At 42.6% G+C, this 999,880-nt stretch overlaps 2 protein-coding genes and 1 pseudogene across 5 annotated transcripts; 2 read left to right on the top strand and 1 right to left on the bottom strand.

Annotated features, from left to right (window-relative positions):
• Positions 1 to 86,890: 86,890 nt before the first annotated feature.
• On the bottom strand, positions 86,891 to 735,288 carry LOC140196465 (glypican-5-like). 4 transcript variants are annotated; one of them, XM_072255728.1, is made up of 9 exons: positions 734,879 to 735,288; positions 671,278 to 671,439; positions 560,753 to 561,447; positions 516,633 to 516,766; positions 479,088 to 479,147; positions 476,297 to 476,422; positions 319,255 to 319,375; positions 274,853 to 275,006; positions 86,891 to 93,140 (listed from the first exon to the last, which is right to left on the bottom strand). In XM_072255728.1, exons 1-9 carry the CDS (start codon positions 735,033 to 735,035, stop codon positions 92,941 to 92,943), a joined length of 1,809 nt encoding a protein of 602 aa, XP_072111829.1. In that variant the 5' UTR covers positions 735,036 to 735,288; the 3' UTR covers positions 86,891 to 92,940. The 4 variants fall into 4 exon arrangements, with proteins under 4 accessions (XP_072111829.1, XP_072111830.1, XP_072111831.1 ...); XM_072255729.1 differs by lacking the exon at positions 479,088 to 479,147; XM_072255730.1 differs by lacking the exons at positions 476,297 to 476,422; positions 479,088 to 479,147.
• On the top strand, positions 426,249 to 430,150 carry LOC140196467 (Y-box-binding protein 1-like; annotated as a pseudogene).
• A 191,771-nt stretch (positions 735,289 to 927,059) lies between the features above and the next one.
• On the top strand, positions 927,060 to 999,347 carry crfb16 (cytokine receptor family member B16). The gene is made up of 7 exons (XM_072254661.1): positions 927,060 to 927,307; positions 961,299 to 961,422; positions 973,590 to 973,777; positions 981,278 to 981,402; positions 981,774 to 981,924; positions 988,884 to 989,032; positions 997,444 to 999,347. Exons 1-7 carry the CDS (start codon positions 927,208 to 927,210, stop codon positions 997,741 to 997,743), a joined length of 1,137 nt encoding a protein of 378 aa, XP_072110762.1. The 5' UTR covers positions 927,060 to 927,207; the 3' UTR covers positions 997,744 to 999,347.
• The last annotated feature ends 533 nt before the right edge of the window (positions 999,348 to 999,880 follow it).

Raw genomic sequence — 999,880 nt, 5'->3', positions numbered from 1 at the left:
CCACTATTATATTTCTGAATGGACAATGAACTAACCCATGAACACTACATCAATATATTTGCTGTCTTTCTGCACTACACAAACATTTTTTTTCCTTTTGAATTTATAGTTATTCTATGTACCGCACTGTACTGTTGCCACATAACAACAAACTTCACAAGATATGTCAGTAATATTAAACCTGATTCTGGTTCTTCATTGGGAAATAACAGCCAGTGTTGCTCGGTAATAAATTGTCCTCCTCACTGACAATTAACACAGGTACACCACATAGATGTGTTTAGCTCACTGCTCTACTACCTCTAATTTCATGACTGTGTGGCTAGGCACAAGTCAAGCTCTTCTATAGATTCACCAATGACACCACTGCTGATAGAATCTCAGATGGTGATGAGGAGGTGGACAGAAGTAACATAGAAAAGCTGGGGGAGTGGCGTTGCATCAACAAACTTTCACTCATCGTCAGCAAGACACTGTGGACTTCAGGAAGGGGAAGTCACACCAACCCTCATTGAGAGTCCAGTTGATGAAAGGGTGAGCAGTTTCACGTTCCTGTGTGTCAATATGTTAGAGAATTTTTCATGGGCCCAACACATTGTTGCAATCATGATGAAAGCACACCAGTGACTCTACTTCATTAGGAGTTTGAGGAGAGTGGGTATGCCATCAAAGACTCTTGCAGATTTCTACAGATGTGTCATGGAGATCTTTCCAACTGATTGCATTACTGACTGGTACGGAGGCTCCAGTGTCAGAATGAGAATCAGGTTTGTTTTCACTGACATGTGTCATGAAGTTTGTTGTTTTTGTGGCAGCAGTACGGTGCAATAAGTACATATACTATAAACTATAAAAAATGCAAACTATTAAAAATAACTATGTCGTGCAAAATGAGAGCAAAAAAATTGTGAGGTTGTGTTCATGGTTTATTATGCATTCAAAGATCTGATGGTGGAGAGGAAGGAGGTGTTCCTAAAATGCTGAGTTAGTTTCTTCAGGCTCCTGTACCTCCTCTCTGATGGTAATAATGAAAAGAAAGCATGTCCGGGCAGGAGGGCTCCATAATGATGGATGCCACCTTTTTGAGGCATCTCCTTTTGAAGATATGGTGTGGAGGCGAGTGCCCATGATGGATCTGGCTGAGTTTACAACCCTCTGTAGCTTTTTCCAATCCTGTGCAATGCCCCCCCCCCCGATCCCATAACAGATGTGATGGAAGCAGTTAGAATGCTCTCCAAGTCACTTCTGTACAGTCTTTGGTGACATACCAAATCTCCTAATGAAGTATAGCCACTGGCATGCCCTCTTCATAATTTCATCGATATATTGGACCCAGGATAGATCTTCAGAGATGTAGACACCCAGGTACTTGAAGCTGCTCACCCTTTCCACTGCTGACCTCTCGGAGAGGACTGGTGGGTGTTTCCTTGACTTTCTCTTCCTGGAGTCCACAATCAATTCCCTGGTCTTACTGTGGATGAGTGCAAGGTTGTTGTTGTGACACTACCCAGCTAGCCCGTCTGTCTCACGCTTGTAAGCTCCTTCATCACCATCTGAGAATCTGCCAAAACAGTGGTGTCATCAGCAAATTTATAGATGTCATTTGCGCTGTCATGGGTGTAGAGAGTAGAACAGTGGGATGATCACACATAGTTGAGGATCCTTGCAGGATCAAAAAAGGCTGCAGAGGGTAGTGTACTCAGTCAGGTCCACCACACATCACGGGCACAACTCTCACCATCATCAAGGACATCTTCAGGAGGTGGTGCTTCAGGAAGGCGGCAATAAGGACTTTCATCACCCTAGACATGACCTCTTACCATTATGGAGATCCACATTCAGCATTTTAGGAACAGCTTCTTCCCCTCTGCCATCAGCTTTCTAAAAGGTCCATATTTTGTACTAATTATTAATTTATGTTTTATTGTAACTTATAGTAGATTTTTATGCCTTGCCCTGTACTGTTGGCATACAACAACACATTTCATGACATGTGTCAGTGATAATACTAAACCTGATTCTGATTCTGATCCACCTTTGGCTACCATGTATTTTAGTTTCACAGTAGGGTGGAATAAGGATGCAGGAAGGTGGGGAGACAGAAGGGGACCTGCAATTGTTCTTTCTTTACCAATTTGGTCACCAGGGAACAGAGTACTAATTCTTAAGGAGAATGTGGTTATTTTTTTTTGTTAAATAGCGAGCTAATTTAGTTCCCTTCTCTGCAGCCTAGTTAAATATATTCAACTAAATTTTCAAATGGACCCCTTTGTCCAGTCAAACAATCATTCACTAATGATTGATGTTTTCAGAAAGTGCAGACAGATGGTTACAAGCAAAGACATTGGTGCCATAATGACATTTTGATTTTATTTCTGTTAAAAACAAATGATTAATTCCTTGCCTCAACATCCCACAACATGCCCTTTCCCATCCCCCACCACCCTACCCTTAGAAGGGTCTGCCCTGACTCACAGGTAACAAGCTTGGCTGTGAACCAGGGAATCATGGCCTGAAGCACCACAGCACTGGTTGAACTAAATCATTAGCTGAATAATTCCGTTCTATAGCAAGGGAATATTATATTGTTTGAGAATGAGGCTTAAAATAAGTCCAAGTGGGCAACAGTTCCTTTGGGATGATTAAAGTAAAGACGGCATTTCTCTTAATGTCTTGGGCAACACTCACCCTCTGGCGAAAAACTGAATAATGTCATTTATTGGTCTACTTTCTGTGGCTGTTTGCTGCATTTGAAGAGGTAGCCGCATTTGCCATTAAAACCAGAGTGTCTCCAGTTCAGAAGCAATGCATTACCAGCTGCTAACCTGATAGAAATGTTTGGAACTGGTTGAGTAATTCCCCTGTCAATCAAGCATGCTAACCACAATACTGTAAGGGGCTGAGGTTGCTTATATGCACATAGTTTCCATGTCGTTATCCTGCACTCATGCACTTTACTGAACAAAAATAATTGACCTGCTCTTAAAAGAAAAAGTTGCTGAGATTTCTGTTCCCTGGGCTTTTTACATTTTGCTTTTTGAGTAAATTAAGTTTGCTGGACTTAATAAACAGATAGATAAATATGAAACATAAATATAATGAAACAAATTTTTAAAATAAAATACACATAAATAAATATAAACAAGTTTCACATCATTTAAGGCATTCAAGAAGAGGTAGTAAATTGGCTCTGTGGGAGAAGCCAGAGAGTGGTAGTAATTGGTTGCCTCTTGATAGAGTGCCACAGGGATTGGTTCTGGATCCATTGTTGTTTGTCATCTCTATCAACAATCTGGATGTTGATGTGGTTAACTGGATTAACAAATTTGTGGAAGTCCCTGCGATCGAATTCTTTCTCTCTCTCTCTCTCCCACCCTCCCTCCCTCCCTCGATGCCAGTGGAGGATGGTGCCAAAGGTCTGGGCCTCCTGTTTGTAGATTGGACTGTAGCTTATCATCTGAAGTGTTTCTGGTTTCCAGTCGCTCCCTTTACTATTGCTATTTTGGGCAACTTTGAATTGGGGTGTCTGCAGATAATGAACACTGAGTTGAACTGAATAATGCTTGCACTTTTTCGATTTTGTCTTTTAAATTTTGTGTTTTTTGCTTGCCTTTTTTGATCCCGCCTTTTTTGTTGTGTAGAGGCAGGGGTGGGTTGATGTTTTTCTTTGAACAGGTTCCATGATTTTCTCTGTTTCGCAGCTATCTGAGGGAAAGACAAATCTCAGGGTTGTATACTGATCTTTGAAGTTTGGGAGTGTAGTGGACAGCAAGGAAGACTATCTGAACTTGCAGTGGGATCTGGACCAGTTGGAAAAATGGGCTGAGATTGGCAGATGGAATTTAATGCAGACTAGTGTGATGTGTTGCACTTTGATAGGACCAACCAGGATAGGTGTTACACAGTGAGTGGTAGGGCACTGAGGAGAGTGGTAGAGCAAAGGAATCCAAGAATACAGGTCCATAATTCATTGAAGGTGGCAGCACAGGTAGACAGGGTCGTAAAGAAAGAATTTGGCACATTGCCCTTCATAAATCAAAGTATTGAGTGCAGGAGATGGGATGTTATGTTGAAGATAAGATATTGCTGAGGCTGCATTTGGAGAATCGTGTGTAGTTTTGGTCACCTACCTGCAGGAAAGATGTAAATAAGGTTGAAAGGGTACAGAGAAAATTTACAAGGATGTTGCTGGGACTGGAGGACCTGAGTTATAATGAAGGATTGAATAGTTTCAGGCTTTATTCTTTGGAACGTAGATTGAGGGGAGACTTGATAGAGGTATACAAGATTATGAGGGGTATAGATAGTGTAAATGCAAGCAGGCGTTTTCCACTGGGATTGGTTGGGATTAGAACGAGAGGTCATGGGTTAAGGGTGAAAGGTGAAAGTTTAAGGGGAAATTTCTTCACTCAGGGGGTCATGAGAGTGTGGAATGAGCCGCTAGCACAGGTGGTGGATGCAAGCTCGATTTCAACATTTAAGAGAAGTTGGAATAGATACATGGATAGTGGGGTATCAATGGCCATGGTTTAAGTGCAGATCATTGGGACTAGGCAGCTAAAATGATTCGGCATAGACCAGGTGGGCCAAAGAGTCTGTTTCTGTGCTGTTTCTTTTCTGTGGCTCTAAGACAGTGATAGTTAACCTGACTCTGAGATTGCTGAGTGCTATGCCCATTTCACCTGTGTGGTAAATGAATACCTCAAGAAAAGAGTGAAAGAAGTTAAATTTATTACAGTAGTATGTTTCACATTTTCAATGTAAACCCAAATATTATCAGAGTGTAGTCAGCAGATATGATTGGCAGGAGAATCAGCGAGTCCTGTTGCTTGCTCTATAGGATCATAGAGTGACAGAGAGGTACAACATAGAAACACACCCTTTGGGTCACCAGGTTCACACTGCCCTCTTATATTCATCCCATGTTCTTACTGATTCCCTCCTGATTCTGCCACTCACCAGAACTCCAGGAGCAAATGGCCAGTTACCAATAAAGTGACCAATACATATACCTTTGGAATTAAGGAGGAAACCAGAACATTGGAGTAAATTGCAAGCACATCTACATAAGATCTGTCATAGGAAAGTAGCATCCATCATCAGAGCTCCCCACCACTCAGGTCGTACTCTCTTCTCACTGCTGCCATCAGGTAGAAGTTACAGGAGCCTTAGGACTCACACCATCAGGTTCAAGAACAGTTACTAGCCCTCAACAATCAGGCTCTTGAATAAAAGGGAATAACTACACTCACTTGCCCATCTGTTGAGATGTTCCTACAACCAATGATCTCACTTTAAGGACTCTATCTCATTATCTCATGCTCTCGTTATTTATTGCTATTTATTTATATTCACATTTGCACAGTTTGTTGTCTTCTGCACTCTGGTTGATCTTTCATTGATTCTGTTATAGGTTCTATTCTATAGATTTGCTAAGTATGCCCACTAGAAAATGAATCTCAGGGTTATTTATGGTGATATATATGTACTTTGATAATAAAATTTACTTTGATTTACTTTGAAATTTTCATATCCACAGTTAAAAGCAGGACATGCAAACTCCACAGAGACAACACCTGAGGGCAGGATTGAAGCCAGGTGTCTGGAGCTGAGCCACTGGGCCCCAGTGACGTCATTTTCTTCAGCCTTGATATTACAAGTGATGAGAATAACAGGTGCCGGTATTGTCCACACAAGGGTGAACATATTCTTTGAAGTATGCTGTAAAGGAGTGCCCTAAATTCACATTTGTTTTCTGCATGCATTCCTTTATTGAATTTTAGGGAGAATTAAGATATCAAGATGAGGATTGTCATTACTGAGAAAATGGGTACCAAATTGTTACAAGCAGTGACAGTAACTTGCATTTACTGAATTCATGATTTGGTGTTGTGCTTGACACAAGTAACTGAGGACCAACGTAAAATAAAGCAAGCGATTAGGATGGCAAATGTTATATTAGTCTTTATTAGAGAGGGTTTTGATCATAGGAGTAAGGAATCTTATTTCAATTTTACAGGGGTTTATTGCAATCAGATCTAGCATTCTGTGTATAGCTTTGGTCTCGTTATCTGTGAGAGAATTGAGGAATGCTGCGAAGCTCCACTGCACTCATTCCAGGCAGGGTGGTTAATCATATGAGGAGATACGGTCTACATTTTTAGTGCTTAGAATGGGAGGAGATCTCATGAAACATGCAGAATTCTTAACTGGCTTGATGGCTGCAATGTGGGGAGGATGTTTTCCCTGACTGAGGAATCCAGGACCAAATGGCACAATTTCAGAGTAAGGAGTGAGCTGATTTGGAAAGAAATGCTACTTTCCTCACTCAGAGGGAATTCTCTACACAAGAGGCCAGAGGCTTAGTCACTGAGTTCATTCAAAGCGAGATCAATACATTTCTGGACACTAAGGGAATAAAGGGGCGTGGCACAATGCACGAAATAATCAGATTCAAGTTAGTTTATTGTCATATACATCAGGGTGTATTGATGTTCCTTGCTTGGTGGAGGCTCAGAGAGTAAATATGGCAACAGTAAATACAGTGTGGTGCAAGCTGAGGTCATGCAAAAGGAATGCTGAAGAAACAACATAGAAGAGGCAGAAGGAAGGGTCAGCCATGATCTTTCTGAATGGTGGAGAAGGCCAAAAGGGATGAATGAACTCCTCTTCTTCCAGTTTCCCTTGCCCTTTAACCTCAGGAGTGCAAAGTTCTTCACAGACCATGGGGTGCTTTTGAAGTTTAGTTTTGCACAGTCAGTATTTGAAGATTTAAATCCCACAAACAGCAATGAAGTAAAGACAAGATAATCTGTTTCTGGTTGATGTCCAGGAGAATCCATCACTTAAGAATACTTTGACTGAGTTAGGTGCCATCTATATATGACCTATGGCACAGTAGCATAGTGGTTAGCACAACGCTTTAGAGTGCCAGCAACCCAGATTCAATTCCCATTGCTGCCTGTAAGGAGTTCGTACGTTCTCTCCGTGCCCTTGTGGGCTTTCTCTGCTGCTCTGGTTGCCTCTCACGGTCTAAAGATAACCCAGTTGCAAGGCTAATTGGTCATGGTAAATTGACCCATGATTACCTAGGATTAAATTGGGGGATTGCTGGGTGTTGTGGCTCAAAGGGCCAGAAGGGCCTATTCCATGCTGTATCTCAATAAACAAGTAAACAAGCATTCCACCCTGTCGCACCAAGTATTCTGATGTCAGGTTAGACACAAGGTGAAAGGACTGTTCTGCCACTTCCTGGAGCAGCTTAGTTATATATACATGCTATGATTTTGTACACAACAGGATGCCCTGAAATTCATTGTATGCATACCTTACAGTCCAAATCCACCATTCAGTAAATAATGTACAATGCATTGAGGTTCTTACTCACTCACGTGCTGGGCATGTGGCCAAGTGGTTAAGGTGTTCATCTAGTTATCTCAAGATCGCTAGTTCGAGCTTCAGCTGTGGCAGCGTGTTTGTGCCCTTGAGCTAGGCACTTAATCACACATTGCTCTAGTCTGTGCGAGGAATGGCACCCCACACAGACTTCCAATCTGCGCTTTGTAAGGCATGAAAATGCCCGACGCAGGCCTCTCATGGTCTGAGTCGACGTTCCCCCCCACTCACTCAGACACTCTATTTGCTTTCAATTCCTGAGCACATGCTCAGCTCTAGTCACTGTGGTTTCCTCTGCATGTCACCTTGTAAATACCTGATCTCCACAACCAGAGAATTTCAAGGACACAGTAGGAAGATTACCACCTCTGTGTTCATCTTCAAATTTCAATCCAATCTTATTAGCTTTTATTATATGTGAGTTAATTATGTTTCTGTCTCTGTTATATTCCTTTTCTCTGCTTCCCTTCAGCTCATGTACTGAAACAGTCACCGAACATTTCAGGCCAAATATTCAAGTGCACTCTTGGCTGATCTCTTATCTTCCTTCACTGAACACATCCCTTGATGACAAACCTCGCTTTCTGATCTGTTATTGGCACCATAATCTGTCTTATTTTCAATTACGGGCATGGGCTCTCATTTCAGCAATATCTCAGCAGCCTTACCCTATCCCAGCTTGGCAAGCGCCAAGAGGATTCTCCATGTCTCCAGTCCTGATTTCCTTTATCCATCCAACAGTATCTTTGCCTCCTGTAGTTCGCTCTTTGAACTCAAGAGCTCATTCCTTAAACCCTTCCACCTCTTTAGAACATCAAACAATATAGTACAGGAACAGGCCCTTTGGCTCACAATATTGTGCCAAACTAATCTGATGAATAATTATATACCAAACTAAACTAGTTCCATCTGCCTAAACGTGGCCCATATCCCTTCATTCTCTGCATATTATATGTCTCATTTTCTTCTAAGTGTACTTCTTCTGAACTGCGATCGATTACAGCCTGTAATTTCCTTTCTAAGGATGCATTCTTGAACTGACTGGATTCGGCGTGGATGAGAATGGAGAGTGCACTGCTCAGGGCCTGATAATGGAACACAAACCCATGGTTGGCTCCATTTCTTCATACTGATTAAAGTGTCGCGCAAGACTAACATTGTTGAGGAAAATGAACAGGTGTGCAGCGCTGTCTGACTGCGTTTGACTGGTCTCTTCTTGCTGCAGTCGTAACTCCCAAACTTAAAGACTAATTGAGAGGATAAACAGAGCTGGGAGTACAAGTCTGACTTCATTTTTAATTTAAGTGAGGCATGCATGTACGATGTGGTGGCAAAATGATGTATGCCATTTATATACTTTTACGTATAACACATAATATATTATGTAAACAACAAAGAATGGTAAATCAAACAATATATTTACAATATTATTCAAATATTACTGAAATATTAAATATGCAACACTTCTATCTTCAATGAACTTCAACTCAATATAGAAGGCATCGTAACTTATATACACAGTATACTATATAATACAACTACTATATAGACATCCACAGCATGGTAACTTTTAAATTGTCCCATTCAGGCCTAAAGATTTAATTGCTGGTGGATTTCTTACTCTTGTGGGATAACGTCTTTCCTGCCAAGGGATGGTGGAGGGGGGAGTGGGTCAACTGCTGGGCAGGTGAGACTTGTGGCTATGAAACAATAACAGGTTCTGAAGCCTCCTCCATGGTGGCTGTAGGAGTTGACCCTGGGACTGCAGAAGAGGTTCTAACAGTTCTGGACACCTTTCTTCTGGACATGTTGGAATCCTGAACAGTACATGGCAAGCTTCACTGGACAATGTGGATGATAATGTGTGAGTACATTGTCTGATTTCACTATTTCCTCTACCTTTTGGAAAGCTACCTCACACTGCTTTGCCCATTGCCACTACTTCCCGACCTGCAGTGATGAGTTCCAAGGGTGAAGCACAGTAGCCAGGTTTGGCAGGTACCTGTTGTAATAATTGACAGATCCTAAAAAAGACCACAACTGTGACATGTCCTTTGGCCTTGGGGCATTCACACTGCTTTCAGTTGACTCTGTTACAGGGAATGTGGCATGCAAATGGTGGATGGTTCTCCAATCAAGTTGCAGTTGTCTCAGCCGATCACAACCCAACAATGCTGGCCCTCCCGTTTTTACCACATGCAGGCCCAATGTGGCTTGTTGGTTGTTGTATTTTACTATTACTTATGTCATTCTCACAGGAGTTATCCTTTGTCCAGTGTAAGCTCTTAGTTGGATGTCTGCAGACTTCAATATCTTTGAAACGCCATTCAAACTCATTTTGTAGAATGACTGTAACAGATGAGCCAGTGTCTAATTCCATTGTAATTAATTTGCTGTTCACTTCTGATATAAGTTATATTGCTTGTCTATTGTTAGTTTTCACATTGTAAATCTCAAGGCTATTCAGTCCTGTGTCACTCTCATTATTATCATAATTTTCATCAACAGCATGCAGATTAGTGCTCCTTTTTATCGGCAACTTTTTATCTTTTTCTCTTCCCTGTGCAGTCCATTTAGTTTTATCTAACCGACATTCTCCTTGTATGTGTCCTACTTTATTGCATTTTCTGCAAGTCTTACCTTTAAATCAGCATTGGTCTGGTGTATATGAGCCCTTACCATAACAGTAACACAATTTGTTCGGCCACGCCGGTTTCTGTTTAGACTTTGCAATTTTGTTCTGGTTTCTTTCATTCCTGAATGTAAATCAATTGCGCCTCTGTCTGCTGCTTCCATTGATGCAGCAATTTCAACTGCTGTTTTAAGTAATTTGTGCCTCAGTTAGGAGATGTTTTTGAATGCTTTCTTGTAAGATTCCACAGCACTAAGCCTATAATGAAACTGCTAAAGCTTAGGCAATCTTTTCAGTTCAGCCGTTTATGCTGAAATAGACTCCCCTTTCTTTTGATTCCACTTATGAAACCTAAAGCATTCTGCAATCAGCAATGTTCCTGCCTTATGTTTGCAATATCAGCAAAGTTAATTTCAGCTGTTTGAGTAGGAGCAGTCAAACTTCTAAGTAAATGGTATGCCTTTAAGTCCAATGCACTCAGCAAAACTATCATGTGCTTCTCATTGAATTTTAAATTTGCTTTAAAATACTGCTCAAACTATTCAGTATACAAAATCCAGTTATCTCTTGCGAAATTGACCATGTCAATCTTTCTGATGTAGCTAGCCATTTCTGCTTTTTTATTTATAGTTATTATCACCCAGTACTCACTGTTTATGAACCCCTGAATTTGTCCATTTTCTGCCTTTTTTTAAACACAATCATGTCTGTCCCTTCAAAAGAAGCACATGTTGTGATTTTTTTTTTACTGGACCGTTTCATGCTGCGCTTTTTTTAAAACTCGAACGTCTCACTGTGCTTCAACAGGTAATGAGTTGTCTCAGATTCATTTTTAAAATACCTCCGTGCCTCCAGTATGCCATATGCCTTCTTCACTGCCCTATTAACTTGTGCAGCCACTTTTAGGAAGTTCTGAATTGAACTCCGAGGTCCCTCTGTATAGTTGTTAAGGGTCCTGCCATTAACCGTGTACTGTCCCTTTATACTTAATCTTTCAAGGTGCAACATCTCTGAATTATCCAGATCAAACTCCATCTGCCTGTTCTCTACCCATATCTATAACTGATCTATGCCTCGCTGTATCCTTTGGTAATTTTCTACACTATCACAATGCCACCAATCTTTGCACCATCTGCAAACTTAATAACCCACCAACCCACGTTTTCATCTAAGTCATTTACGTACAGTATATCACAAACAGCAGAGATTGTACTAGTCATGGAGCACCAGCAGAATAAGTCCCATTGAAAACTTCCTTCTGTCTTCTATGGGGAAGCCAATTCTGAATCCAAAAGGCCAGATCTCTGTGAGTCTTGTGCATCTTAATTTTTTAGATGAGCCTTCCATAGGGAACCTTCTCAAATACTTCACTGAAATCCACGTAGACTACATCCCCAGCTCTACCCTCATCACTCACCTTCTCTACAGCTTTGAAAAGCTCAATCAAGTCAGTAAGATACATCCTTCTCTTTCTTTAAGACACTCCTTTATTTTTATTTTGAGATACAGCATGCTGATAAGCCTTTCCTGCCCAATTACACCAATCTGACCAACTAACCTACCAACTCATACGTGTTTGGAATGTGAGAGGAAACTGGAGCACCTGGAAGAAACCCATGCGATCACAGGGAGAATGTGTAAACTCTTTTTGGGCTTTGAAGGATAATAACTCATCAGAGGTGATTGATAAGTTTGTGGCCTAAGGTAGAAGGAGATGAGTTACTAACTTCAAACTTTCTGCATAATCACTCAAAGAGTTGGCCTGCATTGCACGTAAAGAGAGCTGTATAACTCATCTCCTTCTACCTTAGGCCATGAACTTATCAATTACCCATCTATGGACGCTTTCTGGAGGTCCAAGATCCGTATGCTCCACGACCGCTGGACTAAGTGTGTAAATGTAGGAGGGGACTATGTTGAAAAATAAATGTGCTAGGTTTCCTAAAATTGACTCCTTCTACCTTAGGCCACGAACATATCAATCACCCCTCGTATTTTTATCCTGGTAATTTTAAATTTAATTAACTCACTTATTAAACATATAGTTTGTTAATTCTGTAGTTTACAAGACAAACCAAGCTTTATTGATTACGTAAGTAGGAATGAGCTCAGTTACTATAATAAAGCACATCATTAATGTTGTTTTACTTCAAATTACTGCATTACTTCAAATCTTTCAAAACACAGATCAGAGTGATTGATTATTCAATAATTAAACTATTCAAATTCCTCAGTTAGTTTACAGTCTGTATCCTATTTCCATGTATCTATTCATTTGCTTAGGAACCAGCTGCAAATCAACTCATTGGGCCACATGAGCACTGTGAGCTGAAAACCAGGTCAGAGGCTGGGATTCACTTCCTGACATCCAAAGCCTTGTCACCATCTACAAAGCACAGTTCGGGAGTGTGAAAGAACGCACTTCACTGAATGAGTGCAGCTTCATCAACTCTCAGGAAGCTTCACAATATCCTGGGCAGGGCAGCCTGTTTGACTGGAACCCCATCCACCACCCCTGGGCATTCATTCCCCTCACTCCCAACACTCAGTGCTTCGAGTGTACACCAATCACAAAATGCACTGCGGTTATGTGCCTGGATATTCCCAAATCCACAATCACACAAGGAAGGGAAAAGGCAGTGGGTGCTTGGGAACAGCGTTCTCTGAATATTCTGCTCCAAGTCACACACCATCCTGACTTGGAAATAATGTATATTGCTCTTTCTTCAACATCACTGGGGCTGAATCTTGGAACTCCTTTCCCAGTAGTACCTGAAGCTGAAGTAGTACAAGAAGACAGCTCGCCACCACCTTTATAAGGACAGTAAGGGCAGGACAGTAAATGGAATGAAAATGAATCAAAATTCATCTGGTTATCTAGTATAACACACCTAATGGATCACAAATAAATTACAACATATCCTGGATATACTTGTAAATCTTCCTTCACTACCCAAAATTTATATATGCATGTAGAATGTTTATATTTTTCAATGGAATCTACATGTGTTTATGTGCATGGGCGTGTGTATTTGTTGCTGCTTATACAAATATGCGCAGAGACCAGACATCACCGCCATCTGCATTTTGCACCAGTCGCTAACTAGAGGACCTCAAGAAATCCCAAAATTGAAAAACTGTCTTTTTGAAAGTATTTTAGCTGGTTCTTGCGATAAAACACTGACCGTGGCATTACTGAAGTTAGCTGCCCTGTCTTTGTCATAGGAAATCATCAGAACTCCATTCAGCCTGAAGGAACTCACACTGTAGTGACCGGAATTGAAAAGTGAGGGAGAGAGAGAGACAAGTGTCTTCAGTTTCTGTGGTCACTCCCTCCGCAGAGCTGTGCAGATTTGCTGTGATTGGCAGCAATGCTATTGATGTGTAGGAATGTCATAGGATACTACGGAAAGCATTGAGTATGAATGTAAAAAAAAAGCATTTTACTGTTTATTCTTGAAAATATGTTTATTATGAATAAAGTTCATTTTGATTAACAAAAATATGACAGGAAAAGGCAGAGAGCAACACACAACACATCTATGTATCTTTGGGGGCCCTCCTATTGATGTTGACTTCTTGACTTGTTGACGGGCTTCACCTGGTTGTAGAAAAGAAAAACATAGGTTCTAGATGCATGAGAGCTCTGCTCAAGACTGCAAGGAACTGCAAAGAATTATGAATGCAGCCCAACCCATCCCACAAATAGGCCTCCTTTTGAGTCTGTTTCCACTTCCTACTGGCTCGGGAAAACAGCAACATAATAAAGGGCCCATTTGGATGAGAGATACAAAAACCCAAGAGCACAAAATACTGGACAGCTCCTATCCCACGGTTGTCAGACTCTTTAACAAACCCCTCAAGCATTAAAAGCTGAACTCTTCACTCGATCTCCCAACTTACCTAATCATAGCCCTTGTACTTTATTGTGTCTACATGTACTGCATTTTCTCTGTAATTGCAACACTATATTCTGCATTCTGTTTTCTCTTTACTACCTCACTGTAATTATGTATGGCGTGACCTATCTGGATGGCACGTACAACAAATGCTTTTCACTGTATCTCTGTACATGTGACTGTAATAAGCCAGAACTAAATACCATAATTTGCACAGCAATGTTCAAATTTCTATTAGCAAGGGGTGAATATTATTCAGCGATTATTATTCATTTTATATACACGCGACACTAGGAAGTGTCAAGCATACGGTGCTCTGAATTCTCTGGTACACTTTCAAAATGATAGTTCAGCAGAAGATGGATGCCAGTGCGCTAAAATACACCAAAATCAATTTGTACATTAAAGCCAGTGCAAGCTATCTTTTAGGCTGCCAAATTAGGATATAAAATAAAATTTGAAAGCACATATCGGCAGGCATATTCTTGCTACCTTTTCAGGGAGTGGTGAGAAGGGTAGATTGCTGGATAGATTTGACTTCTCACCACCTCTCTACTGTATTATGATGTTCCATTCACAAGTACAGTATAGACTTTAACTGGCGTGCTCTGCGATATTTGATCTATTGCTCAACAAGAAGCACCCTCTGCACAGCTGAAGTCAAGAGTAGCTCAGGGACTTTCTCACATTTTCGACTGACCGATCCCTTCGAATATCCCTTCCCTGCTATTTAGTCCTTGTCAAATTAAATGCCTCAGAGGGGAGAAAAAACAGCTTTTGTCTCAGACTGACAAACAAATTGCGAGGAACTGCCAGTCATTCCAGCGCTGACAAACAACACTGTTCATACACCGTGACTCAAATTTCAACAAAGACAAAAGTGTGAACCCCAGCTAGAGAGATCTCCGACAGCACAGCAGGTAAAATTCCGCAGGTATCAAAGGGGCGATTGTTCCACAGTAAGACACAGATATTCAAGAAGGAAAGACCGATGTTTCTCATCATCCAATATTAAGTAATAGTACTGGAGGGCAGGCTTAAGAAGGGGTATTCTGTTTTCTGCTTGGATTGGGGGCAGATATGAAGAAGATCAATGAGTATGTTGTTCGGTGTCATTCATGAGTGAGTGAGATGATGTGCAGGTTTCTGGGCATTTATTTATTGACGCAAAGACAATTGATAAGCCAAACTCCAGTGAGCTCTGCATTATTATAGCACTGAGGAGGGGTGATGGAATGCTGTAATTGGCAAGGAAGGTGTAGGAAAAGCTGGCACCGGTGAAGTTCTTCTCCAGACCGGATGCATGGAACATGGTTTGTCATTATCACCTGTCTCTTAAGAGAAACAAATAGAAAATGTCACCACCTAGAACTTTCACTGTGAATGACAAGCCCCGGAGATTATTGTAGAATTTTTGTAGAAGTACATAATTCTCTGAAAGTGACGTCACAGGTTGGTGAAGAAGGTGTCTGACATGCTGGTTTTCATTAGTCAGGGCATTGACTATAGAGTTGGGACATAATGTTGCAGTTTCACAAGATCTTGGCGAGATTGCACTTGGAGTACTATGTACAGATTTGGCTACCAAGTTATGGGAAAAACATCCCTAAGCTGGAAAGAGTGCGAAGAAAATTTACAAGTATGTCGCCAGGGCTCGAGGGCTCAAGGGCCCAAGCTATAGGCAGTCTGGGACTGTATACTTTAGGTAAGAGAGAAAAGAATTAAAAGTGACCTTAGGAGCACTGTCTTCAGGCAGAGGGTGGCATGTACGTTTGTATATGGAATGAGCTGACAGAGGAAATGGTTGAGGCAGGTGAATAAACAACATTTAAAAGATCTTGGACAGGTACATAGACAGGAAAGGCTCAAGTTCTTTGCTGTCAACACCTCTGGGCCCAACATATTGGTGCAATTATGAAGAAGGCGCACCAGTGGCTATATTTCATTAGGAATTTGAGGAGTTTTAGTATGTCACCAAAGTCTCTAGCAAGTTTGTACAGATGTACCGTGGTGAGCATTCTAATTAGTTGCTTCACTGTCTGTTATGAAGGTTGTAGCACTGTCTATTTTGAATATACGTTTCCTTGTTGAAAATGGGAGTACATGAACAGCATAGAGAATTTTTCTGCCTGTTATAATCTATTGCACAGGACCAGAAAAAGCTGCAGAGGGAAGAACTGCCCGCACACAAGACGTGCTGTCTTCTTATTACTTCTGTCAGAGAGTAGGTAATGGAATCTGAAGTCAAACACTCAATGTTTTATAAATAGTTTCTTTCTTTCCGCCATCAGATTTCTGAATGGACACTACTTCACTTTTTTAGCTCTCTTTTTGCTTTAGATAGATAGATACTTTATTGATCCCAAAGGAAATTACAGTGTCACAGTAACATTACAAGTTCACAGATGTACAATATTGGAAGAGAAGTAAGAAGAATGAATAAAAATAAGTTATCTTAAACAATTTAACAGGAGGGGTCATCGCTTCCCTGGCTGTAGGTTGAGTCATTATAGAGCCTAATGGCCGAGGGTAAGAATGACCTCATATTGCGCTCTTTTGGACCAGCACCCTCGTCTTAGTCTGTTACTGAAAGTGCTCCTCTGCTCAGCCAAAGGGGCATGCAGAGGTTGGGAAACATTGTCCAGAATTGCCAGGATTTTCTGTAGGGTCCTTTGTTCTACCACAGCCTCCAGTGTGTCCACTTAATTTAAAAAGTTATATATATAATACTCATTTAATTTAAATGTTTATATATGTTCATTTCTTATTACATATAATTTAATAATATATTATGTATTGCACTGTACTGCTGCTGCAAAAGAACAAATTTAATGCCATACAGTGTGTCAGTGATATTAAGTCTGATTTTGACTGTGAAGGACCAGAGGGATATGGGCCAGCTTAGACGGGCATCTTATTTGCATGGTCAAGTTGTGCCAAAGGTCCCGATTCGGTTCTGTATAATTCTATAACTCTGTGACACAATGCTCACCGTACAGGGTCTGGAAGCAGAGGGATTATTTAATTGATTCAGTGAGGAAGTGATCAGATGATGAATGCTCTACTCTTCCTGTCATTCATGCCATGACTGGTACCAACCACTGCTGATGTGACCACCAACTTATCTGTTCTGTTATTGGTCTTAAACAGAGACGGAAATAAACAGGCTACCACAGGATAATTGGTGCTGAAGGACTTCAAGACCCTACAAAAATATCTAGGTGTTCAGTGCCTTATAGTCAACCTGCCAATTCCCAAATGGCAGGAGCTGCAGAGTGCGAGGAAGTCCCTGCACAAGCAGAGACTATTGACATGCTTTACTTGATTCTGTCTCGCCTGCCTGCCGAGCAGAGAAGGGTAGAACATTCTGTGCTCAGATGTTAACTGGGGTGTAAAATGGAACAAATCTGATAAAATTAAACTAATTCACCAATTAAAGTAAATCAATTAGTCATGTATATTAAACTGGAATAGAATCTGCTGGGTCTGAATCAGGCATTGAGGGTGGATGAAGATAGCTTCTGTGTCGATTATACTGTTTTTTACCGCAGGAACATACTTACAATTACTTCATGACTATGTCATGCAGTCCATCATTTTTAACTATACTCATTTACCATGGTGAACTGGCTGAGTTACTACACTAGTAAGCTAACTTCAGATCATCGTTTCAGACATATATTTAAACCCTGCTATTACAGCAGGGGATTTAAATAAATAAATAAATATAGTCTTTTTAAACGAGCTTGTCTTGTTAATGATAAGCAGGAAACTGCTAGATTGCTGTAAAAATCTCATCTAGATCACTAATTATTTTAAAAGTCGCAGTATGTGACTACAGATGACTTTTTTCCCCTTGCATTTCCATGGTCATTAAGGATTTTGTTTTAAAGAGAAAACCATATTAAACCATCCAGTCATGTAAATCAGAAAACATCCCACTGAGGAAGTATTAGGGGACAGTTAGAGGAGGTGGTAGAGGGATTCAGGAAAATAGTTGTAACTTTCAACACAGCAGGTAGCATCTGTATAAAGGGAAACAGAATTAATATTGTGGCATTTAACCCTTTGTTAAAAGCCTGATCATTCCCAGCACTCTCTGCTTTTACCTCGGATTTGCAGCATCTGCCAAACCTTGAGTTTCACAGAACTCCCGTATGGTCAACCAGGACAGGGACCACTTGTCCTGTCAAGTCTGTAGGGGTCCTATATAAGATTAATATGACTAGTATTAATATTTGACCATTGCCCGCTCCCCATAACCTGGATTTTTTTTTCAGATGCTACCCAGCTCCCTTTTGTTTTTTTTACATTGCCTCTGCTCCTTCCCTGGTAGTGAGTCCCAGATCCCAACCATCAGCTGTGTTTAATGTTTCTTTATCTTACTTACGGTCCATCCAATCACTTTCATTCTATGGCCCTTTTTTCATAATCCCTGTGCCACTGGCAACGTTTCTCCCCATCCACATTCTCTAAATGCAACACCTCTTACTTACCTGGATTCAAAGCCATTTGCCAATCCTCAGCCCAGCTGATCAAAATTCCCCTGTAATTTCTGATAGCCTTCTTCACTATCTCCAATGCCACCTACTTCACTGCTAACTGCAAACCTAATAACCTTAAATGCTTACTGCCCATGATGCCACTGGCATTTAGGGCAGCAATGCAGGTCCTCCATCTCTGCTGTCCATACTGTCGCACACAGATGTAAAAGGAACCTTCATTGCTATTTCCATAACAATTTTTTTCTTGACCAGGTGACTGGTGGACTGCTCTTAGTCTAGCCTCTACCCTTTGACCTGTTTGGCACGGGTGACCCGACCAAGAGTCAAAGCACAAGGACCTGACTCCAGCCAACAGGGCTGTCCAGGTCACTGAGGCACACAAGCCTCCAAACCCTCCGAACTTTGAGGAATAACCGTACATAGTACATTCTTAACCAAATCGTTTATATAAATGGTGAACAACAATGGAAACATAGAAACATAGAAAACCTACAGCACAATACAGGCCCTTCGGCCCACAAAGTTGTGCCAAACATGTCCCTACCTTAGAAATTACTAGGGTTACCCATAACCCTCTATTTTTCTAAGTTCCATGTACCTATCCAAAAGTCTCTTAGAAGAGCCTATCGTATCCGCCTTCACCACCGTTGCCGGCAGCCCATTCCACACACTCACCACTCGCTGAGTAAAAAAACTTACCCCTGCCATCTCCTCTGTACCTCCTTCCGAGGACCTTAAAACTGTGCCCTCTCATGCTAGCCATTTCAGCCCTGGGAAAAGTTCTCTGACAATCCACGCGATCAATGCCTCTCATCATCTTATACACTTCTATCAGGTCACCTCTCATCCTCCGTCGCTCCAAGGAGAAAAGGCCGAGTTCACGCAACATCCTGTTTTCATAAGGCATGCTACCCAATCCAGGCAACATCCTTGTAAATCTCCTCTGCACTCTTTCTATGGTTTCTATGTAGTGAGGCGACCAGAATTGAGCACAGTGGACTCAATACTATTGTCTTTGGCACACCCATTTGATTTAGTTTCTATCCTAAATTGGAAATACCTTTTCTAGAGTGCTCCCTATTCTAAGTTCTGCATGAATATTTCTTTTGTGCAGAACAGGTGATTGCACAGATATCAACTTGTAAATTGTCTTTTCTCAGGAAATATTGAATAGCACACTGAGAAATTACAGAAATCTTAGGAACTAGGGGGTGGTCAAAATTATCCTCATTCACATTGATCTCATTTACATAGTTTCACAGCGACTCCGACAGTGACCCCAGTGTTTTATGTGGTCTGACAGAAATCACCAGGGGGCATAGACATTTGTCTCCCACATCCTGCAGTCATGAGGCAGCTCAGATGTGGGCACAGATGTCTCCTTCATAGATACTGCCTGACTTGCTGAGTTCTTCCAGTTTGTGTGTGTTATTCAATCATGGCAGGAACCAATTCGCCCGCTGTTCAGCGTTTCAGGTTACATCACTGCAGAGGGTGCATGGTAGCGTAACGGTTAGCACAACGCTATCACAGACCAGCAATCAGGTTTCAATTTCCACCGTTGTCTGTAAGGAGTTTATATGTTCTCCCAATGACTGCATGGGTTTCTTCCCACATTCTAAGGATGTACGGATTAGTAGGATAATTGGTCACATGGGTCTAATTAGGTGGCATGGGCTCAGTGGGTTAGAAGAGCCTTCCACTGTGCTATATCTCTACATAAAATAAAATTTAGAGATTCTCAGCTTCTAAACACTGCATGTGCTACCAAGAGATATTTAGGGAAACATGGACAGATTTATGATTAATATTTTCTGCACAGGTCCTCTAATTTGAAGTTTAAGAGAAAAATCTCTCACTCAGTCACACAAAACTTGTGCTCATTGTAAGAACAGAAGCTCAAATGTTTTCAGCACATCATTGTAGAAATTAAACCTGCCCACGTTGTCATCTACAAACACGAGAAGATCTGCAGATGCTGGAAGTCCGAGCAACGCACCAAAGTGCTGAAGGAACTCAGCAGGCCAGGCAGCATCTATGGAAAAGAGTAAACAAAGTTTCGGCCTGAAACGTCGACTGTTTACTCTTTTCCATAGATGCTGCCTGACCTGCTGAGTTCCTGTGACATTGTTTGTGTGTATGCTGACTCACGTTGTCACCTACTTGTAATTCATCACAATAGCAGGTGACTATGACAGCTGAGGAAAGGATTTCCTGAAATATATGTTAATTAGTTGCATTTGAGGTACATTCTTAAAATTATCTGTGGCCACAAGCTCTCTTCTCCAGACACTGCCATACTATGAATCAAAATTCCACTTTATTAGGTACCTGCTCATTATTGCAAATATCTAATTGTGGCAACTACTCAATGCATAAAAGCATGCAGACATGGTCAATGATTTGGATGATGGAATTGATGGCTTTGTTGCAAAGTTTGCAGGTGATGTGAAGATAGGTGCAGGGGCTGGTAGTTTTACAGAAGTAGGGAGGGTACAGAAGGACTTGTACAGATTAGGAGGACAGGCAAAGAAATGGCAGATGGAATGCAGTGTCAGGAAGTTTGGTAGATGAAATGAAAAGGTTGATTATTTTCTAAATGGAAAGAAAATACTATACAAAAAAACCGACGTGCAAAGGGACTTGGGAGTCCTTGTGCAGGATTCCCTAAAGGTTAATTTGCAGACAACAGGAATTCTGCAAATGCTGGAAATTCAAGCAACACACATCAAAGTTGCTGGTGAATGCAGCAGGCCAGGCAGCATCTATAGGAAGAGGTACAGTCGACGTTTCAGGCCGAGACCCTTCGTCAGGACTAACTGAAGGAAGAGTTATCTTCCTTCAGTTAGTCCTGACGAAGTGTCTTGGCCTGAAATGTCGACTGTACCTCTTCTTATAGATGCTGCCTGGCCTGCTGTGTTCAACAGCAACTTTGATGTGTGTAGGTTAATTTGAAGGTTGGGTCTGTGGTGAGGAAGATAAATGTGATGTTAGCATTCATTTCAAGAGTACCAGAATATAAAAGAAAGGATGTAATGTTGAGATTTTATAAAGCACTGGTGAGGACTCACATGAAGTATTGTGGGCAGTTTTGGGCCCCTTAATAAAGATGTGCTGAAACCAGAGAGGGTTTGAAGGAGATTCACGAAAATTATTCTAGGATTGAATGGCTTGTCATATGAAGAGCATTTGATGGCTCTGGGTGTGTATTCACTGGAATTCAGATGAATGAGGGGTGACCTCATTGAAACCTATCGAATGGTGAAAGGCCTTGATAGACTGGAAGTGGAGAGGATGTTTCCTATGGTGGGAGAGTCTAAGGCCAGAGGACACAGCCTCAAAATAGAAGGCATCCTTTTAGAATGGAGATGAAGATGAGTTTCTTTCTGTGCCACAGGCAGCTGTGCAGGCCAAGTCTTTATGTATATTTAAGGGAGGGGTTGATAGATTCTTGATTCGTCAGGGAATGAAGTGATACAGGCAGAAGGCAGGAGACTGGGGCTGAGAGGAAAATTGGATCAGCCATGATGAAATGACGGAGCAGACTTGATGGGTCAAAATGGCCTAATTGTGCTCCTATATCCTATGGTCTTATGATCAAGAATTTCAGTTGTTGTTCAGATCAAACGTCAGAATGGGGCAGAACTGTGATCTAAGTGACTTTGTGAGATGATTGTTTGTGCCAGATGGGTGTTTTGAATTCTCAGAGACGGCTGATCTTGGGGCCCCATGGTAGTTAGTGTGATGCTATTACAGCTGGGGTGTCGGAGTTTGGAGCTCAATCCCACTTCCTCTCTAAGGAGTTTCTGTATGTCATCTCTGTGGAATGCATAGGTTTGCTGCGTGTCCTTCCATAGTCCAAAGGTGTACTGGGTGGGTTAATTGGTGATTGTAATTTGTCCTGTGGTTAGGTTAGGGTTGTCGAGGTTTGCTGGGCAGTGCAGCTTGAAGGGACAGAGGGGCCTATTCTGAGCTGTGTCTCCAAATAAATAAAATATTCTTCGTGACTCCAAACACCTCGCAGATACCCAAACAAGCCCCACAGAGGCTTCTTCTGTGCATCCACAAAACTGAGCTCCCCAGCTCCTGAGTAATTTTGGTAAATCTCTTCTACACACTCTGAAACCTCTCTATCTTTCCTACTGAATGGTGTACAGAAATAGTGACAATATTCCTGTTGTGGTCAGTGCAGGTTTTCATGAAGATTCACCATGACTTCCTTTTTCTCAAACTTTTCACCTCCTTTTATAAAACTTGTTATTCTCTTCATTCTTTAAAAATGCTTTTCCAATCTATCCTATTATTTAAACAAACAGTGCACTTATACCCCAAGTTTTCTTTGTACTTGGACTGCCTTTAGAATTACGCCTTCTTGTTTACATTGCCACTTTTATCATTGTCTTATAGAGTCATAGGAATAGTGTTGAAACAGCCACTTTGGCCCACTTTGGTCAGTGCGTATCCTATCCTAATCCATTATATTCTCCCTATGTTCCCATTAATTCTTCTCTTGATTCTATGACTCAGCTTACACGATGGAAAATTTACAGAAGTCATTTAACCTACCAATTCACAGTTGGAGGAAGAAACTGTAAACTCCACACAGGCAATGCTGGAGGTCTGGATTGAACCTGGTTGTCTAGAGCTTTGAGACAGCAGCTCTGCCAGTTCGCCAGTTTTTTTCATCCTCATTTATTCTACTGCTTTCAGTCTTCATTCCGAGCTTTTTAAAAAATGTTATTTTATTGAGATACAGCATGGAATAGACCCTTCCAGTTGCCCAGCAATCCTCCGATTTAATCCTAGCCTAATCATGGGACAATTTACAACGACTAACTAACCTACCAACCGTTATGTCTTTTAACTGTGGGAGGAAACTGGAGCACCCAGAGGAAACCCAGCCATCTGGGAAGAATGTACGGGCAGCTGCGGGAATTGAACCTGGGTCGCTGGTACTGTAAAGCATTGTGCTAACCACTATGCTACCGTCCACTCCATGATGTCATTATATAGCATTAGTCAAACGCCTTTCATGTTTACAAGTTCCCTGATGGCACTACTGCTATTGACAGAATCATGAATGGTGATGAGGGAGTGTCCACGACTCAAATAAGTCAGCTGATTGAGTGGCGTCCTATAAACAACATTGCAGTCAAGGCCAACAAGACCAAGGAACTGATTGTGGACATTTAGAAAGGGGAAGTCAGGTGAACACACACTATCTTCTTTGAAGGGTCTTTAGTTTCAAATTCCGGGGTGTCAACATCTTGGAGGACTTACCTGATGTAATTATGTAGAAGGCATGCCAGACTATCTATTTTCTTTTTAAGCAAAAGAAGTTTTGTCATGTCAATGAAGACTCCCACGAATACCTACAGATGCACAGTGGGAAGCATTCTGACTGTTTAACGTACGGATAGTAACATAGGAGAACTGCAGGATTTCATTAGTTTCTTTACTCATTTACAAGGGAAAGTGTCTTTCAAAATACAACGTCTGACTTAATTCCTTCAGAGGCTTAGTTTGATAAGAAATTTTAACTTGTTTTACACAGGAGGTCACAGTGGGCTGAAGAAAACCATTGAATCCATTATAAATCTACAGATGCTGGAAGAGTCCTGAAGAAGGGTCTTGGCCAGAATTGTTGACCACCTACTCATTTTCATAGATGCTGCCTGACCTGCTTAGCATTTTGTGTGTGTTGCTTTCAATCCATTATACCTGCACATTTTCTTTGAACGACATATCCAATAAGACTTGTGCCCTTTGCAAATTTTGCTGTGTGCAGTATATTTGCCCTGTTGCCCATCCACGATTTTTATCCCTCTTCACCGAGTTGTATGAGCCCAGAACCCCTTTGCTTGTCAGCCTCCCTTCTCCTTTAAACCTACCATTTCACCCATTTCTAAAACTGCCTCTGTAGGCTGTTTGATTTATGCACCCATTAAGTGTCTATTGATAACTTACAGACTAATCACGTTACTGTTCATATATCTAATTCTCCTTTGAAAGTTCCTTTCAATCTGCTGCCTCAGCTTCATCAAGCAGTGCATTCTGGATTATATTGAAGATAATAGCTATCGGTTCAAGGCAAGCGAAATAGGGGTGGTTGTCCGGTGATCCTGTTACTGGGAGTCAAGTTCTGCAAAAAGATTCCTGTAATTTAAGATGGTGTAATTCAGTTCACAGAGTAAGCAACTAGCCGCCACTCACATCAGTACAAAGATCTCATCTGCGTGGCTCCTAATTACTACTTATCTTCTCCCCGAGAATCTATTTGGTTTTGTAGAAATTGAAACTGTTTTGCAAACAAGACCATAAACAAACCTCTGGGAAGGAAATCAGCATTTTGTGGTTTACAGTGAGTCCTTTATGTCTCTCTGCAGCAAGACAGACGATATTGAGAGCAAAGAATGAGGCAGTGCAGGTGATCTAAATTCTGTGTGATTGCAAAATACAGTGATATTTGATTGTGACCTACCTGATCTCTCAGTCTGATAAGCTCAGGAATCTGATCTTGAGTCCTTTACACAATGTCCAAAGTTAACATGATCTGTCATGTTCATTTGGTTTAGTCTAGGCTTGGTTTACTGATGTCTTCATTCACCCCTTGCCAATACATACACCTGATAAACGGGGTGAGGAAGAGATTCTACTGCCCCTCAGGCGTTCTCCACTGTTCAGTACGATCAGAGCTCTTCTGACCATTGGCTACCACTCCTCTTCCCTGCCTACTGCTCATAATCATTGACTCCTCTTTATTCCAAAATTTATCTTAGCTCTCGATATAGTCAACGACTCCACTGTCCCAACATTGTAGTAGGAATTCACTGTCCCCCTTGTACAAAATGTCAGTGTTTCATTGCCTTTCTTATTACAGGTCAAGTACCCCTTATCTGAAACGCTTGGGGTGGGAAGCATTTTGGATTTTGGAATATAAAATAAAATAGCTTGGGATCTCCATTATTCCTGACTCTGAATTTATGTGCTACGGGTAAGCAGTCTTTGTCTTAAACTTGTTGATCACACATATGTACTTAACAGTGAAAATTATTACATAGAAACATAGAAAATAGGTGCAGGAGTAGGCCATTCGGCCCTTCGAGCCTGCACCGCCATTTATTATGATCATGGCTGATCATCCAACTCAGAACCCCGCCCCAGCCTTCCCTCCATACCCCCTGATCCCCGTAGCCACAAGGGCCATATCTAACTCCCTCTTAAATATAGCCAATGAACTGGCCTCAACTGCTTCCTGTGGCAGAGAATTCCACAGATTCACCGCTCTCTGTGTGAAGAAGTTTTTCCTAATCTCGGTCCTAAAAGGCTTCCCCTCTATCCTCAAACTGTGGCCCCTCGTTCTGGACTTCCCCAACATCGGGAACAATCTTTCTGCATCTAGCCTGTCCAATCTCTTTAGGATCTTATACGTTTCAATCAGATCCCCCCTCAATCTTCTAAATTCCAACGAGTACAAGCCCAGTTCATCCAGTCTTTCTTCATATGAAAGTCCTGCCATCCCAGGAATCAATCTGGTGAACCTTCTTTGTACTCCCTCTATGGCAAGGATGTCTTTCCTCAGATTAGGGGACCAAAACTGCACACAATACTCCAGGTGTGGTCTCACCAAGGCCTTGTACAACTGCAGTAGTACCTCCCTGCTCCTGTACTCGAATCCTCTCGCTATAAATGCCAGCATACCATTCGCCTTTTTCACCGCCTGCTGTACCTGCATGCCCACTTTCAATGACTGGTGTATAATGACACCCAGGTCTCGTTGCACCTCCCCTTTTCCTAATCGGCCACCATTCAGATAATAATCTGTTTTCCTATTTTTGCCACCAAAGTGGATAACTTCACATTTATCCACCTTAAATTGCATCTGCCATGAATTTGCCCACTCACCCAACCTATCCAAGTCACCCTGCATCCTCTTCGCATCCTCCTCACAGCTAACACTGCCCCCCAGCTTCGTGTCATCCGCAAACTTGGAGATGCTGCATTTAATTCCCTCATCCAAGTCATTAATATATATTGTAAACAACTGGGGTCCCAGCACTGAGCCTTGCGGTACCCCACTAGTCACCGCCTGCCATTCTGAAAAGGTCCCGTTTATTCCCACTCTTTGCTTCCTGTCTGCTAACCAACTCTCCACCCACACCAATACTTTACCCCCAATTACATACTATTAATATAATGAAAATATAATGTGTGCAGGGTAACAAAAGCAGCATCAGGAGAATACCTGAATCAGCTGTTGAACAATGACAAACAATGGTATGCTCTCAGTCTTCACCGACAATGATTAATAGGTTACAGTACACTGTATTTGTATTTTATTTATTTTTTAGGATTATGTAAATGTATAAAAACAATCAGCATTATAGATGCTCTGGTGTTAGATTTTCATCTGCGATGTTTTAAAAATTTAATATCATGCCTTTTCTTAAATTTCTGCAACCAGCCTGCTGAACATTCACAATTACCTTCAAATTTTCAGTTCATCATGATAGACCTTTGCTTGTTTCATGATCAGCATGCCGTTAAGCGGCATATGTCCACTCCGACACTGATGATACATGATTGAGATCTTCATTTTTTGCTTTGTGCAGTGATTTTCTATTTACATTAATTTCTGTTCATTACATATGTGAGGTCACTTCTCAGAATTGTCTGTGGTGTGCGGAGATCTCCGCATAGCCTGGGAACCATCCCAGCGTCTTGTGGAATTTTCCATTTGTCATGTCATGCTTCAAAAGGGAAAGAATTATACCAGTGCCCAAGAAGAACAACGTGAGCTGCCTTCATGACTATTGTCCAGTAGCACTCACATCTACAGCGATGAAATGCTTTGAGTGGTTGGTCATGGCTAGAACCAACACCTGTCTCATTAGGACCTGGACCCACTGCAATTTGCCTATCGCCACAATAGGTCTACAGCAGCTGTGATCTCAATGGCTTTCCACACGGCCTTGGATCACCTGGACAATGCAAATTCCTGTGTCAGGATGCTGTTTATTGACTATATCTCAAAGTTCAACACCATCGTTCCTACAGTCCTGATCGAAAAGCTACAGAACCTGAGCCTCTGCAACTGGATCCTCAACGTCCTAACCAGAAGACCACAATCTGTATGGATTGGAAAATAACATCTCAATCTCATTGACAGTCAACACTGATGCACCTCAGGTGCTTAACCCACTTCTCTACTCACTCTAAACCCATGGCTGTGTGGCTAGGCACAGCTCAAATGTCATCTGATGATACAGCCGTTGATGGCAGAATCTCAGATGGCGCTGAAGGGTGTAAAGGAGCAAATATATCAGCCAATGTAGTGGAGTGGCGTCGCAGCAGCATCTTTGCACTCAACATCAGCAAGATCATAGAGCTGATGGTGGACTTCAGGAAGGGTAAGACAAGGGAACACAAACCAATCTCCATAGAGGGATCAGAAGTGGAGAGAATGAGCAATTCCTGGGTATCAAGATCTCTGAGGACCTAACCTGGTCCCAACATATTGATGCACCTATAAAGAAGCAAGACAGCAGCTATATTTCTTTATGAGTTTGAGGAGATGTACCATGGAGAGCATCCTGACTGGCTGCATAACTGTCTGATATTAGGGAACAACTGTACAAGATTGAAGTAAGTTGCAGAAAGTTGTAAAATTAGTTAACTCCATCATGAGTGCTAGCCTCTGTAGTATCTAAGACATCTTGAAGGAGTAGTGCATCAGGAAAGTGGCGTCCATTAAGGACCCCCACCACACAGGACCTGCCCCCTTCTCATTGTTACTGTCAGGAAGGAGGTACAGTAGCCTGAAGGCACACACTCAGTGATTCAGGAACAGTTTTTTTCCCTCTGCCATCTGATTTCTAAATGAACACTGAACCCATGAACACTGCCTCACTACTTTAATTTCTGTTTTTGCACTATTTATCTATTTAATATCCATACAATTGCTGTAATTTATTTTTTTCTCTACGTTAATCATGTATTGCATTCTACTGCTGCTGCTGCAAAGTTAACAAATTTCACAACGTATGCCAGTGATATTAAACTTGATTCTGATTTTGATCCCTCCAAAAAATTGGATTTTGGAGGTTTTGGATTTTGGTATTTCAGGTAAGGGGTACTTAACCTGTACTTGCTGCAGCTGCATGCTAAATTCATGAAGGCATCTCTCCCCTCTGTACCACCAACTTCCTTAATTTCTCTCCATTTAAATGGCATTCTACTTTTCTATGCAAAGATAAAAGGGTGACCACTGATGCTGGAAATCTAAAATAAAATCAGAAAACATTGAAAACACTCAGTAGGTCAGGCCACATCTTTGGGAAGAGAAGCAGAGCCAGTGTTTCAGAACATAACAAACCACAGAGTTCTGATAAAGGTGCTTGGACCAGAAAACTTAGCTCAGTTTCTCTTTCCAGAGATGCTGCCTGCTCTGCTGAGTACTTCCTGTTTTTCCTTTTCACTTTTCTATTCCTACTTCCAAAGTGGATAACCTACTATTTCCCCACACCAGCATCGTTTTGGCAAAGTCTTGTTGACTCACTTAATCTCTCAATATTCCTTTTTTTGCCCTTCTCCCAATTTACTAAACCGTCTAGCATGATATCCCAACAAATCCGACAATAGGGCATCTAGGTTTTTAATTGAGACCTGAACCCTGATCCTCTGACACCATTAACTGTTCTGTTTTCTGTAGGTAAGCCACTCCCTGATCCATGTTAATATATTAACTCTAATAACACGAACTTTCCTCTTGTACAACAACTTAATTTACTGCCCTTTACCTATCAGCAGACTTCATCAGGATTCTGAAAAGATTGGCATGTTCCCTTGACCCTCACCAATGCTTATAGATGCACCATCCTACCTGGATACATCATAGCTTGGTGTGGCAAGGGCTCTACTCTAGATGACAAGAAAGTGCAGGAGGCTGCAGAAATGGCTCAGCGTATCATGAAAACCAGTCATGGGCAGAGCTCTGTCTAAACTCTCACAGCCTCCATAAAACAGCCAGAACAATCAAAGACCCCACCACCCCACCCTGAACACCTTCTTCTATCCCCTCCCATCGGGCAAAAGATACAAAAAACAAAAAGCTCTTACCATTGGCTCAAGGAAAACTTCTATTTCATTGTTAAGACTGTTGTATGATGAAGGACTCTTGACCTCACAATCTACCTTGCATGGCCTTGCACTTTATTGTCTGCTCACACTACACATCCTGTGTAACTGCAACACTTTATTCTGTATTCTGTTACTGTTTTCACATGTGCTACCTCAATGCACTGATGTGAGGAGATGATCTATTTGGGTAGCATGCAAAACAGCTTTTTTACACTGTACCTTGGTATATGTAACAAAGATAAACCAATTTACCAAGTTACCACTAATTCAAGGCTTCTGGTGCTTAATTTCCAAATATCAGCTGCATTCTCGCACTGTTTACACTCTGGGCCACCTTGCGATGTAATGGATCAGATCAATATGTCAGGGCACAAATTCAGCATGGATGCATCCACAATCACTGAGGTTATATAGTATTCTATCAGGGCGATAAAGCATGTCTGGTGCAATGAAGCTCCTGCAGCATAAGTGTGACTGCTTAGCAATGGCCTGTCCCATTACACAATGTCCTGGGTCCTTTTCAATGGTGTATCTCAGAAAGGCTGGTGAGCAGGTATAAATATTCTGTGGGCACAGCAAATCCTGGAGGTGGATGGTCAGGAGCCAGAGTGAACTGACTGTCTCTCTCTCTCTCTCTCTCTCTCTCTCTCTCTCTCTCTCTCTCTCTTTCTCTCAGGATTTCAGTATAACCATACTAAATCAGATGAAGGATAGGCCCATTTTTTCTTCATGCATGCTCAGCTACTCAGCATATTCATAGCTGGTCAACCGTCTCAATAATATCCTCCATCCTCTTCTACATACCTTAATATCAGGATTCAATCTTCTTCTTAAATATATTCATCAACTGGGCCTCTAAAATCCTCTAGGTTGGAGAGTTCCACAGATTCACCAGCCTCTGAGTGATGATCTCAGTTGTAAACTTCTTCTTCTGTAACCTGAGATTGTGACCATGCAGCCAAGGGAAATATCCTCCCATACTTGTCCATCAGAATTTGTGAGTTTTAATTAGCTCCCCTCTCATTCTTCAGAACTCTGCCATATTTAAACCTGGGCAATCTTGCCATCCCAGTAATCATCTGCTGAAGCAATTCTGTTGCCCTCCTGCCATGACAAGTATAATCTTTCATAAGTAGGGAGTTCAAGGCTGCACACAGTGTTGCAAAGTATCTTGCTCCTGTACTCAAATGCTCTTGTTATGAAAGCCAACATTATCTTAACAAATTTCTGCACCCACATACTTGTTTTAATTGATTACTGTACAAGTGCATCAAAGCAACTTTGTATAACAGCACTTCCCCTACTACGCACTATTTAAATGATATACCATCCTTCTGTTATCCCTGCCAAGGTGGATAACTTCACATTGATTTAAATTATACATCTGCCATGTTTGTGCCCACTCAATCAATCTCAAAATCACCTCATTTCACCCACAATCACGTCCCATTTGTGTTGTCGGTAAACTTTGTATACTGTGTCCACATCCATATGGCTGATGTACGTTAATAACTGAAGCCCAAGCTCTATTCACCTTGGTCCCACACTAGTCAATACCTACCACTCTGAAAATCAACGTTCAAAGTAAATTTAGTATCAAAGTACATATGTGCTACCATATGCAACTCTGAGATTCAACTTATTGTGGACATTCACAGTAAAAACAAGAAACACAATGGAACCAATGAAAGACCATTCCAACAGGATAGACGATCTACGTGCAAAGGACAGCACACTGTGAAAATTCAAAAAGAAACAATAATAATAGTAAATAGCTGATAAATGTCAAGAACATTACATGAAGAGTCCTTGAAAGTGAGTGCATAAGTTGTGCGAACAGTTCTGTGCTGGGGTGAGTGAAGTAAGTGAAGTTATCCCCTTTGGTTCAAGAGCTTGATGGTTGAGGGATAATAACTGTTCCTGAACCTGGTAGTGTGAGTCCTGAGGCTCCTGTATCTCTTTCCTGAGAAGAGAACATGACCTGGGTGGTGAGGGGTCCCTTATAATAGATGCTGCTTTCCTGTGTGACAGCACTCTATGTAGATGGGGAGCCTTTACCTGTGATAGTCTAGAATGTATTCACTACTTTTTGCAGGTAGTAAAATTCCCTGTTTAAGGGTATTAGTGTTTCTATACCAATCTGTGATGCAACTGGTCAATATACTCCCAATTGCACATCTATAGTCTCATCTATTCCCAATGTTTTATTCCTGCCTGTCAACCAGTTTTCAATCCATGCCAGCAAGTTACACCAATACCTTTAATTTTACTTCCTGACCTTCTATGTAATACTTTATCAAAGGCTTTCTGAAAATTCAAGTATAACACATGCATGAGTGTTTCCTTATCTATTCTTACCAGTTAAATCTTCAAAAGGCTCCAATTGGTTTGTTAAACACAATTTGCTTTTTACGTTTGTATAAAACCATAGATGATGACATCAAATCTCTCTGAAATTTTCCATGCATCTTGTTATCTCATTCAATATTATTAAACTAGCAATTTTTTGCTCATTTTTGATGTTAGGTTAAGTACACTGTAGTCTGTACATTTCTGTTTTTTCTCCTTCACTGTATTTAATCAGGAATATTAGTGAGTAGAAGAATAAATGCTTTATTAGTAATGTTAGCAATAAGCAATGGGTTGACTGGGCAGAGGCAGACAAAGGCACTGGGTGATACAACTTGACTTATATTGGAAAAAAAATATCATAGACATTGAGGAACTGACAGGCAAAGCACAGAGTGGGGAAAAAGTGAAACAAGGAAATTAATTAAATCTTACAACTTAAGGACACCTTAAACTGTTTTATGGTCAATGAAATACTTTTGCAGATGATTTGTTCATAAGAACGCCTCACAAATACTGACCAGATAAACATTAGAAATCTAATTGTACCCAGAGGCATCCTTATTAAGACACCCTGTGTTTCTCTACCAGATGAAGGTGGATTCATAGAATTGTGCAGCACAGAAATGGGGCCTTTGATCTATTATGTCCATGCTGGCTGTTTAGAAGGACAGAAATTCCAGGAGCTAAATAACCTCAGGTAGTTCTTAGACAAGAAGCACCATCACAACTCAAGAAGGAAGAGTATTTCTACAGGCATTTGAAGATCAAAGTCCACAGAAAAGAAGACTTTGAGCTAAAGAATAGATGATGATTGGAAGGAAGATAAACCTCGTGCAGATAAGCTCATGGTGCGTGGCTTCTTCAATATGCCAAGGGCCATGCACCCTTGAATCTACCCTACTGCTAGACAACAGTGGTGGAGAGCTCATCAAGGACACAAAGGCAGATCATGGCCATTGGAATGAGAATTTTGAAGATCTCCACACCATGATTCTTCCTTTAATGCTAATATCCTTGACGCAATTGCACAATATATTACTCCCACTACCATCAATCTCAATGCTAGCAGCACCTGGTAAGAGAAAATAATGCAGACCAAATCCCTGCTGGACTAACAAACATAGCAAAGAAATACCCAACACAATGTCATGACCTCATCTGTGACAAGTATAGCATGCTGGTGGATCTCAGAGGTGGAACAAGTCCAACTGTAAAACTTACATTAAGGTCTCTCCTGTTGTTTGTCACAGGAAAATTCATCTGAGATTTTTCCTTAATAACCTCCTTATGGACCAAATGCCTCATCCCATCACAGAGTTGCTGTGTGGATTCTGTCTATCAAAATGCACGTTGAAACATAATCAAAGGACCAATGCTGACCACTGTGTGGACAATTTTAATAAAAGGTCTTCCCTGACACCCCCTCCCCCGCCCCCGCCACCTTCCTTTCTCTTGAGATAGGTTATGGGTTATAAAGGATTCTGCTTTAAGCTTCTGTCTCAACACTTCATCAGCATTCACCTCTGGATCTACAGTAATCTGCAAGGTGTTATCCTCACCAAGCTCGGTGCAGAAAGGGATCAAGAAAGCCTGTGTTATTACACCATCTTGGTTCTCAGTCTTCCTTGCTGCAATACTTTTGCCTTCAAGTTTGACCTTCCTAAGTGAATCACTTCACAATTCTCAGCCCAGCTCTGCATACTGTCAACGTCCCGGTGTAACCTACTCTATGGAAACTTCTATGCTGTTCACAACACCACCAGCCTTCATATCATCTGCAAGCTTACTCTTTCACCATTCCACTTCCTCATCCAAGTCATTTATAAAAATCACAAAGAGCACGAGTCCCAGAACAGATCCCTGTGGAACACCATTGGTCACCGACTTCCAGGCAGAGTACACTCTGTCTACTACCATCCTCTGCTTTCTACGGGCAAACCAATTCTGAACGAATGCAGCCAAGTTTCTCTGGATCACATACCTCCTGCATTTCTGAATGAAATTAACAAGGAGAACCTTGTCAAAGGCCTCACTAAAATCCATATACACTGCATTGTCTTCATCAATGTGTTGTCACTTCCTGACAGAATTTAATCAGGCTTGTGAGGCATGACTTGTCAGATTGACTATCCCTAATTAGACTATGCTTCTCCAAATGCTGGTACATCTGATATCTCTAAGAATCCTGTCCAATAGTTTGTCCACCACTGATGTAAGACTCCCTTATTTGTGTCTACATGCGGTGTCTATAGTGCTCAAGAGTTACTGCTATTGCTATTGGAATAACATTTGCCACCCTCCAATCCTCTGGCACTATTTCTGTGTCTAATTAGCGTGCAAGGATCATCAGCAAAGATACAGAAATCTGTTCTTTGCTTCTGTAGTAACCTCGGGTATATCTGACCTAATGTTTTTCAGTACATCTTCTTTCTTAACATTGACATGTTCCAGCATATCAGCCTGTTCTACACTGAGTTCACATTAAGGTTGTTCTCACTGGTGAATTCTGAAACCAAGTATTCATTAAGGACCTCCTCTCTCTCCTCTGATTCTGGACACACTTCCTCTTTTACCCTTGATTGCTCCTGTTCTCACTCTAGTCATCCTCCTGTTCTCCACAAACATGTAGGATGCCTTGGGGTTTTCCTTAATCCTACTTGCCAGGGTCTTCTCATTCCCCCTTTCAGTTCTCCCAAATCCCTTTTTAATTTCTTTCCTGGCCACCTTGTAACTCTCAGGAGCCCTGCTTGGTCCTTGTTTCCAAAACCTTAAGTATGTTTCTTGCGCTTGAATAGATATTCCACATGTCTTGTCAAACATGGCTACTTCAACCTACCTCAATGGGAGAAATCTATCCAGAACCCTATGCAAGTGCTCCCAAACAACTTTCACATTTCTCAGGGAAATGTGCATTTCCCCAGGTACAATTTTCCCATTTTACACTCCCAGTTTCCTGCTAATAGCATCATAATTCACCCTTCCACAATTAAATACTTTCCAATCCTGTCTGCCCCTATCCCTGTGCAACGCTATGGTAAAGGTCAAGGAGTTGTATTCACTGTCTCCAAAATGTTTACCTACCAAGAGATCCGAGACCTGACCTGCTTTATTGCCTAGCACCAAAGCAGTATGGCCTCTCCCCTAGTTTGCATGTCCTTTCACCTATGACTGCATTCCTGTACATGGTTCTAACTCCATAATCAAGTTCGCAGACGACACCACGGTGGTTGGCCTGATCAGAGGGGATGACGAGACGGCCTACAGGGACGAGTTCCAACACCTGGCCGCGTGCTGTGCCGACAACAACCTGTCCCTTAACACCCAGAAAAGAAAGGAGATCATTGTGGACTTCAGGCCTGCCAGGAGTCACACTCACATCCCCATCTACATCAACGGAACTGTAGTGAATCGTGTATCAAGCTTCAAATTCCTTGGTGTCCACATTTCTGAGGAACTCACCTGGTCCTTGAACTCCTCCATTCTGATCAAAAAGGAACAACAGCGCCTTTATTTCCTGCGGAGCATGAAGAAAACTCACCTCTGTCCCAGGATACTGATGGACTTTTACCACTGTACCATTGAGAGCATACTCACCAACTGCATCTCAGTGTGGTATGGCAATTGTCCCATATCGGACTGCAAAGCACTCCAGCGAGTGGTGAAAACAGCCCAGCGGATTATTGGCACCCAATTGCCCACCATTTGAGAACATCTACCATAAACGCTGCCTGGGCAGGGCAAAAAGCATTATCAGGGATGCATCTCACCCTAACCATGGACTTTTTACTCTCCTCCCATCCGGTAGGCGCTACAGGAGCATCCGCTCCCGCACCAACAGGCACAGGAAGAGCTTCTTCCCTGAGGCTGTGACCCTGCTGAACCTCACATCACAGCGCTAAGCAGTATTGCATCCGTATTGTACTGTACTGCTGTAGCACTTTTTTATTTGCAGTTATTTTGTAAATAACACTATTCTTTGCATTTCTGGTTAGATGCTAAATGCATTTCTTTGGCTTTGTATTTGTACTTGGCACAATGACAATAAAGCTGAATCTAATCTAATCTAACCTAAATATTATGTCAGGAATCCTTCCTTGACATATCTAACAAATTCCACCCCACCTAACCCATTTGCACTGAGGAGATGCCAATCAATATTCGGGAAGTTGAAGTCACCCCTGACAACAAAACTGTTATTCTGCATCTTTCCAAAGTATCCCTCTCGATCTGCACCTTGGTGTCTATGGGTGGTCTATGGAATACTCCCCTAGAGTGAATGTTCTCTTCCAGTTTCTGTTTCCCCCCAACACTGACTCAGTGGATGATCCCTCCACAATATTCTCCTGTTCTGCAACTGTGATAAAATTCCTGATCAGCAATGCCACACCCCGCATCTTTTACCTCCCTGTCCCTGTTCCTTTCGAAACATCTAAGCCTTGAATCATCTAGCAGCCATTCCTGCCCTGTTGACAGCCAAGTCTCGGTAACGGCCCTAACATCGACATTCCATGTACCGACAGTCTCGTGGTGCGCCTGTGCAGCTGAAGGGTATGGAGGAGATTTTGTTGCCATTCCAATCTGACTGAGGTCTTCGGGGATCCAATTTCACTAAGTTCATCACACTTGTTTATAAATCTCCTCATATTAAAATAGACATGTTTCAACTCATCCAACTTACCGCAACTATGCCTTTTCTACTGCCTTTCCTTCCTCGCATTCTCTCTACATGCTGCATCTACCTGTATATCAACTGCCCCATCCTCTGACCTATCACTCAGGCTCCCATCCTCCTACCAAACTACTTTAGTTTAGTTTAGTTGTCTGAGAAGCAACTTGGATCCATTCCGATTTGCCTACTGACACAATGGGACCTCAGCAGATGCCATTTCATTGGCTCTTCACTCAGCCCTGGAACATCTGGACAGCAAAGATGTACACATCAGGATGCTCCTTATCAACTACAGCTTGGTATTCAATACTATCATCCCCTCTAAATTAATCAATAATCTTCAAGACCTTGGCCTTAATACCTCCCTGTGCAATTGGATCCCTGCAGACCTCAGTAAGATTGGAATAGTGACAAAATCTCGTCCGTAACCTTCAGCAGCACAGGTGTACCACAAGACTGTGTGCTTAGTCCCCTGCTCTACTCGCTTTGCACATATGACTGTATGGCTAGGTACAGCTCCAATGCTAATGACACCACTGACATTGGCCAAAACAAAGGTGTTGACAAATCAGCATATAGAAGGGAGATTGAAAATCTGGCTGAGTGATGTCACAGCAACCTCTCACTCAATGTCAGCAAAACTAAGGAGCTGGTTATTGACTTCAGTAGAAGGAAACCAGAGGTCCATGAGCCAGTCCTCATTGGAAAATCAGAGGTGGAAAGGGTCAGCAACTTTAAATTCCTGGACCCAACACATAAGTGTAATTATGAAGAGATCATGGCAACACCTCTACCTCCTCAGGAGTTTGCGGAGATTTAGCATGACATCTAAATCTTTGGCAAACTTCTATGAATGTGTAATGGAGAGTAAGTTGACTGGCTGCATCACAACCTGGTATGGAAACAGCCTTGAAGGAAAATTCTACAAAAAGTAGTGGATATGGCCCAGTCCATCACGGTAAAACCCTCCCCTCTACTGAGCACATCTACACTGAGCGTTGTCACAGGAAAGCAGCATCTTTCAGCAAGGACTCCCACCAGCCAGGTCAGGCTCTCTTCTTGCTGTTACCATCAGGAAAAAGGTTCAGGAGCCTCAGGCTTCACACCACCAGGTTCAGGAACAGTTATTACCCCTCAACCTTCAGGCTCTTGAACCAAAGGGGATAACTTCACTTGCCTCATCACTAAACAATTCCCACAACCTATGGGCTCACTTTTAAGGACTCTTCATCTCATGTTCTCAATATTTTTTGCTTATTTATTTATGATTCTTCTTATTATTATTATTTCTTTATTTTTTAATGCACATTTTGGTGTATTTTGCACATTGGGTGTCTGTCCTGTTGGTGAGGTCTTTCATTGATTCTGTTATGGTTATTGGACACATATGGTTATTGGTCACATATTGATCCACCAAATTATCCTATCTTTACCCTCACTTGAATGCGGCACAGGCAGCAATCCAGAGAATAGCACTGCTGAGTTCCTGCTTTTCAATTTCCTACTTAGCTCTGCCAAATTTTCTCTTCAGGACCTCATCCTTTTCCTACCGATATCATTGGTACTGCTATGTATTACAGCTTACGGCTGTTCGTGCTCTCTTTTAAGAATGCTATGGACTCAGTCTGAGATGTCCCTGATTTTGGCACCTGGGAGGCAACATACCATCCCAGAGTTTCTTTCACATCCACAGAATGTTCTGTCTGTTCCCCTAACTATTGAATCCCCTAGCACTACCACCATTCTCTTCTGAGCCACTGAGCCAGACTCAGTGCCAGAAACCTGGTTGTTATGTCTTTCCCCTGGTGTATTCATGAGAAGGTCATTTGTATTGCTAAAGCCTGGGCTATTTACTGGTAAATGAAAATAATATACTTGAATCCCCACTCTGAAATCACTCCTCACTCACTCTCACCCCTCACAATTTGCTCATTCTGATCACTCCCCACCCATTATCTCCCTTTACACCTCTACTCTGGAATCTCTCCCTACAATCTTTCCCCTACAATTGGAGCCCACAGGATCTAAAGCAAGTTGGGAGTTGGATCCAAATTTGGATTGGTAATAGGAAATAAAGACTAATGACAAAGGATTGTTTTTGTGTTTGGAATCTTGTAACTAGAGGAGTACCATAGAGAAGACTAGAACCTTTGTTGTTTGATATATTTCTTCATCACTTAGGTATGAACTTAGGAGGTATGATCATTAAGTTTGCAGATGTCACAAAAATTTATGGTGTTGCTGACAGTATGGAGGATGATCTTAGGTTACAGAATGATATTTACCAGCATGTAAATTGGGTGCGGCAATGGCAGATGGAATTTAATCCTGATTAGTGTGAGATGATTGTATTTTTGGATGTTCTAACAAGTATGGGGCATACACAAAGAACAGTAGGATCCTACTGAGAAACAAGGAAACCTTGTTATACAAGTCTAAAAATCCCTGGAAGAACAGGTAGAGAGAGTGATAAAGAAGGCTTATGGATGCTTGCCTTCACTAACCAGGATACAGAGCAGAGAATTCTTGGTATCATTCTATAAAACTTTGTTTAAGCCACATCTGGAATAAGATTCACAGTTCTGGTCATATGAAGGAAGGATGTGATTGTACTGGAGGGAGTGCAGAAAATGTTAATTGGAATAGATATGATGGGTTGGGTTTGCTTTCCATAGAGCAGAGGAGGCTGAGGAGGGAACTGATAGAGACTATAAGAGACACAGGTAAGGTAAGTAGTAAGGAAATCTCTGTGGTAGAGATGCCTAAGACCAGAGAGCATTAAGTTTGAAGAGGAAGAATTTCAGAGCAAATCTGAGGAATTTATTGTTTCATGCAAAAGGTAGTTAGAATGGACCACAATCATATGCACGCTATCTTCTAGAAAACTGCTAAATATTTTAAACACAGTAATATTCTACAGACCTTTTCTTAATAAAACCACAACTGCGTCTGTATTACACATGAATGACTCAGAATATATAAATCTGAATTCTTAATGCAATCAGACATGTCAAGCACGCATCTAAGTTACAAAGGAGGATTCTTATTGGCAATGAGCAAAATAAATGAAGGATTAGCTTAACTTTAGCTTCCCAATGTAACCCCAAGGTACTGTAGTGCCACAGTTTCAGAAGTATGGGTTGACTCAATGTTGGCTGTACAATTGTGTTTTCATGCACATTTTACTGCTGATAAGGTTCACGAGGAATTGAGATTGTATTCTAACATTTATTCCTCGAGAGTGTTCCTAAGGAGATACCACTGAATGTGAAGGGTCTTGCAGTGAAAAAAACTGGTTTAGATTCATTTCTGTAGACTGATGTTTACAGGGAGCTGCATTTTAATTGTTGTAGTGCTTGAAAGAGAGAGAGGGATATTGAGAGAGAGTGAGAGTCTCTCTGTGTGTGTGTGTGTGTGTGTGTGTATGTGTGTGTGCGTGTGTGTGTGTTGGGGGAGGGGGCGGAACAGAGAGTGAGAGAGGAAAGAGAGAGAGGAGAATGAGTGAGAGAGGAGAGTGAGACTGTATGTGTGAGAGAGAGAGAGAGAGAGAGAGAGAGAGAGTTAGAGAGAGGAAAGATGGAGAATTCTTCCACACCTGCATTTTATGATGTTAAATTATTTCCTAAGGGGTCTTAAATAATTTATACCAGTATTAAATGAAGCAGTAAGTATGATCAACATCCAAATGTTATCTGCTGTATCCTTTTATACAACCAAAAAGTGGGATTCTGTATTTATATAGTGTCTTTGATGACTTTGAGATAATGCAGAGAGTTTCCTATACAAGGAAGTACTTTTAAAGTGTGTTCACCATTGCATTGGAACACTTATCCCTTATTAACACCATTTGGTGTTCGTTTATGTCTTCCGCTCTTTCCATATGTAATGCTCAGGATCTGAAATCCTTTGGGATCAGTTCTGTTGCTTTTGACCACACACTCTCTAATATACTGTATGTACATTCTTTTTATTGTGGAGATCAATGCTAAGTCTAACAATCCAAGTGTGGTCTGATAGTGCATTCTATAGTCTCAGTACCGAACAGTTTCTGCTGTGTACCTAGTATTGTATTACCTTTTAAGATTCCTTCTTCACACTCTCCAGACACTGAAAGTGCTGTGCCTATTATTAGCTCTGATCTGTCTCTTGGTCTTCTGAATCAACTGTTTGCATTCTAATGTTGCATGATTTTCACCTAATGTGCAGTCTGCACATTATAAGTATTGAATTTTCTTTGCTGTTTGTCTGCCCAAGTTGCATTACTGATTTAAACACCTACCCGTTACAGTTCTTCAATCACATTTTCGCTCTCTTCTGCATTCTGTGCAGTGGTAAATTTGGCAAACCTTTAATCAGATTTAGTGTACAGGAATTAAATGCATCATGAGCCTTTCCCCGATGTGGAGCTACACCTTCCAAGTATCATTTCCTTCAACTAAAACCAATAGTTTTTCCAAGACTGTGTCCTGTCCAAGCAGTCCATGGTCTTTAGTAAGAAGTCTCTCACATTTGATTGGAGAATTCAAAACTGCTGTCCATCTCTAGTCCAATGTCATTTCCAACTTGTTTCCAATGCTGTCTTTCTTATCTGGTTTTGGCCCCTTGTGGAGCCTCCCACTCACCACATCACTCCTAGGCCAACCTCTCTGGGACACCTCTGCCACTTCTTATCCTATCACTTTATGTTACTGCTTAAACCTATCCATTTCCTGTTACTCCTCCTACATTAGTGTGTGGCTTACAGCTCAGAACTGCTTTGTCATCATTTGATGACAAGTGATGGATGAATAATTAGAGGTAACTGCTTTTTTATGTGTACTGCATCAAAGTGGTGACTTTAATTTCACAGGAAGAATATATCTGTTCCCTCCTCTTGACTTGCGTGTTAGCCTATGGTTCTAACTAGATAGTTTGGGAAGACTGAGTCCTTTATTAATACATAGCAGGCAAGCCAGTTTATTTGTACAGCATTTTTCAAACACAGGCAGTTCAAAGTGCTTTACATAGAACAGGTATAAAAATCAAACAATTAATTTCAGACAATATAAAAGAGAATAAAATCACACAAAGATTAGATTACATTAATAGAAGTTACAGCGCAGGAGATTCTAATTAAAAGTTACAGCAAAAAGAAAAGTTTTAAGCCTTGATTTAAAAGAGCTTAATGCTGGGGCAGATTTCAGATCCTCTGGAAGGTTATTCCAGATATGTGGTGAATAGTAACTAAAAGCTGCTTCACCATGCTTAGTTTTGACCCCAAGGACAGTAAGCAGACCTGCTCCAGATGACCTGAAAGCTCGGGAAGGTCCATAATGCAGCAGGAGATTGGAGATGTATTTTGGCCCTAGACCATTCAGTGCTTTATAATCCAGTAGTAATATTTTAAAGGCCATTCACTGATGGACAGGAAGCCAGTGTAGTGATCTGAGAATTGGAGTGATGTGCTTACCTTCTGGGTCTTAGTGAGGACTCTGGCAGCAGCGTTCTGAATGGGTTGCAGCTGTCTGAGGGATTTTTTACAGAGACATGTGAAAGCATCATTACAGTAGTCAAGCCTAGGACATAGAAAGCTTTCCAAACAGCTTTAAAGGCAGTTAAGGCTGTGCTGTTTTCTGCATCTTGTTTACGTGTTACATTGAACATTTTGCCTGGAACGTGGGTACAATACTGCTGGTGATGCCAGTAGTGGGGCCATGCAAGTCAAAACATTTCTGTATCTAGAATCAACATAGAAAAAAATATGATTCTCTATGACAGAATCATAGAGAACTACAGCACAGAAGCAGGCCCTTTGGCCCATCTACTCTGTGCCAAAATATTATTCTGTCTAGTCCGATCAACCTGCACCTAGACCATAGCCCTCCAAACCTCTCCCATCCTCAAGCATATCCAAACTTCTCTTCAATCTTGAAATCAAACCTGCATCGATTTCTTCCAGTGGTAGCTTGTTTCACACTCTCACCAACCTCTGAGTGAAGAAGTTACCCCCATGTTCCCCTTAAACATTTCACCTTTTACCCTTAACCAATGACCTCTAGTTCTAGTCTCACGCAACCTCAGTTGAAAACATCTGCTTGCATTTACCCTATCTATACCCCTCATAATTTTATATACTTCAATTAAATCTCTCCTTATCCTTCCATGCTCTGGGGAATCCCAGCTTACTTAACCTTTTCCTATAACTCAGGTCCTCAAACCCTAGCAACATCCTTGTAAATTTTTCTCTGTGCTCTTTCAATTTTATTGTTATCTTTCCTGTAGGGAGGTGACCTGAACTGCACTAAATACTCCAAATTAGGTCTCAGCAACATCTTATACAACTTCAATATAACATCCCAACTCCTGTACTCAGTACTTTAATTTATGAAGGCAATGTGTCAAAAGCTTTCCTTATGATCCTATCTACCTGTGACGCCACTAGGTCATGTCTAACCAATCTTATAGAGCTGTTAGAGGAAGTTTGCCAGGAACTTTGATGAAGGTAAGGCAGAGGATGCTGTCTACATGGACTTTAGGAAGGCCTTTGACAAGGAGGTTGCTCAAGAAGGTTCAGTTGTTTGGTATTCAGGATGAGGTAGTAAATTGGATTAGACATTGGCTTCATGGGAGAAGCCAGAGAGTGGTAGTAGAGGGTTGCCTCTCTGACTGGAGGCTTGTGAATAGTGGTGTGCCACAGGGATCAGAGCTGGATCCGTTGTTGGTTGTCATCAATATCAATAATCTGGATGATAACATAGTATACTGTATCAGCAAATTTGCGGATAACACCAACATTGGAACCATAGTGGACAGCGAGGAAGTCTATCATAGCTTAGATTAGATTATGAAGACACGTAGTCCTCCTTTATTGTCATTTAATAATGCATGCATTAAGAAATGATACATTATTTCCTCTGGTGTGATATCACAAAACACAGGACAGTCCAAAACTGAAAAAACTGACAAAAACACATAATTATAACATATAGTTACAACAGTGTAACAATATCATAACTTGATGAAGAAGTCCATGAGCACAGTAAAGTTCAAAGTCTCTCAAATATCCCACATCTCATGCAGATGGGAGAAGGAAGAAAAATTCTCCCTGCCATGCCAACCACAATCCGAATCTGAGTCATCCGAAAACTTTGAGCTCTGATCAGCTCTCCGACACCGAGTACTGAGCCCCATCTCTGTCCGAACGATTCAACCTCCTTCTTGGTCACCAAAAGCAGGCAAGGCTGGGGATTTTGAGGCCTACCCTCTGAAAGATTCCCGACCACGCAGTAACGACAGCAACGAACGAGCGTTTCAGAAATTTCTCCAGATGTTCTTCTGTGCTTTCACATCCATTCTCCATCAAATCAGAATTGTCCACGGCCCCTATTTAACAGATATGATATCATTTTTCACCTGAGGGCTGCGCATGTGCAGGCGCGCCGCCATCTTCTCCTCCCACCAGGTTACCCACCAGCTTGCAGCAGGATCTGGAACAGCTAGAAAAACAGGCTGAAAAATTGCAGATGGAATTTAGTGCAGAGAAGTGTGAGGTGTTAGACTTTGGGAGGAGAAAATAGGGTAGGACTTACATGGTGAGCAGTAGAGCATTGAGGAGTGTTGTAGAATAGAGAGATCTGGGAATCCAGATTCATAATTTTTTGAAAGTGGCATCACACGTAGGTAAGGTCATAAAAAAAGCTTTTGGTGCATCAGCCTTCATAAACCAACGTATTGAGTACAGGAGATGGATGTTATTGTTGGTGTATTTGGAGTATTGCGCACAGTTCTTGTCTCTTTCATACAGGAAATATTTCAATAAGATTGAAAAAGTTCAGAGAAGATGTATGAGGATGTTACCAGGACTTGACTATCTGAGTTATAGGGAAAGGTTCAATAGGTTAACAGTTTATTATCTGCAGCATAGGAGAAAGGGGGGAGATTTGATAGAGATACACAAAATTATGACGGGTATAGATAGGCTTAATGCAAGTAGGCTTTTTACACTGAGGTTGGGTGAGACTAGAACTACGAGTCATGGACTAAGGATAAAAGGTGAACTGTTTAAGGGGAACATAAGGGAGAACTTCTTCGCTCAGAGGTTGGTGAGAGTGTGGAATGAGCTGCCAGCACAAGTGGCAGATTCAGGTTCAATTTAAACATTTAAGAGGAATTTGGATATGTACCTGGATGGGAGAGGGATGGAGGGCTGTGGTCCGGGTGTGGGTCGATGGGATTAAGCAGATTAATAGTTTGGCGTGGGCTAGTTAGGCCAGGGGGCCTGTTTCTGTGCTGTAGTGTTTTGTGACTCAGTCCCTGGTGTTGTGCAGGATGGACATGCTGAGCTGCCATACCAGCTGACCCTTGTAGAAAAGTTTGTATAGTGAAACACCTTTGACCACAGGCAATGATCTGTCCAGAATATCATGCAGGCCACATGGGTCGAAGGAGGCGGAGATGGATACTGCCGCTAATTCGCTAAACAAACCTCCCAAACGAGGGCCTGAATCTCACTTTGTTTGATCCACTCTGTCACATCTCTTAGTCCTAGCTGGAAGTCGCTCCATAGTGAATGAGGCTGTCGTTAGCTTCCACCCACGCTGCATATTGAGGAGCTGAGTTCTGGTCTGCTCGAAACTCATTAGTCTGCCAGCGTAAGGAAATGTCCGTAGGTGAATTCTGCTGAAGGTCACGTCCCAAAGTGCAGGGGTACAGACTGTGGGCTATACTGAAGCTCAGAGGCAAAGGCTCTATAGGAAACAACACAGTCACTGTTGATCAAAGGGCTAAGCCCTGTGGAGTCATCTCATTTACTTACTCGTGATGGAATGTATGAGATTGAAAAAATTGATGTAACATAAAACACGTGGAAGTGTGAAAAGTGAAAATAAAGACATACTTGGTGCAGTTGAAGACAGCAATGTAATGTCATGGCTGTAGAATGTCACAGCTCAGAAGCAGGCCCACCAGTCTCACAATGACCATCAACCAGTCATTTACAACAGCCCATTTTATTCACCACACATGCCCATCAGCTCCCGCCAGGTTCTGTCACTCACTGACACACTAGGGGCAATTTGCAGTGGCTGATCCATGCTCCAACTTGCTCATCTTTAACATGAGCAGCCAGCGGACACACACGCAGCCACAGCGAGACCATACAAACTACACACGAGCAGCACTGGAGGTCGCGATTGATCCTGATTCACTGGAACCGTGAGACAGTGGTTCTGCCAGCTGTGCCATTGGTACTCAGCTGGTATGACCAGAGTAGTGAAACGGTAAATTTTATGTGTATCACAAAAATAAATTGTGAGGTTGATGAACAAGAACTTCAAAGATGCTGCATTCCTCCAGTACAACACACAGCCTTCTAACGTAATTGCAAGATTATAAACCTCTGAGAAAAGCTGATGCGATGTAATAAAAAATTTCCGCTCCTTCCATGATACAACTGAGTCTCCTTTCTGTCAATATCATACTTCAGCACAATGTCAAATGAATCACTTGCCAGTGCTAACTCAGTGAAAATTACTCTTGCAGAAAGTGCAGGCAAAATATAATTTCAGTGCTCTTCTTGACCCATGTGCATAAAACTGATTACTTTTCTTACAGTTGAACCATAGCTTCATGGAATCAGTACGTGAAAATAACCTGGATGGATCTTATCATTTAATCAATTAATTACCAGACTGTCAGAACATCTTTCAAGAGCGTGAACCCTTGAAAGGTGTCAGGCCCCGCTGGTGTACCTGGTAGGGCACTACAAATCTGTGCCACCCAAATGGCAGGACTGTTCAAGGACATCTTCAATCTCTCCATGCTGCAGTGGGAGTTTCCCATTGGCTTCAATAGGGCATCAATAATACCAGTGCCTAATTACAACAGAGTGAGCTGACTCAATGACTATCACCCAGTTCCACTCACATCTTCTGTGATGAAGTGCTTTGAGATGCTGATTCTGGCTAGAATCAACTCCTGCCTATACAAGGAACTGGACATGCTGTAATTTGCCTATCGCCACAGTAGTCCTACTGCAGATGCAATTTCACTAGCTCTCCACACAGTCATGGATCACCTGGACAAAAGCAATACCTACATCAGGCTGCTGTTTATTGATTACAGCTCAACATTCAACGCAATCATATCCTCAGTACTAATCAATAAGCTTCAAAACCTAGGACTCTATACCTACCTCAGCAACTGGATTCTAGATTTCCTCATCTGGAGACCACTGACAGTCTGGATTGGAAATAAGATCTCCTCCTTGTTGACAATCAACACCACACCTCCAGGATGTGTGCTTAGTCTGCTGCTCTACTCTCTCTACTCCCATGGTCACTGTTCCCTCTGTGCTGCCACGCAGTAACTGAAATGCTACCACACCTGCAGCCTTTGTTGCCGCACAGCTGGAATTTTCTTTTACATAATGTTTTATTAAAGCGCTGCACAGTTTTAAGGCTGTGTAAACATTTTCTGTTCAGAGCAATGGTTGGTCCATGCAGTTGTAAAAAAATATTAGAGGGAATGTTGCCCATGACAGTGCGGCTAGGCACAACTCAAGCACCATCTGTAACTTTGCTGATGACAAAACTGTTGGCAGAATCTCCGATGGTGACAAGCAGGTGTAGTGGAGTGAGATCGATTGACTGTTGGTGTTGCAAAGACACCAGTAAGACCAAGGAATTGATTGTGGATGTCAGGAAGGGGAACTCGAGGGAATACACACTGTTCCACTTTAAAGGGTCAGCAGTGGATAAGGTGAGCAATCTAAAGTTCCTAGGTGTCAACATCTCTGAAGATCTATCCTAGGCCCAACATATTGATGAAATTACAAAGAAGGCAAAACAACGTCTATATTTTATTCGGAGTCTGAGGAGATTTGGTTTGTCATCAAAGACTACAGATTTCTACAGAGGCACCGTGGAGAACATTCTGACTGGATGTATTACCACCTGGTATGGGGGCTCCAATGCAAAAGTTCAAAAGATGCTGCTGAGGGTTGTAGACTTAGAAAGCTCCACCATGGGCACAAGCCGTCCCAGCATCGAGGATGCCTTCAAAAGGCGATGCATCAAAAATGCACTGGCAAACATATCAAGGCCCCCCACCACCTAGAAGATGCTTTCTTTTTATTACTACCACCAGGGAGGAGTTAAAGGAGCCCGAAGACACAATTCAACATTTTAGAAACAGCTTCTACCTCTCCACCATAAGATTTCTGAATGAACAATGAACTGACCCTTGAACACTACCTTACTATTTTTGCTCTTGTGACGGGATCCTCATTTATCCCTTATGAACTGTGCTTTTAAAAAGAGAGAGAAGAGAGCTATACAGCACAAACACCTTGTTATTAAGAGAGAGAGAGGCAAAGACTGCTCACAGTTTGTTTGGAATTTCTGCAAGGACACTGCCAGCTTCTGAGTTCCTACAGAGAGAGGACAGAGGAGCTACTTGATGGAAAGCTGGTGTTCAGCAATCTGAGATAAATAGGTCAGCTGGTAGACAGACAGACACATGGTTTTGGATTCTGGATGAGCTTTGTTGTGCCCACAGAAAGGTGGGTTTTAGAGGATCGATCAGGAGAATCGAACAGTGGCTCTTGAAGTGTGGAAAAGGTGTAATCGGTGGGAGGTTATCAGTGTGGGCCCTTGTCTGGGTTGTTAACTCCACCACAGAAAACGGTCACCTTGTTGTGGTCACATTCAGTGACTTTTAAAGGATTTCAGAGGACAACGGGAAGAATTGTCGGCATCGGCTTACTCGGACAACCACAACACCTCTCTCTCTCTCCATCACTACTCAACTCAATACCACGAACTGAAGCGAACTTTACCCATCACCGTAAGACTGTATCCATTTACCCCTAGGCTTGAGGAAGCTTGTTTTTTTATATTTCCACACATATATATAAAAAATCATTGCTAACCTGTTTGATATATCTGAATTTATATTACTGTATTGTGTAGTTACTAATAAATACCATTAGTTAACAGCAATACCAGACTCCAAGGTGTCTTCCATTTCTGCTGTTTCTTTAACCTGTACAGGGTACGTGACACTCTCTTTTTGCATTACTTATTTTTTATATATTGTGTACCTAGATGACATCAAGCTGTATGCCAGAAATGAAAGAGACATTGACTCACTAATCCACCTGACAAGAGTGTACAGCAGAGACATTAGGATGTCATTTGAACTGGAAAAATGCAGCCGGACGGTAGTGAAAAGAGACAAACTCGTCAAGACTGAAGGAGTCAAGTTACATGAAGGCCAGCTGTACAGAACAGCTACAAATATCCAGGGATCCTGCAGGCACACAGAATCCATGATTAGGACACAAGGAAGTTTGCAATATCCAAGTATCTCCAAAGAGCGAGACAGTTCCTAAAAAGCCAGCTGAACGGGAAGAACAAGATCAGAGCTGTCAATACATTCGCCCTCACAGTCATCAGATACCCAGCTGCAGTAGTGTGCTGGCCGAGGAAGAATCTGGAAGCCGCTGACATCAAGAAACTACTAACAATACATGGAGGATTCCATCCACAGTCGAGCAACTGTACACCCGCCAGAATAAAAGTGGACGGGGATTTGGAAGAGTCCTGGAGGAAATGTGAAACATCCATGTGTATGTCAGGAAGATGGTCCCCAAGGACGACAGACAACCTCTGACAACAGGCAGGGGACATGGAAGTGGAAGTGGGTGAGGCAATGTCACTTCATGGGATGTACCATCGCCAGATATTAGAGGTGGCCGACATAATAAAGTCCTTCCAGTGGCTGGAAATGGCAGGGCTGAGGGACAGCACAGAGGCACTGCTCATGGCTGCACAGAACAGGCACTGAGCACAAGAGCAATAGAAGCAGAGATCTATCATACCAGACAAGACCCAAGATGCAGACTGTGCAAAGAGTCCACTGAAAGCATCCAGCACATAGTAACAGGGTGCAAGCTGTAAGCAGGGACAGCATACACTGAACAGCACAGCCAAGTTGTGGGAATTGTGCACAGGAACATCTGCACTGAGTATGGATTGGACAGTCCCAAGTCCAAGTGGGAGAATGACAGAGCTAAGATCTGTGGGACTTCCAATACAGACTGATAAGCATGTACTGGCCAGCCAACCAGACATAGTAATATTGGACAAGGAACAGAAGCAAGCGATAGTAATGGATGTGGCAATCTTGAATGACAGTAATGTCAGGAAAAAAGGATATGAGAAATACCAGGCCTTGAAAGTGCAGATGGAAAAATTGAAAGCCAGAGTAATCCTGGTGGTGATAGGAGCACTTGGAGCTGTGATACCTGGTCTGGGCGAATGGCTCCAACAAATCCCGGGAACAACATCTGAGATCTCGGTCCAGAGGAGTGCATTACTAGGAACAGCAAGGATAATACACTGAATGCTCATGCTCCCAGGCCTCTGGTAGAGGACCCGAGATTGAGGGAAAAATACACATACACACCATCCACAAAGGGTGAAAAAATATATATATACTGTATATAGATAGACTGATATATTTCTTATAGTAATTAATAGTACTTGCACGTGTGCCACCAAACACCAAATTGCGCAACATATGTCAGTGATATTAAACCCCGATTCCAATTCTGATACTGCTTACCTTCAGTGTGATCATACAAGACAGTGCATTTGGGGCTGGGGCAACAGGCCACTGCCAGCAATGAGAAATGGGCTTGTAGGTGATGGCAAATGCAAATGGTCACAATTTCTTTTCCAGGTCAGAGAGTCTGAAACTAAAGGGGCACAGGCTTAAGGTGAGAGGGAACGATTTAAAGGGAACCTGTGCCCTGGAAGGCTAGATTCTCAGCCCTTATTCTACTCCCTATCCTTGCCTTCCAGCTATAGCTCTTCAACCACCTGGTTCTCGAACAAACACTCACTAACCTAATGGCTACTTTAGTAGAGCAGCACTATGCCCACTTTGCACTGCAATGAATTTTTATGTTCTGATTATGTTCTTTCTTCTATGATTTGATGCAAGTCAAGTTCCTCTTGTCAGTGTTGTGTACCTGACACTTTCTGCCTGTGATGTTGCTGCAAGTTTTTCATTGCATCTGTGCATACATGTGGTTGTGCATATGACAGTAAACTCAACCTTGACTTTGAGTTAGATATACAGTATTTATGACTGTGTGAGCAAATTCTGCTGTAACTCCACTTACAATATTGCAGATGATATCACTGTAGTGGACTGTACCTCATACATCGACAAGATAAGGGTACAGGATGGAGGTAGAGAGCCTGGTGGCGTGTTGTCAAGCCAACAAGCTCTCCCTTAAAATCAGCAAAATAACTCACTGATTTTTACAGATGGATCATAGAAAACATTCTATTCAGGTTCATCACAACTTACTATGGCTGCCCAAGACCACAGGAAATTGCAGAGAGTTGTGAATGCAACCCAATCCATCATGTAAACCATCCTCCTCCCTCCTCCCCCCTCCTCCTCCAATGACTCTGTTTCCACTTCCTGCTGCCTCGGGAAAGCAACCTAAAGAATCAAGGATTCCCTTCTGCCCCAGTACAATTGGGACATTTCAGAGACATTTCGACAGGTACATGGGCAAGGCTTAAAGGAAAATGGAACAGCTTCAAAGAGTCAAAGAGTTTGTTTCCATGTTACGTGACTCCATGAATTTAGGACGATTGGCAGCCAATTTCTTACAAAAAGTAAAAGTCCTGTAAAACAAGCAGTCCAATTGTTAAGAAGCCATTTCTGTCATGTGTGAGACTTGTTTTCTCTTCCCCTTCATGTTTACATTGAAGACCGCATACTTGCAATGAAGACAAGACTTCTGTATGATGGCTGCACCCCAGCAATACCAGAAACAGAAACGTGAATAAGCCTCTTGGCCCTTCAGTGCTGTCCCAACATTCAATATGATAATAGCTGATCTGCCCAAGCTTCAACTTCCCTGTGCCAGTACCCCATAGCCCTCAATTCTCTCAACTTTCAGACAGTATTCTGCCTACAGTTTAATTCAGCCTCCATAACTCTGGGGTAGGGAACGCAGAAATTCACTACACTCAATGAGAAGAGATGACATCACAGTGGTTGTAAATGAGTGCCCCTGAATCTTGTAACTCATTCCCTCATTTGAAACTCACTCACTTGTGGAAACATCCCAACATCCATCCAGTCATGCCCCCTTGACATCTTACATATTTCAATAAGATTCAAAAAGCTCACAATCAACACCGGAGCACCTCAGGGATGTGTGCTTACCCCACTGTTCTACTCTCTCTACATTCATGACTGTGTGGCGAGGCACAGCTCAAATGCCATCTGTAAATTTACTGATGACACAACTATTGTTGGCAGAATTTCGGATGGTGACGAGAAGGTGTACAAGAGCAAAATAGATCAGCTGGATGAGTGATGTCATAACAACAACCTTGCACTCAATAAGACCAAAGAACCAATTGTGGACTTCAGAAAGGGTAAGAAAAGGGAACACACAACAGTCCTCATAGAGGAAAAGAGTGAGCAATTTCAAGTTCTAGGTGTCAGTATCTCTGAGCATCTATCTTGGGCCTAACATTTCGATGCAGCTACAAAGAAGGCATGACAGTGACGATATTTCATTACGAGTTCGAGGTGATTTGGTATGTCACCAAAGACACTCACAAATTCTATAGAAGTACTATGGACAGCATTCTAACTGGCTGCATCACTGCCTGGTGTGGGGTGTGGGGGGCTACTGCACAGGACTGAAATAAGCTGCAGAGTTGTAAGCTTAGTCAGCTCCATCATGGGCACTAGCCTCTGTCATATCCAGGGCATTGTTAAGGAGCGATGCCTCAGAAAGGTGGCATCCATCATCAAGTACCCCCATCACCCAGGACATCACCTGTTCTCATTGCTACCATCAGGAAGCAGATACAGAAGCCTGAAGGCGCTCATTCAGCAATTCTTGAACAGCTTCTTCCCCTCTGCCATCCAATTCCTAAATTGACATTGAACCCTTGAACACTACCTGACTTTTTTAAAATTTCTGTTTTTGCACTATTTTTTAATTTAACAATTTAATATACATATATACTTACTGTAATTGTTTTTTTTCCTATTTTATCATATATTGCATTGTACTGCTGCTGCTAAGTTAACAAATTTCACGACACATACTGGTGATAATAAACCTGTTTCTGATCCTGACTCTGAACTGAAAGATATAGAATCTCCTGTTTGGTTTGTAATGATTTAGCTACATTTCTATGCTAGAGTATTGAACAACCAAGAAAAGGGGTTTAGTGAATCATAATTTACAGTAAGGCTCTCTGTTTCTCTAATGATTAAGAATACCAACACCTGAACTTTTTGATGCAAATTTACATCTGCCCTGAATGAAGGAACTTGTACCTGAATGAAAAAATGAAGCTATGCTAAAGAGCAGAGAACGATGGATAAATATTTTATTAGTTCTGGTAGAAAGGATATAGGGCATTTGGATGAGGGCGTCCATGGCTGTAGATGAAACTAACCTGTGGAATAAATTCCATTCTCTTTTCACTCCAGCACATCTATTATTCTAAATATAAACCATCAGAATAACCAAGATCACAGTCTGTAATTTCCTCTCAGGTATTCAGATTTCTGAGCATGAAAGAATTTTGAAGCTGCCTGTAAGGAGTTTGTACATTCTCCCCGTAACTGTGCGGGTGTCCTTCCACAGTCCAAAGACGTACCAGTTAATTGGTCATTGTAAATTTCCCTGTGATTAGGCAGGGATTAAATTGAAGGATTGCTGGGTTGCATGGCTCGAACATCTGGAAATGCCTATTCTGTGCTGTATCTCAATAAATAAATAATAATAAAATTTAAAAAAGCCATTCCCCTGTCAAGTCTACGCAGGCTCTCAAAGCAATCCCATCAAACACATTCCTCTGCGTAACCTGTCCTTTCCTATGTGCCTATTAACTCCAGCCTGGTCCTCCCGCAGCCTTCATACTGGAGGTCATTTACGTTGGCAATCAACCTACGTCTTTGGGATGTGGCAGGAAACAGAAGCGGCCAGAAGAAAACCAAGTGGCCACAGGGATAACGTGCAAACTCCACACAGACAGCATCAGAGGTCAGCATTGAACCAAGGTCACTGGATTTGTGAGTCAGCAGCACCATCTAGGCTATTGTGACTCCCATTTATAAATAAATAATTTATATGCATTACATAACCCTGGCCCTCTAGATTAAATTCAAGACTATGACATCTTGATGAGCTTTACTCTGTAATCACTTTAATCCCTGATAGTTTGTCACCCATAATTTACTCCTGTTAATTCTGTGCCTCAGTTCCCTGCAGACAGAGTGAGCATTTGACGGCCTTCTGTGATATGATGACAGTGACTACAATATCAGTGGTAATTACTACCAACCTCCTCTCATTTCAATGGAACATCAGTTTACAGAGGAAGGTGATGAATGTACCAACTAAAACCAATTAAAAGCGTGGTGAATCTCAACTGAAGGAAGCAGGTGCTAAACAGGGCTTATTTAAATCAAATGTAAAAAAGGTCTGATCACTTCCCACTGACTTATTTTCACACATTTATTTCAGTGTTTGTGTTCCAGCACTAATTTGCTGTGAAAAGGGGCTCATTACCCTTTACTCCGCCGAAACTGTGAGAGCTTGTAATTATGTGTTCACTTAGAAAATCAGCAATAGTTTCAAAAGCCCCCAGAAAATGAACCAGCTCAGGTGATACTTCTTCCCCTTGACTCCAAATTAATGCCCAGGGCTTTGTACTTCATGGCTTTCAATCCCAACAAGATTTAGTTTTTAAACTGCCTCTTCCTAATTCAGAATGCAGCTGACATACTGAAATGAGGTCCCGATCACTGTGTTTCTTCTGGGTAGAAGGGCCAATACACACAACGCTGTCAGATAGCAAGAAAGATGGGATCAACACACATCGTGCATCGGGAACTCAGCCAGTCAGCATCAATGGTGGGAAATGGATAGTTGACATTTAGGGTCGAGACCCTTCATGACTGAAAGATAGAGGAGAGACTAGAATAATCGGAATACTACAAATAAGTGAGCCAGTTTGAAATATTGTGAGGAATTTTGGGCCCTGTATCTATGAAAAGGTATGCTACTCCTGGAGAGGGTCCAGAGGAGGTTCACAAGAAAGATCCAGGAATTGAAAGGCTTAACTTTTGACAAGTGTCCAATAGCTCTGAGACTGCACTCTAAGGAGATCAGAAGGATGAGGGAAATCTTATTGAAACTTACTGAATCCTCAAAGGCCTGGCCAGAGTAGAGGTGGAGAGAATGTTTCCATTAGTAGGAGAATCTATTATTTGAAGTTACAGACTTAGAATAAAGGAACAGCCCTTGAATACTGAGATGAGGAAGAAATTCTTCTGCCAGAATGTGGTGAATTCGTGGAATTCATTTTCACAGAAGATTATAGACACCAAGTCATTTGGATGCATTTAAAGCGGGAATTGATAAATTCTTGATTGGTATGGGAGTTAAGGGTTACTGGGAGAAACAATCAAACATGATTGACTGGTGGATCATACTTGTTGGATGGAATGGTTTAACTCTGCTCATTTATTTTATGGTTTAATGGTATAAAATGGTGGGGGAAGGGGTGAAAAAAAGAACTGGTAGGCAATATGTGGATCTGCATGAGGAGGGGTGATAGGTAGATGGAGGAGGGGAATGGAAACAGTGATGGAAGCTGGGAGGTGATATGTAGAGGCAACAAAGAGCATAAAACATCTGAGCAGAATTAGGCCATTCAGCCCATCAAGTGCTCTGCTATTCCATTATAGCTGATTTATTATCTCTCTCAACCTCATTCTCCCCGTAATCTTTAATATACTGGCTAATCAAGAAGCTAGCAAGCTCCACTTTGCACATACTCAATGACTCAGCCTCCACAGCTGCCTGTGGCAATGAATTCCACATGTTCACTACCCTCTGGCCAAAAAAATTCCTCCTCATCTCTGTTTTAAATGGACAGTCCTCTAGCCCAGCGGTTCCCAACCTGCAGTCTTTGGACCCCTTGCTTAATGGTATTAATTGATGGCATAAAAAAGGTTGGAAATCTCTGCTGTAGTCTGAGGCGGTATCCACTGGTCCTAGACGCACCCACTATAGGAAATATCCTAATTACATCATACAAGGAAGGTTTGATAGCTCTGGGTCTGTATTCGCTGGAATTTAGAAGAATGAGGAGGATCTCACTGAAACCTTTCACATGTTGATAGCCCTAGACATGGTAGATGTGGAAAGGAGGTTTCCCATGGTGGGGGATTCTAGGACAAGAGGATACAGCCTCAGGATAGAGGGACGTTCATTTAGAACAGAAACACAGAGAAATTTCAGCCAGAGAGTAATGAACTTGTGAAATTTATTACCACAGGCAGCTGTGGAGACCAGGTCATTAAGTGTATTTAAGGCAGAGCTTGATAGGTTCTTGATTGAACATGGCATCAAAGGTTACAGGGGAGAAGACTGGTGAGTGAGGCTGAGAAGGGAAAAGAAAGAGAAAAGGATCAGCCATGATTGAATGGCAGAGCGTATTCGATGGGCCAAAATAGCCTAATTCTGTTCCAATGTCTTATCGTTTACATCCATTCTATCTAGACCTTTCAATATTTAATATGTTCCAATGAGATTCACCCTCAGTCTTCTAAACTCCAGCGAGAAAGGTCCAGAGCCATCAAACACTTCTCATATGTTAGCTCTTTCATTTCTGGAATCATTCTCGTAAGCACCCTCTGGACTCTCTCCAACACATAGGGGCCCAAAGCTGCTCATAAAACTCCAAGTGCTGTCTGACCAATGCTTTATAAAGCCTTAGCATTACATCCTCACTCTTATATTTGAGTCCTCTGGAATTGAAAGCTAACGTTGAATTTTCCTTCCTCACCATTGACTCAACCTACAAATTGACCTTGAGAGAATCCTGCACGTGGACTCCCAAGCCCTTCACATCTCTGATTTTTGAATTTTATCTCTGTTTGGACAACAGTCTGTGCCTTCATTCTGTCTGCAAAATGCATGACCATACACTTCCCTACACTATACTCCACCTGTCAGTTCTTCCCGCAATCTCCCAATCTGTCGAAATCTTTCTGCCGAATCCTTGCTTCCTCAAGGCTGCTTGCCTCTCCACCTATCTTCATATCATCCGCAAACATGGCCACAAAGCCATCAATTCCATCATTCAAATGATTCACATATAACATGAAAAGAAGCTGTCTCAACACCAATCCCTGAGGAACATCACTATTCATTGACAGCCAACCAGAAATGATCCCCTTAATTCCCATACTTTGCTTCCTGCCAGTCGGCCAATCTTCTATGCATGCTAGTATCTTTCCTGTACAGTAACTTTTATCCCGTTAAGCTCATGAGCAGCACCTTGTCAAAGGCCTACTGAAGATCCAAGTAAACAACATCCACTGACTCTTCCCTTGTCAATCCTGCCTGTTATTTCTTCAAAATTCTAACAGATGTCAAGCCAGTTACCCCTTTAAAGAAACCATGCTGACTTTGGCCTAGTATAACATATGCCTCCAAGAACTCTGAAACCTCATTGTTAATAATAAAGGCTGACTGGCCTTTAATTCACTTTCGTTTGCCTCTTTCCCTTCTTAAAGAGTGGGGTGACATTTGTTTTTTTCCAGTCCTCTGGAACCATGCCAGAATCTATTGATTCCTGAATGATCATTACTAATGCCTCCAGAATCTCTGGAAAAATCTGGCAATGATGAGAGTGACACAGGGTTGTGTAGCCTTGAGATTTACAGTATGAAAACTAACAATAGAGAAGCAACTGGCTTATGTCAAAAGTGAACAGCAAATTAATTAAAAAGGAATTGAACACTGGTTCAGCTGTTTCAGTCATTCCACAAAATGAGTTTGAATAACGTTTTTTAAAAGATACTAAACCAAAGCCTGCATATATCCAACTAAGAACTTGCAATGGAGAAAAGATAGCTCCTGTGGGAACGACATTGGTAACAGTGAAATACAACAGTCAACAAGCACCTTGAACTTGTATGTGGTAAAAACAGAAGGACCATTTTTGTGAGGGTGTAACCGACTGAGACAACTACAACTTGCTTGAAGGTCCTTTCACAGTTTGCATACGACATCCCCTGCAATGATGCCATATGAAAGTGAATTAAGAAAGGTGCTGGATGATGCCACAACTGCCTCCATGCCAAACACCAGGAACCATTGCCTAACAGAGGACAAACAAGTACTGATGTCAACATCCGTGCCTTTGATTGGAAAGCATATTGGACCAAGGGGAAATCATGCTGCTCAGTAGAAGTGTGAAAGTGATGGAAGGAGTGGTCCCAACTGTTTTTGCAAGCATCATGTCTGAGAAAGCTTCTGAAATGTTAATCAGGTGGTTACTTGTGAAATGTGGCTTGGTTTTAAGCTGGAAGAGAGTTCAACAAGCTTCAGGAAAGCTGCAAGCATTTGCCTTTTTTTTTGTGAGTATAAAGAACCAGAATCTACTCTGCTTGCATTAAGATTATTACATGAACTTCAAATGGGAGACAAAAAGCTGCTTGTAAAAGTAGATTCAAAGTCTAAAGCCAAGCTGGATGAATGGAAGTCCAAAAAGAAAGGAATCAATGGAGATATGAAAACAGACGATTCATTAGAGGATGATGTGGATGAGGAGACCAAGAGGAGAGTTCAGAATGTAAAGGAAGTAATAGAAGGTTTAATAAGAGAATGTTCTACAGAACTAAATGGACCTTCCCAAGATCAAGATGGGCAAACTAGAAGAAGAAAACTGAGAGAAGAGATGGAGAGAGAGAAGGGGTATGGTGTGAAAGAGAGAAGCAACGTGAGAAAGAAAGGAAAGGGATCAAAGTAGATCCAGTGAGATAAAAGAAGAAGAAAGTTGTCTAGAGCTGTCAGAATCACTTCCTGTGGTCCTACAACTCCTCAACCACCACAGAGGAGGCCCCAGAACCTGAGGTTGTTTCACAGCTACAAGTCTCACCAGACAAACGGAGTGAATTCCCTTGTCAGGAAAGACATTACCCCACAAGAGAAAGTAATCCTCCACTGTGATTAAAGCTTTAGGCCTGAATGGGACAATTTAAAATTCACTATGCTGTGGATTTCTATATATAGTAGTTGCACTATATACTGTGTACGTATATAGTTGAGATGCATTCTCAACCTCTACTGCTGAGGCAAGGCTGAAACACCTGCATGTTCCCTGTGTTGAGGGAAGGGGACACTAGAGCACATCCTCAGCTGCTGCCCAAAAGCCCCAGAGGAGGGGCATTAACATTGGCGCCACGTCCAGGTGATGAAGACAGTGGTTGACACATTGTGCGGAGCTGTCGCCCAGGCCAAACACCATCGCCCAGCAAAGCAAGCAGTTGCTTTTATCAAGGCAGGGGAGAAGTCTCAGACCCAATCCACGGAGCATGCCAGCCTCCTAAGAACAGCAAAGGACTGGCAATTGAGAGTCAACCTAGGAAAGAATCTCAGAGTCTCTGAGCACATCTCCTCAACCATGCTCAGGCCAGACGTAGTGCTGCTGTCAGGGTCATCTAGACAGGTGGTCATGTTGGAGCTGACTGCTCCCTGGGAAGACAGAATGGCGGAGGAAACAACAGGAAAAAGACAACGTACCAAGACTTGGTGAAGGAGTGCCGTAGCAAGGAGTGGTGGACACTCTGTGTGCCTATAGAGGTGGGCTGCAGAGGGTTTGCTGGTCAATCCTTTCTGCCAAACCTTCAGCTTGATGGCATCTCAGGAGCCCAGAAGAGGAAACACCATAAAGGCAGTAGAATGAGCCTCGAGGTGGTGGTGGATCAGGAGTGTTCCATAGCAGAACGCCACTCAGACATATTGGGGCCTGATCAACCACAGCTGGGTCACCTGGGCGAAAATGTCTGGTGTTGAAGAACCTGAAACACTTTGTGACCATGGGTTACATCACTGATGATGTGTCTGAGTGTGTCATTCTATCATTGAATGGCTGTATGTTGGAGTGGTATTATATGATATATTGTGTATATAGTTCTGTATTGAGTTGGAGTTTATAGCTAAAGAAGCAGTAGTGTTGTGTATTTAAATCTGGTACAAATATTGGTTGATTGAGATGTGTCTATTTTACTGTGATGAGTATTATGAACAAAGCGGATGAGCTTAGAGCGTGGATCAGCACTTGGATCTATGATGTTGTGGCCTTTACAGAGACTTGGATGGTGCAGGGGCAGGAATGGTTACTTCAAGTGCCAGGCTTCAGATGTTTCAGAAAGAATAGGGAGGGAGGCAAAAGAGGTGGGGGCGTGGCACTGTTGATCAGGGATAGAGTCACGACTGCAGAAAAGGAGGAAGTCATGAAAAGGTTGTCTACGGAGTCTCTGTGGGTGGAAGTTAGGAACAGGAAGGGTTCAATAACTCTACTGGGTGTTTTTTATAGACCACCCAATAGTAACAGGGACATCGAGGAGCAGATAGGGAGTCAGATTCTGGAAAGGAGTAATAATAACAGGGTTGTTGTTGCGAGAGATTTTAATTTCCCAAATATTGATTGGCATCTCCCTAGAGTGAGGGGTTTAAATGGGGTGGAGTTTGTTAGGTGTGTTCAGGAAGGATTCTTGGCACAATATGTAGATAAGCCTACAAGAGGAGAGACTGTACTTGATCTGGCATTGGGAAATGAACCTGGTCAGGTGTCAGGTCTCTCAGTGGGAGAGCACTTTGGAGACAGTGATCACAACTCTATCTCCTTTACCATAGCATTGGAGAAGGATAGGAACAGACAAGTTAGGGAAATGTTTAATTGGAGTAAGGGGAAATATGAGGCTATCAGGCAGGAACTTGGAAGCATAAATAGGAAACAGATGTTCTCAGGGAAATGTACAGAAGAAATGTGGCAAATGTTCAGGGGATATTTGCATAGGGTTCTGCATAGGTTCATTCCAATGAGACAGGGAAAGGATGGTAGGGTACAGGAACTGTGGTGTACAAAGGCTGTTGTAAATCTAGTCGAGAAGAAAAGAAGAGCTTACAAAAGGTTCAAAAAATGTAGGTAATGATAGAGATTTAGAAGTGTTGGCGCATGGCCAAGTGGTTAAGGTGTTGGTCTAGTGATCTGAAGGTCGCTAGTTCGAGCCTCAGCTGAGGCAAAGTGTTGCGTCCTTGAGCAAGGCACTTAATAGCACATTGCTCTGCAACGACACCAATGCCAAGCTGTATCGGCCCTAGTGCCCTTCCCTTGGACAACATCGGTGGCATGGAGAGGGGAGACTTGCAGCATTGGCAACTGCCGGTCTTCAATACAACCTTGTCCAGGCCTGCACCCTGGAAACCTTCCAAGGTGCAAATTCATGATCTCACGAGACTAACGGATGCCTATTATTAGATTATAAGGAAGGAATTTAAGAATGAAATTAGGAGAGCCAGAAGGGGCCATGAGAAGGCCTTGGCGGACAGGATTAAGGAAAACTCCAAGGCATTCTACAAGTATGTGAACGGCAAGAGGATAAGACATGAGAGAATAGGACTTATCAAGTGTGACAGTGGAAAAGTGTGTATGGAACTAGAGGAGATAGCAGAGGTACTTAATGAATACTTTGCTTCAGTATTCACTACAGAAAAGGATCTTGGCAATTGTAGGGATGACTTGCAGTGGATTGAAAAGCTTGAGCATGTAGATATTAAGGAAGAGCATGTGCTGGAGCTTTTGGAAAGCATCAAGTTGGATAAGTTACTGGGACCGAACGGGATGTACCCCAGGCTACTGTGGGAGTCAAAGGAGGAGATTGCTGAGCCTCTGGCAATGATCTTTGTATCATCAGTGGGGATGGGAGAGGTTCCGGAGGATTGAAGGGATGCCGATGTTGTTCCCTTATTCAAGAAAGGGTGTAGAGATAGCCCAGGAAATTGCAGACCAGTGAGTCTTACTTCAGTGGTTGGTAAGTTGATGGAGAAGATCCTGAGAGGGATGGGTTAGTAAATTTGCTGATGACACAAAGGTTGGGGGTGTTTTGGATAGTGTGGAAGGCGGTCAGAGGTTACAACGGGACATTGATAGGATGCAAAACTGGGCTGGAAGTGGCAGATGGAGTTCAACCCAGATAAGTGTGAGGTGGTTCATTTTGGTAGGTCAAATATGATGTCAGAATAAAGTATTAATGGTAAGACTCTTGGCAGTGTGGAGGATCAGAGGGATCTTGGGGTCCAAGTCCATAGGACACTCAAAGCTGCTGTGCAGGTTGACTCTGTGGTTCAGACGGCATATGGTTCATTGTCCTTCAACAACCATGGGACTGAGTTTATGAGCCGAGAAGTAATATTGCAGCTATATAGGACCTTGGTCAGACCCCACTTGGAGTACTGTGCTCAGTTCTGGTCACCTCACTACAGGAAGGATGTGGAAACCATAGAAAGGATGCAGAGGAGATTTACAAGGATGTTGCCTTGATTGGGGAGCATGCCTTATGAGAATAGGTTGACTGAACTCGGCCTTTTCTCCTTGGAACAACAAAGGATGAGAGGTGACCTGATAAAGATGTACAAGATAATGAGAGGCATTGATCGTGTGGATAGTCAGAGACTTTTCTCCGGGGCTGAAATGGCTAGCATGGGAGGGCACAGTCCTAAGGTGCTTGGAAGTAGGTACAGAGGGAATGTCAGTGGTAAGTTTTTTTACACAGAGAGTGGTGAGTGCATGGAATGGGCTGCCAGCGGTGTGATGGAGGCGGAAACAACAGGGTCTTTTAAGAGACTCCTGGATAGGTACATGGAGTTTAGAAAAATAGAGGATTATGAGTAAGCCTATGTAGTTCTAAGATATAGACATGTTCGGCACAGCTTTGTGGGCCGAAGGGCCTGTTATGTGCTGTAGGTTTTTTATGTTTCTATGATTAAGCATTCTTGTTTGTTTAAGCAATTACAGGTTAGATGTAAAATATGTTAATTGCTTATATCATCACGCTAACAAGTAGTACATGCAGGCCTTGCTTAAAGTAAAGATGAAACTATAGTTGCATTTTGGACTCCTCACGTCTTCCTTAAATTAGTTGAATGTTTTGAAATGACAAAATATCACATTGTTGATCAAGGACCATGGTACAAAAATGGTGTGCAGTTGTCAGAATAGACTCATCATTGGCGAAGACCTGACTAGCCAGTGTGAAAGGGACTGAATGTGGTTGCTTCAAATGCCTCCTTTTCCCTGCTTATCCAGACCTGGTACAATTCCGGATGCACCTGTCTGGCATCTCAGGCTTCCTGCTGGAAAGGTGGAACTATGACACTGGTGAGATATTAGTAGTGAACGGCTGTTTTGCAGCTCTTTTTATTGCTTAAGAAATAACATTTTGGTGTACGTGATGCCTCAGTGTGTGATGGTGCTCTGTTGTATGCCTTGGCATTTACCTCCAAAGGCCAAAAAAAGTGACTTTTCCACTTCCCACAAAGCTATTTCTGTATTCAATGCACAATGTGTACTTTTATGCTAGTTTTTCTTTGGGCTCTTGAGGGACTTGAGTTGTAAATGCACATTGCATTTAAATCCTCCAAGCCAGCAGACAGAGAAGACTTTCTTCTTCTCATTCTGGACTGCAATTGAACCCCAAGTGCCAGGGGTGAAAGGACAGCTGGCTATTCAGCTTTCCTTCTGATTGATTCCATTGTTAATCTCCTCAGTCTCTTGTGCCATGGTTTGATGCAGTTGAAGACAATCCCATGACCTTCTTGAGAGTTAGTGGTGCAGCTGTGCTTGTGATTGTGAACCTGAGGGGTAGCGGTCGCCAGCTCTGAACATTTTAAGTATCTGGTCATCATTCCTCAGTTGGCATCACATGACTTAAACTTACTTCATCCCTTCAGTATTTTCCTGTGTTCCCTTGGGTTCTGTGGAGTCTGCAACTCTTTCTCCAGAAAGAACTGCTTATGTTTCTGACTCATATCACCACTGTCTGTGGTAAATAGTTCAGACTGTTTACTGTCTCGTCTTGTGCTCTTTCATGTTGGTCTTGACGCAGGCCAAAATCTCATCGTAAAAGCATTCTGCCCTTTGAGTTTACTCTGTCATTCATTTAGCCCATTGCTGATTGATACTTGTATCCCTTTTGTTTAATAGCATTGTTACCTGAACATGGCAACGGCAGATACTGTACTTTATCTTATTCTTGATATTTCCAGTCAACACTCTATCCATAGCTCTTTGTGGGAGGCACTTCACTAATTTCCCTCATTGCCTTTTAGGAAAGTTGTTTCTGTTTTCATTTTTGAGACACTTTTGCATATTTTTCTTTGTTTTACCCCTCTTCTGGATTCTTCATCAGACAAATCTTCTGCTCACAAATCATGGCATCAAAGAATCATGGAAGCAAACCTTTTGGCCCATTGTGTCAGCACCAGCCAAGAAGAATTTCAGTTAGAATACAAGAACACAATAAAATAGGAACAGGGGAACAGGTGGAGGCCACTCGACCCCTCGAGACTGCCTTCTCCTTCAATGTAATCATGGATGGTCTGTCCCAAGCCTTAGTGTCAGTTCCCCATAGCCCTTGATCATCTGGTCTTTGAAATATTTATCTACCTCCTCTTTAAATACTTATACACAATTTTGTACTCAATTCAAACACTCTGCTTCTGCAGCAAGTGGATACACTTACACAGTGTGATTGGGTAACTAAGTAGAATATTGGTTTTCAACTCTGCTAATTGGGTTCAAATCAAGCCCACAATGACATGAAAAGGTGTTTTGTTAGCCATATTTTTGATCACTTGTTCTAGTGACTGATTTTTGTTTATTTGAGGCTCTGTGGGTTTCTCACTACATCAACAGAAACAAGTTATTGTCACTAATGGTATCACTCCCGATGATCTAATGTGGCTGTTGGTGCTTCTATTCACTAATACCTTAGAACTGCCCCAAATATGGCACCAATTGGAGCATTCTTCAGAGTAGATGTGAGCAAAAAGACTGGAAAATGGCATCAAAGATTGCTTAGATGGACACCTGGGTCAGCATGGATGTGTTGGGCCAAAAGGCCTGTTTCATGCTGTATAACACCGGTATCTATAAAAAACTACGAATGATGAACTACGTTTACAGATTGCATTCCACTCTCTAATCACAATTAACGGCCAATGATTAAGTGAGTCAATAAAGTATGTTTTGTGGTGCATGCTCCAAGGATAAATGATGTTACAGTATGGTCATTTAGAGTCTCTGCACTCAATAATTGGAGGAAATCTAGCAATCTCTTTTTCCAAAATGTTTGAAGACTAGATTTATTGGATAAACAAGCTGCAAGGGCTAAATTATGAGAGATCACATGAAATAGTGTTGCATCTCATGGAGCATAGTGTCTTAAATATATTTAATCCGCTAGTTTCTGCTGCTTCCTTGGGCAGAGAATTCCACAGATTCTCTTCTCTCTGGGAAAAGCAGTTTCTCATCATCTCTATCCTAAATCTATTCCACCAAACCTTGAGGCTATGTGCCCTAGTTCTTGCCTCACTCACCAGTGGAAACAACCTTCCTGCCTCTATCTTATCTATGTTTATAGATATTTTCAGTGTGTCAAAATAAGCATATTGTTGTTGGGTCAAAATACTGGATATCTCCATCGAATAGCACTCGGAAGGACCTTCTAAACAGGGACTACAGTGGATCAGCTCTGCACACCTGTTGTGTATTTAATATATAAGTAATATTTGAGCAATGTTGTAAATATATTGTTTGATTAAGCATTCTTTGTTGGTTACATAATGCATTGTGAGTTGTATGTAAATGGCATATATTATCACAACAGAATATGATAGCTACATGTCTTGCATAATGTAAAAAATGACGTTAGACTCACATTCCCAGCTCCCTTGTTTTGTTTTTAATTACTTTTATTGCTTTGAAATTACAAAACATAGCAGTGGCAATGAGATATTTTTAAAACAAACCTGAGACAACTGCCTATCTGTTGAATTGCAGTGAGATGCTTGAGTTTTTAAAAAAAAGCGCAGTGGGATGGTCGAATAAAAAGGAAGCTGAGCAGCACATGTCCCTTCAGAGAAGAAGACTGAGATGATCGAGTTGAAAAAGAGAGGTAGAAAATTGAAAAATTTACGGGTTCATAAACAGTGAGTACCCAGTGATGATGATCATTAAAAAAAGAGAAGAGGCTGGCTACATTGGAAAGATTGACACGTTTTATCACACAACTGTATACTGAGCTAATTGAGCAGTATTTTGAAGCAAATTAAATAGCCAATGAGAAGCAAGTGCCAATTTGCCTCGTGCATTGGGTTCAAATAGTGGGATGCATTAGTGATAATTTTTCAAAACTCTTTAGATTCTGCACTAGTTCCTGAGGATTGGAGGGTGGCTAATGTAACCCCGCTCTTTAAAAAAGGAGGGAGAGAGAAACCGGGGAATTATAGACCGGTTAGCCTAACATCGGTGGTGGGGAAACTGCTGCAGTCGGTTGTCAAAGATGTGATAACAGCACATTTGGAAAGCGGTGAAATCATTGGGTAAAGTCAGCATGGATTTGTGAAAGGAATATCATGTTTGACGAATCTTATAGAATTTTTTGAGGATGTAACCAGTAATGTGGATAGGGGAGAACCAGTGGATGTGGTATATTTGGATTTTCAAAAGGCTTTTGACAAGGTCCCACACAGGAGATTAGTGTGCAAACTTAAAGCACACGGTATTGGGGGTATGGTATTGGTGTGGGTGGAGAGTTGGTTGGCAGACAGGAAGCAGAGAGTGGGAATAAACGGGACCTTTTCAGAATGGCAGGCGGTGACTAGTGGGGTACCGCAAGGCTCAGTGGTGGGACCCCAGTTGTTTACAATATATATTAATGACTTAGACGAGGGAATTAAATGCAGCATCTCCAAGTTTGCGGATGACACGAAGCTGGGCGGCAGTGTTAGCTGTGAGGAGGATGCTAAGAGGATACAGGGTGACTTGGATAGGTTAGGTGAGTGGGCAAATACATGGCAGATGCAATTTAATGTGGATAAATGTGAGGGTATCCACTCTGGTGGCAAGAACAGGAAAACAGATTATTATTTCAATGGTGTCCGATTAGGAAAAGGGGAGGTGCAGCGAGACCTGGGTGTCATTGTACACCAGTCATTGAAAGTGGGCTTGCAGGTACAGCAGACGGTGAAAAAGGCGAATGGTATGCTGGCATTCATAGCAAGAGGATTCGAGTACAGGAGCAGGGAGGTACTACTGCAGTTGTACAAGGCCTTTGTGAGACCACACCTGGAGTATTGTGTGCAGTTTTGGTCCCCTAATCTGAGGAAAGAAATTCTTGCCATAGAGGGAGTACAAAGAAAGTTCACCAGATTGATTCCTGGGATGGCAGGACTTTCATATGATGAAAGACTGGATGAACTAGGCTTATACTCGTTGGAATTTAGAAGATTGAGGGGGGATCTGATTGAAACGTATAAAATCCTAAAGGGATTGGACAGGCTAGATGCAGGAAGATTGTTCCCGATGTTGGGGAAGTCCAGAACGAGGGGTCACAGATTGAGGATAAAGGGGAAGCCTTTTAGGACCGAGATGCGGAAAAACTTCTTCACACAGAGAGTGGTGAATCTGTGGAATTCTCTGCCACAGGAAACAGTTGAGGCCAGTTCATTGGCTATATTTAAGAGGGAATTAGATATGGCCCTTGTGGCTAAAGGGATCGGGGGTATGGAGGGAAGGCTGGTACAGGGTTCTGAGTTGGATGATCAGCCATGATCGTACTGAATGCCGGTGCAGGCTGGAAGGGCCAAATGGCCTACTCCTGCACCTATTTTTCATGTTTCTAAAGGCACACAGTTTGCTTAGAAAATTCACTGCTTCAACCAAACTATTCAAAATGTGCTTTACTGATGTAATGCCCTAGTTCATTTTTTACAGTTTTGCTGTTCTGCATTTCATTTTCTGCTGTTCTGTGCGAGCTGCTTGTTTTCAGCTTATGTTTGGGTATTGCTGAAGATAAGAGACAGGAGAAATGTGTGCCATCCAATTAGGATAGTCAGATTAGGGAGAGGTTTCTCTGGTGAGGGACACTAAGGTTGGGCTTGGGGCTTTTGTTTGAGAGGAGATGAAGAGAGAAAGTGCTGGGGAGAACTGGTCAAAGCATACAATCCGGTGGGAGACACATTTGTTCGAGATGGATTGTAAGCGATATTTGGAAGGTGGTGTGTGCTTTCATGTTGATCGAGAGCCCAGCGTGTGAGTAACAGAGAAGTTCAAGCTGAGCTCCAACTCTTGCACATTTGACTGTTCAATTAGAATTGGCCCTTTTCTTTTTGTTATTCTTTACTAACCCTTTCAGTTAAGATTCAGAAATATAATTCCTTTAATCGTGTGCAGTGTACTGTCCGTTATTACATGGCATTAATTTGTAACAGGGTAGCGAATTACACAGCATCCACACAAACTGGGGTTTGGGGTGGGCTCGCCCCTCAATTTCACCATGTTTGGTGGGGTCAGAGATTGTCTTCCCTAGACCTATGCAGTTGAGGAAACCAGGGTGCTTCATTGTGGGGGTATCATCCAGGATCGATTTCATTGGATGCTGTGTGATTGCCCTGAGCATTGATCCAGTGGATTGTGTTTTTAAGTCTGTGTTAAACTGTTGTTTGAAAAAGTGATTATGATACTTGATTATGCATGCTGCAGGGGTGGAGCAGAGGTTTGGTAAAATGGCGGGCAAAGACTTTGTCCTAGTTCAGACTAGCACTGACGTAACAGCAGTGCAACTGCCTGGTACTATTGGGGCCCTGGGGGAGGGCGGGTACAGTGGGCTGTCCATACTTCCCAGGAGGAGGGGAGTGAAGACGAATGTTCTGAGTTGGAAGCTGAGTTTCCCATAGCAGGGGGTGGAGACTTTAAAGACAAGTTGCGCTTGTTTCTGCAGAGCGAGGGGAAGGGGTGGTCTGATGTAGAAGATCTAATGAGTCCTCCAGCGAGGGCTGAGCATTCTGAGTTGGTAGCGGCCCTTACCTCCCTGGTGAATGAATGGCAAAATGTCCAGGTTCAAAGTCCCAGTTATCATACAGTCAACCTGTTCTAAGGAAGGAAGCCCACGCCTAAAGGGGAGGAGGAGTATGAGACTTGGGCAGAGCAGACCTCTCTGTTGCTGAATGAAGGACGATGCTCTAATGATGAAAAAAGACAGCCATTGGTTGAAAGTCTGCAGGGGCCGGCTGTTGATGTAATGAGATCCGTAAAGATACAAAACCCCTTTGCTGCCTCTGTAGCCTACATGGAAGCACTAGAAAAGGTATTTGGCGCAACGGGAAGTCTATTGGAGCTTATGATGGGGTTTCAGAACATGTTTCAGGAGAAGGTGGAGAAGCTTTCGGCTAGAGAGGCAGCTAGCTTGCTTGCAGTGTAGAGGTGCTATTCAAACAGCTGAGGTGGATCAGTTAGGAATGGACCAAGTGATGAAAGGCACCCATTCTCCGGACCTGATTGCTTGGGGTCTCCGAATGTCCCATAAAACACAACCCCTCCCTCATTTGTCACACTGATCAGAGAAGTAAGAGAGGAGGAGAATATGATGGAGGCTTGGGAGGCCTCCGTCCGCAGGGTACAGTCCTCAGTAGTGGTCCCCTTGACTGAGGTGACCACTGATAATCCACCCTGGCAAGTGGTGAAGGAGCTCACGGCAGAGTGTAGGACTGAGACGTCCCAATGGTTATCAGTAGGTGCACCCATGCCCACCTCCCCCCCCCCAGTACAATACAGCTGATAGGGAGGTGCACCCCCTAAGGGGATGGATTACACAGGGGGCTGCTTGTGGCTGGGGTCCCGCGAAAAAGGGGGTGGCCAGTACTGTCTATTATAACTGTGGTGAAGAGGATCACTTCAGTCAGGAGTGTAAACGATGGGAATCCCCTCGGAGAGTGAGCCCCTGGGTACCTAAGCAGAGAGACCCAATAAGGGAACGGCCAGGCATCTTGCGGGGAGCATGTTCCCAGCAATATATCAAGGAACACCCTAAAGCAAAAAACCCTATTCCTGAAGGCTTAGTGGGGACAAGCTCCAGTGTATGGCTATGGATTGAGGGTATTTATGCTGGAGCCATACTTGACACCGGCTCTCAGGCTACTCTGCTGTACCATTTGTTTTACAACCGGTATTGAACGCATTTACCATTGACAGCACTCAGTGCGCTAGAGGCCTGGGGACTTAGTACAGATGCGGGTCTTTGGAGCGGGCTCGTGCCTTAATCTCACACGTCTGGTGGGGGGGGGGGCAGAGATTGTCCTCCCTAAACTTACACTGCCGAGGAAACCAGGGTGTTTCATTGATATCGTGTAAGTAACGCAAGAAAATTTAGAACTGAAGCAGAGCACTTTAGGTTTCATAAGCAGAATCAAAAAGAAGAGGAGTCCATTCCCGTCTACATGGTTGAATTGAAGAACATATAACATAGAAATTTATAGCACATTACAGGACCTTTAGCCCACAATGTTGTGCCTACTCTAGAGACTGCCTAGAATTTCCCTAGTGCAAGAGTCTTACCATTAATACTATATTCTGCCATCATATTTGATCTATCAAAATGAACCACCTCACAGTTATCTGGATTTGAACTCCATCTGCCACTTCTCAACCCAGTTCTGCATCCTATCAATATCCCGCTGTAACCTCTTATAACCCTCCAGAATATCCACAACACCCCTAACCTTTGTGTCATCAGCAAACTTACTAACCCACCCTCTACTTCTTCATCCAGGTCATTTATAAAAAAAAATCACAAACAGAAGCGGTCCCAGAACAGATCCCTGCAGAACATTACTGGTCACTGACCTCCATGCAGAATATGAACCATCTACAACCACTCTTTGCCTTCTATGGGCAAGCTAGTTCTGGATCCACAAAGCAAGGTCTCCTTGGATCCCATGTCTCCTTACTTTCTGAAGGAGCCTTACATGGGGAACCTTATCAAATGCCTTACTGAAATCCATATACACAACATGTACCGCTCTACCTTCATCAATGCATTTGGTTACATCCTCAAATAATTCAATCAGGCTTGTAAGGCATGATATGTCCTTGACAAAGCCATGCTAACTATCCCTAATCAGATTATGTCTCTCCAAATGTTCATAAATCCTGCCTCTCAGGATCTTCTCCAACAACCTGCCCACTACTGAAGTAAGACTCACTGGTCTTTAATTTCCTGAGTTATCTCTACTCCCTTTCTTCAACAAGGGAACAACATTTGCAACCCTCCAATCCTCCGGTACTTCTCGCAAGACTATTGATGATACTAAGATCATCACAAGAGGCTCAGCAATCTCCTCCCTCACTTCCCACAGTAGCCTGGGGTATATCTCATCAAGTCCTGGTGACTTATCTAACTTAATACTTTTCAAAAGCTCCAGCACATCCTCTTTCTTAATGTCTGTATGCTCAAGCATTTCCATCCACAGTAAGTCATCCCCACAATTGCCAAGGTCTTTTTCCCTGGTGAATACTGAAGCAAATTATTCATTAAGTACCTCTGCTACCTCCTCCGACTCCATGCACACATTTCCACTATCACACCTGATTGGTCTTATTCTCACACGGCCCATCCTCTTACTCTTCACATACTTGTAGAATGCCTTGGGGTCTTCCTTAATTCTGCTCACTAAGGGCTTCTTATGGCCCCTTCTGGCTCACTGAACTCCATTCCTAAGCTCCTTCCTAGCAACCTTGTAATTTTTTAGAGCTCTAACAGTACCTAGTTTCTTGAACCTTTCATAAGCTTTTCTTTTCTTCTTAACTAGATATTCTACATCCTTGTACACCATGGTTCTTTAACCCTACCATCCTTTCCCTGCCTCAATGGAACTTACCTGTGAAGAACTCCATGCAAATGTTCCCTGAACATTGGCCACATTTCTGCCATGCAACATCTGCTCCCAGTTTATGCTCCCAAGTTCCTACTTAATAGCATCATATATCCCCCCATCTCAATGAAATGTTTTCCCAAATTGTCTGCTCCTATCCCTCTCCAGTGCTATGGTGAAGAATATAGATTTGTGGTCACTACCCCCAAAATGCTCTCCCACCAAGAGATCTGACACCTGACTAGGTTCAGTTCCCAATACCAGATCAAGTACAGACTCTCCTCCAGTTGGCTTATCTACATATTGCGTCAGGAAACTTTCCTGAATACACCTAACAAGTTCCACCCCATCTAAACCTTTTGCGCTAAGGAGATGCCAATCAATATTAGGAAAGTTAAAATCTCCCATCACAACAACCCTATTATTATTGCACCGTTCCAGAATCTGCCTCCCTATCTGCTTCTCAATATCCTTGTTACTTTTGGGCGGGGAGGGGGTCGATAAATCACACCCAATAGAGTTATTGCCCCTTTCCTGTTTCTGACATCCACCCGCACTGACTCGGTAGACCCTCCCTCCATGACTTCCTCCTTTTCTGCAGCTGTGACACTATCCCTATTTAGTAATGCCACAACCCCACCTCTTTTCCCTCCCTTTTTTTTTTGAAAGAAGTTGTCTGAGAATAGTCAGTTGAGTATTGGGATTAATGATGCACTGAGACATCATTTAGCTTGTGGAATCTTACAAGAAAGCTTTCAAAAACAGCTCCTAACTGAAGCACAACTTACACTTAAAAGAGCAGTTGACATAGTTGTATCAATAGAAACAGCAGACAGAGATGCAATTGACTTGCAGTCAGGCATAAACATCAGCATGAACAAAATTGCAGTTTTAGGACAAGTGGTTTCCCAGCCTAGGGTCCATGGACCCCTTGGATAATGGTAGGGTGCTGGGTCTGTGGCATAAAAATGGTTGGGAACCCCCGCTTTAGATGAAGGCCAGCCTTGCTGAAAAAATTGTGTTACCATTGTGGCAGGGACTCGCATATACCCCACCAATGCAGAAAATGCAACAAAGTAGGTCACATACAAAGAGGATGTCAGGCAGGCAAAAAAAAAACAAACTGCACAGATAAGAGTAAAAGATAAAAAGCCAAGGTGCAGTTTGAAAAACAATATTAATCTGCATACAAAATCTGGTAATGATGAGAGTGACACAGGACTGAATAACCTTGAGATTTACAATATGAAAACTGACAATAGGCAAGTAATATGGCTGAGACCAGAAGTGAACAGTAAATTAATTAAAATGGAATTGGATACTGGCTCAGCTATTTCAGTCATTCCACAAAATGAGTTTGAATGGCGTTTCAGAGATACTAAACTGAAGCTTGCAGATATCCGACAAAAAACTTATACTGGAGAAAAGATAACTCTTGTGGGAATGACATTTGTAACAGTGAAATACAACAACGAACAAGTCTTATTGTGGGGCTAGGAGGACCAGCATTGTGGGATTGTGAGTGGCTGAAGCAACTACAAATTGATTGGAGATCCATTCACCATTTGCATGCTATATTCCCTTCGATAGAGGCAACTGAAAGTGAATTACGAAAGGTACTCGACTTGTCTCCATGCTGTACACCATGAAAGGTTGCCCAACAGAGGAAAAGCAAGTGTTGGCGCCAATCTCCGTGCCTCTGATTGGGAAGCATATTGGACCAAGGAAGGACCATGCTGCTCAGAGGGATCATGAAAGTAATGAAAGGAGGGGTCCGGCCACAACTGTTTTCGTAAGCAACATATCTGAAAGCTTTTGAGATGTTAATCAGGAATTTTCTTGCGAAATGTAGCTTGGTTTTAAGCTGAAATAGAGTTCAAGGAGCTTCAGGAAAGTTGCAAGCATTCGGCTCTTGTGAATGTAAAGAACTGGAATCTACTCTGCGTGCATTAAGGTTATTACATGAACTTCAAGTGAGAGACAAAAAGCTGCTTGTTAAAGTAGATGCAAAGACCAAAACCAAGCTGGATGAATGGAAGGCCAAAAAGAAAGGAGTCAGTGGAGATTTAAAACCAGAGGATTCATCAGAAGATGATGTGGATGAGGCAACCAAAAGGAGAGATCAATCGTAAAGGGAGCAATAGAAAGATTAATAAGTGAGTACTCTAGTGAGCTAAATGCACCTTCCCAAGATCAAGATGCACATCCTAGAAAGAAGAAAAAGGTAAGAGCAAAGAGATACAGTGAAAGAATGTGAACAAGAATGAGGAAGGCGTGATTGAGAGAAGGTATATGAGAAAAAAAAGAGATTGAAAGCAGGATGAAGAGACAGAAAGAAGCCAGGACTGAGAGAGAAAGTAGATCGAGAGAGAAAAGCCAAAAAAAGGAGAAGAAAGGTGTCCAGAGCTGTTAGAACCACTTCCTGCTGTCTCAGAATCAACTCCTACAACCACCACAGAGGAGACCCCGGACTTGGGACTGTTTCACGGAGACCTGGTTTGGAAATATTATCTCACAAGGGTAAGAAATCCTTCACTGTGATTCAATCTTTAGGCCTGAATGGGATAATTTAAAGTTTACTATGCTGTGTATGTCTATATAGCAGTTGTATTATATAGTATACTGTATATATAGTATATGAATATAATGTGAGATGTATCTATATTAAGATGGCATTTATAGCTCAGCAGTGAGCAGTGTTGTATATTTAATATTTTGGTAATATTTGAGTAATTTTGTAAATATATTGTTGATTAATCATTCTTTGCTGTTTACATAATGCGTTGCAGGTTATATGTAAAAGTAACTGTACATAAATGGCATACTACATCACTTCACCACGTGATATGTGTGTGCTCGCTTAAAGCAAAAAACAAAGATGGACTCGCATTCCTGGCTCTCTTGTTTTGCTTTCAATTTTTTTTGTTTTGAAGTTATAAAACATAACAGCATCATCTTTGCAATCAGCAATCAGAGGTGGGTCATAAATGTTGACCTTGGTGACAGCCACAGCTCCTGAGTATAAGCAAAAATAATCAGAGATTATTATCGAGCCGCCATCACCAATTGAGCACTTCTATGTTTCTCATTCAGTTTCAAGCTGTTTAGGCTTGTTGAGCCATATGCTGAAACGCAAAAATGAGAAAACATTTATTTTTGACACTTATACAAGTGTGCAAAAAGAAACTCAAACTAAGATTTCAAACATTTTCACATAAGGTTATCTGTTATGTCAGTTTGCTTTCTTAAACTGGCAACCGTCTTCATTTCAATCACTCTCTCCTTTCTCAATGCCACCTTCTCTGGTTCCAATGCAGGATAACTTCCTTGTGCTAATTCTTTTTAGGAATCTGAAGCTGTCTTGGGAGTTTGGGAAAGTATTTCTGAGGCAGACTTTGATGGAACCATCAATGGCCAATTCATCCATTGCATCCTTTGCAAAATGGGGTATACAAAGAAGCTTAACAGCAACAAAAAAAGAGAACAAGAGTCTGAGCCAAGGGACTGGCACTGACCCCTCATCTTATTTTAACTGACTTGATAATACAATGTGACAGTGACTTGATCGTTGCCCTTTCTGTTTTGTCTCTGGTCATGGAGGCCGAGTGGAGATCTTATAGAGGTTTACAAAATTATGAGAGACATGTAGTCCCTATAAAAATTATTCACCCTCTTGGAAATTTTCATGTTTTATTGTTTTACAACATTGAATCACAGTGGATTTAACTTGGCTTTTTTGACTCTGATCAACAGAAAAAGACTCTTTTGTGTCAAAGTGAAAACAGATCTCTACAAAGTGATCTGAATTAATTATAAATATAAAACACAAAATAATTGATTGCATAAGTATTTACCCCCTTGAATATGACACACCAAATCATCACTGGTGCAGCAAATTGGTTTCAGAAGTCATATAATTAGTTACACGGGGATCACTGTGCATTCAAGGATTTTCAATTGATTGTAGTAAAAATACACCTGTATCTGGAAGGTCCAACTGCTGGTGAGTCAGTATCCTGGCAAAAACCGCACCATGAAGACAAAAGAACACTCCAAGCAGCTCCATGAAAAGGCTATTGAGAAACACAAGTCAGGAGATGGATACAAGAAAATTTCCAAGTCACTGAATGTCCCTTGGAGTACAGTTAAGTCGATAATCAAGAAATGGAAAGCCAATGGCACAGCTGTAAATCTGTCTAGAGCAGACAGTCCTCAAAACTAAGTGACCATGTAAGAAAGGGACTAGTGAGGAAGGCCACCAAGAGGCCTTCAGTGGCTGAGATGGGAGAGACTGTGCATACAATGACTGTTGCCCAGGTGCTTCACCAGTTTCAGCTTAATGGGAGTGGCAAAATGAAAGCCACTATTGAAAAAAACCCACATGAAATCACAGCTAGAGTATGCCAGAAGGCTTGCAGAAGACTCTAAAGTCAGCTGGAAGAAGGTTCTATGGTCTGATGAAACTAAAACTGAGCTTTCTGGCCATTAGACTAAAACACCGTATTTGGCATAAGCCAAATACTGCACATAATCAAAGATACGCCATCCCTACTGGGAAGCATGGTGGTGCTTGCATCATGCTGTGGGGATGCTTCACTGCAGCAAGCCCTGGAAGGCTTGTGAAGGTAGAGGGTAAAATGAATACAGCAAAATACAGGGAAATCCTGATGCAGTCTGCAAGAGAACTGTGACTAGGGAGAAAATTTGTTTTTCAGCAAGACAGTGACCCCAAGCATAAAGCCAAAGCTACACAGGAAAGGCTTAAAAACAACAAGGTTAATATCCTGGAGTGGCCAAGTCAGAGTCTAGACCTCAATCCAATTGAGAATTTGTGGCTGGACTTGAAAAGGGTGTTCCCTCATGATTCCCATGCAATCTGACAGAGCTTGGGCTCTGAAGAATGGGGAAAAATTGCGGTGTCCAGATCTGCAATGCTGATAGAGACCTATCCACACAGACTCGAAGTTGTAATTGCTGCCAAAGGTGCATCTACTGAATACTGATTTGAAGAGGGTGAATACTTGTGCAATCAATTATTTTGTGTTTTCTATTTGTAATTAATTTATATCACTTTGTAGAGATCTATTTTCATTTTGACACAGAATTGCCTTTTTCTGTTGATCAGTGTCAAAAAAGACAAATTAAATCCACTTTGATTCAATGTTGTAAAACATGAAACCTTCCAAGGGAGGTGAATACTTTTTATAAGCATTGTAGATAGACAGCTGGAATGTATTCCCAAGTCTCCATCTCTAAAACTGAAGGGCATGCATTTAAGGTAAGACATGTTAACTTCAAATGAGATGTGCAGGGCAAGTTTTCTTTACATAGATGGTTTTGGGGCACAATGAAAGATGAGTTTATTTTCATATGCACAAGTACACGTATGCACAGGTGCAACAAAAAGCCTGCAACACCTTCACAGGCACATGATATCATATAAGCAATATTTACAAGAAAAAACATTAAAGAAACATAAATTACTTAAAATGTACTGCCAGAATTGATGGTAGTAGTAAATGTGATAGAGACATTCAATGTCTTAGAGAGGCAAATGAGATGCAGGGAATGGAGGTATATGGATCATAAAGGCATAAGGGATTAATATAATTAGGCATCATCAAGTTAGTTTGTTCCACACAACACTTTGGGCTGAAGGGCCTATTCCTGTGCTACACTCACAGCAGAATTTCAGATTTATGGTGCATTGAACGATGCAGGTAGATTATAACCATTTTCTAGCTCTGTTTGAGTCCAAGATGAGCAGATGTGATGGAATTGCTGTCCTCTTCTGATATTAAAGAAAATGTAGTTGGGTCATCTCAGTATTGTTCCCAGAGATCCCAGTTGCCTGGCATGAAATGACCCATCATTCAGCATGGAGACATAAAATACCTGGCTTCACAGAAAATCTCACTCACATGAACCTTACAGCTGTAAAAAAGAAATGTGCAGCATTTGGCCAAACAGCTCCTTCAGCCAGTTCCTCATATTACTGATTTGTTCTTTGACACCCAAATCTTTTCCTTGACCATTCTGTGTAATCTTTGGTTCAAGAATAAAAGTCATGAATTAATGGTTCAAAAGGTACAGCACTCTGAGATGGAGAATTCCAAAGATTCATAGTCTTCTGAGAAACAAAGTCCTCCCCTTTGCGATCTAAAGTGGTTACTCCTGGTGCTGGACCGCCCCCCCCCCCACCCCTCACACACAACTTGTTAAATATTTGTCAAACATTAATTCTGCAAAGCCCCTCGGAATTTCAGAATTGCCCCTCATTCAGCTGTTTGCATGATTTGTGTTACTTTTTCTTGCACTTGTGCATCACTTTTTTCCTTTAATTTGGTTCTTTCAGGTTTCTTGCTTTGTGACTACCTGTAAGCAAACAAATCTCAAGGTTGTATAATTTATACATTCTTTGATAATAAATGAATCATTCTCCTAATTTATCAACCACCAGTGATCTAGTGAATTTTTGCTACATTTATTCCAATACAGTACACGGTACCTTCCTTTAAGAGCGAAACCAAAACTGTCCTGTTCTCCGAGCATGTTGGTGCCTTCTACAACTGTAGTAAGTCTTGCTTATTCTTGTACCTCATCCACTTGCAAGAGGGCAATATTGTCTTTGTCTTCCCAATTATTTGCTCTACCTGCATGCTAGATGTCTATGTGGATATCCCTGTATTATACTCTGGCATATCATTGAATTAACCTGCCTGCATCTTTTTGTGTTCTCCTCACAATTAGTTTTCAATACATGAAATAAAGCCTTCTCCATGTGTTTTCACAGAGCTTGTGAAGAAAGGGTAAGATCCATTATTGGATCACAATAGAGGGAGCTTTGTTCAGAGTCTCCCAGGAGAATAAATGCTTATAACTGCATACCTAAAACCAATACTCATTTCTGCACAATCACATTGCCCTTCTAGATGAAAAATGCACCAAAATATATGAATAAATTAGAATGAAAAAGAGTACTCTGTTCAATGAGTAATGAAATTATCCATTGTGAAGTTCTTCAATGTAGCATTGACACATCCTGGAGAGGTCATAGTGGTGCAGCTTGTGGAGCCTCCGCCTGACCACGTCAGAGACTTGGGTACAACACTGAGTTTGAGTGTTATCTGTGTGGAGTTTGCACATTCTCTTTGTGACTGCGAGGGTTTCCTCCTACATCTTGAAGACGTGTGGGGTGGTAGGGCACCATGGTGGTGTAGCAGTTAGTGCGATGCTACAGCAGCTCCACAGTCTAGAATTCAGTTCCGGCGCTGTTCTGTAAGGAGTCTATATCCTCCCCTTGGAATGCATGGGTTTTCCCCGGGTGCTCCAGTTTCCTCCCAAAGATGTACTGGATGGGTTAATTGATTATTGTAAATTGTCCCACGATTAAGTTAGAGTTAATCGGGGTGTGGTGTTACTGAGGCAGCGGGGCTCAAAAGGCCTACTCTGCGCTGTTTTGCTAAAATAAAATAAAAATAAAATAATTTACTGGTGCAAATTGTCTCTAGTGTGTAGGCGAGTTCTCCCCTTAACAACATGGGGAGAATAAAATGGGACTAGTTCAGGGTTGGTGTCCATAGGTGCTTGACGCTTGATGTAGACTTGGTGGGACGAAAGGACTGTTTCCATGTTGTATGACTTTATGTCTATGACAAATATTTATCAACAGATTCTGGCCATCAGCTGTTATCTACATATCTGGATTTAATATCAGCAGAAAATGTTACAGGAATAATTTCACCACTACCCCCATTGTTGACATGGTTATGGGCCTTGAAGTGGGATCCTCGAGCTCCCTGTCTAACTGCATCAAGCTTACCCCCGTTACTCAGATTCCTGGATGCAGCTCAAAATCCTCCCTCTGAGGACAAAGAGGCAATAAATAGTGAGTCTCATCAGTAGAGCCAACATTCCATGAAATAGTTCAAGAAAGCTGGGCTATCAGCTACTAAACTAGCTTTTCCATCCCCTATAGTTTACTGCAGTGGTGATGAAAGATCACGGGGTTCAAGAGGAAGCAAATCATGTGGCATTAGCATTGGTCCATCACCGTGGTGACTTCCAAATTCATTCTGTCCATCGTTCTACTTCTTCAAGGGGGTTTCAATTATACGGTTCCCTGCCCCCTAATTTTGTCAATACCTCCTTTCTTCTGAACACACAGAAGGTATGTGAGTCGATTTATTACCACTATCAAGAAACTGTATTTGAAGAGCGAAAGAAGTGTATTTTTTTTGTATCATTGTGTGAGGAATAGAATTGCCCTCAAGGTCCAAATATATTTTAGCCCTTTTGCTCGGAAAAAGGGTCAGCTGAATGTAAAATTGTGGAAAGTGTCCCTCAATGTTCTAATGACCTGCCTACCAAGAGTGATACTTCAATTCTCATGACATTTTCCTCTGAACGAGAATGATTAACATCGTAGGTGTTCAGAATAGCTTAGTGCATGCACTCTATAAAAGAGTGCAAATGCAGCAGCTTAGTTTATTCCTTTTGCAGATGCCAACTGGATAGTCTGCCTAACTGTTCCTTGTACACGTTGGCCTATAGGTTAAACAACAATCCACCATAGACTTTAGGGCTAATGCATAGAGTGATAAATTTATCCTCTGAGATAATCAGAGCACCTATGATTTTAAGATTGGACAGTTAGCATTAGATTGCTTCACGAATAATGTTGATGAATGGACAGTTTCACTGCTTCCTATTTGATCTCTTAAAGGAAACCATTTCCAAAATATTTAATCATGTGTCTTTGCTGAGTCATTGTTCTGATCCACTGATACACATCCAGTCACTGATACGACCAGCACTTCGGCTCTTTTTGTGCTCCTGAAGAAGGTGGTGATGATCTACCTTCTCGGACAGCTGCAGGTCAAGGTCTTAAACTATGAATACTGATTTACTTTCAAATCAGGATGCTGTATATCTTGGAGGGGAACTTGCAGGTAGTGGCATTTTTGTATGAATCATACTGGTTAGGGTACTTTGGGACAAATGTCATGGTGTCCATCTGACATTGCATTTCCAATCCATTATGTTCAGCTGGAGCTACACTCCTCATTCTTGGCTTTCACTTCCTGTGCTGGATATATTGCTTTGAACATATTTTATACAAAGCCTTCAAAAAGACAAAGACTAATAAGCTTTTGATGTGCCGTCATTGTTGCACTGTTTAATTTTGGGAAACCTTCAACAAACTCTTGTCCCTCATTTTAAGATCCCACCATCAGTCCAGCACTCTAAGGAGGAGATTTGCCCTGTTGTATTGTCAGTCAGCTGGCCTACAAAACTGAACATCACCATCTTTTGCACAATGTCACTGAAGTCTATGTACAGGATTGATGAGAAGCAGAAAATGGAAGCAACAAATATTCTGTAAAAAGAACATTATCCTCAACCCACATATTCTCCTCCTTCCACAATGGATCATACGCATTCAAACTCTATGCGCTTGTGTTATTGTTCAGTTAATTACAAACACTTTCATAACCTTTCTGGGCCTTTTGCCAGCAAACCCATAAATTGCAATTTGAACAGAATTTCAACATTTTACAGGAGATTGGATCTTAGAAGAAAAAAATAAAACCTCTTTATGGCTATTATTATATACATTATACTCTATTTGATATGCTCATTACTATAGGAATAGAAAATGCCTTCAGTCTGATCCCATATTCAAATAAATCATGCCGGATATGTACCTCAGTCTTTTTTATCCATTGTTGCCTCATATCATTGGATTCCATGATCCATCAAAAATCTATAATTCTGACTTTGAAGCTTCAGCTTTGGCAGACTTTGTGTGATACATTTCAGTTATCAATTGGGCAACACAGTGACGCAGCTAATAGAGCTGCTCCCTCCCAGCTCCTGAGAATTACTTACCAGAATTCAGAAGAATGGGGGTTGGAGGATCTCATTGAAACCTATCGAATGGTGAAAGACCTTGATAGAGTAGATGTGGAGAGGATCTTTCCTATGGTGAGAGAGTCTAAGACTAGAGGACACAGCCTCAGAATAGAGAGGTGTCCTTTTAAAGCGGAGATAAGGAGGAATTGCTTTAGCCATAGAGTGGTGAATCTGTGCAATTTGTTGTCACAGATGGCTGTGGAGGCCAAGCCTATATACAGAATAAGGCAGAGGTTGATAGATTCCTGATTGGTCAGGCCATGAAGAGAAGGCAGGAGATTAGGGCTGAGAGGGAAAATTGGATCAGCCATGATGAAACAGTGGAGCAGACTCAATGGGTCAAATGGCCTAATTCTGCTCCTGTATTTTATGGAAACAATAGTCAAAGAGAATTGGAAGAGCAAATCTGCAGAGAGATAGCAGGCAACTGCAGGAAACATAAAGTTGTGGTGGTAGGGGATTTTAATTTTCCATATATTGATTGGGTCTCCCATACTGTTAGGGGTCTAGATGGTTTAGAGTTTGTAAAATGTGTTCAGGAAAGTTTTCTAAATCAATATATAGAGGGACTATCTAGAGGGGATGCAATATTGGATCTCCTGTTAGGAAACGAGTTAGGACAAGTGACAGAAGTCTGTGTAGGGGAGCACTTTGGTTCCAGTGATCATAACACCATTAGTTTCAACTTGATCATGGACAAGGATAGATCTGGTCCTAGGGTTGAGGTTCTTAACTGGAAGAAGGCCAAATTTGAAGAAATGAGAAAGGATCTAAAAAGCATGGATTGGGACAAGTTGTTCTCTGGCAAGGATGTGATCGGTAGATGGGAAGCCTTCAAAGGAGAAATCTTGAGAGTGCAGAATTTGTATGTTCCTGTCAGGATTAAAGGCAAAGTGAATAGGAATAAGGAACCTTGGTTCTCAAGGGATATTGCAACTCTGATAAAGAAGAAGAGGGAGTTGTATGACATGTATAGGAAACAGGGAGTAAATAAGGTGGTTGAGGAGTACAAGAAGTGCAAGAAAATACTTAAGAAAGAAATCAGGAGGGCTAAAAGAAGACATGAGGTTGCCTTGGCAGTCAAAGTGAAGGATAATCCAAAGAGCTTTTACAGGTATATTAAGAGCAAAAGGATTGTAAGGGATAAAATTGGTCCTCTTGAAGTTCAGAGTTGTCGGCTGTGTGCGGAACCAAAGGAAATGGGGGAGATCTTAAATAGGTTTTTTGCATCTGTATTTACTAAGGAAACTGGCATGAAGTCTATGGAATTAAGGGAAACAAGTAGTGAGATCATGGAAACTGTACAGATCGAAAAGGAGGAGGTCCTTGCTGTCTTGAGGAAAATTAAAGTGGCTAGATCCCCAGGACCTGACAGGGTGTTCCCTCGGACCTTGAAGGAGACTAGTGTTGAAATTGCAGGGGCCCTGGTTGAAATATTTAAAATGTCGCTGTCTACAGGTGAGGTGCCGGAGGATTGGAGAGTCCCTCATGTTGTTCCATTGTTTAAAAAAGGATCGAAAAGTAATCCGGGAAATTATAGGCCGGTAAGTTTAACGTCGGTAGTAGGTAAGTTATTGGAGGGAGTACTAAGAGACAGAATCTACAAGCATTTGGATAGACAGGGACTTATTAGGGAGAGTCAACATGGCTTTGTGCGTGGTAGGTCATGCTTGACCAATCTATTGGAGTTTTTCGAGGAGGTTACCAGGAAAGTGGATGAAGGGAAGGCAGTGGATATTGTCTACATGGATTTCAGTAAGGCCTTTGACAAGGTCCCGCATGCGAGGTTAGTTAGGAAAATTCAGTCGCTAGGTATACATGGAGAGGTGGTAAATTGGATTAGGCATTGGCTCAATGGAAGAAGCCAAAGAGTGGTAGTAGAGAATTGCTTCTCCGAGTGGAGGCCTGTGACTAGTGGTGTGCCACAAGGATCAGTGCTGGGACCATTGTTATTTGTCATCTATATCAATGATCTGGATGACAACGTGGTAAATTGGATCAGCAAATTTGTTGATGATACGAAGATTGGAGATGTAGTAGACGGTGAGGAAGGTTTTCAGAGCCTGCAGAGGGACTTGGACCAGCTGGAAAAATGGGCTGAAAAATGGCAAATGGAGTTTAATACAGACAAGTGTGAGGTATTGCATGTTGGAAGGACAAACCAAGGTAGAACATACAGGGTTAATGGTAAGGCACTGAGGAGTGCAGTGGAACAGAGGGATCTGGGAATATAGATACAAAATTCCCTAAAAGTGGCGTCACAGGTAGATAGGGTCGTAAAGAGAGCTTTTGGTACATTGGCCTTTATTAATCAAAGTATTGAGTATAGGAGCTGGAATGTTATGATGAGGTTGTATAAGGCATTGGTGAGGTCGAATCTGGAGTATTGTGTTCAGTTTTGGTCACCAAATTACAGGAAGGATATAAATAAGGTTGCAAGAGTGCAGAGAAGGTTTACATGGATGTTGCCGGGACTTGAGAAACTCAGTTACAGAGAAAGATTGAATAGGTTGGGACTTTATTCCCTGGAGCGTAGAAGAATGAGGGGAGATTTGATAGAGGTATATAAAATTATGATGGGTATAGATAGAGTGAATGCAAGCAGGCTTTTTCCACTGAGGCAAGGGGAGAAAAAACATGGGTTAAGGGTGAGGGGGGAAAAGTTTAAAGGGAACGTTAGGGGGGGCTTCTTCACACAGAAAGTGGTGGGAGTATGGAATGAGCTGCCAGACGAGGTGGTAAATGCGGGTTCTTTTTTAACATTTAAGAATAAATTGGACAGATACATGGATGGGAGGTGCATGGAGGGATATGGTCCATGTGCAGGTCAGTGGGACTAGGCAGAAAATGGTTCGGCACAGCCAAGAAGGACCAAAAGGCCTGTTCGTGCTGAAGTTTCTATGGTTCTATGGTTCTAATAAAGAATGGGATTAATGTAGGAGTGGTATCAATGGGTAGCTGATGAGCTCAAAGGGCTTAAGGACTTATTTCCATGTTGCATCTCCCAGTCATTCTATGATACCATCCTTTGTGCAAAAAAAGTATCCTGATTTGACAGAGCACTACAGCAAGGAAATGGGCTCTTCAGCCCATCGTTTATGCTGACCCACTTACACTAATTTTATTGGATACCATATTATTCTCCCCACATTCCATTCTGCTCCCACTAGATTCTACCACCCACCAGAGACTGGGGGAAACTTTGTGGCCAATTGACCAATCAACTTGCATGTTTTTGGGTAGTAGAAAGAAACCAGAGCAACTGAGTAATCCACACAGGCAGGAGGCCAGGATTGAAGAAAAGTTTCCGGAGTTATGAGAGAGTGGCTCTACTCAGTATGCCATTGTGCCATCTGGAGACAGGACCAGAAACAATTAAAGTGCCTTTTTACTTCCATTCATCCATTACAATAAACTACCTCACCACCGCTGTTCTTTCCTGTGGTAAGAGCATCCACATATCAGAATTTGAGGAGAGGCTCAGTTCTCTGATTTAGTTGTTTGAAATAAAAACAGAAAATGCCCGAAACACTCAGGAGATCAGATAGCATCTGTGGAGATAGAAACAGAGTTAACTTTTCAGGATTGGGATTTTTCAGAACAGATGACTTCAGGCCTGAAACATTTACCTTCCCACAGATACTGCCTGACCTGCTGAACATTCCCAATACGTCTCTATTTTTATTTCAGATTTCTAGCAGCTGCAGATTTTAATTTATTTTTATCTTGTCATCTCTTGTTCATTTCTCTGCCTTTATGTAAAACTGTTTAAGGTGCATCTGCTGAACAGCTGGTGTTGACAGAATAACTACATCCACTAATTCTGTCGAACACTTCAGAATGCCTGGGAGTGTTCTGGGGGAGGCTGCAGCTAATGCCTTGGATCAGAGGTAGTTGCCAGGCAGCAAGGGACTGGCACAATGCAGGGTCATAATTGTCAACCACAGTCAAAACTTCATCGCAGAGCGCTGACTGATGGAGTGGCGGAGTAGAACATAACAGAGGAGTAACTTTTTCCTAATGAACTGCATGCAACATCACCTTGGCAACAACACAAAAATACATCTTTATCTTTTGAATATCTTCTGTTGCCCTTGATTTTCTAACCACACTTTTGGCAAAGATTGATGAGGGGTTGAGTTCTAGGGATCTTAGGAAGCTTTCTGAACATTTGTGTGACTATTCCTCATATCACTGACACATGCACTTCCATTGTCTCTATGTTATTAAATCTCAGCTTTCTCCCCCACTGCTTTCGTTATACTTAGATATGTCTGAATCCTTACAATGTTGCAACTGAGCTTGAATCAGATAACTGCATGCTACTAATACCTAACCTTTCCATTTCTAGTCTACTGCAAATTTCTTTTAAGGATAATAAAACTAACCATCTAATCTACGTTTGTATAAACAAGATGTAAAGGATGAGGACAAATGTATTGCATAATCTCATAGAGTCACAATCCATGGAAACAGGCCCTTCAAGCTATGTCCATGCTAACTTTTAACCCCACATTTACACTGAACTCACTTTATTTTCCCACTCTTTCATTAACTGCCCATCACCTACACCCAAGGGCAATTTTCATTGACTAATTAATTTATCAATTTGTACTCCCTGGGTGTGGGAAGAAATTGAAGGATGCCAAGAAAACCTATAGGTAGAACGTGCAGACTCCACACAAACAGCACCTGAGGTCAGTTTTGAACTGGGATTTTTGGTGCTGTGAGGCCCTGGGTCTGCTAGCTACACCATTGTGCTGCCACACTTGCTCTCTTTAGTCAGAAGAGAAACTTTATTGAATCGATGTGATATTTTCCATTTCCCTAATGATACTCAGTGGTGGAACTAAACAAATTTGGCTGCTGCAGCACAGAGTTTCTTACTCTGGACGTGCCATGTTAGAGGGAGATGAGCAGGAATTTCTTTAGCCAGCGAGGGGTGTTTCCACAGGCGGCTGCGGAGGCAAGTCACTGGGTATATTTAAGGCAGAAGTTGGTGGATTCTTGATTAGTCAGGGCATGAGGGGATGCAGGGAGAAGGCAGGGGATTGGGGCTGAGAGGAAAATGGATCAGCCATGATGAAATGGCAGAGCAAAATTGATGGCCCAAATGGGCTAATTCTGCTCTTACATCTTATGGTCTTGAATCTGGGCTAAGTTTATTATCAATGTACTGTACATTGGATAGGCTCAGATGCAATACTATGTGGGCTGGATTGCAACCAACATCTTGCAGATGAAAGGTTGGAATTACACCATTGTGCCTACTGTGTAACCCAATCCGGAACTTGGTCTCTTTCTATTTACTTGCTGCTTACCGCAATGCTATACTTGTTTGGCTCCTCTGTGTATACCAGAGTTACCAGGATATCTTGTGTTCAGGCGAACAGGAGACTGGGATCAATATTATAATCTTATCTCCAACATATACCCATGCAAAAGTTGAATTAACCCTCTGATTATGTTGTCAGTCATTTTCTATAGACCTCGCTCCTCCAGTGAAACTGACGCATATGGATTAGAAACAGTGTATAAAATAATTAATTTTATTGGCAAAATTCTTCTCTTTGTTAAAAGTATTTGAATAGACAGTTCTTTAATGCCAGGACTCATTGAAGTACAGTTGCAAAGCCAGCAAAGTTTCTGTGTAGCAGTGAAAGAGCAATGCTGTTGCTCATTTATTGAAGCGAGTGTTTCTTTTTAACGTGTTACTCTTTCTCTTCCTGTAATATGCCGCAAGTACAATTGTATCATTTAGTTTTGACAGAAATGTGTTTAAAACTGCAATATATTATAGTAAAACTGTCTTCAGTTTTGGAGAGATTACCTCAGCATGTGCAGCACTGTAGTTATAGGCACACAGATGCACAGACACGCAAGAGAGACTTTTGAGATCTCAGGACAGCTCAATTCTTTATTGCTGTTGAAGTCTTTCTGAAGAGTAGTTGCTGTTGTGACAGAGGAAGCACAGTTTTCGCATAGCGAACTGCAGTGACCAAACACTTGTCTGCTTTTTAGTGACATTGGTGGAGGAATTATTGTTGGCTAAGAGGTTGGGAGTACCTCATTAACTCTTCTCTATAGGATTTTCTGTATCTACCTGAGAACGCACTGTGTTAATAGTTATTCTCTAAGAGCCAGCATTTACTGACCCTCCCTATTAGGTATGAAGGGGTTTTTATTTGTTTTCTTTAGCTAGTAAAATCTGCATGCTGAATGTATACATGGTGATGTCAGGTAGTTTGAAACCGAGTGACTTATCAGGCAACTCCCAAGGGTCGATCAGAAACTTGCACTTTGCTCTGTGACCAGAATCATGTACATGCCAAACCAGGGAAAGAAAATAGCACTTTTCCCCCTTCAGATACATCAGTTTTGGGTCTATAGGTCAATCTGATAGTTTCATTGCTACTTTTACCACTATATTTTTTGTTTCCATATATTGATATAGAACTGGATTCTACTCCATTAACTGCCAAAGAGAAATGATGGATTTGTGCATCATACAGTATTTGTCAAGGCTTCTGACTTGTATAATTAAAACTATTATAAAAATAAATTGAAGATGAAGTGCCGATAGAGCCATGCTGATAGTGTGAGAACGAGATACAGCCAGCTGATTTATGTATTTCCAGTTCTAAGAATCTTTGTGGTCCAGAAGACAAGGTGTGGGTGAAGTTAAGGATGTTAAGACACAAGTAATTGCTCACTGAAATGTTTTGCCGACTGGTGAACAGTAAAGCGAAATGTAATAATGTTTTCACTTATACAGTTCTCCAGTCTGGTAGAGGGTCCCACTGTAATTGTTGGGTGCATCATAAAATAAAATTCAAACCGTAGGAGACTTTTGGTCTGAAAAGGGTAACCTTTACAAACAGTGGAATGAAAGATCGGTAGATTTAGAGAGGAAGTGTTCAGTGTTTAGGCCTAGATAGTGGAACTGAAGTAATACAAGTCATCATAAACAACATATCAGAATAGTACAAGGACAAACCCTGGAGAATGATTATGGCAACTGATAAAACCATTTGGGGGGGGGATGAAATATTAAAGTAGGTGAGCCAACATCAAAATTTATACCAAAAGTTTTTTTCAGATATATAAAGAGTGAAAGAAAGGCAAGAATAGATACTGGACCACTGGAAAATGACCCTGGAGAGATAGTAAGGGGAGTGGGGGGGGGGGATTACGGAAATGGCGGACAAACTGAATAAGTATTTTGCATCAGTCTTCACTATGAAAGACACTGGTAGTATGTCAGAAGTTTGAGAATGTCAAGGGGCAGAAGTGAGTGCAGATGCTATTACAAAGGGGATGGTACTTGGGAAACTGAAAGGTCTGAAGGTAGATAAGTCACCTGGACCTGATGGACTGCATCCCAGTTTTTAAAAGAGGTAACTGAATAGATTGTGAAGGCATTAGTAGTGATCTTTCAGAAATCAATAGATTCTGGCATGGTTCCAGGGAACTCAAAAATTGCAAATATCCCTCCACTCATGAAGAAGGGAGGGAGGCAGAAGAAATGAAAATATAGGGCAGTTATCCTGACCTTAATGGCTGGGAAGATGTTGGAATCAATTATTAAGGATGTGGTTTCAGGATACTTGGAGGCACATGTCAAAAATAGGCGATAAGGGATAATCTTGCCTGACAAACCTGGTGGAATTTTTTTGAAGAAATAACAAACAGGATAGACAAGGAGAATTGGTGGATGTTGCATACTTGGATTTTCAGAAAGCCTTTGACAGAAATGCCACACATAAGGCTGCTAAACAAGACAAGAACCCAGCATATTACAGGAAAGATACTGGTATGGCTAAAGCATTGGCTAACTGGCAGGACACAAAGAGTGGGAATAAAGGGAGCCTTTTTTGATTGGCTACTGGTAACTAGTGGTGTTCCATGGGGTTTGGTAATGGACCGTTTCTTTTTACATTGTACATCAATGATTTTATAATGGAATTGATGGCTTTGTGGATGATGTGAAGATAGGTGGAGAGGCAGGTAGGTTTGAGGAAGCAGAGAAGCTGCAGGAGGTCTTAGACAGATTAGAAGAATGGGTAAAGAGAAGGTAGATAGAATACAGTATCAGGAAGTATGTGGTCATACACTTTGGCAGAAAGAATAAAAGCATAAACTACCTTTTAAAGGGGAAGAGAATTCCAAAATCCAAGTTGCAAAGGGATTTGGGTGTCATCGTGCAGGATTCCCTTAAGGTTAATTTGCAAATTGAATCAGTGGTGAGGAAGGAGAATGCAATGTTAGCATTCACTTTAAGAGGACCAGAATATGAAAGCAAGGATGTAATGCTGAGGCTTTATAAGACACATTGAGTGTTGTGGACAGTTTGATCACATTGGAGAGGGTTCAGAGGAGGATCATGAATTGACTCCAGTAATGAAAGGGTTATCATATGAGCAGTGATTGAAGGCTCTGGCCCTGTACCTGCTGGAATTTATAAGAATGAGTGGGGACCTCATTGAAACCTATCGAATGTTGAAAGGCCTAGATAAAGTGGAAGAGAAGTGGATGTTTCCTTTGGTGGGGTAGGCTAAGATCAGCAGGCACAGCCTAAAAATAGAGAGATGTCCATTTATAACAGAAATAGGAAGGAATTTCATTAGCCAGAAGATGGTGAATCTGTAGAGGCCAGGTCACTGGGTGCATTTAAGGCAGAGGTTAATAGGTTCTTGATTAGTCAGGGGATGAAAGATTATGGGAAGAAGGCAGGAGAATGGAGTTGAGAGGAAATTGGATCAGCCATGACAAAATGGCGGAGTAGATTCGATGGGCCAGATGGCCCAATTCTGCTCCTATGCCTTATGGTCTGATTGTCATCCAGGTGGATATCACAAAGGGTTGCAGCTGTGGAGAAATTTGAAACCAAAGGTTAAATATCTTCAAACCAAGGCACTGGTCAACTGGGAACTACTGTTCAAGTCACTTGAATCAAAACATTGAAGCAGTTTTACAAAGAGTTTGATGACTTTCTCCTCTTTCACCTCCATCCCTTGGTCCACAGGCTGAACCACTGAAGAGAGGATGATTAAGAGCACTGTCCTCAGGTGAAGAAGGTAGTGGTTAGCCGAAGACTGTGCCTTTCTCCAGAGCAGGAGTCTCCTTCACGAAGCCTCGGATCATCTTCCAGCCACACAAACCCAAGTAAAATTTTAGAGGAGATGCAGAGTGAAGCCCCGCCCAAGGGCTTCAAAGTATTCTTGTTGAGTTCTTGATCCAAAAGCAACATCTTTTGTCAAAGTACACTGCCTAACTTTCCACCATTTCCACTGAGTGACTTAATGAAGTAAAGCCACCAACATCTGGTGAAGCATTGACAAATAACATCTGGATGTCGACAGGAGGTAGATGCAGAACGATGATAGCACTGGAGTGACTCAGCTTTGGCTGATCTCTGATACTCACCACCTTCAGAGGGGTGGGTTTGATCATCAGGGTGATGAAGGCATCTGTTTCATTTGGAGAGGGGATGCATTTCCTTACGGAGAGATTTGGCACTTCCAGATGTGATCATAAAAAGGATACCGTTCCTACTGTTGCAGCTGGAACAAGGACAGTAGTAAGAAGATTGTAAGCAGAGCGAAGGCTTCCTGATTGTTTCAGCAACCAGCTGTTGTGCACATGTGGCCCAGAAATGCAAACTCAGAAGCACACTGCTGTTCAGCAACCTCTTAAATGTAAACTCTGACTTCTAAATAATATACAATGTATAGAAGGGATAAATTAAAGGAGGAAAACATTTAGATTGAGCTTATTTTTTTATGCTCGTCAGCAGATGGAATATTTTAAAAGCGCAGTCATGGCTGGAGATGAGGAAGACAATCTTCTCAATGTTGGTTGAGGGATGGCTGTTGGTTCAGAAGTTAGGGAGGAAGTGCCTCCTATTTTCCCAACAGCAGCATGGAGACCTTTTATATCTACCTTGAGGGTCGGCTGTGGCCTTTGTTAATGTCTTGTCAAGACATTAAACTTGTGACGCAGCTGGATGAGATAGTATGGATGCAGATGGGCAGAATGGACAGAGGAAATGCCAGCCTTGAGATGTGTGAAATGACTGTGGCAAAATGAGTAGCAACACAACTCAGCAACGTGATAACTATTGGTTATCCAGTGTCAGTTGAAGGGATAACTGTTAAGGATTATAAACGGTAAACTTCTTATGTGACAAAGAATTGGTGTCCTTTCTTAAGGACAAGTTCAGGTTACAAATAATATTACTGGTTTCTTTCACCAAAAGAGAAACATATTTTACTGAAAACGTTCAGCTATAGTTACAGCAGACCTCAAAATCTAGGTGGAGACAGCAACCGGCCTTTGAGAAATCTGATATGCAGTCATGTCAACATTGAAAACAGTTTTATAAATGTAACAGATCCTGCCCCCTTACCAAAAACATGCTAAAAGAAAGGCTTCTTTATAGTTTCTACAGGAAAGGCTGTCTCATCCATCGGTGCGACCCAGTAGCACATTGTGAGCTGCTGCTTCACAGCTCTAGAGACCTGGGTTCAATCCTGACCTCGGATGCTGTCTGCATGGAGTTTGCATGTTCTTTCTGTAATGCATGAGTTTCTCTAGGATGCTCTGGTTTTCTCCCACATTCCAAAATATGTGAGCATCGGTAGGTTAATTACCCACTATAAGTTGCTCCAGGTGTGTAGGTGAAGTGGTAGAAACTGTGGGTTAGATTTGTTGGGGGTAAGTGGGGGAAACTACAATGGATGAGGGTCAGATTTGTGTAAACATGGTTGCTAGGTGGTCAGTATGGGCTCAGTGAGCCAATGGGGCTGGTTGGGTGCTGGATCTTACTATGACTAAATTCAGCAGTTTGTGACGATGCAATGGAGACTGTAGTCAAGCCTGACTTTTGTGGCAATCTGGGAGAGGAGGGTTGTCCTGCATATTCCCCTACATGCAATGATTGTGTAAGAGGCTTACTTGGATAAAGATTGATCAAGCTTAAAACTACAACTGAATCCAGTTGCCCATATTTTTCAGCAAGACCCACCATGTAATTATCATCAGTGTCAAATTCTGGTATGACTTGCCCTGTCAGTTCCCTAGCTCTGAAGCAACGAGACCAATAATGATACCCTACTCAATTATTGCATCTGGTTTGTAGGGGATCAAAGGTGTGGTTTTCCGGTCTTAAGGCTCATAACAGCACACATCATCATATGCCTGCACAGCAGAGGAGTGGCCGATAAATCTATGTAATTAAAGGAGCAAGCTGCAATGTGAGAAGGAACATCAGGCCTTAAGTAGCTATGAGTTATTCTGAGTAAACAAATGCATTACCTTAGAGAAGGATGTGCAAGGGAAAGGCTATTTGTACAGAGTTTACGCTCAAAGTGATTACATGTTTGTACTCTGGCAGATACTTTACCTCTAACTCTTTTTTTTACAAACTATGTACAGTTTTCACTTGTATTGTTCAAACAGAATCTCCTAGAACAACAGTTTGCTATAGTATATTGCAGCTTTCGACTATATTACAAGAACACAGATCCTAAAGCATCAGCTGGCCTCCAATAAGAAAAATAAGCTGCATGATGATTGTAACACTGGATAAATAAAGGCAGGCATCGCAACTATAACAACCAATGACACAGCAGCCCCAGTGTTGTGATAATGGCGATAGGTAAAGAGCTGCAGTGACTGGGGGCAGCTCCTGGTTTGCTCTGTGCTGTGGTGCTGGGCGACAAGCTTGGAGATGCCATCTTGGCTCCCCTCAGAGTGGGGGCAACAGCTGGGAAAACCTTGTTTGTTGCCCACCGGTCTTCTGGCGCATCTGAGGAGAAGAAAGAAATGAAAAGAAAGACTGTTAAGGATTGAATTGTTTAGAATGGTTGTGCTTACTTAGCATGGCAGAACAGATGGTGTGCAAACTGTGGGGAAAAATTGGCAAATCTGTATCCATCATTATCATAGCAATAACAGACAATATATACAAGCTGTTAATACCATATTAACTAAGAGTACTACAGCTCTAGGTCTTTACTATATGTTATGTCTGATTCACTGTATGGTAGTTTATAACCAGGCAGCAGTGACACTTGGCAAACCCTTGCTGATCCTGATGGACATCCTACAAAGTTCAGCAGCCTCTGTTGAATCACAGCACAGAGAGAGCCTTAACGATACAAGAAATCACAACAAAAGAACAGGTTTCTCAAATCCTGTGCTTGTCCTGAGTGGTGTGTTTAATCACTTCAATCTATCATGGCTTAGTTCAAAATTCAGATAAGCCTCTTTAATGGTATGGATCTTCTCAATCTGCTTTGCTTTGTTCACTGCATGCTTTCCCACATGTTGTGCTTCATAAAATAAGCTTTTGTCCTCAGCAATGGCCTTTAGAAGCGTATGCAAGTCAATTGCCTTAAATCAATGACTACAGCACTTTAGAGTAACCAGTGCTGGAACAGCGTCTGCTAATGGGATGGTCCTGATGAACACTCAAAGCAGTACAGAATATTCTTAACTACAGAATATTATTGGACACAGTGGGTTCCAAGTAACTGCAGTAGCATTATTTATAAAGAATGGGATGACCAATGATGTGTAAGGATGCTTTTACAAGTCAACAAATCAATAGCTTAGTTAAGAAAAAGAATCCCAAGAAAATATAGAGAACAGGCAATGGAACAGAAGCTTCATAATAAGCTGATGAAATTACACAGTGAATACCAATCCAGAAATTCAAGTACACCTGCTCCAGTAAAGCTTTGGGAAAGAGCCAAACAGAAGCAGGAAAAGCTTCCAGTAAAAAGGAAACACAAAATTCGCAGAAAGGTGGGCATGTGTAGTTAGAAGAGAAGGAGCCTTTAAGTCAAAAATCCAAATTATCACAATGCAATTGAGAGAACTTTAAGATATTAATTGGTAGCTCTTCAAACTACTGAATTCAGGATTATACAGCTGTTTTATCCACAATCAAAAACTGATAGAGCAAATAACAGTCAATAACTGTGTCAATGGATGAGTTGTAAGGCAGCTATTTGACTCTTCCATAACCATCTGACTGATCAGAGATTCTGCCAAATATTTATTTCTGTGCTGATTGTTAGGAGATCCACAGATTTGGTTCCCAGCAGGATCTGACTGCACAATGAATCCCCAAACAAAAACAAGGCCAGTGCTGTCATGACACTTGGCAGAAGACAAACACGTACACATATTTACTTCTATTACGATGATTGGTGTGGATAATTGTGGAGACCAGGAATAGGAACAAGGTCCAATTCCTATTTGTCATCATCGAGCTTTTACTTAGCATTGTAATGATGCATTAGGGCACAGACTGCACTTCAGAACAACTCCACCAGTTGTAAGATTTCATTCTTTCTTTCTCTCGCTTTCTTATGCCATTTCATGCAGGTGTAAGCTTGCTTATTTTAAAACTCACACTTCTATTAAAACAGCTGTTAAAAAAGTTGTAATATTGTCAATATAATTTCTTACCCTACAAGCTGACAAGGAATCTTGATTTATGTTTTGTTTTTCATTATGAAATGTGACAATTCAATTCAGATTAGTAAAATGCTATTTCCGTGTCAAGTTTGAACTGGAATGCAATGATGCTTTACTAAGGTTTAAGTGTTTTGGTTCAATACTTTGAATAGAAAAATACTTTTTCATTCAAAACGTTTTTAAACTCTTCCTGCTTCTGACTGCGGTTCCGTCCTACTTTTAGAAAACCACTATCATCCTGGTACCACAAAAAAATATGCTTTAATGACTACCACATAGTGGCTCTGACATCTACCAGCATGAAGTGCTTTGAAAGGCTGGTCATGGCATGCATCAACTCCTGTCTTCTACACAACCTCAACCTGCTGCAATTTGCTTGCTGCCGAAACAGGTTTGCAGTGGGCACCATCTCTCAGGCCCTATAATCACCTGTACACATTAGGTTCAGACACCTAATTCAGACTGCTATTTATTGACTACAGATACACCTTCAAAACTATAATTCCAGGCAAATTCATCAAAGTCAAGATCCTGGAAGTCAGTGCCTCCTGCTGGAACTGGATGCTTGACTTTCCAACCAATAGACCACTATCACTAATGATACACATCACCACTTCTGTCGTGCTTATTCTAACACTGCTGCTCCAACCCTTGTGTCCTCAGCCTCCCAATCTGCTCCCTGTACACTCATAACTGTGCGGTCAGATTCTCCTCTAACTCCACCTACAGGTTTGCAGATGTTAACACTGTAGTGAACCATATCTCAAATAACGATGAGTACAGGAAGGAGATAGAGAGCTTAGTGACATGGTGTCATGACAACAAACTTACTCTCATTGTCAACCATAAAGATGACCAATAACTTAAGGAAGTGGAGCGGGGTGGCGCAGTGTTGACGTTGAGAGGGTAAAGAGATTCAAGTTCCTTGGAGTGAACTTCACCAATACCCTCTCGTGGTCAAACCATGTTGATGTCATGGCCAAGTAAGTTCAGCAATGCCTCTATTTCCTCAGGAGTGTAAAGAAACTTGGCACGTCCCCTGTCAACCCTTACCAATTCTTACTGAGGTTCCATGGAAAGTATTCCATCAGCATGGTTTGATACGGCAACTACTTTGCACGTGACCGCAAGAAACTGCAGAGTTGTAGAAACAGCTGAGCATCCCCTGAATGGACTCTGCCTGTACTTCCCTCTGCCTCAGTAAAGCAACCAGCATAACTGAAGACCCCACCTGCCCCTAACAGTCTCTCTTCTCCTCTTTCCCATCGGGCAGAGAATGGAAAAGCCTGAAAGCAAGTAACATCAAACTCAAGGATAGCTTCTTGAACAGACCTCTTTTCTGACAAGATGGACTCTTGACCTAACAGTCTACCTTGTTATGATCTTGCACTTTATTGTTAAACTGCATTACCTTTTCTCTTTATCTTTTACACCTTATTCTGCATTGATATTGTTTTACCTTGCTGTATCTCAATACACTGAGTAATGATTTGATCTGTGTGAGCAAACTTTTCACTGTATCTTGCTAACTATGACAATAATAAACCAATACCAATAACCCTTGGATATGATAAATTGGATTTCAAGGTTGTACTAGTCCCTGCCAAGACCTGACAAATGTCTTTGGAAGGGTGCCAGTTCAGTGATCAGTGGGCGACTCTGTTGATCTGACTCCATTCTGACCTGAGAAGGAGAGAAATATTGGCATATAGTGGAGGATGCTGGTCAGATGCTGATGCAGATTTTCTGGCCTATTATCATTGTCCCTCCAAGTTATTTTCCTTTCACCCTACTTATGCTTGGACTGTTTGCAAAATTCTTGACTACGCTTGCCAAATCATCCATTCCTCTGTGGAACTATGACTAGCTAGTTGACCAAAGTACTGTAGTCAGTGCAGTTTGTTCCAACCTTGCCTCTGGAGGGGGTCAGAGAATAGTAGATGGTTATGGTAAGGCCAGTTGATCTTTCCTGGTCAATATTGCTAAAAGAAACAGCCAGTAAGTAGCCTTGTTGAGGTGAAACACTAATGACATGTTTGGATCAAAAGTCCATCACATATCACGGTCTTACTCATCTCCGTCCCTTTAGAACCACTAGGTATCCAACACTCCCGTGGTAAACTATATATATAGACACTCAGCATGCTGGAAGTCATATTTTACTGCGCATGAAAGCCTTTCAGTATTTACCCTACTTCAGTCTTTTGGAGTAATTGAAGGTGCATCAATTTTATTCGCGGTAATTTTAAAGCATGGAACGCACTCTGAGACCTGACAAGTTAGACCTCGACCCGCAAACACCTGAAGCTGGAAACGCTTTCGAACTCTGGCTGGCTTGCTTCGAATCGTACCTAAAGGAAATTAAGGCGACCGACCCCGATGCGAAGCGCAGAGTTCTACTCTCCAGGGTCAGTCCACGATGATCAGAGACCAGCTGAGCTATGACGGCGCGATGAGCGCACTCAAAGGACAATACCTGCGGCCGCTGAACACCGTCTATGCGCAGCACCGATTAGCAACTCGGCACCAGCAGCCTGGGGAATCGAGTGCCGAGTTTGTCCAGACACTACAGACGCTTGTGCAGGACTGCGATTGCCAGGGCCTGAGGGCAGGACAGCATGCAGAGCTCCCAGTGGGAGATGCCTACGTCACGGGGACCAGGTCAGTGTATGTGCACCAGCAGCTGTTGGAAAAAGCTGATCTTACCTTAAGTTTGGCGTTCGAGCTGGCCAACACGCTGGAGGCCTCTCTGCACAACTCTGAGGCTCTCCAAGCATGCGATCTCCCCATGGCCTCGTGGGCGCCACAGACCACGCAACCCGCCGGCGAACCAACTTTGGCTGCTGCCAGTCGCAAGTGCGCGAAGTGCTACTTCTGCAGACTTGAGAAGCACCCCCGGAAACGCTGCCTGGCCCGAGAAGCTACTTGCTCCAGCTGCAGAAAGAAGGGCCACTTCGCCAAGGTCTGTAAGTCCAAACCGTGAGCGGGATCGAGCAGCGCCGTGTGCGAGACATGGGGGTCGCCATCTTGCCTGCCGCCATCTTCCCTACATGCTGCCACCACATGCGGGACATGGGGGCAGCCATCTTGGTCAGCGCCACCTCCCACTGCCTATGACTAACGGGTGCTCCCGGGGCACCCCACTGCGCCGGACCAAGACAGCGACTCAACCCTGGCCTCCATGACCCTCGACCAAAGCACTCCCCACCAGCTTGCAAGGTCAATGATAGACATCCTGGTGGAGGAGTGCAGGACGAGCTGCCTGTCAGGCAGCACGGAGAATTTCATCCACCCGGACACGGTGCAGCATTGCGGACTCGTGATACGGTCAGTAAATCAGAGGGTTGCCATGGCTTCACAACAGACATTCGGGGGGGTTGTGTAGCGACGCTAGTGGTGCAGGGCACAGAATATCAAGACTTTACGTTACCGGTCATGCCTCAACTGTGTGCCCCCGTGCTATTGGGGCTCGACTTCCAGAGCCACATGAAAAGTGTGACAATGGAGTATGATGGGCCTCTCCCACCAATTTCTGTTGTAAATCCCCAGTTTTGTAGGAATACGTCACGTACCCCACTAATGACCACACACACACAAAAATGATAAAATTCTGAGGTGGAGAATCGACATCATGTACAGGCCTGGGAAGCTCAATGAGCCCTCCGATGCCCTATCCCGGGGAATGTGCGCCAATACACAGATCGACCAGTTGTACGCCCTACATGTAGATCTTTGCCACCCGGGGGTCACCCGGCTTTTCCACTTTGTGAAAGCCTGGAACCTGCCTTACTCACTTGAAGAGATCAGGATGATGACCAGGGACTGCCAAGTCTGCGCAGAGTGCAAACCGCACTTCTACCGACCCGAAAAGGCACAACTAATCAAGGCCACCCGCCCGTTTGAGTGACTGAGTGTTGACTTTAAGGGCCCCCTTCCCTCCACTGACCGCAATGAGATTTTCTTAACATTATCGATGAGTAATCGTGGTTCCCCTTCTCCAACTCCTGCCCTGATACCACTACCACGTCAGTTATAAAAGCCCTGCGCAAGCTCTTCACTCTGTTCAGATACCCATGCTATATCCACAGTGACAGAGGGTCCTCGTTTATGAGTGACGAGCTGCGCCAATACCTGCTGGCTAGGGGAATTGCAACTAGTAGGACCACGAGCTATAATCCCCGGGGGAATGGACAGGTGGAGAAGGAGAATGGCACAGTGTGGAAAGCCACACTCTTAGCCCTCAGGTCAAAGGGACTGCCGGTCTCCCGCTGGCAGGAGGTCCTTCCCGAGGCACTCCACTCCATCCGCTCCCTGTTATGCACGTCCACCAATGCCACCCCTCATGAGCGACTCTTTTCCTTTCCCAGAAAGTCGACCACTGGGACCACCCTACCAACTTGGCTGACGTCCCCGGGGCCAGTGCTGCTCCGGAGACATGCGAGGAGCAATAAATACTCCCCGATGGTCGAAAGGGTTCACTTACTTCATGCGAACCTCCAGTATGCCTATGTGGTTTTACCCGATGGGTGGGAGGACACGGTCTCCATCCGCAACCTGGCGCACGCAGGAGCACCGGGCCCCTACCCTGAACACTTCACGGTGACTATTAACCGCGTACCCACCGATATGTATACCCACCAGACACCGCGCACTCCAAGCCTTACACAGACACCACACGATACTCCCATACTGGGCACGACGCACACGCACGAGGGATTACCGACGCCTAACGTGCTGACACCTCAAGTCAGGCTGGAGCCAGCACAACCGCCATCGCCGATGCAATCACCACCGGTGCTACGTAGATCACAGAGGCGGACTCGACCGCCTGATAGACTTGACCTGTAAATATACTTGTTTTAAATATTGTCAGTCACTTCACCCCGCGGGACTCTTTTTAAAAAGGAGGGGTGAATGTGGTAAACCATGTATATATATGTTGTAACTGGGTTACCTGTCTGGACATGCCTGGACACACCCCTCTGCTGACTGCCCCTGTGGCTCCTCCCACAGACCCCTGAATAAAGGTGATTTCGCCCTGCTCCTCCTCCTCAGACCAGGGGCAGACACGCAGCATGCTGGAAGTCATATTTTACTGCGAGTAAAAGCCTTTCAGTATTTACTCTACTTCAGTCTTTTGGAGTAATTGAAGGTGCATCTACTCCCTTCTCCTCCAACTCGAACTGGGTTAGCTTTTCAATACCAGCTTGGCACTCACTTCACCTCCAAGTTTACAAGCTATGCCTCATTGAAAATAATGTGTTGATAAGGGGTCTGTACAATGCCCTGTACAAACCCAAATGCAGTATGTAGTTTTCACAGCACTCAAATGGTTGAAATAAGTTATTCCTCAATCTCTTAACCCATCATATTGAAAGACACTTGGACAGGTACTGTACATGGATTGGAAAGGTTTAGGATATCAACTAAACACAGGCAAATGACACTAGTTTGGATTAGTTGGCTGAAGTGCCTGTTTCTGTGATGTATCTATGATTCTATAATCCACTGTCTAAGCTTCTCTTCTTATCTAGCTCACTAACTCCAGTCTTACCTATCTGAACCTCGTTAGAGTATGACACAAAAAAATTACTTTACTAGCCACATATATATTCACTGTGAATTTATCTTATAAGATCTAAATTACCATAAGGTTGCTATAACATTACTTTACTGACAAAGCATTTCCAGAGAGGAATTCTACCCACCTGGAATCTTGGGCTCTGGGCCAATGAGCCCAAGATGCCAGCATTGGACATCAGTGCTACATTTCCTTAGAAGTCTGACTTGTGCTTTGTAAGCTTTGAAAGCTGGCTGTTAAGAATAATCTTCTTTTCTGCATTTATTAGGTTAACATTTAATTCAAAATATACCCTTGAAATCTGTGTAAGATTATATTGCAGTTGCAAAATTAAAATAATTTGCAAGCTGTAATTATGCTTCATCATACTGAGATTTGATGTGGTATCCAGTAATCAGAATTAAGAGCTGTTTTGGATGAGTTACCAAGATCCCACACTGATTTTGCTGATAGATGGATGATGTTCTGCAGGAGTTATCTGGATGCCTGAACTAATAGCAGAAAATTGAAATCCCATTAAAGGTCGTTGAAAATTTTAATTTAGTTAATTAAAAACATGGTAGCATAGTAAAATATAGTAGTGCTGCTGCCTCACAGTATCAGAAACCTGGGTTTAATTCTGACTCCAGTGATGTTTATGTGAAGTTTGCATGTTCTCTATGTGACTTGTGTTGGTTTTCTCTGGGTACTGCAGTTTCTTCCCACATCCCAAAGATATGAGTGGCATAGATAGAGTGGACATACAGTATATGTTCCACAGGATTGAAGTGTCTAATACCACAGGGCATGCATCAAAGGTGAGTGGGGGTAGGTTCAAGATGGATGTGAGGAGTAAGTTTTTTACTCAGAGTGGTGGATGCCTGGAATGCACTGCCTGATAGGGTGGTAAAGGCAAATACATTAGAGGCTTTTAAGAGACATTTGGATAGGCACATGGAAGTAAGGACGATGTAGGGATATGGACATGGTGTAGGTAGGAGGGATTAGCGTTTAGGCGTTTTTGATCTGCTTTTTAGTTGGTTCGGCAAGTAGTCTGTCCCTGTGCTGTATTGTTCTAAGTTCTATATGCAGCTCAGTAGTCAATTGGCCAATTGTAGTGTGAAGGTGAGTCGTAGGATCTGGGGCGTTAATTGGAATGTAGAGAAGATAAAATAGGATTAATGTAGGATTAGTGTAAATGGGTAGTTGATGGTCGGCATCGATTTTGTGCGTTTAAGGATCTATTTCCACACTGTATCACCATCTTTATATTGGAAATTCAGAATGAAGGCATTTTCCAAAGCTACCAATTGTATCTACTTTCCCAGTCATCATCACAGAATGAATAACATACTTTGCCACAATAAACAATCTGCTGGAGGAATTCATCAAGTCAGTCAACATCTGCCAGAAGCAATGTCATAATTTCATGTCAAAACCCTGCATCAGGACTCCTCCAGATTCCAGCTTCTGTACTCTCTTGTGTCTCCAGAAAATTTTGAAATCTGATTTCTAATTATCAAGCATCAATTATTTTCCAAAACACAAGAGATAGGTAGAGAGATAGATAGAGAGAGAGATATATAGAGAGAGATAGAGAGATAGAGAGAGAGATAGAGACAGAGATAGAGAGAGACAGATAGAGAGAGATAGATAGAGAGAGATAGAGATAGAGAGAGATATAGAGAGAGATATAGAGAGAGAGATAGAGAGAGAGATAGAGACAGAGATAGAGAGAGACAGATAGAGAGAGAGAGAGAAAGAGAAAAAAAGCAGGAACAATGGACACATTATTTTCCCCTTTCCAATCTGATTTATTTTAAGTCAAGCTGTGTCATGAAAAAAAAATATTCCTCAGATGGATGGTAAGGGACAGGGGAGGAGGGCAAATTTTGATGCCAAGAAGCTTTTACCCAAACCCCTATCTTTGAAGGTTTGACTGGAAGGAAGGAGAATAGGATGAAGGTCTTTAGGGTACAAACTACATCATTCAAAAGGATAGAGGTGTTGGTAATGAGGGATCAGGTAGGTATACACGGTGGGTTGAAGCGTCTGTTTCTGTGCCATTGTGTGTTCAGTGTGAAACTGCTGGTGGGCACATGTTCCCACCTCCAACGACAGTCATGCACTGACAACATTCTTCTCATTTCTCAAACAAAAAAAGGGACAAGTTTTAGAAGAGGGCAGAAGTAGTAAAATGGCGGAACAGAAAAGACATAGAAGAGAAAAAGGAAGTCAGAGAATCAATGAACATGAGAGAGTATACTTAGCAGACTTATCAGTACAGGGCAGCATTATATGTCTGCGAAAAGAATTGTTTTCTACCGACATGTACACATAAACACAGAGAAAACACTTCGGACATAACGCACTTCTTGTACATAAAGGCTGCTATAATCCTGTGCAGTAGTTAGAGGCAGAAGCTTGAAGGACTTAACCCATACATCCATTAATCAAGTCAACCGCCCTCTGTCACAGCCTGATGTATTCTACTGCTCAGCCATTACTGCATGCTTCCAGGCTGCTTCCTTCTACCAGTGGGCTGTTTCAATTCCCATTTACAAAGTTGTTTTTTTTTAGTTGTTATTAAGGACCTCCAACCTACGAGTAGATTTTGCTAAAGGAATAAAAAAACAGAAAATGAAATATTCTATGTTTTCTTTTAACTCAACTCCACAATTAAAATGCAACTCAGAGTATTTTAATCAACAGTTCAAAATTCTTGTAGCTCCTTATTTAACATAAATATCTACTGCTGTCATTATTTGCCAATAGATGGTACCATGATGTACTGGTAAGCGCAGTGTTTGTTACTGTGTTTCTGTGGAATTATTCCCATCTGTAATTATTGAAAGTCTGTTCTGCACATTGCTGAGGAGGAACTGCTGGTGAATATGATGTGGGATACTCACACTGTAATTGTATGTCTGCTTCCATGCCATAAGTATGTTGCTTCAGATGTCTCAGATGTGGGAACTCAGAAAACATAACTGCCCAGCTGCATTAACCTCCCTGGTGTAAAGGGAGTTACAACTGTAGAAAAACTGTTCAGATTGTGGCCTGACGTCACACTATATCTATTCTTCAGTATAGTTTGCCAAAGGAACAGAGTGAATATGCAAACTTTCTGAACTTCTGTAATTTTAGGTAAAAATACACAGCCTGAAATGACTCCCCATCCTCTGCATTCCAGACAATGTGCAGGTTTGGATATTGAGATCCTGTGGACACTATGTTTATTAATTAAATCAGAGAGGAGTTGAACAGTTCAGCACTACAGCAGAAAACTCTTGGTCTTGAGATCTTGAAGTAAAATATTTTGACTTAGACTTTAAGGATTTAATACTCCAAAGGCATGTTTTATCTAAGGATGAATCAACTATTATTCTTAGCATAAATGGACTAGTATCTAGTGTAAGCAAAAATGGTAAATTTGTAATTTCTGCTTACTGTACACATGACCTTGAAATAGAAAACCAAACACCATAAGACCACAAGACACAGGAGCAGAACTAGGTCATTCAGCTTCGTCATTTCATGATGGCTGATCTATTTCTCTCTCAGCCCCATTCTGTTGTCTTCTCCCCATAACCTTTCACACCGTAGACTAATCATAAACCTATCAACCGCTGCCTTAAACACACCCAGTGATGGCCTCCACAGTCACCTGTGGCAAAGAATTCCATAGATTCACCACCCTCTGGCTAAAGAAATTCCTCCTTAAATCCTTTCCAAATGGATGTTGTTCTATTCTGAAGTTGTGTCCTCTGGTTCTAGACTCCCCCATTATAGGAAACATTCTCTCCACATCCACTCTATCAAAGCCTTTCTACATTCTATAAGTTTAAATGAGATCCACCCCTCATTCTTCTAAATTCTAACGAGTAAATGCCCAGGACCAGCAATTGCTCCTCAAATGATACGCCTTTCATTCCTGTTATTCTGGTGAACCTCCTCTGAACCCTCTGCAATGCTAGCATGTGTTTTCTTAAATAAGGGGCCCAAAACTACTCACAATACTCCAAATGAGGCCTTACCAATGGCTTATAAAGCCTCAGCATTAAATCCTTGATTTTATATTCTAGTCCTTTTGAAATGAATGCTAACACTGCACTTGCCTTCCTCACCACCAACTCAACCTGAAAATTAACCTTTAGGAAATTCTGCATAAGGACTCCCAAAGCCCTTTGCATCTTGGGTTTTTGAATCTTCTCCCCATTTAGAAAATAACCCAAACCTTTATTCCTTCTGTCAAAGTGCATGACCATACATTTCCTGACATTATTTTCCATCTGTCACTTCTTCACCTATTCTCCTAATCTGTCCAAGTCCTCTGCTTCCTCCGCACTACCTGCCCCTCCACCTATCTTTGTAAACTTGGCCACAAAGCTATCAATTCCATCAATCAAATGACTGATTTGCAACGTAAAAGGAAGCAGTCCCAATACCAACCCTGCAGGACACCACTAGTCACTGGCAGCCAATCAGAAAAGGCTTTCTTTATTCCCACTGTTTGCCTGCTACCAATTAGCCAATGCTCTACCCATGCTAGTATCTTTGCTGTAATACCATGGGCTGTTATCTTGTTAGGCAGCCTCATGTGCATGACTTTCTCGTAGGCTGTCCAAAATTCCAAGTACATTACTTTGCAAATATAATGTAGTTTTTATGTTGTTATTAGTCTTGGAAACAAAAATTCAATTTGCATGTATTTTGTTGAAACATTTTTGTTTGCTTGAAAAAAAAATCAGCAGAAACATTTCAAGACGACATGCTATTCTCTTCATATAAATACTAAAAAAGTGGAACAAGAACTTTTGATCTAAATTGCAATTTGTGACACAATCACTTTATGACACATTATTTCCGCAATTTACTGTATCCTCTGTAGAAAATCTTGGTGTGTCTGCGAGATAAAGTTACCGCAAATTCCTAATATAATCTCATTGTTCATCTTGCTTCCACTGCGAGTGGTGTAGGAATAGAATTTGCATTTAAGGGGAAACCAGGTAAGCACATGTGGACCTGGGAATAAAGGGCTACAGTTTTGACTGAAGGAAAAAAAAATTGGAGGAGGCTTTAGTTTCACAGTAATATCAGTGGGACCAGTTGGGCTGAATGGCCTTTTCAGCCGGTCATGGAAGTTCTAAATTTATTCCAATATATAACTCTTTAGATCTCATTAAAACAGAATCTTTGTATATTTTCTGCATTATCTCATTGCTTTTCTACAAAATAGTTACGGTCTTTCTCACAATGTATCACTGGTTTTCTCTGTGCATCACCTCAATTATCTTACTGTGTTGCCTATACAATCTCACTGTCTCCCTCTGTGTAGTTGCTATATGGCAATGCTTCATATACTTCCTTTATAACCATGGACTTCCTTTATGATATCTATTCTATCACTTTCCTGTTTTCCTGATCATTTTTCACCTGAATAGTCACATGCTATTGAGGATCTCTGAAGCATCCTGAGAATGTAAGGAAGTGGCTGGGCCCTGAGGAGTGTGGTAGGACAGAGGGATGTTGAAGGTTCTCTGAAAGTGGCAGACATAGACAAAGTAGAGAAGTCGGCTTTTGGCACACGGGACTTCGTCAGCCAGAACGTCTTGTACAGGGTGTTCATGAGGCCAGTTATATTGTCTTCAGTGTTAGTTGTCCTGCTATGGGAAATGTGTTATTAAGCTGCCAAGAGCACAGAAAAAAAATTGCAAGGTTACTGCTAGGGCTTGAGGGACTGAGGTATAGGGAACGGTTGGATAGGCAAGGACTTTAGTCCTTATACTGCAGGAGGCTGGGCGGTGGCGGGGGGACCTTACAGCGTCTATAAAATCATGAAGGGCATACATCAGGTAAAAGCACTTAGCCTTTCCTCCCAGAGTTGGGAAACCAATAACTAGAGATGAGAACAAAGTACCCATTGACTTTTTCTGTATATTACCTTTGTAATCTGTTTCCCTCTGTGTATTTGCTATATAATGGTCCTGTACTTTCTGCATTATTATTATATAATTTTATATAATTTTACTGCTTGTCTACAAAACGTAAGTGACCATTATCCATCCAATGTTACTGAGGCGGTTTGGGACATCATGAGAATGTGACGTGTCCTGCCGAAGAGTCTCGGTCTGTACTCTTTTCCCTAGATGCTGCCTGAGCTGCTGAGCTCCTCCATCATTTTGGGTGTGTTGCTTGGATTTCTAGCATCTGCAGATTTTAGGGCAATAGAATTACAAGTTCTTTTGTTGTGGAAATAATGGTGAACCAGATTACATTCAATTGTTTCTTTCACCCTACTGTTGAACAACTTGCTGATACTGATTTCTTTGGTTCATAATCAAAGCTGGCTCCAGCTGATCATGACATGGAAAGCAGAAGATGAGGAGAAGAGGTGGGAAGTTATAAAAAATTTTACTCTCATTGCAGAAACATAATTGTTGAGCTTCCATGCATAGTTCTAAAAGTCAGCTTCTGATTCTGGTATAGAACTTTGGTTAGCTCCTAAATATTGGTTCATGATTCGCAAACATGGGTATTCAGAAAACAGCCCCATGTTAAAAGCCTAGGGCATGGTAGAGCATGAGTCGGGTAACTTGTTACTCTGTATCAGTGGAGAAGGATATGATATCATAGTCAGCAGTTATATCCGCTGTGTGTCAAAATTTCAGTTAGATAGATGGATACTTTACTGATCCCAAAGGAAATTACAGTGTCACAGTAGCATTACAAGTCCACAGGTATAAATATTAGAAGAGAAGTAGAAAGAATAAAAAAATAAATTACCACAAACAATCTAACAGGAGGCAGTCATCATTTCCCCAGCTATAGGTTGACTCATTAAAGAGCCCCATGGCCTGGGGTAAGAAAGACTTCATATAGCACTCTTTGGAGCAGCACAGCTACACAGAGAAGAGATATACAGTTATATGCTGTAGATACAAGGTACTGCAAATGCTGGAGTCTGCAGCAGTACTCAGCAGGTCAGGCAGCATCCCTGGAGGGAGATGAACAGCTGATGTTTTGGGCTGAAGCCCTTGAGCTGAACTCATAGAGAGGAAGAAAACTTCAAGGGAGGCATACCTTGGAAGTGACAGTTATATGCTGTGCTTCATCTGAGAAATTCCCCAGAGATAATCAGTTTTATCATAGTAAACATTTAGAGCGGAATTGATCTAATAGGTGGCAATCATAACAGATAAAGCAAGAATATTGTTTGAACATTGAAACCCATGTGAAAGGCCCAGCAAAACCTGAGATTGTCAAGTGGATAAGGTGAATTAAGAAATTAAACGTTGCACTTAAAACATCTCAGGCAGGTGCAAGTACAGCTTTGAAGAGTTGGTACAGCACTGAAACCTTTCGACAAAATAGGACACCCTAGAGCACTGCACAAGCAATTAACTCATTCTGTGGTGTATTTCACTGGTTGTAAGTTTAAGTCAGGAGGCTGAGAGTTTGTCATCCTCCAGAGTCCTGTGCACTTAATCTAGGTCAACCCTGCAGCTGATGGACTGTTGCGCTGTCATAGGGAAGCTATGCTGAGTTGTTATCAGCTCTCAATTAAATAGCTAAGATCCCAACTTATAAAGCAAACACATTGAGTTGCTGATTATGTGAAAACATACATCATTAAAGAAGATAATAAACACAAGATATTTGGCCAATGTTGGAAATTCAGAGCAACACACACAAAATGCTTCCTGACCTGCTGAATTCCTCCAGCATTTTGTATGTGCTGTTCATTAAAGACAATTACTGGTTCTGGCGCATGATTGCTAGTTTTCCTACATTGAAATAGCGACACTTCAACAGCATTTTATTGTCTCTATGGATGTCCTTGAAGTCACATAAGGGCAGTTCCTTTCCTGGTGCCAGCCAAGTCTCTGTAATGGCCACTACATCATAATTCCATGTATATATCCAAGCTCTCAGTTCATCATCTTTGTTCCTGATGCTTCTTGCATTGAGGTACCCACATTTCAGCCCTTCTACCTTACTGTCTCTACACCGTTTATTCTGCTTCTCTTTCCTCAAAGCCTCTCTGTATGTTAGATCTGGCTTTACTCCATGCACTTCTTTCACTGCTCTATCGCTCTGGGTCCCATCCCCCTCGCAAATTAGTTTAAACTCTCCTGAGCCACGCTAGCAAATCTACCTGCAAGGATATTGCTCCCCCTCAAGTTCAGGTGCAACCCATCCAATCTGTACAGATCCCACCTTCCCCAGAAGAGATCCCAATGATCTAAAAATCTAAAACCCTGCTCCCTGCACCAACTCCTCAGCCACGCATTCAACTGCCATCTCCTCCAATTCTTACCATCTCTGTCACGTAGCACTGGCAGCAATCCTGAGAACGTCACCGTTGAGGTCCTGTTCTTCAGCCTTCTGCCTAATTCCCGAAACTCACACTTCAGGACCTCATCCCTCTTCCTGCCTATGTCGTTGGTCCCAACATGTATCACGACTTCTGGTTGCTTTCCCTCTCGTACCAGGATGTTGTGCACCCGGTCAGAGACATCCCGGACCCTGGCACCCGGGAGGCAACAAACCATGCGGGTGTCCTTCTCACGTCCACAAAATCTCCTGTCTGCTCCCCTGACTATAGAGTCTCCAATGACGACAGCTCTCCTCTTCTCTGTCCCACCCTTCTGCACCACAGGGTCAGACTCAGTGCCGGAGGCCCTGCCACCGTGGCTCACACCTGGCCAGTCGTCCCCGCCAACAGTATCCAGGACGGTAAACTTATTATTCAGGGGAATGGCTACAGGGGTGCTCTGCACTACCTGTCTGCTCACCTTTGCTTTCCCCCCTCTGACTGTCACCCAACGACCTGCTTCCGACAGCCTAGGTGTGACTACCTCCCTATAGCTCTCATCTATGACTGCCTCATTCTCCCTTATGAGTCGAAGGTCACCCAGCTGCTGCTCCAGATTCCTTACACGGTCTTCCAGATCACCCAACCGTATGCACTTCTGGCAGATGTGACTCTGCGGGAGAGGGGCGTTCCCCCAAGACTGCCACATCTCACATGAGAGGCACGTCACCGTCTCTGGGGACATTGTAAAAACTAACTGTGAGAATTTGTTGAAGAGAAATAGTTGGCTGTTTCAGGCATGCACAAAGTTAAAGTCAAAGGATTCTTCAACCTTATTCCACCTCCACAGAGTAACACTAACCAAAAAATGAAGATGAGAGGCCACAGATCACAAAGGGAACTACATCACATCAACTTCATCAATAGGAATTTAATTGTCCAACCATTAAGCTAGTTCAGAAGGAAATTTGATGCTCTTATAAGATCCAAGTGAGGATTTTCTAAAAGCCATTAATGTAATTTACCATTAAATCACTCTGTTGGATGCATTTAGACTACTCCTAAGTCTCTGACAATCTTATCTTGCTACTTCCCATTGCAATGAACGTAGCACAATTGTACACTATACTACATATACTGAAGCCCACCCTGCTGACTCCAACATTTCTAGATCACCTGATTAAATTAAAGTCTCACTTAGGTAAATCTATCTCCCTTTCTCAGACAAATTCAGCTTTGAAATTTGATTGCTCGCGGTAGATCAGCTTGGCAAAAAATAAAGTTAAAAGCTTAGTTACTCCTTTGTGTCGATCAATCTGGAACTCAGAATTCTTTGGCAGTACAAAGTCTGTAGGATAGTTAAGGTGCATGGAACAAGATTGGAAAGTACTAAGAACACTCAGCTGGTCAGGCAGGATCTGTAGAGCGAAAAACACCTCACGTTTCAGGTCTGACACCCTTCATCAGAATTACTCACAGATCGAGATTTGCAACATTGAACAAATTGTTTGTTCAAAATGATTTGCAAAAAGTTATCATGGGATATAGGATAGAAACAGGCCTTTCTGCCCAACAAATCTGCATTAATGGTCAACCACCCATTTACAATAATCTGACATTAATCCTCTTTTTTGCAATTCTCCACATTCTCATCATTTCCCACCCCCAACTCCTGCTAGTTCCACTGTTAATCCCCATTCGTAGGACAATATATAGTGGCCAATCATACTACCAACCCACCAGTCTTTAGGATGTGGGAAGAAAGTGTAACCCGAAGGGGAAACCCAGTCACAGGGAGTAGGTGCAAACAGCAAATAGACAGCCCTGGAAGTCAGGATTGCACCCAGCTCTCTGGAGCTGTGAAGCATCAACTCTGCAAGTCATGCCACTCTGCTGCCGAGGACCTCAAGACCCAAACATCCTCATGATCCGGGTCATGTCTTCTTTTCACTACTACCATCAGAGGCTTGAAGTGCCACACCACCTGGTTCAGCACAGCATCTTTCCTACTGCCAGCAGGTTCTTTAAATGACCTGCAATAATCTGATCCCTACCTCGGCAGCATGACACTACTGACCAGCTCCTGGACTATCAAAGATTTGAGCAAAACATTAGTGCAAAAAAACTCTTTTTTTCTTCTCCACTGTTTTAGTATATTCATACTACTAATAATATAATTATATTGATGAGGAAATAAGCAGATGCTGGAAAAACAAGTAACACACACAAAATGCTGGAGGAACTCAGCAGGCCAGGCAACATCTATGGAAAAGAGTAAACAGACGATGTTTCAGACCGAGACCCTTCATCGGGAGAATATAATAATATTCTCTGAGTTGTCCAAATCTACATGCCTATAATGCTGGACTGGGGCATATGGCAATAATCCTGACTTGATGTGACCTTGATAGAACATTCCTTAATATTACAATCATCTATCACCATTCCACCAATCTTTCCCGTTGCTAAGATGAGGTCATGTTCACGGATGGCTGCCATTCATGGAAAGGAATGGTTGGTGGGGCTTGAAGAATTTTGATGTTATTTCCTGCAGATTGCAGGTGCAACAGAGCAAGATTTTTATCTTCCCTACCAATCCTTGGCTTTGCCTATTGCCTGTTGCCGGGGCCGGGGTTGAAGCGCTCGGCAGAGATGGTGCTCAGTGCTTGGTGTCGGAGGCTCGAAGTTTTCGGACAGACTCAAGAGTCGGCTGTGGTCCGGTGCTTCCAGGGTGCCGCATCGGCAAGTTTGCGGCGCTGGAGGTTCATGGCAGGAAGAGACTTTCTCTTCCTTCTACCGTCTGCATGAGATGTTGGGACTTTCGAGAGACTTTGAGACTATTTTTTAACCATGCCCATGGTCTGTTCTTCATCAAATTACGGTATTGCTTTGCATTGTTGTAACTATATGTTATAATTATGTGGTTTTTGTTAGTTTTTTCAGTCTTGGTTTGTGTTGTGTTTCTGTGAGATCTTTCTGGAGGAACATTGTATTATCTCTTAATGCATGCATTACTAAATGACAATAAAAGAAGACTGCGTGTCCTCATGATCTAATCTAATCTTTCCTGAAATTGGGTAATTGTCTCAGTTATGACACCCACACTTGGGACAACCACATTGTCACAATATGCTAATGGAAAATGCTGTGTCCACCATTGGAAGAGTTGCAAACACAATCCAGACCATCAAATAAAAAGCTAGCTCCACTTTCCACTGCCTTGGGAATACACCCAACATAATCTAGGATCCCTCCAATCCTAGTCATTCTTTCTTCATCAATGTACATATGACAAATAAAGCTAATCTATCTTTCTTCCCATTGGCATAAAATACAAAAACTAGAGAACATGCACCACCAAAGATACGTTCTATCCTGATAAAGATGAACTCCTGCTCTCAATTCCTATCTCATCAAAGTCCTTTTCAGTTTATTTGTCTATTTGACTAATCTTTTAGCGGGTGAACAGTTAGAGAACAGTGACCACAACTCCTTAACTTTCAGGATAGCCATGGATATGGATAGGCATGGTCCTTATGGGAAAGTTTTAAATTGGAGTATGGCAAATTACAAGGAAATTAGGCAAGAACTAAGTGGCGTTAATTGGGAACACCTTTTCTCTGGCAAGTCCATATCAGACATGTGGAAGGTACTTAGAGATCAGTTGCAGAGCACAGGAAAGGTACATTCCGTTAGAAAGGATGGGGATGGAAAGATGAGAGAACCTTAGATGTCTGGAGGTGATGAATTTATTCAAGAAGAAAAAGGAAAAGTATGTAAAGCTTCAGAAGATAGGATCAAACAAAACATGTGAGGAGTATAAAAAAGCCAGAAGCAAACTAAGGAAGGGAATTAGGAAAGCCAGGAGGGGTCATTGAAAGTCCCTGGCAAGTAGGATTAAGGTGAATCCCAAGGCATTCTATACATACATCAGGAGTAAAAGGATAACTAGAGAGGGGGAGGGTCCACTCAAGAACAAAGGGGGAATATTTGCTTGGATGTGGAGAATATGAATGAGGTACTTAATGAGTACTTTGCTTCAGTATTTACCAAGGAGAAGATATGGAGGACCAGGAGATCAGTGCTGAGTGTATGAATATGTTAGAGTGTTTAGAGGTCACGAAGGAGAAAGTGTTGGGACTACTAATGAGAGTTAAGGTGGGTAACTCCCCAGGGTCTGAAGGGATTTACCTCAGGTTATTGAAGGTGGCAAGAGACAAGATTGCTGGGCCCTTGATCAGCATTTTTGTGTCTTCTCTAGCCAAAGGTGAGGACTGGCAAGTAGCTAATGTTGTACCTCTACTTAAGAAGGGAACAAGGGAAGATCCTGGGAACTATAGAGTGGTGAGTCTCAAATCATTTGTAGGGAAATTGCTGATGATAATTCTTAGGGATAGGACATATGAACATTTGAAAACCCACGGCCTAATTAGGGAGAGCCAGCATGGCTTTGTGCATGGCAGGTCATGCCTTACCAACTTGATTTAGCTTTTTGACAAGGTGCAAGAGAGACTGATGAGGGTAGGGCAGTGGATGTTGTCTACATGGATTTTAGTAAGGCTTTGACAAAGTTCCTCATGGGAGGCTAATCCAGAAGATTAAGATGCACGGGGTCTGTGGTGAATTAACTGTTTGGATTCAGAACCGGCTTGCGCATAGAAGACAGAGGGTAGTGGTTGAAGGGATCTATTTGAGTTGGAGTTCCATAATTAGTGGAGTTCTGCAGGGTTCTGTGCTGGGACCTCTGCAGTTTGTAATGTATACAAATGACATGGATGAAAATATAGATAGGTGGGTTAGTGAATTTGCAAACGATACCAAAATTGGTGAAATTGTGGATAGTGTGGAATACAGCATGATATAGATCAGTTGCAGATATGGCTGAGAAATGGCAAGTGGAATTTAACCTAGATAAATGTGAGGTGCTACACCTCGGTAGGGCAAATGCAAGGAGACAGTGCAAGGTCCTTAACGGTGTTGCTGAGCAGAGAGATCTTGGGATTCAAGCTCATTGCTCCTCAAAAGTGGCTACACAGGTCCATAAGGTGGTTAAGAAGGATTATGGAATGCTTGCTTTTATTAGTCGAGGCACTGAGTTCAAAAGTCAGGAGGTTATGTTGCAACTTTATAAAACTTTGGTAGGGCCACATCTGGAGTATTGCAGCTGTTCTGGTCGCCCCACTATAGGAAAGATATTGAGGCTTTGGAGAGGGTGCAGAAGTTGTTTACCAGGATCTTGCCTGGTTTGGAGAGAATGTGCTATCAAGACAGATTGGATATACTTGGGTTGGTTTCTCTGGATCATCAGAGGCTGAGGGGAGATTATGAGAGGCATGGATAGAGTGGACAGGGAGAGTCTGCTTCCCAGGGTTGAAATGTCTAATACTATTATTATGATTATGATTATGAGGACACGCAGTCCCCTTTTATTGTCATTTAATAATGCATGCATTAAGAAATGATAAAATGATTTCCCAGAATGATATCACAAAAACACATGACAAACCAACTTAAAAACTAACAAAAACCACATATTGAAGATGAGAGGGGATGTGAGGGGTAAGTTTTTACTCAGAGTGGTGGATGCCTGGAATGCACTGCCTCATATGGTGGTAGAGGCAAATACATTAGAAGCTTTTAAAAGACGTTTGGATAGGCACATGGATTTAAGGAAGATGGAGGGATGGAGACATGGTGTAGGTAGGAGGGATTCGAGTCTGGGTGTTTTTGATTTGCTTTTTAGCTGATTCAGCACAACATTGTGGGCTGAATAGTCTGTCCTGTGCTGTACTCTTCCATGTTCTATCTGCACTGCACTTATCTGTAACTGTAGTGATATCTGTAACACCGTATTTTGTGCCCAAGAATGAGGTAACCCACCTACAGATTATCATCCAGTACCCCTTGTATCCACTGTGACAGTGCCCAAGAGGAACGTGGTAACCTGCTTCAATGGCTATATGAGAGGTTGGTTATGTAGCATTTCATCTCTTGCCAGGATCCCGCCCAATTTGCCTATCATCATAAAAGATGCCATTTCATCGTCCTTTCACTCATGTCTAGAACATCTGGAGAATGAAGATGCATACATCAGGATGCTCTTCATTAACTACAGCTCAGCATTCAACATTATCATCCCCTGAAAACTCTTCACAAAGCTCCAAGACCCAGGGCTTGAAATCTCTCTTGATTTCCTCACTTGCAGACCCCAGTCATACAGATTGACAACACAGCTACTCCACAATCAACACAGGCACAGGTGCACCATAAGGCTGTGTGCTTAGAACCTGCATTACTCACTTTATACCTATGATGCATGACTAAGTACAGCTCCAATGCTGCATTTCAGTTTATTGACAAAACCACTGTTGTTGGCTGAACTGGTATATAGGAGGGGGATTGAAAATCTGATTAAATAATGCTGCAACAACAATCTCTTACTCCACATCAGCAAAACCAAAGAGATAATTATCAGCTACAGGAGGAAGAAGCTCGAGGCCCATGAGCCGGTCCACATTAAGGGACTGGACATGGAGACGGTCAGTAGCTTTAACTCCTTGGTGTTACCTTATCAGAAACCTGCCCTTGGACCTGCATGTTAGTCTCATCATAAAGAAGGCACAACGGTGCCTCTACTTCCTTAGAAGTTTGTGTAGATTTGGTGTGTCATCTAAAACTTTGACAAGCTTCTATAGATGCAGTTGAGAGTTTCCTAATCAGCTGCATCACAGCCTGGTATGGAAACACCAATACCCAGGAATGGAAAGGTAACAAAAAATGATAGCTGCAGCCCTCTCCATCATAGGCAATGTCCTCCCTACTATTGAACAAACTTACATGGGACACTGTCATAACAAAGCAGTATTCATCATCAAGGACCCCATCATTCAAGCCATGCTCTCTTCTCATTGCTCCAGTTGGGAGCAGAGGTACAGGAGCCTTAGGTCCTACATCAGGAACAGTTATACCATTAAGCTCCTGTACCGGAGTGGACAGCTTCACTCACAACTCTGAGCTGCTCTATAACCTACCAACTCACTTTCAAAGACCCTACAATTCACATTTCCATTTCAGTATTAATTATTTTTTATTTGCACAATTTGTCTTCTTTTGCACATTGTTTAGTTGTTTATTAGTCTTTGTTATTTATAGTTTTTCATAAATTCTATTTTAACTCTTTATTTTCTGACAAATACTGCAAGAAAATGAATTGCAATGTAGAATATGGTAACATACACCTACTTTGATTTTGATATCCTGCATTCTGCATTTATTTTTGTTTTGTACTACCTTAGTTCATTGATCCATCTGCGATGCAAACAAAAACCATTCACGGTATCACAGTATACTGTACATGACAACAATAAACCAATTACAGTCCTCTTAACAGGACACATCATCTTGAGGAGGAAGATTACAATCCATCAAGAAGAAGGAGCACAACACACGCTGAGGGTTCAACAGGCGAGACCAAGGAAGTGCACTGGAATTGGAATGGTTCTGTTCCCGTGACATGCACCAAGGTGCAGTGAAAAGCCTGCCCTACATACTTTTCATACAGATCAGATTATTACACAGTGCCTTGTGCTAGAACATGGTAAGCAATAACAGAATGCAGAACGAAGTGCATCAGCTACAGAGAAAGTTCAGTGCAGGTAAAGATTAAGGTGCAAGATTATAACAAGGTAGATCTCCTGCACCAAGGCAGCTTAGCTGCAGGACAGATAGTACAGGAAATCACCTGGAAGTTTCAGACAAGGAATGTGATGGAGTTGGAGGGGGCATATAAGCAGGATGCTTTGGATGCACTCAGGCAGGCTGGGTCCCATGTCATAGAGTACAGAAACAGGTCCTTCAGCCCATCTAGTCCGTAGTCTGTGCCAGCCTGGTTTTCTGCTTAGCTTCATTTACCAGCACCCAGACAATAGGCTTCCATATACCTCTCACCCCTGTACCTATTGAAACTTCTCTTCAATGTTTCAATTTAACCTAGTTCTACCACTTCTGCTGGCAGCTCATTCCACACTTCCACCATTCTGAGTAAAAAGCCCTTTGTTGTCCAGCAACCCTTTATGCCTACAGCAGATGTCAAAAGCAGTAGGGAATAGGTGGCATTCCCTTATGTTAACATGTTGCTCAAAGCTCAGCAGTGTCAATCAGAAAGCTCACGATGGAGCCTTCCCCTGTACCACTGATGCAGAAAACCTAAATAGTTCGGTCCTATGTGGCACTGTAACATAGTGGTTAGCACAGCACTTTACGGTACAGACAACCCGAGTTCACTTCCTGCTGTAAGGAGTTTGTACGTTCTCTCCATGAGTGTGTGAGTTTCCTCCGAATATTCCTGTTTCCTCCCACAGTCCTATGACATACCGGTTTGTAGGTTAATTGGTCATTGTAGATTGCCCCGTGATTAAACTATGATTAAATTGGGGTCTGCTGGTGGCACGGCTCGAAGGTCCAATTCCATGCTGTATCTCAATAAATAAACAAACAAACAAATAAATAACCAAATGGAACACCACAGAAAACCAATGGTGAATAAGCAGGAATTGGAAGAGTTCTTCCATTGTTTTCCCTCCTCTTCTGTGTTCTCAGACAGCCTCCAAACTCAGAACAACACAATCTTGTGGACCCTTCTACCTGCCTCACTCACAGTCACATCCTCCTGTCCTTGAGCATTGACAGAATTTGATGTAGTTAATCCAAGGGGTACGACTACCTTCTGAAATACAGCATTCAGATAAATCTTGCCTCCTCTGATGTGTCGCTGTGTTTGAGGTTTCGATTCCAGCTGATCAACTTTGAGCCGGAGTTCCTCAAGCATCCAATGCTCACTACAGATGTGGTCACCAGGAACCGCAGTGGGGTCCACCTGCTATAACACACCACCTGGCTCCACATCTCCATTTAATTGGTTATACTTTAATTTGTTTATCAAATTAATGTTTATTCCAACATTTTATTTTTTTTTAAATCACAAAGCTTTGGAAAGTACCAAGACAGGGAAAGGTGCTGTATTAATGACACAAGAGCAAATGTCATAAGAAGTAGGAAGGCACCAGGCCCTTTAAGGCTGCTGCACCATTCATTTTGATCATGGTTGACCTATGCTGATGATAACTCCTGTGCCAGTTCCTCATTGCTCTCGGACTCCCAATCTTTCAAATAATTATTCACCTCCATTCAAATACTTCTAATCATCCAGATCCCACTACCCTTGGGGCAGAGAATTCCGGAGAATGAAGAAATCTCGATACATCTAAGTTTTAAATGACTGGCCCCTCATCTTGTATCTTGTTTGCAGTTCTCCCTCTTGTGCAGACATGTCAACATCTTGCCTGTCACACGCCCTGTAGCACCTTATAAGTTTGAAAGTCACTACCTATTATTTTAAACTCTGTAAGGAAACAGACCCAAACTGTCTAGCCTATTAGTAAATATATGAGGGGCTCATTCACTATCATTACCAAGAAAAATTCTGTGTTGGATGCATGCCGTGTGACTTTAAACTCATAGTGTTTACACTCATTGACTCTATATGGGAGTTTTCTAGCTACGGTAATGTGTTTAATTTGTTTCTATCCCACTTCCCACGGAGAAGACTATAAACAAGAATGAGCATGGTTCCCAGACAGAGGCAAACCAGGAACTAACAGAACAAAATATGCAGAGTGGACCTTTGCAAATGAGTTGCATGCCAGCCTACCAGTTTTTAAGATCCAGTTTAGTACTGGAGCCTCTTTATCACTGTGCAGCTGACGTAAACGGTGCTTTGTATGGCTACCTGCTGTTTTGCGAACTTGAAAAGTGTTGTACAAGCATTTATACCATGGGGAAAAGCTTCCTCTGTCTCCAGACATTGTTCCCAATGGATTTCACATGGTTCAGCACAAAGAGGCCTCTCCTTTATTTGCAGAAAGCCGGTTTGTAATGCCCCTTATTTTTATTTCATACCTGTAATATGGCAGAGTGCTCTGGGAACACTGCACTGTTGCATGTATTGAAAACTGGGGCAAAAATATTGGTCAGAACCCATCTGTCCTTTGACTCCTGGGATCAATACATATGCCTGAGGCAGCAATTTAACAGTTAAGGTTATGGCATGGAAGAGAAGTTGATGCCAGCATATATGAGCCAAGGTCATACTGAATAGCAGAGCAGGCTTCAGAGGACAGGTGGCGTATTCCTCCTCCTATTTTCTTGTACATTCACAGCTCATCTAAACCTTTGGCAGTGCAGCACTCATTCAGTACTCCACCAAAGCGCAGCCTAGATCTTCTGGAGAGGGATTTGAACTTGATACCTTCTGACTGAGAGGAGAGTGTTTGGCACAGTATCATGACTGACAAAATAAATGGCAGCATGTAGCCCTGCCTGAAATAGACAACACTTGTGCACCTAAACCATCTCAGGGGTAGCTAACTGCAGAAAATCACATACAGTATCTTCATTTCCTGAGGTTTCAGTCACAGAGACTGCGTCTTATTTTCCTATTTGTGTGGTTCTGTCAAGCCATGAATAATTTCAAGCCATCTTTCAATAACACAAATAAATTTAATTCACAGCAAAGCTGTGGTGGGATGTGCAGGAGCCCTTTTTTTCTTGCAGTTTCTATTCCTCTCTATTGGCAGTCATCTGCGACTAAATCTGTTTCTTTGAGCTGTTCATTAAGGTGAGGGATCGTCATATCCCTGAACATATTCTTTCACCATCGTTAGTCAAGCCCAGTGCAGCCCGACTCAACTGACATACAAATCTTCCTCAGGTGCGGACATGTAACACAGCCCCCATGAGACCCCAGCAGACATCAGACACTGCAGAAGCAGCATACTTGTCGATGTTTATTCTAAATTGAATATTTTGTGTAAAAAATAACAAATGAATACCTCACTTTACACAAGGTTGTTTCCTCTTGTGCTGTGGTAAAAATGCACTAGGCATTAACCACTAGCATTCTACTCACTCAAGGCGTTTTGTTTTCAATTTCATATTGTCACAAAAGGCACAAATCATCCAAAACAGTGTAAAAATGATGGAAGTCCCACATATACATACTATTCTCAGGTGTCCTGACCTGGTAGTGTTCCCAACTGCGGTGGAGAGGGCCACACGCAGCTGGAGAACTCCAAATAGTCTGGACTAGAAATGACGATTGATCACTGCACTTGCTGGTCCTGGTATGGAGGGCCAGCAAGCTATACCTTCATTGTGGTGCAGCAAAACAGAGACAACAGAGAGCAAAAGCTCGGATCTGGAGTAAAACAAAAACAAAATGCTGGAGGGACTCAGAAGGTCAGGCCGCATTTATGGAGGGAAATGAGCAGACAATGACTCGGTTCAAGACCCTTCCTAAAAGTTCTGACAGCTTAGAGTTTCAGGTTATCTGGTATTTACAGATAGCAGGAAAACCACAAGATATAGATAGGAATAGCTGCCATTGGCCTGGGAATGGGAAGGGGAGTTGAAATGAATGAAATCTGGGAGCTCAAGATAGCTGCTGCAGAGTGCCGTAAACCAGGTGCCCAGTCTAAGCCAGGTCTTTGCTGATGCAGAGGAGGCCACAGCGCAATCACCAAATGCAACATCCATGGAGGGTTAGAGGAGATGCAGGTAAATCTCTGCCTCAACTGGGAGACCTATTTAGGTTGCTGGATAATAGTGAGCGAGGAGTTGTTTGGGATAAGTGTGGCTTTTCCTAGAGTTATTTAAGTGAGTGCCGGGGATGGAGAGGGGTAGATGGGGAGTGGTGAGTGTACCAGGGAGTCATAGAGAGAGTGGTCCTTGTGGAAAGCAGAAACTGATGGGAAGGGGAAGATGTGACTGCCAGGAGGATCACTGAGGTCTCCTTTGCCCTATCTGTGACACTTGCTGTACTGGGAGCATTGTATAGAATGGGCCTGAAGGAGTGTTGAGGATTCCTACCACCCACTCCACAACCTTTGACCAACTACCATCAAGAAGGAAGTACAGGAGCATCCGGACTATGAATACTATACCGGGTAACAGCTTCGTACTCCAGGCTGTGAAAATAATGAAAATCCTGCCACCACCGAGGTCTCATCACTAGGGCAACAAGCTGTTTACTGTTTACCTGTGCTGCGCAGCACATATATTTTGGCAGTACCTCATATTCTGCTTGAGGAGTTTATAACTCAATGATATGAACACTAAATATTGCAATTACAGGCAATCCAGAAGGGGACCAAAGCTGCTTATGAAGCTCCAAGTGTGGTCTGACCAATACCTTATAAAGGCACAGCATTACATCCTTGCTCTTACATACCAAATGCAATAAGCATATACAACAGTTCATCTCTGTGCGACAGAAGACATGCATCATAGTGTAATAGTCTTTGTTTTATTATATTATACATTATTATTGCACAGTGGTAAATTATTATAGTGTATGCTGTTATTCTGTGCTTGATTATTAGACCACAAGACCATAAGACATAGGAGCAGAATTAGGCCACCTGGCCCATCGAGTCTGCTCTGCCATTCAATCATGGCTGATCCTTTTTTCTCTCTCCTCCTCAACCCCAGTTCCTGGCCTTCTCCCTGATAAGACCATAAGACACAGGAGCAGAAAAAAAATTAATAGTTAATATTATTATTACTCAGTGTGTTCTTAAATGTTGCTGCTCTAACAAAATAGTTTCCCACTCAGGATCAATAAAGTACTTATTATTATTATTATTATTGCCGGCTTTGCATTTGCCTTCCTAACCATTGACTCAACCTACAAGTTAACCTTTAGGGAGTCTTGCATGAGGACTCCAAGTCCCCTTGCACCTCTGATTTTGGAATTTTCTTCATGTTTAGAAAATAGTCTATGCCTTTATGCCTTCTACCGAAGTGCATGGCTGTGCATTTCCCTTCACTATATTCCATCTGCCACTTCCTTGCCAATTCTTCCAATCTGTTCAAATCCTTCTGCAGATTCTTTGCTTCCTCAACACTACCTGCTCTTCCACCCATTCTTGTATCATCTGCAAACTTGGCCACAAAGCCATCATCCAAATTGTTGACACTTGATGTGAAAAGAAGCAGTACCAATACAGACCCCTGCAGAACACTACTATCATTGGCAGCCAATCAGAATAGGCCCCCTTATTCTCAATCTTTGCCTCCTGCCAGTCCACCAAATCTTCTTTCGATGTTAGTATCAGCCATAATTGAATAGTGGAACAGACGTGATGGGCTAAATGGCGTAATTCAACTCCTATGTCTTATGTTGCATTGTTAAAACAGTTAACTTCTTGCTCATTTAAACCCACCTCATCACATTACAGAGTACAGAGTACAGAGTAGCACTACACAGAAACGTGTACTTCTGCTCAACTGATCCATGGCAGCCCCAGCATCTTCCCTGCTAGACCTATTTGCCCAATATTGGCCCATATACCTCCAAGTTCCTGCCCTCCTCCCCTGCTATCCAAAAGCTTCTTAGATGTTGCAATTGTACCTGCCTCAATCACTCCTCGGGCTTCTTATTTCAGCTACTCACTACCCTCTGTGTAACAAAATCTATTTAAAATCTCTGCTCTCTTGTGTCGAACACCCCAACCCTGTGAACCTTATCCATGCTGCTCGTGATTTTATATGTTATTCTGTGGGATCACCCCGCATTCTCCAGTACTCTAAGGAATAAAGAAACAGGATTGGCAACCACCACCTTCAACTCAGGTGCTCTATTTCCGGCAGCGTCCTCATAAATCTCTTCTGCACCCTCTCCTGCTTGACAATGTCTTTCCTACGACAGGGTGACCAAAACTACACAATAATCCAAGTGTGGTCTCACCAGTGACTTATTTAACTGCAACAACTCCTAAACTCAGAGCCCTGACTGATCAAGGTCAGTATGCTTAAATAACTTCTTCACTACCCTGTCTACTTAAGTGGCCGTTTTCAGTGGACTGTGCACATGAACTCCTCAGTCCCTCTGTTCTACAATACTTGTCAGCGGCCTGCTGTACACTGTATAAATCCTACCGTAGTCTGACTGTCCAAATTGCATCAGCTCACACTCATCTATGCAAGTTGAAATCTATTTGTCATTTCTCAACCCATCTCCTTAATTGATCAAGATCTCTGACTGGGCTTGAGGGGGAAATCAGGAGGACAAAAAGAGATGGATTTGGCAGGAAGATTTAAAAATAATCCCAAGAGGTTATTCAGTTATATTAACAGTAAAAAGGTGAATAGGAAGAGACTACTGTAGGTATTCTTAAGGACCATCACGGCTGCCGGTATGAACCACAGAAGATGGCCGAAAAATTTAAAGTCTATTTCTCCTTGGTGTTTACTAAGGGGAATATCATGGATTTCAAAGAAACGAGGGTAATAATTCTGGTTTGGTTTGGTTCATCTTTGAGCGCCCATCTAGAAACAGTTGATCTCTTCATTTACTTCATTGTTGTGTCATGCAGTGCTTCTTGCACTACAGGACAGGGTGCACTTCACAGGCTGTTTAAAGGCTGTAAAGCACTTTGAGGTGGTCCTGTGTTAGAAAAGGCTCTGTCTAAAATAATTTCCTTTCCTTGAGAAGCCAATACCCAGGCAAATAGAAATAAATCAGTGTGCCTGTTGGAAGACTATCTGAAGAAGATCGGATTATTAAAATGAGGAAGTGTTATTTCACTTGATCTATGCTTTTTCTGCGCACCATCTGAAGTACTGCATTTATTAGGGAACTCTGAACCTCAAGGAGAGATATTCCGCAATGCATTGTCTAAAATCACTGTAAGTGATACAGGGTTTAAAGAGGTGAATTATTGCAACAGGTTACAAAAGCAATTTTGTCTTCCCTTGAGTTTAATATGCTGAGGAGCATCAATGATGACATTTTAAAAAATTATTTTCTTTGATGAGCAAAGGGACACCATCTTAAAATGAGTTAGTCCATTTGTAAGTGGTCAGAAAGTGCATTATTACGCAGAGTCCTGGAAAGCTGTAAACCTCTCCCCATGAAAGGCTATGCACTCTAGTGATCATTTAGAGCTTTGAACACTGAGATCAATAGCTTTTGTTAGCTGTCAAGGGATATGCAGACCAGACATGTAAATGGAGCTGAGCCACACATCAGCCATGATCTAGCATGCATAGCACCGAGGATCTTCGCAGATAGGCCCTGTCCTGGTCTCATGCACAACCTCTGCACTCCCCAATCTCAAAATATGTCAGTACTATTTACAGTGAGCAATTGTATTTGGTAGCATTTTGCAGCATCAGTCAAAATACTAATTTCCTTGGTATAACTGCCGATTTTGCTTAAACTGACAGAAAGGAAATAAATAGAAAAATTGTAAGATGAAGGTGGCTTCAGAGATATGCTGGAACCATACATCAGCATTAAAGCGAGATACTGGTAATAGGCTTTTCACAGAGTGCCTCGTCTGTCACAGTCTATGGCCAGATGTATTCCCCAGATTCACAGTAGTCATCTATTTAAGCACAACTCATTGGTCCACATATTCAATTTGTTGCAAACATATATCTAATGCTGTTTACTTCTCACGCACTTTCTGTATATTTCATCACAGTACATCAGGTTCACCGCAGATGTTTTGAGTTCAAGTTTGACTATCGCAAATGAATCGAGTACAAGATGTGTTGTCAGTATTCCTTTTACTCAGAACCATTTTCTCCCCTCCTCAAGCCTTCTCCTCTTTCTTCTCACCTTCTCCCTTTCCTCTATTTTTCTTTTCCTCCTCCTTGTTTTCTTCCCATTCTTCTTCACTGGGGGTCATGTTGGCAATGTCGGGGACAGCAATCATCCCTGATTTCACCTATTATACCTCAAAGTCAAAATTAGGGTCTCACTCTGTTCTCTCATGTTTCCTCCCTCCTTCACAATTCTTCTAACTTCGTATCCTTTTTTGTTCTTTCTCTCTATTTTTCCTTTCTCTATTTACCCTCATTCGCCTTGTTCTTCTACTCTCACATTTCCTCTTAAAGCTACCTGAACTGCTGAGTATTCCCTGTTTCTACACTTTTACTTTTTTAACTTGCTCCCTCATTCTCTTATCCATCACATGCTTTACAATCTCTCAATCATACTCTCTCTTCCCTACCTCTCACTCACCACTCAACTCACTTTTGCTGAATTTTGAACAAAATTCTCTGAAGATGAGATTGTCTTGGTGAAAAGGATCTTAGCCCAAAATATTGACCATTTATTTTCCTCCATAGATACTGACTGAAATGCTGAGTTCCTCCAGCAATATATGTGTTGCTCAAGATTCCAAGCATCTGCAGAATCTTTTGTTTCTGTGAATGCTGTTCCTGAATTTATTGTTTCCTCCCTGTTCACTTTTGTTTTTCTGTATTTCCCATGCTCTTTTTCTCTTACTTCTAAATCTGTGCATCCTTCCAGTCACTCAGCATTCCATCAGCCAGAACCCTGCTTCCCTAGATTCAAACTTATTAATTAAAATTCTCTCCTTTCCTCCACCCTTATTCTACTCTCAGTCCCACTGCCCTTTTCTCATCCTATTCATCTCCACCCTAAATCAGGACTCAAGCCCTTGTTAGCATATTGTCAGTAGAACATCACAATTACCCAGATCAACAGAAAGTGTTAGGAGTAATAATACTTTATCTTCACCTTCCTTCCAGTCTCTTGGCTTCACTTTCCAGCTACTTTCCTTCTCCTCCCCCAACCTTTCTACTCTGGTGTCTTCCCACTTCCTTCTCAGACCTGATGAAGAGTCTCGGCCCGAAACTTCGACTATATATTCATTTCCATAGATGCTGCTGAGTTCCTCCAGCATTTTGTGTGTGTAACAATGCTATTTGCTTACTTTTATTGTTCACACTATTTGTTTTTTTTTGCACACTGGGTGTTTGACAGACTTTTTTAATGGGTTCTGTTGGGTTTCTTTGCTTTGTGGCTGCCTGTAAGGAGATGAATCTCAAGGTTGTATATAGTATACATACTTTAATAATGTAATTCCCTGGTTAAGATTTCCACTGCTATGCTGAGTGGCATTTCATTTCAGTAGTTTCCTGTAAAAGCTGTGCCCTGATGGTAGAATGTTTTTTGGTTTTGGCTAAAGATAAAGAGCTATGTTGTTCAACTTAGGAATGCTGTGTCATCCAATCAGGATGGTGGGATTGGGTGAAGATTCTAGAGAGAGCATGGAGGAGAGAGGTTTGTAATGGACAGTAGTGGGGTTCATAGTCTTTTTTGGCGGGAGATGGGGAGAAGAGAAGATCCGGGGAGGCGCCTGTAGGATTTGTTCCCATGGGAAGACACAATTGCAAGGAGGGCTTCACGACACGAACCAGTCCAAGATGGGAAGCTCTGCTGGTGATTGGTGATGAGAATTCAGCACCATGAGTTATACCCCACTTTTGGAAGAGATGAGCTCCAATGGTCATGTGCACATTTAGACTGGTTAAACTGTAATGGGCCCTTTTATTTTTGTTTCTTTCTTTTCTTTCTCTTAATAATTGTTTGATAAAGCTGAAATTAGTAAATACACTTCCTTTATCATTTTATGCTGGAGTATGATTTGTCATTTCTTGGCAACCAGTAATTTTGTATAGGCAGTACTTACATAGCATTCTCTCTAACTGAGGTTCCGTTAATTGGATCATCCAACATTCCTGTAGTTGAACCCCAAATCATGCCAACCCTAGACGTACATTGCTATAATGGTGGCCTTTTCACTGCTGAGTCACATGGCTGTTAGCAGAATTAGCTGTCGAGCCAGGTTTGCGTATAAGCCCATGGTAAGGGTTACAATAATAAATGTAGTTTGAACTTTGAAAACATGTATTTAACAATTCCTTCCTAATTTTGAAAAGTAGCGTATTTCTGGCAGCCCAACCTCACCAAAGTTAAAAGTGCTAGACACAAAAGATACTTTTTGAGGGAAAGCTATTTATGAGGGGATATCAGAGCTAGTTTGTCCAAAATGAAATATAACCATATATAACCATTTAACAATTACAGCATGGAATCAGGCCATCTTGGCCTTTCTAGTCCGTGCCAAACTCTTACTCTCACCTAGTCCCACCAACTGCACTCAGCCCATAACCCTCCATTCCTTTCCTGTCCATATAGCTGTCCAATTTAACTTTAAACAACAACATTGAACCTGCCTCAACCACTTCTGCTGGAAGCTCGTTCCACATCCGAATCCCAAACCCGGTTTAATACTACTCCAAATAGAACAAGATATGACAAGAGACTGGGCGGTACCATCAATATTGTGGGGATCACCATTGACCAGAGAGCTAACTGAAGCATACATAAATACTGTTACATGGTTAGAGGAGCAAGCCAGAGGCTGAGCATCCTGCAATGACTGACTCACCTCCTTTCCACCTTCTACAGAATCAACAAACTCATTTGTAAGGCCAGTGATGTTGTGGGGATAGAACTGGACTCTCTGACCATGGTGTCTGAAAAGAGGATGCTGTCTAAGTTGCATGCCATCTTGGTCAATGTCTCCCATCCACTACATAATGTACTGGTTGGGCACAGGAGTACATTCAGCCAGAGACTCATTCCTCCAAGATGCAATACAGAGCGTCATAGGAAGTCATTCCTGCCTGTGGCCATCAAACTTTACAACTCCTCCCTTGGAGGGTCAGACACCCTGAGCCAATAGGCTGGTCCTGGACTTATTTCCTGGCATAATTTACATATTACTATTTAATTATTTATGGTTTTATTACTATTTAATTATTTATGGTGCAACTGTAACGAAAACCAATTTCCCCCGGGATCAATAAAGTATGACTATGACTATGACTATGACTAAGGCACAAGTCCGGAGCATGGTGGAATACTCTCCACTTTCCCGAATAAGTGCAACACCAACAACTCTCAAAAAATCTTATTACTGTACAAAACAAAAGAGCCCACTTGACTTGATTAGTGGCTCTGATGCTGTGTTGCAATCCGAAATGTTGTCAATTCATTTCCTCTTACAGAGTTCCTCTAGAAGTTTGTTTATTGTGCTTATTTGCTATTCAGTTTACCACCCTAAACATTCATTAATCCCACTGCCATTGCACAGTGACTGTGGTGTGTACAAAATGCATTGCAGTTGCTTACCCAGGTTACTCCATCAGAAATCCCCAACCCATCATCTCTACTAAGAACATTGCCATGAGAATAGCACTCTTTACATGTTCCCTTTCAAGTCCCACACCATCCTAACTTGTAGGTGTATCACCAAGCCTTCATTGTTGCTGGGTCTAGATGTTGGGACACCCTCTTTAATAACACCATGGGAGAATCTTCACCAGAAGCTTCCTCAAAAAGGCAACTTGCCTCACCTTTTCTAAGCCATTTGCAGATGGGAAAGAATCCTGGCTTTGCCAGCAATACCCATATCTCAAGGATGAATGAAAATGGTAGTACATAACCTATTCAACCACACTACTGTAGTAACACATCCAGAAGGTGTCACAACAATGTAATCAGATCAAAAGGTGTCAAACAGGTTTGTTTTAAGTTAGAGAGTAAGCTGGAGAAGCAAAAATCACAAATGTTAGGAATTCCAAAGCTCAACACCTTGATAGTGAAAACTGCAACCATCTCATTACCATACTGATGAACACTTTAAACATTACAGCAATGCCAATCCCTCTTTTACATCCTCTAAATGGTGAAGTAAAGGAAATGGTAGGTTTACAAAATCTAGAATCAGAGGAATGCGGAGTTTCTATAGGGTTGAGGAGTTGTTAGAGATTACCGAGCACCATATTAGGGGATATAACCATGCACCTTTATGATTTTTTTCCCAAAAAACATACTTTCAAAATTGTACTCTTGCAAAAAATGGCTGCTAGTTAACCCTTGCGCAGTAGATGTTCTGTTTTACTGAATGGTTAGTAATATCTCATCAAAATAACTTACAAGAGGGTCCTGCGTAAATTGCTAAATTTCAGCAGATATTCCTTTTCTTTGAGGCTTCATCTGCCTCTCATGACCAAGCTGTGCCCAGAAGCTTACTCCCAGGCATCTACTGAAACTGTGTAGAAATAGGCTGCATGGTGCTGGAGTGACAGTCCCTTCTGCCAACTGGGGAAGTAAGTGGCAACAGCTGATCTAATCTACGCGGTGAGATGGTGGCTCCCTGAATCTCACTGCAGCTCTTGCTGCACCGATGAACAGAGGACTGTACAGAACCACTTAGTGGAAGCAACTTGAAAAGACCATCCACTCTGGGAAGAGAGCCAACAACTTGAAAGCAGCATGAGAGCTGCCTCAGGCAGTCTCCAAGGCGCTGTGCAGTAAAATGGACTGACTATACAACAGTATAGAGACAAATAATCATAGAGCATGGAACCAGGCTCTAATGCCCACAGAATCCATGTGAACCATCAACTACCCACTACACTAATCCTCTGCTCATCCCATTTCATTCCTATCCACTTTCCCATCAACTCCATCCAGATTCTACTAGTCATATACATACTAGGGGAAATTTTACATCGCGACTAACTTTCACATATTTGGGAGGAAACTGAAGTATCTAGAGGGAAGTGATGTCATTACAGAGGTAGCATGCAAACTCCATCCAGAGAACACCTGGGGGTCAGGATTGAAGATGGGTTCCGAATTTAGAAATGGAAGGTGCAAAGGGGCTTGTGAGTCTTAGTTCAGGATTCTCTTAAGATTAAATTGCAAGTTGAATTGGTAATAAGGAAGGCATATAGATTATTAGCATTTATTTCAGGAGGACTAGAGTATAAAAGCAAGGATATACTGCTGAAACTTTATAAGGAGTTGGTCAGAATTTTGCGAGCAATTTTGAGCCCCATATCCAAGGAAAGATGTGCTGGCCCTGGAAAGAATCCAGATGAGAATCACAAGGATCATCTCGGGAATGAAAGGACGCTTGAAAGCTCTGGGCCTGCACTCGATGGAGGTCAGAAGGATGACAGGGGATCACATGTTAATCTACCGAACATTGAAATACCTGGACAGAGTGGATGTGCAGAGAATGTTTCTGTTAGTAGGAGTGCCTAGGACCTGAGAGTGCAGCCTCAGAATAACAGGAATTCACTTTGGAACTGAGATGAAGGGGTGGGGGTAAATCTGTGGTAAGGAGCTTAAGGGTTGCGGGAGAAGGCAGGAGAATAGGGTTGAAAAATAGATTAGCCATGATTGAATGGTAGAACAGAGCCATTTGACTGAATGGCCTAATTTTATTTCTATATCATGTGGTCGAAGGCTTATGGGTCATTGGAGCTGTGGGGCTTTGAACTTTGAGATGCGACACTAACATCTGCAGCACTCTGTTACCACATAATGTAAGCTTCAGGGTACATAGTAACTGGAAAGGATTCATGCTTTATCCTTAAGGTATAGATGGTGTAACAGAAGTCTCTGTCTGATGTTCACAGATCAGAAATGGTAGTAACATTTTGCTCTCTGTACTTTAGCTGCCATTTCAGTCCAAAGCATGGCTCCTGGGAAACAAGTACCCAGGGCTGATCCTGAGCTGAGAAGCTGCAGCATGAGCTGGTTGGCCCCTGAGCTGGGACATGGGTCAAGACCATTAAAGTGACTCTGTGGCAGTCATATCGGTTGCCACGGAAACAAGGGAAAATACTGAGCAGCAGGTGGGAAGTGGAAGGTGAGGCCAGACAAAGCACACTGCCTTTATTTGGCTACTCTATAACACCTAGTTATGGAGGCAGACGAAACATTGCCTGTCTGCAGGTGAAAGAATGGGAAGCCATGGCAAGTGGGAAACCGGGGAAAATGGTGGGACACTCCACACAGATCTTCAGATAGAGATGCTCAAGATCAAAATGATCCAGCCTATTACTCCTAGTCGTTTAGATTTTTGTAGCCCCACTCAATCCACCCCCCACCCAAGTAAAATAAAACTCAGTTCATCCAACACACCTGTAACTTTGATGGAGTTGGTTGACTACTCTGAGATTGATACTCCTATCAATCTTCTGAAACACTTTTTATTCACAGATGCTTCAGAGAACCAGGTGTGTATAAGTGGGGCGTATGGGTTGTCAGGGAGGGGTAGCACCTCTGGTGGGGGAACATGTTGCATCCTTTTCAAGGTGGTTAGTCCACCTTTGGTCCCCACCTGGCACTCAGCTCTCACCTGTGGCTCCCGTAGCTGTTTGCATGCGACAGCGGCCACACCACGGGCAATGGCTTTGACAAGCCGGCTAAACCAGGAGAGGGTAGCCGACCGGTCTCAAACCCTCACTGAGATAGGGAGTTGTCTGTCCCAGCATGTGAAGACAGACTCTGGCAGATTGAGCAGACGAAACCAATGGAAGGTCCAACGATCAAGAAGGCGGTCTCTGCAAGCGTCGTGGAACGTATAGAGCAGGACAAAACACAGAAGATGTCCTGGTCATCCACTGCACCTAGTCCCATCTCCAGCCATCTCGACTCTGTCTTGCCACTGGATCCAGATGGGAATTATGAAGAGAGAGTGAGGCTGACGCTACGCAACTCTCCCTCACTTAAATCCAAATCACGTGCTAGTCTCAACACCATCAAATGGTGTTGAGGTGTTCATTGACGTCGACGATGGACGAACACAGTGTATAAAGGGAGCATGGAAAAGTGGCCCTGGTGAACTAAAGAGAAATAAGGGAAACAGGATGCTGAACTATTAGGATTGCTGAAGAATCATACAGCAGATTAATGTGACAAACAGAATTGTAAGTTCCAGACCATGTGGCCAAAATACTTGGAATGACTTTACCATAAGCCTTCAATTCTTCCATTTCAGAACAACATTTGCTCCATTATTGTTTTAATAATCTGATCTTTTACTGATTGGAATTTGTACACCCTTGTCTCCTCCTATTTTTGACTTTAATTTTCCAAGTAATATATGCCTTCCTTTCTTTTCTTCCAAAATGGTATTCATTGAACTTCCCAACACAGTTCATTAAACATCCATTCTATGAGTTTATTATAATTTATTGCAAAACTTCACTGACCACTCATGCACCCCCCCCCAATAATCTCACTTACCGTCCACAAATGCAAATTTGGAAATGTGTTTTTTTCCCTGTTGTAGTTTCCAGTTATTTAATATAAATTGTGTACAAAAGTGACCCCATTACTCATCTTCGTGGGGCAATAGGGGATCTTGCTTTCCATTGGAACACATAAGAAAATAGGAACATGAATAGGATACCAGGCCTTTCAAACCTGCCCATCATGTTATATGATCATGGTTGAACTATGATGGTCTAAGTTCCTCTTTTTGGTATCCCACAGTGCTCAATTGTCCAATCTTTCCAAAAATTAACCTACCTCCCCCTTAATTACTGCTAATGATTTAGCCTCCACAATTCAAAGATTCATCACCCTCTGTGAGAAGAAATTTCTAGAATTTAAATGACCAAACCTTTTATCCATTTTCACTCATTCAAGGTTCTCCCATGATAAAAAAAAATATTCTCAACATTTACCCTGTCATGCCACATCAGGGTCATACACATCTCAGTAAGGTCACCTCTAATACAACTGAACCCATGATCATCATTGTGGACATAATCAGTCTTTCAGTGAATGAACCAACAGTAGAGCTACTAGGACTTGATGTTATTCGATGTTGGCAGTGGGTGACAAGGAGGGAGGGTAGGTACGACATCGGGGTCATCAGGTGGGCACCCTCCTTCTTTGACGTTTCGTTGATAAGCCCACGACGTCGCCAGAGGGCTCAATGGTGCTACCTGGCGTCCCAGATACACCCCCCTCAGTTCCATACCCTCCTGTCTTCATCTTGCAGCCCAGTTGTTGTCTTTCCTTTTAATCCAAATCCAACTGCTGCTTTCTTCTGCTGCATTTGACAAGGACTTGATTGCTTGTTGGAGGGAGTGACCCCTCACCCACATATTCTTCAATAGACTGGTCGTAGATGTAGCAACGAATCCCCTGCATCCCACTTCTACAGGGAAAATCTTGGTCTTCCAGCCATTCTGGGCAGCTTCAGTTGCCAGTTCGGAGTACTTAGCCCTTTTCCTCTCATAAGCTTCTTCAACACCATCTTCCTATGGTACTGTCAATTCCACAACATATGCCAGCTTGGCTGTTGTGGACCACAGGACCATATCTGGCCAGAGTGTTGTAGCTGCAACGTCTGGGGGAAACACAAGCTTTTTTTCCCAAGTCCATGTCCATTTTCCAATCCGGAGCAACCTGCAGAACGCTTACATCTTTTGATGTTATATGGTGCTCTGGAGGTTGGCTTGCTGGTACAAATCGTGTAATGTGGACATTTCCTGCCAATGTTTGTGGGAGAGCACTCGTGATGATTCGCCTCTGTTCCAAGATTGATGCCAGCTTCTGAGAACTTGGTTATGCTGCCAAGTGTACCGCCCCTGGGTGAGGCTCGTGGTGTATCCTGTTAAAATGTGCCTTAGTGATGCAAGCGGGGTCTTCTCCCCACCACTGGTTCAGGTTCTGGGGTGTGGGTAGGAGGTCATAAGTGGCTCTGATGACAAAACTTAGCCGAGATCCCTCCATCTCCCAGATGTCACGCCAGCTAAGTTTCCTCTTTTCCAGGCTCTCCCAATTAGTCCATTGGCCGTGCTTGGTCATTGAGACGGCCCAGGCGTTTCGCTCTGCCTCCTCTTGTCTTCTCAACTCCTCCACCACGAGTCGTCTCTTCTGCACTGATGTTGCATTGCGCCATTGAGGAGCTTTTGGGACGAGCCCGAGCCCGGCTCTCCCATGTTGGACTTGGCCGACCACGTCCCTGAAGTGAAGAGCAGACTTAGCACTCTGAATAGCTTCAGATGGGATCCACTTCCTCCCCGTTACCACACGGAGGGCCACTGTTCGAATAATAGTATCACGAAAATGTCCCTGGCTGTGTTCTTAGATCCTGGGCATTCTTAATGGAGGGAGTACTTGCAGACATTTTTACCCTCTCCCTGCTTCAATCTGTGGTTCTCTTCTGCTTTAAGAAGACCGCTATCATCCTGGTATATAAGAAAAACAAGGTAACATGCCTAATGACTACCATTACCTAATGAAGACCTTTGAGAGGGTGATCATGGCAAGTATCAACTCTAGTCTTCCTGACAAACACAATCCTCTGCAATTCTACTACTACCAAAACAGGTCTACACAGATCCCATCTACCTGGCCTTATGCTCATCTCTGGAGCATCTGTACAGTAAAAAATACATACGTTAGACATATGATGACAGCTCTATTTTCAATATTATAATTCCAAGCAAACTCATCGCCAGACTCCTAAACCTGGGAGTCAAATCTTCCCTTTGTAACTGGATCATTGACTTCCTGACTAACAGACTGCAATCGGCAAGGTGAGACAGTAACACCTCCACCACAATTATTTTCAATGCTAGCTGCATCTTCAGACCCCTATTCTACTCTCTGTACACTCATGACTACATAACCAAATTCTACTCAGACACCATCTGCAAGTGCAAACACGAGGAAATCTGCAGATGCTGGAAATTCAAGCAACACACACAAAATGCTGGTGGAACGCAGCAGGCTAGGCAGCATCTATAGGAAGAGGTACAGTCGACGTTTTGGGCCGAGACCCTTTGTCAGGACTAACTGAAAGAAGAGATAGTAAGAGATTTGAAAGTGGGAGGGGGAGGGGGAGATCCGAAATGATAGGAGAAAACAGGAGAGGGAGAGATGGAGCCAAGAGCTGGAAAGTTGATTGGCAAAAGGGATACCAGGCTGGAGAAGGGAGAGGATCATGGGATGGGAGGAGAGGAGCACCAAAGGAAGATGGAGAGCAGGCCTTCTATATACTAGAGAGATGGTCTGATATTCTGCGTCCAGTGGTCCCGGTGCAGCCTTCGATATATTGGCGAGACCCGACGCAGACTGGGAGACTGTTTCGCTGAACACCTACGCTCTGTCCGCCAGAGAAAGCAGGATCTCCCAGTGGCCACACATTTTAATTCCATGTCCCATTCCCATTCTGATATGTCTATTCACGGCCTCCTCTACTGTAAAGATGAAGCCACAGTCAGGTTGAAGGAACAACACCTTATATTCCGTCTGGGTAGCCTCCAAACTGATAGCATGAACATTGATTTCTCTAACTTCCATTAATGCCCCTCCTCCCCTTCTTACCCCATCCCTTATTTATTATTATTTTTTCCCCCTTCTTTCTCTCTTTTTCTCCCTCTGTTCCTGTCACTATAACTCCCTGCCTGCTCTCCATCTTCCTCTGGTGCTCCTCTCCTCCTGTCCCATGATCCTCTCCCTTCTCCAGCGTGGTATCCCTTTGCCAATCAACTTTCCAGCTCATAGCTCCATCCCTCCCCCTGCTGTCTTCTCCTATCATTTCAGATCTCCCCCTCCCCCTCTCAAATTTCTTACTATCTCTTCTTTCAGTTAGTCCTGACAGAGGGTCTCAGCCTGAAACATCGACTGTACCTCTTCCTAGAGATGCTGCCTGACCTGCTGCGTTCCACCAGCATTTTGTGTGTTTCCCCATCTACAAGTTTATAGTTGATGTCACTGTTATGGGTCACGTCTTGGAAAATGATGTTGGAGTACAGGAAGGAGATAGGGAGCTGTCACGACAACAACCTTTCACTGATTGTTAGGAAAACAGGAAGCAGAGCTCTGCATATACTCCTGTTAACATCAAGGGTGCTGAAGTTGACAAGGTTGAAAGTTACTGATTCCGAGGAGTAAACACCAGCAATAACCTGTCCTGGCCCAACCAAGTTGATGCCACAGCCGAGAAAGCTCACCCACACCTCTACTTCCTCAGGAGGCTAAAGACATTTGGCACGTCTCCTTTGACCCTAACCAACTTTTATCAATGCGCCATAATCCTATCTGGACACATTATGACTTGGTATGGCAACTGCTCTGCATAGAACTGCAAGAAACTGCAGAGAGTTGTTGATACAGCTCAGTCCATCATGGAAACCAGCTTCCCCTACATCAGGGGTTCCCAACCTTTTTTTCTTCCATGGACCAATACCGTTAAGCAAGGGGTCCATGAACCCCAGGTTGGGAAACCCCGCTCAAGGACTCTATCTACACATTTTGTTGACCCATTAAAGCAATCAGTATAATCAAAGACTCCACTCAACCCAGGCATTCTTACTTCTCCCTCCCCTCAGGCAGAAGGTACAAATGTCTGAAAGCATGTACCAGCAGGCTCAAGGGTAGCTTCTATCCCACAGTAATCAGACTGCTGAGTGCTTCCCTAGTATGATAAAATGAACTCTTGATTTCCAAATGTACCCTGTTGTAACCTTGCTCCTTATTGTTCACCTGCACTGTACTTTTTTCATACTGTAACAATACTCTGCACTGTTCATGTTTTATCTTGTTCCTCCTCACTGCACCATTGAAATGAGTTGATATGCATGATGATATGCAAGACAAATTCTTTGTTGTACAGTTTGGTAAAAGTAACAATAATAAAAAAAAACAATTTACCGGTTTAACCCTTCCAAACTACAAAGCTGGTGGTGGTGTAATGGCATCAGCATCGGACTTTGAGGCAAGTGGTCTTGGGTTCGAATGCAGACGACCCTTGCACGCTTTCCATCCCTGCTGGGTTGAGCGTCGAGCTAGCAACTCAGCCTTGTAAAACACAGACAAATGCTAAAGAAACGCCGAGATTGCCGCTTGATGAGCCACAAGGTGTGGAAAGGAACAATAACAACAAACTACAAAGAATACAAACCCAAACAGTTTAGTCTCTTGATAAAACTAATCTCTCATTCCATCTTCTGCCATTTTGATGAACAATCATATCCCATTCCTCACTGATTTGTCCCACAGCTAGCCAGTCCTTTATTCCTCTGATTATATCTTGACTCAATGTGATCTGACTGTATTCACTAAATTATTATGCAACAGCTAATTATGTCCTTTTAGAAATCTAGGCATATGGCATCCGTTACTTTACATTTCTTAAATCCTCTGTTGCATTTTCAACATATTCATTGCAAGTGAGATTTTCCCTGCTTAAGTGTTGTTGATGCTAGTAACATTTCTGCCTTTGCATCATTGTTATATTAATAGGTACAAACAGGGGCGGCGCTAAGGTGGTGCTAGCTGGTGCTATAGCCCCAGCAGAAATTACAATAGCACCACCAAGAAATTAACTGAAATTTCACATACAAATTGCAGCTGCTTTGTTTTCTCTGTATAGTTTTGCATACAGCTTGTTTCTCCAGTTGATCTAGTGAAACAGCGCCCCCAATTACCATACCACCCACGCAGCAATAAAGTTATAAACTCTGTGCTGGTCTAAGGTCAGATCCACTCTACACTTCTGCTTATTTGTTTGTTGTCAATGTCTTGCCGTTGCTGTCCTCAGATCAATTAAAGCTGATCCAAGATCACTTAAGGTGGTGATGTCACTCACTCTCACTCACGCGAGAGATTGATAGCATACATCCAGCCACAGATCCATGGTCTCGTGAGACTAACGGATGCCACACAGACACACATTGTGCTCTTACAAGCTAGTGTAGGCCTGGCACGTGCATTATTTTGGCCGGCATGAAAAATGGATCGATTTTTAGTGAGAAAACAACCTCATCCAGAGGAATCAGTGGTATCTCAGCCTGAGCCTGTCTTAATTGAAAGTGACATGCAGAGACAGGTAAGTGGGGATGAGGACGACAGCAGTTCATCAAAGGAGTGTGAGGGTAAAGTAGAGAAACAAGAAATGGAGGGGGATTTGGAAGAGAACGTGGATGAAGCTGCTTTTAGTGCTAGTGGGAATACTGTTAGCGATGTTAGCCAGCAGCCTGAGGAAGCACCCCATTGGCCAGCATTGAAAAAGTACCCTTCGCTGCTCACAACAGTTTCGCAATCAGCAGAGGAGTTTTATTCATGGCTGGTTTGACTGACTGGAATATTCAATCACGAAAAATACTACGATCTGCTTTGCATGTAGGCATTTCCTGTGTGGAGGACATGGGTTCCATTCTGAGTCTACCTTCACTGTCACCGGTTACCGCAACTGGCGGAAAGCTACAACAGCTTTCAAAACCCTCCATGTAAGTGCAGCTCATAAGTTTGCTCTGGATGCATGGACCGAATTCAGATTGAGAAAACAAGACGGTTCAAGATTGGGAAATATGCTTGACAAAGGACATGCAAGATTGTCCAAGAACATCGTGAGTATATGAGGGCAGTAGTTGTGTCTCCAGCAAGGACGGACAGTGAATCACACAGTGGAATTTCTAGCTCCAATGAAACCCTACCACGATGCATTTATAGATTTATACAAACTAATCTGTATATCACTGACTTTACCTGTGACATCTGCCTCATGCAAACGGAGTTTCTTTTGCCTCAGATGCCTTAAAAACTACCGAAAGAATAGCAGCGGCGATGCTCGGAACAGCAACTTGGCCCTGTTGGCCATAAACAGCCGGAGGACCAAAGCACTTGACATCCAGAAAATCATTGATGCTTTCATTACCAATCACAACAACAGACGGATTGAGTTTTTCTGAAAACGTCAATGGTGAGTGCAGTTGATTTTTTAAAAAAATTTGGTCCAAGACTAATGCTGATTATTATTATTATTTTGTGGTGGATACCCCACAGTCCTTATGTTTCCTGCAAATCCTAAGCTATTACATTTACTGCTATTAGGCCTACTGGTTTTGCTTAGACTTCCAAGTGGTGATTCTGTTGATTTTTGTTTTAAATTCAGTAGCCGAATTAATTGAGGTATTGCATGGTCAGAGTACGATTTGTCCAACTCCTGGTAAAGCCTTGCAACTGTTGTTTCCTTATTTGACGTTAATAATGGTGTATCTTTTGGCATTGTCTATGTAATACGAATAGCAGTGGACATTGTGGGTTAGTGTAGTGTTTTTCAGTTGAAAAATATGCATTTGACGCTGATTGTGGGATTGGTGTGTGATTCACGTTGCGCGCTGTGGGTGAGATGCTCTGTTGGTTTGTTTGTTTATGCTCTGTGTAGCCCGGGTTGTCTCCGATGCTGTTGACACTGTCACAGTTCACTTCTATATTATATTTATCAATTGCTGTTGCTTGTGAATCAACAGAGGTATTTATAGTAGGCACATATTGCTTGAAACTGACTTTTGAACGCCACGTGTCTGGCCTTCTGAATATATATTACCATACAATACATCCCTCAGCACCATCACTGAGTTATTCAGCCCCACTGTAGCACCAGCAAGAAAAAATCTCTGGTGCCGCCACTGGATACAAAAATAAGGGGTCAGGCATTTAAAAGGGAGATGCATAGAATTTTTTCTTCCCAGACGATGGTCAGCATCCAGAATTTTCTACACGAGAGTGTTGTGGAGGATAGAGTGTTATGTAGTTTAAATGAAGTAGTTACATTTTTGAAAAACCATGGAATGAAGGGAGATTGGAAGCTGGCAGAGAAATGGAGTTGATGCCTGGGGTAGAGTAGTCATGGAAGGCTTGAAGTGCCTGGTAGCCTACTGCTCCTATTTTTATGATCCTGTTTTCTAGTTAAGTAAAGAAGGACTTAAATTGGAAGTTCACATCAGTAGCTAGCCAAATGGAACCAGCAGAACAAAAGTCATCGAGATGAATGACTTACTATCCTCCTATTCGTCATCATCCTGAGTATTTCTTGACCATGACTGAGAATTCATGCATCGTGCACTGAGTTATTTAATTATCTCCTCTGCCCTTTGTGCTGTTGAATTTAGTTTTATTTTTCAGACATTTTCTTACTTTGTCCTCTGGCAGCAATTCCATTATTTTTCCCAGTTTCAATGTTAAGCTTTAGTTCTCCAATTGCCTTATTAAAAGATGTTTCAAAGTTAGTTATCCATCAATCCTCAGGGACAACTTTATCTTCTGCAAAGAATTATGAAATACAGTATGCTTTAATGCTGTCTCTGCTTCCTCTCTTTCCTCACTTCTGTTAAGATTCATAGGTACAACCAATTAGAAACTGGGGTTTTAAATGTAATCAGTTCAACTAATATTTCTCTTAATTTTGAGTGACTGAATCAATCATATTTTCATCTTGCAATGTCTTTCCAGTTGAATACACTGCAGCAGAATAGCTAACATTCTTGGTATTTTTGGATCTTTATCTTTGATCTTATACATTCATGACCCTAACTCCAAATATATTTAGATGCCAGGCTTACTCTTTGAAAATTTAATTTCCTATTTTCTCTTTACCTTCCTCCCAACCTCTTGCCTTTCCCTGCTGTCTGTGCACACAGTTTCATCTCAGTTTATCCTTATGTCCATAATCACCCAATGTGTCACATTAATATTGAGATTGTCGCTATTTTTCATTGACATAAGATAACTGGACAGCCAGACTCCAGCTGAGTAATAGAACTTTTTCCTTTAAACTGAGGCACATTGTGATGGTATCAGGCATGTTGTGTCCTAGTCAAGATCACTGAAATGATCTCCTTTTTTTAACCTTTGCTATTTGTGCAACCTTACAAACTCTAAATGGCTACTAGTTTACATTGTCAGGTAAACTAACTTTTACACTAACTTCCGTAGGCCTAACAATCCAAGCATGAGTTTGCATCCCATCACCAATGCTGGTGAATTTAAATTCAAGTAAATAAATACTTCTTTATTTAAAACTCCAGTAACAGCCTGACAAAGGATTATTGACTGAAATGTTAACTCTGCTCCTTACTTCACAGATGCTGTCTGACTGGCTGAGTATCCCAGCACTTTCTGGCTTTGTGAGCGAGGTACTTTATGAAAGAACAATCAAAAATGTTCAGATAACTTTGAACAGGGGCAGATGAACAGTCATATCAGAGACAATGATTGAATAATTTTACACAAACTGCATTAGTTCTCAAAAATGACCAAGAATTACCCAGGATAACACCATTAGAAAGAGTAGTCAGCCATTTATTTCCTTCAGCTCGTTGTGCTTATTCAATTTAGTTAAGGCTAACTTGCATTACAAATAGAAGTCCTTCTTTACTTACCCAGCAATGGAACAATGTTTACAAGGACAGGGGGTGAAGAATGAGTCTTTAAGAAACAAGTGTTCATATCTGATTTGAACGAGTGTGGATACATGCAGAAAACAGGGACTTTAGAAAAATCACATAACATTTGGACGGGAAGGAAAGCTGGGTGGCCATCAGTGGGTGTCCTCAGGGTAAGGGAGTAAATGCATCACATGGTTGAGACAGGGAGGGGATTTCAGAATGCTCAGAACTGAGGAGAAGCCTCAGGAGAATCCAGAAGCAGCATCTAAACAAGGTTAGAGTCCTGACATTAAACAGAAGGCACTTACAAGGATGAGTATACGAGCTCTGTTACCGAGGTAACTGTATTAAAATTTAATGCAAGTCAGGGTGATTAATAATGATATTCATAGTCTGACCTTGGTGATTCTCATTCTGAATGCTTACTATGTATTACACAGATTGGGCAAGGCAAATACCAAAATGGTTTCAGCCACTAACTGGATTAGGATTCAATTGCGAGTGCTCCTACACATTCCCCAGTGACTGTAATAGCAACGGTCCAGAGATCTATCAAACTGCATGGACAGTTGAAAGAAGAATCCCTAAAGGTCCGAACAGTACTCACTGCATGCAAGGCAAACACATTAGAAAGGCCTAGACTCTGATTACCTCATTTTGCAAAGATTTTAAGTCACAGCTGGGATAGCATAAAATTGCTGCAGCCATTAAGAGGTCTTGGAAAATTCTTCAATGAGGAAACATTTTGTAAACTGGAAAGACAGTGTGAACTATATCACGGTATGTTCGTGGGAGAGGGGTGAAATATTCACTGCGCTATTCTTAAAGGTGGAAAAAAACCTTTCTAACTTGAAGACATATACGTCAAAGACTCAATGCATTATTGTCACAAATTGTGAATCAAATTGCCATTAATAAAGTAATTATGGTAGACTTAATTTTGGGGCAGTGGAGTTATGTCTTGTATTTCAAAACATTACAAGCAGTTTTTGGTCTTTTTTTTAATGATTATAATCAACCGGTACTTACACTTTATAAACCCTGAAATCTTCTGTTTATGACCTATTCTTTAAAAAATTCAACGTTTCTGTACGTGCTGGGCTGCGTTTATCACTTATTGCTTTATTTTTCTAGTTCAAACGCACTGCTACACTTTAACGATCAGTAGCCATCTCAACTGCATTTATCACTCGCCAATGTTATATTTTGTAACTTCAAAACATTCAACTAATTCAGAGGAAGACATGGGAGTCCGAAATGTGAGTCTAACGTCGGGTTCACTTTAAGTGAGGCGGCCTGTATGACATGGTAGCGTGATGATGTATGCAACTCACTTATTTATACCTACAACCCATCATTAATTATTTAAAGAAACAAGAACGCTTAATCAAACTATATATACATATATACATACACACACACCCCCAAGACTACTCAAATATTATTGAAATATTAAATACACAACAGGAGGCTGTGAGGCATGAGTTAAGGGAAAAAGATGATGAAAGCCATCACCCTGTACATGCCTATAATGCTATTGCAAAGCAAGTTTTTGATTGTACCAGGAGCTCATCATAATTAAGCAAATGACAATAAACTAACTCAACCTGACTTGAAGTACCATGCAATTTAATCAGGTAGTTCAGCTCTTTCTATTGTCTCTATGACCTTGCCAAACTCAAACCTGTCCATCTTTCTCTTAATGGTGTCTATTGGTTCCAAGGGGCAAGACTACTAGATTTCTATATTTATGTATTCCAGACCGGTCCAACTCTAACCTAGGGTTTGTTCCTGATCTCCAGAGTACATGTCCTGCAGGTACTTTGCCAACTCGCCCTGTGACCACATAGGTTTCCCCCAGATACTCCAGTTTCTTCACACATCCCAAAGACGCTTGGGTTGGTGGCTAGGGTAGGTTGCCCCTTATGAGTGGCAGAATCACCAAAGAGTCGAGTAAGAACAAGGGGAGAGTGAGGGATTCAATAAAACCATTGGTAAATGGCTGCAGTGGACTCAGTGGGCTGAAGAGCCTGTTCCCATGCTATGATTTTAAGATCATGCCCCATCTTCAAGATTACAGAAAATAATTCCTCTCTGTTTATCCTGTCAAATCAGTTCATTTTCTTTCAAGACTGGATCAGCAGAGTATCCCACATCTAGAGTCCCTTGTTCTAAGAGTGCACGTGCAGGCAGGCAGGATGAAGATCGTGTGCAGCACCCCTCCACCCAGTATCGACACACAAAGCAGTAACCAGTAAGAGTCAGTGTCTTTGCAGGAGCAGAAATTAGAAGGTGGAAGATTAAATGAAAAGTCAATGATAAAGCCAAACAAGGATGTACACCCTGTGGCAAATAGTCTGAATCAAAATGAGATACAAACCTAAGGTTCTCATGTTTTCACTTCATATTTTATTATTTTATTTTATTTTATTCAGATGCAGTGTGGAATCGGCCCGTCTGGCCTTTCGAGCCACGCTGCCCAACAATCCCCTGATTTAATCTTAGGACAATTTACAATGACCAATCAACCTGCCAATCGCTACGTCTTTGGACTATGGGAGGAAACTGAAGCATTCGGTAGAAACCCATGTGGCCATAGAGAGAGCGTACAAACTCCTTATAGGCAGTAGCAAGTATTGAACCTGGGTTGTTTGTACTGTAAAGCACTGTGCTAACAACTATACTACCATGCCGTCCCAACAAGGATATACTCCTTGTTCATAATTATATACAATGAATAGAACTGGGACATATCTTCCTCTCCATTTATTGTACCATCAGTTCACCTTACAGTGCATCAAAGCCACTCCCGTTTCCTCGTTATGTGCAGGAACCTGGACTATGGCTCTTCCCCGCAGAGTCTTTGCAGTTTGTGCACCAAGTTTCAGGGGCTCTGACTGCCTTTTCAGTTGGCAACAAAAGATAGAAACTTCAAGTGTCCTCTCAATTGCCCACTGCTATCCCAAAAAGAAATATGACTAACCTTCACCCTCTTATGACCTGTCTAACCTTCTTGAACTAGTCCCAGTATTCATTATATCACTATCCTGGAAGGGAACTCTCCAGTCACAGACTCACACTGTTGCTCTGCTTGCGTACTGACAACCACAGGCACCAAAGTAGTCCTAAATAGAAACAACTAAAAAACTGCAGATGATGGAAAGCTGAAATCAAAACAGCAAATATAGAGATGTGGTTAATATTTCCGATCAATGACCTTTCATCATAATACAAAGAGAAAGCATGTGGTGGAAGCAGGAAATGAGGTTGTCTGCAATGGTGTGAAATCACGTGTCCATTAAGTTCCAAACAGAAATAATTGAAATAAGGTTGTTTGCTTTAGTGAGATGCATGCCACAAAGTGAAGAGCATAATCCCTGAGTCAGAGAATGTGGGGAGAATAAACTGTGGGTAGGGTGGTTAATGGTCAATATAGACTCAGAGGGCCTGTTTTAGTGCTCTATATCTCTATGATTGCAAGAGAGTGAGATATAGGAGCATAATTAAGTGATTTGGCCCATTGAGTCTGCTCTGCCATTCAATCATGGCTTTTTTATTAACCCCGTTTTTACCACCTTCTCCCCATTACCCTTAATCCAAAAGGTACCCAAGCCTGTCATCTTCAAAGACAGGCACAGGGAGGAGGTCCCATTCTGTTCTCAGTTAAAACCAATTTAGAGAGAAGCAGCAATGTGGAAACTAACCATCACCCTTCCCTTTTTGTTTTCACCAGGCTGCTTACTAAACTCTTCCCGCTGAGATGAGAATGGAATCTGAGATAGTCTAAAGGACTCCCTCACAGAGCTCACAGTGGGTGAAGCTGTTACCTTGTAGTCCTGGAGACCCTGGTTTGATCCCGATCTCTGTTAATGTCTGTGGAGGTTGCACATTCTCCCTGTGATCTGTGGGTTTCTTCCAAATTCCCTGCTTTTTTTCTATATCCCAAAGGAAGCGGAGCGATCAACTGTTCTAAACTGACCCTAGTGCATGGACGAGTGCTGACAACTCCGGGCTGGAACAGAGCAGTGAATGGCAATGTGGACAAAATAAAAACAGATTAGTGTAAACGAGTGCTGATGATTGGTAGTAATTCAGTGGGCTGCAGAGCCTGTTTCTGTCATGTGCCTTTTCCCCATAACTTTTGAACGTTATTCCTCTGTGTGCCATATAATTAGATGAAAAGCAAGATAAACCCCACAAGGGAACAACGAAAGAAAACAAAAGAACTAATAAGCAAAAATGGGACTTGCGCTTACAATTTGAGCATAATGAAGTATTTTACAAACATTGCAAGCAGTACTAAGCAGCAAGCAGTCCTATGAGCAGATAAACTACTTTAGAGATGTAGGTGAAGAATAACTATTGGAAAGGATGTTGTAAAGGTTTCTGCTCTGTGCTCTATAGAGCCTTTCCATGAGAGCAGAATAAATCACAGGCAAAATATTTGACCTGATAGTTGGCAAGTTGACAGAATGCATTTTGGTCATCAACCTGCCATACAGACAACATTTACATATATTTGCTTTTGGAGGCTGAGCTCCAACTCATTATTGACTCATTCACTGAGGCACAAGAGAAGGGGCTTTACACCTAACCTTTGCAAGACAAAGGGCTCTGCCAATCTGTCCCTACTGTCCAACACCATCTGCAAACAATGAAGAGTGAGAACATACAATATCCTGAGAGGTGTTACAGAATGCACGTGGAGAGGTTGTTTCCTTTTGCTGGCGATTCTAGAACTACGAGATACATTTTAAACTAAGGCTATGTTCACACTACGCCGGATAATTTTGAAAACGAAGATTTTTCTCTTTGTTTTGACCCTCCGTCCACACTAAAGCGGTGTTTTCATCCCCTGAAAACGGAGATTTTCAGTAACGGTCTCCAGAGTGAATAAATCTGAAAATGCCTAATATCCATTGTAGTGTGTACAGGGTAAACAGAGAGTTTAAAAACGCTGTTATGACAACACTGCAACAACAATGCTTTTTCTGCTTCTGCTTGGTACCGCGCAAGCACTACTGTACGGCTGTTATAACGCACAGTTGGTGTGAACGGTGTAAGAGTTAAATTGTAAGGTGAGCTTTTTGACTATTTAAAAATGCTGTCATGACGTGCTGGAACAGATGGTCGCAGCGCGGCATTTCGTTGTTTTCTTGAATGCAACCCCCCACATTACCTAACAATTTCAGAACAGACGGCAACAAGACTGAAGCCAGAAGAGTTAGAAATGTACTCACCAAATACTTTGACCCATAGCTTACTGAATAAGTAAGTATACTCACTTTGCCCTGTTTTCTGTCCTTGCTTGTATGAAGGTGGTTTACCTATTTATGCAAGTACTTCTCTGACAATAGATGTGTAACAGCCTAATGTAACATTGTATGGAAATACAAGATAACACTGATGCAGACATGTTTTATACATTTAACAAGGTGCTTTATTAATGCAACAGAGTTAGTCAGTTTTTCAGTGTTCATCGTCAGCTGGGTCATACTGTCCATGAAGTCCCTGTTGGTTGCCTCCATACGCTCCAGTATTTGTTTTTTTTTAGTTTTAAGTCCTCCTGTGCGAGAGCCAAAAGCAATACCTTTGAAGTTTTTCTACTCTGTAACTGGACAAACGCGCACTAAGTATACCGTTTCCTCTTCGCTTGTTTTCTGTGTGTCCTGCGCATGCCTAGTAGAGGAGATTTCCCCAAATAGCCGTGTTTGTGTGGACAGAGATATTTTGAAAATCGCTTAGTGTGTATGCCTGTTGTTTTTACTCGAAACTGGCGTTTTCAAAATTATCTGGCGTAGTGTGGACGTAGCCAAAGATAAGGTAAGATTTTTCCCTCAGAGACTGCAAGTCTTTGGAACTCTTCCTCAAAGGGCAGTAGAAGCAGAGACCGAAATCTCAAAAGCACAAATCACCCGCGTATAACTGAATCACAAGCTCATGATTCCAGGAGACAGAGTTTCATCTGAGACAAAGGCTGAATCAGACTGAGAAGTTTAACTATTTTTTTCTCAGATTAAGGTGATTAAAAAAATACAATTCCTGACAGGAAACAAGAGTCCATGGGGGAAGTAGAAGTCTAATTTTGGAAAGGCTGACTGTAACACAAGCTCAGCCCCATTCACAGTAGATGATTTACTCTTGTCTATTTTGCTCATGGGTTAGGAACCAAAGCCCTTTAACAGGCTGAACACGACATACTGGAAAAACTCAGCCAGTCAGGTAGCATCTGTCAACAGTCAACATTTCCATGTGGGCACATTCCAACTAAGTGGCATGATCACTGAATCCTTAAACTTCTGGTAACGTCTCCGCCTCTGTCTCTTTAACCCTTTTCTCTCTCCTCCTGATCCACCTGCCACTCATTACCACATTGTTTTTCTCCTTGTGTCATTCTAGGGTCAACAATAACTGTATCTCAAATCAGTAACACCCGTGTCTCTGAAATTAAAGCATACTGTACATATCGCTGTTGGAGAATGATGCACAGCTGGCACAGTGATGCTGCCACAGTCAAACTTCCTGACATAAGCTTGGCTAGACAGGATGACCACAGGAGTACTGCTGCATACAGAATGCTAGTTCTGGAGAGTTGCATACAATGGAGTGGGTGGGTGGGTGAGGAGTGTGGAGATGGACTCTTGCATACCCACTCATGATATAACACACTTTCTGACATGTATTGTTCCCAAATGATGTCTGCTGAAAATATAAAGTGAGAGGAAAACCTGGGAAAATGGGACTCAAAAAGGCAGCGTCCATCATTAGGGACCCCCATCACCCAGGTCATGCCTTGTTCTCAGTGCTACCATTAGCACGGAGGTACAGAAGCCTGAAGGCGCACACTCAGTGATTCAGAAACAGCTTCTGTCCCTCTGCCATCCATTTTCTGAATGAACATTGAGACATTAAACCCATGAACACTATCTCACTGCTCTTTTATTTCTATTTTTGCAATACTTATTTAACTGTATTATATACATTTACTGTAATTCAGTGTTTTTTCCTCTGTTATGTATGCATGGTACTGCTTCCACAAAGTCATATGCTGATAATATTAAACTTGAATCTGATCAGTGGAGCAAAAGTGCTTTAGCTTTGTTAAGAAATGATAAATTGCAGTACCTGCTGTGATGTATGAAAAGCACCAATTAATTTATGTGCAACTGGTTGCCACAAAGAGAAACGTGACAACAACGAGTAAACCTCTTGTAGATGTTCAATAAGAAGACTGTTGGTATTTTCACTCTGCTTGCAGTCAGTATTGGGGGACCATACCAAGTAAACCAAGAGGGCAGCTGGGATCAATTAGACGTCCTATTTGGAAGAATGCTCTTTCAGTGATACAGCATTCCTTTAGCATTAGAATAGAATACAAATGTGGATGAATTGCCAAAGTCTCTTGAGTATAATTGAACCACAATCTCATGACTCAGTGGTGAGAGAGTTTCCACTGAGCCAAACTAGGAGACAGTGAAGATATTTACAAACATCTATTAAGCAGCACATATATTATTCTGCTTGGCCGTTTGCTGCTTACATTCCCCCACTATCAATATAATCTAACCAAGCTGTTACTAACACTGGCATGAATTGTAAAATCTATATTCAGGTCATAGACAAAAGCTGCACTAATGGATTTATAATAAGAGAAATTTAGTAAAGATTTAGCATGATGCCAGGAAAACTACACTGTATGCTGACAGGAATATGCTTATTGATTCAGTTTGTTGTAAATTTGTGATTATAGATGTCAGCACTGCATACTGCCCAGTGTGGCTACAGCACAGGATACACTCAATAACCACTTTATTAGGCACACCTGCTCGTTAATACAAACATCTAATCAACTAATCATGTTGCAGCAACTCAATTAATAAAAGCATGCTGACATGGTCAAGAGGTTCAGTTGTTGTTCAGATCAAACATCAGACTGGGGAAGGGATGTGATCTAAGTGACTTTAACTGTGAAATGATTGTTGGTGGCTTCAGTATCTCAGAAACTGCTAATCTCCTGGGATTTTCACACACAAAAGTCTGTAGAGTTTAGAGAATAGTGCAAAAAAAAAACAAGAGAAAAATTATTCAGTGAGTGGCAGTTCTGTAGGTGAAAAGGCCTTGTTAATGAGAGGGGTCAGAAGAGAATGGCCAGACTGGTTCAAGCTCACAAGAAGGCAACAATAACTCAAATAACCACACATTACAACAGTGGTGTGCAGAAGAGCATCTCTGAACGCACATGTTGAACTTTGAAGTGGATGGACTAGACAACAGGAGATGAAGAACATACACTCAGTGACCACTTTACTAGGTACGGGAAAATGGCAGACAACCAGGTACTGAGCACTTCCAGTCTCCGATTGGAAAGCCATAAGCAGTCGAAGAAATAAACAAGTGCAAGAACCCAACAAACACACTGACTCGTCCCTTCAATACTCCACCAATCTCACCAATGTGTCTATGAATCTGCCGGTCCCACATAAGAAACATCAGTTACACCATGAACCTTGGAGGGAAAGTGAAAACATGTTATCCTCAGAATTGAGTGATTGCCCAAGTTGAGGCAAAAGAAGAATCCAGTGGAAGGTGGTAATGCTACTTCCAAAGGCAGCCTTCAAATGCAGCATTGGATCCAAGTGCCAGCTGTTATAGATGGAACAAAAGACCAATTAAATCATTGTGCTATGTATTCCACAGGGCAACATTCCACTATATCACTGATTGACATGGAATTAGGCTGTGCCATTATTTTGTGTCTCAGTCAGCCCCTGGTGAATGCTTGAGGAGACCAGCTGACCAGCCTGTTCAAGGAATAGTGCTGGAACATCACCCACCAGACTGTAATTCTGCTGACATTCAATCAGCTTCTTTACCAGTATCCCATAAAACATCCCCAAAATATCACAGTTTATACTCAGAGCAAGCTCCTTCTATACTGGCGAATGAAATACACCGATAGGTAGAGAAAGCACAAAGGACATCTGGTTCCGCACTGTCAGTCAAGCACTCCCAGAGATGCCAGAGCAGCCCAGATATGCCTGAATGGCTTCTTCCCACATTGCATAAACTGCTGATGTAGCAATATAACAACTAAAGATCAGATTATACGAGAGATAACGAGTTGGTGATAATGCCATATCCCACCTTTGAAGAGTACGAGGGGTGACTGATAAGTTTGTGGCCTAAGGTAGAAGGAGTCAATTTTAGAAAACCTAGCACATGTATTTTTCCTACATTTACACACTTAGTCCAGCGGTCGCGGAGCATACGGATCCCTTCTTTGTAGAAGTCAGCGTCTTGTACCTCCAGAAAGTGGTTCACAGCAGGGGTGATTGATAAGTTTGTGGCCTAAAGTAGACGGAGATGAGGAGAAACTTCAAACTTTCTGCATTTTCACTCAAAGAGTTGAACTGTATGTGCATGTAACAAGAGCTGTATAACTCATGTCCTTCTACCTATGGCCACAAACTTATCAATCACCCCTGCTGTGGACCACCTGGAGGTCCAAGACGTTCTCGTTACATGCACGTGCAGTTCAACTCTGAGTGATAATGCAGAAAGTTTGAAGTTAATTACTCATCTCCTTCTACCTTAGGCCACGAACTTATCAATCACCCCTGCTGTGAACCACTTCTACAAAGAAGGGATCTGTATGTTCCATGACCGCTGGACTAAGTGTGTACATGTAGGAGGGGACTATGTTGAAAAATAAATGTGCTAGGTTTTCTAAAATTGACCCCTTCTACATTAGGCCACAAACTTATCAATCACCCCTTGTAATTTCTATTGTATTAGTTCTGGAAGTAGGTTCATTTACTGTACATGCACGTAGGTTCAGCTGGCAACAGAGGCACTTGCTTCTCTTTGTCATAAGTGAAGCTCTGAGTTTCATACCACAGGGGAAAGGACGTCAGCCTTGTTCACACTTCACTAGTACCGGTCAGGTTGGGCTGGTTGTTAGCCTACTGCATTGCAATCTGGTAAATTGCAACTGTGAACCCAGGCTCACAACTCCAGTGACTCACGTTCAATTCTCAACTCCAACGTTGTCCGGGTGAAGTTTGTGTGTTCTCCTATGACTGGGTGGGTTTCCTCCGGGTGCTCTGACGTGGTCCAACCAAGCGGAGTCCACTGCCAAGAAGGCCCACCAGTGCCTTTACTTCCTGAGAAAGCTAAAGAAATTTGGCCTGTCCCCTAAAACCCTCACTAATTTTTATAGATGCACCGTAGAAAGCATTCTTCTAGGGTGCATTACAACCTGGTATGGAAGTTGTCCTGTCCAAGACCGGAAGAAGCTGCAGAAGATCGTGAACACAGTGCAGCACATCACACAAACCAATCTTCCGTCCTTGGACTCACTTTACACCGCACGCTGCCAGAGCAGTGCTGCCAGGATAATCAAGGACACGACCCACCCAGCCAACACACTTTTCGTCCCTCTTCCCTCCAGGAGAAGGCTCAGGAGCTTGAAGACTCGTACGGCCAGATTTGGGAACAGCTTCTTTCCAACTGTGATAAGACTGCTGAACGGATCCTGACCCAGATCTGGGCCGTACCCTCCAAATATCCAGACCTGCATCTCGGTTTTTTCGCACTACCTTACTTTCCCTTTTCTATTTTCTATTTATGATTTATTATTTAAATTTTTAATATTTACTATCGATTTATACTCCAGGGAGCGCCAAGTGCAAAATAAAATATCGCTGTGATTTGTACATTCTAGTATCAATTGTTTGGCGACAGTAAAGTATAAAGTATAAAGTAAGAATCCCAGAGGATCAGCAGTTCTCGAGATGGTCAAACCATCTTGTATGGCACCAACAATCATTCGACAGTCAAAAATCACTTAGATCACATTTCTTCCTCACTCTAATGTTTGGTCTGAACAACAACCGAACCCAGTGACCATGTCTACATGCTGTTATCAATTGAGTTGCTGCCACATGATTGGCTGATTTGATATTTGTATTAATGAGCAGGTAGGTGCACGGGTGTACCTAATAAAGTGACCACTGAGTGTAGAATCCGTGGTAACAGGTGGGAATATGGGAAAAGTAAAATGATTGTGTATGATTACTGTACACAATAATGTGGTTAGTGATTAGCATGCACTCACAGAGTTAGTCACACAGTTAGTCATACTGCATGGAAATAAACCCTTCTGCCCAAATCGTCCATGCTGACGGAGTCACCTATCTGAATTATTCCCACTTGCCTGCAGTGTCTCATAACCATCAAAAGCTTTCCTATCCATGCACCTGTCTAAATGTCCTTTATATGTTATAATTGTACTCAACCCTACCACTTCGTCTGGAAGTTTGTTCCACTACTGATGCATCAGCTACAGTTAACATGCTTCAACTCAGCTTCAGTTTGGAGAGTAGAGTAAAGCTGGAGTGATGGAGGTGGTGTCCAATAACTAGAGTCCACTAGGGCAGGTTCTCACTAGTAGTCTGCAGCAAATATGATCTGCATCAGCAGTAATTTCTTAGATGGCCGGAGAACTAGCTCTTGATCACTGTTACGGCCTGCACATACAGAGCAGACTGTATCTAGACTGTTCACCAACTAACTAATCAGGATAGAAGGCGAAAGAGAGAAGCAATTGAGAAAAAAAAGTGAACAAAGGCTGGTTATGATGAGGTAAACAACAGGAATTCTGCAGATGCTGGAAATTCAAGCAACACACATCAAAGTTGCTGGTGAACGCAGCAGGCCAGGCAGCATCTCTAGGAAGAGGTACAGTCGATGTTTCGGGCCGAGACCCTTCATCAGGACGTGATGAGGTAACTGAGAGGCAACCAAGATGTTCCATTCACAGTTTGGATTCAGCATTGTGAAGAACAGATCTGATGAAAACTCACAAATAACAATAGCTAAAACAAAGGTGGAGTTTTCTAATTAACTGCCTGGAGGTAAAATAGATTGCAGGAATTAAAAACAATAAATTATAAGTATTATATATATAAACTCTCAGTCTTAAACTTCAATAAACTTTAAGGAACTTTAATTTTAACACCACTTCCACTAGGCTTCATGTTGGTGCTGAATGACCATCTGTCCCTTGTCCCTTAGGGAGTAGAGTTCATGGTTTCCCACTCCATTATGATCTTCATAATGAGACACATTACAAGTGATTCCAATCTTTCCTGATAAGTCTGGGACTCACCCAAACTCTCACTTTGCTCATTCTTCATCCTCATTCACTTGAAATCTCCTTGCCTCTTCTCTCTGACCTTAAGACTCTCCCAGCTCCTCACTCTCTCTTGCCTTCCAACGCTTCTCTACTCTTCAGCCCATACCCACCAAATCTGTTGTTTATGATTGGTCTATGGACTGTAATGACATAATCATCCAAGGAGAAGGAAGTGATGTTGGATTGGCTCCCACCAACTGTCAATCACAAGCTTGCTCTCAATTGTTTTGCATGCAGCTGCTAATATGTCATATCAATAAATTCATTGAGGCATCTGTATGGAGTGAGTGCATGAACACTGCATGATAAGCAGCCTGAATATCTAAGTCATGTGCTGTTCTTTGTAATGTTTCTTTTCAGGAATGCTGGAAGTGACCCATGGAAATGTTTTCTTTTTAAGATTCATTTGACCATTATCAGCTTAACAGGCTAGCTGCAGTACCTGGGGTTCAGTCTTCACTTACTAGTCATTGACAACTGCTGTTCATACTAATGCTACCAAATTGATCTCTGGTTGTTTCAGGCATAGCTGTTTGTGCACTCCCACTGGAGAGGCACAGTGGTGCAGCGGCTAGAGCCAGTGCCTCTCAGCACCAGGCAGCAATTCAATCCTAACCTCAGGTTCTACCTGTGTGCAGTTTGCACCTGCCCCCTGTGACTCAGCATCCTTCAGATTTGTTTCTGGTGATGTGGTGGGAAGCCATTAATTGAGGAGTCTGTCTATCCTATGGTAGGGGCAGTCCCATAGAGCCGGGCAACAGAGCCGAGACATGGCAAAGGCCCAATACATAGCAACTGTACTGTCTCCTGGCCCCAATATTTCATTCCCTTATCTCATCACAGCTTTAATTTCATTTTCTTTGTAAAGCACTTGGAGAGTTCGTCCTTCCTGAGTGGGAATCACAACCTTTGTGGCATGCAGCACACATCCTGGTGGGGGTGAAGCCTGGAGAACTTCAGTGACCTGGATGCCACAGAAGGGCAATGCATCTAACCTGTTGTCCCCTGAGAAAGTAAAGAAAAACCAGCTATCACTCCTCCTCCATGGCAGTCGGTGATAGAGTTAGCAGCAGTATTATCATTTAATCACATAGTCATACTGCAAAGAAATAGGCCAACCATTGCACCCAACCCTACCGATCCCATTTACCTGCATTTGGTCTGGAGTCTTCTGATCTTTGGTAATTCAAGTATTTGTCTGTATGTGTCTCAGATGTAGTGAGAGCATCAGCTCCACCACCTCCTAAGGCAGCACATTCCAGATTCCAGTTTGCTCCCTGTGTGGAAAAAATCCCTCTCAAATCCCCTCTAAACCTCCTACTACTCACGTTACATCCATAATCTCTTAGACATATCCACCATGGACAGAAAGATTTCTATCATCTATCCACTTCAGAATTTTGTTCATCCCTATCAGATTATCTCTCAGCCTCCTCTACTCCAGGGAAAAATGCCCAGCCTATCCAATCTGTTGTTATAACTGAAATGTTCTAATCCAGGAAATATCCTAGTGAATCATATTTATTTATTTAGCGATACAGATTAGGCCTGTCCAGCCCTTCGAGCCATGCCACCCCAGAAACCCCACAATTCCAATTAACCCTAACCTAATCATGGGACAATTTGCAGCCTTCTAATCTTACAATGTTATCTGCACACTCTTACATCCTTCCTGTGCACAGTAATGTTCCCTTTGTCAAATAACCCACTGATACCCATTGTTGAGAGACCCACTTGGAGAATGGCAAATACAGCAAGCTTTTGGATCCTCCCTGCCTTGCTCAGATGCATTTTCATGGCCAGGAAATGTGGGAAAACTCTCAAATAAATTATATCGGCTGAAATCTTAAAGAGCTGAAGAGAAAACTTCAGTGACACAGTCATAGCCGTGGATTGAAAATAATTCCCTTCCATCTCATCAGTCCATATCTATCATAGCTTCAGCAGGCACCAGAATTCAGAGCTGCCAGGTTCGATGGACAGCAAGCTGTGGTGTGGAGTGAATGAAGTTAGGTCTCATTAAAAGGCATGACTGTCACTCTGTCTTCTGGCAATATCCTGTCCTCTCTGACAGCAAGTTGCAGATAAATCGATACGCGCCTGTAGGGTTTGAGGGAGCCAGCTGGCAGGCTCCAGGGACTGCAGTGTGCACAGCAGAGTTATGGAAGGTCAAGTCATCAATACTAACAATGCACTTCAAACAAGATTAATACAGAGGGATAATGAGGACGGCTGGGCCCCACACTCTGCTGGCTCGTCCACTGTAGCCTTAATGCAAAATTGGCTGCTCTGACTGAAACAAAATTTGCACACAGGTGACTCACTAAAATCACACCACTTAAATCCCTCTCTAATAACAGCAATAGAGGTTTAAACCACAAACACGAAAAAAATCTGCAGATGCTGGAAATCCAAAGCAACACACACAAAATGTCAAAGGAACTCAGCAGGCCAGGCAGCATCGATGGAAAAGAGTAAACAGTCGATGTTTTGGGCCGAGACCCTTCATCAGGACTAGTAATGAAGGGGAGAAGTCAAAATTAGAGGTGGGGGAAGGGAGGAAGAAGTATAAGGTGGTAGGTGATAGGGGAAACCGTGAGAGGAAAGGGGGTGAAGTAAAGAGCTAGGAAATTGATTGGTAAAAGAGATGAAGGGCTGGAGAAGGGGGAATCTGATAGAAGAGTACAGAAGACCATGGAAGAAAGCGAAGGTGGAAGAGCATAAGGGAAGGTGATGGGCAGGTAAGGAGATAAGGAGTGAGAGAGAAACAAGAATGGGGAATGGTGAAGGAGGGGGTGGGGGATCCATTACTGGAAGTCCAAGAAATCAATGTTCATGCCAGAGGTTTAAATCAGGTAGTAATGGAAAATATGGAATTGGATTGTGAATAACTTACTAACAGCACACACAAAATATCTGCTGTTCACTTATCCATAATCCATCCATTTGGAAATCCTGATGGTTCAGCATATTGATCGGTCAGTAAGTCTGAAGTCTGGATTAAGCGTGTGGCTGTAACCGAGCTTGGGTCCAAAATACCATGTGTAGGTTTGCAGCTAAAGCAGAAATCCACAGAGCTTATACATTTCCTGTTCCCTTTTAAGCTCACCAAAACACTGGAAAATTTATTATACCATTGTGTTACATGCAATAAAAGAGTGAAATATAAGTGTATTTAGGTATTAAAAGGAGTAACAAAACACCAGTCTGGCACCACCAAAGTCCCAAGTGAACAGGATTATTGGGGTTTTACTGGAACATGGTTCAGTGGGTCCATTTCAGAGTTCTGTCTGTCAGTGACACAGAGCAGTCTGATTTCTTTGATTAAAGAGAGAAGCTCAGAGCTTGCAGCGGTAGTAGGAATCAGTCCAGCAGCGAATGAAGGAAGAAAGCAGAACAAAAGAATACAGGGGACTCTTTGGTCTGAACTGGAGCCTTTGGTCTGCAAAATGGAGAGATTACATTGACTTCAGGGGACAGGATTCTCACGCCTACACAGGCAACAGTCAAACACCTCAATATTTTATGGATTTGATCTATTTTAATGAAGTTCTATCTTTGAATTGATGTTTGAATATACTTGTAGTGATCTTGGAATGTTTGAAGTTGTAGAAAGCAGTGGGCTCAGCTCAAGACATTATGGACACATTCCTCCCCAGTATTAAAAGCATTTCAAAAAGGCAACATCCATCCTCAAAGCTCACCTCCATCTGGACTATGGCATCTTCTTGCAGCTACTGCAGGACAGGAGGTACAGATTCAAGACCAGCTATTTCCCTTCAACCATTCAGTTCTTGAACCAACCTGCACAACTCCAATCACTAACTCAGTATAGCAACACTTCAACCACTTTGCAAATTTTTTTGTTCCAATTGTGCATTTTCTTGTATAACTTATGTTTTTCTTGTGAATGTTGCACCTCTAATGCTGTGTATCTGTGATGTTGTTGCAAGGAAGCATCTCGTTGCACTTGTACATACATCTACTGCAATGAACTTTAGTAGACGTGCAAATACAAGGAGTAAATCAAGTTACAAAAAGCCATTTGAGAATTCACCTAAGATTTTCCTGGATCTCCTGACTCAGGATTACAATGCTGTGTCTATCACCGTTGCACCAGTTTGATCAGGAGACAGTCAACTCCTGATGTATCATTCAGCAAACAAGAGAAAATCTGCAGATGCTCAAAATCCCAGCAACACACATAAGATACTGGAGGAACTCAGCAGACCAGGCAGCATTGATGGTGGAGGAAGGGAAGCCACTTTCATTGAAGAAGAAGGACACCTTCTTAGTTCTGGAATGAAAAGCCTCATCCTGACAGCAGATACGGTGGAGACCGAGGAATTGAGAAAAAGGGATGGTGTTTTTACAAGTAACAGGGTGGGTAGAGGTATAGTCCAGGTAGATGTGAGAGTCAGTGGGTTTATACTAGATATCAGTGGATAAGCTGTTTCCAGAGATAGAGACGGGCAGATCAAGAAAGGGAGGGAGGTGTTGGAAATGGACCAGGTAAGTTTGAGGGCAGAGTGGAAGTTGGAGGCAAAGTTGATGAAGTCGAGCATGGCATGGGTGCAGGAAACAGCACCAATGCAGTCATCAATGTAGCGTAGGAGAAGTTGGGGAGTGATACTAGTGTAGACTGTTCCACATAGCCAGACAAAAAGGCAGGCATAGCTGGGACCCATACGAGTGCCAATGGCTACACCTTTTGTTTGAAGGAAGTAGGAGGAGCCAAAGGAGAAATTACAAAGAGTGAGGCTGAAGGAGAAATTATCAGATTTCTCTGAGTGTCTGCATTTGACTGCACCAGTTGAACGTGCAAAAGTTCATAAAGTTCAAGTAAGAGGTTAACTGGGAATTTGCTCTCAGCTTTCTGCTGACAGGCACTTCAGAAAAATGAGCAGTGCAGGGTTTCACACACAGTGTAGCGCTGATGTTCACCGCCACCAATGTGACTCTGTGGAGATGACACACTTGCTGTTATTGATCATTGCTTTATTGATATTTTAGGGCTAGTCGACTTGATCAGATGGATTCAGCTCTTCCATCATGAACTGCTTGAAATTAGATATCTCTTAATGAAGCTGAAGAGTAAGAACTTCCTTCCTTTCCTGCAGGGTGCTCAGGGACAGTTGAGAAGAAACACTTTCCTTGAAGTGCTGGGGTTCATTTTGAAAGAGGTAAATTAAGACATTGTATGTTAATCTTGTAGAAAATTTGACCTGACCACACCCAAGATTTTGGTTTCCATTTGGCAAAATAGATACAGAGACACAGGAGAAAGTGTAAACAATATTTTCCCAAAATGATGCCAATCAGGAATGATTGGATTTGTCTGGGCTAATTGCTCTTCATACAAAAGTCAAAGGATGTCAGATGGGATTCTTTCAGTCTGAAAAATAGTGGTCACAAGCTTGGAGAAAAATTGTTTCTATTTGTGTGCATGGCCAAGACTAGTAGCAGTAAGATAGGGAGATATTAGTGGGAATCTTTACTGAGGGTGCCGTTGATGGGAGGGTAGATTAACAGCTGAGAAAAATATGGAGAAAGAACTGCTGGAAAATCTCAGTATATGAAGCAGCATACATGAAGGCAGATGATGGTCAACATTTTTCCCAGCAGTTTATTTGCAATCTTGCGTGTCTTGAGATAGATATAAATAAGCTTTATTGATCAGCTGAGATGAAGTACAGTGAGATGAGGCCTGTAAATAGGCATGATCTTGGGAAACAAATTACCTACTTCTGTGATATAAATAATCTGAAAATCTCACATTGGCTATAATGGATTGCATAACTATATCCACAATGCTATATCCACCCTGTATCTATAAATGGGAATGTATTAAAATATGTAGATCATTTGCTGTTAGAATGCAAATTTTTAGCAACGTCAGAGAAGGTGTCATTAGAATGAGTAGTCCTTAAACTACTCCAGCAGTAGTTAAAATCTTGACCCTGGAGAGAAAGACAGTTCCAAAAGTTGTGTGCTTGTCTATAACCGCTCACCAGTGCAAATGCAATTCTCAGCGAAATGGTTAATTAGAGGCTCAGAAAGATAAATTCAGTATGAAATTAAACATAAGTCTCAGACAAATGGACACCTGCAAGATGTGGAGTGATATGTTATTCGAATTTATCCTCCTTAATATTTGGTATTTCTTTTGGGATGGGGAGTTAAATATGACAGGACCTTCATGTCTCACCCACTAAGTCACCTTAGAAAGAGAAAAAGGCAATGTCTCAGGTTAAATATCTGTCATCAGAACAGTTCTAATACAAACCTTGACCTGGGCTGTGAAGTACTTCCTCCACAGTAGCTGGCTGAGCATTTCCAGCATTTTGTGCTTTTACTACATATTTATATAGTGCATTTGCATATTTTGCATTTTCATTAAGTTTCTGCTATGTTTTGAAAGACGTATTAACCAGCATGATCAAAGGATGGTAGAAAACAGCAGATTGACAGAGCTATTGGAACGATTACATTTTCTGTTTAGGACAGAATTAGAACATTCATTTTGTCAGAGAATTATTACTCTTGACTTTCTAGAAGAGATATTCTCCAACTTTAAGCCCTTTTCTCTTCTCTGCAACTAACCAGCCTCTAATAGATGTTTTACCAAGACCTAATGGGCAATTTGATGATTTTCACATTGATTCTTTCAGCTGAAACACAGATTTACCTCTGAACAGCCCAAACATTTAGCTTTACAATGATGTCAAAACATAGACTGCAAGGCTCCAAATAACTTCAAATGTAAGGCATTGCTTAGCTTTTGGAAACAATAGGCACTTTCCACATAAGTGTCATTATTCACGAGTCTTGAGCATGTATTTTGAGCAGAAGTCCCAAATGTGCTGGCAGCTCTTGCCTGAGCATGTTCTAGCACTGGATAGAGCAGAAATTCCCCACAGACAAATATAGGAGCAGTATCTCCATTCATTCTGGTAGCTTACTTCATTAAAATTTATTGACTGCCATGCCATTGAGGAACCTTTTGGACAGATGGCATTGGTGAACTAAGTTCATACTTATGACACAGGACAGGAGCAAGCAAGGGTAGAGCATCACTGGTTAGATATTCAGGCTCATAATTAGTGGCTGACTACATTAATATTGCTGCATTGTCAGTTAGTAATTTCCTTTTTTTCAGTGCACTGTTCCTTAAGTTTTTAAGTGTGGACTGTATTTCTACTGATTTTAACCCAATCCATAAACACAGTCCCTTTGTAAGTCTTTCCTTCAGGACCTAGTATGGTAGTGGATACAAATACAGTAGAGGCTTTTAAGTGACGTTTAGATAGGCACATAGATCTGAGGAAGATGAAGGGATATGGACACTGTGTAGTTAGGAGGGATTTGTTTTTGGAGGTTTTTGATTCAGTACAACATTGGGGGCCAAAGGACCTGTTCCTGTACTGTACTCTTCTATGTTCTATAACCCAAATGCTACTGACCGCATCATCCTTTGTCATCTCTCTTCTGTTGTCCACTTTGAGCAGCAACTCTTGTCCAGTTATCTATCCACTCCAGCTAATCACCTTTCTTAAGGCTTATTCATTGTTTTGGTAACAGGCACTCAATGGCCGGCATGTATTTTTCAACTATAATTTCAGCGAGGGCTCACAAGCTCCAATGTCCATTCACTCATTTCTCCTCTGCCTCCTGGTAAAATGGAGTCATGATCATCTCATCCTTTGCTGCTCTTTTTTCCTGAGATTTCCTTGATCTGAAACCCACCAATTTCCCAAATCTCCTCCAGCTTTGAGCTGTTTGTCATATCCGATATTGATTGCTTTAACATTGTTGTCCCTGACGATGAAATCCCGTCTCCTAGCCTTCCTATATATCTCCTCCTCTAAGATGCACTTCATTAATTCCTTACAAGGTTAGCATCTGGTCCCCTGCCCAGCGTGATGACAGCTATCTACTGTTAATGATCCTGTGAAGCCCCCTGGGATACTTTCCTCTGAAAAAAAATCTCTCTGTAAATTGTTGTACCTTTACTGATGTTAATCCAGCACCCTCATAGTGTCACTCACTAATCCCTCTCCAAGCAACGTGTGTTAATGACAGAATCTCTGCTAATGTTAAACTTGGTGACTCATCGAGCTCCGTAGGAAATGATTGTTGCAGGAGTGCTGCCTACTCAGTCGCTGTAAAAGAGTCCATGTTTTCCTAAGGTTTCCCTAGTGTCCTGGCCAATATCCTCTCAAGTACAGTGATTAAAGTCAGTTTATCTAGCTATTTTGCATCACTTCATTTTAAGTATAAGTATCACTGGCATATGTGGTGAAATGTGTTGTTTTGCTACAGCAGTACATTGCACCACATATTAATAAAATTATAAATTGCAATAAATATAAATAAAAAAATAAATAAGTGGTACAAAAAAGAGTGGAAAAAATAGTGATGTAGTGTTCATGAATTCATTGTCTAGTCATAAATCTGACAGCAGAGGGGAAGAAGTTGTTCCTGAAATGTTGAATGTGTGTCTTCAGGACCCTGTACCTCCTCCTTGAATGCAGCAATGAGAAGAGAGCAAGTCCTTGGTGATGGGGTTCCTTAATGGCGAATGCTGCAAAATCATGAGCCAACAACAGGAATTCTGCAGATGCTGGAAATTCAAGCAACGCACATCAAAGTTGCTGGTGAACGCAGCAGGCCAGGCAGCATCTGTAGGAAGAGGTGCAGTCGACGTTTCAGGATGAGACCCTTCGTCAGGACAAACTGAAGGAAGAGTTCACCAGCAACTTTGAAATCATGAGCCAAATGGCCTAATTCTGCTCCCATATCTTTTGGTGTCAAGGTCTTTTGAAGATGTCCTTGATAGTGGATATGCTCCTGCCCATAATGGAGCTGGCTGAGCTTACAAACCTTTACGGCTGAAAAGGGGAAACTATGCATCAAGATCTCATTCAAAACAGAATTCACGGTAAAGGTTTCTATCTCTAGCACGCTTTCCTCGATTGTGGCAGATCACTGGCTACTTTAACATAGATTGCAATACCTAATGGTACAACAAAGGGAAGAATGTGGCAGAGGTTTAACTGCTTTGAAGGTGTTTCTGAGATTAATAGGGATCAGGTAATTATATTGACATCAGTACCAGTACAGAGAGAATCCACGAGCTATTAATGATAAGGATGGGTTAATACAGACAGATGGTCTTAATTCCATTCTCTTATATTGCTGACTTAACAAATTTTCTCCAATTGCCAAGTGGCTCAGAGCTTAGAAACATTTTCAACATTATGATGTCTTAGATTCTTTCCTCTGCCCCCTCTCTCTACCAGATGCTCTCTCTCTGTGTCACACGTCTTCTGTCAGTTGGCATAGTGGTCACTCATCACTATGAAAGTCACTGTCCATATATGCCACAGGCAGACATGGAAGCATGTAACACAGCCTACCGAATCTAGCCAACTATCAAACATCCAATTCTACAGTTATCGCTTGTCATTCTTCGCACTTGCCCATCAACTCCCTCAGATTCTACTGCTCACCACACACAAAGGACAATTAACTGACTAATTCACACATGTTTGGGATGTGGCAAGAAAATTGCTATGATATTGTGCCATTCTTAACACGATAATAAGTTTTGTGAGCCTTATCATATGAAATCTCAGAAATGTAGGGTTGGAATGTGCTAATTAAAATCTTGGGGACTACTTACACCAGGTTTCCGAATGCAGTGGTACTGTTCTCTATGAATGATAAATACCTAACGCATTCTACCAGGGCCAGGTGGTGTTGTGGTATCTGCATCAGACTTCAAGGTGAGTGGCCCCGGCTTTAAATCCGCTGCTCTTTGTGTAATCTCTCCATCTGGGCTGGGTTGAGTGTTGAGCTAGCAACTCAGCCTTGTTAAAACAGACAAAAATGCCAAAGAAATGGCAAGATTGCTGTCCGATGCACCACAAGCCGTGGAAAGCAGCAACACAAAAATTGTTGCAAGGTGCTCCTTCCCTCTACTAGCCTTGGGCAAGACACGACATTTGCTAAGTCTACTGATCAGGGGCACACGTAGCCATGGGAGCTGGTGGTGGATGGTCGTATGAGCAGCTGGTACATATCACAAGTCCTGGTTATGTGACCACTGATGCCAGGCAGACAGTCTCTGAAGAGCATTGGTATTGATAAGAGATTTGCCAGGATGCTGCCTGGCTTAGAGAGTATGCATTATGATCAGAGATTAAGGGAGCTAGGGCTTTACTCTTTGGAGAGAAGGAGGATGAGAGGAGACATGATAGAGGTTTACAAGATATTAAGAGGAATAGTTAGAGTGGATAACCAGCGCCTCTTGCCCAGGGCACCACTGCTCAATACAAGAGGACATGGCTTTAAGGTAAGGGGTGGGAAGTTCAACGGGGTTGTTAGAGGAAGGTTTTTTACTTAGAGAGTGGTTGGTGCGTGGAATGCACTGCCTGAGTCAGTACTGGAGGCAGATACACTAGTGAAGTTTAAGAGACTACTATACAGGTATATGGAGGAACTTAAGGTGGGGGTTTATATGGGAGGCAGGGTTTGAGGGTCGGCACAACATTGTGGGCCGAAGGGCTTGTACTGTGCTGTACTATTCTATGTTCTATGTTCTATGGCTGGGGTCACCCATCTTGTAAAGACCCTGCCCAGAACAAGGCAATGGCAAACTACTTCTGTAGCAAAATTTGCCAAGAACAATCCTGATGGTGGAAAGACCTTGATGGCCTATGTCATATGACATGGCACATAATAAATGAATAATACTACAAGAAATAGCTGGTGTCCCACTGGTTCTTGCAGGTTAATCCCACATAGAATCCTTTCATTGAGAAAAAAAAATCAGGGAAGAGGTAAATGGGATCGTGTTGGTCTCAAATTTGAAGTAACTTTTAAACTGAGAGAAATGCATTTAGAGTCATAAATTGTGCATCCACTCCCATGACAAAGCTAACTGACTGAAGGAAATCTTAGGGCAATTTATCTCAGCAACCCAAGGCCAAGGCAGTTCAGAAACATAGACCTGCATTTGAAGTCATATGAATGATGTTCCTAATGGTAACTCACTTTGATAACAATCCCTCAGGGTTGACATTCTGAGAACATGGGAAAGAGAGCTTCTGTCAAAGTTGGTCCCAAACAAGGGGCACAGGAATGGCAACTTATTGGTATGTCATGCCAATGCCAGGGCAAGGGGAGAATGTGAATCTGCAAGATAATTAAACATTACAGAAAAAGACATCATGTTCTTCTCTGCCCTTGGTTAAGACTCCAGCTGCAATTCATATACAATCCATCCTGCCCCTATCATTCTTTCAAGGCCCTTGCCCTCAGGCGGTGAAATTGACAAAGCTGTGGACATAAATTGCCGAACAGGAGTCAACAAGACAAGATGAATGGGACACAAAACCATATTTATCATCTGGGTCCTGGCGATAGAAAACTATTAGGCATGAAATAGTGTCACTTGGCTAATGTGTATGACACAGCTTTCCTTCTCAAATATCAGTCATTTCCCTCTTCCTGAGAAGAATGTCAGGCATCTAAGCTAAATTAACAAGCTTTATAGTGACCTAATGAACATCTGCCCTTGATTAAGATACTGTCCATTTTCTCCTCGAAATGTAGGCAGCATCTTCAAGCTCTGCAGTGCTGAGGATGGGCTCCCAACATGTTGACCACTTTTTAGGCTGCTTGAACAACAGAACATTGAGGCTGAACATCCCTCCTTTGCAGTTCTCTTTAGGGACAATCATTTCCTTTTCATTTATGCATACTGGGTTTCAACTTTCTGGCATTAAGATGCCAGATCTCAGATGCCTGAGACCTTGTTTGTAGTTTTTGGACAATGTCTGGGTACATACATTATGGGGACTGAGGAGTGGATAAAGCTTTAAAGCTGACTCCAATGCTGTTAGTATCTTGTTGAATCACATGCAAATGAGATGCAATCAGGAGCATAATTCCAGTTTAAATCTTCCTTTTTCCTGTCTGCAATAATGCAATACCGCTAATGATATCCTTGGCTGAAGTTTACAAAGCACAGATTAGAAATGATTGACCACTTTGTCAAACTCATCAACTGATTGGCAAGAAATCTATTAATATGAAGTCAAGGTTGATCGCATCATTGATGATGTGTAGCTTAAGTCCTCAGTCATTAATGTTTTGGGAAATGTTAGATGGATGTGTTGGGAACTGTTGCAGACAGTCATTAAAAAAAAGATCCGAAATGCTATCATAGATAACGTCAACGTTGACCATTCACTAAATCTGACTTGATTGCAGCCCAAATGACTCACTTGAGATTGTGGTCTCCCACATTCAACAATGACTCATTCAATGTCCAAAACGATCAGCATCATGAACCAATGGCAGTTCTGAGCAGCCCGAATGCAGACATTTCAGTCTACTGGCTTGGTTGGTTAAGGTGGAAAAAAGTGCTTCCATTCACCAGTGAAGACTCAGTGGAAATGAGAATCTTCACCCCTACTAATCAGCTCCCATTGGCAGTTTCAGTGCTCACCCTCACTAACTAGATTGTTAAAATCCTTCACCCTATGCATATGAAAATTCTTCCAACCAAGCTCACGACAAGGGAAGAGAGGTGGTGAGAGGTTTAAATTTTGAATGGAATGGAACTTACTTTCATTAAAAAAAATTGAAATGTAAAGTATAGCATTCCAACCAAGATTAAAGGGGGAAGAGAAAAAAACAGTCAGATAAAGAGTAGAAAATACCTGCTGACTTTGGCTTAGACTTTACATGCATTGATTCTGCTGAATAGCTACTGCAAAGTTTTACTGCACAGGAGTACACACTAATGACAATTGAAAATAGATTAAACTAAAATGGCAACTGAAGACCAAACAGCCTATTCTGAAAGATAAGATATAATTCTTTTGAAACAGAATGGATTCAACTGAAAAGATAATTGACTATACCTCCTAAAGCATTTTATGGTATCTTGTACAAAGTTAAAAAGTGGGAAGCCTTTTACAATTGGTGAGGACTTTATGCCAAGATGGACTCCACAGTACATAGAGAAAAAGCAGATGAACTAATTCTCATTCTGCTATTGAGTATTCAACAGCTTATTGAAGTATTGAAGCAAGAGTATTTGTATTTCAGAACAACGACAAAACTAAACTAAAGCAGTACAGGTTGTATTTTATGTTAGCTATCTTAGGTAAAGGATACATTGATGGATTATATTCAGAAGACCTATTTGGCTTACCAGAGACGTCAAAAAACAGGGAACATATTTAAGATACTTGGTAGAATATTAGAGGGAAAATAGATAAAGAATGCTTCACTTCGGGAGTGTAAGCTGCTTGAATGTGTGGGGGAAGAAACAGAAACCTTCAGCACATTTCTTAAGTACTACAAGAGCTACAGCCTTGAGGGTTATGAATTTAAAGTTTGGTAGCTTGCAGGGACTTGGTAGCTCTTTATAAACAGAGATTCTGTAGATGCTGGAAATTCAGAGCAACACACACAGAAGGCTCGGGGAACTCATAGCTCTTTACAAAGTAGCTTAGAAACGTTCTATGATTCCGTGTGATTTCAGTGGAGATTAAAGACAACTTTATTATTTTATCATCATCGTATATCCAAGAAGTTTGAATAATTCATCTTGGCAAAAACATAGTCAAAATGAGCTATTCAAATTAGATGGGTACATGATGAACTACAGTGAAAGAAAGTTACCAGTGGACACAAAACTGTTTAGTCTGTTTAGTTTTTGGATCATGGTGTATATTGCACTGGTGTTGCTTTTTATAGAAGTGTCTGGCACAATAACAAAGCCAGATCTTGTATTGTATTGGAGAGACTGACCTACATAACCAGAGGAAGGGCAGGAGAATTTGAAAATGTGTGGAAACCTTTACTGGAGTTTCTTGGACGTCAAGGTGCACAGTCATTTTGAAATAGCTGTGTGTTGTTGAGTGCTTCTATGTTTATTTTTTACTGACGTGTTTTTATTTTATTTTTTGTTAAATATGTGAAGTATGTGAAATGTTATATTTCTTTTCCTTTGATGACTGTGAAAAACATGAGGACATGTTTCACTATTTAGTGTAATTATTATTATTGTTTATTTGTATATGTGAAATATATGTAAAATTCAATAAAATATTGTTTAAAAAAACAATGCCAAGCTGTCGGATGCATTGCTACCACTACTACGTCGACTCAGGCCGAGGGGGCTGGCGTCAGGCACGATGACGGACTCTCCACTTCTCCCTCTCCCTCATCAGTGTGTTCAGTTCATCTACATTAGTCGCGCCGCTGTCTTCTAGGAGCGTGTTGACCATAGTCTTGGGTGGGCGCCCAGGGTTCATCCTCCCATGCTTGGGCTCCCATATGATGACTAGGCTGGCAGGTAGCTCGGGGTGGCGTAGACAGTGCCCCGCTAGATGCAGTCTTCTCGCCTCGATTTTAGTGGTGAGCATCGGTAGGTCGTTATAGAGCTCAACGTTCATCATGTGCTGTTGCCAACACACGTCAAGAGCCATCCGGAGCATTCGTGTATAGCAACCAGCTAGAGACTTTCGCATCGTCTTGGTGAGTGTCCACGCCTCGCATCCGTACGTAAGAATGGACTCTGTGACTGCTATGAAAATCCTCTTTGTAAGCCCTCTGGTCAGGTTCGACTTCCAGATTTCCTTAATGTCGTTCATAGCCCTCCACGCCAGCGCCTTCCGTATCTTTATGTCCTTCTCCGAACTCATCATTCTTGACCTGAGGTACTTGTAGTCAAAGACTTTCTTAATGGTATCATTCTCTACAGTCATGAGAGTACCTTCGTCACAGTTAAACGCCATGTACTCTGTCTTTTTAGCGTTTAGGTGAAGTCCAGCTTTATTGCATTCTATTTCCACTTTTGTCAGTAGCTGCTGTGCTTCCTCCATCTGGTCAGAGAGCAGGACTATGTCATCTGCAAAATTGAGATCTGTGAGCGTAACTGGTCTGACCCTTTTGGTTCACCCTGGTTTTATGGAAAAACCAAGCTCGTCGTGATCTTTGGTAGCTTGACGCAGAGTGTAATCAAGGACGATTATAAAGATGTAGGGTGCCAGAGTGTCTCCTTGCAGCACACCAGCTAGGAGCTCGAACACTGCTGTTTCTCTGTCTGGTGATACAAATTTCGCCATGGTTTTGGTATAGCTGGACTCTATTGCTCTCAGTAGATGGTCTGGCACTCTGTAAGCTTTCAGCATCTTCAGCATTTTACCTCGGTGAATGGAGTCAAAAGCTTTGCGAAAATCAATGTAAGTAAGCACGGTTGGTAGGTTGTTCTTCTTGACTTCCTCGATGATCCTACGGAAAGCAAGTATTTGCATTACTGTTGTGCGCTTCTGCCGAAAACCATTCTGATTGAACCTTAGCTTAGGGTCAATGATGGTGCGAATCCTGTTCAAGATCATCCGATTGTATAACTTTGCTAAGATGCAGGTCAAGCTGTTACCGCGGTAGTTATCTGTCTTTGTGAGGGATCCAGACTTGGGGACTGGGATAATGTTTGAGAGTGACCACTGTTCAGGTTTGTCGCCTTTCATCAATGCCGTATTACATATGTCCAGCAAGATGTCGTCCAGGTCGCAGATCTTCAGGACATCTGGTGGTATCCCATCTGGTCCAGTGCTCCTGCGCTGTTTGAGTGCATATTTGGCCTTCTTCAGCTCCTCAATGGTGAATGGGCCATCATCGATGTCAACTTGCGTTAGTATCGTGGGCATGTCCTCTTCTTCTTCCGTGATCATTGGAGGGCTTCCCAGCAGGTTCTTAAAGTGGGTAAACCATGTCAGGACACAGTCCTCTGCTGTTTTACCACTTATTTGACCTGATGGGGACTTCTTCCGTCTACTGATCTTGTTGACCAGCCGCCATGCTTCTCCATGCTGCACGTCTTCATTAGCAGCTTCTATCTCTCTAATTCTCTCAGCTAGTTCCTCTTCCTTCAGTCGGTCGTAGGTGGCAAAGAGATTCTTCTTTGCTGTCTTGAACTTGTCTCTTAGATCTGCTGTTTCGCTCCTTCTAAGTTCGGCATGACAGGCATTGACCACACTTCTTGCTGAGTCGACGTCAGGATGTTTCGAGATCCGACTCTTCTTGATTCGCTTCACAGTTGGCAAACGGATGCATTGACTATTGCAACAAAATTTTTTAATAGGAATCAGAAAATGAAGCATTTTATCTCAGGGGTGTAAGATTTCAAAGCTCTGAGATTCAGAAGGATCTGAGTGTTCTAGTACAACGTTTGCCGAAAGAAGGTGTATCAGTAATGAAGAAAGTAGACAGAATGCTGTCAGTTATTACATAGAGAAAGATATACAAAAGTAGGGAAGTAACGTATATTTGTTTTTAAGAGATATATGTGCAATAGGTGAAGGGGAATTGGTGGATTACTACACCTAGGGTTTACAGAAGGCACTTGGTAAAGCTCTGCATCAAAGGTTACTGAATAAAAGTAAAGCCCACAGTGTAGGAAGTGATATATTAGTGTGGTTAGAAGACTGGCTAAAAGGAAGCAGAATGGTCAAAAAGGGGTCCTTTTATTGTTGGTGAGTTGCATCAAATTGTGCTTCATAGGGAACGGTACTGGGGCCTCAATGTCTTGGCAGGAAAGTAAGTTGCGAATTGAAGTAAGTTGTAGCAGGCTGTAAAATTAGTCAGCTCTATCATAGGTACTAGCCTCCATAGTATCCAAAACATCTTCAAGGAGCGGTGGTGTCTCAGGAAGATGGAGTCCATCATTAAGGACCCACATCACTCAAGACATGCCCTCTTCTCATTGCTACCATCAGGAAGGAGGTACAGCACCTAAAGGCACACACTCAATGATCCAGGAACAGCTTCTTGCCTTCAGCCATCTGATTTCTAGATGGACATTGAACCCATGGATACTACCTCACTACTTTTTAAAACTTCTGATTTTGCATTACCTATTTTAAATTAACTATTAACTAAGCTGTGGCAGCATGTTTGTGCCCTTGAGCAAGGCACTTAACCACACATTGCTCTAGTCTGTGCGAGGAGTGGCGCCCCACACAGACTTCCAATCTGCGCCTTGTAAGGCATGAAAATGCCCAATGCAGGCCTCTCATGGTCTGAGTCAATGTTCCCTCCCTCCTGCTTCCCTTTATGTATATAATTAACTATTATATATACATACACACTTCATGGAATTCAGTATTTTTTCTCTATATTTATCATGTATTGTATTGTACTGCTGCTGTAAAGTTAACAAATTTCACGACATATGCCAGTGATATTAAACCTGATTCTGATTCTGACATGGGACATGTGTAGGTTAGCACAAAACAACCTTCTGGAGGAACGCAGTGGGCTAGGCAGAATCCGTGGAGAGAAATGAGCACTTGATATTTCAGGTGAAGATGGCTCATCTGGACCTAAGGTTTCGACCCAGATCACTGGCTTCCACAAATCCTTTTCCTTCCACAGATTCTGCCTGGCCTGCTGAGTTCCACCAACAGCTTGTTTTCTGGTCCAGATTCGAGGATCAGCTGTCTCTTGGGAAAACTGAGTTTATATTCATATGCACAGATACACTGAAAAACTTACAATATACGTTGCATATATACCCAGGTTACATGACTTTGTATAGATCTGGCAAATGAGAGTCCAATGTGCAAAAACATGAAATTATCCATTTTGGAGGGAAAACTAATGAAGAAGCACATTATCTAAATGGTGAAAGATCACAACACTCTGATTTACAGATGGATCTAGATTTTAAAAAAGGCTATTATCCAGATACTGCAAGAAATTAAGAAATCTAGCAGAATATTATTACTTATTTTCAGGGACATTGAGTACAAACATAGATAGGCTATATTTTGAAACGCAAACAACAGGAATTCTGCAGATGCTGGAAATTCAAGCAACACACATAAAAGTTGCTGGTGAACGCAGTAGGCCAGGCAGCATCTCTAGGAAGAGGTGCAGTCGACGTTTCAGGCCGAGACCCTTCGTCAGGTCTAACTGAAGGAAGAGTGAGTAAGGGATTTGAAAGTTGGAAGGGGAGAGGGAGATCCAAAATGATAGGAGAAGACAGGAGGGGGAGGGATAGAGCCAAGAGCTGGACAGGTGATAGGCAAAAGGGATACGAGAGGATCATGGGACAGGAGGTCCGGGAAGAAAGACTGGGGGGGGTTGGGGGACCCAGAGGATGGGCAAGTGGTATATTCAGAGGGACAGAGGGAGAAAAAGGAGAGTGAGAGAAAGAATGTGTGTATAAAAATAAGTAACAGATGGGGTACGAGGGGGTGGTGGGGCATTAGCGGAAGTTAGAGAAGTCGATGTTCATGCCATCAGGTTGGAGGCTACCCAGATGGAATATAAGGTGTTGTTCCTCCAACCTGAGTGTGGCTTCATCTTTACAATTGAGGAGGCCGTGGATAGACATGTCAGAATGGGAATGGGATGTGGAATTAAAATGTGTTGCCACTGGGAGATCCTGCTTTCTCTGGCGGACAGAGCGTAGATGTTCAGCAAAGCGGTCTCCCAGTCTGCGTTGGGTCTCGCCAATATATAAAAGGCCACATCGGGAGCACCGGACGCAGCATATCACCCCAGCCAACTCACACGTGAAGTGTTGCCTCACCTGGAAGGACTGTTTGGGGCCCTGAATGGTGGTAAGGAAGGAAATGTAAGGGCATGTGTAGCACTTGTTCCGCTTACATGGATAAGTGCCAGGAGGGAGATCAGTGGGGAGGGATGGGGGGGACGAATAGACAAGGAAGTTGCGTAGGGAGCGATCCCTGTGGAATGCGGGGGGGGGGAGGGAAAGATGTGCTTAGTGGTGGGATCCAGTTGGAAGTGGCGGAAGTTACGGAGAATAATATGTTGGACCCGGAGGCTGGTGGGGTGGTAGGTGAGGACCAGGGGAACCCTATTCCTAGTGGGGTGGCGGGAGGATGGAGTGAGAGCAGATGTATGTGAAATCGGGGAGATGCGTTTAAGAGCAGAGTTGATAGTGGAGGAAGGGAAGCTCCTTTCTTTAAAAAAGGAAGACATCTCCCTCGTCCTAGAATGAAAAGCCTCATCCTGAGAGCAGATGTGGTGGAGACGGAGGAATTGAGAGAAGGGGATGGCGTTTTTGCAAGAGACAGGGTGAGAAGAGGAATAGTCCAGATAGCTGGAGACAGCTTATCCACTGATGTCTACTATAAGCCTACTGACTCTCACAGCTATCTGGACTACGCTGTGTCCGCCAGAGAAAGCAGGATCTCCCAGTGGCCACACATTTTAATTCCACATCCCATTCCCATTCTGACCTGTCTATCCACGGCCTCCTCTACTGTAAAGATGAAGCCACACTCAGGTTGGAGGAACAACACCTTATATTCCATCTGGGTAGCCTCTAACCTGATGGCATGAACATCGACTTCTCTAACTTCCGCTAATGCCCCACCTCCCCCTCGTACCCCATCTGTTACTTATTTTTATACACACATTCTTTCTCTCACTCTCCTTTTTCTCCTTCTGTCCCTCTGTCCCTCTGAATATACCCCTTGCCCATCCTCTGGGTCCCCCCCGCCCCGTCTTTCTTCCCGGACCTCCTGTCCCATGATCCTCTCGTATCCCTTTTGCTTGTCACCTGTCCAGCTCTTGGCTCCATCCCTCCCCCTCCTGTCTTCTCCTATCATTTTGGATCTCCCCCTCCCCCTTCAACTTTCAAATCCCTTACTCACTCTTCCTTCATTTAGTCCTGACGAAGGGTCTCGGCCTGAAACGTCGACTGCACCTCTTCCTAGAGATGCTGTCTGGCCTGCTGTGTTCACCAGCAACTTTTATGTGTGTTGCTAGGCTACATTTTGATTGCACATAGCACAGTTGAAACTGCATTTACAATGCTCTATCTAGCGATAGTCTTCTTATTCAAGGAAGAATGCTAAGGTGCTGGAAATGGCTCTGAGAAAGTTTCAAGTTGATACCTGGAATGAGAGGTTAGTTCTACAAGGAAAGGTTGGACAGGTTAGGCTTGTATCTGCTGGAGATTAGAAGAGTAAGAGGGGACTTGACTGAAACATACCTACAAGATCCTGAGTGGTTTTGACAGTGTGAATGTGCAGAATGTTCCTTCTTGTAAAATAAGTTGGAATCAGGGGTTACTATTTAAAAATAAGGTGTTGCTGATTGAAGATAAAGGCAAGGTGAGTTTGTGTCTTAGAGGTTCTGTTGGACTTTAGAACTCTCTTTGTCAGAGGTGATGGAAGCAGAATTATTGAATGTTTTTAGGGCAGAGGACAATACTGTTGGTTCGTGATAAGAATAAGTGCAAAAGTTTGCCTCAAGCTGATAGAAATGAGTACTTGAGTTTACAATCAGATTGACAAAAATATGATAAAGGCAAAGTGGCTCCTAATTAATTTGCTCATTCGTACGTATGTATGTTTGAAAGTAATGGTATGAAATCTTCACCTCGCATCTCTTGACATTTAATGGCACGGTGAAAATTTAGGTTTGAATAAGCCACTTGTGTTTCATTCAGAAGTGAGGCAGGTGATAAGGGGTAAATTTCTGACATGATCTCCAATGAGGGTAGAAACAATGTCCATTTTTAATTCACTGCACCTTAATTAATTTGCTATCTACCTGGCACATTTGATAGACTCTACTAGAAATGTTTCTAGAATTTTCTGTAGACATCTTATGTAATCGGCATGGAGCCGCTGTCCTATTGTCATAGGCAGAGCTACTGAGGGGCTCTTATTTGGATTTCACCAGGAGTGTTCATCTCTGGAACTCACCGCAACTTTAGTGCAAACACGGACCACAGAACTGAATTCTAGAGGTGAGTGTAGGGTGCAACATCAAGACAGCATTTGATTGAGAACAACATCAAGGAGGCACTTGACTGGCTGTGCTAATTATGAGCCCTGGTTAATCTAAAATCAATGGGTATCCAACACTCCAGTGGCTGGAATTATCTTGCACAAAGGATGATGGTTGTGCTTGTTGGAGGTGAATTTTCCCAGTTGTAGGACAGCACTGTAGGAATTCATCGGCATTGTGTTCTAAGCTCAACAGAGTTAACTTCTCAGATGAATGGTCATCAACCTGAAACGTTAATGCTGTTGCTCTTTCCACAGATGCTATCTAACCTGCTGAACATTTCCAGCGTTTTCATTTTTTATTTCAGATTCCCGGCAACTTCAGTTTTTAAAATAGTTATTATTTTTCATGTGGATTGGACTTAGCTCAATACATCATGAGCACATCCCTCCCCATCATCAAAATAATCTATGTGTGGCACAACCTAAAGAAGCCAACATCTATCATCAAATATCTCTACCAGCTGGGCCATGCCACCTTCTTGCAGCTACCATTGTGTAGAAAATACTAGAGACTGATGCGCCTCACCATGAGACTCAAGAACAGCTGCTTCCCTTCAACCATTTGGTTCTTAAACCAACCTGCACAACCCTAATCACCACTTCAGTATGGAAACACTATGACCACTTAACACTACAATTGACTTTTTTTTTGTTCTAATTGCATTCTTTCTTCTATAATTTTGTATAAAATATGTTTCATGTATGCTTTTCTTGTGAAAGTTGCATCTCCAATACTTTCTTGGGATGTTGATGCAAATAAGCTTTTCATTACAGCTGTGCATTCACGTACTTGGGCACATGACAGTAAAATCAACTTTGACTTTAATAATTTTACTCAATTAGAATGCAGAACAGGTGCAGGAAAACATCAAGGAAAACTCCTAGAATGCAGTGGGTTAGACAGTTCTGTATCTTTGGAATATAGCAAGTTTAAAGCTTGCTCCTTCCTGGTGTTTGAAGAAGCCATCTTTTCCCTAATTATAATTGCTGATTGTGAGAGGGATAGAAAGTCATATGTATGCTGGGGACACTCTTAATCAGTCAATCACAGAGCAGAGCAGAGCAGAGAATTCTGGAGCTGAGTTGAATGTGGCACATCTAGGAGCTTTAATGAGTAGAGATTGTGTGGAGGAAGTATCCTATAAAGAAAACATAATGTTCGGTGACAAAATGGATGTGAGGCAAGATCTGACTAAATATTGAAATAAGGTCAAGGAGTTCTGTGATCTACGTCAGCTTCTATGTCTTATTCTTCACATGACCTTAGCAAATTTGACATGTTTGGCAATCTACCAGTAAGCCAACCCTCTATATGCGTGCTCATCAAAGGATTCTCTTCCATTCCCCCACATCAGCCAACCTGCCTCCCCCATCAGCTCCCAAATCTCCATGCTGGCAAACCTCAGACACCTGATCTTGGCACTGGAAAGTCCCAGGAGTCATAGTCAGTACTAAGCAAATCATTCGTCTCCTTGAGTCACCACTCCAAGTGTACCCGAACCTTGTCCACCAGTCTTATACCTTGGAATACCCAAGGGAGAGCATTCAGTTCCTTTGGGTGTTTACTGTTTCTCCAAGGATTCTGCAGCACTTCCACCAGGGTAATGACAAATAGAAGAATATCTACAGACCTCCCTAACAAAGAATAACCTTCCCTTTCCAAAGGTCCTAGAAAGGGAAGGTAAATTTTATAGGTTGCAGTGTATAAGAGGCAGGATTTCGTAAATCAATCCTGAGTTACCAAGTCATGCCCAGGATTGCTACTGGATGATGGTAGGGCTATCAAAAACAAGAGGGCATTGGTTTAACGTGAGATGCAGGAGTTTGAAAGGCGATTGATTTCTCTTTTTGGATACACAGAGTGTGGCTAATACTAATACTACTGCTTCCAGAGGAGGCGGTGGAATGAGATATAATAACATTTAAGAGGCATTCAAACGGACACATATATAGTGGGTGTGTATAGTTATAGATAGAGATAGGCAAGACATAAAGGAATACAGTCTAAACACAGGCAAATGACATTAGTGTAGTTGGGCAGTAAAGTCAGCATGGACATGGAAGCCGACATTTAGAGCTGGAATTTAACTCAATGATCTTGATGTGATTTTTTTTTCCCCCGGTGGCCATCCATTACAATTTTACTTCCCATTTCCATTCCAACATGTCAGTCCATGGCCTGCTGTACTGCCAGATGAGGCCACATTCAGAATGGAGGAGCAATATTTGATATTTGACCTGGGTAGCATCAAACCTGTCAGCGTTAACATTCATTTCTCCACTGTCTGCTCTCTCTTTTTCTATTCCCCATTCTGCTTACCCTCTTATCCTTTCTCTTTTCCTCAGCTGTCCATCACCTCCTTCTGGCTGTCATCCTCCTTCCCTTTTTCCCATGGTCCACTCTCTTCTCCAATCTGATTCCTCCTCCTTCACACCTTTATTATCTTCTATCACCTTCCAGTTTCTCACATCATATCCCGCTAACATTCCCCTTCACCTGGTTTCACCTATCACCTGCCAGCCTGTACTCCTTCTCCTTCCCTCTGGTTTCTGGCTGTTGCCCCCTTCTTTTTCAGTCTTGATGAATGGTCTTGGCCTGAAACATCAAGTGTTTATTCCTTTCAATAGATACTGCCTGACCTGCTGAGTTCCTCTGGCATTTTGTGTGAGATACCCTGAGATACAACTTAATATAAACATCACTATCACAATAAAACAATATCCCTCTTCTTCACAAGTAATGCCACTGAAGATCTATGCATTAAAGTTCAAATAAATATCGATCAAGAAAAGTTCAAGAATTGGCTTGCTGACCTGACCTGAATTAATTGATCCACTAAGCTTCTGTACCTGGCTCACTGGCTAAATGACACAACAGACTCAAGCAGATTGCAGCTAACTTCTGTCTCTATTTCTTACTTTCCAAGTCTTCTAATCAATGACCTTGGCAGTTTTGATTGATTCAGGAAGGCTCAGGTCTTGGCTCTCTGAGTTGATAGATAACACAGCAGCTGTTCCTGACTCTGATACGTGGCAACCTTGGACATATTCTCTTTGTTTGAGATTCATCTGACTGTTAGAGGGAGAATTGATTTTGCTTGATCAACACCCCATTCCATTCACTAATCAGTCACAGCCACGGGACTCATGCAGCAATGGCTAATGAGAAATTGCCAATGTTTCAGGATTCTGGTGGGGACTCCAGCAGTTGAAGATAAATTCTCTAGGCATTCCTACATGTAACCCAGGATAAGATAAAACAATAACAGCTGCTTTGTTTAAATTTATCAGTTCCTTGAAAAAGTTTTTTGTCCTTCACCAATAGAAACATTCTGGTGGTGAGAGGAACTGGTTATCATACAAGGAACATTTGATGGCTCTGGCTCTGCGCTCGCTGGAATTCAGCAGGATGAGGGGGGATCTCATTGAAACCTCTCGGATGTTGAAAGGCGTCATGTTGAATGTTTCCGACGGTGGGTGACTCTAGGACAAGAGAGCACAGCCTCAGGATAGAGGGGTGCCCTTTCAAAACAGAGACGCACAGAAATTTCTTTAGCCAGTAGGTGGTGAATTTATGGAATTTGTTGCCACATGCAGCTGTGGAGGTCAGGTCGTTGGGTCCATTTAAGGCAGAAATTGATAGGTTCTTGATTGGACATGACATCAATGGTTACAGGGAGAAGGCTGGGAATGGAGTTTGAGGAGGAGAAAAAGAAGGACCAGACATGATTGAATGGCAGAACAGATTCGATGGGCCAGATGGCCTAAATCTGCTTCTATGTCTTATGGTCTAAATGCTGTTGGAGTGATGACCAAACTTCTTGGAATGAGGTGCCTCCCTTTTGAGGAATACTCTCCATTTAAGAAGTATGCTACACTAGAAATCCCCCTGTCCTTTAGCCACTGAGGACATAATTTCTAAAAGTAAAACAATAACATTCGCATTTATATAGACCCAGTGGCAACAATAGAGCACTTTGAACTTCAGTGAACTGATTGAAGACGTGATCATGTCATTAGAAAATGTCTGAAAATATTTCTAAACAAGCGTGATCCTTGTCCCTGTAATGAACCTCTGGATTTAGGGACCAGGTATGAATGGAGAAAGAGAGAGAAAATTGGAAGCAGAGAAAAACTATATTTTGAATCTGTGATGTGTTTACTTCACGGCCCAGTGAGCCTCCAGTAGAACTCAATGGCAGAAAACATCTGAATTATCGAACATTTACATCACATAGATAAATGATAATCTCAGAATCCATGGCCTTAGAGAGAGAAAGCAATTTTCTGTTAATTATTTTCTTTTATTATTCATGAAATTGCTCCTCTTTAATCAATGAAAGTGGGGAGAAAAGAATGATGGGAATTAACTTTAAACTGTGCTTGCTTGGCAGCAACTCAAAGTCCTTTGTGATGATGCTCCCTCTCCACAAATACTAACGTTATTATATTCTATTTAGGGACAATGATCCTTAGAGGTCAAAATGCAGAAGCATTTCTGGAGAAGTTTGATTCTTAAATGCACCATCTTCCTTCACATCAGGAAGATCCTGTGTCTCACAAGTCACCAGAGGTTGACTGAGTGGCACTGCCTTTAAAATAATGAGATGAATGCTGGAGTAGATCAGCAATGGCCACGTTGAATCATGATGGCAGAGAGGAAGAGGCTGTTCCCAAATTACTGAGTGTGCACTCCTCCCTGATGGTAGTAATGAGAAGAAGGCATGTCCTGCATGGTGAGGGACTTTAATGATGAGTGATACCTTCTTGAGATGCCATCTTTTAAAGATGTCCTTGGTTGTGGAAAGGCTTGTGACCATGATGGAGCTGGCTAAGCCTACAGCACCCTCTAACCTCTTGCAATCCTGTGTCCTAGAGTGTCCAGAACAGGCTATGATGCTCTCTGCCATACATCTTTAGAAATTTGCTAGTCTTTGGTGATATACCAAATCTCCTCAAACTCCTAAAGAATTAGAGCTGCTGGCATGTCTTCTTCGTGATTGCATCAATATGTTGGAGCAGAACAGATCCTCAGAGATATCGCCACCCAGAAACTTAAAGCCGCTCACTCTTCCTATTGTTGTCCCCTCAATAAGGAATGGTGCATATTCTCTCCATTTCCCTTTTCTGAAGCCATCAGTCAATTCCTTGGCTTTGCTGACTTTGCATGTGAGGTTGTTGGGGTGACAGCACTCAACTGAGGAGGAAGAGACAGAAAAAATAGCCACTCAGTAGATCCACCAACTGGAGTACTACTTTGTCTTCAATCCTCAACCATTCCCTTTGATTTTCCCTGCTGCTTGCAAACAAAGGCAAAGGGCACCCAACAAGACAACAGTGCTTGGCCATTTATCTATTCCTTGAAAGTACCATCACTGTGAAGAATGGGAAGAGCACAGAGTGCCAGGCCAGGTACAGATGAACTCTATATCCTGCAGAACCCAGCGGATCCACCTACTCTCCATCACCACCTTCCAATCCATCCTCTAGCCGTCCTTTTCAACCTCCTTGTGTGTTTGGGAGATACAGGGAAGCAACTCCTTCACCAATGAAAGCAGCAAAATCACTTATTAACTGGAGTTGCTTCTACTTTCAAGGAATTTCCTGCATGCATTGTATATACACTGTAAAGGCTGCAGAGTGGAGTACCTAGTACAGCCACAGCCTCACAGCTCCAATGATCCAGGTTCAATCCTGAACCCTAGTGCTATCTGGGTGGAGTTTGCCTGTCCACCCGTGAGGTGTGGGTTTCTTCCAGGTGCTCCAGTTTCTTCTCATGCCCGAGGACATGAAGGCTGGTGGGTTAATTGCCACTAAATTGTAGGTGAATGGTAAAATCTGAGGAGGAGGGTTTGATGGAAATGTGGAGAGAACAAAATGGGAAGCATTGGATCAAAAGGATGCTTGATAGTTGGCATGCATTCAGTTGGCCGAGGGGCCTTTTCCATGCTGTATGACAATGATTAGATGAGTATTTATTTGAGGTTGATGAAAGAACTACAGTATAAAGAAAGGAGGCTCGGGGAGTATGAAATCACCTACACAGTATCACGTTTTCCCAAAAGCAGCCTTTGTGAGAGTCCCCGAACCAGTCAGTGGTGTATCTCTTCAGCTGTCACCAGTTCTAGCTTCTCATATCATGATTAGAGCTGAATTCAGGGCTACTTGAGACTACCAAGACCACTTTCCACTGTGAGAATGCAAACTGTTTAGCATTAACTTAGCCTTCATCCAGGTGACTGAATCCATGCTTGGAAGATGGGAGACTCTGGATCTCTCCAATTGGCTTATATATCTCCTCATGGCTTATTTAGGTATTGAGTTAAATCATGCTTCCAGCCTTATTTATGACTTAACTACTGTATATGTTCAGTTATCTAGAAGTGGATCCCAGTTAATTGGGTCATCAGTTTATTAGGGCAGTCGCTTATTTGGAACAACTCAAAGAACAAAAAGTAATCGAGAACATAGCTAAGATTCCCTATGTTTTTTTGGGACATTGCCACTTAATTGGGACAGGAGACTCTTGCTGACTGTTTCTAATGAGTGCCAGTCATGTGCACCTGCATGGCCATTCAACACTACACTGTGCTTAGAGCGAACAGATTTTAAATAGTGTGAGTTACGTGTGTTTGTGTTCAAAAAGCAGTGATTTTTGTCACTGATAATTGGCTTGAAATAAGGAGCAAGACAATTTAGAACTGTTTTCCTCAATGTAGTTTCAAGCATTCAGGCTTAGAGATGTCAGAAACAGTCGTGAGTGAAAAGGAAACGATTTTACTACTTCAGCAAGTTAGGAACTGCCAAGTTTTTGAAGGTATCGACAATCATCTTGAATGTTACAATGAAACCGAAGATTTGGAGGATGCAATCATCAAAAGCATTTTATGAATACAATTCATTAGTGCACTAAGGGTCTGCACTAAATTCATTCATTTACAATCAATCAAAAGAACACGGCAGTGTACACTGGATGAATTTCTTTGTTGATAATTATTAGGAACCAATACACAGTTTTATAGTACCGTAGTATTGATCATGATCTAATTTGTTTAAATACATAATTTGTTACTCAGTTAAATGGTAATTTGTCTCTTTTATACCTTTTTAAACCATTTCCACAAAACTTCAGCTAATTAGTGCAATCACTTAATTAGGGGCAAAATGCACTGGTTCCAATGTGTCCCAATTAACCGGAATCCACTATATTTTTATTAAAATATATACATACATAAATTAAATACAGTATATATGTTTTAAATATAAGTAGTGTAAAAGAGCAAAAAAAGAAAAAAAAGTGAGGAAGTGTACGTAGGTTCATTATCCATTCAGAAATCTGATGGTGGTGGGGAAGAAGCTGTTCCTAAACTGTTGAGTATGTGTCTTCAGGATCCAATACCTCCTTTTTGATGGTAGCAATAAGAAGAGGGGATGTCTGGGTGATGGGCTTCTTAAATGATGGATACCACCTTCATGAGGCATTGCCTTTTGAAGATGTCCTCAGTGCTGGGAAGACCAGTGAACCAACTGGTGCCAGCTGAGTTTGCAACTTCCTGCAGATTTTTCCAATCCTGTGCAGTGGCCCCTCCACACCAGACGGTGATGCAACCAGTTAGAATGCTCACCACAGTACATCTGTTGAAATGTACGAGAAGCTTTGGTGACATTCCAAGTCTCCCTAAACTCCTAATGAAATATATCTGCTGTCATATTTTCTTTGTAATTGCATCAATATGTTGGGCCCAGGATAGATCTTCAAAGATATTGACACCTAGGAACTTGAATTTGCTCATCTGTCCACTGATGATCCCTCAATGAGGACTGGTGTGTGTTCCCTCGACATCCCTTTTTAAAATCCACAATCAATTCCTTGGTCTTACTGACATTGAGTCCGAGGTTGTTGTTTCAACACCACTCAGCTAGCTGAGCTATCTCATTCCTGTATGGCCTTCTCACCAACATCTGAAATTCTGCCAACAATAGTTGTGTTCTCGGCAAATTTACAGATGGTGTTTGAGCTGTGCCTAGTCACACAGTTGAGGGTGTAGAGAGATTAGAACAGTGGTCTAATCATGCATCCTTGAGGTGCACTGATGTTGAGTGTCAACAAGGAGTAGGTGTTATTTGCAACCTGCACAGATTGTGGTCTCCCATTAAGGAAGGGAAGGTATGCAGCTCAGAGTGCTGAAAGAAGTGGCTGAAGAGATGGTGGTGGCATTAGTGATGATCTTTCAAGAATCACTAGATTCTGGAATGGTTCTGGAAGACTGCAATATTGCAAACGTCACTCCACTCTTCAAGAGAGAGTGCAGAACAAAGGAACTACAGGGCAGTAATTCTGACCTCTGGTTGGGAAGAAGTTGGAGTTGATTATTAAGGATGATGTCTCAGGATATTTGGAGGCACATGATAAAATAAGCTGTAGTCAGTATAGTTTCCTCAAGGGAAGATCTTGCCTGACAAATCCGTTGGAATTCTTTGAAGTAAGAAGCAGGATAGACAAAGGAAAATCAGTTGATGTTGTGTACTTGGATTTTCAGAAGGCCTTTGACAAGGTGCCATACATGAGGCTGCATAACAAGCTAAGAGCCCATGGTATTTCAGAAAAGATTCTAGCATGGATAAAGCAGTGGCTGATTGACAGGAGGCAAAGAGTGGGAATAAAGGGAGCCTTTTCTGACTGGTTGATAGTAACTAGTGGTGTTCCACAGGGGTCTGTGTGGGGACTGGTTCTTTTTACATTGTATGTCAATGATTTGGATGATGGAATTGATGGCTTTGTTGCAAAGTTTGCAGATGATATGAAGATAGAGAGGAAGTAGAGAGGCTACAGAAGGACAGATTAGGAGGATGGGCAAAGAAATGTCAGATGGATATAGTGTTGGATATAGTATGGTCATACTCTTTAGTAGAAGAAATTAAAGGGTTGACTATTTTCTAAATGAAGATAAAATACAAAAAACTAAGATACAAAGGGACTGGGAAACCCTCTTGCAGGATTCCTGAAGGTTAATTTGCAGGTTGAGTCAGTGGTGGGGAAGGCAAATACAAGGTTAGTAATCATTTCAAGAGGACTAGAATATAAAAACAAGGATGTACAGTTGAGACTTTGTGAAGCATCAGTGAGGCCTCACTTGGAGTATTGTGAGCAGGTTTGGGCTCCTTATCTTAGAAAGGATGTATTGAAACTGGAGAGGGTTCAAAGGAGGTTCACGAAAATGATTCCAGGGTTGAATGGCTTGTCACATGAACAATGTTTGATGGCTCTGGGCCTGTATTCATTAGAATTCAGAAGAATGAGGGGTGACTCACTGAAACCTATGGAATGGTGAAAGGCCTTGAAAGAGTGGATGTGAACAGGATGTTTTTCAGTGGTGGGAGAGTCTAAGACTAGAGGACACAGCCTCAGAATAGAGGGGCGTCCTTTTAGAACGGAGATGAGGAGGAATTTCTTTAGCCAGAAGGTGGTGAAGCTGTGGAATACTTTGCCACAGACAGCTGTGGAGACCAAGTCTTTATGCATATTTAAGGCAGAGGTTTTGGTTGATAGATTCTTAAATGGCCAGGGCATCAAGGGATACAGGGAGAAGGTAGAAGATTGGATCTGAGAGGAAAATTGAATCAACCATGATGAAATAGTGGAGCAGACTCGATGGGCAAAAAGCCCTCATTCAGCTCCTATATCTTTATCATATCTTATCTTAAGTCAAGGATCCAGTTGCAGAGAGAGATACAGAGGCCCAGGCTTTGTAGCTTCTTAATTAGTACTGAAAGTATGATGGTGCTTAATAAACAACAGCTTGACATGGGTATTGCTATTGTCCAGGTGATCCAACGTTGAGTGGAGAGCCACTGAGATTTTATCTGCTGTAGATGTATTGTGGCAATAGGCAAATACTGAGGCTCCAGGTTCTTGCTTAGACAGGAGTTGTTTCTAGTCATGACAAACCTTTCAAAGTACCTTATAGCAGCAGATGTGAGTTCCACTAGATGGCAACTCACCCTGCACTTCTTGGGCATTGGTACGATTGTTGCTCATTTGAAACAGATGGGAACCTCCAACTGCAGCTAAGAGAGATTGAAGATGTCCTTGAATACTCCAGCCAATTGGTTGGTACAAATTTTCAATGCCCTACCAGGTATGCCATCAGTGCCTGACACCTTGTGAAGATTCACCCTCGAGATGTTGGCCTCTGAGACAGAGGTTACAAGATCACCAGATGCTGCAGGAATTCACATAGGTGTGGTTTTATTCTCCCTTTCAAAGCAAGTATAAAAGGCATTTAGCTTATCAGGGAGTGACGCCTCACAGCCATTCTTGGTGTTAGGTTTCACAGCCAGAGCTGACGTGCACCTCTAACTTCAATCAGAATTGTTTCATCATTCTTAAAATAGCCTTCCAAAGATCATACCTGGGCTTCTTGTATGTAATCAGTTCACCTTCCAGCTTGTCCTCCTTCCACTCTCCCCCAGTTTCTTATTCTAGCATCTTTCCCCTTATTTTCCAGTCCTGATGAATAGCCTCAGCACAACAAGTCGACTGATTCTTCATCTCCATAGATGCTGCCTGACCTGCTGAGTTCCCCCAGCATTTTGTGTGTGGATGCTCTGCATTTCCAGCATCTGCAGGATTTCTTGAGTTTACCTCTTGTATGGTTCTGGATTACTGGTCTTTAATGGCACAGATCTCATCCTCAGCAGACTATGAATCCTCTGGTCCACTCCTTTTGGTTTGTGGATGTCCGGAATGTTCCCAAAGGCACACACCCATCCACACAGGTATCAATGAAGTCTTGTCTTGTGTTGTCCATACTGCACCAACTGCCACCGCTGGACTATAAACGTGCAATGTGCGGTTAAGTGCCTTGCTCAAAGATACAACACGCTGCCTTGGCTGAGGCTTGAACTCATGACCTTCAGAAGACTAGTCCAACACCTTAACCACTTGGCCACGCGCCACTAGTGGTCAATCACAACTGTGGCGTATTCATTCAGATTGTCCAGTCCATCAACTCAGAGTGGTCCTGCAAGTGCTCCTTCATCTCCTTTGACCATTCCTTCTTGGTCCTCACCGCTGGTACTGCAGCCTTTAGTCTCCGCCTGCATGCCGGGAGTGGAAGTACAGCCAGATAAACAAACTTTCCAAGGTGTGGGTGTGCGATGGCACAATAAGCATTTTTGATGGTGGTATAATAGTGGTCAGTTGAGTTGGTTTCACCGGTGATAGGTAGGTTGTTCAGAGACTCCTTCAAGCTGACCTGGTTGAAATCACCCATAACGATGGGGAAGGCTTCATGGTTTCATGATTGCTGATCATAGTGCTCAGCTCCTCCAGTGCCTGCCTGACTTTGGTCTGAGGTGGAATGTACACCACTATTAGGATGATGGTAGAAAACTCCCTCAGCAGATAAACTGGACAAAACTTGACTCCCTGATGTTCCAGGTCGGATGAGCAGGACTGAGATAGAACTGTCATGTCTGTGCACCATGTTGAGTTAATCATGAAGCATACTCCCCCTCCTCTAACTTTAAAAGACTCAATTGACCTGTCTTTGTGGAGAACGGTGAAGCCATTGGGCTACAGTGCTGCATCCAAAATGGCAGACGTGAGCAATGCTTCCGTGAAGTAAATTACACAGCAGTCTTTGATATCGCTCTAGTAGTGCAATCTTGCACTGAGGTCTTCAATTTTATTTTCCAGAGACTGTACATTAGCCAGCAGGATAGTCTGGAGTGGGGGAGGAGGTCTAAGGCCTCTACATTTCCAATTGTACCTACAGACCAGCACACCATACCCACTTCAGTTTTCTTAAAAGGGAGCTGCACTCGTGATCTGAGTCTGCCATCCGGGGAATTTTTGAGGATTGATAGATTTTTCTTTAAAACACTTTAAAATGATGTTGCTTACTGAAGTACCCACAGTTGTGATTGTGGATTTTAGCTGTAGTCCTAAATGGCAATATTTGATCATTCCCATCGGAGTTGCACACAAAGTGTCATCTTATTTCCTCCAACATTTTTTGTGTGTATCTGGCATCTGCGGGATCTCATGTCTCTGTGGCTTTATTAAAGAGGTAGGTTTCAGAGGAAGGGAGAGAGAGAGATGGATAGATTTGACAGGGTATTCTAAAGCTCCGGAGACTTGACCTCTGAGTCCAATGGTGCAGTAAGTAGACTCAATGATGTTGAAAAGGCCATAAATAGAAGAACGTAGACATAATGGGTTGTAAAGCTCAAAGTTGTTACAGAGAAAGCAGGCAAAGACAAGGGTGAGACTAGTAAATCTGAGAAGATGTTAAACTGGGATCCTATGTAGTTCAGTAAGGACCCGAGTGCTGATTGGTCAGCACTTGTTAAAACACAGGAAGACAGGGTCCTGAAATGGAGAAAGATGGAGTGTTAAAATTGTTAATTCTAGAGATAACAAAGGCATGGAGGACAGTTTCAGTAGCAGAGGAGCAAGGCAGATATTTGTAAGATAGAAAATCTGGGGCTTACTAATGCACTCGAGGAGATTTAAAATTCAGCTCAGGGTCACCGACGTTGAAAGTGGTCTGGTTCTTATTCAAAGCAACACACAGAAAATGCTGAAGGAACATAGCAGGTCATGCAGCATCCATGGAAACAAATAAACAATCAACATTTCGGGCTGTGGTCCTTCTTTTGGACCGAAAAGGGGGAAAACACCAGTTTGAGGGGAGTGAAGGAGGAGGAGCTAGAAGGTGATAGGTGAAGCCAGGTGGGTTGTAAAGAAAAAAGGGCAGGAGAGGAAGGAATCTGATAGAATAGGAGAGTGGACCACAGGAGAAAATGAAGGCCGAGGCGACCCAAGATGAGGGTGATAGGCGGGTGAGAAGAGGTGAGAGACCAGAGTGGGGAATAGAGGAGGGGACAAGGCGAGATATTTTTCTTAACCAGAAGGAGAAATTGATCTTCATGCCATCAGGTTGGAGGCTACCTAGACAGAATACCAGGAGCTGCCCCTTCACTCTGAGGGTGGCCTCATCATGGCACAAAGGAGGATATGGACCGCCACATTGGAATAGGAATGGGAATTAAAATGTTTGCCCACTGGGAATTTCTGCTTTTGGCAGATGCAACAGAGGTGCTCGACGAAGCAGTCCCCCAACTTACAAGGGATCTCACTAATGTAGGGGAGGCTGCAATGGGAGCACCGGACACAATAGACAACCCCAGCAGATTCACTTGGAAGGACTGTTTGGGGCCCTGAATAGAGGTAAGGGAGGAGGTAAATAGTTAAGCCACTTGCAGCAATAACTGTGGGAAAGACAGATTAGTAGGAAGTGACAAATGGACAAGGGAATTATGGAGGGAGTGATCCTTGCGGAAAGCAGGGGGTGGGGGGGGAGGTAAAGATACATTTAGTGGTAGGATCCCTTTGGAGATGGTGGAGGTTGCGGAAGATGACGTGTTGGATGCGGAGGCTGATGGGGTGGTAGGTATGGACAGGTAGGACTCTATCACTGTTACGGTGGTGGGAAGATGGGGTGAGCGTGGATATTTGGGGAATGAGATGAAGGTGAAACAGCATCAATGGTGGAGGAACGGAAACCCTGATCTTTGAAGAAGGAGGGCATCTCTGATGTCCTGGTCAGGAAAGCCTCATCCTGGGAGCAGATGTGGTGGAGGAGAAAGAACTAAGAACAGGGAATAGCACTTTTTAAAAAAAAAACAGGAGATAGGGTGGGAAGAGGTATAGTCAAAATAACCATCGGAATTGGTAGGTTTATAAAAGACGTCAGTTGACAGTTTCTCTCCAGAGGTGGAGACAGAGATTGAGAAGGGGGAGGGAGCTGTCAGAAGGGTGGAAGTTAGAGGCAAAGTTGATGAAGTTGACAAGCTCAGCATGGGTGCATGAAGCGCATCAATGCAGTCGTCAATGTAGTGGAGGAAGAGTTGGTGAGAATTACCAGGGAAGCCTTGGAACATGAACTGTTCTACGTAGCCAATGAAGAGGCAGGTGAGCTGGTGCCCATGGGTACCCCTCAAGTCTGGAGAAAGTGGATTCAGATGATTATTAGGGTAAGACATGGCGTTAGTGACTAGGAAAATAGAATACATTATAGGGATTGAAAATAACTGCTTTGGTCTTCCAGTTTCTAGTTGGAGATAGTTTTTGTCATGCTTGTCAGACAAGTAGCTGAAAAATTAGAGACAGTGGAATTGGAGATGTGGTGTGATATGAGACCATGATCATTATACATATAGAAACAGCCATTTCACTTCAAGCATTCAATTCTTGAACTAACCTGCACACCTCTAATCACTACCTCAGTATGGCAACACTTTGAACACTTTGCACTACAATGGAATCTGTTTTTGTCTGATTATATTCTTATATAACTTATATTTATCTTATGAATGTTGTGTCTCCAATGTTATGTGCATGTGATGCTGCTGCATGCAAGTTTTTCCATTGCAACATAGTAATAAACATGAGAATAAACTCAACTGACTTTGTTGCAGTAACTTCAAATGACATTACTGGGGTAGGTGCAGATGAGTTTCAGTGCTCCCCTGGCTTAGCAGGGGAACTAAATTATTCAATGCCTCTCCCTGATTAGAGTCCAGTTGCCTGATACAGCCTCCACTCATAAATTTGCCAGTCCTGATGAGATGATCTAACTACATAAATCAATGCTTTCAGAAAAAGAGATTAGAACATAAAAGAACAAGCATTATTAGAACATTTTTGAAAGTTACTGCTTTCTCTGATGGGCCCACTTTGAGGGATTCAATCACTTAGACGCAGTTTTGTTCACTGTGACAAATTACACACAATTGGATAACTACAGCTTCATTCTTCCTGATCCCATCAACCAGTAGTCTTTCAATGAAATAGCTGTGTGAAGGTACTTTATTGTGCTCTTTGACATCTAAGAAGGAGGGTTTAATCACTAAATTCCTGACAAACTCCAATGATATATGTTAAGTTAATCCATGAAGGTCTATCAGAAGAAAATGCTGCATTTGTGTTCATCATTGGGATATTTTAACCTGGTAAATTATTTAGTCATGTGTCAATAAGCTGCTGAAATGTGTTTGTGAAATAAAAAGAAAAACTCTGGAACAACGCAGGTCGGGCAGCATCTGTGGATGGAGAAACTGTTCATGTTTTTGGTGAAAGCCTCTAAAACAGAACTGCATGTTGTCTATTTGGTAGAAATGTTGGGTAGGTGGGTGGAGGCAAGAAATCAACGAGCAGAAACATTTACCAGTCAAGTTGCTTAGGAACCTTCCACAGCTGATAATTCTGGGCAAGTTTTAAAAAAATGTATTTTCTAGGAATATTTCCTACGATTTTATTGAAGTCAAGATATTACCTTGCCACACTACACCTGACAAATACCCCTCACAATCCCATAAATTACAGGTGCAGAATTAGGACATTCTGCCTACTGAGTCTGCGCCACCAATCACAACTGCTTTTGTTTTCAACCCCATTCTCGCCTTGTTTGTGAAGGCCTTAATCCCCTATCAACCTGTCGAATCATGCCTTATGTACACCCAATGACTTGGCATCCACAGCCTCTCTGGCAATCAGGGGGTTCCCAGCCCTTTTTCTTTAATGCTATGGATGAAAACAATTAAGCAAGCAGTTCATGGATTTACCATCCTCTGAGTGAAGAAATTCTTCTTCATCTCAATTGTAAAGGGGCATTACTTATTGTGTTCTCAGATCCCATACCTTCCTACTAATCGAAACATCCTCTCCACTTCCACTCTGTCCAGGCGTCTCAGTCTTCATGAAATAACTGAGGAAAATTACCATGAGCAAGCTGCGATCCTGATACTGACTTTGTAAGGCAAGCTGGATATGCAGAACAGACCAGCCTTGGTTTGCCAATGGAAGCCAAGGATCAATCTCCAATGAATCTCTTGACCGGGCAGACAATGATTGCCTAAGACTGGTATCGGGCCTTCACTAAATTTGAAATGAATATTTCAGCTCTCCCATGATCCTTAATCAATACAACCGATTTGATCACTTTGCACTACAATGGATTTTTTGTTCTAATTGCCTTCTTTGTCAGACTCGTGTATAATTTATGATTAATGTTTTTCTTGCGAATGATGCATGTCTGATGCTACGTGCCTGTGCTGCTCCTGTCAGTAAGTTTTTCATTGCACCTGTGTACATGACAATTAACTGGACTTTGAAGCATGGCCCGAGTTAAAATAGAATCAACAATACACAAGAGGTGGTTTCTTATCTGCAAAAGATGTTAGTCATAAGCAGCATTTTGAGATATTTAATGTCATGTTAATGAATTAGGGGAAGACATTCAAAACTAAGATTCATAGGAATTGATCTTAGATTTTCAACATCTGCAGTTTGTTAAATTTTCATTTATGATGGAACTTCTCTCAGAGGGTGCTGAATCTCTGGAATGTGGTGTTAAATCAATGTGGGTAGTTAAATGAGTGCTGTGAAGAGGAGGTAATGTCTGGGCCAGATAATCCATGATGGTATTGAATGACAGGGCAGGCTCAAGGGGACAAGTGGCCTACTCAAACCTTTTATGTTCCAACTCTACTTCACATTGTCCATATCCCCCTCACTACCCAATATCTAATCCACCATTGGATATTGAGTGATCAACGGGGATTCTGTATCATCAGTCTCCCATTATAGCACAGTGTTCTGATTTTAACAGGTTTTTTGAAGTCAAAAATTGAAACCAATTTTATAAGCAAATGCACAAATACGAGTGTGATGACAAAGCTTATTTGCAACACCATCACAGGCACACATATATGCAGCATTTACAAGAACAAATATAACAATTTTTGCACATATCTTACAAGAGAGAACACAATTAGAAACTAGTTCATTTTAGTGCAAGGTAATTAAAGTGGTTATAGTGTTGCTAAAATATAGGGTTTTTTTTGCTTCCTCTCCCCCCGCGCCCCCCATCCGGAACTGAATAGTTGAAGGTAAGTAACTATTCTTGAACCTGGTGGCTTAGGGCTTCAGGTTTCTGTGTTTCCTGTCCTGTCCAATGGCCGATGTGAAAAAAGGCACGTCCCAGAGGATGGGAGTCTTTGATGATAGAAGATGCTTGCAACAGATCTGAACTGAATCCACAATTTGAGAGGAGCACACTTCAGGAGAGAGTCAGATTACTGTGAGATCCATAAATTGTGCACACAGATAATTGGAGTTCTATCCCAGTGACAAGTAGGAACACCAAAGGCATGCCCATGCTATTCCAAGATTTAGAAGGTTACTTCACAAGCTCTACTTCTTCATTAAAGAAAAAGAGTTCTCTGAAGATTTATGGCAAAACTTCAGTTAGATTATAGTCATCATCAGAAAACTCTCCTCATGACGCTGTGATCAGTCAATTGAAAAAAAGTCCGACCACTGACGTTTGAAGTTTGACATGGAACAGAACAAACATTGCCACGTAGATTACATCTTTTCAAGAGCCGTGAAACCAGTTAATGGACAAAATCAGATCTTTATGGAATTTTCTGTTGTGTCCCCTCTTAATATACACCATGTTGATTATAGGTGTGCTGCAACCAACATATTCTAGTGAGCTACCAGACACTAGTGCATGCACTTACTTTGCCCTTTCTGCCTAAACCAGCCTGGATGACTACATGGGGCAGAGGTCAGTAAATTGGTGCTTTATTTTCTATTCCCATCTTCAATCTAAATTACTTTTTATTGTAGCATCTTGAAAGCATTAAATTGGAGACAGACATGTTGGTATCTGGAGAAAAGTATAACTGGCTGGAGGTAAATAGACAACATTTTCAGATTGTTTCTGGGGGCGGGGGGTGTCACAAGATGGTTACAATTACATCTGTGGTCTTGGCATATCCTCCTTTTCCCAGAAGTGGATGAAGGCTCTTGAACTGAAACGCTAACTGTCTATTAGCCCCAACAAATGCTGCCTCCATCAACTTGTTTGTTACAGAATCTCAATAGCTGAGTGGACAAAGTGGATGGTACTGTGTTTGCGCATACTTAAGAGGCCACGCTCCAAGACATTGTCAGCATGCTCATTGAGGTGCAGCAGAGGATAGACTTCACACTCATAATCTGCAAGACTGAGGTACGCCGTTAATGTGCCCCACGCACTGCACTGCTCTCCAGTAACAAAGATTCTCAACGAGACCCTAGAGATTTTGGATCACTTCCCATTTGATGGGAGCGATCAATGTAGCAGTACAGCCTGTGGTCGATTGAGGACAAGGTCATTGAATACCAAGAGCTCAGATCTAGCACAAAACTCATCGCTCCTTGTCCTATGATATACTTTCTGCAGCAGTCATCACAAAGCCCCCCATGATATTCTATACTTATTTAAGGTCATCCTTCATCTTCCTGCACTAAAGTTAAAGCCACTCAGCCTACCCAGTCTTATAAAACAAGGTGTCCAATCCCTACAATGTCTTTGTGAACCTTTTCTGTAGCTTTTCCATTTTGGTGGGTCACCCTTCCTATAGCTGGGCAAGAGAAATGCACAGAATACTCCTAGTGTACTTTCACTAACATGTTGTACACTCTAAGGAAATACTGTGAAATGGTTAAAAACAAAACATTTTTCAAAGAATAAAATAAGGAAAATATTCTTTATTTCAAAGAATATTCTTTGATAAATAAAATGTCAAAGAATAAATAAAAGAATCAAAGAATAAATGCCACATTCATCCCTCAAACAACATCAATAAAACATTTTTTCTTGATTATTTATCACCAGAGTTTGAGTGGCCATACTGTGTACATGCTGGGTGCCACTTTTTGTACTTAACTACAATGACAATATTGTGAAAGTACTTATTTGGTTGCCAGCCGGTGATGGAGTGGCATCTGCACCGGACTTCGAGGCGAGTGGTTCTGGGTTTGAATCCGGCTGGCTCCTTGCATGCTTTTCATCTGTGCTGAGTTGCGGGTCAAGCTAGCAACTCAGCCTCGTAAAAAAAAAAAAACAAATGCTAAAGAAATGATGCGCCACAAGGTGCAGAAAAGAACAACAACTTATTTGGCTGTATGATGCTGTGTAAATACAAGTCATTTTTGTTACACTGAAACTCTAAGCCAACAGTTACTTGGTGAGTTCATATAATTTGATGGTATATTTCCAGGTACCTATCTGACAGCAATCCTTCCAATACGAGTTTCCTACGTGGAACCTTGAGCCGAACCTGGACTCAAGCTCCAACAGAGACTTCATTATCTTTTAAGAAAGGAAGAAGCCTGCAGACAAGTCCTTTAATTCTCAATTTTTTTAAGGTATCCCTAAGCTACTATTACAGAATTAATATTTCACTCCAATATGACACTTCAGAAAGAAAGAATTTGTATGTATAACACACGTCACATTGCCCCAGGATGTCTGAAACTATTCCAAAGCTAATTAAATACTGTTGAAATGTTTGTCCTCTTGGACGGTTGTGAAACTCAGCAGCCAGCTGATGAAAGACTGATTATCTCTTTGAATGAGGGATAAATATTAGGCAGGGCAACAAGAGAATTCCTCTGCTGTCCTTTAGCTAGTCTTTACAGGACTTGTTTAAAGAATCACCCACAAACCAGCTCTTTTAACATTTCTGTATGCTGTCGGTACTGTACAGAATACAAGAAACCTGGAATCATAGAAGAGATACAGCATGGAATCAGACACTTCAGTCCATTGATTTCACACTGACCATCAACCATCCATTTACAGAATCGCAATCTGACCATCATTCACACAATCTCCTCCTCCAGTTTCCCTCCTCACCTCTTTTCCTTTATTCCAAAGTCTAGTATCCGCTATCAGATTTAATCTTCTTCATCCCTTTATCATTTCTACCTATCACCTTACAGCTTCTTGCATCATTCCCACTCCTCTCCCCAACCAGCCTACCTTCCCCCTCAACTAGATTTAGCATCTCCCCTGCTCATTTATACCAACTCTCTCCCTTTTTTTTCTGGTCCTGAATAATGGTCTTGAACAAAATGTCAACCGTCCATTTCCCTCCACAAATGCTGCCTGACCTGCTGAATTCCTCCAGGGTTTGTGCGTGGCTACCCATTTACAGAAGCCTATTTTATTTCCTCCACATTTCCATTAGCTTCTCCTAGAATCTTTTACCCACCTACACATTAGGGGCAATTTATAGTAGCCAATTACCAACCTGCACGTCTTTGGAGTGTGGGAGTAAGTGGAGCTCCTGGAGGAAAAGCATTTGGTCACAGGTAAATTTCTGGAGACCGCAACTGAGGTCAGGATTGAATCTGTATCACAGAAGCTGAGGCAGACTGCTACATCACTTTGTTGCCTCTCAGGCGGGCTTGAACACAGCCTTCCCACTGAAGGGATAGTACTGTTACTCAACCTAGGCTGGCACATACTCTCAGGAATCAAATTATTATGTCTGTAATGTTAAAAATCAAACATAGTGAAAGTCTTTGAAATGAATGTGTGGTTTGAAGGTGCTGGTGTAAAAGGAGTAAGGCCAAGGAGAAGGTTGGTGGCTCATACTGCAGAACACCAGTGCGTTCAACACCATCCACCCTGCTCTGCTGGGGGAGAAGCTGACAGCGATGTAGGTGGATGCTTTCCTGGTGTTATGGATTCTTGATTACCTGACTGGCAGACCACAGTACGTGTGTTTGCAACACTGTGTGTCCGACAGAGTGATCAGCAGCACTGGGGCTCCACAGGGGACTGTCTTGTCTCCCTTTCTCTTCACCATTTGTACCTCGGACTTCAACTACTGCACAGAGTCTTGTCATCTTCAGAAGTTTTCTGATGACTCTGCCATAGTTGGATGCCTCAGCGAGGGAGATGAGGCTGAGTACAGGGCTACAGTAGGAAACTTTGTCACATGGTGTGAGCAGAATTATCTGCAGCTTAATGTGAAAAAGACTAAGGAGCTGGTGGTAGACCTGAGGAGAGCTAAGGTACTGGTGACCCCTGTTTGCATCCAGGGGGTCAGTGTGGACATGGTGGAGGATTACACATACCTGGGGATATGAATTGACAATAAACTGGACTGGTCAAAGAACACTGAGGCTGTCTACAAGAAGGGTCAGAGCCGACTCTATTTCCTGAGGAGACTGAGGTCCTTTAACATCTGCCGGACGATGCTGAGGATGTTCTACGAGTCTGTGGTGGCCAGTGCTATCATGTTTGCTGTTGTGTGCTGGGGCAGCAAGCTGAGGGTAGCAGACACCAACCGAATCAACAAACTCATTCGTAAGGCCAGTGATGTTGTGGGGATGGAAATGGACTCTCTGACGGTGGTGTCTGAGAAAAGGATGCTGACCAAGTTGCATGCCATCTTGGACAATGTTTCCCATCCACTACATAATGTACTGGGTGGGCACAGGAGTACATTCAGCCAGAGACTCATTCCACCGAGATGCAACACAGAGAGTCATAGGAAGTCATTCCTGCCTGTGGCCATCAAACTTTACAATTCCTCCCTTGGAGGGTCAGACACCCTAAGCCAATAGGCTGGTCCTGGACTTATTTCCTGGCATAATTTGCATATTACTATTTAACTATTTATGGTTTTATTACTATTTAATTATTTATGGTGCAACTGTAACGAAAAGCAATTTCCCCCGGGATTAATAATGTATGACTATGACTATGACTAAGAATCATTCTTGTTCTTAACTCTTGAATAATGCCATAATGCTACTGAAGGTGTGAAGGATAAACTAACTGAATAGCTGAGAAACTGGATCCATTTGTATCTGCCTATCACCAGCAAAATTGTGCAGCAAGGTCATTTTACCCACATTTAGACTGCAATTGTCATCATTTCATCAGGAAATTGGCGCAAGAACTTCTGTGCGCGATTAATCCTGGCGTGTTTGACAGTTCTGTCATGAACTTTGTGGCATTACAAGCCAAGCACTTTATTTTTTCTCTAGAGCTTTTGAGTGCAACCTCTTCACTGTATTAAACACTTAGAAACTGGAAGCACATAGCATGGGAATTGGCAGTGAGATCAAGATCAACAGTCTGCACTGACATCGATGTACTGCACTTAACCTCTACTAGCCAGTCAGGATAATCAGAATCCTTCAGTGGTTGTCACATCATGTGAACACCGTGGTCTCTTCCCACTTGATCAGCCTATAGCTTAGAACAGTGGAGAGTATCTTGCCATGTAGGGCAGGATCAGGGTGGGCGATCAACTGGGTAGGGGGAAGATGCCCATTCACAAAGACCACAAGCCTCTCCCTCATATTTTGCCTTGCTTTCACAGCCAAGTGTTGATAAGTTCTGCCTCGATTCCCAGCGGTCAGTGTGGCAATGAGATTCAAACAAGAGCTGAAAGGTCCTATTTCAATGTATGACTCTGCCAAATGGCACAGAGTTGTCCTTTATGCAATAGGTCCTGATTTCAAGTAATGTTTTGAGGGGATCTATGCAGGACTTAGCACTGTAGAGTTGTACAGCAAAGAAGCAGCAGCAAAGAGCAAGCTGCTGGAGAATCTCAGCGACTCCATAAGATATAGGAGCAGGATTAGGCCATCTGGCTCATCGAGTCTGCTCTGCCATTTCATCATGGCTGATCTATTTTCTCTCCGAGCCCCAATCTTCTGCCTTTATCCCATATCCCCTCATGCCCTGACTAATCAAGAATGTAAGGCCATATGATATAGGAGTAGAATTAGGTCACTTGGCTCTGCCCAGTTCATCATGGCCGATCCATTCTCCCTCTCCTGGACTGAAACATTGACTATCTCTTTGCTTCCTCAGTGTGGCCAGACCCCCTCAATTCATGCAGCAATTTTTTTTTCTCTAGGCTCCCACGTCCACAGCACAATGTTACATACCTCATGGATATCTTGTGGCTGTCTTATGAGGATGATGTAATGGTCTTGTGGAGGTCACATGATATAATTTCCCCGCCAATGTGAGGTCACGTGATGACCTGTTCTCAACAGGTTTATATAAGGGTAGACCCCTGGCGACACAGTTAGTTTTCCCAGTTGAGTTTTAAGTTTAGTTCGTCAGATACTCCGTATTGCTGCGTATTTTTTTATATGACGCAGTTTCGTTTTAAAACAGAGTTTTACTTTCTATGGTAAGGTACAGAAGTGTTGGGCCGGCAGTTTCACCAATAGCTGCCAGGTTTATTGATGTACTTTTTCAGTAATATTGGAGAGTGAAGACGGGAGCCTGAAGGAGTCATTTGGTGATTTTGGAGAGGATCGACGATTATTGAATTCATTCAAGAGTGATCTGCATGAGATAACCTCTGCTAAAAGCAGCAGAAGAGGTTGTGCAGTATCTAGTCTATTCTACAGAGAAAAAGGTCAGTGTCTTTAAACCGTTTTATTTCCATCATCGTGAATCCTGTGGACAAGGCAGGATTGACAAGGCTGGGATTGACAGTAACATTGTGTCTTCGAGGAATTCTTTACCTCAGGAAAATCTCTCCTAATTGACTGTATAAATCTCCTGGACGTTCATATTTACCGTTTGAAAACTGTGTCTGAATTTACCAATTTAAGACTGTTTTCGCATTTACCGCTTTAAGAACTGGTACTGAGTTTGGCTGTTTGTTAAATGGCCGCATAGCAGTTTACTTCCAGTTAAGGTTTTTCGTTTGTTTATCATTTTACTAATTTTGAGCTGAGTTTAATAAATGTTTATTTGTTTATAAAACCTGACTCATTTCTATATTCATTTTTGCCAGTCACATGACAACAGAAACAGGTCCTTTGGCCCAATCCATCCACACAGGATATCCAGCATCTGTCTATACCTGGGGTACACAGACTCCTTTGCTGAAAGGCATTGGTTCATGGGATAAAAAAGTTTGGGAACCCCTGATCTACCCTGATCCCATTTTTATTCTCACCACATTCTCATCAACTCTCTCACCGACATGGGAAATTTGCAGAGACTAATTATCAACCACATCTGTGGAATCTGGGAGGAATAGCATCGAGAACCCAGAGGAAGCCCATGTGGTCAACAGAGTGAACATGCAAGCTGTACACAGACAGCAACAGATGCCAATGGAGCTGTGAACTGAGTCCCTACTAAATCCACATGCTGCCAGGCTACACATGTTGAAAGCACAAAAAAAAAATTGGTAGAAATCCAATTTCTAGGTAGAAATGTTCAATAGGAACATCCTCTCAGGTAAATGTCCTGGTTGCTTGCAATTAAGTATACCTTAAATCAGTCATTGCCTGAAGGACACAGCCTCAAAATAGAGGGGTGTCCTTTTAGAATGGAGATGAGGAGGAATTTCTTTAGCCAGAGAGTGGTGAATCTGTGGAATTCATTGTCACAGGCAGCTGTGGAGGCCAAATCTCTATGTATATTTAAGGCAGAAGTTGATAGATTCTTGATCTGTCAAGGCATGAAGGGACACGGCGGGGGGGGGACGGGTGGGGAGGGTGGCAGAGGGGAAGGCAGGAGACTGAGACTCAAGGCTGATTTATACATGTGCGTCAAATCGATGCGGTAAGTACGGCATAGCCCCGAACCCTACGCTGTACTCTACACAAACCCTTTGCCGTAGCCTAACGCGCAGCTCTCCCAAAATGTAACTACGCATCGCAGCAACACAGACCGAATCAACTGTGATTGGTCCCCTTGGTAGCAACTCTGGCTGCAATGCTTTCCATAAGGCTTTACAGACCTCCGAAATTATGAAGGATACATTTTGCTTTTACAAAAGACCTACATTAGTACCTGTTTTCATTAACCGAAAGAGGATTTTTGCTTTTACGGAAAAAGACGCTCACTTTAACCTTGTTTACCCCGGGAAAGACTACCATGACCATAAAGCCTTGCACGGGCAGGTGTGTGCGCAAGTGTGTATGTACCGATTTTTTTTCAACAAATCCATTTTGGCTCAAAATTCCAGATTCTGTCAAGTGACACTACACTGTACATACAGAAAATTCACCCTCCTTCAGTTTCAGTCGCCATTGTTTGAAGTTTGAGTTTCTTAATGTTGAGTTTCTACATGAAGAAACTCAACGCAGTGGCGTGGAAACCCCACCGCCAACTAGCGTTTTGGTGGTGAATTGCAGAGCGACGCAAACACACCAACGCACAAGTATAAATGCTCACAACAGCATAGCCCACTTGCGTAGGCTACGGCATAAGCTAGTACGCACAAGTATAAATCAGTCTTCAAAGGAAAAATGGATCAGCCAGAATGAAATGCCGAAATCTGCTCCTACATCTTATGGTCTTATGAATTACAACACAATGCTTCTTGTACAATTAACATCTAAAAAGGCCCCACTTCACTGTGGGGTCAGTAATTCAGAACCACATGCATTTTCCATTTGATACCCTTCCATTCCCTGGCTAATTTTATATAACCATTCAACTACTCAAAGCGTTCATAGTGCTAGGACCCAGTAATAACTACATTAGGAAAGTCATTTAGTACAGTATCTTAATCCTGCACTTCATGTGAAGTGGCAATTGTTTGAGGGGTTTTTTTCATCCCTATTAACAGGATAATAGACCTCTGTGTGGTCAGTTTGATCATGTCACGAGGGTGTTCAAACCTTTACCAACAGCACTTTGTGCTCATAACACAATTTAACATAAACCCATCACATTTGTTGAACAAGACCACTTAGAAATGGGATGACGGCAATATTATCTCCCACAGACGGAAAGAGAAGTGTCAAACAATATTACCCCTTTGTGCTGCGTGTATGATTCACCATCATCTGGTAGACAGCAGTTTGGCCCTGTTCAAAGCCACAGGAAAATTCCGTCATTTGGTGGCTAAATATACTCCAGGCTCAGGCGAACCTACATGAATCTGGTGTAAAACTTGATTGCCAAAAATTGAAGAGGAGGCCCTATCTGACAGAAATAGAATATAATGTATACATTTGCTTGATATATTAGATATATTGAGATATACTGTATGTAAGGTAAGGATCTTCGAAGGACGTCCTCTACAATAAAGATGAATTCTTGATTTGTCAATCATCATCATAGGCCTTACCCTTCTTTGTTTACATGCAATGCACTTCGTTTGCAAACTATATTCTTCATGAAGTTAATGTTTTTGCTTTTGTATTACCTTGATGTACTTGTACATGGAATGACTTGCTTGGATGCCATGCAAACAAGTCTCATATCTCATTTCACTATATCTCATCACAAGTGATGATAATAAACAGATTGCCATGGCAGGGCAGGCTTGAAGGGCCGAGACTCCTACTCCTGTTGTTGTTCTCTTCTGTTAAATTATCATAAGAATATGAGAAATAGGAACAGAAATAGGCCATCTGGCCCTTCAAGCCTGCTCCACCATTCATTACAATCATGGCTCATCAGACCATGGACTCAGGTCCACTAGCATACCTTTTCCCTATAGCCCTTAATTCCTCTACTATGTAAAAATCTATCTGACTGCACCTTAAATATATTTAATGAGGCAGCCTCTACTACTTTCCGGGACAGAACTCTACAGAGTCAGTACTCTAGGAAAAGCAGTTTCTCCTCATCTCTGTTGTAAATCAATTCCACTGAATGTTGAGACTATAAGCCCTAATTTTTATCTCACCTAGCAGTGGAAACTACTTTCCTCTACCTTACCTCTTTCATAATTTTACACGTTTCTACAAGATCCCCTCTCATACGTCTGAATTCCAGCCAGTATAGTCCTAGGCAATTCCATTTCTCCTCATAGGCTAAACCCCTCTCTGGAATTAACCTGGTGAACTTCCTCTGCACCACTTCCAAAGTCGGTACATCTTTCCTCATACAGTACTCCAGTTGCAGGTCTTACCAGGACTCTTGTTGTATAACTTCTCTACTTTTAAATTCAATTCATCTAGCAATGAAGGCCAACATTCCATTTCCCTTCTTGATAACTGCTGCACCTACAAACCAACCATTTGCAATTCATGAACAAGCACCTCCAAGTCAGTTTGCACAACTGCACACTAACTGTGTGTTGAGGTCCTCACCTGCCATCACATCCATAATAACTCACTTTGGCATGTGAGATTTACCCTCCACAGAAAAGAATAAATATTCGCAATCTTGAAGCAAACACAGTCGGGCGTTCAGATCCATCTTTCATAATGTGACAAAACTCTCCAACCCCATAAGGAGACGCATCACATGCCAGTCTGATGGGATAATGGGTGAGCGATTCATCTGATGTTATTAGTCTCATTGTCTCCTTGGATGCTTTTTCACATCTTTCTGACCATTCCCACTTTGTTCCTGTGCTGCACTGTAGCAATGTTTGGGAGAAACCGGTGGTAGTAGTTCACATGACTTGAGTTATGACACATTTTCCAGTATGGGTGCCTGTAGCACTGCTTCAATCTTCTCGTGACTTATGTTAGCCATGCTTGTCAATTACATGTCCACAATGAGATTTCATTCTTGAAAACTCACATTTCTCTCTTTGCACGTAAACCATACTCGCTTGGCCCGGTAAGCACTTAACCAAGGTTCTGGAGGTGCTCTTCTTCACTCTTGCTAGTCATGATGATGTCATCAAGGTAACATTGTGTTCTTGGGATATCTTGGAGCATTTGGTCCATTGCTCTTAGCCAAACTGCTAGAGCCGATGTGACGCCAAAGACAATACCATTACACTGAAACAGTCCCTTGTGAGTGTTGATTGTGAGGAACCTCCTGCTTGATCCATCAATCTCCATTTGCAGATAGGCTTGTGATAAGTCAATCTTTGAAAACCTCTCCCTGCGTGCCAAAGATGCAAAAATATCTATCTGTGGCAGGGGATACTGCACAGTACACAGCACCAGGTTGATGCTCACTTTGAAGTCCCCACATATGTGAACAACTTCAGCCTTTTTTTTTCTTGATCTCCATGACAATGGGCATGGCTCAATCACTCCACTCAACCTTGGAGAGAATTCCAGACGTCTCCAAGCTCTGCAGTTCAGCATTTGCTTTAGGATGTAGTGCACATGGCACTGGATATGCTTTATGGAATATTGGTGTTGCTACTTCATCCAGTTCAATTCTAGCCTTCATGCCTTTGCATTTACCAATCCCTTTCTCAAACACATTCTCATTAGCATTAGGCACCTGTGCCAGTCTCTGACTAGTGCTACTGGTACCATGTAATCCAGTACTACTTGTCACATGGTCAGGTGGTCGGCAACTAAACCGGCACCCCCACCAGGCTTGCCTGGTGTGAAGGGTGGTTAGACACCCTGCAGAACGAAAAACAAGAAGTGTCAAAGAGCAGATGAACTCTCTCATAGGGTCAACTGCCATCTAGCAAACACGTGCCATGAAGCGCGGAAAGGGCATCCCTTGCATCGAAGCTTGGTCCAGCCATTCACTGCAACAGAATTTCCCTCAGCCGTCTTGGACCCCACCATGCTGCTGGATCTGGGAGGGAATGTCGAGAGGGTATGTCTGGACCTGTGCAACCCCTTACTCACCTAAAATCCACTCACGCACACGCTGTTCCTTTCTGAGGAGTCAGATACCATCCTACTGACTGAAAAGAACCATCATCATTCTATGGGATGGACAGAGACACAGAGACACCATTTGGGCTACCGTTGCCTGTTGATGTCACACTGAAAGTTTTGTTTGTGTGTCAGTCTACTTCGTCTGAAAAGTGTTGGGTCTTCACTTTTCAATACATAAATACACTGTGCATTCCTGAATTGCCAGAGGGGAAGGCCCTGAATCCTCGGCTTTGCCTGTTGCTTGGCGGCCGGGGCAGGGGTTGAAGCGCTCGGCAGAGATGGTGTTCGGTGTTGGAGGGCTGGTCGGAGGCTCGAAGTTTTCGGACGGACTCAGAGTTGGCTGTGGTCGAGTGCTGCATCGGCAAGTTTGCAGCGCTGGAGGTTCATGGCAGGGAGAGTTTCTCTTCCTTCTACCATTTGCATGAGATGATGGGGCTATTGGGACGTTGAGACTTTTTTTTTAAACTGTGCCCGTGGTCTGCTCTTTATCAAATTACGGTATTGCTTTGCACTGTTGTAATTATATGTTATAATTAAGTGGTTTTTGTCAGTTTTAGTCTTGGTTTGTCTTATGTTTGTGATATCATACAAGAGGAACATTGTATTATTTCTTAATGCATGCATTACTAAATGACAGTAAACGAGGACTGAGTTTCCTCATAATCTAATCTAATCTATAGCTCTAACTACTGTGGTCGGCCTCCATAAGTCACATTTACTTTCAATTTGCCTTTGGGAGACACTTTTCACCTGCGTAAGTCTTTGGTATCACTGAGGTATTCTCAAATGGCATTTTAGAAATCAACCTGTTACAGTCAGTCTCTGGAATCATGGGCAAAATTGACCCTGTACCCAGCTCCATTTTCAGTTTTACACAGGACTCATCTATTGTGATCCAAATGATTTTGTGATCTGCTTCAGTTATACTATGCAGTTCTAGGCATGACAGTTCACCTTTGTCAGACTCTATGTTATCTAATTGTTTTGTATTTGGTAACTTTATGCACTTGCTTAGATTTGTGTTTCAGACTTTTCACTTGGCTGTGCATTTTGTTTGCCCCGCACACTCTCTCCATGTGACCTTGTCTGTGACACTTCCTGCAGACATTTTCTTTGAACCAACAGACATTTGCATTATGGGAGAATTTGCCACATCAAAACATTTTTGGCTTTTTTCACCATTCAGGGACATTTTGTGCATTTCATATTCTAAACTCCTTTTCTGTAGTTCTGCTGCCTCCTTTGCTGCAGTCTCTAATGATATTGCAGTGGCCAATGCCTGCTCTAAGGTTAGGTCTCTTGACTCTGCATGCCACATGCAAGCCTGTCCCTTAATGCATCAGAAAGTCCTGCTCTAAAGTCACAGTACTGGGAAAGTTTGCACTGTTCTGCAATGTATTCAGAAAGGCTTTCACCTTTTGCCTGGTTCCTTTTGTAAAATCTAAATCTCTACACTATCGCCAGCAGTTTAGGGCTCAAGTGATTTTGTAAAATTGTAACAATCTCATCAAACATCGTTTGCTGGCTTTGCATGGGTTACTAGATTGCGTAAAAGACTATACGCTGTTGTAGCCATTAAGCAAAGAAGCATAGGGGCTTTCTTCTACTCCTCCATGTTGCTCACATTACAATACAGTTCAACCCGCTTGATACATGACTCACAGCCTTCATTAGCGCTATCAAATTTGTCAACTTTCCCAAATGAAGACATTGCCGTGTTAATTCCATTTTAAATTCAGCACATCTTTCACTGTGTACTATGCACTGTATTCATACCTTCGTTAGCGTCCATGACACCCTTCCCTGTACTGTTTAATTCTCACTTTCATTCCATAATCATTCCATAACTGTTGGTGCAGTTGGTGATATTCAGATTCATACTCATTGCCAATTTGTTTTGTCTGTGCACAACTACATATATATTAAATGAAATCACACCACATGGGAGATGGCTTTAACAGGTGTATTCATGAGGAAAGAGGTGAGAGATCTCTATGGGTAGATAACAGATCAATATGTAGTGCTGGGGGTGGGGCGGGGTGGGGTGGCGGGGGGGGGGGGGGAGTCATTGCTGTAAAAGAAATAGATCCACACATTACAGAATCTCCTACCACAATATTTCTGCCACTCTTTTTCCTACCCTCCAGTGCAGCACAGCCACTCATGGAGCCATAATCCTGGCTACTGTTGCCTTCCTCTGATGAGCCGTCACTCCCAACAGTATCTGGTATCCTGCACCATCTTTCTGCTATTCACCTGTCTGCTAGTCACCCACTCCCTATCTTTCTCTAGGCCCTTAAACTGCAGTGTGATCCATTCACATAATGTGTTATCCATACCATTCTCAGCATTGTGGGTGCTCTGAACTTAAGTGAATCCATGTGCAGTTCCAGAGCCGTCATGCCGTCTGTTAGGAGCTGCAGCTGGATACACATCCCTTCTTTTTTAATCTCATTAGTTTTCAAGTTCATAAACATGATAACAATAGTGATATAAAGAGGTTAGAATTACATTATTGGTAATAAACATATACAAGAGAAACTACAAAGAGTACAAGTGTAATAGACTTCCAAACTCTTAATATAATTAATCATGGAGAAAAGAAATGAAAAGGAAAACCCCAAAAAACAAAAAAAAAAACAAACAGAAAACAGGGCTGAACCAATATATTAGATTGAATACATTCATTAATGTCAACTCTGCTCCTTTATTCATATATTCTAAATTAATAAAAAAGGATCCAGAAAAGGTCAAACTACATCATATGAAAATGTTGAATAAATGGCTTCCAAGTTTCTTCAAATTTAACCAAAGGATCAAAAATGACACTTCTGATTTTTTCTAAATTTAAACATATAAATCCTATTTGTGACAGATGTGGCTTCTTTGACTCATATGTTCTGGTCTTATCATCTCTTGGAAAAATTTTTGAAAGATATCTTTGATATCATTTCAACAGTTTTGCATTTTGATTTACAACCCCATCCTATTAAAGCAATTTTTGGTTTGCCAATGATGGAACATAGCTCTTTATCCTCTTCAGCCTATCAGATAATAGCATTTGTTACATTAATGGCCATAAGATCCATTTTATTGAATTGGAAAGAGACCAATCCTTCTACTAAAGTTCAATGGTTTTCTCAAACTATATCATGTTTAAATTTAGAAAAAATCAGAAGCTAGATACACATCCTGCACACATAGTTATCAAGACACTCTGGCAACCTCCCTGCATTCCCATGTTGCATAGAAAGAGCATGACACACATCTGAGTTCACCAACTATACCAAAATAGGTTGGGGGAGGAAAAATACAAAAAAATCCTGCCCTCCTCACAGAGTCCAATATTCACCAAACCTCACACTAACAAGCCAGCAACACATCAACTAAGAAGCAACTCCTTCCAAAATGTTGTCTGCATATTACCCTAACTTATTTTTAGTGGCTAAATAGCTAATTACCAGCAGCCAATCTCCTATTAGCTAACAATTAGGTGAATTAGCTCTTTTAAATTGCTGCAAGTGAAAATTTTGGGCAAGCAACAAGACTCACCTCTTTTTAATTCTCCCACTTTTTCTCAGATACAAAGCCTTGTTGTAAAGCACGCAGCAAGTATGAAGCTCTCCACTTTTCAGTAGCTTTTTTGTGTTAGCTGACTTTCATAGGGCAGGCAATATCAGAGAAAAGAGAGCCAATATGAGTACCCTTACCCAAGTCACTACCTCCACTACTGAAGCCCTACTTAAGCTCAGTCAGATGGGAGAACCATTTCATGTGTGTGTGTGTGTGTGTACATGTATGGCAATCTATTCCAAGTCAGCCATGGAAAGAGATTGCCAGTGAAAAAGAGGTTGTGCTTAAAGCCTTAGTGAAAACAGGTGAGATTTCCACTGAATTCTGGCCACTCAAAGTATATAGGAGCATTGAAGAAGTTGACCTTGAGTACATTGAGACCATGCATTCAGAGAACACAAAGGCCCTGTGTAAAGAGCACACAATTCAGAATCATCACCTGTCCATATCTTGTTCCTCACCTGTTGAAGAGGTTGCTGTTTTCATGCTGGCCTCATTAGCAACCACAAAGCACAGAAAACCCAAGTGGAAACAAGTCATCCAATGGTCTGCCCAAGAAGAAGAAAAATAGAGGACACTGTTTCTATTATTGCTTCAAATAGAGGAAGAATCAGTGCTTTCAGATGGAAAGGAGGACTCACAACAAAACAGAATGAAGAGGTAGGAAAATTGGCAGATTGTCCAATCAAAATTGCAAACCACCTAAATGCTACTCATAATTGTGTTGAAGTCTCCAAGAAATTAGGAACGGTGCTATCAAACGAACTGACTTCAACACCAATGGGCTCTTCAAAGAAGTAGATTCCTTTTCTTTGTATTAAGATACTGAGAAAGAATTAAAACAAAAGACTGGGCAGCACACCAATGCAGCTGGTGGAGCCACTGGCTTGCAGCTCCACTGACACAGATTCATTCCTGATCTCAGGTGCCATCTGTGCTCATTACCGTCTGTGTTTCCTCCAGGTTGTCGCACATCGCAAAAATGTGCAGTTGGTAGGTGAACTGTTCATATAAATGGGTGAGAATCTGTAGGGGAATCAACAGGAATGTGGAGAGAATAAGATGACTTGGGTAGGATTAGTGCAAAAATGGATGGCATAGACCCAGTGGACCGAAGGCCATTATTCTGTGGTGAATTTCACTTTGACAGAGATGTGTAAAATTACGAGAGGGGCTTTTGGTTTAAGGTGGCACTGGTGAAGCTCAGCGACTACTTGCTGGCGGCAAACAAAACAAAGAAAACAACTAAATATTTTATTGATCACACTTTTTCTGACACTTTCCTGTTGGAGTCGAGCTTTCGAACCGCCTGTGCAACCTGGCATTTTTGTGCTGTGAACTGAAGTCTCGAAGGTGCAGGATGTTTGCAGTGAAGCCCGTACAGGCCAAATCAAGGTGGCAGGGTTTGGGCTGGAGAGCGGGCAATGAGCTAATGTATGGCTATTGCTGGAGTGGGCTTGGAGGCAATTTGATGTGGTAGAACGGAGGCGAGGCGAGGCAGAGTCAAGACAGAGCCTAAGCCTGAGAGCGAGGAAAGACCCAAGGTTTGATTGATCTAAGCGCTGAGCTGAATTGGAAAGGTTGCGTACAGGTCAAATCAGGGCAGTGGGCTCCAGCCCAAGAGCATATGGAAGTGGCGGGGCCTGTGCAAGAGTATGGAACAACCCAAGGTTTGGACAATTTAAGCGCCGGGCCAGATTGAAAAGATCAGGATGTTGGAGATGAGGGTGAGGGATGGGCTAGTTCAGCTCACTGCTCTGCAAGGTTTATTCATCTCTGCACTGAACTGAGGCTGTGGCCTGCAACTGACAGGCTTTTGAATCGGCTGTGGACTTTGTGAACTTTGGTTCTCTATGCTATTTGCCTACTTTTTTCTCTGCACATTATGTGTTTGATGGTCTTCTTTTGTTTTAATGGATTCTATTGGAATTTCTTTGTTTCGTGTTTCCTGCAAGGAGATGAATCTCGAAGGTTGTATAAAGTATACATACTTTGATATTAAGGGTATTGTGAATTTCAAACTCTGAGATAGGGTGAACGTGCATAGCCTTTTTCCCGGGGTTGTGGAATCAAGAACTCTAGAGCATGGGCCTAAGTTAAGTAGGAAGAAATTTAATAGGAACCTGAGGGGCACCTTCTTCATCCAGAGTGTGGTCAATTTATGGAATGAGCTGCAAGAGGAAGTGATTGAGGCTGGTATGATGAAGTTATTTAAAAGGTACTTTGACAGGTACATGCATAGGAAAGGTTCAGAGGGATATAGGCCAAACACGGGCAAATACGACTAGCATAGATTGTAATCTTGGTTGGCATGGACTCACTGGGCCATCAGGCCTGTTTCTGCACTGTTTCTCTCTATACCTTTATAACGGAATTAGAGGTTCAAGCAGGGTCATGAAATCGATTCACATACAGCATGCTGAGAGAAGGGAAGCTGAAAATTAGCTGCAAAATTCTTCAGAGGAAGCTTCTTCTTATAGTAAATATGCCAGCAAAGCCCAGAAAACAGATAACAAGGCAAAGAGAAACTCGAAGCTGCTCTACCACATGGAGGATCAAACAGAACTTTGCTGCCATACACAGACAGGTGGAAATTTGTTCTTTTCAGTCTTAGCATTACTTGTAAAATAAACTATAAAGCCCGGGAGTTATGTGGCATTTCTCTGTTTTTAGTGCACTCTCTTCTTTTCTGTGCACTGGATTTTTAGATCTCATCAAGATGTCAGCCTTCAGCATTCTCCTTGAATCTCCAGGGATTAAAGATTAAACTGGAAACTGCTGCTAGCGTGCCCAGAAATAACAAAATGCACATATTTTTTAAGCAATACCTTTATTCATTAATTATAAGGTTATGGGAGATGAGGATATATTACCTTTGATGATACAGAGGGATATTTGTTCTTTTGAAAAGATAGGTGTCAAATTTGAGTGAATGGGGTTTGTTCCTGTCTCACCAATGTGTCAGATTTATGGTCCAGGGGATTCAGGTGAGCCATACCCTCCCTGTACAGTATCCTCATTTCCTTGCTGGGTACTGACCAGGACTTTCATCCACTAATAAGTTTCGATTCGTAGTTGCTGACAGATAAAGTGGGCAATAACTACCACCAGATTTAAGAACAGCTTCTGTCCCTCTGTTATCAGACTCCTGAAAGGACCTCTCAAACAGTAAAATGCTAAAGAAGAATTCTTAATGTCCCAACCCCTCAGAGCCCTATTGGGAATTGGATTATGGAGGACTTAATCTGCAAAAAATGTAACTGGCATTTTTTTTTTTAAATTTGCATTTTTAGCATTTTTTATATTTAACTGTGACAAGTCAAAATTTACTATATATATCCAAATGTCCCTGAGAAACTGGTGGTGAGGTGCTTTCTCGTCCCTGAGAAACTGGTGGTGATGTTCACTCCATATGATGGAGTTGTATCCACAGTGCTACAAGAGGTCAGATTTCCAGGATTAGGACCTGACTCTGAAGCTGGAGATGGCAGGTGCTCTCCTGGATAAAGGTTGTCCTGCAGCCATTCAGCAAAGGTCCTGGATCTCTGCAGGGTTATTGTGGCCAAATCGGGATGGTGGTCAGCCCTACATAGCAGGGAATAAGGGGTAAGTCATATGAGGAAAGCTCCAGAAATATGCCTGGCCAGAGACTGCCAATGGCAGGACTGAAACCTGGTACCATCATGTGCCGGCCAGCATCAGGATCAGGTCAGGTTCCGTGTAGGTCAGACACTTGACATATTCCCACTTATGAAGCCACTTTATTTCCAACAAATGTGACCTCATGTGACTCTCTCAGGGAGTAAGTAACCCTGAGAGAGAATTACATGCCAGTAACCCTGAGAGAGAATTACATGCAGGTAATTCCAGGATCTGTAATATGTGTCCCAAACTATTTTCATCACATTTCCTTAAATAGATCGAAATCTGAGCTACTGGAAATGAGCACACTATTCTCCTAATTCTTTGGTGTGGAATTGATGTCAACCTGTTGTCGCTTCAGTGGTACTGGTCAGGTTGGGCTGTTTAGTAACCAGCTGCAGTGAAATCTGGTAAAATGCAAGTGTGAATGCAGGACGATGGACCCCTCAGTGGTACAGCTTGCGAAGCCCCTGCCTCACGCCTCACGCCTCACACCTCCACAAACCGGGTTCAATCCTGACCTCCGGTGCTGTCTGGGTGGTGTTTGCCCAGTTTCCCTGTGACCTCGCAAGTTTCTTTTAGATGCTCTGGTCCCTTCCCACACCCCAAACTTTATGTTAATTGCCAGCTGTAAACTGGCCCTCAATGACCGTAAAGTGGCAAAACAATTAAAGGCAAGGGTGTGGTTGATGGAAATGTGAGGAAGACCAAATCGCAAAGGACTGGATGGGAGTCAGCTCAGCCTCAATAGCCGAGTAGCCTACGCAACACATTGATGGAAGTAAGGGGACTGTATAATTGCATTTTATACTTAAAATTAAGTTTTTCTTTTGTTGGCTTCTAGATTCTATTGAGAACCAGCTGCTACCCCATGCTAATACCCTCCAGTGAATACCAGGAAGTGAATTGGGCAGCACTCATTAATGATGCCCAGGGTAATAGACTGTGGTAAATATTGCAGAATCTACGATTTCTGCAGAATCTGAGTTTTGGTAGGGACTTAATGAATTAGTTAACATCACATTGCCTGAAGGTGCATTTTGTATGTCACCTGATGTAATACACAAGGATGAATACATGATTCAAGTGGTCCTGTTTCACAGCCAACTTGGCAATGAGCTTCAAGCTTTTTCATTACTTCAACGTTCAACGTTCAAATTTTTTCATCGAAGTATGTAAAATACAACCTTGAGATTCATCTTTCTGCAGGTACTCACAAAACAAGGAAAACAATAGAATTCACTGAAAAACACACACAATAAGACCGCCACATTTCCAACTTTCAGTGGTCTTTGTTTGAATCCTTTAGTTTTTTTTATTTCAAAACTTTTGCTTGTTATTCTTTTCAATTTAATGCAGTGCAGTGCAGTGGCCCCTCAGTAATGAAAACCTTGACAAGGCACTCAGATCTGAGATGACCTCCGTTCCGACACAGCCCTGTGCAAACAACCTTTCTAAACGGCAGAATTATTCACGTTTCTTGCTTTAATGGTTCTAAACAAAAATGTGAATTCTGGAATCTCTTTAGCTCCAAACAGTCCTCTGATGATCCATGAGAATTTAGTATAAAGTAAAAAGTGTCTCTCTTCAGACATGTTAAGATCAAGGGTTCATTTTAATATCAGAGAATGTATACAGTATACAACCTGAAGTTCTTACTCTTCACAGACATCCATGAAACAAGAACACCATAGAATGAATGATAGAAACATTGAAGCCCCCGAAGATGCCCTCCCTCTCCCTTCGCACAAAGCCATTACAGAACATAGAAGCATACAGTATAGGGATAAGTCCTGCAGCTCACCATGCCAATCTGGCTAATCGCATCAGTCTGCACATGGTGCGTATTCCTCTCTTCCCTGTGTGAGTCGAAGTGCCTCTGAAAAATTGCTATCATAACTGCTTCTAATAACTCCTTTGGCAGCATTGTCACACCTGTGTTAATAAAAAACTTGCCTCACAAATCCCCAGTACGCTTTCCACTGCTTACTTTATGCCCTCTCATACTTGAGGGCAGATGTTAACAAGTTTTTAATGGTGTAAGAGTCTTAAAAAAGAAGAACGTTAAAAGATAAACACTCATCTTAAATAACATGTGCAGAACTTCTTTTTATAGTGGGTAAAGTATCTTTGAAATTTTCTACCCCAGACGGTTGTAGGAGATAAGTCATTAGAAATATTTAAGGTGGAAATGGACGTTTTTGTGATATCAGGAAAATAACAGGTACAAAGAAGAGGAGTTGAGGTAATTGTTGATCATAGTGCCATGCAGCATGGAATCAGGTCTATTTCATCCATCTTGTCCATGCCTTCCAAAATGCCTCCATGATCCACAATCATGAACAGAAAGGGCACACTGCTAATTGCTGGCTTCTATGTCATTGACAAATGTGAAAGATAATGCTAGAGCTGAGGAAATTACTGAGACTTATCTAGACAGCAGCCCAGCTATGCCTGTGCATCGAATAACCAACTGAACATAATTAATCCTCTCAGAATTTAGCAAATGAGTTGTTTTGAACCAAACTATGAACAAGCAACATTAACACAAAGGACATAAAGCTTAGAAGCAGAAAAAGGCTACTTGGCCTACTGAGTACGCTCCATCATTCGATCAGGGCTGATACGGTTGTCTAGAATAGAGCTGTCTGTAAAACTGGGTGGTGTAATTAATCTTCATCACAACAGGGTGAGTGCCTGTCTATATTGGTGATCAGCAGCTTTAAATTCCTGAGTGTGATCTGTCCTGGGCCCAGCACACTGACAAAATCACATTAAGTTAGGGGGATGGGAACTGGAGTGGTAGGGCAATTGGTATATAAGTCAATGCATTGTGTCATGAGACTGTGAGAAAGGGCAGGCAGGTGATAGGCCAAAATCGCATCAGTGGAATGTGTTGAAGTGTACCATGGGGGCAAATTCAAAAAGGACAATGAACACAGGATTGAAGGTGTTTTATTCAAATTCACACAGTATATGGAATAAGGTAAACGATATTGTAGTGCAGTTAGAGATTGGTAGGTATGATGCTGTGGGCATCACTGAGTCATGGCTGAAATAAGATCATAGATGAGAGCTTAACATCCAAGGATTCTTGTATCAGAAGGACAGGCAGGTAGGTAAAGAGGGTGGGGTGGCTCCATCATTAAAAAATTCAATCAAATCCCTAGTAAATAGGATTGGAAGATGTAGCATCCTTGTGGGTAGAGTTAAGAAAATGCAAGGGTAAAAAGACACTGGTGGGAGTTATATACAGGCACCAGAACATTAACCAGAACGTGGGATATAAATTACAATGGGATACAGAAAAGGCATGTAATAAGGGCAATGTTGCAATAGTCATTGCAGATATCAATATGGAGGTAGATTGGGAAAGTCAGGGTGGCACTGGACCCCAAGATACAGGGTTTCTACAACCCCTATGAAATGACTTTTTAGAGCAGCTTGTGGTTGAGCCCACTAGCGGGAAAGGAATTCTCAACTGAATGTGGTGCAATGCACCAGATTTGATGAGGAGCTTGAGGTAAAGGGATCTTAGGAGACAGTGATCGTAATAGAATTCACCCTGCGGTTTCAGAGGGAGAAGATAAAGTCAGATATATCTATATTATAGTGAAATAAAGGGAATTACAGAGGCATGAGAGAGGAGCTGGTCAAAATTGATTGGAAGGGGTCACTATCAGCGACGATGGCAGAACAGCAATGGTTGTAGTTTCGGGGGAAATTCAGAAGGTGCGGGACAGATACATTCCAAAAATGAATGAGTATTCTAAAGGGAGGATAAGGCAAAGTGAAAGACAGCATTAAAAGCAAAAGAGAGAGCATATAACATAGCAAAAATTAATAGGAATTTAGAGGTTTGGAAAGCTTTAAAAAACACAACAGAAGGCAACTAAGAATAGATAAGGAGAGAAAAGATGAAAAATGAAAGGAAACTGGCAAATAATATTAAAAAAGTGTACAATAAGTTTTTTGTTCAGATATATAAGGAGCATAGGAGAGGTGAGATAATGGATATTGGCCCACTGGAAAATGATGCTGGAGAGGCTGTAATGGGAGACAAAGAAATTTTGTGTCAGCTCACTGTGGAAGACACTGATATTGTGAGAAACTTGAGGGTGTCAGGGAGTAGAAGTGAGTGTAGTTGCTATTATTAAGGAGTAGGTGCTTGGGAATCTGAAAGGACTAAAGGTAGACAAGTCACCTGGACCAATAGACTACACACCAGCATTGGAAAAGAGGTGGCTGAAGAGATTGTGGAAACATTAGTAATTATCTTTCAAGAATCAATAGATACTGGAATGATTCCTGAGAACTGGAAAATTGCAAATGCCACTCCACCCTTTAAGAAGTAGGGTAGAAGAAAGGAAATTATAGGCCAGTTAACCAAACTTCAGAGGTTGGGAAGGTGTTGGAGTCGATGGTTAAGGATGTGGTTTTGGGGTACTTGGTGGCACATGATAAAATAGGACAAAGGCAGCTTGGATTCTTTAAGGGAAGATTTTGCCTGACAAATCTGTTGGAATTCTTTGAGAAAAAAGCAAGCATGAAATACAATAGAGAGTAGATGGATGATGTACACTTGGATTTTGACAGGTTGCTTAACATAATAAGAGCCTGTGGTATTACAGGAAAGATATTAGCATGAATAGAGCCTTTCCTGATTGGCTGCCACTGACTAGTGGTGTTCTGCAGGGGTTGGTGTTGGGACCGCTTCTTTTCAGGTTATATGTTATCGATTTGAATAATAGAATTGATGGTTTTGTGGCCAAGGTGAAGGGGCAGGTAGTGCTTAGGAAGCAGGGAGTCTGCAGAAGGATTTAGACAGTTTGGGAGAATAGACAAACAAGTGGAAGATGGAATATAGTGTGAGAAGTGTATGGTCATGCGCTTTGGTAGAAGGAATAAAAGCATAGATTATGTTCTAAACAGGGAGAAAGTTCAAAAATCAAGGTGGAAAGGGACTTGGGAGTCCTTGTGCAAGATTCCCTAAAGGTTAATTTGCAGGTTGAGTTGAGGGTAAGGAAGGCAAATGCAATGATAGCATTCATTTCGAGAGGACTAGAATGTATGAACAAAAATGTAATGCTGGTGTTTTATAAGCATTGGTCAGACTGCACCTGGAGTATTGTTAGCAGTTTTCGGCCCCTTATCTATGAAAAGATGTGCTGGCATTGGAGAGTGTCCAGCGGAGGTTCACAAAAATTATTCTGCAAACTAGAGAGTTAATGATTGAGAAGCATTAAATGGCTCTGGGCCTTTACTCACTGGAGATTGGAAGAATGTGGGGTATCCCATTGAAACCTATTGAATATTGAAAGGCCTAGATCAAGTGGATGTTTCCTATATTGAGAGAGTCTAGGACTAGAGGGCAAAGCCTCAGAGTAAAGGAAAGTCCATTTATAACAGAGATGAGGAGGAACTTCTTTAGCCATTGGATGGTGAGTGTTGTGGAATTCATTGCCACAGACATCTGTGCAGGCGAAGGCATTGGGTATATTTAAAGCAGAGGTTGATAGGTTCTTGGTTACACAAGGCACCAATGGTTACAGGGAAAAGGCAGGAGAATGGCCTTGAGAGGGATAATAAATCAACCCCGATGGAATGTCGCAGCAGTCCTGATGGGCCAAGTTGCCTAATTCTGCTTCTGTGTCTAAGGTTAAAGAGGCTTGGCTTGTCAATGTAGAGACTAATACATTTTTATAAGTGTACATTTGAAAGTATCCTGATTAGCTCCATCACAGTCTTGTATGGCAATTTGAATATGCTGGAACAAAAAAAGACGCAAAAAAAATCTGCGAGGCAAATTCTTCAAAAAGGCAATATCTATCATGAACTCCAATCACTAACTCAGTGTAGCAACATTATGACTACTTTGCACTCCAAAGGACTTTTGTTGGTTTTAATTGTCTTCTTTCTTGTATAATTTATGCTCTTTGTGTGAATGTTGTGTCTGTGATGTTGCTGCAGGTATGTTTTTTCATTGCACCTGTGCATAAATGTGTATATGATAATAAACTTGACTCTTGACTCTGCCTTTAATCGGAAATAATGTGGTCTTAAGTTCAATGGTACAGGATATTCTCCGTGCTGAAAGAAAGAATGTTTAATTCTCAACAAACCTGCGAGATTTCCTTGGCCTTTGCTGAGTTGTGTTAGATGTGAACAGAAGTGTGCTACCTCAATGGTAATTGTGCGGAAGGGCACTTTCTAGGGCCCTGGTCTCTCTCTCATTTGCATCAACCAGGGGCTATATGCAGAATCAGGGCAGCAGGTACAGGGGAGGGTAGAGGTCATGTTGGAGGGCAGAGCGAAGTTCCTCAGACCGAAGAAGAAGGAGCACAATATGTGGGTCAGAATGTTACTCCCAATGTTTTGTCTCAAGGCCTTCCGGCAATCAGAGTTTTCTTCTGCTTTCCTTTGCTCATTCTCAATAACCCTCAATGGTGGCACCCGAGGAACATTAAACCTAACCTGTGTCCCCTAAGGAAGAAAGAAAGAGAAATTCTAACTTTGTAGCAAAGGGTTAAGAACTATGCTCTACACTGGGAAGTCAAAGGGCTAGACCTCATAATTTCCAGAAGTATAATCCAAATGACAAACCAGTTTTATCAGGAGTCAAATTTTTGATATGGTTGTAAGATTAGAAACAGCTGTGGTTGGATTTCTAACTCGAAACTATTCTGGTGTTCCATCAGATCAAGCTGATCAGGACCAAATGCTGTTTACATGTTTTTACTATATAACCCCACCCTGAATTGATGAATTTCTAAAGGCATCATGCTCCTATCTTGTAATTGGAATTGGATTAATACTGAGATACAGTGAGTAAGTTTGGTTAATGTACCATTCAGGCAGAACATACTATATGTAGGCAAATCAAGGTATTAAAATGAAATCATGCAATTGAGATGAGGGGGTAGGTAATTTCAATGGAGGTGTGAGGGACAAGTTGTTTTTACACAGAGAGTGGTGGGTGTCTGGAATGCACTGCTTGGGATGATGGTAAAAGCAGAAACATTGGAGACTTTTAAGAGATGTTAGATAGGCCCATGGATGTGAGTTAAATGGAACAGTATGGACATTGTGTGGGCAGAAAAGATTAGTTTAGTTAGGCATTTGATTACTAATTTAATTGGTTCTGGACAACATTGTGGGCAGAAGGGCCTGTCCCTGTGTGTACTGTACTGTTCAATGCTCTAGAGCAGGGGTCCTCAACCTTTTTTGCAGCACGGACAGGTTTAATATTGACAATATTCTTGTGGACCAGCTGACTGGGTGGGGGGGGGGGGGGCGGTGTTCAAGTAGGGTTAAACTCACCTCAACATGTCTTTTACAGTTAAGGTTGCCAACAACTTTCTCACTCCCAAATAAGGGACAAAAGTAGCAGTCAAATACGGGACACTTTACCCCGAGAAAGACTACCATGACCATGAAGCCTTGCGCGGGCACTTGTGTGCGTATGGGCGTACGTGCCAATTTTTTTTTCCACAAATCGGTTTTGCTATCATCTTCCCAACTATACTGTACATACATTATTTCTACTTTATATAGGCTGTGTATTTATCATATCATTCCTGCTTTTACTATATGCTAGTGTTATTTTCGGTTTTATGTGTTATTTTGTATGATTTGGTAGGTTATTTTTTGAGTCTGAGAACGCTCAAAAATTTTTCCCATATAAATTAATGGTAATTGCTTCTTCGCTTCACGCCATTTCGGCACGAAAGGTTTCATAGGAACACTCTAACTTAGCGGGGCAAATACGGGACAAGGGTGGTCCCATATGGGACAAACTAATTTAGCCCAATATGCGGATGTCCCGGCAAATACAGGACAGTTGGCAACCCTATGTTCAAGTTCAACAGTGCGTGACAGGGAATGAGGAAAGATGCAGCTGACTCATATCGTTTCCTCGCGGCCCGGTAGCACATGCTCTGCGGCCCGGTACCAGTCCGCGGCCCAGTGGTTGGGGACCACTGTATAGAACAGAGTGCAAAATACAGTGTAGCAGCCACAGAGAAAGGGCAGTGCAGATAAGCAAAGAAAGTGCAAGGGCCACGGCAACCTAGGTTGAAAACTTATCGGATAACAACAGGCTAAAAGCTGTCCTTGTGTACGTTGCTATGTATTCTCAAGCTTTTGTACCTTCTGCCCAATGAGAGAGGGGAGAAGAGAGAATGTATGTGGTGGAAGGGGCCTTTAATTATATTGGCTGTTTTCCAGATCCTGGTTTGGTGAACCCTGGAGAAAAGTCAAAAGGCTAGTAAAAAAAAATGGAGATTTGAAATTCCATTTTTTTAAAACTGCCTTGGTTTACTTGACCTGGACATAAAAAATTACTAGACTGCGTGTGATTTGGGGTGGTGATGAATGGTGGCTGTGGTAAGCCATGCAATTAAATAGGGAACATTTGTGATAAGGGGTCTTGGCCTGAAATGTTGACTGTTTATTCCCCTCCACAGAGGTGGTCTGATCTGCTGAGTTTCTCTCCAGTACTTTATGTGTGCTCGTCAAGATTCCCAGCATCTGCAGAAACTCTTGTGTTTATATTTGTGTGATACTGAACTGGGGACCTTGATTTGACAAAATCAAAATACTTGGGCAGTGGAATGGAGTGAGATTGATAATTGTATGGCTAATTCTGGGAATGAAACATTAACTATTTTTCTTTCCACAAATTCTGCCTGTCCTGCTGAATGTTTCCGGTATTTTCTATTGATATTTTAGATGTACAGCATTTGGAGTCTACTACATTTATTGGGGAGAGACCAGTTGAATGGGGCAGGGTGGTGGGATCCAGGATATTCTGTATGGCTAATTCAATCAGTTAACCTCGAAAATGGCTTCTTAATTTCTGGCTCTGACTCCATTGGTCATTCATCTCTCCCCTACTGGTTCCAACTCTTAGCTCCAAATTCTAGCAACTATTCATCTGTGTACCTGATGAGTCCTTCCAGTACTTCTTGAGACTTTTACACTCCCTTCCCCACAACTTGCTCCATCTGTCTCTCTTGTTTATTTTCTCTTTAATTGCTTCCATCTATCATTCACCTGCCACTGTTTCCCAACTCCACCGACTCCCATAGCTGGTGCAAACTGCCTGTCACCTTTCAACTTCTTCAGTCCATCAATTACGTCGGACTCCCGTCACTGTGGAGGGTACAATCGCTCTGTCCGACAATCTCCCCTCTCCACCCTCAGTCCTGATGCATGGCTTTGACCCAAAACGTTGCCAGATCCTCTTGCCCCATAGATGCTGTTTGAATCGCTGCGATTGCCTGTTGCTCCTGATTGCAGCATCTGCAGTCTTTTGTGCCTTATCTCTTAAGATACCTGCATAGAAGAATAGATCTGAGTACCCATTTAAGACCATAAGACATAGGAGCAGAACTGGGCCATTCGACCCACTGAGTCTGCTTCACGCTTAATAGAGGAAATGCGTCCCTGGTCTCAGAAAGAGTCTGGAAACTGAAGAGTTAATCAGAAAGAAGGAAAGCTACTTCCAAGGGTGTGATTTACCTATGTACAAAGATGCTGCAGTCATGTCCGTGCAAGTCCCTTCAAGCCTACAAACAGATGCTGACAAAGCCTGCTATCACAAGGCCAACTTGTAACAGCTTCATTTGTCAATGTATTGTGTGGCTCCATGCTCCATTGTTAAACACAGTAGAACCAGTTTTTCAAGAAGTGTAGCATGCTGCAAGTCTGTATACTTGAAAGCACTTTCATTGACCGAAGCAAACCAAAGCAGCACACTGGTATTAAAGAAACTATCAAATTTTAATAAAACATTATAGTTGTAGTGTCTGGAGCAACATGTAAGATGTTGATAGAATTCAGGAGGTCAACAGCATCTACAGAGTGAAACAGTCAGTGGGTCTTGTCAAATGCCACATGCTTCTGATTGGATATATTTCTGGACCTCTAATTACCCCATCCAATTAAACATTTTTTTCCTCAATGCAAATAAAGTACTCAATTCCTCAAAGGAAACTGAAGATTATTGTTTTATAAAATCTTAAAGTTTTCATCAGAAATGTTCAAGAGATTTGATAATTATTAGAGAACCATGGAAAATCCAGGAGGGTTAATAACCCAATCGATATTCAGTCCTGGTCATCAAAAAATTAGCTATTTAAGTGCTGGGCAGAGATAAATGTTTTGAGACTGATAACCACTGCTAAAGACGTGAGGGAGGAGAAACTGAAAGAAAGAATTCTAATTGATCATTTGCTTTTGAAAATAAGTATGCTTGCACACAAGACCTGGACCATATACTTACATGCACCATGGCGAAGCAAGTGGTGGTATAGGTGGTGTTGGCAGTTTAAAGCACCAAAACTAACTAATGATTGAATGGTGAGCAGGCTGACATGAGTGCAGAGCTGGATAAAGGCTTTCAGTCGAGGATTGTGGGGTAGAGATGTCAGAAAGTGATCATGAAGACAGAAGTAGCGAACAGGAGATGGTATTGGGTGATGGGAGTTGTATGGGAGGAAGCCGAATGGCAGGTTCCTAGGGAACAGAAAAATAAATGACAAATTGAGGATTGGAGTGATTTATTGTCCAGTGATGAAGGCAGTAGACAGGATTTAAATGAAGAAAGCAAGAAAGAGTTTAATGTACTGCTGAGTTTTGAAAGTGGACCTATTCTTGATATCAATCTGATTAGATTAACTAAGAATTTGAATAAAGGGTTAGGAGGTACTGTGGTTGCAAAACCTTTAACAAACAGGGCACTCTTGGTGTTTTGTAAAGATAGAAAGCAACATGAGAAAGCGTAAGGGTTAAAAGGAGTGAAAGAAAGGAAGTAACACAGAAGAATTATATTCAAAGACAGTGGCTTTGGGGAATAATCTCTGGAGTGCCATCCAGTTAGGATGGTTGGATTTAGGAGAGGTTTCTCTGGTGAGGGACACTAAGGTTGGGCTTGGAGCTTTTGTTCGAGAGGAGATGAAGAGAGAAGATGGTTGTAGCATACAATCTGGTGGGAGACCCACTTGTTCGAGGTGGATTGCAAGCGATGTTCTGAAGCTGGTGTGTGCTTTCACATTGACTGAGGGCTCAGCACATGAGTGACTGAGAAGTTCAAGATGAGCTCCAACTTGTGCATGTTTGACTGTTTAACGAGAATGGGCCCTTTTTGTTTTTGATATTCTTCACTAACCTTTAGTTAAGATTCATAAATATAATTCTTTTAATTGTGTGCAGTTTACTGTCCGTTATTTTGTGGCATTAATTTGTAACGGGGTAGCAAATTACACAGCATCCACACAAACTGGGGTTTGGGGTGGGATTGAGTGCACCTCAATCTCACGAGTTTGGCGGGGCTGGAGGTTGTCTTCCTCAGACTTACGCAGCCGAGGAAACCAAGGTGGTTTCAAAAGGTTTTGTTAATTGTTGATAAACTAAAGTTTGTCACTTTCATGACGGATGTGGTAAATTGTACAGAACAAACTAAAAGTAAGACAAAAAGACTAAACATATTAAAAGCTGCAGAAAAACATCTAGAGATAAAAATATTTTATTCTAGAAGTTATTAATAGAGTTTTAAAAGAGGGCTAAGTAATATTGTTTTGAATATTTACAAGACTTCAAAGGAAACTTGTTAATGGTTTTCTTTCTTTTTTCTTTTTTTCATTTTTTTCTTTTCTTTTTCAACGGAATGCTAGAGGTTTGTCAGCTAATGGTCAGATAAGGGCTGTTTATGTTTTCTTTTCTCTTTTCTTTTTTTAAAAATCCTGCAATGAAATGCCAGAAGTTTGTTAGCTGATGGTCAGGGAATTTTAATGCTCATAGAACTATGTGAGGTTGTGATGACACAGATCTGAAAGGGATGGTGGAAGAAGACTTTCTGGAAGAAAGGGACTTGGTGTGCTTGAATGATGCTCAGCAGGTGGCGGTAATGCACCTCATGTCGGTCTGCCAACCACCATTAAATATTACTGGAAGGAGAACTAATAATCCTCAATGCCTAACACCTGTGGAATTTGTTGTATGGCTCAGGGCACCGATCACAGCAATGAGGGCAAAGTAAGCACTCTGCTTTCCTGATGTTGAACTTATGGTGTTGGTAGAAGAAGTGGGTTCTCACAACATTATAAAGGGAACTAATGAAGTGAAAATGTGCATCAAAGGTTATGGTGAGAAGGCTGGTGTATGGGGTTGAGTAGGATCGGGGATCAGCCATGATGAAATGGCAGAGCAGACTTGATGGGCTGAATGGCCTAATTCTGCTCCTACGTCTTATGGTCTTATGGGCTGCAGAAACACGGAGTCCAAAAACACAAAGACGTTAATTAACATTTGCAAATTAATGGATGTATCCCTGCAGACGTGAGCTACATTCCATTAATTCATCAAAGACTTATTTATGGAAGGAAATCTGTGATCTTCACTTTATCAGGAAAAAATATTTGCTAGGTTCTAGTTAACGTAGAATTAATTTGGACAATCTGGGATATGCTATTGTAGCAATGGGATGGTAGTAAGATACAGCTTCAACTTTTACTTTGAAATATTGAAATACAAGCCAAAAAAAACATTGTTCTCTCGCCATCTGTCTGAAATGTACTGGAAACACATTTTGAAATTCACATAATTATAACTTCTTCCCATTGAGCACTCCACAGATCCATGATTACATGTTCCCTGTTGTGATGACAGCAGCCCCAATTTTTCCTTCCTCATAACTAAAGCCCCTCTCTGTGCTCTACTGATAGACAAATTGTTGGTTCAATCCATCTGTGTGGCGTTATGAGGCAGAAACAAGGAAAAGGAAAATTCAGACCAGTGCACCAACTGCATCCCAATTTCTGTTAACAGAACTGGTCCTAACTTGGGTGTTTAGGCAGCACTTGTGGGAAGGAAAGCCAGTTTAATATTTCAGGTTGACGGGTGTCAGAACTGAAATGTTAAGTCTGCTTCTCTGTCCACAGATGCTACCTGACTTGCTGAATGTTTGGAGCATGTTTTGTTTTAGTTTCAAATGATCAATATCTGCATTTGAAAAAAATCATTTTAATTTTAGAGACAGTGCTTCTTAAAGTAAAGAGCACAACATTTGGCCTACAGAGACTCCAGAAACACCCAAACGATATGCTTTCCACTTGTGAACCTCTCTGACTGTATTATCTACTTGAAAAATTTCTCTGAGGTGACCTGATTGGTTCTTTCCTCACCGTTTCCCTGAAAAGATCTTTATTCCTAATGCATACAGGATATACAATTAGATTTTCTCTATTTTCTTTGCACTATCAATTCAATATTTTCTCTTGCACTATGTAAGCACCACTCATGTTTCCTCCTTTTTTTAAACAATGCACCCTTGAAGTGCTTAAGAGGCTGCTACAGAGGGCCTTGTCCCTCATTGTTCAATAGTAGTAGGGTCCGACCTGAGGTCCTTCCTATAATTTGTTGTTAATTTATATTTTCCGATGAATATTATCTATCTGATGCTATATATGCTTGTGTTGTTGCTAAGTTTTTCACTGCCCCTGTGCACATGTACTTATGCATATGACAAAATTGACTTTGATTTTTTCCTACCCCACTTTCTCTGTCATTCAAGCAGTCTAACAGACCGATGCAGCAGACAAAATATATTCCTGAATTTCATTGATGTACCCTTAGTTGTCAACTTAACAAGTCCACCTTTAATTCAGCACAAACCCTTGGCTGAAAAAAATTGCAGAGGGCAGATAATTTTTTTATAATGCTTATTATGCAACATACATTTTACACCAAAGGACAAAGAATTTAACTGCTTTAAAGATGTAAGCTTTATGGCAATTGTCTTGAACTTGCAGGAGCAAGACATCTTGCAGTATGCCGCAAGCTGGATTTTTACTGCTGATTAATTTGGCTCTCTGTCTGCTCTTCTAGATAAGCTACAGTATCCCAGTCCATTCTCTCATTTTCACAAGTGCCTAGATTAAGTTCAGTCAATTCTTTTTGCCAGAACTCTGACCTGATTCCCTTTATTTTTCAGAGGAGGTGTACCACTAGGTTAGACTTATGCTTAGATATGAGTTGCCAACATTGACTGTGTCGAGCTAGCAAATTGTTAAAGGGCAGCCCATAATTACTGCTTTATTACACACACAAAAAACAGCAATTTGTAATGAATTGCAAATTGCTGCAAGCTACTGGGCAATTTGTGCCTTTCTGCAGTTAACCACAGTTTCAACTTCACCATGAGCTTAAAGAAATTGATGTAATTGCTTTGCAAACATAAATTAAACCAAACACAGAACATTAGAACTAGGATCTCACAATGCCAAGTACATTCTAAACTGTATGTATGTATGTTCTTGACATAGAATTGTATGATAGAGGTCCAGCAGCTGCACAAATGGAACCATAAAATCTCAGCACTGTGGGCAATGAGTTTTTAGAGGCTTTAAAATGTAACATTTATATGTTTTTCAAATCCACATGGTTTTCATTCACGTTTAGTTCTTTTGCTCTCCGCCAGTATCTAAAGTGTTGTTAATTAGTGACAAACTCAGATAAAGTACAGATATAGGCCCTCAGCCTATTGAGCTCACACCAACCATCAAAAACCCATCCATGCCTATCCTAGATGAATCACGTTTTGTTATTCTGCTACACCTTCATCAGCAGTACACCAGTGACAATTTACGACAGCCAATTAATCCACCAACACTTGCATGCCTTTGGAATATGGGAGGAACCCAAGCAATCACAGGTTGAGCATGAAAGCTCTACACAGACAGCACCTAAGATCAGGATTGAACCCGGTTCATTGGTGCCATGAAGCAGTGATTCTGTGCTGCTTCACCGAACTCCTACCTACTTGCTTCCGTGTTATCAATCCTTAGATCTAATTGGTCAATGGGATAGATATGTGGTCTTGTTGTTCACTAAGTTCCCAGAAGCTCCTTTGCACTCACACTTCCAACAACTCTGGAGTGAAGAGGAGGGGATAGAACATTTTGGAGGTTATTATTGAGGTACTTGCTCAACAATGCTTTGATATGTGACTGCATGGTACCAGCTGATGGTTTAGTAGACTTGAACATTAATCCCACTGGATCTAGTCATTTCTGTACAATCTTATTATACACCAACAGATGCCTCTACTGAGGAGAGTCATGCAGGATTAAACTGCCTGGCGGAGACTTTGACACCAAGGGCAAGGGCTTACGTGTTTTCACACTAAGGGAAAATTAAAAACAAACATACACAAAAGAGCAACACAATTTATATATAAAAAGACTGATATTAAGACTGATTTTCATCATCATTTGATCTTCTAGTGGCAGATCCACACACACATAATTCTCACTCACTGATCTTCAATTACCTATCAAACAGCTGCTTCAGTTGTACATTACTGTTAAGTGTGCAATTACGAAAATGGGTTGTTTTCACTTGTCAGCCATCGACAGGGAAATCTGGAGAATAAAGTGATAAAAGACTGTGGCCTCACGGCAGACATGAACATGTGACTTGGGCTGATGTTCCAGCACAGTACAGCCAAGTCCCACTGGGATGTCTTTCAGGTAAATCGTTAAAGCAAATCACTTCTAGTCGTGCGGAATTAAAGTTCCCAATGCAAAGCCGAGCAGGGGAGTTTTTCCCAACGTCTTGGCCAACATCAATAAAAATCAATGTTTGTGGTCACATGGAGACAGGTTTTTAAGTCAATCCACATTGGTGTTTGTGTGTATTGCTGGGAGTAGATGACATAAGAACATAAGAAATAGGAACAGGAGTCCGCCATCTGGCCGGTCGAACCTGCTCCACCATTCAATAAGATCATGGCTGATCTGGCCATGGACTCATCTCCACCTACCTGCCTTTTCTCCATAACCCTTAATTCCCCTACTATGCAAAACTTTTGACTTTCATAACTTCTATACTACAAGAGTGGCCGATTAAAAGAAATCACTAAACTATATAGGTGGTCCTCAGACACAAATGCAGCTAAAAAAAATCAAGTTCAATTTGTCTTTGAATTAAAAAAAGCCCTGATGATAAAGATACTAGAAACTCTGCACAGGAGCTATCAAAAGCCAAAAGCTTTTGTTGTGCTGGATGATTCCATGATTGGGACTAGTTGGTGCTGTGGAATTGGACACCGTCATTAATCCTATAGGACCCACATTTGACACCATTCAGACCAATGTGCTAAATTCCACACATTTGTGCCAGTTTTCTACTGCATATTCCAGGAGAATATGTTTAAATAAGTTTCAATTGGATAATTTACAGTTATTTCATCAAGTGGATAAAAACTCTTGGTTAGCTCTGATTCCTTGAATTACAATGGACTGAATCTGAGCTTTCGTCACACCTGCTGTGTCCAAATAAAAACATTTTCTTTTATGTCACACTCTCACCCTTGCTTTTACTTCTTCCCAGAGCTGCCTGACCCTAGCATGTTACCACCAGGCTCTGCTTATCCATCTTCTTCCTGATCAGCCTCCAGGCTCCATCCTGAATAGATTACAAACTCCACTGGAACTCCAGCTCAGCTTTCATCCCTGTTTGGGATGGCAATAATAAGTTACCATTGTCTAGTTATAGATAGGTGGTCACCATCTGAACTTTTGTCCAAATATGTAAGCACTTGCTGTTTTCCCATGATAGTTGGCTATAGCATCGTTAACACAGGATTGCTAATGACTTTAAGGAAATAGCTGAACCAACTATTTGAGCTACTTTTGAAGAAAAGGAAAGAAGCAGAAATAATCCCCAACAAAACTGGCAAGCAAGGGTCTAAAAGGAAGTTTGACCGACTTGTCTTCTGCAGGATTCAATAGCGAGGACCTACATTCCCTGGGGTTCACATAGAAGAATGAGAAGTGCAATCACTGAAAAAGACAGGTCACAGGAAGAACCCAGCAGGCCAAGCAGCACTTATGGAGGCAAATGGTGTAAGTCAACATTTCAGGTCAAGATTCTACATCAGGACTGTTGCTGCGTCTGAATTGTTGACTTACATCTTAGGCCTCCTCACATGCTGCCAAGTCCACTGAATTCTTCCAGCCTTCTAGTTTTTGTTCCATATTCCAGCACCTGCTGACTTTATTTTCAATGTTCTCATAGCATGTGAATGTCCTCCAACAGGTTAGAGGGCTAACTTCTTTGAAATAAGAAAGGATTCAGCCTGGATAAAGTATAACTTAGTATTAATAGGTATAACATTACGGGAACAAAAGATGTCATTTAAATATCAAACGATTTTGGGACAGACCAGCAGCGTTCCCGCAAGAGGGCAGGATAAGTGAATGAATGTCAGAACTCCACAATGGTGGACTTACAGAACTGCTGCTTCTCAAAACTAGAGACCAGGGTTCAATCCCAACCTCAGGTACTGTCTGCGTGGAGTCTGCACATTCTCCCTGAGACCTCACAACCTCTATGGGTTGGTAGGTTAATTGACCATTGTATATTGCCCTTCACGTAGGTGAGTGGTGGAATTTAGACAGAAATATGAGGAAATGAATTAATGGGATTAATAGGGTTAGTGCAAATGACTAACTGATGATCAGTGCAGATAGGCCAAAAGGCCTGTTTTCCTGCTGTATTGGTCTTTGATTGTTTGAATGATTTAGAGATTATGTTAAGAAAGAAGGTGAATAACCCCAGTGGGAACCACACTGAATCTAATTAATTTAGAGAAGTTGAAAAGAAAGTAAGACCAGCTAAATGAGCAGATGAAGAGAATGAAAGCGTAAAAGCGTTTTAGCTAATCTAACTTGGGAATGTGCATCTCGGATTGACAGTAAGAGAAAGGGCAGGGGCAATCAGGGATAGTATTCCAGTTGTGCGTAGGGCTAGAAAACACAGATGGAATACCAAATGAATACATTAAATTGCCCTTTCCCAATGATGCTGCCAAAACAACAGTAGAAGAGGAGGAATTGGAGATAATGAATGGAATTAACATTGATAAAAGTATTGGTAGTAGGACTGGCTGACCTTTAATTTCCTAAAATACAAATTACTCATAATATCTTGAGCAGGAGTTCCCAACCTTTTATATGCCACGGATCATTTCCATTAACCAAGGAGCCCATGGACCACAGTTTGGGAACCCCTGATATAGAGTATATAGAAAAGGGTTGTGCCTTTCACTGCATCCATTTTACCACCAGTTCAATACAATCCCTTACACGGCATCAAAATCACTCATGTTTCCACCTTAGTGTTGAGGGGAAGATGTTAGATATTTGTTGAGACACACAGGATGATGGAGGAACTCAGCATCAATGGGAGAAAATTGACAGTCAGCACTTTGGATCAAGATGTTGCATCTACCTGACCCACTGAGTTCCCCCGACAAATCGTTTGTTGTTCTAAATCCCAGCACCTGCAGCCTCCTGTGCCTCTAGGCACCTGGAGAAGTTTAAATTCAAAGTCAAAGTAAATTTACTATCAAAGTGAACGTATTAGCAATTACTACCTTGAGATTCATTTTCTTGCAGATATTTACAGGAGAATAAAGAAATATAATAACATTTATGAAAACCACACATTAAAAAAGACCAACAAACAACCAATGTGCAAAAGAAAACAAACTACGCAAATAAAAAATAACAAATACTGAGAACAATAGTTGTAGAATCCTTGAAAGTGATCTGTAAGTTGTGGAATCAGTTCAGAGTTGTAGTGAATGAAGTTATCTACGCCGGTTCAGGATTGTGATGGTTGTGGGGTAATAGCTGTTCTTGGACCTGGTAGCATGTGTCATAAGGCTCCTGTACCTCATGCCTGATGGTAGTAGAGAGAGAGCATGGCTTAAATAGTGTGAGTCCTTGATGATGGCTACTGCTGACATGTGGCAGCACTCCATGTAGATGTGCTTAATGGTGGGGATGGGGACAGCTCTTCCTGTGATGGACTGGGCTCATGGTCTACTCACCACACCTATCCAACTACTTCTCCTCCAATCCTTTTAACTTTCCCATCCACCTGGCTTTACTTATCACCACCTTCTAAGCTTGTCTTCCTTCCCCTCCCTCCACACTTTTATTCTGACATCTTCCCCCTTCTTTTCCAATCCTGATGAAGGGTCTCAGCCTGGAATATCAACTGTTTATTCATTATCACAGATGTTGCCTGACCTGCTGAGTTCCTTCAGCATTTTGTGTGTATTGATCTACCACATTCTGTAGACGTCCCATTCCTGGGCACTGGTGTTTCCATACTGGGCCATGACATAACCAGTTAGGATACTCTCCATTGTGCATCTATAGAAGTTTGTCAAAGTTTTTGGTGATGTGCCAAACCTATGCAAACTTCTAAGAAAGTAGAGGCACTGTTGTGACTTCTTTGTGATGGTACTTATATGCTGGTCCCAGGACAGATCTTCTGATACGATAATGCCAAGGGATTAAAAGTTACTGACCCTCTCCGTGTTCGATCTCCAACCAAGGAGTCGTTTATGGACCTCTAGCTTCTTCCACCTGTAGCCAATAGTTAGCTCTTTAGTTTTACTGATTTTGAGTGAGAGGTTGTTATTGAGGCATCATGCAACACAATTTTCAATCTCCCTCCTATATGCCAATTTGTTACCACCTTTGATTCAGCCAACAACAGTGGTGTCACCAGCAAAGCTGTACTTAGCCACAGTCATAAGTATAAAGCGAGTACAGCAGGAGACCAAACTCACAGCCTTGTGGTGAATCTGCGTGATTGGTAATTGTAGAGGAGATATCGTTGCCAATCTGTACAGACTGAGGTCTGCAGGACATGAAATTGAGGATCCAGTTGCATAGGGAGGTATTGAAACCCAGGTCTTAGATAAATTCATGAAAGAGCAGCAGCAAGCTCCGATAAAGGCAAACTGTGTTTAAACAAACTGAATGCGTTGATGAGGTAACAAAGAAGGTCAACAGGGAATGCAGTAAAAGTTATCTACATGGACTCTCAAAAGAAATTTGATGAAGTTCCACACAAAATACTGGCAAATTTGAGATCCTTAGAATTAAAATCAGTAACAGCATGGGAGGAAAATTGGCTCATTGCTAGAAAGCAGATAACAGAAATGAATAGGCATGTATGAAGTCAGGAAACAATTGTTTTCAACTCAATTCTGAGAATATTAGTTTCTTTACATTTACATTTATGACCTTGACACATGTATTAAGAGAAAAAAATCCAAATTTAGAGATGAAACACAACTTTAAACTGTGTTTAGCATTGACAAGGGTAATAATGAACAGCAGGAGGATGAAGGCAAAGTTAGCATATGAACTGTGAGGTAGCTCACTGGAGTACCTTTGAGAGGCAACACCGAACCAATGGCACAATTTTTAAAACTACACAGGAAGAGAGGAACCTGAGTTTAAATGTGCATAAATTCTTGAAAGTGGCAGCAGATGTTGTGTAAGTGATTGGTAGAGCATCGGGCAACCTGGAATCAGAAACAAAATCAGAGGACACAAATGCAGGGGAATTATTTGAATCTGTGTTATATACTGGTTAGACCCAGCTGAAGCATTGTGCCACATTTTGGTCTCCACACTTTAGGAAGGATATGATGCCCTAGGGAGTGCAGAGAAACTAATCACTGGAATGCTTCTAAGAATTAGGGTGATTCAGCAATAGGATTAGATTGGAAAAGATTTGTTTGTTCTTCTTGGAGAATGAGAACCTGAGAAGATTTAATTGAGAAAATGACTGATTTAGATCAGGTAGATAAAAAGAAGCCATTCCATGAAGGGATTGCTTAAGGATTGAGGGCAAGAGATATAGAAGAAATGTGAGGAAAATAAAACTTCTTTTTACTTGGACTGCAGCTACAAAAGAATTCACTGTCAGCTAGTATGGGAAAAGCATGATCAAGTAGTAACTTCAGAAGGGGTTTGGATAGGAAGAATTTGAAGGGCCATAAGAAAAGACCAGGGCAATGAGGCTGAACGGAGCCACCCTAAACTAGATAGGCTGAATGGTCTTTTTATCTACCATAACAATTCATTGATCTTCCAATTCAATGCTTGCAGATGGCTATCCTGGTTGTAATGTAAGGGTCATAATGGTATTGGTCATTAGGGATTGAGATAGAGAGAATTTTTTTCCCCTGGAAAATTGCAAATCTTTGAAATAGTTCCAGACATTCTGTTGCTAGGGATACTGAGGACTATAGTTGATTGATTTTCACATATATCTGTATTAAGGGACAAGTACAGTTCAGATGAAGGATCACAGCCCGAAACATCGACCATCCATTTTCTTCCATAGATGCTGCCTGACCTACTGAGTTCCTCCAACTGTCTTAAGGATTGCTCCAGATTTCCAATCTCTTGTGTCACGTAAAGTTTGTCGATCAGATATCACCTTATTCAGTGGCTGAGAAGGTTCAAACATCTGTAGGTCCTACTCCTCTCATTTTGTATGCTGTCTTAATGAAAAAGGAAGCTCTGTCAAATTCCTGTCCAGTATCAACCAAACATGGAGACTTGGTCACTTGTATCCAAGGTTACAAGCTTGATGGCTGGGGGGAGGGGAACTGTCGGCATAATTCAAACATAAAGAATTTGTAATGGTTTCCATTGTATATGAATGACAACCTGTTTCTTAACCTAGTTGTCAGTTATTTAAATTCAAAGAACAATTGATCTGTTACAGAGGGTAAACAAAGAAAATTGAAATGTTCAAATTTAAGATTTGGCTTGGAATCTTCAGTAGCTCAGGATGACTCTTACAGAGTTGAGAAAAGAACCACATTAAAAATCAATTTAAGGACAGGAGTTTCAGTGTAAAGCTTGCCAAAACATTTCTCTTCTCTCCTGCGGCGAAGCAATGTAATTTCTACAATGGATATGTGTATTTTATATTATTGATTGTTTACTAACTTGTGTTCAGTTAATGTGCAGGGCAATAAATGTAATTGTCTAAAATGATTACATTTATCCAGTAATTCAATAATTAACACAAGTGTTCTGTTGCTTTTCTTGTCCAGGCAAATGCAAGTTGACTGAGAGCTCAATATTTAGCGAGGAGGCCACAAGATTGTGGCTCATCTGCAAAAGTAACCAAAGAAACAGATACTGAAACATCTCAACTTTGTCCATGCTAATTTCCGATACTTTTGCACACCCCTGTTGTTTTTCATCTGTGTCTATAAATTGTCTATTTCCTACAGTATACCATCCCTACCTCTATAATTCCTCAAATATGGGACCCTATGATATTCCATTAGCATAATATCTTTTTGATGCACTTCTTTTATTGGTCTGAGTTATTTTAACCGGAGTATTTCAAAATGTGTTTCCTAATGCTCCTACATTGCTATATTTGTCTTTGCCTTCAGAAACCCAAAGAACTCTGGGAGCCACAGTAGTGTAGCGATTAGTGTGATGCTATTACAGCTCAGGGCATCTAGCTGGACTTTGAGAGTTATCCCATAGCAGGCAAGTAAGGAGGTAGTCTGAAGATGCAAGGTGTCTGACATAAACGCCAAGTATTTTGTTTTATATTTTTTCAAAATTAATATGCTTCAGAGATTGCAGATGAGGAGTCATAAATACACTGAGCAACAGAAGCTGGGAAAACACAAACTGTAAGTAGGATAAGAGGCAAAACGATGGGAGTTTATTTAGTAATGTACTCCCAACAAAGTTCCTCAGTCCAAAGCTCAGAAGAAATGCCCCCAACATCAGGATTGCTTTTAGAGATTTCAGTGTCTATGGCTGGACCCTTGTTCAACCAGGAACAAGACTGAGCATCTCAGATTAATTTGGCTTAGAGCTTTTTGTCTTGATACAGCATGACAGGGCTGAAATGAAAATGAGCCAGGAAAGAATATAAATGAGGACTGACTCTGTTCGTGTGGTCTTTTGAGGGACCTCTTTATTCCTTTGATTGGGAGAGTATAATGGAGGAATGAACAATGAATGTTAAATGATTTGATCCACACAAGTTGAGGCTTGGCCATATTGTTCAAGCACTCAGCCCAGTTAAAGTTCTTGTTGAGCTGCTATTTTTCAACCAGTTTCTGGTGAACTGTGTAATGAATGGAAGCAAGTTTCAATTCTAGCAAACCTTGACTGTCAAGGCAGCTTGAGAAATCAGGCCTTTTGTCATCTCAGGATAACATGACAAGTGTTAACCTTGTCATAAGATTATTGATGGGACTCTGAAACAATAGTGAAGCCACAGGGGGACTGAAACAGCCTCGCATCTTCACAAGGTGACACAGGCTTCCTTTTTTCCACTCTGCACTCTGCAGAAGCAGTAGCTCACTGATTAATAATCAAGTCTATGAAGGTCTGAAACTGCGTAGTGGGGTACTTGAGCGGCAATTTATCTGTTAAACAGCAGCCAGGGAAGCTCAGCTACCTGGCTGCTGCTGGTATGACAGAGAATTTGCCTGTTTTAAAGCAGTTTAATTTTAGATTTTATTTTTATTTGATGTAAAGCTCACCATCCATGTTGGTCAATTCCATAAACTCTGTTTATTTTCCATTCATATACTTTGTGGAACATGGGTGGAAATATCTTTTAGGATGTCTGCTCCCAGTACAGTAGTACACTCTCTTTGTCTATCACTTCCCATATATCAAAGACAAAGCCAGTGAAGACTTCTCTTCATTCCAGCTGTGCTGTGTTAGACTGAATCCCCTGAACAATTCAGAACAGCTTAGTTGAGTTTATTGTCATATGCGCAAATACATGTCTGCACAGATGTAATGAAAAGCTTACAGCAGCATCACACTCTATTCCAATCCACTGTATTCACACTGATCAGAATCCATAAGGAGGCAGCTTAGTTTCATTTGATTTATTTTCTACTACTAAAGCTACAAATTGTAGCACTTAGTCAGATTTCTTAATTGCAATGTCACCCTGTATGAGTTTTATTATTCTTAACATCATGAGTTCATCACAGTGTTAAGAATAGTAGAACTACTGAACGGTGCAGATAAGGAGTACTTCCTTTGATGAGAAATCCAAAACACTTGGGCACAATCTTCAAACAGATACACCCTATCAGTATGCACACAGTTTCACATTGCATCCGTTCTGCCCCAGGCCCCAGAAAATTGTAGAGAGTTGTGGACACAGCTCAGTCCATCATGTAAACCCGCCTCCCCTCCATCACTCTCTACACTTCGCATTGCTTCGGGAAAGAAACCGATGCAATCAAAGGCACTTCCCACCCCAGTCATTCTGTCTTCTCCCTCCTTGCATGGGGCAGAAGATACAGTACAAAATCTTGAGAATACACACCACCAGGCTCAAGGACAGCTTCCATTGCATTAATATACAAACTCTTGAATGGCCCTCTTGTATGATAAACATGAAGCCTTGATCTCTCAGTCTATCTCACCATGTCTCTTGCAGATTATATTCTGCATTCTATTATTGCCTGTCCCTTTATATTACCTCAATGTATTTGTATATGGAATAATCTGTTTGGATGACATGCAAACCAAAAGCTTTTCTCTGCCATCTCAGTACATTTGACAATAATAAAGCAATTATCACTTTCTCTCTGCCAACTCTCCCCTCCAACACCCTGGCCTCAGACTTCTGATGTAGGCTATGAGTGCGGCAGGCTTTTATAGCAACAAATTAAATGTTGGCTTATGTGCACCGCTAAATTTCCCAATCAATAAAGCATTCATTGGCTCACTAAGACACGGATGTAGCTTTCAGTTTTAATTTTAATTTATCATTGTTGTTTACCCAACTGTTCTAAGTTGGTTTGGAAGTGGGATAGACAACTGGAAGCAGCATGGATAACTGAGTGGATCAGTAGCTGGAAGAAGGAATATGCTGGGTTTTGGCCTTCTTGTACAGTACCTGACACTCAGCCTTTGCATAGGGTGCAGAAGACAACCACAAATCTAGTGCCCTATAGAAAGGATCTTAATTACCAAGATAACCTGTGAGAGTTGGGACTTCACAGTTCAAAGTAACGTACCAGTAAAACTCCAATAATCTGTTGTCTGATAATCTGGAAATCATGATGGTTCAATAGCTGGCCTCACCAATGTTTGTCTTTTCCCTACTCAAGAGAAACCTAGTTTCCACGTTCTCTATAATCTTCATTCGTTCACTGGAAAAGTTACTATAGCATTGCCTGACATCTCAAAAAAAAACATGTGCATAAGGGGATTAAAGCCAACAATTCAATAGTCCAAAATATTTGCCAGTCCAGACCTCTTGGACCATACAAGGCTCATACCTTGCCATTCTTGTCCTTACACCAAGTGGAACAGTGCTGATCCTGAACTCTGATTAGTTTGTCTTTAAACAACTCCAAAACGTGGACTTATCCAACAGACCCTGCTCCCAACCAACACCCTTTAATTCCTGTCTTATCCTGCTGTAGGGTGCCCTCTCCCAATTTACTAACTTCCCGCAAGATCCAATTTTATCCTAAAACATAAAGCATAACGAGGTGTTTACTACTGCCAAAATGTTCAACCACTGTAAGGTCTGTCTCCTTGCCTGGTTCATTTTCCAAAACAGGTCCAGTATGCTCTCTCTTCTAATTGGGCTCTCCACAAACTTTTTCAAGAACCCCTCTTGAGGAAATTCACCACATCCAAGCCTTTGGTATTAATGAAGTTCCAATCAGCTCCGGGGAAGTTGAAGTCCCCAACCGAGCCAACCTTGTTATTTCTGTACCTTTCCATAATCAGTTTCTCCAACTGCCTGTGGCTACTGACTGTATACTGTATAATCCCTGCCATTCAGAAAGATCACACTAATCTGATAGTGCTGTCAACTTCACTTTCCTACCTGATCCCCAGAAAACTTGAATTCAGACAAAAAAAAAGTTTTGTTCAGCACCATCTTCATTAGATGACAGCACATGTTTTGTTTCAGAGAGTTGTTGATCTATATCCACCATCCAGGGCCCCAAACAGTCCTTCCAGGTGAGGCAACACTTCACCTGTGAGTCGACTGGGGTGATATACTGCGTCCGGTGCTCCCGATGTGGCCTTTTATATATTGGCGAGATCCGACGCAGACTGGAAGACCGCTTTGCTGAACATCTACGCTCTGTCCGCCAGAGAAAGCAGGATCTCCCAGTGGCCACACATTTTAATTCCACATCCCATTCCCATTCTGACATGTCCATCCACGGCCTCCTCTACTGTAAAGATGAAGCCACACTCAGGTTGGAGGAACAACACCTTATATTCCGTCTGGGTAGCCTCCAACCTGATGGCATGAACATCGACTTCTCTAACTTCCGCTAATGCCCCACCTCCCCCTCGTATCCCATCTGTTACTCATTTTTATGCACACATTCTTTCTCTCACTCTCCTTTTTCTCCCTCTGTCCCTCTGAATATACCTCTTGCCCATCCTCTGGGTCCCTCCCCCCCCCCACTTGTCTTTCTTCCCGGACCTCCTGTCCCATGATCCCCTTTTGCCTATCACCTGTCCAGCTCTTGGCTCTATCCCTCCCCCTCCTGTCTTCTCCTATCATTTTGGATCTCCCCCTCCCCCTCCAACTTTCAAATCCCTTACTCACTCTTCCTTCAGTTAGTCCTGACGAAGGGTCTCGGCCTGAAACGTCGACTGCACCTCTTCCTACAGGTGCTGCCTGGCCTGCTGCGTTCACCAGCAACTTTGATGTGTGTTGTTGATCTATGGAACCGGTTGCTGTGTGGTGTGATGATGCTTAGTCACTGAATTCCTTCAAGATCTAGATTTTTCTGTTTAAAGCCAAGCATCAGTCTTATAAAAATAAGTGCTTCAGGTAATTCAGCCTAGAGTGAGTAGTATTTGAATTAGATTTGTTTGCCTTAACAGCCACCTGAAGAAGTTCCCAGATTTTTTCCTTTCCAGGTTGGCCCAACTTTCTGCTGTTTTCAGATTGTGATGTCCAAGTTGTGATTCACAGAGTAGTATGGGACAGGATAGAAGGGCCAAAAGTTCTCTCCACGTCACATATTGTTGTGTTTGTATTCTATTCGGCTGCAGGCTGATAGCCATTACTTAGTGACAGCTGATAGTCTGAGTCGGGGATTGTGTCTTCATGTTTCAGGTGAAGAAATAATCTCAACTGACCTTGAGTAGCTGATGCATTTCAGAAGTGTTGTCATGTAGGCTATCCTGTTTTTTTACTTCAAGGACCCAGACTCTTGTGTTTTTAACGTGGTTTAATAGAACAGAACTCCTGATTCTGAGTCAGAATATGTGTACAGAGTCATTTTGGAGACTTGGTCACATGCTTAGGCTGAACCTCAAGTGCAGTACTGTGGGAGTATCGTGCTGTTGGACCTGTCATCTTTTGGATGAGATACCATATCTGAAGACTCAAGATTCAAATTTGTTCATCATGTGTACGTTGAAACGTATAGTGTTGAGCTGGGGGCACCCGAAGGTGTGCTGGGGACAATTTGCAAGTGTCACCCACATCGCTTGGCAGAGCAACACAGAATACAAGAAGCAACAAAACAACAGAAAATCAAGCCCCGTTGTTCCTTCCCATCCACATACATATACACAGTCCTTCAACCCCAGGGCTGGGTACCTCCAGCCTCCAGCCTCCAGCTGACTCAAACTCACAGACATTGGGCTCCAGCTTTAGCTAAATAAAGACTTAGTTGACTTTCTTAACTGGAGTCAAAGATCGTGCAGGCAATATGGGCTGAGTTGTCCTAATTTCCTGAGTAATATTTATTTCTCAACAAAACATAAGCTCTAGTGTATTGCTGTATTTCTGGAATAAGGCACTTTCTGGGTTGCAAAACACATCAGGACAACAGCATGAAAAAGTATTATCCTGTTATGCTTTCTTCACTTGTACCTTAGTCTGGGTTGGAAGGAGGCCAGGCAGCCCTTTTAGTCTGTGTCAACTCTTCTTTGGCACTGCAGTCATTCCCCTGTAACTCTGTACCATTATGGCATGGGACAAGACCACCCACTCTTACCGTCCCACTCTTAAAGTGGGAGGGGGAGGGGGAGATCCGAACCCGCAGTGTTTGATTACCATGGACTCCTATTTGTGAAAACTGCTAAGACTCTTGCAGCACTGGGACTCTCCCGCTTGACACGGGCTGACGCTGCTCTCCTTGTAGTGCGGGGTTCGCTGGGATGTTACGATACCTACATGCGGGGTTGCGGGTGTTGGGCATGGGTGTGATCGGGACACGTCAGATCTCCCCCTCCCCCTTCCCCTCCAACTTTCAAATCTCTTACTAGCTCTTCTTTCAGTGAGTCCTGACGAAGGGTCTCGGCCCAAAACGTCGACTGTACATCTTCCTATAGATGCTGCCTGGCCTGCTGCGTTCACCAGCAACTTTTACGTGTGTTGCTTGAAATTCCAGCATCTGTAGATTTCCTCGTGTTTGCAATGCCTTTTCATTGTTACATTCATAGATAAGGCGTTTGGTGTTTAATGATGTTTACTTATTGAGATACAATGTGGAGTAGACCTTTCTGGCCCTTCGAACAGTGCCATGCAGCAGTTGGCAAAGAAGTGAGCGGCCATCTTGTCCCCAGGTGGGCGTGATGTTCCAGGCATGCAGGAAGGATCTGACTGGGAGGGTCCCTCTCACCGCCAGTTAAGCAAGATCTTAGTGTCTGTTGGTGAGATTGGGTGACAAGGCATTCTGCCTAATGGCCTGGACAGTCTGTTCAAGCAGGGAACCAACCCACTCTACCCACTGAGTCCCTCTCCTGCAGTAAGCTTTGTGCCTACCACTGCCTGAAGGACTTGTAGTCAAAGGTGTTGGTGGGGAAGAACTTTTTCACCAAGGGCAGGTTGTGCAGCAACGTTCAGCTGACTGAGCCACAAGAGGTGGTTGGCTGAGGATTATAGTTACAAGATTAGGGGGTGGTCATTTAAAACTGAGTACTGGAGGACGTGCACCTAAAGTGAGAGGGGGAATATTTAAAGGAGATACATAGGGCAAGTTTTTAAGCAGAGTGATGGGTGTTTGGAATTTGCTGTCAGGCAAGGTGATGGAAGCAGACAGAAAAAAAGCATTTAAGAGGCTTTTAGACAGACACATGAGTATGCAGGGCCTGTGTAAAGAGAATGTAGAAGCATTTTCAACAACCAAATGACCAAGGGCTTTGGAGATGAGACACAGAAGAGGAATTGAGCCCTGAGGCAGATCAGCCAAGATCATATTGAATGGTTGAGCAGCTTTGAGGATTCAAGTGGCCTACTCTGGCCCCTAACTACTTTCACGTTATTGAGCTTGACAATGCACATGTTGCTGTCAGACCAGCCTGCCCTTAGATTGTGTGTGTGTGTTACAGACAGAAATTTTGTGTGTGTATGTGTACGTGTAAATGGAGCTTAGAAAAATAGAGGGCTATGGGTAACCCTAGATAATTTCTAAATTAAGTGCATGTTTGGCACAGCATTGTGGGCTGAAGGGCCTGGATTGTGCTGTAGGTTTTCTACGGTTCTATGTGTGTGTTTGTGTGAATGTTTGGGTTTTGGTGTGTGTAGGAATGTGTTTGTGTGTGAGTGTGTGTGCTTTTCTGTGAATGTCTGCGTGTGTATGCTTTGGGTGTGTGTGTGTGTGTGTGTGCGTTTGCATGCATGTAACAACTAAAAATGGATGGAACTCATTCCGTTCATTGTCCAGGAAGCAGGGCATCCTTCAGCTTGATCCTGGAATCATTAGGTTCACACAGAGACACCAAACAAAAACTAGGTTACAGGACAGAATTTTTCTCCTACACACTAAGCTACCTGATGAATGATTGTTTCCCTGGAGAAGTGTAAAAATGGTTGAAGACTAACAGTAGTAGAAAGTAGCTCTGGTTAATTAAGAAGAATTAATAGACTCCACACACTCTTGTGCATTAAACTACCTGAATAATTCAAGCTGTATTGAAAGTACTAATTGATAGTGAAAGTATTTCACACAAGCAGAAACAGCTGCACAGAATGATGGCAGTACACTCACCCACTCAGCCTATTGATTATAGTTTCCTTGAAGGCAAGAATGTCAAAGGTCAAATCATTTCCAGTCAGTTGATACGAGAGCAGTGTTGCACACTTTCATCTTTTTGCTTCCATACATGAAAGCCACGCAGTCCTGTTCTCCTCCTCACCAATCTCACAGAGACACTGATCCAAGGGTACTAGCACAGCTCCTCCGCTCCTGCTGGGACCACCTCCATGCCGGTGATGTGTGATTTAGTTGGAGGAGTGAACCACAGATCTTGCAAATTGGTGGCATAGCGGTTCAGTGATGGCTCACAGCACCAGAGGCATAGAAATGGGTGGCATGATAGTGTAGCAGTTAGCATAATGCTTTGCAGTGCCAACAACCCAGGTTCAACTCCCACTACCGCCCGTATGGAACTTGTACATTCTCCCTGGGACTACGTGGACTTCACCTGTGACGGCATAGCGTTCCTCTGGGAGCTCAGGTTCCCTCCCCCCCATTCCAAAGACATATGGGTTAGTAGTTAAAGTGGTGATATGGGTGTATTTGGACACCATGGGCTTGCTGGGCTGGAAGGGGCTGTTACTGTGCAGTACCTCTAAATGGATGGGTAGATAGAACAGCACTGTTCTTCAGTCCACAGTGCCTCTCTGATGCCATATTAAATGAATCCCTTTTGCATGTCCATGAACCATATTCCCCCATTCTCCATCTGTTCATGTGCCTGACCTAAGGCCTCTTAAACAGCATTATAGTGTCTGTTTCCACCACCACTCCCGGCAGCACAGTCCAAGCAGCTACCACTGTCTGGGTTAATTTTGAACTGGAGTGCTCCCTTTCTGAAATTTGCACATGAAGACATGTAATAGGCCCTTTGGCCCATGATTTTCTGCCAAATTAATTAAGCTAAAGCCTTCTGTCTGCACATGGTCCATATCCTTCTATCTTCGGCCTAGTCATCCACCTAAGAACTTCCTAAATGCCTCTGATGTTACCTCCATGACTTTGGGCACTTCCTCCCTCACGTCAGCGATATATGGACTGATAGGTTAATTGGCCACTGTAAACTGCCCGAAATGTATAGCTGAGTGCCGCAATCGCGAAAGGGGATTTGCCAAAATGGGATCAGTGTGAATAGTGTTTGATGGTCATCACGGATTCAGCGGGTTGGAGGATCTGTTTCCGTGTCGTATCTCTCTATACTCCGGGTCTCCATGGTTCTAGTTGAAATGCAGGTCTGTGGGTCAAAAATCCATGACTCCTGCTGGAGTAGATCCATGGTTCCAGCAGATGGTTCAAACAGCAGCAGAATACAATTTGAAATTCAGCAACTTAAATGATAACTGGAAGCGTTCAAGAAGAGAATCTCATCTGGTCCAGTCATCAACAAACCTTACTCCAAAACTTACAGCTACCATAACTATGATTAGATCATGTAGTTTCTGGTTCTTCATGGCTGACTGAATTGAAAGATTCATTGGAAAAAAAATGTATTCATTTGCTTTCACCACCTCCGGTCATCCCAAAGGTTTACAGTGAATTAAATCTTTTTGAGGTGTATTCACTATTATAATGGAGGAAACATAATAGTCATGTTGCCTGTAGCTAGCTTGCACAGTTATGAAATAAGCATTGGGGAACCTTTGTTAAATATTTTATCTGTAAAGCAACACCAGGTTATTAAATAAGCCAGTTCTCCAAAGCTAAATGAGGAATAAGATCCAATGAAGTACAAGTTCAAAGGGGGAAGGCTGGTTACATTTGAGGGCAGTTTTATAAAACAGCAAAATGATTCGGACAGGAGGCTAAATCCTGGGTTGAAATTCCTGCTCTATGTCTCCAATGTGTAGCCACACTACCTCACAAAAAGTAGCCTTATTAATTCTTACAAAGCAGGAGGAAAAAAGCCAGTCTTGACAACACTTTCAGCAGGCAGGCAAGAATATTTATGCAATTAGAGCATTTGAAATAGTAAATGGAATTTTTGCTGATCTGTGGGTGCTCATTCACTCTGTGCTGTGTACCTAATGCTGCTTCTTTCATGCAAGACTTGAAAAGAATTCCTGGCTGAAAGGCTAACTTATCGGGACAGGCCCGCACTTGCTGATCCACAGATGTGTCGGAGACAGAGTGAGGTGACATATGAAATGCACTCACATTGTCCAACACCGGCACTGAGAACAAGACTCTGTGACCACTAACCTCTGGGTACAAACAGCTGTCAAGAGATTCAGATAGGCCTTTTGTGTGGGTCAAATGCATAGGACTTAATCAGGTCTGAGAAGACTGCTTGGCGGTCAGATGAAAGGCTTCACTGGATGAGGCTTTATAGTCGAGAACCCTTTGGAATTCAAGGAATGTCTCAAAGGGACAAAGACCTATTTTCCTTCTCATCTCATCCACAGCCAGAGGACAAAGACACTTGGATATGGCAACACGACCTGAGTGACATCCAGTGGGAATCTGGGGTATGGGTATATTTTATATATATATATACACACACATATACACACGCACACACATATATATATATATATATATATATATATATATATATATATATATATATATAGATATAAAACATAATTATCAGTATTTACTTAGATTGTCTAACCTCAGCAGGGAAGTTTTAAACTTGTGTTCTGCATCTCTTTCTGACTTACACCTTCAGAGCAGGAGTGGAGCACTCAGCTCCATGAGTCTAATTTTGTTTGTTCTGTGGGTATTCCTTCCTACCATGATAACCTTACAAGAGCTTGCTCTTCATCTGTACAGACATACATATAATTTAAAAAAAACAATTGAATGAGAACAAAGTTATGTCCAGGCTAACTATGAAGTCATGAATATCAGTGAAAGAAAATTTTAAAACTCTTTGCAGATTCTGGAAATCTGAGACAAAAACAGAAAACATTGTAAATGCTCAGAGGGTTGGTCATCATCAGTTCAAAGGGATACAGAGTTAGTGTTTCAGGTCTGGGATACATTGTCAATGAATGCACCTTGTATTATTCATATCAGGCTAATGAATACAGATGACAAATCCATTTCCAATGACTGAACTAAGTACGATGTTTCTCCTCAGTCACAAAAAAAGCAGAATAATAAATATTACACCCACAGTTTGCATGACAAATAAACAATAACTGGGCTGATTGGTACAAATGGTCCACTTCTTTACTTCAAACAACAGTCAATTAATTTTAATTGAGCTATTTAGAACAACGGGGGAGAGAAATGGATCCTTTTTATGTGGTCCCAGTATGCAGAAAACACAGCAAGATGTTCAAGTTTAAAATAAAGGCAGTAAACAGAAGAATTCATGGGTTGATAAGCAGCGCGTACCAGGTGATAATAATCATAAAAAAAAGAGCACAGACAGCTGGCTACATTGGACGGATTGATGCACTTGATCAGATAACTGTATATTGTGTACTGTGTGGATTGAGCAGGAAGTTGAAGCAAATGTAATAGCCAATGAGAAGCATATGCCAGTTTTGCTGAGTACATTGGATTTAAAGGCATACAGTTTGCTTGCATGCTTGACTACTCCAACTAAACCAGCCAAAATGAACTTTGCTGATATTGTGAAAGTAATGCAGGAACATTTAGAAGCAAAACCACCATTGAATCCAAAAATTAGTGCAATCAAAAGGAAGGGGAGCCCATTTCAGTGCATGCAGCTGAATTGAAGAGATCGTCTGAGTATTGTCATTTCAATGATGGGCTTAGTGATGCACTGAGAGATTGTTTAGTTTGTGGAATCTTACAAGAAAGCACTCAAAAACAGCTCTTAACTGAAGCAAAACTCAAATTTAAAAGAGCAGTTGAAGTTGCTGTATCAATGGAAACAAAAGCCAGGGGAGCAATTGAATTGCAGTCAGGAATGGAAGGGCACGTGAACAAAATTGCAGTGTCTGAACAGAAACTAGCCTGGTTGAACAAATTCTGTTACCATTATGGCGGGGGGGGAGGGGTCATATACATCAGATCAATACAGGTTTCAGGGTCAAATTTGCAAAAAATGCAACAAAGTGGGACACATACAAAGAACATGTCGGGCATACAAAAATAAGTGGACTGCACAGAGAAGAGAAAAAGCTAAAAAAAGAAAGCACCTGGATGCTGTTAATGAAAAATCTGATGGTGATGAGATTTGCAGAGGACTGGGTAGCCTTGATATCTACAATATGAGAACTAACAATAGACAAATAACATGGCTTACACCAGAAGTAAAAGGCAAATTAACTAAAATGGAATTGGACACTGGTTCAGTTGTTTCAGTCATTCCACAAAATGAGTTTGAATGCCATTTCAAATATATTGAACTAAAGCCTGCAAGTAGCCAATAAAGAACCTATACTGGAGAAAAGACCATTCCTATGGAAATGACATATGTAACAGTGAAATACAACAACCAACAAGACACATTCAGTTTCTATGTGGTTAAAAACAGGAGGGCCAGCATTCTTGTGATGTGATTGGCTGGGACAGCCACAACTTGATTGGAGATCCATCCACTATTTGATTACCACATCCCCAACAATATGATTGACTAAAAGCGAATTAAGAAAGGTACTGGATGATGCCACAGCAGTGTTGAGGGATGGCATTGGAAAACTCAAATACATCAAGGGTAAAATTGTGCAAAATGAAAATGCCACACCCAGGTTTTACCAAGCCCATCTGGTTCCATCTACCATGCACGAAAAAGTAGCCAATGAGTTAGATTGCATGGAGGCTGAAGGAATTCCTTTCAAGGTTGAATGGAGCCCATAAGCAATGCCAGTGGTAGTGGCCAAGAAGAATGTGTCTGTCAGGATCTCTGGTGATTTTAAGGTCACATCAACTCAGTACTGTAAGTAGATTAATACCCTCTGCCCAGGATAGAGGATATCTTTGCAAGCCTTTCTGGAGGGAAACACTTCAGCAAAGTGGATCTAGCTGAGGCCAACTTACAGATGGAGATGGAAGAGGAGTCCAAAGTGTTTCTCACCCAAACACTCACAAAGGGTTTTATCACTGTAATAGGCTTATTTTTTGAGTAGCATCTGCACTGAACTCTAGCAGAAAGCTATGGACCAGGTGTGATCACAGCATTGATGCCCAAGATTTACACAAGGGTGCTAAGAAAGTTCAAGCAGTGGTGGATGCTCCAAGGCCAAATTACATGTCATAGTTGCAGTCCTTTTTCTAGCTACTTTGCTCCACCGCTTGAACTTATTACCACAGATCAGGAAAAAATGGCAATGGACAAAGCAATGTGAGATGACTTTTAAAAAGGCAAAGGAAATTGTGACGTCAGACACTGTACTCACACATTATGATCCACATTGTCCAGTGAAACTGCCATGTACTGTTCTGGATACCAACATATCCAGAAGAAAGGTGTCCAGAGCCAACTCCAGAGCTTTCAGAACCTCTTCCTGCAGTCCCTGAGTCAATGGAGGAGGCCCCACAACCTGAGATGATTTTAGAGCCAAGCTTCACCTGCCAAGCGGTATGACCTTCCTTGTCAGGAAAGATATTTTCACACAAGAGTAAGAAATCCTCCAAAGCAATTAAATCTTCAGGCCTGAATGGGACAATATACAAAATTACTATGCTACGGATATCTATGTTGTAGTTGTATTTTATAGTATACTATATACATGTTGTTTGTTTGGTTATTTGGATACAGCACGGAGTAGTCCCTTCTTGCCCTTTGAGCTGCACTGCCCAGCAATCTGCAGTTTAATCCTGACCTAATCACAGGACAATTTACAATGATCAATTAACCTGCTAACTGATAAGTCTTTGGACTGTGAGAGAAAGCCAAAGCACCTGAAGGAAACCCACGTGGTCACGGAGAGAACGTACAAACTCATTACAGGCAGCGTCAGGAACTGAACCCCGGTCGCCTATGCTGTAAATCAGTGTGCTAACCACTACGCTATATACGTTGAGATGCATCCTTTATTGAGTTTGAGTTAAAGTTAGACTCTCATTCCAGACTCACTTGTTTTTCTTGCAATTAGTTTTATGTTCTGGAGTTACATAACATAACATATCTGTCTCTGCCATCTCTTCCAGCTGTGCACTTTACATTCCAATCGCCCCCTATGTGCAAATGATCCACATTAGATCCCCTCTAAGCCTCCCCCTCTCACCTTAAATCTATGCCCTCCTGCCCTAGATACCCTCACCATAGGGGAAAAATGCGATCTATCTGATTCTCTAACAATTTTATATAACTATCAGGTCAACTTTCAGCTTTGTCTTCTCCAGGATAAATAATCACTGCCCAGCTAATCTCTCTTCATATTTCCAATGTTCCAAACCAGGCAACATACCAGTGAATCTCCTCTGCATGTTTTCCAGTTCAATCACACTGCTCTTATACTGTGATAACCAGAAATGCATAAAATATTCCAGGTGTGACCTAACCAACATTTTATGAAGTTGTAACATGATGTCACAGCTCTTGTATTCTATGCCATGGTTAAGGAAGACAAGTATCCCCTATGCCTCCTTTGCCAACTTATCTACCTGTTTCAGGAATTTATGATCTTATATCTGAAAGCCCCTCTGTTTGTCAACACACCCAAGATCCCTATCATTTACTGTAGACGTCCTCCCAAAATGCATCACTTCACATGTGTCAGGATCTATTTGCCATCTATGTAACTTTCCCGCTGATCTGTAACGTGCTGTAGCCTCAGACAACCTACCTCACTATCTGATACCACTAATTATAGTATCATCTGCAAGCTTAATGATCATATCTCTTGCAATCACATTCAAGTTGTTTATGTATTATCACCAACGTCAACGGTCTCAGCTCTGATTCTTGTTTTACGCCACTGGTCACAGTCTTCCAATCAGAAAAGTATCACTTAACCACCATCCCCTATCTCCTATTACTAAGCCAAATTTATAACCAATTTGTTCGCCAACTGTAGGTCCATGGACTCTAATCTCTGGGCTACCTTTGTGAGACACCTTAACAAAGTCCACATAGACAACATCTACCTTGCACCCTGATAAATATACTTGGGTTATCTTCTCAATGAATTCCTGAGACAGGTTTTTCATGAACTAAGCTATGCCGATTATCCCTAATCAATTCCCATGCTTCCAAATAAAGATAAATACTGTTCCTTCGATTTTGTTTCCGATATTTTATCTACTTCTTGTATAGCAGGCTAACAAACTCACCATGTAAAAGAGACAGAAGCAATTCAACATTTGATCTTCCAACTGTGATCTGCCATGGAGGAAATGGATTACCTTCCTTATTGCAGACTGAGGAGCTTCACTTCTGCCTGGCCTCTCCGAATCTCTTGGCTGGTATTATAATACCTACTGCTAGAACTCTATTATACCTGCTGATGAATCTGAGGATGTTCTGTTAACAAAATGGGTGTTGTTTCTTCCACCTAGTTACTCATTTATACTGTGGCCAACTCCCTTACTTGACATTCTGCAAATTTTACCTCTATCTTCGGAGATAAAATCACATACTTATCAATTTTGTGGCTAAAACTATAAAAGAGCCTAGATTTTTATTTTTAGTATTCGGATATATCTCATTAATTGAAAATAAATATTTTTTGTCCTGTTTGAAGTCTGTGGTCTGGCTTCAGTCCACAGACTATGATATACCATACCTAAATAGCATATTATGGAGGTTTTGAAGGCAACCATTTGGGTATGGCATATTATGTCATATGTGCTGGGCACAATTGATCAATAAATGTCTAACAACATTGGGGAAATGTGACCTCAGGGTTGTAAACCATCATCATGTGAATTCCTGGATGGAATTCACTGCTAATCCAGATTTATTGCCGAGCACAGAAGTGCTACATTTGAAAGGACTAGTTTTAAAACTTGAGAATTTTCCCCAAGGAATTTGAGATTGACAATGCTATAAAATTAAATTCCACCCATAACTCTCAAGTAAGCTAGTTAGTTATCAGAGAAAGTTAATTCACAGAATTCTGCACAATCACAGGGCCATACCAGTTTGAAAGAGTGGGCAAGGCCAATAATGCAATTAAAAAAGTTCATATCATGGATGTTGGATTGATTTATTGATCATAGCAGGAAACCTAAGTAGGTCAACATTGTGGTTTATCATTACCCCACTTCAGGATGGGGATATTGATGCTGAGCGGCAGCTCAGTAAAATTGTACTCACCATGAAGTTCTGGGGAAGGAAGGAATTAAGCTCTCGGATCTTTTGCTGCATTTTACCAATGTAAATGTGATTGTCTCAATGGGCTTTAACTTGTGACACTGAAAATGCCAGAAACTTTCTGTTCTGATTTATGATTGACAATGTGAACAAGTGGTATAAAGAGCAAGGATTATCAGTCTAGATTATTTCAAACTATGAAGAAAGAGGTAAAAATTATAGTGGAAATGATGTTCTTTTTTTTAAATCACAGAATTATAGGAGATAGAAAAGATTTCTACTTATGAAAGAGGATTGAAGTCATCTCACTCCCCATAGCTCAGTAATTTATTTCCTTTCAAAAATGTCTAAAATATCTTTTCAAAGTAACCTTTTGCTATCGTTGCTACCCACTTTTCAGGAGGTCATTTCAATTTAAATATGCTGCTGTGTAACAAAAAAAAACTATCTCCACTGAGATCCTTTGACCAATTACTTTAAATCGGTGCCCTTTGAGTATCATTGCTTTTAGAATCTATCTCTTCTTATCTACCTCATAATTTTGAACATTTTAGTTAATCACCCTTAATCTTTACTCTTCAAAAGTGAACAGCCCCTGTCTCTCTGGGCTTTCCAGATAACTTGTTCTTCAAACTTGGTGCCATTCTACAAATCTCCTTTAGTTTCTCTATAGCCTTATCATCTTTTTAAAGTGTGGTATACAGAACTGAATGCAGTTGACCATTATTTTTAAAAGGTTTAGTGGAATTTCTCTGCTTTAGTATAATATGCCTCTATTCATAAACCCAAAGGTTACATATGCTTTTACCAACTCCATCAACTCATTTTCAAAGGTTTCTCTAGCTGAACTCACAAGCACTGCAATTAATTTTGCACCACATAGATAATATTGCTTTTTCTGACATATCACACCTAGGTAAACCACCCTGTTCATTTACAATATGCTTCATTTTACTTGTTTGCCTTTCTTCTGGAAGAGAGAATGAGGCAGAGAGTCATTGAAAGATACAATGCAGAAACAGGCCAATCAACTCACTGTGTTCAATACTAATCATTAACCATCCATTGATTCTTACTATTGCACCTGACTGTATAATTCTTGGACTTCAGTAGTTTTTTGATTATTTTATACTTAACGTAGAAGCAAGTTTTTTGCCTCTGAATTTTCAGATATAATGATTCTAAACAAGTGATTTGGAATCGGGGGGGGGGGGGGAATGTTGGATCCAACAATTTAATTCTTAGATTAGACTGTTTATTTGTTATTTTCTTTGCAGTTTAACAATTAATTGTCAGCTTGCATTTTTGCGAGATTAATGTGCCTCTAGTGACTATGCAAAGAATGATTCTGGAAAGCTCTGGAAGCCTCTTTGTTCTGCAGTAGGTGAATAAGTGCTTTCTCATTGGTTAACTTGGTACTGCAGTATCAGATAAGTACTTCCTAATTGATTGTCTCTTATTTATTGATTTGAATGCAATTTCCTTATCTCTTGATATGAAAATATCTGTTTTATGCTAGATGTCATCTTTAGTTTTTCTCTTTTTCAAACAGTAGACCTCTGTTCCTATTTGTTTCAACTTCCCTTTGTTCTATCAACTCTTAATAAAATCATCAGGAAGCAACAATTTCTGTGCCACATTCCTGATTTCTGAAGGAGCCTTGGATTAAAACACTAGAATCTGAAGAGTGGCGTAATAGGCAGCATTTCAAAGTTACTTGGAACAACCGAAGACAAAGTGGTAATTTTTAGCGCACCCGAAAGGAGTAAGTGCTTTATTTTATGTTCCAAATTGTCTGAGAGAAAACTAGTTTTGGTCTCTACTTCATTGGATGGGAGTTAGGAGTGAGAAACTGCTACACTGCTATTTAAAAAAAACAGACCTGTAAAAAAAATGCAAGCCAGTGGAGCTATGTGCAAGCTGGTAGCACACTAATTAAACACGCATGCCAATAGTGCATCAAAAATTAAATTCACACGAACAGCAGGGTATGGATAAAAAAAGTTAAATGCATACAAGCCAGTGGAAGGCGTGAGAAAACTTAAATATGCGCAAGCTAGTGGAGCATGGGGAAAAGAATTAAATTTAGGTCGCAGGACAACCTGCTAAAATTTCGAGTTTGTGGTCAAAGTAATAAAAGGTGCGTACAAATTAAGATCGAATCAAAACAATGGCCAAAGTCATGAAGCTTACTAAAAACTCTTACCTGAGTGAAACATCTCAGTAATAAGATTATTGAAAAAGTCTGAACGAAGTATACCAACAATATTAAGTTTATTAAGATGCGGAAAATGCTTGAGGGAAAGGAAATACCTGCTACAGATTTACAAATAAGACAGCGTGGTCAGTTTGATCAAATGTGTGAGCGTTTGAAGTAGTTTCACACACAAAATGCTGGAGGAACTCAACAGGTCAGGCAGCATCAATAAACAGCCAGCATTTCGGGCAGAGATACTTCATCAGGACTAGAAAGGAAGGGGGAAGACGACAGAATAAAAACTGGCGAGGGGGGAGGGAAAGGAGGACCATCTAGAAGGTAATAGGTGAAGCCAGGTGGTACTAATAGTTACTGCCTGTTTTGCTGCCGGGATTTAGGCTGGAGGGTGGGAAAGGAGGAAGGGTCCCAATGGGAGGTGATAGGCAGGTAAGAAGAAGTAAGAGGTAATAGAAGAGGGGAGGGAGGGAAAGGTTTTTCCCCAGGAGAAAGCATTATTCATGCCATCAGGTTAGAGGCTATCCAGATGGAAAACAAGGTGTTGCTCCTCCACCCTGATAGTGGTCTCCTCTTGGCACAAGAAGAGGGCATGGACCGACAATTTGGATTAGGAATGGGAATCAGAATTAAAATGTTTGGCCACTGGGAAGTTCCACTTTTGGTAGACAGAGCTAAAGTGTTCAATGAAGCAGTCCCCCAATTTACAACAGGTCTCACCAATGTAGAGGAAGCTGTATCAGGAGCACCGGACACAATAGGCAATCCCAGGAGATTCTCAGGTGAAGCGTTGCCTTACCTGGAAGGACTGTTTAGGGCTCTGAATGGAGGTGACAGTGGAGGTGAACGGGCAGGTGTAGCAATTTCTGCTTGTAGGGATAACTGCTGGGAAAGAGATTAGTGGGGAGGGACAAATGGGCAAGGAAATCACAGCGGGAGGGATCCCTGCGGAGAGCAGAGAAAGGGGGCTGGAGCTAGAGATATGTTTGGTGGTATATCCCTTTGTAAATGGCGCAAGTTGCAGAGAATGATGTGTCTGATGCTGAGGCTCAATGTGTGGTAGGTAAGGCTAAGAGGAACTCTATCACTGTTAAGGCAGCAGGAAGATGACGTGAGATCGGATGTCTGGAAAATGGAGGAGATGCGAGTGAGGGACCATCAATGGTGGAGGAAGGGAAATCTCTTTCTTAAAAGGAGGAGGATATCTCTGATGTCCTGGAAAGGAAATCTGCATCCTGGGAGCAGATGCGGCAGAGACAAAGAAACTGAGAAAAGGGGATAGCATTTTTAGAGGAGATAGGGAGGGAAGAGGTACAGTTAAGATAGCTGTGGGAATCGGTAGGTTTATAAAAGATATTGGTTGGCAGTCTGTCTTCAGAGATGGAGGCAGAGAGATCGAGAAAATGAAGGGAGGTGTTGGAAATGACCAACAGAATTTAAGGCAGGGTGGAAGTTGGAGGCAAATTGGTGAAATTAATGAGCTCAGCATGGGTGCATGAAGCAGCACCCATGCAGCTGTCAATGTAGTGGAGGAAGAGTTGAAGAGCATTAACAGGGAAAGCTTGGAACATGAACTGTTCTACGTAGCCAACAAGAAAGCTTGGCAATGCTAGGGCTCATGTGGTTGCCCATGGCTACTCCTCAATTGGGTTAACAGTTAACAGGACAAATAAAGTATTTTACTAATTAGAAGAAATGCAAAACTTGTGATAAACTACAAAAACAGTATGATAGAGACAGTAAAAAGTTTAAGTAACAGATCTTTCCATTATTCAAAGGAGTGAAAGAACAATACAGTAATTCAATCAAAGTGCACTGTTTGGAGCTTTGAAACAAACAGACAAAGAATAAAAACGCAGCCGCTACTTCAAGTGGGTGGTCCGTTCTGTGATGCTGTTAATGGCACTAGTAGCTGGCCCTCTGCCCAGGGAAACACCTACTCCTGAAGCTCTGCTGAAGGAATTGCAGCCTACGTGAAACAGCCTCTGGAGAAAGTGCCAACATCCAAAACTGGCTATTGAGAATTACAGCCTACATCAAACAGTCCTCCAAGACAGTGACACGATCTGAACTCTGAGGAATTACATAACGAACATGCCATGAATTCTCCAGCGGTCCCTAGTGATCCAAGTGACAATCACAGTCATGAAACAATAGGATTGGCAGCTTGCTCCAATAAAGACCAAGGAAGTGAAAAAAGATAGGCCTGGAGATGAAGTCATTGTTAATCAATGTATTGGCAAGCTAGTGCATGATCCATCAACTATCGCTCAACCACTCAACAGTCTGATGAGGGGCAGGAAGTGCTTAGATGACCCTATGACGCTTAATGGAGAACAACTTGAAGTGTTTCAAGCTTTAAAGGTGACATTGTGTACAGCACCTGCCTCAGGAATCGCTGATACAGGTAAAATGTTTACCCCGTCTGTCAACAAGAAACATATAATAGCAATCTTAACTCAAGAAGATGGAGACCAAAGGCATCCTGTTGGCTATTACTGTTTCAGAGATCTGATTCTATATACTGATGCCTCCTCAGTGATTGATATAGGAATTTGAACGACTGGATGGGCAGTGTTTCTGAAACTGAAGCATAGGTCCTGATACCTCAGCACAACAGGCAAAACTGAAAGTTTTGAAAGCCTTAACTTCCAGTCAAGATGGAGCCTGCATACAACTCTCCTGCCGTTGACACTTTCTGGATAGATCATAAAACCGTATATTTCACTCCTCTTATGTTTTTTACGTTTGTTTTTTGTCTTGGATTAGATTATGGAACTGTTGAAACATGTGTTTTGCAGTTTGGATATCAGTGTTTCAGCACTCTGCAATCTCCAAGAGGATTCCAGGAGGCAGAGGCAGCGAGCATGAACCCCGTGGTGAGAAGGCTGCAAGGGGCACGAGTCCAAGTTCAACTCCATTTCACTGATTAAAGCTTCCACTCTTCACCAATTAAAGCAACAAGGGAGATTGAAACATCGAGAGGAGTGTGGAAGGAGAGCATTGGCTGCCTGCCTTTTTATCACTGGGGAATCACTCTGCTTTCGGAGAGGGGAGACTACCTTTTGATCGCTGGTGGGATCACTCTGCTTTCGGGGAGGGGAAGGCCTGCCTCTGTGCCCGGAGAATGTTATTCAGGTTTTCCGCACTTTGGATCCGGACTTTTTTTTACAGTTTTTTTTATATCGTGTGTTTTTCTGCCTGTTTTTTTCTCTTTTTTGTGTGTGGAAGTGGGGGATTTGGGGATTGATGTGCATGCTCAATTTTTTTTTGCGCTTGGAGGAGGAATTTGGGGGGATGACGATCGTGCTGCCGTTTTTCTTTCTTTCTTGGTTTTGTGTATATCTGGAGAAGAAGAATTTCAGAGTTGTATACTTTGATAATAAATGAACTTTTGAACCTTTGATTGAAGCCTCTAAACTGGTGGAAAGGAGATTAGTTGATATCTTCACTGATTCTCAGTATGCTTTCGGAGTTGCTCATGACTTTGAAGATGATAAGGATTTCTCACAGTGAAAGGAACTCCAGGCAGGAATGGACAACTAGAACAAGAACTTATTGATGTTATACAACTGCCATCAGAAGTTACTGAATTAAAATGTAAAATCCACTCCAAAATGACTACCATGAAAAGCTATGGAAATTAACTTGCAGATGAAATTGAAAAAAAGTAGCACAGGAAGGAGTGAAAGAAATAAGAGAACTATTGAGAACCTATACAATGAACCTGACAACTGGAATTATGAAAACAAAGTTTAAGTCTGACTCGTAAGCAAATACACAAGATTATCTTGCACAGCAAAAACACTCCCTAGGACTCATTGGAGTGCAAAAGATTCTTCCAGTGGTAGCAGAATCCAAAATTCAAGGCACAACCTTGACAAACAATTGAATGTTGCATGACACGCCAGGAAACAGTTGAGGCCAGTTCATTGGCTATATTTAAGAGGGAGTTAGATATGGCCCTTGTGGCTACGGGGGTCAGGGGGTATGGAGGGAAGGCTGGGGCGGGGTTCTGAGTTGGATGATCAGCCATGATCATACTGAATGGCGGTGCAGGCTCGAAGGGCCGAATGGCCTACTCCTGCACCTATTTTCTATGTTTCTATGTTTCTAAAACAAATCCTGGAGCAGCAGAAAAGCTGCGATAATTAAATGCTTCTGCTCACTTGGTCCATTTTTACACCAATAGTGGAATATATTTCTTTATCAAAGTATCATGGATACTTAGATATATTGGTAATAGTGGACATTTTTCAAGATCAGGATCAGATTTCATATCACCAGCATATGTCGTGAAATTTGTTAACTTTATGGCAGCAGCACAATGAAATACATGATAAATAAATATAGAGAAAAAAGCAGAATTACATTAAGTATATGTATGTCTGGTAGTGAGGTAGTGTTCATGGGCCAATGTCCATTTAGGAATCGGATGGCAGAGGGGAAGAAGCTGTTCCTGAATTGCTGAGTGTGTGCCTTCAAGCTTCTGTATCTCCTACCTGATGGTAACAGTGTGAAGAGGGCATGTCCTGGGTGGTGGGGATCCTTAATGATGGACTCCACCTTCCTAAGGCACTGCTCCTTGAAGATGCCTTGGATACTACAGAGGCTAGTACCCATTATGGAGATGACTAACAGCTTCCGTTGTTCACCAATTAAAGTGACGAGGGAGATTAAAACACCAGCAGCCTGCTTTTTTATCGTGGGTGGATTGCTGCGCTGCCAGAGAGGGGAGACTGCCTTTTTATTGCTGGTGAGATTGCTCTGCTATGGAGAGGGAGAATGTTGCCAGGTTTTCTGCATTTTGGATGTGGACTTGGACTGTGGACTTTTTTCAGTCTTATGGATTTTTTGTATTCTGTGTTTTTCGCCTGATCTTTCCCTTTTTTTGTGCAGGGGAGTGGAATTTGTGGGTCAATATGCCTATTCCATTTTTTTGTGCGGGATGGAGGGATTTAGGGGTTGATGATCATGCTGCCTTTCTCTTCTTTCTTGGTTTCATGGCTTTCTAGGGAAGATTTTCAGAGCTGAATACTTTGATAATAAATGAACCTTTGAACCCTTGACTCATTGACTAATCTTACAAGTTTCTGCAACTTAATTCAATCTTGACCAGTAGCCTCCCGATCACCCCATACTAGAGTGATGCAGCCAAACAACATACACAAAATGCTGAAGAAACTCAGCAAGCCAGGCAGCACCAATGGGAAAAAAGTAGTTGATGTGATACAGCCAGTCTGAATGCTCCCCATGGTACATTTGTAGAAGATTATGAATGTTTTAGTTGACAAACCAAATCTCCTCAAACTCCTAATGAAGTATAGCCACCATCTTGCCTTCTTTATGGCTGCATCAATATGTTGAGTCCTGGTTAGGTCCTCAGTGATATTGACACCTAGGATTGTGAAATTGCTCACTCTCTCCACTTCTGATCCCTCTATGAGGAAAGGATTGTGTCCCCTTGTCTTACCCTTTCTGAAGTCCACAATCAGCTCTTTGGTCTTGCTGATGTTGAGTGCAAGATTGTTGCTGTGACACCATTCAACTGACTTGTATATTTTGCTCCTGTACGGCCTCTCGTCACCATCTGAAATTCTGCCAACAATGGTTGTATCATCAGCAAATTTATAGATGGCATTTGAACTATGCCTAGCCACACAGTCATGCGTATAGAGAGAGTAGAGCAGTGGGATAAGTACACACCCCTGAGGTGCACCAGTGGCGATTGTCAGTGAGTTGGAGATGTTATTTCCAATCCGCACAGATTGTGGTCTTCTGGTTAGGAAGTTGAGGATCCAGTTGCAGAGGGAGGTACAGAGGCCCAGGTTCTGTAGCTTTTCGATCAGGACTGTAGGAACGATGGTGTTAAACTCTGAGCTATAGTCAATGAACTGCGTCCTGACATGGGTATTTGTATTGTCCAGGTGATTCAAGGCTACGTGGAGAGTCATTGAGATCGCATCTGTTGTAGACTTATTATGGCGATAGGCCAATTGATAGGCCAATAGTCCAGGTGCTTGCTGAGACAGGTGTTGATTCTAGCCATGACCAATGTCTCAAAGCTCTTCATCATGGTAGATGTCAGTGCATCTGGGCATTAGTCCAGTGTGAGGCAACTCACCCAGCTCTTCTTGGCCACTTGTATAATTGTTGCCCTTTTGAACCAAGTAGAAACTTCCGAACGTAGCAATGAAAGATTAAACTACTACTACTACTACTACTTCTACGTCAACTCAGGCCTAGGGGGCCGGAGTCAGGCACGATGATGGACTCCCCACTTCTCCCTCTCCCTCATCAGTGTGTTCTACATTAGCCCTGCCGCTGTTTTCTAGGAGCATGTTGACAATAGTCTTGGGAGGGCGCCCAGGGTTCATCCTCCCGTGCTTGGGCTTCCATATGATGACTAGGCTGGCAGGTAGCTCGGGGTGGCGTAGACAGTGCCCCACTAGTTGCAGTCTTCTCACCTCGATTTTAGTGGTGAGCATCGGTAGGTTGTTACAGAGCTCGACATTCGTCATGTGCTGTTGCCAGCTCACGTCAAGAGCCATCCGGAGCATTCGTGTATAGCAACCATCTAGAGGCTTTCGCATCATCTTGGTGAGTGTCCACGTCTCGCATCCCTACGTGACAATGGATTCTATGACTGCTATGAAAATCCTCTTTTTAAGCCCTCTGGTCGGGTTCGACTTTCAGATTTCCTTCATGTCGTTCATAGCCCTCCACGCCAGCGCCATCCGCACCTTTATGTCCTTCTCTGAACTCATCATTCTTGGCTCGAGGTACTTGTAGTCGAAGACTTTCTTAATGGTATCATTCTTTACGGTCTTGAGAGTACCTTTGTTGCAGTTAAAATGCCATGTAAGGCATTATGATGACAGGCAAAGATTGAAAATGTATTTGAATGCCCCCACCAGTTGGTTGGCACTGGTTTTCAGAGCCTTATCAGGTCCTTCATCAGGCCATGCTGCCTTGCGAGGGTTTATCCACATGGAAAGCAGCCTGACGTCGGCCTCTGAGACAGAGATCACAAGGTCATTGGGTGCTGCAGAGTTTGTCATAGCTGTGATTTTATTCTCCCTTTCAAAGCGATCATAAAAGGCGTTGAGCTCCTTTGGTAGTGAAGCATTGCTGCCATTCACGATGTTAGGATTTGCTTTGTAGGAAGTAACCTTTGTAGCAAACCCTGCCAGAGTTGACGTGCATCCGATGTTGCCTCCAACTTCTCCCAGAATTGTTTCCTGGCTCTTGAAGTAGCCCTCTGCAAGTCATACCAGGTTTTCTTGTACAGGCCTGGGTCGCCAGGCCTCAGCAGACTATGAACCTCCTGGTTCATCCATGACTTTTGGTTTGAGAATGTACAGCAAGTTTTCGTCGACACACGCTCACCCACACAGGTTTTAATGAAGTCAGTAACAATTGCGGCATACTCATCCAGACTCCAAGATGACTGCCTGAATACAGTCCATTCTACTGGTTCAAAGCAGTCCTGTAGGTGCTCCTGTGCTTCCCTGATCCATACCTTCCTGGTCCTCACTACTGGTGCTGCAGTCTTCAGTCTCTGCCTATACTCAGGGAGCATAAGTACAAACAAGTGGTCAGACTTACCAAAGTGTGAGTATAAATTAGCACAGTAGGCTTTCTTGAATTTAGTGTAACAATGGTCCAGTGTTACTTCCTCTGGTACTACAGGTGATTTGCTGATAATGATTATTTAGTGACCTTATCAAGCTGGCCAGAATAAAATCCCCAAAATGATCACGATGATGGGTGGAAGCTATTTCAGCAAGGAAAGCTACTGCCACACACACAACAAAAACTCTGAGCAGGGACTATATTCCGAGATGGGGTTTGCCATGCCACATCAACTCTGACCAAGGAACACACTTCACTGGGTGTGCATGTCAGGAATTATGTAGGGGTTGGGGATTTGGAGTCTGTTGTTCTTGTTGGTTTTTCTGTGTGGGCGATCTGTTAGTTTTCGTGTATCAGAAAGGGGGTTGGGTGTTTGGGGTCTGTTGTTCCTGTTAGTTTTTCTGTGAGGGTGATCTGTTAGTTTTTGTGTATCAGAGAGGGAGTTGGGGGTTTGATGTTTTTTTGCTGGTTTTTTTGGGGTGGGGAGGTTGGGGGTTTGGGATTCAATGTTCCAGCTGCTGTTTTCCACGTGAGTGATTTGTTAGATGTCTCATAATGTATACTTGCGAGTCTCACATGAACTTTCTGATGCTGTTAATGCCTCTAGCTCTTGGGTATGTCAATATACACCACATACTTCCAAATATTCACCAATGCTAGGCATTCCTGCAGGCCCAAAATAAACATGCACTCTCTTTATTAAACATTCCATCAATGGCAATGTTGTCATTGTGCCTATGATTCATTATTCTCAAGAAAGACATATATATACATACAATGATAATACCCCCTACTTACTGTCTTAAACTAGATCATTTATGTAAATATAATCAGCATGATTTAGGGAATATTATATCTGACCCTATTCATGTCTTATCCTGAGATATAGCCACATCTAGAGTTCATGACAAAGCTATTAAATCTTTTCACTTAAAAGGCTAACTTTTGCTTGAGTAGAGAAGATACCATTCTAATTGGGCATAGTTCATGTAATTACACTTTACACTGTCCTAAATGGGGTAATGACTCTGGAATTTCCATTGATGATCAGAAAAATATTACATTTCAACAAGTAATAAGAAATGGTCTAAGTTCATGGAATAGCACGTACTTAATGAGCAGAAATGGAGCCTAAGCCTCTTGTCCACAAAATTGGTTAGGATCTTGTTATTTAGGGTAGCTTTTCCCTGTTATAAGACATGCACATATTTTGCCTTTACCTCCCGAGTCTAGAAGTAAATGAGACATTTCAGAAGGAGATCATTTTGCATCAATTTTATTTCCATTTTATGGTGTTGCAAGGAGTATAAGAGAGACTAAAAATGTTGCGGCAGCCTTAGAAAGAGTAAACAATAACACTGCTGAAGCCTGGGGAAAATTAACAACAGAAATAGTCGCCATGCCTAAGATGGTTCTTCAAAATCGTATGTCTTTAAATCTTCACCTAGCAGTTAAGAAGAGAAAGTGTGCAGTTGTAGGCAGAGAGTGTTGTACTTACACACCTGGGAGTCTGAAAGTATAACTAATTTGGCTGATTATATCCATAAGGAAGCAATTAAAATACATCAATCTGATGAATTGGATTTCGTTGACTGGATTCATTTAAGTTTCAGAAGCTAGAGTTACTCAATATTATGAGTCATATTATTCAGACTAATAAGTCATATCATCACTTATATCTTTTTTATTTGTTTAAAGACGATCATTAATAGAATGGTTCAAACTCACGTAAGAACCGCTACTAATCTACCTAACCATGACATTATCTTACAAATACTTAGAAGAATATATACCCTTTGATATTTCATGACTTAAGCAGTTTTTGATTATTTTATACTTAATGTAGATACCACAAGATTTTATGTCTCTGAATTTTCAGATGTAATGATTTTAAACGCGTGATTTAGAATCAAGGGGGGGATTCTTGGATCCAACTGTTTAATTCTTAGTTTACTGTTTTACTCTTACTTTCTTTGCAGTTTAACAATTAATTATCTGTTTGTAGTTTATACAAATTTAATCTGACTCTAGTGGCTACTCAAAGTAGAATTCAGGAATGCTCAAGAAAGCTTTAATTGGTTGTCTCTTACCTATAAATTTGAATGGAACTTTCCTTATTTCTGGCAATAAAATTAGCTGCTTTAAGTGAGGTGCCATCTTTAGTTTCTCAACCAGTAGACCTCTTTCCCTATTTGTTTCAACTTCCCTTTGTTCTCATTCATTCATTAAGTGCGAAGTCATATGACGTAGATGATCATGGTCTTTCCATGATGATGATTATTCTTGGCAATTTTTTCTACAGAAGCCGTTTGTCATTGCTTTCTTCTGGGCAGTGTTGTTTCAAGATGGGTGACCCCAGCCATTATCAACACTCTTCAGAGACTGTCTATCTGGCGTAGGTGGTTGCATAATCAGGACTTTTGATACACACCAGCTGCTCATATGACCGACCTGATTGGGCGGCTAAGCAGGTTCCATTTTGCCCAAGGGTGGCCTGCAGGCTAGCAGAGGGAAGGAGCACCTTACACCTCCTTTGGTAGAAATATATTTCCACCCCACCACTTTTGTTCTATCAACTCTTAACAAAACTATCATGAAGTAACAAGTTCTGTGCCTCATTCCTGACTTCTAAAAGAACCTTGGATTCGTCCATCAGAATCCAATATTATATTAATCCAGAGGGGAAAATTGATATGTAATGTACACAGTAAAGGAAACATTGGGAATGAAGGGTATTAATGGATATGTGGTTAGTAGAACAACATGGTGTCAGGTAAGATCAGTGGTGATTATACAGAATGATAATGTAGCAATGAGCTGACAAAATTTATATTTCTTATAGTTTGTCCTCAAGATATGCTTTTAGATAGCAATCACAGGGAACAGGAATAGATGAGTTAACCTATTCCATCATTCTTTTCTTTCCCAGGCGGTCCCCCAAGGCCATGAATGACACACCTCCCTGCCAGTTCTATGGCTTCTTAGGTGACTGATAATCCCAGTGAATGACCTGCAACTAGTGAGGCAGGGTATGCTTGGCAAGGTAGGTGGGCAGATCATCTAGAAGATGGTGTGTTCATTCTGTCATTTAGCCTGGTCACCTTTTGCTCCCTATGAAGGGATCCAAGATTCTCAATACTAAGCCCAAAGCTCTTTCACGATTCCAAGGCTATACAGCACAGAAATTGGCTATTTGTCCCAAACAATCCATGCTGGCAAAGATTCCCATCTAAACTAATCCCATTACCTATAAACCATTTCTCCCCATGCACCTGTCCAAGTGCCATTTAAAAGTTGCTAATGTACTTCCCTCCATCACTTCCTCTGACAGCTCATTCTTTACATGGACTCCCCCGGGTGAGAAAGTTGTCCCTTGAACCAGAGATTCCCAGCTGAGACAGCTGGAGCCTCACTGAATACTCTGGAATTTCTCACCAGAATGGACATTGGAATACAGCATCTCTTTTGGGAGACTAATCCTGCACATACCACCAAAATGGCTTGTCCATCAAAGCCAAGCAAGTTTAATTACACCTCAGTGTTGTGGGAGTTGGCTATGAGCATGTCATTGATCTTAATTCCTTTATCCTGCTATTCGATGCGGAGGATTTGTGTCTCCCTGGTGATTTGAAGTTGCAACAGTACATACTGCACAGGACCAGACCCTTCACCTGTGTTCATGCCTGTGCCGAAAATGATGTCAAATTAAATTAAATTTCTTCTTCCTGCACATATTCTACAGTATATCCATCCATTCTCTGGATATTCATGTGTATATCTAAAAGCCTTTTAAACACCACTACCATATCTTCTTCCATGACTACACCCCAGGTAGCTACCATCTTTTATGTGAAAAACTTGCTCTGCACATCTCCTATAAAATTTTCTCCTCTCACCTTAAATGCATGCTGTCTAGTAAATAGCCCATTTTTTGGAAGAATAGAAGGCAACAGGAATTGCTGTAGTCTGGTAAACTATGAAATTTGTGCTGTGTTTTTGACTTTCAACACTCCTTTCCTTAAACAGCCAAAGTCTGTGCTGGTATGGTGAAGCGCAAATTTCATCATTGAAGTCTATCTTGCTCAAGTGGGGACACTTGGTCTAATTGATGTAACTTCACGTTCATTCCTTTTGCCCATAAGTCTCATCACATTTGCTTTGTAAAAATCTGTCAATGTCAGATTGAAAATTCACCACCAATCTTCCATCATTTGCCATGCCTATAAATTAATTTTTCAAGTTTGTTACTGAAAGACTTGCCTCTAATTCTTAGACAACATTCCTTAATCCCAGTGAAAATAATAAAAAAAAATTACAGACACTGGAAATAGAAAATCTGAAACTCTCAGCCAGTCAGGCTGCATATGTAGGAAGAGAAACAGAATTGTTTTAAAGTTGTAAGACACCTTGTCAGAAATGGGAGGAAAGTAAAGGAAGTGGGGAAGGGGGAATGTCTCTGACAGGGTAAAATCAAAATGGGCTACTACTAATGCACATCAAAATCAAACAAATCATACTCCAATGTGGTCCCTCGACAGTGGAGAAACAAAACACATGCCTTCATTCTGTAGGGGTGACACTGACGTTTCTTGTTGCTGCCGCTTTAATTCACCAATCTACTCCCACTCTGCCCTATTGGTCTCTGACCTCCTGGACTGTTACAATGAGAGCTAATGCAAGCATGATGAACTTCATCTTCTTTTTAGGCATGGATTCAATAAGGAATACTACAGTCTCAGGTAACTCAATTTCTGTCCTTTTATAATATTTTATTTTATATTAAATATTTTATACCTTATAATATTTTATAATATTGCCTCAGTTTGTTTGTTGTTGCTTTCTTCCCTTGACTTTTACCTTCTGGGAGTTGAGTTCATGCTCAGACTGGCCTGCTGGACATGTTATCTTGTTCTGTATTTCACAACTTGTACATTTTTTAATCTCTGTTCTCACTCTCTAATTGCTTTCATCCATTCAGTGATCAGATAACCTTGTTTACAGCCTATCCTCATCATCACCCCAGTTTTACCCTATTAGATATATTCCTCATCCAATCCTAGCCTGGCCCATATCTACCGATTCACTTTAATATACTGATAACTTCAATCATATCGCCCTTCACCATTTAAATTCCAAGGAATGAAACACTACTGATTTATAATTTAACCCCTGGAACCTGGTAAATTTTGCACCTTTGCAAAGCCAGTATAACCTTTCAAAAGTAGAACTGCTCACTTGCTGCAACGTGCTCCAGTTAGGGCTTTGTACAGTTTCTGCATAGCTTTCATTCTGCTGAGCTTTAATCTATCAGCTCTAAAAGCATGACTGGAATTGTTTGATTTTTATTATTGTGTTTCTGTCTCTGTTCAAGACTTTAAAATTTTCCATGCTGCTTTAGATTTCTAACGTTTGCATATCAGCCCCAAATTGATGGGCTCCCATTGAAATTCATTTGCTGTGATCTCACTCATTGCAATTGCAATTATCAATCCTCCTTTACCTTGTTTTATTAGCAATTGACCCTTCTTATGAAAGTTGAAACTTTCATAAATTATTGCAAAGATGGTCTTTGGATTATGGGGAGGCACAGGGTCCTTTTATTTAGTCAAATGTGATTCTGGCCATGGATCAGCAGGAGCAAGCACTTGGTAAGAAGCCAAAAACAAAAGCATAAGCTAAAGGAGAACTGGGAAGGAGCTCTTGGGATCTGCAAACATTATAGAAGGGATTGCACTAAGCAATGGAAACAAATACCTGGGAATAATGATGAAAATTACATCTTTATATCTCTCTTCCATCAACTGTAATTGAGGGAACTAGTGGTTGATGAGGAAGGGGAAGAAAGAGAACATTTGTTTGACACATTTTGGAGGAAGGAAACCCAGAAGAACCTGAACTGTCCATCAAAATCTTGAATTCCTGATGTGAAACAGGCCCAAAGCACAGCAAGTGGATCAACTGGGCGAGTGCTTACTGTGCACCACTGCTGACACAGAACACATCTGTAAAGGACAGTCCACTCAACTGGTGGATAACACCAGATAACAGAATTATCTCAGAAACAATATCACTCATCAACAAATGCTCATGGTATTATTAGCTTGTTCTGAAAAGTTGAAAAGCCTTCAAAATTAAGACAGAACACAAGAGACTGCAGATGCTAGAGCATAATCAAAAAGCTGGAGGAACTGATCAGACATATCTATGGAGGGAAATGGACAATTGGTGCTTCTGGTAAGAACCCTTCATCTTGGCATACTGTAATAAGATAAATTTCTTATTTTTAAAATAAAATCTCTCAAGTAATTTCTGATGAATAAAATACACATTTTAAAATTGACCAAACATTTGTTTCGTCAGTAACTACTACTCTCTTGACCTTCTCGTCTTGTGTCCTTCTCTCGTTCCCCACTTGGCTTTTTTGTTTATTATTTTGTGGATCCATATAATTCCCCTTTATTCTCTCCCTTTCTCTGTACTTATTTGTTTTTCTCTGCAGGAGCAGAGTAGGCCTATCAGCTTGTTGAGCCTGCTCTACCATTTGATAAGATCACGGCTGATAAAATCCTGGTCTCAAAACTACCCTTCTGCTCTCTCCTCATACCCTTGAGTTGCACATTACTCAAGTAGTAGGTAATCTGCTTCTTGAATATATTCAATAGATTTGACTGCATCGATCTTCAGGTTAGAGTTCCAAATAGTTACAACCTTCAAAAAGAAGAAAACCCTTCTCACCTCCATCTTAAGTGGGCAACCACTTACTCTGATATTATGTATCCTAGCTTTGGATAACCTTTCCAAGGAAACATCCCCTCAACACTCTCTGTGTAAATTCCCTCAGAATTCTGTCTCAAAGAGATTACCCCTTGTTTGTCTGGTCTCTAATGAATATTGGCCCAACTTGCTCAGCCTCTTGTCATCCTTCCACCCCTTCCTCAGGGATGAACTCATGAACATTTACATCAAAAAAACTATATTCTTTCTGTCCAACAATATGTGGCAGAAGTGACCCAGAGCATGACATTGGAAGTGGAAAAGCATCACAAGGATTGTTGTACAGATATCAAATATTGTGCAATAGAGAGGGCACGTTCATACAACAGTGGGTTCTACCCCATAACAAAGATTATTAGTTAAAGCATGCAAATGAGTTATAACTGTGCCATCTCTTTGAGATGATTTGGACAATACACATTAACAACTACACAACAGAGAAAATCATTTGTTTTTAAAAATGCATGTCCTTGTGAAATGGAAGAGTGATATGCCATCAAAATAATTTATAAATCCAGAATTACCTGGACTGATTCATTCACTCAGCTACCAAGATAACATGTTTCTTAATATACGTACAAATGTAGCACCACAACTACTGCCAGTTTTCTCACCATGAAGTTGGACAGAATTGAATCAAACTCTAATCTGCAGATGCGAAATGCAAAATCTTACCTGTCATCACAGGATTGTGCTTAGTTACTGGAGCAACAAATGACCTATATTGACTGCTTTTAAACTCACAAAGAATATGATCTCATGGTAGGTACAATTTCTGCAGATGCAAATACTGTATAGAAGTCTTATGAACCAGAGTTCCTACAACTTCTGACTACTGAGATACATTTGCATGAAACAAATGTTGGCGATTTGTTTGGCATTGACTTGATCTACATGCTTTAGACCTTAAAACGAGGGATGAACTTTTTGAAACAGCCAATATCCTTCATGGGCATGTATGGGTTGCAGCTGAGGTGTTTGAACTAGAGAGAGAATCTTGAACAAGGGGATATGGTGGTCACAGAATTAGATAGCAGTCATTTAAAACTGCATTAGATATATAAAAAAAATTTGCAGAGTGTGAGGAATCTCTCTGTCCTGGAGGCTAGAACACTACGGGTGTTTAAAGAAAAAGTAGATACATTTTTGAAGGAACAACTTGCACAGAAGAGGAGATCAGCCATGTTGAATGGCAGGCCAGGTTTAAGGGTACGAGTGGAAGAACTGATACAATACATTGACTTTTACTTGTCCATGTTTAAAAGAGTAGATTTTGGCATAGCTTTTCATGTGTGGATTATATGTCATGATGGATGCCTTGGTCTTAGTTTAGCCACATTAGGTACAGCAGGATAGAATATCTATTACTTGTTCAAAACAAATCTAGATGAAGATAATGTTGGTATGGAAGAGAGAAACGCTCCCAAGTAAAGTAGTAATAATGGAATTAGTAATATCCATCATTACATGGCTAAATGTCCCTTTATTTGCATTCTTATCTTCTTAAGCATCTGAGAATATTTTGCTTGTCCACAAGGATTCTTTTCAACTTCTGCAATTTTGCTATAGAAAGTATCCTGGTGGGTTGCATCTCAGCCTGGTGGGAAACTGCTCTGCTCTGAACTGACTAAACTCACAGACAGTGGTAAACACCGCCCAGTTCTTCAAAAGCCCTTCACTCTGCCTATCCAAAACATTTTCACAGTGGTTGCATCAAGAAGGCTAGTGCGTTTATCAAGGATGCCTGCCTCCCTGACCATTCCTTTTTCCTTTGTCTACCTTCAAGGAGAAGATACAGGAGCTTGAAAGCTCAGATGTCCAGGCTGAGGAATAATTTCTCCCCACTGCTATCAGACTTCTGAGCCAATCACTTCTTTCACATCCACTTCCCTGTGATGTTGCCACATTCTTGGACTCACAAAGATACCTCTTCCATTATGGTCACTTTAGCACTTCTTTTTATACTACTTCGGATTGCTCTAATATATTTTATTCAATTTCATTATTTTATATTTACCATATTTATTATATTTACTATATTTATCGTTGTACATATTTGAAAAGGCAAAAACAGCAAAGAATTTCAGTGTACCCCGGTATATATGACATAAACTAAACTGATCTTCTCTGACTCCTTGTTCCCTCTCTTTCCAAAATATTGAAAAAGGATCATCTTGCTAGTCATCAGCATACAGAGGAGTCAAATTATTGTGTAATCAGCAATGCAGTATTTGAGCATAATTAACATGAAGTGGTCTAAACCTAGGCTCACTTGAAATTTCCATAAATTATGGCAGATCTTGAGTCAAAACCAGGAAAATGATTTTCCTCCTTCCTTGTCCCAAATCTCCAGAGTCCTCTTGCTTCCCCCCCATGACACTGGCTGAGCTCCACCAGCGCACAGGAGATCAATGACTGAACAAGGACATCTGACCTGTAGGGTTGAGTACCCAATTTGCTTAGCCACCTACTCCCTGTAGTTCCACACCAGCCTGTGTTTAAGTCTGTTTAGGAACTATGCTGCAAGATATAGTGCTGCTACTTGTGCAGCCAGCACACACAGAAACAGCTCACAAACTTGCGAATTACAATTTAGTGTAAAAAGAAAGTGATCCAAGGGATTATGCAACAATTAATTATCCATTACATTTCTCAACCGTATTAATTACACATTTTGGCCAAGGTACTGAAAGGAATTTAATTGCTTATTAAGCCTACTGTTATTGAATTTCAGAAATAACTTTATCATAATAAGGAGCTTGAATGTGATAAACTTATTTTTTATATTCTTCACATTTCTTAAAGATATAGACATTTTGTTTGATTATTCCTTTACATTAAGATGGATTTTGTAATAAAAAGCTTCTTTCCATGTCTTAAACCACCTGAAATCACAGAGAGAGCAGTTGATTTTGAAGTGAGGTCACTTTTACAATCGACTAAATAAAAGCAGCCAATTCTTTGCAAATTCCCAAAATAGCTATGGGATAGTGACCAGATCTCTTACTCAGTCAAGCTAGCTATGGGACATTAATCGAAGCAAAATGAAAGAAATCTGCAGGTGATAGAAATCTGAAATTAAAATGTTGGAAATACTCAGCACGTCAGGCAGCATCTGAGGAGAGAGAAACAAATTTCGATAGAATGCAGATGCTGGAATCTAGAGTAAAATCCAATCAGTCCGGATGCAGTGTTTTGAAGCAAAATGTTGACTATTCATTCCTCTCCCCCACCACCCAAAATTGCAGCTCGACCTGCTGAGTTCTTCCAGCAGATTGAGTGTTGACTTTTACATTGATACAGCCTGAATGTCAAAATACAAATTGATCAGTGAACCAGGAAAATCATTGTTCTTCCTCAAGTACTTGACAAGTAACCTCTGGGGCCACCAACCATAGATGCTAGGATCTCACCTCACTTTAACTCATCTGCAATCTGGTACCTCTGTCTCTGCGGCACCAACTCACTGCACCAGAGTGGCAGTCTAGATTCTGCAGCCAGTCTCTCTGGAATGAATTGCACTCTAGTTCTGCTCCACTGATGGTACCTCAGAAATTGCTTAAATGAAGAGAGTAAGAAGGGGGGACTGAGAGCAGGGTTGGAGAAGACAGAGTGGGAAGAAAAGGTAGGAGTGGTGTGATATAGAGGATTGAGGAAAGGGGAAAGGTTGTGAGGACTGAAGAGTTGGAGGCAGGATACTCTGGAGAAAGGATTAGCGGTAGAAAAATGGAGTTAGAAAAAAATGGACAGTATGAAGACAATCAGGGAAGTAGAGAGGTTCAGGACATAGAAAGGATCAAATTGTAAGAGAGGCTCAGGAGTTAGGAAATTTGTGGTTAGAGCGACTGAAGGGTTTGGGGTAGAAATGATCAGGGTTTAGGCAGGGTCAGGGAATAGAGAGTATTGGACAGTTAGAAAGGATCAGGATAGAGAGAATCGGGGTGAAGAGGTTAGCAAGGGCCCATGTAGGGAAGATTATGATGAAGAAGTTCAGGATAGAGAGGGATGGAGACGTTAAAATGGACAGTGCACATACAGAGGATTAGTCGGTAGAGAGGTTTAGGATTAAAGAGATCAGTGATAAGGCAGTGCCAAGGATAAAGATGCTTATGGTGAGTAGACAGATCTGGGGTTAAAGATTGATTGGTGGAGAGGTTTACTGATGGAAAGAGGTTGGAGTTTACAGAGGAAGATTGATGAGGAAGAGAGGATCAAAACATGCAGATAGACCATGGTGGATCAGGGAGTAGAGAGGCCAGGAGGGCACAGAGAAGTTCATGGTTCACAGAGGAAGGACTGAAGTGTTCAAAAGTTTTCAGCGGAGTCTTGTCATGGTAGGGAAAAGAGAATCAGGAATTAGTGAGCAGTGGAAGGGTGTAAAGCAACAGAAGATCTTCCTCAAACAACAGGAATTCTGCAGATGCTGGAAATTCAAGCAACACACATCAAAGTTGCTGGTGAACACAGCAGGCCAGCAAGTGACAGGTTGCATCTAAGCCTGAGGGGAACTAATATTCTCATGGGCAGGTTTGTTAGAGCTGTTGGGGAGGGTTTAAACTAATTTGGCAGGGAGATGGGAACTGGAGTGAAGGGGCTCAGGATAGGATGGATGGTAAAAAAGCAAAGATTGCATGCAGTCAGACTGTCAGGAAGGGCAGGCAGATGATAGGATAAAATCGCAGCCAGCAGGGTGAGTATCAGTGCATTAGGGATGCAGAATCAAAAAGGGTAGCAAATACAGTACTCGAAGTGTTATATCTCAAATCACGGAGTATAAGAGATAAGGTGGACGATCTTGTTGCACCATTATAGATTGTCAGCTGTGATGTTGTGGCCATCACTGAAGGATGATTGTAGCTGAGAGCTAAATGTCCAAGGTTCATGCTCTATCGGGGGATAGGAAGGTAGGCAGATGGGGTGGCATGGCTCTACTGGTAAAGAATGGCATCAAATCAGTAGAAAGATATGACTTAGGATCAGAAAACGTTGAATTCTTGTGGGTTGAATTAAGAAACTGCAAGGGTAAAAGGATCCTGAGGGCAGTTATATACAGGCCTCCCAACAGTAGCTGGGATGTTCACCACAGATTACAACAGGAAATAGATAAGGTGTGTCAAAAGGGCAATGCTATGATGGTCATGGGAGATTTCAACATGCAGGTCATTTGGGAAAATCAGGTTGGAGATGAATCTCAAGAGAGTGAGTTTGTTGAATGCCAACAAGATGGCTATTTGGAGCAGTTTGTCATTGAGCCTGCTAGGGGATCAGCTACACTGGATTAGGTGTTATGTATTGGACCGGAGGTGATTAGGGAACTTAAGGTAAAAAAATCCTTAGGAAACAGTGATCACGATATGAGTGAGTTCAACTTGAAATTTGATAGGGAGAAAGTAAAGTCTGATGTAGCAGTATTTCAGTGGAGTAAGGGAAATTACAGTGGTATGAGAGAGGAGTTGGCCAAAGTAAATTAGAAGGAAGTGCTGACAGGAATGACAGCACAGCGGTCTCTAATTGATTCTATTATGGTTCTTGGATTTGAGTGTGCCTGCAAGCAAACGAACCTCAGGGTTGTATATGGAGACATATTTTCACTTTGATAGTAAATTTACTTTGAATTTTCCACATTCATTTTGGATGAAATCATAGAAAAGGACTTTTGTGGCACAAATGTTACCTGCTACCTGTCACCTGATACTCCACAAATCTTAAAATCTCTAAAACATGGTTTACTTAAAAGGACTTAGGACCTGTTATTTAGTACTTTAAACCTTAAACATTTCCATGAAAGGGATTATTGAGTGGAATTTATAGATTGAGAGGAATTTTTAGATTGTGTTTCCAACCTATGTGTTTGAATAGGTATGAAACTATTGCATAACTATTGCCTGTATTCACCACTGAAGCAAAATAACCCTTCCAGGGTGTAACTTTTTTGGTATTTAGCCTGGGGACTGTCACAGCCAAGATTAATTATTGTCACAGTCAAAATCTGCAGTATAAATCCTTGAAGAATGATCAATTATACTGTACTGTCAGTTCAACATCAGCCCTGGGTTATTTTGTGTGATACCTGATCTCTTCGTGAATAGACTGTTGAATTACACACAAGAATTCTAATTCATATCAGTTTTGTTGTCAGTGTGAGCCAAGGGATATTTTCACATACCAACTAAGCCCACCATTTCAACAACTGGACCAAACTGAGCCAAATGCTGTCACTTTATCTTTAATAGTTCCAATTATAAATGCCCATTACGTGGTAAATTTAAATATGCTCCATCTTAGACATCCACTTCTGCTAGCTTAGTTGTGCTTGGGAAAAAAGTGTCAAGAAAACTAGTGGCACTTGACTGGAGTGGTACTTCGATCTAGAGTCTCCAGCAAAACATGGAAATAACTAGGTCCCCCAGATGTCTGTTGCTATTGTTGGGTCAGATGCACCTTAACTCAGGCCTTTCTACACCAGATCTCACTCTGGTCCTGTGGGTCAGATGCAATGGGAATGGAAGTGCCCAACTTAAAAATCTGTATCCTTTGTTCTTAAAGGCCACTTGAGCAGTTCCCAGGTCTGTGTATAGTTAGGTATGACTACAATGGGATACTTAACTGAATACAGAGCCACAAAAAAAGTTACAGTGTCTAAAGAGGCCATTCTGCCTATTCAATCCATCTACCTACCTATCTGCCTATTCAATCTATCTTTAAGTGCCTTATCCCCAAAATTATTCAAGGGATTCACTGTGCCTGCTGTAGAGCTTTACATGTTTCTGAACCTTTGGTACTCAGAACTGGACACAATTGTTCATCAGCCCATAACCCAAACGTTGTTGGCTGCTCCAAAGCTGCCTGAAATGACAGTTGCATTGGTGCATGAATCAGTGATACTATTACAAACCCATAATGAATTCTATGACGATTCCCTAATCCTGGCTCTAATGACTCTGCGAGAAGGGTACGAACACGGGATGTCAGAGAGCGTGGTGCAGCGAGCTTGCTGGCTTGTGCTTCAAGATAGCCAAATAATTCTTTGTGCAGCTTGCATTATGAAGCCATGGGCTTGTGACGTGCTTCCTTGCACGTGCACTGACTGTGTTTGTTTAATGAACTACAGATGCAACAGGTGTCAGCAAGATCTGAAGCAAACAAACCACAACAGTCTCAGCTCTCAATTTCCATGGGCAGCATGGTGGAAACCTCTTAAGATGTCCCATCATCGTTCGATTACCGCACTTAAAAGACTCTTAAAATATAGACTGTAATGTGTGGTTTGGTGATGTTCTCAGCATTGGAAGTTCAAAAGGGTAACAATCATATCAGTGCCCAAGAATAGCAGGGTGAACTGCCTCAGTGACTATCACCCAGTAGCACTCACATCTATGGTAATGAATGGCTTTGAGAGGTTGGTTATGGCTAGAACCAACTTCTGTCTCAGCAAGGACCTGGACCCACTGCAATTTGCCTATCAGCATAATAATGGATGTGATCTCATTGGCTCTCCATGTAGCTTTCGACCGCCTGGCCAATTCTAATACCTCTGTTAGGCTGCTGTTTATTCACTTCAGAGCAATTCATACAATTGTTCCTATAGGTCTGATCAAAAGGCTTCAAAACCTGGGCCTCTGTACCTCCCTTTGCAACTGGATCGTCAGCTTCCTCACCGGAAAACCAGTCTGCACGGATTGGAAATAACATCTCCACCTCACTGATTATCAACACTGGTGTACCTCAAGGATGTGTGCTTAGCCCACAGCTCAACTTCTCCACACCCATGACAGTATGGCTTGGTACAGCACAAATGCCTTCTTTAAATTTGCTGATGACACAACTATTGTTGGCAGAATTTCAGATGGTGACGGGAAGATGTACAGGAGCGAGATACATCAGCTAGTTGAGTAGTGTCACAGCAACAACCTTGCAACTCAACGTCAGCAAGACCAAAGAATTGATTGTGGACACCAGAAAGAGTAAGATGAGGGAACACACACCAGTTCTCACGAGGAATCATAGTGAAAAGAGTGAGCAGTTTCAAGTTCCAGGGTATCAACATCTCTGGGATCTATCCTGGGCCTAACATATCGATGCAATTACAAAGAAGGCATGACGGCGACTATATTTCATTAGGAATTTGAGGAGATTTGGAACGTCACCAAAGACACTCACAAATTTCTGAAGAAGTAGTGTGGAGAGCATTCTAACTATATACATCACCACCTGGTCTGGGCGAGGGGGAGGGGTGCTACTGCATAGGATTGAAATAAGCTGCAGAAAGTTGTAAACTTAGTCAAGTCCATCATGGGCACCAGCCTCCAAGACATCTTCGAGGAACAATGCCTCAAAAAGGTGGCATCCATCATTAAGGACCCCTATCACCCAGGACATGCCTCTTCTCACTGCTGCCATTAAGGAGGGGATATAGGAGCCTAAAGGCACGCACCCAATGATTCAGGAACAGACTCTTTCCCTCTGCCATCAGATTTCTGAATGGACATTATCTCAATGGGCAAGAACACTATCTCACTACTTTTTTGCACTACTTATTTAAGTTAACTTTTTCATACATATACTGTAATTCACAGATTTTTAAATTATGTATTGCAATGTACTGCTGGTACATTACAACAAATTTCATGACATATGGTGGTGATATTAAACCTAATTCTGATTCTGATTCTAATTCTTGTGCATACACTGGTATTAGGGAGATCTATTGATACCCTGCACCCTTCATACCCACTACTCACACTCTGTTTCAGGCCTTTTGTTGATCTGAATCTTGAACTTCAGCTTCACATGTTCCTTTTCGATGAAACATTCAAAATAATTCAATACCAAATTACCTGCTCATCAATGGTAAAGCTCAGTCTAGGTGGCAAGGTTGGTGGATTTAGCTAACGCTTTCATCAAATTCAGATTAATTGTTACATTAATTTATAGTCTATTTTTGGCTCTTGATTTCATTGGCAGATATTTCGTTGATCAGCCCATATCTCTTCATTTCAGAGAGGTTGATATGATTTTTCAGTTCACACTGCAAACAAAAATTCAGTACAGGTTCCTGCGACTTTCACCATTCAATCTGAACTTTCTAGTGTTCTTATTGTGACAAGGTTCAGGCTTATGGCTGGGCCTCATTAAAAGCTGGAGCCTCCATATCATACCTTACTGTCTGTTGGTCCAACAATCAACCTGTCAGAGGGTCCAGCAGCATCTCTGGGAAAAAGTACTGCTGATGCTTCAGATCAAACCCCTGCATTTGGACTCATCAACATATCAGGTCAAAACACTACATCATGACGTCAGGGATATTTACAGGCAATTATAAAGAAGTTGTTGGAAAAGATTCTGAGGGATAGGATCTATCTAACATGGAAAGACAGATTAATCAAAGATAGAATGATGCAAGCTTGATTTAGTGATTTATTGGCGGACACAGCAGGAGAGCTGTATGTCCTCTGTCGTAGCGAGGACTTGGCCTCAAGCCGCACTGTTGCCTGTTTACAGCTGTCCAGAAGACAGGCATCAGATTCAGGAGTGCCAGAGGTGGTGTGGCGCAGCGTCCAAGCTGGAGCTGGTGCTGCCCCCCAGTGCTTGCTCGGCAGAAGACAAGCCATATTGTGTTCGACTGCAGACTATTGCAACATTCATCAGCTCAGGAACTTGGACTATACTTTTTAGTGTGATTTTATTTTCTTGCTACCTTATACGTGCTATATGTGCTGTGTATGACTGCTGTTTCTGTGTTTTGCACCTTTGTCCTTCAACTTGAACTTGAACTATTGATATTCTATGTTGAGGCTTACCTCTTATTGGGGCTCTGATGTCTAGGCTTCCAATTGCTAGGGTTCTAGTGGCTGCTATTTAAGCTCATGGCCCGCTGGATCTCTGAGTTCTGTTGTTGCTCCAACCATTGGGACTCAAGTCTCTAGACTTGGCTTCATAACTATTGGGGATTCAGTTACATGATCTATTGGCTGCTAGATCTATGTTACATGGTATGGTGTCCATTGAATAGAATTTATCCAATTCACATCTAGCTGTGTTCATGCTGCTAAATCTTATCTCAGTGTGAAGATAGAGAACTGCCTTGTGAGATGGTCCTCAGATCCTCAGGTTTGGCTGTGTCTTTTAAAAGGGTAAGGTTTAACACTGTAGATCACACATCGGGGTAAAGAGTGGGCCAAACTAATTTTGTCCCATCAGCTGCCCACCATAATGGCAACATGCTGCCGACTCATTAAATTAATTCTTAATTAAAAACATACAATTTGTCAGGTGATTGCACCTTTATAATTATTGCGAAATACCCTGTCCATCAGTAAAACAGAGCAACACTGCCTGCAGCAATAGTATGAAGCCACACACCCTCATTCTGTGTTTTGAATGAACATGATCACAAAATACACTTCTCCAGTGAAGAAGCAACAATCACGATAACAGATTCTACGTCCAACCTTTCCAATACATTCACAAAGAGCCAGTGGTTGTGGAACAAGACTCCATGTATGACATATTGCAAGTGAAGGGAAACTTTGAAGTGCCAAACATCTCATTCCTGACCTCGACATGTTCTGCTTAGAACTTCAAATACTTCAAACAGAACTGCAAGTGTTTGCTGACTAACATATAGATATGAAATATCGTTTACGATTCCCAGACCCCATGGTGGTCAGAGGCTACACTGCTGTTATGGTATTCATGTGAAATATGAGAGAGCTTCCTTTCTGATAATGCACTCAACAACTGCTTGCTTGACATTCAGTAGTTTTGTAAGTATCCGACTAACTCCAGAGGAGAGCCTTAGACTTCACTGCACATCATTTAGAACAATCTACTTGTTCGAAAGATGCCACTCACGTGTATTCTTCTGCCTTCCCGGTGCTCCACTTCCAGATCCTGTGCACCCATCTTCATCGTCGCACTCTCCACTTGACTCGGTATCCTCGCCCTCACCACTGCCGCCTTGACTCAAGGACCATTGTGCTGCCTTGGTTGATTTGCTGTGCTGCATCTGAGATAAAACAGGAGGTATAGTCAGGCAGAGGAGCAAAGTTCGCTCTGACTTACAACTGCTTAGTATTAAACTCCATACATCTTTCTTAAGTTTGGCTCCCAGGCATAAGCATCAGCAATAGTCCATCCTGTAGATGCCCTGGCAAGAAAGCTCACCGGCACTCCCAGTTCCTCGGGAGGCTAAAGAAACTTGGCATGTCCCCATTGACTTTTACCAATTCTTACTAATACACCATAGAAAGTATTGTAATCTGGAGGAATCATGGCTTGGGATAGCAATACCTCTGCCCAGGACCCCACAGAACCACAGAGAGATGTGGACAGAACTCAGCACATCATGGAAACCAGCCTTCCCTACAGAGTTTGTCCACACTTCTTGTTGCCTCAGAAAGCAGCCAGCATGATCAACGATCCCACCCACCCCGAACATTCTCTCTTTTCACCTCTTCCATTTGGCAGAAGATACAAAAGCCTGAAAGCATGTCCCACCAGGATCAAGAACAGCTTCTGTCTGACTGTTTTAAGATACTGAATGGTCCCCTATTATAGTAAAATGGACTCTCGTCCTCACAATCTACCTTGTTATGACCTTGCACCTTATGTCTACCTGCACTGCTCTTTTTGGTAGCTGTTGACACTTTATTCTGCATTCTGTTATTCTTTAACCTTGTACTACTTCAGGGCTCTGTGTGATGATTTGATCTGTTTGAACAAAAATAAATTTTAAAGATTAGCTTTATTTGTCTCATGTACATTGAAACATTAAAACGTACAGTGAAATGCATTGTTTGAAGATGCGTTGGAGGCAGTCTGCAAGAGTCGCTATGCTTCCGGCGCCAACACAGAATGCCCACAACTTACTAATTCTGATTGTAGGTCTTTGGAATATGGGAGGAAACTGGAGCATCTGGAGGAGAACGTACGAACTCCTTACAGACAGCAGTGGGAATTGATAATTACTGGTGCCGTAAAGTGTCACGTTAACCACTACACCTCTGAGCTAAATCAATTCCAATTCAACACCATCTTCAACTCACTGAAAACATCACTTTAACCAAATTTCTCTTGCCTGCATGTAATGTCCTGGTTAAGATTTCTGCTATTATGCAGTTGGTATTTCATTTCTGCAGTTTCTGCAAAAGCAGTGCGTCCTGCTGGTAGAATGCTTTGGTTTCGGCTGTAAATAAAAGCCCTAGCTGTTCTGCTTAGGAATGTTGTACTAGCCAATCAGGGTGGTGGAATTGGGAGACAGTTCTAGAGAGAGTGGGGTGGAGAGAGATTTGCAAAGGACAGTGTGTTTGGCGGGTCTTTTGGACAGGAGCTGCGGAGAGGACCAGAAGGAAGATAGCTGAGGATGCCATGAGAAGGAGTGTCTCCGATGCACGAAGTGCTTTGTGCAGATGAATGGCTCCAAGGAAGAAGGGCCAATACTCCCTCGAGAGAGCCAGTTTGTTCGAGGTGGATTTCAAGTGAAGTTCAGAATGTGGTGTGTACTTTGGGCTTAGCGTGTGATTAAAGACAACTCCAGGATGACCTCCAACTGTACGTGCATGTTTGGACTGGGTGAACTGTAATGGGCCCTTTTATTTTATTTTTCCTTTTCTCTTTCCTACTAACTGTTCCATAAAGCTGAAATTTGTAAATATACTTTCATTATAATGTTATGCAGTGTACAATCGACAATTGTGTATGAGCAGTATTTACACAGCATTAGTTCAAATTGAGGTTTCTTTAATCAGAACATCACAACGCTCCTGTTTGGTTGAAACTCAAATCATACGTATATCGTTTATGAAAGGTGGCCTTTTCACTTCGAAGTCCCATGGCTGTTAGAAGAGCCAGTTAATGAGCCAAGTTTGCATACGAGCCCGGAGATGGGTGTACATGTGTAATAACTTGCAACAAATCCCATGTATTCACTGACTTACACTGGCATGTATTATATGATTTTAAATTCAAAGTCGGGTGTCACATCTCACCATCCCTAAGGCTAAGAGCACTACCTGACATGCAATTCTGGCTTTTGATACGTGCCTTGGGCATCCTGCATACTCGTTAAATGCCATTAGTATATCTGAAATTCTGCCAATCTACATCTTTTTCCGAATTCTCTACTTTAAGGTGTTCCTTACTGACCATATGTTTAATGAACTATACTGAAATCTTATTGCTTGATGTGTTGTTAATCCTCCTGTGTGCCTGCTTAGAAGCCTTTTGCAATGCTGGAGGATATATTACAATTCAAAGTTGTTTTTATACCACCAACAAGCAAATGTTAATATCACAACTACGTCCAGAAAGATTGATTTAAAATACCTTTATTCACGAGGGCAGAAGGTGTAAGCTAAGTATTTGCTGGCAACGCTAACAAAGATATTGGAAAAGATTCTGAGTGGACAGAATCAATCTGCACTTGGAAAGGCAGGAATTAATCAATAATAGTATCACTTTGGAAGGGGGAAGATCCTGCTAGACTAAATTGACTGAATTTATCGAGGAGTTAACAAAATGTTTTGGTAAAAACTGTGCAGTTTATATAGTCTGCTTAAACTTCACTAAGACCTTTGGTAAAGTCCCACATGCTGTTCTGCTATTCTTAGGCTACAGGGTGATATTGATAAGTTAGTAAGATGGAGAAAGCAATTGCATATACAGTTTAATCGTGTTATTGTAAGGGGATGCACTTTAGGAATTACAATAAGGAAGAACATCCACAGTGATTGGTTGGGCTCTAGGAACTAAGAGACCTTGATGTACAAATCCCAATTCTGAGAGTGGAAGCACAGGTGGATGAGGTGCTGAAGGTGGCAAATGGAATACTTGCTTTCATTAGCCAGGGCACAGAATGTAAGAACAAGGAGGTTATGGTGCACCAATATAAAACGTTGTTTCAGCCAGAGCTGGAATGTTATGATTCTGGTCGTGGCTCTAAAGGAAAGAAGTGTTTGCACTGGAGAGGGTTCAGAGGAGATATTGCTAGGATGAACTATCTCTGTTTGAGGAGAGATTGGATAGGCTGGGGTTAGTTTCCTTGGAGCAGAGAAGGCTGAAGAGGAAGCCAACAGAGGCATAGAAAATTATGAGGAACGCTGACAGAGTAGACAGCTGGAAGTTATTCCCTGGAACAGAGGTTTAGGGAGGATCTGTGGACAAACTTTTCTCACCCAGAGGGTAGTTGCAATCTGGAATGCACTGCACGAGTGGTGGCGAAGGTAGGCACTCTCACAACATTTAATAAGTATCTATACAAACACTTGAATTACTAAGGCAGAGAAGGCTACTGACCAAGTGCCGGTAAACAGGGTTAGAACAGATTGGTACTTGAGGGTAGACATGTACATAGTAGGCTGTAGAACTAACTAGAACTAACTTCTGTGCTGTATAACTTTGGGGCTCTGTTAGAACTCCTTTGAGTTAAAGGCATTGAATCATTTACTAGGAGAGATTGGTGTATGAAGGCTCTGGAAGGGTTGCCCCAGTGTCTATAAAAGCTCTACTGCCCTGCAGTCTCATGTTACCTTTGGTCACAGTGAACGGTGGAGCACTGAGGACTGTTGTAGAACAGAGGGATCTGGGTCCATTATTCATTGAAAGTGACAACACAGGTAGATAGGGTCGTAAAGAAAGCTTTTGGCACTTTGGCCTTCATAAATCAATGCATTGAGTATAGGAGATGGGATGTTATGTTGAAGTTGTAGAAGACAGTGGTGAGACCTAATTTAGAGTATTGTGTGCAGTTTTGGTCACCTACCTACAAGAAAGATGTAAATAAGATTGAAAGTATACAGAGAAAATTTACAAGGAACTTGCTGGGTCTGGAGGACTTAGTTATAAGATTGAATAGGTTATAATCAGTAGGTCACGTTATTCTTCAGAACAACAGGAGATTAAGTGGGTTTTAGATAGGATAAATGCAAGCAGGCTTTTTCTACTGATGTTGTGTGGGACTACAACCAGCGGTCATGGCATAAGTGTGAAAGGTGAGAAGTTTAAGAGGAACACGAGGGGAAACTTCTTCACTCAGTGGGTCGTGAGAGTCTGGAATGTGCTGTCAGCACAAATGGTCCATGCAAGCTCAATTTCAACATCTAAGCAAAGTTTGGGTATGTACATGGATAATAGGGGTGTGGAGAGCTATGGTCCCAATGCAGGTCAATGGGAGTAGGCAGTTTAAATAGATCAGCATGGATTGGACAGGCTGAAGAGCCTGTTTCTGTGCTGTATTTTTCTATGACTCTATGACTGTCTGTTCAGTACTTAAACTTCAAGTGTTTGACTCATGACTTGAACTCATGCTTGGCACAAAAAGATCTCCTCTTATTCGATCGTAGCAATAAATTCATGCCCTGTGTAACTGTGCCTTGGAACAGACCCAGTGGAAGCAAAGGCCTAGTAGCTGTCAAAGCATTCAGTTGTTCAGTGTTGAGGGTGCGTTAGAGTATGAAGACATGGATTGGGGGAGGTGGATGGGAGGAGTGCCACTAGCTGACATTTAGTCCAAGTCTCTAACTTGTCACTGAAGCCATTGAGCCTTCACACTTTTGATTTTAATTTAGTGTAGACATGAGAGTATCAGCTCTATACTGCACAGCTTCAATAAAAGTTACACTGCGTATAGGGAGATGACATGATATAAAACACATCTAACCCAGAGTATAGGGAGCAGGACAGAGCATTCTGTTCTACTCAACTTCCAATAAGCAACAGTACTTGCATAGATCTTTGTCCAAATGAAGTGATTTTTGAAGTTAGAAATAAGTTTACATGAAGATTATCGATCACTACCATGTGATTCTGCTGCTTTTTACACCAGTTCAACTAATTCACAACAGGCCCTTTATATAGGTTCATTATCCAAAACTGAAACTCACTCTTAGCCATTCATTATTTCACTTATAAGCCTTCTGAACGAGATTACACCCCATCCCATGACTCATTCCCGGATGCACAGATTCTCCTGAGGTTATGGCAGGGTTCCATTACTTTGACTGCTCATAACCCAGACAGTTCACAAGTCAGAAATGTGGAAAACCAAATACTCCAGAGCAGAAAATGCCTGTGGCCCTACAGGAACCGGCAAATCTATCCCATGAGTTTTCCCAGTGCTTGTTCATATGTGTAGGCTGTATGTACAGTATTTGGGACTTTGTAAACTAGGGTGGAACTGTATATTTGAACCCTTCAGCTACCTTCTAGATCTAACCCACCTCCACAGATCCTTGATTCTATAAACCTCCTGGATAAAGCTCACTCTGTAGCTTCTGGAAAGGGAAACCTGCTGTGTAAACATCCCGCAAAGACAAATCATCACAATGAAATATCATCAGAGTCCTGATGAACAATCTTGGCCCAAATCATCGACTTTTTATTCCTTTCCAGAGATGCTGCCTGACCTGCTGGGTTCCTCCAGTATTCTGTGTGTGTTACTCCAAACCATTAACCTCATTTCTTTCTCCGCAGATGGTACCTGACCAATGATTTTCTATATTCTATGTTTTTAATTCAGAGTTCTAGCACCTCTCATAGTTTACCTCTGAATCTGGTGTATTCGTTTTTAACTTTAAGTTGCAGATATTCTGAAGGGGATTACAGAGGGGAAGAAAAATGGATATATTGAATAGTGAAATGGATATCAAATCAAAGTGGGGTGTTTCACTGATACTTTGTTAACAACACTAAACCAGGAATAGAGAATGTCAATCAACAATGTAGTAAAGGACAGGACAATACATCAAAGGTGAAATCTTCAGTATTATTTAGTTTGAGATTAAGTGTTACTTTGAGTTTACTGGAAGCCTGCAAGTCAAAGTAAATGCTATAGATGTGATCAAGAGTTTCAGTTGTTGTTCAGACTAAACATCAGAATGGACAGCAAATGCAGGGGCGGTGCTAAGGTGGTGCTAGCTGGGGCTATAGCCCCAGCAGAAATTGCAATAGCACCAGCGTAGCAGCACCAAGAAATTAACTGAAATTTCACATGCAAATTGCAGCCGCTTTGCTTTCTCTGTATAGTTTTGCATACAGCTTGTTTCTCCAGTTGATCTAGTGAAACAGCGCCCCCAATTACCATAGCACCCACGCAGCAATAAAGTTATAAACTCTGTCAGATCCACTCTACACTTCTGCTTATTCGTTCATTGTCAGTGTCTCGCCGTTGCTGTCCTCAGATCAGTTAAGCTGATCGAAGATCACGTAAGGTGGTGATGTCACTCACTCTCACTGACGCGTGAGATTGATAGTATATATCTAGGTGCAGATTTGTGGTCTCGCGAGACTAACGGATGCCCCACACACACACATTGTGCTTTTACAAGCTAGCATGGGCCTGGCACGTGCATTATTTTGGTGGTATGAAAAATGGATCGATTTTTAGTGAGAAAACGACCTCGTCCAGAAGAATCAGTGGTGTCTCAGCCTGAGCTTGCCTTAATATAAAGTGATATGCAGAAAGAAGTAAGTGAGGATGAGGACGACAGCATTTCATTGAAGGAGTGTGAGGGCGAAGTAGAGGAACCAGAAACGAAGCAGGATTCCAAAGAGAACGTGGATGAAGCTGCTCTTAGTGTTAGTGGGAATATTGTTAGCAATGTTAGCCAGCAGCCTGAGGAAGGACCCCGTCAGCCAGCATTGAAAAAGTACCCTTCGCTGATCGCAACAGTTTGGCAAGCAGAAAAGGAGTTTTATTTGTGGCTGGTTTGACTGACTGGAATATTTGATCACAAAAGATACTACGTTCTGCTTCACATGCAGGCAATTCCTGTGTGGAGGACATGGGTTCCATTCTGAGTCTACCTTCACTGTCACTGGTTACCGCAACTGGCAGAAAGCTACAACAGCTTTCAAAACCCACCATGTAAGTGCAGCTCATAAGTTTGCTATGGAGGCACGAGCTGAATTCAGATTGAGAAAACAAGACGGTTCAAGACTGGGAAATATGATTGACAAAGGACATGCAAAGATTGTCCAAGAACATCGTGAGTATATGAGAGCTGTGGTTGAGTCTCTAGCAAGGGCAGACAGTGAATGACACAGTGGAATTTCTAGCTCCAATGAGACCCTACCACGATGCATTTATAGATTTATACAAACTAATCTGTATATCACTGACTCTACCTGTGACATCTGCTTCATGCAAATGGAGTTCCTGTTGCCTCAGACACCTCAAAAACTACCTAAGGAATAGCAGCGGCAATGCTCGGAACAGTAACTTGGCCCTGTTGGCCATAAACAGCCGGAGGACCAAAGCACTTGACATCCAGGAAATCATTGATGCTTTCACCACCAATCACAACAACAGACGGATTGTGCTTCTCTGAAACATCAATGGTGAGTGCAGTTGATTTTTTTAAAATTTGGGTCTAGACTAATGCTGATTATTATTATTACTTTGTGCTGGATACCCCATAGTCCTTATGTTTCCTGCAAATCCTAAACTATTACATTTACTGCTATTAAGCCTACTGGTTTTGCTTAGACTGTTGATTTTTGTTTTAAATTCAGTAGCCGAATTAATTGAGGTATTGCATGGTCAGATTACGATTTGTCCAACTCCTGGTAAAGCCTTGCATCTGTTGTTTCCTTATTTGACGTTAATAACGGTGTATCTTTTGGCATTGTCTGTCCATGTAATACGAACAGCAGTGGACATTGTGGGTTAGTGTAGTGTTTTTCAGTTGAAAAACATGCATTTGACGCTGATTGCGGGATTGGTGCGTGATTCACGTTGTGCGCTGTGGGTCGGATGCTCTGTTGGTTTGTTTGTTTATGCTCTGTGTAGCCCGGGTTGTCTCCGATGCTGTTGACACTGTCACAGTTCACTTCTATACTATATTTATCAATAGCTGTTGCTTGTGAATCATCAGAGGCATTTGTAGTAGGCACATAATGTTTGAAACTGACTTTTGAATGCCACGCGTCTGGCCTTTCGAATACAGATTACCACAGGGTACATCCCTCAGCACCATCACTGAATAATTCAGCCCCACTGTAGCACCAGCAAGAAAAAACCTCTGGCGCTGCCACTGAGCAAATGTGATCTAAGTGACTGTGACCATGGAATGATTGTTGGTGCCAGAAACTGCTGATCTCCTGGGAATTTCACACACAACAATCTCTACAGAGTTTACAGAGAATGGTGCAAAAACAGCAACAAAAAAAATCGAGTAAGCAGCAGTTCTGTGGGTGAAAACGTCTTGTAATAAGACAGGACAGAGGAGAATGTCCAAAATAGTTCAAGCTGACAGGAAGGTGACAATAACTTAAATAAGAATGCTTTACAACAGTGGTGTGCAGAAGAGCATCTCTGAATGCACAACACATCAATCCTAGAAGTGGATGGGCTACAGCAGCAGAAGACCACGGACATATACTCTGTGGCTACTTTATTATATACCAAATAAAGTGGCCACTTGAGAGCATATTTAAAATCTATTAAAGTTCAGCCACATCAACAGGCCCTTTGGAACATATGTACATTGACACTTGAGCACTATAGTGTTTCCCTACTAATCATTTGCTCCACTTGTCCCTCTTTCTGACTAAAGCTTCTTTTGTAATTTATTATCTTTTTTCATTCCTCCTCTTCTCTGGTACAGGACAACCCTACATCGCAATAACCCACTTCGTATCAAAAATGCATTAAAAACCCAACCATGGATGAAGAGACATGTGCAGAAAAGATCATAAAATCATTTTGGTTTGGACTTAAGGAAAACCCAACCTCTTCACAAACCTTTTCCCACCTGTACCCTCATCCCATTCTACCTTTAATTTAAACTTGTTATTTCTGGACAACTGAAGACATCTTTGGAGAGAGGTGTCGAACGCTTTCACTTTTCTCTTCAACAACGTATCTGATTGCCACAAACCCCTTCGTACATTTGGTTCTGAGTACAGAGGAAGGGGTTTGGCTGAGATTAGCTACAATGCTGATTTTTAAAGAACAGGGTTTCCCTCACTCCATAGTTGGTGATGCCTTGACCCATATCCCCTCCTTTTCCCGATCCTTCTCCTGTAACAGTGATAGAGTCCCTCTTGTCCTTATCTACCATCCCATCAGTCTCTGCATCCAACACATTATCCTATGCAACTTCTGGCATCTCCAAAGGGATTCTACTACTAAACATATTTTGAATGGCTTGTCATATGAAGAGCATTTGATGGCTCTGGGCCTGTATTCACTGGAATTCAGAAGAATGAGGGGTGACCTCATTGAGTCCTATCGAATGATGAAATGCCAAAGGAATGGTGATAGAGTGGATATTGAAAAGATGTTTCTTATGGTGGGAGAGGCTAAAACCAGAGGACACAGTCTCAGAACAGAGGAGTGTCCTTATAGAATGGAGATGAGGAGTAATTTCTTTAGCCAGAGAGTGGTGAATCTGTGGAATTCTTTGCCACAGGCAGCTGTGGAGACCAAAGCTTTATGTGTATTTAAAGCAGAAGTTGATAGATTCTTGATTGGTCAGGGTATGAAGGGATACAAGGAGAAGGCAAAAGATTGAGACTGAGAGGAAAATTGGATCAGCCTTGATTAAAAGAGCAGAGCAGAGTTGATGGGCCAAATGGCCTAATTCTGCTCCTATATCGTATCGTCTTTCTTTCCAGTCCCGAAAAAGGATCTTGGCCTGAAATGTTGACTGCTTACTCCTTTCCATAGATGCTGCCTGACCTGCTGAGTTCCTCCAGCATTGTGTGTGTGTGTTGCTTTGGATTTCCAGCACCCGCAGCTTTCTTGTGTTTGCTGAATTTTAGTGTTATTTTAGTAAAACTCCGACCTGAAATGACAAAAGCCTTTGGCCGATTTAGATATAAATGCCCTTATTCAGGGATTGGTGGGGGGGGGGGGCGCGTGCAGTACGATAGCATAGAGATTAGCGCAGTGCTTTACAGTGCCGGCTGTAAGATCGAGGTTCAATTCTCACTACTGCCTGTATGGAGTTTGTATGTTCTCTCTGTGACCATGTGGGTGTCCTTTGGGTGCTCTGGTTTCTTCCCACAGTCCAAAGACATGCAGGTTAGTTAATTGTTGGAGCCAGAAGCATGACAATACTTGAGGGCTGACCCCAGCTCATCTCGGATTATGTTGAACGTTGATACAAAACATTTCTCTGTTTGTTTTGATGTATGTGCGATAAATAAAGCTAATCTTTAATCTTCTCTATCTGTGCCTGAATCTACTTCCAATTCCAGCTTTAATTAACACCACCGCAAATATATGTCCACAGCTCTTGTGTACCATTCCCAAGCTAACATCTCATTGAACAAAATGAGAGCTGGCGTCTGCTTGTAAATGAATTTTAAAGTAACCTGCCCTTTGTGTAACTGTTTTTGGGTACAGTCACTGATGGTAATTATCTATATTCACTCCTCATGAAGTAAAATTCCGATATTACACCATCCACCTTTTCAGAAAGCCTGATGGCTCAACACCCAGCTCACTGTACACTTACTTCTGCTCTCTATTAAAACACACCTGGGCCCTGATTCCTGCACTGCCACGCTCCCTCTAAACGTACTGAGTTCAATGGATAAAAAATGATAGGAAGTTATGCTGGAGCATGAATGGGAGTAACATCCAATAACACTGAGTGTGTGAGATTATTGCATTATCTTCCCCCACTCCCTGACCATTCTCAGAATTGCCGAGGTTGCCTTTGTTTCTCTTGTTGTTACGCCCTGTCCTGTGACATTGACCCTGCTCCCAGTGCCTCTCATCCCCCTTCTCTAATGCTAGCTTTCCCTTTCAAGATTGCGTCAACAACGCTACCACAAGCGACATTCTCTAGATGGTCTTCGAAACTCTTTCTATCACTTCTACTTTTTCTTTTAAATGTGTTTCAGGTGGTGTTGGAGCCTAGGATCTACAGTTTTCAGGCCGATTGAGCGATCTGGCGCTTTGCTGTCTCCGAGAAGGTTCTGGGAGGCGAGCGGCCTCAAGGCCAAGAAGCTTAGAGATGGGGTGCAAGGCCATGATCAACTCCATTTCTCGCTCATCTCGCTGATCAAAGCATCAAGGAAGATTGAGAACATCAAGGCCAGTGTGGAAGCCAACTGAGTGGTCAATACTGTCTACCAGCCTCTCACTAGCTGCCGTAAGAGGAAGGTGTCTGGCTGTGGCGGTCTCTCTCCCTCTGCTCCGAAGCGAAGGTCCCTGCCTTTGAATGATCTCTCTCTCTCTCCCTCAATGCTGTCAGAGGACGGTACTGAAGTTCTGGCTCTGTGGTTTGTGGAATGGACTGTAGTTCCTGGTCACTCTGTTTTCTGTTGCTATTTTGGGTGACTTTGAGTTGCGGCAGCCTGCAGGTAATATACACCGAGCTGAACTAAATGTGGTCTCTTTTGATTTTGTGTTTTATAATTTCTGTTTTCACTTGCTCTTTCTTGTTGCTGTTTGCGCAATTTGTTTTTTTTGCGCGTTGGGCGGGTTGATGGCTTTTTTCTTTGAAAGGCTCCCATGGTTTTCTTTGCTTCCTGGCTGTCTGTGGAGAAGCTGAATCTCACGGGTGTATATTGCATACATATTTTGATAATAAGTGTACTTTAAATCCTTTGAACTCTAAGTAGAACACTCCCCACTCTGATCACAATTTTTGCAAACAATTTCTCCCTCCTTCTCAATACGTTGTGCCCTTGTCCAATAGTCACATTCTCCATCCCCATGACAATCTCTGCCTCTCATTGATATTCTCCATCATGCTGTCCTATTCTCACTTTCCCCCCCTATATTGGTTGGTTGTTCTGAACCCTCACCATTCAACATGACACCAGCTGCGGAGTCTGGGTTAGCACTTGACCATACCGCCCTCTGCTGGCAGAAGATGAGGTAGCTGAAATATAAAACCTGCTGCTTCAGAATTTTCACCTGAAGAGTTGGATGGCCTGGATGCTAAGATCACTATACCAAGCCAAAGAGATATCAGGCTGAATCCCAAAATAGCTTTCAATGGAAAGAGCCAGAAATTCACAAGAGATTAGACTGGAACCATAGAGATGGAACAATCAAAACTTGGCACTGTAGACTGCTTCCTCAGGATGGATGAGAAGGTCTATGGTTCCTGTACTGACCTACAGTAGAACACAGAAACAGGCCAGAAATGGTGTCCATTTCACCCTGTTGCATCAATCCCATTTATGCATATTCAGTCCAAGGCTATCAACGCTGGGGTATTGCCAGGATTTGTACTTTTCAGATTGTTGAGATCAGCTCCTAGTTTAATCCCTCATCTCTGCTGTGGTGGACTCGGTGTGTCAGGCCAAGAGGAGTGCTAAAATTAACTGGGCTTCCCCCTGCTGATCTCTGCTCATCAAAGACTGTGGATGTCAAGTGAGGAAACTCAAAATTCTCTGGTCCGTTTGTAACTGTCGAGCTCTTCATGCACAGCATACAAGCTCACAGGTGAGATGTTGAGTGGTGCGGTGGGTGTGCTTATCCAGGATTTGGTGTGAGCTATTGGAATAAGGGGAAGTAAACGTGATGGATGCTTGTGGTTCAGCATCTGAAGTGATTATAAATGGCTTGGTGGCATAGACATTAGAGCTTGGCACAGCAATACAAGATACTCTGCCCAGTTTATATCCTCAGCACAAATGCACCATCAAGTTTTTAGCTCACCCCTTTCCATCATATAATGCCCAGTTGAGCCTTTAAGAACCAGGCAGTCACATGAAACACAAAATATCCCCTTGGAGCTGAGCATGTGTGGACTAGTCAATAGGACAGTCTAAAGAAGTTCCAGAGGGCACACCATCACCATCAGCAATAAGCCCTCGCAGATGTACTGTACTTCAGACCTCCAAACTTTGTTCCAGTCATTCAACACAGAAGCAATAACATGCACAGAAATACAGCTAATTAGCAATGAACGTGAAGCAAAGTCCAAACAAACATTTATCAAAAGCCTAGAAATGACTATTGGTTCAGGAGACCTCATATTGAAAGCAGACCACACACAGGCAGCATACACAGCTGCTTTCATCTTACAGATGGCTGTGGGGCTTCAAATCAATCTAAACAGTAGCATTCTATTCTAGATCATCTGATAAATGTGGCTGAGGGTGAAAATGAATTTTCTGTCATCTGAGCAGCAGCCAGGAATGGTCTTGGAGGGTATCCAAGTCATGCAATCGTCTACTTCAGAAGCCAGGCCAAGCCAGGCATATGGAGTGAGGAATGCCTCTCCAGAGCACACTCTTTGGATCATAGCAGGAATCCAGCTGTGATAATAATCAGGCTGATGTCACCAAATGTCTCTGGCATAATGTACAGTACAAAGGCAATGTGGGCACTTAGCTGAAAGACCCCATTTCATAAGGCAGGGTAGGGGTGGTGATGAACTCCTTCAGAGCTGCTCCTACTCCACTAATGTTACAACGACTTTTACCGTGGTATCGAGTTACACAGGTGGGAAATTCACCTCCGAGCTTTTGCACAGAGACGTCTGGCTGAGGGCCAATTCTCTGCAGCACCTCATAAGAAAGTCTATGGTGTTAGTAATAAACACAGACCCTTAGCCTCAATCCACACGCCACGTGTAATCCACAGGTTGTATCTTGTATGCAGAAATACATATTCACCTTTAAGTGTTTAACTAGTTCCCTGCCAGAGATTCCAGCAAAACATTCTCCTTATCCTGAGCCGGTGCTAACTCTATATCAACCTGCACATGATACCCAGGGCACCGGGCGACACTTGGGAGAGGAAAACATGGATTTCCATCCAAAGATGTTGGTGCCAACTGAACGTTAATTGATCACTGAAATGAGATTAGGCAAATCAGATATGGCATAAAACAGTCCTTTTCGTCCAGGGGTCCCCGACCATTTTTGCACCACGGACCGGTCGATGGGGGTGGGGGCAGTGTTCAAGTAGGGTTAAACTCACCTCAACATGTCTTTTACAGTTAGGGTTGCCAACTTTCTCACTCCCAAATAAGGGACAAAAGTAGCAGTCAAATACGGGACACTTGTGTTTACCCTGATAAAGACTACCATGACCATGAAGCCTTGCGTGGCTACCTGTGTGTGCATATGTGACGTGCGCATGCGCGTATGTGCTGTTTTTTTTCCACAAATCGGTTTTGGCTTATCATATCATTCCTGCTTTCACTATATGTTAGTATTATTTTAGGTTTTATGTGTGATTTGGTATGATTTGGTAGGTTATTTTTTGGGTCTGGGAATGCTCAAAAATTGTTCCCATATAAATTAATTGTAATTGCTTCTTCGCTTTACGACATTTTGGCATGAAAGGTTTCATAGGAACGCTGTACCTTAGCGGGGGAAATACGGGACAAGGAAAGTCCCGTATGGGACAAACCAATTTAGCCCAATATACGGGATGTCCTGGCAAATACGGGACAGTTGGCAACCCTATGTTCAAGTTCAACAGTGCGTGACAGGGAATGAGGAAAGGTGCAGCTGACTCATATCGTTTCCTCAGGGCCTGGTACTGGTCTGCAGCCCAGTGGTTGGGGACCGCTGATTTAGTCCACTGACCCCTCGTAAACCATCACACACCCATGTTTATACTCATCCAACCCTAACTCATTTTATTCTCTTCACATGCCAAAAAACTCTCCTCAAATTCTACCACACACCTGCATGTCAGGGTCATTTTACAGTGGACAAGTAACCTACAATATGCATGGGTTTGCAATATGGGAGGAAAGCAGAACACCCAGAGGAAACCCATATAGAAACAGGGAGAATGTGCAAACTATTTCCACCTTTAATATCTTTATTTTTCCCTTTCAGGTTTCTTTTGCAGACCCTGACCTGGAGTTACACGCAGGCTTCGGTTCTTTGCGGGAATGGGACCCGTTCTCGGGGTTCCACGACTGGTCGTTATTCAACATGCCAAGGGTTTGGCCTGAGAGTCTCGCTTGTGTTTGGAAGCCTAAGATCTCAGGGCTCCGGACATGGGCAGGTCAAGGGTTCGTGTCACGGCAGGAGACTCATGTGTCGTCAGGGAGGCCGGAAAACCTTTCGCTGTGGGCCCGAAGATCCGAGGCCTTTGTGATTTTCGGACACAGAGCTCGAAAAGAGTGAACCAGTGGGTTGTTGTTATGTCTCCCGCTCACTATGAAAATGGGGGACACCGTCCTTGCCAGGGACGTCGAGTGTTGGATGAAATGCAAAGCCCTTGGGGTAACTTTGGTCTGTGTCTTTGCTATTGCTTAGCACACGCTTGGGCTCGGTGATGGTACTGATGCACTTTTTTTTGCCGGTGGAGGGAGGGGAATCATTGCCTGCTGCCACTTACAGGAGGGGGGAACTAGGGAGGGACTTTGGGGTTCTCACGCTTAACTGTCATTCATTCTTTGGGGCACTTCTCTGTTTTCGTGGACGGAAAAGCATTTCAGGATGCATATTGTATACATTTCTCTGACATAAAATTTGACCTTTGAACCTTTGACTCCACACAGACAGTGTGGGAGACAGCAACCTGGGTTGATGAAGCTGTGAGTTAGCATCTCTACCTGTTTGTGCCTACAGTCACCACTGTTCTGAGCAAGGTACATCTACTGATGTACTGTGAGAGGCAAAACATGTCCTAAGTTCCCTTCATCTAATGCCATGGTTTGGTTAGGGAGAGTGGAGGAAATAATATCTATGCCTGGCCTAAACCAGCGGGCTGAGCATTCAGGCTGAGGGGGTTCTGTACAAATAGAGTCTCTGTTCTGTGAGATGGCTATTATCTCAGGGGGGCTTAAATTATTCCATGGAACTGTTTTGGAAAAGAGCAGGAAACTAATCTCATAGTTCTCGAGACAAAATGCACTCCTTAACCAAAACCACACAGATAATAGATAAGCTATCCATCATCACACTGCTGTTTGTGGGAACTTGGCTGGAATTACTCCCACAATACAGTACTGACTCTTTTACAAAATATATTTAATTGGCTTTGGGTTGTGAAAGGTGGTGTATAAATGTAGCTTTATTCTTTATTTTTTATGTTTTATTAACATTACGATGAGAGTTACTATATGGATGTCAGGCAAATGGATACAAATGGCTTTCTATCTGCACTCATAAAATTTAAACCAAAGCCAAAGACAAATTTTATAAAGAACACCTATTAATGGTTTTACTGTTGTGCTTCCATCTCTCTCCATCCATTGCCTGATGGTTTAAGTACATTGTAAAGTCCATGGAGATCAGCCATACTGAGTTGTAAAGCGGCTGAAATGAGAAATCCATCACTGGCTTAATCTTCTAATAAAATGCGCTGTGTGAAGTTGTTCACCCTCTGATAGAAGAAACTAGCAATTAGTTACTGGCTCAGGAAAACACTTAATGAGAACAAACAATAATATTAATTCACGACATTACACTGTCAATTTCCTCTTTCTGCACAGGAAAAAAAACTATCAATCTTCTGGTCAAGATGGTGGCTGTGTACAACGCTTCTTCGGTCAACATCTTCTGGATAGATCATGAAACCATATATTTCACTTCTTTTATGTCTTTTACATTTGTTTTTTGGCTTGAGTCTGATTTTGGAACTGTTGGAGCCTGTGGTTTGCATTTCAGAGATCATTTGGGTGTTTCAGCACTTTGAAGTCTCCGAGCGGATTCCAGGTGGCCGAGACAGTGTGCATGAACCTCGTGGCAAGAAGGCTGTGGGGCACAAGCCAATGTCCGACTCTATTTCGCCGATTAAAGCTTCCATTGTTCACCGATTAAAGCGATGAGGGAGATTGAAACATTGAGCCAAATGCAGCAGGTGGCTGCCTGCCTTTTGGTCACTGGTGGGATCGCTCTGCTGCCAGAGAGGAGAGACTGCATTTTGATCGCTGGAGGGATCGCTCACTGCTGGAGAGGGAAAGGCCTGCCTCTGTGCCCGGAGAATGTTACCCAGATTTTCTGTGTTTTGAATAAGGACTTGGTCTATAGACTTTTTTTTCAGTCTTATTTTTTCACATTCTGTGTTTTTCACCTGATCTTTCTTGTTTTTTGTGTGCAGGGACGGGGGATTTGTGGGTTGGTGATCGCGCTGCCATTCTTTTTTTTGTTGGTTTTGTGTCTATCTAGAGAAGAAGAATTTCAGAGTTGTATTCTTTGATAATAAATGAACCGTTGAACTTTGAAAAGCTCTGGTTACATAAAGTCTTTCTTTGAGATGTCGTTGTCACATGAATGGGACCTCAGGCTGGCCTTGATGTATGAGCAGTTAGCCTGGGTGAGTGGTGAAGAGGAGTTGGTTGAGTGAGATGGGGTTGGTTAAGAAGGTATGAAATATTCCAGTTTTGCAACTAAATTTTCACTGCACGCGTGTATACTTGCACTTGTGCACAATAAACTTAGCTTTGACTGAATGAACACACTGAGGTCTGAGACTAAGAAGAGGTACTGGGGCTCATGGTGCTGGCTAGGAACTGTGATACTGTAGGATGATGGGTTTGGGAGATTAATGTTAGCTGGTTTAATGGGATTCTGGACTTAGGTACATTCTAATTGTTTTGTTCTACAACCTACCACAATACTTGTTTAAAGGATGTGTGCTGGACTGCAGAATGTGATGCTGGCTTGTTATCTATAATGTTGCACTACGGGAGTGAGATGTTGGATTAGGAGAATCAAGGGTTGAGTAGGTGAGAATGGTAGATGGCTAGGCAATTGGGATTTTGGGCAAGTGAGCTGGAGGCGTGGAATGCTTGAGCCGAGGGAGGGTGGTGAGGAATATTGATGAACAGAGTGACATTGCAGTTTATGTCCATGGTTCTCTGAAAACAGTAACAGTGGTAGGTAGGATGCTGAAGAAGGCATGTGATAAGCTTATCTTCAGTCAATGCGCAGAATACATACACTGAGACATTCAGTTGCAACTTTACTAAACACTAGTTAGGCTTGGAGAACTATCTACAATTCTGGTTGCTTCACTATAGGAAGGATGTAATCGTGGAAAGGAATTAGATTGGCTGGGCTTTTATTCCTTGGATTAAAGGCGGTTCAGAGGTGACCTGATACAGGCAGCTAACAGTACAAGAGGCATAGATCAGGTAGATAGTCAGAACCCTTTTCCCATCGTAGGAACAAAGGGCACAGGTTTAAAGTGAAAGGAGGCAGTTTTAAAGGGGATTTGTGGGGAATCCTCTACCTCCCCTCACAGCAAATTGTAGGCACTCCAGCTATGTGTAAAAAAATGACTTGTAAATATGCTTTAAACTATCACCCCTTACCTTAAAGCTGTGCCCTCTAGTATTTGATACTTCCACCCTAGTACATAGACTATCTGCCCTCCCTATACCTCTCAGAATTACATTCTCCACCACAGCCTGCTTGATGCGTTCACTCCTACTGTTTTGAAGGTGACCAACAGAACAAAGTACATTATACTGAAGGCCATAAGTAATAGGATCAAAATTAGTCCTCTCAGCCTACCAACTTGCTCTGCCATTCTATCATCATTGATCCATCATCTCTCTCAACCCTAATCCCCTGCCTTCTCCCTATAACCTTTAACACCCTGACTAACCACAAACTTAGCAACCTCTGCTTTAAATATACTCAATGACTTCACCTCCACAGCTGTCTGTGGCAATGAATTCCACAGATTCACTAACTTCTGGCTAAAGAAATTCCTTTTCATCTCTGAGGCTGTGTCCGCTTGTCCTACATCCACTATAGGAAACATCCGCTCCACATCCACTCTGTTTAGGTCTTTCAATTTTCAATAAGTTTCAGTGAGATTCCCCGCTCAATCTTCTAAACTCCTGTGATCCAGAGCCATCAAATGCTCCTCACACATCAACCCTTTCATTCCTGGAATCATTCTAGTGAACCTCCTTTGAACCCTCTCCAATGCCAGCATATCTTTTCTTAGATAAGCGGGCCAAATCTGCTCATAATACTCCAAGTGTGGTCTAACTAATGCCTTACAAAGACTCAACACATATTCTTGCTCTTATATTCTACTCCTCTCAAAATGAATGCTAACATTACATGTGCTTTCCTTTCCACTAACTTAGTCAGCATGTTAACCTTTAGAGAATCCTGCACAAGGACTTCCAAGTCCCTTTGCAACTTCTGATTTTTGAATTTTCTCCCCATTTAGAAAATAATCTATGTCTTTATTCCTTCTACCAAAGTGCATGGCCATACATTTCCCTACACTATACTCCATCTGCCTCTTATTTGCCCATTCTCCCAATCTGTCCAAGTCCTTCTGCAGACTCCCTGCTTCCAAAACAGTGTCTGCCCTCCACCTATCTTTGTATCATCTGCAAACTTGGCCACAAAACCATCAATTCCGAAATCTAAATCATTGACATATAACATGAAAAGAAGCAGTACTAACACCATCCCCTGCAGAACATCACTTGTCACTGGCAGCCAACCAGAATAAGCCTCCTTTATTCCGACTCTTTGCCTTCTGTCAATTTGCCAAAATTCTATCCATGCTAATATCTTTCCTGTAATACCACAGGCTCTTATCTTGTTAAGCAGCCACATGTGTGGCACTTTGTCAAAGGCTTTTTGAAAATCCGAGTAAACAACATCCACTGACTCTCCTTTGTCTATCCTATCTGTTAGTTCTTCAAAGAATTCCAATAGATTTGTCAGGCAAATCTGTCCCCTTAAGGAAACCATGCTGACTTTGGCCCAGTTTATCATGTGCCTTCAAGTACACCGAAACCTCATTCTTAGTAATAGATTCCAACATCTTCCCAGCCACTGAAGCAAGGCTAACTGGCGTAGGATTTCCTCTCATCTGTCTCCCTCCCTTCGAGGAGACTGGAGCTTCTTAATATTTAACCTTCAGTGTTGGTCAGATTCTACATGACTGACCACTCCTCCTAGCAGAGTCACTGGAAGGGAAAATGATTTTCTTCCCCATTGCCCAAGGACAAGGGAGGGAATGACTATAGATCTTTCCAACGCAGATCAACTGATCAATGTAGAACAGAGAGGACTGATCATTAGAGTATTAATAAATGTGCTAATTTCTTTTGCAAAGCTGACAATGATTTCTTCAGCACTTGAACCTTAGTGAACTCCCATTAGTACAGCCACAAAGTGCAAACCTGCTAATTAAAGTTTACAACACGCCAGCTGAATAGGAACAGCATAATATTTTTTTCATTAGTAACACTGCTTCCTTTGCAGGTATAGTCCCTTTTGCTGAATTGTACTTTTTAGTTTTTAGTTAACTGAATTCAATTAATTAACACGACTCTGCAGTAATAAAATGAAGACCATCTTATGCCTGGGTTTATGACCGTAAGTATCATTTAAAGAGGGAGTCTCACCACTCTGCTAAACCTACCAATTAAACATAGTCAGGATTAACCAGCACGTGACCTTGGTACTGCAGCATTCCATAGTTTAAAACTTGCAACATGCAAAAGCTCCAGAGTGCTGCCTCAGCTATGTGGCCAGCGTTCATGCAGTTCCCTAGACCCTGAGAGAAGTTCCATTCACACAGCCATAAAATGTAGGGGACCTGACATTTCTACCCCCTTTCAACTTTAGTTTGCATTTCCCACTTCCACTGCCCCCAATAACAGTCAGTGTCCTTCAGAAGGAGAGTAAACCACTAGAGTTTGAAAGCTGTTTCAAACTATTATCAAGGAGAATCTATTTCCATTAGCAGATTAAAGAGGTTTGGCATGTCACCAAATACTTAAACTTTACATGTTCTGCTGACTGGTTGCATCGTGATCTGGTACAGCAACTCGCATACACTGAAACTTCAGAAGCTACAGAGAGTAGCAGACATAGTTGAATACATGATGGGCAGATCTCTCCCCACCATCAGAAATACCTATATGTCGTGCTGCCTCAAGGCTACCACCAAAAAATCCCTCACATTCCGACCTTGCTATCTACTCACAGCTACCACTGGGCAGGAGAAACAGAAGCCTGAAATACCACAGCACCAGGTCCAAGAACAACTACTTCCCTTCAACCATTCAGTTCTTGAACCAATCACTACCTCAGTGTAGCAACATTATGAATGCTTTGATCACTTTACACTACTATTTTTTGTTCAAATAGTGTTCTTGCTTTTAAAAGTTGTTTTTTTTCTTGTGAATGCAGCTGATCTGATGCCATATCCCTTTGAAGCTGCTGCAAATAAGTTTATCATTGGACTTATGCAAACTTGTACTTGCGCAAGTGATTCTGAATTTGAGTTTGAAAGACAGTAACTGGAGATCACATGATGAGTGGTCTAAGAAACAGGAGTTGGAATTGATTCCCAATTCTATGCATTCATTGCACAATACAGTAACACATGCATATTGAGCCTAAAGTGCACATGCATATGCTTAACACATGCACCAGAAGATGAGTGTCCAACTCTGGCATATTTCCTATAAATGTGGAGAATTCTATGAGCAAGAATGCCTTGCCTGAAATGAAACACAAGAAGAGTAGGAGAATGGGATTAACAAGACAATTACCTGTCAGTCCACCTAGGTGCTATGCCTGAATGAACTTCTGGGCAACAACTTTAATTCCATAATTAAAGAAAAGGGAAAATTAAAACCACAGTTATATATCGGTCCTCTGCTTATAATTGAGCAGAATCTTGGCTCCGAAATAAACTGCTATCAGGAAGAGTTAATGAGCTTGAGTGTGGATCTAGACACCCAGAAAAGGATCAAACATCAGCATCATTGTGATGATGAAGAGCTTCATAGAAATGTGCAACAGGAATAGCAAGGACATTTGGCCCATTACACCAATTCTAAAACCATAAAGCTGCTTACTCCCCATGACCAAAGCTATCTCTACCTACAAGTCCCCTTTGAAAGCTGTCACCGGATCTCACCTCTCTTTTAGTTTGTGCATTCCTGATTGTGACACCAGTGGGAGAGTGTTTAAGATAAATACTGAATGTGGCTTCAAAAGTACATGGGAGAAAATCAGATGAAAAGGTTCAATGAAAGACTGCAGTAAAGTATTTGCACCAATGGCACTGTATATTATTTGTCAATGGATGGAATTTGCATATCCTGGCAATGTCACTGAGCATCTCCCTTTAACTCCCTGTTGGTGAAGCTCAGATATGTTGAGAGGGTAACTGGATTGTTTTAGAAGATATGGATCAATAAGTCATAAATTTATAACACATTGAACATAAAATTTATCCTGCACTGTATTATCATGAATGTAATAGCCAGACAGGCAACACTGCAAAGTTTATGATCTCAACAGTTCTCTCAAGGTGTAACTGCAAAGAGTGCAAATCTGTAAAGTCAATGCATTAATTGAAGACAATGAGTGCAACTACATGCATAGCTGGGCCTCTTAAAGAGGATGTTCTCACTGGGTCATCTGACTCCACCGTGAACCATGTGCGGCTGAAGGTGCTTTCTGGGCTCTTTGCTCAGAGTGAAGATGTAAGAGGGTGAATGGCATGCCAGGGAAAATTGAATCATCGCTCATACGAGGAAAGATTGATGAATATACCACTCCCATCTCCCAAGGTTCGAGTAAGATCAATACCAATTCAGTTCAGACCTCAAGTTATACATATTCGTATGTACTTTGATTAGTGTGATTCAGCAGATATGGTTGGCTGAGGCAAGTCTTAAGTTTTATCATCCCCACAAAGAACATTAATCTCTATAGATTTTTACCCTCAGGTAGATGTTGGCCCTAAAAGTACTTACACCACATCTTCTACACCTGAGGTTTTTCTTTGGGTGTTCTCCTACTCTACATTGTCCTTGCTGGAGTCCAGATAGGATTGCAGCACAAAGCCTCTCACCCCACAGTAAGGAATGCATTGACCTCTTGTAAAATACACTCTCCACATTGTTCTCACAAACTTTCCAGCCTCCTATGCTGTCACCATTCTCCTGAAAATCCTTGAGGGTTTCTTTAAGCAGCAAGTTCTTCCTGTTGCTAAACACTAGATTTCTCAAACAGGATTTATGTATGGTTAATAGTAGCTTCCCCTGAAATGCTGGCCTCAAGTCATCATTCCTTGATGGTTGACACCCTTGTGCCTCCTCTGCATGTCATAAGCATGTTCATGTGCTGCTGTGCTATTCAGTCAGCTGGTTCATGCGAGCAGCTCTTGATTCTTGACTGAAACTGGAAGCACCCTGGTGTCTAAAGCACTGGGAACTCCATGCTACAGAGGTAGGGTTTGTGCCTCATTCATATGCAAGGTGCAAGGAGGTCACAGGTAGGCATTCTCTTGGGTTGCAAAAGAATGCAACCCAAAGCCAAAGCATGCCAACAGTTTAGAGGGGCCAGACAACATAGAAACAGGCACTTCAACCCACTGTGTCTGCCCTAACCATTAAGCACACATTTAAACTAATCTGTTACTAGTTAAATTTTATCCTCCCTACATTCCCATCAACTCCTCCCCAGACTCTACCACTAACCAACACGATAGGGGCAATTTACAGTGGCCAATTAACCGACTGAAATATGCATTTCTGAGAGGGCAACACAGTAGCGTAGTGGTTAGCACAATGCTTTATAGTACTAGCAACCCGGGTTCAATTCCCACTTCTGCCTGTAAGGAGAAAGTGGGTTCTCCCTCTGACCATGTGGGTTTCCCCTGGGTGCTTCAGGTTCCTCCACAGTCCTAAGACATACCAGTTGGTAGGTTAACTGGGCATTGTAAACTGTCCAGTGATGAGGCTAGGGTTAAATTGAGGGGTTGCTGAGTGGCACGACTCGAAGGGCCAGAATGGCCTATATTCCGTGCTGTATCTCCATAGCAATAAAAACAATTTGGGAGGAAACTGCAGCAGCCAGAGACACGGAGGAAGCACAAATCCCGCACAGACAGCTTTCACGATCAGGATGAAACAGATGTAAGGCAGCAACTCTACCAGCTGTCTCACTATTAATAATTCAAAGGAGCTTTACTGTATTATTTAATATTCCCTCGCACTCACCAGTTCCTGTCATCCTCTGCAGTATTGGCTCTCCTTTGTGGTGTCCTGTTAGGTTTTGTTATCTCAGCTAACATAAATACCTTGGGCAACAGATCACCTATTGTTCACCTGTTGCTTGGGAAACTGAATGGCTTGTGCTGGTGGAGAGCTATGCATCCATTGCACGTCTCAACCAGTGACCAGAGAAAGCATTAAATTGATGATGCCATGATGAGAAATACTGAGAGCTGTATTAGATTCAGAGGAAGTCTTTACTCAAACCTCTCCACCCACTTACAAAACATGGTGCCTTCCTGCTGTGAACACAGCCGACAAAGTACCCAGGACATCTTCTTAGAAAGGCAGCGTCCATTATTAAGGACCTTCAACGCCCAGGACATGCTCTTTTCTCAGGTACAGAAGCCTGAAGGCACACACTCAGCGATTCAGGAACACCTTCTTCCCCTCTGCCATCCGATTCCTGTATGCACATTGAACCCTTGAACACTACCTCACTTTTTTAAATATATATTATTTCTGTTTTTTGCACAGTTTTTAATCTATTCAATATACATACTTGTATACTGTAACTGATTTACTTATTTATTAGTATTTTTTTCTTCTTCTTCTATATTATGCTTTGCATCAAACTGCTGCTGTTAAGTTAACAAATTTCATGACACATACCAGTGATAATAAACTTGGTTCTGATTCTGAACATCAGTGGTGAAAGCACCCCTCACTCTGAACAGAATCTTGGTGCTTTCAATTTCATTCCAAGGACTCGAGCACATAACCTAGTTTTGTACCCCAGTGCTGGACCGCAGGAATGTGACTCATGCAGTACTAGGGTGAGGGTTTCAGTTTGCAGACAATGTCCCTCTGTTTGTTCTTCTTCCCCCCTGAGATTATCAGATTCATTGCTAACTGTCCCTTTGATGTGGACTCTCATCTACATTCCCATAATTCAATTTCGCTTCCATTTTTGCACCCAAACTGAGTTCCTCTCGAAAGTTCAGACAAAAAGAAGGAGACACAAGAGACTGTAGCTGCTGATACCCAGAGCACCAAACATGAAGCTGGAAGAACTCAGTGTGTCAGTCAGTATCTGTGGAAGGAAATGGACATTTCTGATTGAGACCCTTCATTTGGATTATTTCCCTCCATGGATACTGCCTGACCTGCTGAGTTCCTCCAGCATGCAGGCAAAACATCAGCTAAAATAAAAAGGTATTGTTTAAGGAGAACTCCTGTTAAGTAATTCTGGGGCTGGAAGCTATACTCAAATTGATAGCTCCTATTTATTTTTAATGTCTGCTCCTATTTGTCTTAATTATAGTTAGTAATCAGTGGATTCTTTACCGAAGCATGAGAATTAAGGAGTTTTGGTAGCTTAGGGTAAGTTATATGGTGCCAGGGCCTGGGCTGTTATGACTCTTAGGGGTGTCAGGACCTTGCTTTGATGGTAAGGTTAAAGCTAGTTGGTGCCAGTTAATTACACAGTCTGTTTCTCACAATGGGGAGGTGCTTATTAAGTTATCCAGCTCCATCCTGGAATGCAAATGACTGGAAGGTGCTCATGGGGTCAATGCCAGGAGTGAAGAGCTAATAACGTGAATACTATGCCAGAGTAATATTATTGCTCCTTTTGCTCTTTTAAAAGGACACAGCAGATGCGATGGTGTTATTTCAAAGTATCAACAGGCTGCTTAGTACTGGCTGAAGTGATCCTTGTATCACAAAACAATAACAGAGTTGGAATTTAACTAGGAGTTGGTGTCTTGAGATCATTATAAATTCTGTAGAAGTGAAAGTCCTTCTTCAGGTTTGAGATGGTTCTGAGACAAGTGGAGAAATGGTTAGGGATCCAGGCCAGTGTTAAGAAACAGTAGCAGAAGAAACTGGTTGTGATAAATGTAAAGAAGAGGAGCAAGAGCAGGCCTTTTAATTCATTGTCTCATTCAGTAACATCCTGACTAACCCTTTACCTTCATCCCACTTTCGTGCATAAATTTCATATCCATTGATTTCCTTAACACCCAAGAATTTATAGATATGTTTTGATTGTAATCAGCATCAGAGTTTCCACAGCCCTCTACAGCGGATGCAATCTCGCTAGCTCTCTGCTCAGCCTTGGATCATCGGGACAACAGCAATACTTACATCAGACTGCTGTTTATCAATTGCAGTTCACATTCAATATAATTACCCTTTCAATGAAGAAGAAGAAAGCCCTTAACTCCGAGTGGAGTCATCGGGACGCCGTCATGACGGCGTTTTTTTTAGCAGGCTTTCTTATTTTTATGAGGCCGAGTTGCTAATTCGAAGCTCAACCCAGCATGGATGGAAAGCGTGCAAGGGAGCTGGCTGGATTCGAACGTGTGAGCCTTTGCTCCAAAGTCCAGCGCTGATGCCACTACGCCACCAGCCGACTATCCTTTCAACACGCATCAACAGATTTCAAAACCTGGGCCTCAGTACCTTCCCCTGCAACTGGATCCTTGACTTCCTCATTGGGAGACCACAGTCAGTGCGGATTGCAAATAACATCTCGCTTAGCCTGCTGCTCTACTCTCCCTACATCCAGGACTGTGTGGCGAGGCATGGCACAAACGACATCTATAAATTCACCGCTGACACAACTGTCATTGTCCGAATCTCAGATAGTGATGAGGGGGCATATAGGAGTGAGATAGATCAGCTAGTTGTGTGGTTGCAACAACAACCTTGCTCTCAAAGTTAGTGAGACAAAGTAATTGATTGTGGGCTTCATGAAGAGGAAGTCAAGGGAAAACACACCATTCCTTATCGAGTGATCAGCAGTGGAAAATGTGAGCACTTTCAAGTTCCTGGGTGTCAACATCCCTGAAGATCTATCCTGGGCCCAATGTACTGATGCAGTTATGAAGACGACATGCCCGCAGATATATTTCATTTGGAGTTTGAGGAGATTTAGTATGTCACCAAAGATTATAACAAATTTCTACAGTGGACATTCTAACTGTTGCATCACTGTTTGGTATGGAGTGGACACTGCACAGGATCGGGAAAAGCTACAGAGGGTCATAAACTCAGCCAGCTCCATCATGGACACTAACCTCCCCACCACTGAGGACACCTTCAAAAGGCAATGCCTCAAAAATGCAGCATCAATTATTAAAGACCTCCACTCCTTGGGTTCCCCCTCCCCTTCCCTTTCTCCTACTTTCCTATCCTATCATATTCCTTCATTTCCCACCCACTTGGCTTCATCTATCACCTCCCCTCGCTCCCCCCCGCCAAACCTTTTTTATTCTGGCATCTTTCCCTTTCCTTTCCAGTGTTGAAGAAGTGTCTCAGCCTGAAATGTCGACTGCTTATTTATTTCCAAAGATGCTGCCTGACCTGCGGAGTTCCTCCAGCATTTTGTGTGTGTTGTTCCGGATTTCTTATTATAATTTATAGTATATTTTATGTGTTGGACTGTACTGCTGCCACAAAAACATCAAATTTCATGACATGTCGGTGATAATGCCCTCCACTGTGCAAATTGTCTTGCTTATTATTTATTGTAATGCCTGCACTGTTTTGTGCACTTTATGCAGTCCTGGGTAGGTCTGTAGTCTAGTGTAGTTTTTGTGTTGTTTTACATAGTTCAGTGTAGTTTTTGTATTGTTTATGTAGCACCATGGTCCTGAAAAACGTTGACTCATTTTTATTGTGTACTGTACCAGCAGTTATGGTCGAAATGACAATAAAAAGTGACTTGACTTGATAATAAACCTGACTCCGATTCTGCGGGGCATTTTGGTGATAGAAGCAATGAATGTTAAGGATGATAGATTTAGTGCCAGTCAAGTGGGCTGTTTTGTCAAATTTCTTGAGAGTTGACGGAGCTCCACTCACCCAGAGAGTGGAGAGTATACCTTCGTATTCCTGACTTGTGCCTTGCAGATGGTATCAGGAGGAGAATCATGAACTGTGGGATTCGATTCTCCCTGCCTCTGTCCTACTCTTTTATTTATGCATCTAGTCCTCCTGAGATTCAAGTCAGCGGTAACTCCCTAGAAGCTCATGCTGGGGGATTCAAATAATATTAATCGCACTATATACAAAGCATGAAAGTTAAGACTCTTCCTTATTGGAGGTGACCATTGCCTGGCAAAGTGTTTGTGGGAGCAACATTATCTACTTGTGGTCTGTCCCCGAAATGCTCCAAGTTTGATATAGTTAGAAGCTGGGATTCACCTATCCAATAGTTAATGAAAATCTTGGCTTTTTACAATAATTGAAAGGTTTTAACTCACACTTTTTGAGACTGGAATTTGACTTACAGGTCCTATTTGTACATAAATTCCAATTCTTAAAACTGTCTTGATGGGAGTTGCTCTCATAATCTGTGGATTACTGGTCTAGTTGTGTAACCAGTGGACAACTGTGCTGTCATAAAGATAAGAATCATCAGACAGAAGATTTACATTCCTGAAATGTATTTTACATGATTACATTCTCATAAATTCATGACCATATTAGCAATTCCCAAGTTGAAGAACATCCATTCGTAACCAGGTCTAAATATATCACTGACTTAATGGAGAAGTGATATAGGAAAGCACAATAGTGTCAGAAGCTAATACACAGGCTCATATTTTTATCTTGCTGTAGACCACTGAAATAACTAAGCTGGGTTGTGTGCTTGCACATAAGTTATATCAGTAACAGATGAGTCCCATTGGAGAAAGAGCAGAACAATTAAAGAACAATTCATTGCTCGATGTTAACTAATGCGTCAGGGAGTATGGGTAACATTTTAATTACAATACAACTGGTCTAAAAAGCTTTCAACAAAACAAAATTAATTGAAGATCATGAAATGTTTTATCATCTACTGAATAAGGGACTGGTTTCAAAGACTGTAGAGTTTTGATATTTTATCCAGCACAATAGGTATAATTTTGAAACAAAAAGCAATTTTAACGGGAAAAGAGGGATTGTTTGAGATCAGAAAGTACTGCAAAATTGTTAGAGGTGTGTTCTGTTCTAACTGGTGCCTATTTTGCTATTGGGATTACCCCCACTATACCTCAGTTCCTCAATTACATCGCATCTCCTGAATTTTGCTGATGTAAGGCTCATGGGTTACCAACAACTACCAACCCCAGCTGGGCTCCACTGAGCTTCGAAAGTCAAAACAACGCTGCAGGTGCTGGAAATCCAAGATAAAATCAAAATATTTCTGGGAAAACTGAGCAGGCCAGCCAGCATCCATGGAAAGAGAAACAGAGTTAGTGCTTCATTTCTGAGACCCTGCTATCAGAAGTGAGAGAGGAGAAAACAATTTAGTCAAGGAAATAGGGAAAGTAAGGGAAGGTAATGTGTGTGACAAGGTGAATTTCTCTAACAGAGTGAAACAGTATGGTTATTCAGTACAGTTGGCTGTGTAATATGTTGCTTCTGTTGCAAGACCAGAGACCATACATTGAAGATGAGAGGGGGTAGGTTTAAAGGGGATGTGAGGGTAAGTTTTTTACTCAGAGTGTGGTGGATGCCTGAAATGCGCTGCCTGGTGTGCTGGTAGAGGCAAATATATTGGAGGCTTTTAAGAGACATTTAGATAGGCACATGGATATGGGGATAATGGAGGAATATGGATATTGTGTAGATAGGAGGGCTTCATTTTTGGGGATTTTTAATTCATATCTGGTTTGGCACAACATTGTAGACCTAAAGGCCTGTACCTCTGTTATACTGTTCTATGCCCGTATAATGTTTTCTAATCATAGACTAACAGAGTTGTAGAGGAACACAGCACAAAAACAGGCCCTTTGGCCCATCTAGTCCATGCCAGAATCTACTCCCATCGACCTGCACTGGAACCATAGCCCTCCGTAACCCTGCTAACCATGTACCTATCCAAACTTCTCTTAAACGTTGAAATCAAGCTCGCCTGAGCCACTTGTGCTGGCAGCTCGTTCCACACACACTCATGACCCTCTGATTGCAGAAGTTTCCCCTCATGTTCCTCTTGAATGTCTCAGCTTTCACCCTTAAGCCATGCCTTTTGGTTGTAATCCTACCCAACCTCAGTGGAAAAAGCCTGCTTGCATTTATTCTATCCATCCCCCTCATAATTTTGTATATCTCTATGAAATCTCTGCTCAATCGTCTAAGTTCTAAAGAATACAGTCCTAATTTATTCAATCTTTCCTTATAACTGGGGTCCTCCAGACCTGGCAATATCCTTGTAAATTTTCTCCGTACTCTTTAAAACGTATTTATATCTTTCCTGTAGGTAGGTGATCAAAACTGCACATAAAACTCCAAATTAGGCATTACCAATGTCTTGTGCAATTTCAATATAACACCCCATCTTCTGTACTCAATGCATTGATTTATGAAAGCCAATGTGCCAAAAGCTTTCTTTACGACTCTATCTGCCTGTGTCACCACTTTTAATGATTTATGTACCTATATACCCAGATCCCTTAGTTCTACCACACTCCTCAGTGCCCTACCATTCACTGTGTAAGACTTACCCTGGTTGGTCCTACTGAAGTGCAAAACCTCGCACTTGTCTGCATTAAATTCCATTTGCTATTTTTCCAGCTGATATAGATCCCTCTACAAGCCATGAGAGCCTTCCTCGTTGTCCACTACACCCCCAAACTTGGTGTCATCCACAAACTTGCTGATTCAGTTAACCACATTGTCATCCAGATCACTGATAAAGATGACAAACAACAAAGGACCCAGCATCGATCTGTGCAGCACACCACTTGTAACAGGCCGCCACTCAGACAGGCAACCATCTACTACCACTCTCTGGTTTCTCCCACAAAGCCAATGTCTATTCCAATTTGCTACCTCACCCTGAAGGCTGAATGACTGAAACCCTTGACCAGCATTCCATGCGGGACCTTGTCAAATGCAAATGTAGTAGTCTGGCTGCCTGAAACATGCTTAGGAAAATAAATGAATGGTCAGATGAGGCCTTCTCTTATCTGAAAGCTGGGGCTTCTAACAGTGCCAAACTTTTTCGGTATTGATGTGTCAGCTAAATTACATGGCCAACGTCTTTGGAATCCCAATAATTTGAGAACACTACTCTGACACTTGCAGTCGGAGGTCTATTATACTTATCGCCTTCCCCATTATTGCCAAAACCCTTTCGAATTTAAGACAGGCTCCCATATTTCCAGCAATTGTACACTGAAATAATCATAGCTGGATCAACCAATATGCACCCTATACTCTTTCTCTGGAAAATTGCCATTAATCATGAATTGAAACACTAATCCTAGAAAAGGGAGTGGATTCGGCCTAGCTGATCACGGGTAAAACCCTCCCAATCACTGAGCACATCTACATGAAACGCTGTCATAGGAAAGAAGCATCTATCATCAGAGATCTCCACCACCCAGATCATGCTCCCTTCTCACTCTTGCCATCAGGTAGAAGGTATAGGTGCTTCGGGATTCATACCACCAGATTCAAGAACAGTTACTACCCCTCAGCCGTCAGGCTCCTGAATAAAAGGGGATAACTACACTCACTTGCCCCATCATTGAAATGTTCCCACAACCAATGATCTCACTTTAAGGACCCTTATCTCATTATCTCACACTCTCGTTATTTATTGCTATTTATTTATATTTGCATTTGCACAGTTTGTTGTCTTCTGCACTCTGGTTGATCTTTCATTAATACTGTTATAGTTACTATTCTATAGATTTGCTGACAAATAACTGAATCTCACAATTGTCTATTTTGTCATATATGCACTTCGATGATAAATTTACTTTGAACTTTTAATAGTGTCATCAGTCATCAACATTTTGAAATGCTCTGCTTGAGCAGGTGATGGTGGTAGGTACTGTCACAGTACTTAAGAAATACTTAGATAAGCACTTGAATCGTAAGGCATAGAAGCCTATGGGCCAGGTATTGTTAAATGGGATTAGTGTAGGTAGCTACCTGGAGGTCAGCATGCTTATGGTGGGTCAAAGGGTCTGATTCTGTACTTATTGATTCCTTGGAATCAAAACAAAAGATAGCTGTGGATTTTTGTGGCTTTTCTTCCAAAGGAACTTACCAGCCTCTCCTTCATCTCTCCTTCAAATTGACTATGTTCAGCTGCTAAAATCTAAACATTTGTATTGCATCACAATACATTAATAAAATATACAAACCTCATTCAGCTAGAATTGTTGGCGGAAACGAACTGTAATTAATTTTTGTCCAACATTTTTAAAATTTTGTCCAATCCTATTTTTATCCATTATTTAAAAGGTTGCAATAAATAATGCAAATCAATCCAGCTGCAGGTTTACTGAGGTTACTTCTACATTACTCTATGACTAAACTACATGGTCTGAAAAGGCCAAATGAAAATCCATTATCCCAGCCAGTGAAGGGAACGAGAGATTTTGTAACTTTACAGCAGCTGCAAGAACTCAACTCTTCCACTGGAGAGCTCCCAGTTTAAGAGTGCTGCAGAATTATGTAGTTAGTCTACCGTGCACTTGGCTTGTATTCCGTGTTCAAAGGATCAAGCATCCCAGCAGAGATCAGAGAGCATCGATTTAATTCCTTGGCTAGAGCTCAGGACTTCCCAGAATTTGCTAAAGACTTTTGACATAGGAATTGAAACATCTTAAACCATAAGATTTATACGAGGTCTGAAACCAAAACTTTGACCATTCCTGTCTCCTCAGATGCTCCTTAGCTGCTCAGTTCCACCAGCAGCTTGTTGCTTAAGCCATAAAATATTGACTTTAAAATCTTCTGAGTGTAGCTTTACAGTGAGTGAAGCAAGATTATATCTGCATCAGTAAACACTTTGGTAGAGGCACTCAATGGGCTGAAAGAGAAATAAATTGTTGAAATTTGGGTCAAAACTTTGCATCAGGACAGAAATATTGACAGTTCCTTTTCCTCTAGGGCTACTATTCAACACACTGAGTTCTTCCAGCAGGGTGCATGTTACTCCAGATTCCAGCATTTGCAGTCTCTCGTGTCTCCAAATCTGCATCTCCCTCTATTATGGCTAGTATAAAAACCTGTTTTCCTCGACGGTCAAATTTCCTATGATCTTTGCACTCACCTTTCAGGAAGAGTATGCATGATACATTTCCAAGTGAAAATACATTCCTTATTGCTCTAGCAATGAGCATTGTTCCATTGGTCATGACTGAGCTGGTCTATTCCCTTCCAAACCTAGTAAATTCAACTTCCATTCCCTCCCCCAGCCAGGTAAAAAGAAAGTACTACAATAGAAATAAAGATATCCAAATGATAGGAATGGGTCTAATTCATTAAGAATCTACAATAGCTGTAAATGAGAATGAGATATAGAACATAGAATAGTACGGCACAGTACAGGCCTTTCAGCCCACAATGTTGTGCCGACCCTTAAACATTACCTCCCATATAACCCTCCACCTTAAGTTCCTCCATATACTTGTCTAGCAGTCTCTTAAATTTCACTAGTGTATCTGCCTCTACCACTGACTCAGGCAGTGCATTCCACACACCAACCACTCTCTGAGTAAAAAACCTTCCTCTAATATCCCCCTTGAACTTCCCACTCCTTACCTTAAAGCCATGTCCTCTTGTACTGAGCAGTGGTGCCCTGGGGAAGAGGCGCTGGCTATCCACTCTATCTATTCCTCTTATTATCTTGTACACCTCTATCATGTCTCCTCTCATCCTCCTTCTCTCCAAAGAGTAAAGCCCTAGCTCCCTTAATCTCTGATCATAATGCATACTTTCTAAACCAGGCAGCATCCTGGTAAATCTCCTTTGTACCCTTTCCAATGCTTCCACATCCTTCCTATAGTGAGGCGACCAGAACAGGACACAATACTCCAAGTGTGGCCTAACCAGAGTTTTATAGAGCTGCATCATTACCCCGTGACTCTTAAACTCTATCTCTCGAATTATGAAAGCTAATACCCCATAAGCTTTCTTAACTACCCTATCCACCTGTGAGGCAACTTTCAGGGATCTGTGGACATGTACCCCCGAACCCTCTGCTCCTCCACACTACCAAGTATCCTGCCATTTACTTTGTACTCTGCCTTGGAGTTTGTCCTTCCAAAGTGCACCACCTCACACTTCTCCGTGTTGAACTCCATCTGCCACTTCTCAGCCCGCTTCTGCATCCTATCAATGTCTCTCTGCAATCTTCGACAATCCTCTACACTATCCACAACCCCACCAACCCTTGTGTCTGCAAACTTGCCAACCCACCCTTCTACCCCCATATCCAGGTCGTTAATAAAAATCACGAAAAGTAGAGGTCCCAGAACAGATCCTTGTGGGACACCACTAGTCACAATCCTCCAATCTGAATGTACTCCCTCCACCACCACCCTCTGCCTTCTGCAGGCAAGCCAATTCTGAATCCACCTGGCTAAACTTCCCTGGATCCCATGCCTTCTGACTTTCTGAATAAACCTATATTAGATTAGATTATGAGGACACGCAGTCCTCTTTTATTGTCATTTAGTAATGCATGCATTAGGAAATGATACAATATTCCTCTGGTGTGATATCACAGAAACACAGGACAGACCAAGACTGAAAAACTAACAAAACCACATAATTATAACATACAGTTACAACAGTGCAACAATACCATAACTTGATAAAGAACAGGCCATGGTACAGTAAAAAAGTTCAAAGTCTCTAGAAAGTCCCACACCTCACGCAGACGGGAGAAGGAAGAAAACTCTCCCTGTGATGCCCGACCACAGTCCGACTCTGAGTCGTCCGAAAACTTCGAGCTCCGATCAGCACTCCGACACCGAGTACTGAGCACCATCTCTGCCAAACGCTTTGACCTCAGCCTCGGTCACCAACAGCAGGCAAAGCCGAGGATTTTGGGCCTTCCCTCCGGAGATTCTTGATTGCACAGTAGCAGTGGCAGCGAACCGGGCATTTTAGAAATTTCTCCAGATGTTCCTCTGTGCCTTCTCACATCTGTCTTCATCAAATCAGAATTGTGCACGGCATCCTACTTACAAATATGATATCATTTCACCAGAGAGCTGCACACGCTGCTTCGCACCACCATCTTCTCCTCCTGCCTATGGAACCTTGTCAAGTGCCTTACTAAAACCCATGTAGATCACCTCCACTGCACTACCCTCATCTATATGCCTGGTCACCTCCTCAAAGAACTCTATCAGGGTTGTTAGACATGATCTGCCCTTCACAAAGTCATGCTGACTGTCCCTGATCAGACCATGATCCTCTAAATGCCCATAGATCCTATCTCTAAGAATCTTTTCCAACAGCTTTCCCACCATGTATGGTGGGAAAGTCCATGTATGGATAGTCCATACAAAGTCCATGCAGGGAGATTCTACCCAAAAATCAATGCTCAGATTTTTCTTTGAATGAGTTTTCATTTTGTGTGTGGAAACAACATGGCATCGTCCCAGTCCTAGTGGTTTGAAGGTACTAAAAGTCAACAAGATAGCATGAGGCTGAGGTGGTTTACAGGCTTGGCAGGATAACAGTACAGGTTCCCTTCCCATTATACTGAACCACCTGATCCAGTTTCCTGATGCTGTCCCATACTTTCCTAGCTCCTTGTAATTTCACCATTTAACTACTGCGGGGTTTGTACTCATTAATTCTGGGTTGCTATTCCACTGTCACAGTATCTGCTAAAATTTCAGACTTAAGGAATGTGTTAGAATGAGCCGCGGCAGGTGCCTGATGAGACCAGAGAGGGCCATAGAGACTTAGAGCCGTTGGTAAAATATTGTTTGCCATAGGGAACAGTGGCAAGGCTGTAAGGAGGGTGATAGAGAATTTGGATATTTATTGAGAAACAACCAGGGTCTGGGAGGGCTGGGGAGACATTTGGGAGGTGGAATGCTAAATGGCAACTAGCAGCTAGCTTCCAATATGAAGAAGTCTTCAACCGTGTTGCACAACCATCAGATCAGTGCATTTTTAAACACTCACCAGCAGCTTTTGTGAACCAACAGCCATGACACGTAGAGAGCCTGAGTTATAGGGAGAGGAGATTAAGGTGTGACCTATAGAAATCATGTATGCAATCATGAGGTGTATCGATGGGTAAAGGAAAACTCCTGAGTAGGCATGGATTTAAAGTGTGAGGTGAAAGGGACTTGAGGGGCAACCTCTTCACTCAGAGGTTGGTGCATAAATGCAATGTGCTACCAGGAGATGTGGTTGAAGCAGGTAAAGTCCCAAGATTCAAATGAGATTTGGATCAGTAAATGGATAGGAGGGGTTCAGAGGAAGATGGGCCAAATGCAAGCAAACAGGACTGTTGTTTGGAGGACACAATGGTCAGCATGGATGAGTTGGCCCAGTGGGCTTGTTTTGGTGCAGTATTGCTCTGTAACTCTAGATCTGGTAATAGTGATCTCTTGTGAATAAAAGTAACACACACAAAATGTTGGAGGAACTCAGCAGTTTAGGCAGCATCTATGGAAAAGAGTAAACAGTCAATGTTTCAGGCCAAGACCCTTCTTCAGGACTTGTCGATGGGAAGATTTAAGTTTCTTCAGGGGAGGTATCCCTTGAAGAGATGGGCCAAGACCTTTCTTCAGGACTTGATGAAGGGAAAATTTAAAATTCTTCCGGGTAGGTATCCCTCAAAGAGCCTTCGGGCCAAGACCTTTATTCAGGAGTTGTTGAAGGGAATATTTAAACATCTTCAGGGTAGGTATCCCTCAAAGAGCCTTTGGGCCAAGACCTTTCTTTAGGACTTGTTGAAGGGAAGATTTAAATTTCCTCAGGGTAAGTATCCCTCAAAGAGATTTTACAGTGGAGTAACAAATCAGAGAAAATCTGCAGATGTTGGAAATCACACACAAAAACACTGAAGGAACTCAACAGGTCAAGCAGCATCTACAGAAAAGAGTAAACAGTCGACTTTTTAGGCCGAGATTTATTCTTGTGAATATATAGCTTGCAGTTAATTATTGGTTCAAGGGCCTTTAAGGCTGTATTAGGCAGTCCCAAGAGAGGTTTGGAAACAATTTGGGTTGTGACAGGATGTCCCTAAAATTGCCCCTCCTTGTAAATGTTTGTACTGTCTAATTTCTAGCTTCATGATATGCCAAAATGAGATACCAACTCAAGTTTTTTGATCGTGTATCATAACCACTGCCATAGTTCACAATGAGAGGGGTTGAATGCAGTGCCATTGTGTACAATAGGAATGAATGGGAAGTGGTTTGGTCCATTGAAACTCTATACAAAGAATGAACAGTGAGGACTGGGTTCTTTAGGATTCTGTACAATGAGAGTGAATAGGGAGGCTTGGTTCTTTGAGCTTCTATACAATGGACTAAGTGGAAAGGGATTTGATTGGTGGCATGAGGCAAATCCTTGTATTCTGCAGCCTCATGTAGGGACAGTTGCTTTGAATGCTCCTTGCCCACCCATTTCCTTCCCTGAAATGTTCCCAGTAATTCATATTACACTGCAGAAACATAAATTGGTTAGAAAAAGTGACATTGTACCTGCAACGATATCACAGCAGATTACTAAACTTTACTGCTTTGAATGTAAATATCAACCATGCAACCTTCAAGGGGTAGCAGACAGCAAACAAATTTCCACTTAAAATTCTTCTATATCTTTTCAGCAGCAGAAATACTTGCATATTTATGTTCTTTGGTGCATGAATCCTGAGCAGTGGGTCATTAATGCAGAACAAGCTGAGAGTCATGCATAAAATACAGCTTTTGTCAGCTACGTGCTGAACTCATTCCCTTCCAGTAGGGTGCACAAAGTTGGTTGTTTTAAGGAAAAGAAAACTGAAGTAGGGATCAAAAGAGTTTTATCACAAGAGATTAGCAAGAGGTTCATGCAACAGGTGGTTATTTTCTGGAATACTTTGCTTTAAATATTTGTGTATACAGATTCCATCAAAAGGAAATTAAATAAATATTTTAAGTGAGCGAAAAAATGGACAGAACATAGAGGAGGAGAACATAGAACAGTACCACAACAGGAAAATGCCCTTTGGCCCACAATGTCTATGTTGAACACGATACGAAGCTAAACTAAATCTCTTCTGAAAGATTAAGTGGATTGTATGTGGAAAGAGTTAGTACAGACAGAATTAAATTCTTTATTGTTCAGCAGCTTTTGGAAAGTTTAATTTATATGGCAAACTCCATAAAATCTGCAGACTCTGGAAGTGCAAAGCAACTCACACAAGATGCAGGAGGAACTCAGCAGGCCAGTCAGAATCAATGGAAAAGAGTAAACAGTTGACGTTTCAGGCTGAGACGCTTCATCTGAACTCGAAAAAAGGGAAAAAGTCAGAGAAGTAGGTGGGGGGAGGTGAGGAAGAAGTAAAAGGTGGCAGGTGAGAGGTGAAGCCAGGAGAGGGGTAGGGGATGAAGTAAAAAGGCAATGAATTTGAATCGTGAAAGAGGTAAAAGACTGGAGAAGGGGGAATCTAATATGACAGGGTAGAAGACCACGGAAGAAAGAGAAGGGGGAGAGTGAAACAAGAATGGGGAAAGAGACCGGGAGTGGGGAGCAAATGCTGGAAGTTTGAGAAATCAATGTTCACGTCATCAGGTTGGGGGGCCCACGGATGCTGCCCTACCTGCTGAGATCCTCCAGCACGTTGTACATGTTGTTTGACCCCAGCATCTGCAGAGTATTTTGAGAATATAAACCAGAGTGTGGAAGTTGGAGGCAAAGTCAATGAAATTGGTGAGCTCAGCACAGGTGCAGGAAGCAGCACGAATGCAGTTGAGTAGGAAGAGTTGGGGACTGATTTAGGTGTCAGCTTGGAACATGGACTGTTGCACGTAGCCGACAAAAAGGCAGGCATAGCTGGGAACAATGCAAGTGCTCGTGACTACTCCTTGGGTTTGAAGGAAGTGGAGGGGCCGAAGGAGAATTGCTGAGCGTGAGGGCCAGTTCTGGCAGTTGGAGGATAATTTTATGGTATTCCTAACTCCTGAGCTTATTATGACACTTGTTTGAACACAGTGAACTCTGCATTGGGTTCAATCACATTCCGAATGAGTTGACCTCAGCCAGGTTTGAAGAAGAACAATCTGTATGTTTGTCCTTCTCCCAACCTGGCAGGTGTTGAAGTTAGGTTGGGCAGAGTGAAAGGCAGAATGAGGAGCGAAAACAGAGTTCTTTCTCAAGGTCATCGATAAATGTGGAAACAAGGCCAGGCTTAGTTGTGAAGCCAAGTTCACACTTTCAGGTGTTATGGCAGAAGATGCACATCCCTGGCTAAATCAGTCACTTTCTACCAGCGACACAGCAAGCTGTCAAAAATCCTGCAGTTTTTATCACAACAGAAAAAGAAATTTATCCTAGTTCAGCCAGTGCATCACAAAGTTAGTTTGTTCAAATCCTACTTCATGGTAGATTGTTGATGCTTTTTTTTTGGAACTAGTTGTCTTAAGGCCTCTCAGGACAATATCATCTGAGGGCTGTTCTAGGGTAAACTGAGGAGGGCTTTTCAAAGTTTAGGTAGTACCAGGGATGTTCTAGATCAGGCAGCCCTAGGCCTCCTTATGGTTAAATTGTTCAAAGTTTGACCATAAGATGTGGGAACAGAACTTGGCCATTTGACCCTTTGAGTCTGCTCTGCCATTCAATCATAGATTACTAAACTTACCTCTCAACCCTATTCTCCTGTTTTCTCTCAATAACCTTTGACACCATTTGTAATCAAGAATGTATCAACTCCACTTTAAATATACCAAATGACTTGGCCTTCACTGTCATCTCTGGCAATGAATTCCACAGATTCACCTACCATTTGGCTAAAGAAATTCCTGCTCATCTCTGTTCTAAAGGGATGTTCTTGTATTCTGAGGCTGTGCCCTCAGTTCCGAGGCTCTCCCACTATTAGAAACATCCTTGTGACATCCACTCTATCTAGGCAATTCAAGGTTCAGATTAGATTGTTCAAGGCACATTCTAGATAAAATTCCTCAAACTGTCATTAAGATTGATTGAGATATATTCTGTGTTAAGTTGTTAAGAGTTACACAAAGTTAGATAGTTAGTGGCGTATTTGGCATCAAGGCCTTTCAAGTGTAAGTGCTTCAAATTCATCTCCGCATTGGAAGGCTGAAGAGCCTCTATAGCCTTGAGCAAACCAGGGTGGCAAAGTGGCATCAGTGCTGGACTTCGGGGCGAGAGGTCCAGAGTTCGAATCCAGCCGGCTCCATTGCACGCTCTCCATCTGTGCCTGGATTGAGTGTCAAGCTAACAACTCGACCTCATAAAAAAAAATTGGAGAGGGATGGGCTCCGCCAGGTTTCAGATGCCCAAGACACGCCGTACGACGAGCATACCAAAAAGATCGGTGCAAAAAGCTTGTCATGATGGTGCCCCGACGACTCCACCAGGAATTAAGGGTGCACACACATAAACCAAGGTATCTATTCCTCAATGCACACACTTTCCACATAATATACCCCATAAAGGACATAAGTGCCATCAAACTAGTGAAGAATCTTTGTGGTATTTCTTTGGCTTGCTCCAGAATCCAGGAGATAGCTAGAAAAGGTTTCTACAGAAATTCTGCTGGACTCAAGTATGCATTTTGGAATTCAGAGCAAAAGTAAGCAATCTGGCCGTTTAAGGAGGTGTTGGCTGGTCTTTTTTGATAAACTTAATGCACCTTCCCCACAGACTAATCTGAAGTTTGCAACCTGTATTGATACAACTAATATTCTCATTCTTCCCTTTTGGCCATGAGGCTGAGGTACAACGATGAAAATTATTGAGTGATGATATGATGGAACTTTTAGCAGAGTTACTACCATTTAGCTTCAGCGACCTGGGCTTGATTCTGACCAGGTAGACTGGGTGGAGTCTACCTTCTCCCTTCAACGGCATGGATTTCTTCTGGGATGATCTAAAACAGAGAGTGCCAAGTTTTTTGTAGACTCAGGCGACTGCTTCCAGTTTGTCCACGAAACAGTTTCTTCTTCTTCTTTTCTCATATCCCTCTTTTCTTTCCAAGGTGGTTGGAGTCCTGTCAGAGTCCGTAATCTACAGCTGCAGCTCAAACTATGGCTCTCCATGAGCAGTGGGTACTTGTTCTCGGACTCACCATGCGGCCTGGGTGTTTTGATATCTCCAGCTGCAGTCAGGAAAGCGCGCAGCTTCGGGGCACAGTCCCATGTATGACTCAGTTCCTTGCTAACGTGACCAACTTAAGCATTGCAGGAGATTGAAACATCAAGATAGCAGGCAGTATGCACTACTATTGGAAGGCTCCTGCATTTGAGTGATCCCTGTCTCACTTCTGGTTGGTGAGAGTCTGTTGGTTCTCAAGTCAGGGAACTTAGATATGCAACATAGCCGATTGTAACATTGAAACAGTGAGCTGCTGGTCTCCCACTCTCATTTGTCACAGGAGCCATCTCGCTTTCTCTTTCCCTCGCTAGTGAGAGAGAGCGTGTCTGAGATGTCAAAGTGTTAGGATGGACAGTAGTTTTTGATGGACTCTAAATCATGGTCTCAATGGGGGCTTTGCTATTGCTTGCATGGTGGGGGGAGGAGGGCCCGTGCTTTTGCTGAAACAAGTGGTGGGTAGGATTGATGTTTTTGCTGCAGCTTATGCGTGGGAGGGGGGTTTTGGAGTTCTGATGTTTCTGTCATTCATTCTTTGGGTATTTTTTTCTGTTTTCTGGACATCTGCAAAGAGTAAGAATTTCAGGTTGTATTCTGTATACAATCTCTGATATTAAATTGAACCATTTGGTTGCTCCACTTTTGCTCCACAATGCAAAGATATACATGCCGCTAGGCAAATGGCCATTGCAGACTGCGCCCCCCCCCAGCATGCAGATGGGGCAGAATCTGGGGAAAGTTGTTAGGAAAGTGGGGAGGATGAAATAGATTAGGGAGATTAATGTAAAAATTGGTGATTGACAGTGCGGACTCAGAGGGCCCAAGGGCATGTATCACTGTACGATTCTATGACAATATAATAACAATCTGGATGTGGAAGCCTGGTGAATTATCCCCACTCTTCAACCAATCTCTGGGTTAATATATCACCCCTTGAAGAAACTGGACAGTTCAACACAGACCAGTCATCAAGCCTAGGTACTTTCTATCTGTTTCACCAGCCGAAGAACACAGGGAAATGTTGAAATCAATTGAAAACAATTTCAGTCATTTCAGCCTTCAGCCAGGATTGCTAGAGTAGCAATGTTCAGGCAGGTGCAGAATGTGACAAACCATCACCTCTCCCTCACATGTCCATCTCATGCTTGGGCTGTCAACGTTCAATCCAGATGTTCTTGAAAACAAAGGCACTGTGTAAATAGGATCTCAAAGACAGCCAAAGGGTACATCTCCTGAAGGAGTTACTTGTAATTATGGAAATGCTGTTAGGTGAACTCTGGTGTAAGGTGAGGGTTAACCTGATATGGGAGCTTTTTCTGAATAGCTCTGAGTCACAAGATACAATCAGCGAATCTAATCATTACTAAGTTGTCCTGCACTTAAAGTTTGTCACAAAAAAGCATTGCTTACTGGTCTATTGCTGGAGAGTGCAAAACAAGCTTAATTCAAAATCAGAAGGAAGAGGATAGCAAAGGGGAGAAACAGAAATGAGAGATAACGGGAATATACTAAAGACGTGAGAGAGAGTAGAGAGCAGAAAATTGAGAATAGGAAACAATGGGACAGGAAGTGAAAGAACAAGTAAGAGCTGGTGAGACAGGGTGAGAGAAGAGACAGAGCCAAAGATGCAGGATGAAGGGGAGGGACAGTGAGAGAGAGTGTGACAAGGAGGTAAAGGAAAATGTAAGCAGAATGACTGACTCAGAAAGTAAGTGGACATGGCAAGAAAGGTAGAGGCAAATAAAGAAACTGAAGAAAACATGGTAGGCAAAGGGAGAACGAAATCAAGTCAGAGAGCTCAGTGACTTACATACACAGTCAAATAGAAAGAGGGACAGTGAGAGTTGAAAAACAGGGAAGAGAAGGTAAAAAGAGAAAGGGAATACGGCCTCATATTTATGAGGGGCAGTGAGGGCAAACACAGGTAAATGGGACTAGCTTGCATGAGCATATCGGCTAGCATGCACAAGTTGGCTGAAGAGCCTTTTTCTGTGCTGTATTACTCTATGGCTCTATGTACAGGTTGGTGGTTTAATTGGTTGCTGTAAATCGCTAACATACAAGTGAGTGACAGATTTAGGAGTACATTAATGGGAATGTGGAAAGAATAAAACATAGAATTAATGTTATGGGTGGATGATAATTGCTGTGTTCGATATTAAGGGAGAGTGCAGAGCACACCAGGATGCCAGCATGCAGGATATTCAATAGAACTTTATTGATAACTCTTCTTGTACAGGATGTGAACTCCTCCCATGTGGGAGTGGCTGAGTGGCATGGGAATAACAGTATTGACTACCACAACAATAGTTGGCAGGGAATCAGCAAGCCAAGGGCCAGATTCTGTGATGTGTGACTCTGATTATAGGATGATGTTAAGCACAAAAGGATGTACACTCGGAGAGGCATTTCAAATCACATTGGGTCCTCTCCACTTTAAGGGTGAATTATAGATGGCTGACTCATGAGCTGGCAATGAAGGTTGCAAATGACAATACTTGGATCAACTTTCTGTTGTTAGGGAGTATGCATTGTGCACATTGATAACGTAATCACAAATGAGAAGCAGAAGTAGCATATCAGAGTCCTGATGAAGGGTCTCAGCCAGAAACGTCGACAGTCTACACTTATTCATCGATGTTGCCTAGCCTGCTGAGTTCCTGCAGGATGTCGTGTGTGTTTTTAGGATATAGTAAGTCATTACAGGAAGTGGTCCAGTCCCGTTTTCGGATGAACTGGAAGTAGGTGTAAACATTTCAAAACATGCCCAAAATTACTTTGTAACCACCATTAATGCATAAAAAGGGGGGCAAATTAATCTTGTCAAATCCAATTTCAAGGATAGAGAGCAACATGAAATATAAGTAAAGTCAGAAATAAAAGAATAGAAAGGATTTGGAGAGAACAAGACGGACATAGAGATAAAGAGCTCACCGAGAAACAGAGGTAGACAGAAAATAGCTCAAAATGTGGGAATATAGAGACAGAAATCATTGAAATGAGATGAAAAGAGGGAAGTTGGAAGGACATACGATGAAAGGACTAAGGAGTCAAAGACACAGAAACAGAGAATGAAAGAATGAAGAAAGAGTGTGAAGTAAGCATGGGCTATGCCACAATGCCTGGAGAACAGCTGAGAATCCATTTGCCACAGGAAGAGATGTTGGTGCATAACAACTACCACAGCCCAGTAATTCTCTGACTACTTTGCCCAACATGGAGACTCCTTTACTGGATCCCAGTTACTCGGGCATTTGGAATAGTCCTTGGGTCGACGTGGGTCTAAGGTCTTACCTTGTTAATGTACAAGAGCTTGTCAATGACTTGCTTAACCATCGGGTCAGGTCCTCGGACTTTCACTTCTGGGTTGTTGGCCTGTTCTTTGAGTCCATTCCCAACGACTCTATTTGTGTAACTAGAAACAAGAAGCCGGCATTAAATACTTGTGGTTAATTTGCGGCTTGTTTGTTCTGTTTTCTCTTTCTCTTGACTTGAAAAGTCTCTCAGGCCATTAGCAGTCTGACAGACGACATTATGAATCCTTTTCCTAGATCACAACCACTTTTACTCAAACCGGTTAATCCTAGGTTTTGGAAGGTTCTGATAGGCAGCCTCAAGCCAGGCATTTTAGTTGTAAATCACAACAGCTTGATTCAATTTTGGCTGCCATGATAAATAACACCTTCATCAAACTTTAATAATGTCATCATGTGTGAAATATAAGATTATAGATCACAACCAGAAGTGTCCAGTTCAAATTGCTGATGGGTGGGACCAAATGGAAAGTGGTTTTTCAGTTTTCAAAATATGCCCACAAATCACTCCTTTAATCCAAGCCCTCTGGATTTAGATGTTTCCTATATGAAGAAAAGCTTCCTCCACTCCAGAGAAAATAAACAGACATATCCATTCTTTCTCTTAACAAAGTTGGCCCAGATATTTGAAGTTAGTTTTTCTTTTTCCTCTCCCTCTCTTCATTTATTTCATTTAAAAAAATACTAGAAGTTAAATTACCTTTTCTACCCACCCGGCTTCACATCACTTTCTAGTTGTCCTCCTCCCCTTCCCCCCCCTCCCCCTCCCCCTCCCCCTCCCCCCAACATTTTATTCTGGTGTCTTCCCCCTTGCTTTTCAGTCCTGAAGAAGGGTCTTGCCTCAGAATGTTGACTGTTTATTTATTTCCATAGATGTTGCCTGACCTGCTGAGTTTAACCAACATTTTGTGTGTGTTGCCTTGGATTTCCAGCATTTGCAGACTTACTTTTGGTTATAAACAAGAGAAAATCTGCAGATGCTGGAAATCCAAGCAACACAAACAAAATACTGGAGGAACTCAGCAGGCCAGGCAGCATGTATGGAAAAGAGTACAGTCGATATTTCAGCCTGAAATAATCTGTTATATATGAAATAAGTAGTGGAAAGGAGAGCAAAAATAGTAAGATAGTGTTCATAGGTTCATTGTCTGTTCAGAAATCTGACGGCAGAGGGTAGAAGCTGTTCCAAAAACATCTTCCGTTTCCTGTTCCTGCTCTCTGATGGTAGCAATGAGAAGGGGGCATGCCCTGGTTGATGAGGGTCCCTAATGGTGACTGCTACCTTTTAGAGGCATTGTCTTTTGAAGGTGACCTTGATGCTGGGGAGGCTGGTGCCCATGACGGAGCTGCCTGAGTTTAGAATTTTCTGCAGCTTTTTCTAATCCTGTGCAGAGGCCCTTCCATAGCAGAAGATTAGGCAACCAGGTAGAATGCTCTCCATGGTAGATCTATAGAAAATTGCGAGTGTCTTTGGTGCCATACCAATTCTCTTCAAATGTCTAATGAAATATAGCTGCTGTCATGCCTTCTTGGTAATTGGATCAATATGTTTGGCCCTGGATAGATCTGACAGCCAGGAGGAGCTTGAACCCGTTCATCCTTTCTGCTGCTGATCCTTCTATGACCACTAGTGTGTATTCCCTTGACCAGCCCTTCCTGAAGCCCATAATCAATTCCTTGGTCTTATTGACGTTGAGTGCAAGGTTGTTGTTGCTACACAACTCAACGAGCTGATCCATCTCGCTCTTGTGAGCCTCCTCGTCAACATCTGAGATTCTACCAACAATAGGGAGGGGTGTAATGCATTCAAAAGGTGACACCTACTTTAGAGCAAGATCTTGTCTAAGAAAAGCACTTAACAATACACATCATAGGCAAGAAGGTGCAGAGGGTACTGGTCTATCACGGACACAGCCCTTCCCACCACTGAAAGAAAGCCGCTGCCTTCAGAAGGTGGCATCTGTCATCAAGGATCCCCACCATCCTGTGCCATGTCCTCTTCTTTCTGCTACCACTGGCAAGTCCCGCAGCACCAGTTTCAGGAACAGCCGGTTCCCACTGTTTTTGCAGGAATGTTTTGCTTCAAAGACTTCTCCTTTACTCTCATGTATAGTTCACATACACTTTATGCTCTGTGTGTTATCTGAGTCTATGTCCTGTCATACAGCTTCAGGTTTTTCCATTAAGCCTGACAATAAACTTGACTTGAGAGTGGACCTTCTAGAATTGATGTTTCATTCATTAATTTCGACACCATGCCCTACCCTCCACCACCTCCTGCCTGTTAGTGTTCCCTTTCAACCACTGCATTACAAGGATCCAATCAAAGGTTTTTCCAGTTAGTATTTCAATACATTATTGATAAAGCAATAAACATTTCAAGGTGCAATCCTGTGTTTTGAGTCTGGCTACCAACTGAGCCCAATGATATGTGCCGTACAAGGTCAGAGCAGTCAACAAAAAATTATGTACTCAGGTCAGATTTACATTACACATGTACAAATCTGGTTTTTGGATTTGATTTTAATTTCATACTGTAATGGAGAACTTCTAAGTCCAGGCCACCCTACTTGCAGTTAGATAATGAGTGTCTGCACGGTAAACTCAGTGCAGGGGATGTGAGTTGAGCTAACATTTAATTAGTGTAGCCGTACTGGATTTTCCCCTGGAGGGCTAGGAGAATTCTTTTTGTTTTCAGTATTCCACTTGAAGATGTCCTGAGGCAAACCCCTTGCTCAGATTTGGGTAGGGTTTACTTGAGTCAGAGGATGGTGTTGCATCTGAATCTCAACACTAGTATCCGCAAGTCTCACCGAATACCTTTAGGATTTCAATCCTGGGTGAATATTCCCTCTCGTACAAGCTGTAATAATACTGAACTGGACATTATTTCCTGAGGTTTAAGTCTGAATATATCTTATAACTTTCTACAAGTCTGTTTAGACTCAAACTGTAAATCCCATCAAGTACAGACAAAAAAAAACACGACGTATAGTTCAGAACAATCCCAGTGGCTTAGTACATAAGGCATTCATATTTCCATTTCTACAATAACCCCATTCTACCAAACATAGGCACAGGGCACAGCGCATCACTGCTCCACAGTGCCAAAGACCTGGGTTCAGTCCCGACCTCTGGTGTTGTCTGTGTGGACTTTGCATGTTCTCCCTGTGACCACGTCCTTCCTCTGAGTGCTCCGATTTCCTCCTACATCCCAAAGATTGGGGTTGATAGGTTAATTGACCACTATAAATTACTCTTAATGTGGTAGAATCTGAAGGGGAACTGCTGGGAACATGAAAAGAATTAAAATGGGCTTACTGGAAATGTGTGCTCGATGGTTTGCGTTGAGACAATGGGCTGAAGGGCTTGTGCATCACTGTAACTCACTGTAGGCCGAGAGGATAGTCTCCAAGTTTATTTATCTTTTAGATTTTTAGAGGGCATCAAGCAAAGCAGCAAATGATGTGGGATACTTTTCATTGGCTTTATATCAGTTTGAGAAGTTTTAAGGTTTTGAAATGTGCTTTAAAACTAAAACAACGGATGGACTATAGAGTCATAGAGTATGTAAACAGGTTCTTTTGCAAAACTAATCCATGTTGACTGTGTTTCCCAGTGAGCTAGTCTCATCTACCAATATCCCTCTAAACCTCCCCCATTCATATACTTACTGTACAGCTAAATTCTGACTGCATCATCTGACTATTTGGAAACGCAGGGCTCACCAGGTAAAGCTTGCCATTTCTCTTTCCACTCAAAAAGACCTAGGGGCTCCCTAGGCAACAAACACAAAATGCCAGAACTCAGCACGTCAGGCAGCCTCACTGGAGGAGGATAAACAGTTGACGTTTCTGGCCAAGGTCTTTCTCTGTGATTCATAAGACATAAGAGAAGAATTAGGGCATTTGGCCCATTCCTTCTGATACTATATTCTCTAACTACTGGAAACAGCCTCTGCAAATCCAGTCTATTTAACTCTTCCAAAATTCATGTAATAGGTTTTAGTGAGATAGTCCCTCTGTCTTCTAATCTCTTGTGAGTACAGGCACAGAGTCTTCAAACACTCCGCATATGTCAACCCTTTCATTCACAGGATCATTCTCACAAACCTCTCCTGGACCCTTTCCAATCCTAGCTCATCCCTTCTTCGTTATGGGGCCCAAAACTGCTCACAATATTCCACATGAAGTCTGACAAATGTCTTATAAAACTTCGGCAATACATCCTTGTTTTTGTATTCTACTTACCTGGAAATGAAAGTTAACATTGGATTTGCTTTCCTTACTACCAAGTTAACCTGCAAGTTAACCTTTAGAGAATTCTGCTCTAGGACTCTTTTTGTACGTCCAATTTCTGAATTTGTTCTCTTTCTCCCTGGGTTCTGGGGCTCCCTTCCTACTTGCTCGGCTCCTGGCTTCCTTACTCACTTCCCACTCAGATGGTGCTCCAGTTCCCATAAACACCTCCAACTCACCAGGTCCTCTCTTCCTGTGCTCCCTTTTAATTTAGCTGATGCAATGGAAAATGAATTATCATCTTAAACAAAATGAATTATAATGGTGTTGAGATATTAACAGAAATAGTGTAAATTCAAGTTTATTGTTGTCATGGCAAACATACACAGGATAGAAATGCCATGAAAATTAGCTTTTTGTAACAGCAGCACTCTACATTATAAACTGACAAACCTAAGTTAACATAAATTACAAATTATTAATTAGAGGAGCAACACCTTATATTCAGGAACATCCCGGTGGCCAAACATTTCAATTCTGATTCTCGTTCTCATTCTAACATGTTGGTCCATGGTCTCCTCTTGTGCTAAGATGAGGCCACCCTCAGGCAACATCTTGTATTCCATCTGGGTACCATCCAACCTGATGGCATGACTATCAATTTCTCTTTCTGGTTAAGAAAAAGTATCATCCCCTTCCCCTCTTCTTCTATTTCCCACTCTGACCTTTTACCTCTTCTCACCTGCCTATCATTCCCCCAGGTCCCCTCCTCCTTCCCTTTCTCCTATGGTCCAATCTCCTCTCCCATCAGATTCCTTCTTCTCCAACCCTTTATCTTTTCCACCCACCTGGTTTTATCTATCATCTTCTAAACTCCTTCCCCTCTCCCCACCTTTCCCCTTCCTTCTCAATGCTGATGAAGGGTCTCGGCCTGAAATGTCGACTGTCTATTTATTTCCATAGATGCTGCCTGACCTGCAGAGTTCCTCCAGCATTCTGTGTGTGTTGCTATAAATTATGCATAGCTTATATGTGTGCAAAAAATAAACAACAAAATAAACATAATGACTAGTTCAAAATTGAGAGAGTGAAAAAGAAATGTAGTTTAAGGTTGTGTTAGGGTGAAGGTAGTTGTTGCCTTGCAGATGGTAGGCTCCTGAACCAGTTTCACTTGCTAAACTGCTCCGTGGCTCTGGACTCAATTTCAGGGACTCTGCAGTTGATGTTTTGTGTTGTATTTGTTTACTGCTTTTCTTGTTGGCACAAGTTGTTCTTTTTTTCACACATTGGAGCTTGACGGTTTTTGTTGTGTGGGATTTTTTTAATGGGTTCTGTTGTGTTTTTGTTTTGTGGCTGCCTGCAAGAAGATGAATCTCAAGGTTGTCTGTGGTATACATACTTTGAAAATAAACTTAAGATCCTGTTGGCAGTGGGTAGAAGCTATTTTGAACCTTGAAGGCACAGACCACTGTACCTTCTGCCTGATAGCAGTAATGAGATCTGGGCATGATGATGAATGCTGCCTTCCTGAGACATCGCCTCTTGTAGATGCCCTCAATGTGAGGAGAGTGATAACCTTTGATGAGCTAGGGGAGTCCAGTATTTTCTGCAGCATCTTTGTGTGCTGTAAAGTGGCATTACAACCATTAATGACTACATGTAAAGCCACTTTACAACCTGTCAGTGTGGAAGCCAATAGGACTGAGCACTAGCAAAGCGAGGGCACAATAACATAGTGGTTAGCACAACACTTTGTAGTACAGGAGATCTGGGTTCAATTCCCACCCCTGCCTGTAGGGAGTTTGTACGTTCTCCCCGTGACCACATGGGTTTCCTCTGGGTGCTCTGGTTTTCTCCCACAGTCCAAAGACGTACCAGTTGGTAACTTAATTGGTCATTGTATATTTCCCATGATTAGGCTAGGATTAAATCAGGGGACTGCTGGGCAGCCCAGCTTGAAGGACTATTCCACATTGTATCTCAATAAAAAAAGGTCCTGAGTGTGTCAGGTTATCAGTTTTAACAGGAATTTCAATGCAATTTTCATTTTTTAAGAGATGTACCCATGCCAGTTCTTCATTTGCTAATATATCTGGACTGTGTCTTTTTTGTTAGGTACCTGAATTGGCATCTAGAATCAAAGGAGCCAACATCAGGGGCACATTAAAATAATCACTTTTCATTATCAAGCAATTTAGTGTAGACTTTATCTCTTCTTTAACCTAGCGGATACAAAAGCTGGATATAATGCTGCAAAGATTGTCTTTCAGGAGATTAACCAGATGAGCGTACATTTGGGAATAATACTCCAGCCTTCCTCCAGTGGTTTAAACATTCAGTCAGTGAATAATTGAGTCAGGAAGAGTCACCAAGGACACTAAAAAGGACGTGACTTTACAATTAAAGAGAAATTGCTGACTGCATTTTCTCTTTATGTGACTCAAAGCACTTGTCTGAGAATAATTTTAATTTAACACCAAACTACAGAATCGTAAAGTTCAGTATTTCCGGTCTTCTCATACTGAATGTGAGCAAAGTTGTAATAACTTCTGGTGTGATATGCAAAAATGCAGCATAATCAACACCTTAAAAATACCACAGTGACTGCTTGCCATTCTTGTTTTTTTTATTGCCCCAAAGCTTCCTTTATAGGGGAAGGTGTGGAATGGTTGAAGGATTAGCAGAGTGATTAATCGTCTACCATTTCAATTACGCAAAAACTACCTCACATTACATAACTACTTTTCTATTTTTGCTATTGCTTCAGTCACAACCGACAGTGCGAAGTTACTTCAAACACACAATAGGTTTGCTATCTTTCATTTGTCCTGTTGTGGGAAATGGTTTGAATCTGGTTCCAATGCCAATTGATTACTTGGCTTTTTCAAGCATCAGCTTGGCTCAAATGGAAACATTTCTGCCCTGAAGATGTAAGGTTGTGAGTAATCCAGGCTAACATGCTGTTCCTCTCGGTCTCAATAATTTCCTCCAGTCGAACATTCCTCAAAAGACTCTGCTTTCTCCAACTCCTACTTCTCATAAAACCTGTACAAGCCCCATCTTATGATATTCACATTTCTTCTTCTTAGAGTCTATCTCCTCAATCAAATTTTACTTATTTACAGAGGTACTGCGCAGATTATGCCCTTCTGGCCCTTTGAGCCATACTGACCTACAATTCCTCCAATTTAATCTGTACCTAACCACGAGACAATTTACAATGATTGATAGATACTTTATTGATCCCAAGGGAAATTACAGTATCATAGTAGCATTAAGATTGCGCAGATACAAACATTAGAAGAGAAGTAGAAAGAATAAAAAATAAGTTACTACAAACAGTCTAACAGGAAGGGGTAACACACACAAAATGCTGGTGGAATGCAGCAGGCCGGGCCGCATCTCTAGGAAGAGGTACAGTCGACGTTTCGGTCTGAGATCCTTCGTCAGGACTAACTGAAAGAAGAGCTAGTAAGAGATTTGAAAGTGGGAGGGGGAGGGGGAGATCCAAAATGATAGGAGAAGACAGGAGGGGGAGGGATAGAGCTAAGAGCTGGAAAGTTGATTGGCAAAAGGGATACAAGGCTGGAGAAGGGGTAATCACTTCCCTGCTATAGGTTAGCTCATTATAAAGTCTAATGGCCAAGGGTATGAATGACCTTATGTAGTGTTATTTGCAGCAGCACAATTTTCGTAGTCTATTACTGAAAATGCTCCTCTGTTCAGCCAAGGTGGCATGCAGAAGGTGAGAGGCATTGTCCAGAATTGCCAGGACTTTCCATTCACCACAGTCTCCAGTGTGTCCAGTTTGACACATTGTGTTGTCCCACATTAAAGTGACATTAGACTCTTTTCAGTTTGCCTGCCACTCAGCCCAGTCCACCTACGATGCCATAGGCTCAGCCCTCCACTCGGTCCTGTACCACCTAGGAAACGATGCCTCGTACACCAGGATGTTGTTCATCACTTCAGCTTGGCATCTACCATGATCATCCCTCAGAGGTTGGTGGGTAAACTGTCCTTACTGGGACTCAACACCCCTCTCTGTAACTTAGACTTCTTGACTGAAAGATCCCAGGCAATCCAAGTTGGCAGCAACATTTCAAGCTCCATCACAGAGCACTGATGCCCCCTAGGGTTGTGTGCTCAGTCTGCTGCTGTTCACACTGCTGACTCACGACTGCACTGCCAGATTCTGCTCAAACCGCATCATCAAGCTCGATGAAGATACTACAGTGGCTGGCCTCATCTGCAACAATGATGAGTCGACATACAGAAAGGAGGTAGAAAGGCTTGTCAAATGGTGCAAGAACAACAACCTAAGTCTCGTCATGGACGAGAGAAATAAGATGATTGTGGACTTCCGGAAGGTACGGGTTGACCTCTCTCCATTTCACGTCAATGGGTCTATCATGGAGAGGGTGAAGAGCACAAAGTTCCTTGGTGTACACATAGCAGACGCTTCAACCTAGATCCAGAATAGATGCTCACCAGTCAAGAAGGCACAGCAGCGTCTACACTTTCTGGGAGATTGAGATGTACAAGGATCCCCAACCCCATTCTACCACCTTTCTACAGCAGCACCATGGAGTGTGTCCTTGCTACATTATTGTGTGGTACAGAAGCTGCAAAGACATCACACCACAGGTCCCTACAGAGGACAGTAAAAACCATCAGCCTCTCCCTCCCCCCATTTGTGACATTCAGTGGGAGTGTTGCAGACGAAGGGCCCAAAACATTATTGAGGATCCCTACCACCCATCTCACATCCTCTTTGACCCTCTCCCCATTTGGAAGGAGGTACTGAAGCATCAGCCCTGCCAGACTGGATAAAAGCTTCTTCCTTCAGGCTGTGAGACCAATGAATAGTCTGCTACCATCGAGGTCTTGTCTTTAGGACAATGAGCTGTTTACTGTTTACCTGGGCTGCGCTTTACTACATGCATTTTGAATGATGTTTTATTAATTTATTTATAGTATAATATTTTACTAACTTATTTATAGTATATATTGGTATATGTGTGATATATGGTGCGCATGTGTGTGTTGAATCAATAACTGGAAGGTGTTGGTTAAGGTGAAGGGGGAGAGATTTAATAGGGACCTGATGGACATCTTTTTCTGCAGAGGGAATGAACTATCCGAGGAAGTGATTAAGACAGGTACATTAATAACCGCTGGATGAAAAAAAAAATTCCCTCAGGATCGGATTAAACTCTCCTCTCTCGCTTAATCCTATGTCCTCCAGCTCTTGGTTTCCCAAAAGGATGTCAAGAAATTTCAAGGGAGCTCTGAGAACCACTTGAATCTTTTTCTCTTTTTATCTAATATAATATCTTACATTAAACACAAGAAAGTCTGCAGGTGCTGGAAATCCAAAACAACATGCACAAAATGCTGGAGGAACTAGCAGGTCAGACAGCTTCTATGGAAATCTCTTAACTTAATTAACTTCAGTGTGGAGAGTGTTTGGGGAAGCTGGTGGCAGTCATGTGAATGATGACCATCAGAGTCAACTGAATGTACTTAGGGACTCAGTGTAATGCTGAGAGAGGAAGATGCTGACAAGGGTTCATAGACATGGAGGGTCCTACAAAACAACGATGACAGTACTCTGAAGTGTCTGTTGTAGGTGGTCTATGACTCAAGTGAGTAAGAAGCATAGATTTGTGATGCCGCCTGATCTGTTGAGCACCTTCTATTTTTCTTCCAGTTTTCCAGCACTTGCAACTACTTTAATTATCACCAAAGAGTACGGGTGATCTGTTGTCCAATAGTCCTTGGGTAGAATGAACACAGGAGGCAGAGACTCACTGAAAATGACAACATATGCATCCTCCAGTGTTGTCAATGCTTGAACATCCAAAGGCCCATTGTGCTGAGACAAAAATGGAGGAGAACATATCAAGCATGGACAGTCATTGCCTACTCCAAGGAACACTTCAAAGAAGTCTTCAGTAGTGACTCTGTTCTTAAGACAAGTCTGCTTGACTCCACCCTTGAGTGTTATCAAATCCAATCTCACCACCACCCCATTCTGATATGCAGTTAAAAAGGGCATGTTATCTGTACCCCTGCAGCGAGAAAAATTAAGAAACGTGTTATGCCTTTGAGCCAGCTTTGCTTGCTTCCAGTCTGAGTTGAGATTTGAATCTGCCATCGATCCACTGATTAAGATTGCAGTTTGCACCAATCATATTGCTGAAGTGATTTTGAAATGAATTTCTGCCGGAAGTACTTTGAATAGAATGTTCCCAGTCCCTTGTGACTGATGAGAACAAAATCCTTTATGAGGGTAAAGGAGATTTTGCATAACGCTTGCTGCATCTCTCTTTAGAAAATCATCTCTACTGCTCCTTTTCATAGACCAGACCTACACTATGATCGTAGTTCTTCATCTTTCAGGAGGAGTGATGATTTTCCCTGCAGTAGGCAGCAGAGAGATGCCTTGTGGTCATCTCAATCAGATTTACTTCCTTTCTTGCAGACGGCCATGGGTATAGCATTACTGAGGTCTCTTGGTAGTCCCCTCTTCCTGATATAGGATGATGAGCCTGTGCTCACCACGTTTTATAAGGCAAATTTTATTCAGTATGGATAACTCCTGCAGCTAGAGCTAGATAACCCCTCTCTCCAGCCAGGCAATAAAACCACTCTGCATTACGATATCAATCCCTGTCAGAATGAGGTACATTTCTAAAAGATTATCTCCCCTTATTCTAAATCCTAGCTCTAATTAATTCAAAATCTTCTGATATAACAGTGTAACATTTCAGGTATCAGTCTGGCTAGTGTATCCTGTCTTTGGTATGGAGAACAAACCTGCACAAAATTCTCTAGGTGTGATTTCACCAAAGCCCTAACTAGTTGTAGTAAGACATCTTTCACTTGTACTTTAGGCCAGTATACCACTTAACCTTTTTAATGCTTGCTTTCAAAACATTGAGGTCCCTTGATACTACATATCCCAGTCTATCACTGTTTAAATAATGGTCCTCTGACTTGCTGGGATTTTTCCCCCCAGCAAAGGTGATAGCTTCACTTCTATTCATTCTATACTGCAACAGTGTTATATTTATCCACTCACTCAACTGGTCTAAATCTCATACACAAAAATGTATTTTACTTTCTGGACAAGGAAAGAAAATGAACAGATATAATAGTGCAAGAACAATGCAATGTTGTTGAAACTCTTTGGGATTTCAGTTGGCGTTGTATATATTTTACAGCAGGCAAATCTATAAGCCATCTTGCTTTTCTCTGTCTCTCACAAGTGTGATTCAGTTGCCCCTTCTCCAGCCCTTTATCTCTTTCACCAATCAACTTCCCAGCTCTTTACTTCACCCTTCCCCCTCCCGGTTTCACCTACCATTTGTGCTTCTTCCTCCTGTTGCCCCACCTTCTTACTCTGACTCCTCATCTTCTTTGCACCAAACTGATATTTTAACTTTTATTGAGATATTGCACAGAGTAGGCCCTTCTGGCCCTCCGAGCTGTGCTGCCCAGCAATGGGTAATTTGCAATGGCCAATTAACCAATCAACTGGTACATCTTTGGACTGTGGGAGGAAACTGGAGCACCTGGAGGAAACCCACACCAACAGGGGGTGTGGTACAAGCTCCCTGCAGGCAGCAACAGGAATTGAACCTGGGTCACTCGTATGGTGAAGCATTGAGCTAACCACTACACTACCATGCTGCCAAATCTAGATTTGATTAGTGTAGGAGAAGAAATAAGATATAATACAAACAGGGTCTTAACCATGAAGCTTAGCAATGGGATCCTGAGAAATCTGCTGATCAGATCTGTATCCCATTAACTAAATGTGCTCTGCTGTTACAGTCTTAGAATGATGGAAAAGGAGCCACTAATCAGCCTATTATGTGTATACAATTAATTCTATCTCTTCACCACTTCTCTTTGAGTGTGATAGATGTATTGAAAGAGTTGGACCAGTGGGAAAGCCTGTTTAAGGTCCATGTCCACTCCAGGTTATGTCAGTGTTCTGTTCCTGAGAACTCCTTATAAACCTAACAGTTCACATGTCAGAAATGAAGCCACGTGGCAAAATATTTAAATAAAAGCATGAACCAACCATTGACAATATATACTTAAACCAGGGTGTTTCACTCAAACATTCAGTTTTCCCTGTAAACTGCAGTGATCTTGCTACAAACTGAGTTCTTATATGACAGAAGATGTCTGCAGCCTTGCAACAACTGGCATATCCATCCTGCTTGTCCTCCAAATGCTCATTCATATGTATGGGCTGTCGTTAATTTGAGTACTTGCAACCTGGCAAGGACTTGTAGAAATAAATCCTTGGCTTTATTACCTGAAGCATAAGGAACATAAGGAAGATAAACTATAAGACCATTGTAAATCCACTTTGTATACAACACACACAGATGTTATGGCTTTCCAGAGCAGATTTACTAGAACAGAGTGGAGGTCTTCAGTAAAGTAGAGACCAGGGCAATTGGGGTCATTCTTCCTGGAGCAAAGGTCAAGCAGAAATTTGATGAAGGTGTTCAGAGTCATGAACAGTTTCAGCGATAATCACAGGTGACACAAAGAAACTTCTTTATAATGTATTTACTATCTGGAATACATTTGCTGTAAGGGCAGTGAAAGCAGATTAAATCATAAATTTCAAAAAGAAAATGTATGACTATTTAAAGATTAATTCTCAACACAATATATTGTGGCTCTTTATTTATTTTTGATCAGGTAAATTCCATGTGAGCAAACATTTATTCTTTATCTCAGTGTTTTTGATAGTGATTTGTGGATTCCATAATGGCATATTTCCATTAGCCAAGATGCTATATTACAGGGGTCAACTGTATAAGTCTTAGACTTGCTTTATTCTTTTCCTGTGCCAATGAAATTCTGATTTTATCAACAAATGAATATCCCTATAAAATTTTCACAACCTCACTAAAATGTTCCTCCTTTTTGCTCAGAGTATGTTTATTTTATAGTCATGACAGAAAATTTAGAGTAAAAACCTGCTGGGAGGTTAATGTCAAAGTCGAAAAGGCTAAACTTAAAATCATACTGAGTTCGAAAGATGTCTTCAGTTTCATGTACCAAATAAGCAATGTGGATTCATTGTGAATGAGAACAATTTTCAACCCTGGTAGTACATTAGATACAGACTTTGGAATCAGTCACAACTTAGATCTGATGTAGTAAACCAATTACTAAGAAAGGGTCCTTTGCCCACCACACTGACAGTACTCCAGTTCATGCAACAAAACCCTCAGTTCATGGTCTTAAAGGGAATAGGTTAATGAAGACTCTCACTTTCTGCCTTGACATAATACTGAAAGGTGTCCCAAGCTGCAAGCCTTGATGCCAAGGAGCTGAAGTTGTAACTTTCCCTTTTATGTAGCTAACAATCAAAACTGGTACTTATTTTCTCCACCTGAATCTTAATCTCTTGATGCAAAGCAGAAAAAAATCTCCCAAAATTCAGTTTTAAAATGTGGATTTTGCTTGCATTGAAAGATATAAACAAACTATCGCTTGCATCAAAAAGAAAATCCAGACAAGAGAAACAGCTTGAGCTGATAGGTGTTTGATGCATACTGGCTTATTTTCTTGAAGGTTTATGGTAAGATAGATGTTGATTGGGTGACATGGTGTGCTATTGAGTGGACGGAATTATACAGTCAGGAGCTCTGGTTGACAACACTTTACATGCCACCTTTGTCCTGCACCCTCTGCATGTAAAACAATACATTTTGACTTCATATATCACAGAGCTGCAAAGTTGCAAAGAACACAGGTCCTTCAGCCCAAAATGTTCTCACTGACTTTTTTGCCCATCTACATGAACCCATTTCCTTGCATTAAGACCATATCCTTCTACGCTTTGCTTATTTAATTGTGTTTCTAATTGCGTCTTAAATGTAGTCATTGTGTTTGATTTCACCACCTCCTCTGGCAGTGCATTCCTGATATCAACCACACATTATGTAAAAAAAAACCTTATCTCCAATATCCTCTTGAAATCATCTAGCTCGCACTTTAACCTATAAACTCTTGTTTGTAATACCCCAAATGTGGGGAAGAGTTTGACTATCTAACCTTTCTATGTCTATCATAAGCACATATAATTCTTTGTAGACACCCTCAGCCTCCTTGATGTCAGGAAAACTATGCTCAGTCTATCTAATCTTTCTCCATAACTAATATCTTCCAATCCAAGAAGTATCTTGGTGAATCTCCTTTGCCCTCTCTCCAATGTAATCACATCCTTTCTATAGCTTGTCAACCAGAATCACATACAAAACTCCAAGTATGGTCTAACCAGTGTTTTGTAAAGTTGCAATATAAACTCTCAATTTTTGTAATTGATGATCCCTATGTAGGCAAGCATGCCATAAGCCTTCTTCATCACCCCATCAAACTACCTAGGCTTGCTGCAATGTTTATTGATGTTGCTTTGCTGAAACACTGAGAATCTCAGCTAATTGTAGAAGTGTTGGCTGTAACATCTCTCAATCATGCCAATCCACACCAGAACATGTGTTTCCTGAAAATGGGTACTCTGCCATCTGACCCCAGCTTCCCCTCAATTAAAAAAGAAGTGCAGGAATTGTTCAACAGGCTATTCAACGTCTAGGCAGAGTGAAATAAATTTAATAGGTATAATTACAATGATAACTGATCTAAGTGAATTCCACAGACTTGAGCAGTAAAATTTCCCCCAAAGTTTCACATCATTGATACTTTGTCAGAATTGTGACTCAGAGTCACCAGAACTATCATAGGTTTTGAGCATGTGAAAATGAAGAGAAAATGGAAGGAGTGCATGGGAAGTTCGTTAATAGTTTGAACAAAAGGAGGGGGTGATAACATGGCGAGAGAGATGAGGGTGCAAAGGTAAAGCATGGCAATGGAAGATAGTCCGGAACAGCTGCAATGGGGAAGGGAAAGTTGGGAATTTTTAGATTTAGATTAGATTATGAGGACACTCAGTCCTCGTTTATTGTCATTTAGTAATGCATGCATTAAGAAATGATACAATGTTCCTCCAGTATGATATCACAGAAACACAAGACAGACCAAGACTAAAACTTACAAAAACCATATAATTATAACATATAGTTACAACAGTGCAAAGCAATACCATAATTTGATAAAGAGCAGACCATGGGCATGGTTAAAAAAAATCTCAAAGTCCCGGTAGCCCTATCATCTCACGCTGATGGTAGAAGGAAGAAAAACTCTCCCTGCCATGAACCTCCAGCGCCGCAAACTTGCCGATGCAGCACCCTGGAAGCACCCGACCACAGCCGACTCTGAGCCCATCTGAAAACTTCGAACCTCCGACCAGCTCTCCGACACCGAGCACCATCTCTGCCGAGCACTTTGACCCCAGCCCCAGCCGCCAAACAACAGGCAAAGCCGAGGATTAGGGGCCTTCCCCTCCGGAGATTCTGGATCACACAGTAGCAGCAGCAGCGAAACAGGCATTTCAGAAGTTTCACCAGATGTTTCTCCATGCTTCTCATGTCAGTCTCCATCAAATCAGGATTGTGCATGGCATCCTACTTAACAAATAACAGATATTCATTCCGGAGTGGCTGCTGTGCGCTGTGTCGCGCCACCATCTTCTCTTCACAGAGAAGAATGTGGTGGAAATAACAAACTATCCCAGACACAGAAGTTGCAGTTTCCTAGAAGAATTCCAGACAGGGATCCTTCATAACTCGCCATTCTGTACATCAGTTGAGTCGAGTTGAGGTTTTTATGATATGCACAGGTATATATACGCACAGATGCAATGGTAAGCTTACTTGTACCAATGTCAGAGGCACATAGCATCAGTAAGCAGCATTCATAAGAGAAAAATTATACACAGTTTTTGTGCAAGGGGATGATGGGGGATGCTTGAGAAGGATTGAGGAAGTATGCAATCTCATAGAATTTGTATAAAGTCAAAGTTGAATTATTATCATATGCAGGGGTACGCAACGATCACAAGAAAAACACATTAGATATAAATTACATAAGATTATACCTGAAAACACAAATAGAATAAAAGGAAGTCCATTGGCATGCAAAGCGGTCACAATGTTGCTATAATGAGGTGGAGATTAAAGTTGAGTCAGTTGGTTGAAGAATCAACTGGCTAAAAAGAAGTAGCTGCTTGATGGTTTGGGACCTCACCTCCTGCCCAGTGTTAGCTGTGAGAAGATGATATGACCTGAATCGTGGGCATCTTTGATGGCAGATGCTGCCTTCCTGAAGCTGCACCTCACATAGATACTTTTGATGGTGTGGAGGGATGTGCCCCTAATATACTGAGCTGAGTACACTGCTCTCTGCAGTTTCTTATATTTGTGTGCATTCAATTTGGTGTACTAGTCCATGAAGCAACCAATCATGATACTTTCAAGAGTACATCCATATAAGGTTGTTAAAGAGTATTCAGTGACATGCTTAACCTACACAACCTTTGTAGAAAAGATGCAGACGCACCATCCTTGTGTTGGGCCCAGGGCAGATCATCTGATACATTAGCACACAGGAATTTAATGCTTTCTAAATTGCAAGAACTCAGATCGATTCAGAAGGACAGACAGATGTGAATTACCTTTCCAGCATGAAAAATGTAGTTTATCTTTCCAATATTTGGTGAATACTGTAACAGAATATTTTATTTTCTTCCATGTCATTTCTGGGGTCACAATGAATTAGGCCAGTGGTTTCCAAAGTTGGAACAAACGTTTGTGTAAAGCGAAATAGGACTTTAAGAAGAGTGTGAACAGCAAGATGAGGAATAGTTGGAGCAGGAGGCAGGGATATGAGGAGCAAGTACATTATAAGCTCATGATTGTAGCTGTAGCCAATGTGTGTCACTGAGATCTGCCTACAACCAGACTTCAGAATCTCTGCCAATTACTAAAGCAAAAATACACATCAACTATTTCATAATAAAGTGTTTTAAACAAACAAAGTTACTCAACCCTCATTCACAAGTTACCTAAACCTGTTGGACTCGACCTTTTAGTTTTGTATCATTTTACAACACAGCCTGGTATCTGCCTGAACAAATCCCCTCTCTCCTTTGGGGCTCTGCAGGACACCTGGCTGGCTGCAGAAAATCAAAACAGTATTGTCAGGAACATCAGCTGACTTGCTGAATGTAGCCATGGATCCTTTGATCTTGATAGGCTCAAAAATGGAGTGGGGATACTTCATTGTGAGCCTAGAAATTGTGGTCAGAAAAAGGATCTTGTGGAGAGCTGTGAAGAAAATGCTGTCTTGTGCTTTACAGAGATGAACAGATGATAGACCTGAGCCCAGACATGGCTTGCCTGACTTAATTATCAGTACTCTTGTGCCTCATAGAACCTTTATGAAGAAACGAATCGAGTACCTCCACACCATCCGCCACAAGTGGGACTTCCTGTTGACTAAATATTTTAATTCTGATTCTGATTCCCGTTCTGATGTGTTGATCCTCTGGTGCCAAGATGAGGCCACGCTCAGCATGGAGGAGTAAAACCTTATATTCCATCTGGGTATTCCAGCCTGAACAAGAACATGGATTTCTCCTTCCAGTGACCAAATCCGCCCCCCCCCCCCACCTTCTTCTAGTCCCCACTCTGACCTTTCACTTCTTCTCACCTGCCCACTATTCCCTCCTAGGTCCCCTCCTCCAATTGTTCTCTTTCCTCTCCGATCAGATTCCTTCTTCTCCAGCTCTTGACCTTTCCCACCCACCTGGCTTCACATTTCACCTTCCAGCTACTCTCTTACCCCTCCCCCCACCTTTTTATTCTGACACCTTCCCCTTCCCTTCTCAATCTTGATGAAGGGTCTCAGTCCGAAACGTTGACCGTTTACTCTTTTCCATAGATGCTGCCTGACCTGCTGAGTTACTCCAACATTCTGTGTGTGTTGCTCTCAATGTTCTGCCTGTGTACATTTTCAGCTGTATTTCTACCTCCTCTCCATCCCTCCACTCACTGGATTTCTAATTTTGCAGGCTAATCCCCACCCTCCCAACAGCCTGGCTAAGCAGATTTCCATTTGTGAGTTGACAGTACTTTACCACAGAATAAGTTGTATTCCAATGGCTCACCCCCACACAAGAGGGCAGAAGGTGAGTTGGTGATTAACAGTTGTGATCCTGGGCAGGGCTACATTCTTTCTCTCAAAATGTTCTCTCACTCCTGACTCCCACACTGTATACACCCACACAAGGTCATTTCAAGGCAAAGGATCCCACTCTAAAGGCTCTGTGGAGGAATCAAAATTAATTAACCACTGCCAGGCACAATGTTCCTCCTTGACTCACAATACTGTCAAACTCCACTCTCCTCCAGTCACCATCCCCCACCCCTTCTCCTGGCACTCTCAGTACGAATATCTCTCCCAATCTCTTTCACACCTGCTGTCCCTCTCATAACATCTCCCATTCTCGCAGTACTTCCTAATGTCCCTTCCACCACGGAAGGTCCCAGAAATCCATTTCTATACGTTCATTCCGGGGATGGTGGGTGATATAATAACACTTTACAGGTTGGGGAAGGGAATCTGAATCTGAGACCCTTCATCCAAAGAGGACTCTGAAGTGATGAGGCAGTTAAGAAACGTCACACTGGTGCATTTGCACATTGGTGAGCTGGAGGGGTTTTTAGAACAGCCTAGTAATTTCATGGCTACCAGTGCCAAGACCAGGTGTTGAACTTCAGACTTTGGTCCAGGACTCCGTTTATTAGCCCAATACATTACACATCATTCTGCTGTGGTTTCCGTGTGAACAAACGATACAATTGTCCCAGAGACTAACAGTGAGTTACAACGTAAACCTCCAAGTAAGAATAATGGATGCATAACAAGAAATAGATGATTAAACTTCTGTTTGGATGGTCACACAAGTGTGTCAGGATGGGTTAAGTCAACAGACATTTTTAATTAGATTTTATCACATAGGATAGTTAACTCGATTTTATTTTGCCATCTAATTAGCTAATACCTGATTTGTAACACAATTCCATCTGTCTTCAATACCTTCATTGTATCAAAACATTTGCTCCCGGTCTAATGAGTTCCAACTGACACTCCCTGCATTATCCTGCCTGGACTTTGGACCTGGTGCTGTCATATTATTTTCAGCTTCAACAACAAAACAATTATATGGAAAAGCTGGGACTTGAGGTGAGTGTTTTCTTTGGAGAAAAAAGCAAATGGGGAAATCGGGATTCCACACCTTTTATAACATTGAAGAAAGCATTCAGCCCACTATATTTCTGCTAGCTTTACGAGCTTTCCCATTAATTGAAATCTGTAATTTATTCTCTCTCACGTGAGCATAAAATCCAAGCTCATGCTCCACCACCTCTCCCCCCAGCATTTCTCCCCTGCCTGCCCCACCCAGCTACACTGTGGGCAATTTACAATAGAAAATTAACCTCCCCACCTGCACACCTTTGGGGTAAGGGAGGAAACTGAATCACCAGAGGAACCAAAGTAATTATGGTGAGGGCGTGCACATTCTACACAGACAGTGCCTGAGGTCAAGATTGAACCTGTGAAGCAGCAGCACAAGAGGCTATGCGACGACACCATAGAGATTACAAGTGGCGTTTGAATATTCTTCTCTAGAGTTCTTACTAACATACGACTATATGAATTAAGAGCATGGTTAGGTGTTAGGCCCTGCTGGTGTACCTGGTGGGGTTCTGAAAGCCTGTGCCAACCAACTGGTGGGAGTGTTCAAGGACATCTTTAATCCCTCACTGCTGCACGCAGAGGTTCCCACCGGCTTCAAAAGGGCAATAATCACACCAGCGTCCAGAAAAAGCAGTGTGAGCTGCCTTAATGACTATCACCCAGTTCCACTCATATCTACTGTGATGAAGTGCTTTGAGAGGTTGCTCATGGCGAGAATCAATTCCTGCCTAAGCAAGGAGCTGGACCTGCTGCAATTTGCCGATCACCACAAAGGGTCTACAGCGGATCAATCCTGCTGGCTCTCCACTCGGCCCTGGATCACCTGGACAATAGCAATATCTATGCCATGCTGCTGTTTATAAACGACAACTCAGTGTTCAACACAATCATACCCCCACTTCTAATCAACAAGCTCCAAAACCTGGGCTTCTGTACCTTCCTCTGCAACTGGATCCTTGACTTCCCCACTGGGAGACCACAGTCTGCGTGGATCTGGAATGTCTTCTCCCCGCTGACAATCAACACTGCGCACTTCGAGGATGCATGCTTACCACCCCACTGCTCTACTCTCTCTACAAATTTGCTGAGGATACAACTATCGCTGGCAGATCTTGAAATGGTGACAAGGAGGCATACAAGAGCAAGGTAGATCAGCTGGTTGAGTGGTGTCACAGCAACAACCTTGATGTCAGTAAGACCAAGGAATCGATTGTGGACTTCTGGAAGGTGAAGTCAAGAGAACACAGAACAATCCTCATCAAGGGATCAGAAGTGGAAAGGGTGAGCAGTTTCAAGTTCCTGGGTGTCAATACCACCGAGGCCCAGCATATTGAAGCAATTACAGAGAAGGCATGACAGCAGCTATATTTCATTGTGAGTTTGAGGAAGCTTGCTCCATAACAGTAAATCTCCTTTGTGTCATCAAATTCTTTGAGATTGTTTCAGCAAAATTCCAGCAGAAGTATACTGAGGTTTTGACAAAAGGTAAAACTCCCTCTTCAGTGTCCCATCAAGCACAATCAGGCAGAAGTAGAAAAAGGAACTATTAATCACTTGTGTAGAGTAACAGGTAATTACTTCTCGTTCTGTGCTTCACATCCAAAGGAGCCTGAATTGAGAATCGGGATTAAATCTCGTAAGGGTCAGAGAATGAAACATTAAACACCTGACTCTCCCATGCCCACTGGGAGTGTGACCTCATTGAATATATCACTTGTAACTGTGAGCATGGACAGGAGACCCAGTGTCTGAATGCTGCTTGATTATGAGGGAAACAGGCAGTGTAATAAATACCAACTTGTTATCTCCTGTACACACAGACCTGAAGCTCTTTGACAACATCAAAAAGAGGGAAACCAGTAAAAAGGTGAAGAGCTGAAGCTTGCTGCATTAACATTGTCTATGCTCTTATGAACTCCGAAGCAATATTCTAACATTAATTAGCAGCTTTCGAGGCTTTGATGTATTATGCTTTACAAGAGAAGTGTGTGTGTGTGTGTGTGTGTGTGTGTGTGTGTGTGTGTGTGTGTGTTTGTTTGTTTGTTTGAGAGAGAGACCATAAGACATAGGAGTAGTCTGCTCCTCTATTCCATCATGGCTGATACCGGATCTCACTCAAACCCATACACCTGCCTTCTCACCATATCTTTTGATGCCCTGACCGATCGGGAACCTTTCAACTTCCACCTTAAATATAAACACACGGACTTGGCCTCCACCGCAGTCTGTGGCAGAGCATTCCACAGATTTACTACTCTCTGGCTAAAAAAAAACCCCCTTACCTCTTTTCTAAAGGGCCACCCCTCAAATCTGAGGCTGTGCCCTCTGATTCTAGATACCCTCACCATAGGAAACATCCTCTCCACATACATCTAGTCCTTCCAACATCGAGTAGGTTTCAATGAGATCCCCCACATTCTTCTAAATTTCAGTGAATACAGGCCCAAAGCTGCCAAACACACCTTATATGTTTACCTCTTCATTCCCGGAATCATCTTCGTGAATGTCCTCTGGACTCTCTCCAATAATAACACATCCTTTCTCAGATAAGGAATCCCAAACTGTTGACAATACTCTAAGAGTGGCCTGACTAGTGTCTTATAAAGGCTCAGCATTATCTCCTTGCTTTTATATTCTATTCCTCTTGAATAAATGCCAACATTGCATTTGCCTTCTTTACCACAGACTCAACCTGTAAATTAACCTTCTGGGAGTCTTGCACGAGGACTCCCAAGTCCCTCTGCACATCTGATATTTGAACCTTCTCCCCATTTAGATAATGGTCCGCACAATTGTTCCTTTTACAAAAATGCATTATCATACATTTCCCAACACTGTATTCCATCTGCCACTTGTTTGCCCATTCTTCCAATTTATCTAAGTCCTGCTGCAATCGTATTGCTTCCTCAGCACCACCTACCCCTCCACCTGTCCTCCTATCATCTGCAAACTTTGTCACAAAGCCATCAATTCCATTACCTACATCACTGACAAACAATGGGAAAAGCAATGGCATGAGTGTGAGAGTGTGAGGGTGTGTGTGTGTGTGTGTGTGTGTGTATGTGTGTGAGTGAGAGGGAGAGAGAGTGGGTGGGTGGGTGTGAGAGTGAGTGAGTGTGTGTGTGTGTGTGTCTGTCTGTCTGTCTGTGTGTGAATGTGTTTGCTTGTGTCTGTGAGCATGCGTTTGTGTGTGTGTGTGTGTTTGTGTCTGTCTGTATAAAATTAAATGCTAGCATTGTGTGGCAGAATATTATCCGTGCAGCAGATTTGTACTTATCTGAGGACACTGGATATGTATGGACAGACCCTATAATAAAGGCATAACTGACAGCTGAAAGAGAGCTGAGAGAACTGCGCAAAGCCCATGTTAAACACTGCATTATGAAATAGCTTCATTCTCTGCAGTCTGGTCCCTTTCACTGACAGCCAGCCAACACTACCAGCCTGATGTAGTTTGAAGTTTTACTATCCACTTGCATTGTCCTCTCTGATGTGTTCTTGCACTCAGTTCTTCAAGAGTGAGATCACAGATTCTTTAAACACTTGAATTTTCAAAGCCCCTTTCTTAAAAAGACCATAAGACATGGGAGTAGAACTGGGCCCATTCCACCCATCAAGTCTGTTCTGCCATTCGATTATAGCTGATTTAATATTCCTCTCAACCCCATTATCTCAGTAAACCTCAAGCCATTTTAGAGCTCATGGACTACACCTGAAGAGTTAAAATACAAGAAATGCAGGACACAATTTCTGCGGAACAAGTTCCCAAAGGCAATAAAAATGTAATTACTAAGAAGCTGGATCTTTTTAGTGCCTAATCGGTTCCCCTACAAACATTTGTAGAACTGTCTAAAAACCTGTTAAAGAAACAGCATGATGGCATTTATATCCAGAACCGCGTGCTAGAAGGAATCCAAGAAATTCCTGCAGGAGCTGCATAAAAATGTGTATCTGTCGTGTCTTTGCCATGCTGATCACGAGGATGTGCATCTGATTTTAGAGGAACTCTCTCTATGATACAGCTGCATGAAAGAGAACCTTGGAGGCAATGGAGAACAGAAATGAGGAGGAATTCACAGTGATCTTCAGTAGGTGTGGTCAAACCTCCAGCAACAGTTGCCACACCACTCTGAGATATGAGATGACTCAGGGAGTCGAGATTGCAGCGTGCAGCTTTGAAATAGAAAGACTGTCATCAATGAGCGATGAATGATGAGGTCTCAAACATGCTGAACACTGAGGCTGGCAAATAGCTGGCGTAAGACATCGATGCCACCATCCAAACCTCTTAGTTCACATCTTACTGTTGACCAATGAGATGGAGCACTGCACTCACCATCAAAGACCCCCACCATCCAGGCCACCGTCTCTTCTTGTCACTATTATTGGGCAGGAGATACTGAAGCCTTACATCCCACATCACCAAGTTCAGGAACCGTTATTGCCCTGCAACCATCAGGCTGCTGAACTTCATTTGTCACTTCTCTGAAATGTTTCTATGACCTACAGACTCACTCTTAAGGACGTTTTACAACTCATAATCTCAGGAATATTTTTACTTGCACAGTTTGTCTTCTGTTGCACACTGGTTGTTTGTCAGTCTCTGTCTGCTTATGTGTAGTGTTTTTTTGTAAAGTTCCATGGTATTTCTTTTTTTGGTCTGTGACTTGTGTTATCAGTAGATATGTGCTCACTGCCAGGAAAACATTAGAAATGTTAAGGCTAATTGCTCAGACAGGTGGCCAGGCTAGCTTCCCCATGGATACAACTTCACCCAGAAATGATCATTCTCATTATCTAAAGCAGGCAAAACTGTTTTGATGAGCTGCAGAATAGATTCTAATCAATCTAATTTCAAATCATAAATTTAAGGTTAATTTTGGCTTTCTGGAAATAAAGCCCTGGATTTTTCATGTTCCATGAGAGGAGAGATAGATCTCAAGGGACTTGAACCACGGACCTGATGACTTACATCTAAGGTCGCAAGCAGTGAAGCTGAGGAATGAAATCTCTATCCTGACACAGGGCCAGTCTTCCTTTGGATCCCAGCATAATAGATGTCAGTGAAGTCCCCAAGGCAGAGTGAGAATGGAGACAATATTTCAGTGCTTTGTGACAAGAAGGCATGAGCAATATCTGTAGTGTTGGACTGGGCTTGGTTGCTGCCACTTCCACAATCAGAATCCAGAATAATCCTAGTAACATTCACCAGGACGTTCTGGAGACCTGAGGGCCAGAGTTACAAGGAGAGACTGGGGAGAGGAGACTGAGGGATGACCTTATAGAGGAATCTAAAAACAAGGGGGCATGATCGTAGTCTTTTTCCCCAGTGTAACAGAGTCTAAAACTAAAGGGCACATTTTAAGGTGATGGGGAATTAATTTAAAAGGGGACCTGAGAGTCAACTTCACACAGAGGGTAGCTGGTATGTGGAATGAGGTGTCAGAGGAAGTGGTATAACTGAGTACAATTGCATGTTTAAGATACACTTGGACAGGTACATGGATAGGAAAGGCTTTGAGGGATAAGGGCCATATGCAGGCAAATTGGACTAACTCCGGGAAGCAACTTGGTTGGCATCAGTGTGTTGGATTGAAGAACCTGTTTCCATGCTCTATTGATCAATATCCCCATGATAGTCCAGCACATTTCTGAGGAAGTGTTGCAATTTCCTGATACCATAACATGAAACCAAAACCTTATCTGCCTCATTGGACATGCCTTAAAGATCCCATGAAATTAGCCTGGAGAAGGGTCACCAAGTCTTGGCCAATATCAATCCCTCAACCAACAGGGGGAACAAACTACTTAATTATCTTATTACTAGTACTGTAATGGGATCCTGCTGTGCAAAAATAGACATTTCCCACAAAGCGCAAACACGAGGAAATCTGCAGATGCTGGAATTTCAAGCAACACACATAAAAATTGCTGGTGAACGCAGCAGGCCAGGCAGCATCTATAGGAAGAGGTACAGTCGACGTTTCAGGCTGAGACTCTTTGTCAAGACAAAGTATTCCATTCCTTTGGTCAAAGGTCAGATAAGATCTCACTGAATGCTGGGATGGATGATATGCTAAATGGCCCACTCCTTCCTATGTTCTTATGAAATGGTTTAATTTGTTTTTGATAGGACAGAGTCTGCTGGTCAAAATGCCTTACTGTTAAGATTAACAGAATACTTCCTTGGTCCTAGAAATTCTTCTGTTTTATAACCTATCAGTCCAGTATAAACCTTTTCCAATTGTTTCATCTTGACTTGTATCTTGTCTAACTTCAAAACTATTGTAAAGCAACTACACGACAATTGTGATTATCCTCAAAATAACTTTATTCATTTTTTGGTGTCAGGGCCTTGTGAAAGATACTTCAAGCCAGAACTTTAAGACAGCAAGTCTGGCTGCCAGAGGCCTCTGCACTCAGGTGATCTCTCTCAAGATGGTGAGTGAGAGTTGCTGCCGATTCTCAAGGTGGGGGAAATTAGTAATAAAAGCAGTGCTACAGAATGTAACATTGAAACCGTGAGCTTGTCTCCCCTTTCACTGTGAAAGGAGTGATCTCTCTCTCTCTCTCCCTGGTTACTGAGAGAGAGAGAGAACCTGAGGGATGTTGAACTGTTGGGATTAACAGTCATTTTTGATGTACTGTAGAACATGGTCTCTTTGAGTCTTTGCTGTTGCTTTCCTGGTGGGTGGTGGGAAAGCTGATGCTTTATGCTAAAATAATTTGGATTGGGGGAGGGTCAATGCTGCTTGCTGCTGCTTGTACGTGGGAGGGATCATGGGGCTTTGGAGTTCTTACATTATTTTCTGTCATTCAGTCTTTGGGAGTTTTCTTCTGTTTCGAAGATGTCTGCCAAGAGTAAGATTTTCAGGTTGTATTTTGTATACACTCTCTAATATTAAATGGAACCATTAAAGATACAAGTCATATATATTCAGTGGCCACTTTACTAGGTACACCTGCTCATTAATGCAAAATCTTATCAGCCAGTTGTATAGCAGCAACTCAATGCATGAAACATGCAGACATGGTCAAGAGGTTCAGCTGTTGTTCAGATCAAACATCAGAATGGGGAAGAAATGTGATCTAATTGACTTTGACTGTGGAATGATTGTTGGCGCCAGATGAGTTTCTCAGAAACCGCTGATTTCCTGGGATTTCCATGCACAACAGTCTCTGGAGCTTACAGAGGATGGTGTGAGAAACGCTGACCGGAAGGTTACAGTAACTCAAATAACCATGCATTACAACAGTGGAAAAATATCTCTGAACACACAACACATTAAATCTTGAAGTGGATGGTAACATACACTCAGTGGCCATTTTATTAGGTACAGGAGGTACCTAATAAGTGGCTGCTGAATGTAGGTGCAAACTCTGTTCACCTGTTTTCCGTGGAAAATTCAATAACATCAATAGGTCATATAGTCATTAAATTGTATGGCAAAACAACAGACCTCAATGCCCATCGTGCTCATGCCTGACTATTGTACTTACCTTGATGCCAAAATGTTGGGTCTCGTCAGAGATTTTAAATCCATGTAAAATATGCAAAGTTTCCTTCCCATTACCTCGAATAGTTGCCTGTCCATACTAATGATATGATTTCATATGATTCTCTGAATACAAAGCCAACCGACCCATTCTTCCCCATATCTTGTTGACTGCATTGGACTTATTTTATACGGATTGCTCCGTGTTGACCTTTATTAGTCCAGCTGAAACATGGGGGGGGGGGGGTTGATATCTAAAACTCCTGAATTTTCTCAGCAAATTGTCTTCCATTTTATTTTTTTCAAACATCAGAATCCCAGGAAAAGTTGGAGGAACACTGCCTTTCACTCACTCATCTTCAGTAACTTTTTGCAGGCATAAAGAGGCATGTTGATAAACCTAGAATTCTGGAAATCTAGAGGTCAATGATGGAATCACTGAAATATCTCTGTCCAAAGCAGAACATCAAAAACCTGCAGACACAGGAAATGGAATTGTAATCGGTTTATTATTGTCACATGTACTGAGGTACAGTGAAAAGTTTGTCTTGAGTACTCTTCATACATATCAAACATGCCATAGCCTCTGTCCTCCAGTTTGTCCTGTCCCTCCTGGAAAATGATGTCAGCTTACGCCAGGATGCTCTTTATTGACTTCAGCTTGGCATTTAATGCCATCATCCCTCAGAAACTGGTGGATAAACTGTCCTCAATGGGTCTCAACAGCTCTCTCTGTAACCGGATCTTGGACCTTGACAGGAAGACAACAGTCAGTCCATGTTGGCAGCCACATCTCACTGCACATAAATGGCTCCTCTATGAAGCGTTAGGAGGACCAAGTTTCTGGTCTGGGAGTGCACATAACAGACAATCTCAATTGGTCCTTCAACACCACATAAATCAAGAAAGCACAGCAGCATCTCCACTTCATGAGGAGATTGAAATGAGTGATGCTCCCCCACTAATTCTAAACAATTTTTACAGGAGTACCATTGAGTGTGTCCTGACCAGCTGCATTAAAGTTCAAGATAGTTTCATGTCATTTTCTGTAGACAAATGTAAAAAAAAATGAAATCATTGTTTCTCTCAATCTGATACAGCACAAAGAACACACACAACAAATACAAAAGAGAGCTTATATATATATACTGATTGTATGCCCATAAAGTGACGCAAGATGCAGGAGTATCTGTACATAAGGTGACTCTGACAGGAAATGGTAAAGGAGGGGTGGGTTAGTGGATGGAGTTACTGATCAGGCTTTGTGCTTCAAGAAAGTAACTTTTTTGAGCCTGGTGTGGATGCTACGTAGCCTCCTCGCTGATGGGAGTAGGACAAACAGTCCATGAGCAAGGTGTCCCTCCCAATCATCCAACAATCTCTTTGACCCCCCACCATCAGGCAAGAGGTACCATAGCATTAGGACAAGGACTGATGCTGGTGTGGTATCCCCCTCTTTTGATGAATTTCGGTGATATCGTAGGACGGTATCGTGGTTCTGAATTTATGGATTGGACTGTAGCGTTTATGGACTGTGGACTTTTCCGGACCTGAGGTTTTATATCACCCATTCCTTTTCTGTTTCTTTGTGCCAGGGGAGGGTGTTTGGTGGTTGATGTTCTGTTGTCTTCTGTTAGTTTTTGTGCAGGGGATAGGGGTCAATGTTCCTGTTCCGTTTTGTGCAGGGAGAGGGGGCTTGAGGGTCGGGATGCCATTCTTTTTTGTATGGGAGGGGGGTTTCTCTTTGAACGACTTTCCCGTTCTTTTATTGTTTCGTGGCTGTCTGGAGAATAGAAATTTCAGGGTCGTATATGGATACATGTTTTGATAAGACTCCCTGCCACCACCCAGCTCTCATCACGTACGAAGTGCCAGTAGCATGATACTGTTTACCGTCTCATAAGTACACCTTATGATAAACGTCAATCTGCAGGAAGATTCCTTATCATTTGTTAATTTATTTGTGGCAAGTTTACTTTATGTGTTGCGTGTGAGATACATGTACTATGTGGTGCCCCTCGGTCCGAAGGAACGTTCTTTTGTTTGGTAGTGTACCTGTGGACAGTTGCATGGTAATAAACTTGAATTTGAACAAATCATTACAACAATGCAAGCAACACACACAAAATGCTGGAGGAACTCGGCAGGTCCTGCTAAAGGGTGTCAGCTTGAAACGTCGACCGTACTCTTTTCCATACATGCTGCCTGGCCTGCTGAGTTCCTCCAGCATTGTGTGTGTTTTGCTTGGATTTCCAGCGTCTGCAGATTCTCTCTTGTTTGTGATTGGACTACAACAGTGCATTGAAGAAATAACAGTAAAACAGGTAAAAAATGCAGAATAAAGTGCAGTAGCGATAGAGGAAGGGCAGTGCAAGCAGGCAAGGTCATAACAAGGCAGATTGTGAGGGCAGAAGTCTACATTATTGTACAAGGGAACTAGTCAATGAAATAAAAACAGGGAATGTTGGAAAAGTCCCAGCAGGTTAGGCATAATCTGTTCTGACAGGAGTTCTAATGAAGGGTCTTAGGTCTGAAATATTGACTGGTTCTCTTCCGACAGATGCCACTTGGCCTGCTGAGTGCTTCTAGCATTTACCGATTTCACACCATCAAAGCAAACGTTTGCCTTAGAGAAGCACTGTACAATGGGACAGACTCACTACAAGTATTTTCATACCATCAGTCTGACAGGAAATGAAACAGCACAGCACAGGAAAGGGCATTTTCCTCTATGATGTCTGCACCTCACACAATGCTGCATTAAACTAAACCTCTTCCAGACACCCCACCTCTCCTGGAAGTTCCGGGAGCCTCCCGCATATGAATAGTGCTTCCCTGATGCCCGCAATTTATATACAATATCATGGAAATCAATTTTTTTGAGAGCGCGAGAGAGCAAGCAAGCGACAGCGTGACAGAGAAAGCAAGCGAGAGAGAGAGCGAGAGAGAGAGCGCAAGCACGAGAGCACGCCATGGCAGAGTGTTCCAAAAAAAAGAAAATATAAAACGTACGTCACCCCAGACTACACTGAAGTGTACCCCTGCCTAATAGGGTCAAAAATAATGACAGTGTTGCTCGCTGCACTGTTTGCAACAGTGACTTTTCTATTGCCCATAAGACTGTAAAAGATATGTTGAGGTGAGTTTAACAGGTGTCATTCATTCATTAGCATAGCTAACGTTATTTAAACTAGCTGGCTGGCTGCTAAGGAGCTACTCTATTGCACACATCCCACCTTTCCCGGGAGTCTCCTGTAAATTGATGATGCTACCTCCCTGAAATCAGTTTTTGCAGGTTGAGTTGTCTGCTCTCCTGTCTGTACATGATCCATGTCTCTCTACTCCCTCCCTACATACTCATGTGTTGAACAGTCTCTTAAACACTATTTGCATATCTGCTTCCACCACTAATCACAGCAGCCTGTTCTGTGCGAAAAAGAACTTACTAAGCACACCTTCTTTAAGCTTTCCCCCTTTTCACCTTAAATGTATGTCCTCTCATACTTGACATTTCTAGTCTGGAAAAATGTTCTGTCTGTACACTCAATCCAGTTAAAAATAAATTACAAGCTTAGCTGACAAATCAACAATGAATCATTCAGTTAGTGAACAAAGTAGCGATAGCTTATTTTGTATGTGAAACCAACTGAGGAACATCGCATTACAGGATATGATGTTTTGTGGTAATTTAGCCTGGGTATCCTGGTCTCACCAGGATTTGTCAGAAATAACCACGTAGTACTTCCAACAGATGTCAACAACTTTGGCTTTAGAAACATGTACTTGTTGACCCATCTCAAGCAGAAGATGTCTGTCAATGAATTTCAGGACATAGCAAGATGAATCCATCTGTCTATAAAGTCGGCTGGAGTGGTCCCTTATCCCTTTTGAAGTCTCTCTGCGCCAATCCCAACCTTACCATCAAACCCACAAATTGGGTGTTGTTGTAATGTGGCAGACTGACCTCTACCTGGACAAGCCAGGCAGCAACTCTCGGACACTTCCTCTTTCTTACCCCTTGAAGAGGACCCCACTCAATACCATCAGAAAACTGTCTTCAACACCATCACTAACCTCATCGTCTCTGGAGAACTCCCATCCACTGTCACCAAACTCATAGTCCTCCTACCTTGGAATGCTCATTATACTTCCTTGCCAAGATCCCCAAACCCGACCTTCCAGGTAGACCTACCATATCTCACTGAACTTGTGTCCTCATACCTCAACTCCATTCTATCCCACTTGGTTCTGTCCCTTCCCACCAACATCCACAACACTTCTGATGCTCTCAATCTCCTCAGCATCTTTCAACTTCCTGGCCCTGACCACCTCATCTTCACCATGGATGTCCAGTCCCTACATACCTCCATCCCCATCAAAAAGGCCTTAAAGCTCTTTGCTTCTTTCTCAATAAAAGAACCAACTGAGTACTCCCTCCACCAGCACCCTCCTCCATCTAGCAGAACTGGTCCTCACCCTCAACAGTTTCTCCTTAGGCTCCTCCCACATTCTGCAGACTCAAGGGGGGAGCCATGGGCCCCAGCTATGCTTGACCCTTTGTTGTTTATGTAGAACAGTCCATGTTCCAAGCCTTCCCTGGTAATGCTCCCCAACTCTTCCTCTATTACAGTGACAATTGTATTGGTGTTGTTTCATACATCCATGCTGAGCTCATCAATTTCATCAACTTTGCCTCCAACTTCCACCTTGCCCTTAAGTTCATTTGGTCCATCCCTACAGACAGAAACAGGTGAATTGATTATGGGGAGCAAGGACGCGGCAGACCAATTGAATAATTACTTTGGTTCTATCTTCACTAAGGAGGACATAAATAATCTTCCAGAAATAGTAGGGGACAGATGGTCTAGTGAGATGGAGGAACTGAGGGAAATACATGTTAGTAGGGAAGTGGTGTTAGGTAAATTGAAGGGATTAAAGGCAGATAAATCCCCAGGGCCAGATGGTCTGCATCCCAGAGTGCTTAAGGAAGTAGCCCAAGAAATAGTGGATGCATTAGTGATAATTTTTCAAAACTCGTTAGATTCTGGACTAGTTCCTGAGGATTGGAGGGTGGCTAATGTAACCCCACTTTTTAAAAAAGGAGGGAGAGAGAAACCGGGGAATTATAGACCGGCTAGCCTAACGTCGGTGGTGGGGAAACTGCTGGAGTCAGTTATCAAAGATGTGATAACAGCACATTTGGAAAGCAGTGAAATCATTGGACAAAGTCAGCATGGATTTGTGAAAGGAAAATCATGTCTGATGAATCTCATAGAATTTTTTGAGGATGTAACTAGTAGAGTGGATAGGGGAGAACCAGTGGATGTGGTATATTTGGATTTTCAAAAGGCTTTTGACAAGGTCCCACGCAGGAGATTAGTGTGCAAACTTGAAGCACACGGTATTGAGGGTAAGGTATTGATGTGGATAGAGAATTGGTTAGCAGACAGGAAGCAAAGAGTGGGAATAAACAGGACCTTTTCAGAATGGCAGGCAGTGACTAGTGGGGTACTGCAAGGCTCAGTGCTGGGACCCCAATTGTTTACAATATATATTAATGACTTGGATGAGGGAATTAAATGCAGCATCTCCAAATTTGCGGATGACACGAAGCTGGGTGGCAGTGTCAGCTGTGAGGAGGATGCTAAGAGGATGCAGAGTGACTTGGATAGGTTGGGTGAGTGGGCAAATTCATGGCAGATGAAATTTAATGTGGATAAATGTGAAGTTATCCACTTTGATGGCAAAAATGGGGAAACAGATTATTATCTGAATGGTGGCCAATTAGGAAAAGGGGAGGTGCAACGAGGCCTGGGTGTCATTATACACCAGTCATTGAAAGTGGGCATGCAGGTACAGCAGGCGGTGAAAAAGGCAAATGGTATGCTGGCATTTATAGCGAGAGGATTCGAGTACAGGAGCAGGGAGGTACTACTGCAGTTGTACAAGGCCTTGGTGAGTTCACACCTGGAGTATTGTGTGCAGTTTTGGTCCCCTAATCTGAGGAAAGACATCCTTGCCATAGAGGGAGTACAAAGAAGGTTCACCAGATTGATTCCTGGGATGGCAGGACTTTCATATGAAGAAAGACTGGATGAACTAGGCTTGTACTCGTTGGAATTTAGAAGATTGAGGGGGGATCTGATTGAAACGTATAAAATCCTAAAGGGATTGGACAGGCTAGATGCAGGAAGATTGTTCCCGATGTTGGGGAAGTCCAGAACGAGGGGTCACAGTTTGAGGATAAAGGGGAAGCCTTTTAGGATCGAGGTTAGGAAAAACTTCTTCACGCAGGGAGTGGTGAATCTGTGGAATTCTCTGCCACAGGAAACAGTTGAGGCCAGTTCATTGGCTATATTTAAGAGGGAGTTAGATATGGCCCTTGTGGCTACGGGGATCAGGGGGTATGGAGGGAAGGCTGGTGCAGGGTTCTGAGTTGGATGATCAGCCATGATCATAATAAATGGCGGTGCAGGCTCGAAGGGCCGAATGGCCTACTCCTGCACCTATTTTCTATGTTTCTATGTATCTCTGTCCCTTTTCTCAATCTCTCTGTCTCCATCTCTGGAGACATACCATTGACAAACATCTTTTTTAAACTTGTTGATTTCCATGGCCACCTTGACCATACCTCTTCCCACCCTGTCTCCTGTAAAAATTCTATTCCCTTTTCTCAGTTCCTTTGCTTCCACCAAATCCGTTCCCAGGATGAGTTTTTCCCTGTGCAGGACATCAGAGTGTCTCTTTTGTTCAAAGAATGGGGTTTCCCTTCCTCAACCATTGATGCTGCCTCACCTGCATCACCTTCATTTCCCGGAAAACCGCAAACACCTCATCTCCCCACCACATTAACAGTGGTAGAGTTCCTTTAATCTTTACCTACCACTCCAGGAGCCTCCACATCTAACACATCATCCTCCTCAACTTCCGCAAACTCCAAAGGGATCCTACCACCAAACACATCTTTAGCTCCCCCCATCCCCCAACTTCTGTTTTCTGTGGGGATTGCTCCCTTTGTAAATTCCTAGTCCATTCGACCCTCCCCACCAATTTCCCTCCTGGCACTTAGCCCTCCAAGTGGCAAAAGTTGCACACCTGCCCACTCACCTCCATTCAGGGCCTCAAACAGTCCTTCTAAGTGAGGCAACACTTCACCTGCAAATCTGTTGGGGGTCATCAGTTGTGTCTCATGCTCAAGATGCAGACTCCTCTACATTAGTGAGACTCATCATAAATTGGGGGCTGCTTCATCGAGTACCTCTGGTCCATCCGCCAAAAGCTGAACTTTCCAGTGGTCAAACATTTTAATTCCAACTCCCATTCCTGTTCTGTTATGTTGGCCTATGGCTTTCCCTTGTGCCGTGATGAGGCCTCCCTCAGGGTGGAGAAGCAACACCTTATATTCCGTCTGGGTAGCCTTCAACCTGATGGCATGACTTCTCCTTCCATTAAAAAGAATTCTGTCCCCTTTCCCTCTTCTTCTATTCTGCACTCTGGCCCCTTATCACTTCTCACCTGCCTATCACCTTCCCCATCACCTTCCCCAGGATTCCCTCTTCCTTCCCTTTCTCCTATGGCCAATTCTCCTCTCCTATCAGATTCCCTCCTCTCCAGCTCTTTACCTACTCACCTGGCTTCACCTATCACCTTCTAACTATCTCCCTTTCCCTCTCCTACCTTTTTTACTCTGGCATCTTCCCCCATCCTTTCCAGTTCTAAAGAGCTGTCTCGGCCTGAAACGTCAATTGTTTGTTCATTTTCATCGATGCTGCCTGACCTGCTGAGTTCCTTCAGCACTTGTGCGTGCTGCTTTGGATTTCCAGCATCAGCAGAATTTCTTGTGTTTGGGAATGGTGTCAAGATTTATCCAGACTGGCAGAATCCAAATGCCAGAACTTCATCTACAGAATAAATTGGAAGAAAATTCATGCGGAAAGGTAATTGAGCAAGAGGACGATAAGAGGAAAAGCCATATTCCCTTGAGCATATGATACTGACGTTGATCAATCAAGATACTTAAGAGGTAAAAAAATGGGAGCGTGGAAAAGAGCAATTATTCCTCCACAGGGGATTATTAAGTAAAAGGAAATATATCCTAAAAATTTGAACTTGGTTATTTTGAAGAAATATTCTTTTTCGCGAACAGAATAGTGCAAATTTGGACCGCTCTCCTCTGGGAGCCACTAGATATCAGCAGTAATGAGATCACTCATGAGGTGTGATTGATAGGATCTTCAATAGCTAAAGTATTTAGATTGGGATCAAGATGGCGCAATCTGATCGAATGCAGGAGCCGCTTGTCCTTGGATCCCAAGGTGATAAGATTCTGTCGTAAGAAGTTACCGATTTGAAGCTTGTATCAATACAACAAATATTCTCATGCTTCCCTCTAGCTCCTGAGGCTGGGGCACAGCAATGCAAATTGCTAAGTGACACAGCAGAGTAAATAGTATGTGGAGCTAATGCACGTTGACTTCAGCAACGGGGGTTCGATCCTGCCCTCTGGTGCAATCTGGGTGGAATTCACATTCTCCCTGCGACCATTCGGGCTTCTTCCAGATCCTCTGGTTTCTTCCCACTTCCCAAAGACATGCATGAGGTTGGCTAAGTGTGTGGGAGAGTGGTGGAATTGGGAGGAAGCTGTTGGGAATGTGGGGAGAACCAAATGGATTAGAGTGAGATTGGTGTAATAATTAGGCTGCGAAGCAGAGTTAGATGAATGCAAATTGCTGAATGACACAGTAGAAATGAGAGGATCATAGGGATCTCCCTACCATCCATCAGGGACATTTATCAGGACCTTGTGCATTTGCAGGGATCTTAGTATTATCGAGGATCTCACCCATCCATCCAGCATCCTCTTTGACATTCTACCGCAGGCAGGAGATGCTGATGCGTAAAGACAAGGACGGTCAGGATGGGAAACATATTCTTCCCTCGGGCCATTGGGCTCTGAACTCTCTGCAGCATCGCATTCAAAGGGCCACCAGATAATTTGTTCTGTACACTACAATACTGTGGCAAGCATTTGGTCCATAATGGCAGATGAGGAAGCTCTTTAACTCAATAACAGTTTTATTGTGATGGACACAAACAGACCAGGCACCATGTCCCGGAGATTGAACCCAACCAATCTCACACTGACAGGGGAGGTGACCATTGCACACCCCGGTTACAGTTAGGGTGTCCCACAAATACACAAGCAAATGACTGTATAACCCAAGCTAAAATGTAACAATAAATGAACTGGAACTTCCCACCATAATCCCACAAAAGCATTTTAACATGAACAATAAACAGTACTGGTCATTAGAAATGCAGGGGTGGGCTGTTGACCATGGCCCCACCCAGAACATCACACTGCCCCCACCCAAGGGGTCAGCCGTCCCCAGCCACCCTAGCGTCCATAGCAAAGTCCAAAAGTTCCAGTGGGCATTGACACTGCCACCTGTTTGTGTGAGGCAAGAGGCAGGGCACCCGGAGTGTCATTTTCTTCCTTCAGCCTCGCTGGGTTAGTGGTGGCCAAGGGCTGACATGGTGCCAGCCAGTCCCGGTGCAGCACGACTGCCTTCCGCTTCTCAGGTATCCACTCCCAATATACCGCATCGGAGATACAGTTGAGCACCCCTCCCGGCCACTTCCAGTGCCTTCCAAGCCTGGGGGATAGTCCCTTCTTCTGGGAGGGGCAGTAGACCCATACTGGGGCCACCACCATGTGCTGCTGCACTGACATCCCAGAGGGGCAGCCCAGTCCCTTCCAGGGCTTGCAAATGTCGCAGCAGTGCACAAACAGCTCCATGTCCTGCCAGTACCCAGGCCAGTAAAAGCATTCACACAGCCTGCTCAACATCTCATTTTCTCCCAGGGATGTGCAAATTGGTAGGTTAATTACCCTGAGTGCGTAAGCAAATGGTGAAATTGTTGGCAAACAAGGGGAGAGAAGGTGACAGGAAAAAGTACCAAGGGAATGAGAGTGCTCCATGAGCCAGCATAACTTGATGGGTTGAAATGATCTCCTCTGCTCTGAGGAAATATAGAAAGCTCCAATAATATTTTTCAGGTACAGTATAAAGTGAAGTCAGCAAAAGTTTAAGAAGCAGATGCAAACTGTGACACGACATAGGTCTTGTCAAGAGTGACACACACACGTCATGCAGTAAATGGTCAACCGGAACCAAGTCCCCAGGTGCAGGAGAGAGACTGGGCCTGACAAACGCCGTAGACCGGATTGTTAACAATTCCGTGTCAAAATGCACTTCTGATAAATAATTCAAAGGGACCTTTGCTTTTTATAATTTCTTCTTGAAGACCTGACATAGGGTGACAATATTTCATAAACCAGATTCGAAAATACTAAAAAAAAAGCCAGGCAGAATGCACAGGTGATATGGCAAACACTGCTAGCAGCCTTTGCATTAGCAATTACACTCAGACATTGCCAACACAAAACAAAATGTGAATTTAATTACCATGGATATACTCTTGCATTATTGAAGCAGACTTAGACACTGATTATAAATAATACAATAACATTCTATCAGAACATCAGTTTGTTTGCATCCATTTTCTACACAATTTGTTTAGAAAATCTCTTTCTTCACATCACCATCCAAGCCATTTACTTTTCCATAATTTTCTAATGGTTGCTCTTTAATTTTTGTTTCCAGAAAATTAGTGTGGTGTTCTTTTGATGCTGGTATTTGATTGCATTCAGAGTGTGACCTCTGTCAAGCACAACACAGTCCAAGGATAATGTAGGTATAATGAGCATTGCCATTTTAATAAAAATTAACATAAATAACGTTTGCCACCTAGTGGCACAATACAATAGGAAAACAAATTGATTTTATACATGTGTGTATTGAAGTGAAAAGAATGCCACTCTTCATTGTGCAAATCCATAATAAAAGACTAATGAACAGTCTACTGGATGAACCTGCTGATTCGGACAGCATCTGGAGGAGCAGAGGAACTACTGATGAGAGGAACAGTCCTGATCCAGGGTTTCGATGTGCCCGAGGCGTTCTGCAATCCCATGCTTGCTCTACTTGCGCAGAAGCTGACTGACCTGTTAAGGTCCTCCAGCAGATTGTCTGATGCTCTAGATTCCAACATCTGTAGTGTCTCGTGTCCCCAATAAAGGAAACAAACTATCTTTAGAGGGTAGGTAACCACACATAGATGTCACAAGTGTAGACACAATGTAGAACAAGCTGCTAGTAGATGGCAGAGGCTTCACATCTATTAGTGTCTAGGATCAAATTTCTCAATGAGCATTGCTACCATCCAATGCTTGAGGTGCCTGAGGATGCTGGCACTGAAATACTTTGTTCCAGCTGGTACATTAACCTCAGAACAGGGCAAGGACCAGAAAAGCTGGAGGCTGTCAGTGTTTTCACAGTTCTGAACTTTGACAAACTCCCTGCAGATAGCACTTGGAGTTAAATCACAAGCAGCAAGACAAAAGACCAGACCCTTCTATGCTGTGCCTTACACTCCTGCCAAATAGTAGCCGCAATGACATCTACCAGCAGCTCTAGTTGCAATATAGCTTGGGGATGCACTCGGAAAACCAGGCCTCTGCTGCGCTGATAAAGCAAACAGCAGGTTAGAAGCAGAGTTCCTTCCATTAAGCAGACAATGAAAATCTGGTACCTTATTTAGATTAGGACCAGTAACTGCATATTATAATCCTCATAACATTCCGGCTACTGATTGCTGTCTAACTGAAACGTGTCCCAATATTCTTGATGTTCAAGTTCAATTGACATTCAACCATACATGTGAATACAGCCAAAGGAAGTAGCGCTCCTCCGGGGCAAGGTGTGAAACACAGTACAAACGGTCACACGCAGAACATAGCACACATATTTACGACAGCAGAAAGACAATCACAAAAAACCTAGCCCGGGTCCATGAGTGGCACAGTCTGTAGATTGATAGTGCATGGGATGTTGTCCTGCAACCATGTTTCTGAAAAAAGCAAGCAGACAACAGCTCCTCATCATGTTCTAGTCTAGCTGCAGACAACACAATCCAGCTTGTCTTCCACCAAGCAAAGTTTACAAGAGTACAGGACATAGGGTTAACTAAATTACCCCAATAAGTGTAGCTGCTTCACAATTTTAAGACCTTGCCCAGATGGTTGAAGAACTGTTGACTTAATTTGTTTTCATACCTTCTCAGGGTTTATCCTTGGTTCTGGATTCCTCTACTGTCCAATGGCCATCTGTACAGACACGTCTTCTCGTCTGAGGAACCACAGTCAAGTAGAGACCAGTCCTACTGCGGTGATTTCATATTCTGGTAATTTTCATTAAGTGTCAGACCTTTCTTGCTCTCTCAGGTTCCCTCAGAACTTAAGAAGCTTTCCTTAACATCAGAAACGTGAAATTTTCAAATTGTCTGTATGTTTTCCACATGCACTGATGTATTTTAGAGTTGTGTCAAAGACACATGAAGAGTGCCACAATTTTGCTTCCTCAAGGTTCCTGGTGAGTTTCCTCATTAAAAAGCACAAAGTCTTCCTTAGAACCGTCTTCTTCTTGAGACAGTTACAGACAGTAGTTGTCTCCAACACACTGCATTGTGGTTTGGTTTTATCCAAAAAAGTTTTACCTGTCGGAGACCTCCCTCCTCCTCACAGCTTTATTAGCTTCTTTTGTCCCTGAAGCACCTTCAATTACTCCAAAAGACTGAGGTTTGGTAAAATACTGAAAGGCTTTTATTCGCTGTACAATACGACCTCCACGGTGAGTGTCTGCCCCCGGACTGAGGGGGAGGGGCAAGGCGAACACCTTTATACAGGACTCTGTGGGCGGAGCCACAGGGGCAGTCAGCAGAGGGGTGTGTCCAGACAGGTAACCGAGTTACAACATATATACATGGTTTACCACAGTCCCCCCTTCAGATGTGACAAAGGGTCTTGACTTGAAACATTGACTCTGTTTTTCATTCAACAGATGTAGTCTGATCTGCTGAGTATTTCCTGTGTTTCCTGTTTTTTTTTGTTTAAGATAAAATACACTTTTTTCTGATAAGAAAAAGTATCCCCATTGGTTGACAAACTTGAAAAATCTCCTCTAAAGCAAGTGCCAATGAGGGCTATCTAACACTAATTACATGTTTGTGTTGTGCACACTCACAAACGCTTTTCTCTCCTTCCATCCAAATGGTAAATAAATGACAATCTTTCTAAAAATCATCTTGGATGTAGCAATCCACTTGATAGATGGCCCATCCGCAACCATTCCCCCTTTCCACCACCAGTGCACAGTAGTTTGTACCATCTACAAGGTGTTCTACAGCAACTCCTCAAGACCCTTTAGACAGCATCTTCCAAACCCAGGATCCCTACCAGCTAGAAGGACAAGTGTAACAAAATCATGTAGACACCATCACCTGAAATTTGCCCTCCGAGCCACACTCCATCCTGGACTGCAGTGATTCAAGAAGGAAGCGCATGGCCACCTTTTCAAGGGTAACTAGAAAAAGCTGGTTCCGCCTATAACTTCCATATCCATTGAATGCATATAAAAAAATTAACATACCCTTAACATCTGCTGAGATTACTTGTAAAAACTCAACTGCAAAATCTTCGGATCACCCATAGATTTGTGGGTATGCCCACAAGAAAATGAATCTCCGGGTTATAAATTGTGACATACATGTAATTTCATAAAAAAATTTACTTTTAACTTTGAAAACATGAGTTAGAAAACCAGGACAAGAAGCAAAATTACCTCATTATTTTGTGAGTCAATAGATAGGACACATTTTAAGCAACTTCTAAGGTCTCCAATTAGTTCATAAAATGAATTTAAAAACTTTCATACTTTAAATGTTTTTAAAGGAACCTTAGATTGCTGATTTTTATAAATTAAGTTAGAAATACATTTCACTAACTCAAAACTGTGGTTATGTCCAAAGATTTGATATGGCAATATAATGGATGCAGTTAATTGGGACAAATTGGCACGTCCATTTTGGCCCAATAAGTGGCTGCCCCAATTATCTGAAGTTTCATGGAAACAGTTAAAAATGTATAAAAAGGACCAACTACTGTTTAACTAAGTAGCAAATTATGCATTTAAATGAAATGTCGTGCACATTAGAACACTAACAATACTACTACAGTTCTATAAAACTGTAGTTCCGAATAGTTATCAATGGAAGAATTCATCCAGTGTACACTGTCATGTTTTTTGTTTGACCATAAATGAACAAAATCAGTGCAACGAGTGCAGATAACGGACTACCTTCATTCAAAGCCTTTGATGATTGTATCTTCCAAATCTTCATTTTCATTGTAACATTCAAGATGATTGACAATATCTTCAAATTCTTTGTAGTTCCTAAATTGCTGAAGTAGTGAAATTGTTTCATTTACATTGTTGGCTGTTTCTGACATCTCCAAGCCTGAATGCTTGAAACTGCAGTGAGCAAAATGGTTCTGGATTGTCTTACTACTTATTTCTTGCCAACTATCAGTGACCATAATCACTGCTTTTTGAACAAAAACACGCATTATTGAAGCTATTTAAAAATTGCTCGTTCTAAGCATGGTGTGTGCTTAATGGTCACACAGTTCATGTGACTGATGCCAGTTAGAAACTTCAGCAGCAGTTTCATGTCCCAATTAAGCAGCCTGGTGTCCCAAATAAATGAGGGGAATCCTGGCTATTTTCTCGACTAATTTTTGTTCTTTAAGTTGTGTCCCCAACAAGCATTTGCCCTAATTAACTGATGGCCCAATTAACCAGAATCCACTGTATACCCTGTTGCAAAACAAACCACTCTCACTTTGCAAACTGCTTAAATTTGTGAAAAATATCAGGAGCAGGTCTTCAATGAGCTCTAGAAGGAGCTTAAAGTTTAGTGGCTCTTTCACAGCTAGCTTCCACTTGAAGTAGAAAACACAGGCTAGCGTCTTTAACGTAAAACATATGGTTGTTATTAAGCAGACTCTTCCTGAAGTTGGTGCTTAAAAGCAGCAATTAAATTTTGCTGACAAAGCCATTTTCAGCTCTGAACTGTCTCAGATCTTGCATCCTGTTCATGACTTGACATATGCTAATCAATGTCATGAAGGAATTAAAATACTAATGTACCATCTTCATTACAGCTAATAACAAGAAGGGAAATATTCCAGCTAGTACAATTGCTACCTCCCTATCTTATACAGCACCCCTACTTAGGTGTAGTTTGATTGTGAGCTTGCTACCCAGTAGCCAGGCATCGTCATCAGATTTAGTGCAGGTAACTGGGGCAGATCTTCGAGCCACCAAATTGGTTTGGCTGATGCACAACCCTCAAATTCAGGTAAGGATCAGCCCTGGGATATCCGACTGATGTTGGTCTGGTCTTAGTGGTGTTTGGTGTAGCATCAAAAATAGCCTTTGAGTTACCAGTTCCTAGGCAGAAAATCTCTTGAAATTGTGCCAGATTATATTGTTCAGAATTCCAAATGGTCTGGCATCTGGCTCACTCCTTTGTCCAGAATGTGTGCTGGGGATCCAAAGTGTAAACAGGATACACGAGTCTGGGGTTAGGGTCCAGAATACCAAAGGTCGGGAACATGGGTGGGCTTGTGCCTTAAGCTAAGGTCAGAGTGCTTGTGCATTTCCCTCTCCCTTTGAATTCACCGGGTTCACTGGAAAATATGTTATACCACTATGTAGTATGCAAAAAGAAAAGTGAAATAAAACTATGTTTGGGTAGAACTTTTCTTTTTGATATCCAAAAGACTGGAAAATCTGCCAGTACAGCACCAGCAAAGCCCCAAGAGTTCCAAACTATCAGAGATGTACTGTAATCTGTTGTGAGCAGAACAGTCCATGGAAGTGAATGTGATGGAAGGTGGCTGTAGGCTACAGCATGTAGAGCTTTATGATTGAGTTGAAATGTATTCAGAGACGTAGTATTAAAGTACAGAAAAAGGCGCTTTGGCCCAAACCTGCCATCATGACCGAGTTGTTTACCTGAGTTAGACCTACTTGCCTGCATTCGGCATGCATCCCTCCAATCTTTCTGACCAGAGTACTTGTCCAAATGTGTTTAAAATGCTGCAACTGTACCCACCTCTACAGCCTGTCTGATATACTCCCCACCCTGTGTGACAAAGCTGCTGCTCAGGCACCTTTGATACCTTTCAGCACTAACATTAAACCTATACAGTACGTTCATAGTTTTAGACTCCCTGTCATTGGATAAAGACAATGGCGATTCCTTTTCTCTCAATCTCTCATAATTTTGTATATTTCTATGAAGGACACCCCTCAGCCTCCAATGTCCAGGAGAAATTATTCCCAGCCTACTCAGTCCTCCCAATACCTTGAGCACTCTAATCCTGGGAACATCCTTGTACAATATCTGTTTCTCTATTTGCTTTGTATTCTGTGTTGTGCCTTTATTATGTTTATTGTGGTAACCAGTCACATGAGTGGGAGGCATAGTAAAAGTGAAGGGAATAATTTATGTATCCTTGTTTATTTTATGGCAGTTTGTGGATTGGGACCAGAGACGGTCCCATCTTTGCTGATATCTTTGTCATATCTCTATCATAACAGGACGAGGAGAAGATGGCGGCGCGACGCAGCGTGCACGGCCTCTCCAGTGAATGATATCGTATTTGTCAAGTAGGATGCCGTGCACAATCCTGATTTAATGGAGACAGACGTGAGAAGCACGGAGGAACATCTGGAGAAACTTCTGAAATGCCCGCTTCGCTGCCGCTGCTACTGTGCGATTGAGAATCTCTGGAGGGAAGGCCCCGAGTCCTTGGCTTTGCCTGTTGCTTGGTGGCCGGGGCCGGGTTCGAAGCGTTCGGCCGAGATGGTGCTCAGTGCTCAGTATCGGAGAGCTGGTCAGAGGCTCGGTTTTCGGACAGACTCAAGAGTCGGCTGTGGTCCGGTGCTTCCAGGGTGCTGCATCGGCAAGTTTGCGACACTAGAGGTTCATGGTAGGGAGAGTTTTCTTCCTTCTACCATCTGCGTGAGATGATGGGACTTTCGAGACTTTGAGACTTTTTTTTATTGTGCCCATGGTCTGTTCTTTATCAAATTATGGTATTGCTTTGCACTGTTGTAACTATATGTTATAATTAAGTGGTTTTTGTCAGTTTTTTAGTCTTGGTCTGTCTTGTGTTTCTGTGATATCATACTGGAGGAACATTGTATCATTTCTTAATGCATGCATTACTAAATGACAATAAACGAGGACTGAGTGTCTTCATAATCTGCTTGCTAATTGCTGATAAAGGATCGAAATAAGGAACTTGACCCTTTGGATCAATCATTTCATTGGAGCAGAATGTGTGTAATGCAAGTATAACAACCCATGGCTGTTGCAGGATAGTTCTAATTGCATTGTTTTGATTTTGGATTAGTTTTTGCCACTACAATCCTTGTGAATTGTTTCAGAACCCTTTTCAGCTTAATAACATTTCTCCAATACCTGGCTCCTACAGCTGTATTTAATCACTTCTCTGTACAATGACTTCTGATGCTTTAAATCGTTAAAAAAAATACTAGTTTCCTAATGTACCTTTTATCTTTAACAGTTTCCTAGTTTATTGAAGACTCCCAACTCACTCTGGTGGGTTCAGGAGTGGGGCATCACTGAATGTCAGAGCTGTTCTGGAGTCAGGTAGACCATTTACACTGCTGGGCCCAGTTAATCCCCTGAGAACTGACCTCTCCAAACAAGGCTGCACTCAGAGATAAGCTGGAAAAAACAACACTATCAATATCCTGGGGCTCAGCACTGATCCAAAATTCAAATGGACCAGCTATATAAATACTGCTGGTGTAAGAGCACCTCGGATGTTTGATATCCTATGGCAAATGACTACCTCCTTGCTGATCAAAGTTCTTTCTACCATTAGATCAGGAGTGTAATGGAAACATCTCCACTTGACTAGATGAGTGCAATGCCAACATAACCCAAAATGTTCAAAACCTTGCAGGACAAAGCAATCATGTGACTGATAACTTATCCACCACCTAAAATATGATCTCCATCAGGCTCTGGTTCTTTGGTCAATTATGTACAAAATTTGTTGCCACTGTTCATCTAGACCACTAGAAAAATACCTCCCATAGCCTGGAAATCTATCATCAATAAAGGCAAAGACTTTAGGACCACCACCATCTGCAGGTTCTCTTCTGAGTCACACAACATCCTGATTGAGGAAAAAAGCATCACTGTTCCTTAATCACTATTTGTTCTAAAGCCCTCCCAACCAATGAGCACAACTACGTGAAATGCTGCCATAGGAAAGCAGCATCAACCGTCGGAGATTCCCACCACTCTGGTCATGCTCTTTTCTCACTGCTGTCATCAGGTAGAAGGTACAAGAGCCTCAGGACTCGCATCACCAGGTTCAAAGATAATTACTGTCCCTCAACCATCAGGCTGTTGAATAGAAGAGGATAACTACACTTAGTTGCCCCATCATTGAAATGTTCCTACAAGCAATGATCTCACTTTAAGGACTCTTTATCTCATTATCCCATGTTCTCGTTATTTGTTGCTATTTACTTATATTGGGAGTTTGTTGGCTTCTGCGCTCCAGTTGAACACCCGAGTTGGGTGGCCTTTCATCGATTCTGTTATAATTACTATTCTATAGATTTGATGAGTTTTAACACAGGAAAATGAATCCCAGAGCTGTATATGGTGCGACATATGGTATATGTACTTCGACAATGACATTTGCTTTGAACTTCGAAATCCTGAAATCCTGTCCTGCAGTTGGGACTGCTATCTCCTGAAGGAATGCAGTGGTTCAAGAAGGTGGCTCTCATGACACCCTCAAGAGCAATAAGAATCGAAGCACTCAAATCCCAAAACATCTAAATTTAGATAAAGATCCTGTGTCCAGTTTAGACTAGGCAAGAGAAGTCCCTGCCCTCCATATACTTGCCACACAAACAAGCTTAATTATCACTGCTAATTAATCAGTGCTGTCTTTCCACGAGCCTGATTGATCCCTCTGGAAAGGCAGTTACTAGAGCAAGTCTCCTTGTTAATAGTCATAGTCATAGTATAGTAGTCATACTTTATTGATCCCAGGGGAAATTGGTTTTTGTTACAGTTGCACCATAAATAATAAATAGAAATAAAACCATAAATAGTTAAATAGTAATATGTAAATATGTAAATTGTGCCAGGAAATAAGTCCAGGACCAGCCTATCGGCACAGGGTCTCTGACCCTCCAAGGGAGGAGTTGTAAAGTTTGATGGCCACAGGCAGGAATGACTTCCTATGATGCTCTGTGTTGCATCTCGGTGGAATGAGTCTCTGGCTGAATGTACTCCTGTGCCCACCCAGTACATTATGTAGTGGATGGGAGACATTGTCCAACATGGCATGCAACTTGGACAGCATCCTCTTTTCAGACACCACCATCAGAGAGTCCAGTTCCATCCCCACAACATCACTGGCCTTACAAATGATCTTGTTGATTCTGTTGGTGTTTGCTACCCTCAGCCTGCTGCCCCAGCACACAACAGCAAACATCATAGTACTGGCCACCACAGACCCGTAGAATGTCCTCAGCATTGTCCGGCAGATGTTAAAGGACCTCAGTCTCCTCAGGAAATAGAGACGGCTCTGACTCTTCTTGTAGACAGCCTCAGTGTTCTTTGACCAGTCCAGTTTATTGTCAATTCGTATCCCCAGGTATTTGTAATCCTCCACCATGTCCACACTGACCCCCTGGATGGAAACAGGGGTCACCGGTACCTTAGCTCTCCTCAGGTCTACCACCAGCTCCTTCGTCTTTTTCACATTAAGCTGCAGATAATTCTGCTCACACCATGTGACAAAGTTTCCTACCGTAGCCCTGTACTCAGCCTCATCTCCCTTGCTGATGCATCCAACTATGGCAGAGTCATCAGAAAACTTCTGAAGATGACAAGACTCTGTGTAGTTGAAGTCCGAGGTGTAAATGGTGAAGAGAAAGGGAGACAAGACAGTCCCCTGTGGAGCCCCAGTGCTGCTGATCACTCTGTCGGACACAAAATGCAGAATAACAAACCATAACTAGTAATGAAGAGGGAAAATGAAGGGTTGAGGGAGAAAAACAGGATAAGTTGACGCACCCTCTCTCTTTGGAGGAAGACATCCTGAGAGGAAAAGAAACTCAGCAGCCCTGAGATATTCACTTTGAAGCTGGTTCTGAAGAATCAGGAGAAATTTCGCACTGTGAAGGAGTGATAGAAATCTGACCACCTCCTGTAGTTTGAACGTAGGCTGCCCACCTTCACTTTTGCTTCAAGCCCAGACTAGTTTCATTCCTTCCATTCCTCAGCTTCTGATTCAGTCCTGAAGATGACAGACCATTGTTGCAATGCCTCTCCTAGGGGGTGCTGTTGGCCCAAGGACATTGCTCCTAATCCAGAAATATCCTGAGAAAATGGTCAGCCCTTCTTCAAACTTCTACTATTTTTAAAGATGTAGCAATGCTGCAGTCGTGTATCAACTCACAGCCAAATCGATTCTGTGCTCCAAAAGAATCAATTGTTAATGAAACGTTAACTCTGTCAATATATTGAAGCTTTAATAGAAGAAAATATTACATAAGTAATATGGAATTGCATTGCACTTTGTATGTTTGCATTAGTGAGTTCAGTAACTGTCCTGTTTCATCTTGAGGTATACAATACAACGCTGAGCACCATAACTATTAAATAAATCCTAAACAAAATCACAGGTAGGTCAAAGTAAGCTGAGGCAACATGTTATAAACAAAGCTGAAGTAGTATAAATTAAAGCTGATATCAGGAATGCAGAAGTGGAGGAGTACCCTTTCATTGTATAGACTGATACCTAGACCCTGTCTTGTGTTCCAGTTTAACCATTACACATCTGGCTATAATGGCCTAGATCGAGAAAAAAAAAAGCCTATAAGAGTTGTATCTGAAGTACAGGATGCTTTGTACTTCTGTGTGGATGAAAGACCAAGCTGTCATCTAACTGGGAACTTAAATGTGAAAAGGATTTGAGAAGGGAGGTGCAATGAATTGTGTCCTCTCATGAAAGTTTCCAAAAATTAAAAGTGGGCCATTTAGGAACATAGAGAGGATGCACTTTATGATACAGAAAGTGTGGGAAGTCAAAACCTCTTCTCCCAGAAGGTTGCTATTGTTGGGAACAAAAGGAGTTTTTGTGCTAGGGATGGTGTCAATTTTTTTTTTGGGCATCAAGAGATATTTTAACCAAAAGAGCGCACAACGCAAGGTATGGATTAGCTATGACCTAATTGACGGGGCAGGATTTAAGAGCCAAGTGACTTTCACCCATTTTGTAGCATACAGTGAAGAGAGGGAATGATTCAATTATCCTCATGTACTTGCATCACACTAACCACATGTTCGGGAGTGGGCTATTGGACCTTCAAACCTGTCCTGCCATTCAGTACGATCAGGCCTGACCTACTGCAAGCCTCAGCAATTACTATGTGTCTGATCTTCACAGTCATTAATCTTCTGACCATTCAAAAGCTTACTCCCTTTAAATACCCCAATGATCCAGCCTGCACAACTCTTGAAGGTTGAGAATGTTAGAGATGAAGACATTTCTATGTACCTACATACTACTGTGCCTTTTTATTGTAACTGTGTCTCCTCAGTCGAGACTTTCCCATGACATCTACTCATCCATGATCCTATAGTATCTTCAAAGTAAGTTTATTTATCAAATTACGTACATATCGTAGACTACCCTGAGATTCATTTTCTTGCGGGCATTTGTAGGAAGATAAAGAAATGCAATGGAATTTATGAAAAACCCATACATAAATAAAGGCTGACAAACAATCAATAGCAATGGAAGACAAACTATGCAAATAGAATACTGAGAACATGAGTTATACTATCCTGAAAGCAAATCTGTAGGTTGCAGAATCAGTTCAGATATGAGGCAAGTGAAGTTATCCATGCCAAGTCAGGAGGCCAATGTTTGTAAGGTATGTATTTCAATGAGATCATCTCTCAATGTTCTACAAACGTAAATTCCAGACAGTTTAGTCTCACTTGATAGGACAAACCTCTCATCCCACGAATGAGGAATTGAATCTGCTTTGGACTTCTTCCAGTGCCACTGCATCCTTTCTCAGGTACAGGGAGAGATGCTCTGTGCAAAACTCCAAGAATGACCTTGCACAATTGTAACAAAATGTTCCTACTTCTGAACTCCAACACCTTTGCAACAAAGGCCAACATACTACTTGTCCTCTCAACTACTTGCTGCACCTGCCTGCACAGTTTTTTTTCTGGAGAGTAGAATCTCCTGAGGTTCCTTCCCTGGAAGGTTGTGGGGTTTGGGTCACTAGGAGTACTTAGAGGAGGGAGATAAACTTTTTAAACATTGAGAGCTCTGGGGAACTGGCACAGAAAGGGAGCTGAGGTCTTGGGGGAGAGAATCTATGAACAATGATGGGGCAAGCTAGAGGGGCCAAATGACCTCCTCCTGCTATTTTCAGTTCTGGAAAGCGAAGCTGGTAATTCAAATATGCTGTTGATTCTAAAGGCTCTTTACAATTTACATCTCTTCTACATGTGCTGTAGGATTTTGGTGACATGGTATCTAAAGGCAGAAGGAGAGTACTGGATCCAACATGGAACAAGTGCCTATGGTTCAGAAAAATATCCCTAGGCTAAATTGCAATGACTTCACTCCACTGTGGTTTACGAACACCAACCTGCATTCAGTCATTAGACTCCAACTGTTATCATTCATCCCAATCATACTCTCCACTCTCTCCATAGCTCCCTCTTCTCTGCCACCACAGTCTTCCAATGCAGTTCTTCACAGTCATAGAGCACATAGATTCTTCAGTCCATCGAGTCTATGCAGACCATCTATCACTTATTGACATTAATCTGATACTAAATACACTTTATGAGTTTTATATATTCATTACTTCATTCAAGGGATTTGGGTTTCGCATGCTAAGCAAGTATTTAATTGCTCTTCCCTAATTGCCCTTGAGAAGGTGGTTATGAACTGCCTTCCTGAATTATTCTAGTCCTTGTGGTGTGGGGTATTCCTTGAGGAGTGGTGACCAAGAAACAGAAAAATAACTCATGAAACCGAGCCCAAACCTTATATTTCTGTAACACAAGAATATCTGCAGATGTTGGAAATCCAAAGCAACTCACACAAAATGCTGGAGGAAAAGGGGTCCTGAAGTTCTGAAAAAGGGTCTCGACTGTTTACTCTTTTCCATACGAGCTGCCTGAACTGCTGAGTTCCTGCAGCATTTTGTGTGTGTTGCTCCATATTTCTGTGTTCCTGCCTGTAGTTTCGGGATCACTTTGACATTCTCTCCTCGTTGTACCACTTTTCTACCTCTCAGATCTGATAGTAACTAAAGTGGGACCTTACTGCAGCGGTGACAATCCCTGAACACAGTTGACTTCTGAAGCAGCAAAAGAGAAAAACGGAAAGCACAATCCATTATCACCTACTGCTTCAGTCTCCTCTTCAAATATTATAATGGGTTTACAAACCTCCTCACAAGGGAAAGATTCATTAAAACATTACCTACTCAGATAAACCAGGAGTCTCTCAGTCCCACTTACAGCAGTATTACAGCAAATAGAAAACATGCAAAATGAAGATGGAAAATTGACAGAGTGAAATCAGATTACGAAGAGGAGATAAATGGAATGAACAATGGGCCAGAAAAGGAGAGAATCGTGATGTAGGAAGCTAATAACAATTACAGTCAGCTTATCAACCAAGTCCCATTAACCAGATGAATTCGTGTTGGTGATCTTGATGGAACACATGCTCACCCATAAGTCTGGACCACCTTCTCTGTCCTTGAAACTTGGTAGATGACCAATGAACCAAACATGGCTAATTCAATTTGTCTTTGGGTGCTAACTTTGCGGAGTTTGTACATTCTCCCTGTGACCACAAGGGTTTCATAAGGTATTAGTACATAAATATAGGCCCTTCAACTCAACCAGTCCATTCCAATCATGGTGCCCCCCCCCCACCAGTTCCAATTCCCTGCATTCAACTTATATCCCTCCAAGCTCCGCCCCTCCATGTACCTATCCAAGCCATACTATTGTACCTACCTTAACAACGACCTTCGGCCATTCATTCCACATTCAGATTTCATTATCACATGCACATCAAATATACAGTGAAATGTGTCAGTTGAGTTAACAACCTAAACACCAAAGGATGTGCTGGGGGCAGCCTGCAAGTGTTGCCACACTTTTCGGCGCCAACATAGCATGCCCACAATGCTCAGTAGAACAACATAAACACACGAAAACAGAGCATACCAAGGAACAAGAGTGAAAGAAACTCATTCCTCCCTCTCTCCCATGGACCCACCCACCCACATACGAATAGGGTCCTCTAACACCAGGACAGCCCATCTTCAGCCTCCAGGCTCCAGTGAACTTGTGGATTCTCAGACACAGCTTTGACTTCTCCAGCGGACTTGCTGAGTTTCATCATCGGGCCTCGAGTTCTGGACGTCTGATTGATCTTCGGGCTTTGATCTGGACCCCTGGTCAACCTTTGGATATCAATCTGAATTTTTGATCGATCCCACCACGCTCTTGCCGCTGACCTTCAAATGCAGAACGGAAGCTTAGGCTCTGGCCTGCCTTCTAATTCTCCCATATCCCTGCCCCTAAACCCTAACCTGACCCCAAACTCCATTCTCTGGCCCCCAAACCATCTCTATAAACCTAAATAAAAACTAAAACTCTGACCTGCAACCTCAGTGGAGACTACTGCTCGGTCCCATTTTGTCACCAACCTCTGCATGAAAGATTTGCCCTTAAAGTACCTTTTAAATCTCTCCCCTCTCACCCTAAACCTGTGCTCGCCAGTTTTGAACTCCCCCACCCTGGGGAAAAAACTGTCAACATTCACCTTATTTTTGCCTCTCATGATTTTAAACACTTTTGTAAAGTTAACCCTTATTCTACTACATCCCAGGAATAAAAACCGAGCTTGCCAATCTCTCTCTATAACTCAGGCCTTCTAGTCCTGGCAACATTCTCATAAATCTTCATTGCATGCTTTCCAATTTAACCAAACCTCTTCTATAATAGAGCAATCAAAACTGTACACACTATTCCAAGATCAGTGGCAGCAACAACTTTTACAACTGCAACATAATGCCTCAACTCTTCAACTCCCTGAGGAAGGCCAACGTGCTAAATGCTACTTTCACCACCCTGTCTATGACGCCACTTTCCATGAGCTATGCATGTCTAGGTCTTTCTGTTCCATTAGATGTCCTACCATTCACAGTACAAGTCCTACGCTGGTCAGGCTGGGTACACAGACTCCCCTGGGTCATCTGCTTTCCCCACACAACCCAAAGATATGCAGGTTGGTAAATGACTTGACCTTGGCAAGTGAGGTGGAGTCTGCAGGGAGCATAAAATGGGATGACTGTTGGGTTAGTTTAGATGGGTAACAATGGTCAGTGAAGGGCAGGATGCTATGCTTGCTCCATGCGCCATAACCACCTGAATCTCCAGGGGGCCAGCCGTTGGAATTTACTTCTCATTCCAACACCAATGTGTCTGTCCATGACCACCTCTATTGCCAAGATGAGGCTGGATGCAGAAACCCATCTCTCTCTCTCTCTCTCTCTCTCTCTCTCTCTCTCTCACACACACACACACACACTTCTCCCTCCAGTTTCTCTTCTCACCTCCTTCCCTTTCTTCCATGGCCCACTGTCCTCTCCTATCACATTCCATCTTCAGTCCTTTGTCACTTCCATCAATCACCTCCCAGCTTCTGATGTCATTCCCTCTCACTCACTCACTCTCCCTCCCTCACCTGCCTATCACACCGCCCCCCTGGATCCACATATCTCCTGCCACCTCTTGCCCAGCCCCCTTCCCTCCACCTTTTTACACTGGCTATTTCCCTTTTCTTTCCAGTCCTGATGAAAGGTCATGACCCAAAGCATATCCTTCCAGAGATGTTGCCTGACCCAGAGTTCGTCCAGCGTTTTGTGTGTTACTCCTGACCAACAATGACCTTCCCTTTGCCTACCCAACTTACCCTGGGATGCCGATGGTGTGAGGAAAGGGGGAGGGAAGAGAATGTGGGCAAATGTCTGCTTTTATTACCAGCACTCAACATACAGTATGTGATAATACAGGCTGCCTCTTGCACTCAGTTCCAAGTGCTTTCAATTCACTTGGTTCATTAAGAATAAGCATGCAGAAATACAACAAGCCAGTGTGCGTTGAGGACCTACTGGTGAAAGGCAAGTTGTTTTTATTCTTATATATTCTGATGTACAGTAAAAAACCTATTTACATGCCATCCATACAGATCTTTTCAGCACATCAGTGCACTGAGGTAGCACAAGGGAAAATAATGGAATGTCTATATAGATCAAAGTTTTACAGCATACAGAACATGTAAATTCAGGCAGATGATAAATTGCGAGGCCTTAACAAGGTAGATTATCAGACATCCCACCCTGCAAAAACTCATTTCAGGGAGGTAGCTCCATCAATTTGCAGGAGACTCCCGGAACTTCCGGGAGAGTTGGGATGTTTGCAATAGAGTAGCTCCTTAGCAGCCAGCCAGCTAGCTTAAATAACGTTAGCTATGCTGATGAACGAATGACACCCGTTAAACTCACCTCAACATGTCTTTTACGGTCTTAACCCACCATGGGCAATAGAAAAGTCACTGTTGCAAACAGTGCAGCGAGCAACACTGTTATTATTTTGACCCCTATTAGGCAGAGGTACACTGTAGGGTAGTCTGGGGTGACATACGTTTTATATTTTCTTCTTTTTTTGGAACATTCTGTCATGGTGCTCGTTCGTTCTTTCATGTTTTCTTTTCTCTCTCTCTCTCACACACACACAAAAATTGATTTCCGGGATATTGTATATAATTTGCAAGCATCAGGGACCCACTATCAATATGCAGGAGACTCCCGGAACTTCCGGGAGAGGTGGGATTTCTGGATTATAAGGTCAATATTCAATATTATTGTACCAGGACACATTTCATTAGACAATCATTAAGGACCCCCTTCACCCAGGGCATGCCCTCTTCTCATTGCTGACATCAAGGAGATGGTACAGGAGCCTGAAGGCATATAGTCAGTGTTTCAGGAACAGCTTCTTCCTTTCTGCCATCAGATTTATGAATGGACAATGAACCCATGAACACAACTATTTTACCTTCTTTTCTTGAACTACTTATTTAATTTAATTTTCTTTATTATATGTACTTCTAATTGTAACTTATAGTTTTTATTATGCTGTATTGTGAGGTACTGATGCAGCAGAACATATTTCATAACATATGCCAGTGATATCAGACCTGAATTTGATTTCAATAGCAAGGTAGAAGCTGTCCTTGAACCTGGCGATACTATATGTGCTGTCATCTTTTGTATATCTTCGCCAAAGGTGTGCAAAGGCAAAACTCTGTTCCTCCAGCAGAGTGTCTGCTACCTTGAATCTCCCGACATGCAGGGAAGGCATCAATTACCTAAATTCATTTTGGAGCGGTCTCCAAAATTGGCGACATGCAACATTAAGGATCACCACCACCCAGGACATGCCCTCTTCTCATTGTTATCATTGGGAAGGAGGTACAGGAGCCTGAAGGCATACACTCAGCGATTCAGGAACAGCTTCTTCCCCTCTGCCATCTGATTCCTAAATGGACATTGAATTCATGAACACTACCTCACTACTTTTTTATTTTCTGCTTTTTTTGCACAACTTATTTTAACTTAATTATTTAATAGACATTTAATGTAATTAAGTATTTTTTCTCTATATTTATCATGTATTTCATTGTACTGCTGTCATAAAGCTAACAAATTTCATGACATATGCTGGTGATATTAAACCTGATTCTGATCCTGATTCTCAGAGCAGACAACGCTCTCGATCCAACAGCAGAGGGCAGCATTGGATCACATGTGCAGCACATTGACTGAATAGATCAATTCCAGTTACAAGTGATTTTCATAATGGATTTCTAGGCAATCAGATGTAAGTATTTGTATGCCTGTTCCTACCTCTAATTCATATGTACAAAGTGTCAGGTACTGAATTCCTGATGCAGGGTTTTGCGACAGCAGACTGAATGGAGAGACAGTTCAAGAGCACCAGTTGTAAACAGAAGCTAAAATTGAAAGAGGAGAATGACAGGAAGGGACAGACTGGTGTGGTGTACGTAGAAGGCAGTGAGTGACTGGAACACTGACAGTGACAGACTTGCCTAAAAGGGCTGAATGAGAGAATCAAACAAAGAAACTAGACTCCAAGGAATGAACTGATGCTTGAGGATGGTGAGGCTGCATGATGGGTGCCACTGTTCTAGGGGTTACAGAGAAATTTTGATTGAAAGAGTGCAGTGAAAATTTACAAGGATGTTGCCGGGACGTAAGGACCTCAGTTATAGGGAAAGATTGAATAGGTTACGACTTTTTACAGGAAAATGCGGGGAAATTTGATAGAGGTCTACAAAATTATGAGGGGTATCGAAAGGGAAATACAAGCAGGCTTTTTCCACTGTTGGGTGAGACTAGAACTTGAGGTCATAAGTTAAGGGTGAAAAGTGAAATGTTTAAAGGGAACATGAGGGGGAACTACTTCACGCAAAGGTGACGAGCCTGTGGAACAAACTGACAATGAGAGTGGTGGATGCCAGTTCAATTTCAATGTTTAACAGAAATTTGGATAAGTACTTGGATGGGAGAGGTACGGTTTGGGTGCAGGTCAGTAAGACGAGGCAGAGTAATAGTTCAGCATGGTCTAGATGGGCTGAAGGGCCTGTTTCTGTACTGCAGCATTCTATGACTCTATGATTCTAAATGGAGGAGCAAGATTCCAGGGAGATGGCATAAAGGAATTAAAATATAAATAAGAGGTCATTAGGAACCTGGAACTAATGTCTGTCGTCAAAGCAATTAACAATTTGCTGGAGGAGCTCAGAATTGAGCACCAGCTGGACTCCCCTCCAGGGTTCTGAAAGAGGTAGCCAAAGAGACTGTGGAAGCATAGTAGTTCTCCTTCAAGAATTATTACATTCTGGAATAGTTCCAAAAGACTGGAAAATCACAAATGTCTCGATGTTAGAGTCCATTATTAATAATGAGTTTTCAGGATGCTTGGAGACACATGATAAAGTAGGCCAAAGTCAGCATGGTTTTCCATTACGGGGAAATCTTGTCGGACCAACTGTTGGAATTCTTTGAGGAAATAACAGGCAGGATAGACATAGGAGGCGGTGGACATTGTTTACTTGGATTTTCAGAAGAGCTTTGAGAAGGTACCACAAATGAAGCTGCTGAATATGATAACAGCACATGGTATTTACAGAAAAGATACCACCATGGACAGAAGATTGGCTGACAGGCAGAAGGCAAAGAGTTGGAATAAACGAGGCCTTTTCTGGTAGGCTGCTGGTGACTAGTGGCATTTTGCAGTGGTCGGCATTTAAGTTACATTTTAATAATCTGCATGAAAGGATTTGATGGTGTTGTGGCCAAGTTTGCAGATGATTCTCTGATAGGTAGAGGGGAGAGTGGTATTGAGTAAGCAGGGAATCTGCAGGACTAGGACAGATGAGGCGAATGAAAAAAGAAGTGGTAGATGGAATACAGAAAGTGAAATGTATGGCCATGCACTTTGGTAGAAGAGATAAAGACATAGACTATTTTCTAAAGGGGAAGCAAATTCAGAAATTGGATATTTGAAGTTCAAAGTTCAAGTACATTCAATGTCAAAGCACAAATATGTTATTTTGTTGCAGGCATTCACAGTAAATACAAGAAACACGGTAGAATCAATGAAAGACCACACCCAACTGGATGGACAAACAGTTTGCAAAAAACAACAAACTGTGCATATAGGTACAAAGAGAAAATAATAATAATAATAAATAAGCAATAAGTATCAAGAGCATGAAACAGAAAGTGCTTGCAGGTTAGTCCATAGGTTATGGGAACAGTTCAGTGATGGGTCAAGTTAAATTGAGTGAAGTTATGCTCTCCAGTTCAAGAGCCTGATGGCTGAGGGGAAGTAACTGTTCCTGGACTGTTGGTGTGGGTCATGAGGCTCCTGTACCTTCTTACTGATGGCAACAGTGAGAAGAGAGCAAGACATGATGGCTGCTGCATTCTTGCAACAACACTCCATGTAGGTGGGGTGGGCCTTATCAGTGACGGATTGGATTGTATCCACTACTTTTTGCAGGCTTTTACATTAAAGGGTATTGGTGTTTCCATACCAGAACATGGAGCCACCAATCAATATACTCTACAATGCAGATCTATAGAAGTTTGTCAAAGTTTTAGATGACAGACCAAATTATCACAAAATTCTGAGAGAGTACAGATGTTGCCATGCTCTCTTCATAGCTGCACTTACATGTTTGGCCCAGGACAGGTCCCTTGAAATAATAACACAGAGGAATTTAAAGTTACTGATCCTCTCTACCTCTGATTCCTCGATGAGAATTGGTTCCTGGGCCTCTAGTTTTCTCCACCTAAAGTCAATAATCAGCTCTTTGGTGTTGCTGATACTGGGTGAGAGGTTGTTATTGTGGCACCACAGCCAAATTTTCTACCTCCCTCCTATATGATGATGCATCGCCATCTTTGATTTGGCCAGTAACAGTGGTGTCATCAGCAATTTGAATATGGTATTGGCACTGTGCTTAGCATGACAGTCAAAAGTACGTAGGTTTCTGCAAATAAAACCAAGTGTGTTTTATGTTTAACGAAACCTGTAACACATTTTATTGAACTCAAAAACCTAAACACAAAAGCACACTAAAAACCTTTTACATAATAACGTCATCACGTCAGACCAGCCTCAAAGTGAACTCATTGTCGGTGGTTGTGAGTTATGTACATTTCTGTCAATTGTTCTATCCTACACAGGCCAGTCCCTCTGGCCAGGCCAGAACCGGCATGGTGAGCCTGTCTGCAGCTTGGAGAAGCCGCCTGGTTCAGGTCCTGTGTTCCACGGGTGGAGGAACCGCAGCTGCCTCTGCTGCATCCAGTGATGCGTTGACACACGCATGGTCCTGTTGCGGTGGCACGGGCATGGCAGCGGAATACTCCAAATCTTAGTGGGCCGGTTTAAGGTGATCTACCGAAATACATTCAGGTATAATAAAAGACTATCCTCCCCAACCCAAAACACAGAACGGGCCATACTAAGGGGGCCTATATGTTGTTGGTGTGTGTCATAGTGGACGGAAACTAACGAGACGGTGTGCAGGTCAACCGGTACCCAAGAGTGCTGAACGCAATGTTGGGAGGTAGGAATAGGTGAAAAGGAATTGAATTTGCTGAGGAGGGTGGAACGCTGATGAAAAGCCAACCAGGCAGTCAGGAATGAAATCACCTGGCACTTGTAGCAACAACACAACCACAGGTCCTGTTCTGAATCCCAGCAGGACCCATGGGAGTCGAATGCCGACATTCATCGGTCAGGGAAGCCCTCAGAGCAGCCTTCAAGGAGCGATGAAACCGCTGGCATAGGCCATTGGACTGCGTGTTATGGGCCATCACAGCCCAGAAATCTGAAATGAATTGGGGACTGTGGTCAGAGGAAATATCAGGTGAGGTGCCAAACTGAGCAACCCAGGTGCTGGTGAATGCCTGAGCCACATTCAATCAAACACATCCTTTCTGAGGCCATGCCAAACAAACTTTAGTTCTGTGAGGCCTTCCGGCCCAGATGCGAGAAACCATGTACGGAGTTGAAAGCAGTCCGTCTCCAGGTTCCGGGCACGATGGGATGAGGGCAACCAATTGAGACATCACACAGGTGAGAAATCCCAGCTGCCCTGAACTTAATGTCAGTCCACAGCAGGATGGTGACTGTTGTTCGGTAAGCCTGGACCTCTGGGTCAGTAGCTTGGTCGACTGCCATGCCAGCACAGTCAACCCCTATGTGTATGGCTTCAATGGCTGGCCGTGAGATGCAGTCAGCCACAGCATTAATTTTCCCCTTGATATGTTGTATATCAGGCAGATCCTATTGGCTGTTGATGGAGTAGCAATGCTTTCATAGGTGCTCCCTACCCTTTTTAATCTACTGCTTCCAACTTGTTCTGAAAACTTACTTTTAAACATAATACTACTTTATGAGTCATGCTAAAGCTCCTAAAAAAGAGGAGGACCCTCCGGTAACTTTGGAATCTATTTTGGTGACACTTCGGCAAGATAAAAATGAACTTTCCGAGGAGTTTCAGCAATACAGTGCTGAATTTAAACGGATGGATGGAAAATTGGATTCTATTCAAAAAACTTTAAGTGAACATGATAAACGGATAAGAGAGAACGAAAATATTTTGACAGTGTTCGACGCGAAGATTGATGCCCTGGAACAGATCTGTGATAAACAGTTAGAGGTTAATGAAATATCAAGACAGAAGATTATCAACTTAGAAAATAGAAACAGAAGAAATAATCTACGTGTTCTGGGTTTTAAAGAGTCATTGGAAGGCAATCAGCCTTCGGGATTTTTTGCAAACCTTTTGGCTAATTTATTTCTGAATATTTTAAAATCTCCACCTAAAATAGACCAAGCTCACAGATCGCCTGTACCCAGACCTCCTCCGGGAGGACAACTCCGCTCAGTGATAATTTGTCTTCACGGCTTTCAAATAAATGAACCTTTAATTTGTGAAGCCCGTCAGAAAGGTATGATTGATTATGAAGACCAGAAGTTCAGATTTGTGAAAGATTTTCACCCGAGGTGTTGAATGAATGCTTCCAGTTTAAAAAAGTCATGTCTGCACTGTATAATAAAGGTTTTAAACCCTCTCTTCGATACCCTGCTCGTCTTAGAATCATTTTGAAAAGTGGTTCTCAGAGATGGTTTCGCTCGACCAAAGAGGTGCAGGATTTCTTGAGTGCCGAATCAATCTCAGAAGTTTAACTGTTCAATAACTCTTTACACAAATTTACCTTGTGTCTGCTTGATGGATCCTTTTTTTAGAATCAGCAGTCTAACTAACTGTTCATTACTTTCTTTTATGAACAATTTATTTTTTTTTGCTTTTGGTACACCTTCCTATCTAATTTTGTTTGTACTTTTATTTCCCTGTTTAGAAAATTAAAGATTTAATATTAGTAAGTTTTCTTTGAGTTAATACTTTCTAAGTTAATATGTTTTGAACTTTCATATTTCTTTCTAATATTTTATACTATAATTTTTTTATGAGTTTTTTAATATGCTTAATTTTGCTCCGTTTTTCTGTTGTGGCTTGTTGGAATGCAGTTTTGCCTTGAAAAAAATTTTTTGGAACTTGTCTTGTTTTGGGAGGGATGTTGGATTTAGCTGTCAACTGCCCTTTGGTCGATTTTCTCTCTTCGGGCGGGAGGTGGGGGGTGGCTTTCATTTTTTCTTTCAGCTGTTTAGTTCTCTTTGCTTCATTTGTTGCTTGGTTATTTTTTCTTAAAGCTCATTGTTTGGATTTAATATATATTCCAGTGGTATTTATCCAAACATCTCCTTTAAGCAATATTTAAAATGGACCATATTTTTAATTTACTTAGTTTTAATGTGAAAGAATTAAACCATCCTGCGTAACTTAATAAGATATTTAATTATATTAAGAAATTGAATTAAATTATTTTCTTACAAGAAGCACGTGTTCATAAATTTGATAATTTATGTCTTTTCAGCTGTTGGAAGGATTTGTCTTTCCATTCTTCTTTTCAGGCTAAGGCAAGAGGAGTTTCGATTCTTATACACAATTCAGTTTCTTTTGTTCAACATAATGTATTATCTGATACAAATGGGCATTTTGTTATAGTCTCAGGGAAATTAGATAATAAATTAATGGTTTTTGCTAATATGCCCCAAACATAGATGATCCAGGCTTTTTGAACTTTTTTTTCCGCTTTTACCAGATTTAAGTTTATATTCTTTGGTTTTAGGAGGAGACTTCAACTGTTGTTCAGATCCTGTTTGAAATCGTTCTTCTTCTAAACAATTGACATGTAGTAGATCCGCCTCCTTTATCCAATCTTTTCTAATGAAATGTGACATTATTGATGTTTGGCGCTTTTTGCATCCAACAGATAGAGAGTACTCATTTTTTTTCTCATGTTCATCATGCATATTCCAGGATTGATTTTGTTTTGTTGATAGCCAATTGATTCCATTGGTTCGATCCTGTGAACATAAAGAAATTGCTGTTTCAGATCATGCTCCTTTGTTTTTATTTTTAAATCTTCCAGGTGTCTCCAGAATCAACAGGTTCTGGCATTTTAATCCAACTCTATTATCTGATAAGGATTTTTTTTAATTTTTGGAGAGACAAATTATTCTTTTTTTTGAAGAGAATACGCTAGAAGAGACTTCTCGTTTTATTTTATGGGATGCTTTTAAGGCTTATATTAGAGGACAGATGATTTCTTTTACCGCAAGTGTTAAGAAAAAAAGCTAATAAGGAGAGAATTGAATTAGTCAATCAGTTGAAACAATTAGACCAAAAATATGCTTTGGCTCCAGATCCTGCTTTATATAAAAAAGTGTTGAAATTAAAACGAAATACAATCTGCTTTTAACTTATCCAATTGAAACTCAACTTTTAAAAGATAATAGTCAGTTTTATGTTCATGGAGATAAATAGGGTAAACTATTGGCTAACCAATTAAAGACCTTTACAGTTAAATGCCAAATTAAAGAAATTTGTGAACCTAAAGGTGATAAAACATCTGATCATTTAGAAATAAATGATACTTTTTGAGAATTCTATTCTAAACTTTATAGTTCTGATTGTCCAAAAGATAATACTGTAATGAATAATTTATTAGATCGACCAAATATTCCTACACATTCTGATGATAATCGAAAATTGCTGGATCAACCCATTTCTTATGAGGAAATTGACGAGGTTGTTCACTTTTTGCACTTGGGGAAGACTCTGGTCCTGATGGATTTTCTGGAGAGTTTTATAAGGCTTTTCCTTCTTTGCTTATACCTCACTTATATTCAGTCCTTTCAGACTCTTTTAAATTAGGTAGATTGCCACAATCTTTTTATAAAGCCTCCATTTCACTTATTCTTAAAAAAAAATCCAACTGAATGTTCTTCTTATAAACAAATTTCATTACTTAATGTTGATACTAAAATTTTATCTAAACTTTTGGCTCGTAGGATTGAAAATGTTTTGCCATCTATTATTTCTGATAATCAGACTGGATTTATCAAAAGTCAATATTCCCACTTTAATATTCATCGTTTATTGAATATTTATTCTCCTTCTAAAGAGATACCAGAATGTACGATATGCTTAGATGCTGAGAAAGCCTTTGATCGGGTTGAATGGAATTATTTATTTAAAACTTTAGAAAAATTTAACTTTGGGCCCGATTTTATTCAATGGATTAAATTACTTTACTTGTCTCCCTCCACTCAGGTGCTTGCTAAGTCTCAGAATTCTAAACCATTTAAACTTCAACGTGGAACCAGACAAGGTTGTCCTTTGAGTCCTTTGCTTTTTGATTTCGTCTTAGGACCTTTAACTATTGCTTTCCGGGAATCTAATGATATCATTGGTATTTTAAGGAGGGGTATTACTCACAAAGTATCTCTTTATGCTGATGACCTTATGCTCTACATTTCTAATGTGGAGTCTTCTTTACCTTCAGTACTTTCTTTACTTTCCTGCTTTAGTCAGTTTTCAGGATATGAACTTAACTTTTATAAGAGTGAACTTTTTCCTTTGAATAATTTGGTATTAGTTAACACTAACCTTCCTTTTAAAATTGTAAGAAATCAATTTAATCTGGGTGTAACAATTACTAGGAATTATAAATTCCTTTTTAAAGAAAATTTTTTTACTCTGCTGAATTATGTTAAGAAGGCACTATCAAATTGGTCACCCCTCTCTTTATCGTTGATTGGCCAAATTAATTCTATTAAAAATAATATTTTGCCTAAATTTTTATAATTATTTCATGCCGTACCTGTTTTTATTCCTAAATCCTTTTCTGATCCTGTGGATTCTATTATATTTTCGTATATATGGAAAAATACAATTTCTCAATTAAATAAAATTCATCTTCAAAAAGCTAAAAAGAATGGAGGTCTAGCTTTACCCAATTTTAGGTTTTATTACTGGGCAGTCAATATACGGAACCTTACGTTTTGGTTATATTATATTAATCGAGAGGACTGTCCGGTCTGGGTTTCTTTAGAAGCTAATTCTGTTAATGAATTTTCTATCATTTCTCTTCTTGGATCCTCAATTCCTTTCTCTTTAGGTAACTTAACTGATAATTTTGTAGTTAAACACTCCTTGAGGATTTGGATTGGACTTAGGGACCATATGGAGGGGGGTAAGCTCAGGGGATATTCAACCAGCATTCAATTCCAAGTCTTTCCACGTTGGTAAACTCAGCTTTCCTGGTTGCCAGCTTTTTTGGTTCCAGTCTACACGTGTGTGCATGGACTGGTGGGCCAGTTGTGGGAATGTGGTGCTTGACCCCAAGCCTTGCGATTGTAGTGAAGAATATGGGCTTGATGAGGTCCGACAATTCACACAGCAGTCAAGTAAACTGACGTACGGTGATGCATATACTTGACAGAGTCATTGTGGGGAGCTTACTGGGGGAGCAGGGTAACAACCCAAAGACCTTGAAATCCAGAAGCTGGCAGTTCTCAAGATCAACTAACAGATTTTGGGCTCACAGGAAAACTGCACCAAGCAGAGGTCTAACCACTTTAGCCAGGATGAAGTCCTATGTGCCTCAGACTGCTGAAGCGAGAGGCTAAAGATATCGGTGAATACTCCAGCCAGTTGATTAGCACAAGTCTTTAGTACTTCACCAGGTACTCCTTCTGGGCTGGATGCTTTCCATGGGTTTACCCTCTTGAAGGGTACTCGCACGTTGGCCTCACAGACTGAAATCATATAGTCATTGGGGGCTATGGGAGTTTCTGAAGGTGCCTCCTTGTTTTGATGTTCAAAGTGAGCATGAAAGGCACTGAGCTCATCTGGAGCAAGGGCTCAATGTCACCTATGTCACTTGGTTTCACTTCGTAAGATGTGTGAAGGGCCTTTGGAGACCTAGAGTAGGATTTTCTAAAAGTTAACTTGCAGGTTGAGTCTGTAATATGGAAGGCAAATGCCATTCAGCATGCATTTTGAGAGGACTAGAATATAGAAGTAAGGATATAATGCTGAGGCTTTATAAGGCAACAGGCCCCAACCACCGAGCCGCAGACTGGTAGCAGGCCGCAAAGCACGTGCTACCGTGCCGCGAGGAAACGATATGATTTGGCGATATGAAACGATATGAGTCAGCTGCACCTTTCGTCATTCCCCGTCATGCACACTGTTGAACTTTAACGCACGCGAGGTCATCAGTGACCCAAGATGCAAATGATCCAAGATGTGCAAAGGAATAGGTCCGTAACCCATTTGTGAATGTCCCCAGTGAATCATCCATGTCAGTGCGGGAAAAGATCAATTCCTCGAGCTTGCAAATGATGGTGGGCTGAAAAGTATGTTTGACATAACATCTCTGCCAGCATTCTGGATCAAAGTCAAGGCTGAATATCCTGAGAAAGCTACGAAAGCACTGAAAACGTTGCTTCCATTTCCAACATCATATCGCTGCAAAACAGAGTTTTCTGCAATGAATGCAATGAAAACTAAATTGCAGCATCGACTGGACATAAGGAACCCCGTTCGAGTATCGCTGTCTCCCATCACCCCTCAATGGGACTGTCTTGTTGCAGGAAAACAAGCCCAGGGCTCCCACTGATTCAGCGATATTAGTGTGTTGCTATGATTTTATATGTTCATACAAGGAAAATATGCTCTGTGTGTTTAATATCCAAACGTTACTTAAAATGTTAGGATGCTATTGACTTATAAGTGACTTATAATTCAGTGGTCCCCAACCTCCGGGTCGTGAAGAATGCAGCGGTACAGTGGTAGTCTGACTGCACCCAGCACACCTTTTAAAAAAAAGCCGAAATAAACAAGCTAATTGATTAGGTGCTGCCCAGCACGTAATCAATTAGCTTGTTTATTTCTGCTTTTTTCTTAAAGGTGTGCTGGGTGCGTTCCGGCCACTGCTGTACCGCTGCATTCTTCACGGCCCGGAGGTTTGGGACCACTGTTATAATTGACTTATCACTATATTCATGCGAGGAAAATATGCGCTGTGTGTTTAATGTTAAATTTGTTAGATAAACCCCTTTAGAAATGAAATTGAGTGTAATAGCTACTTATAAGTGACTTATAGTTGACTTATCACCTATATTCTGGTCGTGATTAAGTTGGGGACCCCTGTTATAAGGCATTGGTCAGACAAGACAGATCCTTGTGCTTCTACTATCCAAAAGTTACTCAGAAGTCATGAATGAGGCATAAAGCTTACTGTTTGCAATTTTATTAAGCACCAGAAGAACAAAGAATAAACAAAAAAAAGACAAAAGGAAAAACCATTTGTGGTCATCTCATGCTCAGACTATAGATAACACAAATTCCAATCATAGCAATTAACCCATAAAATAGCCAGGTATAAGTGGCATGACACCTGTTCCTGAAACCAAGGAGTTTCTGGAAAAAAAAACAGAAGAAATTGTACCATAATTGCAGGAAACATCCAAAAGGGCAGAGGGAAAAGGCTGGACAGAGAGACAAAAAAGAAAATGAAATGCGTTGAGTTTAAGTGTGTCATGCACGAAGTATGAAATGAACAGAGAAAGTGAAGTAAATGGGTGAAAGAAACATACAGAGAACAAGAAATAAAGCAAGAAAAAAATGAAAGAGAGATAGAAAATGAATAATCATAATAATGAATTGGATGCAAAAGGACACTTCCATCAGAATGCTGTTGCTGAGTTTCAGTTCACCGTTCAACATTGTCTCACAAACCATGGTGAATGAACTCCGGCTCTTGGACTGAATTGACCACTGTACCACAGGGTGCTGAACTTTGTAGCCAGCAGACCTCATAGTCAGGATGCACAACTACTGCTCCATCCCCACTATCCTCTACACGGGTGTCCCCGGGGACTGTGTGCTGAGCACACTGTTGTCTGCTCCTCTCACACACGACTGCAAGGCCAAGCACCCGAGCAATCGTATGGTCAAGTTTGCCGATGTCTCGACGGTGGTGGGGCTCATCACCAGCAATGATGAGACAGCTTCCTGAGGGAAGGTGGAAGAGCTCGAAGCCTGGTGCCGATGTCAAAAAGATCTAAGAGATGGTTATTGACTTCAGAAAAACCTGCACTACTCACACCGCTCTTCAAATTGGCGGCACAGCACTGGAAATTGCGAGCACATCCCACTCAACCCCTAATGGTCCCAGAGCACATCCAACACAACCAGGAAAGCTCACTAATGCCCTGCTTTCTGAGGGAGCTGAAGAGAGGGGACTATGCACATCAATTCTTAAAACCTTCTACAGATGCACAGCTGAGAGCATTCCAACACGTTACATCACCGCGGAAACCACACTGCAGCGTACAGGAGGGTTCTACAACGGGTAGCTAAACTGCCCCACACATCACCAGCACCAGCTCACTCGCCATTAAGGACATACGTAGTGAAAGGTGCCGGAAAAAGGCCAGCAATACCATGAAGGTTTCCACTGCCCTGTTTATGAACTGATTGTCCGACTTACATCAAAGCGACTATCTAACATCTATGTCAGAATCACCAGACTCGAAAGATGACAAGTAATCAACACCTCCACCCATTAACCCATCCTATCACAGTCTTCACTAGCACTCCCTCATGAACAGATACTACTGTGCCTAGCATTACTTTATGTACATGCAGTCTATGTCTATACAGTACTGTGCAAAAGTCTTGGGCATATATATATATCTATCGAGGGTGTGTAAGACATTTGCATAGTACTGTATGTTGGTTAAAATAGGAAGGTGGTTGTGAAACAGAAGTAAGAGTACTTAGCTTTGTATTAGCTCAGTAGTATTAAGGGTTATTTGGCAACTGGAAGGACACAATAGACAGTATTGTGCAAAAGTCGTAGGCACCCTAGCTGTATATATGTGCTGAAGACTTTTACACAGGACTGTAAGCTAATCTTATGACTTTATATTTATTGTGATTTAAATTTTGTTCTTTATGCTTATTGTATTTTTTCTTCTGCATCTGATCTGGAGTAACAATCATATTTTTCCCCTTTTCACTCGCGACCAATGACAATAAACAATCTCGATTGTAATCCTGACATGGTGATGTCTTTTGGGAGGGCAAGCAAAAGTATGAATTACACAGTTAATGTTTGGGCCTCAGAGAGAGTTGACGAATGAGGGACCTTGGGCTCCATACATCCCTGCAAGTGGTAGTGCAGAAAAAGCAGCAGTGAAGAAGCCTTATGGGATACTTTGCTTTAGCAGCTATGCCCTAACATACAAGAACAAGGACATTATGTTAGGTAACAGCAGGAGTATTGTGTGCAGTCTACACTTTCGGAGGAATGTGTAGGTGCTGGAGAGAGTGCAGAGGAGATTTACCAGGATGTTGATTGGAATGGAGGGCTTTAGTAATGGAGAGGAACTGGACAGGCTGGGTTCGCTTTCCCTGGACCACAGGAGATTAAGATGCGAACTGACAAAGATGTATGATTATGAAGGGATAATGTAGATAGTATCGTATTGGTGCATGGCCAAGTGGTTAAGGCGTCAGTTTAGTGATCCGAAGGTCACTAGTTCGAGCCTCAGTTGAGGCAGCGTGTTGTGTCCTTGAGCAAGGCACTTAACCACACATTGCTCTGTGATGACACCGGTGCCAAGCTGTATCGGCCCTAGTGCCCATCCCTTGGACAACATCGGTGGCGTGGAGAGGGGAGACTTGCAGCATGGGCAACTGCCAGTCTTCCATACAACCTTTCCCAGGCCTCTGCCCTGGAAACCTTCCAAGGCGCAAATCCATGGTCTCATGAGACTAAAGGATACCTACATAAAAAAAAGATAGTATATTTGTCACATGGAGATGGGATCCAAGACACAAAGACATAGATTTAATGTACAGTAAGAGATGGGAGTTTTAGAGGGGACCCAAGGGGAATTTTACTAGAATGCTTGCAATTGGGAACATGTTACCTGAACAGATGATGGAGGAAGACATTCTCACAGCATTTAAGAAACATTTAGAGGAGTGATGGAGGAAATGTGAGGTGCCATATTAGGAAGAAGGTGATCATATATTCCTATGGATATTATAGAACCAGAATCGGGTTTAATATCACAGGCATTTGTCATGAAACTTGCTGTTTTGCAGAAGCAGTACATTGTAATACATACTTAAAAAATACTATGAATGACAATAAGAAATGTTTATATAAATATATATATATATATATACACACACACAGACACACACATATTTAAAAAAACAAATAATATATTTATATATATTAAAATACGTTTTCTTTTTAAATACAAATTAAATTCAATAAGGAGAGTGAGAAAAGGAAAATAATTCGGAGGTAGTTTACATGGGTCCATTCAGAAATCTGATGTCAGTGGGGAAGAAGTTGTTCCTAAGAGATTGATTTTATGTCTTCAGGGTCTTGTACCTCCTTCCTTGTTAGTAGCAATGAAAAGAGGGCATCTTCTGGGTGATGGGGGTTCTTCACATCGCCCTTTGAAGATGTCCTCAATATGCCCATGATGGAGTTGGCTGAGTTTGCAACTTTCTGCAGCCTTTTTCTGATCATGTACAGTGGCCTCTCCATACCAGACGATGATGTAACTAGGCAGAACGCTCTTCACTTTGCATCCGTAGAAATTTACGAGAGTCTTTGGTGAAATATCATGTCTCCTCAAATTCCTAACGAAATATAGCCACTGTTATGCCTTCTTTGTAATTGCATCAATATATTGGGCCCAGGATATATCTTCAGAGAGGGATGTTGGCAGCCGGGAACGTGAAACGGCTCACCCATTTCACTGCTGAACCCTCAATGAGAACTGGTGTGTCTTCCCTTAACTTCTTCTTCCTGAAGTCCACAATCAATTCCTTGATCTTACAGACGCTGTTTGAGTCATGCCTAGACACAGAGTCATGACTGTAGAGCCAGTACAGCAGTTGGCTAAGCACACATCCCTGAGGTGCACCAGTGTTCAATGTCAGCAAGGTGACAACGTTATTTCTGATCTGCACTGACTGTGGTCTCCTGATGAGGAAGTCAAGGATCCAGTTGCAGAGGGAAGCACAGAGGCTCAGGTTTGGGAGCTTGTTGGTTAGTACTGAGGGTATGATGGTGTTGAGCGCTGAGCTGTAATGAATAAACAGCAGCTTGATGTGTGTATTGCTGTTGTCCAGATCATCCAAGGCCAAGTGGAGAGTCAGTGAGATTGTATCCACTGTGGACCTATTATGACGATAGGCAAATAGCACAGGGTCCAGGTCCTTGCTTGGGTAGGAGATGATTCTGGACATGACCAACCTCTCAAAGCACTTCATCACAGTAGATGTGAGTTCCATTGGGCAACAGTCATTGAGGCAGCTCACCCTGTTCTTCTTGGGCACTGGTATGATCTCACACTTTTGAAGCAGGTGGGAATCTCTGCCTTCAGCAGTGAGAGATTGAAGATGTTCTTGAATGCTCCCACCAGTTGGTTGGCACAGGTTTGAAATCCCTACAATGGGTGGAGACACGTCTCCACCAAAAGAGGTGTAAGGTGCTCCTTCGCTCCACTAGCCTGCATATCTCCCTTGGGCAAGGTGTAACACCTGCTTAGCCTCCCAATCAGGGGTCAGTGAAGCCACGGGTTCAGGTAGTGGGTGGCCGTATGAACAGCTGGTGCGTATCACGTCCTGGTTGTGTGACCACTGACGCCAGGCAGAATGTCTCTGAAGAGTATTGATAATGGCTGGGTTCACCTGTCTTGTAAAGACACTGCCCAGAAGAAAGCAGTGGCAAAACACCACTTCTGTAGAAAAATTTGCCAAGAACATCATGGTCATGGATAGACCACGATCACTTATATCATATGACATGGCACATAATGAAGATGATAAGGCATCAGGGCCTGTCTCCTTGTGAGGGTTTACCTTCTTGAGAGCTGTTCTGACGTCCGCCTCCGAGACAGAGGTTACAGGGTCACCAGATGCTGCAGAGACTTGCACAGCTGTAGTTTTTAATCTCCCCTTCAAAACGTGCATAAAAGGCATTTAGCATCACAGCCATTCATGATGTTGGATTTCACCTTGTAGGAAGTAATGGCCTGCAAATGCTGTCAGAGCTGACGTGCATCAAATTCTCTCTCCAATTTCAATCGGAATTGTTTATTTCACCCTTAAGATAACCTTCCTTAGATTCTACCTGGACCTTTTGTATAGTTCTGGATCATTGGTCTTGAATGCCATGGATCCAGCCCTCAGCAGACTATGAATCTCCTGTCATCCATGATTTTTAGTTTTGGTATGTCCGGAATGCTATAGAAGATGCAGACTCATCTACACAAATCTTGATGATATCAGTAACAACTGTGGCATATTCATTCAGATCCGAAGATGAATCCTTGAATATTGTCCAGTCCACTGACTTAAAGCAGTTCTGCAAGTGCTTCTTGTCCTCCGTTGACCACAACTTCTTGGTCCTCAGCACTGGTGCTGTGGTCTTTAGTCTAAATGCCGGGAATAGTAATACAGCCAGGTGATCAGACTTTCCAAAATGCTGGTGTGGATTGGCATGGTAAGTGTCTTGATAGTATATAACATTTGTCAAATTTGCTGGTTCCTCTGGTTCCACAGGTGATACCTCAGTGATGGTTTTTCAGAGACTTCCTCAAGCTGGCCTGGTTGGAATCCCCCACAACCATAGAGATGGCATCAGTGTGCGCAGTTTCATGACTGCTGGTCACGGTGCTCAGCAAATCCAGTTGATGGTGGCCTGAGCTGAAATGTACACCGCTACCAGGACGATGGTGGCAAACTCCCTCAGCAGATAAAATGGATGACACTTGACCACTATATGTTCTAGATCAGGTGAGAAAGACTGAGACCAAATGGTCATGTCCATGTACCACAATAAGATAATCATGAAGCCTAGTGCCCCTCCTCTACCTTTAAAATACTCAACTGGCCTGCTTTTGTGGAGTATGGTGAAGCAGTGTCTGAAATGGCGGGGGTGAGCCATGTTTCCTTGAAGCAAAGTACATAGCAGTCCCTGATATCCCAACGACACTGAAATCTTGCTCTGAAGTCTTTAATTTTATTTTCCAGAGAATGTACAGAGATCTACAATTGTACAGAGATCTACAGAGTTTCATCAGGACAAATGGAAGGCATTCAGTCCTTCATACCTTCTCTGCCAATCAGTAAGATCATGACTGATTGTAAGTTCCAGTAAGACTTTTCTGCAGTAATCCCATATTCCTCTACTTCTCTACATGTCTAAAAATCATTTGATGCCTTCACACACTTCCAGGCAGAGATTTCTAAAGATTCATTTTTGCTTGAGTTAAGAAATTTCATCTCATCTGTTCCGTGAATGGCCAAAATCTTATTCTGAGAATGTAATCCCTGATTTTAAATACCCAAGTCAGAGAGAACATCAAATATGCTCTACCCTGTCAAATCTATCAGAAAATTGCACTTCAATGAGATAGTCCTTCATTCTTCCAAACTCAAAGAATATAAGCCAGACTGCTTAACATGAACATTTCTTTAAATGAGAAGTCCACCATCCCATGAATCAACATGATGAACTTCATTGCAAATATTTACTTCTTTCACAAATAGGCACAGGGATGATTTTTTTTCCCTTAGCTGGGGTGTCTCAGCACAAAGGTGTCAGCCATTCAAGATTAAACTGACAGGAGACATCAGCCATTGGGTAAGGAAGTCTGGAATTATTAAGGCAGCTGTGGAAGCTCCAACACTGAATATATGCCATTCATAGACTCACAGATTTCTACATGTTAAACAGATCATGCGATATGGGACTCGCTATGAAAAATCACTGAGAATAAAGATCAACCACAAGGCCCCAAATAGCCTACTTCTGTTTCAATACATTGATGCATTAATGAAGAAGGAATGGCAGAAACTATCCTTCATTAGGAGCTTGAGAAGATTTGGTATGTTAGCAAAGCCTCTTGCAATTTTTTATTGATGGAAGGTGGAAAGCATTCTGACTAGTTGCATCAATCCCCAGCATGGAGGCTCCAAGGTACAAAATCAAAATTGATAGCAGAGGATTGTAGACTTAGTCAGGTCCATCACAGGCACAAGCCACCCCATCAATGAGGCACCTTCAGAATGCAATGCCTCAGGTAGGTGCATCCATCATCAAGGCCACTCGCCATCCAGACCTGACAATCTCTGTTTACCACCATCTAGGAGGAGGTACAAGAGCCCAAAATCCTTCTCTTAATGTTTTAGGAACAACTTCTTTCTGCCATTTGATTTTAGAACAGTCCATGAAATCAAGAACACTGGCTCTCTATTCCTCTTTTAAACTATTTATTTCTTTTTTTATTGTAACATGTAATAATTTTATGTCTCTCACTGTACTACTGCCAGAATACAACAAATTTCATTACATATTGTTATGATAATTAATCTGATTCTGATTCAATTTCCTATGTTCTTGTGAACTTACATAATAGATGTGTGGCGTGTGGCCAAGTGGTTAAGGCGTCAGTCTAGTGATCTGAAGGTCGCTAGTTCGAGCCTAAGCTGAGGCACCGGTGCGACGACACCGGTGCCAAGCTGCATGGGTCCTAGTGCCCTTCCCTTGGTCAACATCGGTGGCGTGAAGTGGGGAAACTTGCAGCATGGGCAACTGCCGGTCTTCCATACAACCTTGCCCAGGTCTCAGTCAACATCGAAAATCGATGGACAGCCGAAGAAGACATAATAGATACTGCATTTGCCTACATAATAGAGTTCCTTTGTTTCATTAGATGTGTCTGGCTTTGGGAAGTAAAAGGGCATTACAATAAATTGGAATCTTTTATCCTCTTGGATACAACATCAAGCAGGTCCAGATGCAACCTAATGTTTCTGTTCCCACAGTTTTATTTTCCTGTTTTTCTGAAATTTTAAGACAAATTTCATATGGGTTTAATCAATTGCAGCACATTAAACACCTCTCACACTTAACACAAAGACCCATTTACCCATTTACAAAGCCAATAAGATTAACATACTGTGAACGTAGTTTATGCCAGTAAAAACTAAACACATCTAAAATCAGTTTGAATGACAAAGTATGTTCGGGATACCAAGCATAGATTTTTACTCCTGAAGAAAAAGTTTTCTAGGTACCTTAGAAAGTATTCCTCAAAAAAAAAGTTGCAGTGATGATTCTACACAAAATGGTTGTAACATTTAAAGTTAGGCATCCAGGGGTGCTCCATGGGATGGTCCCTGCCCAGGGATCAGAAGTTTTCACTGCATTAGCTAATGGAACTATTCATCTCCTCTGTGGATAATAGCGCATACAATCACAACGGCTCTCCGTTCAGCCTTGGACCACCGAGTCAACAGAAATACCTACATCTGGCTCTTGATTTTTGATTATAGCTTGGCATTCAACACCATCATCCTCTCAGTAGTATTCAACAAGCATCAAAACCTCAGCCTCTGTATTTCCCTCCGCAATGGTTGCTTGACTTCCTCATCGGGAGACCACAGCTATCTGTAATAACATCTCCTCTTCGCTGACAATCAACACAGCTACACTTTACACAAATACTGTATGTGTTCTTAGGCCACTTCTCTTCTCTCTCTACACACGATTATGTAGGAAGTTACAGATCAAACACCATCTATAAATTTGCTGATGACACCTCTGTTAGAGGCAGGATCTGGATGGTGACAAAGAGGCATACAAGAGTGAGATATATCAAACTGTGCGAGGGGTGATGCAACAACAACCTTAGACGTAGCATGAAGGTACCAATGCACACGATCGGAAGAAGCTGCGGAGGGTTCATGGGCACAAGCCTCCCCAACATCAATGACATCTTCATAAGGCAATGCTGCAAGAAGGCAGCATCCATCATTAAGAAACTTCACCATCTGGGACATGCCCTCTTCTCATTACTACCATCCGGGTGGAAGTACAGGAGCCTGAAGACGCACACTCAATATTTTAGGAGCAGCTTCTTTCCCTCCACCATCAGATTTCTGAGTGGTTCATTAAGTTATGAACATTACCAAAATTTGCACTATATTTTTATTTTATTTCTTATTGTAACTTGCAGATTCAAGAAGTTTAATGTCATTTCTAGTACACAAGTATAAAGGAGAATGAAGTAATTGTTACTCCACACCTGATGCAGCACAAAAAAATGCAATAAGGCAAAGGGCACAATAATAAAAAAAACACAATATAAATACATGAGATAGCTTATATACATGGATAGATTGTATATCCATGATATGACACTATGTATAGGAACGTCTGTAGGTAAGATGACTGACCAGAAATGATAAAGTAGTGGTGATGGGAGGTGCAGGGCGAGTGTTAGTGAATGGAAGTATTGATTAGCCTTAGTAACTGTTTTTGAGCCTGGTGGTCCTGCATACTGCAGCTTCCTCCCTGATGGGTGTAGGACAAACAGTCCATGAGCATGGTGGGTGGGATCCTTCATGATGTCACTGGACCTCTTCCGGCACCTTTCTGTGTATATGTCCTTGGGAGTGGGTACACTCGCGCTGACAAAGCATTTGAGAGTTTTGACTACCTGTTGTAGAGCCTTCCTGCCCACCACAGTGCAGTTTCTGTATCCCGCAGTGACACAGAATGCTAGGATGCTTCCTACATCACATCAAGGAACCCTCACCACTCAAGTCATGCTCTCTTCTCACTGCTGCCATCGGATAGAAGATACAGGAGCCTCAGGACTCATACCACCAGGTTCAGGAACTATTATTACCCCTCAATCAACAGGCTCCTGAACCAGAGAGTCAACTTCACACAACTTCACTTGGTCAATCACTGAACTGTTCCCACAACCTATGGACTCCCTTTCGAGGATGCTTCATCTCATGTTCTCGATATATATCGCCTATCAATTTATTATTATTTTTCTTTATTTTTTTATTTGCACAGTGTTGTCTTCTGCACACTGCTTGCTCACTCTGTTGGTGCCGTCTTTCATTAATTCTACTATGGGTATTGGATTTATGAGTGTGCCCATTAGAAACCATGCAGGTGGAATTGGAATGAGCGATTCAGAGAGGAGGAGTCAAGGCAGAGGAGTTTCAATGCCAGTCCAATAAAATTGGATGCAAGGTGAGATTGCTTTAAGCGCCAAGCCAATATGGAGAGGTTGAGAATGGCTTCGGGTTGGGTGGCAATATCTAGGCCCAGAGCTAATTGCTGGGTGGTCTGATCTAGGTTCAGAGTAGCAACAGGATTCCGAACCAAATTGAGTCATCAGATCCATATCGGCAGAGCAGCCTAGAGTAGGCCCAAAGCCTCTGTCTCAGTTCATCATACTAGCAATGCAAATTGCCATGAAGCTCGCAGACACAAGACACAGCAGCCAGGGTAGTCACACAGACTTAGTGCCGCAGAGAGAGGTGTGAACATCATGGGAGTGCGAACGAAATCGGCCTGACTCTTGCCTCTAATCCCAACATCCAGTCTATCTGGGCTGGCGTTTAAATTGTCCAAAAAGTGGATCATGCCTCACACTAGGGCCCAGTCTCCACTGGCACCACCATGACCATTAAGCACCCACTTTACAGCAATATTACCCTAACCCTATTGATTCTCCCTAAGCTCTCATCATCTCACCCCAGCTACTACAACTCACCTGAACACTGTGGGCAATTAACAAAGGCCAATTAATCTACCAGTGTCACTCCACTCATCAAGAAGGAAAGGAGGCAGAAGAAAGGAAATTATAGGTCGGTTTCCTCAGTGTTTGAGGAAGATGTTGAAGTCGATTGTTAAGGATATCGTTTTGGCGTACTTGGAGGCACATGATAAAATAGGCCATAATCAACATGGTTTCCTGAAGGGAAAATCTTGCCTGACAAATCCGTTGGAATTCGTTGAGGAAATAACAAGCAGATAGACAAAGGAGAATCAGTGTACATTGTGTACTTCTATTTTCAGAAGGCATTTGACAAGGTGTCACACATGAGGCTGTTTAGCAAGATAAGAGGCCATAGTATTACCAGAAAGATTCTAGCGTGGATAGAGCAATGGCTGCTGGCAGGAGGCGAAGGGTGGGAATAAAGGGAGTCTTTTCTGATTGGCTACTGATGACTAGTGGTGTTCCATGGCAGACTGTGTTGGGACCGCTTCTTTTCATGTTCTATGCCAATGATTTGAATGATAGAATTGATGGCTTTGTGGCCAAGTTTTCAGATGATATGAAGAGAGGTGGAGGAGCAGATAATGCTGAGGAAGCAGAGAGGCTCAGAAGGACTTGGACAGATTAGGAGAATGGGAAAGAAAGTGGCAAATGGATTGCAGTGTCAGGAAGTGCATGGTATGCACTTTGGTAGAAGGAACAAGAGCATAGACAACTTTCTAAGCAGGGAGAAAATTCAAAAATCCAAGACGCAAAGGGACTTGGGAGTCCTCATGCAGGTTTCCCTAAAGGCTAGCTTCCAGGTTGAGTTGGCGATGAGGACGGTAAATGCGATGTTAGCATTCACTTTGAGAGGATTAGAATACAAAAGCAAGAACATAATGCTGAGGCTTTATAAGGCACTAGTGTGACCTCATGTGCAGTATTGTGAGCAGGTTTGGGACCCTTATCTAAGAAAGGGTGTTTTGACATTGGAGAAAAGTGATTAGGAATGGAAAATATTTCACTATTAGTCCCCATATACCCCCAGTCCCATTGTAAGCTCTGGGATATTGACCCCAAAATGAGGCTGGGTCTTAAATGGTTGTATTGAACTGTTTTATATATTCTTGAATATTGTATATCAGACTGAGGATTAATTATCTTAAGCTGCTTAGAATAATAAAAGAAAATGATTCAGTAGACATCAAAAAGCTATTTCCACAGTCTGGGGGCCATACCTTAAAACTAACCAAGGCTATGCAAGACCAAAATTAGTAAGTGTTTGCATCAAATATGCAGTACAAGACTGGGAAGTATTTTTTTTCTACCAGGAAGCTGTCCATGTCGAATCTTACAATCAAAAGGTATTGTAACAAAATTCAAAATAAAAAAGTAAAAATACAAAGTAAAATCACAAAATGTTGGAAAATCTAAGTACTGGTCCTCCACAGATGACAAACGTCTGACTTACGCATTAATGAGTGGCTGGGAGACCAGTGGAGTGGAACTGCAGCCACCACAGGGTTCCAAACATTTTCCGTCCTGTGGGAATTCCACTTGGGAGCTGCTTGGGAATGGAACCCTGTCATAACCTTGTAGATCATTCAGCATTTATGGGAAAAGAAACAGTTAACCCTTTAGGTCAAAGACACTTCAGCAGAACTATAAGGTGGGTCGATGAAATTGGACTACATCAGGTCAGACAATGAATGACTTGTGCCTTTTCCACCACTTTTCCTACCATCCTAAGCTTCACTTCCAAACTGTTCTCACCCCAACTTCTCTCTCTGCATGAAAGCAGATAACACCAATCAGGATCTGTATCAATCTGGAAGTTTCCACTCTGTCGGACTCAGCGATAAATCCATATCCACGTGCATGCAGGGCCACTGGAAATTGTTGATGGTGAAGGGGAGGAGCATGGAGAAATTTCGTAAATCATCCATTTTAATTGTGAAAACCATCTCATTATCAAATTCTACACGTGGCCCATCCATTCTGTCATGGAATGCAAGAACAATTTGAGAGGTAAGATTGAACACCAAGTAATGGTTTTATATGCTTAGAAGCAAACCTGAACTATAAATAAGTGTTGCAAAGAATTGGGCTTATTTTTTAAGGCGACATTTCAGAGCAGTACTAAAAGGACTACTGCATTACTGGGAGCACTAATTTTCAGAAGAGATAGCGACCTACTTCATAGATGAAGTGATCAAAGAGAAAATTTCAACGGTTCTTGTTTCAGTCGAAGCAAGCAGCAGAGAAGAAGGGAGTGAAGAAATCGGGCAGAAAAAGTCGTTTTTTTTAAACCTGCTCGGGGAGAAGGGTCTGCACCGCGCAGGCGCGTGACGTAGCGCGCCAAGGTTTAAAAAGAGAAAATTTCAACGGTTCTTGTTTCAGTCGAAGCAAGCAGCAGAGAAGAAGGGAGTGAAGAAATCGGGCAGAAAAAGTCGTTTTTTTTAAACCTGCTCGGGGAGAAGGGTCTGCACTGCGCAGGTACATGACGTAGCGCGCCAAGGTTTAAAAGCAGACCTCCATATACAGCGGCCAACGTTGTAGCGGCCATCGTCGGAGTGGACTGAGTCAGAGTGGGACGGCTTTGGCTCAAACAGGCTTCGGCGAGAACAGGCAGAGGCCAGGGTAGGTTCCGGTAAGTTTTTTGTTCAGATTGTCTAGCGCAGAGAGAATGCCAGGCAGGATGTTGGAATGCTCCTCTTGCAGGATGTGGAAAGTCAGGGAGCCCTCCGGTGTCCCTGACAATGACACCTGCAAGAAGTGCATCCAGCTGCAGCTCCTGACAAACCGCGTTAGGGAACTGGAGCAGGAGCTGGATGACCTCTGGATCATTCGGGAGAATGAGGAGATTATAGATCGTAGCTACAGGGAGGTAGTTACGCCAAAGGAGCAGTGCACAGGTAATTGGGTTACTGTCAGGCGAGGGAAGAGGAAAGGGCAGGCAGAGCAGGGTTCCCCTGTGGCCATTCCCCTCAACAACAAGTATACCGCATTGGATACTGTTGGGGTGGGATGACTTACCTGGGACAAGCTGCAGTAGCCGGATCTCTGGCACTGGGTCTGGCTCTGCAGTGCAGAAGGGAGGGTGGAAAAAGAGGAGAGCAGTAGTGATAGGGGACTCGATAGAGGTGCAGATAGGAGGTTCTGTGGTCGTGACAGAGAATCCAGGATGGTTTGTTGCCTCCCGGGTGCCAGGGTCAAGGATGTCTCTGATCGCTTGCATGACATTCTACAGTGGGAGGGTGACCAGCCAGATGTCGTGGTGCACATCGGTACCAATGACATAGCAAGGAAGAGTGAAGAGGTCCTGGAGAGTGAGTATAGAGAGCTTGGTGGGAAGTTGAAAAGCAGGACCTCAAGGGTGGTAATCTCAGGATTGCTAGCTGTGCTAGGTGCCAGTGAGGGTAGGAATAGGATGCTCTGGAGGATGAACAAGTGGCTGAGGAAGTGGTGTAGGGGGCAGGGTTTCAGATTTCAGGACCATTGGGACCTCTTCTGGGGCAGGTGGGACCTGTACAAGAGAGACAGGTTACACTTGAACTACAGGGGGACCAATATCCTTTCAGGGAGGTTTGATAATGCTGTTGGGGAGGCTTTAAACTAGATTTGCAGGGGGATGGGAACCAGAGTGCCAGAGTTGACAATGCGGCTGGGGTGAAAATAAATGATGTTAAGAGTTCAAGCAAATCCGCTGATAGAAAGGTTGTGAGTGGTGGTAAAAATCTTCTGAGGTGTATATATTTCAATGCTAGGAGTATTGCGGGGAAGGCGGATGAGTTAAGGGCGTGGATTGACACGTGGAATTATGACGTTATAGCAATTAGTGAAACTTGGCTACAGGAGGGGCAGGACTGGCAGCTTAATATTACAGGGTTCCAATGTTTCAGATGTGATCGAGGCAGAGGAATGAAAGGTGGGGGAGTAGCATTGCTTGTTAGGGAAAATATTACAGCAGTGCTCAGGCAGGACAGATTAGAGGGCTTGTCTACTGAGTCCTTATGGGTGGAGCTGAGAAACAGGAAAGGTATGGCCACATTAGTGGGATTGTATTACAGACCACCCAATAGTCAACGAGACTTGGAAGAGCAAATCTGCAGAGAGATAGCAGGCACCTGCAGGAAACATAAAGTTGTAGTAGTAGGGGATTTTAATCTTCCATACACTGATTGGGACTCCCATACTGTTAGGGGTCTAGATGGTTTAGAGTTTGTAAAATGTGTTCAGGAAAGTTTCCCAACTAGAGGGGATGCAATATTGGATCTCCTGTTAGGAAACGAGTTAGGACAAGTGACGGAAGTCTGTGTAGGGGAGCACTTTGGTTCCAGTGATCATAACACCATTAGTTTCAATTTGATCATGGACAAGGATAGATCTGGTCCTAGGGTTGAGGTTCTGAACTGGAAGAAGGCCAAATTTGAAGAAATGAGAAAGGATCTAAAAAGCGTGGATTGGGACAGGTTGTTATCTGGCAAAGATGTGATTGGTAGGTGGGAAGCCTTCAAAGCAGAGATTCTGAGAGTGCAGAGTTTGTATGTTCCTGTCAGGATTAAAGGCAAATTGAATAGGAATAAGGAACCTTGGTTCTCAAGGGATATTGCAACTCTGATAAAGAAGAAGAGGGAGTTGTATGAAATGTATAGGAAACAGGGAGTAAATCAGGTGCTTGAGGATTATAAGAAGTGCAAGAAAATACTTAAGAAAGAAATCAGGAGGGCTAAAAGAAGACATGAGGTTGCCTTGGCAGTCAAAGTGAAGGATAATCCAAAGAGCTTTTACAGGTATATTAAGAGCAAAAGGATTGCAAGGGATAAAATTGGTCCTCTTGAAGATCAGAGTGGTCGGCTATGTGCGGAACCAAAGGAAATGGGGGAGATCTTAAATAGGTTTTTTGCGTCTGTATTTACTAAGGAAACTGGCATGAAGTCTATGGAATTGAGGGAATCAAGTAGTGAGATCACGGAAACTGTACAGATTGAAAAGGAGGAGGTGCTTGCTGTCTTGAGGAAAATTAAAGTGGATAAATCCCCGGGACCTGACAGGGTGTTCCCTCGGACCTTGAAGGAGACTAGTGTTGAAATTGCAGGGGCCCTGGCTGAAATACTTAAAATGTCATTGTCTACGGGTGAAGTGCCGGAGGATTGGAGAGTGGCTCATGTTGTTCCGTTGTTTAAAAAAGGATCGAAAAGTAGTCCGGAAAATTATAGGCCGGTGAGTTTAACATCGGTAGTAGGTAAGTTATTGGAGGGAGTACTAAGAGACAGAATCTACAAGCATTTGGATAGACAGGGACTTATTAGGGAGAGTCAACATGGCTTTGTGCGTGGTAGGTCATGTTTGACCAATCTATTGGAGTTTTTCGAGGAGGTTACCAGGAAAGTGGATGAAGGGAAGGCAGTGGATATTGTCTACATGGATTTCAGTAAGGCCTTTGACAAGGTCCCGCATGGGAGGCTAGTTAGGAAAATTCAGTCGCTAGGTATACATGGAGAGGTGGTAAATTGGATTAGACATTGGCTCAACGGAAGAAGCTGAAGAGTGGTAGTAGAGAATTGCTTCTCCGAGTGGAGGCCTGTGACTAGTGGTGTGCCACAGGGATCAGTGCTGGGTCCATTGTTATTTGTCATCCATATCAATGATCTGGATGATAACGTGGTAAATTGGATCAGCAAGTTTGCTGATGATACAAAGATTGGAGGTGTAGTGGACAGTGAGGAAGGTTTTCAGAGCCTGCGGAGGGACTTGGACCAGCTGAAAAAAATGGGCTGAAAAAGCAGATGGAGTTTAATATAGACAAGTGTGAGGTATTGCACGTTGGAAGGACAAACCAAGGTAGAACATACAGGGTTAATGGTAAGGCACTGCGGAGTGCAGTAGAACAGAGGGATCTGGGAATACAGATACAAAATTCCCTAAAAGTGGCGTCACAAGTAGATAGGGTCATAAAGAGAGCTTTTGGTACATTGGCCTTTATTAATCAAAGCATTGAGTATAAGAGCTGGAATGTTATGATGAGGTTGTATAAGGCATTGGTGAGGCCGAATCTGGAGTATTGTGTTCAGTTTTGGTCACCAAGTTCCAGGAAGGATATAAATAAGGTTGAAAGAGTGCAGAGAAGGTTTACAAGGATGTTGCCGGGACTTGAGAAACTCAGTTACAGAGAAAGGTTGAATAGGTTAGGACTTTATTCCCTGGAGCGTAGAAGAATGAGGGGAGATTTGATGGAGGTATATAAAATTATGATGGGTATAGATAGAGTGAATGCAAGCAGGCTTTTTCCACTGAGGCAAGGGGAGAAAAAAAACCAGAGGGCATGGGTTAAGGGTGAGAGGGGAAAAGTTTAAAGGGAACATTAGCGGGGGCTTCTTCACACAGAGAGTGGTGGGAGTGTGGAATGATTGCCAGACGAGGTGGTAAATGCGGGTTCTTTTTTAATATTTAAGAATGAATAGGACAGATACATGGATGGGAGGTGTATGGAGGGATATGGTCTATGTGCAGGTCAGTAGGGCTAGGCAGAAAATGGTTCGGCACAGCCGAGAAGGGCCAAAAGGCCTGTTTCTGTGCTGTAGTTTCTATGGTTCTATGAGTGCAGAAGATCCCACAGGGATGATTCTTCCCAATAACCTAGCCAATATTTATCTACTTAAGATTATTTAATCACATACCAATCAAATACCCAAGAAGAGGCAACCAAATATATGCACATTGAGAGATATTTTTCACTCTTAAAATACACCATTGCCTCAAAAAAGCTGGAAGAAGGACTCAATGTTGTAGGTGCTATATAAATGCAGGATCTTATTTTATCATATTCTGCAAACCAGGAGACAGAGACAGAAAGAAAGAGAGAGAGAGAGGGGGGGGAGAGGAGCAGAAGAGAGGGTAGAGAGGGAAGGGGGAGAGAGGGAGGGGAGAGAAGGAGGGATGAAGGGAAAGGGAGAGAAGGAGGAGATAGGGAAGTGGAAGGAGGAAAGGGGAAAGGGAAGGAGGAGAGGGGAAAGGGAAGGAGGAGGGGGAAAGTGGAAGGAGGAGGGGGAAGGGGAAGGAGGAGGGGGAAGGGGAAGGAGGAGGGGAAGGAGAGGGTGGGAGGGGGTTGAGGGAAGAGGGAGCAAAGCAAGGGGGGAGGGGGAAGGGAGAGGAGGGGGAGAAGGGAGACAGGGGGAGGGACCAAGGGGGGAGGGGGAGGGGGGAGGGAGGAAGGAGAGAGATGGGGAGAAGGGCATGGAGTTCAGGATCGTTACAACCACAGATTAGCTTGGCAGAGACCAATGCTTAGTCAGTTACATTCTCACACAACTTAATGAATGAATGAGTTGCTGGGACTTAATACCCAAGTGGGAATGTTTCAAGGTCAAGCTTCTTTCAAGGGAATTATCATATTAACACTCATAACACTTAATGTCTAAGAAAGCAGAGTTTCAATTTCTTTTCACCTCATTTGTGGCTGTTCCCTGTCCCTGTTTCATACACCCTGCAATGTTTCAGCATTAACAGAACTGACTCCTCATGGCTTTCACGGGAGTTCCAGACCTGGCGTATCTTCCAGCTCTGCAATCAGGCAGTGAAATACAGGGAGATCTGCATGGTTTCATGTCCACCTCTTACTTTTCCAATCCTTTGCCTGGTATTTTGTTCTTATACAGGATAGCACACTGAAAAATTAAACTCAAAATTTTTGGTAAGGGCTACCATAAGAAGATGTGTAGGAGACAAGCTGATAAGGAAAAAAACTGCAAAGCTAGAATTCTGAAATGGAAACATAAATTGATGGAAACCATCAGCAAGATGCAGTATCTGTAGAGAGAGAAAAATTGTCTTTGCTTCGGGTCTTCAAGCCTTGAAAGACCAAAAACAGTAACTGCTTCACTTGTTGCAAGTTCTGCCTGATTTTCTGAGTTGTTCCGGTGTTTTCAGATTTTTTTAAAATTCCCACCGATCTCTGCGCCTACAAGCTCTTTCTTCCAGCATTGTCTGGGGTGTAGTATTCTGCCGGGATCCAAGCTTCTCACAGATCTGAAAGGATCAATTCCAATGCAGCAAAAGGCAAACTCTCTCCCAGAGTAATTGGTGGGCTTGCTATCAAATGGTTTTGACAGCTACTGGTGCAACGCCTCACCCTCACTGTCTGTTGCTGTCAATCCTATTAAATGCCTGGGAATATCTTTAACATTAATACGTATTCATCTTCATCGACAACCTGTTAAAAAGTTAAGTTGAGAAAACTGTTTCAAACGAGAAGGCTAAATACACACATACACACAAAACATTTAAACAAGTGTGACTGAATCAAACTCAAAGCTTTCTCCCACAGCCAATTTCTCTATTCATTCTAATAGAGCTATTGTACTTGATGCACATTAGTGTGGCACAGACTTGGCTAGAACTCACAGCTGGGGAGCTGAGAAGTTTGTGGAAGTGGTGTTAATATCACTGCACTCCATGAGGAGTTCACTGGCGTACAACAGGTGCCACCTGTCTGGGGCCCTACCAGGCACATCCCGCCTCCACAACTGTCCAGCCCTCAGCTTACCTGTAGAGTTACCTCACTCTTAATCTGCTGTCAGGAGAACTACCAGCTTTTCTCTGAACGGCGGGCTGTAACTGCCTGAGACTGGTCAGCACTCACAGGGGCTGCCGCCGACAGTTCCATTCTCCAGCTACAGCAGCAATGATCATAAATGTCCTTGTTCCTCATAACCCACCTTCAGTGACAATGGAAAAGGCCCCACTTTGTTTCTGTACCGGCAATGAAATCCAGTGATTCCAACCCGCCCCCCCCACCCCCACCCCACTCCTTAGCACCACAGTTTAACCCACTTGACAATTATTTCCTCTGTAGTGTCATTTTCTCACCTTTTTCTGAAACTCAAATTACAAAAAAAAATCTTTAATGTCAATTCTTTTTTCCCCCCTTCTTCGGTTTAAGTGATTCCAGCATTCAGTATTTATTCTTTCAAAAAAAAGACATCACATTCTTTCGAGGAGATGAGGGCAAAGCTCTCAGGAACCATGGCAACAGACAATTGAGACAAGCCTGTGCTTTAATTGACAATGGACAGACCCGGCAATTTTTGTGTATGGGATCTCCATAGAGAGCCGAACAATATCTGTTTTCAGCCTTTCAGTAATGGGGAGTAAACACAACTCCTTCACTCTGCTCGTCCTATTCTGTGGCTCCAAGTTCCCACAGGAACCAATTGACTGTGACCGTACTCAGTTCTCAGGACTCTCTCTTAAGGAGGCACACCTCTGCATTTCAAACACACCTACTGCACCTTTCCCTCTCCATGTCCTCCTCACCCCTGCAAGGTTATATTCCACTGAAAAGCCCCACTCACCATCGGCGGAAGGTGGGATAAAGAGTGTAAAGGGGAGCAACCATCGGTTTGAAATGACATTTCACTCATGGCCGATGCTGCCTCACCTGCTGAGCATTTCTATTCTGAATATTATAGAACTCCAATAACCACAGCAAACATGACTGAGAACATAAATTCCTTGTCTTAACCTGCAGTGTATTTCAATTATATTATGGCCCACCCCCAGATCAATCTGTTTACTTGTCCCAACTTGGGTAGTCTACAACTCAGTTGCATAAGCATTAAGTTCTCCCACTTCCAGTAATCTATTCCCCAACCTCCCCCATCCCTTTATTTTTCTCTCCTGGTCTGCTAACCCCTCCTCCACCCACTCCCTCTCCCCATCACCCACTGACTATCCCCTACTGTTTCCATCTGCGCTTCCCAGCTCCCTCCCTTGATTCAAGCTCCACTTTCTTCTCCCACCAGACTCCGTTCTCTTTAGTCCTTTGTCATTCTAACTATCATCTCTCAGCTTCTGTCACTACTGGCACTCTTCCCTGCACCACCTGCCTATCATCCCTTTTCACCTGGATCCACCTATCACCTGATAGGTCTTGCACCAGCCTTGCCTCCCCCTTCTTTCACTGGCCATCTTACAGTCCAGGTGAAGGGCCTCAACCTAAAATGTCAACTATTCATTTCCCTCGATAGATACTGCCCGAACAATTAAGTTCCTCTAGCATCCTGCGTGATGGATGTTAATTGGTATCATCTTCAAACAAAAGTCTCTAGCTGCAATATAGCACTTGAAAGCACTAGTTGTCATCTAGAGTTCCCAGCCTATAAGAAGGGGAGCATTCCAGATTTCCAATGCAAAATGTGCAAAATAAACTTCTCAATTTCCCTTCTGAGTGGTCATTAATTTTATACGTACATCCTCTGAACGTTGTTCACCCACTGGAGAAGATCGATTCTTTACTTATAGTCTTAGCCAGAGGACCTCTTGCAATAGCTTCTCCTGCAACATTTGAATTGTCTTAATTCAGTTTTTCTTTACAATATTTATCATATATTGCAATATACTGCTGCAGAGTTAACCAATTTCAAGACGTGCCGGTGCATCAACCCTGATTCAGATTGCTACTGCAGTGGTGCTTTAATCCTTCTTGTTCCATATCAATAGGCTGCCACATAGCCACATCACATCCAGGAACACTACTCTAGAACCCGCCCATCCATCACAGGCTCATCACCTCCTGCCATCCAGTCCACCTTCATGGTGCTTTGCTCCAGAAAGATTAATACAATCGTCAAGGCTGCCTGCCAGGCTGGCCATTCCCTTTTCTCTTTTCTACCATTTGTGATACAACAGCTTGAATGATCCAACTCAAGAGCACCTTCTTCCCCACTACCATCAGACTTCTAAACTAACATCCCCTTCCCGGCAATGCTGTCACAGCCTCGTACTCGCAACGCTCCCTCTCTCAGCTATCCCATTATTGTCACTTTAGCAATCCTTTTTGCACTGCTTCCGTTTACACCACAGCCCTTGTACCATTCTGCTCTTTTCCACTCACATTGCACTTATAGCTGTATTTATTATTTCCATGTACAAGGTTTACTCTGTCAGGAATTCCACTGCAGCCTGGTGCATCTGACAACCTGGATCTGACACCAGCTTCTACACCCAGCTGAGTACATCCAGCTGCACCCTACACTAAGTCACTTCTCACCTTTTCAATCTGTGATTTCTACAACCTTATCTGACACTAGGTCCTGATTAAGCAGAAACTCACTTTAATTAGACACCAGGAAGGCTACAAATGCTGTCTTTGGTGGCTGATACAAACTCTGCTTACCAGAAGGCACTCTATCCCTCTCCCTGAACACCACACAAAGTGGAGCCAACTTCTTCTGAGGCCATAGTGATGTGTTTGACTGAGGTGAACATATCACTCCATGACTAAAGCAGTCTATTTTCACATTTGCAATGTTTGAACTCACTCCACCTCAGTCTTCCTGCTGCTGGAAGTCTGGCCTCCATGATTCCATGACCTTCTTGACCTTCTACCTTGCACCACACTGAGTTCATGCAAAAACTGTTGCCAGTACTGATCTTAAGACCTCCCATTCACCCTTCAGTCCTCTAGTCACTGACACACAAGTGGCATACAGTCAAGTATCAACGCAGCTTTAAAAGTCTCTTCAAATCTCACCAGAAACTCATCCATCCCAATCTCTGTACATCGTCCTCTCCCACTACAGTTTAAAAGGAGAGCTCACCATTGCCTTCTTTAGGGCAGTCAGCGATGGCATTTAATATTCTCTTTCTCAGGACACTACAATCATGCTGGAATAAAAAAGCATCAAATATTTCTGCACGTTAATTCAAGCCTCAAATTCTCTCCACTAACAGGTCTTCAGACCTTATCAAAATGCCGGATTTCCCTCATTTAACCTGTCAACCTCTCCTTTCTCCTTGAAGATCTTAAAACTGACCCTTTTCTCCCCCCTAAATTCTCCTGATCTGCTTTTGGTGTGTCTGCTGTGAATACAGCAATGTGGAGCACTTCGACACTTTTTGTCATGTTAATTGAACTGCTGAGATGTGGTACCCCAAACTGCACCCAGTACTCTAGTGGGTTCAGATGTGATCCCACAGTTTACTATGACCAGAAAATAAAATTGGTTAATACATTTGGCTTTTTCATGAAGTATAAACTTTCTTGCTCCCTGAATCATAATCTTAAGTTTTCAAGTAGTCGACCAGGGCTTTAACCAACACTACTATGTAGTACTGAAGAAGTTCTCCTCTACGTCAGATACGACTAAAAGTGGAGGTCCCACCTGCCCCCTCAGTTGTACATAAAGACTCCAATGCAATTTATTGATGAACAGCAAGTGCATTCTCCGGGGCAATATTTAAGATGGCCTAGTGACTACTGACTAGCAGCAAACAAAACAAAGAAATCATCTAAATTCTTTACAAATAACACTTTTTTTTGAAAAAATTTATGGTAAACGATCACCGCAAACAATGGAGAGGCGAGCGAAGATGAGGTTGAGCCAAGGGTCGAAGCGTGCGGGTGTAAGGTGAGGTCAGAGCATGTTTGAGGCAAGGTTGGGGCAAGGGCAAGGCATATATGAGGCAAAGTCAGGGCGAGCAGATTGGAGCAAAGTCGGATCGGAGGAGAGGCAGATTTGAGGTCTATCCACTTAACCCGAGAGCGAGGTTTGATTGATCTAAGCACTAGACCGATTTGGAATGGTCAGGTACAGGCCAGAATATGGCGGCAGGATCCAGGCCCAGAACGTATCGATGCGACAGGATCCGGGTCCCAGTGTGAGGAATAACCTATGCTTGGATGATTTAAACACTAGGCCGGATAGCAGACATCCCACTCTGCAAAACTCATTTCAGGGAAGTAGCACCACCACTCCCATCCCCCGCAACCCTATATCCACCCCCCACCCCCCAGTCGACCTCCAAGGGTGTATGTATACAGGACATTTGATTATGAAAGAACACAACAATTTACTTGATCACGTATTGAAACTATTTACATATAATATATTCCTTGTTGAGTATTTTGTTGGCAGTCTCAACGCTAATAGCTAAGCACTAATGCAAATAGCTATCTATTCCTTTTGCAAATTTTCCTTGTACTGTGATGTGGCTTGCTTGGCAGATTTGAATATTTTGCCAGAAGTCTCAACCTCATAGCAGTCTGTGTCAATGAATTTGTTAATTTTGCAAGACATCAGATTCACAAGATTCACAATTATATTATATTATCATGGAGTCTTTTTTTATTCTATTACAACTTTAAGCAAGTCTACAGGGAGTTTGACCTCATCACGTAGGACATCAATAGAGTAGCTCCCCAGCAGCTAGCCAGCTAGTTTAAATAACGTTAGCTATGCTAATTAACAAATGACACCTGTTAAACTCATTCCAACCTGTCTTTTACAGTCATTTAACCCACCATGGGCAATGGAAAAGTCATTGTTGCAAACAGCACAGCGAGCAACACTGTCATTATTTTTGACCCCTAATAGGCAGGGGTACACTTCAGGTTAGTCTGGGGTGACGTGTGTTTTATATTTTCTTTTTCTTGGAACACTCTGCCATGGCACTGCAAGACACTAAACCGAACTGATAGACAATGAAATACAGAGAGGTCGACTGTAAAGCCCGCCCACAGAGAAAACTGATAGCTCTACTTGGCACAAAGAGGGACCAATCAGGATGCTCTCTCTCTCACTCTCTCGCTACGCCTGTCACTCGCTCTCTCTGTCTGTCTCTGTCTCGCTTTCAAAAAAATCAATTTCCGGGATATTGCATATAATTTGTGGGCGTCAAGGAGCCGCTATCAATATGCAGGAGACTCCCGGAATCTCCAGGAGAGGTGGGATGTCTGAGATAGATTGAAAAGGCAGAATATCAGGATGATTCTGTTCACTGTTGCCCAATATTTAATCAGCTCTGCACTGAACTGAGGCCAAGGCTGTGGCCTGCTCCAGCTGCTCTGGGTTCACACTGAACTGAGGCCGAGGCTGTGGCCTGCTCCAGCTACTCTGGGTCCGTGCTGAACTGAGGCCAAGGCTGTGGCCTGCTCCAGCTACTCTGGGTCCGTGCTGAACTGAGGCCGAGGCTGTGGCCTGCTCCAGCTGCTCTGGGTTCACACTGAACTGAGGCCGAGGCTCTGACTGCTCTGGGCTTCGTGTCTACGGACTCGTTTTTGCTCTGAATGCAATTTGCATACTTTTATTGTTTCCATGATTTGTTCTTTTTCTCTCCCTGCACATTGGGTGTTTGAAGGTCCTATTTTTTATGGGTTCTTTTGGGCTGCCTGTAAGGTTGTATAATGTATACTGTATATACTTTGATAATAAATGAACTTTGTCCATTCACTGAAAAGTTAATTAAGTGCCTAATGCTGGAAGCTATGTATTTAAGATGAGGGAAGGGACAAGTTCAAAGGAGAATATATACAGAGTGGCAGGTATCTGGAATGCAAAGGCAGGGGTTGCAGTGTAGACAACTACAACAGAGACATTTGAGAAGCTCTTAGATAGGTACATGAATTGAAGAAACTGGAGGGATATGGACTTTGTGCAGGCAGAATGGATTAGTCTAATTTGGCAATTAATTACTGGTTTAATTAGTTTAGCACAACAGTGTGGGCCAGGGGTCCTGTTCCTTTGCTATATTGTTGTATGTTCTAAGTTACTGAAGACATCAGACAGCCAACAGTGCCTCTGGAACTGCTGCACATATTAGCATCTGTGGTAAGCACAGCTTCCAGCATTTTTAAAGTCCTGCCCCTGGCCTGGGCAGAAAGGAAAATTTTCATCTGGTTAGGAAATGGGCGTTTCTGAACCAAACGGAGAAAAAAGTAAAACCTTGTATTCACACCTCATTTTTCACAATCTCAGAATGTTCCTAAATGCTTACTTCTGAGGTGTGGTGTGAGATGAAAACTGGCCAGGACACTACAAGTAATTCACCTGCCATGGTTCTTTTATGTACCACCAGAGAGAACAGGTGGGAGCTGCAGTTTAGAGTCCAACACAAATATAACACATCTGTCTCTGCAGGACTCCCCATGACTGCTAGCCTAGATTTCTGTGGTCAAGACAATGAACTTGTCTGTAAGATTCACAATATCAGAGGGCAGTTTAACACATTCTCCTATCACGAGACAGACCGAAAGTAAGGCTGAAAAAAAACCTAAAACCGTATTTATTTAAGAATATATGCAAGTACAATTAGTATAGCAACAGTTTGATATGGAAAGTAAGAAGAAACTATGCACTACTGAATGGGAGGGGGTTGTATTCAGAGGACAATGATTAGAATTGGCAAATTAATCAGTAGGGAGAAGAGGAGACACTTTTTAAAGTGTCAATTCTTATGATCCAGACTGGACTTCCTGAAAGGACAGTTAGAATCAGTTCCCAGATTTACTTTCAAATGTGTGGGAAAAGAGAGAGAAGGAAAACAGATCAAGAGAGAAAAATACATGGAATGAGAGGGAACCTGAGAGAGAACTGCTGAGGGAAGAAATAAACAAATTGGCAAATACTTTCAGCTTGTCTTATGGACTGCTGTAAAGTGCCAAACAAAGAGATAATCTGCAGATGCTGGAAATCCGAGCAACACGCATAAAATGCCGGAGGAACTCAGCAGGCCAGGCAGCATCTATGGAAAAAAGTACAGTCAATGTTTCGAGCCGAGACCCTGCCACAGGATCGGAGAAAAAAGGATGAGGAGAAGATTAAAAATACGGGGGGCGGGGGGGGGAGGGGAGGGGGAAACACAAGGTGATAGGCGAAAACTGAAGGGGGAGGGATGAAGTAAAAGGCTGGGAAGTTGATTGGTGAGAGATGCAGGGCTAGAGAAGACACAAGGCCATGGAAGAAAGAAAAGTGGGGAGGAGCACCAGAGGGAGGCGATGGGCAGGCAAGGAGGTAAGGTGAGGGAGGGAAGGGGGATGGGGAATGGTGAAGGTGGGGTCATTACTTGAAGTTCAAGAAATTGATGTTCACGCCATCAGGTTGGGAGCTATCCAGACGGAATATAAGGTGTTGTTCCTCCAACCTGAGTATTGTCTCATCGTGACAGTAGAGGAGGCCGTGGATAGACACATTGGAATGGGAAGTGGAATTAAAATGGGTGGCCACTGGGAGAACCTGTTTCTTCTGGGGGATGGAGCGTAGGTGCTCGCGAAGCTGTCTCCCAATCTACATCGGGTCTCACCGATATACAAGAGGCCACACCAGGAGCACCGGACGTAGTATATGACCCCAACAGACTCAGAAGTGAAGTGTCACCTCACCAGGAAGGACTCTGTAGGGTCTCGAATGGTAGCGAGGGAGGAGGTGTAATGCCAGCTGTAGCACATGATCCGTTTGCAAGGATAAGTGCCAGAAGGGAGATCGGGGGAGAAAACAAATGGACAAGGGGGTCACGTGGGGAGCGATCCCTGCAGAAAACAGAAAGTGGGGGTGGGGGAGGGAAAAGCCATTGGAGATGGCAGAAGTTCTGGAGAATTATATGCTGGACGCGGAGGCTGGTGGGATGGTAGGTGAGGACAAGAGGAACTCTATCCCTGGTAGGGTGGCGGGAGGATGGGGTAAGAGCAGATGTGTGTGAAATAGAAGAGATGCGGTTGTGAGCATCATTGATCATGGAGGAAGGGATGATTGCATTGGTACTGCTTCCTGCACCCATGTGGAGCTCGTCGACTTCATCAACTTTGCCTCCAACTTCCACCCTGTACTCAAATTCACCTGCTCCATTTGTGACACCTCTCTCCCCTTCACTTCCAACACCGTCCTCATTTTTCAAAGAAAGGGGCTTCCCTTCCTCCACCATCAATGCTGCACTTAACTGCATCTCTTCCATTTCACACACGTCTGCTCTTACCCCATCCTTCTGCCACACCACAAGGGATAGGGTTCCCCTTGTCCTCACCTACTGCCATCTCCAACGGAATCCCACCACCAAACGTATCTTTCCCTGCTGACACCCTCCCCACCTTTCTGCAGGGATCGTTATCCACGCGACTCCTTTGTCCATTCGTTCCCCCCCCCCCCACCACCACACTGATCTCCCACCTGGCACTTATTCTTGCAAGCGGAATAAGCGCTACACCTGCCCCTACACCTCCTCCCTCACTACCGTTCAGGGCTGTAAACAGTCCTTCCAGGTGAGGTGACACTTCACCTGTAAGTCTGTTGGAGTCATATATTGTGTTCGGTGTCCCCGGTGTGGGCTGTTGTATATCGATGAGACCCAACGTAGATTGGGAGACAGCTTCGCCAAGCACCTACACTCCATTCCCCAGAAGAATCAGGATCTCTCAGTGGCCACCCATTTTAATTCCACTTCCCATTCCCATTTTGATATGTCTATCCATGACCTCCTCTACTGTCGCGATGAGGCCATAATTAGGTTAGAGAAGAGCACCGTATATTCCCTCTGGGTAGCCTCTAACCCGACGGCATGAACATCGATTTCTCACACTTTCAGTAATGTCCCCCCTCCCCACTTCACCATTCCCCATCTCCTTTTCCCTCTCTCACCTTATCTCCTTGCCTGCCCATCGTCTCCCTCTGGTGGTCCTCCCCCCTTTCCTTTCTTCCATGGCTTCCTGTCTTGTAGCCCTGTATCTCTTTCACCAATCAATTTCCCAGCTCTTTACTTCATCCCTTCTCCTCCCAGTTTCACCTGTCACCTTGTGTTTCCTTCTCCCACTCCCCAACTTTTAAATCTACTGCTCGTCTTTTTATCTCCAGTCCTGCTGAAGGATCTCAGCCCGAAACATCAACTGTACTTTTTTCCATAGATGCTGCCTGGCCTGCTGAGTTCCTCCAGCATTTTGTGTGTGTTACCATAAGATAGTTATTTTCCATGAATCAGCCAACTTTCATGATTTCATCTGAGAACCGAATTCCATCAAGCATTATTGTTGGGGAGTGACAGACAGTAACACAGAATTAAGTTTGGCTTTCTGTTAATTTAGTAGAATCAAAACCTGTCTCGTAAAAACTCAAAAAATTGTAACAAAACTTGTGTTAGAAGTTGCTTACATTGATTTGCATCCAATCTAATATATGCTTAGCTGTCAGTTATTCACTTACAGTTTGCATTTGATATTCTAGAAGCATCAGAATAGTTTTTGGCAAGGTATCACTTGTTCTTTAAGTCATTATTATTTTGTATTCACATTTTTGATTTACATGCTATTCATTCCCAACTAAAATTACAATGTAGCTATTTTCTTCAATTTTGTGATATTTACACTTCTAACCAAAGAAGAGTTGGTTTGCATAGGGGTTTACAGATGCACTGTGAAGAAGTGATATGATTAAGCATCGATGTGATTAACGCGAGCACTGTCATGTGATCAAATGCGATCTAATCAATGATCACATGGTCAAGGCGCTGGGTCAATGAATATAGATGATTTCTTGATGTTTGGCATGGACAAAATGGGCCAAATGGCCTGTTTTTGTGCTGCCTGATTCAAAGAGGTGACAAGGTTAACTGTAGAGAGATGTGATGGCACAGAAAGACAATTTATACAAACCCTTCAAACCATCGACCTAGGAGCTGTATTTAAACACTCCAAAGCATACAGTGTTTGTATACCTAAACACCACACTATGGCCTCAAAGGATTTAACAACATGCATCCTCTCCCAGTATGAATAATTCTCAAGCCCATAACTCACATTAGTGTCACCAGGTTTCAGCAACGTTAAAGATGCATAATCCTGATGGACCAAAGAGAAGCCCTTGCCTTATCCTTCCGTATAGAGCTATGTTCACAGTCGTTCCTACCATTGTTCTGGAACGAATTCAGTTTGGTACTATGGAAATGAAATAATTGCAGTTTACAGTAGTGGATTACAGCAGGATGCAAAGAAATAGCTGAGAGCATCAGTACACACAGGCTTACCAAATTCTTTTACTCGCTATTTCAATAAAAGCACTAACCTATCAGATAAAGCTCATGTAACATTCATACTCGAGCCTGTGCATTTTGGCCAAATAACATGAGAAATACATAGAGAACCATAAAACAAGGACTTGTGCAAATGCAAAGACAGTGGGTGTCCCACAGCTGAGAGAAATGTAATGGGCCACAAAAGCATAGCAGCAAAGTGGCATATTCCTGAGAGATGAAACACATGAAAAAAGTATGGGAGATGCCAGGGAATCAGATATTGATGAATTAAAGCTCAGGGACTGAGAGAAACTCAGGTCAGGGAATGCTATGGTGTATGCCATGGAGTTAGACTCACACTCAAGTGTGCTAGAGTGAGCTCACACTCAAGTTAGTGTTAATACATGTCAACAAAATTTGGAAAATGTTGTCATTAGAACAAATGCAATGGAGATGGAACCAGGAGAAAGAAATGTGTGCTTTCTGGAATAAGGGTGGGAAGCCATCTAGCTGAGATACCTCTGGGCTTGTAGGGAGTGTTGGGTCACTAAACTACCAAATAAGACCGTAAGACACAACGGCAAAATTAGGCCATTTGGCCCATCGAGTGTGCTCTGCTATTCAATCGTGGCTGATTTATTATCCCTCTCAACCCCATTTTCCTGCCTTCTCCCCATTACCTTTGGCACCCTTACTAATTAAGAACCTATCAATCTTGTTTTAAATATACCCAATAATTTGGCCTCCACAGTCATCTGTGCAAATAAATTCTACAGTTTCACTATTCTCTGGCTAAAGAAATTCCTCCTTATCTCTATTCTAAAGGGATGTACTTTTATTCTGAGTTTATGTCCTCTAGTCCTAGATACCAGCAGTACAGGAAGCATCCTCTCTACATCCACTCTATCTAGGCCTTTCAATACTTAATAGATTTCAGTGAGATTCCCCCCCACCATTCTTCTAAGTTGTAGCAAGTATAGGCGCAGTGCCATCAAACGCTCCGCATATGTTAACCTTTTTATTCTCGGGATCATTATGATGACCCTCCTCAGAACCAACTCCAATCCCAGCACACCTGTTCTTAGATAAGATGCCCAAAATTGCTCATATATGTGGTCTGACCAATGCCTTTTAAAGCCACAGCAAGACATCCTTAATTTTATATTCTAGTCTTCTGGGAATGAATGCTAATATTGCATTTGCCTTCCAAATTAGCCTGCAAGAGGACTGCCAAGTCCCTTTGCACATCTGATTTCTAAAATTTCTCCCCATTCAGAAAATGGTCTATCCTTTTATTTCTTCTCATAAAGTGCATTACTATATACTTCTCCTCACTATATTCCATCTGCCACTTCTTTGCCCATTCTCCTCACCTGCCTAAGTCCTTTTGCTGCCCCTTGCTTCTACTGTTCTTAATAAACTGTGTGGACACAAGGCTGCACCATAACTGAAACGCTCCCACGCACATAGCCTTCATTGCTGTGCAGCTGGATTTCTCTTTTATATAATATTAATACCAATTTGAAATTATGTTAATAAAACTTTGAAATTATGCTAACGTAAATTTGAAATCTATGTTAGTATAACTGTGGAATACCCTGTAATTAAAGTGAAAGATCTGCTTGGATCTATAAATTCTGATGTCAATACTGCAGCTATTATTTGAATCATTCAGCATGTGTGTAATCACTTGGATAATAGATTTCCTGATGATGAGTTAAGAGAATGGCAAGCTTTTGATCCTGTTGCTACCGCAAATGCAACCAACATTGAATTTGGAAAAGAGAATACTGTACGACTGACAAAAAATATTCAGCTACTATTACGAACTATGATGAAAGTGTCTCAGCAATACTGTGATTACAAATTTGTCGTTCCTGAGAAAGTTAAGATTGGTTAAGTTAAGGCATTCACTGATACATTGAACTATGTGCTTGGAAATGAAGAATTAGAAGAACTGTCGATTTCTGTTGACATTTTTGGAACATTTCAAGCTTCTAGTGCTCACTGTGAACGTAGATTCAGTCATATGAATTCAATCAAATGTAAATCCAGAAACAGGGTAGAAGTGGAACATTTGGAAAATCTAGTGGGGATCAAGACATATCTTTCATCTGGATGCAAAATTAATCTGGACAATGTTTACAAAGGATTTGTAATCAAGACATACAAGGAAAAGTTTATGAAATGTGGAAGATTTTCTTTGTTTTACTGAATTTCATTATACAATTAATAAATAAAATCAAAAGTATGTGGTTTTTCAATTTTCATTCTAAATATTCATAGTATGTATATTACCAAAAAATTATTTAAAGTGCTGCACAGTTTTCAAGCTGTGTAAAAGTTTCCCGCTCAGAGCAATGTTTCAACCCTGCAGCTATAAAAACAATTAGAGGGAGCACTGCCTGCTTTGTCAACACTACCTGCCCATCCACCCTTTTTTGTTTCATTTGTAAACTTGGCTTCAAAGCCATGAATTCAGTTATCCAAGTCATTGACGTATAACATGAAAAAAATGGTCCCAAGACTGACTAGTCACCAACAGCCAACCAGAAAAGATCCCCTTTATTCTCACTCTTTGCCTCAAGCCAGTCAGCCAATCTTCTCTCTATACTAGTATCTTTCCTGTCACATCATGGGCTCTTAGTTTGTTTGGCAGCCTCCTGTGTGGTACCTTGTCAAAGGCCATCTGAAAATCCAAGTAAATAACATCCACAGACTCTCCTTTGTATACCCTGCCTGTTATTTCCTCAAACTAGGTGAAAGATGGACCTTGTGAAAACTGCAGAAAACTAATGAAAGTTTTGTGTCTTTATTAGTGTAGGAAACAACACCAATACAGCTGCAAGTGTAGCAGAAAAACACAGAATATAATAACAAAGGAACAGGGCCTTCCTTGTGACCATGATCTCTCATCATCTGACACTCCAGGGAAAACAGCCCTGCTTATTCATCACAGTGATGTGACTAGTTCTGCAGATAGTACTCCAAATCTGACCTAACTAAAATATTATTCAGCTGGAACACGACTTGCTGAATTTTGTAGACGATGTGGTCAATGCTCCAATTGAAGGCGGCAAGCATGCAGTATGGATTCTGTACAAGACTTTCCATTTGTGTTATCATTTTATGGCAGGGGACTTGAGTACAACTGTGCTATGTTTTGTGGCCTCAGGACATTAAACTAATTCAAAGGGAGACACGGAAGTCCAGGAATGTGGATCAGGCTCATGTTTACTTTAAGACAGCGTCCAAGTATCATATGGTTGTGTGATGACGTATGCAATTCACAAATTTATTCATGTAACTCATAATTAATTATTTAAATGAACAAAAATGCTTAATCAACCAATATACATACAAGATTATTCAAATGCTACTGAAATATTACATATACAACAGATTAAAACAAGAACGATCCCACTTAAACTGCAGGCTTAGATTGGGCTCACGTGAGGTCCCATGACTACACTCTATGATCTGGTCAAACTGTGTGAATTTGAAGGGGAAACTGTTCAATACAAGAATGAATTCACCCAGGAAAATGAGTGTATTTTTGGAGGGGAACTGGTTGGGCCTCTTTTCAAGGAAGAAATGGAGAATCACCAGACCATTCTGGTGTGAGATGTAGGTATCGAGCAATTGGATGTCCATGGCAAAGGTAAGCCAGTTCAGAACAGGAAATGGGAAACAGTCAGGCTGTTAGAAGACATCATTGCCAATACAAATGTAGGCAAGAAGGCACTTGGGGAGAAAGGGTGGAATTAAGGAGGGGAATAAATACATTAGGTATGGCAAGAGCAGGCTTAAATAATGGATCAGTTCAAACTGCTCTATAACTGGATGATGATGAAGTAGCAGCTGGCTTTGCAGGGCTGGATTCTAGACTGTGTGGAGAAAAGACCTCACAAGGAAATGAGAACGGTGACCATTTGGAAGACAATTGTCAGATGTTCGATAGTGCGATCACAGTCCAGGTGTGAGGAGGAGATGACAGTTTATCATGAGCTTAGAACAACATTGTGGGCTGAAAGGGTCTCTTCCTGTGCTGTACTATTCTAGGTTCTATGCTTTAAAAACAGAAAATGCTGGAAATACTTAGGTCAGGCTGCATTTGTGGGAAGAGAAATGGAGTTAATGATTTAGGTCAAAAAATTCTTCTTCAGGAATGTACTAAGCTCATAGTAAGCTAGTGCGCATCAAATTTTGAGCTCACGCCATGTTAACGTACACCACAGAGTGAATTCACAGTGGATCACGGCAATGTACAGTTCACACAGAGTCAGTATACACCACAGGTTTTGTTCACTTCACATTAGTATCTGATCACACAGAATAAGGAAACTTCAGGTGAGCACAACAAACAACAGAAGAGAGATTGTATTCCAGATTTTCTTCAGACATGGAAAGAAACAACTGAATCAATGGCAATTTACAGAACAATCCCCTTCCATCAGTAGCTTTGCCTGTGATCTATCTTCCCCGCATACCCATCAATTTCGCCGACTTTCTCCCACTCACAACATTGTGGGCCGAAGCGTCTTTTCCTCGGCTCTATTCTATGTTCTATGTTTTAAAAACAGAAAATGCTGGATGTTGAGGAAGTAGAAGCTGGCTTTGCTGGACTGAATTTTTAGACAGTGTAGAACATAGAACATAGAAAAGTACAGCACAGTACAGGCCCTTTGGCCCACAATGTTGTGCCGACCCTCAAACCCTGCCTCCCATATAAGCCCCCACCTTAAATTCCTCCATATACCTGTCTAGTAGTCTCTTAAACTTCACTAGTGTATCTGCCTCCACCACTGACTCAGGCAGTGCATTCCACGCACCAACCACTCTCTGAGTAAAAAACCTTCCTCTAATATCCCCCTTGAACTTCCCACCCCTTACCTTAAAGCCATGTCCTCTTGTATTGAGCAGTGGTGCCCTGGGGAAGAGGCGCCGGCTATCCACTCTATCTATTCCTCTTATCATGTCTCCTCTCATCCTCCTTCGCTCCAAAGAGGAAAGCCCTAGCTCTCTTAATCTCTGATCATAATGCATACTCTCTAAACCAGGCAGCATCCTGGTAAATCTCCTCTGTACCCTTTTCAATGCTTCCACATCCTTCCTATAGTGAGGCAACCAGAACTGGACAGAGTACTCCTAGTGTGGTCTAACCAGAGTTTTATAGAGCTGCATCATTACATCGCGACTCTTAAACTCTATCCCTCGACTTACGAAAGCTAGCCCCCCATAAGCTTTCTTAACTACCCTATCCACCTGAGGCAACTTTCAGGGATCTGTGGTCATGTACCTCCAGATCCCTCTGCTCCTCCACACTACCAAGTATCCTGCCATTTACTTTGCACTCTGCCTTGGAGTTTGTCCTTCCAAAGTATACCACCTCACACTTCTCCGTGTTGAACTCCATCTGCCACTTCTCAGCCCACTTCTGCATCCTATCAATGTCTCTCTGCAATCTTTGACAATCCTCTACACTATCCACAACACCACCAACATTTGTGTCGTCTGCAAACTTGCCAACCAAACCCTCTACCCCCACATCCAGGTCGTTGATAAAAATCACAAAAAGTAGAGGTCCCAGAACAGGTCCTTGTGGGACACCACTAGTCACAATCCTCCAGTCTGAATGTACTCCCTCCACCACCACCCTCTGCCTTCTGCCAATTCTGAATCCACCTGGCCAAACTTCCCTGGATCCCATGCCTTCTGACTTTCTGAATAAGCCTACCATGTGGAACTTTGTCAAATGCCTTACTAAAATCCATATAGATCACATCCACTGCACTACCCTCATCTATATGCCTGGTCACCTCCTCAAAGAACTCTATCAGGCTTGTTAGACACGATCTGCCCTTCACAAAGCCATGCTGACTGTCCCTGATCAGACCATAATTCTCTAAGTGCCCAGAGATCCTATCTCTAAGAATCTTTTCCAACAGCTTTCCCACCACAGACGTAAGGCTCACTGGTCTATAATTACCCGGACTATCCCTACTACCTTTTTTGAACAAGGGGACAACATTCGCCTCCCTCCAATCCTCCGGTACCATTCCCGTGGACAACGAGGACATAAAGATCCTAGCCAGAGGCTCAGCCATCTCTTCCCTTGCCTCGTGGAGCAGCCTGGGGAATATTCCATCAGGCCTCAGGGACTTATCCGTCATAATGTATTTTAACAACTCCAACACCTCCTCTCCCTTAATATCAACATGCTCCAGAACATCAACCTCACTCATACTGTCCTCACCATCATCAAGTTCCCTCTCATTGGTGAATACCGAAGAGAAGTATTCATTGAGGACCTTGCTCACTTCCACAGCCTCCAGGCACATCTGCCCACCTTTATCTCTAATCGGTCCTACCTTCACTCCTGTCATCCTTTTTTTCTTCACATAATTGAAGAATGCCTTAGGGTTTTCCTTTACCCTACTTGCCAAGGCCTTCTCATGCCCCCTTCTTGCTCTTCTCAACCCCTTCTTAAGCTCCTTTGTTGCTTCCCTATATTCCTCAATAGACCCATCTGATCCTTGCTTCCTAAACCTCATATGCTGCCTTCTTCCACCTGACTAAATTTTCCACTTCACTTGTCACCCATGGTTCCTTCACCCTACCATTCTTTATCTTCCTCACCGGGACAAATTTATCCCTAACATCCTGCAAGAGATCTCTAAACATCGACCATATGTCCATAGTACATTTCCCTGCAAAAACATCATCCCAATTCACACCCACAAGTTCTAGCCTTATAGCCTCATAATTTGCCCTTCCCCAATTAAACATTTTCCTGTCCTCTCTGATTCTATCCTTTTCCATGATAATCCTAAAGGCCAGGGAGTGGTGGTCACTGTCCCCCAGATGCTCACCCACTGAGAGATCTGTGACCTGACCCGGTTCATTACCTAGTACTAGATCTAGTATGGCATTTCCCCTAGTCGGCCTGTCCACATACTGTGACAGGATTCCATCCTGGACACACTTAACAAACTCTGCCCCATCTAAACCCTTGGAACTAATCAAGTGCCAATCAATATTAGGGAAGTTTAAGTCACCCATGATAACAACCCTGTTATTTTCGCACCTTTCCAAAATCTGCCTCCCAATCTGCTCCTCTGTATCTCTGCTGCTACCAGGGGGCCTATAGAATACTCCCAATAGAGTAACTGCTCCCAGCGTGGTGGGAAGATCTCACAAGGAAACGAGGATGGTGACTATCTGGAAGACCATTGTCAGATGTTCGGTGGTGGGGTCACAGGGCAGGTGAAGGTGTGAGGAGGTGACATTTTAACAATAGTGTAACACAATATTATGAGCTGAAGTGTCTCTTCCTGTGCTGTACTTACAGGGGTATTTACAGTGGTCAATTTTACAGTGTAAGATGTGGGAGGAATCCAGACTATTTGGAGTAAATCATGTGGTCACAGGGAGAATGTGCAGACCCTGCACAGACAGTAGCAGAAATGAGGATCGAACCCAGGCTGCTGGAGCTGTGAGACAGCAGCTCCACAAGCCTAACCACAGTGCTGCTTACGCAGACATCCCACCCTGCAAAAACTCATTTCAGGGAGGTAGCTCCATCAATTTGCGGGAGACTCCCGGAACTTCTGGGAGAGGTGGGATGTGTGCAATAGAGTAGCTCCTTAGCAGCTAGCCTGCTAGTTTAAATAACGTCAGCTATGCTAATGAATGAATGACACCTGTTAAACTCACTTCAACACGCCTTTTACAGTCTTAACCCACTTAACCATGGGCAATAGAAAAGGCACTGTTGCAAACAGTGCAGCGAGCAACAATGTTATTATTTTTGACCGCTATTAGGCAGGGGTTCACTTTAGGGTAGTCTGGGGTGACGTACGTTTTATATTTTCTTTTATTGGAACACTCTACCATGGCACACGCTCACTCTCTCTCTCGGTCGCTCTCGCGCTTGCTCTCTTTCTCTCGCACTTACGCTCGCTCTCTCTCATACTCTCTTTTGCTCTCTCTCTCTTGCTCTCACACTCTCTCGCTTGCTTGCTCTCAAAAAAATTGATTTCCGGGATATTGTATATAATTTGCGGGCATCAAGGAACCACTATCAATATGCGGGAGACTGTCAGAACTTCCAGGAAAGGTGGGGTGTCTGCTTATCAGTTTCAATACCTTGCAGGAGTTCATTGTCACCACTCAGGTATCTGATTTTCACCATGATTGACAATGGCCAATCCTTTCTGAAGCGACATGCTATAGACCTGACGACTCCATATGCAGCATTCCCTCTTAAGGCCCTCTCAATGACACATATGTTTTCTCTGATGGCATGAAGTTAACCTATTATAACAACACACTGTGCCTCACAACATTGCTGTGTCTGCACAAAAAGCTTCCAAACCCTAAGATAAACAATTCCATGTCAACATGTTTAAATATTTTCTGGCCCATCCAATTTCCCTTGGGCTCTATCCAATACTGGGGGCCATTTCCTATCTTAGAAAACACAACTGATTTCCACTGTTAGCCAAGTAGGATTCCTGGTCAAGCCCAAGAGCAATCACCATTTGGATCTAATGTAACTGGGTTAAATCATTTTGAAGAAGCTTGGCCAAATCTTTTGCCTTAAGACAGGTTTGAATAAGTTTTTAATTAAAAATAGGATATTTCAGTACAAGAGCAGATTTGCTGCAGAATATTAACATAAACAGAGTGTAGTCACATCAGATACTGCTTTTAATTTTGTACTTGTCTCAGAAGCACAGCTGGTAGAGCTGAAGCCTCACAGTTTCTGAGACCCAGGTCCAGTCCTGAGCACTGTTACTGTCTGCATGGAACCTGCATGATCCCTCTGTGACCACATGAGTTTCCTCCATGTGCCAGAGAGGTATAGGTTGGTAGGTTAATTTGGCCCCTGCAAATTGCCTTTAGTGTGTCGATGAGTGGCAGAATCTGGGGCAGAGTTGAGATTGTGGGGGAACAAAAAAGGGGATTGGGGCAAGATTAGTGTGAAAGGATGCTCAATGGTTGGCTATGTCCCAGTGAAAGACCTGTTCCTATACTGTACAAGTCATTGACAAGTAGAACCATGCTCATATGTAATATATTCTCTCGCCATAGACACTGCTCAATTCCTTGGGAATTTCCACAATTTTTCTTTTGCTTATTTCCTCAGTAATAATGCCAACCTGCAGCTTCAACGCTTCCCCTTAACTGCTTGCTTTCTCTGTGGACAATCTCTGTAATCTAGCAACCATCCTCACCCCATCAGATCATCCCTTTGTTCAATCCATTCTTCTCGTACCCTCTTTGAAAACAAAAGATAAACCCAGTAGAAACCCATCACTCCCTTCCATCGGTCAGAAGATACAAAGGTTTGAAAATGCGCACCATCAGGCTCAAAGACAGCAGCTATCCAGCTTTTGTATGATGATGAATTATTCACATCTCAACCTACCCCACCACGGCCTGCTGAGTTCCTCCAGCATTTTGTGCGTGTTGCTTAGATTTCCAGCATCTGAAGATTTTCTCTTGTTTGTGATTGCACCTTACTATCTACACTGCACGTTGAACTGTAGAACTATCATCTGCATTCTGTTATTGCTTTTTTCTCTGTACTACCTCAACGTACAGTAATTATGTATGACAGGATCTGTCCGGATAGCATGCAAAGTTAAGTTTTTCACTGTATCTTGGTACATCTGACAGCAATAATCCACTGACTCCCCATCTTCAGCCTAATCACAGAACTGGCATCAGATGTTCTGAAAACATTCTTGGAACAAGGAAGTGTCAATGCTCCCTCTCCTACCATTGAGGAAAGATTCAATAATGAGAATCAGAATAGTGTGGATGGTTTACATCGAGTGTGGGTCTTCCTCGGGTTACATTATGGCTCTGCTGCTGAGAAATGTTGTGTAATTTGGACAATTCACGACAGATATGCACCTATCTAGCAATATATTTAAATGAAAGCAGGCCAATGTGTGGTTAAACCGGGGCATTTAAGTCAACTATTCAGATTTCTCTACAAGATTCATAGATATTGTCAAAAACTGAGTTCTTACATGGCAGGAAATGCCTTCAGCCCCACAGCAGTCACCAGATTGATTGCTATGGCCTTCCAAAGGCTTGTTTTTATGCTCATTAGTTGGGTGTTTTTAACCTGGGATGGATCTATAATGCATTCCTCTTGGAGACTTGCAGCCTACAGCTTCTGATGAAATGGTTAACTCTTTGTACGAACTGTTGTCTTCTGCAAAGACCCGAATTGAGTACAATAGATTTATAGAAGGATACAGCACAGAAACAGTGCCTTGTTATCACTGTGTCCATGCCGTTGATCGACTATCCAATGACTAATCCCATTTTATTCTCACCTGGCTCTATTGCTCACCTACATATTGTACAGAGGCCGAGTAGCCTGCTTGATCCTCAAGATTTCAGACAAATGGGAGGAAACTAGAGTACCCAGAGGAAACCCAGGCAGTTGCAGGGAGAAGATGCAAACTCTGCACAGATGGCATGGAAGTCAGGAATGAACCTGGTCATTAGAGCTTGTGCAACCCTACCAACTGCAACATTGTGCTATTCTCTGCGGTGGTTCTATGTCATAGAAATCAGCTGTAAACCCTACCAAAGGGGCCTCTTCTGCAGGAGAATATTCCTTTTCATTGGCTTGCCACAGGTAAGAGAGGCACTGGCTTAGAACTTCAAGTGTGATAAAGTCTGCACTTGCCTTACCAACTGCAACACTGTGCTAGTCTCTGCAGTAGTTCTATGTCATAGATATCAGCTGTAACTTCGGAATTTAGATGTGATAACGTCTGGACTTGTTAATGGTGCCCAGAGCACAGTCTTTGCAACTGAATGGCAGGGTACGAACTGCACCTAGCATGGATACACCAATGATCAACAATACTGGTTGGGCCATTGGTGGCACTGGAGCAAGTCTTAGGTAAGTGGACAGACAGGCTGGAATGAAGAGAAAGAATGGGGAATTGAGCCACAGAATATTATCTGGCATTGAGAATACAGGAGCTGGGGTGTGATGAACAACCAGACTGGTGATTTAACATGTTGTAAACAGATTAAAGGAAGCAGGAAGCAGTTACTTATGGTAGGAGGCAAAACAGAGGGGAGATAAATGAATTGGGTAGAGCAGTGTTAAGTTGTGGCCCATTTATTACTATGAATGGAGATAAAAGCTTTTCATCCGTAGCTCCCCTGGGTTGCCATCTGGGAGGTAAGACTGGATACTGGCAAACCTGATGATTGCCTATGTGTGGCCAATTTTTTTATAAATGGCTTGCATTCATCTGGTTCCTGAACACTGCCAGTTCATCTTGTCAGTCAGCATTAAAGGAGGCATAGAACTTAAAAATTAAGCTGACACAGGAAAGATATTAGGACATTATATGCCGTGGACCAGTTGTTCAGAGTAGCAGTAAAGCCAAATCTTAAAGCAGAGCAATTGCAAGTAATGTCATTAACTGGGCAATAATATAGAAGCAGAAACTATCACACAAGCTAGCCCCAGATTTATTTAGTAAATCTTAAAGCAAATGATTACATCTGCTACACAAGTAGAACCATGGCAAAGCAGAGTATCATGGAGTCCACTCTTACTTTTCAAATGTGGCCTCCGGCAGTAAAGTGGTCCAATTCTACTTTAATCAGTGAATGCTCTTCACTTAAACTGTACATTTCACTATCAGAGATACATTTTGAACAGAAATCTCAGCCCTGAGTAAATATCTGAAGCCCTGTTAGTGAGAAACTTTAAAGGTCATTTCTAAGGATCACACTGCCTTGCTTTAAAAGCAGTTACTTTTAAGTCTCTTCCAGGAGGTGGGTGTTGCAGAGAGGGCTGGCCTCTAATGCCCATCCCAAGTTCCCCCTAGAAAGATGCTGAGGAGATATCATCTTGAATTCTCAGTGTGCTTGAAGTACTTCTTGTCAGGAAATTCCTAGGTTTTTCCCCCAAAGAAAGGGAAAACATACAATATTTTCAAGATAGGGTAGTGCAAATCTTGAAAGGGCAATTGCAAGTAGCAATACTCCTGTGCACCTGATGCTCTTCTTCATTCTCAGTGATGAGACTCAGGCTTTGCTTGAGCTACTCACAAAGCCTTGGCAAATTGCTTAGTACATGCTTCAGAGCAAAGACAACAGGTACAGTGCATTGGGAGTGCTGTAGGACAGGGTGGATGCTGATCAGTTAGACTGCGTTGCCTCAGTGTCAAACCTGGTATTAAAGATGCCCTCTCGTAAGGTATAATGCTCCTATTTTCCACCATAGAGCCAAAACCATACCAAACAGCAGCAGACCCTTCAGCCAACCAAATATAAGCTGATCATCAAATCCACATCTCAACCAACCTATTTATCCTGCAGAAGTGGATCACCTATAGTGTACCATATAACCTACTGTATAATATAGGGCTACTTTATGTTGTACTAATACATCTTATTGAGCATGCGCTATTAGGCGCGTATTGATCTGTATATATGTGTTCAGTTCGGGTTCCATTAGTGAAAAGCCCTGTTAACTTAGCTCCAGTCTCCAGCGTTTTTACTTATAGCTTTGTTGTGTAACCCGGCCACATACACAACAAATTGGCGACGAGGTTAATGAACCTGCATTGTATCAGAATGCCGTGTTTTAATTGATAACGGCACTCAGAAGAGGCAGAGTGAGGCCGCGAGTCTGAAAAGAAGTGGGAGTTCAGCCGGAGTCGGGAATGTCGGGAGGTTGAAAGACACAGCCGGAGCTGCGGCGCATCCAGGCGAGACCACAGCCGGCGCTGAACCCCAGGGCTGAGGGTCTGCCTGCCTCAGAAGGGAGTTAAAAAAAAGGAGCGACACACGCATCTAGCCAGAGTACACTCGCAACGCTAGCAAAAAAAAAAAGTCACGTGAGTCAAAAAGAAAACAAGGGACTGGGGTTAAATTAACAAGGGACTGATGCCAAATTGACATAACAAGGATGGCATTAATTGGAACCATTACAGAATTTGATAGTGGCATTGAAGATTGGGCAACTTATATTGAAAGAATAGAGCTATACTGTGATGCTAACGATGTTAATGAAGAAAAGAAAGCCAGTGTCTTACTTAGTGTAATGGACATGAAAAAACATATGGGCTGCTACAGAGCTTGTTAACCCCTGAAAAGCCAGCTGACAAAACGTTCAAGCAAATAGTAGACACTCTCCAATAGCATTTAAACCCCAAACCACTGGTCGTTGCTGAAACATCTGAATTCCATAAACAGAATCAGAACAAAAACGAAAGCATTTCTGAATATTGTGCTGAATTGCACGAATTATCAGAACATTGTCAATTTGGAACTGGTCTATCAGACACATTGAGGGACAGGTTAGTGTGTGGCATGCACTGTGAAACCACACAGAAGAAGCTCCTGGGTGAAAAAGAGCTTACATTCGAGAAAGCACTAAGCATCTCAATATCATTAGAAACAGCTGCACAAGGTACTTCAGAGATACAACAAAAGTCTCCGGAATATGCTACGTATAAAATGTCACTGCGCAGAAATGAAGGAAAGAAATGTTACCGTTGTGGGAACAGGTCACATGACCCTGATGTTTGTTGGTTTAAAGACAAAGAACGCCGAAACTGTGGCAAACAGGGTCACACTGGCAGAGTATGCATAGCTAGTAAACAGCAGGAAAAGGGCAAAATGCAGAGAAACAAGAAACCTCAGAAAGGAAAATACAACCATATGCACAAAATGAAAGAAAGCAATTCTGATGAAAATGACTCAGACAAAAGTGAATTGTCTTGTCTGCCACTTCACAGCGTGGAAGAGACAGGTGTGAGACTGAAAGTGGAGTTGGACACAGGCTCAGCCTTAACAGTGATCTCTGTACGCGATTACAAACGACTGTTTTCGCACATACCTCTGAAACGAACTAAACTACTGCTAAAGATTTACACAGAACAGAAAGTGCATCGGAAGGGCAAAATTAAAGTGACAGTGACGCATGGAGGTAAAACACAGCAGCTGAACCACAGCACTGAAAAATGGAGGATCACCTGGAATGTGAATGGCTCAGGAAAATCCAGTTGGATTGGCACACCATCAAGGCACTAGATGCATCAACAAAGGAGGGCAGCTCATCAGGGAAGATGTCTGCAGCTCTCCTCTCACCTATTGTCAACTATAACAACGACGAGGAGGAGCTAGACAGCATCGATGATGAGGACGAATGCAGTATCCGTGGCCGCAACTCAGATGAAGATACAGAGGATGCAAGGGAGACAGATATTGCCAGTAAGCAGGATGATGAAGACTACCTGGAAGTAAAACAGTAGATGTACCAGGAAAAATTGACATCTCTCAAAAGACAGCTACAGCAGTTACAGGAAGGCACTTTGAAGAGTATCAGAAAAGGATGAAGAAACTAGATCAACAATACAAGGAAGGAATACGAAATGCAGAGATTTTTCTGCAACTGGAGACAGAACAAGTGGGAAGGAATTATATTCGAGAGAAGAAAGAAGCAGAGAGAGCTCAGGGTCCCCACCTCAGACCGGCCTGAGCCACAACCACCTCACACAGCCTGTCAACACCATGAGTGAGGCCGAGACAGAGCAGCTATCCGAACAGCAGCAGCAGCAACAGCCAGACAAACCCAAATCCGCCGGGGAGAAGAAAGTCATTGCGACAAAGGTTCTTGGAACAGTAAAGTGATTCAACGTACGAAATGGATATGGACTTATAACAAGAATGATACAAAGGAAGATGTGTTTGTACATCAGACTGCTATAAAAAAGAATAATCCACGGAAATACCTCCGCAGTGTTGGATATGGTGAAACTGTGGAGTTTGATGTAGTGGAAGGGGAAAAGGGTGCAGAAGCAGCAAACGTAACTGGTCCCGGAGGAGTTCCAGTTCAAGGAAGTGGATAGGCCGTGGACAGAAATCGTTATCGTCACTACAATCCTCACCGGCGAGGTCCACCACGTAATTACCAACAGAACATTGAAGGTGGAGAGAAAGGAGATGGAGCAGAGACAGCAACAGATGGAGAAAACCAAGATGATCAAAATCAGCAACATTGCCCTCCTTACAGAAAACAGTGTTACCCACTTTACTTTGTTCGTCATCACTATCGTCGCCACGCACAATATAGCAACCAGCCTCAGGAAGAAACTGCAGAGGGTGGTGAAATAAATGAAAACCAGGTTGCTGGGGGAGAAGGTAAACCTAACAGAGGACAAAATCAATTCCATTCAAACAGAACAGCTTTCGCACAAGGTAAATCTTGAACCAATCATTTCCTCCATTGAGAATCATACACTTTGCAGGAAAGTTTCTTTTGCACGTACATATCTTGAATCCTCAGCCAATGTGTTGTTTTGCACAAAGAAGTTGGGAAACAGCATCAAAACAGAAGCGAATTGTGGCAACAAACTGTAAGGTTTCTATTGTATTTTCACACTTGTACTGATCTTTCCGTGAATCACTGGATTACCCCAACTTTTGAATAACTAGCAGAGACAGCAGATCACCAACCACTTCTTTTGTTGGTGGCAAGTCACCTTTGAAGCAGACCATGGAAAATCCCTATGCTTAGAGGTCAACTTTCATGACTTTTATATGGAAATCTGTATTAAACAAGTTTATTAACAGACGTTACCCGGGGGGCAGAGAAGACCCTTCCAGAGACTTGAGTTATAATTATTATTATTACATTACCTTATCATAATTTGATATCATTAAGTTACTAAGTAAATAATTGGTAAGCGTTTGTATGTTAAGGGTACACATATTGCTTAATGTAGTGCCCCTAGTAAAAAAAAAGTTAAAAGAGGGGAGAAGTGTACCATACGGCCTACTGTATAATAAAGATTAGATTATGAGGACACTCAGTCCTCATCTATTGTCATTTAGAAATGCATGCATTAAAATTGATACAATGTTCCTTCAGAAACATATCACAGAAACACAGGACGAACCAAGACTAAAACTGACAAAACCACATAATTGTAACATATAGTTAAAACAGTGCAAAACAATACTGTAATTTGATAAAGAGCAGACCATGGGGACGGTAAAAAAAGTCTCAAGTCCTGATAGCCCCAACATCTCACGCAGACAGAAGCGCCGTAAACCTGCCAATGCATTGGAAGCACCCGACCGCAGCCGACTCTGAGTCCATCCGAAAACTTCGAGCCTCCAACCAGCCCTCCGACACCGAGCGCCATCTCTGCCAAGCGCTTCAACCCCGCCCCAGCCGTCAAGCAACAAACAAAGCCGAGGACTCGGGGCCTTCCCCTCCGGAGATTCTGGATCACACAGTAGCAGCGGCATGGTAACCTACCTATTAGGCGCGTATTGATCTGTATATATGTGTTCAGTTCGGGTCGCATAAATAAAAAGCCCTGTTAACTTAGCTCCAGTCTCTAGCGTTTTTATTTATAGCTCTGTTGTGTAACCCAGCCGCATACACAACACATAGGAACACATATTATGTGACCAGCCCACTTAAATTTGAACCTGGGTGATGCAAATGAACCCTTCGACATAACCAGCTGTTCCTAATATTATCCATGTCTTGCTGTATGCTGACAACGAATGAATCTGTATCCAGAGAGTTGTGAGTACAATTCAACATGTCACTAACCTTGACAGGAGGGACAATGAGTAAGCATATGAAGGCCGCTATTCCTAAGACACAAAAGATGGCGGACACTGGAATATGGAGCAGCACGCAAAATGATTGAGGAATTCAACAGGTAGGCAGTGTCTATACAGAGTAATGGTAACACTTTGCGTCAATAGCATTCATCTGGGCAGAGTCTTGAGCCAAAACGTTGACTGTCCATTTCTCTTCATAAATGCTGCCTGACCACCACCCACCCCCTCCCAGTTTTCCCTGCAGTTTGTGTGCAGCTAATCTTGAGAAAATTCTTTTCCACCAACTGATGCTGCTCAACCCAGTGAGTTACACAGATTATTTATTGCTTTTTGTACTGAGATTTTGAGTATAAGAGCTGGAACTTCACATTGCATGAGAAGGGAAGGTAGAGGAAGGAAGGGTAGAAATCAAAGTGGAGTTCTAATCCTGCAGTTAATTTGAATGCTTGTTCATTTAAGTTTTGCAATCTAGTTTTAAATTAAACTCTTAGTGTTATATTGTGTGGGGAGAAAAGAAATCTGTTACAATTAGGCTCAATAGAAAATGGAAATGCTGAGACTGACTCAGGCAAATAAATTGTCTCTAACATTCACAGAGCAATAGTTGTTAAAGAGGAAAGATCTTATTCTATTTTTTCATGGGAAAACAAGGAGCACAAATTGAAAGAGATTGCAACAGATGGTCAGATAGGTTTTGAGTCTCAAGTCCTGAACATTGATTTTGCTTCTGGCCCAATGATTTACCTTTAATCAGTATCATTAAAACAGATCATTGTGTCCTTATCACAAGATAAGACCTTACTACATGCTAAACTACAGCAAAGTTGTGATTTCAAATAAAGTCCTTCATTGACCATAAAATATTTTGGGACATGCAAAGCTTCTGAAAAGTGCTACATAAACACTTAAGACTCAAGAGACTGCAGATTCGGGTACCAGAAGTAATAAACAATCTACTGGAGGAACACAGCGTGTTGAGTGGCATCTATGGGAAGAAAGGAATTGTCAATGCTTTAGGATGAAACCCAGTATCAGTCCATGTTCACCATTTTGCCCATCTACACCAATTTAATACTATTAGTGTAAAATGAAACAAAGACAAATAGTAGCAGACAGCAGGGCTTCACTTCCAGATGATATCAATGCACTTTATGCTCGCTTTGACTGTCAAAATATGGAGGAACCATCACAAACTGCCATCGCTTCCAATGTTCCTGTGATTTCAGAGGCAGATGTGAGGACATCCTTCAGGAGGGTGAACCCATGGAAAGAATCCACCCAAGTTCTAAAGACCTGTGCTGATCAATTGGCACTGAGTGCTCACTGAGATCTTTAACCTCTTGCTTCGGCAGTCTGAGATACCCATCTACTTCAAGCAGGCTTTAATTATACTAGTGCCTAAGAAAAACATGGTAACCTACCTTAATGACTATCATCCAGTAGCATTTACATCCACTGTGATGAAGTGTTTTGAGAGGTTGATGATGAGACATATCAATGTCTCGAGAAGCGACTTTGATCTGCTCCAATTTGTCTACCGCAGAACAGGTCTACAACAGATACCAACTCATTGGCTCTTTACTCAACCCTGGAACATCTGGACAGCGAAGGTGCATACATCAGGATGCTCTTTATTGAATGCAGCTCGCCATACGATGTAATCATCCCCCCAAAACAAATAAATAAGCTTCAAAACCTTGGCCTCAATACCTCCTCGTGAAATTTGATCCTTGATTTCCCCAGTCAGTTCAGATTGGCAACAACATCTCCTCAACAACCTCCATCAGCGCAGGTGCACAACAAGGATGTATGCTTAGCCCCCTGCTCTACTCAATTTACACTTATGACTGTGTGGCTAAGCCCAGCTATTTACATTTGCTGATGACAGCCACCACCCTAGGCCGAATTAAAGGTGATGATGGATCAGCACATAGGAGGGAGATTGAAAATCTGGCTGAGTGGCACCACAACAACAACCTCTGACAGAATGTCAGCAAGATCAAGGAGCTGATTATTGTGTTTAGGAGGAGGGAACCATAGGTCCATAAGCCAGTGCTCATCGGGAGATCAGTGGTGGAGAGGATTAGCAACTTTAAATTCCTCTGTGTTATTATTTTAAAGGACCTCTCCTGAACCCTTCATGCAAGTGTGATTACAAAGAAAGCATCGAAGCACCTCTACTTCCTTAGAAGTTTACAGAGATTTGGCATGACATCAAAAACTTTGAAAAACTTCTATAAATGTGTGGTGGGGAGTATATTAACTGATTGCATCACAGCCAGGTATGGAAACATCAATGCCCTTGAACAGAAAATCCCACAAAAAGTAGTGGATACAGATCAATCACGAGTAAAGCACTGAGCACATCTACATGAACTGCTGTCGCAGGAAAGCAGCATCCATCATCAGGGACCCCCACCATCCAGACCATGCTGTCTTCTCACTGCTGCCATCAGAAAAAATGGTACAGGAGCCTCAGGACTCACACCACCAGTTTCAGGAACAGTTATTATCCCTCAACAACCAGGTTCCTGAACCAGAGAGGATAACATAACTCAACTTCACTTGCCTCTTCTCTGAACTGTTCTCACAAACTATGGATCCACTTTCAAGGACTCTTCATGTTCTCAATATTTATTGCTTACTTATTTATCATTTTTTCATTCTTTTGTATTTGCACAGTTTGCTGTCTTTTACACACTAGTTGTCTGCCCTGCTGGTGCAGTCTTTCATTGATTTTATTGTGTTTGGAATAGCTGACCATCTGGCCTCCGTTGGGAGCAATAGCAGACTCCCTCCACGTTCCAGCCAAAACCAACCTTATGAAGCACTTCGGTCGATAGCAGTCACTGAGGCAGCTCACTCTGTTCTTCTGCACTGCTACCCTTTTAAGCAAGTGGGAAACGCACTGGTGCAGAAAAGCATCCTACCATGACTATACTCTGCCTAAGATCACCAAGCCAATTTTGGATCCAATTTCACAGCTCGCCTTGGATCTAATGTATCTTAAACCTTTGCACCAATTAATCACATTGGACCTTTCAAATACCTTACTAAAGTCCAGAGTCATCCAGCCTTCATCAGTCTTCTTAGTTCTCCCTCTTAAAAACTGAATGAAATTAGTGAGGCAGGACTTTCCTTGCACAATCCATGCTTAAATGCTTACTATCTCTGATCATCCCTTGTCTTACAAAATATACATAAATTCTATCCCTTTTGGTTTCCTCCAATAATTGTTCTCAATCTATGTTTGGCAGGTCTCTTAAGCTATAAAATTTACATCTTTCTGCAACTTGCTTATATATCTGTTTCTCTGATTGGAACACTGTACTTCACAGTACACAATGTAGTGCTGACCTTTTAACCTACTCCAAGAACAATCTAACCCTTCCCTCCCACATAACACTCCATTTTCCTTTCACCCATATCTATCTGAGAGTCTCTTAATCTCCCCAATGTATTCAGCTCTATGACCATGACTGGTAATGCATTCCATACACTTATCACTCTCTGTGTAAAAATGTACCTGCACCTTTGACTTGCCCCATATATTTTCCCCTCATCACCTTAACGTTTTGCATTCTTGTATTAGCCATATTGACCTTGGGGAAAAGTCTCTGGCTGTCCACTCGATCTAAGCCTCTTACCATCTTGTACAGATTTATCAAGTCATCTTTCATCCTGCTTTGCTCCAAGCAATGAAACCCTACCTTGCTCAACAGTTCCTCATAATACCCACTCTCTAGTCCAGGTAGCATCCTGGTAAATCTCCTTTGCACCCAGTCTTAAACTTCTACATCTTTCCTATAATAAGGTGACCAGAACCAAAAACATTACTCCAAGTGTAGTCTAACCAGAGTTTTATAGAGCTGAAACATTACCTCACAGCTCTTGAACTCAATTCCCCAACTAATTAAGGCCAACACACCATTTGTCTTTTTAACCACTTGTGTGGCAATTCTGAGAGATCTATGGACATAGGCCCCAAGATCCCACTGTACCAGCACACTGCTAAGAAGCCTGCCATTAACCTTGTGATCTGCCTTGAAAATTAACCTTCCAAAGTGTATCACTTCAAACCTCTCCAGACTGAACTCCATCTCCACTTCTCAGCCCAGCTCTGCATCCTGTCAATGTCCTGTTCTAACCCATGACAACCTTCCACATTATCTGCAACACCACCAAACTTTGTCATCTGCATACTTATTAGCCCACCTTTCCACTTCATCCAAGTTATTCATAAAAAGTCAGTAAGAGCAGATGTCCCAGAACAGATTCCTGTGGGATACTGGTGGTCACCAACCCCTAGGCTACCACCCACTGGGGGTAAGCTAATTCTGAGCCCACACCGTCAACTTTCCCTAGACTCCATGCCTCCCGACTCTTTGAAACAGCCTACCGTGTGGAATCTTGTCGAATGTCTTACTAAAATCCATATACACCACATCCACTGCTCTACCTTCATCAATTTGATTTGGCATTACCTCCAAGAATTCAATCAAGCTCGCGAGGCATTAACTGCCCCTCACAAAGCCATGTTGCCTATCCCTAATCACACTATGCTTCTCCAAATGCTTGTAAGTCCTGACTCAAGGAATCCTCTCCAATAATTAGCCTGCCACTGATATAAGACTCACTGGCCTTTTAGTTCCCAGGATCAATTTTCTTGAACAAAGAAATGACATTTGCCACCCTCCAATCTTTTGGTAGTTCACCTGTGGCCACTGAGGACACAAAGATCAGCACCAAAGGTGCAGCAATCTCTTCCTTCGTACCACATAGAATTCTGGGTATATCTCAGCTGTTGCCAGGAACTTATCCATACTGTTATTCAAAAGTTTCCGTGCACCCTCTTTCTTAACCTCAATATGTTCTGGCATATTAGCCTGTCCTACCCTGTCCTCACATCTGTCAAAGTCCTTCTCAGTGGTAGTCCTGCTGACTAGTATAACCCCAGCACAGTGCTTGCCCTCTTACTTGTAAGTTCTAGCTACATGACCTCAATGGACGATCCCTCCAGGATATCCTCTCTACGCCCTGCTGTGATGCTCTCCTTAATGCAGTGCAGCTCCCTCTCCTCTTTTGCATTGCGCTCTGCATTACTGACATTTCTACAGCACAAAACCTTAAGCTACCAGTTCTTCTCTCCCCTCAACCATATTTCTGTGATTGCAATGAAATCATAAATTCCAAGCAGCAAACCATCCTCTAAGCTCATGTGATTTACCTGTGACTCTCCTTGCATTAAAATAAATGCAGTTGAGCCTTCCAGTCCTCTCAGGATCCCCAACTTGCCTTTGTCTGCTCTGCCCACTGGACTTGCTTGACTGATCCTGTACATTTTTCTCCCCGACTGCTGCTGCACTGACGACTTGGAATCCATTGTGGACCTTGATCTCCCACTTCTGAAAGCCAAGGTCACAGATGCATTGGTTGATCTTAAAGGAACAGATCAGATTTGTAAACATAAATTGAATTTTACAAACACAATCCAGACCATGCCTCTTGCAGGAGATCAAGCGGTGTATTAGATTCAGTGAACAATGAACTGATCTCAGAGCAGGCTACAGCTCTTGACAGCTTAACTGAGTTTCAGCACATGATACCAAATGAATGCCTCAGAGGGACCTCACAGGTGAAATTGCTCCTGACAGCTATCTCAACAAAGGCTGAACTACAATTCATCTATTTTACATATGCACCATTGGAGAGATGCTGAGTCCTGATTGTAGAAGCACCAATGGTTGATTCCTGCCTCTTGATCAGAATGCCAATCTCCCTGAGCAATGTGACAAGTCAAGGTGGGTGTTATCATTGTAACTGGTGGTAACTTATTGTAGAAAATACACAGGATACCTGCTTCTGAAAATCCCAGCTCATTAGTGAACAGGAGGAGCAGTAGACAAGTATGTCTTAAGCATGCACCCCTAAACTTTCAGCCACTATAGTTTACAAGAGGTACTGTGCAATATGAATTAACTAATCAATACGTGTTCGGGAAATATCACTTCTGTATAGTTCAAGTGTGCATGGTCCAGATATACACAGTTCCTTCTACTGTATATCTATGCTGCTGTGACCCTACACTTTACTCTGCAATGTATGTTGTGCTTTAAGCTCAAGGAATGTTGAATATTAGGACCACTGCTGATTGCCAATACATTGTGCACACAAAAAATGCACAATTTCTACATTTGCCAATAACATGAAACTTGGAAATGCAGTCAACAATGAAAAAAGCAATAGATTTCACGAGGACATAAACCAACGAGTGAAATGGCCAAACAGATGGCAAATGAAATGTAATGTATGATGTGACACATTTTTGAATTCAGAATGAGAAGAAGCAATATAAACAAAAGCATATAATTTTAATTAGGGATTATCCTAACATGACACATTGATTAATAAAGCAACACAACAACACAACATAAATACAAGTCATTCAATCCAAAGAATCCATGTCAACTATGGTGTCCACCCATGTAGCACCAATTACCTTTGTTTGGCCCATATGCCTCTAAGCCACAACTCTGTAGGTACCTTCCCTGTTTTAAGAACACAAAACACAAAATACTCTGCAGATGCTGGGGTGAAAGCAACACGCACAACATGCTGCAGGAACTCAGCAGGTTGGGCAGCATCCATGGAAACAAACAGTCAATGTTTTGGGCCGAAACCCTTCATCAGGACTGAAGAGGGAGGGGGCAGGGGCCCTATAAAGAAGGTGGGGGGAGGGTGGGAAGGGAAAAGCTGGGAAGTTGCCACCCACGTCAACTCTGCTTCACATTCCCATTCGGATATTTCCATACATGGCCTCCTCTACTGCCACGATGAGGCCAAACTCAGGTTGGAGGAGCAACACCTCATATACCGTCTGGGTAGTCTCCAGCCCCTTGGCATAAACATTGAATTCTCCAACTTCTGGTAATTCCCTCCCCTTCCCTTCCCCCATCCCAGTTTCACTCTGCACCCTCCTCCACCTGCCTATCACCTCCCTCATGGTTCCGCCTCCTTTTACTACCCATTGTGCCTTCCCCTATTTCTTCTTCACCTTTCCTGCCTATCACCTTTCTGCTTCCCCTCCCCCACCCCTTTATCTTTCCCCTTACTGGTTTTTCACCTGGCACCTACCAGCCTTCTCCTTCCCACCCTCCCCCCACCTTCTTTATAGGGCCCCTGCCCCCTTCCTCTTCAGTCCCGAAGAAGGGACTTGGCCCGAAACGTTGACTGTTCATTTCCACAGATGCTGCCCGACCTGCTGAGTTCCTCTAGCATGTTGTGCGTGCTGTTTTAAGAAAAGCTTCTTCCCCTCTGCTATCAGATTTCATGAATGGTTCATGAAGTCGGATATCGTGGTACATATTGGTACCAACGACATAGACAGGAAAAGGGAGTAAGGGCAGTCAGATGATAGGGAAAAAGTGCAGTCATAGGGATGAGTTAACCTGTAATGTGGGGGCCAAAATCAAAAACAGTGATGAATACAGGACTGAAGATGTTAAGAAGTATAAGGAATAAGACAGATGATCTTGCAGCGCATTTAGAGATCTGCAGGTATATTGTGGGCATCGCTGAGTCATGGCTGAAATAAGATCATAGTTGGGAGCTTAACATCCAAGGATGCACATTATATTGAAAGGTTCTATAGAGAGGTAGGCAGGGGGCGGGGTTGGGATGTTTCTGTTGGTAAAAGAATGAAATCAGATCTTTAGAAAGAGGTGACATAGGATATGAAGATGTGGAATCCTTGTGGGTAAGAATTAAGAAACTGCAAGGGTAAAAATACCCCGATTGGAGTTATATACAGGCGTCCAAACAGTAGCCAGGAGGTGGGATATAAATTAAAATGGGAGATAGAAAAGGCATGTATAAAGGGCAATGTTATTATAATCATGGGGGATTTCAATAGGCAGGTAGATTGGGAAAATCAGGTTGGTGCTGGATCCCAAGAGAGGTAATTTGTAAAATGCCTATGAGATTACTTTATACAGTTGCTTGTGGTTGAGCCCACTAGGGGAATAGCAATTCTGGATTGAGTGTAATGTATGACACAGATTTAATTTGGGAGCTTAAGGTAAAGGAACTCTTCGGAGGCAGTGATCATAATATGATAGAATTCACCCTGCAGTTTGAGGAGAAGCTAAAATCAGACATATCAGTATTATAATGGAGTAAAAGGAACTGCAGAGGCATGAGAGAGGAGCTGGCCAAAGTGGATTGGAAGGGACACTAGCAGAAATGATAGCAGAACAGCAATGACTGGAGTTTCTAGGAACAATTTGGAAGGCACAGAAAAGATACATCCCAAAGATAATGAAATATTCTAAAGGAGGGTAAGGCAACTGTGGCTCACAAGGGAAGCCGGCATAAAAGCAAAAGAGGGGGCATGTAATATAGCAAAAAATGGTGGGAAGGTAGGTGATTGGGAAGCTTTCAAAAATCAACAGAAGGCAACTAAAAAGCCATAAAGAGAGAAAAGATGAAATACAAAGGTAACCTAGCAAATAATATAAAACAGAATACAAAACAAGCTTCTTCAGATATATAAAAAGTAAAAGAGAGATGAGAGTTAATATCAGACCACTGGAAAATGACAATGGAAAGGTAGAAATGGTGGGTGGATGAACCTAATAAGTATTTTGTGTCAGTCTTCACTGTGGAACATACTAACAGAATGCCCATGAGGGGGCAGAAGTGAGTGCCGTTGCCATTGCTAAAGAGAGGTGCTTGGAACACTGAAAAATCTGAAGGTAGATAAGTCACCTGGACCAGAGTTCTGAAGGGGGTAGTTGAAGAGGTTGTGGAGGCATTAGTAATGACCTTTCAAGGATCACTAGATTCTGGAATGATTCCAGAGTACTGGAAAATTGCAAATGTCACTCCATTCTTTAAGAAGGGAAGGAGGCAAAAGAAAGGAAAGTATAGGCCAGTTAGCTTGAATTCAGTGGTTGGAAAAATGTTGGTGTCTATTATTAAGGATGAGGTTTTGAGGTACTTGGAGGCTCATGACAAAATAGGCCAAAGTCAGCATGGTTTCTTTAAGGGGAAATCTTCCCTGACAAATCAGTTGGAATTCTTTGAGGAAATAACAGGCAGAACAGACAGAGGGGAGTCAGTGGATGTTGTACATTTGAATTTTCAGAAGGCCTTTGACAATGTGCCACACGTGAGGCCGCTTAACAAGATAATTACCCCTGGTATTGCAGAAGAAACACTAGCATGAATAGAAGATTGGCTGACTGGAAGGAGTCAACAAGCTGGGATAAATGTTTCGCTGCCGGTGACTACTGGTGTGCTGCAGGAATTGGAGTTGGGACTGCTTCTTTTCACGCCATATGGCAGTGCTTTGGATGATGGAATTGATAGCTTTGTGGTTAAGTTAGTTAAGTTTAGACACTACACATTGCTTAGAGCAAACAGTTTTCAAACAGCGCCATTTGCATGTGTTTATGTTCAAAAAGCAATGATTTTTGTCACTGATAATTGGTGAGAAATAAGCAGTAAGACAATTCAGAAATGTTTTGTTTACCACAGTTTCAAGTATTCAGGCTTGGAGATGCCAGATTTGTCTGGGAGTGAAAATGAAATGATTTCATCACTTCAACAAATTAGAAATTATGATAAATTTGAAGGTATCAACAACTATCTTGAACGTTACCTTCTGTCCCCACCGTTCAACTCTTACCTGTGGCTCCAAGTAGCTGTTTGCTCGTGACACCGACCACTGCCCAGTAGACTGCTTCGACAAGTGGGCTAAACCAGGTGAGGGGAGCCTGCAGGTCTCATAGTCCAGTGAGATAGGGACTTGTCTGTCCTAGCATGCAAAGTCAGATCCAGTGATCTGGGCGGATGAGATCTACAGTGAGGTCCAACGGCCAGAACGGCAGTTCTGTAACACTTTGTGGAGAGCGAATGGTATGTCACAGCAGAGAAGTCATGGTCATCCACTGCAACTAAGGAAGGCCCCAGGTGTAACAAATACTAATCCCACTGGAGCCAGACTTCTGAGATCGAGGTTAATAGAGTGGAACTACCCCAGTGAAATGGTTTTTCCACTTTAAAAACTCTCCCGCACAGGTTTGCTGTCACTGTCAGATACATCAGAGAACCACCAGTAGTATTAATAGCGTTCTGACTTGTTCTGTATTTTATTTAAATATATGATTCATGACTCAGTTAAACAGTAGTTTGTCTTTTTATACCTTTTTAAATATTTCCATGAAACTTTGGCTAATTGGGGCAGCTGCTTAACTGGGCCAAAATGTATTGGTCCTGAGGTGTTCCAGTTAGCCAGATCCCACTGTATTTTTATGCTGTATTAATACAAGTAGTTACTATTGAAATAAATGTAAGGGGTTTTTGAGATCTTAACTGAAGACACACCAAAGAAATTATGCTAAAATGATGCCATTGTTTTCTCTAAAACAGAGAGGTTTGAGGAAGATTTAAGATTCAGAATCAGAAAACATGTCAAAAAAGTAACAAAAAAATTACACTGGCAGGCAGGTTAGTAACAGGAACAAAAATTTCTCTTCATCATTAAAAGACCTCAAAGAGAGGTTAGAATTTTATAAGTGACTGCTTAGGCCTTAGTGGGAGTATTAGGTTCCATTTTGAGCACTACACTTAATAAAGGATGCCAGATTTGGGAGACACTCTACAGCAGATTTATTGAAATTATACCAAGGATGAGGAAGTAGCATTTGAGAATAGTGGAAAAACTGCTTTTGTTTTCCTTAAACTGATTTTCTTTCCATAGAAAGAGTGCAGAGGGGATTTACAAGGATGTTGCCTCGATTGGGGAGCATGTCTTATGAGAATCGGTTGAATGAACTCGGCCTTTTCTCCTTGGAGTGACAGAGGATGACAGGCGACCTGATAGAGGTGTACAAGATAATGATAGGCATTGATTGTGTGAATAGTCAGAGGCTTCTTCCTAGGGCTGAAATGGCTATCACGAGAGGGCATAGTTTTAAGGTGCTTGGAAGTGGGTACAGAGGAGATGTCAGGGGTAAGTTTTTTAAGCAGAGAGTGGTGAGTGCGTGGAATGGGCTGCCGGCGGCGGTGGTGGAGGCGGAAACGATAGGGTCTTTTAAGAGACACCTGGATGGATACATGGAGCTTAGAAAAATAGAGGGCTATTGGTAAAGCCTAGGTAGTTCTAAGGTAGGGGCATGTTCGGCACAGTTTTGTGGGCCGAAGGGCCTGTATTGTGGTTTTGTAACCTGTGTTGTAGGTTTTCTATGTTTCTATGTAAAGCAAATAATTTTGAGGGAAGATTCAAGAGATATTCATGATTAGGAAAGATTTCAATAAAGTTACAACAAAAACAGCATTTCCAATGACGGCCAGATTAGGAACTAGAACAAAAACTTTTCTTTATTGAGAAAAGATCTCCAAGGGAGAAAAGGATTTTTTTTTCAAAAAATGAATTATGATTATCTTTAATCCATCACTTGAAAAGCATCTTTGAGATGGGAATTGGGTAGCTATGCAGGAATGTATGGAAAAATCAGAATATTGAAGTCATTGGAAAAGTGTTTCAAAATGCTCATACAAATTGCACAAATCTGCAGTCTGCTTTTTAAATGAGCTAACAATTCCATCAAACAACCTTACGATATAACCTTTAATGGAGGTTAAACCAATTAGAAATAAATTATACACATAGATTAACCAAACACATTTAAAATTAATAGAATGATGAACAAGAAGCAATATTTGGCAATTTTATGAAATCTCATTATCACATCCTCTACATAGTCCCAGTACAAAACAAACATGGTTCATCAGCAGCATCTTTCTAACTCGTCTTGTACATGGCTGCATTTCCCATAATGTCTTCATGTGCAATCTCAGCCCAGAATCTATTCCAGATGTACGTCGGCCTTCAATCAATTTGGCATAAGCTGATAAAATCCATAAAATACATTTTCCAAAAGTGTAATTTATTCATAATGTACACCTTAAAAACATTGGGACATGTCTTTCTCTACATTTGTTGTATCAACATTTCAATATATTCTCTAAGAATGCCTCTCATCTGCCCTTAAATAATACACCCATGAAATGTTTGAGAGGCAGCCACAAAGGGCTCTGCCCCTCAGCGTCCAGTGCACAGAATCCTATATGGCAAAACTTGCTATGGTAGCTGCCCTGGGTTCAGTGAGACTCTCAGCAAGTTTTCCTGCATTTCACAATGTGCAAGTTAGCAGCATTCAATTACTGACATCGTCCTTACACTATAAAACCAAAAGATTTTGTGTAGCTCAAAGCGCGCCTTTTCTCAGTGTGAATGTTCCAGCATAAATTGCTGTTAATCCTTTATTTTGTTATCTTTGAAGTTAAGCTAATCATGTCTTTTTGCAGAACACTTTAAGCAACACTTTTGAACAACTGGAGCTGACTAGTTGTATCATGGTCTGGTATAGCAATTCAAATGTGCAGGAACATAAGAGGCTGTAGAGAGTAGTGGGCTCAGTCCAATGCATCAGGGAACATCCCTCCCCACCATCAGTAATATCTACATGACGTGCTACCTCACCTATCAAATATCCCCGCCATCTGGGCAATCCCCACTTTCAGGTAGGAGGTACAGAAGCCATGCATCTCACACCACCAAGTTCCGAGTAGCCATTTCCCTCCAGCCGTTCACTTCTTGAACCAATTGCTATCTCAACATAGTAACACTATAACTCTTTGATCACCTTGCACTAAAACGAACTGCATTTTCTAATTGTGTTCTTAACAGCATTGCATATAATTTATGTTTTCCTTATGAATGCATCTTCCCTAATGCTATGTGCCTGAGATGCTGTTGTAAGTAAGTTTTCCATTGTCCCTGAGCATACATGTACTTATGCACATGAGAATGAACTCAACTTTGATTTTGAGAGTGGAGACATGATAGCTACCTACCATATTGTTCGCTAGGCAAATACACACCCACTATATGTGGTGGGGAGAGTTTGTAGAGCAGTCCCTCCTGAATTAAAAAAAACACACGAAGTTGCTTATGAACTGCCCCTCAGCTGAAGTTAAGGGTGTATTGTAATTCACCTGGAGAAGGTCAAACAACGAAAAACAAATCTGAGGCATTTCAGGGCTTGGATTGTTTGAAATTAAGCTATGTTTACCAAAGGAAGCCATTTGTTTTTGATTAAGCAAATGTGGTTTAGTAATGATGTAGTAAGTCAATTGACCTCTGCCAATTAGTGATAGGAATCGTTGGAAACTCTGATACATTGCCAATTCCTTTTACGGTAAAGCCCTTCTTTCTGGAAGTCAAAAAAAGCTACACATACTGGAAATCTGAAATAAAAATAGAAAAGACTGTAAACACTCAGCAGGTCAGGCAGCATCTGGCGAAAAGTCATGGAGCTGAAACAGTATTTGCTACTATTTCTACTGAAGCTGTCTGACCTGTAGCAAGTTTACAGAATTTCTGTTTCTATTTCTTGTTCCACGGACCTTGAGAGTGGTGCACTGTGCAAAGTGTAGAGCTTCAGGCTGATAACTCCAGTGATCCAGGTTCAATCCAGACATCAGGTACACTTTGTGTGGGAGATCATACAGTCACCCTGTCACACAGGTGGGTTTTTCCCACATCTCAAAGACTTGCAGATTGATAGATTAATTGGCTGTAGTAATTTGCCTCTACTCTGTCGGTGAGCTGGGTTGGGGAGGGAACGTCGACTCAGACCACGAGAGGCCTGCTGGGGTGAATCAATGGGAATGTGGGGAAAATGCAGTGGGATTAGTATAAATGGGTGGATGAGCTGTTTCTGTGCTGTATCTCCCTACGACTAAAAGGACAGCATACAAGTATAAGCACGAGAAATTCTGCCTATGCTGGAAATCCATTGGCATTTCTATGGATTTAGCCTTTTTAATGATGAATAAATACTTATGGTGTGATCTCTACGAGCCTGAAAGTGATGAAGCCTTGAATTTTAATTCTAAGAAACAGAAACTACAGAAGGTGTATCAATACAATGTTACATACCTGGAGTATGATTTTATTCTATTCTCATCAGATCAGTGATGCCCCATATGTCTTATTTGTAATACTGTACTGTCTAATAAAGGCACCAAACCATCAAGATTGCAGGAACACTTCCATAAAAAGGCTAATTAAGGTATTACTCAGTTCCAGAAGATGAAAGAAGCAATTGAAAAGTGTTGCACACTCAAGTCATATTCCAAGAAAACTAAAAATGACTTCTGATTGCATTTCCAAAATGATAGCACAGTGGAAAATCTCATACAATTGGTGAAAGATTAATAATGCCTGTTGTATCAGAAGTGCTCACCACTGTTCTCAAAATGGATACCAGTATCTTAAAATCAATTCCTCTGAGTAACAACTCTGTAGCTTGCGTATTGAGGAAATGAGTGAAGATGTTGAGTATCAGCTCTGCATAAAGCTACAAAAAGCAGAATTTGGGGTACAACTGGATGAGTCAATTGTGCAAGACGACGAGGCATTGTTAATGGCATATGTATGGCTTACCAAAAATGGAAAAGTTTATGAAGAGATTCTCTTTTGTAAAAAGTTAAAACGATAATCAATGGAGAATCAATCTACTACAATCTCAAAAAATCTATATAGAGGATAAAAGTATTCCAATTAGGAACATGATTTCTTGTGCAACAAATGGAGCACCATATATGACAGATCGCCATGCTGGTTTAGTGGCATTTTATGAAAAAAGAAATTCTAAATCTGTTTGCGAAAACATCAGCCAGTGACTTTTTTCAATCATGACTCTTGTATGATCTATCAACAAAATTACTCATCTATGTTATGCCAAAATACTGTTATGCCAAAATACTGATGGAGAGTTTGAACACTTGATTCTTCACACTGAGGTGAGTTGGCTGTCAAAATGCAGCTGCTGAAAACATTTTGTTCATCTTTTAGACACCGGTTGAATTTTTGCTCAAAGTCAACAAGAACTTGGGAAACAATATTGAACTTGTACTTGGAGATTTGGCATACATAGCCGATCTGTATGATAAAATGAACTTACTAATTATGAAACTGCAGAGTGAGAATTTCAATTTAATCTAGGCAGAAACTGCAGTGTCCACTTTTATCATAAAAATGGAAATATATAAGCAAAACATTGGGAGAAGAATGATCTTACAGTTTCCCTTCATGGAAAGTATGGCACTCTCTTTCACTGATTGTACTGCTTACACCTGCAGTCACTGAAGGATGTTCAGAATTGATTCAAAGATTTGAACGATATGGCAATTTTGGACTGGATAATTAACTAATTTCTTTGCAAGCTGAAAGAACAAGAAGAGAGCTTGCAAGAAGAAATTATCAAAATTCATAATGATGAAGAAGTAAAAATTTCTTTCAAAAATGTCGGCTGTTGTGGTATGTGGCTACACCATCATACAAAGTTTCCTGTTCTTTGGAGAAGAGCCGAACTGTTCTTCATTGCATTTCCATCCTCCTACCTTGTAGAAAGAGGCTTCAGTGCAGTGAACCACATACTCACAAAAAACAGAAACCGTTGAACATTGTTACGCTTGGGAACTTGAGGCTTTTGCTGTCACAACTTGAACCAGACCATCAAGCTCAAGGATCACATTGATATTGAAGCTGCTGTACAGTACACAGGTACTGTGTAAGATAGTTGTAAAAACAAATTTAAATATTTAAATAATTTTTCTCATGTTAGCATATGGTAGGCTTGCTTTATACTGGAAATTATATTGTGCCTAAGAGTGGAGTTGGCAAGTATGAAGGTGCTTCAGGCTAAAAAGGAAATACTAATGTGTAGGACAGCTGGTGTGTAGGATCAGCAGACCATCACCAGAACTGCTGTGATGAAAGAAGGTAGTTCATCACTATTGTCCCAAGGGAAAGTAGGATTATAAGCCAATAATAGTTTTGCTAGCAATGGCCACATTTTTTAAGTACACTAATACTGCAATTGTTTGGAAATCCTGATAGTCCAGCAGCAGGCTCACTCATTAGCCTGGTTTTCCAGAATGCCAGCAGGGAGTGAGACTGCACCAACCTCTTGATTCTATTACCTCTGTCCTGTCAATTTAGCAAATCTTTTTGCATTATATTACTCAGTTTGCACTACTGTACTTTGCACCCATCCTTTGTTTTCATGCTCAACACTGCATTTATTGTTTGTATTTATGAGTGTCCTCATAATCTAATCTAATCTAATCTATTATTTACTGCCATGTATACTGTTTACTCAGTAAGCTGCAAATGAACAAGGAATTTTATTATACCCTAATGTATATGAAAAACTAATCTGAATCTGAAGAGAAAAGTGTTACCTGTACTTGAATACAGTGAAACTCTAATTATCTAGGGAAACATTATCACTTTTTGCTTGTGTATTAAAATAAAACTGCTCATTTCTGTGTCCAGTCGCTGAGAATGTACGTGAATGTACCAATGTTTGCTGCAAACTACATGATCCTGGGAAATAGCAGTAATATTCACCAACTGATAATTAGTTCAAGGAGAGAACTGCTGCTGCTTTCTGCTTTTAGTTTCGAGCTGATTTGAAGTAATTCCCTCAAAATTTGCCTGATTATACCATGGAGCTGATTTTCCATGGATTTGGCAGAGGAGGCAGCTAATAATGCAAATTCTCTGAATATTCTCGAAGTGTGCAATTTGGAAAGTCAGAAAGAAATAGCCTTTTCAGAGATCATAATTCATTGCAGGATTCAATGTTCTGGTGTGAAATGTCATGAAAAATCATGTAAGTTTTTTTTCATAGCTCTTAACCCATTAAAGGAACAGTCTTCATGTGCTTGAATGAACATCTTTTCATTGTTCTTTTGAGTTTAATATTGCACCAGCAATGACACAGTTAAGGGAAAATTAGTTTCTATAAGTTAAAGATGTGTACAGTGGATTAATTTCCATTGAAATTCAAGGGTCAAACATACAAGTTTTACAATGGTAAAAATGACAGATTTCTTCAAACTGTTGTGTGAGTAAATTCAACTCATTCCTGCAGTTTTCCAACCATAAAAATCTAATATGTAGGTGCCTTCTTTGTAGTGCTTGAGTTAATAATTTGTTGTATACATTTTTTATAGAATTGGTCCTATGCTTTAAGATATTTCAGTGTTTTTTTAATTCTGAAAATCAAAATGTCTGCTTCAATTTGTCAATGATTAGCTGCTGGCTAATCATCTACAAGCTGTAGAAAGCAGTTTGATTTAGCTACAATCAAAAGAACATCTACAAATCAGTAGAACTTCAGTTGATTGGCAAGCTGTTTAAATTGTTGAAAGTAAGACAGGGTGGTGTGGCTAAGTGGAAGACTAAATTGGGAAGGTCTGCAAGAAATCATATACAAATTAAAGTGATCAATCTAAATTTAACCAACCAAAACATGGGAGGGAAAAACCAATATGCACCGGTGTAGAAATTCAATCTCAGCTGTTTGCAATGACAGGCAAAATACTTTCTGCTTCTCCCAGAAATTGGTTCAACTGAGTTCAACGGATACAATTTTCAGAAGTGGATGATGATATACGGATGATACTTTATCAGCACATGCAACTTGGGGCAAATTTGTATCTGATGGGATCAAGGGGATCAGTGCAAAACCTTATAAAGAAGAATGCCAATATTGATCAAACATCTATGTTATTTCTGGGCTCTTGCCACAGGATAATATTGGCCATGAAAGTCTATATCAAGAAGGAGAAAAGATAAACATGTTTTGGCAACTAAGAAGAAACAAGTTGTGCAATCTTTTCCGAAAATATGAGAATCGGTCTGAAATAAATCAGTGAATCAACAGAAGCAGAAGACACTCACAAATTAAATATTGCAATCAAGAGAGCAAGGCAGTCAGGACATCATATTTTTCCTGAGCTGTGTTTGGTAGGAGTTTGAATATGTTAACAAGCTCATATCCAGTAATTTTGATGTAATTAACAGACAGAAGTTTTAGGAGATCACTTCTGAATTGCAATTGTGATGATGTTTGATATATTGGCTAGGAATGAGCGTCATTGTAGGAGCAGCAGAATTAAATACAATAAATGAAAATAAAACTCAGGAGAATGCTAAGACAATTAAAGCAATTACTGCTAAAACGAACCAACAAGAGGGAGATCACCTGAGAGGATGTGAACTGATTGTTGTCCACTAGGGAGTTGGTAAATATTGCTCAAAAGCTTCAAGGTAAAAATATTAAACAATACAGGTAAACAAAGTCAACTAGAATGAAAGTTTTAATAGAGGATTGCAGATTTATAGAGCTTGCAGACTGTGATTGCAATGTTTGAGTCTAATAAGAATGAGGAAATATGGAAAATCACCATCTTCTATCTGTATTCATGAGGATAAAGAAACCAGGAGTTTCATAAGGAATGATGACACAGTTTATCCTATGCTGCCTTGATCATAATTACTGTTTTGGTCCCATGGTATAAGAACAGGTATAACAATATCGTCTGGTGCTCAGGTATCAGTTCACTAATAAAGGTAAATGATAGCTGCTTTGGAAAATGTTCCAGGTGTACCAGTGTTCAGCATTTTAAAAGATGAAGCCAGAAACATAACAAAGGTGACAATCACTCATGCCAGCCAATCAATAACACCAGAGCTTGTAAAGTACCAGTTATGAAGTACTGAAAACATCATCTCAGCCCCCGTATCCAGAGGCAATGACTGACCAGCTCAGTGATCTTGGCCTTTACTGTCTCCAGTCTCCTGTCTCCAGAGGCAATGACTGACCAACTCAGTGATCTTGGCCTTTACTGCTTTTATTCCAGATTGAGCACATTTACAATAAGCACTACCACAAAAAAGCAGCATCCGTCATCAAGGACACCCACCATCCAGGCCATGCTCTCTTCTCTCTATCACCATTAGGCAGGAGGTACAGGAGTCTTAGATCCCACACTGCCAGGTTCTGGACACTTTAACTATCAGGCTTCTGAAGCCACGTGGATAACTTCAATCACCTCAACTCCAAACAGATTCCACAACTTGCTGAGTCACCTTCAGTAACTTGACAACTCGGGTTCGCAGTATTAGTTATTTATTTATTTTTATTTGCACAACTTGTCTTCTTTTGCACATTGGTTGCATGTCAATCTTTAGTCATGTATAGTTTCCCATAAATTCTATTGTATTTCGGTATTTTCCTTGATTTCACTGTAAGAAAATATATCTCCAGGTAGTATATGGTAACATATACATATTTGATAATAAATTTCCTTTGACTTTGAGGTTTCCAGCATCTGCTTTTGCACCCGTTCTATGCATGCTAACAAAGGAACACTAGTATTGCTTACCATCCTAATTTCCATTGAGACAGCAGTGATGAACTACCTTCTTGCACTCCTGACCAAGAAAGGTATTGCATTCGAAGACATCACTTCTGTTGCATTTACATCCCATTGATCATCCCCAAGTGAAACAATCCACAAATCCACGCGATCTTCCTTGCTAAATATTGTACATCTACTCCAGCCCTCAGCATGACATCCATAATCCATAGATAAAGAACCTTACAGGATATTACACAATAATGACAAAGATAGAATAAGTACTCAGGAAAGCATGAATAATCAAAAGCATTGAAAGTGTAGAATTACACCCTTGGTCAAGACGTGACTGAATGGAACCAATAATTGCAGCAGGTACACTAGCTGTTATAATGAATGTATTATATTTGCTCCAAAAAGTTTGAGAAGCAGAAGATATTCAACTATAGAATTAGATAGACAGGAATGTAACTAATGTTAGAGTGGTGACGGCTTAAGGGGGTCAGACTTGTCACTACTAATTTTATTCCCTTTTGGATGTTGCAGGCAAGGTTGGTATTGACTAGTCATCTATAATTTTCGTTAAGATGGTGATAGGCACTGCCATCACCCTACAGCCATGTGCTGACTATGTACCACAGAGGGAGCAGGCAGCTGGACTTGGTGATTCTGGAAGAAGAGTGATAATTGTGCCCGGAAGGCGCATGCCCTGGAGGGAATCTCGATACACTTGCTGCCCTTATCCTTCCAGGCTGGACCAAAGCAGGAAATGTCTTCATGGCAGCAAATCAAATCAAGTTTAATTGTCATTCAAACCATACATGGATACAGCTGAATGAGACAGTGTTCCTCTGGGGCCAAAGTGGAAAAACATATAGAAACATAGAAAATAGGTGCAGGAGTAGGCCATTTGGCCCTTCGAACCTGCACCGCCATTTATCATGATCATGGCTGATCATCCAACTCAGAACCCCGCCCCAGCCTTCCCTCCATACCCCCTGACCCCCGTAGCCACAAGGGCCATATCTAACTCCCTCTTAAATATAGCCAATGAACTGGCCTCAACTGTTTCCTGTGGCAGAGAATTCCACAGATTCACCACTCTCTGTGTGAAGAAGTTTTTCCTAATCTCGGTCCTAAAAGGCTTCCCCTTTATCCTCAAACTGTGGCCCCTTGTTCTGGACTTCCCCAACATCGGGAACAATCTTCCTTCATCTAGCCTGTCCAATCCCTTTAGGATTTTATATGTTTCAATCAGATCCCCCCTCAATCTTCTATATTCCAACGAGTACAAGCCCAGTTCATCCAGTCTTTCATCATATGAAAGTCCTGCCATCCCAGGAATCAATCTGGTGAATCTTCTTTGTACTCCCTTTATGGCAAGGATGTCTTTCCTCAGATTAGGGGACCAAAACTGCACACAATACTCCAGGTGTGGTCTCACCAAGGCCTTGTACAACTGCAGTAGTACCTCCCTGCTCCTGTACTCGAATCCTCTCGCTATAAATGCCAGCGTACCATTCGCCTTTTTCACCGCCTGCTGTACCTGCATGCCCACTTTCAATGACTGGTGTATAATGACACCCAGGTCTCGTTGCACCTCCCCTTTTCCTAATCGGCCACCATTCAAATAATAATCTGTTTTCCTATTTTTGCCACCAAAGTGGATAACTTCACATTTATCCACATTAAATTGCATCTGCCATGAATTTGCCCACTCACCCAACCTATCCAAGTCACTCTGCATCCTCTTAGCGTCCTCCTCACAGCTAACACTGCCACCCAGCTTCGTGTCATCCGCAAACTTGGAGATGCTGCATTTAATTCCCTCATCCAAGTCATTAATATATATTGTAAACAACTGGGGTCCCAGCACTGAGCCTTGCGGTACCCCACTAGTCACCGCCTGGCATTCTGAAAAGGTCCCGTTTATTCCCACTCTTTGCTTCCTGTCTGCTAACCAATTCTCCACCCACATCAATACCTTACCCCCAATAGCGTGTGCTTTAAGTTTGCACATTAATCTCCTGTGTGGGACCTTGTCAAAAGCCTTTTGAAAATCCAAATATACCACATCCACTGGTTCTCCCCTATCCACTCTACTAGTTACATCCTCAAAAAATTCTATGAGATTCGTCAGACATGATTTTCCTTTCACAAATCCATGCTGACTTTGTCCGATCATTTCACCGCTTTCCAAATGTGCTGTTATCACATCCTTGATAACTGACTCCAGCAGTTTCCCCACCACCGACGTTAGGCTAACCGGTCTATAATTCCCCGGTTTCTCTCTCCCTCCTTTTTTAAAAAGTGGGGTTACATTAGCCACCCTCCAATCCTCAGGAACTAGTCCAGAATCTAACGCGTTTTGAAAAATTATCACTAATGCATCCACTATTTCTTGGGCTACTTCCTTAAGCACTCTAGGATGCAGACCATCTGGTCCTGGGGATTTATCTGCCTTCAATCCCTTCAATTTACCTAACACCACTTCCCTACTAACATGTATTTTGCTCAGTTCCTCCATCTCACTGGACCCTCTGTCCCCTATTATTTCTGAAAGATTATTTATGTCCTCCTTAGTGAAGACAGAACCAAAGTAATTATTCAATTGGTCTGCCATGTCCTTGCTCCCCATAATCAATTCACCTGTTTCTGTCTGTAGGGGACCTACATTTGTCTTTACCAGTCTTTTCCTTTTTACATATCTATAAAAGCTTTTACAGTCAGTTTTTATGTTCCCTGCCAGTTTTCTCTCATAATCTTTTTTCCCCTTCCTAATTAAGCCCTTTGTCCTCCTCTGCTGAACTCTGAATTTCTCCCAGTCCTCAGGTGAGCCACTTTCTCTGGCTAATTTGTATGCTTCTTCTTTGGAATTGATACTATCCCTAATTTCTCTTGTCAGCCACGGGTGCACTACCTTCCTTGATTTATTCTTTTGCCAAACTGGGATGAACAATTGTTGTAGTTCATCCATGCAACCTTTAAATGCTTGCCATTGCATATCCACCGTCAATTCTTTAAGTGTCATTTGCCAGTCTATCTTAGCTAATTCACGTCTCATACCTTCAAAGTTACCCCTCTTTAAGTTCAGAACCTTTGTTTCTGAATTAACTATGTCACTCTCCATCTTAATGAAGAATTCCACCATATTATGGTCACTCTTACCCAAGGGGCCTCTCACGACAAGATTGCTAATTAACTCTTCCTCATATACAGGCATTCAAAATAGCGAGAAAGGAAAATAAAACATTGTCACATAAGAAAACACATTTTTTAGTCAGAGACCCTGAGCGACAAGTCCCGCAAATTGATGGTTCCCAGCAATCCAGCCTGTCATTCCACCAGTCGAACACTGGAGGACAGAAAAAATGGGACAGGCCACCCCCAACCGAGCAAGCTACACCAGCCTCTGGCGTCTCCTCACCTGGACTGAGGCAGCAGGCAACAACGCAGCTTAGAGCCTAGTCCTCACTACAACCGAGGCTGCGCTGCTGCCGCTCTGCCTACCTCTTCACCAAACCAAGAGAAAGAGGCTTGCAGCAATCAATGTCCAACAGGGTCTTGCAATTGCATGAGAAATGTCCAGGTCACACATGATGAAAGGCAAGTTGAGGCATGAAGGAAAATTTCTGAAGGGATGTTTCATCTGTTGTCATATGACAGGAGGGGGGAAGGAGGGAACATCGACTCAGACCATGAACGGCTTGTGTCGGGCATTTTTATGCCTTAGAAGGCGCAGATTGGAAATCTGTATGGGGCACCACTCCTCGCACAGACAATAGAGCAATATGTGGTTAAGTGCCTTGCTCAAGGACTCAAACACACTGCCACAGCTGAGGCCTGAACTAACGAACTTCAGATCACTAGACGAATGCCTTAACCACTTGCCCATGTGCCCAACACAAAGGCAGAATGACAGAAAGGATCTCAAAGGAGTTAACAAAATAAATAGGAAGGTTTGCACTTCTTTTACTCTGGTGTAGTGTATTTAAAAGAAATCTGAATCTGGAGAACAATTGATACCTTAGGTTGCACATAGCTTGTGTAAACTCTTCACAGTGGACTTAATAAAATGCTGACATCATACACATGCATTAAATTCAACTTGGTAATTAACAAATAATTCAATCTGTCTGGGATGAATTTCTGAACAACAGGAAGTGATAATTGGAGAAATGCTTTCAGTTTGAAATAGGAAAGCTAAGGTCACAACAGTACATTGATTAGGAGGCATTTCAAGGTGCTTTATTAAATTGAAACCGGGGACCAAGCAGTAGAAAGAGGAGCTGGCTTGTTGAATGAAGGCATGGTTAAAAGGGGAAAGTACTTCATGAAACTTTCAAAGTTGATGCAAAAGACCGAGTTTCAAGGTGTCATGGTATGTTAAAGCTTGGCCACTGAAAATGGAATAATAAAGGGTCAAAAATAGTGCAAACATCACCATGTAGAAGCAAGTTAAAATAATCAGATCAGTTTATTTCCACGTTCATTGGTGAAGGGATTATATTACCACAGAACTATTTACTTTAATTACATTTCTGATGGGTTCAGGGCAAATTCTCCTTTCTCTAACAAACAAAGCTCTTATCATTGATTTTCCCACAGTGCAGATGAAATGAAGGCATTGTTTACTTTGCATTTGATTTAATTTTTACAGTGTCAGAACCGAGGCTCGGACAGACATTAATATAAACAACAAAAAAGAACATTCCATTCTCACTTAACATTCTCAGACTTCATCTTCTCCATCAAAGACAATAGCTGTCTCTTCTAATGCCTGCAGGCAAACCTTCAGAATTAGCTTCTTTTTCACAAAAGGGCTGCACAACAATTCTCAATGATTAATGAGGAAAAATATTGTATTTCAACAAAATAGTCAGGGAAGTCAGCGATAAACAAATCCAGCAAATGTTGTAAAATTTGAGGAAAGGGGCACAGAAAACCGTGACCATGGGGGCTCTGTGTTTGTGGAGTTTGTATGTTCTCCCTGTGAATGCATGAGTTTCCTCTGGGTTATATAGTTTTCTCCCCCATTTCAAAGGTGTGCAGGTCAGCTGGCTGTGGTAACTTGCCCCTAGTGTTTACATGAATAGTTGAATTGGGGAAAGTTTGATGAGAGTGTGTGAAGCATAAAATGGGACTATAATCAAAGGATTAGTGTAAATAGTTTCTTCACAGTCAGTGTAGATTTTGTGGGTTAAAGGGCAAGTTTCTATTGTAGATGATTTGATGGCTCTATGCCAGAGTAAAGTCCCTGAGAGAGATGGCCATATTTTGTGTGTCATGCAATTGTACTGCCACAGTGATAATCCTAGATGTTGGATGTGATATTGCTATCATAGCCAAACATATCACACTTAAATAACACCAGGGAAAAACAGGAAGTACAGTTATCAGGGATTTTGGAGACATACTGGGAGTGGATTTTAGAGCTCAGTAACTGATGGAAACAATAGGGTAAACAAAAGAGATGGAGAAATGCAGTGTTTACACACCCATCTGAGGTAGAGATGGTCGAGATCTCAGGTTTCTAAGTGTAAATATTACGAATAACTTGTTTTGTTCCAATCATGCAGATACTATAGCCACGAAGCACACTAACACCTCAACCTCCTCAGAAAGTTTTAAAAAATTTTTTATATTTATTTATTTATTCATTTATTTATTTTTTTTCCTCTTCCTCAGAGAGTTAGATTATGAGAACACTCAGTCCTCTTATATTGTCGCAAACACGAAGAAATCTGCAGATGCTGGAAATTCAAACAACACACATCAAAGTTGCTGGTGAACACAGCAGGCCAGGCAGCATCTCTAGGAAGAGGTACAGTCGACGTTTCAGGCCGAGACCTTTTGTCAGGACTAACTGAAAGAAGAGCGAGTAAGAGATTTGAAAGTGGGAGGGGGAGGGGGAGATCCAAAGTGATAGGAGAAGACAGGAGGGGGAGGGATGGAGCCAAGAGCTGGACAGTTGATTGGCAAAGGGGATATGAGAGGATCATGGGACAGGAGGTCTAGGGAGAAAGGAAAGGGGGAGGGGGTAAAACCCAGAGGATGGGCAAGGAGCATAGTGAGAGGGACAGAGGGAGAAAAAGGAGAGAGAGAAAGAAAAAGAATGTGTGTATATAAATAAATAATGGATGGGGTACGAAGGGGAGGTGGGGCATTAGCGGAAGTTTGAGAAGTCAATGTTCATGCCATCAGGTTGGAGGCTATCCAGACAGAATATAAGGTTTTGTTCCTCCAGCCTGAGTGTGGCTTCATCTTTACAGTAGAGGAGGCCGTGGATAGGCATATCAGAATAGGAATGAGACGTGGAATTAAAATGTGTGGCCTCTGGGAGATCCTGCTTTCTCTGGTGGACAGAGCGTAGGTGTTCAGCGAAACGATCTCCCAGTCTGCGTTCGGTGCTCCTGATGTGGCCTTCTATATATTGGCGAGACCCAACGCAGACTGGAAGATCATTTCGCTGAACACCTACGCTCTGTCCACCAGAGAAAGCAGGATCTCCCAGAGGCCACACATTTTAATTCCACGTCTCATTCCTATTCTGATATGCCTATCCATGGCCTCCTCTACTGTAAAGATGAAGCCACACTCAGGTTGGAGGAACAACACCTTATATTCCATCTGGGTAGCCTCCAATCTGATGGCATGAACATTGACTTCTCTAACTTCTGCTAATGCCCCACCTCCCCCTCGTACCCCATACGTTATTTATTTATATACACACATTCTTTCTTTCTCTCTCCTTTTTCTCCCTCTGTCCCTCTGACTATACCCCTTGCTCATCCTCTGGGTTTTTCCTCCATCCCCCTTTTCCTTCTCCCTGGGCCTCCTGTCCCATGATCCTCTCATATCCCTTTTGCCAATCACCTGTCCAGCTCTGAGCTCTATCCCTCCCGCTCCTGTCTTCTCCAATCACTTCGGATCTCCCCCTCCCTCCCACTTTCAAATCTCTTACTAGCTCTTCTTTCAGTTAGTCCTGACAAAGGGTCTCAGCCCGAAACATCAACTGTACCCCTTCCTAGAGATTCTGCCTGGCCTGCTGCGTTCCCCAGCAACTTTGATGTGTGTTGCCTCTTTTATTGTCATTTAGTTAAGGAAATCTGGCATGTCTCTGATAACTCAATATTTTTTACTGATGCCGCATTGAAAGCATCCTATCCAGCTACATCACAGCTTGGTCTGGCAACAGTTCTGCCCAAGACTCAAGAAATTATACATTATACTTTATCGCCAAACAATTGATACTAGAACGTACAATCACCATAGCGATATTTGATCCTGCACTTCCTGCTCCCTGGATTACAAATCAATAGTAAATATTAAAAATTTAAATTATAGATCATAAATAGAAAATAGCAAAATGGAAAGTAAGGTAGTGCAAAAAAACTGAGATGCAGGTCCAGATATTTGGAGGGTATGGCCCAGATCCGGGTCAGGATCCGTTCAGCAGTCTTATCACAGTTGGAAAGAAGCTGTTCCCAAATCTGGCTGTACGAGTCTTCAAGCTCCTGAGCCTTCTCCCGGCGGGAAGAGGGACAAAAAGTGTGTTGGCTGGGTGGGTCGTGTCCTTGATTATCCTGGTAGCACTGCTCTGACAGCGTGCGGTGTAAAGTGAGTCCAAGGACAGAAGATTGGTTTGTGTGATGTGCTTCGCCGTGTTCACAATCTCCTGCAGCTTCTTCCGGTCTTGGACAGGACAACTTCCATACCAGGTTGTGATGCATCCTAGAAGAATGCTTTCTACGGTGCACCTATAAAAATTCGTGTGAGTTTTAGGGGACAGGCCAAATTTCTTTAGTTTTCTCAGGAAGTAAAGGTGCTGCTGGGCCTTCTTGGCAATGGACTCTGCTTGGTTGGACCAAGTCAGGTCATTTGTGATATTGACCCCGAGGAACTTAAAGTTTTTGACCTGTTCCACTTGCGCACCACCGATGTAAATTGGATCATGCAGTCCGCTACTCCTTCTGAAGTCAACAACCAATTCCTTCATCTTGCTGACATTGAGGGATAGGTTATTGTCTTCGCACCATGCCACCAGGTTCTTAATTTCCTTAATTGCAGAGAGTTGTGAACATAGCCCAGTCTATCACAAAAACCAGCTTCCACTCCCAGACTCTATCTGCTCTTCCCAACTGGAGATCATTCTTAGCAGTAGGATTTATGAGTATTTGGAAAACCATGGCCTAAGTAGGGAGAGCCAGCATGGCTTTGTGTTGGGCAAGTTGTGTCTTACTAACTTGTTTTAGTTTTTTGACAAGATGATAAAGGTAGAGCTGTTGTCTACATGGCCATTTGACAAGGTCCCTCATGGAAGATTAAGATGCATTGGACCCATGGTGAATTGGCGGTTTAGATTCAGAACTGACTTGCTCATAGGGGGCAAAGGGTAGTTGTCAAAGGGACTTATTCTAGCTGGTGTTCTGTACTGCAACCTCTGCGGTTTGTGATGTACTGTATTTAAATGACCTGGATGAAAATGTAGATGGGTAAGTTAGCAAGTTTGAAGATGATACAAAGATGGGTGGTACTGTGGATATCACAGAAGACTGGCAAAGAATAGAACAGGATATAGATCATTTGCATATATGAGCGGAGAAATGGCAGATAGAGTTTAACCCGCCTAACTGTGAAGTGTTGCCCCTTAACATCTCAGGGGTATCCTGATGAATTTTTACTCAGCCATCATTGAAACTGTTGTGAGCTTCTCTATCACCATTGGGTTGCCCACCACCAAATCCAAGTTGCACTGAGAGCTCCACTCAGCGGAGAAGATCATTGGCTGTCAGCTACCGACATTAAAAGACCAGAGTGAAGCAAAGAGCTGAAAAAATGACTGCTGACTGACTCTACCCACCCTAGCAGTTACCAATTCAGCAAATCGCCATCAGAAACACGACAACATTATCACCACCAGGGCTACATGTCTGCTCTAATCTTTCTTTCCTGTGGCTATCCAGCTTCTCAACAAAACTCACTTGAGTGCAATACCCCCACTGTCCCTGCACAACCTGCATTAGATAGACATTTCTGCTCTCCTTGTTCTGTTATGACTAACTGAGACCGAGGCTGTGGGCCTGTTCCTACCACTCCGGGATTCAGGACTATGGACTCAATTTGGTTTGGAATGCTGTTGCTTGTTTTTATTGTTTGCATGATTTGTGTTCTTCACTCTTCCTCTGCACATTGCATGTTGGGCATTTTAGAAAATGGGTTCTTTCGGTTTCTTGCTTTATGGCTGCGTGTAAGCAAGATGCATCTGCAGGTTGTATAATTTATACATACTTAGATAATGAATGTACTTTGAATCCTTTGTTGATACTTACTGAGTCTGTTCATAGGTTTACATTGAAACTTGATTGCTGACGTTTGTGCATGTGCCTATTCTGCTACTTGCTCATGGCTGTTTGCACTACTGTCTTGTGAAATGTTGGTTGCTCTAGTGTGGTCTATTAGTCCTGAGTTTTACACCGAACAAAAATCAATTCTGGTATGGTTCACATACTAGCAATAAAGTGATTCTGATTCTGACTGGTAGGTCAAATGCAAAGAGAAAAGATCTTCAACGGTGTTGATGACCAAAAGGGATCTTGGGGTCCAACTTCGTAGCTCCCCAAAAGTGGCTTCACAGATTCAGACATCCTACCTCTCCCAGAAGTTCCAGGAGTCTCCTGCATATTAATAGAGGCTCTCTGATGCACGCAAGTTACATACAATATCCGGGAAATCAATTTTTTTGAGAGCGAGCAAGAGAGAGAGCGTGAGAGAGGGCGAGAGAGAGGGTGAGAGAGAGCGCGCCATGGCAGAGTGTTCCAAATAAAGAATATATAAAACGTACGTCACCCTAGACTACCCTAAAGTGTACCCCTGCCTAATAGGGGTCAAAAATAATGACAGTGTTGCTCACTGCAGTGTTTGCAACAGTGACTTTTCTATTGCCCATGGTGGGTTAAGACTGTAAAAGACATGTTGAGGTGAGTTTAACAGGTGTCATTCATTCATTAGCATAGCTAACATTATTTAAACTAGCTGGCTAGTTGCTAAGGAGTTACTCTATTGCAGGCATCCCACCTCCCCTGGAAGTTCTGGGAGTCTCCCGCAAATTGATGGTGCTACCTCCCTGAAATGAGTTTTTGCAGGGTGGGATGTCTGCAGATTGATAGAATGGTTAAGAGGGCTTATGGAATGCTTGCCTTTATTACATGAGGCACTGAGTTCAAAAGTCAGGAAGTTAAGTTGCAGCTTTATAAAACTCTAGTTAGGCCGTGTGGTAAACCATAGATATATGTTGTAACTGGGTTAACTGTCTGGCCAGGCCCCTCTGCTGACTGCCCCTGTGGCTCCTCCCACAGACCCCAGAATAAAGGTGATTTCACCCTGCTCCTCCTCCTCAGTCCAGGGGCAGACACTCAGCATGCTGGAAGTCACATTTTACTGTGAATAAAATTGATGCACCATCGATAATTCCAAAAAGACTGGAAGTAGGGTAAATACTGAAAGGCTTTTAGAGGGGCACAGGACAAGCTGCCTGTTTGACACAGGCAGCATGGAGCGTTTTATCTACCTGGGCACGGTGCAGCATTGCGGACTCGTGATAGGGCCGGTAGGTCAGAGGATCACCATGGCTTCGGGGGGGTCACATACAACAGACATCCCAGGGGGTTGTGTAGCGATGCTAGTGGTGCAGAGCACAGAATATCGAGACTTTGCGTTACTGGTCATGCCTCAACTGTGTGCCCCTGTGCTATTGGGGCTCGACTTCCAGAGCCACCTGTAAAGCGTGACAATAGAGTATGATGGGCCTGTCCCACCAATCACTGTCATAAATCCCCAGTTTTGTAGGAATACGTCGCATACCCCGCTACTGACCACACACACATACCGACCCGCACAACCCACCCAACGCCACGCCAACAGCCGCACTACCGACACCACTTGTGGCCTCCCCCACCGCTGTTCGCCAACCCGACCCCCAAATGTAAACCTGTGGCAACTAAAAGCAGGAGGTACAGTGCGGGGGACAGAGCTTTCATTAAGTCGGAGGTGCAGCGGCTGCTTAGGGAGGGGGTCATTAAGGCAAGCACAAGTCCTTGGAGGGTGCAGGTGGTTGTTGTTCAGAACGGGGAGAAAACCAGGATGGTCATGAACTATAGCCAGACCATCAATAGGTTCACGCAGCTTGACGCGTACCCTCTACCCTGCATCGCGGATATGGTCAATCAGATAGCACAGTACAAGGTGTACTCGACCACAGACCTAAAATCTACTTACCATCAGCTCCCCATCCGCCAAGAGGACCGCCCTTACACCGCCTTCAAGGCGGACGGCAGGCTTTATCACTTCCTGCGCGTCCCCTTCAGTGTCACGAATGGTGTATCTGTCTTCCAGAGGGAAATGGTCCGGATGGTGGACCAGTGCCAACTAAAGGCCACGTTCCAATATCTGGATAACATCACCATCTGCGGTCACGACCAGAAGGATCACAACAACAACCTCCAAAAATTCCTCCAAGCAGCCAAAGCTTTCAATCTCACCTATAACAAGGACAAGTGTGTATTTGGGACCACCCAACTTGCTATCCTTAGGTGTGTCGTGGAGAACGGAGTTATTGACTCTGACCACAACTGTATGCGCCCCCTGTTGGAACTCCCTCTCCCCGACACCCTCAGAGTCCTCAAAAAGTGCCTGGGCTTCTTTTTGTATTATGCCCAATGGGTCTCTAACTACGCAGACAAGACCCACCCCCTGGTCAAGTCCACCACATTCCCCCTCTCAGCCGAGGCCCGTGCGGCCTTCAGCCGCATAAAAGGGGACATTGCCAAAGCAGCAATGCATGCGGTGGATGAGGCCATTCCCTTCCAAGTAGAGAGTGATGCCTCCAACTTTGCGCTGGCTGCTACCCTCAACCAGGCGGGAAGACCGGTGGCGTTCTTCTCCCGTACCCTTCAAGGCCCTGAAATTTGGCACTCTGCGGTGGAGAAAGAGGCCCAGGCCATAGTGGAAGCTATTAGGCACTGGAGGCACTATCTCGCTGGCAAAAAGTTCACACTGCTAACTGACCAGCGCTCAGTCGCATTCATGTTTAGTAACCAACAGCAGGGCAAAATCAAAAATGATAAAATTCTGAGGTGGAGAATCGAACTCTCCACTTACAACTATGAGATCATGTACAGGCCTGGGAAGCTCAACGAGCCCTCCGATGCCCTATCCCGAGGAACGTGCGCCAGCACGCAGATCGACCGGCTATACGCCCTACATGCAGATCTTTGCCACCCGGGGGTCACCCGGCTTTTCCACTTCCTGAAAGCCCGGAACCTGCCTTACTCCCTTGAGGAGATCAGGATGATGACCAGGGACTGCCAAGTCTGCGCAGAGTGCAAACCGCACTTCTACCGACCCGAAAAGGCACAATTAATCAAGGCCATCCGCCCCTTTAAGCGACTGAGTGTTGACTGTAAGGGCCCCCTTCCCTCCACCGACTGCAATGTGTACTTACTTAACATAACCGACAAGTACTCGCGGTTCCCCTTCACCATCCCCTGCCCCGACACCACTACCACGTCAGTTATAAAAGCCCTGCGTAAGCTCTTCACTCTGGTCGGATACCCATGCTATATCCACAGTGACAGAGGGTCCTCATTTATGAGTGACGAGCTGCGCCAATACCTGCTGGCAAGGGGAATTGCAACTAGTAGGACCACGAGTTATAATCCCCGGGGGAATGGACAGGTGGAGAAGGAGAATGCCACGGTGTGGAAAGCCACACTCTTAGCCCTCAGGTCAAAGGGACTGCCGGTCTCCCGCTGGCAGGAGGTCCTTCCCGAGGCACTCCACTCCATCCACTCCCTGTTATGCACGTCCACCAATGCCACCCCTCATGAGTGACTCTTTTCCTTTCCCAGAAAGTCGACCACTGGGACCACCCTAACAACTTGGCTGACATCCCCGGGGCCAGTGCTGTTCTGGAAACATGCGAGGAGCAATAAATACTCCCCGATGGTCGACAGGGTTCACCTACTTCATGCGAACCTCCAGTATGCCTATGTGGTTTTACCTGATGGGCAGGAGGACACGATCTCCATCCGCGACCTGGCGCATGCAGGAGCACCGGGCCCCTACCCTGAACACTCCATGGTGACTATTAACCCCGTATCCACCGATATGTATACCCACCAGACACCACGCACTCCAAGCCCTACACAGACACCACACAACACTACCATACCGGGCACGACGCACACGCACGAGGGATTACCGATGCCTAACGTGCTGGCACCTCAAGTCAGGCCGGAGCCAGCACAACCACCGTCGCCGATGCAATCACCACCGGTGCTACGTAGATCACAGCGATGGACTCGACCGCCTGATAGACTTGACCTGTAAATATACTTGTTTTAAATATTGTCAGTCACTTCAACCCGCAGAACTCTTTTTAAAAAGGAGGGGTGAATGTGGTAAACCATATATATGTTGTAACTGGGTTACCTGTCTGGACACACCCCTCTGCTGACTGCCCCTGTGGCTCCTCCCACAGACCCCTGAACCTCCTCAGTCCGGGAGCAGGCTCAGCATGCTGGAAGTCACATTTTACTGCGAATAAAAGCCTTTCAGTATTTACCCTACTTCAGTCTTTTTGGAATTATTGATGGTGCATCAGGCCATATCTGGAATATTGCATACAGTTCTGGTCACCCCGTTGGAGGAAAGATGCCAAGGTTTTGGACCAGGTGCAGAAGAGCTTTACCAGGATGTTCCCTGGATTAAAAAAACATGTGCTATAAATGAAAGATTGGACAAGCCTATGTTGTTTTCCCTGGCACGGCAGAAGTGGAGGGGAGATCTGATAGAGGTTTATATGATTATGAGAGGCATAGGCAGAGTAGGCAGATAATATTTTTCCAAGGATTAAACCAGAGAGCGTACACTTAGGGTGAGAGGAGGTAATTTCAAAGGACATGTAAGGGGCAAGTGTTTTTTTTTACAGAGTGGTGGGTGCCTGAAATGTGCTGACTGGGGTGGTGGTAGAGGCAGAAACATTAGAGACTTTTAAGAGATGTTTACATAGGCACACGAATGTGAAGAAAATGGAAGGATACAGACATTGTGCAGGCAGCAGAGATTAGTTAGCCATTTGGTTACTAATTTAATTGGTTTAGCACAACATTATGGGCCGAAGGGCCTGTTCCTGTTCTGTATTCTATGATCTGCCATAGGAAAGCATCCAACATAATCCAAGCACCCCTCTGACCCCAGCCATTCACTCTCCTTTTCCCACCCCCATATCAGCCAGAAGATACAAGAGCTTGAAAACATGTACCACCAGGCTCAAGGACAGCTTCTAGCCTGTTATTATAAGGCTCTTTAAGAGATCTACTGCACAAAAAAATTAACTTTTGATCTCTTAATCTACCACATAATGGCCCTTGCACTTTATTTACCTATGTGTACTGCATATTTTCTATTACTGCAACACTATATTTTGCATTCTGTTATTGTTTTTCCTTTGGTAGTATCTTGATGTACTTATGTATGGAATGATCTGTATGGGAGGCATGCATTTCAATGTATTTCAGTACATGACTCCTGCCTCTGTTTATAAGGAATTTGTACATTCTCCCTGTGACTGTGTGAGTTTCCTCCGGGTGCTCCAGTTTCCTCCCACAGTCCAAAGATGTACTGAGTAGTAGGTTAATTGGTCATTGTAAATTGGCCTGTGATTAGGCTGGGGTTATAAAAGTGGGTTGCTGGGTGGCATGGCTCTTTGGACTGGAAGGGCCTGATCTGCACTGTATCCTAAATAAAAATAAATAAATGTGTTACAATAATAGACCAATTGGGCAATTTTTGTTTTATTACTGGAGGCTGAAGCATGATGATTAAAGGGTAAAAATGTTCTATTTCTACAAAACTCATTGTTATTTCCCTAGAGCGGATAAAACTGATCCCTCAAAAATTTGCATTGATTGTAAACTTCAAATTCTTGCAGTGAGGATTTTGAAAAGAATGTCTGTACTATAGGTGTCAATGAGCTATATAATAAAATAGAGCTATTGGAGGTTCGAGAGCCATTATCAGCAAGCAAGCACAAAGTGTTGGGGAATAGAACTTGGTGCAGGTTTGGATCAAGTTATAAGATCTTGCATGAGCTGAAGTTTACCAAGGGTGAAGGAGAGGAAGATGGAACAAAATGGCTGCCCACAGGGCTCTAAAAGAACAATGGTTTAAACAAACTAAGATTGGAATTCCAGAGATTCAACAACTAATCAATGAAAACATTTCTCCTCCTCTCAGCCCCAAATAGACAACCCCTTCATTTGAGAAGGTGGCCAACAATTTTAAAGGAAATGAACATCAGCCTCCTCTATTCAATCTCTTCTTAATGAAGAAATCAGTCCAATAAAAATAACTGCTTCATATATCCAGTCTCTTCTTAATTCAGAAATAAGTCCAATAAACATTTTGCTGACATGCTTCCAAAACAGGAATATCCTACAGAGACCAAAGAAAACATTATTCAAAATACTCCAAATGCCTTCTTTCCAATAACCAGTACATTTGCAGTAGAACATATTCTCCTCAGGTGTTCAAAGTAGTGAACAATTAATTCTGGATTTAGGATAATTTGATTTCCCTCTAAGAAGCCTGCTTGTTGCATTTTTCTTCTGTTGAATAAGGAGTTGGCGCTGAGGCACTTAGATTATTTCACTTATCATTGCTTATGAAAATTTTCTGAAGGTAAATTCAAAGTTTCAAAGATTCAAAGTACATTTATGATCAAAGAATGCATAAATTACACAACCTTGAGATTTTTTTGATTACAGATAGCGACAAAGCAAGAAACCCGAAAAAAAAAGCAATTACTAAATAAAAAATAAAAGACCAACACAAGAGAGTGTTGCACAAGAGAAAGGGAAATAAAAATCACAAATCATGCAAACAATACAAGTGAGCAACAACATTCTGAACTAAAATGAGTCCTTAGATCCGAACGGAGTAGGCCCAAAAGCCTCAATATCAGTTCATCGTATTAGCAGGCACAGAGCACAGCAATCGGGGCAGTCTTCATAGTCTCAGTGCCATGGAGAGAGGAGTGACCATCACAGAGAGGGAGGAAAATCGGCTCTTGCCTCCAATCCCAACACCCGGACTTTCCAGTCTATCTGGGCAGGCATTTAAATTGTCCTAACAACGGACTGTACCACACATTAGGACTTGGGACCACTGCAGAGAAAGGCTCTGGCGCCATGGAGAGAAGAGTCAACAATGCGGAGAGCTCTCACCTCCAATCTAGGCCAATCTTTAAACTGACTAAACAGCAGATTGTACTTCACATTAGGACCCTGGAACCACTGCTGTGAAGGGCTTGGGGCCTACACTGCATAGCAACTCCGTCTGGGCCCAGATTTCGCTGCCCAGCCCAAAGCTAGTCTCAAACTTTTCAAATCAGCTCAGTGCCCAGAGCGATCCAACTTTGCACCAGCCAGTAGTACAGGCATCAGAACTCTTCTGCCCTGACTTCTCCTTGCTGAATGGCTCACTCCATCTGCATCAAATCTGCAACACCCCAGCATGGTTCATCCCCCAAAATGGTTTCTCCATCGCTCCCCTCTTCATTGTTTGCAGTGACATATTAACACAGTTTACTTCAGAAAAGATGTTATTAGGTATGTTTTTAGTCACATTTCTTGGAGTAGTCTTCCAGGAGATAAGTTTACAAAGTCTACACAGAATTTACAAAAGGATATTTATTCAAACAAGAGGACATGAGTTGAGAGTTAAAGGGCAAAGGTCTAGGGGTAACATGAGAGTGGTAGCTGTGTGGAACGAGCTTCCGGCAGAAATGGTTGAGGCAGGTTCGACGTTGTTGTTTAAAGTTAAATTGGATAGATATATGGACAGGAAAGGAATGGAGAGTTATGGGCTGAGTGCAGGTCAGTGAGACGAGGTGAGAGTAAGAGTTTGGCATGGACTAGAAGGGCTGATATGGCCTGTTTCCGTGCTGTAATTGTTATATGGTTATATGGACATTACTGGAGACAGGCTAAGCTTTAATTAGTTTTTATTTGGCGGGTTGAACAACTGACATTGAGGAAGAGGTTTGCTTGTTTGACCTGATAGAAATCTAGGCAGTGGGAATGAACTGGGACAAAGTTCAGGCCATTGGAAACAACATGGTTTAACAAATTCAAAAAGAGTCTTGCGGGATAAATGCTCTGCTCCTGTCCTTGTGTCTTATGGGATTCTGTACTGAGATAGTGCACAGAAAGAGGCTGGACCACTGGAATTTTATACATGGTGCAAAAGAGTCTCTGGATGGGACATGGAAATACAAAGTGAAGAATTATGATGAAGTACCCATCTCATCTCTTATACTTGAGCGATCTTGAACTAATAATATGAAGGGTGAATGGTTGAATACTGCCACAGCATCTGAGGGATTTAAATGTAATCACATAATTGTGGAATAGAAAGGCAGTCTCTAAAGGTGACCAGAAAACTGCCAGACTGTTGCATGACCCACTGGATCAATCACAGCCTTCAGGGAATGAAACTTGTTATTCTTACAAGATTTCACCAAGATATGATGCCTGACTGCCACACACAGCAATATAATTGTGCCAAGGTAGTGTAGCCATTAGCCTGATTCTGCTAAAGGGTGGGACTTCAGTGTTCAGAGTTCAATCCCATATCTTCTGTAATGTGTTTGTGCGCCCTCCCCGTGGGATGTGTGGGTTTCCTCCAGGTGTTCCAGTTTCTTCCCACAGTCCAAACACATACTGGTTAGGAAGTTAATTGCTCATTGCAAGTTGTTCTACAATCATGCTAGGGTGAAATCAGCGGTTACGGGCTTGCAGCACTGCTCAAAGGGAAGGAAAGGCCTATTCTGCACTATATCTCTAAATAAAAATAAAATTGACTTCCTACTGCCTTCTACACCTCCACTATATCCAGCAAACCATTCAGCACTACAAAATCACAAGATGGTGGTTCACTGTCTTTTGGAAATAAAGAAAGCGGACACAATCAGCTTGACTAACTCAGTGGTACAACTCAGTGTTGTACCCAAACACAACACTTTTGGCTATTGCTAATTCTCCATCTTTTTCAAATACATCCTGCATAGCTTTAAATCATTTAACTTTCTTTTTAAATGTTTCATCATACTCCACGTACATCACTTTAAATGCTTGCTGCATTATGGAATATTTACATCAACTATTTCCTGATCGACAATTAACTGAATGCTTTCTTTTGCACGATCATGGAATCTAATTATATCAAAAACAAATATTTCTCTTCCTGTATGTTCCAAATACAAATCTTTCTGGAGCCTTAATCTTTTCTTTTTATTTTTTTCAATATCTAAGAAATGCATTGCCATTTGAAAGCCAAAACTGTAGATAGTGCAAAACTAAAAAAAAATTGCGCAGACTCTGGCAATCTAATGCTTGCAAAACACTGGGAATGCTCTGCCACTCAAGTCATCTGTGAGTAAAAAAACAGAGTTACTGTTTTAGTCTGAAGACCCTTCATCAGAACTGCGACAGGTACAAAAGCAGCTTGTTAAGCTGCAGTATGGGTGAGACAGGTTCCTACTGCTGAGAGGGTAAAACCGGGTGTCCATAGGGCTAAGGTGTAAACAAGGTTGACTGGTGAAAGGGTCAATCAAAACAGTTAGAGAGAGAGAATACAGGCAAAAGAACAGGGACAAAAGACTGTGGAATTGTAGATGCAGAGCAGGGAGGCATCCCTGGCAGGTTGGGCTGGGTAGGTCCTCCACTCCTAGGAAATACAAGGGAAGAATACTAACAGATTCATTACTTTTAACATCAAACCTCCAATATCAAGTATTTGCAAGGAAGTGCATCCAGCTGCAGCTCCTGACAAACGCGTTAGGGAACTGGAGCAGGAGCTGGAGGACCTGCGGATCATTCGGGAGAATGAGGAGATTATAGATAGTAGCTGCAGGGAGGTAGTTACGCCAAAGGAGCAGAGGACAGGAAATTGGGTCACTGTCAGGCGAGGGAAGAGGAAAGGGCAGGCAGAGCAGGGTTCCCCTGTGGCCATTCCCCTCAACGAGAAGTATACTGCATTGGATACTGTTGGGGGGGATGACTTACCTGGGACTAGCTGCAGTAGCCGGATCTCTGGCACTGGGTCTGGCTCTGCAGTGCAGAAGGGAGGGGAGAGAAGAGGAGAGCGGTAGTGATAGGGGACTCGATAGTTAGAGGTGCAGATAGGAGGTTCTGTGCTCGTGACAGAGAATCCAGGATGGTTTGTTGCCTCCCAGGTGCCAGGGTCAAGGATGTCTCTGATCGATTGCATGACATTCTGAAGTTGGAGGGTGACCAGCCAGATGTTGTGGTGCACATCGGTACCAATGACATAGCAAGGAAGAGTGAAGAGGTCCTGGACAGTGAGTATAGAGAGCTTGGTAGGAAGTTGAAAAGCAGGACCTCGAGGGTGGTAATCTCAGGATTGCTACCTGTGCTAGGTGCCAGTGAGGGTAGGAATAGGATGCTCTGGAGGATGAACAAGTGGCTGAGGAACTGGTGTAGGGGGCAGGGTTTCAGATTTCAGGATAATTGGGACCTCTTCTGGGGCAGGTGGGACCTGTACAAGAGAGACAGGTTACACTTGAACTACAGGGGGACCAATATCCTTTCGGGGAGGTTTGTTAATGCTGTTGGGGGGGCTTTAAACTAGATTTGCAGGGGGATGGGAACCAGAGTGCCAGAGCTGACAGTGGTGTTGGGGTGAAAATAAATGATGTTAAAAGTTCAAGCAAATCCACTAATAGAAAGGTTGTGAGTGGTGCTAAAAATCTTCTGAGGTGTATATATTTCAATGCTAGGAGTATTGCGGGGAAGGCAGATGAGTTGAGGGCGTGGATTGACACGTGGAATTATGACGTTATAGCAATTAGTGAAACTTGGCTACAGGAGGGGCAGGACAGGCAGCTTAATATTCCAGGATTCCGATGTTTCAGATGTGATCAAGGCAGAGGAATGAAAGGTGGGGGAGTGGCATTGCTTGTTAGGGAAAATATTACAGCAGTGCTCAGGCAGGACAGATTAGAGGGCTTGTCTACTGAGTCCTTGTGGGTGGAGCTGAGAAACAGGAAAGGTATGGCCACATTAGTGGGATTGTATTACAGACCACCCAATAGTCAAAGAGAATTGGAAGTGCAAATCTGCAGAGAGATAGCAGGCAACTGCAGGAAACATAAAGTTGTGGTGGTAGGGCATTTTAATTTTCCATATATTGATTGGGCCTCCCATAATGTTAGGGGTCTAGATGGTTTAGAGTTTGTAAAATGTGTTCAGGAAAGTTTTCTAAATCAATATATAGAGGGACCAACTAGAGGGGATGCAATATTGGATCTCCTGTTAGGAAACGAGTTAGGACAAGTGACAGAAGTCTGTGTAGGGGAGCACTTTGGTTCCAGTGATCATAACATCATTAGTTTCAACTTGATCATGGACAAGGATAGATCTGGTCCTAGGGTTGAGGTTCTTAACTGGAAGAAGGCCAAATTTGAAGAAATGAGAAAGGATCTAAAGAGCGTGGATTGGGACAAGTTGTTCTCTAGCATGGATGTGATCGGTAGGTGGGAAACCTTCAAAGGAGAAATTTTGAGAGTGCAGAATTTGTATGTTCCTGTCAGGATTAAAGGCAAGGTGAATAGGAATAAGGAACCTTGGTTCTCAAGGGATATTGCAACTCTGATAAAGAAGAAGAGGGAGTTGTATGACGTGTATAGGAAGCAGGGAGTAAATAAGATGCTTGAGGAGTATAAGAAGTGCAAGAAAATACTTAAGAAAGAAATCAGGAGGGCTAAAAGAGGACATGAGGTTGCCTTGGCAGTCAAAGTGAAGGATAATCCAAAGAGCTTTTACAGGTATATTAAGAGCAAAAGGATTGTAAGGGATAAAATTGGTCCTCTTGAAGATCAGAGTGGTCGGCTATGTGTGGAACCAAAGGAAATGGGGGAGATCTTAAATAGGTTTTTTGCATCTGTGTTTACTAAGGAAACTGGCATGAAGTCTATGGAATTAAGGGAAACAAGTAGTGAGATCATGGAAACTGTACAGATCGAAAAGGAGGAGGTCCTTGCTGTCTTGAGGAAAATTAAAGTGGATAAATTCCCGGGACCTGACAGGGTGTTCCCTCGGACCTTGAAGGAGACTAGTGTTGAAATTGCAGGGGCCCTGGCTGAAATATTTAAAATGTCGCTGTCTACGGGTGAGGTGCCGGAGGATTGGAGAGTGGCTCATGTTGTTCCGTTGTTTAAAAAAGGATCGAAAAGTAATCCGGGAAATTATAGGCCAGTAAGTTTAACGTCGGTAGTAGGTAAGTTATTGGAGGGAGTACTAAGAGACAGAATCTACAAGCATTTGGATAGACTGGGACTTATCAGGGAGAGTCAACATGGCTTTGTGCGTGGTAGGTCATGTTTGACCAATCTATTGGAGTTTTTCGATGAGGTTACCAGGAAAGTGGATGGAGGGAAGGCAGTGGATATTGTCTACATGGACTTCAGTAAGGCCTTTGACAAGGTCCCGCATGGGAGGTTAGTTAGGAAAATTCAGTCGCTAGGTATACATGGAGAGGTGGTAAATTGGATTAGACATTGGCTCGATGGAAGTAGCCAGAGAGTGCTGGTAGAGAATTGCTTCTCTGAGTGGAGGCCTGTGACTAGTGGTGTGCCACAGGGATCAGTGCTGGGTCCATTGTTATTTGTCATCTATATCAATGATCTGGATGATAATGTGGTAAATTGGATCAGCAAGTTTGCTGATGATACAAAGATTGGAGGTGTAGTAGACAGTGAGGAAGGTTTTCAGAGCCTGCAGAGGGACTTGGACCAGCTGGAAAAATGGGCTAAAAAATGGCAGATGGAGTTTAATACTGACAAGTGTGAGGTATTGCACGTTGGAGGGACAAACCAACGTAGAACATACAGGGTTAATGGTAAGGCACTGAGGAGTGCAGTGGAACAGAGGGATCTGGGAATACAGATACAAAATTCCCTAAAAGTGTCGTCACAGGTAGATAGAGTCGTAAAGAGAGCTTTTGGTACATTGGCCTTTATTAATCGTAGTATTGAGTATAAGAGCTGGAATGTTATGATGAGGTTGTATAAGGCATTGGTGAGGCCGAATCTGAAGTATTGTGTTCAGTTTTGGTCACCAAATTACAGGAAGGATATAAATAAGGTTGAAAGAGTGCAGAGAAGGTTTACAAGGATGTTGCCGGGACTTGAGAAACTCAGTTACAGAGAAAGGTTGAATAGGTTAGGACCTTATTCCCTGGAGCGTAGAAGAATGAGGGGAGATTTGATAGAGGTATATAAAATTATGATGGGTATAGATAGAGTGAATGCAAGCAGGCTTTTTCCACTGAGGCAAGGGGAGAAAAAAACCAGAGGACATGGGTTTAGGGTGAGGGGGGAAAAGTTTAAAGGGAACATTAGGAGGGGCTTCTTCACACAGAGAGTGGTGGGAGTATGGAATGAGCTGCCAGACGAGGTAGTAAATGTGGGTTCTTTTTTAACATTTAAGAATAAATTGGACAGATACATGGATGGGAGGTGTATGGAGGGATATGGTCCGTGTGCAGGTCAGTGGGACGAGGCAGAAAATGGTTCGGCACAGCCAAGAAGGGCCAAAAGGCCTGTTTCTGTGCTGTAGTTTCTATGGTTTCTATGGTTTCTAAGTAAAGTGACTTCTAAGAATCTTTTGGGGCAGTTTAAGCCTCACAACATCGTGATAGTGTTTGCACTATAACATAATATTTTCCAGCTAGTCCATTTGGAATAGAAAGAAAAAGAGAAAATGAGAAAAAAGGGGAAAAATGAGACCAAGTAAGGATGACAAGAAAAAAAAACAATAATCTGTTATACTTTAAGGCGTCAGGCACACATACAGCAGGGTCTCAGGAACAAAGTATGCTAATAACCAGATAAGCTGCTTTAATAATGTTCCTTAAGGAATTATGCTACTGCTCATATACAGATCCTATATATTTGTTTGTTTGTTATGTGCCATGTCCGTGACAAAGGTAATCATGGTCATTCCATGACCATGTTTGTTCCTAGCAACTTTTTCTACAGAGTAGTTTGCCGTTGCCTTCTCTTGGGCAGTGCATCTTACAAGACAGCTAACCCCAGGCATTATCAATTCTCTTCAGAGATTGTTTGCCTGGCGTCAGTGGTCGCATAACCAGGACTTGTGATATGAACCAGCTGCTTATACGACCATGCACCACCTGTTCCCGATATATGAAGTGTATCAAATATGTGCGGCATGAATTACAATTAGCACCAGCCAGGAAGGAACGTTTGCTCTATCAAGCCTGTTCCATCAAGAGTCAATGTCCACGTGTCCTCTCTCCAATAATGTAGACTTCATTATCTTGCATTCACCAAAAGTAAGAAATAACATGCCAACATATTCAGGAGCTCTGTATTTTGAAGTGTCAAATGAATTTTTCAGAACTAACATCAACAATACAATACATGCTGTTTGTCATCTCAAGCTGGCCTTTAAACATCCCCCATCCTGGAACCTGGTTCGAACACATCTGCCACCTATTTAGATATCTGATCACACCACTCTGATGTTCTATCCCACAAGACCCCAGTCCCAATTCTTTGCACAAACTTATCTTTCCCTCCTTCCCTACCTTTCCAACCTGTGTCTTCTCCTTCTTCCTTGTATTTTTCCAGAGGAGATGACTTTCTTTTCAATACAGTTGCCTGTTCTATAGTGCAAGATAGCAAGGGGCTTCATATAAAATTACCATCCTAAACTGATGTTGAATGCTTACTACCTGTCCGTTTGATGGAAGAACTTTTAGTCCAACCACATATATATAGAAAATCATAACACTTGTACAGATTGGCTTTAAAGCAACTTACAAAAACCTGTTGGAGGCTTAACTCTCTGCTGTGATAGGTAAATACAGTGAAAAACTAAATCAGTCCGGGAGTAGGGGGCATTATACTATAAATTGGTACATTTTGCGGATGGTGAACTTTATTTTCTTTAAGAAACAGGAAAAGAGAAAGCAGACTGCCTCAACTTTCCAATTCACCTTTTCATCATGACTCCCAATGGCTTTCCCCACAAATGCATCTTATTAGCCCATTCACATGACTCATCTTAATACCAACATATGCTGTGGATTTCTGATGAAAAAGAAACGACATATCATGCCAAATACAAACATTAAATAATATTTTCATATTACACTTCATCACAGGAATTCAATAATACTTTCACATTTGACATTACCGCAATAAAGTTGTTCACATAATGAATGATTTCTTAAAGTAATATGACAACCAGAGAGTGGAAAAAGTGCATCATAAGCATACATAAAGAAAACAAAGATCAACCTCCCTAAGGTCAACTGTTTGTAGAAGCAAATCAATACCAGTCTCTTCAACAGCACATGGTATCTGGGTACAAAACAAGGCACACATATGAGGAGAGAGTGATACAATAGAAAGGTCTCCAGTGGCCTCTGTTCAGAACTCATCATCTTTTGAACAAAGAAAGAAAACTGTATAACTATCAAAACAAAATTACATTGTACTTGGAGTAGATTGGACCTGACAGATTTCTGCATGATTTATGTTAATGGTCTGACTATTTCCATGTGTCTGACATGAACCTCATGATTTCAACAACATTGTGCACACCAAAAGTTGAAGCTCAAAGCCCAAAAGGCAATTGTAATGAAAGACACTCAATGGAACAGCAAGCATTTCATCTGATGTTTATCTGCTGAAATGCTTTTGGCATTGGTAATACCACTGGCAGCATTCCATTACTGACACAATATTAGGCATCAATGGACATGTCAGTGGCAGCTGTATTGGACATTTCTGTTGTCAGGGGCAGTGTGATTGTACAGTCTTTGTATGGGTGGTGCATACAGCTTGGTCCACATGGTAACTGGGCAGATCTGATTGTGCGGTGCGGCCTTTTCTGGGTATAAATGGTCCTTTTTGGCCAGTTGTACGTTTTTTTTCCAGGATCAATCTGCAGCTAGTTTCTTTTGCATGATCTTTCAGCATACTTTATACAGGTAATTTGAAGTTGCTTGCCATTGAAACTTTTCCTATTTTGTGATTGAATGGGGCACATTTTCCACCATGTTTTCTTGCCACCTATGTTCATAACTTTTGATCCTTTTAGTTCTGATCACCAAGACAAAACTACACATTGTCTGAAAGGTGCAGGCATTCCAAATGGATGCAGTGGCTGATTCTGAAGGTTTGCTGTCCATGTGTCTCCCAAATGTCTCCGTGCTCCCAAATTGTTCTAACATTTTGACTACAATTCAAGTCCCATATTTCACAGGTGAGTAGTTATCTTCAGTGTTAAGTATTTGACATCATCTTTACATCAGCAAGGATGTAATGTTGAGGCTTTATAAACCACTGGTAAGGCCTCACTTGGAGTATTGTGAGCAGTTTTGGACACCTTATCTAAGAAAGGATATGTTGCCTTTGGAGATGGTTCAGCGGAGGTTCACGAACATGATTCTGAGATTGAAAGGCTTGTCATACGAGCGTGTGATGGCTCTAGGCCTCACTGGAATTCAGAGGAATGAGAGATGACTTCATTGAAACTTATTGAATGTTGAAAGGCCTCAATAGAGTGGATGTGGAGAGGATGTTTCCCTACGGTGAGGGAGCCTAAGACCAGAGGACACAGCCTCAGAACAGAGGGATGTCCTTTTGGAGTGAAAATGAGGAGTAATTTCTTTAGCCAGAGAGCTGTGAATCTGTGTAATTCATTGCCACAGGCAGCTGTGGAGGCCAAGTCATTGGGTATACTTAAGTCAGAGGTTGATAGATTACTGATTAGTTAGAGCATGAAGCGATACGGAGAGAAGGCGGAGATTGGGGCTGAGAGGGAAATAGATCAGCTATAATGAAATGATGGAGCAGAGTCAATGGGACAAATGGCCTAATTCTGCTCCTGTATCTTATGGTCTTACATTATTTCAAACAAAAGAGCAATGCTCTGTTTGCTTTAGTAATTGTGTACACAACAATTCCATGTTTAGCACATTTTCATTGCAAAAATGAGTCAGTCATCAGTTCTGACACATTCCCGAATCTCACTTTTTCCTTAACGACTGATCAATTTACCTTCCACCTGATACATCTGTTCATCAATGCTGCTGACCGGTAACAAAATTCTGACACAGAACAAAGCAATAACTTATGGCAAAAGCATTTCAAGTTGTGCTTGAACAAAGAAAAATGCTATTTTGTAGTAGAAACCTTGCCCAGTATTGTGGAAGTGTCAATAGTTCAAATGTTTCAGAAATATCTTGACAGCAGCAATTTTTTTAGGCTATGACTGCACTAATTTTCTGATGTCACTGTCACAATATCATCTTGAACTTATGAATCGAATCAACAGCAGGAATCAATTCTGTAAAAGCTGGCCAGTATGGCTATTCTATAAAGCACATCAAAAACATACGCAAAAGGTTTTACCCATTGATCTCATTAGATCTGCCAATGCCAAACTATGGCTATTATTCAGTTCATAATGTTTGCACATGACTGCAACCAGTTGCTTACCTTTCAACTACATCCTTTCCACTCCAACAGGTTGAACTATCTTGAGGGAGAATTTCACCTTCACAGATTTGTTCCGCCAGGGAAGCGTAAAAGGTCCTGTACCTCCGAATGTAGTTCATGAAGTCTCTGCCAAAGCAAGCAGCTAGTCTTACAAAAGTCTTGCAATGAACACATTGAAAGCATCCTGATGCAGAAAGGAACTCTGTAGGCAATGCAAACCGATATGGAATATACTTGACTAAGTTGTCCTCAAAGTAGCACTCCATCATTTCAGAAGCTCCATTCAATTATTCTTCTGAAATTTGTGTTCCATTGCTGGGTGCCAGTCATCTTTAAACAGTGTGCATTTTAGTGCAGTTTATCAGTTAAAATGGGATTTGAATACAGAATTAAAAGACAAGTTGAAATTTAAAATAGTTCAGTTAAAGATTTATCTACAAAAGTAGTTAACATTGATGTGACAATTGCAGTTTTTTTTTAAATCCTGTTTCAAGTAAAGGTTTTGCCTTCCTGTGCTCCATACCCTTTTACACAACAAATTTATTTGGGGCATAAATGCATGTTTATTAAGGCATGTAACTTCTTGAAATAACCACACTTTGTGTCTCTGTGAAGTGAAGATGCTACCCACTGTTGTATGGAGATGAAGATGGAGGTTAAAACCTTTACACCAGTGGAGAGTCAGGCGCAGTTGTCTGATCTGGAGATCAATAAAGAGGATCCTCACTATGAGGTGATGAATTTACATATGATCCAGAAATTAACACCCAAGATCTTTCTATTGTACATCTTGCCATACCTTATTTGTTGATCTGGATTTGACACAGAATCCAATCTCATAATTGGATAAGGTAATGCATTTCTCTTGCTTCAGTTCAATCCAATTTTCAATGAAACTCTTCAACTCCAATGAACTGAATATAGGAATTGCATAGTTATTATGGATCAACGCATCAAAATGACCATAGAGACTAGTCATTAAAAATCCTTCAAATTATTATGTTTGTGTATTATTGAAATGAACATTTTATTTATTCTGGGTTCATGTTTTAGTTCAGTCAGCCTTGGACCATTAACCTCTAAACCAAAAGTGTGAGTTCAAGAGCCACAAACTATTTGCCTGAATATATTAGCCTGATAAGGTGAATATTGTTGCCTTTTGGAATAGACAAGCAGAGACTAATATGGGAAATCGAAAACTGTCTTGAATGTTGAGTAGTGGGAACTCTCTCATTTATAAGTACATTAGAAGTGGTGAACACTTTAATAAAAAAGGTTTAGGTAATATTTCCTAGATGTTGTCAGGGTGCGGAATTGGTAAACATATTGACAGGTGTATAATAAATGTTTCTTCTAGACTCACTCCAATCTGTAGAACTAAACACGCTCTATTGTAGAGGCACTGCATGCTACATCATCTCCAAACTTTAATAAACATGGGTAAATTTTCTGGAGATTTGTTTCGTTATTGTGGAAATCAGAGAGATTTAAATAAAATGTGTGTCCAGGAGATTAAATTGTAACAGACGAGATCAACAAACGTATTCTTAAAGGGTAGGGCTTGTACCTGTTGCTAAGCTTGTTCTGCTTCACTATGGATTCTGACAGGTCTTGCTGGGAAGATTTGACAAAGTTTCAATTAGTTTGACAGTTAGTGGTGAAATAGTAGCAATTTCTGAACCTCTGTACATCTTAGGCAATTCCAGGGCAAGTGGTGTCTCAGAATCATTCAGTCTGGAAATAATCTAGGACTTAACCGCATTAAAAAATATACTAGAGAAAAGTGGCTGTTTCATCATTTATTGCATGGCATGAACTGTTTTTCAATTAAATTTGACATGGGACTACTGACAAATCCCCTTGTCCTCTTTTCTACTCCCTCCAACTCCAATCAATCCCATCTCCTGCTACATTTGTTCCCCCCCCTCCCATCCTTCCTAAAACAGGCTAGAGCGGCAATTTCCTGGCTATTCAGCACACTGCTCCTCCATTTAGTGCTACCCAAGAGCACCAAGTAAGTTACAGTGCTCTTGGTCCTCTAATCCAAGCACTTGCAGGTATGTAATCCACTTTTAAAAAGACCTACCTGTTGGACTGCTGTGCTGGGGACCTGCCATGAACCCTGCCCTCTAATGGTGTTCCTGCAGCAATGGCTCAGAGTGCAGAGGACACCAGGGAGGATCAGAATGAGCAGCACAACTATTCTACACAGAGGTTTGAAGCTGAGGGCTACACTTTGACAGTGTGAGCCAATGTTGGGCACTAGCAGACTACCCGGATCCTACAGTCCCTCTCATCACCTTCTCATGGGAGCTCCTACCTCCTCCTCTCCATTTGGCTCCACATCCCTCCCCAGCCTGGAGACTTCTACAGGAATCCAAGTTCAACGGTTGTTGCTGGCCATAGAACTTGTAACCATCGATAGTAAACAGCTTGTATTCCACTTGACTCGAGAGTACCTGAACCTAGTGCTGATGTGGAACAGTATAGGTCCTTCAGTAGAGACTTCCAAGCTTTCTTTGCCCTGCTCCATTTTAGAGAGATGCATTTCTCTGCTCCATTTTCCATTCAAATTATCCATGCATTTTTTGTATTTTTGTACCTCACCCCTCAAGCTAAGTTCACTATCCAGGGGAAACCTCTGAAAACAACAATTTGTCAGTCTTCCTCCAAAAGTACATCACTGGAATATCTTGAGACATCAGAAACTTATTTTTACAAAGCTATGAAGTCAGCCAAAGCACAATTAGGAATTCTGGCATTCAGCAAACAGGTTACCTTCCAGTCTTACCTAGTGTTCTGTTTCATTGTCCTGGGCCTATCAGTCTTTACTTCTTTCAGAGGCAGCGAGCTGGAGAGAGCCGAAGGTCAGAAGCAGCAATCAAGTAAGCCAGCAGAGAGATTCAGCACATGGAGGGTGATGGGTGTAGGAAAAGTGAGGTGGGGGGAGAAAGAAAGTGGGGAGGGAGGAGAAGGGTTGGAGAGGGGTGCGGAGAGTGGGGAGTGACAGGGAGAGGGGAGAGTGGTGGGGAGGGGGAGGAGGGTGGAGAGAGAGAGGATGAGGGTGATAGGGTGGAGGCAGAGTGAGGTGAGGGGTGGAAGGGGTGACGGGGAGGGGGAGAGAGAAGGGGAGACAGAGTATGAAGGAGAGAGAGGGGAGTGAGGGATAGGGAGGGAGGAGCGAGAGAAAAGGTGAGAGAGAGGGGTGAGATAGAGAGAGGGGAGAGAGGGGACCGAGATAGAGGGCGAGAGAGAGAGGTGGGGTTGAGGGGGATCAAGAGAGGGGGCAGGGGATGGGGGTTGAGTGTAGGTGTCAAGGGGGTTTGAGGGAGTGGTGGATGAGGGTGGGGTGGGCGAGTGTGGAGGTTGCGAAGGGAGTCAAGGGAAGGGGGGGGTCAAGGAAGGGGAAAGAGCAAGCAAGGAAAAGAAGAGAGGGCATGAAGGAAAGAGAGCAGGCAGGCAAGAACAGGAGAAAGGGGAAGGAGAAAGGCAATGCAAAAGAAAAAAGTACAAGTGAGAACAATGAACTCACCCTGAAAAGTAAACTATCATGCACAAGCTTAGTAGAAATGTCATCGGAAAGCAGCAATAAGCATTCTCCCTCAGAGGTGCAAACCTTACAGTCACATCCTAGAAATCAACATGGTGCTTGTTCTGGAAGTAGGCCTGATCAGAAGGTACACATAAAGCAGTGGATATTACCGCTGGGAGAACTGAAAACAATATGCATTCCCAGCTCTTATCCTTGGTGTGAATCTTCACCCCACTGCTGTGAGAGTATTGTTTCTGACCATTCCTTCACCAGCTCCTGGAGTTTTTGGGGAGTGTCTGATTGGGTTCGTGCCTATTTCTTCCTGTTGCTCTTGGGCAAGCCAGGTCACCAAGCCTGATGCAACAGTGGGAAAAGCCCCAAATGGAGGGAGATGATGTACCCAAGCTCTGGGATGCATTTTGATTGTCTGAGGTAACCACTGGACAATTTCTTAGATATATAGTTGTCATGGATCTATGCCAGCATTTTCTGCAGTGGGGAGGGTCTATGGGGAAGGACTTCATCATGAATAACTGTCAATTCACTTTGTCAAGAGCCCACACTGGACTGATGATGGAAGAGACTCTGACCCACCTTACAGAATATCAAAATCCTGTCCCAAATTTCCTATTCTTTATTGCTGTATATATTTGGCAATTGGCTTATTATTGTCATATGTATCAAGATGCAGTGAGAAGCTTTGATTCTCATGCCATCCAGGCACATCGTTGAGGTAGTAAAAAGGAAAACAATAACAAAATGCAGAATATAGTGTTAAAGATACACAAAGTGCAGTGCAGGCCCATTCTAGTGTCTTATACCAATGGGGTTGAAGTTGTCCTTGAGCCTAGTGGTACTTCTTCTTAAACTTTTTTACCTTCTATCCAATGGGAGGAGAAGAAGAGAAATGACTGGGGTTAGAGGGGTTCTTGATTACATTGGCTGCTAACTTGAGACAGATGTGCTAAGCCAGAATAAGTGTAGAGGTGACCGGTTTCTATGATAGATTGAGTTGCATTCACAACTCTTCAAGTTCTTGTGGACTTGGGCAGATCAAGATTTGCAAGTTGCCATGCCAAGCTGAGATGCACCTGGATAGGATCCTGTCTGTGGTGCATCAATACGAACTGGTAAGGGTGAATGGGGACATGGGGAAATAGAGGTGCTGGAGTGCTTTTGACAGGACAAGTGGTTGGTGATAGTTACACCAAGGATCAGGAAGCTCTCACCCATCTTCATGGCAGCACTGTTGATGCAGACAGCGACCCAAGAACAAATGAGTAGGGTACTGCCTGATTTGCGCACATTTAACTAATCCACAATTTTTCATGAGTAAGAAATAGTTTTAAAATTGCTAAACCTCAGGAAAAAAGAAAAAAGATCCTGAATACATTGCTCAGACCAACATAAATCTAAGGTTTAACTAGAAAATGCACTGAAATGTAGACAATGGCATCAATGAATGTGTTCCTTGCAAAGATAGTAGCACCTAGATTTATAAGTTTGTGTCCCACTAGACTGAACTTTTCTCATGAAAAGAGCTTTCCATGAGAAAGCTGTACCTGTGCAGATCTTGCAGAATGAGCCATATAATAAGACAAATACATTTGTGGCTGAGCATTACATGGAAGATAATTTTAGAGTGGATGGTCAGATGATAGATGCCCATGAGTTGCAAATTGGGAATTCAGGATTAATGGGTGGGACAGGGAGAATCTGTAAGTGAAGGCCCCGTGATCATTAGTCAGCAGTTATTTCATTGGGAGCTATGATCTTTGGTCAGTGATGTGGAGGAAGGTTTTGGGAGTTTGTAAAGCAATGGACAATGTAACTGGTTTTGATGGTCTGGTTTGGGTATCTGTTGTTTTTCGATCAGATCAGGTAGACCGAGTTGGTGGGGTAGGGATTGGTGATTGGGTTATAGGGTCTGGTAGGAAAGGAAAGGTACGTCACATCCCGAGTTTTGCTGGCTAACGGATGATTTCCCGCCACGCCTCTCTGACGTAGTGGGGAACCACGTACGAGGCAAGTTACAGCAGTGGTTTGCCATTGCCTTCTGCCGGGTGAGTTTCCAAAGAGATCACCAGCTCGTAACCCAGCACAGATGGAAAAGCATGCAGGGGAGCTGGCTGGATTCGAACTCGGGACCTTTCGTCCAGAAGTCTGGCACCGATGCCGCTACGCCACCAGAGGTACCTAGAGCCAATCTCCAAATCCAATTTGCACAAATACAGAACAATTAACATCCTTAAACCACGGTCTGCTAACAAGAGACCATGGCACTTAGTGAAAAATGGCCTAATTTCTCCTGGTAAAAAATCGCATGGGAGACAGCGTTGCTACATGCAAGTCCAATGTGAAAAACAGATGAATGATAGAACGCCAATGGTAATGGCAAGCACTCAGCTGGATCTCTTGAAACTAATTTCCTTCACAGAAATAATGGCTATTGTGTTTTACTCCAGGAAGCTTCTGCAATTCTCTTATGAATATCAAAAAGAGAGTAACACAGCAGAAATTCTGACCTAGATTGAAGATTCAAAGACTCAAAGTACATTACTATCAAATTATGTATGCAGTACATAACCCTGAGATTTGTCTTCCCACAAACAGCCAGGAAATAAAGAAAACCATGGAATCCAAAGAAAAATATCAACTCCCTCGTGTAGAAAAAAAAATCATGCAAAAGGCAAAAAAAGAGAGAGAAACACAGAATATAAAACACAAAATCAAAAGATTCCAGGCAAACTCAGTTCAGCTCAGTTCTTGTTCAATTTAGCACTGTGTTGTTCATTATCTGTAGATGGCCCCAGTCAAAATCGCCCAAAATAGCAAACAAAAAAAAGGAGCAACCAGAAACCAGAAACACATGGTAATGTGAACTAGAGTCCAATCCACAAACTGTGTCGATTAAACCTTGCCCAGGACCCAGGACTGTGGCACCATCCTCAGACAGCATCAAGGGAGACAGAGACCATTCAAACGCAGGGACCTTCCTCCAGGAGCAGTTGAGCGAGAGGGAGAGAGATTAATAGACCATCTGGAGCAGCAAATGACCTGCTGGGGTAACTCAATGAGATGAGCATTATCTGTAGTGGGGAAAACTTTTTGAGTTCAAACCCTGCATCGTGGCATCAATTCCTCAACCTCCAAGATGCTCATTAACTTATTAAGTTCCGCAAGGAGCTTGCTTGCTGCTCTAACACCCAGAATCTGCAGTCTCTTGCATCTCCACCAAATCACCACCAATCAATGCTGGCACACCACAGGGATGTGTGCTCAGCCAGCTGCTCTACTCTCTCTACACCCATGACTGTGTGACTAGGCATAGCTCAAATGTCGTCTATAAATTTGCTGATGATACAACCATCGCTGGCAGAATCTCAGATGGTGGTGAAAGGCGTGCAGGAGTGAGATATACCAGATAGTGGAGTGGTGTCGCAGCAACAACCTTGCACTCAGCGTCAGCAAGACCAAAGAGCTGATTCTGGCCTTCGGGAAGGGTAAGATGAGGGAACACAAGTCTATCCTCAGAGCAATCAGAAGTGGAGAGAGAGAGTAATTTCATTTTTATGGGTGTCAATATCTGCGAGGTCCTAACCTTGATGCAACGTATTGATGCAGCTATAAAGAAGGCAAGACAGTGGCTATATTTCATTAGCAGTTAGAGGAGATTTTGTTTGTCAACAAAAACACTTGAAAACCTCTGCATGACTGGCTGCATCACTGTCTGGTATGGGAGGTGGCTACTGCACAGGATTGAAGTAAGTTGCAGAAACCGGTAAAATTAGTCAGCTCCATCATGGCTAACAAAAACATCTTCAAGGAGCAATGTCTTAGGAAGGCGGAATCCATCATTAAGGACCCGCATCACCCGGGACATGCCCTCTTCTCATTGTTACCATCGGGAAGGAGGTACAGAAGCCTGAAGGCACACACTCAGCGATTCAGGAACAGCTTTTTCCCCTCTGCCATCCGATTCCTAAATGGACATTGAACCCATGAACACCACCTCACTACTTTTTATTTCTGTTTTTCGCACTACGTATTTTAACTGAACTATTTTCTTCTCTATATTTATTTATCATGTATTTCATTGTGCTGCTGCCATAAAGTTAACAAATTTCATGACATATGCCGGATATATTAAACTTGATTCTGATTCCAATTCTATTGGGTGACCACACTGTATCATATTGTCCTTCACAGAATATTGCAAAGTTCAAAGTAAATTTATTATCAAAGTACATATATCTCACCACATATAACCGTGAGATTCATTTTCTTGTGGCATACACAATTAATCCATTATAGAATAATAACCATAGTAGTACCAAAGTGCATGACTATACACTTCATTACATCATATTCATATTGTATCATATTCCATCATTTGCTGATTCTCCTAATCTGTCCAAGTCCTTCTGTGGACTCCCTCGAACCTCAACACCACCTGCCCCTCCAACTAGCTTCATATTCATCTGTAAACCTGGCCACAAAGCCATCAATTCCATCATCCAAATCACTTACATTTAACGTGAAAAGAAACAGTCCCAACACCAATCCCTAGTCACCAGAAGCCAGCCAGAAAATGCTCCCTTTACTGCCACTCTTTGCCTCCTACCAGTCAGTCAATTTCTAACCATGCTAATATCTTTCCTGTAATACCATTGGCTCTCATCTTGTTGAGCAGCCTCATGTGCAGCATCTTGTCAAAGACCTTTCTGAAAGACAAACTAAAAAACACTCACTGGCACTCCTCTGTCTATTCTTCCTGTTATTTCCTCAAGGAATTCCAACTGATTTGTGAAGCAAGATTTTCCCTTATTTTGGCCTATTTTATCATGTGCCTTCAAGTACCCTGAAACCTCACCCTTAATAATAGACTCCAACATCTTCACGAACACTGAAGGTCAAAGTTCAAAGTAAATTTATTATCAAAGTACATATATGCCACCATATACAACTCTGAGATTTATTTTCTTGTGGGCATACTCAATAAATCCAATAACCATCATAGGATCAGCGAACAGCAACACCAACAGGGTGGGTAACTAATGTGCAAAAAACAGCAAACTGTGCAAATACAAAAAAGAGAGAATAAACAATGATGGGAATAATAACAACAATAAATAAATAAACAATAAATATTGAGAACATGAGATGAAGAGACGTTGAAAATGAGTCCATAGTTTGTGGGAACATTTCAATGATAGGGCAGGTGAAGTTGAGTGAAGTTATCCCTTCTGGTTCAGGAGCCTGATGACTGAAAGTTACTACCTGTTCCTGAGCCTGGTAGTGTGAGTCCTGAGGTGCCAGTACTTTCTTCCTGATGACAGCAGTGAGAAAAGAGCATGACCCGGGTGCTGAAGATCCCTGTGGATGGATGCTGCTTTCCTGTGACAGCATTTCATATAGATGTGCTCAATAGTGAGGAGGGCTTTACCATGATGGACCAGGCCATATCCACTACTTTTTGTAGGATTTTCCATTCAAGGGCATTGGTGTTTCCATATCAGGCTGTGATGCAGCCAGTCAACATACTCCCTATCGCACATCTAAGGAATTTTGTCAAGATGTTACATGTCATGCTAACTCTTCACAGACTGCTTAGGAAGTAGAGGTGTTGTGATGCTTTCTTCATAATGGCACACAAGCTAGGCCCAGGACTGATCCTCTGAATTGATAAGACTGAGGAATTTAAAGTTGCTGACCCTTGCCCCCTCTGATCCCCTGATGAGGACTGGTTCATGGACTTCCAGGGTCCTCCTCCTAAAGTCAATAATCAGCTCCTTGGTCTTGCTGACACAATGTAAGAGGTTGTTGTGGTAGCACCACTCAACCAGATTTTCCATCAGACTAACTGGCCTATAATTTCCTTCCTTTTGCCTCTCTCACTTCTTAAAGAGTGGAGTGACATTTGCAATTTTCCAGTCCTTCAGAACCACTGCAGAATCTAATGGTTCTGAAGGACTGGAAAATTCCTCCATTGTTTCTTCAGCTACCTCTTTCAGAACCCTGGGGTGTAGTTCAACAGTTTCAGGTGGTTTATCTACCTTTAGACCTTTCAGTTTCCCAAGTACACTCACTTTTGTCTCCTGACACACTCAAATTTCTGGGATAGCGCTGGCGTCTTCCACAATGAAGACAGATGCAAAATACTAATTAAATTTGTCTGTCATATCTTTGTCCCCAATTACTACATCTCCATTGTTATTTTCCAGTGGTCCGATATCTACTCTCACCTCCCTTTTACACTTATTTGCCTTAAAAAACATTTTGGTATCTTTCTTGATATAATCCTGCCTCGTCCCTATGCTGAAGACGCTGCGCCCCAGCAGCCTCAATGACTACAGACCGGTGGCATTGACCTCCTACATCATGAAGACCCTGGAGAGACTTGTTCTGGAGCTGCTCCAGCCTATGGTCAGGCCACACTTAGATCCCCTCCAGTTGGCCTACCAGCCCCGACTAGGAGTTGAGGATGCCATCATCTACCTGCTGAACCGTGTCCACGTCCAACTGGACAAGCCAGCGAGCACTGTGAGGGTCATGTTTTTTGACTTCTCCAGTGCGTTCAACACCATCTGCCCTGCTCTGCTGGGGGAGAAGCTGACAGCGATGCAGGTGGATGCTTCCCTGGTGTCATGGATTCTTGATTACCTGACTGGCAGACCGCAGTACGTGTGCTTGCAACACTGTGTGTCCGACAGAGTGATCAGCAGCACTGGGGCTCCACAGGGGACTGTCTTGTCTCCCTTTCTCTTCACCATTTACACCTTGGACTTCAACTACTGCACAGAGTCTTGTCATCTTCAGAAGTTTTCTGATGACTCTGCCATAGTTGGATTCATCAGCAAGGGAGATGAGGTTGACTACAGGGCTACGGTAGGAAACTTTGTCACATGGTGTAAGCAGAATTATCTACAGCTTAATGTGAAAAAGACTAAGGAGCTGGTGGTAGACCTGAGGAGAGCTAAGGTACCGGTGACCCCTGTTTCCATCCAGGGGGTCAGTGTGGACATCGTGGAGGATTACAAATTCCTGGGGATACGAATTGACAATAAACTGGACTGGTCTAAGAACACTGAGGCTGTCTACAAGAAGGGTCAGAGCCGTCTCTATTTCCTGAGGAGACTGAGGTCCTTTAACATCTGCCGGACGATGCTCAGGATGTTCTATGAGTCTGTGGTGGTCAGTGCTATCATGTTTGCTGTTGTGTGCTGGGACAGCAGGCTGAGGGTAGCAGACACCAACAGAATCAACAAACTCATTCGTAAGGCCAGTGATGTTGTGGGGATGGAACTGGACTCTCTCACGGTGGTGTCTGAAAAGAGGATGCTGTCTAAGTTGCATGCCATCTTGGTCAATGTCTCCCATCCACTACATATTGCACTGAGTGGGCACAGGAGTACATTCAGCCAGAGACTCATTCCTCCGAGATGCAGCACAGAGCATCATAGGAAGTCATTCCTGCCTGTGGCCATGAAATTTTACAACTCCTCCCTTGGCGGGTCAGACACCCTGAGCCAAAAGGCTGGTGCTGGACTTATTTCATAATTTTCTGGCATAATTTACATATTACTATTTAACTGTTTATTACTATTTTCTATTACTATTCTATTACTATTATTATTTCTATGACTATTACTATTTACTATTTACTAATAGTAATATTACTATTACTATTACTATTTATTATTTATGGTGCAACTGTAACGAAAACCAATTTCCCCCGGGATCAATAAAGTATGACTATGACTATTGTCTAGTTTACCTTCATATTTCATCTTTTCTCTCCTTATGGCATTTTTAGTTGCCCTCCGTTGCTTTTTAAAAGCTTGCCAATCCTCTAACTTCCCACTAATTTTTGCTATATTATATGATTATACTTCTGCTTCGTCCTCCCTTCAGAACACTACTTCTTCCTTAGATATATCTAATTTTCGCCGTTCGAATTGCTTCCAGAAACTCCAGCCATGGCTGTTCTGCCATCATCCCTGCTAGTGTTCCCTTCCAATCAACTTTGTCCAGCCCCTCTCTCATGCCTCTGGAATTCCCTTTACACCACTGTGTTACGTACCCCGTAAGTGGGTTGCCAAACCAGCAGAAATGGATCACTCAGTTGGAGTCTGGATTACTAGAACTAAGAAAGTTTTATTAAAGAAACAAGCAACACAGTACTCTAATCAAAAGGATAATGAATGCAACAGTTCAGCAATGATAAACACACATGTACACAGAATTCAGATAATAGGATTAATCAAGCTCTACCGTTGTCTAGGGGTAAATGACCAGTTTCAAAGTGACGCAAAGTTCAGTTCATTTTGCAGTAATCGCTGCTGTGGGAGATGGACAGTGTGGGGAAAGGAGAGAGAGCAAAACGAATGAATATTCAAAACCGCTTCCACACAGACCTTTGCAGTCATCTTTCGGGCGAGTCCTTTGTGATGTCATCTGAGGTCACCGACCGTGACCCCCCCGTTTCCAGATACGACCGTTTCTCTGTGCTGAACCTGGCACCCAGGCAAGGGTGGACACACACCAGGTTCCCGCCGATCGTGCCTTTCCACCCTGAGCGTCTAAGGCTTGATCCCGCGATCAGCCGTCCAAAAGCTTCCCACCGACTTGTGAGGGGCGCACTGCTTCCAGGGTCTCGTTACCTCGGGTGTCGTGTGTGCTGCCTTAGCGAACCTGTCCCTTTTTATCCCCCTGCTGGGGTCTCGCCTGTCCATCACTTCAAGCAGTTCAGGGTTCAAAGGGGGGGGGGGGCGCTCTAGACAGCTCTCTCCTTCTGTTATTCTCTCTTCCGTCCCTTCATTACACATCTCCAAATGCTGCTTCATTGTTTTCCTTATCTCTCTCTCTCCTGAAGACAGGTGGCAGGCCAACTGCTGATTCCACAGGACAGCTAACATCTTAATCTATGTGTATTCCTGTCACACTTCCCCCCTTTAAGGATTTTTACCGGGGGGTAAAAATTACAAACATGAATACATTATTTGATACACACACAAATATACATCGTTATCAGCTATTTGGCTAATACAGCAAATTTGCAGTTGTCAACACCTGACAGACAGTCAGCCATCACATTTTTTGTTCCTTTTATATGTGTTGTTAATAACCCCTTAGACCAGGCTCTAACTTAGCAAACTTCATAGTGGCCAAAAACACTGATGAATTGCGATCAATGTAACCTCTCATTTGGTTTTTGTCCCGGACCACAATAACAAGGGTCGTCCCATTCCCACTTGGTTTTCTCTCGCAAGGGCTTAGTAGGAGGGGAAGGGGTAGTGACTGCAGAGTTATTGCAAAACTTCCTACAGTACCCCACCATCTTCAAGAGCCTTCTGAGGGCCCTCTTGTCTGTCGGGGTTGGGAGGTCAGCGATAGCCTGCACTGTAGCTTGCATCACTGCCAGCTGCCCCTGTGTCACCACAATTCCCAGGTAAGTGAACTTCGTGTGGCCAAACTCATTTTTTTCAAGGTTCACTATCAAGCTGGCTTCAGACAGCCGTATTAAATTGCCAATACACACCTCTGTGTTTGTCAGCCCTTTAGTCACTGAATTACTCATTCTATATGGATGTTGGTTGCAAGGCTGACCTATTGTAACAAACACCACCCAACGTCCCAGTTCTTTGCATCGCCTCGAGACAATCAAACACAAGGGTGCGAGTCGTTTAATCACTTCTCCTAAAGAGTCGCTTTGTTCGGGGATTAAGGGAGAGACCTTATCAGCAGACCTGGCCAAAACAATAGCCTTCTCCCATCTGGTCGATACCATACTCATCTTTTCAAAATGTTTTTTTTCTCTTATCAGGGGGACCCTAGCTTCATTGATTTCCGCGCTAACCCCGACTAGGTTTATTAGCATATCAAAAGCCTGTGACTGTCTCAGTTCGTGTCGGTCATAATCAATAACATCCTTCCCCCTGTGCAGCCGGTAAACCTCTTTCATGATTCCACCAACTGTTCCCTCCAGTACCGCAAAATGTCCATCGGGGGGTACCTCGTGGGCCAGGTTAAAAACCTCATTCCCATAACTCTTTTGCACCACCCCCCATTCCTCATCTGCGGGTACGGTACTTGGTCTCCATTTCCTCATTAGTACTCCTTCCTTTACATAATAGCCGACTGGTTCCCTTCTGTCTCTGCCAAACCCATCAGCTCCTCGTCACGCTCTTGTGCCTGTATAAAGTCCTTCCTGGCTAATGCTAAGTCTGCCTCAGCCCCCTCACCTCCTCTTATTCCACCACGCTCCTCCTTTTTACTTTCTACCCCCTCCTCGTACAAGGCTGGCAGAAACGTCTCAGCTGGCTGTATCTCAGCCTTTGCAGCCTTTCTCGACATCCGTCGAGTTATTGCGCAAACGGGATAAACATGCGAGTCCATGGGTGGGGCCTCAATGCTGGCAGGCTGACTTGTCAATCTCACGGCTGGGAACACGATTCCCCCCGCGAGGTCATTACCGAGCAAGACTTCCACGCCTTTCATCGGTAATTCGGACCTCACCCCGATCGTGACTAGTCCAGAGACCAGGTTGCTTTGTAAGTGTATCTGGTGCAAAGGCACGGCTTCCGTCCCTTTTCCAATGCCTTTGATCACGCTGACCTCCCCGGTCTCGGTCTCTGAACTAAAGTCTAAAACACTCCTCAAGATCAGTGACTGACAAGCTCCCATGTCTCTCCAGATCCGTACTGGAACTGGGTTTAACCCTTCCTTCACCGACACCAATCCGGCCGAGATAAACCTCTCGCGCCCTTCCTGAACCTTATCCGACCTCCCCTCTCCTGGAGGTTGGTTTGCCGGCTCAATACAGCCAGTCGGAACCCCCGTTTTTCCTTTTCCCGTCTCCTTCTTTGGGGCAAAGCACCTGGACGCAAAGTGACTGACTTTCCCACAATTATAACAGACGACCCCAGGAGACTTCCTGCCAGACTGCTCCCGGTCTACCTTATCCTTCTCACTAGTCCCGGCTTGCTTACTGACTTTTCTGGCGGACTCTCCCCGCCATCCTGACGTCCCTTCTGGTAGCCTTTACTCGGGGCAAACTTCATTTTATGCGTCAACGCATACTCATCCGCTAACTTAGCAGTTGCGGCTAACGTGGCTGCCTCTTTCTCATCTAGGTAGGGTCTCATACCCTCAGGGACACAACCTTTAAACTGCTCAATCAGGATCAGCTGTAGCAGTCTGTCATAATCCCCCTCTACCCCCTTCGAGGTGCACCAACGCTCACAATATGTCTGCATCTCACGAGCAAACTCTAAATACGTGCGGTCCCACTGCTCCTCGCATTCCAGAACCTCTGCCGGTATGCCTCCGGGACCAAATCATAAATCCTGAGGATGGCCTCTTTCACCACCTCATACCTCTGGGCATCTTCCACGGACAAAGCGGAGTAAGCTTGTTGAGCTTTCCCTTTCAGTACACTCTGAAGTAAAACAGCCCACTTATCCCTCGGCCAGTCCTGACTTGTAGCAACTTTTTCGAAATGGAGAAAGTACCAATCCATGTCGGTATCGTCAAAGGGGGAACCAGCCTAACCTCCTGGGTCACCCGGAACCCTCCATCTTGGTTCAGCACGAGCCCCTGCTCTGCCCTTATCTTTAACTTCTCCAGCTCAAATTCCCTTTCCCTCTGTTTCTCCTCTCACTCCAGCTGTCTCTCTCTCTCCCGCCTTTCTAACTCTTTCTCTTTCTCTTGCCTCGCTAATTCTCTCTCCTTCTCTTCTCGCTCCAACTGTCGTACTCAGAACTCGTGCTCGAGTCTCAGTTTTTCAAGCTGCACCTGTACCGCGTCTCCAGCAGGTTTTTCAATAGACACCACCCCCAGCTCGCCTTGGGGAAACACACCTTTAGATACATAGTGCTCTATGATAGCTCTGTGTATCTCCTCTCTCCTCATTGTCGACTTCCCCTTAGCAAGATTCAACCGTTTGGCCACAGCTATCAATTCCGATTTCCTGGCATCCTCTAATGCCTCCAAGGTCGGCGCCTTTATAAATTCCTCAGCCTCCATTTCTGCTGTTTGTCTTTTCTTTCTTTCGGGAATTTTGACCCAATCAATTAACTCCGTCCCAAATTTAGCGTTCAAAATCGTGGACGAGAACCCCACTTATGTTATGTACCCCGTAACTGGGTTGCCAAACCAGCAGAAATGGATCACTCAGTTGGAGTCTGGATTACTAGAACTAAGAAAGTTTTATTAAAGAAACAAGCAACACAGTACTCTAATCAAAAGGATAATAAATGCAACAGTTCAGCAATGATAAACACACATGTACACAGAATTCAGATAACAGGATCAATCAAGCTCTACCGTTGTCTAGGGGTAAATGACCAGTTTCAAAGTGACGCAAAGTTCAGTTCATTTCGCAGTAATCGCTGCTGTGGGAGATGGACAGTGTGGGGGAAGGAGAGAGAGCAAAACGAATGAATATTCAAAACCGCTTCCACACACAGACCTTCGCAGTCATCTTTCGGGCGAGTCCTTTGTGATGTCATCTGAGGTCACCGACCGTGACTCTCCCGTTTCCAGATACGACCGTTTCTCTGTGCTGAACCTGGCACCCAGGCAAGGGTGGACATACACCAGGTTCCCGCCGATCGTGCCTTTCCACCCTGAGCGTCTAAGGCTTGATCCCACGATCAGCCGTCCAAAAGCTTCCCACCGACTTGTGAGAGGCACACCGCTTCCAGGGTCTCGTTACCTCGGGTGTCGTGTGTGCTGCCTTAGCGAACCTGTCCCTTTTTATCCCCCTGCTGGGGTATCGCCTGTCCATCACATCAAACAGTTCAGGGTTCAAAGGGAGGGGGGGCCGCTCTAGACAGCTCTCTCCTTCTGTTATTCTCTCTCCCCCCCGTCCCTTCATTACACATCTCCAAATGCTGCCCCATTGTTTTCTTTATCTCTCTCTCTCCTGAAGACAGGTGGCAGACCAACTGCTGATTCCACAGGACAGGTAACATCTTAATCTATGTGTATTCCTGTCACAATTGTAATAATGATACATCTGACTTTAGCTTCTCTCTCTCAAACTGCAGGGTGAATACTATTATATTCTGATCAATGATTCATAATGATTCCTTTACCTTAAGCTCCCTAATCAAATCTGGTTCAGAAAACAACACCCAATCCAGAATTATCTTTTCCCTAGTGGGCTCAGCCACAAGTTGTTCTAAAAAGCAATTTCATAGATATTCTAAAAATTCTCCCTCTTGGGATCCAGCACCAACCTGATTTTCCCAATCTACCTGTTTATTAAAATCCCCCAGGGTCTTTTTTACCCTTGTAATTTCTTAACTCTTTCCACAAGGATTCTACATCTTCCAATCCCAAGAATTTGATTTAATATTTTTTTAACCAAAGATACCCCAACCCCTCTGTCTAAATGCCTGTCCTTTCAATATGTGTATCCTTAGATGTTAAGCTCCCCAGCCACAATTCAGTGATGCCCACAACATGTTAGAGATGTTAAGCTTCTTTCAGCCACAATTCAGTGATGCCCACAACATCATATCTGCCAATCTCTAACTGCTCTAGATAATCATCTACATTAACCTGTATACTGCGTGCATTCAAATGTAACTTATTCAGTCCTGTATTCATCACCCTTTTCGATTTTGCCCCCATGTAACACTTCAACTCATCCTACAGAGCGCAATTGTGCCATATCATCTGCCTGTCCTTCCTCAATCTCATTACACACTACATCTACATTTAACACCATGTAAGTTGAAAGGCATACAATTGTTTTAAATACATTTCGTCTCACACTTGGCAAATAGTCAACAGGAACATGTAGGCCTCCCCCACAGACTGTGTGGCTCTAGAGGAGACAACAAAACATCTTTAAAGAGTGACATTGTTGAAAAAGAATAGCCAACAGGAGCAATTATCTGTGGCCTTGTGCATATAAGTGAGATTTAAAAATATATATAAAAGCGAGGCAGACTCTCGTTTCACCTAGTATCACTGAAATATCAGGCTTTCCTTTCAAGGAGAAAGGATAATGATAAGAAGAAGATTCTCCTTTGTTGCAAGGTACAGGTGCACCTTACTATCTCTACAGACCACAAAATACTCTTTTGTGAAGCTTTTGCCTCCAAGGAACACCTCCTTCAAGACCGGTGACATCACATACCTAAAATACTCAAACTATAAGAATATTCATTATCTTTAAACCAGGATGTTACTGGCTCATAAGGTCCAGTAGATTCTCTATCAAACCTTGGTAGAAAGCCAAAGAGTCTGTGGTGTCCCAGCTCAGTCAGACTACTGGGTCACTTTGTCCAGCAGAGTTCTTGTTCAGTCTTGACACTCAGCCAAAGAGCACTATGGTTCTCAGTTCAATCTTGTTACAGGCTGTCACTGCGCAGTTCAAGGAGAGTATTAGGTAGAGTATGACCTGGTAGCGTGGTGATCAGTGTTGTAGCGTGGATGAAATCACCGGAGGGACAGAGTCACTGGTAGATACAAAGCAGCTTCTTTGTTCCACACAACAAGGTACAGCAGGCATCTACGGACAGAAACGCTTTCGGTAGAAAGGTCTGCTAGCTCAATGTGGGCTCCGTATTTATATGCTAAACACAAAGGCAATCGCTACTTAAAATGTTATAGATAATGCATAGACAATGCTTCCTATTGAAGCTACATACAAAATATCACACCACCTAACATCATCCTTTCCTTCCAATGCCAACATGTCTGGGTTGTTATCCACAGCCTCTAGGAATATGTGCTAACATAGAAGACAATTAATATTTATAATGTATAGATAATACTGTCTTCGAAACTACAGCATCAGGTCAAACTACAGTGCCAGAAGCATCTGGTATTCACACCTTTTTAGGAAGCGCATTGTTGTGGACTCAATCCACAGTACTTTGTCAAATAGTCAAATAGAGGTCTAATGGCCAAAGTCATTTAAGTGTAAACAAATCATCTACCCAAAAAACACTCACTCTAACAATTAGCACAATGCTTTACAGCACGGCTGTAAAATCAGGGTTCGACTCCTGCTACTGTCTGTAAGGAGACTGTATGTTCGCGCCATGACCATGCAGGTTTCCACAGGTTGTTCCAGTTTTCTCCAACATTTCAAAGGCGGTTATGTCACTGCATATTTCGATATACATGTCACAAACAAAGCTATCAAAGTTCATCTTTAAATCACACTCTCCAAACAGTTCCTGATCAACCTTGCTACTGAACCAGGCAGTCCAGAAAGGATTCACCCACAGTCACAACACGCTGGAGGAACTCAGCAGGTCGGGCAGCATCCGTGGAAACGATCAGGCAACGATTTGGGCCAGAACCCTTCATCACGACTGAAGAGGGAAGGGGCAGAGGCAGTACAGGCAGAGGAGGCCTCCTCTACTACCGTGACGAGGCTAAACTCAGGTTGGAGGAGCAACACCTCATATACCGTCTGAGTAGTCTCCAGCCCCTCAGCATGAATATTGAATTCTCCAACTTCTGGTAATTCCCCCCTACCTTCCCCCATCCCAGTTTCACTCTGCCCCCTCCCCCAGCTACCTATCACCTCCCTCATGGTTCCGTCTCCTTCTGCTACCCATTGTGCTTTCCCCTATTCCTTCTTCACCTTTCCTGCCTATCACCTCCCTGCCTCCGTTCCCCCACCCCTTTATCTTTCCCCTTTCTGTTTTTTTTCACCTGGAATGTACCCACCCTCCCCCCACCTTCTTTATAGGGCCTCTGCCCCTTCCCTCTTCAGTCCTGATGAAGGGTTCTGGCTCGAAACGTTGACTGATCGTTTCCACGCATGCTGCCCGACCTGCTGAGTTCCTCCAGCGTGTTGTGAGTGTTGCTTTGACCCCAGCATTTGCAGAGTATTTTGTGTTAAGTATTCAGCCAAGCTGCCCAGCATTATGTTAAGTATTCAGTCATGCAGCATAGAAACAGGCCCTTCGGCCCAACTACCCACGACAGCAAACGAGTCTGCAGAGATTCGGCGTGTCATCAAAAACATAGGCAAACTTCTATAGATATGTACTTACTGGCTGCGTTGTGACCTGGAATGGGAACACCAATGCCTTTGAATGGAAAATCCTTCAAAAGGCAGTGGATTCGGCCCAGTACATTACGGGTAAAGCCCTCCCAACCACTGAGCACGTCTACTTGAAATGTTCCATCAAAGATCCTCACCACCCAGGTCATGCTTTATTCTCACTGTGGCCATCAGGCAGAAGGTACAAGAGCCTCAGGACTTGCACCACCAGGTTTAAGAACAGTTACCACCCCTCAACCATCAGGCTCTTGAACAAAAGGGGATAACTACACTCATTCTAGTTCTGGTTCCCTCAACTGATGATCTCACTTTAAGGGCTCTTTTTCTTGTTATTTCATGCTCCCACTATTTATTGCTATTTATTTATATTTGCACTTGCAGTTTGATGTTCATTGATCCTATTTACAGTTGCTGTTCTATAGATTTGCTGGGTATGCCCGCAGTAAAAAGAACCTCAGGGTTGTATACAGTGACATGTGTACTCTGACAATAAATTTTACTTTGAACCTTCTCCCCTTTTATAATTTAGTAGTCATCCTTTGCTGGTTTCTGGTCATGCTTCATGAGAGCAGCTTGAAGTTCTTGTTGAGCAGTGGGATATCTCACTTGAACCGCTCTCAGCAGCCACAATGTCAGAGCACATAAGGAGAGTTTGGTTCTGCAGGAGCAGAGAGATGCTGCCTGTCACCAGATCCATCTCCTCTATTAACAGGATGCATGAGAAGATTACTTTTCTACAGGAACAGAAATATGGTTGCTAAAAACTTGTCCTTCTCTAAGAGCAAATATGTCCTATGCCCCTGTTCATATTCCTTCATGGAGTGCAGTCAAACAGACACCCACGATTCACAGTCCATCATAAATGGGTCTGAAAATCAATATAATGTTAGTGAGGTCTGGGTGCTCACGGATTGATGCACCATTGTTTCCTCTGAAAGACTGCCAGATGTACATTTTTGACACAGTAATGTCTTTGGGTCTAGGAGGTGGCAGCCCACCTTTAAGTAAGAATTTTGGGCAGCATGGACCAATTTTGCCAAAGAACCTGTTTATATACTGTATGACTCCATGATTCTGCTGGATAGTGTGGCTGAATAATTTCCGTATCAACATCTTCTACTTAGAAATGACTTTGAACACATGGCCACTTTGGGTTGTGATCACACCTGCACATACATGATGGAAGAGTAGGTCCTCACCAAAGATTACTAGTAACACATGTGCAGTTGGCAAAGGTGCCAGAGAGAAGACAGTGATTTTGGAATACAGCTCAGTTGGAGTCATCACATTCTTGGAGTAGAGAACAACCCGTAGATTCAGGAAAGGAAGACAAAATTCATTTTCTTATATGCCTTCTGTTTTGAAACTGTTCTGAACTGATAATTTTTCAAAGTTTGTGTCTGTCAGAATTGTACATCCTCAATCATTAATACACCTGTCTATTCTGGCACCAGCTTTCAATCTTGTAGAAGTATCATTATAAGGCACATAGGATCACTTCAAGCATGTTTCTGTCCTTGGAACTTTTGAGCTATAGTTCAAATAACTTCAAAATTTCTTGAAGTTTTGTTTCATAATAGTACAGTACCTGGGTGACCAGAGCCCTTTCTTTGAACATTATTGCATAGAGCTTGAATCGATTAGTACCCATCTTCAAAGTGCAAATCATTTGACACGAAGAAGGGTCTGCAATAAACCCAGCAGCTTTGAGGCATGTAGAGCCACAGAACACCTCAGCACACAAACAGGCCCTTTGGTCAATCCTGTCCATGCTAAACCATTAATACGCATAGGCCCATCGATCGGTACCTGGACCACAGCCTCCCTACCCTTCCCATCCACATACCTATCCAAATTTCTCTTAAATGTTGGAATTGAACCCGAAACAACCTCTTCTGCTGGCACTTCATTCCACATTCTCATCACCCTCTGAAAGAAGTAGTTCTCCCTCATGTTCCCTTTAAACACTTCACTTTTTACCCTTAACCCATGACCCCTAATTCTCGTCTCACCCTTCATAATTCACTATGCCCCTATCGGATCTCCCCTCATTCTCCTAAAGTCCTAAACTATTCAACCGACCTCAAAATTCAGGCCATCAAGTCCCAGCAACATCCTTGTAAACTTTCTCTGCACTATTTCAATTTATTGACATCTTTCCTGTAGGTGGGTGATTAAAACTACACATAGTACTCCATATTGGGCCTCACCAACGTCTTATACAACTTCGACATAACATCCCTACTTTTGTACTCAGTTCTTTGGTTTATGAAAGCCAATGTGCCAAAAGTTTTTATTGCAACCCTTCAACCTGTGATGGCACTTTCAACTTTCAAGGTTCTATGGTCCCAGAATACCCTGTTTTATCACACTCTCGGTGTCCTACCACTCACCGTGTAAGACCTACCCAGGCTTATCCTCACAAAGTGCAACACCTCTCACTTGTCCTCATTGAATTCCATCTACCATTTTTCAGCCCAATTTTCCAGCTGGTCCAGATCCACTACACCCCCAATCTTGGTGTCATCTGCAAATTTGTGGATCCAGTTTAATACATTATCATCCAGGTCATTGATATAAATGACAAACAGCAACAGACCCAGCACTGATCCCTGTGCCACACCACCAGTCACAGGCTTCCAGTCAGAGAGGCAACCATTTACTACCAGTCTCCGCTTTCTGCCCCAAAGACAATGTCTAATCCAATTTACTACTTCATCAAGCGACTGAAACTTCTTGACCTTTTCAAAGGCTTTGCTAATGTCCATGCAGGCAACATCCGCTACCTTGTCATCATCAATTTTCCTGGTAACATAAAACACTATAAGATTGGTTAGACACAATCTACCACACACAAAGCCATGTTGACTATCACTAATTAGTCTCTCTATATCCAAATACTTATATATCCAGTCCCTTACAATACCTTCCAATAATTTACCCACTACTAATGTTAGGCTCACCTCCTATAATTTCCTGACTTATTCTTAGAGCCATTCTTAAACAACAGAACAACATTAACTATCCTCTAATAATACTCTGGCACGTCACCCTTGGCTAAGGATGTTTTAAATATCATTACTTGGGACACTGCAACTTCTGCACTGGCCTTCCACAGGGTCTGAGGGAACACCTTATCAGGTCCTGGGGATTTATCCACCCTAATTTTCCTCAGGACAGCAAACACCTCCTCCTCTTTATTCTGTATAGGGCCCATCACCTTACTGCTGCTTTGCCTCACTTCTGTACACTGTGTCCATTTCTCGAGTAAGATCACCTCCATTCCTTTTGGTTCCTCACATAGATTACCACTCTGATTTTCCAGAGGACCAATTTTGTCCCTTGCAATCCTTTTTGCTCTTAATATATCTGTAGAAGACCTTAGGATTCTGCTTCAACTTGTCTTTTGAAGACCTCACATTTAACAAGTACACTTTTGCCGGAAAACAACCTGCCCCAATCCACACTTGCCAGATTCTTTCAAAATTGGCCTTCCTTCAATTTAGAATCTCAACCCAAGGACCAGACTTATCCTTCTCCATAATTATCTTGAAACTAATGGCATTATGATCACTAGACGCAAAGCGTGTCCCTACACAAATTTCAGTCACCTGCCCTGGATCATTCCCTATTAGGAGACCTAGGACCGCACTCTCTCTAGTTAGAAATTCTATGTAATGATTAAGGAAACTTCCCAGAACAACTTGACAAACTCTATCCCTCCCAGCCCTTTTACGGTATAGGAGCCGCAGTCAAAAATTTGCTCCCCTAAATCCTGTGGACTGTTGGATGGTCTATAATATAATCCTATTAATGTGGTCATACATTTCTTATTCCTTAGTTCCACCTATATCGCCTCCGTGGACAAGCTCTCCAGTTTGTCCTGTCTGAGCACTGCCATGATATTTTCGCTGACTAGTAATGTCACCCTTTAATTCCTCCCGCTCTGTCATGTCCGAACAAAGGAACCCAGGGACAATGAGCACCAGTCCTACCCCTCCCACAACCGAGTCTCACTAATGGCTACAATGTCATCATTCCATGTGCTAATCCCTGAGTTCAATAGGTTCAACTTAATGTCAAAGAAATGTATACAACATACATCCTGAAATTCTTTTTCTTCACAAACATCCACAAAAACAGAGTGCCTCAAAGAACGAATGACAGTTAAATGTTACAACCCCAAAGCCCCCCAGCTCCCCCTCCCACGCATAAGCAGCAGCAAAGCAACAACCCCCCCCCCAGCCATCTTTCCTACAATACTCCTTGCATTGAAATATACACAGCTTAGAACATTAATCTCACCACGCTCAACCCTATGATTCCTGACTTTGTATGTAGGCTTAACAACATCTTTCCTCACAACCACTCCACTATGTTCTCTGGCGCTCTGGTTCCCATCCCCCCGCAACTCCAGTTTAAACTCCCCCCACATGCAGCACTAGCAAACCTTCCCGCAAGGATATTAGTCCCCCACCAGTTCAGGTGCAAACCATCCTGCCTGCACAGGTCCCGCTTTCCATTGAAGAGAGCCCATTGATCCACAAATCTGAAGCCCTCCCCCCGCACCATCTCTTAGCCACATATTAAACTGTATGATCTTCCTATTTCTGGCTTCACTAGCACGCACCACAGATGGCAATCTTGAGAATACAGCCCTGGAGGTTCTGTCCTTTAACTTAGCACCTAACTCCCTGAATTCACTTTGCAGGACTTTGTGACCCTTCTTACCTATGTCATTGGTAATGACATGGACCACAACCTCTGGCTATTCACCCTCCCACTTAAGAATGCTGTGGACTCGATCCAAGGTGTCCCTGACTATGGCACCAATGAAGCAACATACCATCCAGGAATCTTGTTCTCATCCATCGAACCTCTTCTCTGTTCCCCTAATCAGTGAATCCCTGTCACCATGGCTCACCTCTTCTCCCCTTTCCCTCTGAGCCACAGAGCCAGCCTCAGTATCAGAGACTTGGCTACTGTGGCTTTCCTCTGCTAAGCCACTCCCCCACCCCCAACAGTATCCAATGTGGTACACCTACTGTTCAGGAAATGGCCACAGGGGTTCTCTGCACTGGCAGCTTAGCTCCTTTCCCCCTCCTGATAGTCACCCAGTTACCAGTATCCTGTACCTTGGGTGTAACTACCTCCCTATATCACCTGGCCTCCCAAATGATCCGGAGTTCATCCTGTTCCTGCTTCAATTCCAGAATGTGGTTTGTAAGAGGCTGCAGCTGGATGCACTTCCTGCAGGTGTAGTTTTCAGGGACACTGGCGGTCTCCTTGCCTTCCTACATCCTAGAAGAGGAGCATCCCACTATGCCGCCTGGTATCCCCAGTGCTCTAACTGTGCAATAAGAAAGGAGGAAATATTAAATGAAAATATCTACCTACAGCCTCCACCTCTCTTCACTGAAGCTGAACTCCCCACTCTAACACTGGTCCACTCACACAATAGCCGCTCTGTTTAAATCTCACTTGTCATTGGCCCTAGCCAAGTGCATAATTAAGGACAATGTCTCCAATGGAACTGTGGCGCACAAAATATCCCAAATGCCCCTGCTCACTTCTTTTGAAACCTCTCCCCTGCTACACCATCCTACATCTCCAAGGGAATTATGGCACACAAAATGTACCAAATATCCCCACTTTCTTCTTTTGAACTCTCTCTCCCGCTTCACAATCCAGTGTACTTGAACATTTGAACAGTAAGATGAATAGCATCTGTAGGGAGAAAGGAATTGTTGAGGTTTCAGTTTGAAATCCTGCATTAGGACTTCTGCAGCAGGACTTTGGCAGATGGAATATGACATGAGGAAGAATGAAAAAAAAATTATTATTTAACCAGGGTGATACTACAATGTTTCATTACAATGGCATTTTGCATTTCTAATACATAAACACCTGATGCAGGGTTTCCATCCAAAACGTCTACAATTCATTTCACTTCCACAGATGCTGCTCAACCCACTGAGATCTCTCAGCACATTGTTTGTTGCTCCAGATTTCAGAATCTGCAGGCTCTTGTGTCTCCAGCTAAAGGAAACATTGGTTCCTAAGTGGCTATGAGTGGGAAATAGACAAATAGCAGAGAGCTTAAGTCATTATTTTGGATCAGTCTTCAAAACATATGGAATAAAAAAGCATGTCATAAGTAATAAGTATTCTAAGATTGAAAGAGACTTGTGGTTTAAGATGGTGCTGGTGAAGCTCAGCGACTGCTTCAGGGTGGCAAGGAAAACAATTAAATACTTCATTAATCACACTTTTTCTGCCAATTGATCACTGCAAACAATAGACTAACTACCCTGTCAGAGTTAAGCTTCTGAACCACCTATACAACCTGGCATTTTTGAAGTCTCTAAGGTGCAGGACGGCTGCAGCGTGGTGCGTACGTGCTGAATCAAGGTGATGGGGTCTGGGCCAGAGACCAGGGATTGTCCATTCCTGGAACAAATTTGGAGGCAATCCAATTCGGCAGAACCAACGCGAGCAGAGGCGACGCAGAGCTGAGGCAGTGAGGCCTGGACCCAGGCCTCAGAGGAAAGACCTGAAGTTTGATCAATTTAAGCAGCAAGCCGAATTGGAAAAGTTGGGCCCAGGCCGAAGTGAGGTGGCGGGGCACTGGCCTGAGAGCGTATTGAAGTAGCAGGGTCCAGGTCCAAGAGCAAAGTCTGTATGATCCAGGCCAGGCCAGATTGAAAAGAACAGGGTGCCAGGGCTAGAGGTGAGGCATGGGCCGGTTCAAGTCACTGCTCCACAAGGTTTACTTGTCTCCGCGCTGAACTTCAACTCATTACCCTGCACTGAAATGTGGCTGTGGCCTGCAGCTCTCATAGTGTGAACTCACTTTTGCGAACTTCAGTTCTGAATGCTGTTTGCTTACTTTTATTGTTTGCATATTTTTTTTCTCTGCACATTGGGTGGTCTTTGTTTATTTTAATGGGTCCTATTGTTCTATTGTCTCGGCCTGAAACGTCAATGGTATTTTTTTCAATAGATGCTGCCTGGCCTGCTAAGTTCCTGCAGCATTTTGTGTGTGTTGCTTGGATTTCCAGCATCGGCAGATTCTCTCTAGCTTGTGAGTAGTATAAAGTTTATATACTCTGATAATAAATGTACTTTGACTTCAAACAATCTCCTCCAGGGACAAACACTAACCAAACTAATATGGCTAAGTTCTGTTAAGTCCTGTGTTTTAAAAGAAAGGGGATGCAGAAATATGAACCTTTCGAATGTCATCTACCCAAATTGAATTGAATTGACTTTATTTGTTATATCCTTCACATACATGAGGAGTAAAACGCTTTATGTTACGTCTCCATCTAAACTTGCAATGTGCAATCATAGTAATTTATAATAATTCATAATAAATAGAACAGTCAATGTAATATGGAGTACACTCAAATCAGCGTGAGTTCATCAGTCTGATGGCCTGGTGGAAGAAGCTGTCCCAGAATTTGTTGATCCTGTCTTTTTTGCTGCAGTACCACTTCCCGGATGGTAGCAGCTGGAATAGATTGTGGTTGCGATGGCTTGGGCCCCCGATAATCTTTTGGGCCTTTTTACACACCTGTCCTTGTAAATGTCCTGAATCATGGGAAATTCACAACTACAGATGCACTGGGCTGTCCACACCACTCTCTGCAGAGTCCTGCGATTAAGGGAGGTACAGTTCCCATACCAGGCAGTGATGCAGCCAGTCAGGATGCTCTCAGTTATGCCCTGTAGAAAGTTCTTAGGATTTGGGGGCCCATACCAAACTTTCACAACTGTCTGAGGTGAAAGAGGAACTGTTGTGCCTATTTAACCACACGGCTGGTGTGTACAGACCACATGAGGTCCTCGGTGATGTAGATGCCGAGGAACTTAAAACTGTTTACCCTCTCAACCCCAGATCCATTGATGACAATAGGGGTTGGCTGTCTCCACTCCTCCTGTAATCAACAACTAGCTCCTTAGTTTTTGCGACATTGAGGGCGAGGTTGCTTTCTTGACACCACTGTGTCAGAGAGATGACTTCTTCCATGTAGGCCACCTCGCTATTGTTTGAGATAAGACCAATCAATGTAGTGTCGTTGGCAAATTTAATTAGCAGATTAGAGCTGTGGGTGGTGATACAGTCATCGTATACAGGGAGTAAAGGAGGGGACTCAGTATGCAGCCCTGAGGGGCTCCTGAATTGAGAGTCACAGGGTTGGAGGTTTGAGACTGATCGATAATTAAATTATTAGAGTTAAGGGAGTGTGGAGAGAGCACAAGAAAGTAATGTGAGGCCAGGATAGTATTAGCCATGATCTTACTGAATAGCAATGCAGGCCTGAAGGTCAATATTTGTTGCTGCCTCATGTCACAACATTTTGTGTGTATGTTTACACTGATGGAGAAACCATCTGCTGCCAGGCTTGTGAATCTCCAGATCTCCTGTCCCCAATCCCCCTCCAACTATCCCACACTCAGTGCACAATTCCACCTTCCTGGCATAAAGCTCAGTGACAAAGATGCTCTGATCCCTCTGAGCACAGCTCTCTTCCTATCCTCTAAGCCACTTGTCCCTCCACATCGGCACAGTGTGTTTTGCTGTCTGGCTGCCATGGGGAACGTGCCTTTAAGGACTGATGCCCTTCTCGCATTACTACGTAGCCAAGTGTAAATATCTGCCCTACGATGAATGTGGTCCCAGCAGGAACTGGGCAGATTCCACTTTGGCACCCTGCAGCTATCTCAGGCATATTTTGGCCAATTCACAATTGTTTCCTGAGGACACAAATAGATGATAATTTGATTTAGCACACTAAAATGTCTGGAAAATCAAAGTTCTTACCATATGACTGTTGTCATATAACTGTTGTGCAACACCAACAACCTCTCATTCAATGTCAGCAAGACCAAAGAGATAATTATTGACTACAGGAGAAGCAAACCAGAGTCCTCGTCAGAGGATCAGAGATGGAGAGGATCAGTAAATTTTTAATTCCTCAGTGTTATCATTTCAGAGGATGTGTCCTGGGTCCAGCATGCAAGTGCCATTACAATGAAAGCACAGCAGCACCTCTACTTTCTTGAAGCTTGGGGAGATTTGGCATATTATCTAAATCTTTGATCAACTTCTATAGATGTGAGGTAGAGAGTATATTGACTGGTTGTATTGTGGCCTGGTGTGGAAACACCAATACCCTTGAACAGAAAAGCCCAAAAAGTAGTGGATATAGTCCAGTTCACCATGGTTAAAGCCCTCCCCACCACTGAAGACATCTACATGGAGCACTGTCGCAGGAAAACAGCATCCATCATCAAGGACCTCCACTATCCAAGGCCATGCTCTCTTCTAGCTGCTGCCATCAGGAACAAAGTACAGGAGCCTCAAGACTCACACCAGCAAGCTCAGGAACAGTAATTACCCCTCAACCATCAGGATCTTGAAACAGAGGGGATAATTTCTCTCACCCCCATGACTTCTCGCACAACCTATGGACGCACTTTCAAAGACTCTTCATCTCATGTTCTTAATATTCATTGCTTATTTATCATTTTTTTCCTTCTTGTATTTGCACTTTGTTGTCTATTATGCACTGTTTGTCCGTCCTGGCGGGTGCAGTATTTAATTGTATTTGCTGTGGATGCCCACAAAACGTTAATCTCGGTTATATATGATGTTATATATGTATTTTGATAACAAATTTACTTTGAACATTAAATTCTGGCCCAACTGGAAGCACAAGTTTCTTTCCCAACACCTTGGAAGTCATGAAAATTTTGAGATGCTCCCAATAGTAGTATCTCATCAACACAGTGTCTTCAAGTTCACCAAAAAACCATGGGTCTCTCTCTGAAAGTTTTACCACACAGTTGGAGTGTCAAAGAAAACATGTGTATAAATCACAGAGTATTAAACATAGCTGACTTATTACATTTATCATTGACAGTTCACTTGGCAGGGAAGATACAGACATGTGATGATCTGGCACAGTTTAGTGGGTTGTCCTCAATTGCGTGCTTTGGGCAATGTTCCCTCAATACTACTTTGCTAAATCCTTGGGATCAAAGCTTCCATAAATCTCCTTTCAGGTTCTAATTAGCTACAAATGTAGAGCTAATCCATAATGCTGCTTTAGTTGTCCTTGGGAAAAGCATGTGAATAGTGTGATGCAAGTTAGTAGGGCAGTATGCAGTAACGGGCTGAAAGATTACATGGGTTATGTACAATATCAGTTGTTGCATACAGATTCTAGGCATTTTCCTGAACTCTTGTCCTACATTGTCACCGAGAAGTTTGCTCTAGCTCTTTGTTCTGATGAGAGAATTCTGAAAACAGAATTCAAAGTTACAACTACATGTACAGATACTCAGCGGAATACAGTAGCTATTGAGCTTCTCAGGGCCTGGGAATAACTGCATCAATGTTCAAAGTAAAATTTTTTATCAGAGTACATACATGTCACCACATGCAACCCTGAGATTCTTTTTGTTGCAGGCATACTTTTTAAATCTATAGATCAGTAACTGTAAACAGGATCAATGAACTAACTGTGCAAATGCAAATATAAATAAATAGCAATCAATATTGAAAGCATGAAATAAAAAGATAAAGAGTCCTTAAAGTGAGACCATCAGCTGTGGGAACACCAGACATAGAATGACTGAAGTTAGAGTGTTGTGAAATAGAATAAGCCTAATGGCGGAGGGGTAGCAACTGTTCTTGAACCTGCTGGTGTAAGTCCTGAGGCTCTCATACCTTCTAACTGATGGCAGCAGTGAGAAAACAGCGTGGCTGGGTGGTGAGAATCTTTGATGATGGACGCTGTTTTTTTATGACAGCATTTGGTGTAGATATGTTCAATGGCTGGGAAGGCCTTACCCATGGTGTACTGGGCCGAATCCTGTACCTTTTGTAGGATTTTCTGCTCAAAGGCATTGGTGGTCCCATACCAGATCATAATGCAGCCATTCAGCACACTTTCCACCACACACCTACAGTTGAAGTCAGAAGTTTACATACACTTAGGTTGAAGTCATTAAAACTCATTGTTTAACTACCCCACAGATTTCATATTAGCAAACTATAGTTTTGGCAAGACATTGAGGACACCTACTTTGTGCATGACAGAAGTAATTTTTCCAACAATTGTGTACAGACAGATTATTTCACTTTTAATTGACTATATCACAGTTCCAGTGGGTCAGAAGTTTACAAATAAAATCAAAAGAAATCAGCCAAGACCTCAGAAAAAAAATTGTGGACCTCCACAAATCTGGTTCATCCTTGGGAGCAATTTCCAAATGTCTGAAGGTACCACGTTCATCTATACAAACAACAGTACACAAGTATAAACACCATGGGACCACACAGCCATCATACCGCTCAGGAAGGAGAGGCATTCTGTCTCCTAGAGATGAACATACTTTGGCGTGAAAAGTGCAAATCAATCCCAGAACAACAACAAAGGACCTTGTGAAGATGCTGGAGGAAACAGGTAGACAAGTATCTATATCCACAGCAAAACGAGTCCTATATCGACATAACCTGAAAGGCTGCTCAGCAAGGAAGAAGCCACTGCTCCAAAACCGCCATAAAAAAGCCAGACTACAGTTTGCAAGTCCACATGGGGACAAAGATCTTACTTTTTGGAGAAATGTCCTCTGGTCTGATGAAACAAAAATTGAACTGTTTGGCCATAATGACCATCGTTATGTTTGGAGGAAAAAGGGTGAGGCTTGCAAGCCAAAGAACACCATCCCAACCGTGAAGCATGGGGGTGGCAGCATCATGTTGTGGGGGGTGCTTTGCTGCAGAAGGGACTGGTTCACTTCACAAAATAGATGGCGTTATGATGAAGGGAAATTATGTGGATATATTGAAGCAACATCTCAAGACATTAGCCAGGAAGTTAAAGCTCGGTCACAAATGTGTCTTCCAAATGGACGATGACCCCAAGCATACCTCCAAAATTGTGGCAAAATTGCTTAAGGACAACAAAGTCAAGGTATTGAAGTGTCCATCACAAAGTCTGACCTCAATCTGATAGAAAATTTGTGGGCAGAACTGAAAAAGGGTGTGCGAGCAAGGAAGCCTACAAACCTGACTCAGTTACATCAGTTCTGTCTGGAGGAATGGAACAAAATTGCAGCAACTTACTGTGAGAAGCTTGTGGAAGGCTACTCAAAGTGTTTGACCCAAGGTAAACAAATTAAAGGCAATGCTACTAAATACTAACAAAGTATATGTAAACTTCTAACCCACTGGGAATGTGATGATAGAAATAAAAGCTGAAATAAATCATTCTCTCTACTATTATTCTGACATTTCACATTCTTAAAATAAAGTTGTGATCTTAACTGACCTAAGATGGGGAATGTTTTCTAGGATTAAATGTCAGGAATTGTGAAAAACTGAGTTTAAATGTATTTGGGTAAGGTGTATGTAAACTTCTGACTTCAACTGTATATAAGTTTGCCAAGGTTTTTGATGACATGCTGTCCAGAGGAAGCAGAGGTACTGTTGTGCTTTCTTTGTTGTGCTTACTTTTATATGATATATCCATGACAGGTCCTCTGAGATAGTAACACCCTGGAAGTTAAAGTCATTAACACTCTCCACAGTACTGGCTCGTGGACCTCTGGTTTCGCTCTCCTGAAGTCTACAATCAGTTCCTTGGTCTTATTGAATGAGAGGTTGTTGTTATGACACTGCTCAGCCAGATTTTCAATCCCCCTCCAGTATGCTGATTCATCACCACCTTTGATACAGTCCACAAGAGTTCAAGCCACTGGAATATGTATTTCTACACAAGATAACCATGCCCTAGATTCTTTTTTAATTAACTCATGTGAATGAATCAGAGCAGAAAAGTTTACTAAACATTTCTGATGGCGATCTATTAGGCTACATAAAATCTTGAAAGCGCACATTGGGCAGGAAACTACAATAAGGTTCGGCATGAGGCATTCATTTATCACATCTCCATTGTGCTGAGGAAGCAATGGGATTGTAGCAGGATTTAGGCAATTTGGAAGAATGGGCAAAGAAGTGGCAGTTGGAATACAGTACTGGGAAATGTATGATAATGCATTTTGTTAAAAGGAACAACAGTGCAGACTAATAGCTAAATGGGCAGAAAGTTCAAACATCAGAGGTGTGGAGAGACTTAGGAGCCCTCGTGCAAGACTCCCAGAAGGTTAATTTACAGGTTGAGTCTGTGGCACAGAAGGAAAATGCAATGCTGGCATTTATTTCAAGGGGGAAATAATATAAAAGCCAGGAGATAAAGCTGATGTCTGATAAGACACTGGTCAGGCCACAATTAGAGTATCAACAGTTTTGGGCCCCATATCTCAGAAAGGATGTCTTGTCATTGGAGAGAATCTGAAGGAAGTTCACAAGGATTGGACAGATAACAGAAATTTGCAGATATTGAGGAATGAATGGAAAATGAACTTGATTGGAAAGATCCAAGTACCAATGGGCTGAGTGGCCTTCTTTTGAATTGTGAAACTTCAAATGTGACCTCACAAGAACAGCCTTCCCACTATCAACAATACCTAAAAGAGCCGACAGCTCATAAAGATGGCATCCATCATTAGGGACCTCCACCATCTGGGCCATGCTCTCTTCAGACAGGAGGTACAGGAGCCTGAGAACCAACACCAGGAATGAACAACAGTTTCTTCCTCAATGCCATCAGATTCTTGAATTTGCTTGAAGAACCCTAATTCTACCTTGGGATACATCTCTCTTAACTTGCACTAATGTTATGTTTACCTCCATTTAAATTATGTATAATTTATGTTAATTTAAACTTACATAACGTATGTTTGATATATTGATAACATGCTGTGCTGCTACCACAAAGAAAGCTCATTTTCATGTGATTTCTACATTGGGTATTATGTACATAATAAACCTCAACTCAATCTTAAAGCATTCACCAAAAATAACAAATTAAACTAAATTATACACATATTTTACAAGAATAAACACAATTAGAACAGAGAAAAACACAAAAATTGCCATGTAGTGGTCATATTGTTGCTATGCTGAGGTAGTGATTAGGGATGTGTAGGTTGGCAAATGGTTGAAGGGAAGTAGCTGTTCTTGAACCTATTGACGTGGGAGTTCAGGCTGTGATACATAACTCACTGCCCAAAATCTTTTTTTTAAAACACAGACCATAATTTGTCCTAAGTACCCAAAAGTGGTCAGTATTTTGAACAAATGAAAGGAACATTAAGGAAAGGAACGAAAGAGAAGCAACTGGCATTGAAGAAGTTAACAGCAGAGAACTGAGAATCACAACATTACTGAGTGTGCAGTGTAATAAATAACAACTTTATATAGCTGCGAATCAGCACTTTAGAAATGACATAATTGGGCTGCAGGATTACAAAGAAGTGTAATTAGTCGCTTCTTATGGTTAAATGAGAAGCTAAAGGCAGAATTTATGTGGCCAATTTTCTGAGTGTTTGCTGCCAGCAAGTAAACTTTGCCCAGCACAAAGCTTGCCAAATCAGCCTTATAGCTTAGAAGGCATTAACACCAATATGAATATAACACACTCATGGGATCCTTTTAATCTCCATTTTAATGGAGACGTGAGCCGACTGAAAACAAATGGGCCAAAGCCTTTGGTAACAGGTACTTTTGGATCATGGACCAGATGTGATGTAAAGGCTCCAAAGCAATGTTTCAAGAACTATAGAGGAATTCTCCCTGGCAGGAGGGGAATGAGGGTGAGAGCAAGTACTTCTCGCTTAACCTTTATCTGTGAATAAACACCAGCAGGAGCAAGTTAAATGGCCACTTACTTGCTTGTTTATTGGATCATTGAACTGTTTCATTGACCTGAATTACACAGTGATTTCACAGTAAATGAGGAAAAACAGATCCTCCAGCAAAGAGGCCTTGCCTTTTAAAGTGCTCCAAACCATCCTTTATCTTCTGGAAGAATAAGGTTTCATTTTCTGAGCAGCCACAACTTCTGGCAGCACTGGGTGGACTCGTCCCAGGGAGTGTTGCTTGGGGGAGGGTGTTGGAGGCAGGTCTGGTAAGCCACAGAAGGTGCAGCTGCTGGGATGGGGTGTGGGTGTTGGGAAGAAACCACCAGGAGTTGGCTGCAGGTGAGTGGAGAGGGAAACAATTGGAAATGGAGAAGGGAGAAGAGAGCGGGGGGGCAAGTGTAGCTGGACTGTGGAGTGTGTTGAGTTGGAGGGCTGGGGAGCTGGGTGCAGACGAGGTGGGGAAAGTGGGAAGTGGAGAGAAATGGGTAAGGGGGGGAGGGGGAGGGGGAGTGGGGGAGGGGGAGAGGGGGAGGGGGAGAGGGGGAGAGGGGGAGAGGGGGAGGGGGAGGGGAGGGGAGAGGAGGGGGAGGGGAGAGGGGAGAGGAGGGGGAGGGGAGAGGAGGGGGAGGGGAGAGGAGGGGGAGGGGGAGGAGGGGGAGGAGGGGGGGAGGAAGGGGAGGAAGGGGAGGGGGGAGGAGGGGGGGAGGGGGGAGGAGGGGAGGAGGGGGGAGGAGGGGAGGAGGGGGGAGGAAGGGGAGGAAGGGGAGGAGGGGGGGGAGGAAGGGGAGGAGGGGGGGAGGAAGGGGAGGAGGGGGGGAGGAAGGGGAGGAGGGGGGAGGAGGGGAGGAGGGGAGGGGGAGGAGGGGGGGAGGAGGGGAGGGGGGAGGAGGGGAGGAGGGGAGGGGGGAGGAGGGGAGGAGGGGAGGGAGGGGAGGAAGGGGAGGAGGGGAGGGAGGGGAGGGGGGAGGAGGGGAGGGAGGGGAGGGGGGAGGAGGGGAGGGAGGGGAGGGGGGAGGAGGGGAGGGAGGGGAGGGGGGAGGAGGGGAGGGAGGGGAGGGGGGAGGAGGGGAGGGAGGGGAGGGGGAGGAGGGGAGGGAGGGGAGGGGGGAGGAGGGGAGGGAGGGGAGGGGGGAGGAGGGGAGGGAGGGGAGGGAGGGGAGGGGGGAGGGAGGGGAGGGGGGAGGGAGGGGAGGAGGGGAGGGAGGGGAGGGGGGAGGAGGGGAGGGAGGGGAGGGGGGAGGAGGGGAGGGAGGGGAGGGGGGAGGAGGGGAGGGAGGGGAGGGGGGAGGGAGGGGAGGGGGGAGGGAGGGGAGGGGGGAGGAAGGGGAGGAGGGGAGGGGGAGGGAGGGGAGGAGGGGAAGGGGGAGGAGGGGAGAGGGGAGGAGGGGAGGAGGGGGGGAGGAGGGGGGGAGGAGGGGGGAGGGAGGGGAAAATAGTATATGCATGTACGTGTGCAAGCATAGAAAATGTGTGTCTCTGCATGAAAGGGAGCTGGAAGTATGCAAAAAATTGCAAATGTTGGTGCAAGCACAGGAAAGAGCATAGAAGAGTGAGTGCAAAACAGAGAAAAATGTCCTGGCAGCAAAGTCTGGTCTTAGCTCACATTTTATCTCCTTCCCATGATTTTACTCCCTTCAAGACCACATTGTAACCAGGATGAAACCTCTGCCCCATGTTAAAATAAAGTCACAAACATGAAGCTTCTGTTTTACACAGCAATGAAAGCAGGACACTTGTTACTCTGAAGAAATGCTCAAGAGAAATGTGCCCCGGGGCAACATCCACAAACAAAATATACATTTGATTTAATTGGGAATTTCAATCTATTGTAACATCCTAATTTTCCCTATTACTTTGAAGGTACTGTGGAAGTGCTCCAAATGTGTCTTCCTCTGTCTCTCAAGGTACTGGTACTTCACTGTCACATTTGTGTTTTGGCTGTTGAACAGTAAAATCTAGATTCAACTCACTCATATTGTCTTCTCCCTTCCCTTATCAGTGTTACTCAGCTTAAGATGCTGACTGCAGTGTAGAATTTGACAGGATGGAACTAATACCTGCACTGTTGGCTATTTTTCACAGTTTAATAGGACAGATTATGAAATCTTCACAGTGAAAGCAGAGTGGGTACTGAACATGGCAACATTGCCCCAAGATATCTGGACAAACCTTGACTTACAATAGTGCAGGATAAATGGTCTGAAATGTTCACTGGTTCTCTTGACACAGATGCTGCCTGAAACACTGAGTATTTTTTGTGTTTATCTGAGATTTCCAGCATTTGCAACATGGCGTAGAATTGTTCATAGACCTCCAAACAGTGATGGTGCTGTAGAGGGGCAGCATTAAACAGGAGATTAGAGACATTGTAATATGGGTCTGTAGTCACCATGGATGAGTTTTATATACAGAGAAAGGTCAATAAGTTTTACCATAATGTCATGGAGGATGAGTTCTTGGAGTGTGCACAAAGAAACAATCAGAAGTTTAGCTCTCCAACGCAAAGAGTGAAGTCCTGAGCTTCAAGCTGGGTGAAACAGGGAAGTACAAATACTCAGAAATTTCCTACCCCTGCCATCTGAACTCTCAATCATTCAGTGCTTCACCAGCTCACAAAGTACACAGTGCCCCAGAGACTGTCACTTTGCACAGAAGAGCCTAGTACTGTACCGGAAGTGAGTAGTAGAAATTAGCACCAGGTGAACAGATCGTGTTATGAATGAAGTTTGAGGCTTGCAACCAGCAAGCTCAGGCAGCAGCTGATCAGTGAAAGCTGTGAATTGTTATCGCAGAAATTTGCATCTCAAGTCCAATTCTGTTGTATAGAATCATTGCAAAATATAAAAAATGTTCAGCCTATTGTGTCTCTGGTGGCTGTTGATCCATTAACTAACACTAATATGAGAAACTGAACCAGTCATTTGTTGGCTCACTGTCCTGATCACGAACTGCTTCACTGACTTACATTACACAGTGACTTCACGTTCACTGAGGAAAACTAATCCTCCAGTAACAAAGCCTTGCCTTTCAAAGTGCCCTAATCTATCTTCATTCTTCTGAGAGAATGGGGCTCTAATTTTTGCAGAGCCACGTAGAACATCAGCTTCAGACAGCTTTTAGTGGACCAGATTGAAAAGGTCAGGGTATCGATGCCTGAGACGAGGTACAGGCCAGTTCAGATCACTGCTCGAAGCAGCAGGACCCAATGTTTGGACGGAGAATTAAGTGTCAGGCCATATTGAAAAGGTCAGGGTGTAGAGGCCCAAGGTGAGGTGGAGGCTGGTTCAGATCACTACTCCACGAAGTTCACTCAGCTCTGCACCGAACTATTGGACTCACTTGCGGACTTCAGTTCAGAAACACTATTTGCTTGCGGTTGCTGTCAGCATGATTATTTTCTTATTGCACATTGGGCATTGGACGGTCTTTTTTATATGGGTTCCTTTTTATTGGCATTATGTGGTTTTTATTCTCTGCACATTGAGTGTTAGACAGTCTTCTTTACATATATTCTTTTTTGAGTGTCTGTTTCGTAGCTGCCTGTTAGGAGACAAATCTCAAGGTTGTATAATGCACACATACTTTGATAATAAATGTACTTTGAACTTCTAGAGGTCTTCGGGGTGCAGGGGGGAGGGAATGAATCAAAATCAGCAATCAGGAACAGTATTGGAGTCTGCGAACGGCAACATTTGGGAAAGGGTTAGACTCTCCATAAGGGAGAGTGGCTGGTTAGCTGTTGGTGAGAAGGGGGATAGTTGGGGACGGGGAAGGGAAAGGAGAGGAAGGCAGGCTCGGAGAATGTCGTCAGATTTTGAAATCCGCAGAGGTGGTTGACTGAAGAGTCAGGTGGGAGAAATGTTTAAAGTGACACTAGTTGAAAATATATTTGGAGTTCTCTCAGTGTCTTCAGCCAGTATTTCTTCCTCAAACACCAGAGCTAAATAAATGGTAGTGGGCAGGGGTAGAGTGATGCAATAATGCTGGAAGGATGGTCCCAGTGAAAAGAAATCTAGAATGCTCATGAGAAAAGACAGAACCAAATTATACCAGGAAGGGAAAGGGCATAAATTAACACACAAGTAATTGTGGCCCAGATAGTGAAATATAGTTTTAAGTCAAGGGTTGACACAGTGGTGCAGCAAGTTGTGTAGCTGTCTCACAGCACCAGCAAGCTGGGATTGATCTGACCTCTGGTGCTGTCTTGGTGGAGTTTGCACATTATCTCGGTGTCCATGCAGGTTTTCTCCCACTTTGCAAAGATATATTGGTAGGAAAAATGGTGACTGTAATGTCTAGATTGATGGCAGGACAATCCGAGAGGAGTTAACTAGCTAAAGTAACATGTAGGGAAATAAGTGGAGGAATAGGACTGAGAGGAACGCGCTGTAAGCTAGCACAGATACAATGGGCTGAAAGGCTCCTTTGCTATATCACAAGGAAATGTGATAAGTATGATATATAACAAAAAAGCCATTGCAAAATTAATGTGTCATCAGAATGTGTGAACAAAATTTTTGTGTGAGCACACAAAATTAGAATATTGGAACAAACTTAGAGGAAATGTAAAATCAGACAATAAAGAACTTCTATAAGTAGATAAAAAGAGAAAGATTATTGAAGACAAATGCTCACTAAAGTTGGAAACTGGATAATGTATGATGGGAAAAATCATGGTAGAAAAATTGAACAAATTTTCCTTTTTAGGGAATCAAGAACTAGAGGACACAGATTTAATATGGGACGGGAGAAATTTCATTGGAGTCAGAGGGGTACCTTCTTCACCTAGAGGCTAATCTGTATTTGAGGTGATCTGCCAGAGGGACTGGTTAAGGCAGGTACATAAACTACATTTAAAGGGTACTTGGACAAGTACATGGATAGGAAAGGGATATCAGAATCCCATTTAATATCTCCTGCATATTTCGTGAAATTTGTTAACTTTGCAGCAGTAGTACAATGCAATACATGTGAGTACAGAAAATAAATAAATGAATTACAGTGTGTATATTAAATAGTTAAATTTAAAAATAGTGCAAAAACAGCAGAAAAAAATCTTAAAAAGTGAGGTAGTGTTCATGCATTCATTGGGATATGGGCCAAACACTGACAAGTGGGACTAGCTTAGATGGGCATCTTTGTGAACCAGTCCTGCTAAAGGGTCTCGGCCTGAAACATCAACTGTTTACTATTTTCCAGAGATGCAGCCTGCCCTGTTGAGTTCCTCCAGCATTTTGTATGTGTTTTGCAGAAAAAGAGGGAGTTCAATTTCTAGGTGCCAAGAGGCAATTAAGGGGTGTGAGGACAGAGTGGGAAAACAATACTGCGAAAGAGTATCAGGCACAACTTACTGAATGGTGGAGTAACTCGATGAGTCAATAGCCTACTCATTCTCCTTCGCTTCTGTATTCGATGTCTCACCATGGGTGAGATATTTTCCTGTACAAGCTTCAGATATAATGGCACTACAGTTAAGGAACAGTACTTGGCTGGTGCTGTCTATCATTACTGGTATTTGAGGTGAAGGTCTCTTAGGGTTTCTCATCCATGCTTGCCTTAACTGATGCTCACTCAATGTCAATGAACAGGCAACTTTACAGAGAGGGACACAGCAGCAGATCAAGTGCAGAAACACTTAATTGTCCTCCTTCCAGCCTTATATCAATGAGGTAATTATAGACTCCAATTTCATTTGGAAATAGCAAGCTTCCCACATACAGAATTAATTTCAACATATCACAGTTCTACATAGATACTATTGCACCAAGGCACTACCATATGAGATCTCTGGCTAAAACCATGATTCCCAGTTTGCCTTCAGTCATGTTCTGGGCTAAGGATTCATATGATACAAAGACAGGTTAGATTGGATATCAGACACCAAACACTGCCTAACACCATGAATGATGATCAGCTATTTATCTGTCTAAGGAAAGCAAAGAACGTTCTGCATTAACTAGAGAATATTACTAGCAATTTGTCAGTACCTTCTTCTGCGGGTGAGGTTGGCGAATTGAGTGGCTGCCTGTGGTTTGAAGCTCACCATGGCTGGCGTCTGTACAGTGCTTACTAGCATTGTTGCTATTGGTCGCTCTTGGGGTTGGCCGCAAACCTTACTCACCTGCAATACAAAAATACACATAAAGACTAATATCAGTGTAAATGTAACGAGGTGCAGAATGGTTGCAGAATTGTAGATGAAGTTAACACCAATGTAAATATTTTCCAAATATCATTTCATTCCAGATGCTGAGAACCTAAGGGAGGCTTCAGTGATGGGTAATGCCTAATAAAAAATGCCGAAGTTAGTTAACTCAGAACATCTAGATAAATCCCTCAAGTCTATATATTCAACTACATATTGTGTGTACTCTTAGCATCCTACTGACTTCCACATGTTCCCATTTAAAATTAAATATACTTCAGTGCTTCTGCAGAAATTGTACAGAATCCAACATCAGCCATCAGCATTCTGGGGAATGCTATAACAAGAACCACACTGAATCAGTCACATTTTAAATACTAAGGTTGCAAGAGCTGATCAGAAGATGGGTATCCTTTAGTGAGTGGCTCACCTCCCAATACTCCAAGACCTTCCCACCACCTACATGGCACATATCAGTAGTGTGATCCAGTACTCTCGACTTCCTGGACATGTGCAGCTCCAATAATACACAAGGAGCCTGACACTATCCACAACAAAGCAGTCTGCTTGTTTGTAAATCCTATTACCTTTGCTTAACATTCATTCCCTCACCACCGATGCTTTGTAGCTATAATATGTATCTATTAAAAAGTACATTGCAGTTACTTAACCTGCTACTTCAACACAACTTTCCAAATCTGTGATCTCTGCAGCCAAGAGCAACAACAGAATCAGGTAACACAACTTACAAGCCTCCTTCAAAGTCACATACAATCCTGAATTTAACTCAATAATGTAAAAATTGACAAAAAAAAAAAGACATGAGAACAGATAGCCAAAAGTTTATTTTAGTTTAAGGAGTGCCTAGATTAAAGTTAGAAAATGTGGTGGAGTAATTACAAGAATTCCAAGACTCAGACCCTTGGTTGTTAAAAACAACTTTATCAATGGTACAATGCTTAAATTAAGGATTTTCAAATAGTGAACAGAATATATATAGCTATCTTGCAGGGTTGTGAAACTGGAGAAGGCTGCAGAGTTATAAAAAGAGCAAGTTCAAGGGGTATTTGAAAACTAACATAAAATTTTAACATGGCTTGTGGGATCCAAAGTAAATTTGGCATTATATGACTGGGATATAAATGGAACTTGAAGACTTGAGCTTTATAGAGAACAAAATGAGGAGTACTTCAGGGCACTTCTAGATGCAACAAAGACACTGCTTGGCTGTCAGATGAAGTGAGTTGCGGATGGGCACAGTCCTGGAAACAGAAGGTCCAAAGGATGGCAAAGACACCAGATTGGAAATTTATCAACAATTATGACCTTCAATGGCTGGGTACATCCCCAGACGGTTTTCAGGAACAGTTTGAGAGTTTCTGTTTCAGGAATGGAGTCTGCACTTGGGAATCAAAATCAACTGGCTAAATTTTCCGTCGTGAAAGTGGTACACTAGCCTTAATAGCAAGAGAATCTATGTGCAAAAGTTAATGGATCTCACTGTGACGATACAGAGCCTTGGTGAGACCAAACCTGGAACAGTGTACACCATTTCAGTATCCTTACTGTAAAAACGATATAATTGCCAGAGAAGAAGTGTGGTAAAGTATCATAGACCGGTTTCTACAATGGTGGATCTGTCCCAAAACAAGATGAGATTGATTATAGCTCTATTCCCTAGATGGAAGAATGAGAGGTGATTCAATATTTTTATCTAGAGAGCCCAATAGAGAAGATGCATCAAAGATGGCTTCTCTAGCTAAAACTAGAAGGCACAATCTCAAGATGTGTGAAGAGGGGATCAGGTTAAAATGAGGAGAAATTTATTCACTCAGAGGGTGGCAAATTGATGGAATTCTCAATCATTGATTGCATGATAATAGTGTTGGAGATAGATCAGCCATGATCTTATTGAATGGCAAATGGATTCCTCCTGCTCCTCGTTTCTTCTCATTAAGTTCTAACTACTTAGCTGAAAGAGATTCTTACTTCTCACCACCAGATATTAGACAGTCTGAAAACTTCAACCAAGCGGACAGGTAGATAAAGATTCTGATGCTGTTCAAAGTTCAATGCTGCCAGCATACAGACAAGGGTGCAAGAATAGATTCTCTAGTTATCACCAGAGAGATGAGAATGGTTGCAGGGATGTGCAGTTCCATATATGGTGGTAAAATTAGAGAAGTTTTGAAAGGAATATGGTGGTCAACTGTATAAAAAGTTGTAGAGTAGATCATATGGAATGAAGAAAGAATTTGGTCAGTCACTTAGAATGGTTGACCTTAGAGTTGGTTTAGTACAGTGACAGGCTGGAACCCAACTGAAAAGATTTAAACAAAACATTCCAATAAAGATGGGGCATAATTCAAGCACATTTCATTTCCAAACAAATTTGGAGATGGTGTCATTTTTTGAAAGGACTGAGCGGGATAAACAGCTGTCTTGTGGAGGAAGTCACTATTATTATTTCTGTCATTATCCATAGGGATATGAAATTAGTTTTACAAATTATTCACAGGCACAACTCCATGCTAAGCTGCAGAGGTCAGCTTCACAGGGAAGTCGTTAGTTCTGCCAGACAACGAGTGCTCCCAGATAGTGAACACAAAATCCTTGCAGCAGACTGTTCCCAAAGCTAAACCTGACCAAAGCATCACTGGCAAGTCTACAATACCCAATCCACAAGTTGCAATGCCCAAGGTCTATCTACAAAGTTCACACAAACAGCATTGCATCAAAATGGCCATTTATTGGATATTTATTGGTGTGACAGTAAAATAAAAAGGGACATTCCATAGATGCTGGAAATCCAAAGCAACACACAAAATGCTGGAGGAACTCAGCAGGGCAGGCAGCATCCATGGAAATGAACAAATGGTTGACATTTTGGGCTGAGACCCTTCTTCAGGGCTGTAAAGGAAGGGGGAGGATGCCAGAATGAAAAGGTGGGGGGAGGGGGGAAGGAGGATAGCTAGAAAGTGACAAGTGAAGGCAGATGAGTGAGAAAGGTAAAGGATTGAAGAAGGAGGAACCTGATAGGAGAGGAGAGTGGATCATGGGAGAAAGGAAAAGAGGAGGGAATGCAAGTGGAGTTGATAGGCAAGTGAGAAGAGTTAAGAGGCCAGAGAATGGAAGAGGGAGGGAAATTATTTTTTACAAGAAAAAAAACTGATATCGATGCAATGAAGTAGGATGCTACCCTGACGGAGTATATGATGTTGTCCTCCACCCTGAGGTTGACCTCATTGTGGCACAAGGCAAGGCCAAGGACCGACATATCGGAATGGGAATAGTCATCAGAATCAGAATTAAAATATTTGGTCACCAGGAAATTCTGCTTTTGGCAGATGGCACAGAGGTACTTGATGAAGTGGTCCCCCAATTTATATGGGTCTCACCAATATAGGGGAGACTACATTGGGAGCACTGGACACAGTAGATGACCCCAGCAGATTCAAGGACATAGCTGCATATTAACCAGTTGCAATCCAATCTGAAGGTCATGCTTATTGAGCAAGAACTGTATTATAGAAGAGGTTCTTAATTCCCAGTGATCAAGTAGGTCCAGCTTATAGACTAGAGTGCTACAGGTTTATATGATGGACTGCACTCGAGTCAGTAGATTGCAAAATAGAACAACATTCAGCTCAATACCTTGATGCTAAGCTTAGAGAAACAGAAAGTAATTGGAACTCTAGGCAGGTCATGAAACAACAGATTTGCTGACCTTGGGTTCTGTTGAGTAATCAAATTGAAAAGCATGGATGTTCTTTTAAAACAAATTTGGTTCGACTGCCTATTTATCGTAGGGCCTGCCAACTGTAATAAGGATGTGCTGGAAAATAATATTGTGCATGAGACAAAATGGAAGATACAGTATGCTTCTACTAGCATCTAAATTAAAGAACTCAAGACCCCACTCCTAATCATCAAACTCAACTCGTAAGCACAAGCATCCCTTTTAACTGCCCTCCTGGGCAAATATTTGCATGTTTGCTCTGTTCAAGTAATACTTGATATCTTGTATTCTAACTTGTCATAATCAGCTAAATAATGATGATATGTCTAACAGAGAGGTGTGGATGTAGATATTACCAGGGAATCATCTACAGTTTGCATGTCAGACAGAAAATAAAATTACCTCCTGTTGGCCAGCTGCCTATTTCTGACTGACAACACATATTAAGAAGGCCTCCCTTTGAATAAAACAAAGGCTTTCCGGGGCTCAACTCTAAATTTATCTGCAAAAACAGGTGAATCAACATGGTAATATTTAGTTTAAATCAATAGCGCATGAAATGCTGATTGGCACACCTTATGTCATTTATTTATGGTTTTGTTATTTTATGCTTTATATAACCATACTCCTTTATAACACGGAAAGCAGCCATTTCAGCCCATCAAGTCAATGCCAGCTGACAGAGCTATCTCATCCCCAGATTCTACCACTCACCTAGGCACTAGGGGAAATTGGCAGTGGCCAATTAACCTTCCAACTCACATATCTTTGGGATTAGGAAGGAAACTAGAGAAAAGCTGTACAGTCACAGGGAGAACACACAAACTCCATATAGACAACACCAACACCAAGTGTCGGGCTTGAAAAACAGCAGTTTAACTAGCTATGCCACTGAAGCAATGCTTGCACATCATATGGCACAATTATGTATCATTGCTCAGGCTTTAATTTACCATTCCTAAGACTTCACCACAAATTATTGGTTGAGTTGTCTGGTTTTATATTTCTACGTTAAGGATGTTCTGCATCACTTGAGAAACTTATAAAGTTCCTACACATCTCATTGCCTCAGAAATGCTGCTTACATAATTCAAGGACCTCTTCTACCCCAGTCATTCTCTCCTCTCCCTGGTCAGGCAGATGACGACAAAAGCTGGAGAACATGTAACACCAGCTCTAGGCCACCTTCTCTCATGCTGTTAGAAGATTCTGAAGAAGATATAACACTAGATTCTGCATTTTTTAATCCTTTAATATACTTATGCATGAAATTATCTGTCTAGAAGGAACACAGACAAAAGCTTTTCACTATATCTCAGGATGTGTGCAATAACAAGCAAATTAGTATCAGCTGAACATTAAAATTAGCTCACCAGAAATTGGTATAATATTATAAACCAGAAGTTTATACTGACTGCAGTTTGACTGTCCTATCCCCTAAAGGAACTGTGAAGAGTGCTTACACAACTTTAAGGCAGCATCATAAACCATGGTGACGAGATCCCCGGATTAGAAAGATGGACAAAGCAGTGGTTTCCGAATGAGATCCAAATCAGCTTACAGTTAGACCCATAAGACATAGGAGCAGCATTTGGCCAATCAGCCCATCGAGTCTGCTCTGTCATCCCTTCATGGCTGATCCCGGATTCCAGTCAACCCCACACACCTGCCTTTTCGCCATATCCTTTGAAGCCCCGAACGATCAGGGAACAATCAATTTTTGCCTTAAATATATGCACAGAATTGGCCTGCACTGCAGTCTGTGGCAGAGTATTCCACAGATTTACTACTCTCTGGCTAAAAAAATTCCTCACTACTTCTGTTCTAAAGGGTCACCCCTCAGTTTTGAGGCTGTGCCCTGTGGTTCTGGATACCCACACCAGAGAAAACATCCTCTCCACATCTACCTTATCTAGTCCTTTCAACTTTCAGTAGGTTTCAAAGAGATTCCCCGCATTCTTATAAATTCTAGTGAGCACAGGCCCAAATCTGCCAAAAGTTCCTCATACGTTAAGCCCTTCATTCCCAGAATCATCCTTGTGAACCTCCTCTAGACTCTCTCCCATGACAACACATCCTTTCTGAGATATGGGGCCCAAAACTGTTGTCAATATTTCAAGTGTGGCCTTACTAGTGTCTTATAAAAGCTCAGCATTATCTCTTTGTTTTTATATTCTATTCCCCTTGAAATAAATGCCAACATTGCATTTGCTTTCTTTACCACAGACTCAGTCTGTAAATTAACCTTCTGGGAGTCTTGCACAAGGACTCCTCAGAGCCTCTGCACCTCTGATGTTTGAACCTTCTCTCCATCTAGATAATAGTCCACACTATTGTTCCTTTTACCAAAATGCATTATCATACATTTCCCAACACTGTATTCCATCTGCCACTTCTTTGCCTATTCTTCCAATTTGTCTAAGTCCTGCTGCAATTGCATTGCTTCCTCAGCACTACCTACTCCTTCACCTATGTTTGTATTATTTGCGAACTTTGCCACAAACCCATCAATTCCATTATCTAAATCATTGACAAACAATGTGAAAAGTAGCAGTCCCAATACTGATCCCTGAGGAAAACCCCTAGTCACTAGCAGTCAACCAGAAAAGGCCCCCCTTTATTCCCAGTCGCTGCCTCCTGTCAGCCATTCCACTATCCATGCCAGTATCTTTCCTATAACACCATAGAATTTTATCTTAAGCAGCCTCATGTGTGGCACCTTATCAAATGCCTTCTGAAAATCCACTGCCTCCCCTTTGTCCACCCTGCTTGTTACTTCCTCAAAGAACTCTAACAGATTTGGCAGGTAAGATTTCCCTTTACAGAAACCATGCTGACTTTGATTTATTTTATCATTTGTCTCTAAGTACCTCCGAACCTCATCCTTGATAATAGACTCCAACACTTTCCCAACCACTAAGGTCAGGCTAACTGGCCTACAAGTGTTCCTTGTCCTCCCAGAGAATCTGAACAAGGATAAAAAGTCAACAGCAGCCATACACAAAGAACTCAAATGATCTAAAGGCCTATTAGTAAGGTCGCTAACTCTCTACCATTTTCTAGGAATTTAAAACAAATATTCAGGACATTTTTTCTGAACCAATAGCACAAATGAGTGATGAAAATAACATTTTTTTTGTATAAAGTTGACACTTTGAACCAGGACTAACGAAGGATCTCCAAAAATATCAACTGTTGTTACATTCTTTCCATAGGTGTTGCTTGATCTAATGAGATCCTCCAGTGTTTTATATGTGTTGTTCTGGATTTCTGGAATCTTATGTTTATAGCTCTTTGCTATTGTTATCTCCCAGTTTGAGAAATGAGATTGTTTGGCCAACAGTTGAGAATCATCTGATCTATTAGTGTTCTTCTTTGTGGAGAAGTTTTGTGAGGGTGGAAGTAGTAGGTAACTACTGGGGCAAGAGGGAAATGTATCCTTTGTCCAGCACTGTAAAGTTCAAAATTGGAGGTAAAATTTATTATCAAAATACATATATGTCACCATATACAATCTTGAGATTAACTTTCTTGTGGACATACTCAGCAAATCTATAGAATAGTAACTATAACAGAATCAGTGAAAGATCAACCAGAGTGCAGAAGAGAACGAACTGTGCAAATGCAAATATAAATAAATAGCAATAAATAATGAGAACATCAGATAATGAGATAAAGAGTCCTTAAAGCTAGATGATTGGTTGTGAGAACATCAATGATGAGGCAAGTAAGTGTAGTTTCTCCCCTTTTATTCAAGATTCTGATGGTTGAGGGGTAGTAACTGTTTTTGAACTTGGTGGTGTGAGTCCTGATGCTCTTGTACCTTCTACCTGAAGGCAGCAATGAGAAGACAGCATGGCCTGGGTGGTGGGGTTCTCTGTTGATAGATGCTGCTTTCCTACGACAGCATTTTGTGTAGGTGCACTTAATGGTTGGGAGGACTTTATCTGTGATGTACTGGGCGAAATCCACTGTCTTTTGTAGGATTTTCCATTCAACAGCATTGGTGGTTCCATGCCAGGCTGTGACACAGCCTGTCAATATACTCTCTACCACACACCAATGGAAGTTTGTCAAAGTTAAGTATGTAATACGGAATCTCCGCAGACTCCTAAGGAGGTAGAGGCACTGCCATGCTTTCTTCACAATTGTTCCATTAATATTTTATCCAATATGGACCTGGGGACAGTGGAGACAGGACATCGAATATAGCAACACCAGCAGTCTATAAGATAAGTGTCAGTGACCAAGCTTTCAAATTTTTGAGTGAACTTTGACATATCATTTGTATTTCTGTAATAAAACCTTGAAGAATGTCCTCACAACGTTTTCTTGTTTGACCCAACATAAAACCAAAGACAACTTTAAATTATCTTAGCCAGATCTCATGTTGTTGCATCTGGCTTTTGCCAGCCAGTATAATATACTGCCCCTCTGCAAATCCAACATTAGACTCAATAATCTGACTAAGTTTTTTAAATCTTTCTTTAATTTCAGGAAATGAAAGAATCCTTAATTAGAGGTCAAATAATAGCTTTTCTATTAATGACATTCCACACACTATGAAGGAAAACTTACAGTATAGAAATACCACAAAACATCGTGAAGGGAAAACAAGCCACTCTGATGTTGTCCAGGATGGGCTTCCCCAAACAGGAATTGGTGGGGAGGAGGGGGGTGAAGAGTTTCAATTGGGACTTTATTGTTTCCCCACACTTGTGTAGTTCTCCTCATGGGGTAATTTCCCTCATGGAATCCTTGGGCATACTGACAGGTTTACCTCCTCAAAAAATGCCTCAGAGTGAGCTGGACTGCCAGCAAGGAGTAAGGAGCTTGCTGATACCTTAATTGATAGTAGAGGAGCACCCCAGACTCTCACCCTACAGATATTTTTTACCCCAGGGGAGCTCCAATCCAGAAATTGAGGATGGAAAACGGTGACTACATTTAATGTCAGGGTGAGATAGAGGTGGGGAAGGCTTCTGAGGGTGCTGGGAAGAGAAAGATGCACTTGATGGGGTGGAAGAAGCTTTCTCTTCTTCACCCACTGATAAAAGATTTTATCATTTTGCTCAGTTTGGTCTTCACTTCCCTTGATACATTAAACTCCTGAGGTCTAAGATTGCCAGTTAGCAAAGGTTACGTCATTATTACCATTAAGAAAGTCTTTGACTACAACTACCTTGGGTCAAGAATGATGAGTTCGGAGAAGGACATAAAGATAGGGAAGGCGCTGGCGTGGGGGGCTATGAACGACATAAAGGAAATCTGGAAGTAGAACCTGACCAGAGTTAAAAAGAGGATTTTCATAGCAATCATAGAGTCCATTCTTACATACGGATGTGAGACATGGACACTCACCAAGACTATGCAAAAGTCTCCAAATGGTTGCTATACACGAATGCTCCGGATTGCTCTTGACGTGTGTTGGCAACAGCACATGACAAACGTCGAGCTCTATAATGACCTACCGATGCTCACCACTAAAATCGAGGCGAGAAGACTGCAACTAGCGGGGCACTGTCTACGTCACCCCGAGCTACCTGCCAGCCTAGTCATCATATGGCAGCCCAAGCACGGGAGGATGAACCCTGGGTGCCCTCCCCAAGACTATGGTCAACACGCTCCTAGAAGACAGCGGCGCGGCTAATGTAGATGAACTGAACACACTGATGAGGGAAAGGGAGAAGTCTGTCATCATGCCCGACACCAGCCCCCTAGGCCTGAGTTGACGTCGTAGCAGTAGAAAGGTTACATCAGCAAGGTAGAATATACATGAAGCTCAGAGTATCATTACAGTATTGAAGTCACCAGTCCTACTGGTCAGAGCTGTACTTTTACATCTCATTCAACCACAATGCATCTGTGTTTTTAGGACTTGGTATTACCTAATGGAAGATATCATATAATGACAGGCAGTATAAATTGCCCTTGGTGTGCAGGTGACTTGTAGAATATGGGGGAAGTCGATGGCAGTGTGGGATGAATACTAAATAAGATATAAATAAGATATAAGTAAATGGGTGGTTGATGGTCAACATGAACTCAGTGAGCCAAAGGGCCTGTTCCATGTTGTATCTCTTCATGAGGTTCCTGTGGTGGGGGAGTCCAAGACCAGCGGAAACAGCCTCAGAACAGAGGGGTGTCCTTTTAGAAATGAGGTGAGGAGGAATTTCTTTAGCCAGAGTGGTGTCTGTGGAATTCAATCCAACAGGCAGCTGCGAAGGCCAAGTCATTGGGCATATTTAAGGCAGAGCTTGTTAGATTACTGATTAGTCAGGGCATAAGGGGATACAGAGAGAAGCCAGGAGATTGGAGCTAAAAGGGCAAATTGATCAGCTAGGATTAAATGGCAACCAAACTCGAAGGGCCCAATGGCATAATGCTGCTCCTATATCTTATGGACATGAAACACCCATGGGAAATCCCACATAGTCACAGGGAGAACATGCGAACTCTGCAGAGACAGCACCAGAGGTCAGGACCAGACCCAGAAGTCATTGGGGCTGCAACACTGATTCAAACACCAATGCCCATGACCATCTTCATAACAGGCTGAACTCTATGGAGCACACTCACGAAGACTAATTTATGATCATTTCACCACTTGTTCCAGGAACCAGCTGACTCATCAAGATGTTACACTCCTAACCCATTGGACCTTTTGCCTACAGACCATGGCAGTAAGTAAAGGCTATCTGTTTATTTATGAAGAGCATTGCCAGCCAAATGCTAACACAGACCTCGCCCATACATGCATTCCAGCTATGTTGGTGAACAGTGAGTGATTAATTGATTTTCCATGGTCTATTAAGTCGAGGATTTCTGAAGCTAATTGTAGCAACCCAGCAGCTGCCTTGGGTGACCAAGTGTTAACCTTAAGATTTTGTTCACACTGCCATCTAAAATAATATTAGTGCAGTTGGAATGAATGTGCAATTTTTGTGCAAAACAGGTCTTTTTGTTTTCCCTCAATTGTCAGCTCATGAGATTGTGCTGAATGTTCTTTAAAATTAAAACTGAAGTTGAAGCAGCTGTGGAACAACTGACATTCTGTGGTTGCTGAGGCTTAACCAGTTCACAATCTGGCCTTGTCTTACTTTAATCTGCCAAATTAATTTCATCCGAGGGTGAAGTAAATGTAAGCTATCGACTGCTTGTGAGGTGGAAATGAGATGGAGAGAGAGGGGAAAACAAAAGAAAAACCTGCAGATATTGCAAATGTTTATTTTATTTAGCGATATAGCATTGTAACCAACCCTTCAGGCTCAATCAGAATCAGATTTAATATCACCAGCATACGTCATGAAATATGCTCACAGCAGCAGCACTACAATGCAACGCATGATAAAAATAGGAAAAACAACAATTACAGTGAGTATATATAAAAAATAGTACCGTGACAATGAAAAGGGGGCATGCCCTAGGTGATGAGGGCCCTTAATAGTGGATGCTACCTTTCTGGAGCATTGCTCCTTGAAGCTGTCTTGGATACTACAGAGGCTAGTGCCCATGATGGAGCTGACTAATTTTACAACTTTCTGTAACTTCTTTTGATCTTGTACTGTAGCTCCCATCTCCGCTCCCCCCCCCCCAACACCAGACAGAGATGCAGTCTGTCAGAACACTCTCTGTGTTATATCTCTAGAAGCTTTCAAGTATTTTAGGTGACAAACCAAATCTCCTCAATCACTGAATGAAATGTAGCCTCTTTCTCGCCTTCTTCGTAGCAGCATCGATATGTTGGGGCCAGGTTAGATCCTCAGAGATGTAGGAACATGTAGGAACTTGAAATTGCTCACTCTCTCCACTTCCGATCCTCCAGGAGGATTGGTCCGTCTTACCTCTTCTGAGGTCCGCCATCAGTTCAAACCACACAATTACGCCTGTGTGACCTAATCCTGTACGTCTTTTGAAATTGGGGGGGTAACAGGAGTACCCAGAGGAGACAGACACGGTCACAGGAAGAACGTACAAATTCCTTACAGACTATCAGAATTGAAAGCGAGTCACAAGTGCTGTAATTGTATTACACTGCAGTGTCGCTTGAAAATTTTTAAAGAAGTGAAAATACTGGCAACATTTAACAGGTCGGACAGCATCTGTGGGAAGAAAAACAGTTAATGGCCTGAGACTCTTCATCACAACTGGGAAAGAGAAACGGGCAGTTCAGGCAGCAGAGAAGGTGGGGAAGAGGTGAGAGTGGGGCTAAGGAGATCTGTTTGATAGGGTGAGACTCAATAATCTAAGGGGAAATTAGGCTTCTTTGTCCATGGAAGGCATTGTTAATGGGGGTACTCTGCAACATGAGACAAAATGAGGATAAAGAAAAGGTAAAGTCTGAGTCAAAAGAATAACAAAAAGGGCAATTTTCTATACAGACAGAAAGAAAGTGTGAATTACTTAAAGTTGGATAATTGAATGGAGTCTTACAGGCTGCAATGAATGCAGAGTGGAGATGTTGAACATTAAGGTAGCAGATTTAGTTCATAGCCTTTGCATATATTATGAAAGTCACACACTGAGATCTTAATTGTTGTCTTTTGGATTCAGGAAACTGGGAGATTATAGGTAATAATGGATTAGAGATTCCTAGGATAGAAACTGCTCAGGGGCCAGGGAATGGACTGCTATCCCACTGTGTAATTTATCACAGAAGCAGCCACTTCAGCCCACCATGTCCTACTAAGTAGAATTTTGTAATCACATCATTCCTGCTTCACCCGCTATGTCTACTAGTCAATAACCCTCTCAGCCTGAGCACTATCCCGCCAGGTCCACACCCAGTGCATTACGTCCACTCCAATCATGCTGCAGCGCCTCACTTCGCTCAGTTTCCTCGGCATGTTCTGGCTTCACTCTATGTCCAGGTGTGCTGGCTTGGCACCTGCACTCTGCCCAGTCCCCTACCAAGCACCCTGCTCTCTGTGTGGCCCATCCTGATGGGCATTCCATGGTTGATATCCAGTAGAACCCACTGAAAATACAAATGCAGATGAGGATTCACCTTGATTCCCTGCAGAGTTGAACGGCACCCACTCCCAAAAATAAGCGCACACGAGGATGAAATGGGCAACTGGAATTTGGAAAGTTAAAAAAATAATCACAAAAACATAGGTTTCATCCATCAGACATGACTTGGTGGTGCTCTGGTGTACAGCTGCAACCTCCATACTGCACAGTTAAGGAATGAAATGCTCCCCAGGTTTCACTTGCTCTTCATCACAAAATACATGGATGTGTTTTTCGCAATTGTATTTCAAACAGATTGTTTTTCACAAACGGTTGATTCTGCTCTGCGCTGTCACTGTTTCATCTCCAGTGGTGTAATAGAAAATATTATACAGACAGCATAACCAGGTGATTGGAGTAAAACCTGCAGGAAGTAATGCGTCAGGCTTCTTGCGGAATACAGTGTTGTAGTGTTGTGTTGAGACAGAATTTCCATCTCTTGGTGACTACCAAATGCTTGGTCCCAGAAATACATCATCACCAGCAAATGTAAAATAAGCAGTCACAGATCTTATGCATACAAGGGTTTGCATATTATGCATCAAAGGAAATCAGTTGAATCAACAGGGGAGGGGTCAGATCCTGATGTGGATCCAAGGACAGCATAACCTGGGATGGGTTATGGAAAGTGATTTGGAACTGAAGATGGAGGGAAGAAGAAAGAAGACCCTGGATGGTTGGGTCTTTACTTAGACAGAGAGCATTGAGGGGAGGTTGGTTTCCATGATGTGCTGAACTGTGTCCACAGCTCTCTGCGGCTGTCATGCCAAGACATCATGCATCAGATAGAATGATTTCTGTGGTACTTCAACAAAAGTTAGACATACCAGATTTCTTTAGCATTCTGAAGAAGTTGAGGCAATGGTGAGCTTTCTTTAGTAGAATGCTCTGATCATTCACAGCTAGTCAAATACTTTTTGAACTATAACCACTGTTGTGTTTTAGAAATGGAGCAGGTAGGTCTTGAATGATGTTTATACAAAAAGCAAGACTCTGGGTAGTATTGACCAGAACTCTGAAAACTCCTTGTTCCCCAGTGCAATAGGATATTTTGCATCTATTTGAGATGTTTTGCTGTCTCTTTCAAAAGTTAGAACTTCTGACAGAACAGCACTTCTTCAGGACCCTGCTGGATAATCTACCCTAGATAATGGTCACTAAGTCTCTGGACAACTGACCTTTTGACCAGAGACAAATATACTACTATATTTAAATGAAACAACTTTTCTTTAGCTACACTGAACTATTTTGGATTTTGCAGTGTATGATTTCAGTTTCCATTTCTGGGTTGTGTTAGCTGATGTTGTTACTTTCATACCACCATTAGTCTTAGGTAAAAAAGGAAAAGTGACCTGGTAAAAGTGCCTGTGTCCTGTAACCCCTGCTGGAAATCTTACATGTGACAGGCAGCATATCGCCCCAGTTGTGTTATTTCAACAGCCAAATTGCCTTGAAATATAACATACACCTGAACACCATGGACAAAGCCTTGGCTTTTAACCTTCTGGACAATGGAACTCTCATTAGAGTAGCACTCCTTCAGTGTGGCACTATGCTGTCAGCATGTTCTCCAGACATCGGTGGGATTTGAACTAATAACACACCAGCTGTAAGGGAATACGCTCCCAACGCACACAAAATGCTGCAGGAAGTCCACAGGTCAGTCAGCATATAAGGAGGGCAATGAATAGGTGGTGTTTCAGGCTGAGACCCTTCATCAGGACTGGAAAGCAAGGGAGCAGAAGCCAGAATAAGAATGTGGAGGGAGAGGAAGGCATGCCATCTGGCAGGTGATAGATAAGACAAGCTGAGGGTCAAGGTGGGTGGCTGAGGGAGGGGGTATAAAGTAAGAAGCTGGGAGGTGACAAGTGGAAGAGGTGAAGGGCTAAAGAAGAAGAAATCTGGTTGGAGAGGAGAGTGATCCATGGAAGAGAGGTAAGGAAGAGGGGCACTAGAGCGAGGTGATGGGCAGGGGAGGGGAAGAGAAGTGTTAAGAAAGTAACCAGAAGGGGCAATGGAAAAAGAGTGAACAGGGGTCGCATAACTACTAAAGGTGCCATCATTTTGGTGGCTACCCAGATGGACTACGAGGTGTTACTCCTCCAATCTGATTTTGGCATCATTGTGGCAGTACATGATGCCATGGACAGACATGTCTGCATGTGAATGGAAGTTGCATTGGAATGAGTAGCAACTAAGTGATCCTGTGTTTTGCAGTGGGCAAAGTGAAGGTGTTTAACAAAGCTGTTCCCCACTCCACATTAGGTGTGTTGTCCAGAAAGAAGCAGAGAACCTTAAAGCCTTCCTGATAGGGGATGGAAGTGGATGGAGACTTTCTTTTAGTCCATGGTCCACTATCTTCCCCTATTAGATTCCTTCTTGAGACCTTTGTTTCCTCCATCTATCTTCTCCCAATTTCTTGCTTCTTCCTTCACTCTCCTACCTGCCCACTTTTCCCCTCACTTTTACTCATCACCTAAGATTGTACTCCCCCTCTTTACCCACCCTACTTTGACTTCTGATCCCTTCCTTTCCTGTCCTGACGAAGGGTCTTGGCCAGAAATATCAACTATTCATTCTCCTCTATAGCCTATCCTGTACTATCCTGCTGAATTCCTCCGGCATTTTGCGTGTGTTGTTCAAGATTTCCATCGTCTGCAGAATCTCTTGTGTTTTAGTTTTAGTTTCTGCACTCACCCTGTTTGTGGTGGGACTATGAAGTGAGATGTAATTTTGCACTATTTATTTGACCAATCAATCAATCCACTTAGAAAAGTCCGGTTGTATCACAGAACTGACTGCAGTTCCTGGTCAGGTTAAGATATACCTACTGGCACCATAAATCTGAAAAATCTGGTTGGTAGTCTTTGTTTTTCATATGTACTGTGAGTTCCAATGATTTGAGACTTGTCAGAATTGGGGCTTTAGTTTAATACAATTCATACATGGGCAAAATCTCCTTGTATGAGGCAGACCCTTACACATCGCATTTCATCACAGAATATCCCACAATTTTATCTCACATGGTGTATCCTAATAAGGAAAAGAATGTTTTATTTAATCTCCCATTTTAATTAGTACCCGATACAAGTGATAGTGAATACTGAAAAGAATATTTTAAGCAGACAGTGTCACCTTCCTAGGAAATTTTTCCTTCTTTTCCGGCATGAAGACTACTCAAGGCTCAGTTCTGAAACACTTGTGTTCAGAAGCCCCATTTCAGAGAGCCGCCAAATGTGACAGCCATTCCTCTTTTTAAAAATGGTACAGTTTCTCACAGTATTGAAGTATCTTGTTCACTGTTATTGTGGAAATAAATCATTTCCTTCAGTTGCAGAGTGCTTTGCTGTGAAATTTGGCAGGCTGGCAAAATGCTTATGGGCTTACTGTGTGTACTTTTTGTTTGTGCAATGTTCATTTTCAACAGTTTAACATTGGCAAGAGCTTGCATTCCTACCGTAAATCCTCAGGTTGTCCCAAAATGGCTCGCATCCAGTGAAGTAACTTTGAAATGTAATACAAATGTAGCCACTGTTCCTTGTATTATATCATGATAATGTAGGGAATGTCGTCATCCAATTGGCACACAACTGATTAGTGGAATGGGGCAGCCAGGATACAAGTACATGAAGGAGGAAGGAATAGAAGGTTATTATGACATAGTGGGAAGACATTCAGGTAAATCATGAATGCAAGCATGGTTCAAATAGTCTCTTTTGGTGCTATGTGCACTGTATAACTTTTAATTAAGATTGAGTTCTTTCCACAGATGGAGAGACGATAAAAAGCAAGTGTTGAAATGTGGAGCAACAAACTCTTAGAGGAACTCGGTGGTAAATCCTGTAGAGGGAAATAGAGAGGTGATAGTCCAGCCAGATTATAGCACTTCGACCCAAAGTGTTGGCTGTCCATTTCCCTCAGTAGATGCTGCCTGACCTGCTGAGTTCGTACAGCATTTTGTGTGTGTTACTCTGGAGTTCCTCCATAAGTTTGTTTTTTGATTTCCATACATGTTTACAGAGTTTATCCAGTATTACCTATTTTATTTCAGAAGTCCAGCCTCTGCAGTTTCATTTTTGATTTTTCACCTTCATCTGCCTTCTTGGTCTCAGGACCAATCCACGGGCTGTGTACATCTTGCATTCATTTTTTCCTCAACTCAACTTAGCTTGTTTCAAATTTTGTAGTTGACCTTCTTCATGTACAATAGTTGCCACCTGCAGCTCTCACTGCAACCAATCTCCACCTTTGTGCTACCTCTAAAGTTCGATTAATTGTCTCATCCAATACCAGATGAGCAGAACTTTCCTCAAGCTATTGGAAAGACTGAAGCTATTGCTTGTGGTAGTGGCATTATTGTGGGTGAATGAACTTGCCATTATAATATCAGCCCAAGCTTGAATGTTGACTAGGTGCTTCTGTGTTCAGAGAATGACTGTTTCATTTGCTGAGGGTCTACATATGGAATTGAAGACCGTACAGCTATAAAATAACATATTCCCATTCCTGGCCCGATGAAAAAGAAAGCCCATCGCTGAAACACATTACTGTGGTTTTCATGCCTGAGGAACTCCAACACTGATGCGCTGGGTTGGGGTGATTGATCTTCAACAGCCACAATTACCTTCCTCTCATTTAAGTTAAAACTTCACCTGGATGCAAGTGAAGTTCAGATTTGCCAGGGTCTCTGGCTGCCATACTTGATCAAATTCCATCTTGATGTAAAAGGTAGTGACCCCTGCTTCACTACTGGGACTCTCTGGCCTCCAGTGCAGGTCGCCATTTTCCTTTTTATTTCTGAAGTGAACTAACCTGAAAGGTATTTTTAAAAAACCCCATAATTTCTTAACTAATGAAAGAGCAAAAGATAAATAACGGGCAGCATGAAGTATATAATCTGGTGTGGTTTATACAAATATTTAGTTAGTTTCCTCCAGTAAGGTGCCTGTTGTTCAGGGTTTATGAAAACATGATGTAGGGTCTGCCAGTTTGTGTTTATAATAAATAAATCACAGAGAACACATCTTGTGTGCTTTTTATTTGAAAGAGAAATTAAACAGTGTTCCATTCCATACCAGCAGTGTTTATAATGCCCTTTCATTAGAGTTGATATGGAAGGTCTCACATCTTGTCAGAAACATTGCTCAAGTGTCTTAGACAGATGTCTCACAAACAGGGCCAAGGTCCAGCATTAATACTTTCAAATATTCAACTTTGCAACCTTTTTCCTGCCACTACCAAAAACTTTCCTTTACAATAGGTACAATGCTTCTTGAAAGAGAACCAATTAAAGTTTAAGTTCCAGGATCTTTCATCAGAACTGGGAATGAAAGAATAACAATCACTTTCAGTAGCAGAAAAGGTAGGGGGTGGACAGGTTGAACAAAGGGAAGATCTCCCAAGGGCAAGTCTGGAGGATTTAATGTGGTAATTAAACAAAGAAGCTTAATCTAATTTTAATTCTCCCTTAATTGCCCCCAATAGATCATCAAGACTCTTTCAAACAGGGATCTCTCTTATCAACCAATTTAATTCTTCCCAAACTCTGATGAGCGACCCCAAATTTGACACAATGGCCATTTCTCTTTCTCCAAATGCTGAGTGTTTGCAGCATTTTCTGTTTTCTTTCAGATTTACTGCTTTTTTTAAAAGTTCGTAATTAGATGCTCCAAGCTTCCTGTGCTGAGTCAGACATGAGCAGCTGTCTGTGGAAGCTGGTGCTTCAGAGAAACTGAAATGGGATATAGATGATTATTCTTGAGATTTGCTGGTTGTGAGTATTTACACAGAACATTTCCTCAGGGCAATAATGGATGGATTGGTAATTGATACACTGTGGAATGAAATTAAATGGATAGTTAAAGACCACGACAGGGTCTTGTCTGTTTAAGGAGATTAAACGGGTGGAATAACAGAAGATCAGCTGTGACACAGAAGAGACTGAAAGGAGAAAGAATAATCACTGTCCTTTATCACTGGACCATCTTCTACAAAATCACAACGCTTTCTATAAAGCAAGAGGAAAACAATATTAAAATTGAAGAAACACACACAACATGCTGGAGGAACTCAACAAGCCAGGGACCATCTATGGAAAGAAGTTCAATCAACGTTTCGGGCCGAGATCTCCAGCATTTTGTGTATATTGCTTGAATTTCCAGCATCTGCAGATTTTCTCCTGCATATGGATAAAATTGAAGAAGCATGTTCCTGTATATGCATCAATTGCTTGCAAAATGATTTTGTAAAAAATAACTAAATTGAGAGATAATTCCCAAATAGCAAATAATATGTAATATTGCCAGAAACCTTCATGTGATCTTGACTATAATGTCCATTTGTAGCAGATATTGCTTGCAACAACTATCTCATTGGCGCTGAGTGTGTGATGTCCATCTAAATCATTCACTCCATTGGCTCTACATACGTGATGTCAAATGAATCCCATTACCTTATTAGCTCCAGAAATGTGATGTTAATTGTACACTTCACAAACCCCAAACATACAATGTCAGACAACATTATATTACCTCATCAATCTCAATTGATATCAAACTTTAGTGCACATGAACGAAGTGTGAGTGATATGACTTTGCATTAATCCACATCACTGGGATGCAGTACATCATTTTAACCCTAGAAGATCAAGGGGTGTAGCAGCAGGCACAATAGGCCACTGAATCCTTGGGTAACAACTCCAGACTACGACTCCAACAGCATCAAGTACGTGACATCAGACTGCATTACCCATGACACCTATGGCAACTGACTCTAGATTATGTTACCCAAACACCCATGGGTTCATGCCATTAGACTAAATTATCCATGAATTAATTATTAAGATCATTCATCAATCCCAAAGGGTTTGATAATGGAAGGCTCTCTGTCAGTTTGTGTTAAATTGAAAGCTTATGACATCAAAACGGTGGTGCACAGACTATCTACATGAAGGCATAAAAAAAAGCACATACAGTAGGTTTGGATATTAACAAGCATGTTTGAATGTAATCATGATTTCCAAATACAGTACTCAATGAGTAAGGTATTGCTGCATTCTTTGTTAGTGGACAAAATATTTTGCTCACATATAACTTAGTCAATGTGCTGTGCTTTGCCTGTGACTGGGAGGAATCCTCACCAGATTAATATGCAGCAAAGCTGAGGGAGCGAGGGACTGAAACCCATCATTCACTCCGTTACAATGGATCGCACATTACTTGATCAAAGCAACAGACAGCAGAGAGATACTTGACAATTCAGGACATTGGGTTGGATTCACAATTTGATTTAATGTTTATTACACATCTCTAAGACATGCTAGTTGGTAGGTTCCTATCCATTGCAAATTGCCCCTAGCATATAGGTGGGTGGTGAAGGAGGAGAGCGAGCTTGATGGTCAGAGATGACTCAATGGGACAAAATGTTTCCACTGTACTTCTCTGCATCCTTAAGGATGCAATTGGGGAATATGGTTATTTTGATGACCATTTCATCTGTTGCTTCAACCACTTGCTTCAATTTGGAAAAGAACCCTTTGACAATCATGAAGCAGAAAATTCATTTCCCATTGTCCCATGAAAGACAAATTATCTGGATACATTTGATGTTTCTCTTTGTGGATTGAAGACAATGAGAAATGACTTTGTCCGACCTGGCACTGAACACTGGGCAAGATTTTAGGTGTTTCTGGTATGTTAGGAAAATGTTACTAGCTCTTTGGGGTGAGGTACGTACAGGAATCTAATCAATGGATTTAGATGGCAAGCTCCAAATCTTGTCACCCAGCAACTCTAACCCCAAATCATAATTGAAAACTCCAACCATGACAAAGAAAGACTCCAACAAGGCCCCAATTCCCATCAAAGAGCTGAGCATTGATCCTAACCCGTAAATGAATGCACATTTAATTCCCAACCAACAGCCTCCCACCCCATCAACATTACTCCTGAACAGCAGTGGGCAAGTCCAGAATTACAATGTAGTCTGATTTCTTTACATTTGATGCTGTAGGGACTCAGGTGATCAAGCAGCATCTGTGGGGCAGAAGGGAATTGTCAATGCTTCAGATCAACACCCTGCATCAGGATTGAGAGTGGGCAGGGACAGTGACCAGAATAAAGATGAGAGGGGATGAGATCTCTTTATACTGGCCACCTTCCCACACCATTCTGAGTCCTGATACAACGTCTTGACCCAAAACATCAACATTTCCTTTCCCTTACTACCCACCCCCCCACCCCCAACCACAGATGCTGGTCAATCTATTGAGTTCTTCTAGCAGTTTGTTCTACTGTTCTACCAGTCCGGATTATAGAATCTCAAATTTGTGTTTCCATTCTTCTGTGCAAGTTCTGTAAAGGTGAGGCATGCAAAGTAGACTGTAAGGGACAGCAGCCAACACCTTGGGATGAGGCATTGTTGAACTATGCAGTGGAGCAGTTGTGACCTGATCACTGCAGCACTACACTCGGAGCTATAGACACATTCATACCGTAATGACCAGGTTTTTGTCTTCTCCTCAAATGTTAATCCTTGGCTCCTGTGTCAGGTTTCACTAAAGACCTTGGGAGTTTTTACTATATTAAAGACATGATACCGAGTTAGACTTTTGCTTTATGTCACTGCTTTTATAAAAATGGCGACCTTAATGAAGTAGTCTAACTCAATAAGAGGATGCAAACTTCAGAAAGAGCAAAAATTGAAATGAATGGGAATAGTGCGACTAAGAGAAACTGGAACATGATAATTCAATCACAGAACCATAGACAGAGACAGTACAGAAACAGGTCCTTCAGCCCACTGAGTCTGCACCAAATGCCAAGTGATCTCTTTTGCATTAATCCTACTCTTCCCCAATTTGTTTTTCTCAGTTTGTGATACTGCGATCCCACAAAGTGGGGACCAGTTTAGTTCATTCACCTCTTACCGCAGAGTTTTTTGAGAGGTTATCCTATCAATTTCAATTGAAGAGTTAATAAGTAAAGAACATGGAAATGTTTGAAGAACTCAACCAGTCAAACCTCATCTGTGAAAAGAGGAATCTTTTTAAGAAAGAATCACAGACCGAAAATGTAGACTGGTTTCTATTTCTGCAGTTTCTACTTGACTGGCTGAGTTATTCAAGCATTTCTGGTTTTGTTTCAAATTTCAGCTGCTGTAGCTGCTTTAAACATGCTCAAATAAAGTACACTGAACACACGATATTGAGCAGCATATTCAGGACCCATGACACAACCAACACTAAGAATAGCAAGCTGTTCCCATGAGTTAGACTGGGAATGGGGAAGAAGATGAGGGGCACTGCTCATGGCACCCTCCTCCCTCAGTCTGCATTCTAACTGCATCGATTCACAGTGTGAATACGTAAACTTTGGAGGAGGGTCATCATCTGTGACCTGCTCTCAGCTATTGTAGTCACAAAGCACTATCACAGAACTGTTATATAATTGAGAGAAGCAAGCACTGATTTAAGACGGGGCCTGGTTCCATCTGTACCAGGAGCACTCCAATATATAAACTAGATAAGTCACCCAGATACTCACATTCCAAGTGGGGTTTAGACCATAAGACCATCAGACATAGGAGCAGAATTAGGCCATCTGGCCCATCGAGTCTGCTCCGCCATTCAATCATGGCAGACCCTTTTTTTAAATCTCCTCCTCAACCTCAGTTCCCAGTCTTCTCCCCATAATCTTTGATGCCATGTCCAATCAAGAATCTATCAATCTCTGCCTTAAATACACCCAATGACCTGGCCTCCACAGCTGCATATGGCAACAAATCCCACAAATTCACTGCCCTTTGGCTAAAGAAATTTCTCCGCATCTCTGTTTCGAAAGGGCGCCCCTCTATCCTGAGGCTGTGCCCTCCTGTCCTAGACTCTCCCACCATAGGAAACATTCTTCCCACATCTACTCTGTCTAGGTCTTTCAACATTCAAAAGGTTTCAATGAGATCCCCCCTCATCCTTCTGAATTTCAATGAGTACAGACCCAGAACCGTCAAATGTTCCTTGTATGATAACCCTTTCATTCCTGGAATCATCCTTACGAACTTCCTCTGGACCCTCTCCAATGCCAGCACATCTTTTCTTAGATGAGGGACTCAAAATTGTTCACAATACTCAAGGTGAGGCCTCACCAGTGCTTTCTAAAGCCTCAGCATCACATCTCTGCTCTTGTATCCAAGACCTCTTGAAATGAATGCTAACATGGCATTTGCCTTCCTCACCACCGACTCAACCTGCAAGTTAATCTTCAGGGTTTTCTGCACAAGGACTCCCAAGTCCCTCTGCATCTTAGATTCCTGGATTTTCTCCCCGTTTAGAAAATGGTGTGCACATTTATTTCTACTATGAAAGTACATGACCATGCATTTTCCAACATTGTATTTCATTTGCCACTTTCTTGCCCACTCTCCTAATCTAAGACTTTCTGCATCCTACCCATTTCCTCAACACTACCTGCCCTTCCACCAATCTTCATCAAAGCCATCTATTCCATCATCTAAATCATTCATACACAGCATAAAAAGAAGTGGTCCTAACACCGACCCTGCGGAACACCACTAGTCACTGGCAGCCAACCAGAAAAGGATCCTTTTATTCCCACTCACTGCCTTCTATCAATCAGCCAATGTTCTAACCATGTTAGTAACTTTCCTGTAATACCATGGGCTCTTAACTTGGTAAGCAGGCTTATGTGTGGCACCTTGTCAAAGGCCTTCTGAAAGTCCAGATATACAACATCCACTGCATCCCCTTTATCTATCCTACTTATAATCTCCACAAAGAATTCCAACAGGTTCATCAGGCAGGATTTTCCCTGAAGGAAACCATGCTTGTTTTGCCCTATCTTGTCCTGTGTCACCAGGTACTCCATCATCGCAGCCTTAACAATTGACTCTAACATCTTCCCAAACACTGTGGTCAGGCTAACTGGTCTAGAATTTCCTTTCTGCTCCCTTCCTCCTTTCTTAAAAAGTGAAGTAACATTTGCAATTTTCCAGTCCTCTGGCACCATGCTAGAGTCCAATGATTTTTGAAAGATCATTTCTAATGCCACCACAATCTCTAACGCTCCCTCTTTCAGAACCCTAGGGTGCAGTTCCTCTGGTCTGGGTGTCTTCTGTACCTTTAGGTCTTTCAGCTTTTTGAGCACCTTCTCTCTTGTAACAGTAACTGCACCCACTTCCCTTCCTTCACACACAACATCAGGCATACAGCTAGCAAGCTATTTGGTCACAGCAGAAGAGAAGAGAATGGGTACCCACCAACTCCTACTCCAAACAGGAATACAAGGAGGGCTCATTGTATGGCAATCACACACATTGGAGAGCCTTTACATCCTTTTTACATTAGACCATAAAATAAGGGAGTAGAAACTTATTAATGTGGATGGCACTGACAAGGCTGGCATTCATTGCCCATCTCAAATTGTTCATCAGAAGCTGTTCAAAGTTCAAAGTAAATTAATCAAAGAACATATATGTCACCATAGACAACCCTGAGATTCACTTTCCTGTGAGCATATTCAGCAAATCTATAGAATAGTAACTATAACAGGATCAGTGGAACAGCAATCAGAGTGTAGAAGACAACAAACTTTGCAAATGCTATTATAAATAAGTAGCTATATATAATGAGAACATGAGATAATGAGATGAAGATTTCTTAAAAGTGAGATCATTGATATGATCACATTGGTATGTTGGTATGCCACATAGAATCTGAGAGCCACAGAGTATTGAGACTGGCCTTTCGGCCCACTGAGTCCATGTCAACCACCAAGCACGTAACAATAAATATTGAATGGCTATGGACTTACAGGTCAGGATGGTGTGTACCTTGAAGGGCAAACTGCAGATGATTGCGCTCAAATGTGCCTATTGTCCTTGTCCTTTCTACTGATAGAGATCACAGATTTAAGAGGCATTCTCTGGGTAAATAACCGTAGTGCATTTGTGCAGGCACTACAGCACTGTGCGTTAATGCTGGAGAGAACAGATGATTTTATGGCCATGGAGGCTAGAAACGGTAGTAACTGAGTCAGTGTAGATTGGCACAGACATGGGGAGAGAGTGCACTAGTATACAACCTTCATCTTTTTATCATGTCTCTGGCCAAGCACTGCTGACTTATGGCTGAATTTGTCCTTAACACTGGTTGCCGTTGACAAGTGACAAGGGAGTGAGCGATGTTTCCTATTTGAACAAACACCACGTCTGCACTGAGCAGAGATGAAATTTCATGCCACATCCATGCCCCCTGGGACAGAGGTTTGAAATTCTTCTATCATTGATTGGCACTTGACTACATACTCTTCACCGCAGCAGTCTCTAACAGTGGCACCAAATGGCATTTTCAAGATGCTATTGTGTTACATAACTTATCAGTACAGGAATAAACGGGGTTGGGTGCTTTGTTGACAGAAAGCATGCTTTCTGTTCCAGTCTTAATGACTTAATAATCACAGAAATCAAGTTATATAGTGGAGAAACAGGATCTTCCACCCAACAAATCCTTGTCAACAATTGAGTATACCATTGCCATTTATCATGTGAGGTTTGAAGCCTTTTATGCCTTAGCAATTCAAATGCTCATCCATGCACAGTGCCTTTTAAATGCTGCATCTCCACCTCCACCATCCTTACCGCCAGTGGGTTCCAGATTGCAACCATCCTCTCAGTGAAAATATTCTTCCTAAAGCATCTGTAAAGCCTTACCTTAAAAACATTTGCCCTGGATTTATACATTTCTGTGAGGATCGGGTTCTCATTATTTAGCCTATCTATGCTGCTCAGGATTTCATGTAGGTCAGACAGGTTCCCTCTCACCCTCCTCCACTCCATGTAAAACAAACACCGCCAACGTCATCACTCCTCATAAATTAATGCTCCTTCCTTTTGCCTGATGACAACAGCAGTGAATCAGTAGATTGGTTTATTACATTATATTATCAGTTAATTATTATATTCACATAAGGTATTGTAAAAATCTGCTCTTTCATGCTGTTTATACAGATCACTTCATTACAAAAGTGCAGTGACATAAAATAATATCAGAATGCAGAATAAAGTGTCATAGTTACAAAGAAAGTGCAGACAATAAGGTTCAAGATCACAACAAAGTAGATTGGGAGGTCAGGAGTCCATCCTATCACACTAGAGAACCTTTTAATATTCTTATAATGGCAGGATAGAAGTTGTCCTGGAGCCGGGTGTACATGCTTTCAGGCCTTTGTCTCTTCTGCCTGATGCAGGGGTGGGTGGAGGGAGAAGAGAGAGTGTCCGCAGCCTTTCATTATGTTGGCTGCTTTTCAAAGGCAGCGACAAGTGGAGACGAAGTCCATAAAGGCAATGCTGGTTTCAGTGATGTGCTGAGTTGTGTGCTTCATGTGGTCTCGGGCAGAGTAATTTCCATGAAAAGCTGTGATGTATCCCGATAGGATGCTTTCCATGGTGCATCAGTTAAAAAAAAATTAAATCAGGAAAGGTCAAAGTGGACCTTACAAGTATCTTTATCCTTCTGAGAGAGTAGAGGCGTTAGTGAGCTTTCTTGGCCATGGCAACAATGTGATTGGAGCAGGACAGGCTGTTGGTGATTTTCACTCCAATGAACTTGAAACTCTTAACCATTGAGGTAGACAGTAGCATGTGCCCCCCACCCACTTCCTGAATCAATGTCTAGTTGATTTGTTCTGCTGACGTTGAGGGAACGACTGTTGTCATGACACCAAGCACCAAGTCACTGGACTCACCATTTCTTTCTGTACTCCATCACATCATCATTTGATATATGGCCTGCTCTGCTGGTATCATGAGGAAACTAGCAGATGGAGTTAGATCATACTCTGGCCATAATGTTATGAATGTACATTGAGTAGAGAGGGTGTTGTCGATCATCGTTAGGGAGGTATGCTTGCCTATTCTTACTGATTGTGGTCCGTTGGTCAGGAAGTCAAGGATCTAAGTTGAGGTCCTGCCGAAGGGTTTCAGCCGGAAACGTCGTCTGTACTCTTTTCCATAGATGCTGCCTGGCCTGATGAGTTCCTCCAGCATTTTCTGTGTGTTGTAAAGAAGGGAGTTGATTCCAAGGTCCAGGAGACTGGAGGTGAGTTTAGCTGGAATTATAGTACTACAGGCAGAGCTATGGTCAATTAACTGTAGTTTAACTTGGGTGCTCCAAAGATGAGTATAAGGGCCAGGGAGATGGCACCTTCCACAGGCTTTTTTCAGCAGTACGCAGATTGCAGTGGATTGAGGATGTCTGGGAGACTGGATTAATGCATGTCATGACTACCTTTGTAATGGTGGATGTCAGAGCCACCAGGCAGTAATCATTATGACACGTTACCTTGACAATCTAAGGCACCAGTGCACGCTACTCTAGGTGTGGATTAAGAAATGCTTTATAAATTTGTACAAAGACTTCCCTGCCTTTACACTATGTGCCTTTGCTAATGAAGGCAAACATCCCAAATATTTAAATTTATTTATTGAGATACAATGTGGAGTAGGACCTTCCAGCACCTTCGAATCATGATGCCCAACAAATGCACAATTTAATCATGGGACAATTCACAAGGACCAATTAGCCTATCAACTGGTACATCTTTGGACTGTGGGAGGAAAGCGGAGCATCTGGAGGAAACCCAGGCGGTCACGGGGAGAACTTACAAACTCCTTGCAGGCAGTGACAGAAATTGAACCCGGGTCGCCTGTACCATAAAACGATATGCTAACCAATACAGTACCAGACCATCCCAGCAGCAGTGCAACCCCACTTTTAATCCCAATTTTTCTATTTTCAAGTAGACATGCATATCATTATATCTAATTTAATATTTGATTTATTTGCCAATTACTGCATTAGGAGGAAGTCTTTGCTCAGGCCATGTTTGGAGTATTGTATACAGTTCTGGTCACTCCATTACAGGAAGGGTGTGGAGGCTTTAAAGAGGGTGCAGAAGATGCTGCTTGGATTAGAGAGGAGAGGATACAAGGAGAGAATGGGCAAATTTGGATTGTTTTCTCCACAGGGTCAAAACCTGTGGGGCAGCCTGATAGAAGTATTAAAATAGTGAGGCACATAGTCAGGGTAGATGGTCAAAGTCTTTTTTTGGGGGGGGGGGTAGAAGTACTCAGGGGTAGAATTTTAAGGTGAGATGGGGAAAATTTAAAGATGATTTATGAAGCAAGTTTTTCATCTCCCTCCCCTCAGCCTGGAACGTGCTTCCACGGAAGTAACTTGCAAGAGACACTTAGACATGTGAACAGGCAGTGAATGGACCCTGTGCAGGCAGGTGGGATTAATCTGGATTTGCATCATTGTCAGCACATCATGGACTGAATAGCCTCCCCCTGTGTTGTGTTGTTCTATGTCATATTTTCTAAAACTACCAGAATGTCTTTGGGATGCGAGAGGAAATTGAAACACTCAGAGGAAACCCACGCCGTCTCAGGGAGAAGTTTAAAACTCCACTTAGACTGCACACAAGCTCAGATGGAACTTGGGTCATTGAGCAGTGAGGCAGCAGAATGAACTGCTGTTCCATCATACCAACCTCAGATTCTTTCCCACAACTGGTACTGTTAGCTACCCTCAAGAGTGGCAATGACTAGATGGTAAAATAAAGAACATGGCCATCTCTACCTGGTCATCGTCTCTTCTACAAAGAGTTCACATGAAGTCTGGTCTGGACTGAAATGTTGGTGCCCTAAAAAGCTGTTGCCTTTTTTTCTCACAGCCTCATGTGTAAGTTATCTATAATTAACATCAATTTACAGTCATAGTTATTATTATTTACAATAAATTTTCTGTTCATTTGCATTTGTTCTCATTTTATAATGAGCCATGCTGCTGCAAAAAGCCAAGCTTCATGGAACTTATGCCCAGGCACCATACAGGACAAGCTCTCTTCTCATTGATGCCATCAGGAAGAAGGTGCAAGAGCGTCAAGACATGTACCACCAGGTGCTGAAGGGTCTCGGCCCGAAACGTCGATTGTACTCTTATCCATAGATTCTGCCTGGCCTGCTGAGTTCCTCCAGCATTTTGTATGTGTTGTTTGGAGTCCCAACATCTGCAGATTTTCTCTTGTGATTTTTTTTAAAACCCCATTTTCCTGTTTCCTCCCTGTAACCCTTAACCCACTTACCAATCAAGAGCCGATCACTCAGCCTTAAGTATGCCTAACGACTTGACCTCGGCAACAAATTTCACAGATTCACCACACTCTAGCCAAAGAAATTCCTCTTCACCTCAGCTTTAAAGGATGTTCCTTTATTCTGAGGTGGACCCTCATATCCTATTCACTGGCTGCATTACATCCTGGTATGGAAACACCAATGCCCTTGAATGGAAAATCCTACAAAAAGTAATGGGTATGGCCCAGTCCATCACGGGTAAAGTCCTCCCCACCACTGAGCACATCAACACAAAATGTGTTTGCAGGGAAGCAGCATCCATCATCAGGGACCGTCACCACCCAGGTCATGTTCTCTTCTCACTGCTGCCATCAAGAAATTACAGGAGCCTCATTACAGTTATTACCCCTCAGCCATCAGGCTTTTGAACCAAAGGGGATAATTTCACTCAACTTCACTTGCTCCATCACTGAAATGTTCCCTCAACCTATTAACTGACTTTCAGGGGCTCTTCATCTTATGCTGTCAATATTTATTGCTTATTTATTTATTATTATTATTTCTTTGTTTTGAATTTGAACTGTTTTGCAAATTGGTTGAACCCCCAAGATGCTGCAGTCTTTCATTGATTCTGTTATGGTCATTATTCTATTATGGATTTGCCGAGTATGCCCACAAGAAGATGGATCTCAGGGTTGTATATGGTGACATATATGTACTTTGATAATAAATTTACTTTGACTCTCCTTTGAGAGTGACTCTGAGAGCTAAGTCAACTATGGCCAATAAAAATTGAAAAGAAAATGCATTACAGTACTGTATATCATTTCTTGGTACCCTATAGACTCCACTCTGAACTGTTTTGGACAGCCTCTGGCAGAGAAGAGTGAATAAACTTTTCCTGCATATCCAGTTCTTGTTTGTGGAGAACTGTGCAGCAGCCAACTCCTACTGACCCCGAGATATAGCACTACCAACTAACTCCTGAGCTGATTGGGTGAACATACCTAGAAATCTGCGGTGCTAGCTGCTAGCAATTTGCAATTGCTGTCCTGGTTAATGTCTTGAGAGAAGTCCAAACATTTTATAGGGTGAGCTTGCATTCAACTAGCAACATTAAAGCAAGGTTGAAACTAGGATTGACATTGGACATTAAAGGAAAACAGATTAAACCTTATCGTTGGTCACATGACACCACCGTGAATGCACTTCATCAGTTTGGTTCCACCAAACAGAATGTAAATCAAACATTTAGCACCTGCAGCTAAAGAAAAAATTGATTAGAATAGTATGGTGGATAACCATTACACTGATATGACACTCGCATAACTTGGTCATCAACTCCTGTTCTGTATGCAGATTAGATGACAAAAGAGGATGTTTAACAATGAGGTAACCATCATTGCAGCATTTGACAACAATCCTGCAGTACAGGCCCAGAATGAAGCACAGCTAAACGTCAGCCAAACTCTCCTTGCATAACTAAAAATCATGATATATAGGAGCAGAATTATACCATTCAGCTCATGTGTCATTCAATCATTCAATTTTTTTTAAACCCCATTCTCCTGCTTTCTCCTCAAACCCTTTAATCCCACAACCCTCTTACCAGTTAAGAACCTGTTAATCTTTGCCTTAGATACACCCAATAACTTGGTCTCCACAGCTATCTGTGGCAAGGAATTCTGCAGATTCACTACATTCTGCCTGAAGAAATTTTTGCTCCTCCAGCTTTGTAGGAACATTTCTTTATTCTAAGGGTGTGCCCTCAGATTCTAGATCACTCTACTAATGAAAACATCCAGGTCTTTTAGTACCCAGTAAATTTCAATGAGATTCCTCCTCAGCCTTCTTAGATCCATTGAGTACAGGCCCAGTGACACCAAAAACACAAGAGAATCTGCAGATGCTGGAAATCCAAGCAACATGCACACAAAATGCTGGGAGAACTCAGCAGGCCAGGCAGCATCTATGGGAAAAAGTACAGTCCAGGGTTTCAGCCCGAAACGTCGATTGTACTATATGCTGCCGGTCTTCTTGTCGTCATTTGAGTTGCAACTGTAGCAGACTGAGGCCATTAAACATAGGAAAATTTAAATAAAATAAGAATCACTCTATAGTTACTAAGAATGCTCAATAAATTCAGTTTCCGTCCCCTATTCGAGGTGACAGCTCATAAGGGTTACTGTCATCAACAATCTGGCTGTGATTACTGGTCTGGTCTGAATGAGATGCATAAGCTTCAATATTTACTGAATACAATGAACAGGCATCTAGCACATTATTTCCTACCATTGCTCTACTTCTCACTCAATTTTCCAGCAAAAACAATGGCAACACAATGGTTAAACTAGTGATGTTCAGTCAACTAACCTCTCTACAGAGCAGCACAAAGATACGTCCCTTCCTCAGTCCAAGCCCTTGATTCCTTCAATCCACCATTTGCTGCTACCCATGATTCAAAGGTACTGTAGCACTGTGACCTCTGAGTCAGAAAGTTGTAGATTCTCAACTCTATTCAGCATTCAGTCCTGGTTCATTGCTCAGTGCTATACCAAAGTAAAAAAAATACAGTAACAATGCATTTCAGGGGGCCGCAAATCTGGGAAAGATGCCATCAAGAAAAATCTAACTAAATCCAATTCTGAATAAATTTCGACATGAAAGTTGGCTGTAAGCAAACAGAAGAAACTAACCAATAACTGGACAGAAATCCTGATTCGGGTTTAATTCAGAGAAGGAGGTCTGAGATTCGGAGCCGGAGTGCGGGGGAAGCCATTTTGAATTTTTCGGGTTTTTTTCCCATCGGCATTCAGAGAGGCGGGACAGCGCAGGCGTGTGATGTCGGGAAGTGAAGCGCGGAAGATTAAAAGGAACAGTACCTTATACAGTGGGCAGCGTCATTTGCACACTGCGGAGTGAGCCGGGAGCAGAGGAAAGGCTTAAGGGCTTTGGCTCAACGGGTTTAGGCAGAAACGGGCGAGGCGAGGAAGGCTTGGTATTCATTTTGTGTGTTATTTGAGGAGAGGGGCAGTATGAGTGTGAGGGCAGTTTGTTGTTCTCGGTGTCGGATGTGGGAGGTTGTGGAGTCTCCCAGCCTCCCAGACGTGCACATCTGCGCCAGGTGCGCCGAGATACAGCTCCTAAGAGATTGCATTGGGGAACTGGAGCTGCAGCTCGATGACCTTCGTCTGGTCAGGGAGAGTGAGGAGTTGATAGAGAGGAGTTACAGGCAGGTGGTCACATGGGGGCAACGGGAGGCAGACAAGTGGGTCATGGTTAGGAGGGCGAAGAGGAAGAGTCACGTAATAGAGAGTACCTCAGTGGCTGTGCCCCTTGACAATAGGTACTCCTGTTTGAGTACTGTTGGGGGGGACAGCTTACTTGGGGGAAGCGACAGTGGCCGTGCCTCTGGCACAGAGTCTGGCCCTGTAGCTCAGAAGGATAGGGAAATGGAGAGGAGGGCAGTAGTAATAGGGGACTCGATAGTTAGGGGGTCAGATAGGCGATTCTGTGGACGCAGTCTGGAGACCCGGATGGTAGTTTGCCTCCTTGGTGCCAGGGTCCGAGATGTTTCTGATCGCATCCAAGATATCCTGAAGTGGGAGGGAGAGGAGCCAGAGGTCATGGTACATATAGGTACCTATGACATAGGTAGGAAAAGGGGAGAGGTCCTGAAAGGAGAATATAGGGAGTTAGGAAGGAAGTTGAGAAAAAGGACCACAAAGGTAGTAATCCCCGGATTACTGCCCGTGCTACGCGACAGTGACAGTAGGAATGAAATGAGGTGGAGGATAAATGCATGGCTGAGGGATTGGAGCAGGGGGCAGGGACTCAAGTTTTTGAATTATTGGGACTTCTTTTGGCGCAGGTGTGAACTGTACAAAAAGGACGGGTTGCACTTGAATCTTTGGGGGACCAATATCCTGGCAGGGAGATTTGCGAAGGCTACTGGGGAGACTTTAAACTAGAATGGTTGGGGGGTGGGAATCAAATTAAAGAGAGGATAGAGGAGGTTAGTTCACAAATAGAGAAAGCTAGTAGACAGTGTGTGAGGGAGGATAGGCAGGGGACAGAGATCAGGAGCACTCAGACCAAAGATGTGGGGGACAAGGAAGAGAAAGGTAACAAAGTTGTTTGCTCCATTAAGGATAAACACAGAGCAAGAAGTGGAGAGTTTCTTAAGTGCATCTATTTTAATGCTAGGAGCATTGTAAGAATGGTGGATGAGCTTAGAGTATGGATTGATACCTGGAAACATGATGTTGTAGCTATTAGTGAAATGTGGTTGCAGGAGGGGTGTGATTGGCAACTAAATATTCCAGGATTTTGTTGCTTCAGCTGTGATAGAATAGGAGGGGCAAGAGGGGGAGGTGTTGCATTGCTTGTCAGAGAAAATATAACAGTGGTGCTCTGGCAGGATAGATTAGTGGACTCGTCCAGGGAGGCTATTTGGGTGGAACTGAAGAATTGGAAAGATGTAGTGGCGCTTACAGGGGTGTATTATAGACCACCTAATGGGGACCGAGAACTGAAGGAGCAAATTTGTAAGGAGATAGCAGATATTTGTAGTAAGCACAAGGTTGTGATTGTGGGAGATTTTAATTTTCCACACATTGACTGGGAAGCCTATTCTGTAAAAGGGCTGGATGGTTTGGAGTTTGTCAAATGTGTGCAAGATAGTTTTTTGCAGCAATACATAGAGGTACCAACTAGAGGAGGGGCAGTGCTGGATCTCCTGTTAGGGAATGAGATAGGGCAGGTGATGGAGATATGTGTTGGGGAGCACTTCGGGTCTAGTGATCTCAATACCATTAGTTTCAATATAATTATGGAGAAGGATAGGACTGGACCCAGGGTTGAGATTTTTGATTGGAGAAAGGCTAACTTTGAGAAGATGCGGAAGGATTAAGAAGGAGTGGATTGGGACAATTTGTTTTATGGGAAGGATGTAATAGAGAAATGGAGGTCATTTAAAGGAGAAATTTTGTGGGTACAGGATCTTTATGTTCCTGTTACGTTGAAAGGAAAGGTTAAAAGTTTGAGAGAGCCATGGTTTTCAAAGGATATTGGAAACTTGGTTCGGAAAAAGAGAGGGATCTACAATAAATATAGGCAGCTTGGAGTTAATGAGGTGCTCGAGGAATATAAAGAATGTAAAAAGAACCTTAAGAAAGAAATTAGAAAAGCTAAAAGAAGATTTGAGGCTGCTTTAGCAAGTAAGGTGAAAATAAATCCAAAGGGTTTCTACAGTTATATTAATAGCAAAAGGATAGTGAGGGATAAAATTAAAGAATCAAAGTGGATGGCTGTGTGCGGAGCCAAAAAAGATGGGGGAGATTTTAAACAATTTCTTTTCTTCGGTATTCACTAAGGAGAAGCATATTGAATTGTGTAAGGTAAAGGAAACAAGAAGGGTAGTTATGGAAAGCATGACGATTAAAGAAGAGGAAGTACTGGCGCTTTTAAGGAATATAAAAGTGGATAAGTCTCCGGGTCCAGACAAGTTATTCCCTAGGACCTTGAGGGAAGTTAGTGTGGAAATAGCAGGGGCCCTGAAAGAAATATCTCAAATGTCATTAGAAGTGGGGATGGTGCTGGAGGATTGGTGTGTTGCTCATGTGGTTCCATTGTTTAAGAAGGGTTCTAAGAGTAAACCTAGCAATTATCAGCCTGTGAGTTTGACATCAGTGGTGGGTAAATTGATGGAACGTATTCTTAGAGATGGTATATATAATTATCTGGATAGACAGGGTCTGATTAGGAATAGTCAACATGGATTTGTGCATGGAAGGTCATATTTGACAAATTTTATTGAATTTTTTGATGAGGTTACTAGGAAAGTTGACGAGGGTAAAGCAGTGAATGTTGTCTATATGGACTTCAGTAAGGTCTTTGACAAGGTTCCACACGGAAGGTTAGTTAGGAAGGTTCAATCATTAGGCATTAATATCGAAGTAGTAAAATGTATTCAGCAGTGGCTGGATGGGTGACGCCAGAGAGTAGTGGTGGATAACTGTGTGGCAGATTGGAGGACAGTGTCTAGTGGTGTGCCTCAGGGATCTGTACTGGGTCCAGTGTTGTTTGTCATATATATTAATGATCTGGATGATGAGGTGGTAAATTGGATTAGTAAGTATGCAGATGATACTAAGATAGGTGGTGTTGTGGATGATGAGATAGGTTTTCAAAGCTTGCAGAGAGATTTAGGACAGTTAGAAGAGTAGACTGAAAGATGGCAGATGGAGTTTAATGCTGAAATATGTGAGGTGTTACATTTTGGTAGGACTAATCAAAATAGGACATACATGGTAAATGGTAGGGCATTGAAGAATGCTGTAGAACAGAGGGATCTAGGAATAATGGTGCATAGTTCCCTGAAGGTGGAATCTCATGTGGATAGGGTGGTGAAGAAAGCTTTTGGTATGCTGGCCTTTATTAATCAGAGCATTGAGTATAGGAGTTGGGATGTAATGTTAAAATTGTACAAGGCATTGGTGAGGCCAAATTTGGAGTATTATGTATAGTTCTGGTCACCGAATTATAGGAAAGATGTCAACAAAATTGAGAGAGTACAGAGGAGATTTACTAGAATGTTGCCTGGGTTTCATCTCCTAAATTGCAGAGAAAGGTTGAACAAGTTAGGTCTTTATTCTTTGGAGCGTAGAAGGTTGAGGGGGGACTTGATAGAGGTGTTTCAAATTATGAGGTGGATTGATAGAGTTGACGTGGATAGGCTTTTACCATTGAGAATGGGGGAGATTCAAACAAGAGGACATCAGTTGAGAGTTAAAGGGCAAAAGTTTAGGGGTAACATGAGGGGGAACTTCTTTACTCAGAGAGTGGTAGCTGAGTGGAACGAGCTTCCAGCAGAAGTGGTTGAGGCAGGTTCAATGTTGTCATTTAAAGTTAAATTGGATGGATATATGGACAGGAAAGGAATGGAGAGTTATGGGCTGAGTGCAGGTCGGTGGGACTAGGTGAGAGTAAGAGTTCGGCACGGACTAGAAGGGCCGAGATGGCCTGTTTCCGTGCTGTAATTGTTATATGGTTATAAACACGAGAAAAAGTGCAGATGCTGGAAATCCAGAGCAACACAGACGAAATGCTGGAAGAGCTCAACAGGCCAGGCAGCTTCTTTGGAAATGAATAAGCTATCGATATTTTGAACCCAAGCCCTTCATCAGGACTGGAAAGGAAGGGAGAGGAAGCCAGAATTAGAAGATGGTTGGAGTGGAAGAGGGCTCATTGGAAGGTGATAGGTGAAGCCAAGTGGGTGGGAACGGTCAAGGGCTGGAGATGAAGGAATCTGATAGGAGAGGAGAGAGGACCATAGAACAAAGGGAAGGAGGAGGTGACCCAGGAGGAGGTGTAGGCAGGTGAGAAGAGGTAAAAAGCTAGAGAGGGAAATAGAGGAAGAGGGGAGGGAAAGGGAATTTTTTTTTAACCAGAAGGTGAAATCGATATTCATGCCATCAGGTTGTTGCTCCTCCACCCAAAGAGTGGCCTCATCTTGGCACAAGAGGAAGCCACAGACCAACATGTCAACCAGGAATGGGAATTAAAATATTTGGCTCTTGGGAAGTCCCACTTTTGGCGGGTGAAGTGGAGGTGCTTGACGCAGTGGTCCCCCAATTTCCGACGGATCTCACCAATGTAGAGGAGCCCACATCGAGAACACCAGACATATTACTTTTCTAAGATAGAAGTTCCCGTGATCTTCTTTTAAAAAATTGCCAGGCACAAGCACCCTTTTGCACCTCTTTCAGGGTTGTTCATTAACATCTAATTGGTTGGCCAAGATTTTGATCCCTTTGTGTCAGAATTTTATCCTGAAAATACTACTGTGAGGTACTTAAAAACGCAAACAACAGGAATTCTGCAGATGCTGGAAATTCAAGCAACACACATAAAAGTTGCTGGTGACGAAGGATCTTGGCCTGAAACGTCGACTGTACCTCTTCCTAGAGATGCTGCCTGGCCTGCTGCGTTCACCAGCAACTTTGATGTGTGTTACTGTGAGGTATTTTTGAGGTTTTGTATTCATCTAAGTGTGCCATTGTTCTAAATGGCCCATGTGTGTAGTTGAATGACACCTCTCTGCCCCTTTATTCAGGAGAGAGAGAGCCTGTGGTATGTTGAATTGTCGGGCGAATGATTAGTTTTTGTTGTACTGTAGGTCATGGTCTTAGTGGGGTCTTTGCTGTTGCTTGCTTGCTGATGCTTTTTGCTGAAGTGGGGGTTCAGTGCTTTGCTGTAGCTTGCGCTTGGGAGGGGGGAGTGGGGGGGGCTTTGGGGTTCTAACACTTTTACTGTCACTCATTCGTGGGGCACTCTTCTGTTTTTGTGGATGTCTGTGAAGAACAAGAATTTCAGTATGTATATTGTATACATTTCTCTGATATTAAATGGAACTATTTCCCTACATTGCTTGTGCACACAAATGTGTATGCATTTGCCTGTGTGTGTGCATTCACTATGCCTATTGTGCTTTTACGTGCAGACACAAGATACTGCAGATGTTGGAATTTTTGGCAAGAACAAAGTGCCAGAGGAACTCGGGTCAGGCAGCATCCATGAAGGGAAATGGACAGTCAACACTTCTGGATTATTGTCCCTTCCAAGTCAGGGGTTCCCAACCTTTTTTATGCCATAGACCCCTACCATTAACCAAGGGGTCCACAGACCCCAGTTTGGGAAACGAGTTCTAGGTGAAGGGTTGCAACCTGAAACATTGACTCTTCATTTCCCTCCACAGATGCTGCCTGACCTACTGAACTCTACAACGGTTTGTCTCGTGCGCATTTATACACATGTATATGTGCACGCACAAGCATATGTGTGGGTACGCTTGGGTGCTGTGTGTGTGAGTGACCTGTGGGACAATACAGCATTCAAGGCATGGGGAAGCTGGCAGCCCTTTGGGGAGAGAACGCGAGAGGAGTGAATGCTGATATTGGCTTTTACATAATACATAATAGAAAAAAAATGTGAATTACAGTAAGTATATACCATGTGTGTGTAATCCGTCATGATGGATGCCACATTTTTGCGGTATCTCCCCTTGAAGATGTCCTGCATACTACAGAGGCCAGTACCTATAATGGAGCTGACTAAGTTTAAAACTCTCTGCAGTAGCCCTCCCACCTCCATACCAGACAGTGATGCAGCCAGCTAAAATGCTCTCCACGGTATATCTGTAGAAATTTGAGAGTGTCTGGTGACATACCAAACCTCCTTGACTCCTAGTGATATGGATAACACACAGGCCAGAAGAGATTTAATTTAAATCAGCAATGTGATTGGCACAGACTTCCTTGGCCAAGGGGTCTGCTCGACGTTCTCGTAGCTTTTGAAGCTTATCTGGAGCAGCCAAGGGAATGAAGCCCCGACACAAAAATAGCAAGGGTGAGGAGAAGGTCTTAGTGCCCTCAGAGTAGGACTGGTCCCACATAAAACCTTTCTGGTTAGGATGCATTTGGAGAATTACACTCAATTCTGGTCACCCCCATTAGAGGAAGGACATGGAACTTCGGAGAAGATGCCGAAGAGGTTTACCGGGATGCTGTCTGGATTAGAGAGCACATGCTATAAGGAGAGATTGGAGAAACTAGGGTTGTTTTCCCCAGAGCTGCAGAGCTTGAGAGGAGATCTGATGGAGGTTTTTAAGGTTATAACTGGCATAGGCAGACAGTTGGCACCTTTCCCCATGTATAATACTAGAGGGTATGCATTTAAGGTGAGGGGCAAATTCGAAGGAGATGTGAGGGGTGCATTTTTATATAAAAACCGTGGTGGGTGTCTGGTATGTTCTGCCAGGGGTGGTGGCAGAGGGAATATGATAGAGGCATTTAAAAGGCTCTTAGATAGACTCGTGAATGTGCAGAGAGTGGAGAGGTATGGACATTACATAAACAGGAGGGATTAGTTTAGTTAGGCAAACAAAAGAAACTCTGCAGATGCTGGAAATCCGAGCAACACACACAAAATGCTGGAGGAACTCCGCAGGCCAGACAGCATCTATGGGGAAAAAGTACAGTCAATGTTTTGGGCCAAAACCCTTTGGCATGACTGGAGAAAAAAAGCTGAGGAATAGATCTGAAAGGTGGGAGGAAGGGAGAGAGAAATGCTAGGCGATAGGTGAAACTTGGAGGGAGAGGGATGAAGCAAAGAGCTGGGAAGTTGATTGGCGAAAGAGACAGAAGACCTTGGAAGAAAGAAAAGGGTGGGGTGCGGAGGAGCACCAGAGGGAGGCGATGAGTGGGCAAGGAGATAACAAGAAGAGGGACAAGGGGATGGGAAATGGTGAAGTGGGGTGGGATGGGGAGGGCATTATTGGAAGTTTGAAAAATTGATTTTCATACCATCTGGTTGGAGACTACCCAAAAAAAACATAAGGTATTGTTCCTCCGACCTAAGTGTGGCTTGATCCCAACAGTAGAGGAGGCCATTGATGGACATATCGAAATGAGAATGGAAAATGGAATTAAAATGGATGGCCACTGGGAAATCCCGCTTGTTCTGGCCGATGGAGCGTAGATGCTGGGTGAAGTGGTCTTCCAATCTATGTCGGGTCTCACCGACATACAAGAGGCCACACTGGGAGCACTGGACATGGTATATGACCCCAACAGACTCACAGATGAAGTGTTGCCTCACCTGGAAGGACTGTTTGGGACCCAGAATGGTAGTGAGGGAGGAGGTGTAGGGGCAGGTGTAGCACTTGTTCCGCTTGCAAGGGTAAGTGCCGGGGGAAGATCAGTGGGGAGGGATGAATAGACAAGGGAGTCGCGTAGGGAGTGATCCCAGCAGAAAGCAGAAAGATGTGTTTGGTGGTGGGATCCAGGTGGAGATGGCGGAAGTTTTGGAGAATTATGTGTTGGATGCAGAGGCTGGGGGGGTGGGGGGTGGTAGGTGAGGACAAGAGGAACCCTATCCCTGGTAGCACGGCAGGAGGATGGGGTAAGATCAGACGTGCGTGAAATGGAAGAGACGTGGTTGAGGACGACATTGATGGTGGAGAAAGAGAAGCCCCTTTCTTTGAAAAAGAAGGACATCTCCTTTGTTCTAGAATGAAAGCCTCATCCAGAGAGCAGGCACAGCACAGACGAATGAATTGAGAGAAGGGGATGGCGCTTTTACAAGTAACAGGGTAGGACGAGGTATACTGCAAGTAGCTGTGAGAGTCCGTTGGTTTATAATAGACATCGGTGGATAAGCTGTATCCAGAGACAGAGACAGTGAGATTGAGAAAGAGGAGGGAGATGTCAGAAATAGACCAGGTAAATTTGAGGGCAAGGTGGAAGTTGGAGGCAAAGTGGATGAAATCGACGAGTTCAGCACAGGTACAGGAAGCAGCACCAATGCCTTCGCTGATGTAGCATAGGAAAAGTGCAGGACAGTCACCAGTTTAGGCTTGGAACATAAACTGTTCCACATAGCTGACAAACAGGCAGGCATAGCTGGGACCCAAGCGAGTGCCCGAAGCTACCCTTTTGTTTGAAGGAAGTAGGAGGAGCCAAAGGAGAAATTACTTAGCGTGAGGACAAGTTCCGCGAGGTGGAGGAGAGTGGTGATGGAGGGGAACTGGTTGGGTCTGGTGTCCAGAAAGAAACATAGAGCTTTGAGACTTTCCTGGTGGGGGAGGGAGGTGTAGGGGAACTGGACATCATTAATAAAAGTAAGATGATGAGGGCCAGGGAACCTGAAATCCTTGAAAAGATCAAGAGCGTGTGAAGTCACGGATGTAGGTGGGAAGTGACTGAACCGGGGAGAAAAAAACAGAATGAAGGTATGCAGATATGAGTTCAGTGTGGCAGGAACAAACTTAAAAAATTAGTCTATCTGGACAAGCAGGTTTGTGGAATTTGGGTAGGAGGTAGAAATGGAAGGTGCAGGGTGTGGGAATTTCATGTGTGTTGCAGTGAAATTCCTTGTCTGTGTGAAGCTTACGGAGCGAATAGTAGTTTAGTTAGGCATTTGGTTAGCAATTTAGTTCAGCACAACATTATGGCCAGAAGGCCTTTTCCCCTGCTGTACTGTTCTATCTTCTATGATTTATCCTCATGCTCACAACCACGAGCTTACAAATTAAAATTTCTCCACAGGAACGGGTGACTGCGGAAGGTCGTGGTGTTAAGTTAACAGGGCTCCACTCAGCCAGCTAACCTGTCCAACGAACACCCCACCCTCTATTAGAAACGTTGCATGGCTGATCTTTCTTTATTGGTGGGGGTAAAGAAGGGGACACAAGGTGTTAAAAAAGTGATGATGAGCTCAACCAAAAACAACCCCCCAGCCCTTCCCTCAGAAGTGAGAGCAGTCTATGTCTGCTGCCTGGTAACCATTCAATCTTCTCAAGCATCCGCGGCTCCCAGTGGCAGCCAGTCATCCCTGAAAGCCTCAAGGCTGAAACCAGGAGAGCTGCCAACAGACAAAAAAACATGCTCAGAGCCTGCTTTCAGAGCAGGACTCATGCAGCCCACTGACACAGAGATCCGCCAGCCGTCTTCCCACTGGGTATAATGAGGCTTCTCACACTTCTCTTCTGCATGTTTTTTGTGGAAGAGTTCCCACAAAACAGTAAAAACAAAATTGCCCTGGCCATTGTCCAGATTTATTTATTTATTTAGTGCTCTTGTGATCTTGGATCTCGTATTCCTGTCAGAAAACTCTCCAGAGAAAAAGCAGCAGTCTGACCACCAAAAAAAAATGAAGATAGACTATTGAAGAATAAAAATATGATTTCCATCCTTTGCTTACTGTTCATTTTTATTGTTCCATTCACACTTAAAACAACACGTTCTTACTCACTACCCACTTTTCTGACTGTACCCAGTTTTTCTTGAAGCAGATCAACTGTTACAGGTACAACTCTTCTCCCTTGTCATTCCCACCACATCGCCCTTGACCAGCCTTTTAGATTTCTATGCTTTACTTCAGATTCAGATTAATTTATTGTCATATACACCAGGGGGAAATAGAATTCCTTCTTCCCCAGTCCTTGACCTTTCCAACTCACCCGGCCTCACCCGTCACCTTCCAGTAGCCTCCTTCCCCTCCCCCCTCCCACTTTTTATTCTGGCATCTTCCCCCTTCCTTCTCAGTCCTGAAGAAGGGGCTCGTCCCAAAACATCAGCTGTTCATTCAATCCCAGAGATGCTGCCTGACCTGCTGAGTCCTTCAGCATTTTGTGTGTGTTGCAGTGAAATTCCTTGCCTGGGAGGAGCTTACGGTGTGAATAGCATACATAGCAAAAATATATACAGTGAGAAGCAGGAAACAACAGACCGGTACAAAGTGCAGCAGTACAATAGGAATTCCTAAAGTACTGATAGTAGAAGGGGTAGATCTGAGGGCCCGAGAATGTGGCAGTACTAGCAGGAAGGGAACGTTGAAAAGAGCAATCGCTTCAGAAGCTTCTTCACTCAGAGGTTAATGAGAGTGTGGAATGAGCTGCCAGTGCAGGTGGTGTATTCGAGCTCAACTTCAACATTTAGGAGAAGTTTGGATGAGTACGCGGGCAGTAGGTGTATGGAGGGCTATGGTCCCAGTGCAAGTCAAAGGGAGTAGGCAGCTTTGGCTGAAGGGCTTGCTTCTGTATTGGACTTTTCTATGATTCTATGACTAAGTCTGAAAGCAGTGGTAAAGAAGATGTTCTTCAGTCTGTCTGGGCTTGCAACGGGAATGGCTACTTATAAATAAGAATCCATAGTGACATTGGTTTCAAAATTAGCTTGTCTACGGAAGACAGAGGGCAGGGGTGGAGAGGCATCTAACAACAGAAATATTCTGCAGCGATCAGTGCTGGGACCTCTTACACACAATATATGCAATTTGGATGAAAATGTTCCGAGGTCAATTAGTAAGTATGCAGACAGTAGAAAAATTGGTGGGCTTGTGGATAGTGAGGAAGGTTGCAAAGAATGCAACAGTATATAAATCCGTCGGAAGTGGAGTTAATTCAAGATAAGTGTGAAGTGTTGCATTTTGAGGGGTCAAATGCAAGAGTAAAGCGCACTTTATAAGGCGGGATCCTAAAGGGCACCGAAGTACATAGGGATCTCGGCGTCCAGCCATATCTTCCTCAAGACGGAAACAAGGCAATCAAGTGATAAAGAAAGCACATAGCATATTTGCCTTCTCTAGCCAGGCCATTAAGTACAAAAGTTGGGAAGAGATATTAATTATACCAGGCAGATATTCAGTCTTTTTCCCCAAGGTGGAGGGTCAAACACAAGGGGGCTGCGTTTGTGATAAAGGTGTGTGGGTGTGTGCAAGTGTGAACCAGAGACTGAAGGAGAGGGAGAGTGCGAGGGGAAAGAGGGGTGGGGGAAGAGAGGGGTGGGAAGAGGGGAAAAGAAGGGGAAAGGAGAAGGGGAGGGGAGAAGAGGCAGGGAAAGGAGGGAAGCATTATCGGACAGATATCCTTGGGAGCAGAAATGTTCTTTCTTACCTCAAGGTGAATATAAAACTCTTTTCTTCACATCAGTATGTTGCTCACAGTATTAATGAGACACTTTTGAAGTATAGATATTTTAAAGGAAATGTAATTAATATGTTCCACAAAGAGGTCTGAGGAGAGAGGCGCCAGAGTGGGGGAGGGACAGCAGAACAACAGATTGTTGTCATGGGTGCCATCTTACCAGGTGCCATTAATATATTACCAATGATATAAATGATTGCTTTTATTCTTTTTCTATTTGCAGTTTGTTGTCTTTTGAACATTGGTTGTTTGACTGTCTTGCTGCGTGTGGTTTTTAAAATTGATTCTATTGTGTTTCTTTGTACTTACTGCAGATGCCCACAAGAAAATGAATCTCAGGGTTGTATATGGTGACATGTACAGGTACTTTGATAATTAATTTACTCTGAACTTTGAGAGGACACAGATAAATTTAATGATAGAGAGTAAAACATTCAATAGTTTAAATATAAAATGATATGAACAAAGACAAAAATATGCAACATGACCATGCGTAAAAATGGGGAGCATACATTTTATCCTATCGCCGGCTTTAATAAGACATGGCAGGAAGACATTGCAATAATTTTTTTTTACTTACTGTTGTGGAAATCTTCGGTCCATTCAGCTGGGCTTGCAAAATAGCTTCATTCACAAGTGGGGCCACCCTGAGCAACGCTTGCTCCACACCTCGCGACCCCATAATAACACTGGTGAGCTCGTCCAGAGTGGAAATGTAATCCCGCCAGTGCAGATCGATATCCGCAACGTTAGCCAGGCAGCCCCGCATGACGTTGAGACAGTAGGCGACGCAAGGTTTGATCAGAGTCAGTCCATGGCAGTGAGAGCAGTATTCCATCTTCACCAAGGCTCTGGTACATTCCCGGGTGAAAGCAACATTTTCAGTCATGTTTATCACCTCACTCCCTATGTTCAAGGCTTGTAGAAGAGTCTTCATTGCCTGGAGGGGCCTGGACAGTTCAGCTGCCATCTTCACAGGGTAGGAACCAAAGGGGTTGATATCCTGTCTGGTCAATCGAAGGCACTCTGAATAATCCACAGAAACATCACTGAGCCCTGGGTGTATCAGGCGATTGAAAACCAATGGAAAGAGGCTATCAAAGAAACTCAGGACAATGTCTTCAATGCTTGCGTCCAAATCCAGAACATAGAGAGAGATGTCAGTAAAGAACCCCTTCACCACCTCTGAAGCTTCCTTTGCCATTGTTCTGTACCCTGTCTTGAACATAGAGTTGGTGTGATTGGTTGCAATGTGTATCAATGATTTAAAAGCCTCTGCCAAAGGAAAAGAATAAACTTTGTTAACAACAGTCTTAACCCTTGCTGGAACTAAAGAGGATATATTACACATCCTAATCCTTTGCATAAAATTTCCCTTATCCCCTCTTGACTTGAACCAGGACTTTCAACCACTTCTCCATCTCACTCACAGGTGTAATGATGGGCAGTTAAACAAAGAAAGATAGCATGTAGAAAGGAATGAGTTGGCAGTCCAACTGAAACATTTCACCAAAGGGCAAAGCAATGAACATCTGAGGAAGATAACCAAGTGAGAGAACAATTAAGGCTTGCTATTGATGTGTGGGAAATGGTGTAAAATAGTAAGTGAGTAAGTGTGGGAAATGGTGGGCAAGTGGCTTCTTCGCATTCCTTATACAGCATATTCAAATATTAGCAATCTACTCCTTTTCAGAAATACACTTTATTTTATAAACCCAATTTATAAGTTGTGAACCAAAAGGCAATTAGCTTCACACAAGCTAATGTTTTGAGATAAAAGAAATGAGTATCACATTTTGAAATGATACTGGAGTTGCCTCACTCTGTTGTCCTTTTCCAACACGCGGACAGAACAGCAAAGAACAGGAGCACACGATGCCCATGCAATCCACGATGACAATCGAACTCATCGCACCTTCCAGCACATGTTCTGTATCCCCCCATTCCCACCAATTCACGTGTCTGTCAAAATGCCCCTTAAACATTGCTGTTGTGCTCTTCCTGAAGATGCTGCATCCTGATTCAGACATCACTTTTATTCTACTAGAAAACTTTTCACCTTCACAGCCTGTTCCTTTCCAGTTCCTTCAGGGCACTGGGGAGTGACTGCAATGCCACAAAATAAGCAAATGGAGGCTCAACATGTGAAAGCAGTGGTGGCCAAAGTATAAAGGGACATTTGAATAGACAATAGCACCCTTTCAACACTAGTAATTTATAAATGTACTCAAACATGCTTAAATGCTATTTATTTATTGTGGTACCACCTGTAGATATGCGGACATTCAAGGCAGGCTCTAAATTACAATAATGTTCCGTTCTGGAGACCTGCCTGTAACCCGAACTGTTCATTACTGGAAAATGAAAACAAGAGTGCTGGGAGAATATCACAGAAATAGATGAGGTGGGAGAAAGCGAGCAGGCGCAGGAAAAACAGCCGCCAGTTGGCCTCACAGACTCAATGAGTAAATGAGAGTCTGTCCAGCGCTCCCAGCTCCACTCGGCTGAGCCCAGACCACCAAATGTTGCCGCTCAGTGAGCAAGGGGGAGAGGAGAGCTCTCCACTCGGCTCAACCCAGGCTCGCGGACTGAGGGGGAGGGAAGGGCATGGTACTCGGCTCAACCCTGAAGCTCAATTGTCGTGGCTCAGGGAGTTAGGGGGAGTGTGAGAGAGATAGAGAGAGGGGGTGTGGTGGGGGAAGGCAGGGGAGATGAGGGGAGGGTTGAGGGAGTTGGTGAGAGAGAAGGGGGCGAGGGCGAGGCGGAGATGGGGCGAGGGCAAGACAGGGCGAGGCGGAGACAGCATGCCCTGTTCCACCTAGCATTAGATGCATGAAGCCTGCAGTGGACAGCAAATGCATCTGCATCCATCCTGCCGGTCTCCCAAACGCTCATTCACCAGTATGAGGCGTAACAAGCTTCAAGAAGATAGAGATTTTATTTATATTGATTTAGAGAGACAACATAGTAACAGATTGTTGCATCTCAATAAGTCCACACTGTCCAAATACACCCATGTGCCCAACTAACCTACTAACCCGTATGTCTTTGGAACGTGGGTGGAAACTGAAGCACCCAGAGGAATCCCAAGTGGTCACAAGGAGAATGTGACAATGACTTACAGACAGTGCTGGGAATTCAACCCGGATGGCTGTCACTGTTATAGGGTTACGCAGGCCACTAAGCTACCACATCGCTTCAGTACAGATAAAAAGGAAGGAAAATGAACAGACACATTAGAAGCTGAGATACAGAGGTGCAGAAAGATGTCAGGGAATTTGAAAGCACCGTGATAAATTAATAAGGTTTCTAAAATGGAGGAGTAAAATTCTGATAATCCAACATGCTCAAGACTTCGGTGATGTCATCCTCATGAACTTTTGGACGGCTGGCTGTTATTTATATTCCCAAACACAATTAAAAAAACTAATCTAAAAGTGTTGCACAGCATTATAATAAATTCTTCGGTGAACTATGAGATTCAGAGACCATGGGAACTGGAAACTGGCACCAGTGAGTCTCAGGGCACTGACAGCCCTGGTGAATTTCACAACACTGTATGGACTCGCAAGTCTTGGGACAATATAGGAATCTACTTTCTGGTGAGTCAGAAGCCAAACCGTGAGGATTTCTAATCAGACTGATTTTGAATTATCAGAGTTTTTATCCCGGCCCTCCCAGTGAATGTAGAAGCAATGAAGTTTTAGCATAGCCTGCACCAAATAGAGTTGCACAGCATGGAAACAGACCCTTCAGCCGATTGTGCTGGCCATCCACCACCCACCTACACTAAACACACACTAAACCATTTTATTGCCCCCATATTAGCATCAACTACCCCCACTCCAGATTCCAGAGATGCCAATTAACCTTCGATACCATATCTTTGAGATGAGGTAGGAAAGCCATGAGATCATAGGGAGAACATGAAACTCCACAGAGTCAGTACCCAGGTCAGGATTGAACCCGGTTTCCCGGAGCTGCAAGGCAGTGGCTCTACCAGTGCACCAATGACCAGATCAGTCTCCTTAAAGCTATCCAGAAAATAAGGAATGAAGCAGAAGTCTAATAGGATTGATTTTTGCCGGAATCTGATACGCCTGACTTAGTTGAAAACCCTTGTCACTCAAGAACATGACAAACAGTAGCAATTCAATCGTTATCTTCAAAACTGTGGTGCTCACTCAATGTATTTGATTTGTAGGCCCACTTTGTTAGCTAACAAGCCCACCACCCCACCGCCCCCAAAATCCCTCTATCATATGTCAGATCACAGGAGCACGGAGTGAGCAACAAAGGGGTCTCTGGTGATGCAACTGGGTAGTCCTGGCCCCAAAATATCTGGTTAATCTGACAAACCCACGACAAGCTTTGTCAACATTTATTAATTTAAAAACCATTTTAGAAAATAATGTTTGATAAGTTAAAATTTAGAATAATCCATAATATACAAGATTTAAATTAATTGCCTTTTCCTTCATCCACTACACTCAGTGGCCATTTTGATAGATACCTCCTGACCTTAATAAGATTGCTGAGTGAATGTTTGTGGTCTTCTGCTGCGTAGCCCATCCACTTCAAGGTTTAATGTGTTGTGTGTTCAGAGATGCTCTTCTGCACACCACTGTTCTAATGTGTGGTTATTTGAGTTATGAATCTGTCTAACCATTGAATCAGCCTAACCATTCTCCTTTGACCTCTCTCACAAACAAGACATTTTCTCCCATAGAACTGCCACTCACAATGTGTTTTTTGTTTCTCACACCATTCTCTGTAAACTCCAGAGATTGTTGAGTGTGAAAATCCCAATAAAACAACAGCTTCTGAGATACTCAATCTACCCCGTCTGGCACTAATAATCACTCAATGGTCAAAGTCACTTAGATCACATTTCTGCATCATTCTGATGTTTGGGCTGAACAACAACTGAATCTCTTGACCATGTCTCATTCAATTGACAGACTCAACCTTCCTGATGCATCATCATCCCCCGTACTTGCACATCTGACAGCTTATGCAGAGTTGTGGGCCACAGCACCGGTTAAACAGCTTAACTTTGGTGGGTTTGAAACAACAAATGCAGCTGAGTGCTTGTTCTTCAGATAAGTAGAACCATTTGTAATTATCACTCATTCATTTGCTTTAGTCACAGCTCAGTAGTCGTAGTCATACTTTATTGATCGCGAGGGAAATTGGCTTTTCTTACAGTTGCACCATAAATAATTAAATAGTAATAAAACCATAAATAATTAAACAGTAACATGTAAATTATGCCAGGAAATAAGTCCAGGACCAGCCTATTGGCTCAGGGTGTCTGACCCTCCAAGGGAGGAGTTGTAAAGTTTGATGGCCACACTAATAACTACCAGGTTTGGCTTTAGATCCCGCTTCATTACAGTCAATAAACTACAGAGAGGAGTGGACTCTCCCAATGACACTACAGGCATGTTCATCCACACTATTGGTAGCACCTACAGGAGCTGCTGCCTGAAGAAGGCAACATCCAAGATCCCCACCGTCCTGACCAGGCCATCTTCTTGCAACTACCATCAGGCAGGAGGTAGAGAAGCCTGAAGTTTCACATTACCAGGTTCAATTCCCACCGCTGTCTGTAAGGAGTTGATATGTTCTTCCCGTGACCATGTGGGTTTCCTCCCACAATCCAAAGGCGTACCATTTGGTAGGTTAATTGGTCATTGAATGTTGTCCCATAATTAGGCTAGGGTTAAATCAGTGTTTGCTGGGTGGTGTGACTTGAGGGCGGGAAGGACCTATTCCGTGTTCTATCTCAATAAATAAATAAAAACAACAGCTACTTCCTTTCATCCATTCAATTCACAACCCTACTGGCAAGACCCTAATCACTGTAGCTTGGCAACAATCTGACCACTTCCCACTGAAATTAACTTTTTTTTTTGTTCTTATTCTGTTCTTGTAAAAATTGCGTATAATTTGTTTTTCTTTTGGATGCTGCTTGGAGGATGCGATGTGCAAGTAAGATTTTCATTGCGCCTGTGCATACGTGTACTTGTGCGTATGACAATAAGCTTGACAAGTTCCATTAATAATTACATTAAATTAATACACTATTAAATTAAATAAGTGGTCAGAAAGAAGGCAACAAAACTGAGGTAGTGTAAGTTGATTGAATCATCCATTCAGATATCTGATGGTGGAAGAGAAGAAGCTGTTCCTGAAACATTGAGTGTGTGTCATCAGGCTCCTGTACCTCCTACTTGATGGTAGCAAAGAGAAGAGAATGTGTCCTGGGTGATGGAGGACACAAATGACAGATGCTGCCTTTATGAGGCATTACCTTTTGAAAATGTCCTCCATGCTGGGCGGCTACCATCCATGATAGAACTGCCTGAGTTTGCAACTTCCTGCAGCTTTCTCCAATCCTGTGCCGTGGCCCCTCCATACCAGTGATGTCATCAGTTAGAATGCTCATCTGTAGAAATTTACTAGAGTCTTTGGTGAAGTACCAACTATCTTCAAACACGTAATGAAATATATACTGTAGCTAATGTCATGCATTCTTTGTAATTGCATCAATATGTTGAGCCCAGGACAGATCTTCAGAGATGTTGACATCCAGCAACTTGAAACTGCTCACACTTTCTACTGTTGATTCCTCAATGAGGACTGGTGTGTGTTCCCTCAATTTCCCCTTCCTGAAGTACACAACCAATTCCTTGGTTTTAATGATACTGAGTGCAAGGTTGTTGTTGTAACACCACTCAACCAGCTGATCTGTCTCACTCCTGTATGCCTCCTCGTCACCATCTGAAATTACGCCAACAATAGTTGTCATCTGCAAATGTATTGATCACTTTTGAGCTGTGCCAAGCCACACAATCATGGGTGTATAGAGAATGCAGCAGTGGGCTAAGCACGCATCCTTGAGGTGTACCAGTGTTGATAGTCAGCAAGAAGATGTTATTTCCAATCTACACTGACTGTGGTCTCCCAATAAGGAAGTCAAGGATCCATTTGCAGAGGGAGGTCCAGAGGCCAAGTTTTGGAACTTGTTGATTAATACTGAGGGTATGATGGTGTTGAACACTGAGCTGTAATGAATAAACAGCAGCCTAACAAAAGGTATTGCTGTTTTCCAAGTGATCCAAGGTTGAATGATTTCATTTGCTGCAGACCTATTGTAGAGGTAGGCAAATTGCAAAGGATCCAGATCTTTGCTTAGGTAGGAGTTGATTCTGGCCCTGACCAACATTTCAAAGCACTTCACATATAGGTATGAGTGCCACTGGGTGATAGTCACTGAGGCAGCTCACCCTGCTCTTCTTGGCACTGGTATGATTGTCACCCCCTTGAAGCAGGTGGGAACCTCCAACTGCAGCAATGAAAGATAAAGATGTCTTTGAACACTCCTGCCAGTTGGTTGGCACAGGTTTTCAGTGCCCTACCAGATACACTATCAGAGAGGTTCACTCTCCTGAAAGATTTTCTGATTCCAGCTTCTGGGACAGGGATCACAGGGTCACCAGATGCTACAGGGATTCACACAGTAGCTTATTCTCCCTTTCAAAGTGTACATTAAAGGCATTGAGTTCATCTAGGAGTGAAATATCACAGCCATTCAGGATATTAGGCTCTGCCCCGTAGGAAGTAATGGCCTGCAAACCCTGCCAGAGCTCCAGTCCATCTGATTCCATCTCTAACTTTGATTGGAATTGTTCTATTTTTGCTCTGAAAATAGCCTTCCATAGGTCATACCTGGACTTCTGGTAAGGTTCTGGATGACCAGTCTTGAATGCCACAGATCTAGCCCTCAGCAGACTGCATACACTCAGCCACAGAAGTCTTGAAGTCAGTGGCATATTCATCCAGATTCGAAGATAAATCCCTTAATATCGTCCAGTCCACTGATTCAAAGCAGTCCTGTCAGCTCTCCTCTGCCTTCCTTAGTCCTTCTTAGTCCTCACCACTGGTGCTGTGATCTTCGGTCTCTGTCTGTACACCGTAAGTAAAAGTACAGCCAGGTTAATGGATCTACCAATGTGCGTGTGTGTGATGTCACTCCAGAGCCCGGTTGTGACTGCATGACCTCCTACACTGCTGACCTCTGGTATTCCAAACCTTAACATACTTCTGGCTGCAGGGCGTGCAGTACCTGTTCTTAGCCAGATCTCGGTCCAAACCCCTCGCACTTGTACAGGCCCTGCATTCAATCTGCACCCCTGGCTCACACTTCATGTTAATGAAGGAGCTAGATGCCAGATTACTCAAAGTATTTTTCACTGAGAAGTATTTTTTCACACAATTACGGGGAGGTCAGCCTTCGTGGCATGAATGAATTGTTGCAAAAGTAACAGAAAATATTTGGTAGATGTTTTTCCATTGGGAGCAAAGTGATAGTGTGTAGACAGCTGCCCAATATTGAAACAAATCAAGCAGTCACAGTGAGAATCCCAGCCTGAACATTGAACAAGGGGTAATTCCACTCTGCGACAGCTGTTGGATTAACAGGCACACTGAGCCTGACTTCTCTTGCATGTGAAAGCCAATCCATCAGAAATAGACGCCAGAAGCACCACTCACCATTGTGGGGATAGGAATGTGTGGTAACTAAGGCCAATCCTACCGAAAAATTGACAGTTTTTGCAACTCTCCTGCTTTAGGGACTCAGGTTAGCTAAATGTCATCATGTTATGTATGGACCTTATTGGAATGGTGCCAAAGTGTTAGCCCAACTAAAGACCTGAGAAGCGTGATCCAGTCATGGAACCTGCCATTACATGTACTTTTTTTTAAAAGACTTTAAGATACAAAAGCAGAATCAGGCCATTTGGTCCATTGAATCTGCTCTGCCATTCAAACATTGCTGATTTTATTTTTCACCTTACTTTACTACCTTCTTCCTGGAACCCTTAACCCCTGCTGGGCATGGGTGAGAGAGCACGTCCGGGTATTTTTAGCGTTTTTAAGGAGTACAGGGATTTTTTATAGAATATGATGAATAAACAGGAATAGGATACTAGGATGGTCAAAGATGGGAGGGTGAAGTGTAGGTTTGTATATATATATATATGTGTGTGTGTGTGTGTGTGTGTGCGCGTGCGTGCGATTGGGTGAAGGAATTTAGAATGTATGTCTAGTGCACATTCTGGAGCAGAGGGTGGCGGTAATGCACCATTAAGCTGGATGCCAACCGCCGTAAAACAAGATACAGACAGACAGACCCTTAACCCCTTTACCAAACAAGTACCTATCAATCTTTGTCTGAAGTATACCAATAATGACCTGGCCTGCAGTGCCCTCTGTGGCAATGACTTGCACAGATTCACCAATCTCTGGCTGAAGAAATTCTCCTTTGCCTTAGTTTTAAAGAGCTATCCCTGTGACTGGGATCATAGGTGAGATGGAACTATCCCCTCCAAGTTCAGTATTTCTGCGATCATTCTTGTGCACCTCTTTGCAACCCCCTCCAAAGCCAGCACATCCTTCCACAAAAGCATGGTCCAAGACTGCACACAATATTCCAAATACATTCTGACTAACACCTCAGACTGTCATATTCCAGTCCTCCCGTGATTCTCTAGTCTTAAAAGGAGATGTGAATGATATTTACACCTTGAATGAAAAGCTCTGAATTATTGGTAGAATTAATATAGATTAACATTATTGGTAGAATTAACATGTGCCTGTTCTATTTACTCAAAAAAAAACTTTTCATAAAATTATGAAAGGATTAGATAAGATAGAGGCACAAAAGTTGTTTCCACTGGTAAGTGAGACTAGAACTACGGGACATAGCCTCAAGATTTGGGGGAGTAGATTTAGGATGGAGATGAGGAGGAACTGCTTTTCCCAGGGAGTGGTGAACTTGTGGAACTTTCTGCCCAATGAAGCAGTGGAGGCTACCTCAGTAAATATATTTAAGATAAGGCTGGATAGATTTTTGCATAGTAGGGGGATTAAAGGTTCTGGGGAAAAGGCAGGTAGGTGGAGATGAGTCCATGGCCGGATCAGCCATGATCTTATTGAGTGGCAGAGCAGGCTTGATGGGCCAGATAGCCTACTCCTGCTCCTATTTCTTATGTTCCTGTGTTCTTACTACATATATTATAAGTAAAGTATATTTTGGGGTGGGGAGGGAAATCTTGTGACAGTGGGATAGAAGTTGTCATTATTTGTTCTGACTCAGACTAATCCTTGCCTGTATTATGCTGTTTTATTCCCTTAATTTCTACTTCATAAGCAGTCCTTCAGGCTGACTTCCTACCAGTGGTTGGTTTTGCTTTGTTATCTTTGTCATGTGTACCGAATACAATGAAAGACTTCTGTTTGCACACCATCCAGGCAGATTGCGCCATACAAAAGTATGTATATTGAGATCGTAAATAGAAAAAAAAGTCCAGAATATCATGCAGCCACTACAGAGAAATAGTAGTGCAGGTCAACAAGTGCAAGATCAAGAGCCAACTGGAGCTCCCTGTCCTGAATGCGGAGGAACTTTCAAAGCCAAGATTGGACTCATAAGCCATTGAGAGCCCATAAGTAGATCAACAGAACAAAGGCCATCATCCTCGACCTCAAGGCATAGCCACGACGACGATCTCTAAGCATATGGGAGGTCCATTCCAGAGACTGATAAATGTATGATAAAAGATTCCTTGGGACTGGTGGTACATTATTATAGCCTTTTGTTTTCTCTGCCCACTTTTGTTGTGTGTGTGTTCTAAGACACCTAAAGGGACCCGTGTGGAAACTGCAGACTCTACCACAGATGGAGCAGAGGTGGCTGATGGGCAAGGCAGTGGGTGTGTAGTTTGTGAGGGATCTGCTCCTTCCACCGGTAATGTGGGATGTCCATGCACTTTCCAACACACAGGATAAGAGTTAGAATCATTTGGTGGTCAGCACATCTTGCGTACTCATGATTATTGAGTTCATCGTGATCACGGTTTGGTACGATAACTGTTCTCACCACAAGAAACTGCAGAGAATTTTGGACACAGCTTGCTGCATCATGGAACCAAGCCTCTCCTCCATCGAATCTCTGTACAATTCTCACTGCCTTGGTAAAGCAGCCAACACGATCAAAGACCCCACACCTCCCAGACATCAGACATCTTTCCCCCACCAACATCAGGCAGAAAATACAAAAGCCTGAAAGCACATACCACCAGGTTCAAGGACAACTTCTATCCCACTGTCACAGGACTTTCGAATGGTTGTCTAGTACAATAATACAGACTCTTTACTTCATATCTCCCTAGTCGTAGTCTTGCAACTTATTGTTCCCCTATACTGCACTTCCTCTGTAAGTTTAACAATTTATTCTGCATTCTGTTATTGTTTTCCTTTGTCCTATGTCAATGTACTGCTGTAATGTAATGATCTGTGTGGATGGCATGAAAAACCTTTTTTCACTGTACATCAGTGCATGTGACAATATTAAATCAATTTATCAATTTTGGCCTTGAATACCTCAGGGTGACGGCGTGGAGATACATCTCTACCAAAGGAAGCATAAGGCTCTCCTTCCCTCAGGCAAGGTGTAACAGCTGCTTAGCCCACAATCAAGGTCACGCAAAGCCATGAGAGCAGTTGTGGGTGGTTGTATGAGCAGCTGGTGCAAATCACAAGTCCTGGTTTTGCAACCATTGACGCCAGGCAGACAATCTCTGAGGAGTATTGATAATAGCTGGGGTCAGCTGTCTTGTAAAGACACTGCCCAGAAGAAGGCAATGGCAAACCACTTCTGTAGACAAGTTTGCCAAGAATAATCATGGTCAAAAAGACCGTGATCTCCCACGTCACACAACATGGCACATGATGATGATGATGATGATAATACTCCAGAACGTATAGGTTGGTGACATGTCATCCCTGTTCCCAGATCATTTTCCTTGGTTACTGTCCCTTAATTCCCAAAACTTAGTCTGGCACATTTTCAGCAGCCATTCAGCGAAAGTGTAATTTCAGTGTGGGGTTAGTCTCCCCACCAACTGACACTATTATTAACATTATTCTACGATGCCTTGCCAAGACAATTATTCAACTACATTCAATGTAGAGGGCCTACTTAACAACGATTGGTTGTACATTCCACTTGGAATCCTCCCAGCTGCTGAAGAATGTCATGTAGCACTCGAATATCTGAAGTGCTCTGTTAGTCGGGAGGATGAGATTTAAACCACAAGACAAAAACCAGAGACTGCTCAGAAAGAGGCAGCTCTTCTTGAAGTTCAACAGCAGGGTATCATACTGATCAAGGAGAAAATGAAATGTAAAGCAAAGATTTAAGTTATAAATCCTCTGAAGTTGGACGCCAGCCTCAGTTCGCAGGTTCATTTTCTGACTTATGAACCAAAAACAAATAACAAAAATTCAACCTATTCTATGCTCTGATTTCCAAGACAACTGCTTGGTTACTTTAATCTGCACTCTTTTGTCTAAATGTGTTCCTTCTTACAGAGAGTTCTGGAGGGCAGGAGTAGACGGAAACAATGGGCGTACCAAACAGTTAGATCTGTTGATACCTCAACTCCCTTTTGCTCCCTTCCTACCTCTGTGACTTGTTACACACTTTTGATCACTTCAATCACTTTACATTTTCGGGCCCCAATCAGCTCATTTTCACTCTGGAGGTCCAACCCCAGCAACCCCCTATACACAGTTTAAGCTCCATTGAGAAAGGCCCTAAAGCTCTCTGCTTCTTTCTGGACAACAGATCTAAACAGTTTCCCTCCATTGCCACCCTCCTCTGCCTAGCAGAACTAGTTCTCACCCTCAACAATTTCTCTTTCAGCTACTCTCACCTTTTCCAACCCAAGGTGTAGCCAATGGCCACTCATATAGTCCTTGTTATGCCTACTATTTGTCAGCTAGGTGAAACACTCCATGTTTAGCCCTACACTGGTAACACTCCCAAACACTTTCTACACTATAATCAATTCTGTTGGCGCTGCTTCCTACACCCATGCTGAGTTTGTCAATTTCATCAACTGTGCCTCCGATTTTTAGCAGGCCCTCAAATTTACTGGATCCATCGCTGACAGCTCTCTCCTCTTTCCCGATCTCTCTGCAGCTAGACTATCAGTTAATAGCTTTGACAAACTTACTGACTCGCAGCCTGTAAATTGTAAAAACACTATTCCCTTTTCTTACTTCCTCCATCTGTTCTCAGCATGAGGTTTTCCATTCTAGAACAACTAAGATGGCCTCCTTTTTCAAAGAACAGGGTTTCTCACGATTGACGCTGCTCTCACTCGCATTTCCTCCATTTTATGCACAACTGTCCTTACCCCATCTTCCCTCGGTCATAGGGTTCCCCTTGCTCTTATCAATCATCACATGAACCTCCCTATCCAGCATATCAATCTGCCATCGACAACGAGATCCTGCCACTAAGCACATCCTTCCCTCTTCTTTCCACAGGGATCACTTCAATGCGACTCCCTTGTCCGCACATCCCTCCTCATCAGTCTCCCTCCTGAAACGTACCCCTGCAAGCATGAATTTGCCCCATCATCTCCTCTTTCACCCACCATTCAGGGCCCCAATTAGTCTTTCAGGTGAGGTGACACGCCAACTGCGAGTCTGCCAAGGTCATCTACTCTTTACTGTATTCCCAGTCCAACCTCCTCTGTATCAGTGAGATCCAATGTAGATTGGCAGCCTGCTTCATCTAGTGCCTCCGCGCCATACGCCACAAAAGGCAAAGATCTCCCAGTAGCCACCCATCTCAATTTGACTTTGCATTCCCATTCCAACATATTGGTTCATGGCCTGCTCTACTGCCACTATGAGGCCATACTCAGGTTGGAGGAGCAACACCCCATATTCCTCTGGGTAGCTTCCAATCTGATGGCATGAGAAATGATTTCCCTAACTTCCAGTAATATCTTCCCCCCTTACTCTTCCTCTCTTTTTCCATTCCCCTTTCTGGTTTGCCTCTCATCCCTTCTCTTCTTCTCACCAGCCTATCCTCCCTCTGGTGTTCTTCCTCCTTCCTTTTCTTCCATGGTCCATTGCCCTCTCCAGTTAGACGACTTCTTCTTCAGCCTTTTACCTCTTCTATCTATCAGCTCCCAGCTTCTTAATTCATCCTTTATCCCCATCCACCCACCTTCACCCCTCAACTGATTTCATCTGTCACCTGCCACCTAGTACAACTTCCCCTCCCCACACTTCTTATTTTGGCTTCTGTCCCCTTCCTTTTCAGTCCCAATGAAGTGCCATGGCCCAAAACATCGGCTGTTTTCGCCCCTTCATAGATGTTGCCTGACTTGCTAAGTTCCTCCAGCTTTTTGTGTGTCTTGCTCAGGATTTCCAGCATCTGCAGAAACTCCGGTGTTTACAGGCAATCTGAGATAAGTGGTCAGATCCCTGATGGACTGTGCTCACTGGCCATAAGATTGAGAGGGAACTTCAGAGAAACTTACATCACATTATTCCCCAATGCTAAAGTTGCAACTTATATTTGTAAAGCCCAAGAAATAAGTAGGTATTGCCTCATCCATTGTACAACATAGAGAAGAACAATAACATCAATTGTGCCGCAATAGCATCAAGTCGATGGATAGTCCAGTCAGTTACTCATGCCATAGCCAACTGGGAGTAGCATGTGGTAGAGATACTGAAGATTACATCATAAGAATCATAGAACTTCGCAGCACTGCAGGACATTTGACCCATCTTTTTCCATGAAGGCTAGAAAGGGAATTAGAAGTTTGGGGGCTTCCATTCCAATTCAATAAAACATTGGTGAATCGACTTTTGGAATATTGTGCTCAGTTCTCATCACCCTGCTATAAGAAAATTGTCATTTTAGTAGGAGGAGTGCAAGGTAGATTTATGAGGAAGCTGCCAAGAGTCAAGGGTTATGGAGACTTAGAGCAGGTTGGGACTTCTTCATTCGTGAACAGGAGAAAGAGGGATGATCTCATCTGAGTATACAAAACTATGAGGAGCATAGTTGGTGAATGTGCACAGAGTTTGGGAAACCAAAGCTGGAGGACATAGGACATAGGAGAGATTTGATAGGAATCTGAGGGCCTTTTTCCCCCATCCAGAGGGCAATCAATATATGAACTGAGTTGCCAGAGGAAGTGGTTGAGGCAGGTACATAAACAATATTTAAAGAAAAAACACTTGGGTGGGTAGGTAGCTAGGAGAAATTTAGAGGGACATGGGCCAAATACAGGAAAATGGACTAGCTTCGATGGGCAAGAGATTCTGCGGATGCAGAAAATCCCAAGCCACACACACAAAATACTGGGGCAACTCAGCAAGTCAGGGAACATCTACGGAGGGGAAGAAAAAGTCGCTGTTTTGGATTGAGAACTTTAGTTGGGACTGGAAAGAAAGGGGGCAGAAGCCAGAATAAGAATATAGAAGGAGGGTACAAGCTGGTAGGTTATAGGTGAGACCATTTGAGGGGGAAGGTAGGTGGAGGGGGTGATGGGATGAAGTATGTATCTGGGGAGTTGAAAGTGGAAGACGTAAAGGGTCAAAAAGGAGGAATCTAATAGGAAAGTCCAGTGGACCATTGAATATATGGAAGGACAATTGTAACCAAAGTCAAAGTACATTTATTATCAAAGTTTGTACACAAAATACAACTCCGTGATTCAGCTTCCTGAGGCAGCCACAAAACAAAGAAATGTCATGGAACCAGTTCAAAGAAAACATTAAACACCCAATGTGAAAAGAGAACAAATCACACAAATAGCAAAAAGTGAACAAACAACACAGAATATCAAACATCACACCAGGAGTCCAGGAGTATTTGTTTAGTTCAGCACTGCACCAATAGCTGACTGCAAGCCGCACAGCCAGTCCCTAGTCTGTATCAATCACCTCAATCAAACCACTCAGAAAACAGCAAAAGTAAGAGTAACCAGAATCCAGAAGCGCATGTTCAAATCCCCAAAACAAGTCCACAGCTATGAGCCTCACCGATCAATCTTTACAACGTGGATTCCAAGACTCGTGCACCTTCCTCTGACAGCAGCCAGTGAGTGTGAGAGGAGGACCTGTCAAACGCAGGCAGTCCCACCCATCCTCCGCTGTCATCTTCATTCACTTCAACCTAGCTTGACATTTCCACCTAGAGAAGCAATAGAGTTGATCCTGGTCGCATGACTTATGTCCAGGTGTCCAGGCCACATACTCCGATTCCAACCTCACCAACCTCCCTCAGAGACAATAAAGTGCCAGATCGCTCAATCAGCCCAAAGACACACCATCTAATGTAAACCACAGGTTTTAATCGCAGCAGGAGGTGATGGGCAGGTGAAGGGAAGGTTGAGAGGGTAACTAGAATGGAGCTTTAGGGAGCAATTACCAAAAGTTGGAGAAATTGATGCTCCTGCCTTCAAGTTGTTGGCTACCAGATGGAATCTTCCAACCTGAGTTTGGCCTCATTGTGGCAGTAGAGGAGAGAATGGGAAGTTGAATTGAAACAGGTAGCCAGGATCAGCTGTATCTAAACCATTCAGTGTTTCCTCAGGCTCTTTGTACCTCCTCCCAGATGGTAGCATTGAGAAGAGGGCATATTCTGGAATGTGAGGGTCCTTAATGACAGATTCCACCTTCTTGAAGCATGACCTATTGAAGATGTCCTCGATGGTGCGGAGGCTTGTGCCCAGGATGGAGTTGACTGAGTTTGTAACCCTCTGCTGCTTTTTCTCATCCTGTACATTGGCACCCTCATACCAGGTATTCTCCATGGTACCATACATCTGTAGAGGTTTATTAGTCTTTGATGACATACCAAACCTCCTCAAACTCCTTATGAAGTATAGCCACTTGTGTGTCTTTTTGGTAATTGCATCTATATGTTAGGTCCCTGATAGATCTGCAGAGATGTTGACATCCAAGAACTTGAAGCTGCTCATCCATTCCACTGCCAACTCCTTGAACAGCATTGGTATTTGTTCTCCCAACTTCCCCTTCCTTAAGTCTACTAGGAGTCTCTTCCTTTTGAGACAGATGGAACAAAGGTGGGTATCTTGGTTGGCATGAACCAATTGGGTCAAACAGCCTACTTGCATCAGGAAGGTGGTACAGGAGTCTCAGGACTCACACCCCGAGGTTCAGGAACATTTATTACCCCACAACCATCAGGCTCCTGAATGAGAGGGAATAACTTCATTCAAATATTCAAGGATTCAAGATTCAAAGTATATTTATTATCAAATATGTACGCAGCATCCAACCCTGAGGTTCATATTCCCACAGACAGCCTCAAAACAAAGAAAACCATGGAACCCATTTAAAGAAAAACATCAAACCCCCAATGTGCAAAAAAAAAAGAACAAATCATGCAAGCAGCAAAAATAACAAGAGAAAAACATAGAATACAAAGCAGTAAATCACAAAGAAATCAAAAGAGTCCAGGTATATTCAGTTCAGCTCAGTTCAATCAAGTGCCAGGTGTCTTGCTAACAGCAGGCCACAGTACTACTTTGCCCTGATCAAAATTGCAAAACAGTAACAAAAAAAAAGGAGTAACTAGAAAAATATCATAACATGAACTACAGAATCCAATCCACAAACTGTCAATTAAACCTTGCCCAAGAACCATGGACTACAGCACCACTGAGCGAGAGGGAGAAAACGAGACTGTTCATACACTGGGACCTTCCTCTAGGAGCAGTGAGAGAGAGACCACTCACACGCAGGCAGACAGCACTGAACACTCGCCCAATTTCCGCTCTCGTCTTCATTGATTTCAGTCTTCCTCGTCACTTTAATCAGTGGGATCGGTGAACAATAGAGTCGATCATGGGATCGCACCCCATCTGAAGGCTTCCAGACCTTACACTTGACTCAAAACCTCATTAAACTTCCTTGGAGACAGCAAAGCGTCAGATCGCTCAATCACACCACCAAAATGTAGATCACAAGCTCCAACAGTAGCTGAACCATATTTTAAGAAAAATGATGAAATTGAAGAAGTGAAAGTAGCTTTGTTCACTAGCACAATCTTCTTCAGGGGATCACTCGGCCCATCACTGAACTCTTCCCACAACCTTTTCAAGGACTCTCATGTTCTAAATATTTATTGCTTATTTATTTTATTATGGGTAGCAGTATTATGTCTTTTCCCATTTTGTATTTACACATTGATTGTTTGTTCTGTTGAGGACAGGTCTTCATCGATTCAATTGCATTTCTTGTATTTACTGTGAATGTGCACAAGAATGTGAAACTCAGTGTTCCACATGGTGATGTATATGTAATTTGATAATAAATTTACATCAAACTTTGCTTACTCCTTCCTCAAGCTCTCAGTCCATGGCCTTATACACTCAAGTGTTCAAACAGCTATTCTTTAATATGCTGAAAGCTTCTTCCCTCAGTTAGGTTATGTGTCCTCAGTACCCGCGAGTGACATATGAAAAAAACCTCAACTCCCCTCTAACCCTTCCACCAATTAAATCTATGACTACTCGTAATCTCTGCCAAGTTACTATCTGGCAGGCAACTTGACAGACAGTACAGCTGACCCAGCAACACGCTGGTGTATCCTAATACCACCTTAGTGTTATTGGAATAGTGCCAGAAATATGGCAGAAACAGAGCCAAGTCTTTACTGAACAGAGCAAAAAAAATGTAACCACAAATCCAGGCTCAGGAAGGGTACTCACTAGCGTGAGATGGGAAGTAGCAGCCTCTATTTTAAGATATGAACAAGCTGCTAGGCATCAGTATAATTATGCTGTCTTAACAGAAAATGGCAGGCACCAGACAAGCCATTTGTTATATAGAAAGTTCCTTCAATATCTAGTTACTGACATTGGTTCATTTTTATCATACCTCATGTTAAATATGCTGCCCAACACAGAAAATTACAGATTCAGACCACACTGGAAGAAAGAATCAGACCAGCAGAGGGAGAGACAGGAATGCAGACTAACACAGGAGAGGCTTTAAATTCTCAGATACACATAGACCAAAAGACAGGGGCGGGGAGAGCTGGAGATGAAAACATTTATATCTGCTGCAAGTTTTATTCACATTGGGTAAGAACATGAGCATATAAAGAAGCACAAGTATTTAGAGTTGGTTGCTAAGAATGTTGGAGTACAAGACACACACAAGACCAGTTAACATTTATACAGGAGCTAAACATGGTAAAATGTCCCAAGGTGCTTTGCAGTAGTATTACCAAACTAAATAAAGCACTAATCCAGATGGAAATGTTAGAACAGGTGACCAAATATTTTGGTCTATGTGGAAATTTTAAGCACCATTTTAAAGTAGGAAAGGAGGGAGTTCCTTGGAGAGGATTAGGGAGGAGATTGAGGATTAGGGAGGAGATTGCAGAACAACTCTTAAGAGACAGTTACAGACTATCAATGATGACACAAGGTAGAAAACTACAAAAATATATCATAAGGGAGGCAAAAAGATAAATACAAAGGGAGGAAGATTCACAAGTCAATGTGCAATGATAGTGATAACCAGAGGAAAAGGTATTGGCACAACAGGGGCATTGGCACAATAGCTACACAGAGAGGTATTGTGTCATTAAAGTTACCACAGAGACAACCGGTGTTTTGCCAATTAGTTTCATCAAGGAAGGTACAGTTACAATGTTTAAAAAAACATTTAGACAGGTACATGGATAAGAGGGGTTTAGAGGGTTATGGATCAGAGGAAAGAGGGATTAGCATTGAATAGGTATCTTAGCCCAGCAGTCCCCAACCACTGGGCCGCGGACTGGTACCGGACCACAAAGCATGTGCTACCAGGTCGTGAGGAAAGAATATGAGCCAGCTGCACCTTTCCTCTTTCCCTGTCAGGCACTGTTGAACTTGAACATAGAAGCCAACTGTCCGGTATTTGCCAGGACATCCCGTATATTGGGCTAAATTGGTTTGTCCCGTATTTCCCCCGCTAAGGTAGAGCGTTCCTATGAAACCTTTCGTGCCGAAATGGCGTGAAGCGAAGAAGCAATTACCATTAATTTATATGGGAAAAATTTTTGAGCGTTTCCAGACCCAAAAAATAACCTAACAAACCATACCAAATAACACGTAAAACCGAAAATAAGTAACACTAACATATAGTAAAAGCAGGGATGATATGATAAATACACAGCCTATATAAAGTAGAAATAATGTATGTACAGTATAATCGGAAAGATGAAGGCAAAACCGATTTGTGGGGGGAAAAGAATCAGCACATATGCACATGCGCATGTCACGCATGCGCACACAGGTGCCCGCGCAAGGCTTGATGGTCATGGTAGTCTTTCCTGGGGTAAAGTGTCCCGGGATTTGACTGCTATTTGGGAGTGAGGAAGTTGGCAACCCTAACTGTAAAAGACATGTTGCAGTGAGTTTAACCCTACTTGAACACCCCCAACACCGGTCGGCCGGTCTGCAAGAATATTGTCAATATTAAATGTGAGGATTGTCAATACTAAACGGTGAGGATTTGAGGATTTCAAACTTCATTCTAGATCAAGAGTTCCCAACCTTTTTTATGCCATGGAGCCTTACCTTTAACTGAGGGGTCAGTGGGCCCCAGGGTGGGAACCCCTGATCTAGACTCTTCAGTGCAGTACTAAGGGTGTGCTGCATTCCCTCACACACAGAGGACTGCAGCCATTAGCGGTAGCTTAAGCTGAAACGGAAGTTCAAAGTAACTTTATTATGAAAGTACACATATCACCATATACAACCCTGAGCTTCATTTTCTTGCAAACATTTACAATACATATAAATAAACACAATAGAATCAATGAAAACTCACATGCAAGGCGGACAAACAACCAACGAGCAAAAGACAACAAACCGTGCTAATGCAAACAGGAAAAAAAAACAAAATAATAATAATAAATAAATAAGCAATAAACATTGAGAGCATGAAATGAAGAGTCCTTGAAAGTGAGTCCATCTGTTGTGGGAACTGTTCAATGTTGGTTGAATCCAACCAGTCCTGAGGGTAACTGAGAACTCAGCCTTAAGTACACTGTTTCTGATTGTAGAATGAAATGCCCATAATAGACAGCATCAATGAATACGTGTACCCAGTACCTGTGATGTAATTATGTGATCTGTAACAGTGATTGTTGGTGAAATGCTAAGACAAAAATTAGATACAGTGCCAGATTTTTTTCCCATTCCTTTTCCTTGGCTACTTAATGGTAGTAACTGTTTATTATGTAAATGCATACATGTCAAGAGCACTTAACATAGTTTAAGCATTTTCAGCCAAACTAGCAAGCTTGGCTAAAGCAGGATTGCTATTATTATACCTATGCTTAGTCATGAATTTCTTTTGCACAGCTTTGCACTGAAAACCTTTTAAAGTTTTCCTAGTGTCCTGATCATTACTTGTCCCTCAACTAACACCACTAAAAACAGGTAATCAGTTCCTTATCGGACTTCAGAGAGCTACTCTCTGCAAAAGGTATAATGAAGAGTCTTGCCCTGAATGCTGACTGTTTACCCCGTCCACTGGTGCTGGCTGACTCACTGAGTTCTTCCAGAATTTGTTTGTGCGGCTATTCAAGATTTCCAGTATCTATAGAATCTCCTGTGTCTGTTATATGCACAAAAGTGATTGTCCAGAAACTTTCATTGAATTAGTAGTAGAAATAAATGTGCGATTACTTGGATATGCCTCGGCCAATAGCTATGAGCCTGCATGCAGTGATTCCACTTTGAACCTAAATCTGCATCAGTGAGTAATAGCATATTCTTGTGCTCCTTATCTGATCAAAGTGGAACATAGTCTGTTAGTAACATCAAGCTCTAAAACAGAAACTTGAACTGGGTGGGTGTCAACCCAATAAACCTGCTGCATCTAATAGAAATGACATAATATGGCTAAGAATGTTGCTTAAAAAGGCAAGAAGTGACCAACAGATCTCTATTATTTGACCAGAACTGATACGGTCTCACTTCCAAGTATATTACAAGTCTCTCCGTTAAGCTACATGTAATACAGGTCCTCTTAAATCCTCTACCTCGTCCAACCCTTCTTAAGCATATTCAAAGGTCAGGCACAAACCTGGATCTACTAACAGTCTAAGATTTTCTGCAGGTCCCCTAAGGCAAATATTTAGGGCTCAAACAGTCTCAAAGATCTGATGAAATTGCAAATTGCCAAAATACTTGTCTTGGCTTCATCCAATGAAATGAATTATGAGTGGCCCATAATTCCATGATTTCTCCCCACATTCTATCGAATCATATCTAAATGATTGTAATTCAAGGTGGGCTCAACCACCTTGGAATTACAATCATTTAAATGTGATTGGATAGATCATGGGCAGCAATGCTGGGCAAGTCCATACTTATCCATACTTCATGCCTGGCTCTAGTAAATGCTGACTAGTCCATTGCCAGATGATGAATATTCTCTTTGGCTTGAGTTGTAGATTGAAGGAGAAATCCTAGACAGTCACACCCTTTCTTCGCCCAGGGAACCCAAAGCCGATCATAATATTCCAACTACTATTCTGTCCGTGATGCGCTGGTCACAGGAACCTTGTCTCTTGAACAGTTACAGCAACAAATAATGAACGTAATCATATATGAAGGAATTTGGAGGCATGATAATTTTTTTAAATGATTGCACACAATATACAGAGGCAGATGGCAGGAAAAAATGTCACCCTTACTAAAGTCCCTAGAATGAATCCAGTACTGTTTCAAGACTGTATGCACAGAAAGATTCCACAAACACGAGTAGATAACAATCTATTATTGGTGATGTTGATTGAGGGACAAACATTACTCAGGATACTGCGTGAACTGGCCAGTCATTTAAAGAAATACCACTGGCTCTTTTATGGACAGAATTATGTTTGAGGTCTAATTTGAATGATGGAACTTCTAACATGTTCAAAGTTCAAAATTTCAAAGTAAAGTTTATTATCAAAGTACATATATGTCACCATATACAACCCCGAGATTCATTTTCCTGTGAGCCTACTCAGCAAATCTATGGAATAGTAACTATAACAGGATCAATGAAAGATCAACCAGAGTGCAGAAGACAACAAACTGTGCAAATGCAAATATAAGTAAATAGCAATAAAAAATGAGCTAATGACATAAAGAGTCCTTAATGTGAGGTCATTGGTTGTAGGAACATTTCAATGATGGGGCGAGTGAGTGTAGTTATTCCCTTCTATTCAAGAGCCTGATAGTTGGCAGGTTGTAACTGTTCTTGAATCTAGTGGTGCAAGTCCCAAGGCTCTTGTACCTTCTACCTGATGGCAGCAGCAAGAAGAGAGCATGGCCTGGATGGTGAGGATCTCTGATGAGGGATGCTACTTTCCTACAACAGCATTTCATGTAGATGTGCTCAATATTTGGGAGAGCTTTACTAGTGTTGTACTGGGCTGAATCCACTAACTTTTGTAGAATTTTCCATTCAAAGGCATTGGCGTTTCCTTACCAGGCTGTGATGCAGCCAGTCATGTAACATATCCCCCATTCAATTCTGAAGTGCCATGTTGGGTTATAAGCTCATGTCCTGGAATAAGATCCCAAATATATAACCTCAGGACCTCAAAATAAAAAGCAAACAGAACAATGGAAAGAATTGCATTTAGATGGCATCTTCTATTCTTGGAGCATCTCAAAGAATTCGACAGAACACAAGTGCTACTTAAGTACAGGCACCACTTTAATAACCAGTGTGGTCGGCAATTTGTGTGCAGCAAACTCTCAGACACTGGCATGAAAATGAGCAGAAAATCACTTCTCGTGATGCTGATAAGAGAAATAAATATCAGCCGGAACACCAGAGGGAAGTTGTTTGTTCTATTGTTTGCATCCAGATGCAAAGCCAGATCAAGGCAAGAGTTTGAGATCTCAACACTCCCTCAATTTTATATGAAAAGTGTCAACCTGGAACCCACAACCTTCTAACTCAGATATGAGCCATCTGAGAGACATCTAGAGCTAGAATCCCTAAGGCAATCCTATGTTGAGTACAACACTTGACTGGCAACTCCCTGACGCTGCTGGGGCCAACCTGCCATTGGTTGGGTTCATCAGATGCGTGGATGGGGGGGAGCTTGTTACATTTGCTGTCCATATCGTACTGCCCAGCTTTGCATATCTAAACAGCTAGAACACAATATCCATGGTTGATCCTGACCAACACGGGCCTCACCAGAGACACAACCTGCACAATCAACAGGTGGGAAAGGTGTTAATAGAACCACGTAAACTGTAGCTAAACTCTGGAATAACAATCAGTTACTGCTTCTCAGGTAGAAGTATCACCTTGACCACCAAAGCAATAAAACTAAGTTAAAACTTCATTGAGCCTGTGGAGCAAGGGTAACATTGCCCTGCTCTAGGTCTTCCCCAGCTTAACACCTAGCTTGTGGTATATCCATACATATGAACAACTGTTTGAGACACAACTAGCATGGATTTCTCAGCTGCTGCAGGGATGGAGGAATTTTTTTTTTGCAATAGAGATACCTGTTTGTAGCTGCATTTCTGACTTATGAACTGTTAAGGTTGTAAAGAGTTTAGGGGAACAGAACAAAGCCATAACCCCGAGAAGATCTGTACTGTATAGTAAATACTGATTATGGTCAGTTTTTACATCTGCTATGTTACAGCATAGTCCTTGCAAATAGGTGAAAAATCTGTGTGTGGGAAAATGAAAAAAATAAACCACATTCCATGGTGGCACATCGAAAGCTGTGATATAAAGCACACGGAAATAAATTTGTGGGTAAAATTACTGCAACATTTTATTTGCAAAGTTTGTCCCCTAAAGAATGCGGCTGTTGAATGTGATCAACACCACTGAAGGAACACTCAAGCAAGAGATGAAAGCTGGTGACAAATAAGGTTTCCAGACAAGGTGGAAACCTTGTGTTAACCTTAGGCCTCCAATCTGAGCATTTAAGATGTCTCAACCGTCTGGTACAAAGTGATAAAGAAACATGGACAACATCAAAAACAAACCCTAGACCTTCCATGCTGTATGCCAAAGCTTGATTTTGGAAAAAACTGTGCAAAAGAAAGTAAGAATAATAATTAACAAACTTATAAGCAATAAATATTGAGAACATGTGTGGCACGTGGCCAAGTGGTTAGGGCGTTAGACTAGCGATCTGAAGGTCGTGAGTTCGAGCCTTGGCCAAGGCAGCGTGTATGTCCTTGAGCAAGGCACTTAACCACACAATGGTCCAGTCTGCCCAGCTGAGAATGGGTACCGGCAAAATGCTGGGGTTTAACCTCGCGATAGACTGGCGTCCTATCCGGGGGGGGGGGCGGGGGGGAGTCTCGTACTCTCAGTCGCTTCATGCCACGGAAACCGGCATAAGCACCAGCCTGATGGGCCACAAGGGTCGTGACAGACTTTAATTTAATTGAGAACATGAGATGAAGAGTCCTTGGAAGTGAGTGCATAGGTTGTGGCAACATTTCAGTGATGGAGCAAATGAAGTTATGTCCTTTGGTTCAAGAGCCTGATGGCTGAGGCATAATAAAACCATAAGATACAGGAGTAGAATTAGGCCATTTGGCCAATTGAATCTGCTCTGACATTTCATTATGGCTGATCCAATTTTCCTCTCAGCCCCAATTTCCAGCATTCTCCCTATATCCTTCATGTCCTAACCCAGGGGTCCCCAACCTTTTTTGTACTGCGGACCAGTTTACTGTCGACAATATTCTTGCAGACCGCCGACCGGGGGTGTAGGGTTGCCAATGGACAAGAGTAGCAGTCAAATATGTTGTGTTTACCCCGAGAAAGACTACCACGACCATAAAGCCTTGCACGGGCACCAGTGAGCATGCGTGTATGTGCCGATTTTTTTTCTGCAAATCGTTTCTGGTGATTCTGTGGGGGGGGGGGGTAATCAGGACCGGAATATAGGTGATAAGTGGCTAATACACTCAATTTCGTTTCTAAAAGGGTTTCTCTAACGAACTTAATATTAAACACACAGCGCATATTTTCCTCGCATGAATATGGTGATAAGTCAATTATCAGGGGAGCTTGAAGTAAGTGTTGAACGAACTTCTAATTGAAGTGGTAGAGGCAGGTTTGATATTAACATTTAAAGAAAAATTGGATAGGTATATGGACAGGAAAGGAATGGAGGGTTATGGGCTGAGTGCAGGTTGGTGAGACTAGGTGAGAGCAGCGTTCGGCACAGACTAGAAGGGCAGAGATGGCCTGTTCCTGTGCTGTAATTGTTATATGTTTATATAAGTCACTTATAAGTCAATAGCATCATAACATTTTAAGTCATGTTTGGATATTAAACACACAGCACATATTTTCCCCGTATGAACATATAAGATCATTGCAACACACCAACAACTCTGAATCAGTGGGAGCCCAGGGCTTGTTTCCCTGCAACAACACGGTGATGGGAGACAGCGATACTCGAAGGGGGTTCCTTATGTCCAGTCTATTCCGCAATTTAGTTTTCATTGCAGAGATATGTTGGAAATGGAAGCAACGTTTTCAGTGCTTTTGTGGCTATCTCACGATATTCAGTCTTGACTTTGATCCAGAATGCCAGCAGAGATGTTATGTCAAACATACTTTTCAGCCCACTGTCATCTGCAGGCTCGAGGAGTTGATCTCCTTCCCGTGTTGACATGGATGACGTGCGGGTAATGACCTCGCGTGCGTTCAAGCTCAACAATGGGCGCGACAGGGAATGAGGAAAGGTGCAGCTGACTCATATCACCAAATCATATCGTTCCCTCGCAGCCCGGTAGCACATGCTTTGCGGCCCGGTGGTTGGGGACTGCTGTCCTAACCTATCAAGAATCTATCAACCTCTGCCTGAAATATACATAAAGACGGCCTCCACAGCTGCCTGTGGCAAAGAATCTTACAGATTCACAACTTACTGGTTAAAGGATTTCCTCCTCATCCTTGTTCTAAAAGGACACCCTTCTATTCTAATGCTGTGTCATCTGGTCTTAGATTCTCCCACCATAGGAAACATCCTCTCCACGTCCACTCTATCAAGGCCTTTCACTTTTCAGTAAGTTCTATAAGGTCACCTCTCATTCTTCTGAATTCAAGTGAATACAGGCCCAGAGCTATCAAACATTCTTCATATGAAAAGCCATTCTATTTAGAATCATTTTTGAGAACCTCCTTTGAACCCTCTCCAGTTTCAGCACATCCTTTCTAAGATAAGGAGTCCAAACTTGCTCACAATACTCCAAGTGATGCCTCATCCGTGCTTTATAAACTTTATAATAACAGTTCTTGAACCTGGTGGTGTGAAGCCCTAAGGCTCCTGTACCCTCTCCCTAACGTAAGAAGGTGAGAACTGCTTGTGAAATACTGGAAAATCCAGGGAAGTATATCAAATATACGAGATCTATTATGAAGCTCGGAAAACATTATGCAATGCATTTTAGACAGTTAGTAATGGTCATTGTTCACAATACAGTAATAAGACTGAAGAATTGGATGACTGTAACTAATAGAAAGAAAAAAATATTTCAAACACTAATTTATCAGCAAGCCATTAACAAATCTAACAAACACAGCTGGACTAACATCAATTATTCATTAGATTTATAAAATCTACATCCACAGATGGATTTGTCCAACTCCCTCCACACCCACCACCCCCAACACACAACCAACCATAATCAGCAATTTCGTCTTTATCCACATATAGTCCAAAACAGAAAGGTCAGTGAGGGAAAGAGCAAGTAACAAAGGAAAATGCCAATGATTGCCAATTGGACTATGGTATTAATGGATTTGTGGCTAAATTTGCCGATGATACAAAGATAGGTGGAGGAGCGGGTAGTGTTGAGGAAACAGAGAGCCTAGAGAGAGACTTAGATAGTTCAGGGGAATGGGCAAAGAAGTGTCAAATGAATTACAATGTTGGAAAGTGTACAGTCATGCACTTTGGTGGAAGAAATAAATGGGCAGACTATTATTTAGATGGGGAGAGAATTCGAAATGCAGAGATGCAAAGGGACTTGGGAATCCTTGTGCAGGATACCTTAAAGGTTAACCTCCAGGTTGAGTCGCTGGTGAAGAAGGCGAACGCGATGTTGGCATTCATTTCTAGAGGTATTGAATATACCTGTAAGAACAGGGATGTGATATTGAGGCTCCAATAGGCACTTGTCAGACCATACTTGAAGTATTGTGTGCAGTTTTGGGCCCCTTATTTTAGAAAGGATATATTGACATTGGAGAGGGTTCAGAGAAGATTCACAAGAATGATTCCAGGAATGAAAGGGTTACTGTGTGAGGAACATCTGGCAGCTCTTGGGCTGTATTCCCTGGAGTTCAGGAGAATGAGGGGGAATGTCATAGACATTTTCTGAATGTTGAAAGGCCTGAACAGATTAGATATGGCAAAGTCATTTCCCATGGTAGAAGATTCTAGGACAAGAGGGCACGACTTCAGGATTGAAGGACGTCCATTTAGAACTGAGATGCAGAGAAATTACTTTAGTTAGAGGGTGGTAAATCTGTGGAATTTGTTGCCACGAGCAGCTGTGGAGGCCAAGTCATTGGGTGTATTTAAGGCAGAGATAGATAGGACCTTGCTTAGCCAGAGCATCAAGGGGTATGGGGTGAAGGCAGGGGAGTGGGGAGGACTGGAAGAATTGGATCAGCCTATGATTGAATGACGGAGCAGACTCGATGGGCCGAATGGCCTACTTTTGCCCCTGTACGTTATGGTCTTATGGAAAATAGAGAGAAAATTCAGAGGAGAAATTAAACAATGAGAGTGAATGTAAATAAAGGAAAAGGAAGGAAAAGAGAAAGAAGTAAAAACCAACTGAATTTGTACAGAGCAACAAACCATCTGCTGGAGTAACTCAATTGGTTGAATTTCATCTGTGTGGGGAAAGGATGTATGACTATTTCAGACAGAAATCCTGCATCAGAACTGAGAGTGGACAGGAGAGAGTGCCTGCACAAAGGGGGGGGGGGGAGTGGTGAGTCATAGGTCAGAGGTGATTGATGGACAAGCTAGGGTAAGAGTACCCCCCTCCCCTGCCCACAGTCCACCGATCACCTCTGACCTGTCTCACAATTTCCCTTCTCTAATTGAGATTGGCTATCTGCCCCACCCCCAGACCTGATGCAAGGTGTCACCAGAAATGTCGACAAGTCTTCCCCCTCTGACAGATGCTGCTCGACACTCTGGGTTCCTCCAGCAGATTATAAACGTGAAGATCCTGCAAATGCTGGGAATCCAAAGGAACCAACACAAAATGCTGGAAGAACTCAGCAGTATCTACGGAGAGGAATAGTTGATGTTTTGTGCTGCGACTGTTCATCAGGCCTTTCATCAGCATTCTGATGAACAGTCTTGGACTGAAAGGTCAACTGTTCATTCCTTTCCATCGATGCTATCTGACCTCCTGAGATCCTCCTGTATTTTGTGGCTGTCCTCCAGTTTTCAGTATTTGCAGTCTCTTGTGTGGAGCCTTGAATGATTTGCATTTGTAATGTAGTCATTTGAAGCACAGGTCACTCAGGTAATGAAAGGGAAAGGGGCTTTGTTTAATATCTCAGCTAAGCGTTAGCATCAAACCTCTGGATTAAGGACTGACTTTAAATCCACCTGACACCTTTAGGTAAGAGTGTTCCCCAGGAGAGCATGTTCAACAGCAAGCAAACAAGCCTGATGCCTATTTTGACATCATTTATCCCTATCATATCCCCACTGATTTCTGGCAATATCATGACCATTCACAGTGAAGCAAGTGCTTTCAGAGTGGTTTGAGGACTCAAGGCAATAAATGGGGAACTCACAGAAGTAGAAGCTCCTCACAACTACCCACCTCCCCTCTCCATCAGCCAGCACCTGTTACCTAGGTGGAGGAGCCTACAATCCCCATGCAATCCCAATCAGCCACAACAGAATGAAGGTAACCTCCTCACAAAGTACACTACCTGGATGCTTCACGGCTTGGTATAGCAACTGCAAAGAGACCGCAAGAAGCTGCAGGCAGTAGAGATACCACTCAGCACATCGGAGGAACAAGCCTCTTCCCTCAATGGACTCTGTCTGTACTTCTCGCTGCATCAGTGAACCAGCCAGCATAATCAAAGGCCCACTCATTCCAGACATCTTCTCTTCTCCCATCGGGCAGAAGATACAAAACCACTAGGCTCAAGGGCAGCCTGGGCCCCACTGTTACAAGACTAACAAATAGTTCTCTTGGATCCCTGACCTCCCAATCTACCTCATTATGATCTTGCATCTTTATTTTTCCTGCACTGCACTCTCTCCATTTCTGAGATACTTTATTCGGTATTGTGATAGTTTTATCTTGTTCTACCTCAATGCACTGTGTAATGAACTGCTGTATGAACAATATGCAAGATTTTCACTGTATTTTGGTACACGTAACAATAACAAACCAATTCCAAATTCAATTCCCAAGGGTACACCCAAGAAAATCCGACTACAAACAGGTACAACCTTGACAACTCTTCCTTTTGATGTTCCCTTTCTATACAGCACAACAGTGCATTCACTTCAAGTTCACTTTTACACACACCTAGGGCCAAGTAGAGCTGTTTCAGACCAGCACTGCTACGGGAAATAGAGCCAAGTAGACCTGTTTCAGACCAGCACTGCTGGGGGAAATAGAGTCAAGTAGAGCTGTTTCAGACCAGCACTGCTACGGGAAACATTGTCATGCCAATCCCCAGTAACAATAAGTGTCACCCAAGCCCAGGGTCACTTTAAGGTTGGAACAAAAAGAAATAAGAAAGGGCCTGAGGAAGCTTTTACTACAGGAGAGCTGAACTCTGAGAATGGTATGTAGTATTTTGCCAAGAAGTGTTAGACTTGGAGCAGAATTTCTATAACTCCAATGGAATAGCAGCCAATTTGGGAGCCTTTTCATTACAGCTCACTTTATCGTTCATTCGTCAATTCAATCTGAATAAAACCACCGCAGAAGGGAACAAAAACCTGTTTATACACACAAGTGATTAGGTTTTCAAAATGTGCCACAGCTGTGGGGTGAGGTTTGGCACTCAATTTACTACAACTACGTGTAGAGCATTCAAATGGAGGGCAGCTGAGACGCAGGGCATGCTTGAGGAAACTAGGTAATGGTTTTGTCTCCTAGAAACTATAGTGCTGATTGTATAAAGATTCTATAAAATGGGAAATATTTCAGTCCATGTTATAGTAACACAAATAAAAAAAAGAGTGATTGTACCCATGCAGCATTTTTCATGTTACTGGTATGTCCAAAATGGTTTACAGCCATTTATATAGTTTTATGGTGAAATGTAGGAAGTTTGGAGCCAATGTAGATACTTTAAGCTCAAAAAGTTCAATGTTCAAAGTCCAAAGTACATATATTATCAATGTATACATTAAACAACCTTCAGATTTGTCTCCTTATAAGCAACCACAAAAAAAACCCAAATGAACCCATTTTTTAAAAAGCCCAAACGCCCAATGCACAGAGGGAAAAAGGAAACAAATCATGCAACAATAAATGTAGTCAAATAACACTGAGAACAAAAGTGAGCCCATAGACACCAAGCCTGGAGCAGCCGGCCTTTGTGTCTCCAAGAACAGAAATCAGTTAATCAACAGGCTGGCCAAATGATGTTGAGGAAATCTCCTTAGTTCTTCAGAAGAGCTGCTGAACCTTTTACATGGACTTAAAAGGAAAGACAAAACTTTCATTTAATGTCCCATCCTCAGAGCAAAATACAGTTTTTGGAAGGGATTAAAATGCTAAATTTTTTGACCTAGAGATAAGACTGCTACCAATTCCATCAAGGCTAGCATGAAATGTATGTGTGCTCACCTCAGATACAAGCATTAGGCAGGCCTGAAGGAAAGCCCAGATAGGAACATCATGGGAACAGGGTCTTCAGCCCACAGTGTCAGTGCCAACCATGATGACAAAGTAAACAATTCCTTCTGCCTACACATGATCCAGATCCCCTGTTCCCTGCATATTCTTGTCTCTTGAATGTCACTGCGTATGTTGAAAAATTTCCCAGAAGAGTTAACCAAGTCTCAATGATGACCCACTCAGCTAGCAGAGTTATTCGCAGAAGAATATCCCCCATATATGAAAATTAAAATGGGCATTGGCTTCAGATGAGATGTGTTTGTCCAAATGCTGAGGAATTGTTATATTGCGTATGCAGTTGAGCTGCATTCTATGTTGAGCTGTATTCTATCTTGAGCTGGAGTTTATAGCTAAGCAGGGAAGAGAGTTGTGCATTGGTATTTCAATAATAGACAATAGACAATAGGTGCAGGAGTAGGCTGTTCGGCCCTTCGAGCCAGCACCGCCATTCTCTGTGATCATGGCTGATCATCCACAATCAGTATCCAGTTCCTGCCTTATCCCCATAATCTTTGATTCCACTATCTTTAAGAGCTCTATCCATCTCTTTCTTGAAAGCATCCAGAGACTTGGCCTCCACAACCTTCTGAGGCAGAGCATTCTATATAGCCACCACTCTGTGGGTGAAAAAGTTTTTCCTCAACTCCGTTCTAAATGGCCTACCCCTTATTCTTAAACTGTGGCCTCTGGTTCTGGACTCACCCATCAGCGGGAACATGCTTCCTGCCTCCAATCCCTTAATAATCTCATATGTTTCAATAAGATCCCCTCTCAGCCTTCTGAATTCCAGAGTATACAAGCCCAGTCACTCCAATCCTTCGACATATGAAAGTCCTGCCATCCCGGGAATTAACCTTGTGAATCTACGCTGCACTCCCTCAAAAGCAAGAATGTCCTTCCTCAAATGTGGAGACCAAAACTGCACACAGTACTCCAGGTGTGGTCTCACCAGGGCCCTGTACAGCTGCAGAAGGACCTCTTTGCTCTTATACTCAATTCCCCTTGTTATGAAGGCCAACATGCCATTAGCTTTCTTCACTGCCTGCTGTACCTGCATGCTTGCTTTCAGTGACTGATGTATATTAGAGCAATCTTGTGTATATATATTTTTTTGTTTGGTTAAGCATTCTTGTTTGTTTAAATAATTCGTCACAGATTATATGTACAAATACATGAATTGCATATGTCATCACACTACCATATAATACCTGTGCACCTCGCTTAAAATAAACTAGAACTGCATTCGCATTTTTGGACTCCCGTGTCTTTCTTTGAATTAGTTTAAAATTTTGACATTACAAAACATAACACTATCTGTATCAGTCATGGCTCCTTCTCCAGCTCCTGAGTTTGAGGGGACCACTGTTGGAAATTCAGAAAATTCCATTCACTGCATTAGAAAAAGAAAAGCAATGCCACACTTTGATTTTATGATCTAGACCGAGGGAGATAGAGAATTAAAGTTTTAAAAATAGCTCTGATGTCACAACATAAGGAATTACAGACTTTATCACTGCAAACATAGCCTGTGGGCCTTTGTTTCATTACCGTTTGTTAATTCACAGGATCTGGGTGAGAGTTCAAGCCCTTTTAACTGGGAGGGAATGAATAAAGTGGCTAATAAATCAACACTAGTTGATTAACCAGCACTAGGCATGGCTTTATTACATCACCTGTTAAACTTGATATATTCCTAACCTCTTGGATCCAGAGCATTTGGCAGCCAAGAAGCTCTTCTGAAGTGTTGAACAGGGAAAGCAGCAACCAATTCGTTTGCAATGTTGTCTTACAAAGAGCTACGCGGTAAGTGCTTGGCGGTAAGCAATCTCCATGCCGACCTTCCATGTGAAAAACACTATCACCAAAGATAGTGGAATTCGATAAGTTACAGTTGCCTGCCTGATGCATTCCTTATGCATCATCATATCCTTGGGCTTTGACAGGAGTTTGGGTTCCCAGTCTTTACGCATTTTAAAGAAAGCACCATAATGTATATGTTGCTTTGCTCCTTTCCATGCCTTGTGGTGTATCGGACGAGGCCAAGTTGCTAGGCCAACACTCAACCCAGCACGGATTGAAAACATACAAGGAGCCAGCCGGATTTGAACCCGGGACCATTCACCCCAATGTCTGGTGCAAATACCACTATACCACAGGTCGGCTTAATGTACAGTATGCTTACATATATTTAATGTACTTTTCCCCAAAAACAATCACTGCAAATGCCCCAGATATATTTGATTTCTCCTCTCTTAACACACATTTAGAAACAGGCTCTTTCTCCCAACAAACCCAAGCTGGTCTTTTTTGTTTTAACATTAATACCACCTTAGTCTATTTAATTGTACCCATGTCCCCATAAATTCCTCCCAGCTTCTACCACCCACCCACACTCAAGGACCAATTTACAGTGGCTAGTTGACCTTCCAACCCGCATGTCTTTGGGATGGGGAAGGAAACTGGGAGCACCTGGAGGAGATCTATGTAGCGACAAGGAAAATGTGTCAACACTATATAGACAGCCACGGAAGTCAGGATTGAACCTCTGCCATGCCCATTTCATTAATTTTTCATCCTGCAAGAATTGACTACAATTCCTTCCAAACCACAGATGCTTCAAACGCATTGCCCCACAATCTACTGAAGGAAAAGATCATCCATCCAGAATGTGTCCAATCACCCTATGACCAACATCACTAAAAGCTATTTATTCCACCTTTATCACTATTTTGAGCCCAACTACATGAACTGCTGTCGCAGGAAAGCAGCATCCATCATCCGGGACCCCCATCACCCAGGACATGCTCTCTTCTCACTGCTGCCATCAGAAAATACAAGAGCCTCAGGACTCGCACCACCAGGTTCAGAAACAGTTACTACCCCTGATCAGGCCCTTGAACAAAGGGGATAACTTCAGTCAGCTTCACTTGCCCCATCATTGAAATGTTCTCACAACCAATGGACTCACTTTCAAGGACTCTTCATCACATATTCTCAGCATTTATTACTTATTTATTGATATTATTGCTTCTTCTTTTTGCATTTGCACAGTTTGTTGTCTTCTGCACTATAGTTGAAAGCCTTAGTTTGGTGGTCATTCATTGATTCTGTTACACTTACCATTCTTTCGATTTGTTGAGTATGCCCACAAGAAAATGCATCTCAGGGCTGTATACAGTGACATACACATACTTTGATAATAAAATTTACATTGAACTTTGATTTTCAGGATCTTACTTAGAACAGTCAGTGTATCCTACACTACAAGACAGAATACATTCCAAAAGTTTTTTATTAGCGGGAAACCCCTTGGGCATATCATGAGGTCAAGAAACCACTCTACAATGCAAGTAGTTTCTGTACAAAAGCTCAGTCTCTAATCAATCACAAAGCTAAAGTTTTGATGGACAGGCAGAGTATCTTGATCATTTTTATTTCTCATATTTTATCCGAGCTCGAATCACTGCTTATTTTGCAACTCCTCCAGGAAGCACTGAACTGTGATAACCAATTAGGATCAGCAAACATTCAGTGCTGACAGGACGCCTTCCCTCAACTGAAGGAATACTCACGCAGCAGGCAGCACACAACTTGTACCCTTGCCCCTCCTGACGTTAATCTGCACGCCATTCAATAATCACCAACCCTGAGGAAGAGATGGGGGTGCGCTTGGAAGCCCAAATGCTAAAGCCCTGATGAAGCCTAGGCCAGTTCAGCAGCTGGCTTGTCCTGAGGGAATAGAAGTTTGTCTGCTATCAACACCATCCTCCAGTCACATTTTGGTCCAAGGGAGAAACTTCTATGATATACTATTTAGACACAGCTAGATATCCAGTACAGGGGATCATGAAGGAGCAAAGCAGCATGAGAGGTGACTTAATAGAATAGTATAAAATTATAAGAGGCATTGACAGAGTGGACAGCCAGCACCTTTACTCAGGGTGGCAATGGCTAATATCAGAAGCCATCTTTTTAAAGTGAGTGAAGGAATGTTCAAGGGAGATATCAGAGGTAGTTGTCCCCCCACACACAGAGTTGCAAGTGCTTGGAATGCATTGCTGGGAAGGTGGTTGAGGTTGATATATTAAGGATATTTAAGAGACTACTAAACTGGCACATGGATGAAAATAAATGGGGGGGTTATGTACGGTGTGGGAGGGAGGGGTCAAATTGATCAGAGTGTATGTTTATATAGGTCGACACAACATCATGGGCCAAAGGGAACGTACTGTGCTGTACTGTTCTATGTAAACCTACAGTAGTATTGAAACATCAGCTACACTGTTGATCTAGGAAACACTGTGCACCCACCGATGCCATACATAAAAGTTGGAATTAGCTATCTGACTTCAGTTACCTGTTCTATCATTCAATGAGAACAGTGCTGATCTTTTACCTCAGTGGTACATTCCCCACTAACCCCACAACACAGTCTAAAACTTCTCATTCTGTATCTTCAATGCACTCAGTGACCAAGCCTCCACAACCCACTAGGGTGGGAAATCCCTCTGGTGCAGCAATTTCCTCTCATCCATCCTGAATGATTTATCCCTCCTTTTGAAGTGGTAATACATGTCATCCCAATGAAAACATCATCTCTGTATTCAAACAGTGCAAGAACCCTTTTTGGATCTCTATACTCACCTCCCTTTTCCTAGTAATTGGAATACCTTCAGGATGATCCTCTGTTCTTTAGAAACTAGTTGCATAAATACCACCAGAGCAGTCTCAAGGGGCCAAATGGCCTAATTCTGCTCCTGTGTCTTATGGTCTGATAGGACCAGGTTATTGTGCTGCAGTCCTTGTCTATAGGCAATCCCAGGTAAAGGAAGATATTAATTAATTCACCAGGCAAAACAAAATGCAAAGGTAAATCACTCCAGATGAGATAATGCATTCTGAGAAGGTAAGTTGTCCAGAAGCACCTCGGAATGTTGGTCTGTATATCACTAAAAATTGTATAGAAGGTAGAGACGGCGATTAAAGCAACATATGGAAGGTGTACCTACTGGGAAAGGCATAGAATATGAGAGCAGATATTCGTAATTGATACAACAACGTTGGCTCACTGGAAGTTAACACAAGACCTACTTAAAAATGAGGTGCACACGTGTTAAGTGTCAAAATAGGCTACAATCTACAGCAAAAAGCAACGCTACAACCAAAGGACCAGAACAAAGCTTTGTGGTCCTTCCACATGAAAACCACGAATTCTGTTGATCAGTAAACAACTAACACAGGAAGAATAGCAAGATTCAAGAACATTCACACCCTCAAGAACACATCCACTTTCAGCAATGATGAAGCAGAGCCTACAAGTTCTAAATTCCAGGCTGAGACATTCAAACCTTCTCATTACCAACCATATAACATTCCGCAAAAAATAATGAGTGAATGATTCAGCTCTGCTTTCTCAGTTTCCACCAACATTCAAGCCAATTCCATTTAGGTCCTCGATACTGAGAAATAAAGCATTGGGTATACCAATGGTTAAAGGATCAGACATAAATTCGTTCCATAAGACATAGGAGCAGAATTAGCCTATTCAGCCCATCAAGTCTGCTCCTCTATTAGATCATGGATGAGTTATTTTCCCAGCCAACTTCAATCTCCTGCCTTATTTCTTTTGATACCCTTATTAATCAAGAACCTATCAAACTTCACTTTAAATATCCCCAATGACTTAGCCTCCAGAGCTGTATGTGGCAATGAATTCTACTGTACATTTACTATTTATTGGCCGATGAGGAAAATTCCCCTATTACCCTGCTCAAGAAAAAAATATCTAACCTTGCTTAACAAAATGATCAGGTGTGGTCAAAACTGTCATTGCTAATGATGTGCTCAGTAATGTCCAATTTGGCATATGCCAGGAACCCTGGTACCAGGAAATTCCCTCATCCAAATATAACTGTCACAGGTTAGAGTCACTGCCCCTGACATCAGGTTGTATTTGACTAAATGCTGCTGCATCAAGAGCTCTGGTAAAATTGAAGTCAATGGGTATCAATTGGCATGCACAGAAGAACGGATATCAATCATTCCAGCTTTATGCTCATTTCTGTGAAATCTTCATGGCAGTGTTCTACACCCAACTGAATTCAACTACTTCTTTTGCTTCATTATAAGAAGGACGTGGAAGCTTTAGAGAGGATGCAATGGAGATTTACCAGGATGCTGTCTGGATTAGAGAGCATGTCCTATGAGGATAGGTTGAGCGAGCTAGGGAATTTCTCTTTGAAAAGGAGAGTGGGAGATGACTTGATAGAGGACTATAGGGTAATAGAGGCATAGGCAGAGTAGCCAGCCAGAGTCTTTCTCCCAGGATGGAAATAGTTAATACGAGAGGGCACAACTTTAAGGTACTTGGAGGAAAGTATAGAGGGAATGTCAGAGGTAGTTTCTTTTTTAAATGCAGAGAGAAACCAGCAAGTAACCTGAAGCCAGTGTTGGTGGGAAAGGCAGATACCTGAATCCAGTGTTGGTGGGGAAGGCAGATACCTGAATCCAGTGTTGGTGGGGAAGGCAGATACCTGAATCCAGTGCTGGTGGGGGAGGCAGATACCTGAATCCAGTGTTGGTGGGGAAGGCAGATACCTGAATCCAGTGCTGGTGGGGGAGGCAGATACCTGAATCCAGTGTTGGTGGGGGAGGCAGATACCTGAAGCCAGTGTTGGTGGGGGAGGCAGATACCTGAAGCCAGTGTTGGTGGGGAAGGCAGATACATTAGGGACATTTAGGAAACTCTTAGGTAGGCACATAGATGAAAGAAAAATGGAGGGCTATGTGGAAGAGAAAGTTTAGATTGAGCTTTAAGTAGGATAAAGGGTCAACACAACATTGTGGGCTGAAGGGCCTTCACTGTACTGTGTTCACATCTGAAGGTGTGATGTTTGCACCACGCTTGAATCATGTTCTACTCTAAAAACTGAAGCAATCCGCTCACGTAACAAGGTCTATATGACATTCGGGCATGGGCTGATTAGTGGAAAGGAATAGCTTTGATGGACAATGACCATGATAGGATGTTTAATTACTTACACTTGGCATTATCATCAAGTACCCTACCATTAACATGTTGGGGTCACCACTGACCAAAGGTTCAACAGAACTAGCCACATAAATTCCGTAACTACTAGAGCAGATAAGAAGCTCAGTGCACCAAGATGAGCAGCTTAACACCTTAAACCTTCCACACCTACAAGGCACAAGTCAGAGAATAATAAAACTATTTTCCTAGATTTATGATCCTCAGCTTCTTACATAATTGGACACCAAGCAATACAATCAAATCAAACCTCGAATATACTCAGTGACTGGGCACCCACTGCTGAGGTACAGAATCCCAAACAACTGCACAGCCTTCTATGGAATTAAATTCGTCCTTTTATCTTGTGGCTTTCCAGCTAGAACAGCCTCTGCACATCTATCTGTTTAAACCTTCTCAGAATCTCATTGTCACAATGGAATCATCTCTCCTCCTTCTGAGCCTCTATCCGTACAGACCAATCTGTCCAAGTTGTTCCTCGTGGTTTAAACCCTGCACCTCAGGATCGCTCCAGCCAATCTGCCCTGCATTGATCCAAAAGGAAGTAGAGGCAGAAACCACAAATTCACAGGGTACATTAAAACTTCACACAAGTCCTGCACAATCATTTCTTTTTTGTTTTCAGTTGGGAAGTTCAAGGGGAATAGGAGGAACATTTAAAGGATGACTAACAAATAATGCCAGTAAATTTTTTTCAATGGTTAAAAGATGGAGAAGAGAGACACAGACAGAACACAAGAAACTAGGTATGGGAATTGACTGCCAAGCCATTCAATATGATCATGCCTGATTTATATTGGTCTCAACTCATCTTCTGTGGCAGTTCCCTATAACGCAGATATTTATCTATCTCTACCTTAATAATGTAGCTTTTGTCACCCACTCTGAGGTAAAATAAATTTCTACACACCAGGTCATTTTCTTGTGACGACATCCCTTCATTCGAGACTCTCCCATCCCAATAAGTAACTTATCAAGCCCCCTAAGAATCCAGTCTGTTTGAATAAAGACACTAGTACATCATCCCTCATTCTTCTGAATTCCACAGAATACAGACCCAAATATCTAGTCTTTAAAAGCAGAAAGAGACTTTCAGGTCAAGGTCAAAGTCAAGATTATTGTCATACGCGCAAGTACAGGGATACACAGGTGTAATGAAGAACTTACTTGCATCAGCATCACAGACACATCATATCAAATAAACAGCACTCACATGAAAAATATTAATTATATAAAAAATACAACAAAGAACACAATTAGAACAGAAATAGTCCATTGTAGTGCAAATGGACTACAATATAGTCATAATGTTGCTATATTGAGATGGTGATTAGTGTTGTGTAGGTTGCTTTAAGGACCAAATGTTTGAAAGGATGTAACTGTTCATGAACCTGGTAGCATGTTACTTCAGGCTCTGTAGATCATGCCCAAGATGTTGTCATTTTGAAGCAGCACCTTCTGTGGATAGCACGGATTGTTCACTTTCTGCCCTGGTCCCTCAGGCATCTGTAGTAGTTAGCACTTCTCAGGATGTACAATAATGGCATAGCACCTCTGTACCAATCACGTTTTCAAATCATGTCTGTGCTGCCAATAGACACTGAATCAAATTTTACTGCAGTGATGAAGCTAGTGCTTTGAATCACTTCCAGCACAGTCCCTCTCATCAACTGGTACAGGAGCTAGAGATGGGCATATAACAGAACATCACAAGAGAAGATCTATAGCCACATCATAGGAATTCCTGAACAGTGTGGAAGCGTAAATAAAGAGAAATCAGTGTAACAAGCATATAACAAGATTGCTACCTCAGTGGTGGAGAAAGGAGGTGTTCTCTGAAGATCAGTATATATATACACAAAATACAACACTTCACACCATAATTATACAATACTACCTGTTCTGGCATCCATCTCTTACGTTGTACCAGTTGAGAGATTAGAAACTGCAGATGCTGGAATCTGGAGATAAAAATAAACTGCTAGAAGAACTCAGCACCAACTGTGGAGGCAAAGGGACAGTCAACATTTTGGGTTGAGACCCTGCATCCAGTCTCTCAATGAGGTACTGAGGAGAAGAATAGACTTTGAACTACAACCCTGCAGGCTTGATCCAACAATTTTAACTGTTCTGTAACCCAGGTTAATTAAACCCAAAAGATGTAATGTTAGAAAGCACCACCTGTGGAGGGATGAAAATGAGGTTTACCGAATTTAAAGAAAAAGAACTTCGGGGAAAAAATGCTATACAAGAACGAGACATGGGTGGTGCAGCGCAGAAAAGCAAGAGAAACACAGCAAACTATTAGAAACTAAATATATAAACTGTTAAAAGTAGAATTAGTAGTGAATATGTCTGCCCTACCTATTTGAAAACCTCAGGGTGAAAACCCTGGAGGAAAGACGATAGCGATAAAAGGTCTATTGAAGTTACAGCAATAATAAGCAGCAACTGTAACAAGACAACATTGGCAGAGACGAGGGTCCAAGATCTCTAATGTGTAACCCGGAATTAGTTCTGTTAAATCACACCATGGGATTTCATAAAACTGTTCCAAGTGTATACATTTGTATGTGAAATATGTTCAGTAGTGTTGTAACTGAGAAATGTTTGGAAATGACAATGTCTATTTTGAAATAGAAAATAGAATGTGTTTAAGAATTTACAGATTGTAATCCTGTAGTTAAGAATTTACAGATTGTAATCCTGTTGTATACAGGTCAGGGTTTTTTTGTGCAAGTGTTGTGAAATGACTTTCCATGGATGATCGACTATTTCATCCAACGAAACAAGAAACAAGATGGCGAGCCACCCAAGCTGGAAGATCCAGCGCGGGAACGAAATGTTTCATGATGTAGAGGATGTACAAGTCTATTTTCATTCAAAGGATCTGAATTTGATTTTCTGCAAGAACTGATTACTTTTGCAAAGACTTTGACAAGCTACTGAATGAGATTTACTTTCTTTAAAAGTTGTGATGTTGGAGAATTACTGTAATCGGAGTTAAACTGTATAGATATATAACATTTGAATTTGTAGACATATTGACTTGAACTAAAACCGAAGATAATCATAATATTTAAGAATAGGAATTCAATTAGTTTTCTAATGAACTAGAGATAAATAAGAAAGGTTAGCCTGTAAAACTTTACATAGGGAATGACACTAGATCTGATTAGTTAGAGAAACTGGAGTAACAAAGGTTATTCTAATGAATATCATTGATTCTAACTAAACAGGAATTTGTTTTTTTTTCATATCTGAGATTTGGAACTCAAACAGAATGTTGGAATTTTGAATTGTTTTTATCCACGTAAATATTCTGTATATCTTGTTTTTTTTTATATAAATGAAACTTACCTCCAGAAGTGTGTGTTTTCTATTCACTGCCTCCACCCAATATTTAGAGCTTCTGATGGCCTGCTAGCACGTAGTGTAATACTATGTAATTTGATTTTTCTCAGAAAGAGTGCAGCAACCAGTCACACAAGATAAGACGAGTGCTACACAGGTGTTACAGTTCCATTACACCATGTTTGATGCCTACCTTCATCCTCACCTAAATGTCAGGTATATATTAACTGACCATTCACCTACTAATTGGGAATCTTCTGCTAAGAAAGATTAGCTATATAAGCATATGTTAAAATAAACCTAAGTTATTGAGTATTAAACTCTATTGGAGCAAGTGTGATGTCACAGCAAGGTGAAGAGATGTTACATAAATACTTTTCCTTTCTCAAGCGGTAAGAGCACTAGTCGCCAAAAGGAAGATTTACAAGCACTTGTGCCATTGTCATTTATGGAATATCCAGCAATAAATAGAAATCCAGCTTGAGCCTGATAAATTGGCAGGAGGGATATTGTTAGGGTCAACGTACATAGTCTTTTTCTCAGGGTTGGGAAAACTAGAGGGCACAGGTTTAAGGTGATAGGGGAGAAATTTAATCGGAACCTGGGGCCATCCTCTTAAACCAGAGGGTGGTCAATATATGGAACAAGCTGCCAGAGGAAGTGGGTGAGACCCATACATTAAGAACACTTAAAAGATACATGGACAGGTAACATAGATAGGAAAGTCTGAAAGGTAAATGAGCCAAACATGGGAAGATTGGGCTAGCTTAGATGGGAATAATGGTCAGCATGGACCAATTATGTAGCATGACTCTATGGCTATATCAGGGGTTCCCAACTTTTATGGCATGAACCAATATCATTAAGCAATGGGTCCATGGACCCCATGTTGAGAACTAAGCTCTAAGTTGATGGCAAAATGGAGAGCGAAGCTGTTCCTCATTTAATTAGAGGCAAAGGGTCAAACTTGGGCTTGTCTAATGTTTTTCCTTGTACTGAATTGCATAGCTACAGTTGTTGCCTAATAAGTTTACTCAGCCTTCCTTTCACAAATCAGTTATTAATCAAGCGACGTGGACCAGATCAGCTTCTTGTTGCTGCACAAGAATCCTATAAACAAGGATTTGGATGGTAGCCCAGGAACTCTTGGTGACATCTCCCATTATCAACAGTATGGTCAAATTAGACTCTTCTTTCATCCCAGCATCTTGAGAAAATTTGGCTTGACAGGTTGCATCAACAAAATCTGTCTCATTGTCAGTTTTTTTAAATACGTATTTTAGACACTAATCCTCTTCACATTAAAACTCAGAGCAGCCCTATTTTCTTTGTATCTGACCTCTCCTCTTCATTGGCCTCAGTCAATCTCAATCATACCAACTTCAACAATTTCCTTGTTGATTATTCCAAGGCCAGTTTATCCACACAGGTCAAGAATTTTTATTGTTCCACTTTGATACACTTTCATACTCATAACCTACACTTTAGATCCCATTTTAACATTGGGATCTGAATGTCATTGGCAGCACCAGCATTTACTCCTCACTCCTAATTTTCCTTAAGATTGTACTAGCTTCTACAACTTTCCTCATCTGTGTAGAAGCAAAGGATCAAACTTGGACTTGCCAATCTGTAAGCGCATTTCCTTGTACTAGATTGCATAGCCACAATTGCTGCCAAAAATGTTTACTAAGCAGTGAAGGTTGTCGCATAGAACAACTGGAGTTCTAGGATTTAGTCATGAATTTAATAATTAGAAGAAAATCATGCAACATCAAAATGGCAGATCGGTTTAATGATTAATTAATAAATTAATTAATAAACACAGTGTTCTCCTCTAATTATATGGAGACAATGTTTGAGGTCTAGTTTAAAACTTTGGCTGCTATCTCAGTGAAGCACTGAAGGACTGCACCCTTGTCAAGGATGTTGTTCACAGCATTTGGTCATTCAAAAGCAATTCAACAGAAAACAATTCTTTGCATTATCCTGAAGATGTGCTAAACCATTTGTCCTTTCTTGTGATTTTTGTTAAAATACTGTCTGTGCTTGTTTTCACTAGTGGGCGAGTTTTGAATGAGGGGACATAGTTACAAGGAGTCAGTTAAAACAGATACATATAAATTTCTTCTTGCAGTTGGAACATCACTAGAATTCTGTAACCACAAGGGGTAGAGAATTAGAAGCACTTGAGGTGATGGTAAAAACATTTTTTTGAAAGGAAAGAATTGAGGGTTATGGGGAATAAGAATATAGGAGTTAAGACTAGCATAGATCAGCCAAGACTATTTTGAATGATCGAGCAGGTTTGAGGGGCCAAGTGGCCTACTCCTCCTATTTTCTGGCATTCTTGAGGTTAGTTAATTGAACAGGGATTAAAATTCTTTTGAAACGAGAAAAAAAAGGGTACACCAATATTAGATGGTGCCAATCGTTTAATTCACTGGAGGAGTTAGTGTACATGCAGGTGAACAGTCCTTCATTAGGTGCAAGTGGAATGACCTTTCCATCTACAGGTTGCAAGAGACACTTTGTAGCATTGCTGGTCAGTAAGTTTAATTGGCAGCGTTAGTGACCATATCCTACAAACCGAGTTCAAACTTATGAATTACTGTCTAGCTTGGAAACAATGGTAGCCCAGAAAACGAGCCAAGGAAGATTTACAGGGAGAAAGTAAGAACAGATAAAATACAAAAGAAAGCCTTGATCTGAAAAGTTTAAAAGGTAGTGTGACATTCATTGTTGTTTACTACATTAAGTGGGCATGTGGCCAAGTGGTTAAGGCTTTGGACTAGCGACCTGAAAGTCATGAGTTCGAGCCCCAGCCGAGGGAACGTGTTGTGTCCTTGAGCAAGGCACTTAATCACACATTGCTCTGTGACAACACTGGTGTCAAGCTGTTTGGGTCCTAATGCCCTTCCCTTGGACAACGTTGGTGTCATGGAGAGGGGAGATTTGCAACATGAGCAACTGCTGGTCTTCCATACAACCTTGCCCAGGCCTGCGCCCTGGAGAGTGAAGACTTTCCAGGCGCAGATCCATGGTCTCGCAAGACTAGCGGATGCCCTTATTATTTTTACTACATTAAAAGGCGTTTTATAAAACATCTGAAATGAGGTTGAAATTAAAAGTTCCACTCATGTTGTCTAAGCAAATAGAAAACGACAGTTTGTCCTTCTTGGAAAACTGAGAATGTTAAATCATAAATGATAATCATACTAAATTCATTCCAATAATTTCACTGTTATAACCTCCATATAGCATAATGGGATGCATTGGCTATGAATGAAATATCTGGGTTTGACAGACAAGTCCATTTAAACATCACAGTAAAACTCCAAAAAGCCAACATCATCGAAACTTTGGTGATGCCAGACTCCAGATGTTCCTGACTTTGTTATTATTCCTATTTGTACCACAACACATGATAAATTCAGGCTTTTAAAAAAAGAAAGATATTATGCAACAGTGAACAACTTTTCAGTTGATCCATAGGAAGAAAGTTGGGTGAATACAGCCTTGTCCTCATCAATGGATCAACAGAGCTGCCAACAGCTTCAAGGTCCTTGGCATCATGTCAGCAACTGCCTCTCCTGACCCCGCCACACTGATGCAGTGATCGGTGAAGCACATCAGCATGTATACTTTCTCAGGCCCCTGAGAAGGTTCAGCATCTCCATAACAATTCTCTCAACTTCTACAGTTGCACAAGAGAAAGTATCCTGACGGGTTGCATTTCAGTCTGCTGTGGCAACCGCTCCGCCCTGGACCAATGGAAGCTGCAGAAAGTGGTAAGCCCTACCCAGTTCAATACATACTACCTCCTAATTCATTTTTCAAAGTATGTGGATTCAAGAAAGCTAATAATATCATCAAGGATGCCAATCATCCTGGCCATTCCCTTTTCACTCTTCCACCTTCTGGGAGAACATAGAGGAGCTTGAAAGCCCAGGTGATCAGACTCAGGAACAGTTTCTTCTCCAGTACTAGCAGACTTCTGATCCAATTACCTCTTTCACATCCTCTTTCCCAATGATCCTGCTATGGTCACAAACCATTAACTCTACCTCTTCCTTTAATGGCATCTTGCCATTTCTTATAGCATTACTTCAGTTTGCACTGATAAACTTTGCACCATTCCATTGTTATTGCACTGGTCACTGTACTTACTATTAGCATTGACACCATTTGCTCTGTGAGCTTCAGACAAGCAATGAATTTCATTGTACCCTCGTGCATATAATAATAAACTATTCTGAACTGAACGAGGCAAATTTAAAGGCAGCACAAGAAGTAATGCATCTGTGAGGTTAAAGGGAGTAGAAACATCACCCAGTGAACCTCATGCCAAACCAAAGGGATTTCTTTTTTTTTTCGATTTTCAAATTTTTTATTATCAATCCAAAACTAACAAGAGTACATCGAAGTAAACATCACTTACAATGCCTCAAAGAGAAGAGAAAAAAAAAGACATTCATGTTAAAAGATTGAAGACTTTTCTAAAAACAAACCTGGATATCACATTAGAGCTTTACTGTAATTTGTTCACAAATTGCCACAGAACAACTTCAGGGCCACACCCTTCACCATCTTTAGCTGCTTCATCAATGACTTCCACCAAAAGTTCAAAATGGATTTATTCTCAGATGATTCCATAGTTTTGTGTGCAGCTCCCAATTCTTACAATAATATTGTCTACTCCCACATTAAATAGAACCCGAACTTTCAAGCATGGTTTGACCAAGGAATGATTGTAGACTTCAGGAGAGAGAAAGCAGAGGTCCATGAGCCAGTCCTCATCAGAGGATTTAAACGCAAACAACAGGAATTCTGCAGATGCTGGAAGTTCAAGCAACACACATCAAAGTTGCTGGTGAACGCAGCAGGCCAGGCAGCATCTGTAGGAAGAGGTGCAGTCGACGTTTCAGGCCGAGACCCTTCGTCAGGACTAACGTTAGTTAACGTTCGTTAGTCCTGACGAAGGGTCTCGGCCTGAAATGTCGACTGCACCTCTTCCTACAGATGCTGCCTGGCCTGCTGCGTTCACCAGCAACTTTGATGTGTGTTGCCTCATCAGAGGATCACAGGTGGAGAGGGTCAGCAACTTTAAATTGCTGGGTGTTACTTTTTAAGAGAACCCATCCTAGACCTAGCACATAAATGCAATGGTGAAGTGGCAGTTGTTCTACTTACTAAAGTGTCTGTGGAGATTCAGAAAGACATCAAAAGCCTTGACAAACTTCTATTAATGTGTAGTGGAGGTGTATTGACTGGCTGCATCATGGCCTGGTCTGGAAACACCACTGCCTGTCAATGGAAAGTCCAACTAAAGTACTGGATGACAGTACTGGATCCCAACCATTCAGCACATCTACATGAGATGCTGTCATAGAAAAGCAGCATCCATCACCAGGGATCCCCACCACCTAGGGCATGCTCTTTACTCACTGCCACCCTCAGGTAGAAGGTACAAGTGCCTCAGGACTTGCACCATTAGGGTCAAAAACTGATACTACCCCTCAGCGATCAGGCTTTTGAACAAAAGGGAATAACTACACTCACTTGCCCCATCATAGTGATTTTCCTACAACCAATGATCTCACTTTAAGGACTCTTTATCTCATGTTCTCGTTACTTATTACTATATATTTATAGGTGCATTTATACAGTTTGTTGTCTCCTCCACTCTGGTTGATCTTTCATTGATCCTATTAAACTTATTGTTCTATAGATTTGCTGAGTATGCCTGCAGGAAATTGAATCTCAGGGTTGGATATGGTGACGTATAAATAAATTTTACTTTGAACTCAAATGAACAGCAGTTAAGATCTCCTCCATAAGTGTCTGGCAATGACCTGCTTTAATTAAACGCACATCTCCCCTTGAGTTCAACAGTGTTACTCTATTGGCTGTGGGTCTATTTCCTACAGTACAACTCTACAGCAATGTCTCAGTCACTGTTGACCGGAAATTAACTTCACCTCAACACAATGCCACAGCACAAGTGCAGATAAGAGATTGGGTACCATTTGGCACAATGATTTAATGTGTATGAACAGTATGCAAGACAAGCTTTTCACTGTATCTCAGTACATGTAATAATGATACACTAATTCCAGTTCACTATGAAGCTCCTCAAAAATTTTCCACTATCTACAAGAACATAACAGAATATAATCTGCTTTCCTTCATGAGGCTAGAACAAAAAGAAATCTTTGAGACTCAACACCTTTAAAAGTTGGCACCTCATCCACCAACTTATACACCTGCACTCTCAACACCTGCAGATCTGCTGTCTGTATTACCTCATCTTCAAGCTTCTTCATTAAGACCTGCCAAACCCATATTATCTTAATTAGTAAATATATTAGGTGCAGTCATGAAGTTGTAGAGTTGTGGGCATAACCGTGATCAAGTTCTCCTCTGTTAATCACAAATAACAGTCTTAGTTGGAAATAGGTTGCCCTTCCCTCTTCGATACAAGGTCAAATTCTTGGAACTCCATATCCAACACAGACAGTAGCTTTATCCAGCAGAGTGCAGCAGTTCAAGGCAAAGGTTCATCATTGCTTTCTCGTTGCCAATTAGGTATGGACAGAAATACCTCTTAATCATGAAAGAATAAAGTGTTAATTTCTCCTGGAAGATAGAATATCAATAGCATTTTCAAAATCTTTTCGCCAACCGAGTTCTTATTTCAAAGATCTGCCAAACTATTCTGAGTGCATTCCATAGTAATCCCAAATCTCATTCTGATTGACAGTTTCTGCATCTTTCATCCAGTTGCTCTAGGAAAAGAACTTAGATTCTCATCATACAGCAAAGAGCAGATCTACAAAAGTCACAGAATTAACTGTGAGCAGATAACAGAAGCAAGGTTTGTTTCAAGAGTCTTCGCCTGAACCTAAGTTGCTCATGGTGAATCTGTCATGGCTTTAGAAGGAGTAATGATGTTCAACCCTGACTTCATCACCACCCAAAATCCTCCAACACAAAACACACCCTGCAACAGAGCAGAGAATGAACACGATCTTCTTCTCCCTCACTTTGGAGGTCAGTACTCTGGTTGAGATTACCCAATTCCATAGAATGTCAAAGATTGAACTTCGACTCTCTTCATGTGAAAGGCTCTACAAAGTTGCATCCTTGCTGGGTGGATCTTGACAGGAATCAGGAAGCCCTCTTTTCCAAGGCTAAATTTGTACAAGACACTGGGCACTGTGAATGTTCAGTACCATCCTCAGCCAATATTTGCAGTTCCACAAGGGAGCACCAGATGGAAATGAGGAGCAGGAGCTAAATTGGATTTCCTTTCTAGATAAGGATATTGAGATCAACAGTGAAGGATTTGGTGAAATGAACCAAGCTCCCCAGCTATTCTTGCTTCACATTTATTGGGTGATTAGGAAACAATCTACCAGGTTGCTTTCCACTTGGGTTTACTGCATTAAATTAAGGAGAACTAAAGCTGTCAAGTTATGGTGGTAGAGAAAGCAAACTCATCAGACCAACTTTCAGATGAGTTAATCATTTCCACAACTTATTATCTCTCCCCTGAAATGCAAAGCTAGTTTTGCTTAAATCTTATTCCAATTCTAATTTACACAATGTAAAGAAACATAGAGAAAGAAGGGTTAAGAAGATTTCACCCCATCACAATTCAATGGGCCAAGTAGCCAAATTCTGCATCTACGTCTTATGGTCTTCATTAAAAACAAACATGGGTGTCAGAATTGAGAATGTAGTTTAATGTAATCTGAATTAATATCCTAGTGTAGATATACCATCATAGACTTTCTTCCCAATATGAGGAACGTGTTGTTTTTTGTAAATTAGTTAGAGATGAAGTGTAATCACCCCATCCCAAATCAGAATCATAAAGGTTTTCTATTGAGATGGGTGTCTTAGGTCCTGTTTTCGCAGACTCGTACATCCCAGAAATAGATCCTTTGCTCCATTGAGCCCGTAGACTAATCCGACATCACTCCTATGGTTTATTACACCTGATTCAACTCCTCCCAGGTTCTATCACCCACCTACACACGGTGCAATTTACAGTGACTAGTTAACCTTCAAAGCGGAAATACTTTGTGATGTGGGAGAGAACTGGAAAACCCAGAGGAAATTCCAGCAATCTGAGGAAGTGTGTGAAAACTCCACATAGACAGTAGTGGGGATCAGGATTGAACCCAACTCTTTGGAGCTGTGAGACAGTGGCTCTACTAGTTGGACCACTGTGCTGAACTCTGAAATAGCCCATTTAGTCCTATTTTTGTGTCTTTCCAATGCGTCCATTATATTTTTTTCTGCAATTTATCCACATCTCTTTCAAAAGCTATTATCAGTTGTACTCCTTCACAAGCCTGCGTCTGAAAAGAACATCTTGTGAACTCTCCAATTGCTCCATAATTCTTAGCTCAACTAACCGGTACCAAAATCTGTTCTAATCTTGGCCACTAATTTCTTATGAACCTTGTGCTGAGAACCTTAATTTTTCATGAATCTAAATTTTAGCTGAGAAGAAAGAGATTAAATTAGATTAGATTAGATTAGATTATGAGGACACTCAGTCCTCGTTTATTGTCATTTAGAAATGCATGCATGTATTAAGAAATGATACAATGTTCCTCCAGAGTGATACAGTACACAAAAAAAAGACAAACCAAAGACTAACACTGGCGAAACCACATAATTATAACATATAGTTACAGCAGTGCAAAGCAATACCATAATTTGATAAAGAGCAGACCTCGGGAACGGTAAAAAAAAATGTCTCAAAGTTCCGATCGACTCCCAATAGTCCCCGATAGCAGGCAGCAGAAGGGAGAAACTCTCTCTGCCATAAACCTCCAGGCACCGACAACTGTCGATGCATTGGAAGCACCCAACTACAGCTGACTCTGAGTCCGTCTGAAAACTTCGAGCCTCCGATCAGCCCTTCGACACAGAGCACAGAGCGCCATCTCTGCTGAGCCTTTTGACCCCGTCCCGGCCACCGAGCAACAAGCAAAGCCGAGGATTCGGGGCCTTCCCCTCCGGAGATTCTGGATCACACAGTAACAGCGGCAGCGAAAAAGGCATTTCAGAAGTTTCTCCAGATGTTCCTCCGTTCTCTCACGTCTGTCTCCATCAAATCAGGATTGTGCATGGCACCCTACTTGACAGATTACAGATATCATTCACCGGAGTGGCCGCACAAGCTGCGTCGCGCCGCCATCTTCTCCTCCTCCAGAAAAGGGGATTTGAAGGGAAAGATTTTTCTTTACACATAGTTGTTGATATCTGGAATTTACTGCCAGAGGAGCTGGTGGAATCACATAGAACCACTATATTTAGGATACATTTAGAGAAACACTTGGGTAGGCAAGACAAAGAACGTGGCCAAATGGGATTAGTGCAGATGATGACAAAGTTCAGCATGGATATGATGTGTCAAAGTTTCTGTGCAGAATATCTCCTCTCAACTAAAATCTCCCAGTCCTTCCACAGCTCTGGCACCCATCTTAAAAGTAGGAAATCATGTGCTCACTCCCTTCTAATTTTCATCCGGCTTTCCAGGAGTTACCCAATGAAGAAATTCTCTGGGATTACACTGGCATATTAGGATTTACAAAAAACATTGAAAAAGAAGTGCAGTGCCAGATTTTCCGGGCTAAACCTATCCCTTATGTTTAGATTTTGACATTAGCACCCTCTTCACAGCCACTTAAAATAAAATCATGGAACAGAACAGCACAGGAATAGGCCCTTTGGTCCACACGGCCTATGCCAAACTGAACTCAAGCTCTTCTGCCTGTACATGATCCATATACCACCATTCCCTGCATATTCATGTGTCTATCTAAATCCCTCTTGAATGCAAATATTGTGTCTGCTTTCCCCACTCCTCCCAGCACCTACCTCTCTGTGTAAAAAAACATTTCCCTTAAACTTTCCAATTGCACCTCAAAGGGCAGTAACAAATACCCAAAATGTGAAAACACTGGCATCATCTCCCCCTTAAATCAGGACTGTCTATTTACATACAGTGATCGTATTGAGATTCTTAACACAAGTCCGGGCTCTGGCCAAAAGCATGCTGTCAGCCAGCAGTAGTAGGGATTATATGAAAAGCTGAAAGCTTTAAACTAATGCCAAGCTCTGGTAAACTATGTGCTGGAATAGCAGATGTACCCTGGCCAGTCAAGTATGTGAATCCCTTAGACAGCTGGACTACAAGCAGAGGGCTAGGAATTTTTTGTTTAAAATAACTGGAGACTACTGATGGTATTGTATCCAGATGAAGAGGATTTTTTCTCCACACTATCCCATCTGAAAAACAATTGCAAGTTATCCTCAAGTTTAAAGAAAATAACCTGGATAAAAATGTAACTGATACCGCTGTCACGCATACTTGCAGAGAAAAAAAAACAGCCAGCCTGTCAACTTCACCATGGATTTTCAGCAAGTCTTTCTTGTAATGGCTTACAAATGTGATCCTGCTTCAAACTTCTCATTCCTAAATATAAACACAACTCTCATCTATTCAAAAAGGTTTGTGCCTCAATTATTTTTATCATAAATTGTGTGCCATATATCAACACAAATGTCAACTTGTATAAAGAGAAACACATGCAGATTTACAGCTGGTAGACATGTGAGATTGGAACTAATACTCAGGTAGAATCTTACTTCTGGGAAGGTGGAAGTGCAGATGCAGTGGCTTCTACTGGGTCAACCAAAGGCATTATTGTCTTTTTTAAAATTTTTTTTTTACAATTGCAAGATCCTGCTGGACATTAAGACTTGAAGTACTAGAGGTCTACTCCACCAGCAAGTTGATCATTGGTAGAGAAACTGAAGGAGCCGACGGTGTGGACAATGTTTCTGCCTGCAACAGAGAGGAGTCAGTGCATCATATTAGTGTGTAGTCTAACAGCGAGTGATCGTCCTAGTTGGTTTGCTTCTGATTGCAAGATTCAGCTGGATATTGGTAATGTGGAATGCTACATATTACAAAAGTCTTTTAAGAGACTCTTAGATAGGTACGTGGAGCTTAGAAAAGTAGAGGGCTGTGCAGTAGGGAAATTCCAGGTAGCTTCTAGAGTAGGTTACATGGGGCCAAAGGGCTGTAGAGTGCTGTAGATTTCTATGTTTCTATGTAGAAGTCTAATTCACTGTTATATTGGTGAACAGCTGGTGCAGATGGCGGGAGAGTTCTGTCATAGTGAGGTCTAGGCCTCGCAACGCGGTGTCACCTGTTTGCAGCCGCCTAGGAGAGAGACATCGGAGTCAATGTGCTCCACTGGCGTGCCAGAGGTGCAGTGGCGAGCAACCAGGCTGGAGTCAGTACTGCCCTCTAGAGTTCACTTGGCAGAAGACAAAATGTATTGTGCTCGACTGCAGACTGTTGCAACATTCATGGACACAGGGACTTGGACTAGTTTTTTTTGTGTGTATCTGTATTTTACTGCTGTCTTACATGTGTTGTGTGTGCCTTGTGCTGTGTATGACTGTTTGTACTGTGCGTTGTACCTTGGCCCCGGAGTAACACGGTTTCATTCGGCTGTATTCATGGGTATCCATGTAAGGTTAAGTGACAATTAAACTCGAACTTGAATGAGCATGAAACGATTATACTGAGCAGTGTTTTACACACACACATATACAGGCAGCTAAACTAGAATATTCACATTCAGAATGCACTAAGAGTGAGAGTCAAAGAGTTTCATATGCACATAAAAGGGAAAACCACCACACTCAAATGTATATAGCATAATATTAACAGTGAAATCTTAAAGTATTCTATGAATTCTTTTTACTTCAGGGCTGATGGATTTATTGACCAGTGACTGAATGTGGATGGTTATTAAACTGGCTCACAGTAATCTCACTTGCAAACTGAAACCAGATCACTTAGATAGCCTGTCAAGCTGAATTCAGCTCCAGGACGCAGGAGGTAAAAGGACAATATATGAACACACTAACAGACAGTGTCCATCACCATTGCCTGTAAAATAAATGGACACAGTATCTGAAGTTTTCAACCATTCTGTAATTACAAGGCTTTTCCAGTGGATGAACATTAACCAGGCGACTGACTTCCAAACATAAGCCCAAATGGGCGAGAGGATGAAGGAATTTTATTTTCCTTCCTCCTGACAACCAATCCCTCACCATTTTAGGCAGCACAGTCGTACAGCAGGTAGGGCTGCTGCCTCATGCCACAGGAGACCCTGGTCCAGCTTGTGTAGACTTGGCACATTCTCACTGTGATCACATCGGCTCCCTCTGGATACCCCAGATTCCTCCCATGTGTGATGCGCAGGGTGAGGGGTGTCAGTGTTAGCGACTGGATAAGGATGGAGAAGACAGTGACATCTCTCAGCTGGTTCACAAACTCACTTCTTTCACTTCCTTCACTACTTTTTTTTTTCTTTCAACTATGATTCAGCTCCTATTGGAACCTGTTTGATGGTGTGTTTTCAGGCTGATTGAGCAACCAGGCGATTTGCCGTCACTGAGGGAGTTCGGTGAAATTTCAAGCAAAGCGTGTGGCCTGGAGGCCACGAAACCTGGAGACAGGGCACGAGTCTACGGTCGACTCCAATTCTCACCGATTAAATCATCAAGGAAGATTGAAATCAACGAGGACAAGAGCAGAAGGTGAGCGGGTGTTCAGCGCCGGCTGCCTGCAAGTCAGCGCTCACTTCTCCCGAAGAAAGGTGCCTGCCTTCAATCGGTCTCTCCCTCCCCCTCTTGTTCATTTCTGCTGAAGTATAGTGCCGGAGAATTGGGTTTTCGATCTCGGGCATGGTTTAATCGGGAGGGAGAGGGCGAGAGACAGTGAGTGAGTGTGTGAGTGCTAGAGAGAGAGAGGCATGCAAAGAACATAAACATAAGATTCTGAAGATGCTGCAGATCTTGAGCAGTATGCACAAAATGGTGGACGAACCCAGCAAATCAGGTAGCATCTGGAGAGGAATAAAGAGCTGATGTTTCAGACTGAGACCCTTCAGCAGGACTGGAAAGGAATGCGGCAGAAGCCAGAAAAAGGTAGTATGGGAAGGAAAGTAGTACAAGCTGACAGGTGATAGGTGAGGCCAGGTGAGGGTGGGGGTGGATGGGTAGGAGACAGGGGATGAATTAAGAAGCTAGAAGGGGATAGGTAGAAGAGGTAAACACTTAAAGAAGAATGAATCTGATAGGAGAGGAGAGTGAACCATGGAAGAAAGGGAAGGAGATGGGGAACCAGAGAGAGGTAGGTGGGGAGAAGCAAACTGGTGAGGATAACCAGAATGGGGAATGGAAAAAGGAGGGGGAGCAAAATTAACAGACATTGGAAAAATTGATATTCATGACATCAGGTTAAAGGCTATTCAGGCGGAATGTGAGCTGTTGCGCCTCCAAACTGAGTTTGGCAACTTCAAAACAGCAGAGGGGCCTACTGTAGACAGAGCGAAGGAGTTAGTCAAAGTGGTCCCCCCAATCTATGTTGAGTCACATCTATGCAGAGGAGGCGGCACTGGGAGCAGCTGTTATAATAGATGACCCCGACAGACTCCCAGGTGAAGTGTCACCTAACCAGGAAGGACTGATTGGGCCCTGAATGGTGGTGAGCAAGGATGTTCAGGGGCAGGTGTAGCATTTATCATACTTGCAGGGATAAGTGTCAAGAGGGAGAGCAGTGAGGGAGGACGTGGACAAGGGAGTCACGTGTAGAGCAATCCCTATTGAAAATGGAGATGCGGTGGGAGGGAATGATGAGCATCCAATTGTAGATAGAGGATAATGTACTGGATATGGAGGCTCATGGGATGGTAGGCAAGACAAGGGGAACGCTATTCCTGTTTACGATGGCAAGAGGATGGATGAGGGCAGATAGGTAGGAAATAGAGATGTGGTGAGGGTAGCAGCGATGGTGGTAGAAGGAAAACCTCTTTCTTTGATGAAAAGAAAGAAGACCTCAGATGTTTTTGAAGGAAAGCATTGCTTTTTCCAAGCTCCATTCCGGTTACCATCTCAACCATTCTCTTCTCCTCACTTCCCAATCACTCTCTCTGGTTCACCTCTTCCTTCCCTTTCTTCCATGTTCCACTGTCCCCTCCTATCAGGTTAATACCTCTTCAGACCGTTACCTCTTCTACCGATCCGCTCTCAGCTTCTTACTTTATCCCACCCTCCCCCCATGTCACCTGTCACCTGCCAATTGGTGGTACTCCTCCCCTCCACCTTGGGTTCCTTCCTTTCCAGTCCTGATGAAGGGTCTCGGCCCAGAACACTGATTATTTATTCCCCCTCCATAGATGTCACTTGACTGGCTGAGTTCCTCCAGCATTTTGTGTATGTAGAAGCAACGTGCATCTTATAAAGCTGTAAACGTGGTCAAGAACGATGGGGTCCCAGTTTTATTGCACCCAGAACAGAGAGAAAATTCTTGTGAAGGAGAGATTCAGTCAAACACAAGAGCTATAAATTTGTGTTTTCCTGTGGGAGGCTCCAGGTTACAGGTTCCTGGAGAGAAGGCATTGCACCAACCATACCCATGCACAGAAACTACTCAAAAACAAATCCAACACCAGTCAGTCACTATTACTTCAGAGCAAACTAATTCCCTGTTAAATCCAGGATTTAGATGTAGTGGAGGGGCTTTTAATTTACTGTGGCATGCTTCAGCTGAAATAGAAACGTTCCTTTCTATTTACGAACTTCAGCATGCCTTATCTTGAGGAGTGAAGAGACATTTACCGGGGTGGATTACAAGAATGAAATCCAAAAACACCAAGTCCTATTCACTGCCACTGCTCAGATTTACAGAGTTCCTCTGGGTGAGTCCCATTCTTCTTTAAAGGAATTCATTGGATCCAAGTGCTCACATGCACTCTCAATGTACAGAAATCAGAAAATAAATGTTTTCTTGTTCTCAATGCACAATGTATTAAAAACCTTAAAAATTAGCTGCATTTTAATACTGAACAGCAACAATTATCTGTCTCCATTACACAACAAAAAGGAATGTCAACAGTGTATTGGGATTTAATGCAAAACATGTTCCTGGAAAAAGAGATTACAACATGGGAAACAAGAGAAAATCTGTAGGTGTTGGAAATCTGAACAACACACACAGAAGAGTTTCAGCCTTTTCTGTATTTCTTTCCATAGATGCTGCCTGGCCTGCTGAGTTCCTCCAGCATTTTGTGTGTGTTACAATATGGCAGTTCATTGTGACAAAAAATTGAAACATGGGGACAAAGGAGGGATGGATGAGTGAGAAAATGAAGGCAGTGTAGAAGGAGGGGAGGGGGAGGAGGGGAAGGAGAGCTGGTGTGAGATGAGGGAGGGGTGGGAGGTGACCTCTTAAGAGCTGGTAATAGAGATACTGTAATGAGACATACAGTTTATGAAGTAGTGTCAGTAAACCATTCACAGAGTGTTTAATTAATACACTTTACAAAGTAACAATAGGGAGAAATCTTTGGCAACACTCACAAAATGCTGGAGGAACTCAGCTGGTCAGGCAGTCCTGAAGAAGGGTCTCAGCCCAAAACATCGACTGTCTATTCATTTCCCTAGATGCTGCCTGACCTGCTGAGTTCCTCCAGTTTTTTTGTATGTGTTGCTTTGGATTTCTTGCTTTTGAAGACTCGCTCATGTTTAGAACAAATCTTTGCCTGATTTTGACATGTAACTGACCCAGAAGTTGAGGCCAAATGTAACAATCACTGCTGGCATTGAGATCAGCATCTGAACTCAGAGCAAAGTGAAGAAAACTGCATACAGAATAGTCACTGTGTTGTGATTGCAACTCATCAGTGAACACAGGGCAATTTTAATAATGATCATCATTGCCATGGCAAGAAAAAGAGCAAAGCATCACATGCACAGGCCTCACAAATTCTGCATGCCAATATTATTGTGTAGCTGGACCCTGGACTTCCCATCAGATTGCCGGCAGGTGTTAAGAGTGGGCTTCATCACCTCTGCCCCTCAACACAGGGCTGTGTCCTAAGCCTCGTCTTTTGTATAGCCATGACTGTTTCACCACCCACAGCTCCAATCTGCTAACTAAATTTGCTGACAATACTACATTGATTGGCCTAATCTCAAATAATAACGAGGCAGCCTACAGAGAAGTCATCACCCTGACACAGTGGTGTCAGGAAAACAACCTCTCCCTCAATGTCACAAAAACAAAGGAGCTGGTTGTGGATTACAGGAGGAATGGAGACAGGCTAACCCCTATTGACATCAATGGATCTGAGGTTGAGAGGGTGAACAGCTTCAAATTTCTTGGCATACACATGACTGAGAGTCTAACGTGGTCTGTACATACCAGCTGTATGGTGAAAAAAACACAGTAGTGCCTCTTTCACCTCAGGTGGTTGAAGAAGTTTGGTATGGGCCCCTAAATCCTAAGAAATTTTTTACAGGGGCACAATGGAGAGCATCCTACCTGGGTGAATCACTGGCTGGTATGGGAACTGTACTTCCCTTAATGGCAGGGCTCTGTAGAGAGTGGTGCGGACAGCCTAGCGCATCTGTAGATGTGAACTATTCAGGACATTTACAAAGACAGGTGTGTAAAAAAGGCCCGAAGGACCAGTGGGGAACCGAGTCACCCCAACCACAAACCGTTCCAGCTACTACCATCTGGGAAACGGTACCGCAGCATAAAAGCCAGGACCAACAGGCTCCGGGACAGCTTCTTCCACCAGTCCATCAGACTGCTTAATTCATGCTGATACAATTGTATTTCTATGTTATATTTACTGTCCTGTTGTACATACTATTTATTATAAATTACTATAAATTGCATATTTAGACAGAGAGGTAACTTAGGATTTTTACTCCTCATGTATATGAAGGATTTAAGTAATAATAAAGTCAATTCAGTCAATTATTTCTCAGACTGCTGAGACCATGAAAGGTATTGCAGAAATTCAAGGACGTTCTAACAAGCACAGCAAATTCAAACCTAAAACAAAAGTTAGGACAAATTAAAAATGCTGAACATTTCTTTAAAACAACTTAGAATTAAAAATTTAGTTTCTGACTGCATGTGCAAAACTACTTGACCATCTGTTGTACAGTGTAAATCAATGAGATCAACGCTGTCAAATCCAATTTGTGGTGACTGGCCAGATTAGACTCTAGGTCTTATTGGTTTGTCCTTATGGTTTGGACAGGAAGAATTTCTCTGTGGTTGGGCTGCCAGCAAGGATTAGATAGACCTAATCCTCTACAGGAATTATGGCCTCCAAACACAAGCTTTATTTTCAATCCCCTGCAATTAGGTTTTTTATATGTGACTTTGAACAGCTCCAGTCTGATGTTCAGCAGGCTGGCAGTTTCATTTGATATATCAATTAACACTGTACTGACTAGCTTGCCCATTGCAGTACTTGCTAATAATACAGAACTAAGCCGTCAGACCTTTTGCTCAGCCACATTTCTTCCATTAATGATGGATATTTAATGCAAACCAAAAAAAGATTCATCAGAACATCTATAATAAGTGTTAATCCTCTGCTCAATATTCCTAGGTCATAGGTTACAAATTTGGGGCCATTTCCATTGAGACCCTCAGCCAAATCGAATGAATCTCTAGCTCTCCAATACTGTCTAATGTAGGGCACTTATAGCCAGTGCGGTCAGATTGTTTCAATGCAACAACATTACAGAGAGTATGGCCCTTTTGTGAAAGATTGGGATTTCTGTGTTTCTATGTGCATCAACCAAACCTGTCAGCTATGAAGCAACAAGTTCCAGTTGCTCAATGCTAATGAAAAATCCATGATAAATACCGTAAACTTATTGCTTTCCTTTGGCTCCACATTTGCCAGTCTCAAACATATAGTAGAATTAAGAGAAAATGTGATTTCCAGGTATCAAACAGAATTGGTAGTATATGTGCAGTTTATAAAGCACTGTGTGCACCTAACAACAGTCTGCACCATAATACAGCATTTTTCTCAATGGTCCCTGCTCTATCAAAGTGCTGGCCTTTCAAGGAGTGAAGTGTTGTCAGAAATCAAAAAATAGAAAAAGTTGGAAACACTTAACAAGTCATGCAGTAACGTGGAAAGAGAAACAGAATTAAATTTAAAGGTTGAGGACTCCAGAATTTGGAAAGAAAGAAAATGCATTAGTTATAAATTGCAGGGGTGCTGCAATAGGAGTTGAGGTGGAAGAATGGATAGAGCAAAAGGAATATAGGATGCAGTTAGCTGCCTAATGCAGGTGTTACCAGCCCTCTCTGAAAAAGCCTCTTACCTTTCCTACTTACAGGCCTCCCCACCCCCCACCCACCCCTTACACATGAGTGGAGGGTGAGTTTTGAGATGGAAATATCAATAGCTGCAGCCTGAAAGGGTCCACACACATGGCGGGTCCACAGTGACACCGGCAATGCAGTCCTTGCCCTGCCCCTGCGGTGTAGTTGTGATTGCTGCTCAGGTATCGGGGCGTCAGTTCTGATGTCCCTTCGGAAGCACAGCTGTCTTTACTGAAGGCAATCGCTCCCTGGCCGAGGTGATCTCCTTCAGTGGACCTTTCTCTCCTCCTACTCCTACCTCTTCCAGCAGCTTATCCTGATGTTAAGTCTCTCTGCTCACTTTTCCTAGACTGAACAATATCGGCTTGTGTGATAGACTCACCGGAACAGCAGATCCTGAACAGGAAGTGGCGAGTGGCAGCTCTTCCCCAGCTCGGTACATCCTACAACCCTTCATCCTGCAACCTTTACATTCCTTTGTTTATATTTTGACTTTTAACTAACGCCATCTCTCAGCTTCTGTTCACTTTCTGTCTCTTTAACTGACCTTATTGATTGGATGCCCTTTACAACGTACCCACGGCAACTCTGGCTGCATCCTCTATTCCCTTTGTCCTATCCATCCCTTCCCCACCTTCTCTATTTGCTAATTTTTTGCTTATCTCCAACCAAGTCCATGCCCTGCCAGGAATAAAGACCTTCTGCCAGAGGTGGTAGAGGGAGTCCAGGTGCATTCTACCCATAACCAGGAAGGCATCACCACTTTCCAAAGTGGGCACTGGGAAACTGAGAAGCAAAATGCCCGACATTCAAGTAATGTAGCCTTATACCATCCACACTGCCATCCGTATCAGAGAATACGGTATGATTAACCAAGTACAGCCAACCTTCATACACCCATAGCATACACAATTAATTACTGTACATAGTCGTGGCTAACGAGATGCTCTCATTGTTCACACACAGGGCCAGGCACTGCAGGTTGAGAATCGCCTTCAGAAACTCCCAAACATGAACTCATGTGGTCCAAATGCGGAGAGTCCTGCTTGGCAGGGTTGAAGTCCAGAATCTAATGGGGTGGCCTTTAACAGAAGGTTGAGTCAGAGAGTCAGACAGCATGGAGACAGGCCCCTTGGCACAAAGTCTGCATACACCAACAAACCGTCTACACTAATCCTATTTTATTCACCCACGCTGCCCACACTCCATATTCCCCACACTCTACCACTCACCCACACATGGGGGGCAGTGGGGGGAGAGATGACAGCGACCGATCAACCTGCTAAGCTACACATCTCAGGGATGTGGGAGAAAAGTGGAGCACCCAAAGAAAACCTAGCCATTCACAAGGAGAACATGAAAGCTCCACACAGACAGCGCCGGAGGTTGGACGGAACTTGGGTAAAAGGAGCTGTAAGGCAACAACTTCACTACTAGGCACTTGTGCCACTCAGAGGAAGCCCTGCTCACCCACAACACCTATTAAACATTTGTTAGGCAGCAAAACACCTCATCCAGTTTCCCCAGCCGGAAATACTTCAGATACTTTTAAATTGTTATTTAATAATTTTAAAATGTAATCAAAAATAATTTTAAATTAATAATTAAATAAGATTCATAAAGGTTTTACAATAAATGAAAAACCAGGTTATATAAAGTAATCAGAAATATTGAGCCAAATCAAAATACATTTAGAAATCACCTCATTCGGCCTACAATCACACTGAAATTAAGAAGGCATGGTTCCTGTGTAGATCAAAGCTGGAGTAAGATCCAAGAAGTGAAACCTTCATCGATCGTGGAATTGAGTTTAGGAGCCGAGAGGTAATGTTGCATCTATATAGGACCCTGGTCAGACCTCACTTAGAGTACTGTGCTCAGTTCTGGTCGCCTCACTATAGAAAGGATGTTAATAATAGGCATCCGTTAGTCTTGTGAGACAATGGATTTGTGCCTTGGAAGGTTTACAGGCCACAGGCCTAGGCAAGGTTGTATGGAAGACTGGCAGTCGCCCATGCTGCAAGTCTCCCCTCTCCACGCCACCGATGTTGTCCAAGGGAAAGGCAGTAGGGCCGATACAGCTTGGCACCAGTGTCGTCACAGAGCACTGTGTGGTTAAGTGCCTTGCTCAAGGACGCAACACGCTGCCTCAGCTGAGGCTCTAACTAGCGACCTTCAGATCACTAGACCGACACCTTAACCACATGGCCACGTGCCAACAAGGAAGGATATAGAAACCATAGAAAGGGTACAGAGGAGATTTACAAGGATGTTGCCTGGATTGGGGAGCATGCCTGATGACAATAGGTTAAGTGAACTCGGCCTTTTCTCCTTGGAGCGACGGAAGATGAGAGGTGACCTGATAGAGGTATCTAAGATGATGAGAGGCATTGATCATGTGGATAGTCAGAGGCTTTTTCCCAGGGCTGAAATGGCTAGCACAAGAGGGCACATTTTTAAGGTGCTTGGAAGTAGCTACAGAGGAGATGTCAGGGGTAAGTTTCTTTAGGCAGAGAGTTGTGAGTGTGTGGAATGGGCTGCTGGCAACAGTGGTGGAGGCAGATACAATAGGATGTTTTAAGAGACTCCTGTCCAAGTACATGGAGCTTAGAAAAATAGAGAGCTATGGGTAACACTAGGTAATTTCCAAGGTAAGGACATGTTCGGCACAGCTTTCTGGGCCGAAGGGTTGTATTGTGCTGCAGGTTTTCTATGTCCTATGAAACCCCACTGAGAGCACAGTGAAGCTGTGCTCAATGTTCTCTCTGAGGGACTGTGTAATACAGAAGTCTATTGCTTTATGGGCTGTTCCCAGGCTCCATACCAAAATAATATGAGTAGTGAAAGCCACCCTATCACGACTATTGAACACACTTCTTCAACCTTCTCCCATCACAGTCATTCACTCCTCCCCGCTTCCATCGAACAGAAGATAGACAAGTTTAAGAAGATGTATCACTCTCATAAACAGCTTCAATCCCACCGTTCTCGGGCTCTTGAACGGACCCTCGTACAATAAAGTTGAACTCTTGATCTAGTGATCTTCCCTGTGATGGCTCCTGCACCTGATTTATCTCCTTGCAACACTGCGCCTTCCCTCCTCCTTCTCATTGGGTTTGGAGGCTTGACTGCCTCAATCACCCGGACAGCCATGTTGGCTGGGGTCAAGGGTCAGGGGTTAGGGCTTTATACTTTGGCTCCTGATAGGGTCACCCATGTCAAACAGGTCAAAGCGTAGAGGACAGAATAAAAGTGGTCCACTAGTCCTCCCAGTTTGGGGTTCAGCTCAGGGTTAACAATCCTGACTGGTAAAACAACATTGTTACGGAAATAGCAATGAAGAATCCTTCTACACCTGAGTGTGATGGTATTCCTGAATCTCCACCTGGGACTTGCTTGACTGACAGGAGTGAAAACCAACAGGAAGCTAATGACATGATCATTGAAGCCTTGACCACTGCCAGAGATGGGCTATCTTCATTGCTGCCCTAAATCCCAGTGGCACAATGGGCAGTAAACCAACTGCACTTTCCCTGCAATTGCGACATCTTATTCTGCATTCTGTTTTTTTTTAACCCCCTGTACTACAGCAAAACTCTTATGTTCCATATTTTTGTTTTAAGATCTGTCTGGATGGCATGCAAAACAAAGCTTTTCACTGTATCTCAGTACACATGACAATAGTAAACCAATTACCATGTCCATAAGCAAATGCTTCTGATTGGCACATTCCAAGGTGGAGGAGCATGTGCTGAAGGTTGCTCTTAACCTCAGTGTAGCCTAGGCAAATGACTCCATGGGAAAATGCTCTGTAGCGGCTGGACACTGAGAGGCTAGGCTGTGTGTAACAGCCTCTCCAGCGCTTCACAAGTGCAGTGGTTGAGGAGAAAATACGAATGCTGTTGATGCATTGTAAGAAAATGTAATAAATTGATGGTACAATAAAAAGAAAGATGTGCATATACTACATTTATTATGTAAAAGTACATTGTTGAAATACTAATATCAAAATATCTTTTAGAGTCTCAATGCCACAAGAGAGTGATCTGGAGGAGGGCAGACTAGGGAGAGAACACAACATTCCCGCTTCAGGAATCTGCATTTTCAAACAAGTTCTGGAATGGCACGTGAGGATCTTTATTCATCCCAATCAGATGCATAATATTCTGTACTCCTTGGGATGAAACATGCCAAGACAAATGCTAACTGCGACTGAAGACAACCAACATAGTGAAAGATACCCTTTGCTCAGCAGGGAACTGCTCATGACTCAATGTTGCATGCCCATACGTTCCTTGGTATGGGATGATGTGCTGAAGCTTGCTACAGCCTCCACAAAGGCTCATGAGGCAAAAGGAACAGCTAAAGGCCTTCACACTGAGACCAGAACCTGATTTAAATAAAAACTCCTCACTGCCCAATCAAAGAATGTATGCAAAGTAGAAATGACATAGTAAACAGCCTACACTGTGAAGGATAGAGCGTCAATGAACAGTACATTACCATACAAATCCGAGTGCTCGGGATTTAGGTAGATGCAGACTTCCAATTTTCCTGGACTATTGGATGGCATTCATGTCAATAACCCAACACGTTTAAGTTGCACTGTAGTATGATAAATTCCTCAGTGATACAACTTCAAAAGGAGCATGGGAATTAAAACCCATATGGGTCAAAGGCCTGCAATCCTGAATTTTCTTGGGATCTCACACAATTAGACAACAACGGCCTGGTTACTTCATAAAAACTTGGGCCACAAGCTAGTTTGCTAGCTTTGTGCTCAAAGTGGGAGAAAGGACAACTTGACCTGGGGATAGTGGTTGGAAGCAAGAGGTTATGTTGCAACTGTAAATTGGTTTATTATTGTCACATTAACGGAGGTACAGTGAAAAGCTTGGCTTTGCATGCTATCCATACAGATCATTTCATCACAACCATGCATTGAGGTACAGTACAAAGGAAAACAATATCAAAACGTAGAATAAAGTGTTACCGTTACAGAGAAAGTACAGTGCACCAATGCAAAACTGATTCCACTAAGAACACATCAAGCCTGGTTTGGCAAACCCAAGGCATTCAATTTACAATCATGTAATGACAGGCTTATTTAAAATACACACTCCACCTACCAAAAAAAAGAGCCAAGGTTCACGCTGAATATGGTACATCCCATATCCACTCCCTCAGCTAAAGTCTGCAGATCCAGTACAGAGCTCTTCCCTTTCCAGCTCGTTGTACATCAAGATCAAATCTACAGTGAATAACCCCCAAGCCAATCAGAATCAGAAACCAGTTTATTCGCGCTGACTTATAGGAAGTGAAATTTATAGCTTTGCAACAACAATACAATGCAAAGATTAAAAAATTACCATGAATTATAGAGTAAATGGGAAATTTAAAAAAAGCATGGGCTCATGGACTGTTCAGAAATCTGACAGTGGAAGGAAAGAGGCAGTTCCTAAATTGCTGAGTGCAACCTTCAGGCTTCCCAACGGTAGTAACAATGAGAGGCATGTTGCAATGATGAGGGTCCTCAATGAGACACCACCTCTTGAAGCTGCTCTCGATGGTGGGGAGGGTTGTGCCCATGAAGGCCGCGTCTACAACCCTCTGTAGCCTCTTGTGACCCTTCCCCATCAACACACTCTTTATCTTGCTTCCATAATAAATTTAAAGCTGGGCTCTACTAAATCTTCAACCAGATTTTATTACCTAATCCCAGGTAACATCTGTTTGTCTTGGACTGGAGTGCAACCTGAAGTGGTAATCAGGTCACTATGGAGCCAGGACAGAATTATTCTCCCAGTGTACATTCTGCTATAATGACCAGTGATGCCTTTGGTCCATTACGCCCACTGAAACCTCACAAACCAAGGGAAAGCCTTGTTAAAGCAGTTTTTGACAGATCATCACACATCACTGCTCAGTTGAAGCACACACCAGCAATTTTCTTAAACCAGTGAATACTTCATCCCATAGTTCACTTCAAACACAAAGGCACATGGCAGACTGGAAAAACTTAATTTCAGATGCTTTTCTCTTCCCCTGATGCAGAGAACAAAACTGAAAAACACTTCGCCTTCTCGAAAGTCTTTCTGTTTCCCAACATGGAGTAACTGCTCTGCCCAAGAACACAAGAAATTGTACAGAGTTGTGAACCAGCCCAGTCCATCATAAAAATCAACATCTCCTCTATTGATCCTGTCTATATTCCTTGTGTCATGGGCAAGCAACCAACATAAATCAAGGACCTTCTCACCCTGATCACACTCTCTTCTACGCCTTCACTTGGGCAGAACATACCAAAGCTTAAAGACAGCTTCTATAATGGTGTTACAAGACTCCCAAACAGACCCCTAGTATGATAAAGATTATCTGTTGATCTCTCGATCTACCTGATAGTGACCCTTACATTTTATTTGTCTATCTGCACTATACTTTCTCTGTATCAATAACACTATATTCTGCATTCTGGCTTTTCCTCAGTCATGAGCACTAGCCTCCAGAGTATCCAGGACATCTTCAAAGAGCGATGCCTCAAAAAGATGGCACCCATCATTAAGGATCTGCTTCCCCCTTCTCACTGTTACCATCAGGAAAGAGGTACAGAAACCTGAAGACACACACTCAGCAATTCAGGAACAGCTTCTTCCCCTCTGCCGTCTGATTTCTGAATGGACATTGAACCCATGAACACTACCTCACTACATTTTTTTACTACTTATTTAACTATTTTATGTATATTTACTGTAATTAGGGGTTTTTTAAACTATTATTATGTATTGCACTGTATTGCTGCTACAAAATCAACAAAGTTCACGACATATGCAGGTGATATTAAACCTGATCCTGATCATTTTCTTTTATACTACCGCAATGTACTTATTCATGGAATGATCTGTCTGGATGGCATGCAGACAAAAGCTTTTCACTGTTTCTCCTTGCATGTGACAATAATAACGTAATTTAAAAAAATCCTGAAGCTGCATCTTCATAGAGCTTATTCTATGTTTGTGGATCAGAATAGGCAGGAGGGATGGTTGTGCCTCAGGACCCAAGATGTTTCTGTCTGCTGGAGGAAACAATTTCATTTTTCTTTACTTGCTATCTACTTACTGTGTTCAGTTCTGATCATCTCACTAAAGGAAGGATGTGGATACTACAGAGAGAGTGCAGAGAAGACTTACAAGGATAGATTGGAGAGCATGCCTTATCAGAATAGGTTGGGTGAACTTGGTCTTTTCTCTTTCAAGCGACAGAGGATGAGAGGTGTATAAGATGATGAGAGGCATTGATCATGTGGATAGCCAGAGTCTTTTTCCCAGGGCTGAAATGGCTGACAGAGGGGGCATAGTTTTAAGGTGCTTGGAAGTAGGTAGAGAGGGGATGTCAGGGGTAAGTTTTTCCACACAGAGTGTAGTGGGTGCATGGAATGCACTGCCGGTGGCGGTGGTGGAAGTGGATACAATAGGGTCTTTTAATGGACTCTTACATAAGTACGTGGAGCTTAGAAAAATAGAGGGCTATGCAGTAGGGTAATTCTAGGCAGTTTCTAGAGTAGGTTACATGGTTGGCACAACATTGTGGGCCGAAGGGCCTGTAATGTGCTGTAAATTTCTATGTTCTACTTACCCTTTAGAATGGTGATGCTCCTCTAGAAGCCCAACTGAGACCTTTCTGAACCCAACAGCTCAGCTAGCAGCTACAGTCGGCCCTCTGTATTCCGCAGGGGTTTGGTTCCGGGACCACTCCCCCCCCCCCGCCCAATACCAAATTCCGCAGATGCTCAAGTCCCAAATATAAAATGGTGTAGTATTTGCACATAACCTATGCACATCCTCCTGTATACTTTAAATCATCTCTAGATTACTTATAATACCTAATACAATGTAAATGCTATGTAAATAGTTGTCATACTGTATTATTTAGAGGAAAAAAGTCTGTACATGCTCAAACAACAAGTGCTGGAGAGAGAACTTCCGGTTTTTTACCGATCCCGATCCACGGTTGGTTGAATCCGCGGATGCGGAACCTGCGGATACGGAGGACCGACTGTACCTTTACCTGGCAAGCTTGTAAATTGACTGAGAAACGACTGACTTATTTCATTACATCTGGGAGTCCACCCAGAATTCCATGGGCTCAGATCTGACTACTAAAATCTCCCTACACGTACAAGGCTGATATTTCAGGGCAACTCTGATTGACAGCTACACTGTTGGATGCCTTGCCTTTCAGAAGAGACTAAATCAAGCACCATTATTTTGTTGAGGAGATATCCTAGTCAACATTGATCCCACACTTAAAAACAAAAAAAAAATTAACCAGCCTTGATAGAAACAAGAGAAAATCTGCAGTTGCTAAAAATCCCAGCAACACACACAGAATGCTAGAAGAACTCAGCAGACCAGGCAATATCAATGAAATAAAACACAGTCAGTGTTTTGGGCCAAAATCCTTTGGCAGCACTGGAGAAAAAAAAGCTGAGGAGTTTGCACGTTTCAACTATCACCTGGTGTTTCTCTCCTCCAGTCTTGCCGAAGGGTTTCAGCCGGAAATGTCGACTGTACTTCCTTCCATAGATGCTGCCTGGCCTGCTGAGTTCCTCCAGCATTTCATGTGTGTTGCTCAGCCTTGATTAGTGCTGTTTGTCAAACCAGCTGATGTGTAAATTGTCTGCCAAGTTCACAAAGTTACATCACTGACAACACTTTAAAAATTTTTGACAGATCCATGATGCCTTAAGACATCTTAAGATTCTTAAAGGACATATAAAAATGTTAGTTACTAAACAAAATTGATCTGTCTGTTCTAGGATATAAATTTGGAGCATACCACAAAATACTGGACAATCTGAATTATGGGCCTAGACCTGTCAGTGTTGGAGTAATTTCCTCACGTGTATAATGCCACAGACTTTCTGGGAGAGTTAGTGCCATTCCTCAATGCTGCATGGTCTTCTTGGTCTGAGATTTTCTTACATGTAGCACATTTTTCCTGGCACCTACTTTGCTCACATAATTTCATCAATTGTGCAATGGTTCCAGTGTGCCTCCAGTCATATTTTCACAGTGTAGTCTGAATCTCAATTTGTTCACACATAGGGAAGCAGATTATACCACTGTCAAAAGCTAAAGCTGAGCATCATAGCCGCAGGCAGTCTTGCTGCTCAACTCTATGGAACAAACCTCAACTGAACTGGCACGACTTGCGTTTCCAGTCACACACCTCCCAGTGGCCGCCCGCTCAAATTAAGTGGTCATGAATGTCAGAGGAAATAGTTCAAGAAATGTCCAAAAAACAAGATACTTGATTGAATGGGTGTCATCAAGTAACCTCCTCACTTTTCTTCACATCCCTGACCTCAGGACGTAGCCTTTGAATGGTCACATTACAGTAGAAACAGTACTCTGTCAGCCAAAAGGGAGTTGCCGGAGAATGTTTCCATATACCTATGATTGTGATGGATATTTGACTCCTGGATCGGGGGGCTCATGTTTTTTTTCCAAGCTCAGCAGATGCCACTTGTCAAGATCAAACAGTGCAAGTTAAATCTCCACCTGTATGCTTTGTTTAGCTTCTGGTTGTAAGCGGGAGCCAGTCTTCAGTTCTTAAAATGTAAATGGAAAGCAGCAATCAGCTTGAAGTTTAGAAACACAGCTTTGCAAACAAACTGTCTATGAAGCAGACTGCGAGTCATAATACCTGTCTTATTGCTGAAGGAAGTCAATGGGCCCCTGATGCAGGGTTTTTGAGGAGTGCGAGCATTGCCAGGCAGAGATTTTCGGAGTAGTAAGAGCACAGTTCAATTATTGGGAACAGAAGAACCTTTGTTATTTGGGGCATGGTTTTTAGAGATCCAATGCTAATTTGCTGATCCAGCTTCCCCTGAAATATTCTTCATCTCATCCTTCCATGTTCATACCACACTCTGGTTAAACTGTCTTCTGGTTTTAATTTCTGACTTGAAGTGCAGAAACGATTCATGAAGGTACTGACAGGGCTCCAGGGATTTGAGTTATAGGGAGTGGTTAGACTGGTTAGGACTTAATCCCTCAAGGTTTAGGAGACAGAGGGGTCATATACAGACGTATAATCTAGAGGACACAGTATACATTCACACTATCTATTTCCCCAGCATCAACAAATCCAGAACTGGAGGGAAAGAGTTTAAGGTGAAAGAGGGAAGATGCAACAGGAATCCAAGGGGCAAATTTTTGCACACAGAGGGTAGCACATATATGGTATGAACTGCCAAAGGAAGTGTTAAGGCAGGTACAATAATAACAATTATAAGGTATTTAGACAAGTGCACAATTGGGTTGGTTCAGTGGGACATGTCAAACACAGGTAATGGAACTAGCTTGGTTGGGCACCTTGGTCAGCATGGACCAGTTGGTCTGCGAGGCCTGTTTCTGTGGTGTGTGACTCTACAACTCATTGGATTTCCTGGGGTAACTCTCTTATATTGAGAGCCTCCAGCTTTGTGATTCCACAGAAAATGACATGCTCCATGTTACCTCTAAAAACCCTTTCTTAAAGACCTTTGTTCCACCAATTATCAAACTTTCCTTTGTGTGTCAAGGCTCCCAACCCCTTTAGCCTTCCTTGTTGGTACAATTTTGTATTTATAATCCTGTCCTTGTTGATTTTTTTAAAATGGCATTTCCCGTTCCCCTATGTTCCTTCAAGAAAAAAATAATCGCCTCAGCTTCTGAACCACATTGGTGTGAACCCCAACCACCACCACCACCCATGCCCAGCAATTGCCCCTCAGACTATAGAACCTTGTTAATCTCAAACAACATACATTTGCCTATTCAGAGTTAAGCACAGAAAGGGACCCATCACTGCCACGTCTTCTTGTTTAGAATATGTTTCTTATCAATGGTGGATGACACTAAAGGGGGCATAATAATGAACAGTTAGTCCTCTGTCAACTTAGCAACTCTCGCTTTAAATGAGATTCAGCATCTTTCTCTTTTGCCTATCATAATTACATTGCTATTTTAAACTCAAAAGAAGACAGAAGACAAAGCAGATAAGAGAACGTTCTAGTGTTGTGTTATTTGCATTTATAACTGAAAACTCTGATAAAACCCTGGTGACAGTCTCAGGGCTTTGCACAAGAAACAGCGCAAAAGGACGACTGAATTGAATTAGCAGTCTCAGCCATAACAGGCTAACAGTCCACCACCTGATTAAGGGTTTGTATACCTCAATGCAGAAAGCAAACTGATGAAAGAAAGAGGTTGAGAAAAAGATAGAATGAGGGAGATAGGGGAACAGAGGAAAAGATCAATGGAACAAAATCTGAATGGAGTCCCTTACTGCATGGTACTATCTTTCAGTTAGACCAAAAAGTACAGCAGTCCTTTTAAATTTTTGTGCTGGTCTCTGAAAACGACCATGAATCCGCATCTGCCTCGGTCAGAGTTCTACCAATGTAGCCACGCTGAGCACTGATACAGGGAGAGAAAGCAAGAGGTAGTTGTGACCACCTAAGAGGAAGGGGGCACTGCAGAGCTGGCGGGAGGGATTAGGCTGGAAAGGGTGAGCAAAAAGCTGGGGTTAAAGTAGGTATCTTGGAGAAGAGGCAAGACCTGGGGGCGGGGGCAGAATGCAGAAAATGGAGGAAAGGAAGAAATGATTTGAGGGAAAGACAAGGTTAGGGTAGTTGGCGGGTGAGGGGGGAGAGAGGGAGAGAGAGAGGAGAGAGAGAGAGAGAGAGAGGAGAGAGAGAGAGAGGAGAGAGAGAGAGAGAGGAGAGAGAGAGAGAGAGAGAGAGAAGGAAGGAAGGAAAGGCTGATGGGAATGATGTTTTGGGAAAGAAGTTTCAGGTTGGGAGGGTGGAGCCAAGATCCTGGGAAGGATTGGAAGAGGAGCCATGGGGTGGATGGAAAGTGGGTAAGGAACTGGAGAAGGAAGAGGCAGAGACAGCAAGCTTATACAGATGGAAAGTTTGAATGCTGGGCAATGAGCGAAAACCTCTGTTGTTCTGAGTGCTGAACATAAAGAAAGGCTCCTAGAAAACAAAAGCACAGCACATCCTAACAACACAGAAAAGTGAAGTAGAAATAAACTATCCAGCCCCCTGTTCTGCAGTTCAATAAAATCATTGTTGATCTTTCACCTTCCTGACACTTTCCTCTGCTCAGTCAATCTGTAAGGGGAACTACATTAACTTTTGCTACCTTTCCTTAAGGTTGTTATAGTCGGGGTTGGCAATGGGAACAACCTCCCACAATCTATTAAATGCTCCCAATACAGTGCACCTTAAACAGCCTCTAGCAACCAAGTCCACCTCCTGGCCTTCACTCTGGGCTTAGCTACTAAGCCCGGAGGAACCACTTCAACTGACAGGAGAATAGGCGAAGGTGGACGGCTGGCATCTTAAAACCAGTCACTTCAGGTAGATGGGGTTCATCACCCATGGTTGGCAGCTCATCTAGGAGAAAGAAAACTCTGATCTCAAACCTCCATTGCCTTGCGGACATACCCACTCATGGGAGAGTCTTCAGGAGTAAACCCAGAGGGGAAAACAGCTCCTGCAATGATGATGGTGCCAAACTCTACCGGACTCTGCCATCCATTTGAGTTCATCCAGTGCATAGAGAGGGGGAACTTGCTACATGAGCACAAAATAATCTGCAGATGCTGTGATCAAAGCAACACTTTCAGTACGCTGGATGAACTCAGCAGGTCAGGCAGCATCAGTTAGAAACGATGAGTCGACGTTTCAGGCCGGAAGCCTTCGTGAGCAACAGCTTGCTCTCTATACTCCTTTTATATATCTATATATTTATAGTCTGCTCATTTTTTTTTTGGTTAGGTATCCCTGCATCTTACACCCCTTTCCTCCTCCGTTCAGAATTGACCAGCTAGAGTTATGACACAGACATGACAATGTATTGGGGAGGGGGAAAGTTTTCTGGATATTTCATTTCAGGAGGCTGCCATTCTCCTTACTGTACAATGGTCAGTCAAGAACATCAAATCAATGTGATTGTGAGTAAGGCAGACATGGGAATTCAGAGCTCCTCTATTGCTAACTTCTGAAAGTCCAAGGTGCATGACATTATTAAAGCCTGTGTGAAAGAGAGCAGAGGCTAGAGAGTGAATATGCATTGCGTTATTGTGCTCAGGGGGAGTGAAAAGCAGTGAAAAGGGTTAGTAAACAGATAATGTGCTATATAGTACCAAGGGAATGAGTGAAAGTTATTAAGAGTAAGGAATAAAGAAAAGATAAAGGATTTGAACAAACATCTTGTGGCTTCAATGGAACAAGACACAGAAAACCTTCCAGTAATTGTGGTGAATAGTTGTAGTCGTCAGTCCCAGTTGGTTCAATAATGTTCAAGTTTAATTGTCACTCAACTATACATGAATACAGCCAAACTAAACAGCGTAGCTCCGGGACCAAGGTGCAAACCACAGCACCAAAAGTCACATATAAAATAGCAAGCACTTATAAGCTATCAGTAAAATACAGTTGCACAAAAAAATTTTGCCCAAGAAATTTGCAGAAATCTTCAGGTGAACACAATACAGCTTGTCTGCTGCCGAGGAAACGCGGAGAGCAGCACCAACTCCAGCTTGTATGCTGTGCCACACCGCCTCCAGCGGAGCGCACTGACTCCAACATCTCTCTGTATTAACTACAGCAGCACCTTCAATTCCTAGCAAGCTCACTTCAGTCTCCTAGACCTGGGACTCAACACCTTCCTTTACAATTGGATCTTGACTTCCTGACTGAAAGACTGCAATTAAGGATAGGCAGCAATATGTCCACCACTCCCAGTGACCCTCATGGCTGCACCTCCTGCCCCCTACTCTACCTCCTACACACACACACACACACACACACACACGACTGCGTGGGCAGATTTTGCTCGAACTAGATCCACAAGTTTGAGATGATATTACCATTGTGGGCCAAATGTCAAATAACAACGATTTACAGTACAAGGAGATAGACAGTCTGTCATGACAAGAACCTTTTTCTCAATGTCAGCAAAAGAGATGGTCACTGACTTCAGGAAAGCGGGCAATGCACAAGTTTCAGTTTACATCAACAATGCTGAGGTCAAAAGGGTTGAAAGTTTCAAGTTGCTAGGAGTGAACATCACCAAAAGATTAGCCTGTTCCAACCACATTGATGCTACAGCCAAGAAGTCTATAATTCTTTATCTGTGCTTACGTTACTCCTGGGACTTATTCTACTAAATTGGTTTCATATCAGTATATCAATATCAATTGGAAATAAGTCATTTCCTATTTCCCTCTCAATTCCTCTTCAGTTCAAAAGGTAATCCCCATAATCCATACACACCCCTTGCATCTCTGAACCTACCACTCTCATGCCATCAACCACTGAAGTTTTGCCAAAACTGTTCTAAATTCCCATAAATTTGTTGAGCCAGTATAGATCTGCGCAACTGCTCTGTATTATGAAACCCAATGAATGCCAGATACAGAGTGTTTGAGGTTCTTCAAAACAAGTACAGAAGAGATCCAGGTTTAATTAAAATATAAGTGATAGACTCTTTACTGGAAAGCATAGGATACAAACGTAAAATATCATCTCAATTTTCTTCTACATTCAGATTTAGCAACTTCCCCCGAATATGTGCCCAAAGTTCCCTACAACTCTTGTGCGCTTTGCCTCTGCCTCTGGACAGCATGGCCAGCTTGGCAATGCTCTTGCTTGAGTTTAGAGGTTGAGAGTTCAAACCCCACTCTGGGAACATCAGTTAAAACTTTCACCAATGTACCAAGGAAACGCTAAGATTTAAAATCTGCTTTATGGCAAAATTTCATTAATCCAGCATGCTTGGGATGTTGGACAGTGAACCTGCAGATTCTCCAGACTATCAGATGATGTTTTATTAATAATTCAAAAATTTGAATTCATTTTTTAAACACAAAAAGATGCTACACAGTAACATTTCTGTGAAAATGGTCATTTTTCAAGAGGGAACATGGAAAAGTACCAGTCAAGTTTACAGGGACCATGGTAACCATGAAATGTGGGGACCAGAGACTCGGAGAGTGGGAAAGGAGTGTTGGATCTGAGGACTCAGACAATGAAAGTTGCAAATATTACTTTGCAAGCCAGATGCTGAATTATCTGTATTCCTGAATGGTTGGTTCACAGATTGCCAGAGTTTTACTGAATCTGCTAGTTCAGTGATTTATGGAATCTCATAACAATGTAACAGAAGTAGAAAGTTCTACCAGCATTCTGGACAAACGGGATCCTTCAAGACATCACTATTAAAAGCAGATGTATGTGTTATGCTTTTCTCAGTCATAGCTTGTGGAAATTAGCTGTACACAACTTCTGCAAATTTAAAAATTACAGGGCTTCACAATAATTCCCTTCACCAGATGCATTGGAGATCAAGCCTGGGGCACTGCGTAAATGTAAGCTTTGTTGAGAAATGCAGTTGGAGGTCCCAGGGTCAATTTGCAGTTCATGCCCAGAGTTTAAAGGTCACATCAGGAGGGGAAGGCATGCTGACTCGTCTTTTCTCTTATCTGATTGTTTACTGAAGATCAGTTTTATTCCCTCATGGAGGGTGGAAAGCGGAGAGCAAAATGCTTGAAGGTGCTTCTTTCCTGTGTCAACAAGATCAGAACTGACCTTAATGACCACACACTTGAGGAGAAGAACATTAGTTAGTTATTGGTTCACATATGGACATGATCACAGACTTCCCCGGGATAATGGCACAGATTAAATTAGTACCTCTGGGAATGGAGGTGGGGGGTGGTGAGAAAGAGACGCAAGGCACAGTTAGTAGAGCAGCTACCTTGCAGTGCTAATAACCCAGGTTCAATCCTCTTTTCTCTGTGTCGATGAGTGGGTTTCCCCTGGATGTACTGCCTTTCTCCCAGATCCAAAAGATGGAAGGGTTGGTGGGTTAATTGCTTAGTAAATTACTCATCATGTAGGTGAGCCATAGGATAAGTGGGTAACTAATGAGACATGTGGAGAACAAAATGAGATTTGTATGAATGGGTGTTTGATAATCGATAGGGATTCAGGGCCCACCAAAGGGACTTTTGTGTTGTATGACTCTGAATAGGACGAGGAGTAAGAAGGAAGAGGAAGTACAGTCTAACAAGGCTTTCACCCTCTGAGACTACTTTCTAAAAATTTCCATTGACAAGCACAAAATTCCACAGGTCCATCCTATCTTCTGACTGCTATGCGGTCTCAGATTTATTCCATTCTTTAACCAGGCTCAAAATGTGCAATGAACTTACACACATGGCATATTCTATTACTGAGCATTCAGGGAACGCACAAGAGTTAGCCTCACTCAAGCACCAGTCTAAAAGTTAAAAGCATTGTCAATTGACCCTGCCTGACCCTATAAGGCTAATGGGGAGTTCTCTTAGGGAGAGGGAAGAGGTTAAAGTTTATTTTTATAAACTTCATGGCAGAATGTGTTTGTTTGGATAGATTCAAAGTTTCAGCTGAAGAGCAGACACCAGAATGGGGAGAGGTAACCACTTTGGGAATTGGCACTTTTATTTTGAAATATCTTTTTTATTAAATATAAATTTAACCCTCTCTGCTCAAGCTCATGAATATAAATGCAATGACTGGTATATTGTTGAATCTGAAGCAAATGCTGGATTTATATTGCACTGACGACAAATAAAGCCTACTGTAGCAGAGCTTACTCCTGAACTCCCAGAGAGATGGGAGCAACAGGCAGACACATTGGACTGTATGGTCATCAGATTTGTTACTCTCACTGTGTCAAGGCCAAAAGCTCTTGAGCAAAAGGCTGAAGTCAAAGTGTGAAAGAATACTCTCCACTTGCCTGGATGAGTGTAGCTTCAACAACAGTCAAGCAGCTTGACACTATAATAGACACAGCAGCCCACTTGATATGCACCCCAACCACAATCGTTCACTCACTCCACCACCGATGCAGTAGGTTGTACCGTCTATAGGATGCACTGTAACAACTCACTAAGAATGCTCAGAGAGCACCTTTCAAACCTACCACCTCTACAAACTAGAAGAACAAGGGTAGCTAAAGCAGTGGAACACTAACTAGTTGCCTCCAAACCAAACACTTTCATGACTTCGAAGTAGATCACCATTGCTTCACCACAACCTGAGACTTTCGCCCGAACTACACTGTGGGCATACCGACACCTCGAGGACTGCAGCTGTTCAAGAAGGAAACTCATCACCATCTTCTCAAGGGCAATCAGTAATGGACAATTAAATACGGTGAAGCTCACATCCCTTGAACAATAAAGAAAAACTTAAACCTGTATTTTGCACTATTAGCTCAAATAGGTCAATACAAATTGAAGACAGACAAAAACTGAGAACAATTGTAATGAATGTTAATAATCTCAATGCACAGAACATCAGTCATCCAAATACGGTAAACATACATGCATCAGAAAATATATTGCAAAATAAAATTCTATTCAAATTTTCACATATTTTCCTGGGGTTTAATTCGAACTTAATAATTTGAATAAAATTACTGAATGGATTGAAAAACCAAATGGCCCACATCCCAAATGACAGATAGCATTTTGTAGGCATGTACTTCCTCCATAAACTGCCTGTTACACCACTGACATGAAGGTCTTCCATTTCAGCCAGTGTTAAGGCTTCCTTCATCATGTCAGTATCTTCCTCTCTATTTTCACTACCGTTAGTCATGCAAGTCTCGGGTGGAGATTCAAGAATACCATCACACTCAGATGTAGAAGGATTCCTCACTGCTGTTTACATAACAATTTTTGTTTTATCAGTCAGGGCTGTTAGCTCTGAGCTGAGCCTCTGAACCTGGAGAACCAGTGGACCACTCTTAGTCTGGCCTCTACCCTTTGACCTGCTTGGCATGACTGACCCTACCAAGAGCCAAAACATTAAGCCTCGACTCCAGTCAACATAACTCTCCGGGTCATTGAGGCTCGCAAGCCTCCAAACCACAACAAGTTTGTGGTCTTCTTGGAGGCGTAAACTGCCATGCAAAACTGCATTTGTCAAGTACACCAGAGATTTGTGAGAAATAACAAATAGAATGACTTAAAGTGAAGTCACGTACTGGAATTTCCAAAAGATATTCAATAAGCAGACACCTGAAAAGGTTGTTCCTCAGGATAAGAAGCTCATGCCATTGGGGCTAATATATATAAGCATTTATAAGAGATCAATTCATGGATAAATGGAATGTTCACAGGTCGCCAATCTAACTAATGGGATGTCCCATGATAAGTCCTTTGACTTGCAACCTATGTAGTAAATGAGCTCAAGGTACATGTACATTGATTCAAAGCTAGTTGGAGATCATGATGTGAAAGGGCAGAGAGTTTGGAAAGGAGTATGAAATGGCTTGAAATGGAGAGAGACTACAGACACTGCTGTACGGCGGGAGAGGGCATTTACAGCAAGAAAAGTTAGTATGTAGCTACAGCAAATAACACACAAAATGCTCGAGGAACTCCGCTGGTCAGTCAGCATCTATGGAGATGAATAAACCGCTGATGTTTTGGGCTGAGACACTTCCTCGGGACTGGAAAGGAAGGGGGAAGACACCAGAGTGAAAAGGTGGGGGAGGGAAGGGGCAGGAAGCTAGCTAGCAGGTGATAGGTGAAGCCAAGTGGGTGGGAAAGGTAAAGGGCTGGAGAAGGAGGAATCTGATAGGAGAACAGAGTGGACCATAGGAGAAAGGGAAGGAGGAGGGGAACCAGGGGGAAGCGATAGGTAGTGAGAAGAGGTAGAAGGTCAGCATGGGAATTGGAAGGAGGAGGGAGGGGGAAGGAACTTTTTTTTACCAGAAGGAGAAATCATGGCATCAGACTGGAGGCTGTTCAGACAAAATACAAGATGTTGCTCCTCCACCTTGAGGGTGGCTTCATCATGGCACAAGAAGAGCCCATGGAGCGACATGTCGAAGTAGTAAGGAAGGCAAAAGGAATGTTGGTGTTCATTGAAAAGGGGAATACGGTACAAAAGTAAGGAAGTTGTGATTAAAGATTATCAATACCAGACCACAGAGGATATAATATGCATAGTTTTTGTCTCCTTTTTAATGAGGGATGTTCATGGATGATGCTATCCTGGCCATTCCCTTTTCTCCCTTCTACCTTCTGGGAGAAGACACAGGAGCTTGAAAGCTCAGACAACCGAACTTAAGAGCAGCTTCTTCCCCACTGCTATTAGACTCCTAAACCAAATACCTTCATCACATCCATTTCCTGGTGGTGCTGAGAGCATTTTTCCAGTTTGGAGAAATCTGGAACAGGGACACATGATTTCGGAATAAGGGAGTCCCATCTCAGACGAAAGTGAGGTAGATCCTTTATTCTCATAAGGTCATTAACCATTGGAAATCCAGACCCAAGAGAAATATGACTAAGCCAATGAATATATTCAAAGCCAACATGTACAGATTGTTAATCTATATGGAACAGACAGACAGAAAAGGAGACCTAAAAAGAGAAGTTTGGCTGTGATCCTATTGCATGGCAGGACAGGCTCTAGGAACCATATCATTTATTCCTTCTCCTATTTCTAATGGCCTTATGTTCATCCAAGAAGCCCAAAATCTGCTTAGATAAGAAGTAGCTCATATGGACAGGACAAGCAACTCTGTCCCTCCTTACCAAAACAGGGTCAACTTTCATTAAAGAATAATGAAAAGGTCTAAAACATGAAGTGTATGGTAAAAAAAAAATAAGTTTAATGTCAGATATAAAACAGAAAACAAAATAAAAGAGGGAGGGAAAGGAATTAGAAAGTAGAGAGAAACATCTTTATCATTTTAATATTTCCAGTCGTAGTTGACTCCACTTTTGTAAAGTTTACCCATCAGAGCTAGAGATTTTAATTAGTTTAGGTATAATCTTTCCAAGAAATACCAATTTCTGAGACACTTCACTCTATATTGAAAATCCCCCAGGGTTGGCATACTGATACGAATTGTCAAAAGAAGGCAGCCATTCCTACAGTACATTTCATGATCTTTTCACGACCCTAAGTGCTTTGCAGTCAATGAAGGCCACTCAAAAATGAAGTAATTTTTATAATGCTACAAACATACCAGCCAATTCATACACAAGTTCCAGAACATCAACATGATAACAGATGCATCTATCCTAATGATATTGAGTGAAGGATTAGCTGGGAAATTAGAGAGGCAGGACTCCACCTTCTTTTGTGTCCACCTGCAAGAGCAGATGAGCTCTTAGCTTAAGTTCTCATCCTTTCTCTCTGCACTCTGGATTACAGGTTGACATCTCTGAGTCAAGTGGCTGTATCCTTTTAATTAGCAATCAATATAAGGCTGATGTCCAGTTCACGTGTTTAATCTGTGTTCATGCAGGACAGAACCACAATCCATTCCTGTTCTTTCTCTGAAAATAAAGCTAAGATGCACCATCATGATTCAAACAAGAATGCAGTCCAGTTGAGCATTGTCCCAAATGATCACCATTGGAATATTATTTGAACAAGGGAGAACTTTGTTTCAGTGAGAGGGCTTGGATTGTGATGGGAATGGGGTGGATGTAAAAATCTTTAAAATCCCAAACTCAAAACTCTACTAGCTTCAAATCTTTTTACTAACAGAGCCGAGGTAAAGAGTAGGAAACAACATCTGCAGAAGAGTAGGGCATTTGAATATCATAATGAGGATTTTCATCTCAGAGTTTGGGATTGACACTGGTCAGCTGAGATTTCTTGACCTCAGGTATTCTGACAGCAGAGGGGCAGCTGGAGTTATTCGATTCATTGGTGTTTTTACAGCTATTTCAGTGGCAGACAGATCAAAAGGAAGAGCATGAGGAGATGGAGAGATGGAGAAAGAGGAGTTTTTCCCATGCTCCGGCACACAAACTACTTCAAGCACAGAGTTATGAACCCAAGTCCAGTATGGATCATACAGTCTTGTGCAAAACATTGTGCCTTGATTCAACTCTCTGGATCGTCCCTACCAGCATATTTTCCATATCTGTTCTGTTACATGAATGTAGCCTGGTACCACATGCCTACCCACCCAGCTACAGCCATCTCATAAAAATGGTCAGAAACTACAATTATTCCAGTTGGTAGAATATTTATTCATGACCTTGAACTTCAGTATACAAACACAATCAACTAAAATTTATTCACAATTATTGCAACAACTCAGGAAGAGGATCCACGGTCAATCTGCAGGCGGGAATCATCTTATTTCCCGTTACTGAAGGCTAAGTACAATACACAACAGAAAATCTACATCAAATCACACCATAAATCAGATCACACCAAATGCACAAGCCAGAACGTAGTGACTTCCCTAATGACATGGTTCAGATCACGCAAGATCATGCAATGATCTTATGGTGGTTGACACTTGTCAATTCCCTCTGAGGGTATGCATGCAGCAGTAGCAAGCACAGAAGGTGCTCACTGGCACTAAAAGGAAGGACTGCCTAGAAATGATAAATGTGACCACTAGGCAGGGACTGAATAGTATGTGAAGGACACAAATTCCATACATTTGGAAACCTTCTACATACATGTTTAAGACCAGATTCAAGTTTCAGGAGGGAGATGCAAGAGCAAATATGCTTCTACAGTTCATGATTTTGAATTTCAGAGTCTCTTTGAAAGCAGGCTCCGCATCATAGTAACATATAAAATGTTCTTTTACTCAATTCTGTGGGTAGAGACTAGTCCTGCAATAAATGTGATCAAATCATCACTTACAGGGGAGAAAGGAACAGAGCAACAACAAGGTCTTGAGCTGTCATTGCATGGGTAGTCAGATCTTCATCATCAAGTGTGGAGTTTGAAAACATGATGTGAACAAACTGCCCTATGAAGTAGAGGGAACCAGGATTAAACTACAGGATTCAGCAGGTAAGCAGTGAGTTCTGAGCACTATCAAGAAAGACTTGGGTCTCTGTTCTTTAGAGTTCTGAAAAAATAAGGGGGGAGGGGGTCAAACTTACATAAAAGCTCCTGAGGGAACTTGACAAGGTGGATGCAGAGAGGTTCTCACGAGTGGGAAAATCTTGAACAAGGGGCCATGGTTACAATTGGCCAATCATCTGAGTGCATTTGAAAAGAGGGTTGAATGTTTGGAATTATCCACCCCAAAGGGTACAACAATCATTGTGAGTAATAAAAATAAAGGCAAATAATTTAAAAGATTGGGGAATTGAGGACTATGAGGATTAGCAAAAAGGAGGACTGGGGAAGATATACCACAAACATACTGAATGGTGGGAGGGACTCAAATGGCTAGGTGGCCTGTTTCAGCTTCTATTATGTTCTTGTGTAATAAGCAATAAATCTACATGCCAACTTCAAATATCTTTATGCAGCCAATGGTTCTTTAATGGTTGGCTCTACTTCTGTCGGATCAGTGGTCCAGTTGGTATTGTGCCAGTGTGCCCATGCTGGGCTGTTGCCTTGTGCCTACACCCCAGAGCAGGTTAGGAAAACAGAGCTCCTAAACACCTCTTACCTCATATGCAAGAAATATTAGAAAGATCAGAAAATGAGCAAATAAGGTTATTGTTGTCATATACTCCAATGTACAATGAAAAAATTGTTTTGCATACTATTCATACAGTCCAGTTCATTGTACAGCACATTGAAGTAGTACAAAGTAAAATAATAACAAAGTGCAGAATAGAGTGTTACAGTTACAAAGAAACTGGAGTGCAAATAGGCAATAAGGTGCAAGACCATTATGAGGTAGTCCAAGGATAAGAGTCTATTTTATCGTACTAAGGGACCATTCAATAATTTTGTAAAACTAGAATCGAAACTGCCCTTGAGCCTAGTAATAGATACTTTTATATCTTCTTCCTGATTGGAAGGGCAGAAGAGAGAATTCTAGGGTGAATCTTCTCACCAAGGCAGTGAGAAGAGAAGACACGAGTCCATGGAAGGGAGGCTGGTTTCTGTAATGTGCTGAGCTGTATCCACAACTCCCTGCAGTTTGAAGTGATCTTTTCTGCATGATATTCATAGAGCAGTTTTGTAAGGTTTCCATCTCTGCACCCACAATTCTAACAATTTAATAAATATGCAGAATCACAAATCGCAATGTACCATGAGTGAGGGAGTAAAAGTTAACAAATTTTTCTGATACTTGAACAGGTTCTTCAGCCTTGGAGATTTTCCTGCCATTCAGTTAAGTAGAATTTCTATCTATTTACTTTTCTTTTGTATCCAATCACACGCAACTTAAAGTACATGAACCTCAAATTTGAAAGTTTCAACTGAGAAACAGTTTGTACAAAGAATTCCAATATTTACCAACCTTCATTCATCTCTCCCAACATCATCATCTGTAAAGATTTTGGCTTCTCATTCAGAATTGTTTCACCAAAGGAATTGTTTTCCCTTCCATACTAACAACTCCTTAAAATTATAATGTGGAACTCTGATGACTCTTTAATCAAAAAAAATCACAAAAACTTTAATGACACAGGAGTCCATCTAATTCATCATGTCAGTACTGATCAAACGAAAGGACTATCCAAACTAATCCCATCATTCGAAGGGCCGAATGGCCTACTCCTGCACCTATTTTCTATGTATTTGGCCTTCAGCCATGCAGATTGGATATACATCCATATATTGTTTATAAGTGATGAGGGTTTCTGCCTCTCCCAGCCTTTCAGACAGTAGGTTTCAGACACCTACCACTGGTCTGGATACAAAACGACCATTTCCATTCTAATGCTACTTCTAATCAATTTTAAATCAAAACACGGCATTGTAGGTGGAGACTGAAAGCTGCCACTGTTTGTCGTTGCTCAAAAGCTGATTCAGGTTTTCTCCTGATGCTGTTGTGCTGCTTTTGTTACTCTGCAAACATTATATCTTCATTTTTATGTAATAATTTTTACTGTTAAGTACATTTGTGTGATGTACAAGTGTAAAACAAAGACTCTTTACTGGTAGCATATAAAGTTAGAGTTAGAAATGATGGCGATCCTAAGCTATCTCATTATATTCCAAAATCCAAAAGAAAATCAAAAATCCAAAACACTTATCACCCCAAGCATTTTGGATAAGGGGTACTAACCTGTACCAACAAACATCCCAATAATCCCCAGAGTGTTTGCTTACGAGGGCCATTTCTAATGAAAAGAGAAAATTCTTTCAGGCCCACTATCTGGTCCCCTGGCTCCATTCCTAAAATTAGGGTCTCACTTCACATGCACCCCGCAGCCCAACCAGCCTCAGCATAAATTGGACACACTCTCAATTCTGACTCAGAAAATGGATTAGAAGGTATTAGCTCTAAAGAGAGATTGGACAAATTAGAGTTACTTTGATTGGAGTGTCAGAGACTCAGGGGAGACCTGATAGAGATTTATAAAATTATTAGAGGCATAGATGGGGTAGACGGTCAGAATCATTTTCACACGGTACTAATGAGAAATATTAGTGGGCATAGTTTTAATGTGAGATGAGGAATGTTTAAATGAGACATGCAGAGCAAGGATTTGTTTTCCACAAATGTACCTGGAATGCACTGCCTGGGAAAGTGGTGGAAGCACAAACAATAGCAGTGTTTAACAGGCTTTTAGAAAGGAACATCTACAGTCATCTCTGGCCACAGGAATAGTACCAGAAGATTGGGGGATGGCAAATGTTATTCATTTGTTTGATAAAGGTAATAGAGTCAATTCTGGAAATTATAGACTCATGGCAGGCAAATTACTGGAGAGGATTCGTAGAGAAAGGATTTACAAGCATTTGGAGAAGCATAGTCTGATTAGGCACAATCAGCATGGCTCACAAGCCTGATTGAATTTTGAGGAAGTGAATAAACAAATTGATAAGGTAGAGCAGAGGATATGATGTTTATGGATTTTAGTAAGGCATTCAATAACATTCCCTATGACAGGCTCAGTCAGAAGGTCAGGAGTGATGGGATCCAAGGAAACTTGTCTGCATGGATTTAGAACTGGCTTGCCCACAGAAGGCAGTAGGAGGTGTGTCAGAGTATATTCTACCTGGAGGTCTGTGACTAATGTTTTTCCACTGTGCTCTGTTCTGGGACTCCTGTTGTTTGTAACTTTTATAAATTACATAGATGAGGAAGTGAGGAAGTGGGAGTGTGGGTTAGGAAGTTTGCAGATGACACCAAGGTTGATGGTGTTGAGGATGGAGTTGAAGATTGTTGTGCATTAATATGGGACATTGATAGGATGCAGGGTTGGGCTGAGATGTGGCAGATGGAGTTCAATCTGGAAAAGTGTAAAATGAAACAGTTTGGAAGGTTGAAGGCAGAGTACGAGGTTAATGGCAGGATTCTTTGCATTTTAAAGAACAGAGGGATCTTGGTGTCCACGTCCTTAGATCCTTCAAATTTGCCATGCTCGTTGATAGGGTGATTAAAAGGGCACATGGTGGGTTGGCCTTCATTAGTCAGGGGATTTAGTTCAAGAGCTGTGAGGAAATGCTGCAGTTCTATAAAACTCTGTTTAGACCACACTAGGAGTATTGCGTTCAGTTCTGGTCACCTCATTATAGGAAGTCTGTGCAAACTTTAGGGAGTGTGCAGAGGCATTTTACCAGTATGTTGCCTGCTTTAGAGATCATGTCTGATGAAGATAGGCTAAGCAAGCCACGAATTTGCAGTTTGGAGCAAAGGAGGATGAGAAATGACTTGAAAGAGGTGTATAAGATGATATGAGACATATATAGAGTGGACAGCCAGCAGCATTTTTCTCAGGGCACTAATGACTCTTAAGAAAGGGCATAACTTTTGGTGATTGGAGGAAAGTATAGGAGTGATTTCGGAGTGGCAAGTGTGTGACTTGCACTGCTAGGGGTGGTGATGAGGCAGATACATTAAGAACATTTAGATTAGATTAGATTATGAGGACACTCAGTCCTCGTTTATTGTCATTTAGAAATGCATGCATTAAAAAAAATGATACAATGTTCTTCCAGTATGATATCACAGAAACACAAGACAGGCCAAGACAAAAATTGAGAAAAACCACATAACTATAACATATAGTTACAACAGTGCAAAGTAATACCGTAATTTGATAAGAGCAGACCACGGGCACGGTAAAAAAGCAAGTCTCAAAGTCCCGATAGCCCCAACATCTCACGCAGATGGTAGAAAGGAGAAACTCTCCCTGCCATGAGCTTCCAGCACTGCAAACTTGCCGATGCAGCATCTTGGAAGCACCCGACCACAGTCCGACTCTGAGTCCGTCCGAAAACTTCGAGCCTCCGACCAGCCCTCCGACACCGAGCACCATCTCTGCCAAGCACTTCGACCCTGGCCTCAGCAGCCAAGAAACAGGAAAAGCCAAGGATTCGGGGCCTTCCCCTCCGGAGATTCTGGATCACACAGTAGCAGCGACAGCGAAACAGGCGTTTCAGAAGTTTCACCAGATGTTCCTCCGTGCTCTCACGTCTGCCCCCATCAAATCAGAATTGTACATGGCATCCTACTTGACAGATAACAGATATTAGTCACCAGAGAGGCCATGCGCACTGCGATGCGCCGCCATCTTCTCCGCCTCCTCCTCCTCCAACCTGATTTAAGAGACTATTAGATAGGCACATGGATGAACAAAAAATTGAAGGCTTTTTGGGAGGGAAGGGTGAGGTGGATTGTGGAATAGGTGAAAAGTCTGGCAGACCATCATGGGCTAAATGGCCTGTACTGTGGTCTACTGTTCTACACTCTAACATCAAAGAAACTCAGAAAATTGGTACTCAGGAATTGGAGAGAAAGTGGAATGGTCACATAGGAATGAGGAAATAAAAAGATCGATGTAACAGGATGAAATAGAGCACAAAAAGAAACAATCCACGGGTAGAACTCAGTGGGCCGAGCAAATCTGTGGGAGGAAAGGAAATGCTGATATTTTGGATCAAACCCTCCACCAGGACTAAGTTGTTTTTTCTCTCCCCAGCAGAGTGCTTGCTGCTGCAGATTTCAGCATCTGCTGTTTCTGGAAGAGTAAACTTGATCAAAACATAAAACCAATACATACTGCAGCAGATGCTGGAGATATTAATGCAAACAGAAATTGCTGGCTCCATTGATTACATCTGTGGAGAGGTAGCATTCCATTTCTACATTCATTCACCAAAATAAATGTTGACCATTTCTCTCCATGCAGACACTTTGAATTCTAATATTTTCCATCTTTACACAACATTAACCAAACCAAATGGTCTGTTCTAGTGCTCTCTCTATAGAAGACGGTATGTGGAGTATTGGAGAAAGGGCTATGTGGATGCCTGCAAAGCCTTTTACAAACCCATACCACCTTGTGATGCGTGATTTGAAGACCAATTAGGTTGACTGCACTGCAAAAGCTGACAGTTCCACGAAGATGTTAGCATCACGTAATTAAAATTTCATTCTCTTATTAGCACTGCTTGCAAGCAATCTGTGGATATCAGATCCTGTCTCAGCTGGCTTGACTGGCTGCTAATCTGAACAAGAGTTGGTTTGTCAGAAGGAATGATTATTTCCCATTTAATTTTTCACCATCAAATCATCAACCCTGTGTATTTCTGGAATTTCCTTGCAGCTGGAGAAGCCACAATAAATCATCTTATGGTTTAGATTTTATATTCTACAAGATAAACAGGCTTCAATAACAGAATAAGAAACAGACATTGCTTAATTGTTTAATCCTGGGTTGCTTAATGAAAAGAAACTGCCCTAACATTAAGCAATCCAGGGTTATGCTGTTCTCAGCGAAGTTATCTGACTGCACAGAACTTGCCAGCTCAGTTAACATAATAACCAATACCAAGAGAACTAGAGAAACTAGTTGTCAGTTTGCCTATCAGAGAAACAAGAGCACATTGCAGGAATGTGCAAAAGGCAGAGTTACAATCTTTTTTAACAATGGATAATCTATCTCATTAATTCCATTTCCCAACAAACCCCCAATCAACTCCCAACCCCATGAAAAACACATGATCTGCACTACAGGTTAGGTCAAAAATAACGTTTCCAGGACAAATTCTGTCCTGCCAGCTGTCCCTGCCCTAAAGAATTACTCTAGCCTACACTTTTTCCAGTATACTGATGACTGTATTGGTGCAATCATGCAAAACTCCAAAATTTCATCAGTTCTACTGTCAACTTCCACCTTTACAATGTCCATTTCTGACTTTCTCACCCTCCCACTCTCCTGCTAGATCTCTCCATCTTTACCTCAGAGGAGTTGATGAGCCACCAACCCATAGGCTCCCACATCTGCCTTGACTATACTCCCTCCTACTTTACTTCTTGTAAGGACTCTATTCCGTTCTCTCAGTTCCTCCATCTCCATTATATTTATTCCACTGGTAAGACGCTCCACAAAGGTACTTCTGAAAGGTCATCCTTCTTCCGAACCTGTGGCTTCCCTTCTATCATAGTGGACAGAGCACTTCACCACATCTCATCCAATTCCCGAACCGTACTCTCAGCCTCTCTCCCCACCTCCTGCCTCCCCAGGAGAGATTAAAAACAAGAACTCCCTTGACCCTCACCTTCCTTCCACTCTACCCAATTCCACATTTAATATATCATCCTTTGCAAGTTCCACCAGCTCCAACAAGATCCTGCCATGAAACAAATATACCCTTTCAACATTTTAAAGATTTATTCCCTTTGCAACTCACCGAACCACCAACCACTCCCCGTCTTGATGCAACAACTACCCTTTCATCTCTTCAATCCTACCCCCCCAACCTCCACTCCCATCCAATTAGGGACCCAAACTGCCTTTCCAGGTGAAGCAGTGGTTCATTTGCATCTCTTGTATACTGCACTCAATGTTCACGACCTGGTCTCCTCGACACTAAAGAAGTCAAATGCAGATGTGTGATTGCATTCAGCCTACAATAGACAAAGTTTGAATATGCCTGCCATTTCAATTCACCAGTTGTTTACTTAAGGCCTCTTATACTGTTACAATGAGCCCAACACGAGCTTGAGGAACAATAGCTCACTTTCTACCTGGGCATGTATAGCCTGCTGCAGTCTCAATATCAAGTTTTCCGAACCTGACAATGAGTCCACTTCTTCTTTCTATCTGTATTGGAACTGGCCATTTCTAGTTGTCAACACCTCAGCTCAGTTTTATTTACTAGTATAGTCTAGCTTGTTGGACACATCCCATACTCCTGTACTCAATACTTTGATTTATGAAGGCCAATGTGCCAAAAGTTTTCTTTATGACCCAATCTACCTGTGACATTACTTTCAATGAATTATGAACCTATGTACCCAGATCCTTTTGTTCTACCACACTCCTCAGTGCCCTACTGCTCACTGTGTAAGACCTACCGTGGTTGGTGCTCCCAAAGTGCAACACCTCTCACTTGTCTGCATTAAATTCCATCTGCCATTTTTTCCAGCTGGTCCAGTCCCCCTACATGCTTTGATAGTCTTCCTCGTTGTCCACTACACACCAAATCTTAGTATCATCCACAATGTTGCCAATCCAGTTAACCACATTATCTTCCAGATCATTGATACAGATGACTAACAACAACAGACCCAGCACTCATCACTATGGCACTCCACTAGTCACGGGCCTCAGATCAGAAAGGCAGCCCTCTAGTACCACTCCCTGGCTTCTCCTGCGAAGCCAATGTCTAATCCCATTTACAACCTCATCCTGAATGCCAAGCAACTGAACTTTCTTGACCAACCTCCCATGTGGGACCTTATCAATTGATTTGTTAAGGTCCATGTAGATAACATCTACTGCCTTGCCTTCATGAATTTTCCTGGCAACTTCCTTGAAAAACTCTAAGATTGGTTAGACACGAACTACCACACACAAAGCCCTGCTGACTATTCCCCAAAACAATTCCTGTCTGTCAAAATACTTATATCTGGTCCTTCAGAACACCTTCCAATAACTTTCCAGCTACTGGTGCCAGGCTCACCCACCTATAATTTCATGGGGTTTTTTTTAAGAGCCTTTCCTAATATTACGATTTCGTAATATACCAGCAGCAAGAGATGACAAATTGAGTCAGGTTTTAATATTAAAACCACTATTTTTATTTATATCTACTCATAAATATAGAAAATTAAATAAGCTACTTTCTTAAACAGAAGTTAACAGTGTTATGCGTCTATAGCTCCCTTACAGTCAAACTTACAACGTGTTCTTAACAAATCTTACTCAAGCACAGTCTTAAAGTAGCAGTTCAGAGAGTCCCAGTAATTCATGAAATAGGTGAAAGGAGAGACTTGTGGATTCAGTGTAGCGACAAGGCGATCACAACGAATTCCAAAGATTCCACGACTAGCGAACGAAGAAATGGTTACCAAAGATCTCAGCCAAGGAATACTGTTCCGAAGTCCACGAAGAGCAGTTTCACAAAGTGACTGGCACAAAATCCACACCCATAGATCATACGAAGGACAGACACGTCTTCACAATGCACAGCGTGCCACTGATTAACCCAATGCTTTGGGTCTGGCTATGCATTAGACTTTACCCTTCTCAATCGTGAGATGTTCCTGGATAGCTCGAAGCCTACAGTCTTCAGTCTCTCTCTCTCTCTTTCCTTCGACTCCTTCTCCGTACTATACCCACATTTCTTTTATACCGTCGGCATACGTCATAAGGTAACGCTCACGGAAACAAAACTATGGTCTCCCAGGAAAACGAAACTGTGGACACGTAACACTAAACAGTAGAACAACATTAGCTATCCTCCAATCCTCCAGTACCTCACCTGTCACTAAGGATGATTTAAATATCTCTGCTAGGGCCCCTGCAAATTCTACACTTGCCTCCCACAGGGTTTGAGGGAACTCCATGTCAGTCTCTGGGGATTTATCCACCCTGATTTGCAACAAGACAGCAAGCACCTCTTCGCCTGTAATCTGTACCGGGTCCATGACCTCATTGCTGCTTTGCCTCACTTCTACAGACTGTCTTTCTCCTGAGTAAATACAGATGCAAAAAGTCCATTTAAGATCACCCATCTCTTTTGGCTGCATGCATAGATTACCATTCTGATCTTTGAGAGGAACAATTTTGTCCTTTGTAATCCTTTTGCTGTTAATACATCAGTATAAGCCCTTAGAATTCTCCTTCACCTTGTCTGCTAGAGCAACCTCATGCCTTCTTTTAGCTTTCTGATCTCCTCCTTAAATGTTCTCTTGCATTTCTAATACTTCTCAAGTACCTCATTTGTTCCTACTTGCCTATATCTGTTATAGACCTCTATTTTTTCTTAACCAGGGCCTCAATATCTCTGAAAACCAAGGTGCCCTAAACCCGTTATCCTTTCCTTTTATTCTGTCAAACAATACAAGGTTTGTACTTTCAAAATTTCACTTTTAAAGGTTTCCCACTTACCACCTTTTGTACTTAACATCAAATACATCTTTACCAGAAAACAGCCTGTCCCAATCCATACTTTCTAGATCTTTTCTGATACCATCAAAATTGGCCTTTCTCCAATTTAGAATCTGAACCTGAAGACCAGACCTATCCTTTTTCACAATGACTTTGAAACTGATAGCCTTATGATTACTAGATGCAAAGTGTTCCCCTATACAAACTTCTGTCACCCACCTCTCTCTTTCCCTAAAAGGAGATCAAGTATTGCATGCTTTCTTGTGAGCCTTCCATGTACTGCTTAAGGAAACTTTCCTGAACACATCTGACAAACTCTATTGCATCTAGTCCTTTCACAGCATGGGAATCCCAGTCAATATGTGGAAGGTTAAAATCACCTGCAACCTTCTGTAACCTCTCTAAAAAATCATTCCTCTAAATCCTGCGGACTGTTGGGTGGCCTATAATATAGCCCCATTAACATGGTCATATCTTTCTTATTCTTCAGTTCCACTCATAAAGCCTCACTCGACTAGTTCTCTAGTCTGTCCTGACTGAGCGCTGCCACGATATTTTCACTGACTGGTAATACCACCCCTTCTCCTTTAATCCCTCCTAAAACACATCTAAAATGAAGGAAACCTGGAATATTGAGCTGCCAATCCTGCCCCTCCTGCAACTAAGTCTCACTAATGGCTACAATATCATAATTCCAGGCATTGATCCATACCCTGAACTCATATGCCTTTCCGACAATACTTGTTGCGTTGAAATGTTCACAACTCAGAACATTAACTCCACCATGCTCAATCTTTCATTTCCCGATTTTGAGGTCTGAACAACATCTGCCTCCACAACCACTCTGTTCTGGCACTCTGACTCCCATCCCCCTGCCACTCTAGCTTAAACTCTGCTGTCCAGTACTAGCAAACCTTCCCGCTAGGATATGGGTGTTGTCTGCTTGAGTTAGTCCCATTCCTCGGTGTTTGGCCCATAATTGGAAAACTTCTGAAATGCCCGCTTCGCCACCTCTGCTACTGTGTGGTAACCGAATCTCTGGAGCTGAAGGCCCTGAAATCCTTGGCTTTGCATGTTTCAGTGGCTGGGCCGAGGTTGAAGGTGCTCGGCAGAGGATGGCGCTCGGGAGGCTGTATCGGAGAGGCTGGACAGAAGCTTGAAGTTTTTGGACGGATGGACTCAGTGTCGGCTGTGGTCGGCTGCTTCCAAGGCATCGGCAAGTTGATGGTGCCTGGAGGTTTATGGCAGGGAGTTTCTCCCTTTTGCCGCCTGCTATCGGGGACTCGGGAGTTGATCGACTCGGGGGCTTTTGAGACTTTATTTACCGTGCCCATGGTTTGTTCTTCATCAAATTATGGTATTGCTTTGCACTGCTGTAACTATATGTTATAATTATGTGGTTCCGTCAGTGTTAGTCTTTGGTTTGTCCTGTTTTCTGTCATATCACTCCGGGGAAACATTGTATCATTTCTTAATGCATGTATGCATTTCTAAATGACAATAAAAAGAGGACTGAGTGTTCTCATAATCTTTCTTTCTTTTTAAATCTTTTTATTAACGTTTCAAGATTATAAACTCAATAACAAAGTTGGTACAAAGAGATTGGAAAAATGTCTCATAATCTAATTGACTCTCAATCCCCATTCTTTCCGTATTCTCAACAAACTCCTCCCACGCCAGGGGAACTCTACAATTAACCTACCAACACACATCTCTTTGGAATGTAACGGGAACCCGGTGGCCCCAGAGGAAAATGCACGCACAGGGAGAAAATGGAAACTCCGCACTGGTGTGCACGAGCTTAAGATCGAATGCAGGTCGCTGCAGCCATAAGGCAGCATTTCTGTTCACTGCCACCATTGTGGTGATAGAAACAACATCCCAATAATATGATAACTCCTTTTAACATTTGCTTCTGCGCAGCCAAAGCCAAAAGTCTTCTCACACCAAGAACGCATACTCACATTTGAACTGGGTTTGCAGGTGAATACTGGGCCTATAGGCAGACAGATAAACAGGTGTGAATTACCTGCCCTACACCAATTTATTGTGGATATATAAGAAGAGGAATATCTCCTTTGGTATTATACAGCTCAGAATCTCAGATTTTGCACATTTTGACTTCAAATGTTGAACTAGGTAAACTTTCTGCCACATCTACCCTCTTGGATGGAGGTACAACATCTGATCAAGGGTAAAGAAACTTTCTGCAATATCTTTGGCAATATTTATCCATTGGAAAAAAAACAATGATCTGATTCTTTTCCTACACAGTTGTATGACATTGAAACAGAGTGGCCAACTTGCCCACAATAAACACTGCAATGCTTCAGCAGTCATTGGATTACTTGAGAAAGTTGTGAAAGTTACTACTAAACCAAGTTGATTATCCTTTCTTTGCCAATAAGTAGTTCGCAGTAACTGTGTGAGTGTGGAACTGTGATGGAACATTACCAGCCAGAGCTGAATGCCATTATAATCCCACACTAACAAGAATGAATTCACAAGAAGAACCTGGCAAGTTTCTCAGTTAGTTCAAGCTTGTGATGGTCTCAATCAAGCCAAGAGATTTTTTTTTGTTCTTGTTCTTTGTTGGAAGAGTTAAACTTCTTTATTGGTGTTAGTCATCGTGTACTTTGATTGCTGAAGATAGGTTTTGGGATCAAACACTGGTTTACCCTGCTCCACAAAGCTCATGTCTAACTACCTGAGCTGGACCCTAAGTTGTCTCTCAGCATTCATCGCTTTTGAGTCTCCAAACTGGGCTAAGAAATATTATTGGATAATGTTACTCCTACAAGTTTGGATCCTCAACTCTGAGACTTGAACCTTGAAGGCCAACCAACCTTCAAGATTGCTCTGAACATCCATGACACTACTCCAAGTAGCTCAGAAGAAAAGTTCAAGAGACATTGAAAATAGATACTTTCCTTGAATATGTTTGATTATTAACTTCAAAATGCCAGGTTTGAGGAAGAATAATTGCTTCCCTGATAGAAATTAGTTGATTGGGTAATGACATAATGCTTGATCTCTGCTTGGGCAGCAGAGCAGGCCCACTTCCTCACAGTTCTAGTGACCAGATTTAATTCTGTCTCCAACGTTGTGTGGAGTTCAGACATTTTCCCTCTGTTGTTATGGCATTCTCCTAGTGCTCTGGTTCCACCTCCACAGCTCCACACCATCACTAAAATGTGCTGGTTGGCAGGTTGTTAGGCCACTAGAAAAGTGGTAGGGTCTAAGGAAAGGTTGGGGTGGGGTAGAAGTCAACGGGAATGTGAGACTAAGAAAATGAGATTAATGTAGAACTAGTGCTAATGAATGGCTCATGTTGAAATGAACTCAATGGGCCAAAGAGCCTGTTTCCTTATAGTATCTATGATGCAAAGTTGATGTAGTCAGTGCACTGAGAGTATCCGATGGTGTGAGTGTGGGACTGCAATGAAGCTACCTGTGATGGAACAACACCTGCCAGAGTTGGATGTCCCAGAGGCTCATCAAGTGAGGGGGCATGATGGTAGATCCACATTCCAACAGTCCTTATTGATATTTTTCTGAAGGTTGCTCACAAAGTAAGCATTGCAGAATTTGAAAGGTGATTTCGACTAGCAGGAGAGTCTAGAACAAAAGAGCATAGTTACAGATCAAGGGGCCAGTTACTTAGAACCAAGGTGTATAGAAATTTCCTTCTGCAGGGTTAATGAATCTCTGAAATTCGCTACCCCAAAGTTGTGGAAGCCAAGTTACTAGAATTTAAAGTGGAGGTAGATAATTGATTGAAAGATCAACATTGAGGGTAATGAAGATTCGGCACAGAAGAGCAGAGGAGGCTATGATCATACTAAAGGATGAGATGGCCCATTCCCACTCTTTGATTCTCTTGAGTTTATCAGCATTGGTGATTTCAAGCAATATTTTTCTACAGGAACAAAGAACTAGCATTAAACAGTCTACAAATAATTACTGGGCATAAAGGTCAGAAAGCAGCAGCCTCCTTGAGCCACAGTTCAACCTAAGGGCCAGCAAGAACAGGAGGAGGAATGGACTAATGTCTCTTAAATGCTTGTGTTTATCCGCAGTAATTACCACCGACTAATTGAATGGGCATATTGTTATATTTCAAAAAAATGGTTTACAAATAGACATATGGTTTTTATTTTTGTGGGACTGCATGACTTCAAAATGCCATCTGGCTTTTATTTAAAAGACTGCTCAAAGTCTGTCAGTATTGCCTCAGGCCCTCTCACCCCAATCTTTCCCTCCTACTGGCAAGACAAAGCAACACTTCAAACTCTTTTTACCAGTTTAATAATAGTGAGTGTTTCTCAGATCCTGTCCAATCAAAGCACTAGCAAAAACAGATCATCACTCAATTACAATTCTACAACTTCAACACATGCTTCAGGCTACAGATTATTCACGGGATGATCAGAGCCTCCAGTCTCTGTTCTTTGCAATAATGTGGTCACTCAGGTAACGAGCTCAAAGTTCAAAATAGATGCATATATGTCATCGTATGAGATGCATTTTCTTGTGGGCATTCAGAGGAGACACAAGAAACAACAGAATCTGTGAAAGAGCACTCATAACAGGATGGACAAACAAACAATGTGCAATTACAAAAAGAAAAAAATAAGAAATATTAAGAAATAAATAAGCAATAAGTATCAAGAACATGAGATGAAGAGTCATTGAAAGTGAGTCCGTAGGTTGTAGAAATAGTTTAGTGATGCGGCAAGTGAAGTTGAGTGAAGTTGTCCTCACTGATTCAAAAGCCTGATGATTGAGGGTTAATAACTGTTCCTGAACATGGCAGTGCTCATCCTGAGGCTCCTATACCTCCTTCCTGATGGCAGCAGCGAGAAGAGAGCATGGACTGGATCATGGAGGTCCCTGACAACTGATGTTGCTTTTTTGCAACAATGCTCTATGCACAATGGTGGACAGGGCTTTACCCATGGCAGACTGGGCTGAATCCTTTACCTATTATAGGATTTTCCACTGAATGGCATTGGTGGATACCAGGTTGTTCTCCAACCAGTCAATATATGCTCCATCGTACATCTATAGAATTTTGTCAAAGTTTTAGATGAACATGCCAAATCTTTGCAAACATCTAACCCATTGTATGAGATTAACATATTATTTACCTAAGTAAAATTCCCATCACCACTAGCATTAGAAGCACCCAGGTAAATGCAAAAGAACCCAATCCCTTCTCTTACGAAGAGTACCTAGCAACCAATTAGATTTTTCCTTCCTTTTAACAATTGCAACATAGTCCAATTATTTACGAAATCCTTCAAAGCATTTCACTTAATCCAGTCCCCCATTCAAGTCAAGTCAAATCAGTTTTATAATCAGGTGCACAAGTACAGTAAAATTCAGGTACGATGACAGACTTGCTTACAACATTACAGACACAAGACTATAAAGGCCAGTTTACAATGTAAGTATAGCTTTTGAAATATGACAATATGAATACACAAGAGAAGATGGGTATGAAAATCCTTCATGTAAATTGGTCAGCCCTCAGTTGACTATTTAGCTCCTAGCATTATGACCTCCAGCACCTCAAAAAACCCATTTTGAAGTTTTCCGGGCAAGGCTACTTAATAAATTTACGTCCACAGAGCACATGTAGATCAATAGCTCGACTGCTCAGGACTGTTCCAGACAAATTTAGGAATAGCTTCAGTAAATCCTTCATTCTATACATGACTATCACTTGAAATGAATATCTAGGTAATATCCCCAGAAATGCGGAAGAATATGGTTGGCTACTGTGGAAAGTTGAATGATATTGTTCTTGTACCCCGGATCTCCATCCTTTACATCTTCATTTCTGTATCAAAGCTATGTTTGTTGGGAACAGAGCAAGGTTCCATCACCATTTTACAGAACTGTCCAACTGAACCTACATAAAAATAGCCACAATTCTCGGCTCCAGGTCCCCTAGTTTAGTGACACTGGAGCCAAAATGCCCTTCAAAACCTTTGATCAACTTGATTTATAGTCCTTGTGAAAACTATTAGATCATGGTTTTGACCAAACACTGAAAACCGCATTATCAATAAAGAAAGCCTCCATTGTTTTCCCTAACGCAACATGTTTGCAGCATCGTTCAAAACATGCTTGGTTGTTCCCTGAATGCTTTTTATTTTCAGCATATCTTCAAACAAACAAATATTCTTACGATAAAGGTAGCTGTTAATAATGAAGCATTTTGGATAAATTGGTCTTCACATATCACACAACAACCTTTGTTTTACTTGATTTAATTTTCGCAATCAACCAGACTCAAGGGAAGAATGGAGTTCAGTATCATAGACAAGAAAGATTTTGTTTCCTGAATAGTTTTGGATATCTTTTATGGACTTTGGGCTGCTGATCATGAAAATTGCCATGAAATTTCCCTTTCATGCACCAAATTTGCCTATATTTGTTATTTCATTTCATAATTCAAGTCAGAATAACTGATGCCAAGATTAAGGAGGGCATTTTTGTTGGTCCACAAATCAAACAGGTCATCAGTGGCAGGCAATTCGAAAAACTTCTAGTGGGACCGGAGAAAATTGCATGGAAGGCATTCAAGGATGTTACTGAAAATTTTCTTGCAGCTACAGAGCACCAAACAACATGCAGCTAGTTGACAACATGTTTCAAGCATACAAAATCAGAAAGTGCAACATGTCACTAAAGATTCATTTTCTGTATTCCCACTTAGACCTCTTCCCTGCAAATCGTGGTGCTGTCCGTGACAAGAATGGCGAAAGGTTTCACCAGGACATTGCGGTCATGGAGAAATGGTATCAGGGCAACTGGAATCCATCAGTGCTGGCTGACTATTGCTGGACACTCAAGCGAGAAGCCTCAGAGACTGAGTACAAACAAAAATCAGCAACAAAACATCTTTAGCTTGGTTGAACTATTGTGAAGCGTCAGCACTGTTATGGAATTAAATACATTACATTCAGTAAAAGTTAATTTCCTGTTTCACCAAATTCCTATGTGATACAGGTCGCCTGAAATTATATTTGTCTTCAGTTTCAAGTGGTCTATCATAAACCAAAAACTAATTCTAGGAAAGCAATAATTCCGAAAAACTTTGTTGTCTGTTGTAAATTGCTGCTGATGCCAATGAAATGGTCTGAGGAAAAAAAGTCATACCAACAGAACATCATAGAGTGCAGAGACAGACCCTGCACTCACCATTTTATTGATGTATCTATACTAATCCCAAGCACTTGTCTAGGTGCTTAACTGTTACCAGATTTTTCTGTCATACATTCTTTGGGGTTTTTCTCCTGTTTTGAGGATGTCTGTGGAGAGTGTGAATTTCAGGTTGTATATTGTATACATTCTCTGATATGAAATGGAACTATTGAATACCAGCCTCCATCATGCCCTCAGGCAGCATATTGCAGACTTCAAACCGTCCCCCACATAGAGTGTTTGGAAAAATGATCTCAGACAAATTAATGGCCCTTCACCTCACAAAGTAAATGTTGCATGTCTTGTTAAAATTTCATCTTTAACACTCATCTAACCTCTGTTACAAGGGAATAGAGACAACTAGTTTTAGACTGAAGCTCATCTCAGGAGATGATGCTGTGGCAATTTTCACTAATGTGTGACATTGTCTGTCTGCCTTTTCAGTGGATATAGACATGACACACACAAAAGGACAGGAAAGTTCCTGCTAGTGTCCAGTTTTTAAAAATAAGTGACCAGGTTTTAGCGAGACCACAAATTGGCTGTTCAGTTTCTTACACAATGACTGCAATGCACAAGGTGGAAGGCACTACATAGATGCTCTCTAATTGCAAAGTCTTGGTAAAACAGTTGGTGAAAGTTTGCTAAATGTATTGTAGCCTGAGGCTGTTGTGAGCAAGCTTGAAGTAGAAAACTGGTGCAAGTTTTTAGTAGACAAAAATATAACATGAAACATTCAAACAGTTCTGATCCTGCCCTCATTTTAGTAATGTTCTGAGTTAGAATAGAGTAACTGCTAATGAAAAGGCAAAACAAAACTGTCCTCTCCATGTTTGAAATCTGAAGTGAAAAACTAAGAAAAACTCTGCTTACTCTGTCTAGATCCAGGGCAGGTATGTCACAGGTTAAATACAGAGGAAAAACTCAGGCATTCCAGCACTGGCAGTGCAGGTTCAATGCAGAACTCCTGTTAGACATCCCAACAAAGACTCCCTGGGCAGGTACAGCACAGGTAGGCACAGAGCAAATGCAAAAGGACACATTGAAATTTAGACTTGCACTTAGCACCTGCTGATTTCTCCCACAGACTTAACCTGAGCAAGTCATTTCAAAGCATGCAATTATTCCTCTGGTGTGTCGCTGACATTTATTTTATTGATTGGTGGACTGGGCAATGTTCACCATGCACTTTGGCCAAATGTTCTATCCCATAGCTTCAGCTTAAACTCGCATGTATGTAGCAGCTTCTAGTTTTGTTAATAGGCATCCCGCCACTGTGATGCACCCTCTTAACTCAGAGCTAAACACAGGAGACAAACTCACCTTACAGTGTAGTACTGAGAAAGTTCTATGCTCCTAGATGTGCCATGTTAAGAGAGAAGTATTGTCAGGATCCTATCTATTTTCTCAGGTGAGCAAACATCCCAAACCATTCATTCAATACTTATCCTCTCAACACACATGAGAAGAGATGGAAAATATTAGAAACATCAGATCACACAGTATCTGTGGAGAAAGAATCAGAATTCACATTTCAAGTTAAAGGCCCTTCACTAAAACTGGAACAAGAGTAAAAGTCAAGTTATGTTTCATTTGCAGAGAGGGTGAGGGGAGGGACAGATAAGCATCTCTGAAACTCTTTGTCAACTATGTCATAGTTGCCCTCAGATGAGTCAATAGGGCCAGTTAAAAGGTGATTAATACACATAAGCATATTGCATTGGAAATAAGAGGGCCGTGGAACATGTCTTGCATGTCAAATTGTACTAATGAGGACAGAAAAACTAAGCCACGTCACAGTATGACTTATAACAGAACTCACCAAATTTCATACAAGCTGAGAAAACAAATTACCCGAAGTTGAAGAAATTGATATCATGTCCAAAATGGATCCAGATAGAAGCCAAGGTGTTATTTCTCAGGTTTGTAACGGGTCTTATTATTACAGCGCAAGAAGCGAAAGAATGAGAGATTGTGTCGTCTTCTCACAGCTACCATGGGACAGGAGGTATAGAAGCCTGAAGTTCAGTGTGGTGGATAGCGTAACGCTTTAAAGTGCTTGTATCTGGGATTCAATTCCCTCGCCTGTCTGAAAGGACTTTATATGTTCTCTCTGTGACCATATGGGTTTATTTCCACATTCCAAGGACTTATTGGTTAGGGTCAGGAAGTAACGGGCATGCTATGTTGGCACTGGAAGCATGGAGACACTTGCAGGTTGCTCCTTGAATTGTGTTAGTCATTGACACAAATGATATATTTCACTGTACATTTGATGTTTGGATGTACATGTGACAGATAAGGTTAATCTTAAAGCCCTTATTTCCCTTCAACCATTCAGTTCTTGAACTAACCAACTCAACCCTAATCACTACCTCACATAACAACACTATGACTATTTTGATCACTTTGCACTACAGTGGATTTGTTTTGATCTAATTTTATTTTTATACAAATTTATGCTGTTTTTCTTGTTAAATGTTCTCTCTCTAATGCTAGTGCCTGTGATGCTGCTGCAGTTGAGATATTCCTTACACCAATACGTACAAGTATTTGTGCACATGACAATACACTTGACTTCTTGTTATAAGTGGGAGTGGGATATGGAATTAAAGTGACAGACAACAGAGAAAAAAAAATCACAGCAACTTCTGCAGACAGAACACATTCTCTGCAAAACAAAGAACTGGTCAACAGTGTCATTTTTTTTTCTCTTTGAGCTGCTATGGGTAATCAAAACACTCAGCAATGTGAAAAGAAATAAAAAGAAGTTCTACAGTTTTGTTTGGATTGTATTTACAATATAGTTAACTGAACTCCAGTTGATCACTTAATGATAACAAATGCATTTTGGCATCTTAGATATTTTAATCCTATGCAGAGTATTATTAAGGGTCTAGAAATAAAAGGACTCTATATTTAGACGTATATTCAGGTGTTTTGCTATTACTTGCTCAGTGAGTTTTGGGCGCTGATGTTTTCTGCTGGAATGATTGGTGGGAGGGTTCGTACTTTGGTGTTGCTTGTGTACGTGAGGGGATGGGGTCTTTGGGGTTCTAACTTTTTTCCTGCCATTCATTCTTTGGGGGGTTTCTTCTGTTTGATGGATGTCTGTGAAGTGTAAGAATTTCAGGTTGTACACTGTATACATTCTCTGCTATTAAATGGAACCATTGAACCTTATACTGAGTCAACAATAGCTGTTCCAGAATTATGACCTATTACAAAGAACCGCAGATTTGGAAATCTGTTAAAAAAAAACAGAAAATGCCAAAAACACCCAACGTATGAGGCAGTATCAGTGGATTGAGAAACAGAGTTACCATTTCCAATAATGCTCATTTTTCTAACATTGTTAGCTGTTCCTCTTCCCGCCAATGCTGCCTGATCAGCTGCATGCTTCCAGCATGTTCTGTTTTAGCTTGGTTCCAGATATACTTTCACTCAGTGACATTAATACACTGCAACTATAAAAATATAAATAATAATACTAGCAGCCAGCCCTTTTCAATGATTCATGATCACAAACAAGAAAGGACACACAAGACAATGTTACAACGCTGCTTCCTTCAGAGTAGGACCAATTCTGCATGGGTATCATTTGCAAATGTATAAGAGAGATGGGAGAAAAGGGTGAAAGAGAAACATAATGTGAGAAAGAAAGAAGGCTGAGGCATAATGACATCAGAGACAAACTACAGAATAAACAGAAAAGCGCAAGAAAGAAGAGCAAGAGAGAATGGAAACATTGATAGATAGCTAGCCAAAAGATTATGGAAGTGGAAAGACCCCAGAAGAAGATTTATACAGAGAACAGTGAGATGGAAATAAAAAAAGAATGAGAAGACATGGCTATGTTCTGACTACATCAGATATACAAGCATCAGAATGTTAGGGATCAGCACTGGTGCACATCAGGGGTGTGTACTTAACCGACTGCTCGACTCCCTCTACACTCATGACTGTGTGGCGAGGCATAGCTCAAATGCCATCTATAAATTTGCTGTTGATACAACCATTGTTGGCTGAATCTCAGATGGACATAAGAGAGCGTACAGGAGCAAGATATACCTGTTAATTGAGTGGTGTCGCAGCAACAACTTTGTACTCAATTAAAGAGCTGATTGTGGGCTTCAGAAAGTGTAAGACGAGGGATCCATGAAAAATTCTCAGAGGGATCAGAACTGGAGAGCGTGAGCAATTTCAATGTCAAGATCTCCTAGGATCTAACCTGGTGCCAACATTTCAATGCAGCTGTAAAGAAGGCAAGACAATGGCTGTATTTCATTAGGAGTTTCAGGAGATTTGGTTTGTCACCCAAGACACTGGAAAACTTCTATAGATGTACCATGGAGAGCATTCTGACAGGATATATCACTCTGATATGGCGGGGTGGGGGAGGGGAGCTACAGCACAGGATCAAAAGCAGTTACAGAAATTTGTAAAATTAGTCAGTTCCAGTTTAGGTACTAGCCTCCAGAATATCCAATTCATCTCCAAGGAGCGATGCTTCAGAGAGGGAGCGTCTATAATTAAGGAACGCACTCAGCGATTCAGGAAGTTTCTTCCCCTCTGCCATCCAATTCCTAAATGAATATTGAACCCTTGAACACTACCTCACTTTTATTAGTTCTGTTTTTAGACTATTTTAACTACTTAATACATATACATATATATATATTATACTTACTGTAATTGATTTACTTATTTTTGCTACATTATCATGTTTTGCATTGTACTACAACTGCTAAGTTAACAAATTTCATAACATATGTCAGTGATATTAAACCCAAGTCCAATTCTGATTCTGATTCTGATCAAGCGATGCAGAGCCACTATACCAGATTTTAGAAGACAGGTGCTCCTCAAACCAATCCTTCCCACTGGAGAAATAAAACACTGATTGGTTGATCACTTTGCAGAGCACTTGCGTTCAATCCACAGTAGTGACAGTAAGCTTCCAGCTTCCGAGCATTTTAATTTCCCACCCCACTTCTAGCTGTCTGCCTGTGACCTACTGCACTCTTTCAATATCCAATGTCCAACTTCAGATCATCATTTTCCATCTAGGCTCACTGCAGCCTTGAGGACTCAGTATCAAAATTTATAAACTATTTTCTGGCTAAGTTGACCAGTTCTGCTAATCACTTAGGCTGGTCCTATATCTCAAAGCTTACCATTGGCAACACATTACTAAGACAAATCAGCTCCATCTAATCCTAACCCTAACGGCTTCATGATTTTATTTTGCCATTTCAAAGATATTCCATTTGTTCTATTCATCCTCCACCTCCATCTTCTGGCAACTGAAAACTGATTTGTTTCCTTTATCCCCCAAAGCTGAGAAAAGATCCAGGACCCAAAACATTAACTGTGTCTTCTTCCATGGATGCTGCCCAATCTGCTGAGTGCTTCCAGCCTTTGTGATTGTTACATAGAATAGTACAGCACAGTACAGGCCCTTCGGCCCACAATGTTGTGCCGACCCTCAAACCCTGCCTCCCATACAAGCCCCCACCTTAGATTCCTCCATATACCTGTCTAGTAGTCTCTTAAACTTCACTAGTGTATCTGCCTCCACCACTGACTCAGGCAGTGCATTCCACGCACCAACCACTCTCTGAGTAAAAAACCTTCCTCTAATATCCCCCTTGAACTTCCCACCCCTTACCTTAAAGCCATGTCCTCTTGTAAGAGGGTAAGAGGTGCTGGCTATCCGCTCTATCTATTCCTCTGATTATCTTGTACACCCCTATCATGTCTCCTCTCATCCTCCTTCTCTCCAAAGAGTAAAGCCCTAGCTCCCTTAATCTCTGATCATAATGCATACTTTCTAAACCAGACAGCATCCTGGTAAATCTCCTCTGTACCCTTTCCAATGCTTCCACATCCTTCCTATAGTGAGGTGACCAGAACTGGACACAATACTCCAAGTGTAGCCTAACCAGAGTTTTATAGAGCTGCATCATTACATCGCGACTCTTAAACTCTATCCCTCGACTTATGAAAGCTAACACCCCATAAGCTTTCTTAACTACCCTATCCACCTGTGAGGCAACTTTCAGGGATCTGTGGACATGTACCCCGAGATCCCTATGCTCCTCCACACTACCAAGTATCCTGTCATTTACTTTGTACTCTGCCTTGGAGTTTGTCCTTCCAAAGTGTACCACCTCACACTTCTCCGGGTTGAACTCCATCTGCCACTTCTCAGCCCACTTCTGCATCCTATCAATGTCTCTCTGCAATCTTTGACAATCCTCTACACTATCTACAACACCACCGACCTTTGTGTCATCTGCAAACTTGCCAACCCACCCTTCTACGCCCACATCCAGATCGTTAATAAAAATCACGAAAAGTAGAGGTCCCAGAACAGATCCTTGTGGGACACCACTAGTCACAATCCTCCAATCTGAATGTACTCCCTCCACCACCACCCTCTGCCTTCTGCAGGCAAGCCAATTCTGAATCCACCTGGCCAAACTTCCCTGGATCCCATGCCTACACTACATTAGAGTAGACGTCAGGTTTTGGAAGAATTGCAGTGTCCATCAGTAGGGCATGGATAGAATACCGAAGGATCATGTATCATTGTGACAGAGAGTGGAAGGGGGTGGGAGTTGACATTGGTTAATGTCCCTTGGCACAATGGTATAGAAGTAATCATTCAAAATTAGATCTATGGAGAAATAGTAAACATGGCTCTGACACTTTCAAAGTCTTTATGCAGCCTTCCAAGAACAAGGCTTGGCATTTTTCTAAGATATTAGTCAGACTTCACTTGGAGCATTGTGAGCAGTTTTGGCCACTCATTTGAGAAAAGATATGCTGGCATTGGAGATGGTCCAGAGAAGGTTCACGAGAATGGTCCTGGGAACGAAAGGGTTAATGTACCAGCTTATTTGATGGCTCTGGGGCTGTACTTGCTGGAGCTTAGAAGAATGAGGGGGAATCTCATTGAAACCGATCGAATATGAAAACACCTAGACATGGTGGAAATGGAGAGTAAGTTTCCAATAGTGGGGGAGTTGTCATAGTCCAGTCCGTGAAGTCTATATTCCGGTTCACGGTCCGGTCCATCGACCCTTGCTCCAGGTTTTCCTGTCTACCCTGTTTCTGTCCTTGTTAAGCTAATTGAGGCAGCTGATGCTAATTGGGGCTGGCTGCATAAATACCTCCAGAGACCAGGGTGTAGTGGCTGGATTGTTCTTGTCCTTACTCCTTGTATCCCTTCCTCTGCCTTCTGTTTCCTCGCCTGAAGCCCTGCCTTGTCTTGCCGGTAACTCTCACCTCGCCTGAAGTTCTGTCTCACCTTGCTTTGCCTGAAGCCCTGCCTTGTGTTGCCGGTATCTCTCGCCTCACTCGAAGTTCTCGTCTTGCCTTGCTTTGCCAGTAGCCTTGCCTTGTCTTGCTGTCTGGCCCTGGAGCCACCCTGTACTTAGCTCCTTTCCTGTCCCTTGCCTCTGCCCAGGTAAGCCAGGCCATCTTGCCGTTACCTGGGGTTGGTTCTGTCCCTTCCAGTCCCTTGCCTCTGTTGGGTGGTGATCCACGCCCTGCCCAGGAGAAGCCTGCCAAGTCTCGCCTCAAGTCTCCAGCCTCCAGCCTCGCCTGCAGCCTTATCTCTTGCCTAGCCAAGCCAAGCCTCTAGCCTCAAGCCTGTAGATTTCTGCCTCATCCTGCCTTCCTGCCAGGCCCCATCCTTGCCTAGTTCTGGGGTCCGAGCCAGAGGCAATTTCCAGGTACTGGGTCCTTGTCCAGTCTCTGGCTCGGAGTCCAAGCCCAGGCTCCTAGCTCCCTTGTTCAGTCCTGTTCCAGGTTCCTGGTTTTCCTGTCCATGTCCTTGCCATCGCCCTATATCCTAGTCCCGTCCCTAGTACTTCAGTGTCTGTGTCTTGCACTTGGGTCCATTCCCAGCCACCACCTTATGACAGGAGTAGAATCAAAGGACGTAGCCTCCGAATAGAGGGAAGTCCATTTACAACAGAAATAGAGGAATTTCTTTAGCCAGAGGGTGGCGAATCTCTGGAATTCATTGCCACAGACAGTTTTGAAGGCCAAGTCACTGAGTATATTTAAGGCGGGGGTTGTTAACTTCTTGATTAATCAGGATGTCAAAGGTTATGAGCAGAAGGTAGGAGAATGAGGTTGAAAGGACAATAAATCAGACATGATGGAACAGTGGAGCAGACTCAATAGGTCAAGAGCCTGATGGTCAAGGTAGGTAAAGTTGCAACATTTAAGAGGCAATTGGATAGTACATGAGGGTTTTGGGCTGAATGCCAGCACCTGGGGCTAGCAGGGATGATGCTGTGGTCAGCATAGACCATTTGGGCCAAAGGATCCATTTTTGTGCCGTATTACTTTATGACCCAATGACACATTGGTGAAATAGTGATCAGTTAGGAAAACTACCAAAGGATACCATGGACTATAGACTAGTTAGAAAGTTCATCAGAGAATAAAAAACAGATGGAATTTACTCTGGATAAATGTGAGGTGCTGAATTTTAGGAGGTCAAATGCAAGAGGAGAGTTTACAATACGTGGCAAGATCCTTGTGAGTACCAATCTACTGAGGGATCCTGGGATACATGCCTATAGCTCCCTGAAACTGGCAAGATAAGTGGATGGAGCGGAAACGGAAGCATACTGTCTACTTGTGTCCTGTTAAACCTTCAGCCTGATGGAAGAAGCCATCTCCCTGTCCTGTTGCTCTGCAAAGTTTCACTCTTGGGTTTCCAGTAACTCACAAGACACATGAGGACTCACCAGCCAACCGGGGGAACTCAAGCCATTGTGAAGGAAACAACTGTCATCTCAGCACATTTGTGGAAGGCAGGGCGAAGCAACAGCCCCAAAGGAAGTAGGCAGAGTGAGCTTACAGAGGGTCACTTTCATTGAAAGAATATAAAAATGAGTAATTTCAGCAGGCCTGTCAGCTATTTGATAGTGTGCCTGCCTGTAAAATAAATACACACACATCTGAATTTTAATGTATTTCCTGTCTGCTTCTCTGCTGGCTGTTCTGTGGCTTATCAAATGTGGCGTTCAGGCAGTTCAACTTTAATCTGGTAAAGCTTCACTACAACTGTCTTATATCACAACTCTGCTCATTACAGTGTAAGCATCGCTAGGAACTGTTCACGTCTGACAAACATCTTCGGGTTAGGAATGTTCCCAGGTGTCTATGGAGGCAACGCACTGGCACCGCTCCTGGAGAACAAAATACTTCAGTCGAAATGTATAGGCTATGGGCCGGCTGGTGGCACCATGACAGCGGCGCCGGACTCGGGAGCAGCGGTTCCCGGGTTTGAAACCAGTTGGGTCCACTCCCAAGTACGCTTTCCATCCGTGCTGGGTTGAGTGTCGAGATCGCAACTCGACCTCGTAAAATAAAGGGAAAAATACTGTGAAAATGTCTGTGTGAGGACTGGTGTGCCACCCAGTCTCTCTCTCTCGCTCCGCACCTTGTAAAAGCCATGAAAAAGACAACATCACAGATGCATGCACGCACACGCAGACGCGCACGCATGCAGGGACACACCAAAAAAAAAGGAACGTATAGGCTCGCACCCATAAACCAATAACTCTGGCAGGGAGGTACAGAATCCGCACTAATATTCCAAAGCCAATGGGAAAAGAATAGGGTGTTGCATAATCAAAGCTTATACACTAATGAGTTTTAAGAGGGTAGGGAACCGTATGGCCAGGGTTCATCAGGGACAGTGCTGCTGCAAACTAACCAGCCATCCCAGTGGCCAGTCTGACTTGCAAAGCAGCAAAGCTTCTCATATATTGTCAAGATAATGTGGAAGCCACTTTGAGGGTCAACATCTGGTTGATTGTCTGTTACATTTACACTGCTCAACAGAACATACCTTCTGCATAAGAAATTCTTGAAACTGAACTAAACTAAATAACGACTGAAGAGATCAAGAATCATTTTATTCTCCATATACATTCACATGTATTAGAAATTTGCTGTGGTGCAGTAGTGCACCATGCAACAAAAACATTCAACAATTATAAAGAATTTTTTAAAACACTCAAAATATAAAGTTAGAGGTTAAAGTATGGATATGGAATAAAATGTGGATTAAAAAGTGATATGATTTATTTACAGTGTAGTGATGAGGGTAATAGATAGAGGGCAGTTGAGGGGGAGGGGAGGGTGCTAACTGGAATGTTTGATAAAATTTACTGACTGGGGGAAGAAACTTTTAAGATTGAGTGAACTTTTTATTTTAATAGTCCTGTAGCACTTTACAGAATGACTTTTACCAATGACTTTTCCTGCCCGCTCCTTTGTCCTGCAAACATACAAGTCTGCAATGATGGTAGACTGCAGTCTATAACCTTTTCTGCTGCCCTGACAGCTTTGCTGTAGCTTTTGTGTATTGAGAGAGGTCCCGACACCAAACCAGACATGGCTGATCTGAGGCATTTTCTATAAAGGAAGTGTAGAATTGCACCAGTATGTTCTGGGGAAGATGAAATTTTACCAAATGCTGCAAGAATTACACCTTCTACCAAGCCTTTATGTTAAAGAAGGAGATATGATTCTCCCACATGAGGTCCAGGAACCTGAATGGTGAAACAGTGCCATGGTAGAGTTATTGATGATAAGTGGGTGGAAAAAAATGTTTTTCCTGAAATCAATATACATCTCCACAGTTTTGAGGGCTTTGAACTCAAATTGCTGCTGTTTATTTTATATTTTTTAAACCAGAATATAAAAGGAGTCAACTAAAAAGTGTTAAATGATCCAGAATTCAAAATTTTGTATGGATAAAATTTGGTGAGAGATACGGAGTCAGTAAAAGCCAAACCCATCACATGCCAACTATTAAATCTATCAACTCTCAAAAATACTGTCAAGGCAGTGCTCATTTATTTGAAATAGATTTTTTTTCCCTTTTTTTGTGGCTTTCCTCTTCACTGTCTCTCAACAATGTCCTCCCTATTTGAGTCAATTACACAGGACAGGGTTCAATGACATTCGCTGGATGCTCTCTAGGACCTCTTGGCACACCACTACTTGATACCTCTCTTCCATTCTCTTTGCTGGGCTGGAAGACAATCAGCAGTGAGAAAGGCGATTAAACATATTGAGCATTCAGCTAAACACCATCATATCTTAAACATGTTCAAAGAAAGGTCCTCTGCATGCCAGCATCTGTTGATAGGCTAGTAACCAGGGTGTCTGGGGGAAGGGGCTGGAACCATTAGACCTCATGTGGCATGGAAAACATCAGCAGAAGGACATTGATGGAGGGTGGAACTGATGGAACCGGATAAGAGATGAAGCTTCAGAGATAGCTGTAAGTCTAAATGACTACTGTGGACACCCAACCAGAGGGTGACGTATGTAAACAGCTCAGCAGTGGTGCTGATCATGCAAGTAGGGTGCCGAAGACATTGACAGTGAGGTGGGGTAAGAGGCAAGCAGGAAGGATACTACTTAACAAATCAGCCGCCGACAAGGCAGCAAACGCCTTCAGCTCCACAGCCTATAATCAGGGTTTGGGAGCATTGACTGCGGAAAGGGGCCCCTCCCGTCCAGTTAAGATTTAATTCCATTCAAGCGGCTTGCGACTTTTGAGGGTCTCGAATACTTAAAGGAGTTTTACATAATTGAGAGGTGGTAAAGATATCTGTGTAATTCAGCCGTCTAAATCCCGGATGGTTTTGGCCATGCTACTTCCCTTCCTTCCAAAAATACAATCGGGTGCTTAATAATCAGTGGGCAGAAGGCCTGTTTCCATAAAGCAGGGCTCTCTAAAGTGACCCCAGAACAAAATCAGATGGATCCTAAACTATATCGAGAGGAGGAGGTAAATTCAACTCAGCTGAAGACAAACTAGTCAGAAATGAGATCCATGCTCATCTTAAAAACACCCCTTGAATAAACCGAGAGCTAAGATATACCACAAGTGTATAAATCAAACTTTAACCACAAATTCCCAAAGCTGCTTTATAAGCATTTAAGGGGAGAAGTAGAATGAAAGGCCACTTTGCACTGAAACCCCTCCTGCTGTTTATCATCTGCAATGCTCCTACCTTGGAAAGCCCCGCCATTCTTTTCAATTCTGTATTTCAGTTCAAAGCTCAGGAACTGGATGCTCTGTAGGACCTCTCGGCGCACCACTACTTGATACCGTTCTTCCATTCTCTTTGTGCAACAGGTTGGCTCGTTGTGCATACAGATCTGTAAATCCCCATCTGTAACAATAAGGAAGGCCAGTCAGTAGGGGAGACACACAAGGGAAGGTCAACACGAGGAATTCTGCAGATGCTGGAAATTCAAGCAACACACATCAAAGTTGCTGGTGAGCACTGCAGGCCAGGCAGCATCTCTAGGAAGAGGTACAGTCGATGTTTCAGGCCGAGACCCTTCGTCGGGACTAACTGAAGGAAACCCCCTCCTGTCTTCTCCTATCATCCCCCTCCCCCTTTCAAATCTCTTACTAGCTCTTCCTTCAGTTAGTCCTGACAAAGGGTCTCAGCCTGAAACGTCGACTGTACCTCTTCCTAGCGATGCTGCCTGGCCTGCTGCGTTCACCAGCAACTTTGAAGGGAAGGTTAAACCCGACAGAAAAATATTGAAGTATTTCTCATAGAAGTGCCCAAAGTCACAGAGAGCATTGGGAATCTTGCTGTGCTGAAATACATTGTTTGAATGGTAAATGTAAAGAAAAGAGCAACAGTAGGCTTTGTCATTCAGAATTTCACTTCGATATGTGAACTCACTGAACCTATACATGCAAACCTTACTCTGTGCTTTGGAATGGCGATAAGTGGAACGTGACTGACTGCTTTATTTCTCTGTGCCTTCAACAAATATATACATCACATATATTTGACTGCAAAGAGAGTGTAAATAGAAGGTACCTTTTGGAGAGGGTATGGTTTTAGAATAAGGGGCTGATCAATTCAGACTGAGGTGCATAAAGAACATCAGAGATTCTTTATCCTCTGAAAAGAAATCTCTACCTCAGAAAGTAGTGGAAGCTGGATTATTAGAAGTGCACATTTAGAGGTATTTGAATGTTTGAAAGCTCAGGAAATGGACTGCTATAGGGGACTGGCACAGAAGGGGAGATAAGGTCACATCTAGATCAGCCATGTGGTAATATTGAATTGTGGGGACATTTTGAGGGGCCAAGAGGCCCACATCTGTTTCAATCTTCTTGCATTCCTGAATCCTTGTCTCCATTCTTGAATCCAACTTGGATGGCCTCTTGGTTGAATAATGTCCCACAGGCACAAACTCATTTCTTTCACTAGCTAGGCTCACACATGGGAAAAACACAAAGCAGGACATGGTGCTATGCCATCACTGACGCCAGATAGTAAATGGCTGCAAAGGGTAGCAAATGACGCTGCAGATATTGGCACAGGGGCAGAAAGCAAACTGCTAGAGGAACTCTGTGAGTCATATAGCCTCCATGGGGGGAGAGGGACCTCAACATTTGGAGTTGAGATCCTGCAGGCTATTCATTCACATGGGCACCACGAATTAATCTATTCCTGTCCTAACAAGCATTCACGTAGCAGATCATTTTCCAAGAGGATTCACCAAAGCAAAGTACAGCAATTGGTATGCAAATAGGCAAAGCAATCAAAACAGCTGATAGAATACTACTGTATTCTGAGCATTAAAAGGCAGGACGTGATAGTTTGAATGCATAGAGTCTCAGTCTGAGTGAACTGTTGTATTGTGTTTGACTTGGAAGCTGTGCCTTCAGAAAGGAGAACAATACTGAATTCAATTGTACTGACTTTATTACTTACATCCTTCATATACATGAGTAAAAATCTCTACATTACATATTCATTTAAATGTGCAATGTACAATTTATAGTAGTTTGTACTAAATATTATGTACAACAGGACAGTCAATATCATATAGAAATACAGCTATGTCAGCATGAATTAAGCAGTCTGTTGGCCTGGTGGAAGAAGCTGTCCGGGAGCCTGTTGGTCCTGTCTTTTATGCTGCGGTACCATTTCCCGGATGGTAGCAGCTGAAACAGTTTGTGGTTGGGGTGACTGGCGACCCCAATGATCCTACAGGCCCTTTTTACACACCTGTCTTTGTAAATATCCTGAATAGTGGGAAGTTCACATCTACAGATGATCTGGTATTTAAAGAGTTAAATTATAAGGACAGGCTGCACAAACTGGGCTGGTGTTCCCTTAGGGACTAAAGGTTGAAGGGTGAGCTGATCAAAGTACTTCAAGTATTAAAGGATTCTATAGAATGAATAGAGACTATTTTATCTGATATACTGAAATGTACCCTTAGTCATATGAACCGAACAGACAACAAACTAGTATCTGCTTCTGCAACGTCACCTCCACAATTCAATTCCAGCAAAGTCATTTCAGAAATGCCAAACAATGCAAACTCACAGTACATTATATGGTAGGATTTGATCTTTAAAGGTAATGTTACTTAATGTTGATCACATATATATTCACATGTAATAATAAAGCACCTTCTATGTTAATAATCACAGTTTCTTTTTACATTCCAGGGACAAACTGCCAGCTTCCGCATCTACTCCTGGTAATGTATTCCACACATCTACCACTCTTTGCCTGAAAAAAAAACTTGCCCAGTTGTGATTTATTGATTCATGCAAATATATGTTTCATTTTGACAGATGGACATATACTGTCATTGATAAATATCTGCTCCCTTACCAATAATTCTATAATCATAAAGATTCAAATGATATATTAAAAGTACAAATCCTATCAAAATCATTGTCCTTCAAGTTAACAGAAGCAACAGAAAACAAAGTTCATATTCTGCATGTGGGACGCCAATGGCTAATTCATGCCGTCTTAAAATTAAAGCTTGCTCATTTAGGACAGAAATTCAATTGGAAATTGCAAGTTTTGTTTTAATTAAGAGTTGCAGGAAACAGAAGTAAATGCAGATGAATTTTCTGCTACGTTTCCTACTTTACAAGGATCAGACATCGAAAGTACATTATTGTCAGCATGCTTCGGACATTCTGTGGGGAAAAAGAAAAGCAGAATTATTGGACTCTCTCTTTTCAGTTTGGAGATGAATGTTAAAAAGGAACACAGCAGCCAATGTGATGACTTTACCAAAACAAAAGGTACTGGAAACACTCAGAAAAAGTGAGGCAGCATCTGTGGAAAGAGAAATTATTAGTGAGAGTAGATGGTGCCAGTGAGCAACACCACCGAGGACAACATCCCCCAGACAGTTCACAAAATTACTTCTTTCACTTCCTTTACCTCTTATTTTTCTTTAAATGTGGTTCTGCTTCTGTTCGAGCCTGTGATCTACATTTTGGTGCTGTGTTTTTGGCCCGATAGTTTGATCTGGCACTTTGCTATCTCTGAAGATGCTCTAAGAGGCGTGAGGCCTCAAGGCCAAGAGACCTGGAGCCAGGCCGTGAGACCATAATCGACTCCACTTCTTGCCAATCTCATGGATTAAAGTGCGAAGGAAGACCGAAAACATCGAGGTGAGTACAAAAGGTGAGTGTGTCTAGCGCCGTCTACCACCCTCTTACTCACTGTTGCCTGAGGAAGATGTCTGTGGGTGACGGTCTCCCTTTCTCGCTTGCTGCATCCGGAGGACTGTCCCTGCATTTGGATAGTCCCTCTCTTCCCCACACTCTCCCCAAATACTGTAGGACGGTTTGGACCTTGAGCAAGGTTTAATCGATGCCGTTTGTGGATTAGATTCTGCAATTCACATTATGATATGTTTCTAGTCACTTTTTTTTGTTGTTATCCTGGGTGGTTTTGAATCAAGATGGCCAGAAGATAACGAACACTGAGCTGAACTGAATATGCCTGGACTGTCTGTGTTTTTCGCTATTTTTTTTTACACGATTAGTTTGTGTGTGTGTGGTGTGTGTCTGTGTTTGTGTGTTTGTGTGTGTGTGGGGGGGGGGTGGGGGGGTGTGTGGGGGTGTGTGTGGGGGGTGTGTGGGGGGGTGGGGGGGTGTGGGGGGGGTGTGGGGGGGGCTGTGGGGGTGTGTGTGGTGTGTGTGTGTGTGTGTGTAGTGTGTGTGTGTGCGCGTAGTGTGTGTGTGTGCGCGTGTGGTGTGTGTGTGTGGATGGTGTGTGTATGGTGTGTGTGTGGGGGGGGTGGGGGGCTGTGGTGTGTGTGTGTGTGGTGAGTGTGTGTGTGTGGATGGTGTGTGTGTGGTGTGTGTGTGGGGGGGGTGTGGGGGGCTGTGGGGGTGTGTGGTGTGTGTGTGCACGCGCGTGTGTGTGTATGGTATGATGGTATGTGTGTGGGGGGGCTGGGAGGGTGTGTGGATGGTGTGTGCATGGTGTGTGTGGGGGGGTGGGGGGGCTGTGGGGGTGTGTGGTGTGTGTGTGTGTGGTGTGTGCGTGTGTGGTGTGTGTGTGCGTGTGCGCATGTGGTGTGTGCGTGTGGTGTGTGCGGTGTGTGTGCGTGTGTGGTGTGTGCGTGTGCGCGTGTGTGTGCGCGTGGTGAGTATGTGTAGTGTGTGTGTGTGGTGTGCGTGTAGTGTGTGCGTGTGGTGTGTGTGTGTGGTCTGTGTGCGTGTGTGTGTGTGTGGTAAGTGTGTGCGTGTGTGTGTGTGGTGAGTGTGTGTGGTGAGTGTGTGTGGTGAGTGTGTGCGATGAGTGTGTGCGATGAGTGTGTGCGTGTGCGCGGGTGGTGTGTGTGTGCGTGGTGTGTGTGTGCGTGTGTGTGTGGTGAGTGTGTGTGTGTGTGGGGGGCTTGATGTGTTTTTTTTTTGAACGAGTTCCATGGTTTTCTTTCTTTTTTTGTTGCAGGGCTGACAAGTCTCAGGTTGTATACTGTGTGTATGCTTTGAATCTTCTGCATCTTTGTAACTATTGACTTCGTCCATAGTGCTCTGAGTGGACAAGAGCTGACTAGGGAACTTATGAAACTGCAAGGGTTAACTGAAGAACAGCCCAACTGGCCACACGAGCTGCCTGCACTCTGACTAGCACTGCAGCAACCACTGTCGCAACGAGTGCGATATTCTAGTCTTTCATTTTCTCTGCTACATGAAACTGGAGCTCACTCAATATTCCACTCACTGTATTCTGACTTTCACCAAAATTGCTTCACGCTCACTGCTATATGCTCTGACCTACCAGTCTAGAAAAATGATTATTTTTCCTTTATCCTGTGCAAATCTCCAAATACATGTTTCTCTCCATTTGACAGTTATATAGCACAGAACTGGACCTTTCATCCACGCCAGCTTCTTTGTCCAGATACTCTAATTCCATTTGCCCAAATTACGACTGTATCCTTTAATATTTTGCCTACTTAAGTGATTCTCTGAATGCCTTTTAAACTCAGTGGTTGTAACTATTTACACCTCCTGCTTTAGCAGTCAGTTCCAGAAATCAAAATTCAAAGTAAATTTGTTATCAAACTACATCTATCTCACCTTGTACAACCCTGAGATTGGTTTACTTACGGGCATACACAGCAAATCCAAGAAACACAATAGAATCAATGAAAGACTGCACCCAACAGAATGGACAAGTAGCCAATGTGCAAAAGACAACAGACTGCAAATACAAAAGAAATATAACAATAAATAAATAAGAATCAAGTATCGAGAACATGAGATGAAGAGTCCCTGAAAGTAAGTCTATAAGTTGTGGGAATAGTTCAGAGATGGAGAGAGTGAATTTGAATGCTTATCCTCTTTGGTTCAAGGGCCTGATGGTTGAGGGGCTATAACTATTCCTGAACCTGGTGGTGTGAGTCCTGAGGCTCCCGTACCTTCTTCCTGATGGCAGCAGTGAGAAGACAGCATGATCTGGGTGGTGGAGGTTCTTGATCATGGACACTGCTTTGCCATGACAGCACACTACATAGATGTGTACAATGGTGGGGAGGGCTCTACCCATGATGGACTGAGTCATATCCACTACTTTTTGTAGGAGTTTCCATTCAAGGGCATTGATGTTTCTGTACCAGGCTGCGATGCAGCCAGTCAATATATGCTCCACCACACATCTTTAGAAGTTTGTCAAAGTTTTAGATGTCACACCAAATTTTTGCAAACTTCAGCAGAGGCGTTGCCGCGCTTTCTTCGTAATTGCACTTACTTGCTGGGTCCTGCATAGGTCCACTGAAATGATAACATCCAGGAACTTAAAGTTGCTGATCTTCTCCACCTCTGATCCCCTGATGAGGACTGGCTCATGGATCACCAGTTTCCTCCTCCTGAAGTCAGTAACCATCTCCTTCATCTTGCTGACATTGTTGCGGCACCACTCAGCCAGATTTCCAATTTCCCTCTGATAAGCTGATTCATTGCCACTTTTGATTCAACCAGCAACAGTGGTGTCATCAACAAACTTAAATGTGATATTGGGGCTGCGCTTAGCCTCACAGTCATAAGTCATAAGATATCAAACACTGTGTTTAAAAAAAACTTTCCCCTCAAATCCCCTTTAAAACTTCCTCTTCTCTTAAGTCTATGCTCTCTTGTTTATGATATCACTACCATGAGGAAAAGATAATGATTATCTACCCTATTTATGCCTCTCATAAAAGTCATTCCACAGCCCCATTCACAATGGGGAGAACAAATCCAGCCTACACAATCCCTCACTATAAATTAAAGTCCTCAATCCAGGCAACATGCTGGTCAATCTCACCCGTGCTCTGTCCAGCAAAATCACATCACTGTACCAGTGACCAAAACTACACACAATCCTCCATGTACAGTCTAACCAGTACTTTGTGATTCATTAGATTGTTTTAATTCTTTATTAATGACTTTCGTATCCAAGACAAAAAAAACGTAATTCTGAAGGGAGGGTGTAGAAATTCTGATTGAGGACATGCACAGTGCAAACAGAAGTGAGGCAAAATACTTTCAATTACATACAAGTCAGGCTTTCATTACCAGTACTGCAGGCACATTATACTGTAGGCATGTAAAGCATTACCTTGGGACTTATAATTTCCCCAAATAATAACTCCATTGTAGAGCTAGTGTTCTCAATAGGCATTGTTGGAGCAAGGCATCAACCTAGAGATACTCATCTTGTGCTTGGAAAGCCAGAGGCCTCTGAGAATCTATGCAAATGCAGCACAAAAACCTTGTGGAAAGGACTTGCCAATGTACTTGGCAATTTCTCAAGTTGGCTGAGCAAGTTAACACACAGTTTTATAGGAAGCAGTTAAGTTGTGACCTCCAAAAACTTCCATTGAACTGGCAAAGCAGACCTGGGTGCATTTGACATTCACAGCAGGTAACTGGACACTCACAATTAAGCTCCCTGTGCCTTTTTGGAAAAATGCCTAATACTGTCAGGCTGCAGATTTGTTATACTTACATTGACTTTCAGACAGCATTGCCAGAGTTTTCATGCAAACTTAAATTCTCTAATCTACAGCTCTGTAATTTATTGCCAGAGTGTTCTTCAGAATGGAGTACCTGGCAAAGTAGTAAAGACCTATGCTGATCAGCTAACTGGTGTGTTCACTGAGATCTTTAACCTCACGCTTTGGCAGTCTGAACTACCCACCCGCTTCAAGCAGGCTTCAATTGTACCAGTACCCACGAAGAACATGGTAACCTGCCTCAATGACTATTGCCCAGTAGCACTTACATCCACAGTGATGAAGTGTTTGAGAGGTTGGTGATGAAACTTATGAACTCCTGACTGAGATACAACTTAGATCTGCTCCAATTTACCTACCAGAGCAACAGGTCCACAGCAGAAACTATCACGTTGGCTCTTCACTCAACGCCGGAACTTCTGGACAGCAAATATGCAGACATCAGAATGCTCCTTATTGACTGCAGCTCAGCATTCAAATCCACCATGCCCTCAAGGCTAATCAATAAGCTTCAAGACTTGGCTTCAATACATCGTTGTGCAATTGGATCCCGGATTTTCACACTGGCAGACCCTAGTCAGTTCATATTGGCAACAACATCTCCTCCACAACCTCCACTAGCATGGGTGCACCAAAAGCCTGTGTGCTTAGACTCCTGCTCCACTTGCTTTTTACTTACGACTGTGTGGCTAAGCACAGCTCCAACAGCATATTGAAGTTTGCCGATAGCATCATTGGCGTACACTGAATCAAAAGTGGTGATGAATCTGTATATAGGAGGGAGATTAAAAATCTGGCTGATTGACGCCATAACAGCAACCTCTTAAGGCTGATTTATACTTCTGCGTAGTAGTCTACGCCATTGTGAGCACTTATACTTGTGCGTTGGTGTGTCTGCGTTGCTCTGCAATTCACCGCCAAAACGCAAGTTGGTGGTGGGGTTTCTATGCCACTGTGTTGAGCTTCTTCGTGTTGAAACTCAACACGAAGAAACTCAAACTTCGAACAATGGCAACTGAAACTGAAGGAGGGTGAATTTTCTGCGCTTGTCTGGCCACTGAGAAACATGGACGAGGAAATGCATTTCAAATATTTTCGAATGTCGGCAGGTAGATTTGACAATTTGGTTCATCGTCTCCAATTATTTATTTCGCATCAGTGTACGCACAGTATACTCAGAGACTGGCAATCACCATTCGAGTTTTAGCTTCAGATGGAAGTCAACAGGCTGTAGCAGCTAGCTACAAACTGGCGTCAAGCACAGGGTCCTCCATAATTTCGGAGGTCTGTAAATCTTCATGGAAAGCATTGCAGCCAGAGTTCCTTCCCTGCCCAATAGGAAGCTATTGCAGTGTAGGAGGAAATGCGATGCTACCAAGCGGACCAATCACAGTTGTTGTGGTCTGTGTCACTGTGACGCATAGTTACATTTTTGGGGAGGTGTGCGTCAGGCTACGGCATAGGGTACGGTGTAGGGTACGTGGCTATGCCGTACCTACGGCAACGATTTGACACAGAAGTATAAATTGGCCTTCAGTCAATGTCAGCAAGGTCATGTGCTTTTCTCACTGCTGCCATCAGGAAGGATGTACAGAGCCTCAGGACTCACACCACCAGGTTCAGGAACAGGTATTACCCCTAAACCATCAGGCTCCTGAACCAGAGGGGATAACTGTACTCAACTTCACTTGTCCCATCACTGAACTGTTCCTACAACATCTGGAGTCCATTTAAAGGACTCTTCATCTTATGTTCTCAATATATATTGTTTATTTATTTATTATTCCTTTTTTTCCTTCTTTTTGTATTTGCACAGTTTGTTGTCTTTTGCACACTGGTTGTCCGCCCTGTTGGTGCGGTCTTTCAATCATTCTATGATGGTTATTGGATTTATTGACTATGCCCACAAGGAAAAGAATCTCAGGGTTGTATGTGCTGACAGACATGTACTTTGATAATAAATTTACTTTCAATTTGAAGTCTCCTATACATATCCACATCTCATTCTTCCCTCCCTTGTTTCTACTGACACTCACCTTTCTTTCTTCACGATTGCATTCTCACTGCAGAACTTTCCTTCTGCTCAGTCTTCACCCATTCTGCTTTTCAGTGCAAAGGATAAAAACATATGAACAGAGTTGAATAGTTCTTGTGGACTCTGGCAGCATGAACAATATTGACTTATTGTGTCAATTGGTTCAACAAAGGGAAAATACAGTTTGCTTATAAATGCGTCCTTGGTACTAAATATTTACAGGCAATGGAGTATCACCAAATATTTTATTTTTCTCCTGCATCATAAAACTTGTACTACCTTTCTGGGCAATAAATGCAAAACAAAACTAGTTCTGGTTAGTTTATTGATTCAACTGAAATCTATGTATGCTGACTGCTAACTCATCTACACCGGTAATCAATCCCTCATTGACCACCTCCCCCCCACCCCCACCACCCCAGTGACCTGGAACACCTTGAATCTCCTTGATCAGAAGACAACCCTAGCTTTCTTGATCAAAACAGGAAATGCTGGAAAAATTCTGCAGATCAAGCAGTTTCTGTGGAAGGAGAAATAGTCAGTATTTCAGTTCTGGGACCCTTCAGCAGAACCAGTTATTGTAGGCAGCAGAGGAGATAGGGGAGGGAAATGAGTGAAAGAAAGGTAATTTCTTCAACTATGTGAAATAATGAGGCAATTCGTCTCTGTTGTCCGTATGGTGCTTTGGTAATGTTGAATCATCTATACAAGTACAAATGTACTCTATTGGAGAAATTCCCTTTGATCCATCCATTGCTCTCCCCAACCTTGTCTGCGACCTAGAGTAATGTTAACTGCTTCTCTTTCCACAGAGCTCAACACAAAGAGCACTGGAGGTCAGGATCAAACCCTAATCCCTAGAGCTGTGAGAGAACAGATCTACTAACACCACCAGCATAACAGTCCAAAGTTTAGTTTTGGATTTTGCACGGCCATTAACTTAACGCATTCCTCAACTTCATGATGAAGGTAATGGTATTGGGAGAAAAAGGGAAGAGTACAAAATTTAAACCCCTTTCAGACTCCCAAACAACCAATTAACCCTGACTTTTGACTGAACTCAAAGATGCAGTTAAACAAAACATTGGTTCAGTATGTCACCTTCGCAATGCCACATGCTGCACCTGGAGACTGTATAGATTAGGGGTACCCAACAGTTTTTATGCCATGGACCAATACCATTAAGCAATACCAGGTTAACCACAATTGTGATTTAGGATGATGGCGCCTAACGGTGCTTCCATCTTCGGAAACAGCTCTATTTCTATCTTTGATATCTTTTTTTTTTTCCTTTTCAGGGTTCTTTTGAACACCCTGACTGTAGTTACACACTGACTTCGGTTCATGACAGAAATGGGACCCGCTCACAGGACCTCGTGACCAGCAGCTTTTCGATATGCCAAGGACGCGGCCCGGAAGCCTAGCACACCTTCAGGGTGCCAGATTTTTGTGGCTCTAGAGGTGGGCGGATTCGAGGTCAGTGCCGCGCCTGATGTGGCATGGGAGTACACGGAAGATCAAAAGCAACGAGCTGGCTGCAGGCTGTATGCCCAGAGACCCGAATTCCTTGAGTATAGAGTTTGAAAAGAAAAGGGACGCAACAGACTTTTAACACCATAATTCAGTGAGTTGTTTTGTTATGTCTCCCCCCTCACTGTGAAACAGGGACACCCTTTTCCCTTAATAGGGAGAGAGAGAGAGAGCCTGTGGTATTTCGAATTACCGGGTAAACGAGTAGTCTTTGGGGTACTGCAAGTCTGTGTCTTTATTGATGCTTTGCTGCACGCTTGAGTGCTCGGTGGAGGTTGCTGATGCCTTTTTTGCTAGTAGGGGAGGAGGGGGGGGGTCTTCGCTTTGCTGCTGCTTATGAGTGTGAGGGGATCTGACATTTTTTGTACCTGTTGAAACTTATTGTCTCTCTATACTATAGAGAAACAGTTTTGATTAACCTTGCTGCAGGTATATTAATTTGGACCTGGAATTCAGAATGAGTTAAATCAGCAACTGAACTGTTAATTTTTCAGGCAGCAAGAACTCAGAGAGGTCACTGTCCAGCTTAGATGTCAGAAAGCATTGTTCCGCTGACACAAAGCAAGATGCAACATCTCCCACATGTCCATCAGTGAACTGGATGGCCTGGACAGCAGCATCTCAAGCAAAAATCACAATTGCTGAAATATCATAAATGATTTTCCACTGTAACACAGTCACGGAGGCAAGCAATTTAACAAGAAGTTTGCTGCATTCATCAAGTGCCAATCCCAGTTCTTCAAATAGTGGAGTTCTTTAGTCCTAATCCAATTTCATTAATCATTCAGCACTTTTTTTTTTAATATCCTTCCCCTTCATATCCAATTTCCCTTTAAACAGAGTTACAGTTTCTGTCTTGGTAGACACTTGTGCTACGATTTCCTGCTCAGCAGTTGGATAGTGCTTATGACGGTACATTTATTCAGTGACTTTGCAGTGGGCAAGGACCATTCTGCTCCTGACATGAACACACAGGTTCCACGGCACCCACGATGGGATTCAAAGAACTTTCCTTCACACGCTGTGCCAGATGATAGCAGGCCTGGCAAAGAGGCAGGGAGAATTGAGAGGGGTAGGGCAGGGTCTGGCAGTGGATCAGAGATCAGGAGGGAGAGCAGTGGGCATCAAAGATGCTCTGAAGCCCACCTTATGCACGAGTGGTCCGTGCAAGGTGCAGCCACATAACCTCATCAATATGGAAGAGTGTATGCATTTCAATGTGTCATGAACCATCACTCAGTTCCTGGATCTGTCCAGTGCTACAGGCTCAAAAAGAAGCCAGGAAATCATTGGCTTCTTGACCCACATGCTCTCCCCAATTCGCAGCTGCAATTTCATCTTTTTCTTAACTGGAACGCATACCACCGCCCTTTGGTTCTGTTGAGGTGCCGTGGGAAGCATGGTCAGCTGTTTTGATACCCTACGGACTGCAGTGTGATCATCTGTTCTGATGATGTTGGTCAAGGGGATAAAATGTGTTGGGAAGGCAGGGAGAAAGCCCCAGTCTTCTTTGAAATTATAACATGGGTTGTTTAAATGCTGCCGTTGGCACAAACAGGCAATTTGTTCAACATAAGAAAATCTGAAGATGCTGGAAATCTGAAGCAAAACATGCATTTCATCTGAAAGACAGCACTTTCAACACTGTAGCATTCTCTCAGTCATGCACTGGAACCGCAAATTATCATTAAAATATAACCATATAACAATTACAGCACGGAAACAGGCCATCTCGGCCCTTCTAGTCCATGCCGAACTCTTACTCTTACCTAGTCCCACTGACCTGCACTCAGCCCATAATCCTCCATTCCTTTCCTGTCCATAGATCTATCCAATTTAACTTTAAATGACAACATCGAAACTGCCTCAACCACTTCTGCTGGAAGCTCGTTCCACACAGCTACCACTCTCTGAGTATAGAAGTTCTCCCTCATGTTACCCCTAAACTTTTGCCCTTTAACTCTCAACTCATGTCCTCTTGTTTGAATCTCCCCCACTCTCAATGGAAAAAGTCTATCCACGTCAACTCTGTCTATCCCTCTCATAATTTTAAATACTGTACTTCTATCAAGTCCTCCTTCAACCTTCTACGCTCCAAAGAATAAAGACCTAACTTGTTCAACCTTTCTCTATAACTTAAGAGATGAAACACAAGCAATATTCTAGTAAATCTCTTCTGTACTCTCAATTTTATTGACATCTTTCCTATAATTCGGTGACTAGAACTGTACATAATACTCCAAATTTGGCCTTACCAATGCCTTATACAATTTCAACATTACATTCCAGCTCCTATACTCAATGCTCTGATTTATAAAGGCCAGCATACCAAAAGCTTTCTTCACCACCCTATCCACATGAGATTCCACCTTCAGGGAACTATGCACCATTATTCCTAGATCCCTCTGTTCTACAGCATTCTTCAATGCCCTACCATTTACCATGTATGTCCTATTTTGATTAGTCCTACCAAAATGTAGCACCTCACATTTATCAGCATTAAACAAAATATATTTGGTCTATTATTGTCACATTTATTGAGACACAGTGAAAAGATTTTTGCTCTGTGTGCCATCCAAACAGAACATGCCTTACATGATTACCTCAAGGTAGAAGAAAAAGTTGTTAGAGTTACAGAAAAAGGTCAGCACAGCAAACAAAGTGCAAGTTCTATGATGAGGTGGAATGGGACATCAAGAGTTCCAGAGGTCACATTTTGGTGAAGGGTCTGATAACAGCAGGAAAAAAGCTATCCTTGAGGCCTGCTGGTTCATACTGTCAGGCTTTTGTATCTTCCGCCCAATGGGTGAGGCAGGAGAGAATAACCAGGGTGAGTGTGATCCTTCATTATATTAGCTGCTTTGCCAAGGCGGTGGGAAGTTAAGACTGAGTCAATGGAGGGAAGGTTGGCATGCGTTATCCAAGTCCTGCTCAAAGCAATAATGTTTTTGCAGTCATAATTGCAGTCTGCATCGTGCCTTTAAGAGTTCGATGTCCCAGTGGATTTTCTCCAGAACATACAATATACCCACCCACCCCCACAAACTCCCACCAAATGAGCTTCACAATCAGACTATGAAGGGCAAAGGATTAGAGGCAATCGAAGCATTTACATTCAGAAACTGCACAAAGAACCGGTCTGTTTAGGAACTGGGAAAGCCGCAACTGAGCCGTGAAGGATTGGATTAACAGGAAAAGCTATTGGCTTTTTAAACAACATTCCCCCGGCAAGACAGTGGGAGCTGTAATAGAGCTGGGCCTCTAGGGGAATACTAGATCAGGGAATACAAACCGTGGAGAAAAATAGGAGAGCAAATTCGACATCATGCACTTTTGTTGGTTAAGGGGCACGCTCTTCTTAACAGCTGGATGTCAGTAGAAGAATCAAAGTCAGAGAAAGGAAACATGCCACGTTGGAAATGTGGGGGGAAAATCAAGTTATGGGAAGAAGTTATTGAGAATATTTAACAATATGGAGGTTAGGACTCTTCAAGGAGCTACAGACTCCTGCAAGCATTTGATATTAACAGATTTGTAACAAGGGTGATAAGAACGATGTGGCTGTGATTGAAAGTACATACGCTGTCAAAGTATATATGCAGTATCCAACCCTGAGATTCATCTTCTCCACAGACAGTCACAAAACAAAGAACCACGGAACCAGTTCAAAGAAAATACATCAAACCCCTACCCCCATGCACAAAATAAACAAATTGTGCAAACAGCAAAAACACAGAATATAAAACACAAAATCAAAACCAATATTTCAGTTCAGCTTAGTGCTCGTTCTCTGCAGGCTATCCTGATTCAAAAATTGCCCAAAAGCAGCAACAAAAGAAAGAGGAGTGACCAGAAACTTGAATACATCATAAACATGAATTAGAGTCCACAATCCACAAACCGTGTTGATTAAACCTTGCTCTGGCCCCATCCTCTGGCAGCATCGAGGAAGAGAGAGGCAATTGGAACATAGGGACCTTTTGTCCAGGGGCGGGAGACCATCACACACAGACACCTTCCTCCAGCAGCAAGCAAGCACGAGGCAGGAAGACGGCACCGAACACTGCTTGCCCTCCCAAACTGTTTCCTCAGTGGTTCAATCAGTGAGAGATGGAGTCGATCATGGGCTCGCGCCCCATCTCCAGGTTTCCTGGCCTCCACGTTGCAACACTTTGCTCGCAGCCTCATAGTACCCTCTCAGAGACAGCAAAGTGCCAGATCGCACAATTGGCCCAAAATCACGCTGCCAGGCTCTAACAGTAGCAGAACCACATCTGAAATTAAAAGAAAATGTAAAAGAAGCCAAAGGAGTTGGTTCGTGAACCATCTTGAAGACATTGCCTTTGGTAGCGCTGTTCACTGGCGGCATCTTCTTCTGGACGATGTACGTTCTGGAGAAATTTCCTGCTGAGCATCACATACTGAGTAAGTGAGGTGCCAAAGAATCGGAGCTTGCAAGGATGCACTGCCTTAGGAGAATGCAAGGGCTGAAAGTAAAAAATGTGCTCCCAGGATAATATGCTGCAACGTACAATCCATTCCCATACCGGGTTATAAAAAAAGCATTAAAGAGATCCTAGTCTTTCTTCCTTAAATTAGGTGATTGCAATACTGAAACATGGGGAAAGTGATAAAAGTAACCTGAGAATGACAAAAACGAGCATCCTTTCTTCCCACCTCTCATCATTGAGCACCCCCCCCCTCTTCTTTGCCCCAGTGGAACTGTTCATTTCTGTCTGAACCATGGGGGTCCAGGAGGAGGCCAGGTCTAGCACCCTTCTATACCAAGTTAACTCAATTCACTCAGTGTTGGCAGAGGTAACTGAATAAATACCTACATTCTAGCTAGAAACCAATCATGAAAAACTTATGTGCAAAACAAATTACAGACAATTAAGGGAAAATGGTGAAAGTACCCATGGAAGATACTGACTGGTAGGAAAACTGAAAGCACAAAAAGACTGGAGATGGTCTATTGACATGGGCAGGAAATTGATTAGGGGGTGGCAGATGAACAGTGGGGGAGAAAAACAATCAGGACATATTCCATATACTCCAACTGACAGAATCTAAATAGTGGCATTCTCCAGAGATGGTAACTCTCTGTTTAATTAAAAATGACAGAGGTCAGAGCTCCACCAAACCAGGCTAATAATTGTCAGAAGAATGAGAGTCATCTTGCTGAGGGCCACAACCAGACTCAACAAGGCAGATGTCCATACTTAAGAGCAGATTCGATCAGACTTCTGTTGCCACTGTACACAGCTTCGATCACCACTGCTATCAGACTTCATAGCCACGTTCTCTCCTGGTTGTTCCACTGTTGTCACTTCAGCATTTCTTGTTGCATTGCTTCAGAACACCTCAGACGATCTGTCCTGGACCCAACATATTGATGCAGCTACAAAGAAGGCACGTCAGCAGCTATAGTTCATTAGGAGTTTGAGGAGATTTGGTATGTCAACGAAGACGGTTGCAAATTTCTACAGATGTACCGTGGAGAGCATTCTAACTGGCTGCATCACAGTCTGGTATGGAGGGTGGGGTGCAGTGGGAGAGTTACTGCACTGGATCGAAAGAAGCTGCAGAAAGTTGTGAACTCAGTCATCTCCATCACGAGCACAAACCTCCCCAGCATCCCATACATCTTGATGGACTGGTGCCTCAGTGAGGTGGCGCCATCAGTAAGGACGTCCATCACCCAGGACATGCCCTCTTCTCACTGCTACCATCAGGAAGGAGGTACCGATGCCAGAAGACACACACTCAGTGATTCAGGAACAGCTTCTTCCCCTCTGCCATCGGATTTCTAAATGGACATTGAACCCATGAAAACTACCTGACTACTTTTTTTAGTATAACTATACTGTAACAGTAAACCTAACTCTGATTCAGATTACATCAATATACTTTGTACCATTTGATTGTTTCACATGTGTCACTGCATTCATTATTACCAGATACATTGTCTACTCTGAGCATCAAGAAACACTTTCAATGCAGCCTGCAATGTTTACATATCAATAAACTAATCTGAACCTAACAGGGCAGATGTTGGAGCAGCAAGAATTTTGTGGAAGAGGAATTAGATAGAAGATTAGCAGAGCAGTCGTGTAAAACTGAGGTGCAGAGCAGCTTCTGACAGAAAGTGGTGAACCTGGAGAATTCCTTCACCCAGAGCATTGTGCAAGCATGATCCTTGGGGGAATTTAAAGGAGGAAATGAATATTTTTTTGAAGATCAGAGAATTAAAGAGTATAAGAATCTGGCACAGAAGAGGAATTGAGACCCTGGAGATCAGCCATGATCATACTGAGTTTTGGGCCCAGACTGAGGGGCTGACCAGTCCACTTTTGCTATTTTCTGATAGTTTTGTGCTCATGCAGCAGATGATAGAGTACATACAAAGAGAATCAAAAACATAGTGACAAGAAGGGATGAAACCAGTACGCAAAACTGGAGCAGACAGATTTTAGTCTGTGCACAAAAGGAAACATCCTTTTTGAACTTGAGAAAGTAAAGCAGCAGCAGCACGGTTGCCAAAGGGCTACCGTTTCCTGCAAAGTGGGGAGTGGGGAACCTTGGAGCAGAGAGATGCAAAGATCCATTTACTGAAAGCACTAAAGTCTTGGGGGCACGTACAAAATGATTAAGTCTAAACAAAATGGTTGCCTTCGCTTTAAACTGGAGGGCAAAGCAGTGAAAGATGTATTACAGCAACACAAAGTAATTATGAGGCATTTGGGGGGATTGATTTAGTTCTGAACAGCACATGCTCAGTATGAAGGATTTGCTCAATAAAATATACAGATAGATAGATATATATATACACACACACACACATATATATATATATAGATAGATAGATATACAGACATATATAGATATGTACATATCACACACAGAACCAGTCCACACCTGCATTTATACACCAGTTTCCTTTTTGTTCTCAGCAGAAACTGCCACCATTTCCTCCATCCTCTTCCCCTTCATTCAACTATTCAGTTTCTCACTTCTGAATCAACCTACCCTTACTCAAGAGCATGTAGAAAACATCCACTGCCTCAACCTCATCGTTCCTTTGTCACCTCCTCAAAAGAAAAACCTCAATGAGTTTCTAAGGCATGACGTGTCCTGCACAAACCCAAGCTGACTGTCGCTAAGCAGGCCATGCCTTTCAAATGCAGATGCCTATCCCTCAGCAAGCTCTCCAAAAGCTTCCCTACCAATGATGTGAGGCTTAGAATTACTTGGATTATTCCTATTACTTTTCTTGGACAAAGACAAAAAGTTTGCTGTTTCCAGTCCTCTGGGACCTTGCCCATTGAATGTGAGAACAAAATCTTTTTCAAAGCCCCGGTAATTTCATCACTTGTTTCTTCCAATATTCTGGAATAGGTGCCATCAGACCCTGGGGACTTAACTATCTTAATGCTTTTTAGAAGACGTACCACAACCACCTCGATCTTTAAATGTGCCCCATTATGCCTTCACTATCCTCTAAATTAGGGTTCCCAACCTGATTAATGGTATTGGCAATGCCATAAAAAAAAGGTTAGGAAGCCCTGCCCTAAGCCTTTCTCCTTAGTAAAAACTGACAGAATGCAATTACTTAGTACTCAGCCACTTAAACTAAATCCATACACAATTCCTTCCTTTACCCTTACGTGAACCTAATCTCTTAATTATCCTCATTTTTTTTTCTTCAAGCAAATATAAAGTGTCCCAGGATTCACCTTGATTCTGCTTGCCAAGGATAGTAGATTCCCCACTATTTAGTTCATAATTATTGTTGCTAACTTATTAATAAATGGTCACCCCTGCTGAAAGTTAGCAAGGCATGCAAGAGAATTTTTTTAGATAATCGCTAATTTTGCACATGGTCTCAAAAAGATTCACTAGAGTATCAAAGGCTGAGGGGAGATATGGTAAGAGTTTTTTTTTCCCCACTATGAGAGGTGTAGATAGGGTAAGTAGTCAGAATCTTTTCTCCAGAGTAGAAATATCAAACACCAGAAGGCTAGTCAGCGGGCCGGGCTTGGGGCCACGCACAGGCCAAGTTGTGTTTTTTTTGTGGTAAGCTCACAGAATGGGCTACCGGGGTCATAGTTTGATGGAGTTTAAGAGGCTCCTAGATAGACACAGAGATCTGAAGGAATGGAGGAATATGAAAGATACACAGAATCAGAATCAGGTTTATTATCACTGGCACGTGACTGAAATTTGTTAACTTAGCAGCAGCAGTTCAATGCAATACATAACCTAGCAGAGAAAAAAATAATAATAATAAACAAGTAAATCAATTATGTACGTTGAATAGGTTTTAAAAAACGTACAAAAACAGAAATAGTGGTAGTGTCCTAAGGTTCAAACAGGAGGTCAAAACTGGCATCAACACAGTATCGTGTGCTGAATGACCTGTCCAGTGCTGTCCTGCTCTATATTTGGGAACAGTATTGATCACCAGAATGTTAAAAAGAATGTCAGATTTAAGGATACCAAGTAGGCAAGTCTTGTACTCCCTGCCATTTAGAAGAAATATCTCTTAGGCTAAATGGGAGCTTATTCAGAATAAAAGAATTACATATCTTGAAATGAAAAGGAAACTGGAAATGTAGATTCTTTTCTTCAAAATAAGGCAACTCTTGCCCCTTGGAGGAAGGAGGAAGAAGGGAGAAGGCTAAGCAAGTACCAGGTCAAGATTTTAAAACTGAAACAGAGCGATCTTTATCAAGAAAAGGAACTAAACTGGACACTTCCCGATCAGGCAAAGGAAGTTGATATACATCAGCCATGATCTATCTGAATGGTGTAACAAACTACACCTGGTCCTAATTTCCTCAGACTGTGGCTTTAATATGGAGCAGGAAGTTGGGATAAATCTTACTGAGAATTCTAAAAATTGGGATAAGTATTGAAAGAAGAACAGCTGTTTCCAAGTTTTCAATGACAAGGTAGTGGTCTGAATGAAGGAATATCAGTATAGAATAGGTGAATGGAATTAAAATTTCACAAATTTATTCCCATTGATCTGATTATTACAGGGTCCATTGAAGGGGAGTTTAGTGATATGTAAAAGAAAATTGTACAAGTCCTTGCAAAGGAAAATGGTGAGGACATGTAGAAGGGAAAAAAGGAAATTGGGTTGTAGCTGAACAATTAACAAAGACACTGATGCTATGGACAAAGTGATTTCCTTTGGTGTTCATTTATTACCATAGAACGATGCTATTTAACCCGTGCGATCCATGTCATTTCCCAACAGAACATCCCCATTCCCTCCCCATTTTCCTTACACCCTTATCAAGTCCTCTAATTCTTTCTGCTATTGTTTAAAATAACGGATAATTTACAGTAACCAATTAACAAATCATTGGGATGGGGACAGAAATGAAAGCAACCAGTAAAAAACTTGTGCAAACACAGGCAGGATGCGCAAATTGAATGTAGATAGTACCGCAGGTCAGTATTAAATCCAGGTTGTTGCAGCTGTGGATTCACAGTTCCATGAACTGCTTCTTAATTATTACCCCTATCCTGTATTCCCTCATGGAATACTATCAGATGATTAGAGTAGGTGAGCTTGCTGCAATACCAGCTTGTCAGCTTTCTGTGACCAAACTCACAACATGGAAGCACTATGAGTAAGGTGTCCAAGTGAGAGTAATTTCACGTCACCAACTTATTCAAGAGGCTTCTAAAATTCTATGGAAATCTTTCTAAATAAAAAACAATTAGACCATGTTAAAATATAGAGGATCTGGAAGACAGAAGACTTTTTTTAAAATCCATCAGACAGTTTCGGAATTTTTCTCCCTCATATGTAAAGGGAGAAATTAAGATTCTTTAAAATTCTACTTTTGTTCCCATCAATGAGCCACAAGGAGCAAAAAGATCAATCAGACACTCTGGGGATAAAGGAATTTATTTTCCTCATCAGATAGTCTACAATTTCACAGCTGAACCCATTCACAAGTCCACTGCCAAATTAATTCTCAATTTTCGCTCCTTGCCTCATTTTTTTTTTAAATGCATCCATTGAAAACATGTCCAGCTCTGCAAGTCTTTCTGCCTAATACAGAACAAATGTCCTTGAAATCATCATGGTCCTAGTGACAAAAGAGAAGAGCTTTAGCTTGATGGTGGCCCTTTTAATTCAAGCCACAGAGCCGTCTGTATTAGAAGTCTCTGTTCCAGCTTCATTGAACACTAAGGACTGCTCCAAGGCCGTCGTCTACAAAGCCGTTTGCTTAAGACAGACTATTACATAAAAATAAAACAGTCGGATTTGATTGGCAGCCTTTGTTTTGGACTGACAACTATACAAATAAATGAGCCTTTGCTATTATTCAGAAAGGAGGAAAAGACTTGCATTTATGTAGTGCCATATACAACATTAAGTTGTTTTGAAAAACTTTACAGCCTATGAAATATTTTTGAATTCTAATCATTACTGTAGTGCTATGTAATACAAAGCAACAGCCAACGTTTATGCAGCAAAGTTCAACTCGCAGAAATTTTACATTAGAGCAAGGAAACTGCTAGATGCAGCCTACCTCATTATGACTGGGCACCTTAATGTCTACCTGCACTGCACTTTCCCTGTAGCTGTTGCACTTCATTTTGCATTATTTTTGGTTTACCTTTATTACTTCGATGCTCTGTGCAATGAATTAATCTGTATGAAAAGTTTGCTAAAGAGATTTGTCACCATCTCAGTACAAATGATAATCATGAACCAATTCTAATTCCAGGCACTTGGAGGGTCAGGCAGCATCTGTGGAAGCAAAGGGAACGTCAACCTTTCAGGCTGACATCCTGCATCATCATCATGACATCATGGCAGAGCTGGTAAAGCCACTGGCTCACAGAGTCAGAGACCTGGATTGAGTTCTGACCTTACTGTGTGGAGTTTGCAAGATCTCCCTGTGACTGTGTCAGCTTTCTCTGGCTACTCCAGTTTACCTCCCATATCCCAAAGACATGCAGGTGGGGAGGCTAATGTGCTTAGTGTGCAGTGGAATCTGGAAGGAGCTGAGGAGAAAGGGAGGAGAATAAAATGGGATTAATGTAGGATTGGTGTAAAATGGGTAAGTCATGGCCAGTGTAGACTCAGTGGGCTAAAGGGCCTGTTTTGGTGACAAGTCTCTGTTTCTATGACTTTATTCATGAATGACCTACGTCCCTGGCACCTGTAAAGCCTAATTTTGCACAGCTAAAGGTGGCCTCTTAGATAAGATCCAAGGATGGTACTAGGATCAAAATTTTCTTCAGGTGATTTATCTACCTGGCCTTCATTTGGGCTCTCACTCATTTCCACATTGTGCTATACAATTTAAAATGCACATCTGCCTACAAATGGTCCACATCTCTCAATTCCCTGCCTGTCTATATGTCTGTCTAAATGCTGTTATTCTACTTGCTTCCTCGGGAGAACTGCACAACAATCTAAGTTTGTCCAAATTCTCTTCATAGCTAACACATTCTAATCAAGGTAACATCCTGCACACTATTTAGACTATTGATGATCAATATTCCTACTTATAGCCTATGTTAAGTTTTATGTAACTGTCACATAACCTCTGAACTTTTAAACTCAATGCCTTGACTGAAGGACAGCATGCCTTTTGCCTTCTTTACCACCCTATCCAACTGTGTTGCGAATTGTAGGGACTTGTGCACCACGAACTTGCTGTACATTAATGCTCCCATGGGCCTCGCAATTTAGTTTATAATTTCTTCTTACATTTGGCCTCAGAAAATCTAAATTAAGCTCCATCTGCCATTTCTCTGCCTGTATTTCTAGCTAGTCTATACCCTTTGACAAATTTCCTCACTGTCCACAACTCCATTTCGTTTTGTGTTGTCTACAAACTTACAAATCAGTCCACCATTTTCACTCAATTCATTTGTACGTCTATTAAAAACAGTTGAGATCCCAGCACTGGTCCTGTCAAACATCATTGGTCAGAGACCTCCAATCCAAATAATACCCTTCCATACCTTTGGCAAAGCCAAATTTGAACCCAACCTACCATGCCACGGAGGATCTCACATGCCTTAAATCTTTTGTATTAGCCTACCATGAGGAGAGTCTACCTTGCTGGAAGTTTACCTATAAAACATCTACTTCTCAATCCTCCTCATCAGTTCCTTAAAAAACTATCAAATTTGTAAGGCAACACCTCCCCTGCAGAAAGCCATGTTAACAATCCCTAATGAGTCCATGCTTTTCCAGATGTCAGTGAGTTCTATCCCCAAGGATCTTCTCCAATAATTCCCCTTCTACTGATGCAAGGCTCAACAGCCTACAATTTCCTCATTTCTCTCAATAATCAAAGGAACAACATTGGCTATTTTCCAGCTCTCTGAATATTGAACTATGGCTAAAGAGGATATAAATAATCATCTGTCATGGCCCCAACTATCTGTGCTCTTGCCTCAATATCCTAGGATGGATCCAATCAGACCCTGGATATTCTTCAAGAGACTGAACACCTCCTCCTTGATATCAAAATGCCCTCGAATTTCAGCATCCCTCTCCCCAGTCTCACTAAACGACTCTCTTAATGAAAACCAATGCAAAGCATTTGTTTAGTACCTCGCCCACTTATTCAGACCCCAGGCATTCATCTCTCCTTTTTTGAGCTGTCCTACCTTCTCCCTTGTTATCCTCCAGTTTTGGGGGGCTTTTCCATAGTACCACACAACAACTGTTATTGAAATCCTTCAATTCCAACATACCCACTCCCAATCACATTGGGAGGTAACAACCTCCAACAACAACCAGACCACAACAGCCATGAATGTTGGAAATTGGGCACAGTGGTGGCCGTGTAGCTGGGTATTTGGGGGAACCAAATGCACTCTCTTGTTGGAGACAGTCACTACCAACACATGTATGGGGCAAATATTATCTAGCACTGATTATCTCAGTGTTATTTAGTAGTAACACTTTATTAATAATGATCACTACTAAGAATGGAGAGGTGAGGCAGAATCCAGGCGACCCCGAGAGCAAGGGAAGCGCTGGGCTGAATGGGAAAGGTTGGGTACAGATTGTATCATAGCAGTGGGGTCCAGGCCCCAGAGCAGTCAGAGAGCAAGGAACGACTCAATGCTTAGATGATTTAAACACCAGGCCAGATTGAAAAGATCATAGTGTTGGGGTCATAAGTTTTTTTAAAGTCTGTCCCGGGCCTTGTGGCCCATCAGGCTGGTGCTTATGCCGGTTTCTGTGGCGTGAAGCGACTGAGAGTACGAGACTCCCCCCGCTACCCCCCGCCCCCGGATAGGAGGATGCTAGTCTATCGCGAGGTTAACCCCCAGCATTTGCCTGTACCCATTTTCAGCTGGGTGGACTGGAGCAGTGTGTGGTTAAGTGCCCTGCTCAAAGACACAACACGCTGTCTTGGCCGAGACTCAAACCCACGACCTTCAGATCGTGAGCCCAACGCCCTAACCACTTGGCCACACACCACATCAGGATCATAGACAAGAGTCAAATAGAGGGCTATGGGTAAGCCTAGGTAGTTCTAGGGTAAGGACATGTTCGGCACAGCTTTGTGGGCCGAAGGGCCTGTATTGCACTGTAGGTTTTCTATGTTTGTAAGAGATGGGCCGGTTCTGTTCGCTGCTCCATGACACTTACCCAGCTCTGCGGTAAGCTGAGGCTGTGGTCTGCTCTAGCTGCAGTGATGCCTGGCTTCTATAAAAACTTCAGTTCTGAATGCTATTTGCTTACTTCTATTGTTTGCATGATTTGGTTTTTTCCCTCCCTCTGCCCAATGGCTGATTGATGGTCTTTTTTTTTTAAATGAGTTCTTTTGGGTTTTTGTTTTGTGGCTGCCTGTAAGGAGGTGAATCTCAAGATTGTATAATGCATACATACTGTGAATCCATGAACATTGCCCAGCTCTTGGTGTGTCCTGTATTGACTGCCACTTTTACTCAGCAGGGTGAACCAACAACCTCTAATGTGTTCTACCTGAGCCTCTCTCCCTCCATAAAACTCCTTGGGCCTTGCCTATTTTATCTCCATTGTGTGCTCTGTGTTAGTGGTATGTGAAAAGAATACGAGATGCCTATTCCTCTGTGAACAAAAGCCATAATTGTATTGCTAAGCCACAAACGCCTGATCAAACAGTTGATGGATCTGGCATAATATCATACCCTACATTGCTAAAGTAACTGCTTAAAGTGCCAACAAATCGTAGATGCCAACATTGCAACAGTACAAATTTTCCTTAATTACTCTCTCCTGCTCTGAAGAACCATTTTTACAAATCAATTTTCCTTTCATTCTTACTCAGACAGCCCTTCCCCTCCCACTTTCAAATCTCTTACTATCTCTTCTTTCGGTTAGTCCTGACGAGGGGTCCCGACCTGAAACGTCAACTGTACCTCTTCCTATAGATGCTGCCTGGCCTGCTGCGTTCACCAGCATTTTTTATGTGTGTTGCTTAATGTTAATGGTAAATTGGCTCACTATTGCTAAGTTGCATAGTGGTTAGCATAACACAAGTACAGTGCCAGTGATCTGGGTTCATTTCCCACCACTGTCTGTAGTCAGGAGTTTGTACGTTCTCACTTTGACTGCATGGGTTTCCTCCGGGTGCTCCGGTTTCCTCCCACATTCCAGAGACGTATGAGTTAGTGGCTTAATTGGTCACATGGGTGTAACTGGGCAGTATGGGTTTGTAAGCCATGAAGGCTCGCTACTGTGCTATATCTTTAAATAAATCTATAAAATACTGAAGTACAGAGAAAACCTTTGTTTCGCATGCCATCCACACAAATTATTTCATCACATCAGTGCTTTAGGTAGTACAAGGTACAATAAAAATGCAGAATATAGCAAAAGTGCAGTACAGGTGGACAAATAAAATACAAGGCCATAAAGTAGACTATAAGGTCAAGAGTCCAACCTACACTAAGGAACTATTTATTAGTCTTATCACAGCAGGGTAGAAGCTGTCCTCAAACCTCTTGATACATTCCTTCACAGAATCATAGAAAAGTCAGCACAGAAGCAAGCCCTTTGGCCTATCTAGCCCATGCAGAACCAATTAAACTGCCTAGTTTCCATCAACCTGCAGTGCGACCATAGTTCTCCATACCCCCGCTATCCACGTACCTATCCAAACTTCTCGTAAATGCTGAAATTGAGCTCGCGTGCACCAGTTCCACATACTCATGATCCTGAGTGAAGTTTCCTCTCATGTTCCTTTTAAACTTTTCACCTTTCACCCTTAACCCATGACCTCCAGCTGCAGTCCCACCCAACCTCAGAGGACAAAGCCTGGTTGCATTTACCCTATCTACACACCTCTGCCTAATGGGAAGGGAGGGGAGAAGGAAAAAAAATATGCAGGATAGGAAGGTTCTTTGATTATGCTGACTGCTTCACTAAGCCAGTAAGAAGGGCAGACAGAGTGCATGGAGAGGAGGCTGATTTCTGTGTTGTGCTGAGCAGTGTCCACAACTGTCTGCATTCTCAGGCACAGAGGCTGCCATGCCAAGCCATGATGCATCTGAATAGGGTGCTTTCTATGCTGCATCAATAAAAATTGGGAAAAGGCAAAGGGGACATGCCAAATTTCTTTAGCCTCCTGAGGAAGTAGAGGTATAGTAAGATTTCTTGGCCATGGCTTCAACATGGTTGTACCTGAACAGCCTATTGGTGATGCTCACTCCGAGGAACTCGAAACTCTCAACCCTCTCGACCTCAGCATTGCTAATGTAATGAGGAGCATGTGCACTGTGCTGCCCTCTCTCAAATCAATGACTAGCTCTTTTGTTTTGCTGACAATGTGGGAAATATTGTTGTCATGACACCATGTCACTAAGCTCTCTATCCCCTTCCAGTACTCTGGCTCATCATTATTTGAGATTCGGCACACTATGGTGGTATAATACTGCAAACCTGTAAATGGATTAGAGCAGATCTACACAATGAAACTTGGTGTAAAAATAAAGGGTGACAGGAAGGAGAGGGGTAAAGAAGAGGTGTGGTTTAGGGGAGAGCAGAGGCGAGGAGGAGCCTCCTTAGGCAAGCATTTAGGGTGAATGGAAATTTGCTTTTTGTGTATTTAAATACCAAAAAAAAACAGAACTGGGATTGTTTAAAAATCTGCTATTTTAATATAAAACAGATTTAAAGGTGATGGAACCCTTTAACTTTTTTTAAATTACTTTTATAATTGCTCCAACTTTTTGATTTCTACAGCATGCTTGGACTCCTAACTCTGTGTCTGCTCCTCAGTTGTCTGTGGCTTTCCAACTGCCCTTCTTCCATGAATCTTCCACCCTCTGATAGATTTATGACAAAGCTGGGGTTAAGAATTCAGTTAGCTGAAAATAAATTTCTTAATGGTACATAATATTTCAGATCGCACAGATTAATTTGGAAACAAAATGCATGCATATTTAGATGGCAGGCTGATACAGACACACTTGCTAGCTTCTTGTTTACTTTGGCTGACTCCCCAAGCAATTCTGACTGCTTAGTCAATCCTAGTAAAACATTTGGTGCTAAGATGAGAAATGGATGCAGCTGCCAGTGTAACTGATGGAAGGTACTCTGGAGAGGACACTGTGCTATCTGACACAAACTGATTGCATTTATCTTTTGTTCATTTCTATTTCATATTAGAATGTGGTAATGGAAATTCTTACTAGACCGGCAGGGACCCTCTCGTGGTAACTAATACTAGAGCTTCTAGTCTTTCCACTTCCTATTCCGCATGATTCAGCAACAAATGTGTACTTATTAGGAATTCCAATCATTCCTCCAGATTGGTGGTATTGGTACAGTTAAGCTAATGTCATTTACTGCATCCAGTGAATCAGTAGTGCTCTATGACCCTATGATAAGGCTACACTGCATACTAACTACAAGATACACTGCAACATCTTTTGTTAAAGTACCTCACCTAATGTGCAATCTGCTGCTTTATCAACCATTATCTTGAAGGCTGCATCCAGGCTTGCATATTGTACGACTGTATTTTACCTTCTCAAGGTAATTGAAGGGCACAATGAACTAGATTTTCCAAATCATTAACCGATTTTTTTTTAAATACAGCTTTACTCCTTCAGTATTGTATCTAAGTAAACTATATTTTCCCTCAACCCAACTCATCCCCCACCCCCCAAGTGTTTTTAATGTAATCGAAATCAAGCTTCTTTTGGCTGTGTCTGTTATCAGTATAACACACTTCTGGATTTTTCTAACCAATTCTAATTGGTGAACCTTTACTATTAGATATATGTGGACAAAATCTTATCTGGAAAGTTAGAAGTTGAATCCAATTCTCTTCTCCTTTAATTACCAAACGTTAGCTAAACTCAGATGACCAATAGCAAGTAAAGAAAACTAAACTGAGTGATTCAACAAACACTTCTTGCTTGATATAGAAAAATTAGATCAGCAACAGATTAATTTCTGGAGTACATGGGTTAGACACCCTTCAAATGCAGTCACCATGTGATGGATATTCACTTTACAGGGCCAAACTCAACTTTCGAAACACAGCAGCTGACACTTCTAATGATCAATGGATTGATTTCTATTAAGTTAAACTTCCAACTAATATTATTTGTTCAGCTGCTTGTCATAAATGGCAGCCATTCTTCCATACCTAATGCACATGGAAAGCGATAATCAGTCTGAAATTAAAAGAAAGCTTTGCAAACAAGCACTGTCCATAGAACAGACTTGCAGGCCCACGGCACCTGGGCAGATTGCTCAAGAGATGCAGTACAAGATGAAAAGGTATGTTAATTTGACTTGCTTTAAACCAGGCAGTACTGGCTAAGTTATTTAGTTCAAGAAAGCTTGCAGACCAGATTGGTATTATCACTTAGCAAAACAAACTGCTAATTTGTTAATAATTGGAAGATCTGTGCACTCAGGGAGTTATCATTCAGGACATTAATTGTGGATACCTGGGAACTCTGTCTCCAGAACCTTCTAGACCACCTGTGTGAAAGGGTATCTGAAAAAATATCACATGTGTCTGAAGTCACCCAAGTAGCAAAGAAACAACATAAATGTAGAGGGCAGTTAAGCTTATTTAAAATGGTTTAGGAATGTCAAGATGAATGATAGAAAAATAGGGGTGAAATAGAATCTGACTTCAATTTCTGTGACAAAGGATTTGTTTGTCTGAAACTAGGGTCATGTCTTTTTACCAACAGGAACTGTACCTATGTTTTGGAAATCCTTTGTGTTATAGAATTTTTTTGTAATTTAGAAATCTTTTATAAGATAGAAATCCTCTGAGTTTTAAATGTGTTTTAAGAATTTGCAAATAAATTACTGGAAATAATCTGGAAAGGGTGCAAAGAAGTTCATATTAATGGGACTAGAGGGTTTGAGTTATAAGGAGAGGCAGAACTTGTTTCCCCTGGAGCAGAGGAGGCTGGAGGGTGACCTTACAGATGTATATAAAATCATGAGAGGCTTGGATATGGTGAATGGTCACAGTCCTTTTCTCAGGGGAGTGGGGTCAAAAAAAACTAGAGATCTTAGATGATTGAATTGATAGATTCTGGATGGAATTGATGGGAATGTGGAGATTAGCGTAAATGGGTGCTGATGTTTGGGGTAGAACTCGGTAGAACAAAGGGCCTGTTTCTGTGTTTTATCATTTTACGAAACTAAGCCCTTTGGATTTTTTTCTACCATTCAATAAAATCATGCATGGTGTTCTACTTTGATTGCATCTTCTTACACCAACCACAATTATATACAGGCCTCCCAACAGTAGCTGGGACATGGACCACAGATTACAACAGGAAGTAGAAAAGGCATCTCAAAAGGACAATCTTATGACAATCGTGGGAGATTTTGACATGCAGGTTGATTGGGAAAATCAGGTTGGAAATGGATCTCAAGAGAATGAGTTTGATGAATGCTTACGAGATGGCTTTTTAAGAGTAGTCTGTCATTGAGCCTACTGGGATCAGCTATACTAGATTGGGTGTTATGTAATGAACAGGAGTGATTAGGGAGCTTAAGGTAAAAGAACCCTTAGGTGACAGTGCTCACAATATGATTGCTCACAAACGTGAAATTTGATAGGGAGAAAGTAAAGTCTGGCATAGCAGAATTTCAGTGGAGTAAAGGAAATTACTGTGGCAGGAGAGAGGAGTTGGCTAAAGTGAAATGGAAGGAGATGCTGGCAGGGATGTCAACAGAGCAGCAATGGCATGAGTTTTTTTTGGGAAAATGAGGAAGGCATAGGATAGATGTATTCCAAAGATGAAGAAATACTCAAATGGCAAAGCAGTACAATTGTGGCTGACAAAGGAAGTCAAAGCTAATGTAAAAGTAAAAGAGGGCATCCAACAAAGCAAAAATTAATGAGAAAGCGGAGAACTGGGAAGCTTTTAAAACCCTACAGAGAGCAACTAAAATCACCAGGAAAGAAAAGATTAAATATCATCTTTCAAAAATCATTGGACGCTGGCATAGGGCCAGAGGACTGGAAAACTACAAATGTCACTCGACTCTTTAAGAAAGGAGAAAGGCAGCAGAAAGGAAATTATAGACCAGTTAGCCTGACCTCAGTGGTTGGGAAGATGTTGGAGTTAATTGTTAAAGGTGAGGTTATGGAGTACTTGGTGACACAAGACAAGATAAAACAAAGTCAGCATGGTTTCCTTAATGGTAAATCTTGCCTAATTAACCTGTTGGAATTAGTTGAGGAGGTTACACATAGAATAGATAAAGGGGATGGAGTGGATGTTGTATATTTGGACTTTCAGAAGGCCTTTGACAAGGTGCCACACATGAAACTGCTTACCAAGTTAAGAGCCCATGGTATTGCCGGAAAGTTACTGGCATGGTTAGAGTATTGACTGATTGGTAGGAGGCAGCGAGTGGAAATAAAAAGATCCTTTTCTGGTTGGCTGCCAGTAATTAGTGGTGTTCCGCGGGGGTCGGTGTTGGGACCATTTCTTTTCATGCTGTATATCAATGATTTAGATGATGAAATAGATGGCTTTGTTGCCAAGTTTGCAGATGATATAAAGATTGGTGGAGGGGCAAGTAGTGTTGAGGCTGCAGAAGGACATGGACAGATTAGGAGTACGGGCAAGAGAGTGGCAAATGAAATATAATGTTGGAAAATGCATGCTCATGCACTTTGGTAGAATAAATAAATGTGCAGTCTATTTTCTAAATGGGGAGAAAATCCAAAAAATATGAGATGAAATGGGACTTGGGAGTCGTTGTGCAGAACAACTTAAAGGTCAACTTGCAGGTAGAATCGGTGGTGCGGAAGCCAAAGGCAAAGTTGGATTACTGCCTCTGGAGTGCTGCGTGCAGTTCTGGTCTCCTTACTTGAGGAAGGGTATACTGGCTTTGGAGACAGTGCAGAGGAAGTTCACCCAGTTGATTCCATAGATGAGGGGGTTAGACTATGAGGAGAGATTGAGTCGCCTGGGACTGTAGTCGCTGGAATTCAGAAGAATGAGAGGAGATCTTAGAGAAACCTATAATATTATGGTGTTCTTGGTGTTCACCTGGCGGAGAATCTCACCTGGTCCCTCAACACCAGCTCCATAGCAAAGAAAGCCCAGCAGCGTCTCTACTTTCTGTGAAGGCTGGCATAATTTATCTTATCATAGGCAAAGCACCATGGGATCACAGAAAGCTACGACCGCTGCAATGCTATCACATATTTTCTAGCACTAGGGGTGTATATCTTGTCAAAAATCACTATAAGAATTATTCCCCCCAGATGGTACCGGTGGCCCAAATTTGAGGTCCTGGCTCACAGGCTACATGGTCTCATCTTGAGTTTTAGACTCCTCATCTAAGAAAGATGTGCTGGCATTGGAGAGGGTTCAGAGGAGGTTCACAAGGATGATTCCAGGAATAAAAGGGTTATCATACAAGGAAAGTTTGATAGCTCTGGGTCGCTGGAATTTAGAAGGATGGGGGGGATCTCATTGAATTTTGAAAGGCTTAGACAGAGTAGATGTGGAAAGGATGTTTACCATGGTTGGGGAGGCTAGGACAACAGGGCACAGCTTCAGGATAGAGGGGCGTCCTTTTAAAACAGATGCAGAGAGATTACTTTAGTCAGAAGGTAGTGAATTTGTGGAACTTATTACCACAAGCCCCCATGGAGGCCAGGCCATGGGAGCAGAGCTTGACAGGTTCTTGATTGGACACGGCATCAAAGGTTATGGGGAGAAGGCCAGGGAGTAGGGTTGAAGAGGGTAAAAACAGTCATCCCACCTCTCCCGGAAGTTCTGGGAGTCTCCCGCAAGTTCCGGGAGTCTCCCGCATATTAATAGTGGCTCCCTGATGCCCACAAATTATATACTATGTCCCAGAAATCCACTTTTTTGAGAGCGAGAGAGAGAGCGCACAAGAGACAGCGAGTGCGCACAAGAGAGAGAAAGAGTGACCACGAGACAGAGAGAGAGAGCGAGAGCGCGAGCACGTGCCATGGCAGAGTGTTCCAAAAAAAAGAAAATATAAAACGTACGTCACCCCAGACTACACTGAAGTGTACCCCTGCCTAATAGGGGTCAAAAATAATGACAGTGTTGCTCACTGCGCTGTTTGCAACAGTAACTTTTCCATTGCCCATGGTGGGTTAAGACTGTAAAAGACATGTTGAGGTGAGTTTAACAGGTGTCATTCATTCATTAGCATAGCTAATGTTATTTAAACTAGCTGGCCAGCTGCTAAGGAGCTACTCTATTGCAGACATCCCACCTCTCCTGGAAGTTCCAGGAGTCTCCCGCAAATTGATGGTGGTACCTCCCTGAAATGAGTTTTTGCAGGGTGGGATGTCTGGTAAAAAAAAAATCAGCCGTGATTGAATAGCAGAGCAGACTCGATGGGCCAAATGGCCTCATTCTGCTCCTGTGTTTATGACATGCTTGCCTTTATCAGCCAAGGTACTGAGTACAAGAGTACATGTTACAGTTGTACAAATGTGGGCTAGACCATCCTCCAATTTAACAACCTCTTATTGATTCACAGGTTCTGCCCAGGTGGTTAATCCAGACGCCCATGGTTTTCCTCAAGTTCATACAAGCTGACTTGGTATGCTGAAAGCAGCAGCCCAACACCTTGTCTAATATTTAATATTGACACTGGGAAATATGTTTGCCCCCAACAATGACTGTTCTGTAAAAATTTTCAAGATGTGTAAAGACATCACAAGATGTTACCATGACTTGAGGGATTGCATTTAGAGAAAAGATGAGCAGCTTAGGACTTTATTCATTGGAGCGTAGGAGACTGAAGGGCAATCTCATAGAAATGTACAAGATCATGAAGGGCTTAGATAGTGTGAATGGTCACAGTTTTTTATCCTGGGGTTGGGGAATCTAGAACTGAAGGTAAGATGGGAGAGATTTATTAGGAACCTGAGGGGCAACTTTTTCCACTCTGAGGATGGTCCGCAATGAACTGCCAGAGGTAGTGGTTGAGATGGGTACATTAGCGACACTTAAAAGGCACTTGGATAGGAAATGTTCAGAGCGATATACAGGCGAAACGTGGGCAAACGGGACTAGCTTAGGTGAGAGTCTTTGTCACCATGGATCAGTTGGGCCGTATGGATCCATATGCAAGTGATAGTTACAGGCTATCCATTCATTCCACAAGCCCTAAGCGATATTTTCTGGAAGAGTCTTATCCAGCTTAAATCAATTAATACAGAATTCTTTCTATCATCATTCCAAGAAATCTACTCAATATATTGTCCAACTTCTTGCTGAAATGTTGCTTCTTAAGATTAATCTGCAGCTGCTTAAACAAAGCAAAAACTTCCAGCTGAAGCTGCAAGTCTCACTTTGAAGAACATACAGCCACCACAATTTATCTCATTACTCTAGGTGGGGAAAGACAAATTTAAACATAATTCAGGATTCTTGAAGCTGTACGATTGCTTTGAATGGAGCTTTGGTTGAAAGTGAAAATTCCATCACATGTTGAACTGCCGATTAAAACACACTGCTGAGACATCAGTATCTGAAAACAGCTAGTGCCCATTGAGTTTGACAATATTTATACAACACTGCTTTAATAGAGTAAATTGTCCCAAAGCTCTTCACATGAATGTAGTCAAACAAATGTTATAGTGATGTATAGACAAAAGCTTGAACCAAAAGGAAATTACAAGGATCGTTTTGGAGAAAGGATAAATGGAGAGGTTTGGGAAGAAACTGGAGCTCGGACACCTGAAGATACATCTACCAGTTGTGTGATGAAATTCAAGAATGCTCAAAGGGAGTTGGGACAGGGCAACCTAAACAGATGTGACTTTGGATGAAGTTGAACTATGAAAGTCAATTTTAAAACTGAGGCTCTGAGTAAAGAATGACGCAGTTTATGAAGGATGGAACATGGCTAAGGGTTTAGGCAATGACAGAGCAGAGTTCAGCAGTATTGTGGAGATAGAAGAATGTCCTTGAAATGTGGTACAATTTTGTGTCAAGATCTGATTAACGAGATGTGAGTGCAAATTCTGTAACTAGTCTCAGTCTAGTATACTGGAGATTTGTAATCTACTCACACTAATCCTACATGAATCTGCAGTGTGTTAATTTCCACAAATTCATACCAACCACCCCCAGATTCTGCCAGTTAACTCTACACTTGGGGCAATTCACAGTGGTCAGTTAACCCAGCAGCTCAACACGCACACAGAGCTCTGGAGGTCAGGATTGAACCCAGGTAGAGGCCTGGCACTGTGAGACAGTCGCTCTACCAACTGTGTTACTTTGCCACTGGATTACCTGAACATATTAATCTCTGAGAGTACTGGCATTGAATCAGTGCTGATACTGGATGGGATCTGTAATAGGGTAGAGATGCTTCAAGTTTGAATGAAGGGGTTGTGTAGTTGTAACGAAAGCTCAAAATCAAGGCAAAGAGCTTGCAAATGTGGCAGGATCTACAGCTGACTACAGTACATCAGGACTAAGGGGGAAAACTCAACAGCATGAGCCATTTTTGACCAGAGATAAAAGTACTCAGCCTTCGGTCAGATCGAGAAGTAAACATACAAATTGCCAGGATCCACGGTACAGTAAAATTCGGATTAATTGGCACCCAGTTGTTCTCGCTGAGCCCAGACTGTAAACCAGCATTCCAGAGTATAGGCAGGGCTAGGTCCAAATCAGATTTATATCCAGAAATGGGTTCTGGGTCTGAAATGCCAAGGGTCAGGAACATTGGTAGTTTAGTGGCCACAGCCTCACCAGCTGCAAACAAAAGGGACAGCACTATTTTTCAGTGATATTGATAGAGGGTAAATATTAGAGAATATATCATGGAAATGCTCTTATGAAAACAGGAACAGGACTAGACCACTAGGAGCATCAAACCTACCCCACTAATCATGGTTGATCAGTCCCTAACCTCATCCTCTCCTCTGGCTAGATCCCCATAGACCTCCATTCTCTGTTTTCAAAATTATCTAAATAATTATCTAAGTAACCCAAGTTATTGCTCTAGGGTAGAGAATTCCGGAGATTCGCCACTTTTGATGAGTCGATTTGGAGAGGTTGAGAACTGCTAATTTGTAATGACCAATGTGCGCAAAAATCTTGGGCAATTTTTTGCCCAGCAACAACAATATGTGCACACTGAATTTTGTATCTATAGGTATTCATGTTGACAGCTAGCAAAACATTGTCAATAAAAACATTGGTCTCTTCTGGGTTTGATCGTTTTTCACTCTCGTTCATCTGCACTCTCACAAAACATACATAGCAGACCTATAGTGAGTAATGAAGGATTTTCTCGCCAGAGCTTTTGCACACCGTCCATTTACAATTTGCTTGCTGAATGACATTTAAAGTCAAGTGTCCAAATATCACTCCAGCAACTGCAGAGTGACAATACATGCAGGTAACACCAGTTTCTGTACTGTACGTAAATATTTCTCAGCTGAACATTCCTGATCTTTTGAGCTTTCGGTGTAAGAGTTTCTACTGTTCCATTAAGCCATTCCATTTTAAATAAACTAGCAGTTCTCTCACACTTCATGCCCTGTGCTTCTTTGGAATTGACATAGCGAATCAATAATTTCTTCAATAAAAACAGTACAAATAAGCCAGGTCAAAAATCAGCAGACAAATCATCGCAAAATCCACATTGTCAACGCCTTCTGCATCGGAAACCAGAAAAGGAAATGTATGTGTACAATCATGAAATATACTTAACATGCCACTGAGGTAGAGGATGACAACCTTTCATACAGTTAAATTCCTGTGTGTGTTAGTAGCAAAGGATGTGTGTGTGTACACACGTGAACACCTTAGAGGGTACATTGGGCCGGGGCCCAGCAGGGCACGACCTGGTGTCTGAATGATCTAAACGTCAGCCCAGATGGACTGAAAAGGTTGGGTGCCAGAACCAGAGGTGAGGGTCCGGCCGATTTCACTCACGCTCCCGCGATGTTCACTCCTCTCTCCATGGCACTGAGGTTGTGAGAGTGCTCCTGCTGCCCTGCGATTCATGTCTGCGAACTTTGTGGTGGCTCACTCCGCTATATGATGAAATCGAGATCGAGGCCACAGGCCTACTCCAGCTGCTCCGGGATTCGGATCTATGGACTCAATTTGGTTCGGAATGCTGTTGCTTGCTTCAATTGTTTTCATGATTTATTGTTTCCCCTTTCACGGCGCATTAGCTATTGGTCTTTTTTTTAAATTGGATTCTTTCAAGTTTCTTGCTTTGTGGCTGCCTGTAAGCAGACAAATCTTAGGGTTGTATAACTTATACATACTTTGATAATAAATGTACTTCAAATCTTTTGCAAGAATTTCCTATGCATTTCAGTTTTAAATCTCCACCCCCAAATCGTGTAATTACGTCCCCTCATGCAAGATTCTCCCACTAGTGGAGGTATCCTAACATCTACCTCAGATGTTTCAAACTGACATTTCCATACTAAACTGACAACAGATGAGGGCAATTTTAATGTTTTCTGTGAAATAATGATAGAGGATTGTTAGCTGATTTGCACCCTGACAGCTTCTCTGTCTGAGCCATGAGGCCAAAGGAATAACAAGTAAGGTTAGCATTAAATCAGAGTTTGCACATTGTTTTCCACTGACTCACTGCAGGCACCCTGTAAGCACATTGAACTACTTCCAATCACTTAATGGGAAATCCAGAATGAAGCAAATGAAGAAGAGAAATGTAGCATTTTAATTTTTGGTAATAATTTGAACATATGTATTTTGATGAAGTTAAACTATAACTAGTTGATGCAGAGTTCACAAACGGAGTGCAGTTAACCTTAAGGATGAGTGTACCACCAGCCTGGGGGACATCTTCTATCCCACCGCTAATGGGCTCTTGAACAGATCTTTCACATGACAAAGCTTGATCACACAGTCTACCTCGTCCTGGCCTTTGCACTTTCTCTACCCACACTGAATTTTCTCTGATTTCTTTTTCTCCTACTTCAATGTACTTATGTATGGAACAACCAGTCTGGGGACATGCAGACAGAAGTTCTTCCCACAGCAAATAATACACCAATTATCATATGACAGGTTGCAAAAACTCTGATGAAAAAAGGTCAACTGAGAAGACACTGGAAAAATATTGAAGGATGTGTCCAAAGCCTGCTTGAAGAATTGTAACAACCCCATAGATTTCTGGGCACCTCTGGCCCACAGTGACTCAACGTTTTGCAGCAATATATTTCGAATAGCATTGGGAACTTCAAGATGGTGCTCTTACCTCATGTCAGCCATGGGTTTAAGCTATGCCTCAGTAATGCACCAGAGAGTCAGCCTGGATTCTGGAGTGGGATTTGAAACCTGAACCTACAGATACTGTAGTGTTACAAAGGAGATAATGAAAAGCACAAAGACTGGAACTCATGATGGAAAGACAAACTGGTTAATGGGCAATCATTTCTTGTATAGATTACCCTGTAAGATCCAACTAGCTTGAAAATAAGTCAAACTTTTAGAATCCTCTTTCAAGTACTTGACTATATCACGTATGCACATGGCGACTACTCAATTACAGGCAACAATGTAGGAAGAACCATCAGAGCTGGCATTAGTTCATCATCACCTTACATCATTCTTTCCAAATTACTGTCTTCCTCACCCTCTTCCTCTGCCCCACCCCCACCCACTCTTCTATACTGAGTCCATTATAAAACTGCAATCAAAAGGCAAATAAATCAATTATCTCTGCTTCATTAACATATTAATTTATTTATTATTATATTAATAAATCCTGCTTCATTATTTTTTGAAGTTGCTAAGCCTTCAGAGGGATCCTAGCAATAGATTACAGTCAAAATAATGGAGGGATAATCCATTTTCTAGCTGGTAGAAGGATCTTGAATAAGGAGACATATTTCAACATAAGAGACCATTGATTGAAAACTGAGATGTGTGCAAGTTTCTCACTGCAGAGGGAGTGGTGAATCTCTGGTATTTTCTACCCCAGACAGCTGTGGGGGTTGGATCATTATAACTATTTAAAGTGCTGGTAGATTTTTTTTTGAAATAGTGGTCAAAGTCAAGTTTATTGTCATATGCACAAATACCATTAAAAATTTAAACCTGAACTTGCTTGAGCAGTACCACAAGCAGGGAACATTAACCACAACATAAAATTATACAAACTTATACAAGAAAGAACACAATTTGAACAAAAAAACACAAAGCCCACTGTAGTGCAAAATTGGTCACAGTGCTGCTATACCAAGGTGGTAATTAGGGTTGTGATGGTGGATTCACGAACCAAGTGATTGAGGGAAGTCGCTGTTCTTACACTTGGTGCTGTGGGACAAGATTTCTGTACTTCCTGGCCAATTGTAGCTGGGAAATGAGCTCATTACAGTACTAAGAAGGACAATGGGAGAGGGATCTGGGGCGGAGCAACCATGATCATATTTAATGGTAGAGGAAAAGACTGATACTATCCACCTTATTTGTGCTTCTCAATTTTAAACACTTCAAAAAAGGTCACCCCGCATTCTCCTACGTTCCAAGGTATGAAGGCCCAGCCAGATAGTCATTGACGATTTAACTATTAATTGATCTGTATATCATTTTAATCCTCATTTTACATGCCTTACAACAAAAACAAATATTGAAGGTCATTCCTGAAGAAAGGTCTCTGCCTGAAACATCGAATATTTATTCATTTCCATAGATGCTGCCTTGACCTGCTGAGTTCCTCCAGCATTTTGTGTGTGCTGTTATTGAAAATCACGGCATCCATTGTTGCCATGCATCAATCAAGCCACTGGCAGACACGAGCTTAAGTGACAGGAAGCATCAAACTCTGTTGTCAGATTGGCATTGAAGGAATTAAACTGGGAAATGTTAACTAACCTAATGCAAAAGACGTGCGAAAACCAGCAAAGACTTAAGAGGGGACAGGCTGGCTTTGTGAAGTAACTGTAAGCAAAATAGGGCAATCTATCAAATCTTTGTGGTTAACTTCAGAACAATCAACAATAGTGATAGTCTTTTGATTGTCCCAATGTCCCACTGATAGCATGTTTAAAATAGACCAGCTCTTGAATCCAAAGGCTGATAAGAAAGCTACCTTTTGTGCTTCTGTAACCAAATGTGGTTAGATACTGCTGCTCAGTGTGATGTCTAGGCTCTTACACAGACACTCAATCCAGGACAATGGTTCAGAAACATGATGTTAAAGTAGCTATAGAAAGAACCAGGAGAAATAACAGAGCAACTACCTCACAGCAACAGAGACTCAGGTTCAATCCTGACCTCTGGTGCTATCTGCATGGCACCTGCACATCCTCCCAATGACTCTGTGGATTGCCCCTCATATGTGGGTAGATGGATTAACTGGCCACTGTAAAATTATCCTAGTGCGTAGGTGAATGGTGGAATCTGGGAAACTTGATGGGAATGAAGGGAGTAAAGACAACGGACTTAATATAGGATTAAGGTAAGTGGCTTCAGTGGGCTGAACCTATTTCGGTGCGGTATTCTTCTATGACTGTAAAACTCAATCAACTAAAAAGAAAGGAATCATGCAAATAAATCAAAGTACAGAGTTCATGTTTGGGCTATGGTCTTAGAACTCTTTGATATGTCAAAAAAGAAGAGCAGGTACCCCGCATGAAAACTATCTATCCCATTTTGCTATTGTGCCCACAAGAGGCATTGGAACAAGTGACCAAAAGCATTGTCAAAGAGGAAGGTTTTACGGTGTAAGCAAAGGAGAGGTTGCGGATCAGAGAGAGCTGAGAAGATAAGCACCAAAAGGTGGGCCAAGGTAATCGGGAATCTTCAAGACTAGACTTAGGAACACAGAGGATAGTAGGGCAGAGGAGGTTACAGAGAAGCGGAGAGGTGAGGCTAAAGGAGGACCTTAAACGACAATGAGCAACCTGACCACTTAAATAGCCTTTTAAAAAAGCAGCAACAGCTGAAAGCCTTGGCTAAAACCAAGTACAGATTGAGTATACCTTATCTGAAATGCTTGAGGCCAGAAGCATTTTGGACTTTTTCAGATTTTGAAATATTTAAGGAAACAGTTTGGGATTGGCATCACTTCCGACTATATTTATGTGCCATTGGTAAGCAGTCTTTGTCTTACCCTTGTTGATCACACATATGTACTCAACAGTAAAAATTATTGCCTACCATAAATATAATGAAAATATACTGTGTGCACGGGAACAAAAACAGTTCAACAGCTTCAGGAGAATACCTGAATACCAGAACAACAAACAGTCTCCACCTACAATGTCCTGTTTTGATTAAAAATTTACAGTACACTCTTTGTATTTTTACTCTTTTTTAGATTTTATATAAGGTATAAATACAATCAGCATTGTAGTCTTGCTCTGGTGTTAGAATTTCATCAGCAACACTGAAAATTTAACACCATTACGTAAGGTATAAAAACCAATCGGCATTGTAGACTTGTTCTGGTGCTAGATTTTCATAATCATTAGGCGTTTTAAATACTTAAAGCTGTGCCTTTTCTTAAATTGCTGCAACCAGCTTGCTGAATATTCAGAATTACCTTCAATTTTCAGATTGTTGCGAAAGATCTTTGCTTGTTAATTTATCAGCATACGTTGAGCAGCATATACATTCAGTCAGGTGCTGATGGTACACGATCAAGATCTTGAATTTTGCTTTAGGCAGTGTTTTTCTATTTTTCATTAACTTCTGTTCATTACCTATGCGAGGTGACTTCTCAGAACTCTCTACAACACACAGAGGTCTGTCATATCAGCACGTCAAAAAAAAAGATTTGGGAAGTTTTCTGATAAGGGGTCTCAACCTATACATTACTGTGTAAAGTTGCTGCTTCAATCCAAGTCTCCATTATCTTATTCCCAGTAGCAGTAGGAATTCCCATTACTTGTAAAAGGGCTGTCTGGCAGTCAGACAATGTTGATTCCTTTGTGGCAGTCTGCCAGGGTACCTCCTGATGTGGGGACCAGTGACTGTTAAGCCAATTAAGCAGGTTGTATGATTAAACATCTTCCTTTCCATGCTCCAGCACTAAGCTATTCCCCCAACGCTACCAGATCTCAAAATCCCCATTTGCTTGCAGATGATTACTGCAAATACCAACAGCAGAAACAATTCATTACCAAAAATTAGAAATTCACAAGAATCCAAAGCCATATCATTTACTCACGGGGTCTGGTATGAATATTTTCAGCAGCTAATATGACCTTCATTGTTGACGCCAGTCTAGACATTGCTATTCTAAATGGACAGCATTTATTAAATAAGATGCAGGAATGCTGGAGAGCCCACCAGAAACATTTCCACTGATTCTAATTCAGTGTTGGGGACACAGCATGTTCTGGCTATTCTAATACGGGTCCCTGCAGGAACAGGTTAACTGAACAAAGAGATGGCCAATTCACTATGGGTGGATTATCATCTCACACTATAAAGGGTACAACTGCATCACTTTGGAATCATTACATATTGGCTCAATGAATGCTGTGCCCATTTGGAAAATCAGCCTTTTACTCTCAAGCCGGCATACTGCCAACACCACTCTCCTGCCAACCTCTCCCTCAGGAGTACAACCACTGAATTATCTTAGTCTATATCTTTACACTCTAATCGTAACCCTTGTCAATTCAACTCCATTTACAAAAAACAGAGGGTTGCTTAGAAATCAAGAAAACTTTGAACGTCTTTTATCTGAAACTTTTTCCAAACACATCATTTTCTATGAGGAGGAAAACTGGAATTGTTAAAAGGTTTGGAAGCAAACAGAGTATTCAGGTCACTGTAACGTCAGTGATCACAGCAAACCAAAATTAATCCCATTGCCAGACACCCTCACCTTAACCCTGAATCTACTTCAAATATGTTTCTAAAATTGATAGTGAATCAGTTGTGAAGCAAAGATATGGAGGTGCAGTAAGGGGGAACAGATCTGAAAAATGGTGTTAAAGTGATAGGAGCTGTTCAGAGAAAGTTTACTGGCTGATACCAGAGTTGGACAGGTTGTTTCATGAAGAATAATTGCTCAGGTTTGTATTTAGTGAAGTTTAAAAGAATGACGAGAGATTTGATTGAAGTATGTAAGATCACGAGAAGTCCTGACAGAGTAGATGGGGGTGGGGGGGTTGGGGGTTTGGAGGGGGGGGAAGGACAGCTCCTTTCTCAAGAGCAAGAGGCCACCATTTGGAAGTGAACAATGGAAATAAAACATTTTAAAGACAGGCAGATGGATATTTCATAAGCAAAGCGGTGGGTGGGCAAGAATGCTGCATTGAAATTACAATTGGACCAGCCATGAGCTGATTAAATGATGGAGCAGGCCAGCAGCCAAATAGCCGATTCCTACCTGTAATTCATACATTAGCTCGTATCTCCAAAATACCAAAGTTCACCATGCCCTAATAACAAACCCAACTTCCTAATCTCAGAGACTATTTTAGATTAACAATAACTTTGTTGTTAATTGTACCACCAGGATACAGTCATTCTCTAGTCACTCCAAAATGCCTTTCATAATCCTGAAAATCCTAATTAAATGTCTTGTCTAATATATTAAGACCTGCTGAACCCTACCGTTTGTTAAGTATGGAATCCTGTGAATCTCTGCGGCATTCACACTGCTTTTTTTTATATGCTTAACAAGTTCCAAGTCATGGAGGACTGTGGCACAAACAACAGTGAACAAACGTATAATTTTTTCTTTACTCCACCATCCAAAGCCCCTAACCAAAGTTATGAAGTGCATATGTTCTTGGATTTTCATTCCAAAAATCTAAATAAGTAATGTGACGTTAAGAGTTCAAATCTCACCACAGCAGCTGAGAAATATAAATTTTAGTTAATCAGGTAAACCTGGGCTGAAAAGCCAGTGTCAGCAGAGTGAACCACCGGCCAGGGCAGTACAGCACAGAAGCAAGCCCCTTGAACAACTCATCCAGGAAGTCGTCCATCTCAACTAGTCCCATTTGCCTGTGTTTGGCCCATAACTCTGTAAAGTTTCCTCGTCCATACTAATGGTGAGTATTGTAATTTTAACAAACCATCTACCATTTAAGGAAGGAAATGATCCTTATCTAGGCTGGTCCCAAAGTGATTCAGGGCCCACAGAATTGTGTTTGATTTCTAACTGCTCCAAAATGTTGACCAGTTTGAGGGCAATTAGAGATGGCTAATAAATGATGGTCTTGCAGGTGAAGCTTCCACCTCATGAATAAATTAGCAAAAAAATGCTTGCTATTTTATCTCACCTGCTTCAAGAGTCTTGTATTCTTGATATCTCAATTTGTTTAAAGAGATTTCAATTTCTCTGCACTGAGTGCTCACACCCATGCCAATAACACAGGCTTCTTGAAACTAAGATGCACAAGCCTCCTGTCCATCTGTACCACTCCTCAGTTTTCATCATCCTGAAGACCTCTGCCTAGCTTCCACTTATTGCTACTCCAGCATTCATCTTGTGTTGTAAACTAATCCTGGGTCCAACACATGTATCCTCATTCCTTGGCCACGGTGATGCATTGTCTTATAGAGCATATCTAACCTTTCTGAAGAAGTCTTAAAATTCATTGATACTTTATGTAGTATCAAACTCTCCAGTTTTTGAAATACTTTCAATGAACCTGTGCAAATTGCCTTTTATTCTTCTATGCAGCTGCTAATTTGCCCTCAAATTATACATGCAGCATAACAGCTGGAATAACAGTACAGAAGGCCCATCAGGTCTCTGTCAGCAAAGCAGTTATCGTGGTTCCATTCCTCATGTCCTTTCTCCATATATCTGAAAACTACTTTTTCTCCAGGCCCTGAATGAATCTGTTTACAATTCTTTTAAACCTGCATGCACCACCGGCTCCTGAACCAACACCTTCCTGTGCAACTGGATCCTCGACTTCCTGGCCAACAGATTGCAATCATTACAGATAAGCAGCAATGGCTCTGCCACAGTTATCATCAACACTGTTGCCCACAAGGCTGTGTCCTCGGTCCCCTACTCTTCTCCCTCTACACTCATGACTGCATGGGCGGATTCGGATCTAACTTCATATACAAGTTTACAGAGACCAGCGTATCTCAAATAAGAATGAATCACCGTACAGGAAGGAGAGCCTAGTGGCATGGCGTCATAATAGTAACCTTTTCTTCAACGTCAACAAAACAAAAGCAATAGTCATTATCTTCAGGAATGGTGGAGGGGGCAGTGCACATCCACCTGTTTACATCAACAGCACCAAAGTCCAGAGAGTTGAGAATTTCAAAATCCTAGGGACGAACATAGCCAGTAACCTGTCCTGGTCTAACTATGTAGACATCATGGTCAAGAAAGCTCTCCAGTGGCTCTACTTCAAAAGAGTAAAGAAATTTGGCATGTTCCCTTTGACCTTCACTGATTTTTATTGATACACCACAGAAAGCATTCTATCTGGATGCATCCACAGATTGATGCTGCAAATGCTCTGCCCAGGGTCACCAGAAACTGCAAAGAGCTGTGGGCATGACACAGTATATCATGGAATCCAGCCTCTCCTCAATGGACCGTATACGTACCTCGCTGCCTCGGAAAAGTAGTCAGTGTAATCAAAGACCCCACCCCTCTGGATATTCTCTCTTCTCCACCTCCCATCAGGCAAAAGGTACAAAAGCCTGAAAGCATGTACCAACAGGTTCAGGGCAGCTTCAGTCCTGCTGTATTATGAGCATTGAACAGCTCCTAGTTCAATAAGATGGACTCTTGACCATACAATCCATCTTGTGACCTTGCATTTTATTGTCCACCTGCACTGCACTTTCCCTGGAACTGTAACACTTTATTTTGCACTCATTGTTTTCCTTTGTACTACCTCAGAGCACTTATGTAATTAAATAATCTACATGGAGGGCTTTTAAAACAAGCTTTTTGCTATACCTCAGTAATGTAACAATAATAAACCAATTTAACTTGACCAGTCTGCTAATGGAAACAGGAGACTGTGGATGCTGCAATCAGTTGAGAATAGCTAATCCATTGAATTGAGCTCCCTCAAAGCTGCTGGAGAACAGTCCCAGGGTTGCTGGTCTTGGGCAAGGTTTAATAGACTCTGTTTGAAGATTGAACTCTGTAGTTCACATTATGTGTTTCTGGTTTTGGTCTCTTCTTTTAATTGTTGTGCAATTTTGATCAGGGCAGCCTGCAAATAATGAATGACAGAGTGTTAGATTGAGCTGAACTGAACTGAACATGCCTGGACTTATTCGATGACTTTGTGGGTTGGTTTTCTCCCTGCTTTTTTTAAACCGTTGGCACAATTTGCTTTTTGTTTGTGCATTGAGGGTTCGAAGTTTCTCTTTGAAAAGATTCCATGGTTTTCTTTGTTTCATGGCAGGGTTGTATACTGCATATGTACTTTAAATATGTACTTCGAATCTTTGAAAAGTTTTCCTCCATTCAATCTATTAAAATCTGTCAGAATCTTGTCCCTTTATCAAATCTCCCTACCTTTACAGCTCCAAGTAGACCACCAGTTTCAAGTCTCATCTTAAAGCTGAAAATAACCATGGTACCCCTCTCATTTTACTCTTAATCTTCTTCAGGATCTTTCCATCCTTCCTACAGTTAGGTGACAGAATTGGATGCAGTTGTGGCCTGACCAGTGTATTATACAAGTTAAATACAAAGGTCACTGACTTAAAACATTAAAACATTAACTATTTCTTTTACCACAGATGTTGCGTAACCTGTCAGGTATTTCAAACATTATATTCAGTTTAATATAATTGTATTTTTGTATTCCATGTCTCTGTTTATGAAAACCCAGATCCCATTTATTTTGCTAATTATTCTTTAAATGTGTCCTGGCACTACTGAAACTGCAATTGGAATTGGTTTGTTATTTTCACATGTACTGAGGCATCAAAGATTTGTGCACGTGTACACTCATGTCCCTCACCTTTAGAACTGTTATTTTGTTTGTATCCTCTTTTGGCATTTCTTCCAGTCTACTGTTTTACACTTTGCACTTCTAAGTTTCATCAGCTCCTTGTCCACCCACTCTGCCAGCCTGTCTGTACACTACTGCAGACTATTGCTGTTCTCCACACTTTTAACTACATTTCCAAACTTGTGTTATCCACCGAGTCGGAATTTTTACCTGTGTCCAAGTCATTAATACGGTATATATCTAATCATGATCCCTGCAGAACACCTTGGTCCCAATCTTACAGTGTGAAAAATCACACACTCTGCTAGACCATATTTTCTGTCATTAAGCCATTCTCCTGTCCATGATAGTACTACTTCTTCAAATTCATAGACTTCAACTCTCCTAACTGATATTACATCCTCCAACATTCTTTACTGGTCTGACAGTTTAAGAATACTTTGTGCGTTCACAGATGTTCCACTCAACTAATTTGCCTTGGATAATAATTACTGGTTCTCACTTAATTGTTATTTCTCACCAGAATTCTGGTTACCCCCTGGTAATATTTGCCCATTATTTCTATCCATTGGACTTCGTGAAGCTTTTCCAATCATTTAATAATCTTGCTCCATCCTAACTGCAATTGACTTTCTCCACCTCTGTACTGCCACAGATTAAATTCTATACTATTTGACTCCTACTTCCTCTCAAAAGGACTTGCTTTGACACATCTTCCACAAAGCCAATCCTCACTCCACTGTTATGTAGCTTCATCCTCTCTGTTTATGTTGGCAATGCAGTCATACACACAAGAGATTCTGCAGATGCTGGAAATCCAAAGCAACACACACAAAATGCTGGAGGAACTCAGCAGGTCAGGCAACATCTGTGAAAATTAATACACAGTTGATGTTTCAGGCCAAGACCCTTCAGCAAGACTGGAAAGAAAATGAGGTGGGGTGAGGTGAAAGAGTAAAAGCTAGAAGATGATAGGAGAAGCCAGATGGGTGGGGAGGGGAAATGAAGTAAGAAGCTGGGAGATAATAGGTGGGAAAGATAAAAGGCTCGAGAAGGAATCTGCTAGGGGAAGAGAGTGGACCATGGGAGAAAGGAAAAGAGGAGGGGCACTAGGGGGAGGTGACAGACAAGTGAGGTGAAGAGGTAAGAGAAAGGCCAGAGTTGGGAAATGGAGAAGGAAGTGGGAGGGGTAAATTACCCGAAGTTGGAGAAATTGAAGTTCACGCCTTCAGGTTGGAGGCTACCCAAACGGAATAGAAGGTGTTGCTCCTCTAATCTGAGAGTGGCCTCATCATGGCAGGAAAGAAGGCCATGAACCAACATGTTGGATTGGGAATGGGAATTAGTATTGAAATGGTTGGCCACCAGGAAATTCTGCTTTTGCAGATTGAGCAGAGGTGCTCAAACTAATTAGTTTTGAGGCTGAATCAGGAGAACTGGACACAGTAGACAACCCCAATAGATTTGCAGGTAAAGTGTTGCCTCACCTGGAAGGATGGCTTGGGGCCCTGAATGGAGGTGAACAGATAGGTGTAGCACTTCTTCCACTTACAGGGATAAGTGCCAGAAGGGAGATTAGTGCGGAGGGACGAATGGACAAGGTAATCACGGAAGGAGTGAGTGAGGGGGGGGGGGAGAAAGAAAAGATAAAGATTGGTTTGATAGTAGGGTCCCACTGAAGTTGGCAGAAGTTGTGTTGGATGTGAAGGCTCATGGGGTGGTAGGTGAGGACAAGAAGAACTCTATCCCTGTTAAGGAGGCAGGAAAATGGGGCGAGTGCAGATGTCCAGGAAATAGAGGAGATGTAGGCGAAGGCAGCATCAAAGGTGAAGGAAGGGAATCCCCATTCTTTGAAGAGGGAGGACATCTCTGACATCATGGAAAGGAAAGCCTCATCCTGGGAACAGATGCAAAGGAACTGAGAAAAGGGAATGCTATTTTTACAGGAGACAGTGTGGAAAGAGGTATGGTTCAGATAGCTGTGGTATATGGTAGGTTTATAAAATATTTCAGTAGACAATTTGTCTCCAGAGATAGAGGCGGAGAGATGGACAAAGGGGAGAGAGGTGTCAGAAATGGACCAAGTGAATTTAAGGGCAGGGTGAAAGTTGGAGACAAAGTTGATGAAATTGACGAGCTCAACCTGGGTGTATGAAGCAGCACCAATGCAGTCATCGATGTAGCACGGAAACAGGTGGGAAGCATTACCGGGGAGGCTTGGAACATGGACTGTTCCACGTCGCCAACAAAAGGGACGCATAGCTGATGCCCACAGCTGCATCTTCCATTTGGAGAAAGCAGGAGGAACTGAAACAGAAATTGTTCTGTGAGGACCAGTTCCAGCAGACAGAGGGATGGAGGAGGCTGTCATACATACATTGCCTTTGTTGATCTTCCATTTAATCTGTTTAGTGAATTTTACAAGACACCATGCAATGAGGGCCCTTTTCTTACTGTAAACGGTTAGACCCTCTCTAAATCTAACACTTATGAGTTTCATTGGTTTAAGCAAGCTAATTGATTGATCTTTCACCACCTTTCAATGTTTTTTCTCAAACATCCTTCACCCTGGCATGCAAGGAATTATCTGAGATTCCACACTATCACTTTTCAGAACCTACTGCAAATCTTTCCATAATCATCATACGGCATATCCCTCACACCACCACCATTCTAGTGCTTGTGGTTCCTTTGGACTGTGCTTAGCTTCAACATATGGCAGTGTTCCTCTGGACCATCTACCTCTCAATCAACATCAACAACCACTTTAACCTTCTCTAAAGCTTGACTGATGAGCATGCCAGTAACACAAGGATAGTTCACAGTACCAATGGGCCTTGTTTTCCCAATGTCCATTCACCCATCGCACTCACATACTCCACCGTCAACATCACCGCTCCTATCATGTCTGCAGCATTGCCACTGACATACGATCGAAAATATTCAGCGTAGGAACCCTCTAGTGGCGTTTCAAAACCAGTTACCTCTATCATTTGATGGTAAGCACCCTGGCACATTGCCCTCCAAGTCGTACACCATCCTGACTTGGAAAAAAGATTCTCATTCCTTCATTCTCTCTGGGTCCATCTCCTGGCACCTACACAATAGCACAAAGTGACTGGTTCAAAAAGACAACGTGCATCACCTCTCCTTCTCAAGGAGTGAGCTATCATTGCCAGCCTTAATGCTGATTTCCACAACCTTCCTACAAACTGAAAAATGTCATAATAATTTTCTTCAATTAAGGATTCCGTTTTTTTATGTAAATCTTCTGACTGGGCTCATGGGGACCAAATATTGTACTACGCACCAAGGCTTGCCCACGCTGTCAGCCTTCTCTTACTACAGAGAAATGTACAACATTGGCCTGCACTCACACAGATCAAACTCTATGAGTTCACTTATCACAAGCATTTATTATAATAAAAAGGCACTAACATCTAAAAGCCTCCAGTCAAACCCTTTGAAAGTCTCATTTTGGCAGGTCTAGTTGAGTGTTTTATATATATAAAATATATATATTTCAGTTTCAAATTCTGAACCGTCAGAATAATGATGATACAGGTCATCCCCAGGCACAGCCTGTGCACAAGTGAGTGTTTGGAAAACCAGTGGGATGGATTTGCTGACTGCTCCAGCGGTGCAGGTATCTTCTGTTGGTGGGACAGAGCATTTCCACTTGCCTTCTCTTCCTCAGTCCTATCCACCACCACCACCCTTTCCCTCAAGCCACAACAATCAAGGGCTGGTTCGAGCCGAGCCGAGCAGAGGTGAGAGCACTGATTCAGAAAGGCCAGAGGGCGGCCACTCTTTCAGCACCTGCTCACCCTCTCATTACAGTTATTTCTTTGCATTTCTGACATGAACAGTTCAGGTTGCAAACAGTTCTGACAGGAAAGGAATCCCCTCGTAATCTGGGACATCTTGTATTGTATTGAGAAGTCTGCTGTGTGCAGCAAGAAGGATCAGAACAGAGAGACTTTACATTTGAGCAGCAGAATACCAAACAGAACTTTCATAAAGCCAAAAATGTATGTTTATTTGATTCCTTTTAAAAACAATTGACAGCACAAGTAACACTTCCAACTATTATCATTAGGTGACTTGACAGAGTGCAGAATTGATTCATAAGGATATTGCATGGATTGGAGAACTTGAGTTGTGGGAATAGACTGGGCTCTCTTCCCCTGGAGTGAAGAATCCCAAGGGGTGACCTGATTGAAATACATAAAAATGTAATTACCCTTTCTCCACATCGCCCCCACAAATGAGGGCCTAGGTTTAAAGTGAGAGGAAAGAGCTTTAACAGGGATTGGTTGTGTTTTCTTTATACACAGTGAGTGATTGATACCTACTATGCACTACCAGAGGGGGCATTGGAATCACTTTCAATTGGTATGTTTTAGACAGGCATTTGAATAGACAAGGCATAGAAGGATATGGACCTATTACAGACAAAGGAGATTAGAGCAGATGGGGGTAAAGGATGACATAGACTTGGTGGACCAACGAGCCCATTTCTGTGCTGTACAAATCTAAAACTATGAAACATTGAGAACTCTTTCTTCTATTGTCAGGGATGATAGAAATCTGAAACACAATTCCCCAAAAGGCTAGAATTCTAAGGATTGAACGCTTCTCCTGCTGAGTAAATGTAACTGTGATATAGATCCAGGGCAGCTGAGGCACTAAGGATCCAATGAAAAGTTGAAACAGACATAGATTATTTGTTACACGTATATCGAAACATACAGTGAAACGCGTTGTTTTTGTCACCGTTTGCGATGTGCTGAGGGCAGCCCGCAAGCGTCACCATGCTCCCACAACTTTCTAATCTTAACTGGTACGTCGTTTTGGAATGTGGGAGGAAACCACATCCAGAGGAAATCCACATATTCACAGGAAGAATGTCCAAAGTCCTTACAGACAGCAGCAGGATTGAATCCCAATTTTTTGATCGCTGGTGTTGTAAAGCATTATGTTAACTGCCATTGTACTGCCCATAGTTTAGGAAGCTGAATTATCTACTTGCTTCCAACATTATTTTGAGCTCATCCTTTTCTTCCAATGTGAATAAGAGGATATGCAGCTTAATTTGAGGCTCAGCGAACTTGGCAAGTTTTCTGTAACAAGGAAAAAGCCCGGTGTTCCATGTGTTGACAAGTGATCCGCTATACAGTTTTTAAGGATGTACACCTCTTCTTCTCCCCATCCCAATATTTACTGAATTCCACTATTGGTACCAGTCACTCCCACACATACCCTGAACAAACTCCCGTCTTTTATTCCCAAATCACTATCTCAATGGATCTGCATTTCCACGGACAACAATATTACCCTCTGTCTCACCCTACTGACCTTTCTTCAGATGCGACTGGAATGCATGGAATGCTGCTGGGCTACTCTGCTACAATAGGCATCACCTTTTCCCCCTCTCTCTGCATCTACAATTGTATGTCAATTTCCTTTTACTGTGGGCATCCGTTAGTCTTGCGAGACCATGGATCTGCACCTGGAAAATCTTCACTCTCCAGGGCGCAGGCCTGTGCAAGGTTGTATGAAAGACCAGCAGTTGCCCATGCTGCAAGTCCCCCCCCTCCACGACACCGATGTTGTCCAAGGGAAGGGCAAGGGCCGATACAGCTTGGCACCAGTGTCGTCGCAGAGCACTGTGTGGTTAAGTGCCTTGCTCAAGGACGCAACACGCTGCCTTGGCTGGGGCTCGAACTCACGACTTTCAGGTCGCTAGTCGAATGCCTTAACCACTTGGCCACGTGCCCACCATATTACTGGCAAGACAGCAAAATTAATTGCATGTCAGTCCACTCCTTCCGTATCTCAAAGGAGATCGCACAAAGCAGGAATGCCCAAGTCAGGAGACAAACGTGGAGCGGGAGGACAAGAGGAATTCCTTTTGCTTCCAGTTTGGTGATCTGACAAGCAGGAAGGTTTCTGCTGATGGTTAATTCCTGAGAGACAAGAACCAGTTTTTGTGTTTACAAATCTCCGTCAGGGGAAATATTTTTAAAATTTCACATCAGGGAGCTCCTCCTGGGGCTGGGTTAATACTACTCAAAGAGGTAAAAACACAAACATCCTGAAATAAATTAAACAATTTTCTACAGATTACATCATAACTGGAAGGGTCCTCTCAAAATTCTTGAGGATATAGAACTTCCAGTTAACCAACCCTCCTAAACAGTCACCCAATTTATGGCACCAGATTTTAAGTTCATATTCACATTGCCTCAATGTTCAACAGTCTAGGAACTAGATATAAAATGGTGCCAGACTGCTGTGACAGGAGTTTCATGACCACCGTGTTAAAAGGTGTAATCTTAACAGTGTTCAACAAGACTTAACTCCACAACAGGTAGTGTGACATGGCTCTCTGCCAGATTCTTTGCACAACCTCATAGTAGCAAGGATACCTTGCTCAAGTACACTCTTGATATCAGATAAGGTCTTGAACCTCTGCAGGTAAATGGTTAGCAACACCTGGGACCTATGGAGGTTACTATCTTCATAGAATTTGACCTGGCTGTTCCCCAAGGTCTGCCTGGAAGCCTCCTGATAAATGTCAGCAAAGCTTAACACTGCCCTACAATGTATCAACTGAAATTCCCGAGTCAATTCCAAAACGCCCATGGAACAGTGATCAGTAAATGGTAACTCTGGAATATCTTTGGCAAATCACCACTCAGCTCCATCAGAAACTGAATTTGTTTCAGGGCTCTTAATTTGATGATTGTATAAACTTGCTGAGTGCATCATAATCTGTTAGTTTACTGTCACACACACCACAGAGGATGCGTGAGTACAGCTGCAATACTGTGGATAAGCAGAGAGCCGAGGAGTCAACAGGCAGAAGGAACAAAGCCACTCTCCCACTCCCATCCTCGTCTAGGTTGTCAGGTTCAAGCTGCATCCCAGATATTTGAGCTATTATCCACACTTATGCTTCTGTGTCATAACGAAGGACCGTCGGGTGTTCAGAGGTATTCTCCCTCAGAAGGGGCACTGAGCCAAGGTACTGTCTAACCATACAGAGAGATGGAAAATTTCTTATAACAGTTTTTTTAATGAAGGCTAATGAAGGATCCAAGTTTCTGGACAATATTTATTGTTCACACAATACCACAAAGAAGCAGATTATGTAATTATTATTAAATTACTGTGTGAGAGTTAGCAGTATGTAAACCTAGTCCCATGTTCCTCATTATTAGTATTATAATGACCTCAAGAAATAAAGTGAACTATTTAGGCTGGAGGTGCAAGTAAGGCGGTAAAAATCAAATGAGTATCACGACAAATGAGGCTGGTATGACATCATGATAATTTATTTTTATTGTTATTCAACCACAGGACAAAGACGTCACCACCAGCACCAGCTCTATGATCCAGCCTGAAATTAGTAACGTTTTTAGGTTAAGAGCCACATGATCAGACTGACCAGGCAAGGACATCAGTGAACCAGATAGCATGTTTTAATAATCCAGTAGCATTATAGTCGCCATTAGCAAAGCAAACTGTTTGCCCTATTTAGTTACTTGGATTTAACTTCTTCTGTTGCCAGAGTGAGATCTGAACGTGTGATTCTGGAGCCTTTATTCTGTTTACTAGTCAAGTAACTTAATAACTCCACCAGTCATACCTTGTGGAAACGTGGGGTTAAGCCATATCATACATCTGTTCGTACAATCTAAATTGGCACTCCAGTTCTGACCAAATACAGTGATTCCAGTTAATTGGGACACATTATGACCGGTACATTTCAGCCCAAATGAGTGGCTGCCCCAATTAGCTGAAATCACATGGAAATAGTTAAGAAGGTATATGAGAAAAGACAAACTACTGTTCAAGTGAGTAACAAAGTATGCATTTAAATGAAATACATACAAACTGGTACACTACCAACATTACTGTTTGTTGTGTATCGTATCCAAAGAAACCTCTGTAGGAGGGTTTCTAAGGTGGAAAAATCATTGTACTAGGGCAGTTCCACTCTCTCAACCTTGAAAGTCCAGCGCCAGTGGTACGAGTAGAAGTCACATTGGGTTCTTCTGTGTCTCTTCCTGCCCTTCATCCTCCACATAGCATTGCAGAACCACCCTCCTGGCAGTTGGATCTCACTATAGATCTCTTCTGCCCAGTCTGCTAGGAGCTGACTTTGCACACTAGGACAGGCATGTCCCTATCCCACTGGGGTATGAGACCCACCAGCTACCATCACCTGGTTTAGCCCCCTTGTGTATCGGGGTGTGGCCGCCGTCGCACACAAACAGCTAATGGAGCCTCAAGTGAGAGCCGAGTGTCTGGTGGGGACCAAAAGAATGTTCAAGATGATCGTTGATACATTCAAATTCTTCATAGTTCCTCACTTATTGTAGTGAATTTATTTCATTTTCACTCCCAGCTGTTTCTGGCATTTCAAAGTCTGAATGCTTGAAACCGCAGTGAGCAAAACAGCCTTGAATTATCTTACTACATATTTCTTGGCAACTATCAGTGACAAAAAAAATTACTGCTTTCTGAACACAAAAACACGTTTCTGATGCTATTTAAAAACTGTTCGCTCTCAGCACAGCATAGTGACAAATGGTCACACAAGTGCACACAACTGGTGCTAGTTAGAAGCAGTTCGACAGCAGTCTCCTGTCCAATTAAGCAACATACTCTCCCAAATAAACGAAGGCAATCCTGGCTATTTTCTTGATTAGTTTTTGTTCTTTAACCAGAATTCACTGCACACTTTTTTTGAATAAGGTATAAATCAAGGTTCACTATTCCTAAGTGTTAAACTGCCCTGTTTTCCTATTATCAGAGTACATATGTGTCACCATATACAACCCCGAGATTAATTTTCTTGTGGGCATACTCAATAAATCTATAGAACAGTAACTATAACAGGATCAGTGAACGATCAACCAGAGGGCAGAAGACAACAAACTGTGCAAATGTAAATATAAATAAATACAATAAATAAGGAGAACATGAGATAACAAGGTAAAGAGTCATTAAAATTAAATTATTGGTTGTGGGAATATCTCAATGGATGGGCAAGTGTGGATAGTTATTCTCTTTTGTTCAGCAGCCTGATGGTTGAAGGATAATAACTGTTCTTGAACCTGGTGGTGCGAATCCCAAGGCTCTTGTACCTTTTACCTGATGGCAGTAGCGAGAAAAGAGAATGTCCTGGGTGGTGGGGATCTCTGATGATGGATGCTGCTTTCCTACAACAGTGTTTCATGTAGATGTGCTCAATGGTTGGAAGGGCTTTAACTGTGATGTTCTGAGTCAAACCCACTACCTTTTGCAGGATTTTTATACTCAATGGCATTGATGTTTCCACACCAGGTCATGATGTGGCCAGTCAATGCACCCTCCACTACGCATCTATAGATGTTTGTCAAAGTTTTTAATGTCATGCCAAATCTGCACAGACTCCTAAGGAAGTAGAGGTGCTGCTGTGCTTTCTTTGCAATTGCAGTTATGTGCTGGGACCAGGAAGATCCTCCGAAACACCCAGGAATCTAAAGTCCTCTATCCTTCCAGTAAGGAGAGGCTCATGGACCTCTGGTTTCCCTTTCCTTAAGTCTATTATCAGTTCCTTGGTCTTGCTGACATTGAATGAGAGGTTGTTGTTATGACACCACTCAACCAAATTTTCAGTCTCCCTCTTGTATGCTGATTCATCACCAGCTTTGACTCAGCCTGCGACAGTGGTGTCATCAGCAAACTTGAATATCGCATTGGAGTGGTGCTTAGCTATACAGTCATAGTGAGTAGAACACTGGCTAAGCACACGGCCCTGTGGTGCGACTGTGCTGATGGAAATCGTGGAGCTGGTGTTGTTGCCAATCCAAGTTGACTGGGGCCCCAAGGAAATCCAGGATCCAATTGCACAAGGATATATTGAGGCCAAAGTAAGTAGGTTCCAGAAATTATAGGTTCGTTTTGAGGGGATGATGGTGTTAAATGCTTCCGTTTTAAGCACACAACCCATAATGCTACAGCCTAAAGCAGGAGGCTACTTTCCGCTTTGTCTTCAGTTCCACTCCAGCTGCCACACAGTGCAGGAGGAATCAGTGTAATGCAGGACATAGAATTGCTGGCCCACAGCTCCAGCCATGCAGGTTCAATGCTGTCTGTGTGGAGTTCACAATTTCTCCCTCAGATCATGTTGGTTTGCAATAGATGTTCAATCTTCTTCTCACATCCCAAGTAGTTGTAGGTTGGGGTAGGTTAGTTGGCTGCTGTAAAAGGTCACTGGTGATCCCCCCGATGATCCAGTGATTTCAGTCTCCCAGGCCAACCTGAGTACAGGCGTCACCCCATGAAAAGTGTCCAGACCAGATGGGGTACCAGGCCAGGTACTGAGGACTTGTGCTGATCAACTGGCTGGAGTGTTCACTGATATCTTTAATCTCTCACTTCAACAGTCTGAGGTTCTTACCTGCTTCAAGCAGACTTCAATTATACCAGTGCCTAAGAATGTGGTAACCTGCCTCACTGACTAGCATCCAGTAGCACTTACACCCACAGTGATGAATTGTTTTGAGAGGCTGGTGATGAAACATATCAACTCCTGCCCGAGAAGCAACTTGGATCGACTCCAATTTGTCTACCAGAGCAACAGATGCCATCTCATTGGCTCTTCACTCAACCTTGGAACATCTGGACAGCAAAGCCACATATATCAGAACGTTCTTTATTAAAGACCTTCAAGATCTTGGCCTCAATAACTCCTTGTGCAATTGGATATTTGATTTCCTCACTTGCAGACCCCAGTCAGTTCATTTTGGCAACAGCATCTCCTCCACAATCTACATCAGCAGAGCTGCACCCAAAGGCCATCTGCTTAGCCCCCTGCTCTACTGACTTTACACATGGCTATATGGCGAGGCACAGCTCCATTAGCATATCCAAGTTTGCTGTCATGGGACTAATTAAAGGTGAAGTGGTGATGAATCATCATTCAGGAGGGAGATTGAAAATCCAGCTGAGTTTTGCCACACCAACAAACTCTTACTCAATGTCAGCGAGACCAAGGAACTGATTATTGATTTCAGGTGGAGGAACTCAGAGACTCATGAGGCAGTCCTCATCGGTGGATCAGAGGTGGAGAGAGGGTCAGCAACTTTAAATTCCTTGGCATTATCAGTTTGGAGGTCCCGTCCTGGGCTCAGCACTAAGTGCCATTACAAAGAAATCCCAGCAGTGTCTCTTTCAGAGTTTGCAAAGATATGGCATGACATCTAAATCTCGGGCAAACTTCTATAGATGTGTGAAGAAAAAGAAGAAGAAAGCCCTTAACTCTAAGTGGAGTCATCGGGACGCCATCATGACGGCATTTTTTTAGCAGGCTTTCTTATTTTTATGAGACCGAGTTGCTAGTTCGATGCTCAACCCAGCAGGGATGGAAAGTATGCAAGGGAGCCGGCTGGATTCGAACTCGGGAGCCTTTACTCCAAAGTCCGGTGCTGATGCCACTACGCCACCAGCCGGCTTTACAGATGTGTAGTGAAAAGTAAATTGACTGGCTGCATCACAGACTGACATGAAAGCACCAATGCCCCAAATGCAAAATCCTGCAAAAAGTAGCGCATACAGCCCAATCCACCACAGCTAAAGCCCTCCTCACCATTGAGCATACTTACACGAAGCATTGCACAGGAAAGCAACATCCAACAACAGGGACACCCACCACCCAGGTCATGCACTCTTCTTACTGCTGCCATCAAGACCTCAGGACTCACACCACCAGGTTCAGGAAGAGTTATTATCCCTCAACCATCTAGCCCTTCAACCAAAGGGGCTAACCTCACTCACCCCATTACTAAACTGTTCCTACAACGTATGGACATGCTGTCAAGGGCTCTTCATATTCTCAATATTTATTGCTTATTTATTCATTATTATTTATTTATTTTTGTATTTGCACAGTTTGTTTTAATTTGAACACTGGTTGAATACCCAAGTTGGTGTGATCCTTTGTTGATTCCATATGGTTATTCTATTATGGATTTATTGAGTATGCCCTCAAGAATATGAATCTCAGGATTGTATATGGTGAGATATATGTATTTGATAATAAATTTACTTTGAACTTTGGTGTGTACTGTATTTTGGTAAAGTCTGGAGGAAGCCAATGGTAATGTTAGGAAATAAAATGGGTTAGTGGTAAAATAGGTGCTTAGAACATAGAGCAGTACAGCACAGGAACAGGCCCTTCAGCCCACAATGTGTTTGATAGTCTTGTGCACTCACTGCGCCAAAGGGCCTAATTCCATGCAGCATTTGTCTCTGACTCTGTCTCTCACAAATGCTCCACCTACGTACCCAAGTTGAAAACTTGGATCTGGACGGCAGTGACAATTGCCCGATTTTCAACGTTCCTTTCTTATGAGGCTTTGCTTCCACTTAAAAACAGAGTAGCCTCATAGTCTTCATTCAGCCTGAGATTTAACATGCGAGCCTGCAAAACTACTTGGAGTTTTGATAGAGCAAATAAGGGGGGAATTGTTTCCATTGCCAGGACGTTTGATTAGCAAAGGAAACAATTATCATAATAATTATACAATAATTATTTTTAAAAATCAATATTCATTGACAATAAAGCAAAGTATTGTGGCTAAATAGCTAATTCTTTCAAAGTACTGATGTAGGTATAAAGAGCTTAATTTTTTTGGTTAGTTCTACAAGCCAATGACACAAATGGAATGGATTCATTCACCCCTTGTGGTAGAAACGTTTTAATTTAAATGGTTCAGTGAGACAAACCACTTTTGAACTTTGAGGAAAATTCAAGCCATGCCAAGTTTCAAACTACATGGGTCAGCTTTACCCAATCAACATTAGGATGAACGAACACCACCAGTTACATAATAGGTAGGATGTGAGTTTGCTGCCAGGCCAGAAGCAAACTTGCTTATCTCTCTACTGAGATAATGCAGCAACAAAGTACTTGTTCGAGATTTGTCATCTACAAAGCTTGGGAATCCTGTAAAGGATTAGTACAACCAGAAACTGGTGTATGAAACTCATCAATACACAACAGAGAAAGTTCAGATTCCAGCTTCAGTTTGTACTAAGCTCCTGTACCTAGTTGCAGCCACTGCAACTGCTCCCCAGATTATGGAAGGGAGAGTCTGTGAATGGGTGGCATGCTGTGTTTAATATTTCAGTAATATTGTAAGTATATTGTTTGATTAAGAATGCTTGCATAAATAATTCATTACGTGTTATATGTAAAAGTATGTGAATAGCATATGTCATCACGCCATGCCATATGTTCGCACCTTGCTTAAAGTAAAAACAAAACTAGACACATTACCCCTGGACTCCCATATTTTGCTTTCAATTAAACTTATGTTTTAGAGTTACAAAACATGTGGGGATGAACAAGTTTTAAAACAAACCTGAAACAACTACCTAACCAATTGAAGCACAGCGAGACATCTGAGTTCTTTTTTTAAAAAGCACAGTACTTTCCCCACTCCACCAACCCCCCTTCAGAGCAGCACATCTCTTCAGAAAAGGAGACAGATGATAGAGTTTAAAAAAGGCAGAAAACTGATGTATTCATGAGTTCAAAAACAGTGAGTACTGGATGATAATAATCATAAATAACAAAAAAGCAGAAATTTCAGGCTACAAGGGAAAGTAAGACACATTCAAATGCACAAGAGATAACTGGACTATGTATACTGAAAGGATTGACCAGTATTTCAAAGCCAATTAAACAGCCAATAAGTAGCGGGTGCCAGTTTTGCTGAGTACATTGGGTTTAAAGGCATACAGTTTGCTTAGAAATTTGAATGCTCCAACCAAACCAGCCAAAATGAGCTTTGCTGATATCATGAAAATAATGCAGGAACATTTAGAATCAAAACCATTGTTGATTGCAGAAGGCTTTAGGTTTCATAAGCAGAATCAAAAGGAAGGGGTCCAGTGTGCGAGGCTGAATTGAAGATATTGTTTGAGCATTGTCCGTTCAATAATGGGCTTAATGATACACTGAGAGATCATTTGGTTTGGGGAATCTTACAAGAAAGCATTCAAAAACAACTCTGAACTGAAGTGCAATTTGCATTCAAAAGAGCAGTTGAAAGAGCTGTATGAATGGAAACAGCAGAGTGACACAATTAATTGCAATCAGAGATGAAACTGAGCAAGAACAAAATTGCAACATCTGAAAAGAAACTGGCCTTGCTGAACAAATTGTATTCCTGTTGCAGCAGGGGCTCACATATGCCCCAGACCAATGCAGATTTAAAGGCGAAACTTGCAAAAAATCCAACAAGTAGGACACATACAAAGAGCATGTTGGGCAGACAAAAATAGACTACATAGGAAAGAGATAAAGATAAAAATTCAAGTTGCAATTTCAAAAAGACCCTTAATCTGCATGCTCTTGATGAAAATCCCTATAATAATGAGTGACAGAGGACTGAGTAGCCTTGAGATTTACAGTGTGGAAATAATAGATAAGCAATATAGCTTACACCAGAAGTGAACAGCAAATTAATTAAAATGGAATTGGACATTGTCTCCACTGTTTCAGTCATGCCATTCAAACTCATTTTGTGGAATCTCAAAGAGCCTGCAGATATCCAACTACAAACTTTTACTGGAGAAAAGACAACTCTCATGTTAGTGAAATATAACAACTAACAAGCTACAGTGCTATGTGGTAAAAATAGGAGGACTAGCATTGTGGGGATGTGATTGGCTGAGACAACTACAACGTGACTGGAGATCCATCCACTATTTGCATGCCACATCCCCTGCAATAGAGTCAACTGAAAGCAAATAAAGAAATGTACTGGATGATGCCAAAATGTTCAAACATGGCACTGGAAAACTCAAACATATCAAGGATACAATAGTGTTAATTGAAAATGCCATACCTCAGTTTTACAAAGCCTGTCCAGTTCTTTATACCATCTGTAATAAAGTAGCCAGTGAGCCAGATCACATGGAGGCTGAGTGGAGCCAATGGGCAGTGTCAGTGGTCCCAGTAGCCAAGATGAATAGATCTGTCAGGATCTCTGGTGATTTTAAGGTCACTATCAACCCAGTACTGAAAGAAGATCAATTCTCTCTGCCCTGGAAAGAGGATATGTTTTCAAATCTTTCTGGGGGGTAACACTTCAACAAAGTGGAATTAGCTGTGGCCTACCTACAGATTGAGATGGAAGAGTCTAAAGTGTTTCTCACCATAAGCACTCACAAAGGGCTTTATCACTATAATAGGCTTATTTTTGGAGTAGCATCTGCACTTGAACCCTGGCAGAAAGCTATGGACCAGGTGCTGCAAGGCAATCCAGTCACTCTTTGTCAACTGATGACAAGCAACATCTACAAAATCTCAAGATAGTGTTAAAAATATTAGATTAAATATTTGTCTCAAGCTGTCCTGGGACAAAAATAAAAAGATTATGGGCTTAGAGTATGTCATAACAAGAGTGATTTTTTTTTAAACCAAACATCACATACTGTAGTCACATCATCGACACACAAGGATCTTACTAGTGTACTTAGAAAATTCAAACAGTGGTGGATGCCCCAAGGCCAAAGGACATTTCACAGTTGCAGTGCTTTTTAGGATTTGTCAATTACTACAATAGGTTCCTGCCAAACCTGGCTACTTCTCTCCACCTCAAACTCATTTAGGCAGATCAGGAAGAAATGACAATTGACAAAGCAGTGTGAAGTAGCTTTCCAAATGGTAAAGGAAATTGCGAAGTCAGACACTGAACTCCCACATTATGATACAGATTGTCTGTTGAACCCTACTATGCATTGTTCGGGATGCCAGCACGTCCAGAAGAAAGGTGTCCAGCGTCAACTCTACAGCTATCAAAACCACTTCCTGCAGTCCCAGAGTCAACCCCCACAACCACCATGGAGGAGGCTCCAGAACCTGAGGTCAGGAAAGACATTATCCCACAGGAGAAAGAAATCCTCCACAACAGTTAAATTTTTAGGATTGAATGAAACAATTTAAAATTTACTATGCTGTGGATGTCTATATAGTAGTTGTATCATTTAGTATACTGTGCATATAAATTGAGATACATTCTATATTGAGCTGGAGGTTATAGCTCAGCAGGGATCTGTGTTGTGAATTTAATATTTCAGTAATATCTGAGTAATCTTGTAAATATATTGTTTGATTAAGCATACTTGGTCATTGAAATAATTGATTACAGGTTATATGTAAAAGAACGTGAATGGCATACGTCATCACACCTTACGAGTGTGCCTCGCTAAAACTAAAACAGAAACTAGACATGTTATCTCTGGGCTCCCATCTTTTGTTTTCAATTAATTTTATGCCTTAGAGTTGCAAAACATAACAGATGAAGTGTGTGGGATGTAAGGTAAGGGGTAGATTCAGACAATGGGTGAACCTAGTCATTGATATTCACTGCCCCCTGCTGGGCAGTCTATAATCATTAACGACAGCATTTCATTCAACTGAGAGCCACCCATTGGAGGAACTGCAAGGTGTCACAGCCACACCATCACGTATTAGAACAGGAAGAAGCGCAAGATGGGATCGGCTCACGTGCAACAAGGCAACATAATCACATTGCTCTCTTTCGATTCTTACAAACAACAAAATTCTAGCTTTCCGCTTTAATTCCCACTTCGAAGCAAAGAGATCCGTTCTGGCAATGCAAAGCTGTACCAAAAGCTAAAGCAAATATCTCAATTTTCGTTAATCAGTACAATTTAGATCACAATATCGGCAACCATCAGGAGCATTTAAGCCGAGGGTTATCGAATTTATGTGAAAAAAGAGCTGGAAACACAGTTACATCCTGACAGCAACACTGCTGGTGAAATTACTACACATTCCATTCAGAATTAAAACTTCAGAATTTGCGATCTGCAGATTGCTCAATTACTACCATCCTCCTCGCTCTCCTTCCCTAAACTTCCTTCAGTCCCTCCACTACCACTCCACTTTCCTTTCCCTCCTCACTTCCTCTTGCTTCGGGAAGACTATGATGCGTGACCGGCGGAGTCACTCGTAAATGACACTGCAGGACAGCTTGAGACAAATTGGACTGTGACTCCCGCTTCTATCATTTATTCAAGGAGGATTTGATCAGCCATTTGCCGGAGTCACACTTTGCCCCGTTTAACCCCAACGCCGCCGCCGTGCATAAGTCAGAAAGACAACACATTTCAAAATTAGCCCCAGCAGTAACAAATCCAGGTATAAAGTCGCGTTTTGCGAATATTTTAAGAAACACATTTGAGGACACTGCAGATGGAATATGCAAACAATAAAAAAAGATAAGTTGCATTGGTTTTGGAGGCGTTGTGTTGCAAACTGACCTCTCCCGGGAGTGTCGGGCACCAACTTGAGTGGTCCTATTTGCCGGAGTTGGAATGCAGTTCGCACTTCGTGGCAGCTTGGACTTTTCAGGTGCACCCCGCTAAACCAACCGCAGAACAACACCAGAGGCACAGCACACTTGAAGCTCCCTTCCATTTCGCAGGTACAACGGGAACACACGCACACACCAGCAGCTCGTCCACTCTCCTCTCCTCCCGGCCTTTCTCCCCACTTTTAGCAGAACTTTTTCCCCCCTCTCTCTGAAAGTTTAGCCCCTCATCCTTGGCTGGGAGAATCTGGGATCTCCAGGACTGTGTTATCTTTCGGTTCTTTAAAATCTCGCTGCGCTAACTTGGCAGAGGGGAAAGGAAAGGGACGAGTTGTGACTAGTGTCCCGGTCTATTCGGTTGTGCGGTGTCCTCGGAGAGTGGTGCTCGGGATGTCTGCAGCGGTTAGCCCATTGGTTCGCTATTCTTAGTCCTGACACACTGCCGAAGCTTCCTTTAAAGTACCACCGCTCTCAACAAACGCCCCATTGTTCAACCGCTGCACTTGTCCCTTTAAATTCCGCCGCTCTCCTTTTGATATTTCGGATAGAACTGTTTATGTTTATATAATGGTCCGTGCAATAACGGTAGTGAGAAAGCGTTAGATTAAGCATCGACTTCAAATTCTAGGTTAGAAGATTCCTGCATCTCTGTCCATTATCGATCAGTCTGACCCCTGGTTTGTTTAGCTATCTGGAGAGTTTTGTGGTGCCAGTAGCGAAGGAAGTTAAAAAGAATTAAAATGTAAACTCAGCACTGGAACTCGCTTCCAAAATTTCTCATAGAATTAGAGTTGTAAAGCCGTGGTCCATTGAAACAGGTTCGCCAGCTCACGGTTTAGGGCGAGGAAGGAAAGATTTCAACGGGATTTACAAGGCAACTTCTTCCTGATGAAGGATCTCGGCCGAAACGTCGACTGTTTATTCATTTCCATAGATGCTGCTTGACCTGCTGAGTTTCTCCAGCAATTTGTGTGTTTTGCCTTTGGATTTTCAGCATCTGCAGATCTTCTCGCGTTTGTTATATCAGCATATTTTGCAGGTGCATATAGTGTACAAGTTTAGACACTCTGTTATAGGAATTATGTAGTTAAGCTGGAAATGAGTCCAAAGCAGATCTACCATAAAATTTAGGGGCAAAATTAGGCTGTTCAACCCATCCATCTGCTCCACCATTCAATAATGGCTGCCATTGTTAACCCCGTTCTCTTACCTTCTCCCAGAATCCCTTGCTCCCCTTACCAATCAAGCACCTAACATTATGTAGACCCAATACCTTGGCTTCTGTGGCAACAAATTCCATGGATTCATTGCTGAACAAATCCCTTCTCACTTCAGTTATAAGGGGGCAACCTTTATTCTAAGGCTGTGCTCTTGGATTGTAGACTTTCCTACTAGAGGAAGCACCCTCTCCATGTCCATTCCATCCAAGCCTCTTAGTATTCAGTAGATTTCAATGAGATCCTCTCTCATCCTCTGAAAACCATTGAGTACAGGCTCAGAGATATCCAGGGCAAGCACATCTTTCCTCAGGTATAGGACCCAAAGAGAATGTTTACATAAATTCCCATTTATCAGAATGTCACCAGGACGAGGGAGCTTGAGTTAAAGGGAGAGGTTGCTTATGTTAGGACTTTATTCCTTGGAGTGTAGGAAACTAAGGAGTAACCTTAGAAAGGTGTATATGATCATGAGGGGCATTAATAGACTGAATGCACACAATGTTTACCCAGAGAAAGGAAATCAAGAACTGGAAAGCATGGATTTAAGGTGAGAGGGGAAAGATTTAATAAATAATAATAATAACAACACTTTTAAAACTGAATTACAGTAAGAATAATAATAAATAAAAACTGAATTGCAGCAAATATGTATTTAAAACCCACTAGTGTCCTTGGCTGCATAAGACTAGAGAAGACACTCTCCGGTCCCACCAAATTCATGAGATTGAGACAGCTGTCCCTCTCCAAACCCCGGTTTGTGGGTATGCTGTGTACTTTGCTACCCTGTTACAACTCAGTGCCAGGAAATAACAGACAGTACATGGCATACGATTAAAGGAATTATATTTATGAATCTTAACAAAAGGGTTAGTAAAGAAAAATAAAAAGAAAAAAAATTTAATTAAACAGTCAAATGCGCACAAATTGGAGCTCATCTTGAACTTCTCTGTCACTCACGCACTGGGCCCTGGGTCAGCGTGAAAGCACACACCATCTTCCGAGCGTCACTCGCAATCCATCTCAAACAAATGGGTCTCCCACCCGGTTGTATCTTATGACCGATTCTCCCCAGCATTTTTCTCTTCGTCCGCCGATGAACAAAAGCCCCAAGCCCAATCTTGGTGTTGCTCACCAGAAAAACCTCCCCTCAGTTCCACCATCCCAACTGGATGGCACACATTCCTCATCATCCCTTATCTTCGACAATAACCCAAATGGGCTGAAAACAGAACAGACTGCTCTTACAGAACTGCCAAATGAAATACATACAGCATAACAGTAAAAATATGAACCGAGCATTACACATGTATAAAATAGCTACATTAAATATGTAGTGCAAACAAAGTAGTGAGGTAATGTTTATGGGATCAACGTCCATTCAGAAATCTGAAGGCAGAGGGGAAGAAGCTGTTCCTGAATCACTGAGTGAATGCCTTCAGTCTCCTGAACCTCCTTCCTGATGGCAGCAATGAGTGAGGGCATGTCCTGGGTGATAGGGGTCCTTAATGATGGATGCTGCCTTTTTGAGGCATCGTTCCTTAATTGGTCATTGTAAATTATCCCAATTAGGCTAGGGTTAAATTGGGGGTTGCAGGCTCATGGGTCGGAAGGGCCTATTCTGTGCTGTATTTCAATAAATAAATAAATAAATAATGTGACTTCATGGCATACTTGATGTTGTGGTGTTCACCAAGTCTGGCAATTAGCTTGCAGACGTTTCATCACCAGCCAAGGAGACATCCTTAGTGCACAGTTATTGGTGTTTCTCTCTGGGAGTGCTCACGTGTATATTTCAATGAAATAGGCACCATCTACGAACCCCAAAGAGCCAAAGAAACGTGAGACAATAGAATTCAAATATTGACTGAAGGGGGAGCCAATCAGGACCAAGGCAAGCGAACGGCAGGCTATATAAATGCGATGACTCCCAGAGAGAAACACCAACAACTGTGCACTGAGGATGTCACCTCAACTGGTGATGAAATGTCTGCAAGCTAATTGTCAAGCTTGGTGAATGCAGCAACATCAGACGCCTCACCCTGAGCTACCAATATTCACCATCGTTCCAAACTCCAATCAATGCCTATCTTATAAAAGTGACCTGTCATAGAACAAAAAAGCTTGGTTTTCAGAAAAGTTTATTAAATATTAGATGCAACAATTTTCTATACATGATAGGACTCAGTATTAAACTTCATTCAGAGTCAGTTTCAGTTTTCTATTCTGTCCCCTGGTTGATTGGCTGAATGCTGGTGGGAAACTTTAGTATAGTAGTGAGGGTGGGTGAGGTTCAAGCCAAGAATGGATTCAAATCAGGATAAAGATTACAGTACTGGCTAGTTAAGAGCTTTGCTGGGGTTTGTGTTGGTGTGTGATTTAGATTGCACACAACTCTTGATAAAACTGAGCTAGGTAGTGAGGACGGTTGTCAAAGGATCCATCAGGACACAGATCAATTGGAAATCTGGGCAGATGGAATTCAATTCAGAAAGAGAAAATGAGATGATGCATTTTAGGAGGTCAAAGATAAATATAAAGTATAAAATAAATAGCAGGACCCACAGGAGTATTGATATAGACTGGTCTTGTCGTGCAAGTCCATAGCTCCAAACATGCAACACAGTCGATAGTGTGGAAAAGAGAGCAAACGGCTTACTTGCCTTTATTGGCTAGGTTTTGCAGTTTGTATAAAACTTTGGCTAGGCCACATGTAGACTATTTTATACTGTTCCGGTTGCCCCATTACAGGAAGAATGTGGCGACTTTAAAGAGCGCATTTAAGAGGTGAACCAAGATCTTTCCTGAATTGGAAATTAACAGCTATAAGCAGATGATAGACAAATTTGGGTCATTTTCTGTGGTGATTTGGCTGAAGGACAATTTGATAGCAGTACATAAAATGATAGGAGGCATAGAGATAGGTAGTCTTTTTCTCAGGGTGAAAATATCAGCTACTAAAAGACATATGTTCAAGAGGAGGCATGTTTAGGGGAGAATTGCAAAGCAAGTCTTATTTTATTGTTAAGTAGATGCCAGGAATGTGCTGCCAAAAGAGTTGCTAGAAGCAAATATAACTACCATGTTTAAGAGGTATTTAGACAGACACATGAACAAGCAGGGAATAGAGGGAAATAGAGGGAAAGTTGGCATTATGGTCCGCGCAGACACAATGGGCAGAGCAGCTTGTTCCTTCTGCTGTATTCTGCTATGTTCTAGTCAGTAATGGTCAGAACTTGGGGCTTGAAAGTGGTCAGTGGGCATTAGTGTTCAGTAAAAATAAGTGCTGCTTGGATAAAGTTGAGTAATGTGTACTACGTAATGTAGTTGAGTATTCTTCATTGCGTAGTAATGGCTAGTAATGGCTGCAATGTATTAAGTGGTACTTTGAGATAGGTTGAGCTGGTTTGAGGATTGGCTAGTTTGGGTTCATTTCTCAATCATAAGTAGATTACTGGGCCTCATTATTGGTTGGGATTTGCATGTGATTTGGTGGGTTAGATCCTACAGAAGGCAGAGTTCTGTTTACTTCAGTTCAGTATGAGGAAAAGTGGAGGGTTGGTCTGAGCTCAATACCAATTAGAACTATAGTCTAATTGGGTTAAATTTAGGGCAGGGTGGATGGTTTTAGTTCAATAAGGTTAGCACTGGGTAGTGTTTCAAAATTGGATTAGGTTCAGTAATAGGTGTTGTAGTTTAGAGTTAATGGGTAGAATTTGGCTTTGATTTTACTCACTAACAGTTGAAGTTTGAATTAGATCGGGTTCAGTAATAGGCAGGCAGAAACCTATCTGTGGTACATCCAACCAGTTGTTAATCTTATTGTTGAGTTTCACTTAAAGCTCAACTCACGAACAGATTAATGGATTTTGGTTGCTAAAGATAACATTTATCCCAGCACTCACCTTCCTAGCTAATGGACAGTGGTGAATACAGCAGTTTACAATGGGGCAAGGTAAATGTTCCAAGACAAGAAAGGCCAGGCATATTGTTCCTGTTACAAAACAGTGTGTCCAAGACACACTGATTGTTGGGTGTCCAGCAACGGGTCCAGTAAAATCTGTCCTGGGTGGTGTGTAGGAAGGATAAAGTGGGCCATTTGATAGAGGTAGCCACAGCAAAGCAATTGGTTTTAATATGTTTTCTTGAAATAAAGCATCCAAAACTCCAGTGTAGCCAACCCATCACCTGCCTCTGTTCTCTTACACTTCATATACCTTTGTCCAATTGATTTTCATATGGCTAAACCTGGGTATTCAGTAAGTTTGCAATGAGATCCATTTGGTCTTTTTATACAGAACCTTTCCCGTGGGTATCTTCTGAAGAACTAGTCAATCTGTAGCTTGCTGCTTTAAATTCCATTGATTCATACTATTCATTCCAGTTGAAAATGGTTGTGGTGAAGCACAGCGACTACTTTCTGGTAGCAAACAGAACTTCTACGTACTTTATTAATCACACTTTTTCTGGAAAACCATCACTGCAAACAATAGACCGTAACTTCTCTTTTGGAGTTGTGCTTTCGAACTGGTCATGTAACCTGGCATTTTTGCGGTCTGAACTGAAATCTTGAAGCTGCAAGAGATCCTGGCATGGCATGTACTTGCCAGATCAAGGTGGCGGGGTCCAGGCCTGAGAGTGTATAGCAGGGCTTGAGTCCAAGAGTGAGGAATGGCCCAAGGTCTGGGCAATTTAAGTGCGGGGCTGAATTGGAAAGGTCAGGGTGTCAGGACCAGAGGTGAGGTACAGACCAGTTCAGCTTGCTGTTCCACAAGGTGTACTCGTCTCTCTGCTGAACTGAGGCTGCGGCCTGTAACTAATAGGCTCCTGAATCGGCTGCAGTGTGGATGTGAACTCACTTTCATGAACTTCAGTTCTGAATGTTAGTTGTTTACTTTTATTGTTTGCACGATTAGTTTCTTTCTGCACGTTGGGTGTTGACGGTCTTCATTTTTTGTATGGGTTCTACTGGGTTTCTTCGTTCTGTGGCTGCCTGTTAGGAGATGAACCTCAGTGTTGTATAATGTACTGTAGACACACTTTGAAAATAAATGTTCTTTGAACTGTGATTTTAAAATAACTGAAATACTTTATGGTCCCAAACCTTCTATTTTTCTATTGACATGACCTTGTGTACAAGCTCATGTCAAGTCATGTTTGTTGTGACATGCACAAGTATAGTGAATTATATCGGACTCGGAAGAAAAAAGATGGTGCAAAGCGAGACAATGGCACAAAACTAAAACTACAGGCAAGTGCACAGTAATGCAGGAGGTCATCAGTAGAGTTCCACTGCTGAGCTAGGTTAGCATGGGGCAGGATGCTTTAAAAACCTGATTATTGTAGATCCAGGATAAAAATGAATCCATCTCTGGGGTGGTACAGTGGTATTTCTGCCTCAGAGCTGCCTCCCATGCTCAGGTTGAACACTGACCCTGGGCCCCGTCTCAGTGGAGTTTACACTTCTTCACTGTGATGACGTGAGTTTCCCATGGGTGCTCTGGTTTCCTCTCAGACTCTGAGATGTATCGATCGGTTAATTGGCAAGCAAATAAGTAAAACCGTGACATACCTCACTTATAACCCACTTCCCTTCTGGGACACAAGCTCTTGGTTTTGCACGGCACTGAGGGAAGGTTTTATTGTCACAAGTTAGTTTTCATGGCGTTTATACCCTATAACGATAAACTTGAACTTGAGGGGGAGGGATTTCTCCAGCACTTCCGGCTCTAGCAGGTTATCATTGCCATCATCCTGCGTTGTACAGCATGGGGTCAGGCTCTTTGCCTCTCATGTCCATGCCAACCATCACGTCTATCTATACTAATCCCAGATGCCTGCATCACTTCCTTTGGACAAAGAGAAGATTTTAATAAACAAATAATTGCGTCAGGCTTTAAGTGAACCTGGCTAGCCTTATAAAATCAGGGGAGTGGGGAGGGCAGGTGCTGAAGGAAAACCAGACACGTACACCAGACAGTTTCTACCAGGGACCAGCTGAGGATTCACACCAAAGCCTTGGTTCTACACTCATGAGAACTGGTGGATTTTTAACTATATACAACAGCGTTTGGCACACGAACCATCTGACACAGTAATAAGGGTTGTACCACTGAACCATCAGCTGCTTCTGTCCACTTTAGTGAAACAGAGAACAACCCATAACAGAGGAGGCATAAGAGCAGAGAGGTCAGATGATGTCTTGGCCTATATACACCCTTCGACCAAAATAACCTGTGCTGTACCTGACCTGGAATTGTTTAGAGAAACAATATGTGCTTGGCTTACTTTAAACTGACAGTAGAGTGAGACTTCCAAGACCCTTCTAATCTATGTCATATTTGTCCAGGGCGTATTTAATTAAGAGCTTTATCTGTAACTAGTCCAAGCTATACCTGCCCTGGGAATATCGCTTAGGCCAAGTCGAGTTTATTGTCACATACTGAGGTACAGTGAGGTATAGATACAATAAAAGACTAACTTACAGCAGCATAACAGGCCCACAGATTCAAACGCATAGAAGGTAAATTGTACAAGACAATGAAGAAAAAGGCTGTGCAAAACAACCCTTTGGTTCAAAAAACACAATTAGAGTCAAATCCATGGTAGTGCAAGAAGTGGTGTGCAGGGTTCCATTGCTGAGGTAGGACTAGGGTTGTGCAGATTGGTTCAAGGACCAGAACCTGGTGGTGTGTGACTTCAGACCTCCTTCCCTCCTGACAGTAGCAGCAAGGTGTTTGAATCTAGATCTAACCCATATCTTCTATGGTAATTTTTAATGCAATAGTATAAAGGGAGCTTTATAATTTGTGGAAGATTAAGTATTCGAGAGGTGCTCCTTGATCTTTAGAAAATCCAGCATGTAAACTGAAATTGTGAAAACAGGAAAGACTTGCACTACTGGTTCAGTGTTGAATGTCCTTGGGCTGATCCCAGGAAACATTACAGGGACTGAATTTGAGCACAAGAGCCTCATTGGTGGGTGACCTTGTGTGGTACTTGGATAAGTACCTGATCTGGGAATACAGGTCCATAATTCATTGAAAGTGTCTCAGGTAGATATGATCATTAGGAAAGCCTTTGGCACATTGGCCTTCGTAGATCAAAATACCAAGTACAGGAGTTGGGATGTTATGTTGAAGTTGTACAAGACGTTGGTGAGGCCTAACTTGCTGTATTGTAGTGCAGTTTTGGTCACCTACCTAAAGGAAAGATGTAAATAAGATTGCGAGAGTACAGAAAAAATTTACAAAGATGTTGCCAAGCCTGGAGAACCTGAGTTATAAGGAAAGATTGAATAAGCCAGTGCTTTACTCCCTAGAATGTAGAAGATTGAGAGGAGATTTGTATGAGGTATACAAAATTATGAGGAGTATAGATGGGGTAAATGCAAGCAGGCTTTTTCCACTGAGGTTGGGTGAGAATACAACTGAGGTTAAGGGTGAAAGGTCAAATGTGTAAGAGGAACATGAAGAGAAACATCTTCACTCAGAGGGTGGTGAGGGTGTGAAACAAGGTGCCAGCACAAGTGGTGGAAGTGATTTTGATTTCAACATTTAAATGAAGTTTGCATAGATGAAGTTGGAGTATGAATGGCTATGGTCCCAGTGCAGGTCAATTGGAATAGGTGGTTTAAATGGTTCAGCACTGACTAGATAGGCTGAAAGGCTGTAGTTTTTCTATGACTCTAAGCATGTGTTAAGCTTTATCCACAATTTCCTCACCCCCTTCCTTCACGCTCTCTCCTCCCTCCATCTCTTGATCATCAGTAACACCAGCATCTTCCAGGATTAAAGAGGAAAAGGATTGAAGGCAATTGGGAGGAAGAAATAGAGAGCAAGTGAAATAATGATAAAGCAGACATAAGCAGTGAGTGAGAAGGGAAGTGCCCTTTTTTGGGCAGGGAGAGGGAAATGAAAAGAAGTAAAGAGAATGAAAACATGTAAGAGTTTAATTGGGAGATAATGGCACAGCAGGTGGATGAGAAGTCAAAAGAGTGATAGAAGAAAAGGGATAAGTTAAAAGAGGAAAAATATTCTTATTGTAATCAATTAGAGATTTTAACTGGCTGCAGCACTGTCTGGTATGGGGGGGTAGGGCACTGCAGAAATTGAAATAAACTGCAGAAAGTTGTGAACTTAGTCAGCTCCATCCTTGGCATTAGCCTCCCCAGCATCCACCACGAAGTACCCCATCACCCAGGACATGCCCTCTGCCATCAGGGAGGAGGGACAGGAGCCTGAAGACACACACTCAGTGATTCAGGAACAGCTTCTTCCCCTCTGCCATCAGATTTCTGAATGGACATTGAACCCTTGAACACTAACTTACTCCTTTTGCTACTTATTTAATTAAACTTCTATATACTTACTGTAATTCACAGTTTCCATTGTTATCTATTGCAATATACTGCTGCTGCATAACATTTCAAAACATGCACTATGCCAGTGATATTAAACTAATTCTGATTCTTTCAGCAGAGGCAGTTTGAACTACCCACCCACAGACTAGCCCAGCCAATAGCTCCAGAGACCTGTGTTGAGTTCACACATTCTCCCCATGAGCATATGGGTCTTGTCCCACAACCCTCCTCGATGTAAAGAACTGTCTGAGAACACACAGCATTTCTCATCAAGAAGTCAGCAGCGGAGGTGGTGAGCAGCTATTAAGTTCCTGGGTGTCAACCTCTCTGAAGATCTATCGTTTTGATGAAATTACAAAGAAAACACATTGGAGTTTGAGGAGGTTTGTTATGTCACCAAAGACTCTCGTAAATTTCTACATATGTACTGTGGAGAGCATTCTGAGTGGTTGCATCACCATCAGGAATAGAGGCACCAATGCGCAGGACTGGGAAAAGTCAGCCAGGCCAGCACAGGTACTCGCCTCTCCACCATCAAGAACATCTTCAAAGGGTGATGCCTGAAGAATGTGGCATCGATCGTGAAGGCACCTCGCCATCTAGGACATGCCCACGTCTCACCACTACCATCAGTGAGGTGCTGCACGAGCCTGACGACACACTTTAGCAACAACTTCTGGCCCTCCACGATTAGCTTTATGAAACAATGAACACTACCTCACTACTCTGCTCTCTTTTTGTACTACGTGGACAATAACAGCAATCTTTATGTATTGCACTGCTCTGCACTGCCGCCACAAAACAACACATTTCATAGGCATAGGGCCAAAGAAAAGTACAGCCCAGAAACAGGCCTTTAGCCCATCAGATCCGCTCTGAACCACTTAAACCGTCTACTCCCACTGACCTGCACCAGGACCACAGCCCTCCATACTCCAACCATCCACGTACCTGTCCAAACTTCTCATAAACATTGAAATCCAGCTCACATGCACTACTTGTGCTGGCAGCTCATTCCACACTCTCACCACCCCCTGATTTCCCCTCTTGATCCCCTTAAACTTATGTCAGCAATAATAAAGCTGATTCTGACATCCCAAAGACATGGGTGAGATTATTGGGCACTCCTCTGTGCTCCTAGTGTGTAGGTGAGTAGGAGCAGTTGATGGGGAATTGGGGAGAATAAGATGGGACAAATGTAGCAACACACATCAAAGTTGCTGGTGAATACAGCAGGTCAGGCAGCACCTCTAGGAAGAGGTACAGTCGACGTTTCAGGCCGAGACGTCGACTGTACCTCTTCCTAGAGATGCTACCTGGCCTGCTGCGTTCACCAGCAACTTTGATGTGTGTTGCTTGAATTTCCAGCATCTGCAGAATTCCTGTTGTTTGGGACAAATGTAGAGTTAGTATAGATGAGTGCTTGATGGTCAGCATGGATCTGATGGGCCGAAGAGCCTGTTTCCCTGCCGCGACATGCTTCGAGGACTATGAAGAATTCAACAGTTGTGCACAGTGAACCTTGGCAATGCATTCTGTGTGTTCTTCTGCCATCTGGTGGTCACAGCAGTTAATGCTGTTAAAGGTAAACAGGCCGCCACAGGAAATTAAAACTGGTCACTTGAGTCAAATGTTTCCAATTTTCATTTCTGTTTACGATCCTTCTTTAATTATCTAAAACACCAGTTTTCATCTTTTCGTGGGCAGATTTGCTCAGAGTAGGGCCACAGGATGTGACTAATTGAGAAGCAAATTGCAAGTAGGGATAGGGGCAAATAACCTTTTGTGGGTCAGCTGACCCAACTCAGATTACAAACCCATCCTCCCTCACACCCGCCACCTCACCAAGGAATGCTCACCCCACACAGGCAAACAAAGCTAATCTACTGAATTTATAAACATACTTCCTGGAGAAAGGCAAAGAGGGGGGAACGTTTCAGAACGTGAGAAGTGGTTTCACTGTAATTACATAAGGACTGTGACAAGTGCAAGATCCCAGTAAAAAGCAATTTGTCGGTCTTTGAATTATCCCTTTCTATGGTGATATCGACTTTGTGTAGAACACAATGTTCAATGCAGCTTTTACAGTTATCTTCCCTTGCAATAGGGAGAAGTAATTCAGCCCATCGAGTCGATACTAGTTGTCAGAGCAATCCCATCCATCCTATTGATTTCCTTTTAACCTATTCTCTCTTAAATTAATCCCAATCTATTCTGCTCCTTCCCTATCAAATCATCTTCCCTCAACCCACATTAGGGGTAATTTACAACGTGCTAAGTCATTGACCAGGTAACCAAGTGTGGGAAGAAACCATACCATTTGAGGGAAGCCCTTACAGCCACAGGGAGAACATAGAAATGTTCAGATTAGGAGAATGGGCAAAGAAGTGGCAGATTGAAGTTTATAGTCATGCACTTTGGTAGAAGAAATAAAAGGGTAGAGATCATTTTCTAAATGGAGAGAAAATTCAAAAATCTGAGGTGCAAGGGGACTTGGGAGTCCTTGTGCAGGATTCCCTAAAGGTTAATTTGCAGGTTGAGTCGGTGGTGAGGAAGGTAAATGCGATGTTAGCATTCATTTCAAGAGGACTAGAATATAAAGGCAAGGATGCAATGTTGAGGCTTTATAAAGCACTGGTGAGAGCTCCCTTGGAGGGTTGTAAGCAGTTTTGGGTTCCTTATCTAAGAAAGTGTATGCTGACATTAGTGAGGGTTTAAAGGAGGGTCATGAAAAAAATTCCAGGATTGAATGGCTTGTCATATGAAGAGCATTTGATGGCTCTGGGTCTGTAGTCGCTGGAATTCAGATGAAAGAGAGGTGACCTCATTGAAACCTATCGAATGTTAAAAGGCCTTGATAGAGTAGATGCGGAGAGGATGTTTCCTATGGTGCGGGAGTCTAAGACCAGAGGACACAACCTCAAAATAGAGGGACATCCTTTAAGAACGGAGATGAGCAGGAATTTCTTTAACCAGTTATTGTGAGTCTGTGGAATTCGTTGCCAAAGGCGGCTGTGGAGGCCGAGTCATTGGGTATATTTAAGGCAGAGGTTGATAGATTCTTGATTGGTCAGGGAAAAAAGGGATATAATATGATTAGGAGAGGTATAATATGATTAGGAATAGTCAGCATGGCTTTGTCAAGGGCAGGTCATGCCTTTCGAGCCTGATTGCATTTTTTGAGAATGTGACTAAACACATTGATGAAGGTAGAGCAGTAGATGTAGTGTATATGGATTTCAGCAAGGCATTTAATAAGGTACCCCATGCAAGGCTTATTAAGAAATTAAGGAGGCATGGGATCCAAGGGGACATTGCTTCGTGGATCCAGAACTGGCTTGCCCACAGAAGGCAAAGTGGATGTAGACGGGTCATATTCTGCATGGAGGTCGGTGACCAGTGGTGTGCCTCAGGGATCTGTTCTGGGACCCTTACTCTTCATGATTTTTATAAATGACCTGGATGAGGAAGTAGAGGGATGGGTTAGTAAGTTTGCTGATGACACAAAGGTTGGAGTGTTGTAGATAGTGTGGAGGGCTGTCAGAAGTTACAATGGGACATTGACAGGAAGCAAAACTGGGTTGAGAAGTGGCAGATGGCGTTCAATCCAGATAAGTGTGAAGTGGTTCATTTTGGTAGGTCAAGTATGATGGCAGAATATAATATTAATGGTAAGACTCTTGGCAGTGTGGAAGATCAGAGGGATCTTGGAGCCCGAGTCCATAGGACACTCAAAACAGCTGCGCAGGTTGACTCTGTGGTTAAGAAGGCGTACGGTGTATTAGATTAGACTATGAGGACACTCAGTCCTCATTTATTGTCATTTAGAAATGCATGCATTAAATAATGATACAACGTTCCTCCAGAATGATATCACAAGAAAACACAGGACAAGCCAAGGCTAAAACTGACAAAACCACATAATTATAACATATAGTTACAACAGTGCAAAGCAATACCATAATTTGATAAGGAGCAGACCATGGACATGGTAAAAAAAAATCTGAAATTCCCGATTGACTCATCATCTCATGCAGGTGGCAGAAGGGAGAAACTCTCCCTGCCATGAACCTCCAAATGCCACCAACTTGCAGATGCAGCACCATTGGAAGCACCCAACCACAGCGGACTCTGAGTCTGTCCGAAAACTTCGAGCCTCTGACCAGCCCCTCCGACACAGCCTCTCCGAGCACCATCCTTTGCCGAGCGCTTCAACCCCGCCCTGGCCACCGAGCAACAAGCAAAGCCGCGGACTCGGGGCCTTCTCCTCTGGAGATTCTGGACCACACAGTAGCAGCAGCAGCGAAGCAGCATTTCAGAAGTTTCACCAGATGTTCCACCGTGCTCTCATGTCCGTCTCCATCAAATCAGGATAATGCACAGCACCCTACCTGACAAATAACAGACATCACCACCGGAGTAGCCGCTGCGAGCTGCATCATGCCACCATCTGATGCATTGGCCTTCATCAATCGTGGAATTGAATTTAGGAGCCGAGAGGTAATGTTGCAGCTATATAGGACCCCTGTCAAACTACACTTGGAGTAATCTGCTCAGTTCTGGTCGCCTCACTACAGGAAGGATGTGGAAGCCATAGAAAGGGTACAGAGGAGATTTACAAGGATATTGCCTGGATTGGGGAGCATGCCTTATGAGAATAGGTTGAGTGAACTCGGCCTTTTCTCCTTGGAGCAATGGAGGATGAGAGGTGACCTGATAGAGATGTATAAGATGATGAGAGGCATTGATCGTGTGGATAGTCAGAGGCTTTTTTCCCCAGGGCTAAAATGGTTGCCACAGGAGGACACAGGTTTAAGGTGCTGGGGAGTAGATACAGAGGAGATGTCAGGGGTAAGTTTTTTACTCGGAGTGTGGTGAGTGCATGGAATGGGCTGCCGGCAACAGTGGTGGAGGCAGATACGATAGGGTCTTTTAAGAGACTTTTAGATAGGTACATGGAGCTTAGTAAAATAGAGGGCTATAGGTAAGCCTAGTAATGTCTAAAGTAGGGACATGTTCGGCACAACTCTGTGGGCCGAAGGGTCTGTATTGTGCTGTAGGTTTTCTATGTTTCTATGATACAGGGAGAAGACACGAGATTGGGGCTGAGAGAATCAGAATCAGGTTTATTATCACCAGCATCTGTCATGAAACTTGTTAACTTAGCAGCAGCAGTTCAATGCAATACATAATAGAGAAAAACATATATATCAATTACTGTGTACATAGATTAAAAGTGAGGCAGTGTTCAAGGGTTCAATGTCCATTTAGGAATCAGACGGCAGAGGGGAAGAAGCTGTTCCTGAATCGCTGAGTGTGTGCCTTCAGGCTTCTGTACCTCCTACCTGATGATAACAGTGAGAAGAGGGCATGCTCTGGGTGCTGGACATCCTTAATAATGGACGCTGCCTTTCTGAGACACCGTTCCTTGAAGATGTCCTGGGTATTTTGTAGGCTAATCCCCAAGGTGGAGCCGAAAATGGATCAGGTATGATGAAATGGCGAAGCATTCTCAATGGGCCGAATGTCCTAATCCTGTTCCTATATCTTGTGGTCCTACGTTTCACACATAGACCTGAATTGAACTCATTTCCATGGAGAATCTGAAGACGCAGCATTACACACCGCGCCTGTGCAGCTAACCTCCTCCCTCCCTCCACCCCATCCCCATCCCCATTTGAACGTCAGCCATGATAACAAGCTTAAGTTTCCGGTGTGGGCATTGTAGCCTCAGCTTCTTTCACCGAGGATGGTGAATCTCTGGAATCCTTTACCCCAGAAGGTTGTGGTGGACAGATCTCTGCAAGTACTTAAAGGGGAGGTAGATAAGGTTTCGAAAGATCAGTGAAGAATTATTGAAGGCTGGAACAAAAGAGGGCTTGAAGCCTGTGGTAGATCAGCTATGGATATAATGAATGGCAAGGCAGATTTGAGGGGCCGAGTGGCCTATTCCTACCCCTGGCTTTCTTGTTCTTTCTTCTGAGCCACGATTAACACACAAACATGACCTAACCAAGTAGAGGCGCTGGCTAGCCCTCACCATCCAGCGCTGCTGCTGTTGAGTGGAAGTGCAGGTCCAATGAGAAGATCTCCACCATGGTTTTGTCAGCTTGACAATGCCACAGATAGACCAAGTCGACCACACAAACTCAGTGTCACTGGCTGCACAGGCAGAAGGTGATGCTGCAGGGTTGCCCTAAGCAAAGGAGAGGAGTCATGGTTACAGTCACTCCATTCTGACAGTAAGACAGGATTCTCCGATGAAACGTTTGGCTGGAGAAGTGGCAGCTTTCCCATTCCCAGGCACATCGATTTGTAGATAGGGCGAGTACAAGTGATTGGAGCCAGTGCTCTGGAGATCCTGTCCGGATCCTATCCACCTCTCTGCCTTTCTGTTCTCTTTGTGATACTTTTTTAAATCTATCACATTGTCCGAGCTATTCTCTCTGATGTGTGGTTCCTTTTCAAGTGTCTGACTTCTGCTCTTGTGAAGTTATTCAAATGTCTGCTTCTGTGGTATAGACTAACTTCACAGATTAGTTCCTGGCTTGTGCCTCACACCGGAGAAGTTGGGGACAATATTCTTGGAAGTGCTAGATAACTAACCATCACCTTCTGCTGTGAAGAAGATTCACACAGTGTGCTCGCTCAAACATTTGGGCTGGCAGGCTGACTTCGGAATGAAAGTTTAGTTCTCAATGACCTGTGGATTTCCTGTGACATAGGAATTCCCTCTGAAGTTGTCACTTTCAGCCAAAGCATTACCACATATATCCACACAGCAGTCTAGCTTACAAAACTCTTAAGCCTGAAAAGTGCATTCTCTTCAAACCGTGGCTTATGCTTGTGCAACTTGTCTGTGTATCCGAGCATTCAGCTTTGTGAATCGGTATTTGTTTGTGTGTGTGGGTGTTTCTCTCTCTACTTGTGTATGTGCACGTGGGTCTGTGAATATCTTTGTTTCTTTGTCTGTGTATTTCCTTACACACACAGAAACATAAACCGCAACACGCACATCTCTCTCCTTCAATGTCACAAAAACAGAGGAGCTGGTTGTGGATTACAGGAGGAATGGAGACAGGCTAACCCCTATTGACATCAATAGACCTGGGGTTGAGAGGGTAAACAGCTTCAAGTTCCCGGCATCCATATCACCGAGGACCTCACGTGGTCTGTACACACCAGCTGTGTGGTGAAAAAGGCACAACAGCACCTCTTTCACCTCAACGGTTGAGGAAGTTTGCTAAAGGCCCCCAAATCCTAAGAACTTTCTACAGGGGCACAATTGAGAGCATCCTGACTGGTTGCATCACTGCCTGGTTTGGGATCTGTACCTCCCTTAATCGCAGGACTCTGCAGAGAGTGGTGCAGATAGCCCAGTGCATCTGTAGTTGTGAACTTCCCATGATTCAGGACATTTACAAGGACAGGTGTGTAAAAAGGGCTCAGTGGATCATAATGGACCCAAGCCATCCCAACCACAATCTATTCCATCTGCTACCATCCGGGAAGTGGTACCACAGCATAAAAGCCAGGACCAACAGGCTCCAGGACAGCTTCTTCCACCAGGCCATAAGACTGATGGACTCACGCTGATTTGACTGTACTCCATATTACATTGACTGTTCTATTTATTACAAATTAATATGATTGCACATTGCACAAATTTAGATGGAGTCATAACGTAAAGATGTTTACTCCTCATGTATGTGAAGGATGTAAGAAATAAAGTCAATTCAATTCAATTCCACATAGGCACGAATGCACTCATTTGTGCTCTTGTGTCTTGTGTTGTGTATGTGTTTGTGTGCAGATATATATTCTGTGCATGTATGTTGCCGTATTCCCCATGACTGTGAGTATGTGCATGCATGGGGAGGGACTGGGAGTTGATGCCATCAGGGAGAAGGTACAGAAGCCTGAAAGCACAAACTTAGTGACTCAAAAACAGCTTCTTCTCCTCTGCCATAGGATTTCTGAATGGGCAGTGAACCCATGAACACTACCTCACTATTTCTTTATTTCTTCTTTTGCACTACTTATTTAATTTAACTGTTCAGTCAGCCGAGGTTGGCAGCTTATCTAGGAGAAGGAAAACTCTGATCTCAAACTCCACTGCCTTGCAGCTATACCCACTCATGGGATAGGCTTTTGGGCATAAACCCCGAGGAAAATCCGGAGCTGAGTCCCCAAGGCAGTCCTATGTTGAGTTCAATGCTGACTGGCAACTCCTGTGACACTGCTGATACCAAACTGCTTGCTCTCTGCCGTTCCTTCGGGTTCATCAGATGCGTGGAGAGGGGGAGCTTACTACAGGGGCAACAGCTTGCCCTCCATATCTTACTGCCCAGGCTTGCGTATCTAGACAGCTAGGACACAATATCCAAGGTCAACTCTGACCGACGGAGGTCTCAACTCAACAATAAAACTGTAATTTACATTTTTTTCCTGTTATTATGTACAACAGTGTACTGCTGCCGCAAAGACAACGAATTTCACAACATACGCCGATGATATTAACCTGACTCTGATTCTGTTTGGTAAGAGAAGGGGACACCAAGAAGGGAATCTGTGGACTTGCAAAGCTTCAAGTACAGTGTATATTTGCTTTATTTCTGGCTCCTTTTCTGGCTATTGGCATTGTTTTTAGTTGTTGTACAACACAAAGTTGTTCCGCAACCTTCCAGCTCTGGGGACAATCATACAATGATACTGTTTACAATCGTTACACCCACCAGCATTCACCCAGCGGGAGATAAAACCTGATATTTGGGAGGTGGGAAGAGTGGGGGTTGAGAGGAATGTCTAATATAAAAAGATTTAGAAAAGGATAATTTACCTGGAATCTGGACTGCACTGCCTGAGAGGCAGATGGGCAGTGAGTCTCACCACGTGAATTATCTGGGAGAGCATTTAAATTGCCAAGGCTTTGCTACAGACTGGGTGCTGGTAAAGGAGATTGCTCAGTGCTGGGCTGAAAGACCTACTTCTGTGATGTGAGAGTCTACACAATGATGTTAACAACATGCTAAGACTAAAAGGCGCAGTGGGAATGACCCAAATAAGAGACTTCACTGTCAATAAGGTTCTGTAAAGAAGCAGGTATTGATATCCAGGGGTGGTGTTGTAGCATAAAGATATATAAAATGCAGCGCATGTAGGCAGAAGGACAGCTGAAGCTCTTTTGACACCTGAACACTCCCTGGGGCCACTGCTGCAGCTTCCTCCCCAACACTTGCTGGCAGGTTGGAGTGGTAGCTCAGATCTCAGTCACCAATTTCCCGTAGCAGGGCAGGTTCACACGTGTGTGCTAATGGAGCTGTGCCCTGCTCGAAGGTACAGCTCCATGATCCGGGCAGTACGCACTCCTGAGCCTTGTGGATCAGCAATGATTATTGGGTAAATGAAACTGGGAGACAGGAAGGGTCAGTTTGCTTCACTGTCACTGTGACTTCAGCAGTACCCTGTCCATTGATACAGTCTCTTCCAAGAGGTCGGTGATCCGGGCAAGCTTGTCCACTAGTTCATTGCACCACCTCATTATCTTCACCTCCAGCTCCTGCCAAACAAGGGAAGTGTACATCCTACCACATACCGGGTGACATAGCTGCCAGTCTGTGTGACTGTAGGTGCCATTTGTAGCACTGCCAATGCCTGAGGGCGAAACAAATGGGCGGGTTGTCTTCAATCTGATGGGGAATGTAGGCGGTGTTGCGATGGGGGTACTGGTGGAGGACACAACCAGTATAGTAGGAAAGACCAAAAAAAAAATCAAGATTTCATAACCTCGGAGTATTTCATACAGGATTGGCTATGAGATAGTAAAACAGAGTTATATTTCTGATTGTATCAGTTACTGTTCTCTAATAGGTTTCAACTGTGACCAGTTCTCATACACCGCTACTGGCAAGATGTCTTTTGAACCTTTAAAAGTTAGCAGTGTGAGCCATCGGGAGCCTCTCAGATGGACAGGGAAAACCTGAGCATCACATTTGGTGACCTACATACCACACACCATCTGCTTTATGCTTGGGTGTCACTCAGAGTAAAGAGTAACAGAATTATTGAGCCAGAGTAAAATCATTCAGTCTCCCTCACGTGGCTCCCCATTCAGTGTTTCCCAGTGAAATGTGTCTTTTACGGTATGCAAAAGGATAACGTTATCCCTGCCTAGTCATCTGAATTTGAGTGGCCCTCCATCACTTAAGGCTCAGAAAAGAAGGAACATTAGGGGGAGACTGTAGGAAGGCCTGTGACTGTTGAGCAACCGCCTTCAAATGAATGGATTGGGAAATGTAGCGGGATGAGATTCCAATGGAATGATCTCAATCACAAAGTCTTATGCATCACTAATACTATGAAGTTTCTATAATTCTTTTCAGTTCTATTTATGGTATTTAGCTAGTAGTGAGCTTAATACACATACCTTTCACCCCAACACTAACCTCCCCAACTCCCCACCCAACATCTCACATGATCAGGCAGGAAATTATGTTTTCAATTATGTTCAAAGTGCATCTCTCAACTTAACTTATCTTTATAGTATTTCTACAAACATTTCCTGCACTATGAAATTCCCTCCCCATGCCTTTTTATACAAGCCTGCCTATTTGAGCCATACTTGTGCCCACGGTCACTTGTTTTCACTCATTTCTAATTTTCGTCTGAATTGTACATAGCTTTTCTTCCTTGATGGCACTTCGTAAACACAGGTGGAGCTGGAATATACAAGGTTATAGACTGCAGGATTAATCCCCAGACTGTGATACAACAGATGGACATCCTGATAATCCAATAAATGTCAGGCATTTTAAATGACCGACAATGAATCAGTACTGGAGTTAGGACATAGTTACTTAAGAAAATAAATCACAACTAATCCATGACAAATGACTAATTGGCAAGATTTGTTTACATTGTGGTGAACCATTTTACCAATTGATAAGAAGGAAATGGACATTGCAGTGGAAATTGTATTTACATCAACCAATTGAACTGATATACAGGTCTAAAACATGGTAACAGCAGTGTTAAACTCAATGTATCAGGAATATGAATATTGATGTTGGCTTGTGACAGAATCATAGAGAAACACAGCATGAAAACAATCCTTCAGCCATCAACCACTCATTTATCCCAATTTTTATTCTTTCCATATTCCCAACCCTCTCTCTCCCTACTACCCACCACAACCCTGATTCTACAACTCACCGATTAGGGCCAAATAATTGTCCAATCTGCACATCTTTGGGATATGGAAGGAGAACACAGAAGACCCAGAGGAAACACTTGCGTTCACGGGGCGAACGTGCAAACTCTACTAGCTAAGCCGCAGTGCTAGCTGATGGCTGTGCCTTGGATATCAGCTCACCTTGTGAGCTTATTGGGAATTCGTTGCCAATCTTCCACAACTGTTATCAGAATCAGGTTTAATATCACAGGCATGTCGTGAAATTTGTTAACTTTATGGCAGCAGTACAATGCAATACTGTACATGATAAATAAATACAGAGAAAAACTGAAGTACTGTAAGTATATTTAGTAGTTAAGTTAAAATGAGTAGTGCAAAAAAAGAAATGGAAAAAAGTAGTGAGGTAGTGTTCATGAGTTCAATGTCCATTTAGAAGTTGCATGACAGAGGGGAAGAAGCTGTTCCTGAATCGCTGAGTGTGTGCCTTCAGGCTTCTGTACCTCCTTCCCAATGATAACAATGAGAAGAGGGCATGTCCTGGGTGGTGGTGGTCCTTAGTAATCGTAGCCATTCATTGAGGATCATATCACTCCTTAAAGACATCTTGGATACTACACTGTCTAGTACCCATGATGGCACTGACCAATTTTACAAGTTTCTGCAACTTACTTCCATCTTGTGCAATAGCCTCTCCATACCAGATGGTGTTTGAAAGAGAGAATATAACTACAGCTGTGAAGATCCCTGCTGCACCCGGTGACCCTGTGATCTCTGTCTCAGAGGCTGATGTTGGGCTGTCTTTAAAGAGGATGAATCCTCGCAAGGTGGAAGGCCCTGATGGAGTACCTGGTAAGGCTCTGTAAACTTGTGCCAACCAACTGGCGGGAGCATTCAAGGACAATTGCAACCCCTCACTGCTACAGGCGGTAGTTCCCACTTTCTTCAAAGAGGCAACAATTATACCATTGCCTAAGAAAAATAATGTGGGCTGCCTTAATAACTATCGCCTGGTAGCACTTCTACAGTGATGAAATGCTTCGAGAGGTTGGTCATCACTAGACTGAAATCCTGCCTCAGCAAGGACCTGATCTCATTGCAATTTGCCTATCCCTACAATAGGTCAACGGCAGATGCAATCTCAATGGCTCGTCACATGGCTTTAACCCACCTGGACAACACAAACACCTATGTCAGGGTGCTGTTCATCGACTATATTAGAAAACCTGGGCCTCTGTACCTCCCTCTTGAATTCGATCCTCGACTTCATAACCAGAAGACCACAATCTGTGCGGATTGGTGATAATATCTCCACCTCGCTGATGATCAACACTGGTGCACCTCAGGGCTGTGTGCTTAGCCCACTGCTCTACTCTCTCTATACCCATGACTGTGTGGCTAGGCATAGCTCAAATACTGTCTATAAATTTGATGATACAACCACTGTTGATAGAATCTCGGATGGAGACGAGAGAGCGTACCGGAGCGAGGTATATCAACTAGTGGCGTGGTGTCACAGCAACAACCTTGCACTCAATGCCAGTAAGATGAAAGAGCTGATTATGGATCAGGAAGGGTAAGACCAAGGAACACATACCAATCATCATAGAGGGATCAGAAATGAAGAGAGTGAGCAGTTTCAGGTTCCTATGTGTCAAGATCTCTGAGGATCTAACCAGGTCCCAACATATCGATGCAGTTATAAAGCAGGCAAGACAGTGATTATACTTCATTAGGAATTTGAAGAGATTTGGTATGTCAACAAATACATTCAAAAACGTCTATAGATGTACTGTGGAGAGTATTCTGACAGGATGTATCACTATCTGGTATGGGGCGGTGGGGGGGGGGCGGGGGGCTACTGCACAGGACCGAAAGAAGCTGCAGAAGGTTGTAAATCTAATCAGATCCATCTTGGGCACTAACCAACGAAGTACCCAGGACATCTTCAGGGAGCGGTGTCTCAGAAAGGCAGCATCCATTATTGAGGACCTCCAGCACCCAGGGCATGCCCTTTTCTCACTGTTACCATTAGGAAGGGGGTACAGAAGCCTGAAGGCACACACTCAGCGATTCAGGAACAGCTTCTTCCCCTCTGCCATCCGATTCCTAAATGTACATTGCACCCATGAACACTACCTCCCTTTCTTTCTATTATTTGTTTTTGCATGATTTTAATCTATTCAATACACATATACTGTAATTGATTTACTTTTTTTTCTTCTATATTAAGTATTGCATTGAACTGCTGCTGCTAAGTTAACAAATTTCACGACACAGGCCAGTGATAGTAAACCTGATTCTGATGCAGCCAGTCAGAATGCTCTCCATAGTACATTGATAGAAGTTTGGAGTGTTTTAATTTACAAACCAAATCTCCTCAAACTCCAGATGAAATATAGTCACTGTCTTGCCTTCTTTGTTCAGTGGCTGCATTGGTAAGTTGTGTTCAGATTCAGTCCTCAGAGACATTGACACCCAGGAACTTGAAATTGCTCAGTCTCTTCACTTCTGATTGGTTTGTGTTCCCTCGTTTTACCCTTTCCTATGTCCACAACTAGTTCTTTGGTCTTACTGATGTTGTGTGCAAGGTTATCGCTGTGACACCTCTTAACTAGCTCCTGTACACTCTCCTTTCAAACAGAGGCTTCTGTATTTGTTGCACCATTTCAATAAGATCACAGTCGATCTGTCACCATAGCACCACTTTCTTGCTCTAACCCCATATACTTAATTTCCGTGGTATCTTACAAATCCATTTCCAGGGTGTGGCTGTCAGAGGCCTCTGCACTCAGATAATCTCTCTCTCTCTCTCTCTCGCACAATGGTGAGTGAGAGTTGCTGCTGATTCCTGAGGTGGGGGAAATTAGAAATAAAAGCAGTGCTACAGACTACATCCAAACAGCGAGTTTGTCTCCGCTTTCGCAATGGAAGGTGTGATCTCTCCCTCTCCCTTGTTACTGGGGGAGGGGGAGGGGGAGAGAGAGCGCGAGTGCACCTGAGGGATGTTGAACTGTTGGGATGAACAGTAATTTTTGATGTACTGTAGACCATGGTCTCTTTGAGTCTTTGCTGTTGCTTTCCTGGTGGGTGGTGGGAAAGCTGATGCTTTCTGCTGGAATAAGGGTGTGGAGAGGGAGGGTTTGATGCTGCTTGTATATGGGAGTGGGCTGGGGGCTTTAGGGATCTGACATTTTTCTATCATTCATTCTTTGGAGTTTTTCTTCTGTTTCAAGGATGTGAGAATTCCAGGTTGTATATTGTATACATTTTCTGATGATAAATGGAACCATTGAAGTTTCTAGTTTGACTTGACAACCTGACTGAAATAACAGTGATCTTTGCAGAGAATTACAAAGATTCACTAACCTGCAGGGAAAGAAGTTTCTATCTATCTCTATCCTAAGTGATCAACTCCTTCTTTGGAATCTGTAATCCCTGATTCAACACATATCAGGCAGCAGAAGGATCATGCACATATCCACCCTTGCATTTCAACAGCATATTCTTCTGTACTTGAAAAGGCAGCCCCAATCAGCTTTTCTCATACACTAAACCATGGCTAATATTTATCACATAACTACCATGACAAAACAGAAAACCTATGGTGATCTTGAAAGCAAATTTATTTCAGGATACTTTGATAATTCAGTGATTAACCTTAATAACAACTTTACAATTTGTGTTGGTGTGTGGCCAAGTGGTTAAGGCATTCGTCTACACAAGGAGTTCTGCAGATGCTGGAAATTCAAGTAACACACATCAAAGTTGTTGGTGGACGCAGCAGGCCAGGCAGCATCTCTAGGAAGAGGTACAGTCAACGTTTTGGGCCAAGACCCTTTGTCAGGACTAACTGAAGGAAGAGCTAGTAAGAGATTTGAAAGTGGGAGGGGAGGGGGAGATCCAAAATGATAGGAGAAGACAGGAGGGGGAGGGCTGGAGTCAAGAGCTGGACAGGTGATTGGCAAAAGGGATATGAGAGGATCATGGAACAGGAGGCCCAGGGAGAAGGAAAAGGGGGGGAAGGGGGGAAAACCCAGAAGATGGGCAAGGGGTATAGTCAGAGGGACAGAGGGAGAAAAAGGAGAGAGAGAGAAAGGTGGTGTGAAGATAAATAAATAACGGATGGAATACAAGGGGGAGATGGAGCATTAGCGGAAGTTAGAGAAGTCAATGTTCATGCCATCAGGTTGGAGGCTACCCAGACGGAATATAAGGTGTTGTTCCTCCAACCTGAGTGTGGCTTCATCTTTACAGTAGAGGAGGCTGTGGATAGACATATCAGAATGGGAATGGGATGTGAAATTAAAATGTGTGGCCACCGGGAGATCCTGCTTTCTCTGGTGGACAGAGCGTAGGTGTTCGGCAAAACAATCTTCCAGTCTGCGTCGGGTCTTGCCAATATATAGAAGGCCACATCGGGAGCACCGAATGCAGTATATCACCCCAGCCGACTCACAGGTGAAGTGTCGCCTCACCTGGAAGGACTGTCTGGGGCCCTGAATGGTGGTAAGGGAGGAAGTGTAAGAGCATGTGTAGCACTTGTTCGGCTTACAAGGATAAGTGCCAGGAGGGAGATCAGTGATCAGTGGGGAGGGATGGGGGGGACGAATGGACAAGGGAGTTGCATAGGGAGTGATCCCTGCGGAATGCGGGGGGGGGGGGGGAGGGAAAGATGTGCTTAGTGCTGGGATCCCGTTGGAGGTGGCGGAAGTTACGAACAATAATATGTTAGACCCGGAGGCTGGTGGGGTGGTAGGTGAGGACCGGGGAACGCTATTCCTAGTGGGGTGGCGGAAGGATGGAGTGAGAGCAGATGTGCATGAAATGGGGGAGATGCGTTTGAGAGCAGAGTTGATGGTGGAAGAAGGGAAGCCCCTTTCTTTAAAAAAGGAAGACATCTTCCTCGTCCTAGAATGAAAAGCCTCATCCTGAGAGCAGATGTGGCGGAGACGGAGGAATTGCGAGAAGGGGATGGCATTTTTGCAAGACACAGGGTGAGAAGAGGAATAGTCCAGATATCTGCGAGAGTCAGTAGGCTTATAGTAGACATCAGTAGATAAACTGTCTCCAGAGATAGAGACAGAAAGATTTAGAAAGGGGAGGGAGGTGTCGGAAATGGACCAGGTAAACTTGAGGGCAGGGTGAAAGTTGGAGGCAAAGTTAATGAAGTCAACGAGCTCAGCAAGCAACAACTCACGGATACCTCCCCTTATTCACCTCTCGATCGTGACCCCACTAAGGAGCACCAGGCCATTGTCTCCCACACCATCACCGACTTTATCTGCACAGGGGATCTCCCACCCACTGCTACCAACCTTATAGTTCCCACACCTCGCACTTCCCGTTTCTACCTCCTACCCAAGATCCACAAACCTGCCTGTCCTGGCAGACCAATTGTCTCAGCTTGCTCCTGCCCCACCGAACTCATTTCTGCATACCTCGACATTGTTTTATCCCCCCTTGTTCAATCCCTTCCGACCTATGTTCGTGACACTTCTCACGCTCTTAAACTTTTCAATGATTTTAAGTTCCCTGGCCCCCACCGCTTTATTTTCACCATGGATGTTCAGTCCCTATATACTTCCATCCCCCATCAGGAAGGTCTCAAAGCTCTACGCTTCTTTTTGGATTCCAGACCTAACCAGTTCCCCTCTACCACCACTCTGCTCCGTCTAGCAGAATTAGTCCTTACTCTTAATAATTTCTCCTTTGGCTCCTCCCACTTCCTCCAAACTAAAGGTGTAGCTATGGGCACCCATATGGGTCCTAGCTATGCCTGCCTTTTTGTTGGCTTTGTGGAACAATCTATGTTCCGTACCTATTCTGGTATCTGTCCCCCACTTTTCCTTCGCTACATCGACGACGGCATTGACGCTGCTTCCTGCACACATGCTGAGCTCGTTTGACTTTATTAACTTTGCCTCCAATTTTCACCCTGCCCTCAAGTTTACCTGGTCCATTTCTGACATCTCCCTCCCCTTTCTAGATCTTTCTGTCTCTGTCTCTGGAGACAGCTTATCTACTGATGTCTACTATAAGCCTAGGGACTCTTACAGCTATCTGGACTATTCCTCTTCTTGTCATATGGCGGTGGCTGGGAACGGACCCAAGGGCAAGTCACAGACACTGAGGTACTAGGGACAGGACTAGGATACAGGGTGATGGCAAGGACATGGACAGGAAAACCAGGAACCTGGAACAGGACTGAACAAGAGAGCTAGGAGTCTGGGCATGGATTCCAAGCCAGAGACTGGACAAGGACCCAGTACCTGGAAATCGCCTCTGGCTCGGACCCCAGAACTATGCAAGGATGGGGCCTGGCAGGCAGGCAGGACAAGGCTGGAGTCTTCAGGCTTGAGGCTAGAGACTTGGCTTGGCTTGGCAAGAGGCTAGAGGCTAGAGACTTGGCTTGGCTTGGCAAGAGGCTAGAGGCTAGAGACTTGGCTTGGCTTGGCTTGGCAAGAGGCTCGGGGCTGGGCAGGAGGCTGGAGTCCTCAGGCTCGGGGCTAGGCAAAAGACTTGAGGCGAGGCTGGAGGCAGGAGACTTGAGGCAAGGCAAGGCTGGAGGCTGGAGGCAGGAGACTTGAGGAGAGGCGAGGCTGAAAGCAGGAGACTTGAGGAGAGGCGAGGCTGGAGGCAGGAGACTTGGGCAGGGCGCGGTTCACCTGGCACGGCGTGGTTCTCCTGGGCAGGGCACTGATCATCACCCAACAAAGGCAAGGGACAGGAAGGTACAGAACCAACCCCAGGTAACGGCAAGATGGCCTGGCTTACCTGGGCGGACGCAAAGGACAGGAAGGGAGTTAGGTACAGGGTGGTTCCAGGACAAGACTGCAGGCGAGACGAGGCGAGAGATACCAGCAAGACAAGGCAAGGCTTCTGGCAAAGCAAGGCGAGACGAGAACTTCAGGTGAGGCGAGAGTTACCGGCAAGACAAGGCAGGGTTTCAGGAGAGGAAACAGAAGGCAGAGGAAGGGATACAAGGAGTAAGGACAAGAACAATCCAGCAGCCACGCCCTGGTCTCTGGAGGTATTTATGCAGCCGGCCCCAGTGAGCATCAGTTGCCTCAATTAGCACAACAAGGACAGAAACAGGGTAGATATGAAAACCTGGAGCAAGGGTCGATGGACTGGACCGTGAACTGGTATACGGACTTCACGGACCGGACCATGACACTTCTCACCCTGTCTCTTGCAAAAATGCCACCCCCTTCTCGCAATTCCTCCATCTCCGCCGCATCTGCTCTCAGGATGAGACTTTTCACTCCAGGACGAGGGAGATGTCCTACTTTTTAACGAAAGAGGCTTCCCTTCCTCCACCATCAACTCTGTTCTCAAACGCATCTCCCCCATTTCACGTACATCTGCTCTCACTCCATCATCCCGCCATCCCACTAGGATTAGGGTTCCCCTGGTCCTCACCTACCACCCCACTAGCCTCTGGGTTCAACATATTATTCCCCGTAACTTCTGCCACCTCCAACGGATCCCACCACTAAGCACATCTTTCTCTCCCCCCCCCCCACTTTCCGCAGGGATCGCTCCCTACACGACTCCTTTGCCCATTTGTTTCGCACCCCCCATCCCTCCCCACTGATCTCCCTCCTGGCACTTATCCTTGTAAGCAGAACAAATGCTACACATGCCCTAACACTTCCTCCCTTACCACCATTCAGGACCCCAGACAGTCCGTCCAGGTGAGGCAACACTTCACCTGTGAGTCGACTGGGGTGATATACTGCGTCCAGTGCTCCCGATGTGGTCTTCTATATGTTGGTGAGACCCGACGCAGACTGGGAGACCGCTTTGCTGAACATCTACACTCTGTCCGCCAGAGAAAGCAGGATCTCCCAGCAGCCACTCATTTTAATTCCACATCCCATTTCTATTCTGATACGTCTATCCACGGCCTCCTCTACTGTAAACACGAAGCCACGCTCAGGTTGGAGGAACAAAACCTTATATTCCGTCTGGGTAGCCTCTAACCTGAGGCGTGAACATTGACTTCTCTAACTTCCGCTAATGCCCCACCTCCCCCTCGTACCCCATCCCTTATTTATATACACACATTCTTTCTGTCTCTCTCCTTTTTCTCCCTCTGTCCCTCTGACTATACCCCTTGCCCATCCTCTGGGTCCCCCCCCCCACCTTCTCCCTGGGCCTCCTGTCCCATGATCCTCTCATATCCCTTTTGCCAATCACCTGTCCAGTTCTTGGCTCCATCCCTCCCCCTCCTGTCTTCTCCTATCATTTTGGATCTCCCCCTCCCCCTCTCAAATCCCTTACCAGCTCTTCCTTCAGTTAGCCCTGACGAAGGGTCTCGGCCCGAAATTTCAACTGTACCTTTTCCTAGAGATGCTACCTGGCCTGCTGCGTTCACCAGCAACGTTGATGTGTGTTGCTTGAATACATTTGTCCAGTGATTTGAAGGTCGCTAGTTCGAGCCTTGGCTGAGACAGCGTGTTATGTCCTTGAGCAAGGCACTTAACCACACATTGCTCTGCGACGACACCGGTGCCAAGCTGTATGGGTCCTAACGCCCTTCCCTTGTACAACATCGGTGACATGGAGAGACGAAACTTGAAGCATGGGCAACTGCCAGTCCTCCATACAACCTTGCCCAAGCCTGTGCCCTGGAAACTTTCAAAGGCACAAATCCATGGTCTCATGAGACTAATGGATGCCTATAATTTGTAAAGGACTTTGGAATTTCTTGAGATTGTAAACAATTAAATTGAGATTGTAATAAATTAAAATTCATTCTTTAAATATAGCAAAGTGCCAGAGTGTAACTGGTATCCATGGAGATGAATATGTGGACAATCTATTGGAAGGGGTAAAAGAGAATTTCTATTTCACTCCAGTACAACTCTGGGGCTGTCAGCTTTAGTGCCCACCTCTCCGGAGTGGGGTGAGGATAGTTTAAGCTCCCAGAGGATTTCTGAGGAGAAAGCAGAGATCAATATATATGGTCTGGTTTTTCATTAATCTTTAAATGGCTTTTTCATTGAACATAAGACAATGGAGCAGGAGTAGGCCATCTGGCCTGTCGGGCCTACCCTGCCATTCAATAAGATCATGGCTGATCTGGTCATGGACTCATCTCCACCTACCTGCCTTTTCCCCACAACCCTTAATTTCCCTTCTATGCAAAAATGTACCCAACTTCATCTTAAGTATACTTACTTACTGAGGTAGCCTCCACTACTTATTTGGCCAGAAAATTCCACAGATTCACTGGTCTCTGGGAAAAGCAGTTCCTCCTCATCTCCATTCTAAATCTACTCCCCCAAATCTTGAGGCTATGTCCCCTAGTTCTAGTCTCACCTACCAGTGGAAACAACTTTCCTACCTCTATCCTATCTATCCCTTTCATAATTTTATATGTTCTATAAGATCTCCTCTTATTCTTCTGAATTCCAGCGAGTACAGTCCCAGGCAACTCAATCTCTCCTCATAGTCTAACCCCCGCATTTCTGAAATCAACCTGGTGAACCTCCTCTGCACCGCCTCCAAAGCTAGCATATCCTTCCTAAGTAAGGAGATCAGAACTGCACGCAGTACTCCAGGTGCTGCCTCACCAGTACCCTGTACAGTTGCAGCAGAACCTCCCTGCTCTTAAATTCATTTCCTCTAGCAATGAATGCCAACATTCCATTTGCTGTCTTGATAGCCTGCTCCACCTGCAAACCAACCTTTGTAATTCATGCACAAACACTGCCAAGTTCCTCTGCACAACAGCATGCTGCAATTTGTTACCATTTAAATAATCTGCTCTTTCATTTTTTCTTCCAAAATGGATGCCCTTACATTTACCAACATTGCACTCCAACTGCCAGACCCTTGCCCACTCACTTAACCTATCTATATCTCTCTGCAGGCGCTCCGTATCATCTGCACAATTTGCTTTTCCACTCAATTTAGTAACATCAGCAAACTTAGATACACTACACCTGGTCCCCCTTCCAAATCGTAAATGTATCTTGTGAACATTTGTGGACTCAGCACCAACCCATTCAGCACACCACTGATTACCAACCACAGTAACACCCAAATTTCCCAACTCCCTCCTATTAGTTAACCATCCTCTGTGCATGCTAATACATCACCCCAACTCTATGCATCCTTACCTTATGGATAAACCTTTTATGTGCACCTTTTTGAATGCCTTCTGGAAATCCCAATATCCCATCTGTTCCCCTCTATCCACTGTGCTCTTTATCTCCTCAAAGAACTCCAGTAAGTTTGTCAAACAGGACCTGCCTTTGTTGAATCCATGCTGCATCTGCCCGATGGATCCATTTCTTTCCAGATGCCTCGCTATTTCTTCTTCAGTGATAGCTTCAAGCATTTTCCCAACTACAGATGTTAAACTAACTGGCCTATAGTTACCTGCCTTTTGCCTACATCAATTTTTGAATAGTGGTGTGACATTCACCACCTTCCAATCTGCCAGGACCTGCCAGTCCAGAGAATTCTGGTAAGTCATCACAAAAGCCTCCACTATAACCCATTTCTTTCAGTAGCCTGGGATGCATGCCACCAGGACCTGCAGACGAGAGGGCGTACAGGAGTGAGATATGTCAACTAGTGGAATGGTGCTGTAGCAACAACTTGGCACTCAACATCAGATAGACTGAAAAGCTGACTGTAGACGTCAAGAAACAATCCTCTTGAGGGATCAGAAGTGGAGAGTGAGCAGTTTCAAGTTCCTGGTTGTCAAAATCTTTGAGAATCTAACCTGGTCCCAGCATATTGATGCAGTTATAAAGAAGGCAGCGGCTATATTTTATTAGAAGTTTTAAGAGATTTGGTATGTCAACAAATACACTCAAAAACTTCTATAGATGTACCATGGAGAGCATTCTGACAGACTGCATCACTGTCTGGTACGGAGGGGCTACTGCACAGGACTGAAAGAATCTACAGAAGGTTGTAAATTTAGTCAGTTCCATTTTGGGTACTAGCCAACAAAGTACCCAGGACATCTTTAAGTATTGTCTCACAAAGGCAGCATCCATTATTAAGGACCTCCAGCACCCAGGGCATGCCCTTTTCTCACTGTTACCATCAGGTAGGAGGTACAGAAGTCTGAAAGCACCCACTCAGGAATTCAGGAACAGCTTCTTCCCCTCTGCCATCCGATTCCTAAATGGACATTGAACCCTTGGACATGACCTCACTTTTTAAAAATATATAGTATTTATGTTTTTCCATGATTTTTCATCTATTCAATATACGTATACTGTATAAAGTATACTGAATAAGATTTAATTACAGTTTTTCTTCTATATTACGTATTGCATTGACCTGCTGCTACTAAGTTAGCAAATGTCACGTCACATGCGAATGATAATAAACCTGATTCTGATTTTGATCTGTCTTCAGGCCCACAAGTTTACTCAGCCCAACCTCTTTAGTGATAGCTATCGTAGAGGTCCTCACCTCCCACCACATCCATAACATTTCTCTTTGGCATGTTAACTGTGAAAACCAACACAACATAGTCTTTCAAAGAGGGCAGCCGGGTTTGGAAATTTTGCTTCTCTGCTGTTTGAACCTACAGCAGATATACTCGGAGGTGGTGGTCAGATGGAAATTTCCTTAAAACACTTCTACTCTGCCCTGGCAGGACACCAGTTTTACTGGCAGAACCAGTGATGAGTGATTGAATGCAGGATTATTGGGCACCAGTGATTGTGGGCAGTGTCTCGTCTGAGTTGATCTCCATTCATTAGAGTACAATGACTGTAGCTACCCCAACTGTAACTTCGTATTTCTACTTACCCTAAATAACCCGCCCTTCCTCACCCCACCCACACACAATTAACCTCTCTATCAAGAAACTATTGACCTCTGCCGTGAAAGTAGTCAGACTTCATTTCTACTGAAGTGAATAACCGTCTAAAAGAAAACATTTTGCCTCATTTGTCTTAAGTGAGTAATTCCTTATTTTGAAACAATGAACATAGTTCTAGATTCTCCTATGTCCATTGTCTCAAGATCCCTTGGGATAATGTCTGACACTTTCAAGTTCCTCTTTTCCTTCTAAGCACAAGTGAATATACCTCAACGCCTTAACCTTACCTTTTCCAGATCCAGCCTTGTAAATCTTCTCTGGTTATTACAATATGATTAATATTCTTCTTGAAAAAGCTGATTTAATACCTTATACAATATTCTTGATAAGGCCTCATCAGTCTATAAAAGCTGAAACTACAAACTCTGTACACAGTTCTCAGGAATGCTACCTAGACTGAAGGACTTCAGATAGAAGAGATTGCATTGTTGGAATTACTTTCCCTGAAGTGAAAGATAGAGGAGATCTTGTAGATGTTTATAAAATTATTTGGGGTATATTAAGGGTAGAATGACCATGTCACCAACATATGGATAGGAACCGGTACCAGCACTCCCTTCAGGGACACTGGGATGCAGACTGCAAGTACATTAAGAATGAAACCTGGTGTGCAATTTGGACTGTGGATGAGACTTCAAGGGAGGGTGACATGGAAGATAAATATGATCTTAACAATCAAGTAGGATTTCTTTTGGTTTATAAGTGCCGATGAGTATTGTGCAGGCTTGCAAATCTGCATTGAGTTCAGAGAAACCTGAGCCTGAATCCAGCTTATAATGCATTCACGATACAAGGACATGAAAGTGAAAGAGGACACAGGAAGGTTTGTTACAATGTCAGAACATTGAGGGTCTATTTGGGGATGGTGGGTACTTGGGTTGTTGGCATTATTAAGAATTGTACTGCTTTGCTTCAGCAAAAAAATAGCTGGATGATTCATAGCTGGAGTTGCAAACTAAAGAACATTAATACACTGGATAGGTGGGCAGATAAATAGCATACAGATGCAGTTGGGAAGGGCATAGTAATGCAATATTCAGTAAGTTATGGGATCAGAGGGTTGGAACGCTAGTGGTGAAGGTAGTTCAGGTGGCTGACATCTTTTGTGAAGTCACTACGCACTAGCAAGAATTTGTAGAAAACCTACAGCACAATACAGGCCCTTTGGCCCACAAAGTTGTGCCAAACATGTCCCTACCTTAGAAATTATTAGGGTTTCCCGTAGCCCTCTATTTTTCTAAGCTCCATGTACCTATTCAAGACTCCCTTAAAAGACACTATTGTAACCACCTCCACCACCACATTCCACGCACTCATCATTCTCTGCATTAAAAAAAACATAACTCTGACATCTCTTCTGTATCTACTCTCAACCACCTTAAACCTGTGCCCCCTTGTGGCAGCCATTTGAGCCCTGGGAAAAAGCCTCTTGACTATCCACACGATCAATGCCTCTCATCATCTTATACACCTCTATCAGGTCACTTCTCATCCTCCATCACTCCAAGGAGAAAAGGCTGAGTTCACTCAACCTGTTTTCATAAGGCATGCTCTCCAAACCAGGCAACATCCTTGGAAAACTCCTCTGCACCCTTTCTATGGTTTCCACATCCACAAGAAAAGATTCTTAGAGATAGGATCTCTGGGCATTTAGAGAATCATGGTCTGATCAGGGACAGTCAGCATGGCTTTGTGAAGGGCAGATCGTGTCTAACAAGCCTAATAGAGTTCTTTGAGGTGACCAGGCATATAGATGAGGGTAGTGCAGTGGATGTGATCTACATGGATTTTATTAAGGCTTTTGACAAGGTTCCACACGGTAGGCTTATTCAGAAAGTCAGAAGGCATGGGATCCAGGGAAGTTTGGCCAGGTGGATTCAGAATTGGCTTGCCTGCAGAAGGCAGAGGGTGGTGGTGGAGGGAGTACATTCAGATTGGAGGATTGTGACTAGTGGTGTCCCACAAGGATCTGTTCAGGGACCTCTACTTTTCATGATTTTTATTAACGACCTGGATGTGGGGGTAGAAGGGTGGGTTGGCAAGTTTGCAGACACAAAGGTTGGTGGTGTTGTAGATAGTGCAAAGGATTGTCAAATGTTGCAGAGAGACATTGATAGGATGCAGAAGTAGGCTGAGAAGTAGCAGATAGAGTTCAACCCAGAGAAGAGTGAGGTGGTACACTTTGGAAGGACAAACTCCAAGGCAGAGTACAAAGTAAATGGCAGGATACTTGGTAGTGTAGAGGAGCAGGGGGATCTGGGGGTACATGTCCATAGATCCCTGAAAGTTGCCTCACAGGTAGATAGTGTAGTTAAGCAAGCTTATGGGGTGTTAGCTTTCATAAGTTGAGGGATAGAGTTTAAGAGTCGTGATGTAATAATGCAGCTCTATAACACTCTGGTTAGGCCACACTTGGAGTACTATGTCCAGTTCTGGTCACCTCACTATAGGAAGGATGTGGAAGCATTGGAAAGGGTACATAGATTATTTACCAGGATGCTGCCTGGTTTAGAATGTATGCATTATGATCAGAGATTAAGGGAGCTAGGGCTTTACTCTTTGGAGAGAAGGAGGATGAGAGGAGATGAGGAGCCAGAGGTCGTGGTACATATAGGTACCAATGACATAGGTAGGAAAAGGGAAGAGGTCCTGAAAGGAGAATATAGGGAGCGAGGAAGGAAGTTGAGAAAAAGGACTGCAAAGGTAGTAATCTCGGGATTACTGCCTGTGCCACGCGACAGTGAGAGTAGGAATGCGATGAGGTGGAGGATAAATGCGTGGCTGAGGAATTGGAGCAGGAGGTAGGGATTCAAGTTTTTGGATCATTGGGACCTCTTTTGGTGCAGGTGTGACCTGTACAAAAAGGACGGGTTACACTTGAATCCTAGAGGGACCAATATCCTGGCAGGGAGATTAGCGAGGGCTATTGAGGTGACTTTAAACTAGAATGGTTGGGGGGTGGGAATCAAATTAAAGAGGCTAGGTGAGAGGAGGTTAGTTCACAACAGGGGGGATGGGAACCAGTGCAGAGAGAAAGAGGGGTGTAAAGTGAGGATAGAAGCAAAAAGTAGTAAGGAGAAAAGTAAAAGTGGCAGGCCGACAAATCCAGGGCAAGCATCAAAAAGGGCCACTTTTCAACATAATTGTATAAGGGCTAAGGGAGTTGTAAAAGAGCGCCTGAAGGCTTTGTGTGTCAATGCAAGGAGCATTCGTAACAAGGTGGATGAATTGAAAGTGCAGATTGTTATTAATGAATATGACATAGTTAGGATCACAGAGACATGGCTCCAGGGTGACCAAGAATGGGAGCTCAACGTTCAGGGATATTCAATATTCAGGAGGGATAGACATGAAAGAAAAGGAGGTGGGGTGGCGTTGCTGGTTAAAGATGAGATTAACGCAATAGAAAGGAAGGACATAAGTCGGGAAGATGTGGAATCGATATGGGTAGAGCTGCATAACACTAAGGGGCAGAAAACACTGGTGGGAGTTGTGTACAGGCCACCTAACAGTAGTAGTGAGGTCGGAGATGGTATTAAAGAGGAAATTAGAAATGCGTGCAATAAAGGAACAGCAGTTATAATGGGTGACTTCAATCTACATGTAGATTGGGTGAACCAAATTGGTAAAGGTGCTGAGGAAGAGGATTTCTTGGAATGTATGCGGGATGGTTTTTTGAACCAACATGTCGAGGAACCAACTAGAGAGCAGGCTATTCTGGACTGGGTTTTGAGCAATGAGGAAGGGTTAATTAGCAATCTTGTCGTGAAAGGCCCCTTGGGTAAGAGTGACCATAATATGGTGGAATTCTTCATTAAGATGGAGAGTGACATAGTTAATTCAGAAACAAAGGTTCTGAACTTAAAGAAGGGTAACATTGAAGGTATGAGACGTGAATTAGCTAAGATAGACTGGCAAATGACACTTAAAGGATTGACCGTGGATATGCAATGGCAAGCATTTAAAGATTGCATGGATGAACTACAATTGTTGATCCCAGTTTGGCAAAAGAATAAATCAAGGAAGGTAGTGCACCCGTGGCTGACAAGAGAAATTAGGGATAGTATCAATTCCAAAGAAGAAGCATACAGATTAGCCAGAAAAAGTGGCTCACCTGAGGACTGGGAGAAATTCAGAGTTCAGCAGAGGAGGACAAAGGGCTTAATTAGGAAGGGGAAAAAAAGATTATGAGAGAAAATTGGCAGGGAACATAAAAACTGACTGTAAAAGCTTTTATAGATATGTAAAAAGGAAAAGACTGGTAAAGACAAATGTAGGTCCCCTACAGACAGAAACAGGTGAATTGATTATGGGGAGGAAGGACATGGCAGACCAATTGAATAATTACTTTGGTTCTATCTTCACTAAGGAGGACATAAATAATCTTCCAGAAATAGTAGGGGACAGAGGGTCCAGTGAGATGGAGGAACTGAGCGAAATACATGTTAGTAGGGAAGTGGTATTGGGTAAATTGAAGGGATTAAAGGCAGAAAAATCCCCAGGGCCAGATGGTCTGCATCCCAGAGTGCTTAAGGAAGTAGCTCAAGAAATAGTGGATGCATTAGTGATAATTTCTCAAAACTCATTAGATTCTGGACTAGTTCCTGAGGATTGGAGGGTGGCTAATGTAACCCCACTTTTTAAAAGAGGGAGAGAGAAACCAGGGAATTATAGACCGGTTAGCCTAACGTCGGTGGTGGGGAAACTGCTGGAGTCAGTTATCAAAGATGTGATAACAGCACATTTGGAATGCAGTGAAATCATCCGACAAAGTCAGCATGGATTTGTGAAAGGAAAATCATGTCTGACGAATCTCATAGAATTTTTTGAGGATGTAACTAGTAGAGTGGATAGGGGAGAACCAGCGGATGTGGTATATTTGGATTTTCAAAAGGCTTTTGACAAGGTCCCACACAGGAGATTAGTGTGCAAACTTAAAGCACATGGTATTGGGGGTAAGGTATTGATGTGGATAGAGAATTGGTTAGCAGACAGGAAGCAAAGAGTGGGAATAAACGGGACCTTTTCAGAATGGCAGGCAGTGACTAGTGGGGTACCGCAAGGCTCAGTGCTGGGACCCCAGTTGTTTACAATATATATTAATGACTTGAATGAGGGAATTAAATGCAGCATCTCCAAGTTTGTGGATGACAAGAAGCTGGGTGGCAGTGTTAGCTGTGAGGAGGATGCTAAGAGGATGCAGGGTGACTTGGATAGGTTGGGTGAGTGGGCAAATTCATGGCAGATGCAATTTAATGTGGATAAATGTGAAGTTATCCACTTTGGTGGCAAAAATAGGAAAACAGATTATTATCTGAATGGTGGCCGATTAGGAAAAGGGGAGGTGCAACGAGACCTGGGTGTCATTACACACCAGTCATTGAAAGTGGGCATGCAGGTACAGCAGGCGGTGAAAAAGGTGAATGATATGCTGGCATTTATAGCAAGAGGATTCGAGTACAGGAGCAGGGAGGTACTACTGCAGTTGTACAAGGCCTTGGTGAGACCACACCTGGAGTATTGTGTGCAGTTTTGGTCCCCTAATCTGAGGAAAGACATCCTTGCCATAGAGGGAGTACAAATCAGGTTCACCAGATTGATTCCTGGGATGGCAGGACTTTCATATGAAGAAAGACTGGATGAACTGGGCTTGTACTCGTTTGAATTTATAAGACTGAGGGGGGGATCTAATTGAAACATATAAAATATTGGACAGGCTAGATGCAAGAAGATTGTTCCCGATGTTGGGGAAGTCCAGAACGAGGGGTCACAGTTTGAGGATAAAGGGGAAGCCTTTTAGGACTGAGATTAGGAAAAACTTCTTCACACAGAGAGTGGTGAATCTGTGGAATTCTCTGCCACAGGAAACAGTTGAGGCCAGTTCATTGGCTATATTTAAGAGGGAGTTAGATATGGCCCTTGTGGCTACAGGGATCAGGGGGTATGGAGAGAAGGCTGGTGCAGGGTTCTGAGTTGGATGATCAGCCATGATCATAATAAATGGCGGTGCAGGCTCGAAGGGCCGAATGCCCTACTGCTGCACCTATTTTCTATGTTTCTATGATAGAGGTGTGCAAGATAATAAGAGGAACAGATAGAGTGGATAGCCAGCGCCTCTCCTCCAGGGCACCACTGCTCAATACAAAAGGAAATGGCTTTAAGGTAAGGGGTGGGAAGTTCAAGGGGGATATTAGAGGAAGGTTTTTTTACTCAGAGCGTGGTTGGTGAGTGGAATGCACTGCCTGAGTCAGTGGTGGAGGCAGATACACTAGTGAAGTTTAAGAGACTACTAGACTGGTATATGGAGGAATTTAAGGTGGGGGCTTATATTGGAGGTAGGGTTTGAGGGTCGGCACAACATTGTGGGCCTAAGGGCCTGTACTGTGCTGTACTTTTCTATGTTCTATGTTCCTGTAGTCAAGCGACCAGAACTGAGCACAGTACTCCAAGTGGCATCTGACCAGGGTCCTATATAGCTGCAAAATCACCTCTTGGCTCCTAAATTCAATTTCACGATTGATGAAGGTATGCCTTCTTAACCAGTCAATCTGCACAGCTGCTTTGAGCATCCTATGGACTCAGACCCCAAGATCCCTCTGATCCTCCACACTGCCAAGAGTCTTACCATTAATACTATATTCTGCCATCATATTTGATCTACCAAAATGAACCACTTCACACTTATCTGGGTTGGACTCCACCTGCTACTTAGCCCAGTTTTGCATCCTATCGATGTCCCGCTGTAACCTCCAACACCCTCCACACCTCCAACCTTTGTATCACCAGGAAACTTACTAACCCATCCCTCCACTCCCTCATCCAGGTCATTTATAAAAATCAAGAGTAGGGGTCCCAGAACAGATCCCTGAGGCACACCACTGGTCACCAACCTCCATGCAGAATATGGCTCGTCTACAACCACTCTTTGCCCTCTGTGGGCAAGCCAGTTCTGGATCCACAAAGCAATGTCTCCTTGGATCCCATGCCTCCTTACTTTCTTAATAAGCCTTGCATTGGGTACTTATCAAATGCCTTGCTGAAATACACTACATCTACGCTCTACCTTCATCAATGTGTTTAGTCACATCCTCAAAAAAATTCAATCAGGCTCGTAAGGCATGACCTGCCTTTGACAAAGCTATGCTGACTATTCCTAAACATATTATACCTCTCCAAATGTTCATAAATCCTGCCTCTCAGGATTTTCTCCATCAACTGACCAGCCACTGAAGTAAGACTCACTGGTCTATCTACTCCCTTTCTTGAATAAGGGAACAACATCCGCAACCCTCCAATTCTCCAGAACCTCTCCTGTCCCCATTGATGATGCAAAGATCATCGCCAGAGGCTCAGCAATCTCCTCTCTTACCTCCCACAGTAGCCTGGGGTACTTCTCATCCAGCCCCAGTGACTTATCCAACTTGATGCTTTCCAAAAGCTCCAGCACATCCATACCACAATCATGTAACAGGGATTAGACCATTACATTGGACAATAACCGCCTCTTGTGATTATGACTCTTTGAATCTCCCATTATGGGAAACATGTTGAAAGCTCTGCTGTCCCCCCAGGATCTATTACGTTTCAGTAAGATCATTCTACAATCTGAACTACAAAGTATATTACATTCTACAGCTGTATGTTACATGACAATCTTGTCAACCAAAGAATTTGTTGATTCTACTCTGAACTGCACCTAATGTCTGCATCCAGGGTTGCCAAACATTTTCAAGACGGCATATAAAATTTTGTTGACACATAGTATGTAATGCCAATCCTCAATTCTTCAAAACACATCCGAATTGAAAACACGATTACATTCACGGCCAAATGATGCAGCAATTTTTTTTTACAATTAAGAGCAGTTTTCGCAGGAAACATCTCATGCTGGCTTGGTATCAGCTGAACCGTTTTAAGAACACACATTAGAATACATAGTCCACTTTCCTCCTTGCAGATTGCTTCTTCTCCAGCCCTTTACTTTTCCCACCCACCTGACTTCACCTAGTTCTCCTCCCTCCCCACCCCCCCAAATGTTTTATTCTGGCATCTTCCTCCTTCCTTTCCAATCCCAAAGGAGGGTCTCAGCCCAAAATATCCACTGTTTAATCATTTCCATAGATGCTGCCTAACCTGCTTAGCTCCTCCAGCATTTTGTGCTTGTGTACAGGACATGGGATGCTTTCAAATCCTCACAAACCTGTTGTCGCATCAGTATTTAGGCTAATTGGCCGGTCTCTGCTTATGTTTTCCAAACATTGAGCATATCTACATGAAACATTGTTGTAGAAAAGCAGCATCCATCAAAGATTCCTATCACCCAGGCCACTCTTTTCTTGCTGCTGCCATCAGGTAGAAGATATAGGAGCCTCAGGACTCACACCCGCAGGTTCAAGAACAGTTACTACCCCTCAACTATCAGGGACTTGGAACAAAAGGGCATAACTCCACTGATTCAAGGACTTTATCTTGTTATTTCATGCTCGTTGTTTATTGCTAATTATTTATTACCTGCATTTGCAATTTGTTTACAGATCCTGTTTATAGTTACTGTTGTATAGATTTGCTAAGTACGCCTGCAGAAAAATAATCTCTGGGTTGTTTGTGGTGACGTGTACGTATGTACTCTGAAAATAAATTTTTCACCATTACTATCAAAGTTCAAAGTAAATACTGAATGCACCTCCATAAATATTTATTTTTTTAAAAAGATTAATATTAATAATTTTGAACAGGTTTTCTGAAATGCTTTATTTCAATCTGTTATACTTTATTAACAGAAAAACAAATGATTACATGTAAATAAGCAACAAGACTCACCCTTTTTCCTTTAAAAAAAAGTCCATAATTGTTGTTCCAATCAGTAACAAGTTAAGCCTATGCTCTCAAAATTATTGACCAGCCCTTATTATTCTAGGGCAACTGTTATTGACAATTAATATGGCTTTTTTTGTGGCTAAATACAGCAAAGATTCAGGAATGTTTGGAGTCAATCCCTGTTTGCTGTTGGCCCATCAACCATTTAAGTACAATGTAACATGAAGATCCGTTCACGGTATTAGAACATTTACTGCCGAGTCAAGGACTTGGAGGAGGTCCAGCAGAGATCTAATTATGTGAGTAGATGCATGTAGATAAGCTCATTCACCTTGGAATATATAGTAAAAACAAAAAATATAGACAGGGCCTTTTCATTCAACAGGACTTTTAAAATGGAATATAAAAGTGGGGGGGGGGTTGAAAATTATTACTTGAGAATCAGGAGCTTAAATGCATTGTCTGAGTGGTGAAGTCAAACTTACTCATTTCTACATGGATAAATACGTGAGAAATAAAAGAATGCACAGGGTACAGGGAAAGGCTGGGGGAGTGGGATGACCAGCAAGTCTGATGTTTTCATAGAGAAAGCAGATACAAATAATTGAATGGCTTCATTGCAAGTTGTTTTCTACACTTAATCACAAATCAGTCTAACACACTTGGTAGATGGTTGCCCCAGACTGGAGGCTTGTGACTTGTGGAGTGCCACAAGAATCGACGTTGGGTCTGCTGTTGTTTGTCATCTATATCAACAATCTCGATGATTATGTGGTTAACGCGATCAGCAAATAGTCAGATGACACCAACATTGGGGGTGTAGTGGACAGTGAGGAAGGCTGTCATGGCTTGCAGCAAGCTAGCTAACTAGAATAGGTCTTACACAGTGAGCAGTGAGGGACTAAAGTGTGGTAGAACAAAGGGATCTGGGAATACAGGTCCACAATTGAAAATGGTGTCACAGGTAGCTAGGGTCGTAAAGAAAGATTTTGGCACACTGGCCTTCATAAAGCAATATATTCAGTACAGAAGATGGGATGTTGTGTTGAAGCAGTACAAGGTGCTGGTGAAGCCTAATTTGTAGTATTGTGTGCAGTTCTAGTCACCTGCCTACAGGAAAGGTACCAATAAAATTGCAAGTGTAGAGAAAATTTACAAGGATGTTGCTAGGATGTGAGGATCTGAGTTATAGAGGAAAGACTGAATAGGGAATTAAGTCTTAACATGAGGTGTAGGAGAATGTGGAAAGATTTGATAGAGGGATACAAAATAATGAAGAGTATAGATAAGGTAGGTCAAGCAGGCTTTTTCCACGGAAGTTAGATATCACTGCAACTGGAGGTCCCCTTAAAATGTTCAAGGGGAACTTCTTCACGCAAGAGGGTGGTGAGAGTGTGGAACAAGCTGCCAGCCGATACAGGTTTGATTTCATCATTTAAGAGAAATGTGGATAGGAGGTGTAGGTGAGGTCAATGGGAATAGGCACAATAGTTTGGCATGGACTAGGTGGACTGAAGGACCTGTTTCTGAGCTATAATGCTCTGTGACTCTATGACAACATATCGCAAACTGCAGTAATTAACATAAGTTTAAGGTATTGTTAGATGATCAGTAACCAAATAATAAGAGTACAAATGGTGGAAGGGGTAGTAAGCAAGCAAACACATCAGCTGATTTCAGGAAGTGAATACGTGTTGCTTCCTGTAGCAGTAGGCGTCACGTTGTTGAGACCACTCTCCCCCTCTATGACCTTCTGCAAAGAGCTTCTCCTCAGGTACCAGCAGCACCTCATCACCAAACATCCATCTGCATTCTGATTCTTGATCCTAGCCCACAGCAAGTTAAACCACAGAAGGTTTTCTGCCACATCTCACAAGATGAGTCACTGTGTTTTCAGTAAGACAGACTAGTTTTCCACTACTCTTAATTATTCAGGATTGTGATCACATTTGGAGGCCCAAGATTGGTTCTGCTGTCCAGCTTCTTCTCACCAGCTCATTTTCATCTACATCTCCATCCCACAAAAGGTCAGCCCACTGGGTATGCTCTGCCCCTTTCAACGGAGCCCCAACCATCTCCATATTCTGTCATTAACTAAACTTGCTCTCACATTGACCACCACCTTCTTTGTTCTACAGAAGTGAATGGAGTTAAAAGTTGTGGCTATGGATCTTTAAATGGACACAGTGAAGCTCCCATAAATCCATTTCACCACTTTGAAATCCTGACAATTCACTCTCCAACTTAGCAGTTAACACAGTTGTCAAACTCACCTAGCTCAGTGGAAGCCTAAATTTTCAGACTACCTTCTGACTTACCAGGGCCCAGATTCCTGTACTCCTCTTCAAGGAGTTTCGACATTCTCCCTGTGGCTGCATGGGTTTCTGCCAGGTACCCCTGTTTTCTCCCACAGTCCAAAGACATACTGGTTGGTAGGTTAATTGGTCACTGTAAATCGTCCTGTGAAAAGGCGAGGGTTAAACTGGAGGTTGCTGGGCAACGTGGCTCAAAGGGCCAACTTCGCACTGTATATCAATAAACAAATAAAGTCTCACTGGGACTCCAGCTCTCCTGCTTCCTTCTGACAGGCCCCGTCTACATCTGACAGTCCAACAAGTGCGTCAGATTAACAGAGTTCTACTTAAAGTATGTCCATCTTTTCATTGGATTAATGATCCATTCCTTGTTTCACTCAGGCCATGTTCCTCACATTATTTTCCTAATGCACTGACGACTATTTTGAAGAAATGTCATGAACTTTACTACCCTTTCAGCCAGTCCATTTCTGATGTTTCCGTTTGTATTTTGGAGACTAGGTTAGTAACCTGTAATCACCATGGGTCCACAGATTCCACAACTATAACTGCACTTACTCATTCAGCAGATAAACAGGCCCTTAGGCCTAAGTCGTCTATGCCAAACAAAATACGCCAAGCTAGGCCCATTTGACCCACATCCCTCTAAACCAGTATTTGAGCCCCTGCTCTAAACCTTTCCTCTCCATGTAACTGCACAGAATCTTTTAAATGTTGTCATTGTACTTACCGCAACCATTTCCTCTGGCAGCTCTTTCTCCATTCCCACGAGGCTCTGTGAGAATTTGCCTCTCGGGTCCCCTTTCACCTTAAACCTACGCCCTCTAATTCAAGCCTAAGCCCTCCAATTTTTAATTAAAACTAGGAATAAAACTGGGTGAAAAAAAGACTGCTCACGTTAACCCAGCTTCCTAAGGATTTCATTCCATTCTTCCAATTTGAAAGCAGAAACCTCTAGGAACCATCAGGTCAGGCAGCATCTATAGAGAAAGGTAAACTGTTAATGCGTCAAGTCCTAGACTGTTGGGCTGGAAGGTTCAGATAAAGGGGCAGAGGACCTGAAACGTTAACTGGTTCTTGTCCCACCAATGCTGCCTGACCCTGCTGAATGTTTCCAGCTTGCTGCTTATTTCAGATTTCCAACATCCGCAGCACTTTCCAGTTTTTCTGCTGTTCTGACCCCAGCACCATCCACACCCGTGCATTCCATACGTCTTCCTTTCCCCTCAGCCACAGCACGGAGTGATCTTGGCTATACCTGTTGCATTTTCCAGGTTTTTCCATTAGATTATCAGGATGCAGAGTTAATGGCTTCTTATTCCTATTCCAGTATCCAGCTGGCTTCCTGGCCCATTTCAGTAGGTAATCAGTCGCCCCATTTTGGAAAAGGTCACAAGTAAGACACTACAAGGACAACAGGTTTTGCCCCTAAGTGATATTAATAAACCAGATTTTAACCAGAATCCAGCAAGTTAAAAATCACTTAGAACATTTGCCTTTCTACTTTTGTGTTCTGCTTGAAAGGTACACAAAATGCCCGAGCAAGTGGGATTAAGAGGATTCTCCCGACATCTTACACACACCCAAGAAGCAAAATGGGTGCTGTGGGTTACTTTGCTCATTCACATGCGAGGTGATTCGCGTCTATGTTCAGTCCTGGCATGGTGGTCACTCTTTACAGAGGACTGAGTTCGTACAGCCGCTCTCCTCAAAAACTGATGGAAGGAGACTTTCAATATTCTGAGATACAGGAGATTAGTGGACTATACATTCTATTGGTCATCTTCAGTTTTCGGCATTTTCTTTCTTGCTGCCAACTGGCAGGGCGGCGATGCGTTTCTTCTCATGCGAGGGAGGTGGTGGAATTTGGGGCCTGATGCTGGTGAGGGTGGATCTGAGAAAGAGGGGTTCAGGGTTTTGATGCTATTGTTGCTGTTCTTTTCTTGGGGTGCTGGGGATTTGATGTTACTGTTTTTTGTGAGGGAGTGGGTTGGGGGTTTGGGATTTTTGGGGGGTGTGGATGATCTGTTAGGTTTTTGTGTGAGGGAGTGGCTGGGTGGGTTTGAGGTTTGCCAGTTGTTTCTTTTTCGTGTCTGGTTGGGTGGGTGGTGATGGTTCTTCTTTTCAAAACACCCATGGATTTTCAGTATTTCATGGCTCTCTAGAAGACAGAGTTGTCAAATAGAAGACAAATAGATGAAGGGTCTCGGCCCGGAACGTCGTCTGTACCTCTTCCTAGAGATGCTGCCTGGCCTGCTGCGTTCACCAGCAACTTTGATGTGTGTTAATAGTTGTACTGTTCATGTTTACTTTGACAATAAAATGAACTTTTTCATCTTTTTTATTTATTCCTTGAGCCAAAGGAAGTGGGTGAAGCGATCACTGAATACTTTGCAATGGTATTCAGCAAGAACATGGGTGTTGGTGAGATTAGTGAGGGGCATTTGATATTAAGGAGTTGTTGTTAGGCATCTTGAAAAATAGAGGTGGACATGTCCCAGGGGCCATTGGGATTAAGTCATACGCAATCCACGATGTGTTAGTAAACGAAATCCAAAATTGGCTTGGCCATAGAAATCAGAGAGTAGTGGTAGAGGAATGTTTTTTTAAGACTGGAGGTTTGTGACCAGTAATGTTCTGCAAAGATCAGCACTGGGATCTCTATTGTCTACAACAATTTTGATGCAAGTTTGCAAATCACATGAAAATTTGTAGCACTGTGTTTAGCAAGGAAGGTTGTCAAAGGAGCAGCATGGTATACATTAGCTGGAGCTCTGGGGAGAGAAATTGCAGATAGCTAATCTGGACAAGTGTGAGATTTTTTCATTTTGAGAGGTTAAAAGCAACAGGAAAGCTTCCTATGGACCCCCAGGACCACTGATGTCGAGGGACCTCACTGACAGTAGCAACAGAAGTAAACAGAGGTCGAGAAGATGTACGGTATACTTGGTTCCATTGATCAGGACATTGAGTATAAACGTTTGCAAGTCATGTATTAAACCTTAGTTACGTCATATTTGGAGTTTTATGTGTAATTCTTGTCACCACATTAACAGCTTTAGAGAGGATATGGATGTGGTGACTAGGATGCTGTCTGGATTGGTCTGGATTGTTTTCTCTGGAGTGTCAGAGGCTGTATAAGTATTTACAATTATGCGAGGCATAGATAAAATTGACTCTCTTTCCTCAAGGTGGAAAAGTCAGCTATGTGAGGACACTGGATGAAGTTAAAAGATTTACGAGGCCAGGTTTCGTTTCACAGAGAGTGGTAGACCTTTGGAACCCTCCACCAGGGCGGTGATACAAGCAGATAGTGTAGCAACATTTAAGAAGAACTTGGTACAGAAATAGGCAGTGGAGACATATTCCATGTGCAAGCAGATAGGGTTAGTTCAGATTGGCATCATGGTGGGCTACAGGGCCTGATCCTGTGATATGTTCTCACATTGACTAGAATACAAGTTCATTAGCACAAATACTGCCAGCACTTGTAGCAAGCCCATATACTCTTCATGCCTCTCCCCAATTTCTTGTGCTTGTGGTTTTGTCTTCATTTCACAGGGAACAAAGATCCATTGACATTTATTCTGATTGCTTGATATTCTTACAAAGTTCTATTCAATTACTCTTTCCACATCTAGTAATTAAATATTTATCATCTTTCAAAAAGGACATGCGTTGCAGCAGCCAATCAGCACTGGACTACCCATAAAGAGCAAGAGTCTTTAAGGTTTTAAGGAATTAAATGTTAAGTATGCCCTGATCTCCTCTTCAAAATTACCTAGCAGGGTATAGCTTGGAATACAATGGATGTATACCTTCAAGAATATGGGAAAATTAGGAAATAATTGGCCAGATTGTAAACCTCCTCTTTGTTAAATAGACTGCAGTGGCATATTTAATGCATGAAAATGCACTGATACAGTTCTCATCTCCTCCACCATATTTCTGTTCCTTGGGAGTCTCGTCTTCCCATCACTCTATTCTGAGATGGTGCACACACCCATCATAGTAACTGGTAACTTGCTCACAAGAGCTGTGTAGCAAAATGAGCTTCAACAGCTTTGACTGTACCTAACAGGGACAGACTTTGAAGGCAGGAATGGCAAAACCCAAACCAGTATCAAGAAAAAACCTTCTCCACAATTACATCCTCACACTGAGAACTGTTTCAATGTAGTACTGCTTGTATCAATGCACTTTCATGCATGACATATGCCACTGTAGTCTATTTAACAAAGAGGACATTCACAATCATGGCCAATTATATCCCAGTTTTGCCAGCAGGGGGCACCACATAATTAGCTGGATATTGTGGGCAACACAGTAGTGCGTGCAATGCAGCTTGCACAGCTATTGCCTGTGACCAGGTTCAGTCCCGGTTTCCAGTGTTGTCTGTGTGAAGTCTGTACATTTTCTCTGCGACTGCACAGGTTTACATCAAATGCTCTGGTTACCTCCCACATTCCAAGGACGTGCAGAATGGTATGTAAATTGACTGCTGTAAATTGCCCATGTGTGAGATGAACCTGGGGCAAGTTAGAGGGAATGTGTTGAGAATAAAGTCAGTGTTAGAGTAGGATTAGTGCAAAACTGGGTGCCTGACTGGGCCTGATTCAGAGTTACATCTTTGAGCCAACAGAAACATTTCACCATCCACATTGCTACCCTGACACACTCCAGACCTTCAGAAGGTCCACGCCAATAGGGCAGTCGTGACCACCCAGGCCTGACTTACTTTAAAAGTTGCGGCCGGTGAAACAGTGACCGAAGTGGCACAGCTGAACAGTAACTCCAAGGCGCGGTGTTGTACCAGCACTGTCGGACCGAGACAAGTGCAATGCTTCATGGGAAACCCAGCAATTGCTCCAGTCTCCGCCTCTCAACACTGGCTAGTCTTGGTAAAAGGCATGGGAGAAAAGAAAGAGCAAGCAAAGAGCAGGTGAAAGAGGAAGTTCAACAGTGACTCAGAGGCTTTTGAAATGTCATGCTGGAGCCCGGTGGAGATCCAGGTGGTGAGGGGCAAGAGCAGAGCAGGGGGGAATGAAGGCAGGGACAGATTGATGGATAGATCACTATTAAAAAAGACCAGGAGAAAGCAAGATCAAAGATTTCTTCGCTCTGCTGTTACCATCTTATTGACAACTCCTCAAACGTGGCCTGACGACTGCTTCCACTTGATCTGTTTAGGCCGGGACAAGTGCAATATCAAACCAATGATAAATACTGCTGCCCATCCCAACCTACACAAAACAGGGGCATTATCCCATCTCCTGGTACTTATTCCATGGGCATTTCAATTTCTACAAGATAGGATCTCAACAGTACCGAGGGTCTGGAATATAACGGAGCTGCTTCTACATTTGTACCAGTGTGACAGCGGTGGCAGATCTTCACATCAAATTCGTCAGGGACACACATTAAAACAGGAGAATAAAAGCAGTCCTCATGCCAAAAGAAGCCAGAATTATTGCTATTGCATTGGTAACAAGAGGAGTTACACATTTTTCTTTCCCCTGCAAGAGCAAGGGTAGTACAGCAGCTCTGGGAAAATGGCACTGAGGGAGAGAAAGACACAAGACAGATCAACCAGGATTGCACTGAATGACAGGACAGGCTTAAATGCTCTTACTCAAAACTTCACCTATCACAGGCAGTGCAGAACCCAACACCACAGCCAAACAGAAGAATATATTCAATAGGTCCAGTCATATTGTTTCCTCCCATCCCCGAAGCCCTTCAGATCCAACTTGGGCTTCAAAGTGCGTGGAGTGTGGTACAGGGTGAATACCAACCCATCACTGGCTGTCCCAGAACGACCGAGCTGCCACCCTCCGAGGCCAGCGGCTCCGCCATTGCCGATGCGGTCAGTTTTGCGTGGATTTGCACAGCAACAAGAATCAAGAACTGTCTGCAAAGCCAGCAAAACTAACTGCCCGTCGGCATCACAAGAGACCGACTCCAATACCATCCCAGGAAGAACTGCCATCAAACCTGTGGAACTTGCAGTGCTTTAGTTCAGCAGTTGACAGCGTCCCAGTACCAACCTTGTCCAAAGCACCTGCCTGATAAAAATCCGGAACAAAGCCACATCAATAAGCCATTCGCCCCAACGTGCTAGTTCTGCTTTTCAATTAGATCATGGCCATCCTGTCTCAGTCCCTAAACCTGCTTCGGGATCTGATAGAAACTGATCTACCCCAACAGGGGAGGTCAAAGCAACAGCGGGGCAAAGAGGAGGGATGGCTTGGGACTTGATGGTTGTCCAGTAAGGCATATGAAAGACCCAACAGACGTGCAGAAACCTTGAGCAACAAGGAATCTGTGGAGGAACTCAGCAGTCAGCAGCATCTGTGGGAGGAAGCCCTAATTACTACTTCAGCATAACATCACTTGGAACTCCAGGTGACTCTGCTTTTTTCTTCTGATTGTATTCTCCCTCATACAATTTGTTAATTTGTGAATGCAGTATAGCTGATTCGATGTGCCTATGATGGTGCTGCAAAATAGTTTCTTATTGCAGCAGTCCATACATGTATTAGTGCACATGACAATAAACTCTTCTGCTTTGAACTGCACACAGGGTGTTAACCAGAAACATCAGCGATGCCTTTCCTCCCACAGACACTGCTCGATCCGGCTGATTATTGGTTGCTTAAGGGATCTGGAAGGGCGGAGGTACAGCCATAGGACAATCGTTCTCAGCAGAACACGTGGCAAAAAGCAAACAGCTTTGTCTGCAGCTTTGTCATACTTCAACACATTCTGCCTTGATAAGTATCAAATGATGAATCCGAGGTTCAGGTTTTGAACATATCAACCAATCCGTCGCTCAGTATGTTCAGTTCACCTCTTTCCAAGGCAGTCCAGGTGAACAAGTTCAAACAACGCTGAAAGTGATTGTTCTGCAGTAGATTTCTACACAACTACCTGCACTACAAGCACTTTTGGGCTGCATGGACACTCTGTTGGTCAACTTCAACCTGAGAAAGTTGGAAGAACCATGACAGATAGGTAAGGTGGTATTTAAATTGTTACACATTCACCGGACACACAAGTAATTTCACTCACCTCTCTCGAGATTTAAGCAATCACTGACTGTGGGTGTGATCTCTACCTGCTGAGCTCGCTGTTGTCTTGTCCTCTCATCTTCAAAGGAATCTGCAGGACCTCTAAAGCAGGCAGACTTCAGATTGACCATTGTTAGGAAGTTGTAGGAGGCAGATGGCAAAGAAATTCAAATAAAACAATGTTAGAGAAGCCAGTAGTAACAGGGCAGTCACTGAAGACAGGTGATAATGCCAGAAGTCTGTACTATCCCACAAATGGACACTTTCTAGAAGGATGACTGAAATGGATTGAAAACCAGAAGTATTGTTTCTATGCATAATAAAGATCGTTGGTCTGCTCAGGAGAATACCTTTTTTCAATTCTGCCATCTCATTACTAAATTCTGAAGTTAGCTACAGCTTATACAAAACACAACTCTTTCCCCATTCACAAGTCAATGCAGTATTTTTTGGTCTGTCTCATTGTCATCCTGTGTGACCCTATGTTGAGCTCAAGACACTGCTGACAGACCAAGTATCAATGAAGAACAGTCACAAGAAAATAGCAGCTCAGTACGCCATTCAGCCCCTCAAGCCTGCTCTACCAATTAATTGGATCATGGTCCATTTAGACATGAATCAACTCTACTTCAGTACCAGTTCCTCCCAACCCTCAATTCCTTGATATTTCAAACATTCACCCATTTCTAGCATATCTCATGATCAGTCCTCAAGGCAGAGGATTCCAGAAATTCACTTCAGACACGATATAGAAACACGAATAATTCTGGTCCATCTATCTGGAAATTCCTACCTTTGACATATGTCTCACCAGGTGATGTTTGCTGTGCTCCCTTTATCCAGGGCCCCGATTCACTGCAAAATTTTAATCATACTCAATTTTTTAAATACAGAAGAGAATTCTAAATTTTGTTTAGGTATTAGTGCAAACTGTATGCAAAAATCTGGAAAACTGCCAGTCCAACATCAGTTGTAAATATGCAGGATTATCAAAACACTGGAATGAAGCATAGGTCCCAATGACAAATATTAAAAGATCAAGAGAATTTCTCATGGTAATCAGAAAGGCTTCCCAAACTAAAGTCCACCTGGCTTGTTTAAAAATCAGAGTGGTTTGTCAACCAGTACAGACCTGGGTTCCAGTGAAGTCGTACTTTGTCACTACTATATAGAAATGAAGAACCCTCCCTGGTGCAATAGACGCCGAGCAGTTACTTTATTTCCCACTAGTAATTGGATACAACAGTGCTTGAAGTGTAAATAGTGTAGCTAGGATTTAATCTACACTACCTACCACTATTTGCACTTTGGCACTGCAGACCCAGAATAAACACTTCCACCCACACAAATCCCACTGCAAAGCTTTCCAACATGCCCAGGTCCGAACAACTGCTGAGTGTTGTGGGGTGGATGAAATTACCGGAGACACAGAGTCACTGGTAGATACAAAGCAGCTTCTTTATTCCACAAAACAAGGTGCAGCAGGCATCATACGGACGGAGACGCTTTCGGTAGAAAGGTCTGCTAGCCCAATGTGGGCTCGATATTTAGTTGCCAAACACAAAGGACAATTCGCATTTACATGTATAGACAATGCTTCCTTTTGAAGCTACATACAAAACATCACACCTTCTGACTTCATCCTTTCCTCCTAACGTCAGCATGTCTGGTACTCACAGCCTTTAGGAGTGCAAGTTAAATCCACAATACATTTATTTGGTATTCTACGTGCTAACATAGAGGACAATTCATATTTATAAAGTATAGATAAGGCTGTCTTCAAAACTACCTGTAAACTTCACACTTCCATCCGCAGCGTCTGGGCTAGTATAGAAACATAGAAAATAGGTGCAGGAGTAGGCCATTTGGCCCTTCGAACCTGCACCGCTATTCAGTATGATCATGGCTGATCATCCAACACAGAACCCTGCACCAGCCTTCCCTCCATACCCCCTGATCCCTTTAGCTACAAGGGCCATATCTAACTCCCTCTTAAATATAGCCAATGAACTGGCCTCAACTGTTTCCTGTGGCAGAGAATTCCACAGATTCACCACTCCCTGTGTGAAGAAGTTTTTCCTAATCTCGGTCCTAAAAGGCTTCCCCTTTATCCTCAAACTGTGAAACCTCATTCTGGACTTCCCCAACATCGGGAACAATCTTCCTGCATTTAGCTTGTCCAATCCCTTTAGGATTTTATACGTTTCAATCAGATCCCCCCTCAGTCTTCTAAATTCCAATGAGTATAAGCCTAGTTCATCCAGTCTTTCATCATATGAAAATCCTGCCATCCCAGGAACCAACCTGGTGAACCTTCTTTGTACTCCCTCTATGGCAAGGATGTCTTTTCTCAGATTAGGGGACCAAAACTGCACACAATACTCCAGGTGTGGTCTCACCAAGGCCTTGTACAACTGCAGTAGTACCTCCCTGCTCCTGTACTCGAATCCTCTTGCTATAAATGCCAGCATACCATTCGCCTTTTTCACCGCCTGCTGTACCTGCATGCCCACTTTCAATGACTGGTGTGTAATGACACCCAGGTCTCATTGCACCTCCCCTTTTCCTAATCAGCCACCATTCAGATAATAATCTGTTTTCCTGTTTTTGCCACCAAAGTGGATAACTTCACATTTATCCACATTAAGTTGCATCTGCCATGAATTTGCCCACTCACCTAACCTATCCAAGTCACCCTGCATCCTCTTAGCATCCTCCTCACAGATAACACTGCCGCCCAGCTTCGTGTCATCCGCAAACTTGGAGATGCTGCACTTAATTCCCTCATTCAAGTCATCCACATCAGTACCTTACCCCCAATACCGTGTGCTTTAAGTTTGCACACTAATCTCCTGTGTGGGACCTTGTCAAAAGCCTTTTGAAAATCCAAATATACCACATCCACTGGTTCTCCCCATCCACTCTACTAGTTACATCTCAAAAAATTCTATGAGATTTGTCAGACATGATTTTCCTTTCACAAATCCATGCTGACTTTGTCCGATCATTTCACCGCTTTCCAAATGTGCTGTTATCATATCTTTGATAACTGACTCTAGCAGTTCCCCACCACCGATGTTAGGCTAACTGGTCTATAACTCCCTGTTTTCTCTCTCCCTCCTTTTTTAAAAAGTGGGGTTACATTAGCCACCCTCCAATCCTCAGGAACTAGTCCAGAATCTAAAGAGTTTTGAAAAATTATCACTAATGCATCCACTATTTCTTGGGCTACTTCCTTAAGCACTCTGGGATGCAGACCATCTGGCCCTGGGGATTTATCTGCCTTTAATCCCTTCAATTTACCTAACATCACTTCCCTACTAACATGTATTTCCCTCAGTTCCTCCATCTCACTGGAGCCTCTGTCCCCTACTATTTCCGGAAGATTATTTATGTCCTCCTTAGTGAAGATAGAACCAAAGTAATTATTTAATTGGTCTGCCATGTCCTTGCTCCCCATAATCAATTCACCTGTTTCTGTCTGTAGGGGACCTACATTTGTCTTAACCAATCTTTTTCTTTTCACATATCTATAAAAGCTTTTAGTCAGTTTTTATGTTCCCTGCCAGTTTTCTCTCATAATCTTTTTTCCCCTTCCTAATTAAGCCCCTTGTCCTCCTCTGCTGAACTCTGAATTTCTCCCAGTCCTCAGGTGTGCCACTTTTTCTGGCTAATTTGTATGCTTCTTCTTTGGAATTGATACTATCCCTAATTTCCCTTGTCAGCCACAGGTGCACTACCTTCCTTGATTTACTCTTTTGCCAAACTGGGATGAACAATTGTTGTAGTTCATCCATGCGATCTTTAAATGCTTGCCATTGCATATCCACCGTCAACCCTTTAAGTGACATTTGCCAGTCTATCTTAGCTAATTCACGTCTCATACCTTCAAAGTTACCCTCCTTTAAGTTCAGAATCTTTGTTTCTGAATTAACTATGTCACTCTCCATCTTAATGAAGAATTCCACCATATTATGGTCACTCTTACCCAAGGGGCCTCTCACGACAAGATTGCTAATTAACCCTGCCTCATTGCTCAAAACCCAGTCCAGAATAGCCTGCTCTCTAGTTGGTTCCTCGACATGTTGGTTCAAAAAACCATCCCGCATACATTCCAAGAAATCCTCTTCCTCAGCACCTTTACCAATTTGGTTCACCCAATCTACATGTAGATTGAAGTCACCCATTATAACTGCTGTTCCTTTATTGCACGCATTTCTAATTTCCTCTTTAATACCATCTCCGACCTCACTACTACTGTTAGGTGGCCTGTACACAACTCCCACCAGTGTTTTCTGCCCCTTTATGTTTTGCAGCTCTACCCATATCGATTCCACATCCTCCCAGCTTATGTCCTTCCTTTCTATTGCATTAATCTCCTCTCTAACCAGCAACGCCACCCCACCTCCTTTTCTTTCATGTCTATCCCTCCTGAATATTGAATATCCCTGAATGTTGAGCTCCCATCCTTGGTCACCCTGGAGCCATGTGTCTGTGATCCCAACTGTATCATATTCATTAATAACAATCTGCACTTTTAATTCATCCACCTTGTTACGAATGCTCCTTGCATTGACACACAAAGCCTTCAGGCGCGCTTTTACAACTCTCTTAGCCCTTATACAATTATGTTGAAAAGTGGCCCTTTTTGATGCTTGCCCTGGATTTGTTGGCCTGCTTTTCTCCTTACTACTTTTTGCTTCTACCCTCACTTTACACCCCTCTGTCTCTCTGCACTGGTTCCTATCCCCCTGTTGTGAACTAACCTCCTCTCGCCTAACCTCTTTAATTTGATTCCCACCCCCCAACCATTCTAGTTTAAAGTCACATCAGTAGCCCTTGCAAATCTCCCCGCCAGGATATTGGTCCCCCAAGGATTCAAGTGTAACCCGTCCTTTTTGTACAGGTCACGCCTGCGCCAAGAGGTCAAAATGATCCAAAAACTTGAATCCCTGCCCCCTGCTCTAATTCCTCAGCCACGCATTTATCCTCCACCTCATCGCATTCCTACTCTCACTGTCGCGTGGCACAGGCAGTAATCCCGAGATTACTACCTTTGCGGTCCTTTTTCTCAACTCCCTTCCTAGCTCCCTATATTCTCCTTTCAGGACCTCTTCCCTTTTCCTACCTATGTCATTGGTACCTATATGTACCACGACCTCTGGCTCCTCACCCTCCCACTTCAGGATATCTTAGACACGATCAGAAATATCCCAGACCCTGGCACCAGGGAGGCAAACTACCATCCGGGTCTCTGGACCGCGTCCACAGAATCGCCTATCTGACCCCCTAACTATCGAGTCCCCTATTACAACTGCCCTCCTCTTCCTTTCCCTACCCTTCTGAGCTACAGGGCCGGACTCTGTGCCAGTATTCACAGCTTTTAGGAAATGCATTGTTGTGAACTCATCCACATTACAAGACTGGTGGCCAGAGTCATTCAAGTGTAAGTGAATGATCTACCCAAAAACTCACTCGAACACTGAGCAGGAAGACAAATCTGAAAGCTGACCTGGTGGGATGGAGGTGGCTGAAATCCAGAGCTGACACTGGGATGTGGCGGCGGTGGGGGGAGGGGGGGGGGGTCAACAACAGGGATGAACGGTGGATTGGATTGTTCAAGCAAAAGAAAAATCATACAGCTCAAGTAATTGGTCAGGAAAAGGCAGGTAACAAACTGGATGGCTTAAGCCCTTGGATTTGCTAGGAACTGATTCTCTATTACTACAACCATTTCCAGAAGAGACAAATGCATTTTGGTTCCAATCTAACAACCCAACATGGATTGCTTGACACTTCAGGCCCAGTCTACCATGAGAGGCCTTGTCAAGTGCTTTACAGACAACATCCATAAGACCATAAGACACAGGAGCAGAATTAGGCCAGTCACTCATCAAATCTGCTCTGCAATTTCATCATGGCCAATTTATTATCCCTCTCAATCCCAATCTACTGCCTTCTCCCCATAACCTTTGACGCTCTTACTAATCATGAACCTATCAACCTCCACTATAAATACATCCAATGACTTGGCCTCCACAACTGTCTAAGGCAAGTAATTCCACAGATTAACCACCATCCTCATTTCTGTTTTAAAGGTCCTTCTATTGTGAGACTGGGGCTTCTGGTTCGAGACTCCTCCACTACAGGATACATCCACTCCACATGCACTCTACCTAGGCCTTTCAATATGCGATAGATTTCAATGCAAACCCCTCCCCCCTCATTCTTCTAAACTCCAGTGAAAAACAGTCTAGGAGCTATCAGACACTCCTTATACATTTAGGAAGAAAGCTGAAAAGCAGGACATCCAGTCTACTAATCTTCAGATTGCTACATGTGCCAGTAAGGGTAAGACTAGGATGATATGGCAGATGATTAGGGTGGCTGAAGAATTAGTGCAGGGGCCAGGGTTTCAGATTTCTGGATTATTGCGATCTCTTCCTTGGAAGGTATGACTTCTACAAAAAGGACGGGTTACACTTAACCCCAAAGAGGACCAATATTCTTGTGGGTAGGTTTGCTAGTGCTGTTGGGGAGGGTAAGCTAATTTGGCAGGGAGACGGGAACCAGCGTGATGGGACAATTGATGTACTAGTCAATGCAGTACGCAGTATGCAGTGAGACTGTGAGGAGGGACAGACAGATGATAGGGCAAATATCACAGTCAGTGGGACAAGCTGTAGTGCAAGAGTGGGATAAAAATTTTAATAGGGTGATGAATACAGGATTGAAGGTGTTATATTTGAATGCACACTGTATATGGAAAAAGCTAAGGTTATCTTGTAGCACAGTTAGAGATCAGCAGGTATAATGTTGTGGGACTGTTGAATGGTGGCTGAAAGAAGATCATAGTTGGGAGCTTAACATCCAACGTTACATATTGTTTCGAAAGGACAGGCAGGCAGAGGGTGTGAGGTAGCTCTGTTGTTAAAAAATAAACTCAAATAAACCATATACAACCCTGAGATATAGATACATACATATATAAATAAAACAGAACCAAAGACCGCCTCATTCAACCAAAGCGCTGAAGACAACAAACTGCAAATACAAAGAAAAACCCTAAAATAAATATTGATCGATAAATATAAAAAGACTCCAATGGGAATGATATACAGGCTTCTGAACAGTGGCCAGTGTGTGGGCTACGTATTACAACGGGAGATAGAAAATTCACGTCAAAAGGGCAATGTTACACTAGTCATGGGGGATTTCAATATACAAGTATATTGGGAAAACCAGCATGGTACTGCATCCCAAGAGAGGGAATTCGTAGAATGCCTACGAGATAGCTTTTTAAGAGCAGCCCAACAGGGGAACAACATTTCTGGATTAGGTATTATGTAATAACCCAGATTTGCTTAGGGCACTTAAGGTAAAGGAACCATTAGGTAGTGATCATAATGTTATAGGGTTCACCCTGCAGTTTGAGAAGGAGAAGCTAAAAGTCGGATATATCAGTATTACAGTGGAGTAAAGGGAATTAAGAGCTGGCCAATGTTGATTGGAAGAGCAGTAGTAGGGATAACACCAACACTACAATGGCTGATGTTTCTGAGAGCAATTTGGGAGGTGCAGGAAAGATAAATCCCAAAGATTAAGTAGCATTCTAAAGGAAGGACGAAGCAATCGTGGCTAACAAGGGAAGTCATAGCAGCAAATTACATAATATAGCAAAAATTAGTGGGAAGGTAGAAGATTGGGAAGCTTTTAAAACTAACAGAAGGCAATTAGAAAGCAATAAGGAGAGAAAAGATGGAATATGAAGGCAAGCTATCCAATAATGATTTTAAAAAGGTTATTCAGATATAAAGTACTATGCAGAAGTCTTAGGCACCATAATTTTTATGTTTTTTTAGATGTTTATTTTTTGCCTTCTGCATTAGTCAGCAGAAAAGTTCAAATGTCAGATTTCCAAACACTCATTATCCAAAAAAAAATTTAAATGTTAGAGAATTTTTTCTACTCTGTAATAGATGTTTCAAATAAAACCTTGATTATTTTGTAAGAATATGCAGTGCCCTAGTGCTTGATTAAACAAAGATAACAAACAGGTGCTAATGATCAATGAAATGAGTTGAATAAACTGAAACTGGAACAGAAATGGGTGGAGAAGGAATCAAGCTGGGCAAAGGACACCCAAACTAAAAGGTGAGGGTGTTGCAGGTGTGACAGCTTAACCTTCAAATCATCAATTCTCAGAACCAATTCTCACACCTTGGCAAGAGTGATCACAGCAATAAGACACAAGGTGGTCATCTCCCCAGCAGAAATTTTGCAGCAGGCAAGAATTTCATGATATGCTGCCCAAGCTCCTCTGAAGCAACACTGGCAAGGTTGAGGACCAGAAATGCCGAGGCTGCCCACGGGAACTCAGTAAAACAGACAAGATACACCAAACTGACGTCGCTTCTAAACCAGAAACGGTACAGACCTGCTCCCAAGTCTGAACTCACCGGAACCCAAGTACACCCCTCTATGCTCTGGAGAAGTCTCGTCAGAAGCCGTCTTCAAGGAAAAGCTGCTGCCAAAAAGCCATTCCACTGAGACTCACTTGCGCACAAAAACTGGGGTGCTAACAATGGCAGCTGGTGCTCAAAATTTGAAATCATTGGCTAAACAGGAGTCTGCAGAAGAACAGGAGAGTGCTCGTGGATAAGTGTCTGCAGCCAACCGCGAAAACACAGCGCAGGTTCCCTACAGGTTTCGGGCTGCATCACTGCAAATCAAGCAGGTGCTCTGGTCAGAATTAATGGAATCCTCAGTACTGAGAAGTACAAGCAGATTCTCATCCATCACTCAATACCATCAAGGAGACATCTGATCCATCCCAGCTTCATTTACAGCAGGACAAGGACCCCAAACACACGGCCAAGGTCAGAAAACTATCTGCAGCAACATGAAGAACAAGCAGGTCTGCAGCAGCTGGTATGGTCTCCACAGAGCCCTGACCTCAACATCAGAGGTTGTCTGGGATTACCTGGAAAGACAGAAGCAAGCAACACAGCCAAAGTCTGCAGAAGAATTGTGGCCAGTTCTCCAACATGCTTGGAACAACCTACCAGCTGATTTTCTTAAAAAACTGCATGACAGTGTACCCAAGAGAATTGACGCCATTTTAAAAGCAAGGGGAGTATTGTAAGCAATTTTGGTCCCCTATCTAAGAAAAGATGTGCTGGCCACAAAACTGATCTCAGGAATCAAAGGGTTAACGTATGAGAAGCATTTCATGGCTCTGGGCCTGTACTCGCTGGAGTGCAGAGGGGGTGGGGGGGGGGGGAGAAATCTCATTGAAATCTACTTAATACTGAAAGGCCTAGACATGGTGAGTAGATGTGGAGAGGATGTTCCCTATTATGGGGGCATTTAGGACCAGAGACCACAGCTTCCAAATAGAGACACATCCATTTAGAACAGAGACAAAAAAAAAACCTTTAACCAGAGGGTGGTGAATCTGTGGAATTCATTGCCACAGATAGCATGTAAGCCAAGTCACTGGGTATATTTAAGGCAGAGATTGATAGGTTCTTGATTTATCAGGGCATCAAAAGACACATGGAGACGGCAGGAGAATGGGGTTGAGAAGGATAATAAATAAGCCACAATAGACTGGCAGAGCAGACTTGATGGGCCAAACGTCCTAATTCTGCTCCAATATCTTTTGGTCTTACATTAACCCTTTTATTCCCAGGACCATTCTCGTGAACCTCCACCAGACACACCCTCCAATGCCAGCATGTCCTTTCTTAGATCAGGCGCCCCAAGCTGCTCACAATACACCAAGTGCCATCTGACCAAAGCCTTATAAAGCCACAGCAATACATCCACTGCTCTACCCTCATGTCACTTCCTCAAAAGAAAACAAAACAAGTTTGTTGCACAGATCTGTTTACAGATGATTAATCTTCCCTCATTCATCATATTCCTAGCAAATCCAAGAGCTGATAGTTGAAGATGATTCCTCAGTGACACACCCTGGTTCCTTCTATTGGGCATTCACCTGTCATCTGCACCTATTCAATTCTCCTGTTATCAGATATTTCAACTGCCATCTTCTACTGAGCAGTAAAACAACTACGTAAAATTCATATTTCATACCATATATTTATTACATAACCTTTGAACAAAGCTCTATTGACATGGCAATTTTTAAAGTCAAAGGAGAAGAATCATGTGAACAGGAGACGCTCAATTTAATCTTTAAAGGGTTTTTCCACTACTTTTGAAGATGATTATTTAGAGAAACTTCCCCTTTTCAACTTCTGCCATATTCAGTTATCTTCCGTAATTAAATCTTTCTTTAGTCAGAGGGGTTCAGGTGGAGTGGTCCCCCGAAAGCAGACGGGAGAGGAGAGGGACCAAAGCAGATCCAAGTGAAAACTGTAAAGGGTAATCACTTGCAAATAAAAAATTTCCCCTCGCATTCAAAATCATTCTTCCTTCCCCTTCGGCTCCACAGGAAAGAATATTTTCCAGCACGTGATCAGTCAGAGGTCAGGAAACTGCAAGAGAATTCACACACAGGGAGGAAGTGAACAGTGCACTGGCCTGCTCGGCCCTGTGTCGGTGTCTGTCAAGGTGTTGAAAAGCAGTCACGTGACCAACGGCAGTCATTGCCCAAGAACACTCACTGGAGCATGCCTTGCTGACATACAGCAAAGCTGCTTCTACCAACATTCAGCAGGCTCTGATTCAGACTTACAAGAATGAGAACTGCCGCTGACCACTCCTTCCCCTTGCCAGAAGGCAACATTACCTTGACACAGCAATCATGCAACCCATTCACCTGCAATATTGTGGCCCCAGCAGTTCTATGTCCCAGTACAAAGAGGTATACCACAGCAGGTAATGGTTACGACTGGAGCAACCCAGACATACCAGGAGTGGCCACTTTATTAGATACTGGAGAGGAAACAGTGTGATCTTCTGCTGCTGTAGCCTATCCATCTCAACATTCAACCTGTTGTGCATTCAGAGATGCTCCTCTGCACACCACTGTTCTAACATGTGGTTATTTGAGTTACTGTCGCCTTCCTGTCAGCTTAAACCAGTCTGGCCATTCTCCTCTGGCCTCTCTCATTAATAAGGTATTTTCACCCACAGGACTGCAGATCATTGGATTTTTTTTTTTTTTTTGTTTTCCCTCAGTATTCTCTGTAAACTCTAGAGACTGCAGCATGTAGAAATCCCGCAAATCAGTAGTTTCTAAGATACTCAAACCACCTCATCTGGCACCAACAATCACTCCATGGTCAAAGTCACTTAGATCACATTTTTTTCCCATTCTGATGTTTTGTCTGAACAACTGAACCTCTTGGCCAGGTCGGCATGCTTTTATGCTTAAAGTTGTTGCCAGATGATTGACTGATGGGCTATTTGCATTAATGGGCAGGTGTACCTAATGAGTAGCCAACTGCAGATAAAATTACTTTATGGGTTTAACGACCTTTGAAAGAAAACTTCTTTGGCTCACTGCCAGTGTTGTTTTCTGTTAGCCTACGTGAACCAAGATCCTGTGGCAATGCCAAGCCCACAAAATCGTAAAAATACTCATCTCCTTCTCAGTGATTTCTACACACTCTAATCACTACAAATTACTCCAAGCCCCAAGTTTTTAACCCATCTGGAGAGGGGAAAAAAAAGAGTATCTTCAGTTTATTTACTCTGGGTTCTTAAAGTTACACTCAGCCTCCTGTTCCAAAGAAAATATCTGTCTTATTCAGCCTTTCCCAACTGCTGCAACTGTCCACTCCCCACTCCCGGGAACAACTCTGTAAATCTCTTTGGTCTCACTGTGATGCTGTCACATCTTTACAGTGATGCAGTGTACAGGTCTGTACACACCGCTCCGTAAGAAAATGACAAATGGCTGCGTGCCACTTGGCCTCTAACCTATTCAGTCATGTGATGAGATCAAGTCTGACCTTTTACCTCAGTGCCTCTCTCCAGAACTAATCCAACACACCTTAATTTCCTCAACTTCGAACACCATACTGAACACAAATCAGTGGCCAGGCCTCCAAACTGTTCTTGCATAGAGAATTCCAAAATTACCGCCATTAGCTGAAGACGTTTCTCCTCAGTATTTGCCCCATGTCCAACCCACTTGTTCTAGATACCCCAGGCCTTCGTAAATATCAGCCCTACCAGGTGAAGGCCCCATAAGAATTTCATGTACGCCAATGAGACTGCCTATTCTGTATGACGTCTAAAACTTTGACTAACTTCTATAGATCATCATTACAGCCTGGTATGGAAACACCAATGCCCTTAAACAGAACCTACAAAAAAGTAGTGGGTACTGCCTAGTCCATCACAGGTAAAGCCTTCCTCACCATTGAGCACGCGTACACAGAGCGTTGGCCATCACCAACGACTCCCCCACCACCCAAGTCATGCTCTCCTCTCGCCTCAATCGTCAGGAAGGTGGTACACAACCTCAGGACCCACACCACCAGGTTCAGGCACAGTTATTATTCATCATTCGTCAGGCTCTTGAACCAAAGGGTTCAACTTCACTCACTCCAACACTGAACTGTTCCCACAACCTGTGAACTCACTTTCAAGTACTCTTCATCTCATGTTCTCATTATTTACTGCTTATTTGTTATTTTTGTTTGTCCTTTTGTACTTGCACAGATTGCTGTCTTTTGCACACTCAATGTCTGGCCTGTGAGTGCAGTCTTTCACTGGTCCTATTACAGTCAATGGATTTATTGAGGATGCCCACAAGAAAAAGAATCTCAGGTTTGTATACGACGACATACATGTATTTTGATAATAAATTTTCTTTGAATGTCATCATTTTCCTAAACCCAAAAGTACAACAAACCTGTCAACCCAGGAATCAAATGTGTACCCTTGGGTAGGATATCAAAATTGCAGTTGGCTGTCACCAGGCCACTGTACAATTGCAGCAAAACATTCTTACATTTGCCAGGCCGCTAAGTAATTGCAGCAAAACATTTTTACATTTGCATTTAAATCCTCTAGCAATAAATGGCCAATGTTCTTAACAGCTTGCAGTGTCTGACATTCTCAAAGACATCCAGATTCTCCAATTACCAACACCTACCAAACTCATCACTCGACCTATTCCTTCCACCGAAAACAAATGACTTCCCTTTCTTTTCCACTTGCCACTACCATCAAATTATATTCATGATTTGTAAAAGCCCTGTATTTTTTTTTCCCCTGTACACTACATTATTTGAACTTTTCTCACATTCGGAGTATTTTGCAGGAGTCTACAATACGAGTCCATATAAAGAGACTACACTTAGCTTCTGGAAGATGCTTAGCTTCTGGGAGAGTTTAAAGAATAAAATTAGCGTGCTTGATTGTGGCTGTTGACATGCTGAAGTCTGAACAATTAGCAGAGTTGCAGGGTGAGAGTACTGGACATTCAATGCACACAATAGTTGGTGCACAATTGACACCAGATCTTCAGCGGATCTTCGGAGAAGATGGTGTGTTCGAGGAGCACGTTAAGTGCTTACACTGCAGTAGAAGGTCTCATCACTACCTGCACTGTCAGCACTTTGGCACTACTCGGACAGATGGCCACATAATGGTTTCCATGACAACGCATTTCTCCAGTGGCCTGGTGAACCTTCCAGTAAATCACAGGCCTTTCATTACAAACCAGTCAAATCACCTTACAGCAAAAATGGAAGTAACTAGTCTCAAGAGGGGAAGGCAGGTTAAATGGAGCTCACTGATGAAATAGGTGTTAAATAAAAATGCTTCCAAATTAAGCTTCAGAATATGGTGTAAAACCCCGCACATAGAACAGACTGTAGTCAGTACAATTGAGTCCAACAACTGCCCCAAGCCCTTTTCCCAATGACTGAACAGCAAGTAATTAAATTCTACTTCTCTTGTTTCATCCCTTCAAGTCCTGCTCACCCAACAGAGGCCTCTCTTCATGGGATTCAGCCCTTCTATAGGAGTGTCTAATCCCTTGCCACTCATCACATGCATTACCAACCAGACACCAGATGGAGCATCAGGAGCAGGAACCACAGCTGACATCACCCACCAGGTCTTTGGATGCTCTGACTGAAATCAAGGTTAGGTAAGCACACAATAGGGTTTGAACCAGACCCTTCTTGGCCTAACTTGCTAATTTACACATCAGTTTACACAAGAGGACCACAAACCTTTTGTAGGGCTTGGAGGCTTGTGTGTCTCAACGACCTGGAGAGCTATGTTGGCTGGAGTCAGGGACTTGTGCTTTGTCCCGTGGTAGGGTCACCCATGCCGAACAGGTCAAAGGGTAGAGGCCAGACTAAGTAGTCCACCAGTACTCTAGGTACGGGGGAGGAGGGTGGGGAGTTCAACTCAAGGCTAACAACTCTGACTTGGTCAAAAAGAACTTGTTACGGAAACAGCGATGAAGAGTCCTTCTACACAGATAGACAGAGATAGAGGACCTTCATTGTTGCCCTAAGTGCCAGTGGTGTAGCAGGCAGTTAGTTAAAAACTAGTAACTGGTGTTTTAATATGCATTGAATGAGTTACCTGCCATAAACTTCACCGGATGTCAGTAAAGTCAGTGACTAGTTGGACTAACAAGAGGGAGGGGTATTGGCAGTGGGACATATTACAGTATTCACTAGTTTTTTTTAAATATTTATGCAACCAGAATTCTCATGCAGCCAGCAAAACTTTAAGAATATTAAGCATTTTTTCTAATGATAATGAGCTCAAACAGTTTATCCTAAGGTGTTATACAAATAAATGTAACATTTTTATGTTTACACATGTAGGCAGTGCAGCCAAGGCTGATTAGCAGCCACATCCTCTTTGAAGATGTGCGCTGCATGTGATAGTGTGCAGTCACTCATTTGATATAGTTCTGTTGTATCTTATATCAAAGCTACCTAGCCTGAAAATATAAATTGCAACATAAAACATGGTTATTTGAAATGTTAAAGAGACGACATAAAGGAAATCTACTTTAAAGGTTTATTCTTAGATTAGGAAGATTTTTTGTGCAATTCTCATACATCTAGCAACCCTAGATGTTGGATGACAGCAGTAAGCATTTGTATGTCCTTCCTCACCCCACCATAGAAAAAAGTGTTAATAACACTGTGAACGAGCGGCAGATAAGCTCATGAGTCTTACCTGTTGCTGAACATCAAAAGGGATGGGTCATCACTGTTGGAATTAATTGCAATACTCTGGTCTGAAGAATAAAAGCAATTGTGGTATTCATTGGCTTCCACCTCAGGAAAGTCCCACTCGCAGACTCAGAGGACATACTACAATGAAAATCCAATGTAGCCTCAAGGGAGTGCTGAATGGTAGGTGGTGTCATTTCTCAGGTAAGATAATGAATCAACCACTATTTTCTCAAGTGGCTCTACAAGACTTGACAGCATTATTTCAGAGAGCGTGGGAGTTCTTCCTATTAACTTAGCCAGTCTCTATCAGATTACCTGTTTATCATCAGCGCCCTTTAGGAACTTAATGTTGTTAGAAAAAAAGCTCTTCAGGAACCCCAGGATCATCTCAAAGTCATGAACACTTTCTTCTGTATCTGAAGCAGAACACAAAAAGCCATTTTCATAAAAAAAAACTATTTTCATCATTACCTGTTCTCTTTTTCTCAGGATCATGTTGACACAAACTTATTGAAAGAGGTGAGGGTTTGGCAAGCAGACCTCACCCGAGAAAAATTTTGTGTGTTTATTAGAGAGAGAGAAAAAAAACACTTCACATTAGCATTTCCGTTTGGCCCGCAAGCTGTTAAAGGATACTTCTGTTCAGTCAGCCAAAATATCCATCTGTCCCTCTGATAAAACATCTGCCAAAGAGTAGGGATACCCTTCCCCACATGATGCACAAGAGGTCATGACCCTTCTCAAGATGCGTTGATCCCAAGCCCATCCGGTGAAGCCATTTCTCAGTGAGTGCACAGGCAGATATCAGATTAAAAGGAGCACGTCACTCTCTGTCCGACGCTAGCCTTGCAGCAGTTCTCACGCTTGGAAGGGGAAGGAGGGAGGCAGGTTCCTTGTTCATTGTGCAGCCGACCCCACCCAAACCCATCACAGCCCCTCAGTAACCTCTCCACCCTGACCCTAACAAAGGCTACTCTGGAGGCATCAATCATCATTGTCATGCAGACTAATGCAGTGTGCATTCCAGGGCCAGTCAGAATTCAATGGAGCCTTCAGGGTCAGTGCCCTCTCCCTGTGGGCAGGGGCTTCTGTGTGCACAGCTCCCGAGCAGTGGTTTACAGATGGCCAGTAAAAGCAGGAGCTTAACAATGGACCGTCAAGAGTTCAGAGAGAGAAAGAAACTCCACCCTCCCCTACCAACTCACTCACCCCACCCCCAGCCAGCTCAAAAACAAAGCTACCAGCTATTCTCAAAGCAAATAATGCAAGGGGCTTAAACAATGCCTCAGCCTCTCGAGGAGCACTACTGCCTGCACACTGCAGTGTGACATGCTAGCAGTAATTTTTATATATGTGCTCGGAGTAATGTATTTCTGTCCTGCCCTCAGCTTAGGGTACACGTTTAAAAATATAAGGATTTGGTTTTATACAGTGCCTTCTGCATGCCCAAAACACTTTATGATTAAGCAATCTCCTTCCCAAATAAAATCAGTTGCCCAAGTCCCCCAACACACGAGGTAATGACTAGATTATCAGTTTTTGGTGGCAGTGAGAGATATATCTATCTAGGACACGTGGAACTTACTAGCCCCACAGAGTCAACGGGATTATTTTTTACCCAAGGACAGAGGGAATGCTCAAGTTGTACAGCTGCTGCCTCACAGCACCAGAGATTTTAGTTCGATCATCAGGTGTCGAGTGTGTGGAGATTACACGTTCTCCCTATGACCCTTCTGGAGTGCTGGGGGAATCCCACTTCCTCCCACATCCCAAAACTGTGCGCACAGAAAGATTAAATGGATGCTGTAAACTGCTCCTACTGTTCAGGCAAGTGCTAGAATTTGGGCAATGCTGATAGACGTGGTGTGGAGCGAGCGAGAGAGAAGTTACGCCTTAGACCTATTGGCCCGTGCTCTTAGAGGAGCTTCTAAGTACATAGCTAATCAAGTCCCATGTCCTGTCTGATAGTTAACCCCAGCTGATTCTTGCAAATAGCCCCTCTGATCACAGGAGAAGAGGCATAAAAATCTGTTCAAGAAATTCACCTCACTTGGAGATCTGGAACTTTTACCCTGTGAACTCCATGTTAATTGGGTAAGGGAAGGTAACGTTGGGGAAGTGGGATTCATTGAGGGGACAGGAAAAGTTGCAGATGGAGAACGCAAGAGGAAATAACAATTTCAACGATAATATCCAATTAGCTAGAAGATATCTCAAGGCACCCAAAATTTACTGCAGATGGTCAAAAGTTTGATTAAGGAGGTAGTACTTTAAACAAAAAGTAGAAAGCTTTCAGAAGGGAATTCCGGAGTTTAGCTCTTAGCAGCTGAATGCACAATGGCCAAGATAGAACAATTAAATGCAGGTCAAACATTAGACTACAGCAAATAACCCAACGGTTAAAGGGCTCAGGGAAATTAGAAAGATATGCAAGGTAAGATAACAAAAGGAATTAGAAACAGCACTGAGAATTTGAAAAATCGGATTAGTTTCTTAACTAGGAGTCAGAAGTCGATAAGCAAAGATGATGGGCAAGGATGGTAAATCACAGATGACCAAAGGCTTAGAGTAGAATAATGTGTCAGAACAGAGATCTTGACCAAAGTGACAAGGATTTCTGCCACAGTTTGCTAGAGCAGGTAGGAAGTGGGAAAGGCTGACGTACAGATACATGAAGATCATCTTGCCGTCAATTTACTCAAACTGTAAATAATAAGAAAAATAAAAAGATCTGCAGATGCTTAAAATCTGAAATTAAAGTAAAAGATTGAGCAGCATCTTTGAAAAAAATAACCAGTCAACGTTTCGGGTCTGCAGCCTTTGTCACAACTATTTGAAGCACTGAATGTTCTTTCCATTGATGCCTGCCTGATCCGATGAGTGATTCCCACATTTTGTGGGTCTTTTTTTAAAATTTTACAATCAGGTTCTGTATCTGATTCTAACCCAGGGCGAGACACGGATTAGCTGGCAAAAGTCTGATGGAATTTGGAGGCCGTCTACCCATCAATTATTTGGAAGACAATTCTGTTCACACATCACCAGGCATTGGATAAGCTGCCTGACAACTGGTGTGAGGAAAAACGTTGGAGAGAGCTACATACGCAGGCAATCAAATGCTGCCAATTTGGATGGTGTTGACGAGATATAGGGTGGAGGTGGGGGCCTCCCCAGGACAGGTCCTCATGGGAAATGGTACAGGAAGAAAGAGGCAAATATGGAAGAGGACAAAATGTAGGGTAAAGAGGATATCCTGATGGAAATAAGAGGAAGCATAGAGACAGTCACCCATCTGTACCTACCTTTGACAGCAAGTTATTCACAGTTTGAATTCTAAAACCTATCAGCGTTCAATGGCATTTCTTGGGAAGACATCGGAGCTGGTGAGCAGCAGCTTGTGTTCCATGCTCTGTGAATAAATGTGCATGGTGTTAATGTGAACTGGAATGCTGCTATACACATTTACAGTTAATTTCCCCCATAGTGGTCACCCATCAGAGAGAATGAATATCCGCAAGGAATATGTAGACAATTCCCATTACGTGAGGGTTTTGTTCATCAAATGAGGACTCCGCTCCACACCACAGTAGTCAGTATGTTGTAAGCTTTTTCCACGTGCGTGTCACAGAACAGACAGCAGGCACTCACAGGCCGGCCCAACACTCCAGCAAAGCATTAGTGTGTCAGCAGTAGTCACCATGCCAGGAGGGGACCTCAAGGCCAAGACAATCAAACCCACATCACTCTTTCTCCCCATCGTTCCCACCCACACCCCCCTCCCCAGCAACATTTCAACAGTGAGTATGTAATATGACCACACTGCAGCCCGTTTGAACCACACAGCGGTACCTCAAATCAGCCCTCCAGTGCTTGTGTGACGCAGGGGCTGTGAGCTGCTGAGGGCAGAGACGGTCCCAGAGAGCTCAGTCACTGATAAACAAACTGGGTAGACTCTACTGTGGCAGGAGCCGCACACAAGCAAAACTCAGCATCCTCCAACATTCAGCATCAGCACAGTACACCTGAAGTTCCAACACTGGATCAGAAGTTTCAAAACACAAAATCCATGAGCTACAGCAATCTGCTTCTTCGACTGTCTGTCGTGCCCTACTTCAGCTAATATTTCCTGCGAGCAGGCATCGTTTTGGACTTTGAGATGTGGGCAACACGGACCTCAGGCACCATGTCTGCGTAGGTCCACCTCTGAGCATTCCCTGGTTACTTCCACGTGCCGAAGGCAGTGTGGGTTTACTGCCTCCTGTAGAAGAATCAGAGAGGAGCTCATGGATACACGGAAGACAATGGTTTACAGGAAGACATACTAGCAACACGCATATACTTGATGGGCTGAATGGTGTTCCTCCGTGGCATCAACATACTTGCAACCGCGGTAAAGCAGCAGTTATCACGGCACTATTACGGCTCAGGGTGCTGGAGTTCGGAGCTCAATTCAGGTGCCGCACGTATGGAGGTTGCACATTCTCCCTGTGACCCGTGTAGGTTTCCCCCAGGTGCTCTGGTTTCCTCCCACAGTCCAAAGACATACCAGTTAGTAGGTTAATTTGGGCATTGTAAATTATCCTGTGATTAGGCTGGGGTTAAGTAGGCGAGTTGCCGGGCATGCAGCTCATTGGGCGGAAGGGCCTGTTCTGTGCTGTAGCTCGAAATAAATAAAATAAACTTCCCGCAGGTGCTCCAGTGTGCTCCCACATCCAACGACGTGTGGGCTGGCGAGTTAACTCTCTGCAGTAAATTGCCCCTAAAATGTAGGTGAGTGGGACACTGGGTACATTATAAATGAAACAAAGGGGGAGAATAAAGTGGGATCAACGTAGGATAAATGGAAATGAACAACTGATGGTCAGTACTCAGTAGGCCAAAGAGCCCAGTTCTGTATTCTAGACACCATGATTGTACTGAATCCTACCCCAGAGGATTAAGCCAAACACGTACTAGCAACCCAGAACCATGCATTTAAATTTCATTTAACAGTAATTGCTTTAGTGATGTGAAGCTAATCTAAAAGACTAGACTACAACAAGGGATCAGTAGAGTGAAATGTGCGGTCATTCCCACCTCCCCCACCACCACCTTTTCCTTCAGCCAATGCCAGACTGATCTAGTAGCAACGTGCTTGGGCATAGTTTTAAGCCTCAGCAAGGTACCAAAAGGGAGCAGAATTTCTGGTGCCAATTTGCAGAAAAGAAACATACACAGGGTCTTCAAAATGCTCAAATTAGTTGCAAGGAGATTCAGTAGAGGTATGATGGAGGTGCAGGAGAACGTGGCCAACAGCCATCTCACAGCCAGCACTACCAAGGCAGATCAATAATTTGCTATTAACATTAATCCCAAATTAATTTTAAATCAATGCAAAATTTCAGTCTGCTGGTCAGCAAATTCCAGGCAAAATGGACGGCTTGCATCAGCAGGCCTCAGGCTTTGTTGACGAACACAGGCACCACTCTGGCAACACAAGACAGAACACAAAGGCCACGTGTGCGTACAGAAGGATGAGCTTTGCACCGAGTCATGTGGCAATGAACTGCAAATGTTCTTCATAAGGCACCTGACATGCAAGCTCTCAAGTTGACATTGGACTAAAAAGAAACCAAATCCTCCCCAATAGCAAGAATCGATATACGCAATCTCAGAAATTTACTACTGTGAACTTTACAGTCCTAATGGGAACTTATGAAGTCATTAGGTTACCCAGTGAAAATAGTTACCTGAAAGAGAAAAAAAAAGTATATTTTACAAATGGAATAGCTTTTAAAGAATATATCTACTTCGGCAGATAAAGTTGGGTGGGGTGATTGACAGTGACCCTGGTTTATCATAGTTTTCAAAAGGCATTTCAAAAATTCCACATAATAACTCCAATTGTTTTTTTTAAATTGGTTGTGGTAATATTATAAATTATTTATAGTTAAGCAGAGCAAATATGAAATGATAAGTTCAGGGAGCAGGATATTACATACTAGAAAGATCAGTTAGGATGACCTCCACTATTTCCAATTCATATTAAGCATCTTAATTTGCTTCTCCAGCACAATACCACAAGTGGTTCTTCTCTGTACACAGTCCCATCTCATACATGCCACCTTCCCAATATTTCTCCCCACCTCTGGTTCAAATACACTACCCCTATAACATGTTTCCTAGAAGAGTTCCTCAGTGCCACCAGTTCTCCTGTCAGATGGTCATGGATGTAACTGCCCCAGGTATCTCCCTGAACCTCCAATATGTTATAGGTAGGGCTTGAGTCTCAAGTCCATGAGCCAAAGTTTAAAAAAAAACAATGAATGAAAGACGCACGTCACAGAACCAGGCTGGGGCAACACATGGACTTTGGGAGTGGTGGCAGATGATTGAAAATAGCCTGAGACAATGAAATCAGGACACAAAAGACACTATCTGCCTACCAGCCCTGAGCTTGGCCCTGAACAGAAAGAACCGTCTGTACCGAGCTAGAAAAGCAGATAGTGGCGATACACTGACACTGACCACAAGGTCACTCAGCAAAGTTGTCGCTGACAGCTTAGTAGTTGTGTCCCTCCTTACAGGAAATGGCGAGCTAGGCTAGACCAACCATTAAGTGACTCTTCCCCGCACCGTAGAGTGAGAATGAGAGCAAGATGGGAGAATGAAAAAGGAAGCGGAAGGGCACAATTGAATCAAGAACCAATGCCAGATACGAAGCAGCGAAGTCTGTGCTGAGGGATACATCAAAACTCAATACTATCACCACAAAGGCTCTGTGGGGCAGGACCCCAGTCTAGTGTCCTCTCACTCTGGTCTTGGGTAAAACTCTTAAATGGCTCAGAGTGAAACACGAACGACGTTGATGGTTTGTAAGAATATTTGTTGGTTTAATGGCTCAATTAGGTTTTTGTAAACAGGAGAAATTCTGCAGTTGCTGGAAATCTAACAGCAAAGCACTCAAAGTGCTCAGCAGGTCAGGCAGCATCTAAGGATGTGAATGAACAGTCAACGTTTCATGCTGAGACCCTTCCTCAGGACCAGAAAGGAAGGTGGAAAATGCCAGAATGGGGGGTGGGGGGGAGGAAGCAGGTTAGCTGGAAGGTGATAGGTAAACCCAAATGGGTTGGAAAGGTCAGGCAGGGCTGGAGATGAAGGAATCTGATAGAAGAGGAGAGTGGACAAAGGAGAAAGGGAAGGAGGAGGGGACCCAGGCGCAAGTGGTGAGCAGGTGAGAAGAGGTACAAGGTTAGAGTGGGGACTGGGGGCAGGGTAGGTGGAATTTCTACTGGAAGGAGAAATTTATATTTATGTCATCAGGTTGGAGGTTACCCAGACCCAAATGTTTTGTAAATTTGTATTCCTCTACAAAATGTTCCAAAAAAAATTTATCAACACCCATCTGTGTAAATTGCTAGTATTCCAAGGAACAAGCAATTCCTAAGATCTGTGCTAATGCAGGAAATGATCACAATTCCCTTCATGGTTACAAGTGATCCTGTGTGCTCATATCACCACCCCAAGGGGAGGATGGTATTGAGAAGCAACAAGGCAACCTTAGTAGCCATCTGACTTCAGTCAGAAGTTCAAGTTCGACACACCAACACAGAAAACCGAGCTTAGCATTACCCGAGGGGGCTGATGGTCTGACGTGCAGTCTTTTAGAGCAGATCACAGACTCACCTCCTTTACCTGGTCTGGCAGCTTCTTTACTTTTGTTCTATTAATGAAGCAAATTAAAGAGAGACTTAAACCAGGGCCCTGTCTGCTCAGTAACAGATGTTGAAGGGACTGAGGCATTTTACAAAAAGGCTCAGTGGTCCTCCACTGTATCCCAGGCAATATTCATCAAGTTTTCTCCGGTACCATTCACATTTTGAAGTTGTACGGGCACCTCAATATCTGAACACTTTACTCATAGTCATGTGATTGGGGTCAGGGTAATCATATCAAATCTAATTTAATTGACACTCAAACCATAGGGTGGATACAGTCAAATAATACAGGATTCCTCTCGGGCCAAGGTGCCAAAACATGTTGAAGAGTACTGACTTACTAAACAATGTATTTCGACCTGTAAATTGAGTATTAATCAAGAAAACAATGAAAACAACAAAGTAATTCCCTGATCATCCTGAGCAGGCTAAGATTGGGAATATGAATCGCAAGCATTGGTGTGGGATAACCAGTCTCCTGGGCAGATAATAAGCGCGACTTGGGTTACCCCAGCAACATCTGAAGAGACTGCCAGAATTTGCCTCATTGAATAGCCCTCAACGGCTGGCGCCGTAGTACCAGAAGCCTAGAAGACAGATCGTCAGATGGGGAAGATTTACAAAGCTAAACGCTAAGTCAACTCTTGTCAGCTCCACCCAGTCAACCCACTGGTTGTCTTGTATCTACCTCCCACTGAAAAAAATTATCACCTCCCATGCTTGCAAGAAGTTTCGCACAGCTAAACATAACTTAACAAAAGATGACACCAACCTTCCTCCACTTCCATCCTTATTCTTCTAACATCCCTCCTCAATCCCCCGAAAAATACTGCCTTTTTTTTTGAAAAGGAAGTGCTTCCTTAAATAAGGCTCCCACTGGAACATCCTCAAGTCAACAGGCTCCAACCTGGCCCCTGTACTTAACCTGGCCTGGCCAGCACTTGATGATTCAGGAAGATGGTTCCAGGTAGGCTGAAGAAGTTTCCCAAAGCCAATGTGTCCGGGCTAGTTGCCAGAGGTTCTTTTGTACCGGGTTCAAACCATGGCCAAGTGGATGGGGAGGTCCAATCACTCAGACAGTAGGTTGTGTGCTTGAGTGCAAAACATAGGCAACAGGGAGTATGGCAATACTGGGGTGACATCTTACTGATTAGGTGGTACACCGAGGCTCCATCATCCCTTTTATAGAGATAAAAGTTCCCTCAGCACTTCTTCAAGAACACTTTGTTCAGAACTAAAAACCAACCAGGGCACAACATGGGTGCAATGGGCCATCTGGTCAACATCCCAATTATGCTTGTGAGTGCACTTCTGCAGGTTCATCTGCTGCAAGGGTCACTAAAGGCACATAATAAATGCATATTCTTTACATCAATCGCCCACTCCAACCAACACTGAACAACATCCAGACAAACTGTGTGCGCAAGAAGTCTAGGATTGCCCTTTGCTATGTTTCCCAGTTCCTAAAAATGCTTGACAGCCAGTTCTTAGATGCAAATCAGTCCTTGTGTCGTTAACCTCTGCTTCAATAGTACAGCCAGCAAAGCTGTTGCCTCTCAATTCTGGAGGCCCAGTTCCCATCCTGGACTCCAGTGCTCACTGTGTGGAGTTTGCATGATCTCCAGGTGACCACACAGGCTTGGTCTAGGTGCTCTGGTTTCTTCTCATGTCCCAAAGGTATACAGATTTGTAGGTTAAATAACCACTACGAATTGTCCTGACTGCAGCTGAATGGAAGCAGCTTTGGTAGGAAGATCAGTGTAAACTATTTTCTAAATGGGGAGAAAGGTCAGAACTTCAGAGGTCCAAATAGACTAAGCAGTTTTGGTTCTGGTTCCCTGAAATGTTAACCGGCAGGCTGAAGGGGTAAGGAGGCAAATGCGATGTCATATTAATTTCGAAAGGACTAGAACATGAAAGTGAAGATGTACTGTTGAGGCTCTGTAAGGCATTAGCCAGATCACACTTGGAACATTGAGAGTAATTTTGGCCCAGTATCACAGAAAGATGTGCAAACCCAAGAGCACGTCCAGAGGAGGTTCACAAAAATGATCTCAGGAATGAAAAGTTTAATGTAAGGAGTGTTTGATGCCTCTGGACCTGTGCTCAATGGGGAAAAGATAGGCAGGGGAGTGGATCTCATTGAAACTTACGAGATACTGAAAGGCCTAGATAGAGTGGACATGGAGAGAGGATGTTTCCACTAGCAATGGGGCCAGTACCTCAGAATAAAAGGTACAACCATTCCAAACTGAGATGAAGATTTCTTTGGTGATGGTGAAACTGTGAATTTTGCTGCTGCTGCTCCACAGAGGGCTGTAGAGGGCAACTCACTGTGTACATTCAAGGCAGAGGTTGGCAGGTTCTTGATCGGTGACGGGGGGGGGGGGGGAGGATGGTGAAGGGTCACAGGAAGAAGGCAGGAGAATGGGGTTAAAATAAAAACTATGATTGAGTGGTATAGATTAGATGGGCTGAATGGCCTAATTCTGCTCCTTTATAGAATTACAGTAGCTGAAAAGGCCAGTTTCCATGCTGAATGTCTCAAGACTACATTCTGCAGCATACCCAACTAGTTCCACATCTCATATTTAAGACAGACACAGTAGAAACCTGTTATCAATGCACTAACCTTGGAACCTACGTTTTTCCTCTTCTAAACCGTACCAACACGAGCAAGCACGCAGCCCCCTTTCTTAATGTCACACTAGCACTAGGTTCTTTCCTCTTCCTTGCCCGCAGCGAGCACACCTATAAACAACTCACTGACTACAGGCGCTATGCCAGCAAGCAGCCTTGAATTGCTCTACAACAGAAATATTTATACAACAAACACCACTTAGCCCTGCCCTGAGTAACTCATCACTCCCTTACAAGTGTCCTGAAGTTCTCGTGCTGCCAACTGTGAGCCGGACAATGAAGGAAATCGTGAATTTTGTTCTAGAAATAAGTCAGGGAGGGGATTCTGATATACGGCAACAATGAGGATAATAACAGGTCGAAGGCCGGGTATCCAAGCAGCAGCTTCAGTGATCCTTGTTTGGTCCTGACCCCAGATACTATCTGTGTCGAACCTGCACATTCTCCCTATGTGCATCCCGTGGGTGCGTTGGTGTCCTCCCACTCCCAAAGACGTGCATGTTGGTTGATGGACCAACAGTGTAGGCAGCTGACAGGAGAATCAGGAAGAGTTCAGAAGTGTATGAGAGAATATGGTTCATGATACAGGGATTGCACTGAAAGTGAGCATAAACTTGGCAGGCTGAACGGCATCCCTTTACAGCATGAGCAGTAAAAAATAAAAGGAGGGAATGAGATGGCCCAGCTTTGCCAGATAAGAGGCGGCAAGATTTACAGAGCAATGAGAGAGAATTCCCCCTCCCCTCCTCCAAAGATGCTCTCTGTGCAGCCACCCCACCCAGGGATGATCATGAACAATACAAGCAGCAAAAAAAGGGAGCCTTCTACAAAAACTCAGGCACAAACAGATCAAAAACAGCCATTTCCCAACCTTAATCTGAACACGGGTGATCATCATACAAGGCAAACAGTGAGGATTATATAATTAAGAGTTAGGAGATAGGCTCAAAGCCCAGTGAGAACGACCTACACTCCAACCACAACTTCAGACTGTTCAGCTAAATGGATGAATAGGTGCACAAGACAGAAACACCCAAGTTTCGTGTCCTTACAGAACATGCACTAGTAGCAGTGCAGAGATGAATCCAGAGTTCACCAACACTGGCCTCCTCTCAATGTTCTGCCTGAGCTTTATCAACAAGGTCACACCACAGGAAATATTCCTTTCTGAAACTTTTCTCTAAGTTAACAAAGGCAAATGACCTGAATGAGAATCTAGCAGCAAGGACTAGCACTAACTGGGACCCAAAAGGGTAAAGATTATGTTTACGGGTGATTCCCCAAAATGTACTCCTTATTCAAGCCTTTCATGAACCCTGCTTCCATCCTATTTATTTCTATAGCCATACAACATGGAATAGACCCTTTGAGTCACACTGCCCCAGCAACCTCTAACAAACCAAATTAACTCTAATCTAATCATGGGACAATTTACAATGACCAATTAGCCCACCGGCTACATCTTTTGACTGGGGGGAAACCAGAGGACCCGGAGAAAACCCAGGCATTCCACAGGGAGGAGGTACGGAGGCTCCTTACGGAGAACAGTGCCAGAATTGCACTGCAATCTCTGGCACACCCCGAGCTGCAATAGCATCACACTAACCACTGCAACGGACGTCATCACCTCCCCACAAACATAATGGAATTTCATGCATCTTAAGGGGCTCCCCAGTGTGGTTCTGAGTGCCCATGGGAGTCAGCCCAGGCAGCAGGTAGTGTTCCAATGAGGGGTAGCAGCTAGGGTGCATGAGAGAGTTACTGTGGACACACCACCACGGGAGGAGTTGTTCCACAAAGTGCACAATATGGCACACACAAGTTTAGCAAGGAGCAAAATAAAACCATAACAAATAGCACTCACCTCCTCTGATCTATCCAGCCATTCCATTCACCAGATTCTTCTCGGTGAGTGTCCCCGGCTCAATCTGGGGGCAAATGAAATAATAAAATAATTGTCATCCTTCTACAAGATAAACTGGAGATTTTCCATTCAATTGTAGTCACTTTTGTAACAGTGCAACAAACCAGCCTCTGTACTGCAGTTTGCTGAGCCAATGAAGGGGAAAGGATTCAATTCAGATTCCAGAGGCTTGAGCACGGAATCTATATTACACTTGCTCCATCACCAAAACGGTGGTACATTAACCAGCATCACGCCTGCCTTCCCAGCTGGCCAAGTGGTCAGTTCTTAGCAAGTGTCACTTAAATACATTGCTGTCCAAGAAATAAGTTGGTTGCCAAAACATTTATAGCTGCAACCATACTTCAGCTGCAAGGTTCTTTGACAGATCTCAGGTTTGCAAAAGACAGAGAAACTCGAATTTTGTAGCACGTAGTATTCAGCAGAACCAATCCCTGCAAATGGGCTACACGTTCAACAATGCTGGATAATCCTGATCCTGCCCTCTGAACAAACAGCATCAGTACGTGTGTGTGGCTCACTGGTCCACGGCGAAGTCACCAGTAGATAGAGCATCCTTGCGGAATTAAATCCCAGAAGAACGATGTTCCGAGAAGGAAGGTACACAATGGCAGCCCAGTTCAGGCAGATGCAACACCCACAACGCACAAATCCTTCACGTGTTTGCTGAGCTACTAGATGTCAAATGGATCAAATAATGTCTGATGCAACCCGAGTAAAGATCTTCAACCCAAAATTTCTATGTTGATCATGACACCGAATTAAACACCAAATCAACATGAAAGGCTACAAATTATTAAACAAAATATCTCCTGAATTCAAAACCAATACATGGTCATCAGTCCAACGCAATCATCGTATTGAAAGACTAAATGTTTACATTCCAATGTTTGCACTGATTTGCCATTCTGTGTTTGTTCTGGTGGGAGGAAGAGGTGAGGTGAGGTGAAGTGAAGGATATCAAACTGATGGCCAGTTGAGGCACAGGTAACCTTGAACAAGTGGATAACAAGACCTACTTTCTATCATACTAGTCACAGCTCAACAGATCTCAGCATTCTGCTGCCAACCAGTCTCCCAACCACAGCAAGCTGTTCTCAACACTTTACCTTGCATGCTTCTCCAAATTTATCCCGTCACATTTAATGTTTCTGCTTGGAGAAAACAAGCTGAAGAGGTTACCAAGAAACAAATCCAGAGTAAAGATTAAAGTTAATCATGAAACAAATTAAACAAGGATTACATAAAAGTTGGGATATTGACTAATAAGGGTATTTGGATCCATTCCGCCCCCCACCCCGCCAAAAGGACTAATAACAGTGGAGATGAGGTCTGAGAAGAGCAAAGAACATATAGCGGTCCAGGTGAGTGATGGGACAGAGGCCGGTGGGTGACAAGTGGAGTCAGCCTATGGAAAGGACAGGCACTTGGAACCGGGTGAGATTGGGGGTGGGGTTGGTTGAGAACGGTGACTAAGACGGAGAGGAAAATTAAGCAGACATGCAAGCTTGTGGGTGGAGAACACCAGGGATGTGGGTTACCAGAAATAGGGAAAATTCAGTGCTCATCTCATCTGGTTTTAAGTTACCCAAGCAGATTATGAGATGTTATTCTTTCAGTTTTGCATTTGGCCACTCTATAGCAACAGAGAAGGCCAAGGACAGACATATCCATGTAAGAGTGGGAAGGAAGGTTAAAATGACATACTATCAGAAACTTGAGATGTTTTTGCAGAAACAGCGCAGATGTTCAACAAAACAGTCAACTACTCTTCACCTCGCTTTTCCAACGTACTTCATACTTCACATACAGGGTGAGCACTGAATGCAGTGAAAATAATCTGTCAGGACTGGAACCAAACTTCTTTTCCTGTAGCTACTTGCATCAGTAAGTGCAACTCAGAATAATCGCTGGGGATATCCCTGCAGGTCTCTGAACAACAATTTATTTTACTGCATATCATTTCATATTTTTAAAGGATTAACCCTTGACCTTAATATGAAAGTAGAGCAAAATCAGTGTTACCAGCTCTGATCCATTAAGTTGGATGCCAACCGCCGTAAAACAAGACAGAGAAGAAACAGCAGCTCTGATCCAGGAGAGAATGAAAATAGTCTGGGTTTCCCTTCATAACTCCTGGAAGGAGGGAGTTTATGATGACCCAAACCCAACTGAACTTAGTGAGTAAACTATTAACATTGGTTGTATGCAACTGTTAGACTAAAAAAACACAGCAACACAAAGGATAACAATTCTAACTGCTACATTAGCTTCCTTGCTCTCTACCTCAATTTGACTCATTCCTCTCCCAACTGAGAACTAAACAGGGTTAAGTGCATTGCCATAGTCCAACTTAAAACAGAAGATGCAAATGGAAGGGAAGAAACTCCATATGACCAAATATTAGTTCTACATTTCATACCCAAAAAATACATATTTGGTTTAAATAGTTTCCAGACCACCCACTCTACCCACCAGATTGCATCTTGCACTCCCCCCCCCCCACTCTCCCTTTTAAAGCTGAAAAAGGCTAGAGCACTCCATAAGCAAAAGCGCTTTCAGCATTGGGTATTCTATAGCAACGCATGAAGTGCTGGAGGAATTTAGGAGGTTACTAAATATTTGTAGGGGAGAATGGACAGTCAACGGTACGGGGCAAGAGCCTACAGCTGTACTGAAAGAGGAGAGATAGCCAGTCTAAAACAGTAAAGGAAGGGGTTGAGCTAGTAATGGCAGGTGATCCAGGTGAAGGGGAGGATGAAAGGCAGATGAGGGAGGGGGGAATTGGAACATGGAATAAAGGGAGGGAAATTAAAAGAACCAGATATAACAGGAGGAAAGAGAAAAGCGGAAAGGGATATTGGGACAAAAAGAGAAGTTACTAGATGTTTGAGAATTCGATCTTAATGCTGCCAGGTTGGGGGATGCCCAGGATGAAGAACTGAGGTGCTGTTCCTCTAATTTGCATTTAGCCTCAACTTGGCAGTGGAGGCAGAGGACAGACACGTCAGCGAGGGAGTGGGAAGGAGAATCAAAATGGACGGCAACCAAGATATCCAGTTGGCCATGGGAGACACAGCAAAGGTGCTCAGCAATTCTGTGATTGGGCTTCCCACTCTAGGTTCACAAACTACGGTCAGAGCAAGTCAAGTCAATCCTATCCAATGAAGCCAACCCACTCTGAATCAGCATTCTGTTGTCTACTGTCTATAAAGCAGGATGTTCAACAGTCAAAACATTCAAAAAGAAAACACCAGTTGGAAGGTTGGTGGTATTTGTCATTGCCCTCAGTGAAGAGAGAGGAGAGAAATGGGTGTGGTGAAGAGATATTAGTGAAGGGCAAAGACTGGGGAGCAGAAAGAAAACAGGGGTGGAAAGGATAAGAAATTTCACTTTGGGTCAAACGTTCCAGGTGGTGTAATCCAAAACTTTGCATGCAGAAAGCAGAAGGCTCCAGCAAACTCCCTCCACATTCCCAGGTATTCTTTTACACTGTCTTTGTGAACACAGCATCAAACCAAGTTGGAAGGAAAGCTTCTGCATCGTGGGGGAGGGGGCACACGGGGGAGAACTATTGGACCATCATTCAAAGGAAGTCACACAGGCACAGACTACACCTTCTCCCCTCTGCGACTACTGAGTTCAATATTTTGCTGCAGTTACAGTGAAGAGATCAACCAGAAAGGCAAGCAATGCCAACACCCTTAGGTCATGACCCATAACTCCCCCTTGGAGAGCAGCCACAATGGAGTGAGGTCTTGCAGGAAGGCAGAGATCTCTCAGAAATAAACCTCCAAAGATTAAATGGTCACCTCTGTAGTAAACTTTAAAAAGCACTTCACAATTTGCGTTCCAAAGTTTCACATCCTATTTTTACACATCACATTATGAAAAGCAAATCAAGCAGCAACAAGTTAACGGCCAGTTAATGTTACTGAAATAAAGATGGTTGAGATACTGCTGTAAGTTGATCAACAAGTTTATTCTGATTTTAGGCTATCAAAGTTCAAGGGACTTTCAGAATCTGCTGCAGCTGGTGTGGTTGGACACCATGATGGGTTTTAACAAGGCACTGTGGAACACTAAGCTGAGGTGCTGCCTCACAGCACCAGCAAACCAAGTTCAATCCTGACCTCGGGTGCCATCTGTGTGGAGTCCGAGCATTCTCCCCATCACGAGTATCTTCCTGACACTCCAGTTTATCCCAATTATCTCTAAGAGATACTGCTAAAATCCACCATAAATTGCTCTTACTGTAAATGTGAGTGGAAGAGCATGGGGAATGTGGAGGGAATAGAGTGATAGAACACTACACCACAGAAACAGGCCTTTGGCCCAACTGGTCTGTGTTGAACCATTCATCTGCCTAGTCCTCTGGAACTGCACTTGGCCCTTAGCCCTCCATACACCTCCCATCCACACACACATCCAAATTTCTCTTAACTGCATCCACCATTTGTGATGGCAGCTTATTCCACACTCTTACCACCCTAATAAAATGGATTATGGTAATATTAGCATAAAAATGGGTAGTTAATAGTTGGCACTATCTTAATGGGCCAAAAGGTGTTTTGGACTGTTTGACCCCATGATGGTGGGGCCATATCCTGCAACTGTGATTTGGCTGCAAACCCCACTAGCATATCAACCCAAGCCCAACCTAAACTCTTTCACATCTTGAGTCATGAACTCTTGTACACCACAGAGTTGTTGACAGGGATTCCCTTCCTGGTTTGGTGTGCGGCAATTCAAGACAGGCCTAGTCACTTTGTTCTGGAGACACCTTCCAAAGACTGTAACTTGGGAGGTGAACGAGGAGGAAAAGAAATCAGTGCACATCACAATGCCAGAAATTACAGCCAAACAGCTTCCTGTGGCCCACAGTCCTGTCAAAGGCTGGCAAGGTATTATCTTCAGTCAAGAAAAAGTAATTATTACAACACAGTTGGCTGCGTAAACTGGATTGTCAATAAAATACTTATACCCATTGCCCAACCCCTACCTTGAGTGCAAAATACAGCCAGCAAAGATTACAGGTGGAAAGGCTTGCTCATTAAAATTGCATGGTTATACCTGACACACACTCACCCAATACAGGAACAATTACACTTAAAGCACACCAGTTGCTCTCACCTACATTCCGGAATTAATCTCTCAATCACAATGCATCAGAGTTCCATTTCAAGGGTGCTCAATAGGAAGGCGAGGTCAATCCTGCCATTGGAGATCCAAGCCAGAGGCAGCACCTGTAGAATTAAAGCACCTCTCAGCCAATGGTTTATGGCCAATTACAGGACCATGAGTAAAATGAGGGGTTCGCTTCACAGCACATCTTCGGCAGTTATTTACAGACCAATCTCAACCAAGCAACCGAATGTGTCACAGAAATTCAGCACTGAAACGAGCACATGGTGAAATAATCCGCTACCATAGGCCAAATTCGCACTTCACAAGTAAAAATACAAATTGGTGGGGTCCGTCTCTCTCAAGCTCACTCAAGTTCTTCCAAAATTAAAAACCTGGCAGAAAGGGAAAAAAGTTCCTAATCCCTAAATTAGTTCCGACAAAAAAAAGGAAACGCTTTGCAGTTAACTTTGTGCCCAGTTCATGTGCGTTTAAGGAGAAGGAACTGGGTAGAAAGGCGCGCGTATGTTGTGACTTGAACGTACGGTTAGTTCCGGAGGAGGGGTTCAGATTTTACAACTAAATTTCAGAGATTTTCCACCACCCCTCCCCCATTGCTGTTGGCTACATTTCCCCTTTCGGTTTCACGTTCTCTTCCCTATCCACCCATTTCCCCCAGCCTCGGGTTCTCGTTGCTGCATTTCCTACTGTCTTTGTTTCTCTCTTCGGAAAAGAGGGGGAGGGGGATAGGGTGGGGGTGGGAGGGGGAGAGAGAGAGAGAGAGAGAGGAAGGAGGTGGAAAGACAAATAGGGGAGCACGGAAAGGCCACAAGCCGGAAGAAAGGCCTGCTGCAACTCAACTTAACAAAAGTGGCGCACTTCAGCCCAGCGTGTACAATCTCTCAGTGTGTTTGGGGCGGGGGGGGGCGCTAGGGAAAAGAGATTCTGTTTCAAATAGCAAAAGAACAAAACGGATTTTTGCGAAATTCAAACTAAACGCACCCGTCGTAATACACAACAGAAAAAAATAAAAGCCGAAAACCCACCCACCGTGCAAGAGATCGAAGGTAATAATTCTATAGGAGAGAGCGAGAGACAAGCGACGGTCCACGTGTTTGCAGCGACCAGCCCGAAACTTACAAGCCGCGAAACTTACAATGTCCGAACGTTCACAATGTAACGCGGGGCGGTAGCAACGTATCGAGTGCGGCAACTTCGGGCACAGTAGCGTTCCCGTTCCCTCGCCACTTATCACCCCTTTCCTACCCAAAAAAGGTGGACAAGTAAAGGGGAGGGGGTGTCCTCACCGTTAATACTCCGCCGTCCCTTTTCTTTAAAAAAAAACTCTTGTTTCAGAATTTCCTTCCGTCTTTCTCCAGCTTTATTTTTGGCTTGCGGGAATAAAGTATGTGGCAAAAACAACAAAAAAAGGGGGACAAAAACTGAAGATACATGGAAATAGAGAGATTCTGGCTGCAAACAGTAAAAAGGAGGGAGGAGGGGTATAGCGCAGTGATGTCATGGGCTCGCCAATCAGTATGCAAAAATCCAATCGGTTCCCATTTAATTTCATGGTTCAAGATACAAGGCTTCCCGACCTCACGGCACTGGAAGGGTTCTGAAGTCGCTATTGCTTTCAAAATAAAACCAGAGGAGGTTCGAAACTCTTAACTTCGTTTAAGGAATGTTAAATTAGTCGCCGCCAGAAAATATACAAAATACACAAAAGTTGGTTTTGTAGTTCTAGCGAGAATTTTGCACAGCATCTCCCTTGAAAATGGATGGTTCAATAACTTGCCCGAATTCGTTTTTCAACAAAGAAGTTGCTATAATAAATATAGCGAGGAGTGTTAAAGACGATTATTCAAATCTGTTTAAAGCCACCCAGCGTCAGGGCAGAGTGTGAAACGTTTTTTTTTGCGCTTTGTAAACTCCTCCTTATATTTGCGAATTTAAACCGAAAATCTCTCGTCCGCCCAGTGCTTTATCCTGGGCGCCGCTTGAGAGCTGGGGAAGAAATGGTTGCGAAGTCCCGCTGACATCTTTAGGCACCCCACTTCATCCACCCTCGTTAAATTGTGCATTTTAATTCTTGTCTGGCTGCAGAATTGTTCTAAAAAAACACCACAGGGACAAGGGGACTCGCTTTGCTGCGGACGGTGTCCGCCAGAAACCCAGGGAACCGCTACCGGCATTAAGCAATGAACATTTAAAAGAATGTTTACAGCTCCCCCAGATTATAAACAAATGTGTTTTACAAGATGGAGCTCCCAAAAGAAACACAACTCGATTGAAAAAAAAACACAAATACGGTTTGGGGCACAACAATAGTTAGAAATATGCACAAAATTGACATTAGAAGCAACTTTCTACATTGAAGTCTTTAAAAATAAAAAAAATACAGCACTTAAAATAAATATAATAAGACAATAAGGGCTATTTCACATGATCACATCAATACAACGGTGAATGGTAAAATAGTTTGCATTTTTTTAAAACTGTGTTGATAAAATTAGAACAAATTCAACGCTACAAAAAAGTTTCAAGCAATTTGAAATCAACACAGCTCCTTACCCAGTCGATAGTTTTCTAACCAAATAAAACAGAGAACTAATTTCCGACTGCCTCAACCAATATAATGTTTGTAGTAACACAAACCCAAGAAAATCTGCAGATGCTGTAAATCCAATGCAACACACACAAAATGCTGGAGGAACTCAGCAGGCCAGGCAGCATCTATGGAAATGAATAAACGGTCTACGTTTCGGGCCAAGACTCTTCTTCAGGACTGCTTATAGATTTACTTCAGATTAGGGTTAAGGGATGAATTAATCTTGTTCATTTGTGTTTAAAATAATTTAAAAAATTAAATAGGTGAAATGAACTGAAAACATTATTTCTGGAGAGCTATTCCAGAAAAAAAGAGTCCTGGTCTTCAAAGCAGAACCAGCAATGAAATCTGGAAGGAATTTACTTGCTCCATAGCACATTTTAATCTAGAACCCCCGTTGTGCAGTATCACCTCACCAACACCTCACATAATGAATCACTGTGAACGATTCTGGATTCTAATAGAAACCAAGCAAGTTTCCCAAATCTGGTCTCCACTGGTAGATCGCTAATAAAAAGGATGCTTTCCCTCATACCTCCTCCTGTTCACTGGAAACAATTGCACTCAATTGACATGGGAGAATCTGGTACTATCCCTCTGGGATATTTTGATATCCTTGTCGCAGATAAGAGGGGCAAATGTCTAACGCAATGTACCTTTTGTTGCTACTTTGCACGATTTTGATTGGGGCACTTTAACGCAGACTGCAGTCAACTACCAGCACAGCACTAATTTGAAATGAACTGAACTACACTGAACATTCCTGGGCTGTTTCAAGGACCTTGCAGTTTGATGTTTAATATTCTGTGTTATTTGCTCGTTTATTTGCCATTTGCAGAATTTTTTTTATGGGTGCCAAATGCTTTGCAGTTTTGCACTGTACTGCTGCCACAAAAAAAAACATGACATACGCGAGTGATGATAAACCTGATTCTAATATGGGTTTCTATTGTAGACTGAGAATGGGGAATCATGGTTGGGAAAAGGGGGAGAGGAGAAGGAGCGGGAAGCACCAGAGAGACATTCTGTAATGATCAATAAATCAATTGTTTGGAATCAAGTTACCTTGCCTGGTGTCTCAGAGCTGGGTGTGTCTGTACCCACTCCACCAACCCCCCACCCCTCACTCTCCTTCTCTGCCACCTGCCCCACATCCTTCCCGTGGCCCTCCACCCTCACCATTACCAGCATCCTTGGCTCCCACCAGATTTACAAACTCTCTCTCCACTCCACATTGACAAATACAGTAGAGACTTTCGCACAGTACTGTATTATGCACACACACTTTGATCACAAATGTACTTTGAACTTTAATTTCAAAATGGATAATTCTGCCTTACAATGCTGGGGGAAGGAGCAAGGAACAATTCGACCTGAGATGATCCATTCTGATGGGGGAAGTCAGGAAGCATCTCCATGTGGGTGTCACACCAGATGTCAGAATCAACTACTGCAGCTCACCCTAACAATCTGGAGATGGGCTCACACCCCAAGGAGATATGAATGCTGCCATCAAATCAAATTCCATTCTGCAGCAACTCTAAAACCATCGCCACTTCACTCTCAGAATCAGGTTTAATATCACTGGTATATTTCATGAAATTTGTTAGCTTGCGGCAGCAGTACAAAGTAATAAATGATAATGTAGGAACAATATAAGTAAATCAATTACAGTAAGTATATGTACATTAAATAAAATTAAAAATAGTGTAAAAACAGAAATAATATATTAAAAAGTGAGGCAGTGTTCATGGGTTCAGTGTCCATTTAGGAATCGGATGGCAGAGGGGAAGAAGCTGTTCCTGAATCGCTGAGTATGCGCCTTCAGGCTTCTGTATCTACTTCCTGACGGTAACAGTGAGAAAAGAGCATGCCCTGGGTGAAATGGGTCCAGAATAATGGATGTCACCTTTCTGAGGCACTGCTCCTTGAAGATGTCTTAGATACTATGGAGGCTAGTACCCAAGATGGAGCTGACTAATTTTACCACTTTATGTAGCTTCTTTCGATCCTGTATCTCATCTTAAGATGGATACTCACAGCCTCACACATTTGTAAATGATAACGTTCTCTCAAATGCACCCCTATCAATGGTTCAAATCTCATTGGTTCTTTAGAACACGTCACCAAAAATCACCCAAAGATAATACATTGTCACCAAACTATCTTTAAACACAAGATACCATCTCCAGGGAGAGCAAAACAAAGGCACAGGAAATCCCAGAGGCAAAAAAACCGGAAGTCAGAGGCGTACAGCAACTGGATGACAGAAATATCCAAACCTCTGGCACAGATACTGAAACTTCTACACAATTATCAAAAAAAATGAACCAGGTTTAGCTGTGAAGCACAGTCCCTCAGAGTCAATCAACCTGCCAACATTTGATTCATTACCATGAGAAATTCTGCAGATGCTGGAAATCCAAAGCAACACACACAAAATGCTGGAGGAACTCAGCAGGCCAGGCAGCAGCCATGGAAATGAAAAGATAGCTAACATTTCCATAGATGCTGCCTGACCTGCTGAGTTTCTCCAGCATTTTGTGTGTGTTGCATTTGATTCATTTACTATACTTACAAAAGCATGTTAAAGAAAGTTATTTTTTCCTTGACAAAAAGGACAAACTGTAACTTGGTACAATCAGGCATTACAAAATCCTCTGACTATATTCTCTGCTGTAGGTAATTTTGATGTGCTGAGAATTAGAATCAGGTTTAATATCTCCAGCATATGTCGCGAAATTTGTTAACTCAGTGGCAGCAATACGTTGTAATATAGGAAAATGCATTACAGTAAGTATATGTATATTAAATAGTTAAATAAAAAATAGCAGATCAAAAACAGAAACAATAAAAAAGTGAAGTAGTGTTCATGGGTTCAATGTCCATTTAGGAATCAGATGGCAGAGGGGAAGAAGCTGTTCCTGAATCGCTGAGTGCGTTCCTTCAGGCTTCTGTACCTCCTACCTGACTATAACAATGAGAAGAGGGCACGTCCTGGGTGATGGCAGTCCTTATTAATGGACGCCTCCTTTCTGAGGCATCACTTCTTTAAGATGTTTTGGATACTGTGGAGGCTAGTACCCAAGATGGAGCTGACTAACTTTACAACTTTCTTTAGCTTCTTTCAATCCTGTGCAGCAGCGCACCCCCCATGCCAGACAGTGATGCAGCCTGTCAGAATGCTCTCCACGGTACATCTGTAGAAGTTTGAGAATGTGTTATTAATGCTGAGATTTGCATTTTGAAGAACTTAAGAAATAGGAGTGGGTCACTCAGCTGTTTACGGTCAGAAAGAAGATCAGCCTTCCACCAAGATCATGGCTGATCTTCTACCCAAGTAACATCTCCCTCCCCTATCCCCATATCCACTTGTTCCCTCAGTATTCAGAAATCTATTGATCTCTCTTACATTAACTCAGTGACTGATTCTTTGGTTAGACAGCTCCAAAGATTTTCCGTCCATTAAGTGAAGAGATTTCTCCTTGTTTCAGTCTTAGCAGCCTACCTTCTACACTGAGACTGTGACAAATGGTCCTCTGAACCAGTGGGACATCTTATTTTGCGTATATCAATGAGATCGATATATTATCTCTCACTCTTCTAAACTCACGAAATTACCCACTCAAAGTTCAAAGTAAATTTATTATCAAAGTACATATATGTCACCATATACTATCTTGAGATTCATTTTCTTGCAGGTATTCATAGTAAATAGAAATCTCTCATTCAATAAACCGATCACCCCTGCAACAAGTCTATTACAATATTGTTTCATTTCCTATATAGCAATTACACAATCTCACTAAGGCCCTGGATAATTGCATCACAACATCTTTACTCCTACATTCAAATCCTCTTTTAATGAGAGCCAACATACCATCTGCCTTCTCTAGCACATGCTACCCCTGCATGTTGACTTTCACTGACTTGTGTACAAGGATCCCTGGAATGCTTTGAACATTAACATTTCCTAGTCTCTCAACACTTAAAAAAAATTGTCTGCTTTTCTCATTTATGCACCAAACTGGATGATAATGACATTTTTCCACATTATATCCCATTGGCTATGCTCTTTCCCGTTCATTTTATTTGTCGGTATCTCTTGAAGACTCTTTACATCCTTTGCTCAACTTACAATCCACCAAGTTTTCTGATGCTGTAGAAAATGCGACATTTGGTCCCCTGGACCAAATAGTTAACAAAATTCGTGAATAGCTGGGGCCCCAAGCACTCTGCCAATCTGTAAAATAAATCTACTTATTCCCATGTTGGTTTCTGTTCAATAACCATTTCTCAATCCACCTCATCATGAACCAACTTTGAATCAAGGCAGCCTGTAGATAGTGAATGGGGCTGAACAGAATATGGACTCATCGAACTTCTATTTTATATTCGGTGTTTTCGTTCGTCCTTTCTTGTTGCTGTTTGCGCAACTTGTTTCTTTTTGCATTGGAGGTTGATGTTTTTTTTAAAACGTGTTCCATGGTTTTCTTTGTTTCATGGCTGTCTGTAGAGAAGACAAATCTCAGGGATGTATATTCCATGCATACTTTGATAATATATGTACCTTGTAATGTGAATGTTTTTATCAATCACAACCTCACACACTCTAACTTTGTTCACCAACTACCCATAAGGGGCTTATCAAAAGCTTTTTAAAACTCCAAATATATCACAACCACAGTTTCTCTATTATCTATTTGACTATTTAAATCCTTAAAATGAACTCCAGTTCATTATTCAAATCTGGATATTGCTTCCATGGCAGCTTTGATCAACCTACTATTATTTTCAAGTTGTTGAGTTATTACACTTGCAACTTTCAGGCAAGATTAAACAATACATTATCCTAAGATGATGTTTCAATAAGTATAGATCAGTGACTATCTCAGATATCTTATGGTCCATGAGATGGCAATTTTGTCCTTAATTCTGGTCCTAGATGTATGTCTGAATTGACAGCAAATGCCTCATCATCATTTAACTACAACCACAAACTATGATGTAGATTATGCTATGTCCACAGAAAAAGAACTGGTTCCAACTTATTGACACTTTGCTCTGAACTGCCAGATATATAATTGGAAATTTCCAAAGAATCTTTAGGACTGTGTTAGAAGTTGAAATACCTTAGCATCTTTTTCCATTTTCTTCAATGGACCACAAGGTTGTCTAATATAAAACAACACGAGTTCCTTGATATAGCAGTTGTAACAGTAGAACTATCGACTCTTGTTCAATTATAGCACAAAAATAACCGTAATCAAGATTTCTGTGCACATGCAACAGAAGATCCCCAAGTTATGAGTAACATCCACAAGATATGCTGTTTTCCATTCTTCATTGGTGCAATCATTCCATTGGCAAAACCCGACATATTTATCTCACAATAAAATATCAAGTGTAAGCACATATTGAAATAACATAATATAGTTACTGCTTAGCAAATCCCCTCCCTAAAAATACAAATTTTAATGGAGCAGCATTGTAATTTTTTTAAACAGATTATATTTTGTAATTTATACATCAGCTTCTACTACAATCTTGTATGTTCTAATACTTTTCAGCATTGTGAAAGGTTCGAAATATATCAGTCAAGAACATTGTCCTGCCAAGTTTGTCATTTGGGTGAATTTTATTTTTATCGATTGGAAAATTTACCTTCCAGACAAATGAGCTAGTAATTGTTAAGGACTCCCACCTTCACAAATGAACCAGAACCAATGTCAGGAAAGGAGTAGTCCACTATCCAGAGATTGCTAGATCATTGCGACTGGCTTTCTCAGTGCCAAAATTCATCACCAACAAACCCAGTGTAGGGGTTCCTAACCTATTTTACGCCATGGAGCATTACCAATAGCCGAAGGCTCCGTGCACTCCACGTTGGGAACCCCTGCAGTAGAGGATTAACTGTCCAATGGGCTAACAGTCAGTGACCACAATCTCCATTCCACTGGATTCAACTGCTTAAAAAGGAAAGAACTTTGCTCTCAGTTACCTTTCTCCCCTACTGCAGCATTGAAATCATTTAATGACTGACGCCACAGGCATGGTTTAAAGCAGACCCCGTTACATTCCTTTGACATCATAGAATAAGGGATGAAGAAACCGCACAGATTGACAGGCACTGCCAGATGCAAGTACTATAAGTGATTCAGCAAGTTTCTGTCCATTAGAGTGTTGGACAAAGTAAGCACTGCATGACTGAACTTCTGAGATTTTGCAGCCAGCAACACCAGCTTATAAAATAATTCGACTACCTTCACACCAACAGTCATTCTTGTGATTAACAAACCAGGAAACTTCAGTGTCCACACTCATCTCGTAACACATACGACCGTACAACAGTAAAAAATATTGAAGAGTACTTATTAGCCATCACATCTTCTTTCAAATTACTACAACCAAAATTCCAGAATCTACAAAGAAACTGCATGAAGGCATTTTGTTCCAGAGGTATCATTATCCTGGGTGTCACATCTCTAGATTATCTTAGTAATGTTGCTTGAAACTGGCCCTTTAAATTTCATATTTTTGAAAGCTTAAGTACCATACTCATGCAACCAACAATTTTCTAGATTCTCACTGCATAGAACTGGAATATTAACAAAGTCTTGCACAATTAGACGGAGTTTACATTTTGTTTTACTATGAGCTTCCCCACACTTCATTGATTGCACCAGTACAGAACCCATAACATCCAATATACCACAAATAATCTGAGGATTTGTCTGCAGACCACGCACATGGGTTATTGAAAAAATTGTTAACTATTCCCACTTACTCTGGGAGAAGAACGGGCATGTCTAATCAGCTCGTTACCCCAAAGCTAACCAACAAAGTGGACTTCCCCTTTTCTCTTCCCACTTCCCATTGACCCCCAACCTCCCACCACCCAAAAATCAAATGGGACCCAAACGTGATCAAGTAATCGTGAACAGATTGCAGGTAGAAATTGCACCACACCAACCCAGACGAGTGGGGTTCAGTAACACATTTGGAAAGGTCAGCGATCACAAGTACATTTTAGCTGCTCTAAACCAAAGTTTCATAGAAACATAGAGCTGTAGTCATAGAAGATTACAGCACAGAAACAGGCCCTTTAGCCCAACTAGTCCATGCTGAACCATTTAAACTGCCTGGTCCCATCAGCCTGCACCCAGACCATAGCCCTGCATACCCCTCCCATCTATGCACCTATCCAAATTTCTCTCCAATGCTGAAATCGATCCCAAATCCACCTCTTCCGATGGCAACTCATTCTACACTCTCACCGCCCTCTGAGTGGAGAAGATCCCCCCCCCTCGTGTTCCCTTAAACATTTCACCTTTTACCCTTAACCAATGGCCTCTAGATGTAATCTCACCTAGCTTCAGTGGAAGAAGCCTGCTTGTATTTACCTTATCAGTACCTCACTACTTTTTTGTACTACTTATAATTTTGTATACCTCTATCAAATCTCCCCTCAATCTTCTACGTTCTAGGGAATAAAGTTCTAACCTATTCAATCTTTCCTTATAACTCAGGTCTGCCCAGTCCTGGCAACATCCTTGTAAATTTTATCTGTACTCTTTCAATCTTATTTACATCTTTCCTGTAAATAGGTACCAAATCTGCACACAATATTCCAAATTAGGCCTCACCATCGTCTTATACAACTTCAACATAACATCCCGACTTCTGTACTCAATACTGTGATCCATGAAGGCCAATGTGCTTTATGACTCTACCAACCTGTGATGCCATTTTCAATGAATTATGGAATTAATCTAAAAAACAAAAATAATCAAACCATAAATATACATCAAATCTAAAAGAGAGAAACTCAAGGGATGAGTTAACTCCCTCTTTACCTTAATAGGGTGAGATTAAAATACAAAAACATCAAGAAGTACGTTATTCATCTACTTGCTTCCACTTCACCAGTAAGATCATGCTGATCTATTCCCACAACACAATTTTCCTGCACCAAGTCCAATCCCTTGATTTCCTTAAAAACTAAATATTTAGTAATATTCATCTGGAACACTTAGCAATGCACTTGGTTATAGAATGTTCCTCAGTGTTGAGCTGTTGAAAAAAATTCTTCCCATCTGTCTCCTGAATGGTCAACCCTGAATTTTTCTTGTTTCTACCATCTGTATGTATCCAACCACCAACTCCACATCTACTCCTTAAAGCATTTGTACATTTCAAACAGAGCAGAGATAACCCATCTGGAGACCAGCCAGAATACTTTAATTATTAGGTGTGTAAAAAACATATACAGATGCTCCTTGGGGCATTTTGCTACACATTTCTACAGATGTATTGTGGGGAACATTCAAACTGCTGCATCACCATCTGGTTGGGGTGGGGGGGGGGGGGGTGTCTACTCCAAAGGATTGAAAGAAGCTGCAGAAAGTTGTGAACTCAGGTCAGCTCCATCATGGGCATTGGCCTTCGTAGCATCCAGGACATCTTCAAGGAGCGATGCCTCAAAAAGGGCACACCCATTATTCAGGACCCCCATCAAATAGGACATGCCCTCTTCTCATTGTTACCATCAGGGAGGCTGTGCAGGAGCCTGAAGACACACACTCAATGATTCGGGAACACCTTCTTCCCTTCTGCCATCAGATTTCTGAATGGACCCATGAACATTACCTCACTACTTTTTTGTACTACTTAGTTAATTAACTATTATATACTTCCTGTAACTCAGTTTTTTTTATTATTATTGTATGCAATGCAATGTACTGCTGCCACTAACAAGTTTCACAGCATATACCAGCAACATTAAACCTGACTCTGACAAATTCTGGCTAGTAAGTTTTGGAGCTGATACTCACTTTAGCCAGCATTGCACATGCAGAATCATAACCATCTCACTTCATCCTAATTCGTTCCCATTCAGTCTCCAAAAAAAAAACAATACAATGGGCAATCAGGGCTTGCAGGTGATTGCTGTCAGGTTTTCTGCCTCTTTCCTACTGAATTCTTGGTGGTCTTGCTAAGCCAATAATGCATCTGCTGCTCTGATACTTTTAACTGAAGTACAATAGGTTTTCCCATATACAAATAAGCTCTTGGTTTATGTGTATAACTGCAGAAAGCTCAAACTTTTCTATGTTTCACTGTTTCTGGCATCCTGGTATCCATATCTACACCATCTAGAAATCTGTGCACAAGACCTTGGGCACAATGAACAGGACAAACACAAGAACCTACAAAATTATTTTTGTTTTGATTGCGGGTGCTTTTCCTTGGGAGAGAAAAGATGCTCAAAGTCAACAAAATTGTTCCACTTTACAAAAGGGTGCATAGGTTTACCTTAAAAACGATGCTCCTAAGACAAACGTGGACATTCATTCATTCATATGGAAAATATACCAAGATGTTTCACAGCAATAGCATTAGCAGGTACAGGGATAGGAAAAGTTTGGAAAGATGTGGGATAGCACAGGCAAATGGAACTAGCTTGGATCGGCACCTTGATCAACACAGATCAGTCTGACCAAATGGCCGATTTCCATGCAATATGTATCCGTAACTCTACAAGATAATCACTATCCTGGGTTAAGAACACCCATTCATGGACAACCACACAGATGAACCATCTCCCATATTATCAAGTTCAATATTCAATGTAGATTTGGAGAGGATGTGTCCCATGGTGGAGGAGCCTAAGATCAGAGGACACAGCCTCAGAATAGAGGGACGTCCATTTAGAATGGAGATGAGGAGGAACACCTTTAGCCAGACGGTGGTGAATCTCTGAAATTCATTGCCACTGGCAGCTGTGAAGGCCAAGTTATGGGTATATTTAAGGCAGAGGTTGATAGATACTTGATTGGTCAGGGCAAGAAGGGATATGGGGAGAAGGTGGGAGATTGCGGCTGAGAGGTAAATGGATCAGCCACAAAGAAGAGACAGAGCAGGCTCGATGGGCCAAATGGCTAATTCTGATTCTATAACATGGTCTAGTACTGTACAAAATTAGAATCATGAAAATAATGGCAAATATGAAGAAATTGTTTGTTAGTGGCAAAACAGATGGTAAACAGGAGATGTAGATTTAAGGTGCATTATCCATGGTGCGGAGGTGAGTGGTAGAATCTCGGGGGGGGGGGGCTGTTGATGGGAATGCAGGGAGAATAGTAATTGGAATAGACCAGATTATAGTAAGCGAGAGTTCGTTGGCCCACTGTAAACTCAGTTGGCGAAAGGACCTGTCTCACTGCTTATAACTGTGAAATTTGCTTAAGAACCAGAGACGCAAGAATATTCTTTTACTTATGGCAATTTGGATTACACTCACAGAAGAAAGAAAGCAAACTTAATCATAACTTTCATAGGAGAATGGGATCAATACTTCAAGAAGGTAAGTTCTAGTGTTATAGAGACTAAGTAAAAGTTAATTAGACTACTCCTTCATAGAACTAGCATTAGCTTGTTAGGCCATAGCATTCGGTATAGTGAAATATTTTGATCAAAACCAAAAAGAGATGGGACAACAATCTTGCCCTTGTTATCTCAAGCCTACACAGGAAAGGTGACAATTAGTTGGTACCCTTCTGCATACAGATGTTTTGGACAAGGACTGAGGTAGAAATGGAAGGGGAGGGGAAGGAGGAGAAGGCATTCTGTTTAACTCCGAATGGTGCAATAATAATAGGGTTGTTGTGATGGGCGATTTTAACTTTCCCAATATTGACTGGCATCTCTTTAGAGCAAGGGGTTTGGATGGGGTAGAGTTTGTTAGGTGTGTTCAGGAAGGTTTCCTGACACAATATGTAAATAAGCCAACCTGAGGAGAGGCTGTACTTGGGCTGGTATTGTATTGAGCTGGTCAGGTGTCAGATCTCTTGGTGGGAGAGCATTGTGGAGGTAGTGATCACAACTCTATCTCCTTTACCATAGTGCTGGAGAGGGATAGGAGCAGACAATTTGGGAAAACACTTAACTGGGGTAGGGGCAAATATGAGGCTATCAGGCAGGAGCTTGGAAGCATAAATTGGGAGCAGATGTTCTCAGGGAACTGCACAGCAGAAATGTGGCAAATGTTCAGGGAACATTTGCACTGCGTTCTGCATAGGCATGTTCCATTGAGGCAGGGAAGGGATGGTAGGGTAAATGAACCATGGTGTACAAAGGCTGTAGGAAATCTAGTTAAGAAGAAAAGAAAAGCTTACGAAAGGTTCAAGAAACTAGGTACTGTTAGATCTCTGGAAAATTACAAGGTTGCCAGGAAGGAGCTTAAGAATGAAATTAGGAGAGCTAGAAGTGGCCATGAGAAAGCCTTGCCGAGCGGGATTAAGGAAAATCCCAAGGCATTCTACAAGTATGTGAAGAGCAAGAGGATAAGATGTGAGATAATAGGACCAATCAGGTGTGACAGGGGAGAAGAGTGTATGGAACTGGAGAAGGTAGCGGAAGTACTTAATGAATACTTTGCTTCAGTATTCACCAGCGAAAAGGACTTTGGCAATTGTGGGAATGAGGGAATGACTTACAGTGGACTGAAACACTTGAGTGTATAGACATTAAGAAAAATGATGCGCTGGACCTTTTGAAAAGCACCAAGTTAAATAAGTTGCTAGGTCTGGACGAGATATACCCCAGGCTGCTGTGGGAAGTGATAAAGGATGATCTTTGCATCATCAATAGGGACAGGAGAAGTACCAGAGGATTGGAAGGTTGAAAATGTTGTTCCCTTCTTCAAGAAAGCAAGTGGAGATAACCCAGGAAATTACAGACCAGTGAGTCTGACTTCAGTGGCAACCAAGTTGCTGGAGAAGATCCTGAGAGGCAGGATTTATAAACATTTGGAGAGACATATTCTGATTATGATTAGGGATAGTCAGCATGGCTTTGTCATGGGCAAATCGTGCCTTATAAGCCCGAATGAACTCCTTGAAATGTCACTAAACACATTGACAAAGGAAGAGCAGTGGATGTATTGTATATGGATTTCAGTAGGGCATTTGATTAGATTCCCCATGCAAGGCTCATTCAGAAAGTAAGGAGGCATGGGATCCAAGGAGACCTTGCTTTGTGGATCCAGAACTGGCTTTTCCACAGAAAGCAAAGCATGGTTGTAGATGGTTCATATTCTGCATGGAGGTTGGTAACCAGTGGTGTTGCGCAGGGATCTGATCTGGGACCCCTCCTGTATGTGACTTTTATAAATGACCTGGATGAAGAAGGTGGGGGGGGGGCGGGTTAGTAAGTTTGCTGATGACACAAAGGTTGGGGTGTTGTGGATAGTCTGGAGGGTTGTCAGAGGATGTCGATAGGATGCAGAATTGGGCTGAGAAGTGGCAAATGGAGTTCAACCCAGATAAGTGTGAAGTGGTTCATTTTGTAGGTCAAATTTGAAGACAAAATATAATACAGGTGTCCCCTGCTTTTCAAACGTTCGCTTTGCAAAACCTCACTGTTACGGAAGACCTACATTAGTTCCCTGTTTTCGCTAACAGAAGGTGTTTTCACTGTTACAAAGAGAGGCAGCGCGCGATAAAAGGCAGCGCACACCCCGAGCAGCCGCTCTCCCCCGGATTCAGAAAGGCATTCTTGCCGGCATTGATTAAATACGTGCCTGTGAGCAGCTGTTTGCACGACGAGTTCGAAAGTATCGGAAAAGCCTGAAAGAGCTTGTAAGGGTGTTACACTTAGTGTAAAACTAGACACAATCAAGCGTTTTGATCATGGTGAACCAAGTAAGGACAAAGTGAGCTTGGCTTGTGGAAGTTGACAAAGATGATGTTGAAGGGTTTTGGCATCCCATGACCAAGAACTGATAGATGAAGAGCTGATTCAATTGGAAGAGAAAAGGATAACAATCGAAACCAAGTGAGCAATGATAAAGTACGGCTTTAATTTTGAAAGGGTACGTAGCTTTAGGGCATATTTGCAAGATGGTTTGAGTGCTTACAAAGAACTGTATGATAGAAAAATGCGCGAGGCTCAGCAGTCAAGCAAGCCTTCCACATCAGCCACAGCAGACGACGAACCTCGACCTTCAACATCGAGGCAGGCAGAGATAGGAGAAGATGAGCTGCCTGCCTTGATCGACGATGAGATGATACCTCAGTGTCCCACCACCCCAACGTCCAGGCTGCAGACAGATACTGATTCGCGGAGAACGCAGCGGTAGCTGGGAGGCACTCAGCACATCTTTAAGAAAAAAGCTGAAATAAACATGCTAACTAATTAGGTGCCGCCCAGCACGTAAATGTCAGCCCAGATCAGAGGTGATGCAATCGGCAATCGGGCAGACAATTACGTGCTGTACCCCTGCATGCTTCGCGGTTTGGTATCGGTTCACTGCTCGGAGGGTGGGGGCCACTGCACCACCCCAATCTCTGACCAGTCAGCCTAACACACCATCATCAGTGTCTTCCCGATTCCCGTAAGTGATACTACACTGTGCATACATTATTTCTACTTTATATCGGCTGTGTATTTTTATGTGTTATTTGGTATGATTTGGCAGCTTCATAGCTTAAAGGTTACTGGAGAGCGCTTGCGTGAGATTTTCACTACGGAGAACAGTGCAGGCAATGATTGTAGAGAAGCATTTCTACTTTATATAGGCTGTGTATTCATCATATCGTTCCTGCTTTTACTATATATTACCGTTATTTTAGGTTTCATGTGTTATTTGGCATGATTTGGTAGGTTATTTTTGGGTCTGCAAATGCTCACAAGATTTTCCCATATAAGTAAATGGTAATTGCTTCTTCGCTTTACGACATTCCAGCTTACGAGCCGTTTCATAGGAACGCTCTACCTTCGGATGGCGGGGGAAACCTGTATTAATGGTAAGACTCTTGTCAGTTTGGAAGATCAGAGAGATCTTGGGGTCCGTGTTAATAGGACACTCAAAGCTGCTGCACAGGTTGATAGTGTTGTTAAGAAGGCAGATGGTATGTTGGCATTCATCAACCGTGGGATTGAATTCAAGACCCATGAGGTAATGTTACAGTTATACAAGACATTGGTGAGACCCCATTCGGAGTACTATGTTTAGTTCTAGTCACCTCAATACAGGAAGGAAATGGATACTATAGAGAGTTCAGAGGAGATTTACAAGGATGTTGCTTGGATTGGAGAGTGTGCCTTATGAGAATACGTTGAGTGCACTTTTCTCCTTGGAGCGACAGAGGATGAGAGGTGACTTGATAGAGGTGTATAAGATAATGAGAGACATTGATTGTGTGGATAGCCAGAGGCTTTTTCCCATGGCTGAAATGGCTAACACCAGGGGGCATAGTTTTAAAGTGCTTAGAAGTAGGTACAGAGGGGATGTCAGAGGTAAGTTTTTCATAGAGAGTGGTGGGTGCATGGAATATACTGCCGGCGACGGTGGTAGAGGCAGATACAATAGGGTCTTTTAAGAGACGCTTAGATAGGTACATGGAGCTTAGAAAACAAGAGGGCTATGCAGTAGGGAAATTCTAGGCATTTTCTAGAGTAGGTTACATGGTTGCAACAACATTGTGAGCCAAAGAGCCTGTAATGTGCTATAGATTTCTATGTTCTATGAATATACAATTCAGTGACTTTTAAGATTCTGTGTATCAGATGATGAACTGGAAAAGAGGCAAAGGGGAGAGTTAAGAAAATTAATTATTTGTGTAGCAACGTCCAGGTTCAATTGATTAATCACTGACCCAATTTTAAAGTGACTAACTGACCCAGCTGCTAAAAAAAACATATCCTTCTTCACCCAAACTATCCAGTTTGCTGTTGGTAAGGCCACATTTAGGGTACTGCCTACTGTTCTCGCTGAGTAAAATGGGTTCAGGTAGAATCAGTACAAATGAATGTTTCATGGCTAAAGGTGGAATGGCACCACAGTGATTAGTACAACACTTTACAGTACCAGTGACCCGGGATCAATTCCCGCCACTGCCGTAAGGCGTTTGTACCATCTCCCCATCACCGTGTGGGTTTCCTCTGGGTCCTCCCACAGTCCAAGGACTTTCCAGTGGGTGGGGTAATTGGTCATTGTATTGGCCGGGATTAGGCTAGGATTAAATTGGGGGAAATCGCTGAGCGGTGTGACCTATGGTCAAAGGGCCAGAAGGGCCTATTCCATGCAATAAATAAATAGAGGACTGAGAGACCTGTTTCTCTACTGTATCTCTCTACAACTCTGCAATATAGGCACATAATCAAAGCTCTTCCAAACTTAACTGAGAACCAGCTGCAACTGTGGATAAAGGAGAAAACAGAGCAGTGAGCTCCAGCAGAGGGCATGTTTTGGTTTCTGGGCACCTGTGCTCTACTTTCACTGCAAACCCCCCTGCTTTTATTTAAAAAGTGCCCACACATCCATTGAGGCTCCCTTAAGCAGGAAAACTTGCTTGCTGCCCCAAGTGGGATCTCACCTCCTGTCACTGGAAACCGAACTGACACATCAAACGTACTACCAACACTTTGGCAAGGATTAAAAAGACAAGACAGTTGGAACATTAGCACAATAGTGATGGCCCTAAATGAGCGTGCCTTTAGTCTATGAATCCTCTCAACCCACCGCTTCAGGTTATTAAGCAGCGAGGTCTGGCCTGTAGTCATCACTACTGCTTCATGCTCCTCTACGATTTACTTTTGCTACATGACCTTTAACCTCGAGTTCACTCAAGAGCAAAAAGGTCATGGGAACACTGCCAGCTTCCAGTTTCCCTCCAGATCACAGACAGCCCTGACTGGGAACGTCACAAAATCCTGGAATTTACCTGCAAAAGACAATCCATCAGGATTACAACTAAAACTGACCCTCCAACAACTCCCCTGGTGTAACTGGGAAGAAATCTGAATAAATATGATTCAGGCAGTGTGGCCCACAACTCAATTGTTTTTTGAAAAACTACAATGTTTTAAATTTAATTTAAATTTGTTTCAAAAGAAATAAATTTGTATGACTTTGTTTTGTCACAGTTCAATACAAAAGGACAACTTCATATACCTATGGTCAAGAAAGCCTGGGGACAACAGTGATTCATATCAAAAGATAAAAGTCAAGCCTTCTAGGCTCCCTTGTCTTTTTCCTTTGTAAATTTAAGAGGCAAGATACTTTGAACCTCAGATTTTTATGAATGAGGGAAGACACTCATTCAGTGGTCTCTCTCTATACCTGCTGCTTTTTGTCCTGCAGACAAAGGTCTCCAGAGAGACGCCGGTGAGAGCAAAGCCCCGCCTCTCAGACAAAAGGAGGTCACATCACTGATGATCTCCAGCAAGACATCAAAATGCAACGTTATTTCTCCACTAGTTGCCTTTGTGCCATTATTGTCCTGATGTGCCAGAAAGAAAAGGCCTGAAAACAGCATCTGCACAACCCCATGCAGAGGAAACCAGATCTCTGGCTTTTAAAAGCAGCAAAGCCTCAGAAGTTTAGCTGCCCCTCGGGACCTGCTCTCTTTTGTAAACTGATCTTTGATTTTTCATCAGTGGGAAATGGAGACAACAGGAGAAGAAATTCGTTCCCAAAACAAATGGCATCAGATCCATGATACACTGAAATTAAATATCAGACACGGCTTTTAGTGATTCCCCCAGCCCAATCCTTTTCAGTCCATTTCCCCACTTACAATTTCCTTCCCCCATGCCCATTTGGTTTTGTCGTGTTTTCAACGAGGCCGCTAACATACCAAAGCCGCGTCCCCTCTTCAACAACCTTTTGTCTATAGTTTATTCATGGTTTGGTCATAGAATTGTGGGTTCAATCTCCACTCCAATGACAACACTGGAATACTGAGAGCAAACCTGAGGGCGTGCAGCACCAGAGCGGGCATTATAGATCCTGAAATCTGTTCTGACGAACCCCTAGCCAATATCTACCCCCTCATCGGGGAAATGATCTATCGAATTCCTATAATGCTTTGTAAAGGAGCTTGCTACACACAAGTTGGTCCATCAGTCTTCCTATATTAGACCAGTGATTGAATTCCCAAAAGTCTGACACTTCCAAAGATCATGAGGTACTATGGAAGTTAACATTTTCTTTTGTCTCGCTCACATAAATCATTTAGACACAAACCTAGATAATAAACTGTTGGATTCCTAGTAATAACAGACGCAAAGCAAATCCTCTTATCTTCTGATTCCGCATGCATTCTGCAGTACGCAAGGGTATGAAAATCTTCCTCAAGTTGCTTCATTTTCCTGAGTGCAATTAACACCACAACTGCTACTATCCACTAGAAAACGAAGCCAAAGGATTAAACTTGGATTCTTCTGACACACCCCAGGTGATGTGGTCATTGACCAGAAAGCCATTGTTGAAGGCATTTTTTAAACGATTAAATATTTAAATCCCAGTTTACAGAGATCAACAAATTTCTCATCCTTTAACGTTTCACAAACCCAGCACTTTCCCCATTGTGCGCACTCCTGCACTGGCACAAATGGGAGAAACCTAACGAGATTTATTTTCCCTTTTCAAAAGGTTGAGGGCAGCTGAAAGGGCAACTTTACTCCGATTTGAATTGCAGACAAAACCTGAAGGGTCATTTGCCTTTCTGGGTCGAGCTTTTGTTGGGGTCGAATTCATCTGCAGCTGCCTTTGTTCGAGGCTGAATACAGCCAGGCCACATTTCAGTTAGGTTGGGTGGGGGCTGTGGGGGCTAGTCACAACTTCAAGCAAACGAAGGATTCACAAGCCAACCAAAAACCCTGTCCTCCCTAATTCATTCTCATGCACAAATAAATTGCACTTCACACAACTTCAGGATGTACTGGCCATCCTGTAGCCTTCCAGAAACGGTCACTGATGTAACATAGGAAAACCACTCATAATGATAAAGCCATAGTCTGTATGAATCAAGATGATTGGACAATTCCCCTGCCAATGAAGCCTATGACCATGATGTTATAAGTGAAGGTAAATGATTTTATTATAAGAAACTGTGGTTGCCAGTACGTGCATATCAAGTAGAGTACAAACAGCGTAGAGTTAGTTTTGGTGATTTGGATGCAACAGTGACAGCACGATGGGAGAACCATCATACTCTTCTCTGAGTAACTGACAAGGTCTTGGGTGTCCTCCCATTGGGAAAATACAGTGAATATCGTATCAAAAGACAGCTCTTTAGACTGTGCACCACTCTTTCAGTATAACCTGGCTTACATGCTCAAGTTTCAGTTGTACAACTTGAACTCATAACCTTTGACTTAAGAGCAGGCATGTTTACAAGCACATCAGCCTGTCAAGCACAGTGGAAAAACTGGAAATACATTAGCATTTTAACAATCCATCTCATTTTTCCCTTCATATTCCACCCCCCCTCCCACACACACAACTCCTCAGACCACTTCACTAACATTCCCCCAATTGTCGCGAACAGCGTATTTTTTAAAAAAGTGATTTAAGTACAAGCTGCTCTAAAGTTAAACATAACTTAATCAACCCATTAGAATTTATCATATTGGACCCAAGAGATTGCAAAATTAAAGGATTAAACTCAAGTCTGATTAACAACCTTACAAGAAAGATGACCCCCGACAGTTATTTTAAAAAACTACTAAAATTCCTAGAATCTCATACCATTAATTGGAAAGCGGGACGTCACCAGTATGAATTAAGGCAATTTCAATTAATGGAAGAATGCCAAACTATCACAAAATGTGTGTCACATGACAAGAACACAAGCAGCTGGAGGAGGACCAGATTACTTACCCCTTTCCACCTATTCTGCCACTCAACAGCATAACTCAGCTCCACTTCCTTACACTAAACCCACATCCCTTGCTTCTTATACCCACAAGTCCCCCATAATCATTTGCATTGAACCTACAACTAGGCATGTAGTCACTAGTTACGCTGTTTAGAGAAAAGGAGCTGCTTTTCCTGGAAGATCAAGGAGGGAAAGAATGAAAATTGAGAAGCAAATACTCAGAATTTGATCTCACCCCATCCAGTCATTAAGCTCAGTAACTCACTGAACATTTTGCATTGCCTTTCTTTTACAAGAAGAGGTTGCTTTCAAATACTTTAAGATTCCAAATCACTTTATGCAAGAATTAACATCATTGGTTTAGAGCATGGAACACAATATCACAGAAACAGGTCCTTCGGCCCACAATGTTGAGCCAAACTAATTAAACTAAGGATATCTAATTAAGCTAATTCCATCTGCCTGTATGTAGTCCATATCCCTGCATTCTATGCATATTCATCTGCTTATCTAATGCCTTCGCCACCACCCCAGCAATGGCTTCCAGGCACCCACCAGTGTGTGAAGAAGAAAAACTTGTCACGCTTATCTCCTTTGAACTTGCATCCTTGTACAGTATGCACCTCAAATGCCTATTAGACATTTCAACCCTGAGAAAAAGATGCCGGCCATCTATAGATGCCCTTCATAATTCTATAAACTTCTATCAGGCTTAAATCCAATCAAAGTTGCTCTTTTTCCTACTAAAATGTTCTAATGTATCGCAAGCATCAGTACAAGACAGGCTATTGGATAAGGAATTGATTCCGTGTTCACCACTGCTTGTGGACTTTGATTGCTGCAAGCAAGTGCTTTCAGGGGAAGAGGTCCTTTAGTGAAGTCATCTGCACTACTGCAGCTGCTGTACCGCTGATTCATAAACCCAACTATGGTACATTAGTACAGAAAATATATGCACAGGTTTCCCATTGAACAGTTACCAGCGAACAACTCTCAATTCACTGTCAACACTTTTAGAGCGTGCTTGAGACAGCAAAGCAAGATCACACCCATGTGCTCACATAAATACAAAAAAGTTCTTGCAGCACTAAGGCCAGATTTATCCTTCAATTGACATAATTAGAACAAACTCCCTGTTCATCATTTAATGCCCCTCCTCCCCTTCTTACCCCATCGCTTATCTATTTATTTTTTGCCTTTTCTTTCTCTCTGTCCCTCTCACTATATCTTCCTCTGGGCTCCCCTCCCCCTTTCTTTCTCCCTAGGCTTCCCATCCCATGATCCTCACCCTTCTCCAGCCTGGTATCCCTTTTGCCAACCAATTTTCCAGCTCTTAGCTCCATCCCTCCCCCCCCGTCTTCTATCATTTCTGATCTCCCCCTGCCACTCTCAAATCTCTACCTCTTCTTTCAGTTAGTCCTGACGAAGGGTCTCAGCCCAAAACGTCGACTGTACCTCTTCCTAGAGATGTTGCCTGGCCTGCTGCGTTCCACCAGCATTTTGTGTGCATCACTCTGCAGGAGCTGTCTGGGAATCACCACTTATAACACATTACATTGTCAAGGAAGCATCAATAATCATAATTCCAACTGAAATCATTTGGTCTCAGCTATTACATTTGTTGTGCCACTGAGTGGCCACTTTTTTTTTTAGGTACACCTGCTCCTTAACACAAACATTTAATCAACCAATCATGTGGCAGTAATTCAATGCAATAAAGGTGCCACTGAATGCATTTCCCTTTTCTGCTACCTAAACCATTGTGGCTTCTCACTCAGAGTTTTGATGAAGGCCGTCAACCCAAAATGTTAACTCTTTCTTTCTATAGTTGCTGCTTTACTGAGTGAATGCTTTGAGCATTTTGTTTTTTTTAAACTTTCTTATTTCCAGCATCTTCAGTTTTTTTTTTGATTTATGTTCAAAATTTGCAAAACATTTGTACTGGAAATGAGTCCAGTTGTAGTTTGCGATGCTCATGTGATGCACGGTTTGAAGTTAGAGGAGATTTGATTTGTCACCTAAAACACTCCAAAACGTCTACAGATATACTCTGCAAGAACGACCGCAGCTTGAAGATCCACCAAGCGAGGATGAAGTGTTTGGCGGGAGCAGGGGTAGCACAATGCGCAGGTGCCCAACCTGGTGAGTCGAAGGAGGGGACCGGTCCGGAGTCACCCCATAGTTCCCGGAACCTCCCAGTGTTGAAAACTAATCCCTCGAACATGAAGTCTAACAGGAGGCGGATCAAATGGCCTGCAGCTGACATGACTTCACTGTGGAAGCAGTTTGATGAAGATGTTAACCAAATTCTGGAGGCAACGGTGAAGGGATGGGTTGATAGGAAGCTAATTCACAGCCCGTTCCTTAGTTAGAGCCTCCAGCATTTTGGGCATCGAGGGAGAGAGGAAGAGGAGAGCCATCCACAGTACCACCGATGCGGCAGAGAGGGCCTCAAGATGGCTGTGGCTCAAAAGAGGGGAGCCATGGAGTCATAAGTAGCTAGCCATCTGGACACAAGCTGGGGTCTGATCAGCCCCGGCTGGGTCACCTGGAGAAGGTTGTATGATGTTGAAAGACCTGAAACACCCGATGATTCCAGGAACATCACTGAAGATGTGTCCAGAAGCATCAATAGATGTATGTACACAGTGGACAGCATTCTGACAGGCTGCACCACCATCTGTTATGGGGGGTGGGGGGGGTGGGGGGGGTGGGGAAGAGATGTGGAGAACCACTGCACAGGATCAAAGTAGGCTGCAGAGATTTGGAAAATTAGTCAGCTCCATCATGGGTACTAGCCTCCATAGTATCCAGGACATCTTCAAGGAGCAGTGGCTCAGGAAGGTGGCATCCATCATTAAGGATCCCCACCACCCAGGACATGCCCTTTTTCTCATTGCTCCCATCAGGGAGGAGGTATACAAGCCTGAAGGCACACATTCAATGATTCAAGAACAGCTTCCTCCCCTCTCCCATCTGACTTCTAAATGGATATTGAACCCATGAACACTAACTTTTTAACTTAACTATTTAATAGACATATATTCTTACTGTAATTCAGTTTTTTATTCTATATTTATCAAGTATTACAATGTTCTATTGCCACAAAGTTAGCAAATTTCATGACAGAATTAAAACTAATTCTGATTTCTGTGATAATAATTGCTTCCATAATTCCAAGCATAAGATTGCTGACTACTTTGTTCAAAGTAATTATAAATGTACTTTTAACTGGGGAAAAGAGTGATTAAGTTACACAGGTGTATTTAACAACATCAGCACGGTTTATAAAAATAGTTTAAAAAATCATTGCCCAGAATTGCTCATTGATACAATAATCACAAAATGAAATAGTAGTTAATTGACCATCATATGCCTTTGCAAACAGCAACATACAAATATGATTTTTTCCTAACAAAGCGAGGACCTACTCTAAAATAGCGTCTTTCACAAGCTGAGATCGATATTCAAAGCCAGCAAATACTAAATGAGTGAATATCTCCTCTCACGTAGAACAGTTTTGCACAGAAACAGGCCTTCTGGCCCACGATGCTGTGCCAAAATAATTAAACCAGTAACTAAGTGCCTGATAAAACCAATTCCTTCTGCCTACACAATATCTGTATACCTGCATTCAATGCATGTGTCTATTTAGGAGCCTCTTGAACTCTGCTATCATATCTGTCTCCACCAGCACCCACAGCAGCATATACCAGGTACCCATCACTCACTGTACCTCAAATGCATGCTCTCTAGTTTTAGACATTTCAACGCTGGGAAGAAGAAACCAGCTGACTAATCTATCTATGCCTCTCATAATCTTATAAACCTGTTCAGCAGGTCTCACAAACTCCACCGCTCCACAGAAAACAAACCAAGTGTGTTCAATCTTTCAAAATCAGAATCAGGTTTGTTAAATGACTTGCAATGTGTTATTTTCTACAATACAAAAAAAAAACAATTATGCCAGAAAAAAAAGGGAATAAAGATAGTTTTAATGGACCATTCAGAAATCTGATGGTGGGGGAGAGAGGTGTTTCTAAATCATTGTGTGTGAGTCTTCAAGCTCCTGTACCTCCTCACTGTAGGGAGTACCGAAAAGGGAGCATATTCCCAATGACGAGGGTTCTCAATGGTGGGTGCTGCTTTCTTGAGGCACTAGCTCTTGAAGATGTCCTCGACGGTGGGGAGGGCTGTGCCCATAATATAGCTAGCTGGGTCTATAACCCTCTGCAGCATCTTGCTGTCCTGTGCATCGGAGGCTCCTCACTACATTGTGCAAGAATCTTCCATGATAAACCAAATCTCCTAAACTCCTAACGAAGTAGAGCCAATGGCGTGCCTTCTTCATGACTGCATCAATGTGTTGTGCTCAGGATAAATCATCAGACACTGACACCCAAGAACTTGAAGCCACTCACTGTTTCCACCTCTGACCTCTCAATGAAGTCTGTTGTGCCCTCTTGATTTCATTCCTGAAGTCCACAATCAATTCCTTGGTCTTGATGACAATAAGTGTATCATACCACTCAACTAGCTGATCTCACTCCTGTGTGCCTCCTCCTCACCAGCTGAGATTTTAGCAACAAACAGCGATCTCATTCAAATTTATTAGTGACACTCGAGCTGTGCACTCATGTATCTTGGAGATGAGCCTGTGCTGATCATCAGCAATCCATACTGACTGTGGTCTCTCAATGATGGAGTCAAGGATTCAGTTGCAGAGGAAGGTACAGAGGCCCAAAGTTAGAAACTTGATGATTACTATAGATAAGGAGGGGACAATGGTATTGAACGCTGAGTTGTAATCAATAAACAGCAGCCTGACATTTGTCATGTTGCGATCTAAGTGCTCAAAAGCAGAATGGAGAGTCAGTGATGTTGCTCCAGGTCCTTGCCCAGACCAGAGTTAATTCTAGCCATAACCATCCTCTCAAAGAACTTCATGACAGAAGATGTGAGCCCTAGTGGTCAATAGCTGTTGGAGCAGCTCACCCTGTTCTTGGTCACCAATGTGATGGCAGGTGGGGACCTCAGGCCTCCAGCACAGGTTTTCAGTAGCCAGCCAGGTACGTGATAGAGGCCTGATGCCTTGCTAGGGTTCATCCTCTTAAAGGATGTTCTGACAACAGTCCACCAGGCAGAGGTTATAGGGTCATCAGATACTATGGGAATTCACATAGGTCTAGCGTTATTCTTCCTTTCAAAGCATGCAAAGGTGTTGACCTCTTAGAGAATGAGGAATCACTGCCATTTATACCGTTAGGTTTCCTCCTATAGCTAATAATAGCATGCATCCAATTGTGTCTCTAATTTACACAGAAAAGCCCTTTCACTCTCACAATGGCATTCTGTACGTGGAACCTGGAATTCTGGATCACCACAGATCTAGCGTTCAGCAAACCGTGAATCTTCTGGTTTGGGAATACTCTATGATCTCAAAGGCACACTCTCATCCTTGGAGGTCTTCGTGACAGTCATGGCATATTCATTCAAATCCATAGATGAATCTCTAAATATGGTCCACTGATTCAGAGCAGTCCTGTAAACGGTCCTTTGCCTCCACTGGCCATACCTTTGCATTCCTTACCACCGGAGCCACAGACCTCAGTCTCTGCCTTTATGACAGGGTTGGAAGTACTCTTACAACAAATGCCCTCTAATCCACAGAGCATCATGGCAAATCTCTTCTGCAAGTTACTGCAAAGGTCTCTGATTAAGTGAATTAGGATCATAGTAAGGGAAAGAATGAACCATAATGACAATTGATTCAGAAGGGATCATTCCGCTTAGGTTGGGCCGACAGAGTACAGCTGTCATACCATCAGAGAGCTTCGGTGGAGCCGGAACCCTTTGAAGTTGTCAAGAAACGCCAAGCTAAAGCCCAGTTGCCATCGCAAGATCACAGAAACAATATAAGATTTCTAGTTTTTGGAAACGAGAAACATGTTATATCGAAATCAAGAGATATCGCAACATAAATTAGTTTAATTACAAGGTGTTTCTGTTCAGTTCACAAAAATAGCAAAGTGATGCTGGCTTTGGAATTATCTGCCCTTCCCCCTTCCCTTAGATATACTTCCCAACAATCAACTGTTGTAAATAATTGTGAAAACTTCTATACAGCAGAAGCAGTACAGCTGGACTTAACCTCTGTGACCAGCATGCCATTTAAACAGAATGATTTCCCCTATCTTTCTGGGAAAGTGAAGCTGCCCAAAGCCCACCAAGACAAGGACAATGTCCCTTTAAGTACAACCATTACAGGTCAATGGAAGAATTGAAAAGTATTGCATTGAAAGGGCCTTGGCGCTGCTTTCCCAGGGCATCCTTTAAGCCTAGGCTAACCTTTAACCCCAGGGGTTATGCACCAACCTTTTGTGCAAGCTGCAATCTCAGTAAGGCTTCTGAGATGGAGTGCTCTGTTTACCTTGATCTTCCACACAATGCGCTCCTGATTTTAAACGTGCTACCTTTGTGTCAGATGAAATTCAGTGCTACTGCTCACCATGGAGTCATATGTTGAAGGGTTCATGCCCCATTCAATGGATGCTCACTCCAGAGACTGGTTGGATGAGATGTTAAACTCCTTTTTAGAACTCACTATCAAAGCTCCCTCTGATAAAAGAATACATTTCACAATTCAAAGATGATTTATTGCTGCTTATCTTTTAAACAACTTTCATAGTACTTCATCCCAGTCATCACACTTCTGTCTGTGGGATCAGTCTACAGAATTTCATGAATCAAATATGAATTTGCCACAAGATGCATTTTGTGGTAATCATCAACTCCACACAACTGCTCCCTTTTATCTGAACAATTTTAGCTGATTTTAATGGCATATTCTCCTGACTGCAAACAAGCTCATGTGTCCCCTAACATCACCAGCTGGAATTTCTAGGCTCAGACTGAGGCATTGCCCAAAAACCAGTGAATCTGACATGTATGAGAGTGAGAGCAGTGGATTTTTGGAGAGGGATAACGATTGCAGAGCAATAACAAAGTGAATGGAGCCATGTTGGAATTGTCCATTATCTCACAGGATGCTGCAGCAGGTTTTAAGGAAAGTTACTGACACTGCTATTTCTTATTATAATGGCACATCCCATGCTTTGTTAATGGCTGCAATGTTTTATTTGTCATGGTCATTGATAAGTATTTCATTCCAAGGCTAGCACAATGCCTTATAGTACGGGAGAGCCAAGTTCAATTCCCGCTGCTGCCTGTAAGGAGTTTGTACGTTCTCCTCGTGACCACATGGGCTTCCTCGGCGTCTCGTTTCCTCCGACAATCCAAAGACATACCGGTTTAAAGGTTAATTGGTCATTGTTAATTGTTCCGTGATCAGGCTACGATTAAATCGGGGGTTGCTGGGCGGTGTGGCTCGAAGGGCTAGAAGAGTCTCAGCCCAAAACGTTGACTGTACTTTTTTTCCATAGATGCTGCCTGGCCTGCTGCGTTCCTCCAGCATTTTGTGTGTGTTGGCTGGAAGGGCCTATTCCAATAAATAAAAAAACCTTATAAATTAACGTCCGGTGACTCAAAATCCACTGTCCTTCTTTCATCAAGAATGGTTGCAAGTTGACAAGAAATTAGGTTCCGAATATGCAAAAATCACTCCTTTTCCTTTGCTCCACCCCACCCATAACTGTTTTGACCCACATTGTCAAGTTGGCTTGGAAAAACAACTACAGTGGCATTTGGACCCAGCACAAAAACATTCCACAAGACCCTTCACAAGGGTGTAATCAGACAAGTAAACGCTGAGACACACAGAGAAACAGGGATAACCAAATCCTTGGCCAGTGCAGGGCTTTAAGAAATGACTCACATTTACAGAGAGTCTTTAAGGCAGTCAAACATCCCAAGGTTCTGCACAGAGAACACAGGGCTGTACACATGGAAGTAGGACCGTTAGCTCACCATGCCCATGCTGACCATCAGCTACCTTCTTACACTAATCTTACACTTAGCACCTTTAATTCACCCTACATTCTAATCAACTGCCCCTAGATTCTACAACTCACTTGCACACTAGCAGCAGTTTGCAGTGGCTAATTAAACCCACTACCCAACATAGCTTTGGGATGTGAGGGGGAACCACAGCATCTGGAAGGATCTCACATACTGGAAACACCAATGCTCAGAATGGATTCAGCCCAGTACATCATGGGTAAAGCCCTCCCAAACATTGAGCACATCTACATGCGACGCTGTCGTAAGAAAGCAGCATCCATTATCAGAGATCCCCCAGCATCCAGGCCATGCTCTCATCCTCACTGCTGCCATCAGGTAGAAGGTACAAGAGCCTCAGGACTCGCACCACCAGGTTCTAGCACTGTTACTACCCCTCAACCATCAGGCTCTTGAACAAAAGGGGATAACTACACTCACTTGTCTATCCGCTGAGATGTTCCCACAACCAGTGATCTCCCTTTAAGGACTCTTTATCTTGTTATTTCATGTTCTTGTTATTTATTGCTATTTATTTATGTTTGCATTTGCACAGAATGTTGTCTTCTGCACTCTGGTTGATCTTTCTTTGATCCTGTTAAAGTTACTATTCTATAGATTTGCTGGGCATGCCAACAGGCAAATTAATTTCAGGGTTACATATGGTGAGATATATGTACTTTGATAATAAAATTTACTTTGAACTTTCAACGTGCTAACTTCACACAAACAGAACCCAGATCAGGATGAAGCACAGAGATCTCTGTCAAAGGTGGGGGATGAGTTCAGGCGGGTGGGTGGGGGACTGCTACCTTGACGGACAAAAAACACATCAATCTGAAGTAAATACAAGGACAAATAGTTAAAAGAGCAGGATTGAATCAGCTTCTTAAGGGGAATTTGAGGCAGGAAATTCTACAGCTAATAGCCTGAAGAGTGAAGGGTCAGGCCTCCAGTGGTGGGAGCTGTGGTTGAATGACAGGGTGGAATTGGAACAGCACTGATCTCAGGGAGGCCTGCAGTAGGACAGCATTTCTGGGAGATTTTTGGGCTTAGGGTGTCAGATAAAAACTTTTAAATCATAAAACTCTGACTGTCAACCCCTCAAACATAAATCATTAACAGTGTGCCCGTAATCTACATTTCCTGAACAATCTCCCTCCTTCTCCACACTCCTTACATTTTCCATCCACCACACCATGCAGTCTTTGAAAAATAAACAGCCTTGCCCTTGGACCCTTTGTCTATCTACACAGAGAGACTACAATGCCACCTTGACTTCAAATATCCCATCCGTTGCACCTCCTGAGGGTGATGGTAGGAGGGGAAGGGGTGGGGCTACTTGGTCAAAAATCAACATCAACCTGAAGGAGGTGAAAAGGGTATTAATTAGGTTCTTTACAGAGGAAGGGGATTGTAAACCACCCCCCCCCCACCCATTCTTTCCTAATACACCACTTGTTATTCAAGACTATCAAGTTAAAAGAAGATCCAACTGTACAGCCAAACACTGTTGAAAACAGACATCAGACAAGGGACTTCACCCCAACTTTTGTTATTTTCCTTTCAGTGACCTAACATACTTAAAGGAAAAAAAACATATGACTAAGTGCCAACTTCTGAGATACCTTTCACAATTCTTAGCTTCACAAGCACTAGGTGAAGAACTTTGAGTGTAGTTAATCATAAACACAAGAAAGTCGGCAGATGCTGGAAATCCAAAGGAACCACACAAAACGCTGGAGGAACTCAGCAGATTCTTATGTTGTTACTTGGGTTGAAGCAAAGAACATCACTGCCAATGCATGCACAATAAACTCCCACAAACAACAGCAAGTGAAAAATCAGATCTAAAATAACAGAAAATGTTGGAAACGCACAACAGGTCAGGCAGCATCTTTAGAAAATGAACAGCTAACCTTTCAGGTTTGCAAACGCTCAGAGGGTCACAGACTCAAATCGTTGACAGTTTCTCCTTTCCACCGATATTGTTTGAACTGCTGAGTTTTTCCAGTGATTTCTGTATCTTTCCCACAAGTGATAATGATCAGATAATCTGATTTCCAGCAATATTGTTTCAGAGGCAATTTCAGCAAGGACACCAGGATAAAATCCCTTTCCCTCAAAGCCTTAAGCTATTTATCATCAACCTACGGATTGGTAAGGTCTCAATCAGGAGATAACACAGAAATACTATCAGTAATCCACTAAAGTATCTACTCTTACTTTTGACATTTTAATCTAAGGCTTAGATCCTTTTAGTGAAAGTGCTACAGAATGAGCTAAGGCACCCTCCAACAATCACTCCTTGTGCGATCTATTCCATTCCAAGCCGAGTTGCTGTACAGACCTGGCAGCAACATATGCATTCAGCCTCCATCAACAAAGGACGTCATGTACTACAAAACTGAGACACCAGCAGCATCAAAGGCTAGAGGATGCAGGTTTCATTGGCACCAGTTTGTGGGCAAGCAGATCTAACATTGCCCCACTGTACCTAATAACCGTGATCAAGCACAAGAAAAGCCAAGCTCAAGGAGGTGAAGGGTGATACAATAAGGAGTAGAGGCCAATGAAACACAGAAGTGTGATGAAGCTCCAGCAGAACAGCTTTCAGTTTGATCACACTACACAAAAGATCAACAACCCTTAAGTAACAATATCTTTAGTTACAATACTCCAAGAAACTGTTCAACCCCATGGAACAGTGATGGGCATCGGTATATAGAAGCTCCCCAGGAATAAATCTGTTAAAGCTCGGCACAAGACAAGAGGTCAGCATCTGGAGCCAAGGTAGAGGAGGAATTGAAGGCTGCAAATTTTTGGAATTGTCTATTCCAGAAGGGACTGGTGCTTCGTTGAGCAAGTTCAAAATAAATATCAACAGATTTATTCACTGAGAAAACTGGAGATTGGGTTGGGAAAATGGATGAGTTGGAAAGTGAGCCATGAGTGGAGAGGGTTTGAGAGGTTCTCTAGCCCATCCCTGACAACATTTCTTCTACATAGAGAGCAGATGGAAGTCAGCTGAGCACACATCAAAACTTTTCAAACTATTCACACTGCGTGAAACTAATTGTATTGACTGCACTTTAAATGATGAGAGTAGAGCTGGCAATTTACTTGTGGGACATTGTTATTCAGAAATATGCCAACCTGATCAATCAACCTGTTCAATTGTGCGGACTTGGGCAAGATCACCCACCTGGGAAATCTTCTCCATGAAGATCCAACTGGAAAGGCAGATGTGACCTCAATATCAAACACCAACACCAAGGAAAAGTCACTCCATTTTCCCACATGAGCCAGGAGAAGCTGACTATACAATGTAAACAGAGTCAGAATTCAAAGCAACACACACAAAAATGCTGGATAACTCAGTAGGTCAGGAAACATCTATGAAAATGAATGAACAGTCAATGTTTCAAGCCCAGAACCTTCTTCAGGTCTGCAAAGGAAGGGGAGAAATGCCAGAATAAAAAGGTGGGAGGAGGGGAAGGAGGACTTGCTAGAAGGTAATAGGTGAAGCCAGGTGCGTAGGAAAGGTAAAAGCTGCAGAAGAAAGATTCTGATAGGAGAGGAGAGTAGATCATGGGAGAAAGGAGAGGAGGGGGGGACCCAGTGGAAGTGATTGACAGGAGAGAAGAGGTAAAAGGCCAGAGTGGGGAATAGAAGAAGGGAGGGGGAGGGAAAGAATTCTTTTTTTTAAATTGGAAGCAGAACTCAACGTTCATGCCATCAGGTTGGAGTCTACCCAGACAGAATATAAATTGTTGCTCCTTCACCCTGCAGATGGCCTCATCTTGGCACAAGAGGATGCCACGGACCGGCATGTCAGAACGGGAATGGGAATCGGAAAACATCCCACAAAAGGGCTCCTACCAATTGTTAAAGCACATCAAACTTTTCAGTGGAAGAATGTAGCACTAAAACTCCGTCTGCTGAGTGACTGGACAACCTACATTGCAACTGGATTATGGCCATTCACTCTTTGCTTCATATTCCAAAGGCGCACAAGTTGATCAAACCCATCAATCCTAGAAATACTGATTCCATCAAGATTGAACGTAACTGACAGCAAGGAACCAACCACACTGGAAAACCAGCCAAACAGTCAATTGAGAAAAACATCTCAGTTTGACAGCTGCATGGTTAGTCAGTCAAACAAGTGCATACTTAAAACTAAGGGTAGCAGCCAGAATTAAATCTCATAAAAATAGAAGCACATTTGGATACTTTGCCCTGTAACAAAGGCATCAAAAACCAGAGGGCTTTGACTTAATCAAGGTGAGGAGCAAAAGCTTAGAAGATCTGAGGAGTAATTCTCTCCTTTCCCCACCCAGAGGGTGCTTGTAATCTGCAACTCTTTGCCCTTGTGGCTGATGGAATTGTCACAATATACAGGAAGTATCTGGACAAATATTTGAATTACCAAGACACAGAGGGTACAGACCAAATGCTGGCAAATGGGATTTTTGTGGATGGGTGCTTGACAGTCAGTGTGACCATAGTGGGCTGAAATGGGCTCTGTAATAGTGGGAATTTATTTTCAACTTAAATTTAAAGAAGGATTTCTTTTAAAAAAACGTAATCACAGTAATACAACAAGTGAAACTACTGAACTGTTGTAACTCACCTAGTGCAAGAAAGGAAAACGGATGTTAAAACCCAGACTAGCTCCACTCTAACTAATCATCTTGACCCTAACCATCTCCTCTGTTCTAGGGTAATTAGGGATGGGCAGTGAATGCTGGCATCGTCAGTGATGTCCACGATCCGCAAACAAATAAAAACTAATAAAATACTGCACCATTTTTCATGACATTTGTGTGTATTAGAATCAATAGAGTGGGTGAGGCTGTTTAAGTGATACCATAGGATAAATCATTAACAACAGCACACCATTCAATTCGATAGATTCCCACCCACACTACACGTGTGATGTATCAACCATAGGCTCTTGAACCAAAGGGGATAACCTTACTTGCCCCTTCATTGAAATCTTCCCACAACCAACGGACTCATTTTCAAGGTCTCTTCACCTCATGTTCTTGATGTTTATCTACAGCATTGTTTCTTTTTTTTGCATTTGCAGTTTGTCTTCTGCACCCTGGATGAAAAGCTCAGTTTGGCAGTCGTTCATTGATTCTGTTATAGTTACTATTCTACAGATTTGTTAAGTAAGCCCACAAGAAAATGAATCTCAGGGTTGTATATGGTGACATACATGTACTTTGATAATAAATTTACTTTGAACTTTGATAAGCCTGATTATGGGACAGATCAGTCCCAGTGGGTGCCATAGTGCAGACAAGCAAATTCAACCCAGCAAATTTGGGTGGGAGAGGGTGGAGTGGAAACCAGACCCCTCCCAGAAATGCTCTTTAAATCTAACCTGAAATAGAAGTTACCATAATTATCAGTAGATTTAGGCTTGAGAAAAGTTGCAAAATATTAAATAATAAGCCAGTTGTAATAATGCAGGCAACATAAGATTCCCCACCCAAAGTCCCAATGATTCAGAGTTTCAGCGACTTGAGGTAATCTGGGTCCACATGAAGGCGAGTTTTTTGTTTAAAAATGTAATAATAATAACAGTAATGACTTATTTATAAAGAACTTTTCATACAATGTTGTTCAAATTGTTTTACAATGGGATAAAGTGCTAAACATGAAAATAAAAGACAGAGATGTTAATTAAAAGCAAGGTCAAATAAATAGGTTTTGAGCTGGCGTTTAAATGTGTCAACTAGGTCTGCATCCCATGCAGTTTCAGGTACCGAGTTCCACAGTTTAGGAGCGTAGTTCAAAAAAGCTGACCTGCCAATTGAGGGAGACGGTTTAAAATTAAAATATTGGCAGAAGACCTGAAAGCTTAAGCAGAATTATAAAGCAAAAGTGATTGTGTGATGTACTCCGGTCCCAGACCACTGACAGCTTTAAAAACAAGACAGAGAACATTAAGATCAGTTCTAAAATTCACAGGAAGCCAGTGCAGACTAGTTAGGATGGGAGTGATAGGCTCCTTCAACCTGGCTTTAGTTAAAAATCCAGCAGTGTCATTCTGAATGAATCGAAGTTTGTTAATAGATTGCTTTGGAAGGTCAGTAAAAAGAGCATTGCTGTAGTCTAGTATATTCGATATAAAGGCATGAATTTAATAATAAATGCAAGACCATCATAGTCCCTCAACCCTACAATTTTGCTGCCCAACAGTATTTGAATAGCTTCACAGATTTTGACTTTAGAGAATTACCCAGTTAAAATCGTCCTACATATCATTATTGCCAGACATGCTTTTGTTAGGTTAAATCCCAGAGTCCAAGATTTTTTCTACAACTTTCTCCCTCCTGAAGAAACCTCATCATCTTAAGTTTCATCCCTCCAACCATCTCCATCTTCAGACTGATGTTAATTTTTGTCTGAGCAATACCGTTGTAAAGCATGTCAAATGATTTTCCTATATTAAAAAGGTATCATATGCAAATCTAAGTGTTCACAAATCTAAAACATTGTGTACAATATTAATTACTGGCTTTAATTCAGTAAGAGCCACATCCTGATGACATAACTGTCCCAGAAAAAGAAAATCAGAATTCCCTTTAGAAGTGCAAAATTGAACACACTTTTTATTTCTGCCTATAGATCACCCACTTTCTCTAAGCAGACTCACACCACCTCTTCAAAAAGGTTTAAATTCCACTGCTATCTCTAACATGGCTGAAAAAGCTCTGCATTATTTCAACTGAAAACTAACTTCTAAATTGGAAAAATTCAGCAACTAATCCCAGTGACAAAATTCATCAACAAACAAGGCAGAGAAACGTTAAGAATGGCAGACTTCATTCAACAGAGAAAACAAAGACATTCAGCAAGACAAAAGCCTCTGATCACAGAATCTCTGAGGAAGGTACCAATTGCTGCCATATAAACATTGATAAACTTTCCAGATAAAAATCTAAAATACACCCAAGTTGTTTTAATCTTTTCAAATGTTTGGGAAATCTCTCCTGCATTTCCAACAAGCATCTGAACTCAAGCATTGCCTGAGCAATGGGGCAAACACAATGAACTTCCAAAATTAAATCAATAATCATAAAAACTCAAGACTGTTCTCTTGAGCATGGAAAGCCAAGAGTAAATTTAACATTAATATTTTAAATTTTGAAGATTTGTTGAGGCTGTATCATTGAGAAGCCATTTCTAATGGAAGAAATATTTAATTTAATATGCAGAAGATACAAGCTGCGTATTTGTGTGGGGGGAAGAGTGTTTAATTTAAAGAAGAGCAGTGAAATGTTACTGCACAAAGTGTGAAGAAAGCAAACTTAATAGTAACTTCGGAAAATAGATTTGAAATGTAAAAATTTGAAGGCCAGGAGATGAATGAAGTGCAACTCAAGATCAGGCTCTTCAAGGAAGCCCCGACAATGGACTACACACTAAACAACCTCTCGTGTTTTGTGGCGAAGAGATTTGTAGGGATTTCGTGTTTATTCGAGTTATCCCGATCTCCCACCTCCTAGATTTGGAAATCCCCATTCAAAAAAAACACGTTGTGGGCTGTGACAGATTCAAAAAGTTACCGGGTTTAACGAATTGCCGAAGTCACGCAAGAGGTCGATTGCCTCTCTCTCAACCCTGCACAAACATACAGGAACCCTGCCAAAAGGAGCCGAGCGAATCGTGCAAGTCTCCACCATTTTAAACAGGGTTACTAAACCCTGCGATGCCCGTGTGTATAGTACATTCCCCAAACAGGAAACATTGTGGATGTGGACGGGCCGAACCAACAAGACTGGTAATAAAGAGAGCCTTCTTTAAGATGCTGAATTTGCAGATTTTAGTTCCCCTACACTCCGGGCAGCCAAACAATTCTGATCACTAAACAAAAACACACGGGCATGTTTCCAGTAGCTTGCCACTGTCTCGTTTTATACGTGCCCGAAGAAGCCCATACTGTAGTCCAGACACTGTGTGACTATCCAACGCAAGCACAGCATTTTCTTTTTTAAAAAATAATTTTAGAACAATTTTTAATTTTCCACTAATCTGACTATTATTTACGATTGTTTTATTTGAGGACTACGTATTTAATTACAAAAGGTAAATGTTTCCAAATCATTTTAATTGAAAAAAATCTCCAAAATGTACAAATTTTAAACTAGATACGAGAAATACTTTTTAAAATAACACACATAACTCACCATAATTCCTTTAGGAATGATGAAAAACGAGTTGGAAATATTTTCAATATCAGTGCTAAAACGTTAGGGCTACAGACCCACGCTGTCACAATAATGATACTCGGAAAGTTTCCTCAAAACATTTACTTACAACCCTGTTGTAGATTTCAGTCACTGGCTGCAGGCCAGCTTGTCTTTTTCTTTAATCCGGATCTTCTTCTTTAGGCCGGCACAAACCTCGAATTGCATACTTGAACCCCCTCCTCCCAGATACAAACAAACGAATAATAGAGAAAGAAGAAAACTCCAACTTTTCATTCACTTTTTACCAAGCCTCCCACCACGTGCTTGGACAGGACAAAGGAAAGTATCGTTCCCACTTTAGGGTTCGTCTCCAAAGTGCGCTCTCGGGTTTCAGACGTGTAAACAGGCAGGGCGCTTCAAACTCTGTTACATAGAACATAAAACACAGAAGAGTACAGCGCAGGAACATGCCATTCGGCCCACAATGCTGTGCCGAAGCAGCTAAAAAGTAAGTCAAAAGAACTCGAACACTAATCCCTCCTACCTACACCATGTCTCTATCCTTCCATCTTCCTAAAAGCCTCTCATGTATTTGCCTTTACCACCCTATCAGGCAGTGCATTCCAGGCATCCACCACTCTCTGGGTAAAAAACTTACCCCTCATATACCCTTCTTGCCTTAAATGCATGCTCTCTGGTATATTTCTGAAACATATTCTCTGTCCACTCTATCTATGTCTCTCATAATCTTATAAACCTCTATCAGATCTCTCCTGCCCGCCCTCCCCCAGCCTCTGAAGCCCTAGAGAAAGCAACGCAACAGCCCTGTTAGCCAGGCAGCATCCCGGCGAACCTCTTCTGCACCCTCTCCAAAGCCTCAACGTCCTTCCTAAAGTGGAGTGACCAGAACTGTTTGCAAAACTGTCCAGGTGTGGCCTAACCAGAGTTTTATAAACTTGCAACATAACCCCCGGCTTTTGAACTCGATGCCTGGATAATAAAAGCAAGCATTCCATAAGCCTTCTTAACCACCTTATCAACCTGTGTAGCCAGTTTCAAGGAGCAATGAACTTGAATCCCAAGGTCTCTCTGCTCAGCGACACTGTTAAGGATCTTGCCCTTAACAAAATAAAGATGAAAATACACGATGTAACTAGATTGTAAGTGCAAAAGACAGGGCATAAATATATTTCTAAATAGGATAAGAACCAGTCTAAAAATAACTGTTGATGCTGGAAATCAGAAATTAAAACAGAAAATGCTGATAACACTCCGCAGATCATGCAGCTTCAGTGGAGAGAGTGAAGCAATTAATGTTTCATGTCCATCATTTTCTACAGATGCTGCCTGGCCTGCTGACTGTTTCCAGCATTTCGTTTTATTTAAAACTAAATTTAAAATGAGTATTGAATTACAACTTTGTTTCCTTTCCACTAAATGTACCTGCATGCCCCTATTCCAGACATTGAGAGTCAAGTGCAACCATTGAGAAGATGTAGGGAGCCTGAGTGAGCTATCAACAATACTGTACCTTGTCTGGATCTGTCAATGTTAGAGTCTGTTCCTATGCAACATCTCCAACTCACATCCCAAATGGAAGAGAGGATGGCTGCCTTTGCCACAAAGTAGTTCTGTCTCTTTCTGTCTGAGAGATATGTACCCAGAGGAAAACAATAGTGAGATACTGGATTGTTCTCAAAGGAAACATTGATTTCTTCCTTGTAAAATTGTGTTTAATTTCCTTATAACTTATGTTTTATTTCCTTTGCGTGCTGCTTATTTGAAGCCATGCCACTGTGTTTCTGCTGCATTAGTTTTTATTGTTGTGCCTGTGCATACGTTGACGCGTGGCCAAGTGGTTAAGGCATTCTTCTAGCGACCTGAAGATCGCTAGTTCGAGCCTTGGATGAGGCAGCGTGTTATGTCCTTGAGCAAGGCACTTAACCACACATTGCTCTGCGACGACACCAGTGCCAAGCTGTATGGGTCCCAGTGCTCTTCCCTTGGACAACATCGGTGGCGTGGACAGGGGAGACTTGCAGAATGGGCAACTGCCGGTCTTCCATACAGCCTTGCCCAGGCCTGCGCCCTGGAAAACCTTCCAAGGCGCAAATCCATGGTCTCATGAGACTAACAGATGCCTATTAGATATTAGACCTGTCCATACAGTATATGCACTGGTGCACATGACAGAATCAACTTTAGCTTTGATTCCATACAGAATGGGGTTCCCAAGAGGGTTGCAGTGGGGAGTCCATTCACTGAACAACTTTTGGGACTCAGATCAAAGTTTTCAACCTATCATATCCCTACCAGCACCCCATCCCAAACTTTCAGCTTCCATCATCCCTCACTTGATGACTGATTGAGGTGAAATTCAGTGGCAAGCAGCCATTGCCCAATAATTCACCCATGTGGATGTTCAGCGACACAGGAGTTTGGACAAATTGTATTTTATCCAGTTCTGGGAGCATTACCATTCATCCAGTCCTCTCTGAGAGCCAATAAAAGGGCATTGTTTTTCTCCCCACTCATACCAGTTCCTCCATGGAGTGTTGCCAGCAAATTCAGTTTCTTTCTCATATTCAACACACACAAAGTGCTGGAGAAACTCAGCAGGGCAAGCAGCATCTGCAGATTTTCCTGTGTTTGTCTTTTTCATATTCACCTTGTCTTCTAGAGGTGATTGGAAGCAAATGGTAGGGAAAAGGCCTGACTGGGGTGGGTGGTGAGAGGCAGAATGGACGTAAAAAAGTACCTGACTGATTATCTGCGGGGAGGGGGTGCGGGATGAGAGGCAGAATGATTTAATTACAAACCCCATTTCCAGAAAAGTTGGGATATTTTCCAAAATGCAATAAAAACAAAAATCTGTGATATGTTAATTCACGTGAACCTTTATTTAACTGACAAAAGTACAAAGAAAATATTTTCAATAGTTTTACTCACTGACTTAATTGTATTTTGTAAACATACACAAATTTAGAATTTGATGGCTGCAACACACTCAACAAATGTCGGGACAGAGGCATGTTTACCATTGTGTTACATCACCTTTCCTTTTAATAAACCTTTTAATCGTTTTGGAACTGAGGATACTAATTGTAGTAGATTTGCAATTGGAAATTTTGTCCATTCTTGCTTGATATAAGACTTCAGCTGCTCAACAGTCCGTGGTCTCCGTTGTCTGATTCTCCTCTTCATGATGCGCCATACATTTTCAATAGGAGATAGATCTGGACTGGCAGCAGGCCAGTCAAGCACACACACTCTGTGTCTACAAAGCCACGCTGTTGTAGCCCGTGCAGAATGTGGTCTGGCATTGTCCTGCTGAAATAAGCATGGACGTCCCGGGAAGAGACGTCACCTTGATGGCAACATATGTCTCTCTAAAATCCTAATATGTGCCTCAGAGTCAATGGTACCTTTACGTACATGCAACTCACCCATGCCGTGGGCACTGCTGCACCCCCATACCATCACAGATGCTGGCTTTTGCACCTTTTGCTGATAACAATCTGGATGGTCGTTTTCATCTTTGGCACGGAGAACTCGACGCTCGTTTTTTCCGAAAACTAGCTGAAATGTGGACTCATCTGACCACAGCACACGGTTCCACAGTCTTTCAGTCCATCTGAGATGAGCTCGGGCCCAGAGAACTCGCCAGCGTTTCTGCATAGAGTTGATGTATGGCTTCCTCGTTGCGTAATACAGTTTCAAGTTGCATTTCTGGATGCAGTGACGGATTGTGTTGAGTGACAATGGTTTTCCGAAGTACTCCCGAGCCCAGATGGCTATAATTTTCACAGTAGCATGACGGTTTCTTAGGCAGTGCCACCTGAGGGCTCGAAGATCACGCGCATTCAACAGTGGTTTCCAACCTTGCCCTTTACGCACTGAGATGTCTCTGAATTCTCTGAATCTTTTCACAATATTATATACTGTAGATGTTGAAAGACCTAAATTCTCTGCAATCTAGCGTTGAGAAATGATCCTTTTGAACTGATTAACAACTCTCTCACGAATTTTGGCACAAAGGGGTGAGCCACGACCATCCTTGCTTGCAAAGACTGAGCCTTTGATGGACGCTACTTTTATAACCAGTCATGATACCTCACCTGCTACCAATTAGCCTGCTTAATGTGGAGTCTTCCAAACCGGTGGTACTTGAATATTCTGTGCACTTTTCAATCTTATTTTAACTCTGTCCCAACTTTTTTTGAATGTGTTGCAGCCATCAAATTCTAAATTTGTGTATGCTTACAAAATACAATTAAGTTGGTGAGTAAAACTATTGAAAATCTTTTCTTTGTACTTTTGTCAGTTAAATAAAGGTTCACGTGAATTATCGTATCACAGAGTTTTGTTTTTATTGCATTTTGGAAAATATCCCAACTTCTCTGGAAATGGGGTTTGTAATTTAATTAATTAAATAACCAAACAAGTGATAAGGTGCTGGTGAGAAGGGCCGTCCCCACCACATTGTTTGTGTACAGTGCTACTGCACAATGTAGTAGGGGGCAAATGTTCGCCAAGAGCCTCTGGAAAGAGATATAGTTGTCTTTGTCAAGATTCATCTGACCAGTTGTGTAATATACAACTTGATGCTCCTGACATCCGGGACCGTCTGTGTGGCTTTTCCACATTGTTCCTGTGACCATGTGGGTTTGGCTGAAATGTGCTACCAAGGTTAGTAGTGGAGGCAAATATGACAGGGGCATTCAAGAGGGTCTTAGATAGGCAAATGAAAGTTCAGCAAATAGAGGGAATTTTACATCATGTAGGCAGAGAGGATTTGCTTAATTAGGCATTTGTTATGAGTTTAATTCGATCATGGTCCAAAGGGGCTTTTCCTCTTCTGACTTGTTATATGTTCTGTGAACCACTGCCTTCAGCTGGGCCTAAACAGGGAATGGTGAATTGCCACAAGGTGTTAGTCTGTAAACTGGCTGTGGAGTCACCCAGTAACTGTCATTTTGCATGATTTCCATCCCTTCTGTCCATCCCACTGGTTCACTGCTAAGCAGTGTGGAAGCTGGATAAAGGGGAAAGGAAAGCAAAGGTAGGCTGATAGGGAAAGGTGGGTGGGAGATTGCGCTGAGCATAAACACTCCCAAGGACCTACTTTTTGGTTCTGTGAACCCTGCGTAATATCTTCATCAGCACTGTGCACAAAATCCATGTCTTTATTCTGCATCGACACTGTCCAGGCAAGTTTGTCTGCAAAAACACCGACTCCATCGTTTCCCCCACTCCTAGCTGGCAGGAACCTTCGTCTTATACATCCTGCTTTGAGGAACACAAATGGTGACGGCTATAGACAGTGACCTCTCTCTGCGACCTGGAGCTCCTGAATTCACGGAGCTTCACTTGAACAAAGGATTCTATTGTGGGGGCATAAGCAACAGATCACTGCACTTATGCCTTTACTGCAGACCTGCTTCCAAATAAATTCTAATTTATGCACTGATGTGAAGTAAAACCATTTAAGGTCAGGACACTAGCATATTATGTAACTCAGTCCTGGTAATGCTACGCAGTGCAAATCCTTTCCATACTTTTATGAAATTTTCCTCTCCCCTCCCCCTTGTCCTTTTCACTTCTGTAGGTGAATAGTCTGTAACAGAAAGTACAATATGATTTTACATTTTAGCAAATCATCAGTATCAGCAACTCCTGGGTAATTTACAAGTTCAGAATTTTGGCTGAATGGTCATTTCTTTGGCACTACACTGTGTTTCCAGCATTCAGTTTTCCACAGAAACACAAGTCAGTTCTGCTGCAGGGTTTTGACCCGTAACAACCCCCCTCCCTTCCACAACAACCCTCAACCCTAACCAATGCTGCTCAACTCTCCGAGTTCCTCTAGCAGACTGTTATTTGCTTTAGTTATTTGCAGCCTAGAAAAAGTCCAACATTGCAGCTTGCAGGTTTGAACATCAAATTTTCCAATTTTAGATAACCCACACTTCCTCCTCTGCTTTTACCTGCATCACTTTGGCTCAGCTTCTCCTTCACTTTACATGCTGTCTTGCAATAGCAACACAAACAAGCGCAATACGATCTTAACTGCCACATTTAGAATCCCAAATCAGGTATAACATCAGAAAATAATAAATAAATAATTTAACTATCAAGCAGAAAGCTCTGGATGATTGTGGAGAAGCAAAATATTACAAACATAGACACAAGACTTTCTGCAGACGTGGGAAATCCAGAGTATCACACACACAGTGCAAAATTATGAACTCAGCAGGTCAGGCAGCATCTATGGAAATGAATAAACAGTCGACATTTCAGGCTAAGACCCCTCTTTAGGATTGGAAAGGAAGAGGGAAGAAGGGAAGTTGAATGTGATAGGTGAAACCAAGTGAGTGGGAGATGCAGTAAGAAATTGGGAGGTTATAGGTGGAAAAGATAAAGGCTGAAGAAGAAGGAATCTGATAGGAGAGGAGAGCGGACCATGGAAGAAATGGAAGGAAGGAGGTGATCAGCAGGTGAAAGAAAAGAAGTAAGAGGAAAGCTAGAGTGGGGAATGGAAGAAGGCGGAAGGGGGAGGGAGAAAATTTATCTGAAGTTAGAAAAATTGATCTTCATGCCATCAGGTTGGAGGCTACCCAGATGGATTATGAGGTGTTGCTCCTCCAAACTGAGCGTGGCCTCATCGTAGCAGTAGAGGAGGCCATGGACCAATATGTCAGAATTAAAATGGCTGGCCACCAGGAAAGCCTGCTTGTTGTGGATGGAACTAAGGTGCTCGCCAGAGGTGTGCCCCAATCTCACCATTGTAGATTAGGCCCCATCAGGAGCACCAGATACAGTAGACAACCCCAACAGATTTGCAGGTGAAGTGTTGCCTCATCTGGGAGAACTGTCTGGGGCCCTGAATAGAGGTGAAGGAAGAGTTGAATGGGCAAGTGTAGTACTTCTTCCATTTGCAGCTGCTCTACCCCCACTCTGTATACCATCTCATCATCGTTGTTGATGAGGCCAGCCACCGTTGTGTCATCAGTGAATCTGACGATTTGACTTGAATTGAATCTAGTGATGCAGACATGTGTCAGCAGCATGAATTGCAGTGGGGTGAGCATGGAGTCCTGGGGAGTGCCAGTGCGCCGCGTGATGGAGCTAGAGACGTTTCTGCAAACACAGATTGACTGTGGTCTTTCTGTCAAGAAGTCCAGGATCCAGTACAGAGAGGGGTGTTGAGGCCCAGCGAGAACAGTTCACCCACCAGCTTCTGATGGATGATTGTATTAAATGCTGAGTTGAATCACATTGAAAATGGCAGAAGTTGTGAAGAATGATGTGCTGGATGTGGAGGCTCGTGGGGTTGAAGGTAAGGACAAGAGGAACTCCATCCCTGTTAAGGTGGTGGGAAGATGGGGTGAGGGCGGATGTCTGGGAAATAGAGGAAATGCGGGTGGATGCAGCAATAATAGTGAAACCTTGTTATTTGAAGAAGAAGGACGTCTCTGATGTTTTGAAAGGAAAGCCTCATCTTGGAAACAGATGCAATGGGCACCAAGGAACTCAGAAAAGGGAATGGCATTTTTGCAGGTGATAGGGTGGTACAGTCAAGATAGCTGTGAGAGTCAGTAGTTTTATAAAAGATATTGGTAGACAGTTCATCCCCTGAGATGGACACAGAGAGATTGAAAAAAGGAAAAAGGTGTCATAAATGGCCAAAGTGAATTTATGGGCAGGGTGCAAATTGGAGACAACATTGATTAAATTGATAAGCTCAGCATGGGTGCATGAAGCAGCACCAATGCAGTTGTCAATGTAGCACAGAAACAGCAACAAACATAAAATACTGAAAGAACTCAGCAGGTCAGGCAGCATCTACAGAAATGAATAAGCAGTTGATGTTTAGGCAAAGACCTTTCTTCAGGACTGGAAAGGAAGGGGGAAGATGCCAGAATAAAAAGGTGGGGGGAGGGAAAGCTGGTCTAGCTAGAAGGTGATAGGTGAGGTCAGATGGCTGGGAAAAGTAAAGGGTTTGAGAAGATAGAATCTGATAGGAGAGAGGAATGGACCATAGGAGAAAGAGAAGAAGGAGGGGCACCAGGAGGAGGTGTTAGGCAGGTGAGGAGAAGATGTAAGAGGCCGTACTGGGGAATAAAAGAAGAGGGAAGGGAGAGGGAAAAAATACCAGAAGAAGAAATCAATGTTCATGTCACCAAGTTGGAAGCTATCCAGGTAGAATATGAGGTGTTTCTCCTCCAAGCTGAGAGTGGCCTCATCACGGCAGTAGAGGAGGCTATGGGCCAACATGTTGGAATGGCATTGGGGATAGGAATTTAATTGGTTGGCCACCAGGAAATTCCGCTTTTGGTGAATGGAGCACAGGTGTTTGACCAAGTTATCCTTAGTTTACATCAGGCCTCATCAATGTAGAGGAGGCTGCATCGGGAGCATTGGATATAATAGATGGCCCCAAAAGATTCGCAGGTGAAGTGATGCCTTTATTGGAAGGACTGCTTGTGTTCCTGAATACGGGTGATGGAGGAGGTGAATGGGAAGTGTCGCATTTCTGTCATTTGCAGGGTTATGTGCCAGGAGGGAGATCAGTGTGGAGGGATGAATAGATGTGGGAATCATGGAGGGAGCAATCCCTGTAGAAAACAGAGAGTGGGTGGTGGGGAGCGAAGATATGTTTAGTGGTAGGATTCCGTTGAATTTGTCAGAAGTTGCAGACAATGATGTGCTGGATGTGAAGGCTCATGGGGTGGTAGGTGAGGACAAGAGACACTCTATCACTGTTAAGGCGGCGGGAAGATGGGTGAGCACAAATGTATGGGAAATGAAGGAGATGCAGGTGAGAGCAGCATCAATGGTGGGGCAAGGGAACCCCTGTTCTTTGGAAAGCAAGGACATCTCTGATGTCCTAGAAAAGAACACCTCACCCTGGGAACATCCTCATCCACATAGTCAATGATAAGGCAGGCACAGCTGTGGCCCATGGGGGTGACAATGTGGAAACAAAACCCTTACTCCACATAACAAAAGGTAAGTTCTCTTCAGCAAAGAGTAACTGTACACAGCAAGCAGTAACTGCATCTATCTAAGGATAACTAAGCCCCATGAACACTGTTCCCCAACAATGAGGAAGAAAGAGAAGCAAACCAGGTAGTAGCCCAATGAACAAAAGCAGGTAGCCTTTGATGCAAAGTAAAGCATTTGTTCAGGAGGTAGGTTTGAAAAGATTCTCCATATCTATGCTCCAACAGGGCGATAGTGTCAGAGACAGGTCTTCGGCCCATATTATCAACCAACCATTTACACAAGCCTATTTTATTATCCCCAAATTTCCACCATTTCCTCCCATACTCCACTGTTTACCTACACACCAGGGGCAATCTACAGTGCCTAATAAACTCACCAATGTACACATCTTTGGGGTGTAGGAGAAAACCAGAGAACCTGGAAGAAAAACACGTGGAAAATATGCAAACTCTACACAGACAGTAGTGAAGGTCAGGACTGAAATGATTTCGAGAGTGGTGAGGCAATGGCTCTACTACCAGTGACACCCTAATCCATAATGTGCTCTGCAATGATGAATCAAGATTGCAGACTGAAAGTTTAATATTGAACTTTAACATTCTGAGTAGCACACTCTCAGCATCAAGACATACAAATGGGTCATCCCTCTGGATCAATGACAAGAGAAATTAACTTGATTTCCTTTTCCTGTCTGCTGCTCTGTGACTCCTGCTGTATAATGCAATGACTATGGAGGCACCATAAGGTACTGGAGAAGTGGGTGCCCTGAAATGTGGCTGCCATTTCTGCTCCTGAATTGACCTGTGATCATCAATACATCAGGCCTGTCCTTAGTTTGATAAGTTATGGAGGTTTATTGCCCTTCCCTCCATTCCTCAGTGTGGTCTGGAGGCTGAAAAGGTCAGTATGTGTAGATCCCACCCATGAAACATCTTGACAGCTTGGTGTGGGGCAAAGGGTAAGGATGATGGTGAGTAATAGAGGCTTTGTCGTCTATTAGCATTGCAAACAATTTTAATCTGTGTTGAATGTCTTTGAAACACAAAAATGTTTGAAATTAATTTAGTAAAAATAAAGAAAAAGAAATGAATTAAAACATCTAAATAACTTAACTAAAGCCAAATAATTTATAAAACACAACTTTCTGAACCCTTGCCCTTCAGTCTCTATTGCAGTCAGCGGGGCTTGGATGCAGGGTTGGCTGTGGAGGATTCAAGACGGGACTCCCTGGTGCAGTGCTCATTGCTGGAGCAACACAGCAAGACCAGGTCCTGACACGATGGACTCAAGATGGAGATGAATTATGGAGCAGTGTTGTCAGTAAATCATGCAATTAGCAACCACTCTGCAATCCCCTGTCTCTCTGGCCCTACCACCAGCTCTTGTGTCCTCAAAGACTCCATCTTCCTCTCACCTCACCTTCCCTGAACACTCCAACACTGCCCTCTCCTCTGACACTACCAACCTCCCTCCCCACTCTGATCCCAGCTCTCACCAGTGCTGGGTCTTCACTGTGCCTTCCAGCTTTCCTTTCTCTGTGACAGAACGTCCTGTCCTCAATAAGAGCCTCACCTTTGACCCTGTGTGCCCACACCTCAGAGAGTTCTGCACCCGCCATGATGCTGAGCTCTTCTTCCATTGCCTCCGTCTCTGAGCCTACTTCATCGTCAAGGGCTCTCCACCCCACACCGATGACCCCATCTTCCATCTTCAACACTCCTCCTCTTCTTGGGCACCCCAATCTGATCTCCTGCCTGCTCTGGATCTTTTCATTGCCAACTGCCGACAGGACATCAACCATCTGGAATTCATCCCTCCTCTCTCCAATTCCAACCTCAATCCTTCCCCACTCTCCACACTGATCATAACCACACCATCACTCCCGCAGATAAAGGGGTACTGTAGTAGTCTGGCAGACTGACCTCTACTTTGTCGAAGCCAGGTATCAACTGTCAGACACCTCCTTTTACTCATCCCTTGAACAGGACCCCACTAAGGAGCACCAGGCCATTGTTCCTTCTCCATCACTGTGGGGATCTCCCATCCACTGCCACCAACTCACAGTTCCCTTACCCTGCACCTCCTATTTCTACCTCCTACCCAAGACCCACAAACCTGCCTGTCCAGGTAGAGCCATTGTTTCAGCTTGTTCCTGCCCTACTGAACTCATATCTGCATACCCCGACTCAGTTTTATCCCCCCGGTTCAGTCGTTCCGACCTACATCTGTGACACTTCATACGCTGTGGATCTTTTCAATGAGTTCACGTTCCCTGGCCCCGGGCATGTTAATTTTACGATGGATGTCCAGTCCCTATACACATCCATGACACACCAGGAGGGTGTCAAAGCTCCTTGTTTCTTTCTGGACACCAAACCCAATTAGTTCCCCTCCACCACCTCTCTCCTCCGCCTAGCGGAACTTGTCCTCACACTTAATAATTTCTCCTTTGGCTCCTCCTACTTCCTTCAAGCAAAATGTGTAGCCATTGGCACTTGCATGGGTCCCAGCTATGCCTGCTTTTTTGTTGGCTACGTCGACCAGTCTATATTCCAAGCCTACACTGGTGTCATTTCCCATCTTTTCCTATGATACATTGACGACTGCATTGGTGCTGCTTCCTGCACCCATGCAGAACTTGTCGACTTCATCAACTTTGCCTCCAACTTCCACCCTGTCCTCAAATTTACCTCAGCCATTTCTGACACCTCCCTCTCCTTTTTAGATCTCTCTGTCTCTATATCTGGAGAAAGCTTATCTACTGGTTTATTATAAACCCACTGACTTTCACAGCTACCTGGACTATACTATGCCCATACCGTTACATGTAAAAATGTCATCCCCTTCTCTCAGTTCCTCCGTCTCCACCGCATCTGCTCTCAGCATAAGGCTTTTCATTACAGAACAAAGGAGATGCCCTCCTTCTTCAAAGAAAGGGACTTCCCTTCCTCCACCATTAACAATGCCCTCAACCGCATCTCTTCCATTTCATGCACGTCTGCTCTTACCCCATCTTCCTGCCACCCCAGCAGGGATAGGGTTCTTGTCCTCATCTACCACCCCAATAGCCTCTGGTTCAACACATAATTCTCCGTAACTTCTGTCATCTCCAACGGGAGCCCACCACCAAGCACATATTTCCCTCCCCTCCACTTCCAGCTTTCCGCAAGGATCGCTCCCTACGCAACTTCCTTGTCCATTCATCCTTCCCCACTCATCTCCTCCAGGTACTTAGCCTTGCAAGCAGAGCAAGTACTACACCTGCCCCTACACCTTCTCCCTCACTAACATTCAGGGCACCAAACAGTTCTTCCAGGTGAGGCTACACTTCACCTGTGAGTCTATTGGGGTCATCTACAATGTCTGGTTCTCCTGGTGTGGCCTCCTGTATGTCGGTGAGACCAGACGTAGATTGGGAGACCACTTCACTGAGCATCTATGCTCTGTCCGCCAGATAAAGTGGGATCTCCCAGTGGCCATCTATTTTAATTCCACTTCCCATTCCCATTCCAACATGTCTGTCCTTGGCCTCCTCTACTGTCGTGATGAGGCCACACTCAGGTTGGAGGAGCAACTCCTTATATAGCCTCCAACCTGATGGCATAAGCATCGATTTCTCAAAATTCTAATGCCACCCATCCCTCACCATTCCCCATTCCCTTTTCCTTATCTTCTTGCCTGCCCATCACCTCCCTCTGGTGATCTTCCCCCTTTTCTTTCTTCCACTGCCTTTTGTCCTCTCCTATTAGATTCACCCTTCTCCAACCCTGTATCTCTTTCACCAAATCAACTACCCGGCTCTTTGCTTCACCCCTCCCCCCACTCCTGGTTTCATCTATCACCTTGTGTTTCTTCCTCCACTCCACCCACCTTCTAACTCTGACTCCTCATTTTTTTTTCTCCAGCCCTGATGAAGGGTCCCGGCTCAAAATGTCGACTGTACTCTTTTCCATAGATGCTGCCTGGTCTGCTGAACTCCTTCGGCATTTTGTGTGTGTTGGGAAGTTCAGGACTTCCATCAGTTTCAGTGGCTGTAAAGAGAAATTAGTGTGTTCCAGTTTAGCCTCCATAAATCCATGCCTCATCTTTGAAGGAAGGGAGTTCTCTTTGACTATATCTAAAACAAATGTCTCAGCCTTAATCAAATTGCTGATTATAGATCAGTGCATGCAAATTGGCTGATATATTTGCTTTGTTACAAGAGTGTCTGTATTTCAAATAGATCACTCAGCCATGAAGCACCTTGGGTGTGTCAAGGCTTTTAACATTATTTCTTCTCCCTTACAAATTGAAGCATCTCATTATGTGAAAAGAGAAAAAATTCAGATTTTGGAAATCTAAAATAAAAACGCAATGTGCTGAAAACACCCAGCAGGTTAAGCAGCATCTACGGAAAGAGAAGGAGAGTTAATGATGGAATCACTCTTATGGAGAAAGGAATTTTGCACAGGAGCTCATTTGTCACAGTTGTCTGTAGAGGACATGTACTGACTGTTGATTGATTACAGACCACATTCCTCAGACTCATGCTGCCCTCTGAAGATAAAATCTAAACTCTGAGCAGATGACAATCATTGCCAGCACTCAATTTTAACAGTGGGAAACGAAGCAATTTTTTCTGATGTACAGAGTCAAATTTCAAAGTTCAAGGTAAATTTATTATCAAAGTACAAATATGTCATCATATACAACCCTGAGATTAATTTTCTTTTGGGCATAGTCAATAAATCCGTATCAAAATAATAACCATAATAGAATCAATGAAAGCCTGCACCTACTTGGGCGTTCAGCCAATGAGGAAAAGACAAATAACTGTGCAAATACAACAATAAATAAATAAATAAATTTATAAGCAATGAATATTGAGAGCATGAGATGAAGAGTGCTTGAAGGTGAGTCCACAGGTTGTGGGAACAGTTCAATGATGGGGCAGGTGAAGTTATCCCCTTTGGTTCAATAACCTGATAGCTGAGGGATAATAACTGTTTCTGAACCAGTATGGGTGCTTATTGTTAAACCAGAAAGTTTGAAGCCCTGATGACATGCATGCAACCAAGTGTGCATTGCGTAGTTAAGTAACTGGAATCAAGTCTAGTCTATGTATATATGATTTGGATGATGACAGATTCTAAATATGTTTCGAATGATCAGGATCAAGTTATATGCATATATTCATTAGATTATCTAAGCCGTCATTATCTATGATATAAGGTAAAGCTAGAATAGACCCTCTGTTTGATAAGATGGACTCATGACATCACAATCTACCTCACAATTGCTCTGCCACCATATTGTCTGCCTGCACTACACTTCTTCAGTAAAGGTAGAGATAAAACATGCCTACTTAAGTGGCAACCTTTGTATAGTATTGTCTCTTCTCTCCTAAGTCTCACATGGACCATTTCCTATCTTTAACCCACAAATGAGAGTGGCAAAAGTTAAAAGGACAGTCAGAATTAATTCATAAGTTCACATCTGACATCTGAAGTTGTGATGCTAAATTTATCTCCATCATCGGTTGCCTCTATGTTTCTTCATGTCTTTGAGGCAGAGGTGGAGCAGATAGAGGATGTATTCTATTTTCAGTGGGAGGAGTCAGGAAGTCATGTGGCAACTATATAAAACTGGATTATTGTGTGCAGTTTTGCTTGCCCCATTACAGGAAGGATGTGGAGGATTTACAGAGGGTGCCGAGAGGTTAACCAGGCTTTTGCTGGGACTAGAGGGCATTAACTATAAGGAGAGGTTGGACAAACTTTGGTTCTTTTCTCTGGAGTGTTGGAGGCAAAGAAAAGTGGGGAGGGGGTTAGATGTGTGTTAATGCACAAAAAATGCTGGAGAATCTCTACTAGTCAGGCAGCAACTGTGGAAAGGAACGAAGAGAGGAGGTTTCAGGCTGAGACCCTTCATAAGAACTAGAAAAGAAGGGGGAAGGAGCTAGAATAAGAAGGTGGGGGAGGGGAAGGAGTACACGGTAATAGGTCAAGCCAAGTGAGGGGGAAGGTAGGTGGATGGGGGAGGAGGGATTATGAGAAGATGGGAGGTGATAAATAGCAAAGGTAAATGGGTTAAGAAGAAGGAATCTGATAGTAGAGGAGTGAAATGGAAGGAGAAGGGGCACCAGATGGAGGTGATAGGTAGGTGAGGAGAAGAGAAGGGGTAAAAGGGGAACCAGAATGGAAATTGGAAAAAAGAGAGAAGGAAGGTGAGAAATTGCCAGGTTCAAGAAATCAATGTTCATACTTTCAGGTTGGAGGCTACTCAGACGAGATGAGGTGTTGCTTCTTCAACCTGAGAGTGGCTTCATCATGGCCGTAGAGGGGGCCATGGACTGACATGTTGGAATGAGAATAGGACGTGGAATTAAAATTGTTGGCTATCGGGAAATCCTGCTTCTTGTGGACTGAGCAAAGTGATCAACAAAATGTTCCTCCAATCTACAACGGGTCTACATCGTGTAACATTTCTTCCTCTTGCAGGGATTTGTGCCAGGAGGAAGATCAGTGGGGAGAGTCAAGTGGACAAGGGAATCAGGGAGAGACTGAACCCTGCAGAAACTGGAGAGTTGGGCGGGGAGGTAAAGTTTGGTGGTAGGATCCCAGTGAAAATGGTGGAAGCTGCAGAGAATGATGTACTGGATGCAGAGGCTCATGGGGTGATAGCTAAGGACAAGAGGAACTCTATCCCGGTTCAGATGGCGAGAAGATGGGATGAGCATGGATGTGCAGAAAATGGAGGAGGTGCAGATGCAGGCAGCATCAATGGTGAGGAAGGGAAACCCTGTTCTTTGAAGAAGGAAGATATCTCTGATGTTCTAGAAAGGAAACCTCATCCTGCGAAAAAACGTGGTGAAGACGAAGAACTGAGAAAAGGGAACGGCAAAGATGAGGCAGTGAGAACGAGAGAGCGGAGGGAAGTTTCAGAATTGGAAATGTGATTGCATTTATGAAGTAAATGTGTGGGGCAAGGTTTTTTTACAGAGAGATTGGTAACACACTCCCAGATGTGGAGGAGGAAGCAGATATGATAGTGCTGTTTAAGAGGCTTTTTGTTTGACACATGACTATGCAGGGAAGGGAGGAATTAGTTTACCCTGACAACATGATTGGTAAAGACATAATGGACCAAAAGGTCTGCCCTTGTGCTGTGCTCTTCTACATTCCATGTTCAACAGCACAGGTGATAATAGTCTCTGTAGTTCCTGAGTGGCTGAGACTCTGTTATGAGGGAAAAAATTCTAAAATTGCTCTGTCAGTAATCTGAATAACATTCCTGAATTATCCACATTGGACCAGCTCTCAGCTCTTTCACTATAGGTATTGATGGCAAGATACTCCAAATCATTACCCTCAAGTTATTTCGAGCATGACAGAAGTGTTATCTTAGAACATGTTATATCAACGACTTCTGGCACCTATCAGCGACCCCTTTGCTTTGCATCTTCGGAAACAGTTCTATTTCCATCTTTAATATCTCTATTTTTCCCTTTCAGGGTTCTTTTGAAGACCCTGACCTGGAGTTACATGCTGACTATGGTTCTTTGCGGGAATGGGACCTGCTCTCTGGGTTTCACAACTGGCCATTGTTCGGCACACCAAGGGCTCAGCTGAAGAGCACTGCTCACTTCCAGAGGACCGAGTTTTTGTGGCTCTGGAGCTGGGGGGATCGGAAGTTGGTGTCTGAACAGAAGACCGGTGTGTCATGGGAGACGAAAGATCTAAAGATCTAAGGCTGTGTGCCCAGAGACCGGAGTTGTTTGGGCACAAAGCTTGGAAAAAGCCACACAACAGACTTTTAACATGGTAAACCAGAGAGTTGTTTGTTATGTCTCCCCTCTCGCTGTGAAACAGAAACACCTCTTTCTCCCTTATTAGGGAGAGAGAGAGTCTGTGGTACATCGAATACCAGGTGAATGAGCAGTCTTTGGAGTACTGCAAGTCCGTGCCTTTGCTGTCGTCTTGCTCACGCTTGAGTGCTCCGTGGTGGGTGCTGATGCTTTTTTTTTGCCGGTGGGGGGAGGGGAATTGTTGCTTACTGCTGCTTACACACAGGAGGGAGGGGAGTTGGGAGGGGGCACTCCTCTGTTTTTGTGGATGGTTGTGAAGAAAAAGCATTTCAGAATGTATATTGTATACATTTCTCTGACATTAAATGTACCTTTGAATCCTTTGAAAGTATAATCATTACCCTCCATTAATGCTGGTACAGTTTGAGTTTCATTTTTAAATCATGATTACCAACCCTAGTGTAGAAATTAATTAAATTCTACAAGGCGATATTGGTTTAGTGGTTGAAGTTCTAAATCTTGCGTCAAAAGAGATTGAACTTATGCCCTGGTCCCATTAACCAGTCTGTCAACTGGTACATTTTTGGTTTTAGACTTGGGAGGTGTATTCATGTGTCAGTCTAGTAATCAGACTATCAATTCTTCCATATAAAGAGTAGAACAAGGGCATGAAACAACTAATTATCCTTGTGATTATCTGAGGAATAAAACCACAGTAACCAGTGTTTATAAAAACAGTGATTTGAATTTAGTCCTTTGCTGTTGATCCTTATTGGTAATCAAAGGTCATCAGCATGGAGATGTACAGTTGAGATGGAGTCACCCTGGGACTCCTCATCACTGACTCCATGACGTCTCAGGGTACAAGGTGAAACATGCAGGGAGATTCCCCTGATGACTACCCAAGGTACTTTCTCAGCTGATCGATCAGTGCTCCTCTGTGTTGAATAGCACTTGGACGAAACACTGAAAGCAGTAAATTATAAACACAAGAAAGTCAGCAGATGATGGAAATCCAGAGCCACACACAAAAAAATACTGGAGGAACTCAGCAGGTCAGGCACTGTCTATGACATTTTGGGCCGAGACTCTTCTTCAGGACTAAAAAGGAAGGGGGAAAACACCAGAATAAAAAGGTAGGGGGAGAGGAAAGAGGCTAGCTAGAAGGTGATAGGTGAAGCCAAGTGGGTGGGAAAGGTCAAGGGCTGAAGAAGAAGGAATCTGATAGGAGAGGAGAGTGGACCATAGGAGGAAGGGAAGGAGAGGGGGACCCAGTTGGAAGTGACAGGCAGGTGAGGAGAGGTAAAAGACCAGAGGGAGAAAAGAAGGGGGAAGGGGGAGGAATTTTTTTTTACCAGAAGGAGAAATCGATATTCATACCATCAGGTTGGAGACTACCCAGACGGAATACAAGATGTTGATCCTCCACCCTGAGGGTGGCCTCATCTTGGCACAAGAGGACGACATGGACCAACATGTGGGAACAGGAATGGGAAGTTCTGCTCTTGGCAAATGGAACAGAGGTGCTGAAAGCAGCAAGCTTGGTTCAGCCTTCAATGTCTGTCACCAAAAATGTTTGGTAGCACCAGCTGGCTGAATCCTGGAGAGCAGACAGACTTGCTGTTTAGCAGGTTATGGGTAATCCAACACGAGAAATAAACCTACTTAACCATGCCCACATAAATCTATCCATTTTGACACATCTGTCCATAGCAACATTGGTAAGAGTGATGAATACGAAATCCTGTCCTTTATAATGTCCTCTATTTTCACTGAGGAAGCCCCTCATTATTTTGTGTTTCACTCCAAAAATAGGATAGGCTCAGAACAGAGCACCCAGGAAGCATTCTGGGCTATTAGCTGCAACAGAAATATATAAACAAAACAAAACAATCTATAATCTCATGGTTGTGAGCAGCCCCTACTCTGACATTACTGCTAGCAAGAATGCCAATTCTGCCGTAATGATTTGTGCAGAAGGGCTTGCTGGGAGCAGCATGAACTTTAGCTAAAAATGAACAGCCCCCTTGGTAAAGCTGCGACACAGGCCTGTGTAAAAAGTGGCATGTGACATGCAGAGCTAAGTCATCTCAGAGTCAGCGAATCAGATCAAAGCTCTGCAGTTCTAACATATCAGATCATGAATGGTGGTGAACAACCAAATGAGTAGCAAGGGGATGGGGCTCTGGAAATATCCCATCTTCAGTGAGGGAGGGGCCCAGTAACTGAGTGTGAAAGACAAGGGTGAAGCATTGACAGCCAGCTTTGTCGAGTGAATGATAATTTAAAAAAAACCTGCAGGTGGAACTGCAACTGTATGTGAGACTCTGAGGCATATTCAAAGAGGAGCAGGTGTGCTTATTGTAACATCCTGTCCAACTTTATCTCTTAATTAATAACACAGTGCTGTGGGTCTGGAGTTATTTTTTATTTTATTTAGTGATACAACACAGGGTAGGCTCTTCCGGCCCCTCGAGCACCCTGCAAGCCTGATTAACCTTAACTAATCACAGGACAATTTACAATGACCTATTAACCTATGTGTTTGGACTGTAGGAGGAAACCGGAGGACGTAGAGAAAACCCACATGTTCACGTGGAGGACATACAAACTCCTTACGGAACGGCGTTGGGATTCAATTCCGAACTCTAGAATCCCGAGCTGTAATGGTGTCACGCCGACCCATACATTACTGTAGCACCCTATCGTGGATGTTGCTAATTGTGGATGATAAAAATTAGCTGCTACATTTCTTACCATGATGATAGTATTTTGAAGCATGTTTTAGGCTTTGGGACATCCAGAGGGCAAATGAGCTTCCTTCCTTTCTTCCTTCCTCCTTCCCTCCATCCCTTCTTTCCTCCTTACCCCCTCCAACCCCTTCATCCCTTCCTTCCTCTATTCCAGGGGTTCCCAAATTCTTTATGCCATGCACCCCTACCACTAACTGAGGGATCCATGGACACCAGGTTGGGAACCCCGGCTCTATTATTTCCTCTTTTCCTCTCTTCCTTCCTTTCTTTCTTCCCTTCTTTCTAAAGCCAGTGAGTAAGCCATTTCAAAGCAGCTCTGCTTGTAGAATATTTTCAGCTCAGCACAGAGCATATCTGAGGTGATATTTCTTGGCCATTTCAGTAATTACAGTCAGCACCTTGGTAAATTTCCTCAGGCATGACATCTTCCCAATGTTATTCCTTCTATATCTGGCACGCAGCACTGACGCAGCTGGCTCAAACTGAAGACCCTTCACTCACCTTGTATTCTTTGGTGCCTGAGCTCTGTTCTTCAGAGAGACTGATGACTTGTTCACATTTGAAGTGATCAGAGAGAAACAACTGGGAAGAAAGGCCTGACTAACCTATTTAAGTTTTCTTCACAGAATTTCAATACTAACAGTCAGGTGTCTATGGATGTTGACTATACTAAATAATAATAAAATTCCTCACAGAGATTATTCACAAGAAGTGGCAGAAAACTTTAACATTGATGCTCATTGACTGAAATGTAGAGATAAACATAGAAATATAGAAAATAGGTGCAGGAGTAGGCCACTCGGCCCTTCGAGCCTGCACCGCCATTCAGCATGGTCATGGCTGATCATCCAACTCAGAACCCTGTACCAGCCTTCTCTTCATACCCCCTGATCCCTTTAGCCACAAGGGCCATATCTAACTCCCTCTTAAATATAGCCAATGAACTGGCCTCAACTGTTTCCTGTGGCAGAGAATTCTACAGATTCACCACTCTCCGTGTGAAGAAGTTTTTCCTAATCTCGGTCCTAAAAGGCTTCCCCTTTATCCTCAAACTGTGACCCCTCGTTCTGGACTTCCCCAACATCGGGAGCAATCTTCCTGTATCTAGCCTGTCCAATCCCTTTAGGATTTTATACATTTCAATAAGATCCCCCCTCAATCTTCTAAATTGCAACCAATATAAGCCTAGTCGATCCAGTCTTTCATCATATGAAAGTCCTGCCATCCCAGGAGTCAATCTGGTGAACCTTCTTTGTACCCCCTCTATGGCAGGGATGTCTTTCCTCAGATTAGGGGACCAAAACTGCACACAATACTCCAGGTGTGGTCTCACCAAGGCCTTGTACAACTGCAGTAGTACCTCCCTGCTCCTGTACTCGAATCCTCTTGCTATGAATGCCAGCATACCTTTCGTCTTTTTCACCACCTGCTGTACCTACGTGCCCACTTTCCATGACTGGTGTATAATGACACCCAGGTCTCGTTGCACCTCACTTTTTCCTAATTGGCCATCATTCAAATAATAATCTATTTTCCTGTTTTTGCCACCAAAGTGGATAACCTCACATTTATCAACATTAAATTGCATCTGCCATGAATTTGCCCACTCACCTAACCTATCCATGTCACCCTGCATCCTCTTAGCGTCCTCCTCACAGCTAACACTGCCTCCCAGCTTCATGTCATCCGCAAGCTTGGAGATGTTGCATTTAATTCCCTCATCCAAGTCATTAATATATATTGTAAACAACTGGGGTCCCAGGACTGAGCCTTGCGATACCCCACTAGTCACTGCCTGCCATTCTGAAAAGGTCCCGTTTATTCCCACTCTTTGCTTCCTGTCTGCCAACCAATTCTCTATCCACATCAATACCTTACCCCTCAATACCGTGTGCTTTAAGTTTGCACACTAATCTCCTGTGTGGGACCTTGTCAAAAGCCTTTTAAAAATCCAAATATACCACATCCACTGGTTCTCCCCTATCCACTCTACTAGTTACATCCTCAAAAAATTCTATGAGATTCATCAGACATGATTTTCCTTTCACAAATCCATGCTGACTTTGTCCAATGATTTCACTGCTTTGCAAATGTGCTGTTATCACATCTTTGATAACTGACTCTAGCACTTTCTCCACCACTGATGTTCGGCTAACCGATCTATAATTCCCCGGTTTCTGTCTCCCTCCTTTTTTAAAAAGTGGGGTTACATTAGCCACCCTCCAATCCTCAGGATCTCGTCCTGAATCTAAAGAGTTTTGAAAAATTATCACTAATGCATCCACTATTTCTTGGGCTACTCCCTTAAGTACTCTGGGATGCAGACCATCTGCCCTGGGGATTTATCTGCCTTTAATCCCTTCAATTTACCTAACACCACTTCCCTACTAACATGTATTTCCCTCATTATTTATGATTATTTATGTCCTCCTTAGTGAAGACAGAACCAAAGTAGTTATTCAATTGGTCTGCCATGTCCTTGCTCCCCATAATCAATTCACCTGTTTCTGTCTGTAGGGGACCTACATTTGCCTTAACCAATCTTTTTCTTTTCACATATCGATAAACACTTTTCTTTTTAAATCATTTTATTAATTTTTCAAAATTATGAAGTCAATAACAAAGTTGGTACAAAGAGATTGGAAAACTGTTCATTAGGATATATAAAAGGAATTTTAAGTAACATAGAAATAAAAGACTTCCAAACTCATAATGAGACTAAACATTAACAAAGAAATAAAAAGAAAAAAGATATATAAACAAAAAGAAACCCAAAAGAAAAAGAGAAAAAAAAAACCCCAAAAAAAGGCAAAACAGGGCTAGACCAACAACTTGTATCAGACATGATCCATAATGTCGCTAACTCCGCTCCTCTCATCATATAATATTAGAAAAAAGATTCTGAAAGATCAGATTACATCATATGAAAATGTTGCATAAAAGGTTTCCAGGTATCTTCAAATTTAACCGAGGGGTCAAAAATATCACTTCTAATTTTTTCTATATTGAAACTTAATATGGTTTGAGAAAACCATTGGAAAGTAGTTGGAGGATTAGTTTCCTTCCAGTTCAACAAAAGAGATCTCCTCGCCATTAAAGTAACAAAAGCTATCATTCAAGAGGCTGAAGAAGACAAAGATCTATGTTTTACCATTGGCAATCCAAAGATTGCTGTAATAGGATGGGGTTTTAAATCAAAGCATAGAACTGTTGAAATAATATCAAAAATGTCTTTCCAATATTTTTCCAAAAGAGGACAGGACCAAAACATATGAGTTAAAGAAGCCACTTCAGAGTGACATCTTTCACAAGTAGGGTTTATATGGGAATAAAAATGAGCTAGTTTATCTTTGGACATATGAGCTCTGTGTACTACTTTAAATTGTATTAAAGTATGTTTAGCACATATAGAAGAAGTACTAACTAATTGAAAAATTTTATCCCATTTCTCTGTAGGTAAGAAAAGTTGAAGTTCCTTTTCCCATTCATTTTTAATTTTATCAGATATATCTGGCTGTAATTTCATAATTATATCATAAATTATTGCTATTAATCCCTTCTGCAAAGGATTAAAACCTAAAATTTTATCAAGAATGCCAGAAGGATTTGAAGTCGGAAAGGTAGGCAACGCAATATTTTAAAAATTTCTTATTTGTAAGTATCTAAAAAAATGGGATCTAGGCAAATCAAATTTCTCAGATAACTGCTCAAAAGACATAAAGCAGTTATCCAAAAATAAATCATGAAAACATATTATGCCTTTTGTTTTCCATATCAAAAGGGCTTGGTCCATTACTGAGGGTTGGAAAAAAAATTAGATATAATAGGACTTGATAACATAAATTCATTCAGGGCAAAAAATTTACAAAATTGAAACCATATTCGCAATGTATGTTTAACTGTAGGGTTGAAAATTTGTTTATTCAATTTAGATAGTGCAAAAGGCAATGAAGTTCCTAAAATGGAGGCTAAAGAAAACCCTTGTACAGAATGGTCTTCAAGGTTTACCCAATGTGGGCTTGGAGTTATATTCCAATCTTGTGTCCAAAATATTAAGTATCAGATATTAATTGCCCAGTAGTAAAATCTTAGGACAGGCAATGCCAAACCACCCTCTTTCTTAGGTTTCTGTAAGTATTTTTTACTTAATCTGGGATTTCTATTTTGCCATATATAAGAAGAAATTTTAGAGTCAATAGTATCAAAAAAAGATTTAGGAATAAAAATCGGTATCACCTGAAATAAATATAAAAATTTGGGTAAAATAATCATTTTAAAAGCATTAATACGGCCAATCAATGATAGAGACAAAGGGGACCATTTAGTAATCAGTTGTTTAACCTGATTAATTAATGGTAAAAGGTTGAAATTGAATAGATCCTTATGTCTCTTAGTAATTTTAACTCCCAAATAAGTAAAATAATCAGTAATCACTCTAAATGGAGAATTTCTATAAATAGGAACCTGCATATTTAATGGAAAGGGTTCACTCTTACTTAGGTTCAGTTTATAACCAGAAAAGCTACTAAACTGAGCAAGCAAAGTTAGTACTGCCGGAATAGATTTTCCTAGGTTAGAAATATATAATAGTAGATCATCTGCATATAGTGATAATTTATGAGTCTCATTTCCACAGGTAATACCAAATATATTAGGGTAGTCACGAATGGCAATAGCTAGAGGTTCCAAAGCAATATCAAATAGTAACGGACTAAGAGGGCAACTCTGCCTAGTATCACGGAATAAATGAAAAAAAGGGGATCTTTGGTTGTTAGTAAATACCGAGGCTCGATAAAAGCTTTCACAGTCAGTTTTTATGTTCCCCCAGTTTTCTCTCATAATCTTTTTTCCCTTTCCTAATTAAGCCCTTTGCTCTCCTCTGCTGGACTTTGAATTTCTCCCAGTCCTCAGGTGAGCCACTTTTCTGGCTAATTTGTATGCTTCTTCTTTGGAATTGATACTATCCCTAATTTCTCTTGTCAGCCACGGGTGCACTACCTTCCCTGATTTATTCTTTTGCCAAACTGGGATGAACAATTGTTGTAGTTCATCCATGCAATCTTTAAATGCTTGCCATTGCATATCCACCGTCAATCCTTTAAGTGTCATTTGCCAGTCTATCTTAGCTAGTTCACGTCTCATACCTTCAAAGTTACCCTTCTTTAAGTTCAGAACCTTTGTTTCTGAATTAACTATGTCACTCTCCATCTTAATGAAGAATTCCACCATATTATGGTCACTCTTACCCAAGGGGTCTCTCACGACAAGATTGCTAATTAACCCTTCCTCATTGCTCAATACCCAGTCTAGAATAGCCTGCTCTCTAGTTGGTTCCTCGACATGTTGGTTCAAAGAACCATCCCGGATACATTCCAAGAAATCCTCTTCCTCAGCACCCTTACCAATTTGGTTCACCCAGTCTATATTTAGATTGAAGTCACCCATTATAACTGCTGTTCCTTTATTGCACGCATTTCTAATTTCCTGTTTAATACCATCCCCAACCTCACTACTACTGTTAGGTAGCCTGTACATAACTCCCACCAGCGCTTTCTGCCCCTTAGTGTTATGCAGCTCTACCCATATCGATTCCACATCCTCCCAGCTAATGTCCTTCCTTTCTATTGCGTTAATCTCCTCTCTAACTAGCAATGCTACCCCACCTCCTTTTCTTTCATGTCTATCCCTCCTAAATATTGAATATCCCTGAACGTTGAGCTCCCATTCTTGGTCACCCTGGAGCCATGTCTCTGTGATCCCAACTATATCATATTCATTAATAACAATCTGCACTTTTAATTCATCCACCTTGTTACGAATGCTCCTTGCATAGACACACAAAGCCTTCAGGCTTGCTTTTACAACACTCTTAGCCCTTATACAATTATGTTGAAAAGTGGCCCTTTTTGATTTTTGCCCTGGATTTGCCGGCCTGCCACTTTTACTTTTCACCTTACTACTTTTTGCTTCTACCCTCATTTTACACCCCTCTGTCTCTCTGCACTTGTTCCCATCCCCCTGTTGTGAACTAACCTCTTCTCTCCTAGTCTCTTTAATTTGATTCCCATCCCCCAACCCTTCTAGTTTAAAGTCACATCAGTAAACTTCTCAAATCTCCCCACCAGGATATTGGTCCCACTAGGATTCACGTGTAACCCGTCCTTCTTGTACAGGTCACACCTGCGCCAAAAGAGGTCCCAGTGATCCAAAAACTTGAATCCCTGCCCCCTGCTCCAATCCCTCAGCCACGCATTCATCCTCCACCTCATGGTGATTAATTTGATTGGTGGATGAACCAAATGGTTTTCTCTGAATTATTAGTTAATGGTTTGCACAAGCGAGCTATCTGTGGCCTTTGCTTTACTTGGCATTTCTCTGTATCAGGGATCAAGGAATATAGAGTTGAATATCAAAATTTGGAGATGGCAGTCGCAAGGCATATTGTGTAGATTATACAGTTTAATATGTGGTTATACAGTAGATTATACAGTTAATGCATGGATTAGGAGTTGATGTAGGAGGGAGGGCATAAGATTTTTGGATCATTGGGCTCTCTTCCAGGGAAGGTGGGACCTGTACAACAAGAACGGTTTGCACCGGAACTGGAGGGGGACTAATATCATTGCCGGAAGGTTTGTTGGTGCTGCATGGGGAGTTGCAAGGGATGGGAACCAGGGTGCCAGAACAGTTAGCGGAGAGGTTGTGAAGGCAGATGTTGGTAAGACCTCAGACAAGGTTAGGAATCCGAAGGATGAGCATGGTGTGATGAGTGTCCTGAGCTGCATATATTTCAATGCAAGAAGTATCGTAGAAAAGGAGGATAATAATGCCGAAGATGAGCTAGGTGGTTTACAAACAGAGTCAATGTGTTGTGAGGAGAGGCTGTTGATACGGCAGAACTGCAAACAGGATGAGTTGCAACGTAAAAGGTGAACAAAGTCGAAAAGAGTGATTACAGGACTGAAGGTGATATATTTGAATGCTTGCAGAATATGGAATAAGGTGGATGAACTTGCAGTACATTTGCATATTGGCAGGTACAATATTGTAGGCATCACTGAATCATGGCTGAGAGAAGATTATAGCTGAGAGCTTAATGTCCAAAGATACACATTGTATTGAAAGGACAGGCAGGAAGGCAGAGGGGGACTAACTACTCTGTTGGTAAAAAATGAAATCAAATTATTAGAAAGAAGTGACACAGGGTTGGAAGGTGTTGATGCATTGTGGATAGAGCTAAGGAACTGCAAGGGTAAAGAGACCCTGATGGGAGTTGTATACAGACCCCCAAACAGTAGTAAGGATGTGGCTTACAAATTACAATGGAAGGTAGAAAATGCATGCCAAAAGGGCATTGTTACAATAGTCATGGGGGACTTCATTATGCAGGTAGACTGGAAAAATTAGGTTGGTGCTGGGTTCCAAGATGGCTTTTTAGAGCAGCTTGTGGTTGAGTCCACTAGAGGATCAGCCGTTCTGGATTGGGTGTTGTGCAATGAATCAAAATGATAAGAGTCCTTAGGGGCAAATGATCATGATATGATCAAATTCACCCTGAAATCTGAGAAGGAGAGTCTAAAGTCAGATGTATCATTATTATAGTGGAGTAAAGCGAATTACAGAAGCACGAGAGAGGAGTTGGCCAGAATTGATTGGAAAAGAACACTGGCAGGGATGACGGCAGAGCAGCAATGGCTGGAATTTCTGGAAGCAATTTGGAAGGCACGGGATATATACATCCCAAAGAGGAAGACGTTTTCTAAAGGAAGGATGACACAACTGTGGCTAACGAGAAGTCAAAGCCAGAGAGAGGGCATATAATAGAGCAAAAATTAGTGGGAAGTTAGAGGATTGGGGAAAAAGAAGTCAACTAAAAAGTTCATTAAGAAGATAAAGATGGAATATTAAAGAGGGAGAGCCAATGATATTAAAGAGGATATCAAAAGTTTCTTCAGATACATAAAGTGTCAAAGAGAGGCGAGAGTAGATACCGGACCGATGGAAAATGATGCTGGAGAGATAGGGGGATAAGAAAATGATGGACAAACTGAACAAGTATTTTGCATCAGTTTTCACTGTGGAAGACACTAGCAGTATGGTGGAAGTTCCAGGTGTCAGGGGTCATGAAGTGTGTGAAGTGACCATAACTAGAGAGAAGGTTTTTGGGGAACTGAAAGGTCTGAAGGTAGATAAGTCACCTGGACCAGATGGTGTACGCCCCAGGTTTCTGAAATAATGGAAACTATGGGTCAGTTAGTCTGACAGTGGTTGGGAAGATGTTGGAGTTGATTATTAAGGATGAGGTCTCAGAGTGCTTGGAGGCACATGATAAAATAGGTCATAGTCAGCATGGTTTCCTCAAGGGAAAATCCTGCCTGACAAATCTGTTGGAATTCTTTCAAGAAATAACAAGCAGCGTAGACAAAGGAGAATTGGTGGATGTTGTGTACTTTGATTTTCAGAAGGTCCTTGACAAGGTGCTACATATGATGTGGCTTAAAAAATTAAGAACCCATTGTATACAGGAAAGATAATGGCATGGATAAAGCAGTAGCTGATTGGCAGGAGGCAAAGAGTGGGAATGAAGGGGGCCTTTTCTGGTTGACTGCCAGTGACTAGTGGTGTTTCACTGTGGTCTGTGTTGGGACCGATTCCTTTTATGACATACATCAATGATTTGGATGATGGTATTGATAGCTTTGTTGCAAACTTTGTGGATGATATAAAGTTATGTAGAGTGGCAGATAGTTTTGCGAAAGTAGAGAGGCTATAGAAGGACTTAGGCAGACTAAGATAATGGTCAAAGAAATGGCAGATGGAATATAGTGTCAGGAAGTGTATGGTCACACACTTTGGTAAAAGAAATGAAAGGGTTGACTATTTTCTAAACATAATACAAAAAATGGAGGTGCGACGGGACTTGGAAGTCCTTGCACAGGATTTTCTAAAGGTTATTTTGCAAGTTGGGTCTATGGTGAGGAAGGCAGATGCAATGTTAGCATTCAGTTCAAGAGGATCCAAATATTAAAGCAAGGATGTAATGTTGAGACTTTATGAAGCACTGGTGAGGCCTCATTTGGAGTACTGTGAGCAGTGTTGGGCCAATTACCTTAGAAAGGATGTGCTGAAACTGGAGAGGGTTCAAAGGAGGTTCACAAAAATGATTTCAGGATTGAATGGCTTATCATATGAAGAGTATTTGATGGCGCTGGGCATGTATTCATTAGAATTCAGAAGAATGAGCAGTGGCCACATTGAAATCTATCCAATGGTGAAAAGCCTGGATAGAGTGGAAGTGGAGAGGATGTTTCCTGTGGTGGGAGAGACTAGGAACAGAGGACACAGCCTCAGAATAGGGGGGCATCCTTTTAGTATGGAGTTGAGGAGGAATTTCTTTACCAGAGAGTGGTGAATCTGTGGATTTTTTTTTGCCACAGGCAGTTATGGAGGCCAAGTCTTTATGTGTATTTAAGGTAGAGATTGATAGGTTCTTCATTGGTCAGGACATGAAGGAATACGGGGAGAAGGCAGAAGATTAGGGTTGAGAGGAAAAGTGGATCAGCTGTGATATAAAGTTAGAGCAGACTTGATGGGACAAATTGCCAAATTCTGCTCCTATATCATATGGTCTTATATAAGATCGGTGAGAGCAGGAAATTTCAAAAGTGGACTGATGACCCTTCTTTAGATTATCGCATTCTGCAGAGATTGCTCCCTCCACGATTCCCTTGTCCATTTGTCTCTCCACACTTATCTGCCCCGGTAGTTATCTCTGCAAGTGGCTGGAGTGTTACACCTCTCCATTTACCTCCTCACTAAACTCTATTCACAGCCTCTGACAGTTCTCCAGGTGAGGCAACACTTCACCTGTGAATCTGCTGGGGTTGGCTATTGTGTCTGGTGCTCTCTATGTGGCCTCCTCTACACTGGTGATACTGTTGTAAATTGGGGGACCTCTTCAATGAATGCCTCAACTCCATCAACCAAAAGTGGAACTTCCCGGTGGCTAAACATTCTAATTCTGATTTCTATTCCTGTTCCAACATATCAGTCCATGGTATCCTCTTGTGCCCAGATGAGGCACCCTCAGAATGGAGAGGCAACACCTCATATTCTGTTTGGGTAGCCTACAACCGAATGGCTTGATTATTGATTTCTCCTTCAGGTAAAAAAAAATCCCTCCCCCTTCCCTCTTCTTCTGTTCCCAACTCCAGCCTTTTCCCTCTCCTCACCTGCCTATCACTTCCCCTGGTTCCCTTTCTCCTATGATTCACTCTTCTCCCCTAGTAGATTCCTTCTTCTCCAGCCCTTGACCTTCCCTACCCACTTGGCTTCACCTATCACCTTCTAGCTAGCCTCCTTCCCTTCCCCCCATCTTTTTATTCTGGCATCTTCCCCCTTCCTTTACAGTCCTGAAGAAGGGCCTCGGCCCAAAACATTTACTGTTTACTCATTTCCACAGATGCTGCCTGACTAGCTGAATTCCTCCAGCATTTTGCGTGTGTTGCATCTGCAGAATTTCTCATGCTAATGATTCCCTGTCAGTGATTGATGGAGTTCAGAAGGATAAGAATGAGGTGATCTGAAAGCTGCAAAATTGAAAATATCCCCCAACTGTAAAAGTCAAAGGCCAAAGAGATGGAGGCATTTATTGTTACATTCAGATCTTGGCGCTGCTTTTAGGAATGTATATGCAGTGCCCAGAATTGAGTGTAGAAAGCAGAGAGAGGTTGAGTTGTTCTAATTTGCAGAAGATCCAAAATCTTCACTGATATGATGAGGCTGATTTTGGATTTTTTTGAGCTATACCCTTTAGGGGCATGACTGATCACCCTTTTCAGAGGGTCACATGTCAACCTGCAGAGCAAAGGAATCAGACTGAAAGGGTAGAGAAGGGCATTTAGCAGGAGACATTTTCCTGTTAGGAGGCAGGTCTCCAATGTGCACCCAAGTGAGGAGAAGCATTGCTTCTCTCAGGAGATGTGAGCTGAAATCTAACACATGCTGCTGGGAACAGTAGCATAGTGGTTAGCACAACACAGGCGAACCAAGTTCAATTCCTGCCACTGTCTGTAAGGAGTTTGTGTGTTGTCCCCATGACCACGTGGGTTTCCTCTGGGTGCTCCAGTTTCCCACCACAGTCCGAAGACATATCTGTTGGTAGGCTAATTGGTCATTGTCAATTGTCCCATGATTAGACGAGGATTAAATTGGGGGATTGCTGGATGGCGTAGCTCGAAGGACAGGAAGGGCTGATTCTGTGCTGTATCTCAATAAATAAATAAAATAAAAACATATTTCCATGGTGCACAGTACTGTATGAGGGAAGTTATAGATGCTCTTTAAGTGAGAGCTCAGTTTGTCTCCTCCTCTGGCAGGGAATGTGGCCATGTTGATTTGGCAGAATTATGCAGGGAGCCATTGACGTCATCCACATTACCTGAGGTCTGTAGCGATGTTCTACACACAGAGCTAGAAATAATGACACGCAGTCTGTAAGTTGCACTCAAGACTAGTTTACTCAAGCTTCGCGGCGCTGGCTTTTATGCAGTTCCGTTCCCGCCCTCTGCGGGTGGAAATGATGTCAGAGGTGCATTACAAAAGTCTCTTCCTGCGTGCGGGCTTTCTCCCCTTGCTGGTGAAGAAAAAGGCCGTGCACCATTTTGTGAGCCGGTTTGCCTGCCTAGAAAATGGGTCGCCACATAACCGCACCCCCCCAGAACCGGCGATACACCCCGCCAGTGTCCACAGTCTGGATCAGTCTCTGTTTGGGCGGTCTGCTTCTGTGCCGCAGTGCCTGAGCCTCGACCGGCTGCGCGTCCACATGGGCCGGTTTGAGTCGGTCCACCATGAAAACCTCCTCTTTCCCCCCAATGTCTAGAACGTACGTGGACCTGTTGTTCCTGATCACCTGGAACGGCCCCTAGTACAGCCGCTGTAGCGGTGCTCGGTGTGCACCCCTTCGTACAAATACAAACTTACAGTTCTGCAGGTCTTTGGGTATGCAGGTCGGGCTCTGTCCGTGCTGTGAAGTGGCTATGGGGGCCAGGTTACCGAGCCTCTCACGTAGTCTGTCCAGGACTGCTGCGGGTTCTTCCTCTTGCCCCCTTGGGGCTGGTATGAACTATCCTGGGATGACCAGGGGTGTGCCGTACACCAGTTCGGCCAACAAGATGTGCAGATCCTCTTTGGGCGCCGTGCGGATTCCGAGCAAGACCCAGGGAAGCTCGTCCACCCAGTTAGGCCCTTTCAGGCGGGCCATGAGAGCCGACTTTAAGTGATGGTGGAAACGTTCCACTAGTCCGTTCGGCTGGGGGTGGTAGGCAGTTGTCTGGTGTAGCTGTGTTCCCAACAGGCTGGCCACAGGCGACCACAGGCTGGAGGTGAACTGGGCGCTTCTGTCGGAGGTAATGTGGGCCGGTATCCCGAAGCGTGCTACCCAGGTTGCAATCTGCGCTTGGGCGCAGGAATCGGCGGTGGTGTCGGTGAGCGGGACCGCCTCTGGCCACCTCGTGAACCGGTCTACCATAGTTAGGAGGTACCACTCTCTTTGCAACACTGGCAGGGGCCTCACGATATCCACGTGAATGTGGTCGAACCTCCGGCAGGTGAGTTCAAACTGCTGCGGTGGGGCTTTGGTGTGCCGCTGCACCTTGGCTGTTTGGCACTGCGTGCACGTTTGGGCCCATTCACTGATCTGTTTGCGAAGTCCGTGCCACACACACTTGCTGGAGACCATCTGTACAGTTGTCCTGATAGATGGGTGCGCCAAGACTTGTATGGAGTTGAAAACTTGCTGCCGCCAGGCTGCCGGGATGATGGGGCGGGGTTGGCCGGTAGCCACGTCACACAGGAGGGTCCTCTCACCTGGGCCTACGAGGAAGTCTTGCAACTGCAAACTCGAGACTGTGGTCCTGTAGCTGGGCATCTCGTCGTCTGCCTGCTGCGCCTCCGCCAGTGCTCCATAGTCCATCCCCGGGACAGGCCCTGGATAGCTGGTCTGGACAGTGCATCCGCCACGACGTTGTCCTTTCCCGAGACATGCTGGATGTCCGTCGTGTACTCAGAGATGTAGGACAGATGTCGCCGCTGGCAGGCCGACCAGGGATCGGACACCTTTGTGAACGTGAGGGTCAATGGTTTGTGGTCTGTGAACACGGTGAACGGCCTGCCTTCTAAGAAGTACCTGAAATGCCGGATTGCCAGATATAGTGCCAACAGCTCCCGGTCGTAGGCACTGTACTTGAGTTCGGGTGGCCGTAGGTGCCTGCTGAAGAATGCCAGGGGTGCCAGCGCCCCTCGATGAGTTGCTCCAGCACCCCACCGACTGCTGTGTTGGATGCGTCCACTGTGAGGGCGATTGGAATGTCCGTTCTGGGGTGCACCAGCATCGTGGCATCTGCCAAGGCTTCCTTGGCTTTAACAAAAGCGGCCACGGCCTCTTCGTCTCAAGTAATGTCCTTGCCTTTACCCAACAACAGAGTGAGAAAAAGGGCGAATGATATGGCTGCTGAGGGGAGGAAGCGGCAGTAGAAGTTCACCATACCAACGTACTCCTGCAGGCCGTTGACTGTGTTGGGCCGGGCGAAGTGGCAGATCACGTCTACCCTGGTGGCCAGAGGTGTTGCCCCATCTTTGGTAATCCTGTGGCCCAGGAAGTCAATGGTGTTGAGTCCAAACTGGCATTTGGCTGGGTTGATCATGACGTTGAAATCACTCAGGCAGGAGTAGAGCTGGCAGAGGTGGGACAGATGCTCCTGACGACTACTGCTGGCTATGGGGATGTCATCCAAGTAGATGAATGCAAAGTCCAGGTCACGTTCCATCACATCCATTAGCTGCTGGAACGTCTTTGCGACATTCTTCAGGCCGAACAGCATTCGGAGAAATTCGAACAGGGCGAACGGGGTGATGAGTGCTGTTTTGGGCACGTCGTCCGGATGTACCGGGATTTGATGGTATCCCCGGACGAAGTCTACCTTGGAAAAGATGCTTGCCTCATGCAGGTTTGCTGCAAAGTCCTGTATGTGCGGCACAGGGTAGCAGCCTGGAGTTGTAGCCTCGTTCAGTCTGCGGTAGTCGCCGCATGGTCTCCAGCCCCAAGCTGCTTTGGGCACCATGTACAGGGGGGAGGCCCATGGGCTGTCAGACAGCCGTATTATCCCCAATTCCTCCATCTTCTTGAACTCCTCCTTCGCCAGGCGGAGCTTGTCCGGGGGGAGGCTTCGTGCGCGGGTGTGGAAGGGTGGTCCCCGGGTCGGAACGTGATGCTGTACTCCGTGTCTGGGTGTGGCTGCCCTGAACTGCGGTGCCAGAACCGATGGAAAGTGCGCCAGGATTCTGGTGAATTCGTCATCGGACGGCGTGATGGAGTCCAGGTGTGGGGCCGGCAACTTGGCTTCACCCAGGGAGAACGCCTGGAAAGTCTTGGCATGGACCAGTCTTTTCCCTTGCAAGTTGACCAGCAGGCTGTGAGCTCGCAAGAAGTCCATCCCCAGGAGTGGTTGGGCCACGGCAGCAAGTGTGAAGTCCCACGTGAACCGGCTGGCACCGAACTGCAGCTGCACTGCGCGGGTGCCGTAGGTCCATGTCATGCTGCCCTTTGCGGCCCTCAGGGTGGGTCCCGGCTCCCTGTTGCAGGTGTCGTACCCTGACGGGGGTAAGACACTGATCTCCGCTCCAGTGTTGACCAAGACATAAAGAGGCTATCCTGATGGCCAGCTGCCGTAGCCATTAGCGGCGGCTGGCCCTGGTGTTTCCCGGGAACTTGCAGGGCGGGCGACAACGGCGGGCTTCTGTGCCCCACCGCTGGTGGTAGAAACACCACTGTTCATTGGCCTCCTCACTCCTGCCTCTGGGTTGTGTGCGCTCCGTTGCCGGGCCTGGTCTGGCCTGCTGTTGGGCGCGCGGCTTGTTAATCTGTCCGACGGATGCCTCACTCTCCCTCTTAGTTTTCCACAGCACGTCTGCGCGGGCTGCTATCTTCCGGGGGTTACTGGAATCTGCATCGGCCAGCAGCAGATGTATGTCCTCGGGCAATTGCTCTAGGGACGCCTGCTCAAACATGAGGCAGGACTTGTGTCTTTCAGCCAGGGCCAGCATCTCATTCATTAATACTGATGGTGGCCTGTCTCCCAAAACGTCCAGGTGCAGCAAGCTGGCACCTCGCTTACGCCGTGAGAGGCCAAAGGTCCCTATGAGCAGCGCTTTGAATGCTGCATATTTGCCTTCCTCCGGGGGTGATTGTATGAAATCCTCAACCTGGGTGGCTGTCTCCTGGTCAAGGGAGCTCACCACGTAATTGTAACACGTGGAATCAGAAGATATCTGCCGTATCTGGAACTGAGCTTCTGCTTGGTCAAACCACATTCATGGTCGCAGCGTCCAGAAAGTTGACCGTTTTAGCGAAAATACATGAACAGATGAAGAGTCAATCATGTTTGGTCCAAATCCCGTTTGGACTGTCGAGGTCACCAATGTAGTGATGTGCTACACACAGAGCTAGGAATAACGACACGCAGTCTGTAAGTTGCACTCGAGACTAGTTTATTCAAACTTCGCGGCACTGGCTTTTACGCAGTTCTGTTCCCACCCTCTCCGGGTGGAAATGATGTCAGAGGTGCATTACAAAAGTCTCTTCCTGCACGCGGGCTTTCTTCCCTTGCTGGTGAAGAAGAAGGCCCAGCGCCATTTTGGGGCTGGCCTCTCTGCCGACGTGCGTGCCATTTTGTGAGCCAGTTCGCCTGCGTATAAAGTGGGTTGCCACAGGTCTCCACTTAAAATATGTGGATGGCAAATTAACTTGTCAGGTGCGTGACCAATTTCAATCCCCTAGGGAGCTGTTGTCATGCCTATAATCTTTCAGCACTACCACACCAAAACATTGCATGGCAGATTTGGGACAAGAACTATTCTCTCTCCAAGCTCTTAATTCCACTGTGGGGTTTTCTTGGAGGAGAATGCCTCCAAAGAGTGATCCTATTGCTGGCATCAAATTAGAGCAGTTCATCAGTATTTTTGAATGTCATATCTGGTGGTTAGATAGCAAACACTTATATTAACATGTGTTTTTCACACTTGGTTATGATGGTGGCACAGTAGTGTACTGGTTAGCACAACACTTTACAGTATCAGTGACCCAGGTTCAATTCCCACCAGTGTCTGTAAGGAATTTGTATGTTCTCCCTGTGACCATATGGGTTTCCTCCGGGTGTTCCATCTTCCTCCCACAGTCCAAAGACATACCAGTTTGTAGGCGAACTGGTCATTCTAAATTGTCCTGTGATCAGGCTAGGATTAACTTGTGGGATTGCTGGGTGGTGCAGCTCGAAAGGTGGGAAGAGCCTATTCCACACTGTATGTCAATAGATTATAGGCAATTTGGTGCATTCTCTATAACTCAATGTGTTCAGCTCTCTGCAGCATGTTTTTGCTAATCAGTGAAGGGAGTGCATGGTTCTGGATTTTGTTCCCCAACCTTTTTCCCGAACTTTGTGGAAAGTGTAGTAGTCATGTGAGTTTGTATAAACTTACGCTCAACATCTTTGAATTCGGTCATTAAGGTGATAACAATGAATTTGTCACATTCAACCAAATTAGGAAATTAACAGCAGGTGCTGCAGATTAGTTTTATAGAGATGGTGAGACGCTATGGGACTGGCATAGGGACCATTAGAATATTTCACTTGAGATAATAAAGGCATGTTTGAGAGACTCAGTAGCAGAGGACTTGAGAAGGAGTCTTCAGACACAATAGATGTGGACTTCTGCAAAGTTGAAGGTGATGAGGGTGTACTATTCTATGGACAATCCGCTGAAAAATAGGATGTTTGATTTGCCAGGGTCTGGCTCAATCTTGGACCGTGGACAGAGGGAGGGATAGAATTATGGCCAGGGAGCTCTAGAAGTTTGTCAAAGTTTTAGATGTCATACTGAGTATCAGCAAACTCCTATGGAAGTAGAGGCACTGCCATGCTTTCTTTGTAATCGTACTTAGGTGCTGGTCCCAGGATGGGGCCCTCCGAAATAATAACACCTAGGAATTTAAAGTTGCTAACCCTCTCTACCTCTGATCCTCTGATGAGGACTGGCTCATGGACCTCTAGTTTCTTCTGCTGACTATAATCGGCTCCCTTGTCTCGCTGACATTGAGTAAAAGTTTGATATAATGACACCACTTAGCCAGATTTTCAATCTCTATCCTATATGCTGATTCATCACCACCTTTGATTCAGCTAGCGACAGTGGTTTCATCAGCAAACTTGAATATGACATTGGAGCTGTGCTTAGCTACACAGCCATGAGTATAAAAGTGAGTAGAGCAGGGGGCTAAGCACGCAGCCTTGTGGTGCACCTGCACTGATAGAGGTCTTGGAGGAGATGTTGCTGCCAATCCAAACTGTCTGTGGTCTGCAAGTGAAGAATTGCAGGACCAAATTACAAAATGAGTTCTTGAAGCTTATTGATTAGTCTTGAGGGGATGATGATATTGAATGCTGAGCTGTTGTTGATGAAGAGCATCCTAATGTATGCACCTTTGCTGTCCAGACGCTCCAGGGTTGAGTGAAGGGCCAATGAGATGGCATCTGCGGTGGATTTGTTGGTCTGGTAGGCAAATTGGAATGGATCTAAAGTCACTTCCTAGGTAGGAGTTGATAAATTTCATCAACTACCTCTCAAAACACATTATCACTGTGGACATAAGTTCTTCTGGCCAATAGTTACTGAGGCAGGTTACCACGTTCTTCTTGGGCCCCGGTATAATTGAAGTCTGCTAGAAGCAGGTGGATGCCACACACTGCCAAAGCAAGAGGATAAAGATCTTACTGAACACTCCAGGCAGTTGATCAGCACAGTTGTTTGGCACTCAGCGAGGTACCCCATCTGGCTGGATGCTTTTCAGGGGTTCACCCTCCTGAAGGTTCTTCGCACGTTGGCTCCAGAGACTGAAATCCTTGGATCATTGGGGGATGTGGGAGATCACGATGGTTCCTCCATGTTTTGATGGTCAAATTGAGCATAGAAGGCATTGAGCTCACCTGGAAGTGGAACCCTGTTGTCAGCTATATCACTTGATTTAACTTTGTAAGAGGTGATAGTATTCAAACCCTGCCACAACTATTGTGCATCCTTCATTGATTCAAATTTTGTCCAGTATTGCCACTTAACCCATGAGATTCCAGTGTGATTGGTCACAGCGGCTTCTAGGGGGTCAACGAAAGGTACTACCATTCTACTTAAACGTATGTTTAATGATTGCAAGATCCTGCAATACGTTAAGAACTCAAAGTACTGCTGGTCTACACCATCAGTGAATTTCTCACTGGCAGGGATAATGAAGGAGCTGCACAACATCCTGCTGCCTGAGCCGATGGAGGCTGACAGTCAAATAGCGAGTGGCTGTCATGGCTGCTTTTCTTATGATTGCAAGACGCCTTTGGACATTGTTAACCTGGTATGCTGCAAGTCTGACTCGCTGATTTAATGGACGCAAGCTGGGGCAGATGGAGGAGGTCGTAGTAAGGACTAGGCCTGAAGCAACTGTGTCGCCCGGAGTGAGGGGACAAATCTGTTGTGCTTCATTTGGGCCAGTGTGGCCCAGTGTCCAGAATGGAGTCAGAGCTGCCCCCCCAGTGTTTCGCTCGGCTGAAGGCAAGCGCTGCAGATATTTTAGCAGCACTCAGTGGACTCGGGCCTCAATTTTGTCTTGTTGTGTTTTTACTAGTATTCTATGTGTGCCTGTATATGTGAGGACAGGATCTCAAAACCACAGATTCACCTAGTGGGAGTTGGGCATCGGTGCAAGAGAGGACTGGGCCTCAAAGCCATGCTGTTGCCTGGTGGGGTCGGAGGCCAGTTGACAGGCATGTGTGTGTGTGTATATATATATATATATATATATATATATATATATATATATAATATGTATATTCTGCATCATTGTATTTTTACTGATATTCCATATGGGCTTGTTGACTTGCACGTATCACGCTGAGGTTTCACGGGTTGGGGGAAAGGTGGGCCTTAGGACTCTTATTGCACGATTGTGTGCCTACTGTGTGTGACTGTTGGTAACGTGTCTTTGCACCTTGACCCCGTAGTAACGATGTCTCCTTTGGGCTATATTCGTAAGTACTTATATATGGTTAAATGACAATTAAAATTGAATTGAATTAAATTGAGTTGGCTTTCCAGAGATCATACCTGGACCTCATGTAACTTTCTTGGTCACCAGACTTAAATGCTTCCGATCCGGCTTTTAGCAGAATGCAGATCTCATGGTTCATCCAGGGCTTCTGTTTGGAGAAGACTCTGAATGATTTTGTGGGGACACACTTGTCACCTAGAGAGCTGGTGCAGTGATAACAACTTGATGCTTAATGTCACCAAAACCAAGGACATGATCGCTGATTTCAAACGGTCTCAGCCTGAGCACACACCCCTTGGCATCAACGGCTCCACAGTGGAGAGAGTGGGAAACATCCATTTCCTTGGGGTGCAGATCTCGGACAATCTCACCTGGTCCAGGAACACCACTGGGATTGTGAAATGGGCCCAACAGAGATTGCACTTTCTGAGGAAGCTTAAACAAGCATCACTCCCCACTAACATCTTAACTATATTCTACAGAGGCGTGGTTGAGGGTGTGCTGACCTTTTGCATCACAACCTGGTACTCCAGCTGCAGTGCTGTTGACAAAAAAGCCTTGCAGAGGGTGGTTAGGGGAGCAGAGAAGGTTGTTGGGGTCTCCCTACCTTCTGTCCAAGACCTCTTTCGGAGTCGATGCCTCCAGAAGACACGGTACATCATTAAAGACCCCTCACACCCTCTCCATGAACTGTTTGTTCTTCTGCCATCAGGCAAACGTTACAGGAGCATCAAAACTAAAACCACAAGGCTACTAAACAGCCTCCTCCCACAGGCCGTCAGACTGCTAAATAGCTGCTCCACCTGACTCTGCTTTGGACACTTTTAACTTGCACTGGACACTTATAACTTGATTTTAACTGACATGTGGCTGTTGTATTTTACTATTTATTGTTATGTTTATTATTTAGTGTTGCGCTTGTTATGTTATGATTGCACTGTTCCTGGGAAACACTGTCTCATTCTGCCCTGCAGAGAGGATCTACGGTTAGAATGACAATAAAGTTTTTTGAATCTTTAAATCTTTGTCTACAGATGTTTTAATAAATTCTGTTACAACCATAGTGTATTCATTCAGTTCTATAGATGAGTCCTTGGACATGGCCCAGTCCATTGTCTCGAAGCAATCCCGTAGCCTCTCATGAACACCTCTTTGTTGTTCTAATCTCGTTAGCCTCAGTCTATGTTCAGGTAAGGGAAGGTCAGCCCAGTGATCCAATTTACATATGCAGTCTGGGCATGGAATAGTAGGCATTCCGTATCTTGGTATAACAGTGGTCTAGTGTTTTGGGATTGCTGGTGCTACAGATTATATGATGATTGTAATTGGGCTGGGTTTTCTTCAGCCAACTCTAGATGAAGACTCCGAATATGACTTGAAATGCATTGTATGGACTGTTTCTTGTTTGAAGACAGCATCTTGCAGTATTGTGTGCTCTTGATAATAGTTGGTTGCAGGTACTATGTAAACCCCAGTGAGGATCATAGATGAGAACTCCTTGGGTAAATCGAACGGACGGCATTTGACCTTTAGGTGTTCAAGGTTGGAGGAACACGGATTTGACTATGAAACTATGTTACGCTCATCAACCAATACTCCACAACTTAACACCTCAATTTCTCACAGTAATAAAGTATCCTGTTCGCATTCACTGATGCAAGTTAAATAGCATCTTCTGTTACTTTAAGCAGTGTATTATGCCTAAACAAGAGTGAGATGAGATAGGAGCAGTCTGTCTTAGACTGAGAGTACAGGATATATGATGGGACAATTGAAGAACAGCGGAAGATTTTCAAAGATATTTTTCACAGCATTTAACAAAAGTATATTCCAGTTAAAAACACCAACAGTAAGGGTGGGGAGAGCTAGCCTTGGATAACTAAGGAAGCAAAAGAAAAGACTAAAAGATCATGCATACAAATTTGCCTGGAGTAGTGGGAACTGGAAGATTGAGAATACTATATAAAAAAAACAAGAACCACTAAGCAAGCGATAAGGAAAGGCAAGAAAGACTATTAAAGTAAACTAGCACAAAATATAAAAACAGATAGTAGATTTTTACAATTATATAAAGTGGAAAAGGGGAACATGAAAATAGCTGAGGCCTTGAACAACTATTTTCTTCAGACTTCACAGTGGAGGACGTGTCTAACATGCCAAAGAGAGATGTTATGCATACAATGGGAGGCGAGGACCTCGGTACAATTGCTGTCACTAAAGAGGTGATGATGAGCCTACTAGTAAGCCTGAAGGTAGACAAGTCCCATAGTCTTGTGGAATGCCTCTCAAGTAATGGTGGAAGCTATAGCAAACGGATTTGTGATAATTTACAAAAAGTTCTCTACACTTTGGGAAAATCCTGGTGGATTAGAAGGCATTGAATACCACACCACTGTTTGAAAAGAATGCAGGTAAAAAGCGAGTAACTATAGGCCAGTTAGCATAAGGTCTGTAGTCAGGAAAATGCTTGAAGCTATCACTAAGGAAGAAATAGCAAGACATTTGGGTAGAAGTGATTCCACCAGGCAGACACAATGTGGATTCGTGAGAGCAGGCCACGTTTGACAAACTTACTGGGGTTCCTTGAGGATGTAATGAGGTCAGTAGATGGGGGTACAGGTGGATGTTGTATATTTGGATTTCCAGAAGGTGTTCAATCAGGTGTCACTTAAAAGACTTACAGTATCTATAAGATAAAGATGCATGGATTTGAGGGTAATCATGGATAGAGCATTGTTTAACTAATAGAAGGCAGAAAATTGGGGTAAATGGGCGTTTCTCTGGTTGGTAGTCAGTAGTGAGTGGAGTATTGCAGGATTCACTGCTGGCCCTACAACTGTTCATGATATACACTAACGATTTGGAAGAGGGCACTGAGCGTAGGGTATCTAAGTTTGCTAATGACACTTTATTGACTGGACAAAGATCTGGCAAATGGAGTACAATGTTGGTAAATGCAAGGTCATCCACTTTGCAAAGAAAAATAGAAGATCAGATTATTATTTAAATGATGAAAGATTGAAGCATGCTGTTGTACGGAGGGACTTGGGAGTATTTGTGCATGAATCGTGAAAGGTTGGTTTACAGGTGAAACAAGTTACCAAGAAGACAAATGGAAATTGGCCTTCATTGCTAGAGGGATTGAAATTAAGAGCAGGGAGACTACACTGCAATTGTACAGGGAACTGGTGAGGCTGCAACTGGAGAACTGCATGGAATTCTGGTCTCCTTACCTGAGGAAAGATATTGTTTGTCCATCGTCGTCGTAGATGAAGACCTTGACACCACTGATGGTGTCGAGACTGGTACGTGATTTGGATTTAATTGAGGAAGGATATACTGGCTTGGGAAGCAGTGCAGAGGCGGTTCACCAGGTTGATTCCCGAGATGTGGAGCTCGGCCTGTGAGGAGAGATTGAGTAATCTGGGACTATACTCACAGGATTTCAGAAGAATGATAGGGGATTTTATAGAAACATACAAAATTATGAAAGGGATAAAAAAAAAGAGACAAGAAAGTTGTCATGAACCCTTCAGACTAGTGAGGGGCATCAGGTAGCGGCAGGTCTGGATGCAATTTCACGTCATTTATTTGAGTTCATCAGAGTTGTTCAATGACTACTTTTATCACTAAGCTGTCACACTTTTATGTGACGCTTGGGATGTGAATATGGTTCCTTATGCTTCTCCTTTATAAGTGATTAGTTTTAGTTGTCAACCTACATGGGTTTTCTGCATTTTACTTAAGGTTATTCTGGACAACGCTCATTGCTGAGTCCTGGATTTGAGTTCTGTGTGATCTACCATTCTGTGTGCTCAAGTCTCAAGTAAGTTAGCTCTTAGTTTGATTACTCCCTGTGTTATTCTCTGAATAAATCTTCATCGTTACTTTCTAGTATTGAGTCCTGAGTTTGCTCTGCACCTGGGTCCGTTCATCTGAAGATCGTTACAAATGTTGTTTCTGCTGGTGAGTGAGATTATAACTAGAGGTCATAGCCTCACAAAATTCAGGGGAATAGATTTAGGACAGAGATGAGGAGAAACTGCTTTTCCCAGAAAGTAAAGAATCTGTGGAATTCTCCGCTCTGTGAAGCAGTAGATGCCACCTCATTAAATAGATTTAAGAAACAGTTAGGTAGATTTTGCACAGCAGGGGAATTAAGGGTTATGGGGGAAAAGGCAGGTAGGTGGATCTGAGTTCATGGCCAAATCAGCCATAATCTATTGAAGGACGGAGCAGGCTCGACAGGCCAAATGGCCTATCCCTGCTCCTATTGCTGATGCTTTTATGTTATATTATGTTATGCTATGAAGTTTCGCAGTGTGGTAGGGTATTTGTCATTTGAATGTTCTTTTTCATATGAGTAAAATCTTGCACTACTGCAGCACTTCTCATGATCTTAGAATGTCATAAAGTCCTTCCTTGAGCCTGAAGTGCTGTTGAACTGCAATTGCCATAATTATTTAAGGAAAGTAGTTTTCACTCGCACATACACCGGGTGGTCTAATTGGGAGAGTCAGGGGAAAGTACATGAAAGAGAAGGAATGGAGGCTTGTGTGTAGTATAAACATGAGATCTTTTGGATTGAATACCCCATTTCTGCTCTATAAATCTGGGTAATATCTGATAATATATTTAAATGGAGGAACGTTTTGCTCATTGGTTGATGGTCATACAGCATGATTGATCACAGGCATTGGAGGTTTGAGATCTTACTGATGGATGGACCATCAGTACAGTTCTTCTCCAGGTTATGAAAGTCTCACTTCTGTACACACTCTACATTCGAGTGAGCATTTGGGATTCTGGTGTTGTGACGATCTGGCCATCTCTGAAACTTGGCTAAAGGATGGCTGCCATTGGGAGCTGAATGCCCAAGGGTATACAGTGTATTGGAAAGATAGGTTAGTAGGCAGAGGGGGTGGTGTGGCCCTGTGTATAAGAAATAATATTAAATCATTAGAAAGGGATGACATAGGTTCAGAAGGTGTAGAGTCTCGATGGGTTGGGTTAAGAAAGGGCAAAGGTAAAAGGACCCTAATGGCATCCTGAGTGGTAGTCATTGAGGTAGGTTACCACATTCTTCTCTGCAACAGTATGATAGAATCCTGCTTGAAACAGGTGGGAACTTCACACTGCTGAATCAAGAGGTTAATGATGTCAATAAACACTCCAGCCAGTTGATCAGCACAGTCCCTCAGGACTCGGCTAGGTGCAGGGCCTGGGCCAGATCCTTTTCTGTGAGTACACCCTCCTGAAGGATGCTCGGAGATCTAAATCACAGGGTCCTCAGGGGCTGAGGGAGTTTGTGAAAGTGCCTCCACGTTCTGGCAGTCAAAGCGAGCATAAAAGCAACTGAGCTCCTTTGGGAACAAAACCTTTTGGTCACCAATTTATTAGGTACATTCTGTTAAGGTTTGACATGTTCTGTATTCAGAGATGCTCTTCTGCACACCACTGTTGCAATGTATGATTATTTATAAATAAATTTACAACTTTATTAAAACAGTTGTAGATGAGTGTATCCCCACAAAACCATTCAGCATTTTCCACAATCTGAAGCCCTGGATGAACCATGAGCTCTGTAATCTGCTGAAAGCCTGGTCAGAGGCATTCAAGTATGGTGACCAAGAAAGTTACAAGAGGTCTAGGTATGATCTATGGAAAGCCATCTCATGGGCAAAATAGCAATTCCAAGCTAAACTTGGATCATTGAAGGATGATTGACAGTTGTGGCAGGGCATGAATACTATCACCTCATATAAAGTTAAATCAAGTGACATAAGTGACAGCAAAGCTTCATTTCCAGATGAGATAAATGCCTTCTATACATGTTTTGACCATCAAAACATGGAAGAATCATCACAAATTCCCACATCCCCTGATAATCCAAGGATTTCAGCCTCTGAAGCTGACGTGCAATAGCCTTTAGGAGGGTGAACCCATGAAAAGCATCTGGCCAGATGTGGTACCTGGTCAAGTTCCAAACAACTGTGTCGATCAACTGCCTGGAGTGTTCTCTGAGATCTTTAACCTCTTGCTTTGGCGGTGTTGTATTCACCTGTTTCAAGCAGGCTTCAATTATACATACTTGTGCCCAAGAAAAGTGTGATAACCTGCCTCAATGAATATTGTCTGGTAGCAGTTCCATCCACAGTGATGAAGAGCTTTGAGAGGTTGGTGATGAAACATATTACCTCCTGCCTGAGAAGTGACCTGGATCCATTCCTATTTGCCTACTGGTACAAAAGGTCCACAGCAGATGCCACCTCATTGGCTCTTCACTCAACCATAGAACATCGGGACAGCAAAGATGCATACATCAGGATGCCCTTTATCAAATACAGCCCAGCATTCAATACCATCATCACCCAAAACTAATCAATAAGGCTGAAGACCTAGGCCTCAATACCTGCTTATGCAATTGGATCCTGGATTTCCTCACTTGCAGACCCCAGTCGGTTTGACTTGGCAACAGCATCTTCTCCACAAACTACATCAGCACAGGTACACCACAGGTGTATTTTTAGCCCCCTATTCTACTCGCTTTACACTTAAGACTGTGATACTAAGTACAGCTGTAATGTCTTACTAAAATTTTCTGATGACAAGCCTGTCATAAGCTGAATCAAAGTTGATGACATATCAGCATATAGGAGGGAGACTGAAAATCTGGTTGAGTGCTGCCATAACAACAACCTCTTACTCAATACCAGCAAAATCAAGGAGCTGATTGTTGACTTCAGGAGGAGGAATCCAGAAGACCATGAGCCAGTCCTCATCGGAGGATTAGAGGTGGTGAGGGTCGGCAACTCTAAATTCCTTGGTGTCATAATTTTAGAGGACTTGCCCTGGGCCCATTAGTGCAATTATGCTATTATGAAGAAAGCAAAGCAGCACCTCTTCTTCTGTAGGAGTTTGTGAAGATTCAGCATGACATCTAAAACTTTGACAAATCTATATAGATGTCTGGTGGGCCATTTATTGACTGGATGCATCTCAGCTTGGTATGGAAACATCAATGCCCTTGGATGGAAGATCTTATAAAAGGTCATGGATATGGCCCTGTCCATCATGAGTAATGCCCTCCCAGCCATTGAGCAAATCTACACGATACACTGTCACAGGAAAGCAATATCTATCATCAAGGAAGCTCACACCCAGGTCACTCTCTTGTCTTGATGTTGCCCTCAGCAAGAAGGTACAGGATTCTCAGGACGCAAACCACCAGGTTCACAAACTGTTATTACACCTCAACCATCGGGCTCTTGAACCAAAGAGGATAACTTCACTCAACTTCACTTGCCCTATCATTCAAATGTTCCCACAGCCTATGGACTTGCTTTCAAGGACTCTTCATCCCATGTTCTCAATATTTATTGCTTATTTATTTATTATTATTATTTCTTTCTTTCTGTATTTGCACAGTTTGCTGCCTTTTGCACACTAGTTGAATGCCCAATTTGGTGCTGTCTCTCATTGATTTTATTATGGTTATTATTCTATTCTGGATTTATTATGCCCACAAGAAAATGATTCACAGGATTACATATGGTGACATATATGTCCATTGATAATAAATTTACTTCGAACTTTTTAAGTTACTGTCGCCTTCCTGTCAGGTTGAACCAGTTTGACCATTCTCCTCTGAACTCTCTCCTTAATAAGGCATTTTTACCAACAGGACTGCCATTTACTGGATTTTTTTTGATTTCACACCATTCACTGTAAACTTTAGAGACTGTTGTGCATGAAAATCCAGATGGTCAGCAGTTTCTGAGATTCTCAAACCATCCCGTCTGGCACAAACAATCATTCCACAGTCAAAGTCACTTGGATCACATTTCTTCCCCATTCTGATGTACAGTCTGAACAACTGAACCTCTTGACGATGTCAGCATGCTGTTATGTATTGAGTTGCTGCTACATGATTGGCTGATTAGATATTTGCATTAATGAGCAGGTGTACAGGTTTCCCCAATAAAGTGGTCACTGAGTGTGTGTGTTGCTTGGTTTTGTTATGGAGGGGTTGATAGCCTTTAAGCCCTGCCACAGCTGTTGAGTATCTTTCTGTGATTCAACTTTGGTTCACAACTGCCACGTCTCATGTGAGAGGGCTTTCTGTAGGTCATACCTGGACATCTTGTACTTTTCTGAATTGCCAATCCTGAATCCCATCCTAGGCAGTGGATTGCAGATCTCTTGGTTTATCCAGGGATTCTGGTTGGGGAAGACTCCAGATGATTCTGTGGGGACACACTCGTTTTTGGTCCATGGAAACTGTGGCATATTCATTTGGGTGCTCTGAGTCCTTGATCAATCCCATAGCCACTCCTCTGCCTCCTGCAACCACCTCTTTGTTGTCCTTACCTCTGGTTCCTTGCTTTTTAGCCTCTGCCTGTATGCAAGCAGGAGGAGGACAGCCACGTGATCAGATTTACCGAAATGTGGTCTAGGGATGTATGGAAGGCATTCCTGACGGCGGTGTCACAGTGGTTGAATGTGTTGGATGCTCTGATGCTGCAGCTGATGTGCTGATCGTGATTGGGCAGACATTTATTCAGGCTAGCCTGAATGAAGTCCCCAACAAGGATGTGGAAAGTGTTTGTAGGCTGTTTCTTGTTTGCTAATCATGGCAGTCTTGTTTAACAGTGCTTGTTTAACATTGACCATTGGCAGCATGTAAACTGTGGCCAGGATTGTGGCAAAGAACTGCCTTGGTTAGCAGAACTGGTCAGCAATTAATCATTAGGTGTTCCACCTCACAAGACCAAGTGTATGACAAGACCTGTATGTCTGAGCAGGATTCTGCCCTTCAACTCTTACCATCCCAATGAACAACATGGTGCTCAAAATCTTAAACACAAGAAATTCTGCGGACGCTGGAAATCCAGAGAAGCACACACACAATGCTGGAGGAAATCAGCAGGTCAGTTAGCATCTATGAAGAGGAATAAACAGCAGAGATTCTGGGCCAAGACCCTTCTATCAGCACTAGAAAGGAAGGGGAAGAAGCCAGGGGGAAGATGGAGAAGTACAAGCTGGAAGGTGATTGGTGAAACCAGGAGGGTGGGGGAGGGGTGATGAAGTGAGAAGCTGGGATGTGACAGGTGGAAAAGGTAAAGGGTTGAAGACGAAGGAATCTGGTCATTGAGGAGAGTGCATCATGGGTGAAAGGGAAGAAGGGGGGCATTAGGGGAAGATGATAGACAGGTGAGATGAAGAGAGGAGGTAAGAAAGGAGCTCGAGTGGGGAATGGATAAAGAGGGGAGGGGAGGGGGAAAACTTACTAGAAGTTAGAGAAATTGATTGTCCATGTCATCAGATTGGAGGCTACCCAGATGGAATATAAGATGTTGGTCCTCCAACTTGAGAGTAGCCTTATTGTGGCAGTAGAGGAGGCCATGGCTGACATGTTGGAATGGGAATGGGGATTGGAATTAAAATGGGAAATCTTGCTTGTTACGGATGGAGCAAAGGTGCTCGACAAAGTGGTCCTGCAATCAGAAGCACCCCAACACTCTCAGGCTGAAGGAGCAACACCACATTCCATCTGGGTAGCCTCCAACCTGATGGCGTGAACATCAATTTCTCAAACTTCTGGTAAATTCTTCCCCTCTCCTTTCCCTCTTATCCCATTCCCCTTTCTCGCTCCTCTCTTACCTCTTCTCTTCACCTGCCTATCACCTACCCCTGGTGACCCTCCTCTTCCTTTTCCGGCAAGGTGCACTGTCCTCTCCTATCTCTCCTTTCCTCCTTCTTCAACTCTTTTCATTTTCCACCTATCATTTCCCAGGTTGTCACTTCATTCCCCTCACCCATCCACCTGGCTTCACCTATCACCTTCTAGCTTGTATTCCTGTTCCCCTCCTCCCCCACCCCACAGCCTTCCTATTTTGGCTTTCTCCCCCTTCCTTTCTACCTGATGAAGGGTCTCCGCGCAAAATGTTGACTGTTTATTCCTTTTCATAGATGATGCCTGACCTCTTGAGTTTCTTCAGCATTTGTATGTGGTGCTTGAAATCTGCTACTATTCTGTCTTTGTTATCATTTGCAAACTATTTTCTCTTCTGTCTTTTCAGATTTTGTTTCACGGGGTGAACAAAGTTCAAAAAAACAAACAATATCTCCTTCAAATGGCGTGTTACTTTAACCGCGAAAAGCAACCACTGGAGGAGAGTCATATGCAAATTATTTGTGTAAAATCAATGACAATTGTTTACAGCATTAAGGATTCTGGACCTAATTGACTTGATTCTAGACCCGATTTGTCAAGAAGGAAACGTGAGCTCATTCACAATTGAAATTATTTGTATTTACACATCCACACTGCACGTGTTTCGTGGATGCATCCCTGTGTGCTTTTGCAGAAGCAAGGCATTAAGAAAGCTTTGTACTTATACTGCTGGAGAAATGATGCTGGCGTTTACTAGCTGAAATGAAACAAAAGAATGTGATTTTAAACTAAGATCTAACCACAGTGACACACACTTGCCTGACCTGTCAGGCTAGTTTGCTGAGGAGTAGTGAAAGAGAACAAAGCAGGCATCTGCCCTTTTGGTTTCTGCTCTTTCACACCCTTTCATACTTCAAAGCATTAGACAAGACTATTTTCAATAGCTTATGCACATCAGGCATTATGTGTGAGCAGCTTCAAAGCTTCTGACAGAGTGGTAGAGCCTCCTGTGCTGGCTCATTGTTCTGTGTCAGTGTGGGGCCGGGAGCTGTGGTTTTGTATCAGACACATGATGGTATATGGATGAATGAAATATAGCAGATTAGTAAATAAACGATAGTGGATGGAGAAGGTAAACATTGCTTCAAACTCATGCGAACAACTCAAGAGAATTAGCCTTGATTTTCCAGCAATTTAAGGTGTGAGGTAATGGTGTGTTTTCCATTTATATTAAAGATCTGAAAGTACCAGAGCTAAACAGTGTGGGGTGTTTGTAAGTATGACGTCTGACTAAACCTTCAGCAAATTCTCCTAACGTTGGCAACCCTAGGCAGAATGGAAGCTTGGTGCCACTACTGAGCTTAGTGTAGGCCAAGGGCTGACCCAGGGCCTCATGGTTCAATGATTCACCATATGGTGCCTTTGCTCTACTAAGCCACAGCAGCTGTTCTAGCGCCTGATTCACCCTATACTAACGTTGATGTCTGCAGTATCATATAGATTTCTTTAAAATGCCCTTTTGCCATGGTTACAAAAGAAATTGAATAAGTAATGAAGAAGAAATGTAAAAATGCAATACTTTAGCCAAAGGTATAGTCAGAATTCTAATGAATAAAATTAATAACCAATGAGTATGGGGCTGTGAGAATTGTTATTGCAACTAGTAACCATATAACCATATAACCATATAACAATTACAGCACGGAAACAGGCCATCTCGGCCCTTCTATTCCGTGCCGAACTCCTACTCTCACCTAGTCCCACCGACCTGCACTCAGCCCATAACCCTCCATTCCTTTCCTGTCCATATAGCTGTCCAATTTAACTTTAAATGACAACATCAAACCTGCCTCAACCACTTCTGCTGGAAGCTCGTTCCAAACAGCTACCACTCTCTGAGTAAAGAAGTTCCCCCTCATGTTACCCCTAAACTTTTGTCCTTTAACTCTGAACTCTTGTTTGAATCTTCCTCACTCTCAATGGAAAAAGCCTATCCACGTCAACTCTATCAATCCCCCTTATAATTTTAAACACCTCTATCAAGTCCCCCCTCAACCTTCTACGCTCCAAAGAATAAAGACCTAACATGTTCAACCTTTCTCTGTAACTTAGGAGATGAAACCCAGGCAATATTTTAGTAAACCTTCCCTGTACTCCCTCAATTTTATTGACATCTTTCCTATAATTTGGTGACCAGAACTGTACACAATACTCCAAATTTGGCCTTACCAATGCCTTATACAAATTCAACATTACATCCCAACTCCTATACTCAATGCTCTGATTTATAAAGGCCAACATACCAAAAGCTTTCTTCACCACCCTATCCACATGAGATTCCACCTTCGGGGAACTATGCACTATTATTCCTAGATCCCTCTGTTCTACAGCATTCTTCAATGCCCTACCATTTACCATGTATGTCCTATTTTGAATAGTCCTACTAAAATGTAGCACCTCACATTTTTCAGCATTAAACTCTGTCTGCCATCTTTCAGCCCACTCTTCTAACTGTCCTAAATCTCTCTGCAAGCTTTGAAAACCTACTTCATCATCCACAACGCCACCTATCTTAGTATCATCTGCATACTTACTAATCCAATTTACCACTCCATCATCCAGATCATTAATATATATGACAAACAATAGTTAGGGAAATTGTTACCCTAACACTGTACACAGTATGCAGTAGAAATTAAGTACCCAGTGAGGAAGAGACAGGGATGAAGTGGGTGTTAGGTATAGGTTGGAGGATGAGAGGCAGGTTTGGGGAAATGGCTGTGAAGATGACTGTGAGATGGTCTGGCATTTGAGGAATGGGGGAGAGGGTCATTGGCAGATTTTGGAAGGGAGTCAGGCAGAGGCTGGAGGTTAGTTCTGAGATTAAGGTGGTCTTCAGGCAGATGAGTGGAGAAGAGGGATTGAGCAGTTAGTTAGGAATGGGCTGATCAGATGCTCTGAAGAAGGCAGAAGTCTGGTCGGTGTTTGTTGCTCAGAAGTAAAAGGTTGGTGAAAATAACTTTGATCTGGAGGAGAGATACAAAGTATGACTTAAACAAGGAAGAATAAAAAAAAAACCCTAGGCTAGGTAACGGAGGAAGTAGTTTAGCCAACTTAATTCTGCATCCATTCCTACTCTGACCCCTATCTTGGTCTCCTCCACCTTTGCAATGATGGAATTGAATTGAATTGAATTTATTACTTACATTCTTCATATACATGTGGAGTTAAAATTTTTATGTTGCGTCTCCGTCTAAATGATATCGTATCTTTTAAATAGGGGCCATGGACAATTCTGATTTGACGGAGAATGGACGTGAAAGCACAGAGGAACATTTGGAGAAATATCTGAAACGCCCGTTTGCGGCTGTCGTTACTGTGTGGTTGGGAATCTTTCGGAAGGTAGGCCTCAAAATCCCCGGCTTTGCCTGCTTTTGGCGACTAAGAAGGAGGTCGAATCGTTCGGACAGAGATGGCGCTCAGTACTGGGTGTCGGAGAGCTGATCAGAGCTTGAAGTTTTTGGATGATTCAGAGTCGGATTGTGGTCGGCATGGCAGGGAGAGTTTTCTTCCTTCTCCTGTCTGCGTGAGATGTGGGACATTTGAGAAACTTTGAACTTTACTGTGCTCATGGACTTCTTCATCAAGTTATGGTATTATTGCACTGTTGTAACTATATGTTATAATTAAGTGGTTTTGTCAGTTTTTTCAGTCTTGGTCTGTCCTGTGTTTTGTGATATCACACCGGAGGAAATAATGTATCATTTCTTAATGCATGCATTACTAAATGACAATAAAAGAGGACTACGTGTCTTCATAATCTAAATGTGCAATGTGCAATTTATAGTAATTTGTACTAAATAGTGTGTACAACAGGACCGCGTCCTGGATGGTAGCAGCTGGAACAATTTGTGGTTGGGGTGACTTGGGTCTCCAATGATCCTTCAGGCTCTTTTTACACATCTGTCTTTGTAAATGTCCTGAATAGTGGGAAGTTCACATCTACAGGTGCGCTGGGCTGTCCACACCACTCTCTGCAGAGTTCTGCGATTGAGGAAGCATAGTTCCGTACCAGGCAGTGAAGCAGCTAGTCAGGATGCTCTCAATCATGTTCCTGTAGAAAGTTCTTAGGATTTGAGGGCTCATACCAAACTTCCTCAACCGCCTGAGGTGAAAGAGACGCTGTTGTGCCTTTTTCACCACACAGCTGGTATGTACAGACCATGCGAGATCCTATGCCGAGGAACTCAAAGCTGTTCTCCCTCTCAACCCCAGATCCACTGATGTCTATAGGGATTAGCCTGTGTCCGTTCCCCCTGTAGTCGACAACCGGCTCCTTTGTTTTTGCGACGTTGAGGGAGAGATTGTTTTCTTGACACCACTGTGTCAGGGTGATGACTTCTTCTCTGTAGGCTTCCTCATTATTATTTGAGATTAGGTCAATCAGTGTAGTGTCATCAGCAAATTTAATTAGTAGATTGGAGCAGTGGGTGGTGACACAGTCATGGGTATACAGAGAATAAAGGGGGAGGCTCAGTACACAGCCCTGAGGGGCACCTGTGTTGAGAGTCAGAGGGGCAGAGGTGAGTGAGCCCACTCTTACCACCTGTTGGTGATCTGATAGAAAGTCCAGGTTCCAGCTACTCAAGGCAGGGTGAAGGCCGAGGTCTCTGAGCTTCTTGTTGAGCCTGGAGGGAATTATGGTGTTGAATACTGAACTGTAGACCAATAACAGCATTCTCACATAAGCATTCTTCTTCTCCAGATGTGTAAGGACGGTATGTAGAGCAGTGGCTATTGCGTCGTCTGTCAATCAGTTGTGCCAGTGGGTGAATTGTAGGGGTCCAGTGTGGGTGGTAGCAAGCTGCAGTTGTAATCCTTGACCAGCCTCTCAAAGCATTTGTTTATTATTGAGGTGAGTGCGACAGGACACCAATTGTTCATAGACATGTTACCTTGGTCTTTTTAGGTACAGGGACAATGGTGGATGTTTTGAAGCAGGAGGGTACTCTACACTGGGAGAGGGAGAGGAACAACACCTCACCTGCAAATGAGACACATTGGAGCCTCAGGACTCAATAATGATTGCAATAATTTCACATAACCAGCCCTTCCATTTTATGTTAGAATTGGCTAGTTCTGATATAAGGACACCAGCCTGTAATAAGGACTCAAGGGCTGCTCAGAGGAGCCCAAAATTCTAAGCATCTTTTGACAGGACTGTTCTGATTTTGTTACAAATTTCCAGCACCTGGGGTATATTTAGTTCCCGGTCTCCATCCTATTACAGACATTCCCTTTGTTCAAGCAAATGACTGAGCAGGAAGTTAGGCAGTTGAGGAATGAGCTGTCATAGGGTCATCGGGCTACATGGCACAGAACCAGGCTGTCCATACTGATGATGATGCCTGTCTACACTAATCCCATTGACCTGCGTCAGGCCTGTATCCTTTTTTGCTTTTCCTTTCCAAGTATTGGTCCGAATACACTTTAAAAGTAACTGTAGCTGTCTTGACAACCACTTCTGGCAATACGTTCCATATATCCACCAGCCTCTGTGTGAAAACCTACCCTTTGGATATCCTTCTGTTTTCACCTTAAACCATGCCCTCTATTTTAGGCTCCATTGTCATGGGAAAAAGGCCCTGACTACCTATCATATCTGTTGCCCTCATAATTTTATAAACCTCTATAAGTCCACCCCTCGGCCTCCAGTGAAAACAGACCCAGCCTATCCAATCTCTCATTTGAACTAAAGCCCTTTTCCCAGGCAATGTCCCAGTTAATCTCTTCTGTATTCTTTCTAATGCTACCCTACCACATCCTTCCTGCAACATGGGAACCAGAACTGCACTTCAATGATACTGAACAATACTTCAGATGTGGCCTGAGCAATGATGGGCCTGAGCTGGGTGAAATATAATAACTGGCATTTAACGAATTATAACATTATTATTGTGAGCCACATGTTGGCAGCTGGTAATTCAGGAAGAGGTTTACAGCTCCTCCCTTCCACCCTTTCTCCCTTCATTTAAAAGCCAGTTGTTAATTGTGACATCTCTGTCAGACTGCACCAACTTTGGCTTCACTTCCATCGCTTTCCTCTGACGGTTGGTCAAACATATAAACTGGAGTTCCCCTTCACACAACAAACAAGGTGAAAGCTTAGTTCATTGTATTGGTGCTGGCCTTTCAAAGAACCTTTCATCTTGTGCCATTTACCCCAAGGTACTGATGTAGTGAAATGATTTGTGTTGACAGTAGGCAAAACAAAGTTTTTCACTCACCTCAGTATGTGTGAAATAATAAACCAATATAATTTTTTGTTGCCTAGGCTGTGAACTATTTTATTTCCTGATGATGCCCCTGCTTCCTTTTGTGTGCTACTATCTACTTCCACTCACTTTACGTAAGTGCATTCTGGATCACTATAATTCTTTCTTGCCTTCCTTTCACTAATCATCTCAACACAAAATACTCTGCGGATGCTGGGGTCAAAGCAACACTCACAACACGCTAGAGGAACTCAGCATTTCAAATCTCTGACTTCTGGTTATTAACTCCCATCCCAGTGAAACCATTCTCCCCACAATCACTTCATCAAAATTCTCAATTTTGAAATTCTTCAACTAAATTTCCTTTCTATCTTTTCAGTTCTAAAAGGGAACAGAACCAGTGTTGTAAAACTGCACTAACCTGCTGTCAGGCTACTCAGAAATCCTGATGCTTCAGTGACAGGCTCACTAAATGTTGTTTGCTGTGCTCCATCTTAACTCATGCGGCCTCTAGTTCCTGCACTCTCTTTTAACTCAGTGGGGCCTCAGTTCCCACACTCCATTTAAACTGACCAGAGTCCAATTTCCCACACTCTCTTTAAACTTACCCAGTTCACCGGGAAATTATTGCAAGACACCTAAAGGCAGAGAAAAGGTCAGGAGGGTATTAATTGGAATAACAGAGAACTGCCAGTCTGTCACCAAAGAAGTCACAAACATGTTGGATTATTGGAGTATTTTTGTTATTACTGGAAGTTTTTAAAAATGAAATTGTGGAAATCAGTAGTGGTTCTCCAACCAACAATCAGGCAAGTAATTAATCAGGAGGAACAAACAAGATGCTGGAGGAATTCAATGGCCAGGCAGCACCTGTGAAGAGAAATAGACAGTTGTCAGTTCGACTCTCTTATGTCTCCAAATAATTATTTTTTATGATATTAGTTGTGTGATTGGATTTCAAACTTTGACCAAAAGAACCATCAGTTAAAATATTGTGTATAAAATATTGAAAAGAGTAGACAGGGTTTTGGTTCAATCTCATCTGAAGAGCAACACCTTTGATATTGCAACACTCCCTCCTTTCTACACTCCAGAATGCCAAAATGGTAACAAACATCAAATACAGTACAGAGTTTGAAATGCACCATTCCGGAGCTAGCAGTCAGAACGTTTCCAAACAAGTTGATTCATGCATATTTTTCAGAAAAGGTCATAGGTATTTAAGTTATTATCCCCAGCCCAGTTAACGCAACACTTACTTCTTGGTTGTGTCTTTCTCGTCCATTGCAGAGATTATGACCACACATGCTTTTGGGTTGGAATCCTACTCTGAGCAGGGGCTGTGAATTTAAGAAATACATGACACCTGAAGATTTAATTATTTATTTTTTTGGCATATTTTGTGCAGTTCTGGTTGTCACACTGCAGGAATGATATGATTATGTTGGAGACAGTGTGGAAGAGACTCACCAGGATATTGGCTGGAGGGCGGAGCTTGTTTCCCCTGGTGCTGAGAGGGTGACCTGACAGATAATATAAAATTATGAAGGGAATGGACAGCGTAGATGGTAAAAAAAATTCTCATGATTGGACACCTAAAACAATAGGGCTATAGGTTTAAGGTGAGAGACAAGAGGTTTTGAGGGGATGTGCAGGGAGAGTTTTTCCACACAGAGGATGGTTGGAGGCTGAAAGTCACTGCCTGAAAGAGTGGCGAAGGCAAGTACTCCCACGACATGTAAGAGGCAGTGAGATATACACTTGAATCAGAATTCCTGAAGTCGAGGTCCATCGGCCAGAGTGCTGGGTCTGAGAATCTCTGTGGGTCCACTGGGGTAGTCAAAGGACCCCCGTCTGTGTGTCCAGGTCTGAATCTTAGTTTGAGTCTCTGTTCGCTGGAGGCTGGAGCCCAAAGAAGACATTTCCGTAGGTGCTGCCTGACCTGCTGAGCTCCTCCAGCAATTTAAAGTTCAAAATTCAAAGTACATTTATTATCAAAGTATGTATACATTATACAACCTTGAGATTCGTCTCCTTGCAGGCAGCCATGGAACAAGAAACCCAAAAGAACCCATATAAAAACCCGAAGAACACCCAATGTGCAGAGAGAGAGAAAAAAAACAAATTGTGCAAACAATAAAAATAAGTAAATAGCATTTAGACTGAAAGTGAGACATGAAGCCTGGAGCAGCTGGAACAGGGCCAAAGCCTCAGCCTCAGTTCAGCACATTGTGCAGTAAACGATGCAAAGTCTTTAGACACAAAGCCCAGAGCAGTCGGAAAAAGCCCACAGCCTCAGCCCCAGTTCAGCACGTAGCAGAATAAATGTCACTGAGCCTGCAGACACGGAGCCCAGGGCAGCCGGAGAAAGCCCATAGCCTCAGCCCCAGTTCAGCACATAGTGGAGTAAATGTCACCGAGCCTGCAGACACGAAGCTCAGAGCAGCTGGAACAGGCCCAAAGCCTCAGCCCCAGTTCAGCACATAGTGGAGTAAATGTCACCGAGCCTGCAGACACGAAGCTCAGAGCAGCTGGAACAGGCCCAAAGCCTCAGCCCCAGTTCAACACATAGTGGAGTAAACATCACCGAGCCTGCAGACATGGAGCCCAGGGCAGCCGGAGAAGGCCCATAGCCTTAGCTCACCACATAGCAGAGTAAACGATGCAGAGCCCGTAGACATGAAGCCCAGAGCAGCAGGCCACAGCCTCAGCCTCAGTGTGGCGAAGAGCGGAGTAAGTGTTGCGGAGCAGTGAGCAGAACCGGTCCGACCCTTGCCTCTGGTCCTGACACTCTGCTTTTTCAATCCATCTGGCCTGGTGTTTAAATCATCCAAATATCGGGTCATTCCTTGCTCTAGGATCTCCAGGCGCTTCGATATGCTCCGGGCCTGGACACTGAAACCATGTTCTGTCCCATACCCGACCTTTCCTAAACGGCCCATGTTGGCACTGGGAGAAGATGGCAGCGCGCGCGGCCACTTCGGTGATGATATCTGTTTTCTGTCAAGTAGGGGACCGTGCACAATTCTGATTTGATAGAGACAGACGTGAGAGTACAGAGGAACATCTGGAAAACTTCTGAAATGCCCGCTTTGCTGCCACTGCTACTGTGTGGTAACCAGAATCTCCGGAGCTGAAAGCCCCGAAATCCTCGGCTTTGCGTGTTTCAGTGGCCGGGGCAAGGTCAAAGGCGCTTGGCAGATGATGGCGCTCGGAAGGCTGTATCGGGGAGGCTGGTCGGAAGCTCGAAGCTCTCGGACGGATGGACTTAATGTCGGCTGTGGTCGGCTGCTTCCAAAGAACCGGCAAGTTGACGGTGCCTGGAGGTTTATGGCAAGGAGCTTCTCCCTTTTGCCGCCTGCTATCAGAGACCCGGGAGTCGATCGACTCGGGACTTTGAGACTTTTTTTTACTGTGTCCATGGTCTGTTCTTCATCAAATTATGGTATTGTTTTGCACTGCTGTAACTATATGTTATAATTATGTGGTTTTGTCAGTGTTAGTCTTTGGTCTGTCCTGTTTTCTGTGATATCACTCTGGAGAAACATTGTATCATTTCTTAATTCATGTATGCATTTCTAAATGACAATAAAAGAGGACTGAGTGTTCTCATAACCTAATCTTAGATCTCGGTTTAGGTGGATGGGCTCCAAATCTACCATTCCCTCGCTCTGACTTTTCTCTGCTCTGCATGCCCTGATTCTGTCTTGAACACTCCCAACCTGGCTCTGAACTCCTCCTTGAACACGCTTTACACTCCTCCGACTCGGTCTCACACCCGTGTGCTTCGACCCTTCACTCGACCTCCTCTCCGCTCGCCTCCTCAACGTTCCAGTGATCTTTTCCCATAATTTTTTTTTTAACAGAAGAGGTGTCATTAATAAAGAATTTAGTTGTATTTCTTGCTTTGGGGGCTGCCAGTAAGTAGTCACTCACCTTCAGCAGAGCCATCTTAAACCAGAAATGTGTGTGTGTGTTGATAAGGAGGAACACGGCTTGTTTTGCTGATGCTGCTTTGTTGCTTGTGTTCTGTGTTTGGCTGAGCATTGTGCGCACGCTATGTTGGCACCAAAATGTGTGGTGAGACTTGTGGGCTGCCCCCAGCACACCCTTGGATGTGTAGGTTGTTGACACAAATGGCGCAGCTCAGTATACGCTTCGAGGTACGTGTGATAAACTTGAATCTTGAATCCCGAATAACCAAGGCATGAAAGACTAAAGAGCAAATGTGGGCAAGTGGGATTGATGGATTATCAGAAGACCAGAGAGAGAGTCATAAAATGGAGCTAAGTGCCTTGATAAAGGGTCAAATGTCAGAGGGCATAGGTCTAAGGAAGTATAAGATGAAGTAAGGTAGCTGGAGGACTGGAAAGCACTGCCTGAAAGTGTGGTAGAGGCAGAAATCGTCATCACAATTAAACGTGCCGTGTATCTGAGGAGTCAGAAGCTGCAGGACTATGAATAGGTGCAGGAAGTTGGGCCACCTTTGATACAATGGGCTGAATGGCGTCCTGCTGTAATTTCTGTGAAAATTTTTCCTTTGGGTTTTACACCTGAATCAGATTGCCCTTATGATTCAGAGTCTATTCTTGTCACTGATGACACAAGAGTCTGACATTCAAACCTGCTTTGTTGACAAACTGCCTTGGGGTGCAAAGCAAACATGATTCCAATTTAAACGAAGCCTCCTAACCAGCATTTAGATCGCTTGTGGCAAGGAGCTCAATTGCCCAGAACATAGCGTAATGGGAGTTCAGAACAGACAGTACAGGGAGGATCTATAGTACAATGCTGATAACCTGGCACCGCCAGAACTTTGAAGGTGTTAAACTATCTGATTTTCCAGAATATTTGAAATCTATCCAACATGTATTTAATTTCCACTTTTGAAGATGTAATGCAGCATTATAAAATCTTTCATTGATTTGTGCATGTGTAAGAGAACATGATAAATGGAGCTCTGGAAACTTTACAGGAACCATGGGAAACAGGTGCCCAGTGTGTTTAAAGGAATCATGGGAACAGGTTCCCACTGTGTTTAAGTAGTGGTCACCAACCTTTCTAAGCCCAAGATCCCGTACCTCGACCTTAGTGAAAGGCAAGATCTACCTACTCAATCGTTTAGAGAAAAAACAGCTCAGATTGTTCTTTTAAAAATGCAAACAGGAGGAATTCTGCAGATACTAGAAATTCAAGCAACACACATCAAAGTTGCTGGTGAACGCAGCAGGCCAGGCAGCATCCCTAGGAAGAGGTACAGTCGATGTTTCAGGCCGAGACCCTTCGTCAGGACTAACTGAAGGAAGAGCTCTTTATTTGGGCTAATTGTATTTGAATTACACAAAATACTTTTGTCAAGCTTTCAAATTAATTCAAACAAGAAAACACTGTCACTAGCATATCTTTCTTTAAGAATATTACAATACTTCACACCTTTAATTCTAAGTTTCATTATTTAATTTTATTTCAACATGAAAAATAAATGAATAAAAATTGACTGTTGCACTCAGTGTGATGACTGGGGCTGAATACTTATTGCTAGTTCCCTGAAATTTGACTCATAACTGCAGACAGCCAGTCTGCAACAGCCTGTGAGGTGTCTGTTAGTAAGACAGCTCCTGTACTTCGATTTAATAATTTTTCATCTGTGAAAATGCAATTTCACATAGATAAGTTGACCCGAAGTAGGCACTGACTTTTAGTGCTGTATAAAACCAACGCGCACACTGCGTATTGCTGGAACTCCATCAGTAGTAATTTCCACCAGTTTATGAATGGGGTTGTAATTTTCACGGACATATTTTTTGAACTCATTGTAAATATCCTCACCTCTCGTTCTCTCCTTTAATTGCAAAAGAGTGAGGAAGTCCTCCTTTGTTGTAAAATCCTGGAAAGCCATTCTGACAAATACAACAAGCTGAGCTGTTTGCATTACATCTAGGGATTCATCAAATTGTAGTGAAAATATCCACATCCTCTGACAGTGACTCTGCCCTCCTTGTCACTGTTGCAGGGCCAAGCGGTATATTATGTATTGTGGTTGTGATGTCATTTTTGTTTTTAAAGTCATTAAAAACTGTCTCTGCGATAATGGCCATTGCTTCCTTGAATAAATCGCCATCTGTAAAAGACTTCTTGTGTTTAGACAAAAGGTAACTTACACGAAATGATGCTTTAATAGCAGCCTTAATTTGAGCAGCATGTTTTGTGAAAAACGATTGCCGGGCCTTCAACCCCGATTTCAGCTCCGCAACTTTCCAGGCACGAATTGCGCTCTTTCTTTGGGGATAGGTGTCTTTAAATTCCTGGTGGTTGGTGTTGTGGTGCTGCTCCAAATTCCCTCTTTTAGTCAGTGCTTGTGTTTGGTGGCACAACATACATCCACACTTGTCTTTCACCAAGGTAAATAGAAATTCCACTTCCCATTCTGGATGGAATTTGTACGTTTTCGCCTTCTTTCCTGGAGCCTCCGCCATGTTATCAGGATATCACGAGCGAGTGCGATATATTGATCAACACACATAAAAGTTGCTGGTGAATGCAGCAGGCCAGGCAGCATCTCTCGGAAGAGGTACAGTCGACGTTTTGGGCTGAGAACCTTCGTCAGGACTAACTAAAAAAAGAGCTAGTAAGAGATTTGAAAGTGGTAGAGGGAGGGGGAGATCCAAAATGATAGGAGAAGACAGGAAGGGGAGGGATGGAGCTAAGACCTGGATAGTTGTTTGGCAAAAAGGATATGAGAGGATCGTGGGACAGGAGGCCTAGGGAGAAAGAAAAGAGGAGGGGCGGAAGCCCATAGGATGGGCAAGGGGTATAGTGAAAGGGACAGAGGGAGAAAAAGAAGACAGAGAAAAAGAATGTGTGTATATAAATAAATAACGGATGGGGTACAAGGTGGAGGTGGGGCATTAACGGAAGTTAGAGAAGTCAATGTTCATGCCATCAGGTTGGAGGCTACCCAGACGGAATATAAGGTGTCTTTCCTCCAACCTGAGTGTGGCTTCATCTTGACAGTAGAGGAGGCCGTGGATAGAGATATCAGAATGGGAATGGGACGTGGAATTAAAGTGTGTGGCCACTGGGTGATCCTGTTTTCTCTGGCAGATAGAGCGTAGGTGTTCAGAGAAACGATCTCCCAGTCTCCGTCGGGTCTCACCAATATATAGAAGGCTGCATCGGGAGCACGGGACTCAGTATATCACCCCAGCTGACTCACAGGTGAAGCGTCGCCTCACCTGGAAGGACTGTCTGGGGCCCTAAATGGTAGTGAGGGAGGAAGTGTAAGGGCATGTGTAGCACTTGATCCACTTACAAGGATAAGTGCCAGGAGGGAGATCGGCAATTGCCTCTGATCTGGGCCGACATTTACCTGCCGGGCGGCACCTAATTAATTAGCTTGTTTATTTCGGCTTTTTTCTTAAAGATATGCTGGGTGTGTTCCGACCACCGCTGAACCACTGCATTCTTCGCGGCCCGGTGGTTGGGGACCACTGCGTAACTAATTTAATTGGTCACTTTGATGCAGCACAAGCTACGTTGAAAACGCAGTTCATGGCGGGGTTGCTACACACATGCGCACTGGGCAGAAAGAAAGGAACTAAAACCCCTCAACCAGGAGGCAATCTCTCTTTACAAACAGCTTTATAGCAAAAGTATTGCTATATTACCATTATCGTAATTAGTATTACTTATTTTTATAATGCTCAGATTACAACAATATTTAGGTATTTATTTTTGATTTTTTTCAGGATCTACTGGGAAAGTCTCAAAGATCGTCAGGTCGATCGCGATCGACGGGGTTGGGAACACTAGTTTAAAGGAATCATGGGAAACAGGTGCCCAGTGATTTTAAAGGAATCATGGAGAACAGGTTCCCAGTGTGTTTAGAGGAATCATGGGGAACAGGTTCCCAGTGTCTTTACAGGAATCATGGGGAACAGGTAGCAATGTGTTTAAAGGAATCATGGGGAACAGGTTCCCAGTGTGTTTAAGGAATCATGGGGAACAGGTACCCAATGTGTTTAAAGGAATCATGGGAGACAGGTGCCCAGTGTGTTTACAGGATCAGGGGGAACAGGTTCCCAGTGTGTTTAAAGGAATCATGGGGAACAGGTACCTAGTGTGTTTACAGGAATCATGGGGAACAGATTCCCAGTGTGATTGAAGGAATTATGGGGAACAGGTACCCAGTGTGTTTAGCTGGAGAAGACCCAGTGTAAGCAATAGGCAGGTGAGAAGAACGTAACTGTAAGAGTGAGGAATAGACTGGGTGCGGAGGGAGGCACAAATTTTGTTCACCTGAAGAAGCATTTGATATTCATACCATCATGTTGGAGGGTACTCAGTTGGAATATAGGAGGGTGTTCCTCCGTTCTGAGTGTGGCCTCAACTTGGCACAAGAGAAGTCCTTGGATCGACACTTTGGAATGGGAATGGGAATGGGAATGGGAATTAAAATGCTTGGCCACCGGGAAGCCCTGCTTGACAAGATGGTGTCCATTTTATGACAGGGTCTCACCAACGTAGTGGCGGCCACGTTGGGAGCACCAGACATGATGGACGACCCCAGCAGATTCGCAGGTAAGTGTTGCCTCACCTGGAAGGATTGTTCGTGGTCCTGGATGGAGGTGAGGGAGGAAGTGAATAGGCAGCTGTAGCACTTTGGCATTTTTGCAGGGATAAGTGCCGGGACGGAGATTATTGGAGGGGGGTGCAAATGGACAATGGAATCGCAGAGGGAGTGATCCCTATGGAAAGCAGAAAGGGGGGAGATATGCTTTGTGGTAGCGTCCCTTTGGAGATGGCAGAAGGTGCAGAACATGATGTGTTGAATGTGGAGGCTGATGGGGTGGTAGGTAAGGACAAGAGGGGCTCTATCATTATTATGATGGCAGGAAGATGTAGTGAGCGCAGATGTACAGGAAATGGAAGAGATGCAGGTGAGGGTAGTATCAATAGTAGAGGGAGGGAAACCCTGTTCTTTAAGGAAGGAGGAAATCTCTGATGTCCTGGAATGGAAAGCCGCATCCTGATTACAGACGTGGTGGAGGCAAAGAAGCTGATAAAATGGAAGAGCAATAACAGCAGATAAAGGAGGTAACAGGAGTTAAGGAAGAGGTAAAGTCGAGATAACTATGGGAATCAGTAGTTTTATAAAAGATAATAGTTGACAGTGAGATCAAGAAAGGGGAGGGCGGTGTCAGAAATGGCCCAAATGAATTTAAGGGTAGGATGGCTGTTAGAGGTAAAATTGATGAAATTGATGAGGTCAGCGTGAGTGTATGAAACAGCACCAATACAATTGTCCAAGTAGTGGAAGAACAGTTGGAGAGTGTAACCGGGGAAGGCTCAGGGAAGACTATTGTACATAGCTGACGAAGAGGTAGGCATAGCTTAGGCCCATGCCAGTGCCCGTGGCCACCCCTCGGGTTTGGAGAATGTGGGAGGAGTCAAAAAGAAATTTGTTGAGGGTGAGAACCAGTTTTGCCAGACAGAGGAGGATGATGGTGGTGGGGAATTGATTGGTTATTTTGTAAGAAAGAAGCGGATAGCACTTAGGCATTCCTGATGGGTGATAGAAGTGTATAGGGACTGACCACCTATGGTGAAGATGAAGCAGTCAGGGCCAGGGAATTGAAAGTTACTGAGAAGATCGAGGGCATGAGAGGTGTTGTAGATATAGGTGGGAAGGGACTGAACCCAGCGGGGTAGAGTTGAATCAAGGAATGATGACATGAGTTCAGTGGAGCAGGAGTAGACAGAAACAACAGGCTTATCTGGACTGTCAGGTTTGTGGATCTTGGGTAGGAAGTAGAAGCGAGCAGTGTGGGGTAAGGGAACTGTTAGCTTGGTGGCAGTCGTCGGGAGTTCTCCAGAGTGAATGAGGTCAGTGATCATGCCAGAGACAGTTTTCTGGTGGTGTGGAGTGAGGTCCTCCTCAAGAGGTAGATATGAGGGAGGTGTTTGAGAGTTGTTGCCTAGCATCAGCAAGGAAGAAGTCAGTGCAATATACTACAACAGCACCTCCATTGTCTGTGGGTTTAATGGTAAGGTTGGGACTGGTGCAGAGAGAGTGAAGGGCAGTGCGTTCGGAAGGGGTCAGGTTGGAGAAGAGAGGAGTGTTGAAATTGAAATGGTTGATGTCTTATCAGCAAATAGAGATGAAAAAACCAGAGCAGGCAGAGAACCAGAGCTGGGTATCCAAGAAAAGGAGAAGGGTTGGAGACGGGAGAAGGGGTCATCAGCGCAGGGTGTGGATTCCTTGTCAAAGAAGTGGGCTCAGAGACGGAGGAGAAGCAGTCAACTGAATGTGAGTACCTGGGTTCTCAGTGGATCCAAACTGAGAAGCTTAAAATGGGATCTGGAAGCTACGTGGCACAAGGTGATGGCAAAGTCAAGCTCGCAGGTTGGATGCCTGGCTGAGGCAGCAAACCTGTGTGAGAACATGGTTGAAGAATCAGAGGGCAAAAGAGATCACAGAGGGAGAGCAATTAGAGAACGAGTTTCACTGAACTCCCTATGAAAGAAAAAATGTAAACTTTTTCAGGGTAGGCATGCCGGGAAGAGATTTTGCAGTAGTAGCAGTAGTGTCACAAATACAAGAAAGTCTGCAGATGCTGGAAATCCAAGCAACACACAGAAAATTCTGGAGGAACTCAGCAAGTCAGGCAGCATCTATGGAAAAGAGTACACAGTTGGCATTTCGGGCCACGACCTTCGTCAGGACCGAGAGGGAAAGGGAGATGCCTAAACTAAAAAGTGGGAGAGGGGAATGAGGGAACCTGGAAGGTGATAGGTGAAGCTAGGTTCCCAGTGTGTTTTAAAGGGCTTCGGGAAGCACAATGATAGTATGCTGAAACGGACCTTGTGAAACTGCATGTAAGGCAGATGCTGAACCCTCAGGATTTTAGAACAATCCGATGTAGGATTATCTGAGTGTTACTGTATTTTTCTTGACAGATAACTTGATAAGAATGTACTAGGATCATTAGGGTCAAGAACTAACTGCCTAAATCTGCAGTGGAGTTAGAATTCCTTATTACATTTAAAGATAAATCTGGATGAGAATTTGAAGTGTCCAAACCTTTAAGGATGCGAACTGGGAACAGCAATCTGTCTAGGCTGTTCCTATTTCTCACCTTAAAGTCAGTTCCTTCTGTGCCACATTTCTATGATTATAAATTCAACCCAGAAAAGAGTGAAGTGATTCACTGTGGAAGGTTGAATTTGAAGGCAGAATAAAGTGTTAATGGCAGGATTAGCAGTGTGGAGGAACAGAGGGATCCTGGGATCCATGTACATAGATTTCTCGAAGTTGCCATGCAAGTTGATAGGGTTGTTAAGGAGGTGTATAGTGTGTTGGCCTTTATTAGTAGAGGGATTGAGTTCAAGAGCTGTGAGGTAATGTTACCGCTCTATACAACCCTTGGAAGAATAGATTGATTGAACTGGGGCTTTTCTTTTGGATTGGTGGAGGAAGAGAGATGACTTGATAGAGGTGTAGAAGATGATAAGAGACACAGATCTAGTGGACAGCGGTGAATCTTTCTCAGTACTGAAGTGGCTTATATTTGGGGGGGGGGTTGTAATTTTAAGGCAATTGGAGGAAAGTATGGGAGGATGTCAGAGGTAAGTTTTTTTATACAGAGAATGGTGGGTGCATGAAACGTACTACCACGAGTGGTGGTAAAGGCAGATACGTCAGGAAAATATAAAAGACTCTTAGATAAGCACATAGATAATAGAAAAGCGGAGATTGATCTTAAAGGAGGTTAAAAGGTTGGCACAACATCGTGGTCTGAAGGGCCTGTACTGTGCTGTAATATTCTATGTTCTGTTATTCTCTACACAATCTTTGCATTGTACACCAGTGTCTCCTAGTTTTAAGCTTTGATTTGCATGGAATTATCCTATGCACAGGTTGCCATATAATTTTTACAGGTTCATTCTTGGGCCAACAAGTGCAGTTTTTTGATTGCCATCAAATGTTATTGGATTGTTTTGATTCATAGAAAAAAATGCAATCTTGTCTCTGAGCACAGTCCAAAAATTCCTAAAACTCCTTCCTTCTGCAATGGCACTGAGGAGAAACCTTCATGAAGAGGTAGTTGAAATTTTCAAAAATAATGTGACATTCTGAGGATTCTTTGAAAATAATTGGTTTAGCACAAGCCAATAGATATGGAGGAGAGAGCGGATGAGAACATCATCAGATTAAAGAGGCTGTCATTTCCAGGCTTGGTTTGAGCTTTGCAATGTTGGTGATGAGCGAATCACATAAACGTGGTTAACACTGTAAAACCAACAACTGAAGGAGAGCCAAGTGCTTGGAGATTGGAGGCCCTCTATTGGTCAAGGTTGACCATGGACATTGCATCCTGGCAGTGTATGTGACACGCCAGCTGGTATGCAAGCCAGGGCAGTGCAGCATGGAAAGCAAGTTGCTGCTGATGTAGCAGGCTCCCTCTTTCCATGCAGCCAATGAACCCAAAGGAATGGTCCTGCTGAAGGCTTTTGGCCCGAAATGTCGACTGTACTTTTTTCCATAGATGCTGCCTGACCTGCTGAGTTCCTCCAGCATTTCGTGTGTGTGGCTCGGATTTCCAGCCTCTGCAGATTTTCTCTTGTTTGGGCAGAGATCAATGTGGTTTAGCAACAGAAGTGTTGCAGGTGTTTCCAGTCAATATAGAACTCAATACAGGACAGCCTTAGAGTCTCCAGCTCCGGATTTTTCCGCTGCCTTCCCCATGAGTGAGTGTAGCCACAAGACAGCAGAGGTTTGAGATCAGAGTTTTCCTTCTCCTAGTTGAGCCTCTAACCGTGGTTGATGAGCCCTGTCTATACGGAGTGACTGTTTTTAAGGCGCCAGTAACCCACCTTTGCCTCTTCTCCTGTCAGTAGAAAATGGTTCTGCCAGGCTCAGTAGCTAATCTACATGTGAAGGTCAGGAGCTGGAATTCACTGTCAGAGGCCATTCGATGTGCATGCCAATCAGAGCATTTAATTGTTAGCGGGGAACATTCCCTCTCCACCCCACTTCCCTGACTCTAACAACTTTAAGGAATCTGCTTGAAAGTGTCCGTAAAATATAGGATAGTTTCATTCAAACAGGTCCGTGGAAATTTACTCAGCTAATTCTTGGTATGAGAGGGGTTGTTCTATCACCAGTGGCTAAAGAAATTAGACCTATGTTCTTTGGAATTTAGTTACAAGACTGGGGGTCAGTCATTTACAACTGAGATATATGGGAACTTCTCAAAGAGGATAAAGAATCACTTGAATACTCCAGTGCAGATGGTTGCGGAATCTTGATCAGAGAAGGTACCTAAAAGGATGTAGATACATTATGAAGGATCAGTGAATCAAGGGCTTTTTGATACTGGCACACAAGAGGAGGTGAGGACTGGGGTAGATCAGCCAAGATTGTGTTGAACAGTAAGGTAGACTTGAAGAATCACCTGGTTCCCTGGCCCGCACCGCTTTATTTTCACCATGGATGTCCAGTCCCTATATACTTCCATCCCCCATCAGGAAGGTCTCAAAGCTCTCCGCTACTTTTTGGATTCCAGACCTAATCAGTTCCCCTCTACCACCACTCTGCTCCGTCTAGCGAAATTAGTCCTTACTCTTAATAATTTCTCCTTTGACTCCTCCCACTTCCTCTAAACTAAAGGTGTAGCTATGGGCACCTGTATGGGTCCTAGCTATGCCTGACTTTTTGTTGGCTTTGTCGAACAATCTATTTTCCAAACCTATTCTGGTATCTGTCCCCCACTTTTCCTTCGCTACATCGATGACTGCATTGGCGCTGCTTCCTGCACGTATGCTGAGCTCGTTGACTTCATCAACTTTCACCCTGCCTTCAAGTTTACCTGGTCCATTTCAGACACCTCCCTCCCCTTTCTAGATCTTTCTGTCTCTATTTCTGGAGACAGTTTATCTACTGATGTCTACTATAAGCCTACTGACTCTCACAGCTATCTGGACTATTCCTCTTCTCACCCTGTCTCTTGCAAAAATGCCATCCCCTTCTCGCAATTCTTCCGTCTCCGCCGCATCTGCTCTCAGGATGAGGCTTTTCATTCCAGGACGAGGGAGATGTCCTCCTTTTTTAAAGAAAGGGGCTTCCCTTCCTCCACCATCAACTCTGCTCTCAAACACATCTCCCCCATTTCACGCACATCTGCTCTCACTCCATCCTCCCGTCACCCCACTAGGAATAGGGTTCCCCTGGTTCTCACCTACCGCCCCACCAGCCTCCAGGTCCAACATATTATTCTCCGTAACTTCCGCCAACTCCAACGGGATCCCACCACTAAACACATCTTTCCCTCCCCCCCCACTGCTTTCTGCAGGGATCGCTCCCTACGCGACTCCCTTGTCCATTCATCCCCCCCCATCCCTCCCCACTGATCTCCCTCCTGGCACTTATCCTTGTAAGCGGAACAAGTGCTACACATGCCCTTACACTTCCTCCCTTACCACCATTCATGGCCCCAGACAGTCCTTCCAGGTGAGGCGACACTTCACCTGTGAGTCGGCTGGGGTGATATACTGTGTTTGGTGCTCCCGATGTGGCCTTCTATATATTGGCGAGACCCAGTGCAGACTGGGAGATCATTTTGCTGAAAACCTACGCTCTGTCCGCCAGAGAAAGCAGGATCTCCCAGTGGCCACACATTTTAATTCCACATCCCATTCCCATTCTGATATGTCTATCCACGGCCTCCTCTACTGTCAAGATGAAGCCACACTCAGGTTGGAGGAAAAACATCTTATATTCCATCTAGGTAGCATCCAACCTGATGGCATGAACATTGACTTCTCTAACTTCCACTAATGCCCACCTCCCCCTCGTACCCCATCCATTATTTATTTATATACACACATTCTTTCTCTCTCTCTTCTTTTTCTCCCTCTGTCCCTCTGACTATACCCCTTGTCCATCCTCTGGGTTTTTTCCCCCCCTTCCCCTTTTCCTTCTCCCTGGGCCTCCTGTCCCATGATCCTCTCATATCCCTTTTGCCAATCACTTGTCCAGCTCTTGGCTCCATCCCTCCCCCTCCTGTCTTCTCCTATCATTTTGGATCTCCCCCTCCCCCTCCCACTTTCAAATCTCTTACTAGCTCTTCCTTCAGTTAGTCCTGACGAAGGGTCTCGGGCCGTACCTCTTCCTAGAGATGCTGCCTGGCCTGCTGTGTTCACCAGCAACTTTGATGTGTGTTGCTGGTCTATTCTTGGGCCTTTTTTCTTCTGTTCTTATGGTGTGACTCTGAGATGCAAACACAGAAGAAACCCGCAGACTCATTAATGCAGTTGAGGTCTTCTTCAATGGGAAATCCATAGGTCATGTAGGTTTCAGAGTCATGAGATGCAGGTCTGGTCACAGAGAAGGGTGGGAGTCTAAGGAAGCCACATTGCTCCAGAATCATGAACCTCTAGGGTACTGTACACACAGTGAGACCAGAGATGAGGAGGTTGGAACTGTGATATTAAGCAGCAACTTTGCTGGTTATTGAAACTGACTGAGTGGTAATTATCTGAAATGAACTTGCCCTATTCTTTATTAACAATTTCCCCTAATGTCAGGTTGTGCCTGTATTGGAACAGCGTGGTTGGAGGCTTTACTAGTCTTCTATACTAAAGCTGGGGTATCGTCTGGTCCCAGAGAGTTTGCAATATCCAGTGCCGTCAGCTGGTTCCAAGCACCAAAAGGAGTGAGTAGAAGTGGCTTAAAGTTGGCTTCAGTGACGGTGGGGATCAATGTTCCCTCTAACTTTTTTTCTACAGCTGTGCAGACCACCATTGCTCTGAGCAGGATTCCTGGCCTGAAAACTGCATGGCGCTTCAAGTGTTTTGCCTTTGTAATGTGCATACTATGAATATTTAGAATGAAGATTGAAAACTCACCTACTTCTGAATTTATTGAAAGATGTAGTGAAATACGGTATGGCAAAGAGAATCCTTCATGTATTGCAGACTTTTTTGTGTCAGTCTTTATTACAAATCCATTGTCTTTATTTTGGCACTCACATACCGGGTTACACCATCGATAAGAAAGAGGATGTTCTCCTTCTCCGGTGGCTCGTTTAGTTGTCTGAGACCACTCTCAACTGGGTGCAGTAGGTCTGCAGGGCCACCGGACCATTGCAGATAGGGACACAGGGCCAATGGCGAGAGCTGCATTTTCTGGGTTACTTACTCCCATTAGCTGCTGTATTTGCAGAGCTTTAAGGCGACCCATGATGTCTCACTTGATGAGGCTTCTTCCGTGTTTCATATTTATGTAGCTATTAACAAATGCCTCAGAGGTTTGTGGTTCTACTGCACCACACCTGTTTGGGGTTGGACCTTGAAGTTCCTGTCCAGAGTACTTTTTATGCCATTGCTAATTTCAATATCTTTTCAAAGTTATGTCCAAAATGAAAGATTAGCTTTCTTTATTTTGTGACTGTAACTGCACTTTATATTTTTTTGTGAAACACTTTGAGGTGGCCTGAACATTTTGAAGGCACTTTACATGATACAGTGTGCCAAATGCAACTTGAATCTTTTGCCAGTCATATAATATAATCATGGGTGAATTAATTATGATGTCATGCTGTGTCCCACTGTAATGAGAAGAATACGTTTTGTTCCCCGGAGGCATCTGCATAACATCCTCCTACAGCACCAGTGTTTATTGCTGCATGTAGTTACGAAGAACACGCAAAATGACTTGCCAAGGCTTGACCAACAGAAGTCTGGGAGTGAGGAGAGATCAGGATACAGCTCAAGCATCGAATGTCGGAAACAAAGTAAAGTCAAGTTAAAGAGAGAAAGCGAGGTCAAGTAAAAAATGCAGACCAAAAGGAAAGAACTCGAATCGGAATGGTTTCTATATGTAATAGGACACATTATGTTCACATCAGTATTTTTGGCTTCAACGTCAGGGAGAGGTAAGTACATGTGGGTAAGAGGCTAGTTTACCCTCTGGGTGCAGATCCACACAACTTCATGGTCTCTGAGCTGGAATTTACCTTTAGTGAATGTAAAATCAGTGTGACAGAAAACCAAATATCTTTTGGTCACTAAGGTGAAACTGAAAGTTAAAAGAAGTTCAAGGAAGCATAATAATTAAACTTCTCACTGGAAACAGATTTCAAACATGATTTTGCAGTGCTTTTTCAAATTATATTATAATTATCCTGTATGTCACAAATGCTCGCTGATATTAAGAAAAACAATATTTGTACTGTAGAGGATGTAAATCACATTGATAGACCCTCTCCTCTTTAATATGGGAAGTGTGCAGATTATTTTACATATAAGCTAGTAGGAATTCATGACTTATTCAAGATTTATGAAGGAGATTTATTTCCAAGGTGGCACCTGCTACATAGCTACTGATAATCCAGGATCACTCTCCTTCCCTGTGTCTGCCAGTGTAAGGGTTTGCCCTGTTAATATCCACGCTGTTGGCCAATCCAAGTAAAAGAAAGGCATACACTTGTATGGCACCTTATATGGCCACTGGCTACCTAAAATTACTTCACAGCTAAAGATTTACAGTACTTCTGAAATGTAGCTACTGTTGTCATGGAGGAAATCAGTAGCCAGAAATCACAGCAAAATTGGAGCTCGTCTGTAGTGAGGAAGGCAAACAGGATGGTAGCATTCATTTTAAGAGGACTAGAATATAAAGGTGAATATAGAATATAGAGGTGACGGGTTGCACCTGATCTCAAGGGGGACCAATATTCTCACTGGCAGGTTAGTTAGAGCTGTTGGGGAGGGTTTAAACTAATTTGGCAGGGGGGTGGGAACCAGGGTGGAGGGACTCAGGATAGGACGGATGGTAAAAAAGTAAAGATAGCGTGCTGTCAGACCGTCAGGAAGGGCAGGCAGGTGATGGGGTTTAGTTGCAGCCAGCAGACTGAGTGTCAAATCATTAGGGATGCAGAATCAGAAAGGATAACAAATACGGTGAATGCGTGGAGTATAAGAAATAAGGTGGATGATCTTGTTACACTATTACAGGTAGACAGGTATGATGTTGTGGCCATCACTGAATCATAGCTGAAGGATGGTTGTAGTTGGGAGATGAATGTCCAAGGTTACACGTTATATTGGAGGGATAGGAAGGTAGACAGAGGGGGTGGTGTGGCTCTTCTGGTAAAGAATGGCATCAAATCAGTAGAAAGTTGTGACATAGGATTGGAAGATGTTGAATCTTGTGGGTTGAGTTAAGAAACTGCAAGGGTAAAAGGACCCTGATGGCAGTTATATACAAGCCTCCCAACAGTGACTGGGAGGTGGACCACAGGTTACAAAAGGAAATAGAAAATGCAAGTCAAAAGTGCAATATTATGATAGTCACGGGAGACTTTATCATGTTGGTCGACTGGAAAAATCAGGTTGGTAATGGATCACAAGGGAGTGAGTATGTTGAATGCCGAAGAGATGGGTTTTTAAAGCTGTTTGTCATTGAGCCTACTAGGGGATCAGCTACACTGGATTAGGTGTTATGTATTGGACCGGAGGTGATTAGGGAACTTAAGGTAAAAAATCCCGAGGAGACAGTGATCACAATATGATTGAGTTCAACTTGAAATTTGATGGGGAGAAAGTGAAGTCTGATGTAGCAGTATTTCAGTGGAGTAAGGGAAATTACAGTGGTATGAGAGAGGAGTTGGCCAAAGTAAATTGGAAGGAGCTGCTAGCAGGGATGTCAGCAGAGCAGCAGTGGTGTCTGTTTCTGTGGAAAATGAGGAAGGTGCAGGACATATGTATTCCAAGAATGAAGAAATACTCAAATGGTAAAATAGTACAACCGTGGCTGACAAGGGAAGTCAAAGGTATAGTAAAAGCAAAAGAAAGGGCGTACAACAAAGCAAAAATTAGTGGGAAGATAGAGGATTGGGAAGTTTTTAAAAACCTACAGAGAGCAACTAAAAGATCATTAGAAGGGAAAAGATGAAATATGTTTTTTCAGGTATGTTAAAAATGAAAGAGAAATGAGAGTGGATATAGTACCGTTAGAAAATAAGGCAGGAGAAATAATAATGGGGGACAGGGAGATGGCTGATGAATTAAATGAGTACTTTACCTCATTCTTTCCTGTGAAAGACTCTAGCAGTATGCCTGATGTTGCAGTGTGTGAAGGAAGAGAAGTGAGTGCAGTTACTATTACCAGAGAGAAGGTGCTCAAAAAGCTGAAAGACCTAAAGGTACATAAGTCACCCGGGCCAGATGAACTGCACCCTAGGGTTCTGAAAGAGGTAGCATTGTGGTGGCATTAGAAATGATCTTTCAAAAATCATTGGACTCTGCCATGGTGCCAGAGAGCTGGAAAATTGCAAATATCACTCCACTCTTTAAGAAAGGCGGAAGGTAGCAGAAAGGAAATTATAGACCAGTTAACCTGACTTCAGTGGTTGGGAAGATGTCAGAGTCAATTGTTAAGGTGATGGGGTACTTGGTGACACAGGACAAAATAGTACAAAGTCAGCACGGTTTCCTTCAGGGAAAATCCTGCCTGACGAACCTGTTGGAATTCTTCGAGGAGGTTACAAGTAGGACAGATAAAGGGGATATAGTGGATGTTGTATATTTGGACTTTTGGAAGACCTTTGACAAGGTGGCACACATGAGGCTGCTTACCAAGTTAAGAGCCCATGGTATTACAGGAAAGTTACTAATATGGTTAAAGCTTTGGCTGATTGGTAGAAGGCAGCGAGTGGGAATAAAAGGATCCTTTTCTGGTTGGCTGCCAGTGACTAGTGGTGTTCCGCAGGTGTCAGTGTTGGGACCACTTAGACAGATTAGGAGAATGGGCATGAAAGTGGCAAATGAAATATAATGTTGGAAAATGCATGGCCATGCATTTTGATAGTAGAAATAAATATGCTGACTATTTTCTAAATGGGGGGAACATCCAGGAATCTGAGATGCAGAGGGACTTGGGAGTCCTTGTGCAGAACACCCTGAAGGTTAACTTGCATGTTGAGTTGGTGGTGAGGAAGGCATATTCCATGTTAGCATTCATTTCAAGAGGTCTAGAATACAAGAGCAAGGATGTGATGCTGAGGCTTTATAAGGCACTGGTGAGGCTTCCTTGAGTATTGTGAACTGCTTTGGGCCCGTCATCTTAGAAAAGATGTGCTGGCATCGGAGGGGGTCCAGAGGAGGTTCACAAGGATGATTCCAGGAATAAAAAGGTTATCATATGAGGAACGTTTGATGGTTCTGGGTCTGTACTTGCTGGAATGCAGAAGGATGAGGGGGGATCTCATTGAAACCCTTCAAATATTGAAATTCCTAGACAGAGTAGATGTGGAAAGGATGCTTCCCATGGGGGGAGAGTCTAGGACAAGAGGGCAAAGCCTCAGGATAGAGGGACGCCCTTTCAAAACAGAGATGCAGAGAAATTTCTTTAGCCAAAGGTTGGTGAATTTGTGGAATTTATTGCCACATGCAGCTGTGGAGGTCAGGTCATTGGGTGTATTTAAGTCAGAGATTGATAGGTTCTTGATTGGACATGGCATCAAAGGTTACGGGGAGAAGGCCGGGAACTGGGGTTGAGGAGGAGAAAGAAAAAGGATTATCCATGATTGAATGGTGGAGCAGACTTAATCGGCCAGGTGGTCTAATTCTGCTCCTGTGTCTTATGGTCTTATGGTTTAAAAGCAAGGATGTAAGGTTGAGACTTTATAAAGCATTGGTGAGGCTTCACTTGGAGGGCTGTGAGCAGTCTTGGGCTCCTTATCTTAAAAAGGATGTGCTCACACTGGGGCGGGTTCAAAGGAAGTTCATGAAAATGATTCCAGACTTGGATAGCCAGCTTTTCATATGAAGAGCATGTGATGGCTCTGGGCCTGTATTCACTGGAATTCAGAAGAATGAGGGGTGACCTCATTGAAACCTATTGAATGGTGAAAAGCCTTGATAGAGTGGATGTGGAGAGGATGTTTCCTGTGGTGGGAGAGGCTAACACCAGAGAACACAGCCTCAGAATAGAGGGGCATCCTTTTAGTATGGCGATGAGGAGGAATTTCTTTAGCCAGAGAGTGGTGAATCTGTGGAATTTGTTGCCACAGGCAGCTGTGGAGGCCAATTCTTTATGTATATTTAAGGCAGAGGTTGATAAATTCTTGATTGGTCAGGGCATGAAGGGATATGTGGAGAAACCAGGAGATTGGGGCTAAGAGGAAAAATGGATCAAAATGATGAAATGGTAGAGCAGACTTGATGGGCCAAATGGTCTAATTCTGCTCCTATGTCTTATGGTCTTATTATGGTCTAAAAGTCAGTTGACCGGGAAATGCCTACATGCAGTGTCCACACTTTAGCCAGGCAGTATAAACGTCATTGGGTAATTCTCCTGTCTATCAAGTTTAATACCCACATTACTCTGTACGACTGATATTGATTTTATGTTCAGATTAATTACCCTCCACTCACTGCAATATTTCTGGGAGTTTACTTTGCATTAGTTGAGAGAAGTTGCTTTAGTTTCCTTTTACTTCACAATGTTTTTGTTTAAATACATGAAGATTTATAAATTAATTCACAAGAATGATCCCTAGAAAGAAAGGATTAATATATGAGGAACGTTTGATGGCTCTGGACCCGTAATCACTGGAGCTTAAAAGGATGAGAGGGGATCCCATTGAAAACTATCAAATGTTGGAAGGCCGAGGTGGAGTGGATATGGAGAAGTTTTCTATCGTGAGGCAGTCTAGGACTAGAGGTTACAGCCTGAGAATAGAGGGATGTCTCTTTATAGCAAGCAGTCTCTTTGGGTAGGGAGTGGCAAATTTGTGGAATTCATTGCCGCAGGTGCTATGTAGGCCAAATCAGTGGGTACTTTTTAAGGCAGAGGTTGATAAGTTCTTCATTGGTAAGAACATCAATGGTTATATTGAGAAGGCTAGACAAAAGGGTTGAGAGGAACTACAAATCAGCCATGATGGATTTGCAGAATAGACTCAATAGACAGAATGGCCTAATTCTGCTCTTATGTCTCAAGGTCTTATGGAATTGACTTTGATTATTGTACAATAGACTACCACCTCCAATTCATTGGCTAATACATTGTTGTCAATAAATAGTTTTGCCTAGAAATTGGACAAATTTATAAATTTTTAAAATTCTTTACATGCAAGAAAGCGAAAAGAGACACAGGGGTGGGGTAAAGCAGTGAAAAGCAGGTCAGTGCTGATGTGTGCAGATTGAAAATTGCAATGTTTAAAATACTCACATTAGGTGGAGTCTATGCAGAGAGTGAAAACAGGCTAGTTACAGATCTGTATCGCACAGTAGAACTGCTATCTCACAGTTCCAGAAACCCAGGTCTAATGCCGACTTGGGGTGCTGCCTGTTGGGAGATTACATGTTCTCCTTGTGACTGTGTGGATTTTCTCTGGGTGTCCCTGTTTGCACCCACATGTAAAGGATGCACGGGTTGGTAAGTTAGGTGGCCAGTGTGTCGGTGAGTGGTCAGATCTAGGGAAGTAGATGGGATTTTGGGGAGAATAAAATGGGCATGGGTAGGATTGGAGAAAATGGCTGCTTGATATACAAGGGTTTGTTTCTGAGCTGGATGACTCCATGACTTCATAAAAATGATTTTGCTCAGATTTCTGGATTGATTATTACTCATTGGATAATTGGCCCAAACAATTTTGGCCATGATTCAGAAACTTCCCAGAACCAGATGTAAACCAATATTATCCCATACACAGCAAAACTCTCTGAATTTATCCCATCAGAAACTGGCAGCCAGTGGCACAACCTATGACTTGTCATGAGTTTTCTCTGTCATGAGCAGCATCAGCGAAAAGATATCAGTTAAAGGATGCCCATGTTGCATCAATATTTTGTACACAGCTTCAGGCAGACTGCTTTCTCTGTGACAACAAACAACATCCAATCTACTGGAATAACTCAGCCTGTTAAACAGCAACTGAGTGGCATGGGTGTGGGGCCTGCTGGTTGAATGGAATTAACATTTTGGGTTAAAATCTTGCCCCAGTCCTTTTGTAGAGTTTTGACCTGAAACACAGACAATTCCTTTCCCCAAGAGATGTTGCTCATCTTGCTGAGTCCCTTCAGCAGATTGTTTGTTATCCAGATTCCTGCATCTGTGATCCACATTTATCTTCTAACTTCACTGACAAAAAAAAGTTCCAGGAACTTGATAATACTGGCCTAAATGTGAGATGTTCAGTAGGAATGAGTGAGTGATCTGGAAAAATAAGTTAAAGAGACTGGGCATGATTTTATACAAACTTATAGCTTACTCATTTATCACATGGCTCTCTATGCCCAGAATCCTGATAGACCCTATCAGGATCTATCTGAAGGTGCGATGGACCGTCATTCAGAGTGTTTCCAAGTACTGTCTCTGGTTATGTTTACCTGCTGCTTAATGTACAAATGCAGGAGCAGTCACTCCGTCCTTCAAATCTGCCCAGCCGTTCAATACGATTGTAACTGATCTGCCACAAAATTCAAATCCTCTTTTGTTCCGGTTCCATATTCTGATCTTTCAGTAATTTATCTATTTCTCTTAAATTGCCCTTAATGGTCCTGCCTCCACATGCCTCCAGGGTATGGAGTTCCAGAGATTCACCACATGCCTCCAGGGTATGGAGTTCCAGAGTTTCACCACATGCCTCCAGGGTATGGAGTTCCAGAGTTTCACCACATGCCTCCAGGGTATGGAGTTCCAGAGTTTCACCACATGCCTCCAGGGTATGGAGTTCCAGAGTTTCACCACATGCCTCCAGGGTATGGAGTTCCAGAGTTTCACCACATGCCTCCAGGGTATGGAGTTCCAGAGTTTCACCACCTTCTGCAAGAAGTTCCTATACAAGCGGAGGTCTGATCAGCCCCGGCTGGGTCACCTGGAGGAGGTTGTATGATGTTGAAAGACCAGAAACACCCGATGATTCCAGGAACATCACTGAAGATGTGTCCAGAAGCATCAATAGATGTATGTACACAGCTTACACCCTGAGTTAATCAGTGACAACCAGGAAAGACTGGGTGACAACCGCGAAAAGAGTGGTGATGACTGAAGAGTCAGTGACAGCCCGGAGAGACGGCAACCAGGGCAGAATGGGCTGGCAACCCAATCTGTGTCCTCTGAGAGGAGGACCCCCACAAAAGCCACAAAGAATCTAAGGAAAAGATACCCCCAGGGGTGCCCGAGAGGGGGGGAGGATGAGCACCCCAGTCGGATGGACACAACGACATCAGACCCAGGCAATGAACAAACGACGATGAGGAAGCAGTGTGCATGTGGCAAAATCTGCAAGAACGATCGCGGCTTGAAGATCCACTAAGCGAGGATGAAGTGTCTGGCGGGAGCAGGAGCAGCACAACGCGCAGGTGTCCAACCTGGCGAGACGAAGGAGGAGCCAGGCCCGGAGTCACCCCATAGTGCCCGGAACCTCCAAGTGTTGCAAACTAATCCCTCGAACATGAGTAACAGGAGGCGGATCAAATGGCCAGCAGCTAACATGACTTCACTGTGGAAGCAGTTTGATGAAGATGTTAACCAAATTCTGGAGGCAATGGCGAAGGGAGGGGTTGGTAGGAAGCTGCAAGCCATGACAACAATTATTGTTAGTATCGCAGTTGAACGGTTCGGAGAAGAGGAGAAGGAAGGCTCCAAAACATCTTACTCGAAGAACCAAAGAGCATCGACGATCCACAACATCAGGCAGGAGATGAAAGCGCTGAAGTCCCAATACAAGGAGGCAGGAGAAGAGGAGCGCATTGGCTTGGCCCAGCTAATGTGCATACTACGAAAGAAGATCAGGGTCCTCCGCCGGGCAGAGTGGCATCGGAGGCGGCGTCGTGAAAGGGCTCAAAAACATGCTGCCTTTATCGCCAACCCCTTCAAGTTCACCAAGGAGTTGCTGGGGGAGAAGCGCAGTGGGAAACTGGCCTGTTCGCAGGAAGACATAGACCAACATCTGAAGGAGATATATAATGATCCTGAAAGAGGGCAGGAGTTGGGAGAGTGTGACATTGTAATAGACCCACCTGAATCGGATGTGCAGTTCGACATGTCAGAGCTGCAACTAAAGGAAGTCAGAGAGGTCGCCCGCAAAGCAAGGGCAAGCTCGGCTCCAGGACCAAGCAACACCTCGTACAAAGTGTACAAGAACTGCCCCAAACTCCGGCTGTGTCTGTGGAAGATCCTGAGAATCTTCTGGAGAAGGGGGAAGATCCCAGAACAGTGGAGAGTGGCTGAAGAGGTGTGGATCCTGAAGGAGGAAAATGCCACCCAGATAGATCAGTTTCGCATCATCTCCCTGCTGTGTGTCGAGGCGAAGATCTTCTTCAGTGCAGTTTCCAACCGGTTGTGCACCTACCTAGCAAAGAACACCTATATTGATACATCAGTCCAGAAGGGTGGCATTTCAGGGATGCTGGGCTGTCTGGAGCACATCGGTGTGGTGACACAGCTCATCAGGGAGGCCAGAGAGAACAAGAGCAACCTGTCAGTGTTGTGGCTGGACCTGGCAAATGCATATGGCTCCATTCCGCACAAGCTGGTGCAGCTCACACTGACCAAATATCACGTCCCCAGCAGAATCAGAGACCTTATCGCTGATTATTACAGCAACTTCAGGATGAGGGTCTCTTCAGGAGTAATTACATCAACCTGACACAAGGTGGAGGTTGGCATCATCACAGGGTGCACTATCTCAGTGACACTGTTCTCCCTAGCCATGAACATGCTCACTAAGTCTGCTGAACCAGAGTGCAGAGGGCCCAGAATGAATTCCGCTCAACGGCAACCACCTATCAGGGCATTCATGGATGACCTCACAGTCACCACAGAATCAGTACCAGGCTGCCGGAGGATTCTGCAAGGGCTCGAAAAGCTGGTGGAGTGGGCCTGGATGCGTTTCAAACCTGCCAAATCAAGATGGACGGTGCTGAGGAAAGGGAAGGTGGAGAACAAGTTCCGGTTCAGCATCGCAGGCACAGCCATCCCAACCATCACAGAAAAGCCAGTCAAGAGCTTAGGCAAAGTTTTTGACAGCTCTTTATGGGACACAACATCCATTCAGGCAACCTGCACCAAGTTGGATGGCTGGCTAAAATTTGTGGACAAGGCTGGCCTACCTGGGAAGTTTAAAGCCTGGATGTATCAGCATGGCATTCTTCCCAGAATCCTGTGGCCCCTCCTCTTCTATGCAGTTCCGATCTCGACAGTCGAAACCTTATAGAGGAGGGTTAGCAACTACCTCAGGAGATGGCTGGGGCTGCCAAAGAGCCTGAGCAGCATCGCACTCTATGGACACCACAACAAACTGCAATTGCCCTTCAAGTCCTTGGAGGAAGAATTTAAGGTAACAAGAGTCAGAGAAGTGCTACAGTATAGGGACTCAAGTGACCCGAAGATGGCTAGAGCAGGGATCCAAGTAAGTACTGGCAGGAAGTGGAGGGCAGAGGAAGCTGTTCAGGAGGCAGAGGCAAGGCTGCGTCACAGGAGGCTGGTGGGAGTGGTCACATGAGGCCGAGCTGGGCTAGGTTCCTTTCCAACTCCCCAAATGGACACCAGAGGGAAGGAAAGGCGTTGTCTAGTTTGGAAGGAGGTGAGAGCAGTAGTGGAGGAGATGAGAGCCTGCAAGGCAGTGGGAATGAAGCAACACGGAGCTTGGACAAGATGGGAGAATGCGGTTGAGAGGAAAGTGACCTGGGCTGATCTTTGGAAAGCCGAACCACACCACATCCAATTTCGCATCCAGGCAGTATATGATATGCTTCCAAGCCCATCAAACCTGCACACATGGGGCAAGGCAGAGTCATCGGCATGCCCACTGTGCTCCAAACGAGGAACCCTAGAGCACATCCTCAGCGGCTGTGCAAGGGCACTTGGTGAGGGATGGTACAGGTAGAGGCGTGATCAGGTCCTGAAGACCATCGCTGAAGCTGTCAGTGCAGGGGTTGAGTGGGCGAAGCGGTCCCGACCCTCCAAGCAGACCATTGCCTTTGTCAGAGCTGGGGAGCAGCCAATACCTGCCAAAAGGACATCTGCAGGCATTCTGACCTCTGCAAGGGACTGGCAGCTGTTGGTGGACCTCGAAGGGCAGCTGAAGTTCCCCAACCGTATCGCAGCCACCACCCTGCGACCAGACATTGTCCTAGTGTCTGAGTCGACTAAGCAAGTGGTGCTGCTGGAGCTGACAGTCCCATGGGAAGATAGCTTGGAGGAGGCCTTTGAAAGGAAGCTCTCCAAGTACGCAGGGCTGGTCAGTAACTGTCAGCAGGCTGGATGGAGAGCGAGGTGTCTCACAGTGGAGGTTGGTTGTAGGGGATTCGTAGCCCGTTCTTTAGTTAGAGCCTTCAGCATTTTGGGCATCGAGGGAGAGAGGAAGAGGAGAGCCATCCACAGTCCCAGCTCTGGTAGCCTTGCTTCATAAGTCTTGTTTTCCAATCCAGGTATCATCCTGGTAAATCTCCTCTGCACCCTCTCCATAGTTTCCACATCCTTCCTATAATGAGGTGACCAGAACTGAACACAATACTCTAAGTGTGGTCTCACCAGAGATTTGTAGAGTTGCAATATGACCTCTCTGCTCTTGAACTCAATCCCCCTATTAATGAAGCCTGGTATCCCAAAGGCCTTCTTAACTATCCTATCAACCTGTGCAGCAATCTTGAGGGATCCCTCTGTCCCTCTGTTCATCCAGTTTCTTAAGTAACTGACCATTAACCCTGTACTCAGCCTTCTGGTTGGTCCTTCCAAAATGCATCACCTCACAATTATACGGATTGAACTCCATCTGTCACTTTTCTGCCCAACTCTGCATACCGTCTATATCCTCTTGTAACCTTCGATAACCTACAGCTCCATCCACAACTCCTCCAATCTTCGTGTCATCTGCAAACTTATTCACCCATCCTTTCGCCTCTTCATCCAGGTCATTTATAAAAATCACAAAGAGCAGGGGTCCCAGGACAGATCTTTGTGGCATTCCACTAGTCACTGACCTCCAGGCAGAATACTTTCCTTCCACTACTACCCTCTGCTTTCTTCCTGTAAGCCAATTTTTTATCCAAACAGCCGAGGTTCCACTGATCCCATGTCTCATGACTTTCTGGATGAGTCTCTCGTGGGGGATCTTGTCAAATGCCTTGCTAAAATCCATGTAGACAACATCTACCGCCCTACCCTCAACAATTTTTTTTGTTACTGCTTCAAAAAACTCAATCAGGCTCGTGAGGTACGATCTTCCCTTCACAAAGCCAAGTTGACTATCCTTGACTGTACTTCTCCAAATGCTCGTAGCTCCTGTCCTTAAAAATCCTTTCCAATAGTTTGCAGACCACCGACGTAAGACTCACCAGTCTATAGTTGCCAGGGTTCTCCCTATTACCTTTTTTAAACAAGGGAACTACATTTGCCATTTTCCAATCCTCCAGCACCTCCCCTGCTGCCAAAGAGGATTCAAAGATCATAGCTACTGTTCCAGCGATCTCTTCTCTCACTTCCTACAGCAACCTGGGGTATATCACATCCGGCCCTGGGGACTTATCAATCTTGATGTTTTTAGAAGATCCAACACTTCTTCTTCCTTAATCTCCACATTGTCCAGCACACAGGCCTGTTCAATTTCGACCTCACCCTGATCAAGGTCCTTTTCACTTGTGAATACTGAAGCAAAGTATTCATTTAGGACCTCCCCAACCTCTTCTGCCTCCAGGCACATGTTGCCTTCTTTATCCTTTAGCAGCCTCACCTTCATTCTTGTCATCCTTCTGTTCTTCACATACGCATAGAACGCCTTGGGGTTCTCCTTAATCCTACATGCCAAGGCCTTCTCATGCCCCCTTCAAGCTCTCTCTTTTTAATGCTCCTTCCTGGCTACCCTATATTTCTCATGAGCCCCTCCTGCTTCCTGCTTCCTGCTTCTTATACCTAATATATGCTTCCTTCTTCCTCTTGACAAGTTGCCTCATGTGTTTCATCAGCCACGGTTCCCTTTTCCTACCATTTTTTCCTTGTCCCAGTGGGACAAACCTATCCTGATCCCAGCACAAGTGGTCACTAAATATCCTCCACATTACTTCTGTGCTTTCACCCTTGAACATCTGTTTCCAATTTACTCTCGCTAGTTCCTGCCTCATCTCTTCCTAGTTAGCCCTTCTCCAGTTAAGCACTTTACCATTTTGTCTGTTTTTAAAACTATATGCTGAAGCTAAGGGAGTTGTGGTCACTCTCACCAAAATGCTCCCCCACCAAGAGGTCTGCCACCTGACCAGGTTCATTACCCAGAACTAGATCCAGTATGGCTTCCCCTCTCATCAGCTGGTCCACATACTGTGTCAGGAATCCTTCTTGAACACACCTGACAAATTCAGCCCCATCTATCCCCCTGCAGTCAGGAGGTGCCAGTTGATACGAGGGAAGTTGAAATCACCCATAACTACAACCCTGTATTTCCTGCACCATTCTAAAATCTGCCTGCTTATCTGCTCCTCGGTGACCCGAGGGCTATTTGGGGGCTTATAGACTACTCCCAGCACAGTGATTGATCCCTTCCTATTTCTGACTTCCACCCACACTGACTCAGTGAACACTCCCTCTGCAGCGTCCTCCCTTTCTATAGCCGTGAAATTTGTTAATTTAGCAGCAGCAGTTCAATGCAATACGTAATATAGAAGAAGAAGAAAAAATAATAATAAATAAGTAAATTAATTACAGTATATGTATACTGAACAGATTAAAAATTGTGCAGAAACAGAAATAATATATATTAAAAAATGAGGTAGTGTTCAAGGATTCAATGTTCATTTAGGAATCAGACGGCAGAGGGGAAGAAGCTGTTTCTGAATCGCTGAGTGTGTGCCTTCAGGCTTCTGTACCTCCTACCTGATGGTAACAGTGAGAAAAGGGCATGCCCTGGGTGCTGGATGTCCTTAATAATGGATGCTGCCTTTCTGAGACACCGTTCCTTGAAGATGTCCTGGGTACTTTGTAGGCTACTGCCCAAGATGGAGTCGACTAAATTTACAACACTCTGCAGCTTCTTTCGACCCTGTGCCGTAGCCACCCCACCCCCATACCAGACAGTGATGCAGCCTGTCAGAATGCTCTCCACTGTATCAGTCATCTATTATCTGGTTGCAACTATCATCTATCAAGCTAATATTGACATATTTGTATACTTATCATTCTCTCTGCTGATATATGTAATCACCCTAGCTATACATACGTGCCAAAAGCTGTTGCTCAGTACTTTATATATTTATATATCTTTCATGTAATCTATCTTTTTGTTAACTATTTGCCATTTTATCATTAAGTATTTATCCACGTGTATAGAGATTACCTTCAATATCCTTAGTTTTTTCAATAACTTGATTTCTGCTCTATTTTTCTATTGCTGATACATTGGATAGTTTACTACAGGAATGGAACTACAGTAATGTGCAAAAGTTTAAGGCCTACGTATGTAGCTAGGGTGCCTAGAGTGCATCAGACTTTTGCAGAGTACTGTCTTTGACATGGAGTAGAAAGCGAGTTTGTAAATCGGGCAAGAGAGAAGGATGTTGGGAATGAAGAGTGGCGTGGCGTGGGAGAGGTATGGGATAGGTGGCAGAGGAGGAGTGCAGTGGCAGGGGTGTGAGACACCAGGCAAAATTGTTTGATTCCAAACAATTGGTTTATTGATCATTACAGAATGTCTCTCTGGTGTTTCCACTCCCTGCCCTCTCTCTTTCCCTTTTCCCAACGCTGATTCCTCTTTCCCTGCCCTCTTCCCACTCCCAGTCTATGATAGAAACCCATATCAGTATCAGGTTTATCATCACTCATATATGTCATGAATTTTTTTTTTGCAGTCCATAAGATTACTACAGTACTGTGCAAAAGTCTTCGGCACCCTAGCAATATATATATACCCAAGACTTTTGGACAGTACTGTACTTATTTCATATTCCTTTAAATTCAACAAATCTTAACATTTTGGATTTTTCTGGGAGTTATCTAAATATTGTTACAACTTGATTCAAACTAAATCTTATTCCTTAAATGAACTAGGAGCACATCAATTCTAATATAAAAATGTTTTTAAAAGATTAAAATAAAGCTTTGTGTTCTGTCCGTTATTCTTCACAAGACTTTCTGCTCTGGAGTCACGTGGTAGTAATTTGCCTTGTCCAGCTATGTGAATCTCTCTCCACTGGAACCAGGGATGACAAAGTTGGTCCTTCTTATTCTCCTTGACTGCCTTTCTTCTCTATACTTGGAAAGGAGAGAGAGAATCCTTCGGTGTCAATCTACCAGAACTGGAAAGATGAGGGAAGAGCTTCTATTAAGGAAGTATTAAGAGTTTATGAGCTAAGTGGAAAAGCAAGATCTTGTGGGTCAAACATACTAATATTGTTATAGAAAACAAGGAAAGATTTCCAATTATATAGCACCTTTCATGACCACTGATAATTAACTTCAAAGTATTATCAAAGTACATATATGTCATCATTTGGTTCAAGAGCCTGATGGTTTAGGGGTAGTTAACTGTTCCTGAACCTGGTGAGTCCAGAGGCTCCTGTACCTTCTCCCTATGGCAGCAGCGAGAGGAAAGCATGTCCTGCGTGGGGGTCCCTGATGATGGATGCTGCTCTCCTGTGACAGCGTTTCAAGTAGATGCGCTCATTGTTTGGGCATGCTTCACTTGAGATGGGTTGGAGCGTATCCACTACATGTTGTAGGATTTTCCATTCAAGGGCATTGGTGTTTCCATACCAGGCTGTGATGTAGCCAGTCAATATACTCTCCACTACACATAGATGTTTGTGAAAGGAGGTATTGAGGCCAAGGTCTTGGAGCTTATTGATTAGTTTTGAGGGGATGATAATATTGAGTGCTGAGATGTAGTTAATAAAGAGCATTGTGATGTATGAGTCTTTCCAGATGTTCCTGTGTTGGGTAAAGAGCCAATGAGATGGGATCCACTGTGGACCTGTTGCTCCAGAGGCAAATTGGAGCTGATCAGGCAGGAGGTGATATGTTTCATTGCTAATCTCTCAAACATTTCATCACTGTCGATATAAGTGCCATTAGGTGATAGTCGTTGTGGTAGGTCACCATACTGCTCTTGGGCACTAGTATAATTGAAGCCTGTTTGAAACAGGTGGATACCATACACTGTCAAAGTGAGAGGTTAAAGATCTCAGTGAACATTTCAGCCATTTGATCAGCACAGGTCTTCAGTACTTGGCCAGGTATCATCTGGGCCAGATGCTTTTCGTAGATTCACCCTCCTGAAGGCTGCTGGCATATCAGCTTCAGAGACTGAAATCTTATGATCCTTGGAGAATGTAGGAGTTCCTGATGGTTCCTCCATGTTTTGCTAATCAAAGCAAGTATAGAAGGCATTGAGCTCATCTAGAAGCGAAACCCTGTTGTCAGCTATGTTGCTTGATATAACTTTATAAGAGGTAATAGTATTCAAGCCCTGCCACAACTGTCAAGTACCCTTTGTCGATTCAAGTTTGGTCCAGAATTGCCATCTCACCTATGAGATGGCTTTCCATAGATTGTACCTGTTCCCCTTGTAACTTTCTTGTTCACCAGACTTGAATGCCTCTGATCTGGCCCTCAGCAGATTGCGGATCTCATGGTTCATTCAGGGCTTCTGATTGGGGAAGACTGAATGATTTTGTGGGGACACACTCATCTACAGCTGTTTTAATAAAGTCTGTGACAACCATGGTGTATTCATTGATATCCCCAGAGGAGTGCTTGACCACGGCCCAGTCCACTTGAAGCAATTCCATAGCTGCTCCACTGCCTCTTGCAACCACCTCTTTGTAGTCCGAATCTCTGGAGCTTTACTCTTTAGCCTCTGCCTGTATGCGGGTAGGAGAAGGACCGCCAAGTGATCAGATTTCCCAAAGTGCGGTCTGGGAAAGGCACTCCTCATCTTTAGTATAACAGTGATCTTCTGTGTTGGAACCTCTGATGCTACAGGTTATATACTGATAGTAATTGGGCAGGGTTTTCTTCAAACAAGCCTGTTTGAAGACTATGATTTGAAATGCTTTGGGATGGACATTTTTCTTGTTTGGAGATGGCATCATGCAGTATTTTGACGGCTTGATTATAGTGGGTCACTGGCTGTGGTCAGGATCATGGATGAGAACTGAATGGATGCTGTTTGACCATTAGATGTTCCATGTTAGGTGAACACAAGTTCAACAAAGCTACCGCATTGGAGCACCATCAAGAGTTTATCATGAAATATACACCTCCTCCTTTTGCTTTTTCTGATTCAGTAGTTTGGTCCATTCTGTAAATCTAGGAGGCTTCGGGTCAGATTGCTGTATCCGGCATGTTGAGAGAGAGCCACGACTCCATCAGAAATGGAATACAGCAGGCTCTCATTTCTCTCTGATAAGTCAATCTTGCTGCATCTGAAAGCACTTTATAATCAATGATGCATTGTCACCGTGTGGTGGAGGAAAAATGCCAGCTAGTTTGTGTAGAGTAAGCTCCCAGGCATAGCAATATGAAAATGAAGAGATAAAGTGACATTAGCAGTAATGATGAGCAATGAATTGCTGGATAATGTTGGAGTCTCTTGTTTTCATAGTAGCAATGCGGGACATTTTATAGCCACCTGATATATTGCACGTGAAAGATGATACCTCTCATTGTAGCATTTCCTCTCTGTTATGTGAGGATTGTGTGAATTATTTTCCAAAGTGGTATCAGAGCTATTAAGCTCTGGCACAGAATGTATTACAAGAATATCTTTGAGTTAAAGGAATGACTGTTGCATTTAATGGAACTAACACTGATACAGGGACAGGAATGAATTGTAACAGAGATGCACAATGCCAGAACAGTGTTATAATCAAGATGGGAGACATGGAGGGTCACTTGAGGCTGACAACTTTAAACCAATGGAACAGGGAGGAGGACTGCAGAAAGTTAGCGAAATATAAAGGATCAAGAATAAAGCACAATCTGAAGAAAGAACTGTGAATAACACAAATGACCAAAGAGCGGAGAAATTCATAAAGCATTTAATTAAATTAAAATAACAACTAAAAACAAGGAGAAAGGCAGTGATACATTAGAAAACAAGACAATATTTGTTCAGGTAAAAATGAAAAGAAGCAGAACAATAATTTGTGCAAAGCAAAGTGAAGTATGCCTACATTGGGACTAGAACAGACAGCTCTTCAACTCAGCTCTTGCATGTAAATGGCCAAACTACAGAGTCCATCTTGAGAATCCCTATGAATTTGACTTAAAAAAAATATATCACCAATTATCAGAAGAAGTGATAGGGATTAAAATAATAATCACAGGGCATTTTAATGAGTGTTAACCATGTGACAGGGGAAGAATAAAATTGAATCAAGCTTTTTCTATTTATATCAGATGCTTTTCTCTCAGTCTCTATAAGAAGTTCAAGAAGAACAGAACAGATGGGACAAGGGTTGGTGATCTTAGAATTATTGCTCACAACATTGTAAGGCTCAAGATTAGGATTAAGAATGACATTAAGTACAGTAAAGGCAGGCAATTGATTAGAAATGAGCAAATCACAAAGAAACAAGGGTGGTATTAAACGGAGAAAGCCTGGATAATCTTAAGAATAGAAAAGCAATGGGAAATATATAAGAGGTTAATCAATGGAGCTTAATCGAATTGCTTTTTACTAAAAGCCTCAAGCAAAGCAACTAATTATAGCGTCGCCCTAATAAACAGATGGTAGAGTCTAATGAAAACAACACTTAAGATTTACCTAAAGAAATGAAAAGCAAAAAGGAATATTAAGGGTATATTATAAAGGAATATAAAAACAACCGGAATTCAAAGTTATAACTATAGGAATACAAAGAATGTTAAAGTAGGAATATGATCAGTTAAGCAAGATAACCTCAAAGAAAATGATAAAGAGTTATCAAGTTCAAGTTTAATTGTCATTCAACCTGTTACCCATTAGTAATAATGACCAGGGAGGCACAGAGAGAATTTGTAATTCCCAACAAGACCCTTAATTGTCTCAACAGAAGAGCACATAAATTTAGACAACCTAGTACCTCCGTGTACACCTACTGATCCTCCATGAACAGTTAAACAGGAAAGGTAGTACCAGTAAAAGGAGTCCATGCTAGCCATGTGTTCCTATGGTCCCACTCTGGTCTCCATGTGTCCGTGGGATCCTCCATGTCTGTGATGGTGGGTCTCTGGAGAGAGTTATCGCTACTTTTGTACTGTTTTTAATTTCAGTCCTTACCAGGTCAAATGTTGCATTTCAGTGTTATTGGCTATGATCATCTGACTGACCTATAATGCTTATTGGCTCTGGTCCAAGCCAGCACCCATTTATTGACCTTCTTCTGCAAGTGACAACTGCTAATTTATGGCCCTTTGTTCGAAATCAGTTACCAAATCAGCTCAAGTCACTCAGAGTAGACACAGACCACATCATTCACAAACTTGCATTTTATATTATATCAAAGAACACTTCACTAATAACTTCTTATTTGAAAATTATCTCTAGTCCAGCAGATTACCTGAAGCATTGAGTCTACTTTAAAGCACTGATTCAGCCAAGTAACTCTAGTTTACAAAATGGGAGATGCAGAGCAACTTCACAAAATGGCAGTCTCCATTCCTTCGACCTGATGGCAAGAGCAAAAACAATTCATCTGTATGCTTTCACCGTAGTTCTTTCTGGCCAACAAACCATACACGAATACTGATGGCTACAGCCAAATGAAATACCGTTACTCCAGGGCGAGACTGAGTGCATGAATATTGCAGCAATCTGCAGATGAACACAGTACAGCTTGTCTCCTGTTGAGGAACACTGAGGGGGGAGGGAGTGGCAGCGCCGACTCCAGCTTGGATGTCATGCCACACTGACTCAGTGGAGTGCTCCAACTCCAGTACCTCTCTCCTGTGTGGCGGCTAACAGGCAACATCGTGCTTCAGGCCCAGTCCTCGCTACAACTGAGGCCACACAGCTCTCCTGCCATCTACCAATAAATCAGTGAATTGGACTTGCAGCAATTCCATATTAACAACGTCCAACATGGTCTTGTGATCATGGGAAAAGCGACTAATATGATCACTCATGGTTGGACTGCCCACCGCCTTTGTGCACCGACTCTCCAACGCCCCTCTGATGCAGGCAGCAGCATGACTCACACTAAGTCCAGCTCCTTCAGGTTTTCCAGCAATGAGCAACTCACTAATGGGGCAGACCTGCAGTGCTATATGTTCTTAATGTCCAGTAGGGTCTTGCAATTGTAAAAAAAAATACACTTACAAAAGACAATAACTCCTCTGGTTGACCCCGTAGAAGCCACTGTGATCAAAGCTGTCACCATCAAAAGTAGGGACTGATTTCCTTGTTTCAACTTATAGTGAAGAAGATAATGAAATAGTCTCAAAATTAATATTACTCTTGGTGGGATAGAGGGGTAAATCATTGACATAGTTACACAACTAGAATGTTTAACAGACCACTATCATAGGCAACAACACCTCTGCCATGATTATTCTAAACACTAGTGCTCTATAAGATTGCATTCTCTTCTGACTCCTACTCTACTCTCTATATACTCATGAGTGCAAGGTAGGATCTACAATGCCACCTTCAAGTTTGCAGATGATTCCACTGTAGTGGGGCATATCTGAATGAATGATTCGGAGCACAGGGAGGAGTTAGAGTGTTCAGTGATATTGTCATCACATCAGCATTTACCTAATTGTCAATAAAAGAAAACAGCTGGGAATTGGCTTCAGAAAGGCGGCAGTGCATATGCTCCTGTCTATATCAATTGTGTTGGTGTTAAGAGGGTTGAAAATTCCAAGTTCTTAGGTGTGAACATCCCCAGCAGCCTGGCCTGGTCCAACCACATTGAAATCACAGCCACAAAAGCTACCAACACCTCCAACTTCCTCAGGTGGCTAAAGAAATTCGGTATGTCCTTGTCGGCTCTTACAAATTTTATTTATGTGCCATAGAAAACATCTTGTTTAGATGCACAATGGTTTGGTAACAGCTTGGCGTGCAACCATAAGAAACCATAAAGAGCTGTGGACACAGCTCAGCAGATCTCATGAAGCAGACTCCCCTCTGCGTAGACTCCCCTTCTCAGTAAAGTAGCCAGCATAATCAAAGCCCCCACCCAACATATACATTCTCTCTTGTCACCCCTCCCATTGGGCAGAAGATACAGAAACCTGACAGCATGTACCATCGGGCTCAAAGGCAGTTTCTATTCCATTTCCATCAGAATCTTGAATGGACCCATTGTATAAAAAGATGGACACACATCTAGCCTCACAGTCTTGTTATGATCTTGTGCTTTATCATTTACCTGCACTGCAATCTTTTGGCAGTTGTTGCACTTCATTTTACATATTTTTTACCATATTCTAGCTCAGTGCACTGTTTAATGATTTGATCAGTACGATCAGTATGCAAGGTAAGCATTTCACTTTATTTTGTACATGTGACAATAATAAACCAAATACCAATTAAAAGAGGAGGAAATTTGAATCCAAGTGGTCTGAACCTACATATACTGAAGGAAACTGGGAAGGAGATTGGAGCAAAAATAATTTAGTTACTCAAAACTTTGCAGAATAAATAGCAAAGTTAATCAATGGACAGTGAATCAACATTGTTCCTTTGTATAAAAAAAGATAATAGAATAGGACCTGGAACCGAAGACAGATTAGTTTAATACCAGTGACAGGGATGTTATTGGAATGTGCAGTGGAAAAAGAAACAGAGGACCATCAAGAAACATAAAAGTGATAAAATACAGCCAGCTGAAATTCCACAAGAGTCAATGATGTCCAATCTTACAGAAAGGAATGAATTAGATACTTTCCATGAAGCGGACAAAATGAGCAGGCGCAGGGGAACACCATCACCTGCAGGTTCCCCTTTAAGTTGCGTGCCATCCTGATTTGGAAATGCATGAGCAATTTTTCATTCTTACTTGGTCTAACTCCAGGAACTCCCTACCTTCTAGCACTATATCTTAATCAGAAGGAATGTGGCAATTCAGGAAAGAAGTTTACTATGGCTGATCTCACAGACAATTATGGATGTGCAATAAATGCTGGCTTTGCTGGTGACACACATGCCTAGATCCTGGCCCCTTTTCTCTTCATTGGAATTTACCCCTAGCAATTTGAGTCAGAGCTGAAAATATCACAATTCATTACTCATCCACCTTGATCATCTTCTAACATTCTCCCAAATCTTCTGATTTTCCTTCAGTCAGAACTCTTCAATATCTTCACCTTCTCTGTTCCTTACATGGGTAGTTAATAATTTTGAGACTATCTTTCTCTTTCTCTGCAGTCTGACAGTTCTTGAGGGCTCAACTTGTTATGGGTGGGACCTTGTCCAATTTCATCCTTGGTAATGATTTTCAAGGTTATGAAGCCTGTATTATCAGGGCCGAATTAAGCTAGTGCGGGGCCTGTAGCATATGTTATAAGTGGGCCCAAAATTTTCAAAAAATGCACTTAAGTATTAAAACATAAATTATTTACTTGCATAGTAAGGTAATTCAATTTTTTCATTTGCTATACAGCCAGATAATACGACAAATGTCTGACACTTCAATAATATTATTACTTATATGTAGGTATCAGTTTTAAATATCAAAAGTAACAAAACTACAATTTAAAAGTTAGATTTTCTAGATTTAGCATGAGCAATTTATTGATGATACTGGAAATGTCTATTTCACACAGAAGTTCATGTTCAATGTCATTAGAGTGAGATTGTTCAATCTGTTTTGACCCATGGTGCTCCTTAGTTCATTTTTAATCCTTTTTAACTCTACAAGGTCCTGTTTGGTGCCAATATGAGAAGCAAGATCAGTTTTCAACAGTTCAGTAAACTGCACAAATTCTTCATTAAGACTTTCTTCCAGATCTTCCGGATATGATTTAATAAGATTTGATGACCTCTTTATGATCTCTTCAGGTGTAAATGACTGTAACTGATGAAGGAATCCAAAAACACCATTCACCTTCAGATAAACTTTCTGCCTTTTTGACAGGGCAGAAAGCAAGCTGTCAGTAATGGCAAGAAATGTTCAGCTTTTAAACTTCCAAGAAGGCGTTTGAGATTCAACAAGTGGATCAAGAGCGCTGGAACCACTAAAATCATCATACGCGCGATGTTGCTTGTGTTTTCTTCGAGTTTGCTGTTGATAATCTTCACACTTAGTCAGATCCTTGGTTTTTTGCTCAATGTCTGAAGGAGTAGACCGCATAGCTTGAATATATCCATGCAAGGATTCATAGAGTGCACAAGCTGTGTTCAAGTCTTGGCCAGAAGATTGCAAAGAAGCACTGGTCATTTGAAAATGCTGTAATACTTCATCCCGCAATATGACCATTGTTCTGTTTCCAACGTCATCATGGTTGAAAGTAGTCCACGAGCCTGTTGTTGACAATTGGCCTTCTGATCATTGTTATTTGAAATGTCATCCAAGACTTGTTTTATTATAGAAAAGCCGTGTAAAAGTGCTTTTATTGCATCTGCACGAGCTGACATTCTTTTCACAATGGGCAAATGAGCACCACCATCAGATAATGCAGCAGAAAGGAGATCCCACCGATAAGTAGAAACAGAAAAAAATGTGTACAGGCTTTCTACAAATTGAAAGAAAATTAATGCTTCTTGATAACGTTCAGCAGCACATTTTCCAACCAAATTTAGTGAATGTGCAAAACATGGAATGTAATCTGCAAACTCATTCAGCTCTTTAATTCGTGCTTGTAAGCCACTATACTTGCCACTCATGTTGCTGGCATTGTCATAACTTTGACCACGGCAGTCTTTTATATCAATGTCATTTTCCTTTAAAAAGTCAAGTAAACTTTGAGCGAACTGTTCAGCACTATGACCTTCCATATCCAAAAACTTCACAAATCTTTCAACTGGTCCAGATGGCAAAGCATAGTGCACAGTCAAAGTTAGTTGGTCCACATTAGACATACCTGGAGTAGAATCCAATGAAACAGAATAATACTTGTATTTCTTCACTTCACTGATATTGTGATCCAATATGCTGGATCCAATCAGATTGATGAATTCTTCACATGTTGTTTTAGACAGGTATGATTTATGTTCCCTTCCTTGGTTTGCATGAGCATTTATACCACGACACAGCAGGGAGCCAACACACACCTGCACACACATACTGCACCCTGCAGCATGCAGCTCCACCGACATGAAAACAACAGCGTTGCCAGATTGGCGTTGTTGTGGTGTGGATGAAATCACAGAGTGTTGCGTTGCCAGTAGGTACAAGGCAGTTTCTTTATTTGACAAAACAGGGTTACAGCAGGCAGAGACCCCTGGCAGAACAGATCTAACCGCCTTGTGGTTGAGGCTCGATATTTATTTGCTAAACACAAAGGACAGTTCATAATTACAAGTATAGACAATTCTTTGAAGTTTTTACATCTTTTGATTAAATTCATTCTACTGGCGCCAGTATGCCTACGCTGGCATTCATGGCCTTTAGGAATGCAAATTAAAATCTATAATATATTATTTGGTATGTTACATGCTAACACAGAGGACAATTCATATTCAAAAAGCATAGATATGATGTCTTTGCAACTACCTGTAAACCTAGCATTCTTGTCTCAGAGGCGCCAGAGGTGCATAGTTACAAATGAAACTGGGTTCACAGCTTTTAGGAAATGCATTGTTATGAACTCAATCCACAGTACTTTGTCAAAGAACAGAAGACTGATGGCTGAAGTCATTTATTTAAGTGTAAATGAATCATCTACCCAAAACTCACTCTAACAGTCGTGAGAATACAGTGAGATGCCCATTTCACCAGACTGAGGCTTGCAAGCATTTAGTGCAGGCGGGGCCCATAGTATATGTTACTTTTGCTACTAGGTTAATCCGGCCCTGTGTATTATAGATATTGGCAAGTTAACATCTTTCCTTCTTAAAACTGCATATAGAACAAATGTATTTTATGAAACACTCAAATTAGTGTTCATGTACAACTCTAAATGGTAGCATGAATCACAACCTCAATTTCATAATTCTCCTAAAGATGAATGTTCTTTAAGTAATAATTTGCTCTCTTGTGGATGCCTGTACACCCAGAGTCTGAAATGGATACGAGTCCTGCAGGCTTGGAAGATTCTAGAATGAATAGCTAGTCTGAAGTTGCAAAGCAACTCACAGCTGGGGTTGGTGATGGCAACACTGAAATCGGTTTCACTTCTCTATGCTAGGGTGGAAAGAGAAAAAAAGGTCACATCATTTTGCTGCGAGTAACACTTGCAGAACCTCCTTATGAGTGGGAGTGGAAATGAGTTTGAATTCTGTTAAGGAAGCCTCCTTAACATCTAGTAGTCTCACACAAGATAAGGAATTGCCTGGACCAGACAAAGACAATATGATCAATAACTGAATATGAATTTACTAGGGATCTAAATGAAGAGAATGTAACTTAATTAAGTTTGAAGTTTAAAGCAAAATTTAATCTCTGAGTATATAAATATCACCACATAAAACCCTAAGGTTCTTTGTCCTGCAGGCATATTCAGCAAATCTATAGAACAGTAACTGTAAACAGGATCAATGAAAGAGCAAGAGCATAGAAGACAACTAAATGTGCATATGCAAATATAAATAAATAGCAATAAGTAACAAGATAAAGAGCCCATGAAGTGAGATAATATGTTGTGGGAACTCGATAGATGAGTGTAGTTATCCTCTTTTGTTCAAGAGAAGAGCCTAATGGCTTTAGGAGTAGTGGCAATCTAACGCAACAAGACTTCCCCATCATTCATCAAGACCTTCCATCTGGGAACCATTACCTGCATGACCCTCACATCTAAACATTCACCGCACTCTGCAAGAAGACATTTATCCTCATCTCAGTCCTGAAGAGCCTGGTCCTTACTCTAGATTGTGACCTCAGTTAGAAGAAACTTCCCTGCACACAACTCGCGGAGACCTGGTATTAGTATTGATTTATTGTTGTTACAGGTACCAAGGCATAGTGAAAAACTTTCATTTGTATGCCATGCCGATAGATTGTGCCTTACATAAGTATAGCAAGGTAGCAGAAAATAAAAATAGAACGTAGAATATGGTGTTGCAGTTAAAGAAGAAGCACAGCGCAGGCAAAGAAAAGAAGCACAAGAGCCACACTGAGGCAGACGGAGATCAAGAGTTTATCTTTTAGTGTATGAAAATTCTGTTCAAAACTCTGAAGACAGTGGGACTGCAGCCCTTGAGCCTGATGGCACATGCTCTCTGTAGACCTGTTTTAAAAAAATTGTCACTTTCAGAACTTCCTCAAGTTGAGCAAATACAGAGCTTGTCTACACAATTTCTCCTTGTATGACAAACCCAGGAGCTAGCCTAGTGAATCTGCACTGCACTCCATCTTTGGTAGCAAACGTCTTTTTTAGGTAACAAAGACAAATCAACGCACAGTATTCCAGGCATGATCTCACCATGTGCTGTGCTTGTCTATGTTCAGCGTTCTATAAGGACAAGTATGGCCCTTGTGGGAGAGCACTAAATTGGAGCAGGAAAAATTCTGTGAGTATTAGGCAGGGACTGGGGAGAGTTAATTGGGAACAGTTGTTTATCGGCAAGTCCACAACTGACTTGTAGAGGGTGTTTAAAGACCAACTTCACGAAGTACAGTATGGGTACTACATGTTCCCGTCAGAAGGAAGCACAGGATGGTAAAATAAGAGAATCTTGGATGTTGAGAGAAGTGATGAATTTAGTCATGAAGAAAAACAAAATCTACTCCCCTGCTCTCTACTTTCCATTGAATCTTCCCTTTACGATGCCCTTGTCTACCTGTTCTGCACCCCCCCCCCCACCAAATTGTCTCCTTCCTGGCACATCCTTGCAAGCATGACAAGTGCTACACTTGCCCCTATACCTCCTCCCTTACCACCATTCAGGGCCCCAGTCCTTCCAGGTGAGGCGACACTTGACCTGTGAGTCTTTTGGGGGTCATCTATTTTATCCAGTGCTCTTAGTGTGACCTTTGCTACATCAGTGAGATCTGACATAGATTGGGAGATCACTTTGTTGAGCACCACAGAAAAATGCTTGAGGAACTCGGCAGGCTAGGTAGCATCAATGGGAAGAGTTCAGTCGATGTTTTGGGCTGAAGACACACACTGAACGTTCCAGGAATGGCTTCTTCCCCTCTGCCATCAGATTTCTGAATGGACAATGAACCCATGAATGCTACCTCTGTATTTTTCCACTCTCCATTTGTATTACTTATTTAATTTAATTTTTTAATATATACTTCTTTTTGTAATTTGTAGTTTTTATTATTATGCATTGCAATGTACTGCTGCTCCAGAATAGCAAGTTTTACAATATACACCAATGATATTAAACCTGATTCTGATTTGAAATGTAGATGATAAAAAACAACAGACCCAAACCCTGCAGTACACCATAAACTTCCAGTCAGAAAGATAACCATCTACTACTACTTTCGAGCTTCTCCCACTAAGTTAATGCTGAATCCAATTTACAATTTTATCCTGAATGCCAAGTGATTTAACCTTCTCTTCCAGCTTCTCATGTAGTCAAAGGCCTTGCTAAAGCCTATGTGGACAACATCCATTGCTTTCCTTCATTAACCTTCCTCATAACCTTCTCAAAAATTGCTAAGGTTGGTTAGACATGACCTATCATTCACAAAGCTATGTTGACTATCCCTAATCTAAATATTGATCTAAATACTTATAAATATTCTCCCTTGGAATATCTTCCACTAATTTACACACAAGTGACATCAGGATCAACAGCCTGTAATTCTTTGGTTTATCCTTAGTGTCTTCCTTGCACAATATGTTGTTCTCTAGTGCTCTGGTACCTTGTCCATAGCTAAGGATGTTTAAAAACCTCTACCAGGCCCCTGCGATGTTTACACTAGCCTCCTTATGCAAGGTCCGAGGGGAAACCTTGCGGATTGATCCATCCTAATTTGCCTCATGACAGCAAGCACCTCCTCTTTTGTAATCTGGATATGATCCATGACCTCACTGATCTTTTGCTTCAGTTCTATAGATGCTGCTCCTGTCTTCCAAGTAAATACAGATGCAAAAGAAAACATTAAAATCTCTCCCACCTTTTTAAGCTCCATGCATAGATGATCACGTTGATGTTCAAAAGGACCAATTCTGTCCCTGCTATCCTTTTGTCCTTTGCGTATCTATAGAAGTCCTTACATTCCCTTTCACCTTGAGAAACTTCACGTGCTGTTTTAGTCCTCCTGATTTCTTCTTTTTTCTAAGTGTCTCCTTGCATTTCTTACACACCTCAAACACCATATTTGATTCTAACTACCTGTACCTGATATGCATCTCCTCCTTCTTGTTAGCCAAGGTCTCAATATCCCTCAAAAAACAAGGTTCCCTAAACCTGTTATCCTTGCCTTTTATTCTAATTGGAACATACAAGTTTTGTACTCTCAATATTTCACTTTTGAATGCTTCACACTTACAAAGCATCTCTCTGCTAGAAAACAACCTATCCAAATCCACATCTGCCAGATCCCTTCTGATGCCATAAAAATTGGCCTGTCTCAAATTTAAAATCTCAACCTGAGGAGCAGAGCTATTCTTCTCCATAGTTATCCTGAAGCTAATGGAATTATGGTCACTAGTTCCAAAGTGTTTCCCTACACACTCTTCTGTCACCTGCCCTGTATCATTCCCTAATAGAGGACCAAGTATCACATTCACTCTAGTTGGGACCTCTATATATGGATTAAGGGCACTTTTTCTGAACATATTTGACAAACTCTATCCCATACGGTCCTTTTACAGTGTGGGAGCCCCAGTCAAAATGCAGAAATTTGAAGTTGTCTTCTATCATAATTTTATTTCACTTGCAACTGTCTGCTATCTCTCTACAAATTTGCTCCTCTAAATCCCGCTGACTATTGGGAGGTCTATAAAATAACCCCATTAAAATTTCACAGTTCCACCATATTTCCTCAGGAGAAGAGCTATCCAGTATAGCCTCTCTGAGCATTGCGTGATATTTTCTCTGATGTCGAACACAACCCTTCCCTTTTTAATACCTCCCTGTATCATGTCTGAAACAACAGAGCCTGGAACATCGATCTGCTGGTCCTGCCCTTCCCGCAACCAAGTCTCACTAATGTCTACAACATTATGTTTCCTTGTCTACAATATTCCTTGCATTGAAATACACGCAATTTGAACATTAGTCCCATCATGCTCAGCCTTTCAATTTCTTTCCTTGCAAGTGGATTGATATTTACTTTCCCACAGCCACTTGACTTGTTGATCTGCTACTTTGATTTTCACTCCCGCCACTCTCGCTGAAAGCCTGCTGAGCAGCACTGACAATCTTTTGCACAAGGATATTGGTCCCTTCCAGTTCAGGTGCAAACAGTCCTGCTTGTACAGATCTTATCTTCCATGGAAGAGAGCCCAATGATCCAAAAATCTGAATAACACCCCCCCATCCCCTCACCACCTGCACCATCTCTTTAGCTACGTGTTAAACTGCATTATCTTCTTTTTTTTTTAGCCTCACTAGCACGTGGCATGGGTAGCAACCCCAAGATCACCACCCTGGAGGTCCTGTCCTTTAACTCAGCACCTAACCCCATGAATTAGTTTGCAGGATCTCATCACACTTCCTGCCAATGTCATTGGTTCCAATGTGGATCACAACCTCTCCGCTTACCCTCCTCCTGAAGAATGTTATGGACCCCATCAGAGATGTCTCTGACCTTGGCATCTGGTAGTTTCCGTGTCATCCACAGAATCACCCATCTGTCTGCATAACCAGTGAGTGCCCTATCACTACTGCTTGTCTCTTCTCCCGACCTTCCTTCTGAACCATAGAATTAGTCTCAATGCCAGGGACCTGACTGCTATGGCATTCCTCTGCTAAGATGTCACCCCCCCAAGAGCAGGCCAAGTGATATGATTGTTATTGAGAGGAATGGCCACATTTCTCTCTTGAATGTCACTCAGTTGCGAGTCCTGAAATTTAGGAGCAACTGCCTCCTTGTACATCTTGTCAATCAACGCTCTTTCTCTCTAATGTAGCCTGGGGAAAAGTACACGCTCAGGACAATAAAGACTTTGTCGGGTTTTAATTCCTTTATCTGTTTTAGATGTTTAAGTGCCAGTAGACGGTCGCGAAACAAAACGAACAAATTTACAACCAGTTCTTGCCATTACAATCTCAGTTTAACCCTCGATCCACACCCTCGTGTATGGACAAAATTGCATATGCGGTATGAAAATACCAGAACTAATAGGGTACAAATACGGTAGTGGCAGTCCTACTTGGATGGTGAGGAACTTGGTATAAGCCATGCTACCCAGCGTTGATCTCTTCACTCGTGGAAATCTTTCCTCACCATGCCCAACCTCAGGAGGAACCCAGATTCCAACACCTAACCACGTCTTCAGCAGAAAACAAAATGGTCTCCCCACTATCCCGTGCATGCGTAATGATATCACCGTCTCCCTTAAAGGCACAGACAACTATTCTAGCATTACCCGGATAGATGCCTAAGTACACTTTTAACAATACTGAATAAGATCCGACGGTCACCTGGTTACACTAATGACCCATAAGTCATCAAGGTCCAGCTCCTAATGTGATCCGTAAGGAGCTGCAGCTGGATGCGCTTCTTGCAGCTGGGACACGGGAGGTCGCCCTGACTTCCTACATTGTGCAAGTGGAACATATCACTACACTGGGTTCCAGTCCTACTGCTTTACCTATACAATAATAAAGAAAAAAAGAGACGCTAACCAGAAACTCTCTTAGCTCTTGAATCTTCTTGCCAAGTTCTCGACTTTCTGATTGTAACCCTGTCTGCTCCCGCTCTGGCCACTCGGTTATACTATACTTCTTTTTATTGGCCTTTGCCAGTTGCCTAATTACACAGTCAATTTACAACTGTGCCTCCTTTAGGTTCCTGCTAGCTGAAACTGAACAGAAAGTCTCAACAGGTGCCACTTGTTAAATCTTCCGCTTCTCCTTCCAAGTAATGGCTCCTACTACCCAAAATTGAATAATCAACTTAGGAGCAATAGGAATTGCCCCAGTTAGGAATAGGCTGCATGAGTTTGTGTGGAGCATAGCAGGCAGAGGGTAGTAATTGATGTGACTTATTCTGGCTGGAGATCAGTACCTCGTGGTGTTTTGCAGGAATCCTTATTGGGACCTCAGCTATTTGTGCCATAAGTAACGACCTGGATGAAAAAGTAAATGGGGAGGGGATGTTAGTAAATTTGCTGATGATACAAAGATTGTTAGTGTTATAGATACTGTAGAAGACTGGAAGGAATACAGTGACCAGTTGCAGATGTGGGCAGGGGAATGGCAGATGGAGTTTAACCAAATGTGAAGCATTGAACTTTGGAAGACAAAATGTAGAGAGACAGTACATTGTTAATGGCGAGACCCTTGATGGTGCTGATACGCAGAGGATCTTGGGGTCCAAGTCTGTAGCTCCTTGAAGGCTACACTGGTTGATAGGGTGATAAAGAAGGTGTATGACGTGCTCGCCTTTATTAGTCAAAACACCAGGTTTAAAAGTCTGGAAGTTATATTGCAGCTTTATAAGACTAGTTAGAGCACACCTGAAGCATGATATTCGGTTCTGGTCGCCCCTTTACTGGAAGGATATCGAGACTTTGGAGAGGGTGTAAAAGAGGTGTCCCAGGGTGTTGCCTTGATTAGCGACCATGTGCTATAAGGAGAGTTTGAACAAACTTGGGTTGTTTTCTCTGGGGTGCTGAAAGCTAAGGGGAGACCTGATAGAGGAGATAAGATATTGACAAGCATAGATAGACAGCCAATACATTTTTTCCTAGGGTTTTAATGAAAGCATGCATTTAAGATTAAAGAAGGTCTATTTCTCTTGTGCAGAGAATGGGTGTTCACCCTGGAATACATTGCTTGAAGTGGTAGTGGAGGAAAATCCAAATAGAGGCATTCAAGAGCCTCTGAGATTGGGAATGAAAATGCACAAAATGGAAATATGGACATTGTGTAGGCAGTAGAGATTAGTTGGACACTTGACTACTAATTGAACTAGTTTGGCACACCATGGTAAGCTGATGGGGTCTGTTCCTGTGCTGCCTGTGCCGTGCTTGATATTCATTCTCTTTCTGATTCTCCTCACCAAATGCACAACTTCCCACATCACCAGCAATTTGTCTTGTACCTATTCTTAGCTGATACATATTTATTTATCTTACGGGACCCCTTGACCTTAAATTCATTAACAAGCATCATAAAGTGTTGATGAGCTATAGAACGACAAAAGGCACGGTGGCGTTGTGGTCAGCACAACACTTTACAGTACTAGCGACCCAGGTGTTATTTCCGCCGCTATCTTTAAGGGGTTTGTACGTTCTCCCTGAGACTGTGTGTGTTTCCTCCGGGTGCTCCAGTTTCCTCCCACAGTCCAAAGATGTACTGGTTTGTAGGTTAAATGGTCATTGTAAATTGTCCTATGATGAGGCTCAGATTAAATCAGGGGATTGCTGGGTGGCGCAGCTCGAAGGACTGGAAGGGCCCACTCTGCACTGAATTTCAATAAATAAGAAACAAAAGGGAAAATACTTAATTAGAAGATTATCCTTTCAGTGCAGTAAATTGGAATAAAAATTGAGCAGGAAAAAGCTGTTGTTGAGCTGTCGTAGTCTTGATACCGTCCCAGTAGAAGGAAATGTAAAGCTGGAATTCCCTGGATGACAAAAGAGATAGTAGAAAAATTGGATTTATGATCATGGGGATAGACTGAGAATCAGACAAAAGATAGGAAGATCAGAGAGGATATCAAAAGAGAATATAGGAGTAGGTTTGTGATTACTGGTGGATGGAGGCAGATTGGAGAGACAAGAGACTGTGCTTACTGCAAGCTTTTGGTGGCTGGATTTTCCAAGCTATTGGATGTTAATAATGACCTAATACACCTTTCGTTTACTTTTTTCATATTTTGTGGTATAATTTCCCAATGAATCTGGTGAGTTTAAAGGGAGAATGGGAATTGTGTGTTAGAGGAAGCATTGAAATTGTGGGAATGTGGGAGCTATGGCCCTGGTGTGTTAGAGGGAGAGCAGGAATGAGGGTGTTATGTGTTAGAGGAAGTGCGGGAGACGGAACTTGATATATTCGAGGGACCTGAAGGAACCAGGGTCCACTAACACGCAGGAACAGGGGCCCAAGTACATCAGACGGTGATAGGGAATCAGCATTTGGTGAGTCAGGTGAAACATCAGGATTTCCAAACTATTGTATGATGGATTAGTAGAGTTGTACGGTTGCACAAAAGTAAGGAGACTATATTGAACTCCAGTGACACGATGATTCCCCTAAATCATTGTATGCAGTTTTGCTAAATGTGTTACAAGAGGGATATGAAGGCCTTGGAGAGGTTGCAGAAAAGATTTACATGTCTGATGCCAGGATAAAGGGATTTTGTGTACAAACAGAGTTTGGGATTATTTTCCTTATAGCAGAGAATGTTTGAAGGTGATCTAGAAGAGGTATCTAAAGTCAAAAAGGGTCCAAAGAAAATGAAAAAAGGGAAACTGCTCCCATTAATGGACGGGTTGAAAAACCAGACAACAATGACCAAAGTAGATTACAGAACAAATCATAAAATGAGAGCATACTTTCTCATTCTGTGAGTAGACAGAATCAGAAAATCTCTGGCTGGGAAGGTAACAGAACAGTGATTACTGCCATCATCACATTCCAGAATAGAGTTGGAAATATATTTGAAGGAAAAAGACAACACTTGCAAAGCTTCGAGGAGAAATGCCATGGGCTAAGACTAAGAAACTGCTCTTGCAGAGGACTGAGCAAGACTTGGTGGGCCAAAAGGTCTTCTTCTGACCTATGATTTGATAGCTTCTTATACTTATGGCCAATATTCAGTCAAACCATGGCTGACCTCCATCTCCATGCTATTAAGATGCCTTAGCTCTGTATTCTCTGTCGTCTCTACTAACAAAAGTTGATAGACATATTGGTCTTCTAAGCCAAATTTTTCTCTAATGCTACTTGTGGGACAAAAAAAAAGTTCATTCATCTTTAGCCTTCTGTATGAGGAAAGGTTTTGCATCTAATTTTCAATTCTTAATTGTATTTTTTTCCTCCCCAGTGGATTCTTCTGTATCAAATACCTTCACATTTTCAACAGGTTAGCGAGTCACACCACAGCGTATAGCAGCCCAGCGGTATTGGGTGAGATCCAGGGCAGTGCTGAGAGTCAGAGTTAGGAGTGATCACAGAGCTTGGGGAGAGTTCAAGATGAAAATGGAAGTGGAGGTGGGAAAAAGTCATCTCTAAAACCTTGGCTATCCACAACACAATCTTCCACATTCCTAATAATGTGTCTTCTGGTCACTCATTCAATAAAGATGGTAAAACACCTCTAATCCTGCACCCTTGGGACTTTGGAGATGTCAGTGTAGTTAACTTTCTGGATAATTGGATGTTAACACCCAAACACATTTTGTGTGTTTGTTCTTCAATGATACAGTTAATTTATCAGTGGATCTGGTGCAGTCTAAAGACAGAGGGGAACTCTGTACTCTGTGTCCAGTAGCAAACATACCTGCATTGCTGACCTTTGATGGTCAGGATCTCAGTCCTGGCTCCAGCCCACAATTCAGATTCCAAGCACAGCCTCACAGCCTCACATCCCCTCTCCCATGCATTCTGGATTAATGAGTGTATCAGATGCTGAACCTTCAGGATCTCAGGAAAATTGAACACCAGATAATCAGTTTAGCTGCACAACTTATTAGCCACAATACTCTGCGTGTACCTTTTATGTTCCAAGTGGATTTGATCACCTGCCTCTTTGAATTTGTAGGCCTCGAGGGACTGCCAAAGCCCAAGAATGTGTACGTAAATTCGACCAACATGAGGCACGTCCTGAGGTGGAGTCCAGTCAGAGTCCCTCTGGGCGAGGTCAGGTACTCAGTGCAGTTCCAAGGGTAAGTAAAGTGTAAACTATTTCACAATAATAGTATTTCCACTGCTCAGTATAGTGCTATGGAGTTTTCGATATCAAGTTGAAAGGAGAAATGGTGCTCTGTTTCACCGTTGTGTTTGGAAGGTAGCACCTTCAACATTCAACCTGGTCCATCAATCTAAACATTTTCTCCCTACACCACCAACGCACAGTGTGCACCTTCAGCAATGAGCACCCACAGGTGCTCGTCTGGTTACTTCAACAACTCCTCCCAAACCCACAATACTTACCACCAAAAGAATAGAGGCAGGACAAGCACAGGAGCACGTTCAACTGCATGTTCCCCTTCAAACTGTACGCTGCCACGTCTTGAAAATATATTACACCTTCTTCATCATCGCTGGATCTAGATCTTGGAACATCCTATCAATTTCCAGCCATAGAGTAAGTATACCATCAATAGGAGGACTGAAATGCTTTAAGAAGATATTTCATTACCACTTTCTCTATTAGATGAAGATGGTTTCTCTGTGATGCCTACATCTCATTAGTAGCAATAATTGAAGCATCCACATCTCTGTACTGGGGGGATTGCCTCTTTAGATCCTGATCTCAGATTTCCTCTGTGAAATAAAAATGATCAGGACACTAGTGAAGTCCCATGTGAAGAATTCACTAGGGGGATTCTTAATCCTGATTCATATCATAAACTTTACCTGGGCAGCTCCTCACAAGAGTTACTCGTAGAGCTCATGGTAGCTGCATTATTTCAATTCTGATCATTGGGATGGAGCTGGGCTCTTAAAGACCACTCCCCATGGCAGTTACTGTACCACTGAAAGTCAAGGCAAGTTGACTTTATCGTCGTGTGGACAAGTATGGTGAGGCACACATTCAGTATCACTGGTATATAGATTCAGATAACGTGCACAATATAAATTATATACAGTATCACACCCCCCTTGGAAATTTTCATGTTTTATTGTTTTACAATATTGAATCACAGAGGATTTTTAATTTGACTTTTTTGACACTGATCAACAGAGAAAGACTTGCGTGTTAAAGTGAAAACAGATCTCTACAAAGTGATCTAAATTAATTACAAATATAAAACACAATATAATTATTGCATAAGTATTCATCTCCTTCAAGTCAGTATTTAGCAGATGCGCCCTTGGCAACATCTGGTGAATCTTTTCCAATGCTCCACATCCTTCCTGTGCTGTGGTGACCAGTACTACATCCACATGCAGTTTAAAAGATGTTTTGTACAGCTGCCACATGGTGCCTCAACTTTTGTACTTAATGCCTCAGACTATGTAGGCAGGGCCCTGGGGAGGGTGATAGAGCAGAGCGACATTGGAATATAAGTGCATGGTTCACTGAAAGTGGAGTCACAAGTAGACAGGATGGTGAAGAAGGCTTTTAGCATGCTTATGTTCATAAGTTAGGGCAATAAGTAAAAAATCACAAACAAGACAAAATCTGCAGATGCTGGAAATCCAAAGCAACGCACACAAAATGCTGGAGGAACTCAGCAGGCCAGGCAGCGTCTATGAGAAAAAAGTACAGTCGACTGTTTGGGTCAAAACCTTTCGGCAGGACACATGTTTGTCCAGCATTTTGTGTGTGTCGCAACAAGTATTAAAGCTGGGAGGCTGTGGTGCAGTTGTACATGGAGCTGGTGATGCCACACTTACAGTATTTTGTTCAGTTTCGGTAAACCTGTTAACAGTAAAAATGTTACTGAACAGGAAGGCATGCAGAAAAGATTTACAGGAGCTTGAGGGACTGAGTTAGAGGGAAAGTTTGAACAGGCCAGGACTTTACTCCTTAGACTGCAGGAAATGGGAAGTGATCTAGTAGATGATACTAAAATCAAAAAAGGGGTGATTGCAGCCAGTCTTTTTTAAGAGCCGGGAAATAATAACTAGAGGGCATAGGTTTAAGATGAGAGGAGAAAAATTTGATAGGATCTTGAGGGGTGACTTTATACATAAAGGATGGTATCTCTGTGGAATGAGCTGCCACAGAAAGTGGTTGATGCAGGTACAATAAATATTTTAAAAGACACTTGGACAGGTACAGAGATTGGGAAGGCTGTGTGCCAAACGCTGGCACAGGGACTAGCTTAGATTGATATGGTGACTAGCTTCGGTTGATATGAATCAGACAGGACTAAAGGAGAGTTTTGGTGCTGTGTATCTCCACGGGTCTATCAGATTACTGTACTTACTTTCTCATCCAAGTCATTTATAAAAACTTGATAAACGACAAAGGTCCCAGTACTAATCTCAGCGGTAAACCACTAGTTACAGATTTTCAGTTGAAAAACAGCCCTCCATCAGCAAGCACCCTCTGTCTCCTGCCACCAAGCCATGTAGCTCAGGTCCTATGTGTTTTAGCCTTTTGCACCGGAGTAAGCCTTTGTTAAAAGCATTGCTATAGTCCATGTTCCACACTGCCTTCATCAATTTTCTTAATTACCATCACAAAATACTGATTCAGGTTTTCTGAGACAGAATTTTCCTTGCACAAAACCATGCTGACTCCCCTAATTTGTCCCTGCTTTCCAAGTGAACACTAATCATGTCTTTCAGAATTGTTTCCAATAACTTTCTTATTATAAGTGTAAGACTCACCACCTGGAGAGGAGCAAGGATTTGGAAAGGATGAATCTAAAAGTAAACATTAGTAACAATATTTACTTGTGAGGTGAAAGCACACAGCAAATTTTATTGCAAAGTAGTAACAGCAGAAAAGATGATTTGGTTGTTTTTGTACTGAAGCCCAGTACAACAGGCTTATGGTGCCCTCTCGTGGCACAACTGATGTTATTGCCTCTGTTCTGGTCACTATTCTCCAGGATCAGGAAGAATTAAGAAGAATAATTCCACTCAAATGGACAATAAAGAGGTGATCCTGAGGAGGCATCACTGATATTTCAGTGAATATAATGGATTGTCAAATTTGATCTGAGCACAGCTTCCAATGGTACATGATGAAATTCAGGAGGGAATCTGAAGGTAGACCCACCCAAAGGATTTCAGCATAATATCAAATCTGATGCTCCAGCACACAGAGAGTGCTGTATAGTTGAAAAAAGCACCTCAGCACAAGCTCCTCAAGGACAATATGGGATGGGCAGGAAATATAGAATCATTGTCCTGCAATCTGTTTGGCCCACAGAGTCCTCGCTGCCCCCATTTCAAATAGTCCTACATGTTGAGGACTGTAAAACAAAGAATGCAATTCAGGTGTTTCCCAAACCAGAAACTCTGGATGAACTGGCAGATCCACTCCTGAGTGAAGTGTAGGACAGCAGTGTTCAAATCAGTTGATTATGACCTTTACAAGAAATCGAGATATGACCTATATTAAGCTGTCAGGAATGCCAAGAGACAATACTAGTCCAAAGTAAGAGTCCCAGGCCAGCCATCGTTTATGCGGGGCTTACATGATATAACAGGCTACAAACCAAAGTCTGACATCATCACTGACAACAGCACATCCTTCCCGATGAGCTTAATACATTCTCCGCACATTTTGAATGGAAGAGGTTTGGAAAGTCTCCACCCACCTTGATAGCTTACAATGCACCTGAACCCACAGTCACTGTTGAGGCCACAAGATCATTTTCTCGAGACTGAACTAGTTTAAGGTGGCACTGGTGAAGCTCAGCAGCTACTTATAGGTGACAAACAAAACGAAGAAAGCTACGAATTACTTTATTAATAATGATCACTGCAAACAATGGAGGCGAGGCGAGTGGAGCCTGTTGTGTCTCTACAACTACATATCAAGTAAGTAAAGGCACACACTTGGAGAAGGAGTTAACATGCACATTCACTTTGCAGAGAGAGCACCAAACCAAAGTACATGCATAAGTTATCAGTCAATAATTAGTGCTAATAATTGCTCTAAAAGAAATAGATCCGTGCATTACACTTCCTCCTCCATTAGATTAATGTAGGAGCAGGAGTAGGCCATCTGGCCATTTGAGCCTGCTCCGCCATTTATTATGATCATGGCTGATCATCCAACTCAGAACCCCGCCCCAGCCTTCCCTCCATACCCCCTGACCCCTGTAGCCACAAGGGCCATATCTAACTCCCTCTTAAATATAGCCAATGAACTGGCCTCAACTGTTTCCTGTGGCAGGGAATTCCACAGATTCACCACTCTCTGTGTGAAGAAGTTTTTCCTAATCTCGGTCCTAAAAGGCTTCCCCTCTATCCTCAAACTGTGACCCCTCGTTCTGGACTTCCCCAACATCGGGAACAATCTTCCTGCATCTAGCCTGTCCAATCCCTTTAGGATCTTATACGTTTCAATCAGATCCCCCCTCAATCTTCTAAATTCCAACGAGTACAAGCCCAGTACATCCAGTCTTTCTTCATATGAAAGTCCTGCCATCCCAGGAATCAATCTGGTGAACCTTCTCTGTACTCCCTCTATGGCAAGGATGTCTTTCCTCAGATTAGGGGACCAAAACTGCACACAATACTCCAGGTGTGGTCTCACCAAGGCCTTGTACAACTGCAGTAGTACCTCCCTGCTCCTGTACTCAAATCCTCTCGCTATAAATGCCAGCATACCATTCGCCTTTTTCACCGCCTGCTGTACCTGCATGCCCACTTTCAACGACTGGTGTATAATGACACCCAGGTCTCGTTGCACCTCCCCTTTTCCTAATCGGCCACCATTCAGATAATAATCTGTTTTCCTATTTTTGCCACCAAAGTGGATAACTTCACATTTATCCACATTAAATTGCATCTGCCATGAATTTGCCCACTCACCCAACCTATCCAAGTCACCCTGCATCCTCTTAGCATCCTCCTCACAGCTAACACTGCCACCCAGCTTCGTGTCATCTGCAAACTTGGAGATGCTGCATTTAATTCCCTCATCCAAGTCATTAATATATATTGTAAACAACTAGGGTCCCAGCACTGAGCCTTGCGGTACCCCACTAGTCACCGCCTGCCATTCTGAAAAGGTCCCGTTTATTCCCACTCTTTGCTTCCTGTCTGCTAACCAACTCTCCACCCACACCAATACCTTACCCCCAATACCATGTGCTTTAAGTTTGCACACTAATCTCCTGTGTGGGACCTTGTCAAAAGCCTTCTGAAAATCCAAATATACCACATCCACTGGTTCTCCCCTATCCACTCTACTAGTTACATCCTCAAAAAATTCTATGAGATTCGTCAGACATGATTTTCCTTTCACAAATCCATGCTGACTTTGTCCGATCATTTCACCGCTTTCCAAATGTGCTGTTATCACATCCTTGATAACTGACTCCAGCAGTTTCCCCACCACTGACGTTAGGCTAACCGGTCTATAATTCCCTGGTTTCTCTCTCTCTCCTTTTTTAAAAAGTGGAGTTACATTAGCCACCCTCCAATCCTCAGGAACTAGTCCAGAATCTAACGAGTTTTGAAAAATTATCACTAATGCATCCACTATTTCTTGGGCTACTTCCTTAAGCACCCTGGGATGCAGACCATCTGGCCCTGGGGATTTATCTGCCTTCAATCCCTTCAATTTACCTAACACCACTTCCCTACTAACATGTATTTCGCTCAGTTCCTCCATCTCACTGGACCCTCTGTCCCTTACTATTTCTGGAAGATTATTTATGTCCTCCTTAGTGAAGACAGAACCAAAGTAATTATTCAATTGGTCTGCCATGTCCTTGCTCCCCATAATCAATTCACCTGTTTCTGTCTGCAGGGGACCTACATTTGTTTTTACCAGTCTTTTCCTTTTTACATATCTATAAAAGCTTTTACAGTCTGTTTTTATGTTCCCTGCCAGTTTTCTCTCATAATCTTTTTTTCCCCTTCCTAATTAAGCCGATTGTCCTCCTCTGCTGAACTCTGAATTTCTCCCAGTCCTCAGGTGAGCCACTTTCTCTGGCTAATTTGTATGCTTCTTCTTTGGAATTGATACTATCCCTAATTTCTCTTGTCAGCCACGGGTGCACTACCTTCCTTGATTTATTCTTTTGCCAAACTGGGATGAACATTTGTTGCAGTTCATCCATGCAACTTTTAAATGCTTGCCATTGCATATCCACCGTCAATCCTTTAAGTGTCATTTGCCAGTCTATCTTAGCTAATTCACGTCTCATACCTTCAAAGTTACCCCTCTTTAAGTTCAGAACCTTTGTTTCTGAATTAACTATGTCACTCTCCATCTTAATGAAGAATTCCACCATATTATGGTCACTCTTACCCAAGGGGCCTCTCACGACAAGATTGCTAATTAACCCTTCCTCATTGCTCAAAACCCAGTCCAGAATAGCCTGCTCTCTAGTCGGTTCCTCGACATGTTGGTTCAAAAAACCATCCCGCATACATTCCAAGAAATCCTCTTCCTCAGCACCTTTACCAATTTGGTTCACCCAATCTACATGTAGATTGAAGTCACCCATTATAACTGCTGTTCCTTTATTGCACACATTTCTAATTTCCTGTTTAATACCATCTCCGACCTCACTACTACTGTTAGGTGGCCTGTACACAACTCCCACCAGCGTCTTCTGCCCCTTAGTGTTACACAGCTCTACCCATATCGATTCCACATCTTCCCGGCTTATGTCCTTCCTTTCTATTGTGTTAATCTCTTCTTTGACCAGCAACGCCACCCCACCTCCCCTTCCTTCATGTCTATCCCTCCTGAATATTGAATATCCCTGAACGTTGAGCTCCCATCCCTGGTCACCCTGGAGCCATGTCTCTGTGGTCCCAACTATATCATAATCATTAATAACAATCTGCACTATCAATTCATCCACCTTATTACGAATGCTCCTTGCATTGACACACAAAGCCTTCATGAATAGTCTGAGCTCTTCTGATGTGTATTGCATCCATTGTCACTCACAATTTGTTCTGGTAAGCTAATTCTGGAAAATATAGTCAGTGTGGAAGCAGTCTTTTCTGATGTGGTTGACTGCATTGGTATGACCTCTGGCCACCTCAAATAAGCATCCACAGCAATCAGATACGTGGAGTTCATGAATGGCCCAGCAAAGTCAATATGTACTCTTTGCCGTGGTGAAGACGGCCACTCCCACGGCTGTAACAGTGTGCCTGTGGGGGTGCATTTTGAACTTTGTGGCATCTCGAACAGCTTTTGGTTAAGTCTTCAATTCGTCTATCTGTCGCTGGCCACCACACATCACTCTAGGTGAGATTATCTTGATTGTACCCAGGTGTCCTACATGTAGATTATCTAACACTCTGGTGCACAGTTTAAAGGAAACCACAACATGAGATCTGCACATCAGCATTCTTTGACATACAGACAGATGGTCTTGTCTCACTGAGAACTCTGGAAACATAGGATTACCATGAGCTGGCCATCCTCGCATGGTGATGTCATCGACTTTTGACAATGTCGGGTCATTCCTTGTTTCTTTTTGTATATTGGAATTTGTTACCGGCAACTGGTCCTCCATTGTGGTGTGGAACACTTCTGCTGGGTCACACTATGAAGACTTTTCTTCTTCAGTTGCCAACAGTGGAAGACTTGACAAGCCGTCAGCGTTACTGTGCTGTTTGGTACCTTTGAACTCTGTGTCATAGGAGTGGGCTCCTAGGAACATGCCCAACGTTGTAACCAGGTAGCAGTCATCGCTAGGATTCCCATCCTGGCATTGAAAATGGACACAAGGGGCTGGTGATCTGTCACTAGAGTAAACTTTTGTCTGTAGAGGTGGTGGTGAAACTTCTTTATTTCCCATATTAGACTAACGGCCGCTCAGTCGATCAGTGTGTGCAGTTCTGCGCTTGTCAGTGATCTTGAAGCAAATGCAATCAGACGTTCAGATCCATCTTTCATGGTGTGTGACAAAGTGACACCAATGCCATAAGGGGACACATCACATGCCAGTCTGATGGGCAGAGATGTGTCATAATGTGTTAGCAGTTCATCTGATGTTATTAGTCTCTTTGTTTTCTTCAATGCTCTGTCACATCTTTCTGACAATTCCAACTTTGCTCCTGTCTGTGACAGTTCGTTCAGTGGATGCAGCACTGTAGCAATGTTTGGGAGAAACCAGTGGTAGTAGCTTACAAGGCCCAAGTGTGACCTGAGTTGTGAAACATTTTCCAGTTTAGATGCCTGTAGCTGTAACCTTCTCTTACAACTTATGTAACCCAAACTGTTTACTGACATGTTCACAATATTAGATTTCAGTCTTGATATCTCATATTTCTCTCTTTGTGCAGAGACCATACCTACTCAGACAGCAAAGCACTTTACCAAGGTTCTGGAGATGCTCTTCATCATCCTTGTCAGTCTCAATAATGTCATCAAGGTAACATGGTGTTCCTGAGATATCTTGGAGCACTTGGTCCATTGATTTTTGCCAAATTGCTGAAGCTGATGCGATACCAAAGACAAGATGATTATACTGGAACAGTCCCTTGTCAGTGTTGATTGTGAGGAATTTCCGGCTTGACTCCACATTCTCCATTTGTAGATAGGCTTGTGACAAGCCAATCTTTGAAAACCTCTCACCTTCTACCAAAGCTGCAAAAATTTATTCTGTTTGTGGTAAGGGATACTGCACAGCACGTAGCACTAGGTTGATGCTCAATTTGAAATTTCCACAAACGTGAACGGATCCAGTCTTTCCCTTCTTTATCACTGAGACAATGGGCATGACCCAATCACTCCAGAGAATGATTCTTGGAGAGAATGCCAGACACCTCCAAGCTCTGCAGTTTAGCATTCACTTCAGGACTTAGTGCATACGGCACCGGGCTTATGGAATTTTGGTGCTGCTGCTTCATCCAGTACAATTCTGGACTTCATGCTTTGAGTTTACCAGTCCCCTTCTCAAACACCTTCTCATTAGCATTAAGCAGCTGTGTCAGACTCTGGTTAGTGCTACCGTTTGGACTGCCGTTGCCTGTTGATGACACATTGAGAGCTATGATTGTTTGCCAGTCTAGTTGGATTTTTCTCAACCATTCATGTCCGAAAAGTTCTGGCCCTCCACTTTTCAACACATAAAGTTCTAGCTGTTGTGTTTGGCCTCTGTACATCAAGTTCACTTACAGTTGGTCTTTGGGGGACACTTTTTTTGCCTGTGTATGTTGTCAGCATCACTGAGGTCTTTTCTAATGGTAGCTTAGAAAACAGTTTGTTGTAGTCAGCCTCTGAAATTATGGACAAAGCTGGCCCTGTATCCAGCTCCATTTTCAGTTTTACACAGGACACTTTTATTGGATCCGGATGATTTTATGATCTGCTTCAGTAACGCTATATAATTCTAGGCATGATAGCTCAACTTTGTCAGACTCTTCCTTGTCTGATTCAGTTTCACATTTAGTCAACTTCTGCTTTTGTTTAGTTTTGTGTTTGAAACTTTTCACTTGCTGTGGTTTTTCTCTTTGTGACTTTTGTCTGCCTTGCACACTCTGTTTGTGACCTCGTCAGTAACATTTTCTACAAACATTTTCTTTGAACCAACGGTCATTGGCATCATGGGAAGATTTGCCACATTGATAACATTTTTGGCTTTTTGCACCATTCAGGGACATTTTGTATGTTTCACATTCTAATCTCTTTTTCTGTAGTTATGTCATATCCTTTGCCGCGGTGTCTAATGATATTGCAATGATCAATGCCCATTCTAAGGTTAGGTCTCTTTCTGACAGTAGCCTCTTTTGAGTGCTTTGACAATGCATTCCACATACAAGCCTGTCCCTTAATGCACCAGTAAGTCCATCTGCAAAGTTGCAGTACTGGGAAAGTTTGCACAGTTCTGCAGTGTATTCAGAAATGCTTTCATCCTTTGACTGGTTCCTTCTGTGAAAACTAAATCTCTCAGCTATTACTAGCAGTATTGGGTTCAAGTGATTTTGCAAAATGCAACAATTTTGTTGAATGTCTTGCTGGCTTTTCAGGAATACTAAGTTGTGTAAAAGTCTAGACATTCTAGTAGCCATTAAGTTAAGAACTGTGGAGACTTTCTTCACCTCATCTACATCTACTACTAATACGTTAACTCAGGCCTAGGGCTTTCTTCACCTTATCTACATTGTTAGCATTATAATACAGTTCAAACCTCTTGATATATGATTCCCAGTCCTCATTAGCACTATCAAATTCATCAACTTTCCAGACGAAGGCTATCGTCATTTTATTTTTACTTTAGCTTTGCTATAGGTGTGTCTCTCACTGGGTACTGTGCACCATAACTCACATGCCCTTTTCTAACATTGCTGAATGCCTTCTCCGTATTGGTTCACTCTTCCCTCTTGCTGTCCCTCTCCCTTCCTCCAAATTCTGTCATCTCGTAACTGTTAGTACAGTTGGTGATATTTGCTGGCATTCCGGTTCGTACCCATTGCCAATATGTTGTGTCAGTAGCATGAGCTATCAAATAAATAAAGGCACGCACTTGGAGAAGAAGTTGGTGTGTAAATTCCCTTTGCAGAGAGAGCAACAAAACAATCTGCATGCTTGTTGTCAGTCAGTAACTAGTGCTAAGGGAAGTCATTGCACTGAAAGAATTAGTTCGTCACATTACAGAGGCAAGGCAGGGTTGAGGCAGAGTCAAGGGAAATGGTGTCCTGAGAGCGATGAAAGACCCCTAAGTTTGATTGATTCAAGTGACAGGCTGAATTGGAAAGTTTGGGTACAGGCCGCATCGTGGCAGTGGGGTCCTGTCTCCAGAGTGGTCTGAGAGTGAGGAATGAACCATTGTTTGGACGATTTAAGCGCTGGGCCAGATTGAAAAGGTCAGGGTGTTGGGGCCGAAAGCAAGGGATGGGCCAGATCTGCTTGCTGTTCTGTGATGTTTTCTCAGCTCTGCACTGAGCAGTGACTGTTGCCTGCTCCAGCTGCACTGATGCCTGGCTTCGTGTCCATGGATTCATTTCTGCAAAACTTCAGTTCTGAATGTTATTTGCTTACTTTTGTTGTTTGAATGATTTGTTCTTTTACTCAGCACATTGGGTGTTTGAAAGTCTTTTTTTAATGGGTTCTTTTGGTTTCCTTTGTTTTGTGGCTGCCTGCAAGGAGACAAATCTCAAGGGTGTATAATGTATACACACTTTGATAATAAATGTACTTTGAGCTCTGGAAAGCATTTGGCCTAGATGGTGTCCAGGGTGTGTCCTGATGTCCTGTACTGATCAGCTGGTATTTGCAGACATTCGTAACCTCTGCCAGCTTCAATGTGAAGTTCTCACCTGCTTTTAGAAGAACATTATTAACTCAATATCTAAGAAAACACAAGGTAATACACCTTAATGATATTCCTCAATGGCTCTGACTTCCATGACCATGAAATGCTTCATCTGCAGCTGTGAAGATAAAACAGAGATGATCTTCCCCAATACCCCCATTACTGCTTTGCTCCATTTCCCCTCTCCACTCTCAGTCTTGATGCAGGGTCTTGATCCGAAACATCAACAATTCCTCTCTCGCACCCCCCCCACACACACACACACACATAGATGGTGCTTGATCTACAGAGTTCCTCCAGGAGTTTTGTTTTTGCTCCAGGTTCCAGCATCTACAGACTCCACTGTATCTTCATCTCCCAGTGTGAAGTCCGGGAGCTCGATACATCGTGACACACATCACTCAACACCTCCAATACCTGTTTGGGAGCCTGATACACTGCGACACACACCACTCAACCACCTCCAATACCTGTTTGGGAGCTTGATACACCATGACACACACCACTCAACCATTCTCCGGTACCTGCATGGCAGTATGTCAGCAATCTGTCTCATGCAGTGTCACACATTATTTTTAACAGAAGGAGACTATTCAACCCACAGGTGTTACTGGCTCTTTGAATAATCTGTCCAATTTCTTCACTCCACTTCTTGTCCCCAATATACTGAATGAACAGACATCCATGGACATGAGGAGCCCTCTATTTCCTCAAAGATGGGAAATATTGAGGTTAAGGTTGAGCCACCCTATGCTGGCAGGAAGAGAATTAGCCCAGGTTACCAAATAGCCTGAATTATGGTCACTAGATATTCTCTGAACCCTACCCCGCCACCTAAGGATCAAGTCAGAGAACTCCCTGTCTTAGGGCATGCGCAAGTCCCTCATGACTCCAGAGACATGGTGGGGGCATGAAGGGAGGGAGCAGTACGGAGCCACTCTTCACATTGTTCCACCTTCTCTCCTCAGAGAGTTTGAGCGAAACCACAGGAAAACCTGGGTGGCAATCACGGAATGTTCCAGCATCAGGGAAACATGGTGTGACATCACAGCAGACGTATCGTCAGATGTTGACTATGATCTGAAGGTTCGGGCAGAGCTTGGGAATGCCACTTCCAAGTGGGAATATCTCAGTAAGCTCTTCAATCGGAGAGAGAGTAAGTATGATGTGTAACTGAGGTTACAGATGACAGCTGAGTGTAGAGTTTTCACAGTAAGCTGGGTATCATTTCATGCAACATCGGTATTTTCACAAAAAACCAAGGTGGAACGATAAAGTCTGCACATGGCGCAGAATGTCCTGGCAATATGCTGGTGAGATTAATTGTCAAGAGGAAGGTAGGTAAGGATGCTTTGCACTTCTTTCTGTCTGTACAAGAGTATAATTGCACTTAGCTATGGACCAATGAACCAGAGGGTTGAGCTTAATCACACTGTGACAGATGGGGAATTATGATTCAAATAATTAAATAAAAACTGGAATTACATGATAAGTAAGGTCACAGTAATAACGACAATGGATTAACCAGGACACAAGGAACTGCATATACTGGAAGCTGAATCAACGATCAATCTACTGGAGGAAATCAGTAGGTCAAGCAGCCTCTGTGGGGTGAAAGGAATTGTCAACATTTTGGCTCGTGATGAAGGGTTTTGGCCTGAAGTGTCAACAATTCCTTTCCTCCCACAGATATTGCATGAACTACTGAGTTCCTCTAGCAGATTGCTTGTGCTCCATCAGATTAACTAATGTCTACCAAGGAATGAAGTCTGCCATCCTCACCCAGCTTGTCATGTATGACCCACTGACGTGGTTGACCCTTTCAGTTAGGACTGAAGAGAAATAGGCTATAAATCCTGGCATTGCCAGACATGTCCACATCTCCAAACAACTGCATAGAAATGAATTGTCATTAGAAATTTCCCAAATGTTTTCCTTCTGCGGCAATTTACCACATTACCCCTTTAAATGACGTGCCAAGGTCTTTGTCTTCCCAAGTCCAAACTGATGGCTGGCTAAGTACAGGTTTAGCAATAGCCAGTGCCATTGTTATTTAAGTTTGTCCACTGAGCTCACCATCCATTATGGCCATGTTTGGTTAGCCTAAAGGCACCAATTTTTTGGGTGCTAGCTATCTGCCATTCTTATGTTTCCTATTCATGTCATCTGAGATCAGAATCAGAATCAGGTTTATTATCACCAGCATGTGACGTGAAAATTGTTAACTTAGCAGCGACATTTCAATGAAATACGTAATATAGAAGAGGAAAAAAATTATAATAAAAAAAATTACAGTATACATATATTGAATAAATTTAAAAACGTGCAAAAAACAGAAATACTGTATATTAAAAAAAGTGAGGAAGTGTCTAAGGGTTCAGTGTCCATTTAGGAATCAGACGGCAGAGGGGATAAAGCTGTTCCTGAATTGCTGAGTGTGTGCCTTCAGGCTTCTGTACCTCCTACCTGATGGTAACAGTGAGAAAAGGGCATGCCCTGGGTGGTGGAGGTCCTTAATATGGACGCTGCCTTCTGAGACACCGCTCCCTGAAGATGTCCTGGGTACTTTGTAGGCTAGTACCCAAGATGGAGCCAACTAGGTTTACAACCCTCTGCAGATTCTTTCAGTCCTGTGCAGTAGCCCCTCCATACTAGACAGTGATGCAGCCTGTCAGAATGCTCTCCACAATACCTCTATAGAAGTTTTGAGTGTATTTGTTGACATGCCAAATCATTCAAACTCCTAATAAGGTATAGCTGCTGTCTTGCCTTCTTTATAATTACATTGATATTTTGGGACCAGGTTAGATCCTCAGAGATCTTGACACCCAGGAACATGAAACTGCTCACTCTCTCCACTTCTGATCCCTCTATGAAGATTGTTATATGCTCCTTCGACTTACCCTTCCTGAAGTCCGCAATCAGCTCTTTCATCTTACTGAAGTTGAGTCCTAGGTTGTTGCTATGGCACCACTCCACTAGTTGGCATATCTCACTCCGGTATGTCCTCTTGTCACCACCTGAGATTCTACCAACAATGGCTATATCGTCAGCAAATTTATAGATTATAGACTTATAGCCACACAGTCATGTGTATAGAGAGAGTAGAACAGTGGGCTAAGCATGCACCTTTGAGGTGCACCAGTGTTGGTCGTCAGCAAAGAGGAGATGTTATCACCAATCTGCACAGATTGTGATCTTCCGGTTAGTAAGTCACGGATCCAATTGCAGAGGGCAGTACAGAGGCTGAGGTTCTGCAACTTCTCAATCAGGATTGTGGGAATGATGGTATCAAGTGCTGAGCTATAGTCGATGAACAACATCCTGACATAGGTGTTTGTGTTGTCCAGGTGGTCTAAAACCATGTGGAGAGCCATTGAGTTTGGATCTGCCATTGACCTATTGTGACGATAGGCAAATTGCAATGGGTCCAGGTCCTTGCTGAGGCAGGAGTTCAGTCTAGTCATAACCAACCTCTCAAAGCATTTCATCACTGCAGATGTGAGTGCTACCGAGTGATAGTCATTAAGACAGCTCAAGTTATTCTTCTTAGGCGCTGGTATAACTGTTGCCTTTTTGAAGCAAGTGGGAACTTACGCCTGTAGCAGTGAGAGGTTGAAAATGTCCTTGAATACTTCTGCCAGTTGGTTGGCACAGGTTTTCAGAGCCTTACCAGGTACTCCATCTGGACCTTCTGCCTTGTGAGGGTTCGCTCTCTTTAAAGACAGTCTAACATTGGCTTCTGAGACAGGGATCACAGGGTCACCAGGTGCAGCAGGGATCTTCACAGCTGTAGTTGTGTTCTCCCTTTCAAATTGGGCATAGAAGGCATTGAATTCATCTGGTAGTGAAGCATCACTGCCATTCATGCTATGGGGTTAAAAGTTCTACTTTGAATTACCCTGAGCCTTTTGCTAAAAAGGAGTTAGGGTAAATGCTCAGGCTTAAGAGTTAGTTTGAGTCCACAGCAATGTGTGATAGGATTTCACTGATAATCAGGATGGGAAATGCCAGGTATTGCTTGTATTGAGCTGAGGACTATGCACGTTTACCTGCAGAAACCACTGCTGGTAGCTACCAAGGTGACTAAATGTGTCCACCACAAAACCATGCTAATAGTTCCCTGATATTGAAAGCCCCTCAGCTACATCATTCACTCATAAAGTAAGCTCAAATATTTCTTCATGCTCTGGCGGCTAATTAAGTAATCATCAAGTAACTAATTATTAATTTATTCTTCTACCTCCTACTCTGCAATTAATTCTCTGTAATGTCTTCACAACATCTAAAGAGGGAATGGTGTTTCACAATACAGTTCATTTAACATCATTTGTGATGTAGTCATACAGCAATAAAGTCTACTTTTGATATTATTGGATTATTGTAGAACATGGGCATTTCATGACTCTGCTGCCCAATATAAAGAAAACATCAGGTCCATACTTATGTATCCACTACAATCTCCCTCTTCTATTGGTCATTACTGTCCATCTCATAGAACATAGAATAGTACAGCACAGTACAGGCCCTTCGGCCCACAATGTTGTGCCGACCCTCAAACCCTGCCTCCCATATAAGCCCCCACCTTAGATTCCTCCATATACCTGTCTAGCAGTCTCTTAAACTTCACTAGTGTATCTGCCTCCATCACTGACTCAGGCAGTGCATTCCATGCACCAACCACTCTCTGAGTAAAAAACTTTCCTCTAATATCCCCCTTGAACTTCCCACCACTTACCTTAAAGCCATGTCCTCTTGTATTGAGCAGTGGTGCCCTGGGGAAGAGGCGCTGGCTATCCACTCTATCTATTCCTCTTATTATCTTGTACACCTCTATCATGTCTCCTCTCATCCTTCTTCTCTCCAAAGAGTAAAGCCCTAGCTCCCTTAATCTCTGATCATAATGCATACTTTCTAAACCAAGCAGCATCCTGGTAAATCTCCTCTGTACCCTTTCCAATGCTTCCACATCCTTCCTATAGTGAGGTGACCAGAACTGGACACAATACTCCAAGTGTGGCCTAACCAGAATTTTATAGAGCTGCATGATTACATCGCGACTCTTAAACTCTATCCCTTGACTTATGAAGCTAACACCCCATAAGCTTTCTTAACTACCCTATCCACCTGTGAGGCAACTGTCAGAGATCTGTGGACATGTACCCCGAGATCCCTCTGCTCCTCCACCCTACCAAGTATCCTGCCATTTACTTTGTACTCTGCCTCGGAGTTTGTCCTTCCAAAGTGTACCACCTCACACTTCTCCAGGTTGAACTCCATCTGCCACTTCTCAGCCCACTTCTGCATCCTATCAATGTCTCCCTGCAATCTTTGACAATCCTCTACACTATCTACAACACCACCAACTTTTGTGTCGTCTGCAAACTTGCCAACCCACCCTTCTACCCCCACATCCAAGTCGTTAATAAAAATCACGAAAAGTAGAGGTCCCAGAACGGATCCTTGTGGGACACCACTAGTCACAATCCTCCAATCTGAATGTACTCCCTCCACCACCACCTTCTGCAGGCAAGCTAATTCTGAATCCACCTGGCCAAACTTCCCTGGATCCCATGCCTTCTAACTTTCTGAATAAGCCTACCGTGTGGAACCTTGTCAAATGCCTTACTAAAATCCATATAGATCACATCCACTGCACTACCCTCATCTATATGCCTGGTCACCTCCTCAAAGAACTCTATCAGGCTTGTTAGACACGATCTGCCCTTCACAAGCCATGCTGACTGTCCCTGATCAGACCATGATTCTCTAAATGCCTATAGATCCTATCTCTAAGAATCTTTTCAACAGCTTTCCCACCACAGACGTAAGGCTCACTGGTCTATAATTACCCGGACTATCCCTACTACCTTTTTTGAACAAGGGAACAACATTCGCCTCCCTTGAATCCTCCGGTACCATTCCCGTGGACAACGAGGACATAAAGATCCTAACCAGAGGCTCAGCAATCTCTTCTCTCGCCTCGTGGAGTAGCCTGGGGAATATTCCGTCAGGCCCTGGGGACTTATCTGTCCTAATGTATTTTAACATCTCCTCCCAGTTTCTATCAATTCTTTTCAGATGTGACTCTCCTCACCTGCCCTCTGGTAGAAACATAGAACCATAGAAAACCTACAGCACAATACAGGCCCTTCAGCCCACAAAGCTGTGCCGAACATGTCCTTACCTTAGAAATTACCTAGGGTTATCCATAACCCTCTATTTTTCAAATCTCCACGTATCTGTCCAGGAGCTTCTTAAAAGACCCTATCATATCCGCCTCCACCACCGTCGCCGGCAGCCCATTCCATGCACTCACCACTCTCTGCATAAAAAACTTACCCCTGACATCTCCTTTGTACCTACTTCCAAGCACCTTAAATCTGTGCCCTCTTGTGCTAGCCACTTCAGCTCTGGGAAAAAGCCTCTGAATGTCCACATGATCAATGCCTCCCATCATCTTATACATCTCTATCAGGTCACCTCTAATGCTCCCTCGCTCCAAGGGAAAAAGGCCGAGTTCACTCAACCTATTCTCATAAGGCATGCTCCACAATCCAGATAACATCCTTGTAAATCTCCTTTGCACCCTTTCTATGGTTTCCACATCCTTCCTATAGTGAGGCGACCAGAATTGAGCGCAGTACTCCAAGTGGGGTCTGACCAGGGTCCTATATAGCTGCAACATTACCTCTCGGCTCCTAAACTTAGTCCCATGATTGATGAAGGCCAATGCACTGTATGCCACAGAGTCACCCTGCACAGCAACTTTGAGTGTCCTATGGACTCAGACCCCAAGATCCCTCTGATCCTCCACACTGCCAAGAGTCTTACCATTAATGTTATATTCTGCCATGATATTGGACCTGCCAAAATGAACCACCTCACACTTATCTGGGTTAAACTCCATCTACCACTTCTCAGCCCAGTTTTGCATCCACAACACTCCAAACTTTGTGTCATCAGCAAACTTACTAACCCATCACGCCACTTTCTCATCCAGGTCATTTATAAAAATCATGAAGAGTAAGGGTTCCAGAACAGATCCCCGAGGCACACCACTGGTCACCGACCTCCATGCAGAATATGACCCGTCTACAACCACTCTTTGCCTTCCATGGGCAAGCCAATTCTGGATCCAGAAAGCAATGTCCCCTTGGATAACATGCCTCCTAACTTTCTCAATAAGCCTGGCAGGGAGTACCTTATCAAATGCCTTGCTGAAATCCATATACACTGCATCTACTGCTCTACCTTCATCAATGTGTTTCGTCACATCCTCAAAAAATTCAATCACGCTCGTAAGGCACGACCTGCCTTTGACAAAGCCATGCTGACTATTCTTAATCGTATTATGCCTCTCCAAATGTTCATAAATCCTGCCTCTCAGGATCTTCTCCATCAACTTACCAACCACTGAAGTAAGACTCACTGGGCTATAATTTCCTGCACTATCTCTATTCCCTTTCTTGAATAAGTGAACAACATCCGCAACCCTCCAATCCTCCAGAACCTCTGCCATTCCCATTGATAATGCAACGATCATCGCAAGAGGCGCAGCAATCTCCTCCCTCACCTCCCACAGTAGCCTGGAATACATCTCGTCTGGTCCCAGTGACTTATCCAACTTGATGCTTTCCAAAAGCTCCAGCACATCCTTTCTTCATATCTACGTGTAGAAAAGATTGCTCATTAAACTCTGACCTTGGCTGATGAGACAACAGGGATCTCTCTGCTCTTTTCTAAATTCTACTAATCACTGTCCTTACTTATGATTGTCCGGGATGGACTTGGACCTTGTTAGGCTAGTATTGATTAGGCTACTTCTAGTTGCTAGAATCATTATGATTAGAGACATATTTAGAACATATATTGACTAATATAAAACATATGCTCAGTGGCCACTTTATTGGGAACAGGAATGGAACCCGGTGTGGTCATCTGCTGCTGTAGCCCATCCACTTCAAGGTTCAACATGTTGTGCATTCAGAGATGCTTTTCTGCACACCACTGTTGTAACACGTGGTTACTTGAGTTACTGTCGCCTTCCTGTCAGATTGAACTAGACTGACTATTTTCCTCTGACCTCTCTCAGTAACAAGGTGTTTTTGCTCACAGAAACGTTGCTCACTGGATGTTTTCATTTTTGCACCATTCTCTGTAAAGTCTGTGCATGAAAATCCCAGGAGATCAGCAGTTCTGAGGTACTCATCTGGCACCACCAATCATTCCATGGTCAAAGTCACTTAGATCACATTTCTTCCTCATTCTGATATTTGGTCTGAACAACAATTGAACATCTTGACCATGTCTGCACGCTTTCTTGCATCGAGTTGCTGCCACATGATTGGCTGATTAGATATTTGCATTATTGAGTATGTGGGTGTACCTAATAAAGTGGCCACTGAGTGCATATATTACAAACATATTCTTTGAGAGACTAGCCATGCCTCACATCAACTCCAGCCTCCCGGACATCTTTAACCCACTGCAATTTGCCTGTAAAATAGTAATAAGTTGTGTACTTGTGGGAGGATACTGTAATAGGGAATATAAGGCCAGGATAGAATGGAATAAAATAGCATATATAAAATTCTTAATTTGTTCACCTTAATCAAGAAACAGAAGTTGACTTATGAATTTACTTTCTTTCAAGCCATTCTGACAATACCAATGTTGACTGTTGAAGTGAGTGGTGTCTTGATTACACTGGATGTCAGTGAAGTAAAGGAGAACATCAACGCTTATATATATTACTGGGAGAAAGGAGTGCAGCAGCAGGTAGGAAACTTGTTATAGTACTTGGTTTAACACATTACTGTCCGTCATGGCACGTGGCTTTGTCGTTAACAAGGAATTGGGAATTAAGACAGATACTATTGGAAATGCTCAATAGGTTGGGCAGCATCTGAGAAGAGAGAAACAGAGTTAATCTTTCAGGCCAATTAGCTTTTCTCAGAAAGCATAAGGAGCTAAAGCGACTAAGTGGAGTTAAGGTACAGGTCAGCTATCAACTAATAGAAAGATAAGCAGGTTCCAGTGATCTATAGACAATGCTCATTTCTCACTCAGTTTGCTGTCCATTGTATTTTTTCTGTAGATTAAGAATGGTGTTTAGATCTCCTATTCCATTTTGTGTTTATTAATTGCAGGTCATGAGTGTTTTTATGGAGCAAAATCAGAGACCTTACTATCTGCGCGTGCAGAAGAGAGTCACATACTGTTTCCAAGCACAGCTCTGTATCTTAGAGTACAACAAGTCCAGTTCCTTCAGCGACGTTATCTGCCAGGCAGTCAGTGGCGGTGAGTGGATTTGTCGTTCTATGAAATGCCAGTATAATTATGTCTCAATGCCTCAAAGTCATCTGCACACACTCCAGGTAAAGAGCATAAAGTGTAATTTTACTTTGATTTCTTAGTGACTGTGGAGTCATAGAGTTGTACACATAGAATGGAGGCATTGGCCCATCATATATGTTCCTAACTTTTTGCCTATCTAATTCCATTTGCCTGCATTAGGACTGCAGCCTTCTATGTCTTTCATATTTGAGTACTTGGCTAAATGCCTCTTAAATGTAGTGATTATATCTGATTCCATGACTTTCTCTTATCCAGATGCCAGTCACTCTCTGTGTAAAAACTTTTCTTCTCAGATTCTCTTTAAAACTTCTTCTTCCCATAAATTTATGCCTTTTTTTTCTGACACCTCTACTATGGGGAAAAGATTCTTTAAGAGCAACCTACTCTTTCTATGCTTCTCATAATTTTACGTAGGTCATCCTTCAGCTCTGTTCACTCCAGGGAAAACAAACTCAGCCAATCCACTCTTTCCCCTGAAATCATCCAATCCAGACAACATACTGATGAACCTGCAGCACAATCCTTCCTAAAATGTACATGGTACTCCAAGTGCAATCAAACCAGCAGCACATTCTATCCTCCCATGTACAAAGGCAAGCATGCCATATGCCTTCTTCACCACTATCTACCTGTGTTGCTGCTTTCAAGGAACTCTGAACTTGAACTCCCAACTCTCTGTTCATTAACATCCCTTAGGCCCCTACCATATGCTGTAAATGTCTTACACTTACTTGACTTCCCAAAATGATCACTTCTTAAAATTAGCTTCATCTACCCAACTGCTCCCAACTTTCTAGCTCATCTATACCCTGCTGATGCCTTAAACAAGCTTCATCACCAGCCACCACACCAATTTTTGTGTCATCTACTAATCATATCTATTTCATTTATCTCCTCATACAACTTGTTAAACATCACATGTGATGGAACTAATTTGCCAGTTTTACATCATTCTGCATGTTTGTGGATGATTCCTGGGTAGTCCTCTGTCAACCATCAATGCCAATTTATCATTGTCTCCAAATTTAGAAGTTGTCGTTATGATTTCAAAAGTCATGTCATTGATTTAGAATGAACAGCAATAGGTTCATAGCTGATACTTCTTGGATCGAACAATTTTCCCCTCTGCCTCTCTGAATGTCCATCATCCTTCTCAACTCTCAAAGTTCAAAGTTCAAAGTAAATTTATTATCAAAGTACATGCATGTCACCATATACAACCATGAAATTCTTTTCTTGCGGGCATATTCGATAAAACCAATAACCATAATAAAATCAATGAAAGACTGCACCCAACAAGGTGAACAACCAGTGTGCAAAAGACAACAAATTGTTCAAATACAAAAGAAGAAACATAATAATAATAAATAAGCAATAAATATCAAGAACATTAGATAAAGTGTCCTTGAAAATTAATCTATAGATTGTGGGAACAGTTCAGTGATGGGCAAGTGAAGTTGTGTGAAGTTATCCCTATTGGTTTAAGAGCCTGAAGATTGAGGGGCAATAACTGTTCCTGAACTTGATGGTGTGAGGCCTGAGGCTCTTGGACCTTCTTTCTGCTGGCAGTGAGAAGAGAGCATGACCTGGGTGGTGGGGTTCCCAAATGACGCATGCTGCTTTCCTGCAACAATGCTCTGTATAGATGTGCTCACTGGTGAGGAGGGCTTTACCTGTGACGGACTGGGCTGTATCTATCATTTTTTGTAGAATTTTCTGTTCAAGGGCATCGGTGTTTCAATACCAGTCTGTGATGCAGCCAGTCAATATACTCTCCACCATATATCCATAGAAGTTCATCAGAGTTTTAGATGTCATGCCGAATCTTCACAGATTTCTAAGAAAGTAGAGGTGCTGCCGTGTTTTCTGCGTAATTGCATTTATGTACCTGTCCAAGAACAGTTCCACTGAAATGATAATACCGAAGAGTTTAAAATTGCTGACTCTCTCCAGATCCCCTGATGAGGACTGGCTTATGGACCTGAAGTTAATAATCAGTTTCTTGGTCTTGCTGACATTGAGTGAGAGGTTGTTGTTGTGGCACCACTCAGCCAGATTTTCAATCTCCCTCCTATATGCTGATTCATCACCATCTTTGATTCTGCAAATGACAAGTGCGGTGCCGTCTGCAAATTTAAATCTGTTATTGGAGCTGTGCTTAGCTACACAGTCATACTTGTAAAGTGAGTAGAGCGGGGGCTAAGCACACAGCCTTGTGGTGCACCTGTGCTGATGGAGATTGTGGAGCAGATGTTGTTGCCAATCTGAACTGACTGCAGTCTGCAAGTGAGGAAATCAAATACTGTATCCAATTGCACAAGCAGTTATTGAGGCCAAGGTCTTTAGGGGATGACAGTATTGAATGCCAAGCTGTAGTCGATAATGAGCAGCCTGATGTGCACACCTTTTCTGTCCAGGTGCTCCAGGGTTCAGTGAAGAGCCAATGAAATGGCACCTTTTGTAGTCCTGTTGTGCCGGTAGGCAAATTGGAGCAGATCCCAGTTGCTTCTCAGGCAGGTGTTGATATGTTTCATCACCAACCTCTCAAAACACTGTGAATGTAAGTGAAACTGGATGATAGTCACTGAGGCAGGTTACCACATTCCTCTTAGGCACTGGTATAATTGAAGTCTGCTTGAAGTGAGGTGGGTAGCTCAGACTGCCAAAGCAAGAGGTTAAAGATCTCAGTGAACATTCCAGCCAGTTGATCAGCACAGGTCTTTAGTACTCGGCCAGGTACCCCATCTGGACTGGATGCTTTCTGTGGGTTCACCCTCCTGAAGGATGCTCTCATATCGGCCTCAGAGACTGAATTGAGCGGCTGTAGGAGTTTGTGATAGTACTTCCACGTTTTAATGGTCAAAGTGAACATAGAAGGTATTGATCTCGTCTTGAAGTGAAGCCCTGCTGTCACCTATGTCACTTGATTTCACTCTGTAAAAGGTGATAACACTCAAGCCCTGCCACAACTGTTAAGTATCATTTATTGATTCAAGTTTAGTCCGGAATTCTGATTTCGCCCATGAGATGGCTTTCAGGAGATTGTATCTGGACCTCTTGTAACTTTCTTGGGCACCTGACTTGGATGCTTCAGATCTGGCCCTCAGCAGATTGCGGAAATTATGGTTCATGCAGGGCTTCAAGTTGGCGAAGACCCTGAATGACTTTATATGGACACACTCAATTATGACTGTTTTTATAAAGTCCATGACAACCATGGTGCATTCATTTAGATCCCCAGATGAGCTCTCGAATATGGCCCAGTCCACTGACTGGAAGCAATCCTGTAGCTGTTCCTCTACCTCTTGCAACCACCTCTTTGTAGTCCTAATCTCTGGGGTTTTGCTCTTTAGCCTCTGCCTGTATGCAGGTAGGAGAAGGACCGCCAAGAGATCAGATTTCCCAAAATGTGGTCTGGGCATGAAACGGTAGGCATTCCTTATCTTAGTGTAGTGGTAGTTTAAAGTAATGCATACAAAATACTGGAGGAACTCAGCAGGCCAGTAAAACAGTTGACATTTTAAGCCAAGACCCTTCATCAGGACAGCAGTGGTATAGCAGTAGTCCAGTGTGTTGCGACCACTGGTGCTGCAGTTTATATACTGATAGTGATTGGAAAGGGATTTCTTCAAGCATTCCTGATTGAAATCCATGAGTATGATTTGAAATGTGCAGGGTGGACTATTTCTCGTTTGGTGATGGCGTCGTGCAGTATAAGAACGTAAGACCATAAGATATAGGAGCAGAAGTAGGCCATGCAGCCTATTGAGTTTGCTCTGTCATTAAATCATGGACTGATCCAATTCTTCCAGTCATCCCCACTCTCCTGCCTTCTCCTCATACCCTTTGATGCCTTGGCTAATCAAGAACCTATTTATCTCTACCTTAAATACACCCAATGACTTGGCCTCCACAGCCACTCGTGGCAACAAATTCCACAGATTTACCACCCTCTAATTTCTCCGCATCTCTATTCTAAATGGACGTCCTTCAATCCTGAAGTTGTGCCCTCTTGCCCTCGACTCCCCTACCATGGGAAATAACTTTGCCATATCTAATCTGTTCAGGCCTTTTAACATTCGGAATGTTTCTATGAGATCCCCCCTCATTCTCCTGAACTGCAGGGAATACAGCCCAAAAGCTCCCAGATTTTCCTCATACAGTAACCATTTCATTCCTGGAATCATTCTCGTGAATCTTCTCTGAAACCTCTCCAATGTCAATATATCCTTTCTAAAATAAGGAGCCCTCAAACACCTCATTATAGTCGGCTGCTGATGGTATGTAAATTGTGGTCATAATCACGGAGGGAAACTCTGTTGGTAAATAGAACTGTCGGCATTTGATCGTTAGATGTTCAAGGTTGGGAGAACATGAGTACGACAAATCCGCCACATCGGAGTGTAATGTTCAATCAGGTTTGTGGGTCTGGCAAGTGATACAGACAGCACTCTCTGCAAATAGGTATATTAATCATTTATTTACAAACAGCAAAAATTCAACCAAATATTCATGTTCCCCAAGTTACAGACAATACAAAGCCAAATACTCAATGGACATGCGTACATTTAACAAACATACACTCACAACATGCTGGAGGAACTCAGCAGGTTGGGCAGCATCGGTGGAAATGATGTGTCGATGTTTCGGGCTGGAACCCTTCGTCAGGACTGTAGAGAGAAAGGGCAGAGGCCCTATAAAGAAGGTGGGGGAGGGTGGGAAGGAGAAGGCTGGTAGGTTCCAGGTGAAAAACCAGTAAGGGAAAAGACAAAGGGGTGGGGGAGGGAAAGCAGGGAGGAGGTAGGCAGTTGGGGGAGGGGGCTGAGTGAAATAGGGATAGAGAAAGGGAGGGGGAGGGAATTACCGGAAGTTGCAGAATTCAACTTTCGGTATTTTAACAAACATACTTAGTTAAAACAGCATACCTTCCCAATGATCAAGTCTTAATCAAAGCAAGAAGAGAGCAAGCTCCTTCCACGTCCAGGATATTTGAAATTGGACACCAACCAGCTATCCAATGGGAAAAGCAGCTGCAGTTTCTAAACTAACCAATCACAATGAAAGTGACTTTCAACAATCAGAATAAGGCATGCCCCCACAGGACACAGAGCACCACCGAGACTTTATCACAAAACACACATCCCCACCTTTTGCCTTTTCCGAATCGCAGTTCAGACCATCTTGTGTACCCAGAAGCCTTCAGGTCTGATTGCCATTATCTGATGTACTCTGATTAAGCCACGTCTTGCTAAAACACAAAAGGCAGCAACCCTCATTTCTCTATGATACATCAATTTTGTCCTTAGGTCCTCAAATTCATACTCAAATTTGTTCTCCAGTGACAGCACATTTGCTAATAAAATGCTGGGTAGGGGGGCCTCATTCCTCTCCCTTTCTATTCTCTATTCTGCAGCTTGATAATGTCTTTGTGCCTGTCCCCAAACTCTGCAGAATCCGACTATATTTATTAACTTATGCATGTGATTCCTTATTTAGTGCTGTTTGGAAATTCCAGTAAATTATATCCATTACATTAATCCTGTTACCCCCTCAAAGAAATCAGTTAGGTTAGAGAAGCATGACTTCTATCTTGTTTTTGAACCTCGACTATTCAATAGTTGTACTTCTGCTTTCTAAATATTTTTCCCATGTTTTATTCCCCAAGTTGTATCTGTTAATTACTTCATAAATAATTTGGTTAAACTTTCACTCAGATCACTTCAATTCCCTTGACTTTCAAATATTTTGATCAACTGTACTTTTGCCAGGATGCCATTTGAAATGGGAATCCCCCTAACTCATGTTTTTTAACAGTTTGGTCTTGCCTCATCTCTATCTGCTATTTACATTCCAGTAAGACTGTTTTCACCAGCAACCCTCACTCCTCCCAGCATGTTTCTCACTCTGCTCCTTCAGACTTTGTCTACACAGACACTGGACACTTATCAGTTGCTTACCTGCCCTTTCTTATATGAATTTAGAGACTCCATGACAGAAGTTTATGTCACCACAGGGACAAATGAATTCGGCTCCATCCTGTCCATATACAACATCTAGGTACTCTCCTTCCAAGGAGACACAGAATACAGTTTAGTAAAGTATATGGCCAGTTTGATGGGCGTAGTGTACAAGTGCCCTATTTGACAATGGGACACCGAGAAAGAGACGCAGAAAGAGATAAGGCAGAGAAACAAGCCCTTCCGAAGACATGCAAACATCAACCACCCATTTACACTAACATTACATTAATCCCATTTAATTCTCTCAACATTCTGATCAATTCCCCTCAGTGTCTCAATTCACCTGCACACTAAAAGCAATTTACAGTGGCCAGTTAACCTACCTGCCGGCCGCTGGTGTTGTGGCATCCTCACCGGACTTTGAGGCCAGTGGTCACTGGTTCAAATCCAGCTGGCTCCTTGAATGCTTTCCACCTGTGCTGAGCTGAGCTTTGAGCTGTAAACTCGGCCTCACAAAAAACAGATGAATGCTAAAGAAGCAGCAAGATTGCCATCCGATGCGCCACAAGGCACAGGGAGCATTAGCACAATTAACCTACAAACCAGCATATCTTTGGGATGTGGGAAGAAACCAGAGCTTCTAGAGGAAACCTGTGTGGTCACAGGGAGGACGTGAAAACTCGATACAGACAGCAGCCGGGGTCAAGATTGAACCAAGGTATCTGGCACTGTGAGGTAGCAGCTCTACCACTGTGCAGCACTAAAGCTAAACTTAAAATCCTACACCGCACAGGATTAGGTACTGATCAAAGAATAGCTGATGTCAGAACAATTATTCAGCATTATAACTCATGTGAATTTCTGTTGAATTTTCATGCTTTGCTCCATATCTCTGAAAGCTGAATAAGTGATGTAATTCTAATATTGTGCTTGTTCCTATAGATAACACATCCAGTGGAAGCCTGGTGATAGTCACCACTGTGTTACTTCTTGGAGTGTGTTTTCCAGTGGCTGCACTGTTCTGCATAGTGAAGTTCTGCTGTCGGCCTCGGCATGTATGTTTACCGAAGGTTTCAGTCCCTCACGTCCCAGTAAGTAGCTGACAAGCAAGCACTCAAATGCATACACGCACGAGGGCCCTCAAGGGCTGAATTGTGATTGTAAATACTTCGTTGTGCTGTTGCTGCTTCAATCATTTGATAATTGCTGATTGGTTTATTATTGTTACAGACTGAGGTATGGTGAAAAACCTTGCATGTCATCCAGACAGATCATTTCTTAACATGCACATTGAAGTAGTGCAAAAACAAAAACTAAACACAGAATACAGAACATAGTGTTACATTTATAAATACAGTGCAGTGCAGGTAGTCAAAAGCCGTGGCGAGGCAGATTGAGGGAGTAAGAGTTCGAATTTATCATATAAAAGGTTGGTTAAAAGAGGGATAGAATCAAACCTGGAATCTGGTGGTATGTGCTTTCTAGATGTACTATCTTCTGCCTGTTAGGAGAGGGCAGACGAAAGAATGACCCGGGTAGGATTACGCTGTTTGAGGAAAATGGGAAGTGTGGATAGAGTCAATGGAGGGGTGGGTGGTTTCCATAATAGACTGGGGTTGAGTTCATAACTTTCTCTAATTTTCTATGTAATGCCATGCTATGATGTATCTGGATAGGATTATTTCCATGGCACACCTGTAAAAACTGATGAATCACTGCAGCCATACTGAATTTCCTTATCCTTCTGAGGAAATAAAAGTGAGGGTGTGTTTTCTTAACTGTAACATCCGCATAGCTAGAATATTTTTCAGGGTTTTGGGGTGTAATCCAGAAGCTAATGCTTGATGCTAACTGACTGAATGTGAGAAGGCAACACTGAGCTAACAACCAATGTGTCTCTGGTGAAGGTGCACCTACTCAGCTGTTGAAGAGGGAACTCCAGGATTGAGACCCTATGACAGTAAAGAAGTAGTGACATTATTTCCAAATCAGGATGACGCGCAGGAGAATCTGCAAGTGGTGGCCTGCCACCATTGTCCTTTTGGAGCTCTGTGGAGCAGGAGATTGCGAAGTGTGTTGGAGAAAGTTCCTTGTGGGCTTTGCACGCCAATTTTAAAAAGCAAGCAGGGCCTGTCGAGACTTGTCTGTGGAGAGGGGATTACTCGGGTTAATTAGCAAGGGCCAATAAAAAGAAATGGGGATTGTGTGTGTCAGTCATTGTTGGAGTGGCCATTGTGTAAGTAGACAGTGTTAGAGTGGTCAGGCTTGGGTGAGAAGAGGCACAGACTAATACTTAAATTTGAGAAGTTAGAGTCATAACAAGTGTAAGCAGGAATGCTCAGGCAGAGGAATGCTTCTTCTGTGAGAAGTGGGAACTCAGGGTACCTAACGGTCTCCCTGATGACTACATCGGCAGGTAGTGAACCCAACTCCAGCTCATGGTTGACAAAGTCAAGAACTGGAGCTGGATATACTCAGGATCATCCAGGCGGCTGAAAACTTCATAGACGAGACATTTACTGAGGTGATCACACCCAGAGTGCAGGCTTCAGACAGTAGATGGGTGACCACCAGGAGAAGTAAGGGGAGTAAGCAGTGAGTATAAGCTTCTCCTGTGGCAGTTCCCCTCAGCAACAAGTGTCCCCTTTTGGATATTGCTGGGAGGGGGCATGACCTACCAGGGCACAAAAGGCTCAATCAGGCAGAGCGGTAGTAATAGGAGGCTCGACAGTTAGGGTTTACAGACAGGAGGCCCTATGGCCGCAAAAGAAAAGCCATGATGGTGTGTTGCCTCCCGGATACTAGCATCCAGGATGTTCAGAGTGCTTGCAGAAGACTCTCACGAGGGAGGGTGAGCAATCAGAGGTCATGGTGCACATTGAGCCCAAAGACAAAGGCAGAAGGAGGAAGAGATCCTGCACAGTGAGTATAGAGAGTTAGGGAAGAGGCTGAAGAACAGGACCTCCAAGATAGTAATCACTGGATTACTCCCAGTGCCACGTGCTAGTCAGGGCAGGTATAGGATGGTGGTATAGATGAATGAGTGGCTAAGGAAATGGTCAGGGGGCAGGGATTCAGATGTTTCAGATCATTGAGATCTCTTCTGGGGAAGGTATGACCTGTACAAAAAGGATGGGTTACATCTGGACCCAAGGGGGGACAAATATCCTTGTGGGCAGGTTTTCTGGAGCTGTTGTGGAGGGTTTAATCTAAGTTGGCAGGGAGGTGGGAACCAGAGTGATTGGGCTGAAGGTGGAGCAGTTGGTATACAACTCGATGCAGTGGATAGTGAGACTATGATGACAGACAAGCAGATGCTAGTGTGAAGTTGCAGTCAGCAGGATGATGTGAAGGGTAACATGGGGGCAAAATTGAAAAGGGTGTTGAATATAGGACTGAATACATTATATGCGAATGCACACAGTATACAGAACAAGGTAGATGATCTTCTAGTGCAGACAGAGATTGGCAGATATGATGCTGTGTCATCGCTGAAACATGGCTGAAAGAAAATCACAGTTGGGAAGTTAACATCCAAGGATATACCTTGTACCAAAAGGACAGGCAGGTAGGCAGAGGGGGTGGGATGGCTCTGTTGGTAAAAATTTAAATCAAATCTCTAGAAAGAGATTACATAGGATTGGAGATGTAGAATCCTTGTGTGTAAAGTTAAGAAACTGCAAGGGTAAAAAGATACTGCTTGGAGTTATATACAAGCCTCTGAACAGTAGCCAGGATGTGAGATATGAATTTCAATGGGAAATAGAAAAGGCATGCAAAGTTACAATAGTCATATGGGATTTCAATATGCAGGTAGGTTGCAAAAATTGGGTTGGTTCTGGATCCCAAGAGAAGGAATTTGTAGATTGCCTACAAGATAGCTTTTTAGAGCAGCTTGTGGATGAGCCCACTAGGGGAAAACCAATTCTGGATTGGGTGTTGTGCCATGAACCAGATTTGATTAGAGAGCTTAAGGTAAAGGAAACATTGGGAGACTGTGATCACAATATGATAGAATTCACCCTGCAGCTTGTGAGGGCGAAGATGAAGTCAGATGCATTAATGTTACTGTGGAGTAAAGAGAATTACTGAGACTTGTGAGAGGAGCTAGCCAAAATTGATTAGAAGGGGATACTAGCAGGGATGATGGCAGAACAACAATGGCTAGAGTTTCTGGGGGCAATTTGGAAGGTGAAATATATATACGTTCCAAAGAATAAAAAGTATTTGAAAGGGAGGATAAGGCAACCATGGCTGACAGGAGAAGTCAAAGACAGTGTTAAAGCAAAAGTGAGGACATATAATATCACAAAAATTAGACTGATGTTCAAAGGTTGGGAAGTATTTGAAAACCAACAGAAGGCAACCAAAAATACCATTAGGAGAGAAAAGATGAAATATGAGGTAAGTGAGCCAATAATATCAAATAGGATACCAGAAGTCTTTTCAGATATATAAAGAGTAAAAGAGAAACAAGAGTGGGTCTTAAACCACTGGAAAATGACACTGGAAAGGTAGTAATGGCAGGCAAAGAAATAGTGAAAGAACTTAATAAGTATGTTGTGGCAATATTTATTGTGGAAGACACTAGCAGTATGCCAGAAATTTGAGAGTGTCAGGGGGCAGAAGTGAGTGTAGTTGCTATTATGAAGGAGAAGGTGCTTGGGAAGCTGAAAGGTCTGAAGGTAGATAAATCACCAGGACGAGGTGGACTACACTCCAGGGTTCTGAAAAAGGTAACTGAGGAAATTGTGGTGGCATTTGTAATGATCTTTCAAGAATCACAAGATTCTGGAATAGTTCCAGAGGACTGGAAAATTGCAACTGTCACTTCACTCTTTAAGAATGGAGGGAGGCAGAAGAAAGGAAATTTCAGTGGTTGAGAAGATGTTGAAGTCCATTATGAAGGACGAGGTTTCAGAGTACTTGGAGGTGTTCGATAAAGTAGGGCAATGCTTGCATGGTTTCCTTAAGGTGAAATCTTGCCTGACAAATTTGTTGGAATTCTTTGAAGAAATAACAGGCAGATTAGACAAAGGAGAGCCAGTGGATGTTGTTTACTAAGATTTTCAGAAGGCCTTTGACAAGGTGCCACTCATGAAGCTGCTTAATAAAATAAGAGCCCATGGTATTACAGAAAATATTTTAGCATGGATAGAACATTGGCTGATTGGCAGGAGGCAAAGAGTCAGAACTTTGGCTGGCTGCCGGAGACAAGTGGTGTCCTGCAGAGGTCGGTATCGGGATCATTTGTTTTCACATTATATACTAATGATTTGGATAACGGAAGCAATGGTTCAGTGGCCAAGTTTTCAGATGATTCAAAGTGGAGTGGCAGGTAGTGTTGAGGAAGCAGGGAGTCTGCATAAGGACTTGGATAGAGTGGGAGAATGGGCAAAGAACTGGAAGATGGAATATAGTGTATGGTAGAGTGTGGTCATGCACTTTGGTAGAAGGAATATTTTGGCAAGGAATATTTTCTAAATGGGGAGAAAATTAAAAAAAAAATCAGAGGTGCAAAGGGACTTGGGAGTCCTTATGCAGGATTCCGTAAAGTTAACTTGCAGGTGGAGTTAGTGGTAAGGAGGGCAAATGCAATGTTAGCATTCATTTCGAGAGGACTGGAACATAAGAGCAAGGATATGATGTTGAGACATTATAAGGCATTGAGCAGGTCATACTTGGTGTATTCTGAGCAGTTTTGACCCCTTATCTAAGAATAGGTGTGCTGACGTTGGAAACGGTCCAGAGGAGTTTCACGAGAATGATTCTGGAATGAAAGGGTTAATTTAAGGGTTAATTTATGTGTCTTAGCCTGTACTCGTTGGAGTTTAGAAGAATGGGCGGGGGGGCACAGAACCTTATTGAAAGGCCTAGACAGAGTGGAATTGGAGGAGGATTCGTTAGTCATTACATAAAAGTTATGGGAAGAAGGCAGGAGAATGGGTTGAGAGGGGTAATAAATCAGCCATGATGAAATGGCGGAGCAGACTCGATGGGCTGAGTGGCCTAATTCTGCTCCTATATCTGATGGTCTTATTGACTTATGGAAATCATGGGGTTAGATGGTGCTGTTAGAGTGGTCTTGTTTGTAGATAGTTTACAGTGTAGCTACTGGGTGTTAGCAATAGATGGCATGCTATCACAACAGATCTCTTTATTTTGAACAATGCTAAACTTTAGAGCTATTGTCATTGCACTCACTGAGGCAATAGTAGAGCATTCCATCGCATTCCTGTCTTCCACCTTATAAAAAATGGAAAGGCACTGGAGAATCAGGAGATAAGCCGACTAGCATCAACCTCTAACCTCTCTTCTAACCACAGTACTTATGTAGCTGGTTTGCTTGAGTTTTGGATCAATGGTGAGCTCCAAGATGTTGAAAATGGCAAACTGTGAGGATAATGCCATTGAAAGTCTAGGACAGAGTCATAGAGTCATAGAAAACTACTGCACAGAAACAGGTCTTTCAGACCATCTAGTCCATGCCAAACCATTTAAACTGCCCAGTCCCACCAATCTGCACCTAGGCCATAGCTCTCCATACCCTTCCTATCCTATTCAACTTTCTCTTAAACATTAAAATCAAAATCGTATCCACTACTTGCACTGGCAGATTGTTCCACACTGTCACTACCCTCTGAGTGAAAAATTTTCCACTCATTCCCTTTAAGCATTTTGGCTTTCACCCTTAACCCTTGAACTCTAGTTGTAGTCTCACCCAACCTCAGTGGATTCCATTTACCCTATCTATACCCCTCATAATTTTGTATTCCTATCAAATCTCCCCTCAATCTTCTACATTCTAGGGAATAAAGTTTTAAAGTTCTAACCTATTCTATCTTTTCCTATAACTCGGGTCCTCCAGCCCTGCAAAATCCTTGTAAATCTTCTCTGTACTCTTTCAATCTTATTTTCATCTTTCCTGTAGGTAGGTGACCAAAACTGCACACAATACTCCAAATTAGGCCTCACTGACTTCTTAAGCAGCTTCAACATAACATCCCAACTTCTGTATTCAATACTTTGATCTATGAAGACAAATGTGCCAAAAGCAAAAGATAGGTGGTGAAGATGATGTAAATGATCACCTTATTGAAAATGGCCATTGCCTAGTAATTTTCTGTCAAGAACTTGCTTTATAATTATGAAATCCTTCATGTAGTCATGAATTTCCTGTATTTGGGCATGGGCTACTTTATTTTCTGATATTTTGCAAATGCAATTGAGCATTGAGCAAGCGTAGGCAAACATGTTCCCTTCTGATTTAATAGAATAGGATTTGCCCTAAGGAACTCCTGCAGGAAGGTCTGGGGTCTAAATGACTGACCTCCAGAACCAGATCTGTATTCATTTGATTGAGGTCTGACTCCAGCCTTTGAAATGATTTCCCCTGGATAACCATTGACTTCAGCTTTACCAAGGTTCCTTGATATCACATTTTATTAAATGCTGTCATGATTATTCTGGAGGACTTCTCTTTACTTGGAAAAGTGATCCCAGAAAACCCTACACATGAATATTGGTTCAGCAGGTTATTTCTGAATATGTTGTTGTTGTTCATCCATCGTTGACGTCGATGAGGACCTCGACACCATTATGATGGTGTCGAGACTAGCGCGTCATTTGGATTTAAGTGAGGGAGAGTTGCGCAGCATCAGCTTCACTCTCTCTTCCCAATTCCCATCTGGATCCAGTGGCAAGACAGAGTCTAGACAGCTGGAGATGGGACTAGGCACAGTGGATGACCAGGACGTCTTTTGTGTCTTATCCTGCTCTACACGTTCCACGACGCTTGCAGAGACCGCCTTCTTGACCGTTGGACCTTCCATGGGTCTCGTCCGCTCAATCCGCCGGAGTCTGTCTTCACATGCTGGGATAGACAACTCCCTATCTCACCAAGGGTTTGAGACCCGTCGGCTACCCTCACCTGGTTTAGCCGGATTGTCCAAGCCATTGCCCGGGGTGTGGCCACTGTCGCATGCAAACAGCTACGAGGAGCCACAGGTGAGAGCTGAGTGCCAGGTGGGGACCAAAGGTGGACTAATTGTCCTGAAAAGGACGCGACATGTTCCCCCACCAGAGGTCCTACCCCTCCCTGACACCCCATACACCCCAAAATATGAAATATTCTGAATATGAAACCTTACTGCACAGTCAACAAGACCTTTAACCATCTTCCTGATGATTGAGAGCAGACTGAATGGGCTGAGGTTAGCTAGAATGGATTTATCTTGTTTTCTGCAAACAGTTTCAAAATAGTGGTCAAACAGGTAGACAAGATGGTGAAGAAGGTGACTGGCAGTTATCTTCACTGGTCATGGAACTAAGTACGAGAGTTGGACGTTATGTTACAACTGTACAATACACTGGTGAGACCACACTCAGTCTTTTTCCTATGGCAGGAGAGCCTTAAACTAGATCGCAAAGAAATAAGGTGAGAGGGTAAATATTTAAACGGGATATGATAGGCAACATTTTCACACAGAAAGTAGCGGATATGAAGGGCTACAATAAAATAAATGTCATGGTATTTCCATTTGTGGGATAGTCACAGAACATGGGATATATCTATTAAAATCAGAGGACAGACATTTAAATCTATGATGTGTAGGAATTTCTTGTAGAGGGTGCTGGAAGTCTGTAATTCTTTACCTGCTTAATCACTAATATTTAAAGAGGGGATAGATAAAATTTTAAAACACCAGGGAAATGAGGACTGTTGGAAATGGCACAGAAGAGGAGTTGAGACTTGGGGAAAATCAGATATGATCACATTGTATGGTGGGGCAGGTTTGAGGGGTAATGTTGCCTATTCTCACTCCTAATCATTCATTTTCTTGTGATCCAACCCATTTCACCCCTTGCTGAATGAACAGAGCAGGATACTTGATGTTAAATGGAATGTCAAATGAACCTAACAAGAAACATCTGATGATTTCTACATGGCCCATCATCTTTAACGGACTCAATTTGATCCTGGTGACTGTTGTAACAAAAGACGTTTGTTTGATCAGTCATTGGGTTGATAGTCAAGCCCACTCCTAGGGACCACAGGAATGACCTTTAACCTTGGCCTAAGTCTAGAACCTGACAGGATTTGCTGGTCAGACCACAAAGCATGCTTCAGCCAACATAGAGTAGTAGCAACACACAAGATCTCCAAACTCCTCAAGGTGCAAAGCCTTGGGGAATTGTTCAGGAGGAGCACCCTTTTTCCACTCCATCACCTGCCCACCCACTTGGGGGTGAGGAACATTAAACTGTGAATGATGTTGACTTTAATATCTGCTCGGAGGCTCATGATCAAGAATGAGGTCAGAAATTTGGAAAAGAACAGCTAAAGTGTCCAGCCAGGGTGGATCATGGGAACTGCAGGAGCTCAATGTTTAGGCTCAAGACTTTCCTGGAGTGACAACATTGGTGAACTGCATTCAATGACTTAGGATATGGAGAGATAAAGAATGTTATAACATTAGATGTTTTTGTTTAATCTCTGCAGAATTTGGAAAACGTTCAAGCAGTTGTCCTGAAAGCAGAAGACTACAGCCAGGAATCGTGTGCTTCTGTTGAGGTCTGGCATCATTCAGAGGCACTGATTGCTGAACATCAAGAACTGACTGCACAGGAGAAGATAAATGACAACATGGACATGGACATGGACATCTGGTTAATGAACTCTGTTTCATACGAGAACATTTCCCAATCCCAAAGGTCAATGCAGAGAGGATATCAGTCTCAAATGAATTTGGAGCATGAGAAAATTACACCGCCGATGTTAGCAGAGTCTTATGTAAGATGATGAACAGACTTCAGGGTGCTCAATTGGTTGGAAGAATTAGAGCACTCTATCCAGTTTCTAATGCGCATTGCCCTAATTCAATGTTACATGCAATAAGTTGCCACAGGAAATCTGGCGATGAGAGACACGAGAACTGTTCCAGAAATGATTCTTGCTCTCATAAATCAACAAAATGATTCATTTTCTTGCATGTAATTCACTTACTATTTTAAAAAAGGATAGAAATCACCTTTATTTCACAACAGAACAATATTTGTGCCCAGCACAATGCCAAATTGCCAAACCTATTCCATTTGCATGTGATCCCTCGCACATCATTCCCTGCATACTTATATATCTATCTCCAAAGCCCTTTAAACATCACTATCATGTTCAGCTCCACCACTACTCTTGCCAAACTACCACTTTCAGTGGAAAAGAACTTGCCCTACATACAGTATCTCCTTTAAACATTCCCCCTCTCACTTCAAATGAATGTCCTCTAGTATTTGGTATTTCTATCCTGGGAAATTGACGTTGACTGTCCACCCCTGCATATGCTCCTCAGAATTTTATAAGCTCCTCCCATTAGCCTCCAGGTAAACACCCTGATATTCACACAAAGGATTAGGTTAGTGATTGTGTTCTTATCATGGGATTCTTATGACCTCATTGACATATGTATAGCCACAGGTTTCCTAAAGTCCTGGAGGCTTCCTATTCCTGTGCCTGATCCATGACATGGAAAGATCTGAAAGTGTCCATCAGGTCGCAAGGCCGTGGCCCGAGACTGTGCTAAAGGTCTTTTCCAGCGTGTATCACCATCTCCATTGTAATTGACTACTTCATTAACTGTAGACACATGCAAACTGGTGAACTACATATAGATAATTTAAAAAAAGGATCTAAAATTATTTAAAAATAAAGTTACTTTCATTTCATTTTTATTCATTAAAACATGTAAATTAATATGAGAAAAGAACAATTAAGTTTCACTGCAAAGTCACTGTAGATATCAGCCAGGTCTTTAATCTCTGACCAAAATGAAGGTTTGGTCTGGACATACTGGGGTTCACCAGAGCCAAATGCCAAACCATTAGGATTTCCAAATAGTCAGATGACAGATGATCAGAGTTTTGGCTGCTTTTCCTCCTTTGCTTCTCAACCTTATTTTCCAGCTTCTTTGAAGACATATGGGAAGTATCTCAGTGTAAATTACAAGTTACTATTGTGCATTTTAAAATGAGGCATGTTGTCATCTATCTATTCTGAAGTACTGTGTTGACCATGACTTTAAACAGATAATTAATGGGGTAGATATTCTACTGCCCTGTGATCACCACCCACCTCCTCCCATCTGTCCATAGCTGCCAATTTTCTATTATTATTTATCAATAATTATTTATTATTTTAGACCCTCTGACTATATGGCGTGAAGCCAATGGAGTTGGGGTGACTTTCCTGATCCTATTTGCTCACTGGCAAAACTTGTTTCCATAGAGACCTTGCAAATAGCTTTCACAAAGCTCTTTATATTTACTTTCATGTTTTGTTAATTATTACAATTGAATAAAAATTCAGAAGGTCACTCTGACTTTTTAGAAGATCAATATTGCAGCAGAAGCAAGCAGAATTTAATAAAATAAATCCGTTTAGGATGAAATTCAATCTATTGTTTGTAATGAATGTGGTTTTCACTTCCACATTTCTATGTTACACAGATATTCTGCAGTAGTTCCTGATTCATAGCAACAAACACATAGTGCTGGAGGAACTCAGCAGGTCAGGCAACATCTATGTTCCTGATTCATGCTGGGGGACAATGACTCTCTTGGGTGTTTTGATCTGCACATACTAAAAAAGATTAACAAAACCACTTTCCTGCACTAAATGTTCATTTTGTAACACATAAATATCTATTGACCTTTTTGAATGTGCTCAGTGACTGATCCTCCACTGCCCCTTAGTGAAAGAATTTCTCAACGGAAGCCATTAGCCTGAATGGCCAACCTCTTAAATATTTATAATAGAGAGACCATTTGGTTCATCAAGTTCATGTGGGCTCTCATCTGAGCAATCCCATCCTCCTCCCCTCCTTCGGCAGCTCAGTCTCTCTCACAAATACATCAGCTCCCTTTGATTCTTTTCCCACTTACTT

Source organism: Mobula birostris, chromosome 4, assembly GCF_030028105.1.
Source record: "Mobula birostris isolate sMobBir1 chromosome 4, sMobBir1.hap1, whole genome shotgun sequence".
Lineage (NCBI taxonomy): Eukaryota > Metazoa > Chordata > Chondrichthyes > Myliobatiformes > Myliobatidae > Mobula > Mobula birostris.
This window is presented reverse-complemented; position numbering and strand designations above follow the sequence as displayed.

Coding starts and splice junctions, on each gene's coding strand:
- crfb16 (XM_072254661.1), top strand. CDS start 927,208: ATGCAGACCAAAAGGAAAGAACTCGAATCGGAATGGTTTCTATATGTA. Junction 961,423..973,589: donor TACTCAGTGCAGTTCCAAGG/GTAAGTAAAGTG, acceptor TTCTCTCCTCAG/AGAGTTTGAGCGAAACCACA. Junction 981,925..988,883: donor CTGCCAGGCAGTCAGTGGCG/GTGAGTGGATTT, acceptor TTGTTCCTATAG/ATAACACATCCAGTGGAAGC.
- LOC140196465 (XM_072255728.1), bottom strand. CDS start 735,035: ATGGAAGGGAGCTTCAAGTGTGCTGTGCCTCTGGTGTTGTTCTGCGGT. Junction 561,448..671,277: donor GAATGGCGGGGCTTTCCAAG/GTAGGAGCATTG, acceptor TTCCTTTGGCAG/AGGCTTTTAAATCATTGATA. Junction 479,148..516,632: donor AACCTCACCCGCAGAAGAAG/GTACTGACAAAT, acceptor GGCTCTCTCCAG/CTCGCTGCCTCTGAAAGAAG.